This window comes from Pelodiscus sinensis, chromosome 23 (genome assembly GCF_049634645.1).
Source record: "Pelodiscus sinensis isolate JC-2024 chromosome 23, ASM4963464v1, whole genome shotgun sequence".
Lineage (NCBI taxonomy): Eukaryota > Metazoa > Chordata > Testudines > Trionychidae > Pelodiscus > Pelodiscus sinensis.
This window is the reverse complement of record NC_134733.1, coordinates 20502939-21447967: the sequence shown is the minus strand read 5'-3', so window position 1 is coordinate 21447967 and position 945029 is coordinate 20502939. Positions and strand designations below refer to the sequence as shown.

Here is a 945029-nt window from a genome sequence, read left to right as displayed (position 1 = left end):
GTAGCCCCAGGGCCAGGGAGTTGCAGCAGCAGCCCTGGGAACTACAAGTTGTGGACGACAAACTGCGGCGTGGTGGGAGAACTTCCTGGTTCCTGCCAGGGTGGGCCCTCTGCCCCCAGCAGGGTCTCAGCAAGGGCCGAGCTAGCAGCAGCACACAGGGTGCACGCTGAGCGGAGGGGCTGCTCAGCTGGTTTCCTGCTCTATGGTTTTTACAGAATAAAGCCTGTTCCTGGTGATTTGTCTGGTCTGAGGCGTGTGCGTGCGTGCACACCCACACACCCACCCCCTTTCAGGCAGTGGTATAAGCAGTCGAAAGGCTTCCCCTATGCTGAATAACCTCACGCGGGGCTAGCCAACACGAGGGGTCACACACCCATGAGAACCTTGCGGGGGAGGGGCAGTTTTGCGGGAGCGGCAGCACCGCCGACCAGAGGAAATTCCCATTTCAGCCATTTGCTCCCCGCAGGCTGCATGGCAAGTCCAGTGTTTCCTCACACGCTGGTTCTTCCCTTTGCCCGTCTCCGCTCCATTTCCTGGGGAGCTGAGGGGGCCGGCAGGGAAGGGAGGGGGCCCGGAAGACGGCAAAGGATAAAACTCATCTGCCCCTTCGAGCCTGACCGGCGATGAGCTCCCCCGCCCAGCACCAAGCTGGTGTCCAGGCTCTGGGTTCTAGGGGTCTCCGTGCTGCACAAGCCCCCTTGAAGCCCCCTGGACTCGCAGGTCTCTTACCCAGGACGCATCGCGCCGGCTACTTGGTTGGGGACTCAGTGCTGTCTCAGTGACTCCCCGCTGGCTGGCCTTTCTGAACGCAGGACAAAGCCCAACCCTCACAGAGCACCGGGGAGTTCTCCGAAGCTCCCAGGGGGTACTAAGAGCACCGGGGCGCCCGCCTTGGCCCCCGCGCTGCAAAGGAGACACCCTCTGCACGGATGCAGAATCACATCCCTGGGTCGGGGCCGCTCAGCCTTGCGGCAACAGACACTTGCCCCCCGCCCCCGAGCACGCCCCACGCTGCCCAGCTCCACTCCAGCCACGAGCAGGGTCAAGCCAGATGGGGACAGACTCCTGGACTCACGAACAAAGGACAAATATCCACGGTCAGGGTACACGTTTATGAACCCCACATCTGGACGTGCGCCCCACAATACAGCCGCCGCAAAGCCGCCCCCGCGCGTGCTCCATCCCCGACATGGTCGGCCAGGCCGGAGCGGTGGGCGATGGCCTCGGAGGGAAGGTGAATCGGAGACAACAGCAGGCCAACTCAAATATAGAAAAAAAGCCCCAGCTCCCCAGCCGGGTGTCTGGCTATTTCCAGGAAGCCCCCTTGCTCGGGTTTCAAAGCCGAGAGCCGTGACGTTCAGTTCCTGGCAGCAAATTCCAGTTGATCATTAGAAAGCCGCCCAGCTGTGAGAGAAGGGCTGGGCTAGACCAGACGAGATAAAGAAGCCGTCGAGACTTGCTGAAGTCTTCCAAGACATGGCGGTCCATGCGCAGAGCTTGTGCAGGGCCAATCCCTGCTCGCGGCGCTCAGGGGTGAGTCAAGTGAGTTCCCCGAGAGAGTTTCCTTGACCAGAAGGGCAATGGTGCTTTCTCCGAGGATCAGCAGCGTGGGAGAGGCCGCGCGGGCATGGGCAGGGCTGATTCCCCTCTCTCCCCTCCATGGTCTACGGGCCCAGCTAGCTTGCAGGGCTGCAGCCTGCGGCCTTCCAAGTGGCTTGCTCCAGAGAGAGAACCGGCCCCGGGGCCGGGGACTCAGACGTCCGTCTCGATGCGCAGCCGCTCCATGCGGCGGACGTTGCTCTCCACGGCGTTGCGGTTGGTGATCGGCTGAGCGCACGACTGCGGAAACCAGCCTCTCTCGCCGTCCCGCAGCCTCTCGCCCAGGTACCAGCCTAGGAGAGGGGGTGGAGCACTCAGAGACGGGCAAAGGGAACCCCAAGAGGGAGCACCCCACACCAGCCCCTTGCTGGCGGGCACCAGCGAGTCATGAACTGCCTGCACCTGGAAGAAGCTACCCCGGCCTGACACAGGCTTCCTGCTGCACGGCAGGGCCCTGAGGTTCCCAGCCCGGGGGGGTCCACGAGGTGGAGGGGCCCTGGACTCCCCAGCTGTCCAACCCAAACTGAACTGGCTTCATCAGACACACTGACCAGCGCTAGCCGGCGTGCCAATCGCACAATGCACTGGGGAGTCATGCGGCAGCCCAGTTACTGCTCCGGACGGCTCCTTACAGTCCCAGCCCACCCACGGGGTAACCTGGCAGCAGCCGCCATGCCTGGGCCTGAAAGCACGTCCCACCAAACCCCCAAGAGGCAGAGCCATTCTCCCCAGGGCACGGACACAGGGAAGGGAAGGGACTTCTCCACGGTCAGATGGCCTCAGGGCAGTGTCAGGGCCACAGCCCAGAGGAACCTGCTCCAAAAAGCCGAGGGGACCTTTTCAGAGCCCAAGTCAAGCTCCGCTCCCCACCCCTCCCCCTCCCAGAGCCAAGACCAGCCCTCAAGAGTCCTGGCTCCCAGTCCTCTCTTCCCTCCATCTCACCCCAACCACTTACCATCCTCTTCGCCGAGGACCAAGACGACATCGGCCTGCTGCAGGGAGATCTCGTCCGTCTGTTTGGCCAAGAAGGCCCTGGTGAGCTCCACCTGCCTCAGCTCTAGTGGGGGAGACAGAGAACACGGAGACTGAACGAAACGCAAAGCTGCCACGAGGCTACGTCCGGACGGACCCCACCGCCACGCTGCCTGCAGGCCCGGGGAGAGGGCTGGCGACGGGCAGGCCGGGCTCTCCTGCAGAGTGACGGGAGACCGGCTGCTTTCCCGCAAGCAAGGGGCGCTGGAAAATCGCAGCGGGATGCAGGTGCCACCGGAGGGACGGGCCTTCCGGCCCACCGCAGACGGGCAAGTCCAGAGCAGAGCTAAGATCTAGCGAGGGCCCCACAACCGCTCGAGCTGAGCGTTCGGGCACCAGGCTCAAGGGGCCGCGCGCCCCACCCACCTCTCTGCTCTCCCGGGGCTCCTGAACCAGCTCCACGTCTCAGGAGGGATGCTAATGGACAAGTGCCTGAGCGCGAGGCTTAGTGGGCAGGGAACTCCAGCCCCATGGGGCCCACCAGCCAGCGGGAGCAACCCCTGTTCGCAGCGGGGGGGACTGCAGTCCGGCTGGGGCAGGCGGGACCACTCTAGCCCAGTGCACTGGAGCAGTCACCTGCCCGCTCCCATTTAATGAGTTAACTGGTAAAACTAACTAACTGGGATTTTACACTCCTGCTTCACAGCCTTCCTCAGGGCAGCCCAACGCTCTGCTCCAGTCCTTCCCTAACCCCATGCCTGCTAGCAGTTCCTCCGCTGTCCCCCGGGGCTCGGCTGCATGAGGCTGCAAGCTCTCGGGGTTCGCCTGGGCTTCCTTTCGAAATAACCCCCTTGGGTTGAATGGCTAAGCGGAGCGTCCGCACTGCCAAGCCCGTGCTTTCGAAATAAAGGGGCGCTTCTTTCCAACTCTGGGCTCCTGCTTTCCTCGGGGACTAACGCTCGTTCGGAAAGTGAGCTCGAAAGAGCGGCCGTGCGGACGCCCCGGCGCTCCCATCTTGAGAGAGCGACTCCCCAGAGTCCTTCACACGGATGAAGGGAGCCTGCCTCGAGGTGAAGGGAGCCTGCCTCGGACTCATTGCGAGGCTTCCCGGGCGTGTGGCCGCGCTAGTTCGACTGTGTTACTTCAGGAGTGACGAAGCTGAAGTTCGTTATTTCCAAAGAGCGTCCTAGTGTTACGCGGCCTTGGCGAGCGATCGCAGCCGCGGTGGCAGAGAGGCCTGCTGTGCAATAGGAAACGATCACTGTGATGCTCACAGCGGTTGGAGGCAGAACTATGGCTGCCCTGTGGGACTTGTTTTCCCTGGGTTGGGGATCAATCACTTTGGCTTTTAGGGCCATTTCATCAGCAATCTCAAAGCCAAGCCACCAAGCGGGCAGGAAGTGACGCAAACCCAATCAGCTGAACAAAAAGGTCTGGTTTCCAGTGGCTCTAGCCCTACCCTTGTCTCCTGTTGGCCAAGCTTTGCCCAGGGTTGCTCTTTGACGTGCTACCAAGGCTGGTCGGAGCCAGGGGTCTTTGTGAAGGTGACTGGCAAAGCTGCCAGCTCTCACCACTGCGTCGCGAGGGCCGCAATACCTGGGAGTGGGGAGGGGAACCTGAGAGTCCCATGGCCTGCCCCTCCCAGCATTTTTTTAAACCAGTCTCGTGATTTGTTGGGGGTCTTGACAGAACTTCCCAGTTCTTGAGGCTGACAATGGTCCATACATAACCAACAAAGCAATCAGGTCCCACTCCGCATTATGCCCACCCCTGGGGAGGCTACACAGAAGTCGGAGAAAGACGCTTTATTTCTATTGTATCAGCGGTGATACTAGGGGTGATAATTGGGGAAGCTATCTTTGTAATGGGTACGGTAATTAGCATCTTTGAATACTTAAATTTGACACTTTATGAATGGGCCTTAAAGATGCTAATTACCTTACCCATTATAAAGATAGCTTCCCCAATTATCACCCCTAGTATCATTATCTCATAGGGTATGTCTACACTGCCACCCTAGTTCGAACTAGGGTGGCTAATGTAGGCATTCGAACTTGCAAATGAAGCCCAGGATTTAAATATCCTCCTTGCAGGAGGAATAACGGTAGTTCGAATTAGGAGCTTTAATTCGAACTACCTAGTCAGTGCCGCGTGTCGCCATGGGCTGGGAGTTCGAACTACGGGGCGTTTAAAAATGGCGGCGCCCGGGAACATGCAAATGAAGCCTGGGATATTTAAATCCCGGGCTTCATTTGCAAGCGCGAATGCCGACATTAGCCACCTTAGTTCAAACTAGGGTGGCAGTGTAGACATACCCATAGATAGTAGCTCTCCCCCTCATCCCCCCTCTGTTCTAAATCTGATTTGTCAGTTTTATAATGTGTTCACTTTTTTTTTATTGTATCCCTTTGGTATATATGGTCGTGCCAATTCTCTTCCAGAATTTGATCTGAGGAAGTGGGTCTGGCCCACGAAAGCTCGTCACCTAATAAGCCATCTTGTTAGTCTTTAAAGTGTTGCATAGTCCTGTCTTTTGTTTCAGCAAGATCAGACTAACACGGCTACATCTCTATAGTGTTTCGTTTGGCAGGGATCTCGCACTTCCTGCATGTCTGCAGGGCTTCGAATTCACAGGGCCTTTCCATTCCCCTCCTGGTGTATCCCAGACATGAACCGATTCGGGAGTTCCATGCGGGGCAGCAGCCGCTGCTGCAGAGCCAGCAGAGGGAGCAAAAGTCTGTTTCTCTTCCTCCTCCAACCAGAAGATTTTCATTTCCCTTTCTTAGCATCCCATCCCACTGTTCCAAGGAGAGCACAAGCCACCGGCAGAATCTTAAAGGGACCGATGTAGAGTTAACTGCAGCAGTAGGGATGTTACATGTAGATTAATTAACTAATTGAACAGTCGCTGGGATTTCCTCTGCATTTGAACTGTAGCGAGAGCCCTGACGGGTGAGGGTTAGGGGGCATGGAGCTGGTGGGGGGCTGGTCCCACGCTCCCTGCGGTGCTATTGTACATTGCAAAAGCAGAATCGCAGCAGAACCAGCTGCAGTGGAGTCTGCTTCAGTCCCCATGCGTGCTGTTTCCTGCTGTGCCTCAACCTCCCCTGTCCCCTGCGGAGACAGTGCTGGGGGTAAATGGCTTTTAAGCCGGCTCCCCCCAGCACTGGCTCCGGCTCCGGCTCCCCCCTTGCTGCCTCCCTGTGATAGAGGCAGCAAGGGGAAAAAAGCAGCTAGTCGTATCACTAATTGACTATCCGATCAGCTTCTGCTTATTGGTTAGTTGACTAGTCGCTCACATCCCTATGCAGCAGGTAAGGTCTGTTATCTCCATGAGAGGCAAACGCTGCTAGCGGGAGAAGGAGCCATCCAGCAGAATGGGTCCCTCAACGAGAGAATTAATCAGGCCCTTCCTATTTCAGACACACACGTCCACAGCTCTGCCGTCACACGCTTTCCACTCAGAGACTTTGACCTTTGAATGGAGAGCGTCACAGTCCTTCACCAGGTAGAGCTGGACAATAATTAACAGGCATCACCGAGCAAGCTACAGTCTCAGGATGGAAACTTCTGTTTAATTGGTTAACCGTTATGTTCCATCGGTTAACCGACTCAAGGCGGAGCGGGAGGGGTGAGGCTGGAGCACCCCCCACCACAGACAAGCACCCCTCCCCCTCATGACACGCTGTGTGGGCCAGACCTGCCTGGACAGAGGTTGCTTTGGCCGGCCCGAGCAGCCCGTCTGCAGTGGGCCCTGTGGGGCTGGAGCAGCCCCCTGCCTGGGCGGGAAGGTTCTCCACTGGAACCAGTAAGCTTTACCCGTTAAGAGTGAGGCTGACCAGTTAGCCTTTCATGTCCCTATTGCAGACATGTTAAAAATAGCCCTGAATGCCTGAGGACTGGTCATCTGTAAAGCTGTACCTCCTTTCCTGGCCTTGTCATCTGCCTGGTTCTCTCTGTGCATCAGAGCCGTGATCCAACGAGCCCGGTCACTCCTGTTAAGAGGAAAGTGTTAAAGACCTTGGTACGGGCAGGTAACAAGTGTGGAAGTAGCTTGCATTAGAACCAAGTGGTCTTGGCAGGCTATATACAAGACCGGTCTTTCTTTACCACGTGCATCTAGCTACCCTCCAACCCTCTCTCCAAGGAATCAATCGTCTGACAGATGGATTACTGAACAAATCATTTAATCCACATAAAGTGTGTCTGGACTTAGTCTCTGCAGGATGAAAACTCCAAGGAGCAGAGAGTTGAGGCTTTAAAGCAGAAGTAGTCTAAATGTTTGCTGAGTAGATCTAGGACTTTGCCACACTGTCACACATTAATGAAAAATCAGGTGAGAGACAATAAAATTGTAAACATGGCTGAAAAAAATACCCAAGATCAGAGGCAAAAGTTTCGGGATTCGTGAAAGAACCATCACTCCACACAAACTTCTTCTGAACCAGGATTGAGGATCATGGATCTGGCCAGGCTAACACGGTCTCCGAGAGAAAGACTCTACGTGCCATTTTGATCTCAGAAGAGCAGGAAGTGAAAGATGAAGAGAAAGACAAGTCTCCACAGGAGAGAACAGGATTTAACAGCAGCAAAAGAAAATTACTTCTGGTTAGAGGGCAAAGGGGAAGGATAGGTAGATAAGGATGAAGAGAAAGCAGAAAGGAGGAAGTAGCTGAGATTCCAAAACAAAAGCAAAACCAATGCGGGAGATGTTGGGAAATGTGTTAACAGCTGCTTCTCAGAGCTATGCAATTTGCAGAAGATAAATAGGGCAGAGTTAAGGCAAAACTTATTTCTGCGCTATGGGGGAGGAGAGGTTTTGGTAGCCTTTCTAATGTACTTCTTCAAGTGTTATAAAATAAGTCACGGGTGTAACATATATTAACCTGTTGCACATTTCTAACAATGTTCTCACTGTTAAAAGTAACCCACCCACAATCCAGGAAAAAAATTCACAGCCCCTCTGTATTTTTCGGAAGGAAGCTCATGGAACGACACTCACAGCGATTCCGCAGACAGCACAATCTTCTCCTCCTTGCCTTCGCTGTTCTTCTTCATGATCACTCGAAACAAGTGGCCGCCCCATGGACCACGGGCTACGCCACTTGACCCTGGCTTCCCTGGGGGAGACACGGGAGCGTCGGGGTTCTCAATTTTCTCCACCATTATCTGATCCAGCGTGGCGTAGTCCGTAACCGCATAGCTCTCCTCGCTAGAGGCAACAAAGCGCAGCAGGTTAGACCCCACAGTGGTCGCTTCCAGAGCCACGCTCACCAAGGAAGGGAACTTGGTCTCAAAGCAGCCACCCCTAAGGTTTACCAGAACCCATCAAACACCAGGACACACACAAAGCTACAGCTGACAGAACCAGGAGCTTTGTGCATGGTCAGATGCTATTACAGATGTGGAAAGCCCTTCAGAGCAGGGGCAATACAACTTAATGGATCAGCAGCCCCTATCTGATCCTGGTTACTGGCTGAGGTTGGACGTCAAAACCTAAGAACAGACATCGTGAATCAAACCAAAGGCTTATCCAGCCCAGTATCTCACCTTCCAAAAGGGGACAATACCGGGGGTTTCAGAAAAAATGAACAAAACAGGGAAATCAGTGAGTCATCTATGTACAGCGTCTGGCAGATGTTACATTCCTGACCATCTTGGATAATAGCCAGTGATGGCCCCATCTTCTCAGAATCTAATTATTTTGAGCCCTGTTATATTTTTGGCTTCACAACATACCCTGGGGCAAGGAGTTCCACAAGTTAACAACACTTTGTGTGAAGAACTTCTTCCCTATTGTTTGCTGCCTATTCATTTAACTGGGTGATCCCTGGTTCTTATGTGCTGAGAAGGGATAAAGAACAGTTCCTTATCCACTTTCTCCACATCCGTCATCCCACAGACCTCTATTTTATCCACCTTAGTCGTCTGTGTCCCAAGCTGAACAGTTCCAGCTTTTTACTCTCTCCTCACATGGAAGTGGTTCCACACTCCTCATCTTTCCTGCTGCCCTTCCCTGTGCCTTTGCCAATTCCACGAGACAGGGCGACCAGAACTGCACACCAGGTTCAAGCTGTGGGTGGACCGTGGATTAACAGAGACAGGATGATATTTTGGGTCCTATTCTCTCTCCTTTTCCGAATGCTCTCTGACATCGCTGGCTTTTTGGGAGTGGCGCTGCACATGGGGCGGATGCTTTCAGCGAACTAGCCATACGTGTGGACATGCCACAAACCCGCTGGATGAGCTACGGGAACTCACTGGTTTGAGCTGTTATCTCTTTGGTGCAGGGGCCTTCTGTCGCTACGTGTCTGTACGGCGCCAGTCTGGATCCGGCCCTTGACCCGCTATGGTCAAAACCCACCATGTCCTATAGCCAATAGCAGAGTATTTGTGACAGGGGCTGGTTTGATTTTGGCTTTTGGCTACGCAGCTTCAGTTGGGGTTTGGCCAGCTGGTGGACTATGCACGATGGGCCTACCCGTCTCTCACCCCTGCTGTGTGCCCCTCCGCATAGCTTCTTGTATTCTAGCGTAACAGCAAGTGAGCCATCTGTCCAGAGGAAGATTTCTCTGATTTCCCGCACGGGGAAGCCCGAACTGACCGTTCTGAGGTTCCCAGTGACACATTTGTCCTGGGAACATAAACAGATAAAAGAAAAACGGGCTCTCACAGGCACACAACACCCTGCAGAGAGGGTCCTGGATCGTTTTCAGAGGGAAAAGGGACAACATGAGTATAAAGGACACAAGAATAGCAAGTTTGTTACCCAAATGCCACAATGGATCATGGGATTGGGGGGCGTTAACTTCGGCCAGTGTTAGACACCATTGCCCACTGAACATTGAATCGTGACCTCTTCTTCTGGGATGGTGCATTTCTCAAGCTGCCATGGGAGCTGAAGTAGCATCCAAGAGCATATGGTTCTCAGTCAGCTAAGAGAGTCATGGAGTTGGACAGGATCGCCGAGGGACCCCGCCCAGAGATTGAATGTGCGGTTCATCCCCTCAGCATGCGGGGGAGTAATCCCCTGGGAGCCGGGTCACTGTCACGCCTCCAGCGACAGACCGTGGCGGGTTATTCCTACACAAGTCCAATCCTCGCCTTGCCACGGCAGGCAGCACCGGGGCTCCCACGGGAAACGGACAATTCCCAAAAGCCACCCCCGAGGCTGGCCAATGGGAGAGCCAGAAACCTCCGAAGCGGGGAGAAATGAATCAGGTCTCTGGGCCACTTGGGGGAGTGAACGGAACCCATGGAGCCCAATGATCCAAAATGGTTTAAGCAGGGCTGGTATCTCCCTTTGCGGGGTGGGGGGCAGCTGCAGGCCGGGGGCACCGGAGCCAACCAGAGGAGAGGTTCTTGCCTCTGGGGAGAGGCGTTGCTGGGTTACGAGCTCGCTGGATGCACACACTCAGCCTCCCAAAGTGCCCCCTCAGAAGGGCCGTTCTTTGATCAGGCAAAATATTAACCCCCCTCCCCTGCTTGCTTTAGGCCACTGGTTCCCATCTTGCAGGTGGGCCGTGGGGCTCGCCCCTCCCCTGCAGTGGCAAGCCTGCATTGCCCCCCCCACGAGGTTGGAGCGCCAGCTTCATGAGAGGGGAGGGAGCCTTGCGGGCCTGATCTGGCTGGGGGGAAGGAAGCGGCTCCGTGCGCTGTCACTCCTCCTCCCACCGGCGAGGGAAACTCTCGCCTGGAGGCTTTCCCTGCTGCTCCCATTGCCCGGAATCACTGGGAGCAGCAGGAGGTGCAGAGCCAGTTAAGTGCCCCCCATCTCCTGCATGCCCAGCCCGTGACCCAGTCTCCTCACACTCCTCCCCGCCTGCTCAGCCCCACTGCACCCTACTTCCTGGCCAGAGCCTGCACCCCCACCTGCGCGCATTTTGTCATCCTGGGTGGCTGGCTGGGGGTCTGCGGAAAGGTCTGCGTTGAGCAGGGTGGGCCGCGGCCAGAAAGGTCGAGAACCGCTGGTTTAGATGGGAGGTCTCCGGGGAACGGACCGGCTCGCCCTGGTGCCTGCACAGGGCCTAGCCGAATGGGGTCTTGATACATGGCCAGGCTTTCCCCGGCTGCGCTTTGTTCCTCCTTTAGGTTCCACCTTCCTTCCAACACCTGCCCCGGTTACTCTGCTCGCATCTTGGTGGGAGGCAGGGGGAGTCTTTTTAAGTAAGATCATCACAACCTCTCACCCTTGTCCCTGAGAGAGATGTGGTGGGTGCCAGCTTCACTGGGCTGGTTTCACGTCCCACTGGTAGGGCTTCTAAATAGCTGGAAGCAAAAAGTCCCCATAACAGGGCCCTCGTGAGGGGAGGGGTGGGGCTCTGGCTTGACTCGTGTACCTAAATGACTCCGACTTAATGACTTGTAAGCAAAGGATTTGGTCAAAGATCAAAAGTTTTAAAAACATTCCGGGAGCGTCTTGGGCAAAAGTCTAGGACGCTTCTTCCTCTTCAGTTAACTCCCTAATAAAACAGCAGGGAGGACTTCGGAGTGTCGGCATTTCTTGTCCTTTGCCCGCAGCACTGATCAGAGGGATTCCACTGACGGCACTGGAGGGTACAGCCACTTCTGACTAGGGATGTTAATGGTTAACTGCTTAACAGTGGGGGCTGGAAGAGCTCCCCTCCCAGCAGGCGGGGGGGCCATGTGCCCCCGTTTACTGGTTAAACTTAACATTTAATTGGTTAAGTAATTAAACGGGATTTTACATCCCTACGTCTTACCAAGTGGGACAGGAACATGTTTCTACTCACCCCTCACCCTGTAACCAGCTGAGAAAATCCCTGGGTTTTGGGTTCAGGGACAGAACTGGAAAATCCAGAGAAAATATTCAGACGCATTGGACCCGACATGAGATTTTATTGTTTACTCGCTTTGCCTCTGGTCAAAGTAAACAAGCATTTTAGACCCTGACAGGATTCTCCCTCCACCCAGTTGTTTGTTTTAGGTCGTCTTCAGGAGCTGTTCCAGCTCTATGGGTTTTACATGACCCGAATTGCCAAACAAAATGACATTTCGAAGTGAAACGGCAAAGTCGTGCGAGCCAGCTGAAGTGAAACATTTAAACTTTTTACATTTTATTTTTCAACCTTTTTTTTCCCCTCCAGTGAAACCGTTCACTGAGTTCGGCCCGATTTGGGAACAGTTTCAGAGCCCTCCCCCCAATGCAGTTTTCAGCAAATTTACTATTTGCCTAAAAAAACTGCCCAGCTCTATTCGAAACATGCCCCAACGCTGCCCTGGGGGAAACATCTTCGCACAAGGGGGAAGAGACCCAGTCAGTTTCTGGCTTCTCTACTGAGATTAACAAAAGTAACATTCTCCAGCAGGGCCTCTAAACCTTTCTAGACTACTGTACCCCCTTTGGGAGTGGCCTGAGGCGGGCTGTGGCAGCTGGCGCCCCAGGCGGAACGCGCGATCGGTGCCCCCGCCTGCACGGCCGTCAATGGGGTGACGTCATCATCGGGCGCCATTGAAGGCGGCGCCTTAGGCGACGGCCGAGTGGGCCTATAGCCACGGGCCACCCCGAGCCCTTTCAGGAGTCTGATTTGTCTTGCACAGCCCCCAAATTCACCTCACTTAAAAGCTACTTGCTTATAAAATCAGACATAAAATACACGTGGGCGGCATGCGCAATGAGATGGATCACGTGAGGATTCCCTGTTGTGTTCACTCCCTCTGGGGCTCCTGGCATTGGCTAGTGTCGGAAAACAGGACACGGGGCTGGATGGAGCTTTGGTCTCACTCAGTATGGCCGTTCTTGTGTTCTTAAGTGTCACAGCACACGATCACTGACAAAGTGCTCGTCTTCCTAGATTTACCGCATAGTGATGAAATAAATCACTAAGACTGGAAATATTGTACTTACATTTCAGTGTACGGTACATCGAACAATACAGACATTGTCTATGGAATTTCAGTCTGCACTGATTTGGCTTGAGCTTTGTATGTAGCCTGCTGTAACGCTTGGCAAATAAATGGATGAGCTAAAGTATCCCTGGAAGACCTCTGCGTACCCCCAGAGGACAAGCTCCCCTGATTAAGAACCACTGCTCTAGTGAGTGCCAACAGGGAGGGCTATGAAAACAGCGAATGGTCCTGTAGCACCTTAGAGACGATAAATAGCATCATGAGCTTTGGTGGGCACCACCCACATCTTAAGATGAGGGAGGAAGTTGGTTTGTTTGGGTTTTTTGAAATCACAGATCACTAGAACTGGAAGGAGCCTCGAGAGGTCAAGTCCAGTCCCCTGCCCTCAGGGCAGGACCAAGCACCATCTAGATCATCCCTGATAGATCCTGCCTACCCAACCTTCAATGACGGAGATTTTACAACCTCCCTAGCCAGTTTATTCCTAATATCCAACCTAAACTTCCCTTGCTGCAGTTTAAGCCCTTGTCCTATCCACAGAGGTCAAGGAGAACAATTTTTCCCCCCTCCTCCTCATGACACCCTTTTAGGACACATACTATGTAAGAGCTCAAGTCAGGATACCAACTTGCTTAACATAGGCATCAAACCATTGTCGAGCAGCAAACGGCACTCCCTACACAGATTCAAACTGGTGGCGGGTGTGTAGGTTCCACACCACCCACCATTCTTCTGAACCACCTCGTCTACTAGGATTCTAGCTTTGTAAATATACAGAGGGGCATTCATCAGACACCTCACCACCATGTAATGCCCCCTCAGCGCTACTGACTGAATCAGGTTTGGCAATTGCCAAGGTTAAAATCAAACAAACCGATAAAGCCTCTTCTTACAAATTCAATAAGACACAGACCATCAGTATCCTCCCTTACCTTTTTTTCTTGGTTACAAACAGGACGTCATTAAACAGAAAGAGATAGCAGCTGGCCCGGCCAAAGCCTTTGCGGAAAATGCCAGTGTCTTCTCCGTGGAACAGGGAGAGCTCCCCTCTTTTCAGCAGCCAGCGGGAAGCAGAAATCAGCGGGAAAGGCTGCCAGAGACCAAGAAATTTAATCAATTTTGGGACAGAATAGCAACAGTAAAAGGAGAATCTGAAATGACCCCCAAAGGTCACATATCACATCATCAGTGGAGAGCTACACGGCCATCCTAAGGCCAGATGTTCAGAGCAGCTCCCGTTGAGAGCAAGGATTTGGAGCAATAGGAGATGCCAAAGCCGGGCACTGAGCAGTTCTGAAAATCTAGCCTTTAGTGAGTTAGCATTGAAGGACTGTCCTGGTAGAACAAGAGACAGATTTTTAGTGCCCTGACCATTTTCAGACCACGTAGAGTGACAACACTAACTCTCCAGAGTCAGGCTTTTCAAGGGGCCTAACTCACTTAGGCATTCTCATACCTCTCACAAGGTGCCTAAATACCTTTGCCAACCTGGCTGCAAGCACTGAAAAAGCTGCCACCCCTGCTAAAGCGTAAGACGTCGCAGCCAGGGGACACTCCCAACGCAAAGGGTTCCTCACCTTGATCTTGCCAAACTCCAGCTGTTTCTGAAGCGTCACCATCTGCTCGGTCCTCTCCATGGTGTGGGCTCCCTCATTGCATTTCTTAACCAGCTAGAAGCAGAAAGTCAGAGACCACTGAAGATCGGGACACTGCTTTCTACATAGCGGGTGTCATGGTTGCGGAGAAGGCTCCGGCTTTGTGGGCAACCAGGAGTCCTTTACTGCCATTAAAGTGACACACGGAGTGAGGCGGGAGGGTTGGAGACATGCACCAGAACTTTAAGGCAATTTTCTCCCCCCACCGCAGCCGTGGCGGGTTTGCATTGCTCGGCCACTTTTGCCTGCTTGCACCCTGATTTTCCAGCCCTTTCTTCCTCCTCTCTGCCTGGAAAGCAAAATAACTGCAGTTCCTTCCCCCTGTCCTCACCACGCAGCTCCCGGCAATGCTGACGAGGACTCTGCTGATTTAAGGGCTACAACGGGCAGTGGCCACCAGCGCTCCCTGTAAGCTGTGTGCTTGGGCAGCCATCCAGGAGAGATTCAGGCATCACCCAGCTGATCAGCAGAGCACCCACAGCCATTCAGCATGCGCTTCTATTGGTGGTGCATATCTGCACATGCCTTGGTGCACATAACATTTATTCCGCACATGGATGGAGAAAATTAGAGGAAACATTGGTGGCCACCCATCCTAGTTCCCCCTTCATGGCCCAAGAATTCCTGATCCTCAGGGTTCCTAGGAATCCATTTGCCATGGAAAAAACAATTTGCAATTTTAAAGAGAGACTATTTTTCATAAAATGTAAAAAAGTAAAGACATATATTAACTATGAAGTACATGTTACTGAAAGGACCAGTGTTCACAAATTCAGTGCATGCCTCCCCCGCACACAGACACAGACTTGGGGCTGATTTCTCAATGCACTTTAAAATTTACATAGCTAACTGCACGCCAATAAACTACTTCCAGGATACAGAGATTACTTAATGGTGTATAAGGTTTTACCGTGTATAGGGTATAACAGTGTTTTAATGCACCCCCAATTTCATTTCAGCCTCCATACACCAGTAGTTAAAGTTATGGAAAGATGCCAAAAACTTCAAAAATCACCCCTAAAAGCCCTGTTACGGAGTTCGGCAAGGACAAATGTCACATAGCTGGTAATACGCGGTGTGTAACAAGGCTGTAGGATACAATCCGCGGCAGACCACTGTAGAACCCACAGAAAGTGCTAAACATAGAACGAAAAATGAGAACAAGAAGCTGATACAGCAGGTCCCTGATAAAAGTAAAGAAACAATATACTGGATATGGATAAAGAAACTGGATCACTCTATGAACTGTATTTGATTATAATGACTGAAGGACTAGTAGGCTTTGAATTTGCTTAAACATTGACAAATGTATCAACAAAATATTGTGCTCAACTGATGATAGACAGAGACAGAGACACACGTGCTGTAGCCAGGGAAACTGAGGATCAGCATTTCATTCAAACTGTGGGAAAACAGGGACATTTATGGTTTTTATTGGAGAATTTTGGTTTTATCACAGACACCAAGGAGCCCGGCTGAGCAGCTGGTATCTCATCTCTGGACAGCGAGCAAGTACACATGCTTGACTCATCACTCGCTTGCTCCCACGCCTAGTGCCTGTATGATTCAGCAATAGGAGAATCGGACTCCCCTTTGCATGCACTTCCCTTCACTATTCCCTCCTCTCTTTGGGCTGATGGCCTCCCACTGCAGGGATATTTTGGAGTAAATTTCCTTGCAAGTCCCTCCACTGCTCCCAGATCCTTCCGAACCAGAAACCATCGGCCACACAGGAGCAAGACAACCTGCTTCCCCACTTCTCATCTCAGAAGCTCTCCTTCTTCCTTCAAAGCCAGCCTGGAAGGCAGTAGGTGAGAGGCCTTCTTTGAGGAGCTGTCTGAGGGGGACTGCTTTACAGAGCACAAGGAACATGAAACGACTTGCTATGAACAGCGGAGATCAGGCCCTCGCGACAGGACGTACCTTCAGACTCTAGTGTTACTGGCATCTCTTCCACCGACAGCTACCCTTCAGTGCTATTAAATCATGCACATGTACGCCCCTCACCCATCACTGGCTCAGAGGCCAGAATACAGCAATAGTCCCTTTTTGGGGTGGGGTGGGGAGGGGGCTAATGCTCACTGGAATCATCATATTCTGGACTGTGGGCAGGGGGACTGATTCTTTGGTTTATAGTGTAGACGTTCTGCTACAAGGCATCCAGTAAGATGCCTCTAGGTTTGTAGAGCAACAAGAGGATAAATACAATTGTAACTCACTGAATCCAAGAACCAGAAGGGACCTCGAGAAGCCACCAAATCCTGTCCCCTGCCCTCATGGCAGGACCAAGCACTGTCTAGACCAACCCAGACAGATGTGTCTCTAATCTGCTCCTAAATATCTCCAGGGATGGAGATTCCACAACCTCCATAGGCAGTTAGGAAATTTTCCCTAATGTCCAACCTAAACCTCCCTTGCTGCAATTTAAGTCCGTTGCTTCTTGTCCTATCTTCAGGAGTTACAGAGAATAATTTTTTTCCTAAAAGGGTGTTATGAGAGCAGTTTTCAAGTACCTCCTCCTCAAGTCCCCCCTCAGTCTTCTCTTTTCCAAACTCAACAAACCCAATTCTTTCAGTCTCCCTCATAGCTCATGTTCTCTAGACCTTTCAGCGTTTTTGTTGCTTTTCTCTGGACCTTCTCCAATTTCTCCACATCTTTCCTGAAATGTGGTGCCCAGAATCAGACACAATACTCCAACTGAGACCTAATCAGGCAGCTGACTTGTGTGTCCTCACAGACCCAATGGTTGGGTATCCTCTGTATTCTGTAAGCCCTGCGGGACTTCTTGCAGTGAGGCAAAGCACCTGTAGCTAGACAACACACACAGTGTCTTCTTCCAGCGCCCCGGAGGCCTCACCTTGCTGATGGCTTTCAAGGCTTGGGTGGCAGCTTCGTAGGTCGTGCTGTACACATGGGTTTTCTGACACACCGTCTAGAAGGCAAAGGGAACATTCCAGGAGCCTTTCAGAACACAAGGTCAATTGAAACGGCTTTGCTCTCTTCCCCCCGGGATGCAGCAAACCCAGGACCCTCTCCCAGCTGGGAGCTCATAACGAGCCCATGCCAGCGAGGGAAGGCAGGACACATGCGGCACGGAGGGAATTATAAACCAACAGGGAGAAGCAACCATTTTGCTCCTTGGAGGTGTCTTCTCCACTTGGCTTCTGTTGGTGTTGACTGGAGAGGTCGCAGGGTTACCTCTGCGGGCCTTTCGTGAAACAAGGGCATGAACGTGGCCTTCGCCCTTCGCAGAAACGATCTGTTTTGAGCCAAACAAAACTGGCTCCTCCTTCCCACCTCCCCCTCCCCCACAAGCTGGCTGGTTTGGGGGGGTTGCTGGATTCAGGGACAGCACGGGGGAGGGGAGGGTGAATATCCCAGAGACTGCTCTCTCGGAAACCCCTGGTGCGCATCACTGCCAGCCGAGCCAGGGGAGCCCCAGCCTTTCCCCACTGCACCGAGATAACGCCACCCAAGCTCCGACAGAAGGCAAGTCCCTAACACTCTGCCGTGCTCTGCCCAGGGCAGGTGCACTCAGTCTGGGTGCAGGGTCTTCCACACGCTGGCTCTGACTTACATCCATAAGCAGGGGGAGACGCGTGACTCTTTGCATGGGCAGGATGAGGAAAGAGCTCATGGGGAGCCCACCGCACTCCGGCTTCCTCTCGATTTGTTTCAAGGCCTCTTTAAACGTGGCATTTGTGGCTCTAAAATGGGACACAAGGATCCTCCATTAGGCATGGGCTGGGCAGACCCACGAGAGGCGCTCACGGCCCAGGGAAGTCGCGGACTCTGCAGAGTTTCTAACAGCGGGGGACAGCACCCAGGGAGACAGCAACAACCGGGCCACGCGCTTTGTTCAGCAGCTGCCTGGATCAATCTCCTCGGAGCTTAAGAGGCGGCACCAGAGACACGCCGCCCTCCCCACAGCACTGACACTGCAATGAACGATAGGACCTCGGCTCAAGGCGGCGAACGCGTGACTGGAAACCCAGGCATCCCGGCAAGGGGGCCTCGCTTCCAGGCTGGGGGTCCGAGCCGCTTCACCTCAGCGAGTCTCCAGATCCGGGAAGGGAACGGAGCCATCCCGAAAGCACTTTCCCCTCAGGATGTCGATAATTTGTGGGGGACAAGAGGATGTTTTGCAGGGGGCGAGGAGGGAGCCTCACTCCCCTCCCCCACTCGGCAACTTCTGCCCACACAAAACAAGTGACCCAGGACGCGATTGTGAGTGGAAGGGAGGCTCCACGTCAGGCCCTCTGACGGGGGATGGGGCAAGGGAAGGGGGCAACTGCTCTGGGTCTGGCGACTCATAGGAGCCAGGGGCTCTGGCCACAGTAGCAGCCGCTGGCATCCCGGACCCTTTACACGATCACGAGAGCACTGGGCTGGAGCAGTGGGTGGCACACACTGAGCAGAGCCGAGGGCTGGGCCGGCTGACACACGCTCCAGGCTGGCTGTCCTCAGCCCCGCCCCTTTTATCCTTGGCTCCACCCCTTTTACTTTTGGCCCCGCCCCTTCCCGCAGTACGGTGTTATCCCACCCCATGTTGCTCAGGGGCCCGAGGAGACGGTCGGCTCCGCTGTCCTGCATTCACCGTCCCACCCTGCAGAGCATCACGCCCACATCTTGCTTTGAGCACGGCAGCCGGGGCAGTGACACCCTTTCCCTGGAACAGGAGCCCTCTGAGCCACCGGAGGCTTGGCCAGGGCTCCCTGGGGGGCGGGGTGCCTAGCGGCTAGGTGCAGACCCCAAAGCGACACTCACAGCAGCTTCTGGAGGGTCCGTTGCTGGTAGACTTCGTTGGAGCAGTAGACCACGTAGGGGTTGAAGCGGTTCGATACGTGGTCCTCCAGGATGTCGCTGATGTCGGGGATCAGCACGTTGTCCTGGTGCCGCTTCTCCAAGTCCTCAAAAAAGCTGCCAAGGACACGTGAATACACAAGGCTCTCAGGGGGGTTGGGAAGGGCAGGGGAAGGGGAGGGGAGAGGAGTGTGGGATGCTCTCTGGCCTACGTCTCTACTGCCCTTTCTGGCTCGCCATTTCTTGTCTCTGAGGGGATGTGTAGACTGCGTCCCTCTGTCGGCAGAGGGATGCAGATTAGGCAGGTCGACATTGCAAACGAGGCAGGGATTTAAATATCCTGCGCCTAATTTGCATAAAAATGGCCGCCACATTTTGCCGACTCAGCACTTTGTCGGCAAAAAGCGGCAGTCTAGAGGGGGCTCTGTCGAGAAAAAGCCTTTTTTGACAGATCCCTTATGCCTCCTGCAAGGGCAAAATTTCACGGGGCCCCCCCTTTGACACGGCGCATGCGCGGGGCCTCAGGAAGCGTGGGGCCCGGGACAGCCGCCCCGTTCGCCCTGCCCTAAATCCGCCGCTGCCTGGGATTCAATGAGTCAGAGAAGGCCGTGCCTCTTCCCCCATGCTTTCAGAGACACACCGGGCCCTAGCAACGATCTCCCCATTTGCCTGCATCAGCATCTCAGGCAGCTCCGCTACCGGGACAGCCTGAAATCGCAGCATCAGACAAGGCAGGAAATCGCAGGAACCAAGCCGGACTCTTCCCTTAGAAGGGACTTTCCAACGGAAACCCACCCATTCCCAGCAGCGCTGAGAGTCGGGGCCAGCAGGTCAGCCGAGCTCTAAACCTCCTTCCTATGCTTCAGGCAGGTGCAGCTCCCCGGAGTCAAGCCCCCAAAACCTCCACCCGGGCCAAGCACAGGTCACGCAGCACACGCCTGCAATTTCAGGGGATTCGCGATGGGCCCAAAGGCAAGGGCAGCGAGCTAACTGCAATTCTCCAGGCTGACTCCCCTGCACAGAGAGGAGCTTCCCCATGCGGGAACGCAGAACGTCTGGCCCCAGGGAGAAGGGAAATCACAGAGGACCCCAGAATCCCAGAGCCAGCTCCGCACAGCCGCACGGCTTGCCAGGCACTATCCCAGCCAGTAGCACGGAACAGGGAGAGATAAGAGAGGGCTAGAACGCGGCACGGGAAATTTCCTCCCGGTTCATGGCCCTAAATATCAGCCCTCACGAGACAATGTTTCCTCTTATTTTTCCTATTGCCGGTAGAATACATTTTGTTATGTGCACCAAGGCATGTGCAGGTGTGCACCACTAGGAGAAACACTGTGCACAGTGCTCCCTGAAAGCTGTGTGCTTGGGCGGCCATCCAGAGTGATCCAAATGCTGCCCAGCTGATCAGCAGAGCGCCCGCAGCCGGCAGCATGTGGGTCTAATAGTGGTGCACACCCACACATGCTTTGACGCATATGACAAAATTTATTCCGCCCATGGATGGAAAAGTTAAGAGGGAACAATGCTCGTTCACAGAGAGAGAATCAACACAGAGCGGGCGGGACAGACAGACAGACCGGCCCTAGGGTCTGGACCTGACTCTGCAGTTCCCCAAATTTGGGATCGAGCCTGGAAAGGAATCACACACACAGCTCCGCGCTCAGACCAAAACGAGCCCTCGCCCCAGGGCTACTGGAACACAGCTGGGATTCGGTGCCTCCCTCGGGCCATTTTTGCTCAGAGGGTCACTAGGGCTGAGGCTGACACTTGGCCGCCCCGGGCAGGGGGGACCCTGGCAGCTCTCCCCCGCTGCGTGTGAGCGCCGGAGTTCGGGAGTTCCTTCCGCTCTCCAGAGACCCAGCAGAGCCATATAAGGAGCCCTCGCTCCGAGCAGAGGGGGAGGCTTTGCAATAGGCCATAAAAGAAAGAGCCCTCAGCCAAGAGCACCTGGGCCATGCATCACAGTCAAGTCGGTCAGCGCTGACCGCTCGGGAGGAAAGAGTCAGCAAACAGCTTCCCGACGCGCACAGAGGGCTCCCGGAACAAGGCGAGGTTCTGACTGACAGAATGACGGATTTCCCTGCGCCCCGGGCCACGCAGCTCCGAGCGGGACACTCGGCTCAGAGCAGGGGAGCTCTGTTCTCTCATCCCTGCAAAGGAGGAGCCAGGTGGAGAGACCAGAAATCCCTCCTGCCCCGTAGGCACTGAGGGAAGAGACCTGCCAAAGCAAAGTCGGGGGGAGGGGTGTAGATTAGCCTGCCCGCCAGCTGTCTAATGACGGTTAGCTATTATTACTTTGGCCTCACTGGTTATTGCTCAGGAAGCAGAAGCAACAACTTTTTATCTGCCACAGGACAGGTCCTCTCCCCTTTCATCCCAGCCCAATGCCACCCCCTCTCCTGTCACTGCAGGGGACCCCAAGCCACGCCGGGGTTAAGGGACTGACCCAACCGCCCACAGCAAACCAGTGGCAGAGCTGGGACTAGTACTGGTTCCCAGGCCTGGCGTATCTCTCCCCCAACAGCTTCCCCGGGTCGGCTGTTTTAGGAGTCATTTTATTGCTCCCTGCCTGCCAAAACCCTCTCCAGCCTGTGCAGGCCGGCTCTGGCCCTGCTCTCCCACAGGGCAAGCCGTGAGGCAGCCATGCACGGAGATGGCTACAGGCTGTCAGGCCCTGGCACGCCCCCAACACACGCTCCCAGGCTGGGGGAGTCCTTCGCCTGCGCTTCCCTGTGCTGCTTTTTCACCCAGCTGCCAGTGCACTTTGGGTTCAGCGCCAGGCCAGAAAGGTTCAGCCCCCCGCCCACCAGGAGCAGGGGTAGAGCCGGAGCTCTTGTGCCTTCGGCAGGCGCGGAGCGAGCCAGGAAGGACAAGCCAGGGCTCGTCAGGGTGGCTTCCAGGCACCTCGGCTCTACCAGCCAATGCCACGTCTGAACCCGACCAGGGCTGTGCCAGGAGATTCCGCTGCGCCTGCCTCACAGCCCCACATGCCGAGGCTCTTCTAGGGCACAAGAACAGGAATCTGAAGGGGGACTGCCCCAGGCTCCCCCACACGGCAGAGCAGCGGTGGCAGGAGGCCTGGGATGGTCTCGTGAGCCCTTCAAGAAAGGGACTGTGGCCCCATCCCTGACTGCACGGAGGACACAACCGTAGGCACTAGCCACAGGAACACGCCCCACGGTGCCAGCTCCCAGCTATTCCAGCCAGCTGGGCTCAGCACCATGGCACAGGGACTGCCAGAAGGGAAGGGGAGGCAGGACAGGTAAAGGGCCCATTTGCGAACATATCACATGCAGCCCTACGGGTTACCCAGCAGCGCCCCGCAGCTCTTCCTTCAATAAAATGGATAGTGCAGGCTGAACCTCTCTAATCCGGCACTCTCTGGTCCGGCAACCTCCGTGTCCGGCATGATTGTAGTTAGTCGGGTGTCCACTTAGCATGGCTGTGGCCAAGTTTCCCACAGTCCCCTAAAGTTTGTTTACAGCCACCCGTCCTGGCTCTGTGTTCTGGGCTGCTATGTAACTCTAATTTACCCCTAAGGGTACATCTACACAGCAACGTTATTTCGAAATAACAGTCCGCATCTACACAGCCGGCAGTTATTTCAAAATAATGTCAGAATACTGTCAAGCTGGAGGTCTTCTTACTCCGACTCCTGTAACCCTCATTGTACGAGGAGTAAGGGAAGTCGGAGGAAGAGCGCTCTCTTTCGAAATAAGTGCTGGGTAGACGCTCCGTATCTTGAAATAAGCTACGCAATTGATGTAGCTGGCTTATTTCGAGTTAAGCCCTGCAGTGTAGACGCACCCGAAATGTCTTCTCAGAGCCCAGCACGCAGTGGAAGGGTTGGTAATGCAGCGAGGCCAGTGTTCCTTAACCCTTATTTTATACAAAGTAACCCTTAAAAAAAATTATAAGTCCCCTCTTTAAATAAAAAAAAAAAAAAAAAAAAAAAAGTAGAAGTACCTACCCCTTGTACCTACAGTTTTCAGACACACACAATTTCTTTCTACCATTGCAACACATTTGTTTAAACAACTTAATCGTAGCTGGGCAGGCGATGAAATTTTTGGTTATAAAAAGTACAAAAATAATAAAGCGCTATAAAACTTACAACAAAAATTCAGTTTTCTCCAAATTTCAGTTGTGCTGACGTACCCCCCAGACTTCTCTCGAGTATCCCTAAGGGTACTCGTCCCTCTGGTTGAGAAACGCTGAGCTAGACAACATTGGCCTCCCATGGTTCGGTACATCTCTGGCTTAGCACCAGTCAGGTCCCGAGGGGGCCGGGGTAGAGAGGTTCAACCTGCATTTAAATAGGAAGGGCAACCAATCACGAGACACGATGGATCCCCCGTGGATCCCTGGATCACGAACTCAAGACATGAGGCTTTTGTAAAGCAAATTACAGCTGCGCAGAAGTGCCAGGCTGGAGGCAGGAATCACTGGGTGAGGATCTCTGGCTTGGGCACCACACGTCAGACTTAACAGGTCTCAGCATCTAGAAAAGTCCTGGTGCCAATTCAGCCCTTTCTTGGAGGATGAGGCAGATGCTGGTCCCTGCGTTCCCCACCCACAGGGACCCCAGGTCTCTGCTGGCCAGGGAGCCTTCCCTCTCTTGCCTGCACCGTGCATGAGCTGCTCCTACCAGGAGGGGAGTTTTGAGGCTCCCTGGCACTCCACCGAACAGGAACAGCCAGGCACAGGGGAATCAGCTGCCCTCCCCGAGTTTCAGTGGTGTTGGGACCCTGCAGTTAGAGCCACGCTCCAGACCACTCCAGTGGCAGCTGAACTGGTTTAGTACAGGCCCATGCGCCCCCACGGCCTAGGGCAGCTGTTGTCAAACTTTTTTTCTCACGACCCCATTCAAGAAAATTGTTGCCGCCGCACCCCAACAGAATGTGCCTGAGTGTGGGCTCCGGGCGGGGCTGAGGATGGAGCTCTGGGCTGTAGGAGGGGATTGGGAGAGGGGGCAGGCCTGGGGCAGGAGAGGCTGACCTCGAGCGCCGCCTGGTCAGCGGTGAGGCAGGGGTGCTAAGGCAGCTTCCTGCCTCTCCTGGCACCGCAGTGCACGGAGCCCTGTGCGCTCTCCTCCCCACCTAGGAGCCGGGCCTCCCGCCGGCCGCTTCTGGGGTGCAGTGCAGTCTGTGGTGGCAGGACAGGCAGGGAGCGGCCTTACCCCCCCTCTCCCCTAGACACTGCTCCCCTGATCCCTCTGCAACAACAAGACCCAGCACCCGACATTCCACCCCCCAGTGCTGGGTGAAAACCACTGGCCCATGGGACCGGAAGCAAATGGGGTGCACCCTTAGAGGCTCCACTACTGGGCAGATTTTCCTCTCCACGATTTACCTTTTGCTGATGCTCAGGATCTCGCCGATGTTGGAGAAGAGGTGATGATGCTCCGTCTGGGTCATGGTCGCCTTCAGCTCTTCGGATTTCATGAAGTGACCCACCAGGATGCCCAGGCTGTGCAGGTAGGAGTACTCAGAGGTGATGATCTCAAAGATCGCCTGATCCGGGGGGGGAGGGGGGATAGAAACCATACCCATGAGCACAAGCATCCCCCGACAGCATGGACGAGGACGGAAGTGCCTAGAGAACCGTGGCGTGCCAGTGTCCTTCCAGGCAGAGGCCAGGAGACCGGTCGTAGGGGTCTGAAATGCACCCACAGGAGGCTCACGACTGCACCCACTTGAGTGCCCGAAATGTCTCTCCTATTAGCCTCCCCACACCCCGCTGGCTCTACCGCAGCCCTCGTGAATGGAGAACCGCTTCTCTCACCTCTTGCCTTTTGCGCTCCACGGGGCTTATCTTGTCCACGAGGCCTGCTTCCTGCACCTGAACAAGAGAGAAAGGTCACGTGGAGTGGGCAGGACAGCACGGCTCCCAACGCCACGGCCCACCTGCAGCCAGAGAAGGCATCGCCGGAGGGGCACCATCGCCCCAGGCATCGGGCAGGGCCTCTCCCCAGCCTCCCGCATTCTGCGGTCTAGGGGGATAAGAGCCGACGGAGCAGGCTGGCCACCTCACCTGGCACTTGGCTTCCAGCAGCAAACAATGGAGGCTTCAAATCATTCCCAATGCCCTTGGTCAACGCTGGGGAACTGCTCTGATAATCTGACTGCACCTGGAGCATGGGGCGCTCTACGGCAGGATGCCACTGGAGAGCAGAGCCTCTTGGCTTGAGGGTTGTCAGGTCGCTCTGAGTCCTCAGTCAAAGCAAACCCTCAAACAGGCACCAGCGGGTGCTCAACTGGTCTGCTGGGCAGTTGTCAGGGGTTAAACTTTATTACCAGGTCTTACATGCGACTTTCTTGGAGAGAGTCTTGAAAGTGTAATACTGGCAATGCCATGAGAAAGAGCAGCAAGGAAGCAAGTCAGGAGAACAGACCTGCAGCCTTGCAAGTCATAAGCTAACCATGAGCAAAGAGCAATGGGCTTAAATTGCAGCAAGGGAGGCTTAGGTTGGACATTAGGAAAAACTTGTTCACTGTCGGGGTGGTTACACCTAGGGAGGTTGTGGAATCTCCATCCCTGCAGAGATTTCAGAGCAGGTTGGACAGACATGAGCTTGGTCCTGCCATGAGGGCAGGGGATTGGACTTAACCTCTCGAGGTCCCTTCCAGTCCTAGTGTTCTATGAGAACCATGTTTTTCATAAAGATTTGTTCTCCCCTCTAGCAGCTTTTCCCTATTCTCGGGAAGGGTCAGAGGCATTTGGTAGAGGAGTCACATCAGGAGAAGAACCAAACAGAAGAACATTGGCAGAGAAAGAAAATGAGTTTAGGGAGCTTTGGGGATGGACAGATGGACAAACCCACGGAGGGTTCTGATGCAGATCTGGAATGACAGCCCAGGACAGCCAATGAGATGCTAATATGGATCTCCCCTGCGTTGGCAAGGAAAGAGCAAAAGCCATTTGCCTTTTCCAAACCCGTTGCTCCTCCTCTGTGAAGGTTGGAGGAACATTCACTTCTCCTCTTGCCAGCCCGGCCCTGAGGCAGCCGCCGCGGCCCCTCACCATGGTCACAGAGCTCGCCCGTGACCCTCAGGAATGCTGACTCTCAAGCCCTGAGTCCCCTTTCTAGTTTGGTTGAAAAGAGACACAAAGCAGGCACAGCCCTTGCGGGTCATGTCCATTTCCTGGCTTAGCGAGATTTACAGACTCAGACCTAGCTCTGAGCCAAATTCACAAATCCTCCCCAGCCCCCAGGGAGACTCGCATAGAGCGAGCACCGAAGCTGGCTCAGAGAAAACAGCGACCTTCCACCCCAATACATCTGCTCCTCTTCAGCATGGGAACACGCTACGCGCTAGAAGGAGCCCATGCCACCCGTGCACCAACAGGTCTGCTGCCCTCTTCCACACAGCCCCCATCCCGCCCACAGCGGGAAGCTGAAGGAAAACCAGAGTCGTACTCCAGACCTGGAAATCCCTCTGGTAGTTTGCCCGGAGTTAGCGGGACCCGCGGCGGCGAGCTCTCCGGCACGCCACAGGGCTGGCAGGTTCGAGGACAGGACAAAGCAGTAGAACGTGAAGCAGGGCCCCTGGCCCCTACCTCAGGGAGCTGGCTCCAGGTCACCTGGGCAGGGCGATAGCTTTTCACCACAATGCAGTTGGGAGCGGGATGCTCCTCTGGAATGGATTCCTCCTCGAGCAAGTCATCGTCTGACTCATGGTTGATGGAGTTCAGCCCTCTCTCACGGATCTCCTGGTACAGCCGGGGCTCTGGAGAGAGGAGGCGAGCCAGGAAATTACAGACGGACTCTGAGAAATCACTCCCCGCCGCCCAGCCCTTTCCACAATGGGGGGAGGGAAGAGACCAGCTTCTCCTGGGAGAACCACAAGGACCCTTCATCCCATAGCCTCCAGGAGCAGGCTCTCCTCAGCAGGGGCAGGATCCGTGGCCAGGCCGGGATGCGGTACGGGGACAAAGGAGAGTGCCGGGGCAGGGATGGCATGGGAGCGCCGAATGGGTCGGGGGCCTCTCTGGCCAATCTAGGCACTTAGAGAAAACATAAGAAGGGAGAGATTTTACAGAGGAGACATTTCCAGGCCCCGCGACTGCCCTGTGCAAAACTGGACCTGAGGAGCAATCCAGGCGGCGGGACCCCGCAACAGGCCGCTCCTGCTCCCAGGAAAGAGGGCCGGGAGCACAAGCAGCCGCAGGGGGCAGACAGGGAGCGCCCAAGAGCTAGTTAACGTCGCCCCCCAGCAGGAAGGGCAATCGCCCGAGCGGGGGGAATGTCAAACATGGCACCAGCGCTCAGGAGCGCCCGGCTCCCTGGTGTAGGCTCAGTCACTTGAGTTATTTCCAGAGCATCTCAGAGATCCCTACTGCACTGCTGAATGGAGGCAGGTTCCCTGCCCCGGGGAGCTTCCAGTCTAGGTCAGTGGTTCTCAAGCTGTTTGGGCCATGGCCCACCCCAAACCTGCCCCCGGACCATCAACCAATCACCCACGATGACAAAACACGGGGAGGAGGCGGCGCAAGGTTTGGTTGGGGGTTGGCTACCAGAGTGGGGTGGGAGGGGAATGGGAGGCGCTTATCTAGCTCCACGCCTCCTGCCACTCCCACGCACCGCCACCTGCTGCTCCCATTGGCTGTGATTCCGGCCAATTGGAGCAGCTGGGAAAGCCTCCAGGCGAGCAGTTTCCTGAGCTGCCCTTCCCCCGGCTTGGAGGAGGGGGAGCGGCAGCACATGGAGCTGTTTCCCTACCTCCCCCACAAGTGGGGGTGTGGTGTGGGGCTGGAGCATGAGCACCAGTGCAGGCTCCTTGCTGTGGGGGGAAAGGAGGGCGGGAGGTGTCAATCCTTCCTGCTTGTAACCCAGGCGCAGCGAGCCTCATTGGCTAGGAGGGCTTGTTTGCATGACTTGTTCCCACAGGGACTGCTCAGACCCAGACTCTGGCTGTCCACAGACTGTTCTCCTAGGCTGAGCCAAGAGGGCACCTCCCCACGGCTGTGAGGATAGGGGGCACCTCTCAGTCAGCAGACACTCACGAACCCGCCTGGAGGCTGCGCCGCAGGCGCAGCGCCCAGGGAGAGACGGTCACCTTCAACACCAGCAACACCACCGAGTTAGTGAACAGCGGGGGCAAAAGACAACTCACCATCCTTAAAGGAGCCTCCGTGTCGCTGCATCCGCTTCCTCCCCAGCGTTCTCTGTAAGAGTCACAGGAAAGACACCGTCAGTATGGGGGGGAAGAGGGGGAGAACCCACCCCGCATCTGACAGCTCTGGAATAAACCAACCAACCTGGACAGTCTCTATGACAAAGACTAAATGAGCACAAATCAGACATCTGGAATAGTAACACACGAACTAGGGATGTTAAATATCGAGTAATTGACTAATCGAATAGTCGATTAGTCAATAGGGCGCTTCTGCCTCTGTTGCCTATTAACAATTGATAGGTACTACTTCTGTGCGTGTGTGTGTATATAGCTATATATCTATATATAGATATATCTATATCTAGATAGATATATATGTATGTAATCATGAGCTTTTGTGGGTAAAACCCACTTCATCAGATGAATTGGAGTGGAAATAATAGAAACCAAGATATATATATCTTGGTTTCTATTATTTCCACTCCAATTCATCTGATGAAGTGGGTTTTACCCACAAAAGCTCATGATTACATACATACACACACACACACACACACACACACACACACGTACACACACGTACACGTAAGTCTCTAAGGGGCCTCAGGATGACTCGTTTTTAAAGTTACAGACTAACATGGAGACCCCTCTGAAATAACATGCCATTGCTGGCATCTGGTTTAAGTCAGTTTTACAGGGAGTGGAGATGCTGTATTAACAGCCCTGGGTCTGCCATGTACCCATAGACCAAGCTCAGTGTCTGCAATACATATGCTGTTTCCCTGAGCTTCCTGCCCTCTCAGTGTCCCCACCCTGACCTGGAGGGACATGCTCCAGGGTGTTCAGTCTTCAGACGTTCCACAGCAGCTGCCAACCCTGGAGTTGATATGATACCGATAAGTTTAGAAACAACGAGCTGTCCTGTGGCACCTTAGAAGTTAGCAGATTAGGTCATGAGCTTTTGTGGGTAAAACCCACTTCCTCAGATGAACTGGAGTGGAAATTACAGAATCTGAGATATATAAAACAGCAAAAGAAGTTACCTGTGAATTGTAGGACCAGTGTTAATGAACTTAAGTAAGTCAGACTTAATCTTAAGTGGTTAACAAACTACAAAGGCAATTTCTCCACCTTTGATATTCGCATTTCCACGTCAAAAGCTGGGACAGATCCAGCCTAACTTAATTAGCTTCATTAATATTAGTCCTACAATTGACAAGTAACTTCTTTTGCTGTTATCTATATACCCCGGATTCTGTAATTTCCACTCCAGTTCATCTGAGGAAGTGGAAAGCTCATGATCCTCTATATTTTAGTTAGTCTCTAAGGTGCCACAAGTCTGCTCATTGCTTTTAAAATTACAGACTAACATGGCTCCCTGTCTGAGATTTTTTTTATGATACTGATAAGCATCTAACAGAGTAATCCTGCACTGACGGGGACGTGCTAGATGAGTGAACAAGTTGGTTCCATCTCTCGACCTCCACAGTCCTCCACGACTTTCACCATAGGTCAGATAAGTGCTCTTAAGTACTATCCACTTTTGGCCACTAGCAGCTTGGCCTAGTCAACAACTAGCAGCCTGTTTCCAGCCTCTGATGACTTACTGACAGAGCCGGCCTCTTTCCCACCCCCTTTGCCCGCTCCTGGGAACGAAAAGCTATAAACATGCAAGAGGAAAAATTCCGGTTGGTGTCTGGATGAAATGCAAACAATCCAAACCCCGAGCTCTGTAGCAATGATAGCAAGTCAGGTTGTGTGTGCAGAGAGGAAGGGTTTTTCTTCCAATTTCTTCCCTGTAGTCGCCTCCCCTAATGGCTGGTTTCCAAACGCATGTGGAATGGTGTTGTGAAACCAGTTAATCGAGGTTTGGAAAGTCTGCCATTCCCTCGACAGGTTCTAGCACACCCGTAACGCATGGCAGGACTCTCTACAAGTTGAACCTCTCTAATCCGGCACCCTTGGGATCTGACCAGTGCCAAACCAGAGAATGTGCAGATCCACAGGAGGTCAATATTGTAGCAAGTGGGTGTGACGGCGAGTCGGGGTTCCTCCGATCCTGCAGCTCCATAGCAGCAAGAACAGAATCCACCAGCCAGTAGAATAGAGGGGGTTTATTGCTTGTCCAGGATACAGCACAGCATAGAGGTGATATGTCTACAGGAGTCTGGGCCAGGATGCCTCAGTCCCCTTGAGATGGGGTCCCTGAGCCCCTAGATTCCAGCCCCCTCCTTAGTCTGTTTCCTTCATGGTTCCAGCCCAAGACAGCCTCGCTCCCAGACCCTGCCCCAAACCAGGTGTTCGTTTCCACCTCCCTCCCTTTGTCTCTCCCCTCGGGAAAAAGCCTTGTTATCAGGTGTCTGGGCGAATACACATGTGGGTGAGTCAGTGGAAATCACACGTCACAGCGCAGGGGGACACTGGGTTACAGAGCAGACAGCACCCCCACAACGCCACAGTGGGTCTCTATTTTTATTTCACCAAGGCAAAGAAATGGAACAACACTTGCAATGCTGTTTACTAATGTCTGACTGTACTGAGACACCCTATAGAAGCTTATGCCTAGCTGAGGCTTATCAGCTCTCTTCATAACAAAGTGTCAGTGTTGTTACAGTTTTTCTGTACTGGCACAAGGAAATAGGTAGATAAAGCATAAAACCCAGCAGCATTACCAGCACATCCCTAAGAACATAAGAATGGTCATACTGGGTCAGACCAAAGATCCATCCAGCCCAGTATCCCGCCTGCAGACAGCGGCCAATGCCAGGTGTCCCAGAGGGAGTGAATCGAACAGGTAATGATCAAGCGATCTCTCTCCTGCCATCCATCTCTACCCTCTGACAAACCGAGGCCAGGGACACCATTCCTTACCCACACTGGCTAATTGTCATTCATGGACTTAACCTCCAGGAATTTATCTAGTTCTCTTTTAAGCCCTGTTACAGTCTTAGCTTTCACAACCTCCTCAGGCAAGGAGTTCCACAGATTGATTATGCACTGTATGAAGAACAACTTCCTTTTATTTGTTTTAAACCTGCTGCCCATTAGTTTCATTTGGTGGCCCCTAGTTCTTATATTATGGGAACAAGTAAATAACTTTTCTTTGTTCACTTTCTCCACACCACTCATGATTTGATAGACCTCTATCATAGTCCCCCTTAGTTTCCTCTTTTCCAAGATGAAAAGTCCTAGTCTCTAATCTCTCCTCATATGGGACCTGTTCCAAACCCCTCATCATTTTAGTTGCCCTTCTCTGAACCTTTTCTAGTGCCAGTATATCTTTTTGAGATGAGACCACATCTGTACGCAGTATTCCAGATGTGGGCGTACCATGGATTTATATAAGGGCAATAAGATATTCTCCATTTTATTCTCTATCCCTTTTTTAATGATTCCTAACATCCTGTTTGCTTTTTTGACTGCTGCTGCACACTGCGTGAACATCTTCAGAGAACTATCCACGATGACTCCAAGATCTCTTTCCTGATTAGTTGTAGCAAAATTAGCCCCCATCATATTGTATGTCTAGTTGCTTGCTGGGCTCTTAGAGACATTTAGGGGTAAATTAGCGCTAAATAACAGCACAGAACACTGAGAGCCAGGATTGGTGGCTGTAAACTAACTTTATGGGACCGTGGGAAACTTGGTCAACCCAGGATAAGTGGACATCCAACTAACTCAAATCACTGTGGACCATGGATGTTGCCAGACCACAGACTGCGGGACTAGAGAAGTTCAGCCTGTACTCACATAAAGTCCCATCAGGCCACAAGTGGCCAGTTCCAGGGATGCATCAATGAGAAGGAGAATCAGGACAGATGTCGTCCCATTTTACCTACATCACAGGCTAGAAACAGAAACTGCTCGATTTCAAAAATATGGGGCTCAGGTCTCTTTCTCCTTTGCCTTTGGCAGATATCCCCCCAATTCTGATCTCTGGAAATCCAGTCACCTAAGCTGAATTATTCAAGATACGAGCACGAAAAAAAAATCAGGGGCCAGATCTGAAAATGCTGGGCTAAGTGAGGTGTCCAGGGTCATACAGCAAATCAGTGGCAGGACTGAGGCTAGAATGCAGGTATTCTCTCAATCATGTGGATTTGTTTTGTTTTGCTTTTTCAATTTAGTTCCTTAGAAAAGGAAGTTACCTAACCAGTTATTTAACCTAGTTATCCAGTCAATACGCACATATTTCAGGAAAAAAAATGTGAATTCCTCTGGTCTCACTTGCAAGTTTGTTTGTTTTTAATAATAATACTCAAATATAAGGGAGTGAGTCAGCTTTCATCTTGCATTACACAACTGTGGATCAGAACAGCCCTAAAGTTATCTCAGTATTTCTTTTAGCCAGCCACTGCCTCTACTTGTCACAGCACGTGCACAAACAGTATCTGTAGGTAATCAGAGAGAGCATCTGTTGTGTTCATTTCCGGGTTCCCTGCACTCTTCTACTAACACTAGCCCTGAGCAGGGTGCAAGTCTGAGAACTGACCCTGCAAACACACACATGGCTACACTGGCTGCAGGGGGCAGCTTCACTTATTAATGTGATTGGATTCTGTCTGTACTTCTAACACATTCCAGGCTGTGTTCTCTGTGCTTTCAGGGGATCTCCAGAGGTGGACAAGCTGCAGCCCGAGGGTCGCATGTGGCCTATCCGGGTTCTGTGTGCGGCCTGCGAGACATTTTGTTGACTGTTGCCCACGTGCAGGGTTGCCAGACTCCGCGGGTTTCTGTCCACGGAAATTTTTTCCCTACCGGTATTGTTAAAGGGACCCGCACATAAAGCCAGGGCAGTGAAGCGAGGTGGGTGCTGTTTGCACACAACCGTGACTGTGGGAGCCGTGCGGTCCCTCTGCAGCCAATCCAAGCACAGGGTCAGCAAAACTCTCCTGTCCCGGGAGACTGTCGTGGTTACAACAGCCTTGCGGCCCACTGAGGTGAAGGAGGGTCCTTTGTGTGGCCCGCTCACTCATCTAGATTTCCTGTCACGGGTATGTCTGTACTGTGTGCTGAAATACGTTGTTGTGCTTAACCACCAGTCAGTACAGCTAGCTACCCAGCCCCTCCCCACCAGCTGTTATTGCACACTTGTGCAAAGCACTTCAAAACAAGCAGCTGCTCTCTGTCTTCGATGCGACTGAGTGAACGAAGGAGCCAGATAGCGCACGAGCTGATGTCAGAACAGCTGGATCACGGCCCTCCCAAAGCATGAGTCACCACATTACATCAGCTACACACAGCCTGGTCTTACCCCCACCGATCCCCACCACCTTGCCAAAGGAGCTTAGTAGCTAAAACTGAACCAGGACTGATCTCCTACCCCACCTCCCAAGCCCCAATTCGGAAAGGCACAGCTGTTCAGATGGTGCATCTCATTTCATCTCAACCAAGGATGTGCAACAGCCCAGCTGCAGAAGATGCTCAAGGCGGCACACATGGCGAAGACGCACCGGAAGCCTGGGAGTTAGTTTATTTATTGTACTTTGGCCTCTCCCCCCTTCCTGGCCATATTTAGGGTTCAAACGGCCGTAATGAAAGCCACTTGAGGGAAGTGGTATCTGAGAAGTCGGATTAGCTAATGGGAGAGGGGGAGGGGGTGGAAGCGTTTGGATGGTTTATGTTTTTGCCAATTTCACGAGTCAAAGCAAGGGGCTGGAAATCAGACCCCGGCCCTCTTGGCTGTAAGTACGTACTTTAAAGAATGGGTTGGCCTGGGAAAGAGCAGGATGCTTGGACACTGAGAGAAGGCAGCAAAAAGGGCCCGCAGTCCTTCCAGCGCACCGAGTATCGTAGAATCATAGAATCCCAGGGCTGGAAGAGACCTCACAAGGGCATCGAGTCCAGCCCCCTGCTCTAGGCAGGACCAACCCCAACTAAACCAACCCAGCCAGGGCTTTGTCAAGCCGAGACTTAACCTCCAGGGATGGAGACTCCCCCCGCTCCCCAGGGAACCCAGCCCAGCGCTTCCCCACCCTCCTAGTGAGTACGGCGGCTCTTCAAAAGCAGGGCCAAGGCGTCAACCGTGCGAGCAGCGTGATCACCAGCAACCTACGCCCATGGGAAGCAGGGGCTTTTCCCAGCCTGTATCGCCCTGGGGACTAACCCCCAGCCAGGGGGGCGGCAGAACCGGAGGAGGAAACGGCAGAGTCGCGAGCTCTGGAAACCAGCGATTGGGGGGCGACTAGAGGACTCAAGGCAGAGACGCCCTGTCCCTGCTGGTCAGCGCCCCGCTGAATTGGGCAGATAGAACAAACCTCTTCCCTGAGATATGGCCAGGCAGCTGATGGAGTCTGTCCAGACAGATGAAGCAGAGCTTATTATCTAGAGCAGGGCTGGGCAAGATGGGGGCATCAGGCCGCTTACTATTCACATCCCGCTGCTCGCGCCACTGAATTTCCAGGCGGTGGCTCAGGCAGCAGGATCCTATTGAAATGGCTCCCGGCTGCGGTGCCACCCCGACAGGGCTGGACCATGCGCTTTTTAAATAGCCAGGGGGCTGCCAGGCAAAGGGGCAGCAGCAGGGCCAGGAGCCACGAGCCCTTTGCTGGGTTTTTAAGTCAAAGCCTCCAGGCCTAGACAACTCTGGGGGTAGGCTGGTCTCCAGCCCCGCCCCTTCCACAGGAGGCCCCGCCCCTTCCGGGGGTGGAGTCGGCCCAAGACCATGTCCCAAAATTCATGAAGTGGCCCCCCTGTGAAAATTACCGCCCACCCTGATCTAGAGCAGAAGCCCCATGGGGGAGGGGCCATTTTGTTCGGTTTGTACAGCACCGAGCGCCATGAGCTCGGCTCCTGGGGCAGAGGCATTGCGATCACCAATCACCTTTTGTTCAGGGAAGGGCAGATGGGGAATGCCGCGGGTGATGCTCGTGTGGCAGGGGGGCCGGGAAGCCCAGCATGGGGCCTACCTTGGTTCTCCCCGGGCTGCGGGCCGGTTGCACGCGGGTGTCCTCTGCTGAGGGCTTCAGGGTGGCAACGCCCTTCGAAGGCTCCAGCGCCTCGGTGTTCTCGACCTCCTTCATGGCCGCCCGGTACGACGTGTTCCGCAGGTTGCGCTTGAGCCCCTCGCCAGAATCCAACTCCAAGTCGAAGTCGTCCACAGACATGCTGGGGGCGGACATCCGCTTGAGGTCGCAGCGAGCCGCCTCTCGACTTAGCGTGGCCGCGGCGAAGCTCTGGTGGCGGGCAGGGGTCTTGGATTTGGTGGACACGGCCAAGCTTTTGGGGATCAGCTGCTGGGTGCCCATCTTGAGCGCGGCCGGGCTCTCGGTGCTGAGGATGACGCGACGGGGCTCGGTCGGGGACGGGGAGCGCTGGGCCGCGAACGAGCCATTGTCCAGGGCTGCCCGGGAGCTGCGTTTCCCAGGGGGAGAGGTCCCGTCGTCATCTGGCCGCAGCTCGGCTTGGAACTTGTGCTCCAGGAGAAGGGCCTTGTCACCCATGGAGCTGTCTGAGTGCCTATGAGACATGCTGGCGCTGTGGGGAGCCGGGCACCCTGCAAAGAGAACAGACAAGACACAAGGCTTAGGGTCTAGCTCTTCCCTCTTCCAGGGGAATGGAAGACCCACAACCAACAGAAAGGGGTCTCCCAGACTGGATGGGATGGGTTGGTTGTCAAGAAGCAAGCAAACATCTCCCTGCCCACCCCCCACATTTGCTGCCTTTTGCTAACACAGGAGAAAATAAAATCTCCTCAAGACTGACGGTAAACAAGGGCGCAAGCCAGTCGCGGACGTTTGTGATGGGAGAAAGTATGAAAAAAACCCCACTCGACAAATGAATCCATACACAGAACAGCAGGCCTGGCAAAACCCAACAAGGCATCACATGATTTGACTGGCTAGTTATTATCAGGGCTCGACAACCGTGGCGAAAACCCACTCGCCAGCCCTGTACCGCGCATGTGCCAGACCCGCACCACGTGTGCGCGCACTGCCGATGAACGGGGCGACCGGCTGAAATCTACTTGTCACAGGTGAGTAGATAAGTGGATTTGTTGAGCCCTGGTTCTTATAGTTCGCTAACACCTCAGGCGACTGGTGTCTGCTGGGGGTGGGGTTGTGCAGGGAGGTGATGCCCAGAGGAACAGCGGGATGGTTTGTGGGGAACACCCGATGTAGCAATTCAAATGTTGCCAGGGACACTGGGGTAGGTACACCGCCCACGTGCTACCACGAGTCACTTCTGGCCAACACCTTGATGTTCCAACTCAGGTCGTGAGCCGGTCATGCTAGGCCTTGCACACACGGGCAGTGAGTGGCCGGCCCTGCCTCAGGGGAATCTGGAAGCACCAGCTCAGGGAAGCTGAAGGAAGGAAGAGAGAAACGGATGTGGAAGTACCACAGCCGGGCCTCGCACACAGCCCACGAGCTGACCAGAAATAAACGAGTCAAAAACGGACCCCGAGAGCTGCCTCCATTATCCGAGTGCCAACAGCCGGACCCCCGCTAATTGACGACGGCTGAGTTCTGCTACAGCAACCTCTGGCCAAGTAGCCGCGTGGGCCCGAGTGAAACCCAGGAGCTGCGGGGCCACGCAGGTGACAACGCGCATCCTTTCGAAAACAAGGAGCATAAAGGAGCTGTTTGTTCCCCCATCAAAACCTCCTCTGTGAAAAACCGGAGACTAACAACACAGCCCCATGTTACATCCCAGTCACCATTATCCTCCGGGAGCTTCCGAATACAGGCCATTATTGTTCCTACTCCTGGGCCTTTCCTCTCCCCCCCTCAAGCACGGAACGGGAGAGGCAAATCCCTGCCCCCACGGAGCCCGGGGACAAGGAGGGAGTGCCCCACACACCGTCCTTTACACACGGGTTCTACCTGGCCGCCCCGGCCGCACCTTGAGTCTCCCACCTTTTAATGTGGCATCATTCAAAGGAAAGGAAAGTCTCTGCGGAAGGGACCCTTGTTCTCACCCAGATGGGAAGCAACCAGGAATTCCAGGGCTGGAGCTGTGCACTCAGGTCTTGGCTGACATGATGTAGCCAAGGATCAGAAGTATCAGGTAGACTTAAGATACCGAGAAGAAATACAGAAGAATTAATTCATGTTGTACCACCCACCACTGTATTTACCGTCACAGCTTTAGGTCCCATCAATCGCACCCTCACTGGCCACTTCCCAGCTCTCCCATTGACCAGGAGCAACAACACGTGGCCAGCGGGAGCTGAGACCGCCAGTACCTGCAGCCGTGCAGGTAAATATAGTGGCAGCGGCCCACCAGGAGCTAACCCTGGCAAACTGTCACCATGTTATTGCCCACCCCGATTACAGGCACTGGAAAAAGTTCAGAAAAGGGCAACAAAAATAGTGAAGGTTTGGAACGGGTGCCACCGGGAGGGCAGAAAAGAAACACACCTGGTCCCTGCTGAAAGTTCTCTCCTCACACGTTCGCACAGCGCCTAGCGCAGCGCGCCGCCGTCCCCGCCGCTACTGCAAGACAAACACCACTCCTGCCAGCACTGGGCAGCCCCTCCCTTCCCTGCTAAGGAGGGAAAGGCGCACACAGCCCACACCCTGACTAGCGGGCAAAAAAAGAGGTTTGGCCAGTCTGGTTGGATTTAAAACTCTGCCATTTCCTTGGCTCCACTCCAGGGCTGATGTCAACTAGAGCAAGGGCCAGGTCTGTGCTCCAAGCGGGAAACGAGGAGGATGATTCGGATGCAACCATCACCTGCTGTCCTTGCCCTTCGCTTCCCGCACCCTTCCCTGCTCCACTACTGCCGCCCTGGGGGAATCCACACCGCGATGCGACCGCTGCTCTAGAAAGGGGGCGCCTCAGCTCCATCCCCCACTCCCCAAAGGAACCAGCTGCCTCTAGAGCCATTTGGAAAGTCAGCCACGGACCCTGTGTGCAAAGTCCAACTTTGGGGTGACCCGAGGTGGCTGCCACTTGCAAATAGAAGACACCCTCCTCCCCGGCATACTGCTTTTCCTAGAGGTGCTAACGGGGTGGGCAACACAACCAGTGCCCTTCTGCTCACACCCCTTTTCCCCCCAGTCCATGACAGCTGGAAAAAAAAAACCCTCGCTCCAAATTGTCCAGACTGAGGTTCCATTGTGCCGAGCCATTCCCTACAGGAAATGGAGGGCAAGACTTGAAACATCGGCTTCTTTATGCGCACTGGCAGCACAACAAGTCAGCCCGGTCCACAAAAGCCGGCCTGATGGAGAGAGGCTGCTCATTTTCTTCTGCTTGGCCAGTGTGCCGCCAAGTCCCCTGCGGGGGGAGAAAAATAAAACAGGCCTGCTCCCTCCGCTGGCACAGGGGATGTCAAATCCTGTTTAACTGGCTTATCTGCGTGGTCAGGCGCTGTGGTCCGGACACTGGAGCAGCCCTTGCCTTCAGCAGGGAGCTGCTTTGGCCCCCACCGGTGAATGGTTAACGGTTAACCGGGACTAGTAAGTATCACCTGTTGGGGTTAACCGGTTAACCTTTCACATCCCTGGTTGGCACAGGGTGTGCTGAAGCGTAAGGACCTGTTTAACCACAGTGGAAATAAGGCAGCTAACAGAGAGTGCGAAACAGGAACGCCAGCTACTTGCAGCCTCCAGCCCTCCCCAGGGCGAGTGCCCCGAGAAAGGTGGGTTCTGCTGTTCTGAGCCCGGACCTCAGAACCAAGAGCTCCTGAGTTGTCATCCCAGTTCTGACACTGAGTCACTGTGTGACCTCTGGCTTGTCACTTCACCTCTGGGGGAGGGAAACAGGCACAGTAGGGAAGAGCAGCACGCCGAAGTAAGAACAACGGGCCCATGCCACGAGGTAGGGTCTGACTTCTGATGCCCTCACAACGGGTCCTATTCTGAACGCTTCTGTACTTCCTTTATAGGACAGTCCCTTAATGCCTCTTTGTGGGGGCATGTTGGGGTCCCCCCGATCCTGCAGCCCTGTAGCAGCAAGAACAGAATCCTCCCGCCAGTAGAACAGGGAGGGTTTATTGCTTCTCCAGGATTCAGCACGGCACAGATGTGATGTGGTTAGAGGAGTGAAGGCCAGGATGCCTCAGACCCCTGAGATTAGGGGGTCCATCGCCTCTCCCCTTAAACCCTCAGTCCTCTAGTTAGGTTGTTCCCTTCATGTTTTCCAGCCAGCAACTGACCCCCCTTCCTCCCACACTCACTTTTCCTTAGTTCCCTGGCTGCCCTCAACCGGTCTGACCGGTTGGGTCTCTGTCTACCTGACTTAGGCAGCCCACCCCCTGGGTAGTGCTCACAGGCAAAGGCCAGTAGGGGTCATCCACAGCCCACAACACAGCAACCAGCAAGGCTCTGACACTACATCACAACATGTGGGCGAGTCAGTGGGAATCACACGTCATAGCACAGGGGGGCAATGGGTTATAGAGCAGACAGCACCTCCGCTACGCCACACTCTTCCCCACTGCTTGGAAATCGACAAGGGCCCTGTGCAGTACCCTCCCAGCCTGCAGACGCTCACAGACGTGCCTTAAATCACACGAGCAGCCCCTTGGACGTCAGCGGGACACCTTGTGAGTGCTAAGTCCGTGCCCACGTGTTCACAGGCTCCCTGCACAGGGCTGCATTCTGGAGCATTTGTGCTCGAGTCCAGTTACACAGACCCACCAGTGACTTACCAGCTACCACTCACCAGACCCATCCTTACCCAGTCTCTGGGTGTAACGCGGACAGGCGGAACCGAACCCACGGCCTCTGGAGCATAGTGCATGAGCCTCTACAGCTTGAGCTCCAGAACCAGGCACAGGGACCATCAGGGAGGAGGGAGAAAGGAGAAGCAGTGTGATGGCATGTCATGGTCCCCCACCTCCTGCACCCCCGTAGCGGCACGAACAGACTCCACCAGCCAGTAGAATAGAGGCAGTTTATTGCTTCTCCAGGATACAGCACAGCACAGGTGTAATCTGGTTACAGGAACTGGGGCTAGAAGGCCTCAGTGCCCCCCCTTTGAGATGGGTGTGGCTGGGCCCTACAATCCCAGCCCCCTCCCTAGCTCCTTCTCCCCTGCTTCCCAGACCGCAACTAAAATCTGTCCCTTCCAGCCCTGCCCCCCAGCCAGGGGCAGCATTCCACCTTCCTTTGTTCCTCTCCCTGGGGGGTAGCTGGTAGGACAGGTTACCTCCCTGTCCCATCAGCTACTCCGCTGGGCCGTGGTACAGACAGCAGCCAGTGGGGTCACCCACAGCCCAAGCCCAGCAACCAGCAAGGTACCCCCACTATGACACAAGCAGCTTCTCAGATCAGCTGAACTGGTCAGGAACCAGCAGGCACTGCGGGAACATACCTCCAGGGCACTGATGCCATTCCAGCCTGGCCTTCCCTAATGCAACGCTCCAACAGGCCTCCTCATGTCACTGGGCCCCCCGGCTGGAGAATGGGGTGTTTCCAGTGGGCGGGGCAGCAGCTGGTTCTGAAGGGGCACAGCTCTGCCCTCTGGCAAAGGGGACCAAGGCAGGGCTTGGCCTCAGAGATGCTAATCTCACCCAGCGGGCCACACTGCATGGGACAGGCCTCCAGAACAGGGGTGGGCAGGGTACAGCCTGAGGGCCAGATCCGGCCCACGGCCTGCCCCACTGGGACCCTCAGGCAGCTACCGCAGCTCCGGGTCACTCAAAGTGACTGGCTGAGGGTGGGGAGTGGAACTTCGCGTGCTACCCCCGCCCCCAGCACAATCATCTCAGCTCCCATTGGCTGGAACTCTCCCCCGAGCTAGAATCCTCTCCTGCACCCCTCCCCCTCCCCAACCCCTGGCCCCAGGCTCTACACCCCCCCAAACCCCTCTCCTAGGCCAGAATCCTCTCCTGCATCCATAGCCCCCCCGGACCCTGCACCCCAATCCCCTGCCCCAGATCACCACCCGCTCCTTCACCTAAACGCCCTCTCAGACCCCACACCCCCTCCTGCACCCCAATCTCTTACCTGACCTCCCTTCTGCTCCCAACCTCTGCCCCAGACCCCGCACCCCCCATAGAAAAGTGTGGCCCTTGACCACTTACCAAAATCTTGGAGCAGTCGTCCCCCCCATCAAAAATTACCGCCAACCCCTGCTCCAGAGCCCAGACCTACTCACCCAGCCCCTCTGATCACATTTGGGTACCTACGAAAGGCCAGTTTCAGGAGTTAGTCTCATTTAAGTTTGCTTATGTGCGGAAGGGGACTCAGAAACAACCCCCCAGACACATGGTGCAGAGGTGGGATAAAGCTCCCGGTTCAAACCGATCTCGTTTTGTTTTTCTACTTGGCTGTCACAGAAAAGCAGGAGCTGTTCTGCAGAGGCTACACAGAGAGGGATCAGACAGGGACAGGAGAAGGAATGTTTGCTGCTGGGCTGGGCTGGGCTGTTCTCTATGCCTTGGGGCATAAACTGGTTGCTAGCAGGGATCAAGAAGGAATTTCCTTCCCATCCTCCCCTGGACAGAATTAGATGCTTTTCTCTTTCTTCCGCAAGGTATCACAACTGGAAGCAATGGGACACCAGACCAGATGAGCTAATCAGCATCCCTGTGTCAATTCCAGACAGACGAAATTCACTAACAAGTCTTGGAACATAGCATGTGCCCTAGGAGTCTGAAAACTCCATTATACAATTAGGCCCATTACACAGGGCTGGGATTCCCTCCTGACCAGAGATCCACTTGGTCCCTGAAGCATGAGCTTGGATCACGCTTGTATCAACAGAAACAAAAAACAGGACTGTGTAGCACTTTAAAGACTAACAAGATGGTTTAATAGGTGATGAGCTTTCGTGGGCCAGACCCACAAAAGCTCATCGCCTATTAAATTATCTTGTTAATCTTTAAAGTGCTACACAGTCCTGTTTTTTGTTTCAGCTGCACCAGACTAACACGGCTACATTTCTACCACTATTCTTGTATCAACAGACATCGCTGACATTGCTGGTTGCCAAATAACCTGAACCCCCGGTAAAATCGAGTTCCTGGCCTTGCCAATAATCTCCTAGCAGAATACAGACACACTACTCTGCTAATTACCCTATGGTCAGCGACAGTTTAGCAACAGAGCCAGGAGTTAACTCTGCCACAGCCCTCCCCTGCGTGCAGTCATTAACAGTGGGATGGCTACAGTCCTTCAGAGCTAAGACCACTGTTTTGTCTGCACCGAGTTCCGGCCATGCCACGTCACACAAGGAGCGGAGAGCCCTTGCAGGAACACCTGCAGCGCGTTCACAGTTCAATAGCTGCCCAGGAGAGAGCGGAGCCTCTCCCTGAAGTTTGCTCAGTGGAAGCAGGGAGGGAGAGGCGGGTCAGCACCAGAGATTGCAGAGTTAAGATGGCAGTAAATAGAGACGTGCTTTGCTGCTCCATACCTACCATGTGGGGTCCGCACTGCGGCCATCGCCAACAAACAGCGCCTCGCTGCCCCACTGCTCCCAGCTGTCCTCCTCAGTAAGAGGCGTCTGTCTCATTTAAGTTTGCATATGAGCAGAGCAAGGACGGAAACAACCCCCCAAACACACCGTACAGAACTAGGATAAAACCAAACGCAAACACTGTACATGATGGAATCCACATCAAGCCGGGGAGCCCCCGGCCCCAGCACCTAGGCCGATTACCAGGAGAGCCAAATGACCATTTCCCAAATAGGGAGGGAAACCGAACACCAACAGATCTGCATCCACACCAGAGGTTGGACCACTGGAACGATGCTAGTAAAAAAGAAAACTCACAGCCCTAAGCCAACCAGTTCTGTTGGTGCAAAACCACACGTACAGAGTTAGACCCGGCTTTCCCGTCTACCTACGGTGGCTAGATGCTGACACCGAACGACCACAGAATCCGGAACCACGAACTGAAGCTCTCTTGTCTTAGCCATTAGTAGCTATGCCACGAAGGGAGTCACGAGGTTGGACCATCACTTGTATATAAACTCACATTGCACCTCTCCACGCTGCTGTTCCCAGAGCTCAGGAAACCTGCCACTCTGAGAACGGGCGATGGCGAAAGCCAATATCAAGCAGAGTTCTACAAAAACCTGAGTGGATGCTCTACACAAACACGGCTATAAACACACCCAAAGGGCTTTGCCAAAGATTTTAGCAGGTTTCTCTGGTAATTCTCCAGCCTCTCCCAGTTTTGTGGCTACCAGCACGGAAGCAGGGGCTTTCAAGTTTTACACAAAGGTATGCTTAGGATGCAGAGACTTCCAGTATATCCCAAAAGCAGGGACAAGGCGGTGATAGAAAGCGACCAGTGTTCCCTCTAAATTTTCCACCCATGAGCAGAATAAATTTTATGTGCACCAAGACATGCGCAAATGTGCACCACTAATAGAACCACATGCTGTCGGCTGTGGGCACTCTGCTAATCAGCTAGGTAGCATTTGAATCTCTTCTGGGTGGCCACCCACTCAGCTTACCAGGCACACTGGAAGTGACACCGCGGCACACCATAACTAGCCTGAGAGCACTGCAGAATAGCCATCCGCTGCTCCAAATGTCTACCCAATTGCACACTCTCAGCATCCAGGAGTGACTCCGGAGCGACAGGGCAAACAGTGTGTGAACCCAAAGGGAAAGTGATAAGAGCAGGCAACACCCCTCGCTCTCAGTGAGCACTTTTCACCCACGTCTCTCTTTGCAGCCTCAGTTCTGTTTTCTCTGGTTTAGAAACCGGTAAGTCCCCTCCTGCCAAAGGTCACCCTGCAAAGCAGAGGCAAAACCAGGAACCGAACCCAGGGCTCCCAAGGCCCAGCACAGTGTGCTATCCGTGGGCAGTGGCACCCGGGACACTTTTCACAAGGGCCAGGCCCTTCCAGGGTACAGGGCGTCGCCGGCGTAAGTCTCCCCGGGATACACCTGCTCCGCACTGAAGTCGCCCACAGTGGGAGGAACAGACGCGTTTCCAAGTGCTCCCAGCCCCGCTCTTAGGTCGCACAAAACCCCAAACAACACAACAATGTGTGCAAATGGAAGTGGGGGGAGGGGGAAGTCCCACTTTCCTGTTTCACTAGAGGCCCAAGCGTTTTGGACGTAGCTTGGACGTACAGCGAGGGCGCCCATAACAGCATCTCTCCGGTTTGGCCTGGGGGACCCTGCCTGGTGCCAGGGAGTGGGGGGGAGGGGGGTCTTGGTTTGGGGGCCCGCTCAAATGGGGGTGCCCCAGCAAACTGCCCCTTCCCCCAGGGCCGGCCCACAACATTTTGGCACCTGAGGAGGGGCGCTCCAATGACCCCCCCCCGCCCCCTCGCTTGGGCAAAACTTTGGAAGGTCTCACTTCCCTGGGTCCTGGTGCCCCCCCCAGTTCGCCTCCTGGTAAGGCCAGCCCTGGCTCCCCCCACCCTGCCCCATGCAGAGGCAGCGGGGCCCCCAGGCCCTAGCCCACCGCACGGCCCCTGCCACCCCGCCGAGGGCCCGCAGCAGCCGCAGCCCGGGGGCCCAGCGCATGGCGGGGAGCCCCCGGCGGCACCACTCCCCGGGCCGGGGGAAGCGGGGACCCCTCGGCGCAGCTCAGGACGCGGGGCCCCGTGTTCGCTGCTCCGGCCGGGCCGTGCAGGGAGGCGGCCCCGCCCCAGCCCCGGCGCCCCCTGCCCGGCCGGGCGCCCCCCTCCTACCTGCGCGGCGAGCCAGGTCAGCGGCGGCCCGGAGCCTCCATCGCCGCCGGGCAGGTGCGTCCCGGGCAGAGCGCGGCGGCTGCGGGCGGGCAGGGAGCAGCGCTCGGCGGAGCCCCACCCCGGCTCGGCTCGGCTCGGCCCGCCCCGGGGGTGGGGCCGCCACCTGCCAGCCCGGCCCCGCCAGCCCGGGTACCCTGCAGCCGGGGTCGTGCCTGTGCTCGGCGCTGCGCGTCTGGGCAGCCCCGCGCTGGGAGCCTCTGGGCGCCCTAGGTTTGGGGGCCCCCCTCAAATGGGGGTCCCAGGGGAACTGCCCTTTGCCCTGCCTGCCGCAGACCGCTGCGCCCCACGGCTGCCTGGTCCATGGCTCCCTGCCACAGCAGCGGCCGCATGGGGGGTGCCCCCGAAGTGGGGCGGCGCGGGCTTGGCAGCCAACGCAGCTGGCGAGGCCGAATCAGGGAATCTGAGCTTTAGGGTGCCCCCCTAGGGTCGCCCCCTCTCTCTCCAGGGCCGAAACAAGCCTGAAGAGGTGTCGATAGGGGCCGGGGAGGCGCCCACCCCAGAGACAAAGACGGGCCCCAAGTGTGTCACCCGAAGCCGGACAACCCATCCCGAGTCCTCAGCCATTTCTGAGAGGGGGGTTGGCTCTGGCAGCCGCCAGCCTCCCGTGCCAGGACCGGCCTTGTGCGTCCGCCGTCCCTGCAGGGCCAGGGGACCCCCACCGTGGCCACGGAGCAAAGTCCTGGCTGCAGCCGGGCCGCAGCGTGGGAAGCAGGAGTTTGGGAGAAAGTCCCGTAAAATCGTAGGGTGGCGGGTGGGGAATGGCCTTGCCCCTTGTGGAAATACAGGCGGCCGCGCTGGCCTTGGCCAGGCCCAGGCTTTGGGCCTTAGACGGCATTGGAACTGAATGGGGCGTGACACTGAATCAAGGTTTGCTCCTGTTCCTAGCAGCCGGAGTGGAGGGTGCGATGCCCAGTGCCCTGCTGCGCCAGTGTCTCCTTCATCCCCCTGCGCGCTAGTGAGTAGGGGCGCAAAACCCCATGTCAACTGGTACCTGGGTACAGGCTTAACTGCCTGTCCCCCCATGGATGGGGGAGGGGGTGTGCGCTGGAGCAGCCCTCGCCCCCCACAGCTAGGCATGGTGGGCCCGGCTGAGGGGCTGCTCCGGGCCCTGGTTCACTAGGTATGTTGGGAAGGCAATGCTTACCAGCTAACCCTTTCCTTCCCTAGGACTGAGCGTAAATCGCTCTTGCTGCTCGGCAGGGAGGGAGAAGGCGAATTCCCAGGGGGGGCAGTGCGGCCCGGCTTCACCCAGGCAGAAAGACCAAGCCAGGTGCTGGGCAGGGGTGTATCCGGTTCCAGGGAGTGTCCTCCGAGGGCAGAGCTCCTGAAAGAACCTGCAGGCGCCACTCCAGCTGCATCCCTGCCCGGGCGGCCATAGCAGTGGAAGTCTGCCCCCTGCTGCTCCCAGCTCTGCACTGCAGAGATTTCCCCACGGGGGGGGGGGGGGGGGGGGCTGGAACAATGTGTGTAGTGGGGGAGTCCCGTCCCTGCTCCTGGGGTCCGCTCTCCCAAGCCGTCCTCTCACTGCCAGGCTCAGCTTCCCCTCACCAACGCGGATCCTCCACTTTCTCCCCGGCGCCAGCGCCCAAGGCGTCTGCTCAGCCGGGATTCCCGGCCGCGAGCAGCTCTCACCACCAGGCCCGTTTCAGCTCCCATCCAACCTAGGGACCGAATAGTGTAATCAATTAACTGATTAATGCTTATCGGTTAATGCTGTAGACTACACGCGTCCCCCCACCCCACTTGCCAGTACGTTTTTTAGCAGGCTGGCCAGCTCAGTCCTGGCTCACGCTGGGTCCGGGACCAACCCTCGCTGCAGCTCTGCATTTAAAGTGAATTAGCAGCCAGGCGGGCAGGCAACCCGCCTCAGTTCTGGCTCATGCTGGATCCAGGAGCTCAGACTGCCCCCTCCTCCCGGACAGGGGCTGCTACCTCCCTGCGCTGTATCCGAGGCAGCAGTGCGGGGCAACAGGCAGCTGGTTTTTAAACTGGCTCCCCTCATGGACCAGCTCCCGCCTGGTACCCCGCGGCATGGCAGGGGGCTCCTCAGGAGTGGGGCCAGAGCGCACTGGCTGCCGGCCCCGCCCCTGGGGACTATCGAATAGTCGAGTAACCGATAAGAATTCACGAGGTTAATGGACTATTCAATGAACCGATATTTAACATCCCTAAGTCAACCCGGGTCCTCCTGCCGCTCTTGGCCAAATGGCTCCGGTTGCTTGTCTCTCCCTAAGAGCCAGGCAGCTCTCCCCCACCGCTGCTGTGTCCGGTTCCCTCTGCCTCCCTCCCTCTCAGGCCTGCTGCCCTCTCTCAAGCCTCCCTGAAGGGTCCCAGGCAGGCAGCCTCTCCTTAGAAGGCCACTAGTCGAATCATCACAAGACGGGAAGGAGGCTTTCACGGGGAGGAAGAATTGGCAATGGCCTCCCAGCGGGGAGAGAGAGACAGAACTGCGATGCAGACCTGCTCCCTAGTGGCAGGCCGCGAGACCGCTCCTGGCCGGCCGGCTGGAGGGATCCCGCTCTCAGAAGCCAGGCAGCCCCGTTGTGCCCAGCAGCCCCCGGAGGCAGCCTGGCCCTGGGTCTTTTTCCAGCCCCAGCCCAGCTCCCCGAGGGCTAGCCATGGGGCAGCCAGGCAGGGTTGCAGAGGGGGCCCGGTGGGTTTTCGCAGCCTGTCGTGACACTGGCGACCGTGTTTTTGGTTGGGGGCCGCCGACTCAAAGAAAAATCAGACAAATGAGACACCCCCCCCAACCAAAACCCCTCACTGACGTGGCCCCCGAGTGAGAAGCAGAAAGACCCTCCCCACATTCCCCATCACACCTCAGAACCTGGCGGGGGCAGGCTAGGGGACTTTGTGGGCCCCAGGCTCCGGCGGGGGCAAAAACTGAGGGGTTCAGTGGGGGGGAGGGGCTGCCAGGAAGCAGGCTTGTGGTGTGGGGGCTGGGCGGGAGGGAGGGTCCAGGAGTGTGTTGGGGGTGGGTAGGTCTGGGTGGGTGGGAGGTGGCAGGAGCAGACTCAGGGTGGGAGGGCTGGGTGGGAAGTAGGGTGCTGGAGTGCCAGAACCAGCTCCCCAAAGCTGGGGGGAGCTCCAAGCCTGGGGGGCCAGATCCAGGCAAGCTGGGGGCTGGATCTGGCCCCCAGGCCATAGGCTCCCCCCCACCCTGCGCCAATTCCAGGGCTGTAGTACCGAAGCAGTGCTCCTAGAGGAGCGTCAAGCAGGAGAGCACCCTTTAAACCAGCCCCCATCTCACTGCGGTTCCCCGCTGGGCCGTACCTGCTTCTCTAGGGGCTCGCGTCCCTAGCGCATCTAGGTGCCAGAAATAGAAACCCAGCTTGGAACCCTGCTGCCTTCAAACCCGGGTTCTGCTGCTTTTCCCCACACACCTGCCTTCTGGGCCACCTGACCCGTGGCATTTCCGTCTCCATAACCCTGTATCGTGAGCCTGTCCCTAAACCCCCCTGCCGCTCGCCAGTGCGTCCCTCTCACCGAGAGAAGTTGGTTCAATAACAGAAATCACCACACCCAGGCTCCCTCATTTTTTCCATCCGTGTGCAGAATAAATGTTGTTCTGTGCACCGAGCCATGTGCAGAGGGGCACCACCAGGAGACACACACGCTGCCGGCTGTGGGTGCTCTGCTAATCCGCTCTGCGGCATTCGAATTTCTCCTGGGCACTTTCCCACATTCTCAGCTTAGAGGGAACAATTCACCTCCCCCGCTTTGTGTCTCTAATGTTTGAGGACCGGCACAGCCACAATGACACTGCAAACCGCTCAGATCTAGGTACCGTCAGTCACGGCGTGCGGGGGAGTCACCAGGCCCTGTCCCCACATCCACAGTCAGACGGACTGTCAGCCGGCAAGTAGAAGAGAAGGTTTCTTCATTGACAGGGCCACCGCGTAGCACAGACTTGTTGTTGACACAGGAACCGGGAGCAGCCAGTACAATCCAACTTGGGGTGGGGGGAAGGAGGGGGCAGAGCCGGCGCCCTGGGCCACCTCCCTGCATCCTCCGCCAGCTGAGAGTAACTCTCACACCCAGCAACTGGTCCCAGCCCCGCAGTCCCTGGCAAGGTGTCACCTGGTTGCGCTTCCCACCTCAGCTCAGGTTACAAGACAGCCTGAGCTATAGTTGTGGACATGGAACAGCCTCCCCTCAGCGAAAGCAGCATCCAACATTCCCATCCCCAGCCGGGTGCCCATGCAATGCCCAGGGAAACTGAGGCACACACCCAGGGTCCCAACGGAACAGGGCAGGGCAGCAGGAATCACAGCCAGCCTCACAAAGCAAACAGAGCAAACACAATCCCCACTACGTCACGCCATGGCCAAGTGCCGCCAGCTAGCGCTGGGTTCTCCACACCCTCTGTAGCTTGTTTTCTGATTGCAGGGAAGCTGACAGAAATGCCAGGCCTCAGGGCAAAGCGGGCGGGGGGGAGGGGAGAAAGGCAGCTCTATGCTCCTTTAAGGGGCGGAGCCTCAGATTGAAGGGGCGGGGCTTGAGGTTACTCTCCTGGGCTCTGGCCGCCATTGCTATTGAAGTAGCAGCGAGGGGCGCTCTGAGCGCTTTTGAATCACCGGGCCCAGGACAGCTGCCCCTTTTACTTCCTCCCACCCGCTATCAACAGGCCTGGCTGACTTGGCTGGATTCTATCAGAACTGAGCTGCGCTTTCACCTCAAACTTATCCCTAACCTGAATCGAGAGCCATTTTTTGTGCAAAAAACAATAGAGTTTTGTTTTTTAAAAAAAAAACCCCAAATCTCCATGGTTCTCATTTGGCTCAGGGCCGGGAGCCAGAAATCCTGAGCTCTAAAGATAAACTCCGGTTCTCCAGGGCCAAGCGGAAGGATATCAGCATTCGCTCACCGCCTGGGTGGCTGCAGCAGGCAGGTTTCGGGGCTTTAGAAGTTCCCCCCATCGTGCGTTGCTGACCTTGACAGATCTGCTCCCGCAGGGTGCAAGCTGATATAATAAGGGGCATTTTCTCTGCCTTCGAGGATTGCCCTGCGACGGAATTTGCCGTGGGCGTGAATCCTCCCCAGAACAATCGCGCGCTTCATTGCTGATCCTGTTCTTCATTGTTCCCCTGACCTATTACATCGTGCCAGTGCGCAAGGGGGGAATCTTCCCGTTGGGCTCTCTCCAGGACATCTCTGTGCAGTGACCTTCACACGAGACAGGGAGCTATTGGCAAGTCCGTTGACAGAGGCTCTGTCATCGCTCTGTTGGGCGAGGGTGGCGGGGGGCAGGGAGATGGCAGAACAGGGCTCATCTTGTTCACACATTTCTAAGGCTGGTTCCCCAACCCGTCTCTCAACTATGGAAGAGCTTCAATGGTAGAAGCAAGGAGGAAGCTACTTCAAGCTACTGATGGGTTTCGAGGAATCGAGCTGTTGATGAGAACTAGCTGGTGCTTAAAAAAATACAGTTCAAAGAGGGCTCGATCCAGACCCTTAGCACTGAATAGCAGAAATATTCAAGTCCAGAGCCAAATTTAGCAGGTGGCTCCAGTCCTAGCCGGAAGCCACATCCAAAGCACATCCCAAACCTCAGAAGAGTTTGGCTCGTCCCTCAGACATGGTGGCTCTGCCCAGGCCTCATGACGGATGTATGTCATTTCTGCACGCGAATTAGCACAAGAAAAGTGGTTTTCCATCGTATTTCCAAGAAGGGACCAGAAATGGCCGGAGACCCCAGAAATGGCCCGAGACAGAGTGCCCTTTCTCTGGAGTGCAGCTCCCTCGGACAAGGTAGGACACATGCAGAGGTTGCCCCGTCACACTAACAAGTGGCAAACTAACGTACCGATCTGCACGTTGTCCTCTGGGCTGGGTCAGCAATGGAAAGTGGACGACACTGTAACCCCCACACCTCTGCTGGGTGGGGCACTCTTCCACCTCGTGGCCCCGAGACCCTCACAGAGAACTTAATGTGTCTGCTCTATAGCCTTAGCCACCAGCCAGCTGGGTTTTGGAGCATGTGGTAGAGGCTCATGCACTAAGCTCCAGAGGTCCCAGGCTCAATTCTGCCTGCTGGCGTTACAATATCTCGCACTCCAGCGAGCAAGCGGGACTGTAGTTTTAGAGACATAGGAACGGCCATAATGGGTCAGACCAAAGGTCCATCTAGCCCAGTGTCCTGTCTTCTGACAGTGGCCAATGCCAGGTGCCCCAAAAGGAATGAACTGAACAGGGAATCATCAAGTGATCCCACCCTGACAAAGAGAGGCTAGGGACACCATTCCTCCCCATCCTGACTAATAGCCATCGGTGGACCTCTCCTCCATGAATTTATATAGCTCTTTTTTCAACCCTCTTAAAGTCCTGATCTTCACAACATCCTCTGGCAGGGAGTTCCACAGGTTGACTGCACGGTGTGTGAAGAAAAACCTCCTTCTGTTTGTTTTACACCTGCTACCTATTAATTTCATTTGGTGACCCTGAGTTCTTGTGTTATGGGAAGCAATAAATGAGTCTTCTTTATTCACTTTTTCCACACCTTCATATCCCCCTTAGTGATCTCTTTTCCAAGCTGACAAGTCCCAGTCTTTTAAATCTCCCCTCCTATGGCAGTTGTTCCATGCCCCGAATCATTTTTGTTGTTGGGCCAGAAGGGGGGGATGCAGGATTGAGTCCAGGGGCCAGACAAAAGGGTCCATGGACTAGATGTGATCCACAGGCTGTATTTTACCCTCCTCCCATTTCTAATCTTTTTGACCCTCTCCCTGGCTTTTGGAACTCACGCCTCATTCGTAGACCTACGTACGCATAATCAAACACCTATTTGGATTATTAGGCTGCATTTTGTATATTCAAGAAAATAAGGTTATTGGCAGAGAACAGATGTCCCGGCAAATGAACAGGATGGAACTCTACTCAGGAAGATGATGGATCTACCCCACCATGGACAACACACATTTTGCTGGGAACAGATCTTTCCTTGGCTTTCTTTTCCCCCTTCTCCTGTTGATTATTTTTCTCTCCCTACAAATGGAGCCTTTTTCTCACCAGTTTATGGGGAGAAGCGAGTGCTTTCTGGATGACAAAGTCCGCTTGTCAGCAATATTCTCTTCAATGTCTCTGTTCTCTCGCTAAAGCCCGCCTGACAATCACTCTATTATCAAAGCTTTCTTATCCAATAGATTTTTTTTAACTCCCCTCCAGGGCTAATGAGGAGAGAGGTTGCCAGCTGCCACAGAGGCAGAGGATTTCAATTCAAAGTTCGGCCGAGACCAAAATCCTTATATGGCCAATGCCCGGGAAGTGCTATTATGTAGTATGCTGGATACTGTCATATGAGCACCATGAATGACTTTTTGAAGCTTGGACCATTCATCAGTTTTGTAATGCACATGGTGAGTTCAAAGACCCTGCTTTCAAGTCGGTTTTGCTTCAAGTGACCCTCGCTGAAACCTCTGACCGCCACCGCTAGAGATTTCACTAACTCTCCACTCACCACATTGAGGGGAAAATATTCACAACAGATTTCAGTTCTTCTCACAGAATGGAAGAGACTCACCTGCCACTGCGAATTTTCGGCTAAGAAACAGGAAACCTCATTAGTTTGACGTTTGCGTACCCAATAGCGTTGGACATCTCTTCTTGACCTGGGAAGAAGAACTCAAGAGGGTTAGAGTACCAGAAACGCCAATGTCATCTCCAAAACATCCAGAAGTTCTGCTTAACATGTCTCTTGCTGCCTTTCAGATGTGGCCATGTAAAGGTTACGCTCATTAAGGTCATTCTACAATGTTAATAGGTAGCAGGTTTAAAGCAAACAAAAGGAAATACTTCTTCATGCAACTCACAATCAACCTGCGGAACTCCTTGCCAAAGGATGTTGTGAAGGCCAGGGTTCAAGAAAGAGATAGATACATTCATGGAGGTTAGGTCCATCAATGACTATTATGCAGGATGGGTTGGAATGGAGTCCCTAGAGTCTGTTTGTCACAAGCTGGGAATGGGTGACAGGGGAGGGATTACTTGATGATTCCCTGCTCTGTTCATTCCCTCTGGGGCACCTGGCTTTGGCCACTGTGGGAAGACAGGACACTGGGCTAAATGGACCGTAGGTCTGACCCACTGGGGCCGTTCTTATGTTCTTAATGCAAATGTCCTGCCACCTTTAGTGGTCACCACAAGCCCTTTCTCCTGACAAGCGAGTTCATGCCTCTGCTCTCACTCCTCATCCTTGGGCCTTCTCTAAAGAAATATCACCAGCACTGTAGTGTTCCCCTTGTCATTGGAGAAGCCCTTGTGAGTCTCTTCCTCGGGGATGGGCAAATACTAGCCTGTGGGCTGGATCCGGTTTGCCAGGGTTAGTTCCTGGTGGGCCCCCACACCACCGAAGTTACCTGCGCCATTGCAGGTCCGGGGAATCGCAGCTCCTGTTGGCCGCAGATTGCCGGCCCCGGCCAACGGGAGCTGCCATCACCCGGACCCGCGACGGCGCAGGTAGATAAAGCAGCAGCAGCTCCCAGGAGCTAACCTTGGTGAGCAGACGCCGTTTCATTGCCCACCCCTGCCCTATGTCCATATGACGTGTAACTTACCGCCGGAAAAAGAAATGGACTGTCCTTTGCCGCTCTGTTTAAAACACAGCAACAACAGCAGAGTCGGGCGGGCACAGGGAATCCAAGATGCTGTTTTTCTAAACTGAGACGATCACAGAGTCCAGCCCCGCCCCCCCAACTTTTACAACCCCATCTCACCTAAAACCAGAAAGCCATGAAGGGCCCCGTCCTTTATTCAAACCTCTGTTCCCACAGAAACACACGGGCCCGCTGATGAGTTTCTTAGGTCCAACCAGCACCCTTTGGGATTTCTCAACTTTCACAATGAAAATGTGGCACAATTTTCAAGCATCACTTTAAGGTAGATTGTCTGGGGTCAAGAAAGCTCCCAGGGCCGTTCCTTAGAAAAGCACACAGGTTTATTGCATATCAATCTCATGTATAAATTCATTGTAGCATTGGAAAGATTACATTTGGTATACATTCCTATTCTACAGCATTAACCTCAAAATCAGCTTCCCTAGTCATTATTTTAAAGGTCTTTCTCTACACAAATACATTTGCCTTTTATCACAAGCATCAAAATGAAATTGGTAAAATCGCCTTTTTGAGTGATTTTCTACACATCATCTCTTTTATTTCAGTATGCTCCCAACAAAGCGATTTCATATTAATTAATAACTGCCGCCTCTTTTTTTCTCTTCCTTGGCAGTTCAAGGCCTCAAGCCTTGGACGCAGAACCTAATCACATATACAATAAGTGCATCTACAGAATTTTTTTTCTTTTTGATAAAAATTTCACAAACAGACACCATAATGACTGCTAAACACAAGTCATGCACAGTTTACTTATAAACATAACAGAAGCAATATACAATCAAGAATGATATGGAACAAGCACCATCCTCTTTCTCAATGTTTTTTAAACATTATATGAAAACCAGACATTTACAATTGATTTCTTTTTAAAAACAAAACAAAACACTATACAGTTCTAAAGGAAAAAAACAAAACAAAAAACCAAGCCCTAAATCAAATCTGTATTGTAACAATGGGAGAAGGATTGACATAGGATGCAGATGTATGATTTTTGCAAGCATAATATATATATGTTTTAAATTACATCTTCTGCAGGCTGAAAATGATATCAGGGCAAAATATCTCTTGCTTTGAAGAGCGTGATGAGAACGTAAAATACATTGAGGAACAGTTTCAGAATGACTTTGTTCACATGTGAATTGCACATTTGGAAATCAAAGCTGCCTTTTTTCCCCCCTCTCTCTTTTTCATTCTTTTTCCAAAAGTGGTAATAAGAATCAATGACAGAATAAAGAAAAAAAATATCGAACGAATGCAATAACATTGTAATCACAGTATTACTCAACACTACAGAGCAACCGTTTCATGGCTTTAAACACTACTGACCATCCACTAGGAGCAGAGCTTTTGCCCTCAAGTTACCAACACACGGCTGAGCAGACTGCTTCACTCCCTGTTTGTTTTGAAACAGGCAGCAAAGTGCAGGTTCCTACACCATGATGCTTCCCCCCCCCCCCCCCACACGCACACACGCACGCACACACACAAAATACAGCACGTAAAAATTGAATGCAAGTCAGTAGATTGAAATAGGCTGGAGGGGGGACAGGGGTCTCACAATCCAGTGCTTTGATCCTTAGAGTCTAAACATGGTAATATGTCATTGTGCAAGTGCTCTTGTAAAGGCTGCGTCTGAAATGCAAAGAAAAGAAGCCGTTGCCAATAGCCATTGACTTTCTAAGTGCTGATTTCGGGGGAACCCGAGTGACTCCACGAAGGGTGTGGAGCAAGACAGAAAATCAGAACTTGGTTTTGCATCCTGGAATGCCGTGTGGCGTGTCAGCTCTTGTGGTGCTCGTAACCCTCTGGGTTTGGGTTGTTGCCAGCACCCGGCTGGGCTCTGATCGTCCAGTGACGTCACGACATGCGATTATGGGGCGCAGCCGGGACGTTCAGCAGCCCAGGCGATGGATTCTGGAAAACAGTCAGCAAGTGTCTCCGACGGGCACGTGCCTGATGTGTCTAACAGCAGATCAGGTGCATTCTCCCCAGACAGACCCGGCGCTCCCAAAAACACAAAGCAAGTGCATTCTACCTGGATGGAGCTGGCACGTTCGCATTGCACCTTGAACGGTCTGTACCTGCCAAGTGACTAACCTCTTGACTTTGAATGCTGGCGTCTGAGTGAGCAACAGAGAGGAGCAGCAGGTACTTTGAACTTTTTTATTTTGCTTTTATAATTAGCACGTATATAAAATATCTACACTGAAAGAAGCAATCAGTAGAAGGAAGGGCCCCTCTGCCTAATAGTTTTATTTCAGCAGTACTGAACAGTTTGGCACAGCCAGAGGCTGCTAATGTTCAACTTGGATCCACCGAGTGACAGGAACAACCACTTTGCGGGTCCAGTTCGTCCCCACTTTCTCCCCGTGTTACTATGGCAATATGGCTACCTGCTGCAGACAGGAAAACAGGTTATAAAAATAGCCCCCCTCCCCCATCATCACCTCTGGGACAGGACCCTTGATTTCAAACAGTTACCAGGCCTTATGGCAGTCCCTCCAACTCCCCCCCCCCCCGATGTAGCACATGGTTCCTGAGCATAATATGGTAGTGGTGTAGTGTGCACGGGCACTACTTAGCTCCCGCGAAGACCCCAGATCCTGCCCATTGCTAGCTCTAGAGGAGTCTCCGTCCTGACGTGGGATCATTCTTGCCACTATTTATTCTTGACATAAGCAGGTCTCAGAGCACATCCTTCAGAATAAGCAACCGTGTTTTGTTCAAGCCCCCCAGAATCAGGAGCTACCAATCACGACACTCTGAGTGCAATTAAAGAAGGGGCGAAGGGATACGAAATTTAATTGGGGTGGTGTTTGTTTATCTGGCTTGGGGGAAATATCTTAAAATGTGTAGTCAGTGCTGATTCAGAGAAGTCTGGATTCTGAAATGGACACAGACCAGCTAGAAGAAAAGGAAGGAAACAAAGTGTGGTCTTTTTAAGTACAGGTTGAACCTGTCTAGTCCGGCGCCCTTGGGACCTGGCCAGTGCCAAACCAGAGAATTTGCTGGACCACGGGAGGTCAATATTGCTTCCCAGCATCACCAACACTTCCCCTGCTTGCTGGGCTCTTAGAAGACATTTAGGGGTGAATTAGAGCTAAATCACAGCACAGAACACTGAGAGCCAGGACTGGTGGCTGTCAACCAACTTTATGGGACTGCAGGAAAGTTGGCCACACCCATGCTAAGTGGCCACCTGGAAAACTAAAATCATGCCAGACCACAGATGTTGCCAGACCAGAGTGCCAGACTAGAGAGGTTCAACCTGTCACAGGAAACAGAAAAAAATCATTTTATGATTAAAAAAAAATCTTTTATCTCCTTAATATAGGCCTAGACAGCGTCCCCCTTGCTCACGGTGAGTGCTAACGTCTCCTCCACCAGCCCTATTCAAATCAGTGAACTACTTAGCCGCAGCACCTAGAAGGTAAACAGACACTGCTCCACCTCAGGCAGAATTAAGAGCTCTGAGCACATTTGTTCTTTTGAAGAAACAGTGCAGCAAATAATGGGGCGGTGTCCACAGACTGCAGGGAAGACCAAAAAAAAAAAGCTTTTATACTATTTCTGTTTCTAAGTTCTTTGCCCAAGGTTTGGAGATAAGGTCGCCATTGATCTCCACACACGGAGAAGCGAGGTTGACCTCCTCAAAACGCCATGCCAGATCCTTGCTCCTACTCTGAGGGCTTTTTCTAGCAGGGCACCCACTCCAGAAAGGGACATTAGCATGTGCTTAACTTTAAACAAAGAACAGTCCAAGCACAGGCTTACCTGTTTTAACAGAGGAGGGATGGCTGCCTCCTATGCTTAAAGTTTAGAACGTGCTTAAATGCCTGCTGGTGTGTGGTGAGCACGATCACTGATAGTATCAATAGGAGTGGGCTGCTTAGCCTTGATCCTGCAAACACATGCAAGGTTGAACCTCTCTAGTCCGGCATCCTTGGGACCTGATCGATGCCGAACTAGAGAATTTGCCGGACCACGGAGGTCAATATCATCAGGCAACCCTTCCACTGCTCACTTCGCTCTTAGAAGACATTTAGGGGTAACTCCATTCATCTGAAGAAGTGGGTTGTGCCCACGAAAGTTCATGATGCCATCTACAAGTTGTGTTAGTCTCTAAGGTGCTGCAAGACTTTTTGTTGTTTTTTAAGTTTTCCCAGTTACAAACTAACTAGGCTACCCCTCTGAAGGTTTAGGGGTAAGTTAGAGCTAAATAACAGCATAGAATACTGAGAGCAAGGCCTGGAGGCTGTAAATAAACTTTATGGGACTGTGGGAAACTTGGCCACACCCATGATAAGTGGACATCTAGCAAACTAAAATCATGCCAGACCATGGATGTTGCCGGACCAGAGAGGTTCAACCTATTGATTTACTTTAAAGTGAAGAATATTTGCAGGATGAAACTTCACCTTGTGGGTTCTTTTGGGGTATGTTTGTTTTGCAAAAGAGTAAATATTTTGGTAACGGTATTGCTGATAACCTCGCTACGTACGACCCCGTTTTAGAAGAGCCACCTTTTTGTTCTGGTAATTATACCAGATCCTTTCAGAAATGGCGACAAATGCCAGCTGAATGGGTGTTCTCCTGATGTTTTACAGTGTTAACCATCTGCCCTCCTAGATTTGTATGTGAGGTATTTACAAGGCATAGATTGCTTGCAGTTAACAAAACATTACACCACTGGGATTTTGTTTCCATTCCTGTATAAAAATAAGCACTGATTTTCTCCCCTCAAATATGGCACATTTGCATTGCATGCCATATTGGCTACAATATGGAGTTTCACAGTTATTTTTATTTACAGGTTTTGTTGCTGTATTTCTCTCTCTCTCTTTTTAAATGTGTTTGTTTTTTTAGTAAGGGCATGTTGGAAAAGGATTTTTCTTTTGTTGTTGTTTTCTGGTTGTGAGATTTTTCCCCCAAACAATAAAAGAAATAAATAGAACACATCCTACATGCACATGTAGTTGGAAACTGAAATTTAACAAAACAGATGATTGTCGGAAAAATCGGTAGCAAGAATAGCAGGATTATGTAGGGTCATTTGGCACATACAAAATCTACTCCCTGGTTATCAATCATACAACATACAACCTTAATTACACAATTTTGGTCCTTCACTAGATACTTATATTAACATTATTTCTTCACAATAATGATATCCAATGCAAAAATACTGTTAAGGAAGAAATAAAATAAGAAAAGAATTCGAAAAAAAATTACAAGTTATATACAGATTAAGGTAAATTCCATTAGGAAAAAAAACAATTATTTCATTATTTTAAATTGGCCCCTATAGGAATAATTTAAAGCCCAAGTAAATGGCAAGTACTGTAATGTTAGCATAGGCAGACGTGCCAGGGAAAGGAATGTTTCATCTGACTCTTAGAGACTGGTTTCTTTTGACCTTGTCAGTTCTTGGGCTATGCCTAGTCAAGAGCTTTGTGCAAATATCTGAAACCGGAGGGGGTGGGGGAAATTAAATACATCACTGCTGGACTCGGAGCCTTCGGCACATATTCATGGTGTGTTGGAGAAACTAGCGGGAGGCGTGTCATCTTTCGCAGGGTGAACTATGGAGAATTATGCAATGCTGCTAATTATCCTTCCATTCTCTCTATCCCAGTGGCAACCAGCTGAGGCCTCGTGGCTGACATCTGGAGTGTGAGGTGTGGCCCATCAAGACTACAAATCCCAGCATGCAATGCTCCATTGTAATCTAAGCCATTGTTTCAAGATGAAGCATTGCATGCTGGAACCTCCACTGCTTCTATGATCTTCACCCCTGTGTTAAACAGCAGAGCTGCTACTGTCTGTTCTCATACTTATAAACTAGGGGTCCAATCTCTCAAACACAGATGTGCTTACTACCGTGAGAAATGTCTCTGAAGTTGACTACTGATCCCATTCTGAAAACACTTACCACGAGGTGTAGCACTTACTACAAGGAGTAGCGCTTACTACCAGGAGTTAACCAGCGTTAAGTGTCTGGGACCTGCTCCCAATTCCATTTAAGTCAGTGGAAAGAGCCCTGCTCACTGAAGGCACATCTACACAGCAAGGCTAAAGTCAAATTAAGCAATGCAACTTCCGCTACATCAATTGTGTAGCTTAAGTCGAAATAGCTTACCTCGACTTTTGATGCTGCCTACACACTCTTCCTTCGACTTCTTTTACTCCTCATTAAATGAGAGTTCCCATGAGTTGGAGTAGGAAGTCTTCCAGCTCGACGTTATTTCAAAGTAAAGGCTTGTAGTGTAGACACGCACTATGTTATTTTGGAATAACATCAGTTATTCCGAAATAACGTTGCTGTGTAGACGTACCCTCGGTGGGATCAGAACTGGGCTTGTACAAAACCGGGTCCTTCAAGCAGCCGGAGGTCCCTAGGCGAGTTGCTGATGCAGCACTCAGATGGGCAAATTTGGGGCCCCTCTACTTTAATTTAAAGTCCCGTTGGGGCAGGCACCTATCTTACCTTCAGGCATCTCTGATTCGGTGACACCAAATCTAGGCATTTCTCAGCACACACATTACAAACGTCGTCCGAGAAGCTCGTGTTACCCTTTGTAATATTTCTCACCCCTTTCAGAATGATTTCCCGCTTTCGCGTGACCTCTACAAATCATAGCTACAATACCAGGTTGTTATTCCAATGCAGCGAGCGCACAAACCAATGTCGCAAGATTTCTGGCGGCTGCTTTAGGCCTGCAAAAGAGCCGAGATGGTGAAGCAATGGAAAATCATCCATAAACACTTGCAAGTAATTTTAGATCCAGAGAGAAAACATATCGTTGCCCACATGCTTGGAGAGCGGAGCAGCACTCAAAGTTATTCAAAAAGGAAGGGCGTGGGGTTTTTTCTTTAGCCATATAATCAAAATGATGAGGGAAGTGGGAGCATGATTCTCGGCATAAGCAACCACCAGCAATCCCACACAAGGGGTTTCTCCCCCGACATTGAAGTGACAGCATTTGAAAGACCCTTTGGGGGCGACATACATAGGCGTTGTCTAGGGTCAAGCTAACGTTGTCTATGTGTTTGTGGGCACATATGTGCAGCCCCAGAAATACTCCTGCACCAGTTGTTTGTGCTCTTGGCAGAAGCCAGCCCTGTGTGGACATTGCATGTTGGAGAGGGTGCTATTGCGGGCAGTGGAGTTTTGCCTGCTCTTTCAAAGAGCGAAGTTTAATGGGGCACATTCACCATTCCAGGCTATCACTCTGGGGTCCACATTGCAATCACACCAGGGATGGAGCAGCTCTTGATCTTTTCCCCCCTGGGGACTGTTATTCAGCGGGAGTGAATGTTGTGTGTGTGTGTGTGTTGTGGGGGGAGGAGCGGGGGGCAGAGGGTTGAATGACTTCAAGTTTTAGTTTATAAGCAGAAAGTAGCTGGCTCAGGTATATTGGCTTGTCACTGTGTTGGGGCCGGTATATGATTGCACCGTTGCAATTCTCTTCTTGTTTACACGATTCTTAGAGATGGCGGAATCCCAGGGCTGCTTCAGGGCTGTCCTGTGTGGAGGGTTTCTTGGAAGGAGCACCTGCCAATCAATCCCAAGGCGGGACTGGCAGGTCACAGGTGACAGGTTTAGTCTCCCAGCCAAAAGCCCAGACGACTCCCTGAGGCCCTCTGATCCATCTTCTGCGTGCCTGAATTTCTGATAAAGCACCCGCAGCTCCGCCACCTCCTCGCTCGGACTCTCAACCCGCGCCTTCTCGACCCGTCAGAGGTGGTTGATGGGGTTAAAGGTCCCCGACTCTGACGCTGCTCCTGCCATGTTCAACCAAGCATCCAGAGAATTCTGGGAGGAAGTATGAAGGGGAGTGTTCTCAGAAAGGGACAGCATCATTGCATAAGCCTACAGGAGGGGAAGAAGCACAGGAAGGGAAATGGGTGAATGCACACTTCCTGGTACCTGGGATAATCCCCAGGAAGTAGCAAGTCATGTGACTTTTGCATACCAGAAACTCAGGAGGATCAGTGTCAGTCACTGTGGAGTGGGACAGGAATCATGCCTGACAATCCACATCTATGTTCACAGGTGAGGAAAACACACGGCCCTTGCCCCAGAGCAGGGATGGACAACCTGCCACCCAGCAGGGTTCTTTATGTGGCTGTCAAGATGTTTTGTTTGCTGTTGCCCATGCGTAGGGTTGCCAGATTCTGCTGGTTTCCATCTGTGTCCATTTTTTTCCTACTGGTGTTACTAAAGCGACACACACGTAAAGCACGTGAAGTGAGGCGTGGGTGGATTGCACCCAACACTGAGGCTGTGTCCAGACTCAGGGTTTTTTTCGGGAAAAGTAGCCTTTTTCCGAAAAAACTTCACCTGCGTCTAGACTGCAGCCACGTTCTTTCGAAATTAAATCGAAAGAACGCGGCTTTTCTTTCGACGGCGGTAAACCTCATTTCACGAGGAAGAACGCCTTCTTTCGAAAGTGCTTCTTTCGAAAGAAGGCGTTCTTGAATGTAAATAGGGCTTCTTCGAAAGAGAGCATCCAAACTCACTGGGTGCTTTCTTTCGAAAAAGCGGCTTGCTCTTTCGAAAGTTCCGCGTGCAGTCTAGACGCTCTCTTTCGAAAGAGGCTCTTTCGAAAGTATCTTTCGAAAGAGCCTCTTTCGAAAGAGGCTTGCAGTCTAGACATAGCCTGACTGTGAGAGCCGGGCACTCCCTCTGCATCCAGTCTCAGTGCTGCTCCAGTTCAACCCAGCACACTGCTGATTCTAGGCAGGCAAGCGCAGTGAGCAAAACTGTCCTAACCCAGGAGACTTTCTTGATTAGGACAGTTTTGCTGCTCACTGACAGGAAGGAGTCCACTCATGCAGCCCACTCACTAGCCTCAATTGCCCATCACTGGTCTAGAGTTTTGGCAGGCAACAGTGGGTTTAGAAAGAGTGTCTTAAACTAACTCCTTAACTTGCTTCCTTGAACTTTACACTGCACAACAAATGCTGCCATTTGCTTCTAGGCCCCTCCCGGAAAGGGCATTATTCTTCCCAGCGAACGTACTCAGGGGCTATGTCTAGATTGCGTCCCTTTTTCGTAAAAGGGATGCAAATTAGACGTATCGCAATTGCTAATGAAGCGAGGATTTAACTCTCCCCAGCTTCATTAGCATAAAAATGGCTGCCGCTTTTTTTCAGCTCGGAGCTTTGCCGGAAAAAAGCACCAGTCTAGACTTTTCTGAAAAAGAAAAAGAAAAGCCTTTTCTGAAAGATCCCTTATCCCTCTTAAAATAAGGCTTTATTTTCTGAAAGATCCGCGTCTAGACTGGCGCTTTTTTCCGGTAAAGCTCTGAGCCGAAAAAAAGCGGCAGCCATTTTTATGCTAATGAAGTGGGGGAGATTTAAATCCCCGCTTCATTAGCAATTGAGATACGTCTAATTTGCATCCCTTTTTCATAAAAGGGATGCAATCTAGACGTAGCCAGGGAGTTCTGGCGGCCAGTTTTCAGAAGCGCACATGGAACTGTGCGTGTTGCTAATGAGTCGTGCGCCCCTCCCCCCGCTGCATGCACACACACCTGAGCAGGGTAGTTGTGCAGTGCACCTGAGGAAAGCAGGCACTCGTGCCTGTGAAACTCTGGTCCCCACAAGCAATCGTTGGCTCAAGGAAAAGGAGACTTTGAAATGCGGATTTCCCTGCACGTCTCCACTGGGCCTGGGGGGAGTCGGAGCCTGCAGGAGGGTCTGTTTGGGAACGTGCATGTGGTATGTGGGCAGGCATGTTTGGGTGTCTTCATCACAGCACGGCTAGCTGACAAAGCCTGGTCCGTCTGCTTATGGATGATCATTTGGTGGCTTTGCTGCTACCGAGGTCTTCTCCCTCCTCCACGTTTGTTTGTCTCATCCATTGTTTTGCACCTTAGAACAACCCCGGTCCTGATCCTGCACCGCTTTATGCCTGTGCTGAACTTTACGCCTGGTGGGTTACAGTCGAGGGAATGACCCCCTGTTTAATGACAGGTACGTGTCTAAATCTTTGCAGGATGGGAGCTCGCCCTAGGATGCTCTCTTTACTGCAATCTCTGTACAGAGCCTAGCACAGGCCTGGGTAGTAATTGGCCTATGGGCTGGATGCAGGACACCTGGGTTAGCCCCTGGCAGGCTGCTGGACCTGTGAGGGTATGTCTACACTGCCACCCTAATTTGAACGAGGGTGGCTAATGTCAGCATTCGAACTTGCGAATGAAGCCCGGGATTTAAATACTACCTGCCCTCATTGCAAGAGGAGTAACGGTAGTTCGAATTAGGAGCTTTAATTCGAACTACCTAGTCTGTGCCACGTGTAGCCACGAGCAGGTAGTTCGAACTACAGGGCATTTAAAAATGGCGGCGCCCAGGAACACGCAAATAAAGCCCAGGATATTTAAATCCCGGGCTTCATTTGCAAGTTCGAACGACGACATTAGCCACCCTAGTTCGAACTAAGGTGGCAGTGTAGTCATGCCCTTATGTACCTGCAGAGTCCTGGTCTGCGCTGCTTCCCGCAGCTCCCATTGGCTGGCAATGGCGATCCCCAGCCAATGGGAGCTGCAAGTGGCCATGCCTGCGGATGTGCCAGTAAATAATGCATCTGGCGGCCTGCCAAGGACTAACCCCGGCGAGGTGCACCTGGCTGCTTGTTACCCACCCCAGCTCAGCACAGTGGGACACTGATCTGCTAGCGCAATACAAATGCAATAAACAACAGTAACAATCCTCCCCACCAAAACCCCTTCCAAATATAACCTCCCCCATGGAAGCTCAAATTCAGATCTAGCTCGCAATCTGGCCATCGTTTCTCATGCTCATCACTATGCATTGTAGGGGGGTTGCTTTAGGGGTATTTGCATGAACGTGTGCATTGCAGTACTGCAGTGACAGGGAGCTAGCCTTGTTAGAAATGTGAGGTTTCTGGGCGGGGCAGACCAGATCAAATCTTATTTTCCCACAAGCTTGCCTGCATGCAGAGCAGAGAATTTTAAATTGTCCAGGTAAGATCACATCTGCCAATATGTAACATGTCCCAGAGCTCTGACACTGCCACCAAGAAAAATCAAGTTGTGCTGAACTAGTTAGTACACTCAGCGTATTAGTAAAAGGACACAGACAGAGGCATGCAAGTGGCTTGTGCTGGAAGGAGACATGATTTCCTTTTTCACTAGAAGAGAACTTCAGTGCTGTCTTTATAACCAAAATACTCCCTTTAGTGCAGTCAAATCTGTACAACATAACCCCACCTCTTCCAATAGGCAACCCACACCCCAACTTCCTGATCCCAGTCTTAAGCAGCTACTATACAAGTAGCGACAAGGAGTCCTGTAGCACCTTATAGACCAGTGTTTCCCAATTGGTGCTCCGTGGAACCCCAGGTTTCCGCACAGTGAAAGTAAGGGTTCCGCGAGAATGCGGCATTGCCCCGCCCCCTCTTAAAGACACAGAGTATTTTGCAGGGTTTTTTTGCTCGACCAATTCTGGCGGGACTTTTTTTTTTTGCTTGCCAAATTTTATTCTGGGAACCCTAGGGGTTCCTTGAAATTATTTTAAGCTGAAAAGGGTTCCATGGCCAAATAAAATCAGGAAACACTGTTACAGACTAACAGATGTATTGGAGCATAAGCTTTCGTGGGCAAAGACCCACTTCGGCAGATGCATGTGAAGTGGGTCTTAGCCCACGAAAGCTTATGCTCCAATACCTCTGTTAGTCTATAAGGTGCTACAGGACTCCTTGTCACTTTTGCAGATCCAGACTAACACGGCGACCCCTCTCATATAAAAGTAGCCTTATGGTTTCCAGCATAATCTCACCTGACCCTTAATTAAATTCCCACCTCTCTTAGGAAACTGCATTTCTTTGCACCCTGGGGTGGTCTTTAAGAGAAATTGTTTTACATTCCCATTGCTTTGAGCCCAGAATGACTCCAGATCAGTAGCTGGTCTCACCCCCAGTAAAATCTGAAGCAGATAAAGATGTCCCGGGGCCTTCCCTAGAATACTTAAGCCTTTGAACTGTTTGGCCTTTTTTTGGCGGGATAATGGCAAAAAGTTTGCAGATTTTGTACAGACTTGTTCTCTACAGCTCATTTCAATGTATCCTCTCTGTCCTGGCAATGGGGCCGGACAGCTCACAGAACGGCTCCTTCATGCCATGGGTTGCTGCTTTATTTGCACCAGGATACAAACGCCCTGAGAACAGAGCCTCTCGTGGCATTTCTGCTGATGGCAAACCCAGTGAGCTCAGAGCCATGCTAATTAAACAAAAAGTTTTCCATGTTGTTTGAAATGTCAGGGCTTCGCTTCCAAGTTTGGAAGAAGGCCGGCATCTGCTTTTTCTGTGCCCGCACTGGCCTGTCTTTTGGGAATAATGGGGAATTTTTATCTGAAAGGTGCAACTTGTTAGGCTGAAAGCACTATATGCAAAACAAGGGCATTGTCTAAATTTTCTTAAGATGATGCAATTCTCCAAGCAAGTCTAGAAAATAAAATTTGGAATCAGATTTTATGCCATTATTAATTTATTATTGTTGTTATTATTGATAATAATAATAATAATAATAATAATCCTGTTCTATTTTATTACAGTTTCAATGGGCGAGATGTTCAGCTGGTGCAAATTTGTCATTAATCCAGTGAAACCAATGAAGCTTTGTCCAACATACACCAGCTGAGGGTTCTAGCCCAAAGTTTGTAACTATCGTATCATCATATTTCTGTCTAGGTTTCTATAGTCAGAGAGAGAAACCTGCATTCACTCCACAGTATTCTAATGGTATAAGAAATAAATTATATAAAACCTAAGATAACAATTCCCTCCCAACTCCTATTTCTCCAGGACTGCAACATGACAGCAAACAGATGTGGTTCCCAAGTTAGTCCGAATTCCGATTCAGTGTGGACAGAACACAGACCTGGCTGAAGGAACCCAGCTCGGTAAAATGTTCTGTCATATACCTACCTGGTTTTTAGCCTGCCTGTACAGAGTCTGTTTTATTGTCTCAGAGTCTAAGGTGGAATTAAACACATCTTTAACGTCAAATGCTTCCTCGGCTGCTTTGCGAAGATCCAGCCCCTTCCCAAAATTCGGCATCTGCTCCAAATCTAACAAGCCGGCTTCGTCCTCCTCAATACACCTGTACCAATGACCAGGGGAAGGGGTTGACCTGTTGTTAGCTCGTCTCACCGTTTACAATCTAACCAATGTGTGTGTCGCTAACTCAGTGCCTGCATGCACATACCATGGGATCTCACAAGCCACATGCATGGAGAGACAGACAAGCAGGTAGACCCAAAAAAAAAAAAAAAAAAAAAAAAGGCATGATGAAAGGAGCAAAGAAAAAGGGGAAAGCATGAAGCATGGTTATGCACGTACATCTCAAGCATTAGTGCTCCTGTATGGTCAGTGGTTTGGTCTATTTCCTGCTTTCATTCTAGTCTCCTGATCAGAGATGCCTGATTACTAAGCTATTCCTGAAAGTTGGGGGAATAGAGCCAATGCACCGTATTCCTGAGGCTTTTAATGTGCCAATTAATTGGCTGAATTGGAAAACACGGATGCACTGAAAAACCCCTCTGAATATAACAATATTTTGCATTACAGGCAGTCCCCGGGTTACGTACAAGATAGGGACTGTAGGTTTGTTCTTAAGTTGAATTTGTATGTAAGTCGGAACTGGTACATATTGTAGGGGATACTCTAGCCAAACATTTCTCCAGAGCTCAGTTTTATTCTCCCACACCTCACTTCCCTCAGTCCTTTATTCTCAAGCTGAGGTGTCTGCTGAGAAAAGCCGCTTCTCATCTCCCTGATCTGCTGAGGGGGGCGCTAGCTTCGCGTCTCCCTGGTCTGCTGGGGGGAAGCAGCTAGTGCGGGGTTCCCTCACCCCGTTTGTAAGTAGGGATCCGATGTAAGTCGGATCCATGTAACCCGGGGACTGCCTGTATATAGCACTTTTCATCCACAGCTATCAAAGCATCATTAGTGGACAGAGACCTGTACCACAAGAACAGGAGTGCCCACAGCCTCCACAGGCCTCTGAAAAAGGTGGGAGGGGGCAGCTTCACGCTCCTGGAAGGGGCGGGACCTGAGGGGAAAGGGGTGGGGCCAGGGATAGCCAGTTCTCCATGCTGCTTGGAGCCTGGCCCCACCCCAGCCCTACATGCTGCCTGGAGTGGACCACAGTCCTCCCCCATGACCCGAGAGCCACACGGAGCATGCCATGTGCACACCAGCAGTTATTTAAAAGGCCTGGGGCTCCGGCTACTGCTGCTGCCACACTAGCCAGGAATCCTGGGCACCCTTTGAATCGCCGGGCCCCGGGGCAGTCCCCCCCTCCCCCGGACGGTGGACCTGCACACGAAGGGCTTAAATCTACAAATTCAATAGCGGACTTTCAGTGTTGAGTGCCCCAGTTCATGGACCATCTCTGGATACCCATGACCTGGTTTTTCCTAAATGCCAACAACCCCAAATGAAGTTAGTGTGAGTTGCAGGGGCGCCTCCCCTTTGAAAATACTGAGAGTCAAAAATGGCCTAAATGTCCAGGACAAGTCCTAACGGGACTTCAGTGCTAGGGTGCACAGGGAGTCAATGGCAAAGCGACGTACCAGCAGCTTGGTGTCCTGGTTCCTAGTTTGGTGCCCTATTTATGGGCCGCACTTTGGATAAACTTTGGCAGGCTAGTTCATCCACAGATTCTGTGAAAGGCAAGCGGGGAAGAGAGCTCGAGGACGGAGTGGATTCCGTTTTCCGCCCTTTTTGACAGCTTGACAAACAACCCAACAGTGCTGTATTTTATTTTACTTTCCAACGTGAAGGTGTCCTGGGGTAGTGTCACACTAGTGTTCTCCTTCACACTGTCAATGTCAGCTGTCTTGGGTTACGTAACTACACCGGGGTGCTTTGTCTTGTCAATGCAGGGAAGCAGGAGTAAAAGGGAATTCCCATTCAATACCTCAACATTGTACCAGAGACTGTCCTTCTGATGGGTTACTAACCCGGGTACATGGCATGGATGGACATAAAACGCAAACAAAGGCTGTGGCAGACACCGTTCTGCCCACACAGAGGGCAGCTGCAATGTTCCACCTGAAATGAATGCAAGGCCTGACATCCTGAGACAAGAAGGTGCTGCCATTTTACAGTGGATAAAATGGATTGGGGGAGTGCAAAGTGGTCGTTATCTACACTTCCTGGTACCTGCTCTCTGTTGGCTGACCACGGGTTGGAAAATCAAGATGTTCCCATTGTGTTGGGCAGAGGTGTTCATGATACATTAAGGAGGCTGGGTTTTTTTTTTCCACGTGCTGTTTACCTTCCCCGCTGTGCGTTTTTCAGGCCTTGTGTGTGTGTCTTCTAATGGTTTTGCATTTCAGTTGAATTATTGGTACTCCCCCCCGCCAGGTGAAAATGAAGTTCCCTAGGGCTGATGCCTACAAGCAAACTGGAGGTATGATTCATGGTTTGGAAAACAAAGCGACACCGACCATGACCTGCTAATGACCCAGGGTGAGAAATCTAACCCCGTTCGGCCTCCCGGAGGAAATGGCCCCACCCACCTTCGGGTATGGTCAAAGCTCATGGTGAGAGATGCGGGTTCATCCTCCTCCTCATCCTCAAACGTTCCTCGGGGCTCCGTTGTGGGCGATACGGTTTCATCCTGGGACTTCCCTGTCAGGCTGTCGTCATCTTCCTCCTCCAGTTCTTCCTCCTCCTCGTCCACATCGTCCGTTTTCTCGTTTGCTAACCCATGACACTGGGAGTTGCTGTCCATGTCTTGGATTTCTGGCCTGGAAGGTTTGAGCATGAGGGAAGGAACCAAGAGGTGAGTTGGGAACAGCAATGATGCAAGCGTCAGGTATTTAACCATTGATTTGTTATTTACAGGCCTGCTGACAGGTATGGGGGAGGGGCCAAAGAGGCAACTGCCCTAGGACTTGGTGATTCAAAAGAGCCAGGACTCATGGTTGCCACCACCGCTACTATGGCAGTGATGGTGGCCGGAGTCCTGGGCCCTTTAAATCATCACCGGAGCCCCACCGGATGCTAGTCCCCCGTCCCACCTGAGACCCTGCCCTTTTCGGGAGCAAGGAGCCATCCCCACTAGTCTTGCACTGGGGCCTGGCCATTCTGTCGCCCCCCTCGTCCCCGGTTATTTATGATTCAAAATGGCTGGGGGTAAAAAATATCTATTAGAAGATAATGAGTAGTCCCCGTGGCATGTTAGAGACTAACACAAATGTAGTCTCATGAGCAAAACCCAACTTCCTAAGATGAGTTGAAGTGAAAGTACAAAAACCAAGAGGTATATAACAGCAAAAAAGTACCTGTCAGTTGTAGAACCAGTGCTAACGAGGCTAATTAAGAGTACTGGAAGTGTCCCATTCTCAGCTTTTGATGTAAAAATGCAGTGTAGGGAAGGCTGGCTTTATAATGCGGCACCCAGTTAATATCTTTGTTCAAGTCCAGGGTAACAGTGTCATGTTTGTAGGTGAATGTCAATTCTGCGGCCTCACTCTGTAATTTGGAGTGTAATAAGACATGTTTCTGCTGCCTTTAACAACCCCATTTTTAAATAAAAAAGCTAAGAATGGGACACTTCCAGCCTTCTTAAATACACTCATTAGCACCGGTCCTCCAACTGACAGGCACTTTTTTGCTGTTACACACACACATACACACATATCACGGTTTCGATTATTTCCACTCCAACTCGTCTGAGGAAGTGGGTTTTGCCCACGAAAGCTCATGAGATGTGTATATATTTTAGTTAGTCTCTAAGGTGCCACAAGACTACTTCTTATTTACAGCCTAACAGGGCTACCCCTCTGAGAATATTAGAAAATCTAAACCAGGCTTTCTCACCAACGTAAGATTATCTAAGAGCTAACAGAGTGAGTCAAGTATATTTCATTCTTAAAACTAGATTTTGTTTAGTCTGGATTTAAGTATCTTCGCTCTTTGGACTGTAACTTCTATGAACCCAGGGGTATGTGTTTGTGCTTATAGTATCAAAATACCCACTTACCTAGTGATAAAACTCCACAACTGGACAGGGAAAGTTTGAAATGAAACCTAACAGCCCCCCTAAATCTTCCTTTGTCCCCTGGTTATACCCATATGGACATGAGAGTATATAAGCCTCCAAGAAAATAAAGCAAGCCAGGTTAAGAGAACAAGTTACCGTTTGGGAATGGTCACAACATGTAGTTGGAACGCTCTGCAGTACTGCTAAATAGAATGAGAGAAGTTTAACTTCTTCATCCCGAACGTTTCCACAACCTGATTTGTGTTAAAATCAGGAATGTCACTGTCAAGATTACACTAATTACATAGAGGTCCCATACAAGCATTTTTGGCTTTTTTGTGTTTTTTTAAACCAAAACAAAAAAAGCTTTCAAACTTGGTATCAGCATTCAATGGTCATTTGTAAAAACAACAGAGCAGCAGGAGCATAATTGCAACCGGGCCTGGAACGGAGTGACATTTGTACAACACAGAATGTCCCTTTTGGTTCCTCTGTAGATTAAATATCACTCAGTCAAAATAAGGTTTAAAAAATTAAGGGAAAACTCAGATGTTTTCCAAGCCCTGGATCTTGTCACTTAGTCTAAACACATCATCAGCATGTTTGTTTTAGAGAATTTTGATCGATTTTCTGTAAGGTACGGGCATAAATTTGATTCTCCCTCTGGATCAGTTATACCAGCCTGCAGAGAAGTTCTGCTCTTGTCTATTTTTTTGTCTACATCAGGCGAGGTTCAAAGATTCCAAATTACCCTCAGGAAATACAGTGAACCTTTCCCCCCTGTTTTATTTCCACGTATGCAATCTAAACAAACAGCTTTGCTGGGAAGTTTGTGGCTAAGATGGGGTTACTTTATCTTGCTTTCAGGACTAAGATGAAGGCAACGGAGTAGAGAAGGAAATGGAAAACGTCTACATTTCACATTTTTACAAGCCTTCTGAGTGAAGTGAAGTGTTGCGTTCCACATGTAAGTTCCAGAAGGCTGTTGCTACTGTGGGCAATGAACACAACGCTGCGTTGCGGGAAAGTTCAGTGCTGAATGCCACATAATCATTCAGCATCAGCACAATTTGTTCTTTGTTCATGAACACAACTGACTATCCACGACTGGGCCCAGGAGTGAAGGAGTAAAGGAAGGGATCTGTGGAACTCTAGCTGGGCAAAAAGTTATGGAGCCAACTTTTTCCCAGGAGAAAATAAACATTTGGCAACATCTGTACAAACTAGTTGGTCAATTTCAGCAAATTTGGGGATTTTCCTGGCCCAACTAAAAATTAAAAAAAAAATCTTTGGATAATTTTTCTAAGGAAACCATTTTTTGTTTGAAACGCTGTTTACCCATTTCTTCTAACTTAACTTGAAATATCGAAAGTGTTCAAGAAGAGCAGAATGAAGAACTGAACCAAAATGTTTCATTCAACTCAAAGCAATTTTCTCTGTGTGTCTTTTCAATTTGCCAGAAATGTTTAACATTTTTATTTTCAGTCCTATCTGAAACTTTTTTTAAAAACTTTTTGAAATTGCCATTAAATGGACAAGCAGGCTAGGCACCCTTCTCTGCTTGGGAAGCGGGACTCACCGGAGCAGTGAGCCCATGATGCCACACGGCTTTTGGTGGGAAGGGGATGGAAGGGAAAGTCAAAGGGCCAAGTGAAGACCTGAGGTGAGCTGGAGCAGTTCCAAGGCTAGTGACGTTCGCCACTGGAAGTCTAAATTTGCCCCAAGGAGTCCGACGGGTGGGGGGACAGAGAGCTGATGTCTACTCTACACAAACAAGCGAGGAGAGGGTGAAATAGTCAGGGTAGGGAGGAGCTCGTTAGACGTATTGATATGGGGAGAGGGAGATGGTTTCCTGAAGGGGCTGCACACTGGGGAATCTGGGCCACGTTTCAAGTTAAGCCACGGCCATTAATGAGCTTGTTCAAAAGGGCTCTCTTTGGCAGGGGGGTTCTTCTCTATGGATCGTGTTTCCGGGGGAAAAGGGGAGGCCCTTTTCCTCCGTTTGCTTCCATGCTGAGGTCTCAGCCCAGCCTCACTGGATTTCCAGCCAGGCAGGGTCAAAACCCAAGGCACTGCACACTTGGCTTTCCCGAGACCTTCCTCTCCTGTCTGCTGGCCAACTCAGCCCCCAACCCAGAGCTGGGGCTTCTGTGCTCCTTTGGCAACCTCCCGGCTTTGGTGAGATGGGCTCCGGGATTGGATGGGGACAGGGCAGCCATAACGGGTATTTTTACTTGGAGGAAAATGAGGGTTTAACAAGTCGTTTTGATGCACTGTGGCCATGTCCCCAGACTCTAGGGGGTTCACACAGAAGGTGCACTAGGCCAGTAGGTTTCAAACATGGGGTCGTGGCCCAGGACTGGGGGGTGGGATGCTGGGCGCTGGGTCTCGGTGCTGCAGGGGGATCAGAGGAGCAGTGGGGGTCTAAGGCAGCTCCCTGCCTGTCCTGCACCACGGACTGCGCTGGGCCCCAGAAGTGGCTGGCAACAGGCCTGGCTCCTAGATGTGTGTGTGGGAGGGGGGAGAGTGCACAGGGCTTCCCGCACTGCCCCTGCCCCCAGTACTAGCCCCATACTCCTATTGGCTGGGAACCTGCTGCCGGCTGCTTCTAGGGCACAACCTGGTCTGTGGTGCCAGGAGAGGCAGGAAGCTGCTTTAGCCCCCTTGCTGCAATGCTGACCGGGAGCCGTTCGAGGTCAGTCCCTCCTGCCCCCCCAAGCCAGAGCCCCGTCCTGCACCCCAAAGCTCCATCCTCAACCCCACCCCGGAGTCCACAATCCAGTCACATTCTGCTGGGTCGCAGCATCAACAATTTTCTTCCACTGGGTTATGAGAAAAAAAAGTTTGAACCCCCCCATTGCCTAGAGTTTGCAACACTGAAGAGAAAATCTCCGGGCTCCATGTCTCCGACCCAGGCTCGATTAACCGGGGCTCATGGACGCCCAATAGCAGTGTCAACGTTCCGGCTCAGATGGGAGCCTCAGCTCTGAGGCCTGGCGTGGGGGAAGGTCTCAGATCCCAGACTCCAGCCAAGTGAGAAAATTTTTGGCTCTGAAGCTTGAGCCTTGCGACCCTGAGTCAACTGATCCAGGCTCTGGGACCTGGCGCCCTGGGATTTATGGTGGCCACGTCTTTGAGGTAGCAATGCACCAAAAGCACTTGCAGAAGCTTCCCAAGAATAATAACAATCCTAGAAACAAATAAGAAACTAGATGTCTGTGCAGGTAGGACCTCTCTAGTCTGGGACTCTCTGGACCATGGATGTTGCTGTTGGGAGGAGGTGGGGGCGGCCGGGAGTCCAATGGCCGAGTGGCTGGTGGCAGGGGCCAGGAATGCAATTGAGGCTGATGGCCAGAGCCAGGAGCTGGGCCAGGGCTGGGGCCAGGAACATTGTAAGGGTGGTGGCTGGAAGTGCAGCTGGGAGGGGAGCCCAGCAGCCAGGAGGCTGGTGACCCACTGGGGGAGCTTGGCAGCTGGCAGCAGGGGGCCAGAATTGGCCTCCCCTGGTCCAGCAAACTCCCTCCTTTGGGACCGATCAGCTCCTGAGGGTGCCGGACAAGGGAGGTCCAACCTGTCGCATGCAAGCGAAAGAAGATTAGACCCTCAAGCCAAGGCTGAGTTTTGAAAAGTGAACCTCTTGACTGATGAGTGTCTGATTCTTCCTGAATAGTGCCCTTCCCCATTGACGTGTGCGCCGTTTCCCACTGAATTCTGGACTCATGGAGGGTCCGTCCCTCATGCTCACGCCCAGAGACAGCCCGTCCTTTCCTCCCGTGCTACAGAGCAGTCTGAGCTATACCACTCATCCTGGGACAGGAACTTTGACTCCTGAGACTCCTTGTACAGCACTTTCCAATTCTTTTCTGCATATTCGACGCCTCATTCGAGGATTTCCTGTTCTGCTCAGTCCTGCTGGGGAACCTGGCAGAGGCCGCTGTTGGAAGACAGGGTCCTGGGCTAGCGGGAGCTACTGGTCTGATCCTGTGTGGCCGTTCTTATGTACCTTCTGCCATGAGCAGGAAGGAATCGGGACGTTGGTTAAGGAGCCCAAGTTGAGTACCCTGCAGGATTCTCATGATCACTATCGTCTGCTCAAGCTATTTGAAATCAGGGCCTGAGCACGGAGATGGCTGGCCAGCCCTGGAAGACCCTGTTAAGACGTTCCCATGAGAAAGCGGCTTTGTTTGTTTACCTTTTCTCTGTTAAAGTCGACGCTTGATTCATCTCGTTATTTGCAATAAAATTTCTGATTTCAGAGAAATACGAGTCCTCTTTCTCGTCTAAAAGTGCATGGTTGTCTGACTCCGAGTTTGGGGAGGAAGCGCGGGTCCCAAGGTGGTTAGTGATGACCCCTGAGTGCTGGCTCACTGCACAGGGACAAGAGAAGAACCAAGAGAAAGACTCAGGTGTTGCCAATGCTGCTCTCAACAGAAAACAAGGGGGAAGATTAACACAATAAAGCATTTTCTGCATGGTAGGAATATACAGGGTGAACCTCTCTAGTCCGGCATCCTGGGGACCTGACCGGTGCCGAACCAGAGAATTTGCTGAACCACAGGAGGTCAATATTATCTAGCAGCATTACTAACACTTCTACTGCTTCCTGAGCTCTGAGAAGACATTTTGGGGTAAATTAGAGCTAAATAACAGCACAGAACACTGCAAGCCAGGCCTGGTGGCTGCAAACAAACTTTATGGGATTCTGGGAAACTTGGCCACACCCGCGGTAAGTGGACATCCAGCTAACTCAAATCATGCCAGACTACGGATGTTGCCGGATCAGGGAGTGCTGGACTAGAGAGGTTCAACCTGTACATGTAAAGAAAGCTTCAGGAAACAAAAAATCTCAGTAGAAAAAGCTGGTATCTTCCAAAAGGGAATGTGCACAGTGAGATATAGTTAATATCTGGACAAGGACAGAAAATATTCGTATGTATTATTCTCCATCTCTCTTAGGTTCTTATTCCCCCCGCTCCACACACACACTCACTAACTACTGAAGTATCTGAGATCTTCTCCAGCTTTAGTGAATTTATCATCGAAGCACTGTAGGCAGGCAGGGCAGTCTTATGTTCTCCATTGGACAAATGCAGGAATGGAGGCCTGGAGAAATGAATTTTAAAAGCATCTACATACTTAAAGATGCAAAGAAGCACCTCAGGAGATTTTCAAACCCGCCCCGAGCATGTTTGAAAATTCTGAAGGTGCTTCAATACCTTGAATAAGTGACTTGCCCAAGGTTTCACATGGAGGCTGGGACAGAGCTAGAAACAGAATCCATATCTCCTAGGTTCCAACCCTAAGCATTGGGCCACACTTCCTCTCTGATATGGTATGTCTAGACTGCACTCTAAAATCGAAATAAGATACGCCATTTGCGGTATGCAAATTGTGTATCTTATTCCGATTTTACTTTGAAATAAGGTATTTCAAAATTTAGTGCATCTACACAGCACCAAATTTCTAAATAAAGCACTATTTTGAGATATTTCTTATTCCTCGTGAAAAGAAGTTTACAGGGATGCTGAAATTATGTGTCCATTATTTAGAAAATTATTTTGAAATAGCGGATGTGTTCCTTGGACATGGGGTAGCTATTTCGGGTTACCTCTTGCACGCTAGACGTACCCTCACTGTGCAGTTAGCAGTTCTAAATAATACTTTGAATTTGTACTGTCATGTACACATTTCAGTATTATTGTCATTGATGGTGTAAAAACACTGGAGAAAAAGGATCCATTTGATTTGCTTGTCGCTTTTTCAAGAATTTTTTTCTGGTCTGAATGTCTACATATGGGGTAGACATTCCTTCTCTCGTTGTGGTGTTGGTTTGTTAGATTTTTGCTTCTGTGAAAAATAACTTACCTGCTTCAGCAATGTGAGCATGTAAAATGCATTTTTCAACCTTAAAATGTGTGTGTGTTTGTGTATGTGTGAAAGAGAAAGAGAGAGGCTATATCTACACTACAGATTTTTTCAGAAAAACAGCTGTTTTTCCGAAAAAAACTTTACTTATGTCCACACTGCAATCGAGTTCTTTCGAAAAAAATCAAAAGAACAGAGGGGTTTTTCCGACTTTGGTAAACCTCTTTCTACGAGGAAGAAACCTTTTTCTGAGAGAGTTCTTTTGGGAAAGGCGTGTGTGGACGGAGAAGACGGAGTTCTTTTGAAAGAAGAGGAAAGAGGAAAAAGCACAGGTGCCCTGGTGGCCACTCTGTCCATAGTAATCACAGCTTGAATGCGAGATAATGTCCATTCAGTGTGGACGCTATCTTTTGAAAAAGCAGATCACTTTTTCAATGCACTTTGGCAGTGTGGACGCTCTCTTTCGGAAGTAGTTTTTTTGGAAGATCTTTTCCAGAAAAGCTTTTTCCAAAAGAAGCCTGCAGTTTAGATGTAGCCAAAGAGATTTCATTATAATTTTAGAAATGCGACATCTAAAATAAATATTTTTCTTTTTCTGTCCAGTAACATTCATACACCAGAATGGATATTTCCATGAAGATGCGCACATGTAACCCCAAGGCTATGTCTACCCTGCAGGCTTTTGCAGGCAGAGAGTATGCTAATGAAGCACTCATTAGCATTTGTCACGCTGTCATTTGCATATTCTCTGCCAATGCTTTTTGCGCAAGAGGTTTTTGCACAAAAACAAGCAGTGTAGATGGATCCGTTTTGCGCAAAACCCCCCTTTTGCCTCAAAAAAGGAGGTACAAGGTGTTTTTTTGCGCAAAACGGACCCATCTACACTGCTTGTTTTAGTGCAAAAACCTCTTGCGTAGAGAATATGCAAATGACAGTGCAACAAATGCTAATGAGTGCTTCATTAGCATACTCCCTGCAAGCAAAAGCCTGCAGTGTAGACATAGCCCGAGTGACTTAAATTGGGGATTTCTCTCTCCCGGGCCCCTAACAGAATTAAACTGAAACGTGGACCCCCAACCTGGCACATTCTCATGTTCATGCTTCTTAAGGTGTCGGTCCAAGTTGGTCTGCTGCCCAAAGCATCGGTTACACAAGTGACATTTGAATGGCTTCTCCTTGTTATGGATGTTTCGAACGTGCCGCTGGAGGTTAGAGGAAATGCTGAATGACCTGTCACAGTATTTACACCTGAAAAATAGAAGCAAATGCCAGTGAGCGCAACCGAGGGGGAGAAAAAGCAAACCCTAGCATCAAACATTGCTCTATAAATCTTACCTTGACGGAGGACCTAGAAACATGGGGCATTAATCATCGCCGACAATTCTGATATTATTATTCAAGACGCAGGAGGAGGGGGTTCGGATTAATTAAGAGGTTAGCCAGCCCAAACAAATAGGAACGTAAAATGAAAGAATTACGTTTCTGTGTATAAAGGTACCAACACGAAAGGAGAAGCGAAGTCTCTCAGGCTTCTTATTTTGTAAAGAAAGAAGAAGGAAAAGGAGACAGGAGGAAAAAGAACAGGCCTTGAGTAGATTGACAAGTGACAGAGTCATTTGGAGAGAAAATAGACTCTAGTGATTTTTTGTGAAATTTCTAAAGGGCTGAAGGAGCAAAGAGATGTCAGGGCATAGGCCTATTCACATGTCATTAATAGCCACTAATGAATATTTATATTGCGGTGGTACTAAGCATCTGCAAAACAATCTCCAACTAACAGAGGGACACGCGCAGCCTGCCCCTGAATAGGTCAATCTGAAGACCAAGTCTTGACTTCTTTAATAAAGGAGCATACAAACCGGAGAAGGCATTTAGAAAGGTGGGAGGAAACCCACCTCTTGGTGGGAAGTTAGCGAGCGTAAGGAGCTGGGGGGAGAGCACTGAGAAAGAGGGAAGTGGGAAAGATTCTCCCTTTCAAAAAAGTCTCTGGAGAAGCCACAGGTTGATGTGTCAAAACTTTGATAGGGTCGCCAGATGGTTTCAACAAAAATACCGGACACACTCGACATGACCTCACAATCTACATTACATCTTAGTTAGAAAATGCCGGACATTTCTATTTTCTCATTTCTATTTTCTCAATTTGTTTCCCGAACAGGAAACTCAAATACTGGACTGACCCGTTCAAAACCGGACACCTGGCAACCCTATTTTTGAAACAAAGTTGGAGGAGACAGGCCTTTGCAAGATCAGAGGTGTCTCCGTGTACCCATTCACACTGAGTAGCAGGGATTTACCTAACTTACTGAAGAGGGCAGCTTTGAGCCATGAGGAAGGGATTCAGCCAGGAAGGCTTCAGACATTACCTCCTTTTTGTACTAGTCTGACTCTCAGCAAGTTAACATTCCTCAAGACTCCTTTCCCCATGTCCCATCACCACAAGCAGCACCAGCAGGGGACTGCTTCCTCCTCTGCCAACTTTTGCAATTTTTTTTTTACACTTTCTGGACCAATTTCTTCCCTTGTGCCAGCGTAAATAACTTGCCTTGCTTTCGGGAGAGTTGTTCTGGATATACACAGGCATAAGCAGGAGCAAAATCTGGCCTATTAAACCCAGGCGCTGCAGAACACCACAAAAACCCTGCTGTTGGCTGAGGAGATTTGCCAGTGTTGCTCAGGTCCTTCATTCATTTTTGGTTTTTGTTTCATTTAATTCATTGCTCGGGGCTGGGGCTGGGGAGGAGGGGTTTGTATGCAGACTGCCCTGAGGAGAGAGGACAGCCCCAGCTCTCTGTCACCTCAGCATCTTGGGACCATGTGAGAAGCGCCTGTCCATGGCCGCTGCAGCTGCCGCGGGAGGGGTGCGACACACAGACAGACAGACACGCAAACAGACACATTCTCTGACATATATAGTAGACAGCTGTCCTTTTCTCCTCTCCTGCCCCCTGTTGGCCCAGTGGGGCCATAGCTGCCCTGGTCCCCATCTCTGGCCCCTTGCTGCCCCTCTGTGGTCACTATACGGTATGACTGTCCCATCCTATATGTCCTGCTGCCCCCATGTGGTCATTAAATAGCAGAGTCCCCCGCCCCTTTCCATTTTATGAGCAACAAAAGAGTTCCAGGTACATCCCATTGTCCTGGCACAGGCAAACCCTAACCTTGCTTTTAGTTATGATAAGAGGAAGCTGCCTGCTGAATTAATGGTCCTAGCTCCTAACTCAGGAGGAGTTTTTGAACAAACACACACACACACACACACACACACACACACACACACACACACATGTACACACACACACGTACACACACACACACTCAGCCAGACAAACTCTCAAATACATAGTGGCTTATTGTTGAACATAACAGGTATAGATAAAACTCTCCTCCCAGATATTTATGGATTCCACCTCCAACTCAGTGTTAATGGCTGTTCAATCTCAAACAGGGATCAAGACATTAGATAAAATGTCCTTTCATGCAGAATACACAGGAAACACACAGACTTTTGCTTTATTACATTTTTTTTTCAAACTGCCTTTCTCCAAAGCTATTTTCCAAATACATTTCGGCTGCGTCTAGTCTGGTATGATTTTGCGGAAATACTTTTAACGGAAGTTTTTCCCTTAAAAGTATTTCCACAAAAGAGCATCTACATTGGCACAGGTGCTTTTGTGCAAAAAGTGCTTTTGCGCAAAAGCATCCGTGCCCAGTATAGATGTGCTTTTGTGCAAGGTAGCTCCGATGGCCATTTTAGCCATCGGGCTTTCTTGCGCAAAAAATTAAGGTGCTGTCTACACTGGCCCTCTTGTGCAAGTATTCTTGCGCAAGAGGGCTTATCCCTGAGCGGGAGCATCAAAGTATTTGCGCAAGAAGCACTGAATTCTTACATTAGAACGTCAGTGCTCTTGCACAAATTCAAGCGGCCAGTGTAGACAGCTGGCAAGTTTTTGCGCAAAAGAGGCCGCTTTTGCGCAAAATCTTGCCAGTCTAGATGCACCCTTCTTGTTTAACTCCACTCCTACAAAACTGCAAACTGAACCATTGATGAAAACAGAGCAAGAAGCCTCTTTGAAACTTTGAATTTGCTGGCAACAAAAAGGAAAAAACCCACCCTATTTTATTCATTGATGACTAGATGCCCAAGTTTGGTGCAGCTCCCTTTCCCTCCCCCAATGGGAAGGGTTTGCTTTGCAAATATGTTGGGACATCTGAAGCTACTACTGACGCTACCTGAAGATGAGCTGCCTGCCACTTCTGTTAATCAAGATTAAACTGTCCAAATTTTAAAAAGGGCTTAATTATTCTGTAGACACCTGGTTTCCAATTCTTCCCCTTTGTATCTACAGAAATATGACCTTGCGGAGTCAAAGTGTGCTTGCTTTCTTATATTGTCCCATATGTTGTTGTTATTATACAGGCAGTCCCCGGGTTACGTACAAGATAGGGACTGTAGGTTTGTTCTTAAGTTGAATCTGTATGTAAGTCGGAACTGGCGTCCAGATTCAGCCACTGCTGAAACTGACCGCCAGTTCTGACTTACATACAGAATCAACTTAAGAACCCCAAGCGTCCCCAAGTCAGCTGCTGCTGAAACTGATCAGCAGCTGATTCCAGGAAGCCAGAGGCAGAGCAACTCTGCCTCGGGCTTCCTGTAGTCAGCACTGGTCAGTCTCAGCAGCGGCTAAATCAGGACGCCTGTGGCAGAGCAGGGAGACGCGGAGCAGCTTTTCTCGCCCGGAGTACACAGGCGGCGGGACCGCGAGGTCCCGCAGTCCGTGTACTCCTGGGCAGCCCCGTTCGCCGCGTAAGTTGGGGACTGCCTGTAGTTCAAAAGGCTAGAAAACAAATACACACAGCAAGTACACAAAGGTGATGCTAAAATTGGTAGGATCCTCCCCCAAGTAAACCAACCTCAAACCACACCCTATTAGCTGCGTGAAGAACTGCAGCATGCACAGAACAGGCCGTCACACCGAGAAATGGCTTCAAACGACGTGTGTGCTGGACAACAATGGGGAGATTCTCAGGCACTCACAAGCGCGGACAAGTGGGGGGCTCTGAAGGAGGCTGTCTCAGAGTGTGGTGGGGGGATGGGGGGAGAGGAGTCACACCATAACTCTGGAAGAGTAAGTGTAAGAAAGCAGCCACCCAAGGCGTGTTTTGATTCCAAGGTGCATCGCCTCCCTATCCCAGGTTGAAGCTGGCAGCAATAGGACGAGGATGCCGTAGAATGTCACAAACCTCTAGAAAGAGACACAAGGCGTTTAGCTTCTTGAATGTAGAAGCTTCTACCTGTCTAGCCTTCACTGTCTGGCCTATTGCTCCAACCACCTGCTCTGACTGCCTCTGCTCTGGCCCTCATGCGCCCAGCAGCTGTTAATGAGCTGCGCCTTCGTTACCGCACCGCGCACAAGCTTCTTGTCTTTGCCGTCCTGGCTCTTCCTTGCTGAGCCCTGCCCTGCTTTGCTGTAGTATCCTCTCGTTAGCCGCTCCCTCCTTCACGTGACTCATGTCTCCGCCCTTCTCTGTCCACTGGTCTGTGTCTTGTGCATGGGAAATACTCCCCTGAGAAAACCTTCCTCGTCCTCTCTCAACTCCCTGCTTCGGGCTCTCAGTGGGGCAGACAGCCCTGCTGGGTGCCTGGGCAAGGTGGGAGGGGCCATTCCCATGCTCCTGGAAGGGGTGGGACCTTGGGCAGAGGGGGCGGGGCGATTTAAAGGGCTCAGGGCTCTAGGGCTCTGGGCTCTTTTGAAACACCGGGCCCCTGGGGAATTGTCACCTTTGCCCCTCTGTAGCATGCTGCCCACGCACCCGTGCCAGTTAAGCATGGCTGGATCGCTGCAGATTCCTTCCTTTCCGTACTCCCTTCCTCCTTCTGACTCTACCATTCCTTCTCCCACCTCCACCCCCGCTAAAAAATCAAAGCGCAACAAAACAGGCCATTGCTCAAATCGTGGCAGTTATCCGCCATTTCCGCATGTGTTTTATCTCCCTCCCTTCGGTTTGTTTTGGGTCTGTCCGCTATTTGGAGTAATGATCACTCTTACGTGTGTTTGTACTGCGCCTGACACAACCGGGCCTCAGTCCTCACTGGTGCCTTTCACTGCTACCGCAGGATAATTGTTCGCTGCTGCTGCGACGGCTGTACGTCTGCTTGCCGTGTTCGGCTCACATTCCTCACAGGAGCAGTCCTGGGGACTTCAAAGGGACTATGCACAAGTAAGGCAAGAAGGATTTGGCCCTATGTTTGTCAGTTTATTTAGATGTTCAGGAAGCCTTTGAAAAGTTTCACTGGACAGGCCCTCCCTTTGACCATGAGCTATGGGGATCCCGGGTAGGATATGGAGAACGGCTCAAGAGCTTGTTAAAAAAACAGAACACAGAGGGGCAAGTGAAGGGGGGCATTTCTAATGTCTGTGAGTGCTGAGACGAGGGAGACATACCGTCTTCAGCATGGCCCCAGAGGGATCAGAACTTGGATCTCAGATGGTTTTAATCTAAATAAATTACCTCCCCAGAAAGACCATCTTTAACTTTAGGGAAGAGATGAATGCAGAGGGTGAAGGAAAGGAGAATACAAAAGCAGTTACATTGGGTTAGGCAACGCACTGACAAATTGCGAGGGAAATTTATTGCTGAACAATTTAAAAGAAATACACCAGCAGGCTCACAAATAATGTGCAGGAGCACATGATGGATAGCGTTGAGCCGGAGTGGGGGAACTTTGAGAAGGATCTCACAGAAAGAGGGGAAAACCTGGGAGACCTCAAGGAATACGGAGACATGGTTTAATAAGCTACTTGGAGGGAAAAATTCAGTTAGATCACTGGTGTATAACATCGTGGAACTAAGCTAACCACACTATAACTAAGATACTCTGATGAACGCTCAACGGCTGCACCTAGATTGGCATGATTTTCCGGAAATGCTTTTAATGGAAAAGTTTTCCGTTAAAAGCATTTTCGGAACAGAGTGTCTAGATTGGCACGGACGCTTTTCCGCAAAAGCACTTTTTGCAGACAAGCGGCCATGGCCAATCTAGACGCGCTTTTCCACAAAAAAGCCCCGATCGCCATCTTCGCGATCGGGGCTTTTTTTGTGGAAAACAAATCTGAGCTGTCTACACTGGCCCTTTTGCGCCAAAGCTTTGCGCAAAAGGGACTTTTGCCTGAAAGGGAGCAGAATAGTATTTCTGCAAGAAGCACTGATTTCTTACAGTAGGAAGTCAGTGCTTTTGTGGAAATTCAAGTGGCCAGTGTAGACAGCTGGCAAGTTTTTCCGGAAAAGCGGCTGATTTTCTGGAAAAACTGGCCAGTCTAGACACAGCCAACTAGTATATTATTTGCCTTGTTCTTTCTACACGACATGATTCCACTTGCAAAACTTTACATTTATTTGAAGACTCAATAACAAGCTCTGTAAAAACAGTAAAAGCCCTTAAACATATAGGTTCATATGCCCTCCCTATATCACTTCCTAGTCTTGAGTGGAGTTTTACCATGGATGCAGTTAGGCCATGATCTTTAACAGAAAACAAGAAAGAAGAGATTTTTATTGACCCGTGTGCAATCTTAAATGACATGGTAAATGTCAGCTGTAGTTGTTAGTTTCAACTTAGTGCAGGCAACAGGACATGGGGGCCTAAAAGGAAATTAAAGAAAAACAAATTCAAAACAGACGCCAGGAAGCACATCTTTATAGAAAGAATCGCAGATCTAGGGAGCAGGGTAACAGGCAAGATTGCGAAGGCTCCAGGATTGGGTGTAACTCAAGAATCAATTAGATGGCATCCTGGAGAGAATGGACTTTTGAAACAGGGAATAAGCCTTGTTGAGCCAAATGGCCTTTGCTTGTTCTTGATTCTGGTTTTAGGTCGTTTCAAAGCAGGAGGGGGAAAGACCCAACAAAACACTCTTGTATTCTTGGGCTTTAAACAGTAAGCAGGTCATTAAAAAAACTGCTTCTTCCGAATCTTGCTTTGCCGTCCAAGGAGGATGACAGAATCCTGGGTTTTTACTACCTGAGTTGCCAGAGAGATTTGACATTATTTCACAACAAGCCAACTTATTTTGTCCTCCTCTGAAGGAAATTGGAATAGTAAATTTGATTGCTTTGTTTTATTGTTGAATCCTGAAACATACTGTTGAATTTTAGCCCAGCTAGTGGAAAAGAAACATAAATAGGAAAGAATGCCACTTAAATATAAAAATAAGTAGCATTTTAAATTTTCAAAGCATTGTACAAACTTGAGTTAACTAACCCTCATAATGTAGTATATTATTTCTATTTTACAGATGGGGAAAGTAAGACAAATAAGGGTAAAGTGACATGCCAAAGGTGAGACGCTTAGTCAGTGGCTGTCAGGAATAGAGGCTAGGTTTCCTGAATTTCTAATTCCTGCTCTGACCATGCTGCCTCTGCATTTGTGCATGTCCACGTGTGTCTGTGTTCCCTGTATGTAATTTGTTCATGAGTTTGAATAATCTTCCATATTACAATGAATATTCCTGTGATACCTTAGGGTGTGTCTACTCTGCACCATAGGTTGAAATAAGGTAGGCAATTTGAGTATGCAAATTGCCTATCTTATTTTGATGTTATTTTGAAATCACTCATTTTGAAATGTTGCACTGTCTGCACAGGACTTATTTCAAAATAACGCGCTATTCCGAAATGTCTCTTACTCCTCATGGAATGAGGTGTACAGGGATGTCGGAATAGCAAGCCCGTGATATTTTGAAATAATGGGCATGTTCAAAAGTTGCAGAATAGCTATTTTGGGATACCTCTGGTATCCCGAAATAGCACTGCAGTGTAGACATAGCCCTAGAGACTAATACAATATGTAGTATTCTCAGCTTTCATGGGTAAAAACTTCTTTGTGAAGTAGGTTTTACCCACAAAAGCTCATGATACTATATATGTTTTTGTTAGTCTCTAAGGTACCACAGGACTACTTGTTTTTTAAGTTACAGACTAACATGACTACCCCCTGAGACTTTTTTCATATTACAGGAGTGAACACAGGAACTGCTTAAAGAATCAAAAGAAAAGTTGCAACAACAAGAAAAAAGTCCTGAGAATCAGTGAAATCCCTTTACCCAGACAAAGTCAGCATTTGCTACAAAAGCTTTCAAAACAATTATTGTTGCTAAAGTTGGAAATGGCCATTCTCAGAGAGCAGACGAAAATCAATGATAATTAAACTCTTCTGTAAACATATCACTAACTCTCAGGAGTACTATTCCAATGCAACATTGTCCAGAAGTCAAACCTCTATTATAAAACACACACATAGCTCATTTTCTGGGAGAAGACCAGATCAAATAAATCTTTATTTTCCTAACCTTTGTTAGGTTGCATGTCTCCTTTTTTGGAAAAAAACTGGACTAACAATCTATGTGCAATCAGGAGCGAGAATTTTTGTGAAAGAAGGGTGTAGGATGAATATGCAGTATTCATTCAATTCACACCAAATAATAAAGTGGAAGAATTAGAAGCACAGCAAATGATTACAAAACATGTGTTACTTTTGGAAGGCCTTACAATTATTCTTCACAGAAGGCTTACAATTAAAATGTAACTGTTTCAGTAAAGTTTTAAATAAGAGGGGGAAATACATTAAGTTAAACTAAATAGACAAAATATCCAGTATGTTTGACCAAACAGCCTTTTGCGGTTCCTAAAATAGTTTCTGTTTGCCTTTATATGGTTAGTATAAAAGATTCCCCATGGGTATGTCTACACTACCCTGCTAGCGGGGTAATGTAGGCATACCGCACTTGCAAATGAAGCCCGGGATTTGAATTTCCCGGGCTTCATTTGCATAAGCCGGCCGGCGCCATTTTTAAATGCCGGCTTGTTCGAACCCCGTGCCGCGCGGCTGCACACGGCACGGGCTAGATAGTTCGAACTAGCAAGCCATTCCGCACTATCTGTACTCCTCGTGGAACGAGTGTAGACATACCCCATGATATTAATTACTAAAACACAATCACAAATCTGAAAGTGCCCTGAATTGTTGATATTAATGTAGCCCCCAAAAACAGTAACTAAGGCTGGCTCTGAAAATGTTAACAAATATTATGCTAAACTTTGGTGACAACGCAACTTGTCCTTTGCTTATTTGAGCTCAGTTTTGCATATACAGTAACACGAGAGCCAGTCAGAACATTTTTTGTCTACGTTTTTGTGAGCAACCAATGAAACAAACCGAACAGCTGAAAGGAAAAAAACAAATGTTTGGCAAACTTTCCCGTCCTTATTTTTCAATGAAAAATATAAATTTTCCAATTACCTCCACTAAATTCAAAAACATGAGCCCCCAGTGGATTTTGCATACAAAGTTTCGATCCCTTGCATGAGCTGGGGATAGAATCCTCTGGAGGCAAACAGGTCTAAAAAGGGAATGCAGGGGTTTGCTCATCTGTAATTCTGTGCACGCGCAAGTGGACACTGAAGTGTGAAAATCAGGCCTTTTACTTATGGTGGCCAATACTTTCAAACTGACTTAGATCAGGCATGCAAGTCTGTCTTATTTACTTACTCAGATTTCAAGAAAGATATTCAAAAAAGGCCTAACGAGCTGTTATTCCAGACACCCGTGACAACTATTAAAAAAGAAAATGCAACAAGCTAAACCCAAGAGCTAACTCACTGGCAGCCACTACAAACTGGTTGGGCTCTCTAAAGACAGTGTGCAGCTCTCCTTGAAGTGAACAGTTAACCAGAGTGTTAAACAACACTGAAAATCAAACCACTCAGTTGCCAGCATATATCTAAATAGAGGGTAAGTGCCTAACATAAGGCTTCCAAGACTGACTGTTTTAACCTGTATGCATAACGTACGACCTCACCATTCCACTCAATGGAATACTATGTGACTGCATTCTTATGCACGGGTAATGTTATTGAAATCAATGGAATGGCACCACAGTGAACCAGGCCTTCAACATGTAGGGAAGGAATAATATCAGGGTAAAAGTATCACCTGTAGGGTTGTTCTCCTGTGTGCGTCCGAAGATGCCTTGTCAGATTCGCTGACCGGGGGAAGATCTTACCGCAGTACCTAGGATAGGAGAAGTCACAGTAACCATTGGAGCATTAATTCTCTTCAGTACAAGTTTGCTCTCAACATTGTGTATCACCCACATCTCTGTCTCTCACTCTCTGTGTTTGTGTCTGTCTCTGTCTTTCATTTTGGTGATATGCCCAAATGAGAGCATTTTCCTGTCTCAACTGAGCAGTGCCACTCCACACCATTAAAGTGCAGAAGAGATTGGTACGATTAATCATACTTAAGACACGGAGTAAAAGGAATAGGGGAAAAGACAATTGGTTATATTCAAAGGCTGAGAAGGAACAGGAAAGCAGGATCAAATACTCATCATCACATGACTATAAATTACCGTTGTCTGGAAGAACTACTGCAGGTACGATCATCTGCCCCAGATCAGGTGGTTCAACTTTACAAAGTGGCAAGCAGGAAAATAAGAAAGGGAACTGGATTTCACAATGAACACAAAAGGAGGAGGGGGCGATATTGACACATACCATGCTCATGCACTATGATAATAACAAATAAAGCATAAAGGAGGGATCACATTTGTCACTGCAAAACCTGACAGTTAATGTTTCTGCGGGGAGGGGAGGATCACGAACCAGAACACTTTTACATGGTGAAGAATAAGATTCAGAAATGTCTGAACACCCAACTAAAATCCAGGACTAAAGATGGATGCATCCACTCTCCCAAAAATGCAATGGGAACAAGACCCAAAATTTGTTAATTGCCCCTAAAACCATGGGTGTGTAGGCATGGGTGTGTAGGCACACACACACAGACATCTGTAGCTCAATATGCATGCTTAGATATAGGGCTTTGCGGAGAGGATGGATCCACATGTATTTTTGTGACCATGCCTACATTTGGAGGATTGTTTTGCTGCATAAAATATCACTTGCAGTGGTGACATTTTGGAGAGTTGAGGCTACGATGAGCTTGTACGGAAAGCCTGATTGTAGTTCAATTCCCCTCCCCCCCAAATTAATCGAATTTGCATGAGAATTGCCAGATTCAGGCTATCGGTAAAAGGAGGCTGCGGAATGTTTGTCAAATAGAATTAACGCGTCACCCCACGCCCCAATGGAGACTGGTAACTCCTCCACGTGCCCCATAGAATGCCTGTATCTGGTGCAATTCCACCTCCTGTTCCGTATGCTCTGATGTTGCCTTAACAATGATGGAATGATAATCCCAGGTGGAGCAGCTTGGGTTCATTCCACGGGCGGCCAAACCACCCCGGCCTTTACCTGCAGGTATAGCGTTCCTTGCCCTTGCGTAGGATGGGGTCGGACAGCGTTGGGGGCGGGGACCGGAAGTTGAAGGAGTGATGTGGGAGGGGCTGCAGGGAGGCGCCGGTGTCTGCTTTCATGGCCGCAAAGCTCTCCAGTTTCTCTGTCATGGTTTCGATGGCTGACATCTGTTTGCGCAAGGAGAGAGGCGTGTTACGAAAAGCCGCTGAAAGAAGAACTAGGGGAGCACAGAACATGAGTCTCAGCTGCAGTGTGTGTTCCGGAGGCTACTGCTGGCTGTAGCCCACCCTCCCTCCGAAGCCAGACCCACAGAGTAAAAGAGATTCACTTGAGCTCAGTGGAGGCACCTACAAATAATTAACCAGGCTCTGAGCGATCAGCTGAAGATCCAGCTGATAAAACCAGGCTTGGCTGTGCAATGAGCGTTGCGAAGTTAGAAGCCGTACGAGGCCCATGCCTATCTTCTTGTGCCCAGGTGTTTACTTTGGGCAATAACAACAGCCTTGGAATGCACTTGGCGTCTCTCCGCCTCTATCTAAACCAGGCGATGAAACTAGACAAAAGTGTGCAAGGCAGAAGTAGCAGGGCAAACACTTCCCTCCAACTCAGAGCCAACACGGGACCAGAACATAGCAGACAAGCCTTTTACTGTGAACAGCGCATCCACCACCCTTACACAGTCTTGCCAAGAGCTTCAGCGGGAGAGGCAGACAACTCCAGGGCGAAGGGATGAGGAAGGTTGTAGCCCTGGAAAGGGTTCTCAAGGAGGAGGCAGGAGAATTCAAGATGAAGGGCAAGGCCAAAGCAAACAAGTCGAGCCATGTTCGCCAGCCATGGAGAAGGGACGACGACCAGGTTGGAAGAGAGACATTTGGCAGGGAACAGGGTGGATCAGAGGTCAGAGCTAGCCTGGGAGTGACTTCCTGGAGAGTTTGGAAAGCTAAGACAGCAATGTTTTAATTAGACACCAAGAAGCCAGTCATGGCGGTGAAATAGTGGGCGGGATATGGGTTGGAAGGGAAGTCCAGCCAAACTATCCCAGGCTCCCGGAAGTTCAGAAAGTGAGACGTTAGAGAGGCCATAAACGACATGTCTGACAGACTCACAGAGCGGGGGGAGGGGAAAGGAATGCAGGGGTGGAGGGCTGAGGAAGTCAGAAAGTGCCAGCTGATTCGGGCTCGGGCTAACGGACAGCTTCATTGCAGTGTCCATCTTCAGGCTGCGGTGAGCAGAGAGCAAATACGAAAAATCAGGAGTGAGGTGGGGAGTAGCAGGAACCTCTATAAGAAAAATAGCACAACTGTCCCTATAACATCAGGACAGGGGGTCCCTCAGGCCGCAGTGCAAACTCTGGGGTCCCCCTCCAGCAGACTGTGGGCTCCACGAATACCCCCTGCTCCCTGGGGAACGTGCAGGGAGAGGCATGGACATCACTAATTGGTCTTCTTTACCATGGGTGGCCTCTAGGATGCATGAACGTGGGACACACCAGTGGCTGTCCTATCACCCGAGCATGCGATTCCATGACCAAGGGTGGTGGATAAACAGCAAATAATTCCAGTTAGATGCAAAAATAAATGGGGGAGAAAGGGAAAGGAAGCTTTTAAAACTTTCATCAGAACCAAAACACTTGTGCAAACAATCCTGGGGGCAACGCAACCCAGAGGACCAGGCCAACGCCCTTAGCAGTCGATTCTCCACTCACCAGGAGTCTGTCAAGCTATCGAGCTGAAAAGTGGGGTGAAACACACGAGCAAGTAATAAAACTGCCTCCTTGCTGCGGATAAAACAAGTGAGCGATGGGTGGGAGTGAGATCCTGTGAGCTGGAGAGCCAGCCGCTGAGCTGGGGGGGACAGTGAGCGAGCGGAAGGGAGTAGGAAGCCATATATCAAAATCTAGATGCTTTAGGGTACAGGAAGGGCTGACCTTTTTGCACGTTTATACTATATCAAACCGAGTTGGGGGGGGGGGGGATGAGAGCCAAGATGTTGTTTAAAAAATGTATCACTATAAAAAGTGGTGTTAATCACCAAAGACGGAAGGTTGACAACCCTTCATAACCCTTAAAAAAAAAAGAGGAACAGTAAAGCCATTTCTCATTAATAGTCCACAGCCCGTTAGCTGGAGCCTCACAGCCCATGATAAATAGTAAGTAACACTTAGCAGCAGCCACTTGAAAAGGTTACTTGAGCGTTTACAGCAAAAGCCCTGCCCTAGCTGCCAGTCATGTAACAAAACCGTCATGTTAAAACACTATCCAGATCTTTTAGAGCCATGTCACTTTGTCCTTTGCTGGAATACCTGGAGATATCTTTTGTTGTGCTCTGTTCTTTAGGCACTTAGTCAGAGATGTTTGCTAGCATGATAGCTGTGAACTTATTTTAAAATTCTAAACACCGGCCATGGCCTCTCTAGGAGCGGAGGTGCTTTGTTATTTAGAGAACAAGTGACGGGTAGAATGAAAGAGAAAAGAAGAAGGAAAGAAAGTTAACAGGTGAGAAAGGGTTTGCCATTAAGTAATCATGAAGTCATGGCATGGGGCCGGTTTAGAATAGACCATGTCAGACTATCTGAAATCATTGGAGAGGGGTTGCAGAGACATACGGGATGAAGGACCAGAGCTGTCTAACATTCATTTAGCTTTAAGGGAGAAATGAGTTTTGAATGCTCAGTTTGTAGCACATAGTAGGGCTCAATTCCACTGTCCAGCACTTCCGACAAGGTCAATGGGACCCATCACATGAGGAAAGGCATCCAAATCAGGACCCCACTGGAGGAGTGAAATCAATTTATGTCTCAGTTGTGCTCCAGTTCAGAGAAATAGTGAAGCTGGGCACATGCATGTGCATCCAAATTAATATGGGCGATAAGAGGAGGAGATAAAAACATAAAACCCCTTAATGTATGGGTTTGGGGCAAACAAGCTCTCTTGATATTAAATGGGTGGGCAGCTTGGATGAATTCCACACGACTCTAGATAAAAGCGACTTCTCTGTCTGCTTCCCTTAATGTGGCCAGCTTAACTACAAAACATGGGAAAACAAAAGGAGTCCAGTGGTAACTTAAAGCCTAATACTTTTTTTGTGGTGTAAGCTTTCATGAGATACAGCTCGCTTCATCAGATGCAGGGAGGGACAGAAAAAGAAACAGAGTAGGGAGTCAGAGAGGGGAATGGTTCTTCCAAGCAGATTCAATCAGGACGGCTGTGAATACCTAAAGGGGAAAATTACTTCTTGTAATGAGAGCACCATTCCCAATGCCTATTCAGACCCATTTTGATGGTGTCAAATTTGCATATTCACTAGAAATGACTCTCTCATTACAATGAGCAATTTTCCACTTTAAGTCTTCTCACCTTCTTATCCATACTGATTGAATTAGCTCTGATGTAGCATTCCCTTCACTGTACCCCTACTCTCTGTTTCTTTTTCTTTCACTTCATGCATCGGACAAAGTGAGCTGCAACTCACAAAAACTTCCACCATAATAAAATTGTTAGTTCTGAAGGTGCCATTGGACTCCTTGTTGTTTCTGCCAAAACAGACTAACATGGCTACCTCTGAAATCTGTCATCATGCACAACATGGGAACAGGACGGTCATTTAATTATCCAGATCAGAATGAATTTACTGCTCAAGATTAAATACCCTTTGTATGGTAACCTATTGTACTTTTTAAAAAAAAGTAGTTATCAGGAAGTTTCAGGCTGAGTGATATTTAGGTTTTAGACTATTTTATGTAATAAGCTATTAGAGATAACCAGGCCTTCCATGTCCTTTTTTTTTCCTCCATGGGAAGAGGAGGGGGTCTGGTTTGCATGAACAATGTTAATAGCCTTCCACCCAATGTTTGCTCTTGTTGAGGGCTTGTAAATTTCTCACCGTCTTGCTGGCCCCCGGCTTGGCTTTAGTAGCTCCTCCTTGCTATCAGCTCCTTTACAGGCAGATATCCCCACTATTCTAATCCACACAAACACAGGATGTTCCTGAGCAGCCTGGTGCTGTTATCCAGCCAGCTTAAAGGAAAAATCAGGGGAAGTTATTAACCAAACTCTCGGGCCGATGTGAAACAATGAAGGGACTAAGTTTAGCCGTGAATGCAGCCAGGACTCTGCTTTCACAAACCTGCGGGTTATTTATCCAAGGTGGGAAATGCTGTCGCGAGAGAACAATGCTCGAATATATGAATGAGACCCCAGCGCGGGGCTCGCACAGGGTGCGGGGAGGGGACAGTACAGGAGCATGGCAGGCCTGACTGCAGGGTCTCTCAAGCAGCAATGAGTCTCCCAGAGCACCGGAGTCACGCGACATGACAGAGGTTTTAGTTGGTGTTTGTCTCATGTGTTTTGCACGGGCCTGGTTTTCACAGACAGTCTCTCTAGGCTCAGGGCTTTTAAGGCCACCTGCATGGAGGGCCCGCTGAGGGTACCGCACGGCCTCCACAGACACGGGGCTGACTTTGCTAGCCTCTGCTTGGGGCAGGCCCGCCAATGGGGGAAGGAAAGAGGGCAACTCACCTGGGACCCGGTGATTCAAAAGGACCCAGAGTTCCTGGCCGTTGCTGAGTAGTGGCAACTGGAGCCCCGGGACCCTTTGATTTGCCACCAGAGAGCAGGAGTGCTGCTTGTGTGGCTCGGAGGGCTGGAGGGGGAAGGGGTGCTGGGGTTTGGGCGGTGCTATGAGCTGATTGCCCTTGGCTCCACCCCTTCCGCCCAGGCTCCGCCCTGTCCATGGGCTCAGAACCACCTCCCCCTCACCTTGCCCCGGGGCCCATGGTGGCTGTCAGCCCTGTTGACTTGGGGGCTTGGCACCTCTTCTTCTCCATCCCCTTGGAGATATCTGATACCTTAATGTGGCCCAGATGGAACCGTTTCTGAGCTTCTGGGAGCACAGAGACCCCACCTGGGCCCAACTGCAGTTCAGGGGCTCCAGTGAGGAGGGGCCCTTTCTTGTTCTCAGTCGCAAATACGTTTTCAAACCAACATTTATCGGGAAGGCCTGATTCTCCACTGCCCCGCCCCTCGTGCAATTGTTACGGTGGCGCAAACTAACCACGCGCAGGGAAATGCGCCTCTTCTGCTTGGGTAGCGTCTTACCCCCCTGCTTTGCTTTAGCTTAAATTACTGTCCCCGGTGCAGGAACATGAAGAGTTAAAGCTGCCTTTTGGACGAGAGGACAGCAAGAGGTTAGCCCTTTCTCACTGGGACCCCGACAAGGCGAATTTCCTGAGCACAAAAGGACAAGGAAGGCCATGGTTCCATCAGGCTGAAATTGGGGCTGGAATTCCTTTGGTGTAAAAACGTGTGTTGGGAAATAATGCGGCAGTCAGGGATGTAATACCTCCCGCTCTCAGGCCTTGGCCTCCTCTCAGCCCTGCATTGTGTCGTGTTTCCCCTGGTTTTACCTGCGGGTGAAAAAGCAGCGGGGAAGGTCGCAAGTACTTCTCCTTTAGGGCACCCACTGGGTCTGTCACCTTCCGCTTCTCCACCCTGCTGGACAACAACACAGAGGGTTACATACCCCACCGGGCTGGAACTGGGGAAGACAACTCAGTCATTTGCCGAGCAATACATATAAAGACGACACACCGCGCCTCTCCTTGGTGTGGGAATCGCTACCGGGTCTCAGAAAGCGCACCGATGTGAGGCGGAGGCCATGTTTCCTCTTTCAAACGATGCTTTACAGCCCACGCCGCGAATGCTTTGGTGCTGGCAACGAACCAAAGTGTGAGCTGGGCTATGTAGGGGTGTCCCGGCACTGTTGCTGCTCTACAAGGGTGTATCGGGGTGGCGGACTGTTCTGACTGACACCCAGCCATGCTGCAGTAGCTAAGTGCAAGGAGGAGATGCCATAGGGTCTGCGGCAGCCAGAGCAAAGAAAGACCTTTGTCCCCATGTGTCTTCATCATATAGTTAATGCTGGACCTGAGGTTGTGCCCCCCCACGTATGCTAAAATCCAGCTAAAATCATTAAGGGTTGTGGATTTATTTCCTTGGACATTCTTTGCCTTGGCTTTGTTTGTTAAAGGCCTGCAGCTGATAGTTTAAGCCAAAGTTGCAGCTTGTATTTGTGAAACTAAGGGTTTATCTACACAAGGAAGGTAGCGTGCAGGCACTGAGGGTGTGAATTTAAAGAGATGATCTACTCTGTAAGGACACTCTTAATAGTCACTGAAGCTTGGTCTACACTAGACCAGGCAAGTCAGCTTATGGTACGCCATCCAGTTACACAAAACATGTGGTCAGATTCAGTTTACCATAAGCCGATCCACCATGGCCAACGGGAGCACACGCTCCTGTTGGCTTCCCTTACTCCCATACTCGCAGAATGTGGAGTACAGGATACAGGCAGGGGCTGCGCTCAGCCTTCGATTTGGGGGGTCTACACTAGACCCACTAAATCGAATGCTCGAAGATTGACCTCCAGAGGGTCGACCTTCTCCGCACTATAGATGGATCCTTAGTGCACAGGAGAGAATCCACATGTGGCGTTAATTCAGAGTCGCTTATGCCCACTCACAATAGCTATTGTGGGTTTCTTCCCATGCCAGCAAGCTCTAAATCTACATTTAGGCTCCTAAGAGTTGGGTTTTTCAAAACACCTAAGTGACTTAGTAGCCCAACCCCCTACGAAGTCACGGAAGCGCTTTTGAAAAATCTCAGGTTTACGAACATAAATATGGATTTAGGAGTCTAACTTTTGGCTCCTATTTTTAAAATCATTGGTGCTAATGTCACAGCATCATCGATTTGCAGTGAAACTGAATGGTGAAGTCCTCCAGCCAAAATGTGAATGGGAAACTGCATGGTTTGCTGGGGAAGTAGTGTTATGGAAAATAACTCACAGGAATGCAGCTGCAAACCGTGGACTAGGTTCTGTCTCCAGTACACCAGTGAAAATCTAGAGTTACCATAGTGGCCTTAACTACATTTCTCCAGGGTAAATGAAAACAGACTCTCGTGTTGAGGCTTAGCAGCTTGATACAGTGTTTAAATGGCCAAAAAAGTGATCGCCCCGTTCTATTTAGAGCATTACTGGAATTTGAAGCTAGCCTTTCTCATGGAAAAGAGAAACGAGGATCCAAAACATAGCCCCAATGATTATTATTTATTTTTAGTGGTTTGTGCTTAAAAATCATGAATGGAGTCGTTTTTGCTGAAAAAAGGACAAACAGTAGAACTAAACTCCAACCGGATCCAGTGTAAAATGGCCGATACATTAACTGGGGAAGTCCGTCCTCGAGCTGCCTAGAAAGTTTCCCATGAAACAACCCAACCTGCATCAAAAAATGAACAATAAAATTCACGGGCGCCTTTGGGCGAAGCAACGTCACCGCACTCTGCTCAGCTCTGGCATCTTCCGAGGTCAAGGCCTAAGCACGGTAAAGGGCTGATCTCCCGTCCGAGCCAAATTCCACAGGGACTAAAGGATTAAGCGGAGCTTTTCAGCCCAGTGCCTGAGAAGATTACCTTAATGAGGCGGAGTTGAAAATTGCCCTGATTTCAGGCTGTCTGGCTGCATTAAATTATAATCGCCAAGAGCAAATGTCAAGGGTATAAGCTGCATTTGGGAGGCAGAGGGGAGAAGAGGAGCCAAATGATATGAGGAAGGGTGATAAAGAGATGTTTAGAAACAAAATATTTTCATATTTTTTCACACTAGGACTTGCAAGTTTTGCGAGTTAGCTCATTACATCTGAAGTCTGGTTTGCAAGCGACTCCACTGCCGACTTTCTATTTCCATATCTTACTAAAACTATTTGCATCCTATGGAATGCAGCAACGGACACCCTCATCCTTCACTTACATCTCTTTTCTAGTCCTCCGTGCTTTTCCCGCGCCTGCTATTTTAGCTGGCAAGTGCTTTCCGTTCAACCTCTGTTGTTTTAGCATTCCTTCTGAGACTACCCAGAGGTGGTCTGGTGGAACCCTGTGCTGATTCTCTGCTCCCACCCGATCCCCTTTATTTATTGTCCAGACGTAGTAGTACAAAAAACAAATGCTGGACTATTGACATCATCACTTCGCTGGAGTAGGCTGATCGTAAGCGGTGGCAGAGAGAACATAGGAGAGGTGCCATGTCACAAAGCAGCCTTCTTTCCAGATGGCGAGCATGTCAGTAAGCAATGCGGTATCAGCCTGGAAAGTGCTGGCGAGGAGACTGGGGCTTTCTTCATAGCAAAGCTATAATGGCTCACTAATCCTTGTCTTAACTGACAGCTCTTGGGCCTAGTTGGATGTTGACATCATGTTTTTCCACACTTATCAGCCATGCAATAGGAGCAAGGCAGTGCACAGCAGGTGCTGTTTTCATGGGATACCCTTCCACAGGTTGAACCTCTCTAGTCTGGCACTCTTTGGTCCGGCATGCTTTTAGTTAGCCAGATGTCCACTTAGCACGGGTGTGGCCAAGTTTCCTGCAGTCCCATAAAGTTTTTTTTACAGCCCTAACTCCTGCCTGTCAGTGTTCCATGCTGTTCTTTAGCTCTAATTTACCCCTTAATGTCGTCTAAGAGCCCAGTGAGCAATGGAAGTGTTGGTAATGCTGCTAGACAATATTAACCTGCCGTGGATCGGCAAATTCTCTGGTTCGGTGCTAGTTAGGTCCCAAGGATGCCGGATTAGAGAGGTTCAACCTGTATTAGTATCTGCCACTGGGTAAGGATTGTGGTACCATGGCATCTTTTAACAGCAGGGATATTGCTGACACAAGGGTGGGAACGCAATGTGTCAATTATTTGTAGTGGGGGTCCCAACATGTTTTGTGTTTGAGAAAAACTTGTAAAAGGTTTTAAAGTGACAGAGGAGTCAAGCCTTTCCTGTGAGTATGAATCCATGCTCACTCTTTCTGGAGACTCATAAACTAGGTGAAATATTTTTTTCTGCTAAGTGTTCCCTGGGTTTAGAGATTTTTTTCAGCAAAAAAAGCAATCTAGACGGGGTTCTTTTGAAAAAAAGCCCCTTTTTTGAAAGAACCCTTACTCCTGAAAAAACGAGGTTTACAGGGTTCTTCAAAATAGGATTTTTTTCAAAAGAATCCCGTCTTGACTGCTTTTTTTTGGGGGGGGGGGAGGGAAATCTCTTCAGAAAAAGCGATTGGAAGAGATTATGCAAATGAAGCGCAAGATTTGTAAATCAGTGCTTCATTTGCATTTTCCATTTCCCTCATTTGTATTCCTCTTTCAAAAGAGGAAATGAAGTCTGGATGCACGCTAAGCGTGTGGGTTACACCTGAACAATAGAGGAAAAGTACCATCAAATGGACCTGGCTTGTAATGAACTTCCATTCGCTTTTTCCACCTCCCACCCCCACGTCATGATGTGCCTTGAGTCACAGCCTCTCCCCCCGCTTTGAAACCAGCCTGTAGGAAGAAATGGTTAAGGAAGGGTATGTTAATACCTGTATATGGGGTCCATGAAAAAGGGGGATGGCTTCGCATAATGCAAGGACGGCTGCTGCGGCAGCTGAGCCTGCGACATCTTGGGTAGTACGTCGCTGGCCATGAGCTTCCGTTCCCCATATATGTGGTTCTTCCGGGGCTCCCGCCCTCCATTCTGGCTGGCTCGGATGCGGTTGCCGATGCTTAGATCCAGTGGCTGCTCCTCCCCAGAAGACGGGGCTGGCAAGACCTTGGGGGGTGGCAAGATTGGCTTCATCTCTTTGGGTTTGGTGGTGAGATCGAAGGGCGACTCTGCGCTGGTGCTCCCCACTTTGTGAAGGTCCCGAGGTGACTTTGGTTCTGCCTTGACCAGCAAGTTGTGATTGAGGGTCCGGTCCGCGAAAGGATACAGGGAATGGGGGAAATTGGGGAGGAACTGAAAGGGGAACATGGAGTGGTATGGGAGGGAGCCGATCTTCTTCTCCTGCATCCCCATAAAGCCGGGGCCGAAATATTTCTCGGCAATAGAGGCGATCGCTTTTATCGAGTCATTGGCTGCCCCTGTCGTGGGGAGCAGCTGCTCCTCGGGGGGAGGGAAGAAGGAGTGCTGTGAATAGAAAAGGGGAAGCTCGCTCACGTTGTTGGTGGAGCCGGCGGGCGCGGAACTGCTGACAAAATCGGGCTTGCTCTCCGCCTGTTTGCTTTTGTCTTTCCCCTTGTCCCGGTCGCTCTCCACGTCGCTCTCCAGGTCGGAGCCAGTCCCGGTGGTGGTCTCGAGGTCCGTGCCCGTGGTGGTGTTGACGTCCTCGAAGTCGCTCCCGTCGGACAGGTCGCTGTTCCTGGCTTTTAGCTTGTCCAGGTAGGAGTTTTCCAGGCTGCTTTCGAACTTCTCCTCCCCGGAGACAGGCGGGTTACTGTTGCTGACGGCGGAAATCAATGGCAGGGCTGGGTTCCCCAGAGGGCTGGGAAGCTTTGCGTCTTGAGTGTGGTTGAGGGGGCTCTTGAGCAGCGGGGTGGGAGGTAACAGAGGAGGCCTGGGGTATAGAGAGGGAGGAAAAATCCCTGGGAACCCTGGAGTAAGGGCCGGAAAACCTGGGGGAGCAGGGGAGAATGGGATACCCCCGGGGTGAGGCCGGGATGGGAAGTAATCATTGAACCCCAGGCTGGCATGGTTGAGGTTGGGGGAGGGTTTGGATTTGTCCATCATGGAGGTGGGCGTTAAAGGTAGGCCTGGGGCAAAAATCCCCCCCGGGTTGTAATGGTTCTTGCCCTCGCAGAAGCGCCGGTGCTTGTTGAGAGAGGAGGTAGTGCTGAACATCTGGCCGCAGTCCTTGCATTTGATCTGGGTGCGACAGTCCGCATGCATCCGCTTGTGGCGGCAGAGGTTGGAGAACTGTGTGTAGGATTTGTGGCAGACCTCACCTAACGCATCAACAGAAACCAAACAACAAAGCCAATATGAAATTAATATGAAATTGCTTCCCTCCTGGAATGCTGAGCTATGCTGGGGCGCCTCTCTCTGCTCTTCATCCCACCTCGCCCCCTTTGTCCCACAGAGTGAAGGAAATGAGGAGCCCCGCTTTTTGGTGTAAGTCACTGCTCTATTTCCTCTGCCGCAGACGCTCTGTGCGACCTTAGGCAAGTCACTTAAAATTCCTGGCACGTCAGCTCTCCATTTATAAAAGAGGGGCCTGTCTCTTACTCTGTGTTTGTACAGCTCCCAGCACAGCCGGCTGGACTGGTGGTGGACACGTGGAAAGGTTACTATGATACAAGTGATAAATAATAACCAGCACATTTCCCTGTGAAAAAGCCCCAGTGGACGCAAATCTCAACTTGCAGCTGTACCCCTGCAAATCTTCAGAAACCTGATGTAATGTGCAATTCTAGCTCAAGGACTTTTATTATTATTATTTTAAATAAAGATAATCATGCACTTTAATCATACTATCTATTTATATTAGCAAGCCTGCTTTCCTCATCGTCTGGCATGGCAGGAAACATTCAAGGCTGAAGGGAGAAGAACGTTGCCTCATTTAATCAAATCTATCTCTTTTTTTAAAAATGCCATTAATAGTAAGTTACCGCTCCACGGGGATGTTCTATAAATATTTCTCAAACCAGGGCTCAGCCTCAGCTAGGAAGAAGGCAAGATCTTGTGTTTGTTAAATGAATAAGGGCACCCTTGCAGTGGCAGAGTTAATGGCTGGCAGCATTTTCCATGCAGGGTGCTAAATACCAGGCGTTCGGGATGCTAAATATCAGGTGACAACTTCTACGTGGCAGGATTTCATCCCTGATGGGCCAGGCAAGGTGGTTCTCAGGAAACAAGAATCAAACTCAACCCAAACTTTCAGAAATCCAAAGAAGTTTATTTTTTCCCTCCTGGTGTTCCTTCCACACTTACTACGAGACGGCCTGGCACTTCTATTTCACCTCCAAAGCGGTAAGGTGAGATTCATCCCTTGTGCTGAATGTCAGTACAAGTCCTACCCCTCCCCCCCCATTCACCTAAAGTGGCATCCTTTGGCTTGGCCCTTTGCACGGGGATACATTTCACCTGGTAGTGAACACAGGCTTTCACTGTTTTCACAAGAGAGTTGTTATTATCACCATTTCACAAAGCAGAGCAAGGTTCAGTGAATTACATAAGACAGTAGCCAAGCAGGAATAGAAGCCGGATGCCCTGACACCCTGTCCTGTGGCTTACGGATGAAGCAATACTTCCTCCTATGCAAGAGGCCCCTATCCCTGGGTTAAAAGTGAAACCTTTGCTGCAATTTATTATCCTCCTGGTTTACATCGGGACAGGAATGGAAGTATCTAAACACGGCCAGGGGAGCTGTTCTAATACTATTTCCACCCGACACCTCCAAGCCCGTTCACAAACTTGGCATGGGGACCCCCACCCCCAAAGGGGAGATGAATCTCACAAAAGCAGACTAGCTCTCCTTGGTGACAGTGTTGCTAGAAGATCTGTTTTTCCTCATGGTATTTTAACACTTATGCTTCTGGCCCTGCATGCAGCTCAGGAGAGCAGAGACACTGCCGAATGCGAAGGGGAAATAGCAATCAAGCATTTTTTTTAAGATCCAAAGAGATGTAAAAGCCAAATGATGGTCGTTTGATCTAACTTGTTCAGTCCATCCCTAATTTCCAGCATTCACACCTTAACCTGTGGCAGCCTGTTCTTGTGTAGACCGAAGGATTGTGGTTCTAGACAGAAGGATTGTGGTTCTAGATAGAAGGGGTGCATCTAGACTGGCAAGATTTTGTGTAAAAGCAGCTGCTTTTGCGCAAAAACGTGCCAGCTGTCTACACTGGCCGCTTGAATTTGCACGAGAGCGCTGATTTTGTAATGTACAAAATAAGTGCTTCTTGCGCAAATACTTTCACGCTCCTGCTCGGGAAAAAGCCCTCTTGCGCAAGAATACAGGGAAGAACTGTTTTGTGCAAAAAAGCCCCGATGGCTAAAATGGCGATCGGGACTTTCTTGCGCAAAATCGCGTCTAGACTGGCCACGGATGCTTTTGCGCAAAAGCACTTTTTGCTCAAAAGCATCCTTGCCAATCTAGACGTGCTTTTGCGGAAATACTTTTAACAGAAAAACTTTTCCGTTAAAAGTATTTCCGCAAAATCATGCCAGTCTAGATGCAGCCAAGGATTGTGGTTCTCTGACACTTTCAAAGGAGGATTTTTGGTTGGTTGGTTTTATTGTTTTTTTAACATGTCCTTGGTTTTAATGGGTATTTCAAGAAGGGAAATGAATCCCCAGCTATTTTCCATGAGGGTAAGTGTGAAAACAATTATGGGTTTGCTGTATTTATGCCTGAATTTGTACAGGGGGATCTGCCAGCGTCTGCAAAACACAGAAATCGCAAGGACTTGCTCTGTGTTCTCATGGTTACAGAGCCCCGGAGACATGCCTCAGGCAGCCTCAGAAGGATGAAGAGCCTCCCATATGTTAGGGTAGCGTCCACACTACCAAGTTGTGTGGACAAAACTTACGTCAACACCTAAACGTCAAGAAAGTACAGGAGGTGTTTACATTTGCTCTCTTTGTCAGCAGAACATGTCCACACTGGGGTGGGGGAGACTCCATCATTGACAGCAATGCACGCTGGGTATGTATCCCACCGGGCAGTGTTGTGGGAAGGCAGAGCTGATCTCTGTCTTTCTTGGGATTCCCTCGAGTTCTCCCATAGTCTCCTCAGCTGCCGGGAGAGGCCTCATAAGTAGAAAAGCAGCACAGCGATCTGTCCTCTGCTCCGCAGCAGCAGTCTGCCCGCTGCTGGGTGCCTAGTACAGGACAGAACAGGAGCATTCCAATGATTTGTTCATTGTTTGTTCCCCAAAGGAGCAGCTCACTCAGCTGTCAGATATTTCCAGGAGCTTTGAAGGGGGGGTGGACGACACAAGCCTGCAGGGCAGCAGAGATCACAAAACACTGAGCAGAGCCAGCAGGGAAGGCATTGTGGGATTCTGGCAGAAGCCAGTTCTCTTGACAAAAAGCACAATGTCTACACTGGCTCTTTGTTGACAATAATGGGAGGGGAAAAGAAAAATGTCTCTCACAGAGGTGGGAGATTTTTGCACTAAAACTGGGTGTTTTTCCTGATAAAAGTGGTGTTGGAGTATGAACACTCTCACAGTTTGTTGCCAAAAGGCAGACAAAACGTAATAGCGTTGACATACCCAAAGTGTTGCAGAAAGTAGGTCAAGGTAAGGATGGAGCTTCCAGCCTTAACTCTGTGGCTGCATCTAGACTGGCAAGCAGCTGCTTTTGAAGAAAAACTTTCCAGCTGTCTACACTGGCCGCTTTGAATTTGCGCAAGAACACTGACGATCTAATGTAAGATTGTCAGTGTTCTTCCGCAAATAAAATGACTCTCCCATTCAGGAAAAAGCCCTCTTGCGCAAATGCTTTTGCGCAAGAGGGCCAGTGTAGACAGCTGAGAACCGTTTTGTGCAAAAAAGCCCCGATGGCGAAAATGGCGATCGGAGCTTTCTTGCGCAAAACCGCATCTAGATTGGCACGGACGCTTTTCCGCAAAAAGTGCTTTTGCGCAAAAGCATCCGTGCCAATCTAGATGCTCTTTTCCACAAATGCTTTTAACGGAAAAACTTTTCCGTTAAAGCATTTGCGGAAAATCATGCCAGTCTAGACGTAGCCTGAGTTTCTTGGCGTTGACAGTTGCATCTGTTTGACTCTTTAATTCTATAGTGCAGGAGTGTTTCTCCCTGCATGCTTGTGTATTTGCAAAGAGAGCATCTGTAGGCCTCAGAGAATGTTTGCATGTATTCAAGAGAGCGTGTATATAGGTCTGTGTGAACACAAGTGTTTCCATGTGTGTGAATTTATAACTCCCTCTCAAATTACTAATAATTTTTGGAGAAATGTCACATTTTTGGATTTATTGAAAAGATGTTTGTATATTTTTCTTTCCAGTGGAAAATTACCCCCTTTCTAATTTTAACTATGTCTCCCTTTGTGTGTGCCAAAAGATGTTATATTGTGGCTTGGAAGAGATATAAAAATTCATAATAAATAGCTAATCTACTTTAGTAAATTACATCAGAAGAGAATGCAATTTTTTGTAAACATTCGTTGGCTGAACATTGGGTTTGTGGGTGAGCCGTATCCCTATGGTAAATAAGTTTAATAATGCAAATAAACAAGCAAAGTATAATCATCTCATGCAGAAAAAAACAGATGGAAAGATGAAGGGTAATATTAAAAATAAGTTCATCCGAAGAAAGGGATTATTGTTTTTTTTCATTCCTCCATGCCCGAAAGAATCTTTGCAACACCCTCATGGTTATGCAGCACAAGCAACAGTTCCCTGGAAAGGAGACCAGATCTTATTTCATCGTTCCAATTCCAAAGGAGAGCTTAAAAATACTTGTTTCAAAGCCCAGAGGTGCAGTGATTTTGGAAATTCACATGGAAGCATCTCACTTACTGTTCTGGGTTTTTTAGTTATAAAAGCACCCAAATCTACTTGTTTTATTATTCAGGTACAATGGTGCAAATACTTTCTGTTAAACAGAAAGAAAAAAGTTTTCCAGGGAACTCTGTGGCCCCAAGAGTTTGTAAAGCCTAGTCAGGAAGTGCCCCAATACCCATGGACATTTTTTACTTTTGACCCCATTAACCGATTCAGTATGGGTACGTCTACACTGCATGCTTATTTTTGAAATAAATTATTCCAGAATAGTTATTCCGAAATAGCTTATTTCGAACAAGCAGCAGGGAAGCCTCAAAATTAGACCGAGGCTAATAATTTTTAAGCTAGATAATTTCATGGAGGTTAGGTCCATAAAAGGCTATTAGCCAGGGGATAAAATGGTGTCCTTGGCCTCTGTTTGTCAGAGGCTGGAGAGAGATGGCAGGAGACAAATCGCTTGATCATTGTCTTCGGTCCACCCTCTCTGGGGCACCTGGTGCTGGCCACTGTCGGCAGACAGGATACTGGGCTAGAAGGACCTTTGGTCTGACCCAGTACAGCTGTTCTTATGTTCTTATGAGGCAGGCTTCCTGAATATAGACATGCTATCTCGATTTACAGCCCCACAAAGGCACTGGGGAAGAATACCTTAGAATGACCCTGGTGAGAGGCTATTTTGAAATAGCAGCAGTGGAGTGATTACACACACCTTATTTCAAAATAGCTATTTCAGAATAGGCGTTATTCCTCATCGAATGAAGCCGCTCATTATTTTGAAATTATTCCGAAAAACTGAATGTCTGTGTAGCTGCTTGCACTGTTATACTGAAATAATGCTAGTTATCTCGAAATAACAGTGCAGTGTAGATGCACCCAATCAACACAAATCTCCACTTGTCACCAGTGTTCTCTGCAAACTGAGGGCTTGGGTGGCTACCCAGGAGAGATTCAAATGCTGCCCAGCCAATTAGCAGAGTGTCCATAGTGCCCACAGCATGTGTTTCTATGGGTGGTGCACATCTGCACATGCCTCAGTGCACATAACAAAATGCATTCCGCACATGGATGGAAAAAATTAGAGGGCACATTGCTTGTCACATGACCTGGGTAGACTTGTTTTCAAGTTATTTCAAACCTTGATATGGATGAGAACACTTTCCCCATCATTGCTTTTATTCAAGAGTGAAGACCTTGTTAGAAGAAACTGTTCATTTCAACACAGAAATATTATGAGCTTCAAAGTCTCTCTTTTTCATGTGCCAGTTGGCATGAGATGCTAAATGAAAGATCACATCATCGTCTCTCTAGTCAGCAAAATGAATCACAACAGTATTTTGTACTTCCCTACTGATGCCCTTCTGATTATCTCAGTGCACATGAATGAATGTCGCTTCACTCCTACCCTTGTGCACTCTTCCCATTTGGAGATACAGAGGCAAAGAAAAGTTCACTGGGTTTTCATGATGTTATACGTGGATAGGCAATAAGTGGTTTATGGGCCAGATATAGTTCACCAGGGTTGGCCACAGGTATGGTCACAGGTACGGCCACTTGCAGCTCCCATTGGCCACAGAACATTGTTTCTGGCCAATGGGAGCTGCGGGAAACAGCGCGGACCGAGATACCACTTCCTGAAGTTTCCATTGGCCAGAAATGATGACTGGCAGACAATGGGTGCTGCAAGTGGCCATATCTGCCGCCATGCAGGTAAATAAAATACCAGCAGCCCACCAGGGGCGAACTGCATCTGGCTTTTTGTCCACCCCAACGTAACATGCAGCTTCCACCTTAAAGCCAGGAACTGAACAAGAGATCCTGTTTTGTGCTTTAACTACATATGTCCCCTTTTCGGAGAGATGCCACATGCCAACGCCCGGAGCACTTCATGCACCTTTCTAGGTGTGTCGAATACACCTTCCGGAGCAATTACCCAGGTGCAATGGGTAACTATGTTGATTTTTTGAAAAACCCAAAAGCAGTAAGAAAATCAGTTAAGAGCTTGCAAGCATTCCCAGGGTTAGTGATCTAGTGATCCTTTTGGATCTCTTCCAGCTCATCTGAGGAAGTGGGTTTTGCCCACGAAAGCTCATGATACAATATATATTTCTGTTAGTCTCTAAGGCTATGTCTACACAGCAACATTATTTCGAAATAACATAGTCGAATAAAATGTCGAAATACCATCAAGCTGGAGGACTTCTTACTCTGACTCCTATAACTCTCACTGTACGAGGAGTAAGGGAAGTCGGAGGAAGAGTGCTCTGTTTCGAAGTAAGTGCTGTGTAGATAGCACCAAAACTTGAAATAAGCTATTTTGCAATGACCTACACAATTGACGTAGCTCAGTTTGTGTAGCTTATTTCGAGTTAAGCCCTGCAGTGTAGACACGGCCTCCTGATGCAGCTAATTTGCCATTTAAATGGTGGCCGAGTATTGTCTAGATTAAAGGCTTCATGAATAAAGAAGAAAAAAAACTCCCTGCTTTTTAAAGTGTCTTATTTCTAGTATCTGCTGCTTTCCTAAATTCTTCACACTGGGCATGTGATTTGAAGCCCCCAGAAACACATTTCTCTCAGGCTATCTATTTATGTCACCCACAGGAACATTTGAAAGAGAGAGAGAGAAAGAAAAGATATGAGAAAATGGCATCCCTGAGACTGCTGAGCAACTCAGCTTTTAACTTGTCAAGAAAGTCAAAAACTGCCACGAATGTTTACTGAAAAAACAAGGCGCATGCAAAAAAAAAAAAAAATTGCTGGGGAATTTCATCTTGTGCTCTGACCTATAAAATTACAGCGGCTGCTCGACAGAGGTACAGCCCGTGCCGGGGGCCCCCCTCAGGATATGTGCAATTAGAGCAAAAGCCAGAGCACTGTGATGGCCGTGACAACTTACATATGAAAGGTTTGACAGTGCTGTGAATGTGCTTGTGTTGTTTGAGGCCAGACGAGGTGGCAAAGGTTTTGCCGCAGTCCGGGCAGGCGTGGGCTCGCGCACCAACGTGCTGGGAACGGATGTGCCGCTGGAGGTTGCTAGGGTCAGTAAACACCTGAGAAAACGAGAACAGAGAAAAGGCTTTGAGGGGACCCAGACCGACGGGGAGTGGGAGGAAGCAGCGGTGGGAGGCTTGGCTGACAACTGTTGTTTGTCGTAAACGTGGTCCGGATTAAGAGATGCTGAATTCAGCACTGCAGGGTTTTCTCCTTGCTCCGCAAAGAGATAACAGCTACAATCCGTGCTGACTTGTATCAGGCGAATCTGTCGGCACCCGACTCCTCTATGGTATCCCCGAGTTTATGGATAGTTTTGCTTCTGAACAGCTCAGTCTAGCTGCCTGACAACACACATGCTTCACGGGGCTCTCCTAAAATCTAGAGAGCCTCGTGATGCTGGGGAAAAGGCTATGGGAATGGCTGCTTGCTGGTGGATCGGGTCCCACATCCAAGTTTACAGGCTGAGGAGTCTGTTCTTTGCTTCCTGTTACTCATACAACCTTATTCTGAATAAGGGTTGCAATCGTCATGCCTACAGGCCAGGGGTGGGCAATAATTTTTGCAGGGGGGCTACTTAATGAATTTTGGTACATGGACACAGGCTGGCTCCACCCCCGGAAGGGGAGGGGTCTGGAGAGGAAGGGGAGGGGCTAAGGACTAGCCTCCCCCCAGAGGTGTGTGGGCCAGAGGCTTTGAATTAAAAACACCACTCCTGGCCCCACCACTACCGCGTTGCCTAGCAGCCTCCTGGAGTTGCTGCAGCTGCTTAAAATGCTCATGGCTCCAGCCCCTACCGGGGTACAGCAGCGACAGGGAGCCATGAGTCATTTAAGTAGGATCCTGCTGCCTGAACTACTGTCTGGAAATTCGGAGGCACGGGCAGCAGAATATAAATAGAAAGTGGCCAGATGCAGTCCAGAGGCCGGACCAAAGTGTCAGGTGGGCCGGATCCGGCCCCTGGGCTGCATCTTGCTGAGCACCTGCTCAATACGGTAAAACCATGCCGACAGCCACTGCGTTTGATTATTGCTGCAGCGTCATTTCTCCCGCTCACCAGGTCTTTTCCTGGACGGCGCTGGGAAACCCGAGCTGCATAAGGGCCTGAACCATACCTTCACACAGTTTTCACATTCAAATCGCTTGCCACTGTCATGTGACATCTGGTGACGAATCAGGTTCGATTTCCAGTTGAAAGCCTTTGGACATTGGTCACACTTGTACTCCCTCTCCTCCGTGTGGATTATCATGTGCTGCTCCAGGCTAGGAAAGAAAGACAGGCACAGAGCAGAGATTTCAGGCATTCAGCCACAGTCAGAGAGCTAATGAATAACATAGTCCTTGACCGGTTCTAATTTAGGGACAGCCCAATTGTACCTCCAATTTAGAGACACTTGTTGACAATGGAGCGACAGTGACCGCAATCCTGTCTCACGCATGGTTCTTCAGGGCCTCTGTACCAAGGAGATGCTGGAACCTGCCCCACCACCTTACAGTCAGGGCTCCCCTTATCCCTCCTGCCCCAGGGCCGCCTGGCTTTTTGTTGTCCCATCCCGTTTCAGCCGGACCCGAGGGTGACAGATGAAGATGGTGGTGACATTAAAGATGGTGACAGAGAAACAGGTCGATAAGCCATTGCTTTTTTTTTCAGAACTAATGATCTGAGATGGTGCTTCTCACATGACGGGACTTCAAAATCTTTTAAAATAAAGCGGCCAGCAGGTTAACGAGCAAGGCTGTGTCTAGGGAAATGTTCTTTTTTTTTCTTTTGGCATTTCATTCCACATTTGAAAACAGGTCCATTCTACCCTCTAAAATTTGCTACGTTTCAAGAATTTCCTCCCTCAAAAGTGGGCTCCATTTAGCTTGAAAAAGAGAGAAAACGGACCCCCAGTCCTGCAGGGCCACGAAGGGAAAAAACCTACAGGGGACAGAGACTCCTGAAGTTCCGGCAAGGAAAGACGAGCTATTCACGGTAGCTGCTGACTTGATCCTGTTGCCATTTTCATGGGCATAAAGCCCATCGCGCTGCAGAACACTGGGGACTCCGCATTTGAAAGAAATGTGATAAGGTGCAAACACATTTCACTTTTAAATGTCAGACATCTTTTATGACTTAACTCGGCGATTTCAACTTCTGCCAACTGGCAGCGCGTCTCAAACCAGGCCCGATGATGGCCAGCCGAAGTGGCTGCTGGAAGACAGCCATTACACAGATAGCTTTTCAGAGCAAGCCGTAGGTTGCTGTATTTCCCCCATGCCAAAATATTCTGTCTGCCTTTTCATCTTGAGTGTATGTGTCAGCAAGCAACTCTCCTGCTGTGCCAGCAAACCAGGGGGTGACAGTAAAGGGAAGCCACTGGGATGGGCGGTGGGATGGGTAAGAAGGGCAGGATAGTCCTCCTCCAAGGATGAACATATAGTGTGGTAAAGATTTACCCCATTAGCAACTCAAGTGCCAAAAAGGCTGGAAGTTGTTCACCCTGGAAATCCTGTGATCCCGAGAAAGGAGGAACATTTGTAACTCACATTGGCTTCCAATACAGATCACTGGGAGTAGCAGATACTCATCCACAGAACTGTTAAAATCCATTGAAATTTAACAGAAAATGAAATCCTCTCGATAGGTTTTTAAAAAATTGTCTCTATAAACATTTAACGTGGGTATTCAATTCTATATTATATGCTACAGGACAGTTAAAAACCTGCTAGAAAGGTTCTGTCTGTAAGTTATATTCCATAGACCCTATTCTATAAAGGTACGACATCTCAAGATTAGGCCGTATGGCTGGGATTTTGACATGATCATTATGGTGTTAAGAACCCAGGAATTAGGTACTTAACTCCCTAAGGCCTAGTGTAAACCCTGACAATGATCTAATCTGTGTCACTTCAGCGACGCAACTAGTGTATCTGAAGTTGGCGTATTTACGGCGGCATCTTGCATGCAGTAAGGTTGGCAGGGGCTGCTCTCCTGTCAATGCCAGCTACTCTTCTCATCCTGGTGCAGGACTGGCTTTGATGGGAGAGTGCTCAGAAATTGATTTATCATGTCTGGGCAGACACGATAAATCAATGGCCGGTGTATCGATCACTGAAACATCATTCCCCAGCACTGTGGAGACAAGTCCTTAGTTTCTTTCGCCACTCCCAGCCAAAACTGAAAATTGAAATATTCAAATATCTGTGACATGACAGCATTTGCGGGTTCACAAGTTATGACAACTCTGCATGTTGCTGTTTCTGCACGCCACCTCTGGGGCGTGGCTAGATTTCCTTCTGGCGGCTAACCATTTCTGATGAACCAAGGCAGTTTAAAATCTCCCTGCTCCATGGGACATCCTCTCTTTTCCCTTCAAATTCTGATTGCTAATTGTCACAAGCAAAACACTTGCTGTTGACTTGCTGTTATTGATGAAGAATAATCACCCATTCTGATAAAGAAAGTAGGTTCACCCATGAAGTGATATTATTTTCCTGCGGTTAGTCGTGATTTATGAGTTTATTTTGAGGAAAATATGGACAACTAAACTCAATATTTACAAGAAAATATCTAGTGAGATTAGCACATCTGTTTACCTCGTCATCTGCTAAGTGCTCAATTTCGGCTGTCTACTGATATTCTTGATTTGATCTCTATTACATTCCAAGAATGATTAGGCAAACTAGGTGTATTGACTGGATTTATTCAGCTGCATTAGCGGGGGTTCTCTCTCTCTATGAATAAAGGGCAATGTTCAGATTTGCTGGGGAGCAAACAAAATTGGTAGTTTCCAACTGAAGTGGCATTACATTTAATCTATGCATGGAATTAAATTTTTGGGAAAGGGAATTGTAAGTAAGTTTAACTGGGCAGAGGATTTTTAAGTTTTTTTAAAGGTGACCAGTTTAATGCACACATAGGCACTCTGCAATTGCCACATTTTCATTAAAACCTTCCCTGTAAAATTCATTATAAAAGGCTGATACTACTAAAGAGAAGAGACTAAACTGAGCTTTATCATTCATTCTCCCCTTTCCCCCAGTGAGTTATTTCTCATTCACTTCAGAAAGGATTGGAAAGCAGAAAATATTTGTAAAGAAAATTTTCACTAAATACATTTTAACAAAGATTTTGTTGCGATGGAAATTTTTGGATCACCTCTGTAGGACGGGCAATGCTGTAATCCTACTGCCATGTTTCTCTGGCAGAGAACCTCATCCCCTTGACTTCAGTGGTGAAGGAACATCTATGGATGGTGATTCCACCACCTCCTGACGGAACCACCTCGTGCTTCCCCACCCTTCTAGGGAAAGAGTTTTTCCTAATATCCATAAGAACATAAGAATGGCCATAATGGGTCAGGCCAAAGGTCCATCCAGCCCAGTATCCTGTCTGCCAACAGTGGCCAATGCCAGGTGCCCCAGAGGGAGTGAATCGAACAGGTACTGATCAAGCGATCTCTCTCCTGCCATCCATCTCTACCCTCTGACAAACAGAAGCTAGGGACACCATTCCTTACCTATACTAGCTAATAGCCATTTATGGACTTAACCTCCATGAATTTGTCTAGTTCTATTTTAAAACCTGTTATAATCCTAGCCTTCACAACCTCCTCAGGCAAGGAGTTCCACAGGTTGATTATGCGCTGTGTGAAGAACTTTCTTCTAGGTTCCAACCTAGACCTCCACCACTGCAACCTGAGACCATTGCTCCTCGTTCTGCCATCCGCCACTATGGGTATGTCTAGACTACATGCCTCTGTCGCCAGAGGCATGTAGATTAGGCTACCCGACATAGTAAAATGAAGCGGCGATTAAATAATCGCCGCTTCATTTAAATTTACATGGCTGCCGCGCTGAGCCGACAAACAGCTGATCAGGAGGTTTACCTGGGTGGTCGACAAATACCTTTGATGTCGACACCCGCGCGTCCAGACTATCGCGCTGAGCCGACAAACAGCTGATTAGCTGTTTGTCGGCTCAGCGCGGCAGCCATGTAAATTTAAATGAAGCGGCGATTATTTAAATCGCCGCTTCATTTTACTATGTCGGGTAGCCTAATCTTCATGCCTCTGGCGACAGAGGCATGTAGTCTCGACGTACCCTATGAGAACAGCCTCTTTCCATCCTCTTTGGAACCCCCCTTCAGGTAGTTGAAGGCTGCTACCAAATCCCCCCTCACTCTTCTCTTTTGCAGACTAAATAAACCCAAATCCCTCAGGATGGTGGCCTACAGCTGAAAAGCCATGATCTACTACCACTCCTGCTCTCCCAGATCCATGCACTTCAAAGTCATATTTTGTGTTAGGATAATTTCTTTTACTTTTCCACGTCCCACACGAGTTTCTGTGGCCTCAGCAATACCTGTATTTATTGGGGAACATTCTCTCACAGTCTTTGCACTCGTAGACCTGGCCATCGCTTAGCCCTTCCTGTTTGATCTCCTCATTCAGCGTCTCATACAGCGAGCCGACAGAGTTGCAGGCATATTTCTTGTGTCGCCGCAGGTCCAGCTTCGACTGGAAGAGTTCATCGCAGTCCTCACAGCGAAACGTGGGCTCTTCTACAACCAGAAAGACAAAAGAGGCCTGTTGCGGAAAGTCTGAACAATGTCAACTCTTTGGAGCCACAATTTCGCCTGGGAATAAAATGACGGGCACTGCACATAGCCCGAACAGAGCGTGTTTGAATGCTGCCGATACAGAATGTACCTCCGCGAACTGGGCTGGGGCAGTGAATATCAAACCTGAATGGTGCAAATACAACCATCAAACAACCTAAAAAGCCTGTGGCTTTCCGCATGCTCTGTGCTACAGAAAAGTGCCTTGAACAGCAGCAATTTGAACACCTCCGTCTGCTTTTTGTCCTCAACTCTGCTGGGGCTTTTTGCTGACACCGACAGGAGTTCCTGGATATACATAGTGTTGGGGCTTGGGGTTGTTTTATTTTATTTTGGCAATTACATGGTTTCTAAAATACAAATAACGTTGCGGCTGTTTCCTCACATGGGCCTGCCAAGAGGTGGGGAGGAAAGTTTTGCAAACCAGAAGGATTCCCGTCTCAAAAGGAACCCTGTAAAAAGATAATATATTTATGCTAGGAAAAGCTCCTCTACTTTAAGGCAACCTGGAGAACATGGTTTTCAAGGGATTGCCTTCCCCACCAAACCTCTAAGCTTGCTATGAGGCAGCCACAGTGCACTATGAAGCAGGAGGGGTTCGAAACCATAGCATCATGCAGTGAAGAGAAAGAAGCCAAATTCTTTGTTAAAACAAAAAAAGATCTAATGCACATAATAAATTATTGTAGTCAAGGTCAAACAAATTAAAAAGAGGGCAGCTATTATTAAGTTTACAAGGCAGCATCCTGACTATAGTGCCAAGTCAAACAATCAGCTCAGAGCTGTAAATTTTCCAGGAGAACGACTTCTGTGAGGGAGTTGGGACAATCCAGGGTTTCTCCACCCAGCAGTCAGCCTGAAACAGAAGCTTTTGAATTACCATTTAGTCTCCTTCTGCCGGATTTCCCCCTTCCCCTCTCTCAGCCCCGTTCCATTTCTGAAAGCCTTTTTTGCACTTCACGTTTCATTCTTGCATGTTAATAGCGTTACTGCATATGTAAAGCCTGTAGCAAGACTGATTAACTCAAGAGGCGTAATACAAATATTATGTTTAAGAGGGTAGAGCTGGGAGTGAATTCATGATCTTGGCTAATATTATTAGCTCTGATGGGGATCATTGTACAAAAGGAGGTGAGAGCATAAAAGATGGGGTGCATTCCCGTAGCCTCATTCCCCTGTCTGTTGGAGTTTCTGCCTTTTTATCTTTTATCTTTTAACTTTTTACCCTTCTATAAGTTACACGTGCAAATCAGCAAAAATTGTGCATAAAATTTCAGCATCATTTGTTTTTCAAGGCCCAAATGTAGGTTCGATATAAATCAGGGGGACCACGTCTGGAGTCAAAATAGTTACACCAAAGAAAGTGAAGTCAGAATAAAGTCCGTAACTGTCCTTGCTTCCTTATTTGTGATTCAAATATTAATCCTCCTTTCTCATTGTCAGTTACTTCCAAATGCTAGGGAATGAAACTAAACAGCATCAATAATAAATAAGAATCACTACTCACGGCACTTTGTATGCAAAATAATGTTGAGCTATTAACTAATCAATTAGCTCTCCCAGCAGGGGTGCTGCTCTGTTTGGACACAGGAGGAAAATGAAACTCTGAGAACTTAAGTGACTTGCTGAAGATGAGAAGAGGAGATTGGGAGGGGGGGCGGGGAGAGGCACACGCAGGCAAGCAAGTTAATATTTCCTAAAACCAAAAGTTTCTTCCAAACATTTTTGATCAAATTTTGAAAAACGTGAAAAAAGGGGCAAGATTAGTGACATTTTCACTTTTTTCTCCTTTGAAAGTACAGGTTGAACCTCTCCCTAGTCCGGCACTCGCTGGTCCAGCAACATCCGTGGTCCGGCATGATTTTAGGTAGCCGGATGTCCACTGATCATGGGTGTGGCCAAGTTTTCCATGGTCCCATAAACTTTGTTTACAGCCACCAGTTCTGGTGCTCAGTGTTCTGTGCTGTTAGTTAGCTCTAATTCACCCCATATGTCTTCTAAGAGCCCAGTTAGCAGAGGAAGTGTTGGTGATGCTGCTAGACAATACAGACCTCCCATGGTTTGGCAAATTCTCTGGTTTGGCACCGGTCAGGTCCTGAGGGAGGCCAGATTAGAGACGTTCAACTTGTAGCTCAGATAGATAATATAATATGGGTCTGATTCCTCTGCTACTGATGTGAGCAATGACCAAAGCACTCTTGGCTTCTGTGGAAGCTGGATTGGGCTTTTTCTAGTTTTTAGGGAAGAAACAATGTTTATTAGAGATCTTCAGAACAGAACCGACATGTAAGTGACATATTTTGTGTCACTGGGGAGCGAGAATGCTAAACAACGGCAAGAGAAGCTACTCAGATTTACTAGAAGGTTGACAAGGCAATATGAGCAGGAGCACTTATTGTGTTCATTCTGTCACCAAGAAATTGTTTCTTATCAAATAAAATCGTGCGTGGATTGAGTTATCAAATTACATTGTCACGTTGTAGGGGATGTGGCAGAATGGTGTTGCTACAAAGTGATTCCAGGCTAAATGTTCAACACCATCAGAACACACATCTCTTGCCTTAATTATGTCTTTTCTGGGACAGAGCAGAGCTGGGCAGAAGCACTGGCGTACTCCCCAGATAGCATCTCCTGGAGGCTACATCCTTGTCTAAGGGTGTGTCTAGACTACCTAGTTTTGTCGACAAAAGTGGACTTTTGTTGACAAAACTATACCAGCGTCTACACTACCGCTGAGTTCTGTCGACATAACATCGACAGAACTCAGCAGTTTTGTCGACGCTGGTATACCTCATTTTACGAGGCATAACACCTTCTGTCGACAGAACTCTGTAGACAGAAGGTGTTATTGCCTGTAACATTGCGTCCAGACTACAGAGTTCTGTCGACAAAGCAGCTTGCTTTGTCGACAGAACTCAATGTGTCTGGACGCTCTTTGTCGACGGAAGTTTTGTCGACAGTATCTGTCGACAAAACGCGGTAGTCTAGACGTACCCTAATATGCCTACATTTTTGTTCTGTCTTTGGACTCCAGAGAATCAGGTGAGACAAGACTAGTTTGGGTTGTCTAGCCCCTCCTTCCCCCATCTACATAGTAACTAACATTTCTTCTCTAGAGGTTCCTTGGGCTATGTCTACACTACAGAGGTTTTCCGGGGTACCGGAGGTATCCCGGAAAAACTCTGCCACGTCCAGGGAAGCCGTCTGCTTTTTTGGATTTGTTTTTGAAAAAGCGGGCATGTTCTTTCAGAAGCTCTTTTTTTCTCATTTTATGAGGGATAAGGGCTCTTCCAAAATAGGAGGTTTTCTCCACATTTGGCCCCATGTGGACGGGCCAAATGTTGGAAAAGCCTCTTCCAAAAAAAGAATCAGAAAAAGGTATGCAAATGGTGGTTCGCAATTTGTGTACCTTTTCCCCAAAAAGAACTGCAGTGTAGATATAGCCTTGGTTTGCTTGAACTGTTCTGGCAGCAAGAACAACTACTTCAGGCCAGGTTGGAGAAAACTGATGCAAAATATGCAACTCCTGCCACCTGAACTGTGTAGCTTAAGTTGATGTACCTTGCACCGATTTTCTGGTGTGGCCCCACAGCTCAAGGTTGGCGGGACAAATGTTCCTGTCGACTTCTCTTACTGCTCGCAACAGCAATAAGTGCCAGTACCGAGAGGGGCACCCTTGGTGCTTGATTTAGCGGGTCTTGACTAGACCCGCTAAATCAAACCCTGGAGGATTGATTGCCAGAGCGTTGAATCTCTGACGAGTGGAGACATGGCCTTAGTAACTCATCCCATAGATCTTCCCTCCCTTCCTCCTCCCTCCCTCCCTCCCTCCCTCCGTCCTTCCTTCCTTCCTTTCTTCTTTCCTTCCTTCCTTCGTGATCTAGACAAAACTTTGCTCTGGACAAATAATCAAATTTCATCCATAGCTGTTCTCAGTTTATATTAAAACTTCCATGGTTTGGAAATCCCACAAAAGCCTGATCTTCTATGGAGTATTCAGAGTATCATAATTCCATACAGAACGAAAATATTACTGGTCTCAGTGCATTTTGGTGTTTCATCTTTTATCCTAACCTTGGAAATGCAGAAGTGGATGATTTTGGGGGGTTTGTTTTGTTTTGTTTTTTGCACAGAAACAATTTAACAAAGAATATCCTCAAGCTTCAAAAATCCTTCCAGATTTAGGTTGGTTGGTTCTTATTTTACCCTAACCAGTTTCTAGGTATAAAATGCGCAGATGGATATAGGCCAATGATGGGTAGGTAACCTGCAGCCCATGGGCCACATACGACCCATTGGGTTCTATAAATGGCTCGAGACATTTTATTTACCATTGTCCATACACAGAGTTGGCAGATTCTGCTGGTTTCTGTCTGAGCAGTTTTTTTCCTACGGGTGTTACTGAAGTGACACACACGTAAAGCCAGGGCATCTGAAGTGAGATGGGTGCCAGGGGTGGTTGCTCCCAGCCCCACCTGCAGCCCCCCCTCTGCTGAGGCCCCACCCCCTATAGGGAGGGGAAGAGATGGGAGGAAGTGTGTGTGCACGGCCTAACCTTCCCGGCCTGTGGAGCACCGGGGGAGGGGAAGAGAGAGGAGGGAGTGTGGCGCGGCTCCCGCCTCCCTGGCCCCCGGAGCTCTGGGAGTGGGGAGAGGGAGGAGGGTACATGGCACAGCTCTCGCCTCCCTCCCTGGCTACCGGGGAGGGCAGGCACTGGGAGCAGCAACACTCTGTCGGCGTTCTGGGGGTGGAGTGTGGGCGGGGCTATGTCTGGCAAAGCCTTCCCCTGCCTAGGCTACAGGATGCCTATGGTGGGTTCTGATTGCACACAACATTGACTGCATCCAATCAAAGCGCTGCTACGGTTCAATCGGCAACCCCTTCCCCCAAATCTACATACTCAAGCACAATTAGCAAAACTACATTAGCCCACAAGACCATCTTGGTTACAACGGCCTCGGTGCACTGAGATGAAGGGGTGTGTGTGTCACGCCTGCAGCCCACTCGCTAGCCCAGGTTGCCCATTGCTGATACAGGCAGATTTAGCAGGAACGCCATGACACCTGTTCTCAAGGGAGAATATTTGATTAGCTAGCTAGATACCTGTCAATATCCCGTGTACACACACACACGTGCACACACGACATCACAACACCACACCTTTAAGAAAGTAACATCTTTTGTTTCGATGCACAGCGGTTTGTGACAGCTGGTAATTCTTATTTGGCTAATCCCACCTCTCCCACTGCCCTGGCCTGCCAGCTGTCAACATTAACATAAGTTGGACATGTCTGTCCAGATCCTCAGAAGCCACAAGCTGGCCAAGATCTCTTGACACGAGCTGAATATCTGGTCCAATAAGGCTTCTGTTAAGTAATGACAGAAAAAAGAAAAAAGAAACCCAAAAAAACCAAGGCTTGGCTTGTTCAGTCACCTACATTTTTTGGTTTTGCTTTTTGTGTATCTTTTGGGCAACAAATAATTTGCAGCTACAGCTATTTATGCTTCACATCTTTTGGGGGGAAAAGTATGTATTTTGAGCAAACTTGTGAGAACTTTCTTCTTCCCTTTTCCAGTGCAAGAGCTTTTCCATGTTCATGGAGAATGAACAATATGAAGGGATATGGATTTTCTAACATGGAGAAAAGAAAATGTATAAGAGAGACACAAAAGATGACAGAGACTGTGGTAGCCACAAACCCCAACATGCCCCTACTCCTTATAATTATTATCCAATTCTCAGAAACCCTAGAAATAAAATCTGTTCAACATTTATGGGGTAGGAGAGGGAGAAATTGACTGGCATGTAGATTAACTGAACACCCCAAAATGACACAGAATAGATCAGTGTTTCTTAAACTGTGTTCTGCGGCACACCAGTGTGCCGCGGAGGCCAAGAGAGTTCAAAATGGCCACCCTTAAGGGGGCAGGCGACCTTTTTTTCCCCCCTCAATAACTTTCCCTGACCCCCTTTTTTTGCTCAATAACTCCCCTCTCCCTGACTCTTTTTCCCCCAATCCTTTTTTTTTCCTCAACAAAAAATCCTTGGTGTTACTCATAAAAAACATTATTGTTTGGTGTTCCTCAGTCTTAAAAAAGTTTAAGAAATACTGGAATAGATGCTCTTCTTGCATTCAGAGCTCTGGATATTCATGCAAACAAATAGTGACAGTCATTAGTGAGTCCAGCCTCACAAGATCCTTGTGTATTGCTGCAGGGAAAGAAAATGCAACACATATGTAAAGACTAGATCAGTACCAGGTAGGAGTGGATTCCAAATTGCAAAGGAAGCTCAACACTAAACTCAGATCTCCTGACTCTGGCCTGGTCTACATTAGGACCTGAGTCCAAAATAATCCCCCAAGGTCAAATTTGTAAGCAGTGCATCCAGCCCATTATTCCAGAATAAGGGGCCACGGAATTGAACTCGGTAGTGCTGCTTATCATGAGGAATAGCACTATTCCTGAACTTGTGAGTCTGAAATAACGTTAGTGTGGATGCTCCAAATTTGAACTAATTGGCCTACAGGAGGCCTTCTGCAGCTCCTCAGTGCTCCCTGAAAATCTGAGTCTGAGGTACCACATCCACATTAATGGAGCTTGTCTTAGATGGGGGGAGGGATAGCTCAATGGTTTGAGCATTGGCTTGCTAAACCCAGGGTTGTGAGTTCAATCCTTGCAGAGGCCATTTGGGGCAAAAATTTGTCAGGTATAGTACTTAATCTTGCTGTGAAGGCAGGGGACTGGACTCAATGACCTTTCAAGGTCCCTTCCAGCTCTAGGAGATAGGCAATCTCCATTATAAAAAAAAAAAAAATTTGATTCTTCCCTGTAGCAAGGACATGGAACTTCAAATTTGTAAAATCAGGTGCCCAGAAGTTTAAATAATCTTCTAGTATAGACATGGCCTCTCAGAGCTATGCCTTTATCTCTAGATCATCCCTCTACCTCCAGTTTATAGTCTTTGAGTTCAATAAGGGTTCCCCCCCCACTTTAAGTCCAATACCCAAAAACTGTGCCCTTCAAAACCGGGTTCATACTTTGATATTTTAGCAAAAAGAAAAAGAAAAATCTGTCAACAAAAATTTGCTGCTAGTGCTCAATGTCTTGTTTGTCAAATCTGTGGTTATATGCGTCTATCTTAAGTTCTATCAGTAACACTCAGGACAAAGCAGGAATGTAACAAAAAAATAAATCAGTGCCTAATAGCTTTCAGAGAAACCAAGGGGAACACAATTATGTGGCATCTACATGCTAATCTACCAGCCTCAAGTCTCAAAGGAGTTCAAGAGCCCTACTCAAAATTCCTGCAGTGATAAGGGGTCTACTGCATGCCGCTGAGGTTTGGAGAAAAGATTTTTCTGATAATTATCTTTGTGCGGAACATTTTTGCATTTTGTTTTTTGTGCAATTCAGAGCTGAAAAGGGGGGTGAGGGGAGGTTGGGACAGGAGGAGGAAATCATTACTGAAGGTGACAAAGTATTAAAAAGACAAATATTGGATGTAGGGCTATTACAATTTAGAAGCAATTACCGGGCAAAAGCATGACACATTATTGGAAGGATGTAGATAAATGTTATATAATGACAACAAAGGCATATTGTAGGGAACGAGGTGGTTTTTTTTCTTGTTCAAATAAATGTCAATTAAAAACTAATCTTTGAAGCCAAACAGATCATCCTACATCCAACTAAGCAGCTTTGAGTTTTCTTCCTGGTTTTGCGCCTTTTTTTTTTTTTACAGAAATTCTCAAAGGTATATTTAGTTTTTATGCCATTATTTTAAGGGGAAAAATACTCACTGCTCTGTCTTGCTCTCAAGAATAGCATTGGTATTTCTGAGCGGCTACTGAAAAACCCAATTCAAAAATATGAACCGGAATGTCGCAGTTAATTTGTATCATTTGTGTTTGGACCCTTTTTTTTCATTCAGAATACCCTTAGCAAAAGAGGTTTTTGGTAGAACCGTTCATTCAGACAGCAAATATCAAACAACTATTGAAGAATATGCACAGAAAGTGGAGTTTACATTTAGAGCCCTAAATATTTGCATGAGAATTCTGAAAGCAGGAGTTAAATTAATCTACCCAGTAAGGAACAAAACCCAGCATATGACCAGAATGCCCAATCGAAATAACTTTGATTTCAAGTATTGATTAGGTAACATAATAGGCAAATAGCCCATGAGCAATTCATAGGATTAAATAAATTTGTATAAATCTCTCATCAAATAATAGTGAAGAAGTTTGCACCAATCATGAACCATTCCCGCAGTCAATGTGTAAACAGAAAAGATAGACTAAATTCAGTCTTCTCTGCATTTAATTCCTCATTTTTACTTCAAAAACTAAGTCTGGGACATTTTCAGCTCACTTAATTAGCCTCATTAGCACTGGTCCTACAACTGACAAGTACCTTTTTAATTGTATTTTACTAGCTATAAAATACTTGATTTCTGTTATTCCCCACCAGCTCATCATCTGATGAAGTGGGTTTTGCCTGTGAAAGCTTGATACCATATATATTTTTGTTAGTCTCTAAAGCCACGTCCACACTAGTAAACTATTTCAAAATTACTAAATTTGACTTAATAACTCCCAATTTAACAAATTCGAACTAGTTTGTCCACACTACAGGGAAGCTTTGAAATTAGTCTGAGGCTGGCTCTGTTAATTGGATTCGCTACCTCAGACTTAGAGCTTCAGGAAGTACTGGGTGGTAATTAGTTCAAATTACTATGGGTAGTTGTTATTTTGAAATAGTGGCACCAGAGCACCCACACTACTGTTATTTCGAGATAAGTATTTCAGAATTAGTGTTGCACCTGAAGAACAGCAGGAGTACAGATTTTGAATTCGGTGGCCCGTTATTTCAAAATAACAGGCTTGGGAGTGTGGACGCTCGGCTTATAAATTTGACCTTGGGGGGGATTATTTCAAAATAAAGTTTTTGTAAAGACCAGGCTAAGGTTCCATAGGACTACTTGTTCTTTTTAAATTCAGATTGGTCACTATATAATTCATCCACCCTCTCATTTTCTTTAACTTTCATTGTCACCAAATTAAAGCCAAACTAAAACAATAAATAAATAAAATAAAATATATTAGTTAGTTCTTTAACACCCCTTATAGTAACTTTTATTTGGGAAGCACAGAGCCCTTCATGTTAGCATTCTAGTGAGTTAATTGTTTCACATGTGACTTGCAAAGGATTTTTTAAAGAGGTGGGTTGTGTCCTTTTTTGATTCTTAAAAGGAGGCTTCTAAGGTTACATTTTCAAATTGGTTTTCTGTGGCTTAGGCTTTTACCAGAAACAACATGTCTGGTCGTCCTTGTTTTTGTGGGGAGACCACTTTCATCCCTCAGAGCTTTGTATTGTGAGCTGTGTCACTTCAAGGAGAGGGGGTACTGACCTTTTAATGTTAGTCACTGTGTTTAGTAGGTATTAATAAGACAAAACAAAACATAGAAACTTAGGAACTGTCAGACTGGGTAAGACCAAAGGCCCATCCATCTCTGACCATGCGCAGCACCAGCAACTTAAAAAAAAAATTATATTCATGTCACCTATATAAAAATCCAGTTTAAAAAAAAAAACACTTCTTAGTCCAAAGTCAAAGTTGTAAGTAGTCCAACTATTTTTCCTCCCCGCCCCAAAACTGCTCCATTTTTCACCCAGGCCATGACTACGCTAAGAAGCTATTTCAAATTTACTACATTCGACTTAAAAACACCCGATTTAAAAAATTCAAACTAGCATGTCCTCACTATGGGGAAGCATCGCAATGAATCCGAGGCAGGCTCCATTAATGTGGACACGCTACCTCAACTTAGAGAGCCAGGAAGCAAACTCGGGGAACTGCAGGAGACCTCCCGGATGCCAGTAAGTTTGAATTAGCAGCATCGGAGCTCCCACACTATTATTTATTACTGTTTCAGAATTAGTGTCACTCCTCGTGAAAAGCAGGAGTACAGAGTTTGAATTCTGAGGCCCCTTATTTTGAAATAACGGGCTTGATAGTATGGACACACTGCTTATAAATTCAACCTTGAGAGGGGGTTATTTGGGAATAAGGTCTTGGTATAGAGCAGGGCTCTTTGTTTTCATGATGTTATCATATCACTAGTTCTCCAATAGTCGCAGAGTATTTCCCTGGAGATAAGCCCTCTCTATCTAATGAAATACAATCAGAAACCTCTCTCCCTTTGATCTGGAAAATCCATTTCCGGGCCATCTTTAAACATCATACAAGGGGGAAGGTGGGGATGAGGACACAAATTTGGGTTTTCTCCCCCCTTTGCAAGTTACCTTTAATTTCACATTGTCAGCTTGTGGAACACACAGAAGCAGAACCCAAGGACTGACCATTCCGTGCAGTAACTAATTATGAAACACTCTTCTGTGAAAATGTAACAACTCGTTAGCGGTGCTGTGCGGTGGCTGAACTTTAATCATTAGTATCCATCTATTTAGGGGGGGAACTGACCATGCGAATGTAAGAGCTCAATACAAATGCTTAACCCGTAGGTCGGCTCAATGAGCCCTGCAACGTCCCCCTAAACAATTTGCTCACTCAGTGAGCCAGGCGATCCAGGCCCCTCACCTGCCATTCCAACCGGCTGCCAAAAAAGACATGCATTGCCGGAAGCAATGAAGATGTTCCCTTTATTTGTGAACATTCGCCCAGCTTCTCACTCTGCATGTCAGGGGATGTTGCGGAGCCAGACGCAGTATAACGGCGCAGTGGCTGTTCCAGCTTTGGCACCGGTCACATTGGCCATATGATCTAAAAACATGGCCTGGCTTGCAAATCTCATAATGGTTTGGCTCAGTTTGACTGGAAACAAACCACCATGGCCACCTTGGGAATTAGTGAGTTGCCCCCTATCGTATTCAAACCCTAATGTTCGTTAATACAGGTGGAACCTATTCAGTCCGGCACGCTCTGGTCCAGCAACATCCAGTGTCTGGCGTGATGTTAGTTAGCCAGATAGCCACTTATCATGGGTGTGACCAAGTTTCCTTTGGTCCCATAAAGTTTGTTCACAGCCACCAGTCCTGGCTCTCAGGGTTCTGTGCTGTTATTTAGCTCTAATTTATCACTCAGTGTCTTCTAAGAGCCCAGCAAGCAGTGGAAGTGTTGGTGATGCTGCTAGACAATATTGACCCCCCATGGTCTGGCAGATTCTCTGGTTCGGCACTGGTCAGATCCCAGGGTGTCAGACTAGAGACATTCAACCTGTATTATATGTTCATGTATCTGCTCCTGTGCTTAAGTGAAAAAAAGTTTTGCTCAGACTTCACTGACTAAGATAACCAATATAACCAGCGAGAACAGATTTGTTTGAGCATACGCTTTTGTGGACATCTGGCAAAATGGTTTTTACCCACAAAAGCGTATGCTCAAATAAACCTGTTAGTCTTTCAGGAACCACAGGGCACCTTGTTGTTTTGACAGAGGGAGATTTGTCACCATGCAAGTGAGAAAAGGTATCACTGTAAAACCTCCGAACAGCCTGCAGTTAGCAGAACAGAACACACAAGAGGGCAAACTTCGGTTCTTACAGGATGTGCTTTTGGTTCCTCCCCTCCCCGGTTGTGAGGTGCACAGAGGAGCTAGCTAACAACAAGGACCTCACCTTCCAAACTAGGTGGCATGTTCCCAAGTGAAAAGGCACCTTCCTTCATATACACCAGCAGTTCTTCTCCCGGCCCAATTTCTTTAATAACTTTGTAATAGATCTGGGGATAGGAAAACAAAGAGGAGACAGGCACGTTAAATATGCAAAGCAGCATTTTGTAATTGTATGCAACAACTCGAACGATTCTGGCTAGAAGGGGAGGCTGTCACTCAAGGTGTTTGATAATTGCGACTGAGAGCTCCTTCTCTGCCTTTATTTACACTCTACGTGTGTCAGAGTTTCATGCGGTTTGAATGATAAAGTAGTATTTACAGTAAGAGCCTCTCTCATCCAGATTACACACAAAAACTCCCCCCCCCCCCAATAAGGTTCCTGAACTGATATTTGTTAATGTACATGGAACATACAATTGAGCGCGGAGGCCCAATTCTTCAGCTGAGCGTAATTAGCATCGCTCCCTGGAAGTCCATGGAGATTCATTAATTTACACTGAGTCCTGAAAGATTTTCACAATTACCTTACGCCAGTGGCTCTCAGAAGTGTGATCTGACTGTTTTGCAGGTGGGCTGTGGGCTCGGGGCTAGCCCCTCCACTGCGGCAGGGAGGCTGTACTGGCGCTCCAGCCCTGCGACTCTTCCCCCCCATGACTTCTGGCTGTGAGGGGAGGGTGAGCCTCATGGATCAGATCTGGCTAGAGAGGGGGAAACAACTCCGGGTGCTGCTGCGCCTCTTCCTCCCAGCTGGGGGAATGGCAGTGCAGGAATCCGCTCGCCTAGTGGCTTCTTTGCTGCTCCTATTGGCCAGAATCATGGCCAATGGGAGCAGTGGGGGGGCAGTGCCTGGGCGTGGTGGGAGGCACAGAGCCAGGAAAGTGCCATCCATCCACTTCAGATACCTGCTCCTGCAAGAGTCCCCCTCACCCTCAGCCTACTCCTGAGCCCACCATCCTTCCCTCACAGACCCCGCCACCCTCAGCCTGCTCTTGCACCCTCCCTCCCATCCAGACCCAACTGCCCTCAAGCTGCTCCTGCACCCATTTTGTTGTCATGGGTGGTTGGCCGGTGGTCGGCAGAAAGGTCTGTGTTGAGCAGCGTGGGCCATGGGCCGAGAAGTTTGAAAGCCATTGCCTTACGCGATTCCGTCCCTATTCAAAATATCATCAGCCACACTTAGTCCTCCATAGGCAAAACATTTGGGACTTTGGTGAGTACAGCATCTCACCTCTTAGATATTGGCCTTGCTGCACTGAAGCATGGCCAGGGAACGTAGACGGCAGTCGCCGCAACAGTTCTATGCAACCCTTAGGCCACTGCTTCAAGTGCATAATGCAGGGCTCAAATGGGCAGAAAGAATTTACAGACCACAGCTCTCTTGCGCGGGAATGAGTGTTGACCACTTGTGTATAAAGCATAACCCGGAATAGAACTCAAGGGACACATGTATTAGAAGGGACTAGCACTTGTTTTATTTGTACAAGAATCCTCATTGAATCCAAAAGACGACAGACGAATGCGGCAAGCAATACGTGCCCAACACCACATGGCAGGGAGTGTTTATTCAGCACACAACATCAGGTGCCCTGTTATTTATTATGCACCGTTCAAAACCACGTTCGAGCCTTTTACACAAGTTTGCAAAGCAACTAAGCTGACAATCTCTGATCCTCCTTTTGCAAATGATTCTCCCTGGGCAGCTCCCTGTGCCCGGGCATATTCATGTCAGCTTCATTAGAGGTGAGGCGCTAAGTGAGAGCCACGAACAACGAGGGGAGGAAAGGGTGAGGGCTACCGTAATGAGATCACGTCCTTATTTTTGGAATGTGTGCCCGAGGTTTCATTGCATTCATTTATTTTAATGAATGAATGAATGGATTAATTGTGTTTTACACACACAGACACACACACATGCCCGCACCCCTTATACGCAACGCAGGAAAGCACAGGAAAGAGTTTTTAGGAGCAAGTTGACCAAGGGGGCATGGAGCTCTGGTAATGAAAGACTGGGAGGAAACTCACGGTGAGAGGCGTTGAATTGGTGTCCCTGGTAAAGGGAAAATGCGGGGACAAAACGTTCACAACATTCTACCCCTGCCAAGAAGATTTCCAATTTTCCAAAACTGTTCACTGGACTTTGCACTATTCTAATAGCCAGGCCCCGAGAATTCAATGGATATTAGCTATTAACCTTAAAAGTCAATTGGAAGGTTTTGTTAATACTGGGCAATCCTTTTAGTAACGGTGAAAAAATACCACAGCGTTTATAGAACAGACTCAGAAGAATTTTATTTTTCAAGTTAATCAATGGTAAGTTTCCTTCCCCCACCTCCCAGGCAATTTTCTGAGTAGACGCTAGACTATATTCAGCACTTTCATAGTTCACTGATTTAGTTACAATAATAACTCAGTCTCTGCCAATTCACCGTTTCAGTTGGAAACAAACATACAGAATTCCTATAAGTCTAATGGTGTGTACTGATCAATATCCCTTGGTTGAATATTTATTCACTGTCTCTTTCATTTCTCCATACTGACCCAGCGATACACAAGAATGGTCCAACTCCCAGAAGATTACAGCATCTGCAACCCCAGCTGAAGTCGATGAGAGCTCGGCACCTCACATGATTTGGGACTTTGTTGTTTCTGGATCTGATCTTGCCCAAACTGACATAAATCACTGTTTTTACTCCCATAAGGAGTCTCACTATGTGCAGTAGGGTAAAGTTGAATGTGGTTACTCATTCGAGTTTTTACCCCCAGAATGAATGCTTAATGAGATCAAAAAAATTCAGATACATAAATTAATTAATATTCCCCATTATAGATGAACACAGAGATGGCAGTTTATCATATGCCAGTAAGCTACATGATAGCAGTTTTCAAGTATCTAAAAGGGTTTTGCAAGGAGGAGGGAGAAAAACTGATCTCTTTGGTCTCTGAGGACAGGACAAGAAGCAATAGGTTTAAATTGCAGCAAGGGAGGTTTAGGTTGGGCATTAGGAATAACTTCCTAACAGTCAGGGTGGTAAAACACTGGAATAAATTGCCTAGGGAGGTTGTGGAATCTCTATCACAGGAGATATTTAAGAGCAAGTTAGGCAGAAATCTATCAGGGATTATCTAGATGGCACTTGGTCCTGCCATGAGGGTAGGGGACTGGACTTGACCTCTCAAGATCCCTTCCAGTTCTAATGTTCTATGATTCTATGAAATACTTAGTTATTTATTAATAAACTATATAGTTTAGAAGTTTTTGCAGGGGTGTGACCTGGGGAATAATTACAATTAGGGGAAAATAATATCTTGCTTATCTTTTGTCTCTTCTGCCTCTTTTCTCTGTGTTTGTTATTTTAATTTGATACAATTTAAGAAATGCATTGAAATGTAACCATGTTCAATTACACATTCAGGACGTGATTCTCCTGAAGCAAAGGGAAAGTTTCGCCCGAGGAAAGAATAGGACCAATGTGTCAGCATCAGATAACAACTTACACGATGATTCATAGTTTTAATCCCATTAAAAGAACAAGCTGGGAACATGAGTTTACCAAGTACATAACTTTTAGTTGATCATTAGAAATCCTCGCACGTTATCTGCCGTAATAAACAGCATTCAGGGATATAGCTTCCATTCAACCATTTTGATTATGATACATGTCTTTGTTGAAAAATATATTTGATTGGCCTAACCATAAGTGAAAAAGAGATGGCAATTACTTTTCGTATTTTTAGTGACCTTAATAGCTCTGATTTTCTGTAAACCTAACACCTAGTATTATACTGTAGTTTAGTTAGGAGGGCGCTTTATTATGTCTTCTGACCTCTTCCATTAGGGGGCAGTCTTTACCAACTAAAGCAATAGCTTGGAAATAAACACCACAAAAGCTAGCTACCAGCTCTTTTTCTCTTCACCTTACACTACAACTTTCACTCACTGCTTTTCATATAACACTTGTTTTAAGGCCATCTCATCCCAACCTCCTTCTACCAATTAAGGCATCTGCATACCAAATACACCAGCAGCATCTAGCACCAGCCAAACCTGTTGATAACGACCCAAATACTGTTTGATATGATTACCTTCAACAATGTGATCAGTTTCAAGACACGCAGCACACCAAAACAAGGACTTCGTGAAAACAAAAGTGCCAACAATCACACGAAAAGAAAACAAGTCCAGGTCAGGTAAGAAGTTATACAGAAAAAAGAAATGCAGCATCTAACCTGTTTTCTCTGGGTACGGTGCATCAATTCAGAGACTTGAGTTAAGTTTAAAGCTTTCCAGTAAGATAGGCCAGCACCAGTGGAGCTGGTGACAAACATCATACTCCGTACTTAGAGAGAGGCAGCCGGTATTTTAGGCCTTGTGACAGCTGGTGCACTGAAAGACCATCCTGTTCACTGCATGCTCGTTCTGTGCATCCCTCTTAGAGAGGGATTTCTTTGGTGATCCTTTCTTGATTATCTAAACTCGAGTCTGAGACACTCCCCCTAATCTTATCAGTGGGGACTGTTCTCTCTGGAGACCCTCCCTACATTATGCATGTAATAGAGACTACAACATCGCTGCAAATCAAAGGAAAAGGAAGTTTGGGTTATACAGCCAGCAGTCTAAGTTTCAGACAGGCAGAGGATTTTAGTTTCTCGACTCTTTCTTCATTCAAAGGCCTGTGATTCAAAACAATTGTTATCTGAACTGCAAGAAAAATTGTTATTTTAATTGCAAGAAGTTTAAACGAATGCAGACTAAATCACGGCAAGTATTTTTTTTTAAAAAAAATTTCCATTATTGCTAAATAACTTTAAGACAATTTATTTGATATCCCCAATTGCCTCTCTTTGTGTTCCTTTATTTTAAAAGTCCTATACCTTCAGCCAGAGATTAATTATCACATTCGCAACAGGCCAATGAGTTCTAACACAAAAGCTGTTTTAAGTTCCGTGGTCTAATTTGGAATGTTCGTCAGTAACATGGACCTGAGATCCATTAGCTGAGGGGAAAAATAAAATCCATCTGAAATTGACTAGTATCTCATTCTTGCATTTTCCATATTAAGCTTGTTTTGAAATACTGCACTTTTCTCATCAAAATTTCACTGCATGGAAGAACTCCTTCCTAGATCAACAATAAGCTCTAATCCTGCAAATCAATGGGATAGTGTGTGGGGTCAGCTTATGCAGATCTGCTTGCAGGATCAGGGCCACTTGCTGGAAAAGCTCTTCAGCAGCTCAGCACGTCCTTACTTTTAAAAGTACATAACATTGAGGGGTGAACATGTCCCAGAGAGAATATGCATAATCATGATATACAAACCACAGTCATTTGCATCCTGGATCGACTCCAAGGGAAAACTACAGTTGATACAGAGTGTTTCTTTTTTTTAAAAAAGGCCTTTCTTCATTTTCACGTCATGTTGGTTTCTTTCCTATCTCATGCCACAGACCCGATGAACCATATACTGAAAGTTTTGATCAGTTGTTATTCAGGCGAGACTCGCAATGAGCTCAATGGGAGTTTTGCCTGAGTAAAAACTGTCTGAGTATAAGACCTTAGGGTTAGTCTCAGCAGGTACAAAATTGATAATTTAGTGTCACTTACTGTGACCCAAGAAAAATTCTGAAACCCAAGTTACCTATTAATGAGCACATCTCTCTGAGCCAATAAGTGAAAATCAACCCAATACTGACAAACAGCAAAATCTTCAGGAATATCTAGTCCACAGACACCGTTTTATACATAAATATAGAGAGCAGATGCTCTAAAATCATGAGTGAAATCCAGAATGGAGAGAAGTGAATACTTATACTCCCATTTCTTTCACTTGGGCCAGGATTTCACCGATAGCCTCAAAACTGTAATAATCAACGCCTCAAATTAAATCTAGTTCAATATAATATCATTGTTAGATGTGCCCCCCCCCATATGTTTTCAAAAACAAAAAGCAGCGGAGGTAAACGGTGACAATCAAGAAATGTAAAAATACAAGATAGATTAATTACTCTGAAAAAAAAATTAGAATCTGCAGGAGTCACATTCATTTTATCAAATGCTTTGTTATAATTAACTTCATCCTGCAACTGTGCTCCTGAAATTCTGATTAATTAAAACTACTGCTGGGTTTAAAACCTTTCTCCCTTTGGTTTGCTATGAACTGAAACATATCAGATTAAATCGTACAATAAGAGATTATAGTTTTGAAATAATTTACATTCTCTACTTTCATCAAAGTCCTATTCGTTTTCTTTTCATTTTTCTTCCCTTAGAAGATGTTACCATTGTGATTTTTAAACACCAAACAAATATTAAGGGCTGGTTAATGATATTTACCCAAGGAACAAACTACAAAATATAGTTTTAATGCAACACTCTCCCAGAGACTTGCAAATGTTACATTCTGGTTTGCACTTCTTAATTTTCTGAAGAATTTCTGAGTCTGGCTAGATATGGATTATTAATAAAAAAAGACAATCTATATTCTATCAGGGCCCAAACCACAGCACAAAAGAAAGACTCCCTCTGGGACTTCCGTGGGACTTCTTATGAGTCCTTTTTATTTTTCCCTCTTAAAATTTGTGTTCCTCAAGCTGTTTTTGAGGATGGCAGCCTGATGTTGGGGATTTTTAGCTCTGAGCAGAATATATCATTTTGCAGCATATTAAAAAAACACTCACTACAATGACTGATTATGCAGAATTCTAAGCCCTATCTCATTAATATGATGGCACAATGTAGTCAAAGACGGCACATCTTTTCTATGAAAAGAGTGTTCTTGAAACAGGCAGACATTTAAAAACAATGTGGTAATTGTCTAACTGTTTCCAATATCCCTGCAATAGACGAAGATGTGGAGTGAACACAGTATGTCAGAGGACTACCTCATTATTCAAGTATCTTTCATTAGAAACAGCATTGTTTACCTGTTGCATGAAGGACGGCTGCTATTTACTTAAGCTTCAGCGTGGTAGCATTTTTCTGCTTTTAAGAAAGGCACACATCACAGAACTGAGAAAACAGCTGCTGGGTTCGGCCAAAGATCAAAAAGCGCACCCACTAATTGCATCAGAGTGCAACAGAAGTGATGTTCACAGTTTGAGAGAATTTAAAGGGAGAATTACTGCTGTCAGTTTTTCCCCTCTCTTGCTACTATTTTGTTATATTAGAAATTACGTGACTAATCCTAAAAGTATTTCTAAGTGCTGATGAGCTAAAGATACAGTAAATTATACCATGCCAGGGTGGTTTGGCCGGAGTCAGTTTTGGGGAAGTATTCCAGGACTTTGCCCAGATGTGTAGGTGATTTGGGAGTGTGTATTTTGATTTCTCTTGGATATGAATTGGCCCTGCCTTCAAAAAGATCATGCTCAAATGTATATTTGAAGAATGGGTTTAAAAATGGAACAAGAGGCTAAAAATGCTACAGCTGGCATCTTTAAGGAACAGCACTAATTTCCTTTAGAAAGAAGTGAAGACAATTTTCGGCCATCAGCAACGTTCTGCTCTTAGACACACCTCTGCAGACCCAGAATAGTTCTATTGGAGCTGTTCCTGCTGTCAGTGAGATCGGCGCTCCAGTCCTAGCACAAATATGAGTGAAAAGAGCCACGGCCCAAGGTAAACATGTATGATTTTCGTCTGGCTAGCAAAGGTTTTGATTAAAACCTTGCCCTGGCTTTCATCAGCACAATGATGTTTAGTTATTTTGTGGGTAATCTTTTATTACGGAGCTTTTGTTTTCTTTACATGTTTAAAGAACAAAGATTAATCTTTGCGTGCCTACTGAATGGGAGGCACCAACCTTTTCTCCATTTACTTGGAGCCTTCGTATATGGACGGTAGGTGCACGGTACTGCATGCAGGAAAATTAACATTCAGTTGTTTGTTAGGCAGCGATTGAAAGCATCCAGTCCCTTTAAAAAGCCACATTCTGCTTAATCTGATGAAGCTCTGAGCTGCCTAAATTCTAGTGGATACTGCCGGGTGCATAGGATCTTGCAGAATCACACCCCAGAGAGTTAGTCACAGTTTATAGTGCATAGGAAAGAAGTGTTACCTCGGCTCTGATCATCTGATACGCTAAATGCCCAACACCTGAGAAGAGGGAGGATTCATGCCTGTCAAACACTATGGCTTCAACTCTACACACATAGGCTGCGTCTAGACTGGCATGATTTTCCGCAAATGCTTTTAACGGAAAAGTTTTTCCGTTAAAAGCATTTGCAGAAAAGAGCGTCTAGATTGGCACGGACGCTTTTCGCAAAAGCACTTTTTGTGGAAAAGCATCCGTGCCAATCTAGACGTGGTTTTGCACAAGAAAGTCCCGATCGCCATTTTCGTCATCAGGGCTTTTTTGCGCAAAACAGTTTTTAGCTGTCTACTGGCCCTCTTGCGCAAATACATTTCCGCAAGAGGGCTTTTTCCCGAACAGGAGCAGCATAGTATTTGTGCAAGAACACTGACAATCTTACATTAGATCGTCAGTGTTCTTGTGGAAATTCAAGTGGCCAGTCTAGACACAGCCATATAGGCATGTGAGTAATACTGCTTGTGTGCACAGACTTACCCATGGGCATAAGGATTGAAAGATCAGCCCTTATCTGAGTGTTCATTATTATTTTATTTACACTGAATTCTAATCCATGCCAGCAAAAGAAAGGTGAATGATGAGTGAAATATCCTCCCCTCCCCAGTTTAAATGAGGGTCTAACTGTAGAGGTTTCAAGTAGCCATGATGGGGTTTAAAATGCACTTGAAAGTCCAGAAGGTGTCTTCATTATTTTGCTCTTTGTTATCTTCCTGGTTCTGATGGGCAGGGTTTGAAAGCCCTAACCCTGGAATTTGCTGTCTAGTGAGTACACAGTGATTAGGAACCTTACGTAGGCTAAGGTTCAAAATATAAAATTGTCTTCTAAAACCCAAGAGATGACTTTGACTGGTTGCAATGATTTGACCCTATTCCCGTGGAATTCAGCGGGAACAGAAATTGGCTTAGAGATATTTTCACATGAACTGAGGCTGACACGTCAGCCCCGAGGTGTAAGTCTGGGATTTGTTTTTTTCTTTTTGGTTACTTCTTCATTTCATATTCCTGGTTTTTTCCCCTTTCACCTTAAAATAACCTCAGGTGCAAAGCCTAGACCGATCTGTCTTTGGTGAAATGCCTTGCACCAGACTATCCACTAGCAATTGTGCAAAACAGAGTCACGTATAGATTGTGCCAATGGTTTGACCTTTTCCAAGAAAAGAAATATGCCTGCATTTTGCTTTTAAGGGGGTGTGGAAAACTGGAAGAGGGGAAGTAATATTAATCCAGCATGGACATATTTGCTGGTATTTTCCCCCATGTAAATGTTAACCTTGATAATAACAGGGCATATTTACACTAGAAAACTATTTCAAAATAAAACTAAAATTGATGTAATAACTCCTTAAAGAACAAAATCGAAATAGCATGTCCTCATTACGGGGAAGCCTCGAAATTAGTCCAAGGCAGGCTCTGTTAATGTGGACATGCTACCTCCACTTAGACCACCAGGAAACACTGGGGAGTAATTAGTTCGAAGTACTCCTGGGAGTAGTTATTTCAAAATAGCGGCACCGAAGTGTCTACACTGCCGCTATTTCGAAATGACTATTTTGAAATTAGCATTATTCCTCGAGGAAAGCAGGCGTGCAGATTTCAAAATAATGGGCATAATAGTGTGGATGTTTCACTTATGAATTTGACCTAAGGGGGGCTATTTCGAAATAAAGCCCCAGTGTAGACCAGGGCATAATGTTAATATGGATTTTAATGAGCTGCTGATGACCCCAAATATTGCACGGCCGTATTGCTGCCCACAGGCTGTCATAATGGGCTCCTTGAGAAAAAGTATACCCAGACCTGACTGTTGCTATGCCTATGACTTTTTTCACAGAAGCGTGTGGTTATCAATCACCATTGTCTGCTATCCCCTGTACACTGGAGCTTTTCATGCCTACCAGCTGGCTTGACCTAAAAGTCTTCGTTGCTCCAGGAAAGAGGCTGGAGGGAGAAAACACTTTGAAACGCCGACCATCTAGTGACATTTGGGGGGCCTTTTCATTTCCCTCTTCTTGAATAACCATTTTGCTCCCTTTTTATGTATGTCGGAGTGAACGGCTACCAAAGCAAATACACAGGAAATGGCGAGAATGTAACAGGAGGTAGAGAAAGCAGGTCGGGGGCGGGGGAGGCAATGAAGCCGTTCTTTCTAATCAGACGGTTATGTAAATGGGAGCGATGCACAACCCTGAAGTCCCATGAAGGAAAATAAATGTGATACACTGGACTTCGAATACAATGTGATACCAATAATCCATTAGCCTGCTAGATGTCGGCAAAACACATATGCTGCTCTCAATTGAACCATTAACACGGCATGCTTAGAAAATGCCAGTGCTCTACAGGTTAATAGCTCAAACAGGAGAGAAAAAAAGGGACATTAACATCCAATTTGCATATTTCTTTTATTTAGTTTAATTTTTTAGTAATAGTTTTGCAAGGAGCCCACATGTGGAAGGTACTTACCCCACTCTAATGACTCCCTTTGGCAGTTAATGTTTATTACAGTGGCTCTACTGGTTAATTCGGAAACTGGAAATGGCTTCTCTATATTTCTGGTGTCTGGCCCTTTTGGCAATATCAGGCGTTATAGACGTAGAGTTGCTTGAATAGGCCATTGGGCAAAACTACATTTCTGAAGGCCAGGAATGGTCACAACTCACTGGAGAAAGGGCTAGTGATATATAAGGCGGTGCCGGAGGGTATTAGTCTGTGTATCCCATTGTACTGGAGTTGCTGAATCTATTAGAAGTCCCAAAGCTACGACTGCATCCAGACCCACCGCTGGGGGCAGGGGAGACAGGAGGCAGTTGCAATCTTTGCCCTGGGGCTCAGCTATTCAAAGAGTCCTGTGGTTAGATAAATGTCTATCAGGGATGGTCTAGACAGCACTGGGCCCTGCCATGGGGGCAGGGGACTGGACTTGACCTCTTGAGGTCCCTTCCAGTCCTAGTATTCTATGATTCTATAAAGAGAGTAAACACAACGGCTACGTCTAGACTGGCATGATTTTGCGGAAATACTTTTAACGAAAAAGTTTTTCCATTAAAAGTATTTCCGCAAAAGAACGTCTAGATTGGCAAGGATGCTTTTGCGCAAAAGCATCTGTGCCAATCTAGACGTGCTTTTGCGCAAGAAAGCTCCGATGGCCATTTTAGCCATCGTGTTTTCTTGTGCAAAAAATGTAGGTGCCTGTCTACACTGGCCCTCTTGCGCAAGTATTCTTGTGCAAGAGGGCTTATCCCTGAGCGGGAGCAGGAAAGTATTTGCACAAGAAGCACGGATTTTGTACATTACAAAGTCAGTGTTCTTGAGCAAATTCAAGCGGCCAGTATAGACAGCTGGCAAGTTTTTGCCAGTCTAGACGCACCCAAAAGGTAATTATCAAGTGATCCCTCTTCTGTCAACCATTTCCAGCCTCCGACAAACAGAGGCTAGGGACACCATCCTTACCCACTCTGGCTAACAGCCATTGATGGACCTAACCTCCATATGAACTGGGGCCTCCCTCTCTAGGTCAGACTCAGAGCAATATTTTGGCTTCCATTTCTGCTGAAGAGCTTCTTGTAACGCCATCTCTAGTAGCATGCATGGTAGAAATGGCTTCTCCCTCGCAGCTCACGCATCCTTTTATGCCTCTGAAAGCTCATCAACACTGCGAGGAAGCAATAATATTGGTATTGTACTTCGTAGTACAGAGAGGCCTGAATCAACACCTTAGCCCTGTACTTCACTCTATTTGAGGTCTTATAAATCCCCTGAGCTGACTGTTCATTGTGTCCCTTTCAAGTTTTCAATCTTCCTTGCGCTTTACAAAAGCTAGCTAATCCGTCTTCAACACATTGTCATATGCCTAGGAGGGGAAATGACGGAGCCTTTGAGACTAGCATTATAAAAATCATACTAATTCCTTGTAATATCTCCTCCCCGAGGAGGGTATGCTACAGACATCTCCACACCATGCCTAGTAGGTTTCTATTCCTCTCACATCAGTTGGTGGACCCCACCCCTAAACATGCTTAAATACAGACAAAAACTTAGTTCACAACTTGGGAGCAGAGCTTCTACCTGTCACTGTCAGCATGAGAGCTGAGAGATTGTGCTGGGGGAAGGGGAAGTGTGCGAAGCTTTCCCCACCATGCTTTCCAAGTTCCCTGTAATCTTTTCCACCCATGTGCGGAATAATTTTTTCCATGCATGTGCAGAATATTTTTATGTGCACCAAAGCATGTGCACATGTGTACCACCGTAGAAATAAATAACAACAAAAAAACCTAGCCTGAACTTTCAATTCCTCAAACTGTGATAAATACAAATATGCATCTCCGTTCATTTTTTTTTAAATTGAGAGAATTCTGGTTTCATGCTTGCTGCTATTGCTTTGCCATTTTCCTCTACTAGAAAAGAAGGCTTTGGGCCAGCCTATCCCCACTATTCCAGCACCCTGAAAAAGATCATTTTATTGACATCTACAGCAGAGCTACTGAAGAGGTATCCCTCTCTGCCTCTTGGATTCAGCCAAAGTGCTGGTGTTCTACAAAGCTTGCTAAATGATGGGCCCAAACACCTATCATGGCTCTAGATTGGGCTACCTAAGCCTCTTTCTCTATCAAGAAACCTGGAGATAATCTTCTGATTGTCATTAGGTTGCTCTTGCAGCATTTGCAGAATATGTGGAAAGAAACAGATGTGTCGTTTTCTTGACTCGCCCACAAAAAAGTGGTAACATCCCCGCGAGGGTTCTGTTACCAACACTCTCCATGTCTGTGGGGGTGTCAGCGAAGGATACAAATAAACGCAAGAAAACGGCAGCTACTGAAACTGAAAACAGGACGTCTTGAAAACGAAATGGCTCCAGCCTTATAGAATCATAGAATCACAGAACACTAGAACTGGAAGGGACCTCGAGAGGTCATTGAGTCCAGTCCCCTGTCCTCTTGGCAGGACCCAGTACCATTCTAGACCATCCCTGATAAATGTCTATCTAACCTGCTCTTAGAACAAGACTCTAGCCTTATTTCCCTAGCATTTCCATGTCATCCTATCCTGGGCTACCTTATGAACAAGCCTGTACGTGGCATAAATTCTGTTACAGTCCCAGGGTGAGATCAATCTGCTACCAGAGAGTTACTTTGGGAGCATGCAAGCCACCTCCGAAACTCTTCCAAATTGATTCCCTGGGAAGTTTATTCAGCTTACCATTTGGCAGGGAAGCAACTTGAGTTCTCCACACCACCTTTTAAACCAGGCAAGCTGGCTTAATTCCCTATAGAAGAGGTGACACACAAGGTGCAAAAAATTTTTTGGGGGAAAAACCCCACCTAGGACCTGATTTTCCACTGTCTTGATCTGTATATGAACTGTATGACAGTGAAAAGTGCTACCAAAATAGAAGGGTGGATTTTTACACCAACTCTGCACGGGTGCAAAGAACAACACAAGGTGCAGGACAAAGGAGAACAAGGTTCACCATTTTGGAGCAATTCTGTGTCTGTCTCCTGTCAGACAGGCAGAGTGCCGGGCTATCTGATTATTTGCTTTTTTTTCCAGATTTTACTGGCATGGATATCCATATGTGCACTAAAGAAGGGAACTTTGTTTCAGTTTATGCTCTCATGGTGCGTATGCCTCATGCAAAGCCATAATACTTTCTCTGTGATGTCATCTGCACAGTAACCAAGTGTGATGTCACAAACAGAATGCTATGGCTTGTGTGTGTTTGTGATTGGGCAGTAGTGTGCGTGTGTGTGTGTGTGTGTGTGTGTGTGTGTGTGTGTGTGAGGAAAGGGAGCTGGCAAGTACCAAATGTTATATGTTTGGATTTTTAGATTTTCATCAATTGAAAATTTCAGAGTTGTGTAAAATTACAGTGTCAGCAAAGTACTATTTCATGCCAGTCGACATAAAGAGTAAAAAAAGTACAAAGCTTTATAAATTATTAAAATCTAATTAACATCAAAACATGCCGTAGACCATCCTTGTTTTTACTATTCATTTGCTAGTCTATTTGTAACCAACCTAATTCAAAAGTTCCAAGCCCGGGATTTTGAGTCTAATACATTCTGAAGACATAGTTTTTGACAGCGCTTAGCTGTAAATTTCAGTTATTATGGATGGAAATACTTTTATTGGCTTGTTTGCATATAGTGAAATTGACGTCGACTGACTTTCGCCAATAAAGATCAAATCTTTCCATGCCTAAATATATGGAGGGAATGGAGAGCTAATTCACATAAAATAAAATGTAAGCATTAATGGGACTGTGGGTTCAAGTCCCACCTACTACCTCCCCCCCACACCCTGAGGGCAGCCGGGCAGCTGCCACCAGATTTCCGCAGATTGGAGCTAGCATCAGCTGAAGGTAGGGAAATGGGGGGGCTCCCAGTGACCTAAATCTTGAAGAGAATGGAGGAAAAATACCAGGTAGGAGGCTGCTCCTGTCATACTGTGAATTTGGTCCTAATTCCAGAAATACCACAGATCTCAGGAGAAAGTCTAAATTCATCTTGTTCAAGTTTGATTCCCTGACCAGAGAAGTTCAGAAAAGCATGCAGATTTGAGAGCTAACATCTCAACTGACTGTAGTAAACATGTCCTCTGAATTTTCACACGGGGAGGTTTTACTTTTCCCCTACATACAAAGCAAATCTGTATTTGTGAAAGTGATCTGTGGAACGTAGCAACCCAATAATTGCCACAGCCATAAAAAAACACCACTTTCGAACGGCTCAGCTGAGCAGAAGCATACCTGATCATTAATGGGACATACAGCTAGATTTTGTTCATCACAGGAACAGGCCACCCGGATGTATTTCAGCCAATTTCCAGCTCCAGTCTGATTAGCATCAGCACAGAATTTCTCGTTTCCCAGGTCATCAGCAATCTAAGGACAAAAAGGATGAAGAAGATGTTTTTCACTTGATATGAAATGACAACAAATTTGGAAATCCACAAGTGTGAAATGTTCTTTTATGATTGTTTGCATTGCTGGGCCCCCAAACAAGAAAGAAAGTTAGAGAAACAGCTTGTTAATTGACATGTCTGATAAAGAGATACAAACTGAATAACATCAGTTATTTTACACAGCTGCTTACATCCCAGGAAAGATTATCAGTGTAGAACCTCCACATGATCACATCCATAAAACATGCCATGAATCGTGAAATCTGCTCTCCTCCTGTGGAATCTGGTTGTGTGTCTTTCCTGGAATACACAGATTTCGCAGAATTTCTCAGCTGGGAGGTGCTGGCCCAGAAAGGAATTGTGGGGCATAGTGGGGTCCACACAGTTATTTTAGGAGGATCACAGTATTGCCATCCTTAGTTCTGCGCTTGTTTTTAGAGCGAGGTGGCCACAGAGCCACCAGCAGCGGCGCCAAAGAACGGGTGGTAACACCAGACCTTGTTACCCTCGCTTCTGTGGCTGCTGCTGGCAGAGCTGGGCTCCCAGCCAGCAGCCACCGCTCTCCAGTGGCTCAGCTCTGAAGGCAGTGCTGCCACCAGCAGCAGTGCAGAAGCAAGGGTAGCAGTCCCGCAACCCTTCCTGCAATAACCTGGCAACCTCCCCGATTCCTTTTGGGGTCAGGGACCATATAATGAGAACACCATGGAATTTCAGGTGTAAAGAGCTGAAAGTCTGAAAAGTATAATTTGTTAAAAATACGATGACCATGAAATTAACCAAAACGGACTGTGAATTTGGTAGATTGCTAAAAATGAGCAATGAAAACAGAGCTCCATTACCCACATAGCTATTATAACTAACCAAGTCACCTTTTCTGAGCTGGTTTCTATGAACTATCTAGGGACTTACATGGTTCCGTTGCCATGATATCTGTTTCTGTTATTAGGTTGAAAAGAGGCTCACAGCACAGGTTGAACCTCTCTAGTCCTGCACCCTTAGAGCCAAACCAGAAATTTGATGAGCCATGGGAAGTTAATTTTGTCTAGTAGCGTTACCAACCCTTCCACTGCTTAATGGGATCTGAGAAGACATTGAGGGGTAATTTAGAGCTAAATAACAGCACAGAACACTGAGAGCCAGGACTGGTGGCTGTAAACAAACTTTATGGGACCAGAGGAAACTTGGCCACATTCATGATAAATGGCCATCTGACTAACTAAAATTATGCCGGACCATGGATTTTGCCAGACCAGAGCGTGCTGGACTAGAGAGCTTCAACCTGTACTTACTACTGTAAACAAAAACCAAACGAACAAACAACCAAGAAACCCCCACAGACATTCAGTTCTTCAAAAACAAACCGGGGGGGGGGGTGATAAATGGGCTATTTTCTTAAAATTGCAAAATTAAATATATAAATAAAGGTGGGCAGCAAACAATTCTGTCCTCAGTTATACTGACCCTTCTGCAATGAGCTAGAATCACTAGAAAACCCAGAAGGATGCTGGTGTAAGGGAGATATATGGGTTTTGTGATTCAAAAAGGACATTTTAAAAACATGAGTCTTTTGGCGTTTGCTTTCTTGAAGCAGAAAAATAACAGTTTCACCATGTAGAGATCAGCCAGTACTGAACATTTCACACCACAGTATGTTGTTTTGTTCCAGCATCTCACACAAAATAATCGTTACCGCATCACACAGAACTACGGTATCTAATGGGTGAGAAGGAAAAAAACAAAACTAAAAAAAACTAAACAAAACCCATGGCATAAAATGGTTTTAATCATGTCTCACTACGCTTGACTGTCCCTTACAGATGTGTTATTTTTTAGACCTATATTTCCCTCTAATTAGGGTATGTCTACACTGCACACTTATTTCGGAATAAACTATTCCGGAAGATATATTCCAAAATAGCTTATTTCAAAATAGAGTGTCCACACTACAGGGAAGCATCAAAATTAGTCTGAGGCAGACTCCCTTAATGTGGACATGCTATCTTGATTTAGAGCCCCAGGAAGCACTGGAGAGAAATTACATAGAATGGCTCTGGGGAGGACTATTTCAAAATAGCTATTTCAGAAGAGGAGTTATTCCTTGTGGAATGAGGTTTACAGAAGTTGGAATATGCTGCACATTATTTTGAAATAACGGAATTGCTGTGTAGATGCTCGCATTGTTATTTCGGAATAACGCTAGTTTTCTGAAATAGCAGTGCAGTGTAGACGTACCTTAACTCTCATAGATCCGGTAACCTTGCATGACTATTTAAGCCACGCAAGGTTCTCGGAATGTTTTCCAAGAAATTAATTCCTCATCGGCATGATAATTCCATCTATTTCTAAGATGGAGGAACTGGGGACATAGGGTGGAACAGAAGAGTTAAGTGACATGCTGAAAATACCAATGAATCGGTGGCAGGGTTGGAAATCAGAAACCACTGGGCCAGAGTCTCAGCAGGGGCAAATCAGCATGTGGAGTTGCACACCATTTGAGGATCTGGATCCATGAGGCCCGATGTCCCGCTTTCTGCTCAGAACATTAGACCGCACCTTCTTAAACAGCTGCATTATCAATGAAAAACTGGGGAATTGAAGTCAGAGCAGGGTAATCAACAGGCAGGCCACAGGCCAAACATGGACCATCAGATGCTTTTGAATGGACCCCAACATCTTTTTATTTACTTACATAAGAACGGCCACACTGGGTCAGGCCACAGGTCCATCTAGCCCAGTGTCCTGTCTGCCCACAGTGGCCAATGCCAGGTGCCAGAGAGGGAATGAATAGAACAGGGAACCATCAAGTGATCCCTCCCTTGGTACTCATTCCCAGCTTCTGACAGAGGCTTGGGATACCATTCCTGCCCATCTTGGCTAATAGCCATTGATGGACCTGTCCTCCATGAATGCATCTAGCTCTTTTTTAAACCCTGCACTTTCAACTCCTCAAACTGATAAAATACAAACACGCCTCTCCGTTCATTTTTTTTTAATCGAGAGAATTCTGGTTTCATGGTTGTGCTACTGCTCTGCCGTTTTCCTCTACTAGAAAAGAAGGCTTTAGGCCAGCTGATCCCCACTATCCCAGCACCCTGTAAAAGATCATTTTATTGACATCTACAGCAGAGCTACTGAAGAGGTATCCCTCTCTGCCTCTTGGATTCAGCCACAGTGCTGGTCTTCACAACATCCTCTGGCAAGGAGTTCCACAGATTGTGTGCTGCATGAAGAAGTACATAAGAATATAAGAACGGCCATTCTGGGTCAGACCAAGGGTCCATCTAGTATCCTGTCTGCCAACTCCAGAGGGAGTGAAATGAACAGGTAATCATCAAGTGATCCATCCCCGGTTGCCTACTCCCATCATTATTATTTCTTTTTCATGCTCGCTGAAGTCTGGACCTGGGCTACATTTGGACTAAGAAACTTGGACCTTGACAAAAAATAATTGGCTGCTGCTGTGTTAGTGTTTGGCCTAAAGCTTTGTATAAAAACTTGATACTGATGCTTCAGTGGAAATTTTCTCCTTCCTGTCAGAAAGTGTTTGCATGGGAACATGTAAGCGGGAGAAAATAACAATATCCACGTGTACTTTTATTCACGTCCCACTTAGGTGCAACCCTGGTCATTGTTTACTGCTTGTTGCATGCCTGTGCTGTCCGCACCCAGAGGTGTATCTAAACCCGGTGGGTTATTCTGCATTCAGAATCGCTTTTCCTGGCTCTGTCACATGGCAAAGGTAAAACACCAAAGGCCAGAGGAGAAGAAACTTCGTAAGAATTGCACACCCAAAAGTTTATTACGGTTGCAAAGTGACTCCTCCCCACATCCAAGTTGCCTGTGCAACCTTAATTAGTGCCCTTTGGTGTTTGCATTCTTAGGAGATAGCCTTTAATTACAGAGTCATATTTTTTTCCCTTTACAGGGCCTCAGCCTCACTCAGTAAGCAGCTCTCAACATTTTGTTTTCTCCTCCTTGTGTAATGGACGGTCCCCTGCCTCATTTCCTGCGCACTGTTCAAACCATGCAAAGAGGACAGAATTTTTATTTTCTTCATGGACTTTTCAGCAGCCGGCGTCACTGGGTGGAGCCACCCCCAACGGGAAAGAGGTTCTTTGCCTATAGGTTGCAAAGATATTTGCCGCAGCAGCAAACACTTAGGAGTTCTGGATCCCACGCCGAGCTCTGGAGCAGCGCGTTCTGTTGTGCTCATAGATTCTTCTGCCTCTTTCCACCAAGCTGAACTCTGGGCATGATCTCCTCCAGTTGGTCCCTTTGCCAGGCCTGTATTTTCCCTGCCTCCTCCCACTGTCCTAATCTGGTCCATTTCAGTCTGGACTCTTCAGGTTGTTCACAGCAGTCCGTTTTCTTTGCCCCTTGCTCTGATCTCACGTTCCTGCTCCTCCATGTGCCCAGACAGTATAGGAGAGACAAATGTCTTGTCTGCAGCTCCCCGGAGCAGGACTTGTCGGGAAAGTCTGGTTCAGCCCTAAGCTGGAGTCATGGGTGACAGGTGCCTCCCCATACTGTGTGGGGAACAATCTGCCCAGTGATTCCCACCTGGGGCTGCACATTCTCCCCAACTCACTTTTTCTCTGGGGGCTTCACCCTTCTCTCCTTGTGCCTCCCCCAGGATGTCTGCCCACTTTCCCCAGACACTGGGCAGGGAGTGGCAGAGTCACTTCTTCCTGATGGAGCCTGGCTGGGAGGCAGCAGCCACTTCCTCCCTGCCTGGGCCTGGCTGCTGGGGGCAGACAATCAAGCGAGCCAGAGGCCCCTTTCTCTCCACCCTCCATGTTAGGGCTCACTTGGCCCCTGTCGCCAGCAGCTAGGGTGGCGGAGTTTCATGCAAAAGGTACATCCCTGACACAAAAAACACCAGTCCCTTGCCAAATGTCAAGTCTCTTCCTCCAAGATGAGGATGGTAGTGATTTAGAAAAGGTCACCACAATTTTCTTTAAAATATGGGCAAACCAACATCTTTTCCCTGGTCTCATTCTTGGAAGTGGATGATCTGTGCTAAGCTGAAATCTTCCAAAACATTCAGACTAAGTCAGACACCCAGCATGACCCAGCATGGGGGTAGCCTGCAAACTGAACCCTCATCCCTTGCTCCACACCAGACCAATTATTTAAATGACAAAAAATGAAACTTATTTGATCTAAGGACCCAAGCAACACCAGGTAATCATGCTAGTCTATTACCTATTTTAGATTGTTTGATCAAGAACTCCTCCTAAACAATAAGAGCCAGGACCACCAAATTTGGCATAGAGCTTCCTCTTATCATAACTTAGAGAGGGTCCAGTGAAGGGTGACCAAAAAGATTAGGGGGCTGGAGCACATGACCTATGAGGAGAGACTGAGGAATTTGGGTTTGTTTAGTCTGCAGCAGAGAAGACTGAGGGGGGATTTGATAGCAGCCTTCAACTTCCTGAAGGGAGGTTCCAAAGAGGCTGGAGAGAGGCTGTTCACAGTAGTGACGGGTGGCAGAACAAGGAGCAATGGTCTCAAGTTACAGTGGGAGAAGTCTAGGTTGGATATTAGGAAAAACTATTTCCCTAGAAGGGTGGCGAAGTACTGGAATGAGTGACCTAGGGAGGTGGTGGAATTTCCATCTCTAGAGGTTTTTAAGTCTCGGCTTGACAGGGCCCTGGCTGGGTTGATTTAGTTGGGATCAGTCCTTCCTTGGGCAGGGGGCTGGACTTGATGACCTCCTGAGGTCTCTTCCAGCTCTATGATTCTATGATTCTATGATTCTAACCCGAGTCAGCACAAGGGTTTGGTTGGATCAGGACAATGGGATGGCCTGGAATGGGATTGCTTCTCAGAAAATCAAACAGAAAAGAGACAGAATCCCCAAATCAAGTACAGTCCTCAACACTGACCTACTTGAGCAAATGTTGAAAGAGACTGAACCAAGTTGAGCCAGAAAAATAGGATGAACGTGGACTAGGATTGCCTCTCAACAAACCGTACAGAAAAGAGATAAGAGAAGGAGCCATTTGGAGCCATGATCTGCTTTGGCCCAGCTAAATCAATGCTTAAGGTTTGTAAGCTAGAACACAAAAAAATACACCTGATGGAATCCCGTTTAAAAAAATTACTAAAATGAACTCTGTAAAAATCACACTGTATTTCTGAAAAGACACAATCCTTTCAAGAAAGCTTGTACATTTTCCTTTTATTCCCCGCCCCCACCAAAATAGGTTGAGTTAAAGCCCTGAGCAATGCCGGCTAAATCTGCTACAGGTTGCACCTCTAAAATCCAGAACTCTCTGGCCCATCAACACCCTGCCGGACCATGGATATTGCCGGACCAGACAGCCCCCGCTGACCAGGTTCAGGGGCTGGGCTGGTAGAGGGGAGCGCAGTGGGAGCAGGGCCGGTATGGTAGGGAGTGCAGTCCCGCCTGGTTGGAGGCAGTGGGGCCGGCAGGAGCTGGCAGCACAGTACCGGCTGGGCTGGTGCAGAAGGGAGCATAGCCCTGCCCAGGCCAGACGTAGCAGGGCCAGTGCCTAGGAGCTCAGCCTGGACTGGAGTCTGGGAGTGCAGCCCAAGCCAGCGGCGAGAACACAGTCCCAGCCGGAGTCAGTACCCTGGGGAGCGTAGTCCCAGCCCCGCATGGGAAGCACAGCCCCGGAAGGGCTGAGGGCAGCAAGCCTGTGGCTGCGTAGGGTTGCCAGGTGTCCGGTATTGACCTGGACAGTCCAATATTTTCATCTCCTGTCTGGTAAAAAAAAAAATTAAGAAAATACCGGACACCTAAAATGTCTGGTATTTTCTGATATTTTCCTGGTCAGGAGGCAAAAATACCAGGTGATTACTTGGTTCCGCAGGGGAGCTGTCCAGCCTGCAGCAGAGACAAGATGGCGGATGGCCTGTTAGGGTCAAAAAGCCTCAAAATCATTTCTTAAAGGAGCCATGCTTTTTTTTTTCCTCAGCAACTTTGGTCTCCCCCCTTTTTTTTCTCAACAGAATCTTTTCCTGGGTGTTTTTTTTTGGGGGGAGGGGGGAACTCAGTATTTTTGGTTAAACCATCTGGCAACCCTAGTGGCGGGGAGAAGGATGGACCTCCCCTGGTCCTGAAACCTCCATTGTTTGGGACCGCTGAGGTCCCGAGGGCACCGGGCCAGGGAGGGCCCACCTGTAGAGGGAAATATCAGGCAAGCTTAATAAAAGATGGTGCTGTCACAAGGAACAAATTTCCCTCCCTCCGTCTTTGTCCTGCCTTCCCTTGGAAACTCCACTTCAGCCCAACCTCCTGAAATACTTTGATAGAAAAACACACACACACTTCCTCGCAGGCCTCAGACCATCCAATGCCATGCGTCAGGCCACGGAGCGCAGGAGCTGTAATTTTACGGGGGTCCTAGACCAGTGCTGGCTTAACAGATTTGTAACCACCCAAGATGCACTGGGTTTCCCACCTGCAGACCAGCATCCCACTTTCAAGAGATGAGCTGCTGCATTTTGCACTCGCCGGAGCATCCAGATGGGCTCGAGTGTTGTGTGAACTGCAATAAACATGCCTTGAGGTTACCAAGGTGTGAACTGCTTTGGTGGGGTCGCCTCAGAGAAGAATGTCACAGATTCTGGTCCAGCCACATACATTTCCACAGTGAAAGTCTGAAACTAACTGTAAAAAATGGTTCTTAACCCTCTGCCTGCCAGAAAGTGCGAGGTCTGGTTTGATGAATGCTTATACCGAAGCCATGGGGCGTCTGAAACTCCCATTGACAAGCAGATTTGTATTAAAGATAAGCGTTAAAATGAAGATACAGGTGACAGAACAAGGAGCAATGGTCTCAAGTTACAGTGGGGGAGGTCTAGGTTGGAGATTAGGAAAAACTATTTCCCTAGGAGGGTGGGGAAGCACTGGAATGGGTTTCTTAGGGAGGAGGTGGAATCTCCATCCCTAGAGGTTTTTAAGTCCCAGTTTAATAAAGCCCTGGCTGGGATGATTTAGTTGGGATTGGTCCTGCTTTGGGCAGGAGGCTGGAGTCGATGATTCCTGAGGTCTCTTCCAACCCTAGGATTCTGTGATCTCTAGCATAAAGGCTATGTCTAGACTGGCATGATTTTCCGGAAATGCTTTTAACGGAAAAGTTTTCCGTTAAAAGCATTTTTGGAACAGAGCGTCTAGATTGGCGCGGACGCTTTTCCGCAAAAGCACTTTTTGCGGAAAAGCGTCCGTGTCAATCCAGACGCGCTTTTCCGCAAAAAAGCCCCGATCGCCATTTTCGCTATCGGGGTTTTTTTGCAGAAAACAAATCTGAGCTGTCTACACTGGCCCTTTTGTGCAAAGGTTTTGCGCAAAAGGACTTGTGCCCAAACAGGAGCAGCATAGTATTTCCGCAAAAGCACTGACAATCTTACATGAGATCGTCAGTGCTTTTGTGGAAATTCAAGCGGCCAGTGTAGACAGCTGGCAAGTTTTTCTGCAAAAGCGTTTGATTTTCCGGAAAAACTGGCCAGTCTAGACACAGCCAAAAAGTTCAGATGTTGGGAAAGGGTTTTTCTTTTAAGGGGGCAGTTCTCTTGGACCTGGCGTGCATTTGCCACCACTGAGTCGATCTATCCTTGAGAAAATGATTCTCACGTGTTGAATTTGTGTAAGAGGCGCGTCTTCTTCAGTCACGGATGGGGGCAAAGGCACTAGATACGTCTCTGCCTCCATGTCCCTCCCCCAGGGTGCCGCCTGACTTGAAGATGCTTTTTGAAAAACACAATTACTATCTCACTGGCTACTCCCACCGCCCTTCATCTCTTTGGGTGAGTCTCAATCGATGACGTGGTCTGAGCCGTGTAAAAGGAGGCCTCGCAAATGGTAGGACTACATTGTAGAGCAAGGGCGGGGAAACTTTTTGAGTTGGGGGCTGCTGACCCACAGAAAAATCAGCCAGGGGCTGCACACAAGTGAGACGGGCAAAAAAACCCAACCAACCCCTCATGGACATGGTCTTTGACTGCGAAGGAGAAAGAAGCTCCCCATATTCCCCTCACACACCAGAACCTGGGATCCAGCCCACTAGATTTTGTGTGCTCCGTGGTGGGAGATTGGGGGGGCTGGAGAACCAGCACAGGCTCCCCCGTGCTGGGGGAAGCCCTGAGCTTTGGGGGCCAGATGCAGGCAAGCCGGGGGCTGCATCCGGCCCCCGGGCCTGAGGTTCCCCACCCCCGCTGTAGAGGAAAGTGTGTTGTGAATGAAGGTTCGCTTCCTTGGCTTTAAATCTCAAGAAAGTTGGGACACCTCAGCATTGAACACACCTGAGTAGCTGACCCAGGTTCTCATGCAGGCTCGTATTTGAGCAGCGAACCCGAGTTAAAAGCAGCGTCGCTGTGCCAGCTCTGTAACCCAAGTGAACTAACACATGTTTGCTGACTTAAGAGGAACACACCCTTTCGGCCGTGTGGACATACCTGAGGGGGCAGGCAGGGTGCTAAGACACCTAATGAAAATTCTCCAGGTAACAAAATCAGGTTGAGAGTTTGGGTAGAAACTGGAAGGTAATGAGCAAATCAGGTGACATCTGGTGATGTTTCCCGCCCTCAGGGCTGTCGCCAGGTGGGGCAGGGCCAGGGCAACCCCCCTGCTGCAGGCCCTACCTCACCCTTCCCCAAGCTCTGCCCCCACCTACCTTCCTCCTAGAAACGGGGCCTGGCGGATTACCAGGGGTCTGGGGCAGCAGTGGGCTGGGAGAGGGCTGTGGGGCGGGGCAGAGAGGAGCAGGCTGCCTGGCCACTTTGGCTCCCACCGTCGTGGGAAGTGAGGGGCAGCGACTCCTGAGGCTGCCCCTCACCAGGCCCGTAATACCCGCTGGGTCCCTCCCATCCATAGGAGGGTTTAGAACAGTGATCTGTGGATGGACTCTGAGAAAGCGGCTGCCGGGCTGCTCCAGTTTGTTTCTTCACCAGCTCTGTAGCCATGGAGCCGTGTGACCGGGCCGCCACGTCCCACGGCTCCCTGTGGCTGCAAACGGCGAACCGCAACCAATGGGAGCTGGTAAGTCAGGGGTGGGGAACTGAAGGCCCAGGGGCCGGATGCAGCCTCTGGCTTGTCTGGATGTGGCCCGTGAGGCTCAGGACTCCCCGCAGCTTTGAGGAGCCCACACTGGCTCTCCAGCCCCCCAGCTGCCCCACCACAGGGCTGGAGCACACAATCTACTAGGCTGGGCCCCCCTAAGCTCTAAAGTGTGAAGGGAATGTGGGGAGCGTCTTTCTCCTTCTTAGTGGGAGCCATGCCAGCCAGGGGTTGGGTTTTTTGCTTCTCACACTTGTGTGCCGCTCCCGACTGATTTTTCTGTGGGTCAGCAGCCCCCAGTCCACAAAAGGTTTCCTACCCCCGTGGTAAGTAAACAAACCGTAGTGGCCCGGTAGCAGCTCTCTCAGAGCGGATCCGCGGACTACCTTGAGAAACACTGGTTTAGAAGGTCACTGTGGGGCCCTCCAAAGTGCAGGGCCTGGCGCGGCCCCCCCGAACCGTCCTGTGGACGGGAGGGATCGGTTCACCCTTCACAACATTGTCAAGGTGGATTGCGCACGACAAGCAATGACAATTTGAATAAAGCCAAATGCTGATGAGGTTCTGTCACATAAGACAGCAATACCCAAGACTACCGGCATGATCCAAATGACAAGCTTGTGCTTGCTGAGGGCTGGGGAAAGACATTTCAGGGAGGGCTGGTTGCACCCAGAACACCGATCAAATTTGCTGAAAGACTCACAGTTCAGAAACCACAGAGACCCTGGGTTTTATAAGCTAACAAAGGCCAGGCTAAAAAAAAATCATATGAAGCTCACTGATATTTCTGAAATCCAAATCGAAACTCTGGGGGCGTGAAATCTCATGAACCAAAACCGGAAAAAATGTTTATGCAAAACCCTGAGAACTGAAACCCCTGTTTTTCACACACTCCTCCTCCAGCCTGTAAATAAACGGAGGCGACATGAACAGCGGTCCAGCAACACCACCGACCTGGGTTTTTGTCCAATACTTTACCACAACGTGTGTTTCTCTGCCTTTGATTGAAAATAAAACCTGCCTCCTGGTGCAGTGTAAGACAGGTGTCAAGTTCAGGGTCCGTGGGTAGTGGCAGGCAGGCTGTTCCTCCTCTTTTAAATTGGAGAGTTTGACTTGCTCTGGTGTATCCCGCGGCCGGAACTGAGACAAAGCTGGGAAAGGTTTTGTCTGGTATGAGACGGGAGATGCCTGTTCAAGGAGTTTGCTGCTCTGCCCCCTGCTGGTGTGGCTTCATGCTGGTGGGAGTAGAACCTCACTCTACTCCTGGAAGTACCGAGACATCGGGGGTTCTAGGGATGCCCGTGTGGCTACACTGGGGACGGCGCAGTTTTGGAAGAAATTAATACAACTGATGAACATACAGCACACACCGCTGAAAAGGAGGACAGCTCTTGTTACTGCTTCTTCATACGGGGGACTCTGTCCTGCCTATCAACACATTCAGGGCTTGCCTACGTGGTGAATGAGTCTGCAGTAGAGGGATATAAATCCTAGCACATCCTTGCATGTTGTGCATTCAGTGGAAATCGCTGGCGGGCACTAAAAAATCCCCTACCTTAATCAGTGGCGGCCCATCAATACAGGTGACCTAGGCAGTAGCCTAGGGCGCCAAGATAACCGGCCATTGAAGGCTTTGGAGGCAGGGGCGCCAATCGCGTGCCAATCGCGTGTTTCACCTAGAGCGCTAGTTGCCAGCAGCTCGTCTAGGGACATTCCTGACCTTAATGTAAGACTGTTTAAAATGAGGTCGACATGAGCGTATGTAACCCACATACCTAAGGTGTGTCTAGACTACAGGGTTTTTTCGAAAACAGTGGCCTTTTTTTCGAAAAACTTCCACTGCATCTAGACTGCTGCCACGTCCTTTCAAAAATAAATCAAAAGAACGCAGCAGTTTTTTTGACCGCGGAAAACCTCATTTTACGAGTAATAACGCCTTCTTTTGAAAGTGCTCTTTCGAAAAAGGCGCTATGTAATGCAAACTATGCTTTTTCAAAAGAGAGCATCCAGACTGCCTGGGTGCTCTCTTTCAAAAAAGGGGCTTGCTTTTTCAAAAGTATTCATTGTAGTCTAGAGACGCTCTTTTTCGAAAGAGGCTTGCAGTCTAGACGTAGCCATAATGTCCCATGCAGTGGCACCTAGAACACAGCAACAGAGAAGAACAAGAGACCTCTAGAGCCTAAGCTGAGAGCCAGCTGGCTTTATAACTCAAGCTGTAGAGGCTCCTATACTAAGCTTCCCAGGTTCAAATCCGCCCAGTGGCAGTTACAACGCACAGGTGGCTATGTCTACACTGTTGGCTTCTTGCTCAAGAACTTTTTGGGGAAGAGATCTTCTGCTAAAAGTTCTTGCGCAAGAGTGCGTCCACACTGCCATGTGCCTTTGCGTAAGAGCGCGTCCACGCTGCCATGAATGCTTTTGTGCGAGACAGCGCTGATGGCCATTCATAGAATCAGAGCACCTGTGCTTTTTCTGATAGGGCTTACTTATGCAAGAAACCCCAGTTGTCCATCCACACATGCCTTTTTGCACAAGAGCTCAAAGGCTTACTCCTCGTAGAAAGAGGAATAAATCTTGCACAAAAAGCCCTGTCTTCTGATGATCTACTGTACGGTTTCTTGCAGTGTGGACGCTCCATGAGTTTTTGTGCAAAAACTCTGCAGTGTAGATGGAGCCTAGGTGTCTGGGTTACACATGCACCAGGGAACTTCTAATCTTCACCAGCCCAGTCCACATAGGCCAGTTACCTTGCCAACAGAATTTGTGCATCAAAATCGCCACTGACTCAGGTACTGGACCAGGATTCTGGAGATCCAGAATCCATATCTGCTTCTGTCGTCGTCTTCCTGTGTGACCTGCCTCTCTTACTCTGGACGTGGACAGTGCTTTACACCAGCGGGTGTTAAACTTGGTAGAGGCCTGGATTCATGCAAGAGTCTACATTCCATGCATGCTACATGTTGGTGCAACAGAGAAATCTGCATGTGATTTTATTTCTGTGGAAAGACGGAGCATCACCTTTATCGTGGTTTAGAAAAGGAAGCACTCATAAGGGTTGTGTACAGATCAAACACCACAGGCACAGATAATAAACACATTTACTGAAGAACAGCGAACCCCAGTAATTGTGTTTAGAAGTCAACCTGGCCTCCAGGTTTGCAAAGAGCAACTTTTTATTACCTAGTAAATAATTACACCATTGCTTTTTTTCTATGCCCACAATTAATAGGAAGTGAAAAAGAGTTGTTATAGGATTAACTACCTGATCTGTGGGCACAACACAATAGTTAGTTCTGTAATTACTATACTTGCCTGCAATTTAGTGTGGATGGAAAAATGACACAGCAAAACAACATACACATGCATGCATGTGCGTACACATGCATACATACACACAAGGCTGGTTGTGTAAATCCACTATCTAAACTGGCATTAAGATGTCAAAATTTGCCAAAATTTACCATACAGATTCCCCCTCTCTATGAAAGGGAAAAAACTGCAAAATTTGCTGGTAAATTTTGATGAAAATATTTCAACGTATTTCAATGCTTCAGTTATTTGTCTGACAAGCTTCAAATGCTCCACTTCATGAACTGTCTAAAAAGGATGATTTTCTAAAGTCACAGTAAGATAGGGTAGAATCAACTATTTACTGAAATAAAGTACTGTGCAGCCCAGTCCATGGTATAGGCATTCTTATTCAAGTCCTGTAAACTGTGGCTAACACCTTGAAATATACTAATTATAAACGCCCACATCCTTTTCTGATGCTCTGTAGGAAAGTTATATCTTGACTGCAAAAAAAATGTGATGAAAAAAATTGGCAAGTAGGCCCCTTATATGAGTGGTGCATTGTGTGTGTGTGTGTGTGTGTAACGTGCACATACACAGAAAGAGGTTTAAAACTCCCCATAAATTTACACCTAATTTTTCGTCGGTTTATGTAGAAAGATACTCAGAAACTTAGTGCTTGCTAATGCAGCGCAGCACCTGTTTCCAAATCAGTTCCTGGCCACCATTTTTCAAAGTGACTAGTGATTTTGGGTTGACTAGCCAGCCATTCCATCCTTGTGCGGTGTTAAATTATTATTCATTGTATGACAATTGCCTTTGAAGACCTCAACCAAGATCATGGCACTCATCATTTAAACTGCAAAGATGGCGAAACCATACAAGGGTTGAAGTACTGCGGTCTGTATTTTAGGGATGTGGCACTGTGGTACACAGAGAGTAAGCAACAGAGAACATGTTGTAGAACCAGGAATTGAATTCAGCTCTCACGTCTTAGTGTAGGGCCTTATTCACAGAACCCCCCTTCTCTCTAAATGGAATGGACTTTTCCTTATCGACACTGACAAACAATTCACACACACAAATGCTCCCTCTTTTGGGAGTAGCTGCAGGGTTGCTTGACGGTCCAGCCTTAGATGTCTGGGCTCAGATAGTCAGTGGCAGCAAACCGAATGGTACAAAAAGATGTAAAAACCGCACGTGTGTTTCGCAAATGAATCTAAAAGAATCGAGTGAAAAGCTGACGGGAAAAGTTCTGCTTTTTGTTTCACACTCTAGCGAGCTCTTTTCTGCCAGTGACATTCCACAGGTGAGCTCGAGAGGGACTTTGGCCCAAGGTAACTTGACTTAATCAGCACTCACCGTAAAAATCATGTGTGACTAGAAATCGATACATCTTGGGCAAAAGGGCAAAAGAGATAATGTATGGAGATTTCACTCAGTGTGAGGCCAACAATGAGTGTATTCTTCCTTTCCTACATTCCCATGAAAACGGGGTACCACTGCCCAGAAAGCAGAATTCTGCGGGGAAGATGAACATGTGTCTTGGCTATGTCCAGGTCTACCTCTCCCTTAGCATAAGCTCTTCAGGGAAGGGACTATGACTTTGTGTGAGCTTGTAGGTCACTTAGCACAAAAGAGCTTTTATCTAGATTAAGGGCCTTGAGCCGTATTGTGTAATTAATCATAATAAATGAAACAAAGAACGATCCCTTTGCAATCGGTCCCCCATTTCTTCTTGTCTTTCTGATTCATTGTCATGGATTTCCTCTCTGCTTTCTTAGACTCAACATGCCAAAAATTGAATGAGGTTTTTTCATAATCTCTCTCTCCCCTTTCTCTGTGACTTTCGACAGCTCCACTATCCTCTTCACCATTCTCTTACCAAGCCTAAGGTTAAGCAATACTCCTTCATTTCCTTCTCTCTTCCCATCAAAACGATGTCACTTCTTCTGCTATAATCCACCTCTTCCTCTGTGTCCATGCTGTCACGGCTTGATCTAAACTTATTTCAAAATAACCTTGCCGTGATTGTAAAATAATAACTCTTGAAATAACTAGTTCAAAATAGCATGTCCACACTACAGATAAGCCTCAACATTAGTTTGAGGCAGGCTCCCTTAATGTGGATGTGCTATCTCGACTTAAAGCCCCAGGAAGCACTGGGGATTAATTACTTTAAATGGCTCTGGGGAGTCGTTATTTCAAAATAGTGGCACCAGAGTGTCCACACTGACCCAATTTCAAAATAGCAATTTTGAAATTTTGAAATAGGCATTATTCCTCCTAAATACAATGGCCATTATTTTGAAATAACAAGCCCGCTATTTTGAAATAATTTTGAAATAATGGGCTTGCTGAGTGGACATTCACCTTGTTATTTCAAAATTACGGGAGGCATTTCGAAATAACTCTGTAGTGTAGACTTGCCCTCGGGGATTAGTGTTAGTTTCTCTGCCACTCCCTTACTCTTTTCAGTTTAAACAATGTAACCATGCTCTAGTTTGGAGGAGGAGGGTTGGATAGGCCCATTACAGAGAGATGAATTTTGGAGCCAGGTCTAAGGTTCTGACCAGCTTCGGGTCAGGCACATTTTTTTTCCAGCCAAAAGGAAATTGTTGTCTTGTTCCAGGGCTCACTTAGCAGCTTCCTTAGCTTCCTGCTGTATAGCATTCAGAATCTGACTCCAAAGGGCTCATTGATCTTTCAAAGACTCCTGCCTGTAATTTATTAACATCAAAAATGCTGAGTTATGAAGCGAGAGTTATGGAAAATGTCTCTTAACCGTTTACAATTTTTTTTTTGCACATCATTTGAGGTTTCCTGCTTCCCTAATTTGCGGGGACTCGTTGGGTTGTTCCTTTCACATTTTAATGGGCAGAGTCCAATGTTTGGCTTTCGCAGAGGTGTGCCATTTGGAGTGGAATGCTTGGGGATCTGTTGTCAGTTCGCCTAATGGATTCCTAGCGTGCATGAAGAAATGAAGCGCCCTTGACTCTCCCTTCAATGACCCAGCGTCCTGTTGCTAGAAACACCACTCCCCAGAAGCTGAGGGTGCAATAAACCTTCTCATCCCATAGTCGCAGGATCTGCCTCTGACAGTTTGGCTGAGGTACGAATTTTATTTGGCAGGAACAAGGGAGTTTTTTTCTTTAATGACCCACAAGCAGATTTAGAGCAATAAACTGTTGCCATAAGGTTTTGTTTTTTTAAAATAAGGAAAAAAGGGCTACAATTTATGACTTTTAAAAGTAAGTGAAACAGAAAGCCCATTCTTGCAACAAAATGAAGAGGAAAAAATACTGTCCAGAGAAACACCTCTGTCAGTGTATAGACACGAAGCCTGGACCAATGCATAAATTCTGCCTTCTGCTTGCAATTAACCAGGCGTCCTGGTGATCTGACAAAGAGTAAATAAGAAATGTGTTGGACAAAAACAGGTTGCAGTGCTGAAATGTCGGCGGGAGATGTAACAGAACCAGCCCTGTTCTCTAGCTTTCCACTAGCTTGAAGTCCTGGGAAGAGCTTCAAGGGTTACTCATATAGAACTACTTTATAACGCATATACTTTATAACACTGTTTTGTCTCACATTTAAGTCCCACATAGATGACTGACCATCCAAAGATCAATGCCATATGATCAGGAGCACAAGGATTGGAGGATGGTTTCTTCGGGAACCAGGACCTGGGTTTTATTTGATGGATCCACCATAGACGTCTTACATGACCTTAGACAAACAGCTTAGGCTCTTACCCTGCACATATTGATGCACATACATAACTTTACTCATGAGAGCAGTAAATCGACTTCAAAGGGACCACTCATGTGAGGCAAGTTAGTGTGTTTGATTAGAATCAGAGGATCATAGAACTGGAAGGAAACTCAAGAGGTCATCAAGTCCAATCCCCTGCACTAATGGCAGGACCAAGCACCACCTAGATCATCCCTGACAGGTGTCTGTCCAACCTACTCTTAAATAGCTCTAGTGATGCAGATTCCACAACCCCCCTAGGCAATTTATTCCAGTGTTTAACCACCCTGACAATTAGGAAGTTTTTCCTAATGTCCAACCTAAACCTCCCTTGCTTCAATTTAAGCCCATTGCATCTTGTCCTATCCTCAGAGGTTAAGGAGAATAAATTTTCCCTCCTTCTTGTAACAACCAATTTAATTATTGCAATATCACTTATCACTAATGACTGTACTTTAATTTCTCCATGACAGAATTTCTATGTTTGTAAATTGGGGATACTACTATTCACAGACATGTTATGGGGCATATATTCATTAAGGCTACATCTAAGCTACACCCCTCTGTCGGCAGAAGGATGTAAATTAGACACATCGGAAGTACACATGAAGTGGAGATTTAAAGATCCCTTGCTTCATTTGCATAATCGTGTTCTGGCGCTGTTTCAAACAAGCGCCATTTTGAAACTGAAACCACAGTTTAGATGCATTTTTTTCCAACAATGGGAAAGATCCTTTCAAAAAATCACCCAGATGTCAGAAAAACTGTGTCTAAACCATGGTTTCAGTTTCGAAATGGCGCTTGTTCGAAACAGCGCCAGAACACGATTATGCAAATGAAGCATGGGATATTTAAATCCCTGCTTCATTTGAACTTCTGATGTGCTGACAGAGGGGTGTAGTTTAGACACAGCCTAAGAGTTGTAACACACTTCAGAACTTCAGATGGTAGGAGATGATGCACAACTAAAAATATTATTTATACAGGTTGAACCTCTCTAGTCTGGCACTCTCTGGACCGGCAACATCCATGGTTGGGCATGCTTTTAGTTAGCCGGATGTTCAATTATCTTGGTTGTGGCCAAATTTCCCACAGTCTCGTGAAGTTAGTTTACAGCCATCCATCCCAGCTCTCAGTGTTCTGTGCTGTGATTTAGCTCTAATTCACCCTAAATGTCTTCTAAGAGCCCACTAAGCAATGGAAGCGTTGGTCATGCTGCTGGACAATATCAACCTCCCATGGTTCAGCAAATTCTCTGGTTCGGCACCAGTCAGGTCCCGAGGGTGGCAGACTGTACCAAAATATAGCATTTTCATTGACTTGGAAAGCTCAGAATATGTGAAGCAAAAATAAACCCTTGTGAGATTTTCTTCCTTTAGGACAAATATGTTAATGGCCGCTCTTGAGACAGACTTGAGAAAGCACATCCATGGTCCGATTCATGGAGCTTCTCTTCTCAAACCCGGAGTTTGTGTCTTATGGCTGTGACAATTTTCTTCCACTATTTGATCTGAGGAAGTGGGTCTGGCCCACGAAAGCTCATCACCTAATAAACCATCTTGTTAGTCTTTAAAGTGCTACATAGTCCTGTTTTTTGTTTCAGCTACTGGGCAACTTTATTCCCATTAACAAGTCTAGCAGTGACAGGAGACACAGCTCCCACGGATGGGAAATCAAGTGCAGAACCAGAATTGAACCAGTTCACTCGATTATGTTTTTATTTCTAGGTAACATTCAGTACATTATCTAGATTCAGCAAGGCCTGGAAGATTGTTCTGGTGATTTATTTCATGTATTTCTTTCCACAGGGGAAGGACAAAACTGACTTTCCTCCAAGCCCCACCCCACAAAACCAAGTCCAAAGACTACTAGAAGTCCCATGACATCAGCCTAGTCCTTCAAACTATTTCTGGACCCAGAGAGTCTGGATAAGCTCAGACGAGCTTTGGAAAGGCATCTGAATGTCTTGTCTCCTATCTGAATCAAACCTTCTACCCTTTTGAACGTCTGACCATTATTTATCGTTCTTCTGTCATGTACCCCCAGAGAACTGCCAGTGAATATTTCCAATGTATCAGTTGGCTTTGGGTGGGGAGAGACAGCCTGAGAAATGGCAGCGTCCTTATAAAAAATTAGTCTGTTTCAAGGCTGTGTCTTTCAAGCACAACAGATTGATTCCAGCTGAGTGTACTCTAAATACCATGCCTCACCAGAGAGCTCAACAGCGGCAATAATAATACAACATACTTGCCTCCAGAGCTCACTAAACAGGATTTCCATGTCAGCATCTTCCTTCTCTAGAAAGCAATCAGCCCCAGACGTACGAGAAGGTATAAGAGGACTCACACTTGATCTATGTGGCAGGGCAACCTCCGTGCAAAGGGATAAGGATGAGAAATTCAAACTTTATGATACAAATCAACAACTGTTCTGCTTTTCTTCTCCCGTAAAAAGATCCCTACTTATTGCCTTGATTTAAAGGTGCAGGTTCATTTCACAGAAGCCAACTCTGAATAATACCGGATGCCAAAAAGAGATGTCACTCATGCTAATTGCTGCCGATGCATGAAATCTTCCCCCACCCTCACTTTCTCTTTCTCTTTCCCTGCCTCTTCCCCCACAACCTCACTCTCCTTGAGAGAGAAAGACTGACTGTTCACAACAACAGCGAATCGCCGCGCAGAAGCCCTGAAAGTAAAAACGTCAAAACAGAAGAGGAGGCTCGAGTGGATGGCAGGAATGTATCCCAGCAAACGCTTGTGGTCCACCAGTAACGTCATTCATGCCCCACTGATTTCAATTCAACAGCTGGCTGCCCAAAAAGCAACGTTTGAATCGGATCGCGCCGCTGCCGCAAAGGGGGTGCACACGAGCCAGAAGTGGGAGTGTCTGGCTCTTTCCAGCATATGCACACCAAACTTGGAAACTTTCTTCCCAAGAAAGAGCGCAGAACATATCCTTTCTCTGTTCTTTTTCATAATGCATTTCGCTTTATAAAAAACCCAAACCAATAAACCACAAAAGAACATGGGGATCCCAGTGTGCCCTCCCCCCCTTCCTGCCCCCTCCCCCTGCATTGTCTGACTTGCCTGAATTGCAAGTGCAGTGACTGTCTCTGAGAGCACCTGCCACCGGGGAACGCTGATCTCAGCAGCTGGCTTTTGATGCTTACCTTAGACCTTAGACCTTAGTCCATTCCATGCTTTACAGCACATTGGCCTACCCACATTCTACATCGGGGGGTGGGACCTCAGACCCACAGGCCGGATGTGGCCCCTGGCTTGCCTGGATCTGGCTCCTGAGTCTCAGGGCCCCCCCTCCAGCATTGGGGAGCTCGCATTGTTGCTCCAGCCCCCTTCCTCTCCCCCCACAGGGCTGGAGTGCACAAAATCTACTAGCTTGTCCCTCCCCCCCAGGTCTGGTATGCGAGGGGAATGTGGGGAGGGTCTTTCCCCATTTCAGTCTGGGCCCCCATCACCTGTGTGCTTCTCACTTGTGTTGGGCCCCCGATTGATTTTTTTCTGTGGGTCAGCAGCCCCCAACTCAGAAAAGGCTCCCCTCCCCTGTTCTACATACTTGCTTATCAGCTGCCATGCAGCCTAATCCCTCCCACTTCAAATTAAATTTTTCATGGATAATCGTACGCTTCCAACTCATCCGAGGTCCAACCCCTCTTGCTTGTTGGATTTTCTGGCTTCCAACTGAGAGCCATGACTGGTAGTCGGCTCTGATCCATTTGTAACACGTGCCTGAACCACTAAAGTCTCCTCTGACCAGTTCTGCGTTACAAACAGACAACAGCAGGGATAGAATGAACCCATCCTTCTTTCCGTTAGGCTGGAAATCAAGCCGTGGAATCAGCAGATAGCCTGCCCTGCAGTGAAGAAACTGTAGCTTGTCTTAAAAAACCAACAAACCCAACCCTGATCACCTGGAAAAACTTAAAAAACAACCAATAGTCTAGTAGCACCTTAAAAACTAACAAAACATGGAGCTGGCATCATGAGCTTTCGTGGGCACAGCCCACTTCTTCAGATGACCTGATCCACTTCCATTAACATTTTGTGTGTGTATTTCTCTACACCAGCATCCTTGAGGGTGACTGCTGCTTGCTTGAAATCAGTTCTCATCACCCCATCCCTCTGTCTCTTCTTAAAGCTTCAGGAATGGAGTTGTGGAGCACCTCTGACTTGTGGGCCTCTTCCAAATGATTCATTGGAAGCACTGAGTGTCAAAACCATGGGCCACATTTCACACTCTTGCCAAAATAGTAGCAGAAACCTCAAGGCTACGTCTAGACTGGCATGATTTTCCAGAAATGCTTTTAATGGAAAAGTTTTCCGTTAAAAGCATTTTAGGAAAAGAGCATCTAGATTGGCACGGACGCTTTTCCGCAAAAGCATTTTTTGCAGAAAAGCGTCCATGCCAATCTAGACGCACTTTTCTGCAAAAAAGCCCCGATCGCCATTTTCACGATTGGGGCTTTTTTGCGGAAAACAAATCTGAGCTGTCTACACTGGCCCTTTTGCACAAAACTTTTGCGCAAAAGGACTTTTGCCTGAACGGGAGCAGCATAGTATTTCCGCAAGAAGCACTGATTTCTTACAGTAGGAAGTCAGTGCTTTTGAGGAAATTCAAGCGGCCAGTGTAGACAGCTGGCAAGTTTTTCCGGAAAAGTGGCTGATTTTCAGGAAAAAACTGGCCAGTCTAGACACAGCCCAAGTGTCCGTTCGTATTAGGAATACTCATCAGGAAATACAGGTTGAACCTCTAGTCTGGCACCCTCGAGATCTAACTGGTGGCGAACTAGAGAGTTTGTCAGACCATGGGAGGTCAATATAGTCTAGCTGCATTACCAGCATTACTGCTTGCTGGGCTCTTAGAAGACATTTGGGGTAATTTGGAATTAAATAGCAGCACAGAACACTGAGAGCCAGGAGCAGGGGCTGTAAACAAACCTTATGGGATGGCAGGAAACTTGTCCACACCCATGATAAGTGGACATCTGGCTAACTAAAATCACGCCGGACCACAGATGTTGCTGGACCACAGAGGTTCAATCTGCACCACCCTTTTCACAGCTTTTGCAAAGCCAGATGAAGGCTCAAGCATGAGATGACCCATGTGAAATAACATTGTGTTAAACTCTCTTAGCAGCCAATATTCTCCCATTCAAGAGGCTGCTATTTGACAACTTCTTGGACTCCCTTTTTTTCTAGCTTCTCCCAACCCCAAAACCCAACCCAAACCAAAAAAAGCTCCTATTCTGCTTGATCACTAATAATATACCAAAGAAATTATAACTATCGAAATGACAGGGGGAATGTTGAATGAGTTCAGATAACTAAGATTTTAGAACTAAAGGGCATTTTTGATTCAATTAATAGATGTTGAGAGATCACAGTGTTTCAGCTCACAGGAAGTTTCAGACATTTGAGGTTTGGGTAATCAAAGTGGCAGTGCATTACAATTTTGAATTTAAATTAAAATAAGATGAGAATGGAGTTGGAGTTGATGTGTTAGTCTCTCCCCTGCTTTTGTATGGAGGCCTGGGCAATTTTTTCCCCCTAAAAATGTTGTGGCTTATCCAGCATGCCAAAAAATTCAATTACTTGCAGGAAAAGTTCTGGGAAATAGGATTGTAATATGATTCCACTTAAAAATCTCTCCAGATTAAGGCAAAGTCATTTTGCAGAATGACACAGTCATTCAGATGTTCTTGGCACAAGTTGTATTCATCCCGGTGAGAAGCATTTTTAAGGTCTCACTGTTGAAATTCACCTGTACCTCTGCTTTCAGACCAAAAAACACATTTACAGGGACGTGAAAGAGCCAAAGACATTGGCAATAAGGATTTGAAGCCGTGGATTCCTATGATTCATTCAAGTGGGAATCAGGTTAGAAATTAGCAAAATGTGTGACTACAGGTCAAACCTCTCTAGTCTGGTATCCTTGGGATCTGGCTGGTGTCAAAGCAGAGAATTTGCTGGGCCATGGAAAGTCAATATTTATGGGACTGCGGGAAACTTGGGCCACACGCATGATAAGTGGACATGCCACTAACTAAAATCAAGCCGGACTACAGATGTTGCTGGACCAGAGAGTGCCGTACGAGAGAAGTTCCACTTGTATTTTGTGGTGACTGAAGGAAGCTGTAGTCCAATCACAAAACCAACCATCACATTTGGATGCTGTTTGAGACTCAGCAAAGAAGGCAAAAAACGGAATGAGTCATGAACCATGAATTCCCTGCCACACTATCCACAGAGGTCATAGTATGAGACACCGTGGTTGTGTTATTGTTTCTTTGAAGCTTATGCTACATAGTATTGATGTTGCACTTGCTTGATGGATGAACTTTGGACCGTCAGCATATGCTACTGTGTTCAAGCATATTAGAACCATTAACCTACCAGCGTACATTTTGCCATATACTAACAATTCAATTGCACCACGTTCTAAGCTGAGAGCTTGCACATTACTGTAGCCTTGGGCATGACCTTACACTTTGTGAGCAGAGAGGTTTAGAAAAAGACGAGCAGTACCATTCCCCGCCCCCTCCCGGCTGATATTGCTTTGAGCATATCACACCCAAAGTTTCATTTACACAGGAAGCACCCCCTCATCAAAGGTGCCACAAATGTATGGGGAAACACAGTCCTCGCAACCTTGCTTGCCAGAAATGAGTAAGGCAGCTGCGCTGCAGATGGTTCTCGTGCTCTGTAAAAGGTGTGAATTAGATGAGTTTGTGAACGTGGTTGGCACTGAAAAAAAGAACGAAAGGATATTGTAGGTCACCCTCCTGATCAACTGAGCAGACCAAAACCAAGAACAGAGACTTGTGTTTTGAGAGCAAGGCAATCAAAGCAGCCATCTCACTGTAGTAACATGCTGCTCGCCGATCATGAAGCCGAAATGTGTTATTTTCTTTATATTTGATGTCAACCGAAAAGGAGATGCAAACATGAGACCGTGGAGGCTGCACGACTGTTTTGCTGCAACATTGGAAGCGCCTGCCCTGCTGAAGCTGTTACGATCCAGCATAAAATCTGTCCATGAACTCTGATATGATGGAGAAACAAAAACACCCAATAAGATGGTAACAAGGCTATAGCTGCTTAGAACTTTCTGGTTGTCACCAGAAATGACTTTGTGGAGCTATGTGGAACTTTGCAGGAACAATGGAGGCAGAACTCATATCCTCTTGCCCCTAAAACAAAGCCCTCTATCTCTTGAATGAAAGGGAGGCAGGTCTATCCTGCAGCCAGATAATGGCTCTCACATCTACGCTACATCTACATTACACACTGGCTCTCTCAGAGGTCCAGAGAGGCCTGGCCCACATTAAAAAATGATGACCCTCATCCAGCACCAAGCACTAGTATCATCAGCTGATTTGCAAGGCCACGTTCGTCATGGACTCATTTTGTGCCAGCAGAGCCGATGTATTTGTATCAATCTTTATGAACATTTTAAATTCTTGAATATGACAAAATCTATATCCATCGACCAAAAAAGAGATGTCTTTTACCAAATCGCATCTCTTATTTGCTGACATGTGCAGCTGTAACACTGGGAGAGTGGGTCACATTTTGGTCTCATGGGGATAGCAGTTTTTAAGTATCTAAAAGAGTGCCACAGGGAAGAGAGGGAGAAAATTTCTCTCTTTGGCCTCTGAGGATAGGACGAGAAGCAATGGGCTTAAACTGCGGCAAGGGAGGTTTAGCTTGAACATTAGGAAAAACTTCCTAACAGTCAGGGTGGTTAAACACTGGAATAAGTTGCCTGGGGAGGTTGTGGAATCTCCATCACTAGAGATATTTAAGAGCAGGTTAGACAGACACCTGTCAGGGATGGTCTAGATCACTGTTTCTTAAACTGTGTTCCACAGCACACCGGTGTGCTGTGAGGCAGTCTGAGGTGTGCTGCGGAGAAAAACAAAATTCAAAATGGCCACCCTTAAAGGGGCAGGTGACCTTTTTTTCCTCAATAACTTTCCTCTGACCCTTTTTTTCTCAATAACTTTTCCCTGATCCTTTTTTGACCCCCCCCCCCTTTTTTTTTGTTCAACAAAAAATCCTTGGCGTTTCCCATAAAAAAAAATATTGTTTGGTGTTCCTCAGTCTTAACAAGTTTAAGAAACACTGGTCTAGATGGTGCTTGGTGCTGCCATTAGGGCAGGGGACTGGACTCAATGACGTCTCAAGGTACCTTTCAGTTCTCGTGTCCTATGATTCTATGTTCCTAAAAACAAGTGGCAAAACTTATAATATGCCAAAAAAGTGAACCAGTGTCCTAAATCTGAGGCACCCTGTGAGCTTGAGGCCCAGGCCAAATGGTCCTCCCGCCCCCCGCTTTCCCTGCCCCGATTGGCCCTGTTTACACATCATCATTGGCAGCTTTTGGGGCTTGGGTAGCTACAAGCCACAGTGACATGCAAGCTGCATCCACACTTTGCTTGCCTAAGCCAGGATGCACTGTCTACAAGGCTAGTGATACCTATGTAGGGGGCGACCCAGACGTGTGCTCCAAATGCCGCCTGAAGGGCGCAGTGTAGACGTGCCCATAGCAGTTGCGCAGACCTGGTCTGGCCAACAGAGGGCAGGTATGCACATGTGCTAGGCTAATGGAAGCAGAACAAATTATATCAGAAACAAATTATTTCAGAAAGGTCTCAGGCCCACAGTCAGTCACTGGGGACAGATGCGCTGCCCTCTTCTACTCCCTTTGTAATGCAGCGCGATGGGACCAGAGTGCCATACAGAGATCCCAAGTTGGAGTCTGCAGCTAAGCCTAGAGCCATCCCCGCTTGGGCCTCCATCTCCGAACCCTCGGCCCAAAGCACAGGGGTGCTGGGGTGGGGCGAGTGTGAGGCTGAGGCGTGTTGTGTTCTGGCTGACAGCCCCAGGGGGCCGCTACCTTTGGGGCAAGTTGGAGGCACTTCCAGGCTGCCCTAACATGGGCTGGGGCAGAGACTCACGGAGCTGGGACTCAGACTGGTTGGTTCTCAGATCCTGCACTTTCTCCTTCTTGTGGGTTGCTCTCAGGCAGCTGGTGTTAGCAGTTGAGCTGACAGAGTCACCTGACCCCTGGGCAAGGAGAGAGGGGTTGGCTACATGTTCCTGGAAGGGGGAAGGCTGGGGTGGGGCCTTCAGCACTCCTGGAGCACCCCACCTTGTGCACAGGGCTCCGGACATCACTGATGCCTCAGTAGCAGTAGTTGGGAGCCTGGCTGCTTTGAATTGCCAGGCCCTGGGGCAGTTGCCCCTTTGCCCCCCGTCAATGGGCCTGGCTGTTAGGGTCCCCATTTATGTCAGAGAAAAAGCATCAGTCAGTCAGTTCCTACCCTGCTTTCCCTGGGGTTTCCAATGCCCGGGAGGGAAGCAGACCGTGAAGCAGCCAGAGTTACTCTCTCCTCACTGCCCCTGAGCCCTGGAGACCGAGCCTGTGACCTCCAGGGAAGCCGAGGGGAGGCAGCGTTCTGGTCGGCCTCCCAGTGGCGTTGGAGCGTCACAGGGAGAGTCACCAAGAATAACTCTCCTGAATAGTAGAGTTGCCCTTGGGAACTATAATTTAGAGCCCCCAGGGCCAGAGGCAACTCACAAGCCATGGGCTGGTCCCTGTTGTCCCAGACAGTTTGACTCTGTATTTCTGTGGTGCCTGCCACCCGGGGATTTCAAAAGCCTTTTACAGAGACCCCTCTGAACCCGACACCAGGTCAGTATGGTTCCCCTTTCCCGCGTGCGCGTCAACGGACACGTGGCAAGTGACACGATTTGCCGTCAGGCCACACAGATAATTTTACGTCCTATTAAGGCCTCCTGGTGCCCAGAGCGGCCCTGCGTTCCCAGGCACCGGTTCCGAACCCCTGAAACGGGGAGCCAGACTCAGTCCCCTGGGACAGGAGCCACCCGGTCCCCTTCCTGGGACCCTCCCCCCGCTCTGGGTTGGAAGGCGGGTCTGCGGGTGGTGGGTGTACCCTCTGCCGTTTGGCTTCGTGCACCCATTGAATTGAGAGACTCCATTTGCCTCTGTGAGGGGCCTTCCTGAGATACCCTCGAAGCCCCGTGCTGATTCTGTTGCTCTTTCTAAGCCACTCCGCGCGTTGCTGTAGAATCCTGACCGTGGGCCGGGGCCAGGGCGGACGCTAGGTTTGGGGAGACTAGTCTACAGCCTGGCCTGCTCCTTCTGCCTGAGGCCTCCCGTCCTCCTTCCCTGCCAAAGCCCAGAAGTCCCTCTCCTCTCCCAGCCCTGGATCACCAAGTGGGCAGGTGGTGCAAGCCCTAGCTCCAGCCGCCCAGAGTCACTGGCCACAGGCCAGCTCCCTCTAGCCCCAGCCCAGGTCCTGGCCACAGAGGAGAGCCACAGCAGGAAGCAAGAGGGGCTGAGGGCACAGCATGGGCGGGGGCATGCTGGGTTGTTTGAGGAGACACAGCCCTGTCCCCACCCTTTGTTACCCACTGCCCATGATAGCTAGAGATGGCAAAGCCCTGTTAGGTCATCACATCCATCTCCCTGGCAGGAGACCGTTACTCTCCACGTCCATGCTCCTGTGGGTTTTCCGGGTCAGGGTATGTCTACACTACCCCCCTAGTTCTAATGAGGGTGGTTAATGTAGGCAACCGGAGTTGCAAATGAAGCCCGGGATTTGAATTCCCCGGGCTTCATTTGCATATTGCCAGGCGCCGCCATTTTTAAATGTCCGCTAGTGCGGACTCTGTGCCGCGCGGCTACACGCGGCACGGACTAGGTTACTCCACTAGCGGACATTTAAAAATGGTGGCGCCCGGCAATATGCAAATGAAGCCCGGGAAATTCAAATCCCGGGCTTCATTTGCAACTCCGGTTGCCTACATTACCACCCTAGTTCGAACAAGAGTGGTAGTGTAGACATACCCTTAGTGATTATTTTCTTCCACTATTTGATCTGAGGAAGTGGGTCTGGCCTACGAAAGCTCATCATCTAATAAACCATCTTGTTAGTCTTTAAAGTGCTACATAGTCCTGTATTTTGTTTCAGCTACACCAGACTAACACGGCTACATCTCTATTACTATCCAGCAGTGGGGTTTTCCTCACTTCCCTGGGGAGATTCTCGCAGTCAGAGAGCCCTCGTTCCTGACATTCAGCCTAAATGTTCCTGCACCCAGCTTCATCCTTTTACTACTACTACTAATACCACAACCACCACCAACACCACCTCCTCTTCCTCTCCTTCTTCTTCTCTTCATCATACTGTGCCGGTACCTTGGCCCCAGTAGAGTTTCAAGGACACATTGTGCTAGGCACTACTCAGATAACTACCAACAATGGGCTTAAAATGCAGCAAGGGGAGTTTAGGTTGGACATTAGGAAAAACTTGCTGGGAGGTGGGTGAAGCTCTGGAGCAAATTGCCGAGGGAGATTATAGAATCTCCATCCCTGTAGATATTTAAGAGCAGGTTGGACAGACACCTGTCAGGGATGATCTAAACCCTTCCAGTTCTCCAAGTCTGTGATTCCATGACAGAGAACAACCCCTGCCTCAGATAGCTTACAATCCTTTCTTGGTGTTCACATCTTTCAAACAGTCACAGAGCCTATATCCTTCTATTGTTTGTCAGAGAGACAATGTATCCATAGACAGCTGCTGCTTTTGTTTTTTGGTCACCCCACTTACCCCTGCATCCATATTTGATGCTCTGATCAAAATCATACTAATGAAGGATTGATTTTACTTCATTATAAAGCTGTATGGTTTGGATTTGAGCGCTCAGCCTGAGGACACGAAGCAAATATCTTGTCTGCCATCAGGAAGTGTATTTTTAAACTATAAAGTGGTACAAGAATAAGTTGTATGTCTGGATTCCAATGCCTTCAGGGTGAACTTTAGCTCAGGCCAGTTTAAATATAAATTACATATTCCAGGGGACTGATTTGAATGAATTATCTGCTCTTTGAGTATTTTGAGAAACTCCTATTTTGAAACTCTAAGACCTATTATCACAGGTATTTCATATTGGTGTCAAAAGATGGTTTAAGGTGACCTTTTGAAGTCAAAAACTTAATTGCAAACCCAGAATAAGGGCGCACTAATATCTTGACTCTGGCTTATTGTGCTGAGACATTGCAGCCCAATTGATCCACTGATAGGAGTCTCCAAACAATAACTAATCTGACATACTATATACAGGACCAACCAAATTTACAGCCCATTTTGGTCAATTTCAGTCAGAGGATTTTAAACATTGTAAATTTCATGCCTTCGGGTATTTAAATCTGAAATTTCACAGTGTTGTAATTTTGGGGGTCTGGACCCAACAGGCAGCATGGGAGGATCACACGGTTATTGCAGGGGGGAAGCTGCAGTACGGATACCCTTAGGCCTGTGTTGCTGCTGGCAGTGGCACTGACTTCAGATCTGGGGAGAGGCGGCTGCTGGCTGGGAGCACCACCCTTCTGCTCTGCTGCTTTCAGAGCTGGGCACTTGGTCAGCAGCCCCCTCTCTCCAGGAACCCTCCTCTGAAGGCAGTGCAGATGTAAGGGTGGCCCCCTGTAAATATCCTTGCAACACTCGCACAACTCCCTTTTGGATCAGAACCCTCCCTTCCCCCCAGTTTGAGCAACAATCCTAGGACTGGAAGAGACCTCAGGAGTCATCGAGTCCAGCCCCCTGCCCAAAGCAGGACCAACCCAACTAAATCATCCCAGCCAGGGCTTTGTCAAGCCAGGACATAAAAACATCTAGGGATGGAGATTCCACCCCCTCCCTAGGGAACCCAGCCCAGCGCTTCCCACCCTCCTAGGGAAATAGTTTTTCCTAATATCCAGCCTAGATCTCCCCTGCTGTAACTCGAGACCATTGCTCCTTGTTCTGCATCTATCACCACTGAGAACAGCCTCACTCCATCCTCTTTGGAACCTCCCTTCAGGTTGCTGCTATAAAATCCCCCTCACTCTGCTCTTCTGCAGACTAAATAAGCCCAAATCCCTCTGCCTCTCCTCGTAGGTCATGTGTGCCAGCCCCCTCATCATTTTGGTTGCCCTCTGCTGGACCCTCTCCAATACGTCCACATCCTTTTTATAGTGGGGGCCCCACAACTGGACGCAATACTCCAGATGTGGCCTCACCAGTGCCAAAAAAGGGGAATAATCACTTCTCTAGATCTGCTGGCAATGCTCCTCCTAATGCAGCCCAATATGCCATTTGTAAAAGGAGGTTAAATGTTCGCCGTTTCACAGGATTTCTTTCTCTTATGCATGATTTTTAAACCAACCGCTGTAGCTGCCTGGGTTTCTATCCCATCCCCAGTGTGTCTTAGCACTAAGATGAGACATGCTGCCTGCTCCAAAGAGCTTGTCATCTGAAAAAGCCAATCCAGGACAAGACCCAAGACAACGGGTTAAAGAGAAATGGTGCGAGACTTGGTAAATGACAAGAGAGGAGGATTAATTGTATGCAAACAGGAAGGTGGTTCTCAAATTGTCTTCAAGATGATGATCTCTTCCAGGTTAGAAAAAAAAATTGGGAAAAAACTAGAAGGTTTTTTGCCGCCTCAGCTAGCTAGCCCTTGCTGACCACTTTGGAGTGAGAATGAATACTTATCCAGTTTCTTTGTGGCATCATTTTGATGTACGAGTTTGTTAAATAAAAGACACTGGAGAATCTCTGAACTGAAGCCTCACTTAACCTTCCTTCAAGTTATAACAAAATCATGATCTGAATGATAAAGAGGAAAAAATTAAATCCATTTTTCTTCAGCAATTCTTCAGCAAGCAAAATACAAACACCATTAATTGAAACATACTGTGAGATTAAAAAATATATTCCTGACAATATTACCTACATTCCCTTTGAAAGCACCTACATAGTAAATTCAAGTATCCATTCATAGCCTGAAATGCTGCTGAAAGAGTTTATTAAACCTAATTCTATAGCATTTAGAAGTCTAATTGTGGAGTATTTCCATGGTATAAATGATTCTCGTATGTATCTGGCAGCCCCATGTGTTCCCAAGGATGAGCATAACAGAGTCAATTATCCCAAATTAAATATGGGTGTACATAAACCATGTAGTATTTTAATTGGGACATTGCTTGGCTTTTTTGAAAGAACTATATAACAGCAGAATCTTCAAGGATGATATGAGACATATGTTTTCTCCCATGAGCTGCCTGCTTTTATTAATTACTCTGCCAGAGATATGTTTATATTGATGTTGTCAGTTTGTGAATAAAACCTCATGGATAGAAATGGTTTAATTAAAGCAGCAAAACATGGTTTATGGGTGGTTAGCAAATCTGTTACATGAAGTCAGTAAAACTTTCATAAGCGATTAAACAGAAATAAATCTAAGGAAAAGATTTGTACCCAGTGCATTTTTTTACATTTACGTCTAGTATAAAAGCAGCCTCCTCGCAGACATTCAAAGCCATTGGCTGCACCCTCTCTGGGTAATCTCACATGGCAGCAGCTACCCTCTTCACTCAGGGTATGTCTACACTACAGAGTTTTTTTTCAGAAAAACGGCCATTTTTCCAAAAAAACTTCAATTACGTCCACCCTGCAATCATGTTCTTTTGAGAAAAAAATTGAAAGAACAGAGGGGTTTTTCCAACATTGGTAAACCTCTTTCCACGGGGAAGAAGCCTTTTTGCGAAAGAACTCTTTTGGGAAAAGGTGTGTGTGAATAGGGAAGAGGGAATTCTTTTGCAAGAAGAGGAAAGAGAAAAAAGCATAGATGCCCTGGTGGCCATTCCGACCATAGCAATCACAACTTACATGCGAGATAGCGTCCATTCAGTGTGGACACGCTCTTTCAAAAAAGCAGATCGCGTTTTCAATGTAGACGCTCTCTTTCCAAAGAAGTGTTTTCGGAAGCTCTCTTCTGGAAAAGCTTCTTCCGAAAGAAGCCTGCAGTCTAGACATAGCCTCAGAGGTTTCACAAACCTACTTCTCCATTTTGAACTTGCTCCCTCCTTGTCCAGTCCCGCATCTTATCTGTCTTAATGACTTCTCACCCTAGGGGTGTGTCTAGACTACATGCCTCCTTCGACGGAGGCATGTAGATTAGCCAGATCGGAAGAGGGAAATGAAGCCGCGATTAAAATAATCGCGGCTTCATTTAAATTTAAATGGCTGCCCCGATCTGCCGATCAGCTGTTTGTCGGCAGATCGGGGGAGTCTGGACGCGATGCCCCGACAAAGAAGCCTTTCTTCATCGACACAGGTAAGCCTCGTGAAACCAGGTTTACCTGTGTCGATGAAGAAAGGCTTCTTTGTCGGGGCATCGCGTCCAGACTCCCCCGATCTGCCGACAAACAGCTGATCGGCAGATCGGGGCAGCCATTTAAATTTAAATGAAGCCGCGATTATTTTAATCGCGGCTTCATTTCCCTCTTCCGATCTGGCTAATCTACATGCCTCCGTCGAAGGAGGCATGTAGTCTAGACACACCCTAGGTGTCTGATCATTAACTGAAAAATTCACCATGGCTAAATGGAAACCCCGCGCCTTCTCACCTTGGAACAGGAATGGAGTTCGCTCCTCTAGAGCAAATGTCCCAAGATCTGTGCAGATCTTGAGTCACCATCAAAAGTGCAGTACGTCCACGCTGCTGCTCCTACTGTAGGACAGGTCACATGTGCCCCCACCACTCGCTGCTCCAAAGCACCCTTAAGGAAGCCTCCCCATTCATTTGACTGAGGGGGAGGGGGACGTCACTCACCCTCAGAATTAACTCAGGGGCAATATTTTCAGAAGGCTGAGCAGAGACAAGCCTGCCTCACCCCAGTTTGGGCCATAGACCACACAAGGGCATCGATGGGATCAGGAGAAAAAATCAGCAGGTGACGGAGGTTCTGCCAGACTGGCACCCCCCGACTGCCAAAACCAGAGGAAAATGGGTCTCTAAACAATTCCTTCTGGAAATGCTTCGACAGTGCTTCGCGATGGAACAGCCTGGCTATGGGATTGAAGGACATGGCCCATCACTGTAGGCAGGGCTTCTGACAGAATTGCTGGGATTCTGTGCAATGGGGAGAGGGCGGCTTGTGGAAAGGGTGATGTGGGAGCTAGCCGACCCCAGCCGGCCCCTCAGTACAACCCAGAGCACACTGCTTGGGGCTCCGGCAGCGAGTTAAAAACCCACAGGCGCAGTAGTTGGGAGCCCCAAGTCTTTTAAATTGCCAGGCTCTGGGGCAGCTGCCCATATACCGCCCCCCATCAACAGATGCACCTCAAAGTCTTTAGTGTTTTTATCCTCCCTGCACCCCTATGAGGGAGGGCCTGGATGGGAAACTGAGGCACAGAGATGCTAAGGGCACACCGGTACTAGAGCCCTGGTCAACCGACTCATGCTAGCTCAGCTCCAGCAAGTGCATGAAAAGTAGTAGGATGGAGACGGCGGTTCTGGTGAAGAATTCGGCTTGCCATGCAAGCTTGAAGCCAGGGGTGGGGAGTGGCCGCCTGAGCTGCAAAGTATTCACGTTGCTCGTTTTAACGGGCTAGCTAAAGCTGAGCTAGGGAAACCCTGGCTACCCAGGATGGGGGGCTTGCCTCCAGTGGCAGTGTGAATGGAGCCGTAGCGACTTTCCAAAGGCTGCACGGGAAGTCAATAGCCAAGCAGGAATTGAATCCGGGTCTCCCAAGTCCTTGCCTGGCGCCCTAACCATCCGTTCTCTCTCCGATAGCATCATTGTGTACAGTCCCTTCACAAGCACAGCTATGTTGCCTTCCACCTCGGGTTCCTGCCTGGGGCTGGCACATGTTACCCAGGGCCTCGCAATAAGATTCATTGGTGAATGATGCTGCACCCCAATAACCTCACACATGTGACATCAGCACACAGTCCCCCCATCACTGAAAATGACGTAACCAGAAAATAAACACATCAGGACAACCTCAGCGGTCTTGGGAGACCATAGAAGGGAATGCATCTTGTAGACCCATTTACTTGCTACAGGAGTGTTTTCTTTCTTTCTTTCTTTCTTTCTTTCTTTCTTTCTTTCTTTCTTTCTTTCTTTCTTTCTTTCTTTCTTTCTTTCTTTCTTTCTTTCTTTCTTTCTTTCTTTCTTTCTTTCTTTCTTTCTTTCTTTCTTTCTTTCTTTCTATAAACAAAGCTCTTGTTGTTGATGGGCAGCGTTCTTAAGAGACGCTGTCACCAGACCAGGGCATGCATTAGGATGTCAAACTCACATTCTAATAAATAAATACAAATAAACATTTAACCTGAAGTAAAAGATCCTTCATTAGACATCCCCCATCCATTTTTTTCCTACTCCAGGCTCAGTTTTTACTGGATTGGCTCCAGTGATTCCATGGTAATGTCGTGGCTTTTTTTCTCTTTATGAACAAAAGTCCTTTTCTAGTCCTAAGGGCTGACCAGTTTATCCAAATATTCTCAGTTTACTATTAGCCCCTTTTTGAATGGATAAATCCAATAAAAGGACACTTTGTATCTTTAAAACTGCACTCCAGAGTGGTAAAGAGCCACGAGCGAAGGAAACGCGCTCAGACCACTCATTCCTGTCAGAGAGGCATAGCCGAGAGACGGAACAAATGGAGCATGTGCGGGGAAGACCCTGTCCCCGCCACCTCTTCCCCATGGCTGATCATTCAAAGAAGAAAAAATAGATAGAAAAGCAACTTTTTCTCCCCTCCTGCCCATCTCCCCAGTCAGAACGTCTGCCCGCACCAAGCGTCTTTTCCATGTTTCTGCATCTTATTTTGGCTAAGCTCGTCCAGTCTGTTAGCAGCTGCCAAATGGATGAAGTAATGAGAAAACATAGGGAGAGAAAGCTGACTTCATTCCAGCACCGCTGAAGCTAACACAGCCAGTATGCACTGGGGCTGTCAGCACGCCGTTGAAGGGGACCTCATTAGCAAACGGGACTTTTAACAGCCAGACAAGACCCATCCCTTTCATGCCACCTCCTCCCTCTGTGAGATGGATCTCTCCCTTCAGTAACCTGTTTGTCTCAAAATGGTTGTAATATTTGTAGCAGAATATTTCCCCCTCCTCCCCATTCCTCCAGAAATGGCCCATTACTTGCGATAACGCTAATCACCATGAATCACAAAATCTACCCTGGATTTGAAAGAAGGGGAGGAAGAAGTGACATAAAACCACTTACTTTATATTTATGACTTCTGTTTAATAGCTGCTATACAAGGTTCCTGACACCGCTGACCTATTGCTGACATTCGCAAACTGCAGCCAAACTACACAAAACGCTGTACCTTCCCTCTCCCCCCCACGCCCCCCCGCCCGCCCTCCCCGACTTAGATCAATCACAGAGCAGTCAGCCAGCTTCATCTCTCCATAAGGCAAACAAACAGCTCTTTCTTTCTCAGGGTGTTTCCCAAGCACAGCTGAAGTTTAGTTAGAATTAAAATCCATCGGTGGAGTAAAATTAAACATCCTGAAGCTGATAAAAAGGGTTGGGCCCACGGCTCTGGCAAAACAAGAAATCAGCTAGCTCAGACCTTTAACCAAAGAAAAGTGATCAGGTAGCTTGAAAAAGTCTGCTTGACTTGATTAATTGATTGATAGCTCCTTGCATACTTCTTGGTTTTTTTGGGGACTAGAGCTGAAACACCAAGAGAAAGGTAGCTCTTTAAAATATTCTGGTCCAGGCAAAATGTCTGGGTAGGACTCACAATCATGTGTCTCTTCTTTCTATACTTCAGTTCCAAGCTTTGAAAGCTTAACCAAATGGACCCCTTCTCTACTCCAGAAATACATGCTTCACTACTCAAAATTCTTCTCTGGGGCAGGCTCTACGTTGATGTTGGCCATTTACGTAGACAGACAGATAGAAATAAGGACCAACAGAAGGGACTCGATAGCTCAGACAGAACATGTAGTGGAAAGGACTGAGAACAAACTGTTGGGAACACACTTGGGCCGCATGAGTATTTCTAGCAGATGGCTAAGATGTTAGATTTATTATCTCTAGAGCAAGTCACATAGCAGTGACCAAGTCATTATTCAGCATGATGATGCATGTTAAAAATATTATTCAATGAAGATTTCCCACCTACTGTCTAGCTCTAGTAACTGTATTTGTCTCTTCAAGTAATTTCACTATGGTACACAGCCAACTTTGCACATAGTCGCATTAATAAATAGTACAGGTGGAACCTCTCTAGTCCAGCCCTCTCTGGTCCAGCAACATCCGTGGTCCGGCATGATTTCAGTTAGCTGCAAGTCCACTTTATCATGAGTGTGGCCAAGTTTCCTGCGGTCCCATAAAGTTTGTTGAACACCCACCAGTCCTGGCTCTCAGTGTTCTGTGCTGTTATTTAACTGTAGTTTACCCCTAAATATCTTCTAAGAGCCCAGAAAGCAGTGGAACTGTGGGTAATGCTGCTAAACATTGGTCCTCCCATGGTCCAGCAAATTCTCTGGTTCGGTACCAGTCAGGTCCCCAGGATGCTGGACTAAAGAGATTCAACCCGTGGTCCTATGCATGTCACACTGAAACACACTTTTTAGCAGAGAAATGTCTTTTCCTTTGCTTGATTGGCTTTCTCACTAGCAAGTAAATGCGAGTGCAACGCATTCCCGGAACATAGGCTCCACTTTTGACAAGGAGTTTGCAATAGCCCACAAAAGAACACAGCAGAGACGAGAGTTGTAATTTCCACGGGGTTGAGTGCCACAGGTGCACTAATATAGGCATTAGTGAATGATTAGGCCTCATAAACTATATGAATGCTGTTTCTTTAAGAAGCCATAAAACTTTATTGAGGAAAAAATCCATGTGCAAGGCTTTTGGTTTGTTTCATGCGGTCATTCCGAATTTCACTCATTTCTGACAGGACTATGATAATTAAAACTGCGCCCTGGGTCTGGTTTCTATAAAGTCCATCTGGCCTTCCGCGATGGAGAGTTTTGGAAGTATGCAATTGCCCGGGCACCAAATAACTCTTTTGCCATCCGCGGTAGTTTAATTTTGTCCTTGCAGCAGGGGAGCGAAGTCAGAGGGGCAAAAGATCATTAATGTCTATGGTTAGAGAGAGGGGCTCCCAGGGCAGCTGCCTGGCCTGTATTTGTTAAAATGCTTGACACCAACGGGCCCCATTAATGCGCGGGTTAGATACAATCTGTGGAAACGGCTCTATTATAAAGGGATTATTTGGAAGTGTTCACTAGATGGGGGTGGGTGTGACTGAAGGACTTAAAACTGTTACATTAACCCTTAGGGCACTCAGAACAGTAACAAGCCTAGCCTTAAAGAGCTGGGGTTTGTCACATTTTCTTCACTCCCCTCTTCTTCCTCCATAACGTCAAAAAGACGAAAAATGCCCCTAATGTGCTCTTGAAAGATGAGGCTTGTTTTCTGACAAATGTATGGTTGCTGGTGAAACTCCACTGGAATCATTACACACACACACACACCACACACCACACCACAACACACACACCCCACACCACAACACACACACACCACACCACACATACACACACCACAACACAATACACACACACACACACACACCCCACACCACAACGCACACACACACACACACACACCCCACACCACAACGCACACACACACCACAACACACACTCTGCCCCAACGATTTAAAAATAAACATCAAAAATCCCCCAGGCAGAGTCACATGGAGTGGCGTGGCCATAAGGAGATATCTCTCCAGGTCTGAATGAGCACCCACATATTGGTTGCTTAGGTTTAGCTTGTCTGGAAATCAAACTGGAGATCACATTTGCAAGCTGCAAGATTCTGCTGTCTCAGACTGGGTCACATTGCTGCTTCCTTTTCCCCAACAGACACCAGGAAATAGGTGCAAAAATACTTTCAAAAAAAAGTTGGAAACCTCACAAAGGGCCAGTACAAATATTTGTTGCATCTGTTCATACATTATCACGGATTAAAGAATATTATTAATAATCATTTGCACTTTGCACTCCCCCAAAGAAGGGTTTACAATGGAAATATACGAATAGAGGCAATAGCTGCAACACACTGATGCAGGAGAGGGGAACAAAGTGGAGCACAACAAACCAAGGGGAGTGCTGTCATTAAGCAGCCATCATCGCTTAATTACAAAAATTATTTCTTTGTTCCCAAATGACTGGGATCTTCCCACAGTGACGTATTTACTTCATTCGGTGAAATGCTACAGTTTTGTAGTTGTGACCGCTCATCTGGTACGACTTTGTATGACACACACTGTCAAACCAGGCACCTGATTCACAAGTAAGTGAATTTGGGGAAAGTGATAGAAACAATAGATGCCAGAGTGTCCCATTTCCGTCAGCCCTGCACCACAGTTTGATGCAGGAATGCATGTTACTGGCTCTGCTACATCATGTGGGCCTGGAAACACTGAGAGAAACCATGTGCTTAGTAACTATTCCCCAGATCCTGCTTGAAAGAACAACAACAGATATCAGAGTGGAAAACATACTTTCTGGAGAACTCTTGAAGCGGTGATTCTTCCAGGACAGTAGAATGCTTGTTTTCTGAGAAATGAACCATTTGTTTCATGATCAGTAGGCGGAAATCATTCATTACCATTAGAATCTTTTTGAAATGTTTCATAGTTCTACTTGGAACATCAGGTTCAAAATAGCAACTTAAAAACTTTTGCTCTTAGAGCGTATAGACCCAACCTACAAATATTTACTATCTAGGGTTTATTATCACAATTTACAGTGCAGGAGTTCTGGCTGAAGTCTACTATAACATGTCTAAAAAGGTAAATACTAGCCTGCAGGATTGAAAGGCATATTAGTTAACCATACAGTATAACGGACTGCAGAAGCATCTCACAGGGGTAGCTATGTGAATCTGTAACTTTAAAAAGAACTTTAATAAAACAACAAGTAGTCCTGTGGCATCAAGTCCCAAGTCTACAATGCAGGTTTATTTCAAAATAACAAAGGTTATTTTGAAATAACAGAGTGTGCATCTACACAGCAAGTGCAAAATAACAGGCTTCTGACTCCGACTCCTGTAACCCTCATTTCACGAGGAGTAAGGGAAGTCGCGGGAAGAGTGTTCTTCCTCTGACTTCCTGCTGCGTAGACAGCGCCTAACGTCGAGTTAAGTTACTCTAACTTCAGCTATGCAATTAACGTAGCTGCAGTTACGTATTTTAACTTGACTTTGCCCCACAGTGTAGACGTACTCTTAGGGTATGTCTAGACTACATGCCTGTGCTGGCAGAGGCATGTAAAATAAGCTACCTGACATAGTCAATGAAGCAGGGATTTAAATATTCCCAGCTTCATTCAAATAAAAAAGGCCGCCGCGCTGTGCCGGCTCAGCTGATCGTCGACACAGCGCACGAGTCAAGACGCGGATCGGTTGACAAGGGAAGCCTTTGTCGACCGCTCCTGTAAACCTCATTTCACAAGGCATAAGGGAGCAGTCAACAAAGGCTTCCCTTTTCAACGGATCCGCGTCTTGACTCACATGCTGTTTCAACGATCAGCTGAGCCGGCACAGCACGGTGGCCATTTTTATTTTAATGAAGCCGGGGATATTTAAATCCCCGCTTCATTGACTATGTCGGGTAGCCTATTTTACATGCCACGGTCGGCAGAGGCATGTAGTCTAGACATGCCCTTAGAGACTAACAAAAATAGATCTATAGTACCATGAGCTTTTGTGGGCAAAACCCACTTCTTCAGATGAAAGGCTCTTGACAAAGGAGGAGGGCAGAGCATACACCCTCTGAAAATCAAGCCCCTTCAAAGGAGCATCCCAAATAGAGGTCACACATCACGACTGAAAATTTAGGATCTAAAAATGTTCAAGGTTGCCCTCACCATGTCATCTGGTGCAAAGTAAATTAATTAAGGGAAACTAAACATTCCATTGCTCTCCAATGTTTCATTCCCCCTCCCCCCCCACACACACTTTATTGGTTAACCACAGCCCTGCAATTAGCAATTAATCTAACCACAATGAGACCAAATTGAATCAGTAGAATCAATAGGAAGAAAGAGGCAGATTCTGACAGCACAATAATTGAAGCTTTAAATGAGTTAAAAAAAAGCAGTGGTTAAAAGAAAAGAGTTTAAATTGTCTGTATGTTCACCACAGAATTGTATAACATGACGCCTGGCATATTGTTTCTTGCAACTTTCTCTCATTTCAAACGGTCTTTCTGGCCTTTCGGTGGAATATTGCCAGAGAGACGCTGCTGCGGTTGTGAACCCAGGGTCTTCGCTCACTCCCACAGAGAGGGTTTGGTGGCAGAAAATTAAAGACTAGAATTGGACGTGTAGCCAGCTTACACTAATGGGGCATCAGCAGCCCACCTGGTATCACTTCATTACCGACCAAGGATAAGCCACTTTAGACAAAGAAGAAACACCTCAAGTTAAGGAAAAAGAAAAGACTTTGAACCACGGGCAGTGGGTGAATGAAAGACTGGGGGAGCAAGCCCAAAGCCCCACCCCTTCTGCCTGAAGCTCTTCCCCCAGAGGAGCCTCCCCAGCCCCAAAGCATGGGGCGGGCGCATTGCCCCCGCATCCCCAGTATGGGCAGCATCCCCTATGCCTGGCAGTGTGGGAAGGAATTGCCATCACCCACCGCCCATGCTGTGAATGTTGTAGGAGTTCAGCCTAATGGCTCCCCAGAGTGCAAACTCAAGGGCAGGACCAGCGTGTGAATGGACAGCACCGCCACAGCTACAAACTCTACCACACCCTTCCTTGAGGTCACGGGGGTAGGAAAACATGCTCTGTGCACACCATGGTGGAGTCTTCTTTGCCTCCTGCCCATGTTACTTTCGATGACAGGAAGGTTCTGCTGGACCCTCTCTTCATTTCTTTTTATGTCATCACAGTGTTAAATCTCTTTCTTCTGCTGCATGTGCTCCTGGTGGGCGCAAAGAACGGACTCTCTTGAGATGTTTGGGCTACAACTGTGGCAATTGGCCAGGTGGGCCCTTTCCTTAGCTGTGATCCGTGCGGACTCCAATGGTTAGAAATGGGTCTGAGATGCAAAATTCTGATTCAGAATGTAGACGTTAAGAACATCAGAATGGCCATCTTGGGTCAGACCAAGGGTCTATCTCGCCCAGTATCCTGTGTTCTCACCTGTTCCATTCATAACCTCTGGGAGCTCCTAGCATTGGCCATTGTTAGGTGTCCCCAGAAGGAATGAACAGAATGGGTAACCATCAAGGGATCTCACCCCTTTCGCCCATTCCCCACTTCTGACAAACAGAGGCTAGGAACACCATTCCTACCCATCCTGGCTAATGGCCATGGATGGACGTATCCTTCATGAATTTATGTCGCTCTTTTTTGAACCCTGTTGAAGCCCTGGTCTTCACAAGTTCTCTGGCAAGAAGTTCCACAGGTTAACTGTACATTTCATGTAGAAATACTGCCTTTTGTTTGTTTTAAATCTGCGAGGGTACGTCTACGCTACCACCCTAGTTTGAACTAGGGTGGTAGTGTAGATATACCCCTACTTATTAATTTATTTTGGTGACCCCCTAGTTCTTATGTTATAGGAACAAATAAATAACTTTTCCTTATGCACTTTCTCCCTACCAGTCATGCTTTTATAAATCTCTGTCATATCCCTCCTTAGTCTCCTCTTTTCTAAACTGAAAAGTCCCCGTCTTTTTAAGCTCTCTTCATGTAGCATGTTTAAGAACATTTGGAACCTAGGTTATGGATCAACCAAGTAAGAAGGTAGATACTACACATACAATGCTCACCTCTATTAGAATTTCATAAGTTTAGAAAAAGTGACAAGGAGTCCTGTGGCACTTTTTAGACTAACAGATGTGTTGGAGCATAAGCTTTCGTGGGCATGCATATGACAAAATGGGTCTTTGCCCACAAAAGCTTATGTTACAATACATCTGTTAGTCTATAAGGTGCCATAGGACTCCTAGTCGCTTTTGCAGATCCAGACTAACACGGCGACCCCTCTGATACTTGATGTAAGTTTAGAGATGCTTAGATTTTAGATTCTGGCTCAGCCCTGTTCTTGCCATGATGGGGCTTGCTGGCCCCTTAGAATCAATCTGAGAATTCCAATTTATTTCACAACAATAAGCAATCAGCCATCATGAATATTAATTACTTCCAAAAATGACATTAAAAGAAAGTTATTTGGGCTGCGAAGTCAAATGCTCAAAAGTAAGGAAATGCCAGATTTATGTTGCCTGGATAGTCTTAATTTTATCCCTTATGCAGCCAAATCACACATGGAATTGGGCAGGAGTCCTGAGGAAAAAATAGGGTTCTAATAATGTTCCGTTGATGCTTTGGTTGTAGCATGGACCCAACTCGTTAGAACATTCATGTTTGATTATTATTTTGGAGGGCTGACAACATTTTCCTGAGGAATTCAAGTAAAAGAAGGGAAATGGCAATCTTTAACAGCTTATAACTCAACTAGACTTGAATAGAATTGCATGGACAGAGACAAGGTCCAGGTTGAACCTCTCTAGTCCGGCACTCTCTAGTCTGGCAACATCCAGGGTACGTCTAAACTACATGGCTCCGTCGACGGAGCCATGTAGATTTGTTGTTTTGGCAAAGGCAAATGAAGCCGCGATTTAAATGATCGCGGCTTCATTTAAATTTTCATGGCTGCCGCGCTGAGCCGACAAACAGCTGATCAGCTGTTTGTCCGCTCAGCGCGCTAGTCTGGACGCTCCCCTGCCGACATCAAAGACCTTTGTCGGCAGCCCCGGTAAACCTCATCCCACAAGGAATAACGGGGCTACCGACAAAGGGCTTTGATGTCGGCAGGGGAGCGTCCAGACTAGCGAGCTGAACGGACAAACAGCTGATCAGCTGTTTGTTGGCTCAGTGCGGCAGCCATGAAAATGTAAATGAAGCCGCGATCATTTAAACTGCGGCTTCATTTGCCTTTGCCTATGTGTCTAATCTACATGCCTCTGATGACAGAGGCATGTAGTCTAGACACAGCTCCATGGTCTGGCAGGATTTTAATTAGTCAGAAGTCCACATATCATGGGTGTTGCCAAGTTTCCCGTGGGCCCATAAAGTTTGTTCACAGCCCCCAGTCCTGGCTCTCAGTGTTCTGTGCTGTTAGTTAGCTCTAATTCACCCCTCAATGTTTTCTAAGAGCCCAGGAAGCAGTGGACGGGTTGGTAATGTTGCTAGACAACTTTGACCTCCTCCGGTCAGGTCCTGAGAGTGCCGAACTAGAGAGGTTCCACCTTTACTTCTCTGACTCCATGGCTGTCTTCTTGATGAATTTAAAAAGCCTGCTGCAGATCATGTAGATTTTAGGAAAGAGATTGCAAGAAACTTTTACAATTGATAGTGTTGGGCACCCTAGAAATAGAGCATCCACTATAATGTGAACATTTGTTACCTCCAAGCTGGGGTACTGAAATTCACTGCATTTGAAGTTGAAGGTGAACATGACACATAGGCTGTAGCTGGCACAGCATGTGACTGCCTGTGCTCTCCATGTTATAGACTCATGTCAGCACATCATGCCTATGTTTAACTCCCTCTACTGGATTCTAATGCCGGCGATGGAGTCCTACACTAAAGACCAGGTTTTTGATTTATCAACCACAGCAGCAGCTGCACGTCTCTGGGACACATCAGCTCACAAAGGCCAGGACAGAGCACACAAGAGCTGGAAACAAAGTGTCCTTGCTCAAGGAGGCAGGGTGAGGAAAACACTGTAAAATACATAGCTAGAGTTGGCTTACCTTAAGCCAAGCCTGACTCCGTCTTCACAGAGGGAGTCCGCAACTGCAAGGAGTACTGGTGCTGACCGGAGCCACCCCTTAATGCTCAGTTTAGTGGGTCTTAACTAGACCCACTAAATCAAATGCCAGAAGATCAATCTTTGCTACAGCAAGATGTGGCTCTAGGGTTTGACCAATCTTTAGGAAACGCAGGTAAAACCTTCCCCTTCACAAAAGTATTTCTACTAACAGTGCAATGCTCACAACATCCTGTCTCCCTAAACAGCCCCTACTTGTTAACAAAATCAAATCTATGTTTCTATATTTGAAAATTAACATAATCTAAAAATATCAAAACCAAAGCCCCTGATCCAAGGAGAGGTTTTTACCCTGTAACAGAAGCACCACAGACTTAGGGAAATCTGATAGGGTATGTCTACCCTAGCCCCCTAGTTCAAAGTAGGGAGGCTAATGTAGGCATTCGAAGTTGCAAATCAAGCCCGGGATTTAAATATCCTGTGCTTGATTTGAATCTTCCTGGACGGTCACCATTTTTGAAATTTACAAGTCCGGACTAATTGCCTGTGTCTACACACAGCAGGGACCCGGTAGTTCGAAATAAAGCCCTAGTTCGAACTACCTGTTATTCTTCCTGGAATTAGGTTTAACAGGTAGTTCGAGCTAGGGCTTTATTTCGAACTACCGGGTCCCTGCTGCGTGTAGATGCGGGCAGTTAGTCCGGACTTGTAAATTTCAAAAAATGGCGACCGGACGGGAAGATGCAAATCAAGCGCGGGATATTTAAATCCCGGGTTTGATTTGCAACTTCGAATGCCTGCATTAGCCTCCCTCGTTCGAACTAGGGGGCTAGTGTAGACATACCCATAGGGACTTTGCTACAACTATCCATCGTATGAGATAATAAGGAAATGGACTGAAGTATGAGAAACCCTGAGATAATTTTGAAACACACAGATTGGATCATCACAGCCAAACACACAGAGTAAATCTAAATGGTGAGTCCTTTGATCATTGAGTTCCTGAGTATTATGCTGAACCAAAAGTTCTAACTTGTTCTTATAAAAGATTTCCTAGATTCACCCAGCTTTAGAAATCAATGCTGGCAAAAAATAGTCAAATCGTCCTCTAACATCTCCGGAAGATATTTTTTCTATAGAACCTCAACAGATTTGATTAATAACGCAGACAAGTATATGTTTTGAGGCACAAAATAAAGTTGTCATAGTGAAACAGCTGATTAGCAGCATATATCTACAACCACAAACAAAATCTGATCCAACACTGGATGATAGCAGATAAAACAATGCTTTCTATTATTTATGTGTGCCTTCAAATGTGGGAAAAATGTTTCTTGATATATTCTAATGTAGTTATACCCTAATTTACCTGGTACCAACTTAATTACTAATGCTTTTAATTAGACTCCCCTATTGTCTGTTATTGGTAAGACTCAAAACAATTGACTGTATTGTAAAGTAACCAGCCTGCAGAATAGATTTTGGTGAATTTACCTTTATAATTTCTCGATGTTCCTTCTAATGGTACATCTACACTGCAGGGCTTAACTTGAAACAAGCTATGCAAATTGAGCTATGTCAATTGCGTAGCTTATGTCAAAATTGGGAGCATCTACATAACACTTATTTCAAAATAGAGCATTCTTCTTCCAACTTCCCTTATTCCTCATACAATGAGGATTACAGCAGTTGGAGTAAGAAGCCCTCCTGATCATCATTATTTCGAAATAATGGCTTGCTGTATAGACGAGCATTTTCTTATTTCTAAATAACGTCAGTTATTCCAAAATAACACTGCTGTGTAGACATACCCTAAATAGCTATTAGTGAGTGTGAACAGAATTATTTACCAGTGTCAAAACAAAAGCATGCTTGTACTAACTTGTAGAAAGGCACATTTCATGTTAAATATGATAGACCATTATCCCATGCCAAAAATGTATACAGAATCACATTTGGCAATGCCACTATTTCCCCATAAAGATCACATCAAAAAGACTTTGAATTCCTCTCCAGATACTGTAGATATGGTTTCATGAATCTTTTGACTCTGCTAAGCCAAATAGAAAGAAATTCTGCTAGAAAAATAAGAATAAGATTGCCAACAATCCAGAAAAAAAAAAAGGTTTCTAGAGAGAGAGAAAAAAAAGTCAGAATAAAAGAAGCTGTGAAAGTTTATGAGGATAAACATTGATGACAGGTGGAGTAGAGACTGAAATTTGAACTCCAAAGTAACTGCAAATAAAGATTTGTTACAGATGGTTTTAATATGACCTAACACTAAAATGCCAGCTACAGAATCACTTTTTACTGTAGGCTGGACAAAACTAATAATACAGTTATGGAAACATGTTACACTAAAGCAGATACATAAGGAATAAAGCTTTCTAATATTCGTATACTATTCTCTAAGGAGAGCAAGATGGGATTTATTCACACACACACTTTAAAAATGTGCTTGAGGGAGAAATCAAGTCCGTACATATATGTGAACAGTCATGGGTACATACAACCTAGTCATTGTCTAATTTGTGCCAGGGGTCTTTTGATCTTAGAAAATGGCTCTTCGTTATTTTTGAAAGACTACATTTGGCAAATGGGTTTTTTCCCTCATCAGCCGAGCTAAAAGAATGCATTCACTGACAATATTAGCGCTACAGGTTATAATTGTTTCACATTGTCTTTTCAGAAGGGAACATTTGGCCATTTTTCAACTATTAACAGTTTTCTATTCTATTCATCCCACCTCCAAGAGTCCATTTCCTTCTCAATGGTTTGAATTATGTGCAATCTCACCCTCTCTCTCTCTTGGCGTGAATCATCGTGTATACTGTAGTGAGTATGTAGAGAAAAGAAGCCAGGTAAAAATCGTACATAATTTCCTTTTATTAGGTCAAATGATCTCCAGTACCAATATAGGAAGGTTTAGTGCAGATGAACTCCACCACAGGAAAATTGATTACATTTTAAACAGTGAGAAATACAAAACACACCCTTCTTTACTGCTCTGTGTTTACGAAATGCAGGGGATGGCTACACTTAAGATGGTACAGTGGAAGCGATCTCTCTCCTGCCATCCATCTCCACCCTCTGACAAACAGAGGCTAGGGACACCATTCCTTACCCATCCTGGCTAATAGCCATTGATGGACTTAACCTCCATGAATTTGTCTAGTTTCTTTTAAACCCTGTTATAGTCCTAGCCTTCACAACCTCCTCATGCAAGGAGTTCCACAGATTGACTATGCGCCGTGTGAAGAACTTCCTTTTATTTGTTTTAAAAGGTTGATGGAAGAAACCTAGTGCTGTGTACCTAGGGAGGATAGATAGACATGTCTACACCTCTCAGAGGTGTGCATTTTGCACACCTGTGAGAGACACAGCTAGGCTGATGTGAGTTTTCAGTGTAAACCAGCCCCAAGGCAAGGAAGTAAAAGGCTGTTCTAAAGGAGTTTTCAATCTGGGTCAGACCCATAGTCCAGTCTGGACCTAAGTGTCCTGTCCTGATCGCTGGCCCACATCAAATGTTACAATGCAAGATGCAGGCTTCCCTGAAGCAGGGAAATCATGTAGTCATTTACCCTCAGCAAAAGTTTCTTCCTAACCGGGAATCCCTGCAAGCTGGGCGCTTGTGCGGCCACTCAGGAGAGATTCAGATATCGCCCAGCTAATTAGCAGAATGCCCACAGCGAGGTATTTTTTTGTTTCTACTGGTGGTGCACATTCACACATGCCTCGGTGTGCGTTAAACTTTTTCTACACATAGATGGAAAAAATCCACCCCCGGACGGAAACATGGTGGGCATGTTGTTCCGAACCCCCGTTTATCTGAGATTGGTTTATGTCACGGAGCGGGGAGAGTTCTGTCCCTTTCAAAGGTCCTCACAGCCCTCTCCAAGATTGGGAGGCCAGGCATGCCCTTTGGATGGGCGAGGTGCCAGCCATTGCAAAGCACTCTCGGTAGGGAGCAAGGCAAACCTCGGAAAGGCCCCGGAGCGACAAAAAGGAAGCCCAGAGCTTGGTGTGCAGAGCAAGAATGGGCTGAGGAGACATAAAGCTACATGGCCCCACAAGGTGGCCCTGGGGCTTGGTCCTGGAGCTACGATTCCAGGCGTGAGCCGATAAACCTGCGCTAGCTCGCATGCTACAAATAGAAGTGGAAGCCTCACAAGCCACCTGCCCTGCACACAAACTTGCCTGGAGCCCCAGGGGCACCTAAGCAAGGCAGCTAGCCACTGGCCTGGGGTACTGCATTTACACAGCTTGATTAGAGGAAGTAGGAGTATCGTAGCCATGGACGGCAGGTAGCATAGGGGGCAAGGCCCGGTCTTCCCAAACCGCCTCACCTGGCCCCTCTGGAGTCCCCCAGACTCACTGCGCCACCCAGCTGTTGTGATGCCAGAGGTTGGGGCAGACAAGTTGGGGGCTGTGCTGCCTGTGTTGCCGGCACTTGGGCTACTCTGGCCATCTGGAGCTGGGGCTGGCGGCTCGGCTGCAGGGAGGGACTTGCTGGTCAGGGGGTGGGCGGTACAGCCCCACCTCTGTGCCATGCCTTCTGGCCGGCTCTCCAGAGCTCCGGGGCCAGGGCAGACTAGGGCTGTGCCGCCCACCACCTCTCCAGGGACAGAGCCACATCACCCGTTGGCTCTTTGGAGCTCTGTGGCCAGGGTAGCCAGGGGCCTCATGGCCCACTGGCTCGCCAGAGCTCCAGGGCCAGGGCAGGCTGGGACCTCACCGCCCACTGGCTCGCCAGAGCTCCAGGGCCGGAGGAGATTGGGGGTGCTACCCTGGGCTGGGAGGGGACAAGGGCCAACAGCACATTGTGTATGTGTGTGGGGGGTGGGAGGCTGGGAAGGGGCCAGCAGACCACAGTGAGGGGAAGCTTGGTTTCTGGCGGGCAGGTCTTGGGAGGGGGGTTGCCTCCCCCAGCCATGGAGTCCCCATGACCCCAGCCCTAGCTCCAAATGTAGGCAGCATCTGCATGGACAGACCAGGTAAACATACGTCTGGGGGTGAATGCTCTGCAGAGGATTTGGTAAAGAATGGACTGATCTATCCTGGTCACCCCTCTCCGAGAAGGCAGCACCAACGAGGCTAGGAAAACGCGCAAATCACCACTTTTTAGTATTTGGATATTTTCAGTGGAGCTGGGAACACAGCCCAGTATTAAGGCTGCCTGACCTCCCTATAGCCCCCCCATTTCTAGTGGCTTATAACTCCGCCAAACTTTAGCCACGTGGCCGGAATTTTACCGGCCAGGTGACTGCTTCCAGGGGGCTGGTTTTGGTTTTCATTTGCTTTGTTAAATTTCCGCCACAATGGCACAGCCATTTGGGAGAATGGGGCGAGGGGAAATATACTGGGATGTGCCCGTGTCAAAAGACAATTGGGTGGCCTTTTCTTTGAAAAACGGTTAGAGAGCTTTGCGAGAGGACAGTCGGCCCCTTCCCTGAAACTCGGCTTCGCTGTCCGGCTCCAGAGCTGGTATACCTTAATTTGGGGAAGTCTGGAAGGTCGGGCTAACCCTGGGATAGTTTAGAATCCTGAGAGGGGAACCCCAAATCCAGAGAGCTCTTCGGGGGAGAGTTTGGACACCAGCCTTTGGTGAGGGAGCAAGTCCCCTGAGGGTAAAGTGTGCACCACAGAGCCGGGCTGAGAGCGTCAGGGAGGGAATCTGGGGAGAGTTCCCTGGAGCCCAATCAGGCTGGTGAAAGCAGAAGGCAGCTGGGGGGGGCGAAGAGGAGGGGTTTGCTGATGAATGATCTCCAGCCAGAAAGCGCTGGCCAGGGACGTGAAGCGATGTCAAGAGGTGCAGAGAGAGCCGCCTGCTGGGTCTCTGACCCAGAAAGCTGAAGCCAGACGGCTGGAGAGGGATAAAGACTGGGGGGTGATGGAGGGGTGAGCCCACGGGGGTGTCCAGGCAAGAGCTGGAGCGCTCCCTGGAAGAAAAGAGAGTTGAGAAACACTGAGCTTGCAGTGCTAGGAAGAGATGCTGACAGTGGCGGGGGTGGGGGGAGACGAGGGGGTTCGCTGAGAGATGCCACAGACTATGGGGAGTTGGGATTATTGGGCAAAATGGGCTGTGGGTCTGTGCTGGGGGGTGGGGGGAGTTCTGGCAGTGGGACTTTCGGCAAGAAAGTAACCACGCAAACAAAGGCTGGCGACAGAGTCCGAAGGCTGTGCTGGGTTCCCTTGATGGGACGTGGCGGGGCTGCCCTGAGGTCTGTGGAGATGCTCCACCGCTGGGCCATCCATTTGCAAGCTTCCAGGCTTGGGAGGAAGGTAAAGAGAAGCTCTCACTACATGGAAGAGGCTGAAACGCAGCAGGGGGAACCCAGTGGGAGCCAGGAATCAGCTGGTCTGGCTCCCACTGGGTCCCCACCCCCACTGCACTTCTGTTTTTTAAAAAGCATTTTAAAAGCAGAGTCGCAGCATCTGGGACTGGGTGTGAATTGGGAATGAGCAGATTCCCGGCTTGGGCCTGGTGCCCCCTGCAGAGATGGTGCTTGGGGGAATCGGCTTTGAAGACAGCTCCCTCCTGCACCAGCTCCTGGGGTGGGGATGTCTGATAAGTGACTAGTCATCTAGACTCTTACCTCTGTAGGCAGGGGAATGGAGCTGTTCCTTGGTTGTTCAGTGTTCTGAATTCAGGTTGAATGCTGAGACCACCTGATGTATTTCTGGTAGCCCACGTGAAAGGGTCTGAGGGGCTAGATCTGGTCTCAGTTCAGGTCGTTACATGGTAGAAGGCCCAGAGATGCGAGGACAAGAAGCAATGGGCTTAAACTGCAGCAGAGGCGGTTTAGGTTGGACATTAGGTTGGACAGACATTCCTGCCTGCCAGGGGGGTTAAGCACTGGAATCAATTGCCTAGGGAGGTTGTGGAATCTCCATCACTGGAGATTTTTAAGAGCAGGGTGGATAGACATCTCTCAGGAATGGTCTAGACGGTGCTTGGTGCTCCCGTGAGGGCCGGGGACTGGACTCGATGACCTCTCGAGGTCCCTGCCAGTCCTAGTGTTCTGTGATCCTGGGAGGGTGTGAGAAATACACAAACTGGGCTGGTAAGTCTTGCAGCTTGGACAGAACAAAGTAGGGGAGCAGAGAGAGATGACAGCCCGGTGTATGGCTACATTAGCATCAGTACACACAGAGAATGGGGGGCAGGTTGGTATTTCATTCTGTTCTCTGACCAGTGATGCCAGAACAGGAACGACCTGCTAAGTTCCAATCAAATCCCGGTGACATTTCCTGCATTTACCTAAGACTGTTGCGATTGCTAGATGGGCAGCTTTCACTTCCAGTTCCCACAGCCTGCCCGGTCTATAGTGCTGAATAATGAACACATCCTCTGTGGTGGACACGGCTGAAAGGCCTCTGTGCAGGGCTACCTTTTTAACACCCTGGCGGGCAGGCATGTTGGGGTTGGCGCTACGCAATATCTCAGACCATTGAATGAAGTCACCAATCAGCTTGGCCTGAGGAGTACCGTAATTTAGCAAATATAACCCGTGGGTTACATTCTTTTTTACAAACCCCGCACCACCCCCCGTGGGGTATACTCGGGTGCGGGGTATACAGAATTTTTTTTACTCACTAGGTGGTGAGTCGCCTCTTCCTGTGGCTGCGCAGCCACCAGCCTCCAGCCTCCGGGCGGGGGAGCGCTCACTCCCCGGTTCCTGCAAAGCCGCAGGAAGGGGTGGGGGAGTGCTCATCCCCCTGCCCCTTCCTGCAGCTGTGCAGGAACTGGGTGGTGAGCGCTCCCCCGCCAAGAGGCTGGTGGGTCCTGCTCCTCTTGCCCCTTCCTGTGGCTACAGAGGAACCTGTGGGAAGAGTGCTCCCCCGCTCAGAGGCTGGCGGTTGCGCTGGAACCTGGGGTGGTGAGTGGCTAATCCCCCACCTCACCCTAAATATACCCTCAGCAAACATACCCCCGGCACAGAAAAGTCTTGTATACCGTGTGGGTTATATTCGTGAGTGGGGTATACAAGATTTTTTTACTCAAATAGAAAAAAACGTGGGTGCGGGTTATATGCACTAAATTACGGTAATGAATTGTTACCACTAACCTTATGTCACTTGTATAGTACCCCTGATCAGCCTTGATCACCCACTCCAAAGAAGAAAGGCTTTCTTGCTGCTGAATGTTAGAAATAATCTTTCCAGCGGATGAGGGTGAAGGGCAGTCTTGCCTGTAAGCTGGGCGTTTGTGCGGCCACTCAGGAGACATTCAAATGCCGCCCTGCTGATCAGCAGTGTGCCCACAGCTAGGGTTTTGTTTCTACTGGTGGTACACATTCACACATGCCTCGGCACACATAGAAAAATTTATTCCACACGCGGATGGAACAATTCTGCACACGGATGGAAAAAATTAGCGGGAACATGGAGACAAGCATAAACACGCCAAAACCAAGTGACTGCATCCCCTGGCAGCTCAGAAATCGCCAGAATAGACATCATTTAAGATACACAGCTATCATTCCAAACCAGCCAGCAGAGAAGCAGCCTTACCTTACTTGGGACGTATGAAGTAACACCATGCTTTGAGAATACGCCGAGTTCTACTCTTCCCAGGCTCAAATTCAAACCATACACTGTGGAAAAGAGCTCCCAAACGTCAAGCGCAATGGCTACTGAGACAGCAATGACTGTCTTTTCCTTGCAGCAAAAGAAGATTTCTCTTACTTTACAACCCTTAAGTTCACTAAGAGAAATGAATTTGAATAGAATATGTCAGGAAACTATTACCCAGGCATATATATTAGTAAGCACTAAAGGAAGCCACACCTTTCTATATTTCCTTTGACTCATTATACTTGTATTTTGAAACTTTTCTGACTACTAAAAATGAAAAGCTGACTCTGAGGAATCCATTCTTTGTTAAACTGGATAAGGCCAGTGCCCATTGGGCCCCCAAATTCAGGGGACTGTCTGTCTAGTATCTGTTTTTAATATGAACCCAATCCTTTTTATCCTGTTTGGTATAATTTTATCTTGGGTGGACATATTTAGGGCCTGAATGGTTTGACAGCAATGATTAATACTGTGCATTAGGAGATTCCAGTGAAAGTATTCAGGAGCAAGCTGTGCAGTTTGGTTCTCATCAGATGGTCAGGCCTACAGGCCTATTAAAAACAGCAGGAGAGCTGCCGACTTAATCACAGAGGCTGGGCCCATGGAGGGAGGAAGAGAGATAAAAAAAACCCCAAAGTCCAAAAGAAATAGAGAGTGAATCGAACGATAGAGCAGAGGTATGTGAAAATGCAGCTTAAATTGCATTCAAAACAGCAATACAAATTAGGAGAGAGAAAGAGAGAAAGAAAGCAAGGTAGGAGAATGATTTTAAATATTGACACTGCCTCCATACTCAGGGCAGGTTACATTGCAAGAGTCTAGGGTTGCCAGATGGTTTCAACAAAAGTACTGGACACACTTGACATTACATCCCAATCTACATTACATCTTATTTAGAAAATACCGGATATTGATATTTTCTCATTTCTATTTTCTCAATTTGTTTCCCGAACAGAAAGCTCAAGTACTGGACTGTCCAGTTCGAAACTGGACACCTGGCAACCCTACAAGAGTCCCTTGGAAAAAAATAATACAATAGCAGCACTCTGGGCAAGAAAGTAATTTTAAAAGCAAACCACAACGTCTTTAAGACATGAAATCAAAACAAAAGAGAAAAGAGAAAGGCTGAGGCGACGGAGGTGACGGAGGGACCCCAATAAGGGCTTGCAAGTCCTGTGAGAATGTTTGAAAGCAGATTTATGGAGAACAATCAGATAAAAGAAGTCAGCCCAGGCTGGGAACCACAAATCATCGCAGCTGGCCGGGTGCTTCCCTATGGCTCATATCTGCAGACTCGGCCCTGAGGAGCGGGAAACCCCTCTGCAAGAGGTAGGCCCAATCCAGGTTCCAGTGAGGTCACTGTGAATATGGCTCTTCTCTTAAATTGAACCAGACATGAGTTCTATGCCCCTTTCTGACTCCTGCTATGGAGAAGAGGGTGGGGGACGGATTTGGGCTTGTTTAGTCTACAGAAGAGTGAGGGGTGGGGAGTTGATAGCAGCCTTCACCTCCTTGAAGGGGGTTTCTAGAGAGCATGGAGAGAGGCTGTTCTCAGTGGTGACGGATGGCAGAACGAGGAGCAATGGTCTCAAGAGGAGGTGAGGGAGGTCTGGATTGGATGCCCGCAGTAACGGTTTCATTCCCAATGGTAATCAAGCTGCACCCTTTCCCCAACCCTATGTCACAGAACTCTCTGCTGAATTGCCTACCACAAGATAGACTCACCACCATGGTTAGACGTTGCAGCGGGGGAGGTCTAGGTTGGATATTAGGAAACACTATTTCCCCAGGAGGATGGGGAAGCCCTGGGATGGGTTCCCTAGGGAGGGGGCGGAATCGCCATCCCTTGAGATTTTAAAGTCCAGGCTTTGTCAAGCCAGGGCTGGAATGATGTAGTTGGGGTTGGTCCTGCTTTGGGCAGGGGGCTGGACACGATGATCTCCTGAGGCCTCGCCCAGCCCTGGAATTCTATGAGTCCATGATCCTTCTGAAACAGAGACTCACATTGCTCCTAGGCGCAGGAGATTACTAGGCCTGGAATGTGATGATGGGTTTGTAGCAACCTGCGGGACTAAGTATTTCAGACCAGTACGAGCTGCTGCTGGGGACGAGCAGAGAACTTATTCTTAGTGGCAATAATTAACCCTGACAGTCACGAATGGACAATATTCTGCCAGAGGGATGTTGGTCTTTTGCCCCTCCAGCTGATTGGGTATCCAACCGCATAGGGCAATCCCAAAGCACCCCAAGGCCGTGAACAATGAAGCAATCGGAAGGCACGCGCTCTCCCAGAGATGTTGGTAGTTTGAACCATTTCCCTCCCGCCTTTTTTTAAATCAGCCTTACCTCTGCTAGGACTGATTTTGGCTAACCACTGGAAAATGAGGAGAGGGGGTTTGACCTAAAGTTGACGCACAGAGTTGGCTGTCTCCCGCACACCGCTGACGTTTCTGCCTGTATTATCTGCCCAGCTCTTCCAAAGGCTTCCGAGAGATGCACAACAATAGGGGGAGATGACTGATCCTTCAGGGAAACTCTTCTGCCCCCCTCCCAGCCCCAAAGCCCTTAAAGGGGTACGGGCTGGCTACGGTGCCCGTGCCAGGTGCAAGCCTGCCAGCACCCAGCCAGCAGACCCTGCACCTGGCACAGCTCGAGCCAGCCACCCGCTGCCACCCAGCCCTCCGCCTCTTCCCGGGACCAGGCTGGCAGCTCCCAGGAGCCTGCCCAGGTCCGCAAGAGGCGGGCGCCCGCCTGGTCTAGTGCGGACATCGTGGACCTCATCCACGACCTCTGCACTAGGCACAGGAAAGTGACCGTCTAGGGTAGGATAGCTGCCAGACTGGCCACCCAGGAGCAGGTTGGCATGAAAATCAAGGTGGTCCACTGAGACCCCCGACTCTGAGCCATGAGCTTAGAACATCCGTACTGGGTCAGACCAAAGGTCCATCTAGCCCAGTAGCCTGTCTGCCGACAGCGGCCAACACTAGAGACCCTGGAGGGGATGGACCGAAGACAATGACCAAGCCATTTGTCTTGTGCCATCCATCTCCAGCCTGCCACAAACAGAGGCCAGGGACACCATTTCTACCCCCTGGCTAATAGCACTCCATGGACCCAACCTCCATGACTTTATCTCACTTCTCTTTAAACTCTGTTATAGTTCTAGCCTTCACAGCCTCCTGCAGCAAGGAGTTCCACAGGCTGACTATTTGCTTTGTGAAGAAGAACTTTCTGTTGTTAGTTTGAAGCCCGCAACCCATTCATTTCATTTGGTGTCCTTTAGTCCTTCTATTATGGGAACTAATGAAGAACTTTTCTTTATGTACCCTCTCCACACCACTCATGCTTTTATAGACCTCTATCATATCCCCCCTCAGTCTCCTCTTTTCTAAGTTGAAAAGTCCCCGTCTCTTTAGCCTCTCTTCATATGGGACCTGTTCCAAACCCCTGATCATTTTAGTTGCCCTCCCCTCTCCCACCCTCTCTTCCCTTCTCCCACCTCCTTTTCCCAGTCTCCCCGAGTTTTGTTCAATAAAGAGAGTTTCTATTTTTGAACACACGTGTCCTTTATTTTGTATCTCAGGAAGGGGGGCTAGGGAGGGGTAAGTGGAAGGAGGTGAGAGAGGAATGGGGTACAAGCCCCCGATGGGGAGGGCTGGCTCTGCGGGCTCCTCGGGGTGGAAGCTCTCCTGAAGCCCCTTGATTGACCCTCCCCCCCCGGATGGCAGCCTGCGGCAAGTGCAGCCGGTCTGATGGCCTAGTGCTGTGATGTGCCGAGTGTGGGCACTCAGGGCACTCCAAGCCAGGACTGCTTTGCAAGCGGGGAACCCCTGAGAACTGTCTGTCCGGGGTGGGGGTCGGTCCCTTTAAGCACAGCCCTCGGCTAGCCTGAGGCAGCAGCTCCATGGTCTAAGTCCTAATCTGATGCCCTGCCGGCACTGCTTCCAGCCAGCCTTAACCCCAGTTCAGGGTCCACTCAGTGTGGACATGCTTGTTCGAATTAGCAAAATGCTAATTCTAACTAGTTTTTAAGTCTAGATGCGCTAATTCGAATTAGCTTAGTTCAAATTAGTACTGTAGTGTAGACATACCCTAGGCAACTTATTCCAGTGTTTAACCACCCTGACAGTTAGGAAGTTTTTCCTAATGTCCAACCTAAACGTCCCATGCTGCAATTTAAGCCCATTGCTTCTTGTCCTATCCTTAGGGACCAAGAACAATTTTTCTCCCTCCTCCTTGTAACACCCTTTTCGGTACTTGAATACTTGAAAAAAATATGTGCTGATTTACGGTATCTAATGCCGCACAGAGCATCTGATAGATACTTCCTCATTATACACCAGTCTGTTTCTCCTTAGTATTTCTCCCCCTTCTCTGGTGTTAGCACCATTCACATATTTATGCGCTTTTATATCTCACCAGGCATCGCTTAGCCAACTCTTTCAATCTCGGTCCATCTTCCACCACACCAGTCCTGTGACTTGAGAGCCCAAATGTGGACCTCAGCACCCCAAATTGCACCGCTCCCTCTGATAACTAGACTCTGTATTGAACTTTTTGAGCCTTCTTGGTCAGCTCACCATTGTAAATAGGCACACAGTCTCCATGGATTTCACTGAACAGTCGTGCCCCCACCACCGTGAACAGCAGGATCAGGCCCAGATGGCTTCCAGGATCGGGGGCTCTCTGGAAGACCGTGTCACCCACCACTGCAGTGCATTTTGGTCACACGGTTTTACAGATTTGCTCTCTGCCTGTGTAGAAAGTAGAGATACGGCTCTTCAACAAGGCATGAATATTTATTCCGGTGTTTGGAGCCCAGTCTCTCAGAGCATAAAAGGGCAGCTTATACGTCTGTCTCAGGAGAAACATAATATTCACCAAAGGAGTAAAGTCCTCCTCACGACTGATTGAAATCCCAGGACATTCCAGGCTGCCTAACCCTGGTGCTTACCTCCCCTCCCTCAGCACTGGGAAAGGCGCCTTGGAGCCATAAATGGGGTTAGCTCAGAGCTAGTATGGGACATTTAGGCTCCGGCTGGAAAAGATAAACCTCGGAGCGTGCCATCTACTCCAGCTGTCAAGAAACCCCTTGCCTGCGCCTGCAGCTGTTTTGTCCCCTACTGGCGGACGGGAGCCAGTGGGACAGAAGGGACAATCGCTGGAGGACTGACAGTGTCAGCAGGAGGCAGCTCCGAGCCCATGCTCACATTTCAAGCGCTGCTTCGGGATTACGTGGCGGCCGTGGGAAATTTAGCTCGGGTACTGTTGAGGCAAGGCATAAAACATGTACATGTGAAGGGGAAGGGTTCGACTTTTGGCCTGGGGGGAGTAAGTACACCGGGGAAGCAGGGCCCATTAAAAAAGTCATGCCTTGCTCACCTGGCCAGCTGGAACGCACAAGAAATGTGAGCCAAGAAGGCTGCGTTTCCAGTGCATTTTTGTGGCTAGCAGAAGAAAGATCACTAAAGCCTTCAAGGAAGTAGCTGGCGTTTCCAAGAGTGAGTGTCTGAAGGTGGGTGAAATTCCGACAGGTGGAACTGAACCTGGGACCTCAGCGCGCGAATCGTTACAGCTTGAGTGACAAGCCAGCTGGCGCTCAGTTAAGGCTGCAGAGCAAACTCATTCTCTCTCTCCCTCGCTGAGAGTGGTCTCAGTGCCGCTCCTTGGGACAGTGCCCCACAGCCAGCAGGTGTGTGGGTTACATGGGCACCTGACTGCATGATAACGGCACTGAAAGGAAGGGCCTAATTTTCAAAGGTGTTGACTGCCAGGGAGCTGCCAGTGAAGCTAACGGGAGCATCCGGGGGGGCCAATGCCTTTGAAAATGAGCCGCCTTTACTAAGGGGTTTAGATAGGAATTTAGACGTCTCCTTTCAGGCACCCAGAACGTGCTGACAGAGAGGGGAAACCTTTGTTCCCTGCCAGTTCTGGGCTGCTGCCATAAGTGCATGGAGGTTAGGTCCACCAATGGCTATTAGCCAGGATGGGTGGGATGGTATGTCAGAGGCTGGGAATGGGTCACTTGATGTTACCATACCTCTGAGGCACCTGTCATTGGCCACTGTTGGAAGACGAGATACTAGGTTAGATGTCTAGATGGACCCATACCCAACATGACTTAGTCTACTGCAGTATAAAGGGAGTGAGCCAGGAGTCCTAAATGCTACACCATGGCCACCCACTAGAGGGCACACTTTGACAAACCAGCGCCATTCTGACATGCTTCTGTAGTCTGGTTTCCAGTTCGCGCTCAGAACAATGGACATAACTGTTATTGTAATTGTTCTATAAAAAAAATAAACACTGGGAATAAGAAACAAACAAATAGAAAATAGGAAGGCTCATTTAAAAGGTCTTTGACATCCTGTCCACTAAGTCTGATGTATATTTCACTTCCTGTTCACGGCTGACTTCCTCTCTGTGGGCTATTTCTTTGTTGCTTTGGTAACAAAGGGATAAGGGTAGTTAAAAATGTGGGAATGCAGGATGCAAATAATGCATGGCACTGCTTGAAAAGAAAGTTTTGAAGGATTTTTTGTTGTTGGTTTCGTCTTGTGTGTCTATTGTGTTGCTATTAAAACCACTGATTCAAATGTATGCTATCAAGAGGGAAAAGTTTATGAATGCTTATTTTTCTAGAACGTTACAAGGCATTGATGTGGCCAAAAACAAAAGGCAAAAAAGAGGTGAACTTATAGAACATGAAAACTGGAATCAGTAAGTATGTACCCTGTGTAGGCCAAAAAATGTGATGAAACAGGTAAGTCTTGACTGGCATTGTTTGCTCCCAAGCCAAGGAGTTTATCTATGAAACCAATGAGCCATGCAAGGAATGTATTTATACATCGACTTCTCACACGTCTCCACCCCACTGAACATGATGGGAGTTTGCCTGTCAAAGAACTGAGTAAAGAATTCAACATTGTCCCGGTTGGTAATTAAGGAGCATTTTTTACATTTTCTGCCTGATGTCGCTTAATGAGAGACACAAATAAACAATAAAGCGCAAGCTCCACATGATGTCCAGTGACACTGGAAGTCAGGGGCGTTACTCCAGAGTTGTGCTGCACGCTGGCATTTTCTTCAAGCCACTACAGCATGTGAAGAGCCCTTTCCACCAACACACTCACGTTCTACTGAGGGTAAAGCAGGTCCAGTATGAGTCTTGGGAAATGGTGCAAGGGAGGTGCTGTTTCATCCATTTCAGTTTGCCCATTCCCAAGAAAGATTCCTGTACACATGCTAATAACTAAGGGAAGGTAAAAATAAGAGTGAGGAGGGATTTGAGAGCAGCCTTCAATTCCCTGGAAGGGAGTTCCAAAGAGGCTGGAGAGAGGCTGTTCTCAGTAGTGATGGATGGCAGAACAAGGAACAATGGTCTCAAGTTGCAGTGGGGGAGGTCGAGGCTGGATATTGGGAAAAACTATTTCCCTAGGTGGGTGATGAAGCCCTGGGATGGGTCCCCTCGGGTGGGGGTGGACTCTCCATCCCTAGATGCTTCGAAGTCCTAGCTTGACAAAGCCCTCACTGGGATGATTGAGTTGGGGTTGGTCCTACTGTTGGCACCACCACCAGCATTTTAATCTGATCCTCCATCACTTAGGCCTTGTCTATACTACCATGGGTCTTCCAACTATGTTATGCAAATTCAGCTACGTGAATAACATAACTGAAGTCGACATACTTAGGCAGTATCTTCACAGCAGTAAATTAATAGTTGATGCTCTTCCGTTGACTCCCCTTACTCTTCTCATTTTGGTGGAATCGCTGGGAAAGAGCTCAATGATCGATTTATCTTGTCTATATTAGACACGAGAAATCAACCCCCGCTGGATCAATTGCTGCCCATCAATCTAGCCCATTGTGAAGACATGTCCTTATACTTGAACTGGCCTCTATAGGATAGAGTTGAGGCACTTTTTTAGGTCGAGATAGGGATGCTTATAACTACTATGTGGGTAGACAGAGGACTTTTCATCTGACCTGCCACCTTTCACCAGTGCTACCTTCACTTTAACAATTAAATCATCATTAAACATGCAATGACATCAAAACTCCAGATAATAAAGCTTCTGAGGTGTTCCCAACCTCTCTTTTAAATGCCTGAATAACAGCAAACCCCGGATAATCATTAATTCTTCTCCAGTGCACAGACCCAGTTGAGTAACAAGTGCTAAAAATACAGCAGCGGCTGAGGTGGCATGGAACTCTTTGAACATTTGCGACACTGATTAAATAAATTACATCTGAGTGACTAAGATGGGAAGGACAGAAAGTTCAGTACTGGCATGACAAAAGATTTCTGAGACCTTGATTTGTTTAGGAGGAGAAAAATCTACTGAAAAGAAAGGGAAAAACCAGCACGGTTTACCTGATTACCGAATTCCAGACTGTTACTATTATTAAAGCTGACAATATGATTTTCAAACCTAGCAGAGCTGTGTGTTTTGCAGAGAAGTGGACGAGAACGTCCTCTTCCTGCATTGTATTCTCTGGCTTTTGCTAAGCAGCAGACAGTACTGCATGTAGTAAAGGAACTTGGGAAGTATCTCTGTGCAGATGAGGAGGCAGCAAGAGTCACAGTAACAGGCTGGAAAAAAGAAAACAGACATCCTTGGCAACTGAATGCGTTTTGACATAGCCACAGAGCTGGGCTGTCAGTGTCCCGCCGACAGGCAGAACCGAACCTGGGATCTCTGGAGCTTAGGGCAGGAGCCTCCACAGCTGAAGCTAAAAGCCAGCTGGCTCGTAGCTACGGCTGTAAAGCAAACTCCTTCTTTTTCTCTCTTTGTGACAAGTATCAGAGGGGTAGCCGTATTAGTCTGAACCTGCAAAAACACTTCCTGGACACTACAGTGCGAATAAGTGATGGTCACATAAACACCACTCTATACCGAAAACCTGCCGACTGCTATGCTTACCTACATGCCTCCAGCTTCCATCCTGGATACACCACATGATCCATTGTCTACAGCTAAGCACTAAAGTACAACCACATTTGCTCTGACCCCTCAGACAGAGACAAACACCTACAAGATCTTCACCAAGCATTCTTAAAACTACAATACCCACGTGAGGAAGTGAGGAAACAGATTGACAGAGCCAGACATGTACCCAGAAGCTTCCTGCTACAAGACAGGCCCAACAAAGAAAATAACAGAACACCACTGGCCATCACCTATAGTCCCCAGCTAAAACCTCTCCAACACATCATCAGCGATCAACAACCCATCCTGGGCAATGATCCTTCTCTCTCAGAGTCTTTGGGAGGCAGGCCAGACCTCGCCCACAGACAACCCGCCAACCTGAAGCAAATTCTCACCGGCAACTATACACCGCACCGCAGTAACTCGAACTCAGGAACCAATCCCTGCAACAAACCTCGGTGCCAACTCTGCCCACATATCTACACCAGCAGCACCATCACAGGACCTAACCAGATCAGCCACACCATCACGGGTTCATTCACTTCTACATCTACCAATGTAATATATGCCATCATGTGCCAAAAATGCCCCTCTGCATTATACATTGGCCAAACTGAACAGTCCCTACGTAAAAGAATAAACGGACACAAATCAGATATCAGGAATGGTAACACACAAAAACCTGTGGGAGAACACTTCAGTCTCCCTGGACACACTGTAGAGATTTAGAAGTAGCCATCCTTCAACAAAAAAACTTCAAAAACAGAATTCAAAGAGAAACTGCAGAGCTACAATTCATTTGCAAATTTGACACACTCCATTTAGTATTGAACAAAGACTATGAATGGCTAGCCAACTACAAAAGCAGTTTCTCCTTTCTTGGGGTATGTCTACACTTGCCCCCTAGTTCGGACTAGAGAGGCAAATGAAGCATACCGAAGTTGCTAAAGAAGCGTGGGATTTAAATATCCTGCGCTTGATTAGCATATTCGCAGCCGGTCACCATTTTAAAATGCCGATCGCCCGAATTAACTCGCCGCGTGTAGACGCGGTAGTCCGATCCTCATTGCAGGAGGAGTAACAGTTAATTCAAGGGAAAGGTTTTGGATCGGACTACCGCGTCTACATGCGGCAAGTTAATTCGGGTGACCGGCATTTTAAAATGGCGACCGGCTGCAAATATGCTAATCAAGAGCGGGATATTTAAATCCCGCGCTTCATTAGCAACTTCGGTATGCTTCATTTGCCTTCCTAGTTCGAACTAGGGGGCAAGTGTAGACATTCTCTTGGTTTTCACACCTCCACATCAGCTGCTAGAAGTGGGCCACATCCTCCCTGACTGATTTGAGCTTGTTATCTCTGGCCTTTCTCTTGAATGGTACTTTCTTCTTTTCATGTGCCTGTATATTTATACCCGACTCTGGAATTTCCACTACGTGCATCTGACAAAGTGGGTCTTTGCCCATGAAAGCTTATGCACCAATAAATCTGTTAGTCTATAAGGTGCTACAGGACTTCTCGTTCTCTTTATGAGTGGTCTAAGTGCCACTCCATGGGACAGTGCCCCACCCCCAGCAGGTGTGTGAGTTACATCAGCACAGTCAAATCTGGGATGTTCTGGAGATCTTTCATTCTGTCTGCACCTTCACCTTGCCAAACTGTCTTCAACATCCTGACTTGACTCTGGTCTTCCCCAGCTAAAATGAGATCCGGATGTGATCAGTGCGGCTCTGAGCATTGTCCAGTGGTGGTCGGTGGGCAGCGGAGCTCACAAACACCTCTGCTGCTGTGGGTCTTTTTACTGCATACCACCCCGCGAGGGTGATGGCACAGCCCCCGCTTCTCTAACATTGACTCTGCAAGTTGAGGGTTATTTCGTCTTAGCGCCCATGGAGGCGAGACGTTGAATTTTTCACTAAACAACATTCATGTTGGAAAACTGAACATTGTAAAATGAGAAGAATGGGTCCTCCCAACGCTTTGGGTCATCAACAAAACAGGCCCTTGTGTAGAGCAAAGGTGGGGAACCCGCAGACCCCAGCTTGCCTGGATCTGGCCACTGAGGCTCAGGGCTCTCCCCCAGCACTGGGGGACCGGTGCTGGCACTCCAGCCCCTCTGTTATCCCACCATGGGGCAGGAGCACACAAAATCTACTTGCCTGGGGGGTCAGTGGCCCCTGACCCAAGAAAGGTTCTCCACCCCCAGTCTAAAGATACTAGATTCTTTGGATATGTGCTAGACCAGTGGTTCCCAACCTGCAGTCCGCAGACCCCTGGCGGCCCGCAACAGTACTGTGGGGTGGGGTGGGGTGGCGGGGGTCTGTGGAAAGTTAAAAAGTCAGGATCAGGCCCATCATGGCAGGCTCAATCTTTTCTTTTTTTTTCTCCCCCAGGGAGAGGTGTGCAAAATTTTAATAGATTGAAAAGAGGTCCATATGCTTGGAAAGGTTGGAAACCACTGTGCTAGACTAAAAAAACAAACAAACATATCTGGATTTTACCAGGCCTTTAGTAGAAGGTCACAGCAATGCTGAGCTTACATGTACAATAAAATTTACTAAAGCCCATTCTTTTCAAGTAGATTCTGCATTGTAAAACTCAGTAGACTAATTCTCTACTTGTACACAAATAAATGGGAATGAATGCCCCTGAGCACAAATATCCGTATCCTACTGACTTCTCATCGCTCCAACCAGCTTGGGAACCTGGGAAAAGAATGCGCATTACTCTTCCGGAAGCATTTTTGTTGGTTTTGATTGGGGCTTAAATCTGACGGACAGCAAGAGAATAGAGGGACAGGACTTCTAAACACCCGACTGCTATCTTCCCGTCACTTGGATTTGCAGGTTATCAGTGGGAGAGCAACTTCGGCTATGACCTCATTAACTAATGTGGCCACATCAGCACCTTTCCACAGCCTTTTATCACTCATCATGTGTCATGAAGCTGCCCGTTGACACCTCCCAGTGAACACTGGTTGTATCTTATCTCCTGCCGGGGTTGGCCCCTCCCTGGGAGACAGAGCATGTCTAGGAATGTCGCTGGGAGACAAGTTCACCAGCAGCCACTGACACGGGATGATTTTTCTCAAACAAACACCGAGTGGGAAATTAATGGGCTTTGGTTTGCCGCTGACAATACCGAGGAGAAATACATTAACTTCTGGCTGCTATAATTCTGGAATTATTACTGTAATTTCAGACAAGAGCTACTGGGACATTTCCATCATTCTGTACCCAGAGCATGGCTGCTTTACTTTCCCATCCTTACCATTACAGAAGGAAAGTCCAATAGATTTAATTTTCAAAAATATAGTCTTGTTTGTGAGAACCTGGAGGCCTGACAAAGGGCTCCCCTCCCTTTTTTTTGAAGGTGGTGGCATTACTTTTGTCCTAATTTCCGTACATAAAAATCTTTCATTTGCAACTCTTATAAATAGGACAAGGGGGGAAAAATATCCACCCTAAACCACTAGCTCCCAAACAGCTGGATTGCAGCATAAAATGCTGCCAGGACGACTTACCTTGTTACTCTTAGCAAGAATCTTGTTCCCAAAATGCTTTTCTAAAAGGTATATTTTGCAAGAAAAATAGCCCATTTAAGTGGCAGAAGCTGTGTGTTCTCGTCTTGATGCACAAAGAGGACTCAGCGTGGAAGTGAGTCAAGCACTAGGATAGGGATGGCTTTATGTCACCAGCACATATATTTTCAGAGAGTAACAGTGAACTGCTCTCCCCGCACTATAGACCTTTCCCCCCCCCTCCTCCTCCAGAGCAACAAAGAGGATTCGGGCATGAATAGTAAAAAGAAAGTTGAATGGAACTTGCTTTATGTTCATGTAAAAAAAAACATGGCACAAAACGATTATTCAGAATGAAACGAAAGCGACAGGAACACAAACACCAGGAGTGAATATGTTGGGCATCACTGGCCTTAATCCCAATGGCCTGGAATCGGCAATTGCCATAGAAAAGAACATAGTCCCTGGTGAATCCCAGTAAGAATCACACGCTGCCTGCAACTGGCCGTATTTGGAGCAGCAAACAGGGAAGATGGTCACAGCACTGGACTGGGTTGTGCAGGATCTGGGCCCAGCTCTCAAATATGTCCCAGGCTTTTGTTGTGACCGTGGGCAAATCGTATGACCTCTCAATGCCTCGGGTCCCCATCTGTAAAAGGGAGGTAATCTTCCTTTCCCCCATGCTTGTCTGTTTAGATCAGGGGGTGGGCAATAATTTTCTCAGGCGGGCCACTTAATGAACTTTGGCACATTGTCATGGGCTGGCTCCACCCTTAAGGGGCGGGGCCTGGGATTGAAGGGGTGTGGCTGAGCACTAGCCTTCCCCCAGCGTGGTCTGAAGCCCAAAGCTTTGAATTAAAAACACAACAAAAGGCTCCTGGCCCCACGGTTTCTCCATTGTCTGGCAGCCATCCAGGGTTGCTGTGGCTATTTAAAGGGCTCACAGCTCGGCCTCTGCTGGAGTAGCACCATGACAGCGAGCTGTGAGCCATTTAAATAGGATCCTGCTGTCTCAGCCAATGGCTAGAAATTTGGGGCATGGGCAGCAGGGGATGTAAATAGAAAGCAGCCGGATGCAGTCTGCCAGCAGGATCAAAATGTTAGGAAGGCCGGATCTGGCCCTTGGGCTGAAACTTATCCATCCCTGGTTTAGACTGCAGGCTCTTTGGGGCAGGATCTGTCTCGGACTAGGTTCATGTACATCACCTAGCACAATGAGGACTTGATCTTATTTAGAGCCTTGAGGCAGCTGCTGGGACATAGATAATAGTGCTGTAATCAATCAACCATACCCTGCTGGGCTAGCTGTACGTCAGACACAAGAGCGCCAGATTTTGCAGCCTTTTTCTGCAGTGGAATGTAATTTTTTTCAGCCTCTAGTCCTCCTGAAGGATCACCCTTCTACACACCGGGGACTATTGCCACCTTGTTTGATCGAATGGGAACTTGGCATATAGTTCTATCGTCCCAGGTATGTATCTATATATTTTAGAGTGGGTCTGTCTGTCTGTGTGTCATTCTGTGAGTCCATTTGTTCAAGAACCACTCTTAAACAGCGAGAACGAGGGCCACCAAGTTTAGTAGGCAGCTTCCTCTTCTCTGAACTTAAATCAAGGTCAGGGCTTTGTTGTACCAGGACAACTGGAAGCCTTGGGAAAGGGACTGGTTTCCATGACATGGAAAGGGAGGAGCTGTTTGGAGGAATGTGATACTGAGAGTGGCCACTGGGGGCAGTGAGCACAGGAGAGAGTTATCATCCAGGGTGACAACTGGAGGCAGCTGCAACACTAAGGGAGTAGCCAGCAGAGCTCGGGCTTCACCATCTTGCCTGACAGAACTCCAGTAAGTTTCCCCACTGCCCCAAACCCTTCCTCCCTCCCAGTCCTTAGCAGCAGCAGTGCTGGGGAAGGAGAGAACAGGCCTGGTGGACGAGAGAACAGGGCTCAGGCAGCCTGAGGGGGAGGAGCTGGGAGGGAGAAAACATATTCCTGCCCCTCAGCCTCCTGCCCCCACATCCCCAAGGCCCTGACCTGAAGGACTGGGGAATGCTGGGTAAGTCTGCTCATCTGCTATATCCCCAATCTTTATAGAAGATTTATTAGCGATTGCAGTGCTCTGCCCCTCAGAAGTCTGAGTGCCCTGCTTTCCATCATAATCAATTCCTGGGCAACAGAGCGGAACATAAGTAAATAATTCAAAGTCCTTTCCACCAAACAGACCCCGATTTCTCCCTTCTAAGTGCATGTAGAGCCGAGGATATGAAATTACATAACTCTGAAATCAAGAGCCAGAATGGGTAGGACCTTAGTACATTTCAGGGGAATTTTGTATCAAAATATAGTTTCCACGGCAGGTTGGATTTGGGAGTTTGGCTAAAGTCGTTAGTTTTATTTGTACAGTGTCAGGAATGGGCTAGATCCTTGCAGAGTCCTGGTTAAATTCCCTCTGGGTACATCTACACTGCACACTTATTTCAGAATAAGCTATTCTGGAATATTCTGAAATAGGTTATTTTGAAATAGCACGTCTACACTGCAGGGAAGCCTCAAAATGAGTCCGAGGCAGGCTCCCCTCATGTAGACGTGCTATCTCGATTTACGGCTCCAGGAGGAATAACTTAGAATGGCCCTGGTGAGGGGCTATTTTGAAACAGCAGCAGTGGAGCGTCTACACACGCCTTATTTCGAGATGGCTACTTCGGAATAGGCGTTATTCCTCGTAGAATGAGGTTTACAGATTTTGGAATAAGTGGCTGTTATTTTGAAATTATTTAGAAATAATGGAATGACTGTGTAGATGCTTGCATTGTTATTTCGGAATAATGGCTAATTATCTCAAAATAACGGTACAGTGTAGATGCACCCTCTGTGACTCTTTAACAGAATATCAATCATTTCTTCACAAATGTCTCTTTTACAGCTTTCATGGATATGGGGCCCTAAAAAGGAATCTGTGATGTGTTCTTTTCAATGTGAAAAAAAATTGCTAAGGCATCCCATTTCATAACCACATTTTCTGTGAACTGTCTATCACTATAACTGCGTAAGATCACCATGTGGAGGTAAAAGGCAATAAACCTCACATGGTCTGACAATTCAGCTCCTGATACAAGCTACACAAAATCACTAGACCCTGTATTTTAACTCTCTGATCCAAAATGTTCAGGGAACCTCGAGGCTGAAAGATCTCACAGAGTCTACACTGGCAGAAAAACTATTCCCCTTCCCTTTTCCAGACCTTAAACCTGATCTTTTATTAAACCACATTAACCCAAACATCCTCCCTTTATTTCTTCCCTGCTGGGTAACACCATGTCAGAACACGAGCTGCCAGGAACGTTCAGTGTCCTGCTGAAAGCTGTAAAGTAGGAGCCTGACTAAATGCACAGAACAGAAAACATAAACACATTGGGCTGACATATTTCGCAGGGATTAAACTGATCAGGGACATCATTACGACTGCTCTCCAATGCTATAAACAAAAGTGAAATCTGATGAACTTTTTCCAGACCCAACATGCCAGGAAAAGCCCTAATTTAAAATTAAATAAGCCTTCCTTACGAAGGTTCTGTTTCAGCAGAAATAACTACATCACAACATCTCAGACTGTTAAGGGCTGGACACATCCAATACACCCTGACATACCCTAGGGGCAGCATTGTCTTTGTGGTGTGAGTCGCAAGTAACAGAGCTAAGGATTCCAAACCCCCGCTCTGCCACTGGCTTGTAGCAAGTCACTTAACACTTCGATGTCTCACATTCTTCATTGGTTAAATGGGGCTAATAGCATTTATCTATCCCGTAAGGGTGGCTTTAGCATTATTTAGTCTATGTCTGTAAGCGCTTTGAAACATAGATGTGTTAAATATATATAAAAAAGAGAGATTTTAGCATGGATGCTTCATGGATTTTTTTTTAAACCCCACTGCATTTCACTGGTATTTTATATTTCAGGTGTACCATGCTTGGTTCTTCCCATAATGTAGGCCTTAACCTTCAGCCAAACCTTCTCTGTGAATCTGTCAGTATCATATACACCACAAAGACGGGCCTGCTCTGAATTTTGACAGGAGACTTCCAAGGGGAAAAAAATTGCCTTAGGAAATGATATTGCTGACTCAGCAGATTCCTCCAAGTCGGTAAGAAGGGATTCGCGCTTGCTGCTCCTCAGGCCTAAAATAGTCCAAATTGATTGACCTTCTTGACATGCTGCAAATCCCATTCATTTACCCAAGATTGTGGGGAAAGAGAGACATCACTTTTAGTCATTGTAGGGTGGTGGCGTTAGTTGGTTCTCCTTTCTCTGGCTTTGGGGAAGCTTCTAAATTGTTATGACAGCTAGAGCCCAGCGTAGCTGTTATTATGAGTCTAGAGAAATACATAACTGAATAATGACTGTGTGTGGTGCAATGGGTCAATGCCTCCAGTAGGGTACGGCTATAATGTTTCTCTTGGTGGCAGGGTTGTGCTTTCCTTAGACTCAGAAGTGAATTAGGTTGCGTGCCAGAGAGAGTATAGAAGTGCTGGCACTTTAAATCTGGGCTGTATATATAAATGTGCATAAACACTATAGAAAGAGATGAAGATCGAGATATACACACACTTTTTAAAACTTTGTTTGATATTGTTTCGGAATTTTCCAGCCTAATTTAAATATTGCATTTTCAAAATTTGAAAAACTGGAAAATCTCGAGAGGTCATCAGGTCCAGTTTCCTGCACTCCAGGCTGGACCAAGTAATAATACAATAATAATAAAAATAACAATTATTCTAGCTAGCTAGCTAGCTATCATTTACAAGTTTAATTATAAAATCATCAAAGGGCCAAATTTTGAAAATATGATGCCTAAGCTTGTATAGCTCCCAGGCAAAATCAGATAACTGAAATAAAAATAAGCATTTGCAAATAAAAAAATGTATGTGTACATGAAATTATTCACATAATTGCTCCTTTATGCGTACCTACATTTGCCTCGGCACCATGCTTTTTGTTTTCATTGCATTAGGAATTTTATTTCATTGGCCTGATTGGGTATTCTTTTGGCTATTAATGTTATAACAAGATCATTGTTCTTCTAGATGATCTTTATGGAGACATGTCCCTTATGAATGGTAACATTTAGTTAATAATTTAACACTGTGCTGTCTGCTGAATTTTCTGAACCAGAAGTACAATCAATGAGGTAAACAATTGGTTTATTGAATTTTCTGTAGGCTTTATTTCCTGAAGAGACAGATGCGAATGCAAAGGATAGCGGCTGTGTGGGGTGTTGCATTGAAAAATTAGACGAAATCAATGCAAGTTGCCAAAAATAATTGTTTTATTCTCTCGGGGAACGTTCAAGACGCTATCGGATGCACTGACCCAGAAAGTTGGTTCCTGAGACGCGCAGGAAGTTTGGCATTTATTGGCATTTTGTTTGCAGCCTTGGAGGTTTTGCCAAGTAAATGCCTAGACTTCGTTCTATTACTTTTACTTTTCATGCTAGTGTTAAGGGCTGGGGGGAAGTGGGAAGGGGAGGAAGGAGGGGTAAGACAAGCCAGCATAGATCTTTTTGCCCTGCAAATATGAAACTACAGGTTGAACCTCTGTGTTCCGGCACTCTCTGGTCCAGCAACATCCAAGGTCTGGCAGGACTGCAGATGTTGTGGGGCTATAGAGCTCCAGCGACAGAGGTTGCCGGTGACTCGGAGTGGACAGTGTCAGGGACAGCGGGGCCCGCAGGACACCTGAGCCTGCAGCCAGCAGGGCAGGGAAGCTGGGGGAAGAAGGGTGGAGTGTGAGGGGCAGCAGAGCCCGCCATGGATAGGGCCGGTGGCAGCTCCAGCAGGGTGATGGGGCTGCCACAAGGCCGGCAGGGCCAGCAGGAGCTGCGACTGGGTGGTGGAGCTGCTGCAAGGCCAGCGGAGATGGGAACTCCAGCAGAGCTGGCGCAGCTTGCAGGACTGGGAGGTTGTGGGAGGAGGCTGAGAAGAGGAGCCCAGTGGGAAGGTTGGCGCCCTTCCCCCCACACCTTCCCTGGTCCAGCAAACTCCCTTGTCCGGGACTGGTCAGGTCCCAAGCGCGCTGACCCGGGAGGTCCAACCTGTAGCTGTATCCCCAATTCAACGGGTGAGTCAATGCACACGGCCTGGCTCACAAGCTGTTGTATGTTCCAAGAGCAAGAAAACCAAGGACTGAAGAGAGCAGGAGACTAGGTTCTCCTTCTGCTCCTGGAGGTGAGACCTTCCAAGGCAGGGGTGATTTCACAGGAGTGGAAGTGAGCATGTAGCCGTTTGTGTTGTCACTCCCTTTACATCGTCCAGGACCGCAGGAAGGGTTTCATTCCCAACAGCAAACAGGCTGGATCCTTTCCCCCGCCCTATCTCACAGGACTCTTTGCTGAACTGTCTAGCGCAGGGGTGGGCAAAAGGGCCTCCAGGAGGGTTGATCCGGCCCACAGAGGCCCTCCCACTCCCCTGTCCCCAGGCCAATCCGGGCCTAGGGACGGGGGAGCATGTGGCACTTAGGGCCAACCCTGGCAGTTGACTCTAAGCGCTGCATGCCGGAGGGCAGGGAGCAAGAGACTTTGCATGCTCCTCCCCACTCCCAGGCCAATCAGGACCTTTTGGTGTCCCCGATACCTCGAACCCTTTTAAATCAAAAGGATCTTTAGCACATTTTCTGCTACTTCCGAATCTCCAAACCATTTCTTTGTCCTCACAGGGGAGTGCAGGTCATTCTCGCACAGAATATTCATAGCAGTGTCACAGAAATGAGCCATCCATGCAGAAACACACACCGCAGAAAACAGACTAGATCAAAAATGAACTACATTGAGATCTCTGCCTCTAACTGTACCAGCATCTGGCATTTACCTGGGCTAGGATTTTACTTCCCCTATTGATTTTAAGCTCACCGTAGGCTTGCAGGCGTGGAGTGCTGTTGGGGTTTTTTTCTTTTTCTTTTTGAGGAAAGAGAGATTGCACATTAAGCAGGTTTTTTTTATGAGCACTCACATCTCTCATTCTCAGCACTGCCAACTTTTACAATGCAATGTTTAGTGTCAGAGACATAGAATCTGCTCCTGTCTGTTCTGTAAGGCTATGTCTAGACTGCAAGCCTCTTTCGAAAGAGAGAGTCTAGACTGCACGCGGAACTTTCGAAAAAGCAAGCCGTTTTTTCGAAAGAAAGCAGCAAGTGAGTCTGGATGCTCTCTTTCTAAAAAGTCCTGTTTGCTTTCAAGAGCACCTTTTTTCAAAAGAGCACTTTCAAAAAAAGGCGTTCTTCCTTGTGGAATTAGGTTTACCGCCGTCGAAAGAAAAGCCGCGTTCTTTCGATTTAATTTCGAAAGAACGCGGCTGCAGTCTAGACGCAGGTGAAGTTTTTTCGAAAAAAAGGCTACTTTTTTCGAAAAAACCCCTGAGTCTGGACACAGCCTAACTGATCCCTATTCCGTAGGAATAGGCCCCAACCTCCGGGCCCCGGCTTTTTAAAACCGCACCTCTGCCGTGGTGTGAATAGAGCCCATATACATCAGAAATAGCCAATACGCACTAAATCCCAGATACTCCTATCACCTTACTGAACACCTTACTTAGCTTTGGGACATGCTAAGGAGCCTCAGCAATGATTGTTTTATTTGTTATTTGTAACATTAAAGACGGGAGATTTTTAATGTTTTATTTTCTTTTGCCTATAGTTGAGCTATATGAATCAGCGAATGTTTCATAAAGGGAAGTCTGAGACCCAACATGTGCTCAGTATACGCAGCACATGCTATGCATAGCTGTAGGATTCAGTCCTTATGATGCAATATATATACATAGAAGAAAAAAGGAGTTAAAGGAGATTTTTTTGCATCGGCTATTGAAACAAATATCCTTCAATCTGTCAGCCAAATGAATGCTTAGGATGATGTGCACCTGTATCTGCAGTCCAAAGGATGATTACTCCTCGGTACAATGCAGAGAAAACATTAGAACATTGGGTTTACAATGTAAAAAATGGATTTTTTTTGGTTGACTGGCAATTCTGTAAAATCAGGGGGAAAAATCACCGTAGGTTGAACTACACTTTTTTTTTTTAAATAATCATAAATGGAAAAAAATTGTTTTGAGTCAAATTAAACAGTTTTTTGGACAAAATCTAAAGTTTTTATTTATTTTTTTGCCATTGTAGAATGCTTTTCATTCTTTGAAAAAGAAAATTAAAGGAATGTTTTTGAAATGTAGAAGTGTTTTGAACTAAAAACTGAAATGTTTCATTTTAAAAATGCCATAGCTAAGTGCTTTGATTTTATTTTTTCAGATTTGGGGAGTGGGGTGTGGGTCTTCCAAAATAATGTGGCAATATTGACACCAAATCACAAAATGTTTCAATGTTGTCAAATGTGCATTTTTCTTCGGAAAAAAAAAGTTTCATACAAAAACTTCAGCCAGCTCTATCTATAATATGGTCAAAATCATAAGACTAATACCTGGTGCTGCTATTTTTTTCACAAACTTTCTAAGCACTTTAGAAAGACTCAGCTCAGGGTGTCTTACAGCCATTTTACAGATGGGAAAACTGAGCAACGGTGGATCTAATAGCTCATGTTGGCTTATGCAACAAGTCAGTGACAGAGGAGGAATTTAATCCATGAGGCCTGCATGACTCCAAGATGACTTCTTTAACTTCTGAGTCAGAACTAAGCATGCATTTGTAACCTCCATTAGTAGCAAGTGTGAATTAATGTGGGTACCTAACAAAGAACAGAATCTTATCTAGGTGTTACATATGATCCTCTGGAAACCTCAAAAACCTCCAAACCCATCTTTCTTTTTCGTATTTTCCAAATTTACAGAGTATACCGAAAATGCAGATTTCCCCCAGGTCTAGCAGTAAAATCAGGTTTCAGTGATGGAAGCTATTTCCTTTCCTTTGAAATGATGACAGTGTGGGGTTTTAGATTTTTGTTTTTCTAAAAAGAGCTACAACCATTCCAGAAAGAACCGTCTGTTTCTTTGAAACCCTTCACGTGACACACTGGGGCAGAGATAGCTGACACATTAGAAGAAGGGAAATAGAAAACATCTTGAAACCCAACTTTCTTTTCCACCTCCGCATTTAAAAAAAAAAAAAAAAAAAAAAAAGGAAGAAGCCCCAAACATTCCAAAATTCATTGATGGAAAATGAAGAATGAGCCACATGAAAGCCTGGTTCAGAAGGCTCATAAAAAGCAGAGCTGAGAGGGATCAGTGTCTATCAGCGGGCTCAGGCTAATGACCCCAAGAGCATGAACCTTTTCGTCAGCAAAAGAGCCTTTTATGTAATTTTGGCTTGTCTTCCTCACTTGGCTGTGCCACGGCAGGGCTATAATGTAAAGTGGTTTCACTCCACACAGAAATAATAAACTCTTAAAAATGATTCCTGGGTAACCCTGTCAGTTTCAGTGCCAGTCACAGATCCCTTCCCAAATCCGGGGCAACACAAATGACCAATAGTTGGGACATGCCAAAAGACGGACTAGTAAAGAGGCAGAAAGACGTAAAAGAGGGAGGCTTTGAAAAAAGCCAGTAAGCACTAACTCAAAGTATTCATGTACAAAATCTGACCTCTATTACGCATTTTGAAAAATTATTCTATTTTTATCTTTTTTTTTGTTTTGTTTTTTACAACAACCAAACAAGGCTTTATTTATTTGATTTTGAAAAAAATCAATGAATATGATTGAAATTTTTTAAAAAGGGAGAATGCGGCTGCTAACTTTCCCAGGACTGGAGGGGCAAAGCCCTCCGTGTGAATGGAATGTGAATTGGAGTCCCCCTGAGGTGAACACAAGTCCGATGAGTGCATGGCTTTGCCAGATCAAGCCATTAGCGATAACTGTGTTTGATGAGAACTCCAAGGCTCCTCACCCTTGCAAGTACAGATGCCGTAATTAGAAGCACGCAAACCCCCACCCTGTCCTTTCAAAGGATGTCAGGTAAATATTTTCTTTGGTTTTCAAAGTTTCTTGACTTTGGAGTCTCCTGAAGTTTGGGGGTTGAACAAACCCAAATTCTTGACTGGAAACCTCAGTCGAAATTTGGCACTAGATTTTGGTGGTTTGGTTAAGCTCCCATTGTTCTGCTTACATTTCAAGGTGATTTTCATGGGGCGGCTTGCATTCTGATCGTGGGAACCCTGAAGATGGCTATTAGTCCTTCAAGGAGCAGCTGAGTAGTCCCCTGGGGCAAAGCAATCCTTTCTCCACTTCCCGTTGGTGTGACAATGACTGTGTTGGCTTTATACCTGTGGCTCCTCTATTCTCACAGGCTATGTCTACACTGGCAGCTTCTTGCGCAAGAACTGTTTTGCGGAAGAGTTCTTGCGCAAAAAGTCTTCCACAAGAGAGCGTCTACACTGGCATGTGCTTTGGAGCAAGAGATGTGCTTTTGCGCAAGAGTGTCTAAGGCAGTGTGGACGCTCTCTTGCGCAAGAAAGCTCTGATGGCCATTTTAGCCATAGGGGGTTCTTGCACAAGAAATTCATGTTGCCTGTCTACACTGCCCTCTTGCACAAAGGGGCTTATTCCTCATGGGGAGAGGAATAACTCTTCCAGAAGAAGCCCTGTTTTCTGATGCTGTACTGTAAATTTACTTGTGCAAGAATGTGCGTGCAGCGTAGACACCCGGCAAGTTTTTGCGCAAGAACAACTGTTCTTGCAGAAGAAGCCACCAGTGTAGACATAGCATAGTGTGTCTTCTACAGCCTATGCGGTGATGCCGGGCTGGCTGGCTGAGTTGTCAGCCCCAGGAGTTGCAAAAAGCAGCTCAGAGCTACCCAGTTGAATAACACGTCCCAGCTGTGGTGGAAACTGTGTGAAACTGAGAAGGTCTATGTCATATTGCTACATGAATCAAATCTATCCCAGCTTCATTTGCGTGAACCTAGTCTGAATTTCTAGTTTGTAAACCCCCCCCCCCCCCCAAATCCGGTGAGTATCCAGTGGCTTCAAGGTTTACTGCAAACATTTTCTCTACTTCTATCTGTTCCCTTGGGCATCAGTGAGTAATAATGGTGTGAAGATACCCATAGCTGGACAAACACACACACACACACTCTCTCTGTTGCATGTGTGCACACACATCCCGCCCCTTTGTTATTTTCTGCTCCTTTGGACTCTGGCAAGCAGGACCTAAAGGACTTTATTCCATTAAATGTGAAATGTTTAATACAGTAAGTACAGGTTGTACCTCCCTTAATTGGGACTCTATGGTCCGGCAACATCCATGGTCCGGCATGTACCACTGATGTTCCTGGACCACAGAGCCCGGGAACAGGGAGGTTTAAGTCAGGGCAGGAGCACAGTAGTGGGGACTGGTGATTCAGTCAGGAACGCAATGATGGGGAGGGGTGGACGGCATGGAGGGGAATTCTGGCTCCTGCAGTCAGGGAGCTCCAACCCCAGCCTCAGTGGTAGCCAGGAAACTCTGGCCCCAGCTGCAGAATTCCATCAGCTAGAGAGCCCCAGGGGGCTGAAATGGTAGTAGAGCCAGGCTGAAGCCCTAGTTCAGTGTCAGCGGGGCAGCATGGGCTGTGAGGAGAGGGACCTCCCCTGGTCTGGCAAATCCCCTTGTTCAGGACCAGTCAGGTCCCGAGGGTGCCAGACCAGGGAGGTCCAACCTGGACAGTAACTCCTGTGTTATCCATTTTCCTATTAACAATACTCTGTTCCCAAATTTTTGGTATACCACAGATTTTTTTGCATGGGTCATATAAAGCTGAGACTTTGTAGGTAATATTTTTAATGTACAATCAAGTTAATACACATTCAGTGGAGGCAAATTTTTTCTTTTTCCTTGCTCTGGTGTAAATCTGGAAGAACTCAATTGAAGTCAATCGAGTATAGCATGTATATAGATAGATTGGAATTGTGCCCACACATTGGTACAGCAGAAGGTAAATTATACTAATATTTAATTTAATTAAGATAAAAGAGCTGGTTCACAATCCAATTATTATAGGCTTCTAGTGTAAATGAGATGCAAAACGAACCTAACTTGAAATATAAGGCAACGTGTATTGAATAACTGTTTTACACGAACTATTGGACTGCATGAATGTCCACGGGCATTTCTAACCCAAACATTAAAGGTTAAATTCCAAAGGCCTCTAGACCTGCTTGGCTGATTTGAAATGCTATTTATTTGTTTTGCTTGGCCATGTTAGAGTAGAATAAATCCGCTCTGCCTCTTCTAAAATGTTGTTAAACAAATGTTAAACATTTTGGTCACTGATTCTGATGTACCTGAGAAAGAACTTTTCAGAGGTAAGTTTTCATTGGGTCTATTTTACATGTTTGAAGGGTCTAACTGTTATAGTATAGTAAAACTATTTCCTCACATCTCCAGTTACATTTAATAGTGACATGTGTGCTCTTATCCCAGCACAGAACTTGTTCTATGGCAGCACATCATGTACTGCTAAAGTTGGGTATTTTATGTGAGAATCTGTCTAACAACTTCTCTCTAGCTCACTGAGAGTATCAACCTGCAGTGCAATATTGAATTGCCCATTCAACGCCCATAGTGGTTGTATGGAATTTTGCATAAAAATGGTTGCTTTATGCAAAATGTTGATGAAATGGATCATTTTCACTAAGAAAAACCCTCATGGGCTCATGTGAAGTAGAAAAGGAGATTACTGTTTGCTTGAGGAAAAAAAATATAGATTTCTTAGCAAAATTTTCCACAAAAATTGGTTCCGTGTCCAGTATTGTAGGAGACACACCTTCTCCATATTTCACATATTGTTGTGAATATTTTGCACATGACTATTACTCGTGCAATGGTCCATCTTGGGTATGCCACTGTATGGTTCTGTACTGATTAAAAAAAATCTGGCTCTAATATTTCTCTAAGAAACTTTTTCACAAAAGAAATGTAATTGCCCTTCATGGGTGATGAGAGACTGTATTTTATGTTAATTACTGGTAAACAGGTTTGCTTTTCAGTTTTAATCTCTTCCATTAGCTGTGGAATAATAGGGGCAAGATGGTAACTTTCTGGTGCTTACTAGTGACACATTTATAATATAGTTGTTTCCTCTGTCTCTAAGACTCACTTCTGTCACCTGGGGGATGCGGTGGGAGGGGAAGTTAACTCTTTTCTGTCAGGAAATATCCATTGCTATAAAAAAATTTGGATACCCAAATGTTACTGCTTCAACTTCTTTTCACTGAGATCTTTCCACTGCAGTTATTAAAGACGTCTTGATTACTTGTATAATTGAGTGGTACTGTTCTTAACTACACAGCAGACTAATTGAAATGTATGAGAAACAATTTAGAGTAATTGGAATCAATTAACTGATGATTTTCCTGGGAACTGGTACCTGATCTGAGGCGAATTCTAATTGCCCATTCTAAGGCTAGGAAAAAAATCAACTCACATTATAGATTTTGAAATAAGGCTGACTTATTTTCAGTGGATGAGCTGCTGTCTAAGCATACATTGAAAACCAGGCAGGCTGTCCTATGTAATGTAGACAGAAACAAACCAGCTCCACCGACCCAGGCTGGCATTGCTACGACCCCTGGACCCACATGAACAGCCTTATGCCCACTTGCTGTATCCATGGCTAGTTAGTTTGCCAGTCTATGCAGCACTTTTATAAGCAGAATGATGCTGAAAGCAAAAGACCGATGGTTTACTACTATGTACTTTATAGTGTGAAACTAGTGATAAGAACATAACAATGGCCAGACTGGGTCAGACCAAAGGTCCATCTAGCCCAGTGTCCTGTCTTCCAACAGTGGACAATGCCAGGTGCCCCAGAGGAAGTAAACAGAACAGGGAATCATCAAGTGATCCTTCTCCTGTCATCCATTCCCAGCCTCTGCCAAAACAGAGGCCTGGGACAGCATACCCTTTCTGGCTAACAGTTAAATTAATGGAGGTTAGGTCCATCAATGGCTAAGTCTTTTTTTAACCCTGTTAAAGTCCGAGCCTTCATAACATCCTCTGGCAAGGAGTTCCATAGGTTGATGCATTCTCTACTATCCGCAGGGCTCCTGCCAGCTCCAGCCCGGCAACCTCTACTGCCCTAGGGTCTCTAGAGTTGCTGCCCACAGGCAGTGTTGTTATCTTTATTACCTTCCACCTTTGAGGGTGCTGCCCAAAGCCAATGCTGTATTCTCCATTACATGCTGACTGTGTTAGAGTATTGAGTCTGAGAAGCTGATTCCTGCAACTTTCGTCTCTCGCTTTTAATACCTGAGTCTTACTTTTTTCACGAATGTGCCAGTAGGACTCCACATATTGTCAACAGGAATGGGCATCCGCAGGTGAGTCAGACTCCCAAGACGTGACTCTTCCTTTGCTGCGGATGGCGCTTCAACATCACTGATGTTGGAGTGGTGTTGGGAGGGGTGTACAAGGGAATTTGAATGGATTCAGTTCAGCAGCAGTAATATCATAGGCCACTGGAGCAAGGCAGACTCATCAGTGGCAAAGAAAAGTGTAAAGAATATTACCTTATCTGGGAAGAATATTATATAATACTAGGGGTACGTCTACACTACATGCCTCTGTCGGCAGAGGCATGTAGATTTGTTTGTTCGGCAAAGGTAAATGAAGCCACAATTTAAATGATCGCGGCTTCATTTACATTTACATGGCTGCCGCGCTGAGCCGACAAACAGCTGATCAGCTGTTTGTCGGCTCGCTGCTAGTCTGGACGTTCCCCCTGTCGACATCAAAGCCCTTTGTCGGCAGCCCCGGTAAACCTCATTCCACGAGGAATAACGGGGCTGCCGACAAAGGGCTTTGATGTCGACAGGGGGAACGTCCAGACTAGCGGCGAGCTGACAAACAGCTGATCAGCTGTTTGTCGGCTCAGCACGGCAGCCACGTAAATGTAAATGAAGCCGCGATCATTTAAATCGCGGCTTCATTTACCTTTGCCTACAACCCTAATCTACATGCCTCTGCCGACAGAGGCATGTAGTCTAGACACAGCCTAGAAGATTTAGCAGGCATTGAGAGACGCACCTCTCCAAGGCTGCTGCAGCCCCAGCGGGCACAGCTGGGGGAGGGGTGCATGTCCCCCGAGCAGGGGCAAGTCCAAGTTCCTTTTCTCCTGCTCTCCTCAGCCAGAGTGAGGAATGCAGCAAACTGGGCACTTTCCCCTCACTCCCTGACGAAGAGGAACAGCCAGCAATGTTCCCGCATGAATCGGGAAGGGAAGAAGATTCAGTCTCCTTTAGGGTTGCCAGATGGTTTCAACAAAAATACCGGACACACTTGACATCACATCACAATCTACAGTACATCTTATCTAGAAAATACCAGACATTTCTATTTTCTCAATTTGTTTCCCAAACAGAAAGCTCAAATACTGGACTGTCCGGTTCAAAACTGGACACCTGACAACCCATATTCCTTTGCCCACTCTAAAGCGCACTAAGGAGTGGGAGGCTCAGAGCAAAACAGTCCCAAACCGGGGAAGAGATATGCCCCCAGCCAGCCCCTTTCACCTGCCTGGTGATTCTGTCTCTTTTCTGTATGGTTTTATGAGAAACAGTCCCATTCCGGGCACATCCCATTGTCCTGGCACAACCAAACCCGGACCTTGCAGTAAGTTATAAGAGGAAACTGCCCACTGAATTTGGTGGCCCTAGCTCTTATTATGGAGGAGGAGTTCTTGAACAGACAGACAGACAGACTGACTCCCAGACAGACAAACTCTCTCAAATATATAGTCGACCAGAGTGATTGCAAACACTCTAGGCTCACTCTGGGACACTCAGCAGGCCCCTGTCTGTCTCTTAACTGTGTGGAGTCGCCCTGCCAGTGTTAAGTTTAGTGTCTATCCCTTATCAGATCAAACCAGGCTGGGGTTTCACGTTCTGACTCCTGCCATTCTCCTCGCATTCATTCTTACTTCCTGTATGCTGAAAGTCAAGCTCCCATTCACAAAAAGCCTGGACTTATCTCCTTACCTCTTGACCCTGAATCATGGCTGCAAGTATGGGATTTAATTTCTACCCGTGAGCTAATAGGTGACAAAGTCCTTTAGTTCAGTGCCTTAAAAAAATGTTTTAAAGGCCATTTTTAGACCCCTTATTTATGTTCCATGCACTGAACCGAGTTCACCGCAAAAGCTCATTAAAACCAAAGCTCAGCTTTTGAAAAATAGAACGTAGAGGCTAGGAATTCAATTAAATCAACATCAGACTTGTAGCTAAACCCTGGAGAGATGCTGGTCACAAAAATCAAGCAAAATGTGGTGGGGTTGCTGAAATTTCCTCTCTTATATGAGTCCAAAATTCAAAGTGAATTCTCTCTCTGCTCCAAGAGTTCAAGTGACTGGGAATCGCAACTGGAAAAAAAGTTTCACGAGAAAGGCTGTGACCATAACCCACCATTTCTCTAATTTCAAAGAATTAATATTTTCCTATAAAAGAATGACTAATGAAAATCCTAAAGATTTTTATCAGGGCTAAGGCTAAGATTTAAAAAAAAAAAAAGAGGAGGGAAGGTTAGGGTCCAAAACAAGAGGTTTTGGGAGGTTTTGAAAGCCCCAAACACAAGCTAGACTCAACAGCCAGTGATATTCAGAGGGAATTGAGTATGTAACATTGTTATTTTAGAAATGATTTGTGTCATGCTGAGAACCACTTTACCAGGAGTAGCTCTGTGTTCAGCACTTCAAATTTCAGGTCACTTACTGAAAAACCGTAATAAGGATCTGGGGGCCTAAATTAACACTTTGTTACTTTTGGCCTTTGGTTGAACCTCTCTAATCCAGCACGCTCTGGTCCGGCAACATCCATAGTCTGGCATGACTCTAGAATTTAATAGAGGACAAAATCCCTGCTATATACAATTCTAGAGGGCTTTTTAATAAGGATAGACACGGGGCGGGGGTGTGCCCACACTCTTTGCTGGGACAATACAGCATAACAGCTTTTATCAGGATTCACACTGATACTTTGCCTGACTTTGGAAGAGTGTTAGCAGGTCTCCCCAGCCCAGCACTTGAGCTGAGAAGTGTTTGGTGGGGCCAGAACCCGCGATCAGTTAGGGTAAGTACCACATGAGTGCTGGTGAAAATGCGAAGAGGAAAAATACAGCTTTGTTCCTTGAATACCTTGGAAGAAAACACATTTGCCCAGGACCGCGTGTGTGGCAGACTACATTTGCACTACGAAAACAAGCACTTCTGTGTAAAGAATTAGAGGTGTAGTGTTAAGAAATGTGGTGCAGAGCACAGGTTACTGCTAACCGCCTGCGCTGGACACAGAAGGGTTAAGAAAGCCAGTGGAGTTTGACAAGTACAAGGTGAAGTGGGAGGTCACAGGCGTCTAAAAGGCACCCTTAACCCCTCTTGGCTGGGAATTCAAGCTCCTGCTTGCTGTGTGGACCCGCACATCATCACTTGTCGATAGAAATCAAAATGAGGCGGCTGTGACAGACGGGAGCTTTCATTCTTAAAGGGACAGTGAGGCCAAACAGCTCCTCCAAGTTGGAATTCTTTGAAGAGGCCTTTCCACTTTCCTTGGGCCTAACATATTCTGCCCTCAATGCCCGGACAGCCTGGTGAGCGGAGGGAGGGGATGTACTGAGCTTTACGTGACGATATCCCTCTGTAATTTCAATACTGCAGTACCGGTCACAACGTGGGGGAAATCAAATCCTAACTGTCAGATTGCCTGCTTCCTGCACATACTGTGACTACGGATCCTGAAACACTTCATTCCCGCTTCCTTGAGGCACATGCTGCTGTTCATGACAGTGTAGAAATCATTGGGGTGCAGTCCTGTTCTGTGGACTGCAGAGAAGCATGATCTTTTGGTCCCTCTGGAAGGAATTAGGAAAGAGGCTGAACCTCTCTAGTCCGGCACTCTCTGGTCCGGCAACATCTGTGGTCCGGCATGATTTTGGTTAGCCGGATGTCCACTTGTTGTGGGTGTGGCCATGTTTCCCATAGTTCCACAAAAGTTCGTTTGCAGCCACCAGTCCTGGCTCTCAATGTTCTGTGGTGTTATTCAGCTCTAATTTACCCCTAAATGTCTTCTAAGGGTGCATCTAGATAGCATCCGTCTGTCAGAATAAGCTATGCAATTTGCACTACACAAATTGCATAGCTTATTTCGAGGTTAGGCCAAAAAAGCTTATTTTGAAATTTGGCGTTGTGTAGACAGCGCCAAATTTCAAAACAAGGCACTATTCCGACAAATCCCTTAACCTTCATGAAATGAGGGTTACAGGGATGCCGGAATAGCGTGCCCGCTATTTTGGGAAATAGCAGGAGCATTTAAAGATGCGACATAGCAATTTCGGGATACTTCCGGTATCCCAAAATAGTGCTGCAGTCTAGACATACTTTAAGAGCCCATTAAGCAATGGAAGTGTCAATAACGCTGCTAGACAATATTGACTTCCCGTGGTCCAGAAAACTGGCCCAGCACTGGCCAGGTCCCCCGGGTGCCAGATTAGAGAGGTGCAACCTGTAAATGGCTCTGTTGCATCTGGTGCACCCTACAGTCCCAAAAAAGGGGGCAGCATTTCCCTCCGTGACATGGCTGAAGAAGCTACAGCTAGGCTCACGAGATCTTATCCCTGGAATCACTTTGACCTGAAGGGCCAGATCCTGCAATCTTTTCCTCACACGGAGTAGGCCTTGCTCAGGCGGTTGTACCACTCACACTACTGAGTAGTGCCGCGTCAGGGCTGGCAGGATCTCACGTTTAGTTATTTAAAAAATATATATCTATATCTCAGTGTTACCGCGGGGAACTTGTTTCTAGCTTCCAATGTCAGATAAAAGTGTCATGACAGCATGACAGAGCGTCCTGCATTCAGAGCTCCCCTTTGTCCCACCGCAGGACAGTGCGAGCTGACAGTGTGCAGTCGCCACCGAATTGTTCAGCACACGATGTCATGAGCGAGATAGGCACAAAGCGCCTGTATCTCACCCCGTGCCGGTGGCCCTGGGAAGCGTTGCATGTTTGCTCCTCTTTGCTCTTTGTAGCTGCTCCAGCGGCTGGAGCAGGGGATGAAAAAGAAAAATCGAGGCAGGGTGCCTGGAGAAAGAAATGCCTGGGCACAGGGGTAAGAGAGAGGAGGCCGGCGTTTGCTATCACAACAAATACCAGCACCGGGAGCACAGCTGAACCAGATCAGGTGCGACGAGACGCTAAAAGGACAAAACTTTCATATTTGCATCAGAAAATCATAGAACACTAGAGCTGGAAGGGACCATGGGAGGTTTTCGAGTCCAGTCCCCTGTCCTCACGGCAGTATCAAGCACCGTCTAGACCATCCCTGATAGATGACCATCCAACCTGCTCTGAAATATCTCCAGTGATGGAGATTCCACAATCTCCCTAGACAATTTATTCCAGTGTCTAACCACTCTGACACTTAGGAAGTATTATCTTTCCTAACATCCAACTTAAACTTCCCTTGCTACAATTTAAGCCCACTGTTTCTTCTTCTTCTTCTTCTATCCTCAGAGGCCAAGAGAACAATTTTTCTCCCACCTCCTTGTGACACCCTTTTAGATACTTGAAAGCTGCTATCATGTCCCCTCTCAGTCTTCTCCTTTCCAAATGAAACACACTGGCTATGTCTACACTGGTGGGTTATTGTGTGAGAACGGCTGTTCTTCCGGAAAGCGTCCACACTGCCCACCCACTCTTGCACAAGAAGATTTACAGTAGGGTGAGGTAAGAAAGGGCTTCTTGCGCAAGAGCTATGTTCTTTTTTAACAGGTGTAAGCTCTCTTGCGCAGGAGCTCTTGCACAAGAGGGCAGTGTGGACACACCGCAGGGGTTTCTTGCACAAGAAAGCCCTATGGCTAAAATGGCCGCTGTAGCTTTCTTGCGCAAGAGAGCGTCCACACTGCCATGGCTGTGTGGAGGTGTTCTTGTGCAAGAACCCGCCAGTGTAGACATTCTTTCAGACTTCCCTCACAGCTCATGGTTTCCAGATCTTTCACCATTTTTGTTGCTCTTCTCTGAATCTTCTCCAAATCCTACACCATCATTTCCTTACATTTTTTAAACCAGGACCACCCTGCCTACCGATGAAGTGCTATTCTTCCCCACTCTCCATTTTATAAACATTAATCCTTAATGACCAAGTGAGGAGGAGAAGTACCCATGCCTAAATGGGTATGGTGAGGCACAGAAAAAGGGGCAGTAACTCAGCCAATGACTCAGAGAGAGAGAGAAACACAGAGAGAGAAAGCAACACCGCTCTAAATTTCGAGATATAAGATGACACTGCCCCTCACTGGAACGTAGCTGGGTGTATTTTATATAAAATGTTTGTGAAGCAATAACTACTATGCCGAGCCAGCCCTGCAGGGATTGTGGTAAAGGTCTTGTAGTAGAGTCATTTTTTTCTCTCAGAATACATTCATTGAGAGCTGAGGGTCTTTTACGGATTGTAATTACATTTACCTAGTAGAGATAGTGTCTGAGTTATGCCTAGAGGGGCTCCACTAAGCTCATTACTTATCCTTGCAGATACCAGTGTATCCCTCCTATCTCAGGCCCGTACGCTGGGGGGGTGCGAAGGGTGTGAACCCCCCCCCATGATCCCTGAAGTAAGTATGCTCCGGCCGGCTTGGGGAAGGCAGGAGAGGTGCACTGCCCGAGTCTCCCTCCCCCAACCAGGGGAAGGATAGGGCTGATTTCCCTGCTTACTGGGGGGACTATGAGGGGTGCATTCACACCCTTGTGGTCCACATTTACAAGAGAAGCACCCCCCAGGCCTGGCCTTAGGACAAAGCAAGCAAGGCGGTTGCCTTGAGCCCTGGGCCATCAGGGCCCCGCGCTGCACACAGGGCTGGGCCACTAATGAGGGCCATGCACTTCGCAGGAGGTCGCGGTGAATTCCCCGGCCCAGAGCTGGCTGCCCACAAAAGCCGCGTCAGCCGGGCCTGACCATCTGCCAGCGAAGCTTGCGGGGAAGCAGAGCAGCCTGTAGGATCCGCGCCTATCCAGCAGGGAATTAATTCAAGCCCTACCAGCGGCTGGGAAGTGGCACAGCCTGCTGGCGGGAAAGGCACAGCCTCACCTATGGCTCTGATCTGTCCCTTCCACCTGCAGGGAGCTTCCCATGCTGCTGCCCTCTTCGCAGGGCTGCAGAACAAGCCCCCGCCCTGCAGTTCCCTTTCTCTGGGGTTGCTTCTCCCATTTGCCGGTCTCCAGGCGTGCTCCACCTGCAAACTTCACCTCGCTGACAAAGAAAATATCGCTGGAAATGGAGGGGCCCCGCGCTACTGAGTACTCACCATCCAGGCCCGGGCCCCCACTCCCAGCGTCCTGCCTTGGGCCCCGCAAACCCGCCCGGGCCCCCCCCAGCATCCTGCCTTGGGCCCCGCAAACCCGCCCGAGCCCAGGCCCCCACCCCCAACATCCTGCCTTGGGCCCCGCAAACCCGCCCGGGCCCGGGCCCAGGTCCCGGCCCCTCGCTCCTAGCTCCTAGCGTCCTGCCTTGGGCACCGCAAACCCACCCAGGCCCAGGGCCCCACTCCCAGCATCCTGCCTTGAGCCCCACAAATCCGCGCTGGCCCGGGGCCCCGCTCCCAGCATCCTGCCTTGGGCCCTGCAAACCCTTTGGCCAGGCCTATCTCTGTAGCTCTCCTGAGAACAGCTGCCCACGCCATGCAGCTCACAGCACGTCTCTTTGCTTGACTGGGTGGTTCCTGCCACGACGGGGCGCCCGCGTGCATTGCCAGTGGAAACCCGTGTTCCTCGAACATGTGTCTCTGCCGTGAGTTCACAGCTGACCTCTCCTTCACATTTCTAGCCCCACCGCGGGAGTCACTGGACCACCAACACAGGCTATAAGAGACATCGTGAAGATAGGGAGGTGGGGAAGGTTCCAGCGTGGCTTAGGGGATAGGCCATTCGCCTGGGGAGTGGAGGATGGAGGGCGCAAGAGCCACCCTGCCACAAAGGAACAGCCCAGAAATGAATCTGAGTGTGACCTGCCCGAGAGCCCCGCTTCCAGAATTACAGGTGACCTGTTTCTGCACTGGGATGAGCAGACACTTATCAGTTTTCCATGGTAAAAAATTGGATCCATTCTCAGTTTCATCCACCTTTCTAAAGTTCATTCATTAGCTTTCCACACAGCCCTATGGAAGTGATGCTACTGATGTGAAGCTGGGATAGATTATTCAGCAGATCTCTTTTCCCAGCTAGGGCACAGAAAAGAATAAATGCCGGAATCCGTTGACTATGTCCTTACTAGAGCATGCAAAAGCTCTCCCTTAGCAATATCTTCTTCCTTGCAACTTCTATCTCTCTGTCTCTGAATAAGGCCCCACTTCATTCCCCAGATGTCAGGGCATTGGTGCTCCGAGTATCAGCAAGCGCGTCAGTGATTTGATACATTCAGTATCAGTAACGTGATCGGCCGGGAGGTCAAATAACTTATTGTCGGGATAAACAGAATTACTATAATAGGTCTGTCTAAGTTTGTTGGCCCTAATTGTGTACGGTCTCAATGAAAAATGAATCCCAGTGCCCGAGAGGGGTTGGGAAGATGGGAGCTCCAGGAAATGAGGAGGCTGGAAGCTATTCATGTCCAATTAGACTTGGGAGGAATAGAGAGGGTTACAGAAAGCGTCTTCTGAGTGCTCAGAATCTGACCCCGTATTCTTGGACTTATCCTGTGCTTGCTGGAGGTCACCACAGCTCATATTTTTTAAACTGCTAATTTCCATTACCCAACAAGAGACACCCGGAGCCCAGTTGCTCTCTGTCAGCTGTGCACTTGGGTGGCCACCCCGGAGAGAATCATGGGCTGCCCAGATGATGAGCCCCGCATTCCCACCCGGTACCATGTGTTGCTGCTGATGGTGCACATCCACGCGTGCCTCGGTGCACATAACAACATTGATTCCGCACATGGGTGGAAAAAATGAGAGGGGAGACTGTCAGAGCCCAAGTAGGAGATGCACTGTACACCTCCAATCTAACTGCAGGTGCTCAATGCTAAGCAAACCAGACCTTTCTGGGGGGCACCTAGAAAGTGGGATCCCCAGAATGAGGATGTTTTTGAAAATTCCAGCCACACCGCCTGGACGCCTCTGTTAACACTATTGAAAAATGGATATAATCCCTGCCTCCCCGCTCATCTTTGCATTTCTACTAACGTCTCTGGGGGTTTCCAAAGTATTCCAGCCATTAGAATGTCAAAGCACCTGTCAGTGCCTACAACTACCCCATGAGTGCTGGCTCTGTACAAGGTTGCTAATAACCATCATTTGAGCCAACACATGGTCCGTACTAATGTTTTCATTTTGGCTGGGACAGGTGCCTTTTGCTGCAAACCTGCCGAGAGAGCCACATGCACACGCCGAGTGTGCGTCCAGATGAATTTTTGCGACGAAGACATTTTACAGTTTTCTCGGAGCCGGCAGAAGCAGCAGCGTGAGGCAATTGAGCTCCACAGTCAATCTTCTACGATAACAGGTTATCTACATAGCAGCCGGCAGGTCGGGCCTCCCATAATGAGAGATGCCTGGCCGTTGACTGAAAGCTGATTCCTGTCAGAAGCTATTTTCTCTCTGAGACAGAGGAGACATTGTACCCCTTGGTGCTTGAGTGTGGCCTCGACTACTGGCAAAAGCCCACTTTTTTTTCCTCTTCCCTGAGACAAAACAGAATCCCCCTGCTGTCAGCTCTATCAGGGGCTGCTGAAAGGAGATGTATAAGCCTGGTAAAGCTGCTGAGGAGATAACTGTCAAACAGCCTGAAAAACGCTGCCTATCTCTCAAGCAGAGGAACCGAAGCACCGTCAAGACTACAACTCAATGCTCAACAGGTTTTGGCATCTGTGAGGTCCTTTTTTTTCAGTTCCTCATTAATACTCGGGTGAAAGAAAATACCAGGGACACCAGCAGAATTCAGAACCTGTTTTCTACTCATCACTGTATTTGGGGGCTTGTCAACTGATTTTTGATTGGGGAAGAGGGAAAAAAACCTAGGCATTATTGTGCCTGAAAAAGAACAAAAGTAAAAAAGAAGGATTCTCCAGCCTACAGGGTGAATGTGAACTAGATTTTCAACCTGGCTCTGCAGTGTTGTGCTAATCAGAAAGGAATAAAAAGGGCCTTCCAGAAACACTGAAATCACAAGGACGGCAGTATGGGCCTCTGAGAAGCTGCTGTTGTTACTGAATGCTCTTTCCAGGGTACACAGGCATGGGATTATAAACAAAAAAGTTTGGTGAAATTCAAGAGACTCTGCGAGCCAGGTTAAGCACAGGAATAAATTGTCTCAGGAGACTGTGGAATCTCCTTCACTGGAGATATTTAAGAGCAGGTTAGATAAACACCTATCAGGGATGATCTAGATGGTGCTTGGTGCTGCCCTGAGTGCAGGGGACTGGACAAGATGACTTCTCAAGGGCCCTTCTAGTTTTAAGATTCTATGATTCAGAAACGAAGAGATAAAACAGTCCTCCCTGTATTTAATCCAGCACGGAGCCAGGAGTTCAACCTTACACGAACACGTAGGCACAGTGTGCACAACAACCATGCTAGAAATGTGCAGTAATTGCTTGCAACGAATTCCCAACCTAAAGCATTTTCATTACAAAAAGGCGTTGCTATTCACCATCGGTCTGACATTCCCCCATGTATCTTTGGGACATATGTTAGCGCAGGTGTGCCTGTGTGCTTTGGAGAGCTGTTCCAAGTTCTAGACACAGAGGCCAAAGGCAGCCCTTGCAATGCAAAAATGAAACACGTTGTAACATTTCACGACAAGAGCCGGTGGCGCACTGGTAATCTATGAGCACCACGATGACTTAAACTGCATTCTGGGCGATCACGTTTCCCTCTTTCACTGACAATAACGAGCCTGATGGACAAACATGGAACAAGTCTGGGTGAGATGACTGGCACAGGGATTGTACATACAACCTGGAGCACTCCCTGGCTCACTGGCACGTTGGACTGGCCATAGTACAAAATGCTCCTCTTCTTCGCCCTGAAAAGCTGCAGCACATTTAGCTCCTGGTGCCGCGTTGGCAGTATAAGGTATTGCATCTGAATACACAATCCTGGACACATTTGGTTCACACTTGACTCCTAAATACAGTTGTAAATATGATCCTAGAAACATCCAGCTCAAAGTCAACAGATCATAATCCTGTCATAAGAATGAGGACTGCAGACACTTGCATGTCTGGTATTTGATGTACACACCCCAAACCAGTTTGCTTATGCAAAGAGAGTCAAATCTACTCGTGGTGTAAGTGGCACCTGCCTGCTCTCTGAACATGGATCTATCCTATTTGACAATAAAGCCTCTCATTATACTTAATACAGGTGGAACCTCTCTAGTCTGGCACCCTCGGGACCTGACCGATGCCAAACCAGAGAATTTGTTGGACCACAGGAAGTCAATGTTGTCTAGCAGCATCACCAACACTTCCACTGCTTACTGGGCAATTAGAAGACATTTAGGGGTAATTTAGAGCTAAATAACAGCACAGAACACTGATAGCCAGGACAGGTGGCTGTAAACTAACTTTATGGGATGGCGGGAAACTTGGCCACACCCATGCTAAGTGAACATGTGGCTAACTAAACTCATGCTGGACTACGGATGTTGCTGGACCAGAGAGTGCCAGACTAAAGAGGTGCAACCTTTTCTTTTCTTGGCCCTTGGTATATTTTAAATATTATCTACGAAGACAAGCATGGTGCCTTCACAGTGAGTTGCAAAAATAAAAGACAGAGGAGGCACACACTGCAGGAACTCACAACTGTGAATCTCGGATGCCCCATCTTCAGCACTTTGAATTCATGCATCATTTTTATGCCCTTGTTGTGGAGTGACTCATCGCGTATTTTTTTTTTAACATAAAAGGACAAGTAGCCATTGAGCTTTCAAAGTTTTCCACGTATGGAAACCATGGGACACCCACATCTTGAATACTGTGTACAGATGTGGTCGTCTCATTTCAAAAAAGATCTATTGGCATTGGAAAAGGTGCAGAAAAAGGGCAACACAATGATTAGGGGTTTGGAACGGCTCGCATATGAAGAGAGATTAAAAAGACGAGGACTTTTCAGCTTAGAAAAGAGGAGACTAAGGGGGTGTTGGTGATGGAGGTCTATAAAATCATGACAAGTGTGGAGAAAGTGAATAAGGAAAAGTTATTTACTCATTCCAATAACATAAGAACTAGAGGTCACCAAATGAAATTAATAGGTAGCAGGTTTAAAACAAACAAAAGGAAGTTTTCCTTCATGCAGCACACAGTCAACTTATGGAACTCCTTGCCAGAGGATGTTGTGAAGGCCAGGATTTTAAGAAGCTTCAAAAAAGAACTAGATAAATTAACAAAGGTTGGGTCCATCAATGGCTATTACCAAGTCCCTCCTAATAGATTGGCCATAATACTCACCCCATATCTCAAGCTCCATTTACAGATTCTCCATCACTAGGGGACTTGTGCCCTGTGTTGTGCCTCCAGTAGCCTGCATAAACCAGGAGTGGATTTAGCTCCATGTGTATATTTTATGCTGAAAAATGTCTTACTCAGGTTCATTAGTAATTAAAATCTACAGGCATTCGCCTTCTATGTATAGATTTCCATCCAGTCCAAGAGGCCTTGGGAGGAAAAGAATCCACCAGATGTTTTAATCTCCCCATCAATTCACATGGAAAGTTCCAAACAAAAGGTGTAAATTGAAAACATAACATAGCTGGGACGCAGCCCGCAATAAATGGCCGCCTAAGCCATCGTGATTGAGACCTCAGCTTAGAAAGTGATTAATCAGATACTTCCTTTTTGTTTTGATAAATGATAAGCAAATCTACTTAGTTTGTGTGGATTGTGCCTGCAGGGACTCCTCCTTCCTCCTCCCTGCACTAGGACGGCAGCAAGCCAGAATCTGGTAAATACTCACATTTTTGAATTATGTCAACCTATGTGTTTATTTCTGTTCTCTGGGAAAAAAAAAAGAGAGGTCTATGAGGAATTTCTGGTTTCATTCTTTCGTTCTGCTTTTCCTACATTTAACCACAATATCATTCCCGAATTTTTAAAACACTGATAAATAAACTCCCTAGCCTTCTGTTTATACGTTTAGCAGGTGACAGCAGGCTAATGTGCAGTAACCATTACTTTTCCCTTTACTGAACAAAAAAATAATCCTTGTTCATGGACCATGTCAAGTGGAATATTTTCAAGTCACAGATTTTTATAAATTTATATAACCAAGGCAGCCCATTCCCAACAAACCTACTTTTCAGCTTATCAGCTGCAGAAAACGAGGCTAGAACTCGAGGGCTTTGCCGTTAGGACTTGGCTATTAACTATTAGAAAGTGTGGTTTAGGTTAAGAAATGCCTCTTTGACATCATTACAGATGTGATCACATTGTTGCAGGCAGTGGCTAGAAGTTGTAAATAGCCTGAGAAAAGCTCCTTATGTTGTTTCAATGCTCCTATAGGCTTTTGAATTGGGGCTTTCACTTCTTTGGATTAAGGAACGAGGCCCAATTCAGTGTTAGTAATGGCACCCATTCTCCAAACGCTCCATTCTGCCCTGTGGCTGTTTTTATGGGATCGTTCTAGGTCCGATCAGAGCTGGCCCAAGCTTTGGGCTGACTAGGCTACCACCCAGGGCGCCCCATTGTAGGAGGCGCAGTGCGGGGCTGCTGGGCTGGATGGGGGTGGGACCGCGCATGAGCCTGGGGGTGGAGCCACACATGCGCCGGGTGCCTGGGATGGGGCTGCACATGTGCCACACTGCCAGAGCCCAGGGCGTACGAATGGCTCGGGCTGCCCTGGGTCCAGTATCTAACATAAGGCATGACGAATGCTACCTTCTCTTATGCTGGTACAGTATTTGGTTCACGGGTGGGAAGGGACTCACTACGAACAAATCTGGAGCACAGAAATATTTATAAAGTGCATCTGTTCGTCCACCTACAGGCAGAGGTGAAAGTAAATGGGTGCGCCCTGGTGCGCAGCTCAGGCAAGCGCTGGCTGAGCTATGGCAAAAGCCAGCAGGGAGCTGTTTAAAGAGCTGGCAGGATCCCACGTTGCAATAGGACAGAGCCCCTGAGAAATGTTAAGTTACTTTCACCCCTGCCTACAGGTGCCAGCAGAATTCCACTGAAACCAACAGCATCCAAACCCACCTCGGGAAAGCGCTGAAGCCGATTCTATCCCATTAGCGTAGAAAGAATAATACCCTCCAAAAAAAAATCCCTGGGGAACTGAGAATTCGCCTCAGAGGAGAGACTTAAAAACCAAAATTAACGAAAGTCGTAGCAAGCTGAACAACTGAGCATTTCGCCTTGCATTGAACCAGAAAGGCCACACATTTTACAATAATCAGAAGAATCCGCTTTTTAACCACGGCACCTCTGCCCGTCGGGGCATCTTTGATCAAAAATATTATCGAAGAGAGTGGAAACTTGAATGTGTGAATTAATGACTCTTGGAGTTTGATTGCCAACTCAGGAAGCCTGGTATTTAGCTAACGCTCGGTGATCTGTATGAGGAGAGTGTTATCTAAACCACTCGGAAGACTATAAAATATCTTAACAGCTTCTGCTGCTTGGCTGGAAGTGGGGCTCCCCTAGTATCTAATATGAAACAAGTGGCCCAGCCTGTGAAAGGCAGCTCTATATTCAGAGGCCTCAGCGGCTGGAAGCTAAGGGGTCGTCTCAGAAGCTCTCAATTGTTTTTAAATTCTGTTTTTACAAGGAGCGTGAGATTTATAGGCTCTTGAGGGGAAGAAAATGATGTAACTTGAGTAAATCAACAGGCCATTTATTCCTGGCCCTGTTTCCTCTCTGTCACTGAGCTCTGGAACTAGCCCCCAAGCACTCTGACTTTATAAAAAAAAAGAAAAAAAAAAAAAGAAGCCAACCCAAACTGCAGACATCTTGCAGTGATCATTAAAGGCACAGTTCCTTTTTTGTGGTGGTGGCTTGTTTCACATGGGGATGCTTGAGCTGATCCCACAAAGATCGACCCATACAGCCCGTGGACATGCAGAACAAAACTGGTGAGGCCAGGGCTGGCCCACAACATTTTGGCACCTGAGGCGGGGAGCTCAAATGACGCCCCCATGCCACCTTTTCTCCTGCCTGCCTGTTATGTCTCTTGTGCCCTCCTTCCTCCAGCACAGCACTCCCCCATCCCTGTGCATCTAGAGCACAGAGAATACGTATGCACCAGCAACAAACACAATTTCCTACAATCTGGATCCTAGTGGCATCCCCCCACAGTCCAGCACCTGAGGAGGCTGCCTCAGTTTGCCTTGTGGGAAGGCCAGCCCTGGGCGAGGCACTGGTACTTGTGCTCATGCGAAGTGGGTAACTATGTCTAAGTATCTGTGGAACGTGCAAAGCCTGCATAGTGCGAGCCCACGAAGATCTGCCACGGGCTTACCATCATGTCAGTTTTAATGTTATTAAAAGACCAGGTCATAGCTTGAGTTGTCTGAGGAAAAAGCTTTCTGAAAGCAACATGCTGCCAAGTGGAATGAGCGTTAGAAACCGCCCTTCCCAAGCTAGTCTAACGCCTACAGGCAGAACCAAACCTGGGACCTCTGGAACTTCATCCATGAGCCTCTCTCTACTGCTTGAGGTACAAGCCAGCCAGCTCTCAGCTAAGGCTGGACAGCAAACTCGTTCTCCCTCTGTAAGTGGTCTAGGTGGGACCACTAGGGGGGACCGTGAACCATAGCCAGAAGGCATGTGGGTTACACTAACACTGTACCTCTGTTCTTCTGCTGTTGCTATTATTTGATTGTTCTCATATTCGGATTCTTCCAACGATCAATCATCGTTAACGGAGATATTCTTTCCCAAATTGCCCTTAATACCACAGCTTAACTTCCAACCTGCTTGTTAACACCTCACGGCGGGCAGCACCCTCTGTCTAAGTGTCAACATACTGTACAACGTTTCAACTGCTGTCTCGTAACTAGTGTGCTGTTCTGGGGAGAAGAGAATTCCCGTCCAAGGAGCCCCCTAGAGAATCTAGGTGGAGCTCACTTTAGTGCACAGGATCCATGACAAGAGTGGAGTCCCCGTCTGGATTGGAACTTGTATATGTAAGAAAAGGAGCCAAAGGCCAGCACAGAGGGTGTTTTCTAGGTACTTATAAGGTGTGCATCACTTGTAAGTACCAATGAGCGCGCCTTCCTTCCAAAACAAAGGGAGATAATGAAAAGGGGCGACTCAACTCCAGGAACTTGCTGCAGTGGAAACAGGAAACTCTTCTGATTCAGAATGGACTTTGAGAGTCTTGAACGTGTGATTTCGAGGCAGATACCCAGACCGAACAAGTAGATGGCAGGAGTTGCTGCAGCAAAACCTCCATCCCCAGCTGAGCTAAAGCATGAGTGATCCAAGGTGCAACAGGCAGGGGGCATTGGGGTGTACAGCCTAGAAAGGAGCCCCGGGGTAAGGTTTCTAATGCCTCAGCACACATGTAATAATCACTTTTATTTCATACCCCCACTCTGAACAGCTGAAAAGCCTGCTCTAAAGCCAGCAATGCCTAAGGGCTCCAAAGAAGAGAACATTTTAACCTTTGCACTCTCCAAATTTCAAGCCTTATTAGCATCTCCTAATTTGCCCCCTGAACCTTGGCTAGGAGGAGGAGTTTTTTATAAACACCATTTAATTGATATACACTATAATACTTGGCTGCCTCTCCTTTCTCAACGCCACCCCCTACCCACCGAGCAAAACCCTTTTCCTGTTTCCTGCTGACACACATGCAGCTGCCGCCGCCAAGTGACTGCTGGAGTGAGCAGGCCAGCTAGGCAAGTTGACCTCTGACCTTTGACAGTGATCTTTATCTAGACTCCATCTTAATTATTTATCTCAGGAAGGTCAGAAAGAAAATGCTTCTCTCCAGGCTCCTCCTGTTTCATTCTGTGGAGCTTTGAAAATTCAAGTTTCTTGCACAAGGAATCCTTGCAGGCCATCTCAGAAATTTCTGTCTCACGTCTATAACAGTATCTGTTACATTTCCAAAACAGATTAACTGCTGATATTTGCATTTGTATTACAAAGCCATAAATACTCTAGGTCCCAAATTCAACTCTTTAGTTTTCTTTTTACCTATTCTTGCGACAAACTTGCTGGGAAAGAGGAATTCTGTTAGTACTTTCTTGGCAAGAATGAAATTTTTTTGGAAGACGTTCAGAAAATTGCCTGTGTTACATGTGTTACATTCAGACTTAGTCAATGGGAAACTTTTCTCTTTAAAGTCAAAAATCACTTTGGATGGTAAAAATTTCGCATTAATAAGAATGTAAAAGATTTTCCATCATTTTGGGTTAAACTATATCATTAAGATTTTTGCGGTTAAAAGTTGAAAAGTCTAACAAGACAAAACACACACACAAAAGCCAGCCAACCAACCAAAACAAAACCTCAGACACACTAACACTTTTAAAAACTAAAAAAATAGCAATCACATTTAAATGAGAATTCTTCAGCAACTTCAATAAGATTTAAGAAGAAAGGAGTTGTAACTGCAGTCTTCATAAAATTATTATAAATGCAATACTTTGTCTTCCTTGTAATTGTATTTAACCACATAATTTAGGAAAAGCTTCCCCCGTCACCCCACACACATACACAAAAAGGAAAAAAAAGGGAAAAAAAACTTGTTAAAAAAACCAGGGTATAATTTTCTTCAATCAACTCCAGCTCATGACTGCAATTACCCAAAATCTTTCCGAACCTTGCTGTGATACACCAGGGACAGGTCTTGGAGCCTCTGTGGGTGGCAACCTTTCATCTGCCTCTCAAACTGTTCTTTATTGTACGGTTTCAAATTAGTGCTAGCAGCAATGAGCAAATTTGATAATTCGATCTCAAATTAGTTAATGTGACGTGCCAGGAACCACTAACGAGGGCATAACAAAGGTGAAAATGTATCTTTCCATGTTAGGATGCAAAGTTAACCAGTCTAATATTTTATAATAGAAAAGCTGATTTTTGTTTTAATGTAAGTGACATACTCCTTTGCTCTCTATGTGGTTTTGCTCATTTGGCGTAGTAGAACTGTCCATAAATATGACACACACAGCTTTTGTCATGCAGTATGAATTTTGTCTGGTTAATGATGACCCAGATAGGATGTGAATACAGTAGGTCATCATTTGAATCACATGTACTGACTGAGTCTTGCTAGATAGTTAGCTGGGGATATATTTCAATGGCAGCTTCCAGTAAAATGAGTCAGGATAATGAGCTGTGTTCCAGAGCCTTATCTAAAGTTTCCCAAACTCATGTGTACTAGAAATCAGGCTGAAATATCTAGAAAAAAATAGTCCACATCTTTAGTTTTTCAACAATCCTTGATTTTGACTGGAGATTCTGAAGCCAATTCTCCCTTGCTGTAACTCGATTGTTTCCTGTAATTTAAGCAAAACAGGAAGTTCAAGGGACAGATTTTTCTTAAACACATTTATTTTTAAGAACTCTTTTCTTTTCTTTTTTTAACTTTTAAAGAGTGCTCTGGGTCTGAATTCAAGGTTTGGCCAAAGTTTTCAATTCGTTCTTATTCCAATCTGGCTCTTTGCTTTCCAAAGGCTCTCTCATCACCTCTCCTGTCCAGTGTCAATGCAGAACCATCAACAGGGCCAAGGATGAATTGCCCTAATATCTTCAGTATGCAGAAGACACGCTGCTCCCTCTTTGCCCTCATCCAACACACACACAACCTGTGGAACTCCTTGCCAAAGGATGTTGTGAAAGCCAGGACTTTAATAGGGTTAAAAAATAGCTAGATAAATTCATGGACAATGGCTCCATCAATGGCTCTTAGCCAGGATGGATAGGAATGGCATCCCTAGCCTCTGCTTGTCAGAAGCTGGGAGTGGGTGACAGGAGAGGGATCACTTGATGACTCCCTGCTCTGTTTATCCCCCCAGGGCACCTGGCATTGGACAGTGTTGGAAGCCAGGATACAGGGCTAGATGGACCTTACATCTGACCCAATATGGCCGTTCTTACATTCTTATGTTTGGCTGAGGCAGTTTAGTGACTTAGCCAATGGCTAGATGAGACTAATAGTTACCGTTATCCTATCTGAGGCCCAATACAGACAAGACCACAATAGTGTTATTCCACTAGGGCAAGTATCTGGAAGAAATGATGAAGACTACATCAGCTACCTTGACTGGGGGAGTGTGCCAGACACTCATTACATAATTCTGCAGTTTGGCTGCCTTGCTAGGGCCAGGAGGTCCTGCCCTGGATCAATAGGGAGCAGTCGGGTTTGTGCCTTTGTCTCTGTGCTTAGTCATTTCAAAACTAGCCTGCTATAGTCTCCTGGTTCTCTAGACTTCAGTTTGGGACTATTCTGAAACATAAAGAACTACAATACCCTCTGATCGGGCAATGTTTTACACTTAGAGCAGGTTAGACCACCTTACAGTCAATGCCACACTTATTTCCAGGCAGTGTTTAAGGTCCTGGTTTTGATTTATAAATGTGTACTAGGCTTGGGCTCTGGGTGGCCCAGAAATCTGCTCTCTTTATGCAATGGCTGCCATTTGCAGTCAATGGAACTAGTTGAACTAAGATTTTCCTAGCTTAGAAGCGAGGCAGTTGGCAGAAGGCATTTTCTTTTGGGCGTTCTTGTGCGGGCAACTCACATCCTTCTTTTGCCCAACAGAGACTGAATGAGTTGACCTGGGCCTGCTGTAATGCTCTTCTGTTTCCATGGTTACTTGGTAAGGCGGGAAAGGATAGTGGGAAGAGGTGAGTGATTGTTAGTCTTTCCCATCAAATCCTTGTACATATTGATATAAGAAGGCCTGTGTTTATAGTCAGGAGCTTTGTAAGGCCTTGTTTCTACTTACCGGGAAATCAACACTGTGGAGATTGATCTCCTGGGGTTCAATTTAGAAGGTCTAGTAAAGACCCACTAAATCGACCACTGATGGTGCCCTCATAGAGGAGAGTACTCCACGGAGTCACAAGGAGTAAGGGAGCTCAACAGGAGAGTTTCTCCCATTGAATTTCCATGGCATCACCACTGTGAGAGGTCAAACTAAGATATGTTGACTCCAGCTAGCTAGTCATGTAGCTGGCTTTGTGTTTCGTAGTTCGACTTTGTCCCCTAGTGTAGACCTGGTCTAAGTCCTGTGTTTTACATATTGCTTGCAGAGAGTGTCTAAAGGTAAGGAGAAGCTCCTCTCACTCTCCTTATGAAGAGACCAAGTCAAATTCACCTGATCAGATTTGCCAATTTCCACCTAATCAAACCAATCTGAAAGGGATGGACTCCCACATGAAGCACAGATGCACATCACCGTGAGGCGGTGTCACTGGGCAGAATCCCAACCTAACGACCGCTCGTATTTAGCAGCATGGAGATGTATGTTAGCAGCAAGTCTAAACCTCTCACCAGAATGTCTTTACCCACCAATGAGACCTCATTGGAGGTGACATTTGGCTGGTGGGCCCCGGCATGGCCCAGCGAGTTGAAGAAGGCACATAAGGCAGAAAAGGGTGGAGACAAGGCCACCACACAAGGAAGGGGTCTACAGCTCTCTGCAAGCATAGGACATGGAGGGAGGGAAGCTCTAGAGCAGGGCTACTCAACACGTGGACCGCAGACCATTTGTTTGTGGCCCGCAATGCGGTTTGGGTTTACACAGAGCTCAACACACGGCCCACGGGTGGGATCCTTTGAACATGGCCTCCACTGGGAACACGGTCCACAATATATGGTCTTCTGCTGATACGTGTTTTAGTAGTTCAATTCCTGGACTGTCACTAAGCATTAAAAGGGATGTCATATCGATGGAAATCGGGTAAATTTTGCATTTTATTAATATCAGCAGATGGGGCCTGACTGTTGTGTAGTCTTGCCTTAATCTTTGTATTCATGCCCCTCAGTGTGAGTGAAGCTATTTGCATATATTTGCTTATATATTTGCATGTCTATGCAGCCACACTTAAGTTGCGGCCTGCGGCGAGTATCACTGTGACCCCTGGGGCTTCCAAAGTTGAGTAGCCCTGCTCTAGACAGTGTATAAATAAGCCACTACTAATGAGCCAGTTGGCAGAGAGCATGGGGGACCTGCAAGGACAAGAGGCACTGTCTCTGTATTTACATCAGGGTGCACGAAAACTGCAGATGGTTCATCTCTAAGGTTGGATTAGGAGACGGGTTTTGTCTAGGTGGGGTTAGAATCCCTGGGCTAGGCCAAGGAAAAATTGTGTTGTTAGCCCATTAGCTAACCCGAAATAACTATAGTCGAGCGGTCATAAATCGAACCCTTTTTTCCCATAGGTCCAATGATAAACATGGGGGGTTCCGTTTCTGGCCCGCTTTGCCTCCTGGGAGTTGTAGTTCACGGTGTGAGCTGCTCCCAGGACTGGGTGGGGGCTGTGCCGGGGGAAAGCAGTGAGGCGCGAGTGCTCTCTGGGCCGGATGTACCGGGGGCAGGTGGTTGTAAGTGCAGGGGGTTGTAGATTGAGCGGTTGTAAGTCGGGGGTCACCTGTAGCACTTTTTAACCATCTATCATACTAAAGACAGTGCATCACTTTACCCACGCTGAACGGGTGGGCGAAAGCTGACATTTCCTATAGACTTTCACTCCATCAGTTTCGCACATATGAAGGACAGTGACCCTTGTCTACGTGCGACGTTACAAGCTTGTCAGTTACTCCCAGGCATGTTGTCAGGACACCTCTTTAAATCCTAGTCTGTACAAGACCTGAGAGGGAGGGAGGGTATAGATAGGCTGGAGTCTAGCCTGAGTTAGGGTATGGATTTGGTCACTAAAATCTCCTCTAACTCACCACCCCACAGAAAGCTCATTTAACTTGGGCTGTGGGCTTCAGGAAGGAAGATACTTGATGGGAGGAAGTGAACGAATTTCACACGTAAAGCAGGGAGCTTTCAGGGCATTTTTTTTTCAAGCACAAACAGCAAAATGTTTGCTAGGCACAGCCCATCCTTTCCAGGAGGAATGTTCGCCTGGAATGAAAACAGGATCGGTAATAGCTGCATGCCAGGCAGCTTGCTTCAAACCCTGGGAAGCTTTCAAGCAAACGCTGGAAGTTAAGATGGAGGGCAGGACTGGAGAGAGTTTCAAAAGCTCCAGTGTTATGCTGAACTCCCTATTTTAATCAGAGCTGAAAAGCCTCCGGCCCAGCGCCCAGCGACAGATGATTCTACCCTGAAACGTTTTCAAATGGAACAGAAGAAGTTCTTTATCTGTGTGGTCTGAGCTCAATGACTCCAGGAGAAAACTCCAGCTCCCGGCTGACTGAAAGCCGGGTCTTGTTCTCCCATCTGATGGATGAATGAAATTTAGAAGTTTGATACTGTCCCCCGAGATGTCATTTAAATCCACAGATACATTTCCAAGCAGGCTGACATCACTGCTTAGACTCATCTCTCCAGCTCCTAGCTCCTTCCCCCATTCACTGCAAGATGCCATCTTCACTTTGGATTATTACTATACACTGAAGATAGGATTCCAATCAATCTGAAACACAGTTACCTGTGCGGGGCGGGGGGGGGATGGGGAGGGGAGGAGATGTCTCATTGGTGGTTCATTGAAATTATACACACAGCCCTCCCTGTCCTCTGCAGATTAAGATACTTACTGAGCATGGTAAAAACTGTACATCTTCAAAGGGAAGTGCTGCATTTTCTTTCATAGGGGAGTTCCCCCATGTTTTGTATTGATTTGATGAACGTGACAAAGTAGTAGAACAAAGCACACAAAAACAAACAAAATTGTTCCACCTCTAGTCACCAGTCTCCTGAAAAACTAGCTGGGAAGTGACCATTTTGTCATGTTTTAAGACTGGGTAAATAAAGTCAAGAGGCGGGGGAAGTACTGATTGGTGCCATGTCGGAGGCGTGAGACGACAGATTGCAGCATGTCAGATCTTTCTCGGGTTATATTTTTTCTCCTAGGATACTCCTTAGGCCAGGGCTATTCAACTTTGGAAGCCCCGGGGGCCACAATGATACTCACAGCACATGCCGAGGGCAGCAACTTAAGTGTGGTTGCACATACATGCAGATATATGCAAATAGCTTATTTCACAATGACGGGGGGCATACATACAAAGCATTTCCCACAATGTCCCAGCGCTCCCAGCGCCTGCTCCTGGGGGGCTAGAAATACCGACACCCTGTACTCGTCTGTTCTAGCCAACCGACCCTCTTGCGTCTTTCAATGCTCACCTCGACTGGGCGACGCCTCGCCATTGTGGAGCGTGTTCCCAGTGGAGGCTACGTTCAAAGGATCCCACCTGTGGGCCGCATGTTGAGCCATGTGTAAACCCAAACTGCCCGCGGGACACAAGCAAACGAGCCACAGGCTGCATGAGGCCCATGGGCTGCATGTTAAGTAGCTCTGCCTTAGGGTGTGTCTGCACTTCAGCGCTTAACTTGAAATAAGTGATGCAATTTGAGCTACGTCAACTGCGTTTCTTATTTCGAAATAGGGAGCGTCTACACAGCACTTATTTTGAAACAGAGCCCTCTTCCTCTGACTTCCTTTACTCCTCGTACGAGGCTGACAGGAATCGGAGCAAGAAGTCCTCCAGCTTGACAGTATTTTGACACTGTTTTGAAATAACTGCCTGCTGTTTAGACGCGAACTAAGTTATTTCGGAATAGCGCTAGTGATTTCGAAATAGTGTTTCAGTGTAGTCGTACCGTTAGTGTCAATAGATGTGGCCTTTCAGTATAATGGCTCTACCCCTCTGCCTGAGATGCAAACAGAAATCTACCTCCTGCCTTAAGCATTTGCAAAGCAGCCATGGCAGTTTGATTTATTTGGGCTGCCCTGTGCTGCCTTGTCGACTCTCAGAACTTGGAAAGCACTAAGGATTCCTTGACGAATTGAGAGCCACACAGAGCCTGCTCCTGTCTGGACTGTGCTATGGGGCAAGTGAGGTAGAACCTGACATAAGATTCCTCCTACCAGAGCGATGAATGGAATACGTTTTTTGCACCAGTGGCTGGGTCTCAAGGGCAGCAGGGTGGCCTAGTGGTTAGGGTCCCAGAGTTAGCCAGCAGGAAAGGGGTGCAGAACCCTGCCACTGGTGCCCCGACTAGAAACCCCAGCCCACTATATGAGTATAGTCCTTGAGTTTGGGGCATGATCCCAAGAGTCCATTTTCCCATTAGCTAGGGTTCTAGCTGGTTTCCCCCTTTGTCCCAGGGGAAGTGGGGTTACTTGCTCCTGTGGCTGGCCAAGTGGACAGGCTTTGGTTTCTGTCCTGTAGACAGCAAAACCATGCTCCAGTCTCCTTGCTGGTCAGCAGCTAACTGAGCCAGGCTCCTTCCTTTTATCCTTCCTGCAGGCCTGGCATTGGCTACAGGTAAAGTGGGGCGGGGCTAGCTGGGCCATAAGGCTTTGTTTAACTCTCGAAATGCCAGGCCCCCCTCTCTTCACTCCCTCACCGCATCTGATCCTCTATCAGTGAGCTATGCTCATTAAATCCAGCTCCAGCCAGAGAGTGCTTCTCTGCGCGTCGCTCTCTATGCAACGTGCCTATCATTTTATCATCAACAGGGCACCAAGCCCAGCAGAGCTGCTACCGGTGTAATCCATCCAAAAAGCCTGAAATAAAAGCCAGTTTTTCTGTCCCATATGTTGGCCAGACTGCTGGGAAGAGGTCAAGGGTATCCTTACTCCAGACTGGTAATTGCAAAAAATGAAGGCGCTGAATCCTAACCAGTAGATCAAAGGATGAAGGAGAGGACAGAGGAAGAGATTTAACAGGGAACAGACTGACTAGGGGGGCAAAAGAACTGGCAGCAGAAGAGAGTTAGTGGAAGTAAGAGTGGCTCAAGAGGGAAGAATTAGATAAGTAGGCAAAACCAGGGGCACTGTATTACTTTTTCTGAAGCAGAAGTTGTTTGATACTTCACTCAGTAGAGCTGGATAGATTTATAATCAAGGCAGCCAAGACTGTAAAGTACAGCAAAGATTTCCCTTCATCTCACTGACGCGCTGGAACTGCAGCAGGCATCAAACAGGATGTGCCTCAAAGTTCAGAGCGGATTTCGTGCTCACGGAATGGCTGGAGGAACGGTGCTTTAGCAAAACCTAGGCAGGTTGTGCACAGTTAGTCCCAAGCTATCGAGGCTGCGTGACAAGCAAAAATCAGAATGAGAAGCGAATAGACTCATTTGGAATCAGAATGTGTCTATTTAACTGCCACCAAGTGGATTTGAACCTGCGACGACTTCTTCTGATCTCACTTTCGAAAGCCATTCTTCCTCAAAAAATGAGGTTTACGCGGCTTTTTGAAAAAGGGAGGTGTTTGCCGAAAAAGCTGCGTCCCGACTACTTTCACTTTTGAAAGCAGAGCTTTTGAATTTGTGGATTTTGCATATGCTTTTTTGAATCTTCCGCATAGTGTAGACAAGCCGTAAGGGTGTGGGTTACACCTGCACCAGGCTTCAGATTGAAAGCAAGCTCATGTGTAGAAGTGGGCTTTGCCCATGAAATCTCGTGACACAATATATATTTTTTTTAGTCGCTAAGGCCTGGTCTACACTAGACCCAGCAGGTCGGCTTAAGGTATGCCATCTAGCTATGCAAAATGCATAGCTGGATTTGGCTTACCTTAATCCGAGCCGCCACCGTGTCTACACTGCGGCATGCCGATGGGCGCACATGGTCCCATCGGCCTCCCTTACTCCTCAGAGAACGGGGAGTACACAAAGCCTGCAGGGTCTGCCCTCAGTATTCAATTTGTGAGTCTATACTAGACCCATTAAATGGAATGCTAGATCGACCTTCCGAGGTCGATCTTCTCCGTAGTGTAGACGTGTCATCAGAAGGATAGTCGTGTTAGCCTGTAACTTTAAAACCAATACGTAGTCCTGCGCCATAGGGCTTAGTTATGTGTAAACACAGCACAGATCCTTTCTTCCTAATAGTCACTGGTTAGCCCTGCAATTCCTACTTAGCTTGTCATTTTTACCTAGTTCCTGCAGATACTCACCCCATGCCTCTACCCACTGATTTGAAGAGACCCTTAATACTATCTGGTTCCCACTCATGTGCCCCACATCCAACCATACAGATCTCCCTTACACTCTGCCAGCTTTCTTCCCACCGCATTGGACCATCTTCCCCTCTTTCTCACTGTTGTGAACTTATGAAAGAGCAAATGTAAACGTGTTCTATCTCAAAGCTATCGCTGCAAACTAGGAACCTGCTGGTATCGAGAAGAAAGTGCTAAGGGCTTGTCTATCTACACTACGTTGAAAGAGGAATCTCTCAATTTTGAATCTTTCTGCACTGAAGGTACCAATCCATCAATTACATTTTATATTGAACTAGATAACCTTATGCAACCAAACAATCGTTCCCATGAAGAACGGATAATAAATCATAGTTTTGCAAGTGCTAATAGCCTTCACATTTATTCCTATTAATACTTCCTGGTTTTGAAAGCTGGGCCAATTCCAGAGATAATGCAGTACAAGTGTTCCCGCAGAAGGATATGGGTTCCTCTAGGCTCAATTCCAGTTACAACCGGCAGCTAATGCTTTCACACATTCACAAATCCCTTACTCCTCCCAGAGGGCACAGGACGATGGAGAGGTTTTGGCTTGGGTCAGCAGATTGCAGAGTGTTGCAGAAATGAATGGGAAATGATGCAGTCTTCTGAAAACATCAGGCTACAAAGAGTGAGAATGTACGTGCTTGTGTGTACTAGATAAATGATTGAATGTCTGTGCTTACATGGATCTCCGCATAACTCTGCACCAAAATCTAAGATCAAGTGTTTCAAACACAGCAAAATGAGCAATACACATATACTTTCAGCCCTACAATACCACTACCGACTGTAGAATCTTGGACAGCCCTACAAGTACTACAAGTGGCATAGAAGCTCCCAAAAGCAGCCCTACAAAAACACATTATGGAGGAAACATTTCTTAAGAAAGCAGGCTTGAGTTTGAAATGTTTAAGAACATAAGAATGGCCACACGGGGTTAGACCAATGACCCATCTAGCCCAAGTAGCCTGTTTTTTTGACAGTGACCAGAGCCAGATGCTTCCAAACTAACCAAACAGGGCAATTATCAACTGATCCATCCTGTTACAAACCACAGGACAAGATGTGGAAATTTATTTATTTTCCTGACGCCAAGGTGTTGGGTTCCAGGCTGGACACAATGTGGAAATACTGAAATACTGGGTGGTAGGCTAAGGAGGACCACGCAGGGGAATTCTCTTTTGATCTAGAAGCAAAACAGGCTGCACACCCAATCTTAGAATCATAGAACATGAGAACTGGAAGGGACCTTGAGACATCATCAAGTCCAGTCCCCTGCACTCAGGGCAGGACCAAGCGCCATCCTGATCATGCCTGATAAGTATTTATCTAACCTGCTCTTAAATATCTCCAATGATGGAGATTCCGCAACCTCCCCAGGCAATTTATTCCAGTGTTTAACCACCCTGACAGGTAGAAAGTTTTCCTAATCCAACCTAAACCTCTCTTGCTGCAGTTTAAGCCCATTGCTTCTTGTCTTGTGAGATACCTTCTCCTAGTTGCAGAAAGCAGGGTACAATCCTACTGCAGCTGGAGTCAATGGAAGTGTTACTGCCCACTGGCCAAGTCCAGGGTGAATTCAGACACCGTGGAGAAGCAGCTGAATTTTTTAATGGTTTTGATTGGTCAAACCTCCCACTTGTGGAAGCGTACCCTTCACGAATATTTACACACAAATGTCATTTAGTAAATTACGGAAGCAGCATGGCCTGGCAGACCATCTATAAATGTCTCAGGGGGATCACCGTGTTAGCCTGTGTCTAAAACCAACAAGGAGTACTGTGGCACTTTAGGGATTGTCAACACTACGAGAAATCGACGCTGCTGCAGTCGATCTTCCGGGGTTCAAATTAGTGGGTCTGGTGAAGACTTGCTAATTTGAACTGAAAGGGCACTCCCGTAGATACTCCTTGCTCCTCACGAGGCGTAGGGGAAGTCGATGAGAATGAGTGCTCCCGTTGGCCTCCTGCTGGGTGGACAGGGCCAAAAAGCGATTTACGATACTCTGACTTCAGTTACATAATTAACGTAACTGGACTTGCGTCTCTTAAGTCGACTTTCCCCTTTAATGTAGACCAGGCCTTAGAGACTAACGATATACATCTCGTGTTTTGCTCATCTGAGGAAGTGGGTTTTGCCCACGAACGCTCATGATATGATATATCTATTTCTGTTAGTCTCTAAGGTGCCACAGGACTATTCGTTGTTTTTATACTTACCCATGATTGAACTTGGTCCTCTCCACTGACTTCCTAACGCGGCTTTTAGCCAGGCACTTACCCTCACATAGGACATCGGCATGGCAGCTGGGAATGTGCCTTCCACTCCAGACATGAGATCGCCCTGCCCAAGGTAGCACGCTAAAAATAGCAGCATGGATATTTTGGCATGGGTGATGGGGTGGGCTAGTTGCCCAAATACAAGCCCCCTGGGTCTAGCCCATATCACTGCCCATGCTGTAACATCCACACTGCTATTTTTAGCACGCTTGCTGAAGCAGTGCGAGACACCTGAGCTTATGTTCTGAGCTGCAGTGGAGACGTGCATTCCGTGTTTCAGTTTCTCCACCCACAAGAGGGGATAACAATATTTGCCTGCCTTCCTGATGGGTTGCTGTAGAACTTCGCTATTGACAGTAAAGTACTTTTAATGTGAAAAAACCCCAACCCCGTATCATAAGCTATGTCATTAGGGAGCTGCTAGAACAGAAGTGAGCAATTGTTTCCTACACAGCTTACCGTTTAAATCAGATTTAAACCATTGCACATTGATTTAAACCTGCCCCCAAAGACAGCTCCCAGACCACAATAAAGAAAATTGAGAATGAACCTAAATTGTTGGGTTTCTGCTAGTATTCATTATACACACTAAGTAAATCATAAGTGTATGTATTTAGGGATGTCATTACTTGTGTGTCAAGGGATACATATTGTTTTTTAATGAATAAATAGGAATACCTTCCAAATCACGTGAGCTTCATAAAAATACCCATCACTTTCTCGAAAACATATCGGTTAGTGTACATTATACATTTTAAAATACTGCTTCGCTGTATGTGAAGATCGCACATGCTCACGACCCACGTGTACCTTTCAGAAGTTATTTCTGGAAATATTGAATCTCATAACAGCAATAAAAGGAAAATATCGTTGTAGCCAAAATAAATGTCTATCTGGAACATGTTTAAAAAGCACTGGAATATTTATGTAAGATCAAAATTCCAGCTTTCATAGAAGCACAACTTGCCAGTTCAGAGATATCAAGGAGGAGGATACATTCATAAAGACCTTCTTACTTGATTTGACTAGTTAATAAAACTGCTCAGTGCTGTCAAAAGTTTGAAATCAGATTTATTTTTCTTCAGTAAGATCAAAATCCTTTTGTTACCTCTTCCAAATCCTTTACAAAGGACAAAATCTATATGGACAGTATAAAAGACAGACTGCACATTTTGATGCAGTCTGCTAAAGCTTAAAATGTTTATATTTCCTTCAAGGACTGGCATTTGAAACCTACGGAAGCTTGCATATGTCTCTTTTAGAAATGGGTGCCAGTAACAAGGCAGAGATAAGCATAGCAAAGAAACACAACCACAAGGAGGGGAATGTGCCAGGATTGACGGGGATGCATAAAAAAAATTCATAACCCAAACAAAAAATGGTGGGAAAGCATGTTTTCATTGTCCTACACTGCAGAGACAGAAAATACTTTATAGGTTGATCTCAATATTTTTCGAAATTACTGTGAGACACAGACGCTAATTCTGCCTAATAAAATCACTAACAAGTGTGTCTGTCAATAAAAACATCCGCAAGAAGTGGTCCACGAAAATTCTAATCTTTCACTTTGGCTTCTCACAGTCCAGCTGCCCACTATAAAGTAGAAATTTCTTAGCTCAAGTCTCCTTTCAATTTATAACACTCTTGTGCAACTGCGCAAATTTTCAAGAAGGTGGCGACTGCTGGGATTTCCAAACAAATGGTTGTTTATGTGGAAAGCAGGTCAATACTGTTTGTTTGGTATAAAATGCAAGACATTTTTTTTGTAAGCTGCTGATAGAAATCGAGGAAATTGCATCCGTTTACACCATTTGACTATTTGGCCTACTAACCTTACAAACTCCTTTTCTTCTTTGTTTAGTGACCCTACAGTTCAGGAGCAGGAGAGAAATATAGAATCGATTGACTGGGCAGACTTTATTTTCCCCTGGAAAAAAAACCCCAGATGGTCAAATGCATTGACTGTAGACTCAGTGTATGGATATAGATAACTATATAATAAAAACAACAACAGTGACACTTCTCCCAAGCCAGGAATGGTGTCTAGTAACACTGGAACGATTGTTGCTGGAGTGATCTGGTTTTCATTAGAGGGAAGCCATGGGTCCGATTTCGGTTCAGGCCTGTTTGCTCGCATCTCTCTGTTTGTGTTCTGTGTTGGCAGTTAACCCTTTCATGGATGCATGATGTAGCTTGCCATCCATGGCCTGCCTACTGGTGGCCCACTGTGGCCATAGATAACAGGTTTGTTTTAAGACAAGAAAAATCTACCCCGAGTGGTATAAAATCACTCCAGGTGATGTCTGCAGCCACGACAAGTGGGTGCCAACGCTTTCCGTCTCTGACCTCAGATGGGAAGGAATTAAATTGATTAAGAGGCTGGGGAGATGGATTTATGGGGAAAGAAAAAAATAAATAAATATATAATTGCACCAAAGCGGCATGAAGGCAAATTAAGGCCAGGTTGAGGACTCTTTGAAAATGTGGCCCTTAAAGTGAATTTAGTGCTTGTGAAAGATGATGGCAGATTAGAAGCCTGAAGAGTAAAGCCCTCTATTTTTCCTAAGAGTAGGTTTAGAATGGGCAAAGGTGATGGAAGCCCCCCCTCCACCCGCTCATTACCTCTTACCAACATGGATTTGGAAGGATCTCCTTTTAGATTTAGCCTCCAAAATGACAAGAGGCAGGAATAAATCTCTGATCACATCTGAACTGGCGAGGACGAGGTGAAAAGCTCAGTGTCCCGTTATTCTAGTCATCACCCCCCCCCCCCCCCCGCCGATCATTCTTTGAGGGGATGGGTATCATTCCCCATTGTTTTCTGACACTGAAAACAACGGTGTCGCTCAGCATGTCAGTTCATCCCTCCAAGCAAAGAAAGTGACAGCAATCCTTTCAAAGGGGGTAGCAGGTTTAAAATATACAAAAGGAAGTATTTCTTCACACAGTACATAGTCAACTTGTGGAACTCCTTGCCAGAGGATGATGTGAAGACCAGGAATTTAACAGGGCTTCAAAAAGAGCTAGATACATTCATGGAGGTTAGGTCCATCAACTCTTCTTAGCCAGGACGTGTAGGAATGATGTCCCTAGCCTCTGTTTGTCAGAGGTTGGAAATGGGTGACAGAGGAGGGATCACTTGATGATTACCTGTTCTGTTCACTCCCTCTCGGGCATCTGGCATTGGCCACCATCAGAAGACAGGATTCTGGGCTAGATGGACTTTTAGACTGGCCCAGTATTGCCATTCTTATGTCCTTATGATACAGTGACTCTTATAGTGTATGTCTACACTACCCCGCTAGTTCGAACTAGCGGGGTAATGTAGGCACACCGCACTTGCAAATGAAGCCCAGGATTTGAATTTCCCGGGCTTCATTTGCATAAACCGGGTGCCGCCATTTTTAAATCCCGGCTAGTTCGAACCCCGTGCCACGCGGCTACACGCGGCACAGAGTAGCTAGTTTGGATTAGGCTTCCTAGCTGTACTCCTCACGCAGCACGGGGTTCGAACTAGCCCTGATTTAAAAATGGCGGCTCCCCGCTTATGCAAATGAAGCCCGGGAAATTCAAATCCCGGGCTTCATTTGCAAGTGCGGTGTGCCTACATTACCCCGCTAGTTCGAACTAGCGGGGTAGTGTAGACATACCCATAGGGAACACACATCCACCACCCATCTACAACTTATCCTCCCAGTCAAGTGTCAAGATACAAGGGAGAAAGTTTTCTATCCCTGTCCCCCTGCTGCCAATCTCCATGCAGTTTAGAACTTGTGTAGCTGGCAATGGAAACTTTGCATTCAGAATATTCAAACCTGCAGTTACAGATGTTTAATGAGTGATTTGCTGGATGAAGGTCATTTTTTTTCTCGGTTTGCAAACAGTTTACTAATTCAACATTGAAATGTTGATTCCCGCCTCTCAATGGCCAAGATGCCAGCCTCCCTCACACACATTACATTTTCAAACAAGAATCTTCTTGCTTTCTCGCAGGCCACCTCTCACGTGTGGAAGGCGCTTATTGTAAGCACCATGAAATTAATGCATTGGCCTCCTTCAAATTCCTCCTTAAAACTCTTTGTTGGCCTGGTTCCGACAAAAAACTTGACAACGATTAGGCTGTTGGGGCGCTGAGACTTCTGCCTATCAGGCTGACCAGTAGCATATCATTGGTTTTTGGAACTCCCCTGCTTTTTTGTATCCATTGATTGTGACTGCTCACGCTTTAAGCTCATTGGGGGCAGGAACTGTCCTTTTCTTCTCTGTTTGTACAGCACCGAGCACGATGGGACCCTGGTCCGTGACTAGGGCTTCCAGGAGGTATGGTCATACAAAAAATAAATAATAGTTACACAAATCCTCTTGGAGTTCCATTTCCTGATTGGACTCCTTGTCTGACTAGCTATGAGAATTTCAAATCACCTATTATGGAACACAAATTTTGCGATTCCCAACTCAACCACGCTCAGAATTACGCTTTGCTTTCTGTGAGCGGCTTTTCTAATAAAGCTGTTTTGGCAGTACTGGTGAGAAACGACCCCAGAGAGGGCACGGGTGCAGTTAAAGCCAATGGCATTTAAGAATTCACGCAAATGTGCGTGCAAAGTCATTCTGAGGAATTCCCCCTGCTCAGGGACGGGGGGAAACTTTTTTGAGTCGGGGGCCACTGACCCATAGAAAAATCTGTTGGTGGCTGGTCAGAAGTGACCCCTGATTGAGAAGTGGAAAGATGCTCCCCACAGTACCCTTGCACATTAGAGCCTCAGGGGGGCAGATGAGTAGATTTTATGTGCTCCAGCCCCACGGGAGGATGCTGGGGGGCAGGGAGGTGCAACCCTCAGGAGCTGGATCCAGGAAATAATTCACATTATTCACGTCTAAAATGTGAATAAACACCAGCCTTATAGATTGCATCGTGCACAGCTGCTCAGACACCATGGCTAATGAAAGGGGATGGCTCAGGGTGTCCTGTTAGACAGGAGCTAGAAGGAGCGAGTCTTACATTCCAGCTTACACGTCTTTCAGGCACGGAAATCAGGTAAAGCTTGCGGAAGATATGAATTCCTATGGCATGCTCTGCACATCTGCTGCCTCTATAAACCACTGTCCAAACAATACCCCAAGGTGTTTGATTTTACAAGTTGAGAGAGGTTTTTAGAGTTACACAAGCAAGCATTGCAAGACATGCGTTTAATTGTTCCGCCACCATTTTCAGCACGCCAAAGGGAAGCTTAACATGCCAAAGACCACACAGCAAGAGCAGCAGAATTCAGTCGGAAAAAGCAGATGAGGCCTGGTGTCGTTTGGGCCCCACAGGGAGTTATAAGATCCCATGAACAGGACACATTAGTACTAGTACCAGTTTGACTCCCCGAGGAATTTTAATGTGTGTTGATTTTGCCATGGCTACTCCAAATGACACAGTGACTTGTGGCAATATTTCACTGTATTCTTCTGATTTCAGGATTAGGTAGGCATAACAAATCCTTGCAACTGGAGCTGGTTACAACCCCCTAAAATCCTCCTCCAAGGTAGCTTAATAATTAATATCCTACATTCCTATGGAGCTGTTCATGCCGAAGCTTCCCTAACAGGGAAGTGCTAAAATTGTGTTTTGAAACATGAAAATCTCTTAATTTCCCATGTTGTTATAAACTCTTAACTCAGGCCAAGTGTGGTGAAAGGTTTGCAAACTTATGCACATTGTTAATGGAAAGCATTGGGGCTGACTTTTGAACTTTTTATGATCATTTATCATTTGTGTCATGACAGCACCCAAAAATGACTAGTCAGAATGAGGACTCACCATTCTGAGCAATTCTCCAACACACAGGAACACACCATCTCTGCCCAGAAGAATTTAGGCTCAGATTTTCAAAGGTATTTAAGAAATTGCCCTGAAACGGCTAAATTTCATTTTAAAAAATGATTGAGGCACTTTTGCATGCAGTGTTGTTGTGGCTGTGTCAGTCCCAGGATGTTAGAGATGCAGGCCAGGTCTACACTAAAGAGGAAAGTCAAATCAAGATATGCAACTCCAGCTACATTAATTATGTAGCAGGGATCAACATTACTTCATTCAAGTTTCCCCAATATCCCCACAGTGGGAGGGCAACAGGAGCAAAGTCTCCCATTGACTTCCCTTATTCCTCACAGGAGCAGGAGTACTGGCCACTAATGGGGGTGCTTTCTGAGTTTGATTTAGCGGGTCTTAACTAGACCTGATAAATTGAACTCTGCAAGATCAATCACAGCCATGTTAATATTCTGCAGAGTGACAACACAGCCACAAGGTGGGTAAGATAACATCTTTTACTGGACCAGTGTCTCTTGGTGACACAATTTTGTCTCATTAGGTCTCAGGCTCTTATGCCACTTTGGGAAACGCAACATAGCCATGTAAGTCTTGTGGCTCTGAGTGGAACAGCAAATCTGGGCTTTACCGTCTGAGGGCCAGATCCTGCAATGAGTCTCTTGCTGGCAGGTTGCATCCTTCACCCACGCACACAGGGAATGTGCACCTGCATCACGCTCATTGAAGAACAGGGGCCTGTTTTCAAGTCTAGGAACAAAAGGTGTAACAAGCAGAGCAAATGTGTCTCCACAACACAGGGAGTTGCTTCCAGGAATAGCCAGGGTAAGATCGTATCGTTTCACAGACTAATTGCACACAACTTGATGCACCAAAAACAATACACAAATACACAGAACAGTTGCCAGCAATTCCTACTGCAAAGCAAGGCGACACTAAAATATTCTGCCTGAGTCTTGCTTTGGGTTTGCTCAGAGCCCAAACCCCAAAGGTACAAAGCAGGCAGACTCACCCCAGAAATACAAATATTGGATTGGACGGAGGTGTCCTACCCTCTTCCTTGTTCTTTGAACTCCATTGTTCCTATTGACCTCGCCCGCTAGCACAGCAGGGGGAACCTGTGGCCTAAGGGCCACTTGTGGGCCTTGGGATTCTATGTGTGGCCCACGAGACAATTTGTTTCCCATTGCTCATGCATAGGGTTGCCCGAATCCGCTGGTTTCCTTCCACGTCACTTTTTTCCTGCTGGTATTATTAAAGCGACCTGTGAGCACAGCAAGGGCCCGTGAAGGAAGGGGCGTGCGGATTGCACACCACAGTGACTGTGCTCCCTCTGCATCCAATCACAGCGCTGAAACGGTTCAATCGGCACCACCCACAAATTCTAGGTACGCAAGCGCAGGAGACCATCCTGGTTAGGACAATCTTGCAGCCCACTGAGATGATGGAATGGGGACATTCATGCAGCTCGCTCACTAGCTTAGCTTGCCCATCGCTGTTCTACCGTGCAACCCCATCTCTATATTTCTTACCTGTTACAAAATTATTTAAATACCATGTTTTAGGCACAAAATACAAAGCCAAATGCTCATCCAGCTCAATAGACAGTATCTATCTGTCATCTGCTCTCAGAAGATTTGTCCTGCTGTTACTGATATCGGCTGGATCTCTCCTTACCAGGAAAAAAATGGAACTCCATAACAGTATCAGCATCCCTAGTAGCAATCCTTCGGAGCATTGATTGGAAAATGAAGGCAAAGAATTCACTCTCTCCTTTAGCTCTGCTCGGATGCACGCACAAATATTCCTAATCACAAACCCCAGAAACATCTAGATACCACAGTGAAGATTAATAGAGGCACAGACGGGTAGCTGCGTTAGCCTGTTACTTTAAAAACAAGTACGCCTGTCTCTAAGGTGCCATGGGAATCCTCGTTATTAGAAGCCGTTTCTCTTCCATTGACCAAATGTTTTTCTCTTCTCCTCCAGCTAGGTCATATTTCTATGGGTCCTATGGAAGGAGTTATCTTGAGGATGGAAAATCCTGCCAGCCCTTTTATTGGAGGGAAACCTCTCTTGATTTCCCCTTCCCTTTAAATTGATCTTTCTAGTAGACAGAGATTGTAAAAGAATATCAAGGCTGTAGTAGGGAAACAGTGTTTCACTTGTCCTAAGCACAATCCTAAGTGAAAGTTTAGCGTAACCACAATATGTCAGATCGTAAAGTATTTATGGTAGAAGGTAGATAGTAGCAGTTCTACATACATCCTGACACATGGCAGACACTTTGAAACAGAAAAAAGGCATCCAGTACATTGGGCCGACAATTCCTTGCATTAACTCGATACCATATTTTGCTGTATTCCATCCATTCGGTGCAAATTAGATATTTAAAATCTTAACATTAATTGCATGGGGTTTGGGGGGGAGGGGTGTTAGAAAAGACAAACAAATGTGGGAGTTTATTCATGAAGGGCTTAAAACCAAAACAAAACCAAAGTTGGCAGAGAGACAGCAACGAAAGAGGACGGAGCACCAGGAGTTCTAGTGTTCAGCTTCAGTAATCTCACCTCACCGCGGTTTATCTCTGCGAGTCGGATAATTTATCCTCCTCATGGCAAGACAAAAGGAGAACTTGGCAAAGGGGCCAGGCAAGAGTAGACATTTTGTAACTGGTGAGCGCTAGCGTTTCTGCAGATCATTTTTGCAAAAGGTTTCTAAATGGCCCCTGTCAGCCAAGTTGTATTTTGTTATTTCAAAGTAACTGTGGGAGTCTAATCCAGTTCAAACCCTTTGTAGATTTTAATGGAAGCGTTCGTGAACAAAGGACAAAAAACTGCTTAGCGGCTGTTGGATATTCAGGAAATCTAAATCTAATTTGCACTTTTAATCAGGCCCACTGTCTCTGCAACCCATGGGGTTGTTTCCACGTTTTCCGGTTGCACCGCCAAGCCTGGTATCTATTTTATTTCAAAATGAAATTTTATTTTAATTTTTAGTAACAAACAAACAAACGGACTCACCCACCCCACCAAAATCATTTGCAAGACTGGGCACATAATAGATTTTTTGCTTTTCTGGTCATTCTGAAGAATCTAAAAAAAAAAAAGTTTCATTTCAGTTTGAAAAGGATTTTTTTTTTCAAAAAATGTCCAGTGACCCAAAAGTCAGAGACCTGCCTTCAGTTCTCTCCCTTGCCTTATAAGAACATAAGAGCGGCCATACTGGGTCGGACCAAAATTCCATCCAGCCCAGTATTCTGTCTTCCAATGGTGGCCAATACCAGATACCCCCCAGGGAGTGAACACAACAGGTAATCAACATGTGATCCCTCTCCTATCATCCATTTCCAGACAAACAGAGGCTAGGGGACACCATTCCTACCCATCCTGGCTCATAGCCATTGATGGACCTAATCTCCATGAATTTTTTCAGCTCTTTTTTGAACCCTGTTAAAGTCCTGGGCTTCACAACATCCTCTGGCAAGGAGTTCCACAGGTTGACTGTGCGCTGCATGAAGAAAAACTATGTGGAAAAGGAATTTGAAAATTGGGGATTCATTGCCTTTATGAATTGCTATGAATTGCTGCTATGAATGGCATTGAATTGTCCCTGGGCCAGGGAAAGAGAATGAGAATGACTCCCTAGTCTGGGGATTGTTAGGACATTCACCTAAGATACAACCAAGCTTCAAGACCTGGGGGTGTGTCTAGACTACCCACCCTGGGTGTGTCTAGACTACATGGCTCCATTGACGGAGCCATGTAAAGTAGTTTACTCAACATAGTCAATGAAGCGGGGATTTAAATAATCCCCCTTTAATTAAAATAAAAATGGCCACCGCACTGTGCCGACAATCAGCTGATCCGGCACAGCATGGCAGTCGAGACGCAGCACGGTCGACAGGGAAGCCTTTGTCGACTGCTTCTGTAAACCTCGTTTCACGAGGCTTTGTCTATGACATTGACTATGTCGAGTAAACTACTTTACGTGGCTCCGTCGACGGAGCCATGTAGTCTAGACACACCCAGGGTGGGCAAAGGGGCCTCCGCAGGTCGGATCTGGCCCAGCAAGCAGGTGGATCTGGCCCATGGATGCCCTGCCAATCCCCTGCTCCCAGCCCAATCAGGGCCTGGGTGTAGGAGGGGTGCACAAAGTCCCTCACTCCCTGCCTCCTCCCTAAAAGTGCCGTGCGCCCTTTGCAAGACGGGGGCAAGGAACGAGAGACTTTGTGTGCTCCTTCTGCCCCCAGGCTTTGATTGGCCTGGGGCTGGGGGGAGCATGCAAAATGCTCTTCCCGCCCCCAGGCTCTGATTGGCCTGGGACTAGGGGGAGCATGCAAAATCTCCTCCTGCCCTGCAAGGGGGCGGGTGCCTAGAGGAAACTGTTCGGAACAGATAGCAGCTCTCTCTAGGCAGGGGCAGGGTGAGGGCAAAGACTTCATGCGCTCCCCCACTGCCAGGCCAATCAGTGTCTGTGTGAGGGGGAGCATGAAAGTGTCCTGGCTCCACCCCTTCTGCCAGAGGCCCCGCCCCTTCTGGGACAGCCCAGGGCCACTTCAAAAATTAGCCAAGTGGCCCCTCCATCTAAAATTATTGCCCACCCCGTTCAAGACCCTGCTCCCATGATTATTTAAGTATTTCTACAAAGGGATCAGCTTCCGGAGAGAGTGAGAAAGACCACGCTAGGCTGGCCCGTCACTCAGTGGCAAGGGCACTGCTCTGCAATGTAAGCCATCCAGTTCCCAAACCCTTCATTCTCAGGCACTGGGAAGTACTGAACCTGCGTCCTCCACACCCCCTAGGAGTGCTCTAACCAGTGCGCTAAAAACTCTAATGAAGGCATCACCACCTCCTCCTCCTGCTGTTTTGTGACCCCCTAAAAATACACTGGGAATGCAAATTAAAATGAGGGTCCATATTGCTGACCATTTCAATATTTCGGTTTGGCTGAACTATTACAGCACATTCGACATACATTCACATGTAGACTTGGGTTGACTTTTCAGCGTGTACACTCTTTTGCTGCAAAAAGTTTGCCCAGTTCTAATAATGTTTCCCTGCCCTTCAAGAAATCCACTTTTGGAGGGGATGGGGAAGTGTTGGAAAAATAAGTTTATATTTATTAATATATATTGAAAGATAGGGGCAGGAGGAAACTTTTTCATGTAGCCTTCTTGGAACAGGCCTCCACAATTTCTTTTTTTCACCCCTTTTTTATATTCTGCATGATAAACTTCTATTCTGCATGAAAAGCACGTGAAGAATTTGTGACCACCAGCTACTCTGAAGCTCAGAGAGCTGAAAATCAGATCAAAGAACAGAATTTTGCTCTAAAATTTGTCATACACTTGTTTTGCTTAGTCCTCAGTGTTAGCAGTGATCCCTCCTTTATGACCCATTCCCAGCCTCTGACAGAGACTAGGGATACCATTTCAGTTCATAAGTATTGATGTACCTAAACTCCACGAATGTACCTAGGTCATTTTAAAAGCCTGTTAAATTCTGGCCTTTACAACATCCCCTGGCAAAGAGTTCCACAGGTTAACTATATGTTGCATGAAGAAATACTGCCTTTTGTTTGTTTTAAATCTGTTACCTATTAATTTAATTTGGTGACCCCTAGTTCTTATGTTATGGAAACAAGTAAATAACTTTTCCTTATTCACTTTCTCCGCAGCAGTCATGATTTTAATAGACCTCTGGGTATGTCTACACTACAGCGCTAATTCGAACTAACTTAATTCGAACTAACGGATCCAGACTAAAAAACTAGTTCGAATTAGCGTTTTGCTAATTCGAACTAGCATGTCCACATTAAGTGGACCCTGAACCAGGGTTAAGGATGGCCGGAAGCAGTGCGGCAGGGCATCAGATGAGGACTTAGAGCGTGGAGCTGCTGCCTCAGGCTAGCCGAGGGCTGTGCTTAAAGGGTCCCGACCCCCGCCCCGGAGAGACAGTTCTCAGGGGTGCCCCGCTTGCAAAGCAGTCCTGGCTTGGAGTGCCCTGAGTGCCATCAGACCGGCTGCACTTGCCGCAGGCTGCCATCTGGCGAGAGGGGGCAATTGGGGGGCTGCAGGAGAGTTCCCACCCCCAGAAGCCCGCAGAGCCAGCCCAGTCCTCCCCATCGGGGGCTCGTACCCCATTCCTCCCTCACCTCCTTCCACGTACCCTTGCCTAGCCCCCCTTCCTGATGTACAAAATAAAGAAAACGTGTGGTCAAAAATAGAATCTCTCTTCATTGAACAAAACTTGGGGAGACTGAGAAAAGGAGGTGGGAGAGGGGAAGAGAGAGGGTGGGAAAGGGGAAGGCAACTAAAATGATCAGAGGTTTGGAACAGGTTGCATATGAAGAGAGGCTAAAGAGACTGGGACTTTTCAACTTAGAAAAGAGGAGACTGAGGGGGGATATGATAGAGGTCTATAAAAGCATGAGTGGGGTGGAGAGGGTGCATCAAGAAAAGTTCTTCATTAGGTCCCATAATAGAAGGACTAGAGGACACCAAAGGAAAGGAATGGGTAGCAGGCTTCAAACTAGTAACAGAAAGTTGTTCTTCACAAAGCAAAGAGTCAACCTGTGGAACTCCTTGCTGCAGGAGGCTGTGAAGGCTAGAACTAGAACAGAGTTTAAAGAGAAGTGAGATCAAGTGATGGAGGTTGGGTCCATGGAGTGGTATTAGCCAGGGGGTAGGAGTGGTGTCCCTGCCCAAAGTTTGTGGAAGGCTGGAGAGGGATGGCAAGAGACAAATGGCTTGGTCACTGTCTTCGGTCCATCCCCTCCAGGGTCCCTAGGGTTGGCCGCTGTCGGCAGACAGGCTACTGGGCTAGATGGACCTTTGGTCTGACCCAGTACGGCCATTGTAAGCTCAGGGCTCAGGGTCGGGGGTCTCAGTGGACCACCTTAATTTTCATGCACACCTGTTCCTGGGTGGCCAGGCTGGCAGCTCTCCTGCCCTAGACAGCCACTTTCCTGTGCCTAGTGCGGAGGTCGTGGACGAGGTCCACGATGTCCGCACTAGACCAGGCGGGTGCCTGCCTCTTGCGGTCCCGGGCAAGCTCCCGGGAGCCGCCAGCCTGGTCCCGGGAAGAGGGGAAGGGCTGGGGGGCATCGGGTGGCTGGCTCGAGCCGTGCCAGGTGCAGGGTCTGCTGGCTGGGTGCTGGCAGGCTTGCACCTGGCACGGGCACTGTAGCCAGCCTGTGCCCCTTTAAGGGGTCTGGGGCCGGGAGGGGGGCATACGAGTTTCCCTGGTGTTGGCCAGAGTGGCCACCAGGGAAAGCTGGGGAGGGCTAGCCTCCCACTAGTTGGAATTAAGGGGCTACACACCCCTTAATTCGAACTAGTAAGTTCGAACTAGGCTTAGTCCTCGTAGAATGAGGTTTACCTAGTTCGAACTAAGTGCTCCGCTAGTTCAAATTAAGTTCAAACTAGCGGAGCGCTAGTGTAGCGCCTATCAAAGTTAATTCAAACTAACGTCCGTTAGTTCGAATTAACTTTGTAGTGTAGACATACCCTCCGTGATATAGCCCCTTTCACTTCCTACGTATATAGAATCTTACAGAAAATGAAGTCCATCAGGACAAAACTGAGAATTTGCTTTGTTGCTCCACCTAGAAAATCAAGCTGAGTATAATAATGCATTAAAAGACTAACAAGAACCATTTTTGGTTTTGGTTTTGGTTTTTGGTTGTTGTTTTTTTTAGCTAAAAAAATTTAGCAAACTCTATTGCTGTTAAGTTATAAAATTTACCAGTAACGAATTAAAAGAATCATTCAACAGGACTGCCATCTGGTAGGACAAACCTGAGTTTAGTTGAAATTCAATTAACCATTTATTCAGAAATGTTGATTTTCAAGCTTAGAATTAGTTCCCATATCTCTATGGGACCATCTCATCTGACCCTTCTTAGTTTTATTATTTCTAGTGAACTAATGAGAACATAATTTCCAAGTCAACCAGACTATGTGGCCTCCTGGCCAGACCTAACTCCTTAAACGTCTCCTTTGGTGAGTTAATACATAGCAATAAATAAATGTTCTGAATATATACAGTGCATTCCAACCAAAGATCTCAAAGCACCTCACAGACATGAGTGATTTCGCTCTATGACTACTGTAGTAAGGAAACGGAGATACAGAAAAATGTAGTGACTTGCCCCTTTGTTCCATATCTGTAAAAGGTGGATAATTGTACATCTCAAAGGAAGCCTATGAGAATAAATCCACAAATACTCTGGAGATGCACAGATATCATAGTCTCTGAGGGGTCACTGTGTTAGTCAATGTGTTAGTCAGGAACTTCAAAAACAACAAGTAGACCTGTGGCGCCTTAGAAACAATCAAAAATATAGAGAGAACCATGATCTTTCCTGGGTAAAGCCCACTTCCTCAGATGAGCTGGAGTGGAAATAACAGAATTCAAGATATATCTAACAGCAAAAGCAGTATCTGTTAATTGGAGGACCTGTGTTAATGAAATACTATGATACTCTACTATGCTCCTAAAATGTTATGGTGACAGAGGTGATGGAAATACTCAGATAGTGGAATTTCCCTCTAACAGAGGCAGAAGCAGCATTATTTGAACACTGAAAAATGATGCTGAATAAAAATTACTGCATCTATGGTAGAGGCAATCTGTCATAGGTTGGGTGACTGTAGATGTTCTATCAGGTCTGTACCACCAGCCTTGGCGACATCCACACTGTGGGAGGCCGATGGGAGCAAATGCTCCGTTGACTGCCCTTACACCTTGCAAAGGAGTACAGGATGCGGGCAGGAGCTGCCCTCAACGTTCGATTTCCAGGTCTATACTAGACCCTCTAAATGGAATGCCAGAAGATCAACCTCTGGAGCATCGATCTTCCAGTAAGTATAGACGTGCCCTAAGTGGCTAAAGGTAGAAGAAGAGGAGATTTGATATTGTTTTTAGGGGGGGAAAAGGAATGAGGGTAATAATGACAATAATTGAGAAACCACACTCATCTCCCCGGTGGTGGTATGTATGTAATGGAAAGAGACTGCCCCACTATGTTTAAAAATCGAAAGAGGTAAAACACCAGAGTTGGGGACATATTTTCCAAGGTATTTAAGCTCAAAAAAAAAAGTGTCGTCTAGTGGAATTATCAAAAGTGCCTGGGCACCTAACCACCACTGATTTTAGGATCCTTAAAAATCTGGCCCTGGCATCTGGAAATCCAGATTTTTTTCCCTGGTTCTGCCGCAGATGATTTTGGGGAATTGTCCATGCCTTGGGTCCCCTCTCTTGAAAGAGTGGATAATAGTACCTTTCTACTTGGCAACAGTATTGTGAAGAAGAATGTGTGATGCTTGTAAACTGATTTGGGATCTCTGGGCAGAAGGTGGCCAAATTTTTTTTTTTTTCATTTAGAAAAGGTCTACATAAAATCTATCAACTGTTTGGAAACTTTTTTCTTTTTTTCCCCCCATCAATAAATTCATCTAAATTGACATTTTCCTGAAAAAAAAAGGCTCAGTTTTGACCAAATAGAATTTTTTTCAGATGAAAAAGATTTCATTAAAGAATTCCTGGTTAACTCTGATATTAACCTCTTACATATCAAGGAGGGGTTGTTGAAGCTTATTTAAAGAATATTTCTAAAATGCTTCAGCTCCCAATACAGCAAACACTTATGCATGCATGCCTGTGCTTACAGTAAGTACATTTTCACAGGACTGCAGTGTTCTAAAAGAAAATTAAAAAATATATGTATTTTAAACAGCTGTGGTGATAGATACAGATACTTTCTAGTTCTTTATCTTGGTGTACTTCGCGAAAAGAATCATAATTCCCATGGCTATCTCACACATTACATTGGACATTTGAAGAACATTTTATATGGAAATATTTGAAGGGATTTTGCTCCCTTCATTAAAATCGCCTTGTAGATTTCATCTCAGTCCACCTGGAGCATCTGTGCCCCCACGGGGGCAGCCCATTTGGGTCACGCAGCAGGCTATCTCATACAATTAGTGACAATCTACCCTCAGGAAAAACAGGAATGTATTCATTTAAGGATATTATTTAGTGCTTTTGGGCTGCTTTGGAGCGGTCTTCTGGCTAGCGAGCTTCGGAGGAATAAGAAAGACTTAAATAAAACATGGTCCAGACGAAACAAAAGAGCAGTGAGAAAGTGAACTCGGCTGCAGGACAATTGCATCTGTGGGAAGGAAAGACGACATAGTTCCTCTAAGAGACACGCCTCCTTTGCAAATACTAGTGATGCAAACGCTCCTTATGATACTGTGAAAACCTGTTGCTCTACAGAGGCACGGACATCATTCTCCCGATGCTAATGGGATTTAGTAGGTAGACCTAGTGCAGCGAGGCCCCTGGGAGCAGAAAGAGGAGACCAAGGCTGATTAGGCAACAAAATGGCAAAAGAAATTTAATGTAAATTAATGCACATTGGCAAAAATAATCCCAACTATACATACAATATGATGGGGACTAATTTAGCTATAACCTCTCGAGAGAGAACTCTTGGAGTCATTGTGGACAGTTCTTTGAAAACATCCACTCAGTGTGCAGCGGCAGCCAAAAAAGCAAACAGACTGTTAAGAATCATTAAAAAATGGATAGAGAATAAGACAGAGAATATCTTATTGCCTCTGTATAAAAATATGCTACACCCACATCTTACATCCTGCGTACAGATGTGGTCGCCTCATCTCAAAAAAGATATATTGACATTGGAAAAAGTTCAGAAAACGGCAACAAAAATGATGAGGGGTTTGGAACGGGTCCCATATGAAGACAGATTAAAAAGACTGGAACTTTTCATCTTAGAAAAGAGGAGACTAAAGAGGGATATGATAGACATCTATAAAATCATGACTGGTGTGGTAACAGTGAAGAGGGAAAAGTTATTTACTTATTCCCGTAATATAAAGACTAGGGGTCACCAAATGAAATTAATAGGCAGCACGTTTAAAACAAACAAAAGGAAGTTTTTCTTCACTCAGGACTTTATCAGGGTTTGAAAAAGATCTAGATAAATTCATAGAGGCTAGGTCCATCAATGGCCAGGGGTGGCCCGTGACTATAGGCCGACTCGGCCGTCGTCTAGGGCACCTCCTTCAACAGGGCTCCCGCTGATGATGTCGTGCCATTGACAGCTGTGCAGGCGGGGGCACCGATCGTGTGTTCTGCTTGGGGCGCCAGCTGCCACAGCCCGCCTCAGGCCGCCCCTGTTAATGGGGTCCCCTAGCCTCTGTTTGTCTGGAAATGGACAATCGGAGAGGGATCATGTGAGGATTACCCGTTGTGTTCCCTCCCTCTGGGGCATCTGGTATTGGCCACTGTCGACAGACAGGATACTGGGCTAGATGGACCGTTGATCTGACCCAGTATGGCTGTTCTGATGTTCTTATGATTAACAGTGGACTTGAAAAAGGAGGACATAGCCCATGAGAAATTAGCCTGGCATTTCCATGAGATGAATGTAAGGGACCAGTGGATGAACAAAGGGGAAAGAACACGTACTCTGCATTGGCAAGCAATACGCATACAGCTTCTCTCAATCAATTCTACTCAACAATCTTCACAAAAAAATGAAACAGCATAATATCAGGTGAGACAAAGCATGTCCCCAAAGCAAATATTATTCATTAATTTCGTTAAACTGCATTCCCATGTGATCATCAGTTCACGGCCTGGATAGCTGCATCTCTGTATTTATGAAAGAATAATGGAATTCTATTTAAAGCAGAGCATCAAAGTTCAATGCCTCTGATAAGTTTGCACTCTAACTTAGCCCCTGGCAATACAACCCCTTCTTATTAATACCTTGTCCTGGTTCATAGATGGATGAATCACTATAAAGATATCAATACAACCTTTAGCCATATATTATCAAAACCAGTGTCCATGGCGATTTTAGAACATTTCATTACAGTGCTGGGTGTAGGTGTGGATTGAGATGCAAATGTTTATACTGATTACCATAATTTCATATCCGGGAGCTCTGAGTGATTGTAGCGGTAACTGTTGTAATGTGGAGTGCAGATTATTTTCAGAAACCGCAGCACTGTACAGATACTGAACCCAATCTTTTGTTGAGCCTATGCACTGACTCCTGATTTCCCAGATCTCAAAAGGGGTGGAAGGCGCTTGGTGCCTTGCACTTGGTGCCCAGCATGTCACAGGATTACACCACGGTTCCCCAAATACAGTTTTCAGTTGGACAAGTGGTTTGCTGACATTTGCTGTTGCTGTTATTCTGCGCGTCCTTAAATATTATCCCTCAAATAATCATGGAGGGGGTTATGTCCTTGCAGTTCCCGAGAATGCTCCACACTATGAAAGACAGAATGACCGAATGAAGAAAATGACTTCAGGTTATTTGCTCAGGTCAAGAATTCAAGCACATGATAGTCGCGGCTGCAATTAAACCAGAATGAGCAGAGTGGTGCAATGCTTTGGTTAATGTATATTTCGCTGTATATGTCAGCCTCTTAAATGTAGCTGGAGAGATTACTAAATTATTTCTGAATCAAATAAATCTTTATTGATAAATTAAACAGGCTCCTTTCCTTTCTTCCTTCCCTTTCTCTCTCTCTCGCCTTACATTCCTTCCTTCCTTCCTCACTTCCCCCATACTTCCTTCCTTCCTTCCTTCCTTCCTTCCTTCCTTCCTTCCTTCCGAAGTTATCTAATATTAGTGGCCTACATTTTCTAAAGTGACTAGTGCTTTGTGATGCTAAACTTTTAACTTCTTGAAAGGTGCTGAAAATTGGGCCCTTGGATTGCTGTTCAGTGGGCACCCACTCCCTGTGGCAACTTTTGAAACCATAACTTATCTAGATCTAATTGGTAGGGCTTGTGATGGGGTGAACTGTGACAGGGTGCAGTCACAGAAGACCCCTTGGGCTTCCCAGGGTGCTGACAGCTACTGCCACTCATCTTCCTGCTCTCTGGGGCTTCCCAGCCTAGCCACAGAGCCGAGAATCCCCCCCCCCCCCACCACCCCAAAGAAGCAATGCCGGCACCGAATTTCTTCAGGTCCAAGGAGAGTGCAGTTTTGGGCCCAGCTTCCTGGGATACCACTTTGCAAATAGGATCAATCCCCCAATGAATTATTTGGGGAAGCCCCTTTAGCAATGAAAGGGGGAATGTGCACACTGATTGCTCCACCAGGTAATAATTATTTACACTGGGCTTGATAGTAAGTAAAAGTGATTTTATTAGGTACAAGCCATAGGGTTTAAGTGGTTAGAAGTGAGAACAGGCCGAGCAAAGTAGATTACAAACTCAAAATACAGGCAGTCCCCGAGTTACGTCAGATCCGCAGTTACGAACGGGGCTTTTCTCGCCCCGGAGGACGGGAGCGGCGGGACGCCCAGATGAGCCGCGGTCCCACCGCCCGCATTCTCCGGGGCGAGAAAAGCTGCTCCCCGTCTCCTTGGTCTGCTGGTCGCCTGGGCTGTCCCGCTGCGGGCGTCCTCTGTGGCTTTGCTCTGCCTCTCCCTGGTCTGCTGGGGGGGGGGGGGGGCGCAGCTAGTGCCCCTCCCCCCCCAGCAGACCAGGCTTTTCTGCCCACGACGCCTGGGGTAGAGCAGCTGGGGCGCTGCTGGGTTGGTCCCGCAGTGCCGCTCCTCGGCGCTACTGGAGCAACCCAGCAGCACCCCAGCTGCTCTGCCCCAGGCGTCCCCAAGTCAGCCGCTGCTGAAACTGACCAGCGGCTGACTACAGTAAGCCCGAGGCAGAGTTGCTCTGCCCCCGGCTTCCTGGAATCAGCCGCTGATCAGTTTCAGCAGCGGCTGAATCTGGAGCCAGTTCCGACTTACATACAGATTCAACTTAAGAACAAACCTACAGTCCCTATCTTGTACGTAACCCGGGGACTGCCTGTAACAGGAAACTCTTAGCTGACTCTGAAGCAAAATGCAGGACTATGTAGCACTTTAAAGACTAACAAGATGGTTTATTAGATGATGAGCTTTCGTGGGCCAGACCCACTTCCTCAGATCAAATAGTGGAAGAAAATAGTCACAACCATATATACCAAAGGATACAATTAAAAAAAATGAACACATATGAAAAGGACAAATCACATTTCAGAACAGAAGGGGGATGCAGGGGGTGGGGGAAGGAAGGTAAGTGATTGTGAGTTAATGATATTAGAGGTGGGGAAAGGTAGATGTCTGTGAGCTAATGGTATTAGAGGTGATAATTGGGGAAGCTATCTTTGTAATGGATAAAGTGCTACATAGTCCTGCATTTTGCTTCAGCTACACCAGACTAACATGGCTACATTTCTATTAGCTGACTAACACTGAAGCCTCAGAACAGAAACACATTACAAACTCATCCTAAAACTGTCTCTTTTCCAGCAAAGCCTTGAAAACCAGGGCCATCCCTCAGCCTGGGGTCTTTGGTTCCTTCCCTCTGGAGTGCCAGCCAAAGACTTAAGACAACTACTTTCCTTTTGTGTTTTAAAGATTCCCTTATTGCATGGGGAGTCACCTGGCCCGTCCCTACCAACCACTGCTCAGACGTAAGGACAAAAGGCTATTTGCATAGGATTACCCAGACACTCAGGTCTCCCTGGATGACTTTCATTCACACATTTAAAACCCGTAGGCTACATCTACACTGCAGGTTTCTTGTGCAAGAACTGTTTTGTGCAAAAATTCTTGTGCAAGAGCACATCCACACTGACGTGCTTTTGCACAAGAGCATCCAAGGCAGTGTGGATGCTCTTTTGCTCAAGAAAACTCTGTTGCCCGTCCACACTGCCTTCTTGCGCAAGAGCTCTTGAGCAGGAGGGCTTATTCCTCGTGGGGAGAGGAATAATTCTTGTGCAAGAAGCCCTCTGTTCCGATGCTTTACTGTCAATTTACTTGCACAAGAACATGCGTGCAGTGTAGACACTCTGCAAGTTTTTGAAACGACGATTATTTAAATCACGGCTTCATTTCCTTCTGCCGATCTGTCTAATCTACATGCCTCCGTCGACGGAGGCATGTAGTTTAGACGTACCCTATATGTCTCATTTCACACACAAGAATGATACACACACCAAACTAAGATAAACAGATCCAGCGGATTAAGACATGACGATTGATAGGTAACGAAGTAATTTGCTCAAAGCACCTTTGAGTTATGTACATTTATGTCCATAAGTCCATTTCATAAAGCATAGGGCGTGGTGAACCGTCACAAGGCTGAGATGACCGAGATGAGTTGAGCATCTAAATCCTTTTTCCCTCTTGAAAATCTTACTCTTAATTTTTGGGTGGTGGACTTCACAGGTAAAGCTATGTGAAAGTATTAATAGTGATCATACTGGTACTCAACATAGTAAAGTGATAGTAGTGACCATGAAAATAAGCATGGCCTTATAGCCACAGAATAAAAGACACACACACACACACACACACACACTTGCTGTGATACTTTAAAATGCCTAAGAATGCATCCTATTGTTTTATCAAATCACCCCACAACAAATGCAGCTCAAATGGATCATTCATATTCTCAACTGTCATTAAAAAATATCAAATCAACTGTAACTTGCTCATTTTCCTTTATCCTCGGGTATTTAACTGTCTGTAGACGGTGCAATCAAGGGTGAAGGTTATTTGTGTCATACTTGCCACAAAAGTGCCCCTTTCAACACTTAGGAAACACAGTCAAATTGCAGATAAAGAACCAGCCAACAATGGTCCTGTCTTTTTCAAGTATTATTTATCTCCTTGATGGTCTTTGTTTCTCTTAAGGTGGAGATATTCGCTAGCATAAGTTCCAAAGAAAGAGTTAGAAAATTAGATTCAACAATTCAGTTTAATTTTCGTGCATAGGAAACTAATGCTGGGTGACTATCAGGGGTCAGTAGTGTGCATGATCTTTAACAAAAACCCAACTTCCATTCCTTTTCCTAAAAACTAGGCTACATATTTATAAAAACCACTCCCCTCCCCCAATCTATCTTCTTTGATAAAACTCTAGGCAACGGCCAATAAATAAAGGAACATGAGAAATTTGGCTGGACTGCATGTTGTTTATTGTTTCTTTGCATTTATGCAAAGACATTTGGTAATTAAAGAAATTCCTATGACATGGCCTACTGATACAAGCATCCCTGCTCTGGGAGCTGACTTTGTGTCTTCCTGTTTGCAGTGACTAATCACTGCCACCTTTGGAGGCTACGGATTCGCTCAGTCCGAAGAGTGAAGACTCATCTGCATAATTGATTAAATGGTTCCAGTGGATCAACATGCTTGAATAAACCCACTCGCAAGCACTGTGTTCTGGGTTGGTTTATTCGAACACAAAGCTCTGTTTTGATGAGAGGAGGAAAGTATATGCTGGGCAACAACTTTATGCAGAACTGTAGTTTGGGTAAGAGACTAAGGGCCTATGGCTGCAAAGCCTTCTCCAGGGGAATTTTTGAGCTCCATGAGCTCCTGGCAAGTGTGAGCTGACAAGACTGACCCCCTGTTTTTGCAATATGCCTCATATCCTTTGGCACAACAGGGCATACGTTACTTTGATTAAGACTGTGTTATTAAGAACATAACATACGAGCGGCCAGACTGGTTCAGACCAAAGGTCCATCCGGCCTCGTATCGTGTCTGCCGACAGTGGACAGTGCCAGGTGCCCAGAGGGACTGAACAGAACAGGTAATGATCAAACAATCTCTCTCCTGCCATCCAGCCCCGCCCTCTGACAAACAGAGGCTAGGGACACCATTCCTTACCCACCCTGGGTAATAGCCGTTCATGAATTTATCTAGTTCTCTTTTAAACCCTGTTATAGTTCTAGCCTTCACAGCCTCCTCAGGCAAGGAGTTCCACAGGTTGACTGTGTGCTGTGTGAAGAAGAACTTCCCTTTATTTGTTTTAAAGCTGCTGCCCATTAATTTCATTTGGTGGCCTCTAGTTCTTATATTATGGGAACAAGTAAATAACTTTTCCTTATTCACTTTCTCCACACCACTCATGATTTTATAGACCTCTCTCTTATCCCCCCTTAGTCTCCTATTTTATTGTTCCCTCACACCTCAATAATTACAAGGAACCAGCCCTGGGGGGAAGGGGACCCCTCCACCTTAAAGGCATTGTCGTCAGAGGCCAACTTGCATCACTTTTTCACAGCTGTGGGAGAAGAAGCCCTCTTCCCCAGCTGCTCAGGTCAGAAAGCCTGGGCCCACTCCTAATAACATGGGTAAGACAGTTAATAAGACTCCTGATGAATGATTAGTATGGATTTCTGCACCGCTAATTTCCGTAACTATCACTCTTTGAAAGACAGCTCAAGGGATTTTGGGTTCAGGGTGCCTCTGTCTTTGCAAACACAGACCTGCATTATTTGACAAAGTTCAAATTGGTGTATCCCGTTTCAGCGATCTCTTGCACGCTGCATTTTAAAATGATACAATATTTTGAATCCCAGAGGTTACTTGCTGATACTTTCTGCTTTAAAAAAAAATCTTAGTAGAGCTAAACTCTCACAATGGCCTGCCTCTTATTCTTTGTTTTAGTTTTAGCATCCTCTTCGAAGCTTCAAACTTAAATTTCCCAATGACAGTGCACACACTTGCTTGCAAATGCAGGTCAACTGCAAGGGCTCGTTTCCCACTGTCTGTGTTGGTCATTGTTATTGTATGGTTGTGCCCGAGAGACGCACTGTTAAGATGAATTCATTTTCTTCACTTATTCTTAGTAAAAAAACAGACAAGTAGAATGTATTTTGAAATCTATATGTGTATTTAGACATAAATCCAGATTCCTATCTACACTTATACACACGGTTTGTCTACACAGTGTGTTAGTTTACACTAGCAGGGTGGATGTAACTTCTGGTCTGCACCAGCATGTTGTACACTAATTGACTTGTGTGGACCATGCTGGCGTGTGGTACAAGTTCCCTAGTGCATTGCATTGCAAATACATTTCAAGCAGTACATGTTAATGTGCACTGGGGGACTTTTTAAGAGTATTCTAGCAAGGTCCGTGTAGGACCAGTTAGCATGCGACACATTCATGTGATCTAGAATTCACACATCCACTGGCGCTAGCATACCATCTAGGGAGGTCCTATATTTTATTTGCAAGTAAATAAGGAAGAAATGTAGCTCAAATTTTAGATCTGTCATAGCTGAGGCTGCCCCATAACTTTTAGATGCTATATAGAAAGTCTCTAAGGCAAGGACTACACTACATGAGCAAGTCGACTTAAGCTACGAGAATAGTGTAGCTGGTGTTGACATCAACTTTCTGTGGTGTTCCCGCAGTGGGAGGTTGATGGGAGAGTTTCTGGGGTCAAAGAGGGCACTGTCAGCAATTGATTTAGCAGGGCCTTACTAGACTCGCTAAATCAAACCCTGGAAGATTGCTCTCTGAAGCGTGGATCTTCAGGTAGGTATAGACAAGCCCTAAGGCTTGTGACCTATTCCATTTTAGCATTTCTCTTACCCCAGTCAACCCAGCAGCTGCTTATTTAATCTGAGAATTCTGAGGATACACCAGTGACAGTGTGAAGCAAAAAATCCAGAGAGGTAAACACTGTTAAACTATTAATTAGTCATTTAAAACCAGAATTACATTCCTTTTGGATTTATTACCTAAATTTCCCAAATCTCAGTAGCAACAACCAATTACAGCAGAGAGCAAATTCAAAGGTTCATTTGTCATCAGGTCATCTTCTATGTCATATTATACATGTATATGTTGTGTGTGTGTGTGCACATGTGTCCGTGCATACATAAACATAGACAATACATAAAATACAGCCTGATTATGTGGGCTGGCTGTTGTGTCATCGCTATAATATTCCTCCTACTTAGCCAGAGCATTCTGTCCTGGAACAAGAGCAGTGAGAGTACCTGAAAGTCTGAGACAATGTCCAAGTTCCTGTCAGACTGGAATGTAATTAGTGCAAATTAAGCAGCATCCTGAAGAGGGGGAGGTCAGAGAGAGCTGGCAGGGCCGAGCGAGGTCATTACCAAGCATTCTGCAGCAAAGTTAGGCAGGGGGGTGTCTGAGTTATTAATGCCCCTGTAGCTTCAGTTCGGGCTCTGTGTCTGGGGCTGACTTTTCTAGCCGGATGAATCAGGTCAGTGTGTAGCCATTGTATCCGCTACAGCCAGGCAGCTCTGATGGCAAATTCGACACAATGATGCAGATGTTTGAGGGAAGATTTTTTTAAACAGGGGAAAGTGCAGGGGACCCCCCAAGAGTCCTTGGTCCATTTCACTCCGATGCCTGCTTTGAATGTGAATTTAGTAGTGACGGGCACTAGGCAAGCCTGGAGAAAGAAGATGATTCAAGTCCTATTTATCCATAATCCATCCCCTCCTTTTCTCCCTCACCCCTGTGCTAGAGAGATCATTCCGGGAGAGGACCATTCCCCATCTAGTCTAAGCCAGGTGACAAGAAATATACTACAAACTACTCCATACACTTGCATATCCATCTCTGGTTTGTGTCAGGAGCCAAAAGAAGCGCTGTCTGTTTTCTTGAATTAATTGGTGCTAAAAAGAGTCATTACAAAAACAAAAAAAAAGGTTCAGTCGAGGAGAAGAAAAAAAAAACCCCTACGATGCAACCTTCCTTTTGGTCCTAAAGGAGGCAAGAACCTGTTCAAGTACATGGCGGCACAGTGGTAAGAAAAGGAATAATGGGTTCAGCAGTTTAGACTTGAGAAATTCATTACTTGTGGGCGTGATCCAATGCCCATTAAAATCAATATAAAAAAACCCACTCATTGATGTTGTTGGGTACTGGTTCAGGTATTGTCTGCACAATCCAAACCTCGTGAAGGAGGACTCTTGCAAGAACAAGCTTTTTGCTGGGGTTTAATTCTAGCTTGCTTGCGATGAATCCTTGAGGCACCCACATCTTGAATACTGCGCGTAGATGTGGTTTCCCCATCTCAAAAAAGATATATTGGCATTGGAAAAGGTTCAGAAAAGGGCAACAAAATTTATTAGGAGGTATGGAACAACTTCTATGTGAGGAGAGATTAATGAGACATTTCAGCTTGGAAAACACAAGATGAGGGAAAGATATGATTGAGATCTATAAAATCATGACTATTTAATCCTTCTCACAACATTGGAATGAAGGGGTAACCCAATGGAATTAATAGGCAGCAGGTTTAAAACAAACAAAAGGAAATATTTCTCCACACAACTCAGTCAACCTGTGGAACTCCTTGCCAAAGGATGTTGTGAAGGCCAAGATTTTAACATGGTTAAAAAAAGAGCTAGATTAATTCATAGAGGATGGGTCCATCAATGGCTGGTGGACAGGGATGATGTCCCTAGCTATGTTTGCAAGAAGATGGAAATGGGTGACAGGAATGGAATCATTTGATGATTCCCTGTTCTTGGTGCACAGATACAACAAAAATGACTCTCTTGTATGATATCATGATAGGTCTTGTTCTGATCCAGACCACAATCTGAAAAGTTTTGAGCACTAGAAAAATAAAAGAAAAAGGGGGTCAAAAAGTGATATAAACTTTCTCCAATTTCATGAAAGATGCAACTAAAATTCAATTTGAGTTCTGGGTGAAAGTTCAAAACAAGGAGAGGGGAGCTGTGGTTTCCAGCACTGGTCCACTCCTATCCCAGGATTGGATACTTAAAATGAAGTCCAGAATAGGAGAGCTGCCAGTCAACTGTGCTGAAAAAATTAGCATGTTCTCCTTACTTCTAAAATGATTTGTTGCTATGAAAACTTACATAGACAGACAGACAGACAGATAGATAGATAGATAGATAGATAGATAGATAGGCAAATTGCATTCTTGAACAGAATCTTTCAGGAATCATTTAAGATGTTTGCTCATTACCTGTAACAAAGGACCAGTTCCACAAAAAAATTGCATGCTGCCATACAAGTCAGACCTTGTAAACTTCAGCTCCTCCCCAGGAGATGGACATCCTACACAGCATTCGATTGTGTGATCATAACTCATTAAGGATCATTAAAGCATGTTACATTGGAATCTGAAATCACTAACAGTGGCTGAACAACTGCCTCGTTGCATATTCACTATCTACCTATTTGTGATGGCTGAAAAAGTCATTCTCTTCAGTGGAGTTCCTTTTCAATTAAACTTGGGTCTGAACGAGTTTGCAATTTCACCCATGTTGCGGCAATGGAAGCGCGTGCGTGTGTAAAGAGTGTCTGTGTGAATAAGGATTTGCAGGTGTAGTTTCCATTTCCTCCAAGACCAAGAAAATGTCCCGAAATGTGAGTGACAATCAGCTGTGTTTTCACTGAGCTTTTCTAACGGTTTAGACACACACTTAACTCCTATTGAAAATCAGTGGGATTTGGGCACCTACAGATTGAACCTCTGTGGTCCGGGACACTCTGGTCTGACAACATCCATGGTCCAGCAGGCAGCTATGAGAGGAGTGGGGCAGCAGAGTCCTCAGAGCATCAGTCCACAGCCAGTGGGGCAGGGAAGTTGGTGGACCCACCAGATGTATGGATGTGGGGGGTGGAGCTTACAGGGCTGTCAGGGTCACCAGAGCTTGTGGGGCAGAAGAGCTAGCAGGACTGCCGGCGCTCATGGGGCCAGGAGGCAAGCCGGGCTGCTAGAGCTCATGGGACTGCATTGCTGATAGGGCTGTCATGGCCGCCAGAGCCCACAGGGCTGCCACAGCCAGGGGGCCAGGGGCAGTGGTGCCAGGTGCCTGGGGAGAGGAGCCCAGTGAGGAAGCTGGCACCCTTCCCCCCCCAGACATCTGGTCCGGCAAACTCCCGTGTCTGGGACCGGTCATGTCCTGAGGGTGCCGGAATAGGGAGGGCCAACCTGTACCCTCCTTAGGCCATTTTGAAAAGTCTGGCCGTGGCGTTCGATGTACTGTAGCTGGGCTTACTGTAGGCTTTTATATATTCTGCATGCAGCTCATATCATTTTGAGAGACCCACTGTGAGGCAATGAAGAGCTCAAGGTGGATACTGCTCCCATCTAAAATGTAGGGAGAATTTGCATCACGGCCAAGGCTGCCAGAGCAAAGATAATCTCTCCACACTGTCTGTTTGCTGTTTGTGAATAACAGCACAAAGGGACTTTTCACATCTTGGAACAGGCACTTAAAAACCAAGGCAAAGGAGACAACTTTGAGGATTGTCACATGCTCTGTTTTAGGTAAACTTTGTCATCTACAGCTAGTCAGTAGATGCCCCGCCGAAGATCTCAGTGCTGTAGACTTTTTCTGTATCTGACAAAACACAAAAACCCCTCCGGCATGGCAACCAACACAAAAAAAATATCAAAAGAACATTTGAAGAGCTCAATAAATTGATCATATTTTGCTGAACCTTCACCCTTGTAACGACAGTACCATTTAAATGCTAATGTCATTTTTAAAAAAGTCAATTACAGGAGTTTTAAAGTAATGGAGTCAGCAGTCTTGATGTAAATCTGTTATATTAATCTGCTCCTTCCCCTGTATCCATGAGCACTGAGGCATTCGCCCCCTTTTCCCTGGAGGTAATGTTCCCTCACAGTGGTACCAGTAATTGAATCAAGTTGATACAGACACCAAAAATATTGTAAGCCTTGTAGGTAATGAAAAGCATATGTTGATAAAGCTAGTTGCTGTATTTTTGGATAAAGGAGTGCTGACATTTTGGGAACTCTGAAATTAAAGTTAACCCTTTGCTGATCAAATGACCTGGGCTCTTCACTGCATACTCTGCTAATTTTGCAGAGGGAAGCGGTTTGAAAATCACCCCTGCTATCCTAACCAGCCTCTCTTCTTCACCCCCAACCCACTCCTGGCTCACACTTCTTGTTCTAAGTACACTTAATCCAATAACGTACGGTTTTAACTAGGGCTGGGCAGACTGGTTCTGATGAAATGAAACCAGAAGGGGACGTTCTCCCAGGCATGTTCCAATCATGAAGAGAACCTTTCCGAGGATCTGAGTTTGGTTAATGGTTTCAAAACGTGTTTTCCGTGCCATTTCTCTTCCTGGCATCTGCCGGGACCACATGTGGAAAGAACACGAAAGCTTACGGTGCTTAGATTCAGGTGCAGTGAAGATGCAGGGGAAATCTAATGAAGAGCACTGGTACTCACATGATTTCTGGTGTGATTTCTAGACCAGAACAAGTTCAGATCAACGTCCACATTTTGAATCAGTTTTCTGATTCTACTAACGTTTGTCTCTAGCTAAAACAAAATCCTACAGGTGAATTCCAAGAATGACTCGAGGCACTGTTTGAAAGAGCGCTGGAAACTCTTGAATGCCTGCTGCTGTATTGTGAGAGGCAAAGTGTAGTGTTTTCCTTTAACTTAGAATACGTCTCTGTGAGAGGTTACAGTCTATGTAACTGTCTTTAAAGCACAGTATACATAGATGGTGTTTTAAGAATAATAAAATAAAGATCCATACTAGAGAAGATAAATATATATTATATAAAAACAACCTTTAAGGGGGGAATTTTATAAATGAAAGGAGATGTCTATCTCCTAGAACTGGAAGGGACCTTGAAAGGTCATCAAGTCCAGTCCCCTGCCTTCACAGCAGGACCAAATACCATCCCTGACAGATTTTGCCCCAGATCCCTAAATGGCTTTCTCAAGGATTAACCTCACAACCCTAGATTTAGCAGGCCAATGCTGAAACCACTGAGCTATCCCTCTCCTCTATTTAGGAATACACTTGGAGAAAGGCCAACATTATGTAATTCTTTAGCCCGTATTGGCCAATAAGGATGCATCCAAATTATTTAGGTTTTTTAAATGGCTCCTTTTCTCAGAGTGCACATTAAATAATGATTCTTAGAACCACAATTCACTGGGAATGCTCCGGATCCTTCATAGCTGTCATGGGTTATTGGGAATAATACCCAAATGTCTGTTGCTATGTCTCCAAAAGAACTTTTATAGCATACAGTTTGGCTGAGTCACAGATGACTGACTTTAGAAGTAAACACGGACATCACATGCCCGTTATTATCAAGTTTTACAACCCCACATGTTAATCTAAAAATTTAAAAGGTTAATCAGATTCAGCACCAGAAGACTGTCACTTTCTAGTATAATAAAGATACGGGGCTTGGATTTGGTTTGGGTTACTACTAAGTGGTCAGTTGCTTTGCCCCTACACACATGTCGACAGTGGGATGATGGAGAGGGCCCACAGGAATTCAGCTCTCGCTTATCCGGCAGCTCTTATAATTAAAGTCCTGTAAATCTGTGGCTATCCGCTTTCCAGCTGCAGCTCTCCTTAGCTGCAGCTGTGGAGGCAGATATTGATAGCTCATTTTTGCAGCCATAAATGCAGATACCAATTTTGGATCTGAATCCTGTAAATTTGCTTTAAATCCACAGGTACTCACTTCTGCGGATGTGGATGCGGATATCCATGGACAGTGCCAGATTTATGCACAAGCTAAATAAGATACCGCTTAGGGCCTTGGATTATGAGGGGACACTAATTACAAAAAAAATGACTAGTTTTTAGTTGCATCCTCGCTGATGTACTGGTAGATATGCAAATACAAAACTTTACTATTTCTATTTTCATTGTGCTTTCTGTTAGAATAATACACATTTCTGGTAATGCTATGTGACGTAGTTTAGGGCCTCAGCATGTCTTAATCCAACCCTGTCCGTGGATTATTTTTGCGACGCAGACACAGATGCAGATACTGATTTTGTATGCGCACCTCGCTCTACTTGTAATTTATAATTTGCCATCAAAAAACATACTGAAGTTACTCGGGGTTTTACACTAATGCGCCCAAGAGGAGAAGCTACAATTACTGACATAAGCAAGAATTCATTACTTACCATATTTGGCCTAATTTTTACCTCACAAGATTTTTTTTCATTTCCAGTTTTGACCTCCAAATACAGACTGTGTCTAAACATAGTCTTATTTATGTTCTATATCAATCTATACACAATCCAGCTTGATGTTTGCATTTTGTATATAAATCTAGACACATGTAAAATAAAAAAGGAAAGAAAAAAGAAAACACTTACAGTTTTTTTTTCATATAAGGATTAACAATCATTTTATAGGTCGTACTTTTAAAATAAATCAGAAACAGTGCTTCCAGACCAGTTAATTGTCTCTATATGTTTAGTTTGTTGTATAAACATGCCGTCTGTTTTCTGCTAAAGAGAGGCCGATGCACCATAAATCAACTTCTGCCGCTTCTATCCTCTATAGATTAATTTTCAAGTGTGGGAGTAATAAAGTTTTAGCAAACAACATCGAATGCATATCAAGTATTTCCAGAAAAAAGTTATAAATCTAAACAGTTTGGAGCACAGTTATTTCGTTAGTTTAGGGCCTAATTCTGATGTGGTTAAAGGGATCCACACAGTTTTAAAACAAGGTTCAGGGCAAGCAGTTCCATGTTAACCACAAAATTCAGAACATGCCGAACAATGTCTTAACGTTCTCCAAATCTGGAACAGTCCTAAAATACCAATGGCCTTAATATCACAAGGAATCAAGCTAAAATTGTAGACAAAGTCTGTTGCCACCTAAAGGGTCAGATTTTTTTATTGCTATCAAGTTGTCCCTCTGTACTCCAGTCTCCCTACCCTGTTCACGGCCTTTCTCTCAGCAGCAGGGGGGTTGCAGTGCTCCGCAGAGGCTCACACAGAAGTACTTACCGCTAGTGCCTAAAGTTAATGCTACTGTATCATTGCCTAACTCAAGACGGTTCTTCATATGAAACTATTACCGTGTACAAGGGATTAGCTCTCACACAATGAGGAGAAAACAGCCCAGTTTAATAAAGTACATCAGTAGGCACTATTTAGCCAGTTCTAAGGCAGGTTCTGTTCTCAGGACAAAAAAAACCTGAATTTGCCCCACACATGAATTTGCCATTTTTACAAAGAAATTGAAAAGTTGAGTTAGAAATATTCTTGCAGCAAAAGGACAGTGTCCTGCTGCCAGCCCAGACATTTGTGACAATGGCATTTTTTCCCCACAAAGCTGGGCACATTTGGCTTTGAAACGCTGTTCCTTAACGAAAATCTTCCCACAGCTTTCCTCTCAATGCCCTGGTAGTCATGCATCCAAGAACAATCCTTTTACTGGAATAATAAAATCCAGAAAAGTGCAGTCATTTCTGATGTGGTGTTCATGGATCCAGTATTAGGAACAGAACCCCAGCTCTTAAAGCTTTGACTTGGGCTTAAATTGTGGGACGGTTTCTAGTGGAACTAACCATCTTGCAAAGCTACACAAGAAAACAAAGATACATGTGTGTTAGGGAAAATGCTTCTCTCGTGCCCATGCAAATGAGTAGTAACCTTCTTCAAGTAAGTGCAATGGCTTGAGGCTTCACCTGCATTACTGAGAGCAGGATTCAGTACCATTATCTTTAATAATGTTCATAAAACAGTAGACACGTGAAACAAAAAAAGAGAACCAAAATATCGTGACTCTTTCCCGGCCACTGTATGGAAAGTTGAAAACAGACATCTTCTAGCCAGAATGTTTGGATCTTTAACATTTACATTTGTCAAGGGGTATTAGTTTTATTTTATTATTTTGCTTGAAGCAAAAGGCACACCGTAATAGATACATCAAGGCACATGTTTCTGCAAAGTGTGTTTTGCCTCTGAGTCCAACTCTGAATTCGTTAAGTGAGTCTTTTTCCACTCCTTTTCCCTAGAGAGTATTGCTCTGTTACTGGCAAGGCCAGACCTATTGTGCCAGCAGTTCTCAGCAAACACTGTGAAGTAACTAGTGCTTCCTTGGCAAATTTTTACTAAGAATGTTTGGGTATGTGTTAGGGAAGGGTGGGGGGGAAGGAGCAGGACGACAAAAACAAACAAATAAAAAAGGCACTAAAGCATGCTCACACCCCCTTGGGGTGAAATCCTGCCTCTGCTGAAATCAAAAGGACTTTTGCCATTAATTTCAATACATGCAGGATTTCACTACCTGAAGATGAAGTTATAACAGGGAGCAAAGATCAGAAATCAAAAGCTGAGCAATCTGCTTGCCTTAACTGGAGCATTAACAACAAGGTAGCTTTTGCACCTAGAAATTGGGGTTCTTTATACACAGAATTACAGTGTAACAAATAATTAGTCACATTAGTCGTGTGTTTTCTCAGGTAAGCATTATTATTTTTAGAATGGATTTTGTTTTCAAAGAAAACACAGCACCATGCCTGCTATTTGAACAAGCATAAAATACTGCATGAATCAAAGTCCCGTACCATTTATTAGTCAGCCAGAAAACACAGGAGTTTGGCTTTTGTTTTTAAGGTTCAGATAAAGTTGGCAGCCTCTGAGGAGAGCATTTTGAGAAGAAGGAGAAAAAAGTATATTTTATTTAAGTTTTAAAACTCACTAAGCTTATCCAAAACCATATTTGCCTATTATTGTAGTAAATTCCAACTTTCATCGATAGAGGGCGCCTTCATACAGTGGTTATAACCAATGTTCAGGCAAACAATATGTTTAAGAAAAGAAATGGCATGCTTATGTGTAAAATATAAGTCTGGCTAGTTTTTAAAACATTTCCTCTCCAGGGATATGCTATAAAACAAAAACAACAGAAAGTATACATCTAAATACTCAACATTTATGCATTGTGTCATCTCACATTTATCTTAAGGTTATTTTAAAAGGTTAAGCTTTTAAAAAAAAAAATTATGGTTCTTTCCCATATAAAGTATAATTTTTAAAGTGGAGATAAATGTATTTATTTTAATAATTTACCCATATTTTCCTATATTTCTTCATGCGCAGAGGAGATCAACTTCACCTTACTACACTTAATCAATTATTAGAAAAGTCAATGCACACAGTCATGTTCTGTAGTTCTGATCTTCCTTGTAACTTTAATATTTCCATATTCTGATCATCTGCTGATACGACCTTATGATTAATCTTTCTTTTTATATTTCCATGGGAACATTATATACATGGCAAAAAACAATGCAACTCAATATATTAAAATGAATGCTATTTTCTTTTTTTAAGCTTTCCATAAAACAAACGACATTGAAATTTCATTCATATTTTGAGAGCATATAACTTTAATGAGGCTGCACTGATTTCTTTTAAGAATACTTCAGCTTAATCCTAGGATGAAACTACTCTATCTTGACATATTACTCTATAAATGTCAAATCCTACAACTGTTTACATTGAGTTGGATGGTACAGTGTTACCATAGTCAGACTGGGGGAATGAATGAAGACAAGTTCTCAGAAAAGCTTTCATTCATAGGAAGTTATGAACTGACAATAATTGCATCACAATTATCAGAGGGGTAGCCGTGTTAGTCTGTATCTACAAAAACAACAAGGAGTCCTGTGGCACCTTAAAGAATTATTTGGGCATACACTTTCAAGAGCTGCATTTGATGAAGTGGGGTTTTACCCATGAAAGCATATGCCCAAATAAATCTGGTCATCTGTAAAGTGTGACAGGATTCCACGCTGATTTTACATCTGAATTAATATCCCAACGCAACCTCAGACTGCAGAGATTTTATTTTAAAAAATTATTTCTTCTAATAGGGATAAAGTATGGTTTACCTGGTCTGTACAGATGAGGCAAAAATCTTAAGACGGTGTTAAGTCACTTTGAAATCTAATCAGTTAAAAAAATTAATTAAAAGGAGTCTAAGGCACTGCATTTGCTCTAGAGTTTCCCTGTCATTTTTCTGTGGCATTACAAAAGCATTTTCCTGTCTCTCTCCCTTGTTCCTGTAGAAAAGACGTCCACAAACAACAGGGGAAACTGATTAACGGACTTACAGTGAAGAAAGTGAAAATGACTATACACCACGTGCTGCCAAAACAACAAAGTACTCAAACTGGAAAAAAATATTAAATATTTTCCCTCGCATTTACAGAAACCTTAAATGCTTCTTGTAATGAAACAAGTAAAACAATGCAAAGAGAAATGTACTTTTTTAAGCGAAAACTCTCCCCTTTTTTTCTGCACTAGGTGTGTACTACTTAGAAAATGGTTTCCCTTTCCATTTAAAAGTGTTTTGACAGGCACACACAGTGTTTCACCTGTGTTGGCAGAAATTACTTTTAAACTGGGGGTTGAAATATCTTATAATCATTGCTTTAAAAAATTATATAATCCGGGTCTTAGAAGGATAGCTGATGAAATCTTTCAGATAAACTAAGAACTATCCTGAACTTCTTCCAAAACCCCCTTTCGAAGTTAAAAAAATATATAGTTTGGTTATTTGTCTTTATTCTTTGGATCTTTGTTCTTCCTGTTTGCATCTGGAATCAAGATTAAGAAATCCTGTTTGCATCTGGAATCTAGAAATGCGGTAACCAAAACTGTTCTTGCCATATCTCGGACACTATCAATCCAAGAAGCACGGGAGAGCTCTTGAAAATGCAAAGGACTGGATTAAGCTTCTGGGCTGATATCCTGGCTCCATCAAAGTCAATGACAAAACTTCCATTGACTTTATGGAGGCAGGGGTTTCACCCTTGAACGTCTGGATGCAAATTCAACTGAACTTCGAGGATCTCGTATGACAATTTTAGGTGAAAACAGGAAAAAGAGAGGCTACTTTTTCAGTGGAATTCTTTGTTCGCCCTCCATCTGAAACTTCAGGACACTGTAACTCCACTTCCAACTGAAACCTGGACAGAGCCGCTCAAAGAAGTGCTTTTTGTCATTGGAAAATTTTAAAAACAAATGGCTCTGACATTTTTATAGGCATAAAAATAAAAGCATAGCTGGTTAGTGGTTTCAGATGGGTTTTTTTTATTTGCAATCCAAAAATGATTTTATTTATCAATTGAAATTGTAGTGTTCCTAATCCAGAAGGCAGGCTAGTGCCTTTGGGTATATTGGAAGAAGCAGGAAAAATACATTTTAAATACAAGTTTTATTTCATTTGGAAAAACGAGTGCTACAGTTGGACAACACCTTTATTTTTTAACAAAACTCCAGACTTTCAGTTTGTAGATTTACAGTTTTGCTGCCTCTGCACTTCAGCAGCAGTGATATGATAGAGCATAATATTTAATGGGGAGCCTCTACATTTCAGCTGCATACTAATACCCCCTATAAATACTCAATGAGGTAATAATCTATTTGGGGAATTTAGATTGATCTTCTGGAGTTCGATTTAGTGGGTCTAGTTAAGACTCACTAAATCAAACTCAGAAGGTGCCCCTGTTGGCAGCCAGAACTCCTGCTCCTATGAAGAGTAAGAGAAGCTGATGGGAGCATTTGCTTCTGTCAGCCTCCTGCTGTGAGGTGAGTGGGGAAAATCAAATCATGATACGTCAACTCCAGCTACGTAATTAATGTAGCTGGAGTCATGTATCTTGATTCATTCTTCACCTTTAGCGTAGGCTATTCCTGAGAATAATAATGTGGATTAGTGGTCAGATCACAGGAATGGGAATAAGGAACTCCTGAGTGATAAACCGTCCTCTACCACTAAATCTTTCTGAAGCTTTGAGGAAGTCATTTCCTTATCTGTAAAATGGGAATTACAACACCAACCTAGGTTGCAGTGGGAGCTTTTGAGGATTAATACTTGCACTCTGAAGATGACAAGTGATACCTTTAGGAATTATGCTCAATAGCTAAACTGCTCATATGCCACATGGAGAATGCTCACGACCTTCTTTCTGTTCCACCTACAGAAGCCCGCAACACTCAAACAGAAGAAACTCCATTAATTTTCCATGAAATTAGGTCTTTTAGTCTCTGCAAACCTCCAGCCACTGATGGAAGAGGCAGTCACAATCTAATGAGCGGGTCTGGATGTTTTACACTGCAACATATTTACATGCTGGTGAGATGGACTGAGGTGAGAGAAAACAATGGTGACTGTGGATAGTCTCCAATTGCTTGCACTCTGTCCTCTGCTTTCTTGCATTTTTTATATATATATATTTTCCCTTTTTCTGATTGATACATTGCCAGCATCTCAGGGTGCCTGAAGTGGGTTCTGGTGGGAGCAATTGTTTTCTACCTTCGATGGAACAAGCTAGGCGTGGAGGAGGAGTCAACATTTTTCATCTGAACCCAGGAAAAATGGAAGCATGAATCCATTACAGGTTGAACCTCTCTAGTCTGGCACTCTGAGCTGGCAACATCTGTGATCCGGCATGATTGTACGTGTGTGTGTGGGGGGGAAGAGGGGCAAGTTTCCTGTGGTCCTATAAAGTTTGTACAGCCACCAGTCCTGGCTGTCAGGTTTCTGTGCTGCTATTTAGCTCTAATTTACCGTTAAATGTCTGCTAAGAGCCCAGCAAGCAGTGGAAGTGTTGATAATGCTGCTAGACAATACTGACCTGCTGTAATTTGGCAAATTCTCTGGTTCGGTATCACTAATGTCCTCAGGGTGCCGGACTAGAGAAGTTTTCATTTGTACTTGTCAGAATACAGGAAGCAGCACAAGCTGCTAAATATCATTCACGTTTTAGTATTATATATAAATCGTTCTCCAAATCTGAGTCTTAGCTGTCTGCAGACTTGTGCTACTTCCAGGTTACATCACTGTAACTAAAGCTGGCATCAATAAAAGGATCTGAAATTATTTATCCTACTTTGTTCCCAAGAACGGACAGAACGTAGCTCAGAATGTACATGTCTAGAGGTTAATTTTAATTGTTATTGAATAGTCCAGCTAGGAGGGAAACAGTTTTGATGCCCTGGAAACAATTTCAAAATTGAATTGGGACAAATATATTATTGTATTGAAACATTGGGAGAAAAAAAAACCCTGTTGTGGGTGAATCAAGATGTTTACATCTCACAATGGTTTGGGCAGATTTTTTATTTGTTTGTTTCTTTGTTTCTCCCATCAGCTTAAATGTCCAAATGAAAAGTAATTTTGAACTAGAAAGCTGTCTTTTTAAAAAAAAATTGAAAATGCTGAAATGAAATGTTGGAAGCTGTGAAATTTACTGAAACCAGCTCTTCTACAAAAAAGATTTAGGTTTGACAAATCAGTGTTCTCTGACCAAAAAAGATGTTGTGCCAAAAATTTCCAATACAGTCCTATTAATTTCTATTCTGAAAGGGTCAAGAGAACTTAACCAAGATCAAAGCCCCTCTGTACTAATATTCACCTAATAAGAGCTAGTTCCATTCCTGATCAATTTGAAAATTAGGCAAACTGAATATGGGAGAAAATTTCTATTCCAATTTTGCCGAAGGGCAGCTGAGGCACAGAGAGATAAAGTGAAATGCCCAGACCTCAGACAGGAAGTCTAAGATGGTTGGCAAGGAACTCAGATTTCCTGAGACCCAGTCATGCCTTAGGGCGTGTCTTCACTATGTACTGGATCGATCCAGCAGGGGTTGATTTATTGCATCTAGCATAGACATGATAAATCAACCGCCAATTGCTCTCCTGTTGACTCCGATACTCTAGCAAAATGAGAAGAGTAAAGGGAGTCAATGGGAGAGTTTTTTCTGTCAATCCAGCGCGATGTGGACCTTGCAGTAAGTAGATCTAAGCTACGTTGATTTGAGTTATGCAACTAATGTAACTCCAATTGATTAGCATAGATCGACCTGTCACTGTGGTGTAGACCTGCCCTAAATCACAAGATGAGCCTTTGTCTCTGGTGTGACATACCCAAGATTAAGTATAGTCTCCTCCTTTCTAAGTATGGGTGTCAACACTATGTGGGGAATGGTTTTATTCTTGTAATCAAACAACACATTAGTTCTTGATATAAATTATTGTGCTATGCTAAGTATCATTGGCATTGGTATAGTAGAATATGGGAGCCTGTCAGTAGACAAACATTTGTTTACTGTAAGGATTACGCTCCTGGAAAAGGACACTCCGGTCGGAAACAGGAAGCAAGTTAGCAAAGGCAAGTTCCAAGAGCCAGGATAAGAGCAGTATGACCATGAATTCTGCTTCTGCACCCAAATGATGCTTGGAAACAGAACTCTTTGGACCTCCTAATTTTTAGTCCCTTGGTCTGATACAGTGGGAAGACATAGCTACTGTCTCTATCTCACCCACTCCAGGGTCTGATTCACTGTTATCTGGGGCAGCCATTTACATGTGTGTGAAGAGTATGTAAAAGGCTCCCAGCCAGAATGGAAATGCTTTATTCTTGCTTTGCAGCGGTGTAAACCAGGGATACTCAGTGCTTCCGTGGCCAAATTAGCGACCTGCATTATCCACAGGGGCCGCCATCATGCAAACTCATTGTTTCATTTACTATTTTGATAGGTGCCCTAATAAATAAATCTGCTCCTTTCTAAGGTGCCACAGGACGCCTCGTTATTTTGAAATATTTTATTCTCACAGCAAAATGACCAACCACATTTTATTGTTTTATCGACTACAATTAATGACATAGTGAAAGCATTGTGAGTGGCTAATAATTAAATCGACAGTGTTTTAATATTTTGCCCTGGAAAGGACACATTAGAAAGTCTGAATAGCTCTGGTGTAAACAACTCAACAACGTGCCGGACAAAGGAGAAACACGCCGAACACTTGTTGATTTTTTCTTCATCCTTTGGCCTCTGCAGCATCTCCCTTTGAACTTCTAGTATCACTGAGAAGAGCATTCAGCATTCTTATCATGTGCAGGCCGCGCCAGGTGGATGAAACAGATGAACGGAGAGGGTTAGATGCTTTCCAGTCGCGATGGTTTTCTTGTTGCCTTTTGGGTACTGTGAAACTCACATGGAATGCATGGAGCTAAATGAAATTCACCAGTGTTATGTTGAACCATAAAGGTTCATCAGGAGCCAAAACTCTACGTCAGGGGGCATGAAGACTCATGGAGGCTGAAACCGATGAAAGTTTGACAAACCTGATGCCAAATATAAGCACGCAGATTCCCTCAGCCTGAAACACACCTGCGGGCTTGACAGAGGCATATACAGACAGGGACCAAAATATGCATGGCCCACAACATAAGCTTTTCTCCTGCTGCTTGTGGGTTTCCCCACAGAACACACAAACCAATAGGGCCAGGACCAATCTCACGGTTTTTAATACCCTTATACCTATGGCCACCAACCATTAAATCAGGATCTACGGGTAGATCTTGGTGCCTCTGACAGGGGATCTTGACTGGTTTGGCCAGGAGGCTGTCAAGTACCGGCACTTCAGCTGCCCCTCTCCCACTGCTGCGTGCCTCCTGTCCTTTGTGTTGGAGCCTTCATGCTGGAGCCTCCTACTTGCTGGGCAGGTCAGAGAGAGGAGGAGTGCTGATATCAGGGTGTCCCTTCTCCCACCCTGTATCCTACCTCCACAGAGTGGAAGTGGGGCACAACAGGGCTTGGGAGAGGGAGTTTGCTGGATGCTTTTGGGAGTGGTGCAGGGCTGGGGAAGGGGTGATCCTGTCTTAGCCCCACTGTACCACCACCCAGGAGCCATCTGAGGTAAGCAGTGTCCAGCTGAAGCCAGCATTCCGAACCCCTGCCCCAGTCATGAACTCTCTCCTGTACCCCAAGCTTCTGCCCTTAGCTCCTTGCACCCAAATTCCCTCTCAAATGCTGCACCCTGAACCCCCTCCTGTATCCCAACTCCCTGCCCCATGCTCGGCTCAGATCCCCTCCCTGCACTCCACATCCCATAGCCCAAGACTAGAGCTTTCATCCCCCCACCCCCACGCTCCAACCTCTGCACCGGCCTGGTGAAAAGGAGGGAGGATGAGGGAGGGAGGATGGAGTAAGCAGGGGCAGGGACTCAGAGAAGGGGCACGGAGGAGGTGGGACAAGTGTATTTGGGTTCAAGGTAGATCCTGGATTGCATTTCAGTTGCAAAAGTGATTGTGCTTAAAAAGGTTGGAGGCCCCTGTCTTATGCAATCCTGGGGCTTTCTCTGGCTTGTGTTTTCTAGCCCGCTGTGCAGTGTTTAGTTTCCCTCTGGTGGAAAGGAAACGATCTGGGACGCAGAGACTGTCACCCCCTCAGCCTCCTGAGCTGAGATCATGGCTTGTTATCACCATCAGCTGTCTCCTGGAATTGTTTCTGCTCGAGTCAGGCTTTTTTGTTTTGTTTAGTTTTAGAACTCATTGCCCAACGAGTGATTCCCTTTGCTGCACCGTGTTCCTTTCCAGTGGGGCCAAAATAGGCACCTGTTCTCACGGAGAAAGACAAGGACAGTGGATTTATACGTGCAGGAGGATTAGCACCTCCCACCTGCTGCGTAGCACATCCCCGCCCCTCCCAGAAACGGTAAGCGGAAATGGTTTTTTGGATGCTGGATGAATTCATTCTTACAGGGCACAGGCGAAGGACCTAGGGCTGCGGGGAGGAGGGAACAGGGAAAGGAGGCGTTATCAGCACCCCCCACTCTTAAAAACATTCCTGCGCCTGTGTTAAAAGACCTTTCTTCCCTCCTTCCAGTATCTTCCCCCACCCCACATGCTCCTCCTGGTCTGTCCCAGTCTAGTGTGTAGATCCTGGAGGCAGAGATCACACACTCGACACACCTCACAACACTCAGCTGCCAAAATTTGCCAAACGACCCACAGCGTCCCGCGGACTCCGGGGGGCCTGGGGTCACATCTTCTGATCTGTAGGCTTCACAGTTCGGAAAAACCAGCTTTTAGAGTCCGGTTAGTAGCCAGGCCAGAACGTCCTCCATCCCCTGCCACACGCAACACCCACTCGGACCCATCTGACCACCAGATAAATGTGTACTGAAGTGTCCAAGCCGTTCCCTGGAGCCTCTCACCCCTACTCCCAGGTCTTCCCTGGCCTCGATGCCATTCATGGGCATACTCGGAGCCAGGGGTGCCCTGGGAGTGTGCTCTCATAGGAAAGGGCTGCTGTTTTGTCTTTTCTTTTAAGCCCTTCTGGGCTGAGGAGAATCCCTCTTTTTTGGTCTCCTGTCTCCTGAACCATGCACGTCGGTCAGTCCCACTGCACCGGCAGGCTCGGCGTTTCTGAAGAAGCAGCAGCTTTGCAGTATGTGTGCTCACTCCTCAAGGACAGCGCTGAAAGCACAGAGCCTTTCAATGTTTCCTTCTCCCGGCGAGGAGCAGCATGGTTAGCTGCTCTGCGAGGCAGTGTGCCTTACCTCCAGCGAGACAGCTACCTTCAGAACTCCAGTTAGCTAACCACAGAAACGGGCCTGAACAGTATCTCCTCTCATTCCACCGTGTGTCCAGGCTCTCCTGTCATCTGAACATCTTGTTCTTCTGAGTGCTTTGATCTGACCACATTTCCCCAGAAAACCAGCTCGCTTCTTGGGGGCCCTGACCTCAGACTGCGTCAGTGTCGCTACATAACATTTTATGAGTTTTCATCTCCAATGAGCATGCAAAAGGCTAGTAGCTGTCTTCACAGTTCAAGGAGAGGACTACCCAGCTCCTCGGCAGGATCTCCACCAAGTCATAGCTGGTCAGTAACTCTGCCTATTCATCTAGGGAGAAAATTTCACCAGCTCTGTGATAAAGGAGCCAAGCACAAAATTCCATGAGTGTCTGTTTGTTTTTGCAACACTCATCCTTTCTTCCACAGACAGACACCCTCAGTCAAAAACGCATGTGGAGAGAAAGCAGCCCTGTGCTATTTACCTACAGGAGGGCCTTGGTGGGTTTTTAATATGGACCCTGTTCAGAGACACAGACACAAACAAGAAATGAACCAGGCCTGCGATCCCGTTCCAAACTGCAGGACAGGCCACGCTAGAACCTCGAGGCTTCAGATCAACATGTCCCTCAACTTTGAAGTTCATAACGATCTCAGTTTGTGACTGCGGTCGGCAGAAAAGTCCAAATAAAACAAGGCGAACCCAAAGGTTCTCAGTTGGCTTGTGTGTGTGTTGTCTCCCTGGGCGGTCCCAGCTCTGTGTAGGTAGCAGGATCAGCAGGCCTGGACAGAACTACCCAACAAGAGGACAGGCTCAATTCCACGTCAAAGCTGCCCAGCCAGTTTTATTACCCTCAAGACACAGTACAAGCTTCCCAGATGAATCTCTACAGGCATGGGAAGATGGAAGGTAAGGGGTGTACATTTTATGGGGTTCCAGCCCCAGCCTCCCTAGCCTCTGGAGTCCTGGCCACTGGACCCACGGGCTCCATTGGTGGCCCTGTGGTCCCAGCCGTTATGGGTCTGCTGTTGCCTGGTGTCCTGGTGGCCAGGCCCAGGGGCTCCACTGCGGGCTCCAGGTCCCCGACCATCATCCCTACACCTGGGACTCGGCAGCCACCCTCAGATGTGGCCCCAGAGTGGGGAGGTGAGGGGCATGGATGGGTGGGGCAGCAAGGTGCAAGGGGGGCAGCTGAGCACCCCCACCATGAAAATGGTTCTAGTGCCCCTGTCTAAAGGAACATTACTGCATGAGTTTCTAGTGATGAAGACTAAGCTCCATCGGCAGCAAGATTTTCTGATGCCCTCTAAGGTGGACAAAGGGTTAAGGCGAGATCCCCTGACACGTATAGACTGAGGCAAAATTTACGTACCACCTTATGTGTTTCATGACATCTGTTTGTCACCTCCCCTTGTTCCTGATATTTCGGAGAACACCTCCCTATGCATTACTTTGTAGAACTATCTCCAGTTGTACTGGATTGGAATGGATTTGAATCAGTTGGAAGATGGCGTGCCTAGCACACCAGCAACAACCTGGCTGAGTTCATGCATTGCGTAGTGAACTTGCTAGCAACTGCTTTAAGACATGGCCTGGCTTTGGGGCAGGCCTCAGATCTTGCACCAGGCCGAGTGCTCCAGGTGTGCTCCCTCAGCTACACCAACCACAACATTGGCTTGAATACTTCAGCTACATCTCCACTTGTGGGAAGGTTGTGGTTGCGGGGGACCATCTTCAGCATTCAATTTAGCAGGTCTTCATTAGACCCATTAAATAGAATGCTGAGGGCGCCCCCGGCAACACCCGTACTCCTACTCCTTACAAGGAGAAAGGGAATTCGACGGGAGCATTTCTCCCGTTGACCTTCCACTGGGACGACAGCACCAAAGCTTGGCTTAAGATACATCAATTCCAGTTATGCTTTTTATGAAGCTGGAATTACATACTTTAAGCTGACTTTCCCCTGTAATGTGGAACTGGCCTCAGAAGAAACTTTAAAAAACCCTCACCTTCCCACACTCAATGTTTTCTCAAATTTGCACCCGATGGTTTGTTCAAAACTAGAAATTCCAAAATAATGCAGAAGAGAAGTTGCCCTTTGGGGTATTTCTAGCTCACTCCCAACCAGGACAGACCGATAATCTAGTGGGTGTAGAGTGCCCCAGAGACATTCAGTCTGAATGGACTCTTCAGCACCTCACCTGATCTCTTAAAATGTGCAGCCAGGCTTTTTCATATGTCAGAAGGATCTGAGCTTCTAGCTCAAACTTTTTAAAAGCTTCTGCTACTCATTCAGTGTAACACAGGGATGGGCAATAAGCCGGAGGCAGTTTGCGAGGGTTAGCCCAGCATGCCGCCAGAATTATATTTCCTTGTGCTCCACAGGTACAGCCACTCGAAGCTCCCGTTGGCCGGGGATCGCTGTTCGCAGCCAATGGGAGCTGCAGGAAGCAGCACAGACTGGAACACCGCTTTCTGCAGCTCCCATTGGCCAGGAATGGGCGTTCAAGCTGCCATACCTATGGAGGTGCAGGTAAATAAAGCATCTGGAAGCCTGCCAGGGGCTCTCCCTGTTAAGCCGTGTCCAGACCATGGGTCAGTTATTGCCCACCGCCGGTTTAACACAATAGGTTTACTATTACTATATGTACTTCACACTGAAATACAAGGGCTGTCAGTTGATTAGTACTTGGTAATACATTGTACCTTAATTGCAAAGCTTTTCAATTCACTATAGAGCACCTTAGTAATATCGCAGCCCATGAATCTTCTAGGGTTTTTGTAGTAGCTTTTAAGCCTGATGTTGCAGGCTGTTTATGTTGCAGTTGCATTTGCTTTAGAGATTTGCTTTAAAGCTGTTGGTATTACTTAGAGAGAGATTAAATTCAAACAGGTTTATGGGTGCTAATACACATCTATTACTAGTACAGACATTCTGATATAAAAAAAAAAATCTCATACAGATACTTTCTCTAAACTATGCAAATGTGATTGATTGGGCCACCGAGGTCTATTTTATACTTCAGCGGTCACTAAATCTATCGTTAAGATTAAAAATTACAGTTTGCACAGTCTGGGAATAACTTCGCACTCAACGTATGCAATAGAAGCCACTTCGCCAACATTCCCTGGGAAAAAACAACACAGCAGAAGTAGGGTGAGAGAAGAAAAGTTTTGCAATATTTGATGCCGTCCTGCTCGGCCATTGTTTGTTTTTCCATTTGCAATGTACAGCAGATAACTTGTTAACACAAGGATGAATGAGAGGTAGTATGACACTTTATCGTACTTTCTTCTGAAACTAAGATACAAAGATCATTACAGTGACTAGGACCTACATCACCACCGAAACCGAGGCCTTTTTCCATCAGTGTGCACGTAGTCGTATGACATTTAAATTAAGCAGGTGATTCAGTTCTTTCCTAGACCAGAGTCTATACAGTCTTGGCCCTTTAAAACTGCTGGAAGAGTGGGTCTTAACGTTGACTTGGGAACTCAATGCTGTTCAGTAGAATGATCCCAGCAAATACACTTTTTACACGTTGTGAAAAACTCACCACGGACCGTGAAATCGGATCTCCCTCTCCAACAGCTGGAGCCTCTTACCATGAAGGGGGCTCCCACTGCCAGTTCCAGTGGGGCCAGGTAGGGACAGGACTTTGTCTTCCCCGGCATGGACACTCTTAGGAGCTGATCAGACCCACCTCTGGCTACCTCCCCAACCTGCATGAAGCCACGGGCTGCTGCTGTCAGAGCCTAGCCCTGAAGGCAGCAAAGAAGTGAGAGAGGCAATCACATGACAACCCTCACAACAGCTTTGAATTCCTCCTGTTTTAAGTTGGAGCCCCCATGTTTACAACATCACGAAATTTCAGATGTAAACATCTGAAATGATGACACTGACACGCCTGAAAATTCTATGACTGGGAAGTGACCAAAATGGACTGTGAATTTTGCAGGGCCCTACCTATTAGCATCTGCACATTGGTAGACAGAAAGGATACCTCCCAATCTGTAAAATAGAAATTTTTCTGAATCAGGTCTTCTTATTCAAAGAAAAGATGGGTTTCTCCGGTTCCAGGCCAGAGCAGGTCCATTCAAATAAAAAAAAAAACCACTATAATCTGACATGCATCTGAAAGGCAGATTTTTACCTGGACTCATTAAACTGACCCATAATTGGTATACAGGTTGTGGCCAGAGCAGACAGAGGAAAAAATTAAAACGCAACCTTTGCGCTTCCAATTTTGATGCAGCTGCTGCATCCTTTCTTACTGTACTTCTCATATTAGCTTCAATGGAGTGTCCAGTGGTTTCTAATCTATCCCCATTGCCATGCAGCTTGCTGAACGGTGCTCCGACACCGATCACTGGGGAGCTGGTTGATAAATGGCCAGTTTATAAGGCTGTCATGCCAATTTTGTCCCAGGGGAAATGTGGGAGTTTCTCAAAACAGCTTATTACCAACCTGTGGCTCAGGCAATGATCAATCAAACTGATCAGGTATGGCAAACATGGTAACTGATATAAAGAAGATGTCTTACTGCACCGCTTGAGCATAACATGACAAATGACAGGGTGAGAGGGACTAACTAAATAAGAAATCAAAAGTTGGCGCGTTAAATGCTGCGCTGGAGCAGAGTTCAGGGATGTGAAGTTAACATCTGTGCCTTTCAGCATGCACTTTCCCCCCCATTCATCAAAGTAACCGTGATGCATGTACTGTGAATATCCTGTATACCAGGCATTCAATATAAATACCCTGTATAACCACATTACTTATTTTATTTAAAATCCCATAAGAACATAATGACCATAAGAATGGCCATCTTTTCATACCATCTAGCCCACTACCTGGTCTTCTGACATTGGCCAATGCCAGATGCTTCCAAGGCAATAAATGGACCAAGGCAATTAGCGACTTAAGATGCACAACTCCAGCTACATTAATTACATAGCTGGAGTTGACCTATCTTCAATCACCATCCAGGTTGATGGGATCAAATGCTCCTGTTGGCTTCCCTTCCTCTTCATGAGGAGCAGGAGGACCGGCGTCCTCTCAGTTCAAATTAGCATGTCTTCACTAGACCTGCTAAATCGAACCCCAGAAGATCAACTGCAGCAGTGTCGATCTTCTGCATAGCGTAGCTATGGCCCCAGAGTGTGAGGTTGAAATCTTCACCTTCTTGGCTAGTGACCACTGATGGACCCATTCCCCATGAACTTAGCTATTTTTTCCTTGAACCCAGTTACACTTTTTGGCCTTCACAACATCCCCTGACAACATATTCCAAGATGTGTTGTGTGAAGAAGTACTTCCTCGAGTTTGTTTTAAACCTGCTGCCTATTCATTTCATTGTGTGATCCCGGGTTCTCGTGTAAGTGGTAAATAACACTTCCTTAGTCATGGTTTCATAGACCCCTATCAAATTGCCCGTTAGTCACCTCTTTTCTAAACGGAATAGTCATTGTTTTGTTTTGTTTTTAATCTCTTCTCACGTAGAAGCTGTTCCATACCCCAATCATTTTTTGTTACTTTTCTAATTCTAATATATATTTTTTGAGACGGGATAGGCAGGATGATGCACAATGTGGATGCACAATAGATTTATAAACCGGTGTAACTCACACACCTACTGGGTGTGGTTCACTGCACTACGTAGTCCATGGACCCACTTTGAGAAAGATGCTAATGGGCCACTCCAGCTGTTTATTTCCCACGGCTCCCCTTGGCTGCAAATGGCAAACAGTAGTGGGTCCATGGACCACTTTGAAAAACACCGCTTTACAGCCTTTGAGGCTCATGCAGTAAGCTCCAGAGGTCCAAGATTCAGTTCTTCCCATCGGCGTTACACTGGCATTGATATTTTAATGGTTCCTAACAGTCTGTCTTGACCGCCATTGCACATCGAGCAGATGTCTTCAGAGAACTATCTGCAATGGCAGCCAAGTCTGTTTCTTGAGTGGTAACCTCTGATTTAAACCCTGTCATTTTGTATGTAGGAGGAATGTTTTCCACAGTGCATTACTTTGCACTTTGCACCATTGAATTTTATCTGCCATTTTGTTGCCCACTCGCTCAGTGTTGTGAGATCTTTTTGTAACTCTTTGCAGTCAGCTTTGGATGTACTGGTCTTAAGTAATTTGCCACCTCATGGTGTACCCCTTTTTCCAGAGCAGATATGAATATGTTAAGCAGCACTTGTCCCAGTACAGATTCTTGGCGGAGCCTGCTATTTACCTCTTTTCACTGTGAAAATTGACCATTTATTCCTACCCTTTGTTTTCTATCTTTTAACCTGTTTCTGATCCCATGAGAGGGCCTTCCCTCTTATCCTGGTAATTAGCAGCCTTATTTAAAAAAAATACTTTAGCTGCAATGAGAAATGCACAAAACTCAACACTGCACCTTTTTAGAGTTTAAATGTGAAGAATCGCAATGTATCCGTCTGCATTTCTATGTTTTTATGCTGTGTACGGCAGCCAGTATATAAAGCAAGATTCAAAGTTATCTATTCAGTGTTTAAAGAGTGGAGAGTGTGCCATTTAATTAGAAAGCTCTGTACAAGATATTCAAAATCAAATGCTTAAGCTACAGCAAGGCAATGTTAAAGTGGAAGAGAAAAGTCAGGAAATACCAGTAGCATGAGGTAACAAAGATGCTGTTCTATACATGTTGATAAAATTGCATCATACCATATTATTTGATAATTAGTATGGAACCGGGTATTGTACATCTACATCCGAATAGATACCCACAGGTCGCAAAGAGTTAAGGTTTCACATAGAACTGCAACATGTTAGAGCTTCATCAGGCAATCCTGACATAGTAAAACAGACATTTTATTCTGCCTTAAAATGTCCTAATGTTGCCACCACTGCCGCAGTTCCACTAGAGGGAGCAATGATGGGAGTACAATGTAGAAGGACCACCAGCATTTTAACCACTGTGCCATTCACATCTCCTCCCAGAGGCTGGTAAAGGAGGAAGCCCTGTCTAGTAGCTAGAGTGTTAGATAGTGAATTGGGGTCTGATTCCCATTTATTCCCCTGACCAGCTCTGTGACTTAAGGCAAGTTACTTCATATCCCTCTTTCTGTTTTGTCCATTTAGATTGTAAGCCATATGGGGCAGGGACTGTCTTTCATAGTGGTGGGGATGCCTTGTGTTACTCTCCAGGGCTGGCTTGGGACAGCTGGGGCCGTGCCGCCTGGCTGACAGCAGCACCATGGCTCTCTGGGACTTTTGGAAGTGCATTTGCTTGCTGCCCTCCCATGGTCAGTCTAGAGTATAATTGTTCCTTGTGCTTTCTGTCCCCTTGTGGTCATTCTGGAGTATAACTGTCCCTGCTACCAGACTTCTCCATATCCGTTTGATGAGAAACAACTGAATCCTGCAAACATCCCATTGTCCTGGTACACCCAAACTCTGACCTTCCTTTACGTTCTGATAAGAGGAAGCTGCCTACCAAATTTGGTGGCCCTAGCTCTTTGTTTCAGGAGGCGTTCTTGAGCAGACAGACTCACTGGCAGACAGATGCACCAAGTCTCTCAAATGAATGGTAGATAATAATGTATATAAATTTGCAAGGTATTGAAAATGAACTGTGATACAACACATCCTTTTACACGCATTTGCTGCTTAATAAATGCATATCTATTTCTTTGCTTTAATAAGAGCTTAAATAGTCAAGTTGCAGCCGATCACTTTCAGTGAACCCAATTTATAACTATAAGGGCTTAGCCATGTAAAGCTTAGACACATGTGCACGTTACAACACACGATCTACTTGTCATTCTCTTGACGTGATGATTTTTGTTGTGTGGTTAATGATAGGCTCTCTTTGAACCCAATTATCACAATTCCTCTTTTAACCTTCCCTGGGCCATATAGTTCTGTCATTTACACAGCGCCACAACAAAGAGCAGAACATGGCCTATTATCTCTTTGTGCCTAGAGGAGGGAGCATCCATCATGTTATCATTACACACATCTTTATTGTTAATTCTTGGAAAGTTGTTACAAGGTCTGTTGAGCCTGTAGCCAACAACTGACGTTACTCACTTGACTGGGTTTGTGAAAACAAAGACTTATTTGCTAGCAAAATTAATGAGAAAAGAATGTCTTCAATGAGACGATAATTTATGGCTTCCACAACAGCGAGCACTTAGAGACGAACTCATCCGATTGTACATTCCAGTGAAAAGTAGAGAAGGGGAAAATGCAGGGACTGGTTTTTGAAAACCTTATTGGTTCATTCCAAAATCAGATGTTTGGATATGGGGTCTATTTCACACAATTCCTCCAAGTTTGGGTAAGAGTTAAAAAAAATAGACCCAGATTTCTCCAACCACCCCTTCCCCAAATACTATTAGGTTTAAAGACAGAGAAACAAAACCCTGTGGATAGCTGCTGTTTGATGCCACATTTTAAATCATACCAAGAATGTTGGCTTCTGAATGTATTTTTACTTTGTTTTACACCACTCAATTGTCAAACATTTTCCAATGTGGTTAGAAATCTATATATTCAGAAATAGTTCTGGATACTTTATACAATTGCAAGAGCGACAAATACAAATATATTTTTTTTTGCTGCGACTCCATTCCCAATGTGGTCACAAACACCGATTTCCCCCTTTCAAATGCAGAAAATAGCAAATAGAAAAGCAAGAAAATGCATCAGAAAATAAAACCTGTCTAATGGCTACCAAACTTGCAGAGTGTCAGTTCTACTTTTTTTGTACAGATAGGTTTTAGACTCTATAATAATCATGCAGCTAAGATACAAGGTCTCTTGTTGGCAATAACCTACATGACATGACTTAGAAGGCAGGTGTTACTGTAATTAGCTATTGTTTGACTATCAAAAGTCAGAGCTGATTAAAGCCACTAAGTACAAGTGCACTATTTTATTTCAAAGAATATTATGAATTGCATGCTGGGACTCTTTCACGGCGGCCCTACCTTCTGGAGTCTGCTAAGAGCCCATGCCAGCAGTAATCAAAACTAAAATCTGCATAAACCTTCAGGGTTTTAATTCAAGCAGAGCTCTTTCATTAGAAATATGTTACTTTATGAAATCTGGTCGCCAGCAAGGGGAGAAAAATGTGACTTCTTAAGAAAAGTGAATGGCATCTCTTTAGTGATTAACCCAAGATTAATGGAGGCTCCCACTGCTAGGCCTAAGTCCATTTTATTGCTAATTCATTTAGGTACTATTTCAGATGTACTTGATGAAAGTCACCTGCTAAGAAGTCATGTTTTGGCAAGCAAGAATAGCCATTATGGTCAAATCCCAAATAGAATTTTTATTAAAGAAGCTTTGAAAAAGTCAGTCTTTTAGGGACATATTATTTAATGTACTCAATTAGTTAAAAATTTGGGGCCTAAGTCACTAATCAAAGAATCAGAGTTATTACATGTGGTGGTTTTTTTTCTTTATATAGATCTGTAATGTGCAAGTTAGGGTGAGTATTGTCTTGTACGTGTGAAACACATAGGGTACGTCTACACAGCAGCGTTATTTCGGAATAACTGACGTTATCCTGAAATAACAAAGAGTGTGTCAACACTGCAAGCTATTATTTCAAAATAATGGTGAGCTGGAGAACTTCTTACTCTGACTCCTGTAACCCTCATTTCGCAAGGAGTAAGGGAAGTCGGAGGAAGAGTGTTCTTCCTTAGACTTCCTGCTGTGTAGACAGCACCAAAAGCGAAATTAAGCTATTTCGACTTCAGCTACGTAATTGACGTAGCTCAGGTTATGTAGCTCAATTTTTGCTCTGCTGTGTAGACGTGCCCCTAGAGACAAAGGAAGCCATCCCTAGACTTACCAGGAAGTCTGTGGGATTTGGGACGCATGTTCCTTGAATCCAAAAAATATGGGACTGGTGGAGCCGCTCTTTGTTTCCCATGGTGTTGTGACCAGTGGAAATTCATGCAAATTACTTCTCAGTGAGCGGTACATTGCCACCCCATTCGGTATTGTGTGTGTGTGTGTGTGTGTGTGTGCGCGCAAGAGAGAGAGATGTAGAGGCTGAGTTCATTCATATTAATAGTGACGTTCACTGGTTGAGTTCATTCATATTAATAGTGATGTTTTATTTCCTCCTTTGTATATTGTGTTTTTTTGGGGAAAAAACCCAAATGTGTCCACATTTCACAGTTTATGACAAAGCAGCTATTCGGGCATATCTGCGGAATGAACAATGAGCGAAAAGTGAAGACCCTGGTATTTGGCATAATGGATCATCCAAATAGGAGCAGCAGACCCCACAGAGAATGTGGAGATGATATAGTAGATTGGTGCAGAGATCGTCTACAGAAACTAAGCAACTCCGCACTGGACAGAGAAAGATGGAAAGAAATAGCGAGGGAGGCATCGGACACCGATGGGCATTGAGCCCATGGCTGTTGAGGATGATGAGTACACGTCTGTCGGGCTTCAGCTACCACATACACAGCCAGAATAACCCTCCCCAAAGCTTATCTTTCAGGGATCCTTATCTTTCATGGGCTCACTGGTTTTTGAGCATGCCTTGGGCATGCTGAAGAGGTAGCTCTACATTGGCTGGGCACATCCTGATTGCCAACTCCAGGTGTGCACTCGCCAGACTCCTTTGACTACTTCCTGACTCCTAATTTCTCAGGCAAGGCACCGGGCTCCCTCCTGAAGAGGCTATACATGTAATATGACTGATGACTCATGAGAGGAAGGCCAAATGAAAAAGGCACTCTCACATGACAGGGATAATAACCACAAACTCTTCTCTCCCTTGATAGAACCCTCCCTTCCTCTTAAAATACAGCACATCATCAGAACAAAGGTCCAAGACACAAAATTAGATGCGGAAAAGATGGATTTTCCCCACCCCTATCTGGCTTCCGCACACCCCAGAACATTCATTACTGAAATGGAAAACTTGAGATGTCTGGCAATGGTAACTTAGGACCCCCTAAAAGCCACATGAGGTAACTTGATATTAGCAATCACGTCTATGCCTTTGCATAGCTCCCATCATTTCTGCTGCAAGTAGCATGTCTGTGCACAGAGGATGGCTGTGCGTAAAATGGTAAGGCCCCTACAGCCAGCTAACAATGTTTGTAATGTCTCTGTCTCCATGGAGGTGATCAAATTAATTGATGGCTGAGGCTTCATAGAAGCCATGCCATTGGCCTGTTCTGGATCAGCTTATGGGATGGGCATCTTGGCCATGCTCTCTTCTAACCAACATCATGGAATTTTGCAGGTAAGCCCTCTCCCCACTATGTTGGAGTGGGAATTCTGGGAATTTCGTGCAGCTATAATCCTTGGACTTTCCATCACTGAGGTCCCCTGGCCATGGCTATTCTTGGGAAAGGTCATTAGTCTTTTATTGGGTTCATAAAATAGTTGATTCTACTAGGATCCCCAGGAGCAGTTCAAGAGAGTCTTGAATTAGCATAGATCTGATGAGGCACTTTATGTGACTATATGCAAATAAAATTGCAGCTCCACATACAAGTGCACGAGAAAACTTCCAATACAATTTAGGAGACTTTTTTCAAACCTGTCCCATTATTTTCAGAAATTAGAAGTCAGGGGAAATGAATATGTGGGAGCTTTATCTAATCCAAAGTTTTCTGAAGAGTTTGAAGTTAAAAGCTGACAAAGGATTTGGAATTTGTCCCTAGAACCAAAATGTGTATTCAGATATAAATATTCATCATAGAACCATAGAGCTGGAAGACACCTCAGGAGGTCATCAAGTCCAGCCCTCTGCCCAAGGCAGGACCAATCCCAACCTAAATCAACCCAGCCAGGGCTTTGTCAAGTCGAGACTTAAACACCACTAGGGATGGAGACTCCACTACTTCCCTAGGTAACCCATTCCAGTGCTTCACTACCCTCCTAGTAAAATAGTTTTTCCTGATATCCAACCTAGCCCTACCCCACCGTAACTTGAGACCATTGCTCCTTGTTCTACCATCTGTCACTACTGTGAACAGCCTCTCTCCATCCTGTTTGGAACCTCCCTTCAGGAAGTTGAAGGCTACTATCAAATCCCCTCTCACTCTTCGCTTCTGCAGACTAAACAGAGCCAACTCCCTCAGCCTCTCCTCATAGGTCATATGCTCCAGCCCCCTAATCATTTTGGTTGCCCTTCGCTGGACCCTCTCCAATGTGTCCACATCCTTTTTGTAGTGAGGGGTCCAGAACTGGACACAATACTCCAGATGTGGCCTCACCAGAGCCGAATAAAGGGGAATAATGACATCTCTGGATCTGCTGGCAAAGCTCCTCTTAAAGCAACCTAATATGCCATTAGCCTTCTTGGCTAATGTTAGATTCTAACTCTACAGATTTCATTTTGATTAGTGCTGTAATCTGTATATTTGATCAGAAGAACATAAGAATGGACAGATTTGGTCAGGCCAAAGGTCCATCTAGCCCAGTATCCTGTCTGCCGACAGTGACCAATGGCAGGTGCCCCAGAGGGAAGGAACAGAACAGATAATCATCAAATGATCCATCCTCTGTTGCCCATTCCTAGCTTCTGATAAATAGAGGCTAGGGACACCATTCCTGCCTATCGAATAAAAAAAAATAAAACGGATTAATGAAGTTAATAAGAACAACAAAAACAAAAGAGAATCTCTGCAGGTAGCCATATGACTTCTTTGAATAGACACTTAGGCCACTTCTATACTTATTGTGATGGAGACTGATCTTCTGGCATTAAATTTAGTGGGTCTAGTAAAGACCCACTAAATCGAATGCTGACGGTGCCCCTGGTTGGGGCCGGTACTTCTCTCAGTCGTGAGGAGTAAGGAAAGCAGATAGGAGTGTTTGCTCTCATCGACCTCCCGCTGTGAAGACAGTGTAAAGCTTGGCTTAAGGTACATGGACTCCAGCTATGTTATTTACATAGCTGGAGTTGTGTACCTTGAGCCAGCTTTCCAGATCTAGCATAGACCTGGCCTCAGTTTCTCAGGATGTGTTAAAAACCAACCCTGAATGGTTCTGCCACAAGGCACATTGCTGATATTCCATGGCAATGCAAGCTTTTTATCGACGGGGGCAAGAAATTTCCTGATGTTTTTACTAGCAATAGTTAATGTGATTTGAAAAGGCAACATATATTCAGTGCCAAAGAGTTATTTTGATTAAAGACAATATACAAAAACCAACAAACCCTGCAATTTCTCCATCTAAGAGATACATTTCTGAAGGGGATGGGTTTCTAAAAGAGTCGCCTACGGGTGATAACGAAGTTAACCTAATCTGTTCCTTCTTGTGTACTGGGGCACTCACACATGCAAATCTTGTCCCTCGTTCAACTGTGTTTGTTCACCTCCATAGCCCTTCAGTGATTCAAATCTGTGTCTTGCTATCCTATAATACCCTTGTCTAACAGTTCTTTTTAAATGCATGTGTTAATTATCTTGCCACCGCTGTAATTTCTCCCTGTGGTCCATTAATTAAGAGGTCACAATCTAAGAGCATGTTTACCCAATAAGCTTTCTTTTTTAATTATCCTAATTGCTTGAATACTGACAAAGGCTCTGTCCCTCCCCTTTCCCTCAGTGGATTAGCAAATGACATTAAAAACCCCACACAATGATGGGTTTGTTAAATATATACATTTATACCCCCACCATGTTGTATCATCAAAGGTCACTGGGGGAAAAAAACGCTATACTTGTATAGCTGTGTAAGGCACTGGCAAAGGTAAATTCATGAGGCTCAATTTATCAATGTAAAAATTACACTGGTCAGGAAAAATATTAATACAACTTTTACATTTCCAAGGCCATGAACTGAAAAAGAAGATTGTATGGTCTGAGTCTTAAGTGGAAGACAATCAGTCTATTAAAGAAACCCACAGCTGTATGTTTGCATTCTGTTTGTATAACTTTGGATGAAAGCAACCAGCAAAAACAAGCAGGGAGCTGGCTTTTATTGTACAAAAGATCTATTATTGGGGGGAGTTTCAGAAATGCCAGGCTCCGGTAGGTCTAATGGAGTCTTGCACCTTATTAATCTGGTCACAGTTTCACTTTCTGTTGTTTTAACAGAACTGAGCACAACAAAATCTCTAGCATCTACAAAATGGAAAAACATAGTTCATGTTTGTGAGTATTTTACAAGAGGAAATTGTGCTATTGGAGTTCCCGGTAAGATTTTAACACAAAACTAGGTAAAGGCTATGTGCAGTAAACTAGAATTTTTTTCCAGTGCTCTTTTCAGAGTGTAGGACGATATTTAATAAGTCAACAAATGAGGTTTTTTTGTTTAATAAAGCAAATGTTTCATTCAGACTAGTCATCTCTGGGAGTATATAACAGAAGTATAATTAATTAGAAATTGCTTAGGTAAGCGTGATTGATGCATGGTAAATAGATGTTTCCAGCACTTATTGTTTCTCCTTGATGGATTAGGAAGAGTTGTTTAACAGTTCATTTGACCAGTCTCTCCTGGTGTTTCTTGAGTCTGGCTGTGCCAGTCAGCACCAGCAGTTCCTTGGTAGTTTAAGTCTCTTTAATAAAGATTAAGATGTCAGAGGTCCTACATTGCACAAAATCCCTATTTTATTAACTTCTCATTATCAGCTGAAATATGAAGGGCATTTCTTTTCCTCTAAAGTAGAGCATTTTCAGGGGGAGGCATAGATATAGATATAGATATAGATATAGATATAGATATAGATATAGATATAGATATAGATATAGATATAGATATAGATATAGATATAGATATAGATATCCTAGGCTACGAACTGAAGTACATATATAAAGTATACTTATGATAATTAAGAGCTGGTTTATTCAACCAAGCTCATACCAAGGAGCACCTACCCATGTGGGCAGCAGTCAAGCTGTCATTGTGGACTTTTACAGAAGTTTACAAGTTGTTTCCAGAGGTAAGTGCGGTAGTCTATATTACTTACACTTTTGGTATTCTAGCCATTAGTGTTTTCACTGAACAGTGGCAAAGTGCAGATCACACTGACTGAATTGCAACATTAAGTTCACCAAGACAAAAATATCAGCGTTGTTTAGTTTTGGTCAACATCTCTTCACAGCTCCACCAAGAGCACAGACGGTAACAGTGCAATAGGTCGCTGTATGATTACACCCATTAATACAGATCACAAACGCATTCAAAGTCCACTCCCTGATCAGAAGCATCCATCATCAGCTCTAACGCCACCATCTGAAGGTAGGCAGCTGCTGAAAAAGTTAAATTGCTGAAGGCAGCAGCATAGTCTGGCACCCATGTGCCATCTTTGTATAAAGAACTGCTTTGAGGCTTAATATCTGTATCTATCCAGATATATACGCTTGCATTCTAACACACACACACACAGACACACACACACTATGGCTAATGATTCATCACACAAAAAAAAGATATTTAAAGCTGCTCCTTTTTCCTGCATGATCAATTGGACTCAAGTTTTAGAGCGCTTCTGAAAGCTGCCCACATGACACATTCTGCACATTTTATGGGGCAAAGTCCTTTGAGATTCACCTGGTTTTTGAAGGTGTCCATCAAAGGAAGTCTTGAGGGTAGCTGTGTTAATCTCTAAGGTGCTGCAGGACTATTTGCTGTTTTTTAAAGCGTTTTTTTTTCCGTTACAGACTAACAAAACATGTGGATGGCATCATGAGCTTTTGTGAGCACAACCCACTCCTTCAGATGAATGCAGTAAGGGGTCCACAGTGCAAATAAATAGCTACAAAAGAGAGGAGGTGGGGAGGGAAAGAGAAGAAAAAAAATAGGAAAAAGTATTGTCAACTCTATTAGCCTCATTTAGCACAAACACTAACTGACAATATTTCTTCCTATATTTTTCTTCACTCTCCCTCCCCATCCCTTCCCTTTCTCTGCTATTTATTGAACCCTGGACCCCTTAACGCCATTCATCTGAAGAAGTGGGTTGTGCCCACGAAAGCTCATGATGCCATCTACATGTTTTGGTAGTCTCTAAGGGTACGTCTAGACTACATGCCTCTGTTGCCAGAGGCATGTAGATTAGGATACCAAGCATAGGAAAATGAAGCAGCAATTTAAATAATCGCTGCTTCATTTAAATTTACATGGCTGCCGCGCTGAGCCGACAAACAGCTGATCAGTTGTTTGTCGGCTCAGCGCAGTAGTCTGGATGCGCGGGTGTCGACATCAAAGGCATTTGTCAACCACCCAGGTAAACCTCATCCCAGGAGGCATACTTGGGTGGTCGACAAATGCCATTGATGTCAACACCCGCGCATCCAGACTACCGCGCTGAGCCGACAAACAGCTGATCAGCTGTTTGTTGGCTCAGCGCGGCAGCCATGTAAATTTAAATGAAGTGGCGATTATTTAAATCGCCGCTTCATTTTCCTATGTCTGGTAGCCTAATCTACATGCCTCTGGCGACAGAGGCATGTAGTCTAGACGTACCCTTTGGTGCATCAAAGGAAGGTCACAGTTGCTGTTAGAATCATAGTACACTAGAACTGGAAGGGACCTCGAGAGGTCATTGAGTCCAGTCCCCTGCCCTCATGGCAGGACCCAGTACCATCTAGACCATCCCTGATAGACGTCTATCCAACCTGCTTTTCAATATCTCTAGAGATGAAAATTCCACAACCTCGCTAGGCAACTTACTTCAGTGTCTAAGCACCCTGACAGTTAGGAAGTTTTCCTTACTGTCCAACCTAAACCTCCCTTGCAGCAGTTTAAGCCCATTGCTTCTTGTTGCCTGGTACTTTCTCTGAGCAAAATGGATACAACTGTGAAGTGTGTTTAAGAAAGAAAGTAAGATCTATTGCAGGGGAGGGGAACCTTCTTTGGGTTGGGGGACACTGACCCACAGAAAAATCTTTTGAAGGCTGCACACAAGTGAGAAGCAGAAAAAAAACCCCAACCCTCACTGTGGTCCCTTATTGAGAAGCAGAAAGACACTCCCCACATTCCCCTTGCATGCCAGAGCCAGGGGGCCGAGTCTAGTAGATTTTGTGTTCTGCAACCTCCATGGGAGAGCAGAGGGGGAGCTGAAGTGCTAGCATAGGCTCCCCAATGCTGGGGGTGGGCCCTGAGCCTGGGGGGGGGGGCGGATCCAGGCAATCTAAGGGCCGCATCTGGTCCCTGGACCTGAGGTTCCCCACCCTGATCTACAGCCTTCCACCAAGTTCAACAAGTGTCCTAGCAGGATGCAATAGGAAAACTGAACTCAACCCTATAATAAACCTAACTGAGAATTTTTCATCAAAATAATTTTTAAATCACCAGGCTATAGAATCCTTCTCTCTCTCCAGCCCAGTGAACTGTTAAGTATTTATACAAAGTGGGACTGCACCAAACAGAAGAGAGTAACAAACATCCTACCCCACCCCACCCCAGAATACTCCTAGGACATAGGAGACCGCCCTTCATCACATCAGGCATATCTTAGGCGAGAATACTAACTACCAAGCTATAGAAGGTGCTCTCAGTCTCTTTCTCTTGAGCTTTTTTGGGGAGGGAGGGGCAAAAACCTTGAAAAGTCTTGGGTCCATCCCAGTGAGAAACAGAAAAAAAATCTGAACATCTCAAAAAATAGTCGCAGGATGGAAATACTCTCTTTCACCCAACCCTACCTATAGACCCTTTCCTGTTATTGTTAAGATCCGTTACTTTGACCTGCATAGTACAAGGCATTCTCGTGCTAATGTGTAAGAATTTACATGGAAGTTCCTAATGCCACAAGATAAATAACATTTAATTGATGACTGGCTCTTGAGGTATTTGTAAGACACTTCGGCTTTGGTGTTTCCTGATATTTCCTCCACATTTTCCTGGTTTTTTAAAGAGCCCAATATTTGGGTTTGACTGGTTTTCATCCAACGTTTTGGAAGTGCTGAAACTCCCTGAACCCAGCTCCCTACTTTGAGAGGCAAAATGGCTGCTCTCTCACTGGACGGCAGAGAGAGTCTGCCATCCTGAGGGGTGAATCTGGCAGGCAGCTGTGTCCTGGCAGTTGAGATGGTCAGACTGCTATGGGGACAGGCCAAATCCTTCCTCAAATGCTACACCATGAATTGCAAGTACCCGTGCCCTTGCCCCCTCTGGCCTCTGCCCCCTCACCTGCCTGTCTGCTGCACCTTGTGAGAACTGAGCATGCCTCACTCACTCGCCCCTTGCACCTCTTACTCCTGGCCCTTTGGGCTCTTTTTTAACCAGTTTTCATCTTTTTAAAAAGGCATTTGGCATAAGCACTGATCAATTCCCAGTATATTTTAAACAAAATAGAAAAAAAATTAAATGAAAGTCTTTAATTACACGGCAGTCTGAACCACTTTATAAGTCTCAGAGGGGTAGCCATATTAGTCTGTAACTTTAAAAACAAGGACCAGTCCTGGGGTATCTTAGTCCAGGTCTGCACTAGGGAGTTATTTCAAAATAACCCCCCTTATTTCAAAATAATAAGCGGTGCGTCCACACAACCAAGCCCATTATTTCGAAATAACAGGCTGGTTATTTCAAAATCTGTACTCCTGCTTTCCTCAGGGAATAAGCTTATTTCAAAATAGTTATTTTGGGAGTTATGATGTCAAATTTAGTTATTTTGAAATAATTTCCTAGGGTAGACATGCCTTTAGAGACCAACAAAAATGTATATAGTGTCATGAGCTTTCATGAGCAAAACCCACTTCCTCAGATGAGACAAACCTGAGACTCAAGACTACTCATTGTTTATACCACTTTATGACTAAATCGACTTATATAAATACAGAGGAGGAGCCATGGTAATCTGTAACTGAATAAACTTAAAAAACAAATAGTGGTCATGCAGCACCTGAGAGACTAACAAAAAATATAGAAAGCATCATGAGCTTTCGAAGAAGTGGGTTGTGCCCATGAAAGCTCATGATACTATCTACGTTTTTTGTTAATAAATACAGATGTTAGACTAAATTCGTCAGTGTGTTCACTCCTGTCACTCTTTTCAAACCTTCGATCTTGACCTTTGATTGTCCTCCATCCTGCCAAAACACCCCTCGTGCTACATCATGGTCCAGTTCATATTACAGGCTTTGCCCATCAATAAAAAGCAGCAGTTGTGTAGAATTAGTAGTATATTTATTCACTGAGTGGCTGCTACCATCACTTACAAATTTAGAGCACTTTTCCTTTTCACCAGAGGGTGTATTCATCTAGTCCTTTGAATGCAGGGTCATTGCAAAGGGGAGGAGACTGTAGCATCAGCTGAGCAAACAGCTGGCTGCTGGTAATATATCCACACCTAAGTTAAGGTCTGCAACTATAAGCAATCAGCTTTGAGGAAAATGCTGATTTTTCTGAGCTGACTCCCTTGATAAAGCAGGTCAATGTATCATAAACTTCAACCCATCAATATTTAGGAAGGAGGAATACATATGCTATAGCTTGTCTATTTCAAAGGTATGTATGTACAAAAGGCATGATAAGTGGGCGCTGAATGATTGGGAGTGGCAATTATCAGTTATACATATCACTATAGTCTCCCAGCTTTTCAATGGCACATAGTTCCTAATACCGTGTTTACTAGATCAGGAAAAAAGGGACTCTTAATACTGTGCAAATATGACTTACCAAAGGACTTTGCTTTCTCACCTATTCTTGGGCTTTTCAAATCAACATTATTAATTGGCTAGCTTATCGGTAAGTGCTGTCTGGCAGTTAAAAGATGTTTCCACCCATTGCAATGATACATAGAAACTGAGCAATGTCAGCCACAAGGACAAACAAATTTAACAGCTGAAGCCGGGGAATATTTTGACATACTAAGTCATCTTTAAAAAGAAATCCTATGTTTAATTGGCTATTCTTTAAGATGTCAGTTATTTCATATTAATTAGTCATTGTCTTATTTTATAGGCTCTGCAGATTAATTCAGAGGATTGATTTATAGAGGGTTTTTTAAAAAAATATTTTTCCATTTTACTTCCCTACCCCCACCTGGGCTAAATTGGCAAGCCACAGTGGGGTAATGTAGGAATATGCATGTTACATAACTGAGGTGGTGTTGCTTAATTGTTGCACTGGACTGGTTTCCAGGGCAGTTAAGGGAATAAAATGAATGCTTCCCTTACTCCTCACGATTGAGAGAAGTACCGTTTTAATCCATTTTAATTTTTTTATTCAATAGGCAGGAATGGTGTCCCTGATTCCTAGAAATAAAAGGCCTAGGATTTTGGTGATGGGCCAAACTTTATCAGTGCCAAGTGTATGCTGTAGTTCTATTTAATTGTAGTTAGGGGCAAATGTTCTTTTTTATTTTCCTTTTGTATATGTATCATTTCACTGGTTTTCATGCTTTTCTATTTATTTTATTTGGAATTTGATTTTTTAATTTATTTTCCAACAAGAAAGGAAAGGTCTTCACTGAGATGGAGAAATTGAAGAGTCCGTTGACAAATCCTCCTCTTTCCTTCACTATAAATCATACATATGCTAATGTTTCACTAAAGGATACTCACTGAAACGCAATGAGAAATGCTAGACCCCCAAAAACAATAAGTACAAGAACAACTGAAAACTAGCAATGATTGAGAACTATCTGGTTATCCATTACCACTCCATCATTTGTGGGTGAATTTGATATTCATTACATTTACTGTCTATTGGACTGACTCCTTTTAGAAGAAGCTAAGGAATATACAATAAAAAAACTGTGCAAGTTTTCTCATAAAATTTCTGCCAATACAACTTCTGACCCGTTCTTTAGAAATCAGCCACTTATGTCAAATTACATACTTTTTTTTTAGCTCTGCCTATGTACAGAAGAACCAGTTTGGAGAAAAGAATAAAAACTTCTCATTCTAAAAAACCATACCCAACTCCAAACCTTTTTTGCAAATTGGGAAAAAAAATGTTTGCTTATGTTTCTCGTTATTTATTTTCATGAGCTTCTAACACTTCAAGATGCTGTCTAGGATTGGAAGCAGAACCGCTAAATACAAGAAAGTCTATTTCTTAGCGTAGTTAAATGCAGAGATCACTGGAAATATCACCTTAAAAATGTTATGCACAAGATTTCCACTTAAGCATTGTAGACCTGGAGCATCCAGATAACTTTTAGAAAAGCAATTGAACTTGATAGTATGTATCCAAACCAAACAGACTCCAAAATGTCTGAGAGTCATCAACGACTTTTTCTCCAGCCTCTGTATCATGTGGTATATACGAACAGAAAAGGGCCTTTAATTATCTCCAGACACACTGCTTTCATGGTCATGGCTATTTGACTGGGCTCTTTTTGTGCAAAGATTTTGAGTCACAAAAACACAAACATTCATATGGAGGATGCTTGAAGCCTTCACTGTCACTCAGAAATAACACGGGCATGGTTTTAAAATCTTGCTTTTATGACTTAATTTCTGGAAAAAATATCTTGCTAACTGGCTAAGAAGGAATTGATCACTTACACTAAGAATATTAGCTGAATTATCATAATAGTCATTATTAGCAGTAGTAGAGATGGGAAAAAGCAAAAGTACATCTTACTTCTCAGAAAAGAGGTAGTATATTATCTGTGTAAACATTTACACACCCCTGGTCAACATCATCAAATTTGAACTCTTCCCAATATTTAACGATTTAGCCTCACAATGTTCCCATGAAGCAAGGAAGTTTCTTTTTTCCTATCTGAAAGATGTGTAAACTGATTCATATCATTTTTATTAGACTTATCCAGTGTAATGTTGTAAGTAAAAACTGCAGAACCAGAAATAAAACCAAGAAGTTCTGAGTCATCCCTGGCTACAACTATGAGAGAGGAAGAAAATTCACCAAAGGTTTCCATTAAAAAAATATCAGTCACGCATGAGAATGACCAATGGAAGGCAAGCTTTAGTTCTTTTAGGCAAATACAATAGCTGTGGAAAAACATTGCACAAAGTCATTCCATTAATTTTTAAATTAAGTTCTCGAGGAACCAGGTTTCATACTCTTAACTAAAGAACCATGAAGTCGATTTTGGTACACTAACCTCTATGTTTGTTTCTGAAATTTCCACTCCAACCTGCCAATAATCAAAGTGGGGTGGCATTAATTTTCTCCTGGATCATGTTGACTGGATTCTGAAGCAAAAAATTGTCTAAAGATAATTCAGAAACTGTTTCCAGTAATTCAGGATTTCCATTCAATTCCTCTAGGCCTGAGGAAACAGGCTGTGAAATAATACTCTGAAAGTATTTTAATGGGGGATGTGAATACCTGTTTCCAAAGTAGTAATTAACAACAAGGAAAACTGTTCAGTTACAGGCTAACATCCATCTACATCATGCCAGCATTCATTGATTTAGATGGAGTATATTGTAATCAGCTAATGTCACGTCACCACTTGCCGGAGGATCGATGCACTGGCGATTGATCCTCTGGGGTTCGATTCAGCAGGTCTAGTAAAGACCTGCTAAATTGAATGCTGAGGACACCCCGCATTGGAGATAGTATTTCTCATTGTCATGAGGAGTAAGGGGAGTCAAGGGGAGAGTTTCTCCCATCAACCTCTCACTGTGGGGCCACCCCAGAAAATTGGTGCAAGATATGTTGACTCCAGCTACACAATCTACATAGCTGGATTTGAGTATCTTGCATTGATTTTCTTCCCCAGTGTAAACCTGGCCTAAGTCAGCATAAGAGCAGAATTGCTTTAAAATGGACCAGATTTTCTAAATCCAGTAGCAGGTGGGACACTTATTTAAATAAATTTCAGCAGAAGTTTCCCTGGAACATGGGAAACTTCCTTTCATCACAGATATTCTCAGTATCCACTCCACACGCTTCTGCACTAAGTAGAGTCACAATAAAATCTAGAGATACAAAAATGAACCTCTCTTTTCTTTCCTTCCTTTCCCACACAAGAGCATCTCTTGGGATTCAATTCTTGTTCTTCACAGAAGGCAGGGATTGTATTCATATGTAGGATATGTCAGGAACATCAAAAAATCGTCAGTCAAGGTAGCATGCCGTCACTGCCTTTTTTTCTTCACTTCTTTTGGTCATTCATACAAGCCAAGTTAAGTTACATACAACTCTGACTTATGCCCAATGGATTTTTGTTAGGAATCCAGGTACCTTAGTAAATGGTCTGAGATTGTCAAGCACTATTGATAACAACAGGTATTCTATATGTCTGAACACAAAACGGGATGTTCTGCAAAGTAGGCCAATTATCCAGCTGTCTAAATAAATATTTAGGAGCTGGACTTTAGCCTTCTGGTTTTGAAAATGTTGTCCTTCCTATGTCTATTAAGATAACGATGGGTGACGTGCAAACTGTGAGCCACATGGGGCCATTAGGGTAATCTGATTGCGGGACATGGGACATTTTGCTGATGTGGACTGTCCGCAAGTACTGCCTCCGACAGCTCTCATTGGCCAGGAATGGTGAATCTCAGCCATTGGGAATTCTAGGGGGTGGTGTCTGTGGATAGTCAACATCAGCAATATGTCTCACGGCATACAATCAGAGTACCCTGATGGCCACATGGGCCACAAGCTGCCCACCACTGTGACAAGGGTCCTATAATGAGAAGATGGATCTAAGGTTTCTCAAGGGCTGCCAGAATTTAAGCCTCTTCAACTGGCCTGCTGATGGGAGGGGGGAAGGCGACAAATGGGGCAACTGCCCCAGGGGGCACGTCTAGACTACGTTTTACTTTCGAATGAAGATATGCAAATTTGGCAGGAATTTGCATATCTTCTGATCACTTTTTTGAAAGAGTGTTTCGAAGGTTCTTTTGAAAAAGGGATTTTTTCCAAAAGAACTGCATCTAGACGGTTTGCTTTTTCGAAAAAAAAACCCTCTTTCAAAAAAGCAATCAGAATAAGATATGCAAATTCCCACCACATTTGCATATGTTCTTTCAATAGTAAAACATAGTCTAGACGTGCCCTGGGCCTGGCGATTCTGAAGGGTCTGTGAATCCTGGCTGCAGAAGCTGTTACCATGGCAGCAGTGGCTGGAACTCCAGGACCTTTAAAGCACTGCTGGAATGCCACACAGTGCACTCAGGGCAGCACTAAGGCCTGGTCTACACTATATAGGAAGGTCAAAGTAAGAAACGCAACCCCAGCTACGTAAGTTATATTGCAGAAGTCAACACAACGGAAGGCTGACTGGAGCAAACGCTCCCCTTGGCTTCCCTTATTCCTTGTGAGTACCAGTGTCAACAGCGGGTGCCCTTTGAGTTGGATCTAGCGGGTCTAGACTACACCCAATAAATCAAACCCTGGAAGATCGATCACGGCAGTGTCAATCTTCCATGTAATATAGACATGCCCTACAGGATGGGGGCATGGCATGGCACATTCCAGGTGACACCAAGGACTGGCTGCCTCTGGTCCCACCCCATCCACCGAAGACTCCGCCCTTCTAGGAACGTAGAGCTCGGACCCATCCATGTTGCCTAGGGACCCGGGATGGCTGTGGGCTCCCTCGCGCTACAGATACCCTGGGAACACCAGCACTCTGGTGGAGAGAAAAGTTCTGCAACAGCAGAAAATGTACACAAAGACTGATAACACCCACTCTTCCTGACTCAGGCAGCCCAAGTCTAATCTGGGAATTTTCAGTATGTAACATCTATCTAAGAGGAGAAGAATTCCAGCCTAAATTACACAATTCATAACTAAAGGCGGAAGGATGAAGTTCACATTCTATTTTTTCCACTATCTTATCTTCACAGGTCTGCGGAACACTGCTAGGATGAAGGTGCTGTTAATACAGGAAAGCTAAAATCAAAGCAAAGGTGATAGAGAATAATGTGCCATAGAATGTTTCTGATTATCTGAGGACAGTCCGGAGCTTCACTGCAGCTTTATTGGTGATATATTAAAGCACATGAACGTTATCATGTGACCTTTTGCCCCTGTCTCTGTGTCTACAGAGCGCTGTGGGGCTGTGCAAGGTTCTAGAGGGACTAAAGAGTTAAAGTTTTGCCTGTAGCCATTATGTTTATGTAGAACATCACGCAGTCGAAGTCCCCATTAATCTGGGTAATTCAGATATCAAATGCTCAGACAGAGAGAAAAAAACCGCAATTGAAGTAGCATGTCTGAATCCTAGCTTCTTGTTCAAATATATAATTTATAGCCAGTGGAGCCAACAGACTTGTCAGGGCCCTGGGAAAAGTGGAGGGGAGGGCGGGACCTTTGAAGAAAGGGTGGGGCTTGGCAGAAAGGGCAGGGCTTGGCAGCAGTAACGGACACCTCCCTCTGGTCTAGTAGGAGTCTCTGACTGGACTGCACAATCTCTCTGTCCAGGGACGGCCCACGAGCTGGGAATTTGAGACCTCTGAGCTAGATATTGTTCTCAGAGAGTTAAAACAAAGTTTATGATGAGAGATGATTCAATATTTTCTGACAACATTTTTCCCCATTGGTAAAATGTTGATTCTACAAAATCAAGAGGTTTGGTGGGAATGTACCAAATTTGTCATCTCTTTTGACAGGAAGTTATTGAAATGCTTCATTTTGATGCCTTACAAAATATTCTGAGATTTCCACTTTTCATCCCTGTTCAGCCTGAAATGAAATTTTCTCTTCACCTGTATTATGGTACTGGAAATCAAGGACATAAAATGGAACAAAAAGAAATATTCATTTTGGATTACAACTCTTATTCATTCCGATATAGGGCCAAATTTTCCACGTGCCTGAAAATCAGCCTCTCATTTTGTGCTTGCAAACTTTTGGAGACAATTATTTGTGTATGCATAAGTCTGATTGCAAAATAAAGCAGATTATTTCAGCACATTTTATAGGCAGAGATTCTCCATGTCGAAAGAAAGTACTGGTCTGAGAGGCAACATGAAAATGTTTTGTATGCTTGAACTAGGCACAGGACTCAAGCAACATACTGGTTGGTCTGTCCCTCCTACATACATTTCTGGCCCCCCAAAAACCCAAAAAGAGCTTCTTCTTTTTTTCCTGCTCTGGTTAAGTGCCTCAGAAAAGTATTACTATCACACTTTAGGTCTTGTTTCGGTTTTGTTTGTGCAGTACTGCCAGGAGCTTCATCAGTCTCCCCTTCTTTCCTCCCCCCGCTATGTCCCCCTATTATTGTCTAGACTTGTGAGCAGGAGGGGTCTAATAGGCCTCCTAGCTTATCCATATTCTTCACTTTAATAGAGCTGCACAGTTTAATTAACAGAATATTGCAGGCACCTGAAGATTACAGATTTTATTACTACCACCATCTGGCTTCTATAATGTATGTAACATATACAATAAATCCTGCGTCCAAACAATTCTGCAAAGAAATCTGTCCCACTCAGGGTAATCTATTCTTACAGCTCTAATATATATACACTATGTTGCATCTAAATAATTGGTGGCAACACACACACTTGCATCTCTTTTTCTAAACTAGAGTATTAGTTACAGTCGTCTCCGTTTTCCCAATCTGTCTCATTTGTGTCTCTGAATTTAGATCTTGAATACAGCCACATCCATCCGGTGGCTGTAGAGGCTAGGGTGGGGGTGGTTGGGTTGGTTTTGTTTTGGAGGCTTTTATTCTTTACCTTTTAAGTTAATGTACAGTTCTGATGTCCCAGAGGCGATCGTTCTGAAATTGGTGATGTTTTGTCTGCTTTGGTGATTTAAGGTTTGTCAGAAAATGTCAGAAAGGCCATGAGGCCAAGGGCTTCCTGATGACTGAGGATTTTCTTTCACATGACCTTCCTGACGTTGATTTTGGGCTCCAGACAGTGCTGCCTTCAGCTCTGACGGGGGCCGGCTGGCAGCAGATACACGGGGATCTCTGGGGCATTCTGGCATTTTTAAACTAACTGGAGGCTGTAATACTTCCTAATCATCCAGAGTATTATTTCAAAAGTAATCACCTCAGAGGCAGCACATGAACTCTCCACTTTTGTTTTATTCTGCAGCTAATTCCCGTCTGACAAACAGCATGCTTTCAAGTGCATTCCAACCACGAAAACCACATCTTAATTTAAATGGACAAATGCATAAGCTGAGCAAGAGTTTGGGATTTCACAGATGGCCTTCTATTTGGTTCTTTTGACAGAGACAGCCATGAACACACACATATACAGGTGAATGTAACATGGCTAGGAAATGGTTAAATAGCCAAGGCATATTTCGGAGTCATTTTGCTGGTAAAAGTGTCGAATTCCACCACTATGACATACAGATTCCTATTATTTCAGCAGCTGCCACAGGTATTCATACATTTGCATGAGACTCCTATAAATAAATGATTATTCAATTGAAAAGTCACATCAGAAAGTGTTATTCACTTTGTTATTCATTACCCTCCTCTTTAAAATGCTTTAGTTTCCACTGAGGGAGCGGAAGCAATACCAGGTGATTTAGTTAGCTGACCACACGGCATGAACTGAAATGAACAAATAATCAAGGCAAACATTTTGTGAATAACCCAGACGCTGAAAATTACATGGCCAAACCATTCTGGGAATAAAATCACACACGAGTCAAAAGAGAAATGTAATGACTTGCGTGGCTGGCTTTAATTGTCAGCATTTTTGCCTTATGGTAGGTCTACACTACAAGGACAGGTGGATCTAAGCTACACAATTTGTGTTATGTTAGTAGTGTAACTCAAGTCGATGTAGCTTAGGTCTACTTAGTGCAGGGTCCATTCTGTGGGAGGTGGACAAAAAAACCCTCTCCTGTTCAACTCCCCTTACTCATCTTATTTTGCTTGAGGACTGATGTTGACGGGAAAGTGATCGGTGGTCGATTTAGTGGGTCTTTACTAGACTCACTAAATCGACCACTGGTGGATTGATTGCTGCAGCGTGGATCCAACCTGAAGTGGAGACATATCCTTAGCGAGATTTCCCTGTATCAATACTAGCAAAGGACAGGTACAATGGTTGTAGTGTTTGGGGTTTTTTTTAAACTAAGTGGCTAATAGAAATGAACTAAGACAGGAATAACTGATCTAACCACGCCCCTCCTCAAACTTCCAAGGCAAAGATATAAAGGAGGAGGGGGGAGGACACCAATTCATACCAATCTGGGTTTTGATTTTGTCAAATGGGACACCTTCCTGTTATTCCAACACAAACCGTTAGCACTTATTTCTGCTAATGAACTTAGGTTTCCTCAAAGTCAGAGCATTTATGTTTGAGGAAAACAGAGATCCCATTCCAGAGAGGCAAAGGGAACTCACATACCTGTCAGCCTCTGAAGGAAATACACATTTTTATCTTAAGAGATATTGTTGTACTATAGATGTGAGTCATTTAGAATAGTGTGCATAAATAGCCCAGTAATACAGTTTAGCCACTATCCCCTGGGATACATCGGTCACTTAGACATGAAAATATAACAGCGGGCAAAAAATTAGTGTGAAAAGAATTAATTAGCTTCATTGCACTCTGGATTAATCTGATGGCTGTGCTGATTTAATGGAGACTCCGCGAGAGTGGAGGGTGAAAAAAATCAACTTAATTTACAAAAAAGTCACATTTATAATGAAATAAGGAAGTCTTCGTCCTTTCTGTGCTTTGCATTAACTCACAAGCAGAAGCTGTGGTAATTTACCATCAGTCACCCTTATCATCCATAGTATTGACAATATTGAAAATTGAAACTGTTGCAAAGGTGCTGAGTTCACATGCTCTTGTGTTGCGTGGGGTGAGAGTTCACTTCAGAATACCCGAGTCGGAGACAGAGAGAAATCTTAACAATTGCGGGTCTTCTTAACTTGACCTGATTTATACATTTAACTACCACCGTAAAAAAGCCTCTTCAAAGAAGTATTTCTCGCTCTCTCTCACACACACACTCCTTCTCCCCCTCCTCATGTCTCTCCCCCCAGTTACAACACTAATCAGACAATTATATCAGAGAAATTAAATCCACAGCATTAGTAGTACAAAGTTATTTGACCAACACTTGGTTTTCTAACTTCTCCGTGGCTGCTTTACACCATTTTTACTTTACATGCTTCATTTCAGCAAAATCAAGGATGCAAACTTCTTAGTACTTAGTTTCCATGGAAACCTAAGCTGACCTCAACATTATTGTTCTCAAGAGGGAACTGACTTTACTATATGTTCATTCACTGAATTAATGGACTCCTGGTTCTTTTATTAGCAGCCCTCGAACAATGGAAAGAGAGAAATGTTGTAAAAAAGACTCTCAGAAAACTGTTCAGTCCTTTGTCCAGGGCTTATTGGAATGACGCAAGTCTATTCAAGAAAAGATTATAAAAATCAACTCAAAGCTGCCTCTGTTTGTGGCAGCTAAACATACTTCTATTTCATAAAGATATAACCTATAAAATGAGCAAATTAAAGCTCTTAGGAAACAGCAACTCTATGTCAGAGATCATGTTGAAACTGGATTTTAGATATGACCGTTGGATATTGCTGTTCACGCTGATACAGTTTTGCGAAACATCATCCCGGTTTGGTTTCAGACACCTCATGGAATTGGCTTTGAACTCCTGCTGGATTAATGCTTTTTATGAGTGGATAAAGATAAAACATGAGCTAAATATAAACACAAGAGACAGACAGCATCACAATTTAGAAATAATTACATTTACTCTCTGGTCCGCACCCTCTCTATTACCGCTGGAAAGACCTTTTCTAACGGCTCACACTTATCCTAAATGTAGGCAGTTAGTGGCTCCATTCATGGATCTGTAAATTAAAACAAATATTACTGAAATGTGGGGATATTTTGTTTACAGTTTTAGGGAATCCACTGGTCACTCTGCATTTGTAAAGTGTTTAATGCAGTATAGTAAACTCATGAAAAATGTGGCGAATCCATGAACATTGAACAGTTGAAGTTAAAATCTTTAAGTCACTCTCTCCGTGAGTATCTAATATTATGATAGACTGTGCTTAGGCCTCAGGCTGTATGGCCTAGCTAGTAATTGCTCCACAAAAGACAGTTAACAGTTCCCCTGCTCTTCCCTAACTACCTTCCTGACTGCTTATTGAAGTCTGATTTCTTACTCCTCCAGGTCATCATTCATCAGCCCTAGAGATCCCGCTGGGACAGTCTGAGGAGACCTTTCCATATCCCCTGTTACCAGAGGCCATTTCTGATGGCCCAGGCTTTAGAAAATGTCTTCACAGCAACCCAGTGGGACAAGCTATGGTTATAATACCCAAATAATCATTTCACAAATTATCATAATTATCAATCAATCATCCCGTTCGAACAATGCATTTCTGAAGTATCAGATGGTTTTCATGACCTGTAGCATTTTGTATACAATAAGAAGCCTGGCGAGATTTATAGGTTCATATGTGCAGCAACAAAGCTAAGTTATTTTTTAATTTCAAAACCCACGCTACCAACAACTTTCTACTTGCATGGCACACTTTGTGGTACTTCCTAAACGGTCAACGTTTCCCGGGCTGAGATAGTCTGGTAGCCTTGAGCATTGTTTAGTGAAAACCCAGTTACTTACTTTGGAAAAAAGGGGTTACTTTCAGATTATATTTTCTTTCCATCTGCACTGTATTATCAGCATCTTACATGTTGTAATATAAAATAAAGTGAGCCAAAAAAGGGCAAAAGAAAAAGTGGGATATATATATATATATATATATATATATATATATATATATATATATATATATATATATATACAGAGAGAGAGAGAGAGAGAGAGAGAGAGAGAGAGAGAGAGAGCTCTATGATATCAGATTGAATCTAACTCTTTTTAAAGAGGATGGTATCTCCTTCTCCCTGTGTAGTACAGTCTTGTTAATGGATAAATTCAAGCTCTCCAGAAAGTCAAAGAATACATTAAAAACCTTTTGCCAAATGTCTATCCTATTGGATTTTGATAAGATGGCTATTGAGCTTTAATAATGTCTTCTATCCATTTTCAGCTGGCCCTTAACATGTCTCTTTATTTGTCCCTAAAGCCTCTTCAGTGATGCCTTTTTATTACAAGTCTCTCAGCTTGCTCTCCCGGGAGACAGGGCCGACAAGAGTGATAGATAGATAACTCTATAGATTATCTCCCACAGATGTTTTCTCTCCAGTAGCCCCTCAGGCGATTCCCTCTAAGTAAACAGAGACTAAATAGAAAGTCTACCGAAGAGAGAAGTCCCTGAGGTCTCTTGTCACCACGGTTGGAAAAACAGTCCCTCCAGAAGAGGTTGGTTGGGAATGCAGGGGCCTGCACCCCTCTCAGCATGATTCTCACATGTTCATTCAAAGTGACTTTTAGAGCAAAGTTAAATACAAGAAGCATTACCCATCCTAAATTAAAGCATCGTGGAATGAACACTGGCATCATTTTCCTACCTGAACAGGGAGTATTACCTTTCGTTTCCCTCTCAATGTTAAATCAAACTGATAAGGATATAAAGCTGTATTATCTGCAGTGGGGAAGCTTGGAAAATGCAGATAAAAAGCACATCAGCTGCCCTTTAAGAAAAATAAAATAGAGGCCAGCAGATTTCATCAGGCAAGATGTGCTTGGGAATATATAAAAATATCTCTATGAACATAAAAATGTATGTGCACATGAATCTACCCGAGGGGATGTATGCGGTGTATTAAAGAAATGTGATTTTTTTACCTGATTCTCTTTAAGCAAATACTTCAACCTCCAGAAAAAAGTATTCCAAACGATGTATTGGCCCAATGCAATCAAAGCTAATGATATGCACATACACAAAAATGTTTGGCAGTTCACTTTGGCTGGGATGCACATGCTTAGAGGTTGGAATTATTCTATGAACTATAGGAATCGCTAGATTTCACAAAACTGGGCTAGAAAAGGTCCCCATGGGAAAAGGTCCTCTTACTAGAGTCCTAGGACTTCCTATTCTTCTGGGCCCAGTACCACCTCAAAAGTCAGCCTTCTAGTGTTAGTCTTACAATTCTGCTTCTAGCTGCTACACAACCCAGACATGCAGAAGCCATTATATATTGTGAAAAAGTTAGTTACACCTTAAAAAAATCCACACAATTGGGCTACGTCTACACTGGCATGATTTTCCGGAAATGCTTAAAACAGAACAGTTTTCTGTTATAAGTATTTCCAGAAAAAGCGCGTCTACATTGGCAGGATGCTTTTCCGGAAAAGCACTTTTTCCGGAAAAGCGTCCGTGCCAATGTAGATGCGCGTTTCCGCAAAAAAGCCCCGATCGTCATTTTTGCGATCGGGGCTTTTTTGCGGAAAAGAAATCTGTGCTGTCTACACTGGCCCTTTTCGGGAACAGTTTTCCGGAAAAGGACTTTTGCCCAAACGGGCGCAGCATAGTTTTTCCGGAAAAGCACTGATGATTTTACATGAGATCGTCAGTGCTTTTCCGGAAATTCAAGGGGCCGGTGTAGACAGCTGGCAAGTTATTCCGGAAAAGCGGCTGATTTTCTGGAATAAGTGGCCAGTGTAGACACATCCCAGGAGTTGATTTTCATTTTACCCTAAGCTAAATGATAGCCTTTATTAATTATATAATAGTGTCCTCTATGTAAAATTCCTGAGCATTTCACGGTCAATTTATTAATGGGAAAGGATTGATAAAAAGTAGAAACTTTCTCTAGCTGGTAATTTAACCAGGAAAAATGATGCTGAGGGTTTAAAGTGAACAAACCTCACGTATCCCACTATACTTCAGTTCTGTCAGTCTTGCTGCCATGTTCTCAGAGAGCATGGACACTCTAATTGACTATTCTTTTCCCATTTTTTCTCCTTTCCTTTCCCTCCCGATCCCCTCTCTTTCTCTGCTATTTATCTGGAACCTGGACCCCTTAAACTCCAGTCATCTGAAGAAGTGGGTTGTGCCCATGAAAGCTCATCATCCCACCTGCATGTTTTGTTCGTCATTTTTTAAGTTTTTTCCATGCTCTCACTTTCTCACTTTTTTCAGGTCTTCCCTCTCGGCCACTTCTTTTTTGCTCACTCCTAATTTATGTTCCCTGCTACTGCCCCTTTAAGAATCTTTGATGAAAGAGCCACCCAAAGAACCTATTTCCAAACCAGGGTACCACCACTTGGTTCTGACTTCCCTTGTTTGCAGCCCACCCACTACATTGACATCTGTCTTAGTGACGGGATGGGGAGCGAGACATATTCCTGTCTTCCAGCATGCCTCAAAATTGAAGAAGATTAAATGGAAATCAAACCCCAGAAAATGTTGTATCCCATTGGGTATGGCCCTGTCATGATTCAGCAAGTCTGGAAACTGAAATGTTCCCCCCATGGCTGCTTGTACTGTCAGAGAGAAGTACAGATAAAGCAACAATTACTCTTATACAAAATTAGGTCACATTGTCTCATCCTGATGCTGCAAAAAATCATATAGGGTTATTTTTCATTCTTTTTCCCCCCTTCCTCCTTGCTAAAAAGCTGTCCAGCAATGGTCCTTTCACAAGCCACTAAGTTTAGACTTGAACTCTTTACCTTACTGCTCTGACCTTTTTTACCCTGGCTGTAAAACCTGACTGTCCATCCTTCAGTAAATTTATCACCTCAAACTCCCACCAATGCTTCTCTACAATGCATTTGGAAGAAAAAGTCACAGTGGCAGTCCATTTGTCAAATACCATCATTGCACAGGTTTGCATTTGGAGTAAGGGGATTTGGAAGACACAAGAAAGGTTTTTTGGGGGGAGGGACAAAGTTGCCATCTTTTGTTTCGAAACAAAAATAGTACAATTGTACTGTGGTTTTTTTTTAAATTAATCTGAAGATGTCAGTTTAATGTTTCCTCATATTCTTCCATGGTTCAAAGCCTTCTTCTGTTTAAATGTGAATTTGCAATATTGTAATAAGAGACTACCACAAAGGAAGAGCAGTGCAGGCCATGGAAAATTTCCGTCCACCGTTGTGATAAGTGGGTTATGATAATAAGAACCTGCCACCTTGTCACCATGTCTACTCAAACAAAAGGATCCCACTGAGGCACAGAGGAACATGAAATGAGTTATGGAGATCAACAAGGTAAAAAGTTCAGCCCTATTGCTATCGGTCCCCTTGCAAGGTCAATGGATGGTTAACAGACATTTCATAGAGGAAAGTTTAGCTTCCAAAATAAACGCTGATTTTGCTCAACCTGGTGAGAATAGAACAGACCCTCCTGGACATAGATGTGTCTTAATATCTGTTCTTAAATTAACTTTGGAGCCTGACAAGAATTAGATCTCACTGCATTTGGCAGAACTGCACGAGTGTTTTCTTTTAGCTTTTGGAGCAAAAAGAAATGGTGTTGAAGATGTCCCTAACCGGCTGAATAAAATGGCAGAGGTTACAGTTTTCCAACTTAAAATATTTGACACTTTTGAATCTCATATTTGTCTATTTCTAATAAGACAATAATATGTGAAAGGAATTAAAGACAACCCATGACTCAAACAAGGACATCCCACCCCTCTTATGGGCATCTAGATAGACTAATATCAAATATTATGCTTTGCCTTAGTATTACCATGAACCAAAGATATCAATGGAAATAATCCTATTTGTATATTATTTAAAATAATCCTAACCAAAATACTAGACAGGCTAATGACCCAGGTAGCTTATGGGGTTGTCACACTGTTCCAATATAGACATTTATAGAATTTTCAATACAGCTGAAATATACCCGAAAGCAGATTTTCCCTGCAAATATAGCTTAAGACATCACAAACTGAAGGAAAGCTCGGTGATACATAAGACCAGTTAAATTCTGTTCTTTTATTTATGCATACCAGATGCCCTTGATTTCAAGTAAACATCATATGGGGAACGGACTTCTACTTCTAAGTTAGAACAGACACCATTTCACTGGAAAATGGGGTTTCCAGGTTTGAACAGCTCTTCCCTGGCCTATAACTGCCACAAGGATTCCTTTTACCTACGTACTGGATCCACAAATCACACATAAATGTACCCCAGGTCAAACTAGAGATACAATCCTGCCCTCATATAACTGAAAAATGAGTTTGGAAATCATTTTCGTGTGTTTGGACACATACATACATACATATTCACGTGCACATGGAAATGGAACGCAGTGAAAATACTTACAAAGGCAGGTAATGAACAGAACTTGGACAAGATTAAAATGTTTCCTACCTTCTTTATACAGCCCTCTTGGGATGCCACCTCAGGATCAGTCAGTACCTGCTGTAAAATAATAAAGACAAAAATAAGCCAATTTGCAGTGAAAAAGAATGCCAGTCGATACAAAGGCCAGAGCCTTCAACTGCAGGATATCCATGTAAACATTTTAACAGTTAGCGATAATATTTAAACCAGTACTACAGGATGAACCTCTCTAGTACGCCACTCTTGAGAGGTGACTGGGCTGAACCAGAGAATTTGCCACATCATGGCAGGTCAAAATTGTCTAGCAGCATTGCCAACTCTTTCACTGCTTGTTGGGCTCTCAGAAGACATTTAGGGGTGAATTGGAGCTAAATAACAGCACAGAACACTGAGAGTCAGGACTGGTGGCTGTACACAAACTTTATGGGACTGCGGGAAACTTGGCCACACCTTGATAAAGGGACATCTGGATATTAAAATCATGCTGGACCACAGATGTTGCCGGACCAGAGAGTGCCGGACTAGAGAGGTTCAACCTTTACTATTATTGAAATACACTGCAACGGACCTCAGTAATCGTTTTATTCTGGGATGTCTCTCATAGAATTAGTCTGAAATTGATGAGAAGTTAAACCTGCTGCTTCAGGCCTCAATTCAGCAAAGCACTTAAGCCCATGCTTAAATCCCACTGAAGTCAATAAGTAAGCAGAATAATATTAGCATAAATCCTACTTCTTGGGGGCATATTTGGCTAGTGCAGTGGTGGCCCGTCCATAGGTGCGAACTAGGCAGTCCCCTAGGGCGCCAAGTTAAGCGGCCATTGAGGGGTTTGGAGGCAGGGGCTCTGATCGCGCGCCAATCACATGTTTTGCCTAGGGCGCCAGTTGCCCGCAGCTCGTCTAAGGCCGCTCTTGGGCTAGTGCCAAGGGCTTAATGGTTTCTAGCTACTCGTGGTATTCTAAATCCTGCTTTTAAATAATATGCACCATATTTAACATTAAAACAATCACTAATCCTGTGGCACCTAAAGGTGCATCTACACAGCTGGGCTTAACTCGAAATAAGCTATGCAAATTGAGCTATGTCAATTGTGTAGCTTATTTTGAAATTGGGAGCATCTATGCCAGGGCTTTGGAAGCCCCAGAGTCCACAAACTCACAGCACATGCTGAGGACCACAACTTAAGTGTGGTTGTATATACATGCAAATATATATGCAAATATATGCACACACATATGCAAATAGCTTCGTTCACACTGATGGATATGAATACAAAGATTAAGGCAAGACTACAGAATACGCAGGCCCTATTTAAGTAATTTCTGCTGATATTAATAAAATGCAATATTCACCTGATTTCCACCCATATGACAGCACTTTTAATGAGCAATGACAGTCCAGGAATGTAACTACTAAAACACATCTCAACTGAATTGATGACTTTTTTGTTTTGGCTCTCATACACGGGCCATTGTGTTGAGCCCCGCAAAAACCCAAACTGTACCACAGACCGTAAACAAACGGGCCGCGTATAGCGTAGCCCTGGTCTACACAGCACTTATTTCAAAATACAGTATTCTTCCTCTGACTTCCCTTACTCCTCGTACAATGAGGGTTAGAGGAGTTGGAGTAAAAAGTCCTCCAGCTTGACAGTATTTTGACATTTCGAAATAACTGCCTGCTGTGTAGATGCGGACTAAGCTATTTCGGAATAACGCTAGTTATTTCAAAATAATGCTGCAGTGTAGACATACCCTTACAGACTAACAAAAATATGTAGAATCATCAGCCTTTGTGGGTAAAACCCGCTTCAACAAATTCATCTGGTTTTACCCAGGAAAGCTCATGATTCTGTATATTTTTGTTAATCTCTAAGGTACCACATGACTACTCATTGTTTTTGAAGTGACAGACTAACCCGGCTACACCTTTGTGACATATTTACAATAAAAAATGGCATTAAAATCTATAATAAAAATGTAACAAAATATATCAACGATTAAAAGGTGACAAAATAAAGGTGGAATGCCATGAATGCAATTTTGTTTCTATATTTTACTCCAGGACAGTAGCATATTTCAAATTAGTCTTGCCTCTTAAAAGGATGTCTGATTGATTAAAAAAAACCAAAAACAGTGTCACCAATGGGACGTCCCAGTTCAGAGCATTCCACTCAAGCACCAGTGTACATTTAGAAAACACGTTTCATACCGAAGGACCTCAAAAACACTTTACTTGCTGGGGGCATACCAGCCATACTAGTATTATTCACTGTTAGTTTGCAAGTGTTTCCCACCAAAAAAAAATCTTGCAGAAATTTTTCAAGTGCTCCAGTTAATAGTTTTTTAGTGCCACACACACACACACACACACACACACACTCACAAAATCACAAACATCCAGCCTAGAGTACAGGCACAGAAAAGCTGGAATGCATCGGAAAATCCAGAGGTTGTGATTAGAGATGTAAATGGGTAACCGGTTAACCAGTTACACGGTAAGCACCACCCTTACCAGATTTGAACTAAAGTGCTGCAAATGCAAAAGAGGAACTAATTAACCGGCTCTTGACTGGCAGGAGCAGCCTCCTGCCCTCAGTTAACCATGTGACCAATAGAATTGTTAGCGGTTATAAGGTGAATATATTTATATTGTTTTACATCCCTGGTCTCGATGCAGTCATTTTTGGTATAGATGCCAGGAAACCCCCTGCCTCCAATATACTGCACCAGCAGCACACCTCGAAAAAATTCTATTAGCCGTAAGGATATAATGTATTTGAAAATAATTAAGCCAGGCCCACAAAAGATTCTAATATACCAGCTCAAGAAATGCTCATGCACTGCAGATGCTCACATTGGAGGAAGAAGGAATCAATCACAGTGGTCTCGGGACAGTAGGGCAGGAACTAGGCGGGCAAAGGGGGAATATGGTTTCCATTATCTTCCATCACCCCTGCTATAAACAGTGTTCTGGTGCCTCAGCACTGTGGGGAATTAGATTGGCATTCACAAAGACTTCCCTTGGGTCAGCATCCCAGCCTTGGTGAGGGGAATGGGTTGGGTTTGGAGGAGCGAGCTCTTGGAGACCTCGTTCAGATGAGATGGATGCTTTCCAACCCACGTGTGCTCATTAAAGGCCTTCTGGCATTTTTTTAACAGCAGGTGTTGTCCTAACTCCAGAGATCTGGCCCAATTCTTGTTTGAATTATTCATATTTTGCCTGTTTATATTCTTCCTCTACCTGCGCATGGTATTCTCCAAATCCTCCCCCTCAGGTGACTGCACTTCCATGATGGCTAGAGGTTAGAGACAGGCAAGCAGGTAGATGAGCAGGCTAAGTACTTACATTCTACAAAATGCTCTAAGGAGCCATCAGGGAAAGCACGCTAAAGTTCCAGCCAATACTTCAGCCTCAGTTCAACACGGCATTTAAGAAATTCTATTGATTTTGAAGGGACTGCTCCTTAGGATTTATGAGGCCCTACGCAGTCCTATTAAACTGGTGCCCTTATGCCTGATGGGTGGGAGGTATGATTTTTTAGAGATATGAGCAACACACTCCTGAAATATTTTTAAAACAAAATTAGAATGAAGATCCTGTCGACTGACCCAGTAAATTCAGACACTGAGGGTATGTCTAGGCTACAGGCTTTTGTCAACAGATGCTTTGTTGACAGATACTGTCGACAAAGCTTCTGTTGACAAAGAGCGTCTAGACTACATCCAGTTCTATCGACAAAGCAAGCCGCTTTGTCGACAGGAGAGTATAGATGCAAAGGACAGTGTAGATGCAATAACGCCTTCTGTCAACAGAACTCTGTCGACAAAAGGCATTATTCCTCGTAGAATGAGGTTTACCGCCGTCGACAAAACTGCCGAGTTCTGTCGACGTTATGTCAACAGAACTCAGCGGTAGTGTAGACACAGCCTTTTGTCGACAAAACCCTGTAGTCTAGACACACCCTGACAGTATGTACCTGGGGTTCGCAAATGCCTGTGAAATGGTTTCATTACCCCTTGAAAGGTTCTTTCACGGGTACCATGTTCTCCTAATAGCTCAGGCATTTTTCCCTTTTAACTTAACTACATCTTCTCCGGAGGAAGCAGAGCCACAGAAGAGGGATAGGAAGAGGTTAGTGGGTGGGTGGATATTCAGACGCAGTGCTTCCCCAAATTTTCAGTTGCCTTATGCATCCGCATCTTCTGTGTATAGGGTAAGGCTGTTTTTAAGTAGAACAGCTGCTTAAGTTCTCGACAGAGGTTCACGTGCTCAGTACCTTGCAGGGTTATAGCCTAAATTCAATGTCAGAGGGTACTGTGACCATCAGCTGGCATTGCAAGAGTCCAAAATCCTGAGATGGAAATTTAGGTTATCGAAATTTAAATGAGAAATGTTGCATATTTTAAAGAAAAAAATCCCTTTTTAAACAACAAAACAGACCTTCAGTTGGTGTAAATTGATTTGGGTCTGAAAGCTTAATTTACATACATTATTATTATTATTGCACTTCTTGAGGGCATATCTGGCTAATTTACACCAGGTTTGGGGATCTGTCCAGAAATTAATGGGCCTCTGTGACCCAGGGCAGAGATTGATCAATTTACTGAACTCAAAATGTTGGCAAGTGTCTGAGCTCAGCTGTATTAACAACATGTCATATTTTAAATATTAAGAGTTCTAACTGATTCTATATTTTACATTACTTTTAATAGATCCTGAAATTGTGGTTTGGAAAGGAGCTAAGCATAAACAGGAGTGAAAGGTGAATACTAGAGCCATATAAAAAAAATATGAAGAGAAATCAGCCAGCTATACTGAAAATTAAACAGTTTAACATTCACCGCTCCAAGCAGATTCCACGGAGCTGCTGTTGGAACAGCCTGATCTTCAAAGGAGCTGGGCTTTCATGCTCCCACTAATTTCACTCAGAAGTAACAATATTCAGGATCCTAATTTGAATTTTTCCAAAGTTCATATGGTTGGATTGGGGGAGGAGGGGTTGATTTTACTTGCTACACAGCAATCATTCAACTATCGAATCAGGATCAAAATCTGCACCTCTCCAAGTTCAAGAGTAGGAAATGAGGTTTCAGCATCCGAGATTTGGTTTGGCCCAGCCCTAGGTAACACTTATCTCTCTTCTACATGCATGAAAAGGACAGATTAGTTAATTCTTACAAAGGACTTTGAAGAGGAAGGATGGTCTTGTTATTGAGACAATAGCTAGGAACCCAAGAAATCTAAGATCACTTCCCAGATAGGCCATGGACTTCCTCTGTAAGTTAGTCAAATACCTTAATCACTAAACACCTCATTTCCCCAGGTGCGCAGTAGCAATAAGAATAATGTGTGTGTGTAAGGAGCGTAAGATCGTAGGGGCAGCAGAGTCTGTCATTTACTAACGGTTATGTCTACAGCTGAACACCTGCTGTTGGGACCAGTGGGTGCAAAATGGTGGTGCAGACATAGGAGGTTAGTGCAGCTGGGGCAGGGGAGGCAGGCCCCCAGTCCCACCTACAGCTCCACCCTCTCTGTTGAGTCCCTGGGGAGGGGAGGAGGCAAGGCAGCATGCCAAGCACTCCCTGGAGGACCGGGGAGAGGAAGAGGAGGAAGGGGAGCATGCCTGAAGTGCAGTTCTCAGAGCACTAGGGGAGGGGAAGAGGTGGTTCCAGCCTCCTCTGCCAGAAACACAGGGAGGCTGGGTGCTGGGGGCAGCAACACTCCACCCCCAGAATGCCTAAAAACTTCCTACCTGTCAGGGTGGTTAAACACTGGAATAAGTTGCCTGGGGAGGTTGTGGAATCTCCATCACTGGAGATATTGAAGAGCAGGATAGACAGACACCTGTCAGGGATGGTCTAGACGGTGCGTGGTCCTGCCGTGAGGGCCGGGGACTGGACTCGATGACCTCTCGAGGTCCTTCCAGTTCTAGTGTTCTGTGATTCTACACTGGGTGTTCGGGGGGCGGGGTGGGCATGGCCAGGCTGACAGTTTGGGAAGGCAGAGCTATCCTAAGCCTCAGGGTGTCCGGGGGTGCAAACACTCAGGCTTGAGCTGGAATGTAAGCTGTGGGCCTCGTGAGAGGGGGAGGGGCACAGAGCTCTGGCTCCAGTCTGATCTCGAATGACTACACAGAAATGTTACAGCCCCGGAGCCAGAGCATGGGCCAGACACGGATGTTTAACTGTGGTGTGGATGGACCCTGTGTGTTTGTAGGAACAGGGCCTACCCAGCACTATTCAACTGGTGCCGATTGGTCTGATGGCAGCTGGAGGTGATTTTTAGAGCTGAGATTTTATAATCTTCAGCAGCTCATTCATTTTCTAAAGCAGAATTTAAACGAAAGTCCTGTTGCGTCACACAGTAAATTCAGATGCTGACTGTATGTTCCTGGGGCTGGCAAACGCCGTAGAAATGGCTTCGTTGCCACTGGAACAGCTCGTTCACTGGTTCAGGGTTCTGCAAATAGCTCTGGCAGGCTTTTTCCCTTTGGAGTCAACTAGCTTCTCTCTGGAGGAAGCAGAGCCACAGAACAGAGATAGGAGGAGGAATGAGAGACCCAGCGGTGCCCCAAATTTCTGGATGCCCAATGCAACAGAGTATTCTGCGTATGGGTAAGGACTCCGGTGCAGGAAAAAGAGTACTAATTTGAACTGGGATCTCTAGGTACTACTGTAACACACGTAAACATAATTCATCATCATAATAGTAAAAATAGTATTATGAATGGGCAAATGTAGTGCTCATCTATAAAAAGGGCAATAAGAACAGCCCAAGAAACTACAGACCAGTCAGTTTAACTTCTATGCCAGCGAAGATAATGGAGCAAGTAATTAAGGAATCCATCTGCAAACATCTGGAAGATAACAAGGTGATAGGTATCAGCCAGCATGGATTTGTACAGAACAAATCATGTCAAACCAATCTGATAGCTTTCTTTGATAGGCTATCAAGCTTTGGGATAAAGGAGAAGTGATGGATGTAGTATACTTAGATTTTGGCAAAGCATTTGATACTGTTTTTCATGACTTTCTTATCAATAAACTATGGAAATTCAGCCTAGATGGGGCTGCTATAAGGTTGGTGCATAGCTTTACAAGTAAGGTTCCACAGGGGTCTGTTTTGGATCTGGTTCTGTTCAATATCTTCATCGATGATTTAGATATTGACATAGAGAATATGATTATTAAGTTTTCAGATGATACCAAGCTGGGAGGGGTTGCAACTGCTTTGGAGGATTGGGTCATAATTCAAAGTGATCTGGACAAACTAGAGAAATGGTCTGAGGTAGGATGAAGTTCAATAAGGACAAATGCAAGGTACTCCATTTAGGAAGGAACAATCCATTTCTGGAAAACATGACCTTGGAGGGAAGACTGGAAAAAAACTTGGAGGGGACATGATAGCAATTTTCAAGTATCTAAAGGGGTGTTACAAGAAGGAAGGAGAAAAATTATTGTCCTTGGCCTCTGATGATAGGACAAAAAGCAATAGGATTAAATTGCAGCAAGGGAGGTTTAGGTTGGACATTAGGAAAAACTTCCCAACTCTCAGGGTGGTGAAGCACTGGAATAAATTGCCTACAGAGGTTGTAGAATCTCTGTCTCTGGAGATATTTAAGAGCAGGTTAGACAGACATCTATCAGGGATGATTAGACGGTGCTTGGTCCTGCCGTGAGGGCAGGGGACTGAACTTGATGGTCTCTCAAGGTCCCTTCCAATTCCAGTATTCTATGATTCTAATAAGAAAAGTACCACCATCAAGCAACCAAAAATTGAAAATCCACTCATTGCGTAATTCTTGCTGAGGCCAGATTTCGTCTTATGTGAATGCCGAAATCCTAAATGTACTGCCTGACATGCACAGTGGGCTGTAATTCTGCAGTTAACACAGTTGCTCATAAATGTCCTCAAAATTTACACCATATGCTGTTTCTATCAACGGCTCTGTCGTTTTTAGCCAAAAGACAGACAACATGTCAGCAGCAGCCATGTCAGAGAAATGTTTGTTAAAGGAATCTGTTTGGAGGGCTCTTTCCTCCAATCATCGAAGAACTTCACTCTAGTTCATTTCCTGGGTGGAGGGTATGATGGCAGCAGAATCCCCACTTTTGTTACATTAGTTAGGGATGTGCTATAATTTTTGCAAAGCCTCCCGCATGTATACTAAACATGTCAAGCAACACCATGTGATTCTTTTTGAAAAACAGTTTACAAGCTGGCATTCTCCAGCTGCAGTTAACCCTAATTTGATTACATTACTGAGACAGATCACAATGAGCTTATGTAAATAGTAATGTTATCCATTCATTCCCTGAGCTCAGATAAACTGTCACTTAAAAAAAAAATCTGAAATGGGCATGATGTGACACACTCAGCAAATTTGAGGGTGGAGAAGCTATATGCTGGGCCAAACCCTGCTGCGGATGATCAGTGTGAAAGCTGATTCTGATGCGTTTCCCACACATTTATAATCATATTATATAAAATAGAATTTGTCGAATGTTTCCTTCAAATGAAGACTGCAAAGATTTTTCTAAATGCGTTTTTTTTCTTTGTCAACATCATCTTCTATTTACTAAAGTCCTGATGCAGAAAAGCATTGCAATTCCGGAAAGACACCTAAACATGTGTTTACACCCCACTGAAGTAAATGGGACTTAAGCAGATGCTCAACTTTAAGCATATACTTAAATGCTTTCTTGAATAGAGGCCTAACTATTGCCATCTACGATTACCTGGACTCTGAAAATCACAACGGTCACTTAAAAAATCTCAGAGAGATCACCATGTTAGTCTGTAACTTTAAAAACAATGAGTAGGCCTGTGGCATCTTAGGCTAATTCGAACTGAGAAGGCACGCCCATCGACGCCGGTAGTCCTGCTCCTATGAGGAGTAAAGGAAGTCGAAGGGAGAGTGTATTCCTGTTGACCTCCCGCAGTGTTGATGGCACCAAAATTCATAGCTGGGGTGCGTATCTCAATTCAAACTTATCCCGTAGTATGGATAGCCCTAGAGACTAACCAAAATATACATTATCATGGGCTTTGATGGGCAATCCCCACTTCATCAGATGAATTGGACTGGAAATAACAGAAACCAAGAGATATACACAACTGCAGAGGAAGTACCTGTGAATTGTATGACCCATGTTAATGAGGCTAATTAAGTGGGCCAGATGTGTCCCACTCTGAGCTTTTGATGTGGAAATGGAGATGTTAATAGCAGGAGAAACTGGCTTTGTCATGCACCAACCAGTTGTAATGTGTCAATAGCAACTTGTATGTGCTAACTGCAGCATTCTTCACAATATACCAGGGCACTGCACACTGACCTATATCAAACATAATAATGATGCTTTGCTAGTATGTATCCAATATCTTTCACGCAAAAAAGCAGAATCAGATACTTCAGGAAAGGACCTTGGCTCTCAATTAGAGTAGGAAGAAATCTGCTGAATGTTTTCTGCACTGCAGCCTTCAGAGACAGCCACAGAGAATCCGGAGAGCACAATTATAAAATGAGGCCTCCTCCTGCACAGTGATCTATGAGAACGGACTCCTGTGCCTAAGCAGAAGTCAATGGGATCTCACCTGAGCCTACTGGTCTGTGATGGGAACCATATACAGACTCAGGTCAATTACATTTGAGAATCCCAGCTGTTTACTCTCCTGGCATAATACCAGGGAACACCCAGTGAAATGATAGATCCATGCAACCAGCCAAAGCAGCACCAGGTTTCTGCCAAGTTGTTTCTTACAAGAATCTGCAATGCATCAGTGAAGAAGGTCCCGGTGGGCATCTCCATATGCGCCAGAGCAGAGGGGATCTGGCAGCGGCAACTCCCCGCTGGGATCCTGCCCTTACCCTGTTAAACCTAGCATTCAACCAATTAACTAATTAGCCAGGATTTTACATCCCTAGTCCTAAGCAATGGTCCCTTTTCAATCCACGTGCAGATTTTTTTCTATCCATGTGTGGAATACATTTCTTCATGTGCACCAAAGCATGTGTGAATGTGCACCACCAGTAGAAACAAAACACCCAGCTGTGGGTGCTCTGCTAATCAGCTGGGCAGCATTTGACTCTCTCCTGAGTAACCGCACAAGCACCCAGCTTACAGGGAACCCTGGCTCTAATGCTACTCTTGCACAACTGAGTGTGGCAATGCCTAAATACCTTTACAGTCTGGGGCTTGGTGTGAGTGTCAGGAACCCCGCTGTGATCAGGGAAATTATTCGTGGTGCGTGTTGACAGAGCTGAATCTGCCCCTGATTCTTTGTAATCATTCGTATCACCAGCCAAACAACCGTCTCCATCTCTGCAATTTAATAAAGCCTTCCACCTGTCCTGTTAGTCCCTCCCCTTCTGTGAAAGGATGGCTGGATACGTTTGCTACTCATTCCAAAACTATTCCACTTTTCACTTCCTGCCTAGCCCTCAGAATGGCCATGGATTGTCCCACGCCTCACATTTCACTCGGTCACTTTGGATGGCACTCTGAATATTAGCTAGGTTGGGTCGGAATGGTGTCCCTAGCCTCTGTTTGTCTGGAGGTGGGTGACAGGGGAGGGATCACGTTAGAATCACCTGTTGTGTTCCCTCCCTCTGGGGCACCTGGCATTGGCCACTGTTGGCAGACAGGATACTGGGCTAGATGGACCTTTGGTCTGACCCAGTCTGGCCATTCTTATGTTCTTATGTTATTGTTTATATCATATTAATAATGCTGGTATTTTCCCTTTGTCACACTTATCTTTATGTCCGAACTCAAAACCCAGTCCCACATTTGCCTCAGGTAACCTGCTGTCCGTATACGTCATAGTCGTCTTCAAGTAAAAGATACAGCGGCTGATAGGAGAGTATGCGCTATTTTCGTGATCAGATCATACAAATTCACATGCTTTCTATTATACGTGCATTGTCACGTGTCTCCAAGATACACAAAAGCCCCGGATTGTTGCTTCTATTACAACCAGTTCATCCCAACAACCTTCCCAATCCTCTGGCTTCCGAAGATGTTTTTTTTTAATGAACGTGTGATGTGTTTTTTGTTGTTAGTATCAGCAAGAAACAGGGAAAGTCACTACTCACTGTAATGATGCAAGTGATTGCCCTCAAATCAGAGCTTAGGTGCTATCAGCCCTGCCATTAGAAACACTCAAGCCTGAAACGAAGACACTTGTTTAATTAAATTTTGCAAAATAGTTTGCCAATTTTCAGATACTGAAATGAAACCAAAACATTGACCTGTTCCACAATCCAGTCCTCTAAAAGGAAAATCATTGCTTTTGTAGATTTTCAGCCCAGCTTGACACTATTCTGTGTAAAGCTTTTAAATGTTAAACTTATTATAGAGCCAAATGTTAAAAAACACTGCTGCTCTGTAGTAACTGTCCCGACTTCTATAACATACTTTATATGTGTGCACTAACAGTGAATGAAAGACATTCCGTGCATTGGACGGACTTCATCACGGTATAAATAAAGAGAACAAATGTGCACTTTCCCCCTACTATTGTGGTTTTATATATTACATGGCTAGAAGATTTACCTGGTGTTGCTCAGGTCCTTAATTCAATTTTTATTTTTTGGAAAATAAAATGAACATGTCCAGGCTTCATTAGATCATTGCCCTGGGGCGGAGCTGGGGAAGAGGGGTTCATTTGCTGGTGGCCCCATGGAGAAAGGACAGCCCCAGCCCTCTCTCACTGAAGCGGACTGGGGCCAGGTCAGAAGTGCCTACCAATGGCCGCTGCAGCTCCAGCAGGCACAGCTGGCAGATGGGTGCACGTTCTCTGGCTGGAACAGATCCAAGTTCATCTGCCACCTATGTTCCACTGCCAGGGCAAGGAATGCAGCAAATTGGGCACTTTCCCCTCACTCCCTGACAAAGGAGAATAGCTAGCAATGTTCTGTTATGAATTGAGGATGGGGGGCTTTAGCCCATTCTGTTTTCCCTAAAGGGTGCCTGAAGGGGTGTGGCAGCAGCTTGGTGCTGGGGCAGCCCCAGATGGGATGTGGGGTGCTCCCAGGCAGCCCCTTTCATCTGCCTGATGATTCTGTCTCCTTCCTGTATGGTTTTCTGAGAAGCAATCCCATTCCAGGCACATCCCATCGTCCTGGCACAAACCAAACCCTGACATTGCTTTCAGTAATGATAAGAGGAAGCTGCCTACCAATTTTGGTCATCCTAGCTCTTATGATTAGGAGTTGTTGAACAGCCAGCCAGATGGACTGACTGATGGACAGACAGACAAACTCTGTCAAATACATAGTAGATATGTAAATATATTCTCTGTAACACACACAGGTACGCATAATTTTTAAAAGTTTCCGGACCCTTCACAAAACCCACCGAAGTCAACTGAAAGAAATATTCATACTTCCAACCCTTTTGGATCCTTATATACTATAATGATTTTTAAATCATTTCAAAATCATGTTGAAACTGTAGGCGTGACCTACTTTAAATGCAACTTTCGATCTTTTTTTCCTTTGTTTATTCTGCCCATTTTCTCAGTACTTGAGAAATATTTGGACAGGAGCCCAAATTGGAACAACATGTTTTAAGCCTCCGATCTTCACTTTGGACATAGATCCAAACGTGTAGGTAATCTTTGCAACCTGGAGAGTGATTGTTAGCCAAGTTTTTGAAAAGATTAAAAATTATGTGAAATGACTTGAGCCTTAAAACATTCTGGTAAGGAAGGAACATCCTTTTCTCAGACTGACAGACCAAGGTACAGACTTCAGGGCTACATTTACACTGGCATGATTTTCCGGAAATGCTTTTAACGGAAAAGTTTTCCATTAAAAGCATTTTCTGAAAAGCGCGTCTAGATTGGCAGGACACTTTTCCGCAAAAGCACTTTTTGTGGAAAAGCGTCCGTGGCCAATCTAGATGCACTTTTCCACAAAAAAAGCCCCGATTGCCATTTTCTCGATCGGGGCTTTTTTTTGCGGAAAACAAATCTCTGCTGTCTACACTGGCCCTTTTGCGCAAAAGTTTTTCGGAAAAAGACTTTTGCCCGAACAGGAGCAGCATAGTATTTCCGCAAAAAGCACTGATTTCTTACAGTAAGAAGTCAGTGCTTTTGCGGAAATTCAAGTGGCCAGTGTAGACAGCTGGCAAGCTTTTCCGCAAAAGCAGATGATTTTGCAGAAAAACTTGCCAGTCTAGACACAGCCCAGGTGTGCTGCCCCAGGTTATAGGGTGAGCATGTGGCAGAGCCAGGAATTGACACGTTAGTGACTCTGATTCAAAATTCTCTTCCCCAACCTACTAAACATTCTGCTTCATTATTTAATATAGCGAAATAATGAACAGTCTGATTTTAAGAGAGGTCCCAAATTACAAATAAAAACTCCCTTAATCCCCGTTGCAGAGCCCAGCAATTAGCTTCCCAAACCGTGTACAATGAACCACACTAACGAGGCACAATGGGGCAAATGCAGGTCCTTGTCATTATTTGAATACAGACAGGGAAGGAGTTGGTTTAATATTAACCCTAATCCAGACGCTTTCTGTGTAAACATCATCCCCCATAACATGCACACCGGTGTTCACCTTGCTGTGCAAAGCTGCCCTCTTCACCTGAGCCTCCTGACATTCCTCAAACACAGCCATGATTAATGGTCCTTTTTGTCTCACCATTCTGCACTCAGAACCACCCCATCATGCAGAGAGACAGGCCACGCCAAGGAGCCCCCTGAAATTAAAGCCACTGAGAGACCTCCCAGGTGGAGTTATAGGAAAGGCCAAATGGATTAAAAACCTTGCCACCCTAAAAAGCTACCTTTGTGCACAATAACTATTCTACTGGTGAAGGTTGGAGGGAATGAAGGTTGAGGATCCCCTCTTGAGTAAAGATACATGCTCATTTTATGAAACAAAATGGATATCATAGTTACATCTGACCTTCGACCCCCAAGGAACATCTCATCAGTTGGGTTCCCCCTCATCCCCATTTTTTATTTGTTTGTTTTTGTTTGTTTGGGGGGGAGGCTTTTTGGGGGGGGGTTGTTTGTTGTTTTTTGGCTTTAACAGCTTTTGATTGTCTCATGAGCTGCTGTCTCATGAGCTTTCTATATGGCGAAGTGTTTTTGTGCCACTCATGACTGCATGGACTGGCAGAGTTCAAGTGTCTCCCAACCCCTCTCTGCATCTGAAGTCCACGCACGTCCTGGAGAAGAAGCGGAAAAAGCTTGTGAAATCTGGCAGGAGCCCAGAGTCAGGACAAGGGCAATCAATGGGGGGCTAATGCTTGAGACATCAGAGCACTCCGTTTAAAGTAACATCGAAACAGCTTGCTCTGGTGTCCTTCTTCCCCATCCTTGGTTCTGAAGTACCATTGCTGTGATGACGACAGAGATGTGCGAGGTCCTAGAAGTGAGTTTCTGGTGTTCATCCTAAAGAAAAAAAAATCTTTGTGCTTCACAGTATTTTCTGGCAAACCCCATATGAAAAGCCATAATGGGCTGCGTGAATTGGGTTTGTGCAGCACTGCTAAATGGAGGAACTTTTCAATATCCTGTTCAGAGTACTTCAAATTGATGTACCTGAAATGAAGAGGAAATGGAGGAAAGATGTTCTTCGTATTTATTGGAGACTGGGGGTGAAACAGCAACATTTGCTTTCCTGGCTGGGTGGATGATTGAGGATGAACAGCATGGATTTGTTAGGCTGCCTGAGAAAGGGCTCTAAATAACTCAAGCGCTATCTGGGACACTTGAGTTGGAATTTGAGTCTATAGATAGACTTGTCTGGTTTCATTCAGAATAACAATGTGTTGAAGCTGAAGCCAAATTCACTCTTTGCCAACCTCAAGAACAAAAGCGTTATGTTTCTCTTAAACAGCTGTGATGACATTGGTTTGAATTGGGACATAATTTCTACCAGCATATGGGGGGAGAGTATAATTAATCCCCAATACTTAAGAATTATGGAAATCTTATTCAGGGTATGATTCTATATGTAACAATCCAATATGATTCTATATGTTACCATCTAATGATGTAACATTAAAATACATAAATTGGTGATACGATTGATCAAAGTTGTTTTGTACCATGCTACAGGTTTGGGAAGGAAGTTGATACGGGAGGTTAGATGAGCTGATCAGTATGGTCCTTGGAATCTATAACATAACAGAGCAGGGGCCTCAGATGTCCAAGGAACTTATCACTTTGAAGGATATATTCTGCCTTCTGATAAGTATGTGCATATCCCTTTGCTACTGGAAAGGAGACCTGGTTACAGATTGGCAGGAATTTAGTAATCTGTATAAACAGAGGTGGTGGGTTCAATCCTGAACTAAACTGGTTTCCATATCACAAAACCCAGTATGGCACAGAGACTGGCTAAGGACTGAGCAAGCCATAGAGAATGACTTCACTGCTAGGCCAGCACATGTTTGGAACCCTGCATGGCCCCTTGCCCATGCTGTATCTCTTCTTGCAACCTTCAGGAGCGTTAATTGCACTTTTATAAAGATGAATGATCAGAAGCGATGCAAAAGAAACCAACACGTTTCTTAAATCATAAACTAGAAATGAATCACACCAGATATTCCCTAACACAAAAGTCGACACATTTAGAAAGGAGTGAAAAAAAAGTCAAGGTCAGACAAGGGGGGAAACAATGAATGTCAAACACTAAGACTAAGTTAAAGAACAAGATTGCAAGAGAGAAAATAAACATGCAAATTACATGCATGGTATCTGAACTCCTGCCTTTTTGTTTTAAAGACATAGCTCCTCCACGACACTGTGATCAGATTCTACTGCAAATACCAGGAAGTTAAACACAATCTAATGGAGAGCATTTGTAATAACTTCAATAAGCTGAGGACTTGAGACTTTCAGCCAAGACAAATAAAAGAGGGTACTGATTAGTAAATGTCACCATTTCTCTTGCCAAGCACTCAGAGGCTGGTGATAGGAGGGTATTAAATATAATCTCCCAGTCTTTAGGGGCTGTTTGATTTTATATTGCAGTCTTATCAGGTTCTTAAAGTCCAGTGTTAATGAGCATGAGAAACATACTTGGAAGTTTGGCAGTTTTGCAGTATTTCATTCATTACATGTATTCTCTGGACACAAACAACAGATGCATTTGCCTTTCATACTCTTCTAAAGCATAAGTACTTATGGCCTAAATTCTGGCCCATTCCTCCATTTTCAGTAGCCCAACAAACTCTTTAACAGTCATGTATCGATGCTATTTAAATAAAAATAAGTTGAATCAAACATGCCCATTTCCTGCTCCAGTGACTGCACTCCTTAGGGACTCTGGAGCCAGGGTGAGATTTGTATGCGGCAGGCCCATACTGATGATGGAAGTCCCAAAATATAGAGTGACTATAAGATGCACTGCATCCAGAATGAAACCCAAGGCCCATCTCTCAATGTCGGTTGTCCTACAGCAACATGCCCAAGATGGCAAATAATTAAAACAGAAAGAAAACGTGTGCCAAAAAACATTGACTATATAGCAGGGGTAGTTGTCCAAATTCTTTGGTCATGGTATAACCAAGGTGCAGACTCCAGAGAAAATAACTGGATAATAATAATGATGATGGTCAGTAAGTAAAAAGATTTCACCATCCGGATTTGGCCTGCCTTCCACCCATTGACTACTCCTGCTATTTAGCGTCAGCGTGCATCATGAAGGGGGAAAACATTGACTGTATATTTTGGTAGTACAGGTTGAATCTCTCTAGTCCGGCATACTCTGGTCCTGCAACATCCATGGTCTGGCATGATTTTAGTTAGAGGATGTCCACTTATGAGTGTGGCCAAGTTCCCTGTGGTCCCATAGTTTGTTTACAGCCACCAGTTCTGGTTGCCAGTGTTCTGTGCTGTTAGTTAGCTCTAATTTACCCCTAAATGTCTCCTAAGGGCTCAGCAAGCAGTGGAAGTGTTGGTGTTGCTGCTAGACAATATTGACCCCCCATGGTCTGGTGAATTCTCTGGTTCAGCACCAGTCAGGTCCCGAGGGTGCTGGACTAGAGAGGTTCAACCTGTAGTCAGTTTGTGACAATCGAGGTCACATTTTAAGTGCTTAGAGATCCTGAGGTCAGCTGAAAGCCTCTCATTGACTTTAGTGGGTTTTGGATCAGGCCTTCAATCCTTAAGGGCCAAATTCTGCCACCTTAACTCACGGAGAGTAGTCCTTTGCTCCGCGAGTAGTCCTATTGAGTAGAACAGGTCTATTCATGATGTGACTCAAAGTCAGGGTGACAGAATCAAGTCTTCTCAGCTCCCCCCACCCGATTCCCTAATGAATATTGATAATTATACCATGGAGGAAATATTAAATACATTTATATTTAGCCTATGCACTAGGTGTCAAATACGTTATTTGGTATAATTAAACTCCGCACTACAGTTCTGTATGCTTTAGCGAACTACAGCATTTCCATCCCTCAGACCAATGTCTTTATTTTAATTGTTAATTAATTAAGGAACAAATCTCTTTCGCTTCACTATTTCCCCTCAGTCTTGCTGAGATTCAGCCAGACCACAATCCCTATGTGTTATGAAAAGGTCACTCTTAAAATTCCAAGAAATCATTTGAAAGCAAGACTTATGGGCGAGCATCCACATAATTGGCTTGCCAGCTGAGCAATCACCCAGATAAACAGAATAATGTGTGCAGGAGGGAACAGCACTACAATAATCCCACAGAAATCTGGTTACTTTACTCAACTGGAGAAGTCTGGACCGAAAGGTGGAATGTGACAGAAATGTCTCCTGAGCGAGAGCTGGAAAGGAAATTTTCCCAGAAGAGGACGTGAGAGCTTAATGAGAAGCCAGGCATGGCTCTGATTCAGTTTGGGACTATTTTCTTCATCAGTTCTTGTATTAATCTTCGTTCTTTTCTATGAGAGGTGGGCCTTAGCTGTAAAGTTTAGAATCAGAGCTCGAGTGCTCCCGAAGTGTGAAGGCTTTTGACTCACCCGTGGTCTAAGTGTACATTTTTAGCTCTAACGCTGCTCTGGAATGTTTCTAGAATTCAAGGAGGTTCTGACCTAGGCGGACAAATCAAGCCCTTGTCTGATTTTATTTAGGAATGGACTAACAGCGCTGATGATGACACACAACAATAGAAACTTTGGTCCCAACAGAAAATCGGGATTCTTTTCAGCTTTCATGGTTTCCTCTGAACTGCTCGCTTATGGCTGGGTCTAGATGCAAGAGAACCCCCATGCCTGCCATGGCCTTTATAAAAAGTCCTTTTGGACGGAATAGAATGTTGTATCCCTGTTACAGAATGTCATACAGAAAGGACCTCATTCTGCATTGAACTGCATAGGATTTTAGCGTAATTTCTATTGCTGTCATTCCTATTTAATCCTTTAGATGAAATCCTCGTGCTCTTGAAGTCATTGGCAAAACTCCCCTTGACTGGGATCAGGATTTCACCCTATAGGTCTTTTTCATGAAGGCCATTTTTATTCATATTTCTGGTCTGACCAGATATAGTAAGAACGTGCACTCTCAAAGTGTTTTCCACATTTCCAGAACAATTATGAAGACTAAGAAGGTTTGTGTAGTTTGGATTGCGCAAAGGCCTATGGATAAATCACTATTAATAAACTTGACATGTACTTTGGACTAGGTAACTGGTAATTCCTTCTTCTAACTGCACTAGGAATACCAGAGAAAGTCTTTCATGTTGTATTTTGGCACCTCAGCCAGGACCAAGAGGAGGAGGGTTTCTCACATACATAAACAAACAAAAGGAAGGTTCTGAATTTGACTCAAACTAACAGTTTTTCTGAGGTGATTTTCTTTCAGACCAATTCTTCAGATAGGCTCATTTTCTAAAAAATAAAGTACATTTCAAAAGAAATGTTGAGTAAAATAATACAAAATAAATAAAAACTGGAATAGAACCAGGCAAATCTTTTGACTAGAAGTAGAAAACTAGGAGAAGAGCATCTCTATTTTATCCCCAGCTTTGAGAAAGACACATTACTGAGTGGTTAGAGCAGGAATCAGAACTCCTGAGTTTTATTTCCATCTCTTCAGTGACTCAATTTTCTCATCTGCAAAATATGGATAGCACGTTCAATGCTAACATTACAGGCTGATTTTCAGGATTAATGAGAGAAGTGACCATAAGTGACTTGCAGTCTTCTGACAAAAGGTGCTTCAGAGCGACATAATATTATTACTTTTCAATTGAAAGTTCCATATTATTTGAGCAAAAACTGTCTTTAAAAGTTAAACCTGAGCCGAAGCTTTGCTATTGGGAGGAAAGCAGCAAATGAATTACATGGTTAGCTTCGGCCGTGTATACCCCATCCATCTTCGGTTCACAACCCTTTTTAGTTATAGAAATGACCTTGATATTGACAGAATAATATAAATGAATTTCTTCCTCACTTTGTATATTGATAACCTGTTTGTTAAGATGATCAGTAATAATCATAAGTAAATAAGGCGAGATCATACATCTTCCAGTAATGGCAGCAGTGACATACGCTTGCTCTAAAGTACTAAGACCTCTGAGCTTAGGTTGAAGAGATCATACTTCATACTAAATTGCAGCCTTCTTATCCTGGACAGATATTGGTCTACCGAGGAATATGAAGAGTTGTTGTTGCTATGTTGGCCTCAAGGAGAGAGACTAGGTGTGTGAGGTAATATCTTGTGCTGGACCTGGTGAAAATGACAAGCTTTTGAGCTTACATAGAGCTGAATCTGGAACTTTGTCTCTTTCACCAATAGAAGTTGGTCCAATTACAGATATTACCTCACCTACGTCATCCTTTTAGGGAGATGAACTCATAATATCTAATCTTACCCACTCTCCTCCCCCAAAGTACCTTCAAAATATCCATCTCATCCAAGAAGAAAGTATTAAAATGGTGTTGGGATCTAAATCTACTCATTCCCACAATAATCTGATATAAGATGATTGGGAGTGTGGATATCAGTGTATGGTTCATATAGTGCTAGTGAAATGATTTTCCTGATCACTTCAGTAGCATGGAAGATGCTCCCGATTCCCAGTCTCCTGTGCTAACCATTAGACTGTGTTCCCTAGGCTTCAGCTGCACAAGTTCAATGGAACATAAATATCTCCAAGCACAGGCATGTCCTTTGGAGGAATGCATCTATCACTCATATAGAGTCATGACTTTTCCAGGTCCTCTGTGGAGCAACCCCACTACAAGCAATAGAACCTGCAAAAGATATTTTGAATGATGTGCTCTCATTGTCATAATAGCAAGCCACCGCTTCCTGCTCTGCTTATTAGGAGGCTTACTATCTGGGAGAAACGGGTCTGGAGGAAGGTCCCTTGTTACATTGAATACTTTTGCACCAAGGCAATTACAGACCTCATAGTTCACTTTTATTCATCCTTGGTAAGAATAATTGAATACCGGATAAAACTCATCAGTAGCAGGTAAAATCAAGAAACTCAGTGCTGTTCCCCACCCTCCTTCATCAGCAGAGATTAACCAGCAAAGGTTTTGACTTCAGACCTCGAATAGGGATATTAGAGCGTAACCGATTAAACATTTAACCGATAAGTGGTCTTGGTTACACTCAGCCAGCTCGTGGGGAGGCAGGTTCGCTGTGGCAGGGCAGTGAAGCCACCTCCCTGGCAGCCAGGCAGGTAGAGGCTGCCCAGTTACATGGTTGCTCCATTACAGAATGATTAGTCCTGCAGCACCTTCAAGGCTAACAAAAAATATAGATGGCATTCTGAGCTTTTTGGGCACAGCCCACTTCTTCAAAGACCATCTATATTTTTTGTTGGTCTCTAAGGTACTGCAGGACTATTCGTTGATTTTTTAAGGTTTTTTCTGTTACAGACTAACACAGCTGCCCCTCTGAAACCATTCCACAATGTTTAACATCCCTAACCTGGATATCAGAGGCAAGTAACATCAGTTCACTTCTGTACAATCAGCCACACAATGCGTTCACTGGTAAGGTCAAACAAGGCAGTCTTCATGTGCCAAAGCCATGTCAAATAGGCAGGCATCAATGAAGAATGAAACCTTTGAGGCTAACAATAATGTTGTAATCTTCCCATCACAACACCTTGCCATGGTGATCAGTGCTAAACTAAGAGAAGGAAGAGAACATGTATCTATGAGCAGAGTTTCTTCTCATGGCCTCAGGCGAGGAAGAAGAGCCAATAGTCTAATCTGTGCTTGCTTTGGCTTCTGCTATTTCCTTTCCTGAATGATGTAACCTCTATTCTTATGTAAACGTAATGATTATAGAGTCAGACTCCAGGAATTTGAGTGAGAATGGAGGAGATTTGAGCTTACTTCATTCTTCAGCTTGCAGCCTAAATTTTTAAAAAAATGTTATTTTGAACTATTCTATCATGTTCAAAGGGCATGTTTATAAGGCAATAAATTGTTCTTATGTTAGGATAGCGTGTTTTTGTCTTGTACATGGTCGCTAAGAAGTCAAATCTTTCCTCTGCTCAAATAATACAAACTTTGCTGAACTGACTAGAAGTCTCCTAGATGCTTCAAAGTTAGCAGGTAAACACCTGCACTACAGTAAAAGTGCATTTGCCATTCACTGTAAATAGGATGTCAAGAATCAGAGAGGTTAGCCGTGTTAGTCTGAATCTGCATAAACAACGAGAATCCCTGTGGCACCTTATAAATTAACAGATTTATTGGAGCATAAGCTTTCATGGGCAAAGACCCACATGCATCTGCTGAAGTCGGTCTTTGCCCACAAAAGCTTATGCTCCAATAAATCTGTTAGTATATGAGATACCACAGGACTTTTCGTTGTTTATGTAAATAGGATGTCTCCGAAATCCAACTCAATATAACTAAGACTGTAAATATAGTCTTCTATATCGAAGACTGATTTTAACTATATAAAAAAATGACATTCCATGTAAATGTAGCAATGCAAAACAACCTTTCCTAAGAAATACCATAGCAGAGATTTGCTTAAATATAGATTTTTGATCATTAATCATCTTTCAAGGAAAAGAAGTCCACTCTACAATGTTCACTATCCCTCACACATTCAAAAATCTAAATTGGGAAATGCACTGTGTGATTTCGCAGTTTTAGTTTACCAGGTCACACTGGGAAAGGAAGAGATACAAACAGGTCAGACCAACCTTTCTAATAGGTGACGCTGTCCAGGAATGTGTCCTTACTTGACACCCTGAGTAAAAGGGTGGACTATGTCACCCTAACACCCATCAGTAGAACTGCACAACTGCCACTTGCACGTGACGAGGTTGTCATCAACGCATGTGATAGAGGAAGAAAAATTACCCCTATTAGTACATGCATAAAACTGGGAAAGAAATGGAAGGCCAATCCCAGAGAAGTGCAAATGCCATTTGGAACCCTTTAAACCAGGTGGGTTTAAGGGGAGAAAACACAAATGAAAATGAAGTGGCAGTGGTTCACCAGCTGGTAGGCCACTGCTGTTGCTATATTTATCTGCACCTCCGCAGGTACGGGCGATCGCAGCTCCCATTGGCTGGGAATGGCGACCCACAGGAGCTGCGATCTCCTGTACCTGCCGAGGAGCAGGTAAATATGGCCATGTGGGGAATCGCCCTGGTGCAAACTGATCCAGCCCACGGTGTAGTATTTGCCTATCCCTGCTGCAGGGGGTACATTTCGATGGATCTGTGTATTTATGTCTCAGTGCAATCTGTTTGTTCTGGGAACAGCTTGTGCTCTTGTGTATGCCATTGTTTCACCATTTGTCGCCAAGACTCATTGCAGATCAAAACCAGGATACTTATTTGAAATTGGTACGTTAACTTGACAAACAGTTCCTGGTAGTAATGGTTTTGTACGGGGAAAAGTAACAATGGGGGGGATAGAAAAAAAGCCATTTTTTCTTTCTTTTTTCGGAAGTAATAGTAGGCAAATGATATTCACTCCGAAGAAAGGTTACCAGAATGATTGTATGGATAAATTTGAGACATTGCACAATCAGTTTCCTATTGAAAAAGCACACACTGTTGTTTCTTTATCAGAGTAGATAGACGGTGCCAGGTGAATTCACTTTTAAGAGCTGTAGAAACAATCTCAGACACTGCTGGATAATATTATGCTTGGAATGATAATATTGTGTTTGGAAAGGGTCAATATTTTATTTAATCAGCCAGACTGGGAGTGGGTGGCAATTTCAAGGCATTTCCTTGAGACAGGAATTCAGCAAGTCCAAAGTGAACTCAGTTTCTGTTTCTGCCTAGGCTGTTGATACCTTCCACAGGTGGGGATTAATTTGCATTTATTGTACTGAACACCATTGTGCTTGCTGGCTGGGGTCATCTCAAATACTTCCACCTTTACAATCTTGCTCTTTTATAACTCGCCTCGGCTAAATCTGCTGACTTGACAAATTAGGGGATTATTTACTGGTCCAGCCACAGAAAAGCAAAGGTGAGGTAAATGGCCAGACATCAGTCGTTAGCGCATCTGTGTCTACAATGACTATAGATAACTTTTCAAGTTAACCTGTAATGGTATCATGCGCTGTAGGTAGCACTGAGTGAGTGTACTTTTCATTCTCCCAAAGACAGTGAATAGGGATAGGGCGCAATGCACACTTTGTTAGGATCTGAGGTGTTTTGGTTCCTCTGACCTACCTCTCGCCAAAACACTCATCAATTCTCAAGAGCAGAGCAGGAAACATTTTCCCTCAAAAGACTTTTTGCATTTGCCCTACATCCATCTCTGGGCATGCTGGGTGCATCTACATTGCACCATAGCTCAAAATAAGATACACAATTCGAGCTACACAAATGGTGTGTTGTATTTCGATGCTACTTCGAAATAGCTTATTTTGGCATTTGACGCTATCTACACAGCACCAAATTTCAAAATAAAGCGCTATTAAAAATGTCCCTTACTCCTTCTAGAGTGAGGTTTACAGGGACATCAGAAGAACAAGCCCGAAATAACGGGCTTGCTGTGAAGACATGGGATAGCTATTTCGGGATACTCCGGTATCACGAAAGAGCATTGCAGTTTAGACGTAGCCATTGGGAATAGCCTGAGAGTTATTCTCCCTGCGGAGCACCTCAAGGGCTATGTCTACACTATGTAAAAGATTGGTGCTGCCATGGTCAATCTTCTATACTAGACCTGCTAAATGGAACCCAGAGGGCGCTCCCATCGGCACCAGTACTCCTGATCCTCATGAGGAATAAGGGAGGCCCCTCCCACTGTGTGGACAGCACAGAAACATGACTCCAGCTACATAATTACCATAGCCTGAGTTGCATATCTTAAATTGACCTTCCGCTATAGCGTAGACCAGGCCAAAGGGTTTTTTTTGTAAGTCCTAGAAGGAGAGGTGACAGTGTTAACTGCCCCCACAGTTGTGAGGGCAACATTATGCTTTAAAGTTTTTCAAAATCTGGAGCCTGCACATACAATTCAGTGCCCACCCACCTGGAGAGAGAACTTGGCTGCAGGATGGATTCTAAAGCACAGCTAGATTCTGGCTTTTGCTCTCCACCATGCTGGAAGGACCATGTTGCTGCCATCTGAGGATTTCTTCTGGGGAGCGCCCGCGGAAGCAGCAGTTCCATCATTACCTTGCTGGGCTGCTTAGCTAATTGGTACAGATGCTTTTAAGTTATTGCACCCTCCCCCTTCCGCCGTTCCCATTATGGGGCTCACCAGGCCTGCTAAATTTGCTGACTTGACAAATTAGGGGATTATTTACTGGTCCAGCCTAAGAAAAGCAAAGGTGAGGTAAATGGCCAGATGTCAGGACTGCAGATGAAGGGATGAGGTGGAAAGTTGATTTTGCCTCCACACACCCCACTTGTGCACCCACACAGAACAAGCCACAATCTAGCCACAGTGTTGGTTAAAACGGGACAATGTTTAACAAGGAATGTGAACCTATAGGACAGAGTTTCTCAACCAGTGGTACGAGTACCCTTAGGGGTACTCAAGAGAAGTCTGAGGGGGTACATTAACACAACTGAAATTTGGAGAAAACTGAATTTTTGATTTAAGCTTTACAGTGGATTATTATTTTTGTACTTTTTACTCGCAAAAATTTCATCCCCCGCCTGGCTACAATTAAGTTGTTTAAACAAATGTGTTGGAACGGTAGAAAAAAAAAAGGTGCATCTGAAAACTGTAAGTACTGGGGGTACTTATAATTTTTTTTTAAAGGGGGTGCTTTATTAAAAAAGGTTGAGAAACACTGCTCTAGGACAGTGAACACTGCCATCTTTGGCGGCTAGGGAATAAAGTACTATACACTTTTAATGTTACCAGTAGCTTTGGGGTAGTAGAAGAATCCATGAACGAGTATCCTTTTTACTGTGGTAATTACTGTAGCTCCTTTATCAATGGAAGCCAGGCTTGTGTGTGGAAATTTTAAAAAGAGGTCAGAGATTCCCTATACCTCAATGTGGGTGCCTCCAAACAATCAAACGGGCCCTGTTTTGCAAAGTGCAGGAACTCTCTGACAGCCTTTCCTCTTTAAAGAGTCTCACACTGGACATCCAATTACTGAGGCACTCAAAACTCACCAGTCACTTTCGACAGCTGGCCCATGGCAGCTAAGCCTTCCTACTTATTTGCTTTTAGTTGGCAAATCGCTCAGAACAGCAGCAGCAAATATTTATTACTAGAAGATTTACCCAGCATTGCTCGGGTCCTTAACTCAATTTTTGGTTTTTTGGAAAACAAAATGAACATGACCAGGCTTCATTTAGATCATTTGCTCTGGGGTGGGACTGGAGAGGAGGGGCGCAGTAGGCACACTGCCCCATGGAGAGAGGACAACCCTAGCCCTCTCTCACCTCTCCATGGCTTCTGCAGCTCCAGTGGGCACAGCCAGCTGGGGCAGGTCCGGGTTTGCCTGCCCCTTGTGCTCTCCAGCCAGAGTGAGCAATGCAGCAAGTGGTGCACTTTCCACTTGCTCCCTGATGAATGGGAACAGCCAGCAACACCCCTGTATGAATTGGGGGCTTCAGCTTCCCCCCTCTCTACAGGACACCTGGGGGGTGAGAGGCTCAGGGCTGGGGCAGTCCCAGATGGGGGGCTGGCCCCAGCCAGCCCCTTTCACCTGCCTGATGATTCTGTCTCTTTACTGTATGGTTTTGGAGAAGCAATCCCATTCCAGGCACATCCCATTGTCCTGGCACAACCAAACCCTGACCTCGCTTTCAGTTACAATAAGAAGAAGATGTGTATCAAATGTGGTGGTCTTCGCTCTTACCATTTAGGAGGAGTTCCTGAAGAGAGAGACACAGACAGATGGACAGACAAACTCTCTCAGATTTATAACAGACCATTATATATCTGAAGAAGTGCCCACACAGAGCCATCATTTTTATTCAAAGTGCAGATTGGCAGATAATCTTAGAGAAATTTAACTGCTGAGTTTTGGTTGCAAGGCTCTCTCTCTCTCTTTTTTTTTTTTTTTTTTTGGTTTGTTTGTTTTAATCTGATGCCAAAAGGAGCATTGAGGGTAAAAGATGTCTCTTTGCACAGTCTTGCCAAAAAGCATTTCTGTTTATGTCTTAAAAGTACCACCAATATTTCATAGACACAGAAACATCCATCATCCATCCAGATGCGGGAGACGAATTTTTTTCTTTTGAGCAGCTGAAGAGGGTTTAATAAAGTAAAGCACATTTTTAACTGCCTGTCCAAAGTAAATAATCACTGATCTGAGCACTGCGAGGGATTCCATCTGAGTTGTCAAGGCATCCCAATGTGCCACCAAGGAATTGCAGCTTATGGGCAATGCACTACATTATAGCTTATGAATTTCCCTCTGTCATCCCAAAATGCCCCCACACATCTGCAGATTGCAAAAATGGAAAGGAAGGACGGTGAAATCCTGATGCTGGTGTATCCACTTCTAGGTCATTGAGAGCAATGGGCTCCTGTTCTTCGTTAAGCAAGGGAAGAATAAACGCACTAGCACAGACTGCAGGGCTGTATCTACACTGGCAAGATTTTGTGCAAATTTGCACAAAACCTTGCCACCTGTCTATACTAGCTGCAAGTACTTGCGCAAGAACATTGACGTTCTAATGTAGGAAATCAGTGCTTCTTGTGCAAATACTCTGACGCGCCCACTCAGGGATAAGCCCTCTTGCGCAACAGTTCTTGTGCAAGAAAACAGTGTAGACAGAACAATGTTAATTTCTTGCGCAAGAAAGCCCGATGGCTAAAATGGCCATCAGAGGTTTCTTGTGCAAGAGAGTATCTACACTGGCACGGATGCTTTTGCGCAAAGCACATCTCTTGCGCAAAGGCACATGCCAGTGTAGATGCTCTCTTGCGCAAATACTTTAACGCAAAAACTCTTGCATTAAAAGTATTTGTGCAAAATCATGCCAGTGTAGATGTAGCCCAATGGTTTCACAGGCAGCAGGTTTAAAACAAACAAAAGGAAGTATTTCTTCACACAATGCACAGGCCATCTGTGAAACTCCCTGCTGGAGGATGGAGTGAAGGCCAGGACTTTAACAGGACTAAAACTAGATAAATTCAAAAAAAGAACTGAATAAATTCATGGAGGGTAGGTCCATCAATGGCTATTAGTCAGAATGGGAAGGGAGGAGGGGGCGAGTGTCCTGAGCCTCTGTTTGTCAGGGCTGGAAATAGGCAACGAGGAATGGATTACTTGATGATTACCTGTTCTGTTCATTCCCTCTGGAGAACCTGGCATTGGCCACTGTCAGAAGACAGGATATGGGGCTAGATGGGCCTTTGGCCTGACCCAGTAGGGCCGTTCTTGTGTTCTTATGTTCTTACCCCAAATTGGCTCATGGCACCTGTTCTAATCAGAATGGAAACTGACTAATTCAGACCATCCCTCGCTACCTTTCCTCTCAAGACACAAATGCACTGTTTTAAATGAACATTATGAGCTAAAATTAAGAATTGCTGCACAACTGTGCTTGTACACATCCTGGAATAAACATTCATGCATTTTTGCGGTCAGCGTTGTTTTGCAGAGCTTTGAGAATCTGGCTCTGTAATTTACCTTTTTGCCAACTTTTAGAAACCCCCTTAGGATATTTTGAGATTCTTAGCTCTCGGGTAGCAGAACCTGGTGGTGGTTTGAATGTAATTGTTTATACCCTTCCCCCACACCCTTTCCTCTTGGGCTTCACAAAATGGTTTCCCTTTAATTTAAGCCATTGTTTTTATACAGCAAATTTAATTTATATAAAGAACACATTTCTAACTAAGCAGTATCTCGTGCGATGCATAAACAAAGATTCTTGTCCTGGTTTTGGATGAGCTGGTGAATAAAACAGAGAATGAGGAAAGAAAACACAGAGCGTTACAGAACAGATCTTCTTTGCCAGTGCCAAAAGGGTTTCTTTTTTCCCCATGGGATTGTAAATTTAGAAACCACAATGGTACACTTCTCCTCCCTCATTCATAGACTCAGCTTGCAGGTGAACATCATTACACCAAGCACGATAAGCTGATTGACATAATTATCCGGGGCTTGCGTTTGAATTCAATCATCTCTGACCTTGCAAATAATATTTTTGGTTGCTCCCACTTTTATCCAAAATGGACCGATGGGGTTGTTTCCAGAAATTTGACATTGTTTTTAAGATCACTTTGGGCCAGCTGTCATAAAATGCTGTGAACACAAAACCTCTGTTTAGGTCAACTTCGGTGTTCTACATTTATTGTTAGTAGGTGGTACACATTTAAGGCAACCCCAGTGTAAAAGCTAATGAAATGATGAATATTTCTCAGAAACAGTAACAAAATATGCTTGGAAGGCAGAATTCTAATAACCGGTAATAACGACATACCTCAAACTACAGCAGACAACTTACCTGCCCATTCCTTTTCTGAATAATGTAATCTGTAACATTAACTTTTAAATCTGAGTTTCTTACATTCGCGAAAGTCTTCCAGCACTTGCAAGTAACAGCTGGAAACAATGCAACCCTGTCAAACCTGAGAACTTTCTCACAGGTTCACCCATTGTGTACTCCATTATTTCATTTGGAAGGCACATTGGAAGGTGTTCTCTAGGGGTGTGTGTAGACTGCAGGGTTTTTGTGGAAAAACGACCATTTTTCTGATAAAACTTCACTTATGTCCACATAGCTATTGCATTCTTTCGAAAGAAAATCGAAAGAATGCAGAGGTTTTCCTGACATTGGCAAACCTCATTCCATGAGGAAGAACACCTTTTCCAGAAGAGCTCTTTCAGAAAGAGCGCTTCTGGTTTGGGGTGACAGGAGAGGCAGGAAGCTGCCTTAGCTCCCCCTGCACCACTGACTGGGAGCCGCTTGAGGTCAGCCCCTCCTGACCCCCTCCCCAAAGGTGGAGCCCCCTCCTAGACTCCTAAGCTCCATCCTCAGCCCCACTGTGAAGCCCACCCTCCAGTCACATTATGTTGGGTCGTGGCATCAACAATTTTCTTCAACATGGGTCATAGGAAACAAGTTTGAAAACTGCTGATCTAGGGCAACCCCCAGGAAACAGTTCTGCAGGAAAAAAAAGGTACGACTTTTCCGTTATCCTTATTGGATTAGATCCTGATCCCTCTTGGCTCCTTCCAGGTTTTGTCAAAGCTGTTAATATAACTTTCCGTATACTTTCCTCCTTTGGGAATGAATAATGAAAGATGTCCGGTGAGCGCACACTGATAAAAGAAGGAACCAATTCGGTCTTAATTTCGTCTCCTGCCCAAGGTAAAAACCCTCCTGATGCAGAAGACAATTATTTTTGCAGGCCTGTTAACTTTAGTGAAGGGTTAGACCAGTGACTCAAAAGATAATATACAAAAGTAGTTTGTGACATCATCTCCTGAGCTATTCCACTACGATGGACGTTTTATGCATTTGGGGGGCATATTTATTTCCGACAGATTTCATGCAATCTGGTTCAATTATAAATTTGATTGCTTTTTTGCACAATATAAAACCCTTTACCCTTGCACCATTTAATTGTGTTCCACAGCAGAACTGGTATTCATCACTACGACTGCTGTCCTCTCGCCCAAAAGATAAACCATCCAAAGGGTAATAAATGTCAAACTCTGATTATTGATGCTTTCTGTGAAATTGATTATCTATTTGAGGTGCACAGCCCAGTGATTTATTGCTGTCTTTTACGTTGCACTTGCACAATGGCTTTTCTGAAAGATGAATACTTTGATTGTTTCAATAGATTTTCTATTAAATCTGAATTTTTCAGAAGAGGCTCACAACAACTGCAGTGTTTGTTTCATTGGAATAGCACCTGGCTGAGCCGGACATGGGCTACCTGTTTCCATTCTCTTACAGAGTGGGGAGACAAGTTGGCTATGTCTACACTGGCATGATTTTTCGAAAACGCTTTTAACGGAAAAGTTTTCCGTTAAAAGCATTTTCAGAAAAGCACGTATAGATTGCCAGGATGCTTTTCCGCAAAAGCACTTTTTGCGGAAAAGCATCCGAGGCTAATCTAGACGCGGTTTTCCGCAAAAAAGCCCCGATTGCCACTTTCGCGATCAGGGCTTTTTTGCGGAAAACAGTACTGTGCTGTTTACACTGGCTCTTTTGTGCAAAAGTCTTTCAGAAAAAGACTTTTGCCCAAACAGGAGCAGCATAGTATTTCCAGAAAATCACTGATGATCTTACATGAGATCGTCAGTGCTTTTTCAGAAATTCAAGCAGCCAGTGTAGACAGCTGGCAAGTTTTTCCGCAAAATCATTTGATTTTGTGGAAAAACTTGCCAGTCTAGACACAGCTGTTAGGTAATGCTATGCTATGTGTTTTTTAAAAAAGGTTATAGTGGGGAGGAGAATAGCACCATTCTCAATGATACCCTTCATTCAAAAGCACAGAAGAAAAGTGCAGACATTTAAGATTTTTTTTTCATATATATTTGCACCAAATGATATTTGGGGAGAAAGAAGGTCTGATTCCCCATTATCCTTCACTTAGAGCAGTTACCCACACAAGTGCAAAAGCTGGAGTAGTGTTTTACACTTCCAGTGTTTTACACTTCCAGATCCTAGGCCATGTCTCCACATACTGGGAGATCGATCTCCTGAGGGACAATTTAGCTGGACTGGTAAAGACCCACTAAATCTAGTGCTGATTATGCTCCTATCAACTCTGGTACTCCACCAAGTGTTTTACACTTCCAGATCGTAGGCCATGTTTCCACTTACTGGGAAATCAATGCTGTGGATATCGATCTTCTGGGGGTCGATTTAGCAGGACTGGTAAAGACCCACTAAATCCAGCACTGATTGCACTCCCGTCAACTCCGGTACTCCACAAGGTAGCAAGGAAGTCGACAGGAGAGTTTCTTCCGTTGACTTCTAGTGGTGGGGATGCTGTGGAAATTCGAATTAAAGCATGGCGGCTCCTGCAGTGCTAGTCACATAGCTGGAGTTGTGTACCTTAATTCAATTTTATCCCCTAGTGAGCAGTAGCTTTTTATACTCATTTTGCATTGGTGTAAGTGACGCCTACAAAAAGTGGTTAACAAAGGATCAAGCCCAAAACACATAAGTAAATGGAGAAAAATATATAAACGGAAAGAGACCCGAATGAGGGAAGGATAAGAATATGCTAATTATGCAGTCAGCGTAGCATCAAAACTCTTAAGGAAAAGATTATGGATCAAATTGCCTGCTGGCACCGTTGACTTCACAGAACATGCCTTCTCAGAGAATTCAAACCATGGGGCTGGCTTTCAAATGCTACCATCCTAAATGCCACCCACAAAACTTCTACCTCAACTCATGATGGGAGTCATTACAAACAAGGAGAGAACCAGTAGGGTTCATTTTCTGGGCACAGGCCGGCTACTTTTGCACAGTGCAAACACTACTCTACAGCAAAATATGGAGATTTTCAATAGGCAAGTGTTGCAATTGCAATTATGGCACCAGTCTTAAAAATCGGTCTCATAGTTTCTCAGACTCTACTGTAAAACAGGCTCTAGATTAAGGCAGCGAGATCTATTTGTCAGAAGTTATATTTGGCATTTAAAAAAATGTCTCCGGGCTAAACCATCTGCATCTCCTACCATTATCACAATAAGAAATTTATTATACTAAAGAAACAAGCTCTTTGTGTATGAGTGGGTGTGTGTATGTATGTAATCTCTTTAGTTTTTCTGTATACCCCGAATCACCTGAACCGAGAGAAGGGTTGACCTTCAATTCATCAACGCATTGTGTTTTTTATTAGTCCCAGATAACAGGTGCTATAAACTCAGAGACATTTACTTACTAATGATACTCAACAGATGCCTCACAAACCATGTTTTCATGAGTGGTGTCATAGTTAAAGCCACTCTGGAGAGAAGCCTCTGATAATTTACTCAAAGAAATGCCTTAGATGGCCGATCAATAGAGCAGCAATTTTCACTCTGGTTATTTGGTCAACTGACATTACAACTGATTTGGCTTCTGTTTTGCAACCCAGACTCAGCCCAGAAGATGAACTGGCTGCCAGATACATGTAGGTAACTTCCTGAGCAACATATCTGCTTTTAGATACAGTAGACACACAAAGAAAAAGCATTTTTTGCTATAACTATTTTTTGCTATAATGTGTTTTGCTTGCAATTCGCATGAAGAAATTCACACAGACGTTTTAGTCTCAGGCATGGACAGTGAGAAAGCTTAAATATCAGCACAGAAAAGGGAAAGAAAATCCTATGGGGAAGGAGAAACCAATTCTTAATTAGGAGGGCCAAATGTTCACCCTCCTCTGGGGGTATGTCTACACTTGCACCATAGTTCGAACTAGGGATGCAAATAGTTATAGCAAAAAATGAGAAATAATGTTAGTTCGAACCAAGGGGTTTGGTTTGAACTAACGCGTCCCGGCGCACACTTCCTGGTTAGAATCAGCTGTGATTGGAACTAGCGTGCCAGCGAGATCATGCTAATGAAGTATGGGATATTTAAATCCCCGCTTCATTGACTATGTTGAATGCCTGCATGTGCATCCCTAGTTCAAAAGAGGGTGCAAGTGTAGACATACCCGAAGAGACCTCGGGAGTCATCGAGTCCAGCCCCCTGCTCAAAGCAGGACGAACCCCAACTCAATCATCCCAGCCAGGGCTTTGTCAAGCTGGGACTTCAAAACTATAGGGATGGAGATTTCACCCCCTCCCTAGGAAACCCATCCCAGTTCTTCCCCACCTTCCTAGTGAAATAGTTTTTCCTAATATCCAACCTAGACCTCCCCCACTGCAACTTGAGACCATTGCTCCTTGTTCTGCCATCTGCCACCACTGAGAACAGCCTCTCTCCATCCTCTTTGGAACCTCCCTTCAGGGAGCTGAAGGCTGCTATCAAATCCCCCCTCACTTTTCTTTTCTGCGGACTAAATAAGTCCAAATCCCTCAGCTTTGCCTCATAAGTCATGTGCTCCAGCCCTCTAATCCTTTTGGTTGCCTCCGTTGGACCCTCTCCAATGTGTCCACATCCTTTGTATAGTGGGGGGCCCAGAACTGGATGCAATACTCCAGCTGTGGCCTCACAGAGCCAAATAAAGAGGAATAATCACTTCCCTAGATCTACTAGAAATGCTCTTCCTAATGCATCCTAATATGCCGTTAGCCTTCTTGGCTACAAGGGCACACTGTTGACTCATATTCAGCTTCTCATCCACTGTAATCCCCAAGTCCTTTTCTACTGAACTGATACTTAGCCAGTTGGTCCCCAGCCTGTAACAATGCTTGGGATTTATGACGTGTATTTCAGTGAGACCTAAAGGCCCCAACTAAGATTGAAGTCTTAGTGTGCTAGAAGAGTACAAACACATAATAAAAAACTGTCCCTGTCTCAGACAGTTGTCATTCTAGAGAAGGCAGATAAACCTGGGGGAAAGGCAGGATTACTATCCATATTTATGTGATATGTAGGTAATTTATGTCCAGGGGATAAAGTGACACAAAGAATCTCCTGTCAGAAATTTAGTCCAGATCACCTGAGTCACAGTCTAGTGCCTTCCCTGTGAGACCATCCTTTCTTCTCAGAAGCAAATACTGTGCAACATAGGGGACTTCCAGAACTAGATACATATCTAGACTCAGGTTTTGTAGATTGTCTTCCCCCTCATCCATGATCACTGTCACAGCTATCGGACAAAAAGCAGCTCAGGCCAGAAATGACTCTCTTACATTTTTATCTGGCTTTTATCCAGGCTGAAAGTGCCCAAAATGCTTTACAGAACATTTACAACTATAAGGTTCTGTTCACTCAAAACTGCAATAAAGCCATTTCTGGGGAGGAACATGGCAGCTATTTAACATCCCTCTGCAATACTGCAGAACAACTCAGGCTAGGCAGTGAAGAAATACCATTACCACGGAAACTGCTTGGGTTAATGTATGGAGGCAGAATATCATGGCCCAACCTGAAGCGTGGCTAGCACACTGGGGCTAGTAATTTTCTTCTCTTGAGGTTCCTTCTCATTCTATGATTCTGTGATTCTTCTCATCAAGATCCCACATCATTTTTTTTGGCAAAAGAAAAGATACCAGTGTTATGCCTTGTTTGGAAGCCAGGCTCTCCAACAGCCAGGCCCACCGATGGGAGGGAAAGGGGGTAAATGCGCCTAGGCATGGCAAATCAAAGGTACCAGGGCTCCTGTCTACCACTGCTGCTTTGAGTTGGGTGTTCTGCACAGCTCTGAAGATTGGGGGGGGAAGGGTGCTCCACAATCCAGGCAGTGCTAAGTGGTGGTAGCCTCTGGCCCCGCCCCTTCCACATGAGGCCCCACCCCTTCTGGGGTGTGGAGCAACCCCACACACACCTTCCAATAACCTGCAGTAGCTGTCATCCCCGCTGCCAGTAGCTCTCTCCCCACTTGCACTGTGCTGGGGTATCGATTCAACAAGTGCCATCTACTTGACCCTCGCCACTTCCTGCAACACCCTGAGTTTTCCTGGGAGGCCTCCCATCCCAGTACCAGGCAGGCTCCTCCGTTCTTACACAGAGCGATGTGACGAGATTACTGCCCATGTTGGTATGGCAGCAGGACGTTATACTGACAGCCAACGATGAGGCTTCGGAAAAGGCTTTTGTGGAGATTTCTTCTGTTGGAAAAGTGCATTCCCGGGATGGGCCCCCGCCACTTCCAGGCCTGCCCCCAGGAGAAGCCTGTGGAGGCTGGCTCTGAACGCCGAAGCTCACGGAGGAAGAGAGCAATTGAAAAAGACCACAAGCAACAGAGAAGCAGTGACAAATTCTTCCTCAAATTACACACCGGGGCCAATTCGCTTAGCTGCTCCGCTGCCACTCAAAAACGGCCAGGCTGTTTTCCACAAAAGCACAAGTGTATGCACTGAAGTATTTGTGGGCACCGGACGCTGCCGCCGGATTTACAAAATGTGACACTTGGCTTCCAAAGCATCTCCACTCAGCCATGCGCAGTCATAAATTATTGTAATAGTTTTTAAAGAGCATTAAACTAGGTTTTCAGTTTGGAGGCTCCCACTGAACGCCAGAGACGGAAAAAAGAGTGAGGAAAAACACAGAAGAAAGAAGGGGCAATCAGAGACGATGGAAGGCACTGGCATCTCCCCTCTCCACAGAGCATAAACACTTGGCCTGGTGGAATCCCATGCAAAATAGCCTTTTATGAGGAGTGGAAATACTCCACGGCCCAGGCAGGCACCGACTGACAAAATGCCCCCATTGGGACGACAGCAGCAGCGTGGAAGTGGAGGTATTTGTGCATAGAAAGTCCTTGGACTTCTCCCAGTCTTCTCGCACTGAGAATAAAGTTGGTGTGTTGGGAAGTAATCCAGGTTGCACCTCTCTAGTCGGGCACTCTCTGGTCGAGCAACATCCGTGGTCTGACGTGATTTTAATTAGCCAGATGTCCACTTTTCAGGGGCGTGGCCAAAATTTCCCACTGTTCCATTAAGTTTGTTTACAGCCCTCAGTGTTCTGTGCTGTCAATTAGCTCTAATGTACCCTTAAATGTTTTCTCGGAGGCCAGTCAGCAGTGGAAAGCGACTAGACAATCATGACCTTCCGTGGTTCAACACATTTTTGGTTTGGCACTGGTCAGGTTCCCAGGCTGCCGGACTAGGGAGGTTCAACCTAGAAGGATCCAGTAGCCAAGGAGATTTTGCCATCACACCTTTGGCTTCTAGGGAAGGAGCCACCGCATGTGAGAACACAGTGAATGACACGCCACCTAACCTCTGTGGCCTATGTTTTCAGCTCCACCCTTTTGGCTGTCTGACAAAGCAAAAACATCTGGGAAGACCCTGACAATGGAGCTCTGCAAGAGCGCTTTTTATTTTACCTGACGTGAAATAAGCCACAAGCCACAAGCACCATTTGCCACCTTATTGTCAGCAGCCTAGACAGAGGTGCTGTGAATTCCCTTCTCACAGAAGCAGCCCATCCAGATCAGATGGAGGCACCTTAGCAAGGGGGCATGGGGAATTTGCACAGCCACTGGAATTTCTCAAGTCGTTCTGAGGATGGATGAATAAGAAAGGAAGAAAATGTTGAGTATTTCAATCAACTTTGCTGGGAGGAGAGGAGGAGAGAGGAGGGATTTTAGATAGAAAGTTCTAAAATGCACTTCTGATACTGAGGGTGAAGTTGTGTGCCAAGAGAAAGTTGCAAATTCCAAGACAGGCAGCTGAGGCGGCTCACTCACTCAAGCACAGAATTAGGTCCACCAATGCTTTTTTCGTAAAAAACAAAAAACAAAAAAAGGCTCCGGTACTCCAGGGGAAAATTTGTTGAGAAAAAAAAGTGGGGTGGGGCAGGCAGTGCCCTTTTAAGAGATGCAGCCCTGCTTACTGTCAAACATTTGCATACAGAGGTGCCAATATGCACCGTTCTTTCCAGGTAAGCTCTGACTGGATGCCAATACTGGGTACCGGGCAGAACCATCACAAAAAAAGCACTGAGGTCCATCAATTTCCGTTCCCTTCTTCCCAAAATACCTCTCTAAATTCTCCCCAAACACTTACCATCTCCCTCCTTTCCTTCCTGTACCAGAAGGTAGGAAGTATCTCTTTAAAAGAAACTATTTCTTGCATTCCCTCACCAGCCCACTTTGATTTCAGGCAAGCGGCTGTACCGTTCAGTTTTTGCCCTGTGCCTTGCCTCAAAGAGGAGCTACAAAAAAGATTGGCTTCCAATTAGGCCACATTCAAAAGCTGGTGCCCCGGACACAAAAAAAGAGCCTTTTTCTGACTCCTTTCTGCAGGTCACCTCTGCAGAGTCGTGTGTCTTGATCAGATCACAATCCGCAGCCGGTTGAGGTTCAAAAGAATGAATAATTTGGAGATCCGCTCATAAGAAAAGCATCATCAGGCTTTACAAAATAAAAGATACCAAGTCGGCACTGGGAAGGTATTTTGCAGGAACTTAGTTTACTTAGGGCAGGTTTTTTTTTTTTTTTTTTTTTAAACCAGAGGCACATTGACAATGTTAGCTGTGTTATCATGGCAGCTGTGCGCAGATATCAGCAATAACTGTGATGGCTGGAGCGGACTGTGCCATAGAGGAATAGGGTAAGCATCTGCTCTGTTTAATGCACAGGAAAGCCCCAGGCAGGTTTTAAGGAGTATGCAGAGGCGAGGAGGGTGTAATAGAGCCCTTAATGTGTTTGGGTTTCTCCGCTGGAATCCAGTTTTATCAGGAAACAAAGGTCCTGATGGGACTATCAGCGAAAAGAAACCCAGAACCTGTCTAGGAAGGAAAAGGGCTGGTGGTGATTCTTATGTCTAGGTGCACCAGCTTCTCGAGGCGTCGCGTAAATTAGTTACGCTGTCAGTTAGTCTCCTCTGCAGAAACGTATTTGGATCCGGGGCTCTCCGTAAGGGGTTTCCACACAAATAAGGCCTGGCTCACCTGACTCTGATTCTTCATGAAATGTAAAGAGAAGGGACTGGGGGCGGCGGAGTGTCTTCCAAAAGAGCTAATCATAGCACAAGGGTCTCCACCCTTTTTATGCCTGCGGTCACTTTTTGAATTTAAGCACAATCCAAGATCTCCCTGAATCTCAAATACCCTTGCCCCGCCTCCTTTGTGCCCTTTCTCTGAGGCTCCGCCCCTGCTTGCTCCATCCTCCCTCCCTCCCTTTCACTAGGCTGGAGCAGCAGGTTGGGTGGGGGGGGGAGGCTCTGGCCGTGGATTAAGAGATTTGGAATGTGAGAGGGGCTCTGAGCTGCAGACAGTTGGGGTTCAGGAGGGGGGTTCTAGGTGCTGGCTCTGGGAGAGTGTTTGGATGCAGGGGTGCTCTGGGCTAGGGATGCAGGACTAGGGGCAGGGCTTTGGGAAGTGGGCTCCAGCTCGTTTACCTCAGATGGCTCCTGGGTGGTGATGCAGTGGGAGTAAGGCAGGCTCACCCCTGCCCTGGCCCTGCACCACTCCCAAAAGCAGCCAGAAAACTCCCTCTCCCCAGGCCTGTTGTGCTCCCCTCTGCTCTGTGAGGGTAGAATACAGAGTGGGAGAGGAGGCTCCTTGACACCAGCACCCTCCTCTCTCTCCCCTGCCCTGCACAGCAAGCAGGAGGCTGCTGAGGAGCAGCTCCAAGGCAGAAAGCAGGAGCTGCGCAGCAGTGGGGGTAGGGGCAGCTGAAGTGCTTGCACTTGACAGCCCCTTGGCCAAATCTGTCAGGATCACCTGTCAGAGGCTCCAAGATCTACCAGTCGATCCCGATCGACTGGTTGGTGACCACTGTCGTAGCATATACAAAAAGACAACCATTTGTGCCATTTGTGGCAATGCATTCCAGAAAGCCTGAAATGCCCTGTCGTACATCCGAGAGGGCTTGTGATGTGATGGTTACTGCCCTTAAAACACAAGAGTAATAAAAACATCACAGTTGTGCCGCTTTGTGTCTTCCAGCCACTGTGCACACCTCAGGTAATTCGCCCTCATGCCACCCCACAATAGAGGCCAGTATTATCACCTCGATGCAGAGACAGCGCGTAACTTGTTCCATGATGGATAGTGAGATGTTTATTCCGTTCAAATAATAAAAACATCACAAAAGCAACCAATCCCTCACTCTGGGTGCTTTGGCTTATTTTACACTACCCGGTCAGCGATATTTGAACTAGGTACTGTAAGGTAAATGAGAGTCGCTGCATCTCAGGCATTTAATACCCTCACACAACAGGAGATAACGGAAGTGAGGGGAAGTCACAGGATGGCCTACGTGTTTCGGGAACCCCAGCATGTAGCGGGGCAAGTTTCAGAGCCAAGGAATTGAGGCAGGACCCTTCGAAAGTTTGGCAAATTCTGATTTGAAACAAGCCCAATGTGGTGTTTGGATCCAGGATGAGGAAAGAGACTGATCTTGCCTCCAAACTCCTTTTAAAAGGGTTCCGCTGAAAATTTCAGCACTGATCCTTTTTCACGGGCTTTGGTAACAGCTCATCAGACGGGCTTTGGTAACAGCTCTGAGGACACGAGTTGACTCTGCTCGTGGCTGAAGAATGACGGAGTCTTCTCCCTCAGTTCGTTGTTTCTCCCACTTTATCTTTGGGCTGTGCTCTTCCTCGGATAGATCTTAATTTATCTTACACCCAATGAGCTTTTCAAAGCAAAAGACAAGTTAAGATGTACCAGGTATATATCGCTAACCTCCATTACCTCATTTACCCATAAATAAGAACAATTGTGTCTCTTTTACCCTTTTTTTTTATTATTCACCTACAGAAATGACATGTGTTGTATTCAGGTACCTCCTGGTGCAATCAGGTGGCTAGTGTTCCGATTATTTTATCACTCAGCTCCTAGGAAAGGAAGAGGGGGGGCTAGAGTAATATATAACCTCGTTACAGCAATTTGGAATCTCCAGATGCAGGCAGCAGCTGAAGATACTAAGGCTAAATTAATAGCAAGCCACTGGCCCTCCCTTTATTCTCTACCCCCTACTCCCGCCCCTTCTCCTGTACCGTCCCTTTCCCTCACCTCCCCCCACACGCACCAACTCCAAAAGGGAAAGAATGAGAAAGTGAGTATTCTGTAGCTGGCATGGCAGACAATGTATGTCTTGTGTGAGTAATTTAGCACTGTGGCCAGTCAATCTGGTTTCTGGGCCCAATGCCCTGACCCTCTTTAGAGCAGCTCTCTCTCTCCAGCACAGTGTGAAACATTTCCTTTCACAGCACTGACACTTTGCAGATTGAGACGTCAGGCCTGTCCAACTGCAGCAAATTAGCAATTTTTCTTTTGCTAATTGGAAATAAAAATGTTTGCTAAGGGAATAATTTGTAGGAATGCCGTGTTAGGTTTCCGGATTTTTATAAGGATGTTTTAAAACTTTATATAGATGCACTTTTCTTCTGTTTTGATGCCGGGCACAGTAAATTTTAATAGGCTACTCGACTGTTAACTTTACAGTCTTCGCCTTCCAAAGGATTAGTGGCAGTTCTTAATTTCTCGCTCCCTCCCAAAGGCCGCTTCTTAAAGTAGCCCCCAGTAAAGTTTTGCCCACTGTTGCAGTGAGCGGCGAATAGGAGCAGGGCTCTAAAGGGTTAAAAATAGACTTGGCTACTTGGCATCTGGATGAACCTTGGGTAGGCAATTTGTAAAACCTTCAATTCACAGCTCTCCAAAGTTCCCTTAGAGCTTGTGGGCAGGCAGGGAGGGGGGAGAGGAAAGAGATGAGCAGTGCAGTCAAGAATTCTCTGCTGCGTTAACCTGTCACAACTGGGTGATTTCATGATTCTGAATCTGTTTATTGGCACAGGAGGTCTCGCCCAAGCACACACACACACACACACACACGCACGAAAGATGAAAAAAGCCCCCACATTTGTTGTATTGGTATATCAGGGATGCAAGGATGGCCTTATCCTCCACTATTCTAACTTAATTGTACTAATGCAGCGTTGTTCCTTTGATGTGAAAAACTAATATCCTGAAAAGGGTTTGGTGGTTGGGGTGGGTTTTTTTTTTTAATTCCTTTCATAAGCAAAAGTGGGCTGGGGACATTTTGATCTATCTGTTCCTATAAATCGCTCAGCAGTTTGGCATACCAATGACAGTCAATAAAAACCCATTCAATTTTTAAAAAATGCTCCTCGGAACAATGGGATCAGATGGGAATTTCCTCATCTAGAAGAAAATAGGAAGGCAAGGAAGCCAAATGCCTTATTGTCAGGTGCCTAACGAGCGTACTTTACATTCATATTTCTGCGGCATTTGTGAAGACGAGGAACGGTCGGGATGCGGGCAGCCGTACATTCGTTCATATAACAATGATAGCACATAAAGAGTTACTGTGTTGGCCTCTCTGCTCTCTCCTCCCGCCCTTCTGATAAAGCATTTGACAGCCATGCCTAATAATTCTTTCTGGGGAGGTTTTTTTTTTTCTTGATGTCTTTATGTGAATATGAAGCGGCAGTGAAAGGCTCTGGGTGACCCCCGTGAGAGAGAAAAAGTAGGAACTAGAGGGAAAGAGAGTGAGATACAGACTCCCCGCAGAGTCACTGGCATCATCTTTGGCAGCTCACAACTTGCCTTTGTCAAAGAGAAAGGACTCTTCTTCACTCCGGCTATGACAATAGGTGTTTTGTCAGAGAGGGACAGGATAAAAAGCGGGGGTGGAGGGGGGGGATCATCATCCACAAGAGGCGAGCCTTTGGGGCCTGCAGATGTTGGAAGGAGGATGATTTATTACTGCAGTGTCCTCAGTGGCATTTGGCTACCTTCCCAGAGCCCAGAACTGGTGATTCTGATGGGAGGAGGGACTCTGCTATAGAACTGAAGCATCTCCAGACTGTATATGGGCAAAGTCGGCAGAAGTGGCATATCACTCAGCCCTGGGAATGCAGGTTAAGAAGAGGAATCGTGACAGAATGGCACCTGAAGAATTCTGCAACCGTCCCTCCCCCGCACTCCCCAAGAATCCCGCATCGCAATCGTGGCTTGCAGAGAATTCATTATAGATGTTTTCTAATCCCCACTGTAGGATGAAAGGGACGCACCGTGAACTGTGGATCACAAACACCGGGAGCAACATGAGCACCGTTGTTACTGATATTTGGGTCCCACAGTCTTTATAGGTGCAGTTACACCCACATTATTGTCCCCCAAAATTCAGAGTGACTATCTGAAAATCGGAGGACAAACAGGTATTCATTTGGTTGGTTGGCTTTTTGGTGGGCATGTACACGGAGGGTAGAAAGATGACCGCTTCGATAATTCTTAGTAATAGCTAAGAAGAGTAGTGAATGAATTATTAGGAAAGAGAGGTAAACGTGCATAGTGCCTGATCTTAGCCCATGTTACATGGACGGAGTAAGTAGCACCTGCTTCTACAGCAAGCAGAGTTTGCAAGTAATTAAGGAATCCATCTGCAAACATCTGGAAGATAACAAGGTGATACAGAACATCCAGCATGGATTTGTAAAGAATAAATCATGTCAAACCAATCTGATAGCCTATCAAAGAAAGCTATCAAGCTTTGTGAATAAGGGAGAAGTGGTGGACATAGTATACCTAGATTTTAGTAAAGAATTTGATACAGTTTTGCATGACTTTCTTATCAATAAAATACAGAAATACAACCTAGATGGGGCTACTATAAGGTGGGTGCATAACTAGCTGGATATCCATTCTCAGAGAGTAGTTATTAATGGTTCACAATCATACTGGAAGGGCATAACAAGGGTTCAGCAGGAGTCTACTTTGGATCTGGTTCTGTTCAATATCTTCATCAATGATTTAGATATTGGTACAGAGACTATGATTATTAAGTTTGCAGATGATACCAAGCTGGGAGGGGTTGCAACTGCTTTGGAGGATCGGGTCATAATTCAAAATGATCTGGACAAACTAGAGAAATGGTCTGAGGTAGGATGAAGTTCAATAAGGACAAATGCAAAGTACTCTACTTAGGAAGGAACAATCTGTTTCCCACCTGCAGAATGGGAAGCAACTGTCTAGGAAGGAGTATGGCAGAAAGGGACCTAGGGGTCAGAGTGGACCACAAGCTAAATATAAGTCAACAGTGTGAGACTGTTGCAAAAAAAGCAAACATGATTCTGGGATGCATTAAGAGGAGTGTTGTGAGGAAGACATGAGAAGTCTCTACTCTGCGCTGATTAGGAGTATTTTGTTCAATTCTGGGCATTGCATTTCAAGAAAGATGTGGTGACACTGGAGAAGGTCCAGAGAAGAGCAACAAAAATGATTAAATGTCTAGAGAAAATGACTTATGTAGGAAGACTGAAAGAATTGGGCTTGTTTAATTTGGAAAGGAGAAGACTGAAGGGGAACATGAGAGCAGTTTTCAGGTATCTAAAGGGGTGTCACAAGGAGGAGGGAGAAAATTTGTTTTCCTTGGCCTCTGAGGATAGGACAAGAAGCAATGGGCTTAAACTGCATCAAGGGAGGTTTAGGTTGGACATTAGGAAAGCTTCCTTCCTGTCAGGGTGGGTAAACACTGGAATAAGTTGCTTATGGAGGTTGTGGACTCTCCCTCACTGGAGATATTTAAGAGTAGAGTGGAAGAATAACTTCTCGTGTTTTACTCACAAGACTCCTGTTAATACAGCCCAGAATCATGTTTGCTTTTTTAGCAAGTGTTGCAGCATTGACTCATAGTTAGCTTGTGGTCCACTATGACCCCAAGATCCCTTTCTGCAGTAAAGGCAACTTGATGTGGCACATAAATTGGAGGGAGGGACTTAGTGGGGCTTCTGGCTGCAGACAGGCTCAGAGCAGTGGGAGAGACGGATTGAATGAAATCACTTCCGAGAAGAAACTGAAATAGGGGCCATCCATTTGAACCAAACCAAACCTCAGACTAATTAGAAGTTTGCCTATTACTCCATACAGCCAGTGTCTTTAAGAAAAAAAATCTGAATTGCGAGTATCCCCAATCACTGAGCTAGGAAGTGCTGGATAACTTTTAGGAAAAAGGAATCACAGCTGAAAAGAAATTCACAGCAAGACAGTGTATTGCCAGGAGTTAGGACTTTTTCTGTAGTTCCTTTCCTCTTATAATATATAGTTTTCCACCAGACTTCTTGCATAAATACCCTATCCTAAAGATGACAGCCTCCTTTAACAGACTTACTAAAAAAAAGTTTTGTGTTGAAACAAGATGCTTCATTTTTGCAAAGCACAAACCCAAGGACCATATTAAAATTGTAACACAAATTGAAAATTGAGAGTAAAACATGAAGGAGGGTACAGAGAGAGAGAAAAAAGAAAGGTGTAAAACAAAAGGGGGAACACCAACAAAATGAATGTAACGATAACCATGCTTGCCCATCTATTTTCTCATCAAAAGCCATTAAGGTAAATGGAGAGACTGCCTTTTATTTGAGCGGTCAGACTTCTACAGTGGTAGTCTTGAAGATCTCAAAGTTTACTAGGATTGATACATTAAGTCTCTAAATACCCCTTTGATGTAGGTACCTATTACTGCACTATCATTTACAGGAGGAGAAACTGAATCGAGCGTATCAGTGACTTGTCCAAGTAACAAAGGAAGTCAATTGTGGAGTTAATAGAAAGACAGTAACTACTTTTTTGCTTTTAATCCCTCGGGGTACGTCTAGACAGAGGGGCTATTTTGGGATATCAGAGGTATCCCAAAATAGCTATCCCGTGTATTTTAAAGGCACCCGTTATTTTGAAATATTTCAGCATCCCTGTAACCCTCATTCCACGAGGGTTAAGGGATGTCTCAAAATAGCGCATTATTTCCAATTTTGGCGCTGTGTAGATACGCCAAATTTCTAAGCAAGCTATTTCAAGATACAATTGAAATATGATACACAATTTGCGTAGCACAAAGTATGCATCTTATTTCAAGTTTCGGGTGCTCTGCAGATGCAGCCTTGGTGTTAATTGCAAAACAATGGATCCCCTCCATGTACTAAGGTGAAAAAACCTCAAGATTCTTCAGGTAACTTTGGAAAACACTGAAAAACATGTGCAGGAAGAAATCTTTTCTCTTAAGAATGCAACTCTTTGCAAGATTATTTATGGCTTAGTCAAAGTTACCTAGATCACTTTATTGAGTGTTTGGGTGGGAATTTGATGAATTACCCTGAGCCGTACAGCCAAATGTAGGGCCAGGCTACCCAGGTAAATACCTGGGAGGCAAGGCTTGGGAGGCCCCAGTCTTGGGTACCGTTTTTATTATTGGCAAGAATACAGATTTGCAGAGCCTAATGTGCAAATTTATCATCTTATGTTGCAGGGATAAAACATGCATGAATGTTGTGTAGTAAATGAGCTAACAAAGCAAAAAAAATGGCTATTTACAGTTTAACAAATGGGGAGGCACCAAAGACGCTCTTCACCTGGGACTCCTTTTGGTCTAGGGCTGGCCCTCCACACATGCAATAAGAAAAGCCTTTCTTGGAGTATTTCTTCCGGTCAGAGACGAAAGCATAAAGTACAGAGGCATGCCAAAAATGCAATACTCCCACCATATCTTAGTTTTTCAATCTAACAGATGACAAGTTGAGGCTGGTTCATAGATCTGAATTCAGTTTGTCAAACTGTCCTATAAGTTATCTATCAAGCCCCTCACCTAGAGTTGAGACAGTCAGTCAGTGGTGACGGGACTTGCTAAAATGCCCAGTGAAATACAATGGAAAGATTTCTACTCTGTGCTGATTGGGCCTCAGTTGGAGTATTGTGTCCTGTTCTGGGCATCACATTTCAAGAAAAATGTGGAGAAATTGGAGAAGATCCAGAGAAGGACAACAAAAATGATTAAAGGGCTAAAAAACATGACCGATGAGGGAAGACTAAAAGAATTGGGCTTGTTGAGTTTGGAAAAGAAAAGACTGAGAGGGGACATGATAGCTGTTTTCAAGTACCTAAAATAGGGTTACCATATCTGAACTTTCAAAAAAGAGGACACTCCTGAGGAGAATATCTGTATCAGTATCTACCAACTCTATATACTATCGTATGTAGCACATTAATACCATGTATTGTATTAATGTGCTATATACGATAGTATATAGAGTTGATAGATACTGATACAGATATACTCCTCAGGAGTGTCCTCTTTTTTGAAAGTTCAGATATGGTAACCCTACCTAAAAGAGTGTTACAAGGAAGAAGGAGAAAAAAATGTTCTCCTTGGCCTCTGATAATAGGACAAAAAGCAATGACCTTAAATTGCAACAAGAGAGGGTTAGGTTGGACATTAGGAAAAACTTCCTAAGTGTCACGATGGTTAAACACTGGAATAAATTGCCTAGGGAGGTTGTGGAAACTCCGTCACTGGAGATATTTAAGAGCAGGTTAGATAGACTCCTGCCAGGGATTACTTAGATGGTGCTTGCTTCTGCTGTGAGGACAGGGGACTGGACTTGATGACCTCTCATGGTCCCTTCCCGTTCTAATATTCTAGGATCCTAGGATTTTGATGGACTTGGACAAGGTCAATAAACTGTTTCTCAATTCTTACTGCAGTCAAGGACATCAGCATCATTTTATAAATAAACATTTCATAAATCCTTTGTTTGGACAGTCTTACCACATGCAGCTTAGTAGGAGTTGGAATTAGAAGAATCTGAGACACTCTCAATTACTTTACACTTTAGAGAGAGGGAGAAAGAGAGAGAGTGTGTGTGTGTGTCTGCGTGTGTGTGTGTGTGTGTGTGTGTGTGTGTGTGTGTGTGTGTGTGTGTTCATAAATTATCTTTATTTAAGTACAGTAAATCCTGTCTATCATGTGATGTCAAGTTACTTGGCTCCTGGAGGACTTCATGGGTTTGAAAGTGGAATATATGGCCAACTCAGAGGTAAGAGAACACACTGTTAAAGTCTTGCTTTGTATATTTTGTTGAACAGACAGTATTTGGACTTTGAGCACGGACAACACTGCATCTTTAAGGCTTTGCAAATTGCCACATCAGCACTAAATACCTCCACTTAATTTTTCATGTTGATACGATGAAACATTTTTTCCCATGGAAAGAAAAGTCTGGCCTTTGTGTGCCTGGCAGTGCCACCCCAAGTTACAGTAAAGGTTAATCACAAACAAGAGACAAGCAAATAGACAAAGAGCATCATACACTTCACTTTTCAATGGATGTTTTCATAAATGTATGAATAATTTAAATTATCATTGCCGAGTATTTATTCGAGTGTTTCAGGGAAAAAATGCCTTCTCTTTTTTTGTCCCCCTTGATTCTTTTCATTTTTGCCTCATCTCTTTTATGTGCTGCATCGGCTGTTTTCTTGCCATCTGAATCAGTTTTTCAGAACAATGGGATGTATGAGGGCTGAGGGGGCAGATGAAGAATACAGCCCTTGTTGTACACTCTGGGACTTGACATTGATTAATGAGGGTGCGAACATGGGCAGAATCTGAGAGAGAGAAGGGGAAATGAGAAGACCTGAGGGCACCAGAAGGAGGAGGGCAAGAAGACGGCAGAGAGAATGCCAGAAGGATGCCAGCAAGACGATGAGATACATGGAAAGAATGAGAGGCAAAGGTTGATTCACTCTTTGCCACCTACACCCAAGAGTTATGATATAGCAGTATATTTATCTTATACTATAAGAAATATATAATGGTCACAACAGGGCATTCTACATAGAGGCATGTCTTCATCTAGATTTATGCCACGTAGCATGACTTGTGTTAGTTATGCCACTTTCCCTGGTATTAATATATGCCCATAAAATATGGCAGAAAAAATATTATTTCCACTCTTCTCTCTGCTACAATTCGATGATTTATTTTAAACATCTAAATACACAGTGAGTTTATAACTTTTCTATAGGAGGAGTCTCTAAAACAGCATTAGTAAACTTTCCTGAAAAAGAATGCCGCAAACCAAGGTTTGCTGACTCAGCTGGCTTGCTGTTTATAAGCCAGTGCCACTTTGGAGAGAGTAAAGCTAATATTTGATGCTATTATTTCAGTAAGACGCGGTTCTATTTTCTCATATGAACACATTTTGAAGACTTGATCGCATCAGAAAAGAACCACGATTTATGCTGTGAAAAACTGGTTTATCAGAAAGGAACCCAATACTCCCTTTCAAAGAATGGGCTTCAAGTGTGTTTAAGCAGTTGGTGAAGTTTGGGTGAAAGAACAGTGTACTCATTGAAATCTGCTAAAGAGTTTAGGACCCTAACCTTTCTCGAGTCTTCTTTTTTGCCCCAGATAAACTAAATAGGGGAAAATTAGCTCTTGTTGATTATTTCAAGTCTTTCAACTTTAAAAAAATGAATTTTCTTTTTTTTAAGACAGATGAAGCCTTCGGGTTCATGCCTCGCATACAAGAGAACAGATAAAAGTATGTGTATGGTGTTTTATAATATTGTTCACAGCCTGATCCCATTTCTGATCATTTTTCTGAGACTGGCAAAATCTAGCTGTACATTTAGCATACCAGATGCCTGACCACCCTCTCTAGTATAAAAACATAAAAAAAGTAAAAAATATTAATACTTATAATTTAACTGAAGTACATCTGGAAATGGTCATGTTGGATACACAGATTGTATCACCTTCGGCAATGCACTTAAATAGTCTTGGCATTTAAAATACAGGGTTATAAGAAACATTTGTTTCCCCGAGTGGAGAGGGAACACAAGGGTAGAGGAGATCACAAAGATCAACACTATGTACTTAACAACTAGGTTATTATATGTATTTTGGGTGAAGGGTTCCCCTTAAGTCTATGAAATGTCTTAAAAATAGTCTAGAGCAAAGACTACTCACTTCTTTTTTGAAATATACTATCTATTTTAGAAATGGTGTCTATCTGTGTGCCTGTCCATCCATCTGTGAGTCCATTTGTTCAAGAACTCCTCCTAAGCAGTAAGAGTAGGGTCACCAAATTTGGTAGACAGCATTGTCTTATTACAACGTAAAGCAAGGTCAAGGTTTGGTAGTGCTAGGAAAATAGGATGTATATGGAATGTGATTGTTTCACATGAAAAGGAAAGACGGGGTGTGTTAACAGGGACAGTTATACCTCAGAATGACCACAGGGCGGGCAGCAAGTACTCCAGTCCCAGGGAGCAGCTATTGGACAGCAGTATGGTCCCTGCCATCCTGGCCTGCCCCGGGGAGCAGCCCCAATCAAGCTCTTTCTTTTGGGCCCCAGCAAAAGCCTCATGGCCCAAATGAATCCTGGACATGGAAACACCTTCTTGCTTTCAGAGAAGGTCATTCAAGAATAGGGTTCAGACGCGAGGGGCGTAAAGCTTTGGATTGCTTCCAATGACTTTGCTGAACCTTTTTTTGGCAATTAGACTTGGCTCCAGAGTGTCCTGCACCTTTCTGGAGTGGCATTTCCTGCCACGTATTCCAGGCTACATTTTAAAGATGGGATACCAAACGCAACCTTATGGTCACTTTTCCAGAGGACCATTCTCTCCTCATCCCGGTGACACCGCGGGCAGAATTACGGCTCCAGATTTCCAAAGAATTCTCTACTGCTTCATTCTGATTTTAACTTTCCCTTAAATAATGGCCCACTATTGCAAGTTGCTGAGTGATCCTCAACTTCCAGGGAATTTGGTGGGAGGGAAAGATACTCAACACAGTGCAAGATTGGATCATGGGGCTTGTGCCACAGAGGAGCCAAGCAGTTGGAAATCCGTTAACTTCGGCGCATGATGCGCTGATCAGATTCTAAAATCAGGATTATTAGAAATTTTCAAAGCTAGCACTTTGCTTTTAGAATTGGAAGTGAAATTTGCAAGGTACAAGAAAGCAGAGGAGCAGGAGTAGCACAGTCATCTTTGGCTTATGTGTCCCTAGGGGCGGGTAGTATGTCTCTGTGGTTTTGTGTGTGTGGGGGGAGGGGGGAGCCGTTCTTTCCTGCTGCTCTGAAAAGAGGAGATAGGGCCAGGGAGAAAAAATGAAGGAAAGAGGAAACCAGGTACAAATCAGCATGTGAGAAATGGGCTTGAATGAGTCTGGCAGACCTTTTCCACCAATGGTTCTAATAGGCTCCGTGTGCTATTATATACAGCTAGAAAATTAAAAAGCACAAAGGGCTGTGGGGTTGCAGTGGGCGGGGGGGGGGGGGGGGAGAGAAATGTATAAATGGACTTTTTGATTTTAGACAATGTGTCAAGTTTAACATTCACTCCCATGGTTCATTCAGGAGAATTTTAGAGTCTATTTAAACCCAGTGAATCACAGCTGTTCTACAGATTCAGAAGATACTGCATTTCAAACAGGTACAAGTGCTTTTTTGCTGGTGCTTCTAAATGACAGAGCAAATTGTCTTTCATAGGAGGACTACAGCACCCTTCAGCTACACAGAGGTTTCGTCCGACGCACATAAGGACCGTTTCATCCAGCGAGTGAAAAGCACCCTTCTTGGCGCTGAAACCTATCACATGTTTTATAGCTCATGACAGCACTTCCTGGCCAGTTCAGGAGATGAAGAATCACAATATTCAGTAGAACCTTGGAGGGGGATTTAAGGAGGCAGAATGTTGTTCCTGTTGCAGAGAAAACAAACCTCTTCTCTCAAAAGAGCTACCATTTCAGCAGTGGGCACATGGAATCAGGGAACAAGTTTAGTGCCTCACCCAAAAGACCCAAAAAAATGAAAATGCAGCGATGAAGCGGCTTTCGTCTTTTGGTTATGTAAGCACTCTGTCATATTAGCAATTCATGCACTAAAAAAATACTCACTGAACACAAACTGGGCCAGGACGCTGAGCTTGGACTTTGTCCCATTGTGCCTCAGTCCCTAACCTCCAACTTCTCCACTACTCCCCTCCTACCCGCCCTCCCTCTACATCCAAGACAAGCAGTCCAGTGATCACCTGCAATGGCAGCCCCAGAGGGTGACCTGAGCCCTCGAGCTACTGCGGGAACAAATGAGGGAGCTTAACTAGAGCAAGACTGGCATAAAAAGGAAAGAGAAAGAAAGAGAGGAACAAAGATTCCGTCCAATTTGCTCTTTTCGGCATTGTGAAAACTGGCCTGTTTCCCAGTATATCACTCTTCCATTGAATAAGGTCAATTGCAGAGCAGTTCTTCAGTCGTCCTGATGGGTTTTCATGAGAAAGTGAAAGGAGTGCAAATTAGCCAAACTCGTCACAAGCTTTTTTACTGTCACTCCAAACCTGACAGTCCAAAGGAAAATGAGGATTAATAAATCTAACGAACTTTCTCTATTAGCAAAGCCAGGTTAGGAAACTATTTATTGTCTCTTTTTTTCTCCATGTTTCATCCATTTTGCCTACTGTGGTGAAGCGTTTTAAGAAGTCTGGAACAACAGATGCGCACACACATATGCATGCTCTCATGGTGCGCACGCGCATACACACACAGCTTAGTCTCACCATGTCTGCTAGAATATGCCATGGGCATGACAGGAAATAAAAGTGGGTATATCTCTAGAATTCCACCTCGCAACTAGTACTTACACAGGATACAATTAGCTTGGCAGTTAAAGACTGAAAGGACCTATTACAGATGAGTTTGTATTCGTAAATATGTCACATTTAGTAAATCACAAAATAATTAGCAAAAATACAGATTCGTACAGGGTAAAGAAGGTTAGAAAATAGCAACAGAGCCATAAAAGTGAGATGCTGATCCTGAATGTGAAAAAAAATCTTGATATTACTAAAGCAAAGCCCATGTTTTTAAAGATATTTATAAATTATGGTATCACTTGAAAGTCCCCTTACCATTTACATTATCACAGTTTCCACAATTCACTGGAAGAAAATAAAAATTGCAGGATGAAGCCATATGTAAGAATTGTCAAAGTCAACTGCCTTTCAAAATTCAAATGAAATTGGTTTCAATGTGTTTGTTTTTCAGAAAAGGAATTTGTAAGTTGTTTGGCGTCTTTTTGTGTATTTGTTTTTGTACTGTTTTAGTACAACGACCAGTGTAAATACTTACTGTCACTAGCGCTAATGTTGACGGATACCTCCCTTTTTTCTATTTAGGGGTTGAAACGTTGCTGCTTTGTAAATAATGCACTAAAAGGGAATCTTCTAAATCACTTGGGCTTCTCTTGAGACAACCCATTGCCTGGAGCACCCGAGGTTTATGGGCCATGTGACAGCAGTGCTACCCAATCTATAATTTACTCCTGAAAATTAAAGACTTTATAATGTATTAGATAAGGTGGGATTGGAGTTCATGAGCTCTTGTGGCATAATTCCAAGGGTAGGATTTGGCCTTGAAGAGGCAAAAATTATTTTTCTTCCCTACACGTGGAAGTGGAGCAAAGAACTGAAGCTGTAACGCAGTGTGGAATTCAGATTCAGATAACGATTCGCCGCTTTAAATTGAAACGAATGAGTCTATTTGTTGTTATTCTATTTTAATGACCACAAGGCCATACTGAATAGAAATTTGGTATTTCCCAAATATCAGCTTTTGTTGTTACATGTATGTTCAGATACCAAATATTACAAGAATATTAACTATTTCCCAATGTTAGTGGACCAGGTAAGACTGGACTATCAAGAACGTGTACCGGAGGTGCTTGAATAGCTACTGGTCTAGAACACGGACCTTTTACTAGCCAGTGTTTTAGGAAAACTGCTCTGTTTAGGAGAGGCTCTCATTGCACATTCTTAGGGACTAAGGGACCATGAAGCAAAACCAAGCTTGACACCCAAAGAGAGCGAGAGAAAACTAACAGCCTAGTAACCATAAAGCACATGCCTCAAACATACCACCCTGCACACCTGCCAAAGCCCACACATGCAGGACGCAAGAATTTTTACTTCATATAATGTAATGAGTTGCCACTCCTTCTGAGAATCTTCAAGTGTTTACAAACTGAAATGAGCTTTGGATTTTGTGCTCAGAACACATCAGGCAGATGTCCAAGTGTGCCTGGTTCTCGGGGCAGGATCAAGCCCTTAAAGCATACAATCCCCTTGTAAGAAAGAAGGGGGGGAGGGAGAGGCAAAGCGAAATGACTTGCCTTAAGTAGTCTGTGAAGATCCAGGAATAGATTTATTCAATTCTTCTGGCTGCTGGCATAATCGTCTTCCTATTTATTTTGTTTGCGTTCAAAGGAATTTATGTGTGCAAAAAGTTAAACAACTTTTACTATGTCCTCACATTCATGAGCCAACATTTCTGATACAATGGGAGGAAGTGAGGGAATACCAGGTTTCCGAGGAATAGAAATACAGCTGAAAATAAGGGACAGTTGAGAAGTATAAACACTTCCAAACAGGGTTGAATCCACAATTTTAATACAAGTTCCCATTTTGTTGTGTGAAGGGGGCTGAGGCTGGAAGGGAGGTTGAACCAAACCAGAGATGAATAGGAGCAGCACTATCAACAAGTGCATTTTAGAACAACACAGGCTGCTGAATTGCAGCAGCAACCTAGAATGATGGGATTCTTCAGTTTCTTTTTGTTAATCAGAAAAATGTTGCTTTTTCAAATCTTGCTTTTTCCCTGCTTGGATTTATACTGATGATAAATAAATTCCCCTCCCCCATAATTTCACAACCATTATAGCCTCATGTCTAACAAAGAACAGAGGCAGAGGAGAGAAAGAGGGCAACTGTCAAATAAATAGATTTAATTAAGTCAATTAAGAGTTTCGTTTGCTTTATTTTTTTCCATTTTTTGTTTTTGGAGAAATTGCAGGAAGTGGAGTATGGAATAGAGTGCTTTAGAGATGTCTGGTCAGAATAGCTGAGTAAAAAATAATCCATTTAGAGCCAAGTCAAAAGTTTGTTGAAACATTTCATGCGGAGACACCAGAATAAAATCTTCAAGAGGAATGAAGTGCCAGAAGAAGTCAAACCAAGGAAAATTATTTGCCATTCAGAAACACTCTGGGTTTTGTTGAGATTTTTCCTCTCCCATTTTTATAGTCACTTGTCATTCTATTTAATAACAGAAAAACTTTCCTGACCATCCAAATTATGCTATTCAAGATATTAAAGAAAACACACACATGCTGAAGTAAAGGTGAAATTGTGAGGCAATCATCAAATCAGCCTTCTCTTCTTCATCCCATCTGTATATTCTCCTTGTAAATGCTCAAGTATTGGTTAGAAAGCCATACAAGCCGCCGGGTCCTACCTGCTTGCCACTTAAATTGCTGGTATTTTAATCTCATCAAAGGATCTGAGTTTTCCTTCCTGCTGTTTTGACTTTCCTGTCTCTTAGTCTTGTCACATTCACTAGTTTTGAATAAGTGCAGAACTTACATTTACAGAATTTGCAATCTGCAAGATTGTTTAAGCGATTCATCAAATACTTTGATTGAACACTTATTTTGCCATTCCAGTCCTGAATATCATTTAAATTGACTGGGCTTGACATAAGCCTTTTGAATGAACATAGAAAAATGGATGTGGTAGGTGGCAGGTACGGTACAAAGAGAGACCCTTCCACCTCTTCATTTGACACTGGTGGAATTCTGCTCTGATTCAGGCAGGCCAACAGCCTCTGTAGGCTTCTGGGAAAGGTGGGCAGATGGGGGGGGACTCTGTGCTCCTGCAAGGGGTGGGGCTTAGGGAGGAAGGGTGGGGCTTAGGGAGGAAGGGGTGGGGCAGTGGCAGCTAGTTCTCACTGCACCTCACTCAACTCTCAGAACTGCTCAGGGCATGCCACCTGGCCATTTAAAGGGCTTGGGGGCTCCAACTCCTGTCACTACTGCAGTAGCAACAGTGGCAGCCAGGACCCAGGTTCCTGGGGTAACTGCCCCCTGCCCCCCATCCCTGTTGGTGGGCCTGCTCAGATTACAAACAATCATGTGCATTTCCCTTTGTTTCATGTCTTATCAGTACTTTATTTGCACCAGGGTTGAGCCCCGGTAATTGTGGGCTTGGCAGTTAATATCTCCAGTACTACTGGGCTTGCTGCATCAGTCATGAAAGTAAAAAAAAACTGCTGGAGCCCCGACACCTCTTTCATTAAAAATTAAGCCCTGCACTTTAGCTTCGATCCATGATCGGACAGGAGTTCTCTCATCTGTGGGACAGCATGTTGTACGCGTGTCTGGCTCGTGAGAGATTCGACCATGTGGAAATAAACCATAACGTTCTATGGCTTTTTGGAAAAGATGCTGATAGGAATTTCTCTATTTCAGCTGCTGAAATAGCCCGTGAGGTAGCCAAGCTCTGCACCACCATGAAGACCACTCTGCCTACATACCAACCTCTCCACTGCCCCTTTAAATGCATAAAGCTTCTCGCATCACAGATCTCAAAGCACTTTTCAAACATCACTCAAGTGACATCCGTGGGAAGTCAGAGGGTCGTAAATTATCCCATAAAATGCTTTCAGTGTAGCATTGGGAAGATACTAAGCATTGTGAACACAGGCACATAGTTCATCAGATCCTACAAACACCGCAAGGGAGCATTTTTCTATAGGGATACCAGAAAAAGACACGCAGGAGAAATCTTCTGAACAACTCCAGGGCACAAACATTAGTCTTTGGAAGATTTGTCTTAACATGGAAGAGAAAAAACACTTGTAGTTTTAACCCTCAAGAAAATGTCCCATAACCCCTCAAGAAATGTGGGGTTGCACCACTCAAGAAATGTACCATAAACCCTCCCCACATTTAACTGTATTATGTATATTTGCACACCTGAGAAAGAACAGCCACCATTAACATATCGGATCCATTCAGGTAAGCACTGCTTCATGGTTTGAACATGAGAAATCACTTCTCTGTCTGTGGCACCCGTGAGATCAGCTGGCTCTGGATCAATTTCAATATAGAAAAGAGGAGTATGCCAGCAGGAGAGAGCCCCCCCACACTGGAGTGTGCTTTGGGGACCTCCAACCTGTGGCTTTCAAAGAGTGGGGACTGCAGTTCTGATTGGCACTTGTGGGTATCATCACTGCTATCTTTCCCCCTCCGATCTCATATTAGGGTTGACTAGTTTGGACCCCTATGCTTGTAAAGAGTCCCCTCGAACTACCTACCAGCCCATGCTAAAAAATCACGTCGCAGCATCACAGCCTGACTTGCTCGCTGTGTTCTGATGAAATCAGTTTACATTATTATTGTCATTTGTAAAATTAATCCTGTGTTTCTCTGCCACAGTATTCCCCAATTCCATGACATAGGGTAGAGCCTCCTCCTAAAACACTGGCCCTTCACAACTGTTCTGATCAAATAATAGCTTAGTTGCATTTCTGACCTTCAAATTACAAACTAATTGATCACAAAACTGATCTGGAATCAAAAGATCAAGCTCCATGCCAGATTTTTCTATTTCAAATACAACTAAGCTGTCTGTCTCTATCTTATTTGAGCTAATTAGAAGCCAGCACACTACAATTGACAACGTCGCCTTTATAAGTTTAGAAAATACCAACTAGTGCATCCAAATAACGACCATGTCCCTATGTGAGTTGACAAAAGGGAATTAGAAGAATTCTAATCGAAGAATACACTGAAATGGTATTGGCAATGCTTTGTCGATCTTATTAGCATACACAAAAAATACAAAATGGGAAACTATATATACAATGCAAGGCAGTTAAAACAAAGTTTTGAAATCTAATAACCTGTTGCTGAAATACACTGACCCCTGGATAAGAAACTCCTGGATTGGAAAAAAGTGCTGGTAATAATGAAATGATTCCTCCTCTTATGTGACTAGACTGAAGTGAATGATGGGGATATTAGACTTGTCCAAATGATCTCAATTGTAACACTCTTTCTTAGAGGGAGAAAATAAAATTAAACCAATTGTAATAACAATTTTAGCTTCTCTTTATTTTTTTATCACCAAATAACATCAACGACTTCCTACGATGGTGATAGGGAATTTTAGGGAGAGCAAGTTTATTTGCTACAGACACACTTTTTCATGTCTACAATGTCATTTCCAGTGGCCTCGCTGGTTATAAACAACACAATGGGAACATATGCAAATAGGGCCATGTCTTTCCCAAGAAAAGTAGAGATGCGCCCACATCACCAGACCTAGGGTTCAGAGGTGGCTGTTTCCAGAGTTTCTGTCTTTAAGAGGAAGTAAGCAAAGCTAAAATGTAGGAATTGGTTTTGCTTCACATAATTCACAGTGTATTTAAATATATTCCAAAGCATAACTGAGTTAATTCTGTCTTACTAAACCTATTGCCTTTCAAGTTCATGACACGGATGATTATTTCCAACTCTCCATCCAAATCCATGTGGGATAATATGCTCCCGACACTACTGGCTGGAGGTAATACATTCCGAAAATCAACCACTCATCTCGCATCCAAACAAAAGTGAGCTTTCCTCCCCATTTTCCCCAAGAAAGGAAGCTCAGAGCCCTTTTATGCATTGTGAATGGCCCACCTAATTTAGACTGAATTATACCCTAACCTTCATTTCCCCTTTACTTCTTTGCTTCATTCAGGGGGTTCTGACTTCAGCTAATTCACTAACAATCCCAGCTGGTCCTTCCCAGCTACCGGTTCTTTAGCACATTGTCCAAGGAAACTATGTGCTCCCATCTACACTGGTATTCCACGCTCTAATTAACCTACTGCTGAGACAGCTTTACCTCTCTTCTCCAGCCATTCCGCTGCACACTCTCTTTTTTAACCTCTTATTTTTGTCAATTAAACTTTATAAGAGCCTTTCAGGGTGAGATGGGGCTAACTTTATTTGCAAAATCTGGCGTGGGCTACCCCACCATGGTGTAACACATCGTCAGGTCTCAAAGGGGTCACCGTGTTAGTCTGTATCTGCAAAAAACGAGGAGTCCTGGGGTACCTTAAAGGCTAACAGATTTATTTGGGCTTCAGCTATCATTGCATTGGACGAAGTGCTTTTGACCCACGAAAGCCCAGGACTCCTTGTTGTTTGTACATGATCAAGTGATGTAGTCGTGAATAAGGGTGTGTCTACACAGCAGGGCAAAAGTCAAATTAAGCTATGCAACTTGAGCTACGTCAATTGCGTAGCTGAAGTTGAAGTAGCTTAATCTGGCTTTTGGTGCTGTCTATGCAGCAGGAAGTCGAAAGAAGAACACTCTTTCTTCGACTTCCCTTACTTCTGGTAAAATGAGGGTTACAGGAGTTGAAGAAATAACGCTGCTATCTAGACATACCCTAAAGGAGCTAGTTGGTCTAGAAACTACTTCTAAGCCAAATATTAAACTGTACATTTAAGACATAAGTAATCACCAACAAAGATTTCAATACTTGCTGTAGGACCGGCATCTGATTTCTTTTGTTTTCAGTATCACACATAGTCAGTAAGGGTACGTCTATATGGATCACTTATTTTGGAGGAAATACTCCAAAAGAGTTTATTTCAACATAGTTTGTCTACACAGCAAATGCCCATCGAAACAGCTCTGAGCTATTTTGAAATAGAGCATGCACACTCATTGGATGCTGAATCGCATGTAAGGCCACCCGTAAGCATATCAGGCAGGGCATCAGGACAGCATTCACTTCCTGGAACTGCTGCCTGAGGCTAGCTGAGGCTCGAGCATAAAGGGACCCCCCCCTCTATAGGCCTGAATCAGGCTCTTCTCCTTCGCCTACCTCATTGAGGGACAGCAAAGCCTTTCCTTTGCCTGCTGTGGAAGCTCCCTCCCCGTGAGGTTTTTCAGTCCTGCCTTCACAAAGCCCTGAGGGCAGAGGGGGCAAGTCGAGGTTGCTCCTGGTGTGTGTGAGGGGAGACAGGGTGGGTTGGGCTCGGAGACCTCCCGAGGGCCCTGGCAATCCTGTGATTCTCTTTATGTCTGTCTTCTTCTGCAGGTGGTGAGGGCCATCGACACCATCCTGCTGCGCAGAGTCATCAACCTGGGTGAGGTGGACCCCACCATTGCCGGCTTTGCCGCCATGGGCTTCCCCAACTGCGGGGAAGGGGAATGCTATTGATGGCACCCATATCCCCACCCGGGTCCCCGATCACCAGGCTTCTGAATACATCAACTGCAAGTGGTACTTTTCGACAGTCCTGCAGGCCCTTGTCAACCACCATGGCCAGTTCATGGACATCTATGTCATCTGGTCAGGGAAGGCGCATGACACATGTCTTTCAAAACTCCAGCCTCTTCCAGAAGCTGCATGCTGGCACCTTTTTCCCCGACTGCACCATCAGGGTCGGGGACATATTCATGCCAACCTGTATTGTAGAGGATGCAAACTACCCGCTGCTCCCCTGGCTAATGAAGCCCTACTGGACACTTGGATTAAAGCAAGGGACGCTTCAATGCTAGGCTCAGCAAGGCCCATATTGTTGTTGAGGGCATCTTTGGGCTTCTCAAGGGGAGGTTCCGTTGCCTCCTCACCCGGCTGGACCAATAGCTATTTCGGAATAAGCATTATTCCTCATACAATGAGGATTACAGAATCCAGAATAAGGCTCCCGTTATTTCGAAACTATTTTGAAATAATGGACTTGCTGTGTAGACACTTGCAAAATTATTTCAGAATAACGGCCGCTATTCCAGAATAACGCTGCTGTGTAGACGTGCTCTAAGATCAGATCAAGAAATCCCTACATTCACTGTACTAGAAAGGCATTGCTTCCAGTATTAACTTTGATGTGGATTTGTATTCTCATATTTAAAGACAATAATTTATCATTTCTGCCCGACACCCGATAAGTGGAAACACTCATTTTTCTTTACAAGTTTTCCCATGTTTGATCAAAACTAAAATATCATTTAAATCTATATTTCAGACAACATAGCTTGAATGTATCTTCTGAATTGAGAAAGCCACCACATAGACACAACATTACCCGTGAAATGGATGGAGGATTTTATCTACTGGCGATAACATGGATGGTTATTGGGACTTATTAGGGCAAATAAATAGCCTCATTTTACACATGAAGAAACTGAGGCAGAGAGGTCAAATGACTTGCACAGGGTGACTCAGCAAGTAAATGCAAAACCAAGATTAGAATTTAGTGGACCCCAGATACCAGGCCAACCCTCTAAACGACTCTGGCTCTCTTCTTAAAGATATAGGAAGCATAGTAAGTTATCTGAGTTCTCGAGTTAATTTCAGAGTAATGTGAAAAGAAGTTAGTTTAACATTATTCTAGGCCCGCTCCAATCTATTTGCACAGCAGAACTTCAGCTACGGTCACTAATTCAGAGACATAATCACTTGACAGACTCTACCAAAGCAAACGAGGGAAATGCAATCTAGGTGAAATTACTAAAGTGGGTGGCAAAACTAGTTGAAAGACCTTTTTCAAAGATTAGTTATTAATGGTTTGTGGTTAAAGTGTGTGTGTGGGAGTGGGGGGGGGGGTATATCTAGTAAGATACCTCAGGGGTCTGGTTTTGTTCTGTATTTTCATTAATAACTTGATAATAAATGAAAAGTATGCTTATAATATTTGAAGATGATACCAACTTGAGAGGGGCTGCTTGCAATTTGGAGACCAGGATTAGAATTCAAAATGACCAAGATATATTGGAGAATTGGTCTGAAACCAACACGACAACATTAAATAAGGGTAAATGCAAAGTACTACACACACTTAAGACCAACAAAATCAAATGCACAATTACAAAATGGGGAGTATCTAGTTAGACTAAAAAAAATTGGGGGAGTTACAGCATATTCCAAATTTGATGAGTCGACCATGTGATGCAGTTGTCAAAAAGGCTAACATTATTCTTGAGCATAAACTGCATCTACACTGGGACAATTTGCTGGGATAGCCATACCAGCAAACTTTTTCTAGAGTACACTAAGGCCCTAATTTTAAGAGTTTTAAATTTAATTTAACCATTTTCTAAGTCCTTGAGCATTCTGAATAGAGACACAAAATGAACTTTTCTTCTGCAATATCCAAATGTTGTTTCCATGGGAATAATCTGCGTTGTTTATACAAATCAAACATAAAATAAAGGCGATGAAAAATGTAATTGGTAGCAATTAAATACCTGCATCCCTACAATTCCTCCTTTCTTGTAAATTTGCTTAGTCCTAAGTGAGCATAATAGCAGCACAGTTTTCAGAATATGGTTTTCTGAATCAGGCAGTGAAAAAGTCAATATGGGGTTCTGTGTCCATTTGTTTTGATTTATCTCACTAACTTCAATTGACAGTTAATTCATCAGAGTAGGAAAATGCCAGTCTAGTGAAAACACAACTCACGAAGGAGAGAGAACATGTTGGAAAACGTAGGCTGTGGATAATACAGGTAATAAATTAAAAGGTATAGTATCAGTATTTTATCATTCACATCCTGTGTTCAACTATACCCTCTGTCTTGCCAGTTACAATTTCTAGTAAAATGTAGATACAAAAGCATGTTTATTTGCTCTCCATAAAATGAAGCCACTTAGTCTTTAACCTGTATTTAGAGTTTAAACAGTTGCATCAATGGTGAAGGAAAAATAATGTATCTTTCAAGTTTCAAATAAACAGGCCCTCATTCAGAAGTGATGTCTAAGGTAGTATAAGTTACACATCAATATCGGGAAGCAGATCCAAGAACCTGTGTGTCTTAGGCCATGTCTTCACTCCAGGGAAGATCAACGCTGCTGCAATTGATCTTTCGGAGTTTGATTTAGCAGGCTTAGTTAAGACCTGCTAAATTGAATTCAGAGGGCACCCCCATTGGTGGCCAGTATTCCTGCTCCTGCAAGGAGTAAGGGAAGCTAACAGGTGTGTTTGTTCCTGTCCACCTCCCACTGTCGAGGCAGTGAGGAAACTTGAATCAAGGTATGTCAGCTCCAGCTACATAATTAAAGTAGCTGGAGTTGTGTATCTTGATTTGACTTTCCCTTCTAGTATAGATATAGCCTTAGAGAGCAACATGAATTGGTGTAAATTGCACACCAGAGACCAGAAGAGAGAATAACAAATAAGATAGCATAAGAAAATATTATTAGGTGTTCTTTCTCTGCTCTATATCTCCTTTCCTTACCCCTTTCTTTGGTCTCTTGAATGCATCAATTACAATAGATTGGAGTCTTTTATCAATGTGAACCTTCACCACTTCTGAATTTGTCCCACCAGTAGGTAAATCAGACTTTCATTTATCTAATACATATGAGATCAATCCACTTTATTTTTGAGGTTGGTATTCCTAATGAGAATTATTAGGACAATAACTGTAGTCTGTCGATTTAAATAAGTAATCGGCTGGGAATTCTTTACATGCAAATAAGGAATTGTTATACTTATTGATATTAATTAACTGAACCTAGTAGGAGCTAAAGTTGCTTCTTTTTAGCTTATTCATATTTAATTCCTTACAGTGCTTTTAAAAAGGTGTTCATCACCGCACACTAGGGAGAACAAAACAACAAAAAAGAATCAAACCCAGCCTAACCCATATTGTCTCATACTTTATGACATAAGCTCATATCTCTAAATATGAAATTGGCTAACTGATTGCTATCAAATATTGTAACAAATCACTGCATGTGGGATGAGAACTTGCATGGTAAATTTCTTTTGTCTGCTACGAATCCTTTCCAAAAAATACAAAATTTGGAAAATAGGGTTTACAAGAGAAATACTGGCAAACAGCTGTTTAGTGGGAGTGAAATGGGAAGGCCGTCTTCTTTATCTTTCAATAACGAGGATGATGATTGCTCATGTGGACAATTTGCTTGGCAGTGTACAAAAGACAGACATTAACATCTCTGCCCCAAGGAGCTTACAGCCTGCCTTGAATCTGCACTTCTCAACATTCTTTCATAGAATTTAGTAAAACTTAAGCACAAGTGCAGTAGGCTGCAAAAAGTTCAGCTCCTCTCTGTCTGTTTCCCAGGAAATTGGACCACAGCCAAAGATAACCTGTCCTGTTTAGAGTATCTGCATTTTGCTTCAACAACACTCAAGAAAAAGGCAGTCTTTTTTTTTCTCCTTCAGTCTTGAAATTCAGTTTGGTTATGATCTAAGCACTTGTGAATAGCAAAAGATCCTTAACTTCCCATAGTGCCTTTAAATCATTGTCTGAAGCAATGGTCCAGTTGGCATTCAAGGGATTTGCACAAATCTTTTTTGTCTTAAAGCAACTCCAAAGGAGAGCAGGTTATAAGCTTGAGAAGAGTGAAGTGAGTTTGCATTGTGGACTTTTGCTAATGAGATATAATAAAACTTGAGTTAAGTCCAGCCCAGGTCTGAGGGGAAATAAAGCACATAAACTATACATTACCGAATGCCATCACTCTGGCATTTCTAGATAACCAGCCAAATAACTGCAAGGGGAAATGTATATTAAGAACATGTGAAGTTGGAAGAGATATTTCAAACAAACAAAAAAAGGATTCACCCACAGCTTGATTCCAATCAGAGTCTCTTAAGTTTATGAAGGTTTGGTCACTCTTGTTTTAACTGGCATGTGCCATTCTATGTCCCAGGCCTATTGAGACTCAGAAAGGAGGGTCAATTATCAGGATGTTATTTTCTGGACTTAATGGTTGTGGGAAGAACTGGACACCTCACTGCTAGAGCCTTCCATGAGAGGTTCCCAACTCAATGTTGGAGGTTTAGGGTTGCCAGGTGTCCGGTTTTGAACCGGACAATCTAGTATTTGAGCTTTCTGTTTGGGAAACAAATTGAGAAAATAGAAATGAGAAGATATAAATGTCCGGTATTTTCTAAATAAGATGTAATGTAGATTGTGGTGTAATGTCAAGTGTGTCTGGTATTTTTGTTGAAACCATCAGGCAACCCTATGGAAGTTGGATCAATCATATCAAATCATAGAACTGTTGAACTGGAAAGGACCCTGAGAGATCATTAAGTCCAGTCCGCTGAAGTCACAGCAGGACTAAGAACCATCTAGATCATCCTTGATAAATGTCTATCTAACTAGCTCTTAAATATCTCCAATGAGTGAGATACCACAGCCTCCCTAAGCAATTTATTCCAGTGTTTAACTGCCCTGACAGTTAGGATGCTTTTCCTAGTATCCAACCTAAACCTAGGGTTACCAGATGATTTCAGAAAAATACTGGACATGCTTGATCTCAGATGGGGGGGGGGGGAGGCACCCAGGAGGAGGTTGGAGGGAGCGAGGCTAGCCAGGGGAGATGAGGTGGGGGCAACGGCTGGCAGGGAGTGGGGCTGGCTGGCAGGAGGTTGGAGGGAGCAAGGCTAGCCAGGGGAGATGAGGAGGAGGCAATGGCCGGCAGAGAGTGGGGCTGGCCGGCAGGAGGTTGGAGGGAGCGAGGCTGGCCAGGGGACATGAGGAGGAGACAACGGCCGGCAGGGAGCGGGACTGGCCGGGAGGAGGTCAGGAGGAGCAGGGCTGGCCGAGGGCGGGAAAAGTTGGGGGGGGGGGGGAGGAACTGGTTGGCAGGGAGCGGGGCTGGCCCGGGCGCATGCAGATCCTGGGGTGCAGTCTGTCCTGCTCACGGTCCCGGCGGGGCGCACAGGAGAGTCTGGCCCCAGGGATTCCATCCCGCCCCAGTGCCGCCCCCACACCCCTCCTCTCTACTGTGTAGTTGCGTACTGCGTGAGCGTGTCTACCAGCCAGGCAGTACGCAACTACGTACTAATACTCATGATAATAATACAAGTTACTTAATTAGAAAATACCAGACATTTATGCATCTGGTATTTTCTCAATTTGTTTCCTGGACAGAAAGCTCAAAAACCAGATGGTACGGTTCAAAACTGGACACCTGGCAACTCTACCTAAACCTCCTTTGTGGCAGTTTAAGCCCATTGCTTCTGGTCCGATCATCAGAGGCCAAGGAGAACAATTTTTCTTCCTCTTCCTTATAACACCCTTTTAGGTACTTCAAAACTATTATCTCATCCCCTCTTTTCTGAACTAAACAAACCCAGTTCTTTCAGCCTTCCCTCGTAGGCCATGTTTTCTAGACCTTTAATCATTAGTGCTGCTCTTCTCTGGACCCTCTCCAATTTCTCCACACCTTTCTTGAAATGTGGTGCTCAGAACTGGACACAATAGGCCAGTTGAGGCCTAATCAGCACAGAGCAGAGCAGAAGAACGACTTCTCATGTCTTGCTCACAACCCTTAGATAAGCTGCCCAACCAACCCCATTTTCTAAACCTTTCGAGGTTTTTCCATCACTTATCACTGTGAGCAAACGCACACACAATATGTCTCAAATGGGCCCTTTCACATTCTTTTCCTTAGACAATCTTCAGATTGCTTTCTGGGCAGGCCCTTTCGCATTTTTCCCTTCTCCTTCATGCAGCCAGGCAGCAAAAGCTCACCTGTCACAGTCAACATCTTCTCCCTCCATTAAAACTGTATCCCTCTGTACGCTATACCACTTGGAGAGTTGCCCATTATCTGATCATTCCAATAAACTGTGCACCTGATACTCGCTAGGTAATGAATTTAAAATGCAAGTTCCTTCAGGCTGGGACTTTACTTCCCTTTATATCTTGTTCATGCTATGTACTTGGATGGCAAAAAATATATACATAACAGCTACAACCACCACCAATAAAAGTTAAGCCATTGGCATTGTATTTAATTCTTCTCTTGCCAAAGCTTTCAAGTCAACTCAATTAAAGTAATCCAACACACTGAAGCAAATTTTATGGACAAGGATTTTTTTTCCCTCCCAACACACAGAAACTCCTGCTTCACAGTAATGTATTTGAAAACTATTAAACAAAAATAACCCCTTTTTATTACATAAAAAGAGCAAGGAAGCCAAAAAGTATAAGCATCAACAAAAGAAAGATCTAAGGCTTATGCCCTGTTGTATTCATGTTAGCCAGTAAAATAACCACAACTCCCTAGGATACACAAAAAGATCTTCATAGCAATTTTTTGGTTATGTTTTTCCATTTTTTCCCCAAAGAGACAAATATCTTCTTCCCATGTCACAGTAATGCCTCCAGATGGGGGCAGCTGCCTCTGTTTTTCCTGCTGTGAAGATAAAGAGGACTTCTTTTAGTACCCTTTTTACATTTTTCACCTTTGCTGAAATCCCTTAGTTAAAAATAAACAAGACAATTAATTCCAGCCAATATTAAATATTAAGGAAGTAACGGTGTAGTCGATTAACTGATTAGCAAAAGCTTATCGGTTAATGCTAGAGACTACACACAGTTCCCTCCTCCCCCCTACCAGTAAATTTCTTAGCAGGCTGGCCACCAGTCTGGCTCAGTCCCAGCTTGCACTGGGTCTGGGACCTACCCCCACTGTGACTCTGCATTTAAAGTGTGTTAGGAGCCAGGCAGGCAGCCCGGCTCAGTTCCAACTCGTGCTGAGTCCAGGAGCTCAGATCCCACCTGGACAGGGGCTGCAGCCACCCCACACTGCTGCCTCTGTATCAGAGGCAGCAGCACAGGCTGATAGGCAGCCAGTCCGTGAAGGAAGCTAGCTTCCCTTGTGGACGGACCAGCTTCCTCCTGGCACCCCAGTGTGGAGTGGTAGGGGGCTCTTTGGGAGTTAGGCTGGAGCACATTAGCTGCCAGCCCCACCCCCCGGGCCTATAAAATAGTCAAGTAACCAATAAGAATTCATGAGGTTAATCGACTATTCACTTAACCGATATTTAACATCCCTATTTTTCCAGTATTGTTATTTTGACCATTGAGCAAAGATGGGCAAAGCACAGCAGCCTGGATAGCTACACAGGAAGACTTTTGGTATACCTCAGCGCTGCTAAGTAATCTATTAATTGAACCAACAAGTTCAATCTAAAAGCAGACGCCTCCCGTGGCTTAGAATTCTCTGAAACAGCTGTGGGCCTGTTTCAGTAGGTAGAACCCTAAATCCTGCACAACCCCTTCTTTCTGTGTCAGGGATGACTGACTGTTCTATCAATCAAGACCGGATACAAGGAGGCTCGCAAAGAACTCCGCCATCACTCAGAGCTACCACTTTCTGATTTCAAGGCAGGAAGGAGGTTTTGCCGCTTCCCTACTTCACTCCTCTTCTCACAAACATTTGGTTGGTTTCTTCCCCCCCGCCCCCAAGTTTACGGCAGTTCACCACTTATGGTCATTTACAGCTTACATCTCAGTAAATCCAGAAGGTGTCTGATGAAAAAGAGGGACTAGGCAAGCATCTTAATCCCCCTGTTCATTCATGCTCTCTGTAATGTTCTTTCAGGCCTCTGCTGAGAGACTAGGCTGAAATGAAGGTTGATAAATTAGTCTGGAGGGAAACAAGGCAGATTCTGCTTGTAAAAGGTCATTCCAACTTTGTTCTGGGTGAGGGTTTATCTTGACTGCAGCTGCGACAGACAATGGCCGGGGCCTAAATGGCAGAAATCCTAGCTCTGTTCGTGAAATTACTGTGCTGATAAGGTAGAATGGACTTTAGTGAGATCTAAATGGGAAAAGGGAGGTAGTGTCGGGGGAGGAGATAGGGGGGGGGGGAATTGTAGGTATTTTTGAACATGACTGAACAGGGATGACACAATGAGATGTACAAATAAACCAATGATTTGCCCAGGCATTCTCTCAAAATGAAGGAACACACTGCCAGCTAATCAGATAAAAAAGGAGCAAAATACGCACTTCTGAATAAATTTCTCCTGGGATCAGCCCTGGGGTAACTGGTGAGAATACAGTGGTTTCTATACCATAAAAGTTATAAAAAGGATTAAATACAATAGTGTTTCTCAAAGGGTCAGTACTTACAAGCTGCTGTGTCATTTATCAAACCTTATGTCACTTGAGAGACCACCTGGAGATTTACTTTAGAATTAGCAATGTCTTGTCAAGGCAGGGTCAGGCGAGGCCCCGCTAAGAGCAGCAGATAAGACAGAACATTTGGGTGAGAAAACTCCTCAGTGCACGAGATTTTTTTTTTTAAATACATTCACTGACTTCTGGAACCAAAACAATAAGGGATGGCAAGTTCTGACTAACCACCCTCCCATTCTGGGCCTTCTGATGTGTACACACATTGACTTTCCTTCAGAAACAGATGCCTCTCCTTTATTTACACATCCCACTTGAATGTGCATGTCTTTGATCAATGCAAACACATTAAATGGTCACAGCCCACTATTACCAGGCTGGAACCTGATTAAGGTAACCAGCTTCCACTTAGCCCAGTGTCTACAATGATCCTGTTATCTGTTTGCTCTCAGAGAGGGCCCAGAGAAGCAGGAAATGAAGAGATGCACAAATGAACCCAGGTGGATATTTGACAGGGATGGCGGGGCAGAGGATCTGACGAGATGAGCAATTTAGAACAAAACGTAAGTGATTTGTGAGGGTAGGGAGCAGAACTAAATCCTCAACCTCTATGCATGGAAATGCCCTCCTATGTCTCTCTGCTGCAGATCCAGTTTACCTCCTTTAGCAAAGCCCATATAAGGGCTTTTTGCCTACTAATCAGTCTTCCCAAAAATGTCTCTCTAAGGCCAGGTCTACACTAGACCTGGAAGGTCGGCTTAGGGTTCACATTTCCAGCAAGTTAAATTCGTAACTGGAGTCGGCTTACCTTAAGCCGAGTTTGACGCCATCCCCACAGAAGGAGGCTGATGGGAGCAAATGCTCCTCTCCGCTTCCCTTACGCCTCACAAGTGTGAGAAGTACAAGGTGCCGGCTGCAGCTGCCCTCAGCGGTCAAGTTAGAGAGTCTTAACTAGACCTGCTAAATGGAACACCAGAAGGCCAAGCTCCGGCATGGTAAGTGAAGGCGTGCCCTATGTTATTTTTCCTCAGGTATTTCCAATAATACTTATCTTCCTTTGTTTCTCTCTTTCAAAATGGTAAATTCTATAGGGCAGAGATTGCCCAGCACTTTGTTGGGATTAAATAAATAAAGAGGATGAGAATGAGCAATTGAAAGTATGTACCTTTCTAAGCCAAGCATTTGGTATCTTGATCATCTCCATAGTCTGAAAAGCTCCTGAGGGGCTCAAATTTGAAAGCTTTTGTGCCCCTCTGCATTTGCAGCTGACATGGGAGTTGCCCAACTACCTCATGAAAAAAAGGACAAAACCCACCAGTCCCTTCTAGGGTTACCAGATGGCTTCAAAAAATACCAGACACACTTGATCTCAGATGAGGTTGGGTGGGGAACAGGGCTGGTCGGAAGGAGGTCGGGGGGAAGCGGGGCTGGCCGGGATGGTGTCAGGGGGAGAGAATTGGCCGGTGGGATGCAGGGCTGGCTGGGAGGGGGTCAGAGGGAGCGGGGCTGGCTGGAGGGAACAGGCCGGCAGGGAGTGGGGTTGGCCCAGAGAAGGTCCCGGAAAAGCACAAGTGAGTTTGGGCCTGAGGATTCCGTCCCGCCCCTACTCCCCTCCTCTCTACTGCGTAGCTGCATACTGCCTGGCTGGTAGACATGCTCACACAGCGTGAGCGCGTCTACCAGCCAGGCAGTATGTAACTATGTACTGAAACTCATAATAATAAAACATACTTAATTAGAAAACACCATACATTTATATGTCCGGTATTTTCTCAATTTATTTCCCGGACAGAAACCTCAAATACCAGACTGTCCAGTTCAAAACTGGACACCTGGCAACCCTAGTCCCTGCACATACAAAACTTTCAAATCTGAAAATAGCTTTCAAGTCATGTCGCTAAATATTACAAAATTTCATTCTGAAACCTTGACAATTTTCCATGAGCATCCCATTCCATTCACACAAGACAGAGGCAGCACAAGCTATTGGCAACCCAATCTAAAACCTATTTTCAGATTTCATTACAAGCTCAAAACTCAGATCAAGTTTGAAAAACCTTTGGAATCTAATTCTAGGCTGATTAGTGATTTTGTAATAAAATCGTGTTGTGTATGGGGCTTTGAAGTTTGGCAGCTTCCTGCAGGTCTGACTGAAAACTGAGCAAACTTTGCAAACAACTTGCACTGGAGAGTCTGAGTCTGGCCGAAGGAGTCAGGGATGAGCTACTCAGAGAGAACCTAAAGAAAATAATTATATGACTCTTTTCCTACGGCAACCACTACATTATGCACAGTCACTGACTTCTTGCAAGCCACCTAGTGATGCTTCTGCATTTTGGAACCAGAGATGAGCTAGGATAAAAAATGGTGCCTTCCACGTAACACGTGTGATTTAATTCTAACGTATCGATCATTCCCCTTACAAAAAGCTACTGTGTTCTAATGCTCTGTCAGCCAGGGCTTTCTGGGAGAAGAAAAAAAAATAAAGCCTAGTTATATGAAGGTTAACATTCCAGAGGAAGAAATAGTGTCCTGTACCCTGCAAGAGTTCTGACAATGAAAAGGCTATTTTTCAAGTCCTGTGGTCACAAACGAGCTATTCTTGGTTCCTAGCTCTCTCTTTTTTAAAAAATGTAGATGATAAAATAGTGCTTCAGAAGCTGGCATTCATGTATGTCTCTCAAAGACTAAAAGAAAATATTTATTTCCTTTTTCTGCTTGTGAATCAGAATGTTCTATTTAAAGAAAGTGCCCTCTCCCGGATCACTCATGAGTTATTACCCCTTATGGAAATAAAGGAGAAATATCAGGGAGGTATTCTTAGTCATTGCTTCTGTCTCTTTTTTTCCTTAATTCCTTATATACCCATGTTTCAGAGAAGTGCTTAAGATAGTGCAGGATTTCTTGGCGTTCCTGGGCTAAAACAGACTCCCTCCTCTAACCCTTAGGTCATGTTGTCAGTGAAGCATCAGACAGCGGCATGGATGTCTATAGTTTCACTTTACCCTGGTTTGACATATTTTTCACCTTTGTCTACAGATAAAATTTGGGCAAACAAAAAAATCCCTGGACATAACTACTTTCCAGGTAATTTCCCTTTGTAGACACAAGAACTCTACCTGCCTTGGGTCAATCCAATTTTAGAACCCAGTTCCAAAACTTTTCTGAAGTTCTGGCATTTGAGATAAATGGTTTTACACTCATTTCTGGACCAGGACCCAGTATCCTACGTTGCTGCCAGCAAAGCTTGGCATATTTTCTTAATGCCACTCATAGCAGAGAAACCAACAAATAAAGGGAGCTAGAGGCTGCATCATCCACTCAGTCTGAGAGGCAGTCACACCACAACAGAGTCTAGGCAATGTGTTACGGGAGACATTGGCACTGTTGATGACCATACTGTACCTGTTCTATGGGAAGATGTCTCAGTTTACAGGCTCATCCAGGCAGCAACTTTCAAATCCCATCGTAAATAAAAAGTCAAAAGGAAAAGTTCAATAGATGTTTTCCCCAACAGACTCTTTTTTAAAAATTCACTTACTTTGCCAAATTTCAGCTGACACCAACTGGCTACAGCCAAGTTTGCAAACCATGAAAATAATTTAGACAAACTTTAACTACTAAATTAGTAACAATTATGCTTTAATAACTTTTAGCAGCTACTAGAACCTATAGATGTGCCTAGGAAGATGCATCTTGCCTCTTGTTCTGTTTACCATATGCCCAATAGCCTGCAGACTCTTGCTTTTGCAGAATTATGTAATTGAAACAATTTCTGGAACTGCAAAGGAACCCTGTAGAAATATGTATATAGTGTATTACAAATGTGTCATGCTCTATCGCTAGGAGGGGCATATGCACCATTCTTCAGCAGCTCCCTAAGGGGTTGACTCCCCTACGCTTGGGATCCATGCTGCAATGATTGATCAACCGGTGGTCAATTTATTGTGTCTACTTAGACTCAATAAATCAATATGTGAGTGCTCTCCCATCAATGCCCATACTCCACCAGGATAGGAAGAGAAGCCAGCATCGACGGGAGAGCAGCCTCCACTGACCTCACCACTCTCAAGACATCACAGTAAGTATGTCGACTTCAACAATGCAAATCACATCAATTAGATTGATGGTGGGGGTTATCTTCAACTAGGCCTAAAACTGCTTATACCTTGCAAGAGCACTAGATGTGGTTCTGAAAGGAGTGCTTCACAAACTCCTGCCTTCAGAGAGAGAATGGTTGTTATACTAACACTACTCTCAGGGGAGAGATTAGAGGAATTGAAGGAATCAGAAGATATAGAAAGAAAAGCTACAAGGAAATAGCATCGTATCCTTTCTGTCTAAATATAATCAGGATATACAATATTAAGAGGTGGGGCAAACAGATTCTTGGGTTCAGTTGCATATAGCTGAAGAGCTCAGATGCTTCTCCAAACCATTCTGGTCTAGAAATGAGACAAATGAATACACAATCTCTTGGGAGATAACTATTTTGGTTCCTTTCTAGTAATACTGTAGTGGCAACACAGCAGGGATGGGATCGCTCGTGTTTTAGCCCTTCCAATTTGAAGTCCGAATCTGAATTCCAAAACAAATTTGGTGGTTCAATATCAGTTCAATTTAGGGTTGAGAATTTTGGTTGGCTTTTTATCTATAAAGTCAAGGATTTTTGGTTGGTTTTTGCACTAATAAAACTATTTGCCCCTTAGGTTGTGGGGAACATAAATTCTTTCAGGGCTCGATCCTCTAAAGACTCTCAGAGACGCCAGTGGACTTTGGATCAGCTTCTTAAGTGAAGTGAGATAGTTTGGATTCTATGCTCCTCCCAGTGAAAACCAATCCAGAAACCATCACTTTCTGAAACCAGTTCAGATTCTTTTCTGACTTGACTTAATTTTGTTTAAACCCTGAGGAGATATGACTCTCCCCACAGTTCTCAGAGCCAGTTCTTTGAAGCACATTTTTTCTTCGGTGTGTGTGCGTCACAATTTCTTAAAAGCAAAACAAAACAAAAAACCACACACAATGCTTAAATAGTCTCTCCTGCGGGAGGAAAGAGGCTGAACTAGTATGCGTAACTGACAACATCAAATGTTTCAGATATTCAGAAACCACCAGCATTTACTACTGGCCCAGATATGATTCTGGCGTGTCCACGCAAGGAATGCTAGCTGTATCTTGAACTGCTTGCTCTTAATTTAACTGCACAACTCTGTATCTTCAGAAAGATGGTTTCCATAATCACCATTAAAAATGGAACAAAAAATTTTTTTTTTGCTCAGTAAGGGGCAATTCCGTTTTGCCTCTCCGACGCTTATACGACAGGTGCAAGAAATCTCCTTCTATGGCTCAATGGATTGTCACTCTTCAGACACAAGTTGGAATAGAGGGACTCATAATCCTGTTCTATTAGTTGTATTTATGCTGTGACGCAAACTACCCTAAAGGCATTTTGGAACACTGCTCCCAAGCTGCCCGGCATTCAGTTGCTATATTTCCCTCTGAGATGTCAGTCCCAACCATCTCTTAATTAGCAAAATAAACAGCACTATGATAAATGTCATTATTTACTCAACCAATGATCATATTCATTGTGGAGGGGTTTTTTTTAAGGCCCCCGGGGCAATCAAGTGAAAACACACTTGATTTATTTGGGATCCTGTGTCTGGTACATTCTGTGTCCACCGGCATGACTGAAATGCAGTCACTCACAACACAGAATCCAGGGCCTTTAATTTGGGCTGCATCCTCTTTTTTAAACAATAAAAAATAAAGAGACAAACCAGCGGGGTGATGGTTTCCAGGAATGACTGTTTCAGAGAGTACACACAGAGCACACACCGAACTGTATGAACATTTACTGAGTCATCTCTGTTGGGGCGGGGAGGAGTTACCAGGTCGACACATCTCATTTATTCTTATGAAATGAGCGTGAATCATTCACTGCCGTGCAGTGTTATTCTGAGGGAGGGGGGTTAACAGGTGTGGTTGGAATTAAATAATATGCATAAAAACCAAGGCCAGAAAGCAAATATTTGAGAAAGAATGTATAAAGAAACAATGTCGTTAAAGGAATGGAGCAGATAAAATGGGAGATATTCACACACTGCAAACCTGAATCTTCTTGTCTCACTAAAAGGGAAAATGTCTGTAATAAATAATTATGCATCTTTTTTGTTTTCCTCTTTCAAGGTCAAACCCGGCCTTCTGTATTCCCTGTGTGATGTTTTAGGCTGTTAAGGGAAATAATGAATAAGCTGAAAGTTTCAGCAAATGGCATTCTTCTTTTGCCTCCTGGAGCTAGATATTTTGCATCAACACCAGGCACGGGTGAAGCTGTTCAGATGAAATTAGTACTGACCCCTGCCTCAAACAGGTCCCTGAGCCTATTCTGAAGTTTGAAAAAGTTCAATTAGCATTTTGTTTTGTTTTGCGTTAATATTCACATGCCTACCCTCATCTAGGCCTAGAAACAGAAAGCTGATCTTAAAATAATTCCATCCTCACCAGAATGAATTGTTCCATATTTACAAGAAAACCTGTTCTCACATGTTTGCCAGACCAAAAGAGTTTGTTCTTTCTTTATTTATTTTTTTAAAAAGGCAGATGAGCCTCAGTTACAAAGTGCATAACCAGAGTCAATTTTCTAAAAGTCTGGGCTCTATAGCACTACCATGATCCTTTCTATGAAAAAAAAAATCCTAAAGCCACAATATTTTATAGTAATGACCTCCTACATTACAGTATCCCTATATTTACCTAAGATTGTGGCCCTTCCTGGATAATTAGAGATGGGGACAACTAAATCCCAAGTTCTGTAGAAACTCACATTTTTGGGGTGTGCAAAATGTAAGTCAAACACCTGATCTGAATTTTCCAGATAGCCCCCAGCCTTCGTAGTCAGCTATTACAAAGATAAGTGCTTTACGAAAACATTATTGGAAGACATCTGAATGAAACTGGTCTATATAAGGCAAAAAAGAATGTGACTGTCTTCCACTGTTGTGGTCAAAATTAGAAAGTATGATGAAAAATATTGGCTAGATTTAGTGCTGAACCAATACCCAAAGGTGGTGCTAGTGAGCATTATAGCAACCAACTTTCAGACAAGACGTAAAAAACCCCTCAGATCTTGATCCCTCAGTATTATTAGAAGTTCCAGCGGCATTCTTAATTTATATTAGTCCAAGATTGCTTTAATACCTCCCATTTTGAAATTCAAGCATTTTACATTTGAGGAATGAAACCAAAGCACCAAAACAAAAAAATTAAAAAAAAATCTGTGTCACCTGAAGAAGTGGGTTGTGCCCACAAAAGCTCATGATGCCATCTACATGTTTTGTTAGTCTTTAATGTGCTACTAGACTATTCGTTGTTTTTTAAGTTTTACCAAAAAACCAGAAAGTTATATTTAAAAAAAATGTCTTCGGGATTTTTTATTTGTAACTGCTAATTTTTAACTTAGAAATTGCAGCTATTGGACATGAAATGACATCCACTTATTCTGTAAGAAACTATCAAACCAGGAACAATGATCTTCCATGAAATAAACACATTCATGAAATGCTGCACAGCAAATCAAACTGTATATTCGTAGAGTATTAGCCGTCAGTAAGTAAATAGTCCCGTGAAAGGATTCTACTTTCTAGCACTACAAATCAAGGAATTTTGAAACCAGAAGTCACACAGAAGTTTTTTTTTTTTTTTTAATTATTATGTTGAATTATAGTTGAGTATTTACTGGTATGGAAGTAGCTAGCACACAACTAGCACTGTTATAATTGTGAACATTTTTCATGATCTATTACTAACACTCTCTATATCATTGATTGTTATTTCTGCAACAAATAGCACAGAGATTTAGAGTCTAGTTAAAATGTTAACGTGTTACAAAATATGTACTGATCGTCCTTTCACAGTGTCCAGTTTCCTATGTAGTGACTGTCATTGCCAGAGGATGGAAACGCTTGCTCTAAGAAATTATTATTCTTTAGGAAAAAGGATTACTAGAGGAGACAGCACAGGAAACCTGTTTTCAGGTTTTTCCAGTCTTACATTCAAATGAAATAGCAACAAAATGTAAATTCAACAAAAAGGGTAGCACAAGTGCTATTTTTACATGCATTCCCATTCAGAACTCAAGGTTCTCCAGCCATGCTGCTGAGACATAACACATGGAAGATTCTTAAGAGACTAAAAGTAGATTTCTAAAAAGCAATTATTAAAAATTGCTCATCACTGACTTGTAAATGACCAACTGAAAGGAGAAAGGACACACAAAGAAAAAGGTGACTTGTATTTGAACTCACAAGGTCAAAACAGATAGCATCAGAGTAGGTCAAAGACTGTTTGAGGCTGTTAGATTGAAGACAAATATCGAGAACTTTCTTGCATGAAAAGTAGCTGGCAGGCCAGGGAACAAAGGAATGCCACAGACATGTGAGGCGTACCATAGAGAAGGAAAGTTCTCTCACGTATACTGCAAAAATAAATAGTATCACAGAGTCAACATATATGGCCGATAATAGAAAAAGCTTGTGCCAGGCCTAGCATTCATTGAGTAATGGTGATATGGAACATTACTGAAAAACATGAAAGTAAACAGAGACTTCTATCTGAAGAATACAGCAGACAAGAACAAAGTTACCTCAAGGTTACAGGAGGAAAAGAAAATACTCTACTCCAGTGTTCAAACTCCCTTCAATTTCCAGGACTTGTGAGCTAAAGAAATGGCACCATATTTAATCTCTGATCATCCTGAGGAGGACAAAAAGCTCAAAGACCAATTCCACATGTGTCAGGTTCAGAAAAACAAGAGGATTTACTTCCATTCAGTCCCTCCCACCTCCTAGCTTGAGAACCATTTACTTCTCATGTTCCTTGAGGACTTTCCTTTGTTCCACAAGATGTTATGTTTCTCTCAATGTGTGAAAACAGCATTTCATGTGCTCCCCAAGCTTCCCTGTGCTCACCCACTCCCTGAAATGTACAAATATTCCTAGTACTTTCATGGGGGGGGGGGAGTCTTTTTCAAAAGCATATTTTGAACATAGAATCATATAATTCTAGAACTAGAAGGGACCTCGAGAGGTCATCAAGTCCAGTCCCCTGCCCTCACAGCAGGAGCAAGCCCCCTCTAGACCACCCTGATAGTTGTTTATCTAGCCTGCTCTTAAATAGCTCCAATGATGAAGATTCCAAAGCCTCCCTGACAACTTATTCATGATATCAATTTAACATGATATTGACCAACCATTCTGTGCCCTACAAACTTCACAATAGGAGCTAACTCGGGGATGAACCTAGAAGGCACCTCCATTGCATACCGAGAAAAGTCTGTCTGTCTGTCTTTCTTTCGCTATGTCTACACTGCAGGTTTCTTACGCAAAAAGCTTTTTGAGGAAGAGATCGTCCGAAAAAAATTCTTGCACAAGAGTGCATCCACACTGTAAAAGCATATCGGAAAAGCGATGCGCTTTTGCACAAGAGAGTGTTCAGACTGCATGAAAGCCCTGATTCCCATTAACAGAATGGCCACCAGGGCACCTGTGCTTCTTTCGATAGGCTGTTTTTGCACACAAAAACCCTGTTTCCCATCCACACACACCTTTTTGTGCAAGAGCTCTTGTGCAAAAAGGAGTTATTCCTCATAGAAAGAGGAATTCCTATACCGCCAAAACCCCTCTGTTCTGTCGATTCTCTGTAAATTTTCTTGCACAAAAACACGCTTGAGGTATGGATGCTCCATGAGTTTTTGTGCAAAAACTCTGCAGTGTAGACATAGCCGGAGAGCTAGGGAACCCTGACTCACTCATTCATTCATAATTCAAGCAAGTTCCCACTTCTAACTCTTCAGGAACTTCCTACTACAGAGGAAAGGTAATATTTAGTCGGGCTTTGTTTGTGTACTGCCTTTTCTTCTTTTTCTTTTTTCTGCACATTGGACATTTAAAAAAGTAGACAAAGACATCAGCTACAACTGAACACATTTATCGAGGATTCATTGGAATCTGACTGTAAAATCTAAAGACTCGATGAATTTTGAGGAGTGTAAATATAACCAGAGTTGAGCGCAAACATTTTAAATGAAATTTGAACTCATAAACATCAAAGAATGTTCATACTCTGAAAAATGGTCAAACAAAAATGTGTGGGCTTCTTTTGGCTTTTGCCACCCATTCATTGGCCACTTGACGTCATATGGCATTTCCACTTTTTGTCTCAAGCAAAATCCATTCAGTTACGAGACAAATTTAATTTCCTTACAGAAAGAAGTTTGAATTGCACGTATTACTCACTTCGTTTTTTAAGTCATACAAACAGAATTTAATGTATAAAAATATTTGTGAAAAAACAACAATTGTTTCACCCACAGTTTGAACTCGAGTAGGCTATTTAGTTTGCAAAACATTGTAAGAAGCTGTCACCTCTATTCTCCCATCTTGGCAAATGGCAGAATAAGATGTGTCATTGTTATAAAGTGCATTGTTTCAGAAATGAGAATAAGCATATATAGAGATATATTTCTTTTTCCAAAAATATACTACTTGGTGGTTCCGACTATAGATGTGAGCTTATTAAAACCAGCATGGTTTTTCTAATATTTTGGAATTGCATGTGAACAAAACTAAAGAAACTACATCACGTATTTGCCTTGAATATCAGCCAGGATGGGAAGGAGAAATACCAGAAGACAGGCAGTTCTTGTACTATACCTTTTCTAACGTGACCAAAACCAAAAAGTACTGGAAACCTTGCTAGGAAGTATTTTCCCTCGGGTTCTTTAAACCATAGCGGTTAATAAAATTTCAGGTGTTTTAACACTGCTGAGCATCCTGGAACTGAAAATGGGACCTTGTTTTCCTATCAGTCAGGGCTAGAGATTAAACACAACACAACCTTCCTACAGAATTTTAACAACAACGTGTTAAACAACATTTCTCCAAAACAGCTAAATTACGTTTGAGCTAATATACAATTCACAAATAATTCTCCATACTGTAAGAGTGGTGTGGGATATTTACAGACAGGAATTCACATTGCTGGAGAGGTTGGAAAAAGTTCTAGGGTAAACGCAACAGTCAAGCAAAGAGGCAGACAAGTGTATTAAGGATATTACTGTTTTCCTTATTCTAAAATGGCTCCTCGTTCAATTCTGGGGGAACAAGGAGCCAGAAGAGCCCCTTTTTCTGTTTCTTTTCCATTGTCACATGGCAAAGGGCTCTAGAACACACTTATCAGTGATACTAATGGATGCAAGTGTTTTTTCTACAACCAGCTGAAGGACTGGTCCGACAAATATGAACTGGCCAGCTAAGGTAACACACGTATGTATTTTGGCATCTTGAAAGTACTGTGCGATTAATCTGATTTGTTCCGTTGTGACAGCAACTTTAGAAAATAGCAAGAATGTGTGTTTGAAGAAATGACACAACATCACAAAAGCCAGCCTTCTGACAATGGTGCTAGAGGGACATTTGCGGACCAAAAGCTATCCAGCAGGATTTCTGTTGCTTTTTAAAGTAGTGCATGTAAACTGTGATACAAAAAATACACCAAAGAAATATGACATTAGCAGGGTATCTCCTTTCTAAATACTCTTGTTACCAGACCAGTTGGAACTCAATATAGCGTCATAACTATTTTGTATACAAGACAAATGAGAGTGATCAATTATATTCGGCATGCTTACCTCCCATCCAAAGTTTGTTTCCTTTAATGTGGTCCTTGGTATTGTCATGTAAGGTCCAAATCTTTCCCCCACTTCGATCTTCTTTTTGGCCCATATCCCCAGCCCTGCCCCTGGAATCGAGGATTCTTTGAGTTCAAAGTCTGGTGGGACTGGAATGTCATCGGGAATGTAGACGGGGGCTTCGTAAGGTGAGCCTTCCTTGGGGGTGAAGTCCTCACTGGTAGGAAAAGGTGATGGAGGTCCAACGGGGATAGGGGACATAATACTGTCCTCTGTTTCCTCCTCTGCACTCTCACCAGCCAGGAGATCAGGGTCTGTCTCATACATATTATTTACAATCTCACTGTCACCTACAGGGGAAACAACAGAACAACACATTCTAAAATCCTGACGTCAACAGTTAGTTCACCCCTTCCCTAGACAAGGAACATCAAAGCACACTGGACATTGTAGAGGGTAGGAATGGTTCTGGAGCCATAGTATCCAACACACTAGCCACATGTGGCTACTTGACCAGTTGAGTGTGGCTAGTTCACTATAGCAATTGCCACTCTAGTCCCCTATAGTGGCTACTGCTTCAGAACTGGTTGAACATCATGGTTCTAGAGGAAAGGTGAATGTCCAGATTGAGAATTCAGACTTTTAGCATTCCCCATTGAGTTAGGAGTTTTTCCAGAATTCCCTATAATTTGAAGGTGGGTGGATCCAGATCTGTGTAGAATAATGTATAGCCCATGACAGAGACTTTAAGGAGCTACCTTTGCCTGGTTAAAGATTCGAGACCAGCTGGTGAATGACTATTACGTTTGACAGCCCTGTGAGCATCTGACTGTGTGCTGGGGAAACTTACACTTCAGTGGGTTGAGAATTTATGGAGAAAGGCAACTGTGGCCTCTAGAAAGGAAGGAGAAAGGGATCTATGTAGTGGCTAATCAGTGTATGGAATGGAGGCTAGCAACCATGACTGCTACATGTGCTACAGGCTCAGGTAATGCCAGACGACCTCCAATAATGGAATGAGGACAGAGGAAAATGGAGAAGATGGTCAGACCTCTCTGTTATTGTTCACTGTCTTTAGAGACTCTGTGGTTTTTACATCAAGTGCAAAAAGCAACCTTAAAGTGAAGTTATGGATGAAATTTACATGACCCAGGATCAGATAATTCTAGCGAGTTTTCATTTTTCTTATGGGGTCATCAGGTTCTCCGATACGCAAATGCACTCCATATAGGTACCCAATTTTGGCTCAAAATTTACACTGTGGCAGGCAATACTTTCAAAATAGTGACACTAATCATAGAATTGTAGACTACTAGAACTGGATGGGACCTCGAGAGGTCATCAAGTCTAGTCCCCTGCCCTCCTGGCAGGACCAAAACCCTCTAGATCATCCCTGAAAGATGCCTCTCTAACGTGCTATTAAATATCTCCGGAAATGGAGATTCCACAACCTCCCTAGGCAATTTATTCCAGTGTTTAACCACCCTGACAGTTAGGAAATTTTTCCTAATGTCTAACCTAAACTAATAATAAAGGGAAACAGTGCTGATGGATCCTTGCCTCCATTTTGTGAGCTGTGCCGATGAGGCATCATTCACACATGAGTGAGAGGAACAGCCACGCCTGTCCCATGCTCCTCTCTGCCAAACTCACTGGGAGGGACATCTGCAATGGTACGCAGGCCATGTCCATTTCAATGACCAGGAGCACTCCTGCTTGCACATCCCATAACTGGAGCATCAATAACTCGTTTCAAGGTTGTGGGGTCCCCAGCCCCAGCAAATGTACTGCAGATTAGTGTCCAAGAAGCTCTGTTCCCCGGCATGGGCTGTGACCCTAAGAAAGCCAACCGCACCTGCGACTCAAGCCTGGCACGCATTGCCAGAGTAGTTTTAGGTTTGCTTTATTTGGTTCAATGGGTTATTCAATAAAAGCTGTGGCCAATTTGACCTCCCAACCATGCCTCTGTCTTTATTTGCGGCATGGAATGCCGCAATGAATGTTCCTTCTCCAGCAGACCTATCGCATCACTCGTTTATAACATCCCATTAAGCGTCATGTATCATCTGTGCTTCTACAGTAGACATTTTAAGTTACTCTCTCAACCACACTACATATATTGTTTCATAAAACTTCAGAGGACAGGGATGTGGTTTCATGCAGTGTTGCACTGCTGAAACAGAAAGCTATGGAAAAGTTGTATCATATCGGTTCCAGAAAAATACTCCATGCCGCATTTCACAAGCTGGTAAGAAACAGATCAATTCAAGAACTATTTTAAACCATTTCCCCCCATAAAGAAACCAAGATCTTTCAAAGTCATGTGGCTAAAACACTTATTTAACGTAGCAGCATTCAGAACACTAACGATGAGGTGATACGCAGCCAGGGCTTTCTTTTCTTTCTTTTCCTTTTTTTAATTGATTTGTGTGATCTTTTCACAAATGCAAGAGCAGCACTGCAGCTGCTTGCCTGACATCGAAAGTTCTTATGTGGTTTAGGTTTCAGACACACCCACGTCAACCATGTAAGTGGGACGTATGTAGAATAAAGGTAAAAAGTGTAAGCAGGAGCAATTAACATCAGTCAGAATTGAGAACCACATCTGGTTACAAACATTGTGCCCAATTCGGGGAAGGCTGAGCACCTTCAACTTGAATTGACTGCAGTTGAAACAGAGGCTGCTTAGCTTTACAGAATTACATCATACATTAGACTGGGGGGGGGGAAAGGTTTGTTGTTATTTTTACAGAAAATATCCTTAATCCTGCAAGGCTGTTGAAGATCCATTCTTCCAGAGCAATTAGGAAATAAGTGCTATTATTTTAGAAGCACAAATTACTACACTGGAGGTAATTACAAGGAAACACCATTATTAAGACTATCACCACATATGTCAATTTTCTGGTTTGATTTTTGCTTCTAAAAGCTAACTAAACCCAAAGAAATATTAGGAACGAGAAACCTGTCCAGGAACGTTTTGCAGATGGAACCTAGAACCTGCAGTGGAACCTAGAACCTGGACACCATGAAAATCCTGCTGTGAAAGGTTACATCTACACGGCTGCGCTATTTCAGGATACCGGAGACATCCTGAAATAGTTATCCTGCATCTTCACAGCAAGACCATTATTTTGAAATCTAATGGGCTTGCTATTCCAAAGTCCCTGTAAACCTTGTTCCATAAGGGAAAAGGGACGTTTCGGAATAGCGGGTTATTTTAAAATTTTGCATTGTGCAGACAGCACCAGATTATGAACTAAGCTATTTCAAGATTGACTCAAAATAAGCCATGCAATTTGCATAGCTCAAATTGCACTGCTTATTTCGAACTACGGGTGCAGTGTAGACGCACCCAAATTGGACAATTTAAAAATGGGGCTTATGTTTGGCATGGCTATACTCAGTGTAGTTTCCTTATTGTGGCCCTTCTTGGGCTACATCTACACTGGCGACTACTTGCGCAAGAACTCTTTTGCAGAAGAGTTCTTGTGCAAAAAATCTTCCACAAGAGCGCGTCTACACTGCCATGTGCTTTTGCACAAGAGCACCCATGGCAGTGTAGATGCTCTCTTGCACAAGAAAGCTCTGATGGCTATTTTAGCCATAGGGGTTTGTTGCACAAGAAATTCATGTTGCCCGTCTACACTGGCCTCTTGCGCAAGAACACTTGTGCAAGAAGGCTTCTTCCTGAGAGGGAGCGTCAGAGTTTCCACTCAAGAAGCCCTGATTTCCGACACCGTACTGTAGATTTACTTGCGCAAGAACGTGCGTGCAGTGTAGACAGCTGGCATGTTTTTGCACAAGAATGGCTGTTCTTGCGCAAGAACTTGCCAGTGTAGACATAGCCTTGGAGTATTTAAGTTATTGCTTATGTTACAGTAGCACCTAGAGTTTGTGCAACAGCTCGCACATAGAATCATAGAACACTAGAACTGGAAGGGGGCTTCAATAGGTCATCGAGTCCAGTTGCCTGCCCTCATGGCAGGACCAAGCACCATCTAGATCATCCCTGATAGATGTCTGTCTAACCTGCTCCAGTAATGGAGACTCCACAACCTCCCTAGGCAATTGATTCCAGTGTTTAACCACCCTGACAGGTAGGAAGTTTTCCCCTAATGTCCAACCTAAACCTCCCTTGCTGCAGTTTAAGTCCATTGCTTATAGATGGAGACAGTACCTGCCTCAAAGAGCAAGCCAGATAGATGAGGAAGATAAACAATGGGAGAAAGAAATTATGTTTATCCCCATTTTGCAGTTAGGGGATTGAATCAGAGAGATTAAGTGATTTGCCCAAGTTCACCCTGGAGAGCTATTACAGAACTGGGTGCTGCATCCAGATCTCATGTCTCTATCTAGCATCTTACCCATTCTTTCTTTCACGAGGAGTAATGGTAGTTCGAACTAGGAAGCCTAGTTCGAACTACCTAGTTCGTGCCGCGTGTAGCCGCGCGGCACGGGGTTCGAACGAGCGGGGATTTAAAAATGGCGGCGCCCCGCTTACGCAAATGAAGTCCGGGAAAGTCAAATCCCGGGCTTCATTTGCAATTGCGGTATGCCTACGTTACCCCGCTAGTTCGAACTAGTGGGGTAGTATAGACATACCCTAAAGGATTAGAATGAGGGGGTGAGGGAAGATATGACTATAAGTGGTTTTCACTGTAGCTCCTTTCCAAACAAGGTTCTTTAGCCCAACCTCTGCACTCCACATATACCTTCTTTAAGCTTGAGTAGAGGAGGTGTATTTTTCAGTAAACACACAGTTCCAGAGCAGGGCAATTTGTAAAAGTACCATGGCCATTTGCAATCCAAATACAGACTTACAATCCCTGCTAACCAGCCTCAATTATAGCAGAAGTGTTTCCAGTCACTCTTCTCAGTCGCTGGAGGCCTTGCCAAGAACAGGAGATTCATAATGCCTTTTGGAAATATGCTACACAATAAGTGTGTTATTTCCTTGAAGGAAAACCTGAAGTTCTCTATTTTGGTTTTGTAGTGGTTTCAGGTTATAGGTTCACCACTGAATTGATCATTCCAAAATATTCTTGAGGGAGGCCTTAAAAAATGTGCGTGTGTGTGTGTGTGTGTCTACAATCATCAGTTCCTCTGAATCACAGCAGTGTCTGAATTCTGCCTTGTGAATGTGTCTCTCACTTCCAGAGAGCATCCATGCAGGGTGTTGCAGGGTTTTTTTCAGTCTAGCACCCCTGTTAGCAATTCTGGTTCTCCAGTGATATGTTGTAGCTTTTCGTGGCCTAGCCTTCCAGCCAGCTCACTACTCTGTCTATGTCCCTTTGAGCTGACACAGAAAGTCCCAGTCAGGGAATTCCAAGTCTAGTGGCCTTCAGTGTTTATCCCCATTTTACAGTCAGGGAATTGAGTTGCAGAGAGATTAAGTGACTTGCCCCAGTTCAACCAAGAAGGCTATTACCGAACTGGGAAGCAAACTCAGATTGCCTCGGTCTCCATCTAGCACCTTAGCCATTCTTTCTTGCTCTTACAGGAGCAGAACATGGGGCTGAGCGCAGATATGACTACAGGTGGTTTTCACGGTAGCTGTTTTCCAAACTGGGGTTCTTTAGCTGAACCTTTGCACTCCACACACACCTTCTTTAATCATGAGTAGAGGAGTCCCACATCTATCTGGAACTTGTTCTTGGCCATTTTTACTCTTCAGACCTGTGCACCACCTCGTGCTCTGGTGGGAAGGTAGAGGCCTGCCTTCTCCTCTGGGTTTCAGCCCAGGGACCCTGTTTTAGGTGGCTAACGACTGTTCCATCAGCCCCTCCGCCACTTCCCTGCGCTGCTCCTGCCATCACACCAGCCTTCCAAAACTGGAGCCTTCTTCAGTCAGTGTCTGTCCTCGCTCTGAGGAAGGAGGCAACCTTTACGCTGGCCCCTTTCTCCCAACTCATCCCCCGCTTGGTTGGCGGGAAAGAGGAACCTTGACAATCCCTCCTTCTTCCCCACCTGCCAGGCTCCCAATTCCAGGCCTTTAAAGAAACAGTGCCTGGTTTTCGCTCAACTGCTACTTACGCCTGGGATCACTTCTTCTGTGTCCTTGTCCCTCTTTAGATCCTTGAATATTTTCCTGGGTCTTTCAAAATCCTTAAGGGGATATGACCGGTGGTGGAGTGGCACTGACCACTAGACATTACTTCTCTTACAAGCAGACTATCCACTATGTGCCTATAGAACATTATCAAATGGGCTAAGTTCTCCACTCAAGTGCATGCATTTTGGTACATGCACCCTTTGCACACAGGCAACTGAAGAGATTTCCTTAAGTTTGCAAAAGAAAGGCATCCAAACCTCCTTCCCCAACGAGTTGAGATTCAGCGAGAAATACATTTCAGCCTCCTCTCCCTGCTGAAAGTTATTAGGAAATGAAATTAGGGGCTAGCATGGATTTCCATAGTTTCTGCTATAATGTTGGTTGCTCTATGGCTACATCCACACTACATGCTTCTTGCACAAGATGCCTTTTGCGCAAGAGCTTTTGCACAAAAACTTCTTGCACAAGAGCACGTCCACACCTCAAAGCACATCACAAAAGCTATGTGCTTTTGCGCAAGAGAGCGTCCACACTGCATGGATGCTTTTGCGCAAGAAAACTCTGATGGCCATTCTCTGTGCTTTTTCCCAGAGGGGTTTCTTGCACAAGAAAACCCTCTGGAGAGTCCACACTTGCCTTCTTGTGCAATAGCTGCAGCGTTAAAGCAGTTATGCCTCAGAAAAGGAGGTTTACCTATGGTGGAAAAAGCCCTCTGATCTGCCATTCAACTGCCCATTTAATTGCGCAAGAGCTCATTTGAGGTGTGGACGCTCTGCGGGATTTTGTGCAAAAACTGCAGTTTTTTCACAAAAACCTTGTAGCGTAGATGTAGCCTATATGTTATAATACATTATTTGAATCCAGTGTAACAAATTGGTATCCATGTGCCTCCTGCTATACTACAGCCAAACTGATATTATTTCCCAATATTAATTCACTGCAATAAACACGGGTTATATGTTTGCCAGGAAGACACCAGTTTTAAGAGAAACTTGGGGAAAATGTTAAATCAATATCCCCAAACACCAGCACTAATAAGGTTGTTATTTGATACTGAATAAAACAGTAACTCTTCTCTATAAATTGCATTTACTTTGGGTGAGTAGGGGCTATGCCATAAGGCTATTCCACAGCTCTTAATTCTAAATTATTATAAATAAATGTATCCCAATAAGTTAGCACGTTGGCTCTGTAAAATATGGCTTCTGCTGTTGTCATTGAAACAGAATGGGGCTTTGCTACTCCCTTGTGATCCCAGGGAGTCTGATGGAAGAGGTACCTGACTTTCCAGAGCTAGATTCAAGATACTGTCTGGTTTCAAAGGCAAGGAGAAGTCTCGCTGTTAATATGATAAAAAGTCACAGGGGGGGAGCCATGTTAGTCTGTAACTTTAAACACAATAAGCAGCCAGCCTACATTGAAAAGCCATGTCGTTGGCCCACTTTTCCCATGTGGAAGCATCCCTGAGATCTCCAAACTCCACCTGCCGGCGCTCAAATTGGTACTTGGATACCCACATTTCTGTATTTGTAAATTGCCTTTCAAAAGGGCGAGCATGGGAATCGCCATTGACCGGGGCACTGCCAACAACAAATTAAGTATAAATACAGTTATTGCATCCGTGTACAAAGCACCCTCACTCCCGCCAACTAGAGGGCCGAGTCGGTGGAGGATGGGCCTTGTACCTCGCCGGGGCAACAAATTCCAACCCCTTCTTGCAGGACTCAATGGAGCAACACGGGAGTGAGACTTAAGGGCATGACTGCACTACAGAGATTACAGTGGCTCATCTGCAGTTGTGGCCAGGGCTGAGGAGAGACTTCACCGTACGGGGGGAATGGCCTGTCTTTGGGTTCCCGGAAGGGGCAGGGCCTTGCCCAGAAGGGACAGTACTGGGGGCTACCGTCCCACAGCCAGCCCTTCAATGCCGACTGGCACACAACCCAGAGCTCCAGCAGTGATTGAAAGGGCCTGCTCGGGTAGCAGCCGGGGCAGCTGAGGGCCTCAGGGCCTTTTAAATCCCTGGACCCCAAAGCTCCTGCCCCCTTTGCCCCTCTCCCCGCTCCCAACTGTCAGTGGCCCTGGATGTAACACTATAAGCCCTCGAATATAGCTGCTCTAAGCTAACAGGAGAGCGCTTTCCCATTGCCTTCATTCCTCCAGCCCCCTCCCCGCGCAGCAGTAACTCTATCAGCATAGTGCTGTCCATACTGGTGCTGGTGTCAGTGTAACCAACACAAGCGGTAGTGCAGACATACCATCATCACCATGACGTTCCCATTATGATCCTCATTTTTTTGAAGGCCATGACAAAGCTCTTCTATGCCCGTCTCAAATGCCTGAGATGAAGGTTATGCCCTGACAATCAGGCCCGGACTTTGGGCAAGGTAAGACAGGTGGTTGTCTTGGGCCCCTCACATTCAGGGCCCTGTGCTGCCCAGCTCCCGGCTCTGCCAACATGACCACTCACACGCTGTCCTGACTGGGAGCCGCGCGGCCGTGCAGCACAGCCAAACACAGCGTGCTGCCTTAGGCCCCGCAAACCCTTTGGCCCAGCCTACTGACAATGCCCTGCTTCATGTCCCAGATGTTCAAATCTAGTCTTGTACCAAAAGCATCTCTGAGGATCTTTACCACCACAGGAGCACGTGGGAAGAGGGGATGCCAAATGTCAATGTGAACTCCAGATAGTCTCGTTAATAGAGCCGTGTCATCTGAGTCTAAACAGGGTCGAAAAGCAAGCTAGGCCAGTTCTGGTGAACTACAAGGGCATGTCTACACTAGGGAGAAGATTGACCCTCCAGAGGTCGATCTTCTAACGTTCTATGCAGTGGGTCTAACGTAAACCCGTAAATCGAATGCTGAGGGCAGCCCCCACCAGCTTCTGGTACTCCTCGTTCTGCAAGGAGTAAGGGAAGCCGATGGGAATGTTTGTTCCTATCAGCCTCCCGCTGTGTGGATGCCTCCATGGCTCGGTTTAAGGGAAGCTGACTCCAGGTATGCAGTTTGCATATCTAGCGTCGCGTACCTTAAATTGACCTGCCTGGTTTAGTGTAGACCAGGCCCACATGAGCAAAGGAAAGGAAACAGAGTGATTCTCAGGCTACTAATATTTGGGGATTTTCCATAAAGAACCAATTGCTGAGATATGACCCTCACATGTCGAGGAAATGGAGCTTTCTTCATCCAAAAGGAAGGAGGAGGGGGGAAACATACACAGATGAAGGGGAAAAGAAAAACACATTTGTCATACACTATACGGAGCTGAAGTATTTTGGGAACAGATTTACCCTCTCTCAATTAAATATGAGGCAGCATGACTGTGCTTTCGTTGCACAGTAGTTTCCACTATGATAACAACCCCAACAACTGCCTCATTGTGGGCCATGGAGAAATGAGAAGGACTCCCACGGTGAATATTAATGACTGACCTCTGATGTAATCATGGGGAAAAATAGCACCCAACAAAAATTACAGTTTTCGCTTCAGCATGGAAGGCATTTCTTGCTGCCAAATAGGAACTATCAGGGGAGAATAGCTATCACAGCAGGGCTGTGCTTAAGGAGCACATACTACATCTCTTTTATAGCCTCAGAATAGGCCTTCTGTATTAAAGAAATATCTCCTCTTCTCTTTTTGAGACCTCATAAAGATTTTTCCGAGTTCATTTCTCCCCCTGCCCCCTTTAAGAAACTGTGTGGCCCACCTTAGTGAGGGAGAAGGCTGCTTCTTCCCTCGCTGGCTTTTTCTGGCCCCACTTTTTGGGAAGCACAGCAAACCTTCTGCTACAGCCCATAAATGTTTCCTCTAGTAAAAAGCGCAGCCCTGCTTACGCAAACATATCCCCAGAAACAAGCTTTCATAAGCATTATACGCCATAATCCCCAAAATACTTGTGGTTGCTGGAAATGTTTTCTCTTCTGGTATTAGCAAGTCAAATTATTTTCTACTCTATGATTAGCCTCTTTTGCACTTAAGAAGCAGGAATTCCAACAGAGTTGAAAGCATAGCGGAGCTTAGTAGAGCACAACCTGTGAGACACTTGAAATGGCGCAGGTAGACAATAGAGATTACTCTCTGGTACAGACCACTGAGGTAGGATTGCTGCTATTTGGCCAGCCCACTCCAAATGTAAATTAAAAAGCAATCCCAAGTGACCCCGCGCAATTCGACATTGGCTACGCTTTGGAAGGTCAATGAAGTGTGGTTAGTTCCTCTCCTTTGTGGAAAGGTGGCCCCACTACTGGGTCCTGACACGCTGCTCAGGCCTACCTCAAGCAGCCTCAGTCCTGATCTATTTGCCCCTGGCAGGATTCCAGCTCCAGTCTCTCAGCCACAAAGGTTTTGGGCCAATGCCCCAGGGTCAGGGTGGGCTGCGAAAACAGTCCTGTCCAGCTCTCCAGCTGGGCTCTCAGGCCACCAGCCCAAAGAGGACCTAGCGACCCTGGTCTGAGGCACCTCACCCACCACCACTTAGCTATGCCTGGCTGTGCTGTGCTGCGCTGCGCTGCGCTGCGCTGCTCGGCTCGGCTCGGCTCTGCTCGGCTCTGCCCTACCTCACTCTCCTCCCCCCTTCCTATCAGGAGGGCATCCTTTTAATAGGTTCAATGGCAGCCTCAGGTGAGATCAACTGGCTCTGCTTAATTTGCAGCAGCCCTATCCCCATTGCCCCTAATTGTTCAGGGCTGTTGCTGCTTTTCTCTCTGTCTGCTGGAGTCCTCCAGCCTGACTCTATCCCACGTTTCACAGAATCCTAGAATACTAGAACTGGAAGGGACCTCAAGAGGTCATCAAGTCCAGTCCCCAGCCCTCACAGCAGGACCAAGCACCATCTAGATCATCCCTGAAAGATGCCTATTCAACCTGCTCCTAAATATCTCCAGTATGGACATTCCACAACCTCCCTAGGCAATTTATTCCAGTGTTTAACCACCCTGACACGTAGGAAGTTTTTCCTAATGTTCAAAGTAAACCTCTTTCAATGCAATTTAAGCCCATTGCTTCTTGTTCTGTGCTCAGAGGCCAAGGAGAACAATTTTTCTCGTGCCTCCTTGTAACACCCTTTAGATACTGGAAAACTGTCCTATCCTCAAAGGCCAAGAGAACAATTTGTCTCCCTCTTCCTTGTGACACCCTTTTAGATACTTGAAAAGAAAACCATTACCATGTCCCCTCTCAGTCTTTTCTTTGCTAAACTAAACAAACCCAATTCTTTTAGTCTTCCCTCCTAGCTCATGTTTTCTAGACCTTTAATCATTTTTGTTGCTCTTCACTGGACTGTTTCATTTCCCGGTGCTGCCATACTTTTTGGTACTGGCAGTGGAAATTCTCAGTTCTCATGAAAAGGAACATTCTTGTGGGAATTCTGAGCTAACCGCTACCTGGTGGGCAGCTCTAGAAACCTGCAGGAAGCAGTGGGAGGTCAGAAAGTCTTTCAGGACTAATAACTAAACATCCCAAAGGGCTGATTTAAAAGCAAATGTTTGTAGTCACCCGTCCATACAAGAGGATCTGCTGTTACCTCAGGATATCCATGTAGTACTGTCGAGTCTAGCAGGGATATTTTGCTGTCATGTCTGAACAGATATAACGGGGCGGTGTGTGAAATCGGCCATGAGCGACTGCCACCCAAAGAAGCTTATCTAAGCTCGGCAGTGTGAAGGCTTCTCCCTTTTTAAAGGTGTTGCCTGCAGACAGTTGTGGGTTCAGTCAGTGCTACCTACGTGTGCAAGGCACATATGGGGCAAGTCCAGGCATTAGAGGGTGGATTCCAATAGTTGGTCGAGACTCCCTGGTTTCTTCCCCTCACGTAACATGGTGATGGGCAACCTGCAGCCCACTGGGGCTCCACCTGCGGACCCCCTGTCTGCTCCCCTCCCCCATGCACCTCTTGTGCTCTGAGGCACTGGAGCCCCGCACTTCCTGCACCTTCTCCCTCCCCCCCACAGCACTGATGGAGTGTGTGCACAGCTGATTCACAGCATTCCAGCTCTGGAGGGAGTGGGGATTGAATGTGAATCAGGCAACGCGTGTTTTCTGAAAATGCTGTTGCGGCGGGGGGGCAGGTTAGGAAGTGCAGGGCTCCAGTGCCCAACAGGGATGCAGAATCCCATCTAATCAGTGAACCCGTTAAATGTTATGTTTCACCAGTAAACCGCTAAACCAGGGGTGGGCAGGGGGATGGGCCGGGGAGGCTGGAGCACCCTGCCGCACTGTTGGGCAGTCGTAACCAGTAAGCATCAAGGTGATTCTTACCATTGAACCGGCTGATCATTTGCATCCCCAGGGCCCAGTGTGCGAGAGGTGCCTGGGGGAAGGGGGCACGGGGAGGCTGCAGGGCTGCAGGTGGAACCCCAATGGGCTGCAAATTGCTGCGGCCCACTGAAGTAGGGCCACACACGTGGCACAATTCCTAGTTCTGGTTGCCCACTGCTGCCCTAGCATAGGACTGCTGCTGGAGATGCCACCACTGTAGTATGCTACTTAATCATCATTAAGCCTACTACATATTCCACTATCCTTTTTAGGTAAGACCCTGAATGTTCTAAATTTAATTTGACTGACCAAAAAAAAAACAACCTCCCACCCCAAGACAACCCTTGTGTCTTCTACTGAGTTTCATTCCAGATTTGTTGTCTTTCGTGGCTTTTATTTACAGCATGGGGAGTGTTGCCACTCACTAACGACAGCCATGCTATCCTGTGTACTCCCTCCTCTGCTGACAAGTATTTCCACAGTCTGGAATGTCTGGTCATGTGAAAAACGCTAGAGAAATCCAACTTGACCTTATTGCTGTTGTCATGAAACTAAAATTAGTCCTTCAAAGCTCACTGGCAAACTTGCTCGACAATAGGCCATATCGAAAGCTTGTTTCCACAGATAATCAGAGAAGGGGAGAGGCTTAAAATCTGTGTGACACCAATGAGGTTTCTGCAACAATCAAGGCGGCGCTTTATTATTGGTGATAAGCCTCGTGAACAATCTATTGGACAGCTGTACTATATAAATATAGATATAGTGTGTGTGCGTGTGTATCTACACATCTAGCAAAGGGAACGGGCATGATTTCCCAGCTAAAAAGCAGGAGAACATGAACGATTGCATAAAAACGAGAGTGTTTTTTTTTTTTACAACGTAAGATCCCATTAGCGATGCACCTCGTTATGTGACATGATTAAACAACTTTAATATCCACAGACTTTTGGAGGAACAGTGCAGATTCCTTAGCCTTTAAGACATACAGAATCCGCCCACACTGAACTCAGCCAGCGTCTGAACAAGATTTGATCAGCAAGTCAGTGTTCTTCTTGCCCTGACCTTGCAAGACATAATACTGGGCCCAATCCTATGTTCTTTCTGCACTTAAAAGTCCCATTAAATGCAGAGGGAGTTCGGAGAGCAAAGAGAACGCAGGATTGAGCCCATCACACTTTTGTCATACTCCATTGCATTATTCTGTTGGCTGACATACGGTGACTTTCCAAGCTAAAATTTGGCAGGCGGCTTAAGAACTGGATGTTCACAGAAAATGGGTCATTTTTACTTGCACATAAAATAGCAACAGGCTCAGCTCCACAGCCCTGCCAGGGCTCCGAAAGGATTCTCTAGTGGATTTGGTTTGCATAAATACAGCCTACATATAAAACACTCTAATATTTTCATTTTCTCAACTGCAGAGAAAATTTCAGGCTCCCAATGAATTTGTACATTTTTTGGAGGCTAGTATGCGATCTCAGACCAAAGAAAATGTGCGTGAGAGAGTTGAAAATCTGAATATCAATATATTGTCTATATCCCTAGACAGAAGCGAAATTGTGCAGAGGGAAAGCGAGATGGTTGAGTTCTTTAGTTAAAATATATCCTGAAGGAGATTGGTTGATTGATTGAGGTTTTTTTTTTTTTCATTTTATTGTTCATCCTTTATAACTGATATTTCTTTACAAATTTGAAAACTGATATAGCCACTGAATATTGTGGTATATTGTCTCCAACTGCTGCTTAGCGGGCTACTGTCTACCGTAATTTAAAAGACATACTCAAGCAAACACCAAAGGCATAAAATATCCATTAGCTTAAGGCTTCCTTGAGACCTATTTCTTCTGCGCTGAGTTCAGAGGAAAAGCAGCGGCAGCAAACATTCGTTGCAACTGACAAGGGAATGCATCAGAGTTCCCTTTATGGCAGCCGAAGACAGAAAAGCTCCTGCAGCGGGTTTTTTGCTTTAGACTCAACTTTTCTCTTTAAAAATCTGCACTGGAAATCATTTTGGATTATTGCTGTATTAGCAAAACAGCATGAACAATATCAGACCTCCAGCAAAACAGGGAAAAAAGGAGCCTTTTGCCGTTTTTTATTGGCGTGGGAAGAGGGCGAAAAAGACTTTTCTTTCCTATTCAAGGATTCTCTCTTATATTTTTCCATAAGTAAAAATTTGATCTTTGGTGCCTCAGAGGCACGGTGCAAAAGAACAGGCCTATCGCCCTTCCACGACAAAGCACATAAGCAGGTACTTAAGTTTCAAAGTTGATAGCAGCCACAGTGCTTGGTACCTCTGAAAAATTCTAGAAATAACCCTCAGGGTACTCAAGCAGCAGCTGTCTTGGATTCCCTCTGGAAGATTGCTTGGGCCTTCAGTCTCCAATCCCATTTCCCTATTCTGCTCTCCACATCTGATAAGGCCTCTGGAACTTCATCCCGGTGACTCATATGAAACTAATTAGCGGGTCTCCATCCAGATCTTAGATGTCATGCTTGTGAATCACAAGGAATACCAGATTGGCAGACCCTCCTGAGGCATCAAGCACTGAATAGGCATGGTGCTTAAACAGCTCTTCTCACACCTTGGCCAATGTTGAAATACAAGGGCAAGCAAGGCAGTTTAGCACAGAGCAAAACTGAATAGCACCGGCTCACGTTGACCCTGGAGTTTGGATACAGAGCCTGGTTTTCAGAGGGGAGGGGTATCTTAGAATCATAGAACACTAGAACTGGAAGAGACCTCGAGAGGCCATCAAGTCCAGTCCCCTGCCCTCACAGCAGGACCAAGCACCATCTAGATCATCCCCGATAGACGTCTGTCCAACCTGTTCTTAAATATCTCCAGAGAGAGAAATTCCACAACCTCCCTAGGCAATTTATTCCAGTGTTTAACCACCCTGACAGTTAGGAAGTTTTCCCTAATGTCCAACCTAAACTTCCCTTGCTGCAGTTTAAGCCCATTGCTTCCTGTCCTATCCTCAAAGGCCAAGAGAACAATTTGTCTCCCTCTTCCTTGCGACACCCTTTTAGATACTTGAAAAGAAAACCATTATCATGTCCGCTCTCAGTCTTCTCCTTTCCAAATTAAACAGGCCCAATTCTTTCAACCTTCCCTCCTAGGTTATGTTCTCTAGACCATTAATCATTCTTGTTGCTCTTCTCTGGACCTTCTCCAATTTCTCCACATCTTTCTTGAAATGTGGTGCCCAGAACTGGACACAATACTCCAACTAAGGCCTAATCAGTGCAGAGTAGAGCAGAAGAATGACTTCTGGTGTCTTAATCACAATAGTTCTGTTAATGCATTCCAGAATCATGTTTGGTTTTTTGCAATAGCATCACAACTGTTGACTCATATTTAGCTTGTGGTCCATTATGACCAGTAGATCCCTTTCGGCAGTACTTCTTCCTTGACAGTCACTTCCCATTCTGTGTATGTGAAATGGATTGTTCCTTCCTAAGGGGAGTACTTTGCATTTGTCTTTATTAAACTTCATCCTATTTACCTTGCAGCTCCCCTTTGCTGGACGGGAGCTGCTGATCTCTGAAATATCAGACCCATATTCTCCAGAAATGTCGGCCCAGGCATTTTGGGGCACTCATTCCAAAGTGTTGCCAAACAAAGTGACATGCAATGTATGCTTTAGAAGGGGCTCGTTCTTCTGCACGTCCCCATCGTCCAGGTGATCTGGACCTGTTTCTTTTGCTCACTCCTTGGTTTACAAGTTGCTCAGTGAGCTGTTTAGGATGTTAAGAATTATCTCCTCCTCCCACCCCCCAGCCCCGCATGGTTATGAGGCCTCTTGTCTGAACAGGTAGAAAGCAGGATTTGATGATTTAGCTCTCAGAAGGTGAGGGACACCGAAGCTGAAGAAGTAAAGAAACTCTGGGCTACCATTATGCTGTATTTTGAAAGTGCTTCCCCGCACCCCCCCCCCCCAATTCCACAAATGATTCTAATTAGTGCGTGGGGTGGGGAAGAGGCTTCACTTTTGATTCACTAGGAAATGGACTGAAATCTATTTCACTGGGAAAGCAGAAAGTAAGCACAGCACATGCGTGACACTATCACTCCATTTCCTCTCAAATGGAGAACGGAAGAGCGGCCATACTGGGTCAGACCAATGGTCCATCCAGCCCAGTGTCCTGTCCAGGGGCGGCCCGTGACTATAGGCCGACTTGGCCGTTGCCTAGGGCGCCGCCTTCAACAGGGCACCCGGGGCGCGCGATGATGACGTCACAGGAAGCTCAGGGCACCCGGTGATGACGTCACTCCATTGATGGCTGTGCAGGCGGGGGCACCGATCGCACGTTCTGCTTGGGGCTCCACAGCCCACCTCGAACCACCCCATGTCCTGTCTGCCAACAGTGGCCAATACCAGATGCCCCAGAAGAAGGGAACACAACAGGTAATCCTCACATGATTCCCTCCCCTGTCACCCATTTCCAGACAAACAAAGGTTAGGGACACCATTCCCACTCATCCTGACTAATAGCCATTGATAGACCTAACCTCCATGAATCTATCTAGCTCTTTTTTGAACCCTATTAAAGTCTTCGTCTTCACCACCTCCTCTGGCAAGGAGTTCCATAGGTTGACTATGCATGGTAGTTTCTCATCCCCATCAAAGTTGCATATTCAGAGAGTGACTTGCCAGTGGACATTGGACAAAGAGCAATAAACCCAGCAGCATCTGGGTGAGCACCAATGAGAAATCATTTATAAACACATGGACCCTTGGACAATGCCTGCACATGTTTGTACAACTCTGGAACGGCCACAGAGGGGAAAGCAGGACCACTCTATACCTGACCATTTAGGGATGTCTCTTATTCATTCATGAAAATCCTTGGTTTTTACAACCTCTCACAATTTCAGAAAAGATCTAGACAGGTTCTTAAAGTAAGTAAGCTTGGAGGGAAACAATCCTACCTAACAAGTGGACGGGCAGCGTATCAAAGGGCCACTGAAGTGCCAAATGGTCTTTCTAGCTCACAATGTTTATACTGTGTGTAATGAGTTGGTCCAATTCTGCATTTAACTTGAAGATTAAAATGCTTGCACTACTGCTTGATAATTTTTTATTTTTTTTTGCCTAACTTTTCAACAGTATAGGAAAATATCTGAAGTACAACTTTCTAGCTTGGGACAACATAATGCCTCCTTGTCCTTTTTGTGTTATATTACTGGGGTTTCATAATAACGGATGATACCAGAGATGAGAACATAATCTGTATCAATGAATTTATCTGATGATAAAAATAATACAAATAAAAGAATAAAAAGAATAAAATAATGTAGTCTATTTTCTGTGTGTGTGATATTCATGTGCCGATCACATTTTCCATGAATTTTTTTCATCACTTTAAAGTATCCAAAACCTAGCAATAAAAAAAAACAAACCTGTGAATTGATCTCAAACAATTCCGTGCAAGGCTCTGGTATTTGAAATCCACTTGCAAGATGCATTATGTAGCTCAGATTATTCCGCTAAGTCACATGGCATCATTGCTGTTCTGATGGGATGACCGAACAACTAACTGCACTGCGCATGGGAATCTAAAGTTTAGTTTCCGCAAACCTCAAGTGACCCAAATCCATGTGGCAAGCAACTGTAATGGAATGCAAATGGGGCTGAAATGAATCAACAAATCTGAATAGGCACCCATCCTGAGCTGACATCCTCATTCCAACTCCCTTAGTTTCTAGGCTCTTACTTCCCTTTTTATGGAGTAATTTAATTCTTGTGCTTCTCATGTATCATTTAAACATCAGTGGAGCATAATATTTTCATTTACATGAGAGTCTTATCAGATGATCTTACAGCACAGTAAAAATAATAAGGCTCAATATTTAAAAAGGGTAAACAGGATGACCTGGGTAATTATAGGCCTGTCTGTCTGACATCGATCCCAGGCAAGATAATGGAGCGGCTGATACGGAACTCGATTCATAAAGAAGTAAAGAAGGGTAACATAATTAATGCCAATCAACATGGGTTTATGGAAAATAGATCCTGTCAAGCTAACTTGATATCTTCTTTTGATGAGATTACCAGTCTGGTTGATAAAGGTAATCGTGTTGATGTAATACACTTCGAGTTCCGTAAGGTATTTGACTCGGTACTACATGACATTTTGATTACAAAATTAGAAAGATATAAAATTAACATGGCACATATTAAACATGTTGAAAGCTGGAAAACTGATGGGCCTCAAAACATAATTATAAGCCAGGGATACATAATTCAACATGAGGTTCTTTTTAGTGGGGTCCTTCAAGAACTGCTTCTTGGCCCTATGCTATTTAGCATTTTTATTCATGACCTGGAAGAAAATATAAAATCATCAGTGATGAAGTATGCAGATGACCCAAAAATGGGGGAGTGGTAAATAAAAAGGACATGTCATCAACACTGAGGATCTGGATCACTTGGAAAGATGGGCACAGGCAAAAAATATGCATTTTAATGTGGCTAAAATGTCCATCTACACAACCAGGAACAAAAAATGCAGATCACACCTATACAATGGGGGACTCTTATGCTGGGAAGTGGGGGCTCTGGAAAAGATCTGGGGGTCGTGATGGATAATAAGCTGAAAAAGAGCTCTTGGTGCAAATGGGGACCAAAAGGTTAATGCAGTCCTTAGTGGCAAAAACAGGACACCCTCCAGTAGAAGTCAAGAGATTATTTTACCTCTGTAGTTGGAATTGGTGCAATACGTGCTGGACTATTACACCCACTTCTGGTGACCACAATTCAAGAAAAATGTTGATAAATTGGAGAAGATTCAGAGAAGAAACACAAGATTAGTTACAGGATTAGAACGTCTCAAGATGCCATGGGATTATTCATTATTTTTAAAGGATTAGAAAGCACGTCTCAGTGGTCAACTCAAGGATCTCAGTCTATTTGGCTTCACAAACAAAGGTTAAGGAGTAACTTGTTCCCCAGGTGCCTATGTAATGCTGACAGGCGGAACCGAACCTGGGATCTCCAGCGCTTAGGGCATGAGCTTCAACAGCTTAAGCTAAAAGACAGCTGGCTCTCAACTAAGGTGGTAGAACAAACTCCTTCTCTCTTTTCCTCTGTAAGTGGTCTAAGTGCCACTCTACAGGACAGTGAACCACAACCAGCAGGCGCATAGGTTACACCTACATGAGGATCAAATATTTAATAACAGTCTCTTCAATCTAGCAGAGAAAGGTAAAACACAATTCAATGGCTGGAAGTTGGAGTGCGACAAATGCAGACTAGAAATAAGAGTCAATTTTTCAACAATGACACTAATACACCATTGGGACATCTTACTAAAGGTCATGGGGGATTTCCCATCACTGATAATTTTAAAAACAAGATTGGACAGTGTGCGCTAAGGATTATGCTAAGGCAATTCTCTGGCCTGTGTTGTACAAAAAGCCAGGCCAGGGGATCACAAAGATCCATTTTGGCCTTGGAATCAATGAAAACAGCTAAGAGGTGGGCACAGCATTAAGGTGTTCGAAGCCAATTTGTCCTGCCTTTAACATTTTCATTTTCACATCAAAAGCTATGAATGGGCCAATTTAATTGGCCTCATTAACATAGGTCCTACAATTGACAGGTACTTCTGCTATTATCTATATTTATCTATATCTATATCTATCTATTTGTTGATTTCTCTTATTTCTACCCCAATTCAACTGATGAAGTAGGTTTTACCCACCAAAATTCATGATTTTTAGGTGCCACAGAACTATTCATTATTTTTAAAGTTACAGACTAACATGGCTACCCTCTGAGATTCTGTAGAAGGATAAATGAAGGAACACGAAAGTTAAGCATCTTTGCTCTGGTCTCTCAAAAAGTAGGTAACAGAACTGGCAATAGAACTCAAGAATCCCAGTTCCCTATAGTCCTGCTCTAACCACTAGATAACACTGTTTCTTGACAGTTGTCAGGATAAATTCATGCAAAATATACAAACCCAAGATATTCAAGACTTGCTCCAGGCAAATGGTTTTTACATGCCCTTGAAATTGGCTCCTGGGTGGACGATGGTTTTTATTTCATCCACCTCCAACATAAAATCAAAATGAAGGATAAATCGATGAAATGTGAAATAAGTCAGTGAAAGGCTCATCTCCTATAGCAGGTCCAGAAGTTCCAAGATTATGACTAAATTTGAGTTTCCCACCTAACAAGCAGCCTAGCATCACCCCAACTCTATAAATGGCATTTAAGTGACTGACAGGTGTAGCTTTCCTCATGTTGTCTCCTGTGAGAGTAGCCCTTTAAAAGTATTTATTTCATAGACAAAACCAAGAAATGCAGATGTTTTTAAAAGTGTGAGGAAAAGAGTCCTAAAAACATCCTCAATAGCTGAACTATTCAAAACTTCACAACTGTTTCACGTTTGATTTGAATTTTAAGCCCAGATTCATTTCAGATTTCCAGCAACAGCTGAGCCTGTTCTGATTTTATCTTTATTACTTCTCCTACCCTTAGGTGAGACACAGTTCCCTTATAAAAAGGTAGAATTATCAAAATATGAGCTCCAAGAATTGGTAATGACAGAAATATGGAACTGAGGAGTTAAACAATCATATTTAAAATAATCTTTCAAGGAAAAAAAGTCTCTGTAGAAGCTGGTTGTAAAAAGCAAAAGCTTTAAAGATTTAAAGTGCTTTCAGTTCTAAATACAAAATTAAGTGTTTTCTTTTATTAAAGGATTTCTGCTGGCGGAATGGAGAATAAATCCTGTAACAATATTTCAAAGTGTTCCTTAATACACATTTTCCTCTAGTAAAACCAGCAGGGAGAGTGTCCAAATAACTCTCCACTAAATGCCAGTATTATATTTCCAGTAAAAGTCTAGTTCAGCCAGGCATCAAAAATATTTTCACAGAAGAGCCTATTAGAATCAAAGTCTTATTAACAGGAGGTTGCTGTCTGCAGCTAAACTTTACCTGATTGCCTTTTTGTAATTTTTTTACATGCTCAATATTACATTTGAATTTGAAATGTATGAATACGTTTATTAAAATTTTACAGAGTTGTGCAGACAGTTCATGGCCTAGTGAGATACAGCAGATAGACTTAGATTCCTTTAAAGAAAAAATATGGCCAAGTTAGGCATTGTTAAAGCCACTAGGGAGGATAACACAGTCTTGGGGGATTTCTGTGGAAAATTATTTGCTAAAACCAACTCTCAGTGATGATGCAGCCAAAGAAATGTAGAGTACATAGTAGAACTGTAGTTTTTAATCTCAACAAGCTTTTTGCAAATTTAAGGGACAAAATATGAGCAATTAATACAATGTAGGAGAGAGGAAAAGACCTGATCCTCAGAGAAAAATCAGAACTATTTTTTGCTGCTTTGCTTATTTTCTCTGAAACTATTTTCTCATCAGGTTTGGAAAAGCACGAAAAGGTTCCCAATTCAATGGAAAGTTCTTTCGTGACAATATGAAAAGGTAAAATAAATAAATAAATAAATAACCAAACCAAAACACAACAGCTCTAAAAAAGTGCTCCTTGAACGATAATGTGTCTGGTAAGAGAAATTTAGTTTCGGTAAAATAAATGTAACAAGTTGAGTTCTCCAAAAAAAAAAAAAAAAAAATACCCTAACAAATGATGCTGAGCATTTCTCTCAGCCCTGAGCCGCAAACTGCAGAACAAGAATAAAGCATTTGTAACTCTCCAAAAGGAGACATTGCATTTGGAATTCACTTCTCTGCCAAGAGAAAGCTTTTCTGCTGTTGTCACTGTCTCATTGTCATTCTACTCACTGAAGGTTCCCTAGGGTCCAGATCTGGAGTCCTGACATTATTAACATAGCAGATTAATATCAGTGGGAAAAGACATTTTCAAAAACATGCTAAATATTAATAATAATCAATAACAATTTATATTTCCTAACGTGAGCTAGACAAACATACCCTGGGCACGGAAGGGCGGGGGGAAGGCAGAGCAAAATAAAGGGACAGTATTAATGGACTCTGCAGAATAAAGAGCGAACCAGTGAATCAATGCAGGACAGGGGATTGAGCCGTGAGGTGGATGTCAAAAGCCGGGCTGTTTTAAGAGGAAAGAGATGCAAATATTAATGTAACAGTATAAAGTGGATTTTTTTGAGACTGGCCAAAAAAAAATTCTTCCCTGTTCAACAATTTTACACCATGTCACGAACAGAAAAATTGGGCTGAAAAATTTCACCTTACAATTTTCACCATTTAGGGCAATATTATTTACTCCTTCCCCCCAAACATGCTATAATGATTATTTTTTAAAATCAGAAATGTGTAAATACCCATATTGCTACATGTGTATTTCATGGCTGCCTTGCAATCTGAAAAGGGTTACTTTTTCACACATGAGAAATCTGTTTTAATGCAAGAAATGTATGAAGTTTGAGTTTTTCTGTAAAATTGGCACACTGTAGTTCATAGCAAGTTGAAAAATACAGGATTGTGAGTAGCTTCAATCTTCCATAGTGACTTTCTCCCACAATTTTAGCTGTCGGTGCTATTAGCTTTATCTTCAACAGTGCATTGAAGACTCGCATAGCTTAGAGGGTCCTGAAAGAACAGCTTGGAGTCAAAGAAATCCAATCACTGCTTTCAAAACCCAAATCTGGGCCCATCTCAAGATACCTCAGCTTTCAGGATATGGATCCCAGTGTTCCACTGAGCAGCGATGGGAGGCCCATCAAATATGGATTCACATGAGTTGTGGGGGGAGGGGGTTCGTGACCTCTTTCTCCCTGCAGCCCAAAATACCAGCGTTTCCCTTGAGTATCGCAGTTTTCCAGACATGGAACTCAGAGAGAAGCTTTGTCCAAATCCCACTCAAGATGAAATTTCCAAGGGTGGGGCCTTTTAGGCAGCTGCCCAAAATGGCAGAGAAAGGGCGGGAATTCCCTACTAGTGAAAGCCGAAGGTTGAATAGTGGGAGGTTTTATGAAGCTGCACAAATGTGCCAAGGAAAGAACAGGCATTAGCTTTGTAACATAAATGATGGCAAATGTCCTGAAGATCAGCACTGAAAATGGACAAATATACCTTCTGGAAGAAGGCGGAGGAACATAGCTACACTCCAAGCTAGTGCTGGCATCTTACTGGAGAGCCTGTAAGGCTGGTCCAGGAGTCCAGGACTCAGGCTGGTCCAGGAGTCTCTATGCATGGTTGTTCCCTGTTCTAGAGTGGGTGGGAGGCTGTAGCTGGGTTGCTAGCCTCTGGGCATAGATGCTGCCTGCTTATGGATGAGTGGCAGTTCTGGCTGCCCCTGCCCTCAGCTGAGGATTGGTCTGGCTGGGTTGCCATCTCCTAGCTGGGTGCAGAACTCTGGCCCATCCCTTGTGCCATATCCTTTTGCTTCCAAGGTGGGAAGTGTCCAGAGACTGCTGCCTTGCTAGGGAGGACCCTGGCTCTGTCTCCTGCTCCCTCGTTGCTTCTCACAGGCTCCTGTGACCCAGGAGAACTATAGAGATGCAAGTCCTGAGTGTCTCAGCTCTAGCTCAATGGGAGCTGCTGAGAGAGAAGCTAAAATCAGGAGGCCCCTGGCCACAAGAGGCAGCTGAGAAAGACTAACCCAGCTGCCCTCCAGAAACTCCCTCCCCAAACACAGTCTGTTCAGGGTGAGGGGAGGTCAGGTTAGAGTGAGCTCTTGGTTGGCTTTTGGATTTTATTGCACAGCCATTGAAAAGTCTGTTTCCAGCCCTGGAGGTAGGTAAAGGTGGGTATAAATAGGAGAGACACCTACAGCCCGATTCAGACCAGGGATCTGAACCTCGGACTACTACCTCGCTGGGGCGTGTCCTAATCTCCAGGCAATTGGCTCATTATCACTTTCTCTGGCCCAGTGGATATTTGTATAAAATAGCACAGCCCCTGCAGGGGTCCCTCTCTCTCTAGCTTGCTCTCTCTCTTTCCCTTCAACCAGAAATTCTTGGCCTGAGAACCCTTCCCGAGAAAACGTTTTTGTTGAAACCAACATTTTCCACTTTGACTTTGTTTCCATCTGTCAGAATTTTCTGATGAAAACCATCCCATTGAAAATTTCCCAGACAGCTCAGTGACTCGCACCTCCTCAAAATCATAATTTAAAAAAATCATAAATGCTGGGCTGATTTTAAATTTTGTCTTCTAATTTCAGAGCCGGAAGGGTTCACTCCGGCCATATGTTCAAGCTGTTCTTCACAGCCACCAGGGCCAAACATTTACTTTAAAAAAGAAAAAGGAAAAGCTAGGAATCTCCTCTAATACCTTGCTCCAGGAACTGTAGTGTTAGGGAAAAACAAGCTCCTCAAGATTCACAATAAAAATATTTAAATTGGCAGCATTGAGCCCCCAGATCTGAATGTGACTTTCATGTCTGAGGCCCACCTCTAATGTATCCCACCGCTCACACCACTAGCACAGGCATACCTTGACAGATTCCAAGCAGCTGGCAGAGAAAGATCTAGAAAGACTCCCCAAGAAGTCCTAAAGACACACCGCTCACTGGCCAAAGAGACAAGCCCCTGCTGCTCTGTTAATTAAACTAAACTCTCGTCCTGTGCCAAGCACCACCTCCTTCCGGCCCCACTGCTCTGCTAGCCTCTAGAAATGTTTAACTGTTGTAGGGGAAATAATATTTGACATGGACAACATTCATTTTAAAAGCAACAGCAAAGAAACACAATTAAACCTATTTTAAGGCCAGTGCTCCACAGAGATCTCTTTCTTTTGCCTCACATGTTTCATCTCCTGGTTTCAATTAATGTTTGTATAGTGAACACCTTTCCATTGAGACATTTGGATTTTCCCCTGCTCGCTGAAGTGCTCTTTACAGACTGGCTTTCCTCTCTAATAAAAAAAATACTGCATAAAGAGGTCCCTGACAAAGTGCTAAGCAAGTGTTTCATCCCAACGCTTTGCTCATGTGAAGAAACCCATTTACAGGTCTCTTCCAATCCCCATCACATTCAGTTAGGAGATATGTGTATGTCCCACAAACAACGAGGCATGTTGTAATAATAAAAATGAACTGAATTTATAATCCTTTTCTACCACTTTTCAAGTATGTAGATAGCATGGCAGCCATGAGGAATAGGAATGTATTTTCTAGACATTTTACAGACAGGCAAACAGAGGTGCAGAGAGGTTGTGATATACCCAAAGCCACACAGAGATGGGAACACACATCAAGCTGAAAATTCACCCCTCATAAACACCCAACCCACCCATCATCTGCAATGGTAATTCTCATGACTCCTGGTCACATCTGATTGCTTGGAGGGCAGAAGAAACACTTCAAAAGATACCCAACCAAATCTGCACAAGTCAAACATCTCTGTTTCGATCTTTGAGCAACTCGCTGCTTGGCACCTTGTCATCAGCAGACTGCAGTTTTGACAAGGACGGTGTTGAGCAGTGGGAAGAACGGCACTAGGTACAGGAACAATGTGCAACTTGCTCAACGCAATCAGGCCAATGATTCTGTGGGCCGTGCAGTCTGCGTTGCTGTTCCCAAACTGGTTTATGGAGAGATCCATCTGTCCAAACCACGCACAGTGATGTTGTCCTCAAAATTGAAGGGTGGTGGTAATACTGTCACACTCTCCTCAGTGGGGGCCCCAACCTCGCAACCCCACCATACTATGCTACCTTTTATCTGTGTTCGTAAGGGGACCCTTTTAGAGGCAATACTGAGTGAGAGGGAAGGGAAGTAGAGGAAGGGCAGGTGGGGGAGAGTTTACTGGATAGCTACCAGCACATGTACAGTATCCTGCCTCAATCATAGTTCTTCCAAAGCATTCTTAGGTGTTGCACCATGCCACCTGGCACTATTTAAAGCCAATACATTATTCTAAAAAGGATTATTTATATTGAAAATCCTCCTGGGACCCCAGTATTTGTATTTCAGGGGCTGCTGCATCCCCTATTTCCTTATTGCTTTAACATAGCCCGAGGCAGAGCGGGTGAAATGAGTTGCGATGCCACTGTAATTTTTATCAAGGCTTGTTCCTGGTAAAAAGCCTCTTTGTTTCGAAGAAATGTGATTTGGCCTTTCTTTCCCCCCTCCTCTGCTCTATTCCTTGGTTAATATACCACTTCCACTTGCCCTGGGGCTAGGAAAGGTATTCCATGGAATTGCTCAAATCTCACTGTTTCTCTTCTAAATCACAACTGACTTTTTTTCCCCCCCTCAACCCTTGCTAAGCACTATCTGAGCTGACAGTCGGCACCTCAAGATTTTATTTCTGCCTTAACTCTTCCTCTCCTGGAATTTAATACTCAGAAGGCGATGTTATCGAGACACGTGCTGGATCTGGTCAATCTACTCTGGCAAAAGATGGCTGTGGTAGAGAAGGAGGCCAGACAGAGAAACCCTAGCTAGTGGGTTGTGTTCATATGGAAGAAACTAAAAAATAAATGGTGTCCACAGACCTGATAACTAGAGGCCTGCAAATCCACAGATATCTGCTTTATATCCGCGAGTCTCCACATCCACAGATATGGATGCGGATAGCAGCAACTCATTTTAGCAGATATAGATGTGGCTGCAGATATAATTTTTTTTATCTAGAACCCTGCAGATTTGCAGATATCCATGAGTCTCCTCATTTGCAGATGTCACTGTGGCTATCCATGGCTCATTTTTATGGCTATGGTTGCGGATGCGGATGCAAATTTTGTATCTGCGCAAGGGCTCTACTGATCGCGTTCACTGAGAGTCACGTGACTGTGAAAAACCGTTCTATAAGGATAATTACAGGCAAGTACTTTGGGAAATATTGTACCTGACACAATCCACAAGGAGATATACAGGGTTCTAGGTGTGGTATTTTGGAGATCTAAAGCCTTTTATTCCATGCAGGTGGCAATTCACTGTGCTGTGCACACACAAGGTAACAGCTTGATAAGGCTAAACTTCAGAACTGAGGCTTTATCAGCAAGGAATTGGTTTTGTATGATCAGTTATTTTCCACAAAAATGAAGGGCAACAGGCCTAGGAACACGCATTGCCATCCAGGGTGCAGTGATGTAAAAACCAAGAGGCGAGCTATACTAAGACAACAATTGCTAAAAATTAAAACAAGCAAGTAGGAGTCTCCATATCTTCAATGCACTTCTGCTTAATTGGTCACTTAGAGGGGACACATCTATCCATTGTTTTCCCACAAGGCAAATCTAAATATTTTCCTAGGTCACAAAGTGCCTCATTCTACAGAACGGCACAGGTAAGACTTAGCCATGATCCCGCACCTCGTGGGCAGGTTCCTGCACCCTCACTGAGCTCCACTAGAGTACAAGAAACTGTGAGAAAACAGAGATAAATAAATCCTTGGACCTCTGTGTAGGGTCCATACCTCTGGAGAAGACTTCAAGATGAGACCCAAGACCCCAAACCAATCCTTCTGTTTTTTGTGGCTTCTGAAATTTTCCAAGCAAAGGAATCAGTGTGCAAATGAGGCCGCTTAGTTCCATGGAAAATTCTCTGGGGAAATACACAGAGCAAGGAAGGGGAGGGAAAGTACTTGGTGAACTATCATGTTCCATGAGAACTTAGCCAATCAAAAATGGAATTCCCAGCCTACAAAAAACCTAAGATTGAAAAAATTGTTTCTTCTCCTGCATCAGACCCAAAAGTCAACAGTCTTGGAAATTTTCCCTAAATTAAATATTCTGAAATATTGTATGTCAATCTGATCCAAAGGTTCAAGGTCAAAACATTTTGTTTTGAGTTTATGTTCCATGATTAAAATATCAAAATGATAATGTCACCATGAAGACCCTTGCAGAAAACTGGCCAAGTCGATACATTTCCACAAAGTGTTTCAATTTCATCCAATTTTCTGATGGAAAAAGTGTTCCGTCAGAAATTTTCTGACCTGTTCACATAAGAATCTACATAGTTATTTAAAATATTAATAGAGACACAAATAGTCAGAGTGAAGGTTTTATGAATAGGTTGAAAGATAAATATTTTATCTAGAGAAGAATTGTTACATGAAGACAAAGTCTCCTGGTGCTACATCTGCATTACCAAGATCTCTCAATTTATAGTTTGTAAAACTTAAAAAAAAAATGTAGATGGTATCATGAGCTTTCATGGGCACAACCCACTTCTTCAGATGAATGTCTATCAGGGATGGTCTAGACAGTATTTGGTCCTGCCATGAGGGCAGGGGACTGGACTCGATGACCTCTAGAAGTCCCTTTCGGTCTTAGTATTCTATGATTCTATGATGAATAGAGGGTTGCCTTGGGATTGCAAAAGGTCTGAAGAAGTGGGCTGTGTCCACAAAAACTCATGATACCATCTACATTTTTTGTTACTCTCTAAGGTGCTGCAACACTATTTGTTGTTTTTTAAAGTTTTTTTCAGTTACAGACTAACATGGCTACCCCTCTGAAACTTTTATAGTTTGTGTAATTTTTAATGCCAGGACATATTGTTTGCCTTTGCTTCTTGCATGTTAAACTTAGCTCATTTTTAAGCATAATACTTCTGCACCAGTCGTGAGATTGTCTAATTGTGTTACAATATGTTTTCTATCTTGCATTTCTTACGTTTGGTTTTGCTAAAAATTAGGCTGGATTCTCCTTTGAGATACATGCCAGCAAGAGATTCTGAATGCAGGACAGAGAGAAAATGTATAAGTATTAACTCAGTGAAAATGACAATCCTAGCAATCGTGCATTTATACAGTACCCAAAATACCTCACAAATTTAAACACTCACAAAATATATAATGCAGTTGCTTTACACTTCTCTGAAATGCAGTCACTTCTGGGGTGAAATTCAGTACCTATTAGTTGGTACCCAGTGACACTGCACCATCTCCAGCCAATAATGGAAAAGCAACTAAGCTATGTAATATGCCATTATCCAAAATCCTCATCAGATTTTTTCCCAGAGGATTGGGATTCAGAGAATAATGGGATCCTTAACCAGCCAAACCTACCGGGATCTTTTTTCAATCCCAAAGACCCGCCTTCTTTCACAACAGTGTTTGATAGCACCAACTTCTGGTACAGTGAGTCCTCCCTTCCCTAAAAGATTATTTTGAAATAATGGGCCACTTAATTTGAAATCTGTACTCCTGCTTTCCTCAAGGAATAATGCTAATTCCAAAATAGTCATTTCAAAATAACAGCAGCGTGGATGCTCCAGCACTACTATTTCAAAATAACTGCTCCCCAGAGTCATTTGAACTAATTACTCCCCAGTGCTTCCAGGGGCTTTAAGTCCAAAGTAGCATGTCCACATTAATGGAGCCTGCCTCAGACTAATTTCGAGGCTTCCCCATAGTGAGGACACGCTATTTCGATTTTGTTAACTCGGGAGTTAAGTCGAATGTAGTAATTTCAGAATAGTTTCCTAGTGTCAATATGGCCTTTGTTACCTTCCTATGCATTTTCATCAAAATGTCCTAGGTTAAAACCTACAAAGCTTTTTTAAAAGTTATCAATTTTCTTGTTGGCTTATACAGAGCTAATTTTATGCCATGCAGCAATTTTGTGGGTGTTCATGGATATAAAAATTGCACTCAAAGAACATCCATTTAAAAAAGAGCACAGGCAAAAATGACACAAGTGCTTAACATCATCCAGGACGATGCTGATGCCTTGTGGAGAGGGAGGAGATTTTTTAAAAAGTTTCTTTTTGCTTGGCAGTAGCACAGGGAAACTCTCCTTTCGGGGGGTTCCTTGCAGGAAATTGCCTGGATGCATCACATGAAACAACCTTTCCTAGAGCACAGAGAGCATACAGAACACTGTCGGATCACTGCTGTGCCCTACCATCTGGAAGGTGCACCTGGGCACATAATATTCAGTCCAGCGTAACATTTGGGTATTTTTTTTAGGGCTTCCCCCTTGTTTTCCTTTTCCAGTTCCTTAGCTTTGCTGCTCCACAGGCAGCCAGCTATGTGAAATCTTTCAAGGAGTAAGAGCTCATGCCAGGTCAGTCTTTCTTTTCTTCCCTTTCACATACAAGACCCTTTCCATGGGATATTGGCTGTTCAGAAAGATTTGGTGCAATGGGGAAGGATTTCCAGAAAAGTTATGCTGTTTCTGTTTTCCCCATAACATGGGGATCTCAGCCAGTTTTGGGTTGTTCGGCTGGCAAAAAGCACATCAGCTACATCTGGTATACGTAAAAAGGGATGGACGGAAACTTCCTTATCTTCAAGCAGATGGACTGCCAACCTCTAGGGTCTCTTCAGAAGGCCCGATGGGTTACACTGCCATTTTAAACAGGAGTTGGACGGTCCTATTCTTCTGGCGGCATTTGGACCTTTGAGTCCTAACGGCTGGACTCAAAGCAGCAAGTGACTTTGGGAAGACAGTAGGGAATGGACAGAGCAAGCTCCTTCAGAAGCAAAACCCTCACTAACCAAAGCCACATGCTTCTGTGGCCAGATGGGCAGCTGACTTGGCAGCAGGCAATAGACCACTTGGCCTTACTGCAGATAAGAAAACAATAATAAGTGGCTAGTGACTTCTTTGGGGCTCCTGTGGTCTTCAGCTCCCTGACTCTGCCCCTACCCTCCAATCCTATGGTGGTTTCTGAAATAAGCAGGTGTAGCAAAGGCTACAGTTCAGTCAGGGGCACCACAGAGATAAGCAGGATGCTGAACACCAGGGTAAAGATTCAGAGCCTTGGAGGGCTTGGGAAAGGTAAGAACTCTCTCTCTCTCTCTTTTTTAAAAAAGCCAACTTCCATTGGAGAAAACTGCTTTGAAGCACGAACAATCCCCCTTCTCCCCCTGCAACATTCGCCACCTCTTCTCACAACCGTAATAAAGATGTTTATATAGTTTTAACCAGCAAATAAAGTGCTTAATTCCACCGAGCTTGTCCTCACTGCTCATTCACTCCGTGGCTTCATTTAGCCGGGCCAGCGGTAAAAAAAAATTCATTAATTTTTATTAACAGGGAGAGCCATTTGTTCCCGGTGACAATATTTGACTTGTCGAAATGATTTTCACCTCTGCCATGAGGTGCGCGCTCCCCACATACATCACCCGATTACTCCAAGAGCGGCCAGAGTTGCAGTCATTAGCCAGTGAATTAACGACAATCCACAGCGCTATTAATCACGCTGACAAAAGCGTTAGCTTGCTGCTGACCCGAGCACGGCTCTGGGACACAAACAGAGGAAAGGAGAGCACAGCCACAGGGCTAGAAAAGAGAGGAAATTTTATTCGGGGAGGGGGGCAAGTTGGTGAGGCAGAAAAAAAAAGAGAGAAATTAGATAGTAACAGTGGAGCAGAAGTGATCTGCACATGGAGACTAGGGAAGGCAGAAATGTTCCAGTGGAGGGTGTGAGGATAAACATCCAATTGTTTCACTGTAATTTGGCCTGTGTCCACTGAGCATGATGGGTAAATTTCTTTTTAAGCACCTAGGTGGTTTAGGAGCATACCAGACCTTCCAGTGGGACTTAGATGCTTTTGTAAATGAAATTCTTTTTGTATACATGATGATGGTTGGCCAAGGCTACGTATTATTTTCCAATTTACTGCTCCATCTGCAACATTTTGGCATCAAGTGCCATTTAAATACCTTCCCACCCCCGCAAAAAGGAACGAATAGCCAAAAACTGTTGCCTCGGTTCCTACAGCTCTGGGCGTTGTTGGCAGGAAATATGATTTAAAAGAAATGATCCACGTCCCTTATCGGTCACAATGGCCGCATTTTTGAAAAAGCAATTGCCGATTTAAAATTTCCAGCTGAGCACCCTGGAAATCTGCGACTCCCCCAAATCTGAGCACCCACGTACAGCGGCCAACTTTGAAAACACTGACCCATAGGAAGCCTCAAAAAGTTGATCACTCAAAAGTGTTTCAATACAGCTGCCTAGGAATGGGCCACCCTACAGACAATAAGTGGCCCCTATGATAGTTAAATAAAAGAATCACCACCAAACTGTTTTCACTTTGAAGGTCCCACAACGCAAAATAGGTTGGAAGGGCTATGACTCCCATTTGAATGCATGGGAGCCCTGCAGGACTGGTGGAAGGGGTAACTCTGCCGTAGTTTTGAATGCTCCTGCTTTGCCATGCGTGGAATGGAAATGAAAGCACTTTCTTTCAATCCTGCCCTGTACCATCCATTTTGTAACTCCCACCAGAAAAGACCAGTTCCAACAGAGAGGCTACTCCCAGGTATGAAGATAATAAAACCATAGCGGGAATGGCAAAACAGTGTTTAAATTTAAAAACAAATGATTTTTGCCTAATAAGCATACAAGTCAGATTTTTCAAACCCAAGATCAAACCCACATATGATGGGATAAGTTACAATATTTTGATATGATGATCATTAATATAAAGGCACGACAGCGAAATTAACAGCAAACTGCTGCCCCTCCTAATAATTATATGCACTCTGTCTTCACTGTAGCCTACCACTTCTTATCCAGCTTTTATTGCCCTCCATCCCCAGAATTAGAGATTCTGTCTCTCTCTAAAATCTTGTCTTCAAAGGAATGGGATCCTTACTAGACACGTCGATGGCTTTTTGTTTTTACCTTGCAAGAGAATTTTAGGACCTGGTTCTCGTTACTCACTTTCATCGGTTTAATTCTTCTGTTGGGGAGGAATGCTGTGAGGAAAGCTGGATTCGGAAATCCATGATTTCCTGCCATTTAATTCATTTCAGCCAAGCAGAAGGCAAGGTGATATTCCAGTTTAAGGCTGCTACTCAGATACAGTAATAACCAGGGGCTAAAAAGGATTTTGTCTGTTCCCATTTACACTACCCGGCTGCAGCCCCACAAACACACCTTGTGCTAATTTATACAGTTCCACAACAGCTCTTTTCTTCTGTTTACACCCGACAATAAATATAGCATGAAAGAAGGAACCAGAATAGGTGTAGGTGGAAACCATGAAACCTGTCAGCATACATGGTGAATTTTCACCCATCCCAATGGCTCTTATCAGCAATCTGAGTAACTAACCAGCACTGGAGTTACTAGCACTACTCCCATGTTAACATCATCCCAGGGCACACATACGTAATACACCCTGCTATATCAGATTCCATCTACATTTGAGGGTTGATGCAAACACCCCAACCACCAACCGTCCCCCTCAGACCATAGTTGTGCATGGCATTCTGTGTGTTATCTGGTCAAGTTTAGGCGACAAATACAATATCAGGAACCTCCGTAGCAGGCCAGAAAGCCCAACTCACTAATGCAGGTGCTGTCCCAGCCCCCAGTCCCACGACAAGCCCAATGACAGAAAAACGCGCCCAACCTCCACAGCATCCTCTTCCACTGCTCCATCTTGACCGTCTCCAACCTCATGTAGTACTCATCCCTCCTGACACTTCCACACCCATCCAATGCATGGTGTCTTTTACACAGGCCCTGGAGAAGCTAGCAGAATCTTCCACGGTTAAGGTTCAGTAGGTTTCGCTAATTAAAAAAATCAGTTTACCACAAATTCATAGATGGTTAAGGGCAGAATTAGATTAGATCATCTAATCTGACTTCCTGTATACTGCAGGCCAAAGAATTTTATCCAGTTACCTCTTTACTGAGTCCCACTTGTGGCAGGAATTATCTTTGTTTGGTCCCATGCCATGGTTAAAAGCACTTAGGCAACAAAAACCACCCAAACGCTAGTTCCCCTCTTCCACAGAACCTCAGCTAGGCCCTGCAGGCAATTTCTCAATCTTTAAAATCATTATTAAAAAATACACTTAAGACATATTTTTTAAAAACTCTGTTTCTGATGACTGGCAACAACCCCACATTGCTTGAAGTACTAACTGTTATTGGAAGTGACTTGCAAAGCTTTCCAAGAGTAAGAGCAAAAATTCTTACCCAGTGTTGACTTTCACTGGCAATATTCGTCCAGGCAGAGGGGGAAAGGAGAAAGCTAGAGGCACTGAAATTATTCCACCATGATTTATGAACCAATATTTTGTTTTATTTTAAATTAAAAACAAGACGTCCAAGTTATTAATGGAGCAAAATTTGGCCTCTCAAATCGGTGGTGATTAGGGTTGCCCATTTTGGGTGAATGTATCCCTGGAAGTTTCATCACAAGACATAACCTGTATTTAAATATTAACCTTTAATTGCTGGAGACTCCAGAACAATCCTGGAAGATTGGCAACCCTAGTTATTAGACTGAGACAACACAATGTTATTTTAAATCACTTTTCAAACTTACCAAAAAAAGTTCTTTTGATTATTGTTATATTGATGCTACCGATAAGATAAATGTGTGGAATATAATTTACTAGAAAATTTACCCAGGTCCTTTAAGGCACAGGTGTGGGGATGCAGGAGTCAGGGCAGGGGATTGGGTATGTGGGGGGCTCAGGAGAGGGGGATGGGAGTCTGGGGGTGCAGGAGTCATGGCAAGGGGTTGGGAGGTGTGGGGAGGCTTAAGGTAGGAGGTGGGAGGCTCAGGGCAAGAAGTTGGCACATTTGTTGGCTGCTCCCTGGGACCAACTTGGGATGGGAAGCCAGGCAGCCTGGCCTCCAGCTGCTCCACAGGCCTGACCCGGGGCTGCAGGGCCCTCACTGGCAAGCCAGCTGCTGCTCCCAGGGGCCAGGTTGGGGTGGTAGAAGCCACATGTTCTGGCCAGCAGCTTCTCCCCATGGTTGGGGTACTGGCTGCCCCCTTGGGGTCATTCGCAGCCCTCCCTTTCTGTTTGATGAGAAACAATCCTCATTGCACACACATCCCATTGCCCCGGCACAACCAAACCCTGATCTTGCTTTAAGTTAAGGTAAGAGGAAACAGCACACCACATTTGGCAGTCCTAGCTCTTACCATTTAGGAGGAGGTCTTGAAAAAACAGACCCACATATGGATGGATGGACACACAGACAGACACACAGACACACAAACTCTCTCAATTATATAGTAGATAAGTTGAGGTACAAAGACAGATGGGTTCATAAGAAGAGAGGCACGGGAAGCATAGTACAGGCTGAACCTCTCTATTCCAACACTCTCTGGTCCCGCAACATCCGTGGTCCAGCATTATTTGAGTTAGCTGGATGTCCACTTATCATGGGCATGGCCAAGTTTCCCATGGTCCCGTACAGATTGTTTACAGCCACCAGTCCTGGCTCTCAGTGTTCTGGGCTGTGATTTAGCTCTAATTTACCTCTGAACATCTTCTAAGAGCTCAGCAAGCAGTGGAAGGGTTGGTAATGCTGCTAAACAACATTGACCTCCCCTAGTTTGGAAAATTCCCTGGTTTGGCACCTGTCAGGTCCTGAGGATGCCGGACTAGAGAGGTTAAACCTGTAGCACATACACATGTATGCACTGAAGTAAGGTTCAAGGATATATGTAAAAGAAGCAGAGTTTCTATCTTTCTTCTTTTCTCCTACCATAGTTTGTAAATAAATATTTACATCTACCTAAAAAAGTTAGAGTTGTACCATAGTGTTAAGTGATTCTGGAACGAGGTTATTGACTATGATCCACAAAACCAAATATTTACATTGTACATTTTTTGTGGGGCTTGTCGTGTTATGGCTTTGTCCAGCACAGAGCAAGATGGAGGCTTACTCTAGTTCAAGGATTAAATCATACTGACAGACCCAAAGATCTCACATCAATAATAAACCTTCCCAAAAGTTTTCTAGCAACCACATCATTGCTGCAAGATATAAACAATGTAGCTAGTATGGAAAGCAGCATTACAAGCATGTGCCAAACACCTCTCTTGGACAACGTTAAAACGGTTATAAAATTCTATGTTAGCTGCGAAAAGAATAAAATGACGAGCCTTAGAAATCTAAAGGCCCTGCTTCAGCTAAACGCATACAGTTAGCTTTCACTTTAAACATGTGCTCAAGGGCCTTATTCAACTCCCACTGAAGTAAATAAGAATCTTTCCGTTAGCTTCAATGGGAGTTGAATCCAGATGATAGCTACATGCTTAACTTTAAGCACATATCTAAGTGCAGTGCTGAACGAGGGCCAAAGATAATAACTGATGTGAATACATAAGTGAGCTAATTAATACATGGAAACGAGTCTCAGAGGGGTCACCATATTAGTCTTTATCTGCAAATACAACAAGGAGTCCTGTGGCACCTTAAAGACTAACAGATTTATCAATAAATCTGTTAGTTTTTAAGGTCCCACAGAACTCCTCATTGTTAATACATGGAAGGGGTTTTTCCAACTAATCAATGAAAACTAATATGTCCCGAATGCATGGTCTTTATTTCCAGATGAGTATGAGGATGCTATAGAATTCTTTTAAATGTGCATTATGTTACATAAATGTGCATACTTAGTTACTCTATTAACAGATCTCTCTCTCTCTCTCTTTGAATGTTCAAATTCATGTTGCAAGCTTTAAACCTCCACTGGCTTAGTCCCGGATCACAGTCTGGTGCTCCAGCCCTTTCTCCCCCTAAACTCCTGCAACAGTCTTCCTGCCTTCTTACATCATTCCATTTCATGTGTCATCTGCAAACTTCTCCTTTCTCCCTTGTCTTTCTTCCTTGTTTCCTTTTTCCAAACAATACTACAGTTTGTTTAACTTCATAATTCTATTTTTTTAACCCAGCAGTGGACTTGGAATATAACTTGAATGAAAGGTGTTAAATACACTAACGCTGCAGGATTTAACATTTTATGATGATATATATGATATAATTAGGTTTTGAAGGACTAGATATTTATTGGCAAATGCAGATTTAACAGTGTTCAAACTGACAAAACAATTTTCATTAATAATAATTGAAATATACAGATAGGCAAAGTAAGAAAAATACTGCTTGAGAACTTATCACATTTTGATGAAAGACTAAAAATTTTGACATGGCATCTTGAGAGTTTGTGTTTTAATTGTTATAAAGCTTTAACTTTTTGAATCTCATCATTTACTGTCAAATAATTATTGTCTGACAATGTCCAATGCCCAAGAATTTCCTGCAACTGTGAAAATTTAAACTGATGAAAATTTTAAAAAATGCTTAAACATCACAATAATGCATAATGCTGAACATTTAAATTGATAAAACCCAGAAAAATGCTTTAAAATGCACAACTATGATCCATCAAAAATAAAAAAAATAAAATCTGCCAAGCCTATCTATACTCATGATAGCTGAAAATACAATTATTTAAATTAGTGACATATTATTTATATTGTAATCAAATGTAGGGTGCCCAGATAGGGAGCAGACCGTCACTGTGCATTACAAAACAGAGTAGAAAAAAATAGCCCCTTTTGACCATTCAGACATACAAAGTACATTCTGCTGCATTACAATGAATTGTGATACACAAGTTTTCTGGCTCAATTCAAAATATTACAGACAGACTTTGTTATCTGCCTCAGGGAATACCAACACCAGGCTTACACACATAGTAGCAACTTGAAGTTCAAAGCAACACATTTTTTTCTTCTCCCACTTTCTCTTCTTTTAAACTCACAAAAATAAAACACCAAATTACAATTATTTTTTTGGCAATCTTTCTATTAAACAGCCACCGTTCTTGTCTGTCTGTCTGTCACGGGATTTTCAATTTGCATATACGGATGCAAACATATGGGTGTGCACTGTATTTGTTTTGCAAAGGTGGGAAGGGCTTCTGGAAAGTTCGATTTGACTGGGATGGGTCCCAGAGGCTTCAAGAAGGTTCGATCTTAAGCCGCTGGCATGCGAACATGGACATTTAACCGCGTAGAGTTGCTATTGGCCTATTCGATTGCCACGTACGTAGCTAAATGTGAGCCTATGAGTCTTGAAAGAAGCCTCAGAGACACTATTGCTCAAATCAGAGAAGAGGAAAGTAATAGTTCTCAAAAGTTGTTTAAAACATTTATGGCAACGTTAAATCAACACCAAGTCTCTTCCTGTGAGCGGGCTTTCCGTCTGTGGCCTGCCTGTGAAAAGGAGCACGAGAAGAGTCATTTATGTTAACACAAGAAAGCCTGACCTTCGACACAAAGTTGTAAGAGTGCGAAACAAAGAGGTTCAAAACTGTGAGGAAGCCCCAAAGCAAGACTAACAAGGAGCAGAAAATCCACCAGAACAAGATCCAGAGGAAGAAGCTATGGGTAACAATTTTTGCAAACAAATATTTGATCGATGTTGATGAATTTTTGGGAGGCTTGAACATCTTGCTCTTTGTTGATCTCCATTCAACTTCCACCAGTATCAGGCAGTCCCGTTTATAAGCAACCAGTTTCAATGCAGCTCTGGTGCCTCTTTAGCTTTTGTGAATTGACTGAAAATATGCCTCAGCGAGGTGATACAACATTTCTCAAAATGTTCAATAATCTTCAAGAGGAAAAACTCACATGAGACCAACTAAATATTTTACTGTGTAAATGTGAGGAAAGCAAACAAGGGGACTTTTCACCCCAAAAAGCTTTGAGAATCATGCCAACTTGTAAAATGGTAGTTTTGTCTACTTTAGGCAATCCGAACCTCCAAATGTTCACAATCACAGCGCAAGATACCCTCATTGAGCAGAAAAGACGAGTGCCTAACCTTTATCAAGCTATCCCAAAAAAGATGAATCGAACGGCAGGCATTCCAAAGACAATTGTAAATACATCTGGGTGCTAAAGTTATGCTTTGGTACAATGTTGACCAAGCAAAAGGCTTGGCCAGTGGCAAAATTGGCACCATCACTAATATAATATGGCCCTATTTCCACTGCTACCAAATTCACGAAACTGATATTCCTAAAGTTGAAATTGAATTTGAAGGTGATGTCGCAAAGCACATCATCAAGACAATCACATTTCAATTTCAAGCGAATTTTGGATGTGGTTTTGTGGAGCAGCAAATGCTTCCAATTATCCACGTGGATGTAGTCACCATCCACAAACTAAAAGGGACAACGGTGGATAGAGCAGTTGTGAACCTTGGCTCTCAATACTTTGCGCCAGCTCAACCATTTGTTGAGCTCAGTCGAGTCCGTTCTTTGGAAGGCATAGAGATCGATGAAATCGATCCGCACAAATTCATGGGCAACAATGTTTGTCATAAAGACATCTTAGAAGAATTACAGCATCTTCGAAGCCTGCCTCGTTTTAACCAACAAAACAATTGATCGATCACCACAATTACTTTATCTTTGCCTTAAACACAACAACTGATTTTAATTAAAAATGTAATGTAGTGCAAAAACATTTTGTAAAACAGTCTAGCTCAAAATACAAAGCATATCAAAATGAATCTTGGAGTTTTTATTAGTTGAAACACATTAGATATAAGACAAAAATAAAAAAAATATTTAAGAAAACATTTTAAAAAAAGACAGTCTTTCTTAAAGCACACCAAAAGACTAAAAATAATTTTAAAGGTGCACCAAAAAGTCAAAAATAAAGTTTTAAGCTAGCAATGTAGAAGGAAGTTTGGATGGCTAAGTGCAATTCAAGGTAGTTGCTAACTGTTAGCCATCCAAACTTCCTTCTACATTGCTAGCTTAAAACTTTATTTTTTACTTTTTTGGTGCACTTTTTTATTATTTTTAGTCTTTTGGAGCGCTTTTAGAAAGATTGTCTTTTTTAAAAGTTTTTTTATGTATTTTTAAAGGCTGTGTGTACCTTATTTTGAATTTTGGGGGGCATTTTATTTAAAAACCCACACCCAGATGTCTGGCTTTGAAAGAAGAAGAAGAAAAAAGTACAATCCCTGATTTGCCTAGGGCCAAGTATAATTCAGAGACGGTGGCTTCCCTGGTTACTTCCTGCAGGAAGCAGAAAGGAGAATTATTCTGTGGAATCCCCTTTGGCTGGCCAAATGCTCGCTTTTGAATTGAGTCAGAAAACGTGTCTGTCACAAATTCATTTTAATGAGGCAGAATCTACTTTTTACTTTGAGTAAGATTTGAAAAACTCATTGTCACGCTCTCCTGGACATTCCGCTTTTCCAGAAACCGGGATGTCCATAAGCTTCTTGCTATTTGGTTTTGCCAGCTCCTGATCCCTCTATAAAGAGTTTTTCAAATTTGACTTCATTTATCTTTTTTAACTGCTACAGCTCTGATATCTCTGACCTCTGCGCCTCAGCCCAACTCATCTAAAAAAAAAAAAGAAATAATAATCAGGGCAACAAAGTAGAGGAAGTGGCAGAGCTGTCAAACTCCACTTTGGGGTTATTCTGAAAACTCATCCTCTGTTTCGCTAAAGTTTGCAAAGTTTTTCAATCAAACCCCAAGCTTAGGTTTTTTGCACACCGGGGCAAGCACATACAGTTTGAATGGAAAGTAGTAACTTTGAGTTTCTCTTTGAATTCTGGCATTCATCTATTTCGTAACTTCTCATAGGCCCGTAACAATGGCCTTATGAAAAATCTGAGCCTCAGATTTTCATTTGAACCTGAAACTAGAAGCAGAAGTATCAAACTGATCAGAACCAAATTGAAAAAAGCTTGTAGGACTTGTGCCACCCAAAAACCCAAGCCTTTAGGAACTTTAGAAAACAGACTGAATCATGTGACAGTGATGAGTAATTTGCATGTATTTTTTGTTAATTATCAGTTACTTGTCACTACACAACATTGAACATATGATCTCTACAGACCGTAAAGATGTCCTTCTCCATTCTGCTTTTGCCTTTTCTAATTCCCACTCTTTCACCAAATTTCCCTACCCAGTCCTCTCTCTGCTTTCCAGAGTTCTGATCTGACATATAAAAACCCTGCAGAATTCACAGGTCACCTCTAAAACAAAAAAGTGATTGATACTTGTGGGCTCATTTGGGAACACATGCAAAATTCTGCATTTGTGAAAGTCCAGCTCAGGTGAGAAAGTGCGCAAACAGAAGGATAACCAGATGCAAGTCATCCATTTTGCACACCCGTGTACATGTGCCAACGCACGTCTTTTTTACACCCTCAGATTTACGGGCCCCAATTTGAGGGCCACAGAAAATCTGGTTCTGTGGGGTTTTTTTTTCTCCTTTCCACTTACTGGTTGCTTTATATTTATCATGAAATGCATGTAGAATGAAAAACATGAAACGTTACACAGACTTTTTAACTTAGGGTCTTCATCCCCACATATTTTTCATATTAGTCATATTCCCCTGCTTGACTTAAACTCAAACAGGCCTGGAACAACTTCATTAACATAAAACCACATGATAATCAGAAACAGAGACTTTTAATGGTTTATTTTCTTATTATCTTATGATATATTTCATCCTCTCCCCCTTTTCGGAGTGCTACTACATTCCCTCCTGTTTTCGCTCTGGTTGCTGGTTCTAACACAGCTCCAGATTGGCAGCAGGGAGAGACCAAGCAGAGACCCATGCTTTCCATCTATGGAGACCACATACTGTTAAGAGCTCAAGGTGTTATAAGCAATGTTGCTGGCCTAGGGCATACGTACGGGGCTCAAGTTTCCCCTACCTGAAGCAATTCTCCATTGTTATACACTGGCTGCCATGCTGGGGTCTCATTCTTATCCAATAATATCAGCAAAGATCACCGAGTTGGTCTCTGTGCGGAGAGACCACGATGGCAAACAATGTCCCTGGCTATTGTTCCTATGGCAGGAGCATCTCCAGTCACCATTTCTCTTTCCACGGGTTCCAGTGTGGATGCTAAGAACATGGGCATTGCCCTATCAGATTAGATCAACATTCCATCTCTCTCAGTTTCCTGACAGTACCAAATTTCCAGAGAAATATATAAAATCCCTTATAATGTACAGAGCTATAGAGTCGGTTCCTTCCTGACCCCCAGCCAGCCAGTTAGCCTTGTCTGATGTCCTGGAACCTTCCTGAAAGTCGTTTCCTGTCCCCCCTCATGCCCCGAGATTTCTAGTAACTCCTGAGTTCATTTGGTCTGGGACCATGCCAATCAAAATGCTTTCTACTTCCAACTGCAGCTGCACCTCGGCATTTTAGAGCTACAACATTATCCTTTAAAGTGAATGGAACTTTTTGAAAGATCAAAGGACACCTAGAATTTAGGACAAATTAAATCAAAATGTTATATTTGCTCCTTTTTTGTGTAATTTCACTCATCTCTACTTTTAATTAGAAATAAAAGCTTATTTGTTTGTTTATTTTTAGAATTTTAAATGTTGGTGATTTCATTTTCTTTTACACAGAGGTTTGTCTGCTGAAGAATTCCTGGCACTTTCCTTGGCTGTTCGCTACACAATAACCTGAATCTCCAATTAATCAAAAATTGAAGATGCACGTACTGTACTCTAACTTAGAATACCTTAACTGGTCACTCCTGGCCAGTATGGGATGTGTTGCCTGAGAACTCACTAGCAGCCTCTGACTTGCCTTTTAGAAAGGAATGGCAATTTCTAGGATTCCCATTCGATCATAGCTCAAATAGGTGCTCTGAATAAATGGGAAAGGGAAATCAGTGAGATATATTAGCCCCAGTGCATATTTTTCATTTCCTTCTGTCTTTCCTTCCAAAAGAATATCAGTGATGAATTTGCAAATGGTCCTGGATTATGACAGAATTTCCCCCCCTTCATTATTTATCCCCCCGCTGAGCACCTCTATTAGAGACTACAGTGACAAATGCATGAATAAAAGGCAAAGACAATATTTTAGCCTTGTGGTGTAAATCTCCTTTTACGCATTATTAATTTAAAGAAATCGATTACCCCGTACAGCTCTGAGGAGGAAGACAAGGTTACATAAGAATGGTGATGTGCGCTCAGGGTTCAGGAGAAGATATGAACCCAGTTCCACCACTTGGATGCTGGTTAATCTCCCAGGGCCTTTTTTGTGAAAAATACTTTTTCCTTGGCATTTTTCTCTTCTTGTTTTCCTCTCCATTTTAATTGAATGCTGGTGGGAAACGATTAACAGCCAGGGAGGTTCGCACCTTGTTTATCCACAGCGTGGGAACAACATAGACAGGAACAGGGCAGACTTTCTTCAGATACGGAACCCTACCAATGCTCCTCAACCCAGCCTTGAGAAGACGACATCGACAGGAGAGAGAGGACTTAACCTTCTACATTCCAGTCAGTATCCTTGGCCTCTCTGCTGAGGACAAAACGGGTGTGCCTGGAGGTCAGAAGAATGACGATAGCAGTTGGCGCTGTGTGTAGTGGTGGTTTTTGTGATATTGGCCGCTGTCCACTTTAAACTGGATGGAGGCCCCAGCTCATATCACCTGGGCCACTCAACAGCTGGGCAACAGCTCTACATGTCTCCCTGCCAATCGAGGCCAAGGTACATTTGCTTTCCAAACTCACATTTTTCAGAAGGGGAAAGCCTGTGGCTCTACTTGTGTAGATTCTCCTCAGCCTGGCTTTCCCCAGGGCCTTTGGGCTCAATACATAAATAACCCTGCCAGTTTCCTGAAGCTGCCGAGCTTGGAATCTTGGGCTAAGATCAGCTAAATGGAGGCCTTACACTGCGCCTCCCTCCCTGTTCCTCCGACAGAGTGAGAGGCGGAGGAAATGCTGCTCCTATCAAGAGGAAGGAAAAAGGAAAACAGATGGAAAGGGCTCAGAATTGGAACAAGTGCATTTTAAACAATACAGCAGGTTCCCTTTTACTCCAAAAAAACAGAACGCGGCTCTGAAAAATCTATATACAATAATACCATTGACGACAAAGATAACAGGGAAATAATTCTGTGAACCTAAACTGAGAGTGCTTTTTGTAAGAGATGCTAATCACCAGACATAGTCTCTGTGCATGAGGCAAAACCAAGGCTTTTATTTATTTTATTTTATTTTACTTTTGTTGGAAAATTTTCCAACAAATAATCTGCCAGGCTTGAAATACCCCGTACTTACACCCAGCAGTGGGTAACTAAAATAGGCACCCTCTTACCACACTTAATTTAATTTCTTAGTAATTAGTTATTCTTGCTACAGTTGGTAGAATCACTGGATTTACAGAAGGTCCCAGTCCTGCAAACACTTGCACACATGCCTAACTTTAAACCTGCATATAATCCCAGTGATTTCAATAGGCCTACTCACTTGTTTAAATTTAAGCTTAGGTTTGGTTGAGAGAGAACAGAATTAGTGCTAGTGGAGTGGACACCTTGGCGGTCCAGAACCCAGTGCTCCTGTAATGCAGAACCAAACCTGGGACTTCTAGAGCTTAGACTGTAAGGGTATGTCTACACTAGCCCCCTAGTTCGAACGGGGGAGGCTAATGTAGGCATTCGAAGTTGCAAATCAAGCCCGAGATTTAAGTATCCCATGCTTGATTTGCATCTTCCCGGCTGGTCGCCATTTTTGAAATGTACAAGTCCAGACTAACTGCCTGCATCTACATGCGGCGGGGACTCAGTAGTTTGAAATAAAGCCCTAGCTCGAACTACCTGTTAAACCTCATTCCAGGAGGAATAACAGGTAGTTCGAACTAGGGCTTTAATTAGAACTACCGGGTCCCTGCCACGCGTAGACGCGGGCAGTTAGTCTGGACTTGTAAATTTCAAAAATGGCGACCGGCCGGGAAGATGCAAATCAAGCATGGGATACTTAAATCCCGGGCTTGATTTCCAACTTTGAATGCTTACATTAGCCTCCCTAGTTCGAAGTAGGGGGCTAGTGTAGACATATCCTGAGAAACTATTTGCCAGAATTTTCAAACTTACCAGACTAAAGTTATTTGCAGCATGGCTGTAGATGTGCTGGTCCCAGTACATCAGACAGGCAAGTGGCCGAGGTAGATCTTTATTTGGCCAATTTCTGTTGATGAAAGACAAGCTTTCAAGCCACAGAAAGTTCTTCTTCAGGTCTGGGAAAGATACTTACCAGGTACATCTGTACACTAGTTTAAAAGTGACGAATGGGTTTGGATGCCCCATGTGTGTTCCATTAAAGGGGTGCTCTGAACTTTTTGAAAATCAGGGTCTCTTAATTTTGGACTCTAAGATCTGTGGCTGCCCTGGGTCAGCTGACTTAGTCTCATGGGGAAATAAAACTAATGTAGATATTTGAGTTTGGGCTGGCATCTGGGATCTGAGATCCCACAAGGTCTGTGTAGCTCAAAAGTTTGTTTCTTTCACCAGGAGAAGCTGGTCCAATGAAAGATATGACCTCATCCACCTTGTGTCTCGTGTACCCTAAAGATAGATGCTTAAATCCATAGTGAGACACCTAAACAATTGGTCTGAATTTAAAAGATGCTCAAGCACTCGACAGCTTCCAAAGTCAATGGGAGCCACAAGTTACCAATAGCCCTGAAAATCAGATTTATTTTGGGTGTTTGTGCTCATCCAAATATGGATTTGGATGGCTAAGTATAGGATCCCAACTTTGCAGATGTTGAGTTAAAGCACAAAGCTATCCAAGTATTAGAACAATATAGATTAAGAGTGTGACCCTGCTGCCATTGAATAAAATGTTAGGCCCACAATCTTAACAGGAATAGAATCAAACCCATCATGGATTATCTGGCACTTCTAAAGGGTTACTAGCTAGTCATTCAAAACAGAAACATTTGATCAGGATTCTTGATGGTGATATGCGGTCATTAGAACACAGTCCTTACTACTCAGTGTGGGTATGTCTACACTGCAGCGCTATTTTGGGATATCGGAAGTATCCCAAAATAGCTATCACGCATCTTTTCAGCGCACCCATTATTTCAAAATATCAGAGGCTCGCTATTCCAACATCCCTGTAAACCTCAATCCACGAGGGCGAAGAGACGTTTTGGAATAGCGCTTTATTTCAACATAAGGGTGTAGTGTAGACGCCCCCTTAGAGGCCAATCCTCCAAGGTACTGAGCAACCACTAGAGAGGTGTTGAGTTTTCTCACCTCTCTCCAAGCCAACAGACACTGAGGATGGGCTCCTCCTTTCAAGACTTTCCAGGCTCAGGCCTTTACACACTGTAGACGAATGGGGGGCAACCTGGCGAGTGGGACGCATGAGCAACCCTAGTCGGAACCAAGGTGGTCTCCCAGGGTGGGGCAGTTTTGCTCACCGTGCTTGAGTACCTAGACTTAGTGGGGTGGTTCCAGTTGAATCATAGCCACGCTTTGATTGGATGCTGATGGAGCACACGGCTTTCACAGTCAATGTTGTGTGCAGTCAGCACCCACCTCACTTCCTGTGCCCTTGTTTTATGTGTGTATCACTTTAATACCAGTAGGAAAAAAAACTACGTGGATGAAAACAGCAGAATCTGACAACCCGTCACGTGGGCATCCTTAAACAAAATGTCTTTCAGGCCACCTACAGAACACCCGTGGGCTCGGGCCCAGCCTTTCGGCAAAGCGAGCAAGGCGGTTGCCTTGGGCCCTGCACATTCAGGGCCCCGCGCTGCCCAGCTCCTGGTCCCACCCACCTGACCGCTCACTCGCTACTCTGACTGGAAGTTGCATGGCCGTGTGTCTCAGAACCCCATGCTGCCCAGCTCCTGGTCCCGCCCACCCAGCCACTCACGGCCATGCATCTCAGCCATGCTGCCTTGGGGCCCATAAATTCTTTGGCCAGGCCTGCCTGGGCTTCATGTGATCCACCACTGCTCTTGACTGTAACTAACTGAAACGGGAGTTCTGAGTAACTGGGGACTGCCTGAGGAAAACAGGACTCGATCTAGTAGTGATGGACACTACTAGGGAATGGGTAGACCCCAGAGGATGTAAACCATTCATACAATTTTTTTCTGAACTATTTGAACTTCTTGGAACTTGCAAATGATGCTGAAAAGGAACTCTTCTGAGACTATCCTTTTCTAAAGTAATTCAGCATGGCTTTTCTGACAGACCTAGGCAGTTCAGAGTCCACACCCCCACCCCCTCACAAAAAAAAATACAAACTAGAAGAAAACATACCATGAATCTTAAAGGGAAAAGGCGGGTTCCATCTGAATTCTTATTTTCTCTACTCATTTGCTTATCCTGAGAGATGGATCTAAGCTATAAAAGTTTGGAGGTGGGTCCAAACTTTGCAAAGTTTGGGAGAAGGCAGTTGGATCTGGTAGTTTGGGACAAGCCCATTTTCCAGATGTATAATGAAGAACCAAAACTGTATCATTAAGATTGCCTAATGATGAATGTATAAAGGTTACTATAGAACTTCTCTAGTCTAGCACCATCGGGACCTGACTGGTTCTGAACAAGAGAATGTGCCAGACCACAGGAAATCAACATTGTCTCTTGGAAGACATTTAGGAGTAAAGTAGAGCTAATTACATCAAAGAGTACTGAGAGCTAGCTGGCCGTAAACTTTATGGGACGGCAGGAAACTTGGCCACACCCATGATAAGTGGACATGTGGCTAACTAAAATAATGCCAGACCACAGATATTGCCAGACCAGAGAGTGCCAGACTAGAGAGTTCAATCTGTAATGATTTTGGGTGACCAACTTGAGTCCCCTTAAAGGTGCTCAGAATTTTTTGAATATCAGCGTCCTTTAAGGTTTTCGACTCCCAACCTCACTAATCATGTCTGAACATTTAAGCCATGGTTCACGGATTTCCTTTCAGCCGAACTGAGGTTTCTGGTGGAGTGGGACTGATAGTGGGGATACTCTTGAACCTTTAACTTGCTTGCCCTCCCTGTACTGCCTTCACAATAAATCCTCTGAAAAACTGGAAGTGCTTCATTGAAAAGGCTGATGGGAAGCCTTGAAAAACATCTTGCAAGCAACACAACCTTATCTCTGTTAGTTTAGGCAAAACATACTTCCTGTTCTTTTCCCTTCTGACTTACTCAGAATCAGCCTCTGAGCCCACGCTTCTGGGATTTCTGCAGATCAATAGATTAGAGTTGTCACTTCTATTGAGCTTTTTAACTGGTGTGCCGCACCCCGAGTGTAGACCCAGGGTAGCTTTGTCTGCATTACCCTCCCTTGTGGAGACATAGTGTAGCTTCCCCTTGTGAAACACCAGTCACGTAGCTGCAGTGAACCAGATCTATCCGAGAAGGGTCGTACCTGGTCACTTACTAAGTAAAGCTGCTCTAAGGGATGAGAGCTTTCACTGTAGACAAGGCCTCCATACTTTGTAGAGAGCCCGATTTGACCCATGGCTTGAATGTATGTGAAGGAGGCAAGGGTGAGACACTGACTCTGGCAGTTTTCTTATGTCTGGGCCAATGTAAACTTTGTATGAAGAATTTTCATCTGTAGGGGCTTTTCATTTGTAAAGAATTTACAAAAATAAAAAAGACAACAACGGACAGCCAGCAGCGCTGCTTTACGAATAGCAAATGACTGAAAAACTGCTGCAAAACCATAGGGTTACACTGAATCTGAAAGCAAATCACTCTGGCATTTTTATACGTGCTCCCTAAAGCTGATGAGAAGGGTTATTACTGAATCTCAGTGAAACCGTCCTAATAAGGAGGAAATGAGTCTGTTTAATAACAGTGCATAATGAAGACTGTAGAAGAAAGCGCTGGATAATTTGGCAGTGATTAGAAGGTCAGGGGGTCAATTTATGAACAACCGAGGCGCTTTACCTGAGGGTAGCCACTTCTGTAACATGAGGAAGCCCCTCCTTTGTCTCAGTTATCTTGCCATTTGTACACTGACATCTAAATCAAGCTGTAATTTATCAGTCAGAAGGAAAACACAGCTACGTTTTAAACTAAAACACCTGTCAAAGGAGCAACATTTTCTAATGTTTTGTTTGAAATGTGTTCCAAACGACTTGGGGTTTTTTTTTTTTTTACCATGTGAAAATTCCCCTCCCCCGCCTTCGCAAAGGAACATTGCTTGTGTATGATGATCTCAACGAGAGATTTCATCCGTTCAGTTTCGATACATTTAAAACGTAAATTCTGAGCAAACAAGATTTCTGGGGGCTTGCTTATTAATCCCCTCATCATTCACTGCTTAGCCACACCTTCTGAGCCGATTCTCAATTATTGGAGGCCAAGGGATGGAGTACTCATGGAAGAGTCATCCATTCTGGACACTGTTTCTCTGAGGGATTTTTAAAGGTGAATTATAAAGCTTTTGTACCTTTAGTTCAGGACAATCTATTTCCTCTCAGGGCTGGCAACAGACTGCCGGAGTCCTGATCAATTTTTAAGGGGAAAGAGGGACTTGGCTCCAAACCCACTGGAAGGGGCAGGGCCTTGAGAAAAAGGGACAGGGCTAGAGGCTAGCCTCCCCCAGCCAGCCCTCAGCGCCACCAGGACTTTCACCACACAGGACTCCAGCAGCAATTTAAAGGGCCCAGAGCTCCGGCCACTGCTGCTGCTGAGGTAGCAGTGGTGGTGGTCAGGAAATCCAGGCCCTCTTGAATCACTAGGCCCCAGGGCAGCTGCCTTCTATGTCTCCCCCTATCAGTGGCCCTGTTTCTTCTGCAACATTTGCCAGTGGACCACACATCTAAAATAGAGCAGGAAGACATGTCCGGTACACAGGTCTGCTTGTTGCAGCAGCGAGGAAAACACACAACCCTGACCTCCCGTCTTGGTAGAAAGAAGAAGTAATTTCTAGTTCTTCTATTTAATGTGTATTTTTAGATACCTGCTCTTGTCCTCAGGGTTGCCAGGTGTCCGGTTTTCAACCAGAGAGTCTAGTATTTGAGCTTTCTGTTCAGGAAACAAATTGAAAAATATAAAAGAGAAAATAGAAATGTCCGGTATTTTCTAAATAAGATGTAATGTAGATTGTGATGTCATGCCGAGTGTGTCCGGTATTTCAGCTACCTGCACATCCCCCCTATTGAATTCAGTGGGAAATAGTGTTTGTTACTTGTTTTAATTAAGCTCTTACTGCAGTGGCGGGCACTTGGTTCTATGTGTGGCTCGTGAGATATTTCATTTACTGTAGCCCACGCGCAGGGTTGCCAGATTCCACTGCTTTCCGTCCACCTTTTTTCCTATTGCTAAAGTGACATGCACATGCAGCGAGGGCAATGAAGGGAGGTTCTGGATGATGACACACAACACTGACTGTGAGAGCCAGGCACTCCCTCTGCATCCAATCACAGTGCTGCGGCAGTTCAATTGGCACACCCTGCAACTTCTAAGTACTCAAGGGCAGTGAGCAAAACTACCTTTTCCCTGGAGACGAAGGAGGCCACTCGCTTGCCTAGGTTGCCCATTGGTGGGTTAGAAGCTTCAGTGGCTGGTGAAGCTGTCATACAAACACAGGAAGAGACAGCTTCTGCCCAGAAAAGCTTACATCTAAATACAAGCAACATGGTGGGAGGAATGAATTATTTGTATCCCTGTGAAACTGATGGGTAGTAACCAAGCCACTGAGCCATTAAGCGACATGCTCAGTGTGACTCAGGAAATCCACAGCGGAGCCAGGAATGAACCCTACCTCTGCTAAATCCCAAATGCAGAGCCGATCTCATTTGGGAAGCACTTCAGTTTAGTACTAAATCTACACAAGGAGGGTCCACTTCTATGCCCACTGAAGTCTATGCTCTTTCACCAATTGGAGCAGGTGCAGGTCTTCCACCTCATTTATTAACAATGTTGAAGTAGAAAGGGCCTCTGTAAGGCACTGATAAGTTCTCCTGCACTCTCCGCTTAATCCCATAGGGTATGTCTACACTACCACCCTAGTTCGAACTAGGGTGGTTAATGTAGTCAATCGAAGTTGCAAATGAAGCCCGGGATTTAAATATCCTGGGCTTCATTTGCATCTTGCCGGGCGCCGCCATTTTTAAATCCCCGGTAGTTCGGACTCCATGCCCGCGGCTACACGTGGCACGGAGCAGATAGTTCGAACAAGGTGTAACAGTAGTTCGAATTAGAAAGCCTAATTCGAACTACCTACTCTGTGCCGCGTGTAGTCACGGGCACGGAGTCCGAACTACCGGGGATTTAAAAATTGCGGCGCCCAGCAAGATGCAAATGAAGCCCGGGATATTTAAATTCCGGGCTTCATTTGCAACTTCGATTGACTACATTAACCACCCTAGTTCGAATTAGGGTGGTAGTGTAGACATGCCCATAGCCCTTTGCTAGGTGCTTTGCCAATCAGAACTTAAAAATTAGGGACTTCATCATCAGTGTTTTTAAATGTGTGGCACAATATGTCTGTCTGTCTGTCTGTCTGTCTGTCTTTCTTTCTTTCTTTGGAAGTCACTTCTCAAAAGGGAAGACTCTTTTATCTTTAAAAAGACCTTTGGATTAACTTTTAAATCATAAATAAGAATGTATCTATTGAATACACAGGCCACTTTTTAAACAAAAGCTAAACCCAGTCTAAAAAGAAACCAGAAATAATTTTCAGGACAAAAAAAAAAAAAAAAATCAGGCAGAGCACCTCTGTGTGAGAAGATCGGATTCCATCCAAGACAAGGGCTGGTTTGCAAAGGCTCATTGAATCTGAATTGATAATAATGCTGTGACTTGAGCCCCAAGGAATTCTCCACATTTTTTTTTCACTGAAATGATTAAATCGGATGAGGCAAGATACCCGATCAGTTAACTTTTCCACTCCTTCATTTCCAGTGAAATAAAATCTAGCAACAAGTTTTTGTATGAGATTGCATTCTGTGCCAATGGGTCAGTGGCCAACTTAACCATAATAAATAGTCTAGCTTTTCAAAGATGTTACGAAAAAAGGGAGGGGGGAGAAGGACAGAAAAAGAAACCTTGAGTGCTAGAAGACAGTTTGTATTTCCCTTGCATTTTTACCCTGCCAAGTCACTAGCACATGTTCCCTGTAGCTGGCTAAACCGTCTCCCTAATGAGCATGGAGAGAACAGGGATTCAGACAGTCACATAGTCATTGACATGAACCACAAACATATTTGCTATAAAATGATGTAAGCTCCTAAGAGCAACAAACTCAGGTATCATCCCGGTCCAATGAAACTTTTTAGCCCTTACCCTGCGTAAGCTGCAATTTCAACTACCCTGACATTGGAGGCATTAAAATATTTCAGTTCTGAGTTAAGGAACATTAAAAGTGCTGGCCCCAACATGCTTTTTTTTCCTGATGGCCATGGGCTCCCTCCCCTTCCTCCTCTTTTGTTTTGAGAATTTCGGAGCTTGCAGCCTTGCGTCATGCAAAGATGGTGTCCAACTTAATTTAGTTGTTTTGTCTTTTATCATAATGGAAATGAATACAGGATCCTTTTTGGGATGCTTGCCCTGTGAAAGGATACAGACTTCTCTCTCCTGGTGTATAGAATGGTGGGAAAGAAGAGATGCAGGGCAACATAGCAGAGGTGGCAACATTTGCAGATGATACACAATTGCTCATGACAGCACACTCCACAGCAGACGGCAAAGAGTTTCCAAAGGGTCTCACAAAATGGAGTAAGTGGGCCAAAAAAAAAGGCAGATGACATTCAGTGTCGACGAACACAATTAATGCATATTGGAAAACATAATCCAAATTCTGCATATAAAATGATGGGGTTTAAATGAGCTGTTCCCACTCAAGAGAGAGATCTTGGAATCACTTTTCCCAAAACATCCAGCCAATGTGCAGCGGCAGTCCAAAGAGCGAACAAAATGTTGGAAATCAAGAAAGGGATAGAGAAAAAGACAAAAAATATCACATTGCCTCTAGAGAAATCCATGGTACGCCCACATCTTGAATACTGGTGCAGATACGGTCAACTAATTTCAAAAAAAGACACATTGGAATTGGAGAAGGTTCAGAAAAGGGCAGCAGAAATTATTAGGAGTATGGAATGGCTGCCAAATGAGGAGAGGTTAATAAGGCTAGGACATTTCCACTTGGGAAAGAGATGATGAAGGGGAGATCTGATAGAAGTCTATGAAATCAGGACTGGTGTGGAGAAAATATCTAAGGAAAAGTTATTTACTCCTGCCCTTAACACAAGAACTAAGGGTCACCAAATAAATAGTTAGCAGGTTTAAAACAAACCAAAAAAAGGAAGCATTTCTTCACACAATGCACGGTCAATCTGTGGAACTCCTTGCCAGAGGATGGTGTGAAGGCTAGGACTTTAACAGGAATCAAAAAAGAACTAGATAAATTCATGGAGGTTAGGTCCATCAATGACTATTAGCCAGAATAGGTAGGGATGGTGTCTCTAGCCTCTGTTTCTTGTGACTGGGAATGGGCAACAGGGGAGGGATCACTTGATGATTCCCTGTTCTCTTCATTCCCACTGGGGCACCTGGCACTGGCCACTGTGGGCAGACAGGACACTGGGCTAGATGGACTGTTAGTCTGACCCAGTCTGGCTTTTCTTATGTCCTTATGCTAAACTGATAGGGAGAATCAAAAATCTATATTGGGTCAATATAAATTCCTATTCACTTTAGGGTTTGATTGAATAGGGGGGTCTAGACTCCCTAGTTTAAAAGAATCTCCAGGACCTCAGTAATGAGCAAGAATCCTATGAAGGAGACCTCACCATTTCTGGTGGCTTTAGATCAGACTGAACAAAAGTACAGAATTAAGGGATCTAGTCTGGCAGACAAATTCCATGTCTGACATTTCCACAGCAGACCTCAGGGAGTATGAATTATCTGAGTACAAAATTAGCTCCTTTCAGCCTTAGGGGATCCATTGTTTTCCTCTGAATGTGTTTGTTATTCATAAGTATTTGCTGAAGCAGTTTAGACTGATCACATTCAAACCATGGACTGTCTATGAATAGCTCGCTTCACCTACTTACTGTTAGGTGATGGCAAAAATCTTATTAGTGTTCCTGGCACAGGATTGGACCGTCAACTATTTGCATTGTGTGGCCAACCACCCTTGCAAATCCCATGATTTTATTTCTGCTTCTTGATTGGCCAACAAACATCTTAAACAAGAGAATAAACAGGGACGGATGCACTTTTCCAGTATAAATATTTGAACGAATCATAATTCAGGAGAAAATATGTGAAGCTTTCATGAGTTACAAACAACTTGGAGCATTCCTGGCACTTCTCCAAGTACTTAAGAAATAATATAACCCCATGAAGAGCAAACTAAGTCCCATGCTTTGTTATGATGAAAAGATGCACAGATACTTGAAAAAAAATTCCACCAGCTCAACTCAACAATTTTGGAGACCGCAGGCTTCCCAGGTGGATCACAAATGCCAGTGAAATGGCAGATCATCAGTGTTTCGTGACACAGGTGTAGGCATTTCCTGCCATTGGGCCAGGAGAAATGCCCGGAGAGTCTCAGAGAAGCAGGATGAGCCATTTTCCTGACTTGCCCATGGGAATGCTCCACGCAGGAACTCAAGGAGTAGATGAAAAGAAATTAAGTCTTTGGGGAGCGGGAGTGTAAAGCTATGGCGCCTAGGCCGATGTCTACACTAGACACACTAGAATGGCACAGCTGCATCATTATAATGAGATAGTATAGACCCTTCCTGAATCAGGGGAACAAGTTTTTCCATGGGTGTAAGGAATCCACCTTCCCCAGCCATGGTAATTAGGTCCATGGAAGAATTCTTACATTAACTTATTTGCATCTATATTTAGAGTTGGGTAAACCTAACTATGGTGGTCAGATGTGTGAGTTCCCACACCCCTGATTAATGTCGCTAAGTCAATCTAAATTTTAAGTGTCCACCAGGTCTCGCTGGCTTGTTGATATTCTTTTGCACATATGGAAACAATGCTCTGTTTCTTGGCACCAACTGGAAGGCTAGGAATTGCTGCCAAGGGTTAGGAATGGATCTGGTACTATTCAGAGCGAGATGGGTGCTTCTAGAGCATTAGCATTAGGAGGAGACCCATAGGGGGATATCCTTATAGGTGACTTTGGGATACATTGCTACAAAGCAGCGGATGTAACTGGACAGTAGCCCAGTGGCACTAATCTCCTCGGGTATGTCTACACTACCCCGCTAGTTCGAACTAGGAGGGTAATGTAGGCATACCGCACTTGCAAATGAAGCCCGGGATTTGAATTTCCCGGGCTTCATTTGCATAAGCTGGGAGCCGCCATTTTTAAAACCCCGCTGGTTCGAACCCCGTGCAGCGCGGCTACACGGGGCTCGAACTAGGTAGTTTGGAGTAGGCTTCCTATTCCGAACTACCGTTACTCCTCATTCCATGAGGTGTACTGGTAGTTCGGAATAGGAATCCTAGTCCGAACTACCTAGTTCGAGCCCCGTGTAGCCGCACTGCACGGGGTTCGAACCAGCGGGGTTTTAAAAATGGCGGCTCCCCGCTTATGCAAATGAAGCCCGGGAAATTCAAATCCCGGGCTTCATTTGCAAGTGCGGTATGCCTACATTACCCCGCTAGTTCGAACTAGCGGGGTAGTGTAGACATACCCCTCTTTCCTACCAGGAGCAAAGTGCTCATGTAACGCTGACAAGCAGAATTGAACCTGGGACCTCTGGAGCTTAGGGCATGAGCCTCTCCTGCATGAGCTAAAAGCCAGCTGGCGCTCAACTAAGGCTGTAGAGCAAGTTCATTATTCTCTCTGTAAGAGCTCTCAGTGCAACAAGAGGGAACAGTGCACCCCACCCAGATGGCATGTGAGTTACATTTACAGATTGAATTTTTCATGGAGTTGATTAGCAGTTATAGGAAAGCCAGCAGATATCACACCGGAACCACAGTGGTGGAGGACTGTACAGTCAAGCAGCCAGTGACACAAGTCAGTACCAACCCTCCTCAGGGAAAAATTCACCTGCATCACCTGTTGTTAAAACATTTTCATTCAAGTAACTGGAAGGAGATTATGAATTGCAAGCAGTTCTCTCAGGAAAGTCAGACTGTGCATCCACAAACCAGCTCAGTGACAAAACAGCACCCTGTAATGTACGATTATGCATTTTGCCTTGCATCAAATGATGGTATGAACCCCACATTAATGACAGATCTGAGGACAGGGCACTCCATGTCAAATGGAATGCATTGCCCTGTTTGGCATAGGAGAACTGAGCACACTCTGAAGCAAAAGGAGTTAGTGTCGGGAACCTTGGTTCAAATCTGAGATCTACAGTGGAAGAGGAAACACTGGTCTTCTGTGGACATGTCTCACCAAATGGTTCACTCTCTGGGGAAGTCCATGGCTGAGGAGCCAAGAATATTACAAGTCACACTTGAGATACTTGGCCAATGTAACGGAGAAATCTGCCAATCATTTCACAACCTTTCGATTTCTATTATTTCCCTTCTCTTTCATGAACACTATATTTGGACCGAACAACATGTGTATATATTTTAACGAGGATCACAGATGATCTACTAATTTTAAATCACCTTTCTATGGTGACAACAATCTCACTTATTTATCGGCGAATCCAGCAGTCTCAGTGGTTGGCCTTTACACAGATAAGCATCAAGTAAACATGATCCAAGTCTAAAAAAGGACCCTATTTGAAGAAGACTTGAAATATTCATGAAAGAAAAGCAGTACCTTCCAAAGCCTGAAACTCAGCATTTACAGGAGAGGAAGAACAAAGAATAATAAAGCCCCGGGCACATGGCGCACAATAGTAACTTCACACTTAGCAACTGCCTCTGAGCTTTGCAAATGGCTGCCAGGAAAACCCCTGCAAAGCCCCAAATATTAATGGCATGCAGGACCTGGAATGGGACAGCGCAGCACGTTGTGCTCAAGGATGTGAAAGAAGAGCTAGGCCTATGCAGCATGTCTCTGGTGGCAGGCCCGGCCTTTGGGCAAGGCACGTGAGGAGGTTGCCTTGGGCCCCGTGCATTCAGGGCCCCGCGCTGCCCAGCTCCCATCTCCGCCCACCTGGCCGCTCACTCGCCAGGGCCTCACGCTGCCCAGGTCCTGGCCCCGCCTACCCTGCTGCTCACTCACTTCCTTGATGGACAACCATGTGGCCGTTTGGCTCAGGGCCATGCACTGCCAACCTCCCAGCCCTGCCCACTCGGCCACTAACTTGAAGCCATGCGGCTCAGCCATGCTGCCTCAGGCCCCACAAACTCTTCGGCTGGGCCCATCCGGTGGCACAATGGATGGTACTGTTCCTCTTGCTTCTCTGAGGCATTGGGGTGTCTGCTTCTGAGTACGATGCAGTGCAAGAAATCTCCTACATAGAGGGCACAATGCAACGTCTCTGTTTTTACCTAGCCAGTAAGAAACGATCCTGGGAAAGCAAATGAAGAAAGCTGTGCGGTCAATGTGGAGGCAAAAAAAAGGGGGGGATGGGCTAGAAAATAAGAGAGAAAATATCTTATTGCCTCTGTATAAATCCTTGGTACCCCCACATCTTGAATACTGCATGTAGATGTGGTCACCTCATCTCAAAAAAGATATCTTGGCATTGGAAAAGGGCAATGAAAAGAGTAGGGGTTTGAAACGATTGACATATGAAGAGAGATTAAAAAGACTGGGACTTTTCAGGTTAGAAATGAAGAGACTAAGGGGAGATATGATAGAGGTCTATAAAATCATGACAGTGAATAAGGAAAAAGTTATTTACTTGTTCCCATAACATAAGAACTAGGGGGCACCAAATGAGATAAATAGGTAGCAAGTTTAAAACAAACAAAAGGAAGATTTTCTTCATGAAGAACATAGCCGACCCATGGAACTCCTTGCCAGAGGATGTTGTGAAGACCAGGATTTTAACAGGGTTCAAAAAAGAACTAGATACATTAATGGAGGATAGATAAGTCCATCAATACTTATTTCCCAGGATGGGTAGGAATGGTGTACTTAGCTTCTTTCAGAGGCTGGAAATGGGCGACAGAAGAGGGATCACTTGATGAGTCCCTGCTCTGTTCACTCCCTCTGGGGCATCTGGCATTGCCCACTGTCAGAAGACAAGACACTAGGCTGGATGGACTTTTGGTCTAACCCAGTATGGCCGTTCTTATGTTCTTGTGTTCAGAGCTTCTATTAGCACTTGCAAGTTGATGGCTTCTTCTCCTTTTTCCATCCTTTTAGGAGTCCATCCAAAAAAATCCCAGGGACAGTAGGAACTGGCCTGAAAGTCCTTGCAACATGCTTGGTAACGGAAGCCATTCAAGCAATCACAACGTTACAGCTTTCCTGCATTCACATTCCTCCAGCCACTGGGAGGCAGCGCATTTAGCAGCTAACAGTACAAGAGGAGGGTCCATTCCCAACTCTGCAGCTGGCCATATGGCCTTGGGAAAGACATCCTAACCTCTCTGTACTTCAGTTTCCACATCTGTAAAACATGGGTAACACCTTCTAAAGGGGCTTTGACATGTCTAGAGGAAATGTGCCATAAATGGATTATTCCGGGCACAAGCGTTTAGAGATAGGACGATAAAGACCCATCTGTGTTTTCTCAGATGCTCAGAGACAGCTCAGAGTCACCGCATTCAACCACCTGCCAAAAAACCTGTGTTCTTCTCTGATTATAACAAGTGTTTGAGCTGACAATCCCTGTGAAAGAGAGGCATCAGGTTACTTGAAATCACATCATGCCATCATGTTGAATCATGATGTTCTATAAACATGACACGACATGACTCATTTATGAGATACAAGACAGTAATTCGCTCCTCTTTTCTGCCAGGGGAAGCAAGCAAAATATTGAGGGGGGTAAGCCTGCACCTTACCTGCCCCAATGTTTGAAAACTCCAAAAACTAGCTCTCCCAACCCTGTTATGAGGCTTCAGTGGGTCTATCCCTACACAGATTTCAGCGGCCCCCCTGCAGAGTTCACTGTGGGAACACAGCCTCAAGTTTGCAGTTGCAGAAGTTACAAAAAAGTGTGCAGATCGCAAAAACAAAACCTTTGGCTGTGGCTTTTCAAAGGATGGGGTGTTGAGAGGCGCTGACGCCTCCAGGAAGGTTGGGCCACTCACGTTGCTGAAGCCTGAATTAATGGCTTGCAGCAGAGGAAGTTGCTTTACAGACATATCTCTGTAACATGCCTAAGGAAAGACTTGCTGATCACAGAAGGCTATGGGGAGGGCTCATTACGGGTGACCTTTGGCTCGGGATCCCAGGAAGTCAGTGACATGCTGAACACTCACAGAGAAGTGAGTTTCTGATGAACTGTTAAACTTATTTCCAAACATGATTCAGCATGACACAACACAAACATGCACAAAGGTATGTATGGTACAGCAGTCTTGCTTTTTTTTTTTTCATGGGGAGGGGAGAACTACATATACAAGCAACTAACGCCAAACCCTTCTCAGGTATTTTCCCACTTGTTTGAATTGCACAGGACTGTAGCAGAGCAAATAAAATATCCACGATATCAGCAGATAGCACAATTCATAGTTAATTTCAAGTAATAAAGAACACACCTCTTCAGAAACAGTGCCTGGCAGATCAAACAAATTCAAAAAAATCGTTGGAAGGATGCATGTGTCAGACAACCAAGTACCAGAAGAGTAAATTTAAGCAAGATAACCGATGCATGACAGAAGTCTATGTTTTAAGAAGAGGCTAAAATGTTCCACTCCTTACAACAGGTTAAACCTCTTTAGTCCAGCACCCTCCGGACCTGACCCAGTGCCAAACCAGAGAATTTGCCGGACCATGGGAGGTCAATATTGTCTAGCAACATTACCAACACTTCCACTGCTGACTGAGCTCTTAGAAGACATTAAGGGGTAAATTAGAGCTAAATAACAGCACAGAACTCTGAGAGCCAGGACTGGTGGCTGAAAGCAAACTTTATGGGACGTTGGGAAACTTTTTTGTATCATTTACTATTTGTATGACAATAGCACCTACAGCCTGAAATCCAATTTGTTTGGACTCTAAAGCTCTGAAAGGAACTGTGTCTTACTCTGTGTGTATACAGCACCTAACACAATGGAGGCCCGATCCTGGCTAGGGCCTGAAGACACAGTTGTAGTACAAATAATCATTAACAGGCCTGGCACCAGGGCCAGAGGAAGTAGCAAAGGGAATAATACAGCTTTGCTTTTCTATATCCTTCATCCCATTCCAAATGATTCACAAACACCAACTATTCTTTCAAGACTCACAGGGAATTAAGAATAAACCTTGGCTATGTCTAGACTACAGGGAAGATTCAAAAGAGGAATCTTCTTCTGATCTCACTTTCGAAATCAGAGCGGAGTGAAAGTAATCTAGACGTGTTTTTTTGCAACCCTCCCCCCCTTTTTCGAAAAGCACTTTCCTCAGAATATGAGGTTCACGTGGCTTTTCTAAAAGGGGGGTGGGTTGCTGAAAAAAGTGCGTCTAGATTGGAAGAAGATATGCAAATTCCATGGGATTTGCATATCCTTTTTCGACTCTTCCCCGTAGTCTAGACGAGCCCCTCTTTATAAACAGGAAAGTCCATCATTTTTAGTTACAGGATTCCTCCCTGGCCCTGCTACCTTCTTCTGAAGCACGTGTTACTAGACACCATTAGAGAGAGGTTACTGAATTGCCCTGTTATCAGGCCCATTGGGGGAAGGACAAAGGGAGCTGTTGCCCCAGGCCAGGCATTTTTAAAGGAGCCAGGACTCTAGGCCACCACTGCTACTAGTGAGGAAACAGGAGTGACTGGAACTGCGGGCCCTTGAAATCACCACTGGAAGCCAAAGTGGAGCACCCTGAGTAGATGGCTGTGGGAGGCTAGTCCCCTACCCTACCCCTTCCCAAGGCCCAGAGCCGTCCCTCCCACACACAGCTTGCCCCGGGCCTGGCAAAGTCTTTTCAGCCACCCTGCATGTTATGACAATTCCAAGTGTCCATAACTCACTGTCACCGAGCTGTGAACTGAGACTCAGAGGGACCATGGCTGTAATTATTGACTACAGCAGGAGCTGAGGTGCTAAGAAGAAGATCCATTTTGAACAGAGATCCCATTCGCTGATGGGTATTTAGCGGCTCCAGGGGTTTAGTTACTGGGTTTTTTTCATGGTTTTAGTTATTTTTGAAAAATCAGGTCTTTCATTTAGGTTTCTAAACATGGAGTTTGTAGGGTCGCCAGATGGTTCCAACAAAAATACCAGACACACTTGACATTACATCACAATCTACACTAAATCTTATTTAGAAAATACCAGACATTGTTATTTTCTCATTTATATTTTCTCAATTTGTTTCCCGAACAGAAAGCTCAAATACTAGATTGTCCGGTTCAATACCAGGCACCTGGCAGCCCTAGGAGTTTGGGGCTCAAAGTTAGGCCTCCGCATGGGAACATTTTTGATCCACAGCACTTGCCAAAGTTCCTCCAGCAGCGAGACAACCCGAGAGTTCTGACCTCCACTCATCTGCTTCAACCACACTGTGCTTATTGAGCAGGTTTCTAGAAACCAGCTCCTAAAACTTCTTGTTCAGAGAGATAAGGAAGATGAACCTGGCTTTAGGGGGCATCTCTGGGTAAACCAACATTTGAACAATAAGGAATCCAAGAAATCAAAGTGGACTAGACCAACACACCTTGTAGCGCCTCATAAGTCTGATGTGAATAGGTTATTCATTTAATACTGTCCCTCTGCTTCCGATGGGCATCTCAACAAAGCTTTTTTTTTTATTTTAGCTTCATTGTAATCTGCTTCAGCATCACATTACAGTCAGTGTTCACCACAACTTACAACATCTTTCATTCCCCAGGCACGAAGGGTTAATACTTGTATTTCAATCCCTTCTATTGAAGAAGAGAGTTTATTTTGTGCTATTTGATCCCTTTGCTGTGAAACGTCCATATTCACCAACCTCTCTGTCCCCTCCCCCCCTTTTAAAAATCTCTGGTTCTAAATGGAAGACTATAAAATATCTTTATTAAAGTTTGGTCTTAGATTAGCAAGAAGGCAATAGTGCCGGGACTCTAAATCTCGTGCACACCTTTCTCGGCTAACATTAACGGAAGGGAAAACAATGTGATGGCTCCTTCCACCTTCCTGATTTATAAGTGTCTAGGACTATAGGTCAAATGAATGAAAAGCACCAGGGGAGCACACTGCAGGAAAACCGTTGGGTGTGATAGCGGCCGGGCAGCACAGAGGAGATAGCTTGCCCTACTCGGTCAGACAAATTAGATAATTAAATGGAAACAGGCTAGATAAATTGCACTTTCTTAATTGGGTTATCAGGAAACAATAGTGGCTATGAATGACCTCACTGTCTGTGTAGTCTAACACTTCTCTCCGTAGGAACTAGGCGGGAGTTACTTGTCTAGGTTCGGGTTATTGTTGGCCTGGAAAATGAATGCTTAAGAACAACATTTTGTATTCCCTCCCCCCTCCCCTCCCGTAACAGCCATTACAGATAAAAATCTAGGTTGGTCAGGGTGGGGGCAGGGAAAAGAAGGAGCAAATGAGCTTTGCATTCAAAGAAATAACTCTCCCTCCAAAAGTTAACTGATGTCCAGGAGATCCCAGCTGTAAATGCTGGGCTCACTCAAACACTCAGCTTTGTCACCACTTGCAGGCTCATTCTTGGCAAGCAGTTTGCGGGGGAAGAGGGAGCTGGTCGGGGGCAGATTGACAGGCTATCATAGTGCTTGGAAGATCTTGCAGGGAATTCATTTTCTGGCGGCAAAGAGCCCTGGAATAAGTTAGAGGCTGCCCCGACTGGGCCCAAGAGCCCCTTGTCTTCTCTGTGTGCCAGGCCCAATCCTCTTGCCCTCCACTAAGCCATGCAACGTGCTTTGCCAAACTCAGTCCTGTGGGGAGGATCTTGTCTTCCCTAAGCTGTAATTCTGCCCCTCACCCCAGGACTACAGTAGCAGCTACACCCCCCTCACCACCATGTGTGGGGGGGCAAAGCAGATAATGCCCAGGCCCCAAAACTCTTTGTGTTGTTTGTGGGGGGTTCAACTGCTGCCTCCCACACTCCAGTGGCTCCAGAGCTTATAGGATATTTGGAGATGCCTGATTTATGCTTGAAGCAATTCAACCGAGCACGACTGATCCACAACCCTTCTCCTTCCCCGTCCTCCCTCACTGAGGCAATAATGTTTGGACTCAGGTTCACAACACTCATAGTTTAAAAGAACAGGAAAAATGACAACAATCGACCGCCACCAAGCCAAGGGATATTATGTTCTTCTGACTAGCACTCTACATCACCACAACTCTTTGGACAGGTGTTTGGGCCTAACCCCCTCTGCTCTCTCTAGCAAGGCACACCTATCTACCTGTACACTCTGGTTACTGGACAACTACATTTCTCTTCCTTTCCACGCAGCTGGGGGCAGGCCTTGGATGCGCACTTAAAAAATATTCAGATTTTTTGTGGGACTAGCAGCATTTGGACTGGCTGCAGAAGGGACGGCGGCAGCCAGGAAGCCCTCGGACAGATGGTCCCCAGCTAGACCCACTGCAGAGGGTCCGGTAGCAGCTGGGAAGCCCCCAGCCAGACTGGTTGCAGGGGAAGCAAATGGGGGAACAGGGAGGCCGGGGCCAAGAAACTGCAGCCAGGAGTCCGTGATGGGCTGGGAAGGCACGACCCCAGTGGGAGGGGGGCCTAGTGGCCAGGAGGGGAGCATTGACCTCCCCTGATCCTGCAAGCTCCCTGGTTCAAGACCGCTCAGGTCCCCAGACACAATAGCCCAATGCTGGGTGAGGAAGAAAAGCGCACACTTAAAACTCGCATTTGAAGGAAAGCATTGGCATATGGCTTATGTTTTATGTTTTGAATCCTCTCTCAACTCAACAACCCCGAGGCACCAGGCTCCATGAAACCCTAAACTCAGCTCAGGCGTCAAGTTGTCAGCCTGCACTATACTGGTAAAACAGCCCATTTGCCTTCGATGCAATTTGTGATTGTTATGATCTGACTGGTGCTCATCTATGAATGTCCTGAAATTGATTCTAATTCCACACCATTCCCATTTGCTTCTGTGTCCCGTTTAAAAGGCAGAAAGTGGTTGTGGCTGACAAATGAACAGCACGTTACATGAGGGGATGTTTGCAGCTTGTTGGTTTAATTTTAAACCCCTTCCTTTTAAGACAATGCTACCTAAAGCTACTTTAACTCACGGTTCTTATTAAGACGCCTCTCTCCCTATTCTTATTTTTATTGAATACGACAGGAAACCAAAAACATCAAGTATAGACTTTTTATTTAAGTCTCCACGAGATCTAATGAAAAACATTACTAGAGGCTGCGTCCAAGAAAATGTTTAGGGTTCTGAAACAAGAACACTGCTACTGACATTCGTCATCTACTTACCGTGGATGAGACATTGGCAGGCTCTGGTATGATGTTACCCAGATGATAAATAGTTTAAGACATATAAAAATTAACATTCTTTCCCATTCTATAGCACCTTTTATCCAACGGTCTCAAAGGACGTTAGAAATGTTGAATCTTAGCGACCCCATGTATGCAGCAGGTATGAATGTTGTGAGTCTATATATTTTGGTTAATCTCTAAGGTGCCACAGAAGTCAGACCACTCACTGTTTTTTTTTAAGGGACACGTAACTGGAGGTGCAGAGAAAGCAGATCACGATAATACAGTCAGTCTGTGACACAGCAGGAATTAAATCCAGGTGTCTTGCTTCCAGGTCTCCTGCTCTTCCTGCTGGATAATACTAACACACTGCACTGTGGCTTGCAAACGAGTATAATGAAAGTTGCATATTAACTGACTTATGCGAGGCAGTCCCACATCCCTTGAAGAGCAGTCCTATGCAAAAAATCCCACCCCAACTTGATATTTTTGTGAGTCTTCATGGATAAAAGTATCACCAAGGCCTGCTGCTAAGGCAACCATACACAGGGAAAAATGGCAGAATTTCATTTGCTCATGACAAAGCTTTAGGGCATTTGCTCCAACTAGGAACCTTGACTGAGATTTTCAAAACTACCAGAAGGAGTTTGGATGCTCAGTTCCTATTCGTGAACCTAATGGAAATTGATATTTTTCAGCAGCAGGAAGGTTCTTTTTAGCCAACAATAGACAAAACTAAACAAACGCAAATCAAATATAAACAAAGCTAAATGTATCTATGGCTGTAGCACAGTGGTCCCCAACATTTAGAGGCTGCCGGGTGCCAGGAGGCATGGCTGTTCGCCTGCCGGGAGCCAGAGGGCGGGGACACATGCACGCCCGGGGCCGGTGCCCCCCATCCTCCAAGTGCCGTGCGCCCAGGGCACGAGTGGCCAATTCGCGGCGCTCCCGGAGCCGGCGCTTACCATGCGCCCAGGCCGGCTCCGGCACAATGCATGCACCACGTGCCTGGGGCCAGGCCAGCCCCGAGCACTTGGCGGGCGCACACAAATGGACCCGCGGGCACCATGTTGGGGACCACTGCTGTAGCACAACATTTACTAAGAGCAAAGTTTTCAAGGTTGTCTGCCTAAAATTAGACACACACCCCCAAAGCCACACCTTAGTTTTCTAAATAATTAGTCAGAATTTCAGCGGGCTGAATATCCAGAACTTGCACTGAAGCCAAAAAGGCCAATTATTTAGTTTAATTTCAGTCACCAATGGTTGGGACACAATTTTCTATATTACTTAGGTAATTAATCAGTTTGTCCCAGAAACACCAACCACGGGGCTAAAATTTGCTTTTGAATGCCCTCATTCAGCACCCATTAAAATGAGTAGTGCTATGAATGTTTTCTCAATACTTGTATCCTGCGCCTGCTTAAAGTAACGAGAAAATTTTCCATTCTGTGTTAGATTAATGGGAAGAGGGCCATTCTCAAAAGATCTCTGTTTAGTTGATTTAAATGCATCTTTCCCCCAACCCGACTTTAAAATCAGGCAGAATTAATTATGTCACCAGAATTTATCTTCTGCGTGGATATTTGCTTGTTATATTATTTACACGACTTTGTAATGAACTCTGCACTTTCCTACTTTTCTCGCAGGGAGCAGCAATCGAAGACAAAAGCCTGCAAACCAGAGACAAGGGCAGAGGCCACGTCCAACTTTGATATCTTGTTGATAACGTATTGTACAATTAGATCAATTTGACAATTTCCATTATGGCTGATAAAATATTTATTGAGCCTTGGAGATGATGTTTGATCCCTGTGCCATTTGTTTCGCTAATGGTGGAGATACTTACCAAATCAGTAAAAAGCATTCAAATGGCAGATCCTCATAGCCTTCCTTACATTAGATTTGCAAATTACTGGCTCAAGTCATAAATTACAGCACAGCGCAGCCAGCCTGATGCCAAGCTGACAAGGCAGGTAGATGGCTTGCGATGACATTGTTTCATGGAAGCATTAATCATAGCAAGAAAGAAAATATTCTCAAATTGGCCCATAAGTCTAAATATTAAGGAATGAGAAGCAGGTTGCCGGGAGATAGCTTTAGCTGGCGCTGGAAATGAGGAAATGAAAAACTCTTTCTATTATTTAACAAATCATCTTAATAATATCTTCATGCTCAAGTTCCAGGAAGCAAAGAAATTCAGAGTCTTTTCCATTTGCTCTCTATCCTCGTTGCTCTTTAATAAGAATATTAATATCCTGGAGACGGGCTCAGGAGCAAGCTGTGTTGTATTTTTGTGTCAGAGCTTAAGTTTAAAAAAAAGGGATAAATATTGAAGAAAAAAAAGAAACATTTTAATTCCTATGTTTCAACTGTTTGCTTTGTCAGCAACACCAAGAGGGCTACTGCCGCTCATCTGGTCTTACGTTCAAGGTCAAGTGTCTGCTTACTTATATGCGCGTCATGCTTATTAAAATCAGATAAGGTGCAAAATCCAGTTTACTATGAAACACTAAGACACAGGCTTCTAATCGTCGAGGAAAAAACATCCAGAGACTGTTGTTGATTAAATACAGGCCCTGCTGATTAATTTGGGGGGAAACGCCACCGTATAGAGATGATTGTACAATCTGTGGCTTAAAATGCTTCCCTGCTAATGGCATTGTCAAAAATCAGAGCCTTACATTACATTGACCAAGGGAGATTCATAGCATGGGTTGACTGAGGTAAATTGAAGGGGACATATTTGTCTAGCAGACATAATTAAAGGTATAATGCTGGTGCTAGAGGTCAGAGTTGTACAGTCCTAAGGCAAAGGCAGTTTGAAAGGACAAGCTATGGAATAAAGGAATGAAGAATTATGTTGGTCAAGAGCCTTGGAGGCCTCTCTCACTAAAAACGTGAAGGCTGGTTTTGGCAGTCCTGTTTTCCTAACTAGCTTCTATGAATAAAAAGCCAGATTGTCAAGGAGTCATTAGCCCCAATGGGATTCCATGACTTTCATGGCCAGATTTCTCACAGAAGTTTGGCACCAACCTCAGACAATGCACTGAGCTCTTCTGAAAAATCTAGCTATGTAAGTGGGAGCTCATCAGAGAATCTGGCCCAATGACGAAACTCTTCCCGTTTGAAGATGCACACTGTTAGGCCAGGTCTACACTGAAGGGGAAGGTCAAATCAAGCTCAGTTAATTACTTGGCTGGAGTCAACATACCTTGTTTGGTGTTTTCCTGCTGTCTCCACAGCAGGATGCCGATGGGGCAAATGTTCCCATTAGCTTCCTTACTCCTCGTAGAAGGAGGAGTACCGGCTACCAACGGGGGTGCCTTCTGAGTTCTATTTAGCAGGTCTTAACTAGATTCGCTAAATCAAACTCCAGATCGATCATGGCAGCATCGATCCTCCGTCTAGTGAAGACATGGCCTTAGAGGTTTGTTCTTTATTGCACTTGCAGCTCTCAGCAATGTTAACAGGAGCTCCTGGAACAGATAACAGATCATTCCAAACAAGCTGGATTGAGGAAATAGGTGAATAGCCTTTGGAGGCACAGAAAAAGTTTAGTTCACGAATATTTTTTCCAAGTACTCAAAGTCTCCCCTGCTGGTTTTTTTAAGGCATTTATTTTGTTTCCAACTAGCAGCAGCCATTGCTATTTCTGGGCTGCTGTCTCATTCCATTCTGCCTAGGCACCTTGGAGTCAGGACAGCATTTCCCCTTAGCAATTCCTCTTGTTTCCTGCAACAGTGGGAGAAGGCTGCTACACCTTTAAGAGTGAAATCTCAGAGCGGTGCAGTCCGGTTTGTTTTAGATAGCGATGTTATTGTCCTTTGCGGCTGTCTGGCAGCCCCGTATGTCCCCAGGATTTATCTCATACACATGATGCAGCTTTGCGAAAGGGATCGGGAGGGACTTTGCATTCCACCGGTAGGATGATATGGGCTTGTATCTAAATCTGTTCCATATGATCCACCTCACATGGCTGCTGTCTGGCCGATGCACTTGGAAAGGTCAAGCGGAGGCTTCAGAGTCAGAGGGCTGATTAAGAAACCCTCCTGCTGATGGAATCAGGGCTTAGGGACGAGGCTGTGAACATTGCGCCCACCCTTGGTGCAGAGATGGGGTGTTGGTAGGCCACACGCAGCACAGGTGTGAACCTGATATTCGGAGTGTGTCACAAACCGGCTTCCCTCCCTGCCACGTTTAAAGTAAGTAACCCACCACATGTTCAGACCCTGGAGGTTAGACACTTCTGAGTCTGCCACAGTTGGCTAGAAAGCTCACTCGTGGAAAGGACTTCTTGCCAGATCGCTGGCAGAATCCACTTTTCTTAGGATCATTTTGGCTTTTTGTTGCTAGTGGTTTTTTGGATTTTTTAGGAGCTTGGCAGAGAAGGGGGAGTTTCTTGTGTCCTGTCAGAAGCTGCAGGTGCAAAGTTGAGTGAAAAAAATAATAATCTGGACACTTCCAGGGATGAGCTAGAATCTCCTTGCTCAGGAGCAGCCTGAGGCTGGCTGCGGCAGCTGGTGCCCCAGGCAGAACGCACGATCAGTGCCCCCGCCTGCAGGGCAATCAATGGACTGATGTCATTGGCAGGCCCCCCCCATGACATCATCATCGGGCGGCACGGGAGGCGGTGCCCTAGGCAGTGGCCAAGTCCGCCTATAGCCACGGGCCACCCCTATTCTTGCTACACGCCACACACTTTGGCAAAGTCCAGATCCAGAGCCAAACTTCCCAGGTGACAGATCTCTGCAGTGAGCGAAAGGTAACTCTCCCAAATGGGACGTGGCACCCTTTGATCCTGTCTTTCTCAGGCTCATCTGTGTCCCAGGATCTTAAGAAAGACGTCTTTCACAGGTTCATACCTAAAAATGGCCAAAGATGTGTGGGTAGGTGGAGAGGTGGGGGTGAATTTCATTTGAACCAGTTCACTATCCCCTAAACATTAGGTCCTCCTTACAAAACAATTAGCACAGGTGCACTTGTGGAAAAGGAGTTCCCAAGTCTGTCTAGAAGCCACTGAATCAGTTTTGCTCTAGGTGGATCAATCCAGCTTTTCAATAATACGGGTGGAACCTCTCTAGTCCGGCATCCTCCAAACCAGAGAATTTTCCAGACCATGGGAGGTCAATATTGTCTGGCAGCATTACCAACACTTCCACTGCTTGCTGGTCTCTAAGACAACATTGAGGGGTAAATTAGAGCTAAATAACAGCACAGAACACTGAGAGTCAGGACTGGAGGCTGTAAACAAACTTTATGGGACCGTGGGAAACTAGGCCACACGCATGAAAAGTGGACACCCGGATAACTGAAATAATTCTGGATGACAGACCTTGCCAGACTAGAGTGTTCTGGACTACAGAGGTTCAACCTGTACAAGGTATGTATTGAGAGGAGAGGCCTAGGAGCAGAGGGATAGCTACCACAGGGCTAATTGTTTTCTCCTCTATGCGTTGACCGGCGCCCGGATCAGAGATTTAAAGGGAGAGACTTAGATTGGAAATTCTTTAGAGCAGCCACTGCCTTTTTTTTTGTTCTGTGTTCATACAGCACCTAACACAATGGGGCCCTCCTCCATAATTAGGGCTTTTAGATGCATTTGGTCACGCAAACAAACAAACAAACTAAAAGGAACCAACCGATCTGGCCTTGGGGCACCTGCTGTTCTACAGCAGGAGAAGAATTTTGTCGTCACTTCTGTTGCACTTTCTGGCCATTTGACACCTGATCCAAGCTGGAATCTCTCTTTCCGTGTCATGTATACTACAAGGGAGAGAAGGGTTGGATCTTTTTGATTTGAGACACCTAAGAAGACTCCTCCTCCTCTCACAGAACATACAAAGAGATCTCTCATATCTACAGGTGGTTTTTGTCTACTCTGAAAGAGACCCAGCCCGTTACTCAATGCATCTCCCACAGACGGATGAAAAGCTCAGTTAACCCATGCTGTGAACCTGTGATGCTAATGATTCTAAAAATCCCTTTGGCAAGATGCTCCTTGATTATTAGAATTTGGACACCCCTTTAATACAGCTCTGGAGACAACTGGTCAGAAAATATCCTTCCAAGCAAAATTTGAATAAATGAAAAAACAAGATACATTTTGCAAAAATTTACATTTAAAAAAAATTGCTGACACGCTCTAGCTATAACTTAGACTCCTCAGGCGCACAGTGATTGCATCACACATGAACTTTTGATTTAATGAGGAACAGAGAGGTTATCCATTTTCCCTATCTTTTGGGGGGGGGAGTAGTTTTTCACCTTTGGATTGACACACTCAGAGTGCGTCTACACAGCAGCATAATTTCAGAATAACGGCTGTTATTCCAAAATAATGATGTGAATATCTACACAGCAATTCCACTATTTCGAAATAAATTCAAAATAACGGGCGGCTTATTCCGGTTTCTATAAACCTCATTCCACAAGGCATAATGCCTATTCCAAAATAGCTATTTCGGAAAAGCAGTAACGTGGACACTCCTCTGCTGCTATTTTGAAATATTTACTCCCCAGCACTATTCAAAGTAATTACTCCCCTGTGCCTCCTGGGGCTCTAAATCAAGGTGGCCCATCCATGTTACAGGAGTCTGCCTTGGACTGATTTGAAGGCTTCCCTGTAGTGTACACATGCTATTTCATAATAAATAGCAAGATTTGAGATTTTTTTTTATGTAAATCTTCTGGCTACCATGTCTGCAGTCCAGAGAACAGTTCAAAGACCAGAGAAATAGAACTGAACTAGTGGGGCCAGGTGATCTACCTTGTGGGAAGGTTTGTGTGGAGCACTGAATACCTGTTTCTCTTCAGGTAATATGAGCCCCATAATTACCAATATCCACTCAAGTGGTGATGGTGAGAATAACAAGGAAGCAAGTATCTGAAAAGACACAATGCTTAAAATAAATCCACGCTGGCACATTACATCAGACTGGTTTGGGTGATAATTTTAGGCCTCTGTTTAGGCTCTGAGAGATTAAGAGAGTCACGTGGCATTAGAATTTGTCTGGAGGCAGCCGTGCTAGAGAGATTTACCTGTTGCCATCAGCTCAAATGGTGAAGCCATTTCAAATGCTTTGAAATTGGTTTGGGCATGTCTCAGTCCATTTTTAGTCCAAGGGCTGGACTCTGTTTAATGATCTGTTGGTCAAATTGTGACCAGACCATCTTTAATTGGATTTTGAACAACCTTTCCAGCTGTAAACATGAGCTATCTATTTTAGAGATTTGTGCGTCTGTCTGTGTGTCTGTCCGCGAGACCATTTGTTCAAGAACACTTGCTACACAGTAAGAGCAAGGACCACCAGATTTGGTGGGCAACTTCCTCGTCACCTAACTTAAAGCAAGGTCAGGGTTCAGCTGTGGCCAGGAAAACTGGAAGGGACAGGAAAGGGAATGTTTTCCATGACATGGAAAGGGAAGGGCTGTTTGGAGGGATGTGGTAGTGAGAGTGGCCACTGGGGGCAGCCATACCACCAAGGGACTCTGCCATCTTGCCTGCCAGCACACCAGGTAAGTAACACCCATGCCCCAAACCCTTCCCCCACCAGACCTTGGCTGCAGCTTCGGGGGGGGGGGGAGGGGGGAGAAAAGGCCCAGACTACCAAAGGTCTGAGGGAAGAGAAAAGGCCTTTGTTGGATGGGACCCCCCCTGCCCTGAGCCCCTCCTCACTCCCCAACCCTCACTCTCACCCCTCCCCCTCAGCCTACTGCACTGCCCCCAACATCCCCAAGGTCCTGCCCTGACTTCTGAATCTCCCACCCTGCCAGCCTCCTGCCCTGAAGGACCCAGGCAATGCCGGGTAAGTCTTCTAGTATATGATCAAATAGAGAGACCAACATTTTACATCCATGTGCATACATGCCCAGAAGGGAAAGGTGCCCCTTGGACAGCCTTTAACAATGAAGTCTTTTATTTGTCCAATTTCATCCAGCATAAGGACACGGCAGCAGAGTCTGCCCCGCCTCCCCCACCTGCCAATGACCCTCCACACAGAGTAGAAGGAGTCACCTTTAAAAGTGAGAGGCAAGTTCCTTTCCCAAGGCCAGTTCAGTCACAGACCTCTCCTCTCACATTGCCAGCCAGGCTGCCAATCACTGTACACTGGCGCAATTGTTTGTTAGGAGCTAGTTTAAACCACAGACCCATTTCCCACAGACCACCACACAGCCACCAAACAAAACTTTGCAGATCTTGACCTGCATTTGCACCAATGGGACGGGAGATTTAGGTTCCTATTGCCAGTCCCCTGAACCATTGAGTCCTCTTGATCTGGAACCTCCTGTCTCCTCAACGGGATGCAAAAAGTTCATTCCGTGGACAATTAAATTTTGGACCGGATTCATACACTGAATGTGCATACACAAGGAAATACGGAAGGGTATTTCCTTCAATAATTATATTTTGGACCCCACTCATACACTGTGATTACTGAGTAGACAAAGGATGACACGGTGCCTTTTGCAAAATTATCATTTGTTCCCCAGTTATGAGCGTCCACAGCCTAAAGCTGTTCCCGCTTTCAGGGATGTTATATTTTCAACGTCACCTGTTTTCAAACTGCTCTGGGCAGTGGGGCAGACTTCCTTGCTGACAGTCAGTATTAGTTAGCTGGTTTTGAAAATGTTGGCCTTAATGTACTGCTCACTCCGTTTGAATACCATTCTCCCAGAACTCATTGAAATGAACACTGGAAGGAAGAACCCGGCATGAAATTTCCTATCAGTTGCAGACAGGCTTGCTAACTACTCACTCCACCACATCTTGTGGGTGGCCAGTGGCTTTCCTGCTGCACTAGCAACTCTGACTTTTAATCCCCCTGCTAATACCCCAACCTGATTCGCTTTGCTGGCGATAGATAAGTCATGTTTCTGGGTCCCGCACACAGTGACCGGACACCACCTCTTAGTAACTCGCAGGCAAACTCTATCGCTAAACAAAAGGCAGCTTGTTTGGTCACCCTTCCTTCAGAGAGGCTTAAGGACATTTTTGTCATTTTTGAACAGCTAATATCATCGGGGGGGGGGGGAGTTGTCTAATCTCTTTAAATTTAATCTTTACTTTTTGAAAACTCTGGGTACAAATGCTTAGGGCTGGAGTATGTTCCATTACACTAATTACGTCCAGATTACCTGAAACAGTATGACTCCGCACCAGCTTGATTTAAATGCTCGCCCCTGCATCATTAAGGTCACACCGTTTGGAGTTTATTCATTTATTGCCTCTTTTCTTTCCGTGTCTCCCCACCACCAGACGCAACTAAGTGTCTTGGCCACCGATTTAACGTGTTGCATAATAAACATACAATGGCCTGATTCTCCAAGGATAACTAAACGAAACCAGTGAGCTCCCTGTCTGGAAATTCGTCAAACAGCAGGATTCAGCTCATATTTGGTGGCACTTTGTCAGTATCACCTTGCCTGGCATTGGGCTTGCTTTTTGGTTTAAGGCTGTTTTATCCAACAAAGGTCTTTCATTGGCTATCTTACGAGATTATGGAACACATTCCTTGTGGGTAGAAACTGACATCAATAAAGCTGTGCCATTATGAACGGTTTGGCCCTACTTATACAGTGAAAGCTGTGTTATCCGGCACTCTGTTAACCGGAAAACTTTGATAACCAGCATTGCCCACAGCCACAATACTGCCACATCTTCAGGAGTGCACGCCTGACTCCCACCTGTCTAGCCGGCCGTTGTGGGACTTCTGACAGCTGCTGCTGCCTGCTGACATCATCAGCAGGCACCTCCTTCCTCCTTAGCCTGCCTCGAGTTGCTGGGAGCCAGATCTGCCGGTAGGGGGTGGAGACAGAACAATAAGCTTTGTTATCTGGCACATTCAATTAACCAGCAACCCCCATTCTGCATGAGTGTTGGATAACAAAGCTTTCACTGTATTTTGCTTGATTTATGCCCTTTAGTGGTTTTTTAAAACTGCCTTTCTTTCTGAGAGATGACAACTAATATCACATTGCTTCTTTCTTTCAACATTTTTAAACAGCCATGATAAACTCTCAGACTTTTACCCCTATTAAAACAAATAATTGGCACAAAAATGAGAGGAGATAGAAGATACTTGATGAGCACCCAAAAAAACTGACAAGTCAGTCCCCTTAATATCTGCCAGCCATCAATACACCCACCATATATCACCTCATCAACCCACCAATACCAGAATTGCTCCTCCACACAAGGCATGTATGGGTTTCATTTTTTAACTTGTATTTACAGACTTGCAGTTTCATTCATTCAAAATGGGGGGAAAGACCTGAGATGAGAAAGGGTGACATTTCTCAAAAGCTCCTAATTCACTTAGGAGCCTAACTCCCATTGAAAATCAATGTTGAAAATGGGACTTCAGCATTTCAAATTTTTTATTCTGGGTCTTACATCACTCAAGCCCTGTAAACGAGTTACCTAAGGAAAATAAGTCCATTAAAAATAAACAGCCATTTGTTTTTACCCTGATTCCTTTAAATAGGGCTGTTCATGGAGATTCTAAACTCTCATTAGGTTATTCCCATGTACCTGCACCTATTCTACATAAACAACCATAATTTACTCTTTTTCTCCCATTCCAAGTGTACACTTAATTTTTAAATAAAGACAAATTAAAATGAATGAGAAAAAGCCATACAAGGGAATCAAGCAGCAGTGTAGTAGGTGACGTCTTCAAACAGAAACCTTGCTCCTGAAGCTAAGAGTCAAACTGTGAAAATAAAAAAGAGGCTACAGCAGGTTCAAACTCTGCTAGAAAGCATGAGTGTGTCTAAAAACATTTTGACTTAGCAAATACGGCCTCCAGAGACTCAGTCTAGAACAAGCCTGGGCTTCAGTTGCAGGAAGAGTTGCGTGAAAGGGAATTCAGTTAAGCAAAAATACAGTCACTACTTGAGAATTACCACCTAAAACCCTAGCAAAAGTTTTTAAGTGAGTGTTAATTAGTGCTATGTGAATCCCAAGGTGTTTCGGTCTCATCCAAGCACACAGAATTCCTGAGCTTGCAGTATCAGAACATGCTCCTAGGAGATTTCTTCCCTTCCTGCTAGCAGTTCAGGCGGTAAATACTACACCTGGTATAGCACATGGCGGAAATGGAAAGGAAAATACTGTCCAAATGTTCCCTGCTTTAAAAAAAAAAAAAAAAAACACATCCTGATTCTATGGAGTCAGAGGCTGAAGGGCATGTTATTATCTCAGGGTACATCCAGATTGCAAGATTCTTTCAAAAGAAGCTTTTTCAAAAGAGATCTTCTGAAAAAAACTTCTTTCGAAAGACAGTGTCCACACAGCAAAAACTCATCAAAAAAGCAATCTACTTTTTTGAAATAAAGCATTCACACTGAATGGACGCTATTTTGCATTTAAGCTGTGATTACTATGGGCCAGTGTTTCTTAAACTTTTTAAGACTGAGGAACACCAAACAATACTTTTTTTAATGGGAAACACCAAGGCTTTTTTGTTGAGCCAAAAAAAAAAAAAAGAGGCTTGCCCTTTTAAGGGCGGTCAGTCCCATGGGAAAAGTTGTTGACCAACAAAAAAGCCCCCATGGAAAAGTTGTTGAGCAAAACAAACCAACGAAAAAGAATGTGGAAAAGAAGTTGTTAAGCAAAAAAAACCAAACAGTTTGCCCTTTTATCGGAAGAGCAGGCATTGCCCTTTTAAGGACGGCCATTTTGAACTCTGTTCTCCACTGCACACCTCCAACTGCATCGCGGCACATTGGTGTGCCATGGAACACACTTTAAGAAACGCTGCTATGGACGGAGTGAACACCAGGGCACCTGTGCTTTTCCCCCTTTCCTCTTCTTTCAAAAAAACTCCCTTTTCCGCGTCCACACACGCCTTTTTCCAAAAGAGCTCTTTCAGAAAAGGCATTCTTCCTCATAGACTGAGGTTTACCAATGCCGGAAACCCCCTGTGTTCTTTTGATTTTCTTTCAAAAGAACACAATAGCAGAGTGGACATAAGTGAAGTTTTTTCAGAAAAACGGCCGTTTTTCAGAAAAAAAAACCCTGCAGTCTAGACGCTCCCCCAGTCAGCTCCCCCAGTGCTGGGGTCCAATTAATTTTTTTAAAATCAGGTGCCTGGCGAAACGAGTGTCCTGACCATCCCTGGCAGAGCCTCAAAGATCTTTTCCCACATTGTGGTTTCAGTACTGCCCACTCACCACTGAAGTCTTGCATCTTTGCTGCCATCCTTCTAATCCAACCCGCAGAACACTGACGGTGCCATTCTCCACCATCCACCAGAGTGTTCATCGCTGAATTGTGGGGGAGATGGATATTTCCCGCCAGTTCCAGGTTTATTTATTTGTTTATTTAGTTGGCTTCTCAGCTGAGCTAGTTGTCAGGAGCTTGTAGGGGAGACTGGCTATTATGAGAACACAGCTTAGAGATCAAACAGCCCTAATAAATATGGTGACCATCTTTCATCGTGACCTAAGAACACAAGTACATTTTGTTATGTGTCCTTCAATCCTTGACATTGTACAATGCTCCCTTCACTACTTACGGCTGCCAGTTGGCTTTGTGCACTGGAATCCCTAATGCATATTCTAGTCTTAAAGAGGGACATGGCCAAATCATCTAACCTCATGTTAGTACTTTGTTTTGCAAAGTTCCTTGTATTCTTTGTTTCTATTTTGTCCTGTGGGCAAGTCTACACTTTGGGGGAAGGCCGGCTTAAGACACATAATTCCAGGTACACAAATAACGTAGCTCATGTCTACATACCTTAAACTGAGTGAGGGGGTTGGCTCCCTCAGCATTCAATTTAGTGTGTCTCCACTAGACCCACTAAATCGAACACTGGAAGATTGATTGCCTCAGTGTCGATCTTCCCTATAATGTAGGCATGTCCTAAGCCATTGGGAGATTGTAAAGATGTCTCTTACTTTTTCTGAAAAGAGGAGTATATGTCCGTGGGCCCTGTTCTCATGGACAGTTCATTTGGCCTTGATAAATTCTCCCTGCAATTCAATTATATTTGACATTTGGTCGCTTTCTGTCCTACACTGCTATTTGCTATTGCTGGGTTAAGTTAAACTGTTTGCCACACTTCACCTCTAGAGGCTGCATTTCAGCAGTGGACTTAACAGTGCTAGTATTGAGCTCAGAGAGCACTCAAAAAACCTATAGAATAAAACCCCGACTATAAATGAAGACCAGGATTTCCTAAAGCAGCATAAAGGAATTAAAGTTACTGTCCTGCCTAAATAAATTTGAGAGCCTGGATTTAGGTGTCTAACCACCCTAGATTCTTGAAAATCCCATCCCTAAAGTATCAATCATTATAAAACTGAGTTTAAAAAAAATAACATTTCAGAAGTTAAAAAAAGTATTTTCAAATGCCTTTCTGCATTGTGATTTTTCTTGTTTTGTTTTCTTGTCAAGCTCTAACTTCTTTATGCACTGTAGTTTGTCGTGTGTCAATATTTACTTTCCTTTGACTGTTCAATGCAGTCTGATGTTAATATTAGGGGAGCTCTGCTATAGCCTTGGAGTGGAAGTAGTTGTCTTTGTGAGCATTGGAAGTTGTAAGTGGGTTTACTTGGCCTCTCTTTAAACACTGCTGTACTACATTTCACTAAATGAGCAACACTGGGGTTATATGGGGATAAAGAAGGTAGAATCTGGCCCTGTAATCTATAGTTCTTTTTCTTAATATACCTCCAAAGACTTCCTCGGCTGTGTGCACATATACAGCAGTTTGCAGTGTTACAGCACCTTCTATGGGAGGTTCCCAAGCCCTGGCTAAGAATTATTTTATAGCTGGGATAACAATCTTATTGGCCAAACCGGATAGTCTCTGTGCCAAAGGAGAAATGGACACACCCCAGACATCAGGAAAGGAAACACACAGACCTGTAGGGGAATGCTTTCACCTCCCTGGACATCCAGTAATGGATTTGAAAGTAGCCATCCTTCTACGAAAGAATTTCAAAACCTGGTTACCAAAGCTGAATGGGCATTCATTTGCAAATTCAACACTATCTGCTTAGGGTTGAATACGATTCTCAGCTGGTTACTGCATTACAAAGGAAATTGCCCTCTCTGGATATTCACATCTCCACACCAAATGCTGTGAATCACCCACTTCCGCCCTGACTTGATTAGCCTCATCCACACAAGTGACTTCTTCCCTTTATAGACCCCTGCTTCTGTAACTCCAGCTCCAATACATCTGATGAAGTGGGGTTTATCCGCGAAAGCTTATGCCCTAATAAATCTTTTAGTCTCCAAAGCGCCTCCAGATATCGTGTTGTTTTTTGCAAATATAAACTTACACGGCTACCACGCTGAGAGTCTTTAGAGATTGTTTGAAGAAACTGCATTCCAAAGTGCTATCAAGCCAATTTACACTAGCAAAAACAATAGCATGCACACACACACACGCACATACACACACACACACATTGTTTTTCACGTTCTAGGTCTCTGATCACCTGGTTGTGATCAGGGAAGAAACCTCTCCCCCAGCCTCCTAGCTGCAAGTGCGCCATTGCAGTGCTTCAATGTAGACTCACTACAGCGATTGGAAAGTGGCCTAACTTTTCAGAGTAGACCTGGCCTCAGGGTCACTAAGTCAAGTAGTTTTCCACCTTCCTCGGAAACCCTCAGCACTTGTCAGCGTCAAAGGTAGCAAAACAGCAGCTCCTATGTTCCAATCACAGCTGTCCTTACAGATCATGCAAGGACTCTGGCCAGTATCTTGGGATCTTCCTGCTTGTGGGAAGCTCATGAATGGATCTTGCAAGTGGTTTTGTACATCTAAGACTCAGGTGTTACCTCCAGATATAAGCGGGGGTGGGGGAGACACCACGTCAATGATGCAGAATGCCAGGGGATCTAAAGAGAGATGGAGGACTACACAGCCCAGTGATGGGCAATTGAGGCTAGTGACTGGGTCGCATGACTTGGCCTCCTTCATCTCAATGGCCTGCAAGATTGTCGTAACCAAGACAGTCTCCCAGGGTCGGGCAGTGTCTCTCACTGCGGCTGTGTAGCTAGAATGTGCGAACGGTGCCAACTGAACCGCAGCAGGGCTTTGTGTGGATGCAAAGGGAGCGCACGGCTCTGGCTGTCAATATTGTGTGCGATCAGCACGTCCCTCACTTCACGTGCCCTTGCGTCACCTTACTACCCATTTACACCTGAGTTTCAGATTTACAGAACAATGTTCAAGAGCCATTAACTGCATTAGTATTACCGGTAAGGGGGGGAAACTACGCAGACCGAAACCAGTGGAATCAGGCAAGCCTTCACGTGGGCAATGGTAAACAAAATGGCCACACACAGAACCCCGATGGGCTTCCTGGGGCCCCCGGGCCGCATGTCGCCCACCTCTGACATAGCCTATCAGAAGCCACTTTCCAACTCTAAAGTTTCAGAGAAAATAAAGTCGTTGCTCTACTCAAAAGGAAATCACTGGTCACATAAGCGAAAATGGAAGGATCTGGATGTAGCTAGTTCACCACTACATGAAAGCCCCACTCTGTTGTTCGTAAAATCCAAATGAGAGGTGACTATTACTCAAAGCTCGCTCATGACGCATGTAAAACATACACTGCACTAGGAAATGCACTGCAAAGGCCAATCCTGATTTGGTGCTAGGTGAAACGGGCTAATAGATCCTCTTTATCTGCAACTTCTGTGATTATTTAATGTCATGCTGATTACTAGCGATCATGCATTTCTGGTCAATACGAGGGGGTAACAATGTAATCTGGGCTACAAATGACAACGCAGGTGGAAGACAATAAAATACAAATGTGGAATGTTTTTTGAGTGGCCTGACTTTTAGCCACACCTTCTTGTTATCAGCCTGTCCTTCAATACAGAGCTGAGATTTCAGTTAATTATATCTATCAACAGAGAGGATCAGAAACACAACAGAAAAACTCCAGTCTCAATCACAACCCAGCTTCTGAATTTCCCCACACAGTAGCCTCAATCTTTGGACTAGAGTCATGCTAATCACATAATTACACCCACTAAACTCTAATGTTGTGGGAGGGAAATGACATCACATGATACTACCAACACTGGGATTACAGGTTGGTACAGGAAACTAGCCAGAATCAAGAAGAAACCTGCTGCTACAAGTTACAAGCTCTCACCTTCATGATATGCCAAAATACAGTCAATGGACAAAATTACTATTTCAGGGCTAGAAAAAGATATTCATTGAAGACCTTTATTTCTATGAGCACTCCCATGGTCTTTACAGTTAACAGAACTTCTTATGAAAGTAAAGTTACTTGTGTGCCTCACTGATTGGAGGACTGAACTATTAACTAAAATGTTTCAAGGGCCTGTGCATACTATTGTGATGAGTGCAATCTAAGTACTGTGCATACTATTGTGATGAGTGCAATCTAAGTACTGACAGAGAAGATCAAAAATCAAATATTTCAAAAAATATTTCCACATTGTTATGAATGCCTTTGATTATTGAACCAGAACGAATTTTAAGTACTGGATATGCTTGGTTACCCGAGTTCTGATATTTACCATTTGCTCTGTAATTCACCAGCTACATGTCCCCCAGTTTGCACGATAAACCTATCCTGGTGAGTTTCACTTCCTGTTTAGAGTCAGTGTATTTTCTGGTTTCCCGTGCATTGCAAATATGCTGTTGTACTTGAATTTTCAACTCTGCTGCATGTGAGTTTAATTAAAAAGCCAGTTATTAATTAATCTTCATGACAACATTTTAATCTAGAGCAGATTTTCTAGAAATCATGTTTATCACCAGAGATTTTGGATTAGAGCACTTCAGAATACTCAGTTTTCAAGCATGATAAACTACACAGAAGACTTCCCAGTTTTCATTTTTAACTTCACACATAAATTAAGTAGCCCGTGAAAAAATCCCTTTTAAACAGCATTCTGAATAAATTATGAGGAAAGAAAAAGGGGAAAAAAGAAATAGTGACACTAGACTGGTGCTTAAGAGACCTGAATTCAAGTCCCTACACTGCTGTAGTGCTTCCTGTGTGATCTTGGGCAAGTCATTTAGCTGTCCAGAGAGGAAACTGAGGCACAGAGCAACGACAATAATAGCACTGCCCTACCTCATGGAGGGGAGGGGGTGTACTGTAAGGACAAATGCTCTAAAGATTGTGAGCCACTCAGATACTATAGCCATATAAAGCTCTTACCCAGACCAAAAAAAAATCCCATTTCTCATATCCTGGGACCAACATGGCTTGGAACAACTCTTTTAAAAAAAAAAACAAAAACAAAAAAACAAAAAAAAACACCACAACAACCCGTGGAAGTTTTTGATTTTTGCCATTTAAAATGGAAACTTTACAACATGAAGGGAGCCAGATGAAACAGTGATATCTACTTCCTGAGCAAATGCAAGAAACAAATTATCCTTATCCTGTCTGCTTAACTATCTGTCCAAATTTGTATTTAGCTCAGATACTCAACTTCCTCCCCCAGACCTGAAGAAGAGCTCTGTATAACTAAGGGTATGTCTACACTAGCCCCCTAGTTCGAAGTAGGGAGGCTAATGTAGGCATTCGAAGTTGCAAATCAAGCTCGGGATTTAAATATCCCGCGCTTGATTTGCATCTTCCCTGCTGGTCGCCATTTTTGAAATTTACAAGTTCGGACTAACTGCCCTCGTCTGCACGCACCATGGACCCGGTAGTTCAAAATAAATCCTTAGTTCGAACTACCTGTTATTCCTCCTGGAATGAGTTCGAACTGGAGGCTAGTGTAGACATACCCTAAGAACACAAGAACAGCCATACTGTGTCAGACCAAAGGTCCATCTAGCCCAGTATCCTGTCATCTGACAGTAGCCATGCCAGATGCCCCAGAAGGAGTGAGCAGAACAGGAAATCAAGTGATCCCTCCCCTGTCATCCATTTCCAGCCCCTGATAAACAGAGGCTAGGGACACCATTCCTACCCAGTCTGGCTAATAAGTATTGACGGGCCTAACCTTCATGAATTTATCTAGTTATTTTTTGAACCCTGTTAAAGTCCTGGTGTTCACAACTTCCTTTGGCAAGGAGTTCCACAGGTTGACTGTATGCTGCATGAAGAAAAACACTTTCTTTTGTTTGTTTTAAACCTGCTACCTATTCATTTCATTTGATGACTCCTAGTTCTTGAAAGCTTATACATTCCACCAACACACATTGGTTCAATAATAGATATATTACTTCACGATCCTTGTCTAATATCCTGGGGGAAAACATAGCTAAAACATTGCACACAAAAATCTAGTTGACATTAAAGAAAGTCTGTAAGACAAAGTCCTTGGATATAGTCAAATTGTATATAAAACAGAGAGTTAATAGGATAGTCCTAAAAAAATGGATAATTTGCCAGTGTAGGCCCTGCTTCTGCAAACAATTGCACATGTATATTACTTTTCACACTTCTTCACCCACTGATGTGTGTCAAATGCATAGTTGTTCTTACTTCATTTTCTTTAAAACCTCCCTGCATGATACATCTATGTATGGAATTTATATCAAAGACAGAACCAGTTATTAAAGTGACGTTCCCATTTTTAGAAGAATATGAACATCTTCTTTGCCCAAACAGCCTAGTAATCCATTTCTCAGTAAGTCAGTTTCAGGAGACACAATTTTTTTTGTCTCAATTAAACTGCTACAGTTATTGGAATGTTTCCGTTTTTATACTGGGGTAGTTAATCATTGAAATATGAAAATGAGGGGAAGGCATGCATGTGCTATAGGTTTTCGAATGGTAGAAGCGTAAGGCCGGATTTGTCAAAAAGAACCATAAAGGCAAATCACTGCAGACTCATTAAGCCACTGGTAGACAACCCATGGCCCAAGGGCTATATGCAGATCATCAGGGTTCTGTGCATGGCCAACCCCTCTGCAGCCAGTCACAGTGCTGCTATGGTTCAATTGGCACAGCCTTCACATTCTACGTATGCACGTGCCGTGAGCACAACTGGGAGAGTGTCTTGGTTACTACCATCTTGCAGCCATGGAGATGAAGGAGATCCACTCATGTGGCCCACTCATTGGCCTAGGTTGCTCATTGTTACTAGAGAACAATGTCCCCTTAAGCACGGCTTTATTGTATCCCTAATGGCAAGTTGCTCACTGTGAGGCATTACAAATTATTTAGACTTTCATGAGATTTTAGGTCACTAGCAGTTGGTTCCTTAGTAGTATTGCCCACACACATGAAACAGGATCCAAAGTTTGACGTTATTTCATACAGTCTTAATTAACTGACTTATAAAGATGCTATTTTTTGGTTTCCCTTTCTAGCTGTTTAGAAGACAACAAAATGAAACGAAAGGAAAATCAACAATGGTGACTGGATGACCGCGTTTAGAAGCAATGTTTCCAAAACAAAACAGTGAAGAACCAGACAATCACTTTGGCCAAACAAGTTTCTGAGAGTGACTGAGAAAGCTACTCTTGATACAGTCAAAATAACTCCAAGGTAGGATGAAGTTTCCTTTCTTTCTATTACACAGATTGTGCAGATAGTAATATAAAATACAGTGTCGGCACCAAAACACACATGTTAAAGAATGTCTCTTAGGTAAGCTGATATCATGTGTAGCAGTAGGGAAAAACATTTAAAGAACAAATCATGTATATAATTTGTTCTATAGATCAGCTTTTGGCAAGCAGAAGCATTGCTGTTGGGTTTTTAAATAACTCTTTGCCAAATAGTAACAATTGCCTCTTGCCAAAATCACAGCAAGGTCAAACAAGTATCCCAGAGGCTGGATCATCTGGTCTGACCACCTCACAGAATGCCAGGGGGGGTTACCCAGATAAGGAGGTAATGAGTTTCTTAATTTGTTGCAATGCATCTAATTTTTAATTTTACCCCTAAAAAAAGAAGGCCCACACTTCTACGCTTTTCTAGTCTCTACTCCCTACCACCCATGCTGACCCCTTATGGAGAGTCCATGATCACGGTTAGATGAAGGAGAATGTCATAACACACACAGAGCCAAGCACAACCCTGAGGAAGATAGACGTAACGGAAACAATATTGTAAATGTGTCTGTGCGCAGGAATCAGTTGCTCTCTGCTTCTCTGCCTTTCAGTCTGTGAGCAATAGACTCGACACATGGAGCGGGTGAGCTGGAAAACGCAGGAAGCCGCATTCCCCTGCATTTGACACACACATTTCCCTCTGCAAATTACGATTTTGCAACCTGCTTCAAAGGCCCTATTCTACTTTCCTCAACCCGTTCTCCCTCTCACGCAGCGGCGACAGCTGTCAGAGGGCTATTTCCTCCACCTCCCACCCAATCAGCCTCCGATCTTCACGACAACCCAAAGTGAAGCCATTGGGCGGTTCACACTAAGGGTGAGTCTCCACAGCAGCATTATTTTGGAATATCAGACGTTTTTCCGAAATAACGTATTGCACATCTACACAGCAAGCCCGTTACTACAAGAAATACATTCGAAATACCGGGCTCCTTACTCCGACTTCTGTAAACCTCGTTGTACGAGGAGTAAGAGAAGTTGGAGGAAGAGTGCTTTATTTCTAAATCAGTGCTGAGTAGACATGCCCAAATTCAAAATAAGCTGTTTCGACTTAAGCTGCTCAAGTTGCATAGCTTATTTTGAGTTTGCCCCTGCTGCATAGATGTACCCTGACAGAGTTGTCAGGGCAGCACAATATTCTGGTGAAAGAGATGCTATCAAGAGCCAGAGGCCTAAAAAAAAACAAAAAACAAAACAAAACAACAGAAGCCCTTTAGAAAGGAAGGTAGCTCGGGAGGCATCTCTGGAAGTGACTACTCACTCGTTAGGGTGCTTGATCAGTTTGGTGGGGTTGTGACTTTTGAGGGGTAGTTTGTTTTTTACCGCTTCACTCACAGGGACTGTCATCCTCTTTATCCGGATACAGTCAGTCTGCAACTTGCCTCCTGCTACTGCACTGCATTGCTGTACACCGTTAAACAGCTGCTAGCTTCCATTGTAAGGACTGCTGCTTTAGTCAGGGGTTAGGAACGAGGTTCCCTCTAAGTTTTTCCTTCCTTGGGTGGAATAAATTTTGTTATGTGCACTGAGGAATGTGCAGAAGTGCACCACCCAGAGAAACACATGCTATCTGCGGTGAGCTGGTCTCTAATCAGCTGAGCAGCACCTGAATCTCTGCTGGGCAGTAGCCCAAGCACTCAGCTTACAGGGAACAGTGGTGAGGGAAGTGAACCCTTACCGAGACATGCCTAGTGCAGTAGACTACCATCGAACACATGCCTTCCTTTAAACCCATTAACCCTGGAGGAACACAAGGATACAGTCACTTCTGTATGTGCCTATGTACAAAGATCCCTCCCGGCTCATTACCACTTTCTTTCTTATAAAGGTATACATTGAGAGCCTTTTCAGCCTGCCCATGTGCTTTTAAAGATACCTTAACATTCATTTCCTAAGCAGTGGCTGACAGTTTTTGAAAATGAAGCCATAAAAGCCCCAGTACCTGCTGCTCAGAGCTCAAAAACCTTTGAGTCAACAGCGGGAAAGAGGCTCTGTATACATCCCCCCTATAATGGCCAGCTTTTCTCCTCTTGTTTATTGAGACAGTTCAGAATATTTAAACAGTTGTATATTCAATGATTACAATGGAAGGAAGAGAATTACCTAAGGACAGGGTTAGCCTGTTTGATCAATGCATAATCAGATAACTGCTCCAGCTTTTTTACAAGTCTTTAAGCAAAGATCAGCCACTCAAATTCTAATTCCTTTTGCTAATTAAGCAGCCTGTTAATTGCTCTCAGGGTCTCTAATGCCATGTCATTATGCTTTTTAACAGCCTGCTTGACATCAATAGGCCTGCAAGCTCCAACAAACAAAGCGGGCATCTAGCACTTAATGAATTAGGTTAATGCTGGTATTCTAACTGGTCATTGGCACATCGCCTTTAGCGTGCAGGATTGCATTATAATTTCATCATCTTTCAGGGAAAAAAGCAAGTTACAAATGTTCAACACTTACCATAACAGGCAGCAAAAAGTACTGAACCTCATACGAAAGGACCAAAAAGATTTTTTCCCCCCCTTTTTTTCCGCTGGTCAATGGGACTTGCATAATTGCTTCCTAAAAAACACAACATCAGCGCCACCTTTTCAAAACACCAGCTCGTTTTCAAGTTCCTTTGACGACGTCCGTGTCAGTCAAACTACTTAATGTACCACAGAGGTTCTAAACTAGGAATGCCACAAAAAAATTAAAGGGAAAAAAAAGGATTTCCTTTCACCCCTCTACCCCCTCTGATAGGAAAGCCCTGTAGAAATGAATGTGAAATGGTGTTGTGTCTACAGAACGTTTTTTCTACTCGGCCCTATAGAATTTATGCGAAAGCTGATTCAACATCCCATAGGAAGGATGTGTTTCTTTGTTAAATCCTGTAGGTTTTTAAGAAGATGGCCCCGTGAATTTCTATAGAACCAGGGTGCTTCCACCCCTTATTAAGTCTTAGAAAAAGTTTGCAGCTGTTTTGCGTGAGGGTCTGCCCAAAGTGAAATACACACGCACGCAGACAGACACCCCCCCCCCCCGCCCCCGAGGAACAGTTATTCAGGCTCAAAATAGCTGTACGGCACACACACAGCCATTAACTCCTGTTCAGTGTCCTCCCACCCCCCCGCCCTCATTCCAAGACTAAGCAAGCCATGTGGCTCCAGCTGAGGTACTCTGGTTTCTGCACTCCATTATTCCAAAATAAATTCCATTGGTGAACTGATGAGTGAGGGGTCTTATCTGCCCGTCACACAGATTAGCTTCTGAGAAGGACGGTGGTGGGGATGGAGCCCAGTTTGCACACGCTGGAGGGGTTAACTGCGGCTTTTCTTTAAACTAATAGACACACACAGATATAAAGATACAGGCACCACAAAGCTTCTCAGAGGGAAAAGAAATCAATCCTGCACGGGTGGTGCACATGCTGACCTGCCTCCGTGCACAGCAAAGAATTATTCCACACATGGAGAACAGCTGCCTAACCATACAGATGCAACAAGATCTGCAGCTCTTAGGGCATCCACACAACGACCCAGCCTGGGCAAATGGCATGGCTCCCTTCCAGTGGCAGATGCTTACTGCAGAAGAAATGTTACAAGCTAGAGACGGACCAGCCTGTCAGACATTGTACTTAGAGTAGTAATTCTGACCTTTCCTACCTAGGTCCCCTACATGGGGGACTGGCTGGAGCTGCAGGCAGACTTTTCTTGGAAACGTCTACTCTTTTCCCCCTCTCTGATCAGTGCAGCAGAGAGGCCAGAGGACCCTGTAGTCCACGTCATTTCAGTTTGTGCCTTTGAGGCTTCTGTACTTTGTATTAGCACAGGAGCTAGCGTAACACTGGACCAACATGGTCTATGGGGTGTAGTCTCTGTTACTCATCTCTTCCCAAGTCTTTGCAATCTGGCATTGTTAGCCATAAACTGGAGGGCCCTTGAAGCCCACACCACAGAGTGCATACTTATACCACAGGCTCTCCATGTGGAAAATAGGTCTTGCGATCTTTCTTATAACTTCTGAGATTCATTTTGCCTCCAAAATATGCGGAGCTGACATATGTCTGCCTAATGGCCTAGATCAGCGCTGCACCTTCGTCATAAAAGTTCACAAGAACATTTAAACCTCCGGCAGAGCAAGTGGTGGGCATAATAATCTCTGATCCATCACTCTCTAAAAAGAGTATTCTCTATGGTTAAGAGAGTGACGTGTGGTCTGTTAGTTAGAAGAAAGGTAAAGCTGTGACTCCCTGAACTTCTACTGCCTCAGTAGGATAGACTGACCCACATTTCCAGAGCTGGGTGACTAAAGTTAGGAACTTAATCCAGGCATTAGTACCTAATTAGAAATTCAAACCAAGTCTACACCAGCAGAGAAAATCGATGCAAGACACGCAACACGCCTTAAGTAAGAATTGCGAAGCTGGGGTCAACGTAACTATCATCGATTTTCTCAGTATTCGATTTAGCAGGTCTGTAACAGACCTGCTAAATCAAACCCTGGAAGATCAATTGCCAGAGCCTTCAGTAAGTGACGACGTGGCCACTTGGCCAATTGATACTGGGTACTGCTAAGCACTCGCAGCTCACATTAACATACAGTAGAGAAATACAAGTTTGAAACCGTTACCCTCTATTTCTCTGGGCTTATCCACCTATAATGTGGGCAAAATAATGCTTTACTTAATGTACAGAGATCTTGCCACCCAAAGTATTAATAACACTCTGCATGAAAGCTACTATAGAAGAACCATGTTTATTAGTCTATTATTGCAATATATGGCGATTCTTTTCAACTGCCCTCAGAAGAATTAAATTTGGGCACATTGTCTGACAAGATGAACTCAGGTAAATCAAAATCTCATTGGCAAAACTATGAGGAAATGAGATGCCTGTGAGAAGGCCAGATTCTGAACTCAATGAAATTGGCATCCAACCAAAATAATAAAAAATGAAGTCCAAATTTAACGGGCTTAACGGAGATCAGGATCGGACCTTCATTTCAGGCCATGTGGTGACATAAATGTAAAAATTCCCCATTAACTTAATGGAGGAATTCTTTTCTTAACAAAAAATCAGTAGCACAATACTTGATAGACATCAGTGTAACCCCGCTCCCCTGTCCCTGTTAGTTAATAGGAAGCTGAGGCCCCAAACCTGAAAAGGCTTATGCAGGAACTTCTCTGTTCCCGTATCAGTAGCCCAGTTGACCTCACATCACATGTGTCGGCATTTCCACTACTGCTGATGTCTCCCAGTGTCTAGGGCTTAAGACTGTGGCTTTAGGGATAAGAGGCTTAATTATGTAAGACAAAAGTAGGTATGTTTATGTTTGTGCCTTTCCAAACAATTGAAATACATGGCGGGGAGGGGAAGAGTTCTGCAGGGAGCGGGCACGTTGTTACACAAGGACCTGTCAGGTAAGTTTCCCTGAGATGGAGACTCCTTGGCTGGGAAGAAATGCTTGCCCCAAAGGAGCAGAACCCAGCAGAATGGTCATCGAAAGCCACCTGCGGGCTGATGCTCCCTCTTGTGAGCGCCATAGGTTGGTTCCTTTGTTTTCCAGGAGCAGCCATTAACTGTCTCCTGATATGGAAACTGGGCCTTTTGAAATAAAAACACACCTGCGCTCGGAGCTGCTGAAGAAGTCTCGCCACTTCGGCGCCCATGAAAAAACAGTAGCAGCCCTGATGCCCATCTTAGTACCTTTCCCACGGTCACGTCCCGTGGGACCCACTTACAAGCACTCGCCCCTCCAGGCTCAGTCCTGGGAGAAATGACGCTCAAATATGCACTGAGTCAAGGGAGTCTCTTTAGCATTGGCCACAGCCCCACTGGTGACTGCAGAGCCAGGAATTAGGGATACCTGCATTGTATCCAGTGTTCCCTGTAAGCTAAACGCTTGGGCTGCCTCCCAGGAGACATTAAGGTTCTGCCCAGCTAATTGGCAGAGCACTCACAGCTAACCACAGTCAGCAGCAGGTGTTTCTATTGGTGGTGCACATAACAAAATTTATTCTGCACACAGATGGAAAAACTTAGAGGGAACATTGGTAATGGCCACGGGAAACAGGTTACATCAGACAACCTGGGAGCTAGACAGACACCAAGAACTACTGGGTCTGGCCTATACCCAGCAGCTGAAATACCGTATCCTTGCAGCAAGCTCCCATCTCTCCCACAAGGAGAGCTCTTGTGCAGGCGCTGTTCTAGGGACTCTCCCAGGTGAGAACAGGAAGTGGCAGAATTCTTCTGCCAGAGGGTCCCTCCTCCTCCCCCTCCCCCAGGATCCTGCTGGTCTGCAGACAGGGCTTTGCAATGAGAGAACCCCTCATGGTTCCAGTGATTCCTCCCATCCAGGGGACGCAGCTGTTCCTGGCAATGTGACTGTGGCAGAGTCGGCACCTGTGAAAAGTGCCCATGCTTTTTAAAGCCCAGGGGACAGGGAGGAAGTTTTGGGGCCCCTCTCCCAGAGGCTCTGCTTTCACTGTGCTCTCTCTCCGGCACACACGTCCCCATCCTCGTTTTCCTCATTCCACGCGCTGTCCATCTTCAAAGAGCAGCAACTCTATCCTCACGAATCATGACAGTTCCCATCTGGTTGTTATCTCCTCATCCTCGCCGTAGCCTGGGAAACTCTCCGTGCTGTCCTCTTCCCCAAGCCACTCCCTTCATGGCTCGGGGGCGGGAGGGGGGCAGATAAAGCTCTTCAGACAACTGGCAAAATGACAGCAAGACCCTGTTTCACAAGCATGTGCTACCCAGAGATGAACTTCAGTACAAGCCAGACACGCTGGACTCAGCCACGCTGAACTGCACTGAAGACCCTGAATATTTCTGCCCCAGTGCCGCCAAGAGTACTCTGTGAAAACAGGCCATATCTTGTTATCTTTGCATGAATGAACTCGTGCACTTGAGGCTGGGACTTCTGGGGAGCCAAGCCTAACACACACCAGTTCTTAGCCCACTTACAGGGCATTTTGAAAGACTCTGTATAAAGGAAAAGATCCAGTTTCAAATGCATTTATTTTTTGGAAATGTCTCTTCTCCTTTTAAACTTAAAAAAAAAAAAAGTTTGGTAGCACTTTAAAGACTAACAAAACAAGTAGATGGTATCATGAGCTTTCATGGGCACAGCCCACTTCTTCAGATGACTGTGACTGACTGTGATAGATGACTGTGTGGACTGTGCCCACGAAAGCTCATGATACCACCTGCATGTTTTGTTAGCCTAGAAAGTGCTACCAGACCATTTGTTGTTTTTTTAAGTTTATCCTGTACAGACTAACTTGGCTACTTCCTGAAGTTTCTTCTCCTTCTATGAGAATGAGGAGAGACAAAAACAGTCGGCGTGAGAAGAAGAAAAAAACTATTCACGTGTGGGGCCTCCAGCATGCGTTTTTAAAGGGAGCGGTTTCATGTAGTATTCAGCTGGTAGCAGGAAGAATTTTTACCAGCCCTGGGGGTCCAACATTTGATTTCCAAAGATAAGGGCAATTAAAACACATGCAATTTTGGTCAGGTGAATATGTTACTGGCCTCTGAGCAGAATTAGCCAGGTGTGTGTGTGTGTGTGTGTGTGTGTGTGTGTGTGTGTGTGGTATATTAGATAGAGACAGAGATCTGTGGTTTGTATAATATATCAGAACTAGATAGACAGACAGCTATCACACACAACACACACACACACGCATATATATAAAATATATATGTATGTATGAGTAAGTGACCTCCGGCGATATATCAATCACACGAAACAAAGATATATATGCATGTGTGTGCAAGCACTGTGGTATGAGTAAACACAAAAGACACATCACACACACACACACACACACACACACACAGCCATTATGTATCACATTTCGGTCACAGGGTAGTAACAAAACTAAGCGACCATGACTGGGAAGATTACCCATACAGTGAGTAAAACGAGATGGCCACAATGCGCTGAGGAGTTGCTAAAAGTCTGGGAATAGACTGCAGAAATTGGGTATAGTCATGCAGCTAATGAGCAATAAATACACACTGGCACAACCCTCATCAATTTTAAAGTCTTGGGACAAAAAGAATGTAATTAATTAAGGTGCGTTGATTTATCAGAGGTGGCATAGCAAGATTGATAGAGAAATTTTTCCCCTCCAATCTGTCATGGTTTCTTTCCTAGAAGACAGCCCAACGTGTGACGACGCCATCCTTGGGCATTCTTTCTAAAAAAAAGTGTTTGAATTTTTGCTTTCCAAATAATCTAGCCATTTCTGAAGCCCTGGTTTGAATTTAGTCTTATGGTGCTGGTATTAATTCAAAGAGAAACAGTATTCCTATAGGCTTACAGGAAGGATTCAACCTGTTCAAAGTAAAATAAAATTTAAAAAAAAAACCATTCCGGGTCTTTATTAAATTAAAAATCGTGTGCTCTAGGAAAGATTCCGCTTCTCCCCCCCTTCCTTAAAGGCGATTTCCTTTCGGAGCTTGGTGCAGAGACAGTCTGGTGAAATGACAGGATTGTGGCATTCGTTGAGTCAAGATGTTTAAATTTTTTTTCGCTCACATAATGATCCTTTTTTTTCCCTCCAGCCACTTGAGTTTTGTTTATGCTGCTTGAGTCCTAAACTAATAGATGAAGTCTCTTCACTGCCAAAGAGGATAACTTTGGCACCAGGCTTGATGAGCCAAAGAGGGCTATATTCATTTTTAAGGATGCAGGCTATTTAAAAAGACATCGTCGTACAGTTGTGATGAATTGAATGCATTAAAGGAAACAACTGCCATTGTAAAGGCTACTCCTGGCCTTTGAGAAGAAATTCTGAGGTTTTTGTTCTTTCGGAGCAGTTAACTTTTGCAGGGAGCTATCTAACTTTCATGTCAATTCTGGTCTATATCTTTTAGGATGCAAGTTAGCAATCATTGGAATTGGGGAAATTACCCACAAAGATAGAAAGCCATGAGGCAAATTGGAGAGCATTAATTGATTATAAACGGTTAGTTTTTTGGATGGGGTGGGGGGGAAATCCCCAAATTACATTAGTTTTACCCTTTCAAGAAAAGATGAATGAGACATGCAGCTACATTCACTCACGCCAGGCATGTAAACCTTGTACTTAATGACTGATGAGCAACATTTTTTCTTCTCCAAGTGTCGTTGGGCAAATCTCCCCTAATTAGAAAACTTGAGAAAAAATCTCACTTGAGCACCGCATTGCCCGAATGTTTCCCAAACCAGAACTGTAGGTGCTTGGTCCCACCACCAAAAAAAATGAAGCAACATTTCATATAATGTGATCCATATTCTGCCACATGCACATTTAATATAAAAGCCATGTTTGATATATACCGCCTTAGCATTTTTCTATTTTAACTGAAAGCCTTTTGTTCTGTCGAGATTATACCAGGATTTGCTTTCATTTTTCATGATGTTTCACTCAATACATCACTAACATTAGCAGAACTTAATAAGTACCCACCTTCTCCCTGCCCCCCCTTTCTTTTGAAGCATGTTCTTCAAAAATCTTCAAAAGTTGTTGTCTGAGAAGCGGGCTCCCTAACCCTGAATATCAGAGATAATGAAGAGTATGTTTCTGTAAAACATTGCATGGTAATAGCAAAGTGTAGTAAGCAAAATGTCTTGCAGATTAAATTCCGCCCTTGGTATGGTCTCTGTAATGGGCTTCCCTTCCTCCTTTTCTCTGTTGCAGATTCACATCTGTTTCTCTGCATTTTGAAACTGTGTTCATTTTTCACTGCTGCCCTTTGTTCCACACTTACCAGCTCTCGCCAAGGGCTTCATTTCACTTATTCAATGAGCGGGCGGCACTGCAGAGTGGAGAAAGCTTTCGGACAAAGCTCAAACTTCTACTGGGACTCAACAAAAATGTTTTTGTTCCCCATCAAGGACCCTTTTTTTTCCTATTGCTTGTTGTTGTTGTTTTAATTAGGAACCATTTGCTTTTGTTTTTTTAGCATAAGATTGTTCAAATGGCTTGAGATTTCAAACATAAGTCAATTCAATAACTTAAAAATCCAATATACATTCAAAAGATGCCTCTAAAGAAACTTTAGAATTGGAAATGTCTTTGGCTCTTCACTCTCTTGCTTAAAAATAATGAAGTCCACAGAAACCTTCATATTGCTCATATTTTTTAATGATATTTGGACACTAACACCATGTGCCTCTTTTTGTACAACTCTTTTTTGAACTTTTTACCCTGTATTTTCCCATCTCACTCCCAGTGTAGACGAGCCTAACTTAGTACACATTAAAATTAAGACTGCGTTGCACTACAAAATAGGATTGGAAACCAGGCAAGACTTCCTCGTGAATATCTCACTAGACTATCCCCTGTAATGTCTGGTTTATTCCTTCCAGTATGTTCTCCAGAAACTAGGCATTAATTGCTGTGTTTTAATGCACAACACAATTAAAGAGCGAGAGGAAAAAAAACACCACCTATGTTTTCCCAACACAAGATTTTGACATATTAGCAAGTTTATTATATCCCGTGGCTAATCTAAACACAGAACGAGTTCTTATTTGGAGGAGAAAATAAACTCCGAACAGTTAACTATTGTAAGCAGCAACCTAATGTCTGAAAGTAAAATAAACAATTTAACTCTTGTGGCTAAGTTCATTATGTCACAAGCACATGGAATCAAATGCAGGGTTGTTGGGTTTTTTATTTTAAATTAAATCATCCTCTCTCTATGGTGTCAGTATCATAAATAACTGTACAACACTCTGGTTCAGGAAATATTGATACACACAGACTGCTCTGCCTGAGAATATGACCCGTCTTTAGGTGCAACTTTTCCTTGCTCCTCCAAAACTCCCCACTTCTTTGAAAGCACTTACATTTTCTCCCCTCCCCGATTGGTGCTCATCTGTATTCTAGAACACTACTGGTACTTGCATGTGTTTCGTTAGCAATTACATTCTATTTTACAGCGTACAACTTAAAAGGCTTAGAACATAAAAGTCAACAAAACATGTACTTTTATAACTGCTGCATCTAAGGGGAATAACACTAATTTTATGAGTTTGTTGGCTTAGAGAATCTACCCAGCTGCATATTTTTTCAAGCAATATTCTTTGGGCCAATATAAGAGATCTTATAAAAGGAGCCAACATCCTACAACAAGCTGGTGGTCTGCAACTGAGCTCTCACCAATGGCAGGGGGACACTTGGAAACAAAGATCAAGGCCCAAAGTGTGCTCCCCTGCCTGGGGTAGTGTGGTGTAATGGCGAGAGCACAGATCTTGGGTTCTATTCTTGGCTCTGTCACTGTCCTGGGGGGCGGGAAGCTTGGACAAGATATGTCCCCCTCTTTGTACCTCAGTTTCTCCATCTGTAAAATGAGGATAGGATAGCAGTGCAAAACCACCAAGTACTCCTCTATATCTGTCATTATTGCACTAGTCTTTCAAAGCTCTTGTAGTTGACTTTAACCATCTTTGCCCCACTCCATAATTATTGTACTTTCTTTACAACCAAATGAATCTAAGTGAGGATCAAACAGTATCATCTGTCCATCCAACATTTCTCAGGTCTTGTCTCCACTTACCAGAGTATCGACACTCCAGCAATCAATCTTTCGGGATTTGATTGAGTGGGTCAAGTAAAGACCCATTAAATCAAATGCTGAGAGCACTCCCATTGACCTGGTACTCCTCACTGCTGCAAGGAGTAAGGGAAGTCAACAGAAGCATTTCTCCTGTTGACTTCCTGCTGTGGGGCTGCCCTCAAAAAATTGATGCAAGGTACGTCATCTCCAGCTACTCAGTTCACATAGCTGATGTGGCATATCTAGATCGAATTTCTCCAATGGAGGAAGAGATGGCCTATGGTACCTATTACCACATTACCTAAGTGTAGGGTTTCTCTTTTCTCATTATATCATCCTCCTTGTGGGTGCCATATTATTTACTTTAAGTTCTATCCACATGAAAGAGGGAAGATTTCTTGTTCCTGATTTGAGGACAGGCTCTATTTCAGACCCAAGAGCCCTGCACCATTTTGACATCCAAAACATGTGTTTGTTGTCGTCCATCCATCCAAACTGCTGTTTGCTACAGGCAGTTTTAAGTGCTATGGAATTTTAAAGAGCTGCCCAAGTTTATTTACATTTGGCCCATTTTCTGGCAATTAAATCCCATCAGTCAAAATGAACAACTGGCGACATTAACGAGGCTTCAGAAGAGTGAAATTGCTCTGTGGTAGTTGTCTCTCCTTGGGGGGAGGTGTTGACGATAGGGAAGGGAAACTTGATATATGTGAAATTAAATTATACTGGATAAGCAAGATGTCCAAGGCAGATTGAATCCATCTCCTTAATGATTTAGCAAGATTTGTTTTTTTTATTCCTAGAGTGTATTTTCCCCTCTACTCCTGTAGGACACTAGTATCCATGATGCTCAAAGCCCTCCCCACTTCTAGTCCGGGGCAGTAGATGTCTTGGTCTTTAGATATCCCTGAGCAGACATTTGCCACCTGCCAGTCACTGGGAAAATGTAGCACCTGTTGGATAGCCTCTTTTTAAGGGAGACCCAGGATTTGGAATTTCCATGGGAGAGTGATGGAGACGCAGAACGCGGGGGGCGGAGGTGGAAAGGGGAGGATGAGACTAGAAAGGCTGAAAATCAAATCCCTTGAAGGCAGCTCAAGTTGGCACCTAAGTCCAGAGGTGTTCAGGTCACTCCTCCAGTTTTGAAGATCATGGCCTCAGAGCTTTGTAGAACAGGTTGTCCAGCACAATGCAACTCCTTTGAACTTCACTGCCACTTTAAATGGAGTCCAAAGTCACTGTTACTAGCCAGGAGAGGACCATACGCATGTAGCAGAGTCAGGCCAATGAAGGGACTTCTACATCACACGCCTTGATTGCCAGGAAAAGATCAGGCCATTCAGATGCCACAATGCTGAAGTGAGCCATCGGGAATTAGAAGTTCCAGTAGCCTCCCCAGGAATTGAAATTGGGGGGGGAGGTTTCAAATTTATAGGGGGGAGTGAGGACCGATGAGAAGTGAGACCGTGAGGGTGAAGGTGGGCTGTACGGCACCATAGTTCACAAAACTGGGGGGGCATTGGGGAAATTCAGGGGGGTATACACCCCCATAGGGGGGGTGTAGGGAAATCCCTGATTAGAACAGCCCTTAGCTGGGGAATCTGCCTTGCAGAAAGGTATCATAGGATTGCAGAGGTGAGAGTTAAACTACTTTTCTACACACAAACACACCCTCTCTATAGGTTACTCAGAGTCCCAAGATCTGGGCTCACATGTAGACAATGAAAATAGGATGGATATTGTACACCAAGAAAGACTTTGGTTCTTTTAACATACTAAAATTACAGAATTAAATAGCAAACCAAAACATTGGCATAATCTAAGTAATGGACATATCAGAGTGTTCTCCACTAAGAACAATCCTTGCATTGAATTCTGAATAAATGAATCAACATCCAGGTCTGGTTCTTGGGCAGGATTTGAACCAGGTTCGCTCAGTTAACAATCTCCCTGCTAGCCAGCAATGGCCCACCTGTGCTCCCTTCACTCTTCGTCTCCCTGGGTATGTCTACACTACCCCGCTAGTTCGAACTAGCGGGGTAATGTAGGCATACCGCACTTGCAAATAAAGCCTGGGATTTGAATTCCACGAGGTGTTCCACGAGGTGTACAGATAGTTCGGAATGGCTTGCTAGTTCGAACTATCTAGCCCGTGCCGCGTGTAGCCGCGCGGCACGGGGTTCGAACAAGCCGGCATTTAAAAATGCCGCCGGCCGGCTTATGCAAATGAAGCCCGGGAAATTCAAATCCCGGGCTTCATTTGCAAGTGCGGTATGCCTACATTACCACCCTAGTTCGAACTAGGGTGGTAGTGTAGACATACCCCCTGACTGAAGCGAAGATAAACCTGAGCGAAGGAGCTCAGAGTTGAAAAACTTTCTGAGCAGTTGAAGTTATTGTATTGGTATGGACCCTACTGGGTGTGGTTCACTGTCCCACCTAGTGGTACTTAAACCACATACCAAGAGAGAAAAAAAAAGAGTGAGCTCTATACAGGCTGAGCTCAGAGTGAGATGGTTTTCGGTTCAAGCTGTAGGGTGAAGGGGGGGGGCACTCTAAGGTTTTGGAAAGTGGTCAAGGGCTGCACTTTTCTGTGGAGGGGGTGGAGGCTGGGTGCAGAAGGGTGCACAGAGTAAGGGACTGGGGTGCAGGAGATGGTGTGAGGTCTGAGAGGGAGTTTGGGCGAAGGAGAGGAGTCTGGCCTGGGGGAGGGGCTCTAGGAGGGAGGGCAAAGTCTGGGAGGGAATTGTGACCTGGGAGAAGGGGAAGAGGGGATGCAGACTGCAGAGGGTTTGGGTGGTGACCTGGGGCAGAGGAATGGGGTGCAGGGTCTAAGAGGGTGTTTGGGTGCAGGAGAGGATTCTGGCCTGAGGAAGGAGTGTAGGATGGTTTACAGCATCAGGGAGGGAGTTCTGAGCTGGGGAAGAGGAATGCAAATGGTTTAGATGATGACCTGGGGGGGGGGGTGGTAGTTGGGGTGCAAGAGGGGCTGGGATTCCAGAGGCAGGCTCTGGCTGGGAGGCGCTTCCTTAAGTGTCTCCTAGCCAGCAGCCCTGCAGCACTCCTGCTGCAGCCCCAGATCACTTTATACTGCAGGCTGTTCCCTCCACATGACTCTCAGCTTCAGGAGCGGAAGAGGCTTGTGCTGCCCCAATCCCCCAGGCCAATCTCTCAGCTTTTATTGGCTAGTTGTTTCCAGCCAATAAGAGCTGAGAGATTGGCTGGGTCCAGTTCCTACTGGCCTGTTATTTCCAGCCAATAGGAGCTGAGGATTGGGCAGGGGGTGGGGAAATATCACGAAGGCTCCCCCTCCCTGCAGAGCAGAGAGCCACACAGATTGGGCTTTAACCCTGGCAGCTGTGGGGCTGAGGGTCCCGGCAGGGTTGTCTACGGGCCCAGGTGGTTATTTTGCCAGGTGGCTTGGTGGGTGAGATCTGGTCCCTAGGCCGTATTTTGCCCAGCCCTCCTGTAGGCTCAGGCATTAAGCTCCAGAGGTCCCAGGTTTGGTTCCACCTGTCAGCATTACAGATCTAAAAGTTAAGAGCAATCTAAAGGTGTGTCTAGACTACATGGCTCCATCAGCGGGGCATAAAGGATCTGACGACGAAGGGATCTGGGGTCGGCTGATCCCCGCCTAGACTACCGGCACAGCACGGTGCCCACTTTGATATAAATGAAGCGGCGATTATTTAAATAATCGCCGCTTCATTTCCCTTTGCCGAGTACACTCATGTACATGGCTCCATCGATAGAGCCATGTAGTCTAATACTGGTGCTCTAAAAAAAATGCACATAAGGAAATTCAGGTGCACTGAAAGGTTTCTCTTGTGTTACCTTCCCAAATATAAATCTTTACTGAACGCAACAGACACTGTTCAGTACAACAACATTACAAAATTATTCCACTTGCTGAATTTGATCAGGGGATGCTTCCACTTCACACATTACACTTGATGTCAGGTTTATAACGATGAGAACAAGTAAATCCCCAGCTATCTTTGCGAGCAGGAAGCTGTCTGTTCTATTCCATCCCAGCCCTTTTACACTTAAAGATGTGTGGTTTATTTATACAGATGTGTGATTTATTTATACTTTTACACACACACACACACACACACACACACACACACACACACACACACACACAACTCCTCCCGGTCCTCTTCCACTGGAATATCATCTCAGGCTGAACGACGGTAAAGGCAATTAACAAGGATCCCGACGGGAGCAACCCGTCCCTTGCTCGCCCGTCTGGCAGCACAAAGGGCCAACCGCCGAGCGAGGGGGCAGGCCTGATGGCACTTTATTTAACCCGTCTACCCTGCCTTGATGAGTGGCTCACATTGTGCGTGCAAGGCCGACGGCTGTACACGGGAGGCTGACAGACCCTGGGGCTGCTCACAAAGGGCAAACAGCGCGCGCGCTCTGCAGAGGAGGTCCCTGTCCCACTCCATCCCAGCATGGAATCGATCACATTCTAGATGAATTTGTAAGGGGCGTTTGGTGAAAAGGGGCATGCATGGAGACGAGCTGCAGCTGCAGCACAGCAAACTGCATCATGAGCAAAGATCAACCAGCCTAGGAAATTATATGACCATGTCTCCCTTCATAAGGTAGTTATACATATTTAAAAAAAAAACCAGAGACGTTCTACACCTTATGCCTCTATTACTACCTGCATTGATTCCAATTAGGGCTCCAATAAAGACAAATGATGGGGCAGATTCAATGCATTTTTACTTGTCAAATATAATGCATGTATTTTCCTTCATGTGCAGCTGGCTGTTAAGGTAACGTGCAGCCATGGGCTGGATGCATTGCAAATAAGTGTTGTTGTTACACACACCAAGTTCCTTTTTAAGGGTTCTCCCCAGCAAAAGAGGTTGGTGACGTGTTGGGAAATGACCTTTCTTTCCAATCCGCCATTCTCTCTGGACATCCTTCATCCAGGGTTAGAATTGAGGAAAGCAACATACAAGAGGCCCCCGACTTGCAACCGCCCGAGTCCCAACCCCCTGCAGTTACAACCATTTTTGTAAGTGCAGAAGGGGCCGGAAACCCCTGATTTACATCCTCGGCCTGCATTTACGTCAGCACACAGCGCCTATCATACATGAGGGTTCGAGTTACGACACCCCTGACTTGCGACGCTTCCTGTGGAACCCATCACGTCGCAAGTCGGAGGCCTCCTATACAAACATGCTGTTCACATCTGGGATCATTGGCATTGGCTTAGACCTCATAAACTTTTGGCCTTCTAATTTCTTAGGAACAACAAGTTGCCCTGTGACACGTTAAGGTGCATCTATACTACAGGATAAGGTTGAATTAAGATATGCAGCTTCAGCTACATTAACTGCGTCGCTGAAGTCAAAGTACCTTAACCTGACGTCTGGCACTGTCCACACAGCAGGAAGTCAAAGGGGGAACACTCTCCCTTCGACTTCCCCTTATGCCTCATAGGAGCAGGACTACCGACATTGACCGGAGCACCCCTCTCAGTTTCAATTAGCTGTCTTCACTAGACCCGCTAATTCGAACCCTGGAAGATTGACAGCGGCAGCTTCGATCTTTTCTGTAGTGTAGACATACGCTCTGAGACTAACAAAAATATATAGAATCAAGAGCTTTCGTGGGTAAAACCCACTTCATCAGATGAGATGGAGGGCAAATAACAGAAATCAAAAGATGTATATAACAGCAAAAGAAATACCTGTTTTGTGGGACCCATGTTAATTAGGCTCATTAAGCAAGCTGGATGTGTCCCACCTCATACCTTTTGATGTGGAAATGCAGATGTTAAAGGCAGGAGAAATTAGCTTTGTAATGTGCCAACCATTGTGTCTTTGTTCAGTCCTAGGATAACAGTGTCAAACTTGGAGATGAATTCCAGTTCTGGAGCCTCTCTCTGTAATTGGTAAAATTGTAGAAGAATGGCTACTTTTAATCCATGACTGAGTGACAAGGCAGGTTAAAATGTTCCCTTACAGGATTATGTGTGTTACCATTTCTGATGTCTGGTTTGCATCCATTTACCCTTTGCCGTAGAGACTGTCTGGTTTGGCCAATATACATGGCAGAGCGGCATGACAGGTACTTGATGGCACAGAACACAAAAAACAAACGGAATTCTCCTTTTAGATGAGAGGTGGGGGATTGCTATGCAGGTATCATTTATTTTTGATGTGGTAGGTCCTAACTGATGCTTCAACAGAGCAATAGGTTTCTTATTAAAGTTAGGCAAAAAAGGATTTTTGTTAATCAGGAAAGCTCAGTTTCATAGCATGTAATTCCCCCAGCTTAAGAAACCCATGTCGAGGTGGACAGGCCAATGAAAATAGACACCATGGGTTGTGCCCACGAAAGCTCATGATCCCATCTACATGTTTCATTAGTCTTTAAAGTGCTACTAGACTATTTGTTGTTTTTTAAGTTTTTCCTGTTACAGACTAACTCGGCTATCCCTCTGAAGCTATTAGGCATACAGTACAGAAAGGAGGGAGAGGAGAAAGTATCTAAGAAGGTGTTACAAGGAGGAGGGAGAAAAATTGTTCTCCTCAGCCTCTGAGGATGGGACAAGAAGCAATGGACTTAAACTGCAACAAGGGAGGTTTAGGTTGGACACCAGGAAAAATTTCCTGCCTATCAAGGTGATTAAACACTGGAATAAATTGTCTAGGGTGGTTGTGGAATCTCCATCACTGGAGATATTTAAGAGCAGGTTGGATAGACATCTATCAGGGATGATCTAGATGGTGCTTGGTCCTGCCGAGAGGGCAGGGGACTGGACACAATGACCTCGAGGTCCCTTCCAGTTCTATGATTCTATGAGAAGAAAGTTGAAACATTCTAAAAAAATGCTTGTTTCCATTGGAAGCCCAGACAAGGTGAAGCAGCAATTGAAACACATCTTCAACCGTCTCCCTTCCTCATGCTCAACACGCCCTCTCTATTATCTCCAGACTGTTTGACATCTAGGGATGAATGACACGGCAGGTGGTTAAATAAACACAGTGGCCCCTTCTAGCCTTAGAACCCAGGATATCACGTCACAAACCTAGGTGAGCCAGACCCCCCATAAACAACATTGGTTTCCCCACCACCACCATCTGTGCACCAATTCAGATCCCACAAAGCAGTGGTGAAAGAACGAAAGAAAGAACGAAAGAAAGGTAGCTCTTTATACTATCCTCCTTGGTTCAGGCTGGAGAAGGAGCCATTTGAATCAACACGAGTGGGAATCAAAACTCAGGGTTGTTTTTTTTAAGGTGTTCTAATAGTATCATATTAGTAAATTCCAGGTTGTTTTAATCATAACATCATGGTGCCTTGGCATTCTTTTTATCCCTGACTTTTAAGGGTCTCATAGTGCTTTACAACTGTGATTTAATTAAGCTTCCAACACCCTTAGGAGGGAAAGAAGCATTGTTTTCAGGATATATCTACGGCAGTGGTCCCCAACCATCTGAAGCTGCCGGGCGCCAGGGGGCGTGGCCGTTTACCTGCCGGGCGCCAGAGGGCGAGGACACGCGCGCACCCGGGGGCGGGGCTGTGCATGCGCCACACCCTCATGAGCCACGTGCCTGGGGCCAGCAACCCTACGCGCTGCGTGGCCACGGGCGGGGCCACCCATTCGCAGCAAGCCTGGGGCCAGCATCCTCCAGAGCCGCGTGCCCAGGACTGGCACCCCCCCATAGCTGCACACCCAAAACCGGCACCCCCCCCCATACCTGCGTGCCGGGGGGCAGGGAGGCCAATTTGCCGCACTCCTGGGGCCGGCACCCCCCATAGCCGTGCACCCGGGGCCGGCGCCCCCCGATAACCATGCACCCAGGGGCGGGTGGCCAATTTGATACGCTCCCGGGGCCGGTGCCCCCCATAGCCGTGTGCCCGGGGACGGGGAGGCCAATTCGCCGCATGCCCAGGGGCCAGAGCGCTTTCCATAGCCGCACGCCCGGGGCCGGCGCTCCTTGTGCTCCGTGCGCCTGGAGCCAGCCATGGCACCCGCAGGCACCATGTTGGGAACCACTGATCTACGGTAACTAAGGCACAATGCAGGACTTGCCCTAGGCTGCACAGGAAGTCAGTGGCAGAGCTGGGAATGAAATCCTCACCTTTGGGACTCCATATTTTTAGCCATTTGATTTTGCTCTCAACCTTAATCACATTTCAGGGGAAGAAGCAAGATGAAGAGGGAACAAAAAACGTTGCCACAGCAGTTCTAGGTACTGCATGAGTTGTAAGGACTTTATCATGGCCCCTACAGACTGTTGCTGATATAAGACTACCATAGTAGACCTGTACAGAAAAGCTGTCTAGCAGGTTCAGTGATTCTAGTGAATTTAAGGGGAAGTTGATATTAAGGACTGCACTAACAAATTATAATCAATACTGCTTACATTTGTGTATGGACATGTGTTCATGGAATAGACCTACAAAGCTCTTCCAATACTCACAGGACCATGTTTTTCATATAAACCTTTTCCTGGTCAACTGTGTTTCCATTTGCATTCCAAAGTTTTTATGACTAGAGGGAAAAATACACAGATCCTTTAGCAAACCAAAATATATATTTGTTGGTATTTATTTTACAAAGAGTCCATATTGCTCCATAAAACTCATATAAAGACTAATGCTTTTACATATACATTCAGAATAATTCATTTTAATTACACACCCTACATATTTTTTTAAAAAATACGTGCACATCTAAATTGTTGCATGAGAGTTAAACTTTCCACTCTTTTTTAATGTTTCATAGTATACATTTTGTCTGGATCCTAATTCACATGCTGCTTCTGATTAAAAGCTTTAATTATAAACCCTGTCGTGTTCCAGAATATCCTTATATATATACACCTAAAATATCAGCTTGTTAGACTCTGATCATAAATATTTGGAACTTTCCAAAAGAGTTGCTTTAGATGAGCTCATGCCTATTTATCTAAAGTATCAAATGGGTAGAGAGAACTATCAACAGAGAAATTGATAGGCGCACAAATGGCTCCCTTTCCCTTCATTCTGAGGAGACTTTAAAGCTGAATAAATACCTTGAAAAAGCACAAACAATATACATATCTCATGGGTTTTGAACCTGACCTCTTGAAGTTAAAAATACACATTTTAGGGGCTGATCCAACAAATCTTTCGTCGTGCAAACAGCCCTATTGATTTCAATTGTGTAACCCCATTGGCATGGCTTGCAAGATTGGGATTTAAGGTTGTAATGAACTTTGTCGATTCTTTTGTTCTTATATGGAACACAAACCAAGTTTTATACACTCCTGCTCCCATAGCATCCCCTTCGCATCAATTATGTCCAGGTGCTACTAGCTGAGAAAGTCAAAAGTTCTGTTTTTATCAGAGAGTTTCCCCCCCAGGATCAGTGTCACGAGTATTTTAGCAAGTGAATAACAAACATCTGTTAATGACCACACAATTTAGCGGAGAGCAATTAACCGGTGCTACAAGAGATCAATACAAATAAAAAAGGGGGGTTGGAATACCTTTTCATGACAAAACACATTTTAAAATATAAGCAAAATAAAACAATGGGGTGGACAAAAGTTTAGACCTAATTTAGTTCTGTAGCGGATGGCGTTTTTGACAGACGGAACATCTGAGGACAACGCTAAAACACTCAAAAGCATGAGAGAAATTCGGTTTGTGAAGCCTTTGGATTCTTAGTCCTGAATCTTGTGTTGACCAAGGAATGTATAAACCTACCACCAGGATGGATGTAGGTGGGGTTTCCATACTGCTCGCTGCCAGAGGGCTGCTCCTCTCTGTTCTGGCTCACAGCTTAGCATGGAAAGGCCACCCTATTTGCCATGGGTTTGCCTGCATGTTCGTTATCTGGGGCAGGGGAATCAGGGCCGGGTTGGGAGTCTGTGAAAAGGGAAGGGTGCCGCCAAGTGCGGCAATTGCAGGAGGACTCTGGACTGCCTAATCTTGGAAGGAGGAGCATAATAGGACTTAATTAAAAAAAATAATAATAATTGTAATTAGTCCTCATAAGTCTCTATCTGTCAGAAAGGAGGGGAGAAAAGCTTTAAAAGCCTCATTGAGCTCTGCCCGGGAATTCTGATCACTGGGGTATCACTATCTGTCGTACCACAAGCTTCCTAACTGGGAGAAATCTACTTGATCGCTGGCCTGGAGAGGCTAAACTTCTCCAATGCCACAGCTAGGATTTTCAAAGGGATGTAGGTACACACGTCATCCTGAAAGCCAATGGGTGTGATCCATGTGCCTAAGCTCTTGTGGCAATTTTGAAAGTCTCCTACAATAATCCTAAGGGTGGCTTTTCCGTGTGCATTGGCACTCCTGCTCTCTGCCCGACACCCCCCTCTCCACGCACAACACACTCACCTTCCTCCCTTTGGAAATACATCGGCCAGCGAGAGGTGCTCACTGCTGGTGGATACCCTGCCCACTTCAAGTCCAGGCCTGCAACTGCTACAGGTTGAATCTCTCTAGTTTGGCACCCTCAGGACCTGGCTGGTCCCGAACCAGAGATGTGCCGAACCATGGGAGGTTGGTATTGTCTGGCAGCATTACCAACACTCCCACTGCTTGCTAGGCTCTCAATAGACATTTAGGGGCAAATTAGAGCTAAATAACAAGCACAGAACAGTGAGCTGGAGGCTGTAAACAAACTTTATGGGATCCCGGGAAACTTGGACACACCCATGATAAGCGGACACCTGGCTAACTGAAATCATGCTGGATCACAGAGGTTGTCGGACCAGAGAGTGCCGGATTAGAGAGGTTCGGCCTGTTCTGAGACACCATTCCTTGAACAGTGCTTGGCTGAGGACACTGAGCATAGCTAGCAGTGTGCACATGCTAGAAAAGAGACTATGTTGCACCTCCCTGCAACATCATTTACAGGAATTTCTTTGAGGCTCAAAGAAGAGTAAGATACGTTCATGGAGGGATCGGTCCATCGGTGACTATTAGCCATAATGGTCAGGGCACAACCCTGCTCGGAGTGTCCCTGAACCTCCAGATGTCAGCAGCTGAGGCCGGGCCAGAACAGATGGATCATTCCCCCTGTTCTATTCATGCCCTCGGAAGCATCTGCCCACTGTGGAGACGGGGCTAGCTGGACCATGGGTCTGACCCGTCTGGCTGCTCTTATGTTCTTCATGAAGAAACAAATGCGGGAAACAAAGGCTCCCATGGCCCTTCTTGGATGGCAGCACAAAGGCGTGTGGCTGGCAACAACAAACTCTTCCTACACTTTGGGGATCCCTGACTGCATTGGGATGCTGGTAGTGGGTGCAAACTACAGCAGCTCCCAGCATCCTGCCAGGGAGGAGGAGTGTGTGTGTGTAGGGGGAAGGAGGGAGAGTGTGTGTATGCATGTAGTGTGGGGGGAAGAAGGGGGAATTTGTGTGTGTGTCTGTGTAGAGGAGAAGGGATGTCTGTGTGAAGGAGGGAAGGGGTGTGTATGTGTGTGTGTAGGGGGAAGGAAGGATAGAGTGTGTGTAGGGGGAAGGAAGGAGTGTGTGTATGTAGAGGAGAAGGGGTGTCTGAGTGTGTAGGAGGAAGGGATGTGTGTGTAGGGGAAAGGAGAGAGAGAGAGTGTGTGTGTGTGTGTGTGTGTCTGTGCGCGCGCATGCGTAAAGGAGAAGGGGTGTCTGTGTATGTAGGAGGGAAGAAGTGGGAGGGGGAAGAAGGGAGAGAGAGAGAGAGAGAGAGAGAGAGAGAGAGAGAGAGAGAGAGAGTGTGTGTGTGTGTGTGTGTGTGTGTGTGTGTGTGTGTGTGTGTGTGTGTGTGTGTGTGTGTGTGTGTGTGTGTGTGTGTGTGTGTGTGTGTGTGTGTGTGTAGGGAGAAACATATAAAGGTGGTTTTGTGCCACCACTCCAATGACTTCTTTGGCTGTCCCTGAGTATCTGAGGCATTGCTTTTAATCCACATGCCCTGATGTGTGTACACACTGCCTTGTGAGGAAACACACAGGGCAGCATATGCCTATCCAAATCTACTGCTCTCTGACTCTGCAGCTTCTTGTATGCTTCTGAATTCTATTTAAGGATGGGGCAACTTGGTTCTGCATCACATAACTAACGGTTACTGAAAACATCCACCACCCAAAGCACCCGCCAATTCCATCCATTTCATGCCAGCCTGGACATTTCCAGGAGGCCAGAGAGAAATGGCTGCGTCTCTATTGCTCAGCACAGTCCGTCTTGTGGGAGAAGGAAAAGGACAAAAATATGGACTTAGAAACAAATAGCTTCTCGCCCCTTAAAGGGCAAAACCACATCAAGTGCAAACACACCCAGGCTTCAATGAGAGTGGAAATCAGGTAAAGGAGCCAAAGTCTTCTCAGCACCAAAGACAGAAACAGGAGGCTTGCGAAAGCATGAAATTTGCCACATCCCTGTTTGTACCATCGGAGGAAGAATCGTTAGAAAACACTTACCTATCAGTCTATGGTTGCCTCCCCCTCAACCAGTCCTCCCAATAAACCCCATTTTGTCTTAATTTAAAGTTTATTGTACGCAGGAGACGGTACGATACGAGCAACAAATGCCCAGACTATCAGCAGAGATCTCTCTTTTGTCCATACAAATGCTATTCACAAGGTCTCAAGCTCTCCTGCCTGATAGAGTATTGATCCCCTGGAGTGCAAAGTCCAGCGTGCCATTAGTCCAATCTGTTTTCAAGCTGACACAATCCCATCATTTGTCATCTTCTCCTGTCCTGCTGTGTTTGTTTAGGAGCAGGATATTTGCTTTATCTGTCACTTTCCAATCCTCACTGTATTCTTTACCCGACATGCAATTTATTGGGTCCACAGTTTTCTCAGAGTCATTAATAAAGGAGATTATGATGTGCTGATGGGACCATTGAAAAGCACGATTGCTTGGGAGGCGTTCACGCATTCCCTTCTAAATATGATTTAAATAGTGGGGGCCTATTTTGCCCTTTCAAATATAATAGATGCAGGAAAAGGAATTTCTGTAGGATATTTCATTTTCTACCATCAACAGCTGAAAAAGATGGCCCGAAGGGGGTCTTACAGATCCCTGGAATCTATAAGACCATTTTCTCTCTAAAAAAGCGAGCTCCGTTAGAGCCTTTTGCATTCCTTTTTCATGGAAAATAAAAATTCAGGATTGTGTCATTTGACAGGAAACCACCCTTGCAGGGGTTCCCTAATATGAAATGATAAAACACCATAGAACTCATGTGTGTGCCGGACTGTGCAGACAGAAATTTTAGACACAAAACCCTGCAAGATCCTCAGCCCAGCCGGATTCTCAAAGGTAGGGCTGTTTGCAGTGTTTGTGAGAGAGAGCTGAATTCTTAGCAATGCAGTTCATAGACTCATAGAATCCTAGGGCTGGAAGAGACCTCAGGGGGTCATCGAGTCCAGCCCCCTGCCCAAAGCAGGACCAATCCCAACTAAATCAACCCAGCCAGGGCTTTGTCAAGCCGAGACTTAAAAACCTCTAGGGATGGAGATTCCACCCCCTCCCTAGGTAACTCACCCCACTGCTTCACCATCCTCCAAGGGAAATAAAGGTTTATTAAAGGTTCAAAAGCTGATAAAGAGCCATTCCAAAGCTACCTGGCTACTTCACCGTGCCACGTCCAGGTACCTTATTCCTCACTATACATGACTATTAGTGTCAATGGGAATTGTTTTGCGCCAAAGGGTTGATCTTTCTACAGGTCTCTCCATTGGCATGCACTGCAAGGGCATTTTCTATTTGTTATCCATCAGCCGCTCCGAGGTTTTTCATAGAATCATAGAACACTAGAACTGGAAGGAACCTTGAGAGGTCATTGAGTCCAGTCCCCTGCCCTCATGACAGGACCGATCACTGTCTAGATAAGGGGTGGGCAATAAAAAACAGTAGCCCACCAGGGTTAGTCCCTGGCAGGCTGCTGCCTCTATGATTACCTTGACATCTTCAAGTATCAGACGATTGCCGCTCGTGTTGGCCGTGAAATGCCGTTCACGGCCAAGGTGAACGGCAATTTGCAGCCAACGAGAGCTGCGATTGTACGATATCTGCAGAGGCGCAGGTAAACATAGCAGCAGCAGCCCACCAGTGACTAACCTTGCAGACTGCATCCAGCCCACAGGTTGGAATTTGACCACCCCAATCTATATCTGATAGATGTCTGTTCAACCTGCCCTTAAATATCTCCAGTGATGGACATTCCATAACCTCCCCAAGCAACTTATTCCAGTGCTTTACCACCCTGACAGTTAGGAAGTTTTTCCTGATGTCCAACCTAAACCTCCCTTGCTGCAATTTAAGCCTGTTGCTTATTGTCCTTTCATTAGATGCCAAGGAGAACAATTTTTCTCCTTCCTCCTTGTAAAACCCTTTTAGCTACTTGAAAGCTGCTATCATGTCCCCTCTCAGTCTTCTCTTTTCCAAATTAAAAGGGCCCAGTTCTTTCAGTCTTCCCTCATAGCTCATGTTTTCTAGACCTTTAATCATTTTTGTTGCTTTGCTCTGGACCTTCTCCTTCTTCACATCTTTCTTGAAAAACAGTGCCCAGGACTGGACACAATACTCCAATTGAGGCCTAATCAACACAGAGTAGAACTGAAGAATGACTTCTGATATCTCTTGTTAAGTGGCCACAGATCATTCAAAGCTCAAATTGACCTGATCTGCCACTGACATGTTCAAAGAAACCAAACCAACCAGTGACATCATCGTCATCTTTGAAACCAAAGGATGATCAACTTATTCATCAGTCACTATTTCCCATTTTAAAAGATTTGGTCAGCCAGTTTGGGAGCAGCAATGACACATCACATGCCAAGTGAACTATCACACATCATGAAAGCTAAGTCTACACTGCAACACTATTTTGGGATACCAGAGTCCCCCGAAATAGCTATCCCGCATCTTCACAGCAAGCCCATTATTTCGAAATATAATGGGCTCGCTATTCCGATGTTCCTGGAAACCTCATTCCATGAGGAGAAAAAGACTTTTCAGATCAGCAGGTTATTTCGAAATTTGGTGCTGTATAGACAGTGCCAAATTACAAAATAAGCTATTTTGACAGAGACTCAAAATAAGATACACAATTTGTGTAGCTCAAAATGCGTATCTTATTTTGAGCTCCAGCACAGTGCAGACACACCCAAACAGTAAGTGACAGTAAGTAGTCTACGAACAGTTTATACTGCAGCTTGTTTTAGTAGACTACTATCCTCTAAACCAGAGGTCGGGAACCTTTTTTGGGTCAGGAGCTGCTCATCCACAGAAAAATCACTTGGGCCCAGGCTAGTAGATTTTGTGTGTTCCAGCCCCACAGGGGGAACAGTGAGGGGGGAGGAGGAGATGAAACTGAGGGGGGCCCTAGAGCCTCAGGGGTGGACCCATGCAAGCCTTATGTTCCCCACCCCTGCTCTGAGCTTTGGTTCATACTTGCAAACACATTTGCAGAATTGTGGATCGGCGCAAGAGTGAGTCACCGACAGGAAAAGAAAAAGACTAAATTGGTTAGCACACGGGTCCACCTGGAATCATTCATCAGCCTCCTTTTGCTTCTGTCCCAAGTGGAATCTGCACCTTTTCAAAGTTGCACATGAATCCATCGGAATATTAAAATGATAGAAACTTCTCCCTTGTTGCTTGCTATCTTCCTTGTATTGGACTGAGCTTTGAAAAATACAGACAATTCTCTCTAGTTCCCAATAAGGTTCTGTTTATTCTCCTCACTCAAACCTCCTAGCCCAAAGGAACGATTCAACCACACCCTGAGGGAAGGTGGTTAATTATGGAAAATATGAAGCAATTAGGTGACTAAAGCCATGGTTAATGAACCTTCTAGGCGATGCATTTCTAGGCAATAGGAGCTTTTCCACTGACTTCATGGAGCTGGATCAAGCCACCGGTGCTACCACAAATGCTATTGTAGTGACCTGTGAGTGTGCGTTATGCATGAGCCTCTGGGCTGCAATACAGCTAAGTGACTGAATCTTCAGCTAACATCACAGAAGCTCATGTTTTCCGCGGTGGCGGTCCCCCGTTCGGTTCCCGATGTCTTCGTTTGGAAGACAACCATTCCGTCAGAATCTGCAGCCTGAGCTAATTAATTTGCATCAACCTGCCGATGTCTTTATTCTATGCAGAAAGGTCACCGCCGTGCCAAATTCTGCCATCTGGTGCAATGCATGCCTGCACGGTTAAGGGCAGAATATGCGGCAGAGGCAGATTCTGGGTTTCTGTGTGGTGCTGCTGTGTAACAACTTATTAAAAGGTGGAGGAATGAGGAAAGGTAATGTCATTAGCTAATCTGCCTCACTCTCCTCTCTGCATATTCCATGACTCTCTTCTGTTCTACAAACAAACAAACAAATAGAACAAGTTGGCCTGAGATGTAAATGGCCCCAGTGGGTTTTCCTATCTCTGACAAACGCAAAACTTTCGCCCGTGATTCTAGGTAACAATAAAATACTTTTCGGCTCTGCCAATGTACTTTTCTTTATGCCCTCACCTGCCTTCTCAATAGTGTATAACATATAATACACAGTTTTACACTCACACACATAGGTTGGGGAACAGTGTTAAAGTGAAGAGGAAGAAGTAAATAAGAAACCTGGGTAATTTAGGAGCTGGCATTCTAAGGTTTCTGGAAATCTCTAGCAGCTCAATATCCCTGAGAGATTTGGATTAGGCTGGTTATAGATCACAGGATACACTCTTCAATAAAATTTTAAAACATTCTCATTAGCTAACAGAAGTCTATGCACAGAAAACAGCTGTACAGCTGTTAAGGATTGTCTGCGCTCCCTCTGTGTTGTAAATGTAGTTCCTACAGTAATATCAGCCAAGTGGTGCTCAAGGGAGGCGAGGGGGCTTGCTACCCCGTGATGGAAAATTCACACTGGGCTCCAGACCCCTGTCACTCAATCTCACAGATGTTAACTGAGTTTACTGCAGCTTTCTGCTGCTGAAGCAATTGGTTGCCACACACACCAAAAAAAAAGCACAATATTAATAAAAGCAAAATCTGCACAGCTCAATAAAAATATATAGCAGGCAGTTTGTGTCTTCTGAGCAAGCCGTATGTGTATTTGTGAACAAACAGGCCTCCGTGTTCTCTCCCCTACCTAAAAGGGATACGGTTTCATTTTATTTGTAGAGAACTTTATGGCAGCAAAGCCCTTCATTAAAAAAAAAAAAAAAGCCAGGAGACAGGAAAAACAGATGATCGTTACCCCGGAATCCTCATCAATTCTTTCCTGATTGTCTGCCCTTTAACTTTTTAAAGACATTTTTAGACAAAGATGCTTTCTCTCTCCGCTGTGAAAAAGAAGGGAAAAAGAAGAAGCCCAGTTCCACCCAGGGGCTTTTTAAATCCCTTTAGGCAACGCCCCGAATACAACATTCCTTTTAATGAAGACCTTTCTGGTATTCTCTTCTGCATTCGCTTTACAAAAAAAATTAAAACTTCACAAGTTCATAAGCATGGATCCCCGGGTAGGACTTTTATTAAGTCTTTTCTATTTACTTCCTACCTAGATAAGATCTTAATCACAGCCCCCAAATTATCCGCAATGACATTTATCAACTCTAGTCATCTTTTCTTTAGCAAGCTCCGCCTGACCAGTCGGCTTTTCTTCCACCCCTTCCTTTCAATGGAAGTTAATTTCGAGTACATGATTTATCTTGCTGGGCTAACAGCACTGAGGCAGCCCACCTTTTCAAAGGGCTGGCCAGGGAGTGAATTATAGCAGAGTTGTCCAGTGATTGCGTTCCATAGGGAAGGAGAATAGGCAGCCAGTGTGTTGCCCTGATGTGGCGCTGGGACCTTTTCAGCGAGTGAAGAAAAAAAGATTAGGCCTCTGACCGTGGGGCTGACAGGCAAGCGTTATATCAGCAGACAAAGGCTCGAATACCTGAAAGGATCAGAACTCCATGTACTCCTAGATGGGATGTTGTTTACAACCCCAGATTCTGACCCTCTCCTGAATTTACATGATATCAGAGCAGCGGTCTTTAACCTTTTACTCATTCTTCTGCCTGCATCTTCACAGAACTATTAGCATGCTCAGAATTAGCAACGACTCCATTAAATCCACCAACACTTTGAAATCCTTTGCCTGCATTCTGCACCAAGCGTTGCTGAAATGTATAATTTCCCTGCATGCCGTGTATATATCCAGGGGCTCTGTTTGGCTTGGCAATGGGTTTCATTCAGTATCTATTAACATTCAGCTTCTATTTGTAAAGGGCATGTACAACCCACTCAAGTACATATTTGGCACAAACTACAGTCATTTAGTATCGGCCCGGGCGTACAGCTGGTGCCATCTGGGGAAGGATAATAAGAATCTTTCAGAATGGCCTCAGAAGCTGCACTTACATATTTCTTCCTTGTTCTGTACAAATCTGGGAGGCGCATTAACGCAACCAGATTTAAAGCCTGTGCCGCTTTTGGACCTACAAGCGAGGACAGGGCTAGAGATGGTTGAATCTCAGCAGCTTTGGAGGTTCTGTTCAGAAACGCCAGTAAAGAAAGGTTTTGATGCTTTTCTGAATACTGGGCCAATCTACCTAAAACCCCTTTGGTCTCAAGGGCAGGCCTGCTGACAGAGGATCTGAAAGGGAGTTGCTCCGGTGGATAGTGATTTGAAAGTGCTGGTAGCAGCAGTGGTTGGAACCCCAGTACCTTTAAATTGCTGCCAGAGCAACACGCTCTGTGCAGCTCTGAGGGCTAGCTGCCCTCAGCCCCGCCCCTTCTGCCCTCAGCCCCGCCCCTTCTGCCCTCAGCCCCGCCCCTTCCTGAAGCTGTCCTTTCCCCTGTTCATGGGGACAAATTTCCCACACTTCTGGGTTTCGAGCCAGCAGCATGTACCACAAAGCTAGACTCTTGCACAGTAATTCCACTTCCCATACCAACTGGCAGCAGGAAGGTCATGGTTATTTTACAAAAGCCAACTTCTCCAAACCTAATAAAAAGGTCAGTTTGCGGGTTGGACCGATGCCTGACCCAATTTTTACCATATCTGAATTAGTTGGCTCACCCCCAACTAAGACGAGAGGCTCTCTAAGGCCCAGATTTTCAGACGTGACCAACAAGTTTTGAGATACTTGAAAGGAGCAGAGGAGACTTTCACAGCACTTTCTGAGTATCAGGCTCTTTTAATTGTACTTCAACTTGGGCAATCAAAATCATATGAAAATCTTTTCCCTCAATGTGTTATGCCTCAGCTTCCATTCATTGGTATCTTCTTCCATTCAAACATGGGCATGACTCTCTCAGATCCACACGCAATAAATGTTATACCACAAAAATTCCAAATTTCTCTAAAAACCCAAATGGAACAGAAACATTCCCAGCCAAACTATCATTTACCCTATTCATCATGTTCAGTCCTGCCCCATCCAAGGAGGCCTAGGCTAACTGGTCAACCTGTTACCTCACCTTGCATATCATCAGTGTTCTGATGCTCTGCCAGACTGGCGACTGAGTAAACTCCAGGATCAAGGGCCTCTTACTGCAAAAGCCATGCCAGAGCCCCATCTTGTTGACCCAAAAGGCCTGTCAGGTTAAGTCAGTCATCCCATCTCAGCTGATACGGAACCACACCCAGGGTATCCCAGTTAGCCACAGCCAAACCAGTTACCATGGGTTAGACATGGAAATTAAGATCAATTCTAAAGGATGGAGGAATACAGTATCCACAAGAAAGCTACTAACCAATTAAGGAAACAATTTTCAAACTATGTCCCTGCAGGGAAGGGAGGCTAAAAAATGACTATGCTCCTGTTGCCACCAGAACAGTGAAGACTTTGTCTGGAAAGCATGTTCATTCATTAACGTCAACATCACATAGATTTAAGATGGCCACTGATATGTACGTCTCTCTCAGCATGGAGGTACCGAGCCTACCTGTAGCCAGAGGAGATACTTTGTTACCTTCACCAGTTATCTCCTTTTCACCCATGGGGTGAGATTTGTTGTTTTCAATAGTTCTTTTGCTGCTGGACCCATAGTTACTGGAAATGTCGTCTTGGAGAGGCTGGTGTTTCGTTTAGTGAGAATTTTGAGTGAAGGGCCTTATCTTAACAGAACCAATCCACCAAAAAAGGAATACTTGGTAAGTTTCTGAAGATCAAATATTAATTGCATTTCATTTTAAATGTATTTGTAATAATGTGTACTTAGCCATCTGAAAGCACTAGTTGCCTACAATTTGGAAGATAGACAAGAAGGAAAATTCATTGGGAGACTCATGTTTTTCTCTGTAATTGATCACAATTTTTATACAATCCCCCATCACCTCCATATCTGAGTCTTTGTTGTGGTCCAGCAGTAAAAAGGGAATTCAGTGAGTGTAGTTTCCTTAGACACCAGCTACAGCCATCGTAACTATTGATAGATCTATAAATATTCAGTGCCGAATGGAATTCCTTGGTTATTTTTGACCTAGAAACTTCTGTCAATGGTTAAATTAATACTTGTGTTATTCAAAATGTAATTTGGTTAAAATATTATGCTTTTAACATACATATTTTTAGATTTTTTCCCCTGATTTATACTGTAATATGCAGCTGCTGCAATTCAAATTGAAGAAACCATTCATAGCAAATAATGTATTCAACAAATTTAGCCTCTTTCCATTCATGAATTATCTTCAAGCAGTTTACAATTTTCTTGAATCAGTTTACCAATTTCTCATCTTATAGGCTGAATACTTGTAGCAGCAAAATACTTGTGAGCAAGATCTAAAGTTGAGCCGTATTAATCCATTTTGTTTGACTGGATAGCTCACTATCATTTTTCTCCAAGATTGGGTGACAATTAGCCTGTAGATTCAACTACAAACACTTGTAGTTAAATGATTTCCAAATCTGAGTTCTGCAAATATATTTGTTTCCACAAACCAAATTAAGAATCTACAAATATAATTGCAAGAGACTCATTTGTTTAATTATTTGTGAATTGTGAAAACAAAAATGCAGCCATATCAAACAATTATTTGTGTGGGCTTTTTTTCTAAATTCAACTGAATTTTTTTTTTTTAACAAAAAGAGCTGTTTCCTTATCCTTAGTTAACATTTTCAGACAAGCCAAGGAACAGATATATTTAATATGAAAAAAAATCAGACATTAAACAAAGAATAAAAGTGTGGTTATTATAAACTATGTATTCATCATTTAATCGCTCCTCAGTTAATTGTCTGGCACGATCCCTGCACTAATATTTTGTCATTCATGAATAACCGGTGCATATGGGAATACAGAGAACACTGAGCACTTACAAAGGTTATTAAAAGATGTTTGACTTCTTGAAACTTTGCAAATCCCAATCATTTTAACATCTGTCTAGAGAAATACACAAGCCCTTTTGCAAATTCACCCTTACAAAGAAGGGCAGGAATTAGCAATTGGGGGAAAAAACCAAGATGATAAAAAAGCACTTTTAGCTTCTACTGATTTCAAGAAAGTTTGCCAATTTCTCAAGGGGAGCAAGCAAACACAATATATTTTATTCTAACTATGGCGATACCAATGTGTGCCTTACCAGCATACAGAGATGTCGGGTAGGACAAAAATTGAAGACAGGAGAAAAGAAGTCCAATTGTGAGCTATGGACTACGCAACCAGTCTTTGGGTACATCTACACTGTGACATTATTTTGAAATAACTAGCGCTATTCCGCATCTACACAGCAGGCAGTTATTTTGAAATAATGTCAAAATACTGTCAAATTGGAGGACTTTTTACTCTGACTCCTGTAACCCTCATTATGCAAGGAGTAAGGGAAGTCGGACGAAGAGTGCTCTGTTTCGAAATAAGTGCTGTGTAGACGCTCCCTATTTCGAAATAAGCTATTTTGAAATAAGATACGCAATTGACATAGCTCTATTTACATAGCATATTTCAAGTTAAGCTCTGCACTGTAGGCTTATCATTACTGTGCAGAGCACAATATTCACTCCCATTCAAGTTCAAGCTGTACCATAGCAGCCAAATGCATCTTCCATAAACTATAAACACATCTCTGTCCTTTTCATGGCATCTCTGTAGTCAGCTGTGACCTATGATTCACAAAGGGAACGATACATACTGTGTTGGAGACAAGCAGCTTACACATATTTTTCAATGGCATAAGACTAATTCAGGAACATGCAGATGAGGAAATAATAATCAGGAGTAAAACAAATTAAAATGGCATTAGTTTTAGATATGAAGGGGTTAGACGGCAAGGAGGCATGAAAACAAAAAATAAGCATGCTATGCTTAATATATTAACGTAACCTGTTGATGTGCACTAAGCAAATCAGTATTTGAAATCATGGTAAGACAGGTACTTCCAGCTAGGTTAAGGATATAAAAGCGAGACAGATGATATTTGGAGAGAACTTTACTATTGCACAGCCCTGCAATATCCTAAGTTTGCACTACAGGGCACGTAACTGTGCTTGCATTATTTCCATGTTTACATTTGGGTTAACTTTGCCGATTGACACCAAAGAACGGTAAAATGAGTTTTCAGACCCCTCACCATTGTAATCTCTTATTAAAACACACACGCTACTGTCAACTAATCTTAATAACAAGGTGAATAACCAGGCCCTGATCCTGCAGTGCTTATGTACACGGCACTTCCATTAACTTTGGTCGTATTTGGGAGCTGGGCAAGAGTAAGGACTGCAGGATGGGGCCCAATCTGTAGGTTCCCAATTTGGGTGGAAAATATTCCAAATACTTCACGTGAGTGCTGTTTCCCTGGTAGACGCATTCCTGATGCTAAATGCAAGGTCTAGAAAAAGCAAAAGCAAAACAAAAACTTCAGAATGACCCAGCCGGAACATCTGTAAGCAAATTATGGGAGTAAAAGGCTGGTGCCGCATAAGGTGCTGTTCACATTGGCACAGTCTGGATATGCAGAGAAGAGCCAAGGATGGATGGGTAAGGGCATAGGTGAATATACTGAAATGACTTCCATGCTGGAACGCCACATTAGCCTTTTATGCCCTGGGATGGCCGGCTGAGCCCACCTGCACAGTACAAGGCTGCCACATCAAATGAGAGAGGGGACCCAGAACCCAGATCTGAGCTGAGTATAGGGGTTAAAAATGCAAGCCAGCAATGAGGGTGCCGGTGACAGAGTCATAACAAGGGATCCAGAGGGGGACACTGAAGAGTAAACCCTGGAAAATGCCAGCTGCCCTGAGAGCCAGAGTTTCTGGCAAGCCACAGGATGGAGACATCATAGACAAGCAGCAATAAAACCTTCCTTATATGACTACACTGCAACTCTATTTCGAAATAACTTAGTCAGCAGGCAGCTATTTCAAAATAGTGCCAAAATACTGTCAAGCTGGAGGATTTCTTACTCCGACTACTGTAACCCTCATTGTACAAGGAGTTAGGGAAGTCGGAGGAAGAGTGCTCAGTTTCAAAGTAAGAGCCATGTAGATGCTCCCAATTTCGAAATAAGCCATTTGACATAGCTCGATTTGCGTCGCTTGTTTCGAGTTAAGCCCTGCAGTGTAGACGCACCTTAAGGTATCAGTCCTGATGAGGTGAGATGGATGCTCAATTTCCTTGGTCTCTTCCCGGCTTTGCTAAGGCCTTGTCAACACACAAATTTGCTCCTGTTAAACTGTGTTAGTTAACCTGTTCCTAATCAACTCCCATTAAAACAAAGTAAGCCTGATTTAAATTGAAACAACAGCACTGACATGGCCTTTTGCATAGGTTTATTTAAACTGACTAAAAATCACCTCTTAAGTTAAACCCTTAAAACTGTGCACATAGACAAGTGGTAAAGAAAAGCCACCTTCAATGCCAACCGCAAGGACGGTTATGTTTGTGATAAACACATATCCAACCTACACTGAGAGCCCCTGCTTTGGTTTTGACCTGTTCAGGATTCGAACCCAGGACCTAGAGATTTTAAGGCTCCTTTTATCTTTTTGACACAGTCCTCTCTGAGACACCTTTGTTTTTCTTTAATCAACTTGTGCTAAAAAGTATACCCCTCTTAAATAAAGTCGGTGATTGCCACTGTGAAAAAGCCAACGCTAAACCATAACTTGAGCACCTTCTCTTGATCCTCAGTTCAAACCATCATGATGCCAAGAGAGCTAGTACAATGAAGAACTAAAGAACTTACCCATGAATACCTGTGCCTAGGGAAACACATCAACTACCTCTGAGTCAAGCATGAAGCCAAGAGCAGAGAGTAATTAGCGCCAACAACACACTTATCTCTGGAGTAACCTGTAAACTACCCTTAATGACTTCCCTGTAGCTAGCCGTAGAGCTAAGCAGATGCTAAACTACCGCACCCACAAGCCCGACAGAAACCAACTTTTCTAAGAAATCAAATCATGCTGCGTACCAATGGATTAATGTAGGCTGGTGCTGTCTTGCAAAAGGAGTCCCTGAAAGAGAAAACCCAGCCATAGTGAAGGAACTCCGTCCACATGGCAAACCTAACAGATTTATTATTACTAGTATTTTTATGTGGGCTTGTTCTCTCTGGGCCACTTTACTCAAACCTGCCCAGGCCCAGTAATAATGAGCTGAGGCTGGTTAAGCAGCTAATTAGCATGCTATTTGTTAGACGAGTTAAGAATGTAATTATTGTGAGTAGGCAGAGCCTGCCGATGGAATGCATTTTGAAGGTTACCATAGGAATCTTTCCTTGGTCTATTCATTCGGAGTGTAATACTAATCACTATCATAAGGAAAGGATTGCTTGAATATAGACTGTAGGTTAACATCTGATTAGATTTCCAGTGAACAAAGCAATTCAGGCAGTTTGTTTGTTAACCCTTTTGGGTCCAGCCAAAGTACCCTGCTTGACCTGAGGAAGGAACTTTGAGGGAGGTTTCCCTAGTTTGAAGGAAACATATCCAGCCGTACAACTCGGGGACTCTAATTGCAGAAGGTAGGCTGAATACTGTTCTGCAAATGAACTAAAATGAGTGGGGTATTTACCCTAACTGGCATAGGAAGCCCTCTATTACTGCCTTTCTGATAGGTACATTGGTGAAGTTTAAAGTGCGCTGGATAATGTAAAGATGTCACTAAGCTGGTTACTGGGAAAAGCTCTAAAACCAACACGACAACTTTTTTTTTTTTAAATAAAACTTTCCTTGCCATCCACTATCAGATGCTACAAAAAGGCTCCTAAGGCTCCTAAGGCACAATTTGTTTCAACTCCTTCACAGTTCCACCAGGGTCAACTTTGCCCTGATTTCAGCTCCATCACCGTTCCACCAGGGTCAACTTTGCCCCGAAAAGTGAAAGCCCCGGAGGTGTATTACATCAATTCTGGAAAACATAGGGCTTCTCCATCGTTCAGTGGTGACACAGGAAGATCTAGATGTACCTGTCTAGATGCAAACATTATCAGCCTGGAGCTGTTACCAGCAGACAGCTCTTTGGGGGTCCCCATTTCGGTTCCTAGAGGACAGATCTCCACATACCCGTCAGCACAACCATTCTGTTCGGGTACATCCACACTGCAGCAGGGAGCCTGCTTTTCAGGGCAGGTAGACAGACACCGGCTAGCTCTGCTTACGCATGTAGCGGTGTAGTTGGGGATGGCATGGGTAGCAGCTTGCCCTAGCTGCCTGAGTATGTGCCAGGGTGTCTGGGGGGATTGTACTCAGGTGGCTAGTTCAAGCCACTAATTATGTTACCCCCCAGCTACGTTGTTATTTGTAGCCCTCTGGCTCAACCAGAGCTAGTGCATCTGTCTACCTGAACTGCTATGTGGATGTACCCAGACTGATGTGGGTAACATCAAAAGAGCCCATGGATTGGATGGAAATCTTTTCTCCTCTAGAGGGCATCTTTACAGACTTGGTGGGGAGGGGCACATTGGTGGAACATTTACCAGTGAAGCTTTGACAGCTACTTCCTGTGCTGCCCCATTTCTGTGGATAAACAGCAGTGCTCTGTTTTAAAGGGATGCAAATCTGGCACCTTTTGTTCAGAAGAATTCCTCCCCAGCCCACCCCCGCACCTCCCCAAAAATCACAAATAGGGGCAGTCACATTTACACCGAGTTTTAAAGAACGAAGGATGTTCATTAAACCGCCTCTGCATATTTTGCTCTTTTCTTGAAGCTGCCTACCAAAATTTCACAGTGGTGTTTCTTCGCTATTCTCCTAAAAATATAAATAATATATCAAAAATGTAGTCGTGCACCCCACAATCTGAATGCATTCTATGTCCCACACCATGCTGTTAACAACACAACTGCCAGGCCGAAACTCGGTGGGAATTTACAATTCATCAGCGACTAAACTATTTTAATGTTATCAACACATCTTTACCCCAGCGAATGAGTGCGTGACTTATGAAGAGAGAAGCAATTTGTTTTGTGAATTTCATCCTTTGTTATTGAAAGCTGCTGGATTTGGATGTATAAAAACCTGTGCCATTAACCCACAGGGCAGAAGCATCCCATGGGCTTACAAGTTTGTTTGCTTGTTATTATTTTTTTTTTAATATAAATGACTTTAAAGTAGCATTGTGGGAGCTTTGGAAAGTGCTTTTCTTAGACCCTGTTCTTCCAAGAGGTTTCAGAACACAAGAAAAAAAATGATCTGAACAGAGAAAGGTTTCAGATGAATAGGAAAATATTAAGATTTCTAATTTAAACTAATCTGTAATCATCCAATATTTTTGAACCTCCGTCCAATCGTACGTATCTGTGCGTACTTTCAAAAAGTGTTTGTATCCTCATGTAAGGAATTACTTAATTTCCTCTAACATTGTTTGTTTCATATTGTGTCAGCCAGTGAGTTAACCAGGTAATTCACAGAGCCCGAAGCTAAAAAACAGCTTCATAAAGTGGGCATTGTTGGCTTTCATTAGTTTTCAAAACACAAGTAGCTGCTGAAAACAAGCACTTAATTTTTCATTGATAGATGACAGTCATACTCCGCCAGATATTGGAAGAGAGAGCATTGTCACAGTTGATCAGTTGGAGAACTTGTCAGGAATTGTTTGATTAAACATTTTTTCATTGGGAAATGCTGATTCATCTAAACCAAAAATTTTGAAGGAAAAGTTCAGTTTTGACAAAAGCCCATTCTAATTTTCATATATATAAACTCAAAATGGTGTTGGTTGGGGTTTCAAGAAGATGTTTCACTTATAAATTTAACTTAATGTACAATAAAAAGAATTAAAATAAAATGACGTATAAATTGAAATGAAGCATGTTCATTGGCTCGCTTCAAGATTTTTAGTTTGTCAAAATATTAGAGATTTTGACATTTCAACCTGATTTGGAAAGAGAAAATCTTTGGGTTTCTCAAAAATTCCAGCAGGATGAGGAAACAGTTTTCCGTTTAGTTCTAGTTAGGCTAGGGAGACCAGATGCCCCAATTTCATAGGTACAGTCCTGATACTCAAGGCTTTGTCTTATACAGATGCCTATCGCCCTTCACCCATTCCGGTTTTCCACACTTGCTCTTTGTATTTTCATACTTGCTATTTGTATTTATATTCAGTTCCCATACCATTCAGCTTCTAATATCCCATAATATTAAAACTGCAGTGTTGCTCTTTTTCCATTCCTGTGTGTGCAATGGATGTAAAATACTACTAAACCACAACTCCAAACCTGCAAAACCTGGAGACAAGTAATTATTTTGCACCTGTGTTATTGACAATGCAAGGAGCAAAGCAGGAGAGAATCAACTCTTTGATTTTGTAAGTACCTAATTCTTGGAGGGTGAGTCAGCATTTGCTAACATTGACAGCAAGTGAGTTTTGTCAACTCCAAGGACTGCAAGGTTGGGTCAGGAATTTGTAAAACTCCCTATTATCAAAATGGAAGGAAAGAGTAGATAAAAAATTTTTCTTAATTATGTTTTGTAGACAAAAGTCCACAAAACATATTATTTCAACCCAATTTATTTTCTCTAACAGGTTTATAAAAACAAGAAGCCAGAGATATAAACCATTAAAGTAAAAGAAATAATATTCCAAGCAAGTGTCCACAATAACACCAAAATTGCACAGGGGAAGGGTGGGGAAAAGGTATTCTTTACAGGCTACTGTTTCCAAGAAAGCTCTTTCAACTCTGTTTTTGGCTAATTACATTAATCTGGTAAACAGGTGTAAACCCTCTTGTTTCAGTAATGGTTTGGGTTGTTAAAAGGAGAGATTGAAGGTATTTGCACATCCAGAGATTTGTACAAGAGAGCATTAAACCTCATCGACAAGAGGAAACTTCACACAGGATGCAGAAAACCCTGGTTAGCACTTACCAAAATGTACCACATCCTAAATGCAGTGTCCTTTTAGTTCAATAGACCAAAATTAAGGAAAGTGACAAAAAGTGGGTTACTTAATGTGACTATTTTGGCCAGCTATTTTGCATAGAATAAGCCCTTTGCACCATTTATATTTTCATATCTTAATACCATAAATGAGACACACACAAATGCCTTTGTCCTTTGACATTTACACAGTCTTCACAGTTGGTACTGTTCTGCGTTTGACTCAAGAATATTTCACATCCAGCCTTTACTCTCTGTGGAGGTTCTATTTACATGTGCTCAAACTTACAGACATTTATACCAGTTCAACTAACAACAAAAATCAATAATACAGGTTGAACCTCTCTAATTCGGCACTCTCTGGTCCAGCAACATCTGTGGTCCGGCATGATTTTAGTTAGCCAGACGTCCACTTATCATGGGGGTGGCCAAGTTTCCCACAGCCCCATAAAGTTTGTTTACAGACACCAGTCCTGGCTCTCAGTGTTCTGTGCTATAATTTAGCTCTAATTTACCCCAAATATTATTTAAGAGCCCAGTAAGTAGTGGAAGAGTTGGTAATGCTGCTAGACAATATTCATAGAATCATAGAACCATAGAGCTGGAAGAGACCGCAGAAGGTCATCAAGTCCATATTGACCTCCCGTGGTCCAGCAAATTCTATAGTTTGGCACCAGTTAGGTCCTGATGGTGCCGGACTAGAGGTTCAACCTGCATAGTATAACCACCAATAAGTTAATCGTTGTCAAGGCCTTAATGTTAAATAAAATCAAAGAGCCTGATTCTGATCTGATTTATACAGGGTGTACAGTAGAGTCATTCCTGATTTACACCAAGGTATGCAAGATCAGACCCAATACCATCAAAAATTGAGAACAGTAGTTTGGATCAATGAGTCCTAAAACAGAAATAAATTGTAACTGAACATAGCTAACATAAGATATATATATATATATATTTTTTTTTTAATTTCTTTGGCAGAAATGAACACCAGACTGAGTGAAAGATACATTAGTGAGTCGGTAGCATCTTCCAGCTAAACTGCAACAAGAATGTCTTTCAGCATTGTAGAGATCACTACTCAGTCTCCAACAATCTCCGAAGAGTAACTTAAATGGATTTCTAATGCACCAGGCTCCTTTTCATAGGTGGGACCCTAACCTGGACACCCCATCCCACATTTGCCATCTCAGGTGTGCGCTTTGTCATCCCATTCTTTGAACCCTGGAAATTCGAGACAGAACCCATTGCCAGCTGGGGCACAGAATAGTCAAATTTTGTATTCTTTGGGCCATATTGTGCCTGTCTTGCATGGGTATACAAAGGGAAGTATTCCATGCCAAGAACCTCCCCATCCAAGAGCCAGACACAACCGTGGAGGAGGAAAAGGGTGAAAGAATAAGGATGAACCATGACTCTATCCACGCTGACCAACAATGCCAGCTGTGGAGAAGGATTCTGAGGAGAAGTAGAGGCAGCGTGCTCCGAGGACTCCTGGAGGTGACACTATAGCTGTCCTCCTCCAATAGCGTCTGCAGGGACTGTGCATCTCAGCACCACCCTCAATGCAGAGCAGTGTCTATATTTGCCTCGTGTCGGCTGCAGCTGACTTTCCTCATCCAGCATTTTGGTAGAGCAGAACACGTGGTTGAGGCAAACACTTGGCCATTTTGGTTTGGCATTCATCGCAAGGATAACGGAAACGTGAAAGGCCCTCCGGAAGAGGAAGAACACAAGATCACTTTCATTTCCCGTAAGCCATCCCTAGAGGGAATCGGACTTCGACTATGGAGTTTCCACAGCCTACGCCGCAACATTCCTTTACCAGAACTCTTCTTGCATGTAATGATTCCCTCCCCCACCGCCCCACAGACTTCCCCCAACCTCTATTTAAACAGCGACAAATCTGGACGGTTGCGCAAAACGGGCATTTCGTTTACCTTGTTGTGTCACACAAAAATCCGCTACAACAATGAAGGTCCAACCTTCCCCGGCCCAAAGCACTTTCTTCCTCCCCCCTCCCCTTCTTCCAGATTTGCTCCTGCTTTTCGTCTATTTGTGAAGGTGCCCAGGACAGGAGCTCACTTCATACGGTCCCTTACGCTTGTGGCGCAACAGCCTATTCAGAGCAGATAAGCCCCTTTAGAAATGAAGGGGAATTTAATTCAGGGCTTGAGTGACAGCAGGAAGATTTATCCCCTCACTAGACAATACGGCTTTTGGGGCTTTAATCTTGCCCAGACAATGGGCTGTTTCTCGGCCCTCATCTTGTGCTTTTCCCACGATGTTCAGTGATTAAGCAGGGCTCCATTGGATGGAAGCCACTATCTCTCGTTTAAGAGTGTTTGCGCCTCTGTCAAGGACTGAGAAGGGAGGGAGAGAGGTGGGAAGAAGAGAAGGGAGGGGGGAATAGTTTAACATCTAGGAAAAATGTCTATTTGCAGATGCAGCCTGCAGGGCTGCAAGGCCCCGGGCTTGGGTTGGTACGGATGCCAACAGGACCTGAAGTAGGCAGGGCTAAACGAGGAAGAAGATGGACACCTATTAGCATCTCCCTGTGATCATTAGAATCACCACCTTGGCCGCTGAAACATGGGCAGTTTCTTTTACACAAACCGAGACTCCTTCAATGATTTCATCTCAGTGTCTAATCAAGAAAGTGCTTAACAGAAGCTTAAAACCCATCGGTATTTAAACACAGGCTTAAAGTTCAGCACATGCTTAAGTGCTTTCCTGAATATAGATCGATTTAAGCACATGCTTAAGCACTGGCTTGAATCGGGGCTTAGATTATCCTTTATAGTGAGTTGCTAGAGTTCTATGGCTTCTCAGTCACATTCACACTAGCTCAAAATCTATAGTGAAGGACAACTTAATAAAAATCTAGAACAAAAAAATTTCCAAAAAGTTTCATGCGCAATGAATGCAGCCATGCCAGTCCCATGATATTAGAGACACAAGGTATGTAAGGTAATATCTTTTATTGGCCCAGCTTCTGTTGGGGTGAGAGACAAGCTTTCGAGCTAGTCTTCAAGTCCACAAAGGTATTCAGAGTGTCTCAACTTAATACAAAGCTGAAGAAGTGTTCTGTGGTCCTTAAAAGCTTGACTCATCAATAGAAGTTGGCCCAATAAAAATATTACTTCACCCTCTAGTCTCTCTAGTTTCCTGTACAGTCACGAGACTTTTAAACCATGTCTACACTAGGAAAGTATTTCAACATTACTAAATTCTATTTAATAGCTCCTGATTTAACAAATGCGAACTAGCATGTCCACACTATGGGGAAGCCTCGAAATGAGTCCGAGGTGGGCTTCGTTAATGTGGAGGCGCTACCTCGGACTTAGAGCCTCAGGAAGCACTGGGGAGTAATTAGTTCAAATGACTCTGGGGAGTAGTTATTTTGAAATAGCAGCACCGGAGCGTCCACACTACCATTATTTCGAAATAACTATTTTGGAATTAGCATTACTCCTGACGAAAAGCAGGAGTACGAATTTCAAATTCCACTGTCCATTATTTTGAAATAATGGGCTTGGAAGTGTGGGCTTATAAACTCGGTCGTTATTTTGCAATAAAGTCCTAATGTAGATCAGGGTTTAGAAACTTATTTATCTCCATCTGTTTTATACAAATACAAACCTGTGCAAATAGCGCTATGAGCAGTGTATTTTATTGCTGAGGATTAATTTTGTTCTAGGAAAGGGTGACAGCATACCCTTTTCTTTGTTAATTTGTCCATTTGTGGGATAAGGTGGCCTTTGCTTATTTTTATTTATTTATTTCTCTTGCAGTGGAGAAGAAAAAACCAAAAACGGAAATAAAGTATATATAAAAGCTTTCCTTCTGAATCACAAGATCGTTGACTCTCACACTTACACATGGGATGGGAATAGAGGTTTTGTAATGGAGCAAGGTCAAATAATTCCAACAATATGTTTACTACAATAACACTGTGTCAGTGTCTCCTTAATGCTTGCTAGTTATTGAAACACTTCTGAGCTGGTTTATGGGAAAAATTGATTGGTCACCAAGTTTGTTTCAGCCTTTGTTTGAGAATACAATTCCAATGAAACTAAAATCCAGTTTAATGTGTGTGGGTGTGTGCAGGCGGGTGAGGGAAATAAGATCTTCGATTACGAAGACATCGGCAGATTGAAATAACAGCTTCTAGCCTCCTCGCCTCACTACTTTCAGGACACAATACATATTTTGTAAGTGGCTATGTGTCTTTCATCCCAGAATCTATCAACATCCACAAGAGGTGGCAATAATTCCAGTTTTAGATGGTAGAATTGAAAGGTTATAGACCCAATTCAGCACTCATGGAAGTAAATATAAGGATTCTCACCCCTCCACCTCCCTCAATGGTGTCAGATCAGGCCCTAAGAGATTCGAACAAGCTCAATGATAAGTCAAAGACTCAGAGCCCTGACTCCAAGTCTTCCTCTCTAACCACACCAGTAGATGCAATGTTCTTTCGTTGCACCCAAGCACATGTTGCAACAAACTAAGTGGGCAACAGTGCTTCTGATGAGGGGCTCCCAAAGGAGAACTCTAGTCTCGGCTCCCAAGAATCATCAACAACTGTGGAAACCAGAATGGCTTGAACAGTAATAAAGGACACTCCCATTGAATGTCTATCCCTTGGCAGCCCAGGAACAAGACCCTGTTAATTATTGCCATGTATTAATTGTATGCCGGGAGTGCTGAAGAACCCAAGTGAGGGACCAGGGTGGCATGGTGCTAGACACTGTCCAAGCACAGAACAAGAAGACAATCATGTCACGTGTCAGTACGGAACTTAAACCTCAAGCCAGAAAGCTGGTCCAAAGTTGCTGGTTAACGGTCAAGACCAAAGCAGAGTGGTTGTTGCCCAATCCCACAACTGCCTAGTGGGATGGCTTAACTAATTGAAAAAAAATGCTGCTGAATTCTCTTTCATTGAGGAGAATATTCAGCAGCAGCTGAGCCACAAGACAAAAATCCCACACTGGTGAGGACTGTGTAATCCAATAGACACAGCGAGTCAAGGCCTTCGACAGACTGAATGTTCCCCTCGCTTAGTTCACACACTTTTATGGCACGGAAGATGGCCAGACGGTGGTGGACAGTCTTGCTCTGATGGAACATTTGCATACGGGAAAATGTGGCAGCTGTTCTGTCTATGAATGATTAAAATTAGAACCGGTGCTAACACTGTCCCTGAACTGTTAACCAGTTTGAGCCTTACGGTGGAATGGTTCAAGTCACTACATGGCGCTACACTACATGGCTTTACAAATAAATTTTCTTAGCCTGTGAGTAATGAACAGTCAGGAATGCTCTTCTATTGTTATCTTGGTGATGTGGTTCATTCTTGAGGAGCTGTATCAAACAGTAGCAGAGTTTACGTGCTCTCTCTGGATCTCTCTAATTAGAGTCAATTCTTGATGAAGAGTTGCATCCTCGGGGTCTTCAAAGTATTTGAAGGCTTCAATATCTGAGACATAGGTGAGAGGATTATTTTGGGAGGGGTGGGTGAGATTCTGTGGCCTGCACTGTGCAGGGGGTCAGACTAGATGATCATAATGGTCCCTTCTGACCTTAAAGTCTATGAGTCTATGAGAATCCTAGGCTCCAGGCATTGGAGTTTGGGCTGATATTCCTGACAGAGGGGGATGGACTATATGCTTATGCACCAGTCAGTGTATTATAAATAACTAAGACAGGCCGAGGGTTTGTCTATATGAATATTTAGTCTGCAGAAAGGTGGGGGCATGAATCTACCCTGCAACTTGCCCTCACTGTTCATGTGCACCCACTTTGATGGTTTGTTAATGCACTTTGATCTAGTCCCCGGTCAAAGTAACAGAATTTGTCCTCCAGGGTCACACTAAAATAATAGGAGTGAGCGATCCACAACCCCAAAACAGGGGATGTATCACTGATGATGGAAGATGACCATAGATGTCTCACCAGATAAAGAAAAACCAAAGTAAAAGTCTGACACTAATTGCTAATCATTGTACAGCAAGGTAACCCAAACCCAACCCACAGAGTTCTACGAGGGTATGTCTACACAGCAGCATTATTTCGAAAAAACTGATGTTATTTCAAAATAATGTTGAGATGGAGGATTTCTTACTCCAACCCTCATTTCATGAGGAGTAGGGGAAGTCGAAGGAAGAGTGCTCTTCATTCCACTTCCTGCTGTGTAGACAGCACCAAAAGCCGAATTACGCTATTTCGACTTCAGCTATGCAATCGACATAGCTGCAATTGCCTAGCTTAATTTGACTTTAGCCCAGCTGTGTAAACGCACCCCAAGAGGGGTTTGATCACCCTCATCTTAGGAGACGTATGTGCCAAGGAAACCAAAGCACACCACATCCCCACCCAAGGCTTCATAGACTTCATCTCTGTTTTTCAGAGACAGGTCACTGCCGTTCACTTCATTTTATTCAGTTTACATGTGGAGCACAGGCACCTGCCAACTGCCCATGAAGTCCAGCTGGGCAAAGTTTGTCCACCCCCCATGGGAAGAATAAGAAAACAGCCCAGGATTGGAGCCATTACAGATTGGTAATCCGGATCGGGTAGGCTGATGCTTACTCGGGCTCGTGGTACTCGATTTGCATGCTGCTGCTTGTGTGTACTACCTTCCACCACCAATGAGAGGAGAATGGGTGGAGAGGGAAAAGAGAAGTAATTCAATGGCAGAAAAGTAGGGTTAAGACAAACAACCACCTCCAACCAGAGAGGGAACACCAGGAAAAAAAATAAATGCAAAAGGACCCAATTCTGATCATAGTTAGACCAGTGCAAATCCAGAGTCACTCCATTTAAGTCATTGGAGTGACTCTGGATAGACACAGTCCTCAGTGAGATCAGAATCTGGCTCACCCCCATTGTGACAACCCCATGTTTTCATGGAGGGGGGAAGATAGAAGACAAGGCATGTTCACACCAGATATGTACGCAAGCTTCCTAAAAGCCATCTTTGGTTTTTTCAGTGATGGCCGGAGGTTAAGAAGAAATACATCAGAAAACCAATCTTACTTTGCCACCCTCCAAACTCTGCTGGTTTTCTCCACCCACCCTAGCCGCACAGCCCAGGCCTATCTCTGTTTTTCCACTCCGGGAAGGGAGAGGTATGAGTCAATGATTAACACCAGGAGAGAGGAGATTATTTATACTTCGGAGGGCTTCATTTGTATTTATGGGGCATCTTTGCTTTAATTTTTGCACTTAGAGGTGAGGATTCCCCCACAGAGGAAGCTGTGTTCTGACCTCTTCCCCTTCCCACTCCTCCCAGCCAATCCCAACAGGACAGTCCAAGCCACGCCGGTGGCCATCCATCAGTCCAACAGCCTCCACATCGATGCACTTCTCGGCCAAACAGAGAGGCAGTGGGAGAGTGGCAGGGGCTGCCAGGGCCTCCCTGCATATCAGCGTTGGAGACACGAATAACTGCCAAGGTCGGTGGTGCCAGGAGCAAGCAGCTACTGTGCACAGCTTGCGAATGGAACGCTGGCTTGGATTCTGTCAGGCGCTAAGTGACTCAAGTGATAATCACAACCAGCTTGTCACCCATGGAGCTCTAGGCACACTGCCCAGTGGAGGTATGTGTGAGGGGGAAAGAGAGGGTCAAGAGCTGTTATCCCCATTTCACAGAGGGAGAGCTTGAGGCACAGGGGAGACTTGCTCAAGGTCACACAGGGTATGTCTACACTGCACAGTTATTTCGAAATAAGCTATTCTGGAATAGTTAGTCCGAAATAGCACATCTACACTGCAGGGAAGCTTCAAAATGAGTCCGAGGCAGGCTTCCCTCATGTAGACGTGCTATCTCGATTTAGAACCCCAGGAGGATTAACTTAGAATGGCCCTGGTGAGGGGCTATTTTGAAATAGCAGCAGTGGAGCATATTCACATGCATTATTTCAAAATATCTATTTCGGAATAGGCATTATTCCTCAGAATGAGGTTTACAGATTTCGAAATAGGCCATGTGTTATTTCAAAATATTTCAAAATAACAGAATGGCTGTGTAGATGCTCACATTGTTATTTCGAAATAACACCTGTTATCTCAAAATAACGATGCAGTGTAGACACCCCTACAGTGGGTCAGGCAGGGCTGGTCCTAACCAATTGGCAGTACCAGGCAAAAAAAAGCAAAAAAGTTAAATAAATAAATATGCCAGGGAAAATTTGTTGAGCAAAAAAAAGAAGGGGGGGGGGGTCAGGGACGAAACCTGGACGGAGAATTTGGGGGGCCAGGCTGAAATGTGGTCACAGCCTGCCCCTAAGATCAGCTCTGTTGGTGGCCCCTTGAGAACGGCAGCCCCAGACAACCGCCCAGCTGGCTCACCCCTAAGACCGGTTCTGGGATCAGGAACAGAGCAAGGAACAGAACACAGCTGTCTCGACTCCTCGCCTAGCTCTGTCTCCATCGGACTCTGCCACTGGACGTCTCCCAACTGCCACTAGAGACCCAGTGGTGCTCAGTTCCTTCCAGAGTCACGGATGAGCTCTCACAGGACTGTTGAGATGGTGACAAATGGTCCATGAGGTAGTGGCTGCTAAGAGGAGGGGAGGCGTTGGCTAGGAGCTGAAAGGCCGGTCTAAGTCTAGCCAGATTCCCAACAGGGCAGTTTCAAGGGGGACTATGGCGGCCGTGATACCTCCCAGAATACCCTGTGGTAGTTGGCTACTTAATTAGTGCTTCGAACCAACCGAGGGGAGTTTTGAAGCTCACCTGCCCTGGCACTGGGGTGTTAAGGTAAGGAAGGAAAGCCACAGAAATCTGCTGCCCTTCCGGCTTCTTGACTTTTTCTGAGTTTGGTTTTCCATGGATATTTACAAGCAGCTTGTTTTGCAAGAAGCTGGTGAGACAAGTCCAAGGGCCCTTCAGACCCTCCCTCCTAGCAACTCACATTTTAGTGTCTCTCCTCCACCCCAATATTTCCCTCTCCCAACCCCTTTAGAGTTAGGGATTCGTTATATGCTCTACCCAATATTGTAAGAGGCCACGTTCCTATTCGCCTCAAAGTTACCTTCTGTGTTCGGACCAGGAGCGGGAGGTGTTGCTCAAAGCTACGGCAGCTCTCCAGCTGGCCACGTCTATTTTCTTTTGGAGTCAAATCTTAACAAAAAATGGCTGCCCCTTCTCACAACGCATGTCTCCTGCATGTATTTGTCCAGGCCTCTGCTCAGATGCACCTCTTCCCCACCACAGGCAGGCCGAGTACTACACGCTATTCAAACAGGACTGATTAAGGTTATTACTCATGTTTGTTGTATTGCAATAACGCCTCTCTGCTCCGACATAACGCAGAAGCCCTGTTCTGCCAGGCACAATACAAACACCTTGGGTGCGAGAAAGAGTCTGCTGTCTAAACAAGCAACACAAAGAGTGGGGGAGGAAAGAGAAGTGAATTGGCCAAAAGTCACCAAACAGGGCAGTGTCAGAGGTAGGAATGCCTTCCTCCTGAATCCCAGCCCAGTACTCTCTCCATCAGACCAGGCAGCTTCCTCTTCTGAGCTATTCTAGGCCGGAATGGAATATGTCCCCAAACTGGTGCTAGTTTACCCTACATGGAACAGGGATGTTTGGAAGAGCTTTTTGATCGTCTGGTCCACACTCGAGCTCAATGCCCCGGAACGACAAGCAGAGGTTCGGCACATGATACCCACTAAAAAAAACAATAACTCTTGAAAGTCTGGCTGTGAATCACAAACAGGAAGCTGAGGGAGGAGGTGTGAGGTGGTTGTACCCAGGTGGCCAGGAACACACTGGAATTGAAGTGGGGGGCAGATTGTATCTCTTTTCTGTAGTGGCAGCATCCAATCAGGTTTCCCTGAAGTGGAGAATCTGGAGGAAGAGCAGTCAAAGGGAGTGGTGGTGCGTAGCTAGCATGTACCTGCGCAGCAGTATACGTGGTGGGCCAAATGAACAGGGAGAGCATGCCTAGGACAAGGGTGTACGTGTCCCTGCTGCCCTGGGAACCGTGCTAACGTGATGCTACTCCCAATGTTGAATCGTTTTCCATTTTTTCCCTTGAGTCTGAGGCAGAGGCGTAAGGGAGCAGGGACACCCTAGTGAGCAGCTGCTCCCTGGCTGAGCTGCGGCAAAAGCCAGCCAGGAGCTGTGGAAAGAGCTGGCAGACACCCGGGTTGCAATAGGACAGGGCCTGTCAGACATTTTAAGTTACTTTCACCACAGGCCTGAGGACATCAAAGCTGTAGCTCAGGAACGCACCTTGACCATCTTCCCAGCCCTGCTCCCTCCCCGTGTTCTGAAACAGTGATGGTACAAGAGCAAAAGCACCAAATGGGACCCAGAGAGGATCTGGCGTGCCACAGTGTCCCCTGCTAAATGTCCCCTAAGGATATGTTTGGATAGATTTTGAGAACGCAGCCCAACCCAGGAACGATTCCGATCATTTCTCAAGGCTGAGTAAATTCATTTGGAACAGACCTTTGAAATGGAGCAAAACCTTTTCTGGAACGTGCGAGCATCATTTTCTTTGCATAAGCTCCCCCTCCTGCCCCACCACACACACACACACACACACTCACCAAGTAAAGAGAGTAACCATGCAGTGCCTCACAGCGAGAGAGTGAAGGAAGTGGTGACAGAAAAAACCCCTACCATACAATATGCACCAAACATATCTTCCCCGCTCCGGTAACTTCCCCTCCCTTCCATTTCCATCCAGCAGCAGAGGGAAGTGTGGGTATGCAACATGCCCATGTATAGTCACTTCTTTGAAGCAATGTTTTCATTAGATAGATGCTGTGGGACTGGAAAGGAGAAATGGGCTACTATTCTGAACACAGAACTAAGAGACAGGAACTCTCGAGTTTTAATAGATACATTGATACCAACATCTTCTGGGGCCCTGGGAATGTTATTTAGAGCCTTTTTTTCCCCAAAAAATGAGGTCTAGATTTTAAGATACTTCAGGGCTGATCTTTGGAAGCGGCTGGACAGCTGCAGCTTTGATGGACATCACTGGAAATCGCAGGGGCTTAGCATCTCTGAAAATCAGGTCCTTGCAATCATGACATTCCCAGAATTAGAGGCCATTTTTGAGAGTCTGAGCCTTCAGGTCTCTGTCCTCCCCATTTTACAAATGGAGAAATTGAGGCAAAGTGTATGTACCTCAGAATGGGGGGGAGGGAGGAGGCTACAAGGAAGTGTTCAGACCTCCTCAGGCAGAAGATAGATTGATGTGTTCCTACACACACACACAAACTTATCCTTCAGGCTTCCCCCAGACCACCAGGGGCCTGATCTTTCCCCTCAGCAACATCCCCAGACTACCAGGGGCTTGTTTTCTTCCCTACCCCACAGGGGTCTGTTCTCTCCACACAACCCTTCCATCTGCCAAGGGCCAGTTCTCTCCCCATAGGCTACCCCCCACCCCCGCCCACCAGGGACTTGTTCCTCCCACACCCAGTGCTACAGACAAAGGCCAGGACCGGGAAATGGTTTGAGAGAGGAGGGCTACTTACCAGTGTGCTGGCAGGCAAGATGGTGGAGCCCCAGCCCTGCTAGCTTCTCCCTAGGTGGTGCAGCTGCCCCAGTGGACACTCTGCAAGAAAACTCTCCCCTGTGCTCACTACCCCCAGTGGCCACTCTCATATCACAGCCCTCCCAACAGCAGCCCCTCCCTTGGCGTGTTATGGAAACCAGTCCTTTTTCTGGGGCTTTCCGTTGTCCTGACACAACCAAACCCTGATCTTGCTTTAAGTTATGGTAAGAGGAAGCTGCCCACCAAATTAGGTGGCCCTGGCTCTTACTGTTTAGGAGGAATTCTTGAACAAATGGACTCACAGAATGACACACAGACAGACAAACAGACACTCTAAAATATAGAGAGAGATAATAGATTTAGCATCCGAATTAAATACAATGCAAACAGTTGGTATCTGTATAGCTTTCTACTAGATTTCAGATATCTACAGTGAAATCTAGTAGAAAGCTATTCAGGTACGAACTGTTTGCACTGTCTGTAAGTTCTGATAGTAAAGTGGTTTCACAGTTTGCTTCCTGCTCTGCAATTTAGCAGCTAAACGTCCAGAAATATAAAATTTGTTGCCCTTCCCCAGTCCTTGCCCACAGCTACTAAATGACATGCTGGCTATTAGACACAGACACTCACTCTTGTTTCTCTAATGGGTTTTTGTTCCAAGCATCTTTACCTTCTCAAGCCCTCAGGTAAGGCTATGATAGTCATAGCTATTCAGGATGCATCCTTGCCTTATAATTAGTATCTTGCAGCAGTGAAATTAACTCTTTACTACATGCCCCGTTTTACTCAAATAATCTGTTGTCACAGCAAATTAAAATAAAAGATCGTGGCACCTCAGAGACTAACACAAATAGAGAGAGTATCATGAGCTTTTGTGAGCCAAAACCCACTTCTTCAGATGAGCTGGAGTGGAAATAACAGGAACCCAGAATTTATAACAGAAAAAGGAAGGGGGGGAAAAAAGGTACACGTCAGTTGTATCAGGGGTGCTAATGAGGCTAGCTGAGAGGGCTGGAAGTGTCCCACATTTAGCTTTATAAACAGTCTGGGTATGTCTAGACTACATGCCCCTGTCATCAGATGCATGTAGATTAGGTTACCCGGCATAATCGCGGCTTCATTTAAATTTAAATGGCTGCTGCACTCTGCCGACCAGCTGATGATCAGCTGTTTGTTGGCAGATCAGGGCAGTCTAGACATGCCGTGGTCGACAAGGAAGCCTATGCAAATTAGGCATGGGATATTTAAATCACGGCTTCATTTCCCTATGCCGGGTAGCCTAATCCCCACAGGGTATGTCTAGACTGCATCCCTCTTTCAGCAGAAGGATGCAGATTAGGCAGGTCGACATTGCAAATGAGGCAGGAATTTAAATATCCTGTGCCTAATTTGCATAAAAATTGTCGGCAAAAAGTGGTAGACTAGAGGGGGATCTGTCGAGAAAGAAAGCCATTTTCGACAGATCCCTTATGTCTCCTGCAAGGAGATTTACAGGATCTGTCAAAAAAGGCTCTCTTTCTCGATAGATCCCCTTCTAGACTGCCATTTTTTGCTGACAAAGTGCTGAGTCGGCAAAACGTGGTGGCCATTTATATGCAAATTAGGCACAGGATATTTAAATTCCTGCCTCATTTGCAATGTCGACCTGCCTAATCTGCATCCCTCTGCCGACAGAGGGATGCAGTCTAGACATACCCATAAAGAGGCAATCATATGTATTCATGCCCCATACACTCACACATCTCTCTCAGCTCCTGGGGGCCTTAGCGTTCTCATTAGTGGTCCAAAAGCCCAGCTCCAAACTCACTTTTTCTCCAGTCTTTTCTTAGTTGTATTTACCAAAGCGTTTGCCTGCATAAGGCTCTCAGGATCGGGCCCAATTGACACAACACTGACTGGTGCCCAACGGCAGCCCTTTGCAGTGACACAAGTAATCAATTTGTTAAGAACAATGCAGTCAGGTTATTTTCCCCCAACTTCAAGCAAACTAGCACCTGTAAGAGGTGTCAGGGCCTACAGACCAAAGTCCTCTCTTTATCTACACAGGATTGGCGGCAGCACAAATGTTCCTATGTACGGCTCCTCCAAGGTGCCTGGCCCTAACAACCAAGCCTTGCAAGGCTGCCATGTGATTTAAGATGCACTTTCCCACTCCGTCTTTGGTCTGTATGCTGAGAAGGTAAAATCGGGGCTTCGTGTTCTGAAACACAATTTTCCTTCCCCACAGCAAGCTATTAGTCTCAAAGTTTCTCAGGGACAGAAGAGCAAGCAGAAAATTACTGTGCACAGTAGTCCTTCTAGTTACAGACCTGGAATAATGACTGATAGGAGCAGACTAACAGAAAACACTGGAGCTACTCGTTGTCTCTAATAAGTAACACCGGTTTAACGGTGATCGGCTTATTTATTAATAGAAGTAAATAGTTGATGTGAATCCAACTGTTTCAAAAAAATGGGCTGAATCCATTCTAAAAAAATCTCTCCCCTTCATCGTCTAGATTGTCATCTAGCTCTGAGAAGCTTATTGGGTGGGGTGCCAACCAGCCACATAGACCGCAGGAAAGTAAGGGTGCGTCGATAGTGCACCGTTATTTCGAGATAACTAGTGTTATTTCAAAATAACAATGCGAGCGTCTACACAGCCATTCTGTTACTTTGAAATAATTTCGAAATAACAGACAGCTTATTCCAAAATCTGTAAGCCTCATTCTATGAAGAATAATGCCTATTCTTAAATAGCTATTTTGAAATAAGGTGTGTGGAGACACTCCACTGCTGCAATATCGAAACAGCCCCTCACCAGGGTCATTCTAAGTTATTCCTCCCCGGTGCTTCCTGGGGCTCTAAATCGAGATAGCACGTCTACATTAGAGAAACCTGCCTTGGACTAATTTTGAAGTTTCCCTGAAGTGTAGACGTGCTGTTTTGAAATAAGCTGTTACAGAACCACTATTGTGGAATAGCTTATTTTGAAATAAGTGTGTAGTGTAGACATACCCTAAGTCCAAACCAAAAGGTGTTTGATCTGAAGAGGGAGTTAGGTGATGTATAGAAGTGGCTATGAGGGGTAGGCAGAGAGCTGTTCTAGGCACAGTAAATTCTGCAACTCTTAGAGCTTCCAATAGACAATATGCTTTAAAAAAAACAACTGGTCCACGTTTTAAAATTTTGAAATGTCAATGAAATGTTGTCAAAATACAATATTTTGGTGAAAAAGGTTAAAATTGGAAATCCCCACCCTTCTATTTCCCCAACCAACTTTATTCTCAAGCATGAAAAGAAGTAACCACTGTGATAAAGATCACAAGCTGAAGGCCCTGATGCTACCCACAGTGCAATGAAAGACCACTTATAAATGATGACTAAGAAAGGATCCCGTGTGATCCAGTCTGGAAGAAAAAGTCCGGGGCTGGAACAGCAGTTGAAGGCACGGGGAAAAAACCCTGAACCCTGAGGCCAGATCTACACAAAAGGGGAAAGGCGATGTAAGATGTGCAACTCCCGCTACATTCATTACATAGCTGGAGTCGATATACACGCAATAGTGTTTCTGTGCTGTCCACACAGCAGGAGATCGACGGGAGCTCATGCTCCCATTGGCTTCCCTCAATCCTCATGGGAAGCAGGACTGCCACTGCCAATGGGGCTGCTCTCTCAGTTTGAATTAACAGATCCAGAGGAGAAAGTAAGCGGGGGTGTCATGGTGCACAGCTCCAGCAAGACCTGGCTGAACTGCAGCAAAAGCCAGCAGGGAGCTATTGAAAGAGCTGGCAGGGACCCAGGTTGCAATAGAACAGGGGCTGTAAGAAAGTTTAAGTTACTTTCACAGCTGAGCGGCTCTTCACTAAACTTGCTAAATCCAACCCCAGAAGATCAACTGAGGCAGCGTCAGTCTTCCGCATAGTGTAGACATGGCCTAAGGGAGTTGTCATTAAAGACACAGCAGGTTGGGATCCTATGTGAGACCAAGGAAAAGGAAGGAACACTAGAGCAGAAAGCAAAGCTTAGAATCATTTAACACCAACAGCTTCAATAAGAAGTCTTCCCTTGGCAAGAGAAAAGGGCTGGGAACATCAGACACTAGCAGAGTGTCAAAAGGTATCAAACTGAGACGAGCACAAAGATGGATAGCTCAGCTAGTGATCTATGGACTAGTGCGGAAAGGAAGCCGCAAGACATGTGGAAGAGACAAATAAATCCTGACTGGTAATGCCACAGTGATGAGCGTGGCTTACTACATCCAGAGAACAGTTTAGGATTATTTTAAACAGACCTATCTGGGACAGCATCCATCTAAATTTCGGGACTCTATCAATCCACTTATGTAATCAAAAAAAATTGAAACAATCTTCAGCTACTTACCAGAATCCTGTTAAAAGCCAGAACAGTGCAAATGCTTCTCCATTTCTTCACTCAACCACGAACATGAAAATCTTTATTTATTTACTTATTTATTTTCAGTATTCATCTGCTGAGGCAGAGAAATCTAGATTTCTCCTCAGCACCTGGATGCAGATTCCTTGGGTAAGGCTACCACTCAAGTCCTGAAAGAGTTAGCACATTTCTGGACTCGAGTTACCATGGGTTTCCAACAGCTGGAAGTTACGATGTGGCTTTGTTTGCAAAGGCAAGAAAACTCCTAGAGATAGAAAGAGGAAGGAAAGAGAGGAAAGCCCTCAGAAGGAAGTACTAGCTCTTTGACACCTTTGCAAACGGATTGCAGATTTGAAAAGCAGAATGCCCCTTTTCTCTTCTGCAAATCTTCACTGTCTAATCCGATTTGGGTGGGGGGAAGCCCAAACCTTTCAAAGGAAACATCCCCCTTCGCCTCTGCAGCAGTGCTCACAGGGATGAGTCTGAGGTGTTCACCTCAACTTCGTATGCCCAACCCCCCTCCAAAAAACGGTATTGTATTTAGCTGCACACACCCAATTGATTTTCATCAGAGCAGTTGTGGCCATAAATCCCAGGCAATTTTAGGCAGAAGGTGCTTAGAAGACAATCAAAAGAATGACGGAAGATGACAGCTGCCCTTCAGTTCACTGTATCTGAGATATGGCAAGATGGCCCCTGGAGACCACTGATCTCTACACAGGCCGGAACCCAAAGCTTCAGTCCCTTCTGATGGGTGAGTGAAGGCCTTTTCTTGTCATTAGTAACCTGCCAGCAAACTCATCTTGTTAGCTGAGTTCAGTTTCTTTTCATTTATCAGGGCCTGGTTTAAATGAGGGGCCAAGTTACCACCACTCCTTTTTACTCCAACCACAGTGGTGGGTGCTCAGCAGCACTGAAAATCAAGCTCCGAGAAAGCACGTCGGTGTGCTCGTATGTGATGCTTAACAAGAACTCACCAATTAGGGCTGCCCCTTTGGCGTCCGGAAAATGGCAAACGTGATCCTCAGGATCACAAAGTTATGGGTTCAGCTGCCAGAGCTGTCACACGGCTCTTTAATAATAATCCATAAGGAAAAGCATTTTAGCAATGTTTCGCCTGCTGTGTACTCTGGCTATAGGACAACGTGTCTTGATGTCGGGGGGGGGGGGACGGGGACGGGGGGGGACAATCCAAGCAGACACCCAAAGCAACTGCTTTCAGAGACAGTCAACAAGAGTCCAAACTTCCTAGAGTTTAATTTAATTAACAAGTTACACATACAATAAAGTTTATCTCCAACCTGGTCTGCCCCTGGAGTTCCTCCTATAAGGCTGTTCAGCCAACATACTAGATCCTCCCTCTTGTCCCAGTGAGGGTACGTCTAGACTGTGGAGGGCTTGGGGGATACCCCGCCATGTTCAGGGAACACGTTTGCTCTTCCGCTTTTTTTTTTGCGGAAGAGAAGACACATTATTTCGGAAGCCCTGTCTTCCTCGTTCCACACGAGGAAGAAGGGATCTTCTGAAAGAGGTTTTTTTCCAAAATTTGGCCCAGTGTAGACGAGCCAAATTTCAGAAAAGCCTCTTCCAAAAAAAAAGTGGAAAAGGTACGCAAAATGAGAAGTGCATTTTACATACCTTTTCCCGCAAAAATATTGTAGTCTAGACATAGCCTGAGTTAGCAGAACTGTTGTAACTCTTTCCAGTGGGGTGAATACTGCTTAAAACACCTGGTTAGCAAAACCCTGCCAGACAGTAACATCTGAATGTGCCTTGCAGAGTCACACAGAAGAACAAAATTTGAGTCCTGCCCATGGTCTCAAATCCCTCGTCACAGAATCACAGAACACTAGAACTGGAAGGGACTTCAGGAGGTCATGAAGTCCACTTCCCTGCCCTCACGGCAGGAGCAAGCACCGTCTGGCCATCCCTGATAGATTCCTATCCAATCTGCTCTTAAATGTCTCCAGAGACGGAGATTCTACAACCTCACTAAGAAATGTATTCCAGTGTTTAACCATCCTGACCGTTAGGAAGTTTTTCCTAATGTCCAACCTAAATCTTCGTTGCTGCAATTTATGCCCATTGCTTCTTGTCCTAGCCTCAGAGGTCAAAGAGAACAATTTTTATCACTCCTCCTTCTATTACCCTTTTAGGTACTTGAAAACCGCTATCATGTCCCCTCTCAGATTTCTCTTTTCCAAACAAAACAAAGCCAATTCTTTCAGTCTCCCTCCTAGGTCACGTTTTCTAGACCTTTAATCATTTTTGTTGCTCTTCTTTGGACCCTCTCCATATCTCTGTGAGGGCATGGGACTGCACTCAATGACCTCAGGAGGTCCCTTACAGTTCTAGTGTTCTAGGACTTAGTAACCCTCTCAATCCATTTAAACTGGGTGGGGTTGCGACTTCTTTGGAGGATAGGGACATAATTCAAAATGACCTTAGCAAGTTAGAGAAATGGTCAGAGGTAAACAGGATGAGGTTTAATAAAGAGAAATGCAAAGTGCTCCACTTAGGAAGGAACAATCAGTTCCATACATACAAGATGGGAAGCGACTGTCTAGGAAGGAGCATGGCGGAAAGGGATCTAGGGGTCATAGTGGACCACAAGTTGAATATGAGTCAACGGTGTGATGCTGTTGCAAAAAAAGCAAATATGATTCTAGGTTGTATCAACAGGTGTGTTGTAAGCAAAACTCGTGAAGTCATTCTGCCGCTCTATTCTGCACTAGTTAGGCCTCAGCTGGAGTACTGTGTCCAGTTCTGGGCGCCACATTTCAAGAAAGATGTGGAGAAATTGGAAAGGGTACAGAGAAGAGCAACAAGAATGATTAAAGGTCTAGAGAACATGACCTATGAAGCCAGGCTTCATGAACTGGGCTTGTTTAGTTTGGAAAAAAGAAGATTAAGGGGGGACATGATAGCGGTTTTCAAATATCTAAAAGGGTGTCACAAGGAGGAAGGCGAAAATTTGTTCCTCTTGGTTTCTGAGGACAGGACAAGGAGTAATGGGCTTAAAGTGCAGCAGGGGAGGTTTAGATTGGACATTAGGAAAAAATTCCTAACTGTCAGGGTGGTCAAATATTGGAATAAATTGCCAAGGGAGGTGGTGGAATCTCCCTCTCTGGAGATATTTAAGAACAGGTTAGATAGACATCTGTCAGGGATGGTGTAGACGGAGCTTGATCCTGCCTTGAGGGCGGGGGGCTGGACTCGATGACCTCTCGAGGTCCCTTCCAGTCCTATTATTCTATGATTCTATGATTCTATGAATGGCAGTGGATTCACTTTCTCTTCTTCAGCCAAAGGGACAGGAGTTGATCCGGGTGCTGTGTGATCTATTTTCCTCAGTCATTCAGAGGTTCTTGCTCACAAAGACACCCCAACATCAATAAGACCCTGAAGCACACTGAGAGAAATGAGCTGGAACATGCAAGCAGGTACATACAGAGAAACTTGTGGAGTGAAGTACTTAAAACTGTCTAGGATTGTGTGGGGAGTGAACCAAGCACGGCTCTTTTTAGAAGCGGCAGCAAATTTGCAAGAAGGGAGTGCATGTGCATATGTCTGTCTGCCTCTATTGCGTGTGTACCTTAAGATACTGATTATCTATAGTTAACTGGATCCCAAATGGGGATGTGAATGGTTAATAAGTCAACTGGAAAGCATCGCCTTTACTTGGTGATACTTACCCGTTATGGGTTAACCGGCAGGGGGCTGCAGCAGACCCCTGCCTGCTTTGGATAGAGGGCTGTTCCAGCCCTGTGGGGCCCACCATGGGAAGGGAGTGATTCTGCCCAACTAAAGCAACCCACTCCCATGGCGGGCCTAGCCCAATGTGCCATGGTCTGGGTGCTCCAGCCCATCCATAGCAGCCTCTGTCTGCGGTGGGCCTGGTTTTGACAAGCCGGGCCCAGGTGCACCATGGGAAGGGTGCGCCATCCCGGGGGGGGGGGGGAGGACCCAGAGGGGCTGTTCCCATTTTATCTGTTAACTCTTTAAACATAATGTTTATCTGGTTAACTAACTAAATGGAATTTTACATCCCTAATCGCAAATTGTGGCCCTTAGGAATTCACCCACAGGAATACACCAACAAGAATACACCCAACCCCTTTCCTTCCCTGTCTTAGAAGTTCCCCATCGTCAGAAGCTTCTTCCTTAACATTGGCTTCTCTCATTCAGCGTCCTCTCCCCTGGCCTGCTGGGGAATGCAAACAAGTCACAAACCTAGAGAGAGAGACAGAGAGCATTCGGCCACGCAGGGGCTCTGAATCCTACTTGTTCTCCTCTGCATCCCCTGAAACTCGGGACTGCGAGTGCCATCACTAAGAGGGAGAGGAGCCAAGATAACGCCGTTTCTTTTGCTGCTTTCAAGGTCACACCATGCTTCTTTTTCGAGTCAAGAAGTAAAACCCTGCTGCCCCGTTGCAAAATGGTGTGCTCAGAAAAATCCTTCAAAAAGCAGAAAGGACCCACCTCCTTCTGATTACTGTTTGTTTTATGGTAGTCACTTAGAAGATGCTAGGTGCTGTACATTTACATAGAAAAAACATGCATCTAAATAGAAAATCTACCCACACGCCCATCACTGCTATCCAAAGTGATTATATAACCCATCACCAGACCCCCTGAGCAGGTCGTTAGCTTTATCCTGGCAACGACCTGATGCAGGGTGGTTCTATTATGCCTGTTTTGTAGATGGGAAACGAAGACTCAGAGAGACTAAGTGACTTGCCCAGGATCATTCAGGTAGCCTGTGGCAGAGCAAGCAGGGAATGGGAGCCTGGACTCCCAAGTCCCAGACTAGTGTCCTAACCACAGGGCTATGCTTCTTCTCAAAGGGTGGGAGAAAGGAAGTATTATCGGAGGAACAGAGTAGTTAAGTGATTTTCTCAAGGTTTCAAGGGAGTCTGTGGCAAAGCTGGGACTAGATTCTAGAGATCTATGGAGGCTCTACTCCGCCCCTTAACTTGCCTCCCTCCTCTCCCTGTTTCCTTTGGAAACCACAGGAATGACGACTGTCACAGGTGTGGAGCCAAAGCCCTAACAGGCATGTGAATGCCCCACTCTGCTGCGCGTGTTATTTGAGCGTTGGAGGGCTGACTGGATAAACCTGCAGATATTTCCATGTTCTGACTGATAAGGAGAAAAGGAGGAGCTGATGGTTAACTCTACCAATTGCCCTTCTGTTCGGAGATACTAGTCTGGACTGCAAGGAGAAGTAATATAGCAACCGCTCCTTCTTCTAGGAAGTATGTCCTCTCCCACAAACTTAGCTGACAATGGCCCCGTTTTTTTGATAAATCTCTTCACCGTGGTCACATTTTTGCTTTTTGAGGCATCTGTAGGCAGGGCCAGATTAACTCTTTTGGGGACCCGGGGCTACTAGCTTTGGGGGAGGAGAGGCTAAGATCTGGGGTGGGGTCAAAATGAGGTGTTCAGAATGTGGGAGGGGCCTGTGGGTTAAGGCAAGAGGATGGGTGCCGGAGAGGGGGATGGTTCCGACTGGGGGTGCAGGCTCTAGGTGTGGATCTGGGAATGAGGCATTTGGGATGCAGAAGGGGGCTGCAGGTAAGGTCCAATGGGTTTGGGGTGTAGGAGCAGGCTCAGGGCAGGAGGTTGAGAGGATAAGGAATGACAATGCTCAGAGCTCCTGCGTCCCCACCCTCCACGCACTGGTAGGGTTGGAAAGCAGGACTAAAGGGGCCCCGCAAAAAGATCTGCAATTTTCGTGGCCCGGAGATCTTTTTTCCATCTCTCCCATAGCTGCACAACCCTGGACTGCACCCCCTAAAGCCCCATTCTTAATCCAGCCCTATCTATAATTCTATAAGCCTACTCTATACAGCATGGCCAATGTGTAAAAAATCACATGGCTCCTTTTTCTATACAAGGAGGCACTTTGGTTAGGGAGTTGGACTTGATGACCTCCCGAGGTCATCTATGTATTACAGGTTGAACCTCTCCGGTCCAGCAACATGCATGGTCCGGCATGATTTTAGTTAGCCAGATGGCCACTTATCATGGGAGTGGCCAAGTATCCCGCAGTCCCAAAGGGTATGTCGACACTGTCACCCTAGTTCGAACTAGGCTGGCTAATGTAGGCATTCAAACTTGCGAATGAAGCCCGGGATTTAAATAACCCGGACTTTATTTGCATGTTCCCGGGCGCCGCCATTTTTAAATGCCCCGTAGTTTGAACTACCTTCCTGCGGCTACACGCGGCATGGACTAGGTAGTTCAAATTAAAGCTCCTAATTTGAACTACCTAGTCCATGCCATGTGTAGCCGCGGGCAGGTAGTTTGAACTACGGGGCATTTAAAAATGGCGGCGCCCGGGAACATGCAAATAAAGCCCGGGATATTTAAATCCCGGGCTTCATTTGCAAGTTCGAATGCCTACCTTAGCCACCCTAGTTCGAACGAGGGTGGCAGTGTAGACATACCCATAAAGTTTGTGTACAGCCACCAGTCCTGGCTCTCAGTGTTCTGTGCTGTTATTTAGCTCTAATTTACCCCTAAACATCTTCTAATATCCCACTAGACAATATTGATATCCTGTGGTTTGGCAAATTCTCTGATTTGGCACCAGTCAGGTCTCGAAGGTGCAGGACTAAAGAGGATCAGCATGTAATATACGAGATCATTTTTTTCCAGTATCAATATATATGAAACAAAATACAGGACTATGTAGCACTTTAGTCCTGTATTTTGTTTCAGCTACAGCAGACTAACACGGCTACATTTCTATCACAATACATATGAAAATTGCAAGAGGACCTGTTCTGATTAAGAGTAAAATCAGACATGATTTTCACACTTTTTACAGGAGTGATTATACTCACTAATTGTTCCTCTTTCTTAAAACTGTGCATCAGAAGAAACACATGTGGCCTATGCAATGTTTAACAACACATAAGGCAGCAGTGTGATCTAGCAAATAGGGAACTACAATTCAGGAGAGCTAAGTTCTATTATTGTCTTTGCCCTGGACCTGCTGAGTTACCTTTGTCAAGTCACTTTCCTCCTTTGTGGCTTCTTGTTTCACTTCCCACCTTTTTTTCTGTTCAGATTTAAGTTCTTCTAGGCAATAAATGCTTCTCACTGTGTGTTTGCTCAATTGGGCAGTGATCCTGGCTCAGGCTGTAGGAGCTAAATAAGTAATTAATAGCAACTTCATATCACTAAGAGATTGTGTTTAAGGCAGAATAAGTTATTTTAGTGGCAGGAGAGTGTGTGTGTGTGTGTATTTTAATGGACATTGGCTGACTTAGAGTATAAACCCAAATGAGAAACATTCAGAAACACCAATACTACAACTTTTTCAAATGTAAATTGTGGCTCAGAAGAATTCTTGAAGTGTTTACCCTGGCAATGCTACAATTTTGTGCTCTGAAGTTTATAAGACTTGATCCCGAAATGGATTGACTTCTACATTATCTGACATTTCCTCATTAGCTTCTTTCCTTTCTCCTTTTTCCCCCTCTCTGCAAAAAGGCCCTTGAGTCCAGCCATGTCAGAAGGCTCTGAAATTTGACGGATCTTACATTTCCAGCTCATTTTCTAATGAGTTTGTACATCAGGACCGATTAGTGTACTACAGAATTCATGAAGCAAATAAATGTAACATGAAGACACCTTGAAGAGGGAAAAGAAAGAGCAAGCCAAACACGTTGAGAAAAGGGCTGGCCTTTTTAACCTTCATTTAATTGTTCTGACAAAGACACTTCATCAGACAGACTTGGCACATATTTGGATTTTGCTTGCACAAAATACTGGGCTTTGAACTCTTCCTCACTTGCATTAGAGAGCCAGAGATCCCATCATTAGCCTAATTTAAGCAACTTTTTTTTTAATCGAGCCAAGGTTTGGTTAACCACCTAGTGACCCTCTCAGCGTGATTTTTGAGAACTGCAAAGTACGGCTTGCTTTCTGGTGTACCAATTGCATTAGACTGCACCCTCTGTAATCAAGGGACAAGGCTGCTCAGCTGATTTCAGATCAGCTTGCAAACGGTGGAAGTTAATGATTAGCCTGCGGGAGGGGACTATTCTCTCTCCTATGGGCCCTTAGTAAGTGAACATTGGCTTGATTAACATATGATCAAGTAGCCTTGCTAAGGAAAGAGGCCACAACGTATCTTGTGCTGACCAGTAGAGTTGCCGGATGGTTTCCCCAAAAATACCAGACACCCGGTATTTTTCGATCACGCAAAAAAAAAAATGGAACGCGGGATAAGCGGCGATCACAACCCCGCCTCCCAGCTGGAGGGTGGGGCCGAAAATGTCGCTGGGAGCCTGTGATTGCGCAGAACGCTGGTGGGGGCAGGGCTACCCACATCAGGCTTCCGTCCGGTGCCCAGCCAGAAAAATCAGAGAATACCAGACACTGCACGTGTCCGGTATTGTCTGATTTTTTTTACCGGGCAGAGGGCTCAAATACCGGACTGTCTGGTAGGATACCGGACACCTGGCAACGCTACTGACCAGTATATCTCACAAGGCAAAACCAAGAGGAATAATAGACTTATTTGTAAAGCCCAGGGCTACATCTGCATTTTCTTCCTATTCTTCACCTACATCTCCCTCTTCAGTACTGATTAACTGTATCAAGTTTACGCACGAGCTTGGGATCCTGCTGCAAGAGGCACCAAACAAATGGCATGGCCTTTGCCACAAGGAGCTTCCATTCTAGCTAAACCAAGCAGGAGGCAAGAAGGGGGAAGAAGGAAGAACGGTGCGATCACACAGGTACGCAGGTAACCCCAGTGGAACTTGGTGGTTCCAGAGTCACAGAGAGGTTTGTATAATTTCCATCGACTACTTGACTAGTCGATAAGCACTTCTGTGTTCCGCCTTTGAAATGTACAAGAGCCCCAACGGGGGCTCTTGTACATTTCAAAGTTGGAATGCCGTGTGGAGCCCAGAGCCAGCGGGGAGTCCCACTGACTCCGCGCTCCACGTGCGTGCTTCTACTTTGAAATGCACAAGAGCCCCCACTGGGGCTCTTATACATTTCAAAGATGGAATGCGAAATGCTCAAAGTCCTGCACTGGCCCCAAGCTCCATGCTGCGCTTCCTCTTTGAAATTCACAAGAGCCCCCACTGTGGACTCTTGTATATTTCAAAGCTGGCACTCCTCATGGAGCCTGGGGCAGCTGGGGAGTCCCAGCTGATCCCAGGCTCCACCCAGCATTTCAAAGCGGCAGTGCCACACTGAGCCCGGGGTCAGCTGGAGAGTCCGCAGCTGATCCTAGGCCCCAAGCCACTTTGAAATGCTACACAGAGCCCAGGATCAGCTGGGGAGTCCCCAGCCGATCCAGGCTCCACCCGGCATTTCAAAGCGGCAGCGCTGCTTGGAACCCGGGATCAGCTGGGGAGTCTGCACCCCGGGCTCCGTGCGGCGCTGCCACTTTTAAGTACCTCCCTCTACTATCTGATAGAGGCAGCAAGGGGGCAGGAGGGGAGTGACTAGTCAACTATCCTGTCGACTATCTGATAAGCATTTGCTCATTGGATAGTCGACTAGTCCTTTACATCCCTAATATGTGTAAATACAGAGCTTAGTGGAACAGGCCTTGATTTCAGCTGGAGTCCTGAGGCATTACTGCAATACATACAGCAACAACAATTAATAACGAACAATGAGTGCAACAGGATAGTTTGGATGACTCATGACAGACGAACCCTTCAGTTTTCCTAGCCCTGTGACTGCTGGCTATCTGAATACGTCCCAACAAGGAATAGGACCCCACAAATCGCAGCAGCAAACCAAACTCACCACTTTTCTCCATGAATCCCCTTTTTGTATTATTCAGCCAGCTGTGATCACTGCTTTCCCCCTGAAATGGATGCTTGCAGCGTCCAAACCAACAATATTATCCTGGTGAGGTTCCTTAGGAAACTGTAAGAAGATTCTTTTGAATCAGCGCTGTATGTAAAATAGTTCAAAAGAGTCCTTGTCTTGCAGAGACTGGGGCTGCATTGGGAAGTTACTTTGTTTTGTTCTTCGGAAGAAAGAAAACCCCACAAGGAAAAAAAAAAGAAGAAACTGAAGAAACCTCAAATAGTTCAAAGACGGTTTCATCAACACCTCCGCCTTCAAGACTGAGGGCCCTATTGTAATCTTGTGGGGATTGCTTGGCTAGTCTCATGAACTGACTCTGCTTGGGGCGTCTGGTGTACATTTAGGGCAAAATTCTTCTCCCCATTCCACACGGAAGAGCTGCTATCTGTGGTGAGGATCTCGATTGCATATTCTGTACTCCCTCTGTGCATGGCTGTCAATAGGCAGTCTGTGTGTGGAACAAGTGCAGACTATGCAATAGGAATTCACAGGGTGGATACTGCAGAGGAAAAATTTGCCCTTTACCTCATTTCCTCTATCTTCAATTCACATAAGTGAAGTGAAGCTACATCCCTGGTGGACATTTCTCTCTACGTTCGTGCTCTGGCTTCAACTCTGCTCTTTGCTATGCTTGTGCTTGTCTATACTTAATAAAGATAGTGGAGAAGGGAGGCAGTAGGGGAGGAGGGGATGCTTAGGGAGGAGGGCAGCCAATTGCAAGATGTATCTCATTTTTGTTTTCTGGCAGGACAGTACTTTTGTAGCACAATTCTAGAAATGGAAGGAACCTCCTCTGAACAAATCTGAGGAAGAGAAGCCCATGTAAGAGAAAGGAAAACAACAAAAACCCCTTTTGGAATCAGGATAAATTCTCATAAGAGCAAGGTGCATTGCAGCAAACTCCCAGAGTAAAAGAAACTCTAATTACAAAGACAGAGATGGGAGTAACAAACAAAGTAAAGTTTTCCAAACATCTACGAAAAGCGCACACACACACACACACACACTGCACACAAGCAGAAAAAAATATTCAGAACTGGCGCTTCCTTATTCAAGCTAGCATTCCTGACAAGTTGAAGAGAAAATGCTGCTTTGCAAAACACAAAGAACATTTGTAACTTCATTCTAATTTTTATATGTAAAGTGCAGACTTGGCAGATTTCTGGTCTCTTAAATTAAATAAATACGGAATCTGTTTTCTGGCATGGCGGCCTCTTTATATCATCTGTGAAAAATCCAGTGAGTAAACTCACTCAGGGGTGTAGTTCCACACACTCCAGTGCGATGGAGCTGTCCCTTTACCTTGATCTAGAACTTTTTTTTAAAAGGTATACACACTGAATAATACAGAAAAAAAAATTGTTTCCCTCCACAAAGGCCTGGGCACCTTATAATAAACATTCCCTTGGGTGCTTAGATCCTTTCAGAACTGGAAGCTGAAACCTGGTCAAAATCTTTTTTTATATATATATTTTGAAAGGCCACTTTTTCAACACAAATTAATTATATATATATATATATATATATATATATATGTATATATATAAAATTTGTGTTGAAAAAGCAGCCTTTCAAAATCTGAAATTTTTCACAAAGAAAAAAATTGCATTTTCAATGCTGTATTTCAGTTCTGTAAAAAAAAATTATTTGGCCATTTTTATTTCCCATCTTTCCAGCTGCAAAGGGGAAGGGCAAAAAGGGGAGACTTGGGTACAAGGAAAAAGGGGATTTAAAAAATATATTTTCTGAAACTGAAAATTCTCCCTAGAGATAGCCATGAAAATGTCCAATTAAAAATTGTATTCAAAACTTGCCAAACAAATATTGCTTCAAAACTGTAGTTAAAATTCTAATCTTCCCTCTGCCTCACATCCCTCCTGCTAAGTGCATACGTGTGAGGATCACGTTGCTTTCTGTATAAAAGTACTTGCCTCCCTCTTTCTCCTTTAGACCCTGTGCAAAGAGGCCTCCTCAGCTCTGTCTGCAAGTGCAGTGGCTTCTGTGATGCCAACCAAGGTAAACTTCCAGGTAATGCGACCGCCCTACCACTTCTGTTAATAAACTTCTTCAAATGGTCTAACCACATAAAGCAGCTGCACCGCACCAACAGAAACATTCATTGTCACCCTGGGAGTGGCTGGTTCCAGACACTATTTCCCATGAAAGGATTGGTTCCTCTCCTCCTTTTGCGAGCATTTGGTTGTTCCTCACTTTTTGACCTCTGGGCCAGTTGGAGATGGCAATGGTTCAGAAATGAGATGAAGGCTGTTCTGTGCAAGGCTGCGTTGACCATTGAAGAAGAGGCCCCACAGCTCCAGTACTGACCCTACACATCTAGCTTACCCATATTTTGCACTGCACATTACAACCACTGCAGATCCTCTTTTGTATGGACGGGTGATTACAAAAGTTTACATTGAAATCAGCCCTTTGGGCCATTTAGTTATTAATCCTGTTCTAAGCAGGGGTGAAAGTAACTAAAATTTCTTAAATAAGAACATAAGAAAGGCCAGATTGGGTAGGCCAGAGGCCCATCTAGCCCCGTATCCTGTCTTCCAATGCCAGCTGCCCCCAAAAGGAATGAACGGAACAGGGAATCATTCAGTGATCCACCCTGACACCCATTTCCAGCTTTTGACAAAGAGAGACTAGGGACACCATTCCTACCCATCCTGTCTAATAGCCATTGATGAACCTAGCCTACATGAATTTATCTAGCTCTTTTTTTAACCCTGTTAAAGTCCTCATCTTCACAACATCCTCTGGCAAGGAGTTCCACAGGTTGTTTGTGCATTGCATAAAGAAATGCTTCCTTTTGTTTGTTTTAAACCTGCTCCTTATTAAAGGTATTACAGGTACCATCCTATTGCAATGCACAAGAGTGCACCCCCTAACTTTCACCTCTGGTTGCAGGTATTTTGTAGGGCTAGTTGTGATGAGATCAGAGATTGGTATTCTAATAGCTACATGCAGATAACTGATATGGATATTTAAGCTTTGCTGAGCAATTATTTTAGCTCTACTTTCAGACAGAGCTCAGAGGCTATAGTGGTTATTGCAAAACTGGTCATTTAAAGAAAACATTTACACAAAAAAAGTAATACAAAGGCTGCCCATTCCACAGGCATAAAACATGTGGAGTTCATATAAATAGTGATACGCTCTCCCCAACAGGGTAAGGAAAGATCAGGGCACATAATTATTGGGTAATTATTGTTTGAGTTTTGTCTGAATTGTCCTGTGCCCAAAGATGAAAGCAGGAGATTGGGAATGAAAATTCCTGGGATCCATACCAAATCGGCCAGTGACTGACAAAGAACATTAGGTAAATGTCTTAAATTAGAATCATAGAGCACTAGAACTAGATGGAACCTCGAGACGTCATCAAGTCCAGTCCCCTGCCCTCATGGCAGGACCAAGCACCATCTAGATTACCCCAATTGGTGTCTGTCCAACCTGCTCTTAAATATCTCCAGCGATGGAGATTCTACAACCTCCCTAAGCAATTTATTCCAATGTTTAATCACCCTGACCATTAGGAAGCGTTTCCTAATGTCCAACTTAAACCTCCCTTGCTACAGTTTAAGCCCATCCTCAGAGGTCCTATCCTCAGAGGTCAAGGAGAACAATTTTTCTCCCTCCTCCTTATAACACCCTTTCAGATACTTGAAAGCTGCTATCATGTCCCCTCTCAGTCTTCTCTTTTCCAAACGAAACAAGCTCAGTTCTTTCAGTCTTCCCTCATAAGTCATGTTTTCAATGTTTTAATCATTTTAGACACAGATTGGAGCCAAGCGCTCATCAGGTTTGGGCAGCTCAGATCCAAATTGTGTGTGTCAAGCCCACAATTCATCATAGCATCCATAGACATTTACAGACAGTGAGAATTTGACTTCTCTCTCATTCAGCGGTGCTGAAAGTGCCAGACTGATGCTTCAGTTAGTCCACAGAACAGGTACAGCACCACTTGTGTAGGAAGAACCACCTCTGTGAGTAACAGGGTCAAATCTCTATGGCTCTTTCCATTCTTGGCCTCTGTTCTGAGCCTGCTGACCAGGTGCTTAAATATGCTGTGTACTTGTCCAGCAGGAAACTGATCAGGAACATGAGCAGTGAGATACACACAGCTGTTTACTTCCAGGCTTGTCACTGCCTGGCTTTTTTGCTGCAGAGAAACAGCTTTGCTTTTATTTTTTACACACACCCCTAAAACCAAGCTAAGCTCTCGATCAATGGCCAGGAACAGTGAAGCAAGATGTATTTTAATCCTCCTCCTGAATGTTTTAAGGCAATTGAATTTGGAGATACAGTAGGAGCTTGTCCTTTCGGCTCAGCTGGAAAAGGAAAGAAATGAACCGGCTTTAAAATGAAACAGGTTTTTCTTCTGACTGACCGAAAGCTACAGGATGTTGATAGTGAACCAATTAAAACACATCTTAGTATGATAAATACAAACCAAATGTACATTATCAGAATGTTCAAGCTTTGTGTTTCCCAATTCTCTTTGGTATCTGCTTATTGCTATCGTATGTGTTTCAAAAAGGGGGGGGATATCAAATTATTTAGGAAACAATAAATAAAGCAGCCAGACAAGGAAACAGAGAAGGACTGCATTCGCCCAGTCCCAAAATGAGCGAGGCCTTCATAAGGTAGCTAAAAGAGAAGCTACAATGTCTCTGGAATGACCGAACTAGGAAATATATAGGCAAAGGCAGAAAAGCTATTCCCTCTGTACGTTAAAGGCAATGTAGCTTCTACTGAATATTTGAGGAGCAGTAAGGAGTCTGCTTTAGTACTTGCTGCACAAATAAATCTTCAGTGAAAACAGTCCAGTCTCAGTCTACGAGCAGCCATCACATGGCAGACTCATCTTTCACTCTCTCATTTTAACTTAGGGGGCTTCATTTCAGGCCAGAACTTTGTGAATCTGGCATCCCGTACCCATGAATTACAGCCTCTGCTCCTCATCTGGAGCCCCGTCCGCAGCTTTAGAGAAGCCCCTGCACGCACACACCCACTACCACAATCTGTTTGCCAGTTCAGACTTGTTCTGCAGCATTATACAAGGGCATCTCCTTCCCACTTGGGTGACTAGTTAGGGTGAGAGATGTGAAGAGTACTTGTGTTCCCTTATTTCCAACCACTTATAGGTTAGCTCTGCTACTTCAGGCCCTTCTTCCCTGTCTTCTACCAGGGCTCTGTCCACCTCTCCAAGAAAGCTCCATCATCCACCAAGTAAAGTCACGTGAAAACAACCGATGTGCATTTCACAAATGTGCACATACAAACTGACCCTCACATGTGCATTTGCCAATGGGCTGCTGAATGGAACTGCCATTTCTGTCTGGTAACAGAGCATTGTGTAGCTGGGGAAAAGGGAGGAGAGTGGATTGTGGGGGGGAGGGAGGTGCACACATCTGTCTGTGTAAAATTGCTCCAGCTGTGGAAATTCACCATTGTCAGAATAAAATAAAAATGAGTTGTAGTAGACTCTTTTTCAAATCTCAGGGAAACAGGATTTTCATTTTTGCCTTTTCCCTCCATCAGTTTGTTGGCTCCTCTCGTGTTTTCTTACAGTAAAATGTGGGGATTTTTGTCTGCTGTCTCTTGAATAATATGCACCGTCCCAGAGCCAGAATGATTAAGGCTTACTGGGAAATGGTGAAATGCATGAATAATTATTGCAATCGTTTGAGACTTCAGGTAAGGAACCGCACATACTGTCCACTGCTCAGTGGAAGGAAGTATTGAAAATCAACTCTGCGATTCCTCGTTTCACGGTTTATAACGTGATACTTATAAATACTTTGGTAGCGGCTTACAATGCAGAGAAATGAAAACATTAAAAAAAATAGCACAAAGCCTTCAAGTGTCCAAAGCAGGGACCAGAAACTCCGCTCCGAGCTCCAGGAGGGGGTTTATGAGTTGTAGTGCCATGTGCCATACAATACAAGATAAACATCTGTTGTTATTTCAGCAAACCTAAATCAGATGTTAAGCTTTTTCTTCAGGGGGATCATGGCACAAAGAAAGACCTTTTTTATCAGGTTGGCTGCATCTAGCACAGGGAAGGCCAAAAGAGGAGTCTAGAGGTGATTTAAACCAATACTATTAAAGTAAAATAGTGGCACAGAAGTGACCTATTTTGACCTTAAATACATCCCAGGCCTCTCATGTAAATTCTCAGCCACGAAGGGTTTATTAATAAGCAGGTTAATATAGCAAGGGTTGGGGATGAGTTACTATCGTAGGAACGCAAGGTCTGATCCAAAGCTGAGTGAAGTCAGTGGAATGACTCCCCGCACAGCACGCTCAGGGCAGCTCTGAGGGCTGGCTGGGGAGGCACAGCGAGAACTGGCCACCCCCGCCCCGCCCTTTCCACTAGAGGCCCCGTCCCTTCAGGAAGCACTGAGCTAGGCCTCTGCTCCTTGCCCAGAGACCCAGCAAGTCTGTCAGGCCCCCTGCTGGTAACTCTATGTTTGCCACGCCAGTTATGAAAAGATACAGCATTGCTTGTGCCCTGGCAGCTCTGTCATGACAACCTGAGCGCTTGGTTTCAATGGGCTTTGGGTTAAGCCCTGGAGGAACTAGAAAGGAGACCCTCCTACCTTAGCCAGTAACGGTCCAGTTCGGTTGTCCTTGATACATGAAGAGAACGCATGGCCTTTAACCCGACACAACCTTGTTGTGTCACAAAGGGCCGTATCCTCGCTCAAGCCCCCATCCCGGTTCCTTGGACAGGGGGCAAATTAGGATTCTCTTGACAAAAGGGACCAAAGTCTAGGTCAGTGAATTGGAATTGATTTCAATGGGCACTTTGCTAATACACATATTTATAACAAGCCACCAGGGAATCTTGAAGTTTGGATGAATAGCTCAAGTGGGAGACTTGGGCTATGTCTAGACTGCAGAGTTTTTCCAGGATCCCTTTGGTATCTCAGAAAACCTTTGCCACATCCAGGGAACAGTTTCCGAAAAAGCGAGAGCATTCTTTCAGCATCCCTGTATTCCTCTCAGTGAGAGGAATAGGGGATGTTCTCAAAGAGGAGATTTTTCTGAAATTTGGCCCCATGTAGATGGGCCAAATTTCAGAAAAGCCTCTTCCAAAAAAAAAGGCAGAAAAAGATACACAAATTGCTGTGCGCAATTCGCGTATCTTTTTCTGATAAAATTCTGCAATCTAAGAACATAACATAAGAACATAAGAACGGCCGTACTGGGTCAGACCAAAGGTCCATCTAGCCCAGTATCCTGTCTACCGACAGTGGCCAACACCAGGTGCCCCAGAGAGGGTGGACTGAAGACAGTGATCAAGCGATTTGTCTCCTGCCATCCCTCTCCAGCCTCTGACAAACAGAGGTCAAGGACACCATTTTATCCCCTGGCTAATAGCCTTTTATGGACCTAACCTCCATGAAATCATCTAGCTTCTCTTTAAACTCTGTTATAGTCCTAGCCTTCACAGCCTCCTCTGGCAAGGAGTTCCACAGGTTGACTACATGCTGTGTGAAGAAGAACTTTCTTTTATTAGTTTTAAATCTGCTCCCCATTAATTTCATTTGGTGTCCTCTAGTTCTTCTATTTAGGGAACTAATAAATAACTTTTCTTTATCCGCCCTCTCCACACCACTCATGATTTTATATACCTCTATCATATCCCCCCTCAGTCTCCTCTTTTCTAAACTGAAAAGTCCCAGTAGCTTTAACCTCTCCTCATATGGGACCCGTTCCAAACCCCTAATCATTTTAGTTGCCCTTTTCTGAACTCTTTCCAAGGCCAAAATATCTTTTTTGAGGTGAGGAGACCATATCTGTACACAGTATTCAAGATGGGGGTGTACCATAGGTTAATACAGGGGCAGTAAGATATTCTGGGTCTTATTTTCTATCCCTTTCCTAATAATTCCTAGCATCCTATTTGCCTTTTTGACCGCCACTGCACACTGTGTGGAAGTTTTCAGAGAACTGTCCACGATAACTCCAAGCTCTCTTTCCTGATTTGTCGTAGCCAAATTAGCCCCCATCATACTGTACGTATAGTTGGGGTTATTTTTCCTGATGTGCATAGACATAGACTTGCTCTGGCAAAGGGATTTTTTTTTTTTTTTTGGCCTGATGTTTCCTCATTCCTATACAGGGGTGGATATAGAGCAGGGCCCCGCGCTTCAAGAACCCCCGCGCATGCGCCATGGCAAAGGGGGGGCCTGTGAAATTGTGCTGCCCTGAGCCCCGCAAAATGGTCATCTGCCCCTGTTCCTATAAGAGACAGAGATACAATTTTGGGCCACATGGCTAATTTCTGAACGTGAATGAGCATTACAATGCAAGGCCTGCCAGTATACAGAGTAGTCCACGGTTACCAAGGGGTACGGGTTTTTGTGCAAATTGGCTGCACCAAGGAAATGGAACACCTCTGTTGCCCTCCAGTGATACCATCTGTTGGAAGCATGGACTTCCTTCTTTGATCATACAGGGTATGTCTACACAGCAGGGCTATTTCGCGATACCAGAAGTCTCCCGAAATAGCTACCCCATGTCTTTTGAACACTCCCTCTATTTCAAGATAGGTCTCCAAATAATGGACGCACTATTTCAGCATCCCTGTAATCCTCATTCCATGAGGAATAAGGGATATGTCAAAATAGCACGTTATTTCAAAATCTGGCGCTGTATAGACGTACCCACAGACAGCTAGATCCTCTTTGAGTTTTAAGGAAATTAGGGGGACCCAAGACTGGGCATGTAGTACTGGTTCCAGAAGAGGACTGGAGAGACACATATTGTCATATAGAAAATTAAGAAAAAAAATTACTCCCATGCAGCTTTGCCATTATTCACATGCCTTGATTAGAACAGTTCAACTAGTTCAATTTAATTTGCAGCATTCCACACTTAAAATGTACAAGAATCCGTCTTAATTGCTCGCTCTGACAGCTTGTCTACTTTTCTCATTACACACTGGAAGCAGTAAGGTACAGCTACGTGAATATTCCAAGCTGTTTCTGGTTTCGACCTATTAAAAGGGATCTTATAGCCAAAGCCCCAAATGCATATGGAGTTCAGATCTCCAAGCCTTAGGCTAAAACATCTAGGGGTTATGCTGGACCACTGGCGATGCTGTAAAAAGGAAATTTTGCAAGGTATGGTTCTAGGAGCTGTTTGTGTTTCTCGGCACAGTGGTTACCAGCAGCACAAATGAACCATAGACCAAATACAGAACTCCAGGTCAGGTTATAGTAGTCTGGTTTTGTGTCCCATTCCAGATGTATTTCTGTTCAGTTTTTAATTAGGAAATTTTGTGGCACAGACCGATTTAACAATGCATTTTTAATGACCCAGTATATATGCCTTTTGTTTCATTTTTATTTACCTTACCAGCATACTAAAATATAACTAGCATACTTTAGCTTTTTACATTATATTTTAATTGGTATTTATATATATAAAAGACAAAACCACTACTCAGTACAAACACACCTCTACTGTGCTGCATTTCCCATGGTATGTGTTAACACCAATGGCATGTAGTAGTCCCTTTTCATCATTGTTTCTGCATTAAGGACTAGGGCCCTGATCCTGCAACAAGATGTTTATAGATCAACTTCATCACCCATGTGGAGAGCTATTGATTTAATAATACAGCTGATTGCAGGAGAACGGGGGTTGTTTTTAAATGGGGCCTCCTGTGTTGTGGACTTAATTGCGCGTGGGAATGTTAGCATATATTCATGCACTGCATCTGAATGCATACACAGTCTGATGTCCCAAGGGTAGCATTTGCACACATGGCTAATTGCATCTGCAAGCCATTTAAAAAAATAGCTTGCCCAGCATATGGATTGGTAGTGGACAGGACCCACCACTTATAAAGAACCTACTTTGCCATTCTTTTAAAAGAAAATGTATTCCAGAGCTTGTTCCCAGAACTCAAACAACCTGAGCCTTTTCTGGCATTCCAAATAGCCCCTTTAACAATTGCTGTACATTTACACACACGCGCACACACACACACACACACACACACACACTCGACTTGCTGGGGTCAGCAGCAGAAAGCAAGTCCACCATGCAGTGAAGTAGACATTCTTTCAGCAATTCAAATCCACTCAGAACTGGGCAACACCTCTTGTCTGTTCCCAGACAGGTGTCCAGGCAAGGAGAGAGAAAGTCGGAAGCTGGGAAGTTTTAGATAAAATGTTTGATTACTTGTCCAGACTGAACCTCTGGATGCTCATTAAGATCCAACCTAGGAAAGTGCTCTAAAGTAGCTTCGGCTTCTCTGTCCTCTGTACCTTTTCTTTGCTGCTTGACTCAATGGTATGAGCACATTAACCTGAACTCCCCACTGCTCCTGCCGACAGGATAATTTTTAACAGCAGTAGCAAAGCACAGGACAAGCAACGGAAACAATATCGGAGTCTCAACAGAAAGGTCTGGTTCAGCGTGGCTGTGTGTCTGGGGATAAGGTTTGGGGAGGGGCCGACAAGAAGGGGATTTATTTTGTTTTCTATCCGAACAGGTTTGGCATCCCCAATTTTAATCCTGTGCAAGATTTATGGGGCATTCCTTTCCTCCTCCTCAAAAGCAAGTGCAAATACTATTTGGCAAAGAGAAACTACCCACAAAGAAAGTTCCTGGATGCAGTGGCACTAGAACTTGGACTAACCATAACATAGCACGTCTGAATAATACTGTGAAGACGGTATGAAATATGTTACAGTGTTAAAATAAACATAATAAATCTTCAGTGTGCTATTTACTAGGTTTGGAAGGTGATAGAAACAACATTATGAAGTGGAATGAGAAAAGAAAAGAAAATGTAGCATGAAGGCCAGAGTGCATTGAAATCACCTGGGATTTGGCTAAAATGCAACTTCTAAAAGAAATGTTAGTCTAGTCTGTGCACAACCATAACTGGCAGAATTTGCTCCCATGCTGTAAACAGAGATGCACTTCATTTCACAGCAAACTGCTTGGTCAATACCTGTAAGGTGATTTTAAAGAAACAAACCAAGATTGATAAAAAAAAATTAAAAAGTAATTTTGCTGTTACTGCTAATCTGTCCTAAAAATAACAAATAAAGCAGTAATTATATATCAGGCAATTATGAATGCAATTTTTATTAGAACAGCCCTATTGTCTTTGTTCTACTTAAGGATGTAAAAACCTTTCTGTTATAAACTCCCATTTTTGGGGAAAGCAGGGCTTGTGTTAAATAATCCAACTATAAAACTTGACCCTTACGTTTACCAAAATTTCAATACAAATTAAAAGCGCAAGGTTTAAAATCCAGAAAATGTTACCACTTTCAGATTAGGGCTTTACAAAATATAAAGGGAGGTAGTTTGAGGTGGTCTTTCACATATCCTCATGCTAAGAGTTGCTTTGTCGTTTTCAGACTGCATTGCACTTCAGCAAAGTGAACATTTAAATTATCAGCATATGAAAACATTGAATGAGCAATCGCAGCACACAGAGAATATATTTTGCAAGCTATTAGTCCAAAGGCAAAACTAGTCATTTCTGAAAAAAATACTATTATGGATTTTAAAAACTGATCTTTGGGCAGGGCTTTATTAAATGAATATAATAACAAGCAAGAATTTTAGCAGCATACTCTAACAGATCAGTCCTAAAAACCTTCAGAATCTATTATCTCAAGAATTCTTATTTTTAATCACTCCCAAACTGAATATTACTCATCAGACCAGAGAATAATGATTATTATTATTATTACAGTAGCAACTGGGGGTCCCAGTCATGGATTAAGGCTCCATTATGCAAGAAACATAACAAAAAGTGGCCTAACAGGCTTTGTTATTCCTGCATTTACCAGGTCGGCAGGTTTAAAATATTCTATATGCAGAAAGGAAATTCAGAGCTATAGCTGGAAGTGCAGGTCACTTCTAACAGAGCCTTATTTCAGCTATAGTTCATTCTAAACTAGATTTTCAGCTGTAATGGTGAAGTTTTCTTGCTTCTGCGGCTTGAAGTCAACTCATTAACATTACTTAGACATCATTTTTATAGTTGAATTATACCATGTTTATACTGCAGAATTCCATTACTTAATTGCTGCACTACTGGAAATTTCAGTGGGATTCTCATTTTTCGCATAAATCTTGTGCATAAATATGTTTCTGTATTTTTTACCTAATTAAGTGCATATTTCATCCAAACAGCCAACATAGACAAATTAAGCTGAGAATAAATTTGCTTAATCAAATGGGAAACCTGCGCCACACACAGATGGGCAAACGTCAAAAGCTTTGGCATTCGCTTCGGGTGAGTGCCCAAAGGTTGGATCCTTCTCCAAACTACCCAGCCATTTTTGGCCAACAAAGATTGGCCAAACCTCAAACAGCAAACCTCAAAGCAGGTGGTCTTTCCATGCCGGCATCCCTGAGAGTTCGAAAATCATGAGGTTGGCTTAAAAATCATGAGATTAAAAAAAATTGGGTTCCTTTTTATTTGCCTTTTTCCTTGAGTGCAGTTAGTTCGTGTTTCAACCATGAGGTCCAGAAACTTCCCTATAAAAACAATCCTGAGATCATCATGCAAATCAGATAACTCTAGGAGTGGAGGGCTAAGAAAAACATCAACTCTTACTACAAGTATTGGCCTCACGGTTGTGCTTTCTTCTCTCACTTAGGATAGAACTACACAAAAACGAACATTTTGGGGAAGCTAGGAAGGAAGAGGTGATTAGAAATGAAAAATAACGGTAGCAAAATGTTTGAGCTTTGGGTCAAAGTTCAAAAGTGGAAAGGGTTGTTTTGTTTTGTTTTTTAATTTTAACTCCCTCCCATACGGCTGTTCTTCACAACTATGCGCAATATGAAGACCAATAGGAGGTGCTGCAGGCACCATACACGTGCCTAATCTACCATATATTTGAGAGAGTTTGCCTGTCCTTCCTCCCTGGGGCAGCCTGCAGACTGAACCCTCCTCCCCAGCTCCACCCCAGAGCACTGATTTAAATGAAACATAGACGTTTTCCTTTTATTTTCAAAAACAAAAATGCATTGAGTGAAGCATCTGAGCAATGTTGGGTAAATCTTCTAGTCTCTCATATTGTAAAATGTCTGCATCAGGAAGGAAGAACTGAAGCAAGGATGAAGCTGTAAATGCCAAGCAACATCTTCCTATTTACATGGCCCCCTGCAGTTTCTGGGTTTTACCATATTTTGTTCCCTTCATTTCCAAAATTATTATGGAGTGTTTATGGGCAAAGTTAAATATCTTCCATGTCAGAGGTAACTGGAGGGTGACATGATTCCTATTTGTTTAGTATTTGAAAAGCAGTTTTGAATGAAATGTTCTAAGTGTACAAGTCCTTGATGACAGTAATATTTGCTCCCAGCAAAGCTAGCATAGTGTGTGTGTGTGCGCGTGCGCGCGTGCACATGCATGCACATGAGGGGGAAAAAATCTCATTTTCTTCCTCTGCATTTATTATGCATTTGTGTTAATTCCAGCTCTTCCTATATCTTTATAAGGGAAGATCTGCAAGATTCTGGCACATCAGGAATTTGGGCTTCAATATGAGTTTTGTTTATTGTTTATCCTGCTACTATTGGATAAATTCCACAGTTGATGCTAGGAATTATTAGGAAATAGGATGCTAGGAATTATTAGGAAAGGGATAGAAAATAACACCCAGAATATCTTACTGCCCCTGTATAAAACTATGGTACGCCCACATCTTGAATACTGTGTACAGATGTGGTCTCCTCACCTCAAAAAAGATCTTTTGGCCTTGGAAAGGGTTCAGAAAAGGGCAACCAAAATGATTAGGGGTTTGGAATGGGCCCCATATGAGGAGAGGTTAAAGCGACTGGGATTTTCAGTTTAGAAAAGAAGAGACTGAGGGGGGATATGATAGAGGTCTATAAAACCATGAGTGGTGTGGAGAAGGCCGATAAAGAAAAGTTATTTATTAGTTCCCATAATAGAAGAACTAGAGGACACCAAATGAAATTAATGAGGAGCAGATTTAAAACTAATAAAAGAAAGTTCTTCTTCACACAGCGTGTAGTCAACCTGTGGAACCCCTTGCCAGAGGAGGCTGTGAAGGCTAGGACTATAACAGAGTTTAAAGAGAAGCTAGATAATTTCATGGAGGTTAGGTCCATAAAAGGCTATTAGCCAGGGGATAAAATGGTGTCCTTGGCCTCTGTCTGTCAGAGGCTGGAGAGGGATGGCAGGAGACAAATCACTTTATCATTGTCTTCGGTCCACACTCTCTGGGGCACCTGGTGTTGGCCACTGTGGGCAGACAGGATACTGGGCTAGATGGACCTTTGGTCTGACCCAGTACGGCCGTTCTTATGTTCTTATGATTTCCCTTCTCCTGGAAGGCCCGTGCCTTTTAAAGCCGGCAGCAGGAGCTATTTCAGGTTTCCTCTACAGCAGTAGCTTCAGGGGGTAGCTGAGTTAGTCTATAAAGTGCTACCAGACCATTTGTTGTTTTATTCTGTAGCAGACTAACAAAACATGTAGATGGTATCATGAGCTTTCGTGGGCACAGCCCACTTCCGGTCATCTGAAGAAGCGGGCTGTGCCCATGAAAGCTCATGATCCCATCTACATGTTTTGTTAGTCTATAAAGTGCTACCAGACCTTTTGTTGTTTTTTTCTCTACAGCAATGTTTCTCAAAGTGGTCCACGAAACCACTTTGGGAAACGTGCTCACTGGCCGCACTGGTGTGTTCATTTACTGGCTCAACAGCCCCGGAGCCTCGTGGCTCTCATTGGCTCTGGTTCACCAGTGAACAGGTTTCTCAAAGTGGTTTCATGGACCACTTTGAGAAACACTTCCTTACAATCAAATCCTTCAGATACTGGCCATTCAATGCACAGCATGAACCAGCTTAGTAGTGTTCAGACAGCCCTTGTCTTACATATTCTAGTCCTCTTGAAGGGTGTGATATCTATAGATGTTGCTTTTCTCCAGACTCGCCAACATTTGGAAACTTCTGCTCTGGACAGTTACGACTATATACACAGGAGTCAGTCAATGTGGCTTTCAAAATGAAAACGCTCTCACTAGAATAGTCAGTGGTGAACAGAGATTTTTAAAATTACCGTACCAAGAGCCAGAGTCATCCCTGATAGAACTGCCCTGTCTTCAGTAGGTAAATATAGACCTATCAATGTGGGTAAAGGCTCAGCTGGGGAAGGCAAACCTCAGCTCCGCCCCTCCTGCCTGAGGCCCACCCCTGGACCAAAGCCCCACCCACCCGCAGTCCCATCCTTCCTGGCCACCTAGACGGCCAGGCTGCCGCAATACAGCATTAACCCTCCCCAGCATCTGGGATGGGCCACAGCCTCAGCCTGCTTACATTCCTGGGCACAGCCTTCCCTTGCCTGCATTACCACCCATGCCTATCAATGGGTTTACAGAAAAGATCAGCCTAATCCAATGGCATTGAACTCTTCATCTCACTCATGGCTTTCTGAAATGCAGCCAGAGTTGAGTTTCCTAAATAGGATCTGACTGGGCACTAGCATCCCAATAATATCCCTGGAACCTCTGAGGAATCTGTGGATTTATAGAAACATATCAGAGGGGTCGCCATGTTAGTCTGAATCTGCAAAAGCGGCGAGGAGTCCTGTGGCACCTGATAGATTAACAGATTTATTGGAGCATCGGACGAAGTGGGTCTTTGCCCATGAAAGCTCATGCTCCAACACTTCAGTTAGTCTATAAGGTGCCACAGGACTCCTCGCCGCTTTTATAGAAACATAGTTGCTTGGGTAACACCAACAGAGGCTGGTCTCCGGTGAGAAGGTTCAAACATGGGGTCTCTGAAGCTCAATGCATGAGCCAAAAGCCCTTAGCCAGCAGGGCCAACCGTCTCACCGGGCCTTTAGGGGGTGGGCCTATTCTGCATCTCCAGAAGGGGCAGGGAAGAGGCTAGGCAACACTCAAAGCCATTCAAAGAGCACTGCGTCTTCCCCAGGCAACCCTTAATGCTGCCCTGAGCACAGCAATTTAAAGGGACAACGGTTCTGGGCCCTTTCATATGGCTGGGCCCTAGGGAAGTTATCACATTCCATCCTCTCTTTGCTGAACTCTTAATCTGTAAGTGGTCTCTGTGCCCCTAGATAAGACAAAACACCACACCCAAAAGCGTATAGGTTATACTTGCACTGTAAACATGAACTATCACTCCCCAATCAATACATTGAATGTGACATTTTGGGTTCTTCTGACTTTTACCACCAAGATGTTTATGGAACTATAACTAACTTCCTGCTGAAGAAAAAAAAAAAAAAGACTTCCCAATGTAAACGCAAGCCCAGTTTTGGTATGTGCTGTCAATTTTGGAGGGACTACAGATGATTTTGGTTACTTTACAGTAGATCAATGTAAGACTGGATTCAGGAGGAATACCCTTGTAAACTATAATTAGGTGTGAGCAAAGCGGTATGGATTATTCAAGCACACTTCAACATTCCTTCGTGTGTAGAATGGGAACTCTTTTGGATGTGCCAAGTGGTTGGGATAACATTGATTTTTTGGATCACTTTTGCATTTCCCACAAGTGAAAGCTGAAAATGCTGAGTCTGGTATAAATATCCCCATATTCCAAATTACTTTGCCTACTAAAATAAAACACAAAAGCTGTTGAGGATGGCATGTCAAACACCAACCCCACTTTTCTGTTCCTGGTTTCCTACCAGTCACTTCAGAAACACTAGATGCTCTCTGAAACATCAATGTATTTCTGCTTCTCTGCAGCTATGACCACTTCAGTCACTGTCACTTATACATCACCAGGAACTAGGTCTTTTTGAGATCTTGCCTACTTTAGAAACTCAAGAAGTTCTCTCAATGCACAATCAACCTGTGGAACTCCTTGCCAGATGATGTTGTGAAGGCCAGGACTTTAACAGGGTTAAAAAACAAGCTAGATAAATTAATGGAAGTTAGGTCCACCAAGAGCTATTAACTAGGATGGGTAGGAATGATGTCCCTAGCCTCTGTTTGTCAGAGGATGTGAATGGATGACGAGGAAGGATCAGTTGATGATTCCCTCTGGGCCACCTAGCATTGGCAAAGGTCAGAAGACCGGACATTGGACTAGATGGACCTTTGGTCTGACCCAGTCTGGCCGTTCTAATGTTCACATGAAATTCAAAACTACTTGTCATTGACCTATTCTGCCACCTTTCCCAGTCATTCCAGATTCTCTTTTGACTATACTAGACTAGACTACACTAGATTAGACTACACTAGACTAGACTAGACTAGATATTGGCCAGTTTAAGGCTGATGTGAATCTTTCTCAACAACAAAAGCAATGGTGGGGCATCTTTCTCCTGCAGAAGCACAAAAGTAAGGTATGGCACAATATTCTCTCAATTTAGCCATTTGGTACTGGCAGTTGTGATATGCAATGCTGGGATTCTATGCCCAAATAGGTCGATACATTGTGAATTACTTTAGTTTGGAAAAAGAAAACTGAGAGAGGACGTAATAGCAGCTTTCAAGTATCTAAAAGGGTCTTACAAGGAGGAGAGAGAAAAATTGTTCTCCTTGGCCTCCGAAGAAAGGACATGAAGCAAATGATTTAAATTGCACCAAGGAAGGTTTAGGTTGGACATTAGGAAAAACTCCCAGCCTGTCAGGGTGGTTAAACACTGGAATAAATTGCTGAGGGAGGTTGTGGACTCTCCATCACTGGAGATATTTAAGAGCAGGTTGGACAGACATGTATCAGGGATGATCTAGACAGTGATTGATCCTGCTGTGAGTGCAGGGGACTGGTCTTGATGACCACTCAAAGTCCCTTCCAGTTCTAATATTCTATGATTCTATGAATTAGTGCAGGACTTTGAAAAGTTAAGGTTTTTTGTGGGTTTTTTAGCTCAAGGCAAAAGTATCAAAAGCACCCAGAGTAATTGAGGAGTTTAAATCACATTTTTAAAAAATAACTTAGGCACTAAAGTTCCTTTTGAAAATAGGATTTAGACACTCTTGAAAAATTTTGCCATGTGGCTTCAAATGGAAAATGAAGGGTAGAAAAGACAAGAGCTATTGATATAGCTATAGATCCACATATACACAACTGTTATGCACACCATTGTGCACATATGGATCTGTAATTCCTTCTCCTTAGGACAGAAGACAGTTTGGAGGCTCAGGTTTTGTCCATTTCTCTCTCCAGCTGTGGCCAGAGGTGTTAATGATCCTTCTTTGAGAACGTAGGCTGAGCACAGTGCTTTCCAGATACTGAACACTAGCAGAAATAGTCTGTTTCCCCAAAGGGACAATGTGGTTAGCAGAGATCTGATCCCACAGCCTAGTACTTCAGCTGCACTGCTGGTTTTACCTCTCAGGATTGTGCACACGAGCCCGCCAATGGAGGAGCAAAATCGGCAACTGCCCTGAGGCCCGGCAATTGAAAAGGGCCCAGGGTTCCTGGCAGCAGCCCTGCAGCAGCAATGCCCTAAGCCCTGGGCTGCTTTAAATTGCTGCCGAGTGCCACACTGCTCATTCCCAGCATCTCTAAAAGCTGGGGCAGAAGTCAGTAAGGTCTGGCTACCCTTGGTCCCACCCCTTCTACTCAAAGCTCCACCCTTTCCTGGAGAGCAGATCTTCACTCCTTGCTGTGGGGCCCAGCATGGCTGTCAGCTCCCCATGTACACAGCTGACACTGGTCTGGTGACAAAATATTTAGGTAATTTTTTATCTTTGAGAGGCCATATCTTTCCCCGAGATTTGTATAATCTCATCTACCAGGTCCAGGTTCCAAAGGGCAAAAATGAAAGGAAACGTGGCTCTCAAAGCTAAAATGAATGAGTTGCCAGAAATCTGAAATGCACGTGCACACACACTTCTGATTCCCACCACCCTACATGCAAGCAGACTAGTTCCTCCTGTGAAGGACTGCCTGGCCCAGAGGCAATATTAACTTTGAGATCATGACTTTATCTTTAACGTGCGTTTCAGCATGTAACTTTGTTCTGACAACTGAAATGAGAGTGTTAATAAAAATGTCTAGAAATGAAAGGATCATTTAGGGAGGCCAGCAACATGAATGTACTTTGAGTGGAGTGACCTAGCAAAAGCATTTCAAAATTAGGTCTGATCTGAGACCTCATCTACACTTACCAGGAGATCGGTGCTTCCGGGATTGATTTCCTGGGGGTCGATTTAGCAGGTCTTTACTAGACCTGCTAAATCAACCACTGTTTGATTACTAGCTACCTCTGGTAGACCTGCTAAATCAAAAACCTGGTTCCTCTGATACTTCACCAGATTGGAAAGAGTAAGGGGAGCTGATGGGCGACTTTCTCCCGTTGACCCCCCGGAGTGGAAACATAGCGGTAACTTGATCTAAAGTACATTTACTCCAGTTATGCTAGTCAAAGAGAAATGGGGAGGAGGTGCGTAGCTTAGTTCGACATTGCCCCCTAGTGTAGATCTGGCCGTAGGTAAGTCCTAACTTAGATTTAAGGTTGCAATTCCTGACAACCTGCACCAGCAGTCTTCACTAACTCTGGTTGCGAATGAATGCTTGGCCCTGCTAAAGATCAACCCTTACACTCTTCAAAAGTGAAACCTTCTGCACCAAACTTAATTTTTTTCCAAGTGCTAAGAAAAGAGGAGCAGTAGAAGATGAAAATCAGAAGGCTGGAGGAAGGTTGCCAACAGAAATTTTGATTAAATAAGGACTGTAAGATTTGGTCCAGAAATCAGAGATGATAAAATAATGCACTATTATACTAAACATCTTTCAAACAGTGTGAAATGAAACATTCGCAAGGAGGACTGTGGTATAGAAATGCCAATATGCCAGCTCTCATATTATATTTCTGCTAATAAGAATGGATTGTGCAAGTCCTGCATTGTGATTTCCTTTTCTTGTACTTGCCTTAGAGATCAAGATCATATATTTTCTCCAACAGGTTCTAAGTCTTCTTTAAATCTATTTAATTCTTAGGATCTCTGTGCCTGGAGAACAAAAACAAGCAGGCTAGCTCCTACGTGCAAGCAGAAAACATCCCATTGCTTGATATTTTTCTAGAGCACACAGAGCTATCGATCTGTACAGTACATTTAAAGACAGCCTACCTAGAACATAAGAATGGCCATACTGGGTCAAACCAATGGTCCATCTACCCCAGTATCCTGCCTGACGACAGTGGCCAATACCAGATGCCCCAGAGGGAGGGAACATAACAGGTAATCCTCACATGATCCCTTCCCTGTCACCCATTTCCAGACAAACAGAGGCTAGGGACACCATTCCTAACCAACCTGATTAATAGCCATTGATGGACCCAAGCTTCATGAATCTATCTAGCTCCTTTTTGAACCCTGTTAAAGTCCTAGTCTTCACAACATCCTCTGGCAAGGAGTTCCAGAGGTTGACTGAGTGAACAAAAACTTCCTTTTGTTTGTTTTAAACCTGCTGCCTATCAATTTCATCTGGTGACCCCCAGTTCTTATATTGTGGTAACAAGTAAATAACTTTTTCTTACTCACTTTTTCGACACCAGTCACGATTTTATAGTTCTCTATCATATCCCCTTTAGTCTCCTCTTTTCTAAGCTGAAAAGTCCAAGTCTTTTTAATCGCTGTTCATATGGGACCAGTTCCAAACCCCTAAACATACAGTAGTCCCTTTTAAACATGTGCCAATTTTGCATGGACTTACCAAAGATACTAATTGGAACACTACAACTACTGAGAGAATCATATTTATTTCTAGAGGGCAAAGACAGCATATATTAAAAATGACCACTGTATGCCACAACATTGTATTCTCAGTGGAGAATGTCGCTTACTATGCATTTGTGTGCTACCCAATACTACAAGGCCTCAGTCCTACTTGTGCCTCTCAATATTGCAATATAAATCTACTATGTATTTGAGAGAATTTGTCTATGAGTCTGCCTGTGTCTCTAAGAACTCCTGCTAAATGGTAACAGCTAGGACTGCCACATTCGGTACACAGCTTCCTCTTACCATAACTTAAAACAACATAAGGGTTTGGTTGGGCCAGGACAAGGGGATGTGCCTGGAATTGGATTGCGTCTCAGAAAACCAAACAGAAAAGATATAGAATCACCAGATCAAGTATAGGCCTCAAAACTGACATAACTGAGCAAATGTTGAAAGAGACTGAACCAAGGTTAACCAGAAAAAGCAGGATGAACCTGGAATAGGATTGCTTCTCAATAAACCTCACAGAAAAGATATAGAATCATAGAATAATAGGACTGGAAGGGTCCTCGAGAGGTCATCGAGTCCAGCCCCCCGCCCTCAATGCAATGCAATGGAGAAATTTAGAATAGTGCTCTGTTTTAACACAGCTAAATCAATGCTTAAGATTTGACAACTAGAAGACAATGTTATGGGAAATCAAATTGACTACAGCCCTTTTTTGTTAAAACATAGCAAACAGTAGGAGTTTATAGTGATGAAGAAATAATAATTTGATGGAATTCCTCTTTAGCAAATGTACTAAAATTAACTTCCTAAAAACAACACTGTGTTTATGAAAAATACAATGATTTCAATAAAACATGTACATTTTCTTTTTATTTTCAAAAAAATATTGAGTTAAGGACCTGAGCAACACGGAGTAAATCCGTTTGTAATAAATAAAAGAGTAATAAGACGAACAATCCACAATTCATTTATGATTGTATTGACGTGGAGATGCCTTTATATGCATCTCATTTCATATTTAAGCCACCCCCGGACACACACATTTTTGCACAGACAATAATGTCTAAAACCACCCAGCAAAAAATGGCCTTTATCGCAAACCCAGAAATATTATTCCATCTTCTGCTGAATAAAAGTCTTGAGGATTCTTTGTCAGAGGAAAGTGGGTCTGGGCTCCTTTTTCCTCCCGCCCGTTTCCCTCACAATGCAATACTCTGTTTGGTGGGCCAAGGAGGGGCCTTTCCCAGGAGATTCTGAGAGAAATCAGTCCTCTGGTAATGGACTCTTAATACTAACTATAACCATCAGCCTCCTCCCCATTTCTCTTTGAACGAGGGTAGTCTGTCAGGATTGGAAAGCAATTTAAAACCCTGGGTAAAGGGAGAGCTTATGAACAGAGGAAAGAATGATCCCTTATCAAAGCTGCCAATAGAGAAGACCCAGGTGGTACGGCAGATATGGATTCTGAACACCTCGCCTACCTCATAATTAGCAGATGAGATTCAATAACAAACAGTGGCTTTTAGCAGATCAACCTAACCTTCCAAGGGTGAAGATTAACACCTCGTGGGGGATGGGGGGGGGCAGAACTTAGATGCTCTTTGGGCTTTGCAGTTCAGGAATTCCCATCTCCGATCAAGTGAGTTTCAGCTCAGTGGCATTATCTGCCCCTAACATTTCACAACTGGGGGCAGGTGAAAGGGTCAGATTTTAGACCTTTTACATATTAAAAGACCCTCCAGACTGCGTAGCCATAATAATATTTTAGAATACTTAGGGTTTTCAGGCTTTCACTAAAGAGAGGTGCATGATTTTCCAGAGGGGTGATTTTTACATGGAGAGGGTCCCACAAGCTTTGGCTATAAAGAAATATTGTAAAGTGTCCCTTGTAATTTGTGTTTCTTCGTCAGACCTTTGGCTGGCTCAACTCAGAGCTGAGCCAATTTACACCAGCTCAGCTCTATATGCAATTATTCCTGTGTGCCTGATCTGGACATCTAGGTTATGTCTATACTGCATCGTCGTTCGAAATCAGATACACAATCTGAGTTACACACATTGCGTATCTTATTTCAACCTTATTTCGAAATGGCGGATTTCATCATTTCATGCTATCTATACAGCACCAGATTTCAAAATAAACTGCTATTCCAAAACGTCCCTTACTCCTTGTGGAATGAGGTTTACAGAAATGTCAGAATAGCGAGCCCCAATTAACGGGCTTGCTGTGAAGACGCAGGATAGCTATTTCGGGATACTCCGGTATCCCAAAATAGCGTTGCAGTGTAGACATACCCCTATTTCTCCTGCATTATTCCTAATTTCTCTCCATGGGAAAAGCAAGCCAGGAAGACATGAGCAAAGTGTTTGCAAATACATCACGCTATCAGGGAAGTTATCAAGGAGGTGTTTGCACCTAACAATTACAACATTCAACCAACGGCATGCCAAGGAGGCCTTTAAAAACATCATCTTTGGACAGGACCTAGCGCAGAGTCTCAGAGAGACAATGTTGAGGTCTTCCCATTGTTTTCAGAGAGGCAAAACGCCATTGGTTTTTGATAGCTCTTGACACTAAATAGTGATAAATAATTAAATATGTGTAACTGTTTCATTAACTGAAGATGGATAGAGAGAGCAAGTGGGAGAGATAGAATATAGATCAAAAAGAGGGAGACAGGCTGAAAATTCCCCTGATGGTTTATGACACCATTTGTATTCTGTCACTCACTAGCTTTATGCATAGTCCAAGCTGTGAACTGAATACCCCATTCAGAAAGGCACTCACTCTGCATGTTATTGCAATTTAATATTTTCACACACAGACACATCATTATCTTGGAACCTGACACTGCAAGAATAATTCCGTAATTTTTCAAGAGAGACTAATTTTTTTAACGTGAACACTGAAGCACAAGAGTGATCTAAATGCCTCCACTTTCTTTTCCCTTGTTTAATCATTTATACATACACAAAACATATTTGTATACACACACAAGCGCACACATGGGTGCGTGATCGTTCACGGAGTCTTCTCACTGCCAACTTGTAAAGATTTACATTTTAGAGGGGGACTGGGAACTTCTCCTCATTCACATGGCAAAATACACACCTACATCCTCAATAAAAGGACACTGTCCAGGAGATCCAAAGACTTAAATATAATTCAGAAAGCTGGAGATCCTGAAAGCTCTTTATATGTCTCCAATTCATGAAATTCTTTGAGTAGAAGAAATAAGTTTTGTTCATTTTTTCTGTACCGGGAATCTGAAATTGTGACACAACATATTACTCCGTTGTGTTTGTTTTGAGACAATTTGGACACATTAATAGCTCTTTTAAAATTACAGATAAAATCATGTTTATTTATGAATGTTTTAAAAGCGATGCCACTTTACAAAGGGACTTTAGAACAGGAGACAAAGACAGCATTTTCTTCCACGAAAACAGATGTATGACATACCAGACCCATGCTAGGTAACGTTTAACTAGCATTACATGCTGAAGAACCTGCTCCCAGTAGACTCAGACATAAGTGAAATAGAATTGAGCTCCTACACTGGGCAGAGCCTTGAGGGCATGCTCCAAAATCCTTCCCTACATGGTAGATCATCACTGCAGAGATCATCCACCGGTGGTTGATTTATCGCATTAGTTTAGACATGATAAATCAATCTCCGAGTGCTCTCCTGTTGACTCGGGTACTCCACCAGGATGGAAAGAGTAGCTAGAATCGATGGGAGAGCAGCCCTTGCTGAACTTACTGCACAGAAGACACCCTGGTAAGTACGTTGACTTCAGTAACGCTATTTATATAGTTGAAGTTGCATAGGTTAGATCAACGGAGGGGAGGAGATCAATGGTAGGACTCTATTCAACAGGGCTCAGATCAAACCGAGCGTGCAAGTTGCACGGCTAGTTACAAATGAAGCTCAGGGTGGAGAGAAGATCTACTGTATAATCCTCTGTCAGTGACATGAACTCAGCAAAGCCCAGAAATTTCCCAGTGAAGACTGGCACTGAGCTACGAGTTTCAAGGCATTCCACATAGAGCAACAACAGGACAAGCAAGGCCTGAAATGACAAAGGAGCAGGGGGAAAGATCAGCTCCAGAAGGTGTGACGTTGAGCTTCCATTGTTGAATTTCTGTTCCCAGGTGTTAGGGTTACACCTTACATTTAATTTGCTAGAAATTGTGATTTAGATAGCTGTGGTTGGACAACCACTCTCCCTCACCCCAGATACAGCAACAGCTGCTAAAAAGAAGCTGAGACAGGAAGGTTCTCTCCTATGGGGAGACTCTCTTTGGCTCTCAAAGAAATCTGTGTTTCATCCCCATCTGTGCCTAATAATTTGGCACAAGTCAGTAAAGGGTTAATCTATTTGCATCAGTGTCTCCATCTGTAAACTGGGTATAATGAGATTTCCCTGCATCCCAGAGGTGTTGAGAAATGAAACTCACTAATGTTTTAAAGCACCCAAACACAACAGTAATAGACTCCACAGACAAGCCACTTGAAAAGAAATACAGAATAAGCCATGGGAAATGTCTTTCGCTTGCTTCTGAAACAATATTTTCATGGACCCGATCAACGCCAATGGCTCTGAATAGGCAGTTAAAGACCACTGGGTAAATATGGATTTATAAGCATTTGAAAAACATATTTCCTGAACCACTGGAATAAAAAGAGCTATTAAGTAAATCAATATTTATGTATCCTATTGTCTGCTAAATCATATGACTGCAGATGTGTTTATGAAAATATGTCATGAGAAAGTTTCTGAACATGGGCTGGGTGTATTTGCTAGAATACTTATACCGAAGCACTCAACACTTACTTTAAACACAAAGAGTTCTGTCTCAGCATGAGAAGCTAAAGAACTATAAAAATTTCAATACCAACTGAACTCACATGCACACGCGCGCGTACGCGTACACACACACACACACACACACACACACACTCACTCTTACACACCAGGGAAAAAAGAAACATATGCCTTGAAGTGGAAATAATCCCTTCCCCCCCCCACACACACACCTTTGACTTTTATAGGTTGAAGAGTACTGTATCTATCCTTTATTCTGCATAGACATGGATACACAGATGAATGCGAGCACAGAATTCAGAATTGATTTTTCTGATTTTAAATAAGAGAATTATTCCAAGTTTCATTTCTGATATTTTTTTTTTACTTTTTTTTACACTGAATGAAAGCATTGAAATAATCTTAAAGAGCCAAAACAGACATATCAAATATTCTATTTAGTGATCATTCATTTTAAACATCATGTTTTGCAATTCCTGAGAAAGTAGCAACTTTCTCTCTGTTTTGTTATTAAGGACAGAAGAGGACACGGGTTTCTTAGCTGCCCATGTTTAGCCGCTAGTCCTAACAAACCTGTTTGTTAAAGCAATCACATCTCGTTAATAACTAAAACATCACGGCACAGAGAGACAGTGGGCCAAATTCTGCTCTAAAATTCTGCGTAAATCTGACTCAAACCCATTTAAACTATTCTTCAAGGAGGAAGTAAGAGTTTAAGAACTCCCAGAGAAACAAAGATCTGGTTTTCATTCATGGTATATGGGATATATGAACAGAATTGTTTTTGAGTAGCAGGCTTTTCAAAGTTTTCCATGAGGCATTAACTGCTGTTTAAATATAGTTGTTATGCCACACAGGGATTTAAAATTGATTTTATTTCTATTTGATAATTCTAAAATAAATATGTATATATATGAATATTTGCTGGTTGTGCATGTTCTTTATTTCATGACTATTATAAAGCATGAAATGAAACCAGCGCTTTTTGTAGGCACAGAAAAATATTTTTGTAATGCCGTTTTATGACAAACCATTTGTGAACCTTAACTACCGCAATTTCTTAAAACTTATATTTTAATTTACATGAGTGATCCCTGCAGGCCCTCTCCTCGGGGAGCACAAACAATAGCAAATGATAGGGGGAAAGGTTTAAAATAAAGAACAAGGCACAAAATCTGCATGAGAGCAAAACATTCTTTAGAAGACATTTTAGAAGGAAGGAAAAAAAAAAGTGTAACCTGAAATTGGGTCCATAGAACACAGGGTCTGATCTAATGAAATCAGTAGAAAGGCTGCCATTAACTTTAATGGAAGCTATGTCAGGCCCCCTAAACCATTAATCATCATAAAAAACTTGCATTGCACTTTTCATCCTTGGATCTCAACGTGGTTGAAAGGCAGATAAGCCCTGTCACCTTCTTGGACAGATGGAGAAACAGAGGCTAAACCCATAGCCCAGATTCCCACATGTCCTATTCACTGACCATACTTTGGGGGGATTTTCAGGACACTTTCTTAAATGCATAGAACACACCCGCAAATCCCAGCTTTCCATCCTGGGATACGTTTTCCACCCTCCCTAAACAACTCTTTGTCCAACTTTCCGCACTTTTGCTCAGCCAGAAAGGCAGGGCCTCCAGAAAAATACCGGGGGGGGGGGGGGGGGGGGGGGGGGGGAGAAACTGAATGTTCTAACTTGCTAAGCACAGACTCAGAGACCTGATCCACGAAGTGAGGGGGCAGGTGTGGCTTGTGTTAGGACAAGGCCAATCCTGGCCTTTTGTATAAACCTGAGTAAATAGACTTTGCATAGGGGGATGGCCACAGCATTCAGGAGAAAGTAACTTCTCTCTACTCTCCCCAAACCTGATCATAACGTGCTGTTTGTCTGGTCACAGGTCTCCCAACTGAGCATCAGAGAACCCACCCTCTCACTCCCCAGCAGTGTTCTGCTTTGTATAAAAGGTCTATAAAATTATGACTGGTATGGAAAAAGTGAATAAGGAAAAGTTATTTACTTATTCCCATAGTATAAGAACTAGGGGTCACCAAATGAAATTAATAGGCAGCAGGTGTAAAACAAACAAAAGGAGGTTTTCTTCACTCAGCACACAGTCAACCTGTGGAACTCCTTGCTAGAGGATGCGGTGAAGGCTAGAACTTTAACAGGGTTCAAAAAAGACCTAGATAGATTCATGGCGGTTAGGTCCATCAACGGCTATTGGCCAAGATGGGTAGGAATGGTGTCCATAGCATCTGTTTGTCTGGAGGTGGGTGACAGGGGCAGGATCACATTAGAATTACCTGTTGTGATCCCTCCCTCCGGGGCATCTGGCACTGGCCACTGTCGGCAGACAGGATACTGGGCTGGATGGACCATTGGTCTGACCCAGCATGAAAATTCTTATGTTCTTATGTTTTAAAGGAGCTATGCAACATCCCTGTACCCCCAAGTGCCCCCTGCCTCACAGGTACACTTTGTCCTGCATATTACAGCAACTCAGGGCGTTGTTCATCTGTGCCAAGAATACCAAGGTATACAGGCTCTTGTGCAAAAGCCCCATCTACGCTGCGTTTTTCCCCCGCAAAAACCTCTTCCACAAAATGGATTGGAAGAGACTATGCAAATGAGAGTGAGAGAAATGCTAATGAGTGCTTCATTTGCATTTTGGCTGCCCACAAAATGCTACAGTGTAAACGTAGCCTTGGAAATTATTACAAAGTAACCGAATTCGAAATAACAAGTCCCAAAATAATTAAATCAAAATAGCAGGTCCCCACTACGGGGAAGCCTCAACATTAGTCTGAGGCAGGCTCTGTTATTGTGGAGACGCTACTTCGACTTAGAGCCCCAGGAAGCACTGGGAAGCAATTTGTTCGAATGACTCGGGGACTAGTTATTTCAAAATAGCAGCAGTGGAGTATCCGTACTATTTAGAAATGAGCGTTATTTCGAAATAACGGGCTTAGAAGCATGGACACGCTGCTTAATATTTCGTAATAAGGGGAGTTACTTTGAAATAACTCCCTAGTATAGACCAGGGCATAGAAACACTCACCGTTTCAGTGATGAGGAAAAGAAGATGTATCTCCGGATTAGGGCAGCAGGAGAGAAAATGGTGGGACCAAGAAACTCAGCTGAATTGTGGCAAAGAGGTCACCTCCTCTGTACACCACTGCTTTGTTTCTTGCCCTTAACAGGAAACTAAGGCAATTCCAAGTCCTAGGGATCCATGAAAATTCTCCTGAGATTATGTGATCTTTCATTCCATAAATAAAAAGGACATTTCTCTATTGGTATATGGATTTCCAGATGCTAACAGAAAATTCTCTGAAACGGTCCATACTCCAATATTTCTATATTTTATAGAATGTCTGCAGGGCGAGATTTTCATCCAGTTTTCACCAGCTCCAATGCTGATATACAAGAGCTGGCCCACTTTTCTTTTTACCCTACGATATTTATCGGTTCAACTTCAGTAATATTCACATGCCTAATTCTTACTAAACACAGTGTTATTCACCAGCACGTGGCGATGACATGGGGGAAGTTTTAGCCTATAAAATATGCACGTGTTAGCAAATAAGTGGGAGGATGGCATCTTGCTGAATTTTCCACGCCAAACAAGACGTGAAGTTTCAAAGCCTGGTCGCTCCATGTGCATAAGAAGTTCCACTGAAGCCCAGGAAAGACTAGATCTATCAAGAGAAGGAAGACTGGGCCCAAAAATACATCTTCCTGGATTCACAAGAAAAATATTTCATTCAACTCCGTGCCATAAGCAAACCAGTGGAAATGGTTCGGTACCTCATTCAATGCAGCACTGCAGACTGTGTAGTATGTGATCAACAACCTGGGTGGGAAGGTGTACTTGGAATGATACTTGACCTTTTGAGTTATGCTGTTGGGGAACTACCCCCTATCTCCCAAAAGTTGGGGTTGCAATCCTCCCAATTCTTACAGTCAGTTACAAAAAAACCACACACAGAGGAAGAATCACATTTGAGTCCTAATGGTCCTTCTTCACTTTGGGGATCTGCAGGCTATGTCTATGCTGCGGAGCAATTTTGGGATACCAGAAGTGTCCCAAAATAGCCACTCCACATCTACTGAAGCAGCCCGTTATTTCAAAATAGATTTTGAAATAATGGGCAGCTTATTCTGACATCCCTGAAACCTTCATTCCACAATGGTCAAGGGATGTTTCAGAATAGTGCTTGATTCAGAAATTTGGTTCTGCGTAGACAGCACCAAATTTCAAAATAAACTATTATGAGGTAAGGGACACACCCATAATGGGAGAAACGTGGATTTTCTAAACTGGAAATGGTGTTGGAATCAGCTCAGAAAATATGCCTATGTGAGAATGTATAGGCAGTCTTCTTTGGGGGGAGGGAGAAAATATTCTCACCAAAAGTGCCAGGCCGTGTTTAAAAAATGATTACAAATTATTTTAACAGTATACTTGCAAAGGGTTATAAAAACTGCTATAATATTTTTGTCTTGGATTCTAGAATTACCAGTGTGACAGCTAATGCAATAATGATTTGTTTCAAATGCCAGTGTTTAAGCTGTATAAAGCTGAGTTTATACATTTTTCCAGTAGGCCGCATTGTAGTTAATGAAATTAAACACACCAATCGCATTTGTCCCTGGGGGCTGAGGAACTGAACACACCACTGGTTTATTTTTTTATTAAAATAAATTGCAGCCAGCAAGATAGACTAATTGCATACAGAATTGGGGGGGGGACATTCCATTGATATAATTAAGCCAATTTTCATGGACAGAAATAGTTAGAAAAGAATATAAAATCAGCAGAGCATTCACTGGAGTCTAACCTGTCCCAGTCTTTATTTTATTTTATTTTGGTACAGAATATTAACTATTAAGCAAATGGGTCTCTCAAGTGAGCTACTGTGTTATCTAGTAATGATGGCTAAATTGTCCCTAATATCTGAGGCCAGGGCATTGTGTCTTGAGATCCTGGTAAAAGACTTGACAGGCAAAAAATACCCCACCATAGTAATACCTTGAAAGCAAAACACCTGAAAGATTTAAATCTGGCAGGAGGAAAATACATCACCCTCCAGCTTATTTCAGTCTGGCATTTTACAGATCGTAGCTGTGCATACAGTTCTCTTTGGAAATTCAGCACACATCCTTCCTGCTTCTTCCTTGTAATAATACAGAAAGGGGGTGGTTGATGGAAGGTAGAGTTTTTCCATCTACCAGGCCAAGAGAAACCAAAAGTTGCCCTCATCCGAGCCTCAGAAGAGTGGTTATCGAAAGCACTTTGGCCGTCTTGGTCTAGTTTCTATTTGATAAAAGGTCCAGGGGAGAACTGTTATCACTACCTGTTGGCCTCATTATCTGTTGTCCTCAATATTCTGTTCTCTCAGCAGGGAACATGGGTTCATTGGACAGAGAGACTACCTGGTCCACTCATCCTCAGAGGACATGTTGAGGCTCGTTGGTGAGGGAGCATGAAAGGGAAGCCTGTATGAATGAACAGAGGCGACCCTTTAGTCCTGCACCTTGAACTTGTCAAGTGCTAACTAAGTTTACCTGCCGGGTGGCATTCAGTGGGGTAGGTCTAGGCTGGATACTAGGAAAAATTATTTCCCTAGGAGGGTGGGGAAGCACTGGGATGGGTTCCCTAGGGAGATGGTGGAATCTCCATCCCTGGAGGTTTTTAAATCCCAGCTTGACAAAGCCCTGGCTGGGATGATTGAGTTGGGGTTGGTCCTGCTTTGGGCAGGGGTTTGGACTTGATGACTCCTGAGGTCTCTTCCAACCCTGGGATTCCATGTTTCTGGTCCCCTTGCTTAACCTGAGATGTATCTTACTCACTTTGCCAGGAGTGCTGCAAGAAGTTACTAATCAATGTCAACCAAGGGAGCGGACTCTGACCCTAACTCTGAAATTATGTTAGACCCACATAATGCACCTTAGTGTGGGAAATTTCCTCCTGATTGCAAAGAGGGTAAGCAATCGCTTTTGGCCCACAGAACTCTGCCGCCAAATCCATGGAGAAAGAAGCTTGTTTGGAAGGAGAAATGTGTGTATCATTTTGATTAGGGAAGAGGGCCACATCACCCAGCCAATGAAGGGCAGCGAAAAAAGCTTTTTCCGAACAGGAATTGTCTCTCTGATATGTCTGAGCACGGACAAGCCCAATAGGCCCCGAGCAGCTCAGTGCTACCATAATCCAAACAACACTAAAAAGACCATGAGAGTGCAGCATGGCAATTGAATAGTTCCACACCACAGAGGCAATGATTCTGTGGAGCACCAACATATCGACAGGACTAGACATGCACAGGGGTGCTGACTGCCCAGAGTCTAGGAACAATTTTGGTAGTACATCCCCTCCAACGGTTTTATTTTGCAGGGGGGGGAAATATACTGATGGGCTGGTTACTCACTCCTAATGAGTTATATCATTTAAATACTTTTTTTAATGCTCGGGGGAAACCTATTGTTCAGCAGAGGTTTTGATTTGGATAAATATCTGCTGGAACCATTTAGGTTCTGATTTACAGGTCACAGCAATATTTTGTGAAAGTAGTTACACTGTCCAAGGATAAAATAACCTCATTTTTGCAGAAGTAAAACCCTTCAGCTCACAGTCATCTCTTCATCTCTAGATATCGCACTTATATTGTCATTTCTTGTTGCCCACACACAATAGGGGAATCTTACAGTGAAGCCTCTTCTGCAGAAAAATGAAGAACTGCGTTTCTCAGAAGTTCATCATGAATGTGAGGAAAAAAATGATAGTAATGCTGAAAAATACTCAGAAGGAAAGTCTAGTTGTGAATGCACAAAATTGGGCCTGGAAAGATTTATTTTCCCTTCCAGGGTCAGACACCAACTATGTGAGAGGAACCGTGGACAAGGCATTTCACCTCCCTGCCTCAGTTTCCCCTCCTGGAAAATGAAATGAATAATTACAGTCCCCGTTATAGGCAGGCTGCTGAGGTTTAAACTCCTTCATGTTTGCAAACTTCTTGAGGCCTTCAGCATCAAAGCACCATATTAAGCATTACCCGGCTTTTATCAAATATGTAAGCCATAATAATAATAGTCATAATAACAATAATAATGCTTTTTGCTCAATAGGGTCTTTCCTTCTGAGGATCTCAGAGTGCTTTACAAACATTATGGAGCTGTGTCATAGAGGGATATTTCTCTCTCACACAGAAGATTCCCTTGTCAGATGCTTAAGGTATTTCACTTAACAATTGAGTCTATTTATGCAGCCAGCAGTGCGACCCATGCAGACAGGTGTAAGCTCTATGCAGCAGGCACACTGGAGCATTCCTTTATCACCAGCCACGGAACGGTTACGGCCAGCTAAAGAGCTGGGATATTATTACCGTGAGCGACAGCTATGAATTACACTGCCTCTGTGTTGTGAAAGCCTAGCTTCTTGCATTGCCGTTTGCTCAGGAATGAGGGGAGATTTTACATATTTCGGGTATGGCTAGTATACTCTAATTTAATGCTTTAGAAACTTATTTTTTCAGGGTTTTAGTATTATCATCATCCTTGGGAGAAGCACTTAAGTGGGGGGAAATGACATTTTGTTCCACTGGGCATTTGTTTACAGAAACAAATAGTTGCAATTGTTTTATTCCTTGTTTGTTTGTTTTATTTGGTCTCAGGTGGGGGGGCCGGGTTCTGGTCTGTTAAATGATCCCACTTTTTCCTCCGTAGATTCAACTGGAGTTTTACACTACTGGTTCAACACAAACCTAAACATAGCTCCGCATTTATTTTTAAAGGAGTGCATTTTTTAAAGCAGAGCAGGCATATTTTTTCAGGTACGCTACCTTTGGACGGTGATGTGTGCACAGCACATGTACACATGCTACTCGCTTGGCTGTCTACATGTTACACACGTGACCTCTCAAGGTTTCTTCTAGTTCTATAATTCTATGTGTACATGCTAATATTGCCCATATAGATAGATATAACATAGAACCTGTTACAACCTGTTACATCATGTGTTCTGTTTTTATCTCCCATACAGGCACAAGTGATAATGTTAACGTACACAGCTCTGTCATAAGAAGGACATAATGTGTTACTTTGTGTGTGTATTTCATATATTTGCATTAAATTCATATTGCAAACTAGATATTGTGTAGGGATGTCTGCATAATATATGTTCTACTCACAAACTACATACAGTGTTGTACTAAGCCCCATGCATCAGTATGCTGTTATGCAGCTAAATGACATCTTGCAGTGCCTTTTGCAGCTCCAGAAAAATACTCTGTGGCCTTAAATCCCTTTAGCCTATGGACAAGTCCAGCAACATATCAAAACTCCCAGGTCAGCTAATCCCTGGTTTTGTTACTTGGCAAAGTTTGTCTCTGTGACTCTAGAAAGGCCAGTTGTTTGTATTTGTTTCCTTTCGCAGCTTTCACATTTATCTAGCAACTGGGTGAAACCAAAAATCCTGATGCTTTGTCTGTAAAGCTATTTGGGATGTAAGAACCCCCCAACCATCTACGTTCATCCACCAAAAATATTTTTAAACTTGGAGCATTTTTGTTGAATCTCTCATTATCCATCAGCTTAATTACCAGAGAACCCCCCCCCCCCCCCCCACACACACACACACACACACACAAGGGCTCCTAATTGAATAAAACTGGGGAGCAGCAGCCAGGGGAAAAAGAAGAGCAATTGTGAGCAAAGATTTCCCTGATTGCTGGGAAAGAAAAACCACTCGTGGGTCTAGTTCCACAGCGCAAAGCGCCTCTTCCCCAGGGGCACACGTCAGACACACACCCCCATCTGTCTTTTCGCAGCCTGCACACACTCCGCATCAAATTCCTTCCCGGTGGACCAAGCCAGCCGGAGAGAGGTGGGTGGCTCGATTAATTACCAAGGCTGGTCCGAGTGTCATTGGGAGGGAAGAGCTGAGCCCGCTGGTAGCCCCTCTCCGACTCTGGATCTGCCAAGGGGGCTGGGAAGGGAGCCTTCCTGGGGCAGGGCAAAAGGGGCGTGGCCAGATTTCAGACCGAGCGCCAGCTGGGACTGGGCGCCCGGCCCATGCAAACCACCGGCGCTGCACAACCCGAGAGCAGGCAACTGATTTCCATGCTGAAGGGGAAAAGCAGGGCGGGGGGAGGAGGAGACAGGCAGCTCTGCACGCTTCCAACAGCCGAGAGAAAGGTGTTGGCCTAGCCGGTGTTTTCTTCCTCCGGAGTGGCTCCACCTGTTTGTGTTTACACGCCGCACAGCCTCGGCGAAGTGGAACCACAAGCCGCCCTTTCTGCCGCGACCAGAAGGAGCGAGGCGGCTTTCCCAGACGAATGAGAGACGCTTCCCAGCCAAGGGGAAGCGAGCTCCGGGCTCGCTCCGGTTTGCTTCCCTTCACTTCAGGTTTACACCCCCCCCCCCCCCCCCCGAAAGAACATCCGCAGAGACGGAGCGAGCTCCCAGCTGTGTGCCGCGCCCGCAGGAAGGAATTCGTTCCCCTCCCTGCCCGACTTGCGGATTGTCCCTCCCTACACCCGGTCTCTGGGGGACCGGGGCTGTGGAAACCCGGCTTCCCACCAGCTGCTGCCGTGCTAACTACCGCCCGCATTAAGGGCTATCTCCTCCTCGAGGTGACAACAAATTGTTTAATTTATAGTGTTGGCATCTTGGCCGGGACTGTTTACAGCTGGGATCGGCCTCCAGAAAAATCACCCCGCTCTAGCGAATTGGTCACGGGCCCCTTCCCAGCCCCCCCTCTTTGAATAGAGATGTTTGTAATCCCCGACTTCCTCCCCAGCGACCCACCGCATCACACCCCCGCCCCCGGCTGCGAGACAGTCCTGGGGCGTTGGAGTGGCGATAGCGGGCGGAGGGGGGAAGAGCGAGAGAGGAGAGAGACTTTGCAGGAACAGGAAATAAAGATACAGTCTGTGCAAAGTCCCAGACTGGGGTTGGGGCGGACGGGGGAGGGGTGAAAGGCGATGGGCCCCCTATGGAAACAGCAATAGTTATACTTAAATATAGGGGCGAGGGGGAGCGGAACCCATAAAGATCGATCCAAATCAAAGCCCTGTTCAGCCAGCTAGCAGGCCACCGGCGCAGGCCTGCTGCTCAGAGAGAGCTCCCTGCGTTTCGCCAACCTTGCGCCTTGTTTGCTTGTGAAATAGAAACCCGAGAAAGACACAGACAGACAGACAGAGAGCAACAAAAGTTTTTGGCCTCTGGCCCATCGGAAGAGCAGGAGAGAGGTTCTAGCACAACAGAGAAGTTGAATGTGCCTGGATACAATGTGCACACACATGCACACCTCTGTGCAGACACACTCATCCCTCCCACAACAGGTAGTTCTGTGGCACCTTAATGACTAACATATCTATCGAGCTATCTATCTAAACAGATAGGGGGGTGTATGGGGTTAGATAGATAGAGGGGGTTATGGGGATAGAGGGCTGTAAGCGGATAGATCTGTATCTATCCCCATACAACCCCTCTGTCTAACCCCATACACCCCCTCTATCTGTTTAGATAGATAAGATTATTGAGATGATCTCTCTTCTGAAAAAGCATGTTTTGTCCAGGCAAGCTTAATATTATATATGCACCTGGAAATAAGCTACTCCATTTGAGTTATGCAAATTTCATTGCTTATTTCCAGTTAATTGCAAAATAGCTTATTTTGAAATTTGGTGCTGTCTGCACAGCACTTATTTTGATCTAAAGTGCTACTCTGAAACGCCTTACTCCTGGTGGAAGAAGGTTTACAGAGACTTCAAATAGTGAGCCCATGATATTTTGAAGTAAGGGGCAGCTCTGAACACCGGAATAGCTATTTCCGGATAATAGCACTGCAGTGTAGACCAGCCTAAGGTGCCAGAGGACTCCTCCTTGTTTTTAAAGCTACAGACGAACACTGCTACCCCTCTGAGACGTTCATCCCTCACACCTATGCCCTTCTGCTCTCCAAGATATGACCACTCTCCAATAAAGGCAACACTCTATGCCCCACAAGCTCCTCCTGATCCCCGAACCTCTTGGCAAGTGCAGTGTAGTAGCCGGCTGGTAAGTGCTCAGAAATTAAAGCGTGAGATGAGAGTAAGGAAATAGACTCCGAGGGGGGCACCTCCCTAGCGCCAGCCGGGACCCAAAAGAGGGGAAAGAGAGACCCGGACTTTTTCACCAAAGTCCTGCGTTTCATTATTGTTCCTGAAACAGCCTCCGCAGCCCCACTCCGACAGCACGGGCAAGCCGGGCTGGGACCCAAAGGGGAGTAGCAGCACCACCGTCTCTTGGAATATTAGCTCTCCCCGGGTGTTTTTGTGTTGCTTCCAAGAACAAACTCCCTAGGCCTCGCACAGGCCGGGCCAGGGAGTTTGGCGGCTTCGGGTCACTTTTAAGGGCATGAAGATAAACCAGCGAAACTTTCTTTGTTTGTCCCTCGAACACTTGCTGCGACATTCGAACCTTCTGCTTAAAAAAAAAAAATAGTGGAGCGGATCCTTGGAGTTGTTGGTTGTCAGCATTTTACTTCGTTTCGTTCTCTCTTTCCCAAGGCAGTAGCATCACCGGCGTGTTTGGACAGAGTCAATTAAAAATAAGAAAAGGAAAAGCCAAACCTGTCCTCTAAAAGAGCGAGGTTTGAAGCCCTGTAATATCTACGAACCATTATATAACCAGGGGGGAGCTTTAGACTGGCAGAAATACTTCAGCGCAGCTCAACTCCCGATTGTTACATCCTCGCTTACCACTCAAACCTCGGACTTTAACTTTGTCATGTCCCTAATAATGAAAAGCAAATGTGAACGCAAAAAGGATTGGCCGTCGTTTTCCAACACGGATGTTTATTTGGAATAGGGCCTTAAAAAACCCCAAATCGGTGGGAACCCTCCAAAAGCAATCTAATGATCTCAGAAAGGAGCGAGTCGGAATCGGGTGCCCTACAATCTGATTTCAATGTGTGAACATCTGAATAGCTGGTGTCCAGTCACACCGCATTTTTCATGTATGGAAGAGCTAGTCTCAGTCCTACGGAAAAGGGGTTCCCTATTGTTTACTGTTGGTTCTTTTTTTAAACACTAGGTCCATTAAAATATTTTTGTGTAATTATATACTCACACATACACACACATATATACACAAACACGTTGGATATTTTTATGCCTGATGATCTATCTGAAATTTCCTTCAGATCCCCGAATATCAGAGGCATTTAGAACAGAAGAGGTCTTCATTAAAAACCCTAATCAAAGAGCAGCCGTGGTAAATACTTCGCAAAATACAGAAAGCCTTGCAAAGGACCGGTTCTTAAGGCGCGTAGCATGTGCACTTTGTGTTTGTTCATCTATGCAGACACTGTTGTGTGTGTGAAAAATTTTATAGACAATTATAGATATCTAGCAGAATACGCAACGATTAATATTACACCGTAGGGCCGTATGTTTAATTTCTCTGGCTGTGGAATTCCGTAATTTGGCTCCTTCTCTTATTATAAGCCCTAATCGTTTGATTTACAGCTATTAAAGCCGAGAGGCTCCTGTCCCAATAGATAAATTATAGTCTCAAGTGATCCAAAACAATTTGCATCTCGCGCTGGGAACTGCGTTAGGGTGGTGGTTGTTTTTTTTCAAACTTGCCCTTCTCCTGGAGAGCCAGAGTAAAATTACAAAGAATTTTCGCTTCTAAGTCCCCCCTCTTCCGTAGCCCCTTTGGAAATCAGGTAATCGAGGCAAACTCCCAGGAGAACTTCACATCTGCTTAAAATATTGTCCAATGAAATGAAATTCTACAACAGATTGAGTTGTTAATAGACTGCGCGCCTATCCACCGAACCCGCCGAATGCGGGTGTATCGCTTTACCGAGGAGAGATGGGCGTATGAGTAGCTGCAAGCACGCCCGGACGGGCTGGAAGCTGGGCGAGGGCGCGTACAGAGGTGTGCTGAGGATGATCCGGCTGGGGCTTTGTGTGGGAAGAGCAGCAGCCGAGTGTGTGAGCGAGCCAGAGAGCCGCACATCGGTGTGTATCGTCTGTTTGGCAAATCAATACTCCCGGGATATGGAAAGCGTCGCTTTGGGCTACTGTTTTGAACTGTGAGCCCTAAAAACCCTCGGCTCAAGCCCCATAAACCGCTGGGCCGCGAGTTGTACGAAACACCTGATTTTAATCAGCGCGCAGCCTCCCAAGTCCACACTTCCAGCTTCAGCGCTCAGGCACCAGACCTGATGCAGAAGTGAAGTCTCCTGTTCCAAGCGGAGGGGCCCCCAGCTCCCCTGCCCGGCGCTGCCGGGCCCTGGAACGCTTTCCTCGGCTAGTTCCCTTCCCGAAGCCCCTCTAGCTTGGGGGTGGAAGATTAGGTCCTGGAGATGCACTCTGCTCTCTAAGAGCAAGCTGGGCGCATGCTATAGAATCCTGTGCGTCTAACTAGCCGGGCTGGGCGCACTTCCCCATTAGACGCACTCTCGTTTCAGCTGCTACACCACAACATAAAAAACTACTCCATTATGCTCCCCTCGCTTCTCCACCGGGGAGGGAGGAAGCCTTTTAAAAACATGTTCAGCTTCTTACCTAAAAGACGATAAATAGCCAGTGTTTTCCGGGGTATTTTTTAAATAGAGGCCTGTAAGGCATAGGTGGAAAAGCACAGTGTTAAGTGCAAGACTGCTTCGCTAAGGCGGCACTCCAAGCGCTTTGTAAGCCCCGCGCGCCTTTGTACGCCGCTTTTGTGTTCACGCGGCCACATGCAAAACTGCGAGGAAGGGGTGCGTATATTCCGCACATGCACACAGCTGTGGGAGGAGGTTGGGTGTCTTAATGGGGCGTATTGAAAAAAATACAACCTCAGAGTTAAGCGGCTGGGCCTGGCCTTCGGGCTTGCGGATGTGAGTTGTGTCCTTTTAAAAAAAATTAAAAAGTGTTTGGAAGTGTCAGTTTTCAGAGGCTACGCTAAGCCACTTCACATTGCAAGGATTAAAAGGGAAGCAAACGACTGGAAAAATGCGATTTGCTTTATTATTAAGCATGTAGGGAGCGGCGGACTCTTAGTTCAGGCTGTGCTGTGCAAAATTGGGAAGAACAATTCCAACCGAAGAAGGGAGAAGCCACTGTCTGAGTGGACGCAAGAATTGGTCCCGGTAAACCACGAAAAAAAACCCTTGACTTTAAAAAAAAACCACAGACACACCAAAGATGCTACACAATACTACACCTGAATTACAAAATCAACCCTTGAAATCAACTCTTGCTATAAGAGATGTCTGTGTCTCTTTCACTTACCGGCCGGCCCCATTTGGAAAATTAAAAGTCTAAACTACAAAATAAAATAAACCTAAAATACGAGTTAGTTTTCTCCCTTTTCCCCTAGCCCCAGGGTCATTTAAGATTCTAATTCCTCCTCCCCAGCAGTTAGACACAAACTTCGCTCCTCTTACCTGGAACAGCTTTCTCCCCTCTTCACTGCCATGACCTACGTTAAAAATGTGTGTGTATGCAAAGGGGGCTGCTCCTATCGGATCCCACATATTCCTGGACCGTCCAAATATTAATAAGTCCTGGAAGAAACAGTGTGAAAGGGCTGCTACTTAAACGAGACACCGCTATTTTAAAAGTATTAAAACACAATTGTAAGGAGCACAGAGAATGAGTTTGAAATTACAGCCTCCAGATATTTTGCACAGAGCCGGAATGAAACAAACTTTTTTTTAAAAAAAAGCGCAGCTTTTGACAGATTCACTAGGCACTTAAATTCCCTACTGCACTCAAACTTTAATATTGAACCAGCTCGGAAACACAAGCAAGTATTTAAAGCTGGACTCTACAAAGAAGGTGGAAGCGGTGGGGGTAGGAATAAAACCACTCTCTTTTCTACAGGCAGCCAACTCCTCGTGTGAAGATTCAGCTTTGCAAAACAGAAAGTAAGAAAGAAAAAGTCCAGGAGAAAAGGGGGGGGGGGGTGAGGATAGAATCTGCCGCAAACCTTAGACGTTGAAATTCCAAAATCACAACCTCTAGAAAGAGACCCCCTTAGAGCCCCCCCCCCCCCGACTTCCTTGCCCCCCTCCCTTAGCTGAGCGAGTCTAAATCTTTCTGTGTCAATGTCTTCCCCGGAGGAGTCTGCGAATCCAAAGCCTTGGTGAAAAAAGGATCCATTTTGATACAAATTCTTTTCCCTTCTTCTCTCACTCTCTCTCCTAACTAACTGTCCCTTAGACTGCTGGGGTCTCTCTCTCACACAAACACCAAGTCTCTCCCTCTCTCTGGATTCAGAAGGCTGGTGCCAAACGCAGACCTCTAGCGCCCACTATTTCAAGAGCCAGGAATATTTTATTTCACAAGACTTGGAACGACTCAATAAAAAAAAGTTGCTATCCCCTTTCGTCAACTTTGCAGCGAACTTTCGCTTCTCCCCCCCCCTTTCGTTACCAGCTCTGCTCTCCTCCAGTTCCTCTGGGGTGCACCCCAGCAAAGCGCTTCTGGGGTGCAAGACAGACCCCCCCCCCCAGCCCTCAGGAAACCGCCAGCCGCCGCTCGGCTCCGCACAGTGCGTCTCCGGACCCAGCCGCTCACACACACCCAAAAGGGGTGGACAGCCGGGCTCTCTCATCTGGGCGCTAGGCAGGAGAAAGGGCACGAAAAGGGGGCTCCGGCCCCCCCCAAGCGACTCGCAGCGCCCAGCCCGCCAGCGGCGCAGATCCTGCGGGACCCCGGGGGGGAGGGGGACCCTGGAAGCGGAAGAAGGGAAAGAAAGGACCTACTTTTGGGCAGCTTTCTCGCCCTCGCCTTGGATCTCATCTTGTCGGCTTGTGGCTTCTTCTCCTTGAGCCCAGAAGCAGCTACACACTATCTTCATCTCCCGAGCATTGTCAGTTTGGACACCTTCGCACATGCGCACAGAGCATTCAATCTGACACCCTCGCCAGGGCCAAAAAAACTTTCCAATGTATTCATCACCATCAGGGGGTTTTTTTTGGTCCTATCCTCTTCTTCAGATCACTTATCTCTCCCCCCCCCTCCCCCCAGCACCATCACAGCCTTTCCTTGATCTGCCCCTTTAAGAAAAATCAACCCTCTCCGCGCCTAACCCTTTGCACACCGACCTTCCCCACCGGACAATATTTAAGGATCAAGGTCCCATCCTAGAAAGAGGTGATTATTTATTATTAATTATTACTCTTCTTTCATAGCAATGGTATGGCACGGAGATGGGGGGAGGGTGTGCTTTGCGAATGGCGAGTATTTAAAACATGCTTTTTTAGGCATTTTTTAAAAATGATTTTTTTTTAAAGAAAATTCCTATAACTTTTCTTTAGACGCGCAAAAAGAGTTGTGTGCAATTCTTCTCCCCTCCCTTTGATTCGGAGTAGTTGCGTGGTTATTTAAAAACATGATTTGGGATTTGCACCACGTCGTCGTGCAATGGTTTTCACGAGGCATTTTTTTTTTTTTTGCAAGACCGTTGGAAGAATTGTCTTTACTATTTCCATTTCTAAATTCTGAGGTGTGCACATTTTCAGGAAGCATTGAAAACAACCCCCGTTTTGATACCTTTTCCGGGTTTGGCGTGTGTGTATGTGTGGCACTTGTGGCTAGCAGCGTCCTTTCTTAAATTCAGTGTACACATTTACACAGGGCCAGCATGTTACCTGTTAAATAGAGAGGTAACCTTGCTCTTGCTAATAGGGGAATTGGAATTGTGTTTGGGTGATTAGCACAGGGCGGCTGCGTTTAGCACCTGATGCAATCACACTTAATCTGTATTATTTGGCATGGTTTGTATGTTTCCGCTCTCTTTTTTCGACAATTAATTAAGACCAAATAATAGGTTAAACGGTACCAAACTCAGCTCGCCGGTGTTTTTAAAGGAGGCTGGGAATTAGAATGCAGGGGTGTATTAAAGAGAAACATCTGTTCCCATCTCCATTTGTGCCTTTGCTTCAAAGCTCTAGCAGGTAGCTGAGTGTGGATTTCAGAAAGATCCCAGATCGTTTCTATGCGTTTCTTTCTCTCACCCACTCCTCCACACACTTTGGGGGGCGGGGGGGGGGGGAATCTCGACCTTCTGTGTGGACTGGTCCATCCCGTTCCTAGGTTGTCCCTCCCTGGACTGAGAGATGCTTTGCTTTCCCCATCCCCTGCCCGCCGAAGGGGGTCTGCGGAGGAGCAAAGACCCTGATTCGGAGCAGTCTCCTGCTTTTGCCTTGCAGGTCCCAACGCAGAGCCAGACCCCGGACGCCCCGTAACAATAGCGCTCGCCTCCTCGGGAAAATTAAAAACCCTGCTTCTGCCCAGCGAGCGCTGCCCAGACCTTGGAGTTGTCCGTGATCCCCGGAAGCGGAGGCAGCGACAGCTCAGACAGCCCCTCTTTGAAGAAAGGAGCGAAGAGTAAATAGCCCGGTGATTGATGGGCTGCCTTTGACTGCGGAGAAAGCGCTATTTTCCTTCAAGTGGCCAGGTCAGATGGTCACGGAAGAAGGTTGAAAGGTAGGATTTAATGAGATTAATATGGAGGGAGAGCGACTTCATAAACATTCAGGAACATAAGCGGACTGGGAAGGGGTAGAAATCCTCGGATGTGCCGAGCCACATAGGGATCCGGCGACCAGAGGCCTCCCACTCCAGGGCAAGCCAAAAACAAAGCGAAAAGTTAGCCAGAGCTTCGGGCTTGCTCCTGGAACCCATTCTGCCAGCTGAACTTTTGCACTGCAGGTGGAAGGGGGGGTGGAATTAGTCTGGCTAATTATTGGGTTTCCTCTCCTCGACGCGCGCTTTAATTGCAGAGGGAAGCAGGGCCCTACTTATTTAGTAATAGATGGGGAGGGAAAAGGAGACCATTTTAAAAAATGTAAATATAGGGCAACTTCCAAGCCTGGGTCGCCAAAAGCGCTGACATTCCCACTGTGGATCGCTCGCTTGCAAATGTATCAATATTTAGTCCTTGTGTGGACCCGAAGGGTTGAAACCCTCATTGTGGGGGGCGCTGAAATGTTGCCACTGTTGATCTGTCGTTTCAAAGCGGTTGAACTATTTCCTAGCCAGGCTCTAGGTATCTTCCACGCCCCTAAAATGAGCTGGCAATAAACTAAATGTCTGGGTTTAGTCTGGGTTAAACTAACTGCTCGTAGTTATTTTCTCCTCCACCTTACTGGCCATTCATTGTGTCCGCAAAACAGCCGTGGGGAGGGGAGACCCCCGTCCATTTTTTTCCGAATGGCATTTAAAAAAAATCCGATTGAACAAATATTGATATAAGCGTGCAGCCCAATTGACACGAGGATTGGAGGAAGAACAGCGGAATAATTTTAAATGAAATTTCTCGCCGCATAGGGTTGCTAATTGCACGCGGGGTTGTTTTAAAAAAATAATAATTCTGCGTGCAAGTCATTCTTGGCTGGCGGTCGAATCTACAAGGCGTATCGTGCACTGACTCCTTAGCAAGACGAGCATTACAACGCACATGCATGAAATAGAACCAGCTAACTTTTCAATCCAGGGAGCCGCAAACGGCAGACCGTGCTTCTGTTAGCTGACACATTTAACAACTGTGCTAGACTCCAGCTGTCGGGCTGAGTGAAGGGACCCTCAGGTGCGTAGCAAGAGCTTAATCTACTCGAAACGGTCAGAGATCACTTTCACCTGGGAAGAGAGCACAGCAGAATCCTAAGGATTTTATATACCCCCTCCCCCCCCCAACACACATACTATTTCCCTATAAAGCCGGCTAGAATGCAAGAACCTCAATTAACACCGATTGCACAAAGGTGTCACTGGAAAGCCTGTTCCTTGGCTTCGCAACTCTTAACCATAAATCTTTCGATTGCCAAAAGTGTAGCATCCCGGATACCTAGAGGTGTGTTCCTTCCAGAAACAACACAGCAGCTGCCTTCCCCTAACCGCTGTACCCGACTGGCCTGGCCTTGAGGGTTTTCTCGGGACAGATTCCTAGACAGTACGGGGGACTCGCCGACCTGTTTTCTGAAAGCATTAATTTTATTTATTAATTACAAATTAAGCAGGAAATGAAACTGCAAAGCAAACGAGCTGGTGGGCTGCGAACTAAGAAGCAAAGAGGCTGGGAGTAGCCTTTAGCTTGACTGGGGAACGATTTCTTTCCTTGTCCTTGTATTTACAACGCTCCTGTAGTGAATGTGATCCGTGCACTATTTAAATGTTGTAACCAAGATCAAACGGATTTCTCTTCAGGGTCCCCCAGCCCTTCCTCCTCCCCCTGTCCATCTGACCGACAATAATTTACAAAAAAGGAAATATCCCGTGTGGAAACGGGGGGTGCAGTTTTCCCTCCCTCTCCCTCCCCGTCCGAAAAAAACCCCCCACAACAGGTACAAAACTGACATCGAATTTATCCAAGAGCATTTGTGAAAGGAGGAATTGCGGGAGGAATTTTTTAAAAAAACAAGAACTAATCCCCAAGTTTAGTGCGTGTACACATTCTGAAATTATTAAAATTGTGTTAAAAATGCGAAGTGTGCTTTCCGGATTGGGTCACAAGACCCCCCCATCGCTTTTGTTCCAGGGAACAATTTGTTTTAAGTCAAACATATTTCGAGTGTATCATTCTTATAAAAAAAAATCGAGGCGTGATGTCCGTTTACACGGCGCTCCTTCTAGGTTATAGTTCGATTCGCTGCGCAAGTACAGCCGGCTCGCAGCCTGCTTGTGTACGCTCTCGCATGCCTTCCCCTAGTCCCTGGTGTGTTCGCCCGCACAGAGCACGGCGTGTTTTGCTGCATTTCAGACTTGACCTCGGGTGGAGGGGGGAGAAATCGGACTAACGACCCAAAGCTGGGGCGTAGCAAATCCCGAGCTCCAAACTATGAAAAAAGAAGAAAGCTCTGTAGCCCTCTTGCATGCCGATTCTGCGGCTGGCTGTCAAAAACCCGACCTCCCCGGGCAGAGGAGAGCAGACGCAGGACCGGGTGTTGGATTGTACAAAGGAATCCATCTGATCCCGTTTTGCACCTGTTTGAATTCGTATCGCTTTCACGGATCTGTGTGTGGGGGGGGGGGGGGGGAGTGGTCCCCTATTCCTTGCTAGTCTGCTGGGGAAGGGAGTCACATGTGGCCGCCTGGCCTGGCAAGGTTAGCCCAATGAATAACCGTGTGTTCTCCCCGCAGCCGGACGCCCCGCTCCCCCGGCGAGCTCGGTGCCCTTTTACACCGATTTCAGAGGACGCAGACTGGGCGGGTGAGTGGCTGAGCAGGATACAGAGAATCCCTGCCCAGCGCTGGGGGTGCCACAGTCGCTCGCCCGGATCCCCATGGGCAAGCTGGGTGCATGCCCGCAGCAGGTTTCAGGCTTGGGCAAAGCTATTCCCCGCGCCCCGGGGCAGGATCCGACTCGCGTTCCTCCCCGGGAAACTCGGGCCTTTGGGAGAAACGAAAGCCCCGGAGGCGGGGAGAGGAGCGCACCTTCTGCCTCGGAGACTCGCTTTTGGCCCAGGCGGTACAACCGGGGGCAGGAGGAAGCTGGGGAGGTGTCTGCCAGGCACCCAGAAACCAGCCGGGGCGAGATGGCCACGTGAAGACTTTCTTAGGCTCTGCCGCCACCCCTCTTTCCACCCGAGTCCGAATCCAGCCGGGGCGAGTGTCCACACGCGCGCGCGCCGGGGCTCGAAGGGGGCTACTGGAGGGGTTCGAACTGGGCTGGACTTTCGGCACTGGACTTCGAAGCGGCGCTGCAGGCGACACTTTGCGGCCAGGATCCTGGCTTGACCTCCCCCCCCCCCCCGCCAGCCCGATTGGGGCAGCGGCTTTCGGGGTGGGGGTTTTTTTTGCGCCCCCGGCAGCTTGTCAAAACAGGAGGTCGCCTTTCCCTTCTCAAGTCGGGAAGCAGCTTAAAAGGGCTAGGAGAGGGTGGCGGAGCCGCTGCTGTCTCCTCCCGAGGATTTCGGCACAAACGCCGATTGTTTCTGTAGGGAGATTACTCTGAGAATTATTTTTTTCTCCCCCCAAAAAACACGTAAACGCCCCTTGGCACATGGGGCGGGGGGGGGGAGCCACGGATTAGACCGCAAGAATGTCACACGTCCCCCCCCCCCCCGCCCTTTAATCTGCCTCAATGAACGAAGGAAACAACACACACAACAGCCACCTTGTCATTAAGAGAGGCCTGGACCCGCGCAAGCCAGGGGCGTTTTCCCTGCACCCCCCATTCTCACGCCCAGACTTTTCCGTATCCTTCAGCCCTTGCTTGAAAGCCCCGTTGGTGTGTAGGCACCGGGGGGGGGGGGGGACTGTGGAGAGAGCCGGGGAAGCCAGAACTCAGGACCCGGCATGTATATGAAGGGAGAGAGATTAGTTCAAGGGATTCGCTGCTGGCCACACAAACCGATTTGCAAACGCTCCGGTTCAAAAACACCAGTGACATTGGAACGCAGGGAGATAAATCCGGATTTAAAGTTCTGCACTCTTCGCTCCCGGTTTGCCAAAGGGTTCTGCTGGGGAAGGTGTTTGCCTTTTTTGCCCAGAGCCCTTAGTCCCCTCTCTTTATTTTAATGGTGGTATTAAGAGTGTGTGTGTGATGGGGGGTGGGGGGGGATATGAAGTGAAAACGCAGAGAGGCTGAAATACCTTCTAAGGGAACTGTTACGAGGAAATGCTTTATAGAATCAGGCAAACATTTATGCTACTTCACTTAAAGGCGTGTTATTTTCCTAATAAACTGTAATGGCTCCTTCCTTGATTAAAGATGTTCATTTGCATATTCATTTGGAAAAATATTGTTTACCCAAACGCCCTTAAACAGCTGCGTCGGAAACATCATTCCTTATTGAAGGAGATGGAGAGAGGATTCTTGTTGGTCTTTTGTACGGGGGGGGCCGGGAGACCCAAAGCAACGAGAATTCTTCAGACATTTTTCCTGAGAAAATTAGAAATGAAATCGGAGGGAAAATACCGATTTCATCGGGCTAATGAAATCGAAATATATTTCTCCTACTGCACGTGTTTTCCTAAAGCACAGTATTTTCTTGCTCGTTTTTTAAACGATCAAATATATTTTGATTCCCACACTAATTTCAGTACAGTTTATTAATTTCCAGGAAAAAAATACGGGTTCCCTTGGGGCTCTGAAAATGTGCCATAACAATCTGTATTTAAGTGTTTCTTTGAAAGAAGCACGATTAAGTTAAGAATTCATTGAAATTCGTTGCAAGTCCATTGTGCAAATCTACCGTTAGCTGGTCCACAGTAGAATACTAGTAGGAACCTCAAAACAACGGGCTGCGAAAAGGATCCAAAGATTCATTCAAGCCTCCATATCAGAGGGTTAAAACCATTTTGGAGAGTAGTAGGCTCAAGTGTCTTAAAATGCCATCCTGGAAATCAAATTGGTTTTTGCATGATGCCTGCACCAGCTAATTAATCCCCATCCTTTTTGTATGAAAACCAAGTTGCTAAATGCTTTGTGAAATTTGATTAAAACGTTGTGTGGCGAGAGGGGCGGGGGAAGGGCTTGCTAAATTACATCAAAAAGCAAGTGAGAGGTTATACACCATTACACCGTTTTATAATGGAAAAAGAAAATTCTTCTCTGCTAGGAGAGGTTGTTACCTACATCTGCTAGCAGTTCTGAGTTCTTTTCTGAAGGGCCTGTGTATGATAATAATTTAGCAAACAAAACCCATTTTGAGGAAAAAAATATGTTTCCCTACTGACATACATCCTCTCTACCATAGCAAACCGTTCCATTTAATGTCCCTGTTTGCTTAACAGTAGCGAAAACTCTCCACCTATTTCAAAGGTGCATGTTCAGTGCATGGACAGGACAGGCAGGGACTCAGAAAATCTCCATCCGTTCAAAAATTAATTCTGTAAAGGGAGAGCGACACCTTCTCTCTTTCCATTTGTCCGAAATTAAAAAAAAAATGTAGATCCATTTTTAATAGTCAGCAAAGCGGGCACCGGAGGGGTTTGCAACCCAAGAGGGGGAGTTTAATTAAGTTAGGGGGGAGAAGAGGAGGTTTAAACGCTACTGCGAGCAGATTTAATTTACTATCCTGCAAAAAAAAAAAAAAGTAAAATCCCACAACAATTATTAAAGGGAGGTTCGTGCAGATCTTTCCTCCTGAAAAGTCACCTCCCTCCTCCTCCTAGTTTTTTTCTAAACGCACCTCCAGGCTGCACCCAGCCGGTTTCTCTGAAGACACGTGGGGAAGAGGGAAAACGCCGGCATGGCTTTTAGTTTCAAGCCTTGTTTGTCTGCGCAGAGCAGGGAGCGAATTCTCCTGAGACAGCACCAAGGGGGTGGGGATGGGGCTGAAGGTGGAGGTGGGAATATTGCTCCTAATTAATTCTGATGAGCAGCGATTCCTAATCAAACAACGGTGGCTTCAAAGTCCGGGAGCGAGGAGGACACAAGGAGGAGTCAGCCCCCATGGACCGCGTGTAAACGGTGTCAGGTTCCTTTCTTCTGGGTTATCAATACAGCGGGGCCAATTGACGGAGACAGAACAGGGCAACCTTATTTCGCCCTCTATTTACACGGGGCGACTGCCGTGAACATTGCTGAGTATTTAGTAAGTCACCTTCGTTTACATGCCGATCCCCCCCCCCCCCCCCCGCTTTCGACTCCCATGCTAATGACGGCTGCAGCCGAGTGGGCTGTATAATTATTAGCCATTAATTGAGTTCAGGACCTTTTATAGCTGTGGGAAATGAGGAGTCTGACCACTAATTCCAATAAGGGGCTGCACACAGCCACGAGCTATGAAAAGTCATCCAGGGCTGGCTGGGCTCATGCTGACACAACCCCCCCCCCCCCGGGGGGGCATTACCGGAGGGGGGGAATCAGTAGGCGAAAATGATACAAAAAAAACTTGAAGCGGATAGATTTTTTAAGAACTTTGGGGCGGAGTCCCCCTCCCCGAGGGGCCAGGAAGCCGAGAGAGGCAGCTGACTGGAACAGCTTGTCTGGAGGCTAGAAAAGAAACACAAGAAAGTTAAATAAAATAAAGTGCCCATTAAGTGGAAGGCTATGCAGGCACACAGACTCCCCCCGGGCTGCGCGGGGGGGGGGGGTGTTTTCCAGGTGGTGTGCTGAGGAATGCAGATCAGAGGAGGAGACAGACCAGGTTTCTGGGGACACCCCTCCCCTTCTAGTCATTTGCAGGTACAGACAACCCCAGGGCTGGCTCAGTCATTACGGAGAGTGGAAGGGATAATGCAAAAGCTGTATCTGTGATTAACGCCCCCGTTCCCTTCCAGGAAACCTGGCCCACATTTAAACTCACTTTCAAGTTGCAAATTTGCTCTAGGCTCTGAAAAAAATCTAATATCCCCCCCCCAATAAGACCCACAGAAATCACTCTGATCACGCGCCCAGCGCGCGCGAGAATCAATCCGGAGTAGGTTGCTATTGCCTGCGCTAAGCGAAGAGCAGCTCGCCTTCCTGAGCGGGCTCCCGGACCGGGTTGACATGAGCCTGCAGGGCCTTATTCCGGGAGACCCTGCGAGGGACAGGGGCGGGGTGGGGAGCCAGGAACCGAGGGAAGTTCGTTTCAGCGACACAGTGCCGGCGGGGCGGGCGAAAGCAAGCAGAGCCGGAGCGAATTAGCAAGTAAACCACGTCCCCTCCTATCCCTAGCAAATACCCCTCCCAACCTGCAGGACCCCCTAGGAAAGCCAGCTGGCGGGGTGATTCCAGCCCTGGAGGATGCTCAGAGGGGCGGGGGCGGGGGATTCCTACTTAAATAATGAACGGACAATGAATATGAAAAGGTGCCGGAGATGCTGCGGTTCTTGCCCTGCCTTTCCCCGGCGCTGGGATGAGGAAGGCAGGAGCGGCCGGTCTCACCCAGGAAAGATAAGGCCGGCACATGGAACTGCTTGTGTCATTCGATTCCCTACAGACTGCGGGGTTGCGCGTTTACACTTGGCTGGGTACGTCTCCAACGTTCCAGCCCGGCCGCCCTTTATCCCTGATCCGGATTGAATCGGGGAAGCGTGCTACAGGGGGTGTAGACAAGCTCTGTCTTGCTCCAACCCTGCACACTGGCGTGGTTAACTGGGGCGGGGGGGGGGGGGGGGGGGAGACAGACAACAGACCCGCAGCACGAATCCATCGGGGAGCGACTCCTGTGGATTCATTTGCTTACATCTCCTTAACTTCACCTTCCAATTAAAGTTGACCAAAATTGCCCAGAGCCTTATTTGCATGCAAGGGACTCTGTTCAAAGATGCTAACGCATTGTCTCCTCTCAGAACTTAACATTTCCCTCTTCAGTTCCCACTTGAATAAAGTTTCAGAACAGTATTCACAGACTGTCCAACCGAACAAAACCTTCCCCTCCGCAAGGAAGAGAAATCCGGTGTATTCAATAAAAAGGGGGCATATTCTCCGAAGTCTGCAGATTTTTTAAAAGGCTGCATTGTTCTGGCCTTTTCCTGAAAACTGATTTTTGAAGCACAAGCTCACACGCCTGAAGAAAAAAAAAGAGTGAAAAAGGATTAAAATGAAAATGGTTGTGTGTGTGTGTGTGTGTGTGTGTGTGTGTACACAGTTTAGAGTTTTAGAACTGGGAAGTTCTTGCAGAGAAGTAAATACAGACTTTCCGGGAACATAATTATAAACTTTTTTGCCCCTCTCCCCCCGGCAAAAAAGACACTTTCCCAAACGCTCCTTTCTTTGATTTTCATGATTTCAACTCCAGGGGCTAGCTGAGGACTGGCGCAGGAGCACCTGAAAAACGTCTGGGTGCCAAATAGGTCCCGAGCCCTCGCAGGCAAAGGGCAATTGCACGTTCATTATTTACGAGCCCAGGGAGATTCTAAACGTCTCCCTGTTCAAACAAACAAACAAAACAATCCTGTGCACTCCACGTTTGCTGACAAGGCAAAAGGGCCTCTCTTTTTTTTCGTTCCTAAAAGGAAGATCCAAGCCAGGCGAGCTGGGAAAGTTGAACTCCTTTTTGGCTGCCTCTGGGGAAGGCGCTAAGTACGAAAAGCCCATTTCTGATTAACTCCTTTTCTTCGAAAGGTGCATAATGGGAGCAAACAGGGAGCTGATGGGGCAGGAACATATTTTATTCATTTAGGGGCACAAAGCAGCTTTTTCTCTCTCTATCACTCCCTTTCAAATCCAAGGCAGCTAAGGGCATAATTCAGCGGAGTAGGGGGGGGGGAGAGGGGAAAACTTATGGAGTGCGAGGTGATGGAGCAGTGATCTTTCATTCACCGGTGGGGGGGGGGGTGCGTAATATACACGGGGGGGGGGCGGAGAGAAACGCGGAGCGCAGGCTCACACCTAGCAGGGAGCAGGGAGTGGCTTTGGCTTGGAAACACTTCCCACTGGCCCTCATGGAAACACCCCCCCTTCTTCCCCCGCAAAATGTCACAATAAGGACGAAGCCTGCACACGACCAGCTCTAGATCCGACCCGGCGCGGTGCATCGATGTGCCGCGGGGCGCGGAATTCTCCGCACCCTTTTATGGGCCACCGGCGCATAAACCCCCCAGGAAAGGTCTTTTCGGCTTCCAACCCACGCGCGTTTTTCTTAAAGGGCCGAGGTGTTTCCGGGAGCTCCGGGGGCGGAGGGAAGGGACACCGGGGTGACCGAGCCGCTTTAGAAAGAAGACCGTTGTCGACCCTTTAAAAACAGTCCGGTGACACCTTGATGACCCACCCAGTTCTGAGGCTAGGAGCGTTCGTGGGTAAAACCCAGCTCATCAGACCCTGCGCAGATCAGGACACTGGTGATGCTGGTTCCCTGCCCCGCAGGGCTGCAGTCTGACCTCCTATTGGGCAGAAAGGGGGGAGCCTCCTCTTCGGCCAGTTCCCCCCCCCAAAAAAAAAATCGGTTCAGGTCTCGGTCGTTTGCCACCCTCGGGGACAGGACCCCAGTAATCACAGAGTGCACAGGGTGGGTCTGTATTTCAGGTGCGGCGGCACCTCCTTCCCCACCCAGCCACCCCTGCAAAGGGAGAAGTGGCACGAAACCGGGCGCACTTCGCTTCGGCGCCTCTTGGCTGCGTTGACACGGAAGAGGGCAGCAGAATTCTGCCGGAGCGCGCAGCGGCCCCGAACCCAGCTCCTAAGCGGGGCTGGGCCCGAAGCACGAACGCGCCCCCCCCCCCAACCCTTTTTCCTCGGGACAGGGACCAAGTTCAGGCTTCACACGGGAGCCAGGTGCGTTTAGACGTCCAGGGAGCCAATTCGATGGGAGGCGCGCGCCGGTCCGGCTCTTTTCGCCGTGTAGACGCGGCATGGCACCGTATTCACCAGCGGGCCGCGTCCGGCGTTCTGCCCGCAAACCCCCACCCAAGGGGTGTGGGGATGGGGGCTTGCTCCCCCCCCCTCCTCCGTCACCACCGCTTTCCCCATAGTCACAAAGTTACTAACAGGCTTAACACAGCCACAGCTGCGCTAGGCATCGCTTCCCCGGCTGCCCGGGTCCCTGTGGAAACGGAGTTAGAGGTAGATCGCGCCGAAGGGTCAATTGCTCCTGCTCCCAGCCCCCCTCTGCGCCCCCCCCCCCGGGTCCCACCAGGCCCGGAGCCTGGCAAATCGCGAATCCAATAGGAAGGAAACCAGGAGCCCCCGCTCCGCCAAGCCAGCTACAAACCGGCAGTCACCAGGAAAGCCCCGGAGCAAAACCGCTCCGGCCGTGACCTTCAGGAAGGCGCAATCAATCATGCCGCGCGGGGCGCACCTCGGGGAGACCTGCCCGGCTCGCCCAGCCCAGGCCGGGATGGGAAACCTGTTAACCCTTTCGGCTCCACAGCCACGTGCAGGAAGCTCCCCCATCCCTCCACCCCCTTCAGCTGCGCAGCAGACGAGAAAGAGCTGGGGGCAGGTCAGTGCCCGGAGGCAGGTAAGACATTAGGCTGGAGCAGGGAGCTGGGTATAAGGCAGGCACCAGGTGCCCAGGGAGCTGAATATAAGGCAGGCACCAGGTGCCCAGGTGGCTGGGTATAAGCAGACGCCATGTGATCCGGTAGCTGGGTACAAGATGGACACCAGGTGCCCAGGGAGCTGGGTATAAGGCAGGCACCAGGTGCCCAGGTGGCTGGGTATAAGCAGACGCCATGTGATCCGGTAGCTGGGTACAAGATGGACACCAGGTGCCCAGGGAGCTGGGTATAAGGCAGGCACCAGGTGCCCAGGGAGCAGGGTATAAGGCAGGCACGAGGTGCCCAGGGAGCGGGGTATAAGGCAGGCACCAGGTGCCCAGGGAGCAGGGTATAAGGCAGGCACCAGGTGCCCAGGGAGCGGGGTATAAGGCAGGCACCAGGTGCCCAGGGAGCTGGGTATAAGGCAGGCACCAGGTGCCCAGGGAGCTGGGTTTAAGGCAGGCACCAGGTGCCCAGGTGGCTGGGTATAAGCAGATGCCATGTGATCAGGTAGCTGGGTACAAGACAGACACCAGGTGCCGAGGGAGCTGGTATAAACCAGAAGCCCTGCTCAGCCAAGCAGAACACAGACATGCTGGTACCTGAGCCAGCTGCTGAAGGTGTGTGTGGGGGACACCCCTGAAATAGAAAGGGCTTTCCGGGGAAATGGAGCCTGATTCAGCACCTCTAGGAATGTGTTGTAGTTGTGCCCCGGATTACACTGCCCCTGTGCCCCCTCTGCCTCCTTCACTGTCGCTGAGCAGACAGATGGTGGCAGGGATGGACTAGACATGCTGAGGCCCTAAGATGGGGGTGGAGGGGAAGGAACGTTTTTCGGGGTTGGGGGCTGGTGACCCACAAAAAATCAGTCAGGGGCATACAAGTGAGAAGGGGAAAAGTAACAACCCTCCCCAACCCCGCGAAACAAAAAAAAAGCAAAAACAAAAACAAACCCTCTCTGATGTGGCCTTTGACTGAGAAGGAGAAAGACCCTCCCCACGATCCCCTCACACCTCAGAGCCTGGGGGGAAGGCCAGGCTAGTAGATTTTGTGTGCTCCAGTCCCACAGGGGGATGGAGGGGCGAAAGTGCCAGTGCAGGCTCCCCAGTGCTGGGGAGGAGGGAGCCCTGAACCTTGGAGACTGGATCTGGGCAAGCCAGGATCTGGATCTGGCCCCCAGGCCATGGGTTCCCCACCCCTGCCCTAAGCTATATCCAATTTAAGAGGCCCCTTAGCACAAGCACACGTGTATTATGCTAATAAAAAGGACAATGAAAATAGAACGAAAGGTTTATATTTGCATCTATGCCAATACATAGGCAAGGATGTAACTAAAAACTAGTAATTTTTTAGTATTTAGAGGCCCCTCATAATCGAAGGCCATAAGCTGTAGTTTTCTTAGCTGGTGCAGAAACCCAGCGTGGGCGGCCAGGACCAGCTTTCCAAGGAAGTGGAAGCTACAAGGTCTCTACAAAGTCCCTACTCCTACCAAGGCTGGAGGCAGATGGTGGAAGCTGCAGGTTTTTCTCCTGGGTCACATCTTGCTGAGCTGAAGACATGAGTCCAGGTGAACATTTCTCATAGAAGAACAGCCCGACTGCCCAGTTGGGCCAGGGCCCATTATGGTAAGTCCACCCCTGCGCTGAAACTCACGGTGTGTCTACAGCTGAACTGCTAGGTGTCCGGAGGAGTTGGCCATCTGGGTACAAGTAGTCCACCTCCCACAGGCGGTCGCTAGGGCAGCAGAATTCTTCCCTCTGCTTGGCACACTCTGTGCCGGGGTTCAGGCTGGCAGGACTCTCTCTCTTTCCAGGGGTGGCTTTCCACACCATGAGCAGGGCCATCGCCAGGGGTGAGCAGGGCCAGGACAACCCCCTGCCTCCAACCCAGACCCCATCCTGCTCCTCCCCACTATATCCCCCAATCAGCTCTTCCCACCCCGGCTGCTCCTCCACCCCCTCCACTCCTGCTCCATCCCCCGACTCGCCCCTTCCTGCTCTTGCTCCTGCTCTGCCCCACCCCTATGCGACCCCTTTCCCACAAGCCCCTGCCCCTGAGTGACACAGCCCTGGGGGATTTATGGGGGTTTGGGGCTGGTCGTAGGGGCTGGGCCCACCCCCACACTCCCTGGTGATGATGAGAAGCAGAGAGACCCAGACCCAGCCTAGTCTGCTTTACCAGTTCTCAGCTGCTTCATTCCATTTCCTGCCGCTGGTGAGTGCAGGGGGCGGTCCCATCTCCTCCCCCAAGGCCCCTCTCAGAGCCATGCCAGACGCCAGCGGAGCAAAACGGGCTCAGACCAGGTCACTCCACTTCCCGTTGCTGCTGGTGAGTGCAGGGACAGGCCCGACCTCTGCTGCCAGCACCAGCCCCCCCACTAATCTCCTCTGGCCCTATGCTTCTGCACCCCTCTGCAGTGCGGGGTCTCCCTCTGCATGGGCGGTAGCCCCGAACCATGCTATGGATGGGACAGGTCTGAGTACAGACTTCAAGAAAGGCCAAGAGCCACTGAATTAGCGGCCTTAGCCAGATTTTCCCTTCTCCTGAAAGCACATCGACCATTGACAGACCAGATCCCCAGACTTTTCTTTGACTAAGGGTTTGCTTCCTGAATTATCTACCCTGAGAGCTAATGGCAGCTCCCCAGGGCACTATAGCATGCCACAGCTTAGTTAGCAGAGCGGGCAGGGGAGGAGGAAAGGGGCTCACTCAGAGAGACACTGACTCTGAGGCAGTTAAAATGAAACTCTCCTTAGAACAGTTACAAAAATTAATTGAAAAAAAACTTGCAGCACATCTCGTGTGTGTGGGAAATTTGGTGGGAACATTTAATAGAATCATAGAACACTAGAACTGGGCGGGACCTCAAGAGGTCAGCAAGTCCAGTCCCCTGCCCTCAAGGCAGGACCAAGCACCGTCTAGATCATCCCTGACAGGTGTCTGTCCAACCTGCTCTTAAAAATCTCCAGTGATGGAGATTCCACAACCTCCCTAGGCAATTGATTCCAGTGTTTAACCACCCTGACAGTCAGGAAGGTTTTCCTAATGTCCAACCTAAACCTCCCTTGCTGCAGTTTAAGCCCATTGCTTCCTGACCTGTCATCAGAGGCCAAGGAGAACAATTTTTGTCCTTCTTCCTTGTAACACCCTTTTAGATAGTTGAAAACTGCTATCATGTCCCCTCTCAGTCTTCTCTTTTCCAAATTAATCAAGCCCAATTCTTTCAGTCTTCCCTCCTAGCTCATGTTCTTTAGACCTTTCATTATTTTTGTTGCTCTTTTCTGGACCTTCTCCAATTTTTCCACACGTTGTGTAGAAAACATTTCCCCCCCCCCTCCTCCCACACCCAATTCTCAATGTATTACCTTTTGCCAACCTGCTCTTTTCATAAATAATGTCTCTGCTCTTCCTTACCCAGGATCTGTTCCATTTAGGAGTTATTTGCCAATCTTGCACAAATTTCTGCCTGGCTTTACCTGCCCTCTGCATTGAAGTTAAGGGAAGAGACCAGGTTCCTTGGGGCAGCCACTGTGGGTATGTCTGCACTGTAATAGAGCACCCGCCACTAGCCCGGGGCAGGTGATTCAGGGTTAGATACACGGGCTTGGGCTAGTACCTGGGTTTGGGACCCTCCTGCCTCATGAGATCTGACACCAGGCTATAGCCCAAACCTGAAAACCTACAGTGCCATTTTTATAGCCTCACTGATTGAGCCTCACCAGCCTGAGGGTACATCTAGACTATAAAGCTTTTCTGGGACACCAGAGGTCTCCCAGAAAAGCTGTGCCACATCCAAGGAATGCATCTGATTTTCCGAAAAAAATTCAGAAAAGCAGAGGCATATTTTTGGCATCCCTGTAAACCTCATTTTACCAGGAAGAAGGGATGTCCTGAAAAAGGGTTTTTTCCCCCTGACATTTGGCCCTGTGTAGATGGGCCAAATGTCAGAAAAGCCTCTTTTGGAAGAAAAGCGGAAAAAGGTACAAAAAGGTATCTTTTTCCAACTTTTCTTAGTAGTGTAGACACAGCCTAAGTCAATCGACAGAGATCAGACACCAGTTCTTTATTGCAGCGTAGACAAAACCTGCAGAAGGATTAGATTTTTTGTCATAAAATGTCTATTTCCCTATATACACACAAACCTGCAAAAATACTTCCATTGCTCTTAATCCAGGACAATGAATGCTGCCTGAGAACTACCTTGGGTGATATTTGCTGGGTATATTTGGACACGTGTTGCTCATGATTCATGTTTTAATATTATAAAGATGTAAAGTTTTGAATCTCAGGGTATGTCTACACTGCTACCCTAGTTTAAACTAGGGTGGCTAACGTAGGCATTCGAACTTGCAAATGAAGCCCGGGATTTAAATATCCTGGGTTTCATTTGCATGTTCCCGGGCATTTTTAAATGCCCTGTAGTTTGAACTCCCTGCCCGCGGCTACACGCGGCACGGGCTAGGCAGTTTGAATTAAAGTTCCTAATTCGAACTACCATTAAACCTCCTTGAAGGAGGAATAACGGTAGTTCAAATTAGGAGCTTTAGTTTGAACTGCCTAGTCCGTGCCATGTGTAGCTGAGGGTAGGTAGTTCGAACTATGGGGCATTTAAAAATGGTGGCACCCGAGAACATGCAAATGAAGCCCAGGATATTTAAATCCCGGGCTTCATTTGCAAGTTTGAAAGCCTATATTAGCCACCCTAGTTTGAACTAGGGTGGCAGTGTAGACATACCGTCAGTGTCTACTGTCATTGATGAATACCCCCATGACATAATCTTAGAACTGTGAAAACATAAATAGATTTTTTTAAAGTATAATCTCCCATAATTTTGCATCTCTGTGAAAATTAAAATTGATAAAAATGCTTAAATATAAACAATGATCTATCCATCAAAATTATGAAACATGTATTGAATTCTGCCCAGCCTGTCTGTACACATAAATACACTTTTTTCCTTCAGATCCTGCATATGAAACAAACGATTTTACAACCAATATGTCACCGAAAGTAAAAATGAACCCAATATCTAACTTAAAACAAAATATCACTGAACAATGGAGTTTATTAGACTTTTTAAAAAAACAATAAATTTGCTAGATTACTATACTTAAGCATGAAAGAAACCCTCATATTGCTATCTAGTTAGGGGATAATACATTAACTTTATCCTCATGCTATTGATTGGAAGCCTCTCCAATCAACTTTCCCTGAACAAGTTTACTGTGCATTTCTGGCAGCTTTTGCTGAATTCAATAAGGAAATAACTACCCTTCAGCCTACCTCAAAGTGATACATAATGACCGTAGGAAAAAACAGATTCCGTGTGCAGCTGCCGAGGTTCTACTGAGCACTTTTCTCCATATATATATACATAAAAAATAAATAACAGATTTTGTTGACCTACGGCTAAAACCCATTTTCTTGAATACCCAATAGGCAGTGGGCAGCATGAATGGCCCTCCATCTCAGTGGGCCACAACAAAGCAAGATTTCCTCTAATCTTTTCCATCCATGTGCAGATTTTTCCCAACCATGTGTGGAATAAATTTGTGCACTCAGGCATGTGTAAATGTGTACCACCAGTAGAAACAAAACACCCAACTGTGGGTGCTCTGCTCATCAGCTGGACAGCATTTGAATCTCTCCTGAACAGCTGCACACGTTCACAGCTTACAGGGAACACTGGCAGCAAGATTGTCGTAACCAAGATGGTCGCCTGGGATAGGCTAGTTTTGCTCACTGCACTTGGGTACCTAGAATTTGTGGGCTGTGCCGATTGAACCGTAAACAAAATACCTTGTGGGCTGCACATAGAACCCCAATGGGCCGCATGTGGCCCCCGAGCTGCAGGTTGCCTGCAATTGTCCTAGATGCACACGGAAAACAGTGCCAGACCCCTATTTTATAAAGGGCTGTACATTTAGGTCAGATCCAGCATGTATCACTGAAACCACTGTGAAGCAATGGCTTATAGAGCAACACAGAGGTGGGTGCGCAAGCAGGCCTTTCAGAAATCCATTATCTTCAAGGGGTTTATTTTTGCACTTACAGAATCAGCATTTTTGTGCCTCTCTCTCCTCCCCCTTCCCAAATGTTTAAGCAACAAAATTGTAAAGGAGGAACATTTGCCGAGGACTGGCTGAGAGGAGCTGGTCTAAGTGGCTATTCAGGGCTCCCAGGTGGCATTATTCCCCAGGAAATGCTCGGAGGTTCTGGCATCATTTCTAGGTGTTGCACATGGCAAGAAGCCCATAAGTACACATTTTATTTGTTTGGTTTATTGAAAGCATGTGATGCACTTTCTAGTCAGCGTGCCTATTTCTAGACAATTGATGCCCGGTACATTAGCCCATTGTTAGAGATATTTGCTGTAGTTCCTGCTCTTGGGTCTTAGAACGCCCCCTGTTCTATCAGAACACTTTCCCCAAGAAGCCAACAGCAAAATCTGCCCCGTTCAGCCCTGCTGGCAGAAACCAGCTTTAAACTATGGTTGGGATCTGGTTTTGAAACAAGCGTATGCATCCTGATGGTGATGGTTGGCTTGACCGTGAGATCGCAGGAAAGCTAAATCAAAGAAAGAGACGATGCACTGAGCTCTCAAAATCTGGAGGTCCATGATCATTCTTATTGCACCTACCAATGAGAGCCACAATCTCAGGCCAGGTCTCCTCTCATAGGGAAGGTCAAAACAAGAGACGCAACTTCAGCTGCGATAATTACATGGCTGGCATTGACTTACCTTGTTTTGCGTTTCCTACCAACCCCACAGTGGGGAGCACTGTGGGGAGCAAACACTCCCATTGGCTTCCCTTACTCCTTGCACAAGCAGGAGTATCAGCTGCAGATGGGGGAGAGGGGCACCCTCTGAGTTTGATTTAGCAAGTCTGAACTAGACTCACTAAATCAAACTCTGGAAGATTGATCATGGCAACCTCAATCTTCCACTTAGTGAAGACATGGCCTCAGTCCTGCTTCTGTGACAGCTTCCTTTTTGCAGTGGATGGATGCTCTCATGTGAGGTTATTGTCAACACATGAGGGAACTTCCTCAGGTAGCAAGACTCAACCTCATGCAAATCTTAGAAAATCAGTACATGGCACTAGAGTTTATTCGATGGGGAACCAGTGCAGGGAGTGGCCAGTTTAAATCTATGCAGTGAGCAGTGAGTACACCCAATTTTTGCAAGTCCTTCTTCTAAAACATTTTAATTTATTTGTTTTCTAAGTTAAGGTCATTTACCATATTTGGCTGAAATGTTCATATTGGGATCTACCAATAAAAAGACGGTATAAGAGCTAGGTATTATCATTACCTTACTACATTATCATATTTTACTACAATATCATATTTTACTACATTATCATCAATGTAATAAAAACAATACATAGGACACATACACAACTTCCTGTTTTCAAAGCAAATGGCTTACCTAGATGGTTGACATTCACAAGTATTTGGCCCCTTTTAAAGACTAGCAAACAGCAGCAGACCAGTTAAGTGACTCACCAAAGGACAAAGGCAGGGTGGGATCAGACCCAGGGTTCCTATTGCTTGGACCATGCCAACTGTATATTAAAAGGCGTATCTTAGAAATATATTGTCACATGTAAAAGGTCCCTTCAAATTGCTTGCACATAGTGTTCAATATGCCTTTGGCTATCAGCTTCAAAAGTAAAGCTTACACAAAACATTCCAAGATTCAGCTGCAGCTTTTAAGAGAATGGTACTAATACAGGTTGAACCTCTTTCGTTCAGCACCCTTGGGACCTGACCGGTTCCATACTAGAGAATTTGCCAGACCACACGAGCTCAATATTGTCTAGCAGCATTACCAACACTTCCACTGCTTACTGGCTTACTTAGGGCATGTCTACACAGCACCCGAAACTCAAATAAGATACACAATTTGTGCTATGCAAATTGCATAGCTTAGGGTACGTCTAGACTACAAGCTTCTTTCGAAAGCGATCTGCTTTTTTGAAAGAGAGCATCCAGACTGCACGGACGCTTTCTCGAAAGAAAGCCCTGATTGCTATTCACAGAATGGCCACCAGGGCACCTGTGCTTTTTTCGTCCCTGTTCTGCGTCCCTGTTCTGCGTCCATGCACACCTTTTTTGAAAGAGCTCTTTCGAAAAAGGCGTTCTTCCTCGTAATTTGAGGTTTACCAACGCCGAAAAAACACCTGCCTTCTTTTGATTTAATTTCCAAAGAATGCGATTGCAGTGTGGATGCAGGTGAAATGATTTTGAAAAAAGGGCAGGGTTTTTTTTTTTTTTGAAAAAAACAATGTAGTCTAGACATACCCCTATTCTGAGTCTATTTTGAAATAGGCTATTTTGAAATTTGGCACTGTCTACACAGCACCAAACTTAGAAATAAAGTGCTATTTCGAGCCATCCCTTACTCCTTGTACAATGAGGCTTACATGGATGGCAAAATAGCATGTCTGCTATATTTCGGAATAGCGGATGCATTCAAAAAAAGCAGAGTAGCTATTTTGAGATTCCTCTGATATCCTGAAATAACTTTGCTGTGTAGACATACTATTAGGGATTATTTAGAGTTAAATAACAGCACAGAACACTAGAGGCCAAGATTGGTGGTTGCAGACAAGCTTCATAGGACTGCAGGAAACTCGGCCACACCCATGGTAAGTGGACATCTGGCTAACCAAAATCATGCCAGACCATGGATGTTGCCAGACCAGAGAGTGCCAGATTAGAGAGATGCCACCTGTAGTAGTGATTCCTGATACATATTCCTGATCCTTTTCTCACCTTAACTCTAGGTTCACTACCCCTGAATGGAAACTCCCTCCGTTGCTCATCTGCTACAGCATTCCAGTTCTGCTCATGGATTCTGAAATGAGATGGGACAATAGTTTACTTCCTCAAAAGTGCACAATTAAATGGAGCAAACTGAGAACTCTCTTTACAAATAAACAAATGAGATCGCCTATCGAGTGATCTTCAATGGCTTTAGTAAGAGGGGCTGTTTTCTCACTGTGGGAAATACACTGCTATGAATAAGAGGCTTGCTCCATTTCAGTCGTTTAGGTGCATTACAGCAAGTGGGATAGCTTTCTGTCATTAGGAGGAATGTATTTTCTATAACATGATTACTAGCTGCTTTTTAACTCTGCTCTTAAGCAAGCTAGAATGTGGACCAATTAAAGATTACAAAAGGGCTTGACATTTTCAAGGGAATCAGAACCTTAATCAACTTTTTGTCCTAATGAGCCATTTTGGGCAGAATGAGCCATTCTGGCTGTGAAGTCTGCTACTCTGGAAGCATATTGACCACCAAATGCTATTTGGCAGGGCACAATTAAGGTGTAAAAAATGACTGCAAAATAATAAAATGAAATCAGGTCCCGATGGGGGAAAAATGACCAGTATCGGCTGTTATTTCTTTAAAAAATAATTTAGAATGTCTGCTCCATTTGTGACACTTCATATAATAGCCACCTTCGCCCGAGTCCTGGCAGAAAAGCTGCTGTGCATTTCTGTGTTATAATCATCCGGGCTTCACCTTGGTCTTTAATTTTACAGCTGGACCAGTTTATCACGGCCTAGCTTTCACGAAAAAGGGAAAACTATCGCTTTAAAGCAAAAACCATTCAAGACGCTGCATCTTAACGTAAATAAATCAAACCAAAACCAAGATTTGTGCTCCCACGAAAGCCGTGCTTGTTCTCAAAGCAAACCAACACCCCTCTCTACTTACGCCTATACAAACTAACCCAGCAATTGCTTATTTTCTCATCAGGGCTGGTCATTCCACATTCATATTTCTCACCCTCTGGATACTTCACCAATGCATTTGCCAGGAACACGCATCCCCTACAATAAAGTCCCAACCCCTTGCATGTTGATGATGATCACAAACGATCAGTGCAAGGGCTTGATACTGCAAACACACGTGGGCGACTCCACACATGCAAGCTGTCTCGCTGAGCTCCCTGACATTGCTCATGTAAGCATTGTGTGGGTGTGGTGCACTGTCCCTGCTAGTGGCACCAAGACCACTTACAGAAAAAGAATAATGAGTCTGCTTTGTAGGCAGGTGGCTCTTAGCTCATCGGGGAGAGATTGCTGCCCTGAGCTTCAGAAATCCCCGGTTCAATTCCTCCCAGAAACGACCGGGGTCTGTTGATGTTACATTTGCTCCTTAAAAAGGCCCTTTTCTGTGAGCTGAATCAAGCGTATCCCACAGCTGTCATTTTAGCCCAGTGGCTTTCAGACTAGGGGTTGTGACCCAGTACTGGGGAGTGGGATGTCAGGTGCTGGGTCTCGTTGCTTCGGGGGGATCAAGTGACCAGTCGGGGGGCTAAAGCAGCAACCTGCCTGGCCTGGCACCGCAGACAGTGCTGGGCTCCTAGGTGTGTGTGTAGGGGAGAGCGCACAGGGCTTCCCACACTGCCCCTGCCCCAAGCACTAGCTCTGCCCTCCCATTGGCTGGGAACCTGCTGCTGGCTGCTTCTGGGGCGCAGCATGGTCTGCGGTGCCAGGAGAGGCAGGAAGCTGCCTTAGCCTCCTCTCCCCCTCCACTGCACAGCTGCCCGGGAGACACTCAAAGTAAGCCCCTCTTGACCACCACATGTCAGAGCCCCCTCCTACATCCTCTCAGCCCCACCCTGGAGCTCACACTATGTTGGGTCATGGGCATCAACAATTTTCTTCAACTGGGTCATGAGAAAAAAAATGTCTCCGATTTCCCCTGTTTTAGCTGACACATCCAGGATTGAACCAGGACCTCCAGAGCAAGCATGCACCATTACAGTCTGAGCAGGAGAGCAAAAGCAGTGTAGGAGAAAGCTCCGTAACAGCTCATATCTCCTGCGAACTCGCACAGAGAGGGATCCATAACACACGTTCCCCAGTGGGTTATACCCACACAGTGCTACCTCGTGAGACTGCTTATTGAGTCAGTATTTTAGAACTCACCCTTAAACAGCGAGTGAAAAAAACAGCTCACGGACATTTGAAATAATGCTGTTGCTGAGGGTTGGGGGGAAAATGTTAAACATTTTTTATGAGGGGAACAAAATTACAAAGCTCACTGTAAATCTTGAAATCTCCCGTGCCCTGATCCTATAAATAAAAGTTATTGGGATTTTCTTTTGTGCTAAATTTAAAGGGAAGTCTCTTTTCCACGGAGAGTTTTCTTTAAAACAAGCAAGGGCCAGAAGGAATTTAATGATGGCATTTCCAACAAGCAGCATGAATGAATTAAAGAAGAAATGCAACGAGAAAGCAGCTGTATTATTTTTAATAGGAGCAGATGCATTTGTAGTCAGCTGTATGTTATTCCCAAAGAAGAACAAAATTCCCTAGCCATACCCAGCCACATTTTGGTGATGGTTTCCTTTACCCTTTATACTTGAAGATCATTGGTTCTGGTAGGTAGTAGAATGTGTCCTCAAGTCCACTGAAACACTGGAAAGGAACAAACAGAAATTCTAAAGATGACTCTCCTTCCCTAGTTTATCCACTATTCATCTCTCTCCATGACGTGTTTTCCTTATGCCACACGAGGGAAACACTTGTCAACTGTCTGATTAAGTCACATTGAACCAAACATCAGGCTATCTCAGACTGAGCTCAGCGATTTGGGTTAATTCAATGATGCTACTTTGCAAAGCAGAAAACTCTAATGTGACTACTATATCCAGCAACCAGCCAGGGGGGTTTCCTTACTCCACTTTCAAAATATACTTAGCAATCCTGACAAGCCCTGGAAATGGCCAAGCCTCAAAATAGTCAGTCCAGATAAACAGAAAGTGTCTGGAAGCTTATCAGCACAAACTGCTTTATTTGGGATATTTTATAATGCACTCGTGGGATTTCGCAGGGTTTGGAGCCTAGCCCCTGACACTTTTCAGGAGTAGTGGTGATAGCGTGGGTGTCCTGGCCAAGCAAGTTTGGATAATGACGTTCTTTGAAGTTTCAGCTAGATGCTGACCTCTTAACTTCCTGTCAAGCTGTTACATAGTTGCATGCTTGCCACATTCCACCCCAGAGCTGGCTGCATTTCAAATGTAGCAGCTAACGAGGTACCTACTAAAAGTTGAGGTTTCCTAAATCATTTTCTACATTAACTCTCCATTTTCCATATGCTTATATATCTGGGGCTTAAACTTTCTGTCCTTTGTCTCCTCTCAGAGCTGAACTTTTGGAAGAAAATCGGAGTGAAAACAAATCAGCTGTTATCGAGTTATGGGAGTGTGGAGAAAAAATGCCACGCTTCTTCCCCCTTCCCACCGCCGGCTGGCAGGCCCTCCTTGTGACACCCTTATAGATACCTGAAAAAAAGTTACCACATTCCACCCCAGAGCCGGCTGCATTTCAGTGGAGGGGGAGGAGGGAGAAATGATTTCTTTCTGTTGGGTAATACTGATTGAAAATTGCTTTAGTGAAACCTATTTTTGACCTAAACATTTAAAAAACCCAGTTTTTGAATGCAAAAGGGAAGCGTTTTGGGTGTTTGAAAAAAAATGGTTAGTTTTCAAAGAACAAAAACATTGCTGGTTTTTAATTATTGGTGACATGCTGTTTTTTATTTTGGGAGCAGATTTTGGAACTTTTTCTCCCCAAAAAATTACTATAAAAAGAAATATTGGCCTTTGTCAAGAAGTTTTGATATTTAGGTTCTGTTCCTGAAATACACAGTGGAAGGTGAAGTCTCATAAGCATATAACAATACATATAGAAAAGAAATAAAACTCTACTAAAATAAGATACTCTACTAACATCTATGATGCGTGGTTTGTTCTTTCATCCTGTCTGCAGAGAAAGACACATGTATAGCAATGTTGCTTGAAGCACTGCCGGAAGATGTCCAGATACTGCAGTGATCAGACCTGTACAAGACACTATATAGAACTAGAGGATTCTATTCGCTGGTGTCGCTTGGGTCCTTAACTCAATTCATTTTTGTTTTTTGGAACATAAGATGAAAATGTTCATTTGGATCATTGCTCTGGGGTGGGGCTGGGGAGGAGGGGTTCGTATGCAGGCTGCCCCGGGGAGAGAGGACAATGCCGGCCCTCTCTCACCTCAGCTGCTCAGGGCCAGGTGAGAAACGCCTCTCCATGGTTGCTGCAGCTCCAGTGGGCACAGCCGGAAGAGGGGCACATGTCCCCTGGCTGGGGCAGATCCAGCTTCATCTGCCTCCTGTGTTCCCCAGCCAGAGTGAGGAATGCAGCAAACTGGGCACTTTCCTGTCACTCCCTGACAAAGGGGAGCAACCACAATGTTCCCATGTGAATTGGGAGGGGAGGTTCGTCCCCCCTGCCTTCCCTAAAGGGCACCTGTGGGGTGGAAGGCTTGGGGCTGGGATGCCCCTCATCAGCCCCTTTCACCTGCCTGGTGATTTTGTCTCTTTGTATGGTGTTATGAGAAGTAATCCCATTCCGGGTACATCCCATTGTCCTGGCACAACCAAACCCATATGGTGCTTTAAGTTATGATGAGAGGAAGCTGTGTGCCAAATTTGGTGGTCCTGGCTCTTACCATCTAGAAGGAGTTTTTGAGCAGATAGACACACACACACACACACACACACACTCAAATATAGAGTAGATAGAATAAGGCACATCGTCCCCAGTGAAATCAGTGAGGCCCAGAGCAGCCCATCTGTAAACCCATGCACAATCAATTACAGGACTGGGACATAGTTAACTAAGTACTTTTGGAACCCTTCATGATGGAAGGTACTTCAATGTAAATGATTATTGATTGTACAGAGTAAACCCTGTTCAAGGTGAGGTGCTCAGCTATTGCTTGATGCTCTTTGACTCCCACACCGTGTCTGCTTGTAGGTTTCAGTGAGCCTGGAGGTTGCTAAAAAATGATAATCATAGACTCATAGGATACTAGAACTAGAAGGGACCTCGAGAGCTCATCAAGTCCAGTCCCCTGCCCTCATGGTAGGACCAAGCACCTTCTAGATCATCCCTGATAGATGTCTGTCCAACCTGCTCTTAAATATCTCCAGAGATGGAGATTTTACAACTTCCATAGGCAATTTATTCCAGTGTTTAACCACCCTGACAGTTAGGAAGTTTCACTCTCAGAGATATTGGTAAACGTGACTCAGATAGGACAATCTTTATTATACTACCGAGTGAAATGATGGATGTCCCAAAGGTATATTCTCCTTCCCAGTATACGTGTGACATATCTAATGTATGGATTCCTTTATTTCCCCCACCCGGCATATTATATAACTGCTAACATGATTTTTATATCTCTTCACACGTGCACTGGAAATATGTAAAACACAAATAATAAATTTAATGCGGGCTGTTGACAGCTCTGTTTCACAGCAGAGTAGATACTTCAAAATGTGCTGCAAAACCAAAACGAAACAAAACCACTTTCCTCCAGAAATGGGATGTATAGGATGTGACATAACTGCAAAAACGTCTGGCAAAGGCAGGCATTATAAATTGATCTGCGGCACTTTGCGGTGGTGGGTATTTCAATGCTGTGTGCTTTGCTTAGAAAAGACATGAGGAGGATCGACAATCACGCAGAGCAGATTAGAAAGAACAAAACCATTTTTGAAACACAAACCATATTGGGTTTAGGAGTTTTCCTCCCCCACTGGTTATAACAGACAGAAACTTTTGTGATAATGGCGGCATGCGCTGATGCTGAAGAGCCGGAGCAACAGCGAAGGGATGAAAGGCTACAGTGAATTGTCTGCCTTCCACAACACAATGTCTCAGATACTGTATGTTTCACTGCGTAGGAAAACATATCTGAATGAGATGAGCTCCTCCTCCCACCTTATACCTTTACATAGACTGGCAAGGACACGCTAATCACGATTTTCTGTTGTCGCCAGTGTCTATCAGCATGGCATAAAACAGCACTAGCATGACCAGAAATGAACAAAATTCTAGCCAAGTGTTGCGCAAAGATACACACCTATGGTGGTGTCTTCTTGCCCAAACCTGCTAGCTGGGCACAATGGAATAAAGTTATCCAGTGAGGAGCCAATTCCGTACAAAGCCAATTCACTTTTTCAGTCTCATTTAAACATGATAAGGTGGGTTTAACTGGGACTTAAGGACAAAGTCCTGGTGCAGGGCCGAATTCCCTTCACTGTGCATGACAGAAAGCACTCTTCTTACTAGGGCAGACCAGATATTTTCCATCCAAGATGGTTTTTGAGAGAAAACTGGATTTTGGAAACCATTTTTTCCACAAAATGTCTCCACTTCCTGCAGAAAATTTGAACTGAAAAACTGAAAACCCAAAACTATTTGTATTTTCAGCTGATATATTTTTTTAAGTTATTTGACAAATATGATGGTTTCCCCCATTTTCATCAACAGTTTCTGTGGAAGAAGCCCCCTTTTCCCGACCAACTCTTGTTCTGACCCAGGACCATTTTTCCCCCTGCCACTTCCCCTAAAGTAAGTTCCCATTTGCTTTACTTTCCCCTTGGATGTTCCTCTTCTACACGTGCACATAGCCTGGACCCGTGAGGTGCTGAGCATCCTCAACAAACAGTGGGCGAGGGACAAAACCTTCCCTTCCTCCTTTTCCTGTGGAGAAAGAGCAGCCTTAGATCACAGTCAAGCTCCAGAATCCACACATCTCCTGGCCAAGCTGCTGTGCTCCATCACCAGCCAGCCCTCCTGATCTGTGGGCTACATGAGCTGGAGCTAAGCCCTCTGCTCCAACAGAGTGGGGGCTGTGGGCAGCTGCCCCTGCTCCTGGCTAGCCAGGCAGACCTACCACAGCCTGGTTTCTGCTGAGGCCTATGAAATGAATCTTGCCATTTCCCTTCATTGGAGGTTTCCAGGTGAGGCACAAGCATGGCCTTGGAGTTAAGGCAGGGCTGACAAGAGACTTCACCAGGCCCTAGGAGAAGCCAGTTCAAGACAATGTCTTGAGCCAGCCAGCCCTTGAGTGCCACCGGGGTTGCCTCCAGGGGCTCCAGCAGCAACCAGAGATATGGACCTATTTAAATCAACAGGTCCCAAGGAATCTGCTCCCTTTGCCCCTCCGCCATGTTGGTGGCCCTAGCTCTGGACTGGGATTCAGGAGATCTGGAGTCAGTTCTGCATTCTCTGCCATAGGCTTCCTGTGAGACCCTGAACTCTCTGGGCATCAATTTCTCACTTTTTGCCTGTCTTGTAGACAGGGCTTTGTGAGGGAGGGACTGTCTCTTGCTATGGGTTTGCACAGTGGGCTATTTGTTTCAGCTGGAGCTGTAGGTGCTCCCATAATACAAAATAATAATGACCAATAATGGGGCATCCAGCACCCCATCAAACTCAGCTCTCATTAACAATCAAGCCTCTCAGCTCCACTACCGTGGAGGGCTATTGTGACTCGCCTTCTTTCACAGATGTAGAAACTAATGGACAGATAGGTTAGGTGACTTTCCAAAGGCCAACAGCTGGGAAAAGAACCCAGAATGGAATTCTAGCATCTCATCCTATCACTTTTGTGTCCTGATGCCCCTCATCTACTGGAGATCCCTTTACAGAGCATGTAGCCTGGCATGGAAGGTGTCCCATGGCTGAAATGGGATTAGAGCCTAGTTGCCTACAAATAAAATCAATCAATCAACCAACTATATAGCTGGGAAAGTGTGTGCAGCAGTCTGTCTGACGGTGTGTCCGTCCATCTATGTCAGGGGTGTCCAAACTTTTTTCAAAGAGGGCCAGATTTGATGAAGTGAACATGCGTGAGGGCCGACCATTTTGCCTGACATTCTTTGAACCATTAAAATTAAATGCAAATTAACTATTTTATGCAAAGTTTATTGCAAACGGCATACTTTTCATTTCGTCACATGGATGACAAATCTAAACAGGTGTTAAATCACTCTGCCTTTCATATCTCAAGGCCAGATAAAAAAAAATCCAGGAAGCTGAAATATATGTCAGGAACATTGTAAAGTACATTACATATTATTGATAATAAAGGTTGTCTGTCAACTTTTAAGTTCAAAAAATATGAACAGGAACATAACACCAAGTATACATGTTGTGTCCAAATATATTTATAACTGATTTAGACCAACTGACTAACTGAGATTTTACAATGTATTCATCTCAATACATATGGATTCGTTGGGGGGCCATAAAAGATAGATATTGCCAAATTACCTGTGGGGCCGTATTAAACCAGAACACGGGCCGCAATTGGCCCGCGGGCCGGACTTTGGACATGCCTGATCTATGTGCTTGTTCAAGAGCGTCTCCTAAACGTCTCCTAAATCACCAAATTTGACACGGAGCTTCCTCTTATCACAACCCAAAGGCAAGGTCAGGGTCTGGTTGTGCCAGAATAATGGGTTATGCATGGGATGTAATCATTTCTCATCAACCAGAAAGGGAGGGGTGTGAAAGCAGGGACAGTTATACTCCAGAATGACCACGGGGGGCAGCAAGCACCCCAGCCCTGGGGAGCAGCTGCTGCCGTCCTAGCCTAACTAGGGGAGCAGCCACCGGCTATCCAGCGCAGCCCCCACCAGCTGGGGCTGGCCATGGCAAAATGGTTTAAAAATTCCATTTGTCCCACGTTACAAAGTTCTGACTTAGTTTCCTTTTGGAGAAGGGATTTTTGATGCAGAGGCCACCCCTGCCTATGGCAGACACCTCGGAATGATTCATGCTGTAAGTTAGCCCACGGCAGAACTCCACTGTGGCGTGATACCGACAACACTTCTCTTTTTTCTTGTCTGTTCTTAATGAAATCTTTCCATATTCTTAATAGTGGAGGGTGGGTCTATTCAGTGTGTTCCTTCCAGAATTCTCTTGTTTGCTGCAGTCTTCAAATTTTCCAGTTCATTTCCTATTTTCCTGCTCTGAAACACCCTGCCAAAAAATCCCCGAAGCACTCTTTGGTACTTGAAGAGAAGAAAAAAAATCCAAGAGGCAGACGATTGGTCCAGATTTTGTAGATCATTAGCAATAGAGCTATCCAGAAGAAGTGCGTCACTTTAATTGTCCACAGCCAGTTCTCTACAATGGATATGTAGGGCATATCTCAGAATGCATTCCAGTCACTAGAAACCTTTAAGGAAGTCTGTGCAACTGTATTGGATAACCATCTGCAATTAATTGTCTGGGACCATGCAGCTAGAATTAGAGTTTTGATACTCCATTTAGGCAATCAGGTTCCATCGGAAATGAAATGATAGGTTGGTTGATGCCTATGTATTGTAAACAGTAGGAGCTCATATAGCCAGTAAAAAACCAGATATCCAAGACAGGGTTTCTCATCCAGGAGACAGATTTTACAGCCACTTTCATTTCTTATAGTCTTTCATGGAAAGAATGATTTTGGTTTCATGTAATTCCCCATCAGAAAAACTGGAAACATTACAAACTCCGCTGATACTCCAGCTCTAACGGGAGCGGGTGCCAACTGGAGCAGGTTAGAAATTAGGGAATTCCTCCTGGTATAATAGTGGAAAAAATTATCAGGCAATTTCATGAAATATTGGTGTTTTTACTTCACATATTTGACTTCCAAGAAAAATATCCCATCCATCTAGGTGGCTCGTGACATGAACCCAGCTTGTCGAGTATGACTGAAAATAAAACCAGTATGCGTCGATCAACCAGTGGACTAAGCTCCAGTGCTGAACATCTCACAGCATGTTTGGGTGGGAGGCTCTTTAGTTCATTACGTAACAATGTTTCATTTGGGGGAGTTAATTACATCTCTAGGCCGCCTCCTGTATTCCTCATTCAGCATCAAACTCTCACCGATTACAATGGCCTTCGGGTGCCAATCCTGAAATTTTCTCTCTGAGAGGGCGGATGCCTGCGACTGCACGGAATCTTGTGGTTTTCAGGGACTCCATGCAAACGTAGGGGTCTGCCTCCAAATAATAAGTTGAGGACTGGGACCTTGGTACAGGGGGAAAGATTGGAGCCAAAAGTCAGAAGTAGGTTAGAATCACAGAATGCTAGAACCGGAAGGGACCTCGAGAGGTCGTCAAGTCCAGTCCCCTGCACCCATGGCAGGACCAAGCACTGTCTAGATCAGGGGTTCCCAACCTGAGGTACACGTACCCCCAGGGGGAAGCTTGTCAAGGGGGTACAGGGAATATTTGGTAAATAACTAGATTACCCTAATTGAAATATTCCAAATGTAGCCGTGTTACTGAAAAAAGTTGTGGATTCTAGAGTCTAGAATTTTATTCCTTTCATATTGAATAGGGGGTACAGGGACTGAAAAAGGTTGGGGAACCCCTGGTCTAGATCATCCCTGACAGGTGTCTGTCTGACCTGCTCTTAAATATCTCCAGGAATGGACATTCCACAGCCTCCCTAGGCAATTTATTGCAGTGTTTAACCACCCTGACAGGTAGGAAGTTTTTCCTAATGTCCAGCCTAAACCTCCCTTGTGCAGTTTAAGCCCATTGCTTCTTGTCCTGTCATCAGAGGCAAGAATTCCAGTCACTAGAAGGAGAAAAATTTTTCTCCCTCCTCCTTGTAACACCCTTTTAAGTACTTGAAAACTGCTATCCTGTCCCCTCTTAATCAATGCTTTTCTAAACGAAACAAGCCCAGTTCTTTCAGACTTCCCTCATAGGTCATGTTTTCTAGACCTTTCACCATTTTTGTTGCTCTTCTCCTAAGCCTCTCCAATTTCTCCACACTTTTCTTGAAATGGTAGGAGCTGAATTGAAATAATCTCCGCAAGGCATGCTAGGACATGCTCATGCTCTTTTAGGCAATTCCTTGCACTCAATGGCATTTGGGTTCTTGCTGCAGATAAACTCCTTCCTCCCCATCCCGTGGGCAGTTATACACCCAAATAGTCCCATCAACTCCTGGGCATCATTTGGATGAGAAACTGCCCCCATCCCTGCGAGTATGGCTATGTCTAGACTGCAAGCTTCTTTCAGAAGAAGCTTTTCCAGAGGAGATCTTCCGGAAAAGCTTATTTCAAAAGAGAGCATCCACACACAAAAAGCGTAACAAAATAGCGATGTGCTATTTTGAAAGATAGCATCCACACTGATTGGACATTGGGATAGGCAGGGGACTCTTGGGAGGTTTGAGGCACAGCCATAGGTGCACAGAAGTGTGGCAATGGCAGCCGTGCGGTGAGGTGCAGCTGTCAGGGCTGGCTTCCTGACACAAACCTTGTCCCAGGTGCCTGTGGCTTTAAGAGCTGCCAGAAGACAGGAACTATAGAGTTGTGATGAGTGTGGATGGAGAGGCCAGCAGGGCACCTGTGTTATTTCCTGGAGGCCTCTTTTTTCTACAGAACTCCCTCTTCCACGTCCACACACACCGTTTTCTGAAAAAGCTTTTTTTGGAAAAAACCTTATTCCTTGTAGAATGAGGTTTACCACTGTCAGAAAAAGCCCTCCGTTATTTCAATGTTTTGTCAAAAGAACACAATTGCAGTGTGGACGCAAGTATTGTTTTTCCAGAATAATGGCCATTATTCTGGAAAAACAACACAGCAATCTGGCCCTGGCAAGTTGGAAACAGGACCCAAGCCTCCAGCTAGTTGCCTAATTTACCGGACCGTTCTGCTCTTGTTTTGACATCACAGTTCAAGCATCCCTCAACACAGCTATCATTCCATTGGCTGGAACCCTCTGTTGGGAGCTGATAGATGAGCTGCACAGAGGAAGTTGTTTTCAGTGCACAGCAAGTTCTATCAGGTCTACAAAATCCAGGAACGACGAGACATTCTCATGAGTGCTATTTAGTAACACTACCCATTCAGTAACTATTTACCGACAGACAGACAGTGAGCACTCCTGTCACAGATTCTGATCTCAGTGATGTTGGTGTAAATCTAGAGTAATCGAGAGAATGGAATGGATTTACAGTGGTGTAGCTAAGCTATTTGGAGGCCCAAAAGGAGGGAAAAGTTTGAGCACCCTAGATTTCCTCCTTACTCTTGGTGAGGGAGATTCATTGCAAAAGCCAGCCATAAATTCTCAAGTTCTGCAAGAGTGCAGCTCTGAGGGCCAGACAAATTAAGACAGATGTTCTGAACTTTTGGCTAGCAAGGAAGTGGTTTCATGTGGCAAGCCATGTGAAGGCTTTCGGGACATCCTCCCTTCTCAGACACAGGACGAAAACAGATAGCAAAATACAGAATCTAAGCCGATTCTGATGAGCAGGAAGAAAACCTGCTGGAATTGCTGGGGCCCGCAGAGAGACACCCCACGGTCGGCTGACTTCCCAAGTCAGATTCACGCTGCTTCAGCACATTCTCATTATGTGAGCCTTAAAAAATATGAAATAAAGAAAGTGCGGCCAAGTGTTACAAAGACAGGAAAAGGATTTATCAGGGAGCCTTGCAAAAGGGAGAGACGTATTCCCGTGTTACTCTTTGCCTCTACAGAAACCACAGCCGCGGAAATATCAGACAGAAAAAATGAGGAGATTTTCTGAAAGGTTTGGAGAGCTTCTCCTCTCGATTCAGCAACCGCACCATTCGGCAGCCTCAGATAATTCCATTGCTCCCATAGGCGGGAGCCCTCTCTTCTTGTCACTAAAGCCCTGCACAGACTCTCTCCAGACCTTACTGGCCTTCTGTCTCTATACCCCCTTACCTAGTCACCAGGGGTGGTGGGTGAAGGTAGGACTAGGGGAGGCAAGCCCCCAGCTCTGCTCCAAGCTCCGCCCCCTCTGGCCAGGCCCCACCCCCACTACAGTAACCAAACTGCACCTCCCCCACAGCACCATAGGGAGGTTGGCACTGGGAGGCCAGACGCTTGGGGGCAGCAACACTCCGCCCCAGTACACCTACAGTAGGCATTCTGGGGTGGAGTGTGGGCAGAGCAAGGTGTCAGTTTGGTAAGGCAATGCCTTCCCCTGCCTCACATACCCACTGCCCCTGCTAGCCACCTAGCAATGGCATCTTCTCCCCCGCTCTGAGGGGGCCTCTAGACAGCAGCGCTATTTCGGGATACTTCCAGTATCCTGAAATAGCATTTTGTGTGTCTTAACAGAGCGCTCGTTATTTTAAATTAGCTTTCGAAAAAACGGGTGCGCTATTCCGACGTCCTGGTAAACCTTGTCCCACAAGGATTAAGGGCTGTTTTGGAATAGCGCTCTATTTCAAAATTTGGCTCTGTGTAGACAGGTCCACAAATTTCCAAATAAGCTATTTTGAAATGCACTCAAAATAAGCTATGCAATTTGTGTAGCTCAAATTGCGTAGCTTATTTCGAGCTACGGGTGCAGTGTAGATGTACTCGAAGCAATCTTGCCATTCATACTGTAGCCCACACACCTAGGCTACATCTAGACTGGCATGATTTTCCGCAAAAAAGTTTTCCATTAAAAGCATTTGTGGAAAAGAGCATCTAGATTGGCACGGATGTTTTTCCGCAAAAGCATTTTTTGCGGAAAAGCGTCCGTGCCAATCTAGACGCGGTTTAGCGCAAGAAAGCCCCGATCGCCATTTTCGTGATCGGAGCTTTTTTGCACAAAAAAATACCGCGTAGTCTACACTGGCCCTTTTGCGCAAAAGCATTTGTGCAAGAGGGCTTTTGCCTGAACGGGAGCAGCATAGCATTTCCGCAAGAAGCACTGATTTCAGACAGTAGGAAGTCAGTGTTCTTGCAGAAATTCAAGCTGCCAGTGTAGACAGCTGGCAAGTTTTTCTGCAAAAGCTCCTGCTTGCCAGTCTAGACGCAGCCTAGCTAGTGTGGATCACTGTCCCATGTAGTGGCACTTAGACAAGTTACAGTGAGAGATAAGAACAAGGGAACACTAAGCTGGGAGCCAGCTGGCTGAATAGCCCAAGCTCTACTAAACTCCAGAGAAGCCAGGTTCAAATTCCCCCAGGTGGTGGTTACAATAGCACTAGAAATCTCTCCTTTAGAGTTTTTGCCATTTGAATGCCCTGCTGCGCTCCCATTTCTAACACAGCTAAGTGCCCCCATGCTGTGTAGAGTCTTGGGCATGCAGCAGTGTGCAAAACCCAGGCATGACACCTGCCTCTTTTCACACTAGAATCCTCCCAATTCCTTTCTGACTTTTTACCCTGTTCTCCTTCGGAAAGGAGTCTGGGTCCCAGTGGGTTGATAGTTCCTGTATAGGAAACAGAATTAGCTCCCTGTGATAGTAAACGCTGTAACAAAGTTGGGGATCAAAAGCGTCATTCAGGAAGAAAAACACCCTGTGTCCAATATAAGTGTGTAACGGAAGCAAAGACACGTGTGGATTTTGCTCCAGAATCAAAGGAGATATTTAATTCACCCCATTTTCCTCTATAGAATGTCTGGTGTCAGGGTTCATATTTGGCACTCTCCAGAAGCCATATTTACAAACGTCTACACAGGGAATGCTCAGTAATGTGGAACCCTCTCCACACCCACCCCCAACACAACTGCACAGAGGTGACGGACAGCTGTCACAACCCATTTTTTAGTTTTAAACTGTCACTCAAGCTCACAATTTTTCCGCCGACAATGTTTTCTGCCGTGATTTAAAAAAAAATCATTGTCTTGTGTATAACCACTAAAACATGGACATAGAGCAAAACAGTTTGCTCAGCGCAATCATTAAAGACTTAGGTAATACACACGCTTATTGTCTCACAGACTTTTCCAGTTAACATATTTAGTTGAAAAATGTGGGAGGTAAAGCCCTTATATTTTGAGGTCTTTATGAAACATAACTTACATCCCCTGATTTATGTTCCCTGGGACTTGCTCTATGTGAAACATTTAAGCAGCTATATTTTAGATAAAAGAAACATCTCAAGCATTGGTTGTTTTGGAGTTTCTCATTCTTTACTCCCATATATCTTCATAATATTCCACTGCCAGACACAATAATTTTCAATTCAGAACCTTTCTGCTTGCCCCGTAGTTCTCTTTTCTTGGGCAATATTTATAGCATTGCCATAACAGTCTCTGTTTCTGCGGAGTTCTCAGGACCTGATCCTACAACTCTTCCACATGCAAATTATCCCAGCTCACATGAGACAGCAAACAGGATCTGAGGTGCATTCCTAGGTCTGCCACAGACTAAGGATTGAGGCAAAGCTTACTGAAGTCTGTGGAAAGATTTAAAACTGACATCAACGTGCATCGGCTCAGGCCATGGCAGTGTGACCTGGTGCAAGTCACGGAACTTCTCGGTACCTCGGATTTCTCATCTGGAGAGCAGGGGTAATAATGCTGCGCCATTGCCTGAAGAACTAAAAGGAGCTTTACAGATGCAATCCTCCCCCATTGCGCTAGCACTGTCCACTGGGTAAAAGGATCAGAATGGCATAAAGGAGCCTAAAAAGCCGTGGGAGAGAGGATTCCCCCAAGGCAGGCACAGCAAGGATGCGCAGTAAGGGGGCTTTTGGAAAACCCTTCCCCACACCTTGATGATTTTGGGCAGCGTCAAGGGCAGCCAGGGAGGTTACTGTAACTTGGCCCTTTGGGTTGTCAAAGTTGCCCTACTGGCTTCGTCGGGCTGTTCTAAGGTTGCTTGGAGGCACTGATGGGCCCCGTCTGTCAGGGCTATTGAATTCTACACAGAGTCTCTTAGAGGCTCGCCCAGTTTGGGTGAGAACGTCTTCACGGCATTGCTCCTACAGGTCTCTCAAGACCCTCTCTAAGGGTATGTCTACACTTAATTCCTCAAGAGAGAGAGAGGAATGCACATGTAGAAATCCGAAATTGCAAATGAAGCGGGGATTTAAATATCTCGCGCTTCATCTGCATAATCGTGGACTGTCGCTTTTCCACAATAGCGCTATTGCAGGACATCAAACTTGGTCCCCTCGGGGTTATTTAGAGAGAAAACCCTTCCCTCAAAATAACCCTTACTCCTCATTTTTTGAGGAGTAAGGGTTATTTCGAGGGAAGGGTTTTCTCTCAAAATAACCCCATTTTTTTTCTCGCAAATGTGCCAGTCTGCGATTATGCAAATGAAACATGGGATATTTAAATCCCTGCTTCATTTGCAATTTCGGATGTCTTCATTTGCATTCCTTTCGCTCTTGAGAGAGGAATCAAGTGTAGACATACCCTGAGTTTCCCAGGCCGTGATGCTGGTGTTAGCTTAACGTCCACTGATCCCTTTGACGCGCTCTCTCTCTCTCTCTCTCTTATAACAACATTGGTCTGGCCCAGTCTGGCCATTCCTAAGGTCCATCCACCCAGTGTCCTGTCTGCTAACAGTGGTCAATGCCAGGTGCCCCAGAGGGAACCCAACAGGGTTCACGTGATCCCTCCCTTGTCATCCATTCTCAGCCTCTGACTAACAGAGGCTACGGACACCATCCCGGCCCACCCTGGCTAATAAGCCCCTCTCTCTCCCCACTTCTCCTAGGCCATAAGAACACCAGAACTTTCCTGATGGATTCCAATGGTTCTATACACACACTCACGCAGGTGAAGGAGGACTGTGTGATCAGGGCATGAGCTGTGGAGGCAGGAAACCCAGGTTCATCTCCTGGCACTAGCACTGACTCTGCATAACCCCTGGGCAAGTGTCTTAGTTCCTTTTTCACTCCTGCCCTTTATCAGTCCAGACGTACAGCTCTTTGAGACCGTGCTGGACATACACAAAATAAGCCTGCCCCTAAGGGGTCCTGATCTCAGTTGGGGCATGGAAATGGGGTTCAAATATAAATCACAGGACACTAAAATGAACAAAAACTCTCATGGGCCTTTGCTTTGGAGTGTCTGAGCAGCCGGCGCAGGTCTCACTGACTTGAATCCAAGTCACAGGTGTGCTGCCCTTAGGGAAATCAGACTCAAGTTGGGTTTCTGAAATCTGAGGCCATTTCTGAAATTCTGGGCCTTTGCAAAGGAATCGTTCTGCATTAACTGAGTAGAGAAAAAAAAAATCTAACTCCAAGTAACACTGTGGCCTGGAAGTTGCTGTTGCTGCAGCCCTGGGAACGGAGTGACAATGCCCCTGTTCCTTTATGAAATTTTTATTAAGTTTTTTTATTATTATTATTGAATATGAATATTTTACACGTCTGAGCAGAGAACAATGCTTTTCTTGGCAGCCTCTGCTGCGTTTCATAGTCGTGCACCTCGAAGTTGCATAACTGAGAAGTATCCATTTACACACTGGGGAAAAGGAGGCTAATGAATCTCAGCGAAGCTCGCTTTAGTGTGTGTGAAAAAAGGGCACGCTGAAGTTTTCCAAATTTAAAAAAAAAAATAGAATACTCGTGTGGAACAGCTTAATAAAAATCAGGCTGTGGATATGTAATGAATACGAAACTTCTCCCAAGCAGAGGAAAATAGTACTTAACTTAGCAACACCTCTACAGGGCAAAGAACAGTGACATTCTTAACCCTTTACCAACAAATGCATCACAGCCAAATGCTCTTCCGGCAGCACAAGGGCCAAAAATGGAGGCAGCTGGGCCAAATTCTTCACTCAAGGAAATGCAGTTGATGGGGCTGTAACCATGTAGGCTATGTCTAGACTGCGGCGTCCAAGGAACTAGGGTTGCCAGATGTCTGGTATTGGCCCGGCCTCTGTCTGGTAAAAAAACCAGAAAATACTGGACGGAAGGCCACTTGGGACATTCTTCCCCTGCCGCATCTGGCGGGGGCAATGGGAGCAGGGAGCATGGGGACTTAAAGGTACAGTTTTTGTGTGGTTTTGTTTTTGCTCAACAATTTTGTCCCCCACCCTTTTTTTTTTTTTTTGCCCAACAAGCCTGGTCCCAATTTCCGAAAAAGCGGGTGCATTCCTTCGGCATCCCTGTATTCCTCTCAGTGAGAGGAATAAGGGATGTTCCAAAAGAGATGTAGATGGGCCAAATTTCGTGTAGAGGGGCCACATTTCAGAAAAGCCTCTTCCAGAAAAAAAAAAGCGGAAAAAGACACAAATTGCGGTTTGCCATTTGCGTATATCTTTTTCCGAAAAAAACCCAGCGGTCTAGACATAGCATTAGAGGAGGAGGAAACTGATGCCAGATTTTTTTGTTGTTGCTTCTACAGGTGATATGCCCCCTTTCTGGACACTGCTCTGAAAGGGATCACGTTCAGACCTGGGTCATAAGGACCTCTCTAAAGACCAGTCTGACCAGGGAAGGGTTCTTACCAGATGTGGTCAGAGGAAGTTGTAAGGCTGCTATCAGAGACAGAGACACTGACCTAGGTAGACAACAGGAGCCGGGCTCCTAACAGCAATTTTTTTCCTGCTAGCATGTACAAGATTGTGCCTGCATCTGTTCTTCCTCTGCCCTGACTCCCTTCCCTTCACTCAAGTTTTCCCGATGTTATCCCGAAATAGCATTGTGCACATTTTCGCAGCATGTCTGTTATTTCGAAATACATTGGAAATAATGGGCATCTTATTCCAGCTTCGTATTGCATGAGGAATAAGGAAGATGCGGGAATAGCTCTCTATTTCAAAATCTGGCATGGGGTATAGAATCACAGAATCATAGAACACTAGAATTGGAAGGGACCTCGAGAGGTCATCGAGTCCAGTCCCCTGCCCTCACAGCAGGACCCAGTACCATCTAGACCATCCCTGATACATGTCTATCTAACCTGCTCTTAAATATTGCTAGAGATGGAGATTCCACGACCTCCTTAGGCAATTTATTCCAGTGTTTAACCACCCTGACAGTTAGGAAGTTTTAGGAAGTTAGAGTAGACAGTGCCAAATTTCAAAATAGGTGCCCTCAAAATAGGCTACACAATTTGCGTAACTCAACTTGCATAGCTTATTTTGAGCTATGTGCAACTCTGTAGATGTACCCTAAGATGCTACAGGACCACTCATCATTTTTTAAGTTTTTTCAAGTTACAGACTAACATGGCTACCCCTCTGAGACAAGAAAATTATGGTGTGTCTAGTGCATGTTTGAGCCCAGTTCTTTTGCACTGCATATGGTAATGTGGGGTGAGGTGGAGGCTAGGGATGTTAAGGACTAGTCGACTAGTCGTTTCATCCCCTTGCTGCCTCTATTATATAGAGGCAGCAAGGGGGGGGAGGAGGGGTATTTCAAAGCGGCAGCACCACACAGCTGATCCTGGGCTCCGTGTGGTGCTGCCCCTTTGAAACTCCACTGCAGCGTTTCAAAGCGACAGCGCTGCGTGGAGCCCAGGATCAGCTGGGGAGTCCCCAGCTGATCTCAGACTCCGTGTGGCATTGCCCCTTTGAAACACCTGCACTTCAAAGGGGCAGAGCCGCCCTATCTACTAATTGAATAATCAATGCAAAATGGCATCAACTTTTCGATTATTGAATTACTCGATACTTAGCTTCCTTAGTGGAGGCTCTCCTACATTTCTAAAGGGCTCGAATAGGCAGGGTGACAACTACCTTGTTTTGGAAGCTCCCTCTGCATCACCCCGGCCTGATGTGACAGCATACACAAGAGCGATAAAACCCTGAGATTTCTCAGCCCAGGGAACGTACAAAATGACAAATGGATATTTAAAAGAAAATAAGCCCTGTTGCTAAGGTGGGAAGCCAAATAAGACAAAGGGAAACACGGGGGAGAGACTTGCTAGTAGCAGGTTGATATGTTTATGCAACTCTTGTATCATCTTCTCAAATAACAGTATTTATTTCTTGACATCCCCGAGGCTTGGGGATGTAGGCACAGGTTCTCCCACACAGAGACATTTCTAGTTTAAAGTCAATATTTGTGTTGGTGAAAGATTAATTATGGCAGAGCCTAGTGGCCCCAACCAAAATCAGGACTTCATGCTTCTAGGGGCTATCTGTAATAAGAGGCAGTCCCTGCATTGGAGGAGTGACACGCTAAACTGTACAAGCGGAACAAAGGAAATATGATCCAAATTTTACAGGTGGGGAACTGAGGCGCATGGAGATAAAGGAGCTTGCTGAAGTCAAACAGGGCAGCGGTGGCAGAGCCAGGAATTACACCTAGATCTCCCGAGACTCGACACAAGGCATGAACCACAAGACCATCCTTTCTCTCTCAGTGCTGGGAAAAACTAACAGCCATGGTGAATGACGGTGTGTAGGGATCCAGCAGTGAGGAAAAGCATAGGCAGGACTGGATTAAGGGAGAGGGCGATGGTGCCACAGTTGCAGTCTCTGGGCTGAGATAAGAAGGCAAAAGACCCAGGCTTTCATAGCTCATGTCTTCATTAAATGGAAGATTGACACTGCCGCGATTGATCTTCCGGAGTTTGATTTAGTGGATCTAGTTAGACTTACTAAATCGAACTCAGAGAGCACCCCCACCGGTGGCTGGTAAACCTGCTCCTGTGATGGGAGTGTTTTGCTCCTGTCGGCCTCCCACTGTGGGGTTGGCAGGGAAACTTGAAACAAAGTACGTCAACTCCAGCTACGTAATTAATATCGCTGGGGTTGCGTATCTTGATTCAACCTTCCTCTTTAGTGTAGACCTGGCCTTAAAGTGAAAACGATATAAGAGTAGGTCAGGAACTCTAGGTCAGCACTACAGAGCGGAAACTTGATCTTGTTGAAGATCAGTGAAGGCCAGTGGTCTACACTCCTCGTTCCATATGCAGCTCTGCTACAGTTTTTCTTCTCTGTGAGCAAGTCATTTCTCATTCGTAAAATGGAAGCAGCAAGGCTTCCTTCACGAGGTGGGAGCTGTGTGACTTTAAGGACGGAAGAGCTTCACGTAAAAGGAGCTAAAGACCATGAGCCAGATCCTCAACTGATGGAAATTGCCGTCGTTCCCAGAGGAGCCCCACTGGTTCATACTAGCCAGCTCACCAGCCCTCTAGGTGTGAAACCTTATTAAAGGACAGCCCGGTTGTCTGGGGGTTCTTCACTTTCTCTGCTAGTGGAAGATGTATTTCTAGCTCTGGCCTGACAGGACAGTGATTCTCTTTGCTCTCTGTTGGCCCCATGCTGACAGCCACCATGAGGTGCTCCCTTCCATCCAACGTCCTGTGTTTTCCAGTGCAACGTATTTTGCGTTTTTCTCTGCAGTGGATTATTGGAGCAAGAGGTTGCCCACTTACATCCCTGTAAATCCCTTCTCATCTGGAAGTCAGTGAGCTGTAAAATATTTAAACTGTCTACAGTTGTACCTCGTTTGTTTACACATTTCCAGTAGGCCGCTAAAAGGTAACACACTGCAAGAGACCCAAGAGTTAAAATCACGGCATCAGGTTTCACAACAGTGTGGTAAGCACTCTAGGTATGTGCGTTATCGTACGGGAGTAATGTAGATATCAACAGCGTCAGCTCTGCTGGGCTCGGTGAGGTGGTGAAAGAAACCACTTTTACCTCAGGTGTTCTCCAGTTCATTCCATTAGCTGCGTTCACAAGCAAAAGTGCATTTAGGTCGGTCCCATCCCAGGCCCTGGGGTCAACTGTTAAAGGTGGTGAAACTAGTGTTGCTGAAGAGAGAGGCTGGAGTCAAGAGCTCTGGTAGGAACAGCTGAGCAGATTAGGGGAGCAGGGCTGCTGGGGTCAGGGGCACGGCTTTTAACACTGAAGCCTACTTTGCATTAAAAAGACTGGGACTTTTCAACTTAAAAAAGAGGAGACTAAGGGGAGATATGATAGAGGTCTATAAAATCATGAGAGAACGTGAACAAGAAAAAGTTCTTTACTTGTTCCCATAACATAAGAACCAGGGGTCACAGATTGAAATTAATAGGTAGCAGGCTTAAAACAAAAAAAAAGGAAGTTTTTCTTCATGCAGCTCACAGTCAACCTGTGGAACTCCTTGCCAGAGGATGTTGTGAAGACCAGGACTTTAACAGGGTTTTAAAAAGAACTAGGTACATTCATGGAGGTTAGGTCCATCAGTACTTACTAGCAGGACTCAACAATCTCAGCGAAAACCACTTGCTAGTCCCACACTGTGCATGCGCGAACCGCCGGTGAATGGGGCAACTGGCTGAAATCTACTTGCCACGGGCAAGTAGATAAGTGGATTTGTCGAGCCCTGCTTATTAGCCAGGATGGGTAGAAATGATGTCCCTAGCCTCTGTTTTTCAGAGGCTGGAAATGGGTAACGGGAGAGGAATGACTTGATGGTTCCCTGTTCTGTTCATTCCCTCTGGGGTATCTAGCACTGGCCGCTGTTAGAGGACAGGATACTGGGCTAGATGGACCTTTGGTCTCACCCAGTATAGCTGTTCTTATGTACTTATGTTCTTATGATGCTTACCCTTATGTACAGCTACAAGAATTCATAACAGCGCTGTAGTAGCTATGATGGGCAGTTAAGAAGGGTAGGTTCTATGTAATGATTCTCCTGTTTAGACAGGGCCCTAAAAATGTGGTTATATGAACTTCATCCACCATCCTGACTCTGCCAAAAATCTCAGGAAATCTCAAGAAAAATCAAAAACAACCCCAAATCAGAAACCAACACCTTTCACCCAAGGATCTGAGATTACATGTTGTAATTAAGCATCACATCATCTTTGTGCTGTAGGCAGTTGTCTGAATAGAGTAGTAAATGTTAGAGAGGTCAACTGAGGCACAATGAGGGTGAAGTGATTATCCTGGTGGTCTGTGGCTAATCGATGGCATTGCTTGAAACAGAACATAGAGACCCTAATGCCCAGGCCCTTCCTTTAACAATTCGACCAACTTCTTTTCATTTCATATAGAAAAACAAACAAACACACAACCCGTGGAACTCCTTGCCAGAGGATGTTACGAAGACCAGGACTTCAACAGAGGTCAAAAAAGAAATAGATAATTTCATGGAGGTTAGGTCAATCAATGGCTATTAGCCAGGATGGGTAGGAATGGTGTCCCTAGCCTCTCAGAGGCTGAAATATATGACAGGAGAGAGAACACTTGATGACTCCCTGTTCTGTTTACTCCCTCTGGCATTGGCCACTGTCAGAAGAGAGGATACTGGGCTAGATGGACCTTTGGTCTGACTCAGTATGGCCATTCTTATGTTAATTCTTTCTGGGCTTCTTCCAGGCTCACCCTGGCTACCACAAGAAGTGTCCAGTGCTAAAGCAAAGGGCCTGTAGCACCCCAGAGCCCTTTATTTTTCCATCAGCGCTCTCTTTCCACCTTTTGGTAGCTTATGGGGAAGGGCTGTGAGCCAGCCCTCCCAGACATAGGATGGAGGTGGCTTGTTCTCTAGACTATAAAAGTCTGACAAGCTATTTGCAGTTCCAGCACGGATAAACACATTTATAGAATTAAAACCTGCGTGCTGGATTGCAAAAGTGCCCTGAACAAGGGTTCTTTCTTTACCAAGCCATAAAAATCACTTACTACAAATCAATTATTTTTGCCATGATTTATTAGCTGCTTTCCCAGCCGGTCAGGGTGGCGGGGGGGTATTTCTGGATGACTGGTCTTCTCAGAAGCATTTTCTCTGAAGCACAGAGGGTCCCGTTTTCTTGTAGTCTTCCCTGGTGACCCACATGTCCCGAAAGGATGGCAAGCTGGTGAGGACGGAAGCCCCAATCCACACGGAGTACATCCGATCACGGGGTGCTGTGATCTTTACAGGGACGGCGCTGGGGGTCTGAGTCTGTAACTCCTTCAGAAGCCGCTCATGGAGACCTCGGAAAAGGGTGGACCCGCCTGCCAATACCACATTCCTCATGATATCGGGGTGGATATTCCCATCGCACGTCATGACGCTTTGAAGGATCATTCTGTGGATGCCTGGCGCCTCAATGCCAGCATGAGCTGGCACAAAAAGGGCTTCGGGTGCTCGGAAGAGCTGGTCAGTAATCGTGAGGGTATTGCCATCTGGGAGAACATACCCCTGAGCAAGCTTTTTGGGTTTTTCCTGGCTTTTTTGGCTGGGCTCTACCGCCACGTAGCACAGCTTCTCTTTGATGTCTTTCACAATTTCCTTCTCGGCAGTGCTCACGAAGGAGTGTCCAGTCTCCAAGAGCAGCTGAGCGAGGTACTTAGTAATATCCCTGCCAGCAAAATCCAGCCTGGAGACACCGTGGAGCAAGCAGTGGCCTTTGTAGACCGGGACTGTCAGGGTGACACCATCTCCACTGTCCAGTACTAAGCCAGTCGTTCGCGCGGCGGCGTACAGAGCCATCAGAGCTTGCAGGGCCACAAATACGGCAGGCACCTGGAAACCTTCGAACATGATCTCTGCCATTTTTTCTCGGTTCGCTAGCGTGTTCAGTGGCGCCTCCGTCAGGAGCACTGGCCTCTCGCTGGGCTTCATCTTGAGTTCGTGTGTAAATAAGTGCCACCAGATCTTTTCCATGTCGTCCCAGGAGGTCACTACGCCATGTTCCATTGGATACTTAAAAGACAGGATGCCCCTCTTGGACTGAGCTTCTTCCCCGACATAATACTCCCGATGGCCAGCTCCAAACATGATGGCTTTGGATTTGGGGTAGCCGACGAGCGTAGCAATGACTGACCTTGGAGCCTGCTCTCCCGACAGGCCGGCTTTGCACAGCCCAGACCCATTGTCAAAAATCACAGCTGGGAGATCTAAGGTTTTGGAATCAGACATTCTCGGGCAAGATGCTCGATGTCTCTGTGTTTCTGCTTGGGTGACGTGGAATGTCTAGTCAAAGATTCTAGAATCTTGAGAGTCACAAATGGGGGCGTTTCTCTGCATCCCTCCTGGACACACCGCTCATCATGGCCACCCAGGGTACGTCTAGACTACATGGCTCCGTTGACGGAGCCATGTAGATTTGTTTGTTCGGCAAAGGGAAATGAAGCCGTGATTTAAATAATCGTGGCTTCATTTAAATTTAAATGGCTGCCCCGCTCCGCCGATCAGCTGTTTGTCGGCAGATAGGGGCAGTCTAGACGCTCCCCTGTCGACATGAAAGCCCTTTATCGACCTCCCTGGTAAACCTCATCCTACGAGGCATAACGGGGAGATCGATAAAGGGCTTTCAGGTCGGTGCGGGAGCGTCCAGACCAGCGCGCTGAGCTGACAAACAGCTGATCAGCTGTTTCTCGGCTCAGCGCGGCAGCCATTTAAATTTAAAGGAAGCCGCGATTATTTGGGACCCGTACTGTTGAATATCTTCATCAATGATGTAGATATTGGGATAGAGAGTACGCTTATTAAGTTTGCAGATGATACCAAACTGTGTGGGGTTGCAACTTCTTTGGAGGATAGGGACATAATTCAAAATGACCTTAGCAAGTTAGAGAAATGGTCAGAGGTAAACAGGATGAAGTTTAATAAAGAGAAATGCAAACAGGATGAAGTTTAATAAAGAGAAATGCAAAGTGCTCCACTTAGGAAGGAACAATCAGTTCCATACATACAAGATGGGATGCGACTGTTTAGGAAGAAGCATGGCAGAAAGGGATCTAGGGGTCATAGTGGACCACAAGTTGAATATGAGTCAACAGTGTGATGCTGTTGCAAAAAAAGCAAATATGGTTCTAGGTTGTATCAACAGGTGTGTTGTAAGCAAAACTCGTGAAGTCATTCTGCCGTTCTACTCTGCACTAGTTAGGCCTCAGCTGGAGTACTGTGTCCAGTTCTGGGCGCCACATTTCAAGAAAGATGTGGAGAAATTGGAAAGGGTACAGAGAAGAGCGACAAGAATGATTAAAGGTCTAGAGAACATGACCTATGAAGCCAGGCTTCATGAACTGGGCTTGTTTAGTTTGGAAAAAAGAAGATTAAGGGGGGACATGATAGCGGTTTTCAAATATCTAAAAGGGTGTCACAAGGAGGAAGGAGAAAATTTGTTCCTCTTGGTTTCTGAGGACAGGACAAGGAGTAATGGGCTTAAAGTGCAGCAAGGGAGGTTTAGATTGGACATTAGGAAAAAATTCCTAACTGTCAGGGTGGTCAAATATTGGAATAAATTGCCAAGGGAAATAGTGGAATCTCCCTCTCTGGAGATATTTAAGAACAGGTTAGATAGACATCTGTCAGGGATGGTGTAGACGGAGCTTGGTCCTGCCTTGAGGGCAGGGGACTGGACTCGATGACCTCTTGAGGTTCCTTCCAGTCCTATAATTCTATGATTCTATGAAATCGCGGCTTCATTTCCCTCTGCCGATCAGCCTAATCTACATGGCTCCATCGAAGGAGCCATGTAGTTTAGACACACCCCCAGTGAATACTGCTCCCTTCCCAAAGCCCTGGGAGAATGCCCTGAAGGTCACCAGTAAAAAGAGTTTTGCTTCTCTCGCTATGACTGAACTATTCTTATCTCCCTGATGAATTATAGCAGCAGCACAACACACAGTCTCAGACCATCACATCCAGAGGGGACAGGTTCTAGTGCTTGCATTGGCTTACATTCTATTTTTGTTTTAACAGCTTAGGATGACTTAATCCCTCATTCTGAGTCCCATAAATAACTCCATGAGATATAGAAACCTGTGGAAAACCAAACACCCAGTTGCTTGACTTGTGGAACTAGAGTCTAAAATATGCTAGAGACATGCCCCATGTGGGTATACCACAGACTGTACATGGATTTTAAACGTTGTACTGCTTACATGGGTTTCATCTTGATAGCTTTTAACGTAACTTCTCAAGATGAGGATTCCAGAAGATAAAGGCTTTGACTCAACGCCCAGTTCCTAAGTAGAAAGATTCCTGGAAATATTCTTGTTTATAATAATGGCTAGCTCCAAAATATAAAGGTTACCATACATCGTCTCGTTTGAACATCTTATGGGCCATGTCATCAATCTCACACACGTTTTTGTTTGTTTGTTTGTTTGTTTGTTTGGCTGAATGTTGACACCAGCCAATCAGCTGTTTTTAATAGGATTTTATGGTGCTGAATTTTCCATAAACTGGTGACAGAAGGTCATTTCAAATCACTTTCTTCAGGAAAAATCTATGGCTATTTCCTCAAAAGTAATTTGAACCGTGACATTATTAGAAATGTCACCAAGAGTGTGGCCCCTCTGAGATGTCCTTTTCTTAGTGAGAGGTTTATCCAAAAAGCTTCCAAAGTTTTGGACCTTCTAGTGTTTGGATATATCAGAAATGAGCTTCCCAAGGCTTTCTGGGTCACAGGTAGGACCCTAACATGCCAGAACTGATGCTGCCATGGAGCAAACTTTGTATTGTGCATATACCCTCATTTCTCTTTCTCCTCTGCCCATATGTGTCTCTGAGCCAAAAGACAGATAGACAGACAGACCTCATACCCAATGCAAAGGCCTAAATGGAAAGGCTCTTAGGGTGCATCCACACTGCACTTTATTTTGAGGTAATTTTGAAATAAAGCGCTATCCAAAATGTCTCTTAACTCTTGTGGAACGAGGTTTACAGGGATGTTAGAATAGCGAGCCTGTTATATTTTGAAATAATGGGTGTACTCAAAAGACGTGGAATAGCTATTTCTCATTTTAAGAGGGAGAAGGGAACTTTCAGAAAAGGCTTTATTTTCTGAAAGATCCGTGTCTAGACTGGCGCAATTTTCCGGCAAAGCTCCGAGCCGGAAAAAAGCAGCAGCCATTTTTATGCTAATGAAGCGGGGGGGATTTAAATCCCCACTTCATTTGCAATTGCAATATGTCTAATTTGCATCCCTTTTACGGAAAAGGGATGTAGTCTAGACACAGCCGTGGAGTATGTAAGTGTCAAGTGTGCATATCATACAAATCAAGGATAAGTCCAATTTGTGAAGACTGACTTAGTTCGAATTAACTTTGTAGTGTAGACATACCCTCAGACACTGGGCTACTATGTATATGATGATCTTAGAATGAAGCAATGCAACTATCAAATAAAGAAATCACTAACAGCCATTAGTTCGAATTAACTTTCATAGCGTCTATACATACAAACCGCTAGTTCGAACTTAATTCGAAGTAGCGGAGCGCTTAATTCGAACTAGGTAAACCTCATTCTACGAGGACTAACGCCTAGTTTGAACTAAGTAGTTCGAATTAAGGGCTGTGTAGCCACTTAATTCGAACTAGTTGGAGGCTAGCCCTTCCCAGCTTGCCCTGGTGGCCACTCTGGGCACAACCAGGGAAACTCTTCTGCTCCCCTCCCGGCCCCGGAGCCCTTAAAGGGGCATGGTCTGGCTACGGTGCTTGTGCCAGTTGCAAGCCTGCCAGCACCCAACCAGCAGACCCTGCACCTGGTGCAAGATAAGCCAGCCACCCACTGCCACCCAGCCCTCCGCCTCTTCCCAGGACCAGGCTGGCGGCTCACAGGAGCCTGCTCGGGGCCGCAAGAGGTGGGAGCCCGCCTGGTCTAGTGCGGAGATCGTGGACCTCAACCAGGTTTTGGGGGAGGCCTCCAACATCTACAACCTCCGCACTAGGCACAGGATAGCTGTCAGCCTGGCCACCAAAGGCCACATGAGAACCCAGGAGCAGGTTTGCTTGAAAATCAAGTTGGTCCAGTAAGACCCCCGACCCTGAGCTTAGAACATAAGAACATAAGAATGGCCGTACTGGGTCAGACTAAAGGTCCATCTAGCCCGGTAGCCTGTCTGCCGACAGCGGCCAACACCAGGTACTCTGGAGGGAATGGACCGAAGACAATGACCAAGCGATTTGTCTCGTGCCATCCATCTCCAGCCTTCCACAAACAGAGGCCAGGGACACCATTCCTACCCTCTGGCTAATAGCACTCCATAGACCCAACCTCCATGAATTTATCTAACTTCTTTTTAAACTCTGTAATAGTTCTAGCCTTCACAGCCTCCTCTGGCAAGGAGTTCCACAGGTTGACTATGTGATGTGTGAAGAAGAACTTTTGCTTATTAGTTTTAAACCTGCTCTCCATTCATTTCATTTGGTGTCCTCTAGTCCTTCTTTTATGGGAACTCATGAAGAACTTTTCTTTAAAAGCATGAGATGTGTGGAGAGGGTGAATATAAACCTCTATCATATCCCCCCTCAGTCTGCTCTTTTCTAAGCTGAAAAGTCCCAGTCTCTTTAGCCTCTCTTCATATCGGACCTGTTGCAAACCCCTAATCATTGTAATTGCCCTTTTCTGAACCCTTTCCAAGGCCAAAATATCTTTTTTGAGGTCAGGAGACCACCTCTGTACACAGTACTGAAGATATGGCGTACCATAGTTTTATACTTCCCCTCCTCCTTCTTCCCCTGGCTTCCACCTTCCAGCTCCCTCCTCCCAGGTTTCCCCCTCCCCTCTTCCACCCTCTCTCTTCCCCTCTCCCACCTCCTTTCCCCAGTCTCATCAGAGCTTAATCCCCCCCCCCACCCTCTCAGTTTTGTTCAATACAGAGAGTTTCTATTTTTGAACACACGTGTCCTTTATTTTTCACATCAGGAACGGGGGCTAGGGAGGGGTAAGTGGAAGGAGGTGAGGGAGGAATGGGGCACGAGCCCCTGATGGGGAGGACTGGGGTGGCTCTGCGGGCTCCTCGGGGTGGAAGCTCTACTGCAGGGCCTCCTTGATCCTGACAGCCCCCCGATTGACTCCCCCAGATGGCAGCCTGCGGCAAGTGCAGCCGGGCTGATGGCCGAGTGCTGTGATGTGCCAAGTATGGGCACTCAGGGCACTCCAAGACAGGACTGCTTTACTGTCCCTCATCGAGGTAGACAAGCAAGCGGGGAACCCTGAGAACTGTCTGTCCGGGGTGGGGGTTGGGTCGCTTTAAGCACAGCCCTTGGCTAGCCTGAGGCAGCAGCTCCACACTCTAAGTCCTAACCTGATGCCCTGCTGGCACAGGTTCCAGCCAGCCTTAACTTCAGTTCAGGGTCCACTCAATGTGGACATGCTATTTCAAATTAACAAAATGCTAATTTGAATTAGTTTTTAGGTCTAGATGCACTAATTCGAACTAAGCTAATTCGAATTAATGCATCTAGACCTAAAAACTAATTCGAATTAAGCCAGTTCGAATTAGTGCTGTAGTGTAGACATACCCTAGAGTCTGTAACACTAAAATGTTGGCTGTTCCCTCTGTGTGGTGCTGTTGCTGAAATGTTGGCTGTTCCCTCTGGGCAGCCTCTGTTGCATGGGGAGCGCGAGGCCCAAACAGCCGCTTACTCCCCCACAGCGGCCCGGCTGAGCGGTGCAGAAGTCAGCTGAGCGCCACGGCGGGAGGGGAGGGGGAAGGGATGGTGACGTGCGGCATGACAGCGGCTCCAAGCCCCACCCTCTGGCCCTGAACGTCACCGCCCCACCCCCCCTTCACCTCCCACCATGGCACTCAGCTGACTTCTGTGCCGCTCAGCCATGCCGCCGCGTGGGAGCAAATGGCACAAGCAACCGTTTGGGCTCCACACTCATCATGCAGCATGGGGAGTGCAGAGCCCAAACAGCTGTTTGGGCTCCGCGGTCCCCAGAGTGAGAGGCAGGAGAGGGAGGAGAAGAGAAAGAGAGAGGCAGGAGGTGGGGGAGAGCTGAGAGAGAGACAGAGGGAGGTAGGAGGAGGAGGAGAGAAAGAGAGGAAGCGAGAGACCGGAGGCTTAGGAGAGAAGACTGACGTGGAGGAGAGACCTGAAAATCCCATCTTATGATGGGCTAATTGGCTAGTTATTAATAGTAACTTAGTTTTGATGATGTTTCTTGATTTTATTTGTGTGTTTTAATCTTACTATATATTTTAGAAATGGGCGTCTGCTTGTCTGTCTGTCCATCTGTCTGTGAGTTCGTTTATTCAAGAACTCCGCCTAAACAGTAAGAGTTAGGGCCATCAAATTCGGTAGGCAGCTTCCTCCAATCATAACTTAAAAGCAAGGTCGGGGTTTGATTCTGTCAGCGTAATGGGATGTGCCTGGAATTTGACTGTTTCTCATAAAGGGAGGGGTCTGGTAGGAGGGAGTTATACTGCAGAATGAACACAGAGAGGCAGCAAGGAGTCAGAGATGGGGACCAGGACAGCTATAACCTCATTGGGTCAGCAGGGGGCAAGGGTGAAGAAAGGGACAGCCAGCTACTGTATATTTCAGAGAGTTTGTCTGTTTGAGTGTCTGTCTGTGTGTCTGTCCTCTGGCTGGGGGACATGCAGCCTCCTTCGGCTGTGCCCGCTGCAGGTGCAGTGGCCACAGAGAGGTGTGTCTCACCTGTCCCCAAACTGCTGTGGTGCAAGAGGACTGGTGTTGTCATTTCTCCCCGAGACAGCCTGCCTAATGCACCCCTCCTCACCAGAACAATGATTTAAATAAAGAAAAACAAAATGTATTTGAGTTAAGGACCCGAGCAGCCCCTGGTAAATCTTCCACAGGTTAAACCTCTAAACTCTGGGACTTTCTGGTCCGGCAACATCCAGGGTCTAGCAGGACCATGGATATTGCTGGACCAGAGAGCCCTGGCTGGCCAGGTTCAGAAGCTGGGTTGACAGTGGGGAGTACAGCTGCGCCCAGGCTGAAGACAGTGGGGCTGGCATCCGGGAGTGCAGCCCTGGCTGGCAGGGGCAGGGAGCACAGTCCTGCCTGGACTGGAGGCAGCAGGGCCTGAGACAGGAGCCTTGATCTTCCCTGAGCGGGCAAACTCCATGGTTTGGGACTGTTCCGGTCCTGACAGTGCCGGACCAGGGAGGTGCCACCTGCAGTAACATAGATAGGAAGATACTGAGTCACATTTCTTTCAATGCGCAACCTGAGTCTAGAACCTTTGCCGACCCAGGTGACCAACCCAAAATCCTGACCAGCTCACTCGAATTCATTGTGCTTCTCACAAACATAGTGTGTGAAAACCGATCTCACTTCCTCTGCTGTAAATCTGCCAAAGGTCTGGAATTGTGCCCACTTAAAACCAATGTCAGTGAGCTCAGAGCCAGGTCTGGAACATTTATAATGCTGCAGAAGTGTCCATGGCAGGCCAGTGAACATGAGCGTATCTTTTTAATCACTCTTCAGTCATTGGATGGATAACATCACAAAAGAGCAGTGATGTAAAAACAGGAGGGAAAAAGGCCTCTGTGTGCTCTTCTGACATGACATCACTTTGCAATTCAGTTTGTCGAGTGGGGATGGGTTGTTTGAAGGCTGCACCGTGGCTAGTCAGCTGGCCATTTCCACAGGCCGCTGTGGGCAAATAATGCTAAGGAGTGTCAACCGGTCTGGCTACTACAGAAACCAAGCTCAGCTAAGTCATATTGCAGTGCCAAAATTGGTTAGTCGGGGTGGGTTATTCCAAGAAAAATGCCCCTCGACAATCCCTGGCCTCAGCAGAGATGTTGACATTTTAGAGTTGATTTAAACCAAGAAATGATTAGAAATGCTGCCAAGAGCATGACCCCCCTCGGAGAGCTCCAGTCCCTTTTCTCAGCGACAAGTTTATCCCAAGTTTTGGACCTTCCGGTGTTTGGAACCATCGGAAATGAGCGTCCAAGCTTCCCAGGGCTTCCTGGGGCACTACCATGCTGGAACTGAGGCTATGTGGGAACAAGCCTTGTATGGTACATGTTTATGATACCCTCATTTCGCTTCCTCCTCTGCCCAGATGCATCTCTGAGACCTAAAAGACAGACGGACGGACGGACAGACGGACCTCATGGCCGATGCAAAGGCCTACATGGAAAGACTCTTTGTGACATCAGCGGGCTTTGGATCAAGCCCACACATGGTGACCGTACCCATAAAAACCCAGGGGGAGACGCTTATCCCCTGCTCTGCGGTTTTACCCTGGGCGTGAAAAGCTCTAGGCGTGGAGCATTCCCCCCCAGAGCAGGCAGCTGAACTCTGAGGGCCCCCTCACAACCTGGCACGGAATGGAGCTACAACACGCAGTCCTACAGAGATCCCGAACTGCCTAAATGATGCCAGGGCCTCTCCAGTCCACAGAGCAGCGTGTGATCAGGACAAGCTGACTGAGTCTCTTAGGCCTGGTCTGCACTACAGCTTCCTGCCCCATTGCTCTAAGATACACTATTTGCGTCGCTGACGTTGACGTACGTACCATGGTGTCTTCCATGTGATAAGGTCAGTGGGGGTAGCTCTCCCGTTGACTCCACCTACTCTTTTTGTCCTGGGTGGAGTATGGGGGTCAACGGGAGAGTGCCCGGAGGGAAATTTATTGTGTCTAAGCAGATGCAATAAATCAACAACCGGTGGATCACTCACTACCGCATCAATCTACCGTGTAATGGAGACAAGAGTTTAGAGGCGCAGGCCAAAATGTCATACATAGGATTTACTGTTATTAAGTAAGTGGGAGGGGCTTGGCACAGCATTTGTGGGAGGGGAAAACAAGGGTGGGTCACTTCGGAACAGCCCTGTTCTGTGCACTCTGGTTCCGGCCAATGTCAGACGCAGGGAGGGGGCTAGATAGAAGCGTTACAATTAACACCAGTAAGCATCATTTGAGCAGATTATTTTGAATTCCTGAACAAGAGGTCTTTAATAAAGGGAACTGCATTGTACTGGCATGGAACTGAACAGAGAAGAGGTCTCTTCTCTAATTTCCATGACTCTGAAGCCAAGTACACAAATTGTAAAAGCCAAATGTCTATCCAAGGTGTTTATTCCTTCCTTTTAACAAGCAAATGCAAGAATTTGCCACTGTCCTGAATGGATGCTGGCTAGATTTACCTAAGCCCTTTTAAAAACATCTTCTTTGGACAATGTTTGGTCCAAAATCCTTGTAATCAGCAGCAGTGATCCACATTTGCTTGAAGCTGGTCAAGGAAGTAATCACAGAAGCCCCGATCCATGTGGAAAACCACCTGTCGGTGGGTGCTATGATCTTTATAGGGACCCCTTTGGGGACCTGATGTTCTAGCCCTTTAAAAATCCTCTCATCCAGCCCGTGTAAGAGGGATGAACCACCCGACAGCACCATGTTCCCATAGAGAGTGTTGTGAATACTGGTGTCACACTTGGTGACGCTCTGAGCGATCATCCGATGAAGGCCTGGGGCGTTATTACCAGAGCAACCTGACGCAAAGAGGATCTCTGGTGCTTGAAAGAGTGGGCTGCCGATACTGACCAGAGTCCCGTCAGGCAGTTTATATTCTTTCAGGATCTCCTCTGGCCGCTTGGCTAATTCTCTGTGTGGGTCTGCAGCCAGGTAACACAACTTTTCCTTGATGTCTTCTATGACCCCCTGCTTCTCAGCAAGGCTTCCAAAGCGGTGCCCACTTTCCACAAGGAGCTTGGTGAGGAACTCCGTGATATCTCTGCCTGCAATATCTAGCCGGGAGACAGCATGGGGTAAATAGTACCCTTCGTAGACTGGTACCGTCTGGGTAACACCATGTCCACTGTCTATCACCAATCCTGCAATACGGGCTGAGGCATAGAGGGTCAAAATGGCTTGGACAGACAAGTAGAAAGCCGGCACCTTGAACCATTCAAACATCAGCTGAGTTATTTTTTTTCGGCTCTCCGTTGGGTTCAGAGAGGTCTCAGTCATTAGCACAGGCCTCTCAAAGGCTTTCAGTCCCAGTTCGTGCTCATAAATGTGCTTCCAGATCTTCTCCATATCATCGTAAGATGTAATTATACCCCGTTCAATGGGATACTTCAAAGACAACACATCCCGTTTGTGCTGGGCTTCTTCTCCCACATGGCACATCTTCGGAGCCATTCCTAAAAGTGGCAGCTTTGTGGTATGGTGGCCTATGACTGTAGGAATGATGTATCTTGGACCAATTTCTCCTGACAGACCAGCTTTACACAGCCCTGATCCATTGTCAAAAATCACAGCTGGCACATCTAACATTTGGGGATTAAACATCATTCCAGCTTTCTCCCTAGACCTTAAATAGTTTCTGGAAAGGCTGCTTCTGGGGAACTTATTGGCGAAGGTTTAAGGATGCATCTTCCAACCATATCTTCTCAGTTTTGCAAGATGACGAGCTTTGCTAGCCTCCAAAGTCTAGGAATGATGCTCCTCACTTCGACCAGGATTCAGGATTTTTATCCCCACTCAGGTGGTGGCAAGCAAGACATTTTCAGGGCTTAGTCCTGCACACATAACAATGGATGAGCTAGATCATGATTGTTTGGTGGCCACTGCAACTGAAACAGGTATGTTCAGGTCTTTAAGTATGCTAATTCACCTAGTCATTTGTACCAAGAAATTATTAAGAAAGTTAAATATGCTTTTTTTTTTGCCAGCGGACCATGAAGGATGTGAACTGCAGTAAAGCAGAGAGCAATGTGCTATTTTTAACCTAGAGACATTTATGTGCATTGGTGTTCATTTTGAATGAGCTGGATGGCTCGTTTTCCGGTTGCTTAGATCAGGCATTGCCAATGCCCCCCACTCACCTAAACAGCTCAGTTTTGACAGCTGAGTTCTGAAGCTGACAGAGAACGTGGCACTAGCTTATCATCCTGCTTCACCTAAGGGTGACTACGTCCAGTCGATTTACGTACGTTACAGTGAAGAACAATCCTTGTTCTTGAAGAAATTCTCCTCTCTTCCAGCTGCTGTTCTGGCGCCCCCTAGTGAAATGTCTGCTACCCAGTCTGGGGCACTAAGGCCGGTGATCCCGAAAGCCTTCCTTGGGCGCAGTGGTGAGTGGAACAGTGTACTGAGTGGTCACCGAAGAGGAAGGACAGCAAATCTGGGGTGATTGTACCTTCCGGGGGAGAAGGCTTTAAGGGTATGTCTCCACTGTGAGAAACAACACAAAACAAACAGCCTCCCCCGCCCCCCCAGCAGCAAGTCTCAGAGCCTGGCTCTACAGACATGGGCTCACCCTACAGTACTATAAATAGCTGTGGACACATCTGGGCTCAAGCTGGCACTCGGGCTCTCGCTCTAAAAATAACTGCCGCCATGGAGCTCAGGCTCCAAAAACCACCCTGGCTCCAGAGTCTAAGACTGTAGACTTAGACTGTGTCTGCTTGACAAAAACCCCTTCCCCCAAGATGAATCTCAGAGCCTAAGTGTCCATGTACCAGCAAGTAAACCCACCTCTGGGATCTTGAACCCAGAAACTCAATTGCTGTCTGAAATGATCTGTTGCAAAGTGAATCTATTATATTTGTCAAGATCCACATTTCTTGGTCAAGGTATAGTCAAGGTCCAGGCTTGAGAGAAAATAATAATAGTAAAAAAACAAATAATGATGATGATGATAATTAAATAAACATCTTTTGGGGCCCATTCAAAAGTGTCCAGCAGTCCAGATTTGGCCCATGGACCACCTTTGTAATCCCTGACTGAGGGGTTATTAGTGCTATTCTGAACTAATACAGTGGAAAGAAACTTGCCTTTATGTGTGCTGAAAAGATAGGCTTCTCTTGGAATTAAATAATTCAATAAAACATTCAGGAATCCCACTCATTGGTTTTACCACAGCACCGAGGCACCTTAGGCCAGGCCCAAGACCCATTTGTACCAAACGCTGTACAAGGGTAGAACGAAAAGGAGATCCCTGTCCCAAAGAACTTCCAATCTAAGCAGGACACAGGAGACAACAGATGGATGCAGATGGACGGCCAGTGGGGAACATGGGGAGTACACAATGAAATGATATTACTCAGCACAACAGGCAGTAGTACCAGTGGCCCAACCCCGTTAAGATTTTGGTAGACAACGAGGCAAAGGAGAGTCTTAAGGAAGGAGGAGAATGAGGTCATTTCACAGATAAATTTGACCGGGAGCTCCACCCTGAAGTGCAGGACAGCGTAGGAGAAAGCTCAGGTATTTTGCTTTCTGGAGCAGTTAAAGGCCTCATCCTGTAGATGCATATGCGTATGAGTAATGTCAGGGAAGGGGCTATTCCCATCCAGCTCAATCTTTGCAGGATGAAGCAGCAATACACAAAAGACGCGGAAAGCAGAACTTCCATTGCAACGATCCTTTCAGGGCATCACCTTTGTTTGCCATAAACTGGATCATGACACCACAGATATCACAACATAAGCTTTCCACGCTGGCCCCAGGACTCTCCAGCACTGCTTTATGTTGCTCCATCAGGAGGAAAGGGCTCAGTCTTACATGACTCCAAGTCTGGTTTTGATTTTTTTTCTCTCTTGGTGGCAGGAGGACGTGCATTTTGGGGCTACCACGATCAGTCAGCAGTGAGAAAGAACCGCTCTCCCTAACCCTTCTGGCTTGCTAAGGAACAGCAACCATGTCTCTGAAAGGAGTCCCAGCTTATCCTGAGTCAAAACCAGAAAGATGAGAGGTGAGAGCAAGGCTGTGCAGACATGGGAGCAAGGAGAAGTTAGGGGAGGCGACAGGAAAATAAGACTAACAGCCATTCTGAAGTGGATGGTACGTTTCTAATGTTTTATTTTCTTTAATGTTTGGTCAGACAATAAATACACTAGCAGCTGTAGCATCATCACGTTCCCACCTTGGTCACATTTTCTGGAGCACCAACGATTCCCTTCCGTAATCCCGCCCTAAAAGCATTTCCTGTGCACGACGGCTGCCCCAAACTCTTTGTAATCGCTGACGGTGACCCACATCTGTTTAAAAGATGACAAGCAAGTGAGGATGGAGGCGCCGATCCACACACAGTACTTCCTCTCAGGCGGGGCTATGATGCGTACAGCCATCCCGATGGGCACCTGCCGCTGCATCTCCCTCAGGATCCGCTCATCCAGCCCTGGAAAGAGGGTGGACCCCCCGGAAAGCAGCACGTTGCCGTAAAGATTCCTGCGAACGTCAATGTCACATTTCATGACGCTGTTGAAGATCATTTTGTGCACCCCGGGGGCTTCGATGCCAATGTTGGCTGGCATAAAAAGGGTCTCCGGGGCTCGAAAGAGCTGGTTGCCGATCTTAATGATATTTCCATCCGGCAGTTTGTATTCTTTGAGGATTTCTTCTGGCTTTGCTTTCATTTCTTGGATGGGATCTAGAGCCACGTAGCACAGCTTCTCCTTGATGTCTTTCACAATCTCCCTCTCAGCTGTGCTTACAAAGGAGTGCCCACTTTCCAAAAGGAGTCTCATGAAGTATTCCGTGATATCCCTGCCTGCGATGTCCAGTCTGGAAACAGCATGGGGTAAACAGTATCCTTCATAGATGGGGACCGTGTGGGTAACTCCATCGCCACTGTCCATCACTATCCCCGTTGTGCGTGCGGATGCGTAGAGAGCCAGCGTCGCCTGGACAGCAACATACATGGCAGGCACCTTAAAGCCTTCAAACATGATCTCGGTCATTTTTTCCCGGTTCTGCAGGGGATTGAGTGGGGCTTCTGTCAGTAGCACCGGCCTGTCGCTGGCTTTGATTCTCAGCTCACACTCATAGACATGCCTCCAGATCCTCTCCATGTCATCCCAGGAGGTAACGATGCCATGGTCGATTGGATAATTCAATGATAAGACTCCCCTCTTGGACTGGGCTTCTTCTCCCACGTAATATTCCTTCTGGCCCGCTCCTAGCATTGTCGCTTTGGCTTTCGAGCGGCCCACAATAGCTGTAATAACCGACCGGGGAGCGCTGTCCCCGGCAATACCCGCTTTGCACAGTCCAGACCCATTGTCAAAGATCACAGCTGGGATATCTAAAAGTTTGGGGTCAAACATTCTTTGAAGGATTTGCTGCCTGCCTGAACACTGCGTTGGGGAGGTCTAATTGCAAGCAGAATGTTGGATCATAAATGTTCTAGATTGCTGATGTCATATATGGCAGAGCCCTCTCATTCCCCCGCGTTATCAACAAAGCTCTTATGCTACTAACACCAAAGCAGTTTTTTGAGGAATTTGCCGTTTCTGCCCTCGTATACTTCACAATGGACCAATGAAGTAATAATGGTTTTACTGAAGACTCGGTTGAGTCAGAGCCACACAAACCTGCTTGCTGGTCTCAGATACATCCCTGAAAAAATGGCTTGCTTAGATTCTGAGGCCATGGTATAAACTAATGGGGAAGGTCGAATTAACATACGCAACCCCAGCTACATGAATTACGTAGCTGGAGTCGACGTACCTTATTTTGAGTTTCTGCATTGTCCCTACCCTGGGAGGCTGATGGGAGCAAATGCTCCTGTTGACTTCTCTTACTCCTTGAAAGAGCAGGAGTACTGGTCGCTGATGGGGGTGCCCTCTGAGTTTGATTTAGCAGGCCTTTACCAGACCCGCTAAATCGATCTCTGGAAGATTGATTGTGGCAGCGTCGATCTTCCCCCTAGTGAAGATATGGCCTTAGATTCACAGAGTATCAGGATGTACAGGACCATTACACAAGAGAGGTCAGCAAATTTCAGCCACTTAACCCTTTACTGCACCCAATAATTTGTCTCAGGGTATGTCTACACTACCACCCTAGTTCGAACTAGGGTGGTAATGTAGGCAACCGGAGTTGCAAATGAAGCCCGGGATTTGAATTTCCCGGGCTTCATTTGCATCTCGCCGGGCGCCGCCATTTTTAAATGTCCGCTAGTGCGGACTCCGTGCCGCGTGGCTACATGCGGCATGGACTAGGTAGTTCGGACTAGGCTTCCTAGTTACTCCTTGTTGCCTACATTACCACCCTAGTTCGAACTAGGGTGGTAGTATAGACATACCCTCAGAGAGGTAGCCATGTTAGTCTGTAACTTTAAAAACAGTGAATAGTCCCGTGGCTCCTTAGAGACTCACAAAAATATATTTAGAGTAATGAGCTTTCATGGGTAAACCCCACTTCATCAGATGAATTGGAGTGGAAATAACAGAAACCAATATATATAACAGCAGAAGTACCTGTCAATTGTAGGACCCCTGTTAATGAGGCCAATAATTTGTGTTTGACTTGAGCATCTCTTACAGAAAGGCACATCATGATTTGACCTAGCCCTGAAGGGAGCCTCTAAGTGCTACCAAAGACAAATAAAAATAATCAACTGTTTACACCAAAGCACAGATGTTCATAATGCCTCGTCGACAACTAACACTCGATGCTTTTTTTCCCTCCACCTGTATTATTCCTACCAGCTTTTCTCCCATGGCTGGTAACAGTGTAAGAAATGTTCTATTATGAATACACAGTTTACGAGCTTTTTTTCATAAACTCCATATGGACTCATTTATGGACTGTGGGCTATTTAAGAATCACTCCTGAACCTGCTTGCAAAGTGCCTGCTTGAAAATAATTAAACCTCTCACATGCACCCACACCTTAACTAATAATCTGCAAATATTGCCGACAGCTGTCAACGATGAGAACAACTTCACTCTTGTGTAGGAGCTCACTGCATTTTGCTTGCTTGATTTCTGGACAGTCTCCCCACCCAAAGTAGAACCTTTCACTTACTTCTTTTCAAACCTACAAGCTGAACTCTTAAAATATTATTTTGAAATGGAACGGGGCTGCATTTGGTACTGGTTATGGCATTCTGTTTCTTGTCAGTCCTTGTTACTTAGTTTCAAAGCTCTACCTTACCTGTGAAAAAAATCATGGAAGTGAAAAACAAATAGGTCATTTCTGCAGATTTTGCTCTTTTCAGAAAACTGGTTGTCTTTAAATGAAGTTTCTAATACTTTCCATTGGCGAAAAAAAGCACCCTTCCTATTGTGATGTTGGCAGATAAACATGCTTGCAAACAAACTTTCTTCTTCCCTTCTTAGCCTTTATAAGCACTGCACATTCCAGGAGGAATGCTCTAAAAGTTTTGAAATATCTTGTTTGTGACATCTGACCCCACTTTACACCAATTTTTTTTCTTTTTTCTTTCTTTTAAATTGTATTTTTGATTCAAGAAAAGGTTTCCCGAGGAAGGTTTCTATCATTAATTTTGGAATGTACTGAGCACAATCAGGTCTGACAACCCAGTCCCAGTTACAGTGAAAATTTCCTATTAACAAAAATTCCCATATAACTTAGTTGAGAATCCATGGTGGTTGCAGCTTAATTGCTTCTCTCCGTGGCTTTAAATCTAGGGCAGCTTCAAAGCAAAGGTGGCTTCTATTAAATTTAATTACTTTCTTTTTCAGCTTGCATGAGAAAGGTGCCAGCTACTAAATGAAGGTGGTTATGAATCAGAAGCAGAGTCCAAACAAAGTTACATTTAAAATAGGCTACTTAATATATAAATCCATGACTGTTAAGTTCACTTGGGGCAGAAAAGTCTGTGCATTAAGAAAACCCACTAAAAACAAAACCATAACATCTGATAAGCGATCCGCTCCATGCATGTTATTTCCATTTCAGCCTCGATTCTACACATGGTCATGTTAAATGCAGCTCTCTCCATTTTAGCAATTTCTCTAATCCTCTAAATATTTGTGTACATATATTTCAATGTGCGGCACATTTATTTCCACGTGCACGTCTATATTAATGTCAACAGGTGTCCTAATCATTTAAGAGGTTGTAATATTCATTGCAATAGAAGCCCTATTTAGTTCAGCATGTTCTGTGCACAGTTTACAGTGAAGTATTCAGTATGGAACATAATGTTTATGATTTAAACAAGGGAAATTTTGACTGCAATTATAAAACAGTAGTTAAGCTGCGAGGTTGGAACGCCCATCTGGACCCAACATTGGCTCTCCATTGTAAATCACTACAAGGTCATGCATGAATTACACTTAACTTTGTTACGATTATGTTTGCAACAATGTGTGTGAATTTGCTGCTCCCATCAGCTGGAAGTTTTGGAGAGTGAAAACTCCTACTCAGAACAGGTATAACACAGAGCAACACAAGTTGCTGTTTGTCCCGTTGACTATGTGGTTCAAAGCGGACCTGGCCAGACTATATTGCGGAATGAAAAGTTAGTTCATTCTCTGTGACCCATTCAGTCCTTGGTCCTGCAGGTCTGCTGACTGCCGTCAATTACAGGGGAAATATTTGCCCATAAGAAACAGGTGAGACCACCTGGTTCCTTTCACAAAGGCCACTAAAGAGCATGCAATTGGTAATGAACTGGCACCCACGGGGGAAAAAAAGCTGTGGAAATATTTTAAATATGTGCATTCTACAAAATGTCTGCAGACGCCTCATGACTCATCAACAAACACGGGATTTTATAAGTGGAAGGGCACAATTCACAAAAAAATTAAACATACTACTTACAGGGTTTTCTTGCATGCTTTCATAGAATCATAAGGCTAAAAGAGACCTCAGGAGGTCATCGAGTCCAACCGCCTGCCCAAAGCAGCACCTACCCCCACTAAATCAGAAGAACATACGAATGGCCATACTGGGTCAGACCAAAGGTCCATCTAGCCCAGGGTCCTGTCTGCCAACAGTGGCCAATACCAGATGCCCCAGAGGGAGGGATCACAGCAGGCAATCCTCATGTGATCCCTCCCCAATCACCCACCACCAGAGAAACAGAGGCTAGGGATACCATTCCTATCCATCCTGGCTAATAACCTCCATGAATCTATCTAGCTCTTTTTTGAACCCTGTTAAAGTTCTAGCCTTCACAGCATCCTCTGGCAAGGAGTTCCACAGGTTGACTGTGTGCTGAGTGAAGAAAAGCTTCCTTCAAAAACGTTCCTTTAAAAACGTTTTAAACCATCTGCCTATTAATTTCATTTGGTGACCTCTAGTTCTTATATTGTGGGAATAAGTAAATCACTTTTCTTTATTCACTTTTTCCACACCAGTTATGATTTTATAGACCTCTATCATATCCCCCTTAGTCTCCTCTTTTCAATCATCCCAGCCAGGGCTTTGTCAAGCCAGCACTTAGAAACCTCTAGGGATGGAGATTTCACCCCCTCCCTAGGTAACTTATTCCCATTGTATTTGAGAAGGGCTGGGTATACGGTTTCTACTGAAAACACTACACAGATTCGTGCTCTCGACCATTTTACCTGCGCAGAAATGCTCTCCTCCCTGCCCCCAACATCCTGCTAGCTAAACACCTTTCTGGTGGCAAACCCAGAATTCTGGCCAGGTTCTGAGTTTGCAAGCCAGACGGAACCTACAGAATGCGTTTCACTAGAAGATTTGGGATTTCAAGGTAAAACAGTGGGGGAAAGGAAGGGGTGTCCTGTGCTGACTAAAACCCTGCGCACCCTCCAGGACATCACTGAGTCTATGGCTAAACTACGGCTTTTGCCGGAAGAGGCAATGCAAATGAAGCGTGGATTAGCATTTTCTCATGTTTCATTTGCATAATTTCTTCCAATCTTGTGCAAAAAGGAAATGTCCACACTGCTTGGTTTTGCGCAAAAATGGATTGGAAGAGATTATGCAAATGAAGCACAAGAAAATGCTTATCTGCGCTTCATTTGCATTACCTCTTCCGGCAAAAGTCATAGTGTCGCCGTAGCCTGAGAATGCCCATGATGCAGACTGTGGCAGTACCTTGCACAATAAAGCCCCTGATATAGAGCGTTTAGCTGCTATCAGATAGAGGAAGGTTAGGACCAGGGAGAGGATTCCGTTTCCTGCTGTGTGACCTTGAGGCAGACATTTAATCTATCTGTGCCTCAAGGTTAAAATGGGGATAGCAGCATTTCCCTACGTCACAGGGGTGCTGTGAGGATAAATACACAGATGTCTGGGACACACTCAAGCTGTGTCTACACTACTCCCGTTTTGTCCAAAAAATCTGCAAATGAGGCTAAGTGTGGCATATCGCCACGCCTCATTTGCATAATTAATGCGGCTCCGTTTTGGCACAAGAGGCTTTTGTGCAAAAGGAAGCTGTCTCCCCGGCTCCTTTTTGCACAAAATCCCCCTCTTGTGCAAGAGCTGTTGTTCTGCATTTTTTTCAGGAAGAATGGCTCTTGCGCAAGAGGGGGGTTTTGCGCAAAAAGGAGCCGCATAGACAGCTTCTTTTGGCGCAAAAGACTCTTGCACAAAAATGGAGCCTCATTAATTATGCAAATGAGGCCTGGCGATATTCCACCCTTAGCCTCATTTGCATATTTCTTGCACAAAACAGGCGTGGTGTAGATGTAGCCTCAGACACTATGGTGATGGGAGCCATATAAATATCTAAGAAAGAAAGAATGTATATAAATGGGGTATTGTTTGGTTGATGGTCCAGGATTCAAGTCATTATAGAATTGGGCTTCAGAGATGTGAGTTGCTGTTAGGGAAAAAGAGAGTGGAACAACCCCATATGATCTGGAATGGCTAGATAGCTTTAGAAGAATTTGCACAGTTCTAGTGATCAGGTGATAGCCTGAAGCATGAGGAGTGAATGTCCGTGGAATACTGTTTAAGATTGGGAAACTACCAACATGGCGGGCAATAATTAAATTACCCATACTTTAATAGAATAAAATTCAGCCATATTATTTTATGCTGGACTCCTGCAGCAGTGAGTTACACAGGTTAAGCATGCAGTAGCGTTTCATATTTTGTCAGGTGCCCTTTTGATTGATACTTGAGGTTAAAATTTAGTGTTCAGTTTTATTCCACCAGACTTTTAAATACTCTGTCAAGTCTCTTAACCCTTCTCGTTGTTGTTATCCCAACTTCTTCTAATTTTCCTTGCGTGGTCCTCTTCATTCTCATCTGAATCTTCCCTGAAGATAATCCAGACGGAGCAAAGCATTAGAAGGCTGGAAGAGGAAGCTAATCAAAGTCAACCTAGAAACATAAGAACATAAGAATGGCCATACTGGGTCAGACCAAATGTCCATCTAGCCCAGTAGCCTGTCTTCCAAAAGGGGCCAATGCCAGGTGCCACAGAGGGAATGAACAAAACAGAGAAACATCAAGTGATCCCTCCTCTGTGACTCATTCCCAGCTTCTGATAAACAAAGGCCAGGTACACCCTCACATCCACCCTGGCCTAATAGCCACTGATGGACCTACTCTCCATAGCTGTGTCTACATTGGCACCCCTTTCCGGAAAAGGGATGCTAATGTAGACTTCGGAATTGCAAATTCCGCGGGGGATTTAAATATCCCCCGCGGTATTTGCATTTACATGGCTGCCGCTTTTTTCCAGCTTGGGGATAAGCCGGAGAAAAGCGCCAGTCTAGACGTGATTCTCCGGAAAATAATAAGCCCTTTTCCGGAGGATTTCTTATTCCTACTTTCAATGTAGACACAGCCCATGAGTTTATCTAGCTCTTTTTGGAACTCTGTTAAACTCCTGGTCCTCACAACATTTTCTGGCAAGAAGTTCCACCGGTTGACTGTGCACGGTGTGAAGTAATATTACCTTTTGTTTGTTTTAAATCTGCTACCTATTAATTTCATTTGGTGACCTCTAGTTCTTATGTTATGGGAGCAAGTAAATAATTTTTTATTACCTACTTTCTCCATTCCAGTCATGATTTTATAGACCTCTATTATATCCCCCCTTAGTTTCCTCTTTTCTTAGTTGAAAAGTCCCAGTTTTAGTAATCTCTCCTCATATGGCAGCCATTCCAAACCCCTAATCATTTTGTTGCCCTTTACTGAACTTTTTCCAATGCCAAGATATCTTTTTTTAAGATGAGACAACCACATCTGCACGCAGTATTCAAGATGTGGGCGTATCATGGATTTATATAGCGGCAATAAGATAGTCTCTGTCTTACTCACTGATCTGTTTTAAAATTATTCCTAACAGTCTGTTTGCTCTTTTGATTGCTGCTACACATTGAGTGGATGTTTTCAGAGAACTATCCACAATGTCTCAAAGATATCTCTCTCTTCAATGGTAATAGCTAATTTAGTCCCCATCAATTTATATGTGTAGTTGGGGTTATGTTTTCCAATATGCATTATTTTGCATTTATCAACATTAAAATTTATCTGCCAGTCACCTAGTTTTGTGAAATCCTTTTGAAGATCTTCACAGTCTGCTCTGGACTTAACTCTCTTGAACAGTTTAGTATCATCTGCAAATTTTGCCTCCTCACTATTTACCCCATTCTCCCAATCATTTATAAATAAATTAAGTAGGAATGGTCCCAGTACAAACCCTTGGAAGACACCACTAGTTAGCTCTCTCTAATCTGAAAACTGACCATTTATTCCTACCCTTTGTTTCCTGTCTTTTAACCAGTTATCAATCCATGAGAAGACTTTCCCTCTTTGCATTTTGAGCAAAGAAAGCTGTCATGGGATGATTGTTACCAGTAAATGCAATTAACCAGTAAGTGTAATTAACCACTGAAATATTTTGATAGATCCTTTATCACTGGGAATTAGGATTTTCCCCCTAAAAAGATGGGCTCTGATTCAAGCAGAAATTAGTTCAGGGAAGTCCTATGACCTGTGTCATACAAGAAGTCAAAATATATGCACAGGTGTGACTATTTGTCCTTTCATGGTTATTCTTTATGGCCAGTCCACTGTCATGGCCAATAAAAAACAACTTAAAATATAATAAATAATAATAATAATAATAATTAATAAAGTAAATTGTGAAGTATTTATCAAATAAGTGAAAACCTTCATATATAAAAGCACAGGTGAAAATGTAGTCACGGATATAGAAGTACTAATAACCAATAATCCATGATAAAAAAGAAAAAAACAAAGGTAAAATATGGAGAAATATGTACAATCTATATATAATGGGATACTCAGAATGGCGCTCCAGGGTCACTATTTGTCATTAGTCAGAGCCATCATGTCGGTAGTGGCAGACAACACACATTGACATTCTTAAAATTCTTTCCCCTCTCAGTTCCAAGGAGCCTTAATAATTCATCATTCCCTTGCCTCCGTTTGCCTCCAGCCCCAATGACAAGGCCAAAAAAGTGGACATTTCTTCTCCCAGTTAGTTCTTTCATATCCTTTTCCAAAATGGAGTAATAGGTCGCCTTTTCCTGTGGGCCTTCAACAAACTACCAGTATTGTCTTCCTAGCGAATGGACAAGAGTCCATTGAGCTGAATCTACCTCACAGGAGGGCAGAACTGTTTACTTAGCATCACTATAACACACTCTACATTGTTTACACAGAGTCGACTACAAATGGAACCTCTCACTTTGCACCCGGAGATCCTCAGACCATGCCGTGTGCTCAGGACATGTGATTGTCAGCCACAAGACTCCAGCAACACACACCAGGTTAAATCCTGGCCCAGCAGAAATCACCGGGACTAGGAATTTTGTCACTAACCAAACCCAGTCCAACTCTGGTACTTCCTCAAATTTCTACCAGCAGTCACATTTTACAGTCTACCACTGTGGTTACAAAAAATCTCAGCCACGTTGCTCCAAGCAAGAAGTGACATATCCATCATAAATTTGACAAGTGGCCTGATGAATTGGTGTTAATTTCTCTCCCAAATAACAAAATGAGCTTTGTTGGGCAAGACACAAGGGCCAGTGTGTCGAGGTCCCCTTTTCTCCCTTTCTTCTCCTGCATCCCCTATAAAATGTTTATTATTTGTGTGAATTATGGTTTCCATGTTTGCTTTTATGGATGGGGAGAATGGGCTCTGCGTCCGTCGGCCGGGCCAGCTCGTTTTTATATTTCACATCTGTGATAGCGTGTTGCACGACAGAATGATTGATATCGCCTTCAAAATGGATTAAGCCACGACTTTTAGATTTCAGTGAAGCTTCAAAGAAAACACATTTCTGTACCTTTTTTTTCCTCCCATGATGGAACTTCCTTATTAACCATTGCATGTTCCTGGGGGATTGAGTCAATCACTGGGGCAAATATGCCTTGCTCTTATTTAAAAGGATGCAACCATAGACGTGAAAACCATATGCCAAGTGAGCAGCGTACATTCTGTGACTGAGGCCTTGTCCACACTAACCCCTGCCATCAATCTAATTTATGGGACTTCAGCTATGCAAATAGCATAGCTGGAGTCGACGTACTTATTGCGGCATTGTGTGTGCAGTAAGATTGGTGAGGGCTGCTCTCTTGTCAACACTGGCTGCTCTTCTCATCCTGGTGGAGTAGCAGTGTTGACCGGAGAGTACTTGGAGATCAATTTATCATGTCTAAGGCCAGATCCACACAAGAGGGGAAGATTGGCTTAAAGAATACAATTCCAGCTATGTAAAAAACTTAGCTGGAGTCAACGTACCTTACAGTGCTGTGCTCACAGTAGGAGTTCAAGAAGAGAAACACTCCCATCAACTTCCCTTACTCCTCACAACGGGTAGGAATACCAGCATTGATGGGAGCGCGCCCTCAGCATTCAATTTAGGGGGCCTTTACTAGACCTTCTAAATCAAATGCCGGAAGAATGACTGCCACAGCGTTGATCTTCTCACAAGTGGAGATGTAGCCTAAGCAGACACAGCATAGTGGAGACAAGCCCTAAGTCTTGAAAGAGGATTTTGCAGCATCTCTTTCATACTTGGAAAGAAAATGAGTAGCTGATGTCCCTTTGGAGTTGAAACTCAAGAGGATGCTGCTTCCAGACCTTAGTGACAATGAATTAACAAGGAGAAAATAAAAGAAATAGAGGAAAAGAGGAACCCCACCATGGGAAAGATATTTCTTAAAGCAGCCAGAGGACTCATGCTGTGTATGAAATCTGGTTGCTCTCTAGTGGCTGTCCCACAAATAAAATAAAGGGCCTATTACTACTGCTGGCAAAGGGAGATCTCTCTTAGGACAAGAGCTAGAGGCCTGTGGTTTATGTAGTTGAAAGACCAGAATTCTAGTCCCTGCTTCTCCCAATGCAGCAGGATCTGTGCAGTCAGCACCTGTCTGGAGCATGTGGATTTGCACAGTGTGCCCTAGGGCAGGTGAAGTGAGTATTTCTGGAGAGATGAACAGGCAGGCATGGGTGTGTTCTCCCAGCGTGAGGGCCGCTCCATCGGGAGAAACTGGATGTGAGAGAGAGGAGCGAAGAGGGAAGCAACACAATACACTGTGGGGAGTTGGGTGAGGAAAGCTGGTCCCTGGCAGACTTCCCTCGGACAGGGGAACAAAATAACCGGATTGGACAAGTCTTAGCCAATCAGAAGCAGTAAATACAATCACCGATTCTGTGCTCTAAGAACCCTGCAAGATCCCTTTCCTCTCTGAGGGGAGGTGTTTGATTGCTTCCTTACTTTTCAGTGTAAAGCCCTATTGTCCAAGGTCTTCAGCGCCCTCCAGTCACCCACCACACTCATTGAAGTTGAACCTGAATGAGTTTATTGACACTTGTGATGATATTTCAAAACACATCAGCTACAAATGGTTACCACGTGCCCCGAACATTTCTACTCCCCCCCCCCCGTGTAAAAACAAACGCTGCCTTCCCTGATGATTTTCCGTCTTCACGCTGACTCATTGGATGGTGTTTGTTTAAACTCCCGGGAGTTTGGTTTGTAGGTTTTTCTTAAAAACGCAAAACATTCAATGCATGATTTGCTGCCTATCTGGATTTCAGATGCTTTGGCAGCATTTTGCACTCCTGTTTGCAAGCACCAGATGGACAAAGTCCTTCTCTCCAATTTTCACAGCAGAATTTCGCTCTAAAATGTTGGTCTCTAGCACAAAATCTGCCGTCATTCCATACATGGAGCACCCACTAATGGAACGACTGCCACAGAGGTCCATCCAATACAGTGACCCCCTTCTGACAGTGGCTAGATATTTCAGAGGAAGGTTCAAGGAACCTTGCAGAGAGGTGTTAGGAGATCCTTCCCTGGGCCAGATCTTGGTCTCATAGAATCATAAAATCATAGAACACTAGAACTAGAAAGGACTTCGAGAGGTCATCAAATCCAGTCCCCTGCCCTCACAGCAGGACCAAACACCATCTAGACCATTCCTTATAGATGTTGATCCAAACTCCTCTGAAATATCTCCAGTGATGGAGATTACACAACCCCCCTCAGCAATTTATTCCAGGGTTTAACCACTTTGACAGTTCTGAAGTTTTTCCTAGTGTCCAACCTAAAACTCCCTTACTGCAATTTAAGCCCATCGCTTCTTGTCCCATCCTCAGAGTACCCTTTTAGATACTTGAAAACCACTATCATGTCCCCTCTCAGTCTTCTACTTTCTAATCTAAACAAACCCAGTTCTTTCAGTCTTCCCTCATAGCTCATGTTTTCTAGCCTTTTAATCATTTTTGTTGCTCTTCTCTGGACCTTCTCCAATTTCTCCACATTTCTCCATTTTTTCTCTCACTAATATCTTGTGGAAATGAGTTCCACAGGCTTACTATATAGCAGAGTTTTAGTAAATAAATTCTATCTTAGGTTATGAATAAGTTAAAATAAAAAATAATAATGAAGTAGTTTAGGTATTAAATGTATTCATGTATTTTATAATTATGATTTCTGAAAGCAGAAAGGAATGACCTAAGTGTACCACTGGTACATCAGCAAGAATCTTGTGTCTGAAGCTGATTTCAAGGCAGAAATAGACTCTCATGGTCGCCACTTTGTTTTAAATTTAAAATTAGCATCATGAAATCAGTAAAAAAGTGTGCTGATTGCTCTCTTTAAACTGTAATGTAATGTCCCGTCCTAAATGTTCATATTGTGTCTGTGTAACAAAGGAACCAGCCCTGTTTTGTGTGTGTGAATAAGAACTGTGTGTTAAAAAAAGTGTGAAGGCCATCACCAGACCAAATGTTCTAGGAAAAAGCCAAGGACAAATGTAAAGGCACCAAGAAGATTGCTGTTGAAATGTGAATAAAAGGCAAATTTAACTACTTTAAAAAATAAGGCAGGTGCCTGTCAATTAAAACAAAATAGCTCTAATATAAAAACCAAAAAAACCCAAACACTTGTCAAATGGCGATTGATTACAGCATGACAGTGCAAAACTTACTGATCCCATTGAAGGAAAACTGCTATAAAATGAGAATTTGAAAGAGAGATCCAATGTGTGGGAGAGAAGAATTTTAGTTAACATGGGCCTGATTTTACATTCTTTGTGCTTCTAACTCTCCATGAAACCCATCAGAGACAGGGGTTGTGTATGCCAGAAATGCAGGTTGGGTCCTTATTCTAGGCTAAGCTTTGGACATTTTTTAAACAGGCAAATTAAGATTTAAGACCAGCTCTGTTTTTCTGGAGAGTTGAAATTCACCCCTGTGTAGAAGGACAGCACATGACAGAATTCAAGTGGCACACGGCTCTGGCATGGCTCTGTACACTGGGATGAAATTGACCCTAAATTTGTTCATAATCCTCTAGTAAAGCCTCTAGATTTTAGCTATATAAAATGAAACTTCAAAACAGCTTCAAAACCGTGACCCATGCTTTGTGCTGCAAAACGCTTGCTCCTGTAGACAGTGGTTCCTATCACAAGGAGTCCCAGTGAAACTGCATAGTAGCAGGCAGTCCATCCGGCAGCTTATGTGGGATTGCTCCTTGGTTATGTGGAAGCCACAAACCCACATTGTGCTCCCTCTGCAGACCCTGTAGATGTGTCTCAGTGACACACATCCTTCACTGAGCTGTGTGTGGTAGCGACCATCGATGCCGCCAAAGACCAGGGAGAGCTTTGAGCCTGATCCGACTCACCTTGTGCTCACTGGCTCAGGCCCTTTGCAAATGACGCTGCTGCTAAACCGAACAGGTGGGTTAATTTCAACTGCGTGCAAAACACTGGGGAGGAAAATAAAAATCAATGCTGGCTAAATAGAAAAGAAGATCTAAATCAACAGGGAAAACGTTTATTGTCTAGCCCCGAAATGGTATGCTGCAAAGTGGAAACAAATGATAACCTATACCACAAAATATAAATCCATCCCACAGCCCTTGTAAGGGCAACTTAAATTACGATGTTGGTAAACTGAAATGTCCTAGGGGAAGCATACCCAGTCTTCTACTCTTTGCAGTCACTAACTATCTCTGGGGGAAAGCGGAGCCTAGAATTAATAGTATCATCTGAAATGTAACAAACCCTGCTAGTGACAAACAATCAGGGAGGTGCAAGCCCCAGCAGGATTAAGATTTGATTCAAACAGCTTGGAATCCAGCATCCCAAAAGCCACTTAGAATTGCATATTTTCCATTTGAGGAAAATACATTTACCCCCCTTTCCCCCATGAAATAAAAGCTGGGAGAATGAGCCACAATGTATAAAGAAAAGCCCAGCTGAAAAATCCACATATTTAAAAGGATATTCACCCAAATATGTCCTTTTGTTCGGATTTGAATTAACCCTTCTGTTCCCACAGGCTAAGGGTAAAAAGGATGCCTCCTGGCTTGGCTCCCTGAAAGGCAGTAAAACAACTGACCCTCATGTCCTCTAAAGTGCCTAAACAACTAGTGCTGAGAAGGGGCATGGGTTGATGATTTAGCCACTAGATCAGGAAACAAGTGATTAGGTCAGTTCTATATCTGACACTGACACCTTCTGTGACCTTGGTCACATCTCTCAGTCTCAGTGCCCCATTTCCTACCTGCATAATGGTGACAATAATCCCACTCTGAGTCTGTAAAATCCATTTGGATTGTAAACTTGTGGGGCCATGGCTGTCTTACTATACGTAAATGTCAGCTGGAGCAGTTTGATTGCACAGTAAGATAATTAATCAAATAAAATTCACCGAAGATAAAACCTTGAACACCTATTTTAAAAGGAAAGGCAGAGACCAGTGTTTCCTGTGCAATTGTACAGCCGCTTAGGAGGGATTCAGGTGCTGCCCAGCTGATTAGCACAGCTAGGTTTTGTGTTTCTATTGGTGGTGCACATGCGCACATGCCTCAATGAACATAAAAAAATATTCCACACATGGATGGAAAAAACTCCACATGTTAATGGAAAAGATTAGAGCAGTGGTAGGCAACCTGCAGCCTGCTGGGTCCCCACTTGCAACCTGAAGGCCTCCTTTCTGCCCCTTTCCCTCGTGTGCCTCTTGCACACTGGGGCACTAGAGCCCTGCACTACTACTCCTCTTCCTCCTTCCCAGAACTTTCAGAGAACCATGAATCACCTGATTCACATTCTGTCCCTGCTCTTCCCTGCCCTCCCTGAGCTTGAATACCACGAATCAACGTGCTCTTCAAGAGCTCTGGATTAGAGGGAACATTGCTGGATGAGAGGGAATGTTGGCAGAGAGTTCCTTGTAATAATCCTCAGATCCCTATTTGTGCAAGCAAATCATGCAACTGCGTACCCAGATGGATATTTAGGCATTCAAGACACTCATCTGTGCATGCAACTGCCCACCAGTCACTTTCTCCCAGCTGTTGTCAGTTGTTCCTTCTGCTGAGGATCACCTTCTGTATGCTTAATTAACAGAGCTTAATTAAGTGTGTCGCTGAAGTCAGTGGCAGTTTTCCCATTGATTTCAGTGGGGATAGGGTCAGACCCTGAGGCTGTGCCTAGACTGGCAAGTTTTTCTGCAAAATCATCTGATTTTGCGGAAAAACTTGCCAGCTGTCTACACTGTCCGCTTGAATTTCCGGAAAAGCGCTGACGATCTCCTGTAAAATCATCAGTGCTTTTCCAGAAATACTATGCTGCTCCTGTTTGGGCAAAAGTCTTTTTCTGAAAGACTTTTGCGCAAAAGGGCCAGTGTAGACAGCACAGTACTGTTTTCTGCAAAAAAGCCCCGACCGCGAAAATGGCGATTGGGGCTTTTTTGCGGAAAACCGCGTCTAGATTGGCCACGGACGCTTTTCCGCAAAAGGTGCTTTTGCGGAAAAGCATCCTGCCAATCTAGACGTGATTTTTCCGAAAATGCTTTAACGGAAAACTTTTCCGTTAAAAGCATTTTTGGAAACTCATGCCAGTGTAGACGTAGCCTGAGTGAATAGTAGATTCAGAGCCATAAAAAGGAAGTTTGAGCTCCTCTTGCCTATGAAGAATAATTATTTATTTAAGGTTAAATTGGCAGTTAACCAGCTTGGTGTCTCATTGCGACAAGTTAGCTCTAGTACAATACACAAACGATTTCAAGTTGCCTATGTGGTGTGAACATAAGAATGGACAGACTAGGTCAGATCAAAGGTCCCTCTAGCCCAGTGTCCTGTCTGCCACCAGTGGCCAATGCCAGATGCCCCAGAGGGAGTGAGCAGAACAGGTAATCATCATGAGATCCCTTTCCTGCCATTTCCAGACAAACAGAGGCTACGGACACCATTCCTACCCATCCTGACTAATAGCTATTGATGGATCTAACTTTCATGAATCTATCTAGATCTTTGTTGAACCCTGTTATAGTCCTACCTTTCACAACATTCTCTGGCAAGGAGTTCCACAGGCCGACCATGCACTGAGTGACGAAAAACTTCCTTTTGTTTGTTTTAAACCTGATGTCTATTAATTTCATTTGGTGACCCCTAGTTCTTATATTGAGGGAACAAGTAAATAACTTTTCCTTATTCACTTTTTCCACACCAGTCATGATTTTATAGACCTCTATCCAATCCCCCCTTAGTCTCCTCTTTTCTAAGCTGAAAAGTCCCAGTCTTTTAAATCTCTCTTCATATGGGACCCGTTCCAAACCCCTAATAATTTTTGTTGCCTTTTTCTGAACTTTTTCCAATGCCAATATATCTTTTTTGAGATGATGCAACCACATCTGTACACTGTGTTCAAGATGTGGGCATACCATGGTTTTCTATAGAGGCAATAAGATTTTCTCTGTCTTAGTCTCTATTCCTTTTTAAATTATTCCTAACATTCTGTTTGCTTTTTTGACTGCTGCTGCACACTGAGTGGATGTTTTCAGAGAACTATCCACAATGACTCCAAGATCTTCCGTGAATAGTTAAAGTTAAATTAGTCCCCATCATATTGTGTGTATAGTTGGGATTCTTTTTTCCAACCTGTACAGGGTTTTAGGAACACAACATGCAATGCCTTCACCTTAACTCACATTCAAGGATAATAGCATTGGAGATTGGCCAGTGATATAGTCAAAACTCAGTCACATGGGCTGTTACTCCATCCTGAACATCCTTCAAATCCAGCTAAGCAAACAGCTCTGAAAAGGCTTTGCCAGGTGCCAACTCCAGCTGGCATCCTCCCGGGTTTTACTGCTCCGCTTATTACAGTTTGAGGTTATGAAAAGTTTACTAATGAAAAACACTTCAGGAAACGGTGCCAGCACCTTAGGCCAGGGGAAGAACTGGAATGACGTGAGCGTATACGACTCTGATGGAAAGTCTGAAAAATCCATTCCTTGCCCCGGAAGCAGCATCTGCTTATAAATCCCAACCAAGCTGAAGAAGAGCAGTCCCATGGATTTCTTCTAAGGTGTCTAGGTGTGGCTTTCTAACTCTTTAAAACCACTGAGGAAACTAAAGACAAAACCTTTGCGATGCTTCACTCCTCGGTGAGTTGGTGCACGTTGAGTTTGCCGGGAAAGCATGTGTCATATCAGCATGCACGCGACATGGCGCACAGGGTGTGAGCGCCCCCTAGGGGTGGGGCCTATCAGCAAAATATTCAGCTAACCAAGGAAACTTCTATAAGGGCTCCTGCTGAAGAAGGGCTGTTGTGACCTAACACTTGACTCCCAAGAATCAGTTACACGGAGTGTGATCTTTCACATGGTGAAAGGGTCCATTGCACTTGCTGTGATAAAGCTGCAAGAACCACCAATCTGATTTTCATTGAGAAGCATATTCCTTTTTGAGCTATTACATTTCCCCCCTGCTATTTTGACAGGGGCTGGCACCTCTTAAGCATGGTACATAAACCTTTTACCTGCCTGATAGATCTGAGCAATGTTTAAATGCTATTTTAAGGTGCACCCTGATTTGTTATTGCAGCAGTTCTCTCTTCCTGACCTTTTCTATGGTTCAGTTACACTTGAAAACTCAACATTTACCCTTGGACAAGCTAGACAGAGCCCCTGGAAGTCAGCAGAAGTGGAGCAGGCATATCTAAGGACAGAACTGGGTCTAAAGCAGTTTTGTTCTTCCACTGACATGCAAAGGATGTGAGGGTAACTCCTATTCACACTAACAAGAATCTCCTGGCTAATGGTGAAATGCTGCTTCTCAAGGTGGTTACATCTGCTCCCTTCTGCCAAGTAACAGGAAATCAGGGGCTTTGACTTCAGAAGCATAATGTGCTGCCATTACGCTTCTCCCTGCCTTTCCAAATGGACTTTTCCAAATGGTGTTGGTTGTATGATTAGACATCAGCAAACTGAGGCCCGGTCTACACTTGCAGGTTATGTCGAGAACAACTGCCTATGAATGACAAAAACCACCGAGCACCCACGCTACAGCGCGACAGATGTTGCTAGAATTGGTAGTTGTCCACGACAGAAAACTTCCACCTCCGCGAGAGACTTTTGTCAGAATGGTGTGGACAGTCACCAGGTATATACCGGGCAGGCTTTTTGTCGAGTTTATTGGACTCCAGCATGTATCCCATAATGCCCTTTTCAGACACTCTGGACAGCAGTTTGAACTCGTCCACCCTTCAGCCACGTAATGTTTACAGGTAACATTATCTGCAAACCCTGGGAAATTTCAATGCATTTCCGGTGCCCCTGGCACATTGTGTGGTGGTCCTCATGCCATCTTCAGGAAATAGGGGTGCCAGCTCTAGATCCCAAACATTCCCCTGCTTGGAGTAATGCAAAGCTTTTGGATTTAATCGGGGTAAAGATTCGTGCACTCAGAGCTGCAAGTGAACCATAGGAACTGGGACACATAGGGCACGTCTAGACTACATGGCTCCGTAGATTTGACACAGCAAAGGGAAATGAAGCGGAGATTTAAATAATCGTCGCTTCATTTATATTAAAATGGCTGCCACGCTGTGCCGATCAGCTGTTTGGCAGCACAGCGCTGTAGTCTGGATGCTCCGTGATTGACATCAAAGGCATTTGTCGACCTCCCTGATAAACCTCATCCCACGAGGCATAATGGGGAGGTCGACAAATGCCTTTGATGTTGACCGCGGAGCATCCAGACTACAGTGCTGTGCCACCAAACAGCTGATCAGCATAGTGCCGCAGCCATTTTAATATAAATGAAGCGGCAATTATTTAAATTGCCGCTTCATTTCCCTTTGCCTACAACCCTAATCTACATGGCTCCGTCGATGGAGCCATGTAGTTTAGACACACCCATACAGTCTCAAAGCCTGTGTGCCAAGGGGTATGACCAGAAAATAGGCAAAGAGGGGCAAAAGATAAGGGCCTTAGGAACAGATAGGCAACCTATGTTATTGGGAGACGGGCACTGTTTGCACTGAAAGGTCAAGACTGGATGCAACTACAGTATTATCAACACTGGAGAAACGGCAGAAGAGGAAATTACCCTGGGTTCTCGCACCAAGGAATTTTTAAACCTTCCCAACTGCTATGTATTTTATTTCTTTCATTTTTTTAAAGTTCTTTTTGGTGCCTGTTTCCTGCCCTGGCATCCAACCCAACATTGCAAACAGATGAACTTTCTCGCCATCCCATGAGACTTTGGGCAGAACATTCAAAATTAAAATTGAAATGAGAGGTCTTCATGGAGCAAGCAAGTCCTCTGCCCTCATTCAACCAGGACCCAACTTGGATGCAGTGTAGAGGGGTATCTGCCTATCCACCCACGCTATCCATCACTTGATAAACCATATGCTGGACAATGTAGCACTTTAAAGACTAACAAGATGGTTTATTAGATGATGAGCTTTCATGGGCCAGACCCACTTCCTCAGATTTTTGATCTGAGGAGGTGGGTCTGGCCCACAAAAGCTCATCATCTAATAAACCATCTTGTTAGTCTTTAAAGTGCTACATTGTCCTGCATTTTGCTTCAGCTACCCCAGACTAACATGGCTACATTTCTATCACTATTCTTGATAAACCATGTTTCCCTTAGTCTTCCAAAACTCTTGGCTTCCCTCACGTCTGAGTGTTTTTAAATTAGCCTTCTTGGGATAAATCAAAGTTGTCGACATAGGAAAAAAATTAATGCGAGAGTTGTTCTAAAGGCCACCAGCCGTGTGCGCTCTGCACTTCCAGTGTGAAGCCGGACTTCCTAAAGGACTTGGCTTTTCATTATGTTGCCTCATGGTGGTATTTGCTAGGTGATGTGAGTTGGAAGAGCTGCTTGTTCTCCACAAGACAGATCATGGCCTAGATCTTCTACGGAAGGGGCAACTTTGGGTCTTCTCCTGCAGTCCATTGAATTCCCTTTGATTTCAGAGGGTGTTGAGGAAAGTCTGTATCTGGCAGGCTCTAACTCTTAACACAGCCGGGTCCAAGCCACAAAGTCTAAATCTGGATCCAGATTTGGAACAGCCGAAGGTCTGGACCTGGGATTTTTGGTTTGGAGCCATTACCGCATGAGGGTCCAGCTGAGTCTAAACAATCCTTTTCCTATGCCCTGTAGCAGGGGATCCTGTTGAATTATTCATCGTGCGAGATTTAGCCAGAGAATGTTGCTGGCATTGGTGCTGAATAAATAACAAAATATATATATATTTCCCCCTGCCCCTCGTGGCTTGACCAGCTCTACAAGAGCACAGGGCTGCATGGCGTGTATTTTCTGAACGCTTCTCTCCCAAGGCTGAGGAAAAAGAACACGTAGGAAATAACTTGGTACCAATCTGCTACGGCCTGTGGAAAGAGTAATCCACAGGTTAGGGTGACAGCATAGAACTCCGGGCCTTTGGGTGAGTACGGGGTCTGCCAGGGGCTTCCTACACCAGTCAGTCTGTGCCTCATCTTCCTTGCCAGAAGGTGGTAGCAATAACACAGCCCTTCCTCACCAGGGTGTTGAGAGGATCCCCATGTTGAAGACTGTAAAGTGCTTAGACACTGTGGTGATGGGACCTACACAATCTCCTCAAAGAGAATAGTTTCCAAGAGAACCCAGCTCAGCGAGGAGCAACCTAGGCTAGTGAGTAGGCTGCATGAGTGACCTCCTTCAGCTCAGCGGACAGTCTCCCGTAAGAAGGTACTTTTGCTCGATGTGCTCAAATTTGAGGAGTGCGTCCACTGACCCATAGCAGCCGCTGGATTGGCTGCAGAGGGAGCGCCCGGCTCTCACAGCGTTGTGTGCAATCAGCCTGCACCCCACTTCACATGCTTTACGTGCGAGCCACTTTAGTAACCCCGGGAGGGAAAAAACAACATGGATGGAAACCAGTGGACTCTCGCAACCCTGCATGTGGGCCACAGTTAAACATTGTGGGCCACACATAGAACCTAAATAGGCCACAGGCATCCACAGTCTGCAGGTTGCCCACCACTGATCTAAATGTATGATCCCCAGGGGTGGGGGACCTAAGGCTTGGGGGCTGGATGTGGCCCCCAGCTTGCCTGGATCTGGCCCCCGAGGCTCAGGGCTCCCCCCAGCATTGTGGGTTGGCGCACACGCACAAAATCTACTAGTCTGGGACTCTCTCTAAGCTCTGTGATAGAGATGCAGCCGTGTTAGTCTGGTGTAGCTGAAACAAAAGACAGGACTATGTAGCACTTTAAAGACTAACAAGATGGTTTATTAGGTGATGAGCTTTCGTGGGCCAGACCCACTTCCTCAGATCAAATAGTGAAGAAAATCGGCACAACCATATATACCAAAGTGATACAATCAAAAAAAAATGAACACATGTGAAATTGACAAATCAAATTCAGAGTGAGGGTGAGGGGGGAAGGTAAGTTTCTGTGAGGTAGTGACATAGGGGTGATAATAGGGGAAGTTTCTGTGAGGTAATGACATTAGAGGTGATAATTGGGGTAGCTATCTTTGTAATGGGTGAGATAATTAGAGTCTTTGTTTAAACCCATATATAAAGTGTCAAATTTAAGCATGAATGACAATTCTGAAGCTTCTCGTTGAAGTCTGGAGTTAAAGTCTCTTTGAAGCAATATGCGTGTTTTAAGGTCATTAAGGCTATGTCTAGACTGCAAGCCTCTTTCGAAAAGGCTACTTTTTTCGAAAAAACCCCTGAGTCTGGACACAGCCTAAGTGAATGATCAGTCTGGCTGAAATGGCAGGCAACAGCTTTCTTTCTGTGAGAGAGTCTTATTTCTGTTTTGTCTGCATTGATTCTTTGGCGAAGTGTCTGAGACGTTTGTCCAATGTACTTGGCAGACGGACACTTTAGGCACATGATGGCATACATTATATTTCTGGATGAACAGGAGTATGTGTTCTTGATCTTGTAACTGGCATGGTTAGGTCCAATAATGGTGTCAGCAGAGTAAATATGAGGACAAAGCTGGCACCAGGGTTTGTTGCCAGGCAAAGTTCCAGGGTTGGTATTAGTGTGATATGTTCTGTGGTTGTTGGTAAGAATCATCCTGAGGTTAGATGGTTGTCTATAGGAGACTATGGGTCTGTCTCCCAGAGCCTCTCGGAGTGTAGTATCCTGTTCCAGTATAGGCTGTAGTTTATTGATAATGTGTTGGACGGGTTTAAGTTGGGGGCTATAGATGATGACAAGTGGTGTTCTATTGTTGGTTTTCCTGAGTCTGTCTTGAAGTAGATGGTTTCTGGTTATTCGTTTGGCTCTTTCAATTTGTTTTTTTATTTTTCCGGGTGGGTAATTGAGGTTTATAAATGCTTGGTAGAAATCCTGAAGTTTCTGGTCTCTGTCAGTGGGAGTAGAGCAGATGCGGTTGTATCTAAGGGCTTGGCTATAGACGATGGATCGTATGGTGTGTTCTGGTGTGTGAGACGAAGGTGGGGAGTGTCTTTCTGCTTCTCAGTGAGGGGCCATGTCACTGAGGGGTTTTTGTTTGTTTGTTTGTTTTGCTTCTCACTTATGTGCAGCCCCCGACTGATTTTTCTGTCAGCCAGTGGCCCCCAACCCAAAAAGGTTCCCCGCCTTTGAAGCAGTTGGAGACCTCGTTGGGTAAAATACACAGTGCCACATTACGTGGTGATGTGTAAAAGGTTCCACCGCGTCCCTTGGGCCAAAGGTCTAGGGTAGGAGGGGAGCGTCTCATGATAAACAAGAAAACATGTTGTGGGATGATCTCCAGACCATTTCATTCCTCTTGCTTCACTAATTTAGATTGGCTTCCCAAAGCCTTTACCCAGCAGTTCTGGGAGCTTGTGCATCAAATTCGAAATCAATGCAAATCCAGAAGATATTCTCTGAGAACCAAAAGGCAAACACAATCGCCCCCAAGTCTACGGACTGGGGATATGCTGGGTTCCATTTCATTTCAAAATGGAAGGTCCTGACAGCAGCCTCCACGCATTTAAACCAAAGGAACGAGGCATCTCTGCTGACTGCTGCTGCGGAAGGTTTGCCGGTTCTTCTCCTTCCTCAGCATTTACATCCTCTGGGACTTGGCAGACCCACTCTCCACCTCAGCTCTCAGATGCTCCAGCCCTGGGTCTAGAACTGACCCACCTGGGGTCAGAAATGAGCCATCAGAACATAGCTCGTGTGCACGCGTGAACCCCCTGCTGCAGACCCAATGGAGGGAGGCAAGAGGACAGAGGCCTTTTGCTTTGGCCTACATCCTAAATAAACATCGGCTTTGCTTGCTAATTCCTAAGGGGTTTTGTCTACACTGTGTTTTGGATGGAGCGGGAGTAAGCCTCAGTTTGGGTCTACAAAGGGGCTCACGCTAGGAAGTGCTCTAAAAATAGCTGGAGATGGGTTCTGATGTCCAGGGTAGGGGAGAGGGACAGGGAGTCTTCAGAGCCTCAACTCCTGCCTTAGCTGCGGCTGCAAAGCACTGTCTAGACAGCTCCTTTTGTGAGCCCCGCTAACCCAAATCGGAATCTGCAGGCTTGCTCCAGAGCGCCCTGTAGACGTGCCCTAAGAGACCAAGCAGCCATTTTATTTAAAGGTATTTTGAATATGGCAGTTCTCCCCTCCTGCCTGCATACTTACTCAGTTATGATCATTTTAAGATATTTCAACATTTTAGACCTCAGCTACTCCCCTCCCCTCCTCCCCCACTTGTCTTTTTAAAATTATCCAAATCGCTGACACAAAAAGTCCCTCTCTGCAAAGGCTCCTGAGAGCAGTGTGCTATTGAAGTGAGGCTGTTCAGGTTTGGGGGGTTAAAAATGGATTTGCCTTTCCAAATGGCTCCTCCGGCTCCAGTCACGTCTCGGTAGGGTAAAGCACTCAAGGCTTTCAAAGGCAGCGGGCCCTGCTGATTCAGGGCATGAAAGCTGTGGAATTGCTGGCAAAGGAAATGCTAATAATTAAAGCCGTAATCGTGACATGGAGGCAAGAAATACATGCCTACGGGGCGATGAGAGAGTTCATAAACAAAGCAAATAGGAGCCTCATGCTGCACACTGCCATGGAGCGGCGATTATAGCTGGCATCGTATCCCTCATGTTTCATATGCCAGCACAACAGGTAGGCTAGGCCTGGCTCACAAAAACACAGGGCCAAGCCCCTGAAGAAACCACAGTCGCTTTGCTAGATTGGAGGGGCGCACTCAAGCTAACCGTTCAGCGCAGTGCGGCGCTCTAGGCTTTCCCACTTGGCACAGATGAAAGCCTCTCGCCCAGTTGTCGGGAAACTGCCACGCGGCTCGTGGGGATTTCATGAGGCGCAGGTCAGATTTACACCCTTTGGGGATACACGGCCCTCGTGTCTGTGAGATGGGGAAATTCTCCCTCAGAGCCCACACCTCATGCTAGCGGGAGGCGGGAACGCACACTGAGGGAAGAATGAGGCCTACTCCACGGAGCATTCTTTCGTTTCAGATCCAAATTTCTCCCCTCTCCCAAACCTGCCATTGTTCCACCAATGTCATTATTTACCTCAGAAAACACTGCGCTGTGAAACCTCGGCAGCGGTAGGAAGCCATCACAACAGCACTTGGCCTTTACCCTGCCCCTTTCCCCCGAGGATCTCAGAGCATCGTGCAAACAGCTAACTCATTCGCCTCCTTCCTCCCAGCTACTCACTACCAACAGACGGTAAAAGAGCCAACCAAAACCAAATATTGCGTGACTATAACCACGGGTGGAGAGTATAAGGGATAGGGGAAGGCAATGCCTTCCCAAAATGCCCACCCACACTTCACCCCCAAACCCCCTCCATTCTGCACGGCTTCCCCACTCTCCAGGGGCTGCCTGGCCTTAAGCCCCACCGAGGTTGAGGATGTGCCGCAAGCCCTCCTGCGACCAAGGAAGCTGCAGCTGGTTGTTGCCCACACTCTGGGGCCATTGCTACTCACCTTCCCATGCTCAGGGGTGAGGAGACTGAGGCTGTGCCCCTCACTCTGGTGGGGGACAGGTGATCTGCCTCTATAGTAGGGGTGCTTGGCTCTCACGGGGACTCTGGGCAGCAGGGGTAGGGCTTCAGGTGTAAGAGGCAGGCCCAGAGGCTTGCCTTCCCCAGCCCTAGGTTCACCCACCTCCCATGGATATAACTTTCCTACAAAATCCACAGGGGTAGATGTGTTGGGGACATTACGTGGCCACACATGGGAAACAAGGAGGGGGCTTATCATTGTGAATGGACAGAGACATGGTCCAGGCAATCAGGCATGAGAGGAGAGCTGCTGATGGGAAGAAGTGGTCTGCACTGTGGAACTGTCTGAAAACACAGGCTCTATGCTGACTCGTGCTCCTGAGCCTTGCAGGAAGGTTTGGGGTGCAGCTTTTACAGCAAGTGGAGACACCTAGTGCTATTGATTATGGGAAGAGCACCCCGGGTATAGTACTCTGAGGTATAGCACTCTGTGTAATCCCATGAGCAGGACTCTGGATTGTGAAGGGGGAGATCTGGTTATTATATTCCTAGCTCTGCCACAGAACTGCAGGGTGACCTTGGGCAAGTCCCTTCACCTCAGAGTGGCTCTGTTCAGCACCTCTCCCTTTACCTATTTAGTTTATAAGCTCTTTTCCCCTTCCTATGTGTTTGCCCAGCGTCCAGGCAAGTGGGGACACCAGACAGTCCTGTAATATTGCTGCTAGTCATAAAGACAGATGGACTCCATTGTTGTGCTTACAATCTACCACCCGTGTCCCAGGGCAACTCCCTCACTGTGGGCCCTGCCCCCACTCCACCCATTCCCAAGCCCTGCCCACTCTGCCCCCTTGCTCCCTCCCCTGAGCAACACAGTCCAGGGGGGTAAACAAAGACCTGGCATGGCAGCAGCAGGGGGCAACCCCTGCACTTACCACATGGGTGGCGGGAGCTGGAGTCGCCTGGCAGCCTGATCCTCCCCATCATGCCACCGTCTCCCGGCGCCCTGCTTCCCTGTGGCGGGGGGAAGCGGAGCCCTGTGGGTCAGGAGAGGGTGGTGCAGTGGGATGGAGCAGGCTGCTGGCCCGCTCCACCTCCCACTGCCCATGTGGTGAGTGCAGGGAATCGACCCCTGCCACCGCTGCGCCAGGCCCTCCATAATCCCCCTGGTCCCTCCCGTCCATAGAACAGCTGGAGCAGCCACTGTGGGGCCCCCAAAAGCGTGGATCCAGGGGCAGCTGCCCCAATCCCTCCTACGAACAGGATGGCTCTGAGTGGTGCTTAGCTGGACTCTACAGAGTGCTGTGTGTCTCCGTGCCAAGGCCAGCAGATGTGTAACCCAGCCCGTTGCCGCTGTCAAATCACTGGCTTCACTGTCACGCCGGTGTCGGGTGGCCCTGCCTTGTTTACCAAGTGTAATAATACCTCACGCTATCTGCCTTACCCTCGGGCCCGAGTGAGGTAATCGGACAGGAGAAAACAAAGACGTGAGAGGAGTCTTTCAACACACCCAAGGCAAAACGCGCTGCTCTCTGCCGGACAGTCGCTGCCACATCCCTGCTCCAAGGCAGGGCTGCATGTCATGTTGCTGCCTCCAGGGCCGCTGCTCAAGCAACACCTGGTTCGTATTCGTTCTTCTTTTGAGGCTTCTTCCACCCACAGACAGTTGCTGATTCCCACAACCCTCGGCAGGAGACACCAGCACTGCCCTGTCTGAGCCTAAGGGCCGTTCCCAAGACAGAGCCCAGTTCTGAACTGACATTTCACCTTTCAAAAGCCCTAGTGCCCAGCAAGCAGAGGTGAGTCTCCCCTCTGTTCTCCTCCACCTACACCCTCAACCTCAGAAGGCATTTAAAGAGCAGGTCAGAGTCACTAAAGGTTGGATTTCAAATTACATAAAATGGGCATAGAAGGGTAGACACACCGCATGGTGGGGCATGGTATAGGAGGCTCCTCCTGCCTACGGCCCCTGAGTCCTGGTTTATCTTGGCTTGGGGTCGCCCTTCTCTTCACAATTTAGCCCTGTAGCCAGGTCATGCTTCAGTTCCCTCCCCCTCTCTCAGGTAATACAGATGTCAAAAAACCTTCTTTACACAGTGGCCATGACTACACTACTGTACGTGGAAGATCGACGCTTCAGAGGTGAATCTTCTGGGTTTGATTTAGTGGGTCTAGTGAAGACCGGCTAAATCAAATTCAGAGGGCACCCCTTTTGGCGCCGGTAGTCCTGCTCCTCACAAGAAATAAGGGAAGCCAACGGGAGCATTTGCTCCCATCAGCCTTCCGCTGTGTGGATGTTGTGGAAACTCAATTTAAGATACATCAACTCCAGCTTCGGAGTTGTGTATCTTAATGCGACCCTCTGGTGTAGTGTAGACCAGGTCACAAGCTCTCTAGGACCATCCTTCTTCCAGGGCTGGACCAACAGGGTGCTCCCCTGGAATTCCCCAGCAAGATCCTAAACTAGAGTATGAAGAATCTCACTTCTGCCCTCCCCTGGGAGGAACTTTTGTCTTTCTCTGGACCTTGACTGAATGCCACCCAGCACTCAGCCCCCAAAAGTCCTAGCCTTGTCCTTTTTTGGGGCTCACCACCAAAGCTTGTGCCACCCTACCAGTGGCTCTGTTTCTGTTGGCCTCTTACTGAACTTTTCTACCTAGGAGAAGACCTTAACTTTCTCTTTGGGCTTCTTACTCCCTCCACGGCAAGCAGAGAAAAGGCAGAGCTATCTACCAACAAATTGTCAACCTTCCACATTCCAATATCAAGGGAGGGTTTCTGAGCCCTTGGGTACAATCCTATCCCATCCTTAAGCTTTTCCCTGCAACCACTAGGACTAGAGACATACTTTGAGAAAAATGAAAGCTGAGACACCCGATTCCTGGCTCTGGGGCCTCAAAGACTCCACCAAATACGATCAGATCGAGGGCAATAGAACTATCAGCCTGACGGCAGCTGGGTTTTCAAAGGCCATCATAAGGATTCAGGAGAAGACAAAAAAGTATGCTCATGGTGCTTTAATTATGGTTAATAATGCTTAGCAAGACTAGGACAGTTTAAAAAAATCTGTATGGAGCAGCACATGTAGCATTTTACAACCATTTTCCTTAGCAATTACTATTACAATAAATTACTATTGACTAGGGATGTTAAAATGTGTTTATTAAAGTAAACATGAAACTGCTGGAAATTTCAGCAGTTACATATGAGGGGGCTGTCGGCTCCCCGGGAACCGGTGTGTGCAGGGAGCCGGCTTTTAAGCTGGCTCCCCGTGAGCACCAGCTCCCGCCTGCCCCCTCTCCCACACTGCCATCTCTGACACAGAGGCAGCAGATGGGAGGGCAGGTAGCTCCATGCATACTGACTCCCACCTTCCCCCTATTCCCCACTGCTTCTCTCTGCAGGTGTCCTAAAACCCACTTGGAACATCCACCAATTCAGGACTAAATCCGTGGGGGTAAAAACGTTATTCCCTTCATACAACCATTCAGACACGACTCTTCTACATGGAGTCAGCTGCCCCACATCTGGGGGAGTGAGGTTTCTTCATGAGGGACAAGTAAATTTTTTATACCAGGGATAGAGGCATTGGGACACTATATTTGGCATCCAGATATAGCTATATTTCAGGGATAAAGACATGGGGAGGATATTGTTATTGGAAAATCAGACTCTCTTGTTACCAACTATAAGTTACAGTTCTGTAAGAAAACTTGACATGGCGAGAACCAACGGAACCCCCTTTCAAATGATGCTAAAAAAAACCACAAGGGCTTATTTATTTTTAAAATAAAATGGGCCTAATCATGGAAGTGATTAAATGATAGAGGCTACACTCTTGTTTGAAGAAGGCAAACACCTTCACATGCCATGAATGGGCTGTTGCCTGCAGCAGACCCAAGTAGCCTCAACAACAGAGAGGATTTTTCAGTTCTCTCTGTGATTTGATCTCTGTAAACCTCCCAGAATATATATTGTCTAGCAGTAAATCATGTCTGACTTTATCACCCACCCATCTGGGATCTGAGTGAAACCACCAAGACAACGTAAGTAATCTGGATTTCGTTCAGTACTGTGTGAAATGAACTTCACTGGTGGGGTTCGATTCATTCTGCAAATAGATCACACTTCCTGCATTTTACCGTTTGCTACATTCCCAGCATTTCCCACGGTGCTGATATTTCCCCCGGTATTACTCATGCTTTCATTTGTCTTTCAAAAGGGGGATTGCATGAGTTTGGTTGGGTGGTCGCCGAAAAGTTCCGAGTTGAGAGAAAAGGTGGAGGAAGCATTCTAAGTGACAGCCAACAGACACCCAAATTTCAGCTGTTTTCGGAGTTAGCTGCAAACTTGAGTCACGGCCCAGATGTGTGAGGCAGATGTGCTGAGCTTACTGGCACCCGAATAACTACATCAGTTTCTGTCAACAGATTAGCCACCTCCTATGTGCCCAGGTCGCATTGCAAGCAGCCTGCCTCACTTTCCCATTCCAGGGGCTTCTTAAAAAAAAAATCATAAGGCAGTCTCCTGCAACCTGCTGGATGAACCTTATTGAGTTAAGTTTAATACCTTTCAGGTCCATTATATTAACATGCAATTGTTTATGGGTTCTTAAAGGATTTTGCGTATATGCACAAGGGTAAAAAAACAGCTTCTCCAAGATCTGAGAGCAGAGAGGGGTGATTAGTCAAGATCAAGCTCCCATCCCACCACTCCTGCACGAAAAGGTCCATATCGACTAGTTCAAACTGGATTCTCCAACACCAACTGACAAAGGACTTTTGGATAAACATCTTGGTGGTAAATGGACCTTGTGGCCTACTTTTGGATCCAGCAATCAGGCAAGAGAGCTAGTCCCTGGAGGGCCCTAGTCCTTAGGGAGAACAGTGTGCCCCATAAGTTCCGTAAGACTGCGTGCTTGTTCTGAGAAAAGGGTGCTATGAATCGGAAACCACTTGAAGGACAGCTCAGCTACCAGAGACAGACCCTTCTGGAGATGGTGTGAGTGCTGTTAGGCGTAGTCGCATCTGGGTAGGTTCTTTCATGGTTTTGAAGATGTTTTCTTGGTAGTGCTTTTGCCTAAAGAATAAATGTGCTTGCTTAGAAAGAACAGCATGGTAGATCAGCTGTGGCAATCGCACTGTTCACCATCTCTGAAGAAAGGCAAAAGAAATGTGCTATGCTGGGGAGGTCACAGTGCAGGTGGAGAATGCAGGAGCCTGGAAATACCTTGGTCAGAAGGGAGAGAGACGGTCCTCCATTCAAGCGAGGCAACGGTGAGGCAGCGGGCAGCCCAGAGTGGGTGCCTTTGCTAGAGAACACTGAGGTTTTGTCTACATTGCGAGCTTTTGCGGCAGAAAATATGCTAATGAGGGACTCATTAGCATGAGTCACGATATCATTAGCATATTTCCTGCCGTTTCTTTTTGCGAAAGAGGTTTTTGCACAAAAAGAAGCAGTGTAGCCGCTTCCATTTGTGCAAAAACCATGTTTTGCGCAAGATCCTTATGACTCTCTGGGAAGCTACACTGCTTCTTTTTTGCGCAAAACCCCCTTGTGCAAAAAGAAACAGCAGAAAATATGCTAATGATATCGCGACTCATGCTAATGAGTCCCTCATTAGCTTAATTTCTGCTGCAAAAACTCACAGTGTAGACGAAGCCTGGGAGTACACTGTGACATTGCAGTCCAAAGGTCATTGAAAACATTCTCCTCCTGGGATGCAATTTTAGTCCTTAAACAGGCTGGCCCAGCCCCAGGTCAGTGTCTTTCTGTCCCCTTAGATAGAGAGCCCACGCCCACCCCATTCTCAGAGCTGCGTCCCAACTCAATCACCACTGCCGGGCTTTACCTGGCTGGAGCTCAGAAGACTTCCAAAGCCTTCTGGGGCCAGGAGATCCCATCGCAGAAGCTCCCTAACCCTATACAATCATGACAGGTGTGGAGAAAATAAATAAGGAAAAATTATTTATTCCTTCCCATAACGTAAGAACTAGGGGTCACCCAATTAAATTAATAGGCAGCAGGTTTAAAACAAATGAAAGGAAGAACTTCTGCACACAACACACAATCTGTGGAACTCCTTGCCTGAAGATGTCTGAAGGCCAAGATTTTAACAGGGTTCAGAAAAGAACTAGATAAATTCAAGGAGGATAGGTCCGTCAATGGTTATTAAACAGGGTGGGTAAGAATGGTGTCCCTAGCCTCTGTTCGTCGGAGGCTGAGAATGGATGACAGGGGAGGGATCACTTGATGATTCCCTGCTCTGTTCATTCTCTCTGGGCACCTAGGATTGGCCACTGTTGGAAGCAGAACTGTCCCATCCATAGGACGTTTGGGGTGGCCAACCAAGACCCCACACAGCAGCCACCTCAACTGTCCTATGGACGGGCCTAGCATGGGTTGGCAACAGGGGTCTCCTCCCCCTCACCACAACAACCTGGCATCCTACTCCACTCTGTTCTGCCCTGCCACACGGCTCTCTCAGCCTGCTGTGCTTGGCTTCTCCATGGCAACAGGACGCAGAGCATGGTTCCCGGCCACGCCATCTCCTGCCACCATGGTGAGGGCAGAGAGGGGGGCGACCCCTACTGCTGCCCCTTGGCAAGCCCCCATTGATCTCTTATGCTGAGGGAATGGGGGTGGAGCAGAGGTGGGAAAGGGTGTGGCAGATGGAGCAGGGGTCGGGCTTGGGGGAAGAGTTCGAGCTGCGGCAGGGCAGGGGTGGAACAGAGATAGGGCGGGCTCTGCACGGGGTGCCCTGCCCTGCATGTGGGCCGTTGCGGGGGTTGCCCCAGGCCATGAGCCCCCCCCAAAGGACAGCCCTGGTTGGGAGACAGGATACTGTGCTAGATGGATCTTTGGTCTGACTCAATATGGCCGTTCTGATGTTCTTAACCCTGAGCATCCTGCTGCTCTTATAATGAACCCCCCTGCTCTCACTCAGATGTGCCTCTTGGGTAACTAATCTTGTCTGGCCCAGGCCCTCTCAGCCTTAAAGCACAACCCATCCTGTTACCATTTCATTCACACCTGTTATTATTCTGCTGCGAGTCTGGGTGTAGACCAGCCCGGATGCCTCTCTCAGGAGCAGCAATCCAGAGTTCTGACTTAAAATATATATATATATTGAAGGCTTCACCCCCCCCCCCCTTCATATCCCAGCCTTCCTGTCCATCTGCCAACAACAGCTGATGCGAACTGCACCCTCTCTCCCTTGGGGGGGCAATAAAAATGCCAGACTAACCAGAGGGCAAGAGAACTGTCCAGCCCATGGGGAGCAGTGTTTAAATTGCAATGGCCTGACTCACTCAATTTGCATTGGGCTCTACCGCCCTGCCTGTTTCATTGGCCAAGCACAATCCTTTGGGTTTCTTTACAAAGCTGGGGTTGATTGACAGGCCCTTCTTTCCCCTTCCCTAAGGAGACCAAATTCAATCCGCTCCCCTATGGGGGCATCCCTCCTGAAGCCGTCCAGAGCCTGCCTTTCCAATCCCGTCTCCGACCTGTCTCCCACTGCGGTAGGTAGCAAGCAAAGCTCTTTTTTTTTTTTTTCCAGCCAGTCAATCCCCAGGCCTCCTCAAATGTCGTCTCTTTTCAACAGGCCCAGAGGGGCAAAATAAAACTTGGCTCCCTTTCCGCCACGGCTGAGCCCTTGAAAAGCCTCCGCCGACCGCCGAACAATAGCTGGGGAGAGGAAAGATTTGTTCTGTTTGAAAGATTCCCCCCCCCCCCGCAGCACACCTGGGTAGAGGAGCTTCCTGTTGGCTCTGTGAAGGGCCATTGTGTGTCGTGTCAGCAGCCTGAGATCAGAATGGGCTGGATAGCATCGCTGGGATGAGCAGGGCTGAATGCAGCAGGCTTCTCACCGGGTCACGGACCGTGGCCCTCAATCCCCACCGGCTGAAACCCTAGCGCTTCACCCACCGCGCCGGCTCTGTGTGCCAGCCCTTGCTAATGGACTCTTTGCTCCTGTGCACACTGACCCTATTGTACGCTGATTCTATTGCCTGCATGGGGGGGGAGTCAGAGGGGAGGGGGAAGTGTGCAGCAGAGGTGAGCTGGGAAAAAAGCTCCACCGGGCCTCCAAAGAACTGTCCATAACGGTGCTGAAAACGGTCGTGGCCTTTCCATCCTTGCAGTTGAATCCTTTAAAGGCTGGCAGTGGGCTCCTCCGGACTTGTAGAACCCCTCTCCCATTCCCTCCAGTCCAGAGGTGGGCAATAATATTCTTCACAAATTTTGGCAAGTTTTCAAGGACCATCCCCCAAAGGGGTGGGGCCTCAGGAAGAAGGGGTGGGGCCTCAGGAAGAAGGGGCGGGGCTAGGGGCTAGAGGGCCTAGACAACCTCCTCCTTCCTTCCATTTGTCTTCCGGGCTGCTGTTGCTGCTCTCATTCCTTTATCAGGTAAGCCAAGGATCCCCACACCAGGGTGTTTTGACCCTGGAAAATGGAAAATCAGTAGGTGCCCCCATCAGTGGCAAGTGCTAAGGGCACTCTAGTTACATCCCCATCCTGGCGTGATGTGACACCGCAGTGAATGGTGTCCTTTCAGAGTTGGCCTCCCAAGAACCCCACTGACTACTGCATGGTCACTACAAAAGTGAAACATGGCAAGACCAAGCTCCCCCCCACACACACACCTGGGAGAGCCGCACGATTTGGGGTATGGCCATTACAACAGGCATCATGGCCCTACCAGACCTTCCCTTCTCCTTTCACTCGCCTCTTCTCCTGTTGCTTTGATTGAAATCAGTGTCGGATCCTGTGATCCGTACGGCCACCAGGGCACACGCTGCTGAGAGCAGGCCATGTGGCAGCATGCAGATTGTCAATAACACTGCCTGGTTAGCACATTTCACTGCCCTGGTCTTTGACTTTCACGGCTCTTCTTCAGTGTGTTCCTTCCGCTGTCTTGGTCAGCCCCCGTCTGGAGAACAAATAGCATTCTGCAGCCAGGGATCGAGATAGCCGGGAAGAAACGTGGGAAAAAAGCACGACCGACGCAAGTAAAAGCAGGGAGCGGAGTTATTTTGTTCCCTGAGTTTTTTAAACAGGAGGCCCTGTAGATGGTCACACAGGTTTCTGTTCAGCACGGTGTGAAATTAACACTGTTGGCTGTTATTGCACTAAGCAATTTCTGGTGATTCATTTTGTTCTATTTTACCTCTCTTCCCTCCCCTCCCCCCCAAAAAAAATCACTTTGTGGAAAATGTACAAGCAAATGCTTGTTTTTTAAGCAGAGGACATGCTACAGGGAGCATTTCTCTCTTTTATTTTAAAGGCACATCCGTCTGCACTCCAGAAATCAGACCATTTCACTTGACAATTGGCGTTTGCCGCAGCATTCCTCAAAGGAATCGCCTTCATGTTGAATTCATAGCAAAACCAAAACCACCTGAATTTGCAGGAGCTGTGTGTTTGGTGGCTGGTATTCAGTGTCAGGCTGGGTGGGATTCCAAACTCATTGCCGACAGGAGAGAGGTTTTCAGCGCCTCGGCACCCTATGGATCTTGGGCTGGCATAACTCAGACACTCCTGGATACTCCTCTGTTACAGCAGCCCATTACTGCTGCAATGTCTGGAGTTTCCCGGAGCCGCATGCCATGCAGTCACCACACAGCGTCTGCCCCCAGCAAGTCTCCTATCCCAGGACTTGCAAGGGGGTCCTGAGAAGGTGGCTAAGGGCTGTAAGACCACAATGCCTGGGCAGGGACTACCCCCACCCAGCTGATAAGAGGCAATTAGGTCTCCTTTATGTATCTTGGGCCCTTCCACCTGGTGGAGAGCAGGGGTTAGGATCTCACCCTGGTTTCTGCTTTTTCCCTTTATGCCGTGAGATAGGAAGGGAGATCAGAGAGGATCGGACATTCTCCAAATCTAAGCAGTCCCTGCTTTTTTGCTTGTTCCGAAAATCAAAATATTTGCTGCCCGAGGCACAGAGGAATCCATACTTCTCGATAGTGAAGGCAACTCATCAATGGCTTTCAATAGTTTTGCTGCTTGAAAAGCCTGCAGAAGAGAGCATGCAGCTGAGATTCCCAAAATACACATTCACGTTAGGAGATCAGATAACAGTTTTGCTCTTATTTAGTAGATGTCAGCTAGAAAAATCACTGTGTCCTGAGCAATCTGCTTCAGATCGCTCGCACCCCCCTCCCAACCCTCCATGCCTGGCATTGCCCCAACAGAGTAGAACTGAATGGGCAGGCAACTGTGGGGGCAGGTTTTGTCTTGCTATCAAGCTCACCAGCAGTAAGCACTGAGCAAGTTAGCTAGGTGGATCAGATCTGGGAATACATTTAGCATAGTCTGACCTCTACCCCCATGTGCAATGTAAATGAATATTTAAACTGGTTCTGGACTACAGGTTGACCTCTCTAATCTGGCACTCTCGGGTCTGGCAATATCCTTGGTCCGGCATGATTGTACTTAGCTGGATATCCACTTATCATAGGTGTGGCCAAGTTTTCCACAGTCCCATAAAGTTTGTTTACAGCCACCAGTCCAGGCTCTCAGAGTTCTGTTCTGTTATTTAGCTCTGATTTACCTCTATATGTTTTCTAAGTGCCCAGTGAGCAGTGGAAGTGTTGGTAATGCTGCTAGACAATTTTGACCTCCCATGGTCCAGCAAATTCTCTGGCTCAATACCAGTTAGATCCTGAGGGTGTCAGACAAAAGAGGTTCAACCTGTACATCAGCACGCAGTTCCTGAAATCACGATTATCTGAATTCCAGAAGAGAAAACAGAAGATAATTTCCGTAATATAATATGAAACAAAGTGTGCTAAGTAGGATCAAATTCTTTACAGTGCCTTCCCAGAAATGATGCATGGCAGAGTCTGTTTCAAACAACGGTGATTTTACAAAGTATTGTTACTGCCTTTTTGTATCGTGGTAGTGAATTTTGTATACACTAATAAAAATGAAAGCAGCTATTAAGAACAAATCAATGGACTGTACCTGGTTTTGATCACACATGAGTTGGCCATTTGCATTGGTATTTGCAGCATCTGTTCCAATTAAGACTTGTTTTCTAGTTTAAAGATATTAGTCCAATCACCAGTGTTCTGGTCAGAACATGAATAGAGCATTGTTCTGGCAGTATGTAGTTAAACAGACTCCACAGAATCCATTAAATAGCTTTGCTGCCCAATTAGAATAAGAAGGAGTCAGGCAGACATGACTGTACTCTATACCCTCTGTCCCACATGTATTTTTATAGATTCATAGTCAATGAAACCAGTTAACATGGACCATGTGTTAAGAAAACACAGCCTGTACGCTGTCACAGAGTATGACAAATGGAGCATCAAGCCATTTATCAGGATTCAACGGGCACAGAATTTAATTACGATAACGACTGCCTGTGAAATAAGGCACAGGAACGGCCAAACAAGCAGCTCGCATACAGTTAAAACAAGCATTAGAAATCTGGTACCATGGAATCCTGAAAGTATAAAAAAAATGAAGGCCAGTTCACTGAGAAAGCCCACGCCTCCTGCTATGCGGGTGTTACGTGAATTTGTTCTAGAGATTTCACTGGAGATCGGGTTGGGTTGTTATGTGTTGCGAGGTGAAGGTGGGGTTCTGTTCACTAGCCAGCGTGTAGCTTATTGCAGAAAACTTGAGGCCTGTTGTAGACATACGACAATGTGCTGTGGAGGTGAATTTGAGACTCGAGTGACCATGCCACCTACTGTACTGAAGCCGGAAAATTAATAAGCAACCTTTTCTTCCCAATGGAACGAATAAGGATTTTTAAAAAGCTACAATTTGCCTGAGCGTCACCAGGCATTTTGAAGGCATCCTGGCAAGGGAGAGTTGAAAGGAGGAACTTGAAGGAGGACAAGGAGGTAGCTTTGTGGGGGTTCCTGGACAGCTCCTCCCAAGCGCAAGGGGCAGCCCGGGAGAACTTGCAAAGAGGCTTGTTTGAAAATGTAACAAGTGGGCAATGGGGTCTGGCATCCTGGGCCCACCAGAGGCGGGAATCAAAAGGGAAGGAGAAATGAAATGTGGGGTCATGGGTTAGCTATCACCATAGTGACCAGTAAGCAAACAGGGTAAAAGAAAGCAAGGCCAAGGTTCCAGCTCATGCGTATATCCCGGCTTGGCCAAAAGTGCTCAGTGTGATCTATTTATCCAGCAGCAGCTCTTCTGCCTGACTCCCCATAGCTGAAATGGTTTGCCACATCACCAGCACATCCAGCAATCTTCCTACGGTGCTTTGCTAGCCTCTGTCCAGCAAGAAAAATCCAATGGGGGCATTCCACAGACTAGCAGCACTACCATACAAACCAGGGAAATAAATGTCTTGGCCTGGCTATTCTTTCAATGGCATTTAACCTTCAGCCTCAATGATTTCAGGGCTCACGTGTCATGCCCCTGTATGCGAGTCAGAGTTAGTGAAAAAGCGCACAGCTGTAGGTGTAGCACCATGGAAACTCCGGGTGGAGGCAGGTGAGGAGTGTGCATAATAGGGATTTGTACTATAAAGTCTTAATTCCCAGAGACGAGCACCAGGCTGCCACTAGGAAATACCCCTTCCCATTTGACATCACTGGCAATAGGCCAGTCCCGCTGAGCAGAAGTGTTTTGGGGCACATTGAATAACAAATGGGGCTCAGTCTTGAGGTCCTTACTCCAGCCCTTTTTAGGCAAATAAGTTGCAATGCCTCAGCGAAGTGTGTCTTTGCCTCCCAACAGGAGCTGGAACATACCAAGAGGCTTGACTTAGCTTGTGCCAGCCTGACACGTTAGTTCACAGAGCAGCCCCTGGTGCTTTTCAGTTCCAGATGCCTTGGGTTCAGTTTCCTCCAGAGGGTTAATGGGAAATGACCCTTCTGTACAAAGGGCCAGCACTGAGGGAGAAAGGCAAGTGAGGAGAGCGCCTCCCAACCCCCCACCATGACAGCAAAACTCCCACAGGGAAGAGCGGAAACCTGCCTGCACTGACTGAAATACCCTTTCTTAGAAGACTCAGTCTGCAGAGAGGATTCTATGCAAGCTATTGCTGGAGGACCTGCTCATGGCTCACATAGCCCTAAAACTGCAGTGCTCCAAGCCAGCAGAGTATGGGCAGGAGAATGAAACCTTCGCTCTGCATCTCCCTTCCATGTGCACTGCCCATGTGAGCAACTTTGCTCCTAAGGATTAAGGCCCTGGGGCCTGCAAAGTACTTAAGCACATACTACTCATGAGCTTTATTAGGTTTGAGTCTTAGGCCATGTCTTCACTAAATGGAAGACTGATGCTGCCGTGATCTATCTTCCAGAGGTTGATTTAGCAAGTCTAGTTAAGACTCGCTAAATCAAACTCAGAGGGTGCCTCCATTGGCGACTGGTATTCCTGCATCTGTGTGGAGTAAGGGAAGCCAACAGGAACATTTATTCCCATCAACCTCCTGCTGTGGGGATAGTGGTGAATCTCAAAATAAGATATGTCAACTTCAGCTATGTAGCTGGAGTTGTGTTTCTTGATTCAATGTCCCCATTTAGTGTAGAATTAATGGAGATTGCCTATCTCCTAGAGCTGGAAGGGACCTTGAAAGGTCATTGAGTCTAGTCCCCTGCCTTCACAACAGGACCAAGTACCATCCCTGACAAATTTTTGCCCCAAATCCCTAAATGGCCTCTGCAAGGATTGAACTCACAACCCTGTGTTTAGCAGGCTAATGCCCAAACCACTGAGCTATCCCTTCCCCCAGTAGACCTGGCTTAAGGCCATAGAGGAGAGAGAATGTGCATGGAGGGGTAGTTGTGGAGCAATGCTGGTGGGCATCGGTAGTTCTATTGACATCAGTGGCATCACATGAGTAAACCCTCACCATCATGAGCATAGATTCCACCACTGGGCCCAGAAGCAGCCTTCAGGCACATATCATGAAATCTGTCCTGCATTCCCATGCTCCCATTTTAACACATATTATTCCCCACTGCCTATCGGAGGTGGTGTAACTTTGACCCCAGCTAATTAGGTTTTGTAGTTTTGATGGATGGATTGATTCAGCAGTTAAACAGAGATAAATTAACTGTCCATCTAAACGTGGCTTAAACGAGAAAGGAATTCTGATTAGAATGTTACTTCATGCAGTATCACGCTTCTTTCTCAAGCAAATATTGAAAAACACAGTTTTCCCTTATAAAAGCATCCTGATGAACTTAACTGAAATTAAACTTACAGGGTTTTAGATGAACTTAATAATGTCCTCCACAGCGTACTTGAGGAACACATAAAGGCCAAACTCTCCATGAGTAGAAATTAATAGAGCTATACTGACTTACACCATCTGAGGGTATGGCCCATAGGATTTCATTTAATTCAATCTTTGTGGATCATTTGAACTGAATTTTCTATTGAATCCAGTTCGAATGGTCCAAAAATATGGTTAAGGGCGATTTTCCATTAAATGCCTTTTCCATTGGACTAAATTTCTAAATTCTCCTAAATTTGAGAGACAAGATGGGTGGGGTCATATAACCCATATCCCAGGACTAACATGGCTACCACCACACTCTCCTAAACCAAGGCGGTTGAACCTCTCTAGTCTGGTACCTTCAGGACCTGATCGGTGCTGAACCAGGGAATTTGTTGAATCACGGTCGGTCAATATTGTCTAGCAGCATCACCAACCCTTCCACTGCTTACTGGGCACTTAGAAGACATTTAGGGGTACATTAAAGCTAAATAACAGCACTGAGAGCCAGGATTGGGGCGGTAAACAAACTCGACGAGACCACAGGAAACTTGGCCACACCCATGATAAATGGACATCTGGCCAACTGAAATCATGCCAGACCATGGATGCTGCTGGACCAGAGAGCGCAACCTGTATTATTTTTTAAAGAAGCTAATGATAGAATTAAGGGAAAGCCGGTAGCATCTGCTCATTGGGCCCTGGTCTACAATAGGGCTTTATTTCCCTTCGGTCGAATAAATAAGTGGAGCGTCCACACTACCAAGTCTGTTATTTTGAAATAATGGGTCACTTATTTTGAAATCTGTACTGTTGCTTTCCTCAAGCACTAGTGCTAATTTCAAAAAAGTTATTTCAAAATAGCATTACTATGGACACTCCGGTGCTGCTATTTCAAAATAACTACTCCCCAAGAATAATTCAAACCAATTACTTCTACTGCTTCCTGGGGCTCTAAATCAAGGTAGGCTCCCTTAATGTGGATGTGCTGTCTCAGACTATTTTGAGGCTTCTCCGTAGGGAGGACATATTATTTTGATTTTGTTATTTCTGGAGTTATTAAATCCATTTTAGTTATTTCAAAATTTTCCTAGTGAAGCCATGTCCTGGGAGAGAATCCCAGCCAGGATGCAACCCTGAATTTGGCACTTTTATAATGAGATGAACCAAATGCCATGAACTTTGGGGTGTTCAAAATCTGCATCCAGATCCCAAGCCTGTGTTATTTATGTTATTGCAAACCCTTCTCTTCCCCAAACCTAGAAAATAAGGGCTTTATTCTCCTCTGACAAACTCTAGTTACTTACACTGATTTGGCTCCTTTTACTTCCGATTTACACCAGCATAAGTGAGAGCAGAATCAAGCAGAAAATTCTGAATTTAAAATACATTAAATAATCTAAATAAAATGCATGGCACACCCACAATATTTTCTCACTTCTCTTTTAAAGAACTGACCGTGTATTATTTACAGCTTTCCTGCTGAATATTTTCTTGATTACCATTTCAGAAAAGTTCAGGATGGTTATAATTAATTATTATTATTTTCAAGAACCAAAGTCTGATTCTCTCTTGGAAGATTATGGAGGTCTGAAATATAAAATGAAAAAAGGAATGAAAATAAATATCCAGAAAGAGATTTCTCATCTGTTTCAGAGCTGCAATAAAAAGAGACTATAACAAGACATGTTTTGCTAAACTGAATGCAACACAACAGTACCTTAGCATGTAGGTATCTTAAAAAATAAACACAGCCCTCTGCTAACTTTCAATATGTTGAATAAACATGCGTCAAGAAAGATGAATATTAGATCATTTCACATAAATATTAACTTTTAAAGCTTTCCAACTGGCAAAATTAAGGCAACAAAGAATGCCACTTTATTTGCAGCCTCATATACTCAAGGGTCTTGGCATGGAACCAAAGTAAAAAAACAAACAAGCAAATGCAGTCTGAAAAATAGCACTCAACATATTTGTAGATGCTACAAATGAAAGCTGGCATAGCCGTGAACTTCTTTGGCTGCTTTAGCCTGCCAGGGTAAGTAACGTGCTAGTGCTAGGAAGGGCAGCTGAATCCAAGGCTCGTACCGAGCCAACGTGGCTGTTCACTCCAACGCTAGAACACACGTCCGCTATTCAGTCTGAAGGGGATAGAAAAACCTTGTTTTCTGCGAAATAAGTAAAATAGCGAGGCGCACAGATGAACAGAGAGGCAAATCGGCAACAGTGCACACAAAAATAAACAGTCACTTTATAAAATGATGCCACTTCACGCTTTTGAAGAGTAGATAATGTTTGACTTTGGCCTTCTCTACACTAACCCCCTGCGTGCGGGAAGGTTGGCGGGGGCTGCTTTCCTATTGACGCCAGCTACTCATCTTGTCCTGGTGGAGTATCAGAATTGAGGGCAGAACACTCGGAGATTGATTTATCACGTCTAAGCAGACACGATAAATGGAGCGATTGCTGCAGCCTAGTGGAGACAAGAAAGAGCCCCTTTGGCCCCACTTTGACTCCCACTCTCAATTGTGACAGAGTCTTGAGACACTCTGTCCTTCTGTGGTGGGGAAACAATCTTGGAGATTTCCACAGTGCCGTGCCCACTTCATGAGGAATCTCATGTTGGCTGCTCAGAATGAGCTCTGCTTGATGCGCTGGCTCTGTTCCCATCCACAAAACCAAACTGGCCACCATCTGGGAAGGTGGGTCAGCTCCCTCAGCCATGACAGACAGCTTGGGTTTGGCCGAACTTGTTTTGCTGGGAACACTAAGGGACTTGTCCTGCAAAGGGCTAAGCTTCAAAAACCTTCCACTTCCCTTGGACTCCTGGGAGGCTTTTGTCTCTTTGTATCTTGGAGACTCGGCCTCATCTGCTCTTGCATTCGGTCCATTCGATACACTGGGCCACCCACCTTCAATGCTGCTGCTGCTCTGAAGGAAAGGTGTCTGCAAGCGAATTAGCCCCAAACAATATCAGCTGGGGGGCAATCCGCTTTATACGAAGCACCTCCCTTCATTATTTATTTATTATTGAAGTTCAATGAGCTTAATGCACCTTTGTTGTGCCAAGGAGAGTCCAAGGTAAGATACGTTTCCTTTCCATTGAAGCAGTTGCAGGCACATTCAAACAAAATGACCTCCAGTGTCATGCTCCAGTAGGAGGTGCAACCCCCATTCTGGTGGAATGATGAGATGTAACGCTGAGGACTGGCAGGAAGAGGAAGGATCCAATCAATCACCAGCCCGGACAAAACTAGCCATCAGTAAAGGTAAATGTCTTGGTGCAGCACAGGGACAGCCACAGGGAAGAGTCAGGTGACTTTCTTCTTCCTGCCCCCAGACTTCTACTGCTTCTCCCCCTACTGACACTACTAGGCTGGGGCAATTTGGTGTATCACCTCACTTACTTTTAGATTAAGGGAGATTGCCTATCTTCTAGAGCTGGAAAGGACCTTGAAAGGTCAGTGAGTCCAGTCCTCTGCCTTCACAGCAGGACCAAATACCATTGCTGACAAATTTTTGCCCCAAATAGCCTCCCCAAGGATTCAACTCACAACCCTAGGTTCAGCAGGCCAATGCTCAACCCACTGAGTTTTCCCTCCCCTCCCAATGGACTTCATTAATAGCACTGTGGCACCTGACCCACAATTTGCCTACCGTGGGGTCTGTCCTGACCACCCACAGCAAAATCTAAGGCTCCCTTTAACAAGAAGCCCAGGATCCAATAGGGATGGGGCTGGCATGGCAGAAGGGCTTTGGTGGGAAACTCCCTTCAATGCTATTCCTGCTGGTTCTGTTCTGTTCCTCATAGAGGAATGCAGACTCTAGGGGCAGCCAACGGGGCAGCTTTCACCAGTGCTAAATAGTCTCAAAATAAATGTGATTAAAAATCATTAGTTAACTAAAGATGTCAACATAATTGTGAGAGACAAGGCAGATGAGGTCATATCTTTCACTGGCCCAGCTTCTATTGGCAGGGCTGGTGACAGACTTTGCCAGCCACAGGGCAATGTGGGTGGGGGGGGGGGTGACTCCAGGCCCCTGAAAGGGGCGTGGCCTTGGTTGGAGGGGGCGGGGCTAAGGGCATCCAGCCCTTGGCACTGCCCTGACAGTGAGATGCCTACTCCAGCCAGCTTTCAGCACCTCCCAGACCGTGCCCCTGAGGGGCTCCAATGTTGATTTAAACGGCTTGGGGCCCTGAGGTCTTTTAAATGGCCTAGCCTCAGGGCATCTGCCCCCTTTACTTCCCTGCATTGGCATCCCTGTCCCTTGATGAGCAAGACAAGCTTTTGATTTTACACAGAGCTTACCCAATTTCAAGTCTGTTGTAGTGATGATTGTTCCCACTCAGAGATCACAAGTTTGGGGGTTCAATATGCCAAGCACTAACTGAAATTCCATGGGCTGTGTTTTGCAGGAGGTCAGACCAGATGATCGTGCTGGTTCTTAAATCTGTCAGCATTTTTTATTTTAAAAATTCAAGTCCATTTTCCACTTGTAGAAAACATTCTGAAGACAGCCTGTATCGCAGACACATGACCTTTAATACGTACACACAGAGAGGGGTAAAATGCAGACAAGTGTCCTAACAATTCAGACGTAAGGCTCGTGTGTCCCTGGTTCTAACACTCTAAATATGTTTTGTACCCTGAAAAACTTTGTGTATCTTTTCTTCACTTCACTACTACAGCAAGGACTGCCATGAGTTCTGACAAACAAAAGCGACAGGATCTTATCCCAAAGTCCTTGCAAAACAACATAAAAGATTAATTGTAAATCAATACCCTACTCAGACGGTCACTGATAAGGCAAAAAGAAAGCGAGACACTCTTGGATAGCCAGAAGGCAGAGGCAGAATCTGTAGAACCAGTGCCCCATGTTGGTGGAATGAGAGCACAGCAATGTGGATGGCAGAAATATATTTGTAGCTATTTGTGGGTCTTCTTAAAAACAAAACACTTCATGATGTTTGGCTCCGCCAGCAACTTAGAAAATTTTAAAAGTGTTTCGTGCTGTCAAAATTCAATTTTCTTTCCTGCAATATACATTCCTCTGCACTGGGCATTTTAAAAGAGAAATAGACTTCTGCTTGGTGTTCTCCTGGTTTGGGAAAATGCATCGGCATGGTGTTGAGAATGTTGATAACTTGTTGGATTATAGTACTTGGATCAAGATTGTCCATTGGTTGGTTAGGAAAACATTAAGGAAAGATCTTCCATTTCTATAATGGCATATGCACATCATATATTAGGAAATATTTGGCTGGAGCCTGATGTCCAGGTTTGAGAGCGACACTATAAGCAAGATGTGAAAAATTGGAGTCCCAGGGAGAGAATAAAAATGAAAAAGTTTCCAAGAACCTGACCTATGAGGCAAAGTTACAAAACTGGGCCTAGTTAGTCCAGAGGAAAGAAGACTGAAGGGGGGACCTGCTAACAGTCTTCAGGTATGTTAAGGGTTATTATAAAGATGACCTTCAATAATTGTTCTCTGTGTACATGGAAAATAGGGAAGAAACCTTCAACTTAATCTTCATGAAGGAAGTTTTAGAGTAGGTATTATGAAAATATTTCTGATCGAAAGATAGGTATGTACTGGAATAGATTCTCAAGGCAGCTTGTGGAATGCCCATCATAGAAGGTCTTGAGAACAGGTTAGACAAAGCTTGCCAGGGATGGTCTAGGTACAGGCAGTCCCCGGGTTACATGGATCCGACTTACATCGGATCCCTACTTACAAACGGGGTGAGGCAACCCCGCACTAGCTGCTTCCCCCCAGCAGACTAGGGAGACGCGAAGCTAGCGCCCCCCACAGCAGACCAGGGAGACGCGGAGCGGCTTTTCTCAGCAGACACCTCAGCTTGAAAATAAAGGACTGAGGGAAGTGAGGTGTGGGAGAATAAAACTGAGCTCTGGAGAAATGTTTGGCTAGAGTATCCCCTACAATATGTACCAGTTCCGACTTACATACAAATTCAACTTAAGAACAAACCTACAGTACCTATCTTGTATGTAACCCGGGGACTGCCTGTATACACGGTCCTGTCTCAGTGCAGTGGGAGTAGACTAGGGGACCTCTAAAGGTTCCTTCCAATCCCATCTTTTTATGATACATTGACAACATATTTCCAGACATATTTAATTGCTATTGACTCTCTTTGATTGTAGGCACAGCTTTTCTTCCATTTCCAACCTGTTCAGGGGGCATCATAGTTTTTTCTTATATCAGAGGGTGTTGAGATTTTGTGAAACACTTTGCCCTTTATATTTAGTACCATTTGTCCAAGGAGCTCCAAAATATTTAGATCAATTTTTATTCTTAATTAATATGAATAGAATATTCAGGATCAGTAGGGTGAACTAAACAGCAGCAACATTATCATGGGTTTCTGAGGTTGTTTATGGCTTGGGTCTCATATTTCACCCATTTGTACGTATGGTAAATAGGTATTTCTTTATACAATCTCCAAGTTTTTGCTGTACAAGGGTTGTTGTTTTTCTTATTAAACTATTTATTCCTTTACTGGCTGATGGTTTTCAGAGGGTTCCTGTGTCTCATTAGATATGGTTTTGTTTGGTAAGGAGGAAATTTGCCCTCTAAGCAGTTTGTTCAGACTGAAGTGGTTTCTGCTTTGTTTACTGTGTACTGTAGATTATTCTGAGCATTTCATGAGGGTCCAGTGGAGTGAAATATATTACTTGCTTTAGGTCTCCTGGACAGACTCACTCAAGTGTTTCCAGAAAATAGCTTTCCATTTTTCCTTTAACACACATGCAAGAATTTCAGTAAAACTGCTCTGGAAAAACTTCCTTGTATCACTCATATTGCCAGAGATATGGAGCAGGTATATTGCCGAACAGAGAAACTCCATCGCTCTAGCAAGTTGATCACCTGCCCAGATCTCTCTGCCGACTCCATGACAAATAGATGCAAGATAAAATAATAGTCAGAAGGTTGGTTTCAGTGCAGAGAGAGAAGAGACCCCCCCAAGCTCCAGCTTGGGTTTGAAACAACCCACCACTCCTGGGATATGAAAACTGGGACAGGTATCCTCTCTACAGGCCTTTCTCATGGGACTTACATTAATACCTGCATCTGGGATAGTTCTGGGTGTTTTTTTTCCTGGTCCCAACCAGAACCAAGAATTTCAAAGATTCTGGAAAATGTTCCTAAATCTCTGACGGGATTTGATTCTGCTCCTGCTTGTTTCGGGACAGAGAGTGTAGCAGGTTTCTTCATTTTTTCAGAACAAGCTTACCTCTCACTCCGTACTATCCCTGTAGAGGCACTATGTAAAATACTAATGCATATATGCTCCAACAATTTAAGAGCATAGCCCAGGTCTTGGGAGACTTGGATTTGATTCTCTGCTCTTCCAGAGACTCCAGGTGACCTTAGGCCCAGAGCCACAAAGGTATTTAGGCTCCCAACTTCCACTGAAGTCAATGGGAATTAGGAGCCTAAATACTTCTGAGGATTAGGCCTTAGTTACTCTGTTCTTCAGTTCCCCCTCTGTTAAATGGGGATAATGATTGTGAGACGTTCACATGTTGTGGCTATAAGTGACATACAATTTGCGTAGGGAGCAATCAAAGCTCTTTGTAAATATAGAATACAAGGGAGACCCAGGCAATAGCACTGCAGCAGTTCACCAGGGTTAACCTCTGTTGGGCTGCCACCGTTATATTCACCTGCATGGCTGCAGGTACCAGTGATTGCAGCTCCTGTTGGCCATGATTCATCGTTCCAGGCCAATGGGAGCTGTAGGAAGCAGCGTGGACCCAGACTCTGCTTCCCACTGCTCCCATTGGCCAGGAATGGTGATCTGTGGCCAATGGGAGCTGTGATCACTGGTACCTAAGAGATACAGGTAAATATAGCAATGAGGGCCCACCAGATGCTAAGCCTGGTGGACCGGATCCATTCCCACCCCTGGGGTAGGGGCTCTGGGTGAAACTCAGACCTGAGGTGCTGAAGAAATGTGCTGCCTTATGGAGGCATTTTGAAATAATAATAAAAAAACAATGCAAACACTAAGTGGGCGTAACGTGAGTGGTGTGAGGGGATCTCATTGCTGGCTGACAAGGGGAAGCCTCGCTGCCCCCTTCCCTTTCTCCAGTGTGCCCGAGGACTGATCTCCCACCTGCACCATTGGAGACCCCTTTACAATATCTCATGCATAGACCAGTACCACTAAGCGCAGGGCCACTCATAGGATGTGGGGGCCCTAATGCAGTACTATTAATCTGGTGCCCCTATGCCCCATGGCAGCCGGGAGAGGATGATATTTTTACAGCGGTGATTTTATAATCTTCAGCCACACACTAATGAAGTATTTTAGAGCAATTTTAAACTAAGCCCACGTAAATGAACACAATAAATTCCGAAACTGACAGTGTGTACCTGGAGTTGGCAGATGCCTTTTAAACTGCTTCATTACCACTTCAGTGGCTATTTCACTGGTTTGATGTTGCGCTAATAGGTCTGGCGGGGTGTTTCCCTTATAAGTGAACAAGATCCTCTCCAGAAGAAGCAGAGCCAGGGTACGTCTACACTAGCCCCCTAGTTCAAACTAGGGAGGCTAATGAGGGCAACCAAAATTGCTAATGAAGTGCGGGATTTAAATATCCCATGCTCGATTAGCATATTCCCGGCCGGTCGCCATTTTGGAAACTGACTAGCCCAAAGTAACTGCCCGCATCTACATGCGGCATGAGGTTTAACTGTTAAATCGAACTAAGGGGTTTATCCCGGAATCGGGCTTCTCTGTCGTGTGTAGACGCGGGCAGTTACTTCAGGCTAGTCAGTTTCCAAAATGGCGACTGGACGGGAATATGCTAATCAAGCTCGGGATATTTAAATCCCGCGCTTCATTAGCAATTTCGGTCGCCCTCGTTAGCCTCCCTAGTTCGAACCAGGGGGCTAGTGTAGACGTACCCCCACAGAACAGGGTTAGGAAGAGGCAGGGGGACACTAAGACCCTTCAGTGCCCAAAATTTTCAGGTGCCCTACGCCGCTGTGTATTCTGCGGATGGGTAGGATTAAGCAAGTAGCATCACTGCAAGCCCGGCGTCAGACAAGAGCTAAAATCCTAGGGTAGGAGTAAACTAGCATCAACCTTCTGGTCTGGAAGTGTGCGTGCCACCAACAGAGCCAAGCCGACACTGTATCATAACACCGATTCCTTAAGACATAAATCATCGACACAGCACATCACAAAGACCCCCGTCGAGACGTTACAGTGCATTGTGGCAGCAGCTACTATTGATGGCATATGGCAATGTGCAAATGGATCCATCATTCTCCGCAGCTCCTGCATGCTGCAATGTGCTGCGTCTTACAAGGCAGCATGATGATATTACTATGCATATAATTATATGCAGGCAATGTCTATAATAAAAATATGTTCAGTTGTGAGGACTAATGCTGCATCTGCTTTACATTATTAAGAACATCTATAAATGAAAGACACTCGCCTAAAGGAAACCGGAAGCACCTGCCAAATTCATTCATTGCATTGTGTACATCGGGCATTTTTCAGAACATGATAAAAAATGCTTCTAAAATTCACAAGTGTGTTTTTTTTCTTGCTGTAACAAAAGAAGAGGCTCAACCACAGTGTCTGGCTCTTATCCCCTACAGGAAGCTCTCAGAAATGAACTTTTTCTAGTGTGCAAGACTTGGACTCTGGGGGCCAGATGTTCAAAAGTGAAGGCACCCACCCCGGCATGCCTGGGTCGTGTGCGTGTGAAAAAAATCCCGCATTTGGGTGCAGCTTTTCTCACACCCACGTGAAATTTTGGGTCTTCATCTTTATCCACAGACCATTTCTGTAGAATAGTTTACATTCATAAAGCATAATTTATGAACAATTCCCGCACGCTTTGCAAACTGTGTACTTGCAGCATCAGTGAAACGCAGTCAGATCTGGGGTGCAGATGAGGACTAACTAAGTGGAAAATCCGGGGAAATGTGGGGAAGAGGGAATTGTAGGTGGCAGGAAAAGGAGCAACATGTCTCAGAGTCTTCAGTGTGTATTTAGAGGAGACAGGATCTGATTCTGTGTCATCCCACAACCTGAAGCACACATATTAAACCTCATGCAAGTTAATTTAGTTTGGTCAGAAGGATGGATTTTGCTGGGATTTCACCCTGTGGTTCCACAACGTATAGATACTTCGAAGCGGGTTCTTACACTTAAACCAACTTCTTTAATCTTAAAGGAAAGGGACAAACACAGGTGCTCCAAAGACACTGGATTTTTGGGGTGGAGGGGTAACAGAATTATTCGTAGTACAAGAAATTTTTAATGCCAGAGTTCTGGGAAGCCCACTCCCAGCTTCTGCGCAGGCATACCCAAAGAAACAGGGCTGCCCTAGAAACTGGAAAGCCCCCCAGCATAATATAGTCAGCACCGGGACACAGTGTTCTTTCTATTTTTTGCATGTGTGGAATACATTTTGTCATGCGCACCAAGGTATGTGCAGATGTGCACCACCAAAAGAAACATATGCTGCCAGCTCTAGACACTGTGGGATCTCTGTGAATCTGCTGGGTGGCATTTGAATCTCTTCTGAGGTAGGCTCCCTGTGCAGAATCATTTTTGTTATGTGCACCTAGGTATGTGCAGATGTGCACCACCAATACAAACATAAGCTGCCAGCTGTGGATGCGGTGAGCTCTCCAACAATCAGCTGGGTGACATTTGAATCTCTCCTGCGGGGGGTCATCCAAGTGCTCAGCTTACAGGGAACACGGGTGGGGAGCACCCCTGGGATCAGCATCCCTGCAGCGCTGTGTATTGCAGCCCCAGCCCAGCATGCCCCCTGCACCGCAGTTCGATTGGCTTCTGCAGTGCCAGGAGAAAGGGAATCACCCCTCCACCACGAGAACTGGGCCTTTACAGACCCTGTACGCCCTTCTGTCCCTTCCATCTGGCACACAGTGGTTGGATGCAGAATGAGCATCCCACTTTGGGGATCTACCAGACGGTAACAACCTCATACACTTCACAGGGGTTAGCAGGGGTAGAAAGTTTTCTGTTCCATCAAAACCCAAGTTCCTGCTAGAGTAGCTACAGGAGAATCCCTGGGAGGTATAGCAACATTAGGATTTATCCCGTCTAGCCCTGCAACCACTAGAGGGCAACATGTTCACAGCCCTTATTGGCCCGTAGAGGATTGCAGTGACACTATTATTCGGCACTGGGGAGGCCACATCTGGAGTATTGCATCCAGTTCTAGACCTCCCCATTACATGAAGGTTCTGGACGCATTGGAGAGAGCTCAGAGGAGGGCAACAAAAACGATTTGGGGGCTGGGGTACATGACTTATGGAGAGAGGCTGAGGGATTTGGGTTTATGTAGTCTGAGCAGAGCGAGGGGGGATTTGATAGCAGCCTTCAATCACCTGAAGGGGGATTCACTAGAGGATGGAGAGAGGCTGTTCTCAGTGGTGACAGATGTCAGGACAAGGAGCAATGGTCTCAAGTTGCAGTGGGCGGAGGGAGGTTTAGGTTGGATATTAAGAAAAACCATTTCTCTAGGCGGGTGGGGAAGCGCTGGGCTGGGTTCCCTGGGGAGGGGGTGGAATCTCCATCCCTAGAGGTGTTGAAGTCCCAGCTGGACAAAGTCCTGCTTTGGGATCGGTCCTGCTTTGGGCTGGGGCCTCCTGAGGTCTCTTCCAACCGTAGGATTCTCTGACACTGAGTCATTACCTGAGGAGATGCCTCTTTAAAGGAGATGACTGATCTCACCTGTTTTCCAGCTTGTGCAGCAGCAGTTGCTGTAATTGCTACCCTGAACTACCCACGGTGCTGCGCCGGCTTTTGCTCATCCTTGCTCCTCTCTCCTCTTACGTGAAAATGTCCCAAAAGTCGGTGACAATTGGCACCCATCACCGATTACAATGAAGTGGCTCGATCCATCCCAGCTTTGGTCAAAAAGAAAAACAGTATTCTAAGGACGTGAGAAGCCAATTTTCAGCCCAAAATAAATTCGGGGGCAGGAGGGGAGAGCTAAACCCAGGACCACTGAATTACTCTTAAATCTAGAAGCCCAGCCACAGCAACGTTGGAACAACGGTGACCTCCAGTTCCAAAATGATACATATCACCCTCCTATGACACCCCTGCAACTTGGCTAATTCATGAGGCAAATGCCGGAGTACCATTATCCACGTTGCACGCCCAGCAATTGCCAAATGAGGACATAAGAACATAATTACAGCCATACTAGGTCAGACCAAAGGTCCGTCTGGCCCAATACCCTGTCTGTCAACAGTGGCCAATGCCAGGTGCCCCAGAGGGAGTGAACAAACAGGAAATCATCAAGTGATCCCTTCCCTGTCACCCATTTCCAGCTTCTGACAAACAGAGGCTGGGGACACCCTTCCGACCCATCCTGGCTAATAGCCATTGATGGACCTAACCTCCATGAATCTATCTAGCTCTTTCTTGGTCCCTGTTAAAGTCCTTGTCTTCACAACAACCTCTGGCAAGGAGTTCCACAGGTTGACTGTGCGCTGCATGAAGAAAAACTTCCTTTTGTTTGACTTAAACCTACTACCTATTAATTTCATTTGGTGACCCCTAGTTCTTATGTTATGGGAATAAGTAAATAACTTTTCCTTATTCACTTTTTCCACATCAGTGATGATTTTACAGACCTCTGCCATATCCCCCCTTAATCTCCTCTTTTCTAAGCTGAAAAGTCCCAGTCTTTTAAATCTTTCTTCATATGGCACCCGTTCCAAACGTCTAATAATTTTTGTTGTCCTTTTTTCAACCTTTTCCAATGCAAGGTCTCTTTTTTGAGATGAGGCGACCACATCTGTATACAGGATTCAAGATGTGGGTGTACCATGGATTTACATAGAGGCGATAAGATTTTTCTCTGTCTTATCCTCTATTCCTTTTTTAATTATTCCTAACATTTTGTTCGCTTTTTTGACTGCTGCTGCACAGTGGCATGTGGATGTTTTCAGCGGGGTCACCCACACTCACAAAGCCCTTTGCCCCTGTCCCTTTTCAAAAAATAAGTGCCCAGAAGAGGACTGCAGCTCTCTGTCCAGTTAGCTGGGGGTTACTGAACTCTGAAGTACCATTTCAGAGATTTGGCCCCTTTACAAAGGAGGTGAGTCTCTCCCCAGCAGTTTTTGGAAGGAAAATGTGGCATGCACCTATTTTGTTTCATTCTGTGCCAGGGCCTATAAAGTTACTGTGGGTTACAGTTCTTGCCAAGTACTAAAGGTGCCGGGGCAATGGGTACCCACAGGACACTTTTATCAATGCCCTTTTATTTCTCTCTCTCTCCCCTTCCACCAACCATTTTTTTTTTCTAATAGAATTACTCTTATCTGCAAGTGATTTAAACTCTAAGGTTTACAGAAGATTTAAAGAGTGCGAACACAGTTGGAATGTTTTAAACTAACAGTACAAGTTGCATTTTAAGAAAATAATTAACTCCCAGGGGAGGTGCGGTTCTTGGAGTAATGACAGATTCAAGGCTGGCCTTCCCTATATGGAGTTTCCAAATAATAAAATATCTTTGGTTCCCTACTGGTGTCAGATGAGAACCTGTTAGTGTGCGAGCTGCTAGTGGACTGTCATGTACTTTTTTTAGTGGGCCCATTAGTGTTTTAAAGACACAGTACACAGTAGGTAGGCTGACATGCAAAGCTTTAACACAAAACACTGTAAATGCATTGATTTTATGTGCTTACAAACTTCTTTCTTTTAAAGCTTTCCTCTTATTTTGCACTTTTGGCTTCTTAATACCCGTAGACTTAGCCATACCACAGTGTAGAACTGGACTCTGGTTTTAACAATAGAGGAGCATAGTAAATATGATAGACAAAATGTAACATACACACGAGCTCCCTCTCTCTGTGTCCTATCTTACTGTGAGAGAGAGTTAGGCCAGGTCTACAATAGACCCAGCAGCTTGGTTTAAGGTACACAATCGCAGCTACACAGATTACATAGCTGGAGTCAGCTTACCTTAAGTTGAGTTTAGTGGCATTCCCACAGTGGGAGGCTGACAGGAGTAAACACTTCTGTTGGCTTCCCTTACCGACTGTGAGGAGTACAGGCCGTAGCTGCCCTCAGCATTCGATTTACAGGCCTATACTAGACCCGCTAAATCAAACATCAGAACATCGATCTCTGGCACGGCAAGTGAAGACGTGCCTTTATTCTAGCTAATTCATAGCCACCTGGCTGAGTCCAGGAACACATGCAAATCTGCCAGCTAACCTGGATGTTGTGATCGAGATTGAGATGTCATTTAATCATGATTATTACAGACATGACGGAAAAGAATGAAGTTATTGGATTCTCCTACGCTGTAGCTAGAACTCTTGGGGCCAAATCTTCAAGCTTTAGCTCACACAAATTTCCCATGCTGTCGGCCGGTAGAATGCAATGCAAGTCTCACACCATGAACACCTAATAATATTCTTTGCTGAAATATGATAACGTGCTTTAATCCTTTGACCATCCAAGACTTGGTATTTTGATTGGCTGCTTGTTGCAGGCATTAGCTTCAACCCTGGGGCTTTAAAGGAGGGAGTGGGCTGCCCAGTTAATGAAAACTTAGTGTATTATAAAGGTTATAATTCACCAGGCCGGCACCAGGAAGACATTAACTTCTCTGATACATAATTTTCTCAACACCATTCATGTCACACTATTGGAAGAGCCTGCAGAAGATTCTGAAGATGAGGCTTATAGAAGCTTGCTCTTTTGAAAACAATGCCATCGTTAAAGGCAGAACGCTTTTGCCTGTTGGAAAAGGGTGAAAATAGGAATATTGTATCTTATTATCTTCAGGTCATAAGGTACAGGGATTCAGTGGGTAAGGATTATCTCTTTCCTGTGTCTTACGCTGTTTACTTCTGTTATTACTACAGGTTGAATCTCTCTAGTCTGGCACCCTCGGGATATGACTGGCACCAGACCAGAGAATTTGCCAGACCGCATGAGGTCAATATTGTTTAGCAGCATCACCAACACTTCCACTGCTTAATGGGCTCTTAAGAAAACTGTTAGGGATAAATTAGAGCTAAAGAACCGCACAGAACACTGAGAGCCAGGATTGGTGGCTGTAAACAAACTTTATGGGACTTCAGGAAACTTGGCCATGCCCGTGATAAGTGGATATCCAGCTAACTAAAGTCATGCCAGACTACGGATGTTACTGGACCAGAGAGTGCCGGATTAGAGAAGTTCAAACTTCAAAACTATCTATCTGGAAAACGACCGTTTAGAAGGGAGACCTGGTAACATCTCATTATTGCAGAATACAATGTGTCATTGGACCGGAAGGTACCACAGACTTCAGTTGAGTTACTCCTGATTTAGATGGGTGTAGACAAGAGCAAAAATTAGCCCCCTGTAACCAAATTCTCTGGGCTGCCCTTAGCTGTCACTGGGCCTTGTCTTGGTTTTCCAAGCCTGCTTATACTTATCATCAGAACCTGTAACTTTTCCTTAACACTGAGGCTATGTCTACACTGCCGGCTTTTGCTGGCACAGAGTATGCAAACGAAGTGCTGATTAGCATTTTGTCATGCTTCATTTGCATAATCTATTCGAGCCATTTTTTCGCAAGGGGTTTTTGTGCAACAACAAGCAGTGTGAACGTTTCCTTTTTGCACAAAACCCCCTTTTTGCGCAAGATCTTTATGCCTCTCCTGGAGCGGGATAAGGATCTTGCACAAAAAAGGGTTTTTTGAGCAAAAAGGAAATGTCCACACTGCTTGTTTTTGCGCAAAAACCCCTTGCGCAAAAATGGCTCTAATAGATTATGCAAATGAAGCATGACAAAATCTAATCATCACTTCATTTGCATACTCTGTGCCAGAAGTGTAGACAAAGCCTATTGGCGTCACTATTTCGTCCCCTCTGTTTAGAGTCACTAGTCAAACCTGCGAAAAAGAAGGGGATGAAAAACTTCTGCAACGTATCACTGTTTACCAGCAGAGTTCTCCAGCAGCTTGGCCACTTCGCAGGAGCTTATTGCTAGTGTCACCATATTTAGTCTTCATTTTAGCTGCCCCTCCTGACAAATCCCAGCCTGCATTGAAAAAGGACGTTTCTAGCCTGGATTGCTGCAGAGAATGGCTTGGAGCTACGGGCTAAGTGTGCCCTGCCGGGGTCAAAACCAGAAAGAGGAAGGATTTCGTGTTAAGACCCCTGATTCTGAAGCTAGTAGCAGGATTCTGTGGGACTTACACTTGGTATTTTGTGAGCTGTTGGAGTTGGCGATACTGCAGTAGGAATTATAGGCGCACTCTGGAACCTCCTCCATGCTTCTGTTAGCAAGTCCCAGGACCATAATATGCCCAGCCTCTGGGAGATTTCCTATCTCTGACACCTGCTACAACCTATATCTTCTAGCTGTTAACCTCTGGGACCATCAACCCTTCTTCCATGCTAGTGGAGAAAGGTCCTTTGACTCGAGTGCCAGTGTTCAGTTGCCTAGGTGGGTGGAGTATCCAGCCGTGCTTGTGCCTCAAGATGCGTTCCCTCAAGTACGTTTCTGTGAACCAAGGAATAAAGCCTTTATTGTGTGTTTGGCCTGAGCTCAGTGCCCACGGATGCCACACATGGGCCCCACCGTGAAGCCAAGTTACCCCGGCTCTACCTGTTCCAGAGTTTGCGTAGGTGATAAATCAGTACAGCCCGTTGGGAAATGACCCCACTGAAATTCTGATGGAGGCTTGGTGCCAGTCATAGGGTTGCCAGGTGTCTGGGTTTTGCCCAGACAGTCCATTATTTCTGGCCCCTGTCCGGTAAAAAAAGCCCAGAAAATACTGGACATGTATTTCTTGGATGGAAGGATGGCGGAAACGTTCCCCTGCCATGTCTGGTGTGGGCGAGGGGAAGTGAGGAGCGTGGAGAATCTTAAAGGTGCAGAAACCTTTTTTTTTTTGCTCAACAAGTTTGGTTCCCCCCCCCTTTCTTTTCCCCCCAACCAAGGTTTTTTTCCTGCCATGTTCAGGATTTTGGATGAAAGCATCTGGCAAGCCTAAGTGCCAACCACCAGCCACAGTCACTTGTTCTTCCCTTCCCTTTCAGGTGATACTCAGCACATGCCACAACATATGGTTCTGCTACCAAAGGAGCCATCTTTTGAGAGCCTGCCCGCTTGGGGATGCTGATGATACGCTGAGTCTTTCTAGTGGTGAGGCAGGTCCTACACCCCCTGTTCGGCCACTTTCCAATTTCATACAGTCATAGAATAATAGCATAGTAGAAGTGGAAGGAACCTCGAGAGGTCACTGAGTCCAGTCCCCTGTCCTCCCAGCAGGACCAAGCACCATCTAGACCATCCCTAATAGATGTCTGTCTAATCTGCTTTTAAATATCTCCAGTGATGGAGATTCCATAGCCTCCCTAGGCAATTTATTCCAGTGTTTAACCACCCTGACAGGCAGGAGGAAGTTTTTCCTAACGTCCAACTTAACCCTCCCTTCCTGCAATTTAAACCCATTGCTTCTTGTCCTATCCACAGAGGTTAAGGAGAACAATTTTTCTCTCTCCTCCTTGTAACACCCTTTTAGGCACTTGAAAGCTGCGATCATGTCCCCTCTCAGTTTTCTCTTTTTCAGACTAAACAAGCCCAATTCTTTCAGTCTTCCTACATAGCTCATGTACTCTAGACCTTTATTCATTTTTGTTGCTCTTCTCTAGACCTTCTCCAATTTCTCCGCATCTTTCCTGAAATGTGGTGCCCAGAACAGGACACAATACCCCAGTTGAGGCCTAATCAGCGCAGAGCAGAGTAGAAGAATGCCTTCTCGTGTCTTGCTCACAACACTCCTCTAAATGCATCCCAGAAGCACGTTTGCTTTTTTGTAACCGTGTCACACTGTTGACTTTGACGAAGAATTATAGCGTTGAATATGACATTCGAAAAATGAAGACTGTTGACTCATATTTAGCTTGTAGTCCACTATAACCCCTAGATCCCTTTCTGCCATACTCCTTCCTAGACAGTCGCTTACTATTCTGTATGTGCAAAACAGATTGTTCCTTCCTAAGTGGAGCACTTTGCCTGTTGTCCTAGTTGAATATCATCCTATTTCCCTCAGGCCATTTCTCCAATTTGGCCAGATCATATGGAATTATAATCCTATCCTTCAGAACATTTGCAACCCCTCCCAGCTTGGTATCATCCACATACTTTATAAGCATATTCTCTATGCCATTATCTAATTTGGGTGATTGATTCTACCTACCCACCGTCCTCCTGCAGTCCCAGCTTAGAATGCTTCACTTAGACTCACAACATTTTGCTAGGCGCTCTCAAACACCTGCCGTGTTGCCTCCCACAGATGTATAGGGAGTTTAATGAGGTAGGGCCCCAGAGGTGTCTTCCTGCTGACTTAGGAAGGGTGGGAAGCATGATGGGGGTCAAAGGGCAAAGAGAGAGTATTCACTGAGGGGCAGCAGGCAACATCAACTGCCCTGGCTATGGTTTGGGGGTTATTTCAGGGCTTCTGTTTTAACCTAGCTGTTTTCCTTCCATGCAGTAGACAGTAGAGGCCAAATCACAGCACCTCGACTCAGTGGCTCATCCATTTCTCCAAAGCGCCCGGTCCTCACAGCAAAACACCCTCTCTGTGTCTCCTATGGGAATTACCTAACTCTCTTGTAAGGTGCTCAGCCTAAACTAGTTCAGCGGCACTTAATTAGCTCCCAGCTGGAACTGACTCTCAAGATGGGAATTAACCCACTAAACTCCGGGCTGTTGTCTGGCTTGTCTTGGGGGGCATCTTTTGGCCTATGTTCTGCCCTTTTGGGCGTGATTATTTCAACACAACTCCTCAACAGATTTTGAGATTTTGGCAGAATGGGCCACCCCGATTTTAACCCACATATAAAAGAGCTCAACAAGCATCAGACAGAGTTGATGAATAATCCTGTACACAGCCTTAATAAAAGCACCAGCATAATAACATAAAATATTTCTGATCTTCTCACGCCTAAGAGCCTTCAGAAGAATTGGCCTTCTCGTGAACTTTCTAATGACTCCTGCTGTCTTTCCAACCAGAGGTATCACAAAAAGCAGCCTCTGTTTGGCTGGAACAAGGACGTGCCCCAAAGCATTGGAATGAAATGTAGGCAAGACTTTCCTAACCTCAAAATGTTTCGAGTTGAGATTTGGGAGAAAGTTTAGGGGCTTCTTATTCTACCTGAACTAGCTCACACATCTATTATTTAGGTCTGGTTGATATAGACACAATACCTTTGAGATGTCACGGGTCACCGGATAGGGAGATAGAATGGCTTAGGTGAAGATGGCAATGACTTTATAAGACATAAATAGACTGTCTGGAGCGAACAAGGAACATCAATGCTGATTTATGTATGGATCTGCAACTTGTTATGACCACCTTATTAGGCCCTGTTCCAGAAGTTTATTGAAGTACATGAATTAGTTCATCTCTATTCAGGACAGCACTGGAGCACATGTTTAGCATTAAATATGTGTTGTCCTGTGCATGGATACTTTTGTGAACTGAGGTCTTAGAGCTTTTAAATACATATTATATAAATATTGCATTACAGTCTAGATTGGCAGGTAGGTAGGTAGGTAGGTAGGTAGGTAGGTAGGTAGGCAGGCAAGATAGATAGATAGATAGATAGATAGATAGATAGATAGATAGATAGATAGATAGATAGATAGATAGATAGATAGATAGATAGATAGATAGATAGATAGATAGATAGATAGATAGATAGATAACTAACACAGTAAATTTAGATATATTTTCAATCCTATAGAATTTTCATTTTATATTCATTCAAGTGTCGCAATAATCATTATGTAATTAAGTTATTAACTGCATAAGAAAAATAACTAGTGTAGTTAGTCCAGCTCAGATATTTAAGTAAAACACTTTTGCCCAGATCACGGTCTGTTCGCTTCTTATGTGCTACAAAGAATATACTCTTTGGGTGTGTCTAGACTACCTAGTTTTGTCGACAAAACTATACCAGCGTCTACACTACCGCTGAGTTCTGTCGACATAACGTCGACAGAACTCAGCAGTTTTGTCGACGCTGGTATACCTCATTTTACGAGGCATAACACCTTCTGTCGACAGAACTCTGTCGACAGAAGGTGTTATTGCCTGTAACATTGCGTCCAGACTACAGAGTTCTGTCGACAAAGCACCTTGCTTTGTCGACAGAACTCAATGTGTCTGGACGCTCTTTGTCGACGGAAGTTTTGTTGACAGTATCTGTCGACAAAACTTCCATCGACAAAACGCGGTAGTCTAGACGTACCCTTTGTGAAGAAGCACAGTAAGGCATAGGTTGTGCCTCTTCCCAACTGCCCTCTTCTGCTTCTCTGCCTCTCAGGGATAGTGCTTTCCGCTAATTTAATTACTTGCAAAACCTTTGATCATTAACACCCAACCTTAAGTTTGTGGCAGGTCACAGACTGTTAAAAAAATAAACCGTCTTTGCTTCCTAAACAAAGCTGCATTTAACAGCGGGTTCAAACACGCCCTCCACACCACTTGGGGAGGCCTTTGGGCAGAGTGTCCACTCCTACCCATTTCTGGTGGCTACAACATTCTTCATTGTTTGCCCTTTAACTCTCTACGTGATTTCTTGAGACTATGAAACCTCACAGAGGTAGGTGCACGTTGACGATGGCTGTAGAGACATGTGTATGCACATGAGGCCAAGACGTCTGGTTGTAAAGGTGACTTTCACTCTTGGTCAGAAGGCCAAGGCTGTGTACCTCAGAAGGCCTACAGAACCCTAACCCTTACCCTAGCCCTCCAAATAGTGAGACTTAAGTTAAGAGCAGATCTTGTACCAGCATTTTGCACAGGGGTGAATTTCACCCGGTGCTTGGCTAACTCCCAGTGACTGCTAAGCACTGTGGGGCCTATAAATGTAAAAGCCATATGATTATTATTAATTATCCTCCTCATCATCAGGAACCTCCGGGAGGCACCTGCATTTACTCAAAGTCAGTCTCAAAGATTCTGCATCTGTCTTTTATGGGACTCTCTCTAAGCGGGGATAACTACAGGTGTTCTATAGAAATCCAAGACTGAAGATATATTTTTGTTGCCTTCTTTTTACCATGATCTGGAATGGGTTCCATTAGGTTCCCAGTGAAGCAGCTGCTTCATCTCTTTTTGCACAGCCCAGCCGGAGACAACATAAATAAGCCACAATCTGCTTCACCAATTTTGTCTCTTGGCGCAAGGCAAGTTAGAGAACGGTACCTAACTAGAGCTGAATGCATGTGTTCCTGCAGCAATAGCCCTCTTTGGCTGCCTATAGTATGGACATTTTATGGCTTTCATAATAGCTTCTGGGCTTTCAAATGCCAGGCCCAGCTGTTGAATATTCTCCAAATGTACACATTGTTCTTGCTGGAGATTGTGCACATTCTGGCCCCAGCAAGCATAAACCTCACTTTTTAAAACAGAGAGGAGTAGAGAAAGAGACACATACCAAATCCTGACATCACCACTTGCTGGCAACCCTGCTACTGAAGTCCAAAATTACGGAGTGTGCGCTTGCTCTGCTTTGATTTTATGAGGCTGTAAAAGTTAATGATTTCCTTGAGGACTAGATAATCCAAATTAACATCCAAACAAAAGATAGAAAGTTAACAGGCCACAGATCATGGAAGAAGAGAATGTAAACAGCTGGAAATGCTCCATCTTGTAAACCAAATTAATCCAGGGAATAAAACCACTGAAGTAGATTAGATGAGTTTGGCCCTTTGCAATCAGGGTGGGGAGAAAGCAATGCAAGTTTCTTGGCTCTCTGCAACCAGCCTATCAAAACCAAGTCACTGATTTGGTTCACAGACTGCAAGCCATGCCCAACCCCCGCAGCTTTTGTTCATGGGAAGAGTCTCTTCTGTGTCAATAAGCCAACTCGCCTCCGCAAGAGGTGCAAGATCGGGCGCTTTAGGATGGTCAGACATTTATGGAAAATCAGTGGCAACCTGCCTGATGTGTAGCTTGTGAGCTTTCTGGGGCAGGGAGTGTAGGTTTGGCTCTTTGTTTGCATAGCATCTAGCACAAGAGGGCTCTGATCTTCCAGTCAGGTTCTAGGTACTGCGATAATACAACCCATCAATAATAGTAAAATTAAACAAATCGATGTTTGTGATTTTGACAGCCGGGAAGATTTGCTGAGGGCTCGCTGCGATACAGATTGACACCGGCATGTTCCATACTGGTATTTCATTAGCAACCTCAGGAGAGATGAATTGTAGAGATACAGTGCAGTGAAAAAGACGAGTGGATGGAAAAAGACGGATACCGAGCCGTCCTGAGCACCTGCAGGTAAATGTTAATGGACCTGCTTCTCTTCTATGGGGAATCCAAACTTTCTTTAAAGCAGCAGAGCTCAGCTCATGTAAAACTGGCCTCGCATGATACCAGAATCAATTCCACTGGGAGTTTCAGTATCAGGTCCTAAAGGATCCAGTCACATAACTACAGACCAGTTAGTTTAACTTCTGTGCCAGGGAAGATAATGGAGCAAGTAATTAAGGAAATCATCTGTAAACACTTGGAAAGTGGCAAGGTGATAAGGAACAGCCAGCATGGATTTGTAAAGAACAAATCATGTCAAACCAATCTGATAGCTTTCTTTGATAGGACAACGAGCCTTGTGGATAAGGGAGATGCGGTGGATGTGGTATACCTAGACTTTAGTAAGGCATTTGATACAGTCTCACATGATAGTCTTTATCAATAAACTAGGTAAATATAACTTAGATGGGGGTACTATAAGGTGGGTTCATAACTGGCTGGATAACTGTACTCAGAGAGAAGTTATTAATGGTTCACAATCCTGCTGGAAAGGCATAACAAGTGGGGTTCCGCGGGGGTCTGTTTTGGGACCGGCTCTGTTCAATATCTTCATCAATGATTTAGATATTGGTATAGAAAGTACGCTTATTAAGTTTGCAGATGATACCAAGCTGGGAGGGGTTGCGACTAATCTGGAGGATAGGGTCATATTTCAAAATGACCTGGACAAATTGGAGAAATGGTCTGAGGTAAATAGGATGAAGTTTAATAAGGACAAATGCAAAGTGCTCCATTTAGGAAGGAACAATCAGTTTCATACATACAGAATGGGAAGCAACTGTCTGGAAAGGAGTATGGCAGAAAGGGATTTAGGGGTCATAGTGGACCACAAGTTGAATATGAGTCAGCAGTGTGATGCTGGTGCAAAGAAAGCAAACATGACTCTGGGATGCATTAACAGGTGTGTTGTGAGCAAGACCCGAGAAGTCCTTCTTCCGCTCTACTCTGCGCTGGTTAGGCCTCAATTGGAGTATTGTGTTCAGTTCTGGGCACCGCATTTCAAGAAAGATGTGGAGAAATTGGAGAGGGTCCAGAGGAGAGCAACAAGAATGATTAAAGGTCTAGAGAACATGCCCTGTGAGGAAAGGCTGAAGGAATTGGGTTTGTTTAGTTTGGAAAAGAGAAGATTGAGGGGGGACATGATGGCAGTTTTCAGGTATCTAAAAGGGTGTCATAAGGAGGAGGGAGAAAACTTGTTCATCTTGGCCTCTGAGGATAGAACAAGAAGCAATGGGCTTAAACTGCAGCAAGGGAGGTTTAGGTTGGACATTAGGAAAAAGTTCCTAACTGTCAGGCTGGTCAAACACTGGAATAAATTGCCCAGGGAGGTTGTGGAATCTCCATCTGTGGAGATATTTAAGAGTAGGTTAGATAAATGTCTAGCAGGGATGGTCTAGACAGTATTTGGTCCTGCCATGAGGGCAGGGGACTGGACTCGATGACCTCTCGAGGTCCCTTCCAGTCCTAGTATTCTATGATTCTATGAATGTTCATGCACACAGAAAAGACCAGTATTCCCATCCTAACCCTCACACACTGAATAATACTACTCTAGAGGCAGGCTGGCTCCTTTTCAATACTACCACTTTCTAAGACGAGCAGGACCAAGCAGAATCCCAAGAAGCGCATCTATGAATGTCAGTATGTCGCACAGAATGTTTTCTTCAATAGGACCCGTTGCAGATGGTGACCAGAACAGCCATTCAGAGCATTTAGAGATGCTGCCATTCTGGAGGAAGATACAGGTGCAGTGCAGATGTACATGGACTAAGAAGATACCCAACTTACCCATGACTGACAGTACATCCAGCCTCAGAATTACCCAGATGGTACATCCATCAATTTATTTCAATGAAGTGTTGAGCACTGTGGAGAGAATAAGGATAGAGACCCCTGGTAAAGAAGAGCAAGATCCCATGTCTCATATTAAGAAGGAAGGACTTTGTTTCAGGCCAGGTCTACACAAAAGGGGAAGATTGAATTAAGATATGCACCTCCAGCTGGAGTCAATGTAACTTAATTCGAGTTTCCACACAGTCTTCGCAATGGGAAGTCAATGGGAGCAAATGCTCCTGTCAGCTTCTCTTTTTCCTTGCATGGAGCAGGAGTATTGGCGCCGAAGGGTGTACCCTCTGACTTTGATTTAGCGGGTCTTTACTAGACCCGCTAAATCAAACTCAGGAAGTTTGATCGCGGCATCATCCATCTTCCCCATAGTGAAGACACAACTTCAGTGAATGCTTGCTTCTTTGTGGGGATTGGTCGTGAGGTATATCACATACCAAGAACCCATCCTGTATAAATCAGACCCGCTAAGTCAAACTCCAGAAGATTGATTGCAGCAGTATTGATTTTCCCCATAGTGAAGACATGGCCTCAGCGAATGATTGCTTTTTTGTGGGGATTGGTGGTGATGTATATCACTGTCAGATCAAATACCAAGCACACATCCTGTTCTGTATAAATCAGGTTACATCCTTACATGTGGGTACCGGTGCTGATGTGCAGGTGGGTAGCTAGTTTAATTCAGGCCATCGTTAGCTTCTTAGAACCAATAATGGGCTGGTGGGATTGCTTGGTTGCTTGCTTTTGTCCTTGCCTTTCCTCAGCTAGTGGGTCAATGACTCTCTCTGTTTCCTCTGAACCATAAAAAAAATACCAATTCCCGTTAGGATTTTGCAATGTGCTGTTCTCTTGTGCATCTTATTTCATTTCATCACTCCCGTGGAATGCACCTGGCTGGGAGAGGGCTGGGTTGTTTTTAGTTTTTCACATGCGCACCCAGGGCCTTGCCTGCTCCAGTTACTAAGCTGTTAATTATTCCATGATGTAAGGGTCTTAAGTTTCTGATCAGACTAGCCAATGTGTGTGAGTGGCCGGTGCCGTTCATGCTCCCCACCAAAGTTCTAGTTTGCAGTTTGCAATTGTTAGTGTGCAGAAGGGGACTGTGCTGCCTTATGGAGCATTCTTTGCTCCTAAAACAGGCATTTGCCTTCCCTCTCCCTGCAAAACCCCCCACCCCATTGGCACACAGTGCTGAAAATTCATACAATAATTTCATTCAATGACCATAACGCTCTGAGGGTTAATTACAGGCGGCTATGACCAAACTTAAACTGCTTTGGCCACCCTGTCATGCTATAAAAATCGTTCACCTTTTCACAAAAGGTGAAATAGCCTCAGAAGTAGGTTTCCAGAATGTCAGAGTCATTTCCATCCTGAGTCCAAACACAACGAATCTGATGTTCATTTAAAAATCAAGTGGTGGGTTATGGTGAAAATGCAATGAAACTTGGAGGCCTCCATATTGCTTGCAGGCGGTAGGAATACATACCAGCGCGGAGTCTTAGGTTAGCTGGAGTTTATAGCCATTGGCATCTTTGGTTTTACTTTCACCACATTCATGCCGAAATATGGACCCATGGTTTTCAAAGCTTTGATGCCTTTTTTTTAGTCGAAATTTAAAAACAGAGAAAAAACAGTTCATCGACATGTCGTATGTCAAGGTTCTGGAACCAGATCATGTGTTTTTGTCAGTAGGTGGAACTGGGGAGCATTCCAGCAGGCAGGTGTTTTGTTTTCTCACTCCCCAGAGTAGACGCTTCTCTGAAAGTGGTTCCCTGCACATCACAGACTGAATTCTCATCCCAGTACCATGTTTCCTGCCCAAGTCCTCCAAGTCCACCCCGCTATGCACTTACAGCTTCCCTCTGCCACTCCTCTCCTCAGGTCTGTGCTGTATAGCCCAGTTCTTTGCACAGAAGTGGTCTGGCCAATAGGCGCCTACAGCCCTTGTGCCTCAAAGTCTTTTTCTTGTGCTTAACTTTGGGCACAAGAAGTGAAGCAACTGAGATTTTGTCTCCAGCCTGTGTTCTGTGTAGCTCTGTCTCATCCATCTGTTCTCGGCAACATGAAGGATCAGGTCAAGAACTTAGCCAAAAAGTGAAAACTTGCATCCTGCAGACTCTCTGGGGGTTTTATTGCTCATTCTTGTTTTAAAGGCCTGGAAGGCTCAGAAAGGTTGTAGTGAAGAGCAGACATACCCCATCTCCTGCTTTCAACCTCTGGGCCCACACCAGAGTTGGGCCTGGCCCAGAAGCCCTGAGGTAGACAAGTTCTGAGGTTGTAGAAGTTTGGATCCAGAACTGCCCATCGCTGTAGAACAGGATGGGAAAGGCTGTTCTTCTGAGACTCCTCCCCAGCGCTGGGCATGGTGGTGTTGGAAATCCTACCAGCACCCTTGTTCATGGGAGACTCCCAGCTCACCTCTGCAGAGTAGGCTGCGAGATGAGATAAGCAGAACCCTGGGCGGATACAAAATCTGTATGCGTACCCGCAAAAATGCACCGTGGATATTGGCATGGATCGCCACAGATGCAGATACCCGTGGGCATAAAGTGGATATCCACAAATTTGTGGGGCTCGCAATCCAAAATTTGTATCTGCATCTGCCTTCATAGCTGCAAAATTGAGCCGTGGATACCGGCGTTCCCATCCGGATGCCCACGGGTACAAAGCGGATATCCACGGATTTGCAGGACTCTAGAGATAAGCTGAACCACTAAATTTGAGGGGCTTGATATACTGTGCACAGAAGACTCCCATAACCAGATTTTGAATGTATTTAGGCACATAAAAGCATAGACCAGGACTACTCAACATGTGGCCCATGGGCAGCATGCGGCCCGCGGCCTGTTTGTTTGCAGCCCGTGGTGCGGTTTGGATTTACATGGGGCTCAACATGTGGCCCACGGGTGAGAGTCAAAACAAAAAAACAGTCAATATAATGGTCTTATGTTGAGATGTGTTTTAGTAGTTAAATTCCTGGACTGTCATTGCTCATTAAAAGTGCTGTCATATGGATGGAAACTGGGTAAATATTGCATTTTATTAATATCAGCAGAACTGACTTAAATGGGCCTGTGTGTTGCGTAGTTTTAATCTTTGTATTCATGCCCATCAGTGTGAAAGAAGCTATTTGTATATATTTGCATATATATTTGCATGTATATACAACCACACTTAAGTTGTAGCCCTCAGCATGTGCTGTGTCATTGTGGCCCCTGGGGCTTCCAAAGTTGAGTTGCCCTGGTCTAGGCCACATCAACTGGAATTTACTAAAGTGCCTAAGGGCCTGGTTTCCACTCCAAAATCCTTCCAGACACCTACTTCCATCAATTGATGCCTACGCAGCTCCTCTCCATTGTCTCCCACGGCATTTCGATCAGGCCCTCATGGCGTTTGGATCTTAACTCAGCTCAGGTGCCTTTCCCCTCCCTGCAAGTGTCTGTAAGCCTGAGGGCTGTGTCTACACTGGCCCCTTCTTCGGAAGAGGCATGCTAATTTCTAACTTTGGAATAGGGAAATCCGCGGGGGATTTAAATATCCCCCGCGGGATTTAAATAAACATGTCCGCCGCTTTTTTTCCGGCTTGGGGAAAAGCCGGAAAAGAGCGTCCAGACTGGCGCGATCCTCCGGAATAAAGCCCTTTTCCGGAGGATCTCTTATTCCTACCTGAAATAAATTGATTTCTGAAATAAATAAATTCCTGAAGTAGGAATAAGAGATCCTCCGGAAAAGGGCTTTATTCCGGAGGATTGCACCAGTCTGGACGCTCTTTTCCGGCTTTTCCCCAAGCCGGAAAAAAAGCGGCGGACATGTTTATTTAAATCCCGCGGGGGATATTTAAATCCCCCGCGGATTTCCCTATTCCAAAGTTAGAAATTAGCATGCCTCTTCTGAAGAAGGGGCCAGTGTAGACGTAGCCGAGGTGTTGCATTATTGCATTGTCCAAAGAAAGGGAAGACCCTTCCCTTCCCATTAAAGCTTGACGAAGGGTGATCTTGGAAATGTTCATGGCCCTGTTGCAGCCAGCGCAGAGTGGTCTGGGGGGTGCTAGTATCCGCATATTCTCCACCTAGAATGACCCAGCCCCTCCCTCCCAGTCTCCTGCTGGTGCCAAGTATGTCCATAAAGAGCTACACATTTCGATTATAGAAAACACTGATATCATTAGAGATTTAATGAACGCGTTACAAAATATTGGGGATTTGTTAGGGCTCTCATTACGCCGTTTAACAAGCGTGTGCTCCATGAAGGGGCTTCTGTGTCCCGAGGCAGCACACAGTGCACATTGTGCCGTGCGTGGCTTTGATTAGGACTCATTTTTATTGAGTAACAGATTAGAAATGCACATAAAACCCGCAGAAATGGCCCGAGCCGGTGTGTCGGGGCCAATCTAACATTCGTATAACATTTTTCAACCCCTTTTCCCTCTGAATCGCCCACAGGAACGCCAGTGTGACTGGTGGGCTTGCCCCCAGACTCCAGGCCTGTTACAATTTCACCAAAGCGCCTTGTTTCCTGCTAAAAAGGCTGTATCCATTTTGCATGTTGATAGCTAGGAGTGTCCTAGCAGATATCACGCTGGAGGGGGCCAAAGCAGGGAATCAGGAGCCAGGACTTCTCATTGGGCTCTGCTCCTGGGACAGGCAGTGACTTGTTCTAGGATTCTGACCAAACCACTTAGTGTCCCGTGACTCAGTTTCCCCCTTTAAAATGGTTATCATAGTGCTTACCCTCCTTCCGTACAGTGCTCTGTGCTCCGTGGTGGTGAGTTGCTATATATGATGAATTGTTCACTGCTGCATGATTGGAAGTGCCAGTGGAAACTGGCACTGCTTTCTGCCTCATTGGGAGACTCTAGCACTACATGTCATGGGCTCCGAGCCCACCTTTTGATTCTGATTTGAAAAAATGGCCTTTAGTAACGTGCAGGACTATGGATCTCTGACTCCCCTTGACACCAGTGGGAAAATTCCTCCCAGCTTCAATATTGCAGGATCAAGATCACACAGAGTGGCTTTGTCTAGACTGGCAAGTTTTTCCGCAAAATCATCTGCTTTTGCGGAAAAACTTGCCAGCTGTCTACACTGGCCGCTTGACTTTCCAGAAAAGCACTGACGATCTCCTGTAAAATCATCAGTGCTTTTCCGGAAATACTATGCTGCTCCCGTTCGGGCAAAAGTCTTTTTCCGAAAGACTTTTGCACAAAAGGGCCAGTGTAGACAGCATAGTAGTGTTTTCCGCAAAAAAACCCCGATCGCGAAAATGACGATCGGGGCTTTTTTGTGGAATACCTCATCTAGATTGTCCACGGATGCTTTTCCACAAAAAGTGCTTTCGCGGAAAAGCATCCTGCCAATCTAGATGTGCTTTTCCGAAAATGCTTTTAACGGAAAACTTTTCCGTTAAAAGCATTTTCGGAAATTCATGCCAGTGTAGACGTAGCCAGTATGTCTACACTGCACACTTATTTCGAACTAAGCTATTCCAGAATAGTTACTCCGAAATAGCTTATTTCAAAATAGCACGTCTACACTGCTGTGAAGCCTCAAAATGAGTCTGAGGCAGGCTTCCCTCATGTAGATGTGCTATCTCGATTTAGAGCCTCAGGGGGCACTGGGAAGGAATAACTGAGAATGGCCCTGGTGAGGGGCTATTTCAAAATAGCAGCAGTGGAGCATCTACGCACATCTTATTTCAAAATAGCTATTTCGAAATAGGCGTTATTCCTCATTGAATGAGGTTTACAGATTTTGGAATAAGCCGTCTGTTATTTCAAAATTATTTTGAAAGAACAGAATGGCTTTGCAGACGCTCACATTGTTATTTCGAAATCACGCCAGTTATCTCGAAATAACAGTGCAAAATGGACGCACCCAATGTTAGTGTGAGAGAGAACTATCTGTCCAGATGTCAGAACCACTGTGGCTGTTTGCCTCCTGAAGCTGCGGCTTGCTACTTCATGCACTCTCTTTGCACATGATTTTCAAAAGACCACAAAGCATCCACATAACAACGTTCCTCAGCCACATCATGCACTCTCTCAATGGGGAAGCGACATTTACTAGATGTAAAGGCATTGTAAACTTTTTTTTTTAAATATCCCATCCTGAGGGGACAATTACAATCAATCACACAGATCCAATGTGCTGCCAAGAAATGTACAGACCAGTAGGATTGATACATGGAAGAATGCCCGTGCGCAAAGCATGCACTGGTGGAAAGGTGAACTCCCTAGTATGAAATGCTCATTTGCCATTGACACTTGGCGACAATAGTTTCCTCTTCAGACAATGTCCACTTCTTGTGGAGCAGGTGCCTGGACTGAGACAAAGAGCATTATGCAGGATTTCCGTCAGCTGATTTATCGTTATGTTCATTGTTCATGGATATGGTGTCATAGATGCATCAGCGACGGTTGTATGGGAATCTGAACAAAACAAAACAATCAATCGTTAAAACATATGAAACCCTGGCTCATAGTTTAAAGGCCCTAACCCAAGTACAGCTCAGAGGCCTTTTGAGCAAACAATGTGTTAGCAAGGTGAGTTTTTCAAGTTTTGTTGAAGGGAGATCTGGAAGCGGCATGGTGCATACAGATCAAGAGACCATTCCAAATGTAAAGGACAAAGTTCAGAGGATAAAGGAGACCAAAGTGATTCTGTGAGAGCTATGGGACTCAGAGCTGATTTTTCTAGCTGCACATAAGCGGAGGAAACATGGCTTCCAAAGCAGATGCGATGAAGGTTCCGATACAACCAGACACACCAGGTGCATCTACATGGCAGCATTATTTCAGAATAACTATCGCTATTCTGAAATAACAATGTGAGTGGCCACACAGCAATTCCGTTATTTTGAAATAACATCGGCTTACTCTGACTTCTGTAAACCTCATTCCACGAGGAATAACTCCTCTTCCAAAATAGCTATTTCAAAATAGCTATCATGTGGACACGCCACTGCTGCTATGTCAAAATAGCCCCTCACCAGGGTCTTTCTAAGTAATTTCTTCCTAGTGCTTCCTGGGGCTCTAAATCGAGGTGGCACATCCACATTTGGGAAGCCTGCCTCGGGCTAATTTTGAGGTTTCCCTGTAGTGTGGATGCTCCATTTCAAAATACGCTATTTTGGAATATATCTTCAGGAATGGCTTATTCCGAAAAAAGCATGTGGCGTAGAAGTACCCTTACTTCTGTAGATCTATAGACACACTTAAAGTTAAGCATGCTCTTAAGTGCTTTACTAGCTTTGGGCCCATAGAGGAAAGAAACTGAGGCGAGAAACTGACTGTTCATGTGCTTAAAGCTAAATATGTGCTCATGGGCTTTGCTGAACGGGGCCTAATGGAAGATCAGAGATGTTGCCTGCTATGAACTCACTAGCAGAGGTACCCGGGGTCTTTAAGTGAAGTAATGGGGTTGGGGGGTTGTGCGGCAAACAAAAGGGAAATGGCCATGCTTTCGTTCAATTGATTGTTTTTCAAAAATGATGGAAAAATGTTTGAATCATTTTCCTTCTTTTATTAATACAAACACTAGATATAGCTTGTTTGTAGACAGTATTTGCAATGTATCTGTCTTTTGCTAGAATAAAAAGGGGGTGGGGTACAGGATTGAGGGCAGGGGGCTGGAAGGGTTGGAAGGCTCAGGGCAGGGGCGGAGGGTGCTGGAGTGAGGGCAGGGGGCTGGAAGGGTTGGAAGGCTCAGGGCAGGGGACGGAGGGTGCTGGAGTGAGGGCAGGGGGCTGGAAGGGTTGGAAGGCTCAGGGCAGGGGCGGAGGGTGCTGGAGTGAGGGCAGGAGGTGAGGGGCTGGGGGCACAGGGTTCAATGTGGAAGGGGCTCAGGGAGGGGGCGGGAATGCAGAAGTTAAGGCGGGGATGGGGGCTCAGGGTAACAAGGGAGTGCAGGAGTGAGGGCTGGGGGTTGGGGAGCTCAGGGCAGGGAGTGGGGGCTGACGGCACAGGGTTTGGTGGGTGTGGGACTCAGGGCAGGAGGCTGGGGAGGGAAGAGCTTACTGGGGCCACCTGTGGTGGTGAGTTTGGTGTTGCTTTGGTGGTGGCACCTCTTGGGGCCCCAGGCTGTGCTCCCCATCTGGACCCTCTTCCCTGGGGGAGGGGGGGAAACTGAGCTTCCTGCAGGAGCAATTCCTCCTGCGGGAGCGGGACTCCAGGAGCTGCCCCCACTCTGTAATGCCCCCCCCTCAGCCTGCAGGCTCTTCATGGGGGGCAGAGGAGCAGGTTGCAGGGCTTTCCCTAGCCTATAGTGAAGTCCTGGTGGCCTGTAGTCTGTCCAGGACCATGCCATGGTTCCAGGCCCTGGCCTCTTATGAAGGGGGCACCTGGGTGGGGTCGGGGGTTTCTGAGTGGGGGAGGTCGGAGGCAGGCAAGCTACTTACCCAGTCTGGTGGTAGGCAAGATGACAGAGCCCCAGCCCTGCTGGCCACTCTCTTATTGCTACAACTGCCTCTAGTGGTCACTCTGCATAGCTCTCCCCTGCACTCGCTGCCCCCAGTGGTCACTCTCAGTATTGTTTCCCTCCTCTTTGTGCCCCTCCCTTTTCATGTTCTGGAAAACAGTCCCATTCACAGCACTTCCTGCTTTCCTGGCACAACCAAATCCTGACCTTGCTTTCAGATAGCGTCAGAGGAAGCTGCCTGCCAAATCTGGTGGTCCTATCTCTTACTGTTTAGGAGGAGTTATTGAACAAACAGATTTGAAGACAGACACACAGACAGTCAAGGAAATGATAGATAGATAGATAGATAGATAGATAGATAGATAGATAGATAGATAGATAGATAGATAGATAGATAGATAGATAGGAAGGAAGGAAGGAGGGGCACAATTAGCCAGTTTCACTGTAACAATCTTTCACCTGGGTCTGAACTGAAACACTGAGTATTTGTGAGTTTCCAGCACCCATGAGAAATTCCAATACAGACACATCCTCAAGATCTGACCATCCTCTGTCAGTTGTGTGTTTGGGAGGAAAATTAAATCGCAGGACGTCTGATTCACACACACACACACACACACACACACACAAACCACCCAAAGGAAAACAAACAAGAGAACAACTAGATTAGCAAAGTCCCAACACTCTACATCCTCAGATGTTCAACTTTGGTAAAACATCAGCCCTTACTTTCACAATACTTGCATTCATTACCTTCCTCAAAACCAGTGCACTGAGTCTGGAAAACAGGAAGTAAGCCATAAATCTCTAGTTTAAAAGCCATCTGAAGCTTGTGGACCAGATATGTTCTCAATCAGTAGTCAGGCAGTAAATAAACATTTATATACAGCAACTGCTCTCAACCAGCCTGACCTCCGGCTATTACAGGGCACATAAAGAGGAAATTTGTTTAGTCCCGTAAAAGCCCAGGCAATATATCAATAGATTATTAAAAATGGAAACAATGTTGGCTAATGGATTATATTGATTTTAATAAACATAAGTATACTGGATGCAAAGATAAGAATAATATATTATATCCTACATGCTCACCTTTGGAGAGTATCTCCTAAAATTAACTCAAAGTTGCTTCATTGGAAATGTAAGGTACTCGGTTTTCCCTGGATAAGATGGCATGTTTTGGCCCGGGTTTTAAGCACACTGGGGATTTTGCCTTTCATTTCTGTCTGGGACCCTCAAATGTAATAACGTGTACATACATGAAGGGAAGGGACAGACCAATTTTCAAGCAATTGTCAGTTTTCAGAAGACATGCTAAGTGAAAATGCACTTATACTGCTGGTATTTTTCATTTCATAGGGAAGCTATGACAGTTTTCTTAAAGAGTAGCACCTATATTTTACACCTTAATTCTTCATTTATAATCTCGCGATCACTGGAGGCTTGAGCCTAATTTTCCCAAAGTGACCTTGAGTTACAGTCCTTTTATTTTGGGTTGCCTGGGCAGTAACATGAGTAATTTTATTGAGTAGTCCCAATGGGGTCAAGTTATTCGTTTCCAGGATCAAAGGCCAATACTACACATAGAATGGTGTTTGCAGAGTTTCCGGCAGTGCCAAACCCAGTAATGCCAGTGATGTTGCAAAAATAATTCATTTCTCTAAGATTTCTGCTTCCAAATGTTGTGGAGAAGTTGGGTGAAGCTATGAAAGTCTGGTTGCTCCTCTGAACATTTTGAGCTTTGTCTGGTTATAATGTATTTCTTTTCCTCTGCCATTCCAACAAGGGGCTTTATTTTCAGAGATGACTCATACTTGCAAACCTTAATTGTTCACCCTTGATTTGCCGCAGTAGCTCAGACAACATTCAGCATTATTCTGAAAAATTACTTCTTTGTTTCTTGCACCCGGTATAAGCCTTGGGAATCTTACAAGCCAGGGATTCCCAGAGGCCACAGAACACAGAGACTTCGTAGAAATTAAGCAGACAGCAAACCCCTGCACATAAAATCGAATAAGTAAGAGCTATGCAACTGGCTCTTAGTGTGGAAGAAAGTATGAAATCTATGAAAACATTCTCAGCTCCAGCGGAAAAAACCAGGTGCATTTGGATCATATTTTAGTACATGTAATTATACAAATAATCATTTTAGTGATTATAAACACATGGATGAAATACAACATTTTTTGTTTGACACTATTGGAAACCCAGACATCAACCTAGACCCTTCATCCAGTGGAAAGGTCTATTCTATCAGATGCAGTATGTGTGCATTTCTTAACATGTATTTCAAAGTTCAGTTCGCCAACCCTAAATGCACACTTGTCCCAAAGACGATACAAGGTACCTGGAAATCTTTCTGATTTCAACATTTCTTCACCAGCTGCAATAAAATGGGAACATGCAGATATTTTCCTTGTTGATTTTTCTTTCTAGTGAGATTTCTGAATTGAGTTATTCAACTCCGAGGGACAAAATTCTGCCTTTGGTTATACATGCCCCATTCCCACTGACTATTGCTAAAGTGATGTACATGTCTGAGAGTGAAATTCAGCCTCTGACGTATGTATTACTGATTATTATGTTTCACTGATTATTCCTCACTTTTATTCATTTATTATCATCCTTTTTTAAAAATATGGCAACATAAATGCCAAACAAGAATGATTTTCCTGAATAACCTTTCAACTGAAAAAAAAGAAAATGCAGCAGAAATACATGTGTCTAAAAAAGCCGGTATTTAAGGACTACATACCCATCTATGGATAATCCTACAGCAATAATAAGCCTTAGCTTTAATGTAGGACATCAGTATCCAAAGCACTTTTCACAGGACATCTCTATAAAATAGGTAGGTATTATTCCCCTTTTACTCTACAGAAGATGAATTTCAGCCATATGTTATATAGCTTCATAGATCTTAATGCCAGAAGGGTCAATTGTGATAATCTAGATCAGGAGATTTCAAAGTTGAATACTTCTGGGACAATTTCTCACACGTCCTGAACCTTCTGAGTTTATAACAGTAGAGTAGATGAGTTACAAAATAGGATTGTTCTTGATATTTCATCACTACCAGTTTTGGTTCTGTCTAGATACCAGAAGAGAAAATAAAATGTTTCCAAAGCTTTATGGGCCTTTTGGTTATAGAAATGGGCAAAGACCTGAATTGGTGTCCTATCTTCTGTGTATTGATTTACCCTAGATTCCTACTAACTCCAGGGAATGTGTGACCTTCCATTTACCAGAAATTTTTAGTCTTTTCTTTTCCATAGCACAAAATGGGTAATTTATAATATTTTCTTACTGAAATAATAATTTTTAATAGACGATTTGCAATTTCCAATGTCTGTAGTCCCTTCTTTTGCACCACGGTGTTCTACTTGTTTTCAGAAGAAATAGAACAAATACAAGACTGAACTTATGGTAGAGATCCGCCCCCTACTCATTAGCCCCCTAACTGTAGAAATAACACCCTTGCAAAATGCTAAATACCTCCCAAATTACTGTAAACTGTAATTATAAACTAGAGTGTTAATGAGGTTTGATTGCCTGTTATTTAGGAGGCCACCTGTAACGGCAGTGTACAATTGATAGCATATTGAAGTTAATGATCTGTTTGGAGACGATCGCTAATAGTAAAAATGGACTTTTATGAACACTTTTCGCCATTTCAATTGGTTACCTAGGAACCAAATGTGCCCACAAAGTATTTAACCCCGTCATTGTGCCTGCTCCATTTGATTCCATGCTGCTTCGTGTCCGTTCTGATGCTGAGCTTTGTGCTAGGGGCCTCAGCTTTCTTAATTAAGGAGAGTGGCATCTGAAGTTTTATGCTTGACCTTAAGTCAGCGTTACTTTGGTAAGTCTCTAATTGTGTCATTCATACACCGACAGAATAACGCACCTAGTGGAGGAGTAAGGAGGCAATAACGAGCTTTTATGAGAGATTGCCTGGGCCCAGAAAAAGCATTTTGAGACGCCACTTATGGACATGATGCTGCAATGTCACAACCACCATTGTGTTGTTGAGCCCTCTCCAGCCAGAAGAAAGCTGCCACAAAAAGCATCGCGCAGCAGAAGAGACAAACCACCAAATTCCGACCTTCGTAGGAAGCCATCTGCTTCGGTGGGCCCGTCTGCATGGACGTTGCTTTTGGGAACATGGCTTACAGTAAGACAGGGCTGAAAGGAGAACAGGGGCATGTGGAGGAGGAGTAATGTGACTGGGTAGAGAGACTGTCAATGTCTACACTGAAAATGGCAGGGTAGACGTTTGGACTCAGGCTGATACCTGGGCTCTGTGACCTACAAGCAGGAAGGGCCCGAGTCTGAATGTTGTTAAAACTTTTTTTGGCCCCATAGTGGGAACCCAAGTCAGTTGACAAGAGCTCAAACTCACTGCCATGCTGGCCTACGCAGAAAGGGAATTGGGGTCATATTTGTGAATTAACAGTATGCCGGGATCACTGTGTTAAGGAAATGTCCTCTGGAGAGATCTGCTCTTGTCAAACAATTTCTATCCCCGTTTAGAGACAATACAGGGGGAACTCCTGGCTCCACTAAAGTCAGTGGCTACATCTAGACTGGCATGATTTTCCAGAAATGCTTTTAACGGAAAAGTTTTCTGTTAAAAGCATTTTCGGAACAGAGCGTCTAGATTGGCACGGACGCTTTTCCGCAAAAGCATTTTTTGCGGAAAAGCGTCCGTGGCCAATCTAGACGTGCTTTTCCGCAAAAAAGCCCCGATCGCCATTTTTGCAATTGGGGCTTTTTTGCGGAAAACAAATCTGAGCTGTCTACACTGGCCCTTTTGCGCAAAAGCTTTGCGCAAAAGGGACTTTTGCCTGAACGGGAGCAGCATAGTATTTCCGCAAGAAGCACTGATTTCTTACAGTAGGAAGTCAGTGCTTTTGTGGAAATTCAAGCGGCCAGTGTAGACAGCTGGCAAGTTTTTCCGGAAAAGTGGCTGATTTTCCGGAAAAACTGGCCAGTCTCGACACAGCCAGTTGGTACTGTGGTGTTCACTTAAACAGGGGCAGTTTAAGTCTCACCTGCACTGTCCTAACAGAGAAGACTGGGACTGTTGTGTAGAGCTGATCCTGGAGTCTGGAATAGGCTTGCCAACATTCAAGAATGAAACCCCGGTATATTGGGGGAGCAAAAAAAAGACGTAATTGAAATGCACTGAATGAGGCAAGTTATTTAGAGGGATGGAGTGTAAAACACGTGAATACTTTGCTAAGAACTAAACACAAGCTGGGTACAGGAAGGAGGCAATTAAAGGAAAAGGTGCCATTAAAGGGCTCATTTTATTTATGTTTTGTCTTAAAAATACACTCCCCCATGTCTCTGGACCAATGTAAAACACCCATCAATAATTTAATAGCAATTAAGATCCAGCAGCCAAGTGTAAGATCTATCCTAACCTGGGAGAAAAGCCCGAGAAGAAAATAAAGGCCTTGTAGCCTAACTTGAAGGTGAGAAATGTAGGCTTTAAACAACAGACACAGCAAATTCCAGTCCTGACCCATTTGGAACCTCCTAGCTTAGAAGAGACAAAAGAAATGTTTGGTTTTTTCCCCTGGGTTCCTCTCTGGAGAAAAAGTTTCACTGCAAATTGTTTCAGCTCCAAATTTTCTGAACAGCACGACTGAAAACCAACACCTTCAATGGCATCGGCACGGCAACGAGGGAGCCGGCTGAGTGCTCCTGACGCTTGCTCTTTGCGGAGTGACTCCGTAGGGCAAGTAGAACCCCTCAGCGGCGAGGGGAGGCTGAGAGAGGCTAAGAGGTTTGTTGTTAAGCTGTGAACCTGACATGGAAAACTAACGCCATTTTGGCATTGCCGTCGTCTGCACAGCAGCTGGAGGGGGAATGACCAGCGTGGGTGGAGATACATCTGCTAGCACTGGTTGAGCTAATGCATGGAAGACAACATAACTGTGGCCTCAGACTAGGAGTATGAGCCCATCTAAGGAACACATGCTAGTGTAGCCAGCCGGAGCTGCCTGCCACCCATGCAGCATTGGCTACACTGCTGTCTTCAGAGCATTAGCTCAACCAAAGCTAGCAGGAATTGTGTCTGCCCTAGCAGGAAACGACACCTCAAGCTGCGATGCAAATACACCATTCGCAGGTTAGTCTCTTTCTGCACCACCAGAAGGAGTTCCCGCTTCGAACTCTCCCCATCTCTCACCGGTGTGAAGCAAGGCTCACTTCTAGCTCTGGGCAGTAGGCATAGGGTCCACGCTGATCAGCCTGGGAGGTGGAGATGATGCAAAGACTGGTACTTTCAGGAAGTCTGGGAGAAAGTTACCTAAGAACCGCCTATGGTTTTGATCAGTTGAGCCCAGCTCAGCCAGAGGCTTCCAACTTCCTGTTTCCCTGGTAGACATACTGCCTGAAAATTGCAAGGGTCTTGCCTCGAGTCTTACACGTGGCAAAGGGCCAGATGCCCCTGTAACACTACTGCTCTGTGCATGCTACATCATCCTCTAGTGGCTGGTCCACACAGAGGATAATGGCCTACTGCTGTTGTCATCAGACGGAGCTGTTCCTGTAGCTGATGTGCTGGAAGTCTGATTTGTGGTGCTGAAAGTCCCTGGCTCAATGTCTGCTCATGGCCCACGTGGAGGGACGTTCTGCACACAAGTCCAAAGCCAGCATAGACCAATGCTTAGGGCAGGAGTGAGCAATAAAACAGCACCAGTTCACCACAGTTAGCCCTGGTGGGTCATCACCACTATAGTTACCTGCACCTCTGCAGGTACCAGCAAATGCAGCTCCCATTGGCTGAAGATTGCTATTATCAGCCAATGGGAGCTGTGGGAAGTGGCATGGACTGGGACATCACTTCCTGCAACCCCCATTGGCTGGGAACAATGATCTGTGGCCAATGGGTGCTGCTATCTCTCTTACCTGTGCAGGTAACTATAGTGGTGTGGGCCCACCAGGGACTAACTCTGGGGAACCAGATACGGCCTGTGAGGTCCAATATTTGCCCACCTCCATCTTATGTCTTAAGACTAGCCTACTCTCTGATTGGAGTCTAAATAGGGCAAAGGGATCTGTTATAGGAAATGTTTAATCCCTGTTGTCTTTAAAACGAAATCTTGGGCCAGGACTGCTGAGGTGCTGGGCACCTTTAATTCCCTTTGTTGTGAGCATGTTCAGAAACCTGCAGGATCAGACCCATCTTTAGAGAGAGAGAGAGAGAGAGAGAGAAGGAACACAGGTGTGCATGTTCATTTGAGTTCTTCCCTTATCTCTTGTCTCACAATGTCCTAGCTGTGTTAAATTAGTCCTAGAGCCACTCGGACAAAGAGAACCTGGAGAGGGTTTGGGGAAGGGATGTTACTTATGATCTTGCTCTTTGCCTGTCGCTGCTCCTGCATTTCCAGACTCTCCCAGGCCCACCGGTCATTTGATTCCACTACAGTGCACACCACTGAAAATCTTTGGGAACCTCTGTGGCTCACGTACATGTGATCTCTTAATGTAATTCCAGCAAACCCATATGCATTTACTTTCCAGTGCTGCGTGGAAAGGGAGTTAAAAGCTTTGCATCATAAACGGATTGCTGCTAATATGCCATATACAGAGTGGAACACACTTAATGCATCATCTATTCAAGTTAAACATACACAAAACTGTCTCAAAATATTAACACTGATATGAAGCTATTAGAATGAACGCCGGCCCTCTCCAAATAACAGGCTCTAAAGGTAGATTACCAAGGTTGATGTCAATTAGAAAGATACATTAAGGTTTTATCCCTTTTAAAAAATAAAGCAAACAGGAGTTTTTATAGTAACAGGCACTTCAGAAAGCTGGTGTTTGTAAGTTTAAGGGCAAGTCAATAAGGCATAGCTAATTGGAGAACAAATTGACATTCATAAGCTGGCGTTTAACATGACTATGGTAAACAGAGTAATAGTCATTTAATGCACTGGACAGGGTTGGTGAACGGCCACAGCCCTGGTTGAATAATGGAAAAGGACCAATTGAGCAAATTCAAAGTGCAAACAACCTGATTTCAATCTGCTTAGCGGGGATCATTGACAAGCTCACGGCTATTATAGACTCATTCGGGATGTTTTCTTTAAAGAATGCGTCTGTCATCCAACAGAGAAGAGAAATCTACATGATGGCGAATGAATCCGGGTTACTAAGTGCACCTAGTGATAAGGCGCAGGAGGGTAAATACGAGTGGCTATTTAGGGCTGATAGATATCTGAAAGCACAGCAAGCAATCAGCGCGCAATAGGCCAGCATATTACTTAATGGTGTATTATCTTATTATAAAAGTTATGAGGAGTTATGTGAAACAAAGGAGCCACTGGGGCTGGCTTTGCTCTTAACACAGAATTCTCTTGTCCTCGTAAGACATGAAGGCTTCTGTAGTAGGCTTCTGGGTAACAGGAATGCATGGGGCGGCATGGAGAGGGGGGAGAATTTATTGGAACCCAATTTCACTTAGATTTGTAGCTGTTAAGGCCAGAATGGACCATTAGGAACATCTAAGTCTGACCTCCTGCAGAGCACAAGTCAAGAGAATTTCATCCAGTGATTCCTGCATCCAGCCCATAACTTCCGGATGAGCTTCAGCACAGGTTAGGAACACGTCCAGTCTTGACTTAAAGATGTTAAACGATGACAAATCCACCCTGTTCCATGGTAAGTGGCTCCAATGATTCAAACCCCTATTATACATGATTATGCTACCTGCTCTGGTTGAGAGTATTCTACCCTGAGTTCCCATTTAAGAGTATCCAGAGGGCTTGAGGAGCTGTTGGGCGGAGAATGGACATCTACTCATTCTTCAGCTAGCCTGCAGCAGTCAGTGATAGTGCTGAGCTTGTTGGCCTGGGAGGGTAGGGGGAACACCCTGGAGCACAGAGAGAGGCCCCAGTGGAGAACAGAGCCCCAAAACATAAAGGATGTGGCTTTCAAATCTGACAAAGGCCTAGATTTGAGCTGGAAGGACAAATTCAGTTCTTTCACTCAAAGTCGTCAGAATTAGACTCTCAGAGTCCAGGGTGTGAAGAACAGAGAGAGGTGTCTCCTTGGTCTTAGGGCAGAAAATGAGATGCTTGAAGTACAGAGAGAGAGCAGGAAATGGAGTAGACAAATGGATAGATAGAGGGGACTGGAGAAGAAAAGGGAACTACCTTGGTGCTGAGAGGTCAGCAGACACAATGAAAAACTGAGCATTTACTTCCCATAGTCATTATGCTGCCAGGATATGTGTAGAATTTCCCCTATAAGGTACATGGCAAAGATAAGACTAATCCAGAGAAATACAACAAGGCTATGTCTACACCGCTACATTATTTTGAAATAACATAGTCCACGTCTACATAGCCAGCAGTTATTTCGACATGATGTCAAAATACTGTCAAACTGGAGGATTTCTTACTCTGACTTCTGTCACCCTCATTGTACAAGGAGTAAGGGAAGTCAGAGGAAGAGCGCTCTATTTCGGAATAAGTGCTGTGTAGACAGCACCAAAACTCGAAATAAGCTATTTCGAAATAAGCTACGCAATTGACATAGTTCAATTTGTGGAGCTTATTTTGAGTAAAGCCCTGCTGTGTAGACGTGCCCAAATGTCCATGTTTTACTGGCATCCTCTCTTCCACTTGGGGAGAAGATCAATAGAAACAATTAGTCCTGTTACTCATTCTGCGGCAGTTGCCAGCCCTGGATATTTCACTAGAAGCTGGAAGGCTTCAACTTCTTTACCAAAAGAACGAGGTCAGTATGAGAACTGAACATTGGCTTAGAAAGGGGAGTCTTCCCCAATATTCAACTGAATGTTTACCCATGTTTTGTTTTCCCTTAAAACCACAGTCAGGATTTTGAAATTTGGATTTTTTTATCCAGCCCTTCAGTCACGTACAGTCCAAAAGTGATGGTAGTCAGTGGTATTTAGTTGCCTAGTCACGGCCTACATTGGATTGCATTTTTATTCCACTGCTTGCTAATACCAGTTTCCCACATGGAGTCATTGCAGTGACATCTCTAAGCTTAGCATTCGGGGAGGGGAGAAACGGACACTGTCAGAACCGTGAACGAAAGACGGATGCAAGTTGGCTGACTCAGGCCTCTGTGTAGGCTATCTAACCACAAAAATACTCAGACAGCGAGTGTGCACCATGCAGGTTACAACTCCATTTTTATTGTCTATCATATAATAATTTCATGGTACACATCAGCCAGACTTCCTATTCATAGTCCTTAACTTCGGCAACCAAAAAACCAGTTCACACTGACAACTCATACTATCAATTAACATTGATTCTCTTTTCACAATTGACAAAGTCCAGCCATTAATCGAGGAACATTCTGCTCTTTTCACCTTGTGGACTGTGGCCGAATCAGTTTACCATCTGATCATGTGGGGCAAAAAGAGAGATGGGGGTTACAGTCCACTTTCAAACCCCCTTTTCCGAGATTACGGTGCATTGTACCCAAGCCCAGTCCCTGCGGAGAGACCACTTTCCCAAGGGTCAGTAATGAACTCCATATGTCATTTGACAAGGCCATGATCTCTGCTTTAACTCCCCTCGATTTGTCAGCTGCGCTTGACACCCTTGACCATGAGACTCCTTTGGAATGGTCGGGGAATTTTTTTTTCTTTTGTTAGCGTCTCAGGGGCTGTTCTTTCTGGGTTTCATTCATTACTTAATCCGAGCCTACAATTTATGGCTGCAAATAATTCGTTCTCCAACACTTATTTGCACTGTTACGGAGTCCCTTGGGGCAGCCCACTTCTAAACTTTGCTCTGACATGTTTACATATTGTCTTTGGGTCCTCATTTCTTGCCTTGAAATTTTGGGTCGCTGTTACTCAGATGATCAACAACTCTATTGTTGCACAAAAATCATTTTCAATGTCACTTGTTGCTATTTTGGACCCTTTCTGCATGATTTTTACCTCTGTTGTTCTGGTTTCACTTTGGTCATACCCCATTGGCTTCGAGGGAGTTACTTCTGATTTGCATGAGAATAAAGGAGTTCAGAGCTGGGCCCAGCATTATCCATAGACAAAAATACTGTTTTAACACTATACACCCACTTGTTATACCGTATCATCCTCCGTTCTGCTGACTCCATAAAACCCTCCCCCTACCCATTCTAAATGTCGCCTCTTCGTCAGAGTCTTGGATCCTGTCCAATCCCAGTTTAGCCTTTGAAGACTCTCTTAAATAGACCAACAAGACACTTTGTGTCATTGCAGAAATATTTTCCTGCTCAGACTTATTGCCCAAAATAGATCTGGGAAGATTTCGAGATGGCTCTATATTAGGGATGGGTGAACTAGCATGGATAAAATAAGAAGCAGTCCTTTACCAGTGAATAGGCAAGCTTTTTCCAAGCAAGTCTTGCGGGTCTTGTTAGCCAGGACTGGGATCTCTGATGAACAGGAGGGTAGCTGCATCATTAATATGCAAAAACTTGCTTGGCAGTATAGAAAAAATGTCATAAACATTGTCCATCTCTGTGTTTTGTGAATGAGCATGTGAGTGAGAATTCCCAGTACAGAGTGTTCCCTAAAGATAACCTAATTTAGTTTTGCTGGTATATATGGGCCATAAGGTTAATAAGGTTGATATTTGCCTGAGTCTCTTAATGCCTGCAAATTAACTAACCACACACAGCTAAATGGTAGAAACATAGTGGTGAAGGATGCTTTTCTCTGAAGCATTGACTCATGTAATTGATGACAATGGTTTCCTTTTGACTTGGTCCCTGTTAGATATATTGGGAGGCTGTCTGAATTGCATATCCTCTATTGCTAAGTGACGGCCACTATTAAACAGATGCTCACCAGGGGATTATCCCTTATGCAAACAAATGATAATTTCCTACATAAGGGGCCTGACGCAGAAGAAATTACATATGTGTGCCCTGGGTGATTTGCAGTGGAGATTGTACTCACAAGACAGGACACACTAGCCCCTAGCTTACTGGTGTAAATCAAAATAGAGAAATTCTCACCCTGGTAAATCTGGTGTAATGGAGAAGACAGTCGAGGTCGTGCTGCGTACCGGATGCCAATAGAAAAAGCGGGGGATGTACACCCAGAGCAGCTTAAAGGACATTTCAGCAGGATCGTGGTGACAAGTCAAGTTCAAACATAAGCATGGGGGGAAAGGCCTTTATGGCCATAAAAGGATGTCTGCGATCATATATGTATTTCCACGCTGAATTTATATGGAGCTTTCTCCACCAAAAGGAGCCAACGAGCATGGGACACAGTCTGCACTGAGTCTAGCTAACTGCAACAGGAATTTGGCTTCCTTTTGTTCCCAGGTTGAATTTGGCCCAAAGGTCAACCCAGAGGTCAGCAAGGGCATGTCAACACTAGGAAACTATTTTGAAATAACTCAAATTGACTTAATAGCTCTCTAAATAACAAAATCGAAATAGCATGTCCACACCATGGGGAAGCCTCAAAATTAGTCCGAGGCAGGCTCCGTTAATGTGGATGTGCAACCTCGACTTAGAGCCCCAGGAAGCACTGGGAAGTAATTAGTTCGAATTACTCTAGGGAGCAGTTATTTTGAAATAGCAGCACTGGAGCGTCCACACTGCCGCTATTCTGAAATGAGTGTATTCCCCGAGAAAAGAAGGAGTACAATTTTGAAATAAGCAGTCCATTATTTTGAAATAACGGGTTTGGTAGTGTGGACGCTCTGCTTATTTGTTCGACCGAAGGGGGGTTATTTTGAAATAAAGCCCTAATGTAGACCAGGGCTAAGAGACCTCAAACAACAGAAGAAATTGCCCGTAATGAACAGCAGACAACAGACAAGTCAGAAGGACATGGAGTCCAGGCGTTAGGGTACTGGACTGCCATTCTAAAGACCAGGATGCAAGTCCTTCGAGGCCTGCAAATCCATGGATAGCCGCTTTATAACCGTGGGTATCTGCATTTGCAAATGTGGACGTGGATATCCGCAGATATTTTTGCAGCTGCAGAGGCGGATACCCATTTTATATCTTCCCAGGGCTCTGCAAGTCCTTGCTTAACCACGACCTTCTTGTGTGACTTTCCATACGTCAACCCTAAGTTCCCCACCTATCAAAACTGCTTACCTCACAGGAGTGTGGCGTGGTTAAAGACACTGAAGACTGAGAAGTGCTCAGCTACAGTGAAAACAGGAGCCAGCAAACGAGCAAAGATGGAGAGAGAAACAGCCGCCTGTGGGTTTGGGATACATTGATTTCTCAGAATCCACCCAGGAGGAGATTGGCCTGCCTAGTGCTAAAAAGGAAAAGAAATGGCACAGGCCATGTGGCAGGCCTCAACATAATTAGGCTCATTAAAAAAAAATATAGGAAAAGTTTGGCTTAAAAAAAAAGCAGTGTCCCCATTAAAGCAGCAGTTTACATGGCTTTTATAAGAGGCACTCTAGCGACCACAGCTTTTTCATTAAAAGCAGCAAATATTTAAAGCTGCGTTTCAAGAAAGCATGGAGTGTCCAGGTGCAGGGGAAAGCGATCTTGGGAGGAAATCTACTGACATGGCTGGATTTGCAGCAAAGACAATTTGGTGGAATACATTTAGAACAAACACTCATCTTCCACACGCGGCATTTTCCCAGGAGATTCTCTGAAATACTCCCATTCTTTCCCTTACAAATCCAAGTCCCTCCTCAAATAGCTCACTTACCATAGTGACCCATTCCTGACTCAATCAGCTGGGAGGAGGGGACTCAAAGGAATTGTTCCTCATTCCCACGGTGTCATGATCTCCGAGGACCTGTAATAGAGCCCCAGGAAGCACCGGGGAGTAAAGTTGAGGTTGCGCATCCACATTAAGGACGCTTGCCTCGGACTAATTTCAAAGCTTTCCCATAGTGTGGATGTGTTATTTTAAAATATTTATTTTGGGAGTTATTATTTTGAAATAACCTGGGAGTGTAGACATAGCCCCAACTCTCGTGGTGCAGGGAGTTTGGGACAGAGACCAAGTTAGAGCTTTTACTCCCCTGATTGGGTATGTCTACACTACCCCGCTAGTTCGAACTAGCGGGGTAACGTAGGCATACCGCAATTGCAAATGAAGCCCGGGATTTGAATTTCCGGGCTTCATTTGCATAAGCGGGGCGCCGCCATTTTTAAATCCCTGCTCGTTCGAACCCCTCATTCCACGAGGAGTAACGGTAGTTCGAACTAGGAAGCCTAGTTCGAACTACCTAGTTCATGCCGCGTGTAGCCGCGCGGCACGGGGTTCGAACCAGCGGGGATTTAAAAATGGCGGCGCCCCACTTATGCAAATGAAGCCCGGGAAATGCAAATCCCGGGCTTCATTTGCAATTGCGGTATGCCTACATTACCCCGCTAGTTTGAACTAGCGGGGTAGTGTAGACATACCCTATGTCAGGTATATCCCATACCCAGTGACATCAAAGACCTCTTACAGTATAGAGAAGATAAGTACATGCTTAATAAAAACAGGTCATATTTTATGCTTCTTATGGCATTAGACTGCCCAGTGCTGGATTTATCTCAGCTGCAGACAAGTGTTATGACTAATGCAGAAAGTTTATTGTAAAGTACTATAGAAACAACAAGGTTATTGGAAATGTATCGATATTTGTTTTCTTAAAATTGTTACATTCTTGCTTCAGTCCAGACCAATCAACTGGCTCAATAATCATTCTGAATGTTGCATATAAGTCTAACAATTCAATGGGACTATAAAATGATCATTCTACATTTCAAGATACAATGAGGACAAGTTAGAAGGAGAATAAGGTTTAACAAGCTTCTCTTAAAAAAAGAATAGCTATAATGGATCGACCATGTTCAAATGTTTAAAATGTCTACATTTTCATTGAAATTTTGAACTTCGACTAAAAAAGTCAACATTTTGCAAAAACGGCCCTTATTTTTTAGCAGTTTGTCTCTGCAGATAGATAGAAAAAATAAATTTGATTTACATTTTCACTGAAATTTTAGTTTTCAACCCAAAGGAAATTTTCATGATTTTTTTGCAAAAATTTCCCCTCAGGCTACGTCTAAACTACACCCCTCTGTCGGCAGAGGGATGTAGATTAGGCACTTTGAAAGTGCAAATGAAGCAGGGATTTAAAATCCCGTGCTTCATTTGCATAATCCCATCATGGCACTGTTTCAATCAAGTGCCATTTTGAAACTGAAACCACGGTTCTGCCAACAGCGGGGTGTAGTTTAGACACGGCCTCATTGTCTAAGTAGCAGGAGTATCTCAACTTAGTGCACAGTACAACTGACTGCCCTAGATTCAACAGTGGTAGAAGTTCCACATGCCACTTTCTGCCAACGTACCTCAGCTCTGCTTCTCAGCATTAGAAGTGCCTTCTTCAAGTCTATTTTATCCCACTCTGCTGACCCTTCCAACAAAGGCATCAGTTACAGGTTATAACATTTTACAGGTTGAACCTCTCTACTCCAGCACCCTTGGGATCTAACCAGTTCTGAACCAGTGAATTTTCCAGATCACAGGCGGTGAATTTTGTCTAGCAGCATTATCAACACTTCCACTGCTTGCTGGTCTCTTAGAAGACATTTAGGGGTCAATTAGAGCTAAATAACAGCACAGAACATTGAGAGCCAGGACTGGTGGCTGTAAGCAAACATTATGGGTATGTCTACACTACCCTCCTAGTTCGAACTAGGAGTATAATATAGGCATACCGCACTTGCAAATGAAGCCCGGGATTTGAATTTCCCGGGCTTCATTTGCATAAGCGGGGAGCCACCATTTTTAAAACCCCGCTGGTTCGAAACCCGTGCAGCGCGGCTACACGGGGCTTGAACTAGGTAGTTCGGACTAGGCTTCCTCTTCCGAACTACCGGTACACCTCGTACACCGGTACACCGGTACACCTCCTATTCTGAACTACCTAGTTCGAGCCCCGTGTAGCCGCGCTGCACGGGGTTCGAACCAGCGGGGTTTTAAAAATGGCGGCTCCCTCCTTATGCAAATGAAGCCCGGGAAATTCAAATCCTGGGCTTCATTTGCAAGTGCGGTATGCTTACATTACCCCGCTAGTTCGAACTAGGAGGGTAGTGTAGACATACCCTATGGGACCACGGAAAACTTGGCCACACCCATGAAAAGTGGCCATCCAGCTGACTAAAATCATTCCAGATGATGGATGTTTCCAGACCAGAGAGTTCTAGACTAGAGAAGTTCAACCTATACTTCTAAATGGCTTCATATCCTGACCTAAATCTGCTCCATTTCCAGTTTCTACAATGCTATAAAGTTTACCAATCCTACCCTTTCTAACGTGAGTCCAGATTTCTTTCAAGTCAGTTTTACTTCCACTCAAAGTTAGCTCGCTAACCAAAAATACTGGGGATCAGAATCAGATTAAAATCTTTTTATTGTCAGTTAAGAATCTTCACTAAGAAAATCATTAAAACAAGTAGCATCTTCACTGCTATTGGTTTTCAAGGTTTTTTATGTTTTTGAATGGAAAAGAATTGCAAAACGTAGTCTCGTGTACATTTTTGTAATTAGAATTCCTCTGATTTCAGTGTAATAACTAGAATTAAACTACTGATAGTTCATGATGATACTCTAGTGCCATGGTGTCCTACATGTTAGCCGCTAGCCACTAGCCACATGTGGCTATTTCGCTGGTTGAGTGTGTCTAGTTCACTATAGCAGGAGCTATAGCAGTACTATAGTGGCTACTGCTTCAGAGCTGGTTGGACACCACGGCTGTAATGCATGCCCACTATTCTACCTCTGTAGAGTCTCTTATTTACGAATATATCCATACTGATGCAAACACACATTTACATTGGAGCACGGCTGCTGCTTGGAAGGCTGTGAATATTTGAACAGCCATACTGGGTTGTAAGACATTTCTTCTGTTGCTTCAGTTTCCGGCATGTTTTGTTTTTTCTCTAGTTTTCCTGTTTAGGTTTTTGAATTCACAGGGCCAGGGGTGGTCTTCAAATATATGTTGCTCGAGGCCCATCTACAACCAAGTGAATCCCCTCGTGGCTCCAATGAGTACACAGAACCAAAATCCAAGATGTTTATCTACATGCATATAAGAACATACAAACACAAGAATGGCCTTACTGGGTGAAACCAGAGGTACATCTAGCCCAATACGCAGTCTTCCGACAGTGGCCAATGTCAGGTGCCACAGAGGGAATGAACAGAACAGGAAATCATCAAGTGATCCTTCTTCTGTCGCCTATTTCCAACTTCTGACAAACAGAGGCTAGGAACACCATCCGTGCCCATCCTGGCTAATAGCCTTTGATGGACCCAGACTCCATGTACTTATTTAGCTCTTTTTTGAACTCTGTTATAGTCTTGGAGTCCACAATATCCTCTGGCAAGGAGTTCCAAAGGTTGACTGTGTGTCATGTTTGTTTATTTTAAACCTTCTACCTATTAATTTCATTTGTGACCCCAAGTTCTTATGTTACGGGAAGGAGTAAATAACTATATGTATATATTTATTTCAGCTTGGAAAAACAAGAGAGAACAAACAAACAGAAACTCATACTTCCATAATACTTTTCAAATCTTCATCGGGATATTGGAACATTTTTGAAAGTAAATTGCAGGTGAGAAAATTAAACCAATAAGGCTATCAATGAAGGCACTGAGCTCTTTTTATCTGCCGAGAGTCATCATAAGGAGCACCAAGGCCTTGATCCCGCAAAGCACGTACGCATGTGTGAAATTTCCAGCACGAGTAGTCCCAGTGATTTTAATACAGGCAGTCCCCGGGATACGTACAAGATAGGGACTGTAGGTTTGTTCTTAAGTTGAATTTGTATGTAAGTCGGAACTGGCGTCCAGATTCAGCCGCTGCTGAAACTGACCAGCGGCTGACTACAGGAAGCCCGAGGCAGAGTTGCTCTGCCCTGGGCTTCCTGGAATCAGCCGCTGATCAGTTTCAACAGCGGCTGAATTTGGACGCCTGGGGTAGAGCAGCTGGGGCGTTGCTGGGTAGGTCACCGCAGTGCAGCACCTCAGCGCTACTGGACCAACCCGGCAGCACCCCAGCTGCTCTACCCCAGGTGTCCCCAAGTCAGCCGCTGCTGAAACTGATCAGTGGCTGATTCCAGGAAGCCCGGGGCAGAGCAACTCTGCCTCGGGCTTCTTGTAGTCAGCCGCTGGTCAGTTTCAGCTGCGTCTGACTTGGGGACGCCTGGGGCAGAGCAGCTGGGGTGCTGCCGGGTTGGTCCAGTAGCGCCGAGGAGCGGCGCTGCGGGACCAACCCGGCAGCGCCCCAGCTGCTCTACCCCAGGCGTCGTCGAGGACAAAAGCTTGGTCTGCTGGGGGGGGCACACTAGCTGCACCCCCCCACCAACAGACCAGGGAAATGCGGAGCAAAGCCGCGGAGCACGCAGGCAGCGGGACAGCCCAGACGCGCCGCGGCTGTCCCGCTGCCGGCGTCCTCCGAGGCTTTGCTCCCCGTAACTCGGGGACTGCCTGTATGCTTAAGTGCTTTGCTGGATCAAATCCCAAGTCATTACATGACGGTCCAGTTGAAAAGAGGTCATTAGCTTCTCCACACATGGGCTACATCTACACTGCAAGTTTCTTGCGCAAGAGCACGTCAACACTGCCATGTGCTTTTGTACAAGAGAGCGTCCACACTGCCATGGACACTCTCGCACAAGAAAGTTCTGATGGCCATTCACAAAATGGCCATCAGAGCACTTGTGCTTTTTCCAATAGGGGTTACTTGAGCAAGAAACCCCTGGGCTATGACTACACTCGTGGGTTCTTGCGCGAGAAATATGCAAATGAGGCTAAGTGTGGAATATCACCGAGCCTCATTTGCATACCTAATGAGCCGCCATTTTTGCAGAAGAGGCTCTTGCGCCACAAGGAGCTGTCTACACTGCCCCTTCTTGAGCAACAAAAACCTTCTTGCACAATGCCATTATTCCTGAAAATAATCAGCATAGCAGCATTATGCAAGAGGGTTTTTGTTGCGCTAGAAGGGACAGTGTAGACAGCTTCTTCTGGCGCAAGAGCCTCTTCTGCAGAAATGGCGGCTCATTGGGTATGCAAATGAGGCTCGGCAATATTCCACATTTAGCCTTATTTGCATAATTCTCGCACAAGAAGCCACGAGTGTAGACACAGCCCTGGTGTCCATCCACACATGTCTTTTTGCACAAGAGCTCTTGCGCAAAAAGGCTTATTCCTCATAGAAAGCCCTGTCTTCTGACAATCTACTGTACTTTTTCTTGCGCAAAAAAGTGAATGTAGTATGGACACGCCATGAGTTTTTGCACAAAAACTCTGCAGTGTAGATGTAGCCATGGAGACAAGTACATTCTTTGCAGGAGCATCACTGGGTAGAAGGGCATTTTCCCAAGTAAACTAGTCTGAGGGACCCGGTCTCTTGTGTGGTTTTGATGCCCACTTTGCTTCAGCACGATGGATAATACTGTTCTAGTGTCAGTGGGTTTAGACTCACCCTGGCAGCCACATCTTTTCCCAGACAAAATAGCTTCTCCCAGCAATCAATTCTCAAATCAGGAAACAGACAATGTGCCTTCTGCTTAATGCAAACAGGTAAGCCAAGCTTTTGTCGAGAGGGTCTCTGCTCAACAGATATCCCAGTTCACAAGGCAGTATTTGCTTAAGGCACTGGATTCAGAAAGGCAAATGATTGGTAGAGAGGTGGATATATTGGGATATAAAAGATCATGAAGGTTATTTTATGCAGAGTCAGGTAGGTACTGCACCGGGGTCATTCACTGTTCTGTTTTCATAAAGTCATTTAAGTAGCAAATGGCCCTTGAAACTGATACTATGATGTTGGAAGTCATAGTGAATTAATGATGCAGGTGTGGGTTGTTGTTCCAAAAACTTTTTATAGCAACAGTGGGAGAGGACAAGAAGAGGGGAGGGGGGAGTTAAATAAAAAAGTTTGGTCTATGTTATGTTTTTCTAATATTTGAATATTACCTAAGATTACTCTTTCTCCTCTCTTTAATATATTGTTTTAAATAAAATATACTAATAAATCTTGAGAGAAATATGTCATAGTGGAGCTTAAAAACTGTACTGCAATATATAACAGTTCATAAAATATTCTATGCAGATAGCCAAAATTGTAGCGCATTTGGACCAGAAGTAGTTAACTGCAAGAACAGCATTTTATTAGCTACTAAAATTAAGAAAGAGTACTGCTGTTTCACAGCCAGATAATTAAGTACCGTTTTCTCTTTTTTAATACTATAAAATTAAACTTCCTGTTTAAAAGGCCTGGTGGGGACTGAAGGCAAAGGGCTGTCTGATGAGCCCTCCGGGCAAATCCTGGAACACAACATAGAACTTATTCACGCAGACGTTAACGACATGGAAAACACTGTGATTGAGGGGAAAGAAATGCTGCAGTAAGCAAAAAATTACAGGTAATAAATCAGAGATCCATTTTTTTCACATCATTTTCACTAATCCATTAAATCTCTTTGCGACAGGGGCTATCAGAAACAGAAGCTGCTGCTCTCATTTCTGCATCTTCAAATGTTATTATAAGTGGATAAGCAGTGAAAGACCACAGTTACCCCTCGTGCACTGCTGAGATGTTCGGGTTACTCCTGGCCTACTGGCTTTTTCTGGCTCTTTTTTAGTTAGCAACAGTTTCATTCACTGTGTTACTCAGAGAGGAATTACGCCCTGGCTCATGATTAGGCTAAAAAGAAAGTAGATATTATTTTATAAGGTGCACTCACTCTCTTTCTCTTTAATTGTCTCGCTCTAATAATTGGTAGTAACAAAATTAAATTAGGGTTAGCTTCTCATAATAGTATGTTTCTCTTGTCCATCAATCTCCTCAGATTCTGCATGTGTGTGCTGTAAATCAAATGTTACCTCAGTTTTGATTGTGAAGCACAAAGTGGGTGAAAGCTGCAATAAGAATGAGCCTGACGTTGGAAATAGGAAGGTGAGTTCTGGCAGGCTTTAATTACCTGTCGAATTTGCACGGCATTACAGCTTATTAAGTGAAAGATTACGGAACGAGTCAGCCTCTTAGCCATGCCATTCTCTAGCCAGTCTCTGCTACTTTACATTGAAATAGTGTTTGTATTGGTTCACACTGAATGTGCAAACGGTCCAAGTTGCAAAAGCACCAGCGTGCACTAAAGCTCACACACAAAATGAGCCAACAGGTCCCACTGAGCTCAATGGAAGGTGATGGCTTTCAGTACTACAGAATGGAGTGCTAAGAAATGGTACTAGAGCACAGAAATTAGGAGGCTGCACTTCTGTCTCATTGATGCATAACATTGACAGTTCAAGTTGCAGTTCCTGTTCTGTCAAAACGTGGATAGATTGAAATCTCTCTAGCTGGATTAATAAGTAATAAAATTTGCAATTGCAAAGTCATCCAAAACCATCTCCTCAATCGAGATACAGATGTCTGGGACATTATCCACCTAACATTTAATGAGGGTGCCAACAGCTCTTTGTCTGTGCAGATTCTTGCGTTAGTACCCTTCCTATCTAATACTATCCTATGATCCTTATCGGCTTCTTTTAACTATCCAATCTTCAGGTGCTTATAGATTATCAGCTCTGCCTACTTGTTTTTCCCTTTGATATTTTCATACCCTCTGCTCCTTGTTTCCCGCCCCCTTCCTTTTTTTCCCTTCCCCCTTCTCCCTGATTTATTTTGGGTCTGCACATCCTAAACTCAAAACTCCGGTCATCTGAAGAAGTGGGCTGTGCCCACGAAAGCTCGTGATACCGTCTACATGTTTTGTTAGTCTATAAAGTGCTACCAGACCATTTGTTGTTTTTTAAGTTTATCCTGTACAGATTAATGCGGCTACCCCCTGAAGCTGCTGTTGGTCTGTTAGTGTATTCCAAGTCATGTCCAAAAATCACATGCAAATAAATTGCAGGTTTCACCTCTATAAACCCAAACTCTCTCGTCTGGCAACTTTGTGGTTCAGATGGATGGATGGATGTTCCATGATCAGAGAGTCCCAAGGCCTTGGGGGAGGTGAGGGACCAGGAGGCCAGCACGATGCGGGAGCAACTTGGCTGGGCTGTAAGGGTGGGGACTGGGAGCCAACACACAGCTCACCTGGGCTGCAGGGGCGGGAGGGAGTCAAGAGCTGGTGCATGGTTCAGCTGGGCTGCGGGGGGAGCTAGGAAGCAGGGAAGGGTGTGGGGCTGGCAGCAGAAGCCAGAAATTACCTCCCCAGTCCAGCAAAATCCCTCATCCAGGACCAGTCAGTTCCCAAGGGTGCCGGACCAAGGAGGTCCAACCTATACTTCGATCCAGCACAAAAGTAACAAAAAGAAGACTAGCTGGGTGATTAAACTACTGTTCTACTGAACAAGTTGATGCTTTCAGACTTTTCTCCTTTAGTTTTCCTCTAAAATGAAAATCTGGTAAAATCAATATAATTATATAAAGTGTTTTAATTTCAATGGACCCATATATTCCAGTGAGACACGCTTCTGTCTAAATTGTTCTAATCACCACTATATTAAAACTCTGAGATTTGTTTGCTACAGTCCTCAAAACAATGTGGCACTCGGCCCTTTGGTTGTCATCCACGATCAAAAGCTAGCCCTGGCTGTCTGAAAGCTCCACTAAGATCACAAACTTTCTGAGCGACCCTGGGAGTAGTTTCTGTTCTGGACTGAATTCACAGCTTAGTCATAGTTTCGCAATGCTTTGAAGCACATTTGTGCGCAAATCAGCAGGCCACGTTTTACATGATACTCTGTGTGTTCCTACAGCCCAAGTTTCATCACTCAGGACCCAAACTCTGCAAATCTGCAAACCATCCAGCACTCACTACAAAACCCAGATTGTTCCTGGGGATGACCAAGGTAGGAGTCAGCCGTTTCTACCCACAAATACATCTGGTCATGTGAGCAAAAGCAATGACATTCCAAGCAACAATGAATTTGTCTAGGTGGAAGTGACTGCTTTTTACCTACTGAAAATTGACCCCCAATTCCTCAACAACGGACTGCCACAAGGCTCAGGAGCCACACTGATGCTTTTCAATGTTTACACAAGCAACATGCCTCCAACAAAGTCATGAACATTTGCATATGTGAATAGTCTTGCCCTGGCAGCAGAAGCAGCCACCTTTAATGACATCACATTCACCTTGAATGGGGATGGGATCGGGAAGTTGTCCCACAGTGATGCGTAAGGGGCTAAAACATCCTGGGGTGAAGGCTGGGGCTGGAACCAATCAGAAGATGGCTAAAGAGAGCTAGTTAGGACCTAGATGAAGGGCTCCTGGAGAGAAGGACTTCACTCTTGATCCTGCTGTGGAGCAAGAAGGATCTGGCTGCTGGGTGGGCTAGAGAGGATACCTGAGACAGAGCAGTGCTGGGGAAGGGCAGGTAGAACTGGGAAGCTCTGGCCAGGCAAATTCACAGTCTGAGGTCTTGCTTGAGAGTACTAGGGCTGCGGGGGTGCTGCCAGGGCAGGAGAAGGCAGCAGGTCCACACCCCCTTGTCAATGATGAGTGGCCATTTCAGACTGCAGTTTGCCCCTGAGGCGGGGACTAGATGACGACTGGCGGTGAGGTCACTGAGGCAAGGTGGGTGTAGGGGATGGAGGTTCCCCGGGGAGGGAAGGACCCCAAAGTGCCACAGGGCAGAATTGTATGGACAGAGGCACCACGGGCCGGGAGGGACACAGGGCCTGATGAGCAGCGGAGGCATGAGCAGCCCACATGTAATGAACAGGACAAGGCTAGCAGAGGGCACTCCAAGGCTGAAGAGCTAATTCCCAGACTGGCCAGCAGGGGGCACTGTAGTGTTGAGTCATGACCTGCTACAGGGGACCTAAATCCCATGAAAGAATACATCTGGAAATGAAGGCTCAAAACGCATCTTCATAAAAGAACAGTCACTACTTGCCATTGTCATACCAAGAATGCTGCCCATGCCCCGAAGGTAACCTTCTGCAGCAACACCCCAACATGACCCCATGCCGCTCTATACCAAAGAGAAGCCGGATCACATGCTAACCTTCCACAACCATCTGAAGAAGGTAGCTTCCAAGATGAAAACAAGAGTCAACCCGATCCTGAAACTGGGAAGTATAAGCTGCGGAGCATCCGTTCTGCCTTACAGACATTCACGATGGCCTTTGTGTACTCCATAGCCGAGTACTGGGCACTGGTAGGGACCAGAAGTTGCCATACTCATTGTTGATGTCCAACTAAACACTGCAACATGGTGCATCACCCTCAAGCTAACTCTAATACCTTGGCTGCTGGTGCTGTCGCACTTTGCTCCCCCGTCTGGAATTCTAGAGGATCATGGAAAAGGAACATCTCCCCCTCCACCAGGACCTTAAAAACATTCCTCATCACTGCTTAAAGTTGCCTAAGCCCTTTTGGACCCACACGTTTAACCTTCCATATTGCAACTTCAGCCCAGATGGAGCTTAGAAAGCTGAATGGAGTTCACAAGAAGTCACAACCAAACACTTTGTGAAAGACCCAATGCAGAAGATCCCTAGGTTTGATCTCCTATGACGCTCATGGAAAGCCCTAACTCACATACACACAAACTTAGATGGGGCTCCTATAAGATGGGTGCATAACTTGCTGGGTATCCATTCTCAGAGAATAGTTATTAATGGTTCACAATCATGCTGGAAGGGCATAAATGGGGTTCCGCATGGCTCTGTTTTGGGACCGGTTCTATTCAATATCATCATCAATGACGTAGATGATGGCATAGAGAGTACGATTAAGTTTGCAGATGATACCAAGCTGGGAGGGGGTGCAACTGCTTTGGAGGATAGGATCATAATTCAAAATGATCTGGACAAACTGGAGAAATGGTCTGAGACAAATCGGATGACGTTTAATAAGAACAAATGCAAACTACTCCACTTAGGAAGGAACAATCCGTGTCACACATACAGAATGGGAAGCAACTGTCTAGGAAGGAGTACGGCAGAAACGGATTTAGGGGTCAGAGTGGACCACAAGCTAAATATGGGTACGTCTACACCCATTTAAATATTTAAATATCCCGGGCTTCATTTGCATGTTCCCAGGCACCGCCATTTTTAAATCCCCCTTAGTACGAACTCCGTGCCCGCGGCTACACGTGGCACGGAGTAGGTAGTTCGAATTAAAGATCCTAATTCGAACTACCGTTACTCCTCGTGGAACATATAGCAAGTCAATGCCCGATTCACAAATACAGAAGAGGCATCACAGCAATACACCCGGCTGCTCCTGATGCAATTATCTGGCTTAACCATCTAAACATAAAATTATAGTTGCTCTACATTCACATCAGCCATCCGAAGAAGACAACCTACAGATCTGGACTTTCATGGTTCAAAATAATAGGAGTCAAAGACAAAAAAAGGCTGTTCATGACTGCCCTATTCTTCCCTCCTTCCCCCGCCCCAGAAAAAAACGTTTCTACGATCCGTAAGAATTTTTTTTTCCTCATTGCTCAAAGGTGACTGATTACTTCCTTCTATAGAATGTGGTCACTACAGAGACCACCACAGCAATGTTCAAATATATAGTGCTGGTTTCAGACTTGTCAATCTTTTGTTTTGAAGTCCCATTGTATCTACACTGTTGACCCATATTATACAGTAGCTGTGAAATTTTATAGAAGGCTTTGCTTGCAAAATCCTTTTGTGTGTTTATGGTAACGTAACACCACATTTTCATAACAAAATGCATTTCCAATCTTAAAAGAGAAAATAAAGTCTTTTATGTTACTATAAAATGTTCAAGTAAAGCCGGGTTATCAGATTTCATCCTTCTGTTCTTTAGGGGCCTTTGCACCAGATTGTTTTCCAGATAAGCCAGGGCAACTGCTGGCTTTTCTTCATGCATCTTTTCCCCTACACCAAGGGAAGCTCTCAAAGAAAGACTAAACAGTTGAACTATGTTGTATTGAAGAAGGGCTTTGCATTAGAGCAATAATAAACTGCTTCTAGAAATAAAATTACACCGTATAATGTTTAGTCTCATTTCAACTAATATTGGCTGCTAATGGGTTCTGATCTTGCTTGTATATGTAAAGATTTTATTGCAATTAGTCAAAAGTTAAGATTAGCTTTTGTACTTCATTTCAGCTCTGTATTCAGTGTTTTAATAAGACAATGTCAACTAATTTTAGAGTCAACATTAAAATATAAAAACCTCAACATCTGACAAATTATTATGAGTTTAAATTTAATTGTATTAGGTTTTAAGAATAATTACAAACCTACCTGCTTTCAAAAGGCAAAGCAGGCATCAAATAACAAACCAAATAAAAAGGAAGGAATTTTAAAAAACACGTCAACTTCTCATAAATGTATTTACAGTGCTTTTCTTTTAGCACATATTACAAACATACTGCAATGTACAGATTAGAGAGGAAGATCTATTATGCAAAAATAAAATACCACAAGATACTATTGATATTCATGGAGCAAAGATGCATCAGAGATTTCAAAACTTGAATATGGGTTTTCCTTGAGAAAAAGTTTTATTTTTTATTGTTACACTACTACATTGAAAGGGACTCTGCATTATCAAAATTTAAAAAGCCATCTTCAATTCACAATATTCAACTGGAAATAAAACTGAGGCTTGAAAACCAAGACACAAGAATTCAGATGATAAAATAATAATTGTCTGCAAAACTCAATCTACTGTATTTTGGAGATAACAAGAAAAACTGAAAAAGTATTTTAATCAAAGAAATATATACTTTTTCATTTCCAGGTGCCACTCATTAATGATCTTTGTCATATAATGTTGCTAAAAAATATTATAGTTCTAGTTACACTTGAAGCACTTTGCAACATGCAATATTTTAAAGGATATGTTGTGTACTTTGTTAGTACAGACGAAACCCGACGTAAGGTTAGTTCCTTTAACCAATTAATCTCTAATTCATAAGATATTCAGCAACACTAAATTTAGCAATACTAAAAAATCTGAATATATACATTGTTTTAATAACGTGTTCCATTAGTTCAATATGTGATGAAACAAGCGCATTCTTAACTTTTTAGTATAACGAAAAGAGTTCTAAAGATGTAAATAATTCTCCTGCAACTACATAAACTGAAACAAGCATCACTGAGTTAGAGCATGAAACTAGCAGAGAACACCCATGTCCATTTTCATTAAATTAAGTGAAATGCAACAAGTAAAATAATAAGTGGAAGTGGGAAAAGTAAATAGGTTTTTTTTTTATATTTCATTTTTGATAATGCAAAGGTGCAGTTAGCAACATATAGGTGAGAAACTTTTTATGCAAGCATGAAGTTAACAGTGTCTTGTTGTTGTAGATAATTCTGATAATAAAGTCTATATTTAAGATTACCTAACAGTTTCCATCATAAGACCACTGCTCTCATTCATTTCATTCTATTTTGTTTCAATTGTTTTCAGTTGCTTATAACTTTACTAAATGCTAAGGCTATGTCTGCTACTACTGTCAAAGTAATAACTCCAGAAATAACTATTTTGAAATAAGCTTATTCCTTTAAAGTGTGTGTCTACACTGCACCCGTTGCTCGAAATAAGCTACACAATTAACGTGTAGCTTATTTTGAGTCAATTTCGAAATAGCTTATTTTGAAATTTGGCACGGTCCCTTACTCTTCATTGAATGAGGTTTACAGGGATGTTGAAATAGCAAGCTCGTGATATTTCAAAATAACGGGCATGCTCAAAAGACGCGGAATAGCTATTTTGGGATACCTTCGGTATCCCAAAATAATTCCTGCTTCTGAAGGGCTATATATACACTGCAGCACTATTATTTCAAAATAACAAGCCTCTTATTTCGAAATAACAGGCTTGGTAATGGCTGTCTAGACATGCCCTAAGTGTTTGGTTTGAAATATATAGCAAGCAGCTTCAAAATGCAATATGGACCATACTTCTTTGAAGCTACAGAAAGAAAAAAAGCTCTCTGGGAAACTGTTGCATTATATAATGACTAAAAGTAGTTTATGGCTGAGTTTTAAATCATAGATCCTAAAGCAAAAAAAAAAGTGGTATGTGGTAAGTGTTAATTCAGTTTAATTCTGAACAAAACAAAATTTTATTAGCTAGACCAGAGAGAGAATTATGACCAATGTGAGAGAAAACATTAAGATGGAAATAACATCTTCCAAGAGAGGATTAATTGCAGAAATGTGGTGATTTTGAGAAAACTGTACACAATTCTGTACACATTCAGTATTTGCTACACTTATCCTTTGGATATTGCTTTTTTCAGGGACTAGTCCCATTGTTTTTCCCATTATATCCCTTTGTTAGAACGCACCTGACGTTCTCGTCCATGGGCTATTTGGGGCGAAGCAAGAGGCAGAATGATTGATCAGCTCTGGATTTAAAGCAGCACAGAAATTCCTTGACAAAGTTTGCTGCTGCAGCCAAAGTGCACTGGGAGTTTGTTACCCTACCCCAGGCTGAGCAAGGTTCACTGAATTCCCAACTATTTCAGGCTGGCTTTTGACTGAATCGATGCTAAATGTCAGGCCTTAAAAACCACAAGAGAAAGCCCTGGAGTTTGGGAGTTTGTTAACCCAAAGGATGACACTGGAAGTAGAAATCCATATGACCGCACTGATGACCAGGGCCAAACCTTTCTCTGAGTTGAAACCACCCTGCCCTGACATAGCTCAATATCCAACTCACGGATGGTTTTAACCCATTCAGATGGGATCCTAGCTTTCTTTCTTTTATAATTTTTTTCAGTTTCACAGCTCCGCCCCCATCACCCACCTCCCCTTCTGAGTGCCAGGCAAGACTGCCAGCGGTCTCAGCATCAGACCCCCACTAATTGGCAGCAGAGGGCAGGTCCAGCTGACATCTGCAGCTGGTTTCAGTGACAATCAATCAGGGAAGGAAAGGAGGGGGTTCAGCATGGCACACTGCCAAGGAGTTTTCTTTTCCTTGACCAGCCAAGAAAGCTAAAGACAACAGAGACTGGAGCAGCTCTGGTGTTTGGGGGTCACTTGGGAGGGAAACCAATCAGACCTGGGATGCAACTAGCATTCTGTGCATGATTGCAGCTGCAACATGTATAATCAAACCCACACCACCTTGTGTTTGTTGGGAACTCCTTGTTTCTACCGGTGAGCTGCTACTTGCTCAGGGAGTCCGACTGAAATCTAACACTAAATCAACAGCCCCATTGAGAGGAGCAGGAATTGCTTCCCGGAGGAAGTAAGGGGTTCACAATCCAGAGAGTTTCTGAGGCTGCCTGAATGGGCAGCTGCACTGGGATCATCTAATCCTCGCTAAAAATAGTTTTGTGGGTAGATTTAAAATAGTTAGATTGGGTGCACAGAGCAACACCTGGGTGCTGAAAAGTTTCCAGTCTTTGGAGAGTTGGGCTATGCCCTTGGATCCCACTTGCACCTCCATGGCAGAGCATGCCCTGATCTGAATACTCCTATCTGGCGGGAAATTCAGACCCAGAATTTAACACTGCAGCTGCTGGGCGTTTCTGTAATAATAGGGAATAATCTTTGCATTCAGAACTCTTTTGACTCTTGTTCTCTGTAATCGAGACCAAGTCTTTTCTTCATAAAAACTCTTTGCATCATCATCAATACTTTTGGGTCATTTTTGTCCATCAAATTCTTTTTAAGTGAGATTGCTCAGACACAGATCAAACAGAGCAAGAAGGTGGCAAAGCCCAAGCAATCAAGACCGCATATGTATGTTTTCAGGTTTGGTTCAGATGATGTCTTTCCAAATCAGAAGGCTGCGGCCGAAAAAAGATATTTGGAACAGGACAATATGGCTACAGATGCTGAATTACAAGCCTCGTCCTTTGCTGGCTAAGGACCTATGTATCAAATTTTGCATTCGCTTCCTACCTTTTGCTGCCAAATTCTTAACACTCATCAGTAAGAAGCATCTGAATTATCATGGATAACCCTGACACAGACTGCTGAGTAGTTCTCACATTGAAAGTCCCAGAATCTGCTTTTCTCTTAGTCTGTGTCTACACTGGCACGTTCTTGCGCGAAAACATGCTGCCTGTCTACACTGGCAGCACGTTCTTGCGCAAGTAAACTGCTGTTGTACTGTAGAAAATCAGGGCTTCTTGTGCGAGAACTCTGACGCTCCCTCTCAGGAAGAAGCCCTCTTGCGCAAGAGCTCTTCCAGAAGAGGCCAGTGTAAACAGGCAACATGAATTTCTTGTGCAAGAAGCCCCTACGGTTAAAATGGCCATCAAAGCTTTCCTGTGGAAGAGAGCATCTACAGTGCCATGGATGCTGTTGTGCAAAAGCACATCTCTTGCGCAAAAGCACATGCCAGTGTAGACGCTCTCTTCTGGAAGAGCTTTTGCACAAGAACTCTTCCACAAAACAGTTCTTGCGCAAGAAGCTGCCAGTGTAGACATAGCCTTAGGGTATGTCTACACAGAAACATTATTTCAAAATAATTTAGTCTGCATCTACACAGCCAGCACTTATTTTGAATTAATGTCGAAATACTGTCAAGCTGGAGGACTTCTTACTCCGACTCCTGTAACCCTCATTGTGCGAGAAGTAAGGGAAGTCGGAGGAAGAGTGCTCTATTTCAAAATAAGTGCTGTGCAGACGCTCCCAATTTTGAAATAAGCTACACAATTGACGTAGCTCAATTTGCATAGCGTATTTTGAGTTAAGCCCTGCTGTGTAGCTGCACCCTTTATAAACAAACTTTTCTAAAATCTCAGAATTGCTTTTCCAAAACCAACAGGTGTTCCAAGAAAACATCCCCCCTTGTGTCTTTTAAGAGGTCAGGGCTCTGCCATCAGGAGGGGCATATGAAAAAAGAAGAAGCTGTCATTCATTTTCACTGACTTTACACAAGATATGCTCTTAAAAAATCCTGCATGAGCCATGAGGCAGCAGTGATTATATGAACCACAAAGGATGAGTCAATACAAAAAATTAAAAAGGAGCAATAAAGAAGCAAAAGCGACTCCACTAGGAATTATATTTCAATGTTCTTTTCTCATTTTATAAATCTCTCCATTGGAAGGAGAAAGGCTCATAAAAGGTTGACTGTTTGTAACTTCCAAGCTAGTTAACATTTTGCCAAGTCTTTCAACAATTCATTGTTTTGATAAATAATGCCTTTTACTCCATAGTTTTCATGCTAGTTATTTTTTCAAGACAAACAGCTGGATGTAAATAGCTGCATTTTTATAATAACTCTTCCTTTCTACAGAGTCATTCATCTGAGGAACTGATAGCACTTCACAAATGCTAGTTAATAAGCCGTTAGAGTAGACAAGTATTATTATCCCCACCTAGGAAACTGAGGCACAGAGCCATGAAGTGACTTGTTCCAGGTCACAAGTCCCATTGGTGGCACAGGTGAATATGGAATCATGAATTGCCAGTTTACATTTCCCCCAAATCCCAAGGCAAGTGCTCTCCATATTGAAACTGAAGCTGGATCCAAACTGGAATCATTAATCCGAGAGGAGAAGCAAAGTTTGGGAGTTCACATAAAATGGGACGGACTCACTCCTTGGCTGAAAAAAAATGTAAGAAACCAAAACCACCTGTTCTTGCCCATTTCTAGAATACATGCTTCTCAGGAGCATCAGTGCATTCACTCAGGCATGTACAAAAAATACACAATTGTACCAGTGGCTACTACTAGGTGTAAAGACTCCACGCCCATGCAATGACCTCTGCATATTCGTTTTGCCTCTGAAATGAAGATGCCAGTTTGAAAATGATACCCTCTAAGCTCTCTCTAGGCTGTGCCAATGTTCAATGAAATCAAGAGCTCCTACACTGTTTTAGCATCAAAACTAGCCCTCTCTTCCATTTCAGCATTTTCCCAGTTCAGACCTGCCCAGCACAATTCTAATTCAGGTTGAACCTCTCTAGTCCGGCACCCTTGGGACCTGACCGGTGCCAAACCAGTGAATTTGCCAAACCATAGGGCGTCAATATTGTTTAGCAGCATCACCAACACTTCTACTGCTTGCTGGGATCTTAGAAGACGTTTAGGGGTAAAATTGGAGCTAAATAACAGCACAGAACACTGAGAGCCAGGGCTAGGGGCTTTAAACAAATTTTATGGGACGGCAGGAAACTTGGCCACACCCATGAAATTGGACATCTGACTAATTAAAATCATTCCAGACCATGGATGTTGCCGGACCAGACGGTGCCAGACTAGAGAGGTTCAACCTGTAGTTCTCCTGATTTCCTAGAGAATTCTTTTTCCCAGACCAAACAGGCGTTGCACCAGGAAAGGAGTTCATTTTCCCATTGTAATTTCTAACTTGGATACAAGGTCAAAACTCCATGTGTTTCAAATGCTTTTCAACACAACAAACTCTTATGAAAGTATCCAATAGTAACAGTTAATGACAGCAGAATGACTCTGGGTTTACAGCGTTCTGAGATCAGAATCTGGCCTACTAGCAACAAAAATCCTGCTGCTTAGATCCAAAACGGCAGTAGAACATTAAAAATTGTTTGATCCTGTCATAGCAAAATAAAAATGCAGGACAATGTAGCACTTTAAAGACTAACAAGATGGTTTCTTAGATGATGAGCTTTCGTGGGCCAGACCCACTTCCTCAGATCAAATAGTGGAAGAAAATAGTCACAAACATATATACCAAAGGATACGATTAAAAAAAAGTGAACACATATGAAAAGGACAAATCACATTTCAGAACAGGAGAGGGATGCGGGGGGGGGGGGGGGGGGAGGGGAAGGAAGGAAGGTAAGTGTCTGTGAATTGATGATATTAGAGGTGGGGAGAGTGGGATGTCTGTGAGCTAATGGAATTAGAGGTGATACCATTAGCTCACAGACATCCCACTCTCCCCACCTCTAATATCATCAATTCAACCCCCCCCCCCTCTCTTGTTCTGAAATGTGATTTGACCTTTTCATATGTGTTCACTTTTTTTAAAATTGTATCCTTTGGTATATATGGTTGTGACTATTTTCTTCCACTATTTGATCTGAGGAAGTGGGTCTGGCCCACAAAAGCTCATCATCTAATAAACCATCTTGTTAGTCTTTAAAGTGCTACATAGTCCTGCATTTTGCTTCAGCTACCCCAGACTAACACGGCTACATTTCTATCACTATAGCAGAATAAGAGATTCCGTGCTGGGGGGAAAGAAAAATAATAAGCAGAATGGTCAGAAGCAGAACTGAGCAAATAACTGATTTTTTGCTTCATTGTAGGTCCCCACCCCAAAAAAATCTCCCTCCAAAAAAGCTGGTTCATTGCAACCAACATGGATTTTTTTTTCTTCCTGCAGAAAGGAAAGGCTGAAAAAATACATGGGCTGGATGGAACAAAATATTTGATATTCTCAGTTTTTATTTGACTGAAACTATTCACCAAATTTACCCCAAATTTATGAACATTTTTGGTGCCCTGAAAAAAATGCATATTTCCAGTGAATGTTCTATTCACCAAAAAAGGCACATAGGTCCAATGCAGAGTGCATGGTCCAAATCTTATTGCAGTTCGATCTTTGACAATTGTATATAGTCAGTTATTACACTACTTGGAAATTGTGATTCAAGTTGTTGAGAATAGTAATACATTTCTCCATAATTTTCACGCTAGTTATTTTTTTGGGGCTTATTTCAACTTTAAAACCCATGCATGACACCCAGTCTGAATTAATTTAAATTAATAACCTGAAGGATGTCACAAGACAATAATCATCTTATTGTGCAAAAATTCCGCCATAGCTTAAACAAATTCTCTAATTCCTGTAATGGGCGTAGTGGTTAACATTCTGAATCAACAGGGCCACCAGCATGAGAAGGGGGGCACCAGAAGCTCTTGGCATTCGCCACTGTTGGAAGACAGGAAACTGAGCTGGATGAACCTCTGGTCTGATCCAGCGTGGTTGTTCTTGAAGCTCCACCCAGGACACAAGATTCACTCAGGTTTGCGATCCTGGGCCTACCTATGGAGCAAACGCCGGGCCCGTTTCCAAGGGAACCTGAACAGACTTCTTGTTTTCAGGGGTGCGTTGAGTGAAAGTCCCAGGTTTCAGACTCAGCTTCATTTTGCATGGTGCTGGGTTTGTTTGAACGAGGGATGTGATAGCAAACACATTTAAACTATTGATCGATGAGCCTGGGCTCATTGGTTAACCTTCACGGTTACACGCAAGGACACCTCCCCCACTCGGTGCTGCTGCCTCTGTATCAGAGGCAGCAGAACGGGAGGGGGGAGCAGGTGGAAAGCAGTGCTCACAGGGAGCTGTCTTTTAAGTCGCCTTCCCCATCCCCCAACCCTGTAAATGTGTAATTGCTGAAAAATTCAGTGGTTATACATTGACCAAAAATGAAATGGGCGACAAGAGAGGGATCACTTGATGATTCCCTGTTGTGTTCCCTCCCTCTGGGTTACCCGGCATTGCCCACTGTCAGCAGACAGGCCACTGGGCTAGATGGACCTTTGGCCTGACCCAGTGTGGCTGTTCTTATGAACCCCAGATTCAAAGCACAACTCCAGTGGTTCCTACTCACGTAGACAGAAAATATTCACGTTCAAATGAGCAGTCAGCACTTAATAATTCATACCAGCCCCTGAGAAGTGGAACTGCTGAGCTGTAGATCTAGCACGCCAGTTGTCATAGCCAGCACAGCACACTGTTTGGACAGTGACAAATGACCTCACGTCACACCCCTCCCTATACTTATCTTGAGGCACAGTTTTGTCACTCTTGTAATTGTGGTTCTTCCAATTTTCCTAACTCCTTCCACCCCTAACTGTGTGCCTGGAATGTTGAATTATAACAAAAATCACCGAGATCTTCTCACGATGCAACACACTAATAAAACAATAATAATAGACAGCTTTCTTAAAAGCAATGGCTTGTTTGTTTTCTTTTCTCCCCTCCCCTTGTCCCTTTTATTATTCCAAGGCCATTTTCTCATTGACAAACTTTGCCTGCCATTATTTCCAACTGTTGCCCGGTGTTGAAAGCCCACAAAAATGATAAATTAAATGAGAAGGAAATATTTAAGGGCCCCTATTCATAACAAAAATGCTTATGATGGCTTGGGCCATGAATCTGCCACCAAAAAGTTGAGATGTACATAAAGAACCTGATTCAAAAAAGCAATGTTGAAGACTTTTGTGGATGCCTGCTGCCCAGTGGATTTATGGAGGCAGCAGCAGCTGGTATGTGGGTAGAGTCCAGGCAAATAATTAGTTACTTGCAGGACTCAAATATGGAAACCAGAAGTTACACCCACCCCACTGGTGTCAGGTAACACACCATGTAGACAAGCCGGGTGTGTATATAGACAGGAATCTAGAACTGTGTCTAAATACACTTATGGATTGAAAAATATATTCTACTTGTTGGCTTTTTGCTAAGAATACGTGAAAAAAAATGAATCCATCTCAACAGTGCGTCACTCAGGCACAACCATCCAATACCAATGTCCAACACAGACAATGAGAAACAGCCCTTGCAATTGACCTGCATTTGCGAGCAAGTATGTGCGTTGTCATTGGGAAAAAGAGCTGGAATTCCTTATGGAAGCAAATTTCAGTTTGAAGCTTTGACGAGGAGGCAAAAAATTAAATGAAAATCCAGGCCATGCTAATGTTGCAGGCTATTGTGCATTCATCTACACCGCAGGGCTTAACTCGAAATAAGCTCTGCAAATTGAGGTATGTCAATTGTGTCTCTTATTTTGAAATAGCTTATTTCTAAATAGGGAGCATCTACACGGCACTTATTTCGAAATAGAGCACTCTTCCTCCGACTTCCCTTACTCTTGCAGCCCAGGAGTCAGAGTAAGAAGTCCTGCAGCTTGGCAGTGTTTTGACACTGTTTTCAGCCTAACTCATCTTTACGCTGAGAGTAACATCAGGCCACTAATAACTGCCTACTGTGTAGACATGGACTAAGTTATTTCGCAATAGAGCTAGTTATTTTGAAACAGTGTTGCAGTGTAGACGTACCCACATGTGAGAGTTTAGCTCCACTAAGATTTTTAAAAAAAATCAGAAGGCGTCAGTAAGTGACGTCTGGGTTTCAAGATATTGTATCATTTTAAAATGCAGTGCGCATGAGATCACTGAAACGGGATGCACCAATCTGAACCTTGTCAAATAATGCAGGTCTGTGTTTGCAACAACAGAGGCACCCTAAATCACAACATGGATTAAGCAATCAGCTTGTGTATTTTTGCATTTCCGATAGCTGCTTATTCCGGGGGCTTGCCCTAACTGATGCTGGTGTGCAAAGATTAATTAATGATAAAACACAGGTGTTTAGTGGATGAGACAAGGTTTCTAATTCATGGATTCAGCACCCTGGCTTCCGAGCCTTCTGCCACATACATATTCTTGAAGCTCGGCTGTCCAAAGTTTCTGTTTGTTTTAATTTCCCAGCTTACCCCAGTTAATGAAAACTAACTTGCAAAATTCATGCCCCTTCCTCCATGCACCTCAGTGCATTAGTATATTTTGTGGGGCAGCCACTGCATTTATACCCCTCAGGAATCAAATCGTCTTTTTATGCACAGGACAGGAGTAACTGAGGTCACGGCAGGGCAAGCCGTCTCTTGTCGTTGTGTTGCCTCGGTGACATGGAAGGACTACCTCTTGGGGAAAGTTTCCATCATCCTTCCATTCAGGCTTTGGCCTCTCTGCTGACTGCCAACTGGGGGAGGGAGTTTTTGGTTATTCCAGCTCCTGACGATTGGACTGAGACCACCCATTTCACAATCACCATTACCAAAAAGAAACTGGACCAGCTTTTGGAGCATTGGTGGCCTCTGGAGAGGTGGGTACCGGTTGGACCTCCCTGGTCCAGCACTCTCAGGACTGACCGGTCCTGAATGTGGGAATTCACCGGACCAGAGGAGTTCCCCTGCCACCAGCCCCCAAACCTGCTGCCTCTCATTGCTGCTGGCTCCATTTCCACCCCCGCCAACTCCGTTGCCTCCAGTTCCACTACCACCACCCCGGCTGGGCTGTTGGTTCCACTGTCGGTGGCTCCCGGCCCCTACCGGGCTGCTGGGCTATAGGCTCTGGCGTGGCCCTGCTGCCAGATACTATCTCTCCTGCCACTGGGCTCCCAGGCCTCTCTGGTCCAGGAACACAGATGTTACCAGGCCAGCAAGTGCCAGTTTTGGGAGGTGCAACCTGCAGTAAGTTCTTTGCAGGTGACAGGAGAACTCTAGCCTGCTCCTCTTTGCACCTGCAGTGCCACGTAAGACTCATCCTGAGCGCATTCCCTCTCCAAGCCAATTTATAAGGAAAATTGATTCATGTGCCAGTTTCGCCTTCCCTTTGCATCTTGTTCTGATTCCATACGGAACACACAAGGATCCCTCCCGGAGCCTTTGGAAGTGATGCCAGACGGTACTGCTTGTCCTAAAATAGACCCTTCTATGGTGATGACTGATGCTGATGTCTCTACTTTTTAAACCCCAACATAGGTGCAACTCCTCCACACCCTGCAGACCATCCAGTGGGTGCGACAGGGGCTGGCGCTGCCCCTTCCCACCAACTTTCACCGTATACATTTCCTTGCAGAACCAAAGAGCCAGCCCTGCCCTCCCCTTGAGTTTTTCTCGCTGAACTGCAAAGCCGCTCGAAAGTGAGAAATAAAAAGTTTTCAAAGCCATTCAGCCCATTCATTAAGGCAGCACAGCTTGGCTGACTGCATGCTGCAACAGCCATTCCAACCAGCATCTGCTGGATAACCAGACACAGGAATAAACGAAGGACACGTTAATCAGCCTGTATCTGGACCAGTGATGTGGGGAATAAAGCAATTTAAACCTACATAAAAATGGTACAACGTGTTCATCTTTCATGTGAACCACCTAGGCATTTGGCTGCCCTGAGCATGAAAAACTTCATGTATAATGCCTCCTCATATCCAAATTTGCCTGGACTTTCAATTATCCAGACAATAATGAAAACATGTTGGGGAGGTAAGCATCAGGTTACAATCACAAATTCTGACTTCAATAACAGCAATAAAATGGAGACCCAAAGCATGTTTTTTGCTTTTTTTCAAACATTAGCAACTCATCTGATACTTATTCCAAGGATCTAGTTTCCTGCAAGCTGATGACATGTGAGACCACAACCCTGAGGCTGATATTAAATTATATATATATACGGACATAGAAATATAAAGGAAAACCTGTGAAATTACAGACACAGATGTGTTGTTGGTGTCATAATTTTTTTTCCATTAAACACCGTATTAGGTTTATCCTCCCTTCAGTACCTGAAAATCTTCACATATAAAAGATGAATAGCAACTTCTCTCGGGGATCCTTGTGGTTTAACCTTGTTTCAGGAGGTCAAATGCAACATACAAACTATATTGGTACAAAGACGACTGTAAAATGGAATTAGCCTTTCGCTCTCTCGCCTGGCAGAGAGGAAGCCAACTTTTGCATTTCTTACTCCCTTGTAATTCAAGACCTGAAAATGGGCTGCTCTTTCCTTTCTCTCACTAACTGAGAGTTCAGAAGAACAGGGACTTTCTCTTTCCATATTTACTGCCCCAATCAACATGGGCACCGATCTGCATTGTGGCTACCAGATGGTACCAAAGTGCAAATAATAAATAACAATAATGGCCTGATGTTACTCTCGGCGTAGGTTTGAAATCCCCATGGTTCCAAACCTATTAAAGATGAATAACAGATTCAGGTGCTGTCCAGCTGATTAGCAGAACACCCACCATCAACCACAGCAGCCAGCATGTGTTTCTCTGTGTTGTGCACATCTGCACCTGCCGTGATGCATACAATAAAATGTATTCTGCACATGATTGGGGAAAAGTTTAAGGTAACATTGGTGTACAATCACTCTTAATGGAATTATTGGTAGGTGGAGAGAGACATAAGGCTTCATTTACATTGTCACTACTCACTTTTGGGAGAGGGGATGAGATTTTATTAGGGCATAAGGGGGGTAAAGGAAACCACTCAAAGAAATGGAGAGGATGATGCCAAGATAGGACTCATTCTGGAAGCTCCAGTCTTCTTCAGAGATTTCTCAGTCAACCTTACGATCTGTCTGTCTGTCTGTTTTTCTCTCTCTCTCTGTTCCAGCATGTGAACTCTGGAGGCTCTTTTAGTTGTTTTGATTTGTATTGGCAATTCATACGATTTTATTGTCAGTCACATGGTGATTTTCTGAAAGTCCCAGCTCCTGGAGTCCAGTGATTGTGTGAGAATTACAGCCTTCATTACAATAACGAGAAAAAGGAACTCTTCAGCCCTTGTGGTTTTGGAGGAAGAGGCCTAGAAGTATGACCTGAGTGCCCCTAAAGGCTTAGACACGAGAAAGTGGAAAAAAAAACCCAAACCCCATTGTTTTAAATCTCATGATTTGGGAGAGGCTGACTCATGATTTCAGAACAGTTGGGGTTAACTATACTGTGCCATAAAGGTTGTGAAAGGCACAGAAACATGAACCTCAGTTAGTGAAAGAGGAGGGAGTATCATGGCCTGACGCCATTGGCTTTTGATTTAATACATTTTTCCATAGGCTTCAGGGCAGCATGCACATGCGAACTCCCCTCCCCTCTTCCAAAACTGAAGTGACGCGTGTAGCTTTTCCTGTCACTACAATACTAACTGCACCAGACACCAAAACAGCATTGTTTGTAAGAGCTGGCAGCAACAGGTCCCACAAATTCATTGGCTCTGTTCACAGCACATCTGTAACAGCCTGCCCACTCCCAGTGTGGTGAGGCACGCCAGCCAGCTGATCTTATGTACCCAGACTCATCCATTTTCCCAGCGCCACGTAGAAGAAAAGCAAAAAGAACCCACTAGGAGCTCAGGAACTAATGGGTGAGGAAAGAAGAGAGTGCAAGGAGCAGCAGAAAGGACAATGATCTAACCATTGTGCAAGCCAGGGCAAGTCTTAATGAATCTTCATTAGAATGAGCAGGTGCACAGCTCACTTTGCAAAAAAAGTGTATTGTTATTTGGCCCTTCTAGCCAATAGGAAAACAGCAGCCCACTGGTCTCCACTTTAGTTCATGTGCATCTATTCTGAGAAGCCCCCAAAATTAACGCTTTGGCTGCTAGATTGAAATAGGCAAGTGTTCAGCCTGCTTTGCCAGATTTTTTTCCCTGAGTCTACAAACTTTAATAGCATTTAGGAAGAGATTACAGAATGATTCACACACTTACTACAGATTATTACTAATATTTTGCAGCCATAGTCTATTATCCAGTCAAATCTCATGAGTTAAGTACTGACCCAATGCACCATTATGGCCCTGTGGAAACTGATTTTGAAACATTTGGAAGAGATCAGTCAAAGATCCTGTGATGTCACAAGGGTTGGGATAATATGGGCCTGGCCAACTTGTAATTCACTAATTATTTATTTTAATTATGTTCTGTCTACCTACATCCTTCTTTAATTGGGCACCCCTTCATTTTTCATTCCCTGACCCATTTTGAGCATTGTTGTTTACTCTTTAACGGTTTCAGTGATCATCTATAATATTCTAATTCCCCTTAAACAATAAGTGCTTTATTAAAGAAAACCACTACAAACAAACAGGCTTCCACCCAGTTTGTGTTCCAGCATTGTCTTTCTTATTTACCAGTGAGTGTAACTTGCCTGAAACGCTAAGCAGTACAAGAGCCATCTAGTGGCGGAACTACAGAACTGCAAGTAAACATCTCATTTTTTACTTCAACATTTATTTTCAGAGGTAGTTGCATTGCTGTGGCAGTTTAATTGATCCCTAATGTATAATTTGTCTATCAATTTGTACTCTGTGGAAACTTCCAAATGAGAAATATGTCCAATAAGAAACTCATCTTGTCACTGGTCTCTTGATCATTCAACTTTTTCCTTCCGTTGAAACCATAATATCATTACCACCATTGATTCCACCACACATTTATTATAGATGTCATAACAAGTGGCGTTTACAGAGTGAGCTTCCAAAACCACTATTTGCTGATATTGCTGTGTATAATGCAACACTTTGTCAATGGCATGTTGCATGGAGAAACGCCCTTCCAGTCCCCAGATGTTTTGCAGGCAAGACATCTGCAGGCCTTATGAATTTTACAGTCATTTGAACAGAAATGTAAAGCATAAGAACTTCCAAAGGAAGACACCAGTAACACACGATAAAGATCTTCATTATTTTTCCTTGATGTTTTCATGATAGAATTCATGTAGGACATCATAAAAGCATGAGGCATGTTTACTGGAGGTTTTATAGTTCAATAAAACATAAATAAACAGCTTTTTAGATCAAAGCAACTTAAATAACAGAAGCCGTGTGGCTTCTGGGACAAAGCTAATACATCACATGTTTTTAAGTTGAAAGAAATACTTCTACCATTCATACTTCTACTTTTATTCTAGAGCAATTCTACCATAAAGGTGTATATGCCCAGCCTCTACCATGGTCTACAGCTGACCTCCTAATTTATATTGAGGAAGTACTAGAAGATTTATCTGGTGTTGCTCAGGTCTTTCACTGAATTAATTCATGGAAAATAAAATGAAAATGTGCAGGCTTCATTTCGATCATTGCTCTGGGGTGGGGCTGGGGATGAGGGGTTCAGCATGCAGGCTGCCCGATGATGGGGAACAGCCAGCAATGTCCCTGTATAAATTGGGGGGTGAGCTTCAGGCCCCCACAAGGGTGCTGGAGGGTGGGAGGCTTGGGGTTTAGGCAGTCAAGCCAGGGGGTCACCCCCAGCCCCTTTCACCTGCCTGGTGATTCTGTCTCTTTCCTGTGTGGTTTCTGAGAAACAGTCCCATTCCAGGCACATCCCATTGTCCTGGTGCAACCAAACCTGGATCTTGCTTTAAGTTAGGATAAGAGGAAGCTGCGTACCAAATTTGGTGGTCCTAGATTTTCACTGTTTAGGAGGAGTTCTTGACCAAACAGACACATGAACAGATATCTAAACAAATTCTCTCAAATATGTAGTACATTTACGGTAGTAATACAGTACTTTTTTTAAGGTAGCATTGTCACTTGTACAAAGCACTGTACACCTAATGAGAAACCAGAGTCTACAAACACAATAACAATGATAACAGTCAACAATATGGAACCCTTCATTTTCAGAGGAGCTTAGGGTCAGAATTCCAGTTGCTCAGAACCCACAAACAGGAACAATTTATATTTCAAAAGAGATCAGCACCCAACTTGCACCGAAGTGCCGAACACTTTATGACATTTGTCCCAACTTGTGCCATACAGCCAGATCAGACATTTCTCAAAGTAGATGAAACACAGAGCTGGGATGTGCTAGATTTTTCATTTTGCAGGGAATTCTGCAATGTCAGAATTGTGCAATGGAATGTAAAACAAAAATTGAAAATTAAAATGAAATTCTGAAAAGATCCTTCAAGACAGGCCCAACAAGGAAAATAACAGAACACCACTGGTCATCACCTACAGCCGTCAACTGAATGCCCTCCAGCCCATCATTGACAATCTACAACGTATCCTGGAAAATGATCCCTAACTCTCACAGGCCTTGGGAGACAGGCCAATTCTTCTCCCACAGACAACTTTCCAACCTGGAGCAAATTCTTTCCAGCAACCACACATCACACCTCAGACACACTCACCCAGGAACCTACCCCTGCAATTAACCCCATTGTCAACTTTGCCCACACATCTATATAAGTGACACCGTCACAGGACCTAACCATATAAGCCACAACATCAGAGGCTCATACAACTACACATCCTCTAACATGATCTATGCCATCAAGTGCCAGCAATGCCCCTCTGCCATGGATATTGGCCACACTGGACAGTCTCTGCGATAAAGGATAAATGAGCACAAATCAGATATCCGAAATGGTAACACACAAAAACCTATAGGAGCACTTTTTAACCTACTTTAAGGCACATCTAGACTACATCCCTCTGTCAAAAAAGCAAAAAAAGAAGAGAGAGGGGAAAAGTACCTGTCAATTGTCGTGCCCATGCTAATGAGGCTAACTGAGTGGGCTGGAAATGTCCCATATTTAGCTTTTTATGTCAGATGAGTGTTGAATATAATGGCCTGTCCAGTTCACGTCTCTGTTCAGGCCATGAGAGATAGTGTCACATTTGCATATGAAGGCCAGTTCTGAAGTTTCTCTCTGTAGTTGGTTTTTGAAATTCCTTTATAGAAGAACGGCTGCTTTTAAATCCATTAATGAGTGTTAGACTATGTCTAGACTACATCCCTCTTTTGGAAGAGGGATGTAAATGAGCCTGATCGAAAGTGCAAATGAAGGGTGGATTTAAATATCCCATGCTTACTTTGCATATTCACATCCAATCGCTGTTTCATAGAATCATAGAATCATAGGACTGGAAGGGACCTCGAGAGGTCATCGAGTCCAGCCCCCCGCCCTCAAGGCAGGACCAAGCTCCGTCTACACCATTGTTGTACCAAATAAAAGCAAACAGGATCTTATGAGGGGGATAAGGCAAAAAGCCACATTTATTGTAAAGATAATAAAAAAATAAAGAAAAGATAGAAGCAAACAACGTTGTTTAACTACTTATTCCTAACACTACTTAACCCTTATACACTTATATATATATATAAACCATTCATTCATACATCCATTCATTCAAGTTCTGTGTATAGTTACCAGCCTGGAAGTTGCTTGTGACAGGATACTGGCCAGGTACTCTGTACACAAGTGATGGTAGTGGGGAGCGAAGTCCTGATCAGATGCGCATCTGAAGCTCCTGGTAGGCTGGCAGCAGAACCTTGGACTCTGATTCCATAGTTTTTTAGTCCAGTTCTTATAGGAATTTCTTCCTATGCCAGTCTATGGAAATTGCTGTATCATGCTGATGTCTCCAGGGTGGCTGCCAGGTGCTCATCAGTGATCTCATCGGGTGGACCTCCAGTTTCTCCACTTGACACCTTTTGGTTGCACTGGCACCTGACGCCTTCTTCAGCCCTTTGTTGCTGTATTCTCAGGCTGGCACCTCTCAGAACCATTCACTCATCATCCAAGCACTCTCTCATACATTCATACAGTATTTTGTATAATAATAAAAGTTGTAGTTACAGAAAGTTTCTGGGTGGTATTGCTTAAAACATTCTCTGAGTGCTGAGTAAAGTTACAATGTTTTAAAGAGAACAGGCGTGAATTATGTAACAATGCCCTTAGTTAATTACAGGGCTTGGCTCCCATAGCAGAGTTAGTGGCTTGACAATGCATTGTTACAATGTATCTCTGCAATGTCAATTTCAAGCAGCCCCTTGCACAAGCTTGAGTATGCCTTGGAGCGCAGGGGGGAGGGGGGGGGCTGTTTCTGGCTACATAGGATTATATTCTTAACAGTTAGGATTATATGACCTAATACATTATATTCTAAAGGGACAATAATAATCATAAATCTAAACATTTAACAATCTTAACAAATAATAATAATAAGAAGAAGAATCTTAATAAATCTAAACACTTTAAGTTGTGGGGAACAAATTATGGGGAGTCACTTCCATTTGGGGGAATCACATTTTTAATACATTAATATGTTATCCCTACATACTCCCCCTTTTGACACTACGATATCTGGTATACTCGTAGTGTCACTTTGTATTTAATCTGTTTAAGAGAAGGTATCGTGAGGCAACATGTGTTTGATTGTAATGTAACAAATGTTCTTTTTTTATCCAGGTTAGGTGACTTGCCCAGAGCGAGAGAAAATAGTGATTTTATCCAGGGCAGCTTGGGCAACAGTTTGAAACCCAATTAACAGTGCATGAATGTATGTGCTCTTATCCCACATAGTGTAGGCATTTTTGCATTTAGCCCTGAAAACAAAATTGGTGGTGTGCCTCAGTTTCCCTTTTTACATGACACACCAATTTTGGAATTCCCCTTTCTCAGGTGAGAAGCTTCAATACTAATTACAAGTACTAACAGTATAATACCAGTGTTACAAGGCTTTTGAACATACAATGTGCTCTTGGGTACATTTTTTTTTAACCATTTCCAGGGTTTTGGTACAAAATCCTTCACATTGGAACATTGTTACATTCTTAGTAACTGCAGTACAGTGGTTATGAAAGTTAGCATAAGTAGCAGGAACAAATCCATCCCAAGTGTATGCTGACAATTTTGGGTTTTTAGGTTGAAAAATCTGCAGCCTTCCTTGGCCACATAGGTCTTGCCTCATTGCCCTGTTGTTTTAAATGCAAAGCTCCCTCTTTCAAAGACAAAAGGCCTGGCTGGGTGTGCCTCCCCTGGGAACACTCCTGTCCCAAACACACTGACTTCCCAGCAAGCTGGTCATACCCAGTCACTTGGTTGCCAGACTGCTCAAATTCCCTGGCTGATTTTGCCTCATCTGAAACAACCCTCAGTTCCTCTGAGATTTCTCCACAGCCATCCACACTGGGTTTTTCTAAATGCAGTTAACATGTTTAATGCTTATTGAACCTTTCCTGCCTAGGGCAGATTATTTTTAACACAGTATACTAGTTAGTTAGACAGACAGACAGACAGGAGACAAACACAAAACATAAAACAATCTTTGTTGCAACAATACATCCATGGTGTTGTAGGGTATTTAGCTGGTACCAGCTTGTCCTGATTTTCTGAAAGACAAAACAAGAACATACTTCTACCCCTTTGGGGGTGGCATTATTATTTACATACTTTCTCTTTTTATTTTACAAATATGCTTTCATGTCTCTTTGCTTACAATTACTCCTATAGTTAAATATTTTTGTTTTGTAGCAAAACAGGTTTCAATGGTTTTTACCCCTTCTTGTGGGTGAATTACCCCACTGTGTAATTATTAAATTTAGGAGGTGTACTTTAGTTTTCCTCTTATACAGCAGACTAAGTTAGTAAGTTTCTGCTGTGTTAGGTTTATGAATAGAGAGTAGCCAGGAAGCATTATTACTATAATGCTGGGAGGGTTTTAAGTGTGAGATGTGTTTCCAATGATTATTTTAACATTTTAAAGGTTTTTCTTTTTTTTTAAAAAAAGAAAATCATGTACATATTACAGGGTTAATTATGAACATTAGCATTAAATAACAAGTAGCCCTGTGGATCTTACCAATAGGTGTTTAAGTATCCTGTGATAGCATGCCTTTTATTTAGACAACTTAGCTTTGAGACCAGTGTGTTTAAAACCATCTTGAAATTTTTCCATATGCAGACCCCTTTTTGTTCTGGTCTCAGGTAGTTTGCTAATCAAACTATTTATTTACCTGCAAACATTTTTTTGTGTGCTGCCAGCTAGGGCATTTGCACCACAGACACTTTCTGGCTTGCTTTTAGATTAAAAGCTGTTTGTAGCTTTGTTTTAAAAAGGGACACAATAACTTTTGCCAGAGATTTACAGTTTTGAGTTTTTACTTTAAGTTCTGCTTTCTCACACAGCAACCTGAAAAGGAAATTACAACCTGTTGTGGCTCCTGGAGCCTTCACAGGATTTTGATTTGTTTCCAGTTTTTACCTCCTTCTACAATATACATTGCATGTCACAGGAAAATGTGCATTCTTTGTTTATAATGTTATTTAGCCATATTAATTTTTGCATTGGGTGTAACTATTTCTTTTATGCTCACTGAGTTTTCCTATACTTTTATTAAACAACTTGGTATGAAATGGCTTTACTAAAAACAAAACAAACCAATTTGTTTTAAGCATACAAAACAGTTTACTAACCTACAAAACAGGAGTTCTGGATCTTAAAAACCTTACCTACTATTTACACTGTATTTACACACAGATACATGCATATATTCTCTGAATATTTCTAACACTATTTTTACATACCTGTACAAAGATTACATTCACTTTTATTCATTTGGGGGTACTTAAGTTCCCAATAGAACCCCCTTGAAGTTTTTTAGTTAAATTTGCCTGGATTATTTACAGACACTCTTTTGGAAAAGGGCCCCTTTTTCCTTCAGAATGGCTGCAAAGAAACCAAGAATTTTTTTCCTATAACATTTTAGCATTTTTACAACTGCTCAATTTCTTCCATACTCTATAGAGTTAACTGTTTTGTGTTTTTTTTTTCTTAAAACACTTTCTTATTTCTTAAAATGAAAACTGGCCTTGCTTCAGATATTACTTCTTGTAAGTATTGTTTTAAGAATTTAGATTTTCAGTGCCTGTACTTACTGCTTTTTCCCAGTTTTACCACAAGGCCTTTAATCTATCTTTTGCCTGCCTGCTTGTTTGGGCCTGATCCTGTTTTTCTTGCTGAATGGCCCTTTTCCATGGACACAGGCTTTGTCCCATTACCAGGTTAGCAAGGAGGGTGGCCTTGTTCACTAAACCCCACACCTCCTGGTTCTTTTCCTTAAGCATATCCCTGAAAACTTTGAGAGTGCTACTTTAACTCTCAGTACCCATCCTTAAGGGACTCTAACTGTGTCTGGGTACTGAGGGACAGACATTTCCAACTTTTTGCTTTTGCAGCAGAGGCTTTTACATTTTGCAGTTTCCTATTTGAATTTTTATAATTAGTTAATTTGAGGAACACCTCATTACAGGTTTCATAGGAGCTAAACTGAATTTGTGTTTTCTTTTCCCTTTTTCTTTTGGGTTTAGCTTTTTCTGCAGAGAGATATTTTTTTCTTCTTTGCAGGTAGCTAAGTGGAGGTAACTGTTATTACATGCCTCCCATAATAGCCAAATTGCTGCTGCATCTTCTTTGGCAGCATTAGAAGGTTTGTACATGAGGATATACTGTGCCAATCTATCCTCTAGGTCCAAAATATTACAAACATCTTCAAGGGCTTGTCCAAGGACTTGTACCCATATCTCTGAAGGATTTGTTTAAAGGGTGTTATTTCTTTATGAAAGGTGAGGTTAGAGCTCCTTCAAACTTTATTCCTCCCTCTGAGACCGCTTTCCCTGGACTTTTCTTAAACATCTTTAATACTTGTGTAGTTTCCTTTATCACCCCTGAACCCTTGCAGCGAGTGACACAGCCTAGACTATTAATTAATAATCGTAGCTTCTTTTTACAGCCTAAATTATTTTAATAATTGTAGCTTCTAGTTACACAGCCTAGATTATTCCAATGAATAATCGTAGCTTCTTACACAGCCTAGATTATTCCAATAATAGTTGTAGCTTCTATTTACAGCCTAAATTATTTCAATAATTGTAGCTTCTAGTTACACAGCCTAGATTATTCCAATGAATAATCGTAGCTTCTTACACAGCCTAGATTATTTCAATGAATAACCATAGCTTCTATTTACAGCCTAAATTATTTCAATAATTGTAGCTTCTTTTTACTATGAGCTCTTTTGTGAAGCCTCTACCCTCTGGAGGTCAGCAGGCTTTGGTTAACCAAAATAAAAAGAAAGAAAAAGAAGAAAAAAAAATAGAACTGCTCTTTGTAGAGTCAGCTGTGTGCACACTAATGTTCACAATACCTGAGGCTTTTTACCAATATTCCCCCTTTCGCATTCTCCACCAAAATGTTGTACCAAATAAAAGCAAACAGGATCTTATGAGGGGGATAAGGCAAAAAGCCACATTTATTGTAAAGATAATAAAAAAATAAAGAAAAGATAGAAGCAAACAACGTTGTTTAACTACTTATTCCTAACACTACTTAACCCTTATACACTTATATATATATATATAAACCATTCATTCATACATCCATTCATTCAAGTTCTGTGTATAGTTACCAGCCTGGAAGTTGCTTGTGACAGGATACTGGCCAGGTACTCTGTACACAAGTGATGGTAGTGGGGAGCGAAGTCCTGATCAGATGCGCATCTGAAGCTCCTGGTAGGCTGGCAGCAGAACCTTGGACTCTGATTCCATAGTTTTTTAGTCCAGTTCTTATAGGAATTTCTTCCTATGCCAGTCTATGGAAATTGCTGTATCATGCTGATGTCTCCAGGGTGGCTGCCAGGTGCTCATCAGTGATCTCATCGGGTGGACCTCCAGTTTCTCCACTTGACACCTTTTGGTTGCACTGGCACCTGACGCCTTCTTCAGCCCTTTGTTGCTGTATTCTCAGGCTGGCACCTCTCAGAACCATTCACTCATCATCCAAGCACTCTCTCATACATTCATACAGTATTTTGTATAATAATAAAAGTTGTAGTTACAGAAAGTTTCTGGGTGGTATTGCTTAAAACATTCTCTGAGTGCTGAGTAAAGTTACAATGTTTTAAAGAGAACAGGCGTGAATTATGTAACAATGCCCTTAGTTAATTACAGGGCTTGGCTCCCATAGCAGAGTTAGTGGCTTGACAATGCATTGTTACAATGTATCTCTGCAATGTCAATTTCAAGCAGCCCCTTGCACAAGCTTGAGTATGCCTTGGAGCGCAGGGGGGAGGGGGGGGGCTGTTTCTGGCTACATAGGATTATATTCTTAACAGTTAGGATTATATGACCTAATACATTATATTCTAAAGGGACAATAATAATCATAAATCTAAACATTTAACAATCTTAACAAATAATAATAATAAGAAGAAGAATCTTAATAAATCTAAACACTTTAAGTTGTGGGGAACAAATTATGGGGAGTCACTTCCATTTGGGGGAATCACATTTTTAATACATTAATATGTTATCCCTACACCATCCCTGACAGATGTCTGTCTAACCTGTTCTTAAATATTTCCAGAGAGGGAGATTCCACCACCTCCCTTGGCAATTTATTCCAATATTTGACCACCCTGACAGTTAGGAATTTTTTCCTAATGTCCACTGTTTCGAAAAAGGGTATTTCAAAAGTGAAACCCCAATCTTGATGCGGTTCTTTAAAAAAAAAAAGCCAACCCTTTTTCAAAAGAACCCTTATTTTTTCAGGAGTACAGATTCTTTCAAAAAGGGGGGGGGGGGGGATCAAAAGAATCACATCTCGACTGTGGTTTCACTTTCGAAATACCCTTTTTTGAAACAGTGATTGGATGTGAATATGCAAACAAAGCGCGGGATATTTAAATCCGTGCTTCATTTGCACTTTCGATCAGGCTCATTTACATCCCTCTTCCAACAGACATGAACTGGACAGGCCATTATATTCAACACTCATCTGACATAAAAAGCTAAATATGGGACATTTCCAGCCCACTCAGCCTCATTAGCATGGGCATGACAATTGACAGGTACTTTTCCCCTTTCCCTTCTTTTTTTGCTTTAAATTATGTTTGCCCCCTTTTTTCTCCACTCAGCTCATCTAAGGAAGTGAGTTTTGTTCACAAAAGCTCAGGATACCATATAGATATATTCTGTTAGTCTCGAAGGTGCTACGGGACCAATCGTTTTTTCTGACTCTCATAAATATTTGCACAATTGGGCCCTATGCTTGCAGGAGACCGTTCAGTCCTCTTTTCCGGAAGATGTATCATATCCACCTCTGACTAATCTTTCTTCCAAATCCCCACACCCAAAGTCTCATTTTCTTTGGTCCCCACTTCAGAGTCCTTTTCATGGTCAGCTCTGCCCAGCTGCACACAACAGACGATACGCCGGTTCGTTATTAAGGACATACTCTGGCTCGTGCTAGATTAAATGCAGAGCATACCTGCACAAACATTCCAAGAGCGTGTGTGGTTTTCTTTTTTCTCCCCGGCCAGATATTATGCAGATCCTGGTTTTTAAGCATTATTGACATTCATTCCCCTGCTCTGTTTCCCGCTCAACGCTTTTGTGTTTCATGGAGGAGGCAAGTGGCAGCCTTTGTGGTGAATTTTGGTCAGATAGTGGGAAGTGAAAATGTTACATGGAGTGCAGTGTGTCTTGGTACACTATTACTGATCTAGTGCCAGCAGCATTGCCAGCCACTCCTAGAATGCGCATGAGTCCACCTAGCTGGAAGCATGGGTTAATCTGAACAAAATCAAGGGGTAAATCCCGTGTGACAGCACAGAGAAAATAAAATCATAAAAACGGGCATACTGGTCAGATCTTCTGACAGAGGCCAATGCCAGGTACCACAGAGGGAATGAACAGAAAAGAGGATCACCAAGCAATCCATCCACTGTCTTCCATTCCGAGCTTCTGACAAACAGAGGCCGGGAACACCATTCCTACCCATCCTGGCTAACAAGTATTGATGGACCTTCCCTCCATGAATGTATCTAGCTCTTTTTTGACCCCGTCATAGTCTTGATCTTCACAATATCCTCTGGCAAGGAATTCCACAGGTTGACTGTGCATTGTGTGAAGGAATGTTTCCTTCTTTTTTTAAAAAAAAATTGGCTACCTATTAGGAGCTGGTGGGGCTGTTGTGCATGGACAGTTGTCAGGGATAAGCACACACACACACCCCTAAGCCCTCACAACAGTGGTGTAGCTGTACAGCATGCCAGGAGCTGTCCTCAATGGAGTTTCCTACACCTAAGTGTTTAGTGAGGATGCAAGAGGCTTGGGTATCAGGAGCAGGGATTTCATTGACTGTGCTTCAGCTGTATGGCCATTTCCTCCTTCCTGAAGAGGGGCTGTGTGCAAAGAGCCTCTTACCCTCTGATTCTCTACGCCCTTCCCCATGCCCAATCGCAGAGGCCAAAGGGGCACCATGAGGGAAGCCCCACCCTGCAGATGTCCGGGACGTATCTGCCCTGGGAGGCTGCATTTTCCAGGATGTCATCAAGCACCCAAAAGTCCAGTCAGTCACAGAATGAAAGGGAAACTGGAAGCCTTGCGAATGGCTTTGAAATGGGGCAGCTCTCAGGAGAAAGGCCGAGCCAACTGGCCAGTGTCCCCGGCTCTGGTTATGGGGAGACACTACTATTATTTTCTTGGTTTATATAAAACTATCCCAGTGCAGGCTCCGGCTGCTGTTGAGGGGCGGCTCTAGCTGCCTCAGCAGTTCTTACTCCATATTTGGAAGGGACCGAGTGACACCAACCTGCTCCCATGCCAGTCACTGCAGTGATTAAAACAGCAGACACTCGGTGGAAATGCCCTTGCCAGGAATGGGTATTGGGTCCCCCAGGCCAGCTGACAGGGTGGGGCAAAGGGAAGAGTTGCCCCAGGGCCTGGTGATTCAAAGGGGCCTGGCAGTTCCTGGCCACCACTGTTGTTACTGCAGTAACAGCGGTCAGAGTCCCGGGCACTTTAAATTGCTGCTGACCTGCTATAGGCTCCAGGTGGCACGGGGGCGGGGGGGGGCGGGGGGGGCAGCACCAAGCTCCAGGCTGCCCACAGCCCCTCTCCTTCCGCCTGAGACCCCACCCCCCACTTTACGCAGGGGCCCCAGAGTCTATCGGCACACCTGGGTCCCCCTCAGAGTGCCCCAGGCGGCAGTTGCTCAAGTGTACAAATGGAGCCAACATTATCCCGCTATGAACTGGGCCTGGCACCTCCAGGCCAGGCTGCCCTCCCTCTACTTCACCCCCCAGCCCCCCATTCTGAATTAATTGGCAAGGCTGGTGGCGAAGATTGTGTCCTAACAGAATCCAGCCTCCCCTACCACAGAGACATTGGCTCTGTGGTGTGGACAGGCCTGGACAAACCTGACTGAGTCTCTTCAGGAGGCTACTTCTGAATACCTCAGGTGACTCAGGTCTTTGTAGGACTCTGTTGTAGGCGAGATGCCACAAAGGGCTTACTCTCATTTTTACAGTTATTTATCTGACACTTTGCCGCATTTTGAGACGCTTCATTCTCACACTTTTCAACTGCCATTGTGCGGGTGGGAACGACGCACCCTCAGTATCAGAAACTTATCACCCCCATTGGGGGAAGCAATTTTCTTCTGAGCTTTGCCATCTCCACAGAATACACACAGCCCTCCTGAACCGCCAAGCCCTTGGGTAATTGATCACCAGGCCAATCATTTCTGTCTGAAGATGCTCTCAAGCCTTCCTTTTGCACTCCAGAACTAGGACAGATTTCCCTTGTAGTGGCTTTCCACTGAACACATTCCACTGATGCTCTTTCTGTATTAATCTTTAGGAGGCTAATCATGGGCTATAGACAGGCTAGGTTGTCCTGGACTCCCCCTGCAAGCACTGAAGTGGGTAACTTTATACCAAATATGTTTGTCTAAAAATATCTCACGTCTGTGTTTTTTGACCATATGCCCAGGATCATGAACATTTTTCCATAGGGGAAAAAAAACAAAAAAATAACCCTGAAACCCATAACATGTTGGAATGATTTGACCACTTTCTTCTTGGGACATTTTCTCCTTTTTATAACATGAGGGGGTTCTCCTGAATTTAAAACATCAATTTGGCCTAATGTAAAGGGAGTGTTCGTTCTTCCACGCCATAAAAGATCTGAGACTATACACTGTTGTTTCTTAAATGTTTCATGGCAAGAGGCCTTCACAGCATAACATTAACACAAAGTTTTCGGTAAAACAATCTGGGAAGTGTAATCTCTATAAGAGGTTTTTTATGCAGCGCGTCTAATTGTGCCTGACAATATGATTTTACATCAGGCACATTTTTTGTAAATTTAACACCACTCAAACTTTATAGCAGGTAATATTCCTTACAACTGCGAAAATCCTGACTGCCTCTAAATTATTGTTGTAGTGACGGGCTTTTTTCTAGGGCAAAATATTGGGCCCAATTCTCTCCTGCCTTGCAACTTGTGCCCTCGTTTACAACCATCTAAAATGCTTCCACATGGGAATTCTCCACTCACTTGCATCAATGGCAACTTTTTACACCACTTTTCCACAACATCAGGTGCAAGAAATTGGTAGAATCAGGCCTGGCACCATCATGCTAAGGGCAAACGGAGCGAAGTGTTATGGCAAAGTGAGGAATGTAGAATGGGAGACAGTGGATATGACTCATGGAGCCAAGTCTTGTGATGCGTCATGTTCTTCAAGCTACAGCGCCTCTGATCATGTGATTCCATGAGAATGTTGGCTTTCACTAAGAAAAAATAAATCCTTGACTGTAAAGTAAAGCTTGACGACAGGAATCCTGGAGACTCAAAATCCAGAAGGCAATTAAAAGGAGCCTCAAATTTACAATTTAGTTTAAGTGTCATCCTTATTCGGGGCCTGACTTGGGATTTTTGCATGCTTGGTTGTAGCAATACTACAGAATGAACATGCATTAGATCAGGAGTGGGCAAGAATTTTCACAGGGAGGGCCACTTAATGAATTTTAGTTTGTGGTCACAGGCTGAATCCACCCTGGAAGAGGCGGGGCTTAGGGAGGATGGGGTAGGGCTTGGGAAGAAGGGGCGGAGCTGAGGAGTAGCCTCCCCAAGGGTTCTCCGGGACTGACTTAAAAACACAGCAAAGGGCCCACGGGCTCCTGGCCCACTGTTACCATGTTGCCTGGCAACTACCTGGAGCTGCTACAGCTATTTAAAAGGCTCGCGGCTCCAGCCCCTGGTGGGGGAGCACCACAACCAGGAGCTATTTAAATAGGATCCTGCTGCCTGAGCCACCTCCTGGAAGCTCAGAGGAATGGGCAGCAGGATAGAAATAGAAAGCAGCCAGATGCAGCCCGCGGGCCAGATCAAAGTGCTAGGTGGGCCAGATCCACATCTTGCCCAGCCAATTGGTGAGCACGGTGTAGACCAGACAGAGATTTCTAACCAGCTACCGCTATTCACTCCTCCATGCAGGTGAAAGTCACATGCTACAAGACAAAATGGAAAAGTAACCCTGATCCCACACCTGGGAGCATGCGGCCAACAACTGCCCGCACCCCACTTCTTGCAACACTGAGCCTTTAGCGCCATGTTCTGGCTCCCTGGTGCCAGCACAAAGCAGTTGTGTCGGGGGGTGTCATGGCCGGATAATCTTTTGAGCACAAAAATCTTTTAAAAAAAACAGAATGACAAAATTCCTATTTATTGTTGTAAAAATCTCCATTATGGGCATGACGTCTTTTTGTAATCACCAAGCTAAAAACAACTCGCTTGTGTGTTTTTTAAACACAAATCCATAACTGGATGACAGGATTGATCTTTTCTACAGTACGATGCGCCTAGCATGAATGTCTGCCACGCATATTTGAGCAGAAATAGCCAATGAAGCCAATAGAGATCAGATTGTGATATTTTATTTACCATGAGTATCATGGGCAGTGGGCAAAGCTAGGCCCCCAGCCCCACCCCCAGTTCCTCCTCTTCTGCCGAGGCCTCACCCCCCATGAGAGCCAAACCGCTTCCCCGCCCCTCCCCTACTCCACAGGGATGCAGGGCAGTGCAACAGAGTGAAGTGCGGGCATGCAGCTTCAGCCTCTCTGGCCCCAGAGCACGGGAGAAGGCAGGTGCTTGGGGGCAGCAACACCCCACCCCCAGTACACCTACAGTAGGAATTCTGGGGGCGGAGTGTAGGCAGGGCCAAGCTGGTGGTTTGGGAAGGCAATGCCTTCCCCCGCCGCCCATAGTGAGTAGCACTTTATTCTACGGGAGTGTGACGGAGCGGGCCGCCTCCACACCGCGGGTGCGGACCCACCCCGCACTGACCCTGCGGTTGCCCTCACGCTCCAAGGGGCCGCCCGAAGTGCAAGGGGGACATGCGGCGCGTGCTCCACCGCCGCTGCCCAGCTAAGAAGCGGCGGTAGGGCCGGCGCGGAAGGTCTGTTGCCGGCAGGGAGACGGAAGGGGAGGGGGCAGAGCCAACGCGCGCAGGAGCCAATGTGATGACGTCGGGACGCCGGTGCGGGCATTTTAAGTCAAGGTGGGCCCAGAGTAGGGTGGGGGGGCGAGTGAATGGCATAGAAGCGGAGGCGAGAGAGAGGGAATCCCCCCAGATAGGAGACGGGACGGGCAGAGGTGACGGAGAGGAGGACCGGCAAGAAGTACACGGAGGGTCAAGGCCAGCAAGTCTGGATATAGAACGAGGATAGGAAGTAGCCCAGGGCAGGGCAAGGAGCCGGCGTGCTGGTGAGTTTCGGGCAACCGCCCTGCCAGCAGGACAGGACCAGACGATCCTGTCCTTAGGGCCCTGGGCTGGGGACCGGGAGACAGGGAGGGCACGGACCCCCCTATCCTCATTGGTGAGGAATTAAAACTCCCCTAGCGAACGGCGGACTTCAGTGGAGGAACTGAGAGAAACGCAGGGTGGGATAGTCCCCTTCGTTACAGGGAGCAATTGAAGAAGAAGGTATTATGCTGCACAAGTAAAGGAATGACACTCTAGCCCATAACAATTAAGAGAACAGCAGGACTCATATATTAAAATACATTGGAAATGCCTGGTCACCTGTAGGATGGCAATGATTTAAAAATATCACAAACTTTATAACACCATTGCCTCACCTCAGACGTGGTTTGCCCTAAATAAAAAATGTGAACCTGTTAGTGTCACCCACATACCTAGTGTGGGTCACTGTCCCATGTTGTCAAGTATCAGAGGGGTAGCCGTGTTAGTCTGAATCTGCACAAGCGGCGAGGAGTCCTGTGGCACCTTATAGACTAACTGAAGTGTTGGAGCATAAGCTTTTGTGGGCAAAGACCCACTTCGTCAGATGTCCCATGTTGTGGCACTTATCGCTCACTGTAAGTGGTCTAAGAACAAGGGAGCTTTACAGCCTAAGCTGGGAGCTAGCTGGCTTTCTAACTCAAGTTGTAGAGGCTCCTTCACTAAGCTCCAGATTTTCAAATCTGCCTGGGGGTGGTTATATTAGCTCGCCCTTAGACAGCAACACTGTGCACTAGCACTGCAATAGGAAGTGTGCGTACAAATACTCTCTCAATTCAGATTTGCTATAGCACACGGAGTGGCCTATACCTGGGAGGTTGAGGCATGCATCAAAAGAGAGAACAGATGGCTAAGATTGTTTTTTCTGCATTTGTGCTAGAGGAGGGAGAACTTCTGAGTGTCAACAAAACTGTCCGGGCCAGTCCCTCCTCAGTCTACAGCATTTAATACGCTCATAGCAAGCAGTGGAATAACTAGCTTGACTCTATCCTCTGTTATGGTGACAAGTCATTGGTCTTGCAAACCAAAGCCTATTACATGACCATCAGTAGCTCGTTTAGGGAAACTGTTGTCTCTCAGGAATGTGCATATCTGGCTGTGCCTACAGGACAAGCTAGGGGAGTGATTTTCCAGTGTGCACACACATACCCCCACTAATTGTCATCCAACTAGCAAGAGTGTAAATAGCCGTGTAGCTGCGGGGACCATGAACAACTTTCGCTGTGCCAGGTGCAACCCAACTGAAACCACTGGGTAAGAACACGACACAGCTGAACTGTGTCTTCCTAGACGCTACCTATCCTGCCACGGCACCATGGTTCTGTATTCTCACAGCGGTGTGTGTGTGTGTACACAAGCAAGGGAATCACACCCCTAGCCTAGATGCAACCTCTGGCAACTTCTGAAGCAGCGACAGGGAGCAAACTGGCAACAAAGCCGAAATCGGCCTCTCTTCGGTGTGTGTGCAATCACCTCTCTTTGTTCTCCTCAGATCCAGCCCTGGTAGAAATTTCATGTCCTGGATCCCCCCGTGAGCTGAGCATGTTCAGAGCTGCACTGTGCTATGAAGACATGTGTGTCACTCTTGACTACAGGCTGAGGCTGCACTGCTGAAGTTCTTTACCGTCTTTTTATGGCATTTATTCTCACTAACCTGTAAGATAGGAAAGTGCTGCTACCCCTGTTGACAGGTAAGGAGCTGTGAGCCGGCAATTTGCCTAGGAAGTTTCCAGTGGAGGAGGGACTTGAACTAATTATAGTACTATACTAGCATTGTTAAATAAGAGGGGGAAACAGCCAGCCATAGTAACAGTGAAATAACCAAAGTGAGTAATAACATCAGCATTTGAGAGGCTTAACAGTAACCAAAATGAATGGGCAGTGGGAGCAGGTGATGGAAAAAAGTTACTAAGGAATGTCTTCACTCCAGGAAGGATCAATGCTGCCATGATCGATCTTCCAGAGTTTGATTTAGCGGGTCTAGTTAAGACACACTAAACTGAACTCAGAGGGTGCCTCTGTCGGCAGCTGGTACTCCTCCTCCTGAAAGGACAAAGGGAAGCCAATGGGACTGTTTCCTCCCATGGGCCTCCCAATGTGGAGACAGGGGGAAACTCAAATCAAGGTACGTCGACTCCAGCTATGTAATTAACATACGTGGATATGCGTATCTTAATTCTTCTTTCCCCTTTATTGTAGACTTGGCTTTAATCCCTGGTTGACGAAGGAATAAACTTACCACATGCAGAATGAATCCAAGGCTGACACTGAGAAGTTGGGATAATGTTTGAAAATAAACAAACTTAATCCTTGTGACAAGTTCTTGACCAGGGCAATTGTAAGAGGTCCAGGGGGGTTACAGCTAAGGAGTGTTGTCAGTGATTTGCATTTCTTTTTAAACTTGGTGTATTTTACCATATATTTCACAAAATGATTCATGCAGAAATCATACAGGAGAAGAGCAATGCAGGTGAGAATTTACGTAAGTTAGCAATTTTTTTCCCCAAGGAGAACAGCCACGGCACACTGGATAAATGCAGATGTCATCCAGACAAAATCGGCACTGGTGTGGGAAATAGAGAAACTGTGCAAGAAACGAAAAACATATACTCTATTCACCGCACCACCTAACTCTGCCATGATATCTTTACTCACAACATGTAATTCAACCATTGGATGTCTCTATGTGTAGCTTTTCAAATGGGTTGTGATCTTCAGTCAATCACAGAGACAAGGCTGGAACGTGAGCTGTGTGGAAGTTGGCTTGTTTGTGTCTGTAGCTGTTTTCTTTAATAATTACCTCTTCTGCCAAAAGAATCATAAGTCCACATAGCATGACAACCTGTGACCTCATCAGATCTCAATTTAAATTACTCATATAGGAAGCCCATTATTGACATTATCTTGAAGCTCTCATGTGGGTGTTCAGTGCTCAGACATGGCAGGGATTGGTGTTACACGAAACCATGAGATAGATCACTGATTGAGCAGATAGACAGACCGATATTATACCCTCGAGGTGTTGCTTTCAGGGGAGATATGAAACTGAGCTTTTGGAGGCACTAGGTACAATTTCCACTGTGGGAGAATTCTGCCCAGCTGAATTCCTCCAGAAGTTTCAACTGGCATCCTGTGCTAAGCTCCAGTGTGAAACGACAGGCTATGAAACAGCTGCCACATTTCAACAAGTGCTGCAGCCTGCCCTACGAGGACCCTCCAGCAAGACCCAGCCCCACACCACTCAAAGCAGCTGGCTGTTCCAGGTGGCTCTTACTACTTGGGGATGGGACGCTTTACATCCAGCCCTCGCCCCAGAACAATCTCTTGATTGGCCAGAAATCTGTCAATGGGAGCTGAGACATTGTGCTGGGGATGGGAGCAGAGTGCAAACCCTCCAGCCCTTGTGCAGCACAGAGAGCCACATGAAACAACCAGCTGCTTTGAGAGGTCTGGGGCTGCTAGCAGGCCTGAGGGTCCTGATGGGCTGCTGGCTGGGAGCCCCTTAGGTAAATGCCTCTGAATCAGACCTGCCTCTGGCTTCCCACTCCCTCACATACTCCAGCTCCCTCCCAGACTCTACATCCCCTCTTTCACCCCTCCCCCAGGCCAGAATCCTCTCCTGCATCCAGACCCGCTCCAGGACCCAGCACCCCAAGTCCCTGCCACAGGTCACAACCCCCTCCTTCACCGAAACTCCTCTCTGACCTCACACCCTGTCCTGCACCCTAGTCCTCTGCTTGAACTCCCTTGAGCACCCATCTTCTGTCCCAGACCCTGCACTTCCTTCATGGAAAAAAGCAGCCCTTGACCACTTACCAAAATCTTGCATAAAAAATTATTGCCCACCCCTGGACTAGAATCTTAGGCCTAGTCTGCACTAACCCCCACCATCGATTTAATCTCCATCACTTCAGCTATGGAAATATCATAGCTGAAGTCAACATCCTTACCCTGGCATCTTGCCTGCGGTAAGGTCAACGCCAGCTACTCTTCTTGTCCTGGTGGAGTACCAATGTTGACGGGAGAGCACTCAGAGACTGATTTATCACCTCTAAGCAGACGCGATAAATCGATGGCCAGTGGATTGATCACCGCAGCACCGATCCCCAGTGTAGTGATGACAATCCCTCAGAAGGCCCTATAGATGGCCAGTTGCATAGCTGTCTCATGCAGCCAGCATGCTGACCTCTTAATCCTGAGATGCACACAATTACAAATGCTCTAACCTTTGTTGGAATAGGTTTTTGTTTTCTTGAAGGGGGGAAATCTCAGTGGCTCTTCTCCTCCATAGCCCCTTTCAGTGGGAGTGCCTCAATTATACCTACACCATCGTCCTTCGGAGTGCCTTTAAGTGCAGTAAGTCTGAGCCATAAGGAACAGTCAATTTACGAGTCTTTCTTACAAGAAATTCTTTAAACCCACAAAATTTAAACTGGAGAAAATTGGACCCCGATTGGAACACTCCAGACTACTCCAGGGTTAGCAGAGCGGAGAGGAGGAGGGTCAGCCCCATTAGCAGACAGATTACTAAGTTATTTTCACATGGTGTCTCTCTAGCCATGACCCCTCCATTCCATGGAGATTTCATTCCAATCCCCGTCCTGGGAGTGAGAACACCAGGGATTGCGGCCAAACCTGCTTTGCCAGGCTAGGATTCTGGAACCTGTGAATTAAATCTGATTCAGATTTTTTTTTGAACAAAAAAAGCAAATCAAAACAAAAAGCCCCACCTTTCGTTCCACTCACTCCAGCTTATAAAATATGACTTGTAAAACTTTACAGGCCCAGTTGCTCCAAGGGGCTCATTCCAAAGCCGAGTACGCAAAACCCAGCCATTTTATAGTACGGCACGAAAGGATGCAGGCTGTGAACAGGGCTTCAGAAACAAGATCCAGCCTGCACATGGACCACACAGCCTGGACTGGCTGGCTTCAAGGGCAAGGAATGGCTTTCTGCCTGAAGCAAACAGACCAGGAGTAAAACACAAGCCTCCTTTCTGCTAAGAAAAAAACCATACGGGTCATAAAGAGAGTGACCCGCAGAAAGCCCCATGCATGCACTATGTTATGGCATGAGCAGCTGTCTCCTGGCAGGCATGGCCAAGCACGAGCGTCTTTTGCTAAAATCGATGAGTCTCCAAACGACTCACCCATAGCATCTCGTTAACTTGCTGCTAACGTGTGAGCTTTATTCCACCGTTAGGAGTGACTAGATTGATCCTTTCTCTAGAGAGGAGTTTGGGCCGTTGGATACAGAGGCCATGGGTTCATTTGGATGCAGAAAGAAGCCATAATATTTGCAGTGATCACGTCATCTATGAAAAGTACAGAGAGTAAAGCCAACCCAGCTCAGCAAAGCTCCTAAGCAGGTCTTTAACTTTAAGCCCAGGATTAAGTCTCATTGCCTTTAATGGGACTTAAGCCATGCTCCGTCTTGCTGAACAAAGTCGGATCTAAGTACGTAGTTAAGTGCTTTGCTGAGCTGGGATTTAAGGGAGAGACTTAAGAGACTCTCAGCCTCCCTTCTCGAGGATCTCTGTGTTCTGCTGCCCATAAAGGCTATCAGGAGTTTTGTGTTTGTAACACAACACTAATCTGGGCAAATTTCACACTGCGGTGAGTTTGATTGTGAAGATTTTGCACGAAACATCATCCTCCCCACTTCTCCCTCGCTCTTCATGTTTGTTTCTCTTGCACAGGAGGAGCCAGATTCAACCATGTCACAGCCTCACTCGTGTTACACGTCCAGGCCCACGTTTCGAAATGGTATCCTGTGCTGTAGCTACCTTTCCCTGTATCATTGCAAAGTCAGCTTCTTAGTGCACTGGGTCTAGACTAGTTTCCCCCTTCGCTTTATTTTTCACTTGCTCAGCAAGTAGGTTTTCTTAGCATGCAATTCAATTATTCATTATCTTCTTTATTATTTTCCTGGGGTGGAAAAGTTACCAAAAGGCTTCTGTCTTGTATAAAGCATTTTTATGGTTGGGTATTAATTTTTAAAATGTGCCATTCACCCAGAGTAGGTGTATGTTCTATTGCTGGTCTTATTTTTCCTTTAATTTGACTTGTTTTTTTACATAAACACATCAAATAAAAAAATAAGATTAGTGATAGAACATATTTTGTATGAACTAATTTTAATAAAGCAAGTCCAAGATTAAAAAAAAAGACTAAGCCTAGAAAGTGTGTGTATTCTTACGTTGCCCTCAGCTTTCTTTCTGATATTTGGCCTTACTGTTGTCACAGGGCCAGCACTAACCACCACAGCACCTCCTGCTAGTCACTCAGGGGATAAGCTCTCCTGCCTCAGCACTGTCTGCTGATGGGTGTCCCAGCCTCTGGTGCAAACCCTCTGCTTGTTCAGCCCCATGTCCCTTCCTGGCCACATGCCTTTTCCTCCTCATACTGTCCCAGGTCAGTGCCCCTGCACTCTGGGGTCCTCCCCTCCCATGGAACCCCCAGTTCCCCTATGAGCACCTTGCCTCCATGACCCATTGCCAGTCTTTCTCTAGCCCCTGCCTCGAGAGCAAACTGCAGTCTGACACGGCCACTCATCATTGACAAGGGGGTGTGGACCTGCTGCCTTTGCCTCCCAATTGTGACCCTCCAGCCCTAGTACTCTCAGGCCTTGCCTTAGGCCCTGCAGCCTTTGGGGGGGGGGGGGGGGGTGATTGTGAAGTGAGGCCATGACTCTCCAGCTCTCCCTATACCCAGCCCTGTCTCAGGAAGCATCCAGCTTCCCTAGCAGCCAGATCCCTCCCACCCCCAGCTAGAGCCAGAGCAACTGTCTTCACCTCCCTTATTTATACATCCCCAGCTGGGCCCTAATTGGCTGTATCTGCCTCAGCTGTGGGGCTTTGTGCTCTCAGCCCTCTCTCAGGGCTGCGTTTCAACCCTGAAAGGGCCTGTGCAGGGCTGCCAACCCATTACAGGTCCTCATTCAGCAAAGCACTTAGGCATGTGCTTAGCTTTCACTGTATGCTCAAATCCATCCTTGCTTTGCTGAGCTGGGATTTAAAAGAGAGACATAAGGGAGTCCCAATCCCCTAAACATGTACTAAACTGAAAGAGGCAAGGACTTGAGGATATGCTTAAGTGTCTTGCTGAACTGGGTCCCAGTCATTGAATATTAAAACTACCCGGTCATTGTAGGGCCAGAAGAAGAAACTGGGATTTTGTGCAGGCATTTCATCATTGCAATCAGTAGGGCAGGTGTAGAACCTAGGGCCTCTGGAGCAGCAGATGCACACCACTACAACTTGAGCTAAGTCAGCTGGTGCCTGTTAAGGTGGTAGAACCAACTCAGTCTCTCTCTCGGTGAGTTGCTTAAGTGCTGCTCCCTGGGACAGTGGGCCACAGCCAGAAGGAGTGTGGGTTACATATGCACAGCCAGATCATGCATCAACAATGAAAGCTTGGATCTCGGCAGCCTCAGGACTAGTCTAGCTAGTGACTCACATGGTGATTCAGGGACTGTAACCCTCTAATCTTGATGTGTATGCAAGTCCAGCTTTCTTGAGTGTGATGTGCAATGTGCAGAGATGAAACCAAAGTAGCCCCCCAGTGATAAATGGGCTCTATTTATTAGACAGATATGAGTGCGTAAGGCAGTGGTTTTCAAACAACAAGTCGTGATCCAGCACTGGGTGGTGGTGTGTTAGGTTCTGGGTTGTTGTTGCTGCAGAGGATCAGGTGAGCAGTGGGGGGGGGGAGTGGGAGGGAGCTAAGGCAGCTGCCTGCCTGCCCTGGCACCACAGACTGTGCTGTGTCTCGGAAGCAGCCGGCAGTAGGCCCGGCTCCTAGGAGAAGGAAGAGCACACTGGGCTCTGTGTACTGCCTCTGCCCTGAGCATTAGCTCCACACTCCCATTGGCTGGGAACCTGCTTCTGGGTGCAGCATAGTCTGTGGTGCCAGGAAAGGCAGGAAGCTGCCTTAGCACCCTCACTGCACCACTGACCAGGAGCTGCTTAAGGGAGGAGGGATAGCTCATTGGCTTGCTCATTAGCCTGTTAACTCAAGGATTGTGAGCTCAATCCTTGAGGGGGCCACTTAGGGTACGTCTAGACTACCGCATTTTGTCGACGGAAGTTTTGTCGACAGATACTTCAACTGGAGCATTCTAGTGTTCATCACCTCAGAAATGCTTTGGGATCCTTCGGGTGAGAGAAACTTGTCTGTGTGCTCTCATGAGCAGGGAGTATGTTTGCTATTATATGTAGGCCTCTGGATCAGCCTTGAAACCCGGCATCTGACAGTCACTCAGGTCATTCCAAAACTTATCCATGCTCTGGAATTGTTTGCAGTAAGTTTCAAAGTTGTCTCTTCCCTAGTAATCATGAAATGATGCTACAGAAGTATTTCTCCTGTAAGCTGTAATGGGCAGCTTAGAAACAAACACATAGTATGTTCTTTCCAGGTTCTATTACTGCTTTTTTTTTAAAGCTAGTGAAAGATACCAGAAGTGACAGAAAATTACTGTAATTCATACCCTACTGCTGAAACCCCCAAGCAAGCTGAAAGCACAAGCTACGAGTCCGGCTGTCACATGGAGACAGATAGCAGGGACCCAGTCTGCAGATCATAAAGCCATGAATACCTGTGACAACAGTCCTCAGCTCCCACAGGGTATGGTCAGATTGCAGTGGCAGCTTCATAAGCAACTTCCTCGGGGTTAAAAAGTCTCAGAGGGGGAGCCATCAGTCTGTAATTTGAAAAGCAACAAGTAGTTCTGTGGCACGTTGGAGACAAACAAAAATATATAGTGTCATAGGCTTTTGTGGGCAACACCCACTTCATCAGCTGAACTGAAAGCTGGAAATAACAGGATCCCAGAAATTATCACACACAGAAGGGAAGAAAAGAAAGGTACCTGTCAACAGTAGTACCGGTGCTAACGAGGCTAAAGGTGTAGGCTGGAAAGATCCTATTCTTAGCTTTTGATGCAAATGAGGTGGCTTTATAATGCAACATCCAGTTAATGTCTTTGTTCAAACCAAGGGAAACAGTGTCAAATTTGCGTATGAAGGTCAATTCTGCACTCTCTCTCTGTAATTGGCTTGTGAAATTCCTTTGTAGAAGACTTGCTACTTTTACATCCATGAATGAGTGCCCAAGCAGGTCAACATGTTCCCCTACAGGTGTATGTGTGTTACCATTGTTAAGTCTGACTTTTGTCCATTTACCCTTTGTCATAGAGACTGTCCAGTGTGGCCAATATACATGGGGTGTTGCTGTCCACTGTGGCCAATATACATGGGGCGTTGCTGGCACTTCATGACTACAGTTTTTAGTAATACCTCTGGTGCCATTTTTAACACCTATATTTTGCCCGCAAGATATGTATTCATTCATTGTGTAAGTAGCTCCACATGTCTGTGCATGTCAAATAGGTCACAGTCCATATATACGAGGATTCCCATGTACAAACCCCTGCATTGCACACACAAAAACGTGAGTGCCCAAAAGAGCTGTTCAAGTGCAGATTCTGTCCAAATATTTGAAAATTAATGCAGTGAATGCATTTATCTCCTATAACAACATCTGATTGTAAGAGCTTTGAGGCAGAGACCTTGTCTATGACTTATTCCATGAAATGCCTGGCATTTGTTTGAATGTTCTTATCATAACTAGAGGTTGAACCCCCTAGTCCTACACCCTCAGGACATGACCGGTGCTGAACCAGAGAATTTGCCAGATCACAGGAGGTCAGTATTGTCTAGCAGCATTACCAACATTTTCACTGCTTATTGGACTCTTAGAAGACATTTTAGAGGTAAAATTAGAGTTAAATAATAGCACAGAACACGGAGAGCCAGGACTAGTGGCTGTAAACAAAGTTTATGGGACTGCGGGAAACTTGGCCACACCCATGATAAGTGGACGTCCAGCTAACTACAATCATGCCAGACCATGGATGTTGCCAGACCAGAGAGTGCTGGACTAGAGAGGTTCAACCAATAATAGCCACAGTAGAATACAGCATGCACTGTGTATATACAGCACTGGGGTAAATAGAAAACCATGTACACTGGCTCACAGATCACATGGACGTAGACATCACACATGTCTGTTCATTCCAACATGCATGTCCGCATCAGCTGGGAAACCTGACTACTTAAGAGAGTGAGCAGCCCAGTGAGGTCACTCCACCCAGAGAAGGGTGTACAAGCTCGCTGAGCAGGCTCAAGCAGTCCCAGGCCTTTTTTCATTACAGAATAGATATATCGCTGAAATTACAACAACGTCGTTTATTTCACTGCAAAACGTTTTTACGATGGTGTTTTATACACGACGTGTGTGCAATAAATACTTCCATTAAAACATTATATTAAAATATAAAGTTGGCAAAAAGGAATCAAAAGGCTGAAAAAAAACCTCTCATGCAGTTAAACAAACATCGCGGCCATTAGCTGAGGACTAGTTAACAACGACAAGACTGTGAGACACGGCAATAGGCCTTGCTGAGTGTGTTTTGAATTATACTGGGAGCGGGGCGTGAGACCCAAGCACAAAGACACAGACCAGGTTAGCCATGGGGATGTTCCGATATCTCAGAAATTGCAGCAGACTCACGAGAACCTGGATGGAGCATCCGTTTGGCTTCCACGCTCTGTCTGCTATTGTATCTAATCACTTTCCTGTGTCCGCCAAGGCACCCCCTACTCTAAGTTCCTATTTTTTAATTTAAAAAATAGCTCCATCGTCATTTCTATTTGAGTCCCCATTCAAGATCAGAACCCCGTGGTGCTGTACACAGAGATAGAAAGCAACGGGTCCTGTCAATGAGGGCCGATGGTCTGAATAGACGAGACAGAGGAAGGGTCCCAGATGGACAGCAGAGACTCAGTCAGAGAAAGTGACTTTCCAAGGACACGCACAGTTTGTGGCTGAATCCTATCTCTAAATCATAGAATCATAGAGTCATAGAACACTAAAACTGGAAGGAGTCTCAAGAGGTCATCGAATCCAGTCTCCTGCCCCCACGGCAGGACGCAGATGTCTATCCCTGACAGATGTCTATCTAACCTGCTCTTAAATATTTCCAGAGATGGAGATTCCACAATCTCTCTAGGCAAGGCATTGAAGTGTTTAACCACCCTGACAGTTAGGAAGTTTTTCCTAATGTTCAACCTAAACCTCCTTTGCTGCAGTTTAAGTCCATTGCTTCTTGCCCTATCCTCAGAGGCCAAGAAGAACAATGTTTCTCCCTTCTTCTTGTGACATCCTTTTAGATACCTAAAACCGTATCATGTTCCTTCTCAGTCTTCTCCTTTCCAAACTAAATCTATGATCTGTGTGATGCAGGAGCTCTGATCAGACGATCACAATTGTCCCATGAAGGGGTGAAAAGCGGCTTAGGCTCCTTTTCCTGGACACCTGTCTGAAGACCCTTTGGGTACCAAAGCGCAGGTCTGGCAAACTCGGAGAGCACACTTGTAAAATTTGTGGATGGCACCAAGCTGGGGGAAGGGGGTTGCAAGTGCTTTGTAGAATAGGATGGAAATTCAAAATGATCTGGACAAACTGGAAAGATGGTCTGAGGTAAATAGGATCAAATTCAACAAGGACAAATGCAAAATGCCCCACTTAGGAAAGAACAAGAGGTTTCACCCACACAGAATGGGAAGTGACTATCCAGGAAGTAGTCCTGCTAAAAGGGATCTAGGGGTCATAGTGGACCACAAGCTAAATATGAGTCAACAGTGTGACACTGCTGCAAAAAAACCAAACATCATTCTGGGCTGCATTAGAGGGAGTGTTGTGAGCAAAACACAAGAAGTCATTCTTCCGTTCTATTCTGAGCTGATTAGGCCTCAATTGGAGTATTGTGTCCAGTTCTGGACACCACATTTCAGGACCTGGTGATTACAATTGATGATAAGCTGGATATGAGTCAATAGTGTGCCCTTGTAGCCAAGAAGGCTAATGGCATATTAGGGCATTAATGGCATTAGGAGGAGCATTGCCGGCAGATCTACAGACGTGATTATTCTCCTCTATTTGGCTCTGGTGAGGCCACATCTGGAGTAATGTGTCCAGTTCTGGGCCCCCCACTATAGAAAGGATGTGGACACATTGGAGAGGGTCCAGTGGAGGGCAACCAAAATGATTAGGAGGCTGGAGCACATGACCTATGAGGAGAGCCTGAGGGATTTGGGTGTGTTTAGTCTGCAGAAGAGAAGAGTGAGGGGGGATTTGATAATAATCTTCAACTTCCTGAAGGGAGGTTCCAAAGAGGATGGAGAGAGGCTGTTCACAGTAGTGACGGATGGCAGAACAAGGAGCAATGGTCGCAAGTTACAGTGGGGGAGGTCTAGGTTGGATATTAGGAAAAATTATTTCCCTAGGAGGGTGGTGAAGTACTGGGATGGGTTCCCTAGGGAGACGGTGGAATCTCCATCCCTAGATGTTTTTAAGTCTCAGGTTGACAAAGCCCTGGCTGAGTTGATTTAGTTGGGATTGGTCCTGCCTTGGGCAGGGGGCTGGTCTTGTTGACCTCCTGAGGTCTCTTCCAGCTCTATGATTCTATGAAAGATGTGAACAAATTAGAGAAGGTCCAGAGAAGAGCAACAAAAATGATTAAAGAGCTAGAAAACATGAGCTAAGAGGAAAGACTGAAAGAACTGGGTTTGTTTAGTCTGGAAAAGAGAAGACTGAGAGGGGACATGTCAGTAGTTTTCAAGTACCTGAAAGGGTGTTACAAGGAGGAGGGAGAAAAATTGTTCTCCTTGGCCTCTGATGAAACAATGGACTTAAACTGCAGCAAGGGAGGTTTAGGTTGGACATTGGGAAAAACTTCCTACCTATCGGAGTAGTTAAACACTTGAATAAATTGCTTGGGGGGGGGGGCTGTGGAATCTCCATCCGTAGAGATTTTAAAGTGGAGACAAACACCTGCTCGCGATGGTCTAGATTAAGATGGTAGCTGTTGAGCAGGGTTAGACCCTGGCGAGCTAACGCTGCTATATTTATCTGGACCTTCACAAGTACAAGTGATTGCAACTCCCAATGGCCCCAGATCATCGTTCCTGGCCAATGGCAGTGGCAGGAAGTGGTGCAGACTGGAACACCGCCCTCCGCAGCTCTCATTGGCCAGGAACAGCAAACTGCAGACTATGAGAGCTGCAATCACCTATACCTGTGGAAACGCAGGTAATATAATGGTGACTGCCTGCCGGGGCTAACCTCAAGAACCAGAACCGGCCCGTGGGCCAGTATTTGCCCATCACTGGTCTAGATGGAGCTTGGTCCTGCCATGAGTACAGGGGACTGGACTTGATGACCTCTCAAGGTTCCTTCCAGTTCCATGACACTATGATTCTATGAAAGTGACTGGATGACTTTGCAGTTAGGCCAACAGGAGCGATGCCTGTTGTTTCCTGGTAGCCCAACACCCTGAGAACAAAATCCTGTTTCCCGAGCCAGCTGCACTGTACATGCACCTTACCAAGCTGCCTTGCCAGATCAGTTTGTCTACAAATATGTTCACACTTGGAAATCTCTCCTCGCGTCAGCCGCCAATCCATTAAACATGCAGCGCTCTGGTTTCCCCCTCTTGCTCTCGGTACACCTTTTCCCTCTTTACATCAAAGAAATGTGTTTCCTTTGTCCCTAGCAAATGCCTATTCCACATTTTTGCATGTTTTAAATATTCACGCATATGAAAAGAGGCTGTAAAAACATTGCCTGCTTTATTTATTATTTAGTGTGTGCACTCACCCCCACTAGAATACCAAAATACAAAACTTTTTTTTTCATTTTCTCTGCATTTTATTTCCATTAGTCTGCTCGTTAAAGTTTAAAAACGGCTTTGTTTCTTAATGGTTAAGATTTATATGTCTGCCTGTCAGGGACATAGTTGTTCTTGGTAAGATGATGGCGGGGGTGGGGAGGGGCACAGGGAATGGTTGGCATGGCATATAGGACTCCACTGGCTATCTAGACATCTTAATTTATGTCAACTTGGCTGCCAGAGGAACTCAGAGCATCACGAATCACGTGTACCCCTGACCTGCTTTCCAATACAAACTAACCCTAATCTTTGAAAGAGGCTGGCATTCAGACATGAAGCCTTCAGCTACTAAAGGGGGATATTTCTAAAGAAATATCTGCCACATGTCACTCACTCCATAGTAAACAGGCACAAAGGACTGGACTCACGGATCTTAAACCAGATGGGGCCATTTTTTGAGATTATATAGCCTGACCTCTTGCACAGCGGAGGCTCATCTAGACAACACCAAAGTTCCGAAAGAGGATATGCAAATTCCGTGGGAATTTTGGTGTAGTCTAGATGAGCCCCCGGGGCCAAAGATTGTGCCCCAATAATGTCAGCATCAAACCCAGAACTTCTGCCTCAACTATTGTGTATTTTTTTAACAGACATCCAATCTTGACTGAAAGACTATCTGCCCTGTCTAAACTACGTTCATAACCCATCGAGCTAACCTGCGCAACTTCAGCTGCATGAATAGTGAAGCTGAATTCGATGCACTTACCGCAATGTCTTCCATGAAGTAATGTCAGTGAAGGCTGGTCTTTCGTCAACTCCATCTACTCTTCTCATCCTGGTGGAGTACTGGAATCAATGGGAGGGCACTAAGAGGTCTACTTATCACATCTAAGCAGGCATGATAAATCAACTGCCAGTGGATCAATTGCTGCAGCCCTAAGTGATGAAGAAGTTGCCACATCCCTAGATAAGGAAAATGCAGGACTATGTAGCACTTTAAAGACTAACAAGATGGTTTATTAGATGATGAGCTTTCGTGGGCTAGACGCACTTCCTCAGATCAAATAGTGGAAGAAAATAGTCACAACCATATATACCAAAGGATACAATTAAAAAAAATGAACACATATGAAAAGGACAAATCACATTTCAGAACAGAAGGGGGATGCAAGGGGGGGGAGGAAGGAAGGTAAGTGTCTGTGAGTTAATGATATTAGAGGTGGGGAAAGTTAGATGTCTGTGAGCTAATGGTATTAGAGGTGATAATTGGGGAAGCTATCTTGGTAATGGGTAAGGTAGTTGGGGTCTTTGTTCAATCCCCCCCGGAGAGTGTTGAATTTTAACATGAATGACAGTTCAGAGGATTCCCTTTCAAGTGCAGATGTAAAAGGTCTTTGTAGCAGAATGCAGGTGGTTAAGTCATTGAGACAGTGTCCTTTCTGGTTGAAATGGCAAGAAATAGTTTTTTCTTTGTGATCTTGTCTGATATCTGTTTTGTGGGCATTAATCCTTTGGCGAAGTGTCTGAGACGTTTGTCCAATGTACATAGCCGACGGACACTTTCGGCACATGATAGCATAAATTATATTTCTGGACGCGCAGGAATATGTGTTCTTGATCTTATAACTCACTTGGTTAGGTCCAATAATGGTATCAGCAGAATGAATATGTGGACAAAGCTGGCAACGGGGTTTGTTGCAAGGGAACGTACCGGGGTTGGTATTAGTGTGGTATGTCCTGTGGTTGTTGCTAAGAATCATCTTGAGGTTAGGTGGTTGTCTATAGGAGACTAGTCCTGCATTTTGCTTCAGCTACACCAGACTAACACAGCTACATTTCTATTACTATCCCTAGGTAAGTTCTTGTAATGGCCAATTTCCTTCACTGATTCTCTTTGCACTTTAGAACACCAGCAGTCCCCCATTTACTCCACAGATTACGTGTAGAGTTTGGCTGCCTGGATCTGGCCCTAGCTAATTTGTTGATCCTAATTCTTTTAGGTGTCCGCAGCAATTTAAAACTGTATCCTGAATCAAGTCTGAAAAGTGACACGCTGATAGTCCCGGAAAGCGGAGTCATTCCACTTTCTCGAATATATAACAGCGCTGGGCAACCTAGATGAGTGTGTGGGCCGCATAAGTGGCCTTCCTTCATCTCCGTGGGCCGCAAGGTTGTGGTAACCAAAATGGGTTCAGGGATAAGGTCGTTTTGCATGCCTAGAATTTGTGGGCGGTGCCAATAGAACCGTAGCAGCGCCTGGCTCTCACAGTCAGTGTTGTGTGCAATCAGCATGCACCTACTTTCACGTGCCCTTGCCGTACGTGTGGGTCACTTTAGCAATATTGGTAGGAGAAAAAATGGCATGGAGGGAAACCAGCAGAATCTGGCAACACCGTGCCAGGGCAGTGGAAAACAAATTATCTCACGGGCCACACATAGAACCCCGGTGGACCGCTGCTGTACAACATGCACAGGCAACATAAAAGTTCTCTACACCACCCTCTTCAAGGTATCTCAGTGCTGACAGAGGGGACCACATCTCAGGAAGGCAGAAGAATTCAGTATTCATGGCTCATTCAGAAGCCAGCCTTTAGCTGACACTTGACAAAGGTGCCAGCTGGCATGATGATTTTTTCAAGCTGGGCATCTTTCCCTTAGGACGTGGCTTGAGACAAACAACTCTTTTCACACAAGTTGCGCAACAGGCATAACGGCCAATGTGGTCTGGAGTCAAGTGATTGATCTAGCCCAAGAAGATCTGGATCGTCTACCATGGCATGCCATTAAAACGTTCAGCTTTCCTAGTATCTGCTCGGCAAGGACATGTTCCATATGCTAAGCTCTAACCCCAGTGACATACAGTCAAAACAGATTTCAGAACAGATAGGTGAAATGACTCCGTTTGTATGTATTTATAGAGTGTGTCATAACATGTCATACAGCACTGTGTAAAGTACCAAGCCCATGGCTGGTGCCATACAAATACTATATTGTTATATATGGGGGAGAGAAATCGTGTTCAGAATGAATTAAAATGCCCTTTGTTTTTTTGCTATTTTATTTAGGCTTGCATTCGGCACCCATAACAAAGGCCCTACCAAATTCACAATCCGTTTGGGTCAGTTTCATAGACATAGGATTTAAAACCTGCATTTACTGATTTCATAGAATCCTAGAACCGGAAGAGACCTCAAGAGGTCATCGAGTCCAGTCCCCTGCCCTCACGGCAGAACCAAGCACCATCTAGATCATCCCTGGCAGGTGTCTGTCCAACCTGCTCTTAAATCTCTCCATGGTGGAGATTCCACAACTTCCCCAGGCAATTTAGTCCAGGGAGGAAGTTTTTCCTAATGTCCAATCTAAACCTCCCTTGCTGCAATTTAAGTCCATTGCTTCTTGTCCGAGCCTCAGAGGCCAAGAACTATTTTTCTCCCTCCTCGTTGTTACAAGGAGGAGAGAGAAAAATAGTTCTTGGCCCTATTAGATACTTGAAAACTGATATCATGTCCCCTCTCCATCTTCTCTTTTCTAAACTAAATAAGCCCAGTTCTTTCAGTCTTCCCTCAGAGCTCATGTTTTCTAGACCTTTAATCATTTTTATTGCTCTTTTCTGGACTTTCTCCAATTTCTCCACATCTTTCTTGAAATGTGGTGCCCAGAACTGGACACAATACTCCAACTGAGGCCTAATCAGAGCTAGTAGAGCGGAAGAATGACTTCTCATGTCTTGCTCACAACACACCTGTTAATGTAGCCCAGAATCATATTTGCTTTTTTTGCAACAGCGTCACACTGTTGACTCATGTTTAACTTGTTGTCCACTATGACCCCGAATCCCTTTTGATAGTACTCCTTCCTACACAGTCACTTCCCATTTTGTATGTGTGAAACAGATTGTTCCTTCCTAAGTGAGTACTTTGCATTTATCCTTATTAAACTTCATCCCGTTTACCTCAGACCATTTCTCTACTTTGTCTAGATCATTTTCAATTATGACCCTGTCCTCCAAAGCTCTTGCAACCCGTCCCAACTTGGTATCGTCAGCAAACTTAATAAGCATACTCTCTATGCCAATATCTAAATCATTGATGAAGATATTGAACAGAACCAGTCCCAAAACAGACCCCTATAGAACCCAACTTGTTATGCCCTTCCAGCATGATAGTGAACCATTAATAACTATTCTCTGAAAACTGCTATCCAGCCAGTAATGCACCCAACTCATAGTAGCCCCATCTGGGTTGTATTTCCCTAGTTTATTGATAAGACGGTCATGCGAGACTATGTCAAATGCCTTACTAAAGTCTAGATATACCACGTTCACCGCTTCCCTCTTATCCACAAGGCTTAATATCCTATCAAAGAAAGCTATCAGATTGGTCTGACATGATTTCTTCTTTACAAATCCATGTTGGCTGCTACCTATCACCTTATTATTTTCCAGATGTTTGCAGATGATTTCCTTAATTACTTATTCCATTATCTTCCCTGGCACAGAAGTTAAACTGACTGGCCTGTAGTTTCCTGGGTTGTTCTTATTTCCCTTTTTATAGAAGGGCACTAGATTTGCCCTTTTCCAGTCTTCTGGAATCTCTCCCAAGTTCCATGATTTTCCAAAGATGTTAGCTGAAGTCTCAGATACTTCCTCTATCAGCTCCCTGAGTATTCTAGGATGCATTTCATCAGGTCCTGGTGACCTACAGACATCTCACTTTTCTAAATAATTTTTAACTTCAGCCATGGAAACCTGAAATTCCATAGTGGTGTCATTGTATGGGTCCTGATCCTAAAAGGAGTTGGGGGGGGGGGGCTTGTGGCACTGCCCCCCTAACCTCTGTGCTGCTGTGGGCAGGGGTGCCACCTTCACAGCTGAGAAGCTGCAGCTTCTGCCTGGGAGCCCAGCTCTGAAGGCAGAGAACATAAGAACATAAGAGTGGCCAGACTGGGTCAGGCCAAAGATCCATCCAGCCCAGTGTCCTGTCTGCCAACACCGTTCAATACCAGATGCCCCAGAGGGAGGGATCGCAACAGATGATCATCATGTGATCCCTCACCTGTCACCCACCTCCAGACAAACAGAGGCTAGGGACACCATTCCTACACATCCTGGCTAATAGCCATTGATGGTCCTAACCTCCATGAATCTATCTAGCTCTTTTTTTAACCTTGTTAAAGTCCTTGCTTTCACAACATCCCCTGGCAAGGAGTTCCACAGGTTGACTGTGCACTGAGTAAAGAAAAACTTCCTTTTGTTTGTTTTAAACCTGCTGCCTATTAATTTCATTTGGTGACCCCTAGTTCTTATATAGTGGGAATAAGTAAATAATTTTTCTTCATTCAGTTTTTCCACGCTAGTCATGATTTTACAGACCTCTATCATATCCCACCTTAGTCTCCTCTTTGCTAAAATGAAAAATCCCAGTCTTTTTAATCTCTCTTCATATAGCGGCTGATGCAAACCCCTCGTCATTTTTGTTGCCCTTTTCTAAACCTTTTCCATTGCCAATATATCTTTTTTGAGAGGAGGCAACCACATCTGTACGCCGTATTCAAGATGTGGTCATACCAGGGTTTTATATAGAGGCAATAAAATATTCTCTGTCTTATTCTCTATCCCTTTTTTTAATGATTCCTAACTTTCTATTTGCTTTTTTGAATACTGCTACACAGTAAGTGGATGTTTTCAGAAAACTATCCACAATGACTCCAACATCTCTTTCTTGAATAGTTGTCGCTAAACTAGTTCTCATCATATTGTATGTATAACTGGGATTATTTTTTCCAATGTGCATTACTTTACATTTATCAATATTAAATTTCATTTGCCATTTTGTTGCCCAATCACTTAGTTTGGTGAGATCTTTTTGAAGCGCCTCACAGTCTGCTTTGGTCTTAACTACCTTGAGCAGTTTAGTATCATCTGCAAACTTCACCACCTCACTGTTTACCCTTTTCTCCAGATCATTTGTAAATAAGCTGAATAGGATTGGTCCCAGAACAGACCCTTGGGGACTCCACTAGTTACCTCTCTCTTTTCGGAAAACTGACCATTTAGTCCTACCCTTTTTTTCCCATCTTTTAACCGGTTATCCAATCCATGAAAGGACCTTCCCTCTTATCCCATGACAACCTACTTTACTTAAGAGCCTTTGGTGAGGGACCTTGTCCAAAGCTTTCTGGAAATCTAAGTATACTATATCCACTGGATTCCCCTTGTCCATATGTTTGTTGGCCCCCCTCAAAGAACTCTACACTACAAGCCCATTCTTGCACAAGAAAGTTTATAGTAGATCGTCAGAAGAGAGGACTTTTTGCGCAAGAGTTATTCCTCTCCCCATGAGGAATAACCCTTTTTTCTCAAGAGCTCTTGCGCAAAAAGTCTAGTGTGGATGGGAACAGGGGTTTCTTGTGCAAGAAACCCCTATGGCTAAAATGGCCATCAGAGCTTTCTTGTGCAAGAGACTGTCCACACTGCTATGGATGCTCTTGCGCAAAAGCACATGACAGTGTGGACGTGCTGTTGCTCAAGAACTCTTATGCAAAAAGTTCTTGCACAACAAGCCTGCAATGTAGACATAGAGTAATAGATTAGTAAGACATGATTTCCCTTTAAAGAAACCATGTTGACTTTCCCCCAACAAATTCTGTTCATTATGTGTCTGACAATTTTATTCTTTACTGTAGTTTCAACTAATTTGCCAGTAGACTTACCAGTCTGTAATTGCCAGAATCACCTCAAGAACCCTTTTTAAATACTGGCATCACAAGATCTGCCTCCAGCAGCAGCTCAGAAGTGAGGGTGGCATGATATGGTGTTGCCACCCTTACTTCTGCACTGCTACAGGTGGGGCAGTGCCATCAGCAGTGAAGGTAGGACTGGGGAAGGCGTGCCCTCAAGCCCTGCCCCTTCTGCCCAGACCCTGCCCCCCCAAATCACTTGGAGACGGGGTGGCCCAGGCACCCATCCCCCCCAGCATTATGGTGCATGGTCCCAGCATTCCCTGCCCTGGAGCACAGGGAGGGTGGGTGCTGGGGGCAGCAACACTCCACCCCCAGTGTGCCTACAGTGTGAGTGGAGCCATGCCTTGCAGTTTGGGAAGGTAATGCCTTTCCCCACCTATGATACCCACTGCCCCTGCACTCTGCCTTCAGAGCTGGAAGTCTGGCCAACAGCCACTGCTCTGAGGCCACTCAGCTTTGGAAGCAAGCGCAGAAATAAGGAGGGCAATACCACAATCCCCAGCAACTCTGTGTTGGGTCAGGACCCCCAGTTTGAGGAATGCCAGTCTCCTCCATGACATCTGTATGGTACAGGGTAACAACACACAAAAGACCAGACTTCATGGTCTCATGGTGCATTTTTCATGGCCATGAATTTGGTAGGGCCCTGTTCATATCCCTGGACTCTCAGGGTATGTCTAGACTACAGGGTTTTGTCGACATAAGTTTTGTCAACAGATACTGTCGACAAAGCTTCTGTTGACAAAGAGCATCTAGACTACATCCAGTTCTGTTGACAAAGCAAGCCGCTTTGTCGACATAACAGTGTGGACGCAAAGGACAGTGTAGATGCAATAATGCCTTCTATCGACAGAACTCTGAGTTTTGTATCATCATCTCCATCCTGCTGAGTTTTGTCGATGTTATGTCGACATAACTCAAAGGCAGTGTGGACGCAGGTATAGTTTTGTTGACAAAAGTCCACTTTTGTCGACAAAGCCCTGTAGTCTAGACACACCCTCAATGTCCTTTCCAACTTGTATGAAGCATGAGCAATTACAAACCACCATCAAGGGGCTCATGCTGCTCTCACTGGGTACGTCTATACTACAGGGTTTTGTCGACAGAAGTTTTGTCAACAGATACTGTCGACAAAGCTTCTGTCGACAAAGAGCGTCTAGACTACATCCAGTTCTGTCAACAAAGCAAGCCACTTTGTCGACATAACAGTGTGGACGCAAAGGACAGTGTAGATGCAATAACGCCTTCTATCGACAGAACTCTGTGAAGAAAAGGCGTTATTCCTCGTAGAATGAGGTTTACATACGTCGACAAAACTGCTGAGTTTTGTCGACGTTATGTCGACATAACTCAAAGGCAGTGTGGACACAAGTATAGTTTTGTCAACAAAAGTCCACTTTTGTCAACAAAACCCTGTAGTCTAGACACACCCACTATCTCCAGTGTGAATCAGTCAGTTAAGCTGTAGCAAGGCGCAACCAATGTGAAAAAAGATCTAAGCTTTCAGGACTTATACACAGAATCATAGAATCATAGAACCGGAAGGAACCTTGAGAGGTCATCAAGTCCAGTCCCCTGCCTTCACAGCAGGACCAAACATTGTCTAGATCACCCTAGTAGATGTCTGTCCAACCTGCTCTTAAATATCTCCAATAATGGAGATTCCACAACCTCCGTAGGCAATTTATTTAAGTTTTTCCTAATGTCCAACCTAAACCTCCCTTGCTGCAATTTAAGCCCATTGCTTCTTGTAGGGTCTGATCTACTGTAGGGTAAATCAGGAGTTAGGGTTTAGTCCATCAACTTTAGGAGCATGTCTATACTATGAAACTATTTCGAAATCACTAAAATTGATGTAATAACTCCTGAAATAACAAAAGCAAAATAGCGTGTCTACACTATGGGGAAGCCTCGAAATTAGTCTGAAGCAGGCTCCATTAATGTGGACGTGCTACCTTGATTTAGAGCCCTACGAAACACTAGGGTGTAATTAGTTCGAATGACTCTGGGAAGTAGTTATTTCGAAATAGCAGCACTGGATCATCCACACTGCCACTATTTCAAAATAACTATTTTGAAATTAGTGTTATTCCCCAAGAAAAGCAGGAATACAGATTTCAAAATAAGCGGTCCATTATTTCAAAATAATGGGGTTGGTAATGTGGATGCTCCATTTATTATTTTGACCTAAGAGGGATTATTTCAAAATAAAGCCCTAGTATAGACCAGTTTCTCCCATTTAAAACCAGCACCAGTAAGTTCAGACTTAGGGAAAACTTTCCTGGGCCCAAATCTGGTGAATGAGGACATTGAGAATCTTCCAAGAGGCTCACAGTCTTCTCCATGATTGGGCCACCAAGTAATTTGTCTGTGATTATCTGAGCAGCATTTGGCAGACTTCGCCCCCTCCCCATCACACCATTGTGTAATTATTTAAATTATACATTTATGTAAACATGAGTCAACAGTGGGACACTGTTGCAAAAAAACAAACATGATTCTGGGCTGTATTAACAGGAGTGTTATGAGCAAGACACAAGAAGTCATTCTTCCACTCCATCTGCACTGATTTGGCCTCAGTTGGCGTATTGGGTGTGTTTAGACTACAGGATTTTTTCGAAAAAAGTAGCCCTTTTTTCGAAAAAAAATTCACCTGCATCTAGACTGCCTCTATGTTCTTTCAAAAGTAAATCAAAAGAACGCAGCAGTTTTTTTGATCGCGGTAAACCTACTTTTGCGAGGAATAATGCCTTTTTCTCAAAAGTACTCTTTCGAAAATAGGTGCTATTGAATGCAAACTGTGTCTAGACAAAAGCGGCTCGTTTTTTTGAAACATCTGCTTATAGTCTAGATGCTCTCTTTCAAAAGAGGCTTGCAGTCTAGACGCAGCCATTGTGTCCAGTTCTGGGTACCACATTTCAAGAAAAATGTGGAGAAATTGGAGAAGGTCCAGAAAAGAGCAACAAAAATTATCAAAGGTCTAGAAAATATGACCTATGAAGGAAGACTAAAAGAATTGGGTCTGTTTAGTCTGGAAAAGAGAAGACGAAGAGGGGGGATGATAGTGATTTGCAGGTATCTAAAAGGGTGTCATTGGGGAGGGGGATTGTTCTCCTTAGCCTCTGGGGATAGGGCAAGAAGCAATGGGCTTACATTGCCGCAAGGGAGGTTGAGGTTAGACATTAGAATAAACTTCCTAACTGTCAAGGTGGTTAAACACAGGAATAAATTGTCTAGGGAGGTTGTGGAATCTCCATCACTGGAGATATTTAAGATCAATCTAGATAGACACCTGTCAGAGATGATCTAGACGGGTGTTTGGTCCTGCCGTGAGGGCAGGGGACTGGACTCAATGATCTCTCGAGGTCCCTTCCAGTTTTCATGTTCTATGATTCTATGAAACCAGCTGGCACTTCCCTTTGCCAGCAGCACAGTTCCCCAAATACCGGCCTTTGGCAGGCTTGGACATGGCTGGTTTGGGCAAACACATGAACTTGCTGAGGCCGAAGGACTAGATTCCTGGAACTAGGAGTCCCATCACCCTCTGCCTCACCTTGTACCATTCCCTGGTGGACAAAGGGAGTGTTGTGTAGTTTACTATGGGTGTGTCTCCACAGCGCCCTAAACTCGAAATAAGATACGCAATTTGCACTACACAACTTGTGTATCTTATGCCAAATTTCAAAATAAGTTATTTTGAAATAGATTCGTCTTCACAGCACCAAATCTCAAAATAACGCGCTAGTTCGAGCCATCCTTTAACCCTCGTGCAATGAGATATACCAGGATGGTGAAATAGCACAAAAATATTTCTATATAATGGGTGCGTGTGTAGTCATGGGTTAGCTATTTCGGGATACCTTCCAGTGAAGATGTACCCTATGGAAGGGACTTTCGAATGAGAACTCAGGTGCAAAGCCCTGTCTCTGTGGAAAGATGAAAGGCCCCGTCCCAAGAGTAGGCATGTGCTCTGAAGTCTTGGCGCGAATACTCCCTTCCTCCCCTGCTATATGAGAACCTGGATCCCCCAACACTTTAGATTGTTCAGACTATCTGGTAAGTGATATATAGGGAAGGAGTCAACGGGGCTAAGTGCTTGGAGCACTCGGCAGGACGTTGGGAGCTTTGGCATTTTTGTCATGGCTGTGAACATTCCCCTGGGGCCCTTCAGCCAGTCGCTCAGCCTCTCTGCCTTTCAGTATCCCCACAAGTGAACTGGGATAATGATGGGGGGGCGAGGATTGACTTACCTGATTAATATATGCAGATGGGCTTGTGGAGAGTTGACAGCCATGCCGAGCCCCTGGGCGAGGTGGGGGGAGGTGGCTCCATACTCGCAGAAGGGGCAGAGCCTCAGGCAGAAGGGGTGGGGCCGAGGGCAGCCGGACCATGAAGTCCCCTCCGCAGGCAGTCCTAAGAGCTGCCCAGAGCACCGCGACCGTGCTCCGGTGGCACTTGAAAGGGCTCAGGGCTCCAGCCACCACTGCTCCCTCAGCAGTGGCCAGGAGTCCTGGGCACCTTTTAATCGCCAGGCCCCGGGAAAATTGCCCCCTGTGCCTTCCCATCAGTGGGCCTGGTTACAGCACTGCCCTGGGTACCATTCCTGATTTTGCCACAGACTTCCTGTGGGGCCTTGAACAACTCACTGTGGCCATGACCGTGCCAGACTGAAGCCAATAACAATTTCTGTGGGAGCGGAGTCAGGCCTATCCCTTCCTTGTGACTCAGTTCTCCCACCATTGGTCGTGTCTGATTGGAATGCAAGCTCTTTGGGGCAGGGCCTCTCTCTACAGGGCCTTGCACAATGAAACCTCTAGACACTAAAGCATCATAATTAATAATGAAGTGCTTTCCAACTCTCAAAGGGATGTTAGTCAAGAGCTGCAAAGTGTGTGTGTGTGTGTGTGTGTGTGTGTGTGTCTGTGTGGGTGTGGGTGTGTGTGTGTGTACATACACATATAAGTTCACCAGGTTATACAGTGGAAAGAAAGATTCAACGGAGATGTTGGCAGGCAGAGAGAGCAGGGAAACACAAAGCATAAGATATTCTGGAATGTTTCACGTCCGGTTGACTCAGAAGATTGGAGCAGACAGGGACCTCCCAAAGACAGCATGATATGAACACATGGGCCAAACTCCAGCACTCAGCAGGGCTGTCCCAGTTCGGACAACGTTGCCTTTATTTGCATGGTTCATTTGAATTGTACAACACGCCAATTAGTAAAAGGAAACAGGTCTGATGGCAGGGTGATGGTTACATTTAATTTTAACAATGACACATGTGGTTTTAAAAAGGTGAAACTCTCTATGGTTTGGCGCGAGGAGGGAATCCAGGAAAAACGGTTGTATAAATAGATGCTTTGATTTTTCACTCATTTAGCTCTGGTTGTGTTCACACCTCCTTTGGGTCTGCGTTTCTGCAAATGTTTGTGAGGTTGGCCAATTTTTTCATGGTTCGTGAAGTCCAAAGTTGAACTGTTGGAAATCTTGCATGTGTACCTCTTCACATGACTCCAGGCAGCTTAGGGAAACAGCATCAGGCGCTAGATTTGCCAGAAAACGAGGGTGACCGTGTTTCCTTATGCAGAATACAGGACACCTGGGAAAAGTCTTCTTACTCAGGCAAGTTCAGCAGCATTAGCAGGAAGTTGACGGAAACTCTGTTAAAAAGAAATACTGCATAGTTGGATCCTTTTTATTTACCTCATCTTTAAAGCCTTAGGGTTCATGTGGGGAGGGATGACACACAGTCCTCCCCCCCCACACACACACACACAAGGAGAGGTGACACACGTGCAGTTCCATACACTTCTCTCACAAAGGGGTGACCAAGCCACTCAACTGTCCCCACCCAGTGCTCTCCAGCCTCCATGCCGGGAAGGACCTGCCTTTCCTGGTGCCGGGCACTGTGCCTTCCTGAGGCAACACAGGGTGGGGGCATACAGGGTGTGACAGCGCATTGGGGTTTCCCCGTTGCCTGCACCCCGTAGTGGCACGAACAGACTCCACCAGCCAGTAGAATAGAGGGAGTTTATTGCTTCTCCAGGATACAGCACAGCACAGATGTAATCTGGTTGCAGGGCAGGCCCAGGATGCCTCAGCCCCCCTTGAGATGGGGGAGACTGGGCCCCTAAATTCCAGCCCTATCCCTAGGCTGTTTCCTCCATGATCCCAGACAGACACCAACTAACCATCCCTTCCAGGCTTGCCCCCCAGCCAGGGGTGGCGTTCCACCTTCCTTTGTTCCTCTCCCTGGGAGGTAACCAGTCGAACAGGTACTTGGCTGGGCCGTGGTACAGACAGCAGCCAGTGGGGGTCACCCACAGCCCAAGCCCAGCAACCAGCAAGGTACCCACACTACGTCACACAGGGTCACCCCCTCAGATTTCTGCCAGGGTTCCACAAGGCTCCAGCATCCTTACTGCAGTGACTGAACCACATGGCCCCTCTGGGGAGTTCCTTTGTGGTAAAGACCTGGACGGATCTAATAGACACATTTGCATTTTCTCAGTAGTTTAACAGGAGACTCATTGGGCTAATGAGTTCAGAGCCAACCAGAACTTTGCCTAATATGGCAACAGAACTTGCAAAAGTTTCGATAACTTCTAGGAGGGAAGGGCCGGGAGCTGTTTCCTGCTGCGGGGGGGAGAAGAGAGGGGAAGGGATGACCTGGCCCATGTCTTTGTGGAGCGCTTCTCTGCTTTTGCACTCCCCTGTGGCTGGAAGCAGCTTCTGCCTTCCTGCCCGCGTAGTTTCCAAAGGCACTCGCACCTTCAGGCTGCTGCTGGCCACCGACATAACCCAGCCGCCTCCTGTCCCCAGGCGATTGCACAGGCAAGAAGGGGTTAAACCCGAATGGTGCCTTGTGCACCAAGGCCCAGGGAGCCCTGACTGCAGTGAACCTGGCCAGAGAGGTGACTCTGGGTGGGAAGGGACGGAGCAGCCCTGCGTTGCCAGGGTGGGGCACAAGTGAAGAAGGTGCCAGGCCCCTGCTGTGGGGGCTGCTGTAGAGGCAGTGTGAATGGGCTGTGAATGGGCTGGAAACTGCTTGTCCCTCTCCCTACACACTAGTGGCCCTTGGCGAGTGCAGCACTCCTACCAGGGGCTGGGTCTCTGCACAGAGGACAGGGAGACGGAGCACACAAAGGGACCAGGGATGGGCAGGGGAGGCGACATGTGACCCGCCACCACCTGGTGCCTGCCTGCACTCCCCACCCACCGCAGTGCACAACCAGTGCTGGCTGGGAATAGGACGGGGGCAGGATCCTGCTGGCGAGAGCCGGCTCGTGGCGGGGGCTGCGCAGGGACCAGCAGGGGGAGTGGTGATCCCACACTCTGCATCTTGCCGCTGCCAGCAGCCTTGCACCCCTACAGGGGCAGCGGGTGCATGAGGCGGGGGAAGGCGTGGCCTCCCCAAACTGCCAGCCTGGCCCTGCCCAGACTCCGCCCCCCAGAACACCTGCTGTAGGTGCACTGGGAGTGTCGCTGCCCCTCAGTGCCCTCCCTGCCTGAGCTCCGGGGCTGGGGAGCCTGGGGTCGTGCACCGCCCCACTTCCATGTGGAGCTGGAGGGTAGGGATTTGGTTTCCATGGGGGTGGGGCCTGGGAAGAAGGGGTGGAGCTGAGTGTGGGGTTGGGGGCTTGCGTCTGCCAGCCCTACCTTCACCCACAACCCATGCACATCTATCTTGCTTGTCAGCCACTGCCCCCCTCCCCTCCCACACACACACATACACACTCACCGTTCGGGGGGGAGGCTGGCACGCAGTGGGACCTGCCAGTAATGATGGTAATGTGCCATAGAGAGAGGCGCTCTATTGAAACGGGTGAAATCCTGGCCCTACCTGGCCATCGACTGCAATGGGGCACGCTGAGCCGTTGAGGAAATGTGGCCTGTTGCAATTTAACTAGTGAAGCAGAGCTGAGAAACCCACATGACTCTCTGAACGCCCACTGTCACGCACAGCAACCTGCTGATGGGGGGGCATGAACTCAAAATGTTTGAGGGGGTGGCAGGTGGATTTGACTAAAGGCAATTGAGAAAATAGTCAGGAAGCACAGAAGCCCCAGGTACAACTTATCCTAATGACCCGCAACCTGATTCGAGCAAAATCAACTTCCAGAAAGAGCAAGAAGAACAGAACTGTGTAATCTTGTGTGCAGTTGTGAAAAGCACCCACAATTTTAGTACAGGCAAAATCTGCCTGAGCCAGAGATGCAGGGGAGGGGGATAGAGGTTTTGTAGGGACTTCACCATCTGCCTAACCCTCACCCCTCTCCACAAACACACTTTACAGTGGGTTTGGGGGGTGAGCGTTGATTGACTATTTTGTCCCTGTTTGTGCTGCATTTGTAAACTAGCCCGTCCTTTTGGAGAAATAGCTCTCTGACGCCCTCTAGAGCAATTTGTGGGATCTTTACAAATGCAGGAATCAGGCTACATCTAGACTACAACGTTTTATCGGAAAAGGGTACGTAAATTGTGCTCCACAATTTATGTACCTTTTTCTGATAGTTTTGTCAGAAGAGGCTTTTCCGTAATTTGGCCCGCCTACACTGGGCCAAATTTCAGAAAAACCTCCTCTTTCGGAAGAGCCCTTCTTCTTCATGGGACAGGGCTTCCGAAAGAGCACATCTGCTCTTCCGCAAAAAAAAAAGCAGAAGAGCAGATGCGTTCACTGGACATGGCAGAGTTTTTCCGGGATACTGGAAAAACTGCGTTGTCTAGTCCTAGCCTAGGTGATGTTCTCTATTTCTGTATACAGGCTGCTACCTTGATTTTCGATGTTTGGGCTCTCTAAGGAATTCTAGAATTATCAGAATAATTTGAAATTGCACAGCTGGGCTATTAATCTATCACATGGGTTCTTTGATGATCCTTACCCTAACTTTTCCTTCCATTACAGTTGTACATATCACAAAATCAGCCTCTCTGAATACATGGTCTGTTTGAAATCAAGAATGGAAATTATCCTTAGCAATTCCAGCCCAATACAAACATTTACTAATTTACCTCGAATCCCAGGAAGGCAAAGAAATGAAACCGATATCATATACATTATCTAAACTTGTGCAAGTTCTGTTGACATATTAGGCAAAGTTCTGATTGGCTCTGAACGCAGCCCAATATTTTCCAAATCTCCTGTTAAACTACTAAGAAAATATAAGTATGTCTATTAGATCTGGCTGAGGCTTTACCACAAAGGAAGTCCCCAGAAGGACCACGTGGTCCAGTGACTGCTGCCCTGCAGTAGGGATGCTAGAGCTTTGTGAGCGAATCCTGACTCTGCCACTGACTTCATGTGTGACCTTGGGCAAATCACTTTGCTTCTATTTTTTTTCACCCACCTTTTGTGTGATCTACAGTAGACTTCCGATAATCCGGAACCTTTGGGACCTAGGTGGTGCTGGATTTTCGAATATGCCGGAGTATCAGGAGGTACTATAAACTCGTTATATATATACTGTAGACAGTATATACTGTATGTAAAGTGTTTTAACCCTTTTTATTGTACATACTGTATACAGTATACTGCAATGTTTTAGTTTTTTAAACACTTTTTTACCCTTTTTGCTCGGTTCAGCTGCTGCCACTGCTGCCTTGTGACTCATTTTTTGCCGAAGCTCACTCACTAGGCTCTTGCCATTTTGATGCCGGACTATCGAGGGTGCCGTACAATTGGATGCAGGACTATTGGGCTACGTCTACACTGCAGGCTTCTTGTGCAAGAACTGTTTTGCGCAAGAGTTCTTGTGCAAAAGGACTTCCACGAGAGAGCATCCACACTGCCATGTGCTTTTGTGGAAGAGCTGTGCTTTTGTGCAAGAGTGTCTATGGCCGTGTGGATGCTCTCTTGTGCAAAAAAGCTCTGATAGCCATTTTAGCCATAGGGCTTTCTTGCGTAAGAAACCCCTGTTGCCCGTCCACACTGCCTTCTTGTGGAAGAGCTCTTGCGCAAGAGGGCTTATTCCTCATGGGGAGAGGAATAACTCCTGAGCAAGAAGCCCTGTTTTCTGACGCTTTACTGTAAATTTAGTTGCGCAAGAACGCACGTGCAGTGTAGACGCTCTACAAATTTTTTCACAAGAACAAGTGTTCTTGCGCAAAAAGCCTGCAGTGTAGACGTAGCCTTGGAGTTTTACTGTACGTAGATTGTGAGCTCTTCAGGGCGCGGTCAGCTCGGTACATGCCTAACACAATGGCAGCTTAATGCTGATCGGAGGCTGTTCGTCAGAAGGGGACATGCTACAGACTGCAGCCCACATCTTACCCACAGGACCCTTCACTCCAGCCCTCCTGATCCCCACCAGGGAGCAGGGTCAAGACAGCCTTGCCAGGAAGAGCCAACCCAAATCCCGGCCAATGCAGTGAGCCGGGGTGGCTAGCCCCTGGCCCCTCCCATTTTCCTCCCTTCCCCAAAGCCTCAGCTACTCCAGTACCTGATTGGCACAATTGCCACACTACCAGCCCTGATACTAATGCTGCCAGCCCCAGTGCTTTGGGCAGCATGGCTAGGGATGGCAAACGGCACACTATATTGTGTGTTTGCTTGTTGACTGCAAGGCTGTTTCACATTCTCTGCTGCTATTTCTGGTGCCGGCTGATACAGAAACCAAGGAGCATGCCCCAACTGCTGAGAGGAGAAAAACAAACCAGGATCGCTTGTCTTAACTCGCCATGTGTCTGTCTCTGATGCTAAAATGCTTGCAGCTTTGATGTAGTTGAGTATTATGTGCCAGGAATAGACACGCAGTGCCTTATACCTTCAAAGCTGTTCTTCTACTTGTGTAGATGTGGGCCAACATCCTCAACCTGAACAGTGCGGTAGCAGCAGGTTCATTCAAAGCCCCTCCCGCAGTGGTAAAAAGCTGTGAAACAACAGAGCCCCCGACAGCACTGTTACACTGGGAAAATCTGAAGTCGGATGTCTCCCCTTTGAATCATCCAAGACAAACAATAACAGGAAACATTCAGCAGGCTGTGCTAAGGCTTCGAAAAGACCTCGCAATAAACATTTGGAAGGAGATGATGAGGCAATTTGGACGGAGGCTTGCCTCAATTCCCTAAGCCACTTTCTCACTCCGAGAGTCCGCGGTGCCAACTCAGTAAGCATGAGCAAGAGGGTAGTGAAGTGCACAGAAAGTTTGCTCTCTGTCTCAGACCGGCTGCTTAATGACTTTAAGTGTCACAACCTAATTGCTTAAAAAAATCTTAGGCTGGTGCCGGCCCATAAAATCCGTGACCAACTTAATAGCTTTGTCAATGTCAAACTAAAGAAGAAAAACTTGAGTGAGTTTTAGAAGGTCAACAGCCTGCCAACATATCTGCTGAAACCACACACACACACACACACACACGCACGCGCACACACAGACAAAATATCAGCTGAAACCACACACACTGCCAAAATATCAGTTGAAACTGCACACGCACACACACACACACATACACACACACACACACACACACACACACGCACGCACGCACACAGACAAAATATCAGCTGAAACCACACACACTGCCAAAATATCAGTTGAAACTGCACACGCACGCACACACACACACACACACACACACACACATACACACGCACGCACACACACACACACACAGCCAAAATATCAGCTGAAACCACACACACACACACCATCAGATTTACCTGGCATTGCTCAAATCCATAACTCAATAAAGGTTTATTTTGGAAAATAAAAGGAATGTGTACCTGCTTTATTTAAACAATTGTATTTTTCAAAAATACAGTGTTATTTTTATGAAGGTAATTTTTAGTTCGAATTTCTTAAAAAGAGAGATTGTTAAAATGTTTCTGTTTAATTTTTTTTAGTAATTTTTTAAAATGGAAATTCCATCAAGTGTATTTTTTCTTTATCCCTATAACCTCTTATAATTCGCTATGTTTTAACAAAAAAGGGGTATAGTCAATTTGGATTCCAATGACTCTATCTTATAGTTTTCAAACCGTAAGCATTGACTTAGCTGTGCCAAAAGAGAGCACCACTCCAAATGTCTCCATTTATCTCTTTTCTAAAGCATATTGAGAAGCAATCCTATTCCAAGTTCATCCTATTTTTCTGGCTCTTCTTGGTTCGGTTTCAACATTCGCCCAGTTATGTCAGTTTTGAGGAGTGTACTCGCTTTGGTGATTCTGTCTCTTTTCTGTTTGGTTTTATAAGAAGTAATCCCATTCCAAGCACATCCCATTTTCCTGGGACAGCCAAATCCTTACATTGATTTCAGTTATAAGAGGAAGTCTGAGGTCCCTTCCAATTCGATTATTCTATGACTGAGACCACCCTGTAGTTTCACATAAGCTGCTACAGTGACCAGATGGCAATAAGCAGAGCTAAGTAAATCATCTGTATCCAGTGATGTCATCTTCTTCTATTTGGCCCTGCTTGGTCAAGGTACACAAGCATGCAATTATTCTTAGTGACCCCAATGCAACTATTCCTGTGCACAAAGTTATGCACGTGCTTAAATATTTTGCTAAACAGGGCCTTCTGGATACCCTTTAAACTGATCCTGTGCATCTTGATTTTATTATTTGAAATGATTACCAAAATAATCCATGCCAATAATTCTGACTCTGCAGCTCACAGATATTTGATGGGTGAATTTTTAAGTGCTATTTTTCAGAAGGCTCATAAGAGATGACAGTTTCTCCCTCCAATTTATCATCTTCTTTCAGGTAGTGGGGTCTCAACTACTTGATGCAATATTCTAGATGGGCTGCATTCTATTCTTTTCCCTTTAGGCTAATGAGTTGTTACAGAGAGGAGGATGGGAAATAGCTAGGCAATTAAGATACAGAACGTGGAGGGGAAAAAATAAAGTAATGCATCCTTTGACTGTAATTTAGAGAATGTATTAGTCATTTAAAACCTTGATGACTTATTCTTATGAAAAAAAAGCTGTAATAAGAACAAAGAGAAAATGGCATAAATACGAACCCATTTGTATCACAGAGGTTGTAACAGGAGTGGGGAATGACAGAATGCTCCTTTGGACGTATTTGACTTCCTAATTACAATCATATGGATATGTTTTAATCTCACTGTTTGGGTAATGTATTGTTAATTTTCTCTTGGAAACATTTTTAATTCAAAATACTTGCATTATTTTATCTTAGAAAACAAACATGTTGCATGTCTTCTGCCAGACAAGCAGCAAGGAGTCGTGCAAAAAGTTTTGTCAGGCAACCAACATTAAGTGAATTGATTACATTTGTCCACTATCAGGTCTTGAGACACAAGGGGATGCAGGCCAGGTTTGCAAAAGCGATTAACGTTTTAGAGCAAGAGTGGAAATCACACAAAATCAAGCCGTTTCAAACCTATTTTACGTGTTGGTGTTTGTTTTTCTTGAAGGACAACCAGAAAGATGCTGTGTGTGGGAATCTGCAGGACAAAACACAGCTGAATTTCACGTGCAGATGGATGACGAATCCTACACTTTGTAATTCTGTAGCCTATATTCATATGGGCTACAGCAGGGGTGGCAAACTCTTTTGAAGTAGGGGGTCAATGACCCACAATCACCATAATTGGTGAAGATGCATTTAGAAAACAATGAGAAGATCAGATTCCAGAATACCAGTGGTTCTCTCCTTTCCCAAATGCAGGAGTTTACTTATCAGCTGCTGGATATCTAAGCGGTTCATGGCAAGTGCCAATATTGTATTCACAGAAATTCATACTGACAAATTCCAACCTTGGCATAATGAAGCCTAGTTTTGTATTACAAGTCTAAGCAATAAAGAATGAGAGCTGGATGAGGCTGGGGCACAGGACCTGCTATTGAAAAGGGAGCATTTGCCTTTTTATTTTATTTTATTTTATTTTGGTGCACTTTCTGGAGTGATCTCGCTTGAGAAATGTCACAGGAAAAAGAAAAAAGATTGGAATTAGATCCTGAAGATTAAACTTCCAATTTGGAAACAAGATTCGGCTGCAATCCCGCCTGCAAACAAACACTCCACAGAGCTAATTCGGTGGCTAGCGTCGACTGTACCTTCCCCCCCATTCACCTTTTGTTCCCTGGACATTTTCTGCCAGGAGACAGACTCAGTGCCTGACCCATGTTTCCACCCCCAGACACCCACAACAAACAAACAGGGAAGAAGGAGAGGGAGCCACTTCACTGTTTATTCTGAAATATGTTCTGCGCCTTCCCTCTGCCAAGTGACAGTCTCACTACATTCCATGTGTCAGAGCTCATTTAATTCCCGGAGCCGCCAGAGCCCTGTCAGGCGTGTGAGTAACGCCTATGTGTTACGAGATTTATTTAATGGGCATCTGATGAGCTGACGGGGAGCTGGGGTCCTCCCAAAGCCATATTATCTCTGCCAGGAATAAAAATCAGCTGGAACAGGAGGGCTTTGATAGCCACAATCTGTTACCAGAAAATTGAACTGTCACCCTTGTGTGTCATGTTCATTTTGGCTGATTAAAGAGATATTAATCTACTGTCATTGTTACAATATCTGTCATCCTGGGGGAAGAAAAACAGGGATATGCAGACAGCTCCTCCAGATACGTACACAGGGAAAGGAGAGGTGTGTGGAATATTAACGAAACTCGGATCCTTTCAAAATATCGAACCAGCTAGAATTGATTATATTTTCACTTATGAAGCAAGCAATAGGACCCACTCCAGGTAATGAACCATTTTGGTTGGTATTGACTACAGCTGTTAGGGAGTCCAATGTATTCCTTTAGACATATGCTTTGCCCTTTTCGGGATATAGCTACCTTTACCCATCTGTGAAATGGGTGCAGTAACCCTCGGCTACTTCCCAGGGCATAGAAGCTTAACAAAAATAATCTTTCTAAAGCACTTTAGAAGCGGTTATTGTTATTGAGGATAAGCAATACTGAGGACTCCCTTTTTTTTCCCCAAAGGACATCTTTTAGTTTAGCTGGTGGCTTAGGAACAAACGGGATCTGTGAAAAGTGGTTTGATTCTAACATTTCTGGGTCGAGGCCTTACTGGGCGAGGTTCTGTAAACAGGCCTGGCAAATATTGCTACTTCATTTATTGTGCTGGCTGACAAGATGGAAATCCTCCATACAACCGGGCATCCTTGGCAATTCCAGTGGCAGGTGGGTTTTAGGTCATTGGCATAAAAATTGGAAACCGGCCAATGGGAGTTGCGGGGGCAGGGCACGGCGACCTAGTGCTCCAAGGGATGTGGACACACATTTGGCAGTAGCAGCTGGCAGCTTTGAGTAGTATGGAGCCACCACAACATGCGGCCTGCCTTTCTGAGTGCCTCAAAGTGTCACCGGCCGGGAGCCACCTATGGTGCATGCCTCCCCGGCCAGGGCCAGGCCCTGCACCCCTCACCTCCATCCCCACCCCAACCCCCGGCCCAAATCAGATCCACTTCCTGCACCCAGACTCCCTCCCAGACCTCGCATCCCCCCTTCCCCACCTGCTGCCCCAAATTAGAAGCCTCTCCTACTCCCAAACTCCCTCTCAGACCATCCCCCCCCCCCCCCGCCCCTTCATTAATATAAAAGAAAAGTGCAGCCCCTGGCCACTTACCAAAATTCTTGGTGTGGCCCCCTGCAAAAATTCTTGCCCATTCCTGAGCCAAAGGGAGGGACCTTCTCTCGAGGTGTCTGACAGGAACACTGGGGCCACCCTCCCACAAGGGAAGTATTGGCTCGTGTATGGTTTGGAGCAGAAATTGGACAAAATCCCCCAGCTGGAGATGGCTGTAAAGCTTATTAGGAGAGAGAAACATTGGTCCTATGGCTTGAGCAAAGGCCTAGGAGACAGGGATATGTGTGTTCTAAGCCCAGTCTGGTCTGGACTGCCTTTGGACAAGTCTAGTCACCACCCTATGCCTCAGTTTCCCCTTCTGTAAAATGGGGGTCAATGCTGCTTTTGCAGCAGTAATGAATTAGGAATTGTTACGTTCATGGAAGACAAACATAAGCTATAATTATTCAATTAGCAGGAGTGAAGTGGAGCTCACGGTGAGGGAAGGGGGGTAAGAGAACCTTGGCTGCAGTGAATTCTTCAGGGTACAGTGAAGCGCTGAAATGGCCCGTGTTTCTCTTTCTGTGCTCTGGCTGTACTGAGACTTCCTGGTAGACACAGCTCCAAATGGGACTTAACTCAGGCCATTCTTCTCGGGAACTATTCCAGAGGGAAAGTGAAAGGGCAGGAGATTGGGCTGGCAGCCTTTTGTCGACTACATTCGTCTTAATCTCTGATTGGCTCAAACTTCAAGGAAAAGGGAATAACAAAGGGAGGAAACGATGAGCTCCTCTACTCCATCCCCTGCTGCCTCCTGCCAAGGCCACACGGTTCCCCAGGGAGACATCCGGAGGGCGAGGGATTAGCACTGGGGTGCCAAACTTATGCTGAGAGACGCCAAATTCCCTTTCCAGTTGTGGACCCTGGGCCAAGAGATACGTTCAGGACTCCACACTCCTCTCAGTCAACAACGGGACGCCCATGTCAAACGGGAGAGTGCAGTGAATCAGGAGTCGGGTAACATATGCAATACGGCCTGCCTGCAGCAACTAAGCTTTTCATTACCACTAGGCCTGCTGACAGTGCGCGGCAACGGGAGCAGTTGCCCTGGGGCCTAGTGATTCAAAGGGGCTGCCATCGCTGCTACTTTAAATCATTGTCAGAGCGCCATGGCACGCCACGCCACGCCACGCCAAACCATGCCACGCCAAACCATGCCACGCCAAACCAAACCATGCCACGCCAAACCAAACCATGCCACGCCACGGAACACCACACAACGCACTCTGCGCAGCTCAAAGGGCTGGAGGGGCACCGCGCTCTTAGTGGCGCCTTGGGCTGGCACGGGGTGTAGTGGCACGCTCTGGCTGGTGCGGGGGGTTGGCTGACCCTGGATCCATCACTTCCATTTAAGGCACTGGCTTTTCCATGAGCACAGAGCCGGCCCCCCCTCCTTGCACAGGGGCCCACAGAGGCTGTCAACTCCCCTGCTTGTCACCAATATGATTATGGCACATTCAGCATTGCTCAGTGGGAAAACCACTCAGATCAAGCACCAGGGCTGCTCTTGCCTTGTACTTCACTCCTTTCTCCATCATCCTTTCTCCACCCCATCTCTGCCTTTATAGCTCTCCTCCTAGGTTACCTCCACTTCAGCAAGTCCCCATTCTTGCCTCATCCTCCAATCTGAAAAATCAGCATTAAACAATGGCATGTAACATGTCATCAGTAGTCTCAAGAATCAACGCCCAGTTGAGGCAACAGAGTGAAGGAGTTCATACATCTCAGACCTGTCATTGGCATGGCTCATAGGAAGAGAGCACACTATCAAGGTTTCATGCAGGTCATGTTTGGAAAGGAAACGTCACAACCATGAGAGCTAGAAACTTAGAATCTGAATATGCTAGATAGCCACCAACATACACTAGATGTGTTAGGGACCTCTGATTTCAGGTAAGTAGCTTTAAAATGTCTCTGTAATGCTCACTTAACAACAGTGAAAATAGTGAAAACATAGTGAAAAAAGAGTGAAACAGTGAACGCATAGCGAAACAACAGTGAAAACATACCTATGTAGACTGAGAGCCTTCTTTGTCCTTTTATCTTAGATAAAGTCAGCCCTGGTGTAACTGGACATTGGCTTGGATTTTAAAACTCTGCTATATGCTTGCTAAAAAGTTTAGTGACTTCAGTGGGAGATATGTATACAGACACGCTGGCTGAATTTAGGAGGTTGAATTTAGTTCTACTAAATTTTGAACCAAGTGGTTTTGCCCCAGAAAGCTTGTGCCCAAATAAATCTGTTTGGCTTTAAGGTGCCACAGGACTCCTCATTATTAGTTCAAAGAGATCCTCTTTTACATGAGGTAGAACAGCTGTGACTTTGAGTCAGAAAGTGAGACATCATTAAAAGGAGCATTTCAATTATTATGCACACACTGAAAAAAAAACCCAACTCTCAACTTGGTATAGATGTTTTGTCGTTTTCTTTGTAGCAATGGTCATAAAACCTGAAAACCCCAGGAATTTGGTATTTTTATTGAGATTCAGGTGAGCAAATGTAGGCTGCATATACCCCCAGCTGCCATCTCATTTTTACTACACTCCTTTAGTACTTTACATTTGAATCAATAACTATTTTAATACAGGGAGTTTGGAAAAGTTTGATTCAAATTCCTTTGACACCATTCCATCAACATCCCGTTATAGAGCCATTCTGCATATGACTCATTAAATATTTAAAAGATTTCTATTATTGAATTAACTATTTATTGATTTATAATTTAAAAGATTTATGCTTGGCCATTAAAAAAAATTCCAAACTGACTTTCACTTAAAGAGATGTCAGGTGCCATTTGCTGCTAGCGAATGTCTAATGTACCCTTTTCACCCCCCGAGTGAAGAAAGGACAATTACTCAAGGACCTCTGGTTCAATATTCATACTGTTTAGATGCTGAGGTCTGTGGCTGGGTTTTTTCCCCCCCGGCATTAGGTCATGCTCGGCAGCTTCTATCCATCCCACAAAAGCTCAGCCTCTGTGGAAATGCACAGCTTGTAGTTTCTCTCCTGTTACGTTTATTGATTTGAATCTTGGATGAATTTTCCACCCTTTTGTTGTGACTTATTTATTGTATTCTTGTTGTGCTGATGCTCTTGTTGGGATCATAAATTCACATTTGCATGCGTGCACACAAGCATACACACTTCCCTTCTCTTTTCTCAGTGCCCCAACTTGGCAGACCATTTACACGTATGGGTAGCCCCAAACGAAATGAACGGGATTCTCAAGCGCTTAAAGTTAAGCACCAACTTAAATGTTTGGCTCGACTGGACCATAGGCATAAGGATAATCTTCCCATTTGCAGCACTGACTCCTGAATTTGTGAAGGAATACACTGAAGGGTTAAGCAGCAGGATTAGATTTAAATAGGTTTTGTAATGATCCAGAGTGAATCGGAATAATAATAAATTGCTCTTTCTTAGTGCCTTTTCACTAAGGGCTTGTCTATACTTACTCAGAAATCGAGGCTCCAGAGATTGATCTTCTGGGGTTTGATTTAGAGGGTCTAGGAAGAACCCGCTAAATCAACTGCTGATGGTGCCCATATCAATTCTGGTACTCCACAGGGTCATGAGGAAAGTCGACAGAAGAGTTTCTCCCATTGACCTCCTGCAATGGAGATGCCTCAGAAATTCGACTTAAGATACGTCAACTCCAATTACAATATTCTTGTAGCTGGAGTTGCGTATCTTAGGTTGACTTTCTCCCCCAGGGTAAACCTGGCCTAAGTCTTATAATTTGCTACACCAACATTAATTATATTCCCACAATGCCCATTTTACAAAGGAGTAAACTGAAGCATACATATGTTAACACCTGCCCAAGATCACACAATGAGTTGGGGCAGAGGAGGAAACAAACATCCAGGTGTCCTGCTCTCTTGCCACAAACAAAGGCTGCAACCTGGATGGTCTCATTGGATTTATTTTTCATAGAGAGAGAGAAAAGGAAGATTTGGGACTCATGTGCCATCAGCCCTTACTACATGAACATGAGTGTTTCCAAGTACAAACAGAAGTCCTGGCTGGACTTTTTATAAAAAAAGTGAAATTTTTGTGCACAGCTCATAAGGATCTGACTTTGATAAGGATCTCTTACTGTTTGTTTTACTTTTGGCTTAGGGGACCCACGCTTTAGTGAGACACATTTTTCTACAACCCGCTCTTGGCTATACATCAAAACCACCCAGAGTAATTAGTGCAGGTCTGTCAGACAAAACCGTAGCAGAGTAATGTACTCTACTTTGGAAATCGCTGCCCGGTTTCTCCAATCAGTGAGTTATAAATAATGATTTCTCTGAATTGAAAAGAGTGCATACTATAAATAATAACTATTTTAAGACTCCCATGTAGCGTTCCTAATGGTATTGCTGTGGGATAGGGATTAACCCTAGGAAGATAATTATTGGAATATCAGACACAAAATTGTAATAAAATGTATTAAAATTGATATAATAAAGAGAACCAGAGGATTATGGGTCTAGGAAAAAGGAAGTTCATTCCAATATCACACTACTATGTGCAAACACTTTTTAAAAATATATAAATATTGTGCTAGGAGTCACACAACAGTTTGACTTTGCTCTGCGGTTTAGATTCTAGGGTTAGGCACTGTAAGTACTGTATTTAGGATAACACAGAAGCGTCACCAAGGACTTTTCTTACTCTGTCTTTCTATTTCCCTCTCATGGTTTTTCTTTTTCCTTTGGAAAGCTGGAAGAGGGCGGAAAGGACATTAGAGTTGTTGACTAAGGCCATCGCTTCATTAAACATAAGTTCAACACTGCTGTGATCTATCTTCCGGATTTCAATTTAGTAAGTCTAGTTAAGACTCACTTAATTGAACTCAGAGGGTGCCCCCATTGGCAGTCAGTACTCCTGCTCCTGAGAGGAGTAAGAGAAGCCAACAGAAGTGTTTGCTCCCATCAGCCTCCTGCTGTGGGGATGGTGGGGAAGCTCAAAACAAGATATGTTGACTCCAGCTATGTAATTAATGTAGCTGGAGTTGCGTATCTTGATTCAACCTTCCCTTTTAGGGTAGCTCTCGTCTGAGGCACAAAAGAAGGGAGGCAAATGAATAAAAAGCCAGTCAAGACTAAAAAACACTAAAAAAGTGAAAAGATTAAAAACTCGTTGCCTAAATTCGAGCTGTGAAATAGATACATTATTTTAGTTAGTGCTGTTCAATGATGAAAGCAACAGGCTGGGAATCTGCTTTCCTGGAGTCTAGTCCCTGCTTTGCTACTGACTTGTTGTATAACCTTGGGCGAGCCATTTAAGGGCAGATGCTGCTGCTCATATGCACAATGTTTCATCTGCACATGGTCCCATTGACTTCACACACATTCAGGGTGTGTCTACCCTGCAGAGTTTTTTCAGAAAAACGGCCGTTTTTCTGGAAAAAACAATACTTATGTCCACACTGCTATTGCATTCTTTTGACAGAAAGTCGAAAAAAGGAGGGGGTTTTCCAACGGCGGTAAACCTCAGTCTATGAGGAAGAAGCCTTTTTCTGAAAAAGCTTTTTTAGAAAAAGGCATGTGTGGACATGGAAAAGAGTGTTTTTTCAAAAGAAGAGGCCTTCAGGAAAAAGAACAGGTGCCCTGGTGGCCACTCGGTCCACAGTAATCACAAATGAAATGCAAGATAGAGTCCATTCAGTGTGGATGTTTTCTGTCCAAAAAGCAGATCGCTTTTTTGTTGCACTTTTGCTGTGTAGACGCTCTCCTTCGAAAGAAGTTTTTCTGGAAGATCTCTTCCGGAAAAGCTTCTTCTAGATGTAGTCTTAGTCTGGGTCTTGCCCTCCTCCAAGGAGGCTTCCCATCCACCCTTTTTAACCAACTTGGAAATACGCATGAAGATGTTCCCCCACACACTCCTGGAAAGGGCTTGTTTCGGTGTTCCCTTTGACCTCAAACCATCATGACTGCTGGAGAGGGTGGATTCCATTCGAGTTCCCAATGGGAAAGCACTGGATGGCTTTAGTGGGAGATGGCTCAAGCCTCGCAGGCTACATCTGGACTGCAGGCATCTTTGGGAAGAAGCTTTTCCAGAAGAGATCTTCTGAAAAATCTTCTTCCGAAAGAGCACGTCCACGCTGCCAAAGCACATCAAAAAAGTGATCTGCTTTTTCGACAGATAGCATCCATACTGAATGGATGCTGTCTCGCATTTCAACTGTGATTACTAAAGACGGAATGGCCACCGGGGTACCTGTGCTTTTTCCTCTTCTTTCCAAAGAACTCCTTCGGAAAAAGGCTTCTTCCTCATGGAAAGAGGTTTACCAATGTCAGGAAAACTCCTCTGTTCTTTGGATTTTTTCTCTCGAAAGAACGTGATTGCAGTGTGGATGTAAGTGAAGTTTTTTCGAAAAAATGGCCGTATATTCGCAAAAAACTCTGGAGTGTAGACATAGCCCCAGACAGATGGGGGCCTTTGGAAATATGCTAGTGGAGCCTAAATGAAGACATGTCCTGGGTACAGCTGGAAGGAAGATGCTCCAGGCAAAGGGCAGCAGTGACAGACAGGCAGTGTATTGGATGTGTCAGTTTTAATGGACTGGAAACTAACGAGGCCACAACAAGGAGACAAAAACGAGTGTCTGCCTGTCTCTGAGAGCCGCACCTCGCAACCAGAGTCAAAGATGAACCGTCTGACCTGTCAGCCCGGATTAGCGGCTACATCCTCACAACTTGCTAGTTCTCTCCGGAAGGAGAAAGATCAGCAAAGTGATTTTGGCCAAAATTACCATAAACTATTGGCTAGTCCAGGGGTTGTCATGGTACCTGGGTCTGAGCAGCCACAGACCAGGCAGCACGTAAAAAAAAAAGAGCTCCTATTTAAATGGGAAAGGCAAACTACCAAAGGATCAGAGACAGGGTGCGATTTGGATATGCATGCAAAGTTCATATGCTTGGTGGAACTTCTGCTGGCAAAACAGCCTCTATATGGGGATATTCTCCTTAAGCTCTGAGGCTAGGACAAGAAGCAATGAGCTTAAATTGCAGCAAGGGAGGTTTATCTTGGAGATTAGGAAAAACTTCCTGTCAGGGTGGCTAAACACTGGAATAATTTGTCAAGGGAGGTTGTGGAATCTCCCTCACTGGAGATATTTAAGAGCAGATTAGTCACACACCTGTCAGGGATGATCGAGATGGTGCTTGGCTCTGCCATGAGGGCAGGGGACTGGACTTGATGACCTCTCGAGGCCCCTTCCAGTTCTATACTTCTATATCTGGCCCTTCTATTTTTTTTCTGTAGCAGGGTTACCCACCTGGCCAGAGGGGCCCCTGCAAAACCCTCTTCTTGGCCCCTTAGGAACTCCCCACAGTTTTTCTCCAACACTACCATTATCCACCCCCTGGGGAGGGATTAATAGGCAAAAGCAGTTCAACATAATCTTCAGGGCCCCCAAAACAAAGTCCATCACAGTAACACAAAAGTTCATCCCCAACTCCCCTCTTTTGCCACTCACAGAGCTCTTATTCTGCCCCAGTTCTTCACACAGCCACCAAGCCTGGCCTTCCTAGTCATATCTCCGCCTCCTGGCGCTGGCTTCCTGCTCTCTGTGAGCATGCATCCTGTTCTGCAGGAGAATGCGGCCTATATACCACCCTCCACAAGAGAGCTGCGCTCTGATTGGTTGGAAGAAAAGGAAGCCCTGTCCTACCCAATGCTATTGGGCTCCTAGTTCTGGGTCCTTAAAGGGACAGTATCCTGGATTGTCCTAATTCCTCAGGACTCTTTCCTCTCCTGCTACAGTACCATTCCCAGGGCCTTTGTTTATTCTAGTGCATTGTTCCCTGTAAGCTGTGCACTTGTGCGGCCACTAAGGAGAGATTGAAACACCAAAATACCACCCACCTGATCACCAGAGCACCCACAGCTAGGCTGGTTGTTTCTACTGGTGGTACCCATTTACGCATGCCTTGGTGTACATAATAAAATGTATTCTGCACCTGGATGGGAAAAGTCCACACACGGATGGAAAAAACTAGAGAGAACATTGTTCTGGTGTTCCTGGAACAGGATCTTCTGGACCTCATCTTAAAAGGCCAGTATATCCCACTGCATTTTCTACTATATCTAATAGATGCACTGCCTCCCTTGCTGCCAAAACCATATGTACCTGAACATTAAAGCAGCTTCAGTACCTCTTTGCTTTTAGCTGCTGAAACATTCCCGGTGGGGGGAAAGGAGCCAATTTCCTTCCCAAACCAGTTCCCCTTCTTTTACTGATACCCAGCTCCCAGGTGTTATTTCCTGCAATGGGAGAAGTGATTTTCATTTTAGTCATGGGCACATCCCCTGTCCTCAAATAAGATGTGACACGCTTCCCTGTCAAATCAAATCCTGATTTTGTAGTGTGGCATACAAATGTCTATTGGTAAACATCAGCGTGCACAACAGATCGAAACTTGAACAAGCGGTGTGGCTTTGTTGCTTTGGTACCGGCGTGAGAGAGCAGTTGAGAGTTGTGCTGGACGGACAGATTTGAAATGTGTCGGCACACACTGAATGGTTCATGAAAGGTTCCTTTCTGTGCATTCTTCACACGCTGGGGATTAATTCTGCTCTATGCTTGATGAATAGAACTCAGCCCAAAGGGCACCACCGTGGACCAATTCAAGAGGCAAAGGCGGTGCTTTCATAAATTGAGGCTCAACTCAGCTCTGGTTTTAACTGCAATCCCTGCACACCGAGATTAATAGAACATCACTCGGTGGCCGAGAAAGCAAGTCGTGATGAAGAAGCTGTTGAAACAGGAAACAATTGATTTCCCAGGAGACCCGTAAATCCACCTCTCGTGTCCTTTCAAATTCGGTGTTATTGCTGTAAAAATTTTAAACACTGGTAAGAGGGTGAAACAGCTGACATACTCATTTACCATGAAAAGGATTGTATTCTGGGGCGGTGTGTGGAAACCCACTCAATGTGCTTCGCAGATCCATAAAATTCACAGACCTCCTCGGAGTTGCTTTAAAATACATAGTGCCACCCGGACAAGTTAAAGCTCCACTGTCTTTGTTGTCTTCCACCTTTACTCACTTATTACCCCTTTGCTCTTTCCCCTCATTCTTTCCCCTCCAGAATATTATTTCAGGGGGCCCAATAAAGCCAGATACACTTCACACAGAGGCTATGTCTAGACTACGTTCTATTTTCGAAAGAGGATATGCAAATTTTCACTTTCAAAAGATCGTCTTTTGAAAGTGAAAGTAGTCTGGACATGGTTTTTTTTTTTTTTAGGAAAAAAAAACTTTTTTGAAAAAAACGCTCTTCCTTAAAAAATTAGGTTTACATGGTTTTTTCGAAAAAGGGTTTTTTTTCCTAAAAAACTTCATCCAGACTACTTTCACTTTTGAATGATCCTCTTTCGAAAGTGAGATCGGAAGAAGGTATGCAAATTTCCACTGATTTTGCACGTCCTCTTTTGAAAAAACCCCGTAGTTTAGACATACCCTCTGAGAGACAATGGGTACGTCTACACTGCAACACTACTTCGAAATAACTAGCACTGTTCCAAAATAACGTAGTCTGTGTCTACACAGCAGGCAGTTATTTTGAAATAGTGTCAAAATACTGTCCCGCTGGAGGACTTCTTACTCTGACTCCTGCAACTCTCATTGTATGAGGAGTATGGGAAGTCGCAGGAAGAGTGCTCTGTTTCGAAATTAGTGCTGTGTGGACGCTCCCTGTTTCGAAATAAGCTACGCAACTGATGTAGCTCAATTTGCGTTGCTTATTTAGAGTTAAGCCCTGCAGATGCATCCTCAAGGTCCCATGACAGGGCATGGTTGCCTGTATACATGTTCCTTCTAACATTCTAGTAAGAGCATGTCATAAAACCGTGGTAGGTATGCAGCAGCCGAGCCAAGGGGACTTTTATACCATAGGATTGATTTTATTATGTTTATAGTAAGTCAGCTAATTTTATACTAAATTAGAATTGATGCCGTTCAGGGTATTGTGCCAATGTTTAGGTTGAGCTACCCAAGGAAAAAAAGGCCAAGTACACCTCACAGTGAAAAGTCAGCTTCCGTCATCTGGGCTATGTCTACACTGCACGATTATTTTGGAATAAGCTATTCTGGAAGAAATACTATGAAATAGCTTATTTCGAAATAGCAATTCTACACTACAGGGAAGCCTGGAAAGAAGTCTGAGGCAGGCTCCCCTAGGCTGTGTCCAGACTCCATGCCTCCGTCGACGGAGGCATGTAGATTAGCCAGATCGGAAGAGGGAAATGAAGCCGCGATTAAAATAATCGCGGCTTCATTTAAATTTAAATGGCTGCCCCGATCTGCCGATCAGCTGTTTGTCGGCAGATCGGGAGAGTCTGGACGCGATGCCCCGACAAAGAAGCCTTTCTTCATCGACACAGGTAAACCTGGTTTCACGAGGCTTACCTGTGTCGATGAAGAAAGGCTTCTTTGTCGGGGCATCGCGTCCAGACTCTCCCGATCTGCCGACAAACAGCTGATCGGCAGATCGGGGCAGCCATTTAAATTTAAATGAAGCCGCGATTATTTTAATCGCGGCTTCATTTCCCTCTTCCGATCTGGCTAATCTACATGCCTCCGTCGACGGAGGCATGGAGTCTGGACACAGCCCTAATGTGAACTCACTACCTCGATTTAGAGCCCCAGGAACCTCTGGGGAGTAATTACTCTGAATGGCCTGGAGGAGGAGCTATTTTGAAATAGCAGCAGTGAAGAGTCAGCACGCCTGCTATTCCAAAATAGCTATTTGGGAAGAGGCATTATTCCTCATGGAATGAGGTTTGCAAATACTGAAATAAGCCACCCATTAAGCCACCAATAATTACTTCAAAATTATTTCAAAATAATGGGCTAGCTGTCTAGACGCTCGCATAGTTATTTCGGAAACACAGATGTGATTCCGAAATAATACTGCTATGTAGACGTACCCCACTGCAGTCCATCACAGTGTAAAGCACTGTGGTTAGTCAATGGAGAGTTTTTAAAAGGCTGCAGGGAATCAAAAAACCTTGCTCTGTTAGGGATTCCCCATGTGACCTTGGATGAATTATTTCATCTCTCCGTGCCTCAAATACTTATCTGTAAAACAGGGATCCTAATTCTTCCTTTGTCTGCTCTGTTGTCTATTAAAATGATTCAGGGCTGAGACGGTCTTTTAATATCTGTTCACACAGCCCTGGACTACACTAGGACCTTACTCCAAAATAAACCCCACAAATTCAAATTAGTAAATCCAAATTATTTTGGAATAATGGGCCATGGAATTCAAACTCTGTGCTCCTGCTTTTAATCGGGAATAACACTAATTCCGAACTTGTAAATTCGAAATAACATAAATGTGGATGTTCCAGTGCAGCTAATTTGAACTAATTGGCCTCCAGGAGGCCTTCTGCAGCTCCCCAGTGCTTCCTGGGACTCTGACTCTGAGGTAGCACATTCACATTAACGGAGCCTGCCTTGGACTAATTTTGATAATTTCCCATAGCGAGACTGACAAGTTCAAATTTGTTAAATCAGGAGTTCTTAAATCAAATTTAATAATTTTGAAATAGTTTCCTAGTGTAGACATGGCCACAGTGTCAAGCCCTGTAGGGCCTCAATTACAGCTGAGTTACCATGATATTAATAATAACTAGGAGAGGTCTACAAATAAGGTGTATGTATGAATGCTTAGAGGAAGATATCTGCTTCTGTTGTTTTCATTGGGCTGAAAAGACCATTTTTTCAGAGTCGAAAAATGTCTGTCCTCTGCTGTTTTGTTCCCGTCAAGACATTCTTTATTAAAATATATTTTCTTTGAGACTGGGCATACAAGATCCCAGCTGTTTGTTTTCCTCCAGGTGGGAGAGGAGGAAACGGGACGAGAGAATCTAAATACACAACTAAATATTGTCATGATTGCGGGAGGGGGGTCCTCCAAAATCCCACTTGCAGTGACTTTGTGGCAACACAGTCAACCTGTGGAACTCCTTGCCAGAGGATATTGTGAAGGACTTTAACAGGGTTCAAAAAAGAGCTAAATAAATTCATGAAGGATAGGTCAATCAATGGCTATTAGCCAGAATGGGTAGGAATGTTGTCCTTTGTCTCTTTTTATCAGAAGCTGGGAATGGGCAACAGGGTGGGATCACTTGATGATTCCCTGTTCTGTTCATTCTCTCTGGGGCACCTGGCATTGGCCACTGTCAGCAGACAGGACACTGGGCTAGATGGACTTTTGGACTGACCCAGTCTGGCCAATCTTGTGTTGTTATGGAAATAAGAGGCTTAGCTCTGCAGAGGGGCACAGGTAGCAATTCAAGAAGATAGACATAAACAGGCTTAGCTTCACGGGTAACAAAAGACAGGACTATGTAGCACTTTGAAGACTCACAAAATGGTTTATTAGGTGATGAGCTTTCGTGGGCCTGACCCACTTCCTCAGATCAAATTGTGGACAAAAATTGGCATGACCATATATACCAAAGGGATATAATCAAAAAAAATGTGAACACATATAAAATTGACTAATCAGATTTTAGAGAGGAGGGGTTGTGGGGGGGTGGTTAATGTTTATGAGATAATGATATTAGGGGTGATAATTGGGGAAGCTATCTTAATGTGTAAGGTAGTTAGCATCTTTGTTAAGGCCCATTCGTAAAGTGTCAAATTTAAGCAGGGATGACAGTTCTGAGGTTTCCCTTTGTAGTCTGGTGTTAAAGTCTCTTTGTAGTAAGATACATGTAGTCAGGTCATTGAGACAATGCCCAGTCTGGTTTTATATGTATTCACATTTTTTTTTATTGTATCCCTTTGGTATATATGGTCATGCCAATTTTCTTCCACAATTTGATCTGAGGAAGTGGGTCTGGCCCACGAAAGCTCATCACCTAATAAACCATCTTGTTAGTCTTTAAAGTGCTGCATAATCCTGTCTTTTGTTTCAGCAAGATCAGACTAACACAGCTACATCTTTATTACTATTCTTCACGGTTAAGACACCCATCCCTGCTGTAGTTACGTGAAAAGATATAGAAGTGCATACTAAAGACCTGATGGTGAATATGTTCATGGGAAGGGACAATCGTCAGAACAGCCCAAATGGGACAATCCAAAATTAATCTAGCCCCGTGTCCCATCTCTGGTAGTGTCCATAGAACAGAGCATTCTTGGAAATAACCACTGCTGTCTTTCTCGCTTGGCTTCTCACATTCAGAGGTTGAGGGTCATCCCAAGCATGGGTTTGCATCCCTGACCATCTTGGCTAATCACTATCGATGGACCTATCCTTCATGAAGTTGCCTAGTTCTGTGCATGTGTGCGTGTGTGTGTGTGTGCGTGCACGCATGCACCCAGTAGTTCTTTTGGTTATCAGCGTTTCCGAAATCAACAAGGCCTTGATGGATGTGCGTTGGTGATGGAGATAAGAATAATTAACAGTAACTCGTTCACTTACATAAAGTGCCTCCAGCGTAAGTCTCTTGGAACAATTTCAGGAGGAGGGGAAAGTGTTGCCAGCCTCAGTTTACTTATAGGGAGGCAGACAGGGAGCAATTTAGTGGCTAGTGCAAGGATGCATAGTGAGCCAGGGTCAGAACTGGAAACAGAAGGTGGATCTTGCCTTGGTGCCCCCAGTGGACTCCACCGTGTCCCTGAAATGTTGATTGCATCCTGACCAGGCCTTGGAATGCAGGGAACAGTTAGGAATGCACAGCAATGTTTGAGCCAGGCGACTGGGCCTTCTTGTCCCACCTCTCCGACTGGGTTCTGAGTGCCTCCCTCAGGCCCTGACATGGGAGGGACTTGCACGGTCTTTTCCTTTCTCTCTCTCTCATGTGTGATGTTTCTCCTGGGGATGGACCAGGAATGACAGAGCTGCCAAGTGCACGAGTGTCATGCAGGACAACAGCAAAGCAGAGCCCTTCACCTGGCCTCTGCAAATCCATGGGGAAAGAAGTGGAACAGGCTCTGGCATACCCTGCTTTTGGCCCCGAACCACTGGCGGGGTAGCCCAGTGGAGACTTGCTGCTCCACACAAAGGGGTGAAGTCACTCTCTCCCCAGCCAGAACAAGGAGGAGATTTGTGAGTCTGAGTCGCAGTTTGTTCTCCAAGCCACTCCTGGGTAGGGTTGGCAGGTGTCCAGTACTGACCCAGAGAGTCCGGTATTTTCATCTCCTGTCCGGTAAAAAATTCAGAAAATACTGGACACCTAAAATGTCCAGTACTTTCTAATTTTTTTCCCTGCCGGAGGCAAAAATACCGGACAAATGGCAACCCTATGACACACTGGGCAACTGAGCCCAGCCCCCAGTCTCTGCCTCTCACCCCCAGGGCCTCCGACACCCCCAACCCCTTGCCCCCAGACCTCCTGCTTACCTGGAAAAGCTGTGCTCTGGCTTGATCAAGAAAACAAAATGGCCACCAGCAAAAAGCCTAAAGACCAAGATGAAGCAATGCCTTCCCTGGGTCTTAGTGCTCAACTGCTCCCTTGTTCCTATCCCTATTCTGACTCTGCATGCACTGAAAGGGACCATGCTGTTTTAATGCCGTTTTATTTTTTTATTTTTTTTCGCTTAATAACTCTTGGAGTCTTCCCCCCCACACACACACAGAATTTTTTTCCGGGTGTTTTTTTTTGGGGGGGGGTGAGGGGTGTTCGGTATTTTTGGTTAAACCATCTGGCAACCCTACTCCTGGGGCAATGTAGCTCCAAGCCACCCCATAGGGCAGGCTGGGGAGTTGTTGCCCTGGGTGATTCTCCCGCCAGCATCAACAGGACAGTGCCCGTAGGAAGTTGCTGTCTAGTAAGGGGGGTCGCACTGGGCCCTAAACTGCAGCCAAGATGTTCACAGTGTAGAGGAGACAGAATAACATTCTCTTTTACTTGCATACACGCACGCACACAACAGTCTCTTTTACTTGCATGCACACACACACACACACACACGTTTTGGGTTTGTACATACCTGAACAAGCACACAAAATGCAGAGGACCAGCTCTGCTTCTTGCGCCCCCCTCCCCCCCCATTCCCTGCTTTGCCTGCTCACAGTCTCCTTAGAGCAGCATGAATCGTGACCCTGGCCTTCCATCGCTCACACCATTAAACCCAGCACCCGGCTGCCAGCCACACCCCCCAAGGATAGGAATGCAAAAACATTGTAACCAACAGGTTACATTGACCAAATCCCAGCCATGCGCGACCCAGCAATATGAGCAGCCAATTCTTACGTTTCTTCATCAAGGATATTTTTTTCCTTCTTCTCTCTCAGCTGTACAGTGTCTCCACTTTTTTTTTTTTTTTTTTTGGCTTGAGGTCTCTGCCTAATTATCTGTAACCTTCTATTCGAAGATCGCTGTCCTGGCCTGATAAAAACCAGTAACTTTAAAAGCAAACTGGGCCTTAATTTTCCTTGACAGCCCTTCTTGAAACATGTGGGCAAGGCCCTGGCTTAATTAAATGCACATTCGTATTCCAAACAAATTAAGTACAATTAAGGACCCTGAGTTATGGGTATCTATCACTCGGCAATGTTTTTGTAAAAATTACCACATTTAGATCAAAGGCAGAGGGCCCTTTGCTTAATTGCTTCATTAGGGCCCGATGCAATAGGCTTCATAAATACAGGGTCTGATGTCTCTTTGGGAATTGCCCAAAACACGGCTCTTAAAGTAATTGCTTCCATATTTCTCTCCGTGCAATGTTCGTGTGCTCGGCTGATCAAAATGGGTTGACTCTCAGGAATGAAAGGGAATGTGGGTCCCTCGTTATCTTCCAGCAATACGACTTTCAGGGCTGGACTGGGTTTGGGGTCATTGGCTATTACAATTCCAGTTTCCACTGGGAATTTCTACAGCTCAGCCCTGCTGGGCATGACCTTGGGACTCCTGCTTGCAGTCCAAATGCACATTTGGTGACTACTCCCGTCAGAACCCACAAGGCACCTCCCATGTGAAGTTGCTACTTGATAAGGATGCTGGTAGTGGACCCTAAACTGTACCCAACATTTTTCAGGATTTCAAACCTATACAGTGGAGCATGCAAGCTGGTACTGTGCTAATGTCTCACATGAGGTGTTCAGCTACCATAATGACAGACAACCTTAAGAAAGAAAGAAAGAAAGAAAGAAAGAAAGAAAGAAAGAAAGAAAGAAAGAAAGAAAGAAAGAAAGAAAGAAAGAAAGAAAGAAAGAAAGAAAGAAAGAAAGAAAGAAAGAAAAAGAAAGAAAGAAATGCAGCTAGATAGACAAACAGATGGAGGGGGTATATAGTGATTAGATAGCTAGATAGCTAAATAGCTAGCTAGATAGATAGATAGATTAGATAGATAGATAGTTTTCTGCTGCTTCTATCCCACTTCCATCTAAAAAGGTAGAAGATGGTATGACCCAATTTTTTAACGATGGTTACTCAGAACTATTGTTTCCACTGACTTCAGGTTATTTTTGACAAACCCCAGCCTTTCTCTGAAACATATTGAAACCTAGGACTCCAGTTTAAAGGAGCAAGGATAAGGCTGTTTATCTACTGTATAAATTAAAATGACTCATTGTATACATGCAGGGGGATATCAAAAGGAAAGGAACTATCTTCCCCAGTAAATGCTTATAATTCTAACCCAGCCAAATAAATATTATCATTAGACCCCTGGGTGGATACCAATTTTGTATGAGCATGCACATCTGTGAAAATGATTCCAGATATCGGCATCCACATCTGAGGATATCTGTGGCTATAAAGTGGATGGCCACAATGTTGTAGGGTCCTAAGTACAAAATTGGTATCTACATCAGCATCTATAGCTGCAAAAATGTGCCACAGATATCTGCATATCCATGCAAGGATGCGAATACCTGCAGATGTAAATGGATGCAAATACCCGCAGATATAATCCTTGAATTTGCAGGGTTCTCATTACGCTTGTGTATCTAGGGCAAACATTTTCTTAAAATTGCTAATAATAGCTTAATTTTTTTTAAAAATATAACCATTTCTTTTTGGCTTGATGCTTAACTACAGGGTCACCTGGAACCAGAAATATATATATATATATATATATTGCATTCCCTTAAAAGGCCTGGAAACCCCCAGCAAGCAAATGATCCATTATCCCTTTATATGGAGGATGCAAATGCCCGAAGGGTCTTGTCATTATGGTGCAAGAAGTTACTAGGAGCTTGTGGCCAGAGTCTAGACAAACTTCAGATTAATTTTTAATGAGACTGAGCTATAAGTAGCACCCAGAGCCAAGCGTTGTTTATTATTGCAATGCATTACATCAGCAAACGGCAGCCGTGGTGTTAAAAAAGGGAAAGCAACTACACAGATAGACTCAATAGCAAATTGAAGTCACTGTGCCCTGGTCTTAAGGTAGTTTTTGATGAGTGCTTTCAGAGTGAGGAGAGAATGACTTTATTATACACTGCGTGGAACTGCCCGCTTGTTGTAAAAATGATTACGGACGGGTTTTAATTTCTGTTAGGGTTTTGTAAATGACCCGGATTATTTCTTTTTAATTCAATTGAATTCAGAGGGAGACTGGAAGCCAATGCACAAGAGTTTGTTTTATTCCTCTTCCTTTGTATATTCCAGCTGACTTGCCGTTTGCCTTGTCTCTTAGCTGAAAAGACCAAGACAGGGGCAACATCATCAGCGAACATCAAAATAGTCTTAGTGCGTCTGGAAACCATAATGAAAAGTGCACTGTAGCTAGAGAGGCAGTGCAGTTCTGTAGATGGCACAGCTGGTTGGAAATGGTACACAGTTTCATGGAAAAATATATTTTCTGTCCATCTGTTCCACTTTTCAACCAAAAAGAACCCTTCAAATGTTTTCCTGTTTGGGAGGGTCTCTCTCACTGTCCCTTTCCCCCACAGCCTCTCTTTTGTTTCTTTTTCCATTTTGTCACTGGAAAAGGACAAAGGGAATGAAAGAAAAGCAAAACCTAAGACTAAAGAGCCAAGGTTTTTTCCATTTTTGTTCAGGTCACTGCTAGAGCCCTTCCAGTCATGGAAGTCATTGTCAGTGAAAAGTGTTGAACTCTAATTCCTGGTTCATCTCTGCACGACCCTGTCAGCGCGTCTTGTCATGTCCGGAGACATGATAAAAAAGGGCAGCGTTGACAGAACTGCAGACAGCAGCCACAGACAAATGGTCACACGACCACTGGTCATGGCAGCACCAGAGCTGACGCACCGGCTACACACATGCTATAAATCAGGGGTGAGGAACCTAAGGACTGTGGGTCAGATGTGCCCCTTGGCTGGCCTGGATCCAGCCCCCAAGGCTTAGGGCTCCCCCCCCCCCAGTTTTGGGGAACCCATGCTGACACTCCAGCACCCCCACCACCACGACCATAGGGTTGGAGCAACAAAATCCACTAGTGTGGGCCCCCCCAGGCTCAGGTGTGCGAGGGGACTGTGGGGAGTGTCTTTATCCTTCTCAGTCAAGAGCCCCGTCAGTGAGGGGGTTTTGTTTGCTATTTTTGTTTGCTTGGGGGGGATTTTTTTGTTTTGATTTTTTTGCTTCTCACCTGTGTGTGGCCCCCAACCCAAAAAAGGTTTCCCACCTGGGATACAGATACTTACTTCTCTCACGTGCTATGCCTAGACTACATCCCTCTTTCGAAAGAGGGAAATTAGGCAGATCGAAAGTGCAAATGAGGTGCAGATTTAAATATCCCATGCTTCATTTGCATATTTGTGTCTGATTGGTGTTTCGAAAAAGGGTATTTCGAAAGGGAAACCACAGACTAGATGCAGTTCTTTCAGGGGAAAAAAAATGCTTTTTTTGAAAAAATGAGGAGTACGGGATCTTTCAAAAAAGGGATTTTTTTTTTTGAAAGAACCATGTCTAGACTGCCTAGACTGTGGTTTCACTTTCAAAAGACCCTTTTTTGAAACAGTGATCGGACGCGAATATGCAAATGAACCATGGGATATTTAAATCTGTGCTTCATTTGCACTTTCGATCAGGCTCATTTCGAAAGAGGGATGCAGTCTAGACGAGCCCACAGTGTCCCACTGATGACATAGAAGGAACCTCCTCTAGAGTGACATAATCTTCAGCCCTTGTGTCACTTTACTGAATTTGAGGGAAGCAGCCAGATCGCTGATGCACCCATAGGTGGGGGTGTTGGCCCCAAAAATGGTATAAAAGGGGGCCATGTGAGGTGTTGAATAGAAGCTTACTGCCTGCTAATCCTATGTACGCTAGTCATGTGATTGTATAATGTCTGAGTGTGTAGTTAGGAATCTGTAATCTGTGAGGATACTGAATATTTCTCTGCATGTGGTTGAGCATTGGGCAGAGCCCGGCCTATGGACATGCTAATTAGCGAGGCCCTGTGGGACAATGGCACTCAATGGGCCAAGGACACACCTAAAGAATGAGGGCTGACACATAAGGGCTGCCAGCAAGGAACACAGGGATAGGTCGCTGGCCAGGTGACCTGCTGCAGCCAAGAAGAGACCAGGAAGGACGTATAAAGAGGCCATGTGGTGGACTCCATCTTTGGTACTCAGCTCAGCATTTCATCCCAGAGGCAGCAGTGCAGGGATCAAAGAGCCAGGAAGAACTGTGGACCCATCCTGATCCTAGGATGCGCAACAAAAGACTTTTGAGCCAGCAGCTGTAACATCTCTGCTAGAGCCTGCATCGAGAACTGGGAGATTCGATGCATGTAACGTACTATCCTTTAACAACCTTACTCTCATGCTTTTCTTTATTGTAATAATAAACCTTTAGATGTTAGATGCTAAAGGATTGGCCCAGCATGATTTGTGGGTAAGATCCAGAGGGTAAATTGACCAGGGATCTGTGGCTGGTTTCTTGGATCCGGACAGAACTTGTTCGGGGTAGATGGGATTGGGTTCTAAGACCCCCCCCCCCACCGGTGTATGAGGCCCGGGGCCATCTGGGGCACGGATATGGCTGGGGTGTCGGAGGGGTTTTGCTCGTGAGGCTTCCGGCAGGCAGCTGAAGCGCTCTGTGGGACTGGTTTGTGGCCTGTTTGGAGAGGTCACCAGTCTGGGGACTGTAAGGAGCCCCGAAGTTGAGCGATTCGCCCTGAGTGGACACCCTCAGCTGTGCCCAGACACGGCCCGGTCCATCACACCTTGGCTTCCTTCAACCATCAACTTTGGGTCACTAAGGTCTTGATCTCTATTGTTATCATTGACCTAAACGTGATAGGCTCTATGTCTCATCATCAGTCCCTGGAGCCATCCAGCGGCCTAGAAGTCCCAGATTTGCTAACAGCATTGCAGAACTACAGGTTGACCCTCTCTAGTCTGGCACCCTCAGAACCTGACTGGGGCGGAACCAGAACCGGTGGCTGTAAACAAACCTTATGGACCACGGGAAACTTGGCCACCACCATGATAAGTGGACATCCGACTAACTAAAAGCATGCCGGACCACAAGATGTTGCCAAACCAGAAAGTGCCAGACTAGAGAGGTTCAACCTGTACACGAACAGACAGGCTAAGGTAGTTACAAGGAATAGGGCTTTGCTCCATTGGTTTAGAAGGGAAGTTAGCCAGATTTCCACGAATTGTCCTGTCCTTCTACCTCCAAGGCTGGCATAGAAGTAGCTGCATATTTCCAGGTGGCTTTCTTCTCCAAACCAATTTTACTCCGTGCTAAGGGGAGGGGAAGGTGGGAGGAACAACCACCTCTGATTGTCCAGTCCAGGAGTGGCTGGCTGGCAACAGAAATCCTATTTCCAAACTGACCCTTGCTTTCCAGCATTATATTCATTAATTCCACAGGCTCGCATTTCTAGGAAGATGTCAGTCATGTCTGTGAGTTTTCTATCAGCTATTAATGCCAGATCACAAGGTGAGAAAGCAGGGGTTTTAATCTTAAGACCCTCAGGAGATGGAGCTGAATACATTTGGTGCGAGGCATATGTCTGGAAATGTCAAGGATAAATATTGTTCCAAGTAGAAGGTGCTGATATTAACTTGTAATCTTAAGTACTACAGGTCTGATTGGAAATGCGGTTCTCTGCCTCCTCGTTATGATTGCTCAGTTTTAATCAGCAAATATCTCCTGCTTCCCAATAATTAAATCACAGAACCCTGCCCCTTTACCTGTAGGAATTCAGGATTTGCTGCTGACTGGGGAATGACTTAAGTCTCTTTAAAACACACACACCCTGGCAGAATGGCTGCTCGCCCCTCCAAAAACAGCTCATTCTTCTCTAAATGCTTGATCATTTCTGAACCAGACTAGCGTGTGGCCTTCCTTAACAACCTGTAGTTCGCTTATGCATTTGCCAAATGTATTGCAACATATCCAACCACTCGGGGTCATTTGTACGGCTTCAGGAATTTCACATTCCAGGGTGTGGCTCAGTCATCTTCACTTGGGCTGGACTGTAACTTGTTACGATTGCCATCTGACAAAGTGGGGTTTGCCTACGAAAGCTGATGCCCAAATAAATCAGAGAGGGTATGTCTACACTACCCCGCTAGTTCGAACTAGCGGGGTAATGTATGCATACCGCACTTGCTAATGAAGCCCGGGATTTGAATTTCCCGGGCTTCATTAGCATAAGCGGGGAGCCGCCATTTTTAAATCCCCGCTGCTTCGAACCCCGTGTAGCGCGGCTACACGGGGCTCGAACTAGGTAGTTCGGACTAGGGTCCTATTCCGAACTACCGTTACTCCTCGTGAAACGAGGTGTACTGGTAGTTCGGAATAGGCACCCTAGTCCGAACTACCTAGTTCGAGCACCGTGTAGCCGCGCTACACGGGGTTCGAAGCAGCGGGGATTTAAAAATGGCGGCTCCCCGCTTATGCTAATGAAGCCCGGGAAATTCAAATCCCGGGCTTCATTAGCAAGTGCGGTATGCATACATTACCCCGCTAGTTCGAACTAGGAGGGTAGTGTAGACATACCCTTAGTCTTTAAGGTGCCACGGGACGCCTCATTGTTTTCGTGGCTACCGGTTAACACAGCAACCCCCTCTGCTTATTGTAATCAGTGGGTCTCTCTGCGTAGAAATGGACTGCTCACTCGGGCTGGAGACGGGTGGCAGAATTAGGTCCTAATTTACTGGTGATGACCATTTCCAAGTGGTACCTCTTCCGGTGAAGGCTGAGCTAAATCCCTCACTGCGAATCTGATTTCTGAATGGCATGGACAGGCCCAGTAATTCAGAGTGAGCTGCCCCCAGTAGATGTCTTCTAAGGCCCTATTTAAAACGCCAAAGGCACATTTCTAAAATTAACATTCAAGGGACTGGGACTGCATCTCACCCCTAGTCAGACAAAGTTCCAGGAAAAGCCTGCAGGTGCTAGAAGCTTTTTCAAAGTGCAAAAAGGCTCCCTGGAGTGGAGGGAATGCAGGAGCAGAGCCGAAATGCCGGCAAGGCAGAACGCACTGGATTTGGGAGATGGGCAAATCTAAAAGTTAGATGGGAGTTTTGGCCAATGCAGTGTGACTGCAGTGAGAATCTGTGGGCAATTCTGACAGCCTGGACTTCACTGGGGAGAGCTGCCTCTTCCCAAACCGACCCCTCCCCACCGCCACCCCATCCTCCCGAGACTCGCCAGGCTCTTGGCAGTAGCTGAAGAAGCCAGGACTATTAACCATCTATTTACACAGCATCTGCTTCTGGGCCATGTAGGACCAAACTACATGAGTTTGAGTCACAAGAACCCATTGGGAAGGGCTGCTATGATCATCCCCTTCACTGGGCATCTTTTCCCCCCCTTGCTCGCTGATGGGCCCATTCACTTTTGGCAGCAGCCAAAGGGTCAGGATAACCTGATGTAACATTTGCCAGCTTCTCTGGTGATCTGAAGTGCGTGTGGGAGCCAGGGAGATTCAGGTGCAGCCCAGATGATTAGCAGAGCACCACAGCTGCTCACAGCCAGCAGCATGTGTTCCTACTAGCAGTGCGGACAGTGGAGCTGACAGCCTCTGTGAGCCCCTGGGCAAAGGGCGGGGGCATCTCCATGCTCCCCAAAGGAATGGGGCCTTGGGAAGAAGGGCTGGGACGGGGGCAGCCAGCCCTCCATGCAGCCTGAATCACGGTGCACCCCTCCCAACCCACTAGCTGTGGCCGAGGGGACTCCTTTGAATTGCGGGACCCTGGGTCGATTGTCCCCTTCCCCCTCCTATCCCCATTGGTAAGACTGGGTGCACATCTGCCTATGCCTTGGTGCACATAATAAAATTTATTCCGCCCCTGGGTGGTAAAAAATGAGAAGAAACATTGGTGGAGAGGTGACCTACATCCCTTTCCTAGCTCCCCATTGCCATGCCTTGAATCAGGGGTCGCAGCCTGATTTCACTGCTAGCGCCTCCCAGCCTCTGATCCCAGGAGCCCCGCGAGCCTCGGGAAGCCACGAGAGCGAAGACGCCTCCCCCTCCCAGCCCGGCCTGCGCGCGCTTGGCAATTTTCAGCGCCGGGGCCGCGCAGCCGCCGTGCAGAGCCAGGCTCCGCTGCAATAGGAAGATGACTGATGATGTCGTAACAGCGAGCCCCTTGCTGGGATTATTCCCCCCCTGAGAGCTCCTGACCGAATGTGCCTCTTCTCTCACGCTGACAACGCTAATCGAATATGCATGGCCCTATTAGCATACAGGATAATAGCCCCCTGGAGGGGACAGAGCCATCAAACTTTAAGTAGAAATCAGAGCAGAAGGAGGGAGGCAAAGGGAACATTGTCATAAGCAACCCGAGAGAGCGCGCCCCGGGGCAAACGCGGAGTCATCCGTCTTGCGCTAGTCTCCATGCAAATGGTAATAGCCTCCGCCGGCCCGGAGAGCGCTGCGCGCCCCGGGTGCTGGGAAACATTCATTGAGATAATGGGCCCCTCTCGGAGGCGGCTGGAGCGGAACAAAGTCCTGGCCACATCTGCGCGGGGCTTTGCTAAGAACGCCCCTTCTCCTCGGCGCAGCCAGCGTGCGCGTCATTTTCAAACGCCGCGCGCGGCCGGAGCGCAGAGTCCCGCTGGTGGCGCTTTTAGCGCGCGAGGCGGAAACCTCGGGTAGGTCTGGGAAGGCCAAATCCGGGGTGAGCCACGCGGCTCCGCTAAAGGAGATTCATCGTGGGGGCCTGGGCCTGGCTGAACCCCATACCCTGGAGCAGCCAGGTGTGCAGCCTGGGCCTGTCTGCTTAGGGTCAGTGCCATCAGAGCGGGAGACCTGCCCCACCAGGAGGGTGAGCACAGGTGCTTGGTGGTAGCCCTGGGGAGGGCACTTCACTGCCCCTGCCAACATTTTAATTGCTCAATGGGGTGCCCCCTCAAGCCCTCCCCTCCCACTCTGGTGGGCCTCCCTGCACCCCTTCCTCGTGCAAGCACAGGAGGTGGAAGTAGGAGTATGGGGCGTTCCTCCAGCACCCTCTAGTTTAAAGCAGTTTCCATTATATACAGGACTTACAGTTTAGTACAGGTTTCAGCACCATCCTCCAGTCCAAATTATTCCAGCCCCCCTGCTGCACCTGAGGGTAGGCAGGCCAGCAAATGGGTCCCTTTCTGCCGTCCTGTGATCAGAAACCTTCCTGCCCGGAAAAGCTGCTTTGCAAACCACTGCCTGCATTGCCCTCCGCTCTCCTAGGGTAAACCCTGTTCAGTCCTGCCAGGTTACGTGGGCGCCTTCCCAGGGTTTTGCGGAGGTTGCGAGAGAGCAAAACTCTTTGCTGCGTCCCTCTGAGGTGGAAATTCTCACAACGTGTGGGAGCTCGCCTCACTGCCAGTATTTTCGGCAATTAGGACACAGCCGGGCATGACTCAAGGGAAGAAAATCAAAGTGCCCGGGAGTGGGGGAGGGAAGGAGAAAGGACACTGAAAACTATAACTATTCCTAATCTCTGTGTGTGCGTGTTTGTGCCAGATATGATCTGTCCTGGCTCACAGAACCTCAACTACTGTTTGCCTTAAACTTTTTGGAGGGTTGAGAGTATTTTTATCAGAGCTGGTTCCAGCAGGGACAATTCCAAGTCTGGCATAAGGTCCCAAGAGACCTCTTTGGAGATTTTACAATTAGCGTGGGCAAGACACCAGCACTGGAATCTTAGCTGTCCTGCTCTAACGGGTCATTTTCACTGCTCATGACTCGGCTCCACTAGTGACTTTTGCTAGTTTGAGAATAAAAACAATTATTCTTGCCCAGACGTGATATCATACCATCGGCCAACGTGGATTGGTCACTCCTGAAGCATCCTTTCCAGAAGACCCCACCCTTTTATGGATAGTACCTCCAATGGCAGTGTAAAAACACAGTAGCCCACCAAAGCTGGGCAGATCCCTGTGCTAGGGAATGGATATGGGGGGTTGGCCAGGTTGGTCAAATGCCGTACCAAGTTGACCAAAAAAAAAGGTTGCCTGCCCCTTTAAGGGTGGCCATTTTGAATTCTGTTGTTCTCCAGGGTGCACAGTTTAAGAAACACTGACTTACTGGAAGATTGACTCTCTGGCAATCGATCTTCCGGGGTTCGATTTAGTGGGTCTAGTAAAGACTTGCTAAATTGAGCACGGAGGGCACCCGCAAAGTACTGCGCAAAGTAAGGGAAGTCGACAGAAATGTTTCTCCCATCAACTTCCCTCTGTAGGGCCGCCCTTGAAAATTGATGGAAAGTATATTGACTCCAGCTACACAATTCACATAGTTGGAGTTGCGTATCTTGCATTGATTTTCTCTGCTAGCGTAGACCCAGGCAAGAGCAGAAATTTTCCTTTCTGCAAGCTAGAATTGTGATAGCAAGTACTTCACACATGCCGCAGGTGCTCAGCATGGCCATTGTGATGCTCTTGGACTATGCATCTAAGAACCACATCTCATTAAAAGAGGTTTTTAAAACCTATTCAACATGCCAATGTTTTCTGATCTAGTGGCCTGACGTGCTCAGCTCAGACACAGACATCCTGTGTGGTCTTGGGCAAGTCACTCTTACATAGTATCCTGTGCATCTATTTCCACTGGGGAAAATAGGGCTAATACTTCTGTACCTCGTAGGAGTGTTGTAAAGATAAAACTACGACTAAATGCACTACTGTGATGAGGGCCATTTAAAAATCAAGATGGATAGATAGATGGTGTCCATCTCTTTATCTGGTTTTTTGAGACTGGTGGCAACATTTTTTCTTTGCTTAAGACACATGATAAAACATGGGTAAGAATCGTAAGAAGATTCTGCTATGGCTGTTTGTTTATTGACACTACAGTACAGACCGCTAAAAAAAATTCCAACCATAGAACTAAAATGCAGAATCTCTTAAACATTTCTAAGTGTCTTTTTACTCAAACATTCAATAAATATTTGTTTTAGTGAAGAGGAGAGTTTATATTTTATTTTAAAAACTCAAATATCTTAGTCCAAATTCTCCACTGACTTTACCTCCCTTGACTCAAAGGAGTTTTGGCAACAGAGGATCTTGGTCTATATATGCACATAGCACCCTAAACTCAAAATAAGATACGCAATTTTATTTTGAAATAAAGCCCTAGTGTAGGGCTTAATCTGTGCAATTTGCAAATCTTATTTCAATTATATTTCAAAATAGCTTATTTCAAAATTTGGCGCGTCAACTCAGTGCCAAATTTTGAAATAATGCACTATTTCAACACATCCCTTAACCCCTGTGGAACGAGGATTACAGGTATGCCAAAATAGCACGCATATTTCGAAATAATGGGCACATTTAAAAGACAGGGTAGCTATTTCGGGTTACCTCCAGTATCGCAAAATAGCCCCGCCATCTAGATGTACCCATAGACAACTGGTGCTTGCAGAGGAACAGGGAGGGAGCCCAAAGGAACACCCCATTTAGCAGAAGTCACCTATATACGCTGTGCATACCCATTTTCCACATCCTTCCAGCATCTTCCTCGCAGCTGGACTTCACTAAATTTACAGACTAAGCCCTGGTCTACACTAGGGCTTTATTTCAAAATAACACCTCTTAGGTCAAATTAATAAGCAGAGTGTCCACGCTACTAAACCCATTATTTCAAAATAAAAAGCCGCTTATTATGAAATCTGTACTCCTGCTTTCCTTGAGGAATAATGCTAATTTTGAAATAGTTCTTTCAAAATAGCGGTAATCTGGCCACTCCGGTGCTGCTATTTCAAAATGACTACTCCCAAGAGTCATTCAAACTCATTACTCCCCAGTGCTTCCTGGGGCTCTAAGTCGAGGTAGCGTGTCCACATTAACAGAGCCTGTCTTGGACTAATTTCGAGGCTTTCCCATAGTGGGGACATGCTAGTTCAATTCTGTTATTTTGGGAGTTATTAAATTGATTTTAGTTATTTCAAAATAGTTTCCTGGTGTAGACATGTCCTAACATGGCTGCCTCTTGGAGACTTTCCACTATAGCAGCTGTAAAGCTAAATATTCAGAAAACCCTACTCTATATAAATGTTTTTTCCCATCCAGTGATCCATTTGCAAGCTTTTGACCTTGAAGTAAACCAATAAAACCATGATTGTTTGGTACATCATTACCCTTCCATCCATCAAATTCAGCACCTTGTTGGGTTCCATGCTTTCCATTCTGGGGACGGTGCTAACAATTCCTGCATTTACTACAGTCTTCGAAATTGGCTGCATGATGCCAGCGTTTAAACACATAACATGTTTTTCCAGAGTGGCACTGAATGACAAAGGAATGAAGGGGCTGGTTTATATTTATTGCTCTCTCAATCTGATCTGATCCACACAAAATCTCCTGGGTCCAGACCCCTGATGTTGCTCGAGAGATACCATTTTGCTAGGGAGTTGCATTATTTTCTCACAGCTGATTATATTTCCTGAAAGTGGATCAGGATATGCATGGAGCTTAGAAAGTCTATTTGATACAGTGAGTGATTAGCAACTCTTAAGTGTAAACCAACTCCCTCATAAAAAATAGTCTGGCAAAATATATTCAAGTGGCTATATTTTGCCTGATGGGTGAATATATTTTCCATCATGCCTTATAAAATGTTACATCTCAGAGACTTTTCTCCTGGCCACAACTGTTGGTCTCTTCCTGTTTGGGTTGTGCCCGCGAAAGCTCATGATACCAGCTACATGGTTTGTTAGTCTCCAAGGTGCTGCAAGACTATTTGTTGTGTTTTAACATAAGAAATGTTGAACAATGACATGAAGGTCACTGGAAAACGTCATGTGCATTAAAGGAAAGAACTGTGCCGCAGTTTAAGCTTCTGCCTCTACTGTTTCATGCCAACCCCCCTGTCCCCCTTGAGATCTTTGATTAAAAAGGCCTGAAGCCCTGCATTTGGGCTTTCGCAGAGTAGACTCGGAAGTTGCTTTCTGACTCAGGCTGCCATTCAGCAAAACACATAAGCACATGTTAAATAGTAAAAGCTTAATTTAAGAGGATGTCCCTCACGAGCCTTTATTGCTTAGAGAAAGGGGCAAATAAGTTGTGGGTTGTGAATTATTTGTTCCTCTGTGACGCTGGAGAAATATGTAATCCATATGCACACAGATATGCACATTAGATAGACAAGCAAAGACTTCCCACCCTCTGCAGTCCTGTTTAGTGGATCACATCAAGTTTAAGGCACAAATAATTCGGCACACAAAAAGGGTATTTTTCTTGCCCACATTTGACTAGTGCATGAGTCTTGTTTAGAATATGTTATCTAGGGAAATCCTTAATGGATCAAGACATGGAAGAAGCACAACAGGGCTGCCTGGAAGTTATATATCTATTCAGTTGTACCAGGGCCCATTGAGTTGCAGCGCTGCAGTTTATCACATAAATATCGAATGCCAAACACAAAAGGGAAGAAAATAACAACATAAAAAATTTATCTTGGGGAAGGAATGAGGGAGGGGGGAAAGGTGCTGATAATGCAATCCTGCCTTCAGTTGTGCTGCCTAATGTCCTTTTGCGAGTGTGGGGTGTAAAAATATTCCACAGCTGGGTGAGTGGAAGCGGGGGAGGGGAGAAGAGATTGCGGGGGGGGGGGAATGTTGCTGTTGTTTTAAAGTGTATTCTGGTTGCAGGCTAGGTCAGCGGGTGGCCAGACTGAGAAAATGAGTCCCCCGGGCTGTAATAATTGTAGCTGTCAGGGAAAAAAGTCAAGGTCTTAGATAGCACCGGACTGCTTTGGCTTCTGACCACGGAGAAATATATATGAAAACTAGTGCCTGGGGCACTCTAGGAAGAAACCAAGAGGATTTAACTCCTGGTGGTTTGTGCTTATGAATCTGAAAACTCATTTTGCACCTTGGCGAGTTTTATCTTGATTACGGTTATTTTCATTCCTTGTTTGGAAGGAACTAGAGATTTTTCTTTCCATAATGCCCAGTCTGCGAGGTAATGAACAGCAAGTACGAGTGTACCGGGGCGCTTCCCGGCCCCGGTTCGGGGTCCTATGTCCACACCCCGCGTGGCTTGATTCCCCCTTCGGGATCAGGCTGCCCGTTTTCCCGGGCGTGATTCTGGTGGTCGGCCGTGACTTATGACGCTGCACGGCCGGCTCCTATCTCAAATGCTTCTCCCCCTCCCGAGGGAGAGGGGGAGGGAAAGGGGGGCCCGGGCCCTCCCTCACTCACGGGCCCCAGCCCAGGGCCCTAAGGACACGGAGATACACGGCTCCGGTCCGGCTGACGGGGCTCCTTGCCGAAACTCGCCAGCCCACCAGCTCTAATGAGCTCTGCCCTGGGCCACTTCCTTCCCCTCCTCCGGTGTCCTTCCGACTCACCCCCCCCCGGGGTGGTCACCTTGGGTCCGTCCGTCGAGCTGGCCGCCGGGCGTCTGCCCGCCCGTACTCGGCGCCGGGCTAGCTCCCCAGCCTAGGGAACTGTTGAGTCTGGGCTCAAGAAAAAGGGGGATGGTTCCTCCCGACCCCCACCTCTTTGGCAACCAGCCTCCGCGCGGCTGCCGCCCAACTCCTTCTCTCTCCTCCCCCCCCCCTTGAGCGGAAGGGAGTCCATTTTAAAAACTCCCGCCCGGCGGACGCGTCTCCTTACGTCACCGGGCGGGCGTTCCCCGTACCGCCCATCCGGTGCCCCCATTGGCCGGCTCTCCTGTCAGTCACGGCGGGGGGGGTGCCGCCCCCCCCCCCCCCCGTTGTCCCGGCGCCGGCAGCCCCGGGGTTACGGCTTTGGGGGGGGGCGATCAGCTGTCCCCGTGCCGGCGCGGCTCGCGTGCACGCCGCGCAGCCTCGGCAGGCCCCCCCCTTTTCCCCTATCAACGCCTGTTCGGCGGCGCCCCAGGGACGAGCGGGGGCCGCCTCGTCACACACCCCCCTTCCCAAGTCAGTCACCCTTTCTGGTTCCGTAGTTTCTTCCTCCTCCTCCTCGTGCCGTCTCGAAAAGAAATCTGCGTTTTGATGTAAGCTTCCAGCCCTGTGGGCCACATCGAACGCGTAAGGCTGTAGGGACAAATACCACCGCATCACCCTGGCGTTTGTATCCTTCATGGTCTGCAGCCAGCGTAGGGGTGCGTGGTCCGTCACGACTCGGAACCGGTTGCCTAGGAGATAATATCTTAATAGGTCAATCGCCCATTTCACCGCCAATGCTTCTTTTTCGACTGTTGCGTACTTACGCTCCCGCATGAACAACTTGCGGCTAATATAGATGACGGGGTGTTCGTCCGCACCCTCCCCTTGTGCCAGGACAGCCCCTATTCCAGTTTCCGAGGCGTCTGTGTATAGGGTGAAGGGCCGACTGAAGTCGGGCTGGGCTAGCACTGGGGCCTGGATTAGTCGCTCTTTTAACTCCTGGAAGGCCTTTTCACATTCCGGCGACCACCGTACCTTCTGGGGGAGCGCCGCCCGTGTTAGGTCCGTTAGGGGGGCCGCTATTGCTGCAAAATTAGGCACAAAGCGGCGATAATAGCCGGCCAACCCTAAGAACCGTCTAACCTGTCGTTTGGTCCGGGGTGGCTGGAACGTGCGTAGCGCGGCTACCTTCTCGACCAACGGGCGGAGCCGACCTCTCCCGACTGTATAGCCCAGATAGGAGACCTCCTTCTCACCGAAATGGCATTTCCGTGGGTTCGCCGTCAGCCCCGCCTGGCGGAGTTCTTGTAGTATGGCCTTCACGTGCTGTAGGTGCTCAGCCCAGGATTTACTATATACGACAATATCGTCAATGTATGCCGCGGCGAACTGGTCATGAGTCTTTAACACCCGGTCCATGAGCCGCTGAAAGGTGGCGGCTGCCCCATGGAGGCCGAAGGGCATTCGGACGAAGTGGTACAGCCCAAAGGGGGTTGAGAAGGCCGTCTTTTCCCTGGACGGAGGGGACAGGGGGATCTGCCAATAGCCGCGGGTCAGATCGAGGGTGGACAGGTATTGTGCGCCCCCCAGGCGGTCCAACAGCTCGTCTACCCGTGGCATGGGGTACGCGTCGAATCGGGAGAGGGCGTTCACTTTGCGAAAATCGATGCAGAACCTCATCGACCCATCCGGTTTGGGTACTAGAACTATCGGGCTGCGCCACTCGCTATATGACTCTTCTACCACGCCCCACTGGATCATTCTCTGTAACTCCTCTTTCACCGGTTCCCACATCTTTCGGGGTAAGGGTCGTACCTGGTCTCGTACCTTCTTTCCTGGTTCCGTCTCGATGTGGTGATAGGTCACAGCGGTGTGTCCGGGCTGTTCTGTCATCACGTCGGGGAACTGGTGCAGCAAGGCTTCCATCTCCATCCGTTGTTCTGGGTCTAAGTCGTCTCCCAGCTGTAAAAGACCTGGGGTGGTCTGCTCTACCCCTCCTGGGCCTAGTTCGGGGTCTGGGGGCAGGGGATTTATAAACATAGCCTCCCGCCCCTTCCACGCTTTTAATAGATTCACGTGGTACACCTTAGTACCTTCTGCCCTCCCCGTCAGCTTGACCTCATAGTCTACTTCCCCGATACGTCTTACCACTTCAAAGGGTCCTTGCCACTTAGCTACAAGTTTTGACCCTGGCGTGGGGAGGAGTAATAGGACCCGCTGGCCTGGCTCGAAAACCCGGAGCCGGGCCCCCCGGTTGTAGTATCGGGCCTGTACCTCCTGTGCACTTTCTAAGTTGTCCCTCGCCACCTCCGCGAGGGACCTCAACCTCTGTCTCAAATCCAGGATATACTGTACCGACCCACGCACCCGAGTTTCTTGATCCTCCCACCTTTCTCGGATCACATCCAATATGCCCCTCGGTTGTCGCCCATACAATAATTCAAAGGGCGAGAACCCGGTTGACGCCTGCGGGGCTTCTCGCACGGCGAATAATAGGGCTGGTAATAGTGTGTCCCAGTCTCGCGGATCTTGCTCGGTGAACCGCCGTAGCATGCCCTTCAGCGTCCGATTAAACCGCTCGACCAGCCCATCCGTCTGGGGGTGGTACACCGAGGTTCTTATACTCTTAATTTGGAACAGTCGGCACAACTCCGACATTACCCGAGAGGTAAAATTTGTGCCTTGATCTGTCAAAATCTCCCTGGGCAGTCCGACCCGGGAGAACAACTTCATTAATTCTGTCGCTATGGTGGTAGCATACGTATTTCGGAGGGGCACCGCCTCCGGGTACCGGGTGGCATAGTCCAGGATGACCAGTATGTACTGATGCCCTGCTTTCGACTTATCGAGGGGCCCCACCACGTCCATCGCTATTCTCTCGAAGGGAACATCGACTACCGGGAGGGGGACCAGGGGGGCTTTTGGCACGTTTCGGGGTCCCGCCTTCTGGCATTGGGGGCAGGATTCACAAAAGTCCCGCACCTCGCGGTACACCCCGGGCCAGTAGAAACGCTGCAGTATTCGCTTCACTGTTTTCTCCTGCCCTAAATGTCCGGCCCATGGGTTGGCGTGAGCCACCTCCATAAGGGGGTAACGGTACCGGCGGGGTACTAGTAGTTGCCGTCGGGTGCCCTGGTCAACCCCCCCCTCGTCTACCCGGTACAGCCGATCCGCTCGTACCTCAAAGTGTGGTCCCGCCGGTCTGTCGGCTGTCCCCGCTTGCCCCTCGGCCTCCTCGCAAGCCGTATCCCAGGCGTGTCGTAGCGTAGGATCCTCTCTCTGCTCCTGGAGGAAGTCCCCATCATCGAGCTCTAGGTGGCCTAGCTCCTCGGGGTTCGGCCCTCCCCCCTCCGGGGCCGTAGGGGCGTTGCCTGTCGGTGTCTCCCCAAGGGCCGCTATGCGTTCTCCCTCCTCGCCCGAGCCCTCGGATCTTTGCCACTGACCCACCGCCCTACGAAACCCAGTCCAATCTCGGCCTAATAGGGCCGGATACGCGAGGCGAGGAGCCAGTATCACATAACACCAACTATCTTCTCCCTCATCGCGTAGTCGTACCCACGCCGTGGAGTACCGGTGTGTATCCCCGTGTACACACTGTACCTGCACGGGTGGTCCCCGGGGTCCCCCTTGAGGAACCAGTTCGGCCCGCACCATAGTCTGGCTGCACCCCGAGTCCACTAGGGCCGTCACGAGATTATCCCCAATCTTCACGTCCCGCAATATCTTACCGTCCGTAGTGGGTACCCCATCCCCGGCCAAGGCCTGCGCATACGAACAGTCCATGAAGGGGCAGTCTTTAATGTGGTGTCCTTCCTGCCCGCAGCGAAAACAGGGGCCCCTTGGCGCGGGTGGTTTTGGTGGGCTTGCGCCCGGTCCCGTCGCACGTCCGCTTCCCTCTCGTTGACCTTCCCGCGACGGTAGCGACCAGGACGGCGCCAATGGTCGCCTGATCGACCCTCTGCCGGCGTCCCACTTGTTGTTCCTTTCGGGACTTCCCTTGGGACGGGGGCTTCTTGTCGGTTCTGCCCGCCGGGGGGGGGGAGGCCTCTCCGGCCTGTGGCCGCGCTCCCACCCCTCGGCGGCTTCGTAGTCATTCATTAGTTCTATTGCTTCGCTCAACGTAGAGGGGTGGTGTCTTCGTACCCATCGGGCCCCCCCACTGGGTAAAATATTGATGAACTGTTCGAGGACCACGAGCTCGGCCACTTGCGGACCGGTGCGTTGCTCGGGGTCCAGCCATCTCCATGCTGCCTCTCGCAGGCGTTGCGCTACAACCCGGGGCCGTGTCCCGGGGGAGTATTGCTCACCCCTAAACTTCTGTCGATATGTCTCCGGCGTGATCCCCATCTGGTCTAGGATAGCTTCCTTCACCTTATAATAATGTAGCGCGTCTCTATCACTGAGGCTACGATACGCTAATTTGGCCTGGCCCGTTAGGTAAGGGGCCAAGATAGTCGCCCAGTGGCTCTCCGGCCACCTTGCCGTCGTCGCCACCCGTTCAAAGGTCGTTAAGTAGGCCTCTGGATCGTCGGTGGCTCCCATCTTGGTCAGCCGGATACTCGGACGGGGTCCTGCCTCTCCCATCTCTTCCGAGTCGTCCTCTCGTGCCGCTGCCGCCGGGATCTGAGCCAGCGAGAGCCTGGTCTGTTCCTTAAATTGCTCGGCTAACTCTTTCAGTAACTGCCGCTGGTGTTCCTGATGTTGCGTAGATAGTTGTTGGATTAGGGCTGTCTGTTGTTGCTGGCTCTCCCGGTGGGCGGCTTTCATCCACTCCAGGACTTGGGCTGGGTCCATCCCTGGGGCCTTTTTCCGGAGGCGGCGGGCCTCACGGCTCCCCCCCGGTCTCGGCTGCAATAGAACTTTTCTGTCAATGTGCTCCGCGCTGGGGTGCTTATGCCCCTCCTTACCAGGGGCTGGGACCTCTACCCCTGTGCCCACATTCTCCACCAGTTGTACCGGGGCGCTTCCCGGCCCCGGTTCGGGGTCCTATGTCCACACCCCGCGTGGCTTGATTCCCCCTTCGGGATCAGGCTGCCCGTTTTCCCGGGCGTGATTCTGGTGGTCGGCCGTGACTTATGACGCTGCACGGCCGGCTCCTATCTCAAATGCTTCTCCCCCTCCCGAGGGAGAGGGGGAGGGAAAGGGGGGCCCGGGCCCTCCCTCACTCACGGGCCCCAGCCCAGGGCCCTAAGGACACGGAGATACACGGCTCCGGTCCGGCTGACGGGGCTCCTTGCCGAAACTCGCCAGCCCACCAGCTCTAATGAGCTCTGCCCTGGGCCACTTCCTTCCCCTCCTCCGGTGTCCTTCCGACTCACCCCCCCCCGGGGTGGTCACCTTGGGTCCGTCCGTCGAGCTGGCCGCCGGGCGTCTGCCCGCCCGTACTCGGCGCCGGGCTAGCTCCCCAGCCTAGGGAACTGTTGAGTCTGGGCTCAAGAAAAAGGGGGATGGTTCCTCCCGACCCCCACCTCTTTGGCAACCAGCCTCCGCGCGGCTGCCGCCCAACTCCTTCTCTCTCCTCCCCCCCCCCTTGAGCGGAAGGGAGTCCATTTTAAAAACTCCCGCCCGGCGGACGCGTCTCCTTACGTCACCGGGCGGGCGTTCCCCGTACCGCCCATCCGGTGCCCCCATTGGCCGGCTCTCCTGTCAGTCACGGCGGGGGGGGTGCCGCCCCCCCCCCCCCCGTTGTCCCGGCGCCGGCAGCCCCGGGGTTACGGCTTTGGGGGGGGGCGATCAGCTGTCCCCGTGCCGGCGCGGCTCGCGTGCACGCCGCGCAGCCTCGGCAGGCCCCCCCCTTTTCCCCTATCAACGCCTGTTCGGCGGCGCCCCAGGGACGAGCGGGGGCCGCCTCGTCACAACGAGATTGGATCTTTTATGCAAAAGCCTTGGGCAGCAGACAGGGGCTGATTCTGACCACACAATATACTTGTTGAGTACCTGGTTGCATTCAATAGAGTTACATCTGATTTATACCAATGTAAACCTCCACTGAGGCCATGTCTATGCTCTGGGGAAGATTGACACTGCTGTGATCCATCTTCCGGAGTTCAATTTAGTGAGTCTAGTTAAGTCTTGCTAAATCACACTCAATGGGCTCCCCTGTTGGCAGCCAGTACTCCTGCTCTTGCAAGAAGTAAGTGGCGGGGGGGCGGACAATGGGGAAACTTGAGTCAAGGTACGTCGAGTCCGGTAATTAATGTAGCTGGGGTTGTGTATCTTGATTGAACCTTCCTTTTTAGTGTAGACCTGGCCTGACTTAACCAGAGCTACTCTTGATGTGAAGCCAACCGTAGGGGAGATGTATGTGGCTAGAACATGCAAAGAAGGAGAGGACTCGCAAATGTGGCTGAGTTGTTTCTAATTATACACAACAAGTAAATCAAACCAAACCATCATGCCAGGCTTTTCCTGAAACACTAAATGGCTTCCCCTTATTTGAGAAAGTGTGAGAGATTAGGGAAAAGTTTGATTCCCTGGGCTACATTTCCGGTTGCACCCCGAATCCAGAGGCCAATCCAGGACAGAAGTCAAGTATGGGGTCTGGTGAATGATCTGCTTAATTGTGTGTGAACATCCCTTGAGCAGGCAGTGGGAACTATGCCTCCACTGTGACAGAGATCACTTCTGTCCTAGAAGGAACGCCACTATGGATCTGCATGAGATGGACCTGAATCTTCCCTCACACCAGTATAAATCAGAAGTAGTTCCAGTTAATCCAGTGAAGCTACATCAGCAGTTTAAAGGAGAGGAACTAGTCCCTAACCATTGTTTCCTCTACCTTTTTTCCCATCCAGGCATAGAATAAATTTTGTTATGTGCACCAAGGCATGCACAGATGTGAACCACCCATAAAAACACATGCTGCCAGCAGTGGGGGCTGCGGGCACTCTGCTAATCAGATGAATGGCATTTGAATCTCTTTTGGGTGGCCCTTAAGGGCCCAACTTACAGGTAGCTCTGACCCTCATTCACAGTATGCACCACATCTACAGATGCACGTTCCACATGGCCTCAGGGCAGACTTAGACGCTGAGGGAATTTTCAGAATGGGTTTAGTTGTGCCCAAGTGCTATTGCTTTGGTACTTCAGCTTGCTCATGAGGATGGCAGAGGTGCTCCATTCTTGTTTAGGGTCTGTCTCTCTGGCTCCTGCTGCAGTCTTCTCCATCCCCCTGCCCCATTCTTTCTTGTACCTCCTATCCTCCTGTCAGCATACACTCATCCGCTTGGTAGTTACCCTCAGCCTCTCATTTACATAAAGCACCTGTGTACATAGAAGCCTCATCAACATATTTATTGTGTTTTGTGAGTCCTTTTGTAAATCTTCACAATCAGCTTTGGACCGAATGCCCTGAGTACTTTTGTGCAGGTCGAACTTCTCTAATTCAGCACCCTCGGGACCTGGCCGGTGCAGAGCCAGAGAATTTGCTGGACCACGGGAGGTCAATATTGTCTGGCAGCATTACCAACCCTTCCTCTACTTACTGAGATCTTAGAGGACATCAGTTTAGAGCTAAATAACAGCACAGGACACTGAGAACCAGGCCTGGTGGTTGTAAACAAACTTTATGAAACTGCGGGAAACTCAGCCGCACCCATGATAAGTGGCCATCTGGCTAACTGAAATCATGCTGGACCACGGATGTTGCCAGACCAGAGAGTGCAGGACTTGAGAAGTTCAACCTGTAGTCAGAAATCTCTGTGTTTCCCCTTCTAGCTTACTAAGCACCATCCGTCGGCCACCAAAACCAGATCTGTGCAGGTGGCAACCAATGAGACAAACCCAGGGACTGAGACCAGGAACGGTGACTGATGAAAACAGAGGATGTGGGTCATGCAAAGCTGAGCTTTCAAAAAGCCTAGTTCGAACTAGGGTGGTAATGTAGGCAACTGGAATTGCAAATGAAGCCCGGGATTTGAATTTCCCGGGCTTCATTTGCATAAAGCCGGGCACCGCCATTTTTAAATGTCCGCTAGTGCGGACTCCGTGCCTGCGGCTACACGCGGCACAGACTAGGTAGTTCGGACTAGGCTTCCTAGTCCGTGAAACAAGGAGTAACAGTAGTTCGGACTAGGAAGCCTAGTCCGAACTACCTAGTCCGTGCCGCGTGTAGCCATGCGGCACGGAGTCCGCACTAGCGGACATTTAAAAATGGCGGCATCCGGCAAGATGCAAATGAAGCCCAGGAAATTCAAATCCCAGGCTTCATTTGCAACTCCGGTTGCCTACATTACCACCCTAGTTCGAACTAGGGTGGTAGTGTAGACATACCCATAGAGTTTAAGGCCAGACGTCACAGCATGATCATCTAGCCTGACTTCCTGCCCAACACTGGCCAGAGAATGTCATCCAGTTGCCTCCGAATTGAACCCAATAACGTGCATGTAGCTAACGCCTCTCTTCCTGCAAAGCACTCAGTTTTGATCTGAAAATGTTCCATGAGCGAGACGCCACCACTCCTCCTGGTAGTTGGTTCCAAGGCTTTAATCACCCCCTCACTGTTAAAATCGTGTGCTCCATTTCTAATGTGAATTTGTGTGGATTAAATTTTTGGCCACTGGGATTTGCTCTGCTTCGCTCTCTCTTTTTATGCACGGTATTCTCTCACTGCAAAGGCATGTCTACATGACAATCAGTTCACCTCTTGCTCTTCTTTCTGATATGCTAGGGTGCGATGCGTTCCGATTCACGAGTTGCGGCCTTTGAAAACAGAGCTACAGCCAATATGACTAGCAAGTGACCTCCAAGAATAGAAGGTTTCCTGCAGAGGCAGCCAGCAGAAGAGATTTCCACCGGTGTCCTCTCTTCCCTGCTGCAGAGAAAGGTCTCTGCTCCCCAAGGGGCTTGTACAATGTTGAGCTTTTGTGCATCTTCTGTTTATTAGTAAACTCATCTGAGGAAAGGCACCGTGGGACTGAGCTCAGGTTTGGGGCAGTGCAGATAAAGCCCAGGCTGGCGATGTGACCCCCAAGCAAGCTCGCTGGCAGTGGTAGCTGAGTTCATCGGCTGTGTTTGTTGCTACAGAGATGCAAGGTGAGCTGAAAGGATGGCTGGGGCGTCCCACTGGGCAGCAGCTTGTTGTCACGGCTTGGTGAGGCCCTGCACTGTATCTACCAAAGGATTCCGGTGGCTCTACCTGGGCCTTGCTAATCCTGCTCGTGCCCGGACAAGCAAACGATTGTCCGAGCGATTGTCCTGCTATTTTCGGGTGAAGGCGGCGCCTGTGGAAGAGCTCAATGTCATTCCCCGGCAGGGAGGGAGGGCGCGAGGAGGAGGAAGGCAGGAACCTTCCCGACTAATGTCAATTTTCTGCATCAAATATTTTGATAATTAAACAAAGCTGATCAAGAGAGGAAAACAGCAGGTCTCCCGAGCTCAGGAAGCAGAGGCCCATTAAATAGAAGAGTCAGAAAGTGCCAGAGGCGGCAGCCTCAGATTAATGACACCCCAGTAATAGATTTTCCCAGGCACAGTCACACAGGAGACAACTACTGTGTAGCCAGCACAGCGATGAGGCTGTTAAAGGAATAGTAACATTAAATCACCTGGTACCATAAGTTGCCAGGGAGAGATGAGGGAGCAATGATTTTGGCGCGGCAGAAGATGTAAACCGCAATCTGGTTTCAGGCAAAGGGACTGGAAACCAATGATGGTTTGCAGGGAGGGAAGAGGGGCCACTCAGATGAACTGCACCTATAAAAGGAGGTAAAGGATAGCACGGAAGCCATTGTAAAAGGAAACAAAAAAATCTCTTTTTCTGATGCACGGAGGATGCATTTGGAATTGTCTCCGAGGGGGAGCCGTGCTAGTTTGTACCTTTAAAAAAACGAATGGTCCTGTAGCACCTTAGCCCTGGTCTACACTAGGACTTTATTTCAAAATAACCCCCCAGCCCAGGTTGAATTTATAAGCTGGAGGATCCACTCTACCAAGCCCGTCATTTCAAAATAACAGGCCACGAAATTTGAATCTGTTCTGCTTTTCACCAGGAGTAACGCTGATTCCAAAATAGTTATTTCAAAATAGCAGTAGTGTGGATGCTCTGGTCCTGCTATTTCTAAATTATTACTCCCCAGAGGAATTCAAATTACTCCCAGTGCTTCCTGGGGCACTAAGTCTGAGGCAGCATGTCCACATTAATGGAGCCTGCTTTGGACTAATTTTGAGGCTTCCCCGTAGTATGGACAGGCTAGTTTGAATTTGTTAAATTGGGAGTTCTTAAGTCGAATTTAGTAATTTTGAAGTACTTTTCTATATATATAGTATCATGAGATTTTGTGAGCAAAACCAACTTCCTCTGAGGAGAGGGGAGAAAAAATTATAACAGAAAAAGAAGGGAGAGGGGGAAAAAACTGTCCATTGTAGTGCCTGTGATAATGAAGCTAATTTGCAATTGATGCTACATATTCTGCTTTTCCAGGAATTGGCCCATTCCCATTTCAATTAAAATACTCTTCTCTTCTCTTTTTTTTAATTTTTTTATTGCAAATGGGATAATCGTCTAGGCCCAGTTTCATCCTGGGTCTAGCTCCTTTGACTTTGATGGGGTTAAACCGGGGGATCAATTTGTTTAAATGCATCTGAGCTCAGGAACCGAATGGGAAAAAGGCTGTTTTCTTATGGCCAAGTCAGTCTTATCTCACCAGTGTTTTGAATTGATCCCCCTTGAAATGTCCATCTTGTCTGAATCATTTCTATCCGTTTTTATAATACAATAACAACAGAAAGGAGGGCTTCTGCTCAGCCGGCCTGGCACAGATTAGCGCTCACCACGAGCCTGCTTTTGCCCACAGCTGGGATGTATGGAAACCATATGAAAGGGCTGAAAATCGGAAACAACTTTTTAGACGGGCTTGAATCCTGATACGATCACATCACAGGGATGGGTTAAATTTATGATCTTATCTGGGATTTTTGTTGGTAATCAATCCCAGACCTGCTGGCTATCCCTCCCTACCAGCTTGTGAGTTCCCTGTGCTAACAAGGAAAAGTTGGGACATCAAACTGTCAGGGAGGGAAGCCAAAATACGATATGATATTAGCAGATAGGATCAGAGCGGGCATGCCAAAATATAAACTGGAAAATGATGGCCCTTCGCAGCATGTGGATCTCAGCACTTGACACAATGTTGCTAACACAAATAATAATGCGTGCAAACAATGTGCAGGAAAAGCCCAGAACTTCCTGGGAGAAAGCCTCCGGGAGAAAAGCAAACAGAAAACAATATACAATGGAACCCTCCTGCTGTCCCAGAACAACTTCAGTGTGGAAAAATTTACTCCCCTAAGAGGGAACATAAGAACATAGGAATACTGGGTCAGCCCAGAGCTCCATACAGCCCAGTGTCCTGTCTGCCGACAGTGGCCGATGCCAGATGCCTCAGAGGGTGGGAACACAACAGGGAATCATCACGTGATCCATCTCCTGTCACCTATTTCCAGACACACAGAGGCTAGGGACACCACTCCTACCCAGCCTGGCCAGTAGCCATTGATGAACCTAACCTCCATGAATTTATCTAGCTCTTTTTTTAACTCGGTTAAAGTCTTGGTCTTCATCACATCCTCTGGCAATTCATACCTGTACAGAATGTGTTTCAAAGGGGGCGTCTATACTGCACCTAGAGCTCAAAATAAGCTACGCAATTTGAGCTATGCAAATTCCGTAGCTTATTTTGAGTTAATTTCGAAATAGCGTATTTCAAAATTTGGCACCATCCACACAGCACTTATTTTGAAATAAATCGCTATTCCAGAATGTCCCTTACTTCTTGTGGAATGAGGTATATGGGAAGGTCGGAAGAGCCAGTCCGTTACATTTCGAAGTAACAGACACGCTCAGAAGACGCAGGAGGTATCCCAAAATAGCACTGCAGTGTAGACGTAGCCAAAAAGTCCGTGCAACACACAAGTCCCAACCTGTTCCACTGAAGATGTTGCCCAGAAACACAGAAATCCCTTCTCCCCAATACAATGAAACTGTTGGGCATTTTCACTCCTCATTCCCCATGCTAATTGCAAATACATACACACATCACAGTCCCTGCCCTGCATGGCTTACACCACCTGCCTACTGAGACTTCCTCCTCTGTAGCTGTTGCCTTTAACTAAGATTCTCTTGTGAAATGTTAATCCCAGAGCTTTCCACTTTTCAGCTAGAGCGCGAGAGAGATTGGTCCTGAATTTAAAGTAAAGAACTTCCCTTAACACACAAAATCCCCGGCTGGACTTGGAATCCAAGATGGTGATGCCACCAATGAGCAAGGAGACTCTGCTCCATTCACCTCTGTGTCTTGGGAATGGATCACTTGGGAAAGGATCACTTGGCTGCTCAAATGGGATGTGTCGAGAAGCGAAGGATTCCTGAGCCTGCAAAGGCAGCAGGTCCGTGTCTCTCACCAGTTCTTCAAAATAAACCAACTTGTGAATTCTCTCAATCACCCCCATCAGATAGGTATATCTCCATATATTACCTATCCGATAGAGCTGGAAGGGACCTTAAGAGGTCATGGAGTTCAATCCTCTGCCCTCACAGCAGGACCAAGTATCATCCCTGACAGGTTTGCCCTAGATCCCTAAATGGCCCCCTCAAGGATTGAACGCATAATTCTGGGTTTAGTAGGCCAATGCTCAAACCACTGAGCTATCCCTTGGCCCAGTTTACAGATGGAACAAGTCACCTTGCCTAAAGCCATGTGACAAACTAGCGAGAGACCCTCGGATTCCTGGTTTTCAGTTCCCAGCTCTAAACATCAGAATATGGCCATACGCATCGGTACGCATGGCAATCCTCCCCCTTTTGATCCCTTTCTCCCTTCCTCCCATTCCTTTTTATCTCCTGACATGGAGGCCAAGTTTCTGCTCGTCCATGTGGCTTTTGGCCCCAAGACCTGGAGGGCGGGGGAGGAGGGCACAACGGCTCCTCATTGCACAGAAAAGTAATTTTTCAAAGCCGCGAACACCACTGTGGATGCATAATAGGAAAAGCACCAATGCATCTATGAAAAACAAGCCCTGGTTGCTTAATGTGGAGACTGGATTCCCTGCGGAGATACTTCGCTTGCTTGCAGGGCGAGTCGCACAGTGTTCTCCCGCTGTCAATACATGTAACATTCTGTTACAAGTCGAGATACTACACTGCCTCTCGTGTCCCTAGAGAAGAGCGGTATTGAGATTTCTAGGCAACTGTGCATCATGCAGAAGGTTGGGGGGTGAGGAACGCCGCCTGTGCTGATTTACTAGAATGCAGAGCATTTTCCAATTAGAGTTTATAGCTCCCTTCTCATCATGCAGCAGTTTACCTGCCCTCTAGTTGGTGGTCAGATGTGCTCAGACATGCAGTTTCCCATGACCCTTCCTGCTGTGCGGAGAAGTTCAAATCCCTGGGGAATGGACACGACAAGGCAACGTTTAAAAACCTCCACTCCGAGATCGTGGTGATTTCTAGGAGACAGAAGCAAATAACCCTCTGCCTGTCATCCCGCAGCATTTGATGAACTTGCCGTTCCACATTGGACCCGGCTGGTGAGAAATGGAGCGTCCACACTCACTTGCCCCTTTGGTGTGCAGGGAAATGGCCGTCTAGTGACCATCCAAAGCAACTCGCCACTGGGCTGGACTCGCCGTTGGGGGAAACACAGTGTAAAAAACAATATAAAGATCCCATCCGAAAGCTGTTCCAGAGAATCATTTATCGAGGTGCATGGTTTGGCTTTGCTCTGGGATGAGTTCAGCCGTGGTGGTAAGGAACAATTCAACAGCTCCCCTGTTCTGGTCTTAGCCACTGGCAGATAATTTATTCCCTAGAAAACATCCATTATTTTAATGTGAATGATCCCGTTTTCTGTAGGGTACTTGCAACTCATGTATATGAAACAATGATATTGTAAGTTCAGACAAGATGCGGATCATGAATTCACACTTAAAAAATAGCAAAGGCCTTATGTCTCATTTAGAGATATATGAACCAAAGACTGTCATCAACTGGATAGGGACTAGGCCTAGGAGGCAGGGTTTCCTCCAATTTTTTCCTCCATGGGTGGAATACATTTTGTTATGAGCACTCAGGCATATGCACCACATACTGCTGGCTGTGGGCATGCTGCAAATCAGGTGGGTGGTACCTGAATCTCTCCTGGGTGGCCACCCATGCACTCAACTTATAGGGTGCACTGATCTGAGGCAAGGTCCAAATTACAGTCAAAAGTCAGCTTAAGGTATGCAATTCCAGGTATGTAAAAAACGTGTTGGAGTCAACGTAATTTAAGTTGTGCTTTAGTGCTGTTCTCACAGCAGGAGGTCAATGAGAGAAATGCTCCCATTGACTTTCCTTACTCCTTGCAAGGAATAGGCATTCCAGTATCAATAGGAGTGCCCTCAGCATTTGATTTAGCAGGTCTTTACTAGACCCGCTAAATCAAACACCAGAAGATCGATTGCCACAGCATCAATATTCCAGGAAGTGAAGACATGGCCAGAGATTCTGTGTTCTATTCTCATCTCTGTCACTGACTCATTGTGTGACCTTGGGCAAATTTCTTTGCCACTATTTCCCATTCTGTCAAATCATGCTGGTGAAACTTGGGCCCATTTACAGAGCACTTTCGTATCGATGATGGACTCTCAATGCTGAATATTAAGATGAAGTGGCTAGCACTAGACATCCATACTCAGCTTTTATAGTCTGAATTCAAGTTAATTAATGGGAAATTGCCTAAGTCAGTATTCAGAGTTTGATCTTTTATTGTTAACCTGTTTGGCTGGAGCCACAAAGAGCTTCACCCCAAACTCAAACCAAAGCATTTTTGATGATCCAAAAAATCTGGAAATTTTGTTTGTTTCCAATCTTCTCGTGTCCCCTCATTTCCTTGTTTCGGCTGTGATAGGAAGTGGATGTAATAAAGTATCATGAACAAGGCTGTTCTCGTGGTATGTCAGACAAAAGTCAAAACCAGGAGAAGAAAAAAAAAGCCCTGTTCTCATCAGATTTCCAAACTCTTTTCCAGGCCAAGCATTCTGGAACGAGCTTTAAATAAGCCACTGAGAGCCTTGTTTTTTTCTCTCTCTCTCTTTCAAGTTTATCTGAACCTATCAAACTTAGTATTTCTCCCTTTGTGTGTCATGACTGAAACTGATTGGAATAGTGGGCAAACTTGCAGGCTGATTATATAATCGGAACCAGTTTGCACGGCACTACTCACAGTGAAAGACAAATGAATATGACCGTCCAGATGACATGAACCACAATGCACAAGGAGTGGATTCCCAAGCATGAGAACATTATTTCAGCTGTCTCCTGTTCTCAGATTTCCTGTCCTTTTTAGATTGCTTTGGGCTTCTCTCTTTAGGGCTTCTGACCTGAGTTCCCAATGTCTCTGTGACAGGTTGAATATGGAGAACGGCTGGACCCTTCACACCCGTGGTTTGACCTCTAAACTGCTCCGCAAGCAACAGCATGGGTGACAAAACAGAAATGGGAGTCTTTGCTGCAGCATTGCAAGCTCTCTACATAACTAGGTGTAGTCTTCCAGCGCCTCAGGGTACATCTACTCTAGCCCCCTAGTTCGAACTACGAAGGCTAATGTGGGCAACTGAAATTGCAAATGAAGCACGGGATTTAAATATCCCACACTTCATAAGCATGTTCCTGGGCAGTTGCAATTTTGGAAACTGACTAGCCCAGAATAACTGCCTGCTTCTACACGTGGCAGAGAAGCGCGATTCCAAGGTAAACCCCTTAGTTCGAATTAACAGTTAAACCTCATTCCATATTTAAATCCTGCGCTTCATTTGCAATTTCGGTCACCCTCATTAGCCTCCCTAGTTCGAACTAGGGGGCTAGTACAGGCAGTCCTCGAGTTACACGGATCCGACTTATGTCGGATCCGTACTTACAAATGGGGCTTAGCTAGTGCGCCCCCCCCCCCCCCCCCCCCAGTGCATCAGGCTTTTCTCGCGGACGCCTGGGGCAGAGCAGCTGGGGCGCTGCCGGTTGGTCCCGCAGCGCCGCTCCTCGGCACTACTGGACCAACCCGGCAGCACCCCAGCTGGTCTTCCCCAGGCGTCCTGATTCAGCCACTGCTGGTCAGTTTCAGCAGCGGCTGAATCAGGACGCCTGGGGCAGAGCAGCTGGGGTGCTGCTGGGTTGGTCCAGTAGCGCCTAGGAGCGGCGCTACTGGACCAACCCAGCAGTACCCCAGCTGCTCTGCCCCAGGCGTCCCCAAGTCAGCTGCTGCTGAAACTGACCAGCGGCTGACTACAGGAAACCCGAGGCAGAGTTGCTCTGCCCCGGGCTTCCTGGAATCAGCCGCTGATCAGTTTCAGCAGCAGCTGACTTGGGGACACCTGGGGTAGAGCAGCTGGGGTGCTGCCGGGTTGGTCCCTGCAGCGCTGAGGTGCAGCGCTGCGGGGACCTACCCGGCAGTGCCCCAGCTGCTACGTCCCAGGCGTCCAGATTCAGCTGCTGTTGAAACTGATCAGCAGCTGATTCCAGGAAGCCTGGGGCAGAGAAACTCTGCCTCAGGCTTCCTGTAGTCAGTCGCTGGTCAGTTTCAGCAGCAGCTGAATCTGGACGCCAGTTCCGACTTAAGTACAAATTCAACTTAAGTACAAACATACAGTCCCTATCTTGTACGTAACCCGGGGACTGCCTGTATAGACATACCCTTAGAGACTAACAAAACATGTAGATGGCATCATGAGCTTTCGTGGGCACAGCCACTTCTTCAACTGAATGGAGTTTAAGCAGTCCAGTTTTCAAATAAAGTGCACAGAGAGGAGCTGGGGGGGGGGGGGGGGGGGAAGAGGAGGAAAAAGAAGGAAAAAAAAGGGGGAAAGAAATTGTCAATTCATTGGATCCCCTAAACTCCATTCAGCTGAAGAAGATACCTTCTACATTTTTTGTTAGTCTCTAAGGTGCTTCAAGACTATTCGTTATTTTTTACATTTTTCCAGTTACAGACTAACATGGCTACCCCTCTGAAACTTCAAAACTAAGTGTGTTATTTATGCCACTCGGTTTTGTCCTAAATAGTCAAGGCTCATGTTGCAACATTTCTCACTTCCATCGAGCAAATGACCAGTTGAGATTAACTATCAGACAAGACAATTTAAAAGAAAAGAATTCAGAATAATCTGTATTTAATATCTAGGCTGGCCTCTTCACCTGGTGTGAATTCATCAAATCCATGCTAAATTATTATCCTTCATCTTTATTGTGGTTAGATAGCTGTTAGACTAACGGAGTGATAAAACTGTTAACATTTTAATAGGAAACTCTGATTTTTAAATATCCTTCAATCATTTTCCATCTGTAAGTGTCTTATTCTCCTTCAAAACAAATAATCTATTTTCAATATAGCATAAGAATATTATCAAAAAAATCCTTTGTGGATGGCTGTCAAGTTGCTTTAAAACATTAATTCTCATAATGCCTGATGAATCAGGAAAGTATTATTATACCCAATTTTATAGCTATGTACAATAAAGAACAGAGAATTTTGTTACTTGCCTCAGGCCATTCCAGAGGTGGGAATATAAAATGCTGACTCTTCAATGCATTGCTCTAACCACTAGACAATGCTCCTTTTTATATCTCTAATTTTGCTTTTGGTAAATATGATGTAGATGGTGCTTGGTCCTGCCGTGAGGGCTGGGGACTGGACTGGATGACCTCTAGAGGTCCCTTCCCGTTCTGGTAGTCTATGATTCTATAAAGAACTACTTGGTGCATTAAAAATCAACTCCGAATGGGTGACTGTCCTACTCCGTAGGTAACTAACAGACAGTCATTCACACATATCAAAGGGGCTACATTAGGAATTCCACTGTGGAAGTGTTTTGCTCAAAGTGTTCATGATTAAACCACAAACACATAATCTGGCAGTATGTCGTATGGACAGCCCCCCAGAAGAAACCTAACTAGAACAGGGAACTATTTAGGGGTAGGGTCTACTGTGAGTTATAAATCTGTCCTACAAATCAAGACATGTACAAATAATAAATAAGAGTAACTTCATGGATGCTAATTGAACTGTTTGGGTTTCACAAAGGCCGGAGTAGAGTCTGGTCCTCAGAATCACACCTTTCAGAGACTCCACAGCAGTCATAGTATCGGTAGCATGGAATTTCTCCTAATGGGCACCAGATGTGAAACAGCTCATTACCTAGACATGGCAAACGGTACAGCAGGAGAGATGTCAGAAACTGAATGTAAAAGCCAAGCAGGAGCCTAAAGACCAAACAAGTTCCAAGGGCAAACTGGAGTTGGAGTGTAAAAGACATTAAATAATAGCTATAAAATGGTATGTACCTACAGAACACAAAATTACAATGTAATTTCTTCCATACTTATCCTCATAGGAAAGGTGTCTATTTTTCTTGTCTTTGTGATACAAACATGATTCACAAAATGAGTACGTTACACCACGTGTACAGCGTCAGTAGCCTGCGAATTAGTACGAGTGCAGATTTATATGCCTGTATGATCTTTTGAAACTACGTGACAGCACAATGGCTTACAAAGCAGCTGTAGAAACAGTGTGTTGCCCATGAACTTGGTAACATTAGCAATACAGCTGTCAACATCTGGGTCTGTAACCCTGGTGGGACCTAGTGAAAGATTTAGAGGAAGATTTGCAAAGGAGACTAAGGGAGAAAGACACCCATTGAAATGAAACACTCAGGACAAGCAGGTTGTTTGTTCCCCTTCACAAAGGAGATTCTGGGATTGCTGTGATTTGCCCAACCAAATGCTTGTAATAGAAAATCTAGTAACCTTTTAAACAAGGGACGGGGAGAATGGCTGCTCGGATAGTGGAATTAACATCCTCAATGTACTCTCTGGGTTGGGAAAGGAAGTGCTATTAACTGGCCCAGATTTTGTGTTATTTGTTAGAGAAGAAACAGGGGACCCAGGAGCGGATGGGATAAATGGAACTGCTTTATTGCCTATGCATGGTCACCTCGGACATCCAACACAGAGCTCCGAGTGGCAACAATTTGGCACCAATTACACCCTTTTATCTATTTTAGTACGTTAATTCACACATCTATCACTACTTTCCCTAAAACCTTAGCTGGTATGTTAACTCCCATACAATGAATATTAATAGGCAGGTGATGAATATTATTGTACCTGTCCCTAATTACTATTTACAACATTTCTAATTAAATCAACACTTTCCTATGCGACAAACTTTCCAGACCAGTGGGTTACAGAAATTACAAGACAAGTAACCCTCAAAATATCTTATACAGAGCCAATGAGAGTAAGTAGAAGACACAATAAAGAAAAAACAGTTACATACTTATTTATTTTTCTGGGCTACAAAAACATAGGGAAAGAACACGTTTATACATCAGGAAGGATATCTGCTATGGCTGGACTCTTAATCGATCTTTCCAGACTGTGAAAACAAAGGAAAAAAAACATGTTTAAAGGGCAATGCCTATTTTGGCTAGACACCTGGGCTGCATCTAGACTTGCCAGCTGTCTACACTGGCCGCTTTAATTTCCGCAAGAACACTGACGATCTCATGTCAGATTGTCAGTGTTCTTGCGGAAATATTATGCTGCTCCTGTTCGGGCAAAAGCCGTCTTGCGCAAATGCTTTTGCGCAAGAGGGCCAGTGTAGACAAGACGGTATTGTTTTGCGCAAAAAAGCCCTGATGGCGAAAACGGCGATCGGGGCTTTCCTGCGCAAAACCGCGTCTAGATTGGCACGGACGCTTTTCCGCAAAAAGTGCTTTTGCAGAAAAGTGTCCGTGCCAATCTAGACGCTCTTTTCTGCAAATGCTTTTAACGGAAAAACTTTTCTGTTAAAAACATTTGCGGAAAATCATGCCAGTCTAGATGTAGCCCTGATGTATAGTCATCCCAGACCCCTATTCATTTTTACAAATCCCGACATTATTTGCAACGAATGCGACACCAAAGCATTCCTGGCAGCGAGGTGATCACCATGAGAAGATCACTGCCCTTGCCTTCCGTGAGCTTTGGATTAGGTCCATTTTTCAAGCAGCAACTGGAGTGTCTAGCTCCGCCTCTCTCGTCATGTGCACATCTCCCACCTGCATGTACGGGAGATTTTCCAGGAGTGCAGAGACCCTGAAAACCACACAATAGGAGACAGACAACATATGTCTACTGGACAACCTTTGTCAGATGGTCAAGGGCCTGAAGAGTTTTTTTCAGTGCATTTTCTGGCTGCTACCTCATTCGTTAAAGACATTCTCACACCACCCTCTGCCCCCTCCCCCTCCCCCGTACAGTCTAAGCCAGTGGTTTTCAAACTAGAGGTCGTGGCCCAGCACTGGGGGTGGAATGTCGGGCGCTGGGTCTCGTTGCTGCAGGGAGATCAGGGGAGCAGTGCGGGGGACTAAGGCAGCTCCCTGCCTGTCCTGCACCACAGACTGCTCTGTGCCCTAGAAGCAGCCAGCAGCAGGCCCAGCTCCTCGGGGGCTGGAGGAGAGCGCACAGAGCTCTGTGCACTGCCCCTGCCCTGAGCATTAGCTTCGAACTCCCATTAGCTGGGAACCTGCTTCTGGGCGTAGCCTGGCCTGCAGTGCTAGGAGAGGCAGGAAGCTGCCTTAGCCCCCCCCGCCCCCGCTGCACCACTGACCAGAAGCCGTTCGAGATAAGCCTCCTGCCCCAGCCCTGACCCCCCTCCCAAAGCAGGAGCCCCCTCCTGTAGCCCAAAGTTCCCATCCTCAGCCCCACCGCAGAGTCCACACCCCAGTCACATGATGTTGGGTCACGGCATCAAAAATGTTCTTCACCTGGGTCACGAAAAAAAAAAAGTTTGAAACCCACCGGCCTAAGCGCCCCTTGAGCTGAAAAATTGACATTGAAATTCTCTCTGGAACGTCTATGGGAACATCATATCCAAAATCCAACCCCATTAATGCATTAGGAACAATGGCACATGGAGAGAAAAAATAATTCTTTCAGACCTTAAAAACAAAATGGAGGGGAAGGAGCAAAGAAAGATACAATGTGGGCTTTTGTTCTCGGTGAGTGTGTCAGCCCAGCCTATCCACACTACTGTAAGAGCTACTTAAATGCAGACAAGGTCAAAAGCTGACCTTTTAAAGCTGGTCAGCCATGTTGATTCGCAATGAGCATTAGTATCACATCATTATGTTCTGATAAAACTCAGTTACTTCTCAGCAAAAACCCATAAATCACAACGCTTCACCCAATCAGGGTTCTGTCACTGTAACTAAACAGGGACTCGAGCAACACCTCCTTTCTATTGGCTGTGACAGGAGGATATAAATCTGCCCCTGGCCAATCCACTACAAGCAACGGGGCATGTCAAGAATAGTGACAGCCAATCAAGGATCCGACACCGACGAGATCAGAAACCCCCCTCCGACTTGATAGGAAGGAAACTCACAGCACTTGTTGTCGTTGTTGAAGTGTCTCTCATTTGAAATGGTGAAATGTTATTTCAGTTATCACTTCCCAGAAAGGTCAATTTGTACTTTGCCATGTTGCGCGTCACACAGGGAGCTGGTGCAGGGAGCGGGGAGGGGTGACAGATTTTCCACTTGCCTGCCTTGCAGGTCTGGTTGCATACTGACGTCCTACGGATTTATTTGGGTAGACAAAAGCTTCAAATGAGCATCTTCTTCCCTTTGCTGGGTAACCTCTGCCAGAGGCCTAGGCAGCTGCTTTAAATTGAAACACCTTGAGGCCCAGCTGCATGTAGAATGCCCTCCTTTCTCTAGGGACACTAACACCCAGGGGAATAGCTACTAGTATGAACCAGGTAGTTAAATCAATGTACATGAGAAAACAAAAGAACGGCCATATTGGGTCAGATCAAAGGTCCATCTAGCCCCGTGTCCTGTCTTCCGACAGCGGCCAATACCAGGTGCTCCAGAGGGAGTGAACAGAACAGGTAATCATCATGTGATCCCTCCACGTTACCCATTTCCAGCCTCTGACAAATAGGATTGCCAGATGGTTTAACCCAAAATACTGACCCCCCCCCCCAAAAAAAAACCCTTTTGAGAAAAAAAGGGGAAGACCAAAATTGTTGAGCAAAAAAAAAAAAACTTTGGAGCTTTTTGGTCAGCGGCCATCTTGTTTTCTTACTCTGTGCCGGTACAGAGCTTCCCTGTGGAACCAGGTAAGCGGGGGAGAGGAGAGACTGGGGGGAGGAGTCCAGGAGGGGCCCGGAGGCTGGGTCGGGGAGGAGCCCAGGGGCTGGGCCCAGTTGCTGAGTGTGTGTAGGGTTGCCAGGTGTCTGGTATTTTCACCTCCTGGCAGGGAAAAAAAATCAGAAAATACCGGACATTTTAGGTGTCTGGTATTTTCTGATTTTTTTACCAGACAGGAGTCAAAAATACCGGACTGTCCGGGTCAATACCAGACACCTGGCAACGCTACTAACAAACAGGCTAGGGACACCATTCCTGCCCATCCTGGCTAATAGCCATTGATGAATCTAACCTTCATGAATTTCTAGTTCTTTTTTTCTTCTAATTCTTTTTTTAACCCTGTTTAAAGTTCTGGTCTTCACAATATCCTCTGGCAAGGAGTTCCACAGGTTGACTGTGCACTGCATGAAGAAATACATCCTTTTGTTTGTTTTAAACCAGCTACCTATTAATTTCATTTGGTGACCCCTAGTTCTTATATTGTGGAAATAAGTAAATAACTTTTCCTCATTCACTTTTTCCACACCAGTCATGATTTCATAGACCTCTATCATATCCCCCCCTTAGACTCCTCTTTACTAAGTTGAAAAGTCCAAGTCTTTTTAATCTCTCTTCATATGGCACCTGTTCCAAACCCCTAATAATTTTTGCTGCCCTTTTCTGAACCTTTTCCAATGCCAAGAGATCTTTTTTGAGATGAGGCGAACCTGTATGCCGTATGCAAGATGTGGGGGTACCATGGTTTTATATAAAGACAATAAGATATTCTCTGTCTTGTTCTCCACCCCTTTTTAATTATTCCTAACATTCTGTTTGCTTTTGCACATTGCCCTGTGCTTTCTTAGCTGTTTTCAAGAGCTGGGTTATTAATTCTGACACCACTTTTTCTCAGGCAGCATTATCAGCCATGCAACTGGGGAAACTGAGGCCTGCAGACAGGATGTTATTTTTTCGCCCCAAGACCACACACCGAGTCACTGGCAAAGCTGGTATTAGTGCTCAGGCGTTCCTGACTGACCACCAGATCACTCCTCTATGCCACAGTGCCCTTTGCTGCACTAAAAAAACGAGGAGTCCTGTGGCACCTTAGGCCAGGTCTACACTAGGAAAGTATTTTGAAATTACTAAATTCAGCTTAATAACTCCTGATTTAACAGGTAATTAGTTCAAATTACTTTGGGGAGTAGTTATTTCAAAGCAGCGGGACTGGAGCGTCCACATTACTGCTATTTCGAATTAGCGTTACTCCTGATGAAAAGCAGGAGTACAGATTTCGAATTCTACGGGCCATTATTTCAAAATAGCGGGCTTGGTAGTGTGGATGCTCCTCTTATAAATTCGACGTTGGGGGGGGATTATTTTGAAATAAAGTCGTGGTGTAGACCAGGGCTTAGAGACTAACAAAAATATCTAGGTTTATGAGCTTTCGTGGGTACAACCCCCTCATCAGGTGAGTAGAAGCCTGCCCTTGTGAGATCTCAGAGCCAAAAATGAGTCATCACCACAAACAATGGGCAGCCCACAGTTTGGAACCCTCTCTCTGAAACGGTTGAGGTCCACGCACGGCTAATGCCCACTTACAAAGGAAAGCCACTATTCCAGCCACTCCAGAAGTTGAATTTTTACTCTGCATAAGGGCAGCTCCCATTCACCTCGGTGTGCTTGTGCAGGAGAAAGGAGGTGGCCCTAAGAGCTAGGTTGTGGTTTAAAACAGGACCAGAATGATTTACCACGAGCAGCAGACATTGCAGACAAAGATAATGCGGGTCGTGAATTATTTGCCAATCCAAACGAACAATTGGACATGCCCACTTCTTGTGGATTTAATCTTTGCCCAACTGTTAGCCTGAGAGCATGAAATATCACTTTTCTGAGGCATTCTGTTGCATTTATGCAGTATATAGTTACATTAGGCGGCTTATGACACATCCACTCACTCAAGTGTGGGGCTATATAATACAAGCAAAGTAACATGAGCTTTTACATGCAACACGAGGGCAAAAAATCCATTTCAAACCTCATCTTCGTTTCATTTTGGATGCCTACTGCCGCCATTCGCACAAAGCAAATCTTTCTGTCCTTACTCACATGAGCAAGTGCACTACAGTCACTGGGAGCCTACCCACATCAGTGCAAGGGTACGTCTACACCGCAACGTCTACACGTCTATTCCGAAAGAACTTAGTCCACGTCTACACAGCAGGAAGTTATTTCAAAATGGTGTCAAAATACTGTCCAACTGGAGGACTTCTGACTCTGACTCCTGTAACCCTCATTGTGCAAGGAGAAAGGGAAGTTGGAGGGAGAGTGCTCTGTTTCAAAATAAGTGCTGTGTAGACATTCCCAATTTCGAACTAAGCTACATAATTGTGTCACTTATTTCGAGTTAATCCCTGCAGTAGACGCACCCTTATAAGAAATAAAAATGGGTTATATATAGGGGAAGGCATCTATGAGTTAATTGTAACAGCTAGGATGCATCTACACAGCAGGGCTTAATTCGAAATAAGTTATGCAAATTGAGCTATGTCAATTGCATAGCTTATTTCAAAATAGCTTATTTCGAAACAGGGAGTGTTTACACAGCACTTATTTCAAAATAGAGCACTCTTCCTCTGACTTCTCTTACTCCTTGTACAATGAGGGTTATGGGAGTCGGATTAATAAGTCCTCCACCTTAACAGTATTTCGACATTATTTCGAAATAACTGCCTGCTGTGTAGACATGGAATAAGTTATTACAAAATAACGCTAATTATTTCAAAATAGTGTTGCTGTGTAGACGTATCCTTAGTGAGCATCCCTTAAACCGGTATATGTAATGTCCCAGACAGAGGTAAAAGGAAGGAGGTGCACCCTGGTGCACAGCTCCGGCAAAAGCTGGCTGAGCTGCGGCAAAAGCCAGCCGGGAGCTATTTAAAGAGCCAGGCAGGGACCCGGCTTGCAATAGGACAGTGGCTGTAAGACATTTAAAGTTACTTTCACTGACGGCCCCAGACCAGGGTGGATTCCTCTTCAAGCACAAGCAGACAGAGCTAAATTCCCTACTGGCATAGAAGAGTTCATCTCTGCTGAATTCCGTGGAGCCATGTCCATCTATACCAGCAAGTAATTCTCTCAGAGACATTTTTATGCACACATTGTAGATGCAACTCTCACTGCATTAGCCTTTCTGAGAACTGGAGCATGGGGATGGAGTTAGTATCCTCTGCTCTTGTATTACTCAAAGAGGTCACAAGAGAAGATTTGATCCATAACGGGATAACAAGCAACACACGATAATACATTTCAGGGACTTTTTCCTGGGCAATACTTAACTGGAAGTGGTCAGAGAAACCCCAGATAAGATGTGAGCAGTGTTTCTTTATCCTCTACCTCTGGTTAAATTCTGAGTTTGATTTTCCCCCTGTGAGGCCATTTCCATACTGTGCTTGGGCAGCTATTCTCCACCCAACCCCTCTCTCTCTCTAAGAATGAAACCCTCCGTGAGTATCAGACAGTAGACAGAAACGTGTCAATTTCAATTTGATTCTGATCCTGGGATATTTCTACCCCCTCTCCATATCCTTGATAGATAATGGTTTAATAAGCGATCTGTTTTTTATTTAAAGGGTCGGTAGTAAAACCCAGATCACATTTCTCACTTGGTGGGTTAAAAAACCGCTTACGTTCATTTCTGCAATGTAAAACGACACTCTATCAAATCAAACATTTCCAGATGTGGCCAGCCTGTGTGTGGATGGGCAGGAACAAGAAGCTGATAGCAGCAAGATGAGGTTTCCCTGCTCTCTTTGCTAGGGTTGGCACCCCACCTACTGGCAAAGACTGTAATAGTTATGTCAAGAGAAAAACAGAGGTCACTGCTCAAAAGCCAACAAATTCTATGGCTATCGCTGGGCTCTGATATACATGGTCTGATTTCCATAAGCGCTAAGCCCCCTGCAGCTCCCAAAGTCATTAGGAGTTGCTCAGTGCACTTGAGCATTTTTAAAGCCAGGTCACTTTGGGTACGTCTACACTGGAACACCATTTCGAAATAACTTAGACTGTGTCTACGCAGCAGGTAGTTATTTCGAAATAGTGTCAAAATACTGTCAAACTGGAGGACTTATTACTCGGATTCCTGTAACTCTCATTGTACGAGGAATAAGGGAAGTCAGAGGAAGAGTGCTCTGTTTCAAAATAAGTGCTGCGTAGACACTCCCTATTTCTAAATAAGCTATTTCTAAAAAAGCTACGCAATTGACGTCACTCAGTTTTCATAACTTATTTCGAGTTAAGCCCTGCTGAGTAGATGCACTCTTTGTGAGGTGCCTAAATACGGCCGAAGGCCACGTTTAGACTATGGAGATGGTAGCGGCACAGCTACCCTGCCGTGGCTATGCCGTAGACACAACTCACAGCCAAAAGAAGAGGTTTCTCTGTTGCTGCGGGAACTCCATCTCCTCAAGGCTCGGCTGATGGACACAGCCTCCCAATGAACTAGCTGAGTCTACACAGGGATTAGGTCAGCAGAACTACCACACTCTGAGGGGTGGATTTGTCACACTCCCGGCACTAGGGGTCAGGCGAGCCAACAGACTGACCAGGTCCCCAGGAAAGGCACCCAGAAAGGGTGGGGGACTCAGGCTGAAGGGGCGGAGCTGGGACAGCCTGGCCTGTGTCCCACAGCAGTGTCATCCAGAACACGCCCCCCTGAGCTCTGGCGGCAATTTAAAGGACCCAGGCTCAAGCTGCCACTGCTTACACAAATAGCAGTAGCTGGGGGCCCTTGGCCCCTTTGAATTTCGGGCCCCAGGGCACTTGTTGCCCCCCCCCCCGACCGCATCAGCAGGCCTGCTGGAGGCATTTCAACCTACATTTTAATCATAGACCAGGCCTGAGAGTGAGATTTTTAAACAGAGAGTAAGTGACTTAGGAGCCCAAGTCCTCTCATTTTCAATGTGCTGACTTGTGCACCTAAGTCAGTTAAGCCCATCAGAAAATTCCACGCTTTCAGCCATCTCACTCCAGACTTCTAATGTTGACAAATTTGGCCTAAAACGCCATTATGGAATTCTGAATAAAGAAATGGTCCCCAGAGCCTCCCGGGAATGTGCATTGCTCAACTGGCTTGTGCATCTCCATTTCATGCCACTTAAAGCAAATGAACAATGGAGACTGACAAATGCAAGGGGCAGTCAGGATAAAAAGAAATACCGTCAGCGCTGCTAAATATTCACAGCCAAATTAGACAACCATGAAATGAGAGGGTTTTGTTTGTCATTTAACATTCACAAAGCAGTCTGAATTTGGGGGTGGGGGGAGAGCGAAATGTGGATCGTTTTGCAATTTTCTGGTGAAAAAAATAAATGGTCCTGTTTTAAGGAAAACCTTGGCATGGCCAAAATCTGGACTCCTGGTTTAAAAGATCATGTTAAAAATATGAATATTTGCATGTTTCAAAGCCAAGCCAACCATTTCAAGGAAAATAAATTTACAGAAAGTGAAATCACATGTCCACGAAACAACCCTCACTGAAATGGCACAGGTTTAAAAATAACCCGAACCCACAGAACCACATTCATTCTGTGTACACGCCACCACCAGAGCGCACTGCCCAGGCACACAGAAACCACAGTTTATATTTTCCCATCATTTTAATAATACGAATAACTTGGTGGTTTGTGAGATGTTCGGTTCCTTCAGAACGCAGCAATAGCCTGTGGCATGTGGGATCTTCTTGGAAAAGGTGTTTTCTGGATGATCACTTCGTGCATGTGAATGAGGAAAAAATAGGAGAGAGGGCACGGCACAGCAGGGCCGGCTCACAACATTTTGGCACCTGAGGCGGGGAGCTCAAATGATGCCCCCCTACCTCCTCACTTGGGCCAAAACTTTGAAAGGTCTCAATTCTGCCTTTTTCCTGTTCTACTCTAGAGCAGAGAGAATACGTATGCACCAGCAACAGACACAATTTTCTACACACTGGGTCCTAGTGGCGCCCCCCACAGTCTGGCACCTGAGGCGGCCGCCTCAGTTCGCCTCATGGTAAGGCCAGCCCTGCGGCACAGATCTTTCAATTCCAAAGGTGTACACACTTCCAAAGGAGGCGGGAGATGAAAACATCATTGAAACAATGGTGACCGTCTGTGGGTTTTTTATGAGATGCCTAGACTAGCTATCCCGTGTCTTCACAGCAAGCCCGTTACTTCAAAATATAACAGGCTCATTCTGCGAGGAGTAAGGGATGTTTCGAATAGCAGGTCATTTTGAAATTTGGCGCTGGCTAGACAGCACCAAAGTATGAAATAATCTATTTCGAAATAACATGTGCAATTTGCATAGCTCTAACAGCTTATTTCCAGCTCCAGGGCAGTGTCAACACACCCCTAAGCTACATCTACACTTCAGGCTTCTTGAGCAAGAACTTTTTGCACAAGAGTTCTTGCGCAAAAAGTTCTTGCACAAGAACACATCCACACGGCCATGTGCTTTTGCGCAAAAGCATCCATGGCAGTGTGGATGCTCTCTTGCACAAGAAAGCTCTGATGGCCATTTTAGCCATAGTGGTTTCTTGCGCAAGAAACCCCTGTTGTTCATCCACACGTGCTTTTTTGTGCAAGAGCTCTTGTGCAAAAAGGCTTATTCCTTGTAGAAAGAGGAATAACTCTTGTGCAAAAAGCCCTGTCTTCTGACAATCTACTGTCCTTTTTCTTGCTCAAGAATGCACTTGTAGTGTGGACGCTCCACGAGTTTTTGCGCAAAACCAGGCATTTTTGCACAAAAACTCTGCAGTGTAGACAGAGCCCTAATGTCCCAAAAGACATCCATTCATATCAGACACACGCCAGGCTATTAGACACACAGATAGGGCTTTGCAAATCTTCCATAGCAAATATAGCTCCAAACCTCTAAGACAAGGGTGAGCAACCTGCAGGCCATGAGCTGTGTGCTGCCCATTGGTGTTCTCTGTGTGGCCCACAAGAAATGTTCTTTACCATTGCCCATGTGCAAGGTTGCCAGATTTTGCTGGTTTCCATCTGTGTAGGGGTTTCTTCCCCCTTTAGGTATTACCACAGTGACACGCACATAAGACAAGTGAGGGGCGTGAAGTGAGGGGCATGCGGATTGCACACAACGATCAGAGCCGAATGAGAGCCGCGCGCTCCCTCCGCGTCCAATCAGAGCGCTTCAGTCGGCAGCACCCTGCTACTTCTAGGAATGCAAGCGAAACGACCCATCTTGGTCGCGACAATCTTGCGGCCCAGTGAGATGAAGGAGGCCACTCACGCGACCCACTCACTAGCCTCGGTTGCCCACTGCTGTCCTAAGACCAATGGAGCCAGCCTGCATCCTTCCTGACAAGCTCTCTTCTTAAGAAATGACAGATTTCCCCCTGGACTCTAGGGGTGTGTCTAGACTACATGCCTCCATCGACGGAGGCATGTAGATTAGCCAAATCGGCAGAGGGAAATGAAGCCGCAATTAAAATAATCGCGGCTTCATTTAAATTTAAATGGCTGCCCCGCTCTGCCGATCAGCTGTTTGTCGGCAGATCGGGGCAGTCTGGACGCGCCGCGCCGACAAAGAAGCCTTTCTTGATCGGCACAGGTAAACCTGGTTTCATGAGGCATACCTGTGCCAATCAAGAAAGGCTTCTTTGTCGGCGCGGCGCGTCCAGACTGCCCCGATCTGCCGACAAACAGCTGATCGGCAGAGCAGGGCAGCCATTTAAATTTAAATGAAGCCGCGATTATTTTAATTGCGGCTTCATTTCCCTCTGCCGATCAGCCTAATCTACATGCCTCCGTCGACGGAGGCATGTAGTTTAGACGTACCCTAGATGGCTTGAAAGAGGAGCAGCGGCCATCTACTCCTTCCCCTCCGGAAGTCTTCCAAGTGTGGCCAACTGCAGTGCTCCACCCTCTGGAATCTTTCCCGCCCTTCTCCAGTGCCTTCATCTTCAGGAGGTCATGGGCTAGCGTAGGTCTGCCGAACTGGGGGAGTGGGAAACAAAAGGGGCAGTTGCCCCCAGGCCTGGCAATACAAAACAGCCTGGAACTTCTTGCTGCCAACACCATTACTGCACTCTGGGCGGCTAAGACAGCTGCTCGGGGAAGGCGCACGGCATTCTGGGAGATGCTGAAGGCTGCCTAGCTCCTGCCCCACCTTGTCTGCACAAGACCCTGTCCCTTCCGGAGGGTTAGAGCAGGATCTCCTGCTTTTTCCCGGAGCCCAGCGAAGCTGTAGGCCAGTCCCTGCTCCCCTTCCCCCCCTCTTTGTGGCCCGTCTACCGTCTTCTTTCATGCTCTGCAGCAGGAGATGCTGATCTGGTCCAGCGGCTGCTTAGCAAAGTCTTTAGTCCAGTTTAAAAAGAGCCAAACCCTTCCAAGTGAAACCCACAGCCAGTTTTTCACAGTCAAATTCCACACCCCCGAGGAAAGGGAGGGCCTGACAGCACCACAAGTGAAGGGGGCAGCTATACATAAAGCTAGCGGTGCAGAGTCATAGCTGTGCTCTGGCTTCCTTTCCCATTCAATAGGTGTTGTGTCCTCACTGTCTCATGTTTCTTTGTGGACCTGCCTGATGTTGAGAGGACTGACTTGTAGGGAAAGATTTGTAGGCCCCATTCCTCTTCACTCACCAGAAGCACCTCCCAGCCACAGCCAGGAAACCAACCCAAATTAATTTAATTTAATTTTTTAATGTATGTTTATATTATGTTTTAAAAATTTTGTAAACCACCTCAAATATAAAATTTATATTTTAAATAGAGAGGCGGGGCAAAAATATTTGAAAGAAAGCAAGCAGGCAGCGGGCCTAGAACATGAATACATGTCTCCTATAGCTCACAGCGTGTGTGTTGGTATCCAAGGCTGGGATAAGGCAGAGGACTTGGGAAAGTATAACTAACTCCTAGATGGCCTTTCCCCTCCCAGCTTCCCTCTGGTTCATTGTGCAGCCCAGAATCAGGGCCAAATTCCCTCTCTCCCCTGACACTGTGTCAGCCCAATGATCCAACATGTCCAGCCGGCCCTGCATCACAGAGCCCTTCAGAGAGAATCCAGACACTGCCTGACAGAAAGAGGAGGGTTATGTGTCCCTATCTGTCTTAGGCATCCAGCACATCCATGTTTGAAGGGAGAAAAAAACTCTCTTTCAAGAGCCAAGGCACTGAAAAAAACAAAAAAAGCAAGTTTCCAGGATGTGAGTCAGAAAGTCCTAGAAGAGTTGCTCTTGAAGGACTAATGATAACGGAAGGGAAAGTTTAGCATTGAGCTAGCTGCTGAGATAAGGCCTAGGTAGACACGTATGCGTCCTGTCTGTTAGAAAGGGAATGAGAGCCATGCACACTCCCTCCAAAGCACGTTTGTGCCTGGAGTCCTTTCCCAGGAGGAGAGAGACACTTACAGAGAGTCCCACGGTGAGAATATCTGTACTGAGAGCGTGTCAGACCTGGCCAGGGAAAAAGAGAACAAAGCCAGCCAGATGCGATGGAAGTTTCTGGGCCAAATTCAGCAATGATGTGATAAGGGTAGTCAATTAACCGATAAGCAAAAGCTTATAGGTTAATGCTATAGACTACACACATTCCCCTCTCCTCCCCACTAACCAGTTCATTTTTTAGCAGACTGGCCAGCAGCCTGACTCAGTTCTGGCTTACGATGGATCCGGGATCTACCCTCCCTTGCGGCTCCTCATTCGAAGTGTATTAGGAACCAGGGAGGTGGGCAGCCTGGCTCAGTTCTGGCTTACACCAGGACTGGGAGCTCAGACCCACCCTAGACAGGGGCTGCTGCTGTGCTGCCGCCTCTTTATCAGAGGCATTAGCACGGGGCGACAGGCAGCCAGTCTGCGAGGGGAGCTGGTTTTTAAACTGGCTTCCCTCGCAGACCAGCTCCCACCTGGCACCCTGCGCTGCTGCCTCTGATGCCGAGGCAGCAGTGCAGAGCAACAGGGGGCTCCTCGGGAGCGGGGCCGGAGCGTACTCCGGGGACTATAGAATAGTTGAGTAACTGATAAGAATTCATGAGGTCAATCGACTATTCAAGTAACCGATATTTAACCTCCCTAGCTACGTTGTGAGGAACACAACGGGCGGGTGATGGCAATTCGTGTGTGGAAGTGGCTAAGTAGCGTGGTGCGCTGATTTGGTAATCCGTGGGGATGCAAAAGGAGGGTGACTTCCATGCCAAGGGTGGGGGGGTTGCAGCAGACACATTAAAGACCAGAGGGTGGAAGATAAAGCACCCTCCCCCCCTATACGCGCACACACTGAGACCAGCATCTCCAGGGCATGCTCGGGTACACATGCAGCCATGCTGGATGCAGGAACGAACCCCTTGTGCTTTGCTCCCACTGGGAGCAGGCCTGAGTTTGGTTCCAAAAAAAGGGCTTTTTCCTGACTGACGGACTGATATTCAAATATGCTCCTGCCCCCAGAGCTGTCAGTCACAGTGGGATCTATGTCCTAGTGCCCTTCACCCCTTCCACATGGAGCAAGGGACTTCACACCAATTGCTCTGCAGAGACAAAAGGCCACAGGGCCCCTTTCAGTCACTCCCTGGGTCTGACCATGGCGGCAACACCTGAAATGCTGATCCAGTTTTAATTTGCCTTTGATCAGGTCTGAGCCCGCAAACCCAGCTGGCCTGGGACCAGCAACAATAAAAAGCGACTGCTCCTCGGAGTGAGGGAGTGAGGGTGACTTGCGCCAATACGGATTGGCGGAATTCGGCCCCTACTTCTCAGGCCTCTTCCGGGGGCAGAAGGAAGTCAGTAGTCAGTTGGGCAGGAAATGCTGATTTCCACAGCACCCCGTCCTCTCTGGCGCCGTGCGGTACTGGTCAATGTAGGGCTTTCGGCCAACAAGGCCGAACCGCACAGGTGGCAGGTAACAGAGGCAAGGGAGGGCCTTGCCTTCTCAACAGTGCCCACGCTCTGAGGCGGCCGCTCGGAAGGGCTGGGGCATGGCATGGCAGCTGCCTCAGGTGCTCTGGCCACTGGGGAAGGCTAGGGGCCACAACACCCACTGTGAAGGACACAAAGGACACACAGTGATCTGGGGTAGGGGCTGGGCTTGGCTCCTCAGGGAGAGGGGAAGGTTGAAGGGGGGCACTTCAAGAAGGAGAGGGCTGGGGCTTCCCTTCCCCAGCTAGGCCATCACCCTGATTGACTCTCTGCTCCATGGGCTGAGGGTGCACTATAGCCTGCCCTAGTATCCAGAGGGAGAGCATGCAAGCAGCTTACCACAAGGTGACGTTTAAATTAATGGAGATTGCCTATCTCCTAGAATGGACCTTGAAAGATCATCGAGTCCAGTCCCCTGCCCCAAATGGCCTCTGCAGGGATTGAACTCATCACCCTGGGTGTAGCAGGCCAATGCTCAACCCACTGAGCTATCCCTCCCCCTCCTATGCAGAAGTGCAGGCCCGAAACCTGGGCAGAGGCCACAGGAACATTTTTTAAATGGGGAGGGGGAATGCTGATCCCCCTTAGCTCGATCCATCCGCACCCCCAGCTGAGGCCAGGAACAAAGCCCCAGCTTGCGAGGTGGCTAGTGGGGACCCCGGGCATGGGGCCAGCAGCAGAGGTCTTTGGCGTATGGGGTGGCAGCTGGGAATCCAGTATGTGGGGCAGAGCAGAGGCCACCAGTGTGCGGAGCTGCAACCGGGGCCACAGGATGTGGGGCCAGCAGGAGAGGGCCCCGACATGTGGGGCTCAAACCAGGACCCAGCATGCCGTGCTGGCAGCAGAGCTCCTGGCATGCAGGGCTGCAGCCTGGAACATGGCGCGTGGGGCTGGCAGCAGAGCCAGTGCATGGGGCCGGGAGCTGGGACCTTGGGAGCTAGGCCGGGAGTCTGGGGGTGCCACAGCATCCCCATTCCCCACACCCAGAGTTCCTGTGCCTATGAGCCTGAGTGCCACTCTCATCTCACTTAACCCGCGGGAGCTGAGAAACACAGAGGCTTTGTGATGGCCGCTGACGTTCCCTCCACGTGCACGATTTAAGCAGCCTAAGCCAGGTGGGGCTTCAGCTCTGGATACCCGGCTCCCTGAACCAGTGCAAGTCCTCGTGCCACCACCTAGCCCTCTGACCCAGGGAAGAAAGACCAGGCCTTGAGCCGTCCCGGCACCAAATTCCAACCTCAGTCACACCAGCGTGGCTCTATTGACGCTGCGGCGTTACGGTGATTTATACGCATGTAACCGAGAGTGGAAACTGGCCTGGAGTACAAGTGCAAGCTGAGGGAAAAGACAACCTCCCTTAAGCCGTCGCTCTGCATTGGACAGCCCCAGATTCAATTAAGCGCCGTCTTCCTACATCTCCTGCTAAATAAAAGGTTCAGTCTTTGTGCTAGGCATGCCTGAAAAAAACATCAAATCAAATCAGGAGGTTTGGCAGGACTTGGGCATTCTTGCTACTAAATAGTCCTTTTGCTTGATGCAAAATTTCAATATATTAAAGAGAAAGGAGAGCTTCTTTGACCGGGGTCCAAAGGTTTAGGACTGTTGAATGTGAGTTTTTGCCCATATTTACATGTGGAGTGGAACACAGCCATCCAACCACAAAATGTTCCCAAAGCAAACATCCAAAACCTGGTCTTTGGCAAGAAACATTGACAGATTCTCCTGAAACCAGTCATTCACAGAAAGCCAAAACAACAGAATACCACTGGTGCAAAGTACACAGGGTTGTTTTCTTACCTCCTGGGACGAGGCCATTGAAAGCGATAGGAGGCAGCCACTGGCAAAACAAAATGTGGGCTCGTTTTGTTACTTGGGTGGGGGGGGAGCAGTGTTATTTCAGATGGGTGGAAGAGCAGCACGCTAACAACACACTAAAAAGGCAAACTTACATTGACCCGTCACACTTAATGCCTGCCACCGACCCAAACGACTCTGCAAAATCAGGAGCAACTCAGCAAAGGGAAAATGAGCAGTGACATAAAGGCCATGCTGCAAAGAGTGTGACTAGGATGTAGCAGCCCTGTTAGTTAGTGATGTGGGACTCTGAAAACATGGGGTGGCTTGCTGTGTGGAGGTAATTTCAGTGTTCACCCTAAGCTTACACAATGGCCAGCACACATGAGGAAGAAGGCAACAAGTCATTTCCGTAACTTCTCTATCATTTTTGGAACTCAGAGAATATCATAGGAAATGGTTAGGGTTACCATATTTGAACTTGCAAATATATATATATAAAATGTGTTATATGCTATATAACACGGGTGTCCTTTCTTTTGGAAGTTCAGATATAGTAATCCTAAAATTGTACCCCTGCTATAAAGTGTTCAAAACGCCTCTCGAAAGGCTGCATTCTTTATGCTTTATAGATATTTGGGGTGATTTCCTTTGAATCCTACATGTCTGTAGAACACTAATGGCTTCATTCCTTTTAAATTCGCCAGAACTTTTCCATAAGGAACAGGGCCGGCCCACAACATTTTGGCTCCTGAGGCCGGGAGCTCAAATGATGTCCCCATGCCCCCTCACTTGGGCCAAAACTTTGAAAGGTCTCAATTCTGCCTCCTTCCTGGTCTATTCCTCTCATGGGACTGCTCTGCTATCTACATCTGCACCAGCAGCAGACACAGTTTTCTACACTCTGGGTCCTAGTGGCGCTCCCCCACAGTCTGGCATCTGGGGCGGCCCCCTCAGTTCGCCTTATGGTAGGTCCAGCCCTGATAAGGAACAGTCACTCTGGTCTTTGTTTTGCTGCTATTTTTCACAAAGTGAATCCCCTCTACTCCTCCACCTCTCTCACTCTCACACAGGCACACCCTGGCAATCCTGCATGGCTCCCTTATTTCAGTATCCTCCTGGTATAATCTGATCTGCATTCAGATTTCCATGTCAGCCAGCTGCCAGATTCCCTGAAGAGGACACAGAGTGGGGTGCAAGATATACTTCTTTGTGCCATCAAAGCCCCTTCTACTTCCAAGAGGGCACTCACCTCAAGTAGTGTTGTTCATGGTACATCCAAAAAGGAAGTAGCTCTCACTGGAAACTCCAGGGGTCAAACCTACTTTGGGGGAAGTATTGAATCAGTACTCTCTCTGACCACACCCTTTCACAACCAGTCCTCCTGCCCAGATATAGTGGTACACTGGTCATGGCAATGATGGCTTGCAATATATTATTCAGCCACTAGAGGTCTCTGACTTCCATGGAAGGGGTTAACATAGAAGAGAAAGCTGGAACTCAAGCTGTGCAGAAGCCTGTTTGTTCAGGCCTTTAAAAAGTGTCTCCAGTTTAAAACAGACTGTTATTCCAGGTATAATGGCAGCCCTCCCCTCTGTCTGCCAAACGAGGATGTGGCCAGTATATGCTAGAGCCTGCTTCCTGGTGGACTTTAAACATCTGGGCATTCTGCTTGACTGCAGACTGGCATAACAAGCCAGTGACTATAGCTCTGGGAGTGCTGTAGCTCACTCCATACCTGCCTTTTCACATTTGGTCTCTAGGCCTGTTTCTTCTGAGGCTCTGATAAGTTCTTGACTGCTGACTATCCAAGCAGTGGAAACATTTCACCATGATATTTTCTTTCCTCTCCCTGTAAACACCTCCCCGCTGGCTGAATGACCCCCCATCCCCACCAAATTCTTGCTATTATTCCTGTGCATCAACACCTTGTCATACAAGCGACGTTGATCACTTGCAGAATGGGCCAACAATCCCCCCATGAATTTGCTCTGCTTGGGAATATTGAAATCAGATGGCCAATACTTTCCTAAATTAGTTCAGGCTTGAGGGATCGCTCACTCACAGAAGGAACAGTGTTGCAAAGGGATTTCTGTAGGCCCCGCTATTTATGGTAAACACCCACAACTTTGTTAAAGTAACATTAACACTCTGTCAGAAACCCACAATAGCAAGGACATGTTGAAGTCAAGGCAGCCACAACTCTCCTGGGGTATATCTAAACTGCACAGCTATTTTGGGATACTAGAGGTATCCCAAAATAGCTACCCCACGTCTTCACAAGCCACCAGTTATTTCAAAATATTTTTCAAAATAACGGGCACGCTATTTCGGCATCCCAGTAACCCTCATTGGAAATGTCTGGAAATAGCACATTATTTTGAAATTTGGCACTGTGTAGAGGCACCAAATTTGGAAATACTCTATTTTGAAATTCAGTTGAAATAAACCTGAGGACTGCTTATGACCTGAAAGCAAAGGCCCATATGTACTTACTTGGATGAGAAGGGTGGAGAAGAAATTTGAGGTGCTTCCATTCGGTTAATTCTGAATGCACTTGTCTTTGTGCATGTATAGCAGCCCTCTAATGCCATCATAATGCAGGCAGGCTGTTTATTTATCTCTTTTTGCTGTATTTTTCTTTTTAATATTTAGGTCTATTTTTAATCTTGTACACAGAAGGCACATCTACACTACAGCATTAGTTTGAAATAACTCATGTGATTTCGAAATAGCAAGGTGAGCATCCACACAGCAAGCCCGTTATTTTGAAATTATTTCAAAATAACAGGCTTCTTATTCTGGAAAAATAAACCCTCATTTCACAAGGAATAACACCTATTTCAAAATTGCTATTTCAAAGTAGCAGTAGTGCGGATGCTCCACTGCTGCTATTTCAAAATAGCTCCTCCCCAGGGCCATTCAGAGTAATTACTCCCCAGTGCTTCCTGGGGCTCTAAATCAAGGTAGCACGTCCACATTAAGGGAGCCTGTCTCAGACTGATTGTGAGGCTTCCCTGTAATGTGGACATGCTGTTTAAGTTTGCAGATGATACCAAGCTGGGAGGGGTTGCAACTGCTTTGGAGGATAGGGTCATAATTCAAAATGATCTGGACAAATTGGAGAAATGGTCTGAGGTAAAGAGGGTGAAGTTTAATAAGGACAAATGTGAAGTGCTCCAGTTAGGAAGGAACAATCCGTTTCACACATAGGCTGTGTCTAGATTGCACCCCTTTTCCATAAAAGGGATGCAAATTAGACACAGAGTAATTGCAAATGAAGCGGGGATTTAAATCTCCCCCGCTTCATTTGCATAAAAATGGCTGCTGTTTTTTTCCTGCTCGGGGCTTTGCCAGCAAAAAGCGCCAGTCTAGACGGGGATCTTTTGGAAAATAAAGCCTTTTCCGAACGATCCTTTATTCCTGATTTTAAGAGGAATAAGGGATCTTTCGGAAAAGGCTTTATTTTCCTAAAGATCCCCGTCTAGACTGGCACTTTTTGCCGGCAAAGCCCCGAGCCGGAAAAAAACGGCAGCCATGTTTATGCAAATGAAGCGGGGGAGATTTAAATCCCCGCTTCATTTGCAATTGCGCTGTGTCTAATTTGCATCCCTTTTATGGAAAAGGGGTGCAATCTAGACACAGCCATACAGAATGGGAAGCGACTGTGTAGGAAGGAGTATTGCAGAAAGGGACCTAAGGGTTATAGTGGACCACAAGCTAAATATGAGTAAACAGTGTGACGCTGTTGCAAAAAAAGCAATGATTCTAGGATGCATTAACAGGTGTGTTGTGAGCAAGACACAAGAAGTCATTCTTTCACTCTACTCTGCGCTGATTAGGCCTCAGTTGGAGTATTGTGTCCAGTTCTGGGCACCACATTTCAAGAAAGATGTGGAGAAATTGGAGAAGGTCCAGAGAAGAGCAACAAGAATGACTGAAGATCTAGAGAACATAACCTATGAAGGAAGACTGAAAGAATTGGGCTTGTTTAGTTTGGAAAAGAAAAGATTGAGAGGGGACATGATAGCGGTTTTAATGTATCTAAAAGGGTATCACAAGGTGGAAGGAGAAAACTTGTTCTTCCTGGCCTCTGAGGCTAGGACAAGAAGCAATGGGCTTAAACTGCAGCAAGGGAGGTTTAGGTTGGTGGTTAAATACTTGAATAAATTGCCTAGGGAGGTTGTGGAATCTCCATCTCTGGAGATATTTAAGAGTAGGTTAGATAAATGTCCATCAGGGCTGGTCTAGACAGTACTGGGTCCTGCCATGAGGGCAGGGGACTGGACTCGATGACCTCTCGAGGTCCCTTCCAGTCCTAGTATTCTGTGATTCTATTTTGAAATAGTTATTTCAGAAGTTATTATTCTGAAATAACTTATTTGAAAATACCTTTGTAGAGTAGACATACCCAGAGAATAGATATCAATACTAAGAGAAATGCTGAAGGTGTAGAACAGAGGCAGTAAAAGGAACAATGATACCCATTATATGTGATTTGCTTGGTTCTCTGATACAATCGAGCAATTGAAAGATGCTAAACATCCTGGGTAGATGTTGTGTGGTTCGATTTTAGATCTGAGGGAAACCAGGACACTCCCGAGAGACTTAACCACTTTCTTATTCATTGCAAGCTTTAAGTAGTTAATATAATTGTTTAATTTTTATAAGTCTTAATAAAAACAATTACTACATAATTTAAACCTTAAATACTATAAATTTTTAAAAAATTAGTACAGCACAAACAATACAAAAGGAAGTAATAGAAGATTTATTATAATAACTAAGCCTAGTTCACTTACACTTCACCCATGTGCCACCTACAGTACCAGGCAGGAGGTTTGTGGTCCTTTTGACTCCCACAGTTCAGGATGCCATGCTGTTACCCACCAGCTCTGTGATTATTGGGGAACCAGAACATGGTCACCTTGTGCTCTTGGGGAGTCAGGGAGTGACATTCATGGAAAACCATTCCCTTCCCTCAGGCCTCTGCTAGAATCAAAGACAAAGCAATGAAAAGGCCGGGGGAAGACACACCTAAACTGCTTCAGACAAGGGTGATGTAATTAAGGAAACACCCCAGCCTCATTTGCATTAAAGATGGAACAGAGGGACATCTCATTAGCATACAGAATGGAGAGCAGCTCTTCCAAGGCAGGAACCGCACTGAACTATGGGACACCGAAAGCAGAGAAGCACTGCCTGATGGGAAATCCCTGCTCCAGATGCTAATGAACCTAGTCCTGCTCACACCCAAATTAGTCATTATCAGACCAATTCTAGTAACGATCCTATTGACATCTAAAATACTGAAACTGCCAAGTTGCATTGTGAGCTCGTTCAAGGAACATCACCCATAACCAGGTGTGATCAGTCTCTATTGTCTCTCCTCTTTCTCTTTGAACTATCTCTATAAAACTCCTATCCTTGCCCCAAGAAAACTGTTCTGATACCTGGACTTAAACTGCATGAGTTCCATTGAGACTTCTTCATCTCCTGTCTGATCGTGCTGGGGGCTCTGTCCTGCTTTTCTCCTGCCCTCTGGACCCCCGGCTACCATCATCATCTGGGAACCCCGATCAGTGCAAGCTCCGTGGAGTGGTGAGGTCTCTCTCTCTCTCTTTCTCTCTCTCAACTATCTCTCTCTAAGCATAGCCTCCTGACCCTGCCCTGTGTAAACTGTTATATGGTTACCTAACATTTGTAATCAGCTTCAATTTAGATTTAATATTGTATTTAATATTGTAACTGTTTGATATCTATTCACTACTCAGAAATAAATCACTTTCATTGTTAAGCTGGTTGCTTCTCTCTCTTTCTTTCTCTTTTGCTCACTCTTCCTTAAGGGGTGTTGTTTTGGCTTCCCCATTCGCTCTGCAACAACGCTTCTTGTACCCAAGCAAAAGATCCCTGTAGTGCCCAAAATCCTGTGGGGTTTGCTCATCGTGTGGTTTACCTGTGAATGACTGTGGTGTGAACGTGGGGATAGGGGGTGCTGAACCTGGGGGCTTATGAGGATGGCAGCTTAAAGTGCTGTTTAATCCAGCCCACGGAGTCCAAAGGCACATGAGGGTGCAGTGTGGCATTGCTGTGAAACCCAGCCAGCTGAGTCCAGGGACATATGAGGGGGTCAGCTTGTGAGTGCTGAGTACCCAGTCCTCTCAGACGTGCTCTGATTAGTGGGTGTGAGTGTCTGTGTGTGTTGCTAAGGTGGGAAGAACCCCATCCTGAGGAACCTAGTTCCTGCAGGAGAGCTCCAGTGGGAGGGGGAATTGGCAGCAGGGAGAATTCAGCTCCATATGAGAGCCCAAGTAAGCACCAACAGCACACTGATAGAACTGTTAACCTTCCCCCAGTCCCATAAGGGTAACCCTGATAAATGAGCATACCCCAGAGTATTGGGCAAATCTGGTAACAAATTGGTGGAGGAACGTGGGCAGCACGTGATCCTGATCACGGGGTACTTGTTGAGTAGTTGCTGCAGAGTGGGGAAACTGAGGCACAGGGTTTTTTTTTTTGTTTCCTCTTTTCTCTTTCCTTTTTTGTTGTTGTTGTTGTCTTTTAGTGAGCTGCTTCTATCATTTCTATAGACTACTTTGGTAAAGTTCTGAGTAGTTGCTCCAGAGTGGGGAAACTGAGGCAGTGGCCTGAGTCAGTTTTTTTTTCTCTCTCTCTTTTTTTTTTTTTTTTTTTTTAAGCCTTTTATTGAGCTCCTTCTATCATTCACATAGAATACTTGAAAAAGTTCTGAACTATGCTTGGAATTATTGTAGCTGAACTGTGCTTGGAATTAATGTGGTAACTAGTCAGAATTGTGCTTGGAATTATTGTAGAATTATTGCAGAGTTGTGCAAATAGGACTTAATGTGGTAAAGTTTCTGAATTGTGCTTGGAATTATTGTAGAACTGGAACTAGGAATTAATGTGGTAACAGTTCTGAATTGTGCTTGGAATTTTTGTAGCTGAACTATGCTTGGAATTATTGTAGTACTGTGCATTTAGGAATTATTGTAGAACTGGAACTAGGAATTAATGTGGTAACAGTTCTGAATTGTGCTTGGAATTTTTGTAGAACTGTGCGAATAGGCATTAATGTGGTAAAGTTCTGAATTGTTCTTGGAATTATTGTGGGACTGTGCAATTGAAAGTTAAATATTGGGCTTGAAAGTAAATGTTTTAGAGTTGTATTGACTGCAGGTAAAAGATAACTAGTGCAGTAAGGAAAGTAGAGATGTCTGAGAGAACCCCTTTGGCTGCTCGCTTGAGACAGGAGAAAACCAATAGGATAGAGAGATGGGTAATGAAGAAGGGGAAATGTCCCTGGGAGAGGGGGTGCTTTAAGGGTGAGGATCCCCTGCTTGAAGCAAGTTTGAGCTTTGAACAATACTGCACAACCATTAAACCACGAGGTAGTGCAAAAGATGCAGCTGCTGCATGGGCATTGTTTTATGCATGTCTAGACATGGCTGAAATGGTAAAGGGAAGGCAGGAACTGGAGCTGGAGAAAAAGCAGTTACAACAGTGTTTGGATAAAAGTGAGATGGATGGATGTGAATTTATAGCAGAAAAGCTTAAAATGGTGACTTTACTTAGAAATATGCAAGAGGAAAGGGACAAGGCCAATATGGCTGCAGAACAGTACAGAAAAGAGTTGTCTCACACTAAAATGTTGTTAGAGGAAGCACGAGCAGCAACTCGCTTTCTAGCAGATGAAAACAAGGCAGCTAAGGCAGCAGCCAGCCATCAGAAGTGTGAGGCAGAGATCAGTAAACTGCATGCCCAACTTAGTGCCCATAAGGGGGTGGTAGCAGCTGTAAGGTTAAGAGAGGACTGTGATTGGGAACCTCCTACAAAAATAGAAATACTCCCTGATACTGAACCCCAAGCCCCATTTAACCCCCAGTGGTCCCACAGGCACAATGTTGCCCCTGTATCCACAAGGGAAGTTAAACACATAGTTGCAGGAGCTGACCTTCCCACAACAGAGCTAGTCACCGATGTAACAAGGTGGTCTCCTAGCCAGGCCAAGGCTATTGCTGAGAGGCTGGGACCACTGAACGGTGACACAGCTGTGGCATGGATGGCTCGCATTTGGCAAATGTACCCCTCTGCTGATGGCATGGACCTTACCCAGTTGGCTCAGTTATGTGCTTCTCCTGGTGATGCAGATGCTCTGGACATAGGCATAGGTTCGTGGGAGCGTACTGCCCCTGGGCCCCGGGAATGGATGATAAGTGCTCTCAAAATATTACTGCCTGCTTCTTCCCTTAAAAAACTCTATATTCTGGAAGAGCAGAAACCTGGAGAGGCCCCTGAAGCTTACCTAATTCGCAAAAAGATGCTGGCAGCTCTCTCTGATTCATTGCCCCAGACAGAAGAGAACGGAATTATCACTTACCAGTATCAGGGACATGAATTGGTACAGAGCACATATGCAGGGCTGAATTCCCAGACAAAAATGGCCATGGGGGCTGTTGATTTGGAACACCTTACATGGAATGTGCTAGTGGCAAAAATTAAACAGGTAGGAGATTTGTTAAGAGAGACTGGTGTTTTAAAAAAACCGATCAGCAAAAAGACTAACTGTGAGCCTGTACAGGCTATTACTTTTGCAAATAATGGTCCACATTCTGCCAGTCGCACTCCCAGTGGTAGTCCCCCTACTTCCCACCGTATTGGGCAGCGCCGACCCAAGGAGACCCTTAGGAATGTGATCTGGATGGAGCTAGTGAAGTTAGGGGAAGACATGAGGAAATATGATCGCCAGCCCCTCAGCACTCTAATGAATGCTTTGTCTCAGGTTACACGGAGAACAGAGTTGATGGAGGGAGCCGCACCTCGGCCCACTGCTCCAGTGAGGAGTGAGTCCCCAGCACTCACTCCCTGTCAAAACCAGAATCCTGCCTCCTCTTCTGAGTGCAGGCTTTCAAGGGAGTCAGCTGATCAATAGGGGTGCCCTGTTCCCCGTGGGCCTCCCCAGCTGATTGCAAGACTTCATTGTGACAGGTGGGGGAGACCAACTGTAAGGGCTACAGTGGGGAATGCAGGGACATTAGCCCAGCTGCTAGTGGACACAGGAGCCTCAGTAAACATTCTGAGCCCTCGGTGGATCTCGGGAGGGAGACCCACCACTAAACAGGCTCAGCTCAGTGGGTGTGGGGGAGAAATCCAGGAAGCACCTGTTTGGCAGGATGGTCCCTTGCTAGTAGGCAGACTACAGGGACAAGTAGAATGCTGTGCTCAGGAGGGAAAGGACATGGAAAGAACTGGAGACACTTGGGTGATTCACACCAAGGGGCATCAGAAAAATCCCTCAGAGGAAGCACACTGGAACAACAGAGCTGATGCCTTAGCCAAAGCTGCTGCTATCAGTGACCATACCAAAGACACAGACCCGGTGGAACAAACAGAGGCAGTAACTACTCAGGGAAAACTTTTAGGTCAAGGAATAGATACCTTAGACTTGGGTACCCTTCAAGATGGGGATACAGAAATTCAGTCCCTAGCCAAGAAAGGGAAAGATCACACAGGAAAATACAGGATTGAGCAGGTAGAAGATGTCTGGTGGGCAGTGGATGCAGGTGGTGAAAGGCACTGGATAATCCCCAATCAGGTATGGGGAGACCTGATTCAATTTGTGCATCATCAGGGACATAAAGGGAAACAAGACAAAAAAGTACATTGGGGAAAACCTCTGGTAGTATGGGAATTAGGCCAACCAGTAATGTACAAAAAGTTTTCAGCAAAACAGCATTCTCTGACACACACCCTCTGCATGACTGTGAATTGGGCTAGCCCCAGTGTTGACCAGGTAGAAATCCTGAATAGGAAAAATGGGAAACTCTGGCAGAAATGGTTTCATTCTTCACAAATCAAAGAGTGGAAAGATAAACCACCTGACCTGCAAGGAATAGCATAACTGACTTCTCCATCCTGCCAGCCACCCTTCTTGACTAGCAAGAAGGAACAGCTTGGGGCTGTTTAAAAAAAAAAAATACATGTCAGCTAGGCTTGTCAGTGCCTACCCTGATGCTGAAGCAGGAACAGGCCAAAGAAGTACTGGACTTATTATGGTCATTCTTATATAGGCCACTATTTCATGTTCACTCTGTAATAATAATTCCCGATTCTCCCCGTATATACGGGGGGAGTGTGGAGTTTTTCTCTTTTCTGCCCTTTCACAGATCCTGAACAAGAGCCATGACAGCCCACTGTTGCCTCAGCACTCTGCTGGCCCTAAGTATCTGGAGTCTGATGCTACCCAAGCTCTCAGCTGGACCTGTGATCCCCCTGAACCTATGGAGGTGCCTACTTGCTGAAATGGGAGCAACCCCCTGGCCCTGCAGTGTCACTATCAATTCCATGCTATTGGCAACTCCTCAGAGTACTCCTGGGAAAGTGGCCAATTGTACACAGGTTGCCACCGGAGAGTCACTCAAGTTTTGCTATGAAACTAAGACCACACCAGACTCCATCCCCTTACTCTGTAAGTTGTTGTGATCTTGAAAGGGACACCTACCATCTGATGCCACTAATGACAGCCTTCCAGGTGGTGAAAGATACTGAATAATCCTGGTTTCTTCAGAAGTTTGGGTACCAGCCATGCCCTTGCATGTCATCATTTTCACTGGCACCCAGACACCTCCATTACCTGCAGCAGAGCTGCAGCTGTCTCTAATCACACCCACCAGCAAGAATATCACATGGTTCCTTGTAAACTGGGAACCACTGAACTGGACTGTAGCGGGGCATGACCTGATTCAGCAAGGTCCCCCAAATGGGATTGTGGAGACCAAGCATTGGAGGAACATGATTGTTTCTTCCCACAACTGGGAAATAAAATCTCACTGTTCCTTTGATGTTATCTAGAAAGATGGGTTTGTTATTGTCTATTGTTAAAGCATGTGTGCGTGTAAAAACAAGATTGTACTAATTACATTTGTAATTATTGTACTATTGTATGTATTAATGGACATTGGATCCAACTCATGGTGCCTTACATTAATCGTAATCACATTGCACTGGGAATGGGTCTCAATGTTATTAAGGTACTATTAAATCATCTCTCCTTACAACATGAGCTTCAGAAGCTCCAAACTCTGGATATCTCTAGGCTAGCAGCTACAGCTGCAGACACAGGCCATCACTCCTGGGGGGAGACGTTGCTTGGGTGGAGCCCTAGTGCAACTGGTCTTTTAAATATTATGCTTCACCCCATTGTGGTGATCATTGGTTTCCAAATTACACTAGTAATTGGTCTGATTCTACTGGTTTGCTGGATCCAACGACTGATGCGACAACTACAATGGATTGAAGACCAACCTCACTATCATGGACTAAGGATGTGATGGGGATACTTGCTCAGCGCAAGCACCCCATCAACGGGGGGACTTGTTACCCACCAGCTCTGTGATTATTGGGGAACCAGAACATGGTCACCTTGTGCTCTTGGGGAGTCAGGGAGTGACATTCATGGAAAACCATTCCCTTCCCTCAGGCCTCTGCTAGAATCAAAGACAAAGCAATGAAAAGGCCGGGGGAAGACACACCTAAACTGCTTCAGACAAGGGTGATGTAATTAAGGAAACACCCCAGCCTCATTTGCATTAAAGATGGAACAGAGGGACATCTCATTAGCATACAGAATGGAGAGCAGCTCTTCCAAGGCAGGAACCGCACTGAACTATGGGACACCGAAAGCAGAGAAGCACTGCCTGATGGGAAATCCCTGCTCCAGATGCTAATGAACCTAGTCCTGCTCACACCCAAATTAGTCATTATCAGACCAATTCTAGTAACGATCCTATTGACATCTAAAATACTGAAACTGCCAAGTTGCATTGTGAGCTCGTTCAAGGAACATCACCCATAACCAGGTGTGATCAGTCTCTATTGTCTCTCCTCTTTCTCTTTGAACTATCTCTATAAAACTCCTATCCTTGCCCCAAGAAAACTGTTCTGATACCTGGACTTAAACTGCATGAGTTCCATTGAGACTTCTTCATCTCCTGTCTGATCGTGCTGGGGGCTCTGTCCTGCTTTTCTCCTGCCCTCTGGACCCCCGGCTACCATCATCATCTGGGAACCCCGATCAGTGCAAGCTCCGTGGAGTGGTGAGGTCTCTCTCTCTCTCTTTCTCTCTCTCAACTATCTCTCTCTAAGCATAGCCTCCTGACCCTGCCCTGTGTAAACTGTTATATGGTTACCTAACATTTGTAATCAGCTTCAATTTAGATTTAATATTGTATTTAATATTGTAACTGTTTGATATCTATTCACTACTCAGAAATAAATCACTTTCATTGTTAAGCTGGTTGCTTCTCTCTCTTTCTTTCTCTTTTGCTCACTCTTCCTTAAGGGGTGTTGTTTTGGCTTCCCCATTCGCTCTGCAACAACGCTTCTTGTACCCAAGCAAAAGATCCCTGTAGTGCCCAAAATCCTGTGGGGTTTGCTCATCGTGTGGTTTACCTGTGAATGACTGTGGTGTGAACGTGGGGATAGGGGGTGCTGAACCTGGGGGCTTATGAGGATGGCAGCTTAAAGTGCTGTTTAATCCAGCCCACGGAGTCCAAAGGCACATGAGGGTGCAGTGTGGCATTGCTGTGAAACCCAGCCAGCTGAGTCCAGGGACATATGAGGGGGTCAGCTTGTGAGTGCTGAGTACCCAGTCCTCTCAGACGTGCTCTGATTAGTGGGTGTGAGTGTCTGTGTGTGTTGCTAAGGTGGGAAGAACCCCATCCTGAGGAACCTAGTTCCTGCAGGAGAGCTCCAGTGGGAGGGGGAATTGGCAGCAGGGAGAATTCAGCTCCATATGAGAGCCCAAGTAAGCACCAACAGCACACTGATAGAACTGTTAACCTTCCCCCAGTCCCATAAGGGTAACCCTGATAAATGAGCATACCCCAGAGTATTGGGCAAATCTGGTAACAATGCACTGCATCTTATTTCTGGTTACAACGAGCAGGATCTGGGAGTCAATCCTGCTCACTACCACCCATTGATTCTTCTTACTAAGCTCATTTTATAGCAAAGCGAGACTTTGTCATTCTAATAATATCTACCAATTGATTATTTATTGTGTAAGACACCTAAAATACCCAATGCCCTTATTTGGGGTACACCCTACTACTCAGGATGTTGCAAAACTATGTGCTTGGTTAATAGTTTAATGGCTGCATTTTGAATTTTTGCTTATCATATATATAGTAGCCCAGTGTCTGAGAGTCTGTAACGCCGAAATGCTGGCTGTTCCCTCTGGGTAGCGCTGTTGCCTGAAATGCTGGCTGTTCCCTCTGGGGGGTGCTGTTGCCTGAAATGCTGATTAGTTAAACAGAAATTAAAAGGAAAAACTTAAAAAACAACAAATAGTCTAGTAGCACCTTAGAGACTAACAAAATATGTAGATTGTATCATGAGCTTTCATGGGCACAACCCACTTCTTCATATGACAGCTTCTGAAGAAGTAGGTTGTGCCCATGAAAGCTCATGATACTACCTACAAGTTTTATTAGTCTTTAAGTTGCTACTAGACTATTTGTTTTTTTTAAGTTTTTCCTGTTACAGACTAACTCTGCTACTCCTTTGAAGCTTTAGAAATTAAAAGGTACAACGACAAAAGTAAAATCCTTGCAAGCTGCATGGAGACTTTTCAAAGACACCATAATAGAGGCCCAACTTAAATGTATACCCCGAATTAAAAAACACAGTAAGAAAACCAAAAAAGGGCCACCGTGGCTTAACAACCAAGTAAAAGAAGCACTGCGAGATAAAAAGGCGTCATTTAAAGAGTGGAAGTTAAATCCTAAGGAAGGAAGATAGAAAGGAACATAAACTCTGTCAAATTAAGTGTAAAAATATAATAATAAAAGCCAAAAAGGAGTTTGAAGAACAGCTAGCCCAAAACGTAAAAAGTAACAACAAAATGTTTTTTAAGTAAGTCAGAAGCCGGAAGACTGCCAAACAACCACTGGGGCCACAGCCACTGGACGATTGAGATGCTAAACAAGCACTCAAAGACAATAAGGTCATTGCAGAGAAACTAAATGAATTCTTTACTTTGGTTTTCATGGCTGAGGACGTTGGGGAGTTTCCCAAACCTAAGACATTCTTTTTAGATGACAAATCTGAGGTATTGTCCCTGACTGAGATGAACATCATTTGTTGGAGAAAAGTCATAATGGTTTCTGTAAAGGGAAATCATGCCTTATTAATCTTACAAGAGCAAGTAAGGCATAGGGGAATCCAGTGGACATAGTGTACTTAGATTTCCAGAAAGCTTTTGACAAAGTCCCTCACCAAAGGCTCTTAAGGAAAGCAAGTTGTCATGGGATAAAAGGGAAGATCCTCTCATGGACTGAGAACTGGTTAAAAGACAGGAAACAAAGGGTAGGAATAAATGGTCAGTTTTCAGAAAGGAGAGAGTAACTAGTGGTGTCCCCCAAGGGTCCGTACTGGGACCATCCTTATTTAACCTATTTATAAATGATCTGGAGAAAGGGGTAAACAGTGAGGTGGCAAAATTTGATACTACGCTGCTCAAGATAGTTAAGACCAAAGCAGACTGTGAAGAGCTTCAAAAGGATCTCACAAAACTAGGTGACTGGGCAATGTGACTGGGCCCATGTTGAGAATGGGGAGCCGGGCAGTCTCCACCAGCGCTGCTGCGCATGCGCGGAAAGCCGGCAGCCACATTTAAACTCGGTGCTGGCTCACCTGGAGGGGAGGAGAATCTGCGCCATGGAGGGAGGAGCAGAGGACGCCGAGGTAAGGGCGGGGGTGGCCACATCCCAAGGGGGAAAGAGAGGGGCAGCTGGAGACGCCGGCAGCAGGGCGGAACCAGCCAGAGTCAGAGGCACACCGGCTGGCTTGGAGGGAGATGTCGGGCAGATGACAGAGAGCGACGCGGACCCCGGGCCAGAACCAGAGAGGGACAAGCACATAGAAGACCAAGCAGAGACGGTCTGGAGCCTGAGAGCCAGTCCGGAAAGCGTTGGGGGCCACCGAGGTCCCGGGGAGTCCAAATGTGTGGCAGACTCATCTAGTCTTCCACCCCGACCGTGGAACCGGGGAGCGACACCGACAAGACCAATGCCACTTCGGGGACCACAACCCCGCAGACACAGCCTCTAGCAGAGGTAGGAAGGAGACCCAGGACAGGGTGTGCCGGCAGGGGCAGCTGACAACAAACCCCGAGAGGGGTGGTGAGGAGACAACGACGCGATCCTCGCCATTCGGGTAAGGGCCAGATGTCCTACCCTTAAGGTCCTGGGGATGGGGTTTGGGAGCACAGGAGGGCCACCATTCTGGTGGGCTCACACCACTATCAGGCCCCCGGTAACACTGGAGAACACCCACCCGTGGAAGGACTGTACACCTGGCGGGAGATAGACTCTGAGGATAAACCCGGACTGTGCAGGGACCCCGGGGAGAAAGGAGGGGTTTGGGCCATAACGGGGTTCACCCCCTGGTACATAGGAACCCTACCCCAACTGGCAGGCCTAGAGTAAACCGTCAGCGGGCAGGGTTGGGCCCCTCCATGAAGTTAACGCGGGTCCACCCCGGCCCCACAATCCTTTGGGACTGAGGGGGGGGGGATACCCTCCTAACAGGCAACAACATGGCAAACAAATTTTAATGATGATAAATGCAAAATAATGCACATTGGAAAAAATAATCCCAACTATCCATACAAAATGACCACTAATTTAGCTTATAACTCTCTGAAAACATCCACTCAATGTGCAGCGGCAGTCAAAAAAACAAATGGAACATTAGGAATTATTTTAAAATGGATAAAGAATAAGAGAATAATTTATTGCCTCTCTATAAAATCCATGGTTCGCCTACAATTTGAATATGACATACAGATGTGGTCGCCTAATCTCAAAAAAGATATATTGGCATTGGAAAAGGTTAAGAAAAGGGCAACAAAAATGATTAGGGGTTTGGAACGGGTGCTATATGAAGAGAGATTAAAAAGACTATGTCTTTTCATCTTAGAAAAAAGGAGACTAAGTGGGGATTATGATAGAGGTCTATAAAATCATGACTGGTGTGGAGAAATTGAGTGACAAAGAGTTTTTTACTTGTTTCCATAACATAAGAACTACGGGTCACCAAATGAAATTAATAGGTAGTAGGTTTAAACCAAACAAAAGGAAGTTTTTCTTTATGCAGCTCACAGTCAACTTGTGGAACTCCTTGCCAGAGGATATTGTGAAGACCAAGATTTGAACAGGGTCTAAAAAAGAACTCAATAAATTCATAGGGGTTAAATCCATCAATATGTATTAGCCAGGCTGGGTATAGATGGTGTCCCTAGCCCCTGTCAGAAACTGGGAATGGGGAACAGGAGAGGGATCACTTGATGATTCCCTGTTCAGTTCATTTCCTCTGGGGCACCTGGCATTGGCCACTGTTGGAAGTCAAGATCCTGGGCTAGATGGACCTTAGGTCTGACTCAGTATGGCCATTCTTATGTCCTTATGGCGGTACTTGGCAGACACCTGGTAATGTTAATGAAGATTGGGATGAATCTGAGTCACTTGAGGTCATCCTTCTTGTCTGGTCATTTTCCATGAACATTCTATTGCATGTGTTTGCAAATCTGGGGATTGTGAATACTTAGTCGTGGTCATGATGAGCAGGTTTCAGAGAGACGGGACTACTCTCTCTCTCATATTATATAGATAGAAGCAGAAAGGGCAAAGATTTTTTTCTCTTTTAGCACAGGGCCAGAGTTGGGAAAGGGCTGGAAACCTTTTCTAGTGCATAGAGTGGTAGGAGGAATGTTTGTGGGAACAGCAAATGTTGAGTGGCTGTTAGAGAATATTTGTGGGAAACAAATATAAAAATTCTGGCTGGATTTTCAAAGCCGACGATGTCTATAGGAATACCCATGAATTAAGCCACTACGCAGTGTGACGTAGCGGCAGAGATGGTAACTGGATGGTTGATTCCCTAATGGAACAGAGTAATGTCAATCAAAATTGAAACACACATCTTGAGAGGACTACAGGGTGAATAACAAAAGGTTCAGAGGTTTAGTGTAGCTCAAACGAGCACCCACAAAATTTAGGAGTAAAATCCTGATGCCATTGAAGTTAATGGCAGACCTCCTATTGACTCCAGAGGGGCCAAGGTTTTATTCTAAATGCTTGTATAAAATTTCTCTGAGCCTTACAGATCTCCGGCATCTGCAAAAAGCAGCCAGAAAATTCACCAAGGCAAACCCCATCTTGGTATTTCATGGTTTCCAGCCCCAGCAATCACCCAAAAATGGAAAGGGGTGTGAAAATCTTTGTTGGTCTCAATTTATTGAGTTGAATGGGGACTGTCCTTAACTCTACTTTGTCAAACATTGGACTGCATGGTTATATGGATCGGCTAAAAGTCAGGCTGTTGCTCGTTTTCGCCTTCCTGTGCACTTTATTTCACTTTCAGTGTTTGTTTTCTAGCCATGTTGTGCTCTCTTGGGAGTTCAGACATAGTTAAAAATAATACCAAAGCATATTAGAAAGGTTTCAAACATAACATATTACCCAAAGCAGTTAGGACTTTTATAGCTGTTTTAATACATTGTTATTTGAAAAATATTTGAACAGGTGGATTGGCAATGCTGCCTAGCAAGGATTTGAACCTATAACATTATGAATATTTCAAGAGATACCATAAGGACTGTGCTGTGTTTTTTTGCCTACTGTGATGCAGAGGGACTGGAGTTGTTATAGAAACCCACAGACCTGCCAGAGAACCAGTCCGGAAATAAGGTTACTAGATCATGCCAAGATGTTCAGCCAGACCAATGGAATTTGCTTATTTTCTGCCAGCTCTTCTCCTAGAAAAGGAAAAAACGTACCATGAAACATGCCTCTCAGTGCTGGCATGAACATAACAGGAGTCCCTTGACTTTTTCCTTTCTTCAAAGATGGGGCTACCCTCCTTTTTTCATTATTAAACACACGCAGATTGAGTACACAGACTGAGAACCAGGTGCTCACTATTATGGTGATGATGGTGTTATAGGAACAACAGGGGCTAGTCTAGAATTTCTTAGCTTCATATTGAACTGATGAATCAACTGGCTTGGTTACCATAAAAATGACCCCCATCTTCGCTAGAACTTTTAACGTTGTATTGCTTGTGTCTTTGACACAGGGTTAACTGGCTAACGGTGTCTGGTGTCACACACAAGGATCATAAAAAAAAAAGGATGAGCTGCACTTTGTGAGGAATTGCTTCGGGATGAGAGCTGGAAATGCGACTGGGAATGGGAAGAGAGGGTAGCACCATTGTTTAAGACGCTGAATGCCAGCCTGAACAAATCTCTGGATTTTTAATGTTGGGAATACTATTACGCCAGCCAGTGGGTGGTTGAATGATCAGTCGAGTCTCTTGCCTGAATAATTTGGATGGTTCTGTGATTATGAATCAACGAAGAACATATGAGGAGTGAAGGAATTTTCTTGCAAATGTGATTTACATAAGACAAACAATTAATACTACTAATAAACTAGGACGCGTGAGACACAGAGACAAACATTTTAGCATTAAAAGACGTTCTTCATGTTTCCCATGTGCACAGAATATTCAAGGGAGGCTTTTAAAAGGAGCATATAAACTTGCAAAACAGGCACCTATGCTCCAAAGGGCAACCCATCCTCCCTTTGCATTTTCAGCTGTGGGATTTGCACACTCAGGCAGGTGAAAGCACAATTTGGAAGCTTGGTCCAGGGAGGGCCTGTCATTCACAGAAGCACAACATATGATTTTTAGAGGCATGTGGAAGCTGACTCATCTCTTAATAAATCAGTTGAATTCTAGGAGTCAAGCTTTGCTAATGATGCTTTAACAACTAATCCACAGCCCTTCCAGTGCGAGTTTCACTGAATAATGTCATGAGATACTTTCAATGTCTGCTCCTGCCTGATATTGCTTGGGAGGGCCACCCCAGAAGTAGATGGTTTAAGGTAGTTGAAGTGGGATTAGCCTTTTATGAAAGACTCAGGGATCCTTTTTCTCAGTGAAAGTTTACAATAATATTTTAAAGACTCTCAACCAACACCCATACTTAAGCTTTGAAAACAGATAATGCATTTTTAATGGGATTGCACATCTGACAAGGAATTTGACTAATTCCTCCCATAGCAGACAGCTTCCTCCTCATAATTCATCTCAAAAGGATCAAAAATCAAATCACATCCCCCATCATCTTTGAAATGGCTCCCAGTGAGTGCCTGGAAAAAAATGGGATCAATTCCAGCAGTTTGACAGCAAGAAACTAGTGCAAAAGATGCCTGACCTTCTCTTGATCTGTGCTACTGAAATAGGGTCTTGGATAGGGACACAGTAGACAGGAAGGAAGAAACCAGTTGAAAAGCAGACTCAGAAATAAAATGGAGCTTCCCTGAGTTCCTTTGCTTCAGAAATAAATTTGGGGGCAATATTTTACCTGCTGGGTGTTCAATATAGTGGACAAATTTTTCAAAGTGAGTTGCCTCACATTAGACAATTTGCTCTCAGTTAATTAATATGGGTGACATGCAAGTAGGTTAAATATGCGTTAGAAGGTGAAGGCAGGCTTATTAATTAGTATTATTATTTGCTTTAATGAAGGTTACTCACCCAAAATGACTGGCTTTAATTTGCATGCACGTCCTCCCCAACCCACTCACAGAAAGAAATTAGGCCAACTGGTCCGTATGTGTACAACGGTGCCTTTAAAGCATGGGCCAGTATAACTCTATATTGATGATCCACAACACAAAACCTGGCGAGGTCTGTCAAGGCGCTATTAGCATGTGTTCTGTTTTTTTTCTTTTTAAACCCTGCGGTATTAGGGTGCACTAATCTTTAAAAAGGTTAATTTATTCATAGAGATTTTGACAGAGATGTATGGCTAGGCTGGAGTCCCCGGCACCTCTTCCCGAGGGGAAGTGCTAGTGCCGAGACTGCTTGCCTGAGACAAAAAGAGAGAGACTTTAGAAACAGGCCCAGACAGAATTAACCTGAGGGCAGCTAGTCTTTTGGAGCATTTTTGCTTTCCTTCGGTAACCCACGTTTGGAGCGGGACCCAAACTAACTGAGTTTCTGCTGCCTGCTGATCGAGAGGCTTCCCAACCCGTAACAGGAATGCTTTCTTGGCAACCGGGGTCCCAAATCAACCACGAGCTGCAAAAAGCATCACGATCCGTTGCAAAAGAACAGACCATCTAGCTCTTTCTCGCTTGCGCCCATGCCCATTCCTGTCAAGAATTTGTCCCAGAGAAGAGGTAGGTTGATACCACTCAGTGGAGAGATGAACCACACAGAGAGATAGTCTAAGGAACGTGTTCCATTTGTCCAGGTCTCACTTCTGTCCAGCTAGGGCATGCTGCTAACGTGGTTCCCAAGGACAACGTTTTGCACTGTTGAAGTCAATATATTGCTTTTCAAATGAAATTTTGGTAATGCTAAATGGCCTCCAACTATCTCTGTAAGTGTCTTTACATGGCCCTCATCATCAGAGAATCTGGACTCACCCAGGCAACTAGAACCCTTTCTTCAAAGTGGCATCAAGTAAGATCCCTACCCACCAGGGACTTCAGTCTCGTAAAAATGGTCCCTTTAAAATGGCTGATTTGAAAGGGAGGAGCCAGGGCTGGCTCACAACATTTTGGCACCTGAGGCAGGGAGCTAAAATGACACCCCCATGCTCCCTTGCTTGGGCCAAAACTTTGAAAGGTCTCAGTTCTGCCTTCTTCCTGTTCTACCCCTCTCATGGGACTGCTCTGCTACTGACACCAGCACCAGCAGCAGACACAATTTTCTACACTCTGGGTCCTAGTGGCACCCCTGCTCCTGCACAGTCTGGCACCTGAGGCATCTGCCTCAGTTCACCTCATGTCAAGGCCATCCCTGGCGGGAGCTGACAATGAATATTTTGTAATTCATGCCAGCGGGAGCAGGTTTGTCCCCATCAGCCAGTGTGAAAATCACTCACTTTTTAGAATTGCTTTTGCCTAGTTAAACACAAGCACCTGGGATACTGAAAATGCAGAAAGCAGCAGACCTCGTGTCTCTACCATGACCTCAGGGCCCCTGGAGGGCGGGGGGAGGGCAGGGACATTGTAAGATGCCAGCCCAATCTCTGATTCGGTGACCTAATTTTAATTTGTTTGGGGCCAGTTCAATTAAACACACAATTTCCAGTGGGGAGCTATCTGTGGAATGAGCAGGATCTCTGCTAATGTGTGAACGTCTTCAGACTGCCAGCAGCAATTGCTCAATGTCAGGAACACCTGCCTTGTTGCTTACATGCTCTTTTGTAACGAAGCATCGGAATCATGAGGATTGTCTGATGGAGTCTCCCAGTGGGCAAGCAGTTCAGAAAGTCTCTAACAAGCAGGACAGAATCTACTCCAAGTGGCTTTCCATGGACATATGAGCCAAGCCCAGGCCCTGTTCCGGGGTCTGCTGAGTGACTCAGAACTGATCACTTTTTCCCTACGCAGAATGAGATGGTTCTGCCTGAGTCACATGTGCTTGTGTTCAGACCAGGGGCTCTCGATCAATTCCATGGCATGGACCACAGCCTGGTGGACTCACCTCCCCTTGCATTCATAATCACACACAGCACTTCCTCCCCCAGCCTCCCAGTCCCATTTGCAATCAGCCCTTGGCAATAACAGCCATTGTTCATTCACAGATACTGAGGTTCTGCTCCCTTGTTTCCACCTGCATGCACAGGACCATGACCAGCTATCTCCTGGTGGGAGTACAGCGATGGCTCCTCAGACCACAGGGTGAGAACTGCTAGTTTCAAATTTTAACCTATAAGTGCTGAGGAGACTCATGAGGCTACGTAAACTTCAGGAAATCAAATTCTCCTCACTAGGAACACGGAGGTCTCAGTAGTGTGAATCTGACACACATGGGTGAAGGGAGAGAACATGTGAGTAGGAAGAACTTGTTTGCAGAATTTGGAATTGAGACAAAAATGATGGTTGCCAGATTTAAAAAGCATGTGAGGTTCGAGCTTTGTTTGGCTCTGGCAAACATTATGGCTGTGTCTAGACTGGCAAGCTTTTCCGCAAAATCAGATGATTTTGCGGAAAAACTTGCCAGCTGTCTACACTGGCCGCTTGAATTTCCGGAAAAGCACTGACGATCTCATGTAAAATCACCAGTGCTTTTCCGGAAATACTATGCTGCTCCCGCTCAGGCAAAAGTCTTTTTCCGAAAGACTTTTGCGCAAAAGGGCCAGTGTAGACAGCACAGTAGTGTTTTCCGCAAAAAAGCCCCGATCGCTAAAATGGCGATCAGGGCTTTTTTGCGGAAAACCGCGTCTAGATTGGCCACGGACATTTTTCCGCAAAAAGTGCTTTTGCGGAAAAGCATCCTGCCAATCTAGACGTGCTTTTCCGAAAATGCTTTTAACGGAAAAGTTTTCCGTTAAAAGCATTTCCAGATAATCATGCCAGTGTAGACGTAGCCTATAAGTTCTGGCTTTCTGCGTGGATCTTCATTTTTAAGTCCCAAACTTCCTAAAGTTTTATGAACTCCCCTTCCCGGTAGTTGTTTCATTATTTTCTAGGAAACCGTGTTTGAAAAATAATATCTGAAGCCTATGCTATGCAAACAATAACCCTTGTCTGAAAGCATTCTTGCTCAAAGGCTGGCAGATGAATAAATAAATAAAGGCCTAGTGGTTTTACAAAACTACTAGCTACCAGGTTTCTCCTGGTCCTTGAGGAGAGATTCCTCGTTTTGGTGACTTCTTGCATTGTGTCTTTAATAACAATAGAATCATAGAATCCTGGAACTGGAAGGGAACCTCGAGAGGTCATCGAGTCCAGTCCCCTGCCCTCACGGCAGAACCAAGCACCGTCTAGATCATCCCTGACAGTTGTCTGTCAAACTTGCACTTAAATTCAGCTGAAGTTGAATCCAGCTAAAACTGACGTTCTGTGGGTCAGGAGGCCATCTGTTCAGGAATGTGGCATGGTACCTGTTCTAGACAGGGCTACACTCCCCCTGAAAGAACAGGTACACAGAATTGGAGTCCTCCTAGACCCTTTTTTAACATTTGAGAACCAAATTTCTTCGGTGGCCAGGAGTGCTTCTGGGCAGCTTCATCTGATCCGCCAGCTGTGACCCTTCCTGAACAAGCATGGCGTGGCCACAGTGATCCATGCTCTTGTTATATCCCAACTGGACTATTGCAAGCACTTTATGTGGAGCTGCCTCTGAAGAGCCTTCGGAAACGTCAACTGGTCCAGAATGTAGCTGCTTGAGGTTTAACTAATACTCGTTATACGGAGCACATTATGCCAGTGCTCCAGCAGCTGCATTGGCTTCCGGTATGTTTCCAGGAACAATTTACGGTCTTGGTTATGACCTATAAAGCCCTAAACAGGTTGGGTCCAGGATACTGAAAGGACCATCTTCTTCCATATGAACCTGCCCAGGGATTGAGGTCAGCTGGGGAGGCTCTGCTCCATGTTCCTCCACTTGTGGAGATAAGATTAACATTTACACGGAGCAGGGTCTTCTCAGCTTTTGCTCCCAGGCTGTGGAAATCTCTTCCTCGGGATATTCGCCTGGCACCAACATTTGCAATGTTTCGGCGCCAGGCTAAAGCCACCCTTTTTACTCGTGCTTTTACTGGTGTTTGAGCCTCTCTCTCTCTCTCTCTCTCTCTCTCTCTCTCTTTCTGTGTGTGTGTGTGTGTGTGTGTGTGTGTGTGTGTGTGTGTGTGTGTGTGTGTGTGTGTGTGTGTGTGTGTGTGTGTGTCCCTCCTCTCGAGATGTCTTAGCAGGTTTTGTGTCCCCCTGAGGTCTCGTCTTTTAATTTTGTATATATATATTTATTTTGTGTTTTAAAAATTTTGTAAGCTGCCTCAAATATTTTAAATAAAATAAAATAAATAAATATCTCCAGTGATGGAGATTCCATGACCCCCCCCCCTAAGCAATTTATTCCAGTGCTTAACCACCCTGACAGAAGTTTTTCCTAATGTCCAACATAAACCTCCCTTGCTGCAATTTAAGCCCACTGCTTTTTGTTCTAACGTCAGAGGCCAAGGAGAACAATTTTTCTCCCTCCTCCTTGTAACATTCTTTTAGATACTTGAAAACTGCTATCATGTCCCCTCTCCGTCTTCTCTTTTCTAAACTAAACAAACCCAATTCTTTCAGTCTTCCCTCATAGGTCATGTTTTCTAGACCTTTAATCATTTTTGTTGTTCTTCTCTGGACCTTCTCCAATTTCTCCACATCTTTCTTGAAATGTGGTGCCCAGAACTGGACACAATACTCCAACTGAGGCCTAATCAGTGCAGAGTAGTGGAAGAATGACTTCTCATGTCTTGCTCACAACACACCTGTTAATACATCCCAGAATCATGTTTGGGGTTTTTTTGCCACAGTGGCACACTGTTGACTCGTGTTTAACTTGTTGTCCACTATGCCCCCAAATCCCTTTTGATAGTACTCCTTCCTACACAGTCACTTCCCATTTTGTATGTGTGAAATGGATTGTTCCTCCCTTAGTGATGTATTTTGCATTTGTCCTTATTAAACTTCATCCTGTTTCCCTCAGACCATTTCTCTAGTTTCTCCAGAATGTGTTAGAATCAATCGATAGATCTGTTCACCTAGCACTTAAATGCTGCCACCTCTGGAATAGAGTACTGTAGCTGCTTAATGGTACATATGAAGCCAAGTTGGAAGCAAAGAAGTTTATTGTAGCGAGTTGCCTATTGCCTACTCAAAACTCCCCTGGTAATTATGCAGGATGCTGTGAATATCCCTACTGGTTCCATGCATGTCTACGAGGCAACAGTACTTCTGATATTACTTCATATCTAAGGGTATGTCTAGGCTACATGCCTCTGCCGACAGAGGCATGTAAAATAGGCTACCTGACATAGTCAATGAAGCGGGGATTTAAATATCCCCGGCTTCATTAAAATAAAAATGGCCCCCGCGCCTTGACTCGTGTGCTGTGCCGACGATCAGCTGAGCCGGCACAACGTGGCGGCCATTTTTATTTTAATGAAGCCGGGGATATTTCAATCTCCGCTTCACTGACTATGTCGGGTAGCCTATTTTACATGCCTCTGTCGGCAGAGGCATGTAGTCTAGACATACCCTAAGTTACGTAGGGCACTATCTCTATTACACTGCCGAATCCCTGATGTGCTATTGACTCAGAGCAATGCCCATTGTAAAACCAACCTTTTTCCTATGGCACCTGGGTTCTCACTGGTTGTTTCCTATCGAAGCTCCATTCATCCTTCCCACCCCTCACACACTTTGTTTAAACCTGACAGGTTCCGAGCCTGGTGTGGGGGGAGTTGCAGGTTAGGTCCCTCCTTTTCTGAGCTACTTTGTAGGTATTTTCTTTTAACATGCACAGGGACTTAGGTAAGGTGCATGCCTTTATCTAGGTCAAGTTTATATTGGAACAGATGGGGGGTGGTTGCTTTTCCCATTATACTCTCCGTTGTTTGAAATGTGAGCCCGCTGCAAGAGCAATGCTGGTAGGTGAAACTGAAGACTTTAGGAAGGAGGAATCTTTCCTCTGGAGTAGGGATAGAAAGATCTTAACTTTGTAATGCTGAGATAATGCTCTATGGGCTTACCTAACTGCTTTGAGGTTCAGAAATTTACAGCACAGGATGGAAACAACCCACCAGAACCTCACTGGAATCAGTGTCCTGGAAAGTATCAGCGTATGATGCATTATTCCCTAGTGTCTGCGCTACTGTGCTGGCAAAATCTTTTCCTAATGACAATCACATACCCCCCCACACACACCAGTTTGCATTACAGAAATCACCGTACAGCAGAAAGCCAATTTCTCTTTGCTACAATGGGAGTTGGATTTATTCCAAGCAGCCAGGATCTAACAATCTCCTTTCGTAAGTTCTCACTCGACTCAGATCAATCTCTTTTTTGCCCTGCAATCTCATTTTCAGCTTTGCATCCACATAGACAGGAGGGCAGCAACAGGAGCTGGTGGACCAAACTTAAACACAGCACGAGACCTGGGCATAGTGCATTTCAGTTGGTTTCTTGGGGACACTGGCAAGTGTGGACAACAATTCTCATGAGATTCATTTCTGGTATGTGTTGGTGACATTATCAGGTCAGCCAGTCTTCTTCCAGTCATAGTAGCAACCAAAAAAGCCTGCAATTGGAGCTGCTCCTCATTTCAGAACCCAGACATTTCTGCAATGAAAAACAACTTCTGGATCAAAAGGAACATTTTCAATTGGATCTAAATTTTCTGTCTTTTTGATGAACAAAACAGAAGAGGAAAAAAAGAAAACCTTTTCAATAAACCTTCTGGGGTTTGGGTAAAATGTTTTCGGTTTTGCTTACTGGCAAAGATTTCCCTCTTTGGTTTTGGGTTTCAGTTTTTCCACCAAGAAGCTGAAATATATTCACTGGAAATTTCAGAAATCGCCATTTCACCCCTCCCCAAAACTTCCCAGGAAAAGTGGTGGGCATTTTCTCACCAGCTCTGCCTGGCAGCACAAAGATGAGGATATAGAAATGGAAACACACAGGAATGATCCATTGTGACAGTGTAAATCATCTTGCTTGTGAGCATGTGTCACCACTGTCCTCGGGTGCCAGGGCTACACTCTGATAACAGCCGATGGAGATTCTCCCTTGGTTCAAATTAGGAGATTTACCTGGCGCAGCTCGGGACCTTAACCCAAATATGTTTTGTTTTCTTAATTTGAATCATTGCTCTGGGGTGGGGATGGAGAGGAGGGGTTCAGTCTGCAGGCTGCCCCGGAGAGAGAGGACTACCCCAGTCCTCTCTCACCACAGAAGCTTGGAGCCAGGTGAGAATCATAGAATCATAGAACTAGAAGAGACCTCAGGGGGTCATCGAGTTCAGCCCCCTGCCCGGCAGAACCAATCCCAACTAAATCAACCCAGCCAGGGCTTTGTCAAACCGAGACTTGAAAACCTCTAGGGATGGAGATTCCACCCCCTCCCTAGGGAACCCATCCCAGTGCTTCCCCACCCTCCTAGTGAAATAGTTTTTCCTAATATCCAACTTAGACCTCACCCACTGTAACTTGTGACCATTGCTCCTTGTTCTGCCATCCGTCACTACTGAGAACAGCCTGTCTCCATCCTCTTTGGAACCTCCCTTCAGGAAGTTGAAGGCTGCTATCAAATCTCCCCTCGCTCTTCTCTTCAACAATCTAAACAGACCCAAATCCCTCAGTCTCTCCTCAGACGTACATATCTAAAATATATAGTAAGATAGTAGGAGGTTGTGCTTTTGGAGAAGCAGAACCTGGGTTATCTTTTCCCTGACACAATACCAGCTACTTAATGCACTGGATCCAGAAGCCATTTTCAAACTTCATCTTCCATTATGGATTCCTCAGGAACCACAATGACACATCGTTGCTTTGCATGATCCTAGCTGTCAACTGTAGCTGCAAGGGAGGGCTGTGTACTTTACATACCGCCAGGTTTACTACACTGGGGTCTTCCATACATAACAAAACAGAACTGCTGCATGATGCTGTATATCCCATGAAGGTGCATGTGGGACTGTAGCTTCCCAGGGGAGAGACGAAAATTCCTACAGGTTGAACCTCTCTAGTCCAGAACCCTCAGGACCTGACCAGTTCTGAACCAGAGAATTTTCCGGACCACAGGAGGACAATATTGTCTAGCAGCATGACCAACACTTCCATGGCTTACTGGGCTCTTAGAAGACATTTAGGGGTAAAATTGGAGCTAAATAACAGCACAGAACACTGAGAGCCAGGACTGCTGGCTATAAACAAACTTTATGGGTCCACGGGGAACCTGGCCACACCCATTAAAAGTGGACCTCCAGCTAACTGAAAACATTCTAGATGATGGATGTTTCTGGACCAGAGTGTTCTGGACTAGAGAGGTTTAACCTGTAGTGGTTGGAAATGCAAATGAACATTAGGAACAGGGATTTCCAAGCACGATGCAAAGGAGAATCAAGATTCTGAGGACTGTGCTTAATATATTTACATATTGTAATCATTTAGTGTAACAAAATAAATGCACCTCGTCATCGTGCTGGTTTGATCTCAATCAGAGATGGGTAGCAATTCCTGGTTGAATTCACCACCAACAAAAACGTGCATCTGCTCAGCTTTGTGCTCCTGTTACAGCTAGATGGGGAAGTTAGGTGTGGAGAGAATTTGATCATGACAGCTGGTCTCTACTCTTGCTGCAACAGCAGAGAGGCTGAGGATGAAAGAACTCACACAGTGCCTGCCATCTTCTTGGTCCCCAAGAGCTGTTCCTTCTGGGACAAAGGTGAGGCAAAGAAAGGGTGAAGGAAAGGTACTATGGCTACCCATGCTGTATGACTTGACCTATGATAAACAGGACTTTGTTCTGCAGGCTGTCCATCAGGAGCGTCCCACCAGCCTGCGACGCACTTAAAGCCTCATGATGCACAGCAGTGAAATAAAACAATGGCAAACAATAAAGGACTCTGCAGGCTTTACTTCTGCTGAGCATCACTATCTCAAGTGACAGATAAATTCCCCCTCTCCCTCCACCACTGCCTGAAACCCAAGAACGCTCAGGAATCAGTGGGGATCAAGAGACACCATCTGAAGGGGAGCTCCTCATCTTTCTGGGACCATAGTGTATCATCACACTTAGATGCAGGAACTAAGCACAAACTGCAGCCCTATTTCTCAATGTCCTTCTGCTATCGTCCTTTCAATGACTTCTTGTGCTTCTGGATCTTTGGATAATTTTATCCTTTTATAGTGGCTAGCGGGCTATTTATTGTTATGTGTACTGCCCACATTTATACCAGCATAAGACATGTGTTAGGACATAGATATTCAGGCCTGGCACTAAAGGCCTATATAAGAACAAAGTCAATCTGTCTAAGGCCTTGTTCCTCAGCTAAGGTGTTTGGCACATTTCAAACCAGTCCAAAGCATTCATGCTGAAATACGGTGCATTCCAACCATTTGGGGACTCTTATCTATGGCCTACAGATAAAGGGAAGAGCCTACAAACTAAGGTTGTTCACTTTCTGTCTGGCCAGCACCCACTCTCCATCACTCTATTGTTTATCTGTCTGGTTCTGTCTGGTGCTTTGATTGTCTCTGTCTCCTATATAATTAATTTTGCGGGGTGTGGTCCGATTGGGGTGGCGGGATATAATTGGTTAGATAATCATGTTACAATATGTTAGGATTGGTTAGTTGAATTTCAGTAGAAGCATTGGTTAAGGCAGGACTACTCAACATTGGAAGTCCCAGGGGCCACAATGATACTCACAGCACGTGTTGAGGGCCTCAACTTAACTGTGGTTGCATATGCATGCAAATATATATGCAAATATATGCAAATTGCTTCTTTCACACTGACAGGCACGAATACAAAGATTAGGGCAAGACTACATAACATGCAGGCCCCATTTAAGTCAGTTCTGCTGATATTAATAAAATGCAACATTTACCCTATCTCCACCCATATGACAGCACTTTTAATGAGCAATGACAGTCCTGGAATTTAACTACTAAAATGCATATCAACAGAAGACCAATATATTGATTACTTCTTTGTTTTGGCTCCCACCTATGGGCCACATGTTGAGCCCCACGTAAACCTCACATAAACCCCAACACCACGGGCTGCAAACAGATGGGCCATAGGCCATGGCCATGTGCCATTGAGTAGCCATGGGTTAAGGTATACCTGAAAATATTGCTATCTATATTAGGGTCGAACAGTAAGTGAGTGGAAAAACCAAGGGAAAATGGAACGGAAACTGGAGTCGTGCTTGCTCCAATCAACATTGAATTGCTTGCGTCTCTGGACTTCAGGTATTGCTGTTCTCTGTTCACATGAGAAGGAGCAAGGAAGTGGGAGGATGAAGTTTCTTCTGTCTGCCAAGAAATCATGGCAGCTCTGAGAATCTCTTTTAAAAACACATATGTAGGGAATCAAAAGGCATCTTCTGCAAACCTTTTCTGATGCCTTCCTTCCTGGGGGCGAGAGGGCAATGACTTTGCAGGCTCATTTTGGTGTGGATGTTTCAATAGCATTTTTAATATCCGTTTTTGGAAGGGGGGGCAAACATTTTTACACAGGACAGATGTCATCAAGGCCGCCCTTGTAAACTAGATATGGAGATGGTCTGGATTGGGTTACCTAGGTAACATAGTTTAAACTAAATAAAAGGATGGTTGGTCTGTCTCAGGTGAATTAGCTTGATTGGAACTGTCAGGTTAAGAAAAGTCTAAATAAACAGAGTTCTGCATAGCACCACTCTGGAGTGAAGAGACTAGGACACTATTCTGGGGGATACAAATGGGAAACTTTAGTGGTGACATTCACCCCTGTGCAGACAGACAGCACCACTGATGTCATCTGAGACTGCCAAAAAAGGTTTCATTTCTGGTAGCGTGATGTAGAAAGTTGACCATCAGGAACACAAAAGAGCAGAGTCACCTCAGGCAGGCACCCATCAGATAATGAACTAGGGATCACCAAATGAAATTAATAGGTAGCAGGTTTAAAACAAACAAAAGGAAGTTTATCTTCACGCGGCACAGGTCAACCTGTGGAACTCCCTGCCAAAGGATGTTGTAAAGGCCAGAATTTGAACAAGGATCAAAAAAGAGCTAGATAAATTCATGGATGATAGGTCCACCAGCGACTGTTAGCCAGGCTGGGTAGGAATGGTCCCTAGCCTCTGTTTGTCAAAAGCTGGGAATGGGCAACAGAGGTGGGATCACTTGATAATTACCTGTATTGTTCACTCCCTCTGGGGGCACCTGGCATTGGCCACTGTCGGAAGATGGGACACTGAGTAGATGGACCGATGGTCTGACCCAGTATGGCCACTCTTCTGTCTCTTACAATGACCCAGGGCAGGCATCAAACCCATGAATTAGAGAGGGTAGACACCTCCAACAGCTTGTTTGTGCCCTGAGCTATTATTTAATCCAACAAAAATAGGCCTTGGATGGGATAGCCAGAATATTTCATATGTTCTTGCCTTTTCACTTGGGAAGTAACAGAAAAATCAAATTATAGATATCCCAAAAAGTAGCACCAAAAAAAAAAAGGCCTTTGGACTCAGTAGAGAAGTAACCAGATGAAATCCTCTGGCTTGTGTTGTATGAGAGGCCAGGCTAGAAGAGCAATTGTTCCTATTGGGTCCTAAAAATCTGTGAATGGCACCAGAGTGTGACTCCCTCTCAACCTAGTAGGTATAGCTCTGAGTGTCTTAGATCTAGGGAGATAGCTCCTGCCATATTAGACATGGAGAGCCATATCAGGGTGATGATTCTTTCACGGTGCTAAGGTTTGTTGGGTGCTTCTAAGCAGACCAAGTGAAATAAAAGGAGGAAACTGTAAAGTACTAATAATTTAACAATCTCAATGAGAGAGGCAGAACTCTACTCTTAAAGTGAATGTATGTAGCATCCCGTACATCATGCACAGGTTGGCAGTTGGCTTTGCCTGAAATAGAAGAGAGAAAATAAGAAGCAATGAGAAGAAATGTCCAACAAGTATGTAGCTATGCCCTGCTGGGCTATGATCGGACACACTCAGCAGAGGCAAGCAGTGTTGAGGCTGGATGCGTCACCTCCAGGAACTTCCTGGGCACTTCCTGGTAGTGGTGCTAGTGATGCCAGGTGGCACTCCTCTCTGCTTCATTACTGGCCCTCATCTGAAGCCAACCATAGTCCTTAAGGTTTAAAATCATTAAAGATTTGATGGGGCTTTCCCCAAGCACAGGATTCTCCTGGCCCAATTTCAGCACAGCTGTTCTAGCTACATAAATCCCCCTTCCAGCTGTTTCAATTCATCTTCACTTCCTGTCCTAAACGGTGAAGGAGTTTTGCTATGAAGTAGCTGCTAAGCTCTGCCCAGAAGTGGCTGATTATCAGCTGTAAATTATTCCACCAGTGTTAGAAAGTGTGAGGAATGTTGTGCAGTCCATTGGAAGGAAAGGGGGTAAATACAAAAGGTTGGGAGATAGGTGCCCGGACCTCACTGAGAGTCGGTGGGAGATCGTCAACTAACTACCTGAGCTCTTTGAATTTGTCTAGATTAGACTTCCAGCCACTGGATTGTTACTGCTTTTTCTGCTAGATCAGACTGGAAATAAGATGCAAAATTTGGCCAACCGATGGAGGCCTGGCGATTTAAAAGGGCAAGGGGCTTCCTGCCACCACAGCTGCCGCAGTTGCAGCAGTGACAGCTGGGAGCCCCTGGCCCTTTTAAATTGCCACTGGAACCCTGGGTGGCGCATTCCCCGCAGGAGGAAGCTAGCCCCAGTTCTGCTCCTTTTACCCAAGGTCCCGTCCCTTCCATGGCACAGAGCCACCTCCCCCATCCTGCCCAGGGGCCTGGCAATTCTGTTGAATGCCGTGCTGAGGGTAATGCACCACTGAAGCTGTTTAATGAGGATCATGATGGAGACTCCACCCAGTGACAGCTTTTAAAACCGAGATGCTATGTTTCTCCAAAAAACCTGCTCTAGGGATTTGGGGGAAGCTCATGGCATGTGTTATGCAGCAGGTCAAACTAAAAGACTGCCATGGTCCTCCTGGCCTTGAAATCAACCAACTCCTTTGGCCCATTTAATAATCCCACCCTAGCTCTATTACCGTTGGCTTGAGCAGCGAGGCCTTTTATGAAAGTTGCCCGACACCTCCCATTGTAAATTCCTCCTTCCAATTGCTTATAACTTTGCCAAACCTTAACCATGTGGGCTGAAATTTTCCAAGCTGGGATATCTGCCGTGGGCTAAATTTTTTTTTCTAAAAAATCTCCGCTAAAGTGGTTCAGCTGTTTCTGAGAACAAGATTAGGGAAAATGTGTTGTTTTGCCCATGTTAAAGAATTAGCTCTAGCTGAGAATTTCAAAGCGGATTAGGAGATTGAGACACATGTGGATATTAATAGAGGTTGTTCCTCTAAACCCCTGGGGTAGTTTTTAAAATGTCAGCCATGCATATGTAACACATCTATCTACAGTTAAATAAGAATGTCCAAAGCCAAGAAATCAAGAAATTTGGACAAACAATTGGAACCACTGCAAATGTGTTCTGTTGTAAAGTAGCCTAGAAAATAGATTCTGTTCAGACCAGAAATTACCTTAAATGACTGTTGAGTTGACTGGGTTACAATATTTTAAGGATCATAAAAATAAATATAGTTGTCCAAACAGTGAGATTCAGTGCTCTGCCAACTAAAACACCAGTGCATGAGGGGTGCTTACCAAGCCCAGCGCTGGACTGCCTGTACACTGCAAGGGCCAGAATGAAGTGACTCTTTGTTCAGCCTGTGTGTTTAGAAATTGACGAGTGCCCCACTGTATCAATCACGCCTGTCAGACAGCACAAGTGCAGATCTGTTACACTTAAAGGGTCGTCAAACGAGACATGATTTAATTTGCCATTTTCTCTCTCTCTCTCTCTCTCTCAGTGCAGCATGCACGTGCTCCTCATTAGCCTTCATCGGCAGGGAAAATGAATACATTTTTGTATAATTTCTTTTGGCAGGGGGTGGGCGTCGTTTGTTTACCAACTGCGCAGTGGTTGTGAAGAGATTGTGCACAGCTGGTTTCTACATGCCCTCAAGAGCTGAAGGCTTTAGGGGAGCAGGAAGAGGGAAACAGATTATGGAGCTGTTTTGGAACTAGACGAAGGCCCCGATCCGCCAAACAATTGTACGATCATTGCAGTATCGTCTGCTTAGTGTTCACAGTGCATCATCTTTCCCTATCATATTATACTTCTCACACACCTTGGAAAACAAAACGTGTAGCTTGGTCTCACCTCAAGCCAAAGAGCAGTGGGCAGTTTTGCCCGCATCGGGACTGCAGAATTGAACAGGCTGGGCGGAAGTGGTAAGATTTCCCCAAGGGATCCGTTAAAGTACAATCCCAGATTCCTTTTATTCTTCAGCCCTATTTTCTTTCATTGGTCTTCATAATCCAGTTGGAGACAAAGCAAATACACAAGAAATCGGAATGTGTGGTAGGGAGTTAAAGTCATTTGTTTCAATTATTGCTGGGTATAGTGAAGTGAACTGTAAAGGAGAGAACAAACAATACAAGAAGGAACTTTACAAAGTGGGGGGGGGGAGCTACAAATGAGCAAGCCCATTTTGCAAATTTAGGCAGAGCCTAAATTTATCTTCCTAAAAGGGCACCTAAAGAAGTCTGTGAGCAGCTTTGGACTCTCAGAAAAGGCAATTGTGTTGCCTTAGTCAAGAAGCATGTTGCAAATACTAAAATCTACTGTATATTTTAGAGTTTGTCTATTTGTATGTTTGTCTGTTCAAGAATGCCTCAGAAACGGTAAGAACTACGACCATCAAATTTGGTAGGCAGCTTCCTCTTATCATAATATAATGCAAGGTCAGGGTTTGGTTGTGCCAGGAAAATGAGATGTGCCTGGAATGAGATTGCTTCTCCTAAAGTCATACAGAAAAGAGACAGAATTTACCAGGCAGGGTGAATTCATCTGGGACTGCCCTGCTTTGAGTCTCCCACCTCTTGGTGTCCTTTAGGGATGGCTGGGGGGCAGTTGAAGCTTCCCCCCCCCCCCAGATTTGTATAGGGATGTTGCTGGCTGTCCCTCTTCCTCACTGTCAGGAAGTGAGGGAGAAGAGCACAAACTTAATTGAGGTAAGGACCCAAGCAGTTCTGGGTAAATGTGTTAGTGGAATAGTAATGGCCAAATCCCAACATCTTTAGTATTTCTTGGAGCAGGTACATTCCTGTTGGCTCTCAGTGGGAGACTGTGTCAGGACTTAAAGACGTTGTAGTTTGGCCTCATCCTTAATAATACTTTCACCTGACAAAGCCAGATTTGACAAAGAGCTGGTCACCTCCTGGGAAGCACTCAGCACCTTACAGAATGATACCCATTCATGGATTTTCTTTACCAGCTTCTAAGTACTTGATAACAGGAAGTGTTACCATCCCCTGACTTTACAGATGAGGAAACTGGGACTAGCGGTTGTCAGGCCCAAGGTCACATACTCAGTCAGTGGCAGAATGGGGAACAGAAAGCAGGAGTCCCAACTGGTGGCCTCAATAAACAACATGTATGTTTTCTATTACAGAGCGCTTTTCACCGGTAGAGCTCAAAAGAGGTTACTATAATAGGGTTATGGATGGAGAAACTGAGGCACAGGGAGCCGAAGAAATTACTTGCTCACCCACAGCTGAGTTGGGCATAGACCACAGGTGTCCATGACTCCCAGACTAATGTTCCATCCTCAAGACCATACCACCTTTCAGCCTAGAGGTCACAAGTGCTCCTCTTTATGTATCTTGTTGCTGTGTCTTCATAGGCAGGTACAAGCTTTTAGTTAATACAGAATGATGATTTCTCCATAGATGATGGTGTGGTGGTAAGTAGGTGGTTATGAATTGTCATTGGAATATTTAAGTGGCCTGGCTCAGGGCCTTAACTCAAATATATTTTATTTTTCTTCATTTAAAATGTTGCTCTAGGATGAGGATAAGGGGTTCAGTAGCATGCTACCCCCAGGAGAGATGACAACCCCAATCCTACCTCACCGCAGCAGTTTGGGGTCAGGTGAGAAGCATCTGTCCATGGCCACTGCAGCCACAGCAGGCACGGCCAGAGGAGGGGTGCATGTCCCCTGGCTGGAGGATAGACAGACTCACAGACAGACACACAGACAAACTCTCTGAAATACATAGTAGCTAGCTGTCCCTTTCTCAAGCCCTGGCCCCTGTTGGCTGAATGGGATTATAGCTGTCCCAGGTCCTGTCTCTGGCCCCTTACTGCCCCCCTGTGGTCATTCTACAGTATAGCTCCCTCCTGCCAGATCCCTCCCTTTCCGTTTTCCATTTTATGAGATACAATCAAATTTCAGGCACATCCTATTGTCCTGGCACAACCAAACCCGGACCTTGCTGTAAGTTATTAGAAGGGGAAGCAGCATACCAAACATGGTGGTCCTAGCTCTCATCATTTAGGGGGAATTCTTGAACAAACAGACTCACATATGGATGGACAAACAGACAGATTCACAATTCTAAAATGTAGACTAAGAAGAGTTGTATTCCAGTAACAACTAAAGACCAGCAATAGATCCTAGGACCTCCCATTGCACTAGGTGCTGTACAAAGGCAGTCCTTACCCCCAAAGAGTTTATTATTGAAATAAATAATTGTTCACCCCAGTAGAGACCTGAACCCACACTCCCTCTCTCAGCAGACCAAATATCACATGTTAGGGCTGAGTCAGCCAAGACTTAATGGCGCCTTTAAATTAGGGCTTTGTTAATTGCAAGAGGCTGCAAAAAGTCTTAGTCCAAAATCTAAATGGGGATTTATTGTTTCACCAAGTGTCTTGTTTTTCTCTCCACTACACAAGCTGTCTCCCCTCCACTGTGCTGCTTTTCACACGGCCAGGATTAGGCCGCCCCAGAAGTACATGTCATGCTGAACTCTCTCCAAGCACAACAAGGACGGTCCTGTCTCACATAAAGGAGGGTCTAAATTAAAGTCCTACTTATTCTAGCATTTCCTATGGAAAGATTTTACGGGTCCCCAAAGGAAAAAGGCTAGAATTAAGTGTAGTGCTAAACTGGCAACTCTGTGTTCCGTCACGACACACTAGCAGGGCCACTTTTTTAAATGCTTCTAACTTTTGAGTCTGGTGATGCCGCATTTGAAATTGCAAAGTGGCAACTGTCAACAACTTTCTTCAGATTTTCATCTGGTGATCCTGGTGGCAGTTGCCACCTCTAATTGAAGCCCAGGGTATGCACTGAGTAGCAGAAGAGGCCTGTTTCTTGACCTCCATTTTGTTCATTCGCAAGGTGTCTTCATTCAGCGCAGCAGACTGCGGTTGTACCTGGCTGAAGTCACGTTCAAGACTGCGGCGGAAAACAGTAAGACACACCCTAGAATGCACTGAGACACTTTTTACATGTGAATGAAGGCTAAGGTGTCAGAATACTGCCTTTGCCTTATCAATGGCACCTCTTTGGACTGGTCCATATCCAATTATAACACCTGAGACAATGAAGTATCAAGGAAGAAGACAGGAGGAGAGGCAACGTTGTAACAGAACTGATGTGTGAGTGTCATAACACAATAGACCAGGATGATCTACTATGTGTGGCTTACTGGCTACAAAATAGGACTGGCAATCGGGCTTCTTGGTCCTGCCTCTCTGACCTTAGGTATATTAATTACCTCCATTTGCCTCATTTCTGAAACAATTTTCTTAGGCCTGGTCTACGCTCCAACAGGAGGTTGAATTAAGAGACGCAACTCCAGCTACATAAATTACATAATTGGAGTCGACCTATCTTAAAATGCATTTCTGCACCATCCACACAGCGGGAGTCCGAAGGGAGCAAATGCTCCTGTTGGCTTCCCTTACACTTTGCGACTGCAAGGAGTACAGACACCAGTTGGAATTGTCCTCAGCGTTTGATTTATAGGTCTACACTAGACCCGCTAAATCAAATGCCAGAAGATCGACCTCTGGAGCATTGATCCTCTGGTAAGGATAGATATGGCCTTAATGTTTAGGAGCTTAGACAAGGTGGGGGAGAAACTTCTTTTACTGGAGAAAATTCTGTTTGTGAAAGAAACCAGCTTTCAAGCTACGCAGTGCTCTTCTTAGGCCTTTATTTTGTGTAGTGAGTCTTAATTTATGAAATATTTACAATAATTCATTCTTTTCACCAAACCTTGGGACTAGAGCTGGTCAAAATGAAGTCCATGTGGTCTGTGAAAGACACTGAAAAAAATCATTTCTTCCACATTTTTCATGGGAAAAAAATGAAAAGTTCTCAATTTTTGGACAAGGATCTTGAAAAGAGATATTTTTTGACTTTCAACTCAAAGTCAGAAATCTTTCAGATTTGTTTAAAGATTTTAGGGTTTGGATCTTCAGCTCATTCTATTCTACACCCTACCTCTCCCACACATACCCTTTTCCTTCTCCTACCTTTCTTTCAGTGACCAAATGGAAAAGGGTGTGCGGGGGACAAATTAAAAACAAAACTCAAGTTTCAAATACCAAAACAATTTTTTTCCAATCAAAACAAAACTTTCTCATGATAATTTCCATTTTTTTAAAAGTCCATTTTTCTTTTTAAAAAGTTTCAGATGAAAAGTTTCACAAGTGAAGCTGCTGAGTTTGCCAAGCTGAATTAGGATTTCCCATAGGAAAAAGTTTCCTGTGGAAACTGATGGTTCTAGGAACAGGTAGAAGAGCAATGCTATGCTAACAACATTCCTTCAGGGATTCTACAATTGATAGGTACTTCTTTTGCTGTTATAGATACCTTAGTTTCTGTTATTTCCATTGCAATTTATCTGACGTTGTGGGTTTTACCCATGAAAGTTCATGATTCTATATATTTTTGTTAGTCTCTAAGGTGCCACAGGACTCCTCAGTTTTAATGTTCCTTCTGGAAGAAATATTCTGAAACAGCTTATTTCAAAATTGCACGTCTACGCTACAGGGAAGGCTCAACATTAGTCCAAGGCAGGCTCCCCTACTGTGGACGTGCTACCTCAATTTTAGGCCTAAAAGGCACTGGGGAGCAATTACTCTGAATGGCCCTGGGGAGGAGCTCTTTCAAAAGTGCAGCAGCGGAGTGTCCATACTACCGTTATTCTGAAATAGCTATTTCAGAATAAGCATTATGCCTTGTGGAATGAGGTTTACAGATTTCAAAATAAGCCAGCCGTTATTTTGAAATTAATTTGAAATACCAGAATTGCCATGTAGATGCTCACATTGTTATTTTGAAACAACGTCAGTTATTTCAAAATAATGCTGCTGTGTAGATGCACCCTCAGACACCTCAGCAACCCCAGAAGTAGGTGAAAAAAAGTTTTCACGGCACTTCAGTACTTTTAAGGTTCTCCTCCACCCACCCAGTTTCAGTTAAAAAATGGACCAAGATTTGCTAGGTTCTCCGTCCTGACAGGAAATGCAATACTGTCCTCTAAAATTCAGCTTCATTGTTATCTAATACTGTGACTCTAACCAGCATGTTCCAGGGCTCACAAAATGAATGTACGACTTTTAAGAAAGATTCCTAAATGGACACTGGATGTTGATTAAGCAGTATTTAATTGAGGTTTAACAATCATCAGCACCTGTTGTTGTCAGACAGCTGTTTAGCTATAGTTTGTTTGTTAACCCTTTAATTTCTCATTCCCCTTCTACACTTGCTGGGTGTTCACTGTCCATTGTTGAAAGGGTAACGCATTTGACACGGATACAAGGGAAGGTGTGTTTTACTCAATGCACAATTAACCTGTGGAACTCATTGCCATAATATAGTTTGAAGGCCAAGAGCTCGGAAAGATATCCCATAAGGATCAGACACATTTAGGGACCATAGTTTCTGCATATTCCCATGCACCTGCTATTAAAACTGATGGCTGGATTATACCTAATCAAGTCAGCATGAAAAGTTTGTATCTGGATCTATTTGGCATATGCAAAGAAATCACCAAGAATTTGATAATGACTGAGTTCGGAGCCCCATTATTTCAAATAAATTTCTAACGTCTTGCCGGTCCCATGACGTGGCAAACTCTCTGAACACCACTAGGGGTTTTGGCCTTCCCCTGGACACATCAGGAATTGGCCACTGTAGCGGCCTAACGTCCTCTTCTGTAAGATGGCGATTTCTCTGAGTCTTTCCCGCACTTAGCACAATGGGACACCCATCTCAGCTACAGTGGCTAGGCTCTACTGGATGTGGCAAACCAAAGACAGCGGGCTGCAGCAGTTTGATGGAGGGCAGGTATAAGGGCAGTTGGGTGAGCCAGTTCCTGTTGCCTGAATAGGCTGCCAGAGACTGCTGCTCAGTAATTAAGTCAGGCAAGCACCTGGGACTCATTAAGAGCTGGCCTGCAGCAGCAGGCTAATGGGACACCTGCAGCCAGTTAGGGCCTGCTGGTCCACTATAAAAGGTTTCCCCGCAGGCAAAGGGGGGAAGAAGAAGAGGGATGGACCAGAGTAGAGGAGAAATGCAGAGTGGCAAGCAGGGGAGGTTTTTCCCAAGACGCCAGGGAGAAGGTACTGTAGGAGTGGTTAGGGAAGTGGTCCAGGGAGAGGCTGCTGTATAGTGGGGATCAGGGCAAGAGCCCCACTAGTAACTGTGCCCTAGAACCCTGGACTGGAATTTGGAGTAAGTGGGTGGGACCAGATCCCTGCCCCCCTGGTAACACCCAGGGAAAATGGTCTTTTGGACTGCAAAGGATTTTTCCCTCCAAGTTAGTGGCTGGCTTATGATGCAAATGGCTCATTAAGCAGGGAACTCTCACTGCTGAGACACAAAAGACAGTGGGAGGGTCACCACGAACTTCTGAGGCATCGTAAAATCTGCCAGGAAGTGCAGGACCCAAGGGGGCCCTAGCAGAGCTCTACCCCGTGCAATACTAAAAATCTGCCAGAGATGAGGCACAGGCCTTCTTTGCTCAACCGTCTGGGATGGTACAGCACAGCCAATGACCCTGCAAGAACAATCGACAGCAGGAGGGTCCAAGACTTCAGTGGGACTTAATTACATGCTTAATAGGTTGGCAGGGTTGGGTTCCAAATCCCATGTGCCCTGTTCATGTGAATAGCCTCATTGAATGGAATGGGTCTGCTCCTGGGAGTAAGGACAGCCAAATTTGGCTCTATTTTAGTAAAGAGCTCGCTCAACTCAAAGAATATATTCTGAGCTTGTCATAAATAGGACTCTACATTCAACAGACCTCATGAAAGGAGCTTGTCTCATTCCTAAATCAAGTTATAAGTATAAACGTATAGTTAGCTGAATAAAATATGAATACATCGAATCTGAAATACCGTGCCTCAAACTTATTAAATGTCACCAACAAGCAACCCTTAAGCATGCTACCTTTGGATGCCCAACCTATAAATCAATGTATTTCTTGAACTCTGCCTAGAATAGTGGAGACCAGCCAAAATAACACAAACTGCTATTTGTGTGCTGCTAGCTGCAGGGAGGGGTGGGGCATGGAGGAAAGCCACCTTTGTAATGGCTCTACACTGTTTGGAAAGTGCTCATTCTTAACATCCATTTATCAGGTCTCTGTGCAAGAATTTCAGGCAAAAAAAAAGGCCTCAATTTAAATAAAATGTAAAAAGAAGGAAAGGCAAACAAGGAGTGAGGGGAACAGGGCAAAATTGGAAATCTATCAATCTTTACATTTAAAGAAATATAGTAAGTATTACAGAAAATATTTAACTGGGTGCCACACAGATGAGGTCAATTTGTTCTGCACAGTGGATTTAAATGCGAACCATAATCCTCTATGATATAGAACTGTTTATATTTTATTTTTTGCAGTGAGTTACAGACTTCCATGCCCCAACATCAATCAATATTCATTACAGAAAGGTCTATAAAGTCATTTCCATAGTTGGAAAAATCTACTAAAAATGAAGGCCAAATTCTTAGCTACCCCTGGAGAGTGCTTGGCATGGCTGAGGATGGGAACTGGAAAGGTGTCTTGAAGCTACCTTGGCACCATTCCCTGATCCTGTGCTGAAAGGAGTCATTCTAGTATCTGGAGATCATGACATATGGAATCATGGACTATCTTTAAAAGGAAGAATTTATTAATGCATACAGCTACTAACTATAGACACAAACCGTCTTCTAGCAGCTTGAGTTCCATCTTTGTTTCCCTTATTTACCAAGGATCACTCGCTACCTGAACTATACCGTACCCAGAGACATCTAGTGGATGAATGATACAGTACAAGTAAACAATTTGATTTTATATAGGAGGCAACTGGTTCATAATACCTAATTCCATTGTACTGTAAAAAGACAACAACAACCGAGAAAGTGTAATGACAAAAATCTGCATGTACGAAGCCATAGGCAAATGTGGCAAAGCCATTATCACAGCACTGAAGTGGGTAGGAATGAGCTTCCCTGCCGATTATCAAAATTAGTTTAAATACAGAAATTTTGGATCAATTGCAATCTGTTAAAGTTAGAATGCACTGGAGATAGAAAATGAATTTCTATCGTATTTTAAGAGATCGTATACATGGCTGTTCAGCAAATCCATGTCTAATGTTCTTAGCGAGAGAACATTCTTATAAAACAAAAATCTCTCTGGGAATCCCTGTTGCTATGATGTTTTTGATTAGTGCAAATGTTTTTCTGCCTGGCTGTGAAAGTGCATTTAACTGTAATTGACTACTCATTGTAATGCTGAAGCTTTCACAAACAAAAATCCACACTCTGATACAGAAATTTGAAAGAAGATGACGTACCCTGCCCCTATGAGGCAATCTTAATGGAATAAAAATATTGATCTAACATGGGAATATTGGCTGTAAATTTCCCTATAGCTTTGCGGCATTATCTGGGCAACATGGAATGCTATCAATCCTTACATTTAAAGAAATATAGTAAGTATTACAAAAAACATTTAGCTAGGTACCACGCAGTGGTAAGAGGTGAGGTTAATTGGTTTTACTCAATGGATTTAAATTTGAACAATAATCCTTTATTATATAGAACATTTTATATTTTGCAGTGAGCTACAGACTCCCACACTCCAGCCTCTCCCCAGAGGGGGAAAATTGGAGATCTAATTGGATTTGGAATAGACTCTCTCAAAGGAAGTGATGGAATTCTCATTGTTCATTTCATTTAAAACTGGACAAAGCCCTGAAGAACAGACTGCACAGATCCATCCAAAAGGGAGGGCAAGTAGCTCTTTGTCAGAAAGTGTATTACCTGTTTCTGAGTTATCAGTAACTCAAAGTTATAAGGACCCTGAAGCCTTTAGATCTGTGTCCCAATAGAAAAGACACCAGATGGGGTATTAGTGTCTGCTGCAGACCATCAGATCACACTATGGATTGGGATGACTAACTCCTTGCACCTGTCTATAATGAGTAGGAAAAAAATGCTGTGTAATCACGAAGGACTTCAGTTTGAGTGTCAGATGTTGGAAGTCTCATGCTGCTTGTTTTAAGACATCCTTGGAATTTCTAAACATTATAGATGACAGTCTCCTAATTCAAAGAGTGTTGCAACCAGGGCTGGGAGGGAGGGTGGCTCTGTTTTAGACTTAGTCCTGCCAGATAGGGAGACTGATCACAGCACCAAAAATAATGGTAGCCTAGGAGCAAATGATTGTGACTTGATCACATTTATAATGTGCAAACAAATCAAACTAGAAATGAAAATTATATACACACACATGCGCGTGTGCGCGCACACACACACACACACACACACACACACACTGCCAATTTCACAAAGCTGAAAACAATTATGAGCCAGATTGGCTGGGTGGAAGAATGTAATGAGAAAAATGCAAGTGATAATTGGAAATTGTTTAAGAACACTTTACTAGATGCCCACAATCCCACAATTGAGGAATATGGCTCTATTGGCTTTAAAAAAAAAACAGATTTAGAGAAGAAGGAGCAAAGGCAGCTATAAAAATAGCATATAACAAATGAAAGAAAGAGGAAGTTGATAGTAAATAATATAAATCAGAAGCTAAGAACTGTAGAAAAATGATAAGGGAAGCAAAGTAAAACAAGGAGACATCTATGTGAGCGGAGTTAAGTAAAATAGGGAATTTAAGTATATTAGGAACATAAAGAATCCTGACAATGATATTAGTCCACTAATAGATGGAAATGATAGAATTATTCAATAATGAAGAAAAGGCAGGAGTCTTCATAAATATTCCTGTTATGTGTTTGGGACAAGGAGGAAAAGATGATGTAGTCTCATCATACAATAACGCTCTTTCCATTTCACTAGTATCTCAGGAGGATGCTAAACAGCAGCTACTAAAGTTAGACATTTTCAAGTCAGATGGTCCAGACAACTTGTATCCAAGGATACATCTACACTTGCTCTCTAGTTCGAGCTAGGGATGCAAATGTAGGTGACCAAAATTGCTAATGAGGTGGGGATTTAAATATCCTGCACCTCATTAGCATGATCTCGCCGGCGCGTTACTCCTCTCAACAGCTGATTTGAACCAGGAAGTGAGCGCCAGGACGCGTTAGTTTGAACCAAACCTCTTGGTTCGAACAAATGTTACTCCTCATTTTTTTGAGATTACAAGTTTGATTGATGAAAGCAATAGCGTTGACATACTATTATTAACTGATGTAAGGCATTTGACTTGGTATCACACAACAAAACTAGAATAATATAAATTTAATGCCCATTAAATTAATAAGAATCATTGGTAAGAATCATCTTGAGGTTAGGTGGTTGTCTATAGGAGACTATGGGTCTGTCTCCCAGAGCCTCTTGGAGTATGGCATCCTGTTCCAGTATAGGCTGTAGTTTATTGATAATGTGTTGGACAGGTTTAAGTTGGGGGTTGTAGGTGATGACAAGTGGTGTTCTATTGTTGGTTTTCTTGGGTCTGTCTTGAAGTATATGGTTTCTAGGTATTCGTCTGGCTCTTTCAGTTTGCTTTTTTATTTCTCCGGGTGGGTAGTTGAGGTTTATAAATGCTTGGTAGAGATCCTGAGAAATAAAAAAGCAAATAGTCTCCTATAGACAACCACCTAACCTCAAGATGATTCTTACCAACAACCACAGGACATACCACACTAATACCAACCCTGGTACCTTCCCTTGCAACAAACCCCGTTGCCAGCTTTGTCCACATATTCATTCTGCTGATACCATTATTGGACCTAATTATTGGACCTAACCAAGTGAGTTATAAGATCAAGAACACATATTCCTGCGCATCCAGAAATATAATTTATGCTATCATGTGCCAAAAGTGTCCATCTGCTATGTACATTGGACAAACATCTCAGACACTTCGCCAAAGGATTAATGCCCACAAAACAGATATCAGACAAGATCACAAAGAAAAAACAGTTTCTTGCCATTTTAACCAGAAAGGACACTCTCTCAATGACTTAACCACCTGCATTCTGCTACAAAGACCTTTTACATCTGCACTTGAAAGGGAATTCTCTGAACTGTCATTCATGTTAAAGTTCGACACTCTCCAAGAAGGAATGAACAAACACTCAAACTATCTTACCCATTACCAAGATAGCTTCCCCAATTATCACCTCTAATACAATTAGCTCACAAACATCCCACTCTCCCCACCTCTAATATCATCAATTCACAGACACTTACCTTCCTTCCTCCCCCCCCCCCCATCCCCCTTCTGTTCTGCAATGTGATTTGTCCTTTTCATATATGTTCATTTTTTTTAATTGTATCCTTTGGTATATATGGTTGTGACTATTTTCTTCCACTATTTGATCTGAGGAAGTGGGTCTGGCCCACGAAAGCTCATCATCTAATAAACCATCTTGTTAGTCTTTAAAGTGCTACATTGTCCTGCATTTTCCCTCTGGTCTTGGAATCCATGACTAGGAATCCTTCACTGGGTGGCGATATGATGAATTAATGGATCTTTTCAATCTCTAATTTTTTTTATGATTCTGTTCCTTTGTTACTGAAAAGGAATAAGCTATCTTCATGAAGACCAGGTTTATACTTATCCCAAGATCGAAAGAGATCGGTCTTGCGGAATTCAATTTAGCAAGTCTATTAAGGACCCGCTAAATCAACTGCTGATGGTACCTCCGTTGATCCAAGCACTCCACGGGGTTGTGAGGAATAAGGGAAGTCAGTGGAAGAGTTTCTCCTGTCTACCTCCTGCACTGGAGATGCTGCAGAAATTCAACTTAAGATTCGTCAATGCCAACTACGCTATTCTTAAATCAACTTTCTCATGTAAGTATAGACTTGGCCTATTATTGGTATTACAGTAGCATCTCGTGGTCCCATTTGGGGCAGAGTCATGTGTCTCTTCATTTAGCCCTTTAGTGAAGATATGCTCAGGATGGTAGGCAGACAAGATGATAAGCTTCCTTTACCCAACCCTGCAGCTGGGAAATGTAAGCCGGGTTGACTCCCTTACTCTAGTTTTATAGAGCACTTTTGAATAATGCTCTAAATTAGATCTCCTTGTGGGAAAAACAAATCTGTCAAGGGAACAGACTTTTTAATGTGTGAAACAAGGAGCTTAGCCGTATGGTAGTAACGACGACACCATCAATTTAGTTCAAACAGTTGATGCTAAGCTGAAAGGAGACCATGAAAAGAAGTGTGTCAGCTACTGACTGGCCAAGGAATGGCTGACCAAGGCTCTCCCTTCTATTTCATTTTAGTCCTACAGCATTTTGGATACAATTCCCTCTCCCCTTCTTTGGAGGAAAAAAAAAGTAACGATGAAAATAAAATAAAACCACGGTAGGTAAAAAAAAAAAATATCTTGCAGCATCGAATCAATTAATTCGAGTTCTTCCTAACTTCCATGCAAGTTTTGCCTTCAATTAGCGTGATCTCACTGAAACCTCTTGTGCAGGCCTGGAGCAAAAGCAATGGAAACTTTCTCCCTTCTTGTTTTAATCTTTCACCAAGTCCTGACTTTCGCCTCCAGCCCGTCTAATTGAAACTAATCTTCGCGGGCGAGGCCTGTCTCTTTCCCCTAATCCCTCTCTAAGGAAGCTCACATGGTCCCAATTACAGCCACACCGGCTCCTTTTATTCCCCTCCTCGTCTCTTTCTGCCAGTTTCATTTTTTGAAAGTTTGCATTATTAACTCCATGCTTGCGAGTTCCTGTCTGTCACGGGGGCCTCGAGATGTTATCACTGGTTGCCGATGTATAAGGTTACCATGAAAGCATTTTATGGATTACATTTTGCAAAAAGGCGATAGAGGGCATGATAGTGAGCGGAGTGGTGAGCTTTATAAGAGTTTATATCAGCAATAAATGAGGGCCAAGGAAGTGTTTATCTTGGACTTAAGTGTATACCTGCTTGGCTATCTGAAGGCAGAGACAATAACGGCTAAGAAGTGATCGCTAATGTTTACTGGGAAGGCTTCATTGAGATGTCTGTAAGATGTGTGGCTATCCTGGGAGGAAGGCAGACCACAGAAAGAAAGAACCAGGGAGCCTAGCTGAAGAATGTGTTTAACATTACTGAGTTAATGAGGTTATATGAAGACACAGATAGTGCTTCCTGGTTCCCAAGCCAGCTTCTAATCCCAAATCAAACTCTAACTCACCAATTCTGAAGCTCTGACAATTTATTAAAAATAGACAATTTTCTCTCTTTTTGCTTCTTTTTTCCCCCCCTAAACTTCCTCCCATCACTAGCTGAATCACAGGCAATAGCTCTGCGTTCCTCCAAGACCATGATTTATTGCTTGCTTATATAGTTTCTGGTTTAAAGCGAGGCGCATAAATCAATCACAGTGGCTGAGCCTCAGAATACATTCGCTTGAACTTCCCTCTCATAGCCAGGAGAAAGGCTGTCCAGCACTGCCACAAAAAACCCCGCTGAGGAGAATTCACTCTGGATTTCATTTTCCCTGAAACCCACTCCCCTAAAGGGTATGTTCCTCTCAGCCACCACCAGCACCTTCCCCTTTGTAAATAGAGCGGCAAAAACCCAACGAGAAGAGTATCTTCCTCCCTTTGCCACACGGCACATGTCAGCTTGTATGAACTAGAGGTGAACTGGCTGATAAAAACAACAGACACGTGCGAGAAGGACAGGTGCGGTTGCAGTAGTGATCATCGTGAAGTCACTAGACTTCCCTATGCTGCTCAGGGTGGGAGAGGCCAAAAATCTGGTGATTGTTATTTAGTGAGCTACATAAAACGAGCCAACAGGTTTGGGTGAACGGATCATATAGGTCTGAATCTGGCATCACAGACCTCCCATCGGTCCATTCCAAGGGTCGGGCATTCTAGCCCAGTGGTTTTCAAACTGGGGGATGGAACGTCAAGCCCTGGGTCTTGTTGTTGCAGAAGGATCAAGTGAGCAGTGGGAGGGCTAAGGCAGCTCCCTGTCCGTCCTGGCACCACAGACTGTGCTGCACACCAGAAGCAGCCAGCAGCATGCCCGGCTCCTAGATATGTATGTAGGGGAGGGAGGAGAGCGCACAGGGCTCTGTGCAGTGCCCTTGCCCTGAGCACTAGCTCTGCATGCCCATTGGCTGGGAACCTGCTGCTTCTGGGTGCAGCATGGCCTGCAGTGCCAGGAGAGGCAGGAAGCTGCCTTAGCCCCTTCCCCCCTTGCTGCACAGCTAACTCAAGGTAAGACCCTCCTGCCCCAGCCCTGACAACCCTTAATCCTCACCCCACACAATTTCTCCCTCTGGAGAGGGAGGGAAAGAGAGAAGAAAATCCAGGTGTTAGACGCTAGTTATGCACAGTGAGAAGGGCAAGAGAGAACTTGAAAAGAATAGGGTGGAATAAAAAGAGGTAGGAAGGACAGTGCCCACCCCCCCATCCTCAGCACATCCATGTGGCCATATGTACAAGAATACAGACAGGGTCCCGGAGGTAGTTCCCCCTCATGGCGTGGGTGAAGGAAGACCCCACAATGAAAGAGCAGCAAGCACACTGGGCCAGAGAGTGGTCTCAGCCCCGCTCCAGTAAACCCCAAATAATCCCACTCGCTTCAATGGAGCTACTCCAAATGGAGATTGAGATACAAGCCAGGACCAGATGTGGCTCGGAAAGGTCTTCCTGCAGGCAGACACAACTGAAGCTGTGTGCAGATATCCCCATTTCTTCATAGGCACAGGAAGTAGGGATGAGGGGGTGATGCAGCACCCCCAGATTTTGCACCTAGCTTCCCCACTCCCAGGAACCAGTTCTGCCAGCCCTGGCTCTTGTCGGCTGCAATCCCCCACCCCCGGGTCCTGCCATACACTGTCCCCACAAGCTCTGCAGCCCGCCATCCCGGGGACCAGTCCACCAGCCCTGGATGCTCCACTGCCGCGTGGGGTCCCATCACCGGCCTGGGGCTCTGCTCCTGGCCTCATCCCAGGGCTCCTCAGCTGCCTCCAGCTGTGGCTAATTTGTTAGCTCTCCCTGACTGACTGGACCGGAAGCCATTTGCAGCAACGGTGTTGATCCTGGAGAGTTGGCAACCCTGGGTGTGAAGCAGTGAGGGGGCACAAACAGGTGTAGAGGGAGGCACCGCTCAGCTCTCTCCCTAAAAATAATTCCAGCTCCCCTGCATTTCTTCCCCTCCTGCTGACTATGGTGAGTAGGAACATTTGAGACACTATGAATTGCCCCCTTCTGCTCTTCCCCTCCCCTCCTCCAAGTATTTTGCAAAAATTCTTGAATCCTGCTGGGAAATTAAAACAAACCAAAATAATGACCGAATGGAATCTCTAACCCTGCCTCTCAAAGACCCATATTTTGACTCGCGCCTAACATTTTCTCATAACAAGGCATCTGCCCTCTTCTAGCACTGCATGTGGATAGAATGACCAGGGCGAGTTGTAAGATAGCAGCCCCTGGAGAGTCATGTTAATATTCCAGGTTAAATCCCAAGGATGATCTGGAAGGCCAATGGCCAAAGTCAAAGATGTAGGAAGATGTGGGCTTGTTTAGTTTGGAAAAAAGAAGATTAAGGGGGGACATGATAGCGGTTTTCAAATATCTAAAAGGGTGTCACAAGGAGGAAGGAGAAAATTTGTTCCTCTTGGTTACTGAGGACAGGACAAGGAGTAATGGGCTTAAAGTGCAGCAAGGGAGGTTTAGATTGGACATTAGGAAAAAATTCCTGTCAGGGTGGTCAAATATTGGAATAAATTGCCAAGGGAGGTGGTGGAATCTCCCTCTCTGGAGATATTTAAGAACAGGTTAGATAGACATCTGTCAGGGATGGTGTAGACGGAGCTTGGTCCTGCCTTGAGGGCGGGGGGCTGGACTCGATGACCTCTCGAGGTCCCTTCCAGTTCTATGATTCTATGATTCTAAAGTTGGAGCAGGTCAAGACTGAGGTGCAACGCAAAGCTGTATGTGGCAATGTGTATGTGTATGTGTGTGTGTGAGTGTGCACTCGTACGTAAGACAGTTCCACTTCTGGGCCAAGTCTGCAGAGGATATAAATCTGTCACTAGATGCAGCCACTTAGCTTTTCCAATCTGGAGATTCAACATCTCATATGTCCAGCAAGACTGAGGGCCCTTCTGTAAGTGGGTGTGTAACTCACTCATATCCTCTAGGGATCAATTACAGCCTCTTCTGATGATTGTGTACGTACCAGTCCCCTACCACCGTGAACGTCGCTGACAATCCAGGGGCTGGCTGCGGGAAAGTCTGTTTGTGAGTGTGTATGGGGAGGGACAAGTGGCAGGAGGAGGATGTACGTGAGTGTGCAGGCTTGTGCGGGAGAAGGGGCATTATCCCCATGAGATTGTGTGTGCACAAGCACGTGTGCAGGAACAGGAAGGTCCGTGCGTGGGGAGGACCATGCCATATGGGGCTGAGTGTGTGTGTGAAGCTGCAGCCTTGTTCATTTCTGTGGTTTACGTTTACATTTGTGTAGTACCTGCTCACATGAGGCCTGGCTGTAATAAGTGCTACTAGTCCTTTGCTATAACGGATACTTATTTCACTCTGATTTTTAAATAAATAACATTTCTGCTATTTGTCACAAACCCTTTTTCTTTCACACAAGTTCCAACTCATTAATGTTTACAGCATTATCAATCTTGGTGATTTTTATCTCCTGAGATTGAGTGCTTTTCTTAAAACCTCAGCTCCAAGAGTCATTTCATAGCACATAACCCTCAGCCTACATTATAAAAAAAAATTTCTAGTCCTAAAGGTTATGGAGAAAAGTTTGAAAACATGACCCTCAGATGCTCAATCAGGGCTAGCCTTAGGATTTATGGGGCCCTACGCAATATTATCAAACTCGTGCCCTTGTGCCCAATGGCAGCTGGGAATGACAATTTTTTAGAGATGTGATTTTGTAATCCTCAGCAACACACTAATGAAATATTTTTAAAGCAGATTTTAAACTGAGGTCCTGTAGACTCCCACAGTAAATTCAGACACTGACAGTATGTTCCTGGGGTTGGCACATGCCTGTGAAATGGCTTCATTACCATTTGAATGGCTCTTTCACAGGTTCAGTGTTCCGATAATAGGTCTGGCCAGCTTTTTTGCTTTTAACTTAACTAGATCCTCTCCAGAGGAAGTGAAGCCAGGGCAGATGGGTAAGGACAGCCCTGGGCTCAATAACCAGAAGACCAATGAAAAGCCCCCAACATTTACTGTTTGTTTTAAATCTCAAGATTTTTAAGCTGGTCTCATTATTTTGGGGGAGCTGATTGATGATTTTACAATGCTTGGTGTAAGCAATACTAATTTTTATACTATAGAAAAGGGGGGGAAACAGTTTATTTACATTTATCCATGAACACATTAACACATGCAAGCTTCTTGTCATGTATGCACTGGAAACTCTTTTCTTGGGGTGTGTCTAAACAGCAAAGTTATTTCGGAATAAAAGCTGTTATTTCGAAATAACTACACAAGCGTCTACACAGCAATTCTGTTATTTCAAAATGATTTCTAAATAATGGATGGCTTATTCCGACTTCTGTAAACCTCATTCTACGAAGAATAATACCTATTCCGAAATAGCTATTTTGAAATATGGCATGTGTAGACGCTCCACTTCTTCTATTTCTAAATAGCCCCTCACCAGGGCCATTCTAAGTGATTCCTCCTGGGGCTCTAAATCGAGATAGCACGTCTACATGAGGGAAGCCTGCCTCGGACTCATTTTGAGGCTTTCCTGCAGTGTAGACGTGCTATTTTGAAATAAGCTATTCCGGATAGCTTATTCTGAAATAACTGTGCAGTGTAGGTGTACCCTTAGCGATCTGACTAAACAGTTCTTTTCACATTCATTTCCAGCTTGAAAATGTCCCAGGCAAAGACTTAGCATTAGATACTGTAGATCTGTAGCTGAACTGTTTACCTGCTAGAAGTGAAGTAAAAGTCATAGCATGGCATTGCACTTTTTAATGGTACAACAAGAGTGAGTAACTTCCCCCGCCCCCCAGACTGTGATATTTATGAGGACTTACAGAATGATTAACTGAGAGGGCAAGGGGACATGAATCCTTCCAAACAGTGAAGGCTTGGATTCTCCAAACCAAACAAATGGCCTTTGTTCCAGATTTATGGTCTTTTCCAAGCCGCGCAATGATGAATAATGACCTATCTTCATACTATCGAAGAGTTTATTATGACAATTTATCACCAAAGTAACATAACAAGTTCTGAAGGGGTTTCAGAATCATGCTGAGAAAGCAGCCAAGATCCGGGAAGCTATGAACTTCCCCGACTATCCAGGGGCTGGCTGCAGGGAGGTTTGTTTGTGAGTGTGCATGGGGAGGAACAAGTCACAGGAGGAGGATATATGCAACTATGCAGGCTTGTGCACAGGAATGAGACTACCACCATGAGATGGTGCGTGCGCACAGGCACGCGCAGGAATGGGAAGGCATGCATTTGGGTAGGGTGATGCCATCTGAAGCTGAGTGTGCTTGAAGGTGCAGCCTTGTTTATGGAGAAATGAATATCACCTTGTGATGGCGAGTGTGAGCAAGCTAATATATGCAGATTGGTTATCCCCATGGAATGATGGGCATGTACATTGTGGGGCAAAAACAGGCTTTTACAAAGATCCACTATTTTAAACACTGGCTAAATGTTTTCATCTAAAGGTTTTAGTCATCTTTTTGTAACAAATTTCTGGGTTTTGCAAAAAATGAAAAGTTCTGTGTTTTTTAAAATTCAACTCCCCCCTCCCTTTTACCAAAACTGGCTTGCAAAAACCAAAATTTTGACACACTTTAATTTTGTTTTTTGCTGGAAAAAAAAATCTGACACATTTTCATGAAGAATTTAGGACTACATTACATTTTCTGCAAAAAAATAATGGCCAGTTTTCAAAACCACAGGCAGAAGGACACATAGGAACTATAGAACATAAGAACAGTCATACTGGGTCAGACCAAAGGTTTATCTAGCCCAGTGTCCTGTCTGCCAATAGTGGCCAATGCCAGATGCCTCAGAGGGAGTGAACAGAACAGGTAATCATCATGTGATCCCTCTCCTATCATCCATTTCTAGCCTCTGAGAAATGCCATTCCTACCCATCCTGACTAATAGCCATTGATTGACCTAATCTCCATTAATTTATCTAGCTCTTTTTTGAACCCTATTAAAGTCCTGGCTTTCACAACATCCTCTGGCAAGGAGTTCCACAGGTTGACTGAGTACTGCATGAAGAAAAAATTCCTTTTGTTTGGGTTCAAACTTGCTACCTATTAATTTCATTTGGTGACCTCTAGTCTTATGTTGTGGGAACAAATAAATAACTTTTCTTTATTCACTTTTTCCACGCCTGTCATGATTGTACAGACTTCTACTATCATATCCCCCCTTAATCTCATCTTTTCTAATCTAAAAAGTCCCAGTCTTTTTTCTCTCTCTTGATAATGGCCCCATTCAAACCCCTAATCATTTTTTATTCCCTTTTCTGAACCTTTTCCAATGCCAATATATCTTTTTTGAGATGAGGCGAACACATCTGTATGCAGTATTCAAGATGTGGACATACCATGATTTGATATATATGCAATAAGATATTCTCTGTCTTAGTCTCTATCCCTTTTTTTAATAATTCCTAACATTTCTTTTGACTACTGCTGCACATTGAGGGTATGTCTAGACTACAGGCTTTTGTCGACAGAAGTTTTGTCGACAGATACTGTCGACAAAGAGCGTCTACACTACATTCAGTTCTGTCGACAAAGCAAGCTGCTTTGTCGACATGGTAGTGTAGACGCAAAGGACAGTTTACATGCAATAACACCTTCTGTCGACAGGAACTGTCGACAGAAGGCGTTATGCCTCGTAAAATGAGGTTTACCAGCGTCGACAAAACTGCTGAGTTCTGTCGACATTATGTCGACAGAACTCAGCGATAGTGTAGACGCAGGTATAGTTTTGTCGACAAAAGTCCACTTTTGTCGACAAAACCCTGTAGTCTAGACACACCCTGAGTGCATGTTTACTGAGATCTATCCACAGTGACCTCTCTCTTACCAAGATCTCTTTCTTGAGTAGTTATAACTAAATTAATCCTCATCGTATTGTTGGGATTATTTTTTCTAATGTACATTACTTTACATTTATCAACATGGCCATTTTGTTGCCCAGTCACTTAGTTTTGAGAGACACATGGCTGCTAAATGTAGCTCCGGTCATGGAGGTGGAGAACTGAAAAAGTGACCTTCCACTTCAGAAAGCACGAGCCTCATACTGCTTGAACTAGAGGAGAATATTTTGCAAATTTGCCATTAGCAGGTGTCAAAGTCACAAACAGCTGATCATGCCTGGCATTTTATCCAGCAGAAGGCAAGAGTGCACACACCCAGCGAGCTCTCCAAAGAGGCAGCGCTTGCCCTTTAGCGTTCTCTGGCTTCCAGATGAATAGCAATGACAGTTGCTGCTGGATCAATAGATATTAGCCCCTACACTGTGATAGACATATTGACTTTTTTTCTAGTAGCATGACACTCCTTTTACCTCCCCCTGGAATTGGGGCCAGAAAATAAAATCTGGCGCTATGTTTTCCCAATGTGACTATAGGTTAAACCTCTCGTGTCTGGCACCCTCGGGACCCGATCAGTGCTGAACCAGAGAATTTGCCAAACCACGGCACAAACCATAGCATTACCAACATTCCCACTGCTTACTGGGCTGTTAGAGGATATTTAGGGGTCAATGAGAGCTAAATTACAGCACAAAACACTGAGAACCAGGATGGGTGGCTGTAAACAAACTTTATGGGACCGTAGAAAACTTGGCCACACCCATGATAAATGGACATCTGCCTAAATAAAATCATGCCAGACCATGGATGTTGCTGGAGCAGAGTGATGGATTAGAGAGGTCCAACAGGTAGTAATTTTTATTTTTAAGTAACAAGAACTGATTTGCATAAAGTCCCTGACAAAAAAATCAGGCCCCTGTATGTTGTCTGAAGTTGAGTACCCAAAATCTTTAGCCATATTTGAAAATCTTTGCTCAGTATCTTATCAGACTCCAGCCTCTGGAAATGGGGAAGTGTTTCCATGGTTGAACACAGGCATTATTCTTTGCCTCCTCCCTCCCTCAGTCACCCTGCGCTCCCCACAAAGCCAGGGATGAGCCAGCCAGTTCCAACAAGTAACACAGATCCCATCCAGGACAGAGCCTACAGCTGGATGACATTTTACACAAGTTTAGAATGTCTTGTGAGATGCTCTCCAATTAGTCGTCATCACTCACAATATGTTTTACATATTACCGCACAGTTTACAGTCAGTCAGACTAATACAATCGCAGCGCAGCTGCTCCCAGCAAGACACAAAGGTTACGGCACTGTGTACATAAGCAAGCTGTGAAAGTAACAGCCCAGCAGCTCCTTTACCCTCTTGTGCTTTTAAAAGCCAACAGAAGCAGAAACAAATAGTGAGTCTGCCTCTCGTTTCAGCCCTGGAAAAACACTGGGAAGCGTGGCACGAAAGGAGGGATTTTGTTTTTATAATTTGATTCCCATTGCTGAGGCTGCCGCCAAAGCCTTTGGATTCTGGAAAAAGTTCAGAAGTGGGGCTTTTGGGAAGTGACGATGTTGATTGGAAAATTACATCTTGCCCAGTAAAGGCTGACAGTCGGCATACTTGAGTCTGTTAAAAGTCACAGATAACACTGGAAAGAGTTGATTTCCTGATTGCTACACTGTGGCTTTGGGCACTCGGTGCTTCACCTTGGTGCGTGGTGGTAGGGGCTCCAGTATGGTGATGGTCAGTGTTAGACTGATGACCGATCACAGCCATTTGCATCATGAGCCTCTGCCTAGTAACCATGTGGATTTTCCTTTAAAAAAATGCATCAGAGGTGAACAGAACAACATAGTAAGAGTAGCTGCCGGTGAGGGACCAGCATTCTAAACTGCAGCGAGTGGGCTTGGGACGAAAGAAGCACAAAGCTGGGGCCTGTATTTTTGTTCTGCGTTTTCTACAATGCCTTGCTCAAGGGTGGAAAATAATTTTCACAAGGGGGCTACTTAATGAATTTTGCCATGTGGTCACAGCTGGCTCCCTTTCACCCAAAGGGGCGGGGCCTGGGACAGAAGGGGCGGGGCTGGGGACTAGCTTCCCCCCAGAGTTGTCTGGGGCTGGAGGCTTGGAATTAAAAACACAGCAAAGGGCTCCCAGCTCCTGGCCCTGCTGCTACCATGTTGCCTGGCAGCCATCCGAGGTTGCTGTGGCTATTTAAAAGGCTTGCTGCTCCGGCCCCTGCCAGGGTAGCACCACGACAGGGAGCCATGAGCCATTTAAATAGGATCCTGATGCCTGAGCCACCACCTGGAAATTCAGAGGCACAGGCAGTGAGATATAAATAGAAAGCGTCCAGATGAAGTCCGCGGGCCGGATCAAAGCATTAGGCAGGCTGGATCCTGCTCCAGGATTTCATCTTGCCCAGCCCTGGCCTAGTGTGATGAGATCTTAGTACTCTACTGGTGCTGATATCCATTGCAATAATACAAAGAGTCAATAAAAATAATAATGAACCTTGAGACCAGCAGACTAGCTTACAAGGAAATTCCGATTCGTTCAAATCAGCTGTTGACCCTCTGAAATTTCCTACAGCTCCTTGGAGTAAAAGGAAAATTGAGGGTGAGGAAGAGGAAAACCCCTCCATTGAAAATAAAGGGGCCTGCTCCAAACGCCCTTCTAATTAATGGAAAGACTCCCGCTCGCGTCAACAAACTTTAGACCGGGTCCATGAGACACACACATGTTTCTTGGAGGAGGTTGGTCAAAGCGTGGCGCTCTGAGGAGAGGGTGGGAGTGATTTATGATGGACCTTAGTTCCTGGGCACGTTCATTCCCCAGTCCTGGACCAGGCCTGAGAAAGCTTCATCTCCTGACGTTGCTTGTTGTGTTGGTTTTAATTACAGACAGGAGAATAAACCCCTCACAAGTGGCAGAAACTCCCATTTTTCAGGCTAGGGGCCAACCACACTCTGATGTGGGTTTGAAAGACACATCCTACTGTGGGCCGGTCATTCTAGAGCCATCCTTGAGGGAGCATGAGCACAGCGGGTCCAGCACAAAGCTGAGAGTGTGCTGTCATCCAGTAGATTTTCTAGCAGCAAGGGCATGCACCTCGAACACAGGGCCAAATTCTTCTTTTCAGTTTGGGGTGCGTATCACCCCTTACCACAGGCAGCATGCACAGGGCTGCGATGAATGGGGGGCAAAGAAGCTCAGGGCCCTGTACTGCCACTGCTGCTACCATGGCAACAGCAGCGGCCAGGGCCCTGGGCTTTTTAAATCACCACCAGAGGCCTTTGCGCTGCAGTGCAGGTGGTGCTGAAGACTGGCTGCTGCTAGCCCCGCCCCTTTCAGCTGAAGCACCCCCCCCCTACATTGCCCATGTCCAGTCAAAATCTGTCACCAGCCCTGAGCATATACTAACCAGCCCCACAGAAGGGCTGTGTAAGTCTCAAGGGTTGTAACGGAAGTGTAGGTGTAGCTGTATCGGACCCAGAGTATTGGAGACAAGATGGGTGGGGTAATCTCGCTCATTGGTCTGTGCAGCTAGAAAGCATGTCTGTCTCACTAACACTGTCTACACAGTGCCAAATTATGAAATAAGATACAGGAGGCCCCCACTTTACGACGGCCCGATTTACGACCCTCCCCCACACACACACACACTTACCACCTTTTCTGTAAGCGTGGAAGGGGCTGAAATCCCTCGATTTACGTCCTCGGCTCCGCATTTACGATGATGCACGACACCTGTCATAAATGCAGGGTTGAGTTACAACACCCCCAACTTGCAATGCTATCCTAATAACTGATAACGTTGCAAGTCAGGAGCAGCCTGTATTTTGAAAATAACTCAAAAAAAGCTACGCAATTTGTATAGCTGAAATTGCGTAGCTTATTTCGAGCTAAGGGTGCAGTGTAAATACACCCGTAAAGACCTGCTAAATCAAATGCTGATGGTGCTCCCATCAGCATTGGTACTTCTACTCCTTCTACTCCTTGCGAGTGGAGCATTTCTCCTCTTGATCTTGCACTGTGAGGACAGTGCTAAAGCTCAGCTTAAGGTACATCAGCTGCAGCTATGTTTTTTACATAGCTGGAATTGCGTACCTTAAGCCCACCTTTCCCTGCAGTGTGAACCTGGCCTGAGTGTTGGAATTTATTTTAGTAAGTTTGGATTCTTCCTCCTAACACATGTATCCATAACCGGGGGAAAATAATTATCTGATTACAGACACTTTACAATCCCTCACTGAATTTGCCTTAGGGGCTGTATGAAAATTGCCCTTCTTATGCTGACTTACAGCAGGTGAGGAGCTGGTACCTTGTGTGACTCTTAGCCATTGGCTCTGGCCAGGGGAGTGACTTCCCATGCTACCGTTGGTGCCCCAAATTACCATTTTATGGTAATTAGCAGTACATAAGTCTACAGGGACACAGCCATGTGCTGCTGTAGCATAGACGCTTGTTGCAGTGATTCAGTGATCTACGGGGTTGTTCTGTCACAGAACTAAATCCACCCCCTTTAGAGGCAATAGCTAAGTCAATGGAAAAGTCTTCCATTCCTCTTGCTGCCTGTACATTGGTCATAAGGTCAACCTAACCCTGATTCTCAGGAAGTGAAATTTCTCACAACCCTCACAAATCTCACCTAAGTTTTAGGTGGAGACCAGGTCTCATATTTAAATAAATAAATAAATAAATAAAAAGTGCCACTGTTACAACTGGTTTGAACAGTCTTGGCATACGTCTGTTTGGTAAGTTGGGTTGAGCTAAATCCAAATCCACATTTCTTTCTACAAAATAAAATGTCAAAATGGTGCCATATTTGTCTTTGTAAAGACTGAGTTATGTTAATGGATACACACCGCTTGGTCCTTTCGGCCACTCTATTCATATAAGGGAGGCCAGAGGCCTACACACAGTGGAGTAGTTGTTGTGGGGAGACAGGGTGCTCCCAGAGACACTATACTAAGATTGCCACGGTGACACAACAGATGCCCTATTTCTTCACTATACCAACACAACATACATTTAAAACTTCCAGTAACAAATCGCCAACAATGTACCTCATTGTTCATTTTCACTTGGACTGCCTCGAGACAATAGGTGTGTTGTAGTTTCCATAAGCCGGAGCATATCTGCTATCTGCCATTCAGGGAAGGAAAGGTTAGGCTAAGGGTAAAAATAATTTTGACTTCCCTGGTGCTGAAAACCCTTTCATTGGGGCTGATATTCAGTGGCCTAATTTTAAAGGGGGACTATCTTGCAGCATTATCCTCTCTCTGACTGCATCAGACTGGCCGTGAGGAGATAGAATTACAGAGCAGTGGGCCAGCTTGCCCATTCAGCATTAAACTTTGTGGAGAGATTTTAAAGCACACGTCCCAGCTGACTAGCTTCTGCAGTATTTAGCTGCTAGTTACAGATTCGCTGGGCCTGGAGATGGATTGGGAGATGGATAATAATTAGCACTGGGATTTAGTGTACACCATGGACTTGTAGGCCCCGTATGGAGCCTGAGGGAGGGTTGATGGGGGCTGAATGCCCACTACTTCACCCCTCTCCACACCCAGTGCGCCTGAGGTAGAGCACACAGGCACCGAACACAGCAGCCTGCCGGTGACCTGGCGTTCACCTTAGCCACTGGTGCTGCAACACAGAGCAGTTTTGTTCCTCCCCTGAGTGGACGGTGTCCAAACAGCAAATGTTCAGTGAGGGCAGGAAGAGCGTTTGAAGCAAATTCTTGGAGACATAAATGTGAATTTACTTAACTTACCGTGTCTCCTGCTTTTCCCCTCAGCCCCACCCTCCCCTTTTTCCTTCCGCCTGCCACTTCTCCATGCCATCCCTCTCGTATCTAAGTCACCCTTTACGCTCACCCACACACCTTTCTCTCATGCAGTCCCACGAGCCTGGACCCTTTTTTCTCTCTCTCTCTTTTTCCTCCTCCCAGCACAGATTTCTCTGCAGGCGGGACTGTTTTCCTCAGTGACTATAAAATAGTCAATATTTTTATATCCTCAGAACAGGCTAAAACAACCAGAAGCAAAGGCCTGCACAAAGAGAAGCAAAACAGCTTTGGGTGACTACAGAAAAGAAACTTGCACAGAAAAAATTTGCTCCCAGGGCCCTTTTCCTTCCCTGGAACTGGGAATTCTGAGTTGCCAGCTCCCCTAATTTTATTATGAGCCTCACAATATTTGATGGTTCCCTGGATGCTGTGGTTGCTGGAGTTCAGTGATTACATGAGACTTCCAGCTTTCATTTAAAAACAAAAGCATCTTTACACTCCCATGGTTGCATATTTGAATACTGGAACTTTAAAGTTTGAAAATCCAGAAGGTAAATTTAAAAAAAAAAAAACACACCCGTTGTTCCAATTTTAAATGTGATTTTTAAGCTAGTCTCTTGATTTTGTAGGATTTTATTTTCCAGTAGAACCTAGAATCCTCAGCTATGGTTAGCGACTTTATGGGCTCGATGCTGTACATACACAAGGTAAGAGAGACTTCTCACCCCATAGAGCAGGGGTGGGGATCTCAGACCCAGGGCCCAGATGCAGCCCTCAGCTTGCCTGAATGTGCCCTCTGAGGCTCATGGCCAACCCCCCCCCCCAACACTGGGGAGCCTGCGTTGCCACTCCAGTCCCTTTGCTGTCCCCCTGAGGGGCTGGAGCACACAAAATCTACTAGGCTGGGACCCCCGAGGCTCTGATTTGCGAGGGGAATGTGGGGAGTGTCTCTCTCAGAGAGGGGCCACATCAGTGAATGTTTGTTTGCTTCTCACTTGTGTGCGGCCTTTATGTGCAGCCCCTGACTGGTTTTTCTGTGAGTCGGTGGCCCCTGACTCAAAAAAAGTTTGCCACCCCGCCATAGAGCTTAGAGCCTAAATCAGTGAGACGAACAACAAAGGCAGTAAAAGAAGCCACATTCAGACAGAAGATTGGAGAATGAAGGCAGAGAGAGATGAAGTGTTATACCCCGGTCACAGAGGCTACATCTAGACTGCATCCTCTTACAAAAAAGAGTGTCTAGACTACAACCAGTACTTTCGAAAAAGAGCACCCAGGCAGCCTGGATGCTCTCTTTCGAAAAAGCACAGATTGCATCACATAGCATCTTTTTTTGAAAGAGCACTTTCAAAAAAAGGCAATCTTCCTCATAAAACAAGGCTTTCTGCGGACAAAAAAAACTGCCGTGTTCTTTTGATTTGCTTTCGAAAGAATGTAGCGGCAGTGTAGATGCAGGGGAAGATTTTGGGAAAAGGCCACTTTTTTTGAAGAAAAAAAACAAACCCTGTGGTGAGGGAAGGAGTTGAAACCACAGCCCGACACCATAACAAGACCATCCGTGTTGTCTTCTGTTTGCCGTTTTGTGGTACAAGGTAGAAAATAAAAAGAGCCTATGCATGTTCTCCTTGCATCAGAGAAATCCACCACAACTACCCAGCATAGCAATTCTATGCCTCTCACTCTCCCCAACATATTCCAAAGGGGAAGGAGATGAGGTAGCCCTGTTTCTCCTTTGTCCCACAATGTACATTAATCACCAGATGTAGGGGAGGCCCCTTGAGGCGGTGGCAGACAGCAGGCTGCCTTAAGTCACCTGGAGGATGGTCCCCAGAAGCAATGAACTTGAAGACAGTTTTGCCCCTGGTTTTGCACTGAACACAGCAGGGCTATTCCAGATACCTAGCCCTAGATACTTAAAATCCTTCTGGCTTGCTTAACATTAAGAGGTTGCTAATCACAGGTAAGTGAGGGAGTTTCCACCACCCCCTGACTGCTACGAGACATATGCTGTCGGTGCCCCATCTATTAATGTCACCAAGGCCATAGGCCTTCAATAGATGAGACAGATGCACACACACACACGCACACACTTACAGCAAGGCAAAACTTGCAAGTAGTTAATCATATTACCCACCCAGGAAAACAGACTCAAGCACTATTTCCTGCCTTACCCCTCTGCCTTGGAAGGGTGGAGGAGAAACAAATTGCCATTCATTCTACCACTTATTTGGGCCTTAAATGGAGATTTTAAAAATCCACAGGGGCAGAAAACAGCGAGACCTCTTCTCTAGTAATTTTCGATCATCTCCTTTATCTGGGGAGGCCCACATGCTCTACGTGGAATTACAGGAAAGGAGGGTTTTTTCCCCCTAATGAGCCCCACAAACAGGGACCAACACGTTACTAGCGTGTGTGCTCAGGGTTTAACACATAGGCTCCTGCATTGTGGAGTGCCCTATCTGGAATCACCAAATAGCAAAAGAAACCCCTACTCTTGGACTGCCCAGAAAGTGTTAAACAAAGTATGATCTGGCCACACAAATATCTTTTTGCACCACCGCCATGTCCAGAGCATTCTGCGGGTTGCCATTAGGGATGGCATGTTTTATTAATACTTTATATTAAAATTTAATACTGTGATTACAAAAGAGAAAAATGGCACTTCGCATAACAGAGGTATTAAAGAGTTTGGAAGAAATCCTTATTTTGAAAGGGGCATTTATCAGGCATGCAAAGGTGATTGCTATTCAGAGCATTTTCAGATTGGATGCTCAGAAATGGGTCAGCATGCTTATTAATGGTAAAGGGAAAGCAGTACCTTCTGACATCTTCTGGGAGAAGCCCATCTATTCAGATAGGCCACAAACAGTGTGAGACAGGAACTGACTAGGTGTATGTACAGCACCATGCACAATAAGGTCCTGACTTTCATTCGTAATCATCATCATGGAGAGATCAATCTAATAACTGGCAGTTCTCCAAAGGCCTGGAGATTTCAATTCAGTTTGGGTAAACGCAGAAATTAGTAAAAAATTCTTGAGTTTGATCTACAGGGCTGGAGACCTCTCCAATATCTCTTGGGAATTTCTACTTTCTGACACTATGCTCAGTAAGTCATTCTCCATATGGACAAAGTGTATAGATTTTAATTATATCCTTTCTATAGATTTTTCAGACTGTCTGATATAATGGCAGAGAATGATGTTTGGTTAAGGAAAAAAAAGAGCTATAGAAAAATCATTTCTATTCATTAAATTCTAGAGGTTAGTGTATTTCTATAGGACCCAATGAAACTGGGTTTGAAACATACTGGTTCTTTTCACATAGGCCACCGAATGCTAATGACATTTGGTCACTGCTGATCTCAATAGATCCAAACGACTGGCTTAGAGATGGAAAGTCCAGTTATAATTTTACTAATGATCTGAGCCAAGCTGCTTGCCTCCTCTCATCCCTATCCCAAAGTTTCTTAAAGCAGGCAATTCTCTAGAGGAAGATGTTGCCATTGGAAAACACCAATATGTCAAAAGTGAAACATGACCATTTTGACGAAGGTTTGCTTCAAAAGAAAAAATTTGAAAATGTGTTGAGAGACGCTGAGCATCACCTTTGCAGAACAGAATGTTCAACTTTCTAGGTTGGAATTGACTTTTTATCCATCATAGATTTTGCATGAAAAATAAAAATTAGAACAGAGTGTCAATTTCAGCAAAAGGGAACATTTCAATGGACCTAAAAAGCTTCTTTTTTCCCTTTTCTGAATTTTATTGAGTGGAATTTTTTGAAAGTTGTGGGTTTCATTCCATTTCAGAGTTGCAGCATTTCCCATAAAAACAAAATATCTGGTTCCTACCCCAGATCTGCTTCCTAATACCCAGCTAGTTTTTAGAAGCACAGATCATTTTCTGCTTATTTGAATCTTTCAGACTTTCCATATTAACTGCTCATTTTCCTCCCACACAGCTTCATGATATGCTAACCCTGGTCCACCCATGGAGTGGGGCAAAACGGGCAACTGCCCCAGGGCCCTGCAATTCTAAAAGGCCCGAGGCTCCTGGCTGTCACTACTGTTAAAGCAGCAGTGCCCTTTAAATTGTCTGCATAGTGCTGCATGGTGCTCTCCAGGCAGCACTGAGGGCTGGTGGGGAAGGAGGGGAGGGACCAGCATGGGGCACTTTACTGATGCTGAGGGCTGGTTGCCCCCTGGCTCCGCCCCGTCTCCCTGAGGCCTCGCCCCTTCTGAGGCTACGTCTAGACAGCAGGCTTCTTGTGCAAGAAGCTTTTATCGGAAGAGATCTTCTGCAAAACCTTCTCGTGCAAGAAAGCATCCACGCTGCAAAAGCGCACTGAAAAAGTGATGGGCTTTGGCGAAAGAGAACATCCAGACTGCATGGACGCTTTCTCGAAAGTAAGCGCTGATTGGTATGCACAGAATGGCCACCAGGGCACCTGTGCTTTTTTTGCAAAAATGCTTCTTCCTTGTGGAAATACCAATTGTGCAAAAACCCCTTCGTTCTTTCGATTTTTTTTGCACAAAAACACACTTGAGGTGTGGACGCTCTGCGAGTTTTTGCAGAAAAACTACAGTTTTTCCGCAAAAACTCTGTAGTGTAGACATAGCCTGAGAGCACAGAGCTGGACTCTCTCCCACCCTGCCCAGAGGCCGAGCGTGGTTGGCGGCTTCCCCATGCTAACCAGACAGAAGACTATTTGAAGCCCTGGAAAGAACTTGTGCCTCTTCAATTTCATCAGCAGAAGAGCCAAAGTTAATTTCCTGACGAAGAAGAAGAAAAAGAGACCTTTTGTTTCCTTGGAGGATGGTTTTAATCTCATCCTGGACTCAGTAGATCCAAAAGATGGAGCAAATGGCAGCCCCGAGAGAGTCTGACAGCAGCCACAGGGAAACACTATCTGATGCCTTTTTTTAGGAAGTGTTTAGTGTAAGAAGTAGCAGGAACAGTTAATGGAAACAGACTCTCCTGTCAGTGTTGCAGCCACTGCTTACTTCTGTGACCCTGAGCAGATGTGCCCATATCTCAGGCAGGAGAGTGGTCACGATGGAATTAATTAGCTCACACTCCCTTACTGTTTAACCCCTCAGGTGCTGGCACCACATACACACACAGGGAGCCGGGAAGTTTCACTCCTGGGGAGCTATGCCTGCCTGGCACAGTGAGCCCCCAAGCCCAGCCTAGGGCCTCAAACAGGAATGGGGTGCCACTGGTTTGCTGGGGGATGAAAACAGTCCTGCCATGAAGGGGAGGGTGGGCCATGCTGGGAGTTATTTGCAGAGAGCTCTCGTGGTACAGGCCCAGAACAGTCGCAGGCTTCTAGCTTATGCAGGGAACGGAAGGGCTTTGAGAACAGCACAAGAAATAAAGCCTTACCCATTTGCTTTTCCCAATGGTGCAAGGTACTAGCTCTCAGCCACGCACCCAGCCTGTGAAACAAACACCCAGAAATCCTGGATCCCAGGCTCTTGCTTGGATCACTACGTCATACCTGCTTTCCAGGGGCCCGACTGTGCTTGTAGGTGCAGTCCCGAAGAGGAGGGGGGACGCAGACAAGTCATTAATCCGGCTCTGCTTCCCCCTTACTCATGCAGGGCAGCCATTCCTGCTGGTCTCTACCAGCAACAGGCTACCACACTGGCCCGGGCCATGGAGTTGGTTGAGCAGCACACGCATGTGAGAGGAGTGGAGCCAAGGAGCCACTCCTCCTCCACCCGCCCCTCAGAGGGAGTGAGCAGCTCCATGTGCTTGGTGGTGTGGGGAGCTCAGGGAGGTTAGTCCACGAGGGGAGGAGGTTCTCTCTCTCTGACTGCCATTCCC

General features: G+C 45.4%; 6 protein-coding genes and 8 long non-coding RNA genes across 23 annotated transcripts; 6 read left to right on the top strand and 8 right to left on the bottom strand.

Moving 5' to 3' along the window:
• Positions 1 to 1093: 1093 nt before the first annotated feature.
• ARHGEF16 (Rho guanine nucleotide exchange factor 16) lies at positions 1094 to 45911 on the bottom strand. Of its 3 annotated transcripts, none has more exons than XM_075906534.1 (15): positions 45773 to 45911; positions 34927 to 35513; positions 28016 to 28067; positions 26460 to 26629; positions 24684 to 24740; positions 24252 to 24412; positions 18864 to 19016; positions 17674 to 17803; positions 16954 to 17028; positions 14019 to 14111; positions 13374 to 13531; positions 7574 to 7783; positions 6493 to 6566; positions 2555 to 2656; positions 1094 to 1892 (listed from the first exon to the last, which is right to left on the bottom strand). In XM_075906534.1, the coding sequence occupies exons 2-15, from the start codon at positions 35485 to 35487 to the stop codon at positions 1753 to 1755; spliced, it is 2136 nt and encodes a 711-aa protein (XP_075762649.1). In that variant the 5' UTR covers positions 35488 to 35513; positions 45773 to 45911; the 3' UTR covers positions 1094 to 1752. The 3 variants fall into 3 exon arrangements, with proteins under 3 accessions (XP_075762649.1, XP_075762648.1, XP_075762650.1); XM_075906533.1 differs by lacking the exon at positions 45773 to 45911 and adding an exon at positions 44569 to 44699; XM_075906535.1 differs by lacking the exon at positions 45773 to 45911 and adding an exon at positions 37381 to 37456.
• Positions 45912 to 53542: 7631 nt separating this feature from the next.
• PRDM16 (PR/SET domain 16) lies at positions 53543 to 592671 on the bottom strand. 6 transcript variants are annotated; one of them, XM_075906566.1, is made up of 17 exons: positions 592534 to 592671; positions 402029 to 402378; positions 322932 to 322982; positions 138831 to 138965; positions 124003 to 124105; positions 112108 to 112306; positions 107877 to 108024; positions 106667 to 106820; positions 97844 to 99245; positions 93849 to 93936; positions 88442 to 88611; positions 87120 to 87197; positions 77205 to 77374; positions 74454 to 74628; positions 68793 to 69023; positions 66193 to 66367; positions 53543 to 61113 (listed from the first exon to the last, which is right to left on the bottom strand). In XM_075906566.1, exons 1-17 carry the CDS (start codon positions 592568 to 592570, stop codon positions 60979 to 60981), a joined length of 3801 nt encoding a protein of 1266 aa, XP_075762681.1. In that variant the 5' UTR covers positions 592571 to 592671; the 3' UTR covers positions 53543 to 60978. The 6 variants fall into 6 exon arrangements, with proteins under 6 accessions (XP_075762681.1, XP_075762682.1, XP_075762684.1 ...); XM_075906567.1 differs by having other exon boundaries at positions 93849 to 93933; XM_075906569.1 differs by lacking the exon at positions 66193 to 66367.
• On the top strand, positions 55250 to 68781 carry LOC142819437 (uncharacterized). The gene is made up of 4 exons (XR_012897336.1): positions 55250 to 55388; positions 63125 to 63221; positions 66070 to 66167; positions 68638 to 68781. It is a non-coding gene; the product is annotated as an uncharacterized LOC142819437 (long non-coding RNA).
• On the top strand, positions 98542 to 103710 carry LOC142819436 (uncharacterized). Its single transcript, XR_012897335.1, has 3 exons — positions 98542 to 98682; positions 99101 to 99411; positions 99541 to 103710. It is a non-coding gene; the product is annotated as an uncharacterized LOC142819436 (long non-coding RNA).
• Positions 215910 to 314889, top strand: LOC142819435 (uncharacterized). 2 transcript variants are annotated; one of them, XR_012897333.1, is made up of 5 exons: positions 215924 to 216051; positions 237426 to 237511; positions 280599 to 280836; positions 282519 to 282685; positions 314788 to 314889. It is a non-coding gene; the product is annotated as an uncharacterized LOC142819435 (long non-coding RNA). The 2 variants fall into 2 exon arrangements; XR_012897334.1 differs by lacking the exon at positions 237426 to 237511 and having other exon boundaries at positions 215910 to 216051.
• Positions 311875 to 313483, top strand: LOC142819438 (uncharacterized). Its single transcript, XR_012897337.1, has 3 exons — positions 311875 to 311977; positions 312586 to 312648; positions 313351 to 313483. It is a non-coding gene; the product is annotated as an uncharacterized LOC142819438 (long non-coding RNA).
• Positions 592672 to 592786: 115 nt separating the features above from the next.
• On the top strand, positions 592787 to 598525 carry LOC106732127 (uncharacterized). Its single transcript, XR_001368395.3, has 3 exons — positions 592787 to 592924; positions 593983 to 594259; positions 596912 to 598525. It is a non-coding gene; the product is annotated as an uncharacterized LOC106732127 (long non-coding RNA).
• A 4605-nt stretch (positions 598526 to 603130) lies between these two features.
• On the top strand, positions 603131 to 614010 carry LOC142819442 (uncharacterized). The gene is made up of 4 exons (XR_012897347.1): positions 603131 to 604605; positions 606027 to 606249; positions 608043 to 608158; positions 613418 to 614010. It is a non-coding gene; the product is annotated as an uncharacterized LOC142819442 (long non-coding RNA).
• Positions 614011 to 636785: 22775 nt separating this feature from the next.
• On the bottom strand, positions 636786 to 638047 carry LOC102456877 (actin-1-like). Its single transcript, XM_075906544.1, has one exon. The coding sequence runs from the start codon at positions 637995 to 637997 to the stop codon at positions 636864 to 636866; it is 1134 nt and encodes a 377-aa protein (XP_075762659.1). The 5' UTR covers positions 637998 to 638047; the 3' UTR covers positions 636786 to 636863.
• An 8812-nt stretch (positions 638048 to 646859) lies between these two features.
• Positions 646860 to 648309, bottom strand: LOC102456635 (actin-related protein T2). The gene has a single exon (XM_006124685.3). The coding sequence runs from the start codon at positions 648093 to 648095 to the stop codon at positions 646956 to 646958; it is 1140 nt and encodes a 379-aa protein (XP_006124747.2). The 5' UTR covers positions 648096 to 648309; the 3' UTR covers positions 646860 to 646955.
• Positions 648310 to 650574: 2265 nt separating this feature from the next.
• Positions 650575 to 652018, bottom strand: LOC102456387 (actin-like). Its single transcript, XM_006124684.3, has one exon. The coding sequence runs from the start codon at positions 651851 to 651853 to the stop codon at positions 650720 to 650722; it is 1134 nt and encodes a 377-aa protein (XP_006124746.1). The 5' UTR covers positions 651854 to 652018; the 3' UTR covers positions 650575 to 650719.
• Positions 652019 to 804446: 152428 nt separating this feature from the next.
• Positions 804447 to 807166, bottom strand: LOC142819440 (uncharacterized). The gene is made up of 2 exons (XR_012897341.1): positions 807044 to 807166; positions 804447 to 804962 (listed from the first exon to the last, which is right to left on the bottom strand). It is a non-coding gene; the product is annotated as an uncharacterized LOC142819440 (long non-coding RNA).
• A 37772-nt stretch (positions 807167 to 844938) lies between these two features.
• LOC142819454 (uncharacterized) lies at positions 844939 to 849345 on the bottom strand. The gene is made up of 2 exons (XM_075906831.1): positions 845695 to 849345; positions 844939 to 845300 (listed from the first exon to the last, which is right to left on the bottom strand). Exons 1-2 carry the CDS (start codon positions 849343 to 849345, stop codon positions 845280 to 845282), a joined length of 3672 nt encoding a protein of 1223 aa, XP_075762946.1. The 3' UTR covers positions 844939 to 845279.
• A 47654-nt stretch (positions 849346 to 896999) lies between these two features.
• LOC142819395 (uncharacterized) lies at positions 897000 to 938554 on the bottom strand. Of its 2 annotated transcripts, none has more exons than XR_012897265.1 (3): positions 938474 to 938554; positions 937075 to 937154; positions 897000 to 897241 (listed from the first exon to the last, which is right to left on the bottom strand). It is a non-coding gene; the product is annotated as an uncharacterized LOC142819395 (long non-coding RNA). The 2 variants fall into 2 exon arrangements; XR_012897264.1 differs by lacking the exon at positions 897000 to 897241 and adding an exon at positions 905277 to 905618.
• Positions 938555 to 945029: the final 6475 nt, after the last annotated feature.

Coding starts and splice junctions, on each gene's coding strand:
- LOC142819454 (XM_075906831.1), bottom strand. CDS start 849,345: ATGGACCCAGCCCAAGTCCTGGAGTGGATGAAAGCCGCCCACCGGGAG. Junction 845,301..845,694: donor CACCCCGGACCAAACGACAG/GTTAGACGGTTC, acceptor ATTATCTCCTAG/GCAACCGGTTCCGAGTCGTG.
- LOC102456877 (XM_075906544.1), bottom strand. CDS start 637,997: ATGTCTGATTCCAAAACCTTAGATCTCCCAGCTGTGATTTTTGACAAT.
- LOC102456635 (XM_006124685.3), bottom strand. CDS start 648,095: ATGATGTTTAATCCCCAAATGTTAGATGTGCCAGCTGTGATTTTTGAC.
- PRDM16 (XM_075906566.1), bottom strand. CDS start 592,570: ATGAGATCCAAGGCGAGGGCGAGAAAGCTGCCCAAAA. Junction 402,379..592,533: donor GGCGAGAAAGCTGCCCAAAA/GTAGGTCCTTTC, acceptor TTTCCCCTGTAG/GTGACAGTGAGATTGTAAAT. Junction 138,966..322,931: donor AAGAGGGCTGTATAAAGAAG/GTAGGAAACATT, acceptor TTTTGTCCTTAG/ATTGCTGATGACCTGGGAAA.
- ARHGEF16 (XM_075906534.1), bottom strand. CDS start 35,487: ATGTCTCATAGGCACTCAGACAGCTCCATGGGTGACAAGGCCCTTCTC. Junction 17,804..18,863: donor CGGACCCTCCAGAAGCTGCT/GTGAGTGTCGCT, acceptor GTCCCATTTTAG/AGCCACAAATGCCACGTTTA. Junction 13,532..14,018: donor TGGAGTTTGGCAAGATCAAG/GTGAGGAACCCT, acceptor GGTCTCTGGCAG/CCTTTCCCGCTGATTTCTGC.
- LOC102456387 (XM_006124684.3), bottom strand. CDS start 651,853: ATGTTTGACCCCAAACTTTTAGATATCCCAGCTGTGATCTTTGACAAT.